At 42.2% G+C, this 919,037-nt stretch overlaps 3 protein-coding genes, 4 long non-coding RNA genes and 2 pseudogenes across 50 annotated transcripts; 7 read left to right on the top strand and 2 right to left on the bottom strand.

Annotated features, from left to right (window-relative positions):
- Positions 1-45,550: 45,550 nt before the first annotated feature.
- On the top strand, positions 45,551-115,415 carry PTCH1 (patched 1). Of its 5 annotated transcripts, none has more exons than XM_070589915.1 (24): positions 45,551-46,112; positions 56,083-56,275; positions 75,146-75,335; positions 77,675-77,744; positions 77,850-77,941; positions 79,317-79,515; positions 79,806-79,927; positions 80,740-80,887; positions 82,125-82,256; positions 82,661-82,816; positions 83,490-83,588; positions 84,101-84,226; positions 89,667-89,785; positions 90,353-90,755; positions 91,176-91,485; positions 96,114-96,256; positions 98,370-98,553; positions 99,979-100,259; positions 102,118-102,255; positions 105,528-105,670; positions 109,010-109,109; positions 109,586-109,840; positions 111,481-112,036; positions 112,563-115,415. In XM_070589915.1, the coding sequence occupies exons 1-23, from the start codon at positions 46,110-46,112 to the stop codon at positions 112,033-112,035; spliced, it is 4,161 nt and encodes a 1,386-aa protein (XP_070446016.1). In that variant the 5' UTR covers positions 45,551-46,109; the 3' UTR covers position 112,036; positions 112,563-115,415. The 5 variants fall into 5 exon arrangements, with proteins under 5 accessions (XP_070446016.1, XP_070446014.1, XP_070446015.1 ...); XM_070589913.1 differs by lacking the exon at positions 45,551-46,112 and adding an exon at positions 54,271-54,469; XM_070589916.1 differs by lacking the exon at positions 45,551-46,112 and adding an exon at positions 54,953-55,399.
- Positions 115,416-231,948: 116,533 nt separating this feature from the next.
- On the top strand, positions 231,949-476,011 carry FANCC (FA complementation group C). Of its 11 annotated transcripts, XM_070589944.1 has the most exons (17): positions 232,024-232,197; positions 241,334-241,376; positions 299,431-299,550; positions 320,545-320,786; positions 322,911-322,995; positions 328,192-328,286; positions 399,713-399,826; positions 400,734-400,798; positions 419,469-419,633; positions 441,959-442,112; positions 450,704-450,756; positions 452,067-452,166; positions 457,966-458,041; positions 460,367-460,448; positions 462,811-462,985; positions 470,040-470,246; positions 474,988-476,011. In XM_070589944.1, the coding sequence occupies exons 4-17, from the start codon at positions 320,622-320,624 to the stop codon at positions 475,129-475,131; spliced, it is 1,680 nt and encodes a 559-aa protein (XP_070446045.1). In that variant the 5' UTR covers positions 232,024-232,197; positions 241,334-241,376; positions 299,431-299,550; positions 320,545-320,621; the 3' UTR covers positions 475,132-476,011. The 11 variants fall into 11 exon arrangements, with proteins under 11 accessions (XP_070446043.1, XP_070446053.1, XP_070446044.1 ...); XM_070589952.1 differs by lacking the exons at positions 241,334-241,376; positions 299,431-299,550 and adding an exon at positions 289,202-289,285 and having other exon boundaries at positions 231,978-232,197; XM_070589943.1 differs by lacking the exon at positions 241,334-241,376 and having other exon boundaries at positions 231,982-232,197.
- On the top strand, positions 414,649-416,082 carry LOC103551332 (COP9 signalosome complex subunit 4-like; annotated as a pseudogene).
- AOPEP (aminopeptidase O (putative)) lies at positions 445,708-822,317 on the bottom strand. Of its 30 annotated transcripts, XR_011531429.1 has the most exons (18): positions 822,216-822,313; positions 788,074-789,008; positions 775,835-776,001; positions 756,589-756,742; positions 749,385-749,630; positions 639,629-639,818; positions 635,449-635,555; positions 615,896-615,998; positions 615,147-615,254; positions 605,109-605,152; positions 588,838-588,898; positions 565,649-565,711; positions 565,344-565,418; positions 513,182-513,298; positions 501,769-501,915; positions 494,244-494,330; positions 492,324-492,468; positions 488,561-488,953 (listed from the first exon to the last, which is right to left on the bottom strand). XR_011531429.1 is itself a non-coding variant. In XM_070589926.1 (17 exons), exons 2-16 carry the CDS (start codon positions 788,868-788,870, stop codon positions 492,328-492,330), a joined length of 2,460 nt encoding a protein of 819 aa, XP_070446027.1. In that variant the 5' UTR covers positions 788,871-789,008; positions 822,216-822,313; the 3' UTR covers positions 481,018-481,440; positions 492,324-492,327. The 30 variants fall into 30 exon arrangements, 24 of the variants coding, with proteins under 24 accessions (XP_070446023.1, XP_070446033.1, XP_070446022.1 ...); XR_011531426.1 differs by lacking the exons at positions 488,561-488,953; positions 492,324-492,468; positions 501,769-501,915 and adding exons at positions 445,708-445,978; positions 454,702-454,862; XR_011531425.1 differs by lacking the exons at positions 488,561-488,953; positions 492,324-492,468; positions 501,769-501,915 and adding exons at positions 451,199-452,145; positions 454,702-454,862.
- Positions 470,821-472,737, bottom strand: LOC139078472 (uncharacterized). Its single transcript, XR_011531435.1, has 2 exons — positions 472,622-472,737; positions 470,821-472,477 (listed from the first exon to the last, which is right to left on the bottom strand). It is a non-coding gene; the product is annotated as an uncharacterized lncRNA (long non-coding RNA).
- LOC139078468 (uncharacterized) lies at positions 528,010-538,888 on the top strand. Its single transcript, XR_011531432.1, has 2 exons — positions 528,010-528,480; positions 538,470-538,888. It is a non-coding gene; the product is annotated as an uncharacterized lncRNA (long non-coding RNA).
- LOC139078471 (uncharacterized) lies at positions 632,868-635,239 on the top strand. The gene is made up of 3 exons (XR_011531434.1): positions 632,868-633,000; positions 634,281-634,355; positions 635,104-635,239. It is a non-coding gene; the product is annotated as an uncharacterized lncRNA (long non-coding RNA).
- LOC139078469 (uncharacterized) lies at positions 649,784-656,695 on the top strand. The gene is made up of 3 exons (XR_011531433.1): positions 649,784-649,861; positions 651,357-651,402; positions 652,289-656,695. It is a non-coding gene; the product is annotated as an uncharacterized lncRNA (long non-coding RNA).
- A 72,145-nt stretch (positions 822,318-894,462) lies between the features above and the next one.
- LOC103550990 (transcriptional adapter 3 pseudogene) lies at positions 894,463-895,785 on the top strand (annotated as a pseudogene).
- Positions 895,786-919,037: the final 23,252 nt, after the last annotated feature.

The raw sequence follows: 919,037 nt of genomic DNA on the forward strand, positions 1-919,037 counted from the left end.
TGCAAAAATAATAGAATTCGAGGTAGCACCACGACTCACTATGATGTGACAGGTAGATTCTGTTGTTTCTTAGACATTAACCCACTGGTGCTCTTGTGAGTATGGCCCCCAGCAGGCCACGTGACTGCTCATTCCCACCCACCCCTGTTCTTCTCTTCCATACTGATTTGAAACTTTCCTTGAAAGGTGCATCTTGGTGTCATTTTGCTTTCATCGAGTACAAACTCATCATTACACTGGAAGGCTGCCCCAGTGCTTCCTCCATTAACTCAAGAAAATTAAAATATTTCTACTCGGCACTAATACAATCCTAAACACATATGCAGACACAGGCGCGCACAGAAGTAGTAGTTCTTGGGTTATAAGATGTTCTTCTGGATCGGTGTTTCTCAATTTTTTTCATTATTGTCTACTTAACAAGCTTCTTTAGACTTTTTTTTCCTAATCTCCACTCCATGAAATTTTAATACCATAGACATACCATCTATCTGTTTACATGCTGCATGCGTATCATGTTTTATATACAAAAAGCTTACAATTTTTTCACCACATTCCCCCCCAGGCCCCATTTTCACTCCCTAAGGAACAATATCATGCCCTTTGAGAATGCGTGATCTCGATCAGTGCTGTCCAGCAGAAACATAATGCAAGCTGCATACATAATTTTAAATTTTCTAGTAGCCACGTTAAAAAAGTAGAGAGATAGACAAAATTATTTTCATAATATAGTTTATTTAACGACTAAGATCTCAAATCTGGTGTGTGTTTTACATGTAAAGCACAACTCAATTTTGACAGGCCACATTTCAAGTGCTCAATGGCTACATGCAGCCGGTGGCTACAGTGTTGCACGCCATAGTTTGAAATGATCCAGAATGTGACTATATTAATCATTTTAGTTTGCCTAAAAGCCAGGCTTATTCTCAGAAAGCTTGCAAACTGCAGAGACTGTCTGTGGACCTCCAGAGATCTATAGATTGCAGCTGGAGAAGCACTGAGTTAGGCATTTGCTACCTAATCAGATTGCTTGCTCTGATGGAAGTTGATTGCAAGGATAAACAGGAAAATGAGGAAGACTAAGAACCCGTCAAATCAAACCTCACGGAGAAATGGAATCTTATTCCTTGTCAGTCCATTCACAGCAGCTCTAATGGTCCAGGGGCCTCTCGAAGCTGCTTGTCACTTTCCTCAGCTCCTGAGTCCTTGCTTCTGCTCTCTATACTCTCTGTTCTCCATATCTGCACCTCGTGGCTTCTGCTGCCTCGTGGCTTCTCATTCTTGTCCTCTTTCCAGGCGCGCATCTGCTCCTGCAACTCTCCACCAGCTGTGTGCCTCCCAGCCCAGCCCCCCAGGTGAGGGGATCTGATGAGGTGGTCATCTCTCGAGTCACGGCACCCCTTTGAGGTAGAGCATCCTCTCCAGCACCTTAGTGGAAATCCCCAGATCAGAACAAGCTCCACAGGAGGAAGAAGTGAGGAAAGAGCTTGCCCACACTGCCCACTCCATACCCTCTATTCTCAGAGCCCACCCCAGCTCCTCCTGGCTTTCTAGAGCTGAAACTCTCTCCAGTCTTACCTCGCCAGTCACACTGAAAGGAAAGAGAGAAAAGGGAAGAAAGAGATCAAAGAAATAGCCACTTTAATCTTCCTAAAGTTGCAACTCAGAACTCCACCTCCAGCACAGCGGTCCTATTTCTTATGGTCTCAAGGACTCTCTGCTTTGTCCTTGGTCTGTTTTCAGAATGCTTCTTCCTTGAACATGGAGTTGGGTGGAAGGAGAGAAGAGGAAGGAGAGAAGAAAAAGGAGCCTTAAGCTCACCCTAGAAATAAGAGAAGTTCCAACCATCCAGCTTTGGGTTGCATTATAAAGCTTGTTTATGGCCCGCTCCCTCTGTGCACTTACACACACATACCCACCAATCTAGGTGTTAGGATAACATTAAAAGCAGTTTGCATTCCTTTAAGACTGTGCTTCTCAACCAGGGGCCATTCTGCTCCCCACTCCCCAAGGGGATATTTGCAATGTCTGGGGACGTTTTGGGTTGTCACAGCTGGGGCTAAGCGTGCTACTAGCATCTAGTGAGCAGAGGCCAGGCACACTGCCTATGTCCTGCGATGCACAGGACCGTCTCCATAACAAAGAATTATCCGACCCAAAATGTCAACAGTGCCAAGGCTGAGAAACCCTGAGCTTTAGGAAAAAAAGATTTTTTCACTGGTAATGGGACAGGAATGCTGAAGGCAGAAGGGATGGTGAAAGGGTAAAGCAATCTAGAAGCTTGTTAGACGATTGGAGAAAGTCTGTGATTGAAAATATAGTCTCCACTTGAATGTTTGAGAGATGGTTTTATTGTGTTATTGCAATGGGGTGAAGATGCGAATGGTCAGAATTCCTTGGGAGAGATAGTAAAAGCCATGCGTCTGAACGCCTGGGTGCCAATCCTGGGCCAGAATCCATGACTGGTTGAAAGATGAGAGCTTGTCCACAGCCTCTGATACGCCAAAGAAGAAATGTAAAAAAGATTGGGGCGAAGGAGTGACCAGGGCATCAAAGAATCCCGTGGCCTTTGTTGAAATTCTGAACCAGCCACCGCCGGAAGTAGTGGGCTCTCCTTCTCCTCCCAGAGTGCATTTGCACAAAGTGTACTCGCAGAGCCTTGCGGAGCTGGGAGTTCACTGATTCCTGGTAGTTTCCCCCTTTGTTCTTCTATGAGCCAGGCCTTCTAAGATCTTCTCAAAACATGATTGGGAAGGCCTTCCTGGCATCCTCATTTGACGGGCAGGAAATCCAAGGCACAGAGAGGTGCGTAAGCGCCCAAGGCCTTACAGGATTCAAACCAGGTCTGTCTGACTTGATGTGACCTGACTTCACACTTGACCACCAGGTCACGATGCTGCTCAGCATGGAGACCTCGGTCCATTAATGGAGACTGACACCTTCAGAGTAGTAAAGCGAAGACATGCAGATGTTTTAATCCTCTGAGCATCTCTCCTGTACTGTAGCGCTGACCCTTTGCTTGGCCCAGAGAGAGTACAAGAAAAGGCCCAGCTCTCACAGGCCACTGATCTTCATGCCTTCCTTTCCCTCGCTCCACCGTGGCTCTCAGTGGGAAAGTCCAGCCGCCACACTTTCTCTGCACGATAGGAAACAAATTTAAAGGCACAAGGAGGCGAGTCTGTTCCCCAGGACTCTTTCAGTTATAAGGAGTAACTGAAACTCACAGTTGACCCCCAACCCTGCGGAGCTGGCACGAGGAGGAGCACAGCATTTTACAAACGCTCTCCAGTAGGGGAGGTGAGCTCACTTCCTGAGGGAATTACTGCAGGGGGTGTCTGCGGGGCCGGGCCTGGGTTTCAAACCTCTGAAACAGCCCACAGTGCAATCAGGCATGAATATTGATTCAAATAAATTATGCATGTTTATACACTCGTTTATTATTTTATTCACACGCTGCCTCCATGCAGTTAGCCTGGGCAACTGCCACAGGGCTAGTCAGCTCTCGGATGTTGGAAAAATCAGTTGCTTTGAAATATTTGGTGGCCAAAGGGAAATCCAAGTCATTAGTGAAAATTATAACCGAAGTGACAGCAAATTCCTGTCATCTGGAAGGGCCTTAGCAAGTCCAAGCCGGCAGGTCAGACGTTGCCCCATCCCTCGGGCTTTCAGGAGACCCTAGAAGGGCAAATGCGGACGGCTCCACAGCATTCTAGCAATTATCATTTTAACAAATAGGGCTCTTTCCTAATGTTCACATTCCTTTCACATGGCCTCATGAAAACACAAACATTCACTCCATCCTCAAAAAATGCAGGCGCTCTGGAGGGAAGCGCTGCCCGCTCAGCCCGGAGCAGGCTGGAGGCGCTGGGGTTTGATCCGGCTTGGCCGAGAAAGCAGACCTCACTTCTGGGGGAGCTGTCATGCTCCTGGGGAGGGGGTCTTTTCTGGAAGAGACCCTTGGAGGCACCCATTTAGAAGACCGGGCTTGCTTGATGGTGACAGTGGAGAGAGTCAGCAGACTGGCCTGTCTGCTCCCGGGGTGGAATACGCTCACTGGGCAGAGCCGAGGCCCTGCCAGCTCTCTGTGTCTGGATTTGACAGGGACCCAGCCGAGACCCTCCACGTGAGTGGCTGAGGGACAGCGCCAGGGTCCGCCCTACAGATGGAGCTTTCCCCCAGGAGCTGCACTTTGAAGAGGAAAGAGAGGCTTTCCTGAAGGCCTGCTTCTTGAGGACTAAAGCTGATACTGTCCTTCCATCTTCATCTGATTTCTGGTGTCTATTGTCACTTGGTTACCAACCCAAAGAGGAAATAGAGAAAAGAATTCAGACTGCCTCAATACATGATAAAAGGAATCTTATATACTTCTTTACTGAAAGATCACTAAAATTAACCTCAGTACACTATTTTTGCACTCTGTCTTTCTCTCTCTCTCTCTTTTTTTTTTTTTGGTGAGGAAGATAGGCCCTGGGCTAACATCTTTGCCAATCTCCCTCTATTGTTTTGTATGTGGGATGCCACCACAGCATGGCTTGATGAGCAGTGTGTAGGTCTGTGCCTGGGATCTGGGCCCATGAACCCTGGCCACCAAAGCGGAGCGCACACACTTAACTGCTACACCACTGGGCTGGCCCCTGTTTTTTCTCTTGATAATTGTTTCAGAAGATACTCACACTCTAGAAACATGCACTGTGAGTTACAAATGTTTAAATTAATATATGAATTTGCCTGTGTATTTTTATGGGTTATTTTCACATTTCATTGTCTGAGAAAAATGAAAGTAAAGTAGAACAACAAACTCATATCTGAAAGAGATATAAGGATTTTCGTTTTCTATAGTGTTTCTACAATTTTTTTTAAACAATGAGGTGAATTACTTATGTAATATGAAAAAAAGGTTTTTAAAGAAAGGAAAAAGGCAATACATAAAAATTTAAATACTTAAACTCTCAAGGAAAAGAAACAGTATTCCAAAGTTAGGAAGAAAGCAAGGAAGGAAAGTGTAAAAATTGCGTGACCATAATCCTGAAGTACAGATGTCAATAATTTCTCGCTGGAAAGATTGATCACTCTGGTGTCCTAGGGGACCCAACCTGGGGATTAGCATCCCGAGAGCCCGAGATGGTGAGCCAGCTGTAAGTCACTGTAAGCCTCTGCTCCACAGGAGCCTGGGGACTCAGGGCCAGCCTCCAAACACTAACTATTAATGCAACACGTATCTGATATCTCTGGACACCAGTGGAAAGAAAAATCTTCAAATGGAAAACTCAAGGTGCTAATAGAAGAGAAAGTTGTAACTCTGAACCAAATTAAGAAAAAAAAATCAACACCCAGATGGTTACGTCAATCACAGAAAACAGTGCAGCCAACAGGCCTTTGAAGGCAGTAAGAAACCAAATGTCCAAGCAATGGATTTAAATAAAATTAATCACCAAAACTCCTTCACAAACTGTATGTTAAGTAGCGTCTCGCCTCACTATACGTGCCAACGAGATGTCTTTCCCAGCTTTCCCCATGGGGAGGGCCTCTATCTGCAGGACCATCGAGCAGCATTCATTGTCCTTGCAGAAAGCTCAGTACAGAAGGGGAAGTTCTGTGTACATTCTGGACTTGGAAAGAACTGTTACCAGAGTGATGAAACGAAGTGAGTCAGGGAGCAATGTCCCTTTACCGCTTCACTCCTTGTGTAAACATCTTTGCCCTGGAACTCCTACCATCCCAGGAGCGGGCCAGTGCAGAGGAGTGGGCCGATGTCTCCACACACACACACACCCCCCACACACACACACACACACTACAGTCACCACACATCCATACCGTGCATACCACAGCCACACCACACTTACCACACATACATACATTCACACACACCACACATACCACGCATACAGACACCAAACGTACACACACACTACAGTCACCACACACCCACACACACACGTGCACGCACGCGCGCACACACACACACACCTGTAAGCCCAGACTGCACAGGTAGCAATCCTATTGTGCCAATCTACGGTCAGTGTCTGAAGATGGAACAAGGGCTCAGCTAGTGCTGGGCCCAATTTCAGGGACCACTGTGCACCTGGGTAGCCAAGTGTAACAACATCCTGTGCCGCTTCCAAGAGCACAATAGACTAGGCCTCTCTCCGCTGGGAGGGGTCTGGGGAAGAGGAAGGCAGTGTGAGCCACTAATTTTACCAAAACAAAGTGGACTGCATTCCACATCCTAGAAAGGGTGAGTGGCACTGATGGCATGAGTGTATGAAAAGAAGCAGTAAACTGAAACACGAAATGAGCACTCTTCCTGAGCATCTGTTTAAAACAAAAGAAATAAACATTTTTTTAAAGCAGCAGCAAGCTGTGATTTGCAGTTTTCTGGAAGCTGCCCACATGTCCATGAGCGAGGGAAGAGTTAAAGGATGGCAAACCCCGTGAAGCTCTCACATGGACCGCAGTTGAGCTCTAAGATACAGTGGCCAGTAGGAAAAAAATCGTGACAAGCCATGCGCACAGCGTGATGCTGCTTATGTGGAAAGAGACCTTTACTCCATGGCCACATAAACGTGCGTGAATGCACGGAGAAAGGACGTGAAGGATCAACCCCAAGCTGTTAACAACTGCCACGTCTGAGGAAGAAAATGGAATCGCCCAGCAAGGAGCAGCAAGAGCCTCTCTCAGCCCGCTCTCCGTGTTCCCAAGTCATGAATCTCCGAGAAGGAAAATGCACTGCATTACTTACATAAAAAAGGGACCAAAAAACAACATAAGAGGGGAAAAAAGAAATGTATTTATCCGCATAAATAAGAATTACAAATTTCTTTTAAACGCCAGGCCTCAGTTGGCAGGACACTTGGGTTTTGGAGTTTTTTTAAGCCAAAGACACTTTCAAGATTACTAGTAGTGAGCAAAGAGGCTTCAAAGACACCAAAAGCTGCATTTTAAGTCTCCTGTGGGTCCCTAACCCTCGTACTGGCCAGAGGAGCTCCCCAGACTTGATGGCTGCAGGTGTCACCGCAGGCAGAGAAGTTGGGACCAGACGGTCCAGGTTCTGACCCTGCCTTGGCCACTCACCTGCTGAGTGGGCTGGGCCATTTTCGCCTCTCTGAACCTCAGTTTCCCAGTCTGCAGAACAGAGTTAAAAATAGTATTTACCTCACTGGTTGAAAAGAGGGACAGAGATAAAAACCTGTGATGCACTTAAGCATTTAATGGGGCACTGATAGATAATAATTGTTCTAGAAATATTAGGTATTGTTATTAATGAGGTGCCATGAGAGATTCCCACCAGACTGCATATCACCCCAAATCCAGAATGAACCAGAAGATTCCATTAGCTGGGCTCAAGTTTCAAGCTCATATGTTCATATTTGACAAGTAGTTGGTGAGCACTTTTTGTCCCAAATGCCAAGGGTGCTGATCTCCAGGAGTCCTCACTCAAGGAAATTAGCAGCGGTCATGACAAAGAGGAAAAGTACTGGGTGCCCTGGAGCACACGGGTGTGGGTGGCGGAGAATCCAGGCCTGTCCTGGGGAGAGGGGAATCAGTCAGGCTTCCCAGAGGAAGCACCATCTAAGACACAAAATGGCAAACAGAATGCGAGTGTGTGCAGACCCGAAGGCAAGCTTAGCGGTGAGAAGTAACAGGGCGGTGCCCAGCAAGGCGGGGTTCAGGTGGGACTGGAGGTGGGGAAAGTAGGGGGCCGCTGAGGGGAGCAGAAGGCAAAGATATCCACGTCCAATAAAGTTTCCTCTCCTGTCACATCACACCCTCCACAGTCAGTTCTCCCAGCTGGGCTGGATGCAGCCACCTGGCTCTCTGCACCCTCAGTGGAAAAACTGTGCCAGGTCAGGGGCCTTCCTAGACCCAAAGGGCAGGCCAAGGCTGGGAGAGACTGGGGAACAGTTAATGCCCGCAGACAAGGAAAAGCACCCTCAAGGGTTCACAAACCTTATTGCACAAACCCCAGTCAGGTGAGCATAACCAGAACCTAAATGATATAAAACTTCCACCACACCCTCCCTTTGCAGACAAGATGTCCCAAGCCTTGCATCTCAGTGGTTTTCTAATGCAGTGGCCTCAGCTGGGCTGATGCCGCAGGAAAGTGCCAAGGTGACATGGAGCAGGGGACGGTTTCACCTGTTTTCAGCAGTGGACTTGTAGGGGCTGGGCCAGAGGCCACGGCCCCAGGCAGATCCTCAGTGGGGAGAAGATAGACTTCTCCTTGAGTTTGGCTGGTGAACATGGAAGAGGGTGAATTCCTGGCGCTAGAATGAAGTGAAGAAGGTGCTTAGCAGATCGATCTTGTCCCAGATTCTCTAGGAAGAGAGAATAAGGCAATCAATATTCATACCTTACTATTTGTTTCCTTTCCGGTTAGGTTGGAAAATTATTACTCATTGTCTAGTTTCCCTTCTGTCACAAAGAATGATCCATGGATTGTTATGAATTCAGCTCAAAAGAAATAATAGGTTGAAGAACCCCCGTGCCCAGCACTCCCACAGGCCCTGCCGCCTTTGAAGACCTAGGCAGCCATGTGCTCCATCACAGGACCCCACGCCACCCAAGGATCAGACCTAGGGGTAGCCATTCCATGGACTAGCCAACCGAGAATGAGCTGGGCCAAAGGGTGCTCCGTCTTGGGAACTTCACTTGAGAAAAGAGGGAATCAGGCTGTGGGAACCCACGCTGAAGGGATGCAGAAAGAAGAGAGATACACGAAGCCAAGCAGAAGCCACGAGAGGCCATAAGCAAGCTGAACTTATAAAGAAGCCACATTAAGAGGAAGAAGACGATGTCAGAAGGATGGAGAGGAGGTGGTTAATGAAGAAAAGAGAAGCAAGCAGACACAGACAAAAGCAGAGCGGTGGCGGTGCTCTCAGCAGCAGTGCTGCCTCTGGGCAGCAGCCCGGTGAATCCCAGGTCCAGATGCTCCCCTCCAGAGGCCAGCCCCCTACTGACGTGGTGGGCGCATCCACCTCCCTCCTGCAGCCGGCCTGAGCGCACCTCTGTACCTGGGGTCCAAAGAGCCTGGGATACGCACTGGAAAGACAACAAGACGCCTGGAGGACAAGTGCGCACACCAGGGCCTGGAGGAACGGGGCATTTTTCACCAGACCTCTGCTACTAGTTTCCGAGGCATTGTGAATGAGGGGAGTGGCGCAAAAACTACAGGCACGGGAAAATGCTGTCTGGTAAAAGTGGGCAGATCTGCGGTTCCAGCACATGGTGCACCAGGCCGGCGGGGACAGTGCTCAGGGCCGGGAGGCTCAGGAGGGAGTCCTTTCGGCAGATGAAGCACATTTGCTTTTGTAAAAGTGGCGTGGAAATTTGAAGAGTTTCCAGTAGAATATATTTTTTAACATTTACTTTCTTCACCTTTCCCCAGCGTGAAAGTTATTCTCTAAAATACAGACTTCAGAATCAAACACATCCTCAGAGGTGGTCAATTGGGCATTAGGAATGGATCCTCCTCAGTCCTGGAGCGCTGCCTCCTTTGAGCTTCCCTTTCTCCGGGTGACCTGTGATTGGTCTGCCCCCTAAATTCCTCCTGCCAAATTACAACTACTTTTTTAGATAATAAGAGAACAAACGGAATCTCTCTCCTAGATAGCCACATTGTATTAGCAGTTTGCCAAGGATTCTCTTCTTCCTCCTTGTTCTTTTTAACAGAAAGCAGCTCTTATCAATAGTTTGTTTCCAGAAGCCAAAAAGGCTATATATAAACTTTCAACTACCTCCTATCCCCTGCATCTCCACCCCCCAGGGAGAGAGAGACTACAAGCGGTCTTTTGTTTTCAAGGGGCCCAGTCCTGTCCCCTCCTCCACGGGCATCCTCACTACTGGGTTTTGCATCAATGCCGGCCGCAGCCGTCCAGTGAAACTAGTTTAGGGTGGAAGGGAGTGTGTCAGAGCTCAGGTCTTACTAGAAGCTGAATGATGAGGAAGACATATGAAGACAGGGACCTGGACTACCAAAGGTCTCTCTTTTCTGCCTCAGTAGCTTGCATCTTCACAAGTTTTGTGGTTCTTTATGCTTTTAAATCAGATCCAGGATTTCCACCACCAGCCATGGGCCCAGCCCCAGGGCCATGAGATGAGCCAATACAAACTTAAGCAGGTTCCTGGTCCATAAAACCTTGAAGTGATCAATTAGACATTTGCTGTCATCCCATCTACCTTAGGGAATGCAGTTTCTTGGGCAGTATTGGGGTATATGGTGAGACTGTCAAACCAGACATTAGGAGGTCATGAGAGTATTAATATTTTCAACCATCAAGATCTTTCCTGGTTGGACCACAGCTGAAACCAACTATTGTCCATACAGTGTTGTTCTCTTCATGTCACGTGAGGGCATTCTAGTTCTCCTCGGACCCCTGCATCCACAGCTGCAGCACTGGGGTCTCTGAGAGAGTGGACTGTGACCTCAGCTACCATCTTGGATCCAATAATTTTTTAATGTCTTTTACAGAGTTTTTGACCTCTAGCATCTTTGTAGTCCTTCCTTAGGATTTCCATCTCTCTGCTTACATTGCACACCTGTTCTCGCATGCCATCTACTCTATCCATTACAGCCCTTAGCACATTAATCAGAATTGTTTTAAATTCCCAGGCTGATAATTCCAACATTCCTGCCATGTCTGGGTCTGATGCTTGCTCTGTCTCTTCGCATTGTGTTTTTGCCTTTTGGTATGCCTTGTAATTTTTTCTCGATAGCTGGACATGATGTACTGGGTAAAAGGAACTGCTGTAAATAGACTTTGGGTCGTGTGGCGGTGAGGTGTCGGGGAGGGCAAGTGTCCTGCAGTCCCGCGATGAGGTCTCAGCAGTTAGTGCACCCATGCCTCTGGGCTGTGAGCTTCACCACTGCGTCTCAGCTTTTTCTCCCCTGTAGATGGCTAGAGCTGGCTGGAGCTGGGTACTTCCCCTCCCCGGGTCGGTTAGACTCTGGTAAGACTCCTGCGGGTTAGGCCCTGGTTAACCAGCTTCCCCTGGGAGTAGGCTTTGTTAAGAAGAGCAGAGCACAGCGGCATTCTTCAGAAAGGTTCCTTTTCCCCTCCACCTGCCAGATGAGTGCATTTTTCTCTGATGTTTACTGTGAGAGTCTGGTCGAGCTCCTGGAGGTGAATCTCACAGAATTGTGAGGCTGCCCTATGGCTGGGTCCCCCTGGAGCTTTGAACTTTCAGGCTGGTCGGCACTGAGCCTCCAGCAATTCCTCAGTGAGAGCGCTGGGTTCCCTCCCCGGCACTGGGGCCTGCTCTGCTGAGCTGTCCCTCCCGTGTTCACCTGTCTGTCTCCCCCGCCTGGTGGGCAGAGCTTGGCTGCGTGTCCTCACCTGTCTTACAGATCCAAGAAGAGTTGTTGGTTTTTCCATCTGTTCAACTTTTTACTCGTTAGGACAGAATGATGACTTCCAGATCCTTACATACGGAACTGGAAACAGAAAGTATCAAGAGTTTTTTAAAACTCATTTTGTTCCCACCACCATCCCAAGAAACAAGAAAGTGAACGGTATCACCTCGTTCACATGGTATGTTACAGTGCACCCTAAAAATAAGAAATGCCCCCTGATCCATGATCTGACTTGAATCAAATCAGAAGAAAGCAAGGCCGCTGACCTGTGACCGCCTAACTGGTTGTCCAAGGGCCTTCCGTGGGAAAGCAGGGGTCCTCCAAATTCTGCGGGCTTTGGATGGATGCTTACTTCTGTGCTCTGGGCGTAGCAGTATGGAACTTGTTCTGAAAGTCCAAGTGCGATATCTTCATGTTCAAAGGAGCATATCTTGAAGACATTGGTTATATCCCACTGCAAATGATCTCAAAATAGTTAAAATTCTTTCAAGAAAAAGAAATTTGAAAGGAAAATGTTGTGTAGTTCAATTCATTAATGATAAGAAGAGTTCAAGGTAAATTTTTTGTCGCTTTTACATTTCTGAATTCAGAAATTTTACTAGATCTTAACATAATGACTCAATGTTTCATAATTGTTCTCCTCAAAAGATAATTTTTTTTAAGATTTTATTTTTTTCCTTTTTCTCCCAAAAGCCCCAGGCACATAGTTGTATATTCTTAGTTGTGGGTCCTTCTAGTTGTGGTATGTGGGATGCCGCCTCAGCATGGCTCTATAAGCAGTGCCATGTCCATGCCCAGGATTCGAACCGACGAAACCCCGGGCCGCCTGCAGTGGAGCGCGCAAACTTAACCACTCGGCCACGGGGCCGGCCCCATCAAAAGATAATTTTTAAGCAATTGTATTTGTTCTGAGAACCATGTCTAGATGTGCTATCTTCCATATCAGGGCAACCTACCCTTATTCAAAATCTGGAGGTTGACCTGAGTCTATAGGCTTGTATAGTAAAAAGAACTCATTCACACATTAAAACCACGATCCAGAAGTTCCAGACACAGCGAGCACACAAATAGTCACTCAATAAATAAGTAATAATGGTGAAAGAGGGTAAAAGAAAGTTTGTTAACAAAAACTAGGAGATTTCTTTTGTTTTGCAATTGAATGTAGAAAAATATCAGGACTACAGGAGGTTGAGGATGGAGTAGATTTTAAGCTCAGTGAAAGGAATTTGACGTCCATAGAAAAGATTTCCTTGTCCTGGTAAACAGCAGCTCCTCTCCCCTAGTTACACAAGCCTGAAACCTCAGGATCGTTCTTCACGCTTGTCCCTCTCTCGCTCCTCACAGCTGATCCATCCCCAGGCTCCTCGGTTCCAGCTCCAGGATGTGTCTTGAATTCATCCACGTCTTTCCAAGTCTCCTGGCAGCATCCTAGTCCAGCTGAACACCCTCCCTGGCTGGACCACTACAGCAGCCTCCTAATGGGCCTCCCTGCTTCCTTGCCGTCCTCCTGAGACCCGTGCTCCTCGCAGTGGCCAGAGCCATCCTGTAATGCACCGGAGACCACACCCGCGCCTCCACACCACACCGGGGTCCTGCCTGCCTCACCAGCCTCGTCTCACGCTGCCCTCCACCACGCCCCATCGCATCCTCCTTCCAGTCCCTCAATGCGCTGAACTCCTCTGTCCCTCGGAGCCCACACAAGAGAACGTCTTAGCTGGCTGGAAGAGCCCTCACCACCTCTTCAGGGAATTCACCCACGTCTGGGCTGCCACTTTGCAAGCCAGACTCCCTCCCTCTCCCTCCCTGCAAATTCTGTCTAGATGGTACCATCCCTCCCCACGGTTGCTCCTTCTCTCCAAGCACCCTGTTCTTTTCCTCCAGAACGTCTCGTGATTGGTGATTAGATATTTACTTGTGTCTCGTCTTATTCGTATCTCTCTCCCACTGGACTTCAAGCTTCATGAAGGCCAAGCTCTCCCCCGTTTGGTTCACTCCTGTGTTCCTGTGCCTGGCACAGAGCAGGTTCTGATGCACATCTGCTTTCATTTCTGGGCAGATTAAGAATCACATAGGATATTAACTCAGGAGCACTAGCAGTAACCAACAAAGGGGGAATGAAACTTACCAACAAAACTCCAATTGAAAACAAATCTGGCAAGCACCTCCATAAACTAGGGGAGGAAATGACAACTAATTACATACAAAGCTCATTCTGGTTGTTTCCACCTACCAGTGTGCAAAAACATAGGTAAAAGTTCTTAAAATTGGACTTGGAGTAACCAGTTTGTAAGACAGCTTGCTTTATCTACTAACGTTGAAGGTAAGCATACCCAGCAGCCCCACTCTTACTGTACAACCAACAGAAATGTGTGCAAGAATGTTCAGAGCAGCATTATTTATAACAATCCCAAACTGGAAGCAACCCAGGGTCCTCCAACAGGAGACTAGATAAATAAATTGTGGTTTAGTCAAACAATGTAACACAACTACAACCACAGGCAGCAACATGGATGAATTTCACAAACATAATGATGAGGAGGCAAAAAAAAATATTGGATGCCAAAGCTACAAAGCGTGTGATTCCATTTATGCAGAACTCAAAAACCATACAAGAGCAATGTATCCCTCCACATAAATGCGTCCATCCCAGGGAAGAGCCAGAACGCGACGGCCTAAAACCCGGTCACAGCTGCCTCTGGTGAAAGGAGTGAGCAGGAAGGCTCTCTGCCCTGTTCGTCAAGTTCTAGTTCTCATAAGCGTGATAACTATGAGTACTCACTTTCAGGGAAATGTTGAAGTTCTTTTTAAAAACAGAGTATGTATAAGAAGCACGTATTGCAAATGCCAATTCTTGGGCTGGCCTGGTGGCGTAGTGGGTGAGTTCAGTGCACTCTGCTTTGGTAGCCCGGGATCATGGGTTCAGATCCCGGCCACAGACATATCCCACTCATCAAGCCCTGCTGTGGCAGCAACCCACACGCAAATGGCGGAAGATGGGCACAGATGTTAACTCAGAGCCACTCTTCCTCAAGCTAAAAGAGGAAGATTGGCAACAGGTGTTAGCTCAGGGCTAATCTTCCTCACCAAAAGAAAATAAAAGACAATGCCAATTCTTGGGCCTATGTCCCAGAGAGTCTGACCCAATGGGTGTGACTCAGGCCCAGGAAGCTACACTTTTGTTGTTGTTGTTGAGGAAGATTTGCCTCAAGCTAACATCTGTGCCAATCTTCCTCTTTTTGCTTCAGGAAGATTCACCTTGAGGTAACATCTGTGCCAGTCATCCTCTATTTTGTTTGTGGGTTGCTGCTACAGCATGGCTGATGAGTGTTCTAAGTCTGCATGTCAGATCCAAGCCCGCAAACCCTGGCCACCGAAGCAGAGCACAGGAAACTTAACAATTACGCCACGGGGTGGCCCCAGGAAGCTACACTTTTTTTTTTTTTTTAAAGATTTCATTTTTTTCCTTTTTCTCCCCAAAGCCCCCCGGCACATAGTTGTATATTCTTAGTTGTGGGTCCTTCTAGTTGTGGCATGTGGGACGCTGCCTCAGCGAGGTTTGATGAGCTGAGCCATGTCCACGCCCAGGATTCGAACCAACGAAACACTGGGCCGCCTGCAGTAGAGCGCGCGAATTTGACCACTCGGCCACGAAGCCAGCCCCCAGGAAGCTACACTTTTAACAAAAACTTTGAGAGATTCTAATGTAGGTGGTCCTCAGGCAAGGCTTGGGGAATAATGATTGACAACCTCATAGCTGGAAAGAGTTTTAAGGGACAGTCAGAAAGCCTACCCTGCTTCTCGATTTATTGCCCTGACGTGATCAGCTCGGGGTCTGCAGGTCCATTTCCTCAAGCCCTCTTTTGACCCAGGCATGGGGCTCATTGGTAGGAGACAGAGATACAAAAACAGCTCAAGGCCCAGCAAGGATTTAAGTAAACTTTACAACCGGATGAGGGCAAGGCTCAGAACTGCGTTACGTGTCTCTAACGTCACAGCTCTGTCTCCTGGGGCAATTGATCAGTGCAAAGTTTCTTAGCTACATTTGATCGCTTTTCTTAGCTTTTAAAAGAGTGGCTGTGTGGTCATCCTTGGCATCATGGTTGGGATCTTTGTTGGTTATTTGTCACGTGCCAAGGGCCATCATTTTACAATGTGCCATACAGAAGACTAGGCCCAGTCCTGATGCAGACGTCCAATCTGTAGGTGTTCATGTCCAGTGCGACCATGCCCTGCTGACATGGCTCTGGTTTTCTGGGGAGACTCATCCATACAATGCAAGAGGTTAGAATGAGCAGACCCAGTATTTCCTTGCCTTTCCAACAGTGAACTCTACAGAGCTTTCTCTCTCTCTGGGCAGCAGCACCTCCTGGGCCTCAAACGTCTCCCAAGTGCCCTGCCCTCCCACCCCCACCCCCAGGCTCTGTGGTTGACTGACGGGTAGAAAAGCAGCTGTGACACCAGGAGGCTGCAGCTCAGCTTTGCAGGCCCTAGGCTGAAGTCACCATTGAAAAACACTCAGCCGGAACTAGCCAAATATACCCATTCATCAGAATGACTTTCCTCTTAAAGTACGGTCCTAACCCCTAACGCTACTCTCCAAAGAAGCCTGTGTGTGTTTTGTTGTGTTCAAATCCCCTTGAAGACTGGAGATATTTGCATGCATGAGGTCTTCCTTTTCTCTCTTCTCAGCCTGCTCTCCCTCTCAGATTCTGTGAAGTTTTGAAAACCTACGCTAAGGATTCCTCCACTGTTGACTGAAACCAGACATGTTTGGAGCCCATCTGGAATTCCTATGTTTCTTTTCCTGGACCCAGTAGGCAGCTTCTCTGAAAACTCCTACTCTGATGATCCCACCTGCCACCTGGAACTCACCCGCCAGCCCCCAACCCGAAGCTGCCCAAGGCCCATTGTTTCTACTATTATTTCTGACAAGCGCCTTCTGGATTTTAACCTTCACCCTCCCATCCGCAACCCTTTAAGCAAAGGGAGGCTGCTGGAACGAGTGTGTTCCTAAGCCGGAGCATTAAAATCAGGGTGGGTTTTGAGGAAAATGATTGGGGGCACTTTCCTTCCGTTACTTTATTGAATTTGGAAAGTCTGTAGAGGAAAAAGAATTATACAGACACAGACATAACCTCTTAACACATTTTCCAAGGATCTCAAATGAAAAATTTTTAATACACAAAATGAGAAGAGCTGAAACTTTGTGGGTGGTATCATGGAAAAAGCTTTGGGCCAGGAGGAGAGAGAAAAGGATTTTCAGCTCATCTCTGCCAATAAATAGTTTTGGGTCTTAAGCAAGTTGCTTGGTCTTCAGTTTCCTCATTTCTACAAGGAAGCATTTGGATTTACCAACAATTTCTTTGAGTTCAAAAATTCCATAAATTTATGGATACATATTATTCATATTATATTATATGTAAGGACTATGTGAGCAAAACTTGACCTCAGGACTTCACTGCACTCCTTGTCTCCACCCATCTTGTCCTCTGTCAGAGGCAGTATTAAATTTCCCCAGCAGTGCGGTAACCAGGGGCCCTGCCTTCATCAGGCGGGTACACTGCTGTGTGCCCTTCTCTCTCACCTAATCCCTGGATTACAAAACAAGCCAGCTATACAAGATAACATAACATAACAGGAACAAGCAGTGTTGGGGAAATGTAAATAAGTCTGGAAAATCCCAACCGAAGAGAAAGACATTCAAGTCCCACAAAGTTGTTATAGTTCAGTTGCAAGTTTGGCCCCAAACTTCCTGGAAGCCAAAGAGGAAAAAGAAGACCCACAGACACACAATTAGCACCTTGAACAGAAAGTTCACCAAGAAAACGCAGTAGTGCCTTCAGGATGGGCATCTTCCCTATGCGTAATTTCCAAAGGATGTCCCTACAGGGCTCCTCACACGGGAAAAAAAGCAACAGAGTGGACCCTGCGCTCAGCAGCTGTCCCGCAGTGAGGTCAGTGGGAGAAAGCATTGGCTTATTTTTGTACCATTTCTCACAAAACCTGGGTTGTCTGACTGTCTGTGGCTACCAAGTCAGGTGACAGTCAGTGCTATAGACGAAAAGGAAGCAGTGTAAAGGCACAGCCAGTGGTGGAGTTGGCCAGGTATACTGTTTTCGTAGCCTAGTTAGGGAAGTCCTTTCTAATTAGGAGACATCTGAGGAGAGATCTAGAGGAAGCGAGGGAGCAAGCACCTTGGATCCCTGGGGGAAGAGCACTGCAGCAGAGAGGACAGCAGGTGCAAAGGCCCAGAGATCAGCCCCACTCTGAGTGCATAAGGACAGGAGGCCCGTGTGACTGGAGCCGGGCAAGTTCAGGCAAGAACCCTCTTGCTTCTTCCAGCTTCTTCTGGTGTAAGTGAGCAAAACTGAGGCCATCCTGTTACGTTAAATGGCCCCAGCCCCTCCTACATATACTCTAAAAAAGTCACGTGCTCTCCTGATTTATGGCCTCCGCTTACATATGTACTCTCTGATAGCTTGATAAACTAAAACTTTGTTCTATGACTTTCTCTCCAGGAACAGACTGACCACAGGCAGGAAACACAGCTACAAGGTACCCATCGCAGCTGACAGAGAATGGAACAATGTGATGCTAGGAGCCCGTCCTGCCTGGAGACCAACATCCCCGGAGCTCCTCCTCTCTGCCCGTTTTCCCTGTACAGCTGCCTCAGGATTCTGTAATCCTCGAAGATGGGTTTTATGAGACATTATTCTGCCATCTTCCCGATTATGCCAGCTAATTGAATTAAAACTTCCTTTCTTGATCCCTAGCTCATTGTGGTTAATTGGCTCGGATCGCGGCAGGCAGAGCGCGCCCATTGCTGGGATCACTGGTGGCTCTGAATGTTCTTTGGTTTGTGATTCTAGTCTCCACCTCCTTCCTCACATGGCTTCTCCTCCTCCCTGTGTCTCCGCCTCTTATAAGAATCGCTTGTCCTTGAATTTATTGCCCACCCTAAATCCAGGATGATCTCCTCTGGAGAACCTTCACTGAATTACATCTGCAAAGACTCTTTACAAATAAGGTCACGTGCTAAGATGTGACGTATCTTTTTGGGAGCCACCATTCAACCTACCCAAGGGGCACTTTTGGAGACAATAACAGCCCACAATAAATGGTGGGTGTGATGGCCTCCACCACTGGGAGGAAGCAGGGACGCAGCCATTCAGAAATAGGAAGGGGCACCAAGCCCGAAAGCCAGCAGCTGGACGGGGCTCATGAAGCCGCAGGAGCAGGTGTGACATGATCAGCAGGTCAAGGATGTAGCTGGCAGAGGGAAGGCAATGGCTTGGTCGGGCACAGCAGCTTGAGACCCTGGCTGCACATTAGAATCACCTGGGACCTTCACAAAACATAATAACACCCGGGCTCCTCCCTGGAAATTCTGATTGAATGGGGTGGGTTGGTGCCAGGGCATTAGCATTTGTCAAGGTCCTCGGGATTCCAGTGTACAGCTAAGCTGGAGAAACACTAGTAGCTGAAAGAGCACTGAGGGAGGAGTTGGAGACCTGGGTTCTCCTCCAGGCGCTGGTGCTCACATTGGACAAGTAAATTCACATCTTCCGTGGGGGTGTGGGTGTGCAAGGGCTCGGATATAATAGCCAAGGTTTCCTTTTATTGGGCTAGTTAGGCACCGCCTTCACATGACTACCTTAGTTGTCCTGCTGCTGCCAGGCCAGTTTTGAGGCCTTCCATGAATACACACTGTTCTGATTTTGCTTTCCATCTGCTTCTGCACAACTTGAGTGATTGAGCTATGCCTCAGGACTCAGGCATGACTAGTTGTTCAGATTATCACAGGGTCTTAACAACTTAAGCCACCTGCCTTGGGTCCTCAGCAGGGCCATGAGTTGATTTGATGTGCATATCCAAAGAGTCATGTTCTTTCAGAACGTTCACCAACCGTCTGCTACAGTTGTTTTAAGGACCACCGCGCCATCCACGGCAAGGACTGCGGTTCTCTGCTTTATCCCTCAATTCAGCACTCGCTCCTCTGGGGCCTGATCTCTGCTGCAGTGAGAGAAACTCCTTCACTCTCTTCTAGTTTTATGAGAGGGAGAAGACACTCAACAGCACTTTCTGAGTTGCAATAGTTACTCATCCCTGGGCCTTAGAGTTTTATTCCCTACCTAAAAGTGTTATGGATTGCTGTGCAATATCTTGAGATACTAAATTAAGTGCATTTTTTAATCCTCTTTCCCACTCAAGTAGGTTGCCAGTTCTGTGTTTGTGATCACAGGCATGCCCTGGGTCCTCAGAGGGCAGCTCAAACAGGGCGCGGTCTCAAGCGTGCCCTCTGTCCCCCACAAGAAGCAAGCACGATGAGCAACATCCAGCATCCTCTGCTCCAAGGCGACCCCCCGAGAGTGGCAAGGGAGGTCTTCTATTGGGAAGCAGCCCCGCCACCTTGTGCAGACATCCTAGACGCCGAACCTTAACTGAGACATGGAGCGACTTTGGGAATGTAACAATGTCAGGGGTTGGGAATTGACTGAAGACTGAAAACCAAGAATAAATGAACACGTCTTAGGATCAAGAGGTGGCAGAGGTAGGAGTTTCCTGGGATTGGTATTGGCAGAAGATTTGGATGACATTTTTTAAATGTTCAGAGACTTGACAGCAGAATCTCCAGTTTTAAAAATAATGCTAAGCCCTCCTGAGAACGCAAGCTATAGAGACAGAAAACAAAGACGTCCCATAAGTTCCTGTGGTGTGGCAGAAGAGCATTGACTTGGGAACTGAGAGAGCCAGCTTTCAGTGGTGACTTCTCCATTAACTAATCACGCAGCCTTGGATAAGATACGTAACATTTCCAGTGCCCAATAAATGGGGCCTCACCTATAAATGAGGAAATTGAATTATAAGTTTATTGAAACAGCTTTGTACATAACCCATGACCCATGGGAGTGAGCTATAAAGTAGAAGGGAATTAATATTCATTTTTACATTCTAAGAGCCAGATATTGATCTGGGTTTTCAACGAGCTATGTTATCTCAATAAATTTTTACACGACATAATGACATAGGTAGTTTCCCCACTCTCTCTACCCCTTCTACAGCTAAGAAAACTGAGTTTCCTTGGCTTAAATCATTTTGCCCAAAGTCACACAACTAGTAGGAGGTGAAGTTGGGATTGCCCATCTGGGTTTATTTGACTCCACGATTCATTAGAAGACGATTTCCTTGGACTTGTAGTTTTATTTTTGAGTTTTCATCATTAGCTGGAACCTAGCACAATCTATGAAAAACAATGGGTGCACAATACATAGTTTCTAGATGAGTGAATGTTGACTCTAAAATTCATTATCAAACTGGGTCACCACAAATCCACAGCACCTGGAATAGCACAGTACCTGGCACATAGTAGGTGCTCAACAAATATTTGTTATAGTAGACTCCTTCTTGAACTTAGTCAAACATGCTATCACAGCTAAGAGGACAAAAAGCTCAATGCTCAATCCAGAAGGATACTGGAGACCAAAGCAAAAAAAGCACATTCCAAAGAAAGCAACAGGCCGTGCGTGTGCTCTCCACCCCGCTACGTGGCTATTCCCACAAGGCTTTGTCTGCCTCTGCTCTGTGTGCCTACGTGGGGAGTGAAGGAGCTGTAGAAAATTCAGAGTTGAAAGTGCTTTTAAAACTAAGGACTCTTCAATCTCCAGTGCTTCCTCCTCAGTCTTCATCTTCTCAGCCACTCAACAGAGTCGCCGACCCTCTCAAGCCATGGTCCCAGTCAGAAAGCTTCCAGATGATCTCCGAGGCCGTGTCTGTGCTCAGACATTCCAAAACTCTAAGCTGAAAAAGGCGATTGTGCTTGACATGACTCTTCACTGATTCAAAGATACTCTGAATTAGGTCACCACCATCTAATTTTAGAACATTTTCAATGTCCCCAAAAGAAACCCGGCACATTAGCAGTCTTCCTGGTTCCTGCTTATCCACCCTCTACTCCAGGCATGCAGTACAGATGGATAGATGGATAGATTTATTATTACATATATGTCATATGTATGAGTTAGATAGATAGATATAGTCTCCAGAACCTATATATATCATATAATATATATTAGATAATATATAATATATATCATAAAAATATACATATTAGAATATATATCATCTGATATATAGAGAGAGAGAAATACTATATGATATCTTCTATTGTTTCTGTTTCTCTGGAGAGCCCTGACTATTATACCAGTCTTTGTTCTGAACTGGTTCTCTGTGGAAGTCCTTGTGTCTTAGGCTGGATTTCTTGGGAAAGGTTTCTGGGACTCTGATACATGTAGCAGGAGGTTTACGGGAGAGTGCTCATAGGAATAACGCCCAAGTGAGCGAGTGAGGCAGAGCCAGAAGGTGGACCGTGGGGAGTCCTGGAGCTGAGACAGCCCTTCAGAGTTGTCCCAAATTCAGGCTAGCAGGCTGGGGTTTGTAACCCACCTTCTCTCGCGATGGAGCAAGGAAGCAGCACACCTCGAGTCAGGTATGACCCCGCTGAGGTCGGTGCCCACAAAGGGACTTAGCTGTGGGTTGTAAGCCCACATTCCCGGCAGCTTGGAGAAGGGTGCCCCTGTGTTGAAGAGGAAATCCAGACAGCACACTACAGTATCTACTACACGTTGAATGTTTTCATCTTCACCAAATCAACTTGAAATTGGGAGATTTTTTTTCTACTAAATCAACAGACGAAATCATCCTTTTTAGTCTGTGGAGAGGTCTTCTTTGGCTGTCTAAGAGCTTTAGGAGGAAAGCTGAATAGAAACAAAAGAGAAAACTCACCCTTGCTAGGCGATCAAAGAATTCTACAGCAACTGGCAAGAACACTGAGAAGCTAGTGTTTAGATATTAAAACAAAACCTCTTACACAAAACCCCAGCATTCAAAACTGAGAGTCCTACACACACATAGACAGGCAGGGTGACACACTCACAGAAAGACCAATAGTTCTCAAGGCAAACACTTCAGTTGCACCGGCTCTTGGTTTATTTATTTTCCCCATTAGGTACTGCATGCAGAGGGCCTTCATGTGGTACACTGAAGATCAAAGTACATTTTTTCAAAGGAGAAAAAAAAACAGAAAGAACTAACTATCTCAAATATACATATGTTTCGAGTTGTGAATATTTTCCATCCTCTGTTGTTGGAAAATAAGTTGAAGACAGGAAAGAACCAGGTGATAGAATCAATTGTGTACATATCATTGTGAAGAGAGGACGCCAAATTCAACACAACGTTAGCCTGTCTGTAAGCTGAAGCTTTTCGAATTTAAAATAATCACTGACTCCCTTGCTTGATATATCTTTTGCTATTATTACATTTGAGACATTTGTAAAAGACAATTTTCTTCTAAAGAAAAACTACAGCATATCGAGACTTATAGTTACTGAAGACTTTTTATGGTGAGTATCACTTTTTTCTGAAGACAAGAGCTTTTCTCTGCAGAAAGTCTGACTTCCCCTCTATTTCAAGTATAGTTTAGATTAAAAAAGTCTCCTGCTACATTATCCTAGTGCTTCTAAGAAAAGAAAAATCACACACCGTGTTCTTGAAATTTCCCCAGTAGAAAAGCATTCTAAACAGTACACATTCAGCAACCCATCCAACACATGTTGATTTTTGGCCTTCTGCATGCCAGATATTGTGGCAGGTACTGAGGCTCCACACATGACTAAGACACAGTTCTGACATTCGAAGTGTGAGGAAGACAAGCAATTCCAGTGTTAGGCAGGAGATCCCAAGACAGAGCGTAAAGGAACCATCCCATGATGCCTTGGAAACCACCTGCCTAATCCTGGGGAGGGAGCTAGAGGATGAGGGAAGGTCTCATGGAAGAAATGGCACATGAGCCTAGTGTCAGAGGAAGAGCAGGAGTAGATGGGTGAAGAATCCCACGAAGGACCTTCCTGGTTTGGGGAATGGTAACTACAGGCCACTCGTTGTTGTTGTATATGAGAGAAAGGACAGGGAGGGGAGGAAAGGAACTGGGGAAGGGGGCAGAAGTCAGTCATGGAAGGCTTTGAATGGCATGTTAAGGGGCTTAGAGTCATTGAAAAGGAACATGGCCAGATTTGCTTTTAGACCAGTCATTCTGGCAGCTGTATGGAGGCAGGATTTAAAGGAAACAATACAGAACTGGGGAGACCAGCAAGGTGGTTCTTACAGTAGGTCAGGCAAGAGATGCTGAGAGCCAACCTCATCGGGCAGGGGCACTTGGGAAAATGCCAATGAGGGGATGAAGATGAGAACTAGTTTTAAAGCAGTAGGAGGACTGGGTTACTGACAGGATTTAGGAGTGAGGGACGCGGAGAAATTCAGTATGGTTTCCAGATCTCTGGATTGAGTAGCTGGGTGCACGGATGGAGGCACAGACAGAGAATTCAGGAGAGCAAACATAGAACAAAAGCATAAGGAGTTTGATTTTAGGTATTTTGAGTTTGAAGGACCCAAGAAATAGTTAAACGGAGATGTGTCTAAATCTCGAAGAGAAGTCTGAGCTGAAAACGGATTGGGGAGTCATTAACATGTTCAAGCCTTATAAAGGGATGGGTTTTTGTTTGTTTGCAGTGTTTTATTCACTGCTGCGCTTCCCGCACCTAGAACAGGGCACAACACAGATATCTATTAGATGAGGAGTAGTGAAACTCAGGGGAGTGAAGGAGTTTGCCCAGGAAGAAGTGTCGGATAAGAGGAGACATGGTCAGAGGACACAGTCACATAGAAAACTTGGGCCTCTCACTGCTCTCACTGCCAACACCAAACATCAACTCTCTATGCTGCAAGTTTAATAGAAATTACAAAAGAATGCCCAATTCAGGTCACACAGCATAATTTCAGTACTTACCTTCATGCAATTATTTCCCCCTACTTCAGGGTGCCCTCTCTCCCCTGGACTTCCACTATGCTATGTTGAGTCAAAGAGAGAGTTTTGATGTTTTTGTGCAACCTTCTAAGATTGAATCTGCATGATGACAGACACCTCTGTTGAAATGTGAAAAGAATGGCACACTGAACATCAGGAATTACTGCTAAAGAAACAAATCTGTATGAAAGACATCTAGTCTTTTTATTGCAGCAGCTTCTGGACAGCTGCCCTTCGGATCAATTGTGCTGATGAAGGAAAAAACCATTTGTTTATGACTCAATTGGTTAAAAGGCCTCAAGTCTTACTTGCAAGAAGATTTCTTGTAGGAATTGTGGGACCTGGACCTATATAAATAGGCATGACTGAGCCCAACGTCCATAATGAAAATTCTTTCCTCATGTTCAAGGTGTTTGTCTTAATGCATGTTTCCCGAGAAGAGACTCCGAGGAAGGATTTGAGTGCAAGTAGTTTATCTGGGAGCGGCAAGTAGAGAAGTGCAGTAGGGAGAAGGGGAAGGGAAGGCAGCCAATACAAGGTCCATTATCACGACAGTCATCCCCATAAATGACTGGAACTCAATCCCTTAGGGGAATCCCAGAGCCAGCGTAAAGCATGGGATTCAGGCTTATTCCAATCAAGAGGCAGGAGAGCTGGGATATTTATACACCAGTCAATCCTTGCTTCAAGGCTACTTCCAGAGCTGTTCATTCCTTACCTCCTCCAGCCTGCTGTGTGACGGCAGCAGAGCTGGTCTGGCAGCCGGGGAAAGCTGCGTAGCAAAAAATGCAGCTACTGACAGTTGGAAGCTGGGCCGGCATGTTCTGCGGTGGTAGGGACGAGGGCTATAACAGTGGCACCAGAAGCATCTGCCACGGTGATGAGCTGTACAGAAGTAATTCCCATTTATTGAGTGCTTGCTCTGTGCAGAGTCCTTTACATCGATGATTTCATTTTGCAACTCCCAATAGGCCTGGGAGGTGGGTATTATTACTATGATTTTACAGCTGAAGAGAGAGGGTAGTTAACTTCTCCAACGTCATGCACAAATGCACAGCACAATGTACTTGGCTCCAGCGTCTAAGTTGTGAACCACTCCCCCAGACTGGAAGGACCATGCCTGCACCTCCACACATGCATGCACAGCACCCACTCCACACACAGTGTGTTCACGCAGGACCAGCGTATCCTGCCTCACTGTCGGGCAGTGCGCTCTCCCTTTTCTGGTTCTTTCACGTTGGCATCGAGGGCTGTGCCAATTATTCAACAGTCAGTTGACCAAATACAGGACAACTTTGTGCAGGGTAGCACAGCTCTATGGGCCTTTGACTGAAACTTCCAAATGAACATTCCGTGTGGCCAAGTGCTCAGTGAGAAAGAAGGTCTAATGAATCTCCATGGCGTATGGCTAAAAGCAGTGCCCGAGCTACCCGAGCTTGAATGCAATTACAAGGGGGTCGCCCCAGTGCTCTGGGGCACAAAGTAACTGTTATCTGAAGTTGGAAAGGAATTTCCTGAAATAGCTAGTAATTGTACAATGAAGCACATCATAAAAGCTCGCTGTCCCCCAGTCCTTGATCACGAGGACAAAATTGGACCAGTTAGGCCATTGATCTAGACCATGAAATTATTTTCAGAGACTTTCCCTCCAACAGAGAGAAATCCACCTCCCTAAAATAACCTCCTTTTAATAGACTGCTGCAGTCATAAAGGGGTTTATTTGATGGACCTTGCTGTGTAAACTCAAAGTGAGTTCGACGGCCAAATTCCCATCCTTCTGAGGCAGTGTAGTAATGACTTCCTATATATTCACACATTAAAGCCACAGCATTTTAACCTTGTCTTGAAAAAAACTGAATTCTTTAGAGATTACACATCTAACTTCTCAGGGTCTTCATTTTCTCTTATAAGAACTCCCTAAGTTCTTGGATTCTGTGGAGAGGCCACTACTATGAAAAAAAAATCATTTGCCCCGTAATCCTTCTTAAAACTAAAAAGCTGCTAAAAGATATTCAAGAGACAATTGTACCAAATACAAGATCAAAGGTTCAGGAGAAGCAGCAGAAGCCAGGAGCTCAGCTGACAAATCTCCCAGGTCCTGCCTGGTGCCAGCTGATTGTCTCTACTGTGCAAGGTTATCTACCATGGGTTGCATTCTCTGAATGCAAAAAAACCCAAAAGGTTGAGTAGACTACACTGTCTCCAACAATCAATTAAAAGGAGTGTTGCTGCAGAAAGCCATCTGGAAAAACTTGAAAATCAAATTAGAGTGTGAAACATTAGGGTCTTCTATATTCCAGCCAATAAGGAGTCCCCCGACATCACCTCTTGTAGAGGGAATTTGGTTTCTTGTTGCCTTAACATTGACATTGCAAAAAGGCCAATTTATAGGAGGGTGAAAGAATATTTAGGTACCTCTGAGGGGAAACCACCAAAAGTGGCCCTGGGAATGATGGTTTTGTAAACCCAGAGACAGGCACTCTTGAGGTTTCTGCAGTGTCCTCCCCCATAGAAATGACCACTATGTCCTTTTCCCCAGGCCACAGTGGGCTTCCTTTAGAGACACGCTCCTCTGAAGACTGACCCAAATGTGCTGTGGTTCGTGCTCATCTTTAAAGGATGCCCTGTCTACCAAAACATTCTCATCCATAAAGCAATGGAATATCTATAACGTGAGATGAACTGGATAGAGTTCACGTTAAATAATGACTCCTGATTCGTGAAGACTCAATCAGAATAGATGAAGGTGCATAAAGACTTTGTGCTGTGAGGACAAAGCTGAGGTATTGCCGTCATCATCATCAATGTTGTCATCTCGATTATGAATTGTGCCTGCCAAATCACACCTCCTGCTCAAATCAGCACGGATTTGGAGATAAAAGCACTAAGCTGTACTGAAAAGATGCTGAGAAGTAAGAGATTCAATGTTTAAAAAAAAGGAGTAAGTGTTAAGCTGTGGTTTATCAGACCTAAAGATCCAAGGATTCCCTATCTTTAATCTCAGCAAAGGAAAATGAAAAAATTTATAAACTACGCATATTGATATGGAAAGATATATTTTTAAAAATTTTAAAGAAAAAAGCAGTATTTTCATATGCTACCTTTTATATAAAGAGACATATAGGCTTAATTATATGCAAAATTCTCCAGAGAAATAAACAAAATCCCAAAATGATGGTTGCCTCTGGAGAAGATAACAGAGGATTTGAAGTCAAAAGTAGAATGAGGACACTCACTCTTCAGTCTTTACTCTTTTGCCCTGCTTAGCTTTTTTTTTTTTTTAAAGATTTTATTTTTTCCTTTTTCTCCCCAAAGCCCCTGGGTACATAGTTGTATATTCTTCATTGTGGGTCCTTCTAGTTGTGGCACATGGGACGCTGCCTCAGTGTGGTTTGAGGAGCAGTGCCATGTCCGCGCCCAGGATTCAAACCAATGAAACACTGGGCCGCCTGCAGCGGAGCGCGTGAACTTAACGACTCGGCCCCGGGGCCAGCCCCTTCCCTGCTTAGCTTTTAATTGTATACGTGTATTTCTCCTTTTTAAGTACTGAATATTTGGATATGTACAGCCTGCTTAGAAAGCAGGAGCAGAGAAACAGAAAATCTGAATGTGTAGTCATGAGCAGTGAGGAGTGACATTGGTGACAGAATGAAGCTTAACCCTGCGGGAAAACTCTGGGCCATGACACAAAACATAAGCCTCAGAATGATCCAACCTGGGCTGAGGGAGCTGGGGTATTGATGCACCAACCTTTGAGAGTCCGTGGTCCACAACAGTTAGACCCCACTGCGAGCTGCTGGAAGGGAAAGGATGTTGATTCCTGGGTACTTCAGGGCAGTGGGACTTTGCCTGTTGGGAGGGAGAAAAATCCTCAGCACAGTACTATGATCTGTTTCTACTCACAACACTTTGGACATCAAATGTGGGGGTTTCCACACCCAGCAACTCTTCAGTTCTCTGTGGCCGCCATCTGGGTGCCCAACAATTTAATTCAATTCTGACACTAACTACCCGCAGTTAGCACAGACTCCATAGGCTAAGGGCTCAGTCCCACAAGACTGAGCCCCCCACCCACTTCAGAAGCCAACCACAAGTAGTGGGTCCCCAGGTTACCCACACCTCTGTGCAACTGATTACAAACTAGGGGTTCCCACAACCCCTCCTCAGGTGTGATAATTTGTTATAACAGCTCACAAGACTCAGGAAACTGCTTGACTTACTATTTCCAGTTTATTATAAAGGGAACAAATGAACAGCCAGATGAAGAGGTACATAGGGAGATGTCCAGAAGGGTCCCAAGTGCAGGAGCTTCTGTCCCCAAGGAGTTGGGGTGCATCACCCTCCCAGCACATGGAGGTGTTCGTCAACCCAGAAGCTCCCGGAACCTCAGCATCTGCTGCTGAGGTGGTTCCATCACCGAGACATGATTCACTAGGTAATTGGCTCTTGGTGACTGAACTCACGCCCCAGGCACTCTCTGCTCCCTGGAGATCAGCAGGGTGGGGGTGGGGTCTGAAAGTTCCAGTACTCTAATCACGTGGTTGGTTCCTCTGGCAACCAGCCCTATCCTGAAGCTCTCTAGGGGCCCACCAAGAGCCATCTCGTTAGCATAAACTCAGGTATGATTGAAAGAGGTTAATAATAATACATTCCTCTCACTCTTAACACTCAAGAAATTCCAAGGGTTTTAGAAGCTCTTGTGCAAGGAACCCAGGACAAAGACTAAATATACAATTCCTATTATATCACAGTATTACAGAGATGCAGATTCTAGCAGCTGGAAGCCTGAAGAGCACACTGATGAGTCTGAGATATATGATGGGGCACTGACAGCATCCTCCGGAGGCCTCATCTTTTGAGGTCAATATGGTGACCTACCTGATCATTGAGTGTCTCTGGCAGATACCCTTGGAACAGTTCTTAACATTCCTGGGCTTGAATCTGACCAGGTAAATCTTTGCTTATGCTTTTATGAGTCATTACACGGGGTTCTGTGGAAAGCAACAAAGTAAGTTAAAGGACTGGAAAAGAGGGTGAACAAACAGTGAGGCCAGAACAGGAGTGGCAAACACAGCTCCATGTGCTGTCACCCCACCCAGCAGACACTAGCAGTCGGTCATGTCCCTCTCTCCTTTGACCTGAACTGGCTCAGAATCCTGTTCAACACCAGGTGATTGGCAGCCACTCTCACGCTATCAAAATTGGCTCTCAAAATTTCAACTGTCATGTCTTTTCTAGAGGGTACAAATGGTTCAGCCAGACTAGGGAATGTTAATAACAATTTTAAAATATGTTTTCTTTCTCAGCTCTGGTGTGTGGTCTCAGGAAACAGGGAAAGTGGGGAAAGAAAAGAGAGTCCCTGTATGAGTTTCCTGTCGCTGCTGTAACCAGTTACTGCAAATTTAATGGCTTAAAACAACACAAATGTACTATCTTACTGTTCTCTAGGTTAGCAGCCTGACACGGGCCTCACTGAGCTACAATCAAGGTGTCAGCAGGGGTGCGTTCCTTTCTGCAGACTCCGTGGAAAATCTATATCCTTGCCTTTTCCAGCTTCTAGGGGCTACGCATGATGGTAGGCTGTGGCCCCTTCCTCCACCAAAGCCAGCAATGGCAGGTGGAGTCCTCCTCACGTGGCATTTGACCTCTTCTCCGGCTCCCCTCTTCTACTTTTAAGCACTCTAATTTGGACCCACTCACCCAAATAATCCAGGATAAACCCAGCATCTCAAGGTCCTCAACTTAATTACGTAGGCAAAGTCTCTTTTTCCAGGGAGTGTAACATGTTCACAGGATTTCAGCATTAGGACATGGTCATCTCTGGGGACCACTATTCTGCCTACCATAGGCCCCTAAAAATAGTGTTTTATCAATGTCTTAAGTTTTCCTAAAGTGGATCCTGATTCCATGCCATCTCACTTGTTCTTTTTAATCTGAAATTTTTAGAACTCTGTCATTCACAAAGTGGTGTAAAATTTCTACCAAAGCTGTTTCTGCCTGAGGGGGCCAAGTCTTCTAAAGATTTGATTAGCTGTACGTTGTGAAGACTAACTCCAAACACAAAGTCGTCTAAGCTTTCAGTGTAGACAGAACTCCCTCAAATAGGCAGATTGGCTCTGAATCTGTCTTCTAAAACTAGATTTATTTTGGAGAAGCTGTCACCGGCAAACACTGGCCTGACCAAAACTAACATTGATGAACACGTAAAATATCTTTGAGCCTACAAAGAGATATTTGCACACCCATGTTCACAAGAGTGTTATTCGCAATAGACAGGTAGAAGCAACCCAAGCGTCCATAGACGGATAAATGGGTAAACAGAATGCGGTGTATCCATTGCAATGGAATACCATTCAGTCCTCAAAGGAAGGAAATCCTGACACGCTACAACATGGGTGAGCTTTGGGGACATTATGTTAAGTGAAATAAGCCAGTCACAAAAGAACAAACACTGTATGATTCCACTTGGATGCTATACCTAGAGTAGTCAAATTCACAGGGACAGAAAGTAGATGGTGTTGCCAGGGGCTCGGGGGAGGGGGAATGCGGAGTTAGTGTTTCATGGGTACAGAGTTTCAGTTTCACAAGATGCAAAGAGTTCTGTGAATGGAGGTGGTGATGGTTGCACAATAATGTGGATGTACTTAATGCCACCAAACTGAACACTTAAAAATGGTTAAAATGGTATCTTTTATGTAATGTGTACTTTATCAAAATTTTAAAAATTAAGATTTTTTTAAATGTTTAAATATCTTTGAGCCTAGTTGTTTTCAAAATTATTTGCAAAACTGTTGCAGAGTTATCAGATGATAATATGATAATGTAGGAAATTTCCTTCCTACAAGGAGACGCTTTTCAGCAATGCAGAAATCAGACAGTGAGTTCGCATACATTTTCAGCGCTTACCAATCTGGAGAGGACTTACTATGAGCATTGCCCGCACCAGCTCCTTTGCGCTCTACATGGCGGAAGTTGAGAAAGCCCCAGAATGTCCTAGATTTTGTTCTAACTTATAGGCTGTAGTGCAATAACCAGGTGGCAATTATTGGTTTCTGCTGTCTCCCTCTGTCATACATGGATTAAATGCAAGTAAAATGGAATTAAGCAAAGCAAATGGAAGAGAGAGAAGTCCTGGAAAGAGATATCAACAGTTGATTAATTCAATCAAAAATATTCATTGAGCACCTTTTTTGAGCAAGAAATTTTATGATTGGTGATATAAGCAAGATGGTACCTACCTTCAAGGAACTTACGGGCTAATCGAAGATTAATGTGTCATTCAACACTTTCTAGATTGCAAATAGCAGAAAGCCCACTTTTAACTGATTTAAACAAAAAATGGGAATGTACAGGGCCATGTAAATAAAAAGTCAACTCCTGATTCAGAGAGTGAAACTGTGATGGGATGGGATTTCTCTCCATTTCTCTGCTCTGTCTTCTGGGATATTGGCTTTAATTTATTATCAAGCTTTTTTTTTTTTTTTTTTTTTTTGAGGAAGATTAACCCTGAGCTAACATCTGCTGCCAATCCTCCTCTTTTTGCTGAGGAAGATTGGCCCTGAGCTAACATCTGTGCCAATCTTCCTCTCATTTATATGTGGGACACCTGCCACAGCGTGGCTTGACGAGTGGTGTCAGGCCCCAACTGGCGTTTCTAGCAGCTCCAGATTTAGTAATTTTTACAGGTAGGGAATCTCAGTAGGAAAGGAAGATTCTTTCTCAACGGTCCCAGAGAAAGTCTCACTGTGTTTCATTAACTCTGATTGGCTCACATGCCCTTTTCTGAACCAATCACCACGGCCAGGGGAATGAGATGCTCCCATTGGCCAGGTCAGTCTCAGGATAAACTTAGGATTTGTGCAGGAGCTTAGGAAAGTCAATTCACCCCAAAGCCCTTAGATGGGAACAGGGGTCCACCAGAAGGAAACTGAGCTGACACAAGCAGAAGAAAGGGTGAATGGTTGCTGAACATCAGAAATAGCAGCTGTCCACTATAGCCTGTGTAAAGAGAATAGAGAGTTAGATAAGGTAAGCATTGTGGGAGATGAGAGAGAAGAAAGCTTATTTCAAATGGGAGACCAGGGAAGTCTCCTTGGGGCAAGTGACACGTGAGCTGAGTGGCAGGGTTGGAGGTGGGGAAATAGGATGCCTCACATGAAGGAAAAAGCATGAGCAAAGGTGAGAAAGTAGGTCACCTGAGGGGACAGGGAGCACTCAGCTTGGTGCTTGACAGTGAATGAAGAGGAGCTGAGGTAGAGAAAGCTGAGGACGTTGATGGGAAGCTGCTGGCAGCAGGCTGGGTGTTCACCCTTCATTCAATAAGTGCTCGGGAGCATTGAAGATCTCTGATTCAGCAGCTGGCTGAAAAGGGCTGCGCCTCAGGAACAGGACTGTGTCATCATGTATGTGATGGATTGGAACGGGTCAGGTGGGAAGCAGGACACCAATTGGAAGACCATTATAACAGCCCATGTGAGAAGTCCTGAGTACCTGGGGCTAGGGGTACCTGTGAGAGTGAGGGAAGTGAATGAACACGAGAGAAATAACAGTAGAAGAAGACGTGGGGTGGAGACAGCTTGGCGACTGCTTGAAAGGAGGTAGCGAGTGAGCTGGGCAAGTGAAAAGAATAAAAAATATACATGAAGTGCCAGGGGTGGATGGATGTTGATGCCTCTGTGTGTGTGTGTATGTGTTCATGCGTGTGGGTGTGTGTAAGAGAGAAAGAGGGAGAGGAATGATATTTTGGCAAGATGATAATTTCCATTTTGACATTTTGAGTTTGAGGTATCAGCAGACAATCCAGGTAGAAATTTAAAAATTTGTGAGTTAGAAGGGAATTCACAGACCGGAACATCTGGCCACACTGCACCCACACCCCTGCACAATCCATCGGTTGCAGTGAAGTATTGCCGGCCCCTCTGGACAGGGCTCTGCAGTGTGCCCCACTGCCCACCACTCCCCGGTTTCCCCTAGATGAAACTTGGATGTGTAAGGTACTTCATACAAAAGTATGTATTTGTACTTAATTTCTTATATTTTTTACCATTCAAAAACGTTTAACTTTTTTTGGCTAAAATATGTCTTTCTTTTCTCTTGTAGACTATAAATTTCCTAACTCTACTAAAAAGCTTTCTCTAATCCCTAGGTCATGTTTCATATTTCCTAAGTCATATGATTTTTATTTACTTTTTACATGTAAACATTTGCTCCATCTAGAATTTATTTTTGCAAATGTTTGAGATAGGAGTCCAATTATATTTTCTTCCAGGAGATATTCACTTGTGTCGGCACCATGGAATTTTCAATTAAATCTTTCCCGCTGAATTTTCAATTAAATCTTTCCCACTGAATTAAATTATCTCCTTTGTCAGATATTAAATTCCTGTACTTACCAGGATCTACTCCTGTCTTCTCTATTCCATTTTACTAAACTACTTGACTTTCCTTATGAATAAAAGAAGCAGGACAAAGTTCTAAAAGTGAGTTGGAGGATAAGCACGAACCCAGGCTCTGCCTAGAGAACCTGTCTTTAGGACCTCTGCGGGAAGATCAATAGCATGAAGGAGGATCGGACACACGTGGATAGTTTAGAGGTGGGAAAATACAGGCAGTTTTGGTGACGCTGAGTTTTGTGTTCTCGGGAAGCGGCCGTGAGGTGCTGGCTCCTCTACCATTGAATGAGAAGTCAGGAAAGGCAACTGATCAACTCTTAGCCCAATAATTTGAAACAAGGAAAGCCCTAGCAGTGAGATGAAAAAGAAAAAGAGATGAAGAATCTGGGCAATAAGCACCAACTTTCTGATACTGAGACTAATTTCTGTCCCATTCAGGGAGCATTTTATAGTGTTTCTGCCAGGTGAGGAACCCATCTCAGAGTGTGTGTGAGTTGGTTGGAGGAGCGGCTGTACCTAGGAGAGAGAAAGGTGAGAGGTGCAGGTCTCAGCCAAGGGAAGCCCATTAGGTACCTGCACAATGCAATTGCATCTTCCCTTTCCCTTTCGGCTCTCAAATCTCAGCAGGCACCAGAATCACCTGGGGGACCTGGTAAAGCACATATCACTGGGTCCCATCCCCAGAGCTTCTGATGCAGGAGATCTGAGGTGGCGCCTGAGAATTTGCATTTCTAACAAGTTCCCAGGTGATGCTGACACTGTTGCTGACACTGTTGATCTAGGGACCCCAATTTGAGAATCACTTCTCTAGACTTTAATACCAAAATGACTAATAATTATACTAATGACTAGTAATTTAACATCAAAATGACTAATCATACTTGAGAGATTTAAATTTTGTAAGAGAAATCCTTATTTGTGAAGTTTTCTCTGACCCCCTCCCGCCATGTTGATGCCATATCTGTGTACACTGATGAAGGGACATCTGAGCTGCATCTAAAGGATGCATATGAAAGTAGCAGGCATAGGCATGGACAGAGGGAAGAGCAACTGGGCAGGCACAGAGGAGTGCGAAAGGCAGACCACTATGTACGGCTGCTGCTGCTGAAGCCAGCAGGGTGTGGAGACAGCTGCAGAGGCACGTGACCAACATGTCCACCCAGGGCCCTTGTAAACCACACCGAGGAACGTGGACATGGTGCCTGAGGAACTCTTTTGGAGAACACAAAGTGAGCCTAAAGATGCTGCTTAATCTCTGGATGGCCAATCTGTGGATGGAAGAGCCATTAATGGAGTCAGAAGAGCAGGTTTGGGGAATGAGGAGGGGTGGAGGGATGCAGCTGAAGGAGGTGGGCGGGAACGCCTTCAATTCCGGGCACCTAGATGCGGAGGCTGAAGCTCAGGGCAGATGGCTGGGAAGAAGATTTGGGAGCAGATGGGCTTATTGTCCAACCTACAGAGTAAAAGAGTAAACCAGTGGGGTCGGCCCGGTGGTACAGCGGTTAAGTGCGCACATTCCGATTCAGCAGCCCGGGGTTTGCTGGTTCGGATCCCTGGTGGGGACACGGCACCTCTCGCCAAGCCATGCTGTGGTAGACATCCCACATATAAAGTAGAGGAAGATGGGCATGGATGTTAGCTCAGGGCCAGTCTTCCTCAGCAAAAAGAGGAGGATTGGCAGCAGATGTTAGCTCAGGGCTGATCTTCCTCAAAAAAAAAAAAAAAAAAAAGAGCAAGCCAGCAAGAGGAACTGAGGTCAGCGGTGGGCCCTGGGAAGGACCAACCTTTCAGGAGTAGGTGGAAGAACAGGAACCAGCAAAGGAACCCAGGGAGGAACAGTCAGAGAAGCAGAAGCAGAACAGAGGCTGAGGCAGGAGAACAGAACTTGACCACAGGCGCTGCAGTCCATGTGTGAGCACGCAGCAAAGGAGAGTCAGGACTGCCTGGAGGTGACAGGCTGTCAGTCCTCAGGGCAGCCCTGTGAGCTGAGGAGGCTGGAGCCCCAGGACAGTCTCTCTAGTCCTAAACCCCAAAGTTCTTGGTTGGAACTCCTGGACTGGAGTGGAGTGGGGTAGGACTGCCTCCAGCGGTCCCTGTGCCTCCAGCACTTGCTGCTCCATGACAGGGCCGCAGGGCCTAGGAGGTGCCCTCAGCAGCGGCCGGCTGCAGTGCTCTCTGTGAATACGGCTCCATGAGTCGGCTGGGGGAGGTCATGTTTCAGGTGCTCAAAGTGTAGCTGGTTGGTGTTGAAAGTGGGAGGCAGAAAACAGACTCCAGGAATCCCGAATCTTCTTCACATTGATTGGATGTGTCTCTCTTTTCTGCAACTGGTGCACTATTTTGATGGTGTCCAAGGTGGCTCAAGGTGACTTCTCTAACCACGGGTGCAGATTAGAGCTTCACGGGTACTGTGAAATGCTTGCTCTGAAAAGGTCCCATGGTGTCAGGGGCTACAGTGTGTCCCCAAAAAAGCTCTGTTGAAGTCCTAAGCCCCGGTACCTCAGAATGTGACCTTATTTGGAAATAGGGTCATTGCAGATGTAGTGAGAGTTAAGATGAGGTCACACTAGAGTAGGGTGGGCCCTTAATCCATGTGGCTGGTGTCCTTATAAGAAGACAGACACGAGTCAGAGACACAGGGAGGGTGCCATTTGCAGACGGAGGCAAAGATTGGAGTGGTGCCTCTACAAGCTGAGGAACGCCGAGGATCGCCGACTGTCAGGGGAAGCTGGGAGAGAGGACTGAACGGATCCTCCTCATAAGGAACCAGCCCAGCCAACACCGTGACTTCAGATTTCTAGCCCCCAGAACTGTGAAAGGATAACTTTTGGTTATCTTAAGCCACATTCTAGGCGGTACTTTGTTATGACAACCCCAGGAAACAAATCCACATGAAAAACTAGAAATCTATTTATATTATAAGACATTTCAAAGTTATGTTTGTCAAAGCAAGAAAGGGAAATTTGCCCAACAAAAAATTTGTTAGATTCTTTGAATACAATTTCAACAGGTGTAAATTTTGATTTTTTTCAACTTTATAGGGGTATTATTGACAAATAAAATTGTGAGATATTTAAAGTGTACGACGTGATGATTTGATATACACATACATTGTGAAAGGATTCCCCTGTTGAGTTAATTATCACATCCATTATGTCACATATTCACCTTTTATTTGGTGAGAACTTTTAAGTTCAACGCTCTTAGCAAATTTCAATTATACAGTACAGTGTTATCAACTATAGTACCATGCTATACATTAGATCCTCAGAACTCCTTCATCTTATAACTGAGAATTTGTACCCTTTTACCAGCCTCTCCCTATTTCCCCACCCTCCAGCCCTTGGCAACTACTTTTCTACTCTCTGTTTCTATGAATTTGACTTTTTTTTTTTATTCCACATACAAGTGATACTATGCAGTATTTGTCTTTCTCTGCCTGACTTATTTCACTCGGCATAATGTGCTCCAGTTTCATCCATGTTGTCACAAATGACAAGATTTTCTTCTTTTTTAAGGCTGAATAATATTCCATTGTATATATATTCCACATTTTCTTGATTCATTCATCCATTGGCAGACACTTAGGTTGCTTCCATGTCTTGGCTATTGTGAATAATGCTGCAATGAGCACGGGAGTGCACATATCTCTTCCAGATAATGGTTTTGATTCCCTTGGATATACACCCAGAAGTGGAATTGTTGGATCAGATGGCAGTTCTGTTTTGAATTTCTTGAGGAAACTCCATACTGTTTTCCATAGCGGCTGTGCCAGTTTACCTTCCCACCAACAGTGCACAAGGGTTCCCTTTTCTTCACATTTGTTATTTCTTGTCTTTTTGATAACAGCCACTGTAAAAAGTGTGAGGTGACCTCACATTGTGGCTTGGATTGCATTTCAACAGGTGTAAATTCGGAATGGTTGAAAATGGTTTTAAATTTTTATCACCTACTCATGTAGAGTTTTAAATCATGGTAACTAGAAAGAATTTTAAGAAATCATCATGTAAACATCTTGAAGAGATCTTTTCCTCTTCCTCCTCCTCCTTTTCCTCCCCCTCCCCTCCTCCTCCTCCCCAACCCCCCCCCCCCCCGTACATAGTTGTATATTCTAGTTGTAGGTCCCTCTGGTTGTGCTATTTGGGACACCCCTTCAGCATGGCCTGATGAGTGATGCTAGGTCAGCACTCAGGATCAGAACTGGCGAAACCCTGGGCCACCAAAGCAGAGTGGGCAAACTTGACCCCTCAGCCACAGGCTGGCTGAGAGATCACTATTAAAGTCTTAGAGACTTGTATTCAGAGTTATTTTAGGCATAAAAGCTGACATAAAAAATTGATATTCATGGACGGAAGTTAAAGTTTGCTTCTCAATCAAAAACTTGAGGACGTCGGCCCAATGGCCAAGTGGTTAAGTTCAGGTGCTCCGCTGTGGTGGCCCAGGGTTTTGCCGGTTTGGATCCTGGGTACGGACATGGCACTGCTCATCAGGCCATGCTGAGGCAGCATCCCACATGCCACAACTAGAAGGACCCACAACTAAAATATACAAGTATGTACTGGGGGATTTGGGGAGAAAAAGCAATAAAAAAAGACTTGAAAAGATTTTATTTGGACGTTTCTACAAACTTCAGACTTATTTTCTCTAAATTTTTACTTTGCCTTTCTCATAATTTTATAACATAAAAACACGTAAAATTTCCGCTAATTACCCCCCACAGATAGGTCCCTTCAGATCTCTGGTTTTTCCATTCTATTGTACCAATATTATCATTCTTCCTATGTGTACCATGACATAAAAAGTTGGAAAGCACTAGAAACAATAGAAGGGAGGGTATCAAGAAGTGATTAGTGAGCCAAATAGAATCGTATGTCTACAGAAGCAGGGTGGGGTGGAAACGGGTGGGCCTCTCCGTGGAGGGTGGGCTGGTAGCCTGTTTCAAATCGTGAGGGTTAAACAGAGCGCTCACCTGTATAAGCAAATAATGAGCTGCAATTTGTAAGCTGGCTTCTTCTTCACTTCCTCCAGGCCAGCGCTTGTTTGTAACTGAGTATTTCTTAAGCGGTCGGGCTGTCACAATACCAAGATGAGTGACTTCATAATAAAACATCCTATCAACACGCAAATTTACAAGGGAAGAGAATTAAGAGCACTATTTTATGGATTTTTACTATTACTCCCATTTATAACTCCTAATAGCACTTGTAGTAAATAAGTAATATTGCCTTATACACAAGAAACCACTGAAATGTCACTATAAGATGACCCCACAGAAGGGTTGACTATATAACGCAAACTTTTTAAACCCAGGTTTGGGTCCATAAAGTAACATTGCATTCACACGACATTTAAGCTTGTGTGGCCTCATTCCCTAGGAGAAGATTACATGGGTTTCTAGTCTGTCCCTAGGGTGTTACGTTGATACAGAGAAGGCATGAAGGTGGTGGCTCAGAGCTTGGACAGGCTGGGGTCCAGAAACAGAGGCCTGAGTTCTAAGGACAGCATTTGCCCCTGGATGCCCCGGCCATCCTCCGCCCTTCCCAGGAACACACTCACCCTCTCCCTCTGACCTGTCAGCAGCCCCTCTCCCTTCCCTCAACACACTCCCCACTCCTGGCGGCCTCTTGGGAGTCAGGGTTCAGGCGAGTGCTCCGGCCTCCGCGGCTCCAGCATCTGTCACAGTATTCCACAGTTATTGTTCTTCTTTATGCCCCACGGGGCCACGAGTTTGTCTAGAACTAGGACGGTATCTTTTAAAAAAATGTTTTTGTTATGAAATGGATCAAAAATTCAAAAATACAGGTATTTATCACCTGTATGTACATTTTAAAGAAAAATAACAAAATGAATTCTTTTTGAAGCTCCCCAACCCCCTCACCTCCTGCACCCCTAGAGGTAACTGCTTCCCTGAGTGGGCTGCTCATTCTCTTACTTTTCTTTTCTTTTGCTGAGATTAGCCCTGAGCTAACATCTGTGTCAATCTTCCTCTATTTCGTATGTGGGTCACTGCCACAACATGGCCAGTGACAAGTGGTGTAGGTCCCCGTCCAGGAACCAGCGCTGAAGCAGAGCCTGCTGAATTTAACCACTGGGCCATAGGGCCAGCCCCTCTCCTCCTTTTCTTTATAAACACTACCTGACTTTGACCTTTATATAAATGGAATTTACATGTACATTCTTATGAGACTTGCTTTTGACCTGGGTATTTCACCCAAGATAATGTTTGTAAGATGCGTTCATATTGCTACAAGGTAGCTGTGGTTCCTTTATTTTCGCCTCTTGGTAGAATCCCATTGTGTGAACTGCCCACAGTTTGTTTATCTATCCTGCTTTGATGGACATTTTGGTCATGTCCAGTTTTATGCCATTACAAACAACACTTCTGTGAACATTCTTGAATGTACCTCCTAGGCCTCATATTTCTCTGAGAGATATACGTAGGAGTGGGGTTCGACCTTTCTAGATAACACCAAATTATTCTCCAAAAACAATTAACCTGACTTCCACTCCAACCAGCAGTGCGCTAAAGTTCCCGTTGTCTCATAGTCCTGCCCACACTTGCTATGGTCAGACTTTTAAAGTTTTGCTAATCATGGATGTGAAATGGTATTTTGTGGTGTTTTCAAGACTGCTTTTTCATCTCTCAATTCACAGCACCTAGCAGAGGATGATGCATGCAGAGAAGCTCACAGAGCTTTCATTGGATGAACGCACAGCAATCATGCAATGTGACAAGTACCATCACAGAGAATGCCAAGAACGTTTTTCTAAGTTAACCGTGTGTCCCTTAGGCCTTCAAATCTAGCTGCACATCAGAATGACCCAGGGATCCTTTTATTTTCTCGTTGACATTTTATTATGAGAAACTTCCAATATACAGCAAGGTTGGAAGGATGTTACAGTGAATACCCGCACCTCGATCCTACCATTAGCATTTTACTATTCTTTCTTTAGGGAGATTCTTTTGAAAAATGCCAGTTCCCCAGGGCTGGGATCTGAGTCTATAGCTCTGGGATGGGAGCAAAGAATCTAGTTTTGTTTCATTGTTTTTGTTTTTCAACTCCCCAGGTGATTCTTGTGAGCAGCCAGTCTCGCACACCGCTGCCTGAAGGAACTCGCTGCAGTAAATAACCAAGACAGATTTATAACTAGCCTAGCAGTGCTCATTCTTGTGGGGGAAAAGTTCTGCTGGGTGCGGAAGGCCACTCTCTCAGAGCGCCGGCATTCCTAGGACACGTGTCACCCAGCGGCAGTTTCGCGGGCAGGTTCCGGGGAGGTGCGGTCAGGTCCTCTCAGCACCAGGAGCCAGCTCCAGTCTGTCCTGAGTCCTCTGAAGACCACAGGCAGAGATGGGCACTTGCCCTGCAGATCCAAGCCAGCTCCTTCCAATGTTTCAGCGCTGTTAGGGGCTGAACTGTGTCCTTTCAAAATTTATATGTGGAAGCCCTAACCCCAGTCCCTCAGAATGTGACTGTGTTTGGAGACAAGGTCTTTAAAGGAGTGATTAAGTTAAATGAGGTCATCTGGTGGGCTCCAATCCAATATGACTGGTGCCTTACAAGAAGAGGAAATTAGGACACAGACATGGATAGAAGGAAGACCCTGTGAAGACACAAGGAGAAGTCAGCCATCTACAAGCCCAGGAGAGCGGCCCCAGAAGAAACCAGCCCTGCCCACATCCTCATCTTGGACTCCCAGCCTCCAGAACTGTGAGAAAATCAATTTCTGTAGTTTAAGCCATTCAGGCTGTGGTACTTTGTCACGGGGCCCTAGCAAAGTAACACAGGTGTGGAGGAGGAGGCGCCAAGCCTAGGGGTGGACGGCAGGTCAGGGTCGTCAGGCAGACCCCAGCTCCCACTGCCCCCACTCCCCACCAAACAGGCTTCCAGCCTCAAGGGGCGAGAGTCTCCAGAGAAGGAGCCACCCCCGGAGCACCCCAAGGGGCTGCTGGGCAAGAAGCACACATCCCCTCCAGGCCCTGGGCCTTCCAAGGAGTCTGCCTCGCAACACAGGGAGCGGCACTTCTGTACGTGGGGGTCTTCAGAGCCACCAGCAGGTCCTACCCAGCAGCCCGCAGAACAGCGTGATGACAGGGCTCGAGGAGGCTCTACACGCACGACACAAACCTCCCCTGGATCTCACCGCACGGAGCTTGGCCTCACACGACCTCTCACTCAGAGTGGAATGAAATTGGACTCACTCCTCCAAATTTTTAGTCAGTTAGCTTAAGTAAATGAAGTTCCGTTCTGTATCTTTTCCCCTAGATCTTAATCAAGGCAAATGATGACTTCTGAGTAGCAGCAATGCTAAAATTGTAAAACTGCACTTTTTGTCAGACAGAGGCTGTCTTTTCTATTTACTGTATTTATGTCTTTTTCAGTCCTCTTAGGTACAATTAGAACTCTGAGATCATTTTTCTGACCTGCTTAATTGCAATAAGGCATTTCTCCTGGCCCTGACCCGCCTCCACCACCATCGCCACCAGCCAGCCTGGCCACACATGCCTCCCACAGCTTGGAAATCTCCCTTGGCGCTTCATTTCTTACCACATTCTTCATTGGCAAGGCTGCCCCTGCAGGTCTTCCGCACAGGAGATCTCAGCAGAGGGAGTCCTGTGTGGACATCAGTCACTACAGTAAGCAACTGGGTCAGTTTTGTTTTTTGAGGTGGGGGCTCCCCAGGCGTCTCTCTCCCTCTTTCTTCTGGTCCTGAGATGGCTGTGCTCTCTAGAACACTATGATGACTCTGTGTGCCTCCTTACACAGTAATGGGGTCCCTGGGAGCCCTTGGTTATGACGTCTCACTCCATCCCTTTTGTTCCCAAGCTGTTTGTTCAGGTTTTTCTGCTTTGTAATCCTGTTTTACTGCTTGTTGTTTAAACAGTTCTTTTACTATTTTAGCGTATCTTACCATTATAATTCAATTGTTCCTCCAGTCTCCTAATTCCAGCCAACCCCCTTTAAGTATTTCTTACCCCTCCAGTCCTCAAAGCCTTAATTCTACAAGCTGGTTTGGCTTTTGGGTATCTTCCTGACAGGAAGGTGGGCGGGGTAGGTAGATTACATTTGGAATCCCCACATTGAGCAAAATCACTTTTTATGAAAGTTTGATTTGTCTGATCCAGTATCAAAGAATGGCCACACCTGAGGTGACTGACCGTGTGCAAGAGGGGCATTCACCCTGAGTGGAGAGCTTCTTAAATGCGGACAAACGTTTCTTCTGAACTCTCAGTTATTCATTTGAAGCACTCCAGTTGCTGGAGATTGCTCTAGGGGAGGGGATGAATGAAAGTCCTTAGGCACCCACTTTTAGCAGGAGCGAGGGAAGAGGGGAGCATAGAATGAAGAATGTGTGCATGTGCATGCCTGTGTCTATGTCTGTGCGTGTAACAAGGGTAACTATCTCTCAAGTAGCAACAGAAAGACAGAGAGCCAGGGATGACCTTGCCCATCAACAGATTTGGTCATGCACACGTGGTCTACTTTCAGACCCGTTTCAAAAGGTCCCTCTATTGTCCCTCCTCTGATGCCCCAAAGGTCTCCATCTGGTCCTGCCTTAATGCCCTGAAATCTCCCAACTTTGGAATTATTCCTCTGGCTATGGCTCCAAAAGTCCAAGTTAATTTGCAAAAGTATTGTCTAGCACCCTCATCAGCCATTAACACCTTGTTGCCAATTGGCTTATCAGACTGGGCAGCGCTGGAGCTGGTTTTGCAAGAAGAGATGAGGCACAAGCAACTTTAGAAGGGGAGAGGCAGCTGTTTGCTGAGAAGGAGCCTGCCCTGGCAGGGAGTCTCAGAGAAATGCCAGAAGGTAACAACAAATGGGGCTCTGGCTCTGGAGAACACATATCTGGGGCTTGTTGTTTCAACGTTTCTAGCATCTAAGAGTGGAGGGAAGAGAGACACAGCACTGAGATAATTTTCAAACACTGATTTCAGAGGAAGGAAAAGAAGGACAGGTTGCTCTTGGGAGAGAGTATTTCCCGTGAGTTCCCGTCCTTCAGAACCTTCTAGATTCCAACTCCCTGATTCCACCACTGCCCAACTCCAACTATTTACACTCAAATCAAGCTGGGTTTTGCTCCTACTTGTAAACCACTGGACTGAAACATTCAATTTTAACTAATGGATGCAAGACCACAAAATCCGGGTAGCTCAGTGATCCCCCTGTTCTGTGCTATAAAGGGGGCGATCTGGTAGGAAGCTCACACAGCTTCAGACCCCTCACTGCACAGCCCACTCCCAAGGCCCTGTATCTGGCTTTGTGTCGTAATTTTGAGTTCTTTAAGAAGCCCTCCCCTCCCAAACTGCAGGAGCCCAGGCCCCCACACCTGGGTCCACCCCTGATTATTCGCCTTGGCCTCACTCAGGGGGCATGCAGCCAGGTGAACCTGCAGGAGGGGCTTCACTGTAATGAGGAAGACCAAACTTCACCAGTTCTGCTGGAATTTCCCACAAAGCTAGCATAACCGGACCTAGTAACTTTACATTGTGGGCCATTTAAATGTCCTTTGCTGAGCTGTTTCTCTTTTTCTTATCTCCCTTTTTCTTTCATATTCTAAGCTACTCTATTTGGAGATGTATTTATACCTTCCTCTTCCTTGTCCCACCCAAGCCTATAGCAGAGTTTGAGTAGAGTCCTTTGATTCGACCCCAAAATGGAGTGTTTCTGAAGGAAATATTGGTGGGTTTGTTCTTCCAATTATTATGACTTTTAGGATCCATGCTCTGCTAATATCCGTTTGAGACCATTTTTTACTAAAGTCAATTGGTATGAAATGACTTTCTCAACAAGCCTAATTCACAGGGCTGCCCAGCATTCCAATGTTTAATTACTTAATGCGTCTCAAACACAAACACTCTGAGAAGTCAAACAACTCTATTGAAGGATGCTATATAGTCTTTGGGGGAAGGAGATAAATTGTGATTCCTAGGTTGCTGGGGTTTTTTAAATAACACATGTACACGCACACACACCTCTAATCACTTAGTCAGCCCACAATGAGGTGAGAACAGCCTGGCTTCGCTTGAAGACCAGCTAGTTAACTCTTGATAGTTTCAGTAAATTGTCTTCCCCCTTGTAGCTGTAATTCACCTTTATTCATAATGTGGTCCATTTAAAATAGCACCTTTCAACTGTGCGCCAAACATCGTCTACCCTGCAGGTTTGAGCAGATAAAATGTTAAACATCGTACCAGGGTTTCTCCTGAATAGGACTTTCCATTTAGGGCAAGAGGCTGAGAGCCGTTCTGCATGGACCCACAGCACTTCCGTCTAACCCAATCACCCAAGCTTCATCGTTCGGGAAGGCAGCGTGGGTGGGAGTATTTGGGTGGCATACCCTAAAAACCACAGTAATTGGAAGGAAAAAAAGCAAATATCAATTAGTGATTCCTCAGCCAGCTACCAATCTTGGTTTCCAAGGGACTCCACCTTGGTCTCTTCAGAAGTCGCGGCTTCCCAGGGACGTCCGACAGAAACGACGCGAATCCACATACATCTTGGTGCATTGAACATTTCCCCGGGGAGGCTCTTGTTATCTGCCCGGCTTCCCTGGCCCTCTGCCTCCCTGTCAGCCTGTGGGCCTGTCAAGCAGAATGCTTCCAGCTTCTCAGGGTTTCCGTGGGAATGTGAGCAGGAGAGGGCTTTGAGCATTGAGGACAGGCAAAGTGGCGTTGTCCGCAGCGTTCTGGGCACCCTGCACTCCCGGAGCCGGGGATGCTGAAACAGCTTCCCGGCTCGCCGCCCCCGCCCCGTCCCCAGCACCCGCCCGCCCCCCCCCCGCCCCCGCCACTGCCACCGGATTCGAGCAAGCGGCTAAATGTTAGCAAATACTGTGTGTGGCGTGGGGGGCACAAGGTGGGAAAGGCGAGACGGCGCGCGGAGACCCCCCGCCCGGCGGCCCCCAGCAGAAAGGGCCGCGGGGGGCGGGGAGGGGGCGGCCGGGGTTCGCCGGAGCTCGCTCGCCTGGGCGCCTCCCAGGAAGGCGGGGAGGGGAGCGCCTGTTTACCCAGGAGGGCTGTGCTGATAGCACGTTCCTCGAGTTTACTTTGCTTTCCTTGAGTTTATTGTAAAGGGGTAAAGTTTTCGGATCTGTCACGTGACCCTGACAGGTCCTGCCTATGGCGCGGCAGACCACCCACGCCGAGGGCCATGGAACTGCTTAATAGAAACAGGCTTGTAATTGTGAGTCCGCGCTGCACTCCGCCGAAAGCCTCCGGCGGCCCAGCGCGCCGGGGTTTTTACACTTTCCGTTCCTTTTGTAAAGACGGAGGAGGAGGAGGAGGAGAAGACGAAGACGAAGACGAAGGAAAAGACGACCACAGGGAAGACAAAGAGACCCGCAGCGACAAGGCTAGGGAGAGACGAGGGCAGACGGGGAGAAGACGGAGGAGCGGAGGACCAGGACAGGGGGGCACGGGGGAAAAGGAATTGATGTGAAATCCAAGCCCAGCGTCCGCGCCATCGGCACCCGCGCTCCGGGCAGGGCTTGACGGCCCGCTATGGTGAGTGCAGCCGGCGCGGCCGCCGCCGCCACCTGGCCTTCGCGCGGCGTGCGCCCCGGGGCCGCGGGGTGGCGGGGCCGGGCGAGGAGCGCCGGGCCGGAGGGGCGGGCGGCGCGCCGGGGCCGCGGGGCTGGGTGGGCTGCGCCGCCGGGGCGCGGGAGCGCCGGCCCCGCTCTGCACGCTCGCTCGCGCGCTCCGGGCCCCCGCCCCCCGAGGCCGGCCCCGCGGGGCCGAGAGGGGGCTGGCTGCGGCGGGCCGGCCGCGGAACGGCTCCGGGAGGAATTCTCACGGAGGGGGTCGCCTGGGATCCCATTTTCACGCTTGAAAGGGTCGCCACCTTGGCTTCCGCTCCTCAGCCTGGTGGTGGCTACTGCCTCGCCGGTGGCGGCGGAGCTGGGATGGAAGGGCTGGTGCGGAGAGTGACAGCGCCGGGGGGAGGGTGCGGGCTGGGAGCGCGCGCAGCGGAGCGAGCTCTCTCGGCTCGGTGGAGCTCGGGGAGACCTGCCGGAGGGCAGGGGCGCACGCTCTCGCCCCCACCCCCGGCGCTCTCGGCACCCGGCCCGGACGCCTGGGTGAGTGAGACACCCAGGGCTAGGAGAGGAGCACCTCGCCCAAACTCGGAGCTCGAACATCTCCCTGCCCGCCGCCATTGGTGGGAAAAAGGGCCAGAGGGGCTTTTCCGAGTTCAGGAAGGGGCCACCGCTAGGAGAAAGGTATGTGTTGACTCTTGCGCCCACGGGATCGGGCGTTCTGGTGCCTGCCACCCATTAAAGAGGTGGGCGGCCAGCCCAGTGCTGAGAGGGTTGAGTGTGGCCTCAGGGGAGGCCTGAGGTGGGCCAGACTGATTCAAACCCTTTAGACCCAGTGCCCACACTGGGCCCACGGGACCTCCAGGGACTGTACCTCTGGGGGTGACATATGCTGTGTCTCCAGGTTTAAAGTTCCTGTTAAAAATGACTCCTACTGTGTCGATGAGCAATAAGTCCAGAGTTTTCAGATCTCAATTGCCCTCACATAAGAAGAACCATATGGATTGTTGTCTATGGAAGACATCCAGAGACCTGTTTTCCTAGACCTGGGAGAGAAGACAATCCTTTTCCCTTTTTATCCTTCCTTCCTCCCTGAGGAGGGGAAATACATAAATAATAAGGACCCACAGTGGGTGGCTCTAAATATTTAATAAATGGATAACTGAGGTCTTGAACTGCTACAATAGTCTTTTTTCAGCATTCTGTGTATGTTCGATTTTTTTCTTTTTTTTTTTGGCTACAATAGTTCAACATGCAATTAATTGCCTCCACAAAGGAAGACAATGCTTTTTTAACATCCTTTGTTACTATAACCTATTATTCCTGGGTGGTACCTCAGGATAAATTGTGGCCTCAGGTGCTTTGTGGACCCATGTTGTAAAACAAGGGGCTTTCAATTGTGAGTTTGTGTGTGTTCTAGTTGTCAACCCAGCTTCCTCTCACAAGGCTGTAAAATGCCTTTGAGTCCAAGATCTTTTTATGTTAAAATGTTGAATCAAGGTAGACACCAATAGGCCCATTCTCAATTTGGAGTATTAGCTTCATTTCAAACTCATTGTGAGAAGTGTATCTAATTTCTGATTATAATCTAGTCATAATCTAACAAGCTCTTTGAATAGGAGTCAGCACCATTTTGAATTATTCTGTGGAAAAAAAAGACTTTTTACAAATTGTTTTCAACTTTCTACAGATAGAAAATCTGAGGCGGCAAATCAATATAGATTAAAATATCTGTCTTCCTGTTTTTATCCTCATTTCTCTCTCTCTCTCTCTCACACACACACACCTTTTATTTTCTCCCGCCTCTGCCACAGTGTATAAAGCCCTATTGAGACATGTAGGCGTGATGTGTAAACCGGATTAGCAGTATGAAAGAAAGACACACAATAAGCTGGAATTGTTTTACTTCCCTTTCATTTCTCATGCCTATATCTCTAATAAATTTGTTGCTCCAGCAGTGGGTCAAAGGGATCATGTTGCTCAGCTGCTTTTTCATGCAGGACCCAATGGCAAAGATCACTGAAATGAATGGTGTGCCTTCTGCCAGATGTAAAACTTGATGTAGAGATATTAGATGGGGAGATAGAGATGAGGCCAGAGAGAGACGGAGGAAAAAAAGGTTCAAAGTCTGAGTGTTTCCAGAATACATTTCTATCCATTAAAGTAATGTGGCTAAGAAGACATTCAGAGAAGGGGGGAATCAATATAAGGGTCAATGCTATGTTTTCTTTCAAATTCATTGTAGGCTCTGAACATTTTCTCTGCAGTTGGTGACATTCCCAGCAAGAGAATACCAAGAGCTTTGGCACTGCATGGAATCGAATTCCCTTTTCAAGCTAGTATTTGAACCTGGGGAAATAAATGAGATTTCCAGGACCTTCTCAGGACATCTCCCTCTGCCACTCTTCCCTCCACCCCTTACACCCAAGCTCACTATAAGCTCAAAAATTGCCTGTGCTCCCGGGTTTGTGCTGTAGACCCCTCATTTACTCCTTTGTGGAATTGGGAGCAGCTTCCCATTAAAGGAGATCAGGGGTAATTAGCAGCATTATTTTGACAAGTTGACTAGAGCTGTTCCCTTTCCTCCAGTCCTGGGGAGGGGGGAAACGGGAGGAAACAGAAGGTGGAAGGGGAAAGGGAGGGGAGTCATGCTTAGGGCTTTTACATTCTGTGGCTGCTGAATCTTTTTTTCCTCTTCCTGAAACCTTTTAGACTCATTTTCTACCATCACCTTTTAAGTAAATACAAAAGCTGCCAACGAGAAAATAATAAGGCATTCTTAAGGAGCCAAGAAAATGTGGTGGATGGTGGCATACTGGCTTGAATTGACTCAAGACTCAACTCTTACCCAAGGTACCTGCTTTGAACTGCTCCGGTGCTGGCCCATCACTCACATCCTGTCCTCTGGGCTCCCCATCCATAAATAGAATTCTGCATTAAACCCTCAGTTCCTCTCCCTATCCCACCCAGGAAGACTGGGGGACTCAATGTAATGTTTGCAATTCATTGGATCTGTGGAAAAGAATATTAAACTCAGTAGGCAAAATTATGACATGGCCCAAGGGTCAAATTACTAGAAAACATTTACCCCTTTATTCATTGGTACTCTACAAAAATTAGCTAAATTACATTAAATTTTAAAGATCCTTGTAGTTGGATCTGAGAAACCTGTGAAAAGTTAAATCTCACTGTAGTTTCTCATTACCCCACCAAGTCCAGCCCCACAATTGCTTATCAATGGAATGTCCAAACACAAAGGGCAGATGTTTTATTTCAGCGTCATTTGGATAGTCGGATGCCATTTTCAAGATGTGCGTGGCATGGCCATGAATATTTGAAGTATTGGAGCAGAGAAGGGACAAGATGAGGGAATCGCATTTTAAGAGTTTAAGGAATCAGTTTTGAAAACTGCAGGCTCCAATGAAGTCTTAGATCATGATGGGGAAACCAAAATGACAACTGAGGCATTGAGATGAACTTGACTCAGAAAGGGAGAATGGAACACACAGCTGTTGCCCCAAGGAGGGCCAGCAAATCCTGCTAGTTGAAAGGCCCCAAGCTCTCACTAGTTTGGTAACTCTCAGGAGGGGAGCCACGCTGCAGAAAGGCCATTAAAGGAACTGTCTTCTCAGCAGACACCTTTGCAGGCCTGGCTCCTCCAGCCAGCCTCATTTCAGGTCTGGAGAATCCTTGTGGTTAGTTGAAGTTAACAAACCCGGTGTGGCGCAGCGGTCCCCTGCACAGGGCATGCATATTAAAGCCGACAATGCTTACAAATGTAAATAAGGGCAGATTGATTAGGAACAACATTATCGCTGGGAATGTCGCACTCGCATGCATCAGCAATGAGGCAAATTGGGGGCAGCCTCACCCCTGACCACCCAAGTCGAGCAGGCTTTTACACTGGCTCCTCTTCCCTTTCTTAAAACGTTACAGAAACAAGGCCAATTAGATCCTCAAAGTAATTCATCTCTGTGTATGAAAAAAGCAGACCACAGGGGAAGCCGGGGGTGGGGGGTGGGGAGATTAAGATAGCGCTTGTTAGAGCCCAGGCTGGCGATTGCGTCCTGGAACCGATGGGTAGAATTTACAGGCCGGGACCATTGTCTGAGATGCTGAAAAGTTAACCTATCAAACAGCGGGTGAGGGGGCTCAGGGCTCTGAAAACCCCGGAGATCAGTGTTCAAAACGTTTAGGAATTAAGTCAAACCAAGGGAAATGAGCCCGAGTGGAAGAGGCTTTGCCGTTGAAATGGTGCACATGTGGCAGCAGCCGGACAAGAAGACGTGCAGCTGCGTGCAGTCATAGGGAACCATTATGTGTACATAGCCTATAATTTCATTTTAGAATTCCATAAGCCAACTAGCTATACTGAAATTGCTATAAATAAAAGATTGGGAGGAAAAAAGTAATATTTAGGTCTAAAACATTGTAAAGAAATTTGAAAAGACAAACATAGCAACCTGTCTATTGCCACATGGTTATCTCGTCATAAAGCACCCCTCAGATATAAAAAGACATGTAAAACGAGGGGTGCCACTCCCAAGTCTTTAAAAAGTAATTTCCAGCGGCAAGCACGAAATGGTTTGGCCTGAAACGTCTGCAGAACCATTCAGTAAGAGAAGCTGGAATAATAAGTCACCTATCCTGCTTTATGATATTTATCAAACATAATAAAGATCAGGATATAAAGGCTCAAAGATTAAACTTGGTGTGTGTAGAGCCCAATCTTCCTGCGATATTGTTTATTAATGTAGTGTCATTTTAATTGCACGTTGCTTGTCTTCCCTTCTGGATTTTAGCAGCCCTTCCCAGAGCTGCGACAAAATCACGTGCTTCTTCGGAGTTTTGAGTTTTGAATTTCCGCGCTGGCCGGGTCCTCGGGTCCTCCTCCAGATCTCGTGAACATCCCCAGACACATCTACTCTCTTTGTCTCTCTTTATTCTACAGGATACCCTACTCCACCCGGGGTACCGCACACGTTTTGCCGGCTCGGGACTCAGGGGACAGGGCCTCCCAGTGAAACCAGGAAGGAGAAAAAGCTAGGGGAAGGTGGCGACGCTGGGTAGGGAGGAGAAAGATCCGGGAGGAGGAGAAAGAGGAAGGGGAAAGGAAACGGGAGAGGGAAAGAAGGGGGGAGGGAGGGGGAAACCGCCGGAGAGGAAGGAAGAGGGCGGGGAGGGCTGGCCGACAGGCCCCCCGCGGGAGCCGCGTGGGCCGCCCGGGTGGCCAGCGCGCCCCGCTGCAGTTCCTTTCGGGCCGGGGCCGCAGACGCCGAGCCGCTGAATGGGAAGGGACCCCGTGCGCTCAGCCATTGGTCGGCCGCGGGGAGGCCGCGCAGGCATTGGGCAACGTAAGGGGGCCGGACCGCCTTCAGGAATGTGCTACGGCGCGTCCGGCACGTCCGTCCGCGCCGGCGGAGCGCGCGACTCGCCTCGGCTCCCGGGAGGCCTCGCTGGAGACGCGGAGCCGGCCCGGCGCGAGGCGAGCGCACGGGCTTCCATACCTGCTCTGCCCGGGCCGCGCGGGCGCGGGGAGTCCGGAGCTCCGGCGCGCGCGCGCACAGGCCTCCCAGCCGCCGAGCGCGCGCCGGCCCAGCCCTGAGTCACGTGGCCGCGCGGGCCCCGCCTTCTCCCCGGCTCCTCCCCCATTCCCTCCATCTGGGTTTCTTTCTTTCCTTTCTTTCTTCTTTTTTTTTCAATGAACACACACCGTGTGCATCTTAAAGCCACACTGCCCCATTTCACGGCTTCAGTCGGCTTCTTGCTGCCGCGGTCCTTCTGCAGTTCAACCTCGTTTTTAAAAGAGAAAAAAAGGGGGAAAACAAATACTAAAACAAGGCAGAGTCGAGTGTTTGTGGGTCTGGTCCCTATCTCAGGGAGGAACTTATTAACTTGCAAACATAAGAAAAATAAATTCCACTCTCCAAAAAAAATTATTTTTAAATAAGAAGCGGAGGTGTGTAGGCAGTTTAATTTGTCTCTGGCCCCAGGATCCACCTCAGAGGGTCGCGTGTTTTCTTCCCCAATGGGAAACGAATCCCCGGGATTTCTCGGTGACACTGGCTGCAGTGTCCGGACCAGTCCTTGCAATCAGCGCACAATTTGTTTCGAATGAATCCAACATCAAAGCCTTTATTCTCTTCTACGTCACGCTATTATTAAATATAAGAGCATGCGTACCAGTTTTGGGGGAAAAAGGTTTAAAACAGACTTTAAATAAACAAGGACATGTGGGTAATAATAAAGGGGGGTTCCAAATGAACCCAAAATAGTCAGGAAAACTCTCTTTCTCAAGGAAACAGTTCCGTTTCTCCGAGTTGTTAAAAGGATTCTGTTGTTTGTCTTTTACATATGTCACATTAAAGATTCAAATCAAAACGCCTCTGCCTCCACGAGACTGCTTCGGTGTCTGGATTCCACGTTTATAAAACACTCCTTCAAACCAGGACTGTGCTGCTGTGGGTTTGGGGGCGGGGGGAGAGGGAACGGATTTTAAGAAAGGGTAGCTTTTCCCAAAGTCCTTACTTTCCTCTTTAACTTTCCATTTTGTTTATCTTAATGCGAGGCGTTGTTCCCTGCGAGAGCCTAAGTCTTCTCTTCAGTTATAAAAGAAAAGAAAGGAGGAAAAAAAAATCTGGCACACACTGGCGCGCTATCCACCACCCTGTCATTATTGGTGCAGGCCTGGGAATTCAAGCCGGACCTCCCAGTATTTGCTGCAGCATGAGGCCAAGGTGCCTCTGAAAGGGTTTTCTTTGAGGAATTTCAGAAATTGTTTAAGCGCTTAAAAAAATATTACATTTTCCCCCCGTGTCTATCGCGAGGCAAATGCTCGTGCGTGTTTGTGTGTGATTGTGTGTGTCTGTGTAAGACGCAAAAAGCGTCCTACAAAAAGAACTGTTGAAAAGAAAAGGAATAAGAAGCGGGGGGGCGGGGGGGGGAGCATTCCTTAATGGAAGTATTGCATGTGAGAAGGTTGGCGCTTTCGGAGGCTCCCCCCGAAGCCGGGGATGCACACACTGGGGTTGCCTACCTGGGTGGTCTCTCTACTTTGGTGAGCTGTTGCTAAGCAGCTAATAATAGTCATGTTTGCTGAGTAATTTCTGCCCTCCGCGAGCCAATCGCGTCGCAGAAACCCAAGCCATCTGACAGCCCTGGGGGCGGGAGCTCCAGCCTTTTTCTCTTTCGCTCGCTCTCTCCCCTTCCACCCCCTCCCCTCCTCCTCCTCTTTCTCCAAATGGAGAGAGTTCTTTTTTTTCTTCTTCCATCTCATCTATTGAATCAAGGAGCTGCTGCGGCCGCTGCCCGCTGCACACACACACAGCGGAGTGCCCAGGTCCCGGGAGCGAGAGAAGCGCGCTGCACGGGGGCAGAATGGTCCAGCGGGTCGGCGAGGAGCACAAGAAAGCAGAGTCCGGGACCGAGCAGCCACCGAGAACCCAGCAGCCAGAGCCCGAGCAGCCCGAGCAGCAGCTTCAGGAGCCGCCACCGCCAGCAGCAGCCGCCGCGGCAGCAGCGGCGGCGGCGGCGGCTGCCCCAGCCCGGCAGCGCTGAGACCCGCCGGGCATTCACGGACCCCGCGGCGGCGGCTCTGCGCTTGCCCTCCGCGGCCGCTCGGGCGACCCGGGAGGCGCCGAGGGAACCAGCGAGGCCGGCGGGAGCGGCGGGGATTTGCTGGCGCTTTCTGCAGTGAAGGGGTCGCGGCGCGGGGCGGGGGGCGGGTAGGGGGAGTTGGGGACCGCGAGGATTGCCGCGCGAGCGCCCGAAAGACAGGCTGGCTCCGCGCGCCGGCTCTTGCCTTCCGGAGAACTGAATGTGGGCAGCGGCGGCCGCAGAGACCTCGGGACCCCCGCGCAATGTGGCAATGGAAGGCGCAGGGTCTGACTCCCCGGCAGCGGCCGCGGCCGAAGCGGCAGCAGCGCCCGCCGTGTGAGCAGCAGCAGCAGCAGCAGCAGCGGCGGCGGCGGCGGCAGGTCTGTCAACCGGAGCCCCAGCCCCAACAGCCGGCAGCCAGCAGCGTCCTCTCGAGCCGAGCGCCCGGGCGCGCCGGGCGCCCGCAGCGGCTGCAGCAGCGTGCCTGGCCGCCCGGGAAGCCTCGGTTCCCGCGGCGGCGGCGGCGGCGGCAACATGGCCTCGGCTGGTAACGCCGCCGAGCCTCAGGATCGCGGCGGCGGCGGCAGCTGCAGCGGGGCCCCGGGCCGGCCGGCCGGCGGCGGGAGGCGCAGACGGACCGGGGGGCTGCGCCGCAACGCCGCGCTGGACCGGGACTATCTGCACCGGCCCAGCTACTGCGACGCCGCCTTCGCTCTGGAGCAGATTTCCAAGGTGCATTTCAGACTCTCCTCTCCTCCCACTCTCTCTTCCCTCCTCTTCCTCTTTGGGATCGCCCCCGCCACACACACACACGCACGCACGCACGCACTCACACACACACCTCTCCAGGAAAAGCAGCAGACAAGTGGGGATAGAAAAATTCAAACCCTCCCTCCGGTCCTGGAAGGAAAGGACTGTCTGAGGTCCGCAGGGGGTGGAGTGTGTGTGTGTGTGTGTGTGTACACGCGCCGTCCCCGGCGTGCCTTTTCCGGAGCACTGGAAAGCGGTCCACAGTGGACCACCTCGAGGGCGGCCCGCAGCGCGGCACTGCCCGTGCCCCCTGCCCCGGAGCCCCCTCCTCCCGCGCCCCTGCCCCTATTTGCAGCCTACAACCCTGTAATGCTGCCACATTTCTTAACGTCTTGGAGGGGGAGGCGGAGTGGAGGGAGGCGGAGAGAGGATGGGGGGGAGGGAGCCGAAATAAAGGTGGTTTCCTCTTTTGGCAGCCAGTTTTGCTTTTGTTGAGCATGAAATCTCTGCTCCCTTAAAAATTATCCTCGGAAGAGGGCATTTCCCCTCTTCTTTCCCAGTTTTTGAGCCACCTCTTCTCAGTGCCTGGGGGAAAGGGAAAGTTGTAAACAAATTGCCACCTTAAATCCGCGGTGCGGGTCTGCGGAGCGGCCGGGTTCATTGTGTTTACGAGGCTCGCTGAAATGTGTGGAATCCGGGGAAGGCGAGCACCCAGACGGGGGCCCGCCGGGGCCGCGGCCAGCGCCGGGGAAACGCCGCCGCCGGGAGCAGCCAGCGCCTAGCCAGGACCCCCGCCTGCGCCGTCCTGGGCCCTTCCCCTGTGCAGTCGGCTGCTTTTTACGTTTAACCAGAAGGGAAGGGAGAGGAGGGAAAGATCCATGTGGCTGCCCTCTTCCGATCACAAATATTGTCGTAAGTTGCAGATGGCTGCCCCACTTCCTAATTCAGCTCACACAGTGTCTCCCAACGATATGGAAATGCGTCGCGAGTGAGCTCGGGCGGCCGCGCTCACCACGTGGATCCCCACTTACTACCACGCCGGGAGGGGGTCAGGATGAGGGAGCCCGGAATACATTGTTCCCGAAGCGCGCACGTCCTCCAGCCCCCGTCCCCGCCGGGGCACCCCGAGAAGGGGTGACGGATGGGGCAAGAGGACTTGGGAAGGGAGCCGTGGTTTGCCGCTTCTTAAATGTTGGTCTCCATCGCAGGGATTACGCAGCCCCTCCCTTCCCAGGTCGGGTGTGAATATTGCCTGTGTTGAGCGATTTCTCTCCTCTCTGCCTCGGCTTCCCTTTCCCCTTGTTCTTGCAGCCCCTCCGCCCAGCGTCCCCAAGTCACACTCGGGGATGCTGCGCAGGCCGCGCGTGGGTGCGCCCCTCCTGCAGCCGAGGTGCCGCTCCCACGCTGCAGCCCGACTTTGATTTACGACCGGGTCCCCCCCGTGCCGTTCGCCTCCTCTCGGGCCGGCCTGGGTTCCAGCCCGGAGGGCACCCCCACGGCTGTCGCGGGATTCGCGGGCGGGTGCGCGCGAGCGGGCGTGGGCGCGCGGGCCGCGACTCCCCGGCGCTCACTCCTCCCTTCTGCTTCGTCCTCAGGGGAAAGCTACTGGCCGGAAAGCGCCGCTGTGGCTGAGAGCGAAGTTTCAGAGACTCTTATTTAAACTGGGTTGTTACATTCAAAAAAACTGCGGCAAGTTCTTGGTTGTGGGCCTCCTCATATTTGGGGCCTTCGCTGTGGGATTAAAGGCAGCTAATCTCGAGACCAACGTGGAGGAGCTGTGGGTGGAAGGTAAGAGCGCCAGCGCCCGCCGCGGCGCCCTCGCGTCCCCACGCCGGGCCCCCTTCCCTTGCTTCCAACTGATAGAGATATTTGCAGCACACACCTAGAGCCTTTCTGCGGAGAGAGAGCCCCCCGCCCGCACCGGGGGGGACTGTTTATTGTTTGGGCGCCTGGCCGGGAGCCAGGCCCGGCCGACAAAGGCCGCGCTGTAATCGCTCGGGCGCTGCGCCGGGCTAGGTGTCGTGGGCGAGCGCGCGCGGGCGGCGGGGCGCGGGCCTCCCGGGACGGACCCCTCTGCACGGCCCGGGCCCCGGGGCCCGCCATCGCCGCCGCCGCCGCCGCCGCCGCGCCCCGAGACGCGGCCCGAGCAAGGCCTCCGTGCGCCTGGCTCGCGTCCTCGGCTTCCTTCCCTCCCCCACCCCCACCCACCGCGTCCAAAGAGAAAGGAGGGGGCGAGGAAGGCCACCCCTCGGCTGGAGGGAGTGTGAGCGCCCCCGGCGGCCGGCCGCCGCGCTGGGGAGGCGGGGGCGGGCGCGGCGCGGGCTGCGGAGGCGGCGGCGTGTGTGGTCCTGCTTTTGGACAGCTTTCAACTCTGGGGGAAAAAACATTTGTCTCAAGGTACAAAAAAAAGGGGTGGGGGGAAGGGTGGAAAAAAAACAGTAAAGCACAGACTGGAACGCATGTTTGCAAAGTAGATTAATGTTTCCTCGCGGGTGGGGACTTTTTAAAGGGAATTATTCTGGGGGAAGGCTGCGCTTTGCAGGCTGAGAGAAGAAATGTGTTTTAAGAACGGGGGTCTAGAAGGAGGGGCCACAGGATCTCTCCAAGGGGTTCTGCCACTCTTTCATCTACATTCCTCGATTTGGGGGTTCTTGAAGCCTTTTTTAAAAAGCAGTTGTAAATTTGAAATAGACACCCCCCCTCCCGAGACATTTTACGTTCTTTTGGTGATAGTTTTTTGTTTTGGGGGGGTTTTGTTCGGTTGGTTCTTTTTTCTGTTGGTGGTTTTCTCGTTTTGGAAAGTAACAGTCTTGCTATTTGGAAACATTTTAACCCCTAAACACTGCCTTGGACATCTCTCAGAGTGGAATGGGGGGGGGATTGAGGCAATTATGAAGATATTCCAAACCAGGATATCTGGAGCATTCCTAGTGAAAGCCACCTAAGACAAAATTTGGGGGTCTAAAAGTTAAATACATAATTGCGACGGTGCTCCCTCTCAGAATGCTATTGGAAAACTAACCTTGGAGAATATTCCATTAATTTTCCCTTGTTTGTGAAGATTCAGCTTTCAGTGTTTTGCAAGCAAACGGCGGAGTCTTCAGTTGAGAAGTGACAATTAAACTACTAGTCCAAGTAATTAAGACTAGAAAACATTCCTGCCTTAAGTAGCTTGGAAATTAATACAAAAGTGTTCTTCGGATTGAATCCATGGGGTCATTTACCTCAGTTCAGCACTTCAGAGTCATTGGTAAATAAAAGAAGGGTTTTATTGAGCACCTGTGATGTCCTAGCAGAAAGTGTCCTGAGTACTTATAATGTCCCTAGCACTGTGCTGGGCACAGTAAGGGACACTGTGGTATGTAATACACCCTCTGTGCACAAATTCATGCGCTTAAAGCTACCAGAGTTGAATGGACTAGAACTAAATTTGAGCTCATAGTTGAAGTGGGCTGTGATAGTTAAATGGACAAAAAGCCAAAGAAAGAAGTTTCCAGTGAGGTGGTGAGGCAAATTAGGGTGGCCTGGAGAGAGAGAGGAGGAAGGAGGGAGTTCTAGGCAGGAGCTCAGAAAGCAGGTTAAGCAAAGGCTGAAGCTGAGTGGACAGATGGCCGTGGGAGGCCCTCAGGGCCGCCGGCAGAGCCTGCGGTAGCTTGGGTGGGCCCTGGCCAGCAGGCCCGTAGTTTGGAAATGATATGATTGGCTAGACTCCGGGGGGGGGGGTGGGGCTGCCGTAGGTTCTGAGACAGAGCGAGGGATGAGCAGAGGGGGCTCCCAGCTCTGTCCACATGTTCACTTTCCTCCACTTGGGCCAACAAATTTGTTGGGTGTTGATGATGATGATGGTGAAAGATAATTTTTTGTTGTTTTGAGCAAGAATTTTCAGTAGACCTTTAATAAGTTTAAAGAGAAGTAATGTGACTTATTTTCTTAACATTGTATGTTTTTAGAATCAACTCTGTTTCTGCATTACACAACTCATTTCAAGCCCTGGAAGGAGGAAGAACATGCTTAGTAGCAGTCTCACGGGGCTGCAGCTTAGAGAGAGTGCCCGGGCGTGACACACCTGAGATGAGACTCATGCTGCCTACTTGTGGCCTCTGAGCTATTTTCCCATTTCTGTTTTGTCAGTTTCAATGTGGCTCTTCTTCTTCTGGTTCTTCGGCCAAATATTATTTAGTCAATACTATCGCTTGTTGGACAACTACCATTATGATTTATTATATATTACCACATGCCTTACAACTCAATAAAGAGGCTATTATCTTCATTTTTATAACATGATAGCTTATGTAATATTTTTGTATATGGTAACTGAACTATTGTCTTATATTACACTTGAGAACTATGGATCCTCTGTGTCTCCATGCCTACTTTGCCTATTAGTGACTAAGTCAACTTGATCTCCCGTTGCCTCGACCTTGGTTTGTCATTCATTCGTCCATGCATTCATTGTGTGCTGTATTCTTCCCCTGTAGAAGAAGCAGCAGTTTCATAAATGCAAGTAAACCCAACCAAGGAGGCCTCCGCACCGTTTTGTAATTTTAGTTTAAATTCGAAGTAGAAGTAGTGATGAGGAGATCTTGTTTATGATACAGTGAGCCTAGTGCGCATGTCGGCAGTGAGGAGTGCCAGCATTTGCTTCCAGGAGTGAGAATCCCCTACTCGCCTAGACTGTAGGACAGTAAAGTAAGTAGCAATTTGGAATTTAGGTTACTTTTCCCTTTAATCTCGTAGATAAATTCCTCATCATTATCAGCCGAGAAGTCTGTGAGGTGGTGTTTTCTTAATAGGGACTGTAAATGTTCCGGGCCTGAGCAAGGGGGCCTGCTGCTCTGAATAAACCAAATGAGTGGAGGTCACATATTTCCCAAGTAAAACAGCAACAGAGGAGAGGAGAGCGTGAGATTGTAAGGGAAGAGGAATGCTGAGGGACAGTTTGGAAAAATGCTATTTCTCCTGTGGTTTAGAAAATGACATATGTACGTACACACACACATATATTTGGAGATGTATATCTCCACTGCCTTTGTATTTGTGTGTATGCGTAGACTTTGTTCGTGTTTTCTCATCTGCCAAAATAATGTTATCTTTTTCAATAGCCAGCAAATTAACGGGATTCACTGGCTAGGCTGTATCTTTGGTTTGACTTTTGTGCTTTGTTTAACATGCTGGGGAAATGAGGCTTTATAAAGACCTTTTGAATATGTTGGCCCATCTAAGACCAATGTAATCTCAATAAGGAAGATTCTCTCTTGTGTATTTATGGCATCAGTGATAAGAATTCTTTGATTCTGTTGTTAAAATGTTCAGACAGTGATTGCTTTTTAAGAAACTGTCAATATACATTAGATGCTAGCTTGGCTCTTAGAGCTACAGCATTTGCAAGTCACAAATGTCAAATGTAGCTCCCTTGTGGATGCAGTCATGACATCTGGGGAAGGAATATGTGGAATGATGTAGTGGGCCTCTGCTGTTACTGAAACACATACAGCGGCAGCAGCAAGGTCAGGGAGAGACTAATTGTTGTTTACAAATAAACATATTCACTCAGTGCGTGTTCTCAGTGCCTTCTCTGTGCCAGGTACCACACAGTGTTCCAGAGAGAGGGTGAAAGGCCACAGTCCCTGCCCTCAGGAGACCACCACCCGGCAGACACACAGACCACTAGCAGGATGGCAAAATGGCAGGGACATCTTCCAGGACAGCCCTGAGGGAGGGGCCTGAGCCGGGCACCGGGGCTGGAGAGGTGGGGGTCGTGGGGCATTCCAGGCTGAAGGAACAGCATGGGCACAGGCTCAGAGGACAGGGTGTGGCCTCCAGGAGAACTCTCAGTGCTTGCTTTTGGTTGGGACATCAGGGTTGAGGTGGGAGCCTTGAGGCTGGGAAGATCCAGCTGCATGGCAGGAAGGTCTCCGATGTGTGCAGAGCATTTGGCTGGGGGGCTGCCAGCTCTTTCTATCAGGCGTTCCTTGCCTGTCTTATGATTTGCACTAGTGTCTTTGCCCTTTTTGCCTTTCCTGGTAGAGGGCTTCACCTGGCTCTCACCCTTCTGGGCACAGAAGGGACATGCTTTATTTTTAATCTTGCCCGTTTCTCTGTTGGCTTTTCCTTTCTGCTTAGCACTTTTATCCTCCTGTTTCCCTTAATATCTACCCCCTATTCCAACCCTCTCTCAAACACAAGTTCATTGTCACGATTGTCCACTGACGGAAGTTCATTTATCTCTTTGAGCTTTTTGTTTTTTTCTCAAAGCTTGCCAGCCCCTGGCCTCCTTTACTGCAAAGGGTAACAGCCTTGAAATGAATCCATATTGCCTTGTGTTTGGTTGTTAACGTCTCTGGAGGCCAGCATCAAGGGAGGAGGTCACAAGTTGTGACTTTGTTTTTTTTTTAAGAGAGAAAAAGAATTTTTTAAAAAATGGCTGCTTGATGTTTGTAAGTGCTCTCAAATTTGTGCCTTGCTAGCTATTATGCCTTCAGTGCTCTTGGCTTGAATTCGGGCAGTTGAATCAGGAGATGATTGAGCCTCACCCCCACTTCCGTTTAGTGCAGGGTTTCTCACTGTTGACATTTGGGACTGGATAATTCTCTGTTGTTGGGGACTGTCCTGTGCATTGAAGGATGTTTAGCAGCATCCCTGGCCTCTACCCACTAGATGCCAGTAGCACCCTCTCAGTTGTGACAATCAAAATGTTTCTAGTCATTGCCAAAGGTGGGGGGCGGGGGGCGGGGAGGGGCGGATGCTCAAAATCACCCCAAGTGAGAAGCACTGGTTTAGATGATAGACTCCAGTAGGAAGACCCGTGCTGTACAGGTGGAAGGCTTTTATGGTGATGCAGTTGTGGCTGCAAATGCATTGAGTGTTATTCTTTAAGGTAACTCTCCGCCCCATCCCCATATTTACTGACCCAGGTAACCATTTTTTTATGCTAATAATTTAAATTTTTAGTTTTTCTTAGAATTACATTAAATATCAAATAAAAGACATCATGACAAGTTGAGATGGGGAGAGAGGGTAAGGGCAGGCCATGGAAGAAAGAAAAAGCTTTATAGTCAAATGCTTTTTTTTTTCTTTCAGGTAACTTAATTTTGCAGATAGATGTTGTTGCATCTCAACCACAGTAGGCTGAAGGTTTTTTAGCATGAAGGTGACTTTGTAAAAAGCAATGAAAGACACCTCTGGACTTTGTTCATATTGAAATAGCAGCTCCTTTCGGAAGCCCGTGGAGCACATTAGCTCCTTGGTGGTCTGGTTCTCCAGATGTCCCTGTCTCTTCCCCAGGTGCCCTTATGCAGCAGAACCAAAGGGACAGCGAGGGGCTGAGGCATGTCAGCCAGAACTGGTATGGGGTCTACTTTTACTGCCCCTTTCCACAGTTATCAGCCAGTTTCTGCTCTCTGAGGCTGTCAGTTTCGGTGCATTTCACAAGGGACAGAGAGCCAGAATGAAATGCAGCTCCTTTCTGCTCCTTGGTCCCCTCTGTACTTGTAAGAATGAAGAATGTATTTATTAGATAGGTATTGATTAGAGTCCAACAGTGGGCACACACATCCAGGTGGAAGCACTTACGCTAATTCTTCATATCTGGAGAAAAGAGATTGAAAAATTAACACCCAATAATGATTGCTTTAAAAATAACAGATAGCCTCGGATGCCTTCTACCCCGGGCTGCTGACCCTGTGAATCCTCTGTGTCTCTGCTGCCTGCCAGTCTTGACCCTCCAACAAGCTGAGAAGCCAGGTTGGGTGATGGTGTGTTTCAGATACACGAGCCCTGCTCACAGGCTCCAGAAGATGACAGCTTCCAGATGTATGAGCCGCCAGGTCTGTTTGTTTGGAGTATGCGCCACAGCTGATGGCGAGATTAACGCTGGCTGGACAAGCGATGGGAGATTTGTCTGGTTTCCACAATGCCATGTTTATATTTCGTTGGGATTTCTCTTTCAAAGCTGACCTTCCGGTGACCTCCAGAGCTCTGTCCACTTGGACTGAGCTGTAACTTGTCCGCCCTCCTTCTCCTGTTGGGGGGTCACAATTCTGCAACAGAAGGGGCTGCTTTCGCAGCTTCCCCCTACTTCGTCCATGCCAGCTGTCCACCCAGATTTAGCCCCTGCAGAGTAGTCTGGTCTGTGGGGGTGGGGGTGGGGTATATGATTTAAACATTTTTTTTGGCTTCTAAAACAAATATGGAAATTAAAAAAAAATTATTTTAAAGGAGACCAGATTTAATAGAGGCCATTTTGCATAAATATAATGTTTTAACTTGGCACTATTTTGAAAAAAAAGTTGAGGGAATTCCTGCTATGTGAGACAGCCCTAAGTAATCGCCATACCCGTATGATTCTGTTATTTTATGCTGTCATCTCCTTTGCCCCTCACTGGTCCCCAGAACCTCTTCTCCATCCTCCTTCCTCCCTCCTCCCTCTGTCTCTTTGCTCATCCTCACCCCCTCCCCCCACCTCCCCCTCCCCTCCTTCCACCCACCTCCTCCTAAACTGCCCAAATCCTTTCCTCCCAGTGGATCTCTGGAGTTACTAGTGTGAAATCTGAAATGGTAGTAAATCTGGTTAATCACAGACTGACAGGAGGGAATTAGAAAATGTATTATTTCAAACCAGCTGTGGGAGATACTAGAGGCAGACCTGTCATTTGCATCCTTGGGGTTCTCATCTAGGTTCCAAGACCGTCCTCTTTGATAGGGTCTTGTCAGCAGAAGATGTGCTTTCCCTATGGAAGTTACTGGCGTTTTTATGGACTTCTGAGGTAACTGTAGAACCCATGGACAAGTGGAGTATGAAGCAAAGTTTGGGCCCCCGTGCTTAATGTGCTGTATGAGGTGTGGAAGAATTGGGCCCCACGGCGTTTCTGAGATGGTAAGCGAAACATAAACCAGGACATCCCAGCCCAGGCCCTACTTTAGGCTCTCCCTGGGTGGAACTCCCACCAAAGCCAAAAGGAACATGGAACTTGGATAGAGATGGAAGAGGACAGATTTCCTTATCCAAATTTTGGCCAACTCTGCAGCGTTAGCTGGCCCATGCAAAGGAGAGGCCGGGAGCAGGAGGCTTTGCTGCTGGCGCTTCAGAGGAGGCACGGGGATTTTCTCAGTGGGAACCTTCCTTGACTACACAGATATCGTCAGGGTCACCAAAATAGAAACAGTTTTGTTACTTGTTCTTTGCTTCCAAACTCTGAGTTTGAGTGCTTTATGATAATACTTACGAGATTCTTTTACTCTTAAATTGGGTTTGGAGTTGTTTTTTTCTTTGCATTGCAATCTTAGTTTTCCTACATGTATCTTCAGATTTGACAGAAGTAATTAGCCTTCCAAAACAGTAGAATGCTGCCACTGAGAAACTGGTGAACGGTTGTGAAGGTTTTTAGGAGTTTGGTTTGCGGAAAGGTACATGCTGTCTTCGATCCCCTGGCTGTTCCATTGTATTTGGTTTAGAGCATAGCTGGGATAACAGCGTTCGTGTGTTAGGGAAACTGCGTCATTGGTGGGCAGTCAGGTACCTGCTCAGGAACGACATATTTGTTGTCAGAGAGATTTATAATGTGGAGGAGGTGTAGGACCTTATTTCTAATTCAGAAACCCACGCGCAAGTTGGCCCAAATAGTCCACACTGCATGTGGGTCCCCAAATACCACTGACTGTGAAGGCGAGGCTAGTGAGAAGCAAGTCTCCATACAACAGCACAGGCTTTATTTATTATTGTTAGGACCAATGAGAAGAAACAGTGGACTTCCTCAAATTATCAACCAAGATAGTTTTCAGCTATTGATGAAACATGGACAGAAGTAAGCAAAAGGAGCTGGAAGTGGACTCTGTTAAGTTGATGTGCAAGATTTTTTTCCCCTTAAATTATTGCTTAAGGGCTTCTGGCCCCTAGCTCAGGAATCCTGCCCAAAAATGCCAGATGTATTACACAGTCAAGTACTGCAATGTAAACAGCGTTCTGTGCCATGAGGCAGGGTGGTCCATCTCCCATTTCAGAAGAGTGGGGAGCTGGAAAGGGCAGGAGAGGGGTAAGCCCTCTGCTCGCCAGTGAGCACAATCCTGGTCGGGTCGTTCGTGTTTTTGGCCGCACAGTCAAGATTTGGAACTACAGAAACCCAGATGAATTAATGCTTTGGACGGGCAAAGAAAAGCAACTTGAATTGGGATGCCAAAGAGAGCAAGATGTGGCTTGGATAATGTTGCTTCATTGGGTCAGAGAAGTTTATAAAATGTAGAACAGAAGGAGGGGGGAGCTGATAGGAAGAAAGCTATTGTCTTCATAGCAGCATCTGTGAGCATCACGCTTTTCTTCTGCTGTGAGCTAAATTGAAAGGTGAGCAAAGCAAGACAAGGACAGGCCAGCTTCCTTCCCCACCCCTCCTGTGTCTGGGAAAGCCTGCTGGGTTGGCACACCTTCTGTGTGTAAACCCAGGAGTTTTCACAAAGCTGCTCTGATGTTTTGTAGCACTGGGGGTAGCCCAAGAAATGTTGCAAAATAAATAGCATTCCAGTTTGCTCCCAGTTTCTAAATTTGAGCGAAGATTTAGTCTACTAATGATGATCATTGGAGGTGAGAAAGGAACTGGGCACTTGGGCCACCCCTCCAGTAGGACATGTTTCACAGTGCTGCGGGACCTTCTCTGTGCATTCAGATATACTAGCACCAAGCGTCCCTTAGACTGAGTCAATTCAGGGTTTTTAAAAATTAATATGAAGGTATTCTGTGAGTTAGGAGGAAATGGAGTTTTAGTTTGAATTTGGGGAATTGTTAAAACAACCTGCAATAATATTACCCCAACTTAAGAAATCCATTTTATAGAGAGATCCAAGAAAATTGCTTTAAGAAACAGTGATGATAAAAACAGGAATTTTGAGATTAAAGAAAATGTAGGCTTCTTGATGGTCTCTCTCCCTCCCCCACCACTTTTCTTTCTTTTTGAATTCTCTCATCTTCCCCACCCCCATCCCCTGATTTCCTTCGCTCCTTTAGTGGGGAAACCGGAAAACCTCACAAAATAGATGTAAATATCTCACAGTGTCATCTTAAACGAAAGGTTTCTAAGAGAGAAAGTGACAGAAGGATTTTCCCTACCTGCCTAAGAAATTATTTCTTTCCTCTTACCTGATTTTTCCCCCATGAGGTTTATACGTTGTTGCAATAATTAGAAAAATGATAAATATGATATCCTCATTTTAGTCCACACATGATCCAGAAAAAAAAACTTGCACACGTTTAATACCTTGCTTAATTGCAAACAAAGGCTGCAATTTGAGAGAATTGGGATTAGGGCTAAATATCTATTAACTGCTCTTTCTAGAGATTTGAGGAATAGGATGACCCTTTTTTTTTCCTTTTTTTTTTTTTTTAAATAGGCTACAGTTTCACATGGCTCCCAAAAGAAATCTCTCTCCCTTTTTGTTTCCCACACCAATTGATTTATCATTTTGCTTGCAAGCAGATCCAGAATGTTAGGGCAAGAACACACTCACTTTTTTCTCGTAACTTTTTTGTTGCGGACCGAAACCAGTTGACTTGAATAAATTTTTCTGAGGCCTGAATGTAGCCAGCAACGTGGAAAAATCTTGCCATTCAGGGCTGTCTGAATGTACATTTCAGCCACACAGTAAGCTGCATTGGTAGGCAGTGGACTGCTAAATACCACCATTTTTCGCAGCAGCGAGTTAGACAGGCGATTAGCATAATTAGCACTGAGCAGCTATACATATGGTAATGCTGAGTGTGTAAATGCCAGCTGCGGTGTAAAATTTATGTCAGGGGTCGGCAGGGCTGTGCGAAAGTATTGTGTTCCAGCTACAGGTCAGGGCCGCCAAAGCTTACCTCCTTTTCTCTTGTTGGTGAATACGCCAACAGAAGAGAAAGACAGAAATATAACAGATACGGCTTTGATGGAACAGCCCAGTTCTGTGCAAGAGGGACCATTCTGTAAGACACACACACGCACACTCATACACACTTACAGAAATCCCATTACTTTCTCTGCAAATTGTGTTTACTTCATGCAGGGTCCGCATGAGCAGCGGCCAGGATAGGGGGTTTGGGTGGGTGAACAGGCCAAATGATTTCCTAGGAGGAAAACTCAGTCACTGAACTTTTAGCAGGAGTTAAGAGTTGTGCTTCTGTTTTTCTCCCCATCCTCTTGCCCCCCCCCCATTCCTTCCACTACTCCTGCCCACATTGTTTTCCTTCAAATTAAAGGGGGAATCCCCGCTGGAGGGGATGGTGTTTTTCCTTTAGAAGAATGGGAATTAATCATGATGGAGGTGTTAGCACTGAACGTTATGTAAGGTTCCAGCAGTGCGACTCTTCCCTAACTGCTTGACTGGTTTTAGCGAAGGGCTAGAAGTTTCTTTGTGTGTTGTGGCAGCTGTGCTCATCATTCCATGTACTGCCACTGTCAGACCCATTAAGTTCTTTATAGATAAGAAAACAGTCACATACTCTCGTTGGAAAGGAGGACAGTCTTGAATGGCTCATGCCCTTAGAAATGCACAGTGGGGGAATTTATCGCTATGATGAGTGCATGCGTTTTGCACAGGAAGCATTTTTTCTGCCTTCCCCCCCTTTTTCAGTTGGTGGCTATAAGGAGTGGTTGGTGGTGACAGAATATAATTCACACCACGCTGACGTGGTGATGAAACTTCCTCATGGCACCAGGGGGTCCTTATGCACCGGCCCCTAATCCAGCTAATCCTGATGGCAACAAAATCATGAAAGTGGCCCCCAGTGACGGGCGTCTCCCCACACAGATGCAGAGGGAAGTTTCGGTGCGGGAGATAAATGGGGCCAGCGTGGTGTTCCACGGGGCCAGGGAGCCTGTGTGGGAAGGTGGAACTCGCCCATGCGTGCTGGAGTAGGAGGCCAGTGAAAAGAGGCCTGGGCTGGATAATGGCAAGAAGACCGTTGAGAGCAGAGGGGTGATGTCAGCCCACAGAAGCTGGGAGAAGGGAACTGGGGTTAATGTTATGCAACAGCCTGAACGCCGTGTAAGCACTTGGGTTTTGTTGTTGTGTAAGCACTTGGGTTTTGTTGTTGTTACTTAGTTTTCTGTTTTTATTTTTTTCATGAAGACTTTGGGAGGCCCTAACTAAGCACTCAGAACTTGATAAACAGCGTGCTCCGTTTGGTCCCTGAGTTCTGCTTCTTGGTCCAGCATTGCCTCTGAGCAAGCATGCTGCTCTGTGTCGACCCTCCCAGGCCCGCTCAGCTCCTGCGGGAGGTCAGGGCTTGGGTCTGCATCTGCTTGCTGGTAGTACTTGAGCATGCCAGGGAAATCACGTTAGGACCTGGGACAGTTCACCGCTGGGCACGTTCGCAATTAGGGATAGAGCAGAGCTCCACTCTGCTGCACCCTGCCAGAAGCCAGGCACATCCTTGGGCCTGCAGGCTGTGACTTTGCTTGGCCTGTCTCTGGTGGGGTTGACTGCAGCCCTCATTTGCCACAGCACCCAGTGACCAATGAAGAATGCCCTCCCAATGGACGCACTGTCGTCTTGGGAGCTGTGGCTCTGTAAGGAATACCAGGTCGGGGAGCTGTGGCAGGCAGCAGGCCCAGGGCGGGCAGAGTGCTGGGTGACCTGATTGTGTCCGACAGGGCAAGCGGGCGGCTTCAGGGAAAGCCATTCAGAGGAAGCAGCCTGGGCAGGAACAGATGGCACCACAAACAGCTGGTATGGGGCTTGCAGCAGGCGCACGCTCGAAGCCTCCTGCTCCTCCTACGTTCGGCCCTCCTCGTGTCTCTGGAGAGGTGCAGGGATGTGTCCTGCTCTGGTCTTGTTTCTGTGGTTTTCATCTCCCTGGGCTCACTTCATGAAGGCACATTCTCTTTGGGCCATCTCATTCTCGAATTCTCCCGTGGCAACACCCAAGGGCATGGTCCCTCCAGGAGAAAAACAGCCCAGAAGCTGAAGCAGCAGTTGGCTCATCATGAATAAAAGAGATGCGTGGAAGAGTGACTAAAAGTTACAGCCCAGGTCTTTGCAGACAGTTGCCCAAATCACTGAATCTTCCTTTTTATCAGTTTGGAAAATGAGCTGCTCTTAATAATTTTGCGGTTACATCCTTTGAGAGATTTGTACTTTTCAGCCTCACAATAACTAATCGCAACATTGAAAGAAAGACTTGAAGCAACTATAGGGGGAAAACTCTCTGGAGGCTGAGAGAGTTCACTGGGCTAGGCCAGTGCAGGTGCTTGCTTGTGTAGACACAGACGCCATTTTCCTAATTGGGCTCTGAGTGGGTGCTTTTCAGGCTGAAAGGGTCGTTTGTTTTGACTGATTGACTTTCTGAGGCTTTGGGGAGAATTAATATCTTATTCAGATGATTGTCTGTTCCCAAGGCTCTGTATTGAGGCTGTTCATTCGTTTCTTCATCTGTTACGCTGCATGCGCGTTGAGCGCCCGGTGCGCTGAGGTGAGTGGGCAGCAGACAGTGCCTCCCTCAAACGACGTGGAATCTAGCGGGGAGAATCTTCGCTTGGTCCCTCAGATCGTCCTTATGTGGATCTCAATAAGCCTTTGCTAAAAGTGTTTTGCATGAATGCCACAGTCACCTGTTAAGCTCTGTGCGAAAGGCCGTGCTGAGGAAGGATGCAGCAGGAGAGCATCGTGAGGGGGACGTCTATCTTCCATGGACTGGAACAGCATTGACCCAGAGCTGTGGGCCCCTGGGCGGAATGGTTTGCCACCTGTACTGGCCCTTCTTCACCTTAGAAGACTGTGCTTGGTTTGATTGGTGAGGAAAGGATCAGCAGAGCTTGCTCAGGAACTTCTTTGCAGAAGCGATGCTCTTCACGCTGCCTCCTTCAGAGAATGGGGGGAAGCCTCAGGTTTCTGGAGAACAGGATGGCAAAATTTGCAGGTACTGAGGCTTCGGGCCGCCTGTTCTCTGTGCATCCTCGTCTCTCCACCCTTTCTAAGACAGGCCTTCTGGGACCAGGAGGAAAATGGCCTGTCCACTGCCACCCATGGGGCTTTGCTGAAAAAAACTATCTTCTCAGTGGCAGTGAAAAATCTGGGAGGCAATGTTATTGTTCTTTAAATAGAAATATCAGCTCTTTGTCCTGTGTAATACTTCTGTGCATGCTAAAGGCTCTAGCCATGAGCTTACTATAGTCTGGGGTGTGGAGTTTGGCCCTCTCAGACTCCTGTCCCTGGCTGGCGCTCAGGAGCCACGAAGCTCTCAGGGCAGTGGACTCGGTTAAAGGTTCGGTTCTGCCTGCTGTCCGCTGGGTGACTGCAGAGGGTTCCTGGACCCAATTCCATTGTGTGTGTGGACGCCTCCCCACACCAACCAGCAGTCCTCGGACACCAGCACTGTCTGCCTGGAGATGGAATCATATTCCACAGGTTAAGGATTCAGTCCTACAAGACTGCCCCCCACTTGAGATGCCGCTTGCAAGCCCAGGTTGTTACCCATGTTTCTGACCACCTGGCTGTAAATCGGAGGTTCCTGTGACCCCTCCTCGGGTCGATTAATTTGCTAGAATGGCTCACAGAACTCAAGAAAACCCCTTTCCTCACTAGATTACCAATTTATTACGAAGGATATTGAGGATAGGAATCAACAGCTAGATGAAAAGATACATGGGGCGAGGTCCTGAGCAAAATAGCTCCTCTCCTCATGGACCGTGAGCCCAGCACAGCAGCACGTGGACGTGTCTGGTTCCCCAACATGGAAGCGCTCCAAAAAGCATCAAGGAGCTGTCCTTTTGGGTTTTTATGGAGGCTTCATTACTAAGTCATAAGATTGACTAAGTCATTGGTCATTGGCAGTAGTTTCAACCTCAAGCCCCCTTCCTCCCCAGAAATCCAGGGGCGGGCCTGAAAGTTCCAATCCTCTCATCACATGACTAGTTCTCCTGGCAACCAGCCCCTACCCTTGAATGGCACCCAAAAGTCACCTTCCTTAAGGGAAACTCCCATTTCACCCTTCTGGCTCTAAAGTGTTTTTTCAGTAACTGAGGAGAAGAAAACAAATATTGTAACAAAAGATGCTCCCATTGTTCTTATCACTCAGGAAATTCCAAGGGTTTTGGGAACTGTAAGCCAGGAACTGTGGACAAAGGCCAAATATATCTGAGAAATATATTTGGGTTGTCTGATTGACCAAGTATATAATATTTCTTATAAATCACAATATCGCAGTGATCTTGGGCAAGTCACCCTACCTCTGCAGCTACGTTTCCTGCTCTGTAAAGTAAGGGTGATGATACATGCCCGGCGAGAGATAAGTGGGTGGATGCCTGCTCAGCTCCTGGTTTAGGGTCTGGGAAATTTCACATACATTGTCAGTCCTCACACCATCCTACGAGGTTAGTAGTAGCATTTTTATCCTATTTTACAGAGAAGGTTACTGCAATCACCTGTATCAGGGGATGTCCCAAATCTCAGTGCTTCAAGTGGAAGTCCTGGGACATGGGACCCGGGTCTTCTGATCCCTTTTCTCATTGCTGTCGAGCCCAGCTCGCCCCATCTTGATGGGAGAGCGGCGCTCATTCAAACATTTATAAATAAGTAAATAATGAGTGTGAAAGGGCTTTGCAAATGGAAAGCAGCTCACAAGTATAAAACGTTATTTTGTATCCCAGGATCCTGAGATAACATTTTTCCTGAGTCTTGATCAAAGAGGTTTTTGTTGTTATTCAAGTTGTGTTTGGGAGAAGGGAAAAAATAAAAAATATGAGGACATCAGAATGTGATACAGTTGCATGTTGGTTTTGGATTGAGCTTGTTTTTAATTTAGATCTCTACCAAGTAGCTTTCATATTTATTTTTCTCTTTTTGTCACACGGAAGTCTTTAATTATACATGTTCATTGAAGAAAATTAAGAAATAGAGATAAATCAAAAAAAGGGAAATGAGTGAATATTAGCCATAAGCCAGCACAGAGCAATAAGGGCTGTTCACATGGCTGTCAGTTTACCTACATCTGCGTCACAAATACTGGATCTTATGGTTCATTCTGCTCAGCAGTCAGAAATGACTATGCAGTATTTCATGAACATCTGATTATTTTTAAAATAATCTTGAAAATGGGAAAGAGAAGGGAGGAAACTATTTTCTTCAGACCGCGCCTGTAATTTCAGTCGCGTGAATGGCTTCTGGGGGCTTCCTCAGAGCACAGCTTCACACTGGCCATGAGAAGAAGCCAGCAAGATAAGGAACAGCTCTGAGCCTCATGTCACTCAGCTGTCGTTTAGGAAAGGCATTGGCTAGGGTAGCAAAAGTCAGGCGAGTCTGTGAAATTGCTCTGTGGAGAGGGGTTTCTGTGTCTGGTGGCTGGTCCACAGCACCTCGGGTGAGTACTGATGTAAGACTGCATGAGTGCCGTGCAGTTTATGACCCAGGTATACCCGAGAAGGAGCTAAGTCTGCCAGTGCACCCACGTCAGTGACATCATTACGGTCTCACCGAGCTCCTGCCAGGCTTGTGTTCTTTCTCTCCCGGCAACCAGCCAAACCTGAGGGCTTTGCAGTTACCGGTTCCTCTGCCTAGAACACTGTTCCCCCAGCTCTTCAAAGTCAGCGTAAACATGACTTCCTTTTAGGTCTTTCCGGGCCACTCCGTTTGAGGTGGCCTCCCCTCGCAGTAACTCACGTGCATCCATCTTTGTTTCGTCCACGGCACCTGTCACGCCCCAAGATGACCTTACTGGCTGGCTGGCTGTTTGTTGCCTGTTGGCTTCACTGGTCAGTGAGCCTCTCAGAGCAGAGAGCACCCGGTCTCGCCCACTGCAGCGCCCCGCTGCTCAGCAAGTAACACGCACCCCGGGTGCTCGCGGGACGAGGAATTGTGGCACGACTGTAAAGTCAAGTGGATGTCAACTAAACTTTTTAAAAGTTACTGAGTAGTTTTGCAGAAACATTCATATTTGGTTAAACATGAAATGAAATGTTAAGTAAAATATGGCCATGTGGTATGTAAAAATAAATCAAATTTAACTGTACTAAAAAGTAGGATACAGCATAGGTAGTTGAGGAAACTTTAGAATTCGGGGTCTTTCAATTCTGCTTGTTTGGTCCGCCCGTGATGATGAGCTTGTCTTGGTTGAAACCAGTTGTGACATTAGCAAAATACTCATATTTCTCACCAGAGCAAAGAGATAGAACAGTGGAAAGGTCTTCAATTCTAGAGACATGACAAATATACACCTTCATTAAAATATGTGTTTATTGAAGTATATATCTTAAAACATCCGTAAAGGTGACATTATGTAGTCCCTGAGGTGCATTTTCTATCTTGTAGGAAATAGCATCATTTCTGAAAGCCCCTGTGATAAAAAGACTCGATCCTTTGTGAGGCTGGTCTGGAAGAGTGTAGTCCAGGTTCTCAGCGGCTCGAGCCTCGGATTTGACTTTTATTTTGTGTACACCCTTCTCTCCCGTCATCACCTTGTTGGCCATAGTTCCAGGGGCTGCCCTGCTGGGGGCGGGCGGCATGTGCAAGGTGGGGGGTTCTGTGGTCCCACTTCGTTATTGGTGTTTGTTGTTGGTTTTAATTCACCTGAAGTTTTAAGCCTCAGTAAAGGTAAAAGGAAGTGTGGCTTTGTAAGCAGAATGAGAAATCGTGTGCTGTGCCGGTGCCTGAGGAGGCAGGTGGAAATGCTCATGATTTATAGGTGTGGGCCCTTGATGTTGTGTAGCCAGAGAAAGCAAGGGGTGAGCTTTTTTTCAAAAAGGCTGTTTGGAGCTCCTTGGTGTGTAGCTTTTCAGAAGTGACCTCCGGACTGACAGTTGGCCTTTTAGCCTCAAACAGCTTTTCTAACTCTAGAGCATATGGATTGAGTGTCATTCAGCTCACCAGTTAATGAGTTGAAATAATGCATGGTGATTCCTGCCTGGAGAAGCCAGACCCTGCCTGCAGGCAGCTTTAGTAGGGCTCCTGAAAGGCCTGTGGCCTTACCACAGTTCCTCCTCCAGCGGTTTCCTAGTTTTCCTGTGGCCTTGCTTTAACTCCAAATTGATTACAAGGCCTAAGCAATTCCCCAGGGCGTTTGTCAAAGTTTTCTGCACAGGGAGTCTTAATACTTTTTGTAACCAAATTGGTTTTGTAATGAACCAATTTCCCTGTCTCTTCCCCTCCCCCTTTCTCCCTTCCCTTCCTCTCCCCCGCCCTCCCCCTCGTCCTCCCCTCCCGCTTCCAGTCCCTCTCTGACAGGCACGGGATGTTCAACCTCACCTCACAGAGTTCCCAGGTGGCCTTGGCCATCTGTGTGAACCTGCTCAGAGGATCCTGCCAGTCTGTGAATCTGGACTAGGTTTTCTAATGAGGGCATTATTTGCTTTTTAGCCTGCCCCCTTGTTTATAAAATATGCCAAGAGAACGAAACAACCCGCCGTTCCCAGTACTTACTTACTTGCCCCAACCAAATGTTTATGTCCTTGAATACTAAACTTGGAGCAAAAGGGTTCCTCCTCATGGGAAGGCTTACGGGACCGCTGAAGCTTCTCTCGGAACTATAGCTGAAGGCCTGTTTTGGGTCAGCATTCAGCATACCTGGGACTAGGAGCTGTTCACACTCACGTGCTGGCCTTGGAGTGTGTGCAGGGAGGGGGCTCTAGGATTCTCTTTCTGCCTGCCCCCCTCTCGGCCCCTTCCCCGGGGCCCCTTCCTCCTGACCTGGTTGGATCAAAGCACCCTCTCCAGAGCTTCCCCTCGCTGGGGCCGTCCCCACACACCTGCCCGATTGAGAAATGAACCTCCCTTCCCACCACACATCCCAGCCAGGGGCAGCCTTCTGAGCCCAGCTTGTTCTAAAACCACAATTGAAACACAACCCAGGACCTGAGGAAGGAGACGAAAAGGCAGTTTGCAGTAACAGTGTCACTGCACCTCATTGCTTTGGCCGGCCTGCTGGAGAGCCGGGTGGGTGCTGGGGTGGGGGTTCTGGCCTCAGCAGCAGGCTCCGAATCACCTGGGGAGCTTCTGGAACACAGGCTGCCTGCCCCCAGGCACCTCAGAGCCTGGTATCTGTGTTTTCTGGATGCTGACCAGGTGAGTCTGATGGAGCCAGGTTCCAGGACCTGCCCATAACAGCCACGGCTGATCCACTGGGTTCCTCTCAAGTGGGATTTCCTCGTGCACATCTAATATGAAGCACAGTATTTATCTTCTCCTGGCACATTTTGTGCTGAATACTCATTTGCCACCTTTCCTATGTTTCTTTTTAGACAGGGAGAAACATTTCCTTGTTACCTTTGCCAGATTATGCAGGAGAAGAGTGTAAATTGAAGCCATTTATCTTGAAATGAGCTGCAGGGGCACATTGTTTATACAAGTGAAAGAAATTGTAACGGAGCTGTTGGGTCTGGTCTGTGAGGAAAAGGTGTCTGAGTTTTCGCTCCCCTCCCCCTCTGTCCATGTCGGGTGTGTGTTAGAAGGTGCCCGGAGCACGCGTGCATTAGGTTTGCATATGTGGCAGTCACAGTTAATAGGTTTGGTATTTTTTGTATGTTTGTTATTGGTAAAGTTAACATTGCCAATAATATTAGAGTAAATGTTAACCCTCAAACATCAGCCACGCGTTCTCCTCACCAGACTTCATTTATTGCCTATCCTACGCTTCTTGGTGGGGTAACAGAATGTGAATTTGTGGGTATTTTGCTGTTCTAATTGATACCTGTATCTGTTTGTTAGTTGGTGGACGAGTAAGTCGTGAGTTAAATTATACTCGCCAGAAGATTGGAGAAGAGGCTATGTTTAATCCTCAGCTCATGATCCAGACCCCGAAAGAAGAAGGTGCTAACGTCCTGACGGCAGAAGCGCTCCGACAGCACCTGGACTCGGCGCTCCAGGCCAGCCGTGTCCACGTGTACATGTACAACAGGTGAGGCCGAGGGGAGAGGCGGCTGGCTCAGACCCTTTGTTCAGTAAGTAAGGCTGCCCTGGAAATATACCTGGAGTTAGTTCAGATAGTTTCTTAATGAAATGATCTTTTAAAAAATCTTGGTTTGTTTCTAGAGTTTGGTAACAAATCAAATACTTCATAATATATTTTCAGTAAATACCCAAATGAATGTGATCCTTCAAGGAGCCACGTGGCTTTCAAACACTTCTTAACTGAGTGGTTGGTGGGAACAATTTATTTTTCTACAAGAGAGATGAGGAAATGGCAGTGTAGACATATTCAGTTGCCAGGGAGAATGAGGGAAAAAAAACCATGAAAATCTGTCCTTGTCCATCCACTCTCCACGACCGTCACTGGGTTGGCTCTAAGACCCTTCTAGCTGGAGACAGAGTCCCAGGGCCCACAGGACCTGGGAGAAGGCAGCTCCCTTCGGCGTGCTCTTCTTTTTTCTCGGCGTGCTCAGTTTCAGATCACCTGTGCTGTTGTCCTCAGAACGTCCCAGAGCAAGAGCAGGTGGATGTATGTATGAAAGTGCTCCGGAGACCGTCAGGAGAGGTTTCAGTGCTTTTGTCAGGTCAACGTGGTGGAGAATGCTTCCCCCCCAAAACCTGCCCAACTGCCCCTTCCCATCCCCCTCCCTCGCCCGTCCACAAGGAGCTGGAGGGGAGGCAGCAACCCAGTGCAGTTCTGCAAAATTTTCAAGTGGAGGCCCCGTAAGAGCCTGGAAATGACTGTCCCAGGGCCACTGTAAACATTTCCCATACATTCTTAACATAATGGGACCCTTCCTTAAGAGGGCTTGTCACTTACACACTTAAGGAGATGTGAGTGTCTGTACAATGACGTTACACTCTTAAGCTGAGATGGAACCAGAAAACTTTTATGTATTGGAATGATGAACTTTAAAGAACATCTAGTTCAACCCATCTCATTTTTTAGGTGAGAAAACTGAGAATTAGATTAGTTAGAACATTTGTCCAAATTCATACAGTTATTAAATAGTAGAGACAGGTTTCAAACCCTTTCTTTGGGCTGCAAGCCCAGTGGCTTTTCTAATGCACAGCCATGCCCTTCTCAACGAGCAAGTGGAAGTAAGAGTTAATTGATGAAGTGATGTCGAGAACCTACTCATACAAGATAGTCTGTGTTGATGCCATGTGGAATTACAATGTAAACATGTACGTGGATGGATGTGTGGGGGGATGGATGGATGGATGGATGGATGGGTACCTGGGGCCCTGCTCTCAGGTGCTGACAGTCTAGCGAGGGAAAGGACAGATGTCAGGACAGATATGCATGTAGACATCCAAACACAGGCAGTCCCACTGCAGGCCCTCCAGGTGTCAAGCAGGAGATCTGACAGCAGTGCTCTAGAGTTCAAGAGAAATGGGTCATTTTGAAGAGGACTAGTCACGGAAAGCGTAGTGGGAAGGCAGCGGTTCGGCGGGCGCTGCGGGATGGGGGGGAGGTTCTCCAGGGAAGGGGGCACAGTCCAGAACACGTCTTTGGGTGACCAATAAAAGAGAAAAAGGAGACAACAAAATAGAGCACTTTAGAGAGAGTTTATTTTGATTTTTTTTTCTGTTGGATTTCCCATCCCCACCCTTTCCAAATCTCCTCTTTTTTCGAGTTAGGTTTATCTTCCTAATTTTACGCTCAGAAAGGCATGGACTTATGTAGCACCCTTTTAGAGACAGCAGAACTCTGCAATAATAGATAGGTAATGGAGTTAATTGTGGATCCGGATATAGAATGTCATTGCTATAGGACAAGTCTAGGGCACTGTAAGGTGAGAATCCATCTACCTGGCAGTGTGGTTTACAGCATTCGTGGTTAACAGCAGGAAAGCTCGTTTTGAACGCTATCTGTTAATAAGGGCATATCTACCAGTTAAAAACAGTCAGTAATATTTCCCCACCTGAATATGTGTTAACACTTTATAAACCTTACTAATCTAGTCCCTGCTTATTTTGAATTTGTGATAATTCAACTCTGAGTTATGTGCCCTGAAGTTGTTTAATGTATGTAGAAAAGCAAATTAATGGTGTAAACAAGATTATTGGGACAACACTTAAGAAAACAAGACTTTTCAAGTACTTGGTAGCATTCATTTACATAAACACCCACATGTTAATTACGATTGAGTGTTATCTATTCATTAGAGCGAGCTGGTTGAGAGTCTGCTTGGCAAAGCTCTGCTCGCTTTGACAGATACTTAAAAGTGGTCGACATTGTCCTTCTTTCTATATGTTCTTTGGTTCTGATTTCCTTACTTTATGTCAACGAGAAATTTTTGTCTCTGCTTTTAATTTTAATAGGCAGTGGAAATTGGAACATTTGTGTTATAAATCCGGAGAACTTATCACAGAAACAGGTTACATGGATCAGGTATGGGTTTGTTTTTGTTTGCAAAAAAATTCTCAGGAATTCTCAAAAACACCCCCGTGGTATGCGGTAGCCTAATGTGTGGCCTATTCTTTTTAACTTTGACAGATAATAGAGTATCTTTACCCTTGTTTAATTATTACACCTTTGGACTGCTTCTGGGAAGGGGCGAAGCTACAATCTGGGACAGCATACCTACTGTAAGTGTGGGATCTTGTTTTCTGATGCCGGTGATTTCTAAACTCTAGAACGTTTCCGATGTTACTTTATCATTGTTTATTCTATTCCAGTTTTGAGCAAGAAATAAGAACATTGAAATTCCATGTGCATTTTTTGAGTAAATAGTTGGGGGAGAGGAGACTTCAGCAGAATGTTTTTCCTCTTTTAAAAAAAGAGTTCTGTAGGCATCATTAAATTTCATTCACTTTTACCAGTCTATTTATATGCAAATAAATGCAAATTATTTGGAGTATGTGTGATTTTTAACTCTTTAAAATGTATGCAGTTTTGCAGACCAAGCACTTTCATAGGTTTAGGTGATTTTTAAGGAGAGAACTTGTTAGCGGGTACATGTCAGAAGTAAGTATTTTGAGTTAAAGTTCAAGATCTTCTTGTGAAGTGAAATGCTAGCCTTTCTTTGGATCACATTAATGACGTTTGCCGGGGAATCTGCTATCAGTGAAGGCCGTGGTGGGGAGGCTTCACAGGTTAGCAGTTGGGTATTATATAGACTGCGTCGTTTAAGGAATAGTTGTTAATCAGTGTAGACATTTTCAGTTAATTGTGCGAGAGTTAGTGCTTGGGTTATTGTTTCTGTCCTAGCTTGCACATATCTGCAAAAGCAATTTGGAGTGGCCATACCCTGACCTTCAGTGTACAGTTTTAGATGGGAAATAAGGGGTTTTGTGTTTTCTGGTTGGGAGATTCTGAATAATGACTTCAGCCTGGGTAAGCAGCTACAGTGTGGTTTGAACCACATAACAGGCAGCCAAAAGCCTTTCTGGTCTGTCAACAGCACAAATTCAAAAGTGAATGTGGGGGGAAGTGGCCTTGATGGCGGTGATGGCAGAGGCTGCAGGGGGCTTGCGGGCTTGACTGCCAGTCTGTCAGAGAGAGCTCATAAGTATGGGATTATTAAAGGTAATGGAGATCAAATGTTTTGATTGATGACATTTACAAAGCATTTATTAGGCTGACAAGTGCTAATTTGACTTTGTGATTCCTTCTCCCTCCCTGACCCCCTTAATTTTGAATCTCACTCTTCTGCTTAGAAGCACCCATTGGCTAATTTCGTTTTTAGGTATTAGATACGATATATCTGCAAGGCAAGATTCTTGGGTGCCTTCGTTAATTTACAGCCTCTCTGTTTGCGATCTTCATTCATGAATTATTTTCCTGACTTAGGTTTTCATACAGATACCCCTGAAAGGAGCGTGTGTTTCTTATGCCAGGGCCCAGAATTGAGCATTACCAGAAAGCCTCATGCAATCCAGATGCGATGTGTGCAGTGTTCTCGTGACTTTACTAAGGGCCTGGGAGCCTCTTCATTTGCTCACCTCCTAATTTCTTTCACAGAGGTAAGCCTCCTTTACAGTGGACAAACTTTGACCCTTTGGAATTCCTAGAAGAGTTAAAGAAAATAAACTATCAGGTGGACAGCTGGGAGGAAATGCTGAATAAGGCTGAAGTTGGTCACGGTTACATGGACCGGCCCTGCCTCAATCCAGCGGATCCAGACTGCCCCGCCACAGCCCCCAACAAAAACGCCACCAAAGTGAGTACAGCACTGATTCTCTCAGGAGGGACAGAGACGAAAACCTGATGGTTTCCCCCATTTTTAGTTCTATTATTTTAATTTTTAATATTTCATTCTCAACTTTTTTGTCCATGGAACTAAATTTGTTTATGGAGCTAAACTTTGCTGTAGGATTTGCCATATGCCTCTCATTAGCCTTGTTATTAATGTTCTCTCTGAAACAAACAAGCCCTTAATGCGCTGGATTTTAACAAGGCATGTGACCTGCCTACTAATTCTCGTCATTATGTGGCTGTCTTTTATTTTAGCCTCTTGATATGGCCCTTGTTTTGAATGGTGGATGTCATGGCTTATCCAGGAAGTATATGCACTGGCAGGAAGAGCTGATTGTGGGTGGCACTCTCAAGAACAGCACTGGGAAGCTCGTCAGGTAACCCGACACACAGGGAAATCCAAGCCCTCTATGTCTTGTCCTTTCCTCCGAAACCACTTCCCTTCTGACATCTCCAAGTGTATTGGTGTTAATACACAGCTGTCACCCTATCTAGCTGTGTCTAGTGTAATCGAATCTTAGGAAACCTTAGTGGACCAGACACAAGCACCTTGTGGGGAAATTTTCCGGAGCAGATTTGTCGTTTTCATCAAGACTGCAGTGAGTCACTGCAGGGTTTTAGAAGATCTGCCAATTATGTAGAAAGTTGGGACAAGTGTGAAGCAGGTGAAGACATTGGTCCTAGCAAGTAAGCTTGAATGATGTGAGCTAAACTCCATTACAGACTGTCAAAGGAAAAGACCAACAAGTGATGGCTAAACAAGAGTTACCCTCATGCCCTCCTGGGCTCCGCTCCATCAGGTGTCAGGCTCTCGGCCTGAGGTCTCTCCCTCGGGGAAGCGGAAGTCTGGGATTTCTGCACAAGCGGGTGAGCGGTGCTGAGCCCAGCGTATCTGCTCAAGCTATCTACTTCTCCACCCTTCCTGTTTCACTGAATAGAAACTGAGAAAGGAAATTGCCTATTAATTTAATTTGGAGGTATATCTGTAAAAAGTTTGTCGGGTTACACCTGAAATATGGTACATCAGTCTATTAAATAAAATAATCGTCTGGGTCCCCTTTCAATGGGAGCATGTGCTCCTGTGGAAGGACTGAATGGCTGTGGGTGAGTTAGGGGCTCCGTCGGGGTTTTCTGCACTGAAAGCTGCTTCCCGGGGATGCTGATGTTGCTTCTTGTCACCCCGCTGCAGCGCCCACGCCCTGCAGACCATGTTTCAGCTAATGACCCCCAAGCAAATGTATGAACACTTCAAGGGGTACGAGTATGTCTCGCATATCAACTGGAATGAGGACAAGGCTGCAGCTATCCTGGAGGCGTGGCAGAGGACCTACGTGGAGGTAAATCACTGAGGTTCTGACACCCACCTTTGAAGCTCAGTACAAACCCCTTAGTTATGAAATAAATACTTCATTTTAACAACTTTTTAAAACATTTGTTTTTTCATTAGAATTTATTTACTAAACGGATTGTAATTCTGGGAACTTGGTGGGATGAAACCTTTTCTTTCCTTTACTTGATATTGAAAATCTTAGTATCTTGGCAATGCTAATTCTAATTGGGATGCCCTGAAACATTCTGGGTAACCAGTTGTGGACTCCTGAGCTGAGGCCTAACAGTGTTTAAAAAAACACTTGGTTAGGAAGAAAAGGTGTCTGGAAAACATTAGCAAGGCATAGAATCTGTTCACAGCTGCAGTCCCCTTAGTTAGGTCATGTGACAGGAGCTGGCCTTTGTTTCCCAAGCAGTGACCTCTGCTGAGCTGCATGTGACCTTTTGAAAGTGGCCAGCAAATGAAGGGGGGAGGGGTCTGCGTAAGAACGAGTTGTTTTGGATGAGGGGGACCGCAGATCCCTTGTAGGGTGATGGAGAGAATAGCCAACTGAGGCTAAGAGTAACGAAAGTGTTGGGGTGAGCTTCAGTCTCGCCACTCACCACAGCCCCCCCTGCTCACCACAGCCCCCCTGCTCACCACAACCCTACCTGCTCACCACAGCCCCCCCTGCTCACCACAGCCCCCCCTGCTCACCACAGCCCCCCCTGCTCACCACAGCCCCCCCTGCTCACCACAGCACCCCCTGCTCACCACAGCCCTACCTGCTCACCACAGCCCCCCCTGCTCACCACAGCACCCCCTGCTCACCACAGCCCCCCCTGCTCACCACAGCACCCCCTGCTCACCACAGCCCTACCTGCTCACCACAGCCCCCCCTGCTCACCACAGCACCCCCTGCTCACCACAGCCCTGCCTGCTCACCACAGCCCTACCTGCTCACCACAGCGCCCCCTGCTCACCACAGCCCCCCCTGCTCACCACAGCCCTACCTGCTCACCACAGCACCCCCTGCTCACCACAGCCCTACCTGCTCACTTGGTTAGCCATAGCCTTCATTGTCCCAGACCCAGGGTCATTTAGTGTTAGTTCAAGTTCAAACCTAAAGCATGTAGAACTCTTTCTAATGCATCATGAAAAAGTGGGGGTTGGGTGGAGGGGACGTGTCCCCCGAGGTCTGTGCTATTGAAGCTCCTTCAAGCTTGAATTCCATTTGGGACTTGATCCTTATGTTGTGACCACAGGTGGTTCATCAGAGCGTCGCTCAGAACTCCACTCAGAAGGTGCTTTCCTTTACCACCACCACCCTGGACGACATCCTCAAGTCCTTCTCTGATGTCAGCGTCATCCGGGTGGCCAGTGGCTACTTACTGATGGTAACAATCAATTCAGTTCTCCTGGGGAGTTTTGTTGTTTTTCAGTTTTTACCTTTCCATGACCGCTCCTGCTTTTTAACTGCTCTTAACACACACGTGCATCCAAGACAGAGAGAGCTCGGCTTCATAACGGTTTAGAAAGTGGTCGTTTGAAGCATTTGTACCCATTTGCAGTTTGCCCATCTTTGACTCATAGCATTTTGTGTGATGTCTGTAATGTAAATTGTTGTATAAGGATTTAATAAGTTCTGCCTTTTGATTTGGGTGACGGGTGGGGGAAAACATTAGAATCCTTACACATTCTAATGTTTGGCTTTTGTTTGTGTCTCCCCCTCCCTTTTCTCCCCCTTCTCCAACTGCCCTCCGTTCCTTTACCTGCCCCCTCCCCACTGTTCTGCTTGCAGCTTGCCTATGCCTGTTTAACCATGCTGCGCTGGGACTGCTCCAAGTCCCAGGGTGCCGTGGGGCTGGCTGGCGTCCTGTTGGTTGCACTGTCAGTGGCTGCAGGATTGGGCCTGTGCTCATTGATCGGGATTTCCTTTAACGCTGCAACAACTCAGGTACTAAAGGAGCCATCCATTCGCTGTTTGTCAACAAACACCTTTCCCCAGGCTCGGCCCAGCCGGCCTTCTCTGTGTCCATGGCACGTAAGGGGTCTTCCAGCCTTTTCCACAAGGATGCCGCATTTCTCAGGGGAGTGCCATCTCTAAATAGACCGCTCGCAGTGGGCAGAAGATCTGAATGGGCTTGTTGATTAGTAGAGAAGCTTCACTTATCAGTGGAATGTAGACCATTAATTGGAGCAGTGGTTCCCAGACTTTAGTGGGGGTTAACGTCATCACTGGAGGGCTTGTGAAAACTCGGACATCTGGCCCACCCCTGAGAGCGTCTCATTCAGTCAGTCTGGGGGGCAGGGAGTTATCAGCGGCACTGGTCGAGGTCTCACACGCTCTGGGAACCGCTGCTTTAGATGGGTTAGACCCCTTCTCATTTGTTAATGTTGTATGTGGAGCTTAGAAATACAAATGTACAAGATCTCCTGTGAGCTAAAACTGCTAGACTCTAGGGATTTAACTGTCAGATGAAGCTAAGCTCTTCGCCATGAGTTAATGTCAGCTGTCCTTTGGGAGGCTGCTGGGGTGTTGGCAGCACCGTTTGTATAGAGCTTTAGAATGATCAGAAGTGGCCCTCACCTGTCTGATACACTGTGCTTCTTTTTTTTTTTTACTGCAGGTTTTGCCATTTCTTGCTCTTGGTGTTGGTGTGGATGATGTTTTCCTTCTGGCACATGCATTTAGTGAAACAGGACAGAATAAAAGAATCCCTTTTGAGGTAATAGAAAAACAGAAGAAGAAAGCTTTGGGACAGCCAAAGCCCCCTCTGCTCCTGAGTATTTGTCCTTTCATTCCTCTCAATCTGGCCCAGTAAATATTTTAGTCCCAAGTCAGATGACATGTTACTGGCTCTGAATAAGCAAAGTAAGTTAGAAGAATCTCAAGACACATTCCAAAGGCCATACTTGCTTCTCTGGGTTTTTTTTCATTTTGTTCCCTTCCCTTCCCTGGTTTTAAGTCATTTAAAAATTGACTTAAATCATTATCTTGCAGCTTTGTGCTTTGGGTGGTGATAACCGTGAACAACACATGACTCTGTAGTTACTACTGAAAACTTTTCAATGCCAGTGTCGGGGGTAGGCAGAGATGTATGTCCCTTTCACATCCCTAACGTCAGCATTATAAACTACCAGTTGTGTTGTTTTGCTATGTGTTTGAATTGTTCACATGCTCTGTGCTCTCAGGGGACCCGCCCTGTGAGCTCTCAGCACTGTGGTCTCTCGTCCTCAGGACAGGACCGGGGAGTGCCTCAAGCGCACGGGGGCCAGCGTGGCCCTCACCTCCATCAGCAATGTCACAGCTTTCTTTATGGCCGCCTTGATCCCGATTCCCGCTCTGCGGGCATTCTCCCTGCAGGTGAGTTTCCAGTGATGAACTCGGTGGGGATCCGTGAGCACTGTCCTAACGCTGCCCATCGCAGGTCTGCTGATCCCCACTGCCGTGCCGACGGCGCTGCTGCTGCAAGTGAAGTGGCAAGTGAAGTGGCATGCTGTCGCCCAGTGCCCCTGGGAGTGGATAGTGCTTCCAGCAGTAGCCCTGACACTCACTCTAAAAAACATTCCAGACTTCTGTCATTCTTTTCAAGCTCTAGAGCCCCGATGTTTGTGGCCTGGGTATTATCAAGACCTGCTGCCATAGGGAGTTGCCCCTTCCTTTCTAGTTAAACTAAAATAGTACCAGGGCCACTGCATGTAGGACCCTTGTAGGTCCTCCTCCAGACAGTCACGAGTCCTCTGGGTTGGTCCATGGGGCAGCCCGTGCTTGGCTGTCCCTGCTTCTAAACCCTATTCTCAGTTTCTGGGTTTATTCCTCTCCTTTGTTGGCACCCTCAGCCCAAACATGCCACCCTGTCTCCCTCGATTTCCCTAAAGCAGCCCCAACACAAGGCAGGTGTAGACAGCAGACTTCACTGACTGTGAGGATGAGGGTGCAGTGTAGCCCGCGCTAGGCGGTACCTTCCAGCTGAGCGCTGGGTACCACTGTATGAGAACATAGCCATTCTCTGCCTGCAACCGGATTCGTTGGTGGCCCTTGTTGCCACCTCTGTTTCATTGGCCAGCCTCCACAGTCTCTCCCATCCACTCTTCTCCTTCCTTTTGCTCCCATACTCCCCTCTCAAGCCACCCAAGAAAACTCAACATTCCTCTACCTTCCTTATGCAGAGCAGTTTGGCCCTCCGCATTGTTCTGCTCTCTCCTTTCAAACCTAGAGGCCATCAAAGTGTTGTTTTTAAACAAAGCCAGCTTATGTGAATGGTAAGAATGGAGAGTTCCCTAGGCTGCAGCCAGGGTCCATTCTGTGCTGGGCCTGAAGCACTGGCGTTGCCCTCCAGGGACCTGAGATTCATAGGGACCTTGAGATCGGTCAGTGCAGAGAGGACAAAGGCTACTTGGCCAGTTTGTGTTGTGGTCTTCCTAAGCCCAAAATGGTTTAGGGTTTTGATAGCTCAAGGACATTATTGAAGTTTTGTGAACTAAATTCCAATTTTAGAGCTTCAGCTGTTTTCTAAGAAAGATTAAAGGAGTAATGGCTTTTCCCTTTCTTTCTTTTTCTCTTACACTAGGATATGTGATTCATGAGATGGGCAGGTTTTTACAGGAAACTACTCTTGGTGTCAGTTTTTAAACTGTTGGTATCCAGCCTGTTCATACCGCTTTACTCTCTTTAATCACCAAAGGGTTCTAAGGACCGTGACCAGGAGGAGAAATCGATAAATCCCAAATTAGCTTTCTGTTTATATTTTTGTCAATATGTTTAGCTCTTTTTTAGTCTTCATATTTGAATTTCATTTCACTAATTACTGATAAAGACCTAACAACTAATGATTCTGTTGTGTTTAGAACAGTGGACTAGTTTAATATTTAGTGGAAGATAGAGCATGAGAGAAGATTTCATACCAATCACTAAAATACTAAAAATACTAAAGAAAAAGCGTATTTTTATTATAAATATATATGAAACTGTAACTAGAAATAGTGAGTGAATAGGCAAATAAAGTTAAGTCTGGAACTGGGACCAAAGCTCAGGAAAATGGGAATATATCTAACCGCTTAGTAATATGGAAGATAAGTACAAGGTGGCCGCCAGTCCTTGGTCCTTTCCGCAGAGGCGCGCCCCGCGGCGCCCTTGCGCGTCCTGGCCCTGCTCCTGCTCTGTGTGCAGCAGGTGCATATGGAGGAGCTGTCTTTCAGCAGTGGGACCCTCTCTTCGGGACTCTCCTCTCCTGCTGGCCTCCCCTCGCTGTTCCGTGTCTGCTCTGCCTCATGCTCCCTCTTCTCTTCTCGTCCCCTCGCCCATGTGCTCCTCTCCTCTCTCACTACCCACTGACAATTCATCAAGGCACACTCTCCTTTAATGATATCCTATGGTGTGGTGGTCTGAAAAGCTCCATGAGCTTTCCTTATGCCTTTTAGAAAATCCAGTATGCTAAGTTCTCCCAAGGTAAACGCCTTACTGAGATGAAATGAGTACTGTCAGTTCTGCATTTCTATCCAAGCTGGTGGAGTATCACTTTAGAAAGTTGCATCTACAGCTTCCAGGAGTCCTCATTTATTCCATAGTGGCTTCCCAGGACACTGGCTCATTCTCTGTCAAAAAACAAACCAACAAAACCAAAAAAAAAGGAAAGAAAATGTAAGAAAAAAAGAAATGAGAGAGAATGTGCCATGATTTTTGCAGTGGCCATCAGAAACTTACACTGGTTTCCTTTTCAATGCATTGATATTCTAATTTGGCCATTATGTAGCTTCTCTTTCCTTTGGTGAAGTGTGTTACACTGTGACTCTGGCTATTCGTTTGTGTTTATTCTTTTAGGATGCTTCAGATTAGGCAGCAACAGGGACAGACCCCAAGTGGTTCTGTCCAGTCATAAAGACATGCTTTCTCCCTGTGGAACTTTTCCAACTTCGTAGCCTTATCAAAATACATGGAATTTTTTTTCCCCAAAGAAACTGTGTTAGACTTTGTCAATCTCCATCCATCTGTCCAAATGCCACCCTATATCAAAAAGCGGTGTCACCACCTGTAATTCTTTAGGAACCGACGCCCTGCACTGGGGCTTTGCTGGTACCTGAATGGTATTTGTTCTTCAGTGAAAACTCCCAGCACAAAATGCCTTATTGTTCCAATGGTGAGGGGGTTTGGATGAGGCCCCTCTAGGCAGGGCCAGTCCGCCTCTGCACTTGACAAGTGTCTCCTGGGGCCGTGTAGTTGCCCCCTGGGGGCTGGGATGTTTCCTTCAAGCACAGGAATTGGTGCAGGTCATCCCCGCCACCTTTTCAGATTTATTTGCAGTTCCTTAAACTCCCCCGGCTCCAGCAGTCATGCTTCTCCCTTCCTGAGAAAGCCTTGCCATTCACTTTTACTGTTTTGATGCACTTTGGGGGGCGTTGACGTTCTGCCTTTTTCTTGTCAGAACCCGTTCTCCCTGTGTATGTCATGTGCCGTTTGACGGTAAGTTTAGATGGGACACTGCTTTGGGGTTCATCTCCCATCCCTTCATTTCCACCACACATCCCTCCGATCGAAGAGCCTGGCATCAAGTTACTCCCTAGCCACTGCGGGATCGTCAGTGTTATTCTCGCCAGAACGCCAGGGCCACATGTGTCTGCCCACATGGCTCATAGTTCCACAGTTTCTGCCCTCGTCCTTGGGGACTTCCGTTTAAAGTGAGATATACAGAGTTTCTCCTCTATGTTCCTCTCCAGAATTCTAAAATAATAATTTAAAAAACAAAATAACAACCAAAAATACCTGTAAGGATTCCACCCCCAGGATTAAATTTTCCCGGAAAATCTGAAAAAATCAGACCTGTTCTTCCCAGCATCCATATTGTCTGATTGGTCAGGAGTCCTAACCCAGCCTGTGTCCAACCTCTCTGGAAGTGACCAGATCTGACAAGAACTCCCAGGTCTCAGTTGGTCTGAGGGTTGGCATCAGGCCTGTGTTTGAATCTGATTTACTGGGTAACCTCAAACAGGTGACCTTCCTCTGCACCAGGGGGTCTTTATTATTAGGTAATGGCATCAACAGTAATAATAATGTCTATCGTGGTTGCTGTAGGAATCGAATGAATCGTGTCTTAACCACCTGATCTCCCACCGCTCCTCCTTTCTCTTCCCCAACAGAATTTTAAGCCCAGCAGTACTAATGGCTGGTGCCAGATGTGTCCCTCTCAGACACTGCCTGTCGGATTTCCTCCACATGGGCCATCCTTCCTCCCTGGTCCCATCAGAGGTCTTTTTTTGTCTTTTGCATCTCCCCGAGAAACCTTCCTTGCCCACCCTCCACTCCCCATGCACTCTCCCCTTCCCCCCCACTCCATGCACTCTCCTCCTCGGAGCCGCTCTGGACCCTGGGCGTGCTTTCATGACTGTGTTCATCAGCCTGGACTGTAACTTGTGTATAGGTCTGGCTGTGTCCATCCTTGAGAGCAGGATTTTGTCCTGTTTATCTTTGCGTCTCCAGTACCCAGCATGGTGTCCCAACTTTTCTTTTTAAAGTATTTGTCTCTTGGATAACTCCTGTGGTGAAAACAGTGATTTGCTTATGAAAACAAGCCTATCAGGCAGGTCTTTAAAATACACACATCAGAATGGTAAATTCACAGGTTTCATGTATTTTGAATTGATTTGTTTTCAAGGCAGACTAAGAAGAGAGGGGTTAGGTAATTTTTAAAAGGAGACCCTCAGTTGTTTTTTGGTTTTGTAGAATTGACAGGGAATTGATTACTGGCAGGCATCTCCCTGAACGTGGGCTCGCCGCTGCCCTGGAGCGAGCGTTCACAGGTACCGTCCAAGCCCTGTGTGGACCCTCCTCGGCAGTTGTCAGGTACCTCTTAGGATCAGGTTGCTTTTCTCTCCCTGAGACGTTTGCCTCATTTGAGAAGGCTTTAGAATGAAGCAGTTCTTTGAAAAACCTCATAAGAGTTTTTAATTTTGAAAAAACTTTCTGCTGATTTCTTGGTTGCTCAGCATTCCAGTTACATTTTTGATTGTGCTGCTGCTTTCCATGCCTGTCCGAACGGGAGAGGACAGCCCTTTCAGCTGTGCTGTGTTGACTTTTGCCTGTGAACAGCCCAATTGTGTACTTTTTAGTAGGTCACCAGGAGATCTGCCACAGCACTGCAGACCCTGGCCCGTGTTTATTCTAGGTTATGCAGTGACTTTTGAATCTGTCCTTATTTACTCTGCATACTGTAATCACTCACAGGAGTTTCTGCTTAACTCTGCATGGCCTTTCTGTCCTGCGCCTGCACCCCCGCAGGCTCCTGCAGGGGCTTTTTGGAATGTGCCTTTTAAAAACCTCAGGGGACGTGTTTGAAATTTTATTTCATGTTTTAAAGGTGACATTTTCATATACTCAGTCTACTTTCTGTCTAAGTTTTCTAAGTGTGAAATCAGGTTTGCATGAACTCTTAGAAATGTTCAGAGAGGGAAACCTTCCTTTTTGTTTTGAATTAAAACTTCTCAAGTATATTGCACGTTCTGCCTTTGTAGATTTGGTTTGGTTAGGTTGCTAGCAAGATGCTAGTTAAGTCCCTACGTTTGTACTTTATGAGTTCATAGAATTATTAGAGATGGGAAGGGTCAGAATGATGGGGGCCTGTCCCAGTCAAATGGTCTCTTAATGATGGAAGAGAAGCAAAATGCTGAGAAACTCCGACGTTTATTTCAGTTTTAAACACTTCAGTAGGAAAGTGAAAGAAAGATGTTTAAAACATCTTTATTTTCAAAGCAGTCCTCTGACTGGAAGGAGACATATTGGTGACCTCTGCAATTTTTTTTCCTGCCCCCAGGCGGCTGTAGTAGTGGTGTTCAATTTTGCTATGGTTCTGCTCATTTTCCCTGCAATTCTCAGCATGGATTTGTATCGACGTGAGGACAGGAGATTGGATATTTTCTGCTGTTTTACAAGGTACATTTTCTGGCTGCTGTGGCCTTGGAAGGGCGTACTGTTAATGGGGCTTGTTCTGGTGTGCTGGAGGCAGGGCCGACAGTGGGCAGAGGAGGCTTCCCTGGGGCCGCCAGTCACTGGGAGTCTCCCCTCCCCCCACCACACGTGCTCACGGCCCTGAGGTTCTGGTACATGTGATCATTTTTTCTGTCATGGACCAATATTGCTGATTGTTAGGAGTATTTCATATCTCTGTGAATTAGGGCAGAACCAAGGTTGAAAAGCACCCATCTGGAAAAAATATCCCTTCCGGTGGGGTGTTTTGTTAGGAATTATGCTTTGACAGGGTTCGTCAGCATTTTACTTGATTTTGTCAGCCAAATTCAGGATCAGCCATCCATTTGGCCTCTTTTGACTTACTCATGTGTAAGTCAGATGGATAAATCAGGTGATGTTTATGGAGTTCGACGATATGCTGTTTCTCTCCTAAATCAGAGCTATGTAAAATACGTATTATCAGCCACTGGCAAAAATGAAAGCACGCTTCCCTGTTTCTGTATAACGGTGCAGCGTCTCCCCTTCTTGCAGCCCCTGTGTCAGCAGAGTGATTCAGGTGGAACCTCAGGCCTACACGGAGACGCAGGATAACACTTGCTACAGCCCCCCGCCCCCCTACAGCAGCCACAGCTTTGCCCATGAAACACAGATCACCATGCAGTCCACCGTGCAGCTGCGCACCGAGTACGACCCTCACACACACGTGTACTACACCACTGCCGAGCCTCGCTCTGAGATCTCTGTGCAGCCTGTCACCATGACCCAGGACACCCTCAGCTGCCAGAGCCCCGAGAGCACCAGCTCCACGAGGGACCTGCTCTCCCAGTTCTCTGACTCCAGCCTCCACTGCCTCGAGCCTCCCTGCACCAAGTGGACGCTCTCGTCATTCGCTGAGAAACACTATGCTCCTTTCCTCTTGAAACCAAAAGCCAAGGTAACCCACCAGAACAGAAGACTCTTCCTGCCTCAAGAAATAACAGGCTTCTATGGAAGTCGTTAGACTGCTTGTTCGGGTGGGTGTGATATATTTTAGGCCTCCAAAAGAGTCAGTCCTTTTAAGACGTGGGGCCCTTTTAATGAGCTCATCTTCTACAGGAGTGAATGTCTATGTAGCAAGTGTTTCCATGACTTTAGAGCAACTCCTTGCATTTCAAACGTTTTATTCTTCATGAGCTTGCTTAAAAATGCGATTCCCGTGATGGTATCTTTTTCTCTCTGGGTGGATGCCCCCTGCATGCTATGTCAGGGCCAGTTTGGTGGCTAAATGAGGTATAAACCAAACAGCTTACCCTTGTCAAGGAAGAGGGAGCTGTGTTCCTCTGGGTCTGATGCTGTGCCTCTTATTCTCTTGCAGGTCGTGGTGATCTTCCTTTTCTTGGGCTTACTGGGGGTCAGCCTTTATGGGACCACCCGAGTGCGTGACGGTCTGGACCTTACAGACATTGTGCCTCGGGAAACCAGAGAATATGACTTTATTGCTGCCCAGTTCAAATACTTCTCTTTCTACAACATGTATATAGTCACCCAGAAAGCAGACTACCCGAATATCCAGCACTTACTTTACGACCTTCACAAGAGTTTCAGTAACGTGAAGTATGTCATGTTGGAAGAAAATAAACAGCTTCCCAAAATGTGGCTGCACTACTTCAGAGACTGGCTCCAAGGTAAGATGCTGCTGGAGGGCGTTTGTCCTCTGTGCGTTCAGCTTCCACAAGTTCCTTTGTTCACTTTATTAACGTGTTAGATTATAGTGTAACACTGACATGTTTCATTGACTTCTCAGTGTTGCTTAAAATTCTTATATAGACTGTTTCTGGGGCAACCTCCCAAATCTGGCTTTTACCTATAAAATGATGCAAACAATGCAAACGGGTGACTCAGGAACTTCTGTAAGAATTTATGAGTGCACGTTAAGAAATGGGAAAGTGTGTTATAAACTATGGAGCTGGATGCTTGTAGTGCTCTTTTTTTGGCTGGTGGCTACTTTGGTGACCAAGTGAAATCAAAGTGCTGATGGGACTTCTAGGCTGACTCATTGCCATGTCATAGTTTACTAAACCAGTAGATTTTGCATCTATGGTGAATATAATTTAAAATTCCATATTTTGACCATCTTTTGACTCGGCACATGAAGTAAACTTATAAATGCTTAATCACATTTAGTGGTATTTCGTAAATAATCAAATTCTGCTTTAAAATGTCTTTGTTAGCTTCTTATCATGTTCTTAAAAACATTCCTAGGAAATAATAGTAAACTGGAAAAAAAAAAGATCTAAATTTGCTCCTAACTGCTGACTAAATATGAATGTATTCAGTGATTCCGAGAGCATCTGTTCATTTATTCTCTGTTGACACATGCAAAGTAAAGTGGAGAATCAAGATAATTATCCACACAATTCCAGGAAAAATGCTTTTACTGAAATACCCAAATAATTATGGCCCCAAACATTTTTTGGCTTCAGTTATCCAAATGATTGTCTTAATTTCCCTCTTAATTAGGTTTGTTTAAACACAGATTTGAGTGCCTTTTTTGGTCTTAAGTCAGTACACTTGTATGTAAAGATTAAGCAGCCAATTTCCCTGTGAGTTTGCATGAAATGATAAACAGCTTGAGGTTGATTCAAATCTGTTCAGTGCAGTTTCTGACCTTGACTAGTGTTCCTAGAATTTTGTTCAAATATGTATAGCCTTTTTTGAGGAAAGCAAAGAGAACTGCATGACGTTAATATTATTTTTTTAATTATGCTCTTGAGATTAACTTGAATTTGTTCCAAGTCTTATTTTTTACAGTAGTTTTGGAGGCAGTGTTTTTCAGATAATGAGTAAAATGAGAGGTTCCCTGCTTTTCATTTTTTCGCCACTGGCCAAAGACATGCAAATAACTTGCCACAAATGACGAGGAGACCTGCAGTGCACTGCCAGTATCTGAGCAAAGGAGAGTCACTGTAGAATTGATTTCAGTGTCTTCGGCCATTCCTTTGGACGCTCAATATGGCATGTTAGAGCTTGGGAAGTGGGTAGAGGGTTATTCTCTTCAGGCAGTGCAGAGGGCTAACCTTTTTATAGCGTATCGTAAATTATCCATATGCTTTCATCCCTTTTAAAGACCTAAGGCAGTTGGCCTTGAGAATCTTTGTAAAAGGTGCATTTGAATCATGTTTTGATCACTAAGTCAACAGCAGCCACTTAGACCAAGTGAGATCCATTCATGCTCCTGAGTCCAGATCCGGGCAGCCGTGGGACTCTGCGTCTGACAGGAGGTCCAGCAAAGCACTGTGCACAGAATGGCCAGGTGCTGGGGCCCTTGGCTAACTAGACGTTTTCAGTCCTATTAAGTGGTTGATTTGGCCTTTGAATGTTTCCTCCAAGGAAGTAGTTATCCTTGAATCCGCTTCCCTTCAGAACATTTTGTGGTTGTTAAGTGATGGGACCCTCATTGGTTTTTAACGGAATTAAATAGTAATTCCATTAAAAACCATGTCATTCCATTGGTCCTTATCAACATCCCAATAGTTTTTTGGGGTTTTTTTTACTCATAAAAATATATAATGGTAATAAAGAAATTACCTCACATGTCATCTTTAAACACACATGCACATAAAGTGAAAATGGAGATCAAAACCACACTGTGCATCATGTCCAAATGGTATTGGTTTATATTTCACACTTAATTATGCAAATCAAATTCAGATTAACATTTTCATTTTAGGGTCCCATATCAAAGAAAAATTGACAATTGGGTTATTTAGCTCAGAACTTTACACTAGAAAATAATTTTTAGTATAAAATATTTAAAATGAAAAAAGTTCTAACTAAAACTTTCATGTTTTGCTGTAAAATGTCACAGTTCCTTTCTGCAGAAGCATGCATGGGTTGGAATATGAAATGCTGGGCAAGGGATGATGGAAACCAGTCCTTGTCCCTTGCTTTGTGTCCAGGATCATGCATTGTGCATACACTTAGGCCAACCCATTGTTGCTTGAGCTTTTTGGTAATTAGTCAGAAAATAGGATACTGATTATGAAAGGACTTAACTTTTCCATGAAGTCTGACTGTTTCTCATGTGCCTTTGAATCCCCAGTAGAGTGAATGGCGTGTGGGGGTCCGGCATAGGTGGTGAGTTAATCTGAATTGCTGGCAGGGCTGACCTCCTCAAATCAGGTCTGTCTTCCTTTGTTTCACTCTAGGGTGTCCCCAGAGTCTTAGTGTATACATGGTTAAATCTGCGCTCGAATTTTTCAGACCCCTCATTTCCTACCAGACGTCGTGGGTGCCCAGGTTAACTCTGCTGATCTTCTCGTGCCTCCAACAAATGCTTCTGGCACAATGGTGTGTTCAGGACAACTTAGAGCATCGATGCTTCAAGCTGACCCTGGACTCAGGCTGCCTGGGTTCAAAGCTTAGCCCGAACACTTCCCTGCCGGGTGGCCTTCATCAAGTTTCTTCACCTTTTCCTCTCCTTGTTCCTCCTCTGTAAAGTGGGAACCCTCACAGGAACAGGGTTACCTCACGCGGTTGTTGTCCGAGCTAAATGAGGGGTAGTTGGCGTAAAATGCCAGCCAGTGCTCACAGAGCTTGAGCTGCTCTTTAGGATTGGCGGATCAGAAGGGAAAGGGTTAAAGTACATACAAGCCATGAAGTGATGAAAATTCTATTATGGTGAGGAAAACAGACCAGGCCTCGTTTTTGGGGGGCAGAGGGGTTGTTTTTCCCCTCCTGTTTATTTTTTTCAAGAACAGAAAAAAAGGCTCTAGGTAATAAAATAACATCTGTTCAATACGGCTTGTTGTGTGCATGCCTTGCTATGAAAAACCGTCTGTGTGAGAGTCGAGAGCCGGCTGGCCTGGTGGTCTTCCCCGCCTGCACCCCTCCACACTCACCCCAACAGCGCCTTCTGTCACCACTGAGCCCACAGTCTCTATCCCGAAATTGTTCGTTTAAAAACAATGCCCACAGCGATGTGTGGAGAAGGTTTAAAGAGACAGAGCTGGAGACAGAGAGGCAGGGTCCTGTGTTCCCCTCTCCCCACAACTTGAAACCCCAGAGCTTAACCATTCTGAGCACTGATGGAACTCGTTTTTTTTGGGGGGGGGGGTCTTTGAAGTCACTTAAGGCATGTCTTGAAATAAACCCTTCTCCCTTCCTACTGGCCGTGTCTAACCCATGCATGTGCAGCTTGTTCAAAAGATGTGGTTTCCTGAGCTGCTGAGGTTGGGAGTTCTACTTGGGAGGTGACTGGGGGGAGCAGGGTGTTGGAGTGGGGGTAGGGGTGTCAGAGGAGAGTGTGTGCACACTGGCAATCGCTCAGACCCTCAGGCCGGGTCGCCAGGGCCCTGTTTTCTCTGCCAGCACACTTATCTCTTTACAGCTGTAGCCAAACCATCAGGGCCGCAATGATGGTTTTGATTACAGAGGCCAAGCGCAGCTGTGTGTGGTGGGCTGGTGGGCTCGCCCATCCCCCAAGCCCAGAAAGCCCTTTCCTTCCCCTCCCTGGGCTTGCGGTTTGTCATCTGTTCTCACAGAGCCCCCTTGTATTGGGCTGTGGCTTCCTGTTCTCAATCGGATCCAAATTTACCCCGTGAGGTATTTCCCTGCACGCACGTGCGCGCTTGAGGCCCCTCCCTTCCCTCTCCTCCACACCCCTCTTCGAATGAAGGGTGGCAGAGAGGAAGAGAGCAGTCGAGAGTGAATAGGTGTTGGCTGTGATCTTTACACAACCTGGCAGCCGATCCCACAGCTTATATTAGCTCCACAAGTCGAACAGATGGAACAAATTGACAGAATCGTGTTCATTCACCCTGGGCTGGAGAAGCAGCTGAGCTGCTGTTTGAAGTTGGGAGTTTGAATGTGTTTTTCCCTCCGACTGGAATTTCTGGTTGTATGGAAGCACCCAGGGCTTAGCGCCTGACAGTGGCGTGAAACAGTTAACGAGCCTGGGGTGTCTTCCTCCCCAGCCAGCCAGCTCTCTCACACTCTCTCTTGCTTTCTTTTGGATGGTCATGGGCAAGAAGAAGTTATTTTTCATGTAAAGATAAACGTGTATTTATTTGTTTCTTAGAAACAAGTATTTGCCCCTTCTGCCTTTGAAGCAATGATTATTAGCAACCTGAAGTTCATTCGTGAAAAGTCTAATAGTACCGTTGACCTTGAAGTAGAATCCAGGTAGACTATGGAGTGTTGAGGTTGGTGTCCAACACTCCCCTGTCCTGCTCGCTGTCCTCGGCCCCCACATTGGGACCAGCATCATTCCGGTTGAGAGTTGTAACATATTACACACATTTGCCTTTTGTAGGACTTCAGGATGCATTTGACAGTGACTGGGAAACTGGGAAAATCATGCCAAACAATTACAAAAATGGATCAGATGATGGGGTCCTTGCCTACAAACTCCTGGTGCAAACTGGCAGCCGCGATAAGCCCATCGACATCAGTCAGGTACTCTCACTGCCCGACACCGGGGGCAGAGGGGTGTGTGTTTTGTGGGGCGCTGTTGAGCAGAGGTTTGGGGCGGCTGCCATATTCAAGACTGGTTGACAGCCTTCCATCCCAGCCTGTGCTCTCGAGAGACCTGCGGCATCAGGGGCTGTAGAGTATGGAGTTGGCTCTAATTCAGTTCATCCCACCACCCAATTGTATGACTGCAGGCAAAACAGGGACCCTCACTTTGCTCATCCATCAAATGGGACAAGTGTGTCCTACCTCCAGAGCAGTTGTCAGAACAAAGTACAGTCGAGACTTGGAGGCTCTTTCAGATGCTAGAAATGCTGTTGTGCTGTTCTCTTTCGAATTCTAGCACTTGTTACCATGTTGGTCTTGATTATATTCAAACTTGGAAAGATGCATTCATTGGGTAGTAGTCATCTGAATGAGCAGAATTTGGGGTGGATGGACGGATTAGGAGATCAGAGAGGTTACTAGAAGGATGGAGGATTTGTTGCATTTGATTCCTTTGGGTCACCCTGGCCCAAGGGGTAGAGAAGGAGGACAGACAGATCGCTCTGTCATGAGTGAGGCAAGTGGAAATGCAAATCCTTGAAATCTGAGTGCACTCGCCGTCCTGCTCACTGCCTATGTAATAAGAGCCGTGTCTATTTGGTTTCACATTCCCCAACCGCATTTGCATCTTCTCTGGGACACTTGGATCCCAGCATTCCCCTTTTGATTCCTCAGGCATGTTGGGGAGTGTGTTTGGGCCCTTTAGATTTCAGATGAGTCCAACACCACTACTGCCTTTCCCCGATCCTGCTCCCTCTGCTCTCTCTAGCTTACTTGCTTCACCTTCAGGCAGAAAACCGTCATGCTAATGATCTTCCCAGCAGCTCTGTTTATTGTCTCCCCTTTTTTGCTGGCATTAAAGGTGACAGATTTACAAAGTACATTGTTCAGAGTTATTATGGAGTGTGAACTCAGTGCTTTATGGCCGCACGCAGCATGCTGTCAGGTTTGACAAGGATGTAGGCAGACGAGCCTGTCTGAGAGATAGCGGGAGATGCCCGGGGGTTGGGTCGGCCTTCAGGGACCAGGGACACTGTGGAACAAATGTGATTGGGCCAGGCCCCCAGACATCATTTCCTCTGCCTGGGAGGGAGGAAAGCGTGCCGCGTGCATGGAGGCCGTGAGCTGTACTGTGTCACTCCAGAGACGGCTGGAAGACCTGCAGTTGTTACCTATCCTGTGGATTAATTGAATCCAGATCCCTGAAATTTAGTTCTCTCATTCTCCTCCACTCTCTTTCTTCCTTCACTCTTTCTCTGTTAACTGCTGTCACTGGTGTTTTTCATTTTGTTAAAAAAAGACGAAAAATGTTGGAACCAGGCCTGAATCTAAAGTAAACAGGAAAAAAAAATATATGTGTGTGTGCTTGCGTGCATATCTGTCTCACAGTGTTTTTCACCCAAGCAAAGCCCACAAGACCTACTTTAGAGGGAGCGTGCATCTGGCCAGATGTCGGATGTGGCACACTAAGTGGGACCACCTCTCAGAAATCAGATTACCCAGAAAGACCGTGGTTGTGCACCATCCCTTCCACTTTCTGGCGATGGGCATTTTTTGAATACACAGGTCATAGGAGGCTAGTGTTAGCAAAATTTATACAGATGTTGTTTTATTTTTATAGCTCTCCTCCATTTACTGGGTGGCATTTCCTTCAGTGTTAACAGCAGAGGTTAACTGCACACAGACGTGTACAGGGATTCTTGCCAGGTTTTTTTCCCCCTTCCCCTCCTATAAATATGTTTCTCCAGATTGTTCATTCTCCGCCTTGGCTGCAGACAGTCTTTTAGCATTCGGGTTTAATTGGTGCAGTCGATTCCTGGGCCATCTGCAGAGCTGTGTGTGTGTTATAAACACGCCGATTATGGCATCCTTGGATAAGTACATTTTGAAAGAAACCAAAGGTGCTCTGATGGGGTTTCCTCCACCTTCACATGGTGGGCATTCGCTTCTTTGTTGCAAACGCTGGCCTGGAGCTCTGCCTCCTTTCTCTCCAGGCAGGAATGCGTTTGTCCAAAACCCAATTCTGAAAGGCCCCTGTTCTTTCATTTTGCAGTTGACTAAACGGCGCCTGGTGGATGCAGATGGCATCATTAATCCCAGCGCTTTCTACATCTACCTGACCGCTTGGGTGAGCAATGACCCCGTGGCTTATGCTGCCTCCCAGGCCAACATCCGGCCTCACCGTCCTGAGTGGGTCCACGACAAAGCCGACTACATGCCAGAGACCAGGCTGAGAAGTAAGTAGCCCCAATGGAGGGCCTGTGGGCTTATGGAGGCGCCCTGCCCTGTTCCTCCAGGCTCAGTCACAGCCCCCATCCGTTGATGCTACCCAGGGTTCAGAAGTGTAAACAGAACGATGTATTTCTTTTAGTTTAAAACTCTGGGAGACAGATGAGGATGTGTAATGGCATACAGCCCAAGCTCCATCACGTTGAGAGAGAAGAGTCTCTAATGTCCTGTGTGGCTTTGCCTCTGAGACGCCACCAGGCATCTCGCTTGAGTGCCAGCTGTTCTGTGTGAGGTGGGGGTGCCTCCAGGTCGAGTGTTCTTTTGCTGGCGCAAAGTTTTATCATGGACGATCGTATGTTTATCTTAATTTTGTCAACTGTGGTGTTGAAGGGATTCTTGGCAAGTTGGGTCGTCCTATAAGCCACCAAGCACCTGTGCTCTGTCAGAGCTGTTTACACTGGAGCAGAAAGTCTATACACAGCAGCGTCCTTTTCCTTCCACCTCTCAGCCCCGACCGTGAAAGGTGGTTCTGCATGGATTCGATTTGCATTATGTGAGATATATTAGTAGCTTATACCTTGGACACGAGGCCGAGGGAGGACGTGAGAAAGGCGACAGTCCCTTTGCAGACAGCGCTGGAGAGTCAGCGGGTTGTGCTTCCCTGTATCTAAACCCCAGAGCTTGTGGCAAGCAGCCAAGGCTTGTCTTAATGAAAATTTATAGTTGAGATTATAATAGGGCAAATCATGTTTAGCAAGTCAACTGAATGACCCCAAAGGGTCTGGAACACACACCGGCAGTAACGAAATGCTTGTTGTGTAAGGATTTCTTCCCCTGCTGCTGAAGACTTAGCATTGCATTAAAAAAGAAGCATGGAAGGTTTAAGAGTGATCACTTAAGTAGATCACTAAAAGGATAAGAAAGTTAAGCATTTTTCTCAATAAAGCATGACTTTCAAGTTATTTTGTTCTCGTAAGTGGTTGAGTAAAACAGTTTGAACTTAGTATTTTCCCTTGTGTCAGTTGAACAAAAAACGTTCCCGCAACTGAATTCGTAAGTTGTTTAGACCCATTACAAAAGTGACCGCTTCTAGAAGATTAAAATCAAAGGTTAAATAAATACACTGATCATAGCCTCCCCCCACCCAAATCAAGGTTGATGATTGCTTGAAATTTTTTAAACCAAAGATTAAAATTAGAAAGACCCGAGGCCCATTGGGCCCATTTGTCCTTTGTGTTGGAGGCGGCACAGCGAGTGGACTTGCTCGCAGAGTTCTGTCTCTTTGTTCGATGCAGAATCCGGGGCGCATTTGGTATAGCAAATGGTGGGCATCTGTCGCCTCTCTTTCCTACCTGGATGACGTCCGCTTGCCTTTCTCAGTATTGCAAGGAGCCCGTCACCCACGGGCCTCTCCCTGTGGCTTCTCTGTCCAGTCCCTGCAGCAGAGCCCATCGAATACGCTCAGTTCCCTTTCTACCTCAATGGCTTGCGTGACACCTCAGACTTCGTGGAGGCGATCGAAAAGGTCAGAGCCATCTGCAACAACTACACGAGCCTAGGGCTCTCCAGCTACCCCAACGGCTACCCCTTCCTCTTCTGGGAGCAGTACATCGGCCTCCGCCACTGGCTCCTGCTGTCCATCAGCGTGGTGCTGGCCTGCACGTTCCTCGTGTGTGCCGTCTTCCTCCTGAACCCCTGGACGGCCGGGATCATTGTGAGTTTATTCTGAGGGTCTTTGTGGAAGTCAGATTCCTTTCGGCATAGCTCTTTCTGCAGCCGGGAAGTGTTGTTTATGTCTGGGCCTCTGGAGGAGGGGGCGATTGCATCATCCGTGCTCTGTTTATTCGGCTGGAGGTGGCGAGTTCACCGGCAGGTAGAGCCTTGGATCCTGTGTCCCCCTCCCACAGCTTCAACTTTCTCTGTAAAGATAGGGCAGTTTTTATGCACACTTGCCATGACAGCTCTGAGCATTTATTAAATACGAACACTCAAAGCATAACTAATTTTTTTTTAATTCAAGTGTCGTTTTGTGACTACATCCCAGACCTAGTATTGAGAAGGTTCTTCCAAATAGAGGGATAATCAGAGAAGTTAGGATGGTGGCATATGAATAAAATGGTTTTAGGGATGGTTTTGTATATCGTGTGTGTTTTAACTTTTGGGGGAAAATGAGAAACTAGTATTACCAACCTATTTTTTGGCATCTTTTCTCTAAGTGTAATACTCTTCAGATTTGAAGTAAGTTTCATGTAGAGTCTAATAAAATCATGGCAGTGTTTAAATTCCATGAACTGTGGTATAGCCTTCAAAATGCCAAAATTATAAAAACAGAGACCAGGTCTTGTTTCTGCACCATAAGTCTGTGAGCAGGTTTGTTAAAAGGTAAATGTTTAGTCTGTGAGAGTTTGCATGGTACTTAAGCAATGGATGTTGTCCATCTTTCATTAGCTTATTAAAAGAAAGCAAAGGAGACTTTATTATGCTTGTCCCCACCACTGCCTTCTGCCCACCCCAAGAAGGCAAGATCCTTCTCTCCTCTTCCAGCCCTGTAAAGTTTAGTGTTTTATTTTCTCCCCTTTGGGCCAAAAAACTCCAAAGCCTACCTCACAGATTTTCTTTCCATCTCCCACAAATTTTTACAGGGCAGATGAAAGGTAAATGCAAGCTTTTTCTTGGATGTAGCTGCTTTGTCCACCCCAGTTGTTCCACGTTTCTTCGAAGTGAAGGGGCCTGTAACCTGAGCCACAGCAGCTGACGACCAGTCCCCTTTCCCCTCCACTTAACTTGCTCCCAAGTCCTCACTCAGCCCCTGGGCTCTCCAAACAAAAGCAAAGCTACTTGTACGTAAAGGAACTTTTCGTTCACCCCATCCTGTCAGCTTTCTTTAGGATGGAGGGTGTGCAAGTTCAACAGAGAAGGACATACCTTGTTTTGAACTGTGTTAAATCTGTAGCTAGTGATGAGTCCGTGTTCGTGTAATTCTTTATAGATGGCTCCAGTAGAAGAGTTTTGGAAATGTGTTTGCTTTCCACATTAGGTATACTAGAAAGACACTTGGCAATAGAATACTAAACTTTGCCTTTCTTTTCTTTTCTTTTCTTTTTTTTTTTTTTTGGTGAGGAAGATTCACCCTGAGCTAATATCTGTGCCAATCTTCCTCTTCTTTGTATGTGGGATGCCTCCACAGCATGGCTGATGAGTGGAATAGGTCTACACCTAGGATCCAAACCCACAAACCCAGGCCTCCAAAGCAAAGCATGCAGAACTTTAACCACTCGGCCACAGGGCCGACCCCAACTCTGCCTTTCTTTACTCCTTCTACTGCCTTATTGTCCCAAAGCGGCTGTCCCAAAATTGTCCCAAATCCTCCCTTCCCGGTAGAGAGACATTGAATTAGGGAGTAGAGGCAGGTGTCCACAGTTAGAGCCAGTCAGAGCCTCCATTGTGTTGGGTCCCAGTGTCTGTCCCCTCTTGATCTTGATGTGAGGCCACGTCAGTTCTTCATCATCTCCCTTGTTTCCACACGCAGAGCCTGTTTGTCCCGGTCACTCATCCTGTGTGTCTTTCTGAAGGTGACGGTCCTGGCCCTGATGACGGTCGAGCTCTTCGGCATGATGGGCCTGATTGGAATCAAGCTCAGTGCTGTGCCTGTGGTCATCCTGATCGCGTCCGTCGGCATAGGAGTGGAGTTCACCGTCCATGTTGCTCTGGTATGGGGGACACTTTCAGCTAAAACCATATGAAAAGGCAACACATTTCCTCTAGCTCTTATGGGCTCCAAGTTGGGAAGCTTTCATGTTTGCCAGCGTCCAGGAACATGCCTGACAGATGCCACAGTGAAAAGGCTGCAGAGCACAGGCGTTCCCAGGGAGTTGCAGAAATCTGTCTGGACTCCTTTCCCTCTCCAGCAGCCTCAGGAGAAGGGCATCGAAGGTGGAGTTAGCCAGGCATGTTGTCAGTGTTTTTGGAGCGGGCCAGGAAGGGTTCTGCTGCTTTGGCGGTGTTATTAGGGTCCCGACGAGTCCTGCAGTTGTTGACTTTGTTCCTAAGACAGACAGTGTGTGAGTGTGTGTGTGCATACATTAAAACACACAATTTTAAAAACCACAGTAACAAAGCAGGGATGAAGTGAGACCATACTCCCAGGCGTGGTGGGGCTGGCATACTGAGGGTGAGACGGGTTGGCAGCTGAGGAAACACCCTAGGGCCCATGAGCAAAGGTGCAGGCGCTCAGCACCAAGGAGCGGGCTCTCCCACCTCAGCCCACCCAGCTCCTGCCGCCTGCCAGCCTGCAAATTCACGATGGCAGAAAGTAGGAGAACTAGTACTGCTCTCTACAGGAATGTTTTTCCTCCCTCTTCCTATGCCCCACCCTGTGAAGGCTTTGCTGGAGGAAATTCAACTTCGGAAGGAGTCTTCAAGCCAAGAGACAAGCCCACTGTATACATTTATCAGAGAATTGTTCAAAAGCCTCATAGCAGTGTGTAAATTATGTTCCCTCTGCAGTTGTGCTTATAGCCTAAGTTCTTGGGGTTCTGGGTAGGCATTCAGTAAATACTTAGTGGCTCAGTCAGCACTGACGTTTGAATGCCCGTCTGGGAAACCTCGCGCTGGACTTGGATCCAATTACTTGTAGCTCTGGCTTTACAGTCTCTAGCATTGATTTGCTTAGGTCATATGCGCGTCTACACACAGGCACGTCTACACATATGTTTCTTTGGTCCTTCCAAAGGACTCTTTCAAGGCAGTTATTATAGAACTCAGAGACCGTAAATTTTCATGTTTTAGAAGGACTGTTTTGTTGAAGTTATCCTGTATTTCCCCCAGTGCATAATGAAAAGCTGATAATAGAAAAAGAATATTCTCTAAATTTTGAGTCTGCCCAAATTACTTTCCTTCATTTAGCTGGGAGGAGGGAAAGAGGATTTTTTAAAAAGGAGAGCCCACCAGCTTAGAGCTTAGAAAACACATAATCCTAATATCATTTTTTCAAAATGGAGAAAAATTTGCACGTGAGTTAAGAGTACACAAGTCACTTTATTCTGATGCAAATGAAAACTATGTTTTCTGGCAGCTAGTGCTGCAAACAAGGGCGGATCTATGCTGCAACAGATTTTTACAGTGGAAGTGCTAACTGGTCTCTCCACTGTAGTGGCACCCAGGTCTCTGCACGTGAGCTCGTATGAACATAAATGCCACAGCAGTGTTGAATAAACAACTAAGGAATGCCTCTGCTCTTCATGCAAGAGGTAATTCCGAGAATTTAAGGAGCCTCAAGAACTGACATGGCTTTATGGTCTCAGTATTTCTAGCCCAAGTCTTCATCAAGAGCCCTGCGCGGGGTCGGCCCTGGGGCCAACGGGTTAAGTTCACGCGCTCCGCTTCAGCGGTCCAGGGTTTCACCGGTTCAGATCCTGGGTGCAGACATGGCACCGCTCATTAAGCCACGCTGAGGCGGCATCCCACATGCCACAACTCAAAGGACCCACAACTAAAAGTATGCAACTATGCACCGGGGGGCTTTGGGGAGAAAAGGGAAAAATAAAAATCTTTAGGAAAAAGAAGCCCTCCGCACATGAGACATGATGTTCTTGCCCTATCCTGTGTGTGAACGTCTCTTTAAAGGAGGCAGTTATTGCTCCTACAAGGTTGGTAAATTGATGGAATAAGGTTGGTGAAGAGGACTGTTCTTCTGTGCATGTCTTCAAGGAATCCTGTCAGTTTGCTGTTTCAGTAGCTCAAGTTGTGTGCAAGAGGATAAGCCCAGCCTGACCCTCATGGCCTCGTGGCCCAAATGCAGCATAGAGCAGCGTGGTTCCAAACCATCTCGATGCTTTCTTCCTAAGAGACAAAGACTACTCGGTTGACCCTAATGTCTCCCAGCTCTGAAAGAGCATATGTATATGTAGTAAGCACTTTAGAGAAAAGTGAGAAAACTCATAGCACACCCTTGTTTACTGTTGTTTCTTCATCTGTTAAGGAGAATCACTTTCCTGTCCTTCCACGGGGGTACATAATGGATGGGCACGCACCTGCAATATGTTGTAGGCCTTGATTTTTAAGGAGCTACAGCCTATAAGGGCTCCAGGCCCTCTTCTCAGCATATCCCAGAGCAGCCTGAACCTTCAGGCTGAGAGCGAACTTGCGCCGGGCTCAGGCCTCCCTGATGGTCCCACTGTAGGAGCAGGCGGGGTGTAACGCTAACTAACCCACCTGAACATGGTCCTGGGTCACACTCTCAAGCCAACAGTCTGATAATCTGGGACTTACTCTGTAAAGTTCCCATTTTCTGTCAATGGCATTCTTGACCTTGAAGAGCTTTAGGAATGCAAAGGAGACAGGAATATGTCCACACATAGTTAGAATTGGCTTCATTTGAGTTTACACATCTATATTTTTCTTGTGATACCTTCATGATGCTTACTAAGGTACTACAAAGACATTAGTTTGAGCACAGTGACAGAAATTCTAACCTCAGCCCAATTATGAGGAAATATGTATTTAGCTCCCAGGCACACATGACACCAAGCTAAGCCCATTTGGAATAAGATCTTGACCATCCAAAACATCAGGCAAAAGGCTGTCACTTTCACAGCTGGAGGTCTCCCCATCAATGGGTGAGATAACTTCAGTGGGGGAGAAAACTTAGGGGTGAGTAGCAGTGAAGAGAAGGGAAGATTTTTGTATGGTTTTGGTTTTGGTTTTACATTTAAGGTCAATATACTCTCCTTTTTTTTCTTGTTGTTGTTTTAAGATTTACATCAACACCAAATATGACCCAGTATCATGAACTGATCATTTTAGTGTAAGCCTAGATTTAGCTAGTTGAGCAACCCCAATTAAACATGCCAGGAGCTAACCAGAAAGACCTGAGAAGTTCTATAGAGGCATATTAAAGCAGTGTATAGCATCTAAGACAGAGCTGACCAATGACCAAGTCAAGTCCAGGAAGCTGATCATCTAAACTCTTCTTGTTGCACAGGCCTTTCTGACAGCCATCGGCGATAAGAACCGCAGGGCTGTGCTTGCCCTGGAGCACATGTTTGCGCCCGTTCTGGACGGTGCTGTTTCCACTCTGCTGGGAGTGCTAATGCTTGCAGGATCCGAGTTTGATTTCATTGTCAGGTAAGGGGAGTGGGAGAGAAGACTGGTTTTAAAAACCATTATTATTTGCTCTTGTGACCTCTGTTGCTTTTTTCCTTCTGTATCTGGTAGATTGCAGCATGTCTTCATTGTGACTCTACCCCCGCCACCTTTATTGAGATATAATTGACAAATAAAAATGGTATACATCTAAGGTGTACAACGTGATGTTTTGATTGCATGTACACATTGTGAAATGATTATCTGCACCTCTACTTTCTTTTGACTTTATTAACTCAGAGATATGCCGAGAAATACAAAGACAAGCTCTCTTGGAGAGCCATCTTGGGGAGAAAAGATGGAGGGTTTGGGGCTAGCAATGAAGGCAACTCCACAACTCAATGCTGAAGAATCACCTATATCCCAGTTATTGGCATCTGAGTTAGAAATATCCACAGAAAGAGATGAAAAGAGACAGCCATGTTTCCCATTAATTGACTGAACTTGGCCTCACGTCTCCTTCAAAACTGTAGAAAGGAAAACTTCAAATATCTCAAACTGTCACCTAGATTTTATTCTTTTAAAAAGTGAAGATAATGTGCCCAGATTTCGTGTTTGGGTTCCCACTAAGATTTAGGAAGCATTGGGACACCAAAGTGTGTGACTTTGGTGTTAAATTTTGGGACTCAAAGCCGAATTTGGATACTTCTCTTTGGATCTCAAGGCAAGCAATTTCTGGTGAATTTAATGAGGAATGTGACTTCGTGAAGTGCAGAAGGAGAGCACGTTTTCCTTTGAAAAGAATTTGAGAACTGCAGGGAAAACCATTTTCTCTCTGAACAGCCTCTGCAGCTTTGTGAAGGAGCTGCTCCGTGGAGGGGCAAGGCCAGAATCAAGAAATAAAGATAGGCCAGAATCAGAACCATGGCAAGGCGGAACCCAGTGGGGGAGGTGACCGGGTTGTTTGGCTGCTTCAGTAGTCTGGAGAGAGAAACTAAATATGCTTTCCTGGTGTTTGTGTCTGTGATAGGCCCTTCATTTTCAAGCAAAAAGCAGAAGATTTTAACTTTAAGTTTTAGCCAGAGTTTCTTTATTATGGAAAAAAGATCAATTCTCTGGTTTGTGGCATGCCCCACTGGGCAGGTCGGAGTCACGGAGAGTTAGCCTTCCTCGAATGAGGGCGGGAGTTTTCTCCCTGTCACTTGGTGCAGGATGAGTGAGGAGGCGAAACGGCTCTTACGTTACAGGCAGACAGGGCTTAGGGATTGTCCGAGGCTCTCTGGAAATGCAGATTGGATTCCATGGGGGCGGGGAGCAGAGTCTGCATTTCTAGCCAGCTCCCAGGTGATGCCCATGCTGCTGGTCCTCTCAGCACAGGGTATTGATCAGTTCACAAGCCCATTAGTACATTAATGTTCGCCAGTACCAGAGACATGTATGCCTAAATTAGACCAAGGTTTTGGTCTGGGTTTTGTTTTAAGCTCTTAATCTGACTTTGGCTTTTCTTTTGTTTCCTCAGCATACACTTACTCAGGCATTAGTAGTTGTTTCTTTATGATATAAAAGCCCTATGTCAGATAGAGTTTCTTTTGTGTAATTTCTCCTCCAACTTTCAAAACATTCAAAAGTGCCATTTCACATAACAGCAAGTAGCATGGACCCTGTCGCACTCTGCGTAGCTTACGGTCTTTGTGGGGAAAGACAAGGTCACAGACAATTCAGCACCACGGGAAACGTGGGGTGTGGTGGGGTCTCAGAGGCTCTCACACAGCCTTGTGGGGGATGCCCGTGAGCCACAGAGAGGAAGCTCGGTCAGAACTGGCGCAGCCAGCTGGGAACCTGGATGGAGAGCAGAGGCCCAGCTCTCTCGTCCAACCCACGGCTTCTTGTTCTCTTCCAGAGATGTCAAGGTTCTTGTTTCAAGCACTTAAAAGGGCTTCCCATTTTCTAGAACTGGATGGATTAACCTGATGGAGCCCTCACTAAGGTCGACTGAATGAGCAGACATTGTGTACACTAAGCCGTCAGCAATCTAATTGGTGTGTTTATTCTACAGTTAGATGGATGGGATGCAAATGTCCTAATGCTTGCTGCTGATGGATGCCTCGGCCCCGAGTTCCAGCAGTTTACATTAGAGCAAGACCTGGGCTGCTTGGTCTTTACTAATGCAGCTCAGAAGTTTCTAGTGTTTACAATAGCTTCGAGGTATTTGTATTTTTATAGGGATTCTCTCTCCTTTTATCTAATGTCGAAACATATATAGACACGGCACAGTTTGGTGCCTGTTCCGTTTTATGATCAAGAGGACCATTAACAGATATCTTGTCTTCCCTCTTCCCAGAACATCCTGAGCTCACCCCAACCCCAGCCTACTTCTAGCAAAATCACCCTAGAAATCGTTAGTGAGAGAAATGCACACTTGTGTGGAGGCCGCTCCCTCCAGCTGTGTGGAGCGGCGGCCCGCAGCTCTCCCTGGCTGACAGGTTTACCTTGGTATTCCTGAAGGATCCCAGACCTTAGCCCTCAATGGTGGGAAAGCAGGGCCACTTGTGCGCTCTCCTCCTCTTCATGGTGCTGCGGCCTTTATGTTTGAATTGGCTGACGCAAAACAAGAGTATTCAGAGATGCTAAATTGTTCAACAAAAGATTGGCCCGCAGAGCAGGCCCGTCATTGTGGACAGCCCTCCCCCGCGAATGCGCCAGCGAGCACAGAATGGGCAGCGTTGTCTTTGCAGAAAGTTGGTTCCTGTGTTCTAAAAAGGTTGCAGTTGGAGCTCTTTGGTAAAACTGGAACTCACAAAATTCTAGGCAGAAAGTTGTGGTTAATGAAAGCCCAAGGAAAGCCTTACCTGATACGCTGGAGACTTAATTAGAGATTCTGCTCTAAGATGCAGAAGCATTTCACAGTGGATTAGCTGTCTGCAGAAGGGGGCTGCTTTTCCTCCTGGGCTAAATTGTTTAAATTCTACACCCTTCACTTCATTTGTTTGCTTCTGCTGGGTTTTCATGAACGGGGCCCCTCTGCATTGTATTTGTGCTTTCAGTCTGCTCAGCCATTCAATTCACATTCCATATTTTTGTGTTTGTGTAACACATTCATAAATAACATTACATGCCATGAGATTTCAGCAAATTAACAAACTAAGTTTTTTTCCTTCCCTTCATGAACTAACACTTGGGTTGTGGAATGTAGCCCTCAAAGTCATAAGGTAAAAAATAAAAATGAAAAAACAACTTGTGCTGAATTGGCCCCGCAGTCCCGCTGCAGCCTTTTTGGTGGTGTGGGTTTTGTTAATTTGGGGTCTGACGTGCTGCAATCTTGGGCGTGTGAAGCTTGCTTTACTTTTGCCACAGTGAGTTCCGTTTCCCTTTTATCTTCAGGTATTTCTTTGCTGTCCTGGCCATCCTGACAGTCCTGGGTGTTCTCAATGGACTGGTTTTGCTTCCCGTCCTTTTGTCCTTCTTTGGGCCGTACCCTGAGGTCAGTAGTTACACAACCCACAGGCACCTGAATGCTGTTTTCCCCGGGGTCACTCTTAATTTAGATCTTTAACTACATCCACATTTGCTGATCATTTGCTTTTCCAGTCAACATCTCAGTAACTATGGCTTTTTTCTCTTCAGTTTAGTAGTTTGAGGGATGTGCTACTGGTTTGGTTTGTTGTTTTTAAACCAAGGGATTGGCAGCCTGTGTCTTGAAGGTCTATGTCAGTGGAGCGTTTTCCACTCCAGATGAATATCTGGGCTTGCACGAGAGCAGCCTGCCATCTGATGTGTGAAGGCAGAGGGCAGTTCTTTTGCTCTAACTGTCAGACCTAGGTCCTCGAGGTGGCAGAGGGGAGGCGAACACGGGTGGTGGGACAGGTAGAGACCCCTGAACAGTATGTGCTTTGAACTTTGAGTGTGGCCAACAGCACGTGGATGATGACACTGTTAATATGGCATCTCCTTCAATAGGTGTCTCCAGCCAATGGGCTAAACCGGCTGCCCACCCCCTCCCCTGAGCCACCCCCCAGCGTGGTCCGGTTTGCCATGCCCCCCACTCACACACACAATGGGTCTGATTCGTCTGACTCCGAGTACAGCTCTCAGACGACAGTGTCTGGCATCAGCGAGGAGCTGCGGCACTACGAGGCCCAGCAGGCCACCAGGGGCCCTGCCCATCAAGTGATTGTGGAAGCCACAGAAAACCCTGTCTTCGCCCGCTCCACCGTGAGTAACCCTAGGGGGCAGCCCCTGCCTGCTCTGAGCAGCAAGTCACACAGACAGACAGGATGCAAAAATAAAGTGTAAGTTAGGTGGGATCATATGAAATTGCCAATATTTGACTCTTCTTAAACTATAAAAATGTCAGTTTCATATGGTTGGATCTCATACAGATCGAAAAGGGCAGGGGCCACTGAGGGTAACTACACAGAGCAAGGGCATGTGTCTTGTGGGGCTGAGTACAATTTGAGCTTAAGGGCAGGAGGTGACGCGTGCCTTCCTTCTTTTTGGTTTGTTTTTTAAGCTGCATGTCATTTTAGAATGATACTTTTAAAAAGTGTAGTGGTATTTTTATTGCCAGCAGAAGTAATTTTTTTTCCTACCACGTGTGTTCCTTTAATTGCCCTTGATACAAGATTATTTCCATTATTATTGTCTAAGACTGTCCCGGAAGCTTTGTGGCTCCACGCTCATATTCTGGGTGGCTGGAAGGAGCGCAGAAGCTTAGCCTTCAGTAATTCGGGAAAGCCCTGAGCAGCCTGGCGGCCCTTCTCAGAGGCTCTGAGGACCCCAGCCCTGTGCTGCGCTCTCTGTGCTCCCCCAAGATGTCCTCAGCGCCCCAGGCCTGGAGCACAGCACACGAAACCCAAGGAAGGTTCTAAGGCTCATGTTGCTCCAACCGAGGCCTCCTGCCGTCCCTCCAGGAAGTGGGTATTCCAGTCCCGGGCCAAAGCAGCCTTTCCGTGAAAGAGAGAGAGGCCAACCAAATACCCTAAATTTCCCTCCTCTTCCCCCGCGACGATGCCTGCTGAGCTGCACTGTGAAGCTGGTTTTGTTCAGCGGGAGCCTAAAAATAGGTACAAGCTGACCGACTTTGAAGTTGGTCACGGTCCTCTTGATTGATGTGGCCACTGTGTTGCTCCACACTTTGTATAGAGACCCAGAAGCCAGATTCCTAACAACCCGACAGAGCAGCGCTGCCCCGTGGGTTTTCTACAATGATGGAAGTGCTCTCTCTGTGCTCTCCATGTCAGTAGCCACTGGCCATATGAGGCTGTTGAGCACTGGAAATGTGGCTAGTGCACCTAAGGAACTGAGTCTTGAATTTTAATTTAAGTGTAAATAGCCATATGTCCCTAATGGCTATCATATTCAAGAGTATAGGTATAGACAGTCCTGCCAACATCCTGCATTTGGGCAGGCATGGGCCACACACTTAGCAGTTCCGGGAAAAGGAGAAGCTTGAGATCTGACTGTACCGAGCAGAGTGCGGTGGTGGCCTGTGGGAGGGAGGCAGCTCAGACACTCTCTGACCACAGCCCTGCATTTATGGGCAGCAGCCATATGTGTCCAGCCAGCTGTGTTGGAGAAAGCCTAGACACAGGGTCCAAATAAGGCACTCCTCTGCCACGTGGTAGAGGTTCTGAGAGAACTGGTGTTTCTTTTGTGGGTGGAAGGCCCCCCACTGGCTCCCCAGGGCCTCTCCCAGTCATTTGTGGGGTTGACTGGCGCTTGGTTAAGAAGAGCTGTGTGTGGGTGGCCCAGCGGGAGACAGAGCCAAGAAGGGAGGGCTGGCAACAGCAGGGGGGTGCTGCCCAGCCTGGGCTTAGCGCTGGCCTGTCATAACCTGCCCTCGCCCTCTGCAGGTGGTCCATCCTGAAGCGAGACACCACCCACCCTCAAACCCTCAACAGCAGCCCCACCCAGACTCAGGGTCCCTGCCACCTGGACGGCCAGGCCTGCAGCCCCGGAGGGAGCCCCTCAGAGAAGGCTTGCGGCCACCCCCCTACAGACCGCGCAGAGACGCTTTCGAAATTTCTACTGAAGGGCATTCTGGCCCTGGCAATAGGGACCGTGTGGGCCCCCGGGGAGCTCGTTCCCACAACCCTCGGCACCCAGCCTTCACTGCCACCGGCAGCTCCATGCCCAGCTACTGTCAGCCCATCACCACCGTGACGGCCTCTGCGTCCGTGACTGTCGCTGTGCACGCCCCGCCTGCCTCTGGGCCTGGGCCCAGTCGGAACCCCCGAGGGGGCCTCTACCCAGGCTCTGAGGACTATCCTGAGACTGACCACGGGCTCTTTGAGGACCCCCATGTGCCTTTCAACGTCCGGTGCGAGAGGAGGGATTCCAAGGTGGAGGTCATCGAGCTGCAGGACGTGGAGTGTGAGGAGAGGCCCCGGGGCCGCAGCTCCGACTGAGGTGTGTGCACGCCAGGGGGGCCACGGGCGGCGGAGGGCACGGCTCCCTCGGGGCCTCGGGCTGCCTCCTCCTGGAGCCCCTGGGCACTGGTGTGTCCCGAACTGAACCCAGCCGCCTCTTTTCCCCAAGGCAAGCCTGCCGTGTCCAAGCTTTGTCACCCTGGGCAAACCAGTCCGGTTCCAGGCTGGGCGTCTCCCCTCCCGTAAACCTCTTGAGGCTTAGTCCAACTTAACTGAGGTGCTAACAGCTTCGCCTCTCACCTATTTTTCAGTCTTTATTAAGGTGTCAGAACAGGTATGTATGATGAATGCCCAGCTCAATGAATGGTTACAAAGTGGACACATCCACCAGCCCCCAGGTGAGGGAGGGGACCACGACCAGCCCCCAGAAGCCTCTCAGGCCCCCGCCCAGCCCCCCCACTGTCCTGACTTCTACAACCGTAGATCAGTTTTGCCTGTTTTTGTGCTTTATACATGTAGACTCATAAACCTATTACTTAGTTTGACTTCCTTTTTTTCTTTTAAAGGGTGATTAAAATCTGAAGCAAAGAGGCCAAAGATTGGAAGTCCGCACCCCCCGCCCCCCGCCCCACCAGAACTGCTTGAAGAGAACGGCTTGGAGTTAGAAAGACGCACTGTGCCCATGGCAGTTCACTGTTACTGTAACCGATTGTATGATTTTGTGAAATATTTCTATAAATATTTAAAAGGTGTACACATATGTAATATACGAAGGAATGGATGTAAAGTAGTGTGGTCTGGGGTTTCTCCACTCCTGCCCCAGCGTGGGCAGTGGGGAGGCCACAGCGAGGCCCCTCCCTGTTTGTACATTGGTCTCTGTGCCACAACCAAGCTTAACTTAGTCTTAAATTTCAGCATATGTTGCTGCTGCTTAAATATTGTATAATTTACCTGTATAATTCTATGCAAATATTGCTTATGTAATAGGATTATTTTGTAAAGGATTCTGTTTAAAATATTTTAAATTTGCATATCACAACCCTGTGGTAGTATGAAATGTTACTGTTAACTTTCAAACACGCTATGCGTGATAATTTTGTTGTTGATGAGCAGATATGAAGAAAGCACGGTAACCCGATGGCTTCTCCAGGTGTAGTGGGATGCGGTCCTCCTGTTTGGCTGTGTGAACACGTGTGATTTCCCAGTGTACTGTACTGTGATTTTTTTTCTTCTTTCGTTTCTTTTCACTGTCTGTAACCCTTCGTGGGCTCTGCCCTAGTCAGACTGGAAGTCAGGATATCTTGATTGCCTAGTGCTGGCAGAAGGCAGGCCTAAACATTCCCTTGTCCTTTGCCAGACCCACTTCAAGTTCAGAGCGGCTCTCAAGATCGTTGGCTGCCATCCAGACACCCCAATTCCTGCCTCAGAGAGATAAGTTCCTTTGCATGGTCATTGTGGTGGACGTGGGCCCCTCAGGCGGTGGGGCTGACATCTGTTCATCTTCTTTGGTATGGAAGAGGTAGAGGACATGCCTGGCAGTGAGCCTCAGCCGGGCCGGGAGTGGGCGCCCTAAAGGACGCAGGCTTCAGCATACCTCTCATGACCAGCACTCACACACACGCACGCGCCTCCCAGCGTTCACTCCAACAAAAAATTGCAGAGTGAATTGGAAATCTGGAGACAGTGAGCCTGGTACAGATAGAAAACCCTATTAGTTCCGGGCCCACAGTAAACCCAGGGGTGATGTTGAGTCCCTGCAATATGGAAACTCCCTCTCTTCCTAAATGGCACAGTTGGTTGAGGCTTTGTGGATCTGTTTGCATCTTCTTTAAAACAATAGTGAGCATCCCAAATGTGATACAGAGCCGGAAGTTATGTAGGATACAAGCTTCAGAAGGATGCTTCTCAGTGTTTTAATATTAACGTTATGGGGGCACACTTCCCAAATACACTGTCTCCGTCCTCATCATTATTAGTGTTCTTTCCATGTGACAGTTACTGAAGATCAGGAAGATGCTAATCGCGCACTCCACTGAAGAAGGCACATGGAGGCAGATCTCTCGACCAGGCGTTATTTTTAAAGATTTCCTTCTGTATCGATTCTGTTGTCTTGCTCTGAGGTTTGGTCTTCCTCAGCTTTTAGCCAGAGATGAGCAAACATCGGGGACGCACTTGGTACCCAGACTAAACTACTGTAGGAGTGCTCAAATGGCAGCTCCCATTATGGCCTCCTGTTTTACATGGAAAATCTTAATCGAAGGCAGTGGGGCCCCCGGTAGTACCCAGCAGTGTAGTGACCTCAGACCCTAAAACTCGCCACAAAACTGTAAGATACTAATTGGAAGCCACCTGTGGCCACCAGCTGTGTGTGTTAATATGCCTGCTACTGTCTGGTGCCTGTGTCCACCACACTGTCTAGCTCACGCCCAGCTCTGCTCAGAACACTCACGTCCCGCGTTCAGGAGATGATGCGAATTTCTGAGGTCTGCTTCCCTCTGGCTCACGGCGCGCCCTTGCTTGTTGCCGGAGCCCAGCCTGTGTGGTGCAGGACAGCTTGCACGGCCCCTGTTTTCTGCACAGTGTAGAACTTTCTCAATAGTCACATTGGCAAAGGGAGAACCCCAGGGGCTGGCAGGCAACTAGAATATCTCTCTCTTTCTTTTTTAAATAGTTTTATTTTGTCTGTCTTATTTGTTTATTTGGATGTTTTAATTTTTTTTAAAAATCTTCGCTGATATTTATAATTTTGTATCATAAGAATGTTTTCCTACAGTATTTGTCATGCCAGTTTATAACAAAAAAATGCAGGGATTTTATTTCTATTGGAAACACTATTACAGCTATGTTTTACTTTTGAACAGAAGTTTTATTTGTATAGAGTGCTTACTAATGTTAAATAGTTCAGAGTATATAACGTTTTCATTAAGGACTCGTGGTAGGTTTTAGTGTAAGTTTAAAGGAAATAAATATTCAAACTGGGTCTCATTGTCTGCCAATTTTGGCAGGAATGGGTTTGTGTCATTTCAATTACAAAGATAAAAGTATGCCATATAATTTATTTATATGAAAATTTATTTTTGTAGTGTACATAGTAGTCATCAAGTCTTTTGACAGAAGTATATTTTTAAAGAATTTATATGTGGTGAATCCATAATGTCTGGAACTTCGCTGAGACATGAGTGGGGCACACTTTTCATTGTAAAGTACAACAAGGAAAGAAAATGTCTAACAGTGTTAAGAGAGTGAGGTTGAGTGAATATTCCTGCAATTGTGAAATGTGTATTAGTTACCATTTGTGACCTAGTGTGGTTCTCATTTTAAACTTCAGAAGGCAAAAATGTACAAACTCTCTAAATATTAATGTTCAAACACTGATAGAAATTCTAACATAAATAAAAAATAATATAACTTGTTGGTTATGTCTTTGTTTATAGAATGTCTTTTGTTTGTTTTTCTCTTTTTTTGAAGATTGGCACCTGAGCTAACAACTGTTGCCAATCTTTTTGGGGTTTTTTCTGCTTTTTCTCCCCAAATCCCCCCAGTACATACTTGTGGGTCCTTCTAGTTGTGGCATGTGGGACGCCACCTCAGCGTGGCTTGATGAGCAGTGCCATGTCCGCACCCAGGATCCGAACCAGTGAAACCCTGGGCCGTGGAAGTGGAGCACGGGAACTTAACCACTCGGCCACGGGGCCAGCCCCTAGAATGTTTTTTAATTAAAATATTTTACAAAGGCAGTTAGTATGTCAGGTCATCAAACTTCGTTGTTTCTTCTTTCTAACCTTGGTAAACACTCATTTTTGGTTCTACTTCATGAAGGCATTGTTAATAAGAGTTCTGTTTTTATTTTCTGACACCAACAAAGTTCCTCAATTATGGTTCAAAATGAACCAAAATGGTTCTGTCATCTCTTAACATTCTTATTTTTTTATGTGGTGCCTAATAATTAGAGGGAACATATATAAGACAAATTCAGTGATTATTAAGATAAACGAAAGTATCTTACTAAAACAGTATAGCTGATAACAGGGCTGACTGAACCTCATACAGAATGTTTTTTCTGAGTATTTATGATGTGGTTATACCTTATCTTCATCACAGCCAGGGAGAAAAATAAGACAGGAATGTTTTCCCCATTTTACAATAAAAAGCGAGGAGTGGTAGGGAAGAACTCAAGATCAGCAAACTGCAGCCCACGGCCTCTTCCTGTTTTTGCGAAGATTTATCAGGAGACAAGACACACCCATTCACATAGAGGTTGTCTGTAGCCCCTTTCCGGCACCGTTGAGTAGTTGTGATACAGATTGTACTGCCTAAAGATTACGGCAAAGCCTAAAATGTTGAGTAACTGGCCGTTAGGAAAGAGTTTGCCAATCCATATTAAGGTTATTGTGGGCCAGTGATACTCAAGTGGAGTCCATGGGTTGGCAGCATGGGCACGTCCTGGAAGCTTGTTGGAAAATCTAGTGTGCCTCTGCGGACCTGCTGAATCAGAGTCCCAGGAGTGAGGCCCAGGAATCTGCTGTAACGAGCTGTCCTGGTGGTTCTGATGCACAGCAGAGGCCATCCCCAAATTCCTTCCAGCTGAATGTGGCCTGGTTCATAATTTGACTCGGGCTACATGGCCAACACAGGCCCGATCTGGAAACAACACAGAGATCCAAACTCTGTGTGGTCTTTCCACAGAAACACATGCTCATCTGTGGGAAAGAGTGGAGACCTGTGAACTCTGCATTTGTGTCTGAGAGTCCGCAGAAAGGAATTCCCTGTTTAGTGCTCTGCCACTGCTGTAAGGCAGTACCTCAGTGGAGGGCGTGGGCTCCTGACCTCACAGGCAGGAGAAGGAGGTCCACGCCAGGCCAGACCCTTGGCCACCCTTCCTCCTGAGAAGGTTCCAGTTGACCGATTCTGACTTGGGCAAGTCGCTTGAAATCTTGAGCCTCTGTGTCCTCAGCTGTATAGAAATTAAAGATGATGAAGGTCCCTCACAGACCTCTGAAAGTCAAAAGCAATGATGGTTGTGATGAGGTCTGGACCAGAGGGGACAGTAAGAGTCAACTGAATGAGCATCGGAGCAACCTCTGTGGACCCCACGCTGAGTTCAGATTTGATCACTGGCTCTCAGCCTCTTCCTCTGGCGACAAGGGCTGTCATACCGAGACAGAAGAGTTGCTGTGGGAAGGTTTTGTTCTTATTGAGCCCCCCTTTCAAGGCATTCAAGGTGATAAAGTAAACTCTGACAGAGGAATAAGATGCTCCGGCAATGCATGTCCTCCTTAGTGAATACTTTACCTGGAAAACATGATCATAAAGTGTTAAGCAGGCTTTTCTCTCTTACAGCCTCATCTTCCTACTTCCTGGTATAATCAGCAATCCGTTCCTAAGCCCTTCGGTAGTGAATTCCATACGTAATGCTCATGGATTCATTCAGAACTCATGGGGAACGTGTACTCTCTGAAGCCCAGCATGGAACATAGTGATTGCATTAATTGGAATTCAGATTGAGAGACGCTTTCTTTTAGACATGATTCATATCACCAAAATGACCATTCATTGCTATCCAACTTTATATTCTTTATAAATTACGTATACCTAAGTAAGCTAATTTAGTTTTTCATGTTGGCCTAGGGAGAAGTTTTTAATCAGATTTGTGTCCCCAAATCCACCATATTTATTCAGGACTTAGGTAAACATAAGGCCCAATTATTTTTGGCACAACGGACATATTCAACAGCTTTGGGAATGCTGCGTGCTGCTAAATTTCGGGCAGCAGCCACATTGATGTAAAGGCAGGTGTTTCATTTTTGGTAACTGGCAACTGACCTTCCAAAAGGGGACGTGAAGATGGCCTATTAATCATCCAAAAAGAATATTTGCCAAGTTTTAATTACTTTTAATGAAGGCTGCACCTAATGAGAACGTGCCTGAAACACGAATCTGTTTAATTGTCCACATTGTCATGAGGGAGGGCATGTTGGACGCCATTTTCGGCATAGTTTCCCTGCCAGGAAATTACAACAGCTGCCACCGTGAGGATCTGGAAGGGATATTCTGGTCTGTTATGAACACGATGGACCTCAGGAAGATAGAGAGTCCCCAGAAAACAGGTAAGCAATAGAGAGGACCCAAATTAAACTCTGCAGAGCCAATCATGTCCTTTTGACACAGCAGGGTGTTTTTACTATCATTGGTTTATGCCTCCTCCTTAGGGATTCCCTTTCTTGAGGCAAAGGGAACAGGGCCTTTCAGCTGAGATGCCGTGAAGGGAACCGAGCTTGTGCAGATAGCATTTGCTCTGAGAGCGAGACAGACCCCAGCGAGCAGTTCCACGCAGAAGAGACAACCACAGCCACGGCTTCCTCAAAGCAACTGAGTGTTCCTTTTTCCTGGAGAGTGTTCTCCTCATTCACCTGCTTCCTGTCCACAAGGACTTGAGGCTGAGGGTTAGGAGTGTGATGTAAGCTACCAACGAGGAAAAAATAAAGTCAGAAAAGAGTTCACGCTGAAGCAAGTCCAGGAAATACCTCTGTCAACAGCCCCATCTTTGTACACAATGGACAACAGCTTGTCTTCTCTTGGAAAGTGGGGCAGTGGATAAGAACCTGTTTTATTTTTATAAAGAAAAAAATCACGTAGATGGAGGAGAAATTGACGAGCAAGTTCTGACTGGTGAGTTATTATATAATAATGAGGATTGCAGCATTAACCCCAAGTCAAGATGCCAAAAGTATAATCTTTCTAATTATGAAGTTCAATCAGCAGCAGCAGTTGGTGGACTCCTGTTGAGAGCCTCTTCTGCAGCAAGAGGAGAAGCAAGATGAGGCAGGAGTGGAGGAAAGCAGGAGGCTGTCGGCTGTGGATGGAGAAAGAGAACAGCTGGCCATCAGATACATCAGAGGGGACGTGGTCAGATGTCTAGAAAGTGAGGCCGACCTCACTTGTCTCACAAAAGTGAGACAAAAGTGTGGAAAAGACCAAAGTACCAAAAAAACTAAGAAAAGACCTGTAAAATGAGGGAAAAGTATGAAAAAAGATAGGGTGGAACAGAGTGCCAAGAGATGGTCAAAGACCTTCTCCTTCAGAACACCCACGGGCTGTAAGAGCAGTTGCCAGCCCATAATACTTGCATTGTGACTGTGCTGAAGTGTCAGTAAGCACACTGGGCCCTCTATCAGTGGATGCCTTTTCTTTTCCTGTATAGTTCCCACCTTACACAGAATCGTGGAAGGTTATCATGAATCATGGGAGTTTGTCATGAATCATGGAAGTCTCAGCTACATGAGACTTTTGCCATCTGGTAGCCAAGAAATCTGGAGAAGTGATATGACATACCTAACACTAGCCAACACCTTCAGTGGTCAAGTCAGATTTAGAACCTGGATCTAGAACACTCTGATGTTCTTATTCTCTCTTGTTGCCCTTCTCTTCCCCTCGTTTATTTTACGTGTTAGTTTCAAAGGTATAAGTGACTGCTATCTACACAACTACCATAGCCAAGGAGCCTCTGAGCCTCTGAGCCACCATGTGTACATGCATAATCACGCGCACACAAAGTACACGTCTGCAGTGAAGCCTGTACACTGCACAGCTGTAATGGGGGAAGCAATTAGCAAATCTCTGAATTATCCTTCTGATTACACTTAAATTCCCAAAGCTAATTGGCCAAAATGTTCCTCCTTAATTAGAAGCAATTAATATGTGAAACTAGGTTTGCATTTCACAAGAGAGTCAGCATTTCGTGATTGAAATCTCATAGTTCGTTTACTAATGGTCTCTAATGGCCTGTAATCATAAAGTGCACACAATGAAGGGGGATTTTCAAAGTGGAGGTAAGGGAGGATGTCTGAATTTACGGATTATTCTTCCACTGCTGAGGACCCAGTCTGCATCCACCTTGGACTGCAAAACACACACCATGCATGCGTGCTTGCCCAAACATGCCCACGTGTATAAGAAGTCCTGAGCTGTCAACTTTGACCCCTTCCAAATCTCTTCCTCTCTACTCTCATTCTCTCTCTGCCTGAGAAGGCTGGTCCTCTCTCCTTTACGCAGTCAAGTCAGACACTGCACCAACGCAAATAGAAGTCTATCCAAAATACAGGTGCTAACAGTGGAGCTGTGCCTGGGGGAGTGGTAATACTCTAATGAAAACCCCATTTCTTGCTCAATATGTATCAGGCCATAGGTTATCTCACCAAACAAACCCAATAAACATGACGTCAACAAAACTCAAAATGAGCAAAGCGTGCTAAAATGCAGGAGAAAATAGAAAGGGTAAGGAAGAGATGGCAGTGAGGAAGAGAATGAAGCAGCAGAGAAATCAGGAATTATGGAGGCGAATTACAAAAGGCTGGAGGCAAAGGCGAAGCCTGCATTGGAAGAAGGCATCAGCAGAATTGAGGCCATGACAGGATTTGTCACCAAACACCGAGGGAACTTTATGAGAATAGCGGCGTTCTAAACCCAGACTGGGAAGACAGATTATAAAGAAACAGCGCCTTGTTTGCTTGCTGCCTGGCCATCTTGGTGGCTGCTCTGGGTTGGGGTCCGTCCCACACCTGAGGCAGGAAGATGGTGGCTGGAAAGAAGATGAAAAAGTCACCGGAGTCCATCAACTCTAGGCTCCAACTCATTACGATAAATGGAAAGAATACACAGGGTTCCAAGCCGACTTGCAAATGATCTGACGAGACAACGGGAACGCAGTCACCGTCACCAGAAACTGCCCAGCCTTGAGGCACTGCAAAACACTGTAGAGCTGTGCCATGTGGGCCAAACGTGGGGTCCACCGCTACAGCAGCAGCACTGAAGTGGGCACAGCGTGTGGAAAATACGACAGGGTGTGCACACTGGCTGTCACTGGTCCAGGAGATTCTGCTATCATTAGAAGCAAGCCAGGATAAACCGGTGAAGAGTAAATTATGCAGAATTTTTCTTTAATAAAACTGACCAGAGTTTCTTTTAAACACACAGGCGCACACACACAACAATGCCTTTTTTTTTTTCATTTCTTCACTAGTTTACTGAATGACACATGCAGGTTTTTACACAACACTTTTAGACATTTTTATAGTTTACAAAATAATCTTGTATAGGTATCACTTGATTTTTTTTGAGGTTATGATAGTTTGCAACATTGTGCAATTTCAGTTGTATATTGTTATTTGTCAGTCACCTTATAGATGCGCCCTTCACCCTTTGTGCCCACCCCCAACTCCCCTTTCCCCTGGTAACCACTAATCTGTTCTCTTTGTCCATGTGTTTGTTTACTTCCATATATGAGTGGAATCATACACAGTTTGTCTTTCTCTATCTGGCTTATTTTGCTTAACATAATATGCTCAAGGTCCATCCATGTTGTTGTGAATGGGACAATTTTGTCATTTTTAATGGCTGAGTAGTATTTCATTATATGTATACAATATCTTCTTTATCCAATCATCAGTTGATGGGCACCTAGGTTGTTTCCACATCTCGGCTATTGTGAATAATGCTGCAGTGAACACAGGGGTGCCTGGGTCTCTTTGAATTGCTGATTTCTAGTTCTTCGGATAAATACCCAGTAGTGGAATGGCTGGGTCATATGGTAGTTCTACTTTTAATTTTTTGAGAAATCTCCATACTGTTTTCCACAGTGGCTGCACCAGTTTGCATTCCCCCCAGCAATAGATGAGGGCTCCTTTTTCTCCACAACCTCTCCAACATTTGTTATTTTTTGTCTTGGTGATTATAGTCATTCTAGCAGGTGTAAGGTGATATCTTAGTGTAGTTTTGATTTGCATTTCCCTGATGATCAGTGATGAGCAGCATCTTTTCATATACCTATTGGCCATCTGTATATCTTCTTCAGAGAAATGTCTGTTGATATTCCCTGCCCATTTTTTGATTGGGTTGTTTGATTTTTTGTTGTTGAGTTGTGTGAGTTCTTTATATATTATGGGGGTTAACCCTTTGTCAGATATATCATTTGCAAGTATTTTTTCCCAGTTGGTGGGTTGTCTTTTCATTTCAATCCTGTTTTCCCTTGCCTTGTAAAAGCTCTTTAGTCTGATGAAGTCCCACTTGTTTATTCTTTCTATTGTTTCTTTTGTCCAAGAAGACATGGTGTCTGAAAAGATCCTTTAAGACCGATGTCAAGGAGTGTACTGCCTATATTTTCTTCTAGAAATCTTATGGTTTCAGGTCTTACCTTCAAGTCTTTGATCCATTTTGAGTTTATTTTTGTGAATGGCATAAGAGAATGGTCTACTTTCAGTCTTTTACATGTGGCTGTCCAGTTTTCCCAACACCATTTGTTAAAGAGACTTTCCTTTCTCCATTGTATATTCTCAGCTCCTTTGTCGAAGATTAGCTGTCCGTAGGTGTGTGGTTTTCTTTCTGGGTTTTCAGTTCTGTTCCATTGATCTGTGTGCCTATTTTTGGACCAGTACCATGCTGTTTTGATTACTATAGCTTTGTAGTATACTTTGAAGTCAGGGATTGTGATGCCTCCAGCTTTGTTCTTTTTTCTCAGGATTGCTTTAGCAATTTGGGGTCTTTTGTTGCCCCGAATGAATTTTAGGATTCTTTGTTCTATTTCTGTGAAGAATGTCATCGGGATTCTGGTGGGGATTGCATTGAATCTGTAGATTGCTTTGAGTAGTACGGACATTCTATCTATGTTTATTCTTCCAATCCATGGGCATGGAATGTCTTTCCATCTTTTTATGTCATCATCAATTTCTTTGAGGAAAGTATTGTAGTTTTCATTGTATACGTCTTTCACTTCCTTGGTTAGATTTATTCCAAGATATTTTATTCTTTTTGTTGCAATTGTGAACGGGATTGTGTTCTTGAGTTCTCTTTCTGTTAGTTCGCTGTTAGAATATAGAAATGCTACTGATTTATGTAAGCTGATTTTGTACCCCACAACTTTGCTGTAGTTGTTGATTATTTCTAGTAGCTTTCTGATGGATTTTTTAGGGTTTTCTATTAGTGAAATCATGTCATCTGCAAATAGCAAGAGTTTTACTTCTTCATTGCCTATTTGAATTCCTTTTATTTCTTTTTCTTGCCTAATTGATCTGGCCAAAACCTCCAGTACTATATTGAATAAGAGTGGTGGGAGTGGGCACCCTTGTCTTGTTCCTGTTCTTAGAGGGATGGAAAACTGAAAGTTTTGCCCCGTTGAGTGTGATGTTGGCTGTGGGTTTGTCATATATGACCTTTATTATGTTGAGGTACCTTCCTTCTATACCCATTTTATTGAGCATTTTTATCATAAATGGCTGTTGGATCTTGTCAAATGCTTTCTGCATCTATTGAGATGATCATGTGGTTTTTGTTAATGTGGTATAACACACTGATTGATTTGCAGATGTTGAACCATCCCTGTGTCCCTGGTATAAATCCCACTTGATCATGGTTTATGATCTTTTTAATGTATTGCTGTATTCAGTTTGCCAAAATTTTGTTGAGGATTTTTGCATGCATGTTCATCAGTGATATTGGCCTGTAATTTTCCTTCTATGCGTTGTCCTTGTCTGACTTCGGTATCAGGGTGATGTTGGCCTCGTAGAATGTGTTAGGAAGAGCTCCATCTTCCTCAATTTTCTGGAATAGTTTGAGAAGGATAGGTATTAAATCTTCTTTGAATGTTTGGTAGAATTCTCCAGAGAAGCCATCTGCTCCTGGACTTTTATTTTTTGGGATGTTTTTGGTTACTGTTTCAATCTCTTTACTTGTGATTGGTCTATTCAGATTCTCTATTTTTTCTTGATTCAGTTTTGGGAGGTTCTAAGAGTCTAAGAACTTATCCATTTCTTCTAGATTGTCCAATTTGTTGGCATATAGTTTTTCATAATAGTCTCTTATAATCTTTTGTATTTCTGTGGTATCCATTGTAATGTCTCCTCTTTCATTTCTAATTTTATTTCTTTGAGTCTTCTCTCTTTCTTTCTTAGCGAGGCTGGCTAAGCGTTTGTCAATTTTTATTATCTCGAAGAACCAGCTCTTTGTTTCATTGATCCTTTCTACTGTCTTTTTTGTTTCAATTTCATTTATTTCTGCTCTAATTTTTATTATTTCCCCTCTTCTACTGACTTTGGGCTTTGTTTGTTCTTCTTTTTCTAATTCTGTTAGTTGTTTGAGATAGCTTATTTGGGATTTTTCTTGTTTATTGAGGTGAGCCTGTATTGCAATGAATTTCCCTCTTAGGACCACTTTTGCTGTGCCCCAAATGAGTTGGTATGATGTGTTTTCATTTTCATTTGTCTCCAGATAATATTCGATCTCTCCTTTGATTTCTTCAATGATCCGTTGGTCATTCAGTAGCATGTTGTTTAATCTCCACATCTTTGCCCCTTTCCCAGCTTTTTTCTTGTAATTGATTTCTAGTTTCATACCATTATGATCAGAAAAGATATTATTTTAATCCTCTTAAATTTATTGAGGCTTGCTTTGTTTCCCAACATATGGTCTATCCTTGAGAATGTTCCATGTGCACTTGAGAAGAATGTGTAACCTGCTGTTTTTGGATAGAGTGTTCTGTAAGTATCGATTAAGTCCGTCCGGTCTAGTTTTTCATTTAATTCTACAATTTCTTTGTTGACTTTCTGTCTGGATGATCTATCCATTGGTGTAAGTGGGGTGTTGAGGTCCCCTACTATTATTGTGTTGTTGTTGGTATCTCCTTTTAGTTTTGTTAATAGTTGCTTTGTGTACTTTGGTGTTCCTGTGTTGGGTGCATATATATTTATACGTGTTATGTCTCCTTGGTGGAGTGTCCTTTTTACCATTATGTACTGCCCCTCTTTGTTTCTCTTTACGTGTTTCGTCTTGAAGTCTACTTTGTCTGATATAAGCATGGTGACACCTGCTTTCTTTTGTTCACCATTAGCTAGAAGTATCATCTTCCATCCCTTCACTCTGAGGCTGTGTTTGTCTTTGGGGCTGAGGTGTATTTCCTGGAGGTGGCATATTGTTGGGTCTTGTTTTTCAATCCATCCTGCCACTCTGTGTCTTTTGATTGGAGATCAATCCATTTACATTTCCAGTGATTATTGAAATGTAGGGCCCTAATGCTGCCATTTTATCATTCATTTTCTGGTTCTCCTGCATTTCCTTTGTTTCCCGTCCCGTGTATTTTGGACTACCAATTCAGTTAGGTAGTTTTCTTTGCTGACCTTCTTAGTTTTCTCCTTATTTGTAATTTGTGTCTCTGTTCTAATTATTTGTTTAGTGTTTACCATGTGGTTTGTATAAAACATCTCATAGATGAGATAGCCCGTTTTCTGATAGCCTCTTATTTCCTTAGACGAAGCTGGTTCCATCCCTTTCCTCTTCTTCTAAGTTGTTATTGTCACATCTTTTTTCTTCTTGTGTTGTGAGTTTGTGGTTAAAATGACAAGATTATATTTATTCTTGGTGTTTTCCTTCCCTTTATCTTTAATGTTATAATTAAGCATTTGCTAACCTGTTCTGATGGAGAGCTGCAGTTCTCTGATTTTGTCTATCTACCTATCTCCTTGCTCAGGGTTTTGTAACCACTTTCCGTTTTTTTTTTCTTCAGGTATGAGGGCCTTCCTGAGGATTTCTTATAGGGTGGGTCTTGTGGCAATGAACTCTCTTAACTTTTATTTATCTGGGAAAGTTTTTATTTCTCCATCATATTTGAAAGATATTTTCACTGGATAGAGTATTCTTGGCTGAAAGTTTTTGTCTTTCAGAATTTTGAATATATCATTCCACTCTCTCTTCACCAGTAAGGTTTCTGGTGAGAAATCTGCTTACAGCCTGATAGGGGTTCCTTTGTAGGTTATTTTCTTCTGCATTGTCTCCCTTAATATTTTTTCTTTGTCATTGACTTTTGCCACCTTTACTAATATATGCCTTGGGGTTGGTATTTTTGCATTGATAAAGTTTGGCAATCTATTGGCTTCTGTCACATTGATTTCCAGCTCCCTCCACAGGTTTGGGTAGTTCTTAGCTATTATTTCTTTGAACAAGCCGTCTGATCCATTCTCCTTCTCTTTCCCCTCTTGGATACCTATAATCCTTATGTTGCATTTCCTAATTGAGTCAGATATTTCTTGGAGAGTTTCTTCATTACTTTTTAGTCTTAGTTCTCTCTCCTCCTCTATCTGAAACATGTCTATATTCCTATCCTCCAGACTGCTAATTCTGTCCTCCATATTATTAGCACTATTCTTCAAGGAGTCCAGATTTTTCTTAATCTCATCCATTGTGTTTTTAACCTCCAACATTTCTGATTGGTTCTTCTTTATAGTTTCAAGCTCTTTTGTGATGTAGCTCCTCAACTTGTTGAGTTGTCTATCAGTATTCTCTTTTAACTCGCTGAGTTTTTTAATGATAGCTATTTTGAATTCTTTGTCATTTAGGTTATAGATTTCTACGTCTTCAGGATTTTTTTTCTGTGTACTTGTCATTTTCCTTTTGTTTTGGAGATTAAATATATTTTTTCATACTGCTTGATGGCATGGATTTGTGCCTCCACTTGGAGATAGAGTTTGGTTACTGCTTCCACTTGCTGCCACTGAGGGGAAGAGGGAGCAGCTGTGTAATCTGCACCCACCAGGATCCCCATCAGCTGTTCCTGACCAAGCCTGGTCCACTCCTTGGGATCTCAGTGGCCCTGTGGGGTCTCCTGTCAACTGTGGGAGCAATCACATGGGAGCTTTGGGTTGCTGCCAGCTGCTCCCTCAGACCCACCTAGACATGCCCCCCCTTAGGGACTGCAGCAGTGTTATGGGCTTCAAGGCAGCCAGGAGCTTGTTCACTCAGACTCACAGTTCCACCGTCTGGTCCCACTGGATCTCACTTGCCCCCTCAGGGCTGCAGCAGAGCTATGGGCGTTTAATGCAGCCGGCAGTTTTCTTGCCCAACAGCACCATATCTGCTCCAAGGTTGCACCAGCCTTTGTGTTTGGTGTGATGGGCCTCTGCCCTAGGGCCAAGCTGAGTCTCTCCCTGGGGACACCGTGGGACCATAGATTTTCCCACTGGACCAAGAAGCAATCACACTGGGGCTCCAGATTGTCACCGCCTGATCTCACAGTCCTGCTGGGTCTCACTTGCCCCCTTGGGGCCACAGCAGAGCTACGGGTGTTTAAGGCAGCCAAGGGTTTATTCACCTGGACTTGGGGCTGCGCCGTGTCTGCTCCTAGGTCACAGCAGCCTTTGTGCTTGGTGGGCAGGGCCTCCCTACTGAGTCTGAGCCTGACTGATTCTCTAGGGTCACAGTGGGACAGTGGACTTTCACACTGGTCCGAAGAGCAATCACAGGGGACTCAGGGCTCCAGTCATCTATTTCCACAGTCATGCTGATGCACACACCCACCATTGGGGCTGCAGCAGTGCCATGAGTTCTTCAGCCAGGAGAGAGTCGCTCGCGGGTACTGTGCTGTCAGGTGGCCAGAGAGTTCTCACCTATCTCCACCTCCTCCCTGGGGTAGTCCATCTACCTTCCGATATATAGCAGTGTGGGTCTCTCAGGCATCCTGATATGCTGTGCGAGTATCCTCCATTGATCAATGAATGTCCATTTAGCTGTAGTTTGAAGAGGGAGAGACAAAGAAAACCACTCACTCTGTCATGTTGCTGACATCACTCCGATAATGTCTTTTTTAATGTGTTAATTTTTTCATCTATCTTCCTTTCATTTTCCAAAATCTTAGAGGGATAGATGTATTTAGTGCAGGTGTTGGCAAATTACAGTCCACAGGCAAATCCGAACTGCCACTTGCTTTTGTAAATAAAGTTTTGTTAGAACAGAGCTACACCTATTCATTTATATGTTGTCTATGCCTCTTTCATGCTACAATGGCAGAGTTAAGTAGTTGCAACAGAGACCATGTGGCCCACAAAGCCTAAAATATTTACTGTCTGGACCTTTAGAGAAAAAGTGTGCCACTCCTGATTTAGACTATAATGCCTCCATACCAAGTCAAGTATCCACTTTCAGCCACTGTACAGGTAAATGATGCTATTTCTTGCTATTTCTCAACCACGCCAGGCCCTGTTTTGCTTTGTGCTTATTTTTCCCTCCACCTAGACTGGACGTTCATCTTCCAGACAGACATATGGCTCACTCTTTCATCCAATTCAGGTCTTTGTTGAAATGTTCCCTTCTCAGGGGAACCTGGCCTGACAGGTCACCCAATTTAAAATTGCGAATACATTCCCCAGCCCACCCCAGCTCATGCCAGCTCCCTTTTCCACTTAGTTTTCTCGACAACATTTAGTGTTATCTAACATCCTCTATATTTTGCTAACTTATTTGTTTATTGTCTTTCTTACCCTATGGATTTTGGGTCGTGGTATTCACTACTGTATCCCTAAGACTAGAATGGGGCCTGAAACATGGCGCCCAGTTAATATAGTATTTGTTAAAAGAATGAACCATACACAGTAACTATGATAATTACTCCTGTTTCGCAGATGAGCAAACTAAGACTCTGTGAGGTTAAAAGACTTGCTAGAGATTGCATCGCAATTAAAGGGGAGAAATAGCAACGGATTCCTGAGCCTCTAGGCTTAAGCACTACAGATGGAACCTGTTTCTATGGCTACTCTTTGCCTCTACTGTTCTTTCGTTGCACAGCTGGTTACTAAGCATAGCACCCTATCTAGATCCAGGCACCATTCTAGATTCTATTTAGGACAAAAAGAGAAATATGGCCACAGTCCCTGACATGAAGAACCTTAAAATCTATTCCTTTCTATAAATATATATATATAGACATATATGTGCATTTTTATTTTCTTTTATTTTACTTTTTATTATGGAAAAATTTCAAACACACAAAGGTAGCATAGAATATTGAACCCCCATGGTCCATCACCCAGTTCCAACAATTGGTAACATTTCCCCAATTCTGTCTTGTCTGTCCTCCTCCAAATTGGGTTGTTTGCTGGAATTTTTTAACAGATCCAAGACATCATGCCTTTTCACCTGCAGATACTTCAGATGTATCTCTAACTAAGAAGGACTTTTTTTAAACGCAATCACCCTGCCATTATTACAATGAACAGAATTGACAATAATTCCTCCATGTTTCATAATACTCAATTCACACTCAAATCCTCCCGGTTGTCCCAAAATTGGCTTTGTGTGCCTGTTTTTATGTTCTCCTGTTTTTTGTTGCAAATATTTCTGTAATTATTCCAAATAAAACAAAAAAGCAACAAAATTTTATGTTAGATAAATTACAATAGATACACAACTAAATATTATAATATAGATTACAGTGCATGATTTTTAAAAAAGGAATAAAGCAAAATGAGATGCAAGGGCATGGTCCAGGAAAGGTGTCCTGGAGGATATGGCATTTGAATTTGGCCTTGAAGTATGGGATTTCAGCAGACAGAAATTGTGGGAAGAGCATTATCAACAGAAAGAAGATTCTAAGCTAAGTCCCAGAGGATAAGAAAGTGGAGCTGTGTCTGAAAAACAAGGGGCCCATTTTATAGGAACAAATGCCACCATGAGCTGTGGTTCTCTGTGTGTGGTCTTAGGACTAGCAGCTTCAACATCACCTGGGAAGTTGCTGGAAATGTAAACTCATAGGCCCCACTCCAACCCTGCTGAGTCAGAACAGGTTTAAGGCCCAGGATTCTGCATTTTAATAAACTCTCCAGGTGATTCTTAAGTTCCCAAAAGTTTAAGAAGTGCTGCATATAGAGCACACTGGGAAAAGGTGACCATGAATGCTAGCCTAACAGCAATGACCTTTATTTGTTTGCCAAAATAGGAAGGCCCTCTGGAAGATTGCTGAGCAGATCTCTGATTGTGCTGTGTGTCAGAGCTCTGAAGCAGGGACGAGAGGGGCGGAAATAGAACGTTAAAGCAGGAAGATCAGAGGAAGCCTTTGCAGTGGCTGTAAATTGGAATTATAGAAGCAGCCTGCTGTCTGTTTCCCAGCATCCATTCACTCTTTGGGGCTACATAATGCAGGTTTCTTCTGGAGTGGCTGTGTCTTTCCCCACTCTCAGTCTATCTGCTTCAGATAGAGCATCCTCCATCCTCCATTCCAGACTCCAGGGTTGATCATGTACTCAGACTGGCCAATAAGAGCATCTTCTCCTGGCCACAGTGATTGATTCACGGATGGGAGCCAATTAGAATCTGTTAGATGTTGTGAGGCTTTGTCTGAAATCTCTAAGTGTAAACACAAGATATGCTTTCCCATGGGAAATGTGCAGCCTCCTTGTGAGTGGAGAGGTGAGAGCTTTTCTGAGAAAGGAGCCAATAGAGCAGAGGGCAGAGCCGAGGAAGGAAGACGACGAAGTCAAGACTGGTTATCTCAGTTGAACCCTGAATCAAGCTGTACCTAAAGCTAAATCTATTCCCCAAATTTTCAATTCTGAAAGGCTTTTGTGCTCAGGCCAATTGGAATCAGATTTTTTTGTCCTGAATAACCTAAACTCAGCCATGGAATTGAACTTGATAAAGGAGCCACAGATTCACAGGACATTGACAGGCTCTGGACTGTCATTGAGAGAAGAGATTAGGGGAGTCAAAGGTGATTGACAGTGTTGCTTGTTGATTTCACAAGAAGCGGACTCTGAGAAGGAGATTTGTGTGTAGGAAGTTTACAAGAGGGTGTTCCCAGGGTCAACACCTATGGGAGAGTGAAAGCAGCAGCCCTGGGCAGAGGAAGAAGTTGAGCTGCCATGCAAGTGGTCCAATGGGGAGCTGAGACGGCCCTTCAGAGCCGGCTCAGATTAGAGCAAAGAGGCCAGAGCTTTATACTTCCACACTGACCAGTCACTGGATGCAGGCTGCCACGAGGAGAGAGGCAGGATCTTGGGCCAGGTATCTCTCTTCCATCAAGCACAACTCCCAAAGAGGAACTGAGCTGAGCCCTCAGCCTCACCTCTCCCACGGCTGTGGGGAGAGTGCTGTGTCAGGTGCAGCTGGAGCGGCCCACATTCACCACAGCTGGGCTTCCTGTCTGAGCGAGAGTGGCTGTGAGGACACAGATGCCTGCAAGTGAAATGAGGGAGTGAGGAGGAGCAGATGGAGCCAGGGAGAGCATGGATTGCATTTGAACTGATGGTATATAAACACTCGAGAAGATGTTCCCAGAGGTCCAGAAAGAAGTCAATCTGGAAACCGTCAGAATAGAAACCATAGTTGATGAACACCTGCCAAGAGAGAGTGTAGATAGAGAGAAACGATGGAGGATGGAGCCTGTGGAGCTCACCACCGCAGAGAGAAGGAAAGGAACCCATGAAGGGAGAGATGAGGAGCAATTAGAGTGGTCACAGAAGCAGGCAGTGTTGCAAATTCCAAGACAATTGTACCAATAGCAGATACATATAGACTATTTACCCTGTGCCAGGCTGCAAACATTTCCTGTATTCTACATTCCCAATTCACAATAACTCATTTATGCATAGAGAACTTAAAGAAAGCAATGACCAACGAGGTATGGGGGGTAATCAGTTGATGAGCAGTTAAATTAGAGGAAAAGTCTGGATTCTGGGCATAAGACTAGTGTACTTGAAGCATGTGTATTTGCTGACTGAAACATAAAAGTCATCAAAAAGGAGAGTGTGTTTGCTGAATAAATTTAACCCTACTCTCTGGGTTCCTTTTCTTTTAGTGGCTTCATTGGGATGCTATTCACAAACCATACAATCCATCCATCTAAAGTGTCCAATTCAATGGTTTTTCATATATCCACAGGGTTATGCAAGCATCACCACAGTCAACTGTAGACGACGTTCATCACCCTTCAGCTGTCACTCCCTATCCTCCCCCTCCGCCCAGCCCTGAGCAACCATTAACCTACTTTCTGCTCTGTTTTGGACATTTCATATGAATGGAACATATAGTATGTGGTCTTTTGTCACTGGCTTCTTTCACCTAGCATAGTGTTTCTGAGGTTCGTCCATATTGTAGCAGGACTCAGTACTTCATTCTTTTTTGTGGTCAAATAAGATTCCACCATGTGTCTACACCACATTTGTTTGTCATTAGGCAGTTGATGGACATTTGGGTTGTTTCTGCTTTTTCGTGATCATCAATAATGCTGCTATGAACATTCATGTACCAGTGTTCTGCGTGGACATATGTTTTCACTTCTCTTGGGTAGATACCTAGGAGAAGAATTGCTGGGTCATGTGGTCACTCTATGTTTCATCATTTGAGGAGGGAGATACACAGGAAGACGGGAGTGTTTCACACCTGAAAATACGTGGTAATGATAAAACCAAACAAATGATCATCCTAAGGAATGACCTAACTTCAGAGATTCCAGTTCTTCGGTACCAGAGAGATGCCCCTTTTTGTTCTCAGAGTAACCATGGATATAGCCATACCCCCCACCCTTTTCCATCATCACCTGTTCTTGGGGGTGAGGTGAGGAAAGGAGGAATAGAATGGGTCCTATGACCCCAATAATGGACATATTTTGCTTGCAAAAAGTATTATGCAGCTTATGATAAAGTCTAAGCTGGATTCACCTTAATCAGTATACGCCTGGGTATCTTTTTGAGTAGCTTAATAGGAGCTAAGGAAGGAAAAACTGATGCATAAAGTTGTGTATCAGATGATTAAAGATACTAAAAGCAGATAGGGGTTAAGGTTCAGGAAGAAGGAAGAAGAACCTAGGAATTCAGAGGCAGGAAGGATCATTGTGAGCTGGCAAGGTCATTTTGGGATTTCTGAAGAGGGAGGGACTGGTTTTAGACTACCCATCTGGCAGAACTGTACCTACCCTGTGAATGAGAGTCTGAGATCGAATGGGAGTGGAGATAGTATCCAAAACAGAGCTGGCGTCTCTGCCAGGGTCTGTGCTTTAGCTTCACTCTCTTCTGTGACTCTTAGAGCAAAGCTGGGGTGAGACAGTGAGTTCCATTATACAGTTGAACAAACTGAGGCTCAGAGAGTGGGTCAGTTAGGACTCAACTGGAAAAGCAGAGCCAATAAAAGAGATAGATAGATAGATAGATAGATGATAGATAGATAGATAGATACACAGAAAGATAGAAAGATAGATGACAGATACATAGAAAGATAGAAAGATAGATGATAGATAGATAGAAAGACAGATGATACATAGATACATAGATAGATACATAGATTTATTTCAAGACATTGGCTTATGCAACTATGGGGGCCGACTTATCAAGTCCAAGGTCCTCCTGAGGGCAGACAGGAAGTGGAGTTCATGAACAGGCTGGAACCCTATGTGCATGAGCTAAAACTTGTTGTTCACAGGAGAGACTCTCTAAACTCAAGGCCTATACCCTCTTTTGAAGGCCTTCCTCCAACTGATTGGGTCAGGCCCACCCATGATAATATCCTTTTCATCAATTTAAAAGTGATTGATTAGAGATTTTAATCGTGTCTGCAAAAGTCCTTCACAGCAGCGCCTATGTTAGTGTTTGATTAAATACCTAGGAGAAGGTGTCTACATGCTAGAAAATGGCCACTGCTTCCCTTCCATCCCCTAATTCTAGAAAGAGCATAATCCTAACCAGAAACATACTAGAAGCAGAATGCTGGCGACTGTGGTTAAACCCAGCCAAAGAGACACATCAGAAGCCATCCCTGAGGGGTTAAGTAACTCTGTCAGCTCCAATACAAAGAACAGAATCCATTCTAGCTGGGTTGAACAAAAGTAGATTTTTATAAGGTAACAAATGATTGAGAATAATAACAGGATTATTGAGAAGGGTGGAGAAAAAAACTATGGGCTGAGTTTCGAGGAGAATGCCAATGCAAGATCAAGAAGCCACCAGTCAAACTGGAAAGTTCTTGACAGCTCCTGAACCAAGTCACCACAACCATATTTCCCAGGAGAAACACCAGAAGCGACACAAATATGGCCCCAGTCTCACTTCTGCTTTCTGCTCTCTCTGACTGCACCTAATTGGTGGCACTAAACCACATCCTAACCCCTAGCTGCAAGGGAGTCTGGGGAATGTTTTTAGTTCCTCACCTCTGAGGTGTAAGATGGCTGGAATGGATGTTGGGCACCAATGCACCACAGTAGTAACAAGGTCCTTCAGCCGTTAGGGAGCAGAGCCAGGATTTAAACTCAGGTGATGCTCTTAATCCCCACAGTACACTTCCTCCCAAGATCCAGATGGTCTTTCTGACCTTTTCAGATTTAGGGCTCTTTTCTGGCTGGGACTTGTCTAGAAATATCTCTGGTCTCTACTATCTAAATTTTCATTTGCCTACTATATACACAGTTTCCATTGTTGCCATTGGCTGCAGACTTTTCTGATACAGCCTATACAGGAGGAAATAAAAATGATCAACTGTGCTTCTAGTCCCTCCACATCACCTCAGGCACTGGAAAGGCTACAGTGTGTAAAGCTCCCTTCTTCCTGAGCCAGTCACTTCAAAATGCTTCTGTTTAGGGAAGCTAGCAAAGCAATTACTGGGCAATTAAACCCAGTGGTCTTAGTGATGCTTGGAATTACAGAAATTATAAGAAACACTAAAAAAAAAAAACCCCTGGTAATAATGATAGGAAATAACTGAAATGAGAATCAAGCCATCCTCAGATGTGCTTTTTGTGTCCTAGTCACATCAGTGCCACCCCCTGAAATTTCTAAATAAATCCCAGTGCACACACCCAGGCCCACCTGTGGGCTGGCACACTGATGCAGCTGCACGAAGCCCTCACAGGACGGTGCCTGTCCACTGTGGGCAGCTCATGAATGAAGGAATGTTGACACATGAGTCAGCATCACTCCTTCACAACCAGGAGACACTTGGAAATGACATTTTAAAGTCTCTAAAGGGAACCAAATCAGCTTTCCTAGCAAACATCCCCTATATCAAAGTTCATCTGTAAATCAAAACAAATGGATTTTTCTGACACATTTGTACATCTTCTTTTTAAGGAAGAATCCCCACTTCTCTTAAAGACCTACTTTAAGAGAAGTAAACTTTCTTCATGTGGGTTGTTCAATAAATGCCACTCATATATATTTGGCTGTATACATAGAAGAAGCCTGATAAATGACATAGCAAAACCTATATATATATTTATTTGTGACAATTCAATTATCTGGAAGATCAGAAAAATCCTTGCAGGTCTGCAGACACCACATGTTTACTGAAACTGAAAAAAATTCATGATCTATTGATCAGTTAAAAAGCCTATTAAGAAAAAGAGGGTGTGTTACCAAACCAGCTTCGCGTTTGCCTGCCGCCCAGAAAGTCAAACACCGAGACAAGGAGATTGCAGCAGAGAGAGAGTTTACTCACAAGGCAGCCATGTGAGGAAGCAAGATCATGAGCCTCAAATTCACTTCCCCAAAAATAGGGACTCAGGGATATTTATGGGGTCGGGGTCAAGGTGGTCTGAAATGTGGAGGTAGGTGATTGGAGGTGAGGAGAGGTGAGGTAATGATGATGTGCACAAGCATAGTCAGACTCCCTGCCTCTTCATAGGACCCATGCTCACAAAATGGCGGCGTTAGCATGATCTGAGGGTGGAGTTTTTAGCCTCTGGACATCAATCGGACACCTCTGTGGGTCTAGTTGATGAGTTGGTGGTCTCAACCGGCCTGAAGTGCACAGGGGGTTCTAATTCCTGAGAAACAGCTCCCACACCCATTACCATGGAGACCCAGGCTCCAGCGAGATGTTATCTATAGGAGCCTAGTGGGAGTCAGATAGCTATGGCCTAAGCAGCATCGTCAACAATGGGTGGGTTAAACAGCTAAAGCTATAATCAGTAATTGCAAAAAGGAAAAAAAAACTTTAGTACCTAGATACTTAATCATCAATGGCTAACTCTCTGCCAGTTTCAGGTACCTTATAATCTTGTTGCTGAAAAATAAAAAAGTATGTTTACATAAGAGCAGAGGCAAAGTCAGAGAGGGTATGCATTTTCAATTATATTGTTCATACAAATAGTATTCAATATTATTTTTTTATATGAATGTAATATCATTTCATAATTATACATTATTACTTAATGTGTTACATTATTCATTATTATATTGTGTCATTTTATTGTGTTATTATTGTTTTGGGTGAACATAGTTTGTGTGTACCTGTTTTTTAATTTCTCTGCAAAAAAGTCTTTATGTTACGAGAGACTTTATGTTACGAGTCTTTATGTTACTTTTTAAAGAAGAGATTCTATTATCTTCCCTCCTCTCCCCCCTCCCCACTTCTTTCCTCTTTTTCCTTTTCAAACTAGCATTTTAAAAACTAGCTTTCTTCAGGGATTTCTTACAGGCAGTGGCGAGTCATGCCGGCAGCAAGGAGCCCGGCCGCCAGGGCGCTTTGGGGAGGACCCAGACGCGCTCTGGGAGCAATGAAGGCGGCCTGGGCGCCGGAGACGCTGTGGCAGGGCCGGGCTGGGTCTGCCTCAGACAAAGGGACCGCTGCACATGGGAGGCGAGCAGATGCCAACAGACAGCTTTTGTGAGAACCTTCATGTTAATTAACTTTTGTGAGAACCTTCATGTTAATTAACTTTGCTTGAGCTTTCCCTCGACTTGAAAGCTTTGGAGTGGTTTGTTTTTGCAAAATGCTTTGACTCCAGGGAGAGCCGCTTCAAGAGGGAAAAAAGGAGAAACAAAAAGAAAGAAAGGGAAAATTTTTAAGTGGGGATTTGCTTACCAGGAAATTTCTTCCCCTGGCTCCATCCTTCCCCTCCCCCCGCAAAGACTGACTCAACCATCAGAGTGAATTTTAATGGCCTTTTTCTTACCCTAAAAAGTAAACCAGAACCAGACTTCTAACCCAGTGAAGACAGGTGTGTGTGTGTGTGTGTGTGTACACACGTGTGTCTTAAAGGAAGCAAATTCAAAGTATGAAGAGCCTTGGCCTGATTTATTCCAAGTTAGAGAAAAAGGAAAAGGGCATTAGATTTGTGGGGCCGGTTCTATAAGTGAACAAACTTGCCCTCCAGCACCCAGGTGAGAGCAGGTGTGGCTCCTGTTGTTTCCAAGACATTCTGTGACTGGACTGGACGTTAGAGTCCAACAGAGGCCAAGTAAAAAGAGAAAGTGCTGGAAGGTGGAAAATCTAGTCAGCCCTCTAGTTATTTCTAAAGTCTACACAGCATCAAACTACTGACTTACCTTTTTTCTTCCCGTTTTACTATGAAAACTTTCAGACATATAGAAAAAGTTGAAAGAATCATACAATTAACATTCGTATACCCACACCCGACATTCTGTAATTAACACTTTGCTATTCTTGCTTTTATCACATGTGACCATTTATCCTTCCCACTTCCCCGTCCATCAAGTCATCTTATTTGCTAGGATTTTTGAAGTCCCCAATGTCAGTCAGTACTCTTCAGCATGCATCTGTTAACTAGAGTTCAATTTTTGTTTACGGTTTGTGGAATTTTCTAGGTAGAATTTACATACAGTGAAATGCACAAATTTAAAGTGGATCTTTTGATGAGTTTTAACAAATGCGTACAATTTACCTTTTTTAAGAATAAATTTCAAACTTAACAAAACATTGCAACAATAATACAAAGATCTCTCATTAGGCCCTTACCCAGATTCACTACTGTTTTTAACCAGTTGTCAGTTGCATGCATTGTGAATCTTTACATCTGAATAATTCTGTGTGTATTTCCTAAGATCAAGGCTCTTCTCTTATTCCGGAGATTTGACTTTGATACAACACTTTTATCTAAACTACAGTCCATACTCCAATTTTGACAATTATCCCAACAATTTTTTTTATAGCATTCCCCCGCCAATATAGGTTCCAGTCCTTTGTGAATTAGGATTTTAACTTTCCTAAGTGTCTATCTTGTTTAATGCTTTTTCACTTAAATTCTACTTTGTCTTCTATCACAATAACAATCCCTGAATTCTTATTGCTTCCGTTAACGTGGCAAATCTTTGTCCCTCTCTTTATTTTTCCTCTTTTTGAATCACTGTGTTTTAGGTGTGTCCTTTGACCACAGTGTAGAGTTGGGTTTGGCTATATAAGCCAATTTGAAGATCTTTTCATATATGGGCAAGTTAAACCTACTCTCATTTAACAGTATGACATGTTTGGTCTCAATTCCATCATGTTATTCTTTGTTATGATTACAATGTATATTATATTCATTCTGGTTCTTTCTCTACTTAATATATCATCTATATTACTTTTTTTGTTTTGTTTTGTTTTAAAAGATTTTGGAAAGTATTTTTTTTTTTTTTAAAGATTTTATTTTTTCCTTTTTCTCCCCAAAGCCCCCCGGTACATAGTTGTGTATTCTTCGTTGTGGGTTCTTCTAGTTGTGGCATGTGGGATGCTGCCTCAGCGTGGTCTGATGAGCAGTGCCATGTCCGTGCTCAGGATTCGAACTAACGAAACACTGGGCCGCCTGCATTGGAGCGCGCGAACGTAACCACTCGGCCACGGGGCCAGCCCCTCATCTATATTACTTTTAAAGTTTATTTTGGTATTTAAGAATTTTTTGTTCTAGTTATTATCTCTGCATTTATATATTTTATTTCGTAGTTCCCCTAACTCCTTTTTTTCTTACTTAATCTCCTATTATTTGACCCATCTACTGTATCTTCTGACTCCCACTTATTACAACAGGCAATGATCTTATTCTGCTTTCCTCTTTGTCCTGTCTCCTCCCGCTTTTTAGTTGTGTTCTTTCTACTTTGTCAGAACATATAATATTTGTATGCTCCCCCCCCCCCCCCGTTCTCTCCCTTGTTTCACTGTTGGTCTACGATTCATTCTGTTAAGTGCTCCCCATCGGTTACTCTGCTGAAGTTTCTTCTGTTCTCACTTAGTTGGATGAAGCTCATTGTCTAGCATGTTCTTCAGAAAGGGCGTGTGTACAGTATTCCACAGCTTGGATAACTTAGATGGAGATAAAACCCCTGACTAGCACTTTCTTTCCTTGAGTTTCATGAAAATCCTGCTTCACTGTTGCCTTACTTTGCATGTGGCTCAGGAGAAGCTGATGCCACGCCTGGTTTTCTTACCTATAATTACCTGGATCTTTTTGCCTGGAGGCTCTGAGGATTTCTCCCCATTATTCTAAAGTCTAATAGTTTTACTAGGCTATGTGTTGGAGATCATTGTCTCATTTCAATTTTCAGAGTTACACAGTAAGCCTGTTGTATATGTAGATTGAATTTTTCTTTCATTTCCGGAAAGCTATCTTGGATTATAGACTTAAACACTGGTTGCATTGCAATATTTTGTTTGCTTCTTCAGGGACCAGAGTTATTTGTGTGTTGGACCTTTTTTGTCTGCGTTCTATTTTGGCTACTTTCTCTTGGACCCTGTTAACTTCTTTATCTCATTTTAATTCTCTTGGTTGTGCGCCTATCTTTCTTCACTGTTCCTTATTACATTTTCATTGAAATACATACTCTCTTGGGACTTGTAATTTATTCTTAATTTCTGAGATAATGGAGTCTTTTCCTTCAATATCTTTCTTGAGTTCAATCAGTTGACATTGCATTTCTTCCTGTTTTGCATCCATTTCTAGTCCTAGTTTTTTAAAATTTATGATTCCAGGATTTTAAAAAAAAATCTATGTCCACGTATTTGCTTTAGGATACTTAATTCAGTTTGGAGAGTGTGTTAAGTTTTTTTCTGCTTTATGAATGGTTTTGGGGGGGAGAATTTTCATCAGCTCAAATGTTATGATTAACATTTTCTGTTTTCTTCTTACAATTGTTTTATAGGAAGTCAACTTGATGTTTTGCTATTTCTAGGCATTTGTGGGCAGAGTTCCTAGATAAAGAATGCCTTCTTATGCCAATTTATTGAACTGCAGTTTCTTTCTTTCTTTCTTTCTTTTTTTTTTGAGGAAGATCAGCCCTGAGCTAACATCTGCTGCCAATCCTCCTCTTTTTGCCGAGGAAGACCAGCCCAGAGCTAACATCCATGCCCATCTTCCTCTACTTTATATGTGGGACGCCTGTTACAGCATGGCTTGCCGAGCAGTGCCATGTCCGCACCCAGAATCTGAACCAGCGAACCCTAGGCCTCCAAAGCAGAACATCCAAACTTAATCACTGTGCCGCTGGGCCAGCCCCTGATGTGCAGTTTCTTTAATGGATGATGTTGATGGCAGTGGTGGTGCTAGTGGTGCTGGTGGTGCTGGTGGTGGAGAAAGGGGATTGATTGGTGCAATGGCATGCTGATAAATGTTTAACAACTAGATCTCCAGAGGAAAAAAGTAGCCTGATTCATAGCATTTGCCAGTTTCTGTGGTGTGTGTACTCCCTCCATGGTGGATCTCAAGCTACCAACGGGATGTCACTGAACACAGAGTTGGGAAGAGACTCCATCAATCATTGTGAGCCAATATGTCTCCTAAAAGTCTTGTTTCTCTTTTGGTTTTGCATGGTCTTGAATTTCTCCTCTTTTTTCCTTCTTGTCCTTCCTGGCAACATCTTCAAGGGCACGACCCCTTCTCCATCTGATTTTTCCACTGACACAGCAACGCTTCTTCAAGGCCCCCTCTTCCGGTGCTGCTCATTTTAAGCCCCTCTGCTATAGCTGGTGCTTTGAACTACTAAGTCCCAGACACGTTCAGTGTTTGGACACGCACTGTCAGACCTCTCTGGGGTGATTTTGCCTATGCTTCATGTATCTTTCACTTCCCTCTCTTCTTTTTCACGGGTCGCTTAAGTCTCTCTCTTTCTCCTCTCAGCATCCATAAGCTTGCGGTGGTGGTGGGCCTCTCCTGGAATTTGCCATTTATTTTTCTGTTTGCTGGTGACCTGAAGGTCATGGCATTCTGTGTGTACTGCATGCTGAAGGTGTGGGTCACGTGTGGTTTGATTTGCACTGCTTGCAGATTTTACGTAGGGAAGTAGATGTATAAGGATATGGAGAGATTTGGATTCAGACAGCCATAATTACCTCCCAGACATGAAGACCCTTCTGGCTTGACTTTTTGTTATCAAATTCATGATTGTTTCAATGTCATATTGCCATAGGATGTGAAATTTTCACTTTAGCCCACTTCAGGTGAGACTTATCTATGTGCCCCAGTAAGTAAAGCATGATTTGGGTGAATTGATCCAATCAAAATTTCAGATCAGGTCTCCTCTGGCTGTTGATGTCAGACTGACCTCAACGCATAGCAGTTAGGCCCAAATGCTTGCCTTTGGTGGCAGTGATAAAGGAAAAGGGAGGGAAATATTTTAAAATAATAGCAATTTGAAGCTATTTTTAATTTTAGAGTACAATAGAGTAGGGCAAGTCCTCGATTAAAAGCTGTTTAGTGTTCCTATAGCTCTCAGGGTTCCCAAAGACATTTAATGTTCATTTGTTATTTAATCTCATCCCAACGTGTCCCGTATGTGAAGATCTATCCATCTTCGTGTTTACTGCAATACCTAGCACGGATTCACGAGTAAAGTTGTTGATTTATTGATTTGATTTTATATTTTAAAAGTTTTTTTTTCTTGAGTGCCAACAGTCGTAAAATCAGTGGCTCAGCAAAGCGTATGGGCTACAGCGTGCAATCTGCAGCACAGGCTGCAGCCACACACGCTTACACACTCATTTAGTCCGTCAGTCAGTTGGTCAACAACATATTTTGAGCACAAGTTCCAGGGCCTGTTCTAAGGATTATGGGAAGAGGAAATGAATCTGACAGAGACTCTGCCTTACAGTAGTTGGATGCTCGGTTCCTTGCTGCCTTTCTGCCTCCAATTTCAATTTTGGGGCATCCACTGTATCTATATAGCACTCAAGCAATTTAATGAAAAGTTGAAAATCCAATTTATTGTCTGCATCTATGTCTCTTGTTTATCCTTCTAGATTTTTGATTCAGACACTGAAGCAACTCACCGTTTTGGTTTTTTTTAGATTGGCACCTGAGCTAACGTCGGTTGCCAATCTTCCTTTTTTTTCTTTCTCCCCAAAGCCCCCCAGGGCATAGTTGTATATTCTAGTTGCAGGTCCTTCTGGTTGTGCTATGCGGATGCTGCCTCAGCATGGCCTGACCAGCAGTGCTATGTCCGTGCCCAGGATGCAAACGGGTGAAATCCTGGGCCACCGAAGCGGAGCGCGTGAACTCAACCACTCAGCCACAGGACGGGCCCCCAACTCACCATTTTTACGCATCTGTCACTGGGATGGTAAATGTCAGATTTGACTTTTTTTTCACTTTTCGTTTCTCTGTGTTGATGCATCCCAGGCACAATCACAGTTTTATGGACCTGAAGAAAAATTCAGTTTTCTAACTGCCTTCGAATGGAATATCTGCCACCTACTACACAAACACTGGTGGAATTTTGAATTTCATCTTAGGTTGTTGTAAACCCTAGTATGTTGTTTTCATGGAAAGAGAGAAATATGTCTGTAAAAGATTACAATATTTTTAAAGATCTTGGTCCAAGTTTGCCTTGTGGTAACAGAAAAAAAATAATTAGACTTCAAACTAACTGGACCTAGGGTAGTTTAGTTTGGCGAGTTAACATTCCAGATGGAAATTCTGAAACTTAAGGAAGGTAACACAAATCACATATCCATCCAAGGGATTTTTTTTCCCCTGAGGAAGATTAGCCATGAGCTAACATCTGTACCAGTCTTCCTCCACATTCTATGTCGGTTGCCACCACAGCATGGCTGATGAGTGGTGTGGGTCCGTGCCTGGGATCTGAACCCACAAACCCAGGCCACTGAAGCAGAGCATGCCGAACTTAACCACTGTGCCATGGGGCCGGCCCCTGTGAGGGATTTTTAAATGTACGTATATATGTAAATACGTCTTTGGATCCTCCACAACAGGGTCTTGTTTGCAGACATTCTCTTGTACAACGTGATACAGGGCACTCTTGGTAAGCAGCCTGCTTTGAAGCAATCCGTCATGCATGGCTCCTTAGAGCTGGTAATTTTTCTCTCTTCATGACACATTTGCCAACACACCCCCTTAATTACACATGCCACTGCGGACCCGTATTCTGCAGCTCTAGCTTCCTCAGCGACTGGGTGAGGGAGACACTGTTTGATTTCCCAGCTTCAGTGAAGTGGAGAAATGCCTCACTGCCCTCATCTTCAACGCACGGCTGCAGGGCTGCCTGGCTTGAGTCAAAGCAGGAGGCGCTCCACTCACCGTGGAGATGATGGGTGATTTTTTCTACTTCTCTATATTTTCCAAAGTTTTTTCAATGCACGTGTATTACTTTTTTCAAAACCACATGATCAAAATTTATTTTAAATACACACACACTAAAAGTTGAAAGGAAATATACACAAAAGTATATAGTTACAAGAGTTGGTGTGATTTTTAAATTCTTCACGCTTTTAGTATTTTCTAAATGTTATTTTTTAAATAAGAACAATTATACACAAAAAGATAGCCCATGAATTTCTGAAACAAAAAATCCTTCTCTTTCTAGAGGTCAATACGCATGAGAAAGCAGTCTTAGAGCCTATGAACTCTCTGCACCTAGATCCACTGTTGTCACTCTCTCCGTCAGGTAACCCTTCTTGATACATGGTAAGATTTAATTTAAGAACTTTTTGACCCTCTTGACTGTTTCAATATTTTCAGCACACCTGACTGTTCACTCTGCATCTCTGAGGCTCCCCTCCCTACGAAACACACACGCACATGCGCACACGCGTGTCACAGTGGTCATCTCTGACAGGCAGAAACATGATTTTGGTTTGTTTTTGCTTGTCTATGTTTTCTAATTTTCTTCAGTGTACCAGTATTCTATAATAACGAACCATCTTTTTAAAACAATAAATTGATCATATAAATAACTGCCTTCCAGGCAAAGAAATAAACCATTGCTCATATTCTTACCAACACTTGGTTTTATCAGAAATTTCCATTTCTGGAAATCTGGTGAGTATATCATGTTATCCAGCATGGTGTTAATTAGCATTTCCTGATTGTTAATGAGAAAGCCATTGGTGTATTTGTCTAGATCTGCACAAAATCTACACTATCTTAATTACTACATTTAAAAAAATGAAATATGGATATCTGGTAGAGCAGCATCTCCAACCGTGGTCTAAATCGGCGCTGTCCGATACAGTAGCCACACATCCTCACTGAGCCCTTGCACATGGCTGGTTCAAACTGAGCTGCGCTGTAAGTGTAAAATAGACAACGATGACTTAGCACCAAACAGAATGAAAAAAATTCTTTAATAATTGTTATATTGATTACATATTGAAATGATAATGTTTTGAATATATTGGGTTAAATAAAATACATTATTAAAGTTAATCACACCTGTTTCTTTTTACTTTTTTAAATGTAGCGACTAGGAAATTGAAAATTACACACACGCTCACATTTTTGGTGCATGTTATATTTCTTTTGGACAGCACTGTTCTGGAACTATCTACTTCTTCTTAAGTCAAAATTGATAGTTACACTTTTTTCCCAGGAATTTTTCCATTTTGTCTTTCAAATGTATTAACATAAAGTTGTTCATAATGTTCTCTTATGATCTTTTAAATGTCTACAGCATCTGTAGTGATGTCTGTGTATTTTCATAAAATTTTTGATTTTGGTTATTTGTGCCTTCTTTCTTTTTTTCTTGATCAGTCATGCCAGGTATTTGTCAATTATTAATCATTTTGAAGAACCAACTTTTGACCTTATTGGTCCTCTTTTTATATATTTGTTTTGTATTTCACTTCTGCTCCAATATTTATTACTTTCTTCTTTTAATCCTCTTTGTTGTTTATTTTGCTGTTCTTTTTCTAATTTTTGAGATGTATTCTTCAGTTGTTGATTTTTAGACTTTTTTCTATTTTAACATATTTTCTGTTCCATATGTTTTAACATGTATTATTTCATTTTAGTTCAGTTTAAATGTTTTCTAATTTCCACTGTGATTTCTTATTTGACCCATACTATATTTAGGAGCATCTTTCATCATTTCCAACCAAATGAAAATTTTTTCTTTTAACTATTGATTTAACTTTGAATAATTGATGTCTAACATAATTTCATTGCAGTCCGAGAATATTTCTCTGTAAGATTTATTGACACTTGCTTTTATGGCCCACTAGATTGTCAATTTTTGTCTGTTCCCTCTTTGCTTGAAAAGACAACGTACTCTGTCATGGCTGTGGACAGGTTCTACACATACTTTAGGTTGAGTTTGTTAATCATACACAAATCTTTTGTATCATGAAGTTTTCTTTCAACTAGTGAGAGAGAGGTTTTTAAACTTTCTCATGATTATGACTGTACTATATCTCATTTTGGTTGTCTATATACAATAGAATAGGCATATACAAATTTAAAATTATTATTCTTGTAAGTCTAGCCTGTATCATTATGAACTAGTTCTCTATCCCTCATAGGCCTTTTGCATCAAAGTCCATTTAATCTAATATTCATAAAGCCACACCAGCTTTCTTTGGTTAATATTTTCGTGGTATATATTTTTCCACCCTTTATATAAAGTATCTCTCTTAAACAGCATGTAGCTGAGTGTTTGTTTTTTTTTTAAATGTAATAGACTGATAGCCTTTTGTCTTTTATCTGAAGAATTTAGTCCATTTGCACTTAATATAATTATTGGTATGTTTTCATTTAAATATACAACCTTATTTTGTGCCTTCAATTTATCCCACTTGTTATGTGTATTTTCCTAAGGCTTTTTCCCTTTTTTCCCATTGACTGAGTATTTTCACATCACTCCCATTTTTCTTCTTTTGTTGGCTTAGAAGTTATACATGTTGTTTGTATTTTATCATTACATAAAAAATTTACAAAAGTTGATGAAAGATAAAGCTAATCAATACATTTCCAATTCTTTTCCAGTATTCCTGATCTCAGTTAATGACACGCCATGTTTCCAGTTGCTCAGGCCTAAAACCTCGACCAGGGTAGGCTCCATGTGTTGTGACCTGTGCAGTCACACATGGCCCCACACTCAAAAGGGCCTTGGGCTTGGTTTACTGCCCTTTGCTGTCTTGAAATTCTTCGTAAGTTTTGAGCAGGGGGTCCTGCACGTTCGTTTTGCACTGACCCCTGCAAATTGTGTAGCCAGTGATTACATTGTTGTATGCTTCATTCCTCCTTTCCCCTCACACCTCACATCCATTCCACTGGCAAATTCTGTTGGCTTCACCTCCTAAATATATGCAGAATTTGACCATTTCTCACCATCCCCCACCCCACTACCACCATCCTCGTCCAGGTCAAAATCATCTTGTGCCTGAATTATCAATTTAGAGCCAAGTGATCCTGCTTAACCCCAAACCAGATCATGCCACTCTGCTCAGACTCTCTGAGGGCATCCCAGAGTACTCAGGGGAAAACTTGCCAAGTCCTTACCATGACATAAAAGGACAGACAGGATCTGGCCCCCTATTTCTTTCCTCCTTGCATGTCCTACTCCTCTCTCTGTCTCCTCAGATATGCCCCCTGTTCCTGAGCACTCTATGCACGTTCCCGCCTCAGAGCCTCTGCAGCTGTTCTTCCTTCTGCGTGGCATGCTCCACTCCTCCGTCTGCACAGCCCCTTCCATCACACACCCCAGATACCTACGTGGCTAACTTCCTCGATTCTCCCAGGTTGACTCAACAGTCACCCTCTCTGTGCCATCTTCCCCAGCCATCCTATCTATAATGTGAAAGCTAACACTTGACATTTTACTTTCTGCTTCCCTGCTTTAATTATTCCTACACTTACCACTTTATAAGATACTTCTTTTTTACTTATATCTTTGGTTTCTTTTCTCTGTTCCCACTAGACTATAAGTAAGCGCTAAAAAGAACAAGAGTTTTGTCTGTTTGTTTATCATTGCAACTCCAGTGCCTAGAGCAGGGCCAGGCACATGAGAGAAGCTCAGAAACTCTCACTGAATGATTAAATGAACAATGCAAGATCGCTGAAGACTTCCGCTCCATGGATCACCCCAATGTGTGTTATTATTGTCTTGTATTTTAGTTCTATCTTATTCTTTAAAAAAAAAAGATGTTATTATTACTCTTTTTTTATAGTCAGTATTCATTTACATTTGCCCATATTTTTACCCCTTTCTTTGCTCTTCATTCTTTCTTCCATTTCAGACCTGCCGTCTGGGAATAACGTCCTTTGTACTAGAGTGTGTTCTTTAGAATTAAAGTTAGTGAGTGTCTGCTAGTTATGAACGTCCTCATTCTTTTCTCTGAAAATATTTTTACCTCTCCTTTCTTTTTGGAAGATCACTTTCCTGAGTATGGAATTCTGGGGGATATTTACCTTCTTTTCAGTACTTTAAAAGTATCATTCCTCTGACTTCTGGCTTCTATTATTGCTGATGAGCTTTCAGCCTAACCACTAATTCATTGAAGAGGAATTGTCTTTATTCTCTGGTTCCTTTTTGTTTTCAATTTGGTTTTTTGCATTTTCATCTTGATGTGACGATATGTGGATTGTTTGTTTCACATTTAGCATGTATTGTAAGTTGAAAATTGCACCCCCCCCCAAACATGTCCATGTCTTAATCTCTGGAATGTGTGAATTTTACTTTATTTGGAAAAATAATATTTGCATACGTAGTTAAATTAAGAATTTTGAGATGAGGGAATTATCCTGGATTATATAGGTGGGCCCTAAATGCCACCACAGATTTCCTCATGAGAGGTAGGCCAAGATTTGACACACACACAGAGGGGAAGGCAACGTGACTGCAGAGGCAGAGATCGGAATGACACATCCGTAAGCCAAGGAACACCAGAGGATGCAGACAGCCACCAGAAGCTAGAGGAGGCAAGAAATAGATGCTCCCCCAGCACGTCCAGAGCACCCACCCACAGCCCTGCAACACCTTGAATCCACACGTCCAGTCTACAGCGATGAGAGGGTAACTTCCTGCTGCTCTTGTAAGCCACCGTGTTTCTGGTGATTTGTTACAGCAGCCACGGAAAACTAGGAGAACACATTTGGGGCTCAGTGTGCCTCTCAAATATGTGACTAGATGTCTTCAGTTAGTTCTAGAAAATTCCTAGCCATTACCTTTTCAAATATTGCCTTTGCGATTTCTTTCTCTTTTCTCCTTTTGGAAATCAAATAAATGTTATATTTTTCTCATTACATCACAGCTCTTACCTTCTCTTCTCTATTTTCCACATTTTTTTGTCTCTGTGCTACATTCTCGATAATTTCTTCTGATATGTATTGCAGTTCATGGAATCTGTCTTCTGCTGCTAAACAAATCTTTTCATTTTTAATTTTTATGAAAGTATGTTTTACGTCCACAAGTTTTGTTTGCCTCCTCTTCATATGGATACATGCTTGTCATGTTTTATAGTTTCTTATTCCATGCAGTAAATAAGTTGGCATCTAGAAGACCCTTTAAGCTGGATAACAGAGCTCCTAGGAGCTAAAGGGTGTGTGGTCCCAGAACAGCCCAATATTCCCTAATTAGCAGTAATTAAGTCTGGAGAGAATGATATATCTCAAAAAGAACTGTGGTGTGGCTTCTGCAATGGAGTGGCCTAGAATCAAATACATGGAAACCTGTAAAGTTTTTTGTATTTATATTGGCTAAAGTGCTGCCAGCTCTGACTAGAAGAGGAGATTGATGCTACAATCCTCTTGTCTGTGACTGGTTAGAAGATTTTAACTGATATTTATGGTCCCCTCTCCAATACCATTCCTTCTTCCTTTTCAATTCAGCGTTTCCTTTTCAGGGATATTTATCCAACAGAGTGACCAAACCTTTGCTAACAGGGATCTGAGCCCTTGGTCTCACCGCACAGCGTTGCTGTGTCTCCCACTCGTTTTTACCCCTGATCACGGTAAAACCAGTAGGTGGGTGTTTGGATTCCGCTCATCCTCCTCGCTGTTCTTGGTATGTGGCATACACCCTGTTCCCCTGGAGAATCGGCATAAGTCAACCCAGCCAACACGTAGTCCATCTTTTGTCTGATCACTTAGTGGAATGAGGAGACGCAAATAATCAAGGTAGAAATCGCAGCTTCCAATTCAGTGATTGTCTGCTCAGCAGAAGCATTCCTCTATTGGGTACTAAATCTCTAAGTCAACAGAGCCCAGAATCACAGAGGCTATAAACAAAACTTTAGCAAGTGGAGCCGGCCCGGTGGTGCAGCAGTTAAGAGCGAACGTTCCACTTCGACGGCCCAGGGTTCGCCAGTTCAGATCCCGGGTGCGGACATGGCACCGCGTGTCAAGCCATGCTGTGGCAGGCACCCCACATATAAAGTAGAGAAAGATGGGCACGGATGTTAACTCAGGGCAAGTCTTCTTCAACAAAAGGAGGAGGACTGGCAGCAGATGCTAGCTCAGGGCTAATCTTCCTCAAAAAATAAATAATAAAAGATACAAAAATTAGCAAGTGGCAATAAGGAAAAATTTTATAAGTCATTATTACATGGAATAATGAGAGGAACCGTGCCCTCTTCAATTCATTAATTTTGGCAATGAGAGTAACCACACCATTGGTCACTGATTTCAAGCATATATTGTATCCTGTGAAACAACATGCCAACCTCTCAAGGTGTTGTTGGCGACGCACCTGAGTCCTCAATAAGCTATCTTGTTATGAAGTCAGATGCTTCTGGGTATGTGGGACGTGAAACCCATTTTCATTTTTCCATTGCCTTTCCTGTTTATGGAGTGAGCTGCTTTATCAAAAACATGAAGATGCACAATGTATTCAGTAAGTACGCGAATGGCGTTGCTGGAAGAAGAAAGGTGGGTAGGGGAGCAAATGCAAAACCAAAATAAGTATCTATGTAGCTTCATCAATTTAACAAATGTAGCCTCTGGCCGGGCATGCAGACAGTGGGTGAGGCTGTGCACGTGTTGGGGCAGGCGGTACACCGGAAATCTCTGTACCTCCTACTCAATTTTGCTGTGAACCTAAAACTGTACTAAAAAATAAAGTCTATTTTTAAAAACGAAAAAAAGTATCTATTACATGCCCCGTCCTCCCAGGCATGCTACCTTTGCAGGGGTTCAGGGATGGTCACTGCTACTGGCAGGTTGGCACTCAGGAGTGACGGTGATCGACCTGGGTGAAGGCACGTGACATGGTTTTGTCACTGACAGCCTCCTCTCCCACTATTGTGGCCATTTTTTTAAAAAGCCCATTGAGCGAGCAATTGGGAGGCTAAGGAGAGAGGCTAACTGGTGAAGGGCGATCATTTGTCCACCCGCATATTCGCAGCTGCCTCTGTGATAGGGGCCTTTGGGTGACCAGTCACATCGGATACAAATATTCTTGCACACTGTGATAAGGAAGCCCATTTACAGCCTTCTCCCCCCAGTCTCCTTGTCACCACTGCTCTAATCTTTTTCCTGCCAAGACCCTGACCATCTGTCCGAATGAACATCCACCGTCTATAAAACAATAAAGATCCTTACTTCAGGCAATCTCATGCCTTTCAGGACAAGTGAACAAAGACCTGAAACAATTAAAGTTCCGAAAACTGGAAAGATTTTTCTCACCAATGTCCTGCTGACCCATTGAGTCCACATTTCAGGAAACCACCTGAGAAAACCAACAGGACCACTCCCAATTGCACAGGCTATCCTATTGAATCCAGGTTCTTTGGTAAGTGATCTTGAAAAATTCAGGTTACCCAACATTCAAATAATTGTCCTGCCAGAGAGTGAGAATAGAGAAAACAGAGGGGAGGAGAATAACAATGAAATAACGTAAGAAACTTTTCCAGAACCAAAGGATTCAAGCTTCTAGATGGAAAGGGCTTAGTACTACTAATGAAAACTAACCCACATCAAGGCGCACCATTGTGAAATTCAGAGCACAACAAATAAAAAAGAACCTCCACCATGCCAGAGAAAGTCACTTTAAAAGGTCACAACCTGCTAGACATTTTCATGCCTCTAGACTTCTCGACAATTACGCTGGAAACTAAGGATAATAGAGTAATGCCTCAAAAAAATCTGAAGCAAAATAATCTTCAATCTAGCTTCTACATACAACAAACTATCAATTAAAAATGAGAGTTGAAAAAACATGAGTTTGGACAGCCCAGGTTTCAAAAAATGTATCTCCTACACACCTTTTCTCAAGAAGCTACTGAAGGATGTACTTCACCAAAATGAGGAAGTAAACCAAGAAAGAGGAAGATAGGGGATATGGAAAGCAGGAAATTCTACACAGCAGAGGGTTGAAGGTAGTCTCTAGGACCTGTGAAGAGACAGCCCAAGACACAGTGGTAAGCCAGGTGCAGCCAGTCCCAGCAGAAACAGCATGACTCAAGGACATGCACGGGGTGCTCTCGTCGTCGTGCCCCCTGCCGTCATACCACCTGTTCACTGTCCTCACACTAACACGTGCAGGGCACTTAAGAAGCCAGGTAGCACTGAAAGGCATTGACAAAACACAGCGTTTGGGCATAAAGAACAAACTACACACAACAACATGGATGAATCTCAGAAATATTACGCCGAGTGAAAGAAACCAGACTCCCCAAAACAATTTTTATATAAAATTCTACAATTGGCAAAATGAGTCTAATTTATTGTGATTGAAATCAGATCTTTGGTTGCTTCGGGAGTGTGGGGTGGGTATAACTGGGAAGCAACACAAGGGAACTTTCTGGTGGATAGAACACTTTATATCTTCTGCAGGGATATTCATTTGTCAAACCCCACTGAGCTATACATTGAGATCTGGGTGTTTTATTGAATATAACTGATACCTCAATAAACATGTGAAATATGGATGTGTGTGTATACAAATATATGTGTGTGTATATGTGTTCTTTGCCTCACCCCTTTCCATTCCTCCCTTAAGAAGACATAGGATCTAGGAACTAGGGGACGCAATCCCAGAGAAAGATAAGGTAATTTCAAGGATGACAGAAAAGAAGTCTCAGAATGACACCTGTGCCATAGGCCCAGACAGAGGGAGAATGGAGGAGGGAAGTCTCCAAGAAAGTAATGGAACAGATAGATTCCTTCTGGAGGAAGCCTGGACACTTTCCTTGTGGAACGCTGTACTGAGAAGTTATTAAAAAGTATGGGACAGGAAGCTGAGGAAAAGAAAAAGAAAGGCAATCATCAACTTCAGGAGGGGAAAGGTAAAGAAGGTAACCATCGAAGTACTCTACGATGCTCAGCTGAGCATAATATTTACATAGGTAGAGTAATGTAAACACTAAATATGAACTAAGCCTAAAATTTGTGACATAATTCTACTTGGGGGACAAAGGAGGGGAGGCTGAAGGGATGGCTCCTCTGCGGCGATATGAAGTCAGTAGACAAAACAGATGAGTCAAAAGAGGTTAGGGTACACACACCACGTAGAATTATAGACATGTAAATGCCAGAAAAAATACCTTAAAGAGTTGAAAGCAGTTGCCCCTAGAAAAGGAATGAAGGGCAAGGAGAGACGAAACCGTTGTGTTTTGGCACCAGCTGTTGAGTACTATTTCACTTTATACACACTGTGCATGTCCTGATGTGATTAAAAAAATTACCTAAAAATTGTTTTGGATTTTAAGTTTGGCATTAAAAAGAACAAACTACACACAACAACATGGATGAATCTCAAAAATATTATGCCAAGTGAAAGAAGGCAACATTAGTCTTTTCCCACAACGGAGTTCAACTTTTTAGGGAGATTTCTAGAGCGATTTGAAAAAAAAATCTGAAGCAATTTACTAAAGTAGTTGATTCATTCAAGAGGCCCTACAGGTGCACACGACAGATAGCACAATTTGTCTTTACTCATTGATTTATTTACTTGTTTTCTGAGGTTCAGACTAAAACAAGTAAACAAAAAACATTGAGAGCAGCTGAGAAGCAAAGAAGAGATCAGAGCACTTACCTCCCCGAGGTGAGTGGAGCAGGGGGTCCCTTTCCATAAGGAATTTGCAGACTAGAAGACCCCTTTACCCCCAGAGTCCAAATTATCAGTCAGTCAATTAAATACGGTATTTCCTCAGTTCTATTCTAAAATCCACAGTCAATTTAATAACAGCTTTGAGGCAGACAGAATGGGGAATGGTTGGCAAGCCTACTTTGATGTAGATTGCAAAATGCATCCCAATTCAAGAAATATTAATGTGTGAAGACCATGCCTCTCTCAATGGAGGAATACTTTAAAATACCCTGTGTTTTGGTCTTGTTCCACACATCCCATCTCGGCCTGTTGGGATCAGTATTTTTGTGCAGTTGTACAGTGGCTTCATTACCCAGAGTCCCCTCCATGACCGAGGCCCTGGTTGTATTGAGTGTCGGTTGCCAAAAGATCTCTCTCTGATTTCCTTCAGCTCAGAAGAGCCATCTTCTCTGAGCTCACACCCCCTTACCTGGGACCGCTCGCATCTAGTGAGTGACAGGGCAGATATGACAGCCCAGCCCTCCGAGGGCCCTCTCAGCTCCAGAGCTGCCCGGGGTTGGCTGAGGCCTTTCTCGAGGCTGCCTGGCAGCTCACTTCTGCCTCTGCCCAGCCCTGCCTCCTCCCCTTCCCCTCCGCAGAGGTAGACCCTGAGAGTGCTCCCCAGCAGGACTCCAGAGTGCGAATCTTCTCAGAGTCAGCTCCTGGGATCCCAACCTGGGGCAAAGTCTAATATCAGACTTTGGCCTCTCCCTTCCTGCTACAGTAAGAATTCCTCTAGTATTTCCGGTTTTTAGGCCTGATGAGATCGTCCCTCCCAGTGTGGAAACAAAACCATCACACCTGGAGCCTTGACTGACTTCCTAAGACCGCTTTTCTGGGCCAAAGCAGATCTCAAGGCTCCTGACTATGCGACTCAGACAGAGGCGAGCTGCTGTCCTGCTTCACCACCAATGCGACGCCTGACTTCCACAAACTGCTTACTGTCCCAGAGCCTCCCCATCCTCATGTGCAAAATGAGGACAAATGAGAGAACTGCTGGAAAGTATTCAGCACAGGCCTGGAGCACAGCAGGGGCTCGGGGAACATGCCTTCTCATTCCTGTGCCCTGGGCCCCCTCCAGGTTGTACCACGTCCCCCATCATCCCCCGACCCTCCTCACACTCAACATCCTACGTAAGGTCAGGGAGAAGGGACTCCGCCACGGGCAGGCTAGACAAGCCTTTTGAGGTGCGGCAGGCCATGCGGGGTGCAGCCTGGGGTCTCACGCAGACCCAGGGAAGAGGCCGCTGCATTCACTGAACCAAGAGGCGCTGGGGGGAGAGCACAGGCCGCCTCCGGTTCCCTTGGGAACTGATGAGGGTGTCGGGATGCGTCCCCCTTCTGCGCTCAGCTGGGAATGAGCTGGTGGAGAATTTTTCTCTCGGAGCAGAGAGAGCATTCTCTCCCCCACCCCAGCCCCCCAGCCCGCCCCACCCACTGGCAGCCCACCAGTTGTCTCAGCAGCCCTGGTTAGCTGTCCGGGCCTTTCTTCCTGCACACAATTGAGGTGGAGAGTCCAAATCTGGTCCATTCAAACATCACATGATACACTTTGTTTATGTCACTCAGCTTTTAGAAACATGATCTTTTTCAACATAGGCAGAATCGAACTGGCCTATTGCGGCCCAGTGACAATGTTTGTGCTTCCTCCCATGGCATGACATTTTCTGTAACTTTTAGATTTAACATTTCAAATTATTTTTAACGGAGGCTCCTACAGACCCTGAGTTCTGGTTACTTTTTTTCCCCTAATGCTGAAAGGTTCGATTCTTCCATCTATCCATCAACAAATCTCATTGAATGACGCTGCTCAGTGACCCAGGATGCCACTGGAGACAAAACACACCATACATATTTTCTGGTCTCCCTGGAAAATTAGTGCAAACACTTTCATCACTGCAGAGAAGAAAAATATGCACCGAGAGGTAAAGATTTGCTTTGGTTTTTTGGTTTTTCTAAGAAGAAATTTCCCCCTTCTCCAAACAGTGAAATTTATATTGTTCTTGTTTGCTTGCAAATTAACCAGTTCACTAGAATTCCTGTGCGTCTCACTCACTTTCCAGGAGCCAAGGCCCTCTTTCTCTCCACCTTGTATTCCAGGATCACAGTGTTTCCTCCTCCAGCACTGTTTGAAATTTGTTCTATTTTCGTTCTGCCTTTACTAAAAGTAGTGCTTAAAAAGTTTTAATTTGAATTCTTATCCCATCTGTCCTGAGTTTTTAATCCCATTGTAAAGAATCCTCTTTTCTTTATGAACTGCCTGTTTTTAATTCCATGGAAAACTGGTTGGGCTGCTCAGCCCTCTTTCTCTCTCCTGTTAAATTTTCCCTTTTATGAAGAGATATAATCTAGCCCTCTGGAAATGAAGTGGAGGAGAACCAGGAGCTCCCGCTGCACCGCTGCCCTCGCAGTGCGCTGTCTGGCAAGTGGCCTCCTCCGTTAGGTGGAGAGGACCATTAATCTCCTGCTACACAGAAGTGGTGCCTGAATGCTCTGAAGTGAAAATGTTTGTGCCCAGGGTGGTCTGTTTAAAACAGTTCCCATGTGAGGCCACGCAGCCTGAAACGGATGAGTCACCCATTTAGCAAGAATAATTAGCATTTGGGAATCTTGCTGAGAACACCCAGCAGAAGAGTATTTTATTGATTCCTTACGAGTTTCCACACTCTGGCTGGGCCTCGATCAAGGCAACATATTAAAGGCTGACGTTCAATTCCCTTTGTAGGAGTTTGAAGCAGGGGCATTGAGTGCAACAGAAAAGGACATAGGGAATTTAGAAGACTTCAAATTCAGAGAAGCCATCAGTGGGACCTAGTTGTTCAAAAAGTCAGTAAAATGTTGGGATGCATTAATCAAAATGAATCTCTCAAACAAAGGAGGTGATGATCCCATCATAGTCTTTGGTGGTCAGGCCATATTTGGATTACTTTTTCAGTTATAGGTGATGAATTTTTAAATAGGCATTACAAGCCAGAAAGCACCCAATAAGGACAACCTGAATAGTGCAGGATCCAGAAACCATATAAAATAATCATACCTAGATTAGCTAGGACAACAGGGCTCTGAGTTAAATAGAACTGGGTTATAGGCCCAGCTCTATTACTCACCAGCTATGACCTTGTCAAGTTACTGAACCTTGCCTCTGTATCATCATCTATAAAAATGAGGATAGTAACAAAAATACTCATACCATGGGGTTATTCTGAAGATTAAATAAGAGCATTCATGTATCCCTTGTATACACAGGGCCTGGCACATAACATGTGCTCAATAAACGTTAGGTATTATGATTAATATCATCTATAAAAATAGTCATTACGATATCACCCTATATTTGTGTAGCATTTTCAGCTTGTACACTGACCTATATCATCATGTTTCCTAACGTCCATATTTGATGTCAGTTAGGCGTCACTGTCCTCGTTTTTGGATGTGGAGAACCTCATCTGCCCCAAGGAAGCCTTTCCTTTATGTTCAGCTGCGGAGTGCCAGTCTCCCATACCGAACCATGCAGTCCACACAACCCACCGCGGCGTCTAGGCGCCCAGCGGCTGATTGGGTGAAGCTGCCCTGTGCCTGAGGAGGGGGCTGTAGAGCGCCCCGAAGGGAGGGTGCTGGACAACATATTTGGCCAATCTTTGCCATCACAAAGCCTCTAGTCAACTAAGCCTTTTGTGAACAGCTGTATCTGTGAGGGATAGGCTACATCTCTAAGATCACCGTGCACTGTTGTCCTGCTCATTCCCTTGAGAAAAGAGAGCCCGGAACTGGCAATGGTGGAGGCTTGGGCGAGTGATTTAACTTCTTTGCACATCAGTTTCGTCAGCAGAGAAACAGAGACCCTACCTGTACCAGCAGTTCATGAATCAAATGTGTAAGCATACAAAAGTCCTTAGAAAAAACTAGAAAGTGCCCACAACAGCATTGCTAAAGTAATTTCAAAGAAGATGATATTAGTGTTCAAACATCCAAAACATTCTAAGTCAAGGCAATGCTAACTATAGCAGACTTGTGTAAGAGTCACTGGGCAGATGTTCAGATCAGAGAGTCATAAGTGGAATCACCCTTTGGCTCAGGAACTTTACGTGGAGTGAAGGCCCCTGCCTTTCCCATGAGCCCAGAGCCTTCCAACATAGCAGCCTGGCTCTCCAGGTCCTGCCTTGGCCACCCACCTAAGCCGGGGCAAGCGTACCCTTCTCCTCACCTCCCCCTCCATTTAGAGAATCTCTGGACTTCTCTGGTGTCCTGGTCTTTCACCCTACCTAAGCCCTTTTCCCCTTCTGCTTTAGACACCCTTATCACTTCTGGTCCTTCTTCTGGCACAAGTCCTGGCCCCCAGAAGCCCTCACTCTGGCCAGCCCCTAGTCCCTGGGGCAGGGAGCTGAGGAATTCAAATCTCGCTCTCCACCTTCACGTTAGACGGCACCTCAAGGTCAAGGCATCTCTGGAGTTGAGGTCTGAGCCTCAAAGTGAGGTCTAGAGGAAAGCTCATGACATCGGTCTTGGCAATGATTTCATAAATATGACACCAGAAACACAGGCCACAAAAGCAAAAATGAAGAAGTGAGACTGCATCAAACTAAAAGGCTTCTGCACAGCAAAGGGAACAATCAATAGAGTACAAGGCAACTTATGAAATGCGGGAAAACAATTGCAAACTATATACCTGATAAGAGGTTTATTTCTAAAATATATAAGGAACTCCTACAACTCAATAGCAGAAGAAAAAAAACAAATGAAACAACTAATAACCTGATTTAAAAATGGGCAAAGCATTTGAATAAACACTTCTCCAGCGAAGATACACAAATGGCCAACAGATATATGAAGAGATGCTCAATGTCATTAATCATCGGGGAAATGCAGATCAAACCCACAATGAGATATCACCTCACACCTGTTAGGATAGCTTTCTTCAAAAAAACAAAAGACATATCGGGGACTGGAATTGGCCACCCGAAGATATGTCTCTTTGGCATGAGGATTATTTTGGGCTGGTTACTTTTAAAAACTGCAGACAGGAAAGAAACTCTGAAAAGCAGAATTTACTTACCCTTTGTTAAGAGACATTTACATTTGTAAAGGAAATCTCCATCTGTAAAGGTGTCTCCCTCTTTGTACCAGGAAAAAGAGGGGGTGATCTTATCTCTAGAAACTCTCATCAATGTGAAAGGCAAGGACTCAAGTCTGCATAATAACCTGACTCTTGTTTACTGTACTTGTGTGGTCATCTCCCGTAACTGACTCCCCTCATCCCCAACACCCTCTTTTGTCTTTAACTGAAGATGATATTTAAGGTGGTGGCTTCAGCCATTTTGGTGAGTTGCTCAGTTTGCCTGAGCCTCTCCCAGGTATACAGGGTATAAAGCTTTGTTTAATTTTCTCCTGTTATTCTGTCTCATGTGAATTTACTTTGTTATCAAGCCAGAAGGACCCAGAGCAGGTAGAGGAAATGTCTTCCTCCCCTACAGACAGCAAGTGTTGGCAAGGATATGGAGAAATTGGAACCCTTGTACCCTGTTGGTGGGAAAACAAAATGGTGCATAGCTATAGAAAACAATGTGAAGATTCCTCCAAAAATTAAAAATAGAATTACCATATGATCCACCTATCCCACTTCTGGGTATTTATCTAAAAGAATTGAACTCAAGAGCTTGAAGAGATGTTAGCACTGCTGTATTCATCACAGCACTATTGACAATAGCCAAGATGTGGAAACAACCTAAATGTCCACTGACAGATGAATGGATAAAACAAATGTGGTGTATACACATAATGGAATATTTTTTAACGTTAAAAAGTAGGAAACCTTGCAATAAGTGACAACATGGATGAACCTAGGACACAATGATAAGTGAGATAAGCCAGACACACGAGGACATGTACTGCATAATTCCACCTGTACGAGAGATCAAGCTCATGGAAGCAAATAGAACTGTGGTTGCCAGGGACTGGAGGCAGGAGAAATAGGCAGCTGCTACTCAACAGGTATGAAATTTCGGTTATGCAAGATGAGTAAGTTCTAGAGACCAGCTGTACAACAACTGTGCCTAGAGATAACAATACTGCATCGTACACCTAAAAATATGTTGAGGGCACATCTTATTTGAGTGTTCTTACCGCAACAAAATATAAATAAATAAATAAATAGTGAGGTTTAGGCAGCCAGGAAAGTGCGACTTCTTCTTTAAGTGGGGTGTGAGCCCACATGCATGCACGAGCATGCATGTGTGTGCGTGGAGGGGTGTATACATGAGAGAAAGAGATGATTTAGGAATCAGTTCAAATACATCAACATCCTTTTAGGTTGGGCAAGGTTAAACCAACACTTTGTTTTAGAATCAAGCATACAATATGTCAATGCCAGATATAAAAATAAAGGTATTCAAAGTTAATCAATCCATTTAAAAAATTATTATATATGTGTATATGTATGTGTGATGTGTGTGTGTATGTGTGATATGTGTGTGTGTCCATGTTTGAAAGGAAATAATACCTCAACGTTAGTACTGGTTCTCTCTATATAATAGGTTAAAGGTATTTTTGCTCTGTTTTTTCTCAACTGCATTTTCTAATTCAAAAAAAATTTTACAATGAACTTGGATTACCAAATAATAAAGAACTAATAAGAGCTTTACAACAGCCTGGGGCTGTTGCAACTGGTTCACAGCAACCAGCATTAGAAATGCCCCAATTTCCAAAAGATGGTGAGTTGGCAAAACCTGCTGGCGTCCATCCAAAGTCCATTTTCCCCTTGTTCCTGACCATCAACCCGTGACTCTGGGGCCGCACTGGGCCCAGAAATCACTCACTTTCCTTTGCACCCAGGGGTGGTCAGTTCTAATCGATGAGATGTGAGCAGAAGCCACTAAGTGAGGTTTGAACTTCATTCTTGTTTCGATTTTCTTCTATCATATGCCTACAGCAATAGAAGAAGTTTGTGTGAAGCATGAGTTCAAGCATTTTCGTACCTAAGAAAATTTAATACAGAACTAAAGATCATGAAAACCAGGTGGGTAAACCCCTGGAAATAGCATATGGACAGAACCCTTAACAGGGTACAGCACCCGTTTGCCCTCCTCACAAAAATGTGGGGCTGTGGTTAGACTCCAAATTTGGGGATCTTTCCAATTGATCTAGACAAAGAAGTGGCAGTGGACCCAGGGAAGGGAGGCAGGTGAGGTGTGAGTCTTTTCCTCTCCTAAATTCAGTAATTCTGAATGTCACAAAGGTCCTTTGTTTAAGAGTACTGTGTGTTCCAAGCAATTCCCGGAATTTTTTAAATGGCTTCCATTTTCCTGGAGGAGACGCTTGTAAGAAGCTTGTAATGATCTGCTTGGCTCTCTGCCTTTATAGCCCTCTACTGGAGTTACTTAACCCCCAATTTGTAGGTTCAGCCCTGCTCCCAACCCTGTCCCCAGGCAGGGAGGAGCCACATCCACCCAGTCTCTCCTGCCTGTCTTCCCTGGTCACCTGGCTCGTGGACAAAAAGCAAGGACCGGTGTTAGTTTCCGGGAGAGACGGGTGTTTACTCCTAGATAGAAGTCAAAAACAAAAATGTATTTATCTTTTAAGTCTGTTTGTAAATATAAAACAAAGGCGAAATCTTAAAAAATAAAGTGTTCCAAAAACACTTGCCAAATCTCAGCACTCCGAGGTGGTCAAGGCATTTAATGCGTGGAGGTCTTCTGCTTCCAACTGGTCGCAGGAGCCTCAGGACATTCTTCAGGATATACTCCCAACTTTCCAGGAAACATCCCATTTAAAGAGAGAAAAAAATACTTACAAAAATAATTCTGTGAAACCTCCACTATACAACCCTTAACGCACAGCCTCTTCATTTAAAAGCTTGCACATTTCCATACTATGCCATTTTATTCAGACTGGTCAAAATTGTGCTTTTTTTTTTAATTTAAGGAAAGTAATTTGATGAAATTTAACAGCCCTAATGAATTAAGCTGAGGAAAATGCAGAAGGCTTTAATAACAGCAAACCTATTGAAATGAAAGAGCCTATACATTGTTCTACTGACAGACTTACCAGCAGAGCAAACCAGATGTAGGTTGCCAAGGGAAGTTCAGCTTGTAAATTGTAAGAAAAGAGTATACTGCCAGCCTCTGCTGGGCTCTGTTATTTCTTCATTAAAATGCACTGTCAATCAGGTTGAAAAGAAATGTCTAATTAACACCATAGGGCACCAAAAAATTTAGCGTCAGAAACTCAGCTGTTACCCCCTTTTACAACTGTATCTTTCTAAGCAACTCCATTCCTCTCTTTCAACCCTCCCCCCACAATGGAGCCCCTCCCCCATATTCTACTTGCTTATAATCAAAAGCATCAGAGAAATTGCAAAATGCGGTGCGTTACACAATTCCCTCTTTATAGCTGTGAACCAGCTAGAACTAAATTTTCCAGCAACTTCTCTTCTTTTTAGGCCCTGTATCCATGTGAGGACCGAAACACAATGGAACATGATGAAAACGAGCAGATTCCATCTTAAGCTCTCCCCTTCCAAGACGTGGAAGAATTAAAAGAGTTTTAGTCTGGGATAACCTAGTCCTGGCTTTACCACTGAACAACTTGTTTGACTTGGGGATGTTCCCTCATAGCACTGAGAGTCAGCTTCATCGCTCATAAAATAGGGCTAAGTAATAAGGTGTTGCAAGCCTACGTCAAGAATTGCTTCAAGGATCAAATGAGACAGGGTGTATAAAAGCGCTTTGTAATACTTAATGCACAATTATTACTATCCCAGTGTCAGCAGAGTTATGTGAAGTCCATCTGGCTTTGTTAGTAAGAGACTTACTGCATCCTGATGCCTCCCGAAGGGTCATGGTCCCTCAGCTCCCCTCTGCTCACACATTGATCATGCCAAGGTTGTGGGGACCAAGTGGAAGCTGAGGATGAACCCAGAAATTTGGGCTTGGGGCAAGTGCTAAGAGGAGGGAACACAGGATGTTAATCAGAGACTATAAGGCTTAGACTAGAACCCTCCCTACTCCTGTAACATCCAGGCACCAAATAGTACTGGTTTCTCTATCATGATGCCTCTCCCCTTCCACACATTCTTTCCATTCTTATCTCTCTTAGGATCACATACTAGTGCTCCTGCCACGGAATTTCTGATTGATCTTTATGCCAACCTCTCCCCTCTAGTCCCTTCTGCACATGGCTACCAGATTAGTCCTAGTTAAACTCCACTTACCATATGTCAGTCTCACTGTTTGAAGAGTTCAATGGTTCCATTGTGTCTATATACAAAGTCCCACGTTCTTCACAGGGCATTTAAGGCTCCCCACAGTTATGCCACTATGTGCTTTGCAGGCTCATGTCCCATCACTTCCTTTTTAGGTCTGCCTGGTCGTTTTGATGTCTCTTGTTCCTTATTCATACTTTTAATAGCCTCTTTTATTTCTTCAAATATATACAACATAGTCTTTGCATATTCTGTGTGACTGTTCCAATGTCTGATCTCTTTGCTGGGCTCGTTCTATTGTTTGTCGTTTTGCTGACTCTTACTCATGGTACCTTGCTTTCTCACATGTAGTCTGATTTTTTGTTTCTTCTGTTCATTTAATTTTTTTATTTTACTGAGGTCATAATAGTTGATAACTGTGAAATTTCAGTTGTACATTATTATTTGCCAGTCACCATATATATGTGCCCCTTCACCCCTATGCCCACCCTCCAACCCCCTTCCCTGTTGCAAGCACTAAACTGTTCTCTTTGTCCATGTGTTAGTTTATCTTCCACATGTGAGTGAAATCATACAGTGATTGTCTTTCTCTGTCTGGCTTATTTCACTTAACACAGTACCCTCAATGTCCATCCATGTTGTTGCAAGTAGGACGATTACGTCTTTTTTCTTTTAAAGATTGGCACCTGAGCTAATAACTGTTGCCAATCTTCCTTTTCCCCCCTGCTTTTTCTCCCCAAATCCCCCCAGTACATAGTTGTATATATTTTAGTTGTGGGTCCTTCTAGTTGTGGTGTGTGGGACACCACCTCATCGTGGCCTGATGAGAAGTGCCATGTCCACATCCAGGATCTGAACCAGCAAAACCCTGGGCTGCCGAGGTGGAGCCCACGAACTTAACCACTCGGCCACAGGGCCGGCCTCTGATTTTGTCTTTTTTTATGGCTGGGTAGTATTACATTATATATACATGTACTACGTCTTCTTTATCCACTCATCAGTGGTTGGGCTCTTGGGTTGCCTCCATGTCTTCGCTATTGTAAATAATACTGCAATCAACATAGGGGTGCATAAGTCTCTTTGAATTGTTGATTTCAAGTTCTTTGGATAAATACCCAGTAGTGGGATAGCTGGTCATATGATATTTCTCTATATATGGACATATATATATATATTTTTTGGTGAGGAATATTGAACCTGAGCTAACATCCGTTTCCAATCTTCCTCTTTTTGCTTGAGGAAGATTGTCCCTGAGCTAAAATCTGTGCCAATATTCCTCTATTTTCTATGTGGGACACTGCCACAGCATGGCTTGATGAGTGGCATGTGTGTCCAGGCCTGAGATTCAAACCCATGAACCCTGGGCCACCAAGGCAGAGCACATGAATTTCACTACACTGCCAGGCTAGCCCTGGGTATTTTTATGTTCAGTTTTTTGAGAAATCTCCATATCGTTTTCCACAGTGGCTGTACCAGTTTGCATTCCCACCTTTTCTCCACATCCTCTCCAACATTTGTTATTTTTTGCCTTGGTGACTATAGCCATTCCAACAGATGTAAGTTGATATCTCATCACAGTTTTACAGCTGTGGATTTGTCATATAAGGCTTTTATTATGTTGAGGTACTTTCCTTTTATACCCATTTTTACTGAGAGTTTTTATCATAAATGGATGTTGGAGCTTGTCAAATGTTTTCTGCATCTATTGAGATGATCAAGTGATTTTTATTCTTCATTTTGTTAATGTGGTGTATCACATTGGTTGATTTGCGTCAGTTGACCTGTCCCTGCATTGCTGTTATAAATCCCACTTGATCATGGTGTATGATCCTTTTAATGCATTGCTGTATTCAGTTTGCCAATATTTTGTTGAGGATTTTAGCATGTATGTTCATCAGTGATATTGGCCTGTAATTTTCCTTCTTTGTGTTGTCCTTGTCTGGCTTTGGGATCAGGGTGATGTCGGCCTTGTAGAATGTGTTAGGAAGCATTGAGTCTTCCTCAACTTTTTGAAATATTTTGAGAAGTATAGGTATTAAATCTTTGAAAGTTTGGTAGAATTCTCCAGAGAAACCATCTCGTCCTGAACTTTTATTTTTGAAGGTTTTTTACTAATGTTTCAATCTCTTCACTTGTAGTTGGTCTATTCAGATTCTCTATTTCTCATTGACTCAGTTTTGGGAAGTTGTATCACTATAAGAACTTATCCATACTTCTGGATTGTCTGATTTATTGGCATATAGTTTTCATAGTATTGTCTTATAATCTTTTGTATTTCTGTGGTATGTGCAGTAATTTCTCCTCTTTCATTTCTAATTATTTTTTGATCCTTCTCTCTTTTTTTCTTAGTGAGTCTGGCTAAGGATTTGTCAATTTTGTTTGTCTTCTCAAGAACCAGCTCTTAGATTCATTGATCCTTACTACTGTTTTTGGTTTCTATTTTATTTATTTCTGCTTCTCTTTTTTATTATTTCCCTCCTTCTGCTGACTTTGAGCTTTCTTTGTTCTTCTTTTCCTATTTCTGTTAGGTGTAGTTTAAGATTGCTCATTTGAGATTTTTCTTGTTTTTTAAGTTGGGCCTGTATTGCTATGAATTTTCCTCTTAGGACCACTTTTGCTGCATTCCATATAAGTTGGTATGGTGTATTTTCATTTTCTTTTGTCTCCACATATTTTTTGATTTCTCATTTAATTTCTTCAATGATCCACTAGTTGTTCAGTAGCATGTTGTTTAGTCTCCACATATTTGTGACTTTCACAGCTTTTCTCTTGTAGGTGGTTTCTAGTGTCATAGCAATATGGTCAGAAAAGATGCTTGAAAATAAGTAAGATAAAAGAAATCAAACATATTACTAAAGAAAGCCATCAAGCCACAAGGGAAGAGAGCAAGAGAAACAGAAAAGAGCAGAGAATAACTACTAAAACACCCAGAAAAAAGTAACAAAATGGCAATAAATACATATTTATCAATAGCTACTTCAAATATCAATGGACTAAATGCTCCAATCAAAAGGCATAGGGTGGCAAATTGGATAAAAAAACAAGACCCATATATATGCTGCATACAAGAGACACACTTCAGATGTAAAGACACTCACAAACTGAAAGTGAAAGGATGGAAAAAGATATTCCATGCAAATGGCAAAGAAAATAAAGCAGGGGTAGCAATATTTACATCAGACAAAATAGACTTTAAAACAAAAACTGTAACAAGAGACAAAGAAGGACACTACATAATGATAAAGGGAATAATCCAACAGGAAGGTATAACACCTGTAAATATCTATGCACCCAACGTAGGAGCACCTAAATATATAAAGCTATTATTAACAGACATAAAAGGAGAAATAGACAGTAACACAATAATAGTAGAGGACTTTAACACTCCACTTACACCAATGGATAGATCATCCAAACAGAAGATCAATAAGGAAACATCGGCCTGAAATGACACATTTTTCCAGATGGACTTAGTGGATATATACAGAACATTCCATCCAAAAACCACAGAATACACATTCTTTTCAAATGCACATAAAACATTCTCCAGGATTGATCACATATTGGGCCACTAAACAAGTCTCAATAAATTTAAGAAGATCGAAATAATACCATGCATCTTTTCTGACCACAAAGGTTTGAAACTGGAAATCAACTACAGGAAGAAAACCAGAAAAGCCACAAAAATGTGGAGAGCAAACAAAATGCTACTCAACAACGAATGGGTCAACGAAGAAATCAAAGGAGAAATAAAAAAATTCCTGGAGACAAATGAAAATGAAAATACAACATACCAAAATCTATGGGATACAGCAAAAGCAGTTCTAAGAGGGAAGTTTATAGCAATTCAGGCCTACCTCAACAAAGAAGAAAAATACCAAACAAACAACCTAACGGCACATCTAAAGGTACTCGAAAAAGAAGAACAAAAAAAAGCCCAAAATCAACAGAAGGAAGGAAATAATAAAAATCAGAGCAGAAATAAATGAAATGGAGACTAAAAAAAGCAATAGAAAAAATTAATGAAACCAAGAGGCAGTTCTTTGAAAAGATAAACAAAATTGACAAACTCTTAGCTAGATTCACCAAGAAAAAAAGAGAGGAAGCTCAAATAAACAAAATCAGAAATGAAAGAGGAGAAATTACAACAGAAACCTCAGAAATACAAAAGATAATAAGAGAATACTGTGAAAAGCTATACGCCAACAAATTGGATAATCTAGAAGAAATGGATAAATTCTTAGAAAGATACAACCTTCCAAAACTGGACCAAGAAGACGTAGAGAATTTGAATAGACTGATCACCATTAAGGAGATCAAAACAGCAATCAAAAACCTCCCAAAAAATAAAATCCAGGACCAGATGGCTTCCCTGGTGAATTCTACCAAACATTCAACGAGGACTTTATACCTATCCTTCTCAAACTCTTCCAAAAAATTGAAGAGCAGGGAGGCTCCCTAACTCGTTCCACAAAGCCAAGATTATCCTGATACCAAAACCAGACAAGGACAACACAAAAGAAGAAAATTACAGGCCAAAATCCCTGATGAACATTGATGCAAAAATCCTCAACAAAATCCTAGTAAATCAAATACAACATTACATTAAAAAGATCATACATCATGACCAAGTGGGTTTCATTCCAGGGATGCAGGGATGGTTCAACATCCACAAATCTATCAACATGATACACCACATTAAGAAAATGAAGAATAAAAATCACATGATCATCTCAATAGATGCAGAGAAAGCATTTGACGAGACACAGCATCCATTTATGATAAAAACTATAAATAAAATGTGTAGAGAAGGAAAATACCTCAACATAATAAAGGCTATATATGAGAAACCCACAGCTAATATCATTGTCAATGGAGAAAAACTGAAAGCTATCCCTCTAAGAACAGGAACCAGACAAGGATGCCCACTGTCACCACTCTTATTTAACATAGTATTGGAAGTCCTAGCCAGAGCAATCAGGCAAGAAAAAGAAATCAAAGGGATCCAAATTGGAAAAGAAGAAGTGAAACTGTCACTCTTTGCAGATGACAATGATTTCATATCTAGGAAACCCTAAAGAATCCACTAAAAAACTTTTAGAAATAATAAAGGAATACCGTCAGGTCACCGGCTACAAAATCAACATACAAAAGTTCATTGCATTTCTATACACTAACAACAAAGTAGCAGAAAGAGAAATTAAGAATACAATCTCATTTACAACTGCAGCATAAGAATAAAATACCTAGGGGGCCGGCCTGGTGGCACAGAGGTTAAGTTCGCATGTTCTGCTTCGGTGGCCCAGGGTTCGGTGGCCGGTTCGGATCCCAGGTGTGGACATGGCACTGATTGTCAAGCCATGCTGTGGTATGCGTCCCATTTATAAAGTAGAGGAAGATGGGCACGGATGTTAGCTCAGGGCCAGTCTTCCTCAGCAAAAAGAGGAGGATTGGCAGCAGATGGTAGCTAAGGGCTAGTCTTCCTCAAAAAATAAAGACATAAATAAATAAATAAAATACCTAGGAATAAACTTAACCAAAGTGGTGAAAGATCTGTATGCCAAAAACTATAAAACATTGTTGAAAGAAATCGAAAAAGACACAAAGAAATGGAAAGATACTCCGTCCTCTTGGATTGGAAGAATTAACATGGTTAAAATATCCATACTCCCTAAAGCTATCTATAGATTCACTGCAATCCCTATCAAAGTTCCAACAACACTTTTCACAGAACCAGAAAAAAGAATCCTAAAATTTATATGGAACAACTAAAGACCCTGCATAGCCAAAGAATTTCTGAGAAAAAAGAACAAAGCTGGAGGTATCACACTCCCTGATTTAAAAATATACTACAAAGCCATAGTAACCAAAACAGCATGGTACTGGCACAAAAACAGACACATGGATCAATGGAACAGAATTGAGAGCCCAGAAATAAACCCACACATTTATGGACAGCTAATATTCGACAAGGGAGCCAAGAGCATACGATGGAGAAACGAATCTCTTCAATAAATGGTGTTGGGAAAACTGGACAGCCACATGCAAAAGAATGAAAGTAGACCATTCCTTTACACCATGCACAAAAATCAACTCAAAATGGATTAAAGACTTGAATGTAAGACCCAAAACCATGAAACTTCTAGAAGAAAACGTAGGCAGTATGCTCTTTGACATTGGCGTTAGCAGCATATTTTCAAGTACCTTGTCTGACTAGACAAGCGAAACAAAAGAAAAAATGAACAAATGGGACTACATCAAACTAAAAAGCTTCTGCACAGCAAATGAAACCATCAACAAAACGAAAAGACAATCTAACAACTGGGAGAAGATATTTGCAAACCATATATCAGATAAGGAGTTAATATCCAAAATATACAAAGAACTCATGCATCTCAACAACAAAAAAACCAACAACCCAATTAAAAAATGGGCAAAAGATCTGAATAGAGGTTTCTCCAAAGAAGACATATGGATGGCCAACAGGCTTATGAAAAGATGCTCAACATCATTAGCTCTCAGGGAAATGCAAATCAAAACTACAATGAGATATAACCTCACTCTGGGCAGAACGGCTATAATTACTAAGACAGGAAAGTGTTGGAGAGGATGTGGAGAGAAAGGAACCCTCATACACTGCTGGTGGGAGTGCAAATGGGTGCAGCCACTACGGAAAGCAGTATGGAGTTGCCTCAGAAAATTAAGAATAGATCTACCATATGATCCAGCTAATCCACTGCTGGGTATTTATCCAAAGAAATTGAAAACACAAATGCATAAAGATACATGCACCCCATGTTCATTGCAGCATTATACACAATAGCCAAGACTTGGAAGCAACCTAGGTGCCCATCAAGGGACGAATGGATAAAGAAGATGTGGTATATATGCACAATGGAATACTACTCAGCCATAAGAAATGATGAAATCTGGCCATTTATGACAACATGGATGGACCTTGAGGGTATTACGCTAAGTGAAATAAGTCAGAGGGAGAAAGGCAAATACCATATGATCTCACTCATAAGTAGAAGATAAAAACAATGACAAACAAACACATAGCAACAGAGATTGGATTGGTGGTTACCACAGGGGAAAAGGGGAGGGGGAAGGCAAAAGGGGTGATTAGGCTCACATGTGAGGTGATGGACTATAATTAGTTTTTGGGTGGTGAAAATGATGTAAGCTACACAGAATTCGAGATATATTATGATGTACATCTGAAAGCTGTATAATGTTATAATCCAATGTTACTGCAAAAAAAAATTTTTTTAAAGATGCTTGATATGATTTCAATCTTCTTAAATTTTTTGAGGCTTGCCTTGTTTCCCAACATATGGTATATCTTTGAGAGTGTTCCATGTGCACTTGAGAAGAATGTGTATTCTGCACTTTTTGGATGGAATGTTCTATATATATCTATTGAGTCAATCTGATCTAGGATTTCACTTAAATCTACTATTTCCTTGCTGACTTTCTGTCTGGATGATATATCCATTGATGTAAGTAGGGTGTTGAGTTCCCCTACTATTGTGTTGCTGTTAATTTCTCCCATTAGGTCTTTTAATAGTTTCTTTATGTACTTTGGTATTCCTGTTTTAGGTGCATATATATTTATAAGTGTTATGTCCTCTTGGTGGAGTGTCCATTTTATCATTATATAGTACCCTGCCTTTTTTGTTTTTCATTGCCTTTCTGATCTTGAAGTCTACTTTGTCTGATAAGAGTATGGCAACACCTGCTATCTTTTGTTTTCCATCAGCTTGGAGTGTCATCTTCCATCCATTCTCTGAGCCTGTGTTTGTCTTTAGAGCTGAGCTGTGTTTCCTCGAGGCAGCACATTGTGAGTCTTGTTTTTTAATCTATCCAGCCACTCTGTGTCTTTTGATTGGAGAATTCAATCCATTTACATTTAGAGTGATTTTGATATATGAGGGCTTAAAACTGACATTTTATCCCCTGTTTTCCAGTTTTTTCGTATTTCCCTTGTTTCTTGTCTTGTGCATTTCAGACTGCCACTTCAGTTTGGTGGTTCTTTATGATGGTTTTCTCAGTTTTCTCCTTATTTATCATTTGTGTCTCTGTTCTGATTTTTTGTTTAGTGGTTACAATGGAGTTGTAGAAAAGATCTGGTAGATGAGATAGCCCATTTTCTGATAACCTCTTATTTCCTTAGTCTAAGCAGTTTTTATCCCTTTCCTCATCCCCATCTAAGTTATTGGTGACACAACTGTTTTGTGTTGTGAGTTTGTGGTTTAAGTGAAGTGATTATAGTTATTTTTTATTTTTTCCCTCCCTTTATCTTTAACATTATAATTGTTAGCTAACCTGTTCTGATACAGAGTTGCAATTTTCTGATTTTGTCTGTCTATTTATCTTCTTGCTCAAGGCTTTGTAGACCTTTTCTCTTTTTTTTTTTTTTTCACATATGAAGGCCTTTTTGATCATTTCTTGTAGGGGGAGTCTTGTGGTGATGAACTCACTCAGCTTTTGTTTTTCTGGGAAAGTTTCTATTTCTCCATCATGTCTGAAGGATATTTTCACTGGATAGAGTATTCTTGCCTGAAAGATTTTGTCTTTCAGTATTTTGAATATATCACTCCATCCTCTCCCAGCCTGTAAGGTTTCTGCTGAGAAATCTGCTGAAAGCCTGATAGGGGTTCCTTTGTAGGTTATTTTCTTCTGCCTTGCTGCCCTTAATATTTTTTCTTTGTTGTTGACTTTTGCTAGTTTTATTAATATATGCCTTGGAGAAGGTCTTTTTACATTGATGTTATTAGGAGTTCTACTAGCTTCTTTTACTTGTAATTCCAGCTCCTCCCACAGCTTGGAGAAGATCCCAGCTATTATTTCTTTGAACAAGCTCTCTACTCCTTTCTCCCTCTCTTCTCCTTCTGGAATACCTATAATCCTTATGTTGCATTTCCTAATTGAACCAGATATTCCCTGGAGAATTTCTTCATTTCTTTTTAGTCTCGGTTCTCTCTCCTCTTCCATCTGAAGCATTTCTATATTTATGCCCTCTAAATTGATAATTCTGTCCTCCACAAGAACTGCTCTGTTATTCAAGGACTCCAGATTTTTCTTTATCTCTTTCATTGCGTTTTTCATCTCCAACATTTCTAATTTTTCTTCATAGTTTCAATCTCTTTTGTGAAGAATTTCCTCTGCTCATTAATTTTATTGCTGATTTCATTGAAATGTCTTTCTGAGTTTTCTTATAACTCATTGAGTTTTTTATGATAGCTATTTTGAATTCTCTGTCATTTAGATTGTAAATCTCTGTGCCTGCAGGATTCATTTCTGGGTGCTTGTCATTTCCTTCTGGTCTGGAGTGTTAATATACCTCTTCATACTATTTGATGTGGTGGATTTTTGCCTTCATATAGTGGTAGTATCTGTTTGCAGATTCCGCCTACTGCCACTGGGGCAGGTCCAGGAGCTATGTATTCTGGGCCTGCTATGATCCCTGGAAGCTGTGCCTGTCTTTTGGAAGCTATGCTGACAGAGCCTGTCTGTGTTTGCATGCTCACCACCACTGCTTTACAAACATATGCACAGGCACTCTGGCAGGCATCCACTACTCTGGCCAGCCAGCCAAGCCAAGGCGCCAGGTGTGGGAAGTGGTACTTTGTTTCATGTGCACAATCTTGTGGTGCTCCTGCTCTGCACTCACTCTCTGCCCCCCAGGGATGCTCGGCTTGGTGAAGACGCCCCTGTGATTGCTTAGCCTCCTCAGTGTGGAGCTTTCCCACTGGCTTGGAGGCAACTCCAAGAGTGAAGACGTTCCTGCAGAGGGCAGCCCCATCCCCCTTCTCCTCTCAGAGCTGCATGCAATCCTGTGCCCTAGATTGCTGCTGTTGGGGGAGGGAGCAGAGATCTCCTTACCTCCTTCCACTGCCTCCCAGGGAGTCCAGCACCTCCACCTTCAGACATATGGCTGCGTGGATCTCTCAGACATCTATTGTATTGTGTGAATATTCTCTGATGGTTTATGAATGTCCAATGTCCATTGTGTCTTAGGGGGAAGTTTCTAAGGGAAGAGCTCACTCTGCCATGATACTGATGTCACTCTCCTTGATTTTTTTTTCACTCAAATTCTCTGTAATTTTATCTAAAGGAATTCTTTGAGGCTTGGATTTAAGGGACATTTCTCCAGAGAGAATTAAATGTGCTTCTGCCATGTATCTCAGGCATCACCAACCTTGATTCACTTTGAGCTAAATTCTTGGCTTGAGATTTATCAAATAACATGGGCAGTGTGAATTTGAGCCACACTCCTCTGTAAGGAGTTGGGCTGTGGTTATGAATTCTCAGGGATTTTTTTCCCCTGAACTAAAACAAGAAGAGGGCAAATTTTCATCCATTATCACTTCTAGGGGCAGGTCTTTGTCCAGGTCTCCCATTGAAGGTGTCTCAGATTTCTGTGGGATCTCCAATCTGACTTCCTTTGTCTCCTGCCACCCTGTGAAGCCCTTTAAAACTAATGCTCTAGGCAGTCAGGGACTGACAAAGCCCCACAGAGCAACAGCTGACTTCAGTGTTCATCACTTCACTGCATCCATTCTTTTTATACTCTTTGGAACTTGAAGACTTCTCTTACTTTTTGAAAACTTAGCTATACATTAAAAAAGACTTAAAAAGCAATCAAGCACTTTTAGGGGCTTTGTAGGGGAGTGGTTTTCAGAACATCTAGGCTATCACATTGCTGTCACTTCTCTACACTACTTCTTGGGTCATCCAAATAATCTTTTTGTTTTCAAAGCCTGCCATGCACATTGCAGACTCCTCATCAAAGCTCATTGTGTCTTGTCTCTTTAGAATGCTATAGCCATCCTCACCTGCTCCCTTCTTGAGGCTTGTCTAAGCACTGCTTTCTCTTTAAGGGCCAGAAAAGGCCCACTTCTTCCATAATGCCTTTCCTCACTACTTCAGCTTTCTGTGGTCATTCCTATGTGGTCATTGTTTGTATTACCCAGTTGTCATTTACCTATGCTGTAATGCCACCTTACCATGTTATTTATCTTTAATAACTACCAGTTATTGAGGGCTTCCTATGCATCAAGCGCAGAGCAAAGTATTTTTCATATATTATGTATTTAACCTCATAAAAACCTTAAGGGGCGACTAATCAACACCTATTTTAAGACTTTATTTTTTAGAACAGTTTAATGTTCACAGCAAAGCTGAGAAGAATATACAGAGATATCCCATTTACCCTGTGCCCCAACACATGCATAACCTTCCGCATTATCAACATCTACCCTCCAGAATGGTACATTTTTTACAATTGATGAACCTACATTGACACATCATTATCTCCCAAAGCCCATAGTTTATATAGGGTTTACTCTTGGTGTTAAACCTTCTGTGGGTTTTGACAAATGTATCCACATTATAGTATCATATACAGTATTTTCGCTGCCCTAAAAGTCCTCTGTGCTTCATCTATTCATCCTTCCCTCTCCCAACCCCTGGCAACCATGAATATTTTTACCATCTCCATAGTTTTGACTTTTCCAGAATATCATATAGTTGGGATCACATGGTATGTAGCCTTTTCAGATTGGTTTCTTTCACCTAGTAATGTGCATTTAATGTTCCTCCAAGTCTTTTTTATGGCTTGGTAGTTCATTTCTTTTTAGCACTGATCATACTCCATTCTCTTGATGTACCACAGTTTATTTATCCATTTACTTACTGAAGGGCATCGTGGTTGCTTCCAAGTTTTGGCAACTATGAATAAAGCTGCTATAAATATCCATGCCCAGGTTTTTGTGTGGACTTGTTTTTAACTCCTTTGATTAAATAGCAAGGAGCACAATATCTGGATCTTATGGTAAAAGTGTGTTTAGTTTTGAAAGAAATTGCCAAACTGTCTTCCAAATTGACTATATTGCTTTCTCACCAACAGTGAATGAGAGTTCCTGTTGTTCCACATCCTCACCAGCATTTGGTATGATCAGTATTCCAAATTTTGGCAATGTGAACAGAGTATAATGGTATCTCTCTGTTGATTTAATTTGCATCTCCTTGATGACATATCATGTGGAACATCTTTTCATATGCTTATTTGTCATCTGTTTATCCTGTTTGGTGAAGGTTTGTTAAGGTCTTTGGCCCATTTTCAAATTGGGATGTTCATTTTCTTTTTGTTGAGTTTTAAGAGTCCTTTGTATATTTTGAATAACAGTCCTTTATCAGACTTATCTTTTGCAAATTTTTTCTCCAAGTTTGTGGCTTATCTTTTCAATCTCTTGGCAGTGTCTTTTGCAGAACAGAAACTTTTAATTTTACTAAAGTCCGGCTTATCAATTATTTCTTTCATAGACTGGCTTTGGTGTGTATCTAAAAAGTCATTGCCAAACTCAGGATCATCTAGATTTTCTCCTGTGGTATCTTTTAAGAGTTTTATAGTTTTACATTTTAAATTTAGGTCTAGGGTCCATTTTGAGTTAATTTTTGCCCAGGGTGTAAGGTCTGTATCTGTATTCATTTTTTTGGATGGGAATGTCCAGTTGTTCCAGGACTGTTTGTCAAAAACATTATCTTTTCTCTGTTGTATTGCTTTTGCTCCTTTGTCAACAAAACAGTTGACTATATTTATTTGAGTCTATTTCTGGGCTCTCTACTCTGTCCCATTGACCTATTTTTCTATTCTTTCACCAACACCACATAATCTTGATTACTGTAGCTTTATACTAAGTCCTGAAGTCAGACAGTCCTTCAACTTTGTTCTCCCTCAATACTGTGTTGGTTCTTCTGGGTCTTTTGCCTCTCCACATAAACTTTAGAATCAGTTTGTTGATATCTACAAAATGACTTGCTGGAATTTTGATTGGGATTGCAGTGAGTCTACAGATCAAGTTGGTAACAATGGACATCTAAATGATATTGAGTCTTCCTATCCATGAACATGGAATGTCTCTCTATTTATTTAGTTCTTCTTTGATTTCTTTCAATAGAGTTTTCTAACTTTCTTCAAATAGATCTTGTACATATTTTGTTAGATTTATACCTAAGTATTTCATTTTGGAGGGTGTTAATGTAAATGGTATTATTTTAATTTCAAATTCCACTTGTTCACTGCTGGTGTATAGAAAAGTGATTGATTTTTGTATATTAACATTGTATCCTGCAACTTTGCTATAATAACCTATTAGTCCCAGGGAGTTTTTTTTGTCAATTATTTTGGGTTTTCTACATGAACAATCATGTCATCTGTGAACAAAGATGGTTTTATTTCTTCCTTCTTGATCTGTATACTTTCTATTTCCTTTTCTTGTCTTATTGCGTTAGCTAGGAATTCCAGTACAATGTTCAAAAAGAGCAGTGAGAGGGGACATCCTTGCATTATTCCTGATATTAGTGGGGAAGCTTTGAGTTTCTTACCATTAAGTATGATGCTAACTATAGGATTTTTTTAGATATTATTTATACAGTTGAGGAAATGCATCTAATATTTTAAGTGAGAAAAATCTAAACTCAGAGAAGTTAAGTAACAGACTTAAAGTCATACAGCTAATGATGGAGGCAAGATTCATATACAGGATTGTTGGATTCCAAATTCTGTACTAAAAACCACTAAGCCACTTTTTAAGATTCACAGTTATATAAGTTGTTCTCTAAGGGTAGAGAATATATCTCATACATATTCTCAGCTTCCAGCAGTTATTTTCTCAACAAATATTAATTGCTTATTTATTAAACCAACGTTTATTAAAATATCTACTATCTAACAGACAGTACACTACCTAGCCTTTGTGTTACAGAAAAGAAGCAGACAGAATCTATGATCTTAAAGAGTTCAAAGCTAGTAATAGAACTTCTGGTTCTGCCAAGATAGAGTAGCTCCTTTCCTCCTTGGTCCTCCCCTTACAAGTAAAATCCATGCACATAACACAGCAAAAAAGCATAATTCCATGCTTTTACCAAAAGGTAATCTCTGAAAGATTTGGAAAGAAAAAGACAGGCTGCCTCAGGATCTTAGGACTTAGAGAAAGACAAAGCAGTGAGTTCCCTACAACCTAGAATTGCCACAGGCACAACCACCATCCACAAAAGCTCCAGAAGAAACCTGTTCCCTCTATCCAACAGACCAGAAAGATTGTGGCCTAAGAGTAGACCTTTTTGGCAATACTCCCTGCACTTTCAGCGAGGCTGAATAGGCGGTTAATCTTCCGCCCCATTCTTGCCCCATAGAAGGAGGTGGTGCTCTGATTCATACACCATGTGGTATTGGCAGGACCAAGAGAGCAGCTGACCTTCTATCCCCTGCCTGCAGAGCCAGGTAGCGGTGATACCAGAGTAGTGTTTATGAAATCAAACAGGCAGCTGATCCTCCATTTTCTATCTGGCAGAACCAAGGTATGGTCCAATTTCCCCATGAGACAAGTGTCGGTGGGTTCCAGAAGCAAGCTGGGCCTCCACCACCACCCAGCAGTGCAACATATAACCAGGGAGTGTGAGGTGGGGCTTCAAACCACCCCTGTGTAAGGCCTGGTGGGGAGCTGGGCCTCCACTCCAACTCAGCATCAATGAGGTGGAACAATGTGATGGGAGCCCGGCCAGGTGGCACTCTGCTTCCCCCACCATCATTGGTGTCAATAGGGTCTTACAGAAGCTGAAATTCTGCTCCCACCCTGAGCAAGAAAGTGCTGTGAGTTAGCCCTCCTCTCTCCCCTCTATAGTGGTAGCAGAGCCCTGCAGGAAGCTGATCCCTTTGACAGAGATTTTTTAACAGACATTGTAAAAATTCAACAAGCAATTACAAAGCCTCTTGAAACAAATGAAAAATAGAAAATCTCTGCAAAGACATGGGCTATATTAAAAACTGAAAATTATAGAACTGAAAAATACAATAATCAAAATAAAATGCTCACTGAATGGGCTCAAGAGTAATAGCAATGACAGAGGATGGAATCAGTAAACAAATCAGTAGAATTTATCCAATCTGAACAACACAGAACAATAGACTAGAAAAAAATGGACAGAGTTTCAGGGACCTGTGTACCAATAACAAAAGAGCTAATATTTGTGTCATCAGAGTCTCATAGGAGAGGAGAAAGAGAGATTGAAAAAATATTTGAAGACATAATGGCTGGAAATGTCCCAAATTTGATGAAAGATATAAACCTACAGATTCCAGAAGCTGAGTGAATTTAAAATAAGACAAACCCAAAGAAATTTATGTCAAGACACATCATAATTAAATTTCTGAAAACTGAAGACAAAAAAAAGTTTTGAAAGCAGTTGGAGAGAAACAATTCATTACTTACAGGGGGAAACTTGTGACAGCAGGTTTCAGAATCTGAAACCTAGAGGCCAGAAGGAAGTGGCACAACATTTTTTTAAAGTACTAAAAGAAAAGAACTGTCAACACAGAATTTTATATCCAGTGCAAATATCCTTCAAGAATGAAGAGGAAATCATGACATTCTCAGATAAAAACTAAGAGCATTTGTTACAAGCAAGACAACCCTTAGAGAATGAGTAGAGGAAATTCTCTAAACAGAAGGGAAATGATAACAGAAGAAGGCTTGGAACTACAGATGGAAAAGAAAAATATTAGAATGAGTAAAAATAGTACACTAGACTACTTCTCATGAATTTCTTAAATCTCTTTTGATGGGTGAAGCAAAAATTATAACTCCATCTGATGTGCTGCTCAACATACACAGAGGAAATATTTTAAACAATTATATTTAAATAATGGAGAGGGTAATGGACTTAATTGAAATACTTCATTTAAAGTGGTAAAACTTTGGTACCAGTAGATTGTGATAAATTGTATATGTATATTGTACAACCTAGAGCGACCACTAAGAAAACTACATAAAGTAGTATACTCAAAAAGCTATAAATATATTAAGACAGAATCCCCCCAAAATGTTCAAGTAACCAATAGGAAGGTAAGAAAATAAACAGAGTAAATATCAGAAAACAAGTCACAAAATGGCAGACTTAAGCTCTAACCACAATAATTACCTGTCTTAGTGTTTTGGGGCCGCTATCACAAAACACCAGAGATGAGGCAGTTTATAAACAAGAGAAAGCTATTGTTCACAGCTCTGGAGGTTAGAAGTCTGCAACCTGGGTGCCAGTATGGTTGGAAGAGGGCTCCCTTCCAGAGCCCAGACTTCTAGTTGTGTCCTCACGTGGTGGAAGGGGCTAGGGAGCCCTACAGGATGTCTTTTATAACAACACTAATCCCATTCATGAAGCCCCACCCTCATGATCTAATCACCTCCAAAAGACCCCGTCTACTAACAGCATCACCTTTGGGGATTAGAATTTCAACATATGAATTTGGAGGTAACACAAATATTCAGATCACAGCATTATCTTAATTATAAATGGTCTAAAAATACCAATTAAAAGACAGATATTAGCAAAGGGAATTAAAAAAATGAACCAACAATATGCTAACTGAAAGACTATCACTTCAAATACAACATAAGTAAAATAAAAGTTAAAAGGTGGAAAAAGATATTCCATGCAAACATTCATTTTTAAAAATAAAATTGGCTATATTCACATCAGATACAGTAGACTTCACAATGAGAAAACATACTAGGCAAAGAGGGACATTATATAATGATAAAAGGCTCAATCTACCAGGAATATATAACAATCGTAGATGTGTACACACCAAACATCAGAACCTTACCATTAATGAAACAAAAATTGATAGAGCCGAAAAGAAGAATGGGAAAACCCACAATTATACTTAAAGGCTTCAACATTCCACACTCAGAAATTGGTAGAACTGCTAGATAGAAAACCAGCAAGGATAGAGAAGAATTGAACAACACTATCAACCAACAGGATCTAATTGACTTATACAGAACATTCCACCAAAAACAGTAGAATACACACTTTTATTCAAGTGCTTGTGAAATATTATTCACCAAGATAGACAATTACAATTGCAATACAACAAATGGAAGCAAAGTTCAAGCAATTGAAATCACACAGTGTATTCTCTGGCAATAATAGAATCAAACAAGAAATCAATAACTGAAAAACGGAAAATCTCCAAACACTTGGAAATTAAACACACTTCTCACTAATCCATGGTTCAAAAGAAAGTCTCAAAGGAAATATTTAAAAGATATACTGAACTAAAAGAAAATGAAAGTCCAACATATCAAAATTTCTGGGACACAGTTAAAGCAGTGATGAGAGGGAAATTTATACTACTACATGTTTACATTAGAAATAAAGAAAAGTCTCAAATCAATAATCTAAGTTCTGATCTCAAAAAACTAGAGAAAAGAAGAGCAAAATAAGCTCACAGCCAGCAAATGGAGGAAAATAATAAACATAGGAGCAGAAATCAATGAAACCAAAATCAGGAAACCAATAAAAAAAACCAATGAAACAAAAACTGGTTCCTGAAAAAAATCCATAACATTTATGAACTACTAGTAAGACTGATGAATCCGTTTCCTGGGGCTGCCACAACAAATTACCACAAAGTGGGTGGCGTAAAACAACAGAAATCCATTGTCTCACAGTTCAGGAAGCCAGAAGTCCAAAATCTGGGTATTGGGAGGATTGGTTCCTTCTGAAGGCTCAGAGCAAGAATCTATTCCATGCCTTTCTCCTAGCCTCGGTGGTTGCCAGCAAGCTTTGGAGTTCCTTGGCTTGTGGATACATTGCTCCAACCTCTGCTTCCATGTTCACATCATGTTCTTCTTTTCCTTTTAATTAATTTCTACCTTAATTTAATTTAATTTTTTAATTGGGATGTAATTGACATATAAACATCATTTTCTTCTTTGATTCTGTGAATGTCTCAAATCTCCTCTCCTTTCTCTTCTAAAGATATGTTATTGTATTCAGGGCCCAACCTAAATCCAGGATGATCTTATCTCAAGCGCCTTACCTTAATTAAATCTGTAAAGATCCTCACTCAAAATAAGGTCACATCCTGAGGTTCAGTGTGGACAAAATTTTGTAGGCCACAATTCAACCGACTACAATTCACAAAGATAAAAAGAGAAGACCCAAATCACCAGCATCAGGGATGAAACAGGATATCACTGCAGATCTTACAGGAATTTTTTGTAATATTCTTTTATTATCCTTTTAATGGCTGCAGGATCTGCAGTGCTCTCCCCTGTTCATTCCGAGTTTCACTGGAGAATTCTACCAAACATTTGAAGAAGAATTAATACCCATTTACACAAACTCTTTCAGAAAATAGAGGAAGAAAGAACATTTTTGAATTCATTTTATGAGACTAACCTGATGCCAAAACCAGACATAGACAACCCAGAAAAGAAAACTACATACCAATATGTCTCATGAACTTACATAAAAAGTCCTCAACAAATTATTTGCAAATCAAATCCAATAATGAATAAAAAGAACTATATGCCGTGACCAACTGGGATTTATTCCCAGGTACATGAGGCTAATTCAATATTTGAAAAGGAACCAATGTAATCTACTATATCAACAGGCTAAATAAGAACTATCATAACATCATATCTATACAAAGTTAAACATCCATTCATGATTAAAAACTCCCAGCAAATTTGAAATAGAGGGAACTTCCATGACTTGGTAAAGAGCATCTACCAAAAAGCTTCAGCTAACATTGTATTCACTTGTGAAGAACATACAAGTCACCCTTTAAGATCAGGAACAAGGCAAAGATGTCAGTTTTCACCCCTCTTATTCAACATAGGACTGTAAGTTCTAACCACTGCAGTAAGGCAAGAAAATGAAACTAAAGGCATATACATTGGAAAGGAAGAAATAAACTGTCCCTATTTGAAGATGACATCATTATCTATGTAGAGAATCTCAAGGTATCTACCAAAAAAACCCTTCTAGGACTGAGAAGTGAGTTCAGCAAGGTTGTAAGACACAAGGACAACATATAAATATCAATCTTATTTCTATATGCTAACAACAAACATATGGAAAGTGATATTAAAAACATAGTATCATTTATAATTGCCCCAGATAAAATGAAATAGTTATACACTTAATAAAACATGTACAGGATTTGTATGCTGAAAATTACAAAATGCTGATCAAAGAAATCAAGGAAGACCTAAATAAATGGAAAGACATTCTATTCATGAATTGGAAGACTCGAGAGAGTAAAGATGTCATTGGTCTCCAAATAAATCTATAGGTTTAATGAAATTCCTATCAAAATACCCACAAGTTTTTTGTAGAGATAGACAAGTTTATTTAAAAATTATATGGAAAGGCATAGGCTTTAGAATAACTAAAACAATCCTGACAAAGAAGAACAAAGTGGGTGGAATCACTCTATTTGAGGCTTACCATAATAGCTACAGGAATACCATGTGATATTGGCAGAGGCAGAAACACATAGATGAATGGAACAGAATAGAGAATCAGAAATAGACCTACACAAATATGTTCAACTGATTTTTGACAAAGGTACAGAAGCAATTCAATGGAGGAAGGAAAGGTTTTTCAACAAATGGTGCTGGAGGAATTGAACACAGACTTAAATCTCATAACTGATACAAAAATTAAGTCAAAATGGATCAGGGAGCTAAATGTAAAACTATAAAACTTTTGGAAAAAATATAGACAATCTTTATGATGTAGAGCTAGGCATAGAGTTCTTAGACTTGATACCAAAAGCAGAGAACATAAAAGGAAAATTTGAACATTTCGACCTCATCAAAATTAAAAATTTTTTTCTGTGAGGTGCATGAAAAGACAAGCTACAGACTGGTAGAAAATATTTTCCAATCACACATCTGACAAAAGACTAGTACATAGACTATATAAAGAAGTCTCAAAACTCAACAGTAAAAACAAAATACAATTAGAAAATGGGCAAAAGACGTGAACAGACATTTCATGAAAAAGAATATACAGATAGTGAATAAGAACATGAAAAGATGTTCAACATCATTAGCCATCAGGGAAATGCAAAAATTAGAAACACAACAAAGGAGAGTGATATCAGCATCATGGCAGAGTGATTTCTTCCCTTAGTCTCTCCCCTCTAAGTTACAACTAAATGGACATTCAAAAACCAACAGAGGATTCCCTACAAAGTACAATAGGACATCTGAGTGATCCACACAGCCATCCATCTGCTGGTGGGGGGGAATGGATCCCGGGGAAGCAGTGGAAAGAGGTCAGTGGATCCCTTCACCTCCCTGGTGGCAGTGACCTAGGAAATGGGTCCTCACACAGCAGCCAGTGCACAACTGTAAGAGAAGGCAGAGGGCAACCAGGCGTGAGTGCAAACACTTTTGGAGTTGCAGCCAAGACATGGGAATGCCCACTGTGCTGTGGCAGCCCAGCCCGTGAGAACACTCTCCACCAAGAGGTATGGCTCAACCCCTGTGAAGGAGCCCCCACCAAGCACAGCAGCTCAGGCAAACAGCCCATGAGTGCAAAGCCAGCACACACACACAAAATAAAGCACCCTTCCCCTCCCAACTAGCACACCACCTTGGCTAGTCTCCTGCCAAGGCAGTGGCTCCACACCAGAGTGCCTGTGCATGCAAGTGTGACCCTCCAAGCAACTGACCAGTGGGCAAACTTAGACAAGGTCTACTGGCACAACTTCCAGCAGATGCAGCGGGTTCAGGAAAAACAGCTCCTGCCCCCTCCAAGAGGTGGCAGGTGGAATCTGTGACCTGATACTACTACAAATGCCCCAGCAAAGGATCAGTTCATTAAACACCATGAAAAACTACAGTAACACTCCAGAACAGATGGAAAATGACAAGTCTCCAGAAACCAGTCTGAAGTCATAGAAATTTACAATCTAAATGACAGATAATTCAAAATAGTTGTCATAAAGAGATTCAATGAGTTACAAGAAAACTCAGAAAGACAGTTCAATGAGCTCAGGAACAAAATTAACAAGCAGAAAGAATATTTCACCAAAGAGATTGAAACTCTAAAAAAAAAAAACCCAAACAGAAATTCTGGAGAAGAACACAATTAATGAGATAAAAAATAATCTAGAATCCTTAAATAATAGAACTGAAGTTACAGAGGACAGAATTAGTGATTTAGAGGATAGAAATATAGAAATGCTTCAGATGCAGGAGGACAGAGAACTAAGATTTTTTTAAAAAATGAAGAAATTCTGGGGCTGGCCCCGTGGCCGAGTGGTTAAGTTCGCGCGCTCCGCTGCAGGCGGCCCAGTGTTTCGTTGGTTCGAATCCTGGGTGCAGACATGGCACTGCTCGTCAGACCACGCTGAGGCAGCATCCCACATACCACAACTAGAAGAACCCACAACGAAGAATACACAACTATGTACCGGGGGGCTTTGGGGAGAAAAAGGAAAAAAAAAAAAATGAAGAAATTCTTCAAGAAATATCCAACTCAATTAGGAAAAGCAATATAAGGATTATAGGTATCCTAGAGGCAAAATAGTGGGAGAAAGGAGTAGAGAGCCTGTTTAAAGAAATAATAGCTGAGAACTTCCCAAACCTGGGTAAGAAACTGGACTTACAAGTACATGAAGCCAATAGAACTCCTATTTACATCAATGCAAAAAGACCTTCTCCAAGGCATATATTAGTAAAACTGGCAAAATTCAATGACAAAGAAAAATATTAAGGGCAGCAACGCAGAAGAAAATAACCTACAAAGGAGCCCTACCAGGCTTTCACCAGATTTCTCAGCAGAAACCTTATAGGCCAGGAGAAAATGGAATGATATATTCAAAATACTGAAAGACAAAAACTTTCAGGCAAGAATACTCTATCCAGTGAAAATATCCTTCAGATATGGTGGAGAAATAACAGCTTTCCCAGAAAAACAAAAGCCGAGGGAGTTCATCACCACTAGACCTCCCTTACAAGCAACATTGAAGGAAGCCCTCCTACCTGAAACAAAAAGGCAAAGGTCTACAAAGCTTTGAGTGAGGAGATAAATAGTCAGATAAAATCAGAAAACTGCAGCTCTCTATCAGAACAGGTTAGCAAACATTTAATTATAACAAAAAGATAAAGGGAAGGAAAATATCAAAAATGACTGTAAACACTTCAATTTAGTCACAAACACAACAAAAAACAGAATAATATTTGACAATAACTCAGAAGGGGAAGAGGAGAGGGATCGAATATGCTTGGACTAATGGAGAGGAGAGGCTATCAGAAAATGGACTATCTCATCTATAAGATCTTTCATACAAACTTCATGGTAGCCACTAAACAAAAAATCATAGCCAAGGGGCCTGCCTGGTGGCATAGCAGTTGAGTTCACAGGCTCTGCTTCAGTGGCCTGGGGTTCCCCGGTTCGGATCCTGGGTATGGACTTATGCACTGCTTATCAAGCCATGCTGTGGCAGATATCCCACATATAAAGAAGAGGAAGATGGACATGGATGTTGGCTCAGGGCCAATCTTCCTCAGCATAAAGTGGAGGATTAGCAACAGACGTTAGTTCAGGGCTAATTTTCCTCAAAAGAAAAAATCATAGCAGAGCCACAATTCATAAATAAAGGGAAAACAATCACAGAAAACCACCAAACTGAAATGACAGTCAGAAATAGAAGGTAAGAGAAACAATGAAAATATAGAACAACTGGAAAACAAGAAAATGGCAATATTAAGCCCTCATATATCAATAATCACTCTAAATGTAAAAGGATTGAATTCTCCAATCAAAAGACAGAGTGGGTGGATGGATTAAAAAACAAGCCTCAACAATATGCTGCCTGCAGGAAACACATCTCAGCTCTAAAGACAAACATAAGCTCAGAGTGAAGGGATGGAAGATGATACTGCAAGCTGATGGAAAACAAAAGATAGCAGGTGTTACCATACTTATATCAGACAAAGCAGACTTCAAGATAAAAAAAGACATAGAGAGACTAAGAGGCAGTATATAATGATAAAAGGGACATTCCAGCAAGAGGACATAACACTTGTGAATATACATGCACCTAACACAGGAGCATCAAAGTATATAAAGCAGCCATTAACAGACCTAATGGGAGAAATTAACAGCAACACAATAGTAGGGGAAGTCAACACCCTACTTACATCAATGGATATATCATCCAGACAGAAAGTCAGCAAGGAAATAGTAGATTTAAGTGAAATCCTAGATCAGATTGACTCAATAGATATATATAGAACATTCCATCCAAAAAGTGCAGAATACACATTCTTCTCAAGCGCACATGGAACCTTCTCAAAGATAGATGATATGTTGGGAAACAAGGCAAGCCACAATAAATTTGAGAAAATTAAAATCATATCAAGTATCTTTTCCCATCACAATGCTATGAAACTAGAAATCATCTACAAGAAAAAGCTATGAAAGTCCCAAATATGTGGAGACTAAACAACATGCTACTGAACAACCATTGGATCAATGAAGGAATCAAAGGAGAAATTTAAAAAATGCTTGTAGTAAATGAAAATGAAAATACAGCATACCAACTCTTATGGGATGCAGCAAAAGTGGTTCTAAGTGGGGAATTCATAGCAATACTGGCCCACATCGACAAACAAGAAAAATCTCAAATCAGTGATCTTAAACTACACTTAAACAGAATTAGAAAAAGAAGAACAAATAGAGTCCAAAGTCACCAGAAGGAGGGAAATAAAAATTAGAGCAGAAATAAATGAAATTGAGACTAAAAACAGTAGAAAGGATCAATGAAATGAAGAGCTGGTACTTCAAGAAGATAAAACAGACAAAGCTTGAGCCAGACTCACTAAGAAAAAAAAAGAGAGAAGCCTCAAATAAATAAAATTAGAAGTGAAAGAGGAGAAATTACAGCAGATACCACAGAAATACAAACGATTATAAGAGAATGCTATGAAAAACTACATGCCAACAATTTTGGTAACCTAGAAGAAAGAGACAAATTCTTAGACTCATACAACCTCCCAAAACCGAATCAAGAAGAAATAGAGAATCTGAATAGACCAATCACAAGTAAAAAGATTGAAACAGTAATCAAAAACCTCCAAAAATACAAATTCCATGACCAGATGACTTTCCTGGAGAATTCTACCAAACATTCAAAGAAGATTTAATACCTATCCTTCTCAAAATATTCCAAAAAATTGAAGAAAACAGAACACTTCCTAACACATTCTATGAGGCCAACATCACACTGATCCCAAAGCCAGACAAGGACAACACAAAGAAGGAAAATCACAGGTCAATATCACTGATGAACATAGATGCAAAAATCCTCAACAAAATATTGGCAAAATGAATACAGCAATACATTAAAAGGATCATACACCATGATCAAGTGGGATTTATTCCAGGGATACAGGGATGCTTCAGCATCCACAAATCAATCAATGTGATACAGCACATTAACAAAATGAAGAATAAAAATCACATGATCATCTCAATAGATGCAGAGAAAGAATTTGACAGGATCCAACATCCATTTATGATAAAAACACTCAATAAAATGGGTATAGAAGGAAATTAATAATGGCCATATATGAAAAACTCACAACCAACATCACACTTAATGGAGAAAAACTGAAAGCCATCCCTTGAGAACAGGAACAAGACAAGGGTGTCCACTCTCATCACTCTTATTCAACACAGTACTGGAGGTTTTGGCCAGAACAATTAGACAAGAAAAAGAAGTAAAAGGCGTCCAAATTGGCAATGAAGAAGTGAAACTCTCACTGTTTGTGGATGACATGATTCCATACATAGAAAACCCTAAAGAATCCGCCACAAACTATTAGAAATAATCAACTACAGCAATGTTTCACGGTACAAAATCAACGTACAAAAATCAGTTGCATTTCTATATTCTAATAATGAACTAACAGAAAGAGAACTCAAGAATACCATCCCATTTACAATCGCAACAAAAAGAATAAAATATCTAGGAATAAATTTAACCAAGGAGGTGAAAGACCTATACACTGAAAACTACAAGACATAATTAAAAGAAATCGATGATGACATAAAGAAATGGAAAGATATTCCATGCACATAGATTGGAAGAATAAAGACAATTAAAATGTCCATACTACCCAAAGCAATCTACAGATCAATCAAAATCCCAGTGACATTCTTCATGGAAATAGAACAAAGAATCCCAAAATTCATATGGAACAACAAAAGACCCTAAATAGCCAAAGCAATGCTGAGAAAAGAGAACAAAGCTGGAGGCATCACAATCCCTGACTTTAGGATATATAATACTACAAAGCTATAGTAATCAAAACTGCATGGTACTGGCACAAAAACAGACATACAGATCAATGGAACAGAATTAAAAGCCCAGAAATAAAACCACAGATCTATGGACAGCTAATCTTCGACAAAAGAGCCAAGAACATACAATGGAGAAAGGAAAGTCTCTTCAAGAAAAGGCATTGGGAAAACTGGATAGTCACATGCAAAAGAGTGAAAGTAGGCCATTATCTTACATCACACACAAAAATAAACTCAAAATGGATTAAAGACTTGAATGTAAGACATGAAACCATAAAACTCCCAGAAGAAAATATAGGCAGTACACTCTTTGACATCAGTCTTAGCAGCATCTTTTTGAATACCATGTCTACTCAGGCATGAAAAACAAACAAAAAAAATTAACAAATGTGACTACATCAGGCTAAATAGCTTCTGCAAGCCAAAGGAAACCATGAACAAAACAAAAAGACGGCCCACCAACTGGGAGAAAATATTTGCAAATCATATTGAACAAGGGATCAATCTCCAAAATATATAAAGAACTCATGATGCTCAGCAAGAAAAAAAGCAAACAACCCAATCAAAAAATGGGCAGAAGATATGAAGAGACGTATTTCCAAAGAAGGTATACAGATGGCCAACAGGTACATGAAAAGATGTTCATCACGAATTATTAGGGAAATGCAAATCAAAACTATAATGAGATATCACCTCACACTTGTCAGGATGGCTGTAATGACCAAGAAAAAAAAATGACAAATGTTGGAGAGGATTTGGAGAAAAGGGAACCCTCATACACTGCTGGTGGGAATACAAACTGGTACAGCCACTATGGAAAACAGTATGGAGATGTCTCAAAAAATTAAAAATAGAAATACCATACAATCCCTCTATTGCACTACAGGGTTTTTATCCAAAAAACTTGAAATCAACAATTCAAAGAGATTTATGCAACCCTATGTTCATGGCAGCATTATTTACAATAGCCAAGATGTGGAAGCGACCCACGTCCCATTAATTGACCAATGAATAAAGATGTGGGGTATATATATATATATATATATATATATATATACACAATGGAATACTACTCAGCCATAAAAAAAGATAAAATCATCCCATTTGCAACAAGATGGATGGACCTTGAGGGTATTATGTTAAAGAAAATAAGCCAGAGAAAGACAACCACATGGTTTCACTAATATGTGGAAAATAAACTAACATATGGATAAAGAGAATAGATTAGAGGTTAGCATAGGGGAAGAGGGTTGGGGGTTGGACAAAAGGGGTTAAGGGGCACATTTGTATGGTGACAGATAAAAATTAGACTACTGGTGGCGAGCACAATGCTGCCTTACAGAAACTGATAAACAATAATGTTCACCTGAAATTAACAATGTTATAAATCATTATGACCTCAATAAAATAATTGGGAAAAAACCCACAATGAAATATCATTGCACACCAATCAGAATGGTTAAAATAAAAATAGTGAGAACACCAAATGCTGGTACAAATGTGGAGAAACTGAATCACACATACATTTCTGGTAGGAGTGCAAAATTGCACAGCCACTCCAGAAAACAGGTTGCTAGCTTCTGACAAAGCTGAACTTGCCACTACCATATGACCCAGCAATTGCACTTCTGGGGCATTTATCCCAGAGAAATGAACTGTTATATTTACCAAAAAACCTGTACGTAAATGTTCATAGCAGCTTTATTTGTAATAGCCGATGTGTGAATGTTTAAATAAACTTTGCTATATCCATATCATGAAATACTACTCAGGAACAGAAAGGAACTATTGATACAAGCAACAATTTGGATGACTCTCTGGGGAATTATGCTATGTATGTTCACTCAATTATGCTCGAGTGAAAAAAGCCAATCTCAAAAGGTCATATACTGTATTATTCCGTTCATATAACATTCTTGGAATGACAAAATTATATAAATGAAAATCAGATTAATGTTGCCAGGGGTTAAGGATGGGAGATGGGGGGGGGTAGTGGGGGTGTTTACAGAGCGACAGGAGAGCGACAAGAGAGATCCTTGTGGTGATGGAACTGTTCTGTATCTTGACCGTGTCAGTGTTAATATTTTGGTTGTGATACTGTACATAGCTTTCGGAAGATGTTACTGTTGGGGGAAACTGGGCAAACAGTATATGGATCTCCCTGTATTATTTCTTACAACTACATGTGAATCTACAGTTATCTCAAAATTAAGAGCTTAACTTAATTTTAAAAAGATTCGCCTACACACAGTAATAGGAGGCAGAAATGTACGCAGAGGGACGGATGCAACTCTCCCCATGTAAAATGGATAATCAGGATCGTTTTCATGGATTACATGGCCTTTGGCCTGATTCTTGCAAGGTGAGTAGATGTTATCCAGATGGATGAAGAGAGAGAGAAAGGGCGTTGGAATGAGAGGAAATATTCCTCCCAGATGAGTAGACAAATTTGTCCAAGGAGGAGAAAAAAGAAGTTTCAGATGTATTATCTCTTTAACTGGCATTTCCAGGGGTGCCTAAGTCCCCAAAGAGAATTAGCCAAGAACAGGGATAACCAGAAGGTCAATTTAGCTTAAATGAAACTGTGTCTGTTGAAATCTATTTTAGTAAAATAAATTAAATTGCTAATGCAAAATTAGAAAATTTGGAGGTAATTTCTGAACTATAATCAATGTAATTATTTTGTTGATAAAATCATTTTCTCTCAAATATAATTAAGAAAATTAAATAGGTCAATGCTTTCATTTGAGACTCTGACACAAGAGATTTCTACAAGAGTGTATTTGTTAGAGTGGAATTTTATTTGTTTTTAGCAAAGGGGCAGTGACAACAAGGGAATCCGACCAATCTGCTCCGCCTGAACTCTTTCGCAGGGAGGTCTGAGGTTCCAGAACACATCATCATTTTGAAATGCAGGTTAACACAAAGATGGGATTGAGATAAGCAAATTAGCTTAATATCCACATTGGAATGCAAATCTTCCAAACAGTGGAATATCTCTGTGCTTGCTCTTCTCTCATCATCTCATTTTCTAGAATGAATGAATCTGCCTAGAGAAGAGACTGGCTGACCACCAGAGTACCTAAAGATAGATTTTAAACCACAAAACCTGATGATGCTCCAAAACCCATTTACAAGACTCCCCTGGGCAGATCCTATTTTCTATAAATAAGGCAAATATTTTCATTGTTAGGTGCAAAAATCTGCAAATTATTTCATCAACTTTGACTACATTTATCAGCAACAAAAATCTGAAGCTGGCAAGGATACACACAACAGCAGGCTGGCAACTGCAATGCTTTACACAGGGCTGGGGGCATGATTTTAAACATTATTCAATTATTTTTTGTTTTCAGTCTTAAGTTCATCTAGGATGCTTCATTTATTTTCAGACCCCAGGCTGAAACTAACTTGTTGAGTTTTTATCAGGACTGACTGGTCCTAGAAAAATGGAGGAGATCAGCCTTGTATCTGGCCTCGTCTCATCTTCCAACAGTTTATTTCCCCCCTTCATCCCTCTCTAAGCTCCCAGTATTTCTGAGCCAGCCCCTCACAATCTGCCTCTTCTTTCCTAGAAATCTAAGTGGATTTAGCGTTTCACCTGACCAGGGCAGAGTGTCTGAAATGCAGCTGAGTTATAGATGAGCTTTTGTTTCAAATCAACTTTGAGAAAAGACACAAACCAAATGTGTGGGCCTGGAGAAACCATTAATTTGGTGGCTGTATGATGATCCAATGCAGGTTAGTTCCCAATTGTCAAATAGCGTAGTGGTGTTCTTCAAACACGCAACCTGTCTGTAGTAAGCACCTTCCAGGTGCCAGAGGTTGTGCTAGGTACTGGGGAGAACAAGAAGATATAATCCATGGCTTCAGAGAGCTCACGGTCTGTGAAGAACATAGGGACAAAAGGAAATAACCACAGCACACAATTAGCTGCTCCACCTTGGAGTTTCCATTGCATTAGACACGAATGTCTGTTGGCGCTTACCTCACACCATGTTTTCTCCAGCTCCTCACAGTGTCAGGCAGATAGCAGGCTCTCAAAGCTATCTGATGAACTACCGAATGAATAAACAAGTGAACAAGCACAACACTATTGAACTACCAATATTGAGAGTAGCAGAAGCAATGAACTCTGGCTCAAAGAAAAAGGAAGTCTTCTAAGAGATGGTGATTTGAGCTGAGCCTTAAAGCATGTCTAGCACAGAGTCTGGCCTTGAATGAGCCCACAGTCAAAGTCAGACTACTTCAACTGAGTGAAAGTTCAGGTGGAGAAAGAGGGCATTTGGAGGCAAGGGCGTTCCAGGGAGAAGTACTTCCAGCACCCAGCACAGCACCCGGCACATGGTAGGAACACAGGAAGTATTTATTGAAGGAATGAAGGAAGAAGGACTGAACGGACAGATGCATGTAATAAGCAGTACATGCAAAGTCACCAGTATTATGATGAAAAAAGTATGCACATTTAGGGAATGGTATATTTGGAAAAATATATAGTTATGAAAGAGAGATGGTTAGAGCAAAAAGAATGGAGAATACAAGAAAAATGTAATGCAAGGAACAGAGCTGCTTGGAAACAGAGCAACTGGACAGGGAGAAAAGAAGTGTTTAAATGAGAGCATGGGAAAAGTCCAGGCACTACAGAGTTGGAGGTCTGGCGGCTGTGAGGAGTGAACTTGAGGATTCTGTATGACCAAGGTCAAAGGAGCCTTCAGGCAACAGGACGCTGACTGGGAACAGAAGCGGGGTAAATTATCAGGGAAAGACAATGACTCAGAGGCTCATAGTCCAGAAGGAGCTGACCCATAAGGAAAACAAAAAGAAGATTCAGGAAAAAATTGATCATCTCTAAGCTGATCTGAGCGAGCTTTATTAGACTATATACGTTAGTTATCTATTGCTGCATAACAAATTACCTCGAAAGTTACTGGCTTTAAACCACAGTAAAGATTTATTAGCTTACACAGTTTCTGTGAGTCAGGAATTCAGGGGCAGGTTAGTGAGGGGTTCTGGCCCAAGGTCTCTCATGAGGCTGCAGGGAAGATGCCTGCTGGGGCTGCAGTCATCTGAATGCTTGTTGGGGGCTGGAGAGTAGCTCCATCACATGTTTGTGGGAGTCCTCAGTTTTGCCCATGTGGAACTTTCCACAAATCTACTGAGGTCCTTAGGACATACAACTGGCTTCCCTCAGAGCACATATTCCAAGAGAGGGAAAGGTGGAAGCTGCAATATCTTTTATGACCTAGCTTTGGAAATAAAACTCCATCCTTTCTGCAATAGCCCATTGGCTACACAGATCAGCCCTATTCACAGTAGCGCCTGCACAAGGATAACTACCACGTGAATATCATGGGGGGCTATCTAAGAGGCTTTCTTGGAGACGATGTTGAAGTCCGGTTACCACAAACTGCATTCCATAATCGCCTAATCTGATATGGTTCTCTAGATTTCTCAGCAGGCAGGTTCAACAAGAGGTGACAAAAGTAGCCTTCCACAGCTCCAGTCTATGATAGCCTTCTCATAGCTAGCAATCTTTTTAAAAGGAAAACACTGCTTCCTAATAGTTCAGCTATGCTCCCCAAAATGAAGCTCACTGGCATGGCTTGGGTCCAAAAGACAACCACAAACTCAATTGTCATGATGAGGTGGATGTGGGGGTGTCCACACAGGAACAGCTCCATCTCAACTGCATGGACTGAGCACGAGTGATCCAGCAGCAGTATGGCAGGAGCTATCAACTCTGGCTGGTTCTGGTTCTGCCTTGGTTCCCCGAAAAAGAAGAGATGCAGGGCAAACTATAGAAAATGTGGCAGATGCCTTCTACAACCCCAGGGTAAAAAACTGCTCTCTCTGCCCATATCAAAGGTCTTCCTTGGCTGACAGAACACCACATCCTGTCTCTTCTTGTGTTTTTTTAATCAACATACTTTTATCATCTGAGTGTATTGCAAATATAGATATATCACCTGAAGAAAGATGTGCAAGACCTGTACACTGAAAACTATGAAACACGGTTGAGAGGATTAAAGAAAACTCAAATAAATGCAGAGATATACTGTGTACATAGATTGGAAGACAGAATATTGTTAAGATGTCAGTTTTCTCCAAACTGATCTATAGATTCAATGCAATCCAAATCAAAATCCTAAAAGATCTTGTTTTGTCCAAATTGATAAGGGGATTATAAAATTTATATGAAAATACAAATGATCTAGAATAGCCAAGCAACACTGAAAGAGAACAAAATAGAGAACTTACATTACCTAACTTCATAAAGGTATAGTAATGAAGACAGTGTTTTATTAGCATAAAGAGAGACAAATAGATTTGCAGAAGAAAATAAGGTCCAGAAACAAATCCAAATATGTATAGTCAGTTGACTTTCAAGAAAAGTGCAACCAGTGCACTTCAACTGAGTGAAACCAGTGCCAGCCAACAGGATGTGCAAAAATGAAATTCAGTCTATATCTCACACAACATAGAAAAATTAACTCAAAATGGACCACAGAACTAAATGTAAATCCTAAAACTATAAACCTAGGAGAAAATCTTTGAAACTTTGGGTTGATCAAAACTTTTTTAGAAGAGCAAAACATAATATATTAAAAACTTGATGTTAGACTTCATCAAATTAAGAACTTCTGCTCTTCGAAAGATACTATTAAGAGAAGGAAAAGAAACACCACAAAATGGGAGAATGCATTTGTAAATTATATATCTGATAAAGGATTTATATCAAGAATATAAAAAGAATTCTATGGTAGGTATCTACTTAACTCTTTAAGAAATTGCCAAACTGTTTACCAAAGTGGTTGTGCCATTTTACATTCCCACCAGAAGGGTAGGAGAGTTTCAGATGCTCCTCACCAACACTTGGTCAGTCCTTCTAATTTTAGCCATTCTAAAAGGTATGTACAAGTATCTTATTGTGGCTTTAATTTGCAGTTTCCTGATGACTAATAATGTTGAGCATCTTTTCTTGGGCTTATTTGCCATCTGAATATTTTCATTGGTCTGTGCAAGTCTTTTGGTGACTTTCAAAAGATGAGTTGTTTTCTTATTATTGAGTTTTGATTGATTATTGATTATTGAGTTTGAGAATTCTTTTTATATTCTTGCAGGGATCATAGATCTAAATTTCTTGGTATTTATACAAAGGAAATGAAAGCATTTGTACATAAAAAGAGTTGTACAGGGCAGGCCCCATGGCCAAGTGGTTAAGTACACACACTCTGCTTTGGCAGCCCAGGGTTTCACCGGTTCACATTCTAGGTGCAGACACGGCACCACTCACCAAGCCATGCTGAGGTGGTGTCCCACATAGCACAACCAGAGGCATTCACAACTAGAATGTATAATTATGTACCAGGGGATTTGGCTGGGAGAAGAAGGAAAAAAAACAAAGAAGGTTGGCAACAGATGTTAGCTCAGGTGCCAGTATTTAAAAAAAAAAAAATAGAGAGAGTTGTACATAGCAGCTTTATTTGTAACAGCCCCAAACTGGAAGCAATCCAATTGTACATCAAAAAGTGAATGAATAAAGAAACTGTGATACATACATACCATGGAATACTACACAGCAATAAAAAGTCATGAGCTATTGATATAACACAACATGGATGAAGCTCAAAATAATTATGTTGAGTGTACACCTTCTATGAATTTATTTTTATAAAATTCTAGGAAAAACAAATGAATCTATAGTGTCAAAAAGATATCATGCTTACTTGGGGGTGGGGTAGAGGCACAAGGAGAACCAGAAGGAAGGGATGACCAAGGGATAGAAAGACTTTTAGGGTGATAGATATGTTCATTATCTCCATTGTAGTAATGGCTTCACAAGTATAGACAAGCGTAATTTATTTTAAGTCAATTACACCTCAATTAAGCTATAAAAAAGATGCAAGATCTCAATTTATCTCCCATGTGCCCTCTCTCAAGAAGCTACTAGAGATGTGCTCCACTAAAATAAGGGAGTAAACCAAGAAAGAAGAAGACATGGGATCTGCATGTATCGAGGGGAGAAAGGGAATTCAATGCGGGAGAAAGAAAAGTGAATCCCAGGATAATGTTGAAAGGTTATGGCAGTACCAGAGCTACTCAGGAAATCTGGAGAGCGACCAGTTCAGATATGACCAGGTCAGAAGGCTCCTGGAGAGAGTTCTTCAACAAGATAAAACTGATAGAAGGGCCAATATATCCTAATATACTGAGAGGAGATTTACTCAAACTGAGAAGAGTCTGGAGATAACTTATAGTAGGCACATGGAAAACTCAGCATGAGATAAAATAAGAAAATTATTGACTCCAGGGAAAGCAAATCACTGTACAAGAAAGTAATGTCCTCTATGTGGCTCTGCTCTAAATTGTGCTCCTTCCAAATCTATCATCATTAAAATGTCAGCAATGCATATTGATCCAACTCAAATTATTGTCTAACTATATTGGGAGGATGGGGATATAGGAAATACACGTGTGAGGATGGGAATATAGGAAGTAAGCCACTCCAAGGATGAAATCCTTATTGTCCATGGTAGGAAACAATAGATAATTCCCAAAGTTAAAAAATCAAAAAGTAGCAGCACATGTAGATATATACAGATAACTACAGAAGGAATATTTAAGAGTCGGAAGTGGTTGTCCCTGGGGAGGGAGGTGCAAGAAATGAGAAGTAGGTGGGCTGGGAACTGCTGACGTAGGTAACAAGCCATAGTGAACCATTTTACTCAAAATTTTGCATCTAGACAATTTTGATAAAATTAAGAGCTAATAAAATATGGTGCAGGGGCTAGCCTATGGTCTACTGGTTAAGTTCAGCACTCTCTACTTCAGCGGCCCAGGTTCGGTTCCTGGACACAGACCTCTGCCACTCATTGGCAGCCATGCTGTGGTGGTGACCCACATACAAAACAGAAGAAGATTGGCACAGATGTTAGCTCAGGGCAAATCTTCTCAACAAAGAAAAAAAATACAGTGTAATCAAAAATACCTCGTTTAGGATAGTGGTGATTGTTGCACAACAATGTGAATATGCTTAATACCACTAAATTGTACTCTCAAAAATGGTTAAAATGGTAATTTTTATTTTTTTTGGTGAGGAAGATTTTGCTATAACAACTGCTGCCAATCTTCCTCCTTTTCCTTTTTTTTTGGCTTGAGAAAGATTAGTCCTGGGCTAACATCTATGCCAATCTTCCTCTATTGGAAGTGGGTCGGCATCATGGCATGGTTTGACAAGTGGTATAGGTCCACACCTGGGATTCAAACTCACAAACCTGGGCCGCTGAAGTGGAGCACACTGAACTTAACAACTACACCATGAGGGTGGCCCCTAAAATGGTAAATTTTATGTTATGTGTATTTTACCGCAATAAAAAATATTCATTTATTTCTAAAAAAAAAAAAACAGTGAACAATATGCAAGAATCTGCAATAAGTGATGGATACAAAGACTAGATGGGGCAAGAGGTGGAGGAGGGGAGTGGAGTGGAGCAGAGGGAGCTTTGAAGGTTGAGGACCAGAGGGAAATTGGGTTGGGGAAGAAGATGCACCCACAGTGGTAGAGGTGAAGAATATGACTGGAGGCCCCCATCTTGGGTACTAACTAGGGTTTCACAGATCTGAGGTATGTTGAGTTTAGCTGGCTGAAATTTTACCCTCTAAAATAGTGTTCTGGTCAGTGAGAAGATGCAGACCTCTTCAAAGGGATTAGATTCATCTTCTTTCTCTATTGGACAATGCTACACACCCCCTGCTAAAGTTTGCTTCTCTCAATTCCAATTCTCTGAGCTGGACAGACACTTCAGTGGAATCATTCCTCTTCAAATGTGTGGCCCTCCCTGGAGAAGCTGCTTTTTCTTGTCAAGCACTTCAGAAAGAATCTTCTGTCTCCCCTTAGTCTATGTTGATTTGACTCCCTTAAACATCAGAGGGCAACACCAGATTTTGGGGAAGGGGGATGTGAGGTCTTCATTGTCCCATGCAAATTACTCACATGTGACAAGTCAAACCATGAAGGTATTACCATTAATACCATTCCCTCAGCGAAATCTTCCCTAACCAACCCAGCTTGGAGGAGGGTTCATTGTTCTCCACTTGTCTCATGTATATGACAATCCAGAATGTTCTCTCGGTTCTTCTAATGCACTGACTCCTTTGTTCATTGTTTATTTAATCTACATTTTTTCAAGCTCCTACTATGTTGTACTACTGCAAAGATACCCGTGGGGAAGGAGAGAGCTGTGGAAGCCGCCACAGTTCACAGTGAAAGCACTGGAAAGTCCATAAAAAGGAATGATTAACTTCAAGGAAGGAACACCAGAGGAGGGTCAGGCCAGAGAGTCTTGAGCTGATTCTTGAAGGATAAATATAACGGTTTTTAATGACGTAATCTTTTATCTTCCATTAAATTGTGAGCAACTAAAGACAGGCACCATGCCTTCTACTTCTCAGTTCACCCCTATACCTGTTAGCCTTGCATGGAAGAAATATTGAATATGCATTTGTGAAGTGATTGATAAACTCAAACAGATGGACAGAGGTCCAGACTTCTCAGCTTAGAAATTCCATTTTCACTGAGCAATTCCCACAGTGTCATTAAGCTTTGCAAATTTGTGTTTTGTGACCTGCACCGAGATAGTCTAACGTGACTATTAACGCTTTTTGAGAAAGTGATGGGTGTTACCAAAATAAAAATGAGAGCCTTTTATATGGAGATAATAGCCCCTCTGTTATGTAACAGCGCTAATCTTGCTTCCTTTAATTCGGGGGCAGAAAAACCTCATTGAACTGTGGATGTGGTCATATTCCACTAAGACATGAAATATTTCAAAATGAAAGTCCACAGTGACCCTGTGGGGCAGGTCATTATTGTTAAAAATAACTTATGGGTGTCCATCTGCTGTATCCCCACAGCCACGCCCCAACTGGGAGCACCATGAGTTTAACGTTACATGCTTGTGATAGCATCAGATAGTACGAAAGTCAATGAAAGAAGGAAGTGTTAGCAAATCTTTTAACAAATTTGTAAGATACAAATCATAAATTCTGCTTCTTTGTGTAGGTGTCTGCCTCACACATCTACTTGTTATTTTTACCTATGGGTGTTTCATGAGTCGAGAGAGAGAGAAAGAAATATAGGGATTGAGGGCGTTTCATGTTTAAATGGTAACATCATACCCCTAAGTGATCCCAGGTGGTGGATAGGAAAGAAGTTTCTGGGCTGTGGTGTAAAAACCAGGTTGATACTGGGTATTTCACTCTATTTTAACTTGGAGACATGGTAAATCATATACAAATTCTTAGCAACAGTTTGTCCCAGATGAAGTGGGTTCTGGGAAACTAACACAACAGTAAATAACACCTGAAATGTGGGGCTGGCATGGACCATTTTGGTGTCATTCAATATTTTCAGCACTGATACTGATTTTATTGAGGAATTGAATCAGACAAATTTCTCCCTTGGTGATTAAGAACTTACTGGATTGCAATTTTAAATAACCACATCTATCTGGCTCCTATCTACTTGAACCAGGTCAAAATAAGGGTTTTTTCCTTGCTACTGTCAAAGTATGCAAATATATTGAGCACATAAAAATCCTCCAGGTTCGTTCTTCCTAGATGTTTGAGTTCTCACTCTTCACACGGGAGAGATATAAGAAGTACAATAAACTAAACTGGCATGATTGTCCAAAGTGCCTATTCAGGTGAGACAAGTGCACTTATGGAGATATTGTGAATGTCAGCTGGGAGAGGTGATTCCAAAGGGCTTCGTAGCATTTGTGCCTGGTTGTTGAGAAGAGATTCATTCTCAGGTCCTCTGAATCTGCCAGCAAAATCTCTTTCCCGAGTGATTTCCCAGCCTGGCCCTGAAGTGGGGCGGCTCAGGGGGGTGGGGGCAGGGGGCGCCCATAACTTTTTAGAGTAGATCTCTACATTGAACACTAAGTTTCCATGATCACTTTCAAGATCTCAAGTACCAAGTGACGAGGTGCGTCATGTAGACACATAATGGGCATGTTTATGTATGGCTCTATTAGGTCCACAGTTTGCCAACCTGGCTAACTGCCTAGGCATTTCCTCTCTGAAAATTTGAGAGGAAGTGGGCAGGGGGCACGCAGTAGGGTAGAAGTATGGAGAGAGTCAAGTGGCTCCAGGTGTGACTAGAGGGATGCCAGAAAGGTCATCAAGCCTTGGAAGTGGAGATAGTGGGGTCCGCAGAAGATGGGGACGGTAGGTTTATATTTCACCACTTGTAGAAATATCAAGAGTATAGTCCCCCCAAAAATGTTTTACTATAACTAGTTCAGGAAACATTTACTGAATCCGATTGAGCCAGAAACTGTGTAAGGTGCTAGGAACACTAGGATCCTAGTGTTCCCTGTCCTGGGCGGAAGTTAGGCAGATACGAAATTACTCAGGGAACGTTGGTAGATACACAAATGAATGATACAGGTATATGTATCAGTTAAGATGCTTCTGGTTGGAAATAATAGAAAGCCTGATTCAAAACAGGCTCACATGATCAAAGAGATCTACTGGTTCACTGAACTGAAAAGTCTAGAAGCAGGGCTATCTTAAGGCTTGATCCAGAGGCTAAACTATGTTACGAAGTCCTCAGTTTCTTTCCAGTTCTCAGAGGTGCTTGCTGCTTCATCCTGAGGTTGGCTCCTCTCATGGTCCCAAGATGGCTGCCACCAGATTGTAGTACTACAGGCTTTTGTCCACATCTAGCAGGAAAGAAAGATTTTGTCACACCATTCCCCTAAATGTTCTGAGAACAATGCTGACTGAACCAGCATGGCTCATATGACCCCCCATGAAGCAATCACGGTGGCCAGGAGATGAACTGTATTATCTGAATTAACCTCTAGGTCGCATGTCAACTACAGGGTAGGAAAATAGCTCAATTTATCAATAAACGTGTGTTTTTAGATGCTGAGTGATGCAAGGTCGGTGAGCCGAGGGTCAAAAGAAAGATTTCTTAGACTCTTAAGATCTGGCAGTAGTGCTCTTTTATTTAGAGAATAGAATAGCATAGGGACAGGACCCATGGGCAGTCAGAGCTCCTGCTGCTGCCCTGAGTTGAGGGTTAGGGCTAATTTTATAAGGCATGGGTACGTGACTTATTTTTACTGGAAAAAAGAAAAGATGATGTAAAAAGTCATTAAATGATTTCAGTGCAGATGGGGTCTGGTTACTGTGCGGTCATATAACTTCAGATACGAATCTGGCCATATAGATCGGCATATAGGTGAGGATGCCCTGAGCTTCTCTCCCTGGGGCAGTCCTAATTCATACCATAAAAAAAGTCCACTGGGTCATATAGTTTGGCATGTAGGCCAGGTCACCTTGGGCTTCTCTAGCTGGGGCAGCCTTAATCCACATCACTGAGCACAAAAGATCAGGGGACATCTGACTCTGCCGGAGGAGGGGATGGTGTAAGAGGGGAAGAGGAGGTTGGGGAACCCTTCACAGAAGAGGCGTTATCAGCTGGGAGCAGAATATGAAGAACACGGAATGCTACGCTAAGAAATGGGGACTTTCAGACTCTGAGGAAAGAAGCTGTTAAAGCAAATTCATAGCATAAGCCAGATGGACTTACTCGTGTCAAAGCAGAATTTTCAAAAAGTTAAAATATGACTCTCGTATAAATATAGGGTGACTACATGTCAAAAGTTTTATTCAGCTCATTAATTAATAAGGGATCTAGTATGAACATAAAGATGGTTTGAACAGTATCTGACGGACAAGAGTTTATACAGCTCATCAGGAAAGGCACTCAAAAAAAAAAAGGAGGTTAGAAGGACGTTACTAGGTTAGATATAAAACTGGTTAATATACTTCAAAGCAATGAAATCATAACCTTTGAGGTTTATCTTTTCTACCTGAGAGAAATTACTAGCATTTAGTGGACAGGACACAAATCTGCAAGTTAATTCTTACTTGCATAGTGTCTGAGTCTTTAATTAACAGTAACAATCAAAGAAAAATAATAGTACAACCTCCTGGACCCAGAGAATTAAATTAAATCCTGAAGTGGGCACGTTAATGCTCTAGGAAGACATTAAAAGGACAGTCATCCTCTTGTATTTGTTTCTAAGTCTTGGTAATTTTTCTTAACATCAGAGAAAGCTATTTAAGGCAGTTTGGGTTTTTTTAGTGGACTTAAGCCTTGTAGTCTTTGCATGCCAGTGAATACTGCTAAGTGTAATCAGTCATTAAAGGAGGCTTCTGGAGATCTGGTCAAGGAAACAGACATTCTGACGGATACCTGGAGTGCGAGGTAGTTAATTCAGCCACCCTTCGCTAGAAGGAGAGCGCCCTGCTACCTGCGGCCTGGGGAAGAGTCAAGGAAGAGAAGCCAGCAGAAATGAGAAGACCCAGAGGCCTCCAGTGCCCATGGAGACAGCTTTTCCCTGGGGTTATTCAGAAAGCAGCTGGAGTGGAAGTCAGGGCCTGTTCCAACACTGCCAGTCAAGGAGACATCCATTCTGAAGCCATGCTAGGCTGTGAGAGGCCCACTTCCTGGCTCTTCTCTCTCCCCTGAAGTGTTTTGGTTAAGAGGGAAAGACATTCTATACACTTAATAATTAAGTACGGCCCAGCTAAGCCATGTTTAGACCCACATTTTTAGATAACAGATTTATTAATGGACTGGTTGAGAGAATTGAACCATTTGGTGTTTGGGAAAATTGGAAATGTTTAAAATAAATACTTGGCATCCTTTCTCTCTGACTGCTGCAACACGTTCAGTTGTTCTTAGGGGTAAAACGTCCATGTTGAAGATTAATTTAACAGAAATTGCTTAGAAGCTTCTCACTAAAACTATGGTACAAAATCTTAAAATGCTAATATCCATTTTTATAAAATGGAAAACATTTGCTTCAAAAGCAGCACACCGATTCCAAGACTTTGTTTACTATTAGAGTCTTAGGTGTAACAGTTATCCTGCCATACCGAATATACCCCATCCGCACGCCCTAAAACTAGAGTTGCCACATTTAGCAAATAAAAATACAATATACCCGGTTAAATTTGAAGTTAGAAAAACAGTGAACAATTTTTTAGTGTAAGTGTGTCCCCCGTGATATTTGGGACATGTTTGTGGTAGAAAGAAAAACGGTCCACAACGATGTCCACATTCTCATCTCTGGAACCTGTGAATATGTGACCTTTCATGGCCAAAGGGATTTTGCAGATGTGATTAAGTTAAGGCTCTTCAGATGGGGAGATTGTCCTGGATTATGTGGGTGGCCCCAAAGCAGTCACAAGGGTCCTTAGAAGAGAGAGCCTGGAGGGTCAGAGTCAGAGAGATTGGAAATTGCAACAATGCTGGCTTTGAAGATGGAAGAAGGGTCCATGAGCCAAAGTATGCAAGTGGCTCCTAGAAGTTAGAATAGGCAAGGAAACAGATTCTCCTCTGGAGCCTTCAAAGGAATGCAGCCCTGCCAACACCTTGCTTTCAGCCCATGAAACCCAGCGTGATTTCTGACGTATAGAGCTGTAAGACAATAAATCTGTATTGCTTTAAGCTACCAAATTTGTAGTAATTTGTTACAGAAGCAATGGGAAACTTGTACAAAACACACTAAAAAATTATTTGTTGTTTATCTGACATTCAAATTTAATTTATGCATCCTGTATCTTATCCAGCAACCTGACCTAAAACATGTAAGCATGAAGCAGTGGGATATGGTAGAAAGCACTCTCCTGTGGGAGCCAGGAGATGATGACTGGGATAAAACACTTTCCCTTCGGGCCTGATTCCTCAGGTGTAAAACCAGTTTGACCCGGACAATCACTATGGTTTCCTTGTGGTCCATGATACCATCGAAGAAATATTCTTTTGCCAACACAAAATAGAACAGATTTTAAAATGTGCATAGTTCAGGACAGTTGTCTTCACTTGCTGAGTGTGTTGGTGCGTGTGTGTGTGTTCTATTTTCTCTGTAGTTCTCCTTTGTCCACTCACCCCGATCTGAACTACCTTCTGCTCCATCTGTGTGTTGTCAGATGACACGGCATGGCCCTGCCACGGTGCTGTGTCCTTATACTTCTTTCTCTCTCCTCACTGCAGGCCTCTTCACGCCTTGTCCTAACTACAGCTCTGTGACAAACAATGTTAGTCAGCTACCGTATTAGTATCCCATGGCTGCCGTAACAAATTACTGCAAACCTAGTGGCTTAAAATAATACAAATTTATCCTACAGTTCTGAAGGTCAGAATTTCAGAGTAGGTTTCACTGGGGTAAAATCAAAGCGTCACAGGGCTGCATTCCTCTGGAGACTAGTGAATCCATTTCCTTGCTGCTTCCAACTTTCCTTCGCTCATGGCCCCACATCACTTTGACTTCTACTTCCATCCTCACATCTTCTTCTCTGACTCTGACTCTCCTGCCACTCTCTTCTAAGGACCCTTGTGACTGCATTGAGCCCACCCAGATAATTCAGGATAATCTCCCCATCTGAAGAGCCTTAACTTAATCACATCTGCGAAGTCCCTTTTGCCACGTAAGGTAACATAATCACAGGTTCCACTGATTAGGACACAGACATCTTTGGGGAGCCATTATTCTGTCTACCACATCTGCCCAATATCTGTTCTCCCTTCTTCCTTTCTAACAGAGCTATTATTTTGTTCAGAGTGACAATAAGATTGGCTTAAAAAGCTTATTGACAAAGTTCCTTTGAAGCTGGATGTGGTCATGTGACACAGTCTGGCCAACGAGATGCTAGTACTGGCCAGTGAAAAGTAGAATTCTGGCTCCCAAGAAAGCTGTTGTTTTCCTAATTAAGAGAGGCAGAATCAGCTGGCACGTGCCTTTTGCCCTCTTCCATCAACTCTTCACCCTGCATGGAAAACAAATGTGATAACTAGAAGGGCGGTCACTATATTATGGGCAGGAGAATGAAAATCACACACGAAAAATGACAAAGCAAAAACAAGGGATCTGAGATCCCTGATGGCATCATGGAGATGCCCCATGAGCTGTAGTTCACATATCTCCATACTTGTTACTTGAGAAAAAGACATGTATTTCTTGGCACCAGGTAGTCAGTTCCTGCAACTGAATTCAGTTCTAACAGACACAGGTTCTGTTTACATCCTCACTACTCAAAGTGTGCCTGCTTGGCAGTTGCTTAAAATGCAGGCTCTAGGGCCCTTCCCCAGATCAGCTGAACCAGAACCTGCATTTTAACAAGAAAGTTACGCACTTTCAATTGCCGAGGTTGCTGTGCATGCACTTCAGAGTGGAGAAGCACTGCTCTGGAGCTCACAGTCAGGGAGGGAAATTGCCCTGGGTTCTTCTGCCCTAGGCCAGGGTGTGGTCTGTCTGGAAACAACACTATCCTTGGGATTTACTGGAATAAATTTTAAACATTGGGAGGTGGGTGCAAAATTGTATATATACAGTCTTTAAGTACATTTCTCACCCCCCCGAACACACACACACACTATTACCCTGATTTAGTTCTTTCCTTCTTTCTGCTCTAAAGTTGTATTTCATTACTAGTTAGCCTAAGATGTCACATCTGATTTATTCAATCAAGACCAATTGATAAGGACTTGAAGCTGGGTGAGATCAGGAAAAGGAGGAGGATCACCTCTTCTTTTAAAAACTCTTGGTGGTTTCTAAATACGCCTGAAATGTCTTTGGTGTGTTGGACCACGTGGATGAAGGCAGTGCAGTAAACACATAAAGCCTCAGAAAGGGAGACTCAAAGAGCCCTTCAACACACTACATTCCCATTTCTGTCAAGTCTCCCCATTTATGTATTTAATAGGAACTGTAAATTGCATACTAATTTCCTTGCAATGATTTCTATCAGAATATTACACAGAAATGTGGAGAGTAAAGCACAGCCACCAAGTTTCCTGGGGAACAGAGGAAAACATCAAGGGAGCAAAACTTTCAATTGAATTTGCCCTCTGGAAAACTGTTTTAGGAGGTTTTTGTTTTTAATTTAATTAATTTTTGAATAGGTAAATCCAAGTGGTACAAAAGACTATACAGAGAAAAATCCACCCATCCTTCAAGCCCTCCCTCCGGTTTCGGAATCTCTGCCCCTCAAGGCAACCGCTAGGACTGGATTCTCGGGAATCCTATCACATGGGACTTTGCATGTTGGAAGACGCTAAAAAATGTGGCTGAAAATGAAGAGTGAAGCGTAGATTGCTCTGAATTGTACTTGGAGGCATTCATTAAAATTAATCTTTCTCATCATCCAATTGCTTTGTGTTAAGATCTTTTGGATCTTTTGCTGGCATTTAATTTTCCTACATCATAGATAAAATATCCACCAAGGAAAGATCAAGAGTCTTGCCAGGGATTCATCCTAGAGGATTAAGGAGATAGCGTTTACAAAACACTTTGAGACTCTCAGAGGAAGGCTCTGAATACACATAAGTGTTGGTTATAGCTGCAGCCCCGTTCCATATAATTTGCATTTTATAACTCTCCCCTCATCCCAAAGACTACTGCACACTCCACCCCCCAAACCCCGCCCCCAGGCAGCACCTTCTAAGGGTGAGAGGTTAATAAGAAAGGGTGATTGATGAAAGGCAAGACTAATTAGAATGGTTTGAGGAATTTTTTGTTTGCCTAAAGCTTTCCAACTCATCTGTTATTTAAGGAACCTAGAATTTTTCAAAAAAAGAGATACTTAATTGCATAACTTTATAGTTGTGTGACTTTAATAATTCAAATAATTTAAGAATATTTTCCTTTTTTTAAAAGAAATAGGATCCTATTTTATACACTTTCTTCCTTCCCCTGGATAATATGTTATGGGCATCACCATTCTGAACAGCTGCAGTGTACAGCATGATTATTTGAAAATAAGAATGGCTACCTGGTTTAAAGATACACACAAGGAGACTTGGTTCACATTTACACAGTCAAATTAATATATGTTTTTGAGGGCCTACTATGTGCTGAAAACAAAATGGACACTACAGAGACACCTGAGGTGTTTTCTCTCCCCAGTTCAAAGGCTTCAGTGAAATTGAGAGATTCAGAGGGAGTTCTCTGGGACCTGAGAAATGCGGGTAGAGGCTTAAATTGCAGTGGTTTGGGAAGACTTCTTGATTTTGTTCTAGACCATTTTTAGTACTCAAGTGGACTCTAAGACAAACAGACTTTTCTAAGAGATAAAATCTCCTATACAAAGATTCTAGGAAAGAATACAAAACCATCCCTGGCAAGGGATATAAAAACCATAAGGAACTCAGTAGATAGAAATTAATAGACTTTACTTCCTTTTAAAATACAAGACCTGTAATTATAGCACCACTGGGCAGAATGCTGACTGATGGTTTAAACCATCTGATCGGCTAATGTACAAAACAATAATTGCCAGGTACATTCCAAATTAAAGGGCATAGCCCATAAAGATAGTATTAAGAGTTTATACTTCCTTCCCTTCATCTTGCACTTTAGCTAACCGCCTAGACCCAAGACATTTCTAGCAATTAATGATTGGTTGAGGTTAACAGTTCTGACAAAGCCTTGGTTCATTGATCCTTCTCAGATGGTCATTAACCTCTAGAATCTGGTCATTAACCTCTAGAAACTGCTAAGTAGGATGCAAAAAAGCATTTTATCAGTATTATTTAAAAGGCTGTATAATTGTTTCATATATATATTTCAAGTGTAAGAAAATGCCTCTCTTATATTGTATATGTGTGTGCCCAGTAGTTTAAATTTTCTTTAGCTTTTTATGTCTAGAATTTTCTTCCAATACAAAAGAATAATTTGACATAAACATATGTATTTGGGAAACACTATTCCTAAGATCTGGCATCTTAAATTTTTTTATTGGCCCAAAAAAAAGAGGGTATAAAATTCACTTAAGAAATGAGAATATTTGTTTTTGTCACTAATACCTTGAATGAATTTATTAAAAGTTACAATGACAACAAAAATGGGATTGTAGGTGAAATGTCCAATTGAAAATGGTGCCATATGTTTCCCATATTCTTCAAAGAACTGAGCATATAGTTGAAACATCACAAACATAGGCCAGTTTATTACTGTAACCACAAATCATTTTTTCACAGTAATTTGTTCTGATGTAGGCATTTTCATAAGGAAAGATATGAAGTCTCAGTGGATCATTATGTTGCTCACTCTCGATTCAACATTTAATAGGCTTTCCTCTGATTTTACGTCCTGAGTGCATAAAGCTTATTAAGTGACACTTCAAAATTTCTTTCGATGGTGGAAGCTTGGGTTAAGTGAAAAAGCCTGTTGGGGTTTTTCCCCTGTAGTTTTCTAATTAGGGCTTCCTCATTACATCACAAACATTAATCACCACATTATCCAGGAACAGATCAGACTTACTCTATCTTTCAGATCCTCATTAATCTACTAGTAAAGTCATGAGCTCCATTAATATGGTTACATTTAGAATGTCTCCCTGAAGCACAGTATATCCATTACTGGGCTGAGTAACACAAAGGCCATACATCTCCTCCAGGCGGAAGATGTTTCTGAAATGTCAGCTCTGACGGAACAGCCTTTCCAGAACCCTCCACATAGAATTCCTACAGAACATTTGGTTGTTTTATTTACTGCTGTGTTTACTGTTTTAGCAGGTGAAAAATTCTCTGAGCAGGATCAAGTTTGCATCTTTGTAGAGACCAAATCACGTGTTGTTGTCCAGAGCTCGGCTCTTTTCCATTTGAAATGCAGGGCCAGCCCTGGATGAAGAGGAACGTGAGATCCTCCCAGAGTGTGATCACCCCATCAAGCAGAGGGAGCGCTGCCAGTTCCTTGCGATCCTAAACCGACCAGCACTTCCTGAACACAAATGTCCCTTGGATGAGTCACAGTGAAAATGGCAGAGCATCTAGTTCACTCGGCCACATCCACATCGCTGACGGCGGACAGTTCAACGCGAGCCGGATGTGGTCCTGCAAGAGCACAGTTGAGGAAGGGAAAGACTCTCTAGCCCTTCACACAGTCCGGGGAGCTCTCATAAATGCCTGTCATTTTGTGGGTTATGGGAGTGAGGGTTTTTCTTTCAGAACTTGACAGAAAAACGTCTCTGAGTCTTTCATCTTACCTTAGAGTTGAATTCACAGCATTCATGGCTGGATTCAGCAGTTACTTTTTGCATTCTGATTTTCTGTAGGATAGTATATAGATTTAAGCATGCCATTTCCTACTAGGGGATGTAAAAATGAAAAAGTAGTTAAGGTATATACTATATACATATGGTATTTATCACAAGACTTATTTAAGAGAGCTTAAATAAATATAAAGATACCCTCAAGGAATTCTAGAAAATTAGAAAATATTTTCCTGAAAAGAAAATATTGATGTCAATGAATATTTTGTCCAGAATGTCATATGGAGAAGGCAAAATTCAAAGACAGACAAGGTATAAAAAGGGAAATATCAGTAAAGGCAGAAGTCTATTAAAACAACTTAGCGAGGGGGCCTGCCCCGTGGCCAAGTGGTTAAGTTCACACGCTCTGCTTCAGCGGCCCGAGTTTCGCTGGTTCGGATCCTGGACGTGGATATGGCACTGCTCATCAGGCCACGCTGAGGCGGCATCCCACATAGCACAACCAGAGGCACTCACAACTGGAATATACAACTATGTACTGGGGGGCTTTAGGAGGAAGAAGAAGGAAAAAAAAAAAGAAGATTGGCAACAGTTGTTAGCTCAGGTGCCAATCTTTAGAAGAAAAAAAAGCAACTTAGTGAAAGCTTTTTTAAAGACTGTTTCAAAGGTTAGAAATTATGAATTTGCAGGCAGAGTCACGTGGATGTCAAATTTTTCAGCAAAACAATCTAGTCTTAGAATTTGGGGGCTCATTTCATTCTTAGGGAAATCCTATATTATTTAGTGAGCTGCAATGAAAGGTACGGCAAAATAAAATGGGTCTGGAAGTAAATGAACAGCTTCTTGGTTTCAGATAGGCATTTCTCAAAGTCTTTCATGATATTCCTGTAGAGCACATGGAGAACTAAGGCCTGGGTAACGGTACAGTTTGGTGGATTTATAGTTGATTAAGCCAAAGAGGTCAAAGAGGCAGTGTATCAACGTTCCATGGGAGGGAAGTTCTTTAAAGGAGCGTGCTATTGCTCCGTATTTGACCTTGCAACAGAGACACGTGCTTCTCAGATTTGCAAAGTATGTAAAACTCAGGATTCAAAAAGATCCCTAAAGATTGTACAGATGGACAGGAATTAACAAAATGAAATTTAATGCAAACAACTAAAAATAAAAACCTGCATTTAGGTTCAAAAATTCCAGTGTACAGTACATAACCTGGCATCAGAAGTTTATAGGAGAAAACAGACACACACACATACAGACACACCTTAGATGTTCTAGTTGATTTCAATGGGAAAATGAGTCAAGAGCGTGAACTAGCAAATGGACTAACTAATGAGATCTTAATTTATATTAACAAGAAGGATGGCGCCCAGATCAAGGGAAGTCATCATCCCGCTAGGCGCGTCCCTGCTCAGTCCACATCTGGAGCTGCGATTCTGCATGCCACCCTGGGGAGGCCGGGCTGGGCCGAAGGGTAATGGAGAACAGGCAGAGGTCAGCAACGAGGGAGGTCGAGGGAGTGATTGGGGGGGATGCTGAGAGAAGCAGGCTAATGAGAATCTAAGTCTTTGAAAGCTCAGAAACAGGCTTATTTCTTCCTGAACGAAAGTGGGACATTAAAAGGGCCAAGAGAAAAGTAAAATAAAAGAAATTCACCATTATTCACTCCTACAACTCCAAAACAAGTAAAACAGTAACCCAAAGTAGTAACTAAGGGATTTCTTCAACAAATAAGTGACATGAGCAAGAGAAGGGAAACAGATAGATTTTAAAAGAACGTTAAGAGGGGCTGGCCCTATGGCCAAGTGGTTGGGTTGGCGTGCTCTGCTTCGGTGCCTAGACTTTCCTGGGTTTGGATCCCGGGCACGGACATGGCTCCGCTCATCGGGCCACAGTGGGGTGGGGCCACATAGCACAACTGGGGGCAATTACAACTAGAATATACAACTGTGTACTGGCGGGGCTTTGGGGAGAAAAAAAAAAAGAGCCTTAAGAGATTTATCAACCAAATGAATTGTGTAGACCTTGTTAGATCTTGATTCCAACAAGTACCTGGTAAATCAAACAAAGATCTTTTTGAGATAATCTGGGAAATTATTTTTTAGTAACAGCTTTATTGAGATGTAACTCACATGCCACAAAATTCACCCTTTGAAAGTACACCACTCAGTGATTTTTGGTATAGAAATAAGACTGTACATCACTTACCACTATTTAATTCCAGAAAGTTTTTATCACCCCCAAAAAGACACCCCATAGTCATTAATAGCTACTGCTCATTCTCCCTTACCCCAGCCCGTAGTAAGCATTCATCTGTTTTCTATCTCTGTGGATTTGCCTTTTCTGGACATTTCCTATAAATGCAATCACACAATATGTGGTCTTTCATGTCTGGCTTCTTTCATTTAGCATAACGCTTTCAAGATTCATCCATGTTGTAGCATCTATCAGTACTTCATTCCTTTTTATGGCAGAATAATATTCCTTTGTATGGCTACACCACATTTTGTTCATCCATTCATCAATTGATAGACATTTGGGTTGTTTCCACTTTCTGATTATTATGAATAATACTGCTATGAATATTCATGTACAAGTCTTTGTGTGGACATATGTTTTCAGATCTTTGGGATATATACCTACAAGTAGAATTGATGGGTCATATGGTAACTTCATTTTAACATTTTGAGGAAGTACTAAATTGTTTTTCCAAAGTGGCTGTACATTTTCCATCCCCACCACTAACGTGTGAGGCTTCAAATTTCTCCACATGCTCACCAATGCTTGATATTATTCCTTTTTTATTATGCCCATCCTAGTCAGTAAGTAGTATCTTGTTGTGGTTTTGATTTGCATTTCCCTAATGATTAATGACGGTGAGAATCTTTTTATGTGCTTATTGGCTATTTGTATATCTTCTTTAGAGAAATGTCTATTCAAATAATTTCCTGACTTTTACATTAGTTTATTTATCTTTTATTATTTGTTGAGCTGTAAGAATTCTTTATACATTCTAGATACAAATCCCTCATCAGATATATGATTTGCAAATATTTTCTCCCATTCTGCAAGTTGTTTTTTTTTTCACTTTCTTGATGGTATCAGTCGAAGCACAAAGTTTTAAATTTTGATAAAGTCTAATTTAATTTTTCTTTTTTCACTTGTACTTCTCTCTATATATCTATAATTGGATTTTAAAAATAACTTCTCCAAAAGTAATTTAATGTGGTTAAATATGTTATTAAACTATGAAATAATCATTGTGTTGTGGTTGTGGAGGAGATGCTAAACGCAGTACATTTAATTTTATTATGGTAACTTCGGACTGCTTCCCATGATAAAGACGTACAACTAGATGTAGAACTAGTCAGCTGCGGTTTTTAAATCCACATTTTACCAGCAGTTCAATTATCACAATGATTTAGTCAAGTCTGAAAGGGAAGGGACCCTGTAGAAATCACTGTGTAAATAGTAACGTACTCACATCATATGAAAATTCTTTCCTTTGCCCCAAATTTCACGAAACAGTTATGCTCATGAATAAGGGGAAAAAACCATTATTGCTTCTAAAGTTATCCTCAACACAGCATTAGCAACCTGGAAGTCACCTGTTCTCCCTCCCATCCCCAGCAGGGGGAACTAATTAGAATCTGGAGAAGTGAGAAACTGTGCTTTGAAAAAATATATATTCAATACTTTATATTTGATAATAAAAATAAGGGGCTGGCCCCATGGCCGAGTGGTTAAGTTCACACGCTCTGCTTCTGCGGCCCAGGGTTTCGCTGGTTCAAATCCTGGGCATGGACATGGCACCACTCATCAAGCCATGCTGAGGTGGCATCCCACATGCCACAACTAGAAGGACCCACAACTAAAATATACAACTAGGTACTGGGGGGCTTGGGGGAAAAAAGGAAAACTAAAATCTTTGGGAAAAAATAGTAAAAAATAAAACCTTATCTTTATAATTCAAAATACAGAAGATAAAGCGTAACAAATATCTTCTAGGCTCCTAAGAGAAATTTGTCAGAAATAGCAAGAACAGGGGGAAATGGTGAGTTTTATTTGTCCAAAGATACTTGAGTTTAAAAATACTGGGAAACAGTGTCCCAGTGAAATAAATGATTAATATTATAGAGGGTCAAATCACAAAGCCCGTCATTTTAAAATGTTTCAGATACTATTGCACAAATGAGCATATATGGAGGAGAACTTATTCCATTTGATAATCAGTGTCCTCACATAAACTCAGTTCCATAATCCCTGGGTCATTATATATAACTATGCACTAAATAGTACATAATACTTTAAACACATGCATTAACCTTAGTTAAATCAGTGATTCATCTTCACATAGCGAGTAGCTTTTTAAAATTACTGTAACTAACTGCTCTACCTTAACTGTGTTCTCTGGCTGATTCTTACTTTCACCAAACTGAAATGCACATGGATCAAAATCTTATGATTATTTGTAGTGTCCAAAACTTTACCTATTTTCTAGAAGTAGTGCGAGCTGTAAATTTTAACGTTTTAAAAGAATATGGGAAAATCCAAGAAATGACCCTCAAAAGAAAAATGGAAATGTTTTTTCTTTTATTTTTACATAAATATGATTTACTATATCAGACATAGCACAAATCACTTCCAGTTAAATATGGTGATTAATACATTTTAATTTTTGCTCCCTCCTGAAATCCCACTAAAATAGGACAAAATAAATCAAAGAGGCATAAACACAGAAGCATAAAGAAAGCTGAATAGACAAAGCAGAGGTGAGCTCTCAACCAAACTTTGGAAGCCCACAAGCATCACACTGGGTGGTGTCTGTCTTAGCAAAGTGGAAGCTAAAATCTCTGCCTGCTGGGAAGATCAGAAATGAGCAGACTTGTACTACTAAACCCTAGGAGGGCTCAGGACTTGGAGGTGCTGGGTACTTCGGAAGCACAGGTGCCCAGGAGAGGTAAAGGCCGGAAAAAAAAGTTGGTGATGTTGCTAAGAAACAGTCAGACCCCCAAGCTGTACCCCACTCCCTGCTCGTCACGCGGCCGGAGAATTAGCTTGCCCTTACAGTGGCCAAAGACAGGCTGGGTTGAGCTATATGAACTCTGACCTTGGGTCTACACAGTCCAGCTTAGGGTGGGGATAAAGTTCTGTCCTGAAAAACTCAAGTGAAACTCTATGAACTAAGCTGTATTCTGCTCAGGTCCCATAACACGGGCAGCCAGGAGCCCAGGCGGGGGCTGAGAGGACTCTTCTCTACTGGGAAACTAACAGCGCCCCCCCCCCCCCCAGTTCTATAGATACTGATATTTGGGGCTCCCCTACCAAAAGGACAGGCTGACACTTATCACCACCTAGTGAGGCCCACCACTGACAAGTCCTACCCGGGTATGTGGAATTTCCAATGAGCCTTAAGTGCCTCAACACTAAATATGAACAGACAAAGTTCATCAGAAACTTGAGGAAATCTTTTACTATGGAAAACAAAAATAGAAAAAAGAAACTCAGAGGAAACATAGACAATTCAAGAAAACTTCAAACTAAGAGAAGATATTGTATCCATGAAACAAATAGGAGATTATAAACATGGAACATTTAGAAAACAAGCAAGAGCTTTTGGAAATACAATATGACTGCAGAAATGTGAACTTCAACACAATATTCAGAAAATAAAGATAATTAAAAGGAAAAAAGACAATTAGAAAATTGGAAGATAAATTATAAGAAAAGTAGGGCATCATTCATTCATTCAGTCAACCGATATTCACTGAATGCTGCTTTGTTCCAGACCCCGGCCTAGGTATGCAGGATGCGTCCCGAAGCAGATTGGGAGAAGCTCCCTGCCCTCAAGGACGTCACATGTTAGTGGGAGGAGTCAGAAAATGAAACAATAAACCTAATAAATAAGTAAATTACATAATATGTCAGGAGATAATGCTTTTGTCAAAAGGAAAAAAATAGAGCAGGGTAAGAGGATTGGGAGTGCTGGGAGGGTTCTGGTTTTTGTTTTGGTTCCCATTTTAAACAGGACAATCAGGGTCTACCTCATTAAGAAGGAACATTTGAGCAAAGACATGAGAGAGGCAAGAGGAACAAGAAGCAACAGCTAGTGCAAAGGCCCTGAGGTGAGACCTTCCATGGCATGTTTGAGGAAAAGGAAAAAGGCCAGTGTGCTAGAGCCCAGTGAGCTAATGGGGGATTAATAAAGGGTGATGTCAGAGCAATAGCAAGAACTCAGACCCGGTGGGCTCGTGTGGGCCAAGCTATGGACTTCGACTGTTTTTTCTGAGTCAAATAGGGCGCCACTAGAGGATGTTCATTAGAGGAGTGTCAACTTTGGCCTTTAAAACGATGATGTGGCTGCAAGGTGGAAGCAGAGAAATCCCAGAGCAAGGCTTTGCAGTGATCCGGGTGAGAGACGTGATACCTGGGACCAGAGTAGTGACAACTGACTGGTCCTTTCAGAGGAAGATGCAGATGTCGATAAATTTAAGAAATCAGTGGGAGTAAATAAACAGAAGTGCAGCCACTGCTGAACAAAAATATCATATAACAAACCGGCAAAAGAGATCTCAGAGTCTCCAAAGGAAAGCAAGAAAGGAGAAAAAAGTTAACGGATTTACGGATATATATTTTCTGAAATAAACCCATATTACTTCCTTTGGGGGTGGTGAGGAAGATCCTCTCTGAGCTAACATCTGTGCCAATCTTCCTCTATTTTATGTGGGACGCTGCTTCAGCATGGTTTGATGAGTGGCGCTAGGTCCATGCCTGGGATCCGAACCTGCAAACCCCAGGCCACCAAAGCAGAGCATGCAAATTTAACGACTACACCACTGGGCCAGCCTCCCATATTACTTTTTTATTATTATTATTTTTATTTATTTGTTTGTTTGTTTGTTTGTTTATTGAGGAAGATTAGCCCTGAGCTAACTGCTGCCAAGTCTCCTCTTTTTTTTGCTGAGGAAGACTGGCCCTGAGCTAACATCCATACCCATCTCCCTCGACTTTATACATGGGACACCTACCACAGCATGGCTTGCCAAGCAGTGCCATGTCCGCACCTGGGATCCAAACCGGCGAACCCCAGGCCACTGAAGCAGAACGTGCGCACTTAACCCGCTGTGCTACTGGGCTGGCCCCCATATTACTTTTTAAATTTTAGTTTGCTTTTGTTCTAAGGGTGGGGCCCTGCTGTGACTCACTTTGGAAAACTGGACTTGAGCTCCTGGAGCCACCTCACCTGCCTAGAGTCCAACACCTAGAAACAGAATTTGAGTTTGGGGGAGAGGGTAGCTCAAATGAGGAGCAAGGAGGTAGGGGCCCACCTCCGAGCCCTGGCTCATAAGTCCCTCTGACCTTGCTCACAACTTCCCTCTCCTGGTTGTTCCCACCATAGAGCTGGCTCAGTGCTTCCCGCAAACAAGCCAGAATGCCTAGAACAGGGGCCACAAACTCAAATACTTTTGGGGTCAGCCAAGTAACAGATGTGGCGAGGTTCAAAATGTTGTCAGATTCTAACGTGGGAGTGCAGAGAAAATGCATGTCTTTGTCTTGTCACCTAGAAGCGGGCCTTGAGATGAGCTTTTGTGTGCAAGTGATTTATTGAGGGGCCCCTAAGAAAACCAGGAAGCGGGTGGAGGAAGAAGGGCAGGAAAGGGGAAGAAACCAAGTAAGCGTTCAACTTCACAGTCTGCACCTGCAGGCGACGGGGCTCCAGGAGCCACCAGTTTCCCAAAGCAAGTCCCCACAGGGCCCGACGCTTAGCGCAAAAGCACAGGGAAGGCAAAAGAGGCGCATGGGAAGGAATCATCTAAGAGTTTTAACAGGAGCTGGGGGACGCCGCAACGCTCGTGCAGTTTCTTTACTCTCTCTCTACTTAATCTGATGTTGGCCTGAACCACTCACTATTGGTTTATGGTGAGCGTGGGGCAGAGAGAGGGAGTTAGAAAATTAACTGTTAGTTCTGACTTAAAGGTTTCAGTGTGTTCACTTAATCAGTGTCTAGTTGTTGTTCAGCCTTCTCAGGAGTCTCCAGGTGAGGCGTGCTTTGACTTTTCCAGCCTCTGGGCCAAGGGCTCCAGTTCCTCTGCAGGTCGCCTGGACGTCATTCACCTCTGGTTTGGGCTCTGTCAGTTTGGTCAGAGTCTTGGGTGACCCCTTCCTGACTTGGCACCACATCGGCCTCCACTGGCTGTCGACACCTGGGTCTGTACCACGTTCTCCCTCCGGCCTTTGGGCTCAGCCGTCTCAGGCCCATTTACTGCCCATCCCTCTGACCATCAACTCTCAACTCATCCGCACTGGTCTGGGGAGCCCCACAGGCAAAAACTATATTCTTTATTGCAGCAAAAAATATAACATAAAATTGGTCATTTTAACCATTTTAAGTGTACAATTCAGCAGCATTAAGTTGATTCACAGTATAGTACAACCATCACCGCTATTTCTAAAACTTTTTCAACCTCCCAAACAGAAATCCTCCTCATTACTTCTTTCCTTCAGCCCCTGTCGCCTCTAACCTATTGTCTACCTCTATGAATCTGCCTATTCTAGATATTTCATGTAAGTGGAGTCATACAATATTTGTCCTTTTGTGTGTCTGGCTTATTTCACTTATCATAACGTCCTCAAGGTTCACCCATGTTGTAGCATGTGTCAGAACTTCATCCTTTTCTCTGGCTCCCTTGTATGCATAAATCTCATTTCGTTTATCCCTTCATCTGTTCATGGGCACTGGGGTTGTTTCCACCTTTTGGCTGTTGAGAACAAGGCTGCAGTGAACATCGGTGTGCAAGAATCTGTCTGAGTTCTTGTTTTCAGTTCTTTCAGGTCTACACCTAGTAGTGGAATTGCTGGGCCATAGAGTCATTCTGTTTAGCTTTTTGAGGAACTGTCAGACTGTATTTCACAGCAACTAAGCCATTTTACATTCCCATCAACAATGCATGAGGCTGTCAATTTCTCCATATCCTCACTGACACTTATTTTCTGTTTCTTTTTTTAATAATTTTTATTGAGTTAATGATAAGCTACAATCTTGTGAAATTTCAGTTGTACATTATTGTCCGTCAGTCGTGTTGTAGGTGCACCCCTTCACCCTTTGTGCCCACCCCCCCACCCCACCTTTCCCCTGGTAGCCACTAATCTGTTCTCTTCGTCTACATTTTTAAATTCCTCATATGAGTGGAGTCATACAGAGATTGTCCTTCTCTATCTGGCTTATGTCACTTAACATAATTCCCTCAAGGTCCAATCCATGTTGTTGTGAATGGAACGATTTTGTTCTTTTTTATTTCTGAGTAGTATTCCATTGTATATATATACCACATCTTCTTTATCCATTCGTCTGTTGATGGTCACTTAGGTTGTTTCCACGTCTTGGCTATTGTAAATAATGCTGCAGTGGACACTGGGGTGCAGGGGACTTTTGGGATTGCTGACTTCAAGCTCTTTGGATAGATACCCAGTAGTGGGATGGCTGGGTCATATGGTAGTTCTATTTTTAATTTTTTGAGGAATCTCCATACTGTTTTCCATAGTGGCTGCACCAGTTTGCATTCCCACCAGCAGTGTATGAGGGTTCCTTTTTCTCCACAACCTCTCCAACATTTGTTACTATTAGTTTTAGATATTTTTATCATTCTAATGGGTGTAAGGTGAAGTGTAGTTTTGATTTGCATTTCCCTGATGTTCAGTGATGATGAACATCTTTTCATGTGCCTATTGGCCATCCATATATCTTCTTTGGAGAAATGTCTGTTTATGTCTCCTGCCCATTTTTTGATCGGGTTGTTTGATTTTTTGTTGTTGAGTTGTGCGAGTTCTTTATATATTATGGATATTAAGCCTTTGTCAGATATATGACTTGCAAATATTTTTTCCCAGTTAGTGGGTTGTTTTTTTGTTTCAATCCTGTTTTCATTTGCCTTGAAGAAGCTCTTTACTCTGATGAAGTCCCATTTGTTTCTTCTTTCTATTGTTTCCCTTCTCTGGGAAGACGTGGTGTCTGAAAACATCCTTTTAATACTGATGTCAAAGAGTGTACTGCCTACATTTTCTTCTAGAAGCGTTATGGTTTCAGGTCTCACCTTTAGGTCTTTCATCCATTTTGAGCTTATTTTGCTGAATGGTGAGAAAGAATGGTCAATTTTCATTCTTTTACATGTGGCTTTCCAGTTTTCCCAGCACCTTTTGTTGAAAAGACTCTTTTCTTCATTGTAGGCCCTCAGCTCCTTTGTTGAAGATTAGCTGTCCATAGATGTGTGGTTTTATTTCTGGGCTTTCAATTCTGTTCCATTGATCTGCGCACCTGTTTTTGTACCAGTACCATGCTGTTTTGATTACTGTAGCTTTGTAGTATGTTTTGAAGTCAGGGATTGTGATGCCTCCAGCTTTGTTCTTCTTTCTCAGGATTGCTTTAGCAATTCGGGGTCTTTTCTTGCCCCATATGAATTTTAGGATTCTTTGTTCTAATTCTGTGAAGAATGTCCTTGGGATTCTGATTGGGATAGCATTGAATCTGTAGATTGCTTTAGGTAGAATGGACATCTTAACTATGTTTGTTCTTCCAATCCATGTGCATGGAATGTCTTTCCATCTCTTTATGTAGTCATCTCTTTCTTTCAGAAAAGCCTTGTAATTTTCATTGTATAGTTCTTTCACTTTCTTAGTTAAATTCACCCCGAGGTATTTTATTCTTTTTGTAGCAATTGTGAATGGTACTGTGTTCTTGAGTTCTTTTTCTGTTAGTTTGCTATTTCAGTATAGAAATGCTACTGATTTATGCAAATTGATTTTATACTCTGCAACTTTGCTGTAGTTGTTGATTACTTCCAAAAGTTTTCCAATGGATTCTTTGGGGTTTTCTATGTATAAGATCATGTCGTCTGCAAACAGCAAGAGTTTCACTTCTTCCCTCCCTATTTGGATTCCTTTTATTCCTTTTTCTTGCCTTATTGCTCTGGCCAGGACCTCCAGTACTATGTCAAATAAGAGTGGTGATAGAGGTCACCCTTGTCTCATTCCTGTTTTCAGGGGGATGGTGCTCAGTTTTTGCCCATTGAGTATGATGTTGGCTGTGGTTTTGTCATATATGGCCTTTATTATGTTGAGGTAGTTCCCTTCTATCCCCATTTTGTTCAGAGTTTTTATCATAAATGGCTGTTGGATCTTGTCAAATGCTTTCTCTGCATCTATTGAGATGATCACGTGGTTTTTATTCCTCAGTTTGTTGATGTGGTATATCATGTTGATTGATTTGCTGATGTTGAACCATCCCTGTGTCCCTGGTATGAATCCCACTTGATCATGATGTATGATCCTTTTGATGAATTGCTGAATTTGGGTTGCCAAAATTTTGTTTAGAATTTCTGCATCTATGTTCATCAGTGATATTGGTCTGTAGTTCTCTTTTTTCGTGCTGTCCTTGTCAGGCTTTGGTATCAGCATGATGTCGGCCTCATAGAATGTGTTAGGAAGTGTTCCATCCTCCCTAATTTTTTGGAACAGCTTGAAAATGATAGGTATTAAATCCTCTCTGAAAGTTTGGTAGGATTCCCCAGGAAAGCCATCTGGTCCTGGGGTTTTATTCTTTGGGATGTTTTTGATTGCTGTTTCAATCTCTTTCCATGTGATTGGTCTGTTCAAATTGTCTGCTTCTTCTTGAGTGAGCTTTGGGAGATTGTAGGAGTCCAAGAATTTGTCCATTTCCTCTAGGTTATCCATTTTGTTGGCATAGAGTTTTCGTAGTATTCTCTTATAATCCGTTGTATTTCTGTGGAGTTTGTTGTTATTTCTCCTCTTTCATTTCTGATTTTGTTTATTTGAGCTTTCTCCCTTTTTTTCTTTGTAAGTCTGGCTAGGGTTTTGTCAATTTTATTTATCTTCTCAAAGAACCAGCTCTTTGTTTCATTGATCCTTTCTACTGTCTTTTTTGTTTCAATAGCATTTATTTCTGCTCTGATTTTTATTATGTCTCTCCTTCTGCTGACTTTGCGCTTTGTTTGTTCTTCTTTCTCTAATTCAGTTAGGTGTAGTTTAAGATTGCTTATTTGGGATTTTTCTTGTTTGTTAAGATGTGTCTGTATTGTGATGAATTTACCTCTTAACACAGCTTTTGCTGTATCCCATATGAGTTGATATGGCATGTTATCAATCTCATTTGTCTACAGGTATTTTTTGATTTCTTCTTTAATTTCTTCAATGATCCATTGCTTGTTCAATAGCATATTGTTTAGTCTCCACATCCTTGTGCCTTTCTCAGCTTTTTTCTTGTAACTAATTTCTAGCTTTAGAGCATTAGGATCGGAGAAGATACTTGTTATTATTTCAATTTTTTTAAATTTGTAGAGTCTTGCCTTGTTTCCCAACATATGGTCTATCCTTGAGAATGTTCCATGCGCACTTGAGAAGAATGTGTATTCTGCTGTTTTTGGATGAAGTGTTCTATATGTGTCTATTAAGTCCAATTGTTTTAGCTTTTCATTTAGCTCCACTGTTTCCTTGTTGATTTTGTGTCTGGATGATCTGTCCGTTGATGTGAGTAGGGTGTTGAGGTCCCCTACTATTATTGTGTTATTTTTAACATCTTCTTTTAGGTTTGTTAATAGTTGCTTTATGAACTTTGGTGCTCCTGTGTTGGGTGCATAGATATTTATGTGTTATTTCTTCTTGATGAAGTGTCCCTTTGATCATTATATAATGTCGCTCTGTGTCTCTCTTTAACTGCCTTATTTTGAAATCTGTTTTGTTTGATATAAGTATTGTGACACCTGCTTTCTTTTGTTTGCTATTAGCTTGGAGTGTTGTCTTCCACCCCTTCACTCTGAGCCTGTGTTTGTCCTCGGAGCTGAGGTGTGTTTCCTGGAGGCAACAAATTGTTGGATCTTGTTCTTTAATCCATTTTGCCACTATGTGTCTTTTTATTGGAGAGTTCAGTCCATTTACATTGAGGGTGAGTATTGATGCATGAGGGCTTAATGCTGTCATTCCGTCACTTGTTATCCGGTTTTCCTGCGATACCTTTGTTTCTCGTCCTGTGTGTTTTAGCCTACCCATTGAGTTCTGCAATTTCTTATGCTGGGTTTCTTAGATTTTTCCTTATTTAGGTTTTGTGTCTCTGTTCTGTTTTATAGTTTAGTGGCTACCCTGAAGTTTGTATTCAGAATCTCGTGTATAAGATACTACATTTTCTGGTGTTCTCTTATTTACTTGGCCTGGACTGATTTAGTCCCTTTCCTCTTCCCCTCCTAAATTATTATTTTCATCTCTTATTCCAACTCGTGTTGTGAGTTTGTGGTTAGAGTGATAAGATCGCCTTTGCTTTGGTGGTTATCTTCCCTTTATCCTAATGCTATAGTTGAATATTTGCTATCCTATTCTGATTCTGTCTATTTGTCTCCCGACTCTGTGATTTGTGACCCCTTTCTCCCTTTTTCTCTTTGTTCATGTATGGGAGCCTTCTTGAGGATTTCTTGTAGTGGAGGTCTTTCGGATACAAAGTCCCTTAGCTTTTGTTTGTCTGGAAAAGATTTAACTTCTCCCTCATATTTGAAGGATATTTTTGCTGGATAGAGTATTGTTGGCTGTAAATTTTTATCCTTTAAAGTTTCGAATATGTCATTCCATTCTCTCCTAGCTTGTAAGGTTTCTGTAGAGAAATCTGCTGAAAGTCTGACAGGAGTCCCTTTGTAGGTTATTTTCTTCTGCCTTGCTGCCCTGAGTATTCTTTCTTTGTCATTCATTTTTGCCATTTTTGCTACTATATGCCTTGCAGTAGGTCTTTTTACATTGACAAATCTAGGAGATCTGAAAGCTTCCTCCACACACATTTCTCCCTCAATCCCTAGATTTGGGAAATTTTCTTCAATTATTTCTTTGAGCACTCCTTCTGTTCCATTTTCCTTTTCCACACCCTCAGGGATTCCAATAATTCTTAAATTGGATTTCCTCATTGAATCCACTATGTCTCTGAGATTTTCCTCTTTCTTTTTAATTCTTATTTCTCTTTCTTCCTCTGTCTGGAGCCATTCAGCCTGTCTATCTTCAACTATGCTAATTTGCTCCTCTATAGTGTCTACATGTTCATTCAGGGAATCTGTATTCTGTTTTATCTGATCTATTGTATTTTTCATCTCTGATTGATTCTTCTTTATAGATTCTTCTTTATAGATTAAATCTCTTTTGTGAAGTAACTCCAGAACTCGTTGACTTGTTTCTCCATATTTCCCTTTACCTGATTGAGTTTTTTTATGATAGCTACTCTGAATTCGTTTTCATTTAGTTTACCTATTTCCAAGTTCTCAGGACTTAATTCTGTGTTTTTATTGTTTTCCTCCTGGTCTGGAGCTTTTATAAATTGCTGGATGGCAGAAGAGAGGTTTTTGCACGATGCTATTATTCGGTTGCAGTTACAGCCTGTCGCCACTAGATGGGGGTCAAGAGCCACATGTTCTGAGCCGTCTGCCTTCAGTTGTGATGGCGGCGCACAGCGCGGGTTGGGGGAGGAGGGCACTTTCTCTCACGCTCTGACCTGGATTCCGATCAGCTCTCACTCTCTGGTCTCCTGGGGCCCTGGCTTGATGGGGTCCCTCACACGAAAGCTTTCCCCGTTAGCGGGTTTCTGCTGCAAGGGTGGTGAGAGTCCTGGACCATCCTGAAGATGTGCAGCCCCTCCCCCGCTCCTTCCCTCACCCGCAGCAGCGATCCCAGTCTCTGGGGGAGGGAGCGAAGTTCTCTCTTACCCCACTCCAGCTCCTCCGAAGGTGGCTCCAGCCTCCGCCCTCCGTCATTTAGCTGCTGTGGGTCTCTGATGATCTCTGTATTTTAAAATTATTGATTGAAATTCAGTTCGTCTTTTGGTTGTAGTTTGGAGGGGAGAGAGTCCCGGGTGAGCTCACTCTGTCATGTTGCTGACATCACCCCTAAAAGAGTCATTCTGTCTCTTTTTTATAATAGCCATCCTAGCAGATGTGAAGTGGTTTTGATTTGCAGTTCCCGGTTGATTGATGAGGTTGAATGTCTTTTCATGTGCTTATTGGCCATTTGTAGATCTTCTCTGGATAAATATTTATTCAAGTTGATAAATAAATGACAAGCAATAGGATATACTGGAGCATGTGATGAAACTATTTGTGTTAAAACTAATTCAGCCTGACCTTGTTTTTCAAAAATGGCCTGATGTGGCCTGTTCAGCATGCATTGTATGTCTGCTTTAAACATTTACTATGTCCCAAAGAAAAGAATGATACTCTTAAAGATAGGGATGTAACTTCCCCCCATATTGGCATTTCCTTTAGGATAAGTATCTCTCCCTAAATTAAGGATTAATTACTGACCTGCTGCACTTACCTTGTGACCACTTACCTTGTGCCCACTGACCTGCTGACCACTGATCTGCTGTGCCAGCTAAGCTTCTCACCACAATTGTAAAAGGAACATTCCTAACATAAGTGATGTATACTCTTTGTTCCAAGATGTCAGATAACCACTCTGTATACCCTGCTTCTTTGGTGCCCTTCTTTCCTTGGGGAAGGAAGGCCCCAGGCTAGTCCTCAGATCTGGCTCATAATAAACTCACCCCAATTTATAGATTGGTTATGGATTATTCGCGTTGACAAAGTCCTTTGCCCATTTTTAAATTGTATTTTCTGTCCTTTTGTTGGAAGCAGATCTTAAGAGAAGTGTGAGGACAAAAGACCTTTGTGCCTTCAGTGTAGGCCTTACAGAATCTGTACAACTCTCTAAAGAAGGACACGCTAGAACATGGTCATATCCTGGACTGAATGTCTCTCATGCCTCTATATTCTCACCTGAATTCTCAGTGCTAAAAAAGTGGTGCTTTTCTTTTACTTTTCCTACAATGTTCCTCCTTCTGTCATCAAGAATGACAGATAAATTCTATGATTTGGGTTTTCCTGGCCTAAGCCTAGAAAAGTTACCTCATTTTTTTTCTCTAAGTATTCTTTTGTATTTTTAATCTCTTCCCACCCATTTAGAAGAATGCCTCTGACCGTGCATCAGAAAGGCAAAAGAGAAAGTAGTGTTAATAATTTTCAAAATATTATTTCCTTGACACATAAATGAGTGGATTAGGCCTGGCCTGAGTGTGTGTGTGTGTGTGTGTGTGCCGCGCGCGCGCGCGTGCATGTGTGATAGGTTTAGCATGAACTTTGTCTAGAGCAGCACTTCTCAAATTTTAATAAAAATCCAAATCACCTGGGTTTGTTGCTCAACTGGAGATTCTGGTTCAATAGAACTTTCAACAAGCTCCCAGGAGAGGCTGATGCTGCAGGTCCATGGATTACACTTTGATTAGCAAGTCTTAGAGGACAACTTACACATTAAAAACTTTTTGTGAAGACCCCCTCAAATAGTTCCTGGGCCAAATGTGGGTTGAGGAAACAGTTTTTACACTTGAAAAATGAAGGGATCCTATTAGGATATCACTCAAGACTTCTGCAGGGTGTCTGTACAGGAGTCCCAAACTCAAGCGCCTGTGGGGGCCAGTCTGGGGCTGGATGGAGACTGCCAGGCTGGAGAACCTCTGCCTCTCTATAGGGGGTACTGCTCTTGAACTCCAGCTGATGGTTACCAGGCAGAAATGCTGGCCCAGGGTGCTCATATTATCCAATTTTTTAGGAGAAGTGGGATACAGAAATTTTTTTGTGAAATCCTCTGATTGCTAAATGTTTTCAATTAATTTTTTTTGTCAAACATCCTTCAAGCTAAACAAAACATGTCTGTTGGCCAGATGCAAATTTCAGAGTTCTTTCTTACTTCCTCCGGACCAATATTTTGCTAGACCCTTGAGAGATATAAAATAAGAGGATCAGGTTTTAGCTCTTATGATGAGTGTGACCTGGTTGGGAGCTAAGATATGAGACAAAATAGCCAGGGATCAGTGCAAAGACATATGTCTGCAAGTGTGACAAAACAAGAGATCTAAGCCACTTAAGGAAGCTGTGAAACCGAGCCCCAAGGAGATTGCAGATACTACCCCAGAGCTGAATTTTGTGATTTGTAAGTGTTCTACATGTGGGAAAAAGCTTATTTACTTTGACTTAGTGGGTTAATTACTGCTGATGGACACACAGTGCAGTCATTACTGCTGAGTACCAAATTTGATAGTTAAGCAGGTAACAGCGATTTGAAGTAAACCTCGTTTAAGACATAGACTCATCTGCAAATATTAGTGGAATCTGTCATGAACAGTATAAGAAACAAAGTCTTTGCAGAAATAAAAAGGTTTTCTAAAAGTTATATGGGATGCAACAGTCTTCAATATTATGAAAACGACACACAAATGGTATTATGAATTGTTATCTGAAAAGAGTCATGAAAATTTATTTGAATAAACAGATGAGGCGTGGCAAGCTGAATAAGGGACCCCAAAGGTGTTCCAAGTCCCAATCCTGGAATTTGTGAATGCATTACCTTACATGGCAAAAAGGACTCTGCAGATGTGATCAAGGATTTTGAGATGGTGAAATTATCCCGAATTATCTGGATACCATGATGTAATCACTAGGGTCTTATAAGAGGCAGGCAGGAGGGTCAGAGTCAGAGAGGGAGAAATGGGAGGATGGGAAGATGAGCCAAGGAATACAGGCAGCCTCTAGAAGCTAGAAAAGGCAAGGAAACACATTGTCCCTTAGGACAAACAAGATAATAAGTTTGTGTTGTTTTAAGCCACTAAGTTTGTGGGAATTTATTAGAGCAGCAACAGGAAACTAATACAGATGACAGAGCTAGAGGAGGCAAGCAGCATGAAACAGTCCTAGACAGAAACAAAGGGAAGTGGTTTTCTATTAATTACACTCTGTCACTTGTCGTCTTGAATTTTCTTTACAGTTAAAAGTGATTTCCTCTGATACATTTAATGTCTATTGGCTTACATGTCAAATGGAAGTGACAATTTTATTACATTTACCTGAGAGATTATGTCAGAGAAACTAAATCAAATGAGACAATAAATGTAATGTGCTTAGGAAAATGCCAGACACACAGTAGGTGTGCATTAAATGTTAGTTTCCTCCTCTTGCCTCAGAGATCTTGGATCTTCAGGAATGAAAGTATAATACATAGACATGTTGGTGTCATCTTTGAAGTTCGTTCCTTTATCATGAAGCTGTTCTTTTTCTAGCTTCACTGAGATTTAATTGACATATAGCATTGTGTAAGCTTAAAGTGTACAATGTGATGATTTGATACCTGTATATATTGTGAAATAATGACCACAACAGGGTTAGTTAGCACTTCTATCACCTCACATAACTACATTTTCATGTGTGAGAACATTTGAGATTTACTCTCTTAGCAACTTTCAAGTATACAATAGTCTTGTTAACTGTACTCACTATGCTGTATATCAGATCCCCAGAACTTACTCACCTTGTAACTGAAAGTGTGTACCCTTTGACCAACCTCTCCCCATTTCCCCATCCCCAAGCAGTTTTATTGTATGACTTGAGTGTACTAAAACTTCAATTTAGCACATGAATAAATAAAAAGATGTAGTTAGCTAGTATTATTGGAAAACACAAGGCAATTAAAGGGTCAATCTGAAACACATAAGAATAGGATGAAATTTATTTTTGACTTAGTTGCCAGAATTAAATCATAGATGTGCATAATTTCTTTTCATTTGGAATTTTTAAGCGCTTATTCTTAGCAGTGCTTTAATATTAATTTCATGCTAAATGAATCATTATGAAACACGAGGAAAATTATTTTTAAGCCATGTGTTCATTTAAAAATGTAAGTTATACTTTTTTGGGCGATAAAAATGTGCTCTATTAGTTACAACATACTGCAGTTGGTGGGAATGCATACTCTAAATAGGAATGCATTTTTTACTGAACTAAAGAAAATCAGACTAAAACTGCCTTAATATATTTTTTTGAAACAGAGTGTCTCATTGCTCAATGAAAAAGGCCAGATTTTGTTTTCTGGGAATTCTGTTTCAGATATTGCACAATGACAGAGTTGTTTCTCCATGCTACAACGTCCACAGAATTCTAGTAAGTGGGTAAGAGTCTCCTGACTCACGTCCCTTGGTATGGGTTAGTTCCCCTCACCCCGCTTCCCCTTTTTAATGAAACTTGCTTCTCTCTTGAGTTCATCTCATTTCAACAACTATGTATGTATCTATCTATGCTGCTGGAACACAGGATGTTGATTAACTAAAGATTCCCTTCACTAAACTAAGCTTCACAGGAGCTGAGAATATTTTTTTCCTTTTTTACCACAGTAACCCCAGACCCTACCATAGTGCCTCAGCTGAGTTCAGCTGCTAGCAACAGAGATCTAAAATAATAGTAGTCGAAACAAAACAGATCTTTTTTTTTTAAAAGATTGACACCTGAGCTAACATCTGTTGCCAATCTTCTTTTTTTTTTTCTTCTTCTCCCCAGGGCCCCCCAGTACATCGTTGTAGGTCCTTCTGGCTTTGCTACATGGGATGCTGCCTCAGCATGGCTTGATAAGCAGTGCTAGGTCCACGTCCAGGATCTAAACTGGTGAAACCCTGGGCTGCCAAAGCAGAGCGCAGGAACTTAACCACTCAGCCACAGGGCCAGCCCTCATTTATTGACTCCCATGATTACTAAGGACCCAAAGTCCTTCTATTTCTTTTGCTCTGCCATCCCTATTCCATAACCATCATCCTTGAGAGTATCTTATCGTCCAGGATGACTGGAACTCCAGCCATCCTGCCCTTACACTAGGTAGGAAGCAGGAGAAAGAGGGAAAGGCTGAAAAACTCCTTGTCTATTGTCTTTCTACCTTTTAACAAGACTTTTTGAAAGTCCCACCCAAGAGCTTCCACTTATCTCTCACTGGCTGCAACTTAGTGACATGGCCACCCCTAATAGCAAGGAAGTCTGGGAAATGTAGTCTTCTTTTATTATTATTATTATTTATTTTTTAAAGATTGGCACCTGGGCTAACAACTGTTGCCAATTTTTTTTTCTGCTTTCTCTCCCCAAACCACCCCCCCCCCACCCCCCGTACATAGTTGTATATCTTAGTTGCAGGTCCTTCTAGTTGAGGGATGTGGGACACCGCCTCTACGTGGCCTGACGAGTGGTGCCATGTCCACGCCCAGGATCCGAACCCTGGGCCGCCGCAGCAGAGCGCGCGAACTTAACCACTCGGCCACGGAGCCGGCCCCGAAATGTAGTCTTTTTTTTTATTGGGCACATTGACATGCTAAGTAAAAGCAGTGTTCTCACACTAACGAGAGGGGAAGTGGTAAAATGAGACTAATAAGGACAATGATGAGTTTTTTGTGGAGCAAAATTTATTCAATTTACAAGACTGTTCTTAGAGACTTCTCTACCATCTTTTCTTAAAGTTAAAAAAACTTTTTTTTTGAGTGGGAGGAAGATTGGCCCTGAGCTAACATCTCTGCCAATCTTGCTCTATTTTGTATGTGGGATGCCGCCACAGTAGGGCTTGATGAGCAGTGTATAGGTCGGTGCCCAGGATCTGAACCTGCGAACCCTGGGCCACGGAAGCAGAGTGTGTGAACTTAACCACTACGCCACTGGGCAGGCCCCAAGTTAAAAATGTTTTGAAAAAAATTGAAGTGATGGTAGATTTCTTTACTCCTCAAGTCTTTAATTGACCAAATAAGAAGTCGGTAACTCTGTTAGTCCTCTGATACTATTGACATTTTACTGGCCCAAGGCATCCACAATCTAGGGAACTCCTGGACTATATAAATGACCTGTAAGATTTTCCCCAACTCCAGGTTACTCAGATGGATCTGTGTCTTCAACACAGCCTGTATGTTTCATGCCTTCGGGTAGACAGCCATTGATTAATTTATCAATTAGGCTCAGCCAAAGTACTACTGCCCAGTGAGGTAAAGAAGAGCTGCCCCCTCCAGGGCCTTAGTCAGTGCTTGCTTTGCAGTGAGGGAGGGAAACTCACTGATGTCCGGACAGGTAAAGAGGTGACTGTTGTGAGGATATGGGAGAATCTCATGGACAACTAAGAACAAAAAATAAGCATAGTTGGTTTGCCTTAAAACTGGGCTTAAAAATAGAAAGTTGGGAATGGCAGCTACTCTCTGTCCCTCATGGAATAACATGGCCTTTCAACTTCTTTTTTGCTTTTCTCTGCCAACCACCTTTCTTTGCTACTTATCTTTTTTCTTCCCCTAGTAACTGTGGTTGGCATGGGGTTTGGATCCTGTGGTGTAGACATGGTACAATCTCTGTGTTGCAATTCCAAAACTCCCCAACAACAGCTTGACTGGTTCAGCAAGGGTCAGTTACCATTCCTAGCTCAAGTAGCTGTGGCAGGGAGTAGGGTGATTAGTACAAACATGTCTTCCTAAGGTGCATTCTTTCAGCAGAGCCTAGGGAGTGAGCACAATGGGGGGGAGGGGCGGTACTAGGTAACAGTTATAATATATTTCCCTTTTTCCATTAATTTCCACCTCTGGCAGCCTTCTGCTTCCTGATTTCTGGTGCTTGCCCCGTATCAGCGTGGCAGATAAAAGACTTTCCCTGTTACTAGCACCACTTCTTGAAGCATTTATGCACAAACATTATTTTTGTTTTTTCTCCAATTCAACATAGATTTCCTCAATCAGAATGTTTTAAGAGAAAAGCAATGTTGTGATTAACATGCATGAACCTCTGGGGTCACATCACTCCCCACCCGACTTCTACCCCACCAAGACCTGGGACATGGTCTGGTACCCAGCCTGGGGCATGAGCAAGAGCGTAGCTAGTGGTAAGAAGCACAAGCACCAGTCAGTGCACCTGGATTTGAAGGTACAACATGTCAGCAGTAAAGATCGCTCAGTGCATCAGTTTCTATAGCTGTGAAACTGGAACGTTACCTACCACATAAGATCACATAAGAATTAGATTATTTTCTAATCAGGCCAAGGAATCAGCCCAGTGCCTGGGACTTCATAAACACTCATTGAATATTCACAGTTGAGATAGCAGAGGCAACTATCAGAGCCATGGACAAGACAGTGTTGAGTGTTAGGGCGTCAAATGAGAGCTGGAAACTAGGTGGGTGTCTGGTCTAATTCTGATAATATGAGTCTTACTACAATGGTCAGAATCTAAGACAGTTCATTTTGTTTGTTGAATTTTGAAGGAAGATTTGATAATGTCAGGAACTTTGCAGCCCTCAGCTGTGGTGTTTTCCCCTCTGGAATGTAAAGATTTTAATGGATGGAATCCATTAGAATGATCCTAATTCCAATTATTTCTAAGGACGAAATAATTTCCACCTACAGAAGCCATTTTTCATTTTTGCCACATTATTAAGTGTGAGTGGACTCTGTACTATAACCAAAACTTTATCTAGAGGCGCACACTTTTTTATGAGCCAATTAAAAATAGGATTCCTATCTAACCATTTGTTTCTCAGGAAACTTTTGAGGCATTTTACAAAGTGATCATCTCATTACTGCTTCAAGTATTAGGATAGTGGCATACATATGGATGCCAAATAAGATGAGTCTATAGGTCCCCATAAATATACATTTGGATGTTACCCATATAGGTCTAAATTAGGCCTAAATATGATGTCCTTTCACCCACTCTAAAGTTGCACGAGCCTAGCAACTCCATTAACCACTGAATTAAAAAGGCACAATACTGCAATATGCCAACACCTCACTTACCAATACTAAGAACACCAGATATGATTTTTCAGCAAATATGTAAAGGAATCTGAGAACCAAAATAGGTTTTTTCTCTAAAGAAATACAGGGTTTAACTGCCTCCTTTGCTGGTAAATCCAAGACTTAAATATGAACTTGCTCACATTTGTCGCCACAAACACAACGACTTTCTTCCTATGGCCAAGGTGCCACGATGAGCGTCACTCGGCCTACTGCTCTCCACACAGCCTCTGCTTTGGATTTACCCACCGTGAACCATGCACACATCAAAACAGCAGACTCCTTCAGCTAGAAGGGAATACTTTCAAGAATGGATTTAACACTTGATTCCCTAACACAGTTGCAGATCCTGCCAATGTCTCAAATTCTAGATCGGTTCCCTTCTCTATCTCCCTGTAAATGAAAAACAATTGTCGCTACCACTAACCTACACACTAACCTTGTCACTTACAAGCTGCATAACCTTGGTAAACTTCCTAACGTCCGAATTCAAATTTTTCTTTGGCAACAAGAGTATTCCTTCATTATAGAAGGCTGAGAGTCTGAATATTATCACTTGCCGACACTGCCTTGTAGTATCTTCTAAAGCACCCGTGAAGATGTAGTTTCATCACGAAGCATTGACTTAAAAAAGTTTTAAAGCTTACGTTTAGGTTCCTCAGATTATTACTGTTGACAATTTAAATGTCTATGAAAAACCTTCATTCACTACGAAGTGTAAGAATTAAAAACCCCCCACCAAGACAAGCTAGTACTATCGACACGAATAGAGGCTTATAGCACACGCCGCTTTCCAGTGAACGAAGCGGTGCGCGCAGCGCGCTGAACCGGGGAGACCACCGCCCGCACACCGCGGGACACGCGCCGCTCGCGCCACCGCAGCGGGAAATTCCTATTCCAGGCCCGGCTTAGGTCTCACCCCCGCGACAAACACTCAATTTTTCTTAAAAAAAAAAAAAAAAGTCCAAATCTCGAAACAACTGGTCAACAGACGGATTAAACAGCCGGGCCTTCTCCCCCGACCCCGCGCGGTCGGGACGCCCCGCCCGGAGCCGCCCGCCGGCCCCGCCCTCCCCGCGCGCCGCGGATTCGCCCGGATTTTCCCGCGCCGCCACGGGGCGCGGGGCAGCCCGCCTGGCCCCAGGGTGCACTGCGGCCACGTGCGCGCGCGCGCCTCCACTGCCGAGCGACTGCGGGAAAATTCCAAAAGTCGAAACAAAACAGAAAAGCAATACGAGGCAAAGCCAGATTTTCAAGCCACAGAACCCCGGCGGTGGCGCCCTTTCCGCCACCGCCCAAACTGCTGAAGCAGCTCTGGCGCGGACCACCCGGTAAGAGAGAGGCCGCAGAAGGAGCGCGCGGGCGGCCGCTTCCCCGGGGTCTGGTCGACACGTCAGCCCGGGGACGGCGGTGGGGGCGGGGCGGGAAGACTCGCGAGAACGGCTCCGCGCCCCGCGCCTCTAGGTGGGCGAGCGAGGCCCCGCCGCGGGTAGGAGCTGAGGACGGAGGTGGGGCGGGGCCGGCCTCGGGGGTGGAGCTGGCGGAGGGTCACGCGGCAGGGGGCCCCGGAGAGCTGGGCGCGGGCGCTGGCGCTGGGCGTTTTGGTTCTTCTGGTTCGTGGAGCGCAGGCAGCTACGTCTTCTTAAGAGGCCAGGAGCGAAGCGCTTCCTCGGCCCGGGCCCGGAGGAGCTGGAGAAGCTCGCTTCGTCTCGCCCGTCCCCTCCAGAGCTGGCCGCGCTCCCGCCCCCGCCGCCTCAGGGCGCGGCTGTTGAAGCCCAGCCCTCCAGGTTCCTTCTTCCCGGGGTGGAGGGTGCGGATGGGCGAGCGTCTCCCCGCGACGCTTTCTTTGAACGCCAGGCGAAATCCCGTCCAAAGCCCTTGAGAGATTTTTTTGGGGTGGTGTTTATTTGTTTGCTTTTTTTTTTTTTTTTTAACATGGGTGCGTTTACAACCGTGAACCCCCTGTGGTCATGTTGTATGGGCTAGAGGTCTGGAGGAGGAAAAAGATTTGGTTTTTGAAACATGAGAAATTTGGGACCAGAATTTTAAGGAAGAGAGGCCGAGGAGTTTTCCAGCAGAGACTTGTCTGTTGTCTGTGCTTTTTCCGAATCCGAAACTGTTGGAAAGCTCTGGGGCTCCGGGGTTCATTGTAACTAACCTGTGTCCCATTTAATGCCTCTTAACTGTGATGTGACAAGGAGGGCATTTTGGGGCCACCCAACTTCAGCTATTTGTGGATGTCACTCACCTTCACTGATGTGCAGCTCAGAGCATTTTTCCATTACTCCCCTCAAGAGGGGAGGAAAGATTGTTACAAATGGTAGAATTCATACCATGTGTTGGGATCATTTATTACATAAGCTTAGATAGAAAACATGTTCATTGTGACTTTGTCCATTAAACTTAAATCAAATTGATGTTTCAATCTAATGTACTGTGCCAGATTCACGTGGAAATAAGCACTCATATACATTACTCATACATGTGTACAAGAAAGACTTCATCAAAAAAGAATTTGCTTTCCCTGGTTATCAAAGGCCTCTTTTCTCAAAGTTAGATCCTGCTTCTTTAGAATTGAACTAATTATACTTTAGTATAGTATGCATTTTAATTCTTGTTTTAAATATTGAGTTATATTCCTCTTGATTTCTTGAAAAACATTTTAATAAGAGTCCGGAAAAGAAAGGCAAACTCTATATTGGAATTTTTTGTTCTGTTCTCTGATGAAAACCATTACCTTGATTGATTGGCTGGGTGTGGAAGATGTGTTGCTTCATGTATGCGAAACTGTGCATGTACGTTTTAAAATAAATGGTATTTTAAACCAGTTCCGTATTTCAGCAGGTAGTTCCACTAACAATTATACAAATTTTGTATTTATGAAAACCAGCTACAGGGAGGCCAGCTTGGCTGGTGGAAGGTTGGGTTGAGTACCTAGGCCCCAGAGTGCATCAGAGAAATCTCAGGTGTGGCAGATCCAAGGTTGGTAGTGGTGGAACCTCAAATAAAGCTCAAAATCAGCACCAAATGGAAGTATAAAATTTTATTTTAGGCTGGGGTGTGTGTATTCTCTGTTATTGTTTATGGATCCTGAATCATTGACTTTTTAATATGAAAGAACACGTGGGGCTGGCCCCATGGCCGAGTGGTTGGGTTCGCGTGCTCCGCTGCAGGCGGCCCAGTGTTTCGTTGGTTCGAACAATGGCACTGCTCATCAAACCACGCTGAGGCAGTGTCCCACATGCCACAACTAGAAGGACCCACAACGAAGAATATACAACTATGTACTGGGGGGCTTTGGGGATAAAAAGGAAAAAATAAAATCTTTAAAAAAAAAAAGAACACGTGTAGGTGAAGTACATTGAGTTTGCAGTGTTTTAATAAAAGTGTAGTAGAAAGAAGGAAAAACTTAAAAATTCATCAGAAAAATTAGATAATGCAAATCTTGAGCATTTTATTTACTAAATATCAGACCTTTTTTTGGACTCAGTTTGGAGAAACCTCGCAAAGTTATCTGGTCCATTCTCTTAGGCTTTTTGTAGACTGCTGGGTATGTAGAAATCATTTCTTTGTTGAGATCTCTAATATAGGAACATCCATAATCTTCCTGATACCTTTCTCTAGTTACAATAAAGCAGATTTGTATGGAAATCACCTTTATGAAACTATATACCCTGAATTAAGTGATTCTTAGTAAATTTAGTAGATTTTGGAATTGTGCAGTGATAATCACAATTCAATTTTAGAACATTTGTGTCACCCTAACGAGTTTGCACTTCCAGGTTTGTAGTTAATCCTAGCTCTGGGTTTCAGCCTCAGGCAACCATTGATTTGCTTTCTCTCTCTATAGATTAGCTTTTTCTGGACATTTCATATAAATGGATTCATAAACAAATGCTGTCTGTGTCTGATTTCTTTCACTTAGTGTAATGTTTCTGAGATTCATCCATTTGTAGCATGTGTCAGTAGTATGTTTCAGTTTGTCTCTGAATAGTATCCCGTTGTATGGATATACCACATTTCATTTATCCCTTCATCAGTTGATAGACACTTGATTTGCTGTTTTTTTTTTTTTAAAGATTTTATTTTTCCTTTTTCTCCTAAAGCCTCCTGGTACATAGTTGTGTATTTTTAGTTGTGGGTCCTTCTAGTTGTGGTATGTGGGATGCTGCCCCAGCATGGCTTGATGAGCAGAGACACGTCTGCACCCATCTTTTTGTATGTGGATGTCCAGTTGTCCCAGGACTATTTTTGGCAAAAAAAATTGTCCTTTCCCCCCACTTAATTGCCTTGACACTTTTGTCAAAAATCACTTGACCATAAATTATTTCTAAACTCTCATTTCTGCTTCAGGGATCTGTATGCCTGTTCTCATACCAGCGCCACGCTGTCTTGATATGGTAGTTTTATAGTAAATTTTGAAATTGGGCAATATAAGTCTTCTAGTGTTTTTCTTTTTTTTTTATAATTGTTTTGGTTATTCTGGATTCTTTAATTTCTGTATTAATTTTAGTATTAGCTTGTCATTTTTTTCCAAAAAACCTGCTGTGATGGATTTCGAGAGAAACTGCATCAACTCTAGATCTGTTTGGGGGGAACTGCCATCTTAACATGAACATAAATGTCTTTCTGTTTGTTTGGATCTTTAATTTCTCTCAGCGGTGTTTTGTAATTTTCAGTGTACAAATGTTGCCCTTCTTTTTCAGCTTTATTTTGAAGAGTTTCATTTTCAATATCTATTGGGTCAGTAATTATGGCCCCTGTTCCCTTTCTGATTTTGGCAATTTATGTCTTCTCTCTTTTTTTCATTGATCAATGTAGCTAAATGTTTGTTAAGTTTGTTTATTTTTTCAAATAACGAACTTTTTCTTTCATTGATTTTACCATTTCTCTGTTTCCTATTTAATCAATTCCCGCTCTAATCTTTACTATATCTGTCCATCTGCTTGCTATGCGTTTATTTGCTCTTCTTTTTCTACTTTCTTAAGGTAGAATCTTAGGTTACTGATTTGAGACCATTATTCTTTTCTAATGCAGTTGTTCAAAGTTAGAAGTTTCTGTTTAAACACTGCTTAAGCAGCATCCCACAAATTTTGATATGTTGTGTTTCATTTTCATACAGTTCAAGATATTTTCTGATTTTCTTTGTGATTTCTTTTTTGACCCATTGGCTACCTAACAAGATAGAGCTGTCCTTACAAGTAAACAAGTTTTTACTCTTTCCCAAAATGAGCAGATGCACAATCCCAAGAGCCATTTATTTCTGACTGTATTACTTTTCAAAATCATCCATAGTCCCACTGAATATTCCGTTGCCTGAAGACTAAATTGTAAAGTTAACTTCCAACAACTTGTATATAAAATGAAAGTGGGAATGAGAGAGAAGAAAATTTGCTAACATACATAAATACATACATATAATAAGCATATATAAAGACTACTACAGTCCTTGTTCCTGTAGTTGTCCACAAGGCCGTAATTGACATTTATGGCTTCTTTCCACTACCTGTTCTGTATTTCCTCTGCCCTCCGCTGAAGCCTTAGATGGTTGTTTTTTTTACCTGGTGAGTGATCAAACCTTTATTCCTGAAAGATCTGAGCTCTAGAGCCTTCTCTTTCTCCGATTCCTCTCAAGGCAGCTTTACATGTGACTCTATAGGTGGGTCAAAGTAGCATATGCCAATGTGGAATGTGTTGCCTCCAAAATTCAAAAAGGCCCACCCCAGTGTTGTGCTTCTTTGCCTGGTAGATGGTGCACTGTGGAAAACTTATATTCATCTGGAGGCTATCTCAACATGCACCAGACCAGGAATCAGCAAACTATGACCTGTAGGCCAAATCTGGCTAGCTGTCTGTTTTTGTGTGACCTGTGAGGTAAGAATGTTTTTTATATTTTCGAGTGTTTGGGGGAAAAAAAGAGACAATATATTGCCCTAAAGCCAGAATATTTACTCTGTGGACCTTTACAGAAGTTTGCTAACTTCTGTTCCAAATGATTAAACCCCAGGAAGTTCACTGAGATTGGGAGCCCATGAATTTGTGGGGTCTGTCTTCCATCCATTTGTTGGCATGTGTCTTACGGAGGCATCTGAAGTACTTCTACTTCTTGTTCCTCAGGTCCAGTCAGCACCCTGTTGTCCACGTAGTAGACCAGTGTGGTACTTTGTGTTATGTCAAGGCGAGGCTCTCCAGCTCTTGCAGCCCACACTGCTTCCCCAGTGCCCAGCTCCTGCAGCTGGAGTGGCTCCTCTAGCGTGCGGCAGCTTCAACGTGGGTCTCCTGGGTGCTCACCTCTCCTACAGTGCCAGACCCCTGGGTGCTCGGGGCTCTTCCAGCACCTGTTCCTGTCGTGTGCTGTGCCAGTAGCACCCAGCTGCCAACAGTTTACCCCAGCACCTCCACTGGTGATTTTGTGACAGAGTGCCTCTAGTGAGACACCTACTTGTGAACAGCTCGTCATGGTGTCCTACAGGGTGGGTTTCCAACAGGTTCTACTGGGGTAGCACGCACAGTGACTTCGCTGCCATTCAGTGAGCCATGCCTCTGCCCTCTCCAACGTGGTCTGGATCCCATTTTGGGAGGAAAAGAGCGTGCTCGTCCTTGGGCACTGTATCTTAGCCTGAGGAGTAGTGGGTGAACCTTAGTTCTGCCATCCCTATATTATTTAGTTCCCTTTACTTCTGACTAGCCAGTCTCTTGTTCCTCTCATTCTTTGTTATAGTGAATATTCTTTATATTTGTATAAATATATTCAAACCGTATTCAAATTACTGTGTGGTTTCTCTGTCCTGATTAGACCCAGACTGATCCATCACCTTTGCTTCCAGCTTCCTCAAGAAATAGTGAATGGTGGGAGTGTTTAGCCTATTCATTTTCTTGAATTGTGAGTAAAACCTAGAGTTACTGACAATTCTTATGTGACAAAAGGTAGGTTTTGGTGAGAATATGTCAGGCTTTCGGATAGTGATGAATTGGGTTTTATATCTCCTTTATTCCTTCCTAAGCCTTTGAAAATTAGAAACAATACAGGTACCACAGGAAGTGTAGTTAGGGAGTAAGGAGGGGAGAGGGAGGGGAAAGAAATTAAGCCATGGTCAGCATTGTGGTGTCCACTGGGCAGGACCCCCAGATGACATGATTTGACATCTGTCTGATTATGCTTCTCATTACCTTTTACCCCCAGGTTTTCATTTTTCAGATTTCTGGGATTGTTTTTTTTCATTTTCCTCTAGAGGCCCAATGCTGATTTTGTAATAGACAATATATATGTCATACACACATTTTATTTAAATTTAATCTATTTTTAGCAGAATCTGAGATCTGGGATTTGGTACTCTGGTGACTACCCGTAAGACAGTTTGAGACTGCTGTTTTTCACACACACACAAAATGGTTCAGGGCAGGCCTTGTCTAAGAATATGAATTTGGCTCTGTGATCTCTTACCTGGTCAGGATTGAAGGTGCAGAATTGTTAACCTGTTTTGCTTCTGTTTTAGGAATTTGGAGGTGCTATTTGCCTTAATGACTTCCAGCATCCTCCTGGGGCTGGTTCCTTTTCATTGTTGTTTTGTTGTTTATTTAAAGCAATCCCATTATCCTTGTACTTAACGCTAACCCTGTCTCTTTGATTCTGCTTTGTACATTCATGTGCTGGTCTCATAGATTTCCTTCTCAACTTCTGATTCCTTGATGGTCATTTCTGGTTATGAATAATGGCGTTTCCTCTGTCCTTATTCATTCTAGCTCATACTATTGTCTTGTGTGTGTTTGCCTTATTTCCATAACTCTTGGCCAGCTTCTTCAGGATTGTTGGCCTTTGCTGGGTGCCTACCCAGCATCCTCTCCTCCTTTCCTCCTTTCTAACAGGGCCTAGATTCTCTTTCAGTAGTCACCATTGTATAGACTTCAGGGAGCATTGATCTCACATCTAGCTTCTGTGGTGGACTCTGATTGGCTTAAAACAGTCATTCTTAAAATTAGGCAATAAAATTTGCACAGTCACAGTCATTGGTTAGGGCATGGCATAAGCTTAAGCAAGTGCAGTCTGAATCTTATGAAGTCTCTTACTTGGGATGTTAGAATAGAAGTGTATCCTCTCTTTTTGGGTGGTATGGTGTGTAATGTGACTCCTGTAATGACTGAGCTATTTTGCTCTCATGAGGGGAGCAGGACAGAGAGATGAATCAACTGTGAAGTCTGGCCTATCTTTAGGCCTGCCAGTTCCTTGAACCGATAAACTCCTTTTATTTTTTTAGCAGATTTGATTGGTGTGGCAGACACATTAATTGCTTACTAAATATCTCTATCCTCCCTAACCTTTCCCAGTTCACTTGCAGCTAGGTAGGGCCATGTGATAGTTCTAGCCAGTAGGTTTTAAGCAGGTACTTCCAGGTAGAAACATTTAGTAGTAGATTCATGACCTTCTGATTATGGGGGCCAGGTGCTGAGATGTCAGAGCACCCATCATCGTGGATCCATGAGTGGGCAACCCCTCTCCTGCCTTCCCCCACCCACGCATACGTTGAACATAGAGCATGAGCAGAAAGTTAACACAGCATAATTTAGCCTGTCTCTTGATGAGGAGCTGGGTTTCAGTGACTAGAAATCAGCAGCATCCTAGAATAATTCCTAGTGTATGTGGTGTACACAATGCATGCAGATCACACACTCTGATTAATTGGTAAGACTTACACTTTCCTGGGGCTGGCCCCGTGGCCGAGTGGTTAAGTTCGCGCGCTCCACTGCAGGCGGCCCAGTGTTTCGTTGGTTCGAATCCTGGGCGCGGACATGGCACTGCTCATCAGACCACGCTGAGGCAGCGTCCCACATGCCACAACTAGAAGGACCCACAACGAAGAATATACAACTATGTACTGGGGGGCTTTGGGGAGAAAAAGGAAAAAATAAAATCTTTAAAAAAAAAAAAAAAAAAAAAAAAAAGACTTACACTTTCCTGAAGGAATCATTTGTTCTTAGCCCTGGCTTTCTGAACTTGGGGTACCCAAACATGACCTTGTCCAGCATGGATTATGATGATTCCTTAGCCTATCCCTGCAGATGGGAGTTTGTAATAAAAGGCTATTAGAATGTATATTTGGACATGTCCAATTTCTAGTGAGATCTAATTTCTGCTTTTATTTGAAGCTGTTAGCTATGTTAGCTACGTATCTGTAATTATAGGCCTTGAGAGTGAGTAAGCCTGTATTAGTGGTGTAAAAGCAAGACATTTTATTTATCAAATAGTATTTTCTGCACTATTTGGCACTCAGAAGAATCTCCTGTTTCTGATTCTGGTCCGTGTTATTGGATTTCTTGGTCATTACACTAAAAACAATTGGCAAAGCTAATGAAAGTTTTGGTTACTAAGTATTTTGACGAATCAGTATTTTTTTTGAAACTATGCAGCCAATTTTAGCAATAACAAACATAAAAACGTTTTTATATGAAATGCTGTAATAAGATTGATTTTATTTTAAAACTAGTTATAAGTTAAGATAAGTGCAGTGGAAAATGTCTTGAATTTTGGTAGTGACATTCCTTTGGAGGTATTAAAAGCCAGAAATTTATTTCATTACATGAAAATTTCTGGTATCTCCATTTAGTTCCACAAGTGTGTGCTGTACACATCTAATGTATGCCTAACACTGTACTAAGTCCTTTTAGTTTTAAAATAATTTGTCTAATTTGTTTAATTTTAAAATAATTTGAGTTTTTAAAGAATTATCTTCTTGAGACAAAATGGTGAAAATGGGATAAGTCTTTGAAAATATTCTTATGCTTGAGCAGAACCATCTTTGGTTACATTGTTCTGTGGCCACAGTGGCTATGACTAGCTGAATTTACATTAGTTATTTTTAAAAACATTTTAATTGAGTTATTATTGATATACAGTTAGCTGCACATATGTCAAAACACATCAAATTGTATGTGAATATGAATATGTCCCTTGAAACCGTCACCACAACTAAGGTAACGAACACGTATATCACCCCCACAAATTTCCTGGTACCCTTATGTCATCCTCCTTCTTATTCCACTCCACCCTGCCCCTCTTTCCCGGGCAATCATTAATCTGCTTTCTATTATTATAAATTAGTTACATTTTCTAAAATTTTGTACAAATGGAATCGACAGTATGTACTCTTTTGTCTTTTTTCACTTAGCACAATTGTTTTGCGAGTTGGCCATGCTGTGGCGTGTATTAACAGTTCATTTCTTTTTATTGCTGAGTATTAGTTCATTGTTTGGATATAGCACAGTTTATCTTTCAAGATAGTTTTTTCTATGCACATAAAACTTATGAATATTTATATACAACTCTTTGTATGAACATATGCTTTCATTTCTCTTGGGTAAAAATCTAGGAGTGGAAGGGCAAGATTGCAGGGTAGATGAAAGTTTAACTTTTTAAGAAATTCCGAAACTATTTTCAAAAGCGATTGTACCATTTTGTGTTCCCACCCGCAGGGTAGGAGAGTTTCCAGTTGCGTCATATCCTCTCCAGTACTCGGTATGGTTGGTCTTTTTAATTTTAGACATTCTAGTGGGTATGTAGTGATATCTCCTAGTAGTTTTAAATTGCATTTCTCTAATGCAAGTCCTTTGTCAAATACATGATTCACGAATGTTTTTTTCTCAGTCTGTGGCTTCCCTTTTCATTTTCATAATGGTATCTTTTGAAGAGCAAGAAGTTTTAATTTTGATGAAAGCCAGTTTATTGATTATTTTACTTTGAGTTTGTGCTTTTTGTGTCCTATTTAAGAATTCTTTGCCTAACCCAAGGTTGCTAAGACTTTCTCCTATGTATTCTTTTAGAGATTTTATAGTTTTTAGCTCTTACGTTTTGGGTCTGTGATCCATTTTGAGTTCATTTTTATGTATTGTATGAGGAAAGGATTCAGGTTAATTTTGTTTTTTTTTTTTTGAGGAAGATTAGCCCTGAGCTAACTACTGCCAATCCTCTTTTTGCTAAGGAAGACTGGCCATGAGCTAACATCCATGCCCATCTTCCTCTACTTTATATGTGGGACGCCTACCACAGCATGGCTTTTGCCAAGCAGTGCCACGTCTGCACCCGGTATCTGAACTAGCAAACCCCGGGCCACCCAGAAGCAGAACGTGCACACTTAACTGCTGCACCACCAGGCCGGCCCCTGAGGTTAATTTTTTTACATATGGCTTTCCAATGGTTCCAGCACTATTTCTTGAAAAGAGTATTCTTTCCCTATTGAATTGCCTTGGAACTTTGTCAAAAATCATACAATGTATTTGTGACTCTATTTCTGAACTCTTTTTTCTGTTCTATTGATCTATATACATGTTGTATGCTTTGATTAGTGCATCCTTTTAATAAGTCTTGAAATCAAGTAGTGTGAGTCCTGCAACTTCATTCTTTTCAAAGTTGTTTGACTATTCTAGGTTATTTGTATTTACATTTTAGAATTAGCTTCTCCATATCTCCAAAACCCCTCCTGAGAGTTTGACTGAGATGGCATTGAATCTGTAGATCAGGTTAGGAGAATGGATGGCCGAACAGTCCTGAGTTTTCTGAGTATTCTCTCTTTCATCGTGAAGTGTAATGTGAGCGCTAGGTTTTTTGTAGATACCTTTTGTCAGGTCGAGGAAGTTTCCCTGTATTCTTGATTTGATGAGTTTTTATCATGAATGGATACTAGTTTTTGTCACACGCTTTTTCTGCCCCCATTGAGGTACACTTACATACTTGGAGATTCTATTCGAATTTAACTTTGACTGCCTTTGCTGTGATTCTGGGGTTGTTCTCCACAATTGTCATTTATTTTAGAATGCAAGCCGGTGTGTCCGTAATAGGGCTCAAGGTCGTTACTTTCGCATTTGTCAGCCAACTCTGAGGGACAGGAATCTTTGAACTTTGGAAGCCTAGATTCTTAGTTGGCTGAGGCATCTATTTATTTATCTTGGCATTCATTTAACAAATATTGAACACTCTGTTAGTCAAAGTAAATGCTGGTTGTGATAACAAATTCCTAAATCTCAGTGGCTTAACATAATACAAGTGCTAATTTTTGCTGATGTCACAGTCTCCTGTATGATAGATGTCTTTTTTATGCAGTTTTCCTTGGTGCAGATTTCATGCAATCTCCTGGATCTGGCCTCCTTCCGTTTCCTAGCTGCACTGACTCAGAGGCCTTCGCTTCCAGCCTTGTGTACTGGGGGAGAAGGTAGAAGACAGGGTGTTTCAGGGGCCAGGCCTGGAAGTAGCACACATCACTTATGCCCTCATTCCTTTGGTCAGAACTTAGTCATATGGCCAGCCTCACTACCAAGGAGCTGGGAGTACTCAGTTGCCCCCAGATGTGGAGAGCACTGTTAAACTCAGTCACACCTGCCTGTTATGTATCAGGCACTGTGCTGGGTGCTGGGGATGTAACAGTGAACAAAACAGACTTGGTTCCTGCTCTGGCCAAGCTTATCTTCCAGGATAGACTGGGGAGAAGGGTGTCATGGCATCCTTGGGTATTTGGTAAAACAAGAATTGCTTAGTGTCTTCCGTTTGCCATTGGCCAGATAATTTCTCTTGCTTGACACAATTAAGGTAATAATTTTCATAAGAAAAAACAAACCTGTTGATTCATGAACAGGAATCATAGTATAATGGAAGCATTAAAAAAAGTCACCAAAATTGTTTTCAACCTTGTAATGGTATTACAAATAGATTTTTATAAAACGAACATAGTAGAGATGGTAAAGCAGAGACCATATCTGCCTGGCAGATATGTTTTGTATGGCTTGCGTGGTTTTAAGATTTTTTTGTTGTTTACTAACATTTAAACACTAAGCAATTTCACCTTAAAAAATCCATCTTTTCAGCCGTGTTTTAGATGAAAGTCAATCAGACAGCACTAAATCTTCCTTCTGCTTTGGCAGGAGCTGAGTTCTGGCTGTCTTCTTTGGGTAGTGCTTTGTCTTTCAGTTGCCTCAAGCCCGTTTGATTGTTTTACTCATTTCACTTACCCATTGTGGGCATCTGAATTTATGACTTTTGTCTAATTTACTGACTTTTGAGTCATTTTGAAATGAATTCAGTTGTCAAACTAACACTTAGGGAAAAAAATGGGAAGTTCAGAACAGATTTATTATACTTATTGGGAAATTACTATAATATTCTATGTTCTCTGGTGAGTTCAAAGTTTCATACTTGTAAAAAAAAAGTTTATGATTATTATTCCTGAACAGTAGTATAGTTATGCCCTTTGGAAATCAGAGCTTTTGTTCTGTTGACTTTTTTAATTCATTGATTTTATAAGCATAGATATTTTTTCTTTGTACTTCCTTTGGTTTCTTGGTTCATTTCTAACATTACTTTGGTCACAAGCCCTGTTAAATATGTTTTGCACTTTCCAAATTATTTTCATATAGATTGTATGTGATTCATACAGTAACCCTATGTGCCAAGGTAAGACAGTCATTAAAAAAAAAAAGAAAGGGAAACCTTTTCCAAAAAATTAATTTAGACCAGGATTGGGGGTTCCTGAGAGATTTCCCAAAACGAGGATAGCTGCTGAAGGACTTCTGGGGTTACTTCTGTTTGTGCAACTTTTAAATATGTCTTAATTATTATGGCATGATACTCTCTTCAGTTACTAAAAGAAAGCGTTTCTACTTACCAAGACTCAACTGCTTTTAGCAGAAAATATTCACCTTCAATAATTTCTCTTTGAAATGTTTACAGAGAAGGAAACTGAGGTTAGTGGCAAAGCTGTTGACTCTTACCCCGGGAAACTGACTCTTGTCTGGTGCTCTTTTCATTGCACCAGCAGCCCCATGTCCAAGGGTTGCTGACGCTTCCTATCAAAATATTCTTAAGCAAGTCTTTGGCAGGCTTTTTCGTTGCATCTTTCTACTGTATAAATAGAGGCATTACAAGAAATGTAATTTTTGAATACTGCCTAACCAATTTCTGTTTGGTAACGTGCCCTGAGACCCTCAATGAATGCCAACAAACAAATTAGATCCACAGTGTATTTGATATGCATATCTTTTTCCCCAAACAAAATTTGAATTCCACAAACACAAATTGAGTCATTTTCCAAATGTTTGTATATGAATGGAAGTTTTTGTCCTATCCTTCTGTAACCAATACCATAAAACTTTTGAAGGTCCATGATGCGTTTGTTGTACAATGTTAATCCAAAACAAAACTTTATCCTGACTAAACTTGTAGCTGTAGAGAGATACTAAACTCATTTCCATTGATCAGTACAACATGTTTGTACCAACCAGATCTAAAGAATGTGTCAAGGACTGCCATGCTGTAAAGACCTTATTACAGTTGTAAACACAAGTGCAGCTGTTACAAATCTAGCAAAACCTCAGATTAAACAATTTAAAATTTTACTGAAGATGACATTCCAGACCCATTTTTCATAATATAAACACTCTGGGACGTGCCTTTGAAATGAGTGGGATTGTCATCAATGTTAATGCCACTGAATTCAAGGCTTGGAAGTCATTTCTTCTCTAGCTTTATTTTTGCTCCCAATTTTGAAATAAAATATGCTTTTAGTCTGAAGTATGGCATGTTTGTTCACAGCCTGAAAAAATTTGCTCCTGTTACTTTTGAATTGTAGGAATGCAAAAATATAGTGTTTTATTCTTTCTTTATGATCTTTTAACTTAAATGAGTTTGTTAGAATTAAATTTGACGAAAATTAGCTGTTAATGGAATCCAATTGCATTGGTCACTTAAAACAAGAAAAGACTAAAAATAGTTGGTATTTTAGGATTGTATTGGTTTGACATTTTTGAAGCTATATTTAAGGAAAGATTTTATTCTAAATGATTCTGAGTACATTAATTGTGGTCTTTTCTTTCAGCTAGACCAGATGGGACAAGCCTTCGAAATCTGTACCACTCTAACTTTTTTTCTTCTCATTTTCCACTTAGTGGGATGACTGGTGAGGTATCAGTGTGGCAATATAGTATTTTCTAGAGCTACGTTCTGTGCTCTGATTTCCTATGAAATCTTCTATGATTTTTGTCAAATTTCAGAGTGTTAAAGGGTCTCCTGGAAGCTCTTTGAGAGAACTTGGCCAAATAGTTTGGAAGGGTGGTGGTTTTGTTTTTGTTTGCTTCTTTATTGGTGACCGCATTTTAAAATTCCATTTGCCTTTACTGGATTGCTTAACTGGACTTTGGGGAAAGCCTATAAATTGGGTAATAAAGCAGTTAAATGACTATTGACAAACTACCCCTAGTCCTTGATTAAGAAGAGGCAGCATTTATCAAAAGAAGACAGTTGCATCTCTCTCATTGACCTTTGTTCTTTCATTTCTGTTAAACATTTTTCTGATCAGGAGAATTGAAGGCAGTCATTGTCAAATATCATGTTGTAACCTAAAGTTGGTAATTGTGGAAGCACGGAGCTGATAGGGTAGTCCCTTATTCAGAACAACTCTGGATATTTTATCAACATAGAACCTTGGTATACCACAGTGCCTGCTGCTGCTGTTGCTCGTCCTTCCTCCTTTCTTTTCTTTTACTTATTTTTTTTCTTAATTTAAAAGTTTGTGGAGGTTTCTTTTTTAAAAAATTTTTGAAAAATCTTATTTGGTTGAGGTCACAGTGGTTTGCAACGTTGTGTAAATTTCAAGTATACATCATTATATTTCACCTTCTGTGTAGACTGCATCACGTTCACCAGCCAAAGTCTGGTTTCCATCCGTCACCGGACCTGTGTGCGCTCCTCCCATCCCTCCCCCTTTGGTAACCACCAGTCTGTTCTCTTTATCTTTGTGTGTGTTTGTTTGTCTGTCGTTGTGGAGTTTTCTTTTAACTCTTTTGGCATTTACATAAAATTCGGTATTTTGAGAAAGAAATCTGGGCAGATATAAATAGCCCCTTCCTTTCCTGTTCAAAAGCTTTTTTGCAGTCATCCTAGGATTTTCCCTCGTTATCATCTGTCTTTTACACTTTCTGTGATATTGGGTCTCCTTCTTATTGTATTCTCTTTCTTGATTTACTCCCTGCTTTTGTTGGAGCACATCCTCTAGCATCTTTTTAAAACAGTGTACGGGAGGTGAGTTATTTCTGGCCACTGCCTATTGAATGTGTCGTTTTCCCGTTCACACTCCATAGATAGTTCGTCGGGATATAGAATTCCAGGTTGGACATGAGCACTTGGTTAGCCCTTTCAGTTTGGGAGCTCTTGTCTTTTAGTTCTCAGAAAATTTTTGTTGGTTAGATCCTCCCCTTGATTTTCTTTGGAGCTGCTTTATTTGGAGTTTGACCTCCAGGACTGCTTCTCTGATTTTCTTATCTTTCCCCTGTTTTCCATCACATTGTCTCTTTGCTCGACTTTTGAGACTTTTTTTCAACTTTAAATTCTTTCTTTTCTATTGAGTTTTCATTTCTGCTACTGTATTTTTAATTTCTAATACCATTCTCTGAATGTTCTTTTTGTTAATATTCTCTTCTTGTTGTGTGGATATAGCATTATCTCCTCTCTACTGTTAAAGATATTAATGTTGTGACTTTAAACATCATTGTGATTCCATGTTGCTCTTTATTTGTATATTTTGATTTCCTTCTTCTGTGTTGGAGGTTTCTTCGGATAGCTGGTAATCAGTCCTTGGTTATCTGCTCACATTTAGAACAGGGACTAAAAAGGTGATTCGAAGCTCTGAGAGCGTGAGAGGCATTTAACTGACTTTTAGATTCCCATTAAGATCTGGTTGGGCCGAGTGTTGGGGAACCCTCTCATGTCAGTATCTTTCGGTCTTTACTCTTAGGCCTATCAGAGTTGCTTGTCATCTGTAAGTCAGACTATCCTTGTTCTAGGTCCTGAGTCGCGTAGAAAACTCCCGGGTAGGGGGAGGCATGTTTCAGCATTCGGTATTCAAGTTTACACATTTTTATTTACCCCTAAATCCCCCGCTCCCGCCCTCCGGTTTTGGAACTGTAGCCCTGCTCTGAACTGTGTCTGTTGACTCCTGGTCCAGAGATCCATTGTTCTATCGTCTCCAGAGGACAAACCACCTCTCTTTGGTCAGGTTGGGGGCTGGGCTGCCAGGAGTTGCAGTGGAGATGTAGGGTCTAAGTGCCTCTTAGACAGACTTTACCGTTGACCTTATTTTAGGTGCCCTTTCGTCCCTATTTCCGGATGTCTCTGATGTCCTCACTTCCTGATCTTATTGGGGGTCCACTGATAGAAAGTGGGATGTAAAATGGGCTGGTGTTAGCTTTCCTGCTGTCCTTGTCAGATTCAGTTTTCTCCAGTCTATTAAATCAGCTACCACTTGTCTATCTGTTTTCTACCTTGTGAAATTCTATTGCTATTTTCTCTTTTTCTATTCTTATCCTTGTTAGTTTATGCCTTAAAAAATGAAAACTAAATTCCTCGGGGCTGGCCTGGTGGCACACAGGTCAAGTTTGCATGCCCTGCTTTGGTAGCCCAGGGTTTGCCAGTTCAGATTCCAGGTGAGGACCTGTATACCGCTTGTCAAGCCATGCTGTGGTGGGCGTTCCACATAAAATAGAGGAAGATGGGCATGGATGGTAGCTCAGGGCCAGTCTTCCTTAAAAAAAAAGAAAACTAAATTCCTTTACTGTCATTTAGTAGGATTTCAGGAAGGAATGAAAGCATACATCTGTGTTCAATCTGCCATCTTTATCTGGAAATTCCTCCAACAAGCGCCTCTCTTTTTCTTCCTTTAATGCTTTATTTTTAAAGTTGAAACTTTTCATCCATCTGTATTTTCTCCCTAAAATGGTTAGCTGGTTATTCCAAATCATTTTTTGGAATTTCTGATTTGTATATAACTAATAAAGTGAGATTACCAATAGTGACATTTCTAAATGCAACTATGCTACCAGCATGGTGTTCCTTTCTATTTGCCTACAGGTTTGATAGAGGGATGATGATATTAATTTATCGAATGAACATTTATTAAATGGCTGCCCTGTGCATAGCATTGCACCAAGCTCTACTGTAATAGTGAAGTACTAAATAGAAACAGGTAGGCTGGAATACCAAAAAGACGTGTTAGGAAAAGGATTCAAGCAGTCTTCTGAAACTTTGGATTGCTATGAGACAGTAGCTATAGACAGATCAGTTGAATTGTAGAGCAAACAGGTCTAGATGATCTTTTTGAACAAAGGTGTCAAGAAGAACATCGGTCGAAGGGTTGATTGGTAGGATCCATAGATGTCCTTGTCCTGTAGGTGGTTGGAGGTAAGATTCTAGGGCTTAGGACAGGTGATTGGGCTGAAGTTAAAAATTTAGGGATCACAGGTAGAAGCTAAGGATACGGAAGTAAATGGAATGGTACGTGGAAAGTGAGATGAAAGAAGGCAGAAGATGGAATCCCATGGGCCACTAACATAGAAGGGTTTTTGGAGAAAGAAGAACCTTCTGGGCAGATTGAAGGTGTACTCTGCAGCTTCTATCCTTACAGAAAGGTCCAAGTAAAATGAGACTAAGCATGAGGAAGCACCTGGGAAAATTATTTTTACTGAAAGATTTAGAAAACAAACGGTTTTGTATTTTTAAAAAAACTGCTCCCTGTTTCTTGGAGAATATTCATCCCAGTTATGGAAGCATTGATGTATATAGAGAGAGTTGATGGTCGTCTTAGCCTGAATGATTGTGATAATTGTAGAAAATAGACTGGATAAGACCAGGGCTGGAAGAATTATGGGTTGGAGTGCAACCTGGGAAGATTAAAATATAAGAATATGGGGTTCTTTTTCTGGGAATGGATGTTTGGTGATGTGAATTAAGAAAGTGGATTGATTAATGTGTTAGGGGTCCCTGTGACCAGCCCTGGGTTTGATGATTCACTAGGAAGACTCACAGAATTCAGCATATCATTGTCCTTGTGGTTATGATTCATTACAGGGAAAGGATACAAAGCCAAATTAGCAAAGGGAAAAGGTGCATGGGATGAAGTCTGGAGGAAACCAGGCACAAGCTTCTAAGAGTCCTTTCCCTGTAGAATCACACAGGGCACACTTAATTCCTCCAGCAGAATTGTGACATGTGAGAAATGTCGTCCATCAGGGAAGCTCATTAGAGATTCAGTGCCAAAGAGTTTATTGGGGGCTGGTCACTGGTTGTTCTCTGCCTACCAGATCCCCAAATTCTAGACCCTCAGAAGGAAAGCAGACGTTCAGCATAAATCGCATTGTTTGTGCAGATGGTTTAGGCACAGCGAGTCCCTCTTAGCAGTCAGGGAGCTGGGGACTCTCCCAATATCCAAGTGTCCAGACTCTTGCTGAGGGCTAAGTTGACAGGCAGGCCTAAGGGGAGCAGTCTCAGGCCTGCTGTGTTAGCTCTTTTCTGCACAATCATTTGAGGAGGTAAGAAGCCGTTTTTGAGGGCCAAAGCTAAGTTGTTTTTTAATTGAGTTCATAATAGTTAACATCAATGTGAGATTTCAGTTGTACATCATTTCTTGACTGTCACCACAAAGTGCTCCCCTTCACCCCTGGTGTCCCCCCCACCCCCCTTCCCCTGGTAACCACTGAACTGTTTTCCTTGTCCCAGTACTTGTTTATATTCCACATCTGAGTGAAATCATCTGGTGTTTGTCTTTCTCCGACTGGCAAAGCTAAGTTTTAATCTTGGTAAATTTCAGAGGTGTCTTATGGCAGGGTTAATGTCTTACTCAGGTGTAAGCTGGTGGAGTGGTAAGAATATGGTGTGAGAAAGCTAAGCCTCTAGAAGATTTTGAGTTAAGGGTGAGAAATGTAGTCCATGGAATATGGACTCATGATAAGAAAGCTGGTTATGGGAGAGTGGAGGCTTGTTCTATAGACTGAATTTTGTCCCCTTGTCCCTGTTTCACCTGTTAAAGCCCTAACTCCCAATGTGACTGTATTTGGAGATAGGGCCTTTAGAGAGAGAAAGTTAAATGAGGTCATGAAGCTGGGGTCCTAATCTGATAGGATTAGTGGTCTTATAAGAAGAGAAAGAGAAATCTCTTTCTCTCTCTACTGTGCACAAGGAAGAGGTCTTGTGAGCACACAGAGAGATGGCGGCCATCTCCAAGCCAGGAAGAGGATCCTCACCAGGAATGAAATCATTCAGACCTTGGGCTTTCCAGCACCTAGGACTGTGAGAAAATAAATTTGTGTTGTTTAAGCCACCCAGTGTGTGGTTTTTTGTTATTGCAGCCTGAGCAGACTAAGACAGGTTGAGATCAGACTAGGTCCCCAGCTTTGTCAAGGTGAGCTCTGTGTGGAGGAAGAGAATATTAACATGGTGCTGGGTTTTTGTTTTTGTTGGGTTTTTTGTGCTTTCTTTGTTTCTCTTTTTGTCTGTTTGCTTTTTAAACTTAGCTAACTTATCCACATACCACGCTTTTTGATTTAGCATAAGTCATTAACCCAAGGTTCTCATCTGTGCCATGCAGTACCAGAGGCAGTAGCTGCGTTTGATGATGTAAATGAAAATTAATTGAAATTAAATGAAATTAAATATTCCGTTCCTCAGTTACACTAGCCATATGTCATGTATTCACTAGCTGTATGTGGCTGGTGGCTATGGTATTGGACAGCATAGATATGGATAGAACATTTGCACCATTGCAGAAAGTCTTGCTGGGCAACACTTTTCTAGGTAGTTGCCTCACATCTCTCCCTGTTTATTTTCAGTCTCAGTGGTTCTGACCTTTTCCAGGTTCAAGGCATACTTATGAATACTAAAATTTTTGGTGAGTATCCTTAAAGGTTTTAAAACAGTAACACTAAAAAACGAACAGCAATTACAGTGCAAAGTCTGCTAAAGTGTAATATGTTAAACTGAGTCTATAACAGTATCTGCGATTATGATCTGTTCATTCGGTCATGCTTCTCTAGTACGTACCTTTAGAAGAGATGTTTTCTACCCCTACAGGGCTTGCCTATGTATTTGTGGTACAAAGAACTTGGATAAGCACGCGTTTGTTCTCTGACAGCTGCTTCTCTGTTTCACTCTGCTCTCTCCTGGAGGTGGTAGGTACAGATGCTTTAGAAAGAAGCATCAGTAACCAGGCTGCTCTGCCGAGAGCTGACTAGTATGAGGAATCACAGGCTGAAGGCAGGTCAGTGAAGGTGGCAAATCTGGCATCATTCGGAATGATTGTTTCGTGGGATGATAAAAAGCATAACATTGGTCAGAAGGGTCAGAGTTCTCCTTGGTACCTACCCCACCAGTTCATGTCATCGTATGTGGAAGCTGTTCTTGAAAATTCTCAAAACAACCCTGTGAGGTAGGTATTATCCCACTCCAGAAGCCAAGAAAAAGGCAGCACTCAGAAATTTTGTATAATTTGCCCCAGGTCGCTGAACTGGTGAATAGAGGTGCTGGATTCAAACCTTCCCAACACAGCTCTTGTTTTCCCGTGATTCCTTGGCTGGGCTTGGCCAGGGGGCCCTTCTCCCACTGGGTGGGAGCAGCTCTCTCAAAGCTGCGTTCTGTGTGAAAGGGGTTGTCGGTAAATTCCATACACATTTAGAGTATAGACTGAATAACCTGGAAGGGGGTATTTCTTTTTTATTTTAAGGGATTGTTGTTATTTTTATTTTAATTACCTTGAAAACACAGAAAAAATTTTAAAAAAGAAAAAATCACTCATAATACTAGCACTAATTTTGGAATCATTTAAAGACTTTTCCTGTGCTTATACAGACATTTTTACAAAAATGTTATCCCGCTATTATACATATTTGTCTGCAACTTCCTCATTTTTTTACTTTTATTTATTTTTGATGTAATTTTATTTATTTATTTATTGAGGTCACATTGGTTTATAACATTGTGTAAATTTCAGGTGTACACATATTTTGGCTTCTGTATAGACTGTATCATGTTCAGCAACAATAGTCTAGTATTCTTTTTTTTTTAAGATTTTTATTTTTTTCCTTTTTCTCCCCAAAGCCCCCCAGTACATAGTTGTATCTTCTTAGTTGTGGGTCCTTCTAGTTGTGGCATGTGGGACGCCGCCTCAGTCTGGCTGGATGAGTGATGCCGTGTCCTCGCCCAGGATTCGAACCAACGAAGCACTGGGCCGCCTGCAGTGGAGCGCTCGAACTTAACCGCTCGGCCACGGGGCCAGCCCCTAGTATTCTATCACCATACATATGTGCCCCTTTATCCCTTTGGCCCTCCCCCCACTCCCTTCCCCTCTGGTAACCACCATCTTTTCTCCTTATCTAGCTATTTATTTGTTGGTTTATCTTCCACGTATAAGTGAAATCATATGACGTTTGTCTTTCTCTGTCTGACTTATTTCGCTTCCCTCAAGGTCCATCCATATTGTCACAAATGGCACGATTTTGTCTTTTTTTATGGCTGAGTAGTATTCTGTAGTGTGTGTGTGTGTATATATATATATATATATATATATATATATATATGCCCTATCTTCTTTATCCGTTCATCAGTTGATGGGCACTTCGGTTGCTTCCAGGTCTTGGCTATTGTGAATATTCCGCCATGAACATAGGGGTGCATGTATCTTTTCGAATGAGTGTTTTCATGTTCTTTCGATAAATACTCAGAAGTGGAATAGTTGGATGATACGATATTTCTCTTTTTAGTTTTTTGAGGGATCTCTGAACTATTTTCTATAGTGGCTGCACCAGTTTGCATTCCCATCAGAAGTGTATGAGGATTCCCTTTTCTCCACATCCTCTCCAACATTTGTCATTTCTTGTCTTGTTAATAATAGCCATGCTTACAGGTGTGAGGTGATACCTCATTGTAGTTTTGATTTGCATCTCCCTAATAATTAGTGATGTTAAACATCTTTTCATGTGCCTGTTGGCCATCTGTAAATCTTCTTTGGATAAATGCCTGTTCATATCCTTGGCCCATTTTTTGATTGAGTTGTTTGGTTTTTTTGTTGTTGAGTTGGCTGAGTTCTTTATATATTTTGGAAATTAACTGTATTGGATATGTGATTTGCTGATATTTTCTCCCAGTTGATGGGTTGTCTTTTCGTTTTGTTGATGGTTTCCTTTGCTGTGCAGAAGCTTTTTAGTTGGGTAAAGTCCCATTTGTTTATTTTTTCTTCTGTTTCCCTTGCCTAAGGAGATGTGGTATTCAAAAAGACCCTTCTACGACCAACATCAAAGAGCGTACAGTCTATGTTTTCTTCTAGGAGTTTTATGATTTCTGGTTGTATATTCAAATCTTTAATCCATTTTGAGTTAACTTTTGTGTATGATACAAGATAATGGTCTACTTTCTTTCTTTTGCGTGTGGCTGTCCAGTTTTCCCAGCACCATTTATTGAAGAGACTTTTCTTTCTCCATTGTATGTTCTTGGCTTCTTTGTCGAAAATTAGCTGTTCGTAGACGTGTGGTTTTGTTTCTGGGCTTTCAGTTCTGAGCAACTTCCTCATTTGACTGAAGAATTTAGGATGAACATCTCTCCAAGTCAGTCAGGAATATTCTTTGTGCAGTTAACTGCTCTGTTATTTTAAAAATGTATTTTTTAATGGTTATTCTTATACTCACTTTAGCCACTTTCCTGCATTTTAGCCTCTAGGTCTATTTTTTCTTTGAGTGGTGTTACTAAGAAACAATTGCAAGAGAGGAACAAAGTCTTAAATTGGTGGCACTCAGCACCAAATAATTCCAGATGTTTGCTTTTCTCTGCATATAGAAAGAACCTACTCTGATGCTGTGTTGTTCTTCTCATCTTCCCTTGTCTTTCTTTCTCTCCCATTTCATTTAACTCTAACCTTAGTCCCAGACTTGCTTTGTGCAGTCCTTGGCCTGCTACTGTGATATCTCTGCCATTGGTTCTCGCTCCAGCTCCCTAGTCACTGATGTGTCTCTTGGCAGGGAATGGAAATGACGGTGGTCCTCTCACTTGACTCAGGAGCACCCCAAGGTGGCAGTAATGTTTGGCGTAACCAGTACCAGGGTGGGATAGCCACATGTCCCTGGACTGGGATTGAGAAGTTGTCAGTTGTCGTGTGAACTGCTGTTTAGTGATCAACTTAAGTGAGAGATTGAATTTATTTCCTATGGGCTGCTTTTTCCTCATCATTGTCTGAAATTATTGCCTTATTATCATCTACCTTATTCCCACTTATTATCGTTGGCTTAAATTTTCCTTTTAGTTATTTTTCTTTGATCATTTTTTTAATCTTCTCCTTCTTAGTGCTGATTCCTCCGACTTCTTCCCTTTTCTTTTTTAAAGATTTTTTTTTCCTTTTTCTCCCCAAAGCCCCCCAGTACGTAGTTGTATGTTCTTCGTTGTGGGTCCTTCTAGTTGTGGCATGTGGGACGCTGCCTCATCGTGGTTTGATGAGCAGTGCCATGTCCGCACCCAGGATTTGAACCCACGAAACACTGGGCCGCCTGCACTGGAGCACGCGAACTTAACCACTTGGCCACGGGGCCTGCCCCGTTCTTCCCTTTTCTTAATGTGCATTACGCTAGTCAGATTTTCCTTCTACTTGAATCTAATGACCTGGTTTTTCATTGGAGGGTCCAGGAGGGTGCGGTGAGGAATGTGGGGGTAAACATGCCTCCTGCTGATTGCTTTATGTAAACCAGGATATTGAGGGGCCAAATTCCTTTGTATTCCTTGTGTTTGGGAGACTGTAGAATCAGCTGGACACTTTTCAGGTGGCTTTCACGTGTGAAGCCTGACGAGAAGGTGAGTGGTGAGTCCCCACTTCCCAGGAGTTCAGGGCGGTTTTGTGGGAGAAAGGACTGGCCCGTGTAGAAGGTGCAGGAAAAATGTGCCAGCAAAGGCAAACCAACGTGACAGCAATAAACTGTGATGGCAGTGACACATACACCGTGAATGGACGATAGATAAAAATGAAAAGACTTTTGGAAGGAGACAAGTTTTGAGTATACAGAGATGTTTTATGTTGGTGATAAACAGGGCTGTACTGCTAGTAACGTTTAATTGAAGAAAAGTTAAGTATTGACTAAGGGATGGAACCTTTTCTAGGGCTGAGAAAACAAGGTTTTGTTCCCAGAAGACAATTAAATAAGGGTAACAATTTCAGTACTGAATTGGACAGCTTTTTACTTACATGTGGTCTGAATGTGGGTATTTATTATAAACTAACCTTATAACTACAATATAATAATTGATAATAAAGCATGTAAAGGGATATGCAGGAGAATCAGAATTTCTTAAAATAACGTGTTTTTTTATCTTTGGAGAAGTCCTAGTTGAAACTGGAAAAATTTCAACTTTTCTTGTTACTCATTAAAAATTATAGGGATTTTGATAGTGTTCAGTGAAAAAGTCAGTAGATTTTAGAAACTACTTATTACTTGACCTCAGTTCTGCTCGCTTTTGTTGCTTTGCAAAAGTACCCTTAAGGTTCAAATCAAGTTAAAAGTAGAGTAAATGGTGTGTGTCTATAAGGTCAGACTAAAACTATGTTTTTTCCTGTTAACACTTGAATAGAAAAAAGCTAGTTTTAAGAACATGACTACAATTTAGAATCTTACTCAAAACCACATATACTATAGTACTTTTAAAGCCTGAAACCAAAATGTGGAATCATTGTTTTATAGCACTTGGAACTACATCTGATGTTACTGTGTGTCTGTGCTGTCCTGCTAAGAGCTTTGAATCTTGTTAGTGGTACAAGAATGGTTCTTACATTTAGGTAACATACACTCCTTGACTGCACAGATGGTCGCAGTTTTGAATCTACTCAGTAAAAGAAAATTGGAACAACAAAAATTTTTCCAATTCATTTTTCCTGATTTTTATTTATTTTGAATGACTCTAGTCCATTTTCTACAACGCTTCTCTGTGATCTTTCTAAAATGCAAATCTAATTATATCACTTTTTAAAAAATTTTCATCAAGGGGCTGGCCCCGTGGCCGAGTGGTTAAGTTCTTGCGCTCCGCTGCAGGCGGCCCAGTGTTTCGTTGGTTCGAATCCTGGGCACGGACATGGCACTGCTCATCAAACCACGCTGAGGCAGCGTCCCACATGCCACAACTAGAAGGACCCACAATGAAAAATATACAATATGTACTGGGGGGCTTTGGGGAGAAAGAGGAAAAAATAAAATCTTTAAAAAAAATTTTTTTCATCGAGATTATGATAGTTTACAACTTTGTGAAATTTCAGTTGTACGTTATTTTTTGTCAGTCATGTTGTAGGTGCACCACTTCACCCTTTGTACTCACCCCCACCCCCCTTTCCCCTGGTAGCCACTAATCTTTTCTCTTTGTCTACATGTTTAACTTCCACATATCAGTGGAGTCACAGAGATTTTCTTTCTCTATCTGGCTTAGTTCACTTAACATAATACCCTCAAGGTCCATCCATGTTGTTGTGAATGGGACAATTTTATCCTTTTTTATGGCTGAGTAGTATTCCATTGTATATATATACACCACATCTTCTTTGTCCAATCATCAGTTGACGGGCATTTAGATTTCTTCCACGTCTTGGCTATTGTAAATCATGCTCCGATGAACATAGGGGTGCATGGGACTTTTGGAATTGCTAATTTCAAGTTCTTTGGATATATACCCAGTAGTGGGATGGCTAGGTCATATGGTATTTCTGTTTTTAATTTTTTGAGAAATCTCCATACTGTTTTCCATAGTGGCTGCACCAGTTTGCATTCCCACCAGCAGTGTATGAGGATTCCCTTTTCTCCACAACCTCTCCAACATTTGTTACTTTTTGTTTTGGTTATTTTTGCCATTCTAATGGGTGTAAGGTGATATCTTGTGTAGTTTTGATTTGCATTTCCCTGATGATGAGTGATGATGAGCATCTTTTCATGTGCCTATTGGCCATCCGTATATCTTCTTTGCAGAAATGTCTGTTCATGTCCTCTGCCCATTTTTTGATCAAGTTGTTTGACTTTTTGTTGTTGAGTTGTGTGAGTTCTTTATATCTTATGGAGATTAATAACCCTTTGTTGGATATATAACTTGCAAATATTTTTTCCCAATTAGTGGGTTGTTTTTTTGTTTCAATCCTGTTTTCCCTTGCCTTGAAGAAGCTCTTTAGTCTGATGAAGTCCCATTTGTTTATTCTTTCTTTTGTTTCCCTTCTCTGGGAAGACACGGTGTCCGAAAAGATCCTTTTAATACTGATGTCAAAGAGTGTATTGCCTATATTTTCTTCTAGAAGCCTATGGTTTCAGGTCTTACCTTTAGGTCTTTGATCTATTTTGAGTTCATTTTTGTGAATGGTGAAAAAGAATGGTCAATTTTCATTCTTTTACATGTGGCTTTCCAGTTTTCCCAGCACCATTTGTTGAAGAGACTTTCTTTTCTCCATTGTATGCCCTCAGCTCCTTTGTTGAAGATTAGCTGTCCATAGATGTGTGGTTTTATTTGTGGGCTTTCAATTCTGTTCCATTGATCTGTGCACCTGTTTTTGTACCAGTACCATGCTGTTTGATTACTGTAGCTTTGTAGTATGTTTTGAAGTCAAGGATTGTGATGCCTCCAGCTTTGTTCTTTTTTCTCAGAATTGCTTTAGCAATTCGGGGTCTTTTGTTGCCCCATGTGAATTTTAGGATTCTTTGTTCTGTTTCTGTAGAGAATGTCTTTGGGATTCTGATTAGGATTGCATTGAATCTGTAGATTGCTTTAGGTAGTATGGACATTTTAACTATGTTTGTTCTTCCAATCCATGTGCATGGAATGTCTTTCCATCTCTTTATGTCATCATCAATTTCTTTTAGGAAAGTCTTGTAGTTTTTATTGTATAGGTCTTTCACTTCCTTAGTTAAATTCACCCCAAGATATTTTATTCTTTTTGTTGCTATTGTGAGTGGGATCGTGTTCTTGAGTTCTTTTTCTGTTAGTTCCTTATTAGAGTATAGAAATGCTACTGATTTATGTAAGTTGATTTTATCCCCTGCAACTTTGCTGTGGTTGTTGATTACTTCTAATAGTTTTCCAGTGGATTCTTTGGGGTTTTCTATATATTAAGATCATGTCATCTGCAAACAGTGAGAGTTTCACTTCTTTACTTTCTATTTGGATTCCTTTTATTCCTTTTTCTTGCCTAATTGCTCTGACCAAAACCTCCAGTACTATGATGAATAAGAGTGGTGATAGAGGGCATCCGTGTCTCGTTCCTGTTCTCAGGGAGATGGCATTCAGATTTTGCCCATTGAGTACGATGTTGGCTGTGGGTTTGTCATATATGGCCTTTATTATGTTGAGGTAATTTCCTTCTATCCCCATTTTGTTCAGAGTTTTTATCATAAATGGCTGTTGGATCTTGTCAAATGCTTTCTCTGCATCTATTGAGATGATCATGTGGTTTTTATTTCTCAATTTGTTGATGTGGTCTATCACATTGATTGATTTGTGGATGTTGAACCAACCATCCCTGTGTCCCTGGTATGAATCCCACTTGATCGTGATGTATGATCCTTTTGATGTATTGCTGAATTTGGGTTGCCAAAATTTTGTTGAGAATTTTTGCATCTATGTTCATCAGCGATATTGGCCTATAGTTCTCCTTTGTCGTGCTGTCCTTGTGAGGCTTTGGTATCAGAGTGATGTTGGCCTCGTAGAATGTGTTAGGAAGTGTTCCATCCTGCCTAATTTTTTGGAATAGCTTGAAAAGTATAGGTATTAAATCCTCTCTGAAAGTTTGGTAGAAGTCCCTAGGAAAGCTGTAATTATATCACTTTTGTGCTAAAAATTCTTCAATGGCTTCTTGTTGCTCTTAGAATAAAGTCCAAAGTCCTTACCGCATCTTGCAATCAAATTCATCTATTGCTTGCCTGAGCAAGGTGACAGCGTTGGTCGAATTTACTTTTATAGCCTGAAGTCCCCCTAACACTTATCATTCATAATGCTTTCTTTTCTTATGAGAAGCAAGGAATTTTATTGTGGTCTGTCGTCCACTAGTAAACCCCCCGTCAAATCTCCACACCTCTCCTCCTAAAGATACCTTATCATATGGCAGCAGACAGTTGTAACAGTTGGCAAATTCCTTTCAGAAATCTCTATCTAGAAGTTATGCTTGGTGGTCTTTTAATGTTTTTATTACAAACTATAGAGAGCCTGTCTACTGGGCCTGACACAAATAAAGTAATGGAGGGGATTAGATGTCACCACAGCCTGTCATTTTTCTCCGGAAGAGGTAATACAAGAGTTAACATCTGCTCCCTTTGAAGCAGTGGCCCAAACCTGCCAACAGAGTTTGGCTGTAGGCTGTGGACCTTATGTCTCCTCCTGAGAGGATGGGAAAGTCTAACGAAGGAACAAAGGAAGGAATGCCACCAGTGGAGGGATGAAAATGGTGAGGTCAAAATACAGACCTACCAGTAGAGTAATCCTTTGGCTAGTCTCTGTTTCTAGATGCCCTAAAATGTTTGTCTTCATTATTAAAAAAAGAAGTCAAGGGGACCAGCTCTGCTATTATAGCTCTGTCTCTGCTATTTTCCTGATAGTGAAGCCTTCTGATACATTAAATCAATGTGTATCATAACCCTTATGTCATTTTAAATAGGAGTGTGATGTTGAGAGGTTATAATTAGTGTACAGTAGACACTTGATAATTTTCAGATTTATCATTGGCAGTTTTGACTATTTGCAATTGATCTCAAAATCTTTGACATGCAGTAAGTTGTAGTTTTGCTGAGACTTATGTTTGAGCAGTAGGTACCGTGAGACAGGTTTGGGGGCCTGTAAGCCTGACTCCCCTCCTCAGCATCTGCCTCTCAGGGCGGCTTTGCTGTCTGCCCATCATCAGAGCTTACACAATAGTTCTCATGAAATAATAAAACATTTTTTTAATGGTTTCATAAAGCCAACTGCTTAGTCCTGTTGATGAAAGAGAAGAGAAAATGTTAAGATGTAAGAAAATGTTGGTTCTTGGTGTGAACAGTGAAGTTTTGGAGAAATTAAAAACTAGGATGTCTATTAAATTGTAGTTGTGAACTAAAATGTGAATGAATCCAGGATAGTCATCAAGTTGGTGAACCTATTTCAGTAAGTACTCCAGCCAGTGTCAAAACTGCTCATCAAGTGGATGAGAAATTGTGGAAGTTGGTTAGGTAATTCGTTGGTGCTCTGAGATATGGAGAAGTCCATTATTCTTTATGGAAATATTATCCTGTAGAAAACCAGAGACATGGATAAAAAATATGAAACGCCAAGTTTTGAAGGCACTAGTCAATTTCTAAAATAACCTTTAGTGTAAGTAAAGTTGACTTCATAATTTTAAGACATGATTTTCTTTGTGTAGTGCAAAGATAATGTGAACTAATCATAGTGCCAGGGACAAGTTTGCTCTTGAGTTCTAGAAGGTGAAGATATTATAGACCGGAAGTGTGCTCCACGAACATGGCAAAGATGGAGACAGAGACAATGATGAAGAAGATGAATAAGCTGTGTGTGATGTTGCCTAATATTGAAGTAGTCTGATAGTAAAAGTTGCTAAGCGACGTGTTCATGGTAATATATTGATGAATTGGAGCTTTAAGAATGCCTGAGCAGTAAATTTCTCATTAGCCTCATGTAAAATGAATTTATAAAAAGCTAGAAGGGGAAAAAATAGTTAAGTATTCTTTAAGAAAGCATCTACCACTCTCTTTGTTCTCCTCTTTCAAGCGTTTCACATTTTTGTTTAAAACTGTCTCCCATATCTTTTTCTACCACTATTTCATTCCTGATATTGCTGATGGCCACAACAAGGTCAGAAGGACCTTGCTGAAAATTTATACCCTGCTCTTGCACATTTCATCCCGGGTGCAATTACAAGGCATGGGTAGTAATGTGAAACATTGTCATTATTCATTGGAATCACTTCGGTACCTCTGGGTTGAGTAAACAGATGACCCATGCTTCTGCAGTAATAATGTTATATAATATTGAGTGGAGTTTAATGGCAGAATTTTATATGACTAGACTTTTTATTTATCAGGATTAAATTCACGTGTCACCATTTTAATCACTTTTAAAGTGTGTGGTTCAATAGCATTGAGTGCCTTCGCATTGTTGTGCAGCCATTATTACTGTCTAATTCCGGAACATTTTCATCACCACGAAAAGAAACCCCTTACCCATAAAGCAGTCACTCCTCACTCCCCCTTACCCTTCCACGTCCCTCCCCCCCCACACTAATCTGCTTCTATTCCTATGAATTTGCCTATTCTAACATTTTGTATAAATGGAGTCATACAATATTGGCTTTTTGTGTCTGACTTCTTTCACTTAGCATAATGTTTTCAGGGTTTACCCATATTGTAGCACGTGTCAGTATTTCATTTCTTTTTATGGTTAAATAATATTCCGTTGTATAGATGTGCTATATTTTATCCATTCATCAGTTGATGGATATTTGTGTTGCTTCCGCTTTTTGGCTATTACGAATAATCCTGTTATTCATAATAATGTGTGTAAGTTTTTCTTTGAATATCTATTTTCAGTTTTCTTGGGTATATACCCAGGAGTGGAATTACTGAGTCATATGGTGATTCTGTATTTACCTTTTTGAGGAACTGCCAGACTGCTTTCCGCAGTGGCTGTATCATTTTATATTCTCACCAGCAATGTATGAGGGTTTCAATTTCTCCAGAGCTTGCTAACACTTGTTCTCCTTTGTGACTCTAGTTTTACAAATGATTTTGATTGATACAACAATTAAAGTCTGAAAGAGTCATTTAAATCTTTTAGTTAATGTTTTGCTCTAGAATATAGTTCAGTGGTATTGACAAGGTTCTAAACATATTTCTTAATAAGGTCTTTTATATCTAGGAGATGATTTAATTTATGACAGAGATTCAAAACAGAATTTTAAACTTTTTTGAACAGTTTCTTCAGAGTAGAAATCTAGTTCTTCTTCCTTTTTGTTATTTTTTGGATTCTTCTTTTTTCCCTTTCTATGTTTCTTGAGATGGATACCTAACTCATTAATTAAAAATGTTTTATTGTGGTAAAATATAGATAAAAAGTCACCTTAACCGTTTGAAGAGTACAGTTCAGTGGCATTAAGTGCATTCACGTTGTTGTGGAACCATCACCATGATCCTTCTCCAGAACTTGTTCATCTTTCCCAGCTGAAATTCTCCACCCATTAAACAGTAACTCCATTGTCCCCTCTCCCAGCCCCTGGCAGCTACCATTCTACTTTTTGTCTTGAATTTGACTATTCTAAGTACCTCATATAATTGGAATCATACTTATTTGTCCTTTTGTGTCTGGCTTATTTCACTTAGCACGATGTCTTCAAGATTCATCCATGTTGTAGCATGTGTCAGAATTTCATTCTTGTTAACAGCTGAATAATATTCCATTGTATGTATATACCACGCTTTCTGTGTTCCTTCATCCCTTGATGGACATTTAGGTTATTTACACGTTTTGGCTATTGTGAGTGACGCTGCTGTGACCATGAGTGTACACATTCCAGTCCCTGCTTTCAGTTCTTTTGGATGTATACCCAGAGGCGGAATTGTTGGATCAGATGGTAATTCTGTGTTTAATAGTTTGAGGAACATTTACATTTCAACCAACAATGCCCAAGGGTTCCAGTTTCTCTACAACTTCACCAGCACTTGTTATTTTCTGTTTTGTCTGCTTTGATGATGGCCATCATAATGAGTGTTAAGTGGTGTCTCATTGTGGTTTTGATTTTCATTTCCCTGATGATTGTTCAGTGTCTGTTCATATGCTTATTGGCCATTTGTATATCTTGTTGGGGTAATGTCTATTCATGTTCTTTGCCCATTTTTTAATTGGATTGTTTGCTTTTGCTGTTGAGTCATAGGAGTTCTTTATACATTCCGGATATTAACTTATCAGATATATAATTTCCAAATATTTTTCTCTCATTCTATGTGTTGTGTCCTTTGATTCACAAAAGTTTTAAATTTTTGTGATGTCCAATTTCTTTATTTTTTCTTTTGTTACCTGTACTTCTAATGTCATATCCAAGAAATCACTGCCAAATCCAATGTCATGAAGCTTTTCCCTCAGGTTTTCTTCTAAGAGTTATAGTTTTAGCCCTTAGATCAAGGTCTTTGATCCATTTTGAGTTAATTTTGTATGTGGTATAAGGTTAGGGTACATTAGTTTTGAAACTTCTTTAAAAATATAAACATTTACAGTTGTAAATGCTTTAATTACATCTCATTTGTTTTGATTGTGGAACTAGTCCATTTCTTCTTGGAGTTACGTCAGTTTTTGCTGTGTGTAATTTGATACTATGTTATTTGGTATATACAAATTTAAAATTATTATAGCATCTTGGCGGATTGAATTTTATCATTATGAAGTGAACCTCTTTCTCTACTAATGAATTTTGCTATAAAGCCTGTTTTGTTTAATAGGAATAGCTACACCAGCTATCTTTTTGTTAATGTTTCTATCCATATTCAGCCTTTCTTTATCCTTAAGTTTTAGTTATCACTCTGATAAACACTACATGTTTGGATTTTAAAAATCCAATTTGATTATCTTGTAGTTTGACTAGATCATTGAGTCTATTTCAGTCTGCCTTTTGTTTCTTCCTTCTTTGAGCTCCTACTGTTCTGCATTCCATTTTCTCTCTTTTCTTGCATTCTTTTTGGTTGATAATTTTAAAAAATCATTCCATAGTTTATTTCTGTTAGTTTGAAAATGACATACTGAATGTCTGTTCTTTTAATAGTTACCCTAGAAATTGCACATAAATATTTAATTTATAACAGTCCAAAACTGCTTTTCTTCTTCTCTTGGGCAATGTGAAGATTTCAGACCAGTTGAGCTCCTTCCGTCTCACGTGCTGTTGCTGTCGTGAGTTTTCTACATTTACATACACAATTGTTTTTTTCTTTGTTACCACTGCTACCTCCACCTTTCTCTTGCCATAATTTTCCTTCTACCTGAAGAACATTCCTCAGAATTTTCTTTGCTAGTGAATTCTACTTTTTTAGTCTGCCTGATAATCTTTTTTATTGCATCTTCATCCTTAAAAAATGTTTTTGCTGGGTGTAGAATTTGGGGTCAGCAGTTTCATTCAGAACATTGAGACTGTGTTTCCATTGTCTACTATTAGAAGTCAGCTCCTGTTCTTAGCATAAATGTTCCAGTGAAAGTAATTTGTCTTTTTTCAAAATCTCTGCCTGCTTTTAGGATTTCTCCTTTGCCTTTAGTTTTCTGCAGTTTTACTATCTATTTTGTTTCTGAGGAGTGTGTTTTATACCATTTCCCAGAGTTTCCCCTTGGACGGAGCTCCAGTTATCCTCTCTGGTAGCTGGCTTCATAACTCCCTTTACAGCTCTCTTCTCTTCCCTGTGTCACTTCTCCACTTCCCCAACAGTGTTTACCTTCCACATAAACTACTTCTATTCAAATCCTTTTCTCAAGGTCTGCTTCTGAGAACCCAAAATAACATATTTAACCATCTTGGGATTAATCAGGCTTCTCAGATCTGTGGATTAATGTGCATTTGGGTGACAAAAAGATACAATTTAAGATGTTCACTTTCCTTAATGGCAAAAGATTGGGAAATCTGTGGATCAAGATAAAGCATATGTGTTCCCAGACAGAAGTATAGGCTTCTTATGTGCTCCACAGTTTCCCAAATGGTGGATCTACCATGCGTAAGAAGTCCCCTTAGCTGTTCTCATGAGGTTTTATACATTTTGGAGTCATTTATTTCCCCATGCTTGGATGTTGTGGTCCTTGAACTTAGTGACATGAATATATCTACTCAGTAGTTAGAAGTAACTGATGCATAGCAATCCCCAAACAGTCTTCAGACTTCACTGCAAGATGGGATGGACGTGAAGACCAGTTGTCTGGGAACTGTCCCTCAGAAGGCCTAAACTTCAGGTGTGTCCAACCTGCATTCTGAAACGTGTGTGCTGCAGTTAAGGTTAAAATAAAGAAATTTCTTTAGATTTGAAACAACAGTAGAGAGTTTATGAATATTGGAATTTTTGTGGCGAATGATTTATGAATTTTAGCGTGATCGTAAGCTTTAACTATAAATATTAACACGTGTAGTTATTATTCCCCTGTGAAATACAAGTGTGCAAGACAGCTACATTTTTATGGTGTGTTCTCTCTGTAGTATACTCGTGTATTTCTTCACAGTTCAGTTGTGTAGTTTTTAGGTTCCTATTCCAGCTAATGAATAAGCAAACATTCAGTGACTGTATGAAAACCATCCCTGTCAATTTATATTTACTTCCTTGGCAGGAGACAGGTAATGCTACATGTAAGAATTATACATGCTTCTGAGCATTTACCTCACCAAGTATTTGGAAGGTTCAGAAAATTAAAAAAAGAAAAGCTGAACCCCATGTAACAGCTCTGAGAAAACAGTGAAGAAAGAGAATTGTGATTGAAATTAAGAAAAAGAGTGAGGTGCTATAGGACTAATCGAATAGGAGCACTGGATTCAAATATTGCAGTCAAGGTGGGAAAGTGTCAGAAATATGTGTCATAGCAAGAGCCTCGCAGTGCAAGGTCTCAGGGCCAGAGTTAAACACGGTGAATCTGCGTGCTGAGTGCTGAAACTATTGCTTATTGTGAGAGCACATAGGAGGAAATTTATGGAGAACGTAGAACCAGAGATACCTGTGTGAGAGTACAACTTGCCAATGGAATGGTGCCTGCTAAGATTAAGTCACGGCCTTGAAATGGCCCAGTGGTTTTCAAGTACATGGGGCAGATAAATAAAATACATTGATACCTTATTTATAATTATTAAGATCTGCTGGAACAAATAGTTATTACACTAGCTGTAGCAAGTTGAATTTTCTCCTATATATGGTCTTAGTAAAGACAGACCATCTTATATAAAAAAGATGTGATAAACTTGGACAATGAAAGCAAGAATGTTTTTAGATAAAAAGAAATATTTTTTATTCTGTTCATTAATATTAATGCCAAACATTTTACTTTTCTGTCAGATATCCCTGTTCTATTCCATGGATTATTAGGAACTGGGAACATGAATCTGTGCAGCTGAGAAATAAAATTTCAGAGCTCTTCAGAGAAATTATGAATTGAACTTGGGAGAATGGGGGAATCTTATCAGCTGGAAAACTGATTTTACTACTATATAGTAATGGAAAAAAAATGTATACCAAATCCCTTCTCTTGAATATCTATCTTGAATTTTTATACAACACGGGGAATAGAAATAAATTTTTTTTCAGGTTAAAAGAAAGCATACTGTGCACAACTAGAAGGACCTACAACTAGAATATACAACTGTGTACTGGGGGGCTTTGGGGAGAAGAAGAAGGAAAAAAAGAAAAGATTGGCAATAGATGTTAGCTTAGGGACAATCTTAAAAAAAAAAACAAACAAAAAAACCAGTGTATCACAGATATGCAGCTCTTGTCTAGAGCTGCCTGTCTTTTTGTTGTCAATCAAAAAGGAAGATTTCTAGTTTAACTCACTGAAGGCTATTTGAATGGTTTCCATTTTGGAAGTTTTGCAATTTCATCTTAAATAGTAGGTGGTAAGGTGGTCAGAGGAATGTGTTCAATTCATCCGGCATCATCAGATTGATTTGACAAATGGAATTCTTTTAACTGTGTGGAAAACATTTTGCTCCCTTTACCCTTTGGCAGAGGGAGACGTTGTCTGTGATTTCCCCACAGAAGTTTAGCTGGGTAAACTTGGGACGTGTAAATAGAAACATCAGACAGAGAGTGTGCCTCTGACCGTGGAAGGACCCCCTGAGACTCAGACCGAGACTGTTGACCCTGATGCTGTGGGGTGGGAGGGGGCTCTTAGAGAGACTGGAGAGAGGAGTTGAGCCATGTGGACGTAAGTGAGGAATGCAATGCTCAGAATAAAAGGACAGTTCCTCTTTAAGAAAAGAAGCCAAAGATTTCAGGTTGAGAAATGAACCTGAAAAATTTTACTTTTGATATGGATAAAAATAAACAAAATTACCCTTTATATTCAACTTTCATTTCCTTTTGTGACATGTCATCAATCATTGTGATGTGGATGAACATGTGCTATGTTTCTCAGTGAATGGCTCTATTTCACATGATGTGTGACCTTGGGTAAGATATTTAACCTCTCTTTGCCTCAATTTCCTCATCTAGAAAATGGGGTTGAGGTGATTAATTGAGGTATATCTAAAGTGCTTATAATTGTCCTTGGCATAGAATAAGCACTATATAAGTGTTAGCTGCTATAATAATAATAATTAGTATCATCATCTTCATCATTTTTATTTCAGTAGATTGAGAAAACCTCTTGAGGAGGAAGCTGTTTGCTTCCTCTAATAACCTTCCCCTAATAATATTTGATGTATCTTTATAGAAATGAATCAGGAATTAATGGTTTAGTGTTTAAGGTGATTTCTGATATGTCCATGTTACCTTTGAAAAATTGATTTTGGTTTTTTATTTTGTTTTGTTTTTGTGTATGAGGAAGATTGGCCCTGAGCTAACATCTGTTGCCAGTCTTCCTCTTTTTGCTGGAGGAAGATTGTCGCTGAGTTAACATCTGTGCCAGTCTTCCTCTATTTTATATGGGTTGCCATCACAGTGTGGCTTGAGGAGCGGTGCTAGGTCTGTGCCCAGGATCCAAACCTGTGAACCCCAGGCCGCCAAAGCAGAGCACTTGAACTTAACCAATACGCCCCCAGGCCAGCCCCCTGAAAAATTAATTTTTGAAAAATATCAGTAACTATGGATAATTTCTATTTTCTTAGCCTTTTCCCAGATTAAAACATGAGCCAATAAATGTCACATAACAAACATATAACCACAGGGGCCAGCCCTGTGGCATAGTGGTAAGTTTGCACACTGCCTCACCAGCCCCAGGTTCATGGGTTCAGATCCCTGGCACAGACCTACACACCACTCATCAAGCCATGCTCTGGCAGTGTCTCACATACAAAGTAGAAGAAGATTGGCACAGATGTTAGCTCAGGGACAATCTTCCTCACAAAAAAAGGAAAAAAAACCCGTCTAGCCACCTAGCGCCATTTAGTGTAGGGGCAAAGAACTATACACACCCCAGTGGTTCATAAGGGCATTGTTATATTACAAAGCTGTACAGTAATTCTTAATGGTGGCTAGACCCCAAGTCATCCAGATTTTAGGATGCTTTTTTGAAAAGACAGAGAGTTGTGTAATTGCTTTTGAGAAAGATTTCCATCTTGAACGTGTAGAGCAAGTTTAGGCACTTAAAATTCCTCTGGGACTTTAGCAGTTTCCATTAGGTTTGGTATATTCTTAGGTGCATTGAAATGAGGGATTCATGTATTTTGTTCACAGCCTTAAAGTTGGCATGAGAGAAGCAGAACTCATGGTCTTCCTTCCAGACATCCATATTCCTCTTGTCTTTTATACCATGGTCCAGCATGTGTATAGGACGATGATGATGAGAGGCTGCCTTGTCTTTTTTGTTTTCGTTGTTTTGTTTAACCTATGTGGTTGGTCAGGGTTTTTTGTGGTGGTAATTTGTTTTGTTTTCTTGTACAATACCACTATTTATCCAACAAATTGTCTTACCTGTGAACAAAGTCGAAGATGGATGACAATTAAGACTTTTGTATTTAACTGCTAAGGTTATTTTAGGACTCCTAGAAGTAATAGCAAACAGAATCTCCACGTTTAGACATGGCTCGAGAACTGCACAGTAGGTGTTCAGGTAAAGGTGTATTAAATGATAAATAAGTGAATCACATCTGGATGTGACGTGTTCAAAGGAAAGCAACACCTCTCCCACTTTCTTCTCAGGAGCAAAGAAACCTTTCCAGGAAGCCTTTCATTCAAGATGTCTCCTGTATCTCCTTGGCCAGGGTGAAGCCACTGACAGCAACAGTGGGGTTAGCCTGATTGACTTAGGTGGGATGGGGTGTTTGGGGTGTAAACCACAAAGACCACTGTACTGGTTATAAAAATAATACGTGATTATCAAAGGAAATTTGGAAAATAATTAAGAAAATAAAAAACAGTGTCACACAGACATAACTAGTGTTAACATTGTGGTTTTTAGCTTTCCAGTTTTTGGTTGTATGTGTATATATTTGTGTATATAAAAGAAAATTGATATCATATTGCACATAGTGTTTTATAATCTTAAATGTAGCAGTCTAACACAAACATTTTTCCATGCCACTAAATTACGTTCTTCTAAAATGGGACTAGTGGCTCACTGTTTTCCTTCATATGGCTGAATTATGAATTATTTAATTAATTGCTTGTTGTTAGAGATTTAGATTGTGAGCAGTTTTTACTACTGTAAATTTGCAGTGAACAACATCCTTTTATATCAGTCATTGTGTACATCTCTGGCTATTTCTTTGGGCTGAATTCCTAGAATAGGACTAATGGGTGAAAGGGCATAAATAATTTGAAAGCTTTTGATCAACTTTCCTGGTTACCCTCCCACGAACCTGCATATGAGTGGCTATTTAACTGTATTCTTTGCCTTCATTGGGAATTATTTTTTTATTTGCTAATTTTGTAGGCAAAAAGTGATATTCTTTTGTTTCACTCTGCTTTTTTTCATTACCAGTATTGTTGAATACTTCTTCGTTTGGTCAGCAGTCAGTAAATCTTTGATGAATGAAAGAGTAAATATGTGTTGTTTGATGTGTGGATTATCTATTCACATCTTTTACATGGCATTATTATTTTTTTATTTATGATTTACAGAAAGAATATATAAAGTATGTTATTGGTAAGTGTAAAACTCCATAAAATTTATGACATTCTATTTTGTTTGTTATTCTAAATATTAGTTTACTTAATTATAATATTATAGTAATTTTAAATTATAGCATCTGAGAGCCTACTCTGGTTGGATGAGTTATTCCACCATAGTTCCGTCCTCCCTGGAGCACCTCATTACATATAGCCTTCGTCTTTGATAGTGACTGAGAAATAGAGAGTTTCTCTCCAGATTCCTGTATGTTATTTAGTAAATGTTTGTGAGTCCTTCCTCACACTTCTTTGCTTTGGCAACATAGCATTTTATTTAACTATACTTTCTCCCAGGTATCAAAACCTTTTTTCTCCTATATAGAATTTTAAATTATTTTCCTTTTATGCTTTTTTCCCCTTACTCGTTGGCTCAGAGTCTCTTTTCTTTTAATTAGTGTGTGTGTGTGCACGCGCGCGTGTGTGTAGGAGTCTTAGAGCTCGAGTAAATGATATTTTTGTGTGTTATTTATTAACACTCAGAACTACTGTTTGTTGTTAACTTTTATCTCTTTTAATCTTCTTTTTGGTTCTATGAGATTAATATCGTTATTCGTTTCTTTTAGAGAGAGAGGAAATATTTTGGGCCACACAGCTAATAGTGGTAGAACTAGGATTGGAACCTAGTTTGCTAGTAATGTGTTTGGATTTCAAATTATAAACCGTACCATGTTTGGTCTTGCACATAAAAAGAGGCTGAACTGAAGTTTCCAAGTTATGTTGAGAAATTTACAGTTTATTTAAATTTGGTCCTCGCTCTTAAGGAGACTCTTCTCCCTAGTATTTGCAGCTAGAAAAATAAAAGGCCTCAAATATAATTTTATATAGCCAATAAGAACCATACCACTTTTATAGGCATTTTTGTTGTAAAGTATTGTTTATGTAACCCATGACTTGACAGCTGACCAAACCATCTTATATTACCATATTTTGAATGTAGCAGCAACTGGCATAGAAAAATCTTGAAACCTCTGACTGTAATATTTGTGGTATAGTAAAGTAAACAACTTTTGGGCTTTCCGGTTTGTGTGGTGCACAGCCTGTCCAGGGCACTGATGCTTGTTCTCACTGTTGACTCCCTTGCTTTCGTGAGCAGTTTTGCTGACAGGCGTTTAGGTTTGCCAAGAGAAATTGTTTCTACCTAGTGGAGAAATCTTGGAGAAAGCCATCAGCTTCTTTTTATTAGAAACGCAATAACTAATGATAATAGCTAACATTTTTTGAGTGCTTACCATGTGCCAGGTACAGGTGCAAGTGCTTTCTGTATCTTGATACATTTTATTATTAACAGTAACTCTGCTAGGTTTTTCCCATTTTATAGATGCAGAAACTGAGAGACAGAGGTTAAATAACTTCCCAAGGTCACAGGGAAGTGTGTTGCAGAGCGGGGATTCAAACCTTGGCAGTCTGCCTCCAGTCGGCCTCCTTCATTACTCTGTTATCCTGACGTTTATTAGATGAAAAGAGAGAAGCATGAGTGACTCATAAATAGCCGTTCACATTTTTTGGGAAAGGTTTGACCTTGTGCCTAGTGGCAGCTCAAAGTAGTGAAGCAATTGCCCTTCATTAAATTCTTAACTCATATAAAATGAGTTATTTGTCTGTACCTAATATTATGGTGGAACACAGTGAGTAAAGCATACTCTTGTGTTTATACAAATTTAGGTAAGCTCACATTTCAAATAAACAAAATGGTCTCCTAGAAAGACAGTGTTTAAAACAAAACTTTGAAGAGTGAGTTCCGAATCAAAGTAGCAGTCACAGAATGATCAAGCAATCTGGTTAATGCTCTAAAATGAATGGTGTAGCCCATGCCTTATTGGTCCTGTACTCCTTTCTTTATAACTGAATATTCCAGAAATGGCGGGCTAAATATTTTGGAATTACCCAGGCTGGCTGCGGGCGGAATTTGTCTTTGACACCTTCTCATTTCAACTATCACAGGCACCTTGGTCTCTCTGCCTTTCTCCACTACCACGTGTGTTCACTGTCAGCAAGTCCTTCCTAAGATATTCTTATTAATGTTTAAAAATATGGTGTGTCCTCTCTCAGGGTATGCGCATTTAATAAAACATCAAAGACTGGGCTACATGGTTCCTGTTTTTTTGTGAGGAAGATCGACCCTGAGCTAACATCTGTGCCAGTCTTTCTCCATTTTGCATGTGGGATGCCGCCTCAGTGTGGCTTGATGAGCGGTGTGTGGGTCTGTGCCCAGGATCCAAACCCATGAACCCCAGGCCACTGAAGCAGTGTGTGCGAACCCAACCACCATGCCACCAGCCCGGCCCCCAGGGTTACTTTTGAGATTTGCCTCTCAGAGCTTCATTAGGCTCAGGAGATTTCTCCTTCTGGTGCTCATCTCTCTTCCAATAGTCTGTTTTGCTGCCAAGTCTAGGCCTCAAGAAGGAGGCTTTGGTAGCCCAGCTTACTACCAGTGACGTGATTAATAATGGTAATGATGGATGGTGGGAGTGATTCATTGTTGAATGCTGGTTTGATCTCACCTTCCTCTTCTTCTCATGGTTGAGAGGTGGTGAATAAATAAAAACTTGGTGTATCATCTTTGGATATTTATTACCCAGCGTGCCGTACCAGGTCTCCGCACCATCTCTCATCTGAACCACTGAGGTGGGGCATTAGAGAGATTAAACTGATGATTCTAACCCAATTTTTGGAATGGTTGATTGTATAGTTTTTGCCTGTTTGGAAGTCTATCACTTAAAGTGGCCCTTGGTCAGATAGTAGTTGGTCAGTTCAGATGTGGCACAATTGCTCCTCCATTTTTCTGTAAGGCAGTTGTGAGTGGTGGTCAGCTACTGGCCTGAGTTCAGGCCATTAGTAACATTGTTTGGTATCACTAGCAGACCTGGGAGAGAATATGGAGTTAGGATCGTAAGCAACATGTAAAGAATAGAGGGATCCAGAGAAGTAAATACCTCTCTGTTCTTCATCTTTTGCTGAGGCATCTTGCATTATCTCTTTGGACTTAGAATTAGAGCTTTTTCCTTGATAATGGTCAAGACCAATCTACCAGGGCAAGGACATGGTGAGAATGTCAGCCTAGGTTTTTTGTGTTTTGTTTTTTTTTGCAGAGGAAGATTAGCCCTGAGCTAACATCTGCACCAGTCTTCTTCTGCTTTATATGTGAATCATCACCACAGCATGGCTGATGAGTGGTATAGGTCCATGCCTGGGATCCAAACCTGTGAACCCCGGCTGCTGAAGCAGAGCATGCCAAACTTAACCACTAGGCCGTGGAGCCAGCCTCAGCCTAGGTTTTTAAAATGGCAGGGGGTGAGGCTTTTGTGGTATATGGCTGTGTGGTGGGGGGAGAGTGTTTTACACATTTGAAAATCTGCTGCGAGGACAGAGAATCATTCTTGAGAAATGTGGGCATTGCATGAATGGCCAGAGGAAAAAGAGCTCTTAGAGGGGCTGACTCAGAAGCAGCTGTTGGAGAAAGGAAGAGCGATGTCCGTGAGACCAAGGGAGGAGAGCATGTTTAGGGCAGCATGGCAAAGAGTGTTCGATGTTGTAGAGAAGGCAAACAAGGTAGGCCTGAACAATTAATGTTGGACTCCTCCCAGGAGATTTGGTAACACAGAGTTGCTTTTGACCTTTGCTCCAAAAGCTTCAACGTGATGGTGGGAGCACAAGTCATTTCTGGAAACTGAGGAGCAAACAATTACTGAGAAAATGGAGACGGTGATGAGTGAACGGAGCCTGTTCTTTCAGGAGGCTTGACTGTGAAGGAAAACAAGGAAGTGGGATGACATGATCAAGGCGGAGGGTTTTACTTTTATTCTTTGTCAAGATGGGGAAAAAAGTGTATTTTAATATGCCAAGAGAAAAGGACGCGAAGGACAGGGAGAGCAATGGTTGGAGAAAAGTCTTAAATGAGCTGGGAAGGGATGGGAGTAGAGCATGGATGGGAAAACAGAGGGGTCCTAGAGACCTCAAGGAATCAGGGAAGGATGCAGTGTCGTTTGGAAATGAGCCACGTGTGGGGACATTGACATTCAGGACAGTTGGTTCAAAAGATGGAGAAACTGCTTCTGACTGGTTAGAATACAGTGAATACAAGAATACAGGTAATGGAGCTTCAAAAGATTCTGCGATGAAAATGCATATAGTTTAAGATTATGTATTTTGAAATTTTTCTGAATTATCTTTTTAATTATTCCTAGTATACCATTGATTGAAATAATGTAAACATATTATAAATTTTGAAAATAATCTGATAAACATAAAAGTAAAATTTTACTTGAACTACAGCTCTTAAGGAGATGGATGGGGTGGTGGTGATATTTTCGGTGCCTTCAGAAATGTATCAGTACTCACCTTTTCAATGGTCCCTTTGTTTGAAGGCCTGGTTTTTACAATCTTAGGACTGTTATGTACCACAGTAAGAGTCAGGTGGAGTAAGCGTCAGGAACGGTTTCTGTAAGGGGAGAACATACGTCCTGTGTGTCTCCTCTACTCCTAATACTCTACTCACAGACTACTTCATTTCTGACACTTCCGATCACCAAATGTGAGGAGTTTCCCCACATCAAGTACTTCTCAGACAGCAGCTGAGGTTCCATGATATCACTCAATCCTGACGCTGTCCACCTGGAGATAGTATCAGATCTCACAGCTTAAGGGCTCGGTCCCACGAGACTGTCCCCTGCTCCCTTGAGAGACAATCCCAAGTCCAGGTTGTCACCCATGCTTCTGATGTACCAGCTATAAATCAGGGGTTCCCATGACCCCGTCCTTGGGTTTGATTAAGTTGCTAGAGTGGCTCACAGAACTCAGGAAGACAGTTTACTTACTAGATTGCTGGTTTATTAGAAAGGATATTAAAGGATACGAATGAACAGCCAGATGAAGAGATACATAGGGTAACATCTGGAAGGGTCCTGAGCCCAGGAGCTTCTGTTCCTGTGGAGCTTGGGAGGCAGCACCCTTCCGGCATGTGGATGATTCTTTTTCATCAATCTGGAAGCTCTCCAAAACCCGTAGTTCAAGGATTTTTATGGAGGCTTCATTACATAGGCATGATTGATTCAATCATTGGACATTGGTGATCACTTCGGCCTCCAGCACCTCTCCCCTCCTTGGAGCTGGTGAGGGTGGTGTGAGACTGACAATTCCAAGCCGTTAATCATGGTTGCTTCCCCTGGCAACCAGCCTTTATCCACAGGGGCTTTCCAAAAGTTCCATAAACTTCGGTGTGGTTGAAAGGGACTTTTTATGAACAGGAGACACTCATTTCCCCTTTATTGCTCTGAAGCAATTTCAGTAACTGAGGACAAGAGACTAAATGTAATAAAAGATGCGCCCACTGTTCTTATCACTTAGGAAATTCCAAGGGTTTTGAGAGCTCTGAGCCAAAATGTATATTTTTTCTTATGCATCACAACATTGCAGCTTCCTTCTACAAAGTGAGAGAAAAAAGATTATGACAGGAGAGGGAAGAAAAGAGAGGGAAGAACTTAGACCTCAGTTATTCTCAGAGAATTTTTAGGAAAGAGGATGATGCCACAGACTGAGTGTTTGTGTCCCTCCCAAATTCATAGGTTGGAACCTAATCCCCAGTGTGATGGTATTTGGAGGCAGGGCCTTTGGGAGAGGATTAGTTCGTGAGGGTAAAACCCTCATGAATGGGATTAGTGCTCTTTTAAAAGAGGCCCCAAAGAGCCCCCCAGCCCCTTCCAAAGTGTGAGGACGTAACAAAAGTATGGCTGTCGATGAACGAGGAAGCAGGTCCTCACCAGACAACTGAGTCAGCCACACCTTGATCTTGGACTTCCCAGCCTCCAGAACTGTGGGAAATAAATTTTTGTTATTTATAAGCTACCTAGTTTGTGGAATTTTGTTACAGCAGCCAGAACGGACTAAGACCGAGTACATGTGAAAGTTGAAAATCTACGAATTGATCTTGAAACTAATTGTGCCAGTGTACTCCTTAGAAAAGTCTCTGTATATCCCCAGTGCTAGGGGTACCTCAATTTGAAGGCCAGTGGTTTAGGCTAAAGACTGGTAGCATGGCATTGGCGAAGCTGGGTCAAGGTCTCCTCCCTCTCTTTCCTGTGTTTTGTTTGCTGCTCTGTGACATGTGGCTCTTGAGGGTCTCATGTCATCCTAGGGTTAGTTGGGTCAGTGACTGATTTAGGGATTGGTTTCCTCATCTGTGAACTGTGAGATTTGAGTTTAGACAATCCCTGAAGTTTCTTCCAGTTCAAAAACTATGATTTTGTGATCTAATTATTTGTACAGGCCACCGTCGAGATTGGGTAACGCATACAAATTGAAATCAGTTTTATCTCATTTCCTTTTTTTAATAAAAGGTAAATCTGTTTAGTTTTTCCATTCTAAACTGATGTTTTGAAAATGATTACTTGATTATTTGAGCTCTTTGGAATAATTTTGGACTCTGTTTAAAAAATATTGGTAAAATCATCTTTCAAAATATTAAAAATTAAATTATGTTCTTTATACATAGGAATTGCTCACAGATTTACTGTTTTTCGTTTGCTATTGGTATACCACATATCTGGCTGTTGACTGATGGTGACACTTTGTTAGAGAACTGATGTTTTTAATTAGTGATAACCTAGGTTTGTGAGCCTGTGTCCAATTTGATGTAGTAGTGATTATCGTTTCTTTAAGACTCCTTCTCTTCTCTCCCTCCTATATACGCAGTGAAGGAAACTAGAGATTTTGAGCCAAGGAGCAAAGGAGGAAGTAAAAAGAGAAAAAAATTAGGGTTCCTCCTATATTGAGGAAAAATATTTTGATATCTTTGAGAAAGTGAAATAGTAAATGAAAAGATTTGTTGCCAAAGAGAAAAAATGTGAGAATGAGTGATAGATATTTACTGAATAACATAAAGCAGTCTGGAGAGAAACCATTTACTATTGGAACATTTTTAAATTGGAAGGCCTGCATACATAGGTAGATTTTCCATTACCCGAGTAGGCAAAGCGTCTTTTATAAAGAGCTGCTTCTTAGAGATTTCCCCCTCGGAAAGAGTACCAGGAGCACATGTACTTCTCCTTTATGAGTAATTTGTCTTTAGCTTTTGGTCAGATTGAGTCAGGATTTGTTTGCCAGTTTTGAGTTGATCCTGAAAAAATATAGTCAGTTGGTGCCAACCACTGGCCGTCAGGATGCATTTTGTGTACTAACTGTATTTGTTTCCCATTGCTTCTGTAATCGATTACCACAAACTTAGTGGCATAAAACAACACAACTTTCTTGGCTTACAGTTGGAGGACACAAGTCTGAAATCATTTTCGCTGGGCTAAAATCAGGGTGTTGGCAGGCTGACTCCTGGAGGCTCTAGGGGAGAATGTTTCCTTGCCTTTTCCAGCTTCTAGAATCTTACCTTCACCCCTTGGCTCTTGCCCTCACGTCACTCCCACCTCTGCTTTCATTGTCACATCTTTTCCTACTCTCTTGCCTCTCTCTGCCCTTATAAGGACTTGTATTACATTGGGGCCGCCTGGATGATACAAACTAATGTCCCATCTAAAGATCCTTAACTTCGTCCCATCTGCCGAGTCTCTTTTGTACTGTAAGGTGACATAGTCACAGGTTCTGGGGGTTAGAACATCTTCCTTTGTCCTACTTTTTCATCCATTCATCTTAGGTTATATTTTATATTGTTTAATTGGATGGGGAAATGTTAACCACCTTAAATTTTCATGGAGGAGGTTAGAAGTGTTAAAAAGAAGTTAATACTATAAAAACAAACACAATTCAGAAAATAATGGAGTTTTGGTCCAGCCCAGGGTTGCAGGTTTTTCCATCTGACTTTTAACTTTAAGAAAGTAATATTGAGGATTAGTTCTTGGTTCTTACTTGTTTCAGTCAAAAATAAGGTGATCTTGAGGATTCTGTGAGAATTGGGGAAAATTATGATTTAACCTATTCTAGGGTAGGCCTGGAGTTTTAGCTGAGGGAATTAACCAAGTCCCTATATTCAGTCTTGAATGGGTCCCTGAGTTGGTACTGGAATACCTAATCTTTCTTCTCACAGATTTATAACTCTTGGACAATTTGGGATTGCTTTAGACGTTGCCTAAAATTCTTTGATTCTAACCCCAAAGTGGACCAGAAATGGTTCCTTCTTTAGGAGGGTCATTAGAGTAAAGCAAAAGCCCTCGTCTTCCTGTGACTCCACTGTAAACTCTTAAGCCATGCGAGGTAAAGTTAATTCTTCAGGGCATTGTTTCTTAAATTGGTATTCTGCATAATACTTTTCCATAGTGTTTTTTTATGGCTTTATTGAGATATAATTCACATACTGTAAATTCCTCCACTTTAAACTTACATTCGTTGTAGTTGAGTTCATTCACAGAGTTGGGCAGCCATCACCACAACCTAATTTTAGAACATTTTTATCACCCCAGAAAGAAACCCCATACCCATTAGCAGTCACTCACCTTCTCCCTAGGCCAGCCCTAGGCAACCACCAGGCTACTTTCTGTTTTTATAGATTTTTCTATTCTGAACATTTCATATGGGTGGAATCATGTAATATGTCATCTTTTATGACTGGCTCCTTTCACTTAGCATAATGTTTGTAGGATTCATCCATGTTGTAGAATGTATCGGTACTTCATTCCATGTTATTGCTGAATAATATACCATTGTGTGGATATGCCATATTTCATTTATCTGTTTATCAGTTGATGAACATTTGAGTTGTCTCCACTTTTGACTATTATAAATAATGCTGTGAACATTTGCGTACATGTTTTTATATGAATGTGTGTTTTCAGTTCTGTTGGGTATGTACCTAGGAGTGTAATTGCTTGGTCATGTGATAACTTAATGTTTAACCTTTTGAGGAACTGCCAGAGTGCTTTCCAAAGCAACTGCATCATTTCATGTTCCTATCAGCAGTGAATAACAGTTCTGATTTGTCCACATCCTCACCAATACTTGTTATTATCTGACTTTTTGATTCTAACCATGACTGGCGGTTGTGAAGGGGTATCTTATTGTGTTTTGGGTTTGCATTTCCCTGATGACTAATGATGTGTAGTATCTTTTCATGTGCTTATTGACCATTTGTATATCTTTTTTAGGGAAATGTCTATGCACATCCTTTGCACATTTTTAAATTGGGTTACTTATCTTTTTATTATTGAGCTGTTCTTTATATATTCTCAGTACAAGTTCCTTATCAGACAAATGATTTGCAAATATTTTCTCCCACTCTGCAGATTGTTTTTACTTTCTCCATGATGTCCTTTGAAGCACAAAAGTTTTTAATTTTTATGAAGTCCAATTTATTTTTTCTTTTGTTGCTTCTGCTTTTGATGTCATTTAAGAAACCATCACCAAATTCAAGGTCATGAAAATTTACCTCTGTGTTTTATTCTAAGTTTTTTATAATTTTAGCTCTACATTTTGGCCTTTGATCCATTTTGAGTTAGTTTTTGTGAATGGTGTGAGGTAAGGATCCAACTTCGTTCTTTTGCATGTGGCTATCCCGTTGTCCCAGCCCCATTTGTTGAGAAGACTGTTCTTTTTGCTTTTGGACAATCTTGGCATCCTTGTTGAAAATCAGTTGACTGTAGATGTATGGGTTTATTTTTGCACTCTCAGTTCTGTTCAGTTGATCTATATGTCTGTCCATGTGTCACTACCATCCTGCCTTGATTACTCTTGCTTTGTAGCAAGTTTTGAAATCAAGATGTGTGAATTCTCCACTCTCTTCTAGTTTTTTAAAATAGTTTTATCTACTCTAGATACTTTGAAATTCCATATGAATTTTAGAATCAGCTTGTCAAATTTTACGAAGAAGTTGGCTGGGATTCTGATAGGGGTTGCATTGAATCAGTAGATAAGTTTGTAGAGTATTGCCATCTTAACAATGTTAAGTCTTCTGATCCATAAACATGGGATGTTTCCCAATTATTTAGATCTTCTTTAAGTTCTTTCAGTGATGCTTTGCAGTTTTCAGAGTATAAACCTTGCACTTATTTTGTTAAAATTATCCCTAAGTTTTTATTCTTTTTGATGCTATTGTCAATGGAATTGCTTTTTTGTATTTCATTTTTGGATTGTTCATTGACTTTTGTATATAAAGCTTATATCCTGCAACCTTGTCAACTCATTTATTGGTTCTGTTAGTTTTTCTTTTGTGGATTCCTTATGATTTTCTGCATATGCGATCATATCATCTAGGAGTAGAGATAGTTTTGTATCTTTATTTCCATCTGAATACCTTTTATTTATTTCTTCTTCTTGCCCATTTGCCCTAGGTAGAACCTCCAGTACAATGTTGAATAGAAATGGTGTGGTTCCTGATCTTAGAGGGAACCATCCAGGCTTTTACCATTAAGTATGATGTCAGCTGTGGTTTTCTTGCAGATGTCTTTTATCAGGTTGAGGAAGTTCCTTTTATTCTTAGTTTGTTAAATGTTTTTATTATGAAAGGGTGTTGGATTTCATTACATGGTTTTTCTGCATCTATTGAGATAATCGTGTGACTTTTGTTTTTTATTCTATTGCTATAATGTATTAATTGATTTTCAGATGTTAAACCAATCTTGAATTTCTGGGATAAATCTGTTTGGTCATGGTGTCTAATTTTTTTTCATCTGTTACTGGATTCGGTTTGCTGGTATTTTGGTGAGGATTTTTATGTCCATATTCATAAAAGGTTAATGGTCTGTAGTTTTTTTTGTGTGTGATTTTTTTTCTTGTTTTGATATCAGAGTAATACTGGCCTCATAAAATGAGTTGAAAAATGTTCCCTCCTCTTTTTTTTTTTGAAAGAATTTATGAAGAATTAGTGTTAATTCTTCTTTAAATTTTCAGTAGAGTTCAGTGGTAAAGCCATCTGGGCCTGAGCTTTTCTTAGTGGGTAGTTTTCTGGTCAATAATTTTGTTTCTTGTTATAGGTCTTTTCAGTTTGTCTGTATCTTATGAGTCAGTTTTGGTAGTTTGTATCTTTCTAGAAATTTGTCCATTTCATCTAAGTTATCTAATTTGCTGGTGTGTTATTTGTAGTATTTCTTTTGAATTCTTTTTTTATTTTTATGAGTCTCAAACTAATGCCCCCTCCTTTGTTTCTGATTCTAACAATTTGAGTCTTCTCTCTTCTTATTCTTGGTCCATCGGGCTAAAAATCTGTCAATTTTGTTGGTATTTTCAAAAAACTAACTTTTGGATTTGTTGATTTTTCTCTGTTGTTTTCTATTCTCTATTTCATTAATTTCTTCTCTAGTTTTATTATTTTCTTATTTCTGCTTGCTTTAGGTTTAATTTGATTTGTTTTTAGTGTGTTAAGCTGGAAGATTAAGTTATTGATTTGATCTTTCATCTTTTTTAATATAGGCATTATTGCTATAATTTCCCTCTAAGCTCTGCTTTAGCTGTATCCCATAAATTTTGGTATGTTGTGGCTTCATTTTCATTCATCTCAAAGCATTAATTTCCTGCTGATTTTTTTGATCCATTTGTTATTTAGCAGTACATTGTTTAATTTCCACATGTTAGTGAATTTCCCAGAATTTTTCCTGCTACTGATTTCTGATTTTATTCCTCTGTGGTCAGAGAACATTCTTTATATTACCTATCCATTTAAATATGTTAAGGTTTTTTTTCAATATCCTATCCTATATCCCATGTGACCTTGAGAAGAATGTCTATTCTGTAATTGAGAGGAGACGTCTGTAGATATTTGTTAGGTCTAGTTGGTTTATAGTGTTGTTTGTCTTCTGTTTCCTTGTTGATCTTCTGTCTAGTTATTCTATCCATTCAAAGTGTGGTCTGTTTCTCCCTTCATTTCTGTCAGTTTTGCTTCATGTATTTTGGTGCTCTGTTAGGTGCACATATGTTTATAATTGTTATATCCTCTTTGTATAAAACGTCCCTCTTTATCTCTAGTAACATTTTTTGTTTTAAAGTCTGTTTTCAGTGTGGTCATGCTACTTTTCTTGTTTTTGTATGTTTTCATGATGTATCTTTTTCCATCCATTTACTTCCAATTTGTTTATTTCTTTGAATCTCAAGTCTCCTGTAGACTGCATATAGATTATGTTTTTTTTTTTAATACAGTCTGATAATCTCTGCTTTTTGGTTGGATTGTTTATTCCACTCACATTCGGTGGCTTTTTGGTTTTGATGAGGGAGATTGACCCTGAGCTAACATCTGTTGCCCATCTTCCTCTTTTTTTTCCCTCCCCAAAGCCCCAGTACGTAGTTGTATATTCTAGTTGTAGGTCATTCTAGTTCTTCTGTGTGGGATGCTGCCTCAGCATGGCCTGACGAGTGATTGTGCAGGTCTGCGCCCAGGAACTGAACCAACGAACCCTGGGCTGCTGAAGCAGAGCACTGAACCCAACCACTTGGCCACAGGGCCATCCCCTCAATGATATTTTTTTTCGTTTTTTTTTTTTTTTTAGATCAGCACCTGAGCTAACAACCATTGCCAATCTTCTTTTTTTCTTTTCTCCTGCTTTATCTCCCCAAATCCCCCCATACATAGTTGTATATCTTAGTTGCAGGTCCTTCTAGTTGTGGGATGTGGGACGCCACCTCAACGTGGCCTGACGAGTGGTGCCATGTCTGCGCCCAGGATCCGAACCCTGGGCCGCCGCAGCAGAGTGCGCAAACTTAACCACTCGGCTGTGGAGCCGGCCCCTCGATGATGTTTTTGATGTAATTGAATTTACGTGTGCCATTTTAATTTTGTTTTCTATATGTCTCTTGTCTTTTGTTTCTCCATTCTCCTTCATTGAGTTCTTTTGCATTAAGTGAATATTTCCTGCTGTAGCATTTTAATTTCTTTCATGATGTTTTTACTATACTTGTTGAGTATTTTTTTAGGGATTGTTCTAGGGCTTACCATATACAGCTTAACTGAATCAGCTTCAGGTTTACACTAGCTTAATTCCAGTCATATGTAGAAACATTAATCCTATATAAACATATTGCTCTGTTCCCGTCTCCCCTCATTTTTGTGTTGTACATATTGCATCTTTTAATGTTAGAAAAACGAAAAATGTTGTTATAGACACTACTTTACCATATGTAGTTATTTTCTTAGCGTATAGCTTTGCTCCCACACACCTCATTTGCACTGGTATTGGCAAATGTATCATACATCTCTTATATTTCTGTTGTTATAGGCCCAACAACACGTTATATACAGAGTTTTATACAATTGATTTTTTTGTATCAAGAAAGAAAAATATGCATTTATAGTTGCCTTTACTGGTGTTGTTTGTTTTACTGTGTGGATTTGAATTACCTTCTACAGTTAGTTTTCAGTCTGAAGAACTTACTTTAGTATTTTTTTGTAAGGTGGGTCCTCTAAGGAAAAAATGCTTTCAGTTTTTGTTGATCTGGGAAAGTCTGTATTTCATCTTCACTTTTGAAAGTTAGCTTTGCTGGATATGAGATTCTTGGTTGACACTTTTTTCTTTGAGCACTTTGAGTATGTTATCCTGCTCTCCTCTGGACTTTGTTGTTTCTGCTGAGAAGTCAGCTGTTAATCTTTTGGGGGCTCCCCTGTAAGTAATGGATTGTTTTCCTCTTACGACTTTCCAAATTTTCTTCTTGTCCTTGACTTTCAGCATTTTTATTATGATGTTTTTACTTGTGGATCCCTTTGTATTTATCCTACTTGGAGTTTGTTGATCTTCTTGGTTTTTTTTCAATAAATTTGAGAAAGTTTAACCATTATTTCTTTGAATGTTTTTCTGCTTCTTTTTTCCTATCCTCTCCTTCTGGTATTCTCATTGTAAGTATGTTGGTGCATTTAATGATGTCCCACATTTCTCTGAGGCTCTCTTCATTTTTCTTCATTCTTTTTTCTCTCTGTTATTTGTCTTGATCTCTATCTATCCATCTTCAAGTTTTCCTATTCTTTCTTCTGTCAGTTCAAATCTATTATTGAGCCACTCTAGTCAGGGGGTTTTTCTCCTCATTATTGTGCTTTTCAACTCCAGAATTTCAATTTTGTCCATTTTCAATAATGTCTATCTGTTTATTGATATTCTCTATTTGATGCAACATTGTCATCATCTTTTTTTTTACTTCTTTAATCATGATTTCTTTAGTTCTGAGAACATGTTATTAATAGTTACTTTGAAACCTTTTTCTGATAAATCCAACATCTGAGTGCTCTCACCAGCACTTTCTGATTTCTGCTTTTTTCTGGTGTGTGGGTCATACTCACCTGTTTGTTTGCATGCCTCATAATTTTTTTATTGGAAACTGTACATTTTATTTTACTTTTCCATTTATTTTTGAGGAAGACTTTCTTCTTTTTTTTGGTGAGTAAGATTGGCCCTGAGCTAGCATCTGTTTCCAATCTCTTTTCTTTCTCCCCAACACACAGTACATAGTTGTATATCCTAGTTGTAAATCATTCCAGTTCTACGTGGGATACCTCTGCAGCATGGCTTGATGAGCAACGTGTAGGTTTGCACCCAGGATCCAAACCAGTGAACCCTGGGCTGCCCAAGTGGAGCATGCAAACTTAACCACTTGGCCCAGGGCCTGCCCCAGAAACTGGACATTTTGGATAATAAATTGTAGCAACCTTGGACACTGGTTATCCTCCCCTCCTTCCTTCCAGGGCTGCTGGTGCTGTCTGCTTGTTTGTTTCTTTAGTAGGTGTGTAGTCTCTTCCCTTCCCACAGCGTTAAGCCTCTGATGTTGCTCTTCAGCAGCTTCAGGTACGTCCATGGTCACCCTGGGATGATGGTGGTACTTAGGGCTCTCTTCAACTCTTTCTCTGACCACATGCAGGTGTTGAGCTCCACTGACTGCTGGGTAATCGCTCTATTGTTTTTAACAATGTTCTGTACCATAAATTGCTCTACAAACTAATCCAATCAAGTTGTGGCTGCTTTGAAGGAATATTTTCTGAGGACAGTGTTTGATATTTGTTCTAACCCCAAGAGGGCTTCTCCTGACTTATTCTCAGTTATCTCTGGAAACTAGCTGGCTTACAGTTTAGTTTGTATCTTGAATCTCCTCTCAATTGCCTTTTACCACATTCTCCACTGTTTTTGAAAGCACATTTAGGCTTGAACTTCTCCAGACTGTTGCAAATGAAATCAGTTCCTTTGGAAAGAAATTAGAAGCTGTGTTTTGTGGCCTGCTTCTTCCTTCAGGCAAAATCTCTGAGCCAGGGCTCCAGAGCTGGGGTGGTGACAGTGACAAGCTTCTCTCTGAATGACATTCTTGCTCTAGGAGATGAAGACTTGGTGGGGGTGCAGCAGCCTGAGGTCTTCTCAGCTTGCCTCTCCTAATGTGAAACTATTGGGGTAGGAGTGTTCAGGGCCCCATTATTCTCAGTGTGCCACATCCAGTTAGAGCTGCCATTCCCACAAGTTGGGGCTGGGTGGAAGAAGGGAGCCCTCCTCTCTCAGCCATCCTCCTCTGGGACTTAGCCTCAGCAGCTGGAGGCAAGATGAGAAAAGCTGAAGTCCTGCTCCTCCTGAGAAGAAAGGCCTCTGGCTGGTAGCTGGAGGGAGAGGGAACTGTTCTGGCTGTAGCAATGTGGAGTGCAGTCTTGCTGAGCTGACAAGAGGGAGGTAGGGAGTGTTCTTGGTTCAAAGACCACACACTTTCTCCTTTCTTACCAAATTTTTATAGATTTTCTTGGATAGATATATTTCATTTGCTGTTTGCCTTTGGGACCATTTCCAGAGGCTTTAAATAGTTGTTGTTTTAATCATTCTCACCAGTTTCGCTCGGGAGTAGATCAGCAGAGCTCCTCACACTGTCGTGCTGGAAGTCGGTCCTCTCTTCCGTAGATTGTAACAAGTGTGAAGTCATAAAGTGTTTAGCCTCAGAAAAGTTTTGGGAGCACTCTTTGATGTTATCATAGTATTTTCTTACTCTTTTATATCACTATTTATATTTTATTATCCTTTCTTGTGTAATAATATTTCTTCTGCTAGAGCACAGTTTCTAAAACTTTTTGACTATGTTCCACAATAAGAAATAGACTTTATATCCTATTTAGAACACACATATATATTATTTTTTACAAAAGTTTCACCAAACGGCACCTACTCTTCTATATATGATGTATTGTAATATTTTCCATTCTATCTTACTTCATTAAAAAAGAATGCTTGGTTGCTATCTACTTAATTGACTTCACAACTTGCAGTTTAAAAAACACTCTAGACTAAGGCTCCTTGAGGCAAGGAGCTGTGCCTGGGCCTGGCATTTTATCAGCAATCTCTGGCACACTTCCTGGCACGCAGTGGCACTTAGTGAATGTTCTTTGAATGACCATGTGATTGCCAGACTTCCCAGACTCTTTAACAAGTTGTGGGGCACTGAGATGCCCTAAGAGAGGTTATAGCATGTAGTTAGAAACCTCCCTTGACTCCTGAACCCTTTGTGGAGTTCCTATAAAAATCTCTCAGAATGAGTGCTTGGGAAATGTTTTTTAGATGAATAAAAGTATGGCTTGGTAAATTTCTTTTTCCAATGAAAATGAAGGGTAAAACCCAGGAAACATCATGTAAACATTTTGTACTTTGATAGGATCTTTCTTCTCAAATGTTTAAAGGAGGAAATCTGTACTGTATGGAAGAAGAAAATGTAGAGAAAAGTAATTACATGTGGACTAGTTTATTCTCTAAACTTAACTTTAATTAACCAAAGGTTACAGTTATGCTTTTTAAGGTGGTGGAAATTTTTCAGGATCTTTACCCAGTTAGTAGGCAAAAGAACTCATACTCTTTCTTTGATTTTTTTTTTTTTTTTGAGATCCCACCCCAATGGATGTGGCTAAACCTTTTGAGAATTGCCAAACCAAACATGATTCTTGGGATATGACAAGGAATGAGCAGTAGCTCTTTATTAAGACTTAGGCTGGGTACATACATACGTAATCCAGCTGTTCCTTGAGATTACCTTGCCCCTAAATGAGTGGTTTTGAAGATGAGGCAAGGGAGGGTATGAGAAAGACCAGGCTCCCTGTGACGGGAATAGGAGCATCTGATAGAGGAAAGGCTTAAGAAAAGTTGGCCCGTGGAATTAATGCTGGAGGCGTATGGTACTATTACAATTTCCTGCGCTGTAAGTTGGGATGAAAACTTCTTCAAGAACAAACAAACCCAGCAACAAAAAAAACTTCTATCTTAGAAGTGACAGAATCTCCCCTGTGAAATTCCTAGTTGACATTGAAAATGTATATTATCTTGGGGGTGGCATTAGGGGGAGGCCCAATAAAAGCTTTTGTATTTAATTTCCTGCTGGTTGAGGAGTTCACCTACTAGACTTGGAAGCAGATAATACCCCATTGTACAACCAACAGAAATTATCCTCTCTCTCTGGAGAAACCAAGCGTTTGGCTGTCTGAATTTATGAAATTTAACTCAGGGAACTGATTAATTTTATTATATAGGGTGTGAGGGCTGCGGCTGCTGCCAGATGTAGTTGAGGTCCGTTCTTGCCATTCTTACTCTGCTCCTGCTATTTCTGATCCTTATGCTCACGGTGTCTAGAGTAGAGTTTTGTTAGTCTAGAATTGCTCCTGTCACCTTGGCCTTTTTAAATAGACTTCTTTTGTAGAGCAGTTTTAGGTTCATAGTGTAATTGAGTAGAAAGTACACCGTTCCTGTGTATCCCCTTCTCCCATACCTGTATAACCTACCCCACTGTCAATATCCTGTACCAGAGCAGTACATTTGTTGCAATGGATGAACCTACACTGACACATAATCATCCAAAGTTCATTGTTTACCTTGGGGTTTCCCTGTGGTGTTTACGTTTTGTGGCTCGGGAGAACGGTGTCATGACGTAGGGCCACCATTATAATATCTTACTGTAATATGTATGACTACAGAGTGGTTTGACTGCCCTAAAAATCCTCTATGATCTGCCTATTCATCCTCCTCCTCCTCTCAACCTCTGTCAACCTTTTTATTTTTAAAAATTACTTGAACCAGTTCTGTTAGAATTCCAGTCCTGTGCTGAACTGTTGAACTGTACTTTTGACCATAATATAGTTCAGAGAATTTCTACTTCTGTAAGAACTGCTGATGTCTTTCCTTTATTTCTTTACTCAAATAATGGCAGGTCAGTGATCATATTGTGTAATATAGAAGATGTTCTTTTATTTCCTGAGGTTTCCTTGATGGTCTGCTAATTGGAGATACTGCTGGACAAACAATAAAATATGATAATACAGGTCTAAGTAGTAGGGTTTTACTCTAGACCCATATAGTTATAAGAAAATTTAAAAATGGTTCCTGCCCTCTGTTTAGAGATTATGGTCTTCCCTTCCATAGATCTTAAATACATAAATGACATCATCTTCCTGGATATTCTTAACTAAAAGAACTACATAACTCTTGAGTACCTTAATGCACACACCAGTCATTTTCTCTTTGCTGCACCCCTTTTTGAAGAATCTGCCCAGATTTTAGTACCTGTCAACCACCAATCTTTGTGGGCTGAGTAGCTGACCCATTAGAAACCAATCTAGAGACTCCATTGGCTGGACTGAGCCAATTAGAGTGTCTTCCCTGAGAATAGAGACCTTGAGATACTGAGTTAATTAGATGATGATGAATCCTTGGGTTGAAAGATCCTGTACAGTCGTGACCAGGTTCTGAACTACACCATAAAAGCCCTATGCAAGCCAGGAGAAACAAAAAAAACAGAGGAAGCTAGTCCATGCATTCAATATCAGACGTGCTTAATTAATGATCATTTTTTCCTTTGGGACTTTGCCAGTAGAAGAAACTCCTGATGTGGAAACCTTTGGCGTCTCTGTAGAAGAGGAGTCTTTGGGTCCAACAAAAAACCAGATAGCAAGATGTAAGTTTGCTTCCCTTCTTATAGCCTGCAATTCGTATACCTCCCTGAAGGATGCTGTATTTATTTTCCTGAGGCTGTTATAACAAATTGCTATGAACTTAGTGGCTTACAACAGAAATTTATTCTCCTGCAGTGGACTTCAGCCCCAAGTCCAGAATCTGGCAGGGCTGAGTTCCCTCTGGGGTCTCTAGGGGAGGATCTGGTCCTTTCCTCTTCTGGCTTCTGGTGGCTGCCAGCTTGGCGTTCCTGGGCTTGTGGCCACATAACTCCATTCTCTCCCTGTCTTCACATTGCCTCCTCTGTGTATCTGTCTTTGAACTCCTTTTCCCTCTCAAAGGATGCACCTGATTGCATTTGTGGCCTACCCTGATAATTTAGGATAGATACCGCCTCTCGAGACCCTTTGCCATGTAAGATGAATGTGAATTCACTTGTAAAGGCAGTCATCGCACATTCTGAGGATTAGGACAAGGGTGTATATTTTGGGGGCCACCATTCAGCCTCCTAAGATCAGATTGATGTTTGAACCATTTTTAAAATCTTTTGTTCCATATTATATTCTTGACAAGAAACTGCAGTGTTGAGTAAATTGATGAGTCTGTTCTTTATCTGAAATCTTAATGTTGAAATATTTTAGTGATTTACTTAGTGTGCTGTGTGGTGAAGAGGTCATTTAATGAGGGGGACAAATGAGTCATTGCCCAAAAAGTGGTATATCTTTTTAAGAGCGCTTATGGCAAGAAGTCATCACCTGAAATCTGTTTGCCTTCCACACTTCATCCTAAGGCTGGCTTCCTTGTGTTTGTGAGATGGTTTCCAGCAGCAGCTGGAGAGCTCTTATTTCCTTCTTCACATCTGGCAAGGAGAGAGTCTTTTTCCAGTAGTTCCTGTGAGAGAGAGAGTGTTCTGGCATGAGTCAGGGACTGATATTTTGGGTCAGATAATTTTTGGTTGTGAGGGACTCTCCTGTGCATTGTAGGATGTTTGGCAGCATCCCTGGCCTCTACCCACTGGATGCCAGTGGTACACTTCCCCAGTTGTGACAACCAAAAATGTCTTCAAACGTTGTCAAAAGTCCCCTGTGGGTCAAGATTACCCTTGATTGAGAACCACTGCTTTAAATCAATTAGTGCCCATTCTTGTCTCACCAAAATCTGCTAGTTAGGAAATTTCGGGTCTTGTTAGGAAGGAGGAATGTAGAAAATGGGTGCTGGACAGGTAAACTCTCATGTGTACGACACCTGAAATTCTAATGAGGACCAAAATTGAGTCAAGTCTGGCAGGCTTACTAAATTTTTGCTAGACCCTTGTTAGTATATTCTAACCTTATTCTCTTTTATATTGGACAACTAAAACCCAATATTATGTGCTTTTTTAAAAAAAATTCTATGGGCATGTGAATCCCAGGTTGGTTTTTTTCTTTTTTGCTTTATTTATATCAACTGGTCAGCTGCTCTTTATCTTAGAATTTGTCCCTCTGGAACCTCATTCTTTTTCAACAAGTCTCTCCCCTGAGGTTTCACACTCGGTTGAGTGTGCCCTCCCTGTGACACTGCCCTGGCGCCCCTTGCCCTGGAGCATTAGCAGACACCGTGTGGTAGAATCTGTGCATTTAGCATAGCCGTTTATGCACTAGAGAACTGTGATTGGAATTTTTGTAAGGTACCATTTTTCTTTTCCTGCAAAGTAATTGAAATAGAATACAGACACATTTGTTGTTTTGAAGTTTTTATGATTTCCAAATTAACAAATTTGTACTTTTACAGGCATCAGGTGACTGATATTTTGGGGGTGCGTGTTATTTCTTCCTTGTAGAGGATCTCCTCTCTGTTTCTGTGAGTGCTCTGGCTGTGATGGAAACCCTGACTAGAACCCGGTGAGAGGGTGTGCAACAGGAGTGGAATAAACACAAGCTGCTGCTTTTTCATCACGACTAAGGCATAGTAGAAGTTACTTATACAGTGGCTCATAAACAGAGTACCCCCACCAGACCAAGAAAATGTAACAAAGCTAAATGACACACAGGCAAGGATTTCTGTGACTTGGGGAAGTGAGTCTGTCAGGGTTTTTGTAATTGGCAGTACCTAGGAGCTTCCTTAAACCGTGAAGGGCTCCAGAAAGAACCCTCTTTTTGCCGTGGCTGTAGTTGTATTCTGTGTGTAGACAGCATAGCAGGAACAATCAGCTCTACCCTGATGTTGTTCATAATATTCCCTAACTTGTCTTTCCCTCTGTATTTTCTTCTTTATTCTGTTTTACTAATAGGTCATTTGGCCCCCAGCTTTGCTGTTCTGGAACCTCTCTCTTCATCTTAAGCTCCTTGAGGGGAGGGCGATTGTTGTAATCATCTTTAAATGAGTTTGAAAAAGCACAATTCCCCAGTCTTAGTACTATGCCTTGTAGGGCTTAAAATTTTGAGTGAATGACTTGACTTTACATATATCCTCCCCACGCCCATTAGAACTGCTCCCCTTGAGTTTTTCTCTGCCCCTTGGAAAACAGGTAAGGGAGGAGGTCTAGAAATGGCAGTATTCACTAAGCTAGCTGAAGCTGCTTAGGAGGGAAAGAGGACATTTACAGTAGCAAGACTTGTTTTACTGTGGTTGTTAAAGCAAAAATGGGGGGAGCAGGGAGAAAGCCTGTTGTTTCTCAGGAGGTCTTGGCAAGGGCCCTAGTTTTAAAAGAGAAAGATACAGCCAGTTAGGTTGAAATGATACGAAGTCCCTCCTTTCACAGTCGTAGTTTTCTGAAGCCAAGGTAAACAGTTGGGAAGAGGTGGGTATGTAGCCATTGTTCAGTAATGGACTGCATCATCCCTTGGGACTGTTTCAGTAGGTGGTGCTCTTGGGCCATAACCTATCTTTTAGAAAGCTTCTGAGACTCCCGTGGCTGGTTCTAGGGCCTGGGTCCCAGCCGTCCCCTCAGGTGACTTCCGGTGCCCAACTTGGATAGCAGCCTATGGGTGGTTTTGGGAGAGGTCTTTCTGTCTGGAAGTGAAGCGAATTCAGGTCTGTACCTTCTCTAGCTTGCCTGAGCTCTGCTTTCCAGGGGAACTTAAATGAGAGGTTTACTAACTTAAAAAAAAGAAAATTGTGGCTCTAGTCTTTATGTAACAATTCTGATGTGTGTTGTGTTTTATCAATTTTCCAAGATCATTTTTCTAATTATGAATCATCAGTGATCCTCCAAATCAGGTTCCTTTCCAGACAGCTTAGGCTATGCACCTACGGATAAGGAGGAGGCAAACTGCTGTGAGCCTTCTGCATCAGCCTGAGCGTGTGGATCTGAGCGGCTCATTCCCTATGTCTCCGCAGGCTGCCAGGCGTCGGTGGGCTCAGCTTGTCTGGGCTGCAGCGCCAGCAGCCAGCCTCCTGAGCTTTGTGACCTGGCAGAGCCAGTGGATGCTCAAGGTGCTCTCGGGTAGCTTTTGAGATTTTCTTTTTATAATTAATATTTTAGTTTATGTGGATTTTTAAATTGATTTAATTATCTGCTTATTTGTTTGTTTAAATTATCTTTTTTGGTATTTAGAATGTTCTTTTAATCTGAGAACTCCTGTATTTCTTGAATATTCTTAGCTTATCTCCTTATATCTCACTTCTCTTGCATTCTCTTCACTTTCTTCTGCTGTGACCCCTCCTCAGTGTTTATGGAGCTATCCTTCGTGTTTCTGAACTATGCTTTCATATTTTTCTTCTTTTCTTTCTGGGCTGCATTCTGAGTCGATTCCTTAGTATTATCTTCAAGTTTACCAGTTCTTTCTTGAATTCTGTCCAGTCTAGGGTATCTGAGTTTTTAATTTTAATGACTGTATTCTTCATTTACATAATTTCCAATTGGTTCTTTTTTAACCTCTTCTTGTTTTAATTCTGCCCGTTTGTTTTATAATTTCTTATTCTTTTTTAATTAGCTTTCTTAAAGCCCATCTTAAACAGACTTATTTTGTTGGACCATTTTATATATTAATTTCATCTAAAGTGAGTGAGCTGTCTGATGGCCGGTTTCGTTAGTTGCCTTTATTGGCGTTAGATTTCTCCGTGTACTTTAGAACTTTGGTTGAATGGCGTGTTTTGAGTGAGATATATTTTGTATTGTTTTCATTCGTTTGTTCATGGCAATCAGCCTCTCTGTCTCCCCCTCTGCTCACTCTTCCTCGTTTAGCAGTTTTGTGGTTGTCTCCGTCTGGCTTCCATGGAACCCCAGTCCAGAACTGCAGGGGCGGTGAAGGTACTTAGGCAATCACAGGCTGCTTCAGTGCGTTCCTGACCGCTCGCTGGCCTGTGTCCTCCCTCCGCCCTAGGCCACAGCTCCATATGAGACAGGAACTGCCAGCCTTCTTCAGGGGTCGGAGTCACCTTTGATGCTGTCTTCAGGCAGTGCTGCTAGGTCTTTGTGTTTAGCCTCCAAATCTTATAGGATTCATACTTCCAGTTTCGGTGCCTATTTTTGCATCCTGAGCTTAGAAGGATCAAGGCTTTAACTTTGAGGACTTCTTCATGTTTCTGCTCCATATCTATTTCACAGAAATGTTTATATTATGTTTGAGCTTGCCTGCATCCTTTTGGTTTTCTCTTCTTCTATTTCCTCTCTCTTTGCTGTGTTTGGAGTAGAGAGGATCCATCAAAGAGTGAATTTACTGTGCCATCTTAACTGGAAGTCATGTGGCCTGAGGATTTAAAGGAAATAAAGTGAGATATTTGGTTTTACATAATACTAAAGGCTAACCACAAAAATGCTTTTCTTTGTGAGTTCAGTGACCCATGGCATACAGTTGTTTAAACTCCTCCTTCAGAGGCTCGCAGCCCCCAGAAGATGAGTGGGATTAAGCAGGTGGGATTTATTAGGATACTGTGGTTCTCTACAAGGATTTCACCTTATATTTTTCATTTTGATGGTAATTTAAAAAATTGAATTGTTTCTAAACACCTAAATACCCACAATTATAACTAAACAGTGTCTGAAGATGTCACTGCCTGCAGTTGTGTTTGTAATGGTGCCAAGTAGCACTACTTTTAGATATTGAAAAATGAACAGAGGTGAAAACGTAATTAATGTGTTTGAGCTGAGTGAGAGATTTCTGTTTCACTGTAGTTCAAAAAGAAAAGTGGCAGGTGAATTTAGTCATCCCCAGCATATGGTAGGACCAGCAAACTCAACAGAAGCTACTGGTAGCAGCCAGTACCAAGTTCTCATGCCTAGTTCAAGTGAGGTTCAGTAACCTACATCATTGATCACATTGAATTCATTTTGTTGATTGAAATTTTATCCATTTTGTAGATTTGTTGGTATTTAGTTTATGCGTTTTAAAAAATTTTGTAATTGTCTAAGAATTACAAGTGTACCAGTTTTACGTTTGTAAGTATTAAACAGAATAAAATTATTTTAGACAACTGTAGGAGCTAGCAACAGTTTTTCTTAAAGTTGGAAAAACATGGATCAAAGGGTAACTTAAGTCCCCCTGTGCAGTGTAGTAGCATCCTGTGTTTGGTTTGGATGTTTGTGCCTGCTTCACTCCTGCTCAGACTTAATGAACTTGCTTAGCTCAGGCGTTGTTTCTGTCTGGAAGCGTCTGACACCCCCTTGGCTGGGTGGGGTGCCCCTTTTTGATGCTCCCTGCAGCACCCCTGTTTCCTTCTATGCCAACACTTTGCACAAGGCATTATGTTTTATCTGTTTACACATCCTGATTTCCTCATCAGCCACAAATTGCTTGAGCACAAGGAACACTGCCATCTTTTTATTTGCAATGTTTTTCAGAGTTCCTGTCTTAAAGTAGGTTCCCAATAAGTGTATGGGATTCTTGGTTTTTATTTATTTATTTATTATTTATTTGAGGTCATAATAGTTTATAACATTGTGAAATTTCAGTTGTACATTGTTATTTGTCAGTCACCACACATATGTGCCCCTTTACCCCTTATGCCCATTCCACAATCCCCTTCCCCTCTGGTAACCACTAATCTGTTCTCTGTGTCCATGTATTTGTTTATCTTCCACATATGAGTGAAATCACAAAGTGTTTATCTTTCTCTGTCTTGCTTATCTTGCTTAACATAATACCCTTGAGGTCCATCCATGTTTTGCAAATGGGATGATTTTGTCTTTTTTTTATGGCTGAGTAGTATTCAGTTGTTTATATACGCCACACCTTCTTTATCCCATCATCAGTCGATGGGCATTTGGGGTGCTTCCACATCTCGGCTATTGTGAATAATGCCGCAGTGAAGATAGGGGTGCATAAGTCTCTGCAAACTGTTGATTTTAAGTTCTTTGGATAAATACCCAGTAGTGGGATAGCTGGGTCATATAGTACTTACTTCTATTTCTGATTTTTTGAGAAATCTCCATACTGTTTTCTATAGTGGCTGTACTAGTTTCATTCCCACCAGCAGTGTACAAGGGTTCCGTTTTCTCCACATCCTCTCCAACATTTGTCGTTTTTTGTCCTCGTGATTATAGCTGTTCTAACGGATGTCAGGTCATACCTCATTGTAGTTTTGATTGGCATTTCCCTGATGATTAGTGATGTTGAACATCTTTTCAGGTGCCTGTTGACCTATATCTTCTTTGGAAAAATGTTTGTTCATATCCTTTGCTCATTTTTTGATTGGGTTTTGTTGTTGTTGTTGAGTTGTATGAGTTCTTTATATAATTTGGAGATTAACCCCTTGTCAGATAGATGATTTGCAAGTATTTTCTCCCAGTTAGTGGGTTGTCTTTTCATTTTGTTCCTGGTTTCCTTTGCCTCACAGAAGCTTTTTAGTCTGATGAAGTCCCGTTTGTTTATTTTATCTTTTGTTCCCCTTTCCTGAGTAGACATGGCATTCGAAAAGATCCTTCTAAAACCAATGTCAAAGATTGTACTGCCTGTATTTTCTTTTATGAGTTTTATGGTTTCACATCTTACCTTCAAGTTGTTAATCTATTTTGTCTTTGTTTATTTAGTAATAAATTCTGAGTAGAACCAAGGGTGGAAAGAGGCAGAAATAACTTGGAGCCAAGTCACTAGTGATAAAGGCAAGAAGATTTCTAATATTTTAATGTCTAGTGTCCTCCTCGGCCCCTTTTTCCAACTGGTTTCATGAAAAGCTCACAGTCTTACTGTCAGATAATGAATTGAGGACAAGAATACAAGGAAAGTAGGTAACCACTATTTCTAACAGGATGTATGTGGGAAGGTTGCTGTGCTCTGATGGAGAACAAGGTAGGTGTTTCTGTCTTAGCAGCTCCAAAGGCAAGCATTGTCCTGGAGGGATGCTTCGGTGGGGAAGCCAGTGCCAGAGAGCAGCTCTTTTCCCCACATAACAAGGGACATGAGTGGGAGGATGGAGCTCAGTAAATCACCAGACAGAATTATCTGCTAGATTAAATTTCCTTCATTCTTTGCAAAGTTGTCTGAAGAGTGTGTACAGTGCACCTGGATTGCAGTTGCCGCCTCTGATTCCTCAGACCGGGAGTTTGTTCGAAATTATCTGCAAATTTCTGGTCTGTGTTTTTGATTAGACTATCTTAGAGGCAAAACACTGCTGACTCAACAGAGAAAAAGCCAGCTCCTCCTAGTGGAACTTTTTTAAAACCTCATTGTTTTAAGGGAAAAAATATCATTGTTTCTTTCATAAGCATTTTATGGGGACAAGAATATTTTATTGTAGCTTTTTAAGAAAAAGCCACAAACACAGGGGCAAATTGACCAATCTCAAAATAATGAAGCAAAGAAACATTACTTAAAGTAAATGAAAAATACTAGTGTCAGGCTTTCAGTAAGGAAGAGGAAGAATGTTGTCAAGCTTAAGCATAGTTGAACATAAATTTGAAAATTTTATATTTGATTATATTTCTGGAGGTTTTAAATATTTTCTGACAAGGCGATTGTGCTGTTAGTTGATGACATTGATTGTAGGCTAGGTATTTGATTTGTTTCTTTTTTTCCTTCCATAAACAGTGTATTTTATAACATTCTGTTCATAAATCTCTATTTGGTGCTCATTTCATGGGAGAAGCGACCTCAGTTGACTTATGCTCAGTGGAAATGGGAAAGAAATAGTGTTCTTCATGAGGTTTCCTCTTTGAGTAGGTTGCAGTCGATATTTGGCATGTATAGACTTACCTCTCATACCTCTGGCTTGGAGATGTGCAGACCAAAGGAAAGCCATTTCAGACTCTCTTGGACCCCTGACAGGTACAATATGTGGCCATTTTTGATACTGTGAGGTTTATAATGAGATTTGTTTGACATGTTAACCATCTGGGAGCTACAAGGGCTCCTATCAACAAAAAATCAGTCAGAATTTTATCTGTCTTAGTCTCTCCTCTACAATAGCCATAGTGGATTTGTTTGTTTACTTATTTATGTATTCACACATTTGTTCAACAAGTATTTTTTGAGTGTCTGCTACGTGCCAGGTCCTGTGGACAGCAGTGGTTTTCACAGTGCGCTCAGCACGCTGGGCTCTGAGGAGATGTACCGTCTAGGATGTGTCTGACTGCAGGTAACAGGAAATCCAGCGGAAGGCGGCCTAAGGCAAAAGGGAAATTCCTAGCTTGGCTACTTCATTGCCTCACCTACAGTAAGGAGAGGACCCAGGTCCTTCTCTGTGCTTAACATGTTGGTTAGTTCTCTCAGGCGTACTTAGTCCTGGATCCCAAGGCGACTACTGCTATTCTAAGTGTCGCGTGAAGACTACAGTGTCTAATATGGAAAAACATGAATTTAGTTAAGATTGAGACAGACTCTCAGAAACCCTCCAGCTGAAGCTGAGTTCTCATTGATGAGAGTTGCATAATGTTGCCTGTTTCTACAGTTGGTAGCAGGCAGATGGAAATACCATGACTGGTCTACACTAGCATTATCAAAATGTGGCTCAGGGACCCTTGGGTATCCCTGAGACCCTTTCAGGGGGTGACAAGGGCCAAACTATTTTCATTATAATGCTAAGACATTGTTTGAGTTTTCTACTCTTACTTTCTCACTAGTGGGCAGTGGAATTGTCAAGAGGTTACATGATGTCGTTGCTCTGTCAGCTAATGGAATGTGTGCCTGTGTATTCTTGGGTTTTAAATTTTTCTGTTTTAATTTCTAATATGGTAAATACTGGTAAATGTACAAAACAAAAGCTCTCAGTAATGTCCTCAGTAATGTTTAAGAGCTTAAAGGGGTCCTGAGAACAAAATGTTTGTGATCCACTGGTTGGCATTAATCGAGATTGACCCTTGGCATTGGGGAAGATCTCAGCCTCCCTCAAGACTCGTGGTCGTGAGGTTCCTGGACAAAACTGATTCTCTTGTCAAGGAAGCAGCAGAGGGGTTAAGGCTGTCGGCTGGGCAAGCAGCAGTGTGTGCAGGACTGTTGTGAGGAGGGGGCTTTAGTGGGGAGGGCAGAGCGGGCATGCAGGGTGTGCTCCAGGCCCTGCCTCTGCTTTGACTGGAGCCACTCCACGTCTGTCTTTTTTTTAAATTGTGGTAAAATATACATACCATAAAATTTACCATTTTAAGTGTACAATTGTGTGGCCTTAATTACATTCACATTGTTGTGCAACCATCCCCACCATCCTACTCCAGAACTTTTCCATTTTCCCAAACTGAAACTCTGTACCCTTTAAACAATAACTCCCTACCTCCCACATTGCCCCCAGCTCCTGACAACTCACGTTCTATTTTCTGCCTCTATGAGCCTGGCTAGTGTAGGTATCTTTTGTAAGTAGAATCATACAATGTTTGTCCTTTTGTATCTGGCTTATTTCTCTTAGTGTAATGTTTTCAAGGTTCATCCATGTATGTATCGGCATTTCCTTCCTTTTTAAGGCTGAATAGTATTCCATTGTTTGTATATAGTTATTTTGTTTATCCATTCATCTGCCAATGGCCATTTGAGTTATTTCCATATTTTGACTAATATGAATAATGATGCTATTAATATGGGTATACTGATACCTGTTTGAGTCCCTATTTTCGGTTCTTTTGGGTGTATGCATAGAAGTAGAATTGCTGGATCATATGGTAATTCAATGTTTAATTATGTTAGGAACCGCCATACTGTTTTCCACAGTGGCTACACAATTTTGTATTCCTACCCAGCAGAGCACAGGAGTTCCAATTTTTCCATATCCTTACCAACACTTGCTATTTTCTGTGTTTTTTGATAGTTGAAAAGAAAGAAATAACAGGCCCCAAATGGAGTCACTTGCCCCCCATGACAGCAAATCAAGACTTCATTGCAGTTTCCACCTCTCCCAGGCTGAAATTTCCTGATGAACACTAGGAAGGTAATCTGCATAATAAGACTCGGGCCATCCCTTTCTCCCAAGAGAAGATGACCTGATCTGAAACAATCTTTTCTCTTTTTTTGCTAACAACTTTCTTGCCCCACTTTTTTGCCTACAAAAAGATTCCATTTTGTACAGTTCCTTGGAGTATCTCTGTACTTGCTAGATGGGATGCTGCCTGGCTCATGAGTCATTTAATAAAGCCAACTGGATCTTCAAATTTATTCGGTTGAATTTTGTTTTTTAACAGATTTTTTGGCAGCAATGGGATCTGAAGTGAACTTCCAGTGGCATTCAGAGACAACGAGAAACACAGGCGTGGCACCACGAACCCCTTTTTAAGTTCACTGTCTTTCTTGCTCTTTCCAAGGGCCATGGGTAGGTTCTTCTCAGTTTGAGCTTCACTTTCTTTGTGTTGAAGCTCCCTGTTTAATTGGCTTTCCAGTCCAGGTCTTAGCGGGTGAGCTTGAGCTGGCAGACAGTTTCATCTGGAATCCTAGTCCCAAGCCTTTGGTTCAGTCCACAGTTCCCCAGTGTTTGGTTTATGCCTCCCCCATTTTCAGCGCACCGTCCTCATTTACCGGGGCTTCTAGTTTAGTCCTTTCCCCAGTTCTGGTCTGCAGTCTCCATTTACTGGAGTCTCTTGGTTTAGTCCATGCTAGGGATTGCTGGAGGTGCACACAGGGCCTTCTTTTGGCCCATCTACAGGGCCGTCTAAACCCCAGCCCTTGGTGCTATCCCTAGTTTCCACACTGGGAAGTGCTGACGGGTTAGCCTGCAATTCCCTGTTTGAAATCCTTCTCCAGCTTCCATGTTATTAACTACTGGTGGCAGCTACAGCTCTCCATTTGTTTGGAATCAGGCCACAGTCCCCATTCTTTGAGATCTGCTGGTTCAATCATTTTCCTAGTTTCTGGTTCTTTGGTTACTGCTGATGTCCACAGTTCCATTTCCTTGAATACTGTTGGTTTTGATTAATGTGCACAGGAAGTAAAGGCTATTGCTAAAAGAGAATCTCAGAAGCCAAAGAACTTAGGTATTAGTTTGGCTTTGGGAAATCCAAAGGTGTAGCTAAAAAAAGAAAAAAAGGGATCCTTTATATCCAAAGAGTTGAGCATGCCACTTTCTGGAACACTCGCTTATTTTATGTCTAAGAGCTGTGATCTCAGAAGCAATAAATATTTACAAAAATGGAAAAATCTTGCTAAGCTTGTTGTGTGTCCTGAGAGCTTGGCTTTGTAGCCATCAAATTGGGGCTCCAAAATATGGCTGAAGAGAAATGTGAGTTGCATACCTTTTGCAGCTGTACATGGCTGGATGGAAATGTGGGTTAAACTCTATATGCAGCCAGGGACCTAGCAAACTGCTGCCCGCCCTCAGGGGAATTACAGTGTTCTTTATGGGATATGTTCCAAATAGATAAGATCATTTAAAATGTACACTTAAAAGCAAGGGCTATGCAGAAGCCTCCAGAAGCTTTCAGAATTCAAAAATAGCCTCATTGAAAGATTCGTCGCAATAGGCTAATGAAAAATTAAAGGGCTAACAGGTACCTAAAACAAAATTGGGTCATAACCCAATTCTTGGGGGAATTGGAAACAGTTGTCTTTGTCTTACAAATCTCTGCAGGGCCAAAGATGTGGCTCTAGATATTCAAAGTTAACCTGCCCTTTTTGCCAATCCTCCATACCTCATCTATTTCTCTCAAAAAGCCAGAAAAGATCAGCACATTGGAAACAGAATTGTCTACACTTAATCTGTGCCTTTGTGATATAAATTTTCTATCCCCATCTTCTCTAGGACCTAAGAGAAATGTAAATGTTTCCCATCAGGAAAGAAAAAAAAAAAGAATGAAAGAGGGCAAGTATTTGGAAATTTGGCTTATGAAAAACTTTAAATGTCCTCTCCACAAATATTAGTAACTATGAGGTCTCTCTTTGCATCTGTGTGTATGTGTCTATATATGTATGTTGTAGATGTGGGATATATATTTTTTTGCCTCCAGATGGTATTGCTAAAATTAATTTGTAAAAAGAGCTCTATGTAACTGGCTTAAAGAAAATTAAGTACTTATCTAAATTAAACTCTCAGAAATATAATAAAAACTAGCCCAAATGAATTTCAGGTTCACATGATCTAGGAAAATATTAGGTATTAAAACTAGTTTAAGTTTGTTGGTTTAATGAAAACAGTCATGTCTGCAGAGTTACCAGCATTAAATATAATGCAGATAGACAATTTTTATTTTACTTGGGTTTGCTAGTCAAATTCCTATTATCTCTGTTGCAAAATTTGTCAGCAAAAAAATAATTTAGAATGATGACTGATTTTGTCTAGTGTCTCACGAAGTTTTCAAGGGTAAACTAAACATAATCGTTGGGAGCAAATGATTTAGGTAGATGTCAGTGGGTTAAGAGTTTATAGATAAACTTTTTAGCAACAATTACATTTCATGATATAGCTACTTAGATAGTTTCCCAAATCTCCTTGGTAACCTGAAACCTTAGAATTAGTTAAATTAAATGATGGGAATTAATTGAATGTCTAGATCATTTCCAAATAAGATAAAATGCTGAAACATTAATTGCTAAACAAGCCTAAATTTACCTACTTTTGGCCTCTTATTACAGAGGAACTAAGATGTTTGGGTCTATTAGTAAACATGTTTTATACCACACTGAAAAACATGTTTCTAAAAGTTATAAAAGGTATTTGTAAAATTTGCCAGGCTATAGACTGCTAATATAAAAGATAATTCAAAATTGCTTATTCTTAGTTTTCACTAGAAATGAACTCTTCTATAAAAACAACAAACAAACACATAGCAACAGAGATTGGATTGGTGGTTACCATGGGGGAAGGGGGGGGAGGGCAAAAGGAGCGATGAGGCTCACATGTGAGGTGATGGACTATAGTTAGTTTTTGGGTGGTGAACACGATGTAATCTATACAGAATTAAAAATATTATGGTGTACATCTGGAAGCTATATAATGTAATCCAATGTTACTGCAATAAAAATAAATAAAAAGAAATGAAGTCTTCTAAGGGTTAAGAATTTTAATTAATATATGTAATTAAAGCTATTAGAAACAATAAGAGTAACAACTCTATATGCAAGGAATGTAGGATGTGTTTTTAGTTAAGGGAAAGCATGAGGTATGGAGATGTATTTTTTTTAAAGGAAAAAAATGGTAATTTTGTCGTGGTTGTTTCAGATTGGGAAAAAAGAGAGAAAAAAAGAAAATCTTGCCTTGTGAAGACAAGTTGAGCTAAAAATTGGACTGTTATTATGAGGGTTTTAAAATAAGCTTTGATATCAATAGTGTACTTATGTGTAAGTAAACTAAAAATTTTTCACCTGATAAAAGGACAAAGTTTTGTTGGACTATTGATCTACTCTTACTGTGTTATTTTTAATATCTTCTTTCAGGTTTGTTAATAGTTGCTTCATGAACTTTGGTGCTCCTGTGTTGGGTGCATACATATTTATAAGCGTTATTTCTTCTTGATGGAGTGTCCCTTTGATCATCATATATTGTCCCTCTTTGTCTCTCTTTACCTACGTTATCTTGAAGTCTACTTTGTCTAAGTATTGTGACACCTGCTTTCTTTTGTTTGCCATTAGCTTGGAGTATCGTCCTCCACTCATTCACTCTGAGCCTGTGTTTGTCATTGGAGCTGAGATGTGTTTCCTGGAGGCAACAAATTGTTGGATGTTGTTCTTTAATCCGTCTTGCCACTATGTGTCTTTTTATTGGAGAGTTCAATCCGTTTACATTGAGGGTGATTATTGATGTATGAGGGCTTAATGATGTCATTATTATCACTCGTTTTGTGGTTTTCCCGCATTTCCTTCGTTTCTCATCCTATGTGTTTTGGTCTACCCATTGAATTATGCAGTTTTTTAATGATGTGTTTCTTTGTTTTTTCCTTATTTATTTTTTGTGTCTCTGTTCTGCTTCTTAGTTTAGTGGCTACCCTGAAGTTTGTATTCAGAATCTCGTGCATAACATAGTCCATTTTCTGATGGCCTCTTATTTCCTTAGTCTAAACTGATTCAGTCCCTCTCCTCCTCCCCTCCTAAGTTGTTTTTCTCATATCTTATTCCGACTTGTGTTGTGAGTTTGTGGTTAAAGTGACAAGATTGTCTTTGTTTTTGGTGTCTTCCTTCCCTTTAGCCTAATGCTATAGTTGAATATTTGCTATCCTATTCTGATTCTATCTACCTATTTGTCTCCTTACTCTGTGTTTTGTGAGCCCTTTCTCCCTTTTTTTCTTTTTTCAGGTATGAGGGCCTTCTTGTAGTGGGGGTCCCATGGGTATAAAGTCCCTTAGCTTTTGTTTGTCTGGGAAAGATTTAATTTCTCCCTCATATCTGAAGGGTATTTTTGCTGGATAGAATATTCTTGGCTGAAGATTTTTATCTCTTAAAGTTTTGAATATGCCATTCCATTCTCTCCCAGCTTGTAAGGTTTCTGCAGAGAAATCTGCTGAAAGTCTGATAGGGGTTCCTTTGTAGGTTATTTTCTTCTGCCTTGCTGCCCTGACTATTCTTTCTTTGTCATTCATTTTTGCCAGTTTTACTACTATATGCCTTGCCGTAGGCCTTTTTACATTGACAAATCTAAGACATCTGGAAGCTTCTTCTACACATATTTCCCTCTCATTCTCTAGATTTGCGAAGTTCTCTGGTATTATTTCTTTGAACGTGCTTTCTGCTCCATTCTCCTTCTCTTCACCTTCTTTAATACCTATAATTCTTATGTTGCATTTCCTCGTTGAGTTGGATATTTCTCAGAGACCTTCTTCATTTCTTTTTAGTCTTAGTTCTCTCTGCTCCTCTGTCTGGAGCATTTCAACATGTCTATCTTTGATTATGCTTATTCGCTCCTCTATGGTGTCCACACGGGCATTGAGGGAATCCTATTTTGTTTTATCTCTTCCATTGTCTTTCATCTCTAATATTTCTGATTGATTCTTATTTATAGTTTTGATCTCTTTTGTGAAGTACCTCCTGAACTCATTGAATTGTTTCTCTATATTCTCTTTTACCTCATTGAGTTTTTTGATGATAGCTATTTTGAATTCATTGTTGTTTAGTTTACTTATTTATGCATCCTCAGGACTGAGTTATAGGTGCTTGTCGTTTTCTTTCTGGTCTGGAGATTTGATGTTGGAAGGACAGGACTTTCCACATTGTGATATTATTCGGTTGCAGTTACAGCCTATCGCCACTGGGTGGGGGTTGAGAGCGGCGTATTCTGAGCCCTCCACCCTCAGCCGAGATGGTGCCACGCAGGTCCAGGGAGGGGCGCTTTCTCCATGTGCAGTCTTGGTTTCTGGATCAGCTCTCGCTCTCTGGTCTCCTGGGATCCTGGCTTGATGAGGTCACGGCACCTGAAAGCTTTCACCCGTTAGAGGGCTTTACCTCTAGGCTGCAAGGGCCCATGGGCATCCTGGGTGATCCCGCAGTTGTGCGACCCCTCCCCCACCCCTTCCCTCTCGGAGCCTCCCACGGCAGCAATCCCAGTCTTTAGGGGAGGGAGCAAAGTTTTCTCTCATCCCATTCCAGCTCCTTGAGGGGGCTCAAGCCTCTCCGCCTTCTGTCATGTGGCCACCGTGACTCTCCAAGGATTTTTGTGCTGTTAGGGTATTATCCATTGGAATATGGTTGCTCCTTTTTGTTGTATGTTGGAGGGGAGAGAGTTCCTGGGCAAGTTCACTCTGCCATGATGCTGACATCACTCTCCTATTGGTCTGCTCTTGATAAGAGATTGTAGAAGGTTTTCCTTGCCTTTTAAAGTAATCTGCCTAGAAAAAAAAATTTTGTGTTTTATCAGAGTTATTTTCTGTGCTTTATCAAGTCTTTGATTATTTAAGTAAACCTATTCTTCTCGATATTGCAAGAGTTAATTTTGCTGAGAACTATGTAACCTTCAGTATTTGCCTGTGAAGTTTTTAATTGTCATTTTGGTTAAATAGATGACTACATAATGTTTCACAGTGACCTGAACCGAGTGTTTTAAAACTTTTTGATATTTTTTTAAAACATATTTCCCCCAAATCAAATTCTAAATGAAGTCTTTTTGACCCTGAACAAATTTTGAAATTTTCCAGAGGGCCCCTGTAATATTTTGAAGAGTTTGTTCTTCTTATAAAAGGGGAAATGTTACACGAATGTCTTATTTGATATGTTAAATTACATGGGAAGCATTGTCAAATAAGAAAAAACACTAACCCTTCTTAGTGTTGTGTCTGTAGAGGTATATGTTATAAGCATCCCAGAAATTGTGTGAAATTCCTGGAAGTCTGATACGTGCTGGTATGAAATGTTGTCTGTCATCAAAATTGAGGCTTACCCTAGAAGGACTGAATCTGAGTATCAGGAAAATTCCCTAGCTTTCAGGCAAAGGCAGCAGCAGCAGAACCTGTAAAGAGGTGGCACATGTAGATGCTTCTGCAAATGACCCCTCCTTGCCAGACTTTTGCTATCCTGATGTCGTTGTAATATGGCAACAGTCTGCTCCTGAGTCAGAGAAATTAAGGTGGATAAACAATGGCTATAAATTAAACTGTTGGAGCTATGGGAAACCCAGGATGGCCACTTGGTTCTCCCTGGCTCCCTGGCAAAGCTCATTTTTCTGTTTTTGCATTTCTTCACCCACCATGGGGCATGTAAGATGACTCAAATTATCAATAGATGTTGGTAAGGAGACTTCTATGAAATTGCAAAAACAGTTTACCAGAAGTGTCTGCCTGGAAGTACTGCTTTTGTCCTCAGAGGCCTCAGACGTCTTCCTTCTGGACCCTTTGAACACCTGCAGCTGAACTTCATTCGCCTGCCACTTGGTGTGAGTTATCAACATGTTCTTGTTATTGTATGTATGTTTTCTGGATAGATTAAGACTTCCCTTGCCAGAAGGCTCACAGTGGCAAAGAAATTTAGAAAATGTGTTTACCTTACATAGTCTCCAGTCATCAAGGCACCCACTTCACTGTGCAAATCATACGAGCTTTAATGAAAACCTTGCACACTTCTTGGAATTATCATTGTCCCGATGACCCTCAATCATCAGACAAAGTCGAGAGAACTAATGGGATTCTCAAACTTTAAATTTCTAAACTTGCCAAAACCACTGGACTCCCCAGGCCTAAAGTATTGCCTATGGTCTTGCTGACTGTTCACGGTATCCTCTTTGGGAAACATAAACTCACTCCACATGAGACAATCACTGGCAGACCAGTGACTGTTAGTGTACATCTTTTGCTGATCCCTCTTGTCTCATACTAGACCAGCTACTGTATGTTTATAACGTCGTATGCTCAAGCCTGTCATCAGCAGGTTAAAGAAGCTTTATTGGGGGCTGGCCCCCTGGCCTAGTGGCTAAGTTTGATGTACTCTGCTTTGGTGGCCTGGGTTTGGTTCCCAGGTGCAGACCTACACCACTCATTGGTAGCCATGCTGTGGCAGTGGCCCACATTCAAAATAGAGGAAGATTGGCACAGATGTTAGCTCAGGGTGAATCTTCCTCAAGCAAAAAGAGGAAGATTGGCAATAGAAGTTAGCTCAGTTAGCTTCATCACCGCCCCCCCCATCCCCCCAAAAAAAAGAAGCTTTCCTGGATCCCAATTTAAGGGAGCCTGTTGGTCACAGTCTAGATCCTGGTGACTGGGTGTTCTGGAAGTGTCTTCAGAGGAAGACAGCCCTCAAGCCCTGTTAGGAGGGACCTTCCCAAGTGCTCCTCACTGCTGACAAAACTAGAAGGCACTGAGCCTTGGACACACATCTCACAGCTAAAGAGGGCTCAGCCTGACATCTGCTCTTGTACAGATGCTGGAGGCTTTCAAATCAAATTGGTGAAGAAGAGCAGTATCTAACATGGATGTAGATTGCTTCCTCCCAAGACGCTGAATCAAGACTTCCTCCTTTAAACATGAAACCCTTTTTTCTTTTCTTTCTTTACTTTACTCTGGCATTGACCTGAAAACATAATGCCATCACTCTTATCTCCCAGGCCATCGCTAAGGGGAGGGTGAGTAACTTTTGGAATTTAGAACTGGGAGAAAACCTGACTGACTCTTGGCTTGAACAAGCATATGCAACCATTCCTGCCAATGAATCCGTTAACAGTGCCACCTTAATGGCAGTGGTTTATGCCCTGACAGGATTTATCCTTTTCTGTGGTCATTATCATTCTCCTTGGGCCTGTGAAGGCCTAGAGGGCTGGCAGTGCCTCTAGGTTATCTAACTGTGCCCCGAGCTATTCTAGAGAGGACCTCCCAGGAAGCTTTCATGATTCAGAGTTTGCTTCCTTTGGCAGGAATGTTTATTGGTCATTTGTATATCTTTGGAGAGATGTCTCTTCACGTCCTTTGCCCATTTTTTTTAAGTGGGTTGTTTGTTTTTCCTTTGTTGAGTTGTAGGAGTTCACTGTTGCCATCATTGTCATTTTTGTCGTCTTAGATATTTACTCACTCCACTGGTTTAGAAGGTACAGATGGTAGGACCTTGGTAATTACTTCAGTGCTCATGATTAATTTATAATAACTGCTTAAGAATTCCTCACATATCCAAAATGTAGCCTTGGCTACTCTTATTTGCGTATGGCATGGCTTTGTAGATTACCTCCTATTTGCCGTGAAAGAAAATAATGATGTTTAAGATTAAATGATTTTTAAAATATTTGTCCCTTACATCTGTGGCAATTGTAGCCTTTGAGAGGACTTTAAAGGTACCAGATTCCTCCTCATATCAGCTAAGTAGGGTTTCTTTTTAGACTTTTCAGAAAATATAAAAAGGTTGAGTTCTAAGATGTCCCTAGATGGGACAGCCATTTGAGATATGAAAGCATCGTTCAACAGCAATGCTAATGGAGGACCAGAAAATTGCAAGTTAAATTATGGAATGGATTTTTCCATCCTGAAACTTAGTAAATTAGGAGATGGAAATAATGTCACATAATGTTAAATGAGAGGCTAGAATTGTGACATCACTGGTCACTAGTTCCAGTGCTGTGATAGACTGGACATCATGCACGGCCCTATCTGGGCCTGCAGGGCCTGCTCTTTGAAGTCAGGGCTGCTTAAATGCTCAGTTGTTAACACGCGACTTTAGGAACCCACCTTGCTTTCTGAATGACAATTTGACAACCACTAGTCTAGGGTTGTTTCCTGCCAGTCTCAAACACTTCTTGATTTCTAAATGAAAGGAAATGGTTTTGTTTGTTTTTTTAATGAATTAGGATATAGTCATGCATCGCTTAACGATGGGGATACATTCTGGGAAATGCATCAGTAGGTGATTTTGTTGTGCGAACATCCTAGCGTGTGCTTACACAAACCTAGATGGTGTAGCCTACTACACACCTAGGCTACATGGTACTTAATCTTACGGGCCCACCATTGTACATGCAGTCAATCATTGACGGAAATGTTGGTGTGTGGTGCATGACTGTGCTTTGCCCCAGACTATCACCCGATTGTTTCTTCCTTCTTCCTTTCTTTCTTCAGACACTGCTCAGGTTTTGATGCTTTTATTATCTTCTTCCGCTCTAATGAATTGTGCTTGGTGAACTCCATCGTCCTTGTGATGAACATTTCCATGAAGTTTTTGAATGTCATTTTCCTAAAGAATAGAAATCACCAAAGTGGGGACCCTTTTAGCCCTGAAGCATTACCCCTTTCACAGCTGTTCTACTTTGAGCAGTGTTATTTTGATATCTCAGACTGTGAACCCTCTGGAACAACAGTTGGACTACAGTGTATCTATGTATCAACTACAGTGTATCTTTGTACTGTGGTGATTTGCATTCATAAAATAGTACTTAGCAAGCAACAAAATAACTTTCGACCATTTAGAAATGAGAGAAGGGCAAATACAGTGATCCTAAGCTGACTCCATTTTGAACTAGTCCCTGTTCAGTATCTCTGATCCTTGCTGGCCCCGTGGCTGGTTTCCCTTGCCACTTTATACTTCCCCCTCCCACCTCTTGCTTTCCTCTGATCATCAGCAAACAGGGACATGAACAAGCACATGGGAATCTTTCACAGGAGAATCATTTCCATTAGGGTGTCTAGGTCTCTCTGCTCATAGGACTTTCCTTTAGCCCCCCCCATAGGAAATTTTGAAGGTCATTTTGTTTTCTTCTGGAAATACGTACTGAGGGGACTAACGACTTCTGTTGTTTTTAGTCTTTTTATGTATGGAAGGTGAAATCAGGTTTTGGTTTCTGGGTCTGCATAAATGTGCTAAAAGAGAAATGCTCAAGAAATGTAAAATGGGAATTGCCTTCTAACTTTGCATGCCATTTGCTTTTGCTACATTAGTATATACAATATGTGTAAAATACTTGTTTAAAATCCTGAGTTTTAAGGAAATATGTCATTGAACTTTCTTTTATGCTTTTAAATAAAAGATGCTAAAAAATATTTAATTGTTCATATGAAATGAATATAGGCATAAATATCCATGCGAGGGCACACACACTAAGCAGAATCCTAGGAAAGTAAAGGATTTACATTTGGGGCAATATCAAGGATTTTGGTATTGATCAAAAGATTGAGCTACATGAACGCTGCCTCATTTGCTTGAGCACAGATCACCTCATCCGCTCACCAGTTCTTTCCTGAGTGGTGAATTGGGTGTCTCTCCCTCCTCGTGACAATAGCCCTCTCAGGGCAAAGCAGCAGCCACATAGCTGCGGGAGGGAAGTGGGAGGGGATAGGCTGTGGATCTTCTCCTCAGAGCCAGGACCAGGAAGAGGGAGCTGTTGTTTGAGGACAGAGAGGAGAAGATGCAAGCACTGCAACTGTAGCTCTGGCCCATTCTGCTGGTTTGAATATTTTTAAGCAGACAACTCAGCTAAAAAATAGAAAATTCTTACAGACTATTTCAACAATTTAAAACCTTTTATTGTATTCATCAAATTCTTTTTGTCTTTATTAACATTTATAAATTATAGTATTTTTTCTTTTCTTCCTTCCCTTTGAGGTGATGTCTATATGGTAAATGTGTATCTAGAAGTTAAAAAATTTTTTTTATAATTCTGGGAAGTAACATATAGAAAAAGCACATAAACATGATTTACACTTTAATAAATTATTAAAACATTAGTACATGTGTTACTGCCATCCAGGTCAAGAAATACAACTTTGCCAGAGTCTTGACGGCTGTTCACATGTGTCCTCCCAATAGTACTTCTTTCCTTCTAAAGGTTAACAGGTTTTTAGGGTAATCACTACAGTTTTACTTTTATGTGCTTTTGAACATTATGTAAATGAATCTTATCAGTTGATTGATGTGTATATGTATTCTTTTGGGTTGGTTTCTTTTTCTCAACGTTATGATTGCCGGTTTATCTGTATGCCTGTAGTGGTGCTTTCTACATTTTCATTGCTGCATAGTATTCACTTGTATGAGTATAGTACATTTTATTTATTTATTCTACTCGTGATTGGCATACGGGTTGTTTTCAGTTTAGGTCTATTATGTTTAATGTTGCTGTGAATATTCTGCTAGAGTACACTTAATAAGCTTGGAGTGTTCTTTGAGGGAAAGTTGGTAATTTGTGGATTTTTGTACAATTATTCCATGATTTACTGAGAGAAGTACATGAAAATTTCCCACTGTGATTGGAATTGATTATTTTTCCTTGTAGTTATGTCAATTTCTGTGTTATATTTTAAGGTTTATATTTTGTTTTACATTTCCATGTTATTAGGTGCATGAAAACTTAGAATTGTTACATCTCCCTGGTGGATGCAACATTTTATCATTACGAAGTGACCCTGTTTACCTCTGCTAATGCTTTTTGCCCCAAAGTGTGTTTGACTGGATACTGTTTGTTTACTTGATTCCTTCCGTTAGGTTTGCATGGTATTTTCCCCCCCATTCTTCTTTAGCCTCTTGGTAATTATGTTTTAGCTGTGTCTTTTGTAACAGCATATGGTTTATTTTTTAATTCAAAACTGATAATCTTTGGTTTTTACTTGGAGAATTTAATCTATTTACATATTGTATAATTACTGATATATTTGAGCTTAAATCTACCATCTTACTGTGTGCTTTTTATTTATCTTGTCTATTCTGTATTACTTTTTCCCTCTAATCTTGCCCTTGAAAGGGTAGGTTTTTTTTTTTTAAAGATTTTATTTTTCCTTTTTCTCCCAAAGCCCCCCAGCACATAGTTGTGTATTTTTAGTTGTGGGTCCTTCTAGATGTGGCATGTGGGACGCTGCCTCAGCATGGCTTGACGAGCGGTGCCATGTCCACGCCCAGGATTTGAATTGGCGAAACCCTGGGCCACGAAGCAGAGTGCGTGAACTTAACCACTCAGCCATGGGACTGGCCCTGAAGGGTGGGTTTTTTTATTATAAATTTTTCTCCTCTGATAACTTGGAAATTATATACTGCTTTTTAATAGTCTATTAATGAACATCCTAGAAATTGTGATAGGTGTCTTGAATTATTAAAGTTGAATGTTAACACTTTTATCCTTCTTGTCCTGGCAAATGCAGGGACTTTCAAACTCTTTAACTCTATCGTTCTCCTGGCTTATATGCTATTGTTTTTATATATTTTAATGTCTATGTATTTTTTTAAAAGATTGTATTTTTCCTTCTTTTTCCCCAAAGCCCCCAGTACATAGTTGTACATTTTAGTTATGAGTCCTTCTAGTTGTGGCATGCTGGATGCCTCCCCAGTGTGGCCTGATGAGCGGCACCAGGTCTGTGCCCAGGATCTGAACCACCAAAACCCCGGGCTGCTGAAGTAGAGTGCACGAACTCAACCACTTGGCCATGGGGCCAGCCCCTAATTTCTGTGTATATTTAAAACCCCAGTGATACTATTCTTATTTTATATCATAAATGTTAATTTAAATTTTCCCATGCATCTGCCATTTTTGCTGTTTTTCATTTCTTGTTACACTCCAGACTTCCATCTGGGATCATTTTTCATCTGCCTGAAGAACATCCTTTAGAGCAGGTTTACTGGTGGCAGATTCTTTCAGTGTGTCAGAGAGGCTTGATTTCACCTGCATGCTTGAAGGGTATTTTAGCTGGGTGCAGTATTCTAGGTTGGCCTTTTTTGCCTTTGATTGCATTAAAGATATGTTTTCTGGCATTCTCACTGTATTTCTATGTGTCTTAACCATTCTTCTGTATTATTCCATTGTTTTTACTTTCCATGTTGAATTCTGGATGGTTTCTTCTCATATATCTTCCAAGTTCACTACTTTTGTTTTCAACTGGGTCTGATCAGCTGTTAAAACCATCTGTTGAATTCTTAATTTCAGTTATTTTATTTTTCAGTTCTAGAATTTCTATTGTATTCTTTTTCAACTACAGGGTCATGTTTTGTAGTTTTTAGTTTGTTGAAATTTTAGCTTCCATCTTCACAAGAGACCCTTTTAGTTGCTTTATAATTTTTGTCTAGTTTTGGAACTGTCTGGAGTACTTTGGTTTTGGTTTTTCTCGTCCGTCAGTTTTGGAGTTCTTGTGTATATGTTCTTTTCTTCCTGTGCACTTGATTATTGGTATTTTTGAAATTATTGTTATATTTGAAAAATCACTTTTAGAGACCTATGGTCATGTTATCTTCTTGCAGAGAGGATTTTTGGTTGCATCTTCCAGGTACCTGGTAGCACTGGCAACCTGGTGCCAGCTTAATTCAGCTTCAGTTTCACAGTTAGGTTGTAGTCTCCATGGAGGCTGCCTCTCTTCTGGGTCACCCATACTCTTAGGGTGCACCCTTCTAGGCCCCACCCTAAGTGGGGGGTGGTTTAGTAGGACCTCAGGTGGGCAGGCCTGGCCTCCTACTTTGACTCTCTAGCAAGGCTGTCAAAAGAGCTGTTTGCCATTTAACCACCTCTTCAGGATCACAAAAGCCTCCCTAGACCTGTGCAACCCTATGTACAAAGATCTTTCTCTGGTCATTGCACACTACCTTTCTGATTCTTTGCTGATTTTTAAATTATGTTTTTATATTTCGTGTAGCCTTATAGAATAACTTTCAGCAGGAAAGTTGGTCTTAATTATATAGTCTACCATTATCTGAAGTAGAACTGAAATTGGATGCAATTTTAACCAAATATGTTTACATTAAATATATTTCATATCATACTTTTGTTTATGTCACCTATCTTGGTTAATCAAGAGAACTTATAGACTTCACTTCCAGCTATTTTAGAGTAGACGTATTTGAAGGTATTGGAAAACTGTGAAGGTACTCAGAACTCAAGGGGTTAAGATCTGGGGGTGAAGGGAAGCGCAGAGTTCTAAGCAGGCAGTATACAGCAGCTTTTCACCCTTGGGGCGTTAGCCATTTCTTGAGAAGCTGGAAGAGACCAAGAACTTGGAAGAGGGCCTGTGCTATGAAAAGAGAAGTCAGGAGAACTTCTGGCAATTTCATGGTGTTGGAGAGACATACATTGGAGTTTCAAAGGAAAAGACTGTTAGAATAATCTGACTACCTAGAAATGTAAATCTTCTATACATCAAGAAACATCATAAAAGCAGGAGAATGGATACAATGAGAAAATTACTGTTTTTTAATCTCTAATAGATCTAAAATGATCATCAGTAGATCCTAAAACCATTAGGGAAAATGTTGACAGTAAACTTTATAAGAGATGGATTAGGTTGACAATACCTGAAACCACTGATATTTTCAACATTATTGTCACTGACTAATTGCCGTGAGGATTGGCAGCATGTAACTGCTTAAGAGATGCAATCGCCAGCCACTCTGAATCAGACCAAACCTCACCACAAGAGCGAGGCCTGTGACCTTTGCCTCATTTTTAATGCTAACGTCTCCTCTCTGGGAGGAGCTTAGGCCTTATTACCATAACCTGCAGAGTATGTGGAAGCATGTCTTCCAGCTGAGTCTGTGCAAGCAAATACCCACATCTCCCTTTTGAATATTCATTTCCCATCCCAAATAAAAAACCCCTGCTTCCCTGTGTTCGGGAGCAGCCACAACTTTCGACATGATCCCGCGTGGCCTCCTGTTTGCTGCAAACAAGTTCTCTTCTGTGTGACGACTGCTTCTGGTCTGATTGCAGCTCTGCCCAGAGGGAACCCACTTGGTTTGGTGACATTCTCATACAGGAAATAACAAAACAGCGTGTTCTTCTGATGTGATTCAAAGTACACAACACCCCAATGAAGTATTGTTGTAGAAGAATTGACCCTGAATCTAGTGAAACCTCCAGATCTAGCTGTCAGTGTGTAAGCAATGTAGGGAAATAGCAAAACATGTTAGAAACACCACAGGAGTGCCATCAGCCAAGGCGCGATTGCAAGGGTCCCTCTAGGGCAAGCGCGTTGGTGTCCCAGGGAATAAATGATACGAAATGGTTAAAAAACTGAAAGAGGGTACTTGTTACAAATTAAAGGAGACTTTTTTTTAAACATTATTTTGTTACAAGTTAAGGAAAAAATAACAATATTGACCATATGCAATGTGTGGATCTCGTTTGGATCCTGATATAAATAACCCAAATGTAAAGGGAAATTTTTAAGAAATTTGAACATAGATGGGCTATTAGATGATGTTATTGTTGGCTTTATTGGGTGTGAAAGAGATATTGTAGTTAAATTTCTTAAGTCCTTATAAAAATGAGATACAAATCAAAGTATTTTGAGTAAAGTGTTATGACATCTTTGATTTGCTTTAAAAATGGAAAATCTTGATAATGATTTGAACAGGTTAAGGGAGTTCAGCTGGCTGTTATCTTTACTTTTTTGTGTATCAAAAAATACTCATTAAACAGTTACCAAAAAAAAAGACAAACATCCTAAACAAAATTTGACTTGTACCATATAGCTTGTGTTGAAGTGAGACTATCATAAGCCGCTCTCCTCATTGGGTGAAAGTCTGCGGTTTGTGAGTGGTGCCACATAAAGAGGCATAAAGTTCATTTTGTTTGTATAACGCATTTACTAGCTGTATCTTTTAGACCTGTCTAACTCTCCCACTTCTAAGGAGGCGCATCTGGATCCATAGTCTCCCTAGGACTGTATGGGAAGGAAGAAGGGCACTTCTTCTGATCAATAGTGGGGTGCGTGTATGTTAAAATAACAGGAAAAGGGTGGTAGGAGGGCAAAAAGAACAGATATCCACTGCCTTTCGCTTGTTAGTTACTTGGGATGTTTAAACCTACTGCTTTCCACACACAGAATTTTTAAAACACTTGCAACTAACATAATTTAGCTCTCTCTTCCTTCAAAAAAGGAAACGAGATGATCCAAAGTAGTGCCTGGTTAACGCATCTAGCTTCAAGTCAAGCAGTTCTGGATCATGTCAGTTCTTTTTTCCATCTCTGTTATATTCTGTAAATTATAGACTTTAGAAAATTTATCTACTAATAATGTATTCTATATGTGCGATAGTAGGAGAGGGGGAGAATGAAAGAGAAGGGAGTTTTTAAAGATTATCTGACATAGCAAGCACGACATATACAGATAGCAACCAAAAACCTTGCTCATGCATTTTGACCAAGCAAGCATAATTTGCACATGATGATAGAGTGCTGCTGGGCACACCCGGCTTTGTGGCTTGGAAGATCAGTCCAGTTACTGAGGCCTGCCATACGCTTTTCCCAGAATCCGGATCTTCCACACACACTTTAAACAGCGCTGGATCTGCTGGGTCTTATGAGCTCAGTGGCAGAGCACTTCAGCATGGACAAGCTGTGCAGTGGTTTTTCCTATGGGGCCTACCCAGATTTTCTCATTGCCAGACAAATGGGTAGAAGCAGATAAATGGTCTAAAACCCATGTAATATATGTTGTCTTCAGAATCTCAAATATTTCAGCCAGGCATTTTGCCTCTCAACAGGTGTAAGGTACAGTGGTTATCATTCACTTTATTTTTTGTTTATTATTATTAATTTTGAGTCAGTAGTTAGTGTACGTGGTATTAAATTGAAAAGGTGCAGAAAGGTGTATAGTAAAACCTAAGTTCCTTTCCTGTACTTATCATCCAGCTACCCAGGCCTCTACAGTGGAGGCAACCACTGGTACTAGTTTCTTGTGTATCCTCATTTTAAAGGGCATGTCCTGACTTGGCACAGACCATTGCATCACAAGAAACTTCCTGAAACAGTGGCAGGCCCTGTATGTTCATGGGGTTTATATCCCACCATCTGGAATACAAGCAAGGCACCTGTATTTTCCTACTTTCCAGATTCTATCAGCCTAATATCTTCACTCTGGTAGTCTAGTGTAATATGCTGTATCCTGAGTAGATATCTCTGAGGCAGGTGAAAGTGAACTGCTTTCTCATGTCCTCAGTTTATCCCAATGGTGAAATGCGTTTCCCAGCTACATAACTGCATTTTAGATGCCAAGGTGGTATTAATTTGCTCCAGTTACGACCCACATCTGAAAGTGCAGCTTGAGTTGAAGTCACCATTTGATTATGTTTGTGATAGCCTGATATCAAGCTCCATTGGCCCCTCAGCTGGGGACGTGGGTTCTCTGCAAATCACCAAATGTGTAGTATTGTTTTTTTGATAGTATAGTGCCTTTCACTTGGCCATTCCTACTAGAATAGTATAATGAGTCAGGGTCCTTGTATGCAGGCAATACCTCATTGATCTATATTACCCTTTCGTTCCGTGGACTTGTGCTTTCCAATTTCCTAATATGAACAGAATTTTCACTGGTGTTTTCCATGACTTAGCCCAGTAATAGTTCTAAGTTCCCCTCCTTTCTCCAAAGGTCTGTTGTCTGTAGCCCACTAGCTGGTATCAGTTTGTGTCATACACCCTATCAGTATCAGACTATATCAGTTTGTGTTCTTTGATTGAAAATCACGGAAAGCAACAGTGGTTAATTTAAGAAAAAAAAATTTATTAGAAGGTCCCTGGGTAGCTGACAGAATTAAAGAGAGGGCTGAAAAGCCATTCCTTGTTGGGGACGTGATGTAGGGATGCTCCAGGGATCTGGACTAAGACAGTCTTTGAATAACTTAACTCCACCCTTATGTCAGTCTACTAAAGATTCAGATTTCCAGCAGAGTCTAGTTTGCCTAACTTGAATCAGCATCCTACCCCTTGGCTGAGGTACAGTTGCCTTGATTTATAGAACCAAGACTTGGGGAATGGAGGAGAGGTACTTTCCTAAAGGAAAAGTAAGATGGTATAACTGAAAGAAGAGAGAAGGAATGCTAAACAGGCAAAACCAATGGAATGGCCATTCCAGAGTCTTCAGATTAGGTCAGTGTTTCTCACTAGGGGCATCACTGGCCTTTGGGGGAAGATCTCATTTTTCTTTGTGAGCTGCTATCCCAGCGCGTTGCAGTGTGTTCAGCATCCCTGACTCCTAGGCACTAAATGTCAGCAGCATCCCCATTGCTACCATCACAACCAGGGCACCACTCTTTTCCCAGCCTCTACCATCTCCTCACCCCGCACCCCTAGATAGGCTATGGAATAGAGCATCCAGGACCACTTTACCACATGATCCCTAAAGCCTTTTCCATTTCAAACAATCAGATGCATTTCCACTGGTAAACCAAAGGTTGTTTGTAATTTTGTTGTAATAAAATAGTGTTTCTTGTCTCTAATATCAAAAAGTTCTTCAATTTAGTGTCCCCAAATATCTATACTGACCTGCATCTAGGGCCATATGAAATATATAAGAAATTCGTCAATTTGTTTCTTCAGTTTCTTTCTTTGTTTAAGGGCACAGACTTTAGAGCCACACTCCCTGCATTCAAATCACACAGTCCTAGCTGTGCTATTTACTAGTAGTTACTTCCTTTGGGCTTTTACATAATCTTACTTTAGGCAATTACATAATTGCTTTATGCCTCTGTAAAATGAGGATAATTGTACCCATTTCATAGGGTTGCTGTGAGGATTAAATTAGCTAGTATGCATAATCATTTCATATATTGCCAAGAGCACAGTAAGTATATGTATATATAAGCTATTATTACTATATTTTTAAAATGGGATGTTAATAATTAAATTTCACATAGATAATATAAAAATACCTTTAAAATTTTCTTTTTTTGCAGAGTTACCTTTTAAAAATTAAATTGCTATATCTGGAAAAGCATTTTATTACGGCATTTATCTTAGAACTATACTTTGAAAAATATCAACGAATTATTCATTTCTTCATTCAGTGTTTATTGAGTATTTGCCAGGCATGTGCTGAAGTCTAGGAAGACAGGGAATGTACATGCCAGTGGAGGCAGCCGTAACTGAGTGAAAAGTGCGTGCCCAGGGTAGTTACTGATGTGATAAGAGTTGTGGAGGAATCAGCAGAAAGGCCTGGAAGCAGGGAAGGGTTTAGTGTGTTGGTAGAACAGATGGCAGGTTCTGGGCTGGACCGTGTCAGCTGGGAGAGGCAACATGGCAGGCAGAGGGTGTGCTGCAGCTGCATTTGGCGGGGGCTTAGAGACGGTGGTGTAGAGCTAGTGTCTTCTCTGCGGGGGTTTGGGATTTCTTTCCAAGGAAGCTGTTGAAGGGACGTTTTAAGCAGGAGTGTGCTAGGTCTCGTTTACATTTGGGGAAGTTAATTTTGTTGGCTGTTGTAGACAATGAATTGGAGAGGGGCAGATGGGACCAGATAGAAGATTCTAGGAAAGAAATGGATAGAGATAGGGTTGGATGGTGTCAGTGGAGTTAGAAAGAAGTGGATGAAGTCAAATCAAATCACATATTTATTTTTGAGGTAGAATTGAAGGTATTGGTGATGGCTTGGATGAGAGAACAATGAAAGAAAGGGAGGAATCAGGGACAATGCCTAGAGTTTTAGCTATTATGCCATTTGATAGTATACATGTATTGCCTCCATTCTTAAGCTTTTTATTTTATTTTAATATGGTCCTTTTCAAGACTAAGTTTTCAGTATCATTTTAAAACTTTCATCTTCCTGGTCTAGGGTTTTTTGCACTGCAGCCAAATTGTACACTCTTTTTAAATTTTTTTGTTTTCCTGTTTAGTAATGAGAACTTCCTTGGTTAATGTTTTTGGCATTTAATTGGGAGCATTTTATTTGTTTATTGTTGCTGCTGAAGATTTAAACTCATTTACCACTTAAAGAGTAGTTCTTTGAACTTAAATAGCTGGTGTCATCCCCGCCCCATGAAGCAGGAGTCTGAAGCTGGCCCCTGTGAGCAGCAGCCGCTCTCTCGTCTGCCGGGGGTGCCTGCCGAGGGGGCGTGGCTCGGAGCTGGGACTGCTGGGGCGCCTGGAGGGTGTTGCCCTCGCTCTGCCTGAGGCCCACGCTCATTGCATAGCTTCACTATTCTTTTTACCGTGTGCTTTAGGTCTGCTAAGGCAAGTTTATGAGTTTTATTTTCTGTCACTTAGGACTAGTACATCTCAATAATTGGAGTTCAACATATTTTACTAAATATGATTTCTTCTTGTGAATGGAGCTCAAGCATATACAGAAGTCTTTAATTAAATTATGTATGTAAAGTGTTCACATCGATGCATGTGGAATGAATTATTTTACTTTTATCTAAGAAATGAAGAGAAACTGGGAAGAAAATTCATTAGACAGTAATGCTTGGAGTTTTTTTTTTTACATCTAAGTGAGAAGCCAGAATGCATATAAAAAACATAAGAACTTCAAAAACACTTCCTAGGCACAGACTATTATTAAACACCAGTGGATGTTTTTTATTTCCCATTACATTAAAATACTCAAATGAACTTCATATTCAGAAAATTTAAAAATAGCTCAATCCTAGAAAGATATAAAGTATTATCAGCTGTGCTTTTTGTACATGATTAGCATGTGCCTGTAGAGGTATAATGACTTTAGTGTAATGATATTACTCACGATAAAAGTGGAGATGGTAAAAATTGGAGCTACAGCTGGGTGACACATTTTAAAATAGTTCAAAGATGACTCCCCAGAAGGCTTCCTATTTTAGTCCCTTGTCATTCTTCCTGCACTCCTCAGTGGATCGTGAAGACACCAATAAAAGCCCCTTTTTAAATGTTTCATTTTTCCCCTTATAGATTTGCTGCGTGCTCACTGTCTCCCTCAGCGCTTGGCAGGCCACTGTGGAGGTGCATCCCCTTTTCCCTTTCCTGAGATGGCTCAAGACTCAGTAGGCCTTTCTTCTGATTACCAGTTTTGGATGCAGAAGGTTTCTACATGGGACCAGGCCTCCACTGTGGAAACCCAGCAAGACACCTGTCTTCACCTGCCTCGGTTTCAGGAGTTCCTGAGGCAGATGTATGAAGCCTTGAAAGAGATGGTAAGTAGTGGACCCAAATAGGGAGGTTATTTTGTGACATCAGGGCCTCTTTACCAGGTTTCTCTAGGCCTGAACGCTATTTAGAGTCAGCGACTTGTGATAGTGACCTAATGTATTGATGGATTAGAAAGACAAATTACTCCCAGGTAATGCAGACAAGAAATGATTTCCTAGTCTCTGATTTATTGTGTCTTCAGTCTTTTCTTCTTGATTAGCTATATTGTCACATGAGACTTCCTGACCAATCAAGTTGTTATTTTTTTAAAGATTGGTACCTGAGCTAACATCTATTGCCAATCTTCTTTTTTTCTTTCTCCCCAAAGTCCCCCAGCACATAGTTGTATATTTTAGTTGTGGGTCCTTCTAGTTGTAGCATGTGGGACGCTGCCTCAGCATTGCCTGATGAGCGGTACCGTGTCCGCGCCCAGGATCTGAACTGGTCAAACCCTGGGCCTCCGAAGCAGAGCGCATGAACTTAACCACTCGGCCATGGGGCCAGCCCCAAGTTGTTATGAAATAAATAAAAGTTTGACACTTGTTGTCAGGTAATAATTGGGATTCTTTTAAAGGCCTTTGCATCTCTTAAATATTGATAATTTTGCTGAAATCCTTACCCTTTCCTCAACCCTATTCTAAAGTGGGCTCTACTAAGGGATGATAAATATTAAGATCTCTTCTTATAAACATTTTAAGTGGTCTTTTCTGGTGAATATTAAGATATTGAATGTCTTCACTATTGTTAGATAAGTTACTGTGTTCAAAATTTGATGTATTTTCATTTTGACATGATTTCTTATTGTTATTACAATAGATGTTTTTATGAATTAATGTTAGCATATTATGAAAATGTTATTTGTTTTATATTTATTTTCTAATTTCAAAATGAAAAGCAAAACTGTCATTTAACCTAGGTGTTCTCGTCTTATATGTTTATTCCCTTAATCAAAGAAGCAAGTAGGAAATTTGAAGAATAATTCATGGTGATATCAGTTCTTATGTCTTTAGAAACAGGAAGGAAAGATACAATGCTAACTAACAAGACAACCAGTACTAACTTTTACAATTGTTGTTTGTAATAAGACTTTTGTAACTTGACCTTAAAATGGTCCCACAAAGACTAGGCCTGGCCTTGATGCTCAGACAAATGTGAGGAATTCATTGTTGCAGCAGTGGGAAATGCCTGTTTCAGCATTTGTGCACATTATCTGTTCGGTCTTATTTTTAAACTTTCTCGAAAGGTATAGAAGTGGGAAAAGGGCCAATGGTACAACAGCATGTATTTTTTTTAATGTTAAGCTGTTTTATATTTGGTTGATCTTTTTTTGGGTCTCAGGTCTTAGGTTGTTGTAGACTAAGTATGATGTCATTTAGCATATGGTCAAAATAGTAATAAACAGATATAGATATCTTTATGCTTTGGCTGCTTTTTTTTTATTTTTATTTTTTTATTAATGTTATGATAGATTACAACCTTGTGAGATTTCAGTTGTACATTTTTGTTAGTCATGTTGTGGGTACACCACTTCCCCCTTTGTGCCCTCCCCCCACCCCCCCGTTCCCTGGTAACCACCGATCATATCTCCTTGTCAATATATTAACTTCCACCTATGAGTGGAGTCATATAGAGTTCGTGCTTTTGTTTTTTTTTTCACTAGTTCCCGAGTTCTTATCCTCCTGAACCTTCTTTGAAATAGAGGTTAGGAACCTCTCTTATTATGTCAAAATAAAAAAAATCAGGATGAAGATAATGGGATTATATAATATTAATCACCCATAACGTTTTTTTCACTATTATAAAGTCTTTGTTATTTTTAAATAAAGTAGCCTTTCCTGACTGTTAAGTACGAGTAAAATAAAGTTAATTTTGTAACAAAATTGATTTTGTGTAAATGTACTGTACATCTTAATTTTGGTGACCTGGTTGAAGGAAGAAGTAAGGTTATTGCTCGTTAAACTTTATTTGAATTACTTGCCTAAAGATCTTCTCTAATCCTTTTTTTCCTACTTTTCTAAAATACGTACTAAACAAGAAGCATTCAAGCTCCCTCAACTTGCAGTGTCAGTTCAGTCTTTCTGAGTTGCACAGTGTCCTTCTACTCACCAAAACATAATTTTCTTTTACAGGATTCAAATACAGTCATTGAAAGATTCCCCACAATTGGTCAACTGTTGGCAAAAACTTGCCGGAATCCTTTTATCTTAGCGTATGGTAAGAATCCAAAGCAAGTCCTCTTGAATTACAAACTTCTAACAATAATTTTGATCTTTGCATTGTTTACCAAAATACAGAGCTTTAAATTATAAACCTTTCTCCTATTTTTCATAAAACAACTTATCAATTGTATTCATTGTTCCATTACAAAAATAGCATCCTTTGTTGTCCATATGTTTGTGCATGTTTGTATGGATACACATGCATGCACATACATACACATGCAAATCTGTAGGAAGATAAAACTCCTTGTATTAGAGAGCAGAAATTCTCAGATGGTTATCATAACTTCATTTTTATTTCAGTGTAAAGTGATTATAATAATGAAATAATCTCTGTTTCAAAATTCATATTAATTTGCATACTGTTTTCCATGTGTAAAATCATTCTTCAGAGTCTGAGTCCTGCCATGGCTGTGCCATTATTTAGGGGTGACATTTTGGTTTTACCCGTGGTTAAGAGGAATTGGAGGACGCTTCAGGAAGGTGTTACTTCATTGACCTCCTGCCTGCCTGTCCAGCCTCATTTCCTGTTGAATCCTCCACAACTACAACACATGCAGTGTAGCCAGGTCAGATTACTAAGAGGGCCTGAAGGTGCATGATGTCAGGACTCTTGACAGGCAATTCTTTTTGCCTGGAAATCTGTTCTCGTCTCTTGTCCTCTTAAGCCTTCTTTGAAATAGCCTTGCTGGGGCTGAGTTAGGAACCTCTCTTAGTGTCTCCATAGCTTGTTGTCTCTCTTCATTATAACACCTACTACACTGCTTTACAATTGTTGGTTTGCCTGTCTGATGCCCTGGAAAACTGAATGCCTCTCAAGAACAGGAACTGTGGGTTTAGTTCTCTTTCTCGTCCCAGGGCCTAGCATAGGGTGGAGCAGGCACATCCAAAGGTGCACAGTTTAGCTAGCGTAATATTTACTTTTCATATTTTTTAAAGTCAAATACTAGTTGCATAATATAATGATAGTAAAATAAAAAATAAAATGAATTTTCCCCTTTGATATTTTAAAGAATTATACAATTTCTATTTCCTAGCCTGTCGTAAGTCATTTTAAGAAGGATGAACTTGGTGAGGAAGCGACAGCATCCACATTTGGTCCCTTCAACGTACAGGCATGGGTGCACCACACACCCTCAAACTCATGCACTCCACCCCCACCCTCATCTGTCTCTCTTCCTCTCCACTTAGGCCGCTTGCTTCCTCTTGCCACTTGAGTTGACTCCTCCCTTGACTCCCTCAGCTAGTTCAAGTTCTTGATCTAAAATGGCAAAGCCATCACTGTATTTGCCCACCAGGGCTACAACCTGCCCTAAGTTTGTATGTTTCATTTAGGTCAGTGTTTCTCAGACATCTTTGATCAGAAATGCATTTTCTGTGCATGTGTGTATGTACATATGCATTCTTACACATACACTTCTACACACAGATACATACACACATTTCATAAAAGTATGCTTATTTTTATGTGCAGCCATAGTCACTATCCTTTTTTAAAAATGGTCTTCATGATCCGAAACTGATTTCACAACCTACTGATGGGTCATGATCAAAAGTTTGAAAAACATTGAGCTGGCCTGATGATACTGATGGCAGGAGAAAGGAAGAGAAACTGTGGAGTTTTCTCCAATTAAAGGTACCACCCATTGTTACATACTTCATAGACTGAATAACTGCTTTTTAGAAAAAAGAAATATTATGCCCTTTAAGTGTATAGGGTGGATGTAAGACACATCCCTAATTCAGGACTGTTAAAACGTGGGAAAGTTTGTGTTGTAGAATCGAAGAAGTTGAATGAGCGGCATTGCTCACTTTGTGCTGGGCCTACTCTCTGTCGATTGCAAGGTGGATCTAATTGAGTTCTTGATGCTAGTCTTGCAGGATAGGTAATTATGAGGTACAGTAAATAAGTCACTTTCCCCAGAAACTGTGAAGCTTATGAAAACATGTTAATTCATAAAAATATCTAGTGTAATAAAAATAAGAAATGTCAAAATGAAAATATGTCAAATTTTGAGCACAATAACTTATCTAACAATAGTGAAGACACTCAAAATCTTAATATTCACCAGAAAAGACCACTTAAAATAATAGGAGCCAATACCCCAGCCCTCTAAATCCCGTGTTGTTGTAATGATCTGCTCCTGTGGATCACAGCCTCTGGTTGAAGTGTTTCAGTCCTGGCTTTACCACCAGCCAGCTTCACGTGAATGTATATATTTACTGAACAGACGTTTAGAAAGTTGTTTTGGTATGCCTGCCTCACGATTTCTGCCCACTGGCAGCTTCCGGTCAGGGAGAAAAGAGCCCTAAGATGATCAGCTGAACTCAGGGGCATGGTTGGTGTTGTGGAACTCTGAGCGAGGAGCTGAGGGGAAGGAAAGTTTCACAGTGGAGGTCGTGCTGGGGCTGAGTCTTGGAGGACAATGGGTAAGATGAGATTTTCTAAGACAAGCCACCGAACTCACTGAGACTCAGGTTCCTTATTTGTAAAAGAGACACTGGACTGATTTATCCCTGTGACCTTAAACTTGTATCTGGCTGTGATCTTTCCTTAGCACCTTATCACCATTAAATTGGGCTCTTCTGACAACCAGAAACAAATTCTCCATCTCTTTCTATTTCTATGCTTGTGTTCCCTTTTGAACTGTCCATTAAATTTCAGTTTCTTGTTTGAGACTTGCCTTTAGTTCTGGGCTCATAGAGGAGGCTGACGGGCACAGAACTCCATGAGTAACCAAATCTTGGCTATGTTGTCACTGTTGTTTCACTAGTTGGGCACTTTCTTCTAGGAAAGGATCTTTTCTTGTGGTTTTATAATATCAAAATTACTTTTTAAATACAGTAAAATTATTTACCGTAACAGTTCAATACTGTAACAAAACAATTTCCATCAAGGAAAGAAGTAAGTCTCCCATAATGTTAAGTGAGAACAAGATCAGAATTAAGGATAATAAGGAAGGAGAAAGGATTTGGAAATGAAAAGACACTGCAAAGAGAAGAGAAAAAAACAAATAAGAGAAAGGGAGACAACACCTTTTCTTCATTGGTGTTCTCTGCAAGAAATTACTGCCTTCATCTTCTTGGAGTTCTGGCTGGTTGGTTCTAGCTCTGCCCTCGTGATTAACATAACAGATAGAACCCCTCTTCCTCACTATTTGCTACCTGGTGCTGTGTAATGATTTGCCCCCAAACTTGGCAGTGTAAAACAATAAATATGTATTGTCTTAGAAAAATGCTGCCTTCACACTTAAACTACAGAATTAAAGTTTAAAGAATTAATTTAGCTTTCATTTGGAATTTCAGTTCAAGATATCAAAAAAATAAAATATTAGGTGGCAAATGTATGTTGGTGTATTCTTTTCTCTTCCGTTCATTTTTAGAATCCTGATTTGTAGTAAGATCTGCTGTCAGTGACTATCCCCATGATGAATCCCGAGCAGTTTCCCGTCTCGCTTAACTGCCCTGCAGGATGCTCCAGCACCAATGTCTGGCCTCCAGACAGGAGCCTGACAGATGCTGTTGCCGGTAGAGAGTGCTGGTGGCACTCATGAAAAGTGATGGCTCACATCCTTAAATCCCTAAAGCAACCTCATTAGCAGTGCATTTCAATGCATTGATTCTGGGCAAAGAAAGGTACCACCTAAAGGTTAGGTGAAAGTTTCTCTGGCTCTTTCTTTTTGAGAGAAAAATGAAAAACAATACTTATTGGATTAAATGTGCAGAATCACTCAACACCTGGGGAAAACGCCCATCTTTTTGGATTCCTTTAGATTTAAGCTCTGTGAACTAATGTTTTCTTTCTTCTGCTTCTTCTGCTGCTGCTGCTTCTTGTTTTTTCTTTTTAGTAGCCAGTGTCTGATTCTTGCAAATACAACAGGTTGCTTTCTTTTTAACACGGCAAGCTGCTTATGTAAGCCTATCATTGGATGTGTCTGTCACACTTGTGACATGAAGATAGTTAGAATTGCTTCTCATATTTAAAGAACAGGAAGCGCAACAATCACATTTTTAATCAGTGGCATTGGTTCAACCTGAAGAACCCTAGGATCTTCAGAGGTTAAATTCTATGATTCTTGAATAAGCCGATCTCAGACAAGCCACTGATGTGTTTGAGCTCACAAGAACTAGGAAAAAATGAAAATCCCTCAGAGTAATTCTTGATAAAGTTTATTCAGAGGTGTTAGTTATTAGGAGAGCATAAGCTTATGGATGTTAAGGGGGAAAAATGGGTTTAAATCTGCTAGTAGCGTCCTTTGGGGTGTGTTTAAAAATGCAGAGGTAGCTTACTGTAGCTTGTATTTTCCTTGTTTCTTGTTAGGTAAGCCCTTAGAAACGCTGTTTGTGAGATAGCAGAAGATCACAAGGCAAAGGGCACAGGTGACTCTGCGGAGGAGCCATGCCAGTGCTGGGTTTTCTCAGCCTTCCCTCCACAGCCTTGTGAGAAAATCCACAGTTGCTTGGCTCTGGTTTGGGTACTGATGTGTTCAGTTTTTAGGCTTCATTTTTGCTTCTCAGTTGCGTTATAAAACCTCTAACTTCAACAGACTCAGTTAACAAAAGAGGAAAAAGAAAATGGCTCACCAAGCAGGTGTTCCCGCCAAATGTAAGATTTCAAAGGTCAGCATTAACATCACATATTTAGTAAAGTTTTACATTTTAGAGTAAAAATAAGGAGCGTGTAAAGGGCTTCTATTTTATCCAAACTATTTGGTACTAAAGAGAATATATTTTAAAACAATCTTTTTTGTTAAATTTATTTTTAACAAGTGAGGTGTTTTGGCAAATTAGAAAATTAAAAGATTGAATTAGAAGTATTGAGTGCTGCATGTAGCAGTTATGTTGCCTTAACAATGTTGAAATGCAAAATCAAGAACCAATCTTGAATAAAACCCAGGTCTTTTAGTTCTTTCCGTCATTCTCTTTGGCTTTAAAAATTGCTGCTGTAAGAGAAAGGGAATTGACCACACAAAGGCTAAGCATGAGTGATCCCAAACCCACAAGAAGAAAAAACTCCAGAAGGTTAAGTTTCACACGTGGGCCTGGATGCTTATTCTGTGAACTTAGTAGTTTGGGGTTTTCCTAAAATATATTAAATATTTTAATATATAGTGTTTACACATTTTTTTATACTGATTATCTTTTCTTTCTAATTGATACAACCTACTCATTTTAGTTTTCCTTTTTGCAGATGAAAGCCAAAAAATTCTAATATGGTGCTTATGTTGTCTGATTAACAAAGAACCACAGAATTCTGGAGACTCAAAACTTAACTCCTGGACACGGGTAAGAAGAGCTCTTGCCCTGCACTGCTTTGAATTAAACTGGTCAGGGTGCTGCTTTGGCAGTCCAGTTCTGTGATGTTTTAGGAACTTTTTCAAACACATCCTTTGCTGTCGTGTTATCTTGCTGGGTGTAAAATTATTCACGAGATTTCATTTTTGTTTGATCGTGAATTCCGTAAGAGATTGGTCTTTAGGGCAAACTTTCCCGAGACCTAATGTTGAGTGGTTTCAGAAAGTTACTTTCAGGTAATTGAAAGAATGTACACTCTTTCCTTCCAGCAATTGCTCTCCTTCAAAAAATTGTTTCTCCCTACCAACCTGGTTTAAATACATACAATTCCTCTCCAAGTACTTCTCTGCCTCTCTCAGAATCTATTCTGTAGTAAAACTAAAATTCAGAAGTGCCCTGGGAGCAGCAGTCTTTCTTTTGTGTCCTACAGTTGGTACTGGGGCCAGTGTGCTCAGACTAGCCCCTGGTGCTAGTTGGCTCCTGCTGCCTTTACACCGTCAGATGGGTTACCCAGCTGTGCCAGACCAGAGAGCTGACAGCTTCCTGAATTCCCCATCTGTTCCTGCCTCCTCTTGCAGGGCGGGCTCAAGTTGGAGAATGTTGTAAGGCTGGGCTGTGGCTTCCCTCACCACCACCAAGTTGCCTGTTCTTTTCTCTTCCCCTCACTGTCCTGCTGCAGTAACCCCAGGACTCACTCATGCCCGTCAGACTCCATCAGTGTGCATGTGGTTCACATTAGCCGCTTAGTGTTAGGAAGTCACCACCCACATCAAATGGTATGGTTTTGTCTGTCAGTCTGACTGGTGATATCACTCCACTCACTGCTTTTTAACTTTTCTTTGTTTAATACAGAATTGCTGACAGAGATGATAGTATGAGTATTTTTCTCTTAGGTTAGAAGAAGAATTGAAGGGACAATAGAAGTGCAAAGGATTGGGTGAGGGAAGGAAAGAATGCAAAATTTAATTAGAAGGATGGTTAATGTAAGGAGCTGAAGAAAGGAACTGATAAGTAGAATTAGAGAAGAAAAGGTATGAAGAACAAGACTATAGAAATAGAATAACATACTTAGTCTTTAACTTTTTAAATGGTTGCATATTGGATATTTTAGTGATTATTTAGGATATATTTTTTATTGGCTAGCTCAGTAAGTCCTGAAATAGGCCATCTAATAAGTGTTTTTAGAGTGATTGGGTTAACTTTCTTCATTTAACTCATGATTTTATTAGCCTGTTTTAAAATTTCTAGCCTTGCATTTTATTTTGTGAGTTTCCCTTATTTAATACTGTGTCTCTATGTCCCTAGGTACTTACTAAGTATTGCACAGGGAGATAAAGTTAAAACACTTAATTCCTACCTTCAGGGATTTCAGAGGCTGGTAACCAGATCGTCCCAGGGCAGTGTGGTTGGGCTGTTGGTGGAGCTGTGGATAGGCGTGGTAGTGGCACAGGGGAGGGATGCTTGCTCAGACTTGGGGTTTGGAGATGTTTTCTGGAGGAGGTGGTATATCAGCTGAGCTTTGGAGGATGACTAAGAGAGCAGGCATAGAGTTTTAGGAGAGATACTCCTGTCAGCAGAATGAGCATGTGCAAAGCATGGTGGTGGGAAGCAAATGTTGTGTTCAGGGACCTGCAGGTGCGTAGGTGTGCCTGAGCTTGGGGTTTTGTAGGGTTGATGGTGAAGCATAAAGTCTTATGTATGATTATAACAAGTTTTTGTTTTATCTTGAAGGCAGTGGGGAAACCACCAAAGTGTTTTAAACAGAGAAATCATGTGACCAGGTGTGAGTTTTAGAAACTTAACAGCAAAAGGAAGTTGATTTGGAAGGGGGCACAGATAGCACTTTGGAAACTATTGTGATAAAGAAGAGAAATCATGAGGGCCCGAATGAAATAGAGAAGAGGTGCCAGATTTATGATATTGATGAGGTAAATCTCCACAAGAAGTAATGACACATTACATGCCGATACACTTAGGTGTAGATAGAGTTGAACATCACTTTCTCAGGAGGGCGAGCGGATTTGCACGTACAGGGTTGACAGTCCTCAGGGTAGGGAAACAGTGGAAGCCTTGGGTAAGGGTGAGATCCATCACCCAGAGATAGCACCTAGTGTGGGGAGGGTATGGGGCCTAAGGGACAGCCTTGGGAAGCAATTGCATTTATGGAGTGAGCAGAAGAATGAGCCACACTGCAGACTAAAATGAGGGGATCAAGAAGTAGAAGGAGAAAAGCAGCAGTGTTTTTGGAAAAAATGAGTAGTCATTCATATTTAATGCTGTAGCACTGCTCTATCCAATAGAAGTAAAATACATACTATATAGATGATTTTAAGTTCTCCAGTAGCTGCTTTAAGAAATGTAGAAAGAAATAGGTGAAATTAATTTTAATAATATATTTTATTTAACCCAATATATCCAAAACACTTTTGTTTCAACATATAATCAATTTAAAAATTACTGTTGAGATTGTTTTGATCTTTTTTCATAGTCAGTCATTGAAATTGAGTGTGTATGTTACACTTACATCTACATGTTACCCCTTAACTCAGATGCTTAATTTCAGTGTAAATTGTTGATTTGTATTTAGATTTCATAAAATTTGCAGTTGAAAAAGTAGGTTCACATAGCCATATTGTTCCAGAGAGACTTACACATGAATCAAGTGTCAGTTTTTAAATTCAAATTTAATTAAAATTTAAATAATTAAAAATCCACTTCCTTCATTGTACTTAACTACCTTTGAAGTGCTCAGTAGCCACGTGTGGCTGGCAATTGCTGGAGTAGACAGGGCAGCTGCAGATCATAAAGCAGGGGAAGGACTGAGAAGCAGCACTTTGATTTAGCCACGAGGAGGAAGGACCTTGGTGAGAATAGATTTAGTGGGAGGAGGAGGGAAGGAGCCGGCTTGCCGCAGATTGAGGAGTGGATGGGGAGGTGAGGAAGCAGAGATGATAAACTTTGGTTACTCTTTGAAGAAACTTGGCAGTGAAGGAAGGAGAGAGGAGGTGGAAGCCAGACTAGATCATAGAGTTGAGTTGATTGAAATTGAGAAAGTCTTGAATATGCTTTATTCTGAGAAGAAAGTGCTAGTAGAGAGTTGAGGATATAGGAGATTGGGAAAGCAGTTTCGCTGCTTGTTGTACTAGGCAAGCCTGGAGTATTAACTGGTAAAAAGATGTATAGGAATAGTATTGTTTAACTTTTAGCAATCTAAAGCTAGTTACATGTACCTGTCACAAATCAGTACCTACATGATGGTATAATGTTAACCATGAATGCAGCAAGACAGAAGGTGGTTGTTGGTTTATGAATCAATTGCACATGCTCCCGTATGGCTACTCCGTTGTCCCAAAGCCTTTATTGAAAAGTCCTTTCCTCACTGATCTGTGGTGCTGCCTTCATCATGAATCAAGTGTCTTTGTCTGTGCGGGTATGATCCAGAATCTCTCTATTGATTTCAGTGTCTGTGATGCTTAATGTTGTGTGTCGACTTGACCATGAGGTGCCCGAATATTTGGCCAAACATTATTCTGGATGTTTCAGTGAGGGTGTGTTTGGATGAGATTAACATTTAAATGCATAGACTGAGTGAAGCAGATCAACCTCCCTAATGTGTGTGGCTCATCCAGTTAGTTGAAGGCTTGAATAGAACAAAAAAGCTGAACCCTCCCATGAGTGAGAGAGAATTCCTCCTGCCTAATAGCCTTTGCACTAGGACATAAGCTTTTTTCCTGCCTTTAGACTCAAACTTAAGACGTTGGATCTTCCTGGGTCTTGAGACTGCCAGCCTTCAGACTGGAACTACACCATTGACTTCCCTTGTTTCAGGCCTTCAAATTTGGACTAGAACTAAACCGTCAGCTCTCCTGGGCTGGCCAACTCACTCTGAAGATCTTGGGATTTGCTTACCTCCATCATTGCTGAGCCAATTCCTCATAATAAATCTCTTTATGTGTATAGATATAACCTCCTATTGGTTCTGTTTCTCTGGAGACCCCTGGCTAAAACACTGTCTTTATGCCAGTGCTACATTGTCTTCATTAATGTGGCCTTATAAGAGTCTTGCTATCCAGGGGGCAGTCTTTCCATTTTCTTCTTCTTTATCAAGACAGTCTTGGCGGATAATGGAACTTAGCATTACCATTACCTAAATTTTAGAATCTGCTTGTCAAGTTTCATCAAAAAACAAAATAACTTGTTGGGATTTTGATTGGCATTGTAATCAATCAATTTAGTGAGACTTTCAGTGGCTACTATACCCTTAGGGCAAAATTGATTTTTATCAGCTTCGTTTACTGTTAGCAAATTGAACAGTACCTGGCACTGTAAAATTTTCAGTGAATGAATGACTGATGAAGTCTATAAATTCATTATTCAAATGATCTTCTTGATAATTTTGAAAAATTTTTGCCAATCTCTTATTAGCTTAACCTCTTAATGAGGCTGACGAATAGCTCACAGTGAGAGCAGAAATGTCAGCCATGCCATTAACTAGTTGTGCACTTATGTTGCATTCATAGTATTGTCTTTAATCTCTGACTTCTTTGCAAGAATCTCTTTAAGCCATGTGTCCATGTGATGGTTACTTTAGTTAGACAGTGTAATCAGTACGTCTTCCTTGCTGGTCCCTTAGAAACTGTAACACATACGTTGAAAGTGAATGAAAGCCTGAGGGATCCATGTGTGTAACGGAACCCCTACTCTTTCCTCAAGATATTGCTTGGGCAGTTTGTGACACATGGTCATCTTATATGTAGACTGAGTGAGGCTGCAGCATTGATACATTTATGAAATATTACTAAAGCTTAATTTCTTCTTCTTTTTTTTTTCTTTGAGGGAGATTAGCCCTGAGCTAATATCTGCCAATCCTCCTCTTTTTGCTGAGGAAGACTGGCCCTGAGCTAACATCCTTTCCCATCTTCCTCTATTTTATATGTGGGATGCCTACCACAGCATGGCTTGCCAAGCCGTGCCATGTCCGCACCTGGGATCTGAACCGGCGAACCCCTGGGCCGCCGAAGTGGAACGTGTGAACTTGACCGCTGTGCCGCTGGGCCGGCCCCTTAATTTCTTCTTATATATAAAAGTTCTAATATTTTCTTCACATCTCAGGGGATTATCTTGTGTGCAAGTTGGAGTGCAGAGTCCCAAATTTGGAACTAGTAGTCTAATTGATAAAAATCCATGCTGCCTTGGTATATGCAGCTTCTCTCAGCTTTTTCTCAGTCCTCATGTCCCTCCATTTCCCGTCCTCTGCACCCTACATACCATGAAGGTAGTCCAGGATCTTACCACCTTGGCTCTATATATGGCAGACATATTCATGGATTTGTACTTTGCACATTCCTTGTCCTCTGAATGGTTTTTTACCCTTGTTTTTCTAAAAAGCTCATGTTTGAAAGATAATTTCAAAAGTCTAGCTCATTTGTCCCTTTCCTTTCTCTAGTGCACCCTAAGCAGAATTGCTCTGTCTGCACATTTTCTACATTTCTCAGCCTTTCAACACTGAAAGGAATCATATTATAGCATCTTTTACCACATTCAAGGGCAGGGACAGTGTCATAGCATCCTTGCAGCCCAAGCTTATCTAGCTTTGTGTCTGTCATATACTGTCAGTGCTCAATAAATATTTGTTGGATATATGATTATTGTTGAATGACCAAATGGTATTTTGATTTTTACCCATATTAATTTTTACCAGTTTTTAAAATTGGTATTTCTCATACCCTGCAGAGTAAACCCTGAGTACTCTTCTTCAGTGGAAAATATCCCTCTTGTTGTTATCAGTCAGTTGCTCCTCTGAGCTGCCCATCATTTCCTGCAGGTTTGGCCGGTGTGAGTCTGCGTGGGAAGCTGCTCTGTGCTGAGCGTGCTGCCTCTCGCATTGCAGCCCTGCCTAGAAGCAGCCCCAAGGCCGCTGCACCGAGAGGTCTCTGCGGGACTGTCCGGGGGATCTTCCTCTACACTGGCTCCGCTTCACTCCTTTTCACAGTAGTAGAACTTATCATTTGTGTGGGTTTTTTTTTTTAATCTGTTTTGGAGTGTGGTACGTAGGACTGAGCATCTGATCTTGTTTTTGCTTCTCCTTCTTATTGTCGTTTTATAGGCTTCCATCCACCGAAGACACTCTTTTCCCTTGTCATTTGTTTTCTCCATCAGAATGTCTCTCCTGCTTCTCTTTATCTGTTTTATATACTGATCTCATGATTTTTCTTTGCCCTTTGTGCACTTTGATGGATGTGTGCCCTATTAGATACTAAATATTTTACTTTTATATCATTAATCCTTTTAGTTTTTAGAGTACCATTTTTTTCATAAATAGCCTTTCTGGGATTTTAGTGTATCTCTTATGTGTCTGCCAGTGCTGCACATGAAGAGAGCACAGTGAGGTGAAGGAGTGAGCCTTTCCTAAGGGGCAGGCCTTGTACTAGGTACTTCTCATAGATGGTCTCATATGAGCCTCACAGCAACCCTGACGAGGAAGTTTTATTGGCCCCACTTTAATGGAGGAGGAAGTGGAAACAGAGAGAAATTAAGTAGCTTGTTCAAAATTATACAACTAATAAGTGATGGGGCTGCAATTCAAACCCAGATCTGAGTGACTTTGAAGCTCAGGCTCTTTTGGACCATGTCAGGTTGGTACAAAGGTATAGAACTGAATGGCTCTGGTTTGGGGGAAAAGTTAAAATTTCAAACATTTTGTCTGGTAGATATAGCATACATTGTGATTTTTGGTTTGGAGAAAAAAGGCATTATATTATAACACTGTATGTTAAACTTGCTGTCCCTAAGATAACAAGGGCTTTCTGCCTCTAAATGTATATGATGATCTTATCCCAACATTCAGGCAAAGAAAAATAGGAGAGTTAATTTATTGTTCCTTTATTCTCCCCTATTTTTTCTCTGTATTGAAATCTAATAAACAGTCATTCTGCAGTTTTATTTTATTTTATTTTTTCCTCAGCAGGGACCATCTTCATGCTATCCCTCTGCCACGCTCCACACTGCCAGTGTCTCCCAGAGGGGAGCTTGTACATAGGTCTGGTGCCCGGTTTTTTTTTTTTTTAAACATTTTTTTTAAAGATTTTTTATTTTTTTCCTTTTTCTCCCCAAAGCCCCCCAGTACATAGTTGTATATTCTTCGTTGTGGGTCCTTCTAGTTGTGGCATGTGGGACGCCGCCTCAGCGTGGTTTGATGAGCAGTGCCATGTCCACGCCCAGGATTCAAACCAACGAAATACTGGGCTGCCTGCAGCGGAGTGCACGAACTCAACCACTCGGCCACGGGGCCAGCCCCTTGTGCCCGGTTTTTTTACGTCTGGTGCCCCACTTTCTGCAGATGCAGCCCAGGGGACACCCCTTGAGCTCCTGGCTCTGGAGTGGGGGAGTGGGCTTGCGTCCCTGGGTCTCATGGGACTTAACAATTAGAGAGAGACCATTCTTGGAGACTACTGCCCCCAGGGCATGCAACGGACTGAAACACACTCCCAGTCCTTCTGAGAAAGAGGCCCTTTTGCATGCCCTGGAGCTTCGGCCTGCAGGCCACACCTAGAGGCCTACAGAAGTGCACTCTGGGGACAGAGGCTGCTGGATGCAATCCTTGTATTCTCCCTTTGTCTCACTCCAGCTTTCCAGTGTCTCCCAGAAAGGAGCTTATGCCCTAGTCTGATGCTCTGAATTTTGCAACTGCTGCCAGGGCAGACCTCTGCATCACCTGTCTCTGGAGGCCAGCAGAGCTTCCACTTGTGGGTCCCACAGGACTATAACCAAAGAAAAGAGAATTCTTAAGCAGCTGCCACCCTCAGGGCACAGCAAGAGGCAATGGACCCAGGAGCTCACTCTTCTGTGAAAGAGGCCTATAAGCTTATCCTCATAGCTGCAGCCCGAGGGCAGGCTTCTAATTGAACACACATCTCAGGGCACTGTAACCTTTCCAGAGACCTCAGAAGGCCAGCGCCATCTTCACACTCTCTCTACCGCACTGCAGAGCACCAGTATCTCTCAGAGTGGAGCTCTTACACATGTCTGCTGCCCCTAGTTTTTACGTCTGGTACCCCGGTGTTTGCGGCTGTCACACAGGGGACACCCCTTGATTCCCTGGCTCTGACGGCCAGGGGGCTTTGTGTTTCTGGGTCCCATGGGCCTGTAACAATCAGAGATAGTTCTTGGCAGGCTACCACTCCCTGGGCACTGCACAGACAGCAGACTGAAACACACCCAGTCTTTCTGTGAAAGAGGCCTATTTACTTGTCCTGGAACTTCAGCCTGAGAGGCAGGCTTCAGGTTTGACACACATCTAGAGGCCTGGGGAGGTGCTCTCAGGGAACGTAGGCTGGGGGTCGCCATCTTTACGCTTTCCCTCTGCCTTGCTATACAGCTCACTGGTATCTCCCAGAAAGGACCTTATACACTTATCTGGAGCCCCAACTGTTGCAACTGTTCCCTGGGGGATATCTTCAGATCACCCCGTCTGGAGGCCAGCAGCGTGTACCATCGCAGTCTGCAGGACTCTATATATTTGCATACTTAAAGCTGCTGACTGAGAGTCTGGCCTCCAGTCAGCCTGAAACTAGGTACTGACTCAGATCCCTCCCTTTGGGACACTGACAGGTCTTGGAATACCCTCAACAGCTGGGAGCTATTAAAAATAAAATAGGCTGCCTCAGCAATCGCAAAGGTCTGAGAGACAACCAAGAGCAATGACAGTGTTGAAAATAAGGTTCAGGTGCTGGCCCAGTGGTGCAGCGGTTAACTGCGCATGTTCCACTTCTCAGTGGCCCGGGGTTCGCCGGTTCGGATCCCGGGTGCAGACATGGCACCACTTGGCACACCATGCTGTGGTAGGCGTCCCACATATAAAGTAGAGGAAGATGGGCATGCATGTTAGCTCAGGGCCAGTCTTCCTCAGCAAAAAGAGGAGGATTGACAGCAGTTAGCTCAGGGCTAATCTTCCTCAAAAAAAGAAAATAAAAATAATGTTCATCTCCTACAAGAGGCCACTCCTTCAAGACTGGGAGAGGTAACTCTTTCATCTAACGTGTAGAAACAAACAGAGAGTAAAGCAAAATGAGGAAACAAAGGAATATATTTCAAACAAAAGAACAAGATAAAACCTCAGGACAAAACCTTAATGAAATGGAGATAATTATTTCGAAGTCTTTGTCAGGTTAATTACTTATCATAAAGATGCTCACTGAACTCAAGAGAAGAATGGATAAACACAGTGAGAACTTCAACAAAGAGACAGAAAATATAAGAAAATACCAAACAGAAGTCACAGAGTTGAAGAATACAATAGCTGAACTGAAAAATACACCAGAAGTGCTCAAATAGCAAGAACCCCTCTTAGATGAAGCAGAAGAAAGGATCAGTGATCTTGGAGACAGGGCGTGGAACTCACCCCACCAGGGCAGCAGAAAGAAAGAAGAATTCACAAAAGTGAGGATAGCTTAAGGGACTTATGGGGCAACATCAAGTGGACTAACATTTGCATTACAGGGGTCCCAGAAGGAAAAGAGAGAGAGAAAGGGGCAGAAAACTTATTTGAAGAAATAATGACTGAAAACTTCCCTAACTTGAGAAAAGAAAAAGATATCCAGATCCTGGAAGCCCAGAGAGATCCAAAAATGAGGAACCTAAAGAAACCCACCTTGAGACACATTATAATTAAAATGTCAAAAGTTAAAGATAAACAGAGAGAGTCTTAAAACCGGTAAGAGAAAAACAACTTATTGCGTACAAGGGAACATACACAAGACTGTGAGCAGATTTCTTAGCAGAAACTTTGCAGGTCAGAAGGCAGTGGCAAGATACTCAAAACGCTGAAAGAAAAAACCTTCCAAGCAAGAATACTATATCCAGTAAAATTATTTAGAATTGAAGGAGAGATAAAGAGCTTTCTAGACAAGGAAAAGTTAAAGGAGTTCATCACCACTAAACTGGCCTTACAAGAAATATTAGATTACTTTAAACTGAAAAGAAAGGGTGCTAATTAGTAAAAGGAAAACATATGAAAGTATAAATCTCACTAGTAATAGTAAATATATAGTAAAGGTAGTGGATTAACTATTTATAAAACTAGTATGAAGGTTGAAAGACAAAAGTAGTAAAAATAACTATAACTACAATAATTAGTTAAGGGATACACATGATAATAAGGGGTAAAATGTGACATCAAAAACATAAAACATGGGGAAGTGGGAGTAAAACCTGTAGAGTTTTAGAATGCATTCAAACTTAAGTTATCAACTTAAAATAGACTGTTATAAATATAGGTTATACTATGTAAGCCTCACGGTAAACCACATAGCAAAAACCTATAGTAGATACACAAGAGGTAATGAGAAAGGGATCTGAGGACACCACTAAAGAAAGTCATCAAATCACAAAGGAAGAGAACAAGAGAAGAAGAAGGGAACAGAGAAGAATACGCAACAGCCAGAAAACTGTTAACAAATGGCAATAAGTACATACCAATCAATAATTACTTTAGATGTAAACGGACTGAATTCTCCAATCAAAAGACGTAGAGTGGCTGAATGATAAAAAAAACAAGATCCATCTATATGCTGCCTACAAGATATTCATTTCAGTTGTAGGGACATTCACAGACTGAAAGTGAAGGGATGGAAAAAGATCTTCCATGCAAATGGATATCAAGAGAAAGCTGAGGTAGCTGTACTTATTTCAGACAAAACAAACTTTAAAACAAAGTATGTAATAAAAAACAAAGAAGGGCAATACATGATGATAAAGGGATCAGTACAACAAGAGGATATAATATTTGTAAGTATTATGCACCCAACATAGGAGCACCTACATATATAAAGCAAATATTAACACACTTAAAGGGAGAAATAGATAGCAATGCAATAATAGTAGGGGACTGGAATACGCCACTTACATCGATGGACAGATCATCCAGACAGAAAACCAGTAAGAAAACATTGGCTTTAAATGACACATTGGACCAGGTGGACTTGATAGATATAGAACATTCCATCCAAAAGCAGCAGAATATATATTCTTCTCACATGCACATGCAACGTTCTCCAGGGCAGATCATATATTATGCCACAAAACATGTCTTAATAAATTTAAGAAGATTGAAATCATATCAGCCATCTTTTCTGACCACAATGGTATAAAACTAGAAATCAGTTACAGGGAAAAGCTAGGAAATTCACAGATATGTGGTGATTAAACAAAATGCTACTGAACAATCAATGGGTCTATAAAAAAGGCAATAGAGAAAGAAAAAAATACACCGTTGGTAATTTCTGTTGTTATTTGTTTTTGTGCTGTTTGGGGTTTTAAAATGCTAACCTGGCCCAGCTGGGATGTTGAAAACCTAGGGAAAGAATTATTGTCAAAGTTTGAACAGTAGTTTAAAAGGGAAAATAGCGTATTTTCTGAGCGTGATTGGTGAAAGACAGCGGAGACAAGGTGAAATTCAGGGGCAAGGCAAGGGATGAAGTCATATTTATTCAAAGGATACTATGAATAAATAGTGAATTTAACAAAATACTTAAGTTTTTTAAAAGTTGCTTTGGTTCCTACTTGATTCATAGTTGTTTTTTCCACCACCACTCGTTATGGAAGATGTGTATTGAAGAAGGCGTCCTTGAAAAGTGACAGCAGTGTTGTGGTGGCATAAGACGTCCCTCGTTTTTGTCCCTCCTTAATGTCTATAATTTGACTCTATCCGTGAACAGAAGTGCCTCTGTGGAGCCCAGCACCATATGTCAAGGGACCTGGGAGGAGTCTTGGCCACTTGGGCATCAGGTAATAGGCAGAAAGACCCTGGTTCAGGCTGTGGAACTGGCAGGAGCCTGTGAACCAGAGCCAGCCCCTTTGCTGGGGCACTTGGAAAATGCCAACTTGAGCAGATACCCATGGATGCAAGAGCCTTGTAGAAGGCCAGGTTTCTAGAGGAGAAATTTCTGTACTCCGTTGGAGTTGAAATGAATTTTCTTCATTGTGGCCTTGAAAAACCACTTTCATTGATTTTTTAATTGAATACTTAGAAAGAATTTTATTTACTTAAATAATTAGGGAAGCAACTATATAAGCAGTATTTGTCAGCTTACTAGATATTAAATTCCACAGAATTGGGCTGTGTCTGTTTTGTTCAGCATTGTATTTCTAGCTCACAGCAGGTACAAAATAAGCTGCTGAATGGATAAAATTAAATTTAATAATTTAGAATTTTGTCCAAATACAAGTTTGGATGCATTCGAATGGGACCTTGTTTCCTTTCTTGGCTTCTGTGAGAAAGAACAAGGTGAGAATTAGACACAAACGTTAAAACATATGGGTCATTTACTTCTCCTTGAATATAAATTATATTATTTTTCTTAGAAAAACTGGGAAACTTCTAGCATTCTTATTTATAATTGAAATATACTTTCTTTGTGTCGTATATACCTCTAAGCATAATATTTAGAGACTTGAGAAGGAAAGAGACTGAATTTGACCTGGTTTATGTCCCCGCTCCATCTATTAGCTTCATTGTCTTTTGCAAATTACTTATTTGAGCATTACTTACTTCACCTGAAAATGGAGATTATAATAGGTTCTACCTCATAAAACTTTTGGACGATTAAATGAGATAATCTATGTAAAGCCCTTAAAAAAGTAAAGACGGAAAGAAGGCATCCTTCTCAGACTTAGTCTGTTTCACTTTTTTACACAGTCCTGAAGTGAACTTATGGTTGTCACCTCACACTCATTTCCGTAGTAGCAGACTGCGATGTCATACACCCAGCAATGGAGTGTCACCACAAGATCTTTCCAAAAGAGAGACTGGCCTGCAAGTGACGCCTTCCGTCCATGTTATAACTTACCAAATAACAAAAGACTGGCCATATAAATTTTTTTTGAAAACGTGTCCCTTACTTTGATTTGCATCCTTATGAAAATTCCGCTCAATTATGAGCTTCATTATCTACATTTGGAGCTTTCAATATAGTGTGACCTTGACTTGATGATTCTCTATTCTTAAAAAGCTTCCTTGCAGCCACCTTTGAAAAACTGACATAATTTAGATATTTTATGAACTTGGTTTTTACTTTTTCTGCAAATATTGCAGATAGACCATCTCAGAAAAATAAAGCACAAGGATAAACTAATGTTGTAAAAATAGTATTTGACTCGCAGAATTCAAAGGAACAGACTGAAATTGAAAGTAATAAAATGTCAGATTGTTAAAATGGAGTGGAGTTACCAAAAAAAACCTTTAATAAGGTTAAACAGTTTTGCTTTGGGAATGATGGTCCTTTATTCATCCACAGGCTAAATGGAATGTGGGAAGCAAGATGTGTACTTCCCCAGACTTCTCACCCATGAAACCAGCCTTGACCTGGTGAAACTACTCACTTTCAGGAAAAGCGTTTAGACTCCATAGTAGGTGACATCTGGCCTGCTCTGACCAGGGGCCCCAAACTGATGCAGTCTGTGTGATTGCACTGCGTCTGCGCTTCCTAAAACAGAACACTGGTTCACTGTACAGAGCTCTTTCACTGGCCTCCAAACTGCTGGGTACAGTGGAGGACTGAATTTTCTTCACTGTGACCTTGAAAAAACACCTGCACTGATTTTTTAATTGAATACTTAAAAGGAATTTTATTACTTAAATAATTAAGGAAGAAGGTATTTAAGCAGTATTTGTCAGCTTACCAGACGTTAAATTCCACAGAATTGGGCTGTGTCTGTTTTCTTCATCACTGTATTTCTAGCTCATAGCAGGCACAAAATAAGCTGCTGAATGGATAAAATTAATTAAATTTAATAGTTAAGAATTTTGTTCATTCTCTTTTTCCAGAAATGTAGATTACCCAGACTTTTGTGTTTTATTTTTAGATTAATCTATTACAAGATCAAACATAGGGAGAGCCATGAAAGAGGTATAAATTGTTGAGTGTGTGTGTGTGAGAGAGAATGTTTGTGTGTGTGTGTGTGTGTGTGTGTGCATGCACGCGCACACGCTGAGAAGTCCTAAGCTTACATCTCCAGGTCAAACCTCTCTCCTGAGCTACAAACTCATAACTGCCTATCTGCTATCGCCACTTGGATGTCCATGAGCATCTTAAACTAAACATGTCCAAAGTGAATTTCTGTCTTTTCTCCAAAACTTAGTCCCCCCACAGGTTTCCCTAACTTCGTTGAAAGCACCCTTCATCCTTCCTGTTTCTCAGGTTAAAAGCCCTGGGATCATCTGTGGCTACTCTTCTCCTCTTACATCACCAGTCTGTCAATTCTATCTATGAAATATGTCCAGGATCTGACTACTTCTTACCAACTCCACAACTTCTACCTCCACCCAAGCCTCCATCACCTCTCATCAGGACCATTGCAGTATACCTCATCTGTCTTCCTGCTTTCACCCTTGCTCTCCTATAGTCTCAGTTCGAATGAGCTTTTAAAGGAAGCCTCTGCTCAAAACCTTCCAGTACTTTCCTACATCATTCAGTGTGAAATGCAAAGTCTGTAATTGGCTTATGAGGCCCTCTGTGACCTGGCCCCATGTGACCTCGCTGATCTCCTCTCCCCTTTTCTCGCTTCACTTTAGCCACACTGGCCTCCTTGCTGTTCCTCATATGTACCCAGCAACCTCCTCCCTGGAGTTTATGCAACTGTTTGCACAACTCTTCCCTAGAGAGCCACATGGCTCCTTCTGGCACCCCTTTTAGGCCACTGCTCAAATATCACCTTATCTGAGAGGCCTTCCTCGTCATCCTGTCTCAGGCACTCACTGTCCTTATTTTGACTTACTTTTCATCCTAGTGCTGATCACCTGCTGACATACTGATTTTTTTTTTCTGTCTCCCCATTACCTCCCAAGTAGGTTGGTTGCAAGTTCCATGTGAGCAGAGACTTTGTTCTAAACCTAGAGTAGTGCCTGGTACATAGTAAGCAGTCAGTGATTATGTGCTGAATAAGTAAATAACTGAATATGATTTTAGGTGGTGGTAGAGTTTCCATTTGGAAAGAAGAGAATCAACAGACAGTAGTTTGGGCATGGTCTAGAAAATTTGGAGGGCCATGAATGCCAGCTTGAGAGTTTGTTCATAAATTAATAGTATGGGGGATCAAAGGAGCTACTGAAAGTATTTATTCTTCCAATCCATGTGTGTGGAATGTCTTCCCATTTCTTTATGTCATCATTGATTTCTTTCAATAAAGTCTTACAGTTTTCATTATATAGGTCTTTCACCTCCTTGGTTAGATTTATTCCTAGATATTTTATTCTTTTTGTTACAATCATAAATGGCATTGTATTCTTGAGTTCTCTTTCTCTATTTGTTATTAGAGTATAGATTTTTGTAAGTTGATTTTGTACCCTGCAACATTGCTGTAGTTATTGATTATTTCTATAGTTTTATGATGAATTCTTTAGGGTTTTCTATATATAGGATCATGTCATTGGCAGACCATGAGAGTTTCACTTCTTCCTTTCCAATTTAGATATGTTTTATTTCTTTTCCTTTCCTAATTGCTCTGGTCAAAACCTCCAGTACTGTGTTGAATAAGGATGATAAGAGCGGGCAGCCTTGTCTTGTTCCTGTTCTTAGAGGGATGGCGTTCAGTTTTTGCCTGTTGAGTATGATGTTGGCTGTGGGTTTGTCGTATTTGACCTTTATTATATTGAGGTACTTTCCTTCTATACTCATTTTTTTGAGCGTTTTTAGCATAAATGGATGTTGTGTCTTGTCAGATGCTTTCTCTGCATCTATTGAGATGATCATGTGATTTTTATTCCTCATTTTGTTAATGTGGTGTATCACATTGATTTATTTGCAGTTGTTGAACCATGCCTGCATCCCTGGAATAAATCCCACATGATCATGGTGTATGATTCTTTTAATGTATTGCTGTATTCAGTTTGCCACTATTTTTTGAGGATTTTTGCATTTGTGTTCATCAGTGATATTTGCCTGTAATTTTCCTTCTTTGTATTGTTCCTGTCTGGCTTTGGGATCAGGGTGATATTGGCCTCATGGAATGAGTTGGGGTCTATTCAGATTCTCTATTTCTTCTTGATTCAGTTTTGGGAGGTTGTGTGAGTCTAAGAATTTATCCATTTCTTCTAGATTGTCCAGTTTGTTGGCATATAGTTATTCATAGTACTCTCTTATAATCTTTTGTATTTCTGTGGTATCCCTTATAATTTCTCCTTTTTTGTTCCTAGGTTTATTTGAGATTTCTCTCATTTTCTTAGTGAGTCTGGCTAAGGGTTTATCAATTTTGTTTATCTTCTCAAAGAAGCAGCTCTTTGTTTCATTGATCCTTTCTACTGTCTTTTTTGTTTCTATTTCATTTATTTCTGCTCTAATTTTTATTATTTCCCTTCTCCTGCTGACTTTGGACTTTGTTTATTCTTCTTTTTCTAGTTCTGTTAGATGTAGTTTAAGATTACTTATTTGAGATTTTTCTTATATGTTAAGATGGGCCTGTATTGCTATGAATTTCCCTCTTAGGACTGCTTTTGCTGCATCTCATATGAGTTGCTTTGATGTATTTTCATTTTCGTTTGTCTCCAGATATTTTTTTATTTCTCTTTTAATTTCTTCATTGATCCATTGGTTGTTCCATATCATGTTGTTTAGTCTCCACATATTTGTGACTTTCCCAGCTTTTCTCTTGTAGTTGATTTCTAGTTTCATAGCATTGTGGTTGGAAAAGGTGCTTGATATAATTTCAATCTTCCTAAAGTTATTGAGGCTTGCCTTGTTTCCCAACATATGGTCTATCTTTGAGAATGTTCCATGTGCACTTGAGAAGAATGTGTAGTCTGCTGTTTTGGGATGGAGTGTCCTATATATATCTGTTGAGTCCATCTGGTCTAGTTTTTCATTTAATTCCACTGTTTCCTTGTTGACTTTCTGTCTGGATGATATATTGATGTAAGTAGGGTATTGAGGTCCCCCACTATTATTGTGTTGCTATTAATTTCTCCTTTTATGTCTGTTAATAGTTGCTGTATGTACTTTGGTGCATAGATGTCTATAACTCTTATGTCCTCTTGGTGAAGTGTCCCTTTTATCATTATATACAACTCTGCCATCTTTGTCTCTTATTGCCTTTTTTATCTTGAAGTCTACTTCGTCTGATAGAATTATGGTAACACCTGCTTTCTTTTCTTTGCCATTTGCTTGCGGTATTGTCTTCTATTCCTTCACTCTGAGCCAATGTTTGTCTTTAGAGCTGAGATGTGTTTCCTGGAGGCAGCATATTGTTGGGTCTTGTTTTTTAATCCATCCAGCTACTCTGTGTTTTGGAGAATTCAATCCATTTATATTTAGAGTATTATTGATATATGAGGGCATAATACTGCCATTTTATCTCATTTCCTGGTTGTTCTCTATTCCCCTTGTTTCTCCTCCTGTATGTTTCTGACTCCTATTTCAGTGTGGTGATTTTCTATGATGGTTTTCTCAGTTTCATCTTTATTTATCATTTGTGTTTCTGTTCTTATTTTTTGTTTAGTGGTTACTGTGAGGTTTGTGTAATGATCTTGCAGAGAGACCATTTTCTGATAGCCTGTTATCTCCTTTGCCTAAGCAGGTTCCATCCCTTTCTTCTTCCTCATGTAAGTTATTGTTGTCACAAGTTATTCTGTTTTGTGTTGTGAGTTTGTGATTAAAATCAGGTGCTTATAATTATCTTTGATGTTTTCCTTCCCTTTATCTTTAATGTTATAATTGTTTGCTAACCCATTCTGATAGAGAGCCAGAACTTACTGATTTTGTTTGTCTATCTCCTTGCTCAAGGCTTTGTAAACCCTTTCTTTTTCAGGTACAAGGGTCTTCTTGATCATTTCTTGTGGGGGGCAGGAGGGTCTTGTGGCAATGAACTGCCTCAGCTTTTTTTATCTGGGAAAGTTTTTATTTCTCCATCATATCTGAAGGATAGTTTTGCAGGGTAGAGTATTTTTGGCTGAAAGTTTTTGTCTTTCAGAATTTTGAATATATCATTCCACTCTCTTCTAGCCTGTAAGGTTTCTGCTGAAAAATCCACTGAAAGCCTGATAGGGTTTCTTTGTAGATTATTCACTTCTGCCCTGCTGCCCTTAATACTTTTTTGTTTGTTGTTGAGTTTTGCCAGTTTTACTAATATATGCCTTGGAGAAGGTCTTTTAACATTGATGTAATTAGGAGTTATATTAACTTCATCTGCTTGTAATTCCAGCTCCTTCCCCAGGTTTTGGAACTTCTCAGTTATTACTTCTTTGAACAGGCTCTGTTCTCCTTTCTCCCTCTCTTATTCCTCTTGAATATCTATAATCCTTATGTTGCATTTCCTAATTGAATCAGATATTTCTCAGAGAATTTCTTCATTTCTTTTCCTTCTTAGTTCTCTTTCCTCCACCTGAATCATTTCTTTATTTCAGTCCTGTAAATTACTAATTCTGTCCTCCATAATGTCAGCTCTGTTTTTTAAGGATTCTAGATTTTTTCTTTTATGTCATTCAGTGTGTTTTTCATCTCCAACATTTCTCTTTGGTATTTTTTTAGAGCTTCATCTCTTTTGTGAAGAATTTCCTCTCCTCATTAATTTTATTCCTGAGTTCATTGAAATGTCTCTCTGAGTTTTCTTGTAACTCTTTGAGTTTCTTTATGATAGCTATCTTGATTTCTCTGTCACTTAGATTGTACATTTCTGTGACTTCTGGATTGATTTCTGGAGGCTTGTCATTTCCTTCTGGTCTGGAGTGTTAATGTAGTTCTTCATGGTGTTTGATGGAGTGGACCTTTGCTGGTGCATAGTGGCAGTATTGGGTCGCAGATTCCACCTGCCACCACTGGCAGAGTGGCTGGAACCACATTTTCTGAGCCCACCATGTCTCCTGACGGTTGTACTTGTTCGTTGGAAGTTGTGCCGATAGGGCTGTCTGCAGCTGCCTGCCACTGCTTCACACACTCAGGTGCTCTGGTGGGAATCCCCTGCCCTGGCTGACCAGCTGAGCTGTTGCGATAGTTGAGATGCAGGCGGAGGGGGTGCTTTCTTTCCCATCCATGCTCTTGCTCTGCCCTCACTGGTGGCTTGCCTGGGCTGCTCGGCATGGTGGGGGCACCCTTGCAGTGAGTTTGCCACCTCAGTGTGGAGTGTTCCTGTGAACTGAGAAGCAGCTCTGAGAGCAAACGTGTTCTTGTAGAGGGCTAGCTTTTCCCTCGTCTCCTCTCAGTCGTGCACCAGCCACTGTGTGGGATCCCATAACCTAGATGCTTGCCACTGGGGAGCAGGAGGAGATCTGCTTACCTCCTTCCACTGCTTCCCAGGGGTTCCAGTACTTCAACTTTCAAATGTGTGGCTGCATGGATCTCTCAGACATGTGTTGTGTCGTATTGATGTCCTTTGTTGGTTAATGAATGTCCTTTTCTTTGTATCTTACGGTGGAAAACCTAAGGGAACAGCTCACTCCTCCATGATACTGACTTCACTCTTGAAAGTATTTAAACTGTAGCATTGGGAAAGGGGGCATTTGTCATGATTAGCATGCCTCCCTGCTTTCTCCCTTGCTCTCCTCTAGTTTTTTCTTAATCCTTTCTTCATTCGCTTATTCTCTAAATAAATCCTGAGTGCCTACTGTGTACCAGCAAATATTAGGGTATATAAAGACCTTGCCTTCAAGGGTCAGGTAGTTTTAATTGTAGTATAACAAGTGAAGGAGTAGAAGAGAATATAGAAGGTAGTGTGGTGGCCCAGAGAAAAGGGGAAAAAGCTTTGTTGGGAGCAGGTTGGCAGGTTTGCAGGGGTGGTCAGAAAGGCTTTCAGAAGATGACAGTTGAGTTTGCATCATGAAGTACAACTTCTCAGATAAGCAGAGGCCCAGGACATGTGTGGTACTGGGAGAATTTAAAGTGATTCGAGGTGCATGTAAGAACATCAAAGAGGAAGAGCTAGAAAAGGCCTTCCTGCTAATGATAATAAGAATGAGCTGTCCCATTTATCATACACTAGCTATGCATGCAAGTTAGGCCACATCCTGATAGGCCAAGTGACCCATACTATAGAATTTACTTAACCTGGAAGGCAAGGATTTTAATTGGAAGAGTTTAAATGGGGGTGGGGGCTACTTGTATAATATAAATATAAATGAACCAATGTCTTCAGTGTTGAAAAGACATTTGTGAGTACAAGAGGGCAGGACTTGGTACTGATTAGTTTTTAGGGAAAGGAGAGAAGAGCGTTTAAGGGTGAAGTTGAGGTTTTAGGGGACTAGTAAATAACACCTCTGTCTTCTCCTGAGTTAGGAACCCGGTGAGATATAAGATATTGGAGATAGGCAATGGGAAATCAAAACTTCAATCCCTCAACTCTTAAAACAGATTCAAGAATGTAACTTATGTCTGCAGTTCAGTTGGGCCCCTCTACAGTTGGTAGATAAATCAGCCAGTCACAGCTAAGCTGAACTACCCTAGGCCTACCTGGCAGGGAATGAGCCTACCTGGCTAATAAGTATGTTGCAACAGTAGACCAGAACACATCTTTTCTGCACGTAGGGCAAATTAGAAAGACAGAGGGGAGGGAGAGGAATGTATGGTGCTGGGCATTTTTAGTTTCTTCTCCCGAAGTGACCAAGTAGGTCAGTTCTTCTTCTCCTGGAGAGGAGAGAGTGAGTGAGGGGATTGAGAGATGACGTTATAGGTTGGGCTCTCTGGAAATCTGACTTTGAGATGTAGAGTAGTCTGCAGAGAGTGCTTTGGGGAGTGACAGCTATGGAGAGGAAAGGAAGGAGGCAGGATTGTGCAGAGGGAAAACTTTAGCTGCAGTCAGTCTAAACAGAAGCTGCTCCTGTGCCTACAGGGATAGAGATGGGAGACCTTTCAGAGCTTTCCTGCTTTTGGGACCTCCGTGTCGTGCAGTCGCTGGAATGTGGCTACCCTGGGAAGGGGGTGTGATCTTGGGCAGGGCAGAGATAGCTGAGGATGATATGGTTGTAACATCACAACATCCTTCACAGATACCAAAACTATTCCTTCTCTTCTATACCCTCCTTGCGAGTGGGGTGGACATTTTGTCTTCTCTGGAAATGTGAGGACTGGGCAATTTGTTTCCCCATAAGAGAGAACTCCTAGCTTTTAGACTTGGGCATCATGGTGGATGGTGCCATTCACTGAGAACTGTAAGGGGAAGAAGTGGCAGGATCCCTGAAATAAACCAAATAAGAACATACAAGAGAAAGGCGAGGAGCTCAGATCATCCGAGCAGCTGTCGCATGTTCCTTTTCTGTGCCCTGTGCCAGGACAGTGGCATGTAGAGACCCCTGTCTTCTCTCCTGCTTTCCTTACTGCCTTTTGGCGTCCCTTTACATCCTTGGGACCATAGTTCAGGAAATAGAATACAAGTTGAGTCCTCTTCCTTTTCTGTTTCCATCTGTTGTTGAATAGAACTTGCTGGGAACAGGCGACCGAGAAAGGGAAGGTGTGGAGAATTTCGTTTTGTAAATGTATTTTCCCCAGGGTTTTGGAAACCACTGAAGCCGTCTGCCATGCTGTGTTAAGGCAGTGGAGTCTGGCGCTAGGCTACCCAATTCAGCAAGCGCTTAAGTAAATCCATGAAATGGCATCTGCCTTACTAAATATCATGTTTTCATTTAGTCTGATAAAGTTTTCTCAGCGTTTTATAGTTTTGCAGCATAAATACAGTGTTTAGCATTTTGCAGTGTTCTGGAAAATGTGAAAATCACTGCTATTCTCATTCCCAAGTATTGAAGTCCATTTGATGTGATCAGCAGTTCATTCCACACATGAAGTCTAATTGTGAATGTTTTTATGTCTTTATATGTGCGTGTTTTTGGGACATGGTAACTGTCTCCTAAGTCATTAATGTGAATACACTGAACTTATTATTAAACTTCCCAGAATGAAAATTTGCTTCCTCTGAAGCGGCAAAATGACATACCATTTGTGTTCTTGGCTGGGTTTTTCTTTTCTTCATTTCATTTAGATGGAGTTCTGCTTATTATAATCTAAATTATATCAGATTGTTTTTTAGTAAGTTACCACTGCTCAAAGAGGCCAGATCAAGACATTTATTGCCAATTAGGAACAGGATGTTTGAGATGTTTAGTGATGTTCTCCGGATGACCTGTTTTATGTTTTCTGTTTATTTTGTTTTATTTTTGTTTTATGATCACGTTGGCTTTTCCATTAAACTATAACTTTAATTGAGTTGGCTTAGTTAATAGAACACTGACCAGATCCCCTTCTCTAACTCCCAGTCGTCTCCTTCTTCCACACCCCGCCACCCCTCCCCAATTCTCCTATTGTGCGCCAACCCCAGTCTGGAGAGCAGGGAGTGGTTAGGTCTGTGCCTTACAGATATAATATATGTTTCTAAGACATAGGATAACTGTATTTCAATCTAAATTACCTGGATAGTACTCCTTGGGCCGTCCAAGCATAAATCCCTGTGAAAAGTAAATTTGAACAGTAATATCTGGAGTAGGGGGCAATTCTTAGTGAATAGCCACAGGTGAGGGCCGTGTGGATGTCTGTACTACACGTGGCAGCATGATCTCTACATCTGTTTTGAGGCTCACTTGTTTCCCAGACCACATGTGCATTTCTTTAGGGGGCTGACATCCATCCCTCCCAGGATCCAGGCATTGTAAGCTGGTAACTATAACTGGCTTACACTTTTTGACCTGGAGATTGTTATGCTTTGTCTTAGTTTGACTATTGTTCCTATCAGATCTGGTTTTGTTTAATATTGACAACATTGGAGTTTCTATAAATTAGCAGCATGGTGAAAGAACCAGTCATATTTAAATCCATAAATCTTGAGTTCCAGGTGTTTTAAAGTGTGGTTTAAATAATTCTTTACTCTATGGTAGACATAAGCAGTAGTTATAAAAATTCTGGCTATCAGTAGGCTTTCATAGTTCAACTAAAACTAAAAAATAACCTCAGATGAGTCACTCTTTTAAGAAACAGAAAATCCAGATCTGTTCTGGCTTTGCTAGTGAGATCTTTTATAACTTACATACCCTCATTTCCATATCTTAAAAAAAGGGTAGCAAATACTATGTGATTCCACTTACATGAGATGTCTAAGGTAGTCAGCTTCACAGAAACAGAGAGTAGAGCACGGGCTGTCGGGGAGAGGGCAATGGGATTTGCTTAATGCGGATAGACTTTCAGTTTTGCAAAAGGAAAAAGTTTTGGAGATTGTTGCACAACAATGTGAATATACTTAACACTACTGAACTATGTATTTAAAAATGGTTAAGATGGTAAATTTTATGTTATGTGTTTTTTATCACAACTAAAAATTTTTTAAACTGTAGAAAATGGGTAATGTTCCTGTGAATTGAGTGCTTAGCGTGTACCTTAGATGCGTTATTTCTTTAAGTACACACAACTCCATGAAGGTGGGTATTATGATCTGTTTTATAGATGGAAGAACTTAGATTTAGAGAAGTAATTTATTAGCTAGGAAGTGGCAGACCATTTGGGGCCTCGGTGTGACTCTAAAGTCACTCAAAAAATATATTGCCACGAGTTAAACTTGAGCCAAGCTATCTCTGAGGCTTTTTAGCTCTGGGATCTGTGATTCTATGATTCCGAGATGCCCCAGGTACTCTGCAGAGACTCTTCAAGTGATAAAAAAGTTTAAATGTTTCGGTTTAGTTTAGGTGTTCAGAAACGACTCCTCTACAATTTGTAGTGAATAAAAATTGCCATACGAGATTCAGTCACACAGCAGCATCAGGTACTGTTTACGGGAGGCTGAGTTCTTATTCAAATGTTAGAAGAGTTAAGATGATAGTGCTGATTACTCCTGTAGAAAGGCTGAAGAAAGAAGGTCCTTCACCTTTTCCTTATATTTTTTTTCTCCTTTTTGAGTTTTTAATAACAAGTAGAACTTCTGTACAAACCTTATTTGTAAATAGGGTCACTGCAGATGTGATGAGTTAGGAGGAGGTCAGCTGGAGTAGGATGGGCCCCTAATCCAATGTGACTGTTGTCCTTCTAACGAGGGAAAATTTGGACACAGGGGAAATACCCTGTGAAGATGAAGCAGAGATTGGGGTGATGCTTCTACAAGCCAAGGATGCCAAAGATGACTAGGAAAGCACCAGAAGGTTGATGAGAGGCATGAAGCAGACTCCCTCAAAGCCTGAGAAGGAGCCAGCCCTGACAACACTTTGCCTCCAGAACCGTGAGACAAGAAATTCCTGTGGCTCCAGCCACTCAGTTTGTGGTGCTTTGTTACAGCGACCCCACCGCTAGTACAACTTCTAAAATGAAAAGAAAAGAAGTTAGCCATGGTTCCTGGGAGTTTATCCAAGCAATATTCAAATTAAGAAGGATCTTTATACATGATGTTTATTATAATACGTTTAAAATTGGAAAGAATGAGAAGCAATTCAAATGTCTAAGCATTAGAATAACCAAATTATAGCATATCTACTTGATGAAATATTATGTTGTCATTTTGTATATCCCATGAAATAATGTGAAAAATGTGTGTAACCTAAATAAAAAGTTGGATGCAGAATTGTTTATACAAAATTATAACAGCTGTGCAAAATGTATATGCATTTACTAAAGTTAGAAGGGAAGACAGACAGTGAAAAAGCTGTGTTAGCATAGTGGAATCTGGGTGGATTTTTCCTTTTAATGTTTCTTTTAATTTGTTGATTTTGTTACATAGAATTATGATAATGTATTACTGTGGTTATAATATTATCTCTAAAAGTTAACTTTATTGAGGCAAATTTTAAATAGAATAAGATATACCCTTTTAAAGTGTACATTTTGGTAGTTTTGACAAATGTGTGTGTCCTTGTAGCTACTACTGCAATCAAAAAATGAAACTTTTCTATTCTCACAAAAAGTTCTCTGTTGCCCTTTTACAGTCAAGTCACTCTGTCAACCCTGGCCTTAGTCAACTGCTGCTCTGTTTTCTGTCACCATAGATTAGCTTTTTCTTTTCTATAATTTCATATAAACAGTAATATAGTGTATACTCTTGTCTGGCTTCTTCATTTAGCATAATGCTTTTGAGATTTATCTATGTTGTAGCTTATCTGAGTAGTTGATTCCTTTTTGTTGCTGAGGAGTATTTCCTTATATTGATATACCAATTTGTTTATCCATTTATCTGTTGATAGCAATGTAGATTGTTTCTAATTTTTGGCTGTTATTAGTAAATTGCTATGAACATACTTGTACACATTTTGTATAATCACACATTTTCCTTTCTCTTGGATAAATGCCTCAGATTGGAATTGCTGGATTGTGTGATGAGTATGTGCTTAACATGATAAGAAACTGCTGGATGGTTTACGTTCTCACCAGCTAGTATGAGAGTTCCAGTAGCTCCACATGTTTTCCAACACTTAGTATTGTCAGTCTATTTTTGTTCTTGTCATTCTCATGGGTGTATACTGGTTTCCTTTTGTGGTTCTAATATGAATTTCCCTGATGATTTGATGTTAAAGCATCTTTTTTTTTTTTTTAAAGATTGGCGCCTGAGCTAACATCTGTTGCCAATCTTCAGGAGCACATGAATTTAACCACTCAGCCATAGGGCCGGCCCCTAAAGCATCTTCTCATGTGCCTGTACTTTCTTTTGTGAAGTGTCTGTTCAAATATTTTGCCCATTTAAAAAAATTGCAGTCTTATTTAGGTCTGAGTGCTTTTTTTTTTTTTTTTGAGGAAGATTAGCCCTGAGGTAACTACTGCCAATCCTTCTCTTTTTTTTGCTGAGGAAGACTGGCCCTGAGCTAACATGCATGCCCATCTTCCTCTACTTTATATGTGGGACGCCTACCACAGCATGGCTTTTGCCAAGTGGTGCCATGTCCACACCTGGGATCCAAACCGGTGAACCCCGGGCCACCGAGAAGCAGAACATGCAAACTTAACTGCTGCCCCGCCGGGCCGGCCCCTAAGAGTGCTTTTTTAATATTCCAGATACTGTTCCTTTGTCAGATATATCTATTTAGGGAAAATATTTGCTCCATTTGTAGACTTGGCTTTTCCTTTTCTTAATAGTGTACCTCAGAGTACTTAAGTTTAAATTTTGGTGAAATCTATATTTGTCCATTTTTTCTTTTATGATTCAGACTTTTTGTGTCCTAGGAAATTTTGGCGTATACCAAGCTTACAAAGGTTTTCTTCCAAAAGTTTTATAGTGTTAGCTTTTGCATTTAGATATATGATCTATTTTGAGTTAACTTTTTTATTTGGTTGAGAGATAAGGGTAGAGATTTGTTGTTTTCTAAATTGATATTCAGTTATTCCAGCCATATTTATTATTAGTTTCTTCCAAACTGCTTGAGAGGATTTTGACTGGACTCTATAGATCAATTTGGGGAGAATTAACATCTTACCAATATTGAGGGTTTCAATCCGTAAGCATAGTACATCTGTCCATTTATTTAAGTCTTTCTTTAATTTCTCTCATCAGTATTTTGTAGTTTATAGTGTACATTTCTTGCATATATTTTGTTAAATTTATGTCTAAGTGGTTTATGTTTTTGAATGCTTGTTATTAATTTTATTTTCCAGTCTTTTGTGGCCAGTGTATAGAAATATACTTTTGTTTATTCACTTAGTATCCTGGGACCTTGCTGAACTTAATTAGCTTTAAACAGATTCTTTAGGATTTTGTACATAGATAGTCACGTTTTAATTTTCACCTCCCTATATGTATGCCTCTAATTTTTTTCTTGCTTAATTGAACCAGCTAAAACCTTCAGTACAATGTTGAGTGTATGCTGTGAGAACAGACACCTAGCCTGTTTCTGGATCTTAGGAGGAAAGGATTCAGCCTGTCACCAATAAGCATGACTTTAGCAGTGGGTTTTTCATAGGCGTCCTTTATAAAGGTTGAGGAAAGGAAGTTCCTATGATAAATGAATATTGAGTTTTTTATTTTTTAAAATTATGGTAAAATATATGTAACATAAAATTTACCATTTTAACCATTTTTAAGTATACAATTCAGTTGCATAAATACATTCAGATGGTTGTGTAACCATCACCAGCATCCATCTTCAGAATTTTTTTCATCTTGCAAAACTGAAACTCTCTACCCATTAAACAATAATTTCACATCCCCCACCCACCTACCCAGCCACAGGGAACCACTATTTTACTTTATGTCTCTATAAATTTGACTGTTCTTGGTTTCTTAGGTAAGTGGAATCATACACTATTTGTCTTTTTTGTGACTGGCTTATTCACTTAGCATGTTGACTTCAGGGTTCATCTATGTTGTGACACGTGTTAGAATTTCATTCCTTTTTAAGGCTGAACAATATTCCTTGTATATATATACACACCACATTTTATTTATCCACTCATCTGTCAATAGATGCATGGGTTGCTTCCACCTGTTGTCTATTGTGAATAATGCTGCTGTGAACATGGTGTGCAGATATCTGTGTGAGTATCTGCTTGCAATTCTTTTGGATATATATGTAGAAGTGGAATTTCTGGATCATGTGGTAATTCTCTGTTTAATGTTTTGAGGTACTGCCATACTGTTTTCCACAGTGTCTGGCCATTTTATGTTCCCACCAGCAGTGCATGAGGCTTCCACTTTCTCCAAAACTTCCCCAATACTTTGGGTTTTTTTTAAATAATAGTCATCCTTATGGTTATAAAGTGGTTTCTCATTGTAGTTTTGATTTCCATTTCCCTAATGGTTAGTGATGTTGAATGTCTTTTCATGTACTTATTGGCCATTTATAAATATTCTATAGAGAAATGTCTATTCAAATTCTTTGCCTGCTTTTTAACCAAGTTATTTTGTTATTTTTCTTAATGAGTTGTAGGAATTCTTTATACATTCTGAATATTAATCCCCTATCAGATATATGATTTTCAAATATTTTCTTCCATTCCTTGAGTTGCCTTTTCAGTATGTTGATAGTGTCCTTTTATGCACAGAAGTTTTAAAGTTTGATAAAGTCCAGATTACCTATTTTTTCTTTTGTTACCTGTGCTTTTAATGTCATATTCAAGAAATCATTGCCAAATCCAGTGTCATGAGGCTTTTCCCTTGTGTTTTCTTCTAAGAGTTTTATAGTTTCAAGTCTTATGTTTAGAAATTTGATTTATTTTGAGTTAATTTTTATGTATGTTGTAAGGTAAGGGTCCAACCTCATTCTTTTGCACATAGGGATATCCAGTTTTCCCAAAACTGTTTGTTGAAAAGACTGTCCTTTCCACATCGAGCAAACTTCACATCCCTGTTGAAAATCATTTGAATATATATGTGAGGGTTTGTTTCTGGTCCCTCTATTCTATTCCAATGGTCTCTGTATCTGCCTTTATTCCAGTACCACAGTGTTTTGATTACTGCAGAGTTGTAGTTAAGTTTTGAAATCTGGAAATGTGAGACTTCTAGCTTTGTTCTTTGTTTTCAGATTGTGTTGGCTATTTAGAGTCCTGTGAGATTCCATTGGAATTTTGGGATTGATTTTCTATTTCTGCAAAATATAGCTTTGAGATTTTCATAGGGATTGCATTGAACGTGTAGATTGCTTAGGGTAGTACTGACAATAATGTTAAGTCTTCCCGTCCATGAACATGGGATGTCTTTTCATTTATTGGTGTCTTCTTGAATTTCTGTCAGTGCTGTGTTGTAGTTTCAGTTTGTAAGTCTTTCTTCTGCTTGATTAAGTTTATTATTTCTAAGTATTTTATTCTTTTTGATGCTGTTGTAAATGGAATTGTTTTCTTAATTCCTTTTTGGGTGATCATTGTTCATGTATAGAAATGCAACTGATTTTTGTGTGTTGATTTTGTATCTTGCAACTTTACTGAATTCATTTATCCTAACAGGTTTTTTGTGAAATCTTTAGGGGTTTTTTTAATGTATAAGATCATGTCATCTGTGAACAGAGACAATTTTAATTCTTCCTTTCGTATTTGGATGCCTTTTATTTCTTTTTCCTGCCTAACTGCTCTGGCTAGAACTTTCAGTACTGTCTTGAATAAAAGTGGTGGGAAAAGGCATCCTTGCCTTGCTCCTTGTGTTAGAGGGAAGGCTTTAGTTTTTCATCATTGAGTGTGATGTTAGCTGTGGGCTTTTCACATACAGCCTTATAATGTGAGATAGTTTCCTTTATTCCTAGTTTGTTGAGTGTTTTTATCATGGAAGGTTGTTGAATTTTGTCAAATAGTTTTTCTGCATCAATTCAAACATGATCATGTGGGTTATTTTTTTCCTTCATTCTGTTAATATGGTTTATTTAATTGATTTTAGTATGATGAATCATCTTTGCATTTGAGGAATAAATACTACTAGTCCTGGTGTTTAATCCTCTTACTGTGTTGTTGAATTTGATATGCTGGGATTTTTTTGAGGATTTTTGCATCAGTATTCATCAGAGATGTTGGTCTATAGTTTTCTTACAGTGTCTTTATTTGGCTTTGGTATCAGAGTAATACTGGTCCTCACAGGATGATTTAGTAAGTGTTCTCTCCTCTTCGATTTTTTAGAAGTGACTGAGAAGGATCAATGCTAATTCTTTGAATGTTTGGTAGAATTCTCCAGTGAAGCCATCTGGGCCTGGGCTTTTATTTGTTGTGAGGTTTTAGATTACTTATTGAGAATGTCTCCTTACTAGTTATTGGTCTATTTAAATTTTTTATTTCTTTATGATTCATTCTTGCTAGGTTGTGTTTTTCTAGGAATTTGTCCATTTCATCTACAATATCCAGTTTGTTGGTATACCATTGTTCATAGTACTCTCTTATAACCTTTTTTATTTCCTCTAAAATGTCCTCTAATTTCTGATTGTGTTATATGAGTCTTATCTCTTTTTTGTTTCTTATTCAATCAAGGTAAAAGTTTGTCAATTTTTGTTCTTTTCAAAGAACTAACTCTGGTTTTCCTTGATTTTTCTCTATTGTTTTTCTATTCTCCATTTTGTTTATTTCTACTGTAATATTATTTCCTTCCTTCTATTAACTGTGTTGCTTCACTCTTTTTCTGGTTTGAAGGTTTGAAGTTAGGTTATTGAGTTAATATCTTTTTTCTTTTTAATGTAAACATTTATAGCTATACATTTCCCTCTTACCACTTCTTTTGCTGCATCCCACAAGTTTTCATTTTCATTTGTCTCAAGATATTTTCTAATTTCCCATGTGATTTCTTCTTGGAACTGTTGGTTAAGAGTATGTTGTTTGATTTCTATAAATTCGTGGATTTTTCAGGTCTTTTCCTATTATTACTTTCTAGTGTCATTCCATTGTGACTGGAAAAAATACTTTGTATGACTTCAGTCTTTTTAAATTTATTAAGACTTGTTTTCTAGCCTAACATATGGTCTCTTCCGGAGACAGTTCCATGTGTGTTTGAGAAAAATGTGTATTCTGTTATTGTTGGGTGGAGTGTTCTGTATATGTCTCTTAAGTCTAATTAGTCTATAGTGTTGTCCAGGTCCCCTGTTTCCTAAATGATTTTGTATCTGCTTATTCTGTTTTTGAGAGTGGGTTACTGGAGTCTCCTATTATTATTGTAGAGCTGCTTCTCCCATCTATTTGTCAGTGTTTGCGTTCTTCATAATTTAGGAGCTCTGATGTTTGGTGCATATGTGTTTACAATTGTTACATCTTCTTGGTGAATTAGCCATTTTATTATTATGTAATGTCTTTCTTTGTCTCTTGTACCTATTTTTGACTTAAAGTCTATATTGTCTAATATGGTATTCCCCTCTCTGCTCTCTTTTGCCTATTGTTTGTGTGACTAATCTTTTTCCATCCTTTTACTTTCAACCTATGCCTGTCCTTAGATCTAATGTGAGTCCCTTGTGGACAGCATATAGTTCGATCCTGTTTTTTTCACTCATTCTGCCAATCTATATTTTTTAATTGGGGAGTTTAATCCATTTACATTTATAGGAATTACTCATACGAAAGGACTTAGTATTGTCACTATATTTTTGTTTTCTGTATGTCATGTAGTTTTTTATCCCTTATTTCCTCCCTCGCTGCCTCCTTTGTGTTTGATTTTTTGTAGTGACATATTTTGATTCCTTTATCATTTCCATTTGTATAGATTCTATAGTTATTTTCTTTATTAAGTCTATTTTAAACTGATATAAACTGAATCTCTTTTAAACTGATACCAACTTTACTTCAAGCACATACAAAAATTCCTTTGTAGCTCTGCCTCTCCACTTTATGTTATAGGTGTCACAATTACATCTTTATATATTATTAACTTGACTTAGATTATATTTAGATTTATATTTACTTTCTATGCTTTTGTCTTTTAAATTCTACACAAGAATTAAAATGGATTTATGTACCTCAGTTACAATAATATAGCATTCTGTATTTGTCTATATATTTCATATGGCTTTGAGTTTATGATCACATGGTTTTTCTCCTTTATACTTTTTTTTCCTGAGGAAGATCAGTTTTGAGCTAATATCTGTTGCCAATCTTCCACTTTTTTTTGCTTGAGGAAGATTAGCCCTGAGCTAACATCTGTGCCAATCTTCCTCCACTTTTTATGTGGGTTGCTGCCACAGCATGCCTGACAAGTGGTGTAGGACTGTGCCCAGGATCTGAACCCATGAACCTGGGCCACCAAAATGGAGCACGCTGAACTTAACCACTACACCATGGGGCTGGCCAGCCTCCCCCAACCTTCTTTTTTTTTTTTTGCTGAGGACGATTTGCCCTGAGCTAACATCTGTCACCAATCTTCCTCTTTTTGCTTAAAGATTTGCCCTGAGCTAACATCTGCTGCCAATCTTCCTCTGTTTTATATATGGCTTGCCGCCACAGCATGGCTGCCAGTGAGTGGTGGAGGTCCGCATCCAGGAACCAAACCCAGGCCACTGAAGCAGTGCATGTAGAACTTAACCACTAGGCCATGGTGCTGGCCCCTCTCCTTTATACTATTAAGGCTACTATTGTGAATTGCATTTAGTGATTCTAGATTGTTAAACCCACCTCTCGTTCCTGGGATAAACCACATTTGGTGATGTAGTATTATACTTTTTATATATTGCTGCTTTCTACTTGCTAAAATTTTGTTAAGGAATTTTGCATCTACATTCATGAGGAATATTGGTTTCGAGTTGTCATATAATGTCTTTGCTGGTTTTGATATCAGGGTAGTTTATCTTTATTTTCTAAATGTATGTATGAATAGTATTTTTTATTTCTTAAATGTTTGATTAATATCAGTAATGAAACTATCTGGTCCTGAAATTTTCTTTGTGGTTAGTTTTTAAATTATGGGTTCATTTTCTTTAATAGGTAAATTCTCTATTTCTTCTTGAGTCAGTTTTAGTAATGTTTGTGTTTTAAGGAATTTATCCATCCTATCTTTATTAACAGAACATTCTTTTATAATGTTTTTAATATCTGTAGGATATGTAGTGATGTCCTCACTTTCATTTCTGACATTAGAACTTGTGTCTTCTCCCTTTATTTCCCCCATGAACTGAGCTAGAGTTTAACAAATTCACTAAGTTTTTTTTGTTTTTTTTAACAACAGATTTTGGCCTCATTGATTTTTATCTCTTGTTTGTATGTTTTTTATTTCTTCTATTTCTGCTCTTATATTTATTATTTCCTTTCTTATGCTTACTTTGGATTTAATTTTATCTTTTTCTCCTAGCCTCTAAGATGGAACTTAAGTAGTTGATCTGAGACCTTTCTTCATTTATAACATAAAGCTTAAAGCTATAGATTTCCCTCTGATCACTGTTTTAGTTGCTTCTCCTGAATTTTGATGCATTGTGTTTTCATTTTTATTTTCCTGAAAATATTTCCTAATTTTCCTTGTAATTTTTTCCTTGACTCATTGGTTATTTAGAAATGTGTTGTTTAACATCCAGTATGTGAGGATTTTCCAGACATCTCTCTGTTAGTAATATATAATTGAATCCTGTAGATGTCTGAGAAAATATTTGTATTATTTCAGTCCTTTTCAATTCTCTAAGACTTGTTTTATGGCCCTGGCTTTGGTCTGTCTTGGTAATGGTTCCATGTAAACTTGAAAATAACATTGGATGAAGTATTCTCTAAATGTCGCTTGGGTCAAGGTGGTTGATAGTTGTTGTTGTGAAGAGTCTGAGATTTTTTTCCTCCTCACAAGCTAACATGTTGGTTTCTCATTGTTTCACACATGCTGGCAGAAGACATGGAACTCCTGAGTCAAAGACAAAGGACTTTATTACTCACAGCACAGCAAACAGTCTGACTTTGATGTTTGTGTCTGTTCCCCACATCCCCCGTGTCCCATGGGGGAGATGCAGAGTCTCAGGTAAATACTGTTGATACATGTGTTTGAATCACAGCTGAGAAACCTTCAGCTTGGGGTACTCAAATCTTTAAAGTAGGCTACAGGCAAACTTCCTTTTACCTGGCAGGGGACATAGTGGACAGTAAACAAACCCGCACTTTGCTTCTGATTGAGACCCTACCTCTGTTTTCCAAAACTGTTTGCTATAGAAACGTCCTTGAAGAGAGACTCTGGCACAAAGGCAGTCTGTGTTGCTGCTCACAAAATGTACAGAAATGCAAGAGACTCATGGAGAATTATCTCCTAAGAATAGTGTTGGCACCTGAGCTAACGTCTGTTGCCAATCTTCTTTTTCTTTTTCCTCCTTCTTCTTTCCCCAAAGCCCCCCAGTACATAGTTGTATATTCTAGTTGTAGATCCTTCTGGCTCTGCTATGTGGGACGCCGCCTCAGCGTGGCCTGATGAGTGGTCCCATGTCTGCGCCCAGGATCCGAACTGGTGAAACCCTGGGCCACCAAAGTGGGGCATACGAACTTAACCACTCGGCCCCAGGGCCATCCCCTGATTTTCTATTTTGTATCAGTTACTAAGAGATAATGTTGAAGTCTCCAATTATAATTGTGAGTTATGCATTTCTATTTTCAATTCTATCATTTTTTGTTTCCTTTATTTTGAAGCTTTGTTATCGAGCAGAAGCACATTTAGAATTGTTACATCTTCTTGATGAATCAGCCTTTTTTTTAATTAGTGGATACCTCTCTTTTTTTTTCCTGGTGATACTTTGTTCTGAAGTTTGCTCTGTCTGATATTAAAAACAAAAAATAACCTATCTTTCTTTTGATTGTTGTTTGCATGATACATCCTTTTCCATCCTTTACTATGAACCTATTTGTGTCTTTATATTTAAAGTGAGTTTCTCGAAGGTAGCATATGGTTGGTTCTTGGTTTTTATCCAATCTGATAACTACTACCTTTTTGTAAAGTGTTTAAACATTTTTATTTAATGTAATTATTCATATGCTGGGTTTAATCTTTTGTACCAGTTGCCATTGCTAAGTAACAAGCCATCCTAAAATTAGTGGCATAAAATGATAATCATTTTAATACCCTCTTGGATTCTTTCAGTCAGAAACTCAGAAAGGGCGCATCAGGGATGGCGTGTTCTGCTCCTCGATGTCAGGGCCTCAGCTGGGAAAACTGAGTGCTGGCAGTGACTGAATGACTTGGGCTGGAATCATCTCCAGGCTTACTCACTCCATTAAAGGCAGTTGATGATGGCTGTCACCTGGAACCCACCCACACGTGGCCTCTGCATGGGGCTTCTTGGCTTCCTCACAGCGTGGTGGCTGGATTTAATGAAAACGTCTTCCCAAGAACCAGGCAGAAGCTGCCTCTTCTTTGTAACCTGCCCTCAGAAGTCTCAGGGCATCATTCCCTGCACTCCCTCAGTAGGAGCAGACACAGGCCTTCACCTGGATTCAGGGGAGAATACAGGAACTTCACCTGTTGAAGGTTTGAAGGGCCATGTTTTGAGACTGCCACGTCTAGCATCTTGCTTCTTGTTTTCTATTTTTCTCATTTGTTCTTTCTTTTTTTATATTCCTAACTTCTTAGAAAATTATTTTTACTATTCTGTTTCATCTCCACTTAATAGCTATACCTTTTTATTTTATGTTGTAATGGTTGCTGTGGCATAGCACTGTCCAATAGAAATATAATGTGAGCCATAACTATATACCCTTGTGCCTAAATTTAATTTTCCAGTAGGCACATTAGAAAATTAAAAATAAAGAGGTGGAAGTAATCATAAAAATATTTTTATTTACTACAGTACAACCAAAATAGTATTATTTCAACATGTAGTCAATATAAAAAAAATGATATACTTCATTCTTTTTCTCCATACTAAGTTTTTTAAATTCAGTATGTGATGTATTTATAGTAAACCTTAACTCAGACAAGACATGTTTCAAGTTCTCATTTGCCGCATGTGACTGGTGGCTGCTGTATTGGGCAGCACAGCTTTAGGATTTATAACATTCACATTTTGTATTACATAAGAATACCTGTATTCCTTGCAAATGTCGTATATAATATAAGTGTATAATACTAGACCCTTACAGCAGTTTATATTCGTTTCTCTTCTCTCAGCTTTTATTTATTGTTGTGGTACATTTTACTTCTGAAAGTTTTGTAAATCCACGAAACGTTATTATTAATTTTGTTTTAAACAGTCAACTGGTTTTTTTTAAAACAAAATTGAAAAGTAAGGGAAAAACTTTTATATTCATGCCCGTATTTGCCATTGTCAGCACTCTTCATTTCTTTGTGAAGATGCACATTTTTATTTGATATCGTTTTCCTTCCTCTTGAAGAAGTTCTTTTAACATTGCTTTGCGTGCCTGTCTACTATTGAGAACTCTCTCAGCCATTGTTTGTCTGAAAGAGGCTTCACGTCATCTTCATTCTTATTTCATCTTTTTTTTTTTTTGGAGGAAGATTAGCCCTGAGCTAACATCTGCCACCAATCCTCCTCTTTTTGCTGAGGAAGACTGGCCCTGAGCTAACATCCGTACCCATCTTCCTCTACTTTATATGTGGGACACCTGCCCCAGCATGGCTTGTAAAGCGGTGCCATGTCCTCACCCGGGATCCAAACTGGCGAACCCTGGGCCACCGAAGTGGAACGTGCAAACTTAACTGCTGCGCCACCAAGCCGGCCCCTTGTTTTCATTCTTGAACTACATTTTCATTGGGTATAGAATTCTATTTTGACAGGTTCTTTGTTCTTTAGTATTTTAAAGGTGTAATTCCATTGACTTCCGTCTTGCATAGTTTCTGAGAAGGCTATTGTCATTCTTATCTTCATTCACCTGTGTGTTTTCCACGCTGGTTGCTTTTAAGAGTTTTGTGGGGTTTTTTGGTCACAGATTTTTAGAATTGATTATGAAGTGCCATAGTGTGGTTTTCTTCGTATTCATCCTTGTTATGGTCTTTTGAACTTCATGTATTTGTGCACTTATGGTTTTCATTAAATTTGGGAAAAAGCCATCATTTCTTTCAATAATTATTCTGTTCTTCCCTCCTTTTCTAGGACTCCAGTTACATATATTTTAACCTACTTGATATTTTTCCGAAGGTCAGTTCTTGTCGGATTTTTCCCCATCTTCTCTCTCTATCTGCTTCATTTTAGATAGTTTCACTTGCTATGTCTTTTAGTTTAATGACTTTTCTTTTGCAATGTTTAATCTGCTTTAATTCTCTTCAGTGTATTTTTCAGTTCAGATATTGTGTTCTTTATCTCTAAAAGTTCAGTTTGGTTCTTTTTTTTGCTATTTCTCTCCTTATTATGTTCATGATTTTCTTTCAATACTTGCAATATTTACAAATAGCTGTTTAAGATCTTTATTTGTTAGTTTCATAGTCTTGATTATTTTTAGCCTCTTTCCTCAGACTGATTTTTTGTTTGGTTATGGGTCATACTTTGCTGCTTCTGGGCATATCTAGCAACTTTTGATTTGATGTCGCATATTGTCAACATTATGTTTTTGGATGTTTTGATTATGTTGTCTGCTTTTTAGTTTAGTTTTATCTTGGCTGGCAGTTCTGTTCCCTGAAGATTAGGTCTGCCTTTTCCAGGCTGGTTTTTAAACTCTGTTGGGACAAGTCTATAGTGACGTTTCTTCAGGGCTAACTGCCTCACTACGAAGATGTCACCCTTTTTGAGTCGCTGCTGATTGCTCGAACACAGAGTTCCAGTGTCCTCCCATCTCGTGTGCTCTCTGGGAATTGTTTACCTTATCGCTCCCTGGCAGCTGTTCTTTGTCTAACACTGTGGAATTTCCCCTACACACACTCAGACTGTTATTCAACCAAAGGCTCGCCATCCCTGTGTTGATTTCTGGAGCTTTTTCTCTGTCTAGCTCCCTTCTTGGCCTTCAAATTCCAGCTGCCTTTGACTTTCCAAACTCCAATCTTGGTCTCCTTAACTCAGTGAGAGTTCAGTGCTCTGCTTGTGCTGGCTCTCCCTGCTCTGTGGTTCAGAAAGTGCATCCAGGCAGAAAGCCAGGTTGATCATAGGACTCACCTCGTTGATTTTTCTACTTTGAGGGATCGCGGTCTTGTGCTGCCTGTTGTCAAGTGTCTGAAAACTTTTTATCCAGTTTTCTAGTTTTTTGTAGCAGGAGGGTAAATGCAGTAGTTTGCTAGGATTAGAAATCCTAAAGGCAACTGGAATGCTTTAAAAACCTTTGAACAAATTAATAAGGCTTCAAGAAATTTCCAAATTAGTTTTATAGATGAGGATATATATTAATATGCTACTTTCCCTCTGTATAATTAACATTTTCAGGTTACAAAGCTCTATTGTAACCTGTCCTATTAGCATATAAATTTTAAGAGTTTACAGAATGTACATGAAAGTAAAAACACATGAATGTACTTGTTTTAAGAGTGTTTGTTCTGCAATAATTGTCATTTGTTAAGGTTGTTAAATATAAAAATTTTTGGATATCTAGAGCAGATCTAATAGGAATTATACCAATTTGAGACTGCATATTTGGAATGGTTATGCGCAGGCACTCTGCAGCATAGCTGTCTTGGTTCAGATCCGGGATCTACTACTTATTTGCTTAGTATTAACTTGGGCAAGTCACATAACTTCTCAGAATTACAATTTCCCATCTGCAAAGCGAAAATAATTTTATCCCCTCATAGGACTGTTGGGAGGATTAGACGGTTATGTCTATGAGGTATGTGAGTGTGTGTGTACAGTTTTAGAGCAATGCTTGACAGTAAGTGCTCGGTGTTAGTTAGTATTGTTATTGTGATTGTCATATCAGGGAACCGAGTTTCTGTTTAGATTAAGGTTTATTCCTCTAAATCTCAAATTCTGTTTTTACCATTTTAATTGAAACGTCTCTTCTTTTTTTAACCATGGGTAGCGTGCAATTTAAAGAATCATAACTAACAGTCATATCCAGATTAGCAATAGGATATTATTATGTTCAGAGTCATCCATACAACTCTCCCTCCTCACGTATCCCATGCTCTTTCGTATCTTGACTTTTCTGTTTTCTGTTTTGGGGAGTAGGCCAGAGTGGAAGTGAGTTGTTGCAGTCGGCCAGGCGAGGGATCGCGGGCGCTTGAACCAGAGTGGCTGCCAGGTGGTGGAGGGAAGCAGATGTATTTCAGATTTTGTTTGGAAATACAATCAACAGATGGTGACGTTACATTTCTTAAAAGGGGGTTGACCAGTGAGGAAGAGAGACCATCAAGGGTGACTCCCAGGATTTTAAACAGAGATGCCATTTACTGAAATGGGGACGACTACTCCCAACAGATGAGACATTTTATTATTTGTTTTAATTCATACATGGGTCTTTCTTTCTTTCTTTTTTTTTTTTTTTACAGTTTTACTATCTCATTAGCTACCATTCCTAATGTCAGTGTGCTTGCCTGTAAAATGCACTGTCTCTTTCCAGTATGCTGCTTTAAATATGCTCTAGACATAAATAAATAAGCGGTTTGCAATTATAGGTAATGACAGTGAGTAAGGACCCAAGAGCTCTCTTAAGAATGTACTGAGATTCGGGGCCGGCCCCGTGGCCGGGTGGTGAAGTGCACGCTCCACTGCAGCGGCCCAGGGTTTCGCCGGTTTGGATCCCGGGCGCAGACATGGCACCGCTCGTCAGGCCATGCTGAAGTGGCGTCCCACATGCCGCAACTAGAAGGACCCACAAATAAAAATACACAACTGTGTACCAGGGAGCTTTGGGGAGAAAAAGGAAAAATAAAATCTTTTAAAAAAAAAAAGACAAAAGAATGTACCGAGATTTGGACTTGGTGACTCTTGAGTGCGCCCTGCTCTGAGCAGCGTTAGTGGGGATTGTTAGCCAAGTGTCAGACAGGTAAGGCATGATGCCACTCAGGTCTTCTGTCCTTATGAAAGGGGTTTAAATGCAATGACTTTCAGGGGTAAAAGATCATAATTTATATGCCAAGGGACAGTGGAAAATGAGGGACATGGCTAATGAGATGAAGTCTGAGGCTCTGGATTTGAGTCTTGACCCTGCCACTGATGAGTTGTAGATTAGTTTCCTATTGCTTCTTTAACAAATTACTACCAATTTAGCAGCTTAAACAGTACAGCATTTTTATTCTGTCATTCTGGAAGACAGAAGTCCAGATGGTTCTCACTGGGCTAACATCAGGTGTCAGCATAGTTGCATTCCTTTTGGAGGCTCTAGGGGAAAATCTGTTTCCTTGCCTTTTCTAGTTTCTAGAGGCCACTCTACGTTCCTTGGCTCATGGCCCCCTCCTCCATCTTCAGAGCCAAGAAGTCCTTCTCAGACTGCCCTCTCTGATTCTCCCATTTCTGCCTCCCATTTCTGTTTTTAAGGACCCTTATGGGTACACTGAGCCCACCTGGATAATCCAAGACGATCTTCCTATCCTGAAGTCAGCTGATTAGCAACTTTAACTTCATCTGCAACCCTAATGTAAAGTAACATATTTACAGGTTCCAGGGACTAGGACATACGTGTGCGTGTGCACCTGCCACAGACTTGGTGCTCAGAGGTCAGTCATGTGGACAACTTGAACAGCTTTCTTAGCTATGAAACAATAATAATAGTATCTCCATCTACCTCCAGATTTAGGTGAACAGTGTTTTTTGGAGGACTTCAGAAAATATAAATAATTTGCAAATGTTTCAGGTGTTACTTTTGTTGCAATTTATACTGAAGTTCATGTATGATACAGGAAGACTCTTGAAGGCTCACAGTCCATTCAGATCTTTTATCTATGTGTCCATAAATCAGGCACTTTAAAATTCAGGAGATTTGTATGAATTTTAGTGCATTCTGTATAATTTGTATAAATGAGATATTTAAAGTATGTGTGACACAGGCTGTAATTCCCATTTCATTTTTTAAGCTATTGGGGACGGTAACTTTATGGTCCCAAGACCTGTGGCTCTCTTGAAAACTTCTTAAACTTGAAATTGTATCAGATTTATGAAAAGAAAACAGTCTCCGTATAAGATAGCAGTGATGTAGTAAGGGATATATATGGGTGACTTTTTCTCTGAAACACTTATGGATTAGCTGAAGTCATTTAAAGAATTTAATACTTTCCTGTCCCTCTTCCACCCCCTGAAAAGTTGATTAGAAGATGGAGATGAAGAGCCAGACCAAAATATTGAATCAGAGCCATTCGTGTCATACTCATAAACTTAATCTAATCTGTATGAGTAAAATTTAAAAATGTACATCAAGAAAGGAACTCTGAAGCAAGCTGAGGCCTTTAACTCAAATGCATAACGTTATAACCTTAAGTGTGTATATATATATATTTGTTGTTGTTGTTATTTGTTTGTTTTCCCCTTCCTTAGAATAAAGTAAAATTTGTTAAATTAAGCCTCTGAACATAAACTACTTTACGGCTGTGAGGTAAATTCATGGCTCACACAGCATTGTGTCATTTTTCTTTGTGGCTTTTTGCCACAGGTAAAGTATATAATGAGGTAGGTGGGGGTTGGTTGTGGGAAGTTTGTAACACTGAGAGAGAAAGATAGCGAGAGAGACACTTGGGATTGTCCGTCTTCTCCCCGCCCATCACTGAGTAGTGGAGCTGGCACAATTCACAGGAATACACGTCCGGGAGAGAGATGGGAAACATTAAGTCTCCTGGAAGCCAGCACAGTTCGAGGTTCAAAGTTCTCAGTCTCGGGCCGGCCGCAAGGCCGAGTGGTTGAGTTCACGTGCTGTTTCAACAGCCCCGGGTTTCGCTGTTCGCATCCTGGGCCCAGACATGGCACCGCTCATCAGGCCATGCTGAGGCGGCGTCCACATGCCACAACCAGAGGCATTCACACCTAGAATATAAAACTATATACTGGGGGGCTTTAAGGAAAAGAAGAAGGAGAAAAAAAAGTTCTCAGTCTCTGACTTGTGGTTTTGGGGATTTTATGGCTTTTTGAGATATGTTTGGGAAAGAAGGATCCTCATTCCTTGCTTAACCTATGCAAATAATCTTCAAGGACTTTGATCACTGGGAAGAGGGAAGTGAGACTGTCATCTGTCCTCCACATGAAAGGCTCTTCTTGGCAGGAGCGTTAGGGAGATGGGTCATGATTTTTGGTTGTTTTGATTTTATGCTTCTAGAAAGGATCTTTTAAAAAATTCTTATAATTGTTTTGTTTTCTTTTATTCTTTTTGGTTTCTTTCCTTTTTAGTGATAGAAGCCATGGCCAGCTGTCTGTGTGAGCTCACTTGCACGCCCCTCCCAAGGCAGGGGCTCTGATGTAGACAGGTTTAAGCGGAGGTTTGGAGGTCTTCCTTACTTGCCTTGGGACCAGGCCTGCCTGCCAATTTCTGGTTGAATTGACTTGTCCTTTTTAAAAAAGAGTGGAAAAAAAGAAAAACCTTTATATTCTCTTGGCTCCTACAGCGAAGACGTGCCATGCCATGGTGACAGCTTCCCCGGTGGGGGTGGGAGGATGGTTTCGGGGAGTTGTTGAGCCAAGATTTCGCTGTGCTGCCATTAATTTAGTTCATATCCTTTTCTGAATGCCTGTTCTGGGTGTCCTGACTGACATTTATGCACTGCCTGGGATAATGCTTCTTGAAAAGTGTGTCTTTAAAGCCACATTACTGTGGTGAACAAAATTAGATAGAATGAGAAGCAAATTTTTGATAGAAAACAAAGTTTGGAGGTAAATAGACCTGCAGAATTTTACAACTACTATATTCATTGGTATTCTCCTGTGTATTTAATCACTGGACAGATGTAAGGGTGAATTGATCCTTGGTATATGTGTAACCTATATCTTAACTACTTATTAAGGAGTTTAACTTGGGCTGTATATCTTCTTTAAGAGGATTGAAAGGGAATTTGGAGTGGCATATCTGTTTTCATTGTAGCGTTTAGATGTATGGTAAGTTAAACCATTTTTATGAAAGTTGAAAGTATAATATTAAAAGTATCCAGTTTTCTAACCATTTGTGCGCATTAAAAATAACTTACTATTCATGTTCAGTGGTTTTCTTGTTAGACAGTGCAGGGGACTTGCCACAACACATGCAACAGATTATGAAAAGACTGCAAATTTAATAATTACAACATGGCACAGACCACGCTGGCAGATACTGGAGTGCAGCCCTCTCTTTAATCACAGCGCTTCCCAGAGTGTGGGTGGCCGCGGTCCGCAGACGTTTCAGGCAGCCCTGGCCCTGCCAGAGGGACTGTGGAGCACAGCACAAGTAAACAGCATTCCACGGGCTTTTCAGGAGGTTCATTTTGAGATAGTATAGCATTTCTTTTAGGCTGCTTTTCCTTTTTCTCTCCTTCTCTAGCCGCCTCCTTCAAATTTTTGTTGTTTAGACTTATTGCATATGCCTTTGCTTTCTTTGTCTACCTTTTTCTTTTTTCAATAACATAAAATGTATTTAACACTTCAAAAGTCTATTTCAGCACAAAAGTGAAAAATGACCAATAGGATATTGTGATCATTAGAAGTTAGCAGCTTCTCATAGTAAGCCCTGGTAAATTGAATTTAATCAATTTATTTCCTTATTTCATTTTTTAAAAATTTAACTTCTGCCCCTTAATAGTTTCCTTTGATGTTTGTTTAATTGAATGAAAATTTGCATCATTTGCAGTTTTTTCTTCCTCATTCAGAAATGTTGGCCTTGCTAGCCTATTTTGTTCTTTAGTAATCTATTTTCCCTCTTTATAAGCTTTTATTGTCCTAGTCTTTAATGTTTATGAATATTGATGAAAGAAACAAGTGATGGAAATGTGAAGTCACTAGTTTTTGTCCATTCATGAGAATTAATGGAGTTTATTAAACCTCTTGGTCAATTTCTCTAGGGAGGAGCTATTTTAAATGATAAATGTGTACAAATGGTTATGTATTATCTGAAACTTTAACATTTTCTCCCTGAAAGAGCGATTTCTGAAAGAAAGACTTGGAAAAATATAGATATATTAATAAAAGAGCAGTTAATATTACAAATGTGTACCCTTACACCATTCTCACTCCTGTTGATTTCCTTCGGGGGATACTGTCTTACTGCGAAAAATTATAGACAGGCTGCTCCTACTCTTCTTATGTAAAATTATAGACAGACTGTTCTTAGTCATCAATTTTTTTTAATAAAACATGACATTTTAGTTGATATTTTATATTAGCATATATAATTAAGTAATATAAAGGAGGTATGTAAAAAAAAAAGAAAATAGTTTGCAAACTTGTATATCATAAGATATAGTCCATGATGAAATTATATTATACTGTCCTTTTTTCCCGTAAGCTGATTAAAAATGAATTACCTACAATTCTAATTTATAATGACATTGTCAAAACCAGCATAAAGAGAAAGTAGAGACATTGTACATTTTAGAGAGAATAACTTCCTTTTAAAATCATACCTATAAACTATAAAAAAATCTAGTGCTATACGTAGGTTTTTGAAGAATTGTTATTCATGAAAGCATTTAAAAAATACTTTAGTCATTTCCATTTATGATAAAGCTAATCTAACTCTCTGTTCTGAAGCTACTTGCCAAGCTTTAGATCACAACGGCTTAATTTAAGGAAAACATGGCTGGCTAATCCCCTTTGGTATTCTGGAGCTATTTTGGGCGCCCTTTGTTCTCCGGTGCGTTACAGTCTGTTTATGAGGAGCCGTCGGGTGTTTGATGTGGGACCCTCTGGCAGGGAGAGTTGGAACTTGAGAGTCTGGGTGCAACTGGGACAAGTTAAGGATGCTGAATTTAACTTTCTTTTGGAATTGTCTTTCATCTGTGAATTGAAGGATTACATTTAATTTTAAATGGAGTAGGGGGAGGCAGGTTAGTTTTGGTTTTAGAAAGCACTATTTGGATTTTAGTAACCATTTCAAAAGCAGGGATGTTGACATTTTTAATTTTAATATTACTAGTTAACATAACTTATGACTGAGCTTTCAATCTTCCTTTTCCTGAGCTTCCTGGTGGGTCTCAGAATTTGCCTTAAGACACCCAGGTTAACCCTCCTTCACAGAAAGTGTGCCTTCGAGTCCTTAATGCCTCATTTCAGGCTCATGTTGTGGTTCCTACAGAGTGGCTGCATGAGAAGTGGGGGAGGTTCATCATCTTTCTGTTTACAGACGTGCTTCCAGAACATTTCTCCAGTTATCAGTGTCTAATTAAGCTGATAGTGTCATTATGAGGGAGACTCATGGGTTTTATATAGATGTAGTCCCTTGAACTCTTTTCATAGAAAAGATACTTAGCAATATGAGAGACGTAAGTATGAAGACTAGAAGACTGAGTGTTCTGTAATGTTATTTTTTTGGTGGTTTCTAGAATGATATTAAAGGATGAATACATTACATGAATTTAGACTACCATTCTTGAAATTAATTTCCTTTCCTGGTCTTTGTTCTATAAAGAACACATTAGCATATCCCAACGTGGTGTTTATATGCTCCTGGTGATATTTACAGTCCCATGTCCCCTCACTCCTCCCTGAGGGTAAATATTCATCACTGTTTTCTTCTTCTGCTGATTAGCAGCTCTCAGAGTGTGGTCCAAGGACCCTGGGGTTTCTAAGACCCTTTGACGAGGTCTACCATATCCTTCCTTTTCCAACTATGTATCTTTGTGATGCTGAATTTTTTTCATAAATTGAATCAAAGCAACAGATCACAACAGACTGGATGCAGCAATAGATCTGAGAACAGAAATCTTCTGTTAAGCCAGACATTAAAGAGATTTGCAAAAGAGTGTAAAACCTTGCCACTCTATTTAAATTTTTTGTTGTTTTGGAAAATAGTTTTCTTCATAAATCATGTTTCTGTTAACATGTAAATGGTTTGTTATCGCTAATGAATTAATAGATAATATTATAAAATTTTCTGAGGTTTAATTACTGACATAATAAATATTTATAGATAAAACACATATAAACAAAACCTGTTTAGGGTCCTAAGACCAGAAAATTTAAGAACTGTAATTATAGGGGGCCAGCCCTGTGGCCTAGTGGTTCAGTTCAGTGCCTCTGCTTTGGCGGCCTGGATTCGGTTCCCAGGTGCAGAACTATACCACTCGCTAGCAGCCCTGCTGGGGCGGCGGCCCACATACAAAATAGAGGAAGACTGGCACAGATGTCAGCTCAGGGCGAATCATCCTCAGCAAAAAAATAGATAGATAGATAGATAATTGCGATTATAGATGTCGGGACTGTTGCTGTGGTTCTCGAATCAGTCTTCTGTTGGCTTCTCTGAGAGTCTGATCCAAGTGAGCCTATAAAACGTATGAAATTAACCTGCTGTCATGAGGTTTTAATTAACCGTCTCCATTTTCAGGATGTTTTCAAGATTGTCTTTTTATAAATGAAGTGTCTACTGAGTAAAGCTGCCAGTGTCCCCTTGTAAATTTAAGAAAGAGGCATAGGTTAGATATAGCAGGTTATATAACATAGAGTTATAATCCCTTTTACTTATTTACCTGATATTTCTTTGTAGTTTGACGTAAGCTGCACCCATCTGCATAGCTTCTAACAGACTTATAGATTGCCATCTTTTATATGTGATTCTGTGGCAATCGTAGAATCCATGACCATTTTAATAAGCATAGAATACATTGTTCTTATGTGTACTTGAGATGTTTCTAACCATATTTGCCTCAGTTACCTAATATTTTTTATTTTTCAATTGATTTCTAGTTTGAGGATGAAGAAGATAAAGAAAGTAGCCTGGCAAAATAACTATTATTTTTGCCTTTATTGTTACTTTAAATCTTCTATTTTTAGTTTATCTTGCTTTGGAACTAATCCTTTAGAATGTGGTTACTTCTGCTTTGGATAGGGCTAACTGCCCTATAGAGCAAACCTGTATTGCAAATGGAACCTTGTGAAATCTGATGCAGGTCCTTTGCTTCTATTTAGAATGATCCTAAACCTTTAGCACAAGTAATGTCTTATCTTAAGTATCTCCAGAAACACAGTATTCGTTGGCAACTTATGGCAGGGTTGATTCCCTGGACTGTGTAGGAAGTTATCTACTTCTGACCCTTGCTGGATGAGCTGGCTCTTTCTGGAAACGGGCCTCTCTCCCACTATGCTCTGTCCTCTCTGCTGGGACATCACTGCCTCCACTGGGGGTGTTGCCCCAGTTCTCACAGCCAGCAGCATCCCCGGGAATCTTCCATTTAGTCTCCAGTCACGTGGGTAGGGAGGAAGTTTTCCTCCTTCTCTGAGCTTAATGCAGCAATTTTATATATTTGGCATTGGGGGTGATTAGCATGATAATGAGCTTTTTATACTGTTTGTTGAGTTCTGCCAAATACCTAATTGATTTTTTTCAGTTTTCTTCCAAGATCATAGTAGTCGAGAACCATCTGCCTTCTGTATTACATGGCTGCAGCTGCAGATGCTTCTTTAAGTAAGCAAAATGTAGGTGTGTATCTTATTATAGAAAGTAATGCAACATTGCTAATCTGAGGTTTGGAGTATATTAAGGGACTAGGGTTCTGGAAATCTTTTTAAACTTGGAAACCTTTTAAACCTGCTATTACCTGTCACTTAAAAATAGATCTACAACTGTCTAAGTAGGTGGCCCTCTGTGTCTTGGCTAGTATTAAGGGTGTGGTGTTTCTTACGCATAAAGGAACAAATTTAAATCACTAGGTGCTAAACCAACAGATTTCAGTGTGGATTAGTTAAGAACTATTGTAGTTCTTGTTATGTGGTGGCATAAATGGGTTTTTTTCCACATTTAGTTTATGCAGAAATTATCTCTGTTCCTTCATCCTTTTTCACTGAAAAAAGAAATAGCAATTTTGTTAGTGGATTGCTTTGAAGAAAATGCAGAGGGAAAAAGAGAGCTAGACTGGACCTGTGATTACTTTTCGTGAGTGTGGATAAGCATGGGCTCAGGGCTTGCCAGGCCTTCAATTCTTTGGCTTGTTTTGTTTTTTTTTTCTTAACGTTTCCAAAGGTTTTGTTAGTGACTTTCAAATGGAACTTCAAGCCTTGGAACAGTTCCATGACAAAGTTGTGTGGTCTTAGCCACAGTAGCAGCAGAGTTTATTTTTCCTGTACTAGTTTCACAGAGGTTAACTGAGCTGGAATTGATGAGAGACTAGCAGTGCAAGGGGGAGGGTGGTGTGTGTTATGTATAGGCTTTTTCCCTTTGATTTGTGTAAAAAAATGCTTTCGCAGAATTAACATTTGCCTGTTACTTAAAAAGGAAGCAAATCAAATGATTCTGAAATGCTTAATACTATATTGTTAAAAGCTTTCAAAAATGATCCCGCTTTTGTTGATTGTATTTTAATGCATAGTGTGAGATTGCGTTATGTGGACTTGCTTTCTTGTAGGGAGATGTACTACAGTTTACAGCTTGGCATAATCTTGGTTGACTTGTTCGAGAGAGTACATTTTGATTGTCTGAATCTAAAAAAACACTTGACTGTGTTCATGATTGAGACAGGTTTATTCTTAGTTCGAATAAATATCTTGAAGTTAAAATTGGTGCCTTTTATTCCTTAAATTGTTACATTTTTTTAAGAACAAAGGATCTGCTATTTGTATATATGATTTGCTTATTATAGATGTAAGTTTCTCGAGGAATAGTAAATTTCTAATGAAAATAACAATTATGTTAATACTTGAGCTTTTGATGCTGTTTTATAGATCAAAGCAAGTCCATATATCTCATTTAGTTCTCACAACAATCTTGTGGTATCACAGGGCAAGTATAATTATCTCGATGCTCTGGATGAGATGAGACATGTAAGGAATTTGCCTTAAGTCTCCCGTTTGGTGAGTGAAGGTACTCTACTCAACACCTTGCTGCTCTTCTGTGAAAGTGAAACAGCCACTCTGGCTTCCAGTTAGAACTTCTTTGTATTTCACGCTGTGATATGTGGAAGAGCAACATCGGTAATACTGTTTATACTGCACATTTATTGACTGCTTACAAAGCGTCACACTTTGAGATAGTGTCTCATCTCATTTAATCCCTTCACCAGCCTCACCGTTTTGTAGATGAGAAAGCTAAAGTAAAGAGAGATTAGATAGCTTTCCTAAGGTTATGTAACTAGTGAGTGGTGGGCACCAGTGTGAACCACAGCAGTTTTCCTCCAAGATTCAGGATTCCTAAGTGCTACACTACGTTAGCTCCCAAAAGTGGTTCATCTTCACTGATTTTCAAACATCAAATACGGTATTTCTAATAGTATCTGTTTACATTTGTCTGTAATCTTGAAGATTTGACAATGAAAATACAGAAATGTGACATTTTATCCTCTAGATTTCCACCAAAAGAAAGAAGGAGAAAACATTTTTAAATGTTAAATATCTATTATTATCAGTAGCTATGTTACGTGGAGCAGATGGATGCCAACTAGTATAAAATCATCCTAAAAATACAACAAATATTTACTGAGGAGGAAAGCAGGCTCATATGAGCTATGAAAACTTTTTACATGATAGATGTCCTCTCTCTTATTTCGGGGGTTCTTGTAAAACTTTGAGGGGGAAGTGAGGTGTGGACGGGTCTCATCTAAACAAGAGAGTCATTGTACCAAAGTGAATGTGCCTCTTTCAAAACCTTGGAAAGAAGTTGTGAACATGCATTCTTGGAATGGAAACCAAGGACCTCTAATGGTGTTTTTTTTCCTCTGTTCTTCTGCTCCTTCCTTCCCCAAATGGAATGCCTGTGTGCACCAGGCCCTACCTATGCTGTGCTGAACATCAGCGGTGCTCAGACTGACCCTTGTCCTCCCTGTGGAGCGTGTTGTCCGGGGCAGACTGCCACTGGTGCTCACTCAGTCCACAGGATCGTGCCTGGGGGAAGAGTGGCCTGGTAAGACCACAGCAAGTAGATGTGAAGTGGTCTTGACTGGAGCTGACACCTGAAGGGGGATTCGGGGTTCAGCAGGTGAGGCACAGAGGGAAGGGAATGTGGGAAGCAGGCAGCACGTAGGGGAGGGAACATGGTGAGTATGAGCAGTGGAAGGAGGCAGTGAGGGCTGTGGGGTAAAAGGTGGGGCTGCAGAGGCTGACCCCGGGGAGGCTTGTTTGTGTCTGAGCAGCAGCAGGAGGGCGTGGAAGGGGTTTTAAGAGATGGGGGAGACTTTGAAAGTATGGCCTGAGTGCAGTGGGTGGAGCAGATGGTTTTAAGGAATGGTACATAGCCAGGTTATCAACCCTTTCAGACCCAACACCAATGTTTTAGAAGAGTTATTTTATAATGCCCCCTTAGCTATCCTGAAGTAAAATTCATAAATACTCCTTCTTTAAAAAGTCAGTATATTGTCTTTATTACAATACAGAGAAAAAAGAAAAATAAAATAATATTAATAAAATAATATACATTTCAAAACATAAGTGCTTGGACATCATGAGCCTGGAAGACATAATAAACAATCTGATGTGTGCGTCTACACATAGGTTCTCTGAGGCTGTGGCCACTGCAGATGCAGACTGACACAGGAGGGTGCTGTGGTGGTGAGGCGAATACCATGGGCAACCTTGCCTTCTGGGAGGCAATCTTCCAAAATGATGGCCGACTCTGATAAAGCTCCGACTAAAATCCAGTAAAATCTCCCCCAACAGACATGATAGTTACATTTTTGGAAAAGTCATAGGATGTCAAAACATGCATAAAATGCTTTGTGTTTATGGGTAAAACAGATTTCGGCTCCAAGAGCAGGTTTCACATACGTGAAGGTACAGTGGGACATCTGAAAATTGTATGTGACAGTTCATCATTGTAATATGTATTTCTAGTCTTTTTTAACCACTAAATGCCAGTAGAGTTACAAATTTTTTTTTTAAAAATGGGTTTTGATTGGCCTTGGCCCCATTGAGAACCGCTGTTACGCTCTACAGCCTTTCTCTCCTGAATCTATAAGCTTTAATGCCAGTCGATGCATTGTAGATATTCTACCGTCTCTAGCTGCTGCTGAGTCATGAAGGGAGTACTGGCTCTGGGTGCCTTTAGTATACCTTTCGGCCTGCTAAGCTACAGCTGTTACCTCTGGCTTGGAGCCGTGTGCCCATTCTAGGAGTCTGAGTCTCAAGCCTATGATTACGTTCTTGGTTGGAGGCCATCTCTCCTGCTGAGGTTGACCCCTTCCCTAGGACTCGGGGAAATTGGCCACTATTGCCTGCTTGACTACAATTTTTGGTTCCTAGGGGAACCTCTGCTGTTTTGCTCTGCCCACTAGGGAGGCCCCTTTGGATGGCTCCCTTAGTTCATAACATGCCCAGGTTGAGACATTGTTCCTTGGCCTTCTGCCTAGTTGCTCCTCAGGGCTCAGTGTCTCAGCAGCAGCAATAGTAGAAAGTTCTCCTGGCCCCAGTACCACTGGTTTTCCTCACGAGTCAGCCCAGCACTTTCAATACCAATAAGCCATGCTTCCTGCTATGCACAAGGGCTGTGTGCAAAAATAAGCATGATTATAGGGCCATGAAGTTAGCATGGCACCTAACACAGAGGAACCTGTCAGTACATGTGAACTATGATTACTGTGCAGTTCCCTTTTCTTTTTACTATATTGAGCTTTCTAACTTGAGGACCGTGGACCCTGGAGTTCATGGATGGGCATCAGAAGGTCAGCAAACTCCATGAAATTGTATTAAAATGTTGTGTTTATGTATAGTTTTGCTGGAAGAGGGTTCACCACTTTCATCAGGTACTTAGAATAGGTCATAAGGGACTTCTGTTTCTAGCAATTGCAAACTCAAAACTCAAATGAACTTCCTCCTGAGGATGAGAAAACCTGAACCATATATTAAAAACATACTTTAAAAAGCTCATAAAATAGTAAAGGCTTAGCACGTCAGGATCCAAGTAAGGACAGAGGCCAAAGGAGGTGAACCCACTGTTTGGAGCTAGGGGTGTCTACCACTTCCAAAGGGGGGGCAACATTATAGGGAGCAAGGTGCTTTTGACAGCATTGCAGGGTTAGGAGTATAGGAATTAGACTCTATGGCCTATCAATAAGGAAGTTCTGGTGAACCCTTCACTTTAGATTGGGACCCTGAAAGGATGTACCTTGAGAGTAAGTGTGAACTGAAGTAGACAGGCCTACACAAGGAGTGCAGCTTAGCTTCAGATCATCTCAGTCACTGAAATTGTGTTAAAGCAATCCTGAATTGCTAGTGCTTCAGGTCTGGCAGAAGCTTTTTTGGAGGAAGCTAATAGCATCTCGGTGCCTCAGATTATTTCTACCAACAGTTTTGCAGATGTAGTGTTTGGCATAAGATAAAAATAACTAGGCATACAGAGAACAAAGAAAGCAAAGTTGAATCAGTAGAAACAGCAGACAACCAAACTGACACATGAGGGCTCCAGATACTGTGACATTATAAGACTCAAACTTTAAAATAGCTATACCAAATCAATCACTATAATCCACCATATTAACAATGAAAAGAAGAAAAATCATATTATCATATCAGTTGGTACAGCAAAAAGCACTTGATAAAATCTAATACCCATTCATGACAAGAATCTCTCAATGAGTTAGGAATAGAGGGGAATTACCTTAACTTGATAAAGACCATCTACAAGGCATCTGCAGCTAATAACAGCATACTTAATGGTGAAAGACTGAATGCTTCCCCCACTATCAGAGACAAAGCAAAAATGTCTGTTCTTATGGCACTGGAAGTTCTAGCCACTGTTATAAGGCAAGAAAAAAAAATAAAAGGCCTACATATTGGAAAGGAAGAAATAAAACTGTCCCTATTTGCAGATGATATAATTGTCTATGCAGAAAATCCCAAGGAATCTACCAAAAAAAGAAAGAAAAGACAAGTCTTAGAACTGATGAGTTCATCAGAGTTGCTAAATATAACATCAACACACAAAAATCAACTGTTTTCATATATTAACAATAAACGTGGAAATCAAAATTAAAAACAGTCACAGTTAGTCCTAAGAAAATGAAATACTTAGTTGTATACTTAATAAAACATCTGTATTCTAAAAATTACAAAATACAGATGAAATAAATTTTAAAAGACCTAAATAAGTAGGGAGAAATAGTGTTCATGCATTGAAAGTCTCAACATAGTAAAGATGTCAGTTCTCCACAAACTGATCTATAAGTTTAAAGCATTTCCTATCAAAATCCCAACAAGGTTTTTTGTGGGCATAGACAGACTTATTCTAAAATTTATATGGAAAGCCACAGGTTCTAGAATCAGTATAACAATCTTGACAAGAATAAAGTGAGAGGAATCGCTCTACTCAACATTAAGGCTTACTGTAATTGCCACTATACTTAGATCAGCTGGTACTGGCAGAGGCATAAACACAGAGATGGATGGAACAGAATAGAGAACCCAGAAATGGACCCGCATAAATAGGCTCAACTGATTTTTGACAAAGGTGCGGAAGCAATTCAATGGGAGAATTTCAACAAATGGTGCTGGTGTAATTGGACATCAGCCTAAAACCTTACAGCATATACAAAACTTAGCTCAAAATGGATCGGGGACTTAAATGTAAAATGTAAAACTATAAAACTTTTAGAAAAAATATAGAAAATCTTTAGAACCTAGAGCTAGGCAAAGGATTCTTAGACTCGATACGAAAAGCACAGCACATGAAAGGGAAAACTGATCATGTGGGTCTCATCAAAACTGAAAACTTTTATTCTGCGAAGGCTCACGTGAAGAGGGTGACGAGACTTGCTACAGACCAGGAGGAAATATGTGCAAACCACACATCTGGCACAGGACTAGTGTCTAGACCATGTATAAAGTCTCAAGACTCAACAATAAAAACACAAACAGTCCAGTTAGAAACTGGGCAAAAGGCATAAACAGACATTTCACCAGAAAGGATGTATGGATGGCAGATCAGCACATGAAAAGGTATTCAGTCTCCTTAGCCATCAGGGAAATGCAAAAAATAAAACCATTATGAGATATCACTACACACCTATCTGAACGCCTAAAATACAAAGTAGACCGCTGAAGGCTGATGCGGCTGTGGAGGAACTGGGTCACTCCTGGATTTCTGGGAGGAATGTGACACGGATGCAGTTTGCACCCAAGGCAAGTGCTTTACCCTCATCACTCTAGGACCAACTTTGACAAGTAGACTGAGTACCAATTTCTCACAAAAATAATGAAGGGTAGACGACAGTGTCATGATATCTTCAAATACTCGGGGTGAAAAGACATTCTTTGAAGAATGAGACATTTTAAGACAAACAAAAAGTGGGAGAATTTATCCTCAGGAGACCCACAGTGAAGAAAATACTGAAGTTGTTCTTCAAGCAGAAGGAAAATGACCAAAATAATCCTCCACCCAAAAAATATAAGAAGTCAATCCTGTTTCCATATTCTGCTTGGGCCATTGAGTTTTGGTTCTAGCTGTACATCAGAATTACCAATGGAACTTAAATAAAAATAACCTCCATGTCCTGCCTCAGTAGATTTGTTGTGCGGCTTGGGTCTGATGATACTGGTGCCCAGCCTTGGATGAGAAACAGCTGGAATGCTGGATCAGAATAATGCAGTGAGGTGGCAGGGTGGTAACTGCAGAATGAGAGGAAAATGGTGCTGTGGCTAAAACAGAATGTATCATCTTCCCTTTGCCTAGGCCTCTGGCTTTATACTTTGTGGGTTTTCCTCAGTGCAGCATTCATTTAGTCTCTAGGTGGGAACCTTCTCCAGAATTCTGAGCCCTCCACTTTTGCTCCTCTCAAGCCAAGTCCTGTCCATTCTGCCTGTGTGATATACTCTCTGTTGTCCCTTCTTTTCAGTCCTTTGCTGTTGTTGCAGTTCAGGTACTTATTACGTTTTGACTCTCCATAGTAGCTGGCTGTTAGTCTTTGAGACTCCACTGTCTCCTTGTCTTCCAGTCTATCTTGCATAGTGTTGCTAACCCAGTCTTCGTACAGCATAGCTTGTGCTGGTGCCCTCCTCAGAAACATTTTCATTTCTCCTCACTATTTACAACATAAAGCTCAAACTTAGACTTTTAAAAATGTAAATCAAGGGGCTGGCCTGGTGGTATAGTGGTTGGGTTCACGTGCTCTGCTTTGGTGGCCTGGGGTTTGCAGGTTCGGATCCTGAGCCTGGGGCCTACACACCGCTCGTCAAGCCATGCTGTGGCATCCTCCCACATAAAGTAGAGGAAGACTGGCACAGATGTTAGCTCAGGGACAATCTTCCTCACCCCCCTCCCAAAAAAAGAAGAATCATCAAATCAAGTTACTTTCCTACTGAATACTCTTTAGTTTCATCCTAAATTCGTTCATTTCTGTTGCACTTGAAATAACATCCATAGTCCCTATTGGACTACATGATTGGAACCCTGTTTCGTCTCCATGCCCATCTCATTCCTTTCTTCTGTCTGCTCACCGTGGCCTGGCCACAGTGGCCTTCCTGGGGTTTCTTCAGCGCATGTTTTTTCTTGCCTTTGATCTGAACTTGCTGATTCCTTGGCCTGGCTTACTGCTCCTTCCACAAGCTCTCGGTCCCACGCTCAGTCTTCAGAGTTGCTTTCCCTTACTTATCTAAAGTAAACCCATTCTTCCTTCCCTGTTTTTCTCTAATCACAGCATCCTGATTATTTCCTCTATAGCACTTATCATTGTCATTATCTTGTTGACTTCCTTATTTCCTCATTCCCTCTTCCCCCTTCCCTCGCCGGAATGTAACCCCCATGAATGCAGCCCCCTAAACTGTCGGTTGGCTGCTGTATCTCCAAAGCGAAGTGCGGGGCAGGTGCTCAATAAATGTCCTCTAATTTATTTTAATATAGATACATTGTGTAAAGTTTTTATAGTAAAGCAACTCTCTGAAAATAGAATCTTGTTTTTCTATTGATTTTAACGGTATATTAATTTACGGTTGTTTTAATGAAATTTCTGCTTATTCCCTTTCTCACATATAACCTTTGGATGAATGGAGAGCAGAGGATGTGGTGGAAAATGAAACTGTGTAGGAAAAGACTGCTATCTGGGGGAAAACATGCTAAAATAGAATTCTGTAATTACTGCAAGATCCAAGAGTCTTTACCTTAGGATTATAGCTCTGTATCTCTGAAACTTCACAATGATCTTTACGCTATCTGTTGTTCTGTAATTATTAGTCATAAAAAAATACTTCAAGTTTATCGTATTTTTTGTTTAAAGGGTGTGTCAAAGGAGGTTATTTATTTTAGCAACTTATATTTGTATGGTATTCTGTAGTTTATTCATACATAAATGCATATAACAACCCCCATGAAAAATATTCTGTGTTCACTTTGAAAATGAGAAAAGTGAGACTCTGAATGTTGAGGAACATTTAGAAAGCTGGCTAAGGCGGGAAACTAGGATGTAGGTCTTTGAACTTGCCCTCCGGTCTCTGCTTCACTCCTGGGCTTTCCATTACTGGTGTTAGCTTTCAACAGAAAGCATGTGTGGCAGGAGCTGGGGAGTGAACAGACGTGCTTCTCCTCGAATCTGGGAGGAAGTGAAGGTGACTGCTGCCAGGTCAGTCGTCTGAACCTCATCACATCTACCAAGTGATTTCCTCGCTCTTCTCTGCCCCTCTTGTCATTAGCTCCAGGAAGTGTGCTTGTCCAGCTGGGTTTACCTGAACTGCAGCGGTAAATGAGCTTCAGATTTTCACCTCCTAGGTGCTCATCCCGTTGTTCCCTGGGTCTTCATTCTGAAATAGGAAACCAGTCTCATCAAAAGTATTGCTGCAGGGGCCGGCCCAGTGGTGCAGCGGTTAAGTTCGCACATTCTGCTTCCGTGGCCTGGGGTTTACTGGTTCAGATACCAAGTGCGGACCTGGGCATTGCTTGTCAAGCCATGCCGTGGGAAGTGTCCCACATATAAAGTGGAGGAAGTTGGGCACAGATGTTAGCTCAGGACCAGTCTTCCTCAGCAAAAAGAGGAGGATTGGTGGCAGATGTTAGCCAGGGCTAATCTTCCTCAAAAAAAAAAAAAGGAAAGAAAAAAGTATTACTGCATTCAAAACTCACAGATTTCCTCACCCATGCAAATTGTTCTGCTCCTGAGAGAGCTACATCCTGACATTCCTTCCTCTTGCTGCCTTATGGAAAGTGGACCTCGAAGAAAGAGGCAAGAATAAAAAGAGAAACCAGGTAGGAGGCTGTGACGGCATTTAGGTGAGAGAGAACAGTGGCTGGGATCACAGTGAAAGCAGTGGCACTGTAGAGAAGTACACTGTGCAGAGTACTTCCCATCTGGCGGGAAAGGGGACTAGATCAGCTTTTATGGTGGTCAGAGGCTGGGACTTGGGGCAGGAGTTGCCCTGTGTAGGCCTTGCAAGCTTTGAGCTTCCTACTGGTGCCACAGGAAGGAGTGCTTAGGCCTTCGTAACAGCTGCCTTATCCGCTTGCCCATATGTGGAGCAGGAGGGGAAGGAGAGCGGTGGGGTCTGAAAACCATCAGCAGTCAGACATCAAAAGTGGGTTTAGACTCTATGGTGGAAGACATCAGCAATAAACGGCATCTAAAATCATGGGACTAGATGAGATCTCCTGGGAGATCACTGAGCTCTGAGGACTCCAACATTTCAAAATTGGGTTGAGGAGGAAGTACCAGCAATTTAGACGGGCTGGGAAGAGAAACGTGTCAAATGTAGTGTGCCACCAGCTAAGACAAAGGTGTTTCAAGCAGGCAGAAGCCAGGGATACCGTGTGTGTCCTCACTTCTCGCGTGCCACACAGCAGCACGGTGTGTGGTGCATGTGCATGCAGGAGGCATGCAAGGTGGTTGCCCTGGGAGAAGTATGAACACCAGGGTACTGCTGAGGGTGAGCAAGGGTGGGGCAGAGTGAATCCGTTGGTCTGCATCATGGATTCTGATGAGTGAATTGGTATGGAAAGAAGCCAGAGTAGAGAAGACTGAAAAATGAGTGTGAGGTGGGGACGTAGCGAAGGGGAGTTTAGATCACTTTCTCAGGAACCTTTGCTAAATGAAGAGCAAGGAAAAGAGCAGTAATTAGCAGGATGGAGATGTGGGATCAAGGAAAACCATTTTTTTAAAATTAGGGAGATCTTAGAGCATGTTTCTGAATGGACGTGAGTAATCCAGTGATGGTGCCGGAGAGAGTGGGGATCGCTGCTGTGGAGAGTCTTGGCGAAGAGGGGAGCAGGCGGTCAGAGCCCAGGGGGACAGCTGCACTTTATAGGAGCAGAGATGCTTCCTCCAGCAGAACAGGAGGGAAGACAGAAAACGGGTGTGCAGGGAGCTGAGTTTGTAAACTGGTTGGTGACGAGGTGAAAAAGTTTCTTGTTAATTGCTGTTTTCTCAACTACTACATGAGGCGAGGTCCTCAGCCAGTAGCTGTAGGGAAGGGCAGTGGTGTGGTGAGAGGAGAAGGCACAAAATCATTGCTCAGGATGTTGCCAAGCAAATTGGCTAGAGAAGCTTAAGAGAGTTGCTAGGCAGTGCTGAGCCCCTTCAAGGATTGTGATCGTGAAATCAGGGCCGGAGCAGTTGGCTCAGGTGTCTGATGTTCTCGGCAGTATCAGCTGTGTGGGCACCGGGGAAGGGAAGATACAGAGTTGGATTCACAAGCCAGGGGGGTTTACAAGGCAAGTACCACAGTGCTTTAGAACGGAGGGGGCGAGTGGAGAGTGAGGGTGCTTACAAAGGAACGATCATTTAAGCTTGGCAAAGAATTTATCCAGCACATGACCTGCTTATAGTAAGTACGTTTAGTAAAGCATACGTTTCTATGTCTTTGTTTATTACATAACGATAGACAGTTTTAATGCCATTGTTTGAATCGTTCATACTGTATTTAGTTCAGGCTTATTTTCTAAAGCCTTTTGATTTTGGATTTTGGAAAACCAACTCTATCCCCCCACCTCCCGACCCCCCCGGAACTAATGAGTGAGCAAGGAAGAGGTTCTGTAAGCAAAAGTAAAAATGCAGACTTTGTTATGGTTGGACCTGTGTTTGGAAATTCTGCAAATTGTGTTATGTCAGCATCCTGCTCGTGAAATAGGCTATGTAAACAATGGGTATTGGGTGGTTCTATGAATGAGCAGCCTTCCTTCTCACTTACAGGCTTAACCACGGCAGTTCTCCAGATTTCTGAGTGTTTATTTCATAGTAAAAAGGGCTCTAAAAATACCAGGCCAGTTAGGTTTTTATTGTAGATCATTTCATTTAAACTGTAAGGGGACATATAAATTTTAAAAAGAAAAAAAAAGCCATGAAAGCAGGATTCTGAAGGGAAAGCTATGGAAATCTGTCTGTAGTAATTTGTTTTGGCTCTGGATGTGAGAGTGCAAACAGGATGGGAATAACTTTGTTTCACCTTTTAAGTGAGAGCAATTGGTACGTTTAACTGATGTTCAAAGATTTGAATAATAGCATACCAGAATGCACAAATATTATGCTATCATGAGAATATTACAGATACCAAGTTTTTTAAAAGAAATTTTTTTAATTTGATTTTAAATATCATAATTTTTATTTGTAATATTATTTTAAAAAATAAGTAGAGACATATCACACCATACTTTTGAGTTTCCAGGGTGAAATGAGAAAAGGATTGGGATGGATTAGGCTTTAGGACAAGACACAAGAGTGCACCAGACATACCAGGCAGGATTATTAGTGGGGGGATGCAAGGTGGACATAAAAATACGAGAGAACAGGAAAAAGGAGGGAGCAGAAATTAGTAGGAAACAAAGAGATAAGCTATAGAGAAAACAAACCCAAACACTTAATTGTTTCAGACTACCAGGTAACAACACTTATGGGGATATAAGATTTAGAAGTATGGACAGGAATAATAGTACAAAGACAATGTTTTGCCTTTCACTGGGCAGGAGTTTCTGCCTTCCAGGAATCCCTGACCTTCCTCATGGGACTGAGCAGCGAGAGTTATGGCCTGGGTTCTTCCTGCCAATGTCCTCTCCCCAGAAGCAGAGACAGCACGAGGGTTGGTATTTTGAATATGAAGTCATGGTAGGAGGCAGGGGCAAGAGCCAAGAGGAGGTTTTAATGGAAGGGACTGCGTGAAAAATACCAGCTTACGTGCATCCTGACGTTGTGGCTGCAGTGACGCAGTGCCTGACTTCCTGGGAACTCTGGAAGACGGACCTTGGCGAGAGAAAGTGGACATCAAGTCTCTAATTTGGGGAAACTGCAAATATTTAAGTTCCATGTAAGCAATTGCTAATGTTTGATTTGTAGGCAAACAGAATGCATCAAAGACCTCTCTCCTCCTAAGGGTAGCTTCTAGACATTTGGCCTGTCTCAGAGAAGTTGGGTCAGCCCTGACACTGAACCATGGGAATGAAAATTTATTTAGCACCTACTATGAGCCGTATCTCCAGCTGGGTGATTTACATACATGGTTTCTTTTGGTCCTCCTAACCTTAAGAGGTATTATTTTCTCTGTTTCCAAGATAATTTAGAAACTGAAGCTTAGTGACAGTAAAAGTGATTTTCTCCACTGAGCATCAGAGCTGCTTGTTGAACCTAAGCCGTATCTGACTCCAAGGCCTGGGATGTTTCCACTCTGAAAGTATTCTGATTTAGCTGCTCGAGTGATCTTTGCTACACAGGATGGTCTAAGGTTTGTCTGGACTGCTGTTATAGTAGATTTCAGCCCAGAGAAAGGATTAGCTAGATTCTACTGCTCCACACCTGGAGGTTTTGATTCAGTGGACTGTCTGCATGGTCATAAGACGCCAGGTGATTCAGGTTGAGGTATCTCTACACCACACCGGGAGAAACACTGAGGTGAGTGACCCAGTTTTCATGCATGGCTCCTCCTCGATCTCTTCATACATTTCTCATTTGAGAAAGGCAAACCTAGAGAGGATACCCTCAGTGTCAGGTGAGTGTACGTGAGACCAGGCATTTGTGATGATTCAGAGGGCATGAGGTGGACCTTGACCACGACAATGAGGAGAGGGAAGTTTGAAAGTACCCAGACCCCAGGAATGGGGTTACCTGGCTGTTAGATTATGTTCCATTGTTACCCAAACTGAGATTTTAAAACATAGTAGCTACCAATGATCAGGGGTGTGCTGTAAGCCAACCACCTCGTGCTGGCTACTTCCCATGCAGGTGCCTCACTTAATTTTGTAACACACCCATAAAATCAACTTTATCATCTGCATTTTATAGAAAAGGGAACCGGGGAGGCCTAACACTGTTTAACAAAATTCCCCCAAGTTCGTGTAGCTAGGATTCAAATAAAAGTCTGTTTCACTTTTAAGGCCCATGACCTCTTTTCTTTCTTTTGCTTTGTTTTTCAAATTACACAAATAATACTTTAATACAGTCTCACAAAAAAAATCAAACAATTCAAACATAGCAGCCTTCCCCCGAGCTCAGCCCCTCCACAGGAGTCTCTGATATCGCTTGACTGTAAACCCTACTATTCTTCTTTGAATTTGTGTATGAAAATACATTAATTTGTTTTATGTTTCATTTCACATGGAGTTATCCTGGATGTTACTATTCTGCAACCTCCTTTCTTCACACAATACTAACTCCTAGAGTTATTTCCGTATCAGTCACAGAAGTCTCCTTTATGTTGCCAATATTCATCTTTATACCAGAGATGAGAGGAATATTCAAAAACTATAATCCAAATTCATTTTAAAAGAGATTTTGTGTTTAAACTAGAGCTTCTTAGCTGGGACTGTTCTGTTCTTAAGGAGATTTGGCAATGTCTGGAGACGTTTTTGGCTGTCACGACTTGGAGGGGTGTTGCTGCTGGCATCTGGTGGGTGGAGGCCAGGAATGCACTGCACTGGACAGCTCCCTGCAACAAAGAGTTAGCAGGCCTGCGGTCAAGAGTGCCGAGCTGAGAAAACCTACTCACCTTGCGGGGTTTCAGCAGCCCTAGGAAGGGGCTGGATCAATACATAGTTTCTTAGAGCTAACCCTTACTTAAAAGAGGGCTGAGTAATAATAAATCCGTTTATTTCAAATGGTAGGATTTCAAGTTTTCTGAGGAAAAAATCAGTTACCCTCTGACCTTTTCCCTGATTTGGAATCATATTTGAACATTTGAACTTTTATACATCTCAGAGTGTGGCTTGTGAAAGAGGCAAAATAATCGATGCCTAACTACTTATTGAATCTTACTTCCCAACCATGTACTGGGGACCAGTGTTTCTCGGAGCATGCTTTGTCATGGGTAGTTTCCCTTCAGCGGTAACTTGGTCACTGAATTAAACTTTGTCCACCTAGGCTTAAGTAGATACAGATTCTGGAAAATTGGAAATCACTTAATAGTTTAAATATTGGATTGAAATAAAAGAAACTGTGGTCCTTGCAGATCTATTAGAATGAACCCATGCTGCCCTAATGGGACTGAAGCAAGACTGTAACTGTTAGATTCCAGGGTGGGAATTGGGCGTTCTTTTCTGTGGCATCGTTTAGGTTAATTTATTCAGACTACCAGTTTGTTTTTGAAGGAAATACTATATGAGTCCTAAGCTTAATCTGCTTTCATTCCTTAAAAAGTCTAACCATGTATTACTACTTTGCTAAAGGATACATTATCACAAATATTTGTAATGAAAGTAATGAGGGATTTTTTTTCTCAACATGCTTTAAAATTAATTTAAATGTCTCATTTTCAGAAAGAACATATTAGAAATAAACCCATATGTTTAATTTCTGACCCATTTCTTCTCAGTTTCCATTATGCTAGTATCAGATGTGCCAGTTACATGTTGAAGTATCTTTTAATTCTTAATTTATGAAATAATAAATATCATGGAAGCTTTAAAATTTTAACTTAGAGAATTCTGAATACCTTTTCAAACAGTGTGTATCATTTCTTTTATAGTTTTATCACCAGCAGTGGATACACATTATATTTCATAATATGGAAACAATTTTCCTTATAATTTCGGATATTATGGATTTCAGATTTTAGACGAGTTAGCAGTGAAACTACGTCTCAATAATGATGTTTCCTTCCTGAGAAATCTGAGCATTATGGGTGCTTCAGACTAACAGGCGCAGAATGATTACTGTGACGGGGTGGAGTATTTAACTCGCTTTGTCCCTGTCAGCCTTCCTCCAGAAGCGGTTTGAGGGTTTGTGGTTCTGCCCTGAACAACGCCTTGTTTAGTGCGTCTGCTCTTGAACTGCGTGGAAATGGAGTCTCGCTGTGTATTTACTTCTATAGTTTCCTTCTTCCCCTCAGCATGTGCTGAGCTTGGCGCCTTGCTTCTCTAACTAAATTTTAGAAAAGCTTTTGAAGTTTCACCAAAAAATCTATTTAGGATTCTTAATGGTACTGCTTTGAGTCTATATGACAGAGAATTGACATCTTTATGACATTGACTTTTTCTTGATAATACTGTAGTATCTCTCTCCATTATGCAGGCCTTTAATATAAGTTTTTTAAAGTTTGTAACACCTATCTTCCTTGTTTTTTTGTCATGGAGTGCTATGGGCAGAGCATTGCTGGTCCCTTTTACTTTATAGAGGGTGACTTTCCATTTTTTTCAGGGAATAATATATTTATATATATATTTATATGTTGGTCTAGCTTCTAGATTGTCTTTGTTGGCAGGGGGAAATGATAACTTAAGATTGTGTTATTAAGAAAGTCAGCCAACTTTCACTATGGTATCTAATTTAGAAAAATATAAATCACTTGCCTGTGATTTAATTAATTTGGAGATTTTGATATTACTTATGTAAACAAACAATTCCAGGATAGTAACCTAAATGTTCTATTAGATGTTTACATAAAATCCCATGAGAACATGAAAAAGGAAGGGACTCCTTTGGTGTTTGGGCTCAGGCATTTCACATGGGCAAGAACCTGCCCGGTGCTCCACACAGCAGCATTTCTGCTGGAGGCCTGAGTAGACCAGAGGCTTCTGTAAAGGCTTGAGAGAAGAGAAGAATACATGTGCTGTGCCTTGAAGGTTAAATTTTTTAGCCAAAAATAATTGAATAAATTGGATTGAACTAATACAAGCTTTGTTTTGCTATTCAGGTTTGCAGGGAAAAAAAATTTTTTAATGTGTAGTTAGTTATTATAATTTTTATGTAAGCCGAGATGGATTTGTAATTTTCCAGTGCCCGTTTCAGCAAGGATGGTTCTTGTTGCAGCTTCTCCTGTCCCTTCTGGGTGCTCTAATACTGTGGTGTACCCATAGATTGCCACAAGCTTAGTAGCACCAAAGCATGAGCATAGTAGTCAATGAAATTATGTCCACATCAGTGTGCCAGGTTCCAGTCAGTTTACCAAATTAAGTAAAACTCTTTGGAGTAAAAGTACAGTAATGTCATCTTTTTTTCCAGTATTCTGTGGGTATTTTATGGACTGAAATTTAGGAAAGCAAATTGTGAAAAGGAAAGCTTATCATTTTATACTGTAACGAGGTCACAAAGGAATCCTGCAGTAATTATATCGTTCAGTAACTATAAATGAGCAATCCGTTCTATTGAGTTTGATTCAGCTAGTATTTATTGAACACCTTTCGTGCAAAATGCTGAGGACTAGTTAACAGTTGCTCTGAGGATTATAAAGAGCAGGAATACAATCCCTTCCTTGGTGAGCCTGGGGGCTAATGAATAGAATGAGGAAGTGCACCTACAGTGCACTGGTAGAATGGGGAAGGCACTGTGGGAGAAAAACAAATAGGATACCATGGAGATTTCAGGAGGACACACTCATCTCCTTGGGAACAGGAATCTTGGAGACAGATGGGTTTTGAAAGATAGGTGTAATTTTGTCAGCTAGAGGTGGGTGGGGGTTGTTAGGGTTGTTGGGTTTCTCAGGAGAAAAACAAATGGTACAGAGGTGGGGAAGGGATGGGTGAATTTGGTGACCAGCAGGGAGTCTGATGTCATCAAATCATAGGGATCAAAAAGAAAGATTGCGAGGTAAGTTTCATCAGGTAGGCTGAGGCCCTGTAGGGGTAGGCTGTGCTTAGGAATCCAGTGCAGGCTTGGAGCAGTAGAGGTGACAGGAGCATTTTCCTTGTCTTTGATCAACCACCATGGCCCCTTTCCCACTGCCTAGCTCTACTCCCTCCCTAATCCTTTCTCTGTCTATTCCAGCCAACATCACCGACACTCTCTTTCTTTCTCCTGCACCTCCTTCCCCTCTCTCTTGCTCCCCTTCCCCAGCTGTCAGAATCAGCTCAGAAGTCGTCATCTCTGGGAGCACTCTGAAACCCTACAGTTGGAATTAATCATTACTTCCCCTGTTCCCACAGTGATTGTCTTACCTCTCCTTACAGCACATACTGCATTCTGTCTTATATTATGGCTGTTTCCATCTCTGTCTCCCTTCATCAGATTGTAGAAACTTCTTATTCCAACAGCCTCAGTAGAGTCGCTTGAACACAGATCACACTCAATATATATTTGTTGAATGAAGGAAGGGACCCCTGTTTACGAGCAGTTTTTATTTATATTGTATGTAAAGAGATAGATGCAATAGAGGACCAAAGTGGGGGAAATTCTAAAAGACGTTAATGACCAGATGAAGAAATTGTTTGGAGAAACGTAAAATATGTGCTCTGTCTCAGTTCAAGAATATTGACCACAGTTTGGCTCTCCTAGCCTTTGCCTGAGCAAAACCCACAGCCCTTCTTCCACACCCGGACCCTGCGCCAAACCACAGCCTCATTGCTCCAACTTTCCTAACCCGCCTGTGACTGTGCTGCCTGTTACAAGATGAAGCAGATACAGTGAGGCGAGGACAAAAAAGAACACCTGAAAATAAGGGCAGTGCATTTCCCCCTGGCTTATTTAAAACTTCTCTCCTTGAAAGTTCACCTTCATGGTATAAGCTTTTTTAAAATGGCTTTTCAAACATTAACAGAGTTCTTAAAATTCCTACAGGAATCAAAATTGGGCTTAAAATGTTTTACGTGCAGCTGTGTTGGACCCTGCGCTTTCCACTGTTGAAGGACCTTAGATCGCTCGTAAAGATGATGTGTTTGCATGTTTCCTTTATGCCCTTCAAGTCAAAACCTGTTCTTTTACATCCGTATCCTTTTTGTAGATATTGATTCGTGTATGCAGAAACCCAGTTCCTCATCAGCAAAATGAGGGGATTGAAGGAGAGGGTCTCCAAGATGGCTCGATAAGCATTTTAGAAAGAATCTATTATCATATGACTGTAGGAAATAGTTTTTGTCCAGGGGACAGTGCCTACAGAGTGTTTAATGATTTTATGTTTACACTGTTTGCTGCTAGGTTATTCTTAGCAATAGGAAATTATTCTTAGCAATAAGAAGTGCTTATCCATTTTTAAGTTTACTAAGAGGGAGATTTGGAGGTCTAAAGTTTGAGGTGTCTGCTTGAAGTTGTGTACCATAGCCAGGCCTTTCTATGTTGTTTCTTAGGACCAGTGCTTATTTTATCCAGGGATAAAGCTCTGTGGCTCTCCATAGCATTTTGTACTAGGGAATTATGGAAAAAACAGAAGTTAAAGTATATAATTTCATTTTACAAAACATTTTCTGTGATAAAAAGTAAGATACGGTAATTGTAGACACTTTGGAAATACAGGTAGTTTAAGGAAGAAATGTTAAATACTCCTAGAAACAATCTATGTTAACTATTTGTTAGGTTTCCTCCCAGTAATTTTCATGCATACAAAATTAATATCACATTGAACATACAGTTTTCACATCTTGCTTTTCAAATTAGTGTTACGTTATCTTTTCTTATGTCATTAAATATCTTTTTACAATATGATTCACACTCGGATAAACTATAATGAATTCAACCAATCCAGTGTTGCTGGGTATTTTGGTTGTTTCTAGTTTTTCACTGTTATAAGTAATTTTGCTATGAACCTAAACCTTTCCTTGGGATATATTCTTGGAAACTAAATTACTGGGTAAAAAGATATGAATTTTAATGTTTTGGCTACACATTATCAAGTGACTTCCCAAAAAGGCTTTACAAATTTCTGCTCCCAATAGCAATGGAATACACCATTCACCACATCCTTGCCAACACTGAGTATTATGGTATAGAGTTGTTTGTTTGGTTTTTTTAAAACAAAGTGGGAGATGGAATGGGGAACTAACTTTATAGCATTCGATTTTTAAAAAATCAATTTCTGACTATATCATTTTGGGAATTTAGGCCAGGACATGTCTGCCAATTAAATTACTTTCATATTTCCAAGACCTTAAGTGTTACAGTCAGCTTGTATAAGGCAGACATTGTGAGTATTATCTAGGGAACTGTTTATGGCTATTTTAAACCTTGCTCAGGAGTTATTTACAATCCCTGTTTACACCCTCTGAATCTACTGAGTGTCCTGGATGTTTTTTTAACTTTCATTGGCTCAGGTGCCAAGATGACTCATGCAGGTTTGGGAAGCCGTGCCTCACGCACTGATCGCAGGCCGGGGCACGAGTGCTTCTGGAGGCAATGGAGTGCAGGGGCAAAGCCTTGGCATGGTTTGTCTTAAGAATTTAAATCTTGACTGACCCTTAACTGCTACTCCTTGAAACCAGTTTCCTTCTTTTCTAGGTACACTACATTGCTTTTTATCCCAACTGGGTCTGTAATACTTTATGCTTTAATTTTTTAAGGGCCAATTCTGTGAATTATAATGATAGTAGCCACCTGTTTATAGTGGCTTGATTGAAACTTTGCATAGCTGAATTTTATTATAAACTGAATGCATGGGATTTTAAGTGAGATGCCATACTTAGAGAATTTAGCAAAGTGCTTCACACATGGCAAGCACTCAGTAAGCTTTAGTTGTCATAATTGTTAGAATTCCCTCACTTAACCAAGTGAAGGGGCTAGGAGAGCTTTCCTGGCCAAGGAGCTAGGACAAGCTGAAGTCCTGAGGGGCCTTCTGGGGCCCCAAACAAGCTGGTGAGGGAAATCAGTCCCAGGCAGGGGCTGTAAAACTGATGGGGCCAGGCTTCATTGCTTTGGGCTTCACCCTAAGAGTGCTTGAGAGCCATAAAGGGTCTTAAGCTGAGGACTAATCAGATTTGCATTGTTATGTTAAAGAACTATTCCAGCTGCCTCCTGGAGAAAGGATACAGGGAGGTTCCTTATAAGGTTTGGTCATAGACTGGGTAACCAGTTTTGGGCTTATTACATAAATTCTGTTGTCTCAGTGTCCTCATCTATAATACATTCAATAATAGCACTTACCCTATAGGTTTTGGGGAATTAGATGAATTACTGTTTGTAAAACACTTAGAACAGCTCCCAGCATATAAGTGTTTTAAGTGTTTGTTAAATAGAATGCCAAAAGCCTGGTGGCAGAAGGTTAAGCCTCTCCAGTTCAACTCTCTCTCCATCTAGCATCAATCTGACCTCGTCAGTGAAAAACTGCCCCTGCCTCTGACCCCTTGGCTGCATAGTTTCCAAACTAAGCCCGGCCTCCTCCTTGCCCCTGTCTGGTCTAGTGTGGGTACTTCCACGTGGATGTGGCGTATGGCTGGCCAGGCGTGGCTGGGCTTCCTGCAGCAGCAGCAGCACACCTGCATCGCACCGCACGCAGTGTCAGGTCCTGCTGTTTGCTGAGAGGTTGTGGTGCACTAAGCAGAATCCGAGGTGAACACCACCCCCGAGGGATGTGCATTGGCTGTGATTTACCTCCCCTGGGTTTGCCGGCCTGACCACAGTGGCTTGCTCTCACCCAGATTGCACTTGGTGTTTGAAAATAACTGGGAGATGAACTCCTGGGGCTGTTGTCAGCTCCTGTTGGCTTTCTGTATTTATAAAGACAGCTTTGAACTGAAAGGAAAACAGTCAAATGATATGCAAGTGGCTTCCATCCAGCCTTTTCTTCACTCTAGTAAGAAGCTTTTTGATTCTCTTATACCTTACAAAAAGTTCACTTCAACTCAGCAAATTTCCCATTCCGCCCCCCCAAAGATTCATTTTTGTAAATTACATTACATATGTTGCCGGGACTTTTTAAAATCATGAATGTCTTCTACTTAGTGTCTCAAAGCTACTGTGTTCACTTGCTATGAACTTTTCTAATTTGAAACAGTGGTTGGGATCTCATGCAGGGACAGCAGGTTTCAGCCTGTGTTACTTGTCGAGTTCTGTTCCGAGGATACTGAGGCAAGTCTGAGCCACAGGGAGAGAGCACCGTGATCTCCACAGAAGGGTGTACGCCAGAGCCGGTCGAGTTTTCCCTGGTGGAGGGGGACTGCTATGGAATTGTGGTGGAGAAGGGGAGAGATGGCACAGAGGCTTCCTTGGTGTTTCTGATGCTTTATTAAGTTTGAAGATGGGCAAAATTTGTCATTTTATTTTCTATATTTTGAATATGTAAACTAGTTTATGGTAAAATTGAAATGAGTACCATGATGCTTTGTAACATCTGCCCTGGGTGTTACTGGCGCGTGTTTGCTGTCCTGACCTAGCAGGGCCTGCCTTTGACCGCGGTGACACCACGTCTTCCCTAGGGGAGACCGCCGTCTCAGAGTGTTTGTGCCTGAGCTCACACATGCATTTATATGCACATGTACGGATTCGTTCTGTCCCATAGTGCAGATTCACAAAGTCCAGTGGAGGGCTTTTTAAAAACATATAAAATGACTATTTCTCTGAATATACTAAAAACCACTAAGTTGTATACTTTAGAGGGGTGAATTTTATGGTATATAAATTATATCTCAATAAAGCTGTTGTTGAAAGATAAAATATTTCAAAATACCATACTTTTTCAAAAAGTGAATATTTTTTCCACGTAATAAAAGTAGTACAGGGACCGGCCCGGTGGCTCAGCGGTTAAGTGCGCACGTTCAGCTTTGGCAGCCCAGGGTTTGCCAGTTTGGATCCCAGGTGTGGACGTGGTACTAAGTGGCAAGCCATGCTGTGGTAGGCATCCCACATATAAAGTAGAGGAAGATGGGCATGGATGTTAGCTCGGGGCTAGTGTTCCTCAGCAAAAAGAGGAGGATTGGCAGGAGTTAGCTCAGGGCTAATCTTCCTAAAAAAAAAATAAGTAGTACATACACATATAGGAAACTGGAAAATGCACTAAAGAAGAAAAAATATATACTTATAATAGCACCCTAGAGACTGTTAACAATTGATGATATTTTCTTCCATTATTTTTTCATTCCCATGTATGGATTATTTTTATATTGATGAGATTGTTTCTGTATATGAAATTTTGCATCTTCCTTTCTTCATTTAATATTATAATATAACCATTTAAAATGCTATCATAAATTCTTTATAAACTATTTATTTATTTATTTTGGTGAGGAAGATTGGCCCTGAGCTAACATCTGTTGCCAGTCTTCCTCTTTCTGCTTGAGGAAGACTGTTGCTGAGCTAACATCTGTGCCAATCTTCCTCTATTTTATGTGGGATGCTGCCACAGCATGGTTTAATGAGCAGTGTGTAGGTCCATGCCTGGGATCTGAACCCATGAACCCCAGGCTAGCTTGAACTTAACCACTACACCACTGGGCTGGCCCCATAAACATTTTATTTTATTATTTTTTTGTCAGGAAGGTTGGCCCTGAGCTAACATCTGTGCCAGTCTTCCTCTATTTTATGTGGTATGCTGCCACAGTGTGGCTTGATGAGTGATGCTAGGTCAGTACCTGGGATCTGAACCTGCGAACCCTGGGCTGCTGAAGCAGAGCATGGGAACTTAACCACTCCACCCCAGGGCCAGCCCCACTCTAAACATTTTAATGGCTTACCACGGACCACTGCATGAGGATATCATAAATCAATCATCCCCTACTGTTGGACATTTTTCACTATGAGAAAAACACTGCATTGAACATCTTTGAGCATAATTCCCATTGTCATATTTGGATTTATTTCCTTAAATGGATGCCAGATAGATTCAAAGTTCTGAATGCTTTTAAAATCTTTAATATATATTCTCAAGTTGCTTTCTATAATGCAGGCCTCTATCAACCTGTAAGGCGTCTTTGGTCAAGTTACACACCTCTGGGCAGAGGTAGCCCTGCCAGTCCAAGCTTGGGGGTGGGTTCTGGCCCGTCACACCCGCTCACACTCTCTGTGGGTGCCTTTGTGCAGCTCACCAGAGCATTGTGTACAGATCCCCATTTATATGCTTTCAACAGTTCACACAGAGTGCCTGTTTCAGAGAGCCCAGAGTAGCACTGGGCATCTGTGTCTGTAGAAGTCTTTAATTCACTAAGTGAGAAATGGTATGTTGATGCTTGAATTTGCATTTTGTTTATGAGGATGATCGTTTATCCATGTGTTTCTTGGCCATTTGTGTTTTCTGCCTTGAATTATCTGTTCATACTCATTTTTTTGCTCTTAGTGTTTGTCACGTGATATTTTGCCCACTAATTTGGTTATATATGATCTGTATTATTTGTTGTTAATATTATTCCTAGGTTGTGCATATATTATTTTCTGAAAAACACAAGGTTTTATTTTTATTTAGAACCACTAATGCTTTGCTTCCTTGATTTTGAGGTTACAAACTTCTTCCCCATTCAGACAAATGAAAAGTCCTTATGTTTTCTTCTTGTTTATTATTTCATTTCATTTTTTACATTGATCTCTTTAATTTACATTAAATTCAAGTATATTTTGATGAATAACGTAAGGTGAGAATCTAATTTTTTTCCAAATCGTTTTCCCAGCACCACTTACTGCGTAATATTTCCTTTCTCTGGTGATTTGTGGTGCATTCCTTGTCATGTATTAAATTATCGTATCTACTCTGATAAAATATTTTGCTGAGGTTAAAAACAGAAATCACATTCTTTTTTTTTTTTCTGAAGAAAATTGGCCGTGAGCTAACATCTGTGCCATCTTCTTCTATTTTGTCTGTGGGATGCCATCACAGCATGGCTTGACGAGTGGTGGGTAGGTCAGTACCTGAGCTCCAAACCTGTGAACCCTGGACCGCCAAAGTGGAGCACGTGAACTTTAACCGCTATGCCACCAGGCAGGCCCCAAAGATCACATTCGTAATATGGTTAAAGCCCTGTTCATTCATTCTATATTTTTGTTTCACTGTTAACATTTGTTTAAATGGACTTATTTTTAATGCAATAATTTTAATGCTAACTTATTTCTTCTTTATGCCTTGAATCAAAGTGAACCGGGTATTTGAACAAATTAAGAGTACTTGTTTCATAGAGACTACCCCATTTACAAATGACCCAGATTCTAGGCATTATACATAATAGGCACTTGTATTCACATTTCAGGACTTCTTCTTTTTCTGTTTGTGTTTTTAGGGGCTGTTATGTCATGTACTTTCAGCATTCAGATTTGATATAAGAGAAGTTGGTCTTTTTACTCAAGGTCTTGGCTATGCACCTGCAGATTACTATCCTGGTTTGCTTAAAAATGTGAGTATTTTTAATTTATTAGTATTGAAATTTTCGTTACTTAATGTACCGTCAGCAAAAAGAGTAAATGGAAATATTTCACTCCTCCAGGAGAGATGTTTAACTTTTCTATGTTTATCTCTTCTTACCTTGGGCGGACTTATGGCCATGTAAGGAAGAAACGTGAGAGGGGAGGTTATGAGAAAGAAGGAAACCAGGAGAGGTTATTCTAAATCAACCAACCTCTCTGTCTCTTAACAATCTCCTTTATTCTGTCAAAGATTTTTTGGGAGAAGAGGTTTCCTTAACCCATGTAAACACAGCCTTTTACATTGGACAAATTTTGTATTTAAAACAACCAGGTAGGAATTTTATGTTAAAGTAAAAAAATTCACTAAATAACAACCTTGTAAATAGTATTATACATTTATATCTTAGTATTAAATCTATATTTTCTTCTGCCTTAAATTTTAGCCAAATTGAAGAAATTTTAATTTATGATCTTAACATAGCTCTTCTAAAAAGTGTTATGAGATTTTTTAATGTTTGTTAACTATTCTAGTCTTTTGGAAGCTTTATGTATGAATAGCATTTTTAAAAATAAAGAACTAAATTAAGAAATAAAAATAAACTAGCTCTAATATGGTTTTATTTTTAATGAGTTTGGTTTTAATTCTTAGAAAATTAATTTTCTATTGTTCATTTGCTTAAATAGCCATGTGGAATAACAGACATTAAACATATAATCCAAATTATTAGTAAATGTGACTTGGCTGCTTTCTTTTCATTTTGACAAAGTAAAACGAGGAGAGGACAGGTGGGGGAGGGTTGGGAATCTCACCGGAAATATCACTCACACTAAGAGAAACAGAACTGATGTAACACTGTTTGCAGTGTGAGTTAACCTGCAACTGATTCTGTTTTACAGATGGTTTTATCGTTAGTGTCTGAACTCAGAGAGAATCATCTTAATGGATTTAACACTCAAAGACGGTAGGTGTTAAACTAAACATCCTTCTTCTCAAGTTTCAAGATGTATCAGCTTGGTTCTGAGAGAAATTTTATAATTCTCAGGAAATGCATGTTCATAGTTATAGTTATGTTCTATGTGGAGAGATTATTTTAGTGGAATACATGGCAAATTGGTGAGTTTTATCAAACTTCCTTTTTTTTACTCACTATTCTCCCAACTCTCCTAGGGCAGTAAATCACGTGCCATCTCTTGAGCATCCATTGAGCAGCAAGCCCTACATAGACAGTAGAGAACATAGGAGAAAGACGTGCTCAGCCCCGTGTGTGTGCAGCAGTCACACATGCAACGGGAATATTTACAAGGCAACACATATTTGATGTGCACATTAACCTATTTTAGGAAATATTATATTCCAAAATCTAGGCTAAACAAACTAAATAGATTCAGACAAATTAAAAGGCAATTAATCACATTTCGAAATGTTTCTTCAGTATGTGAAAGAATTCAAAATTGTTTTCATTGGTGAGCAGTTCATTTTTAACAAATCATTAACTAAGAGAATTAGGGGATTGAGGCACTTTGTGTTTTTTTTTTTTTTTTGTAAAGCTATTGCCAATTAAAGCTCTGTCAGAAATGGTCTTTGCCCTCAGCCTTTAGGAATACTTTGAGTCTGACCCTTAAAGTAAATTATAAAACTTTTAAATGAAAATACTGGAGAAAATCTTCATGACATTGGATTTGGCAGTGATTATTTGGATGTGACACCAATAGCACAACCAGCAAAGAAAAAGTAGATAAATTGGACTTCATTAAAATTAAGAACTTTTACGAATCATGGGATACTGTCAGGAAAGCGAAAAAGACAACCTATTGAATGAGTAAAAACATTTGGAAATCATATATTTGATAAGGGTTTAATATCCAGAATATATAAAGGACTCCTAAAACTCAACAGCAAAAAACTCGATTCAGAAATGGGCAAGAGAATTGACTAGACGTTTCTCCAAAGAAGATATATAACTGGCCAATAAGCACATGAAAAGATGCTGAACATCACTACTTATTAGGGAAATGCAAATCAAAACCACAAGGGAATACCACATAACACCTACTTGGATGGCTGTAATTTAAACAACAAACAACAATGGAAAATAAGAAATGTTAACAAGGATTTGGAGAAAGTAGAACCCTTGTGCCTTGCTGGTGAGAATGTAAAATGGTGCAGCCACTGTGGAAAACAGTTTGGCAGTTCCTGAAAAAGTTAAGCACAGAGTTACCATAAGATCCAGCTGTTCCACTCCTAGGTGTATATTCAAAAGAATTGAAAGTGGAGACTCGAACAGATATCTGTACACCAATGTTCATAGCAGCATTATTCACAATAGCCAAAAGGTGGAAGCAAGCTAAGTGCCCATCAATCAGATGAATGGATAAACAAAATGTGCTATATAAATACAGTAGAGTACTATTTAGCCATAAAAAGGAATAAAATTTTTACATATGCAAGAACATGCATGGGCCTTGAAAACATTATGCTTAGTGAAATAAGCCAAACAGAGAAGAACAAATGTGTGATTCCACTTATATGAGGCACCTAAAATAGGCAAATTCATAGAGACAGAAAGCAGAATAGAGGTTATCAGGGGCTGGAGGGAATGGAGTTATTGTTTAATGGTACATAGTTTATGTTGGGAATGATGAAAGTTTTGGGTATAGATTGTGGTGATGGGCTTACAAATGGTTAAAATGATAACTATTATATATATGTTACCACAATAAAAAAATTAAACAAGAGAAATACAAATGTAACATGAATAAGCTAGTCACAGATTGAGAGAAAATATTCACAATACGTATATCTGACAACAGTCTTAAATTCAGAAGCTATAAAGAACTCTCAGTAATTAATAACAAAAGACAAAAGTCTCAAAAATGGGCAAAAGAATTAGACACTTCACAAAAGAAGATACAGGAATAGGCAATAAGCACATGAAAATTTGCTCAGTGTCGTTACTCATCAGAAATGCAAATTAAAACCATACTGAGATGTGGTTCTACATCCATTGCAATGACTAAAATTAAAAAGATGTAACAACACCAAATGTGGTGAGACTGTGGGGCATTGGGTACTTTCACATGTTACTGTTGGAGTGTAAAATGGTACAACCACTTTGGAAAATTGTTTGATTATGCTTATAAGAAACAGGAATATCGTTCCTAAGTATTTACCCAAGATAAATGAAAACTTGTATCCACAAGAGACTTTTACACGAATGTTTACATCCGCTTTAATCATAATGGCCCCAAGCTGGAAATGACAGAAATGTGTCTCAACAGAAAAATGGATAAACAATTTATGGTATGTTCATGCAATGGAATACTATTGGGCGATAAAGAGGGATGAGCTACTGACATGTGCCCACAGATGAATCTCACGTACTGTTGATCAAAAGAAGCCAGGCATGGGCTGGCCTAGTGGCGCAGTGGTGAAGTTCACACATTCCGCTTCTGTGGCCTGAGGTTCACTGGTTCGGATCCTGGGTGCGGACCTACACACTGCATGTCAAGCCATGCTATGGTAGGCATCCCACATACAACGTAGAGGAAGATGGGCACGGATGTTAGCTCAGGGCCAGTCTTCTTCAGAAAAAAGAGGATTGGCAGCAAATATTAGCTCAGGGCTAATCTTCCTCAAAATAAAAAAAAAAAATTAAAATTAAAAAACATAAATTTAAGAAAAGTCCAGGCACACAGGAGTACGTAATGTACAATTCCAATTATACTAAGGTCAAGCATAGGCAAGACTAATCTAACATGATAGATATTCAGAACTGTGGTTGCTTACGGGCAGTGAGGATTGCCTGGGGAGGGCATGAGGTTGTGATAGTGGATACAAGGGTTTACACATTAGTCAAAACTCATTGAATTGTTCACTTGATATTTGTGTATTTCACTCAAGGTAAATTTTACATTATTAAGAAAATCAAAATACAAATAAAAAGAAAAATACAAACGTGATGCCACTGTATACTCTCCCTCAAATGGCTAAGATCTGAAGCACTCAAACTAGCTTGTATTGGAGAGGATATGTAACTACTGGATGTTTCATGCACTGTTTGCTAGAATGTGAAACGGTGTAACTACTTTGGTAAACAGTGTGGCAGTTTATCAGAAAGTTAAACATACTCATTATTTGACACACCATTTCCACTCTTGAGTTTTGCTCATGACAAGTGAAAACATAGGTATTCACAAATATTTCTATACAAATATTCTTAGCTGCTTTATTTGTAATAGTTCAAAACCAGAAAAATCCAAAGGACCATCAAAAAGTGAATGGATAAACAAAAAGTTTTACCACCATTTAAAAAATGAAAAGACAAGTCATAGATGGTGAGAAAATAATTTCAAATCATACATCTGATAAAAGGCTCATACTAGAATATATAAACAACTCAGTAATTAGAAGACAACCCAGTTAAAAAAATAGGCAAACGATTGGAATACATGTCACCAAAAAATGTACAGAAATGGCTAATAAGCACACAAGTACTTGTATACAAATGTTCATAGCAGTATTATTTGTAATAAAGTGGAAGCAACCTGAATATCCATCAACTCGTGAAAGGATAGACAAGATATGGTATGTTTATACAGAAGAGTGCTTTTCCTCAATAAGAAAGGGACAGTCTACTGATGCATGCTGCAACACACGTGAACCTCAAGGCATGATGCTGAGTGAAAGCCAGTCACAAAAGACCACACACTGTGATGCCATTTTTATAAAATGTCTACAATAGGCAAATCTAAGAGACAGAAAGTAGATTAGTTGTTGCCTGGGGCTAGAGGTAGGAACACGGATTTCCTGCAAATGAGCACAAAAGATCTTGAGGTGATGGAAATGTTGTAAAAGTGGATCATGATGGTTTCCAACTCAGTAATTTATTAAAGATGTTTGAATTGTACATTTCAAATAGGTGCATTTTGTGATATATGAAGTATACCTAAAAAGTAATAAGAATCCCATAGGTGCATGGAGAGCATTTACAATCATTTATTTACACATCAGGTAAAGACTTTAGTTTAGCCTTGAGGTTAATGATGAATAGTGGATCTTTCGAATAACAGAATTAAATATTTATTAAAGGAGACTTAAAAAATCAATAGCATGCATTGTGTATGTATGATCTACACCAAACTCCCAAAATACATCACTGATGATTTTTTAAAACTCAGCTGAGAATAAGCAAAAACTAAAAACAAACAAACAAAAACACAAACAAAAACACAAACAAAATATTAACAAATGGAAAAGACTAGCCAGACTTGGATCTTTGCAACCTATAAAACAAACAAAGGGTTAGTATGCAAAATATAGAAATGCCTCCTTGCAAATCAGTCAGAAAGAGGCAAACACTCCAGTATGGAAAGGGAAAAGAACTGTAAGCAGATAATTACCAAAAGAGGGAAACTTGATAAATAATAAACATTTTAAAACGTCTTCAGAAGTGACATCAGCAAGATATAACAGGAAGCCCCAGTCCTTGTTTCCACAGAGACACTGACTTAATGATAGCATTTGGCCCAAAGAGCCGTTAATGAGAGTCCAGAAGTCAGTTAAGAAGTCAAGCTCAAAGTCAAGAACAGCCATATTGAAACAGATTAAGAAAGCCATTTTATATCGACCACAATAGCCCTTCCCCTAAGCCAGTCCAGCTTGCAGCTTTTCCCCAGGGAGAGGAAGAGAAGAGTGGGATGTGTCCAATGTTCTGGCTTTTGGGGAGCTGCCTGTGGGACTGGTATCTGTCTTGCCTAACTCTGACCACTGATGGGAACCAGCATGCTTTCAATGCCTGGGGACTGTGGAGAGTTAAAGAGAGTTCAGCTGCTTTTTGCGGCACCAGAGAACTGGCAGAGCTGCAGATGGAGGTTGGCTGAGGTCAGTGTGATTAGGAGAAAGCATCCAACTCACAGCTTTTCTCTTGGGTGGGAGGAAGGTGGGGAGAGAAGAGTGGAATGTGCATCCAGTGTTTCACCTTTTGAAGAGGCTGCCCTAGGGATTGGTTTCTGTCTCCCCTGACTTGGAGCAGTAACAGAACCAGCATAGTTTGATGCCTTGGGAGCTGCAGAAAACAAAAGAACCTATTGGCTTGTTGCAGCACCAGAGAACCTGCAATACTACAGACACCAGAGAGAGGAAGAGATTACAAACTCCTGAAAAAGAAACTGGCAAAACTCTCTAATTGGGAAATTGCATGCACAAACCCAGAGAAGATTTATTCCCAAATAAGGTTTGAAGGACCCCCAGATTCTCCAGCCAGACTGATTAGTGAAAGTATTCCCCTGTAAAAATCCAGTCCGTTAAGACTGGGAGAGGTGACTGTGTCTTCAAATGCATTGAACCATAACAAAAAACAACAAGGCACACAAAGAAACAGGAAAACATGGCCCAATCAAAGGAACAAGATCAATTTTTACAAACCTACTCTAATAAAGAAATGGAGATCTATGAATTACCTGACAAATAACCCAAAATAGTTGTCCTAAAGGAGCTCAATGCAGTATGATAGAATACAGATAAACAACTAAATGAAATCAGAAAGATGATGCATGAAAAAAATTAGAATATCAGCAAAGAGATAGAAATTATAAAAAAACAACCAAACAGATATTGTGGAGCTGAAGAATGCGGTAACTGAATTGAAAAATTCACTAGAGGGGTGTAGACTTGATCAAGGAGATAACTCAAAGATATATCACTTGAAATTAGCCAGTCAGGAGAATAAAAAGAAAAAGGAATGGAGAAAGTTACTTAAACCTAAGGGCTTATGGGACACCATCAAGTGGACCAGTTAAATGCCTTGTGGGAGTCCCTGAAGGAGGGGAGAGAGAGAAAAAAGGACAGAGAGCTTATCAAATCTGAGGAAGGAATTGGACATCCAAATTTAAGAAGCTCAAAGAACTCCAACTAGGATGAACTTAAAAAGGCCCACACCAAGACTTATTGTAATCAATTGTCAAAAGTCAAAGAGAGAGAATGTTGACAGCAGCAAGAAAAACAATTTATCACATACAGGGAAGCTCCCATAAGATTATCAGTGGATTACTCAGAAGCAGCATTAAGACCAGAAGGGAGTGGGGTGACATATTCAAAGTGCTAAAAGTAAAAACCTGGCAACCAAGATTATCGTGTTCTACAAACTGTCCTTCTAAAATGAAAGAGAAGTTAAGACTTCCAGATAAACAAAAGCTGAGGGAGTTCATCACCATTAGACCTGCCTTACAAGAATTGTTAAAGAGAGTTTCAAGTTGAAACAAAAGGACTCTAGACCACAACATGAGAGCATACCAGAATATGAAACTCCCTGGGAAAGGTAAAGGGAGAAACAAATACAAAATTCTGTAATACTGTAATGGTGATGCATAAATTACTTTTAATTCTGATATAAAATATAAAAGATAAAAGCATAAAAATAACTATAACTGTAAAACTATGTTAACAGATACAAAATAGAAAAATATGTAACTTATGACATTAATAACACAAAGCATGGAGGGGATATAAAAGAGTAAACTTTTTGTATGCAACTGAAGTTATCAGTTTAAAATAGATTATTAGAACCATAGATGTATTATGTAATTACCATGCTAACAACAAAGAAAATACCTGTAAAAGTTGCACAAAGGAAAAGGGAATCAAAGCATATTACTAAAAAAAACAAAAATCAACACAACACAAAGTAAGGCAACAAGAGAGAAAAAGGACAAAATGATCAGAAGACATACAGAAAACAGTGAAATAGCAATAGAAAGTCCTTCTCTATCAGTAATTACATTAAATGCAAATGGATTAAACTCTCCAGTCAAAATACATAGAATGACTGAATGGATAAAAAACAAGGTCCAATTGTATGCTGTCTACAAGAAACTCGTTTTAGATGTAAGGATATACATAAGCTGAAAGTGAAAGGATGGAAAACATACTCCATGCAAATGGTAAGCACAAGAGAGCAGGGGTGGCCATACTCAATGGTGAGATACTGAAAGCCTGCCTGCTAAAATCAGGAGCAAAACAAAGATATCCTCTCTCACCACTTCTTTTCAGCACAGTACTGGAAGTCTTAGCCGGAGAAGTTAGGCAAAACAAAGAAAGAAAAGATATCCAAATTTAAAAGGAAGAGGTAAAACTATCTCTATTTGTAGATGATGTGATCTTATATGTAGAAAACCCTAAAGGTTCTGCAGAAAACTGTTGGAAGTGATAAACCAACTCATTAAAGTTGCAGGATGCAAAATTAAGACTCAAAAATCAGTTGCCTTTCTCTACACTAACAATTAGCAATCCAAAAAGGAAATTTAAGAAAACAGTCTCATTTACAATAGTATCAAAAAGAACAAAATACTTAGTGATAAACTTAATCAAGGAGGTGAAAAACGAGCACACAGCAAACTACGAAACATTGCTCAAAGAAATAAAATATGGCACAAATAAATGGAAAGGCGTCTTGTGTTGGAAGACTGAATATTGTTAAGAGTCCATGCAGCCCAAAGCAGTTTATAGATAGGATTCGATCTAGAAAAATCCACATGGCATTTTTCTTTTGCAGCAATAGAAAAACATCTCAAAATTCATTTAGAATCTCAAAGGACCCCAAGTAGCCAAAACAATAAAAAAAAAAATAAAGAAACAGTGCCAGAGGCCTCACAATTTCTGATTTTAAAACATATAAAGCTACATTCGTCAAAACAGTTTGGTACTGGCGTAAAGCCAGACACATAGACCCATGGAACAGAATAGCAAGGAAGTTGCAAAGAGATATCCATAATATGTAATATATATATAAAATTTTAAAACATTCAATATGTACATATAAAGTCAAAGTGTTAAACTAGACAGAAAGGACCTATGCTGGCTTCATGGGAGTGGGAACTCCTGGGAAGGGCAAGAGCAAATGGGATGGGAGAAGGCTGTGTTAGCTGTAATCAAAACATCTTATTTCTTTAAAATATCAAACAGAAATGTTATTAAAATGTTAGCATTGTAAAATCTGGGCAATGAGTACACAGTTGATGTTATAATATTATGTTTTTCTATCAGTCATTAGTATTTTATAAGAAAACTTTAAAAACTAAAATGCAGTATTACCTGCTCAGAAACTAAAAGTGAACAGATAATATTTGTAATAAGGAAATTACTTCCTGCCTCAGGGTGTTGTTTCCAGATTAACAGGTGCCGTTCATGAGAAAATAGTCATCTCTCATCAGCCTTAGGTTGCTTAGTATTTATTCCTCTTTGCAGTATTTTTTTCCCCTTTATTTACATCCTTTTGCACTCTACTCATATTTGATTATACTGGTCCTTCCAAACTCTTTCCTCAGAATTATCTGTGCTTTTCATTTTCTCATCCTTGGACAGAAGACAGCAGTTCAGAAAGACATCTACACTCTGCTGACTATAAGTAGGAAAGCCTGCTGCAAGATACTAGCTGATATGTGCTTTATAGCTGAAAAACTTCCATTCGTGTCAGGTTGGACCATCTTCTGGGGCAGGTTCATTCCCAAATTCATGACTGTTTCTTCGTGAAAGATGTTTGTTTTTCAAAAACAATATGGACAAATTCCCTGGTGCAAAGCAAAGCCCACTGAAGGGTGTCCTTGCTGGTGCCCCAGCGGGCAGTAGCAGCAAGGCTAAAATGGTGATTGATTTTGTTAGTGGTTTAGGGCGTTCTTAGTCAAAATGTATCTATGATGTAATTGGTAAAATTCTTAACTGAATTTATCAAGAATATGAGATGTGTGTGCTAGTAGAATGTCCCCTGGACACTGACACATCTGATGCATTCCTAATTTGCTCTATTGAATGATGTTTGCTACGGAAGTTTTTTTTAAAGAATTTTAAAATTCAACAAGATAAATTTCTTGCAGATATTTTTCTGAATGCATTGAGTTTTTAGGGAAATTCAGTCTCTTGGATTAAGTTCATTTATACGTAATCAGAAGATTGAATTTAAAAAGCAATTTGATGCCTAATATACTTTTTGAGTCTCTTTATGAGTTTTTAAAGTCCTGCTTTTAAGATCTAAAACCAGGAAGTGTTCTGCTCTCCATCCATAAAAGAACCTGGAGCCCTAAAAGCTTGTTTGAGACTCAGAACTCTAAGTCCACAATTCTCTAGTGAATTATAAATTCACCAAAGTGTGTTCTCGTGTCTTGAGTAGAAACTGATTTCATGAAATCAGGTAGAGAAATGGCGTTGTGATAAGATTTGAAAGAGCTGCCAAACATGCTGGAGCCATTATAGTTCTTCCTGTCATATGTTATAATAATAATTAAAATATGTATCATCATAATATATAAATTTCCCTTATTATATATGTAAAGTTTTCTGTACACTGTCAAGATTTAAAAATCAAAAAAATTGAATCAGAATACAGCATAGTCGGCAAACTACTTTCTGGTGCACTTGAATCCTGATATTCCCATTGTTTGTGAAATGTGAGTTTTATCATTACTTTCCTTCCACTAGTATGACTTCAAACATTGAAGCAACTGAAAGCCTCTCAAACTTTTTAAGCACCATGTAAACAATGCTATATTGGTTTTCTCTGTGGTTTGTGTTTTTCTAGAGGTGACCTACACATTGTTTTTTACTTTTTGCCGTTTGAATGGTTAAAGTTCATTTCAAAAGATTCAAAAGTGTCGTAGAAAATATAGGAATTAATCTAATAACTTTGATGCATAAAGTGTCAGAGGAACCAAAAAAAGAGGAAAATCTGTTTAGTTTCCTTTTGCCTTATTTTTAGAGACCTGATAAATGGTCTTGTCACAGCATTTTAAATAGAGTTTCACTTGCCACCAAGTAAAATCAACAGTTCAGTGACAGAATGTTTAAATTCTCTCTGTTCTTTGCTACAAACCATCTAGAAGGAGCGACATTGTGGACTCTCTGAGCATCATCAGTTTATCTTGTACTTCTGTGGTTTGCTGGAGACGGTTTGGAAGCTTCAATACGACCACATGGGAAGGACGTTTCCAGCAGTATATGGTTACCGTTGAGCCTTCTGCAGTTGAATTCTTGTGCAGAAGTCATTTGGAAGTGCTGCCCTGGTAATCAGTCAAGACCTCATGCTGAGTGTAATACAGTCTGGAAAGTACTGCATAACTCCAAGTATTGAAGTTGGATCTCCATGCTCTGGCAAGCTTCAGATCAAAAGAGAGAGCTGGAAGGCCATGAGCTCTTTGAAGCCCTTCAGAAGATTATCACTTGGCCTGTCTGCGTTTTGGTAGAACCAAGAGCTACCTGAGTTTACATGGAACTTTAGAATTTTTCACGAAAATTATTTTGGACCTTTTTCAGCCTAATTCGGAGATACAATCTGCAGCCCATAAGTTTGAGTGCTTGATAAAAGCCCTTGGTGCCAAGACTCTTTTCCACCTACCCAGGCACAGCGATAGTGTCTGACTCTCCTTCTTTCTTCAAGATGATGAGAGAAGAGTTGCACTCATAGGTCTTTTAGAGGAAGATTGATAAAACAAGGCTGGAGGGCAAGATCACCACCTCCCTGCTTCTTTGTTTCAGAGTTCTGGATTTATTATGAGTACATGGAACTCTCAGGCATATTTTTCCATTTCTCAGACATTCATGGAGTCCTTACTCTATGCAAAATATTCTGTGAGATTCTGTGCAAAATATACACACGAAAAAGCATTCTACATCTCTCACACACACACACACACACACGCAACTACTTTCCTCCTCTCCTATTCCACCTAGAAAGCTCATATATTCCAAAAACTTAAGGTATTTACAAGTCAAGCTAAGTATGTCTTTTTGTTAACAACTTAGATGTTGGACTCAAAAACACATTAATTTTAGGTCTAAAACCACCTTGATAGTGAGTTTGAGAAGATGTTAGAGCGCTGTGGAAGACACATGTTGAAGAGACCTCAGTTATTCAGGAAAATGGTAAAGAACAAGAAGTGAAGTTTAGAAAAGATGATTTCAGGAGAAAAGACAGACTTCACATATGAGAAGAAGAAATTGTGTAGTTCAATAAAAAATTATCTCTGAGAATTTTACAGTTGATTATCAACAAAATAATACAGCTAAACTAACAGTTTATAAGAATCAATAGAAATGTAAACCTTAAATACAATTCTATCCTGTTTCCTTCAAGTATTCAGATTATTACTAGAGATTGATATCTCGTTCTGGGGACTGCTACTAACCACGGCATATGGAGATAGAGCAGCATTTCTCAGACTTCAGTACGCATAAGAATCCCCTGGAAAAATGCAAACAGATTCCTTGGCCTCACTCCCAGGGATGCTGATGCTGCTGATTCTGAGGACCATATTTTAAGTAGCTCTGACGTAGAGAAGTTGGACAGATGCTGAAGACTAAAGTGCAAGACCTCTGAGGAACAGCAGCTCTCGTAATCTAGTCAGGAGAGAGTAAGACAACATGTAATGTGAGAAACTAAGTCAAGTGATGGGCTAAGCACATGAATGCCCTAACATTCGCTGTATGCTTCCAGCTCCTAGAAATGACGGGGGAATTTTAACAATTAAAGATATAATACTGTAAAACGAGGGGGGCTTTTGTTGAACCACAGATTATGAGAAAGGCTTAAAATGGTAGATAGTGAGATGTTTTTGAAGGAAAATACCACAGCCCAAAAAGCTTGCGAGAGTGGACTACAGCAAGAGGTAAACATTATTTTGGAGGTGGATTCAGGAAGTAGGAGGTTCCTGGCAGCCAACAAGATAACTTGTTGGACTACTGCAGTAACAGCTGCCAGCCAGCCAGACTGTCATATACTCCTCCTCCTTATCCACTATCCCCAGACAAGAGACAACAGAGGTGTCCTGTTCCTACAAGAAGGAGGGAGGAAGCTTCGGAGGAGAAGCGAGCACCAAATGCCTATCAACTCCCAGAATGCAGTTTATTGGCAACCCCCAGCCAGCACTACATCCTGACCCTCCCCACAAGTACTGGAGGCAGGCTACCAGAGCCTTCGTGGAGAGGCTAATGTGGAATCCCAAATTCCAGAAAGAACAAATAAACAAAAATCACCAGATATTCATGGAAAACCAACACCATAAGGAAAAATGAACCAAAAGCAACAAACAGAAGATGCAAATACACCAATTAAATGCATTCCCTAGGACAAGCAAGTGGATTTTTTTTAAAAAGGAATAATTGTCCTAAGAATAATAAGAGAAACTATAAAATCCTTGAAATAGGAATAAGTTGGGTTTTTTTTGTTTTTGTTTTTAAAGAGATAACTTAGGAGAAAAGAAGAAAATTCAATAAACAGGCTAAATAGGAGATACAATTGAATAGCAAATAATGACTTAAAAAAGTAAGCCAAGTAGTTCTCCTAGGATATAGTAGAAAAGGACAAAGAAATGCAAAGGAAAGGAAAAGGTTTTTGTTTTTTCCTTTTATATGTAAGAGATCAGAAGGGGACGTCGGGGAAGAAGGTGGGGTAGGAAGTGCCAGGAACCCATCTCTTCACCTAGACGACAATTTTACTGCCAGAATCTGTCTGATGTAGCTGTTTGGGAATTCTGCAGTCTGAAGACTTCAGTGTTCAGGTGAAGGCGTGGCCAGTAAGCTGTGGTTCCCTTCAGCTCTTGTCATGGTGCATCCCCAACCCCCTAGACAGCCGTACCTGCCTTCCTAGACAGGCTCACGGGAACCAGGGTGGGCATTGCTTGATGAATTTTGCGTAGTATCACAGGAGAATGTGCACAATTATATGAAGCAGCTATTAAAATACTCCTGCCTTCTTAAATTATATGTCTTTGCAGGGCTAAACTCTCTTCATATACTTCAACTAAACCAACATATTGCAACAGATTAGATGCAGAAGTAAATGTAAGAATATAACTGTCAGGCCGGCCCCGTGGCCGAGTGGTTAAGTTTGCACACTCCGCTTTGGTGGCCCAGGGTTTCGTAAGTTCAGATCCTGGGCGCGGACATGGCACCGCTCATCAGGCCATGTTGATGCGGCATCCCACATGCTACAACTAGAAGGACCCACAGCTGAAATATGCAACTATATACTGGGGGGATTTGGGGAGAAAAAAGAAGATTGGCAACAGTTGTTAGCTCAGGCGCCAATCTTTAAAAAAAAAAAAAATCTGTCTTCTTCCAGGCCATACAGTGAAGAGATCTGCAAACGTAAAAGAATGCCGCTCTTCTCACTAAATAGTTTTTGTTTTGTAAAATATAGTTACTGTTTAACAAAAAATACTAGTCATGTTAACTTCTGCTGGGTTTATTATTATTGCTTTTAGTAAATAATTATTTTTAGGTGTCTCTGTTTTAATTTCAAACATGATAAATATTGGTAGTTGTAACCTCGGGAACAAAAGCTCTTTAGTGTTCTCAGTAATTTTTAAGAGTTTAACACTGTTTTGAAACTAAAAAAGTCTAAAAACTGCTGTCCTTTAGTGTCACAATCAACTTGCCCCACCCATGTACACATAACTTCCTACTAGCGTTTTAGTTCTGGACTCTTAAATATAAGCTGACAGGCAATGGTCAGCAGTTACTTAAGGAAATCATTTTAAGCGTACAATATGAAAAAGTTGGAACCAATGAAAATAAAGAAAAAAAGATTATTCAAAGAAAAGAACATCTCAAATAAATTAGTATCGGTGTCCCCATAAAAATAAAAGGTAATATTATATTCATTAAACAAGAACAAGATGCTGTTTAAAAAGAAAAGAACATCCAGAGGATGGAATAAGTAGTTCTTGGAAATTAATAATGAGAGAATGGTAATGGAAAGCATAATAAGAGGATTGGAAGATAAAGTTGGACAGTTCTTTCAAAATCTGCAGCAGTATAGACCAAGAGATAAAAAATAAGAAAGAAAGGACACTCGGTTTCCTTCTGGCAGTGAGAGGCCCAGCAGCCTTGGCTGAGCTGGAAGAAAGATGGCAGCAGCCGTGGGACAGGATTTGGCTCAGCTCATGCATTCAAGCGGCTCTCATAAAGATCTGGCGGGCAAGTATCGCCAGATCCTGGAAAAAGCCATTCGGTTATCTGGGGCAGAACAATTAGAAGCTTTGAAAGCTTTTGTGGAAGCAATGGTAAATGAGAATGTCAGCCTTGTGATCTCTCGACAGTTGCTGACTGATTTCTGCACACATCTCCCTAACCTGCCTGAGAGCCTGAGAGCACAGCCAAAGAAATCTATCATTTCACCTTGGAGAAGATCCAGCCTAGAGTCATTTCATTTGAGGAGCAGGTTGTTTCCATAAGACAGCATCTTGCATCCATATATGAGAAAGAAGACTGGAGAAATGCAGCCCAAGTGTTGGTGGGAATTCCTTTGGAAACAGGACAAAAAGAATACAATGTAGATTATAAACTGGAGACATACCTGAAGATTGCTAGGCTATATCTGGAGGATGATGATCCCGTCCAGGCAGAGGCTTACATAAATTGAGCATCATTGCTTCAGAATGAATCAACCAACGAACAGTTACAGATATATTATAAGGTATGCTATGCACGTGTTCTTGATTACAGAAGAAAATTCATTGAAGCTGCACAAAGGTACAGTGAGCTCTCTTACAAGACAATAGTGCAGGAAAGTGAAAGACTAGAGGCCTTAAAACATGCTTTGCACTGTACCATCTTAGCATCAGCAGGACAGCAGCGTTCTTGGATGCTAGCTACTCTTTTTAAGGAGGAAAGGTGCCAGCAACTTGCTGCTTATGGGATCCTAGAGAAAATGTACCTAGATAGGATCATCAGAGGAAATCAACTTCAAGAATTTGCTGCCATGCTGATGCCTCACCAAAAAGCAACCACAGCTGATGGTTCCAGCATTTTGGACAGAGCTGTTATTGAACACAATTTGTTGTCTGCAAGCAAATTATATAATAATATTACCTTCGAAGAACTTGGAGCTCTTTTAGAGATCTCTGCAGCTAAGGCAGAAAAGATAGCATCACAAATGATAACAGAAGGCCGTATGAATGGATTTATCGATCAGATTGATGGAATAGTTCATTTTGAAACACGAGAAGCCCTGCCAACATGGGACAAACAGATCCAATCACTTTGTTTCCAAGTGAATAACCTTTTGGAGAAAATTAGTCAGACAGCACCAGAATGGACAGCACAAGCCATGGAAGCCCAGATGGCTCAGTGACTCCCTGCAGAACCTCTGTGCACACTACATCTTTTTCCATGTTGTACAGATTGATTTCACTCTCTCTCCAAAGCATTTGCATCATGACCTTACGTATTTCAATCCCTTTTGTGCTGGATTCTATTTAAAGAAGACATTATCAGAGCAGGAAGTACAAGCATTTAAAAATATGTAGTTCCCATGTATTCAGGGTCTCTGTGCATCAAACTAAGATGTTTTGAAAGCTTTTTCTTTAAATGGAATAAGTGAAATATCTGTGGCTGAAAAGTTTGGGATTTGTGATAACTTTGTAGTCATGTAAAACTTAAGTGCTTTGTGCCTCTCCAAATGTGATTATTCTAATAAATGGAGCAGTGAGCCAAAAAAAATTTTTTAAAAATAAAAAAAATAAGAAAGAAAGGATAGAGAACTGTCCAGAAGTTTAGCATCCAAAAAATTGGAGTTCCCAGAAAAAAACAGAGAAAAGAATGGGTAGGAAATTATCAAAGAAATAATCCAAGAGAACTTTCCTGATTTAAGATCTGCTGAGTGCCCAGCACAATGAATAAAAATAAATCCATACCAAAACACATCATTTTGAAAATTTCAAAGAGGATATCCAAGAGCCTCCATGGAGTAAAAATAGGACTTATGCAAAGGATCAGGATTCATCCTAGCATAGAACTCCTCAAGAAGATCACTGGAAGCTAAAAGACAGTAGGACCACTCTTTCACAGTTCTATAGGAAAATGACCAGAACTCTATACTTAGCCAAAGTATCAATCAAATGTGAGAGTAAAATAAAGACATTTTTAGACTTGCAAGGTCTCAAATACTTTACCTCTCTTGTACCTTTTCCCATATAAGAAATATGAACCAAGAAAGAAGGTATGGAATCCAGAAGAGAAGTGTAGGACATCCTCAGGATGGAGATCCCAAGATAATAAGTGTACAGAGGGAGTACAAAGCAACCTGTCCAGAACGGAACAGGTCAAAATGTTCTAGGAGAAATTTCTTTAAGAAGATGAAAATGGTAGAATGTCAGATGTGTTTGAATGTATTACAAGGAGATTACACACTTGGGTGGGAGTTTGGGGTTAAAATAACAATCATTGCAAACAAACAAGGCAAATAACAGTCATTAAACCCAGGGAAAAACAACATATTGAATATTTAAGGAATGAGTTAGGCTTGAAAATGGTTGCCTCTGAGATCAGAAAATGGGGGTGGCAGTGCTCTTTCAAAAGCTGCTGTTTTTCATAAGCTTTGAAGAGCTATTTCACTATATAAGGTAGTTGTATCTATAAGACTGATAAAAATAAAAAAGTTAAAAAAAAGAAAAAGAATATCTGGGCCTCCTACAATGGTCTACAAAAGCCTGACTTCTCCTCCCCTCCCCCCTTCACTGGGGTCTAGCAGCTTGGCCTCCTCGCTGTATAGGGTCTTTGCATTTGCTTTGTGTCTGCCTGCTGCATTTTGCTCCCAGATATACACAGGTTTTGTTTATAGACTTCCTTTAAATCTCTGCTCAGTGTTCCCTCGGCCAATTCTCGCCTGCCTTAATGCGTCAGTGTGCTTTACTTTTCAGTGTGGCACTTGCTGTCATCTGGCATTTCATTCCCTCCGTTGCTAGGCTTTGTCTTTGCTTTTGTATCATGAACACGACAGGCAGCCTTGCATATAGTAAGGGTTCAAAAAATTATTTATTAAATGAATAAAAGCAAATTCACTGAAGAGGACATACAGGTGGGTAACAAACATAAGTACTTGATTTCGGAAGTTATCGGGAAAATGCAAATGAAAGCAATGGGATAATTTTTGTCCAGATTAGCAAGAAATAAAAATACTGAGAAGAATATTACTGGCAAGAGTGGAAAAGTAAACTGGTGGGTTTTGGAAGGCAATTTAACATGCAGATACTCACATGGGGGACAGGTGGGCGTGTGCAGGGTTGCCACTGCAGCTAGTGTCTGTCATAGTGACCGATTCAGAACAACCTGAATGCCTGCAAATAGAGGCACTGTTAAATTACAGAACACATACTCTTTAATAATAGGCAGCAAGTAAAGAAAAATGAGGGACTGTGTGTTCTATATCGTGGTTCCATTTATGTTTCACAAAACAACACTAAGTTTCTAGATTTATGACGATATATATATGAAAATACCTAGAAAAAGATCTAATAGCATACATCTCAAACTTTCATTTTATTGATCTCTAGTTCACTTCTTCATTTAACATCTATGTCTTGAGCATGTAGTATGTGTAAGGAGTTGTCCCCACGTGCTAGGAATAGAGCAGTGAGCAAAACAGAAAAAAGTGCCTGCTCTCGTAGAGCTGATGTGCCAGCAGGGAGGACCAGATCAGGAACAGTAAACAAGTAAATACGATATAGCTCAGTGATGAAAAGGATCCTGGAGAAAAGTGAACCAGGGTGAGAGAGAGAGAGGAAGTACACAGTGGGGTGGGAGGGCACTCGCTGTGTTAAGCTCTGCTATCCAGTGGAGCTTTCTGCAGTAATGGATAAGTCCTGTAAATTTGCACCATCCAATACTGTAAGCGGTAGCCTCACTCAGCTGTTGAACACCGGATCTGTGGCTAGTCCAACTGAGGAGTGGAATTTTATTTCATTTAAATTAATATGAATTTAAATTGCCACATGTGGCTGATTGCTATGGTATTGTTCAGTGCGTTTATATGGGATGGTCAGGGAAGCCCTCACATAAAGCAGCATTTGAGCTGAGACCTATATGAAATGAAGTTAGCCGTGTGTTCCAGGCAGAATGAGCAACAGGGCCTTATCTGGAGTAGTTGGAGGCCTGTAAGGCCAAAGCAGAATGAGCAAGGGTAAGAGTGGAAGGAGATGAAGCCAGAGAAACAGAAGAGGCCCCATCATGGAAGGCCTTGGCGTGTTCTCTGTGTGAGGCGGGAAGCTATGGCAACACTTTGAGCAGACAAGTGAAGTGATTTGACTTTTTAAAAGGTTGCTGGAACTGTGATGATGAACAGTGGGGCTGAGAGCAAAAGCGGGGAGAAGCTTAGGAGGCTCCTACAGTTCCCCAGGCTGGAGGTGATGTTGAATTAAGGGGGCAGTGATGGAAGTGCAGAGAAGGAGTCAAATGAATTGACAGTAATTACCGCTGGAGCAGACAAGGGCCGTGAGAGAAAGGGCGGAGTCGAGAAGGAGCTTGGAAGGCTTTGGCCTCAGCAGATGAGAGATGGAGCACTCGAGGGGAGAGGACATTCGGGGAACCAATTCTGGAGCTCTGTTTTTGGCGTGGTAAGTTGGAGGTGCCTATAGAGAGTTATGCCAAAGACCTGACAATGAGTGATGTTAAAATGGGAACTTTAGCTAGTGTTTCTTCTTAGAGAATTGAGTAAGGGAAGCGAATTCATAGATGATGTTAGGGTAGCCGTCTTTCTGTGAAGGGCAAAAGCAAGTGACCTGTCATCAGTCTTTTCAGCATGAAGATTTTATGTCTTTAATTACATGTGGCTCTAAGATTTGGGTAATTATTTCTTATTTAATCCATAGAATGACTCCTGAACGAGTGAGGGCCCTGTCACGAGTTTGTGTCCCGCTTATTACTCTGCCGGATTTTGAACCCCTGGTGGAGGCGCTGCTCACCTGCCATGGATGTGAACCTCAGGAGGTGCTCTGGCCTGAGTTCTTCGATGCTGTGAGTGAGGCCTTTTTGCTGTAAGTGATGTCTATTTAATAACCTGTCAGCTTTGTTTTTCCTTTTCTTAGAATACTTTAGTATGTTGGAAATGCAGTTTTCAAACTGTTTGCTCTCAGTACCACTTTACCCTTTGAAAGATTATTGAGGATCACAATGAGGGTTTTTTTAATGTGGGTTATATTTATCAATATTTATCACACTTGAAATTAAAACATAAGTTTTTAAAATATGTGTTATTTCATTTTAAAATAACAATAAATTGATTACATGTTAACACAAATAGGTTTTTCTCGGTGAGGAAGATATCCTTGAGCTAGCATCTGTGCCAGTCTCCCTCTGTTTTGGATGTGGGATGCCACCACAGCACGGCTGACAAGTGGTGTGGATCCACACCTGGGATCTGAAGCCAAGAACCCAGGCCGCTAAAGCGGAGCATGCTGAACTTAACCACTATGCCACGGGGCTGGCCCCACAAATTGCATATTTTTATGAAAAACAATAATCTTTTCCAAGAAAAAAAAATGTTTAATAGGAATGGCATTGTTTTACATTTTTGCAAATCTCTTTATTGTCTAACATAAAAGATAGCTAGCTTCCCCTATATAGTCTGCATTCAGTCTGGTGTGATAGGCTGTTTTGGTTAAAGTATATGAAGGAAAATCCAGCCTCACACAGATAATGTAGCTGGAAGAGAGGAATATTTTAATAGCCATCTCAGATAATTGTAGATAGTTTCCTTGGATACCTCACCAGAATTTGAAAATAGTAGTTTCTTAAAGGTTAATTGCAATGTGGAATCTGAAATTATATGAATGAGCTTTTCATCCTGTTAAATGAAAATGTGTTGGTCTATCTTGTACTTTCAATGGATCTTTTGCCCAGGCAGGGTTGCATAGCCTCACGCGTGGTTCATTGGGAAATATTGGTTCATTAAGTTATGCAAATCTTCCAAACATTTGACATACTCTTTTTACAGTATCAAAATTGACATTCATTCCTCTCACCATTGATCTTATCAGAAATGTCTTTAAGTATTGGGGAGCTGTCAAGCTCATATTGGCAGAAACAAATTTTCCAAGATTCTAATTTCTGTTTAAAAACTCAAATTTAGCGTTGGCTACAAATACTGTCAGTTGTTTTCCTACTAGGATGACTCTGCTAATTTTTGATAAAGTATTTGCCAAACACTTAAGTTTGAATAACCATCATTTGTCTGCTGGTCATGCTTTCAACTAAATTTCCATGAAAAAAAAAAGTGGCTAATTGATCTGGCAGCTCAGACGGTTGCACAGGTGCTTTTCCTCCAGACAACCATAATTTTTATGTCACAGAAGTGCTTTATGCATATTTTCCTTTTCACCACACAGAATTTTTTTTTTATAAAAAGTATTCTTGGGGACCGCACGGTGGTTCAGTTTGCACGTTCCACTTTGGCGGCCCAGGATTTGCCAGTTCTGATCCGGGGTGCAGACCTTTGCACCACTTATCAAGCCACACTGTGGCAGGCGTCCCACATATAAAGTAGAGGAAGATGGGCATGGATGTTAGCTCAGGGCCTGTCTTCCTCAGCAAAAAAAGAGGGGGATTGGTAGCAGATGTTAGCTCCGGGCTAATCTTCCAAAAAAAAAAAAAAGTATTCTCAAGGGTAAAATTTAATGAAAGTAATATTTGATACTGCTTCATCAAACACATTTTTATGTGAAACTGGCAGTGTCTTTACTGTGCGTATGGAGTGGTGAAGAACACACTGGCTGCCGTCCCTGCTTTATTCATGTGAGGCACAGCAGTTTTAAAACACTGTTGCTTTTGCACCATAAGTACAAACATCATGCTCAGGAGAAACCATGAGATTCAAAATAGTTACTGAACACTTTAAGTGTTTGTATACCACATGTATGTATTGCCGGTTTCAGCTAAAAGAACTTCTGTCCTGGGGCCGCCCCGTGGCCCAGTGGTGAAGTTCCTGCGCTCCACTTCGGCAGCCCAGGGTTTCTCTGGTTTGTATCCTGGGCACAGACGTGGCAGCGCTCCTCAGGCCGAGCTGAGGCGCCATTCCACACGCCGCAACTAGAAGGACCCACAACTAAAAGAAATGTGCAGCTAGGTACTGGGGGGATTTGGGGAGAAAAATTGGGAAAAAAAAAAAGATTGGCAACAGTTGTTAGCTCAGGTGCCAACCTTAAAATTAAAAAAAACCCCTCCTGTCCTTAGTTGGTGCTGATACCAGATGAATACAAGCAACACGGCTAGTCCAGCCGTATCTAGAGATTCTGTTTTAAGGCAGAAGTACAGTTCTGTTGATAAAGTATTAACTTATCACATCTATGTTTGAATTATTTAATTCCTTTTTGTTTAGACTCTGAATGATTGGTCTCAAATTGATGCCACAATTAACTAGCACTATAATAGTGTTTGAAAACATTCTATTGAATAAGACACAATAAGGTAAATTATTAACATCTATAAAGCCAAGGGAAAAATAACTTTCCTCCTATTTGCTTTTCGTTCACACAGTTCAGCCCAGTTCCTTTGGAGTAGATGTCTCCCTCTCATGAGTCAGAGAAATCTCTGATGTATTGGTCTCATCTTTTCCCAGTGAAACAGCTGGGGAATGAAAAAGCGAATCTTTTAATTCTCCTTTGTAAAGCTGATGGTCCATTCTCAAATATAAGAAAATATATTATAAATAAATTTTACTTTTGAATAAAATATCATTAAATTCTTTTGAAAATCTAAAAATGTTATATTTATATATAAATAAAAATATAAAATACATATAAATATATTTATATCTAAAATAATTTAAATAAAATTTAGAAAAGTTTTCAAAACATTTGGAAATAGCATTGCAAAGTAAGACAGCAAAGTGTATTCACTTCTTGTTTTGTTTCCATGTTCTTGTTTCCCTTTTTTGTGTCTATAGGAGAAAAATATCAGAATATTTATTTATTTATTTTTATACTTTTTCCAGCTTTATTGGGATCTAATTGACTATGTCATTGTTTACGTTTAAGAGGTACAATGAGTTAATTTGATACAGTTTTATATTGCAAAAGGATCACCACCATAGGGTTAGCTAACAGCTCCATCACGTCACATAGTTACCATTTCTTTTTTGTGATGAGAACATTTAAGATTTACTCTCTTAGCAGATTTCTATCATATACTACAGTGTTATTAACTGTAATCTCCAGGCTGTATATTAGATCCCCAGAACTTAGGAATCTTATAGCTAGAGGTTTGTACTCTTTGACCAACATCTCCTCATTTCCCCCACTCTGTTTCTGTGATTCAGCTTTTTAAGATTCCACGTAAAGTGGTATCATACAGTACTGTCTTTGTCTGAGTTATAGCACTTAGCATAATGCCCTCAAGGTCCATCCCTGTTGTCATAAATGGCAGAATTTCCTTATTTCTCATGACTGAATAATATTCCATTGTATATATATATGTACATGTATATACATATGCATGTACATATATGTGAACTACATTTTCTTTATCCGTTTATCCTTTGATGGACATTTAGGTTGTTTCCATACCTTGACTACTATGATTAATGCTCTCATAGACATGAGAATCAGATATCTTTTTGATATCCTGTTTTCATTTCCTTTGGATAAATACCCAGAAGTGGGATTACTGGATCGTATAGTAGTTCTAGTTTTAATTTTTGAGGAAGCTGCATACTGTTTTCCATAGTGGCTGCACAAATTTTCATTCCCACCAACAGTGCACAAGGGTTCCCTTTTCTCCACATCCTCGCCAAGGCTTGTTGTCACTTCTCTTTTTGACGATAGCCATTCTGATAGGTGTGAGGGGATATTCATTGTGATCTTGATTTGCATTTCCCTGATGATTAGTGATGTTTAGCACCTTTTCGTGTACCTGTTGGACGTTTGTCTGTCTTCGGAAAAAGGTCTGATTCAGTGCCTCTGCCCATTTTTTAATTGGATTGTTTGGGGTTTTTTGCTGTTGAGTTATATGATTCTTTATATATTTTAGATATTAATCCCTGATCAGATATGTGATTTGCAAATGTTTTCTCTCATTCTGTAGGTTGCCTTTTCATTTTGTTGACGGTGTAGAAGCTTTTCACAGTGTAGAAGCTTTTTAGTTTGATGTAGTCCACTTGTTTATTTTTATTTTTGTTGTCTTTGCTTTTGGTGTCAAATCCAAAAAATCATTGCCAAGACCAGTGTCAAGGAGCTTATCTCCTATGTTTTCTTCCAGGAGTTTTATGGTTTCAGGTCTTAAACATTCAATTCTTTAATCTGTTTTGAATTGATTTTTGCATGTGGCATAAGATAGGGGTCCAGTTTCATTCTTTTGCATGTGACTGCCCAGTTTTCCCAGCACCATTTATTGAAGCAACTACCTTTTCCCATTGTATACCCTTGGCTTCTTTGTAGTAATTTAATTGACCATGTATGCATGGGTTTATTTCTGTGCTCTCTTTTGTTCCATTGATCTGTGTGTCTGTTTTATGCCAATGCCATGTTTTGATCACTACAGCTTTGTAATATAGTTTGAAATCAAGAAGTGTAATGCCTCCAGCTTTGTTCTTCTTTCTCAAGATTGCTTTGGCTATTTGGGGTCTTTTGTGGTTCCATACAAATTTTAGGGTTTTTTTCTGTTTCTGTGAAAAATGCCATTAGAGCTTTGATAGGAATTGCATTAAATCTGTAGATCACTTTTGTTTCTATGAACATTTTAGCAATATTAATTCTTCCCATCCATGAGCACTGAGTATCTTTCCATTTATTTGTGTCTTCTTCAATTTCTTTCATCAATATCTTATAGTTTTCAGTGAACAGATCTTTCACCTCCTTGGTTAGATTTATTCCTAGGTATTTTATTCTTTATGATGCACTTATAAATGGGATTTTTTTTCTTAATTTCTTTTTTAGGTAAATTATTGTTAATGTATAGAAATACAACTGATTTTTGTACATTGATTTTGTATCCTACAGTTTACTGAATCTGTTTATTAGTTGTAACAGTTTTTTGGTGGAGTCTTCAGGGTTTTGTATGTATATCATGTCATCTACAAATAAAGACAGTTTTACTACTCCCTTTCAGATTTGAATGCCTTTCACTTCTATTTCTTGCCTAATTGCTCTGACTAGGACTTCCAGGACTATGTTGAATAAAAGTGGTGAGAGTGGGCATCCTTGTCTTGTTCCTGATCTCAGAGGAAAAGCTTTCAGGTTTTCACTATTGAGTATGTTGTCAGCTGTGAGCTTGTCATATATGCCTTTTATTATGTTGAGGTATGTTTCCTCTATATCCACTTTGTTGAGAATGTTTTTCGTGAATGGATGTTAAATTTTATCAAATGCTTTTCTACATCTATTGCGATAATGATATGAGATGATTTTTTTATCCTTCACTTTATTAATGTGGTGTGTCACTGTGACTTGCAGATGTTGAACCATCCTTCTGTGCTGGGTCATTGTGTATCATCCTTTTAATGTATTACTGAATTTGGTTTCCTAATATTTTGTTGAGGATTTTTGCATATTCATCCTGGATATTGGCCTGTAATTTTCTTTCCTTATAGGTTTTTGCATCATTTTGGTAGCTGAGTAATGCTAGCCTTGTAAAATGAGTTTGGAAGTGGTCCCTCCTCTTCTATTTATTGAGAAGATTTTGAGAAGGATTGGTATTAATTCTTCTTTAAATGTTAGTAGAATTCAGCAGTGTAGCCATCTGGCTGGACTTTGTTGGGAATTTTTGATTCCTGGTTCAGTCTCCTTGCTAGTAATTGGTCTGTTCAGATTTTCTGTTTCCTCATGATTCAGTCTTGGTAGGTTACATGTTTGTAGGTTACATGTTTGTAGGAATTTATCCATTTCTTCTCAGTCGCCTGATTTGTTGGTGTATAATTGTTCATAGCAGTTTCTTATGATCATTTGTATTTGTGTGGTATCAGTTTTAAAAACTATCTCCTCTTTCATTTATAATTATTATTTTATTTCTCTCTCTTTTTTCCTGGTTAGTCTAGCTTATCAATTCTTTCTTTCATGGAGTGTGCCTTTGGTTTTGTATGTAAAAGTCATCATCAAACTCAGGGTCATCTTGGTTTTCTCTTAGGTGGTTTTTTTTTTCCTAAGGAAGACTAGCCCTGAGCTAACATCTGCCACCAATCCTCCTCTTTTTGCTGAGGAAGTCTGGCCCTGAGCTAACACCCGTGCCCATCTTCCTCTGCTTTATATGTGGGACGCCTACCACAGCATGGCTTGCCAAGCGGTGCCATGTCCGCACCCAGGATCCGAACCGGCGAACCTCGGGCCGCCAAAGTAGAATGTGTGAACTTAACCGCTGCGCCACTGGGCCAACCCTAGGATCCATTTTGAGTTAATTTTTGTGAAGGGTGTAAGGTCTGTGTCTAGATTCTTCTTTTTGCATGCGCATGTCCAGTTGTTCCAGTATCTTGTGTGAAAATACAGTCTTTACTCAATTGTATTCCCTTTGCTCCTTTTTCAAAACTCAGTTGACTATATTTATTTGGGTCTATTTCTGAACTCTGTATTCTGTTCCATTGGCCTAGTTTTCAATGCCACACTGCTTTGAGTACCATAGCTTTATAAGAAGTCTTAAAGTCAGTCCTCCAACTGTGTTCTTCTCCTTCAATACTGTGTTGAGTGTTGGGGTCTTTTGTCTCTCCATATAAACTTTAGAATCAGTTTGTTGACATCCACAAAATGCTTTGCTAGAATTTTGATCGAGATTACATTGAGTTTATAGATGAAGTTGAGAAGAACTGACATCTTGACAATTTTGTTCTTTCTATCCATGAATTTCTCTCCATTTGTTTAGTTCTTTGATTTTGTTCATCAGAGTTTTTTAGTTTTCCTCATATAGATCCTGTACATATTTTTGTTAGATTTATACCTCAGTATTTTGTTTTTGGGGATAGTAATGTAAATGTTCTTTTCTTTTTTTTTTTTTTGAGGAAGATTAGCCCTGAGCTAACTACTGCCAGTCCTCCTCTTCTTTTTGCTGAGGAAGACTGGCCCTGAGCTAACATCCATGCCCATCATCCTCTACTTTATTTGTGGGACGCCTACCACAGCATGGCGTGCCAAGCAGTGCCGTGTCTGCGCCCGGGATCCGAGCCAGTGAACCCCGGGCTGCCAAGAAGCAGAATGTGTGAACTTAACCGCTGCACCACTGGGCCGGCCCCTGGTATTTTCTTTTTAATTGTAAATTCTACTTCTTCATTGCTGGTATATAGGAAAGTGATTGGCTTTTGTATTTTAACCTTGTATCCTGCAACTTTGCTATAATTGCTTATTAGTTCCAGGAGGTTTTTTGTCAGTTCTTTTGGATTTTCTACATAGAAGAGCCTGTCATCTGTGAACAAAGACAGTTTTATTTCTTCCTTCCCATTCATATACCTTTTATTTCCTTTTCTGTTCTTATTGCATAAGCTAGAATTTCTAGTATGATGTGGGAAAAGGATGCTGCCTGGGGAGATCTTTGCTTTGTACCTGATCTTAGTGGGCAAGATTCAAGTTTCTCACCATGAAGTATGATGTTAACTAGAAATATTCTTTATCAATTTGAATAAGTTCCCCTCTATATCTAGTTTACTGAGAGTTTTTCTATTGAATGGGTTTGGATTTTATCAAATGCTTTTTCTGCATCTGTTGATGTGATTTTTTTTTTTTAGCCTGTTGATATGATGGGTTACATTAATTAATTTTCAAAGTTGAAGCAGCCCTGCATACCTGGGAAAAATTCTGCTTGGTCATGATGTATGATTCTTTTTATACATTGTTGGATTCAGTTTGCTAGGGAAATTGTCCCTTGGTATCTGTGAGGAATTCCAGGACCCCCTATTTGTACCAAAATCTGCAAATGCTCAATTCCCTTAACGTAAAATGGTGTAGTATTTGCATATAACCTATACACACATTCTCCTATATACTTTAAATCATCTCTAGATTATGTATAGTACCTCATACAATGTAAATGCTATGTAAATGTTATTATACTGTTTTGTTTAGGGAATAATGACAAGAAAAAATGTTCAGTACTTGTTCAGTACAGATGCAGCCTTGTAGGCCTTTCAATCCATAGTTAGTTGAATCCGTGGATGCCGAACCCATGGATTTGGAGGGCTGGCTGTACTTTGTTGAGGATTTTTGTACCTGTGTACCTCTAATTCTTATTGTGTTCAAGAGAGATATTGGTCTCTAAGTTTGCTAGTAATGTGTTTGTCTGCTTTTGGTATTAGTGTAATTCTGGCCTCCTAGAATGAGTTAGGAAGTATTCCCTCTGCTTCTATCCTTAGAAAGAAATTGTAGAGAATTCCTATCATTTCTTCCTTAAATCTTTAGTTGAATTCAGCAGTGAGTCTATCTAGGCCTGGTGCTTTCTGTTTTGAAAGGTTATTAATTGTTCATTCAATTTCTATAATAGATATAAGCCTACTCATTCTGTTTCTTCTTGTGTGAGTTTTGGCAGATTGTGTCTTTCAAGGAATTGGTCTGTTTCATTTAGGTTATCAAATTTGTTGGCATAGAGTTGTTTATAATGTTCCTTTATTAGCCTTTTAATGCCTGTAGGATCTGTAGTGATGTCGCCTCTTTCATTTCTGATGTTAATAATTTGTGTCCTTTCTTTTTGTTTTTTAGTTAGCCTGGCTAGAGGTTTATTGATTATATTGATCTTTTCCAAGAACTAACTTTTTGTTTCATTGATTTTTCTCTGTTGAGTTCCTGTTTTCAATTTCATCGATTTCTGCTCTAATTCTTTTTTTTTTTTTTTGGAAGATTGGCACCTGTGCTAACATCTGTTGCAATCTTCTTTTTCTTCTTCCTCTTCTCCCCAAAGCCCCCCCAGTACACAGTTGTATATTCTAGTTGTGAGTGCCTCTGGTTGTGCTGTGTGGGATGCCGCCTCAGCATGGCCTGATGAGTGGTGTCATGTCCATGCCCAGGATCCAAACCGGCAAAACCCTGGGCCGTCAAAGTAGAACACGCGAACTTAACCACTCGGCCATGGGGCTGGCTGCTCTAATTCTTACTGTTTCTTTTCTTCTGCTTACTTTGGATTTAATTTGCCCTTTTTTTCCTAGTTACCTGGTGTGGAAACTTAGATTATTGATTTTAGATCTTTCTTCTTTTCTAAATATGTATTCAGTGCTATAAGTTTCCCTCTAAGCACTGCTTTTGCTGCATCCCACAAATTTTGATGTTGTGTTTAATTTTCATTTAGTTCAAAATAATTTTATATTTCTCTTAAGGTTTCTTCTTTGGTCCTTGTATTATTTAGGAGTGTGTGGTTGAATCTCCATGTAATTTAGGATTTTCAAGTTCTCTTTCTGTTATTGATTTCTAGTTCAATTCCATTGTGGTCTGAGAGCAGACGTTGTATGAATTATATTCTTTTAAATTTGTTAAGCTGTCTTTCACAGCCCAGGATGTGATCTGTCTTTGTGAATGTTCTGTGTGAGCTTAAGAAAAATGTGTAATCTGCTGTTGTTGGATGGAGCAGTCTATAGATGGCAGTTATATCCAGTTGATGGTTCTTTTGAGTTCAGCTGTGTCCTTACAGATTTTTTGCCTGCTGAATCAGTCCATTTGTGATAGAGGAATATTGAAGTCTTCAACTAAAATAGTGGATTCGTCTATTTCTCTTTGCAACTCTATTATTTTTTTCCCACATAATTTGACACTCTGTTGATAGGCATATGCAAGTTAAGGATTGTTATGTTGTCGTGGAGAATTGACCCCTTTATCATTGTATAATGAGCTTCTTTATTCCTGATAACTTTCCTTGCTTTGAAGTCTACTGTATCTGAAGTTAATATAGCTACTCCTGCTTTCTTTTGATGAGTGTTAGAATGTATATTTTTCTCTATCCATTTAGTTTAATCTGTATGTGTCTTTATATTTAAAGTGTGTGTCCTGTAGATAGGTATAGTTGGGCCTTGTTTTCTGATTCACTTTGTCAATCTCTGTCTTTTAATTGGTGCATTTAAACCATTGAGGTTCAAAGTGATTATTGATATAGTTGGGTTAATATCTATTACATTTGTTACTGTTTTATATTTGTTGCCCTTGTTATTTGTTCCTCTTTTTGTCTTCCACTCTTTTTTGTTACCTTTTGTGGTTTTAATTGAGCATTTTATATGATTTTATTTTATCTCCTTGCTTAGCATATTTGTTACATTCCTTTTTTTTTTTAGTAATTGCCGTAGAGATTGCAGTATACATTTATAGCTAATCCAAGTCTTCTTTCAAATAACACTATACCATTTCACAGATAGTGTAAGTACCTTATAATAACAAACCAATCCTAATTCCTCCGTCCTGTCCCTTGTATCATTGCTGTTATTCATTTCACTTATATATAAGCATAAATAAGCATATGTAGATAAACATATATAATTGGATACATTGTTCCTATTATTATTTTGAACAAACTGTTGTCTGTTACATCAATTAAGAAAATGAAAAATAAAAGTTTTTATTTTGCCTTCAGTTTCAGTGCTCTTTATGTCGGTCTGAATTTCTGACCTATATTATTTTCCTTCTCTCTAAAGAACTATTTTTTAACATATTTTGCAAGGCAAATCTACTGGCAGCAAATCTCCTCAATTTTTATTTGTCTGAGAAAGTCTTTATTTCTCCTTCACTTTTGAAAAATAATTTCACAGGGTACAGAATTCTGGATGGTGGTTTTTTCCTTTCAACACTTTAAATATTTCACTCCATTCTCTTCTGGCTTGCCTGGTTTCTGAGAACTTGGTTGTAAACTTATCTTTGCTCCTCTATAGGTAAGATTTTTTTTTCCTCTGGCTTCCTTCAGGATTTTATTTTATCTTTGATTTTTTTTGTACTTTCAAGATGATATGCCTAGGCGTAGTGTTTTGGAATTTATCCTGGTTGATGTTCTCTGAGCTTCTTGGATCTGTGATTTGGTGTCTGACATTAATTTGGGAAAATTTCTAGTCGTTATTGTTTCGAGTATTTCTTGTGTTCCTTTCTCTCCTCCTTGTCCTTCTGCTGTACCCATCACCTGTATGTTACATCTTGTAGTTGTCCTACATTCCTTGCGTATTCTGTTCTGGTTTTTTCAGTCTTTATTCTCTTTTCTTTTCAGTTTTCAGGGTTTCTATTGATACATCTTCTAGCTCAGAGGTTCTTTCTTCAACCAGTTCATTAATAAGCCTATCAAAGGTGTTCTTTATTTCTGTCACAATGTTTTTTACCTTTAGTATTTCTTTTTGGTTCTTTCTCAGGATTTGCATCTGTCTGCTTACGTTGTTCCCCTGTTCTTGCATGCTGTCTACTTTATCTATTAGAGCCCTTAGCATATGAATCAGAATTGTTTTAAATTCCCACATTGATAATTCCAACATCCCTACCATGTCTCTTTCTGATGCTTGCTCTGTTCTCTTCAAATTATGTTTTTTTCTTTTTGATGTGCCTTGTAATTTTTTGCTTGATAGCTGGACATGACGTACTTGGTAAAAGGAACTGGTGTAATATGGCTTTCTGTAATGTGGTGGTGACGTGGGAGGGGAAGCCTTCTGTGGCCTTATGATTAGTGAATTTATGCCTGTGGACTGTGAGCTTCACAAGTTTCTCAGTTTTTTCTGCCCTCTTAGGTGGGACAGGATGGCTAGAGTGGCCGGAATTGGTTATTTGCCTTCTCCAGGTCAGTTAGGCTCTCATGACACCCGGTAGGTCAGGCTTTGGTTAACTGGTTTCCCTGAGGGCAGGCCTGCTTAGGAAGAACAGAGTGCTAGGTTGTGTTTGAAAATGGGTCTTTTTCTCATCTTCCTGCCTAAAGCAGAGTGGATTTTTCTCCAGTATTTACTGTAAGAACGTGGTTGAGCACTTGGAGCTCACAATATTATCTCACAATATTTTTGGGGCCCCTCTATGACCAGGTCCCCCTTGAGTTTTTAACTCTCAGAGTTGTCCACACTAAGTCTCCAGCCATTTGCTAATTACAGTTCATGTTTTCCTCCCGAGCACTGGTTCCTATGATGGTTTCTGCTTGCAGATCTCTGCTCCAGTAAGCCATGATTCCCTGTATTCACTTATCTGCCTCTCTGGTCTTGGGGGCCGAGGTTTGCCCTGTGTCCTCTCCTCTCTTAAGGATGCGAGAAGAGTCGCTGATTTTTTAGTCTGTTCTGCTTTTTACCTGCTGTTAGGACAGAGTGGTGACTTCCAAGCTCCTTACATGCAGAACAGGAAACCGAAGTCTCTATATGCTGCATTTTAACAAATATAACTACAATATCATTAATATGTCTAAAAATTGACACTAATTTATTATCATCATCACATATTTAGTCAGAGAGTAAATTCTCTGATTGTCTCAATTTTTTTTCAATTGGTTTGTTGGAATCAGAGTCCAAAGTCCACACGTTGCACTTGGTGGATAGGTTTAAAAGTCTCTTTCAATCTGTAGGTTCCCAATCCCTCTTGTTTTTGTTTTGCAAATTATTTGTTGAAGTAATATGGTTGCTTTTCCCTACTCTTATGTTATAGAGCATTCTCCCATCTTGAGTGTGATAAAGGGTGCAACCAACCACTCCACTGACTTAAGATGCTCTTGCAATTTCTGTATGCAGCTGGGTCTATAGTATTATTTTCTTTTTCTTTGGCCTGTTGTATATTCATTCACCAGTGCAACTTCGTCTTAATAGTAGAGTCTTTCTAACAATGCCTAATATAAAATAGAGCTGGTTCCCCCTCGTTTCTCTTCTTTTTCACTGTATTTCTGGCTATTGTTCCTTGTTTTATCTTTTAAATAAACTTTGAAATCAACTTGTCTAGCTTCAGGAAAGACGGCTAATGTTATCTGGGGGACGGTTCATGCTAAATATATAGATTAACTGAGGGGGAACTGGCGTCTTTATGATGTTAAGGCTTTCTGTCCACCTGGCCAAGAACGCTTATGTCTTTCATTTATTCAGGTTTACTTTCTTGAGCTTAGGGGAGTGTTTTATATATTTTCCACATATAGGTTTTAGACATTTCTTATTCCTAAAGTTTTATTGTGTTGTTGATTTTGTTTTGGATTTTTGGCCGTGCTAAGTATATTTTCTCCCCATCTTCAAATTGGTTTTTGTTATGTCATTGCATCTGGAAGATGAACAACATCAAGACCTCAAAAGCTTTCGTTCAGAGGAAGTAGTTACCAGTAGAGTGTTTGCCTTTTTTTCATATATAATTCTTAAAAATTAGAATGTATATTTTAATTTCATTTTATATGAAATGTTATAATGCAGAAATTTGTTGAGGTAAGATTTAGAAAGAGAAATGGAAGGTTAAATCATTTAATGTTTAAAAAAAAGGTCAGAACATAATTTTCATGGTTAAAAAATAGGTAGTCTTTTTCTCTACCTGCTCTAAACCTCTGTCAAAACTTACCTAAGAAGTCTGAATTTCCTGAGGAGTCTGATCTGTTTTCTGTATTATTTATGTAAAATACTGAGTGGTAATCAATTTGGAAGTGAGTATGATGTGATGAGTATGCTCCACACACACATGCCCTTCTCGTCATCTACCTGAGGACACACTTTGGATTCTAATGGCTTACCCCACCAACTTTCATTTTTCACGCTCCCAAGCAATTTTTCACAGTATTTACTTTTAAGTAAAATGTTCTTTTCTTTCACCTTGGTAGCTCTATTTCTGATTTATTTAGTAATACATTACATCAAAGAATATGCTTTTAGCAACCTCTATTTCCAGTCTGACTTTTTCAACAAGAGTTGAATTAAAGGGAAACGGGAGGAGAAGGCCCCTTGGTATCCTCTGTGAAGCCCCACAAAGCTGTTTCAGAAATTACTGGCAGTGAGGAAGAGATGTGCTTAGAGAATTAGCCACTCTTACTCCATTCGCAGTGCTCAGATGGAAAGCTAAGGGCAACAGCTCCATGAGTAGGCCCGCATTCCTTTGCTATTTATTTTACTTGTGATAGCACATTCTCCCTCAGCAACTAATAAGATTTATTTGGTTTGGAAAATTATGTCTGCTAATCCATAGGGGACAGACTGTCCAGAAATGCTGGGTGGTCTTCAACTTGTCCGATTCCTATGGCTTCAGCTCAGCAAGTTCCTCAAGCAGTGGCGTAAGGGCTGGAGCCTTTCCATGGACACTTTCCCATAGACAGAGCGTCCCAGCCACATGTTGACATGGGGAAGCTGATACAATCAATCACTGCAAATTACCACCCCCACACCCAACACCCCTCTTCCTCCAGCCCCTTGAACATGTGCTACGTGGTCATTTAGAAACCACATACTTTCTTTGACCAATGTGCCCTGCCCTGTGTTTAGCCTTCCAACTCTTTGCTTACCACAATACGCCAGTGGAATTTCATCTGTTATACAATTGGCTGGGTGTCTTTGGCCTTGGCTTCCAAATACAGTCATGTATTTTCAGAAATGGGCTGCCTATCTTCTTTTAAACAGCAGTTGCTTGTCCCCCTCTGCAGTTTAGCTAACCTAGAGGAACTTTTTCATTTCTTGGCCTGAATGTTAAACCTAACTTCTGTCTGTCACTGGGGCTGCCATCATAGCCACCTGCAGGCTGCAGATTGTGTAAAACCTTTGTGGGAGTGCTGCTGAAATCCTTTCATAAGTCTGTGGAGTACAAGTAATTCAGTATGAGATTCCCTGTAAGGTAAATCTAAATCCACTGCTTCAAAAATATTGAGAAGTTGTTTTTTCTACATCCTGGAATGAATGAGCCAATGAACAAATGAAAGAAAGAGTGGATGCATGACTGATCAACCAGCTGACCTCACTGGGTAACTGTGAGTGTGGAATAGGGTGACCAGATAATCTATAATCTAGACCATAACACTTTTGAGAGTTAAAAGGGGTGCCTTTTATAATTTTAGTGGAATAACAGACATAAACCTGTCTCATGCACACTGGGACATATTTAAATGGGTCCACTGCCTGTCATAAGCTTAGCATAGTGTCTAGCACCTAGAGTAAAAACTCAATAACTACTAGCATGTTGCTATTATTATTATTGACTTTCATAATAATTATTCTATTTTTGATAGTTTTATTAGGTTTTCTCAAGCTTAATTCTTTTCCTCCTAATGAAAATATCACTGAACTAAGGCCAGATGTAGCCTAAATTCCCATTGCTGAAAGAGCTAATACAGCTTCCGAAGATGCTTAGTAAGAAAAGAAAATAAATTATAAGAAAAGGCTGACCTTCAGCCAAGCTTCTAGTTTTGTGTTTCTTCAGCTCAGATAAGAAAATAAATGTTGTCAAATAATATAGATGAGTGTCTGAGCAAGGAAAGGCTAGTGTAATACCAGAGACAGCAAATTAGCAAAGAATCAGAAGTAACTAAAACTCCCATTTCTGTTCATCTGTTTATTGAGACCACCTGACATCCTCTTTTTTTTTTACCCTAATAAGGTGTGGTTACGAAGTTAGTCACTGAAAATTTACTTTTCCAATAAGAATTTGCTGGTATTGGTTTGTAATGGACATTCCAGTAGGTTTGGGTGTGGGTATTTCCTTCGCGTTGCTGCTCTTTGCTTTGAGAAGTGATTTCTCTGCACGTGTAAGTCTTAATAATGGCTCAGGTCCCTCAAACTGGATATACTTCTTAGATCAAGTTTTCATGGAAATGCACCCTTGGGATGTAATAGAGATTTTCTTTCCCGTTTCTTGGAATTAAGTGGTTCTGAGAAAAGTTGATCCCTATTTTTGTGGGCTCCTCGGCAGCCCAGACAGCCCTGATACCTTTCTGGTTTGGAAAGGCAGACACTGTGCATTTGTCTCGAGTGAGGAAACTGCTTCCTCTCTTCCTCCTCCATCTTCCCTACCGACGGGCACCGCCTTCAGCAGGGACCATTCTTGCAAAGAATTGAATTCCATATAAAACGTTTAGAAACTAAATTATTTAATAAGCAGCTGGACCAATTTCTTTACCTACTACCTCTGTTTAGAGACGATGGGGCAAACAAATGCCTTGCTAAATTGAGTATTTGGGGGGAATTAAGTACAGTTTTCCGAATGTCAGGAAGGCATCTGTCTAGAAGAGTCTAAGAGCAGATGTTGGACAGGGCAGAGTGTCCTGTCTAGGCTCTCCTGCTTTGTGTCAGAAATTGTTACCGAAACGCAGATGTTGTACATATAAGGACTGACTGGGTGCCTATCCTGAATATGTTAAAGGAGAAAATTACAATGTATTACACATAAGTCGCAAACACCCTATCATTTTCCTAAAACATAGCTATAACACAGAAAACTTCCCGTGATTAGGTAGGAATTTTGGAGAGCCAAGTTTTTATCTTATCCTGTTTTCCTTGAATTTGTCATTTTGATCACTATCCAGACTAGATGGTTGGGATAAGTATAGTTAGATGAGAAAAAAGACAGCCTTAGAGTTTCGATGACTAACACATGTTGAGTAGAATGAAATTTTTCAGTGTCCCTAAAACATTTTTTAATTTTTTTTACTTTATTGGCTTTTCTTTTTTTTAAAGATTGGCACCTAATGTAACATCTGTTGCCAATCTTCTCTTTTTTCTTTCTCCCCAAAGCCCCCCAGTACCTAGTTGTATATTCTAGTTGTAGGTCCTTCTGATTGTGCTATGTGGGATGCTGCCTCAGCATGGCTTGATGAGCAGTGCCATGTCCGTACCCAGGATCCGAACCCGTGAAACCCTGGGCCACTGAAGCGGAGTGTACGAACTTAGCCAGCCGGCCACAGGGCTGGTCCCACTTTATTAGCTCTTTAAAATTTCCACAGAAATATACATTGATTTTATCAGATCAAACAATACAATACAGAAGTATGTACAGAAAATGTCAATTATTGCCTCCTTATCACCCGCCAGTACTTCTGGTAACCATACCTTATACCCTTGTAAACATATAGAAATCTATATGAAATAATTGTCTCTCTTTTTTTAAGTAGGTTTTTTTACCAAGGTATCTTGGATATCCCTCAAGGGATATACTTCCAGCTCATTTTTATAAAATAGGAACATGTTCCCTGATATGAACAGACCTTAATTTATTCAATTATTTGCCAATGGATGCATTCAAGTTGTTTCTAATTTTGTCTTTATAATATTGCTGCAGTAAATATCCTCCAACTGATGCTTTTATTTCAGCCAAACAGATTCACAAAAATATGGTTACAAAGGCCAAGGATATGTGCATTTTATAACTTATTAGGTGGCTCCACATGACGTAACCAAACGGCAAAGTCGTTCCCTGTCCTGCCTCTGAGGGGCCTGTCCCGACAGCGCCTTTGGTGCTGGGTGCTGTCGTTCCTCCAAACATCTGCGAACGCAAGGGGGAAAAATGACGTCTCCTTGATGTGTGTGTTTACCTTTCTTTACTGTTAACGCAGTTGAAAGTAGGCGTATTTTTATTGGCCATTTGCATTTCTTCTTGTGTAATTTGCCTTTTTTTCCTGGTTTTATTGAGATATAATTGACATATATTGTAATTTGCCTTTTTTATTTCAGAACCAACGTGGTACACATTTAGAACATTGTATATAATATGAATGTGTTGGTTCAACCAAATTCTGTCATTCAAGTATATTAAAATCATATTGCTTTGGTGATTTCTTCACCCAACATTGATTATAAACAGTTAAGTCTTTGATGTTTTAGAGAAAAATAGATTTTTTGTTAATAGATGATTCAAATATTAAACATACATCCATAAATTTAATCATTCACAGCAATTATAGAGTATGCTCTGAATCAAGGGTAATAAAAAGACAATTGGTACCATGCACATTTTTCACACTGTATCTGAGAAGAGAACAAAACTGTTGTGTACTTACTGGCTTGAGTATAGAACTATTGCAACTCTTCTGTCAATTTGTAACTAAACAGGATCTTTTAATTTAGATAATTGATGGTACTGCCATTTTACAGTGACTTCCTTTTTCCATTTGTTCATATTTAATACTGCTCGTTCTCAGCAGCTCATACCTTTGTGCTGCTGGGCATTGCCCAACCCGTGACCTAATGGTAGAAATCACACTTAATGCACACAGCTGCTCAGAGAACTTAGGAATGGTGCCGCCTCTGAAGAACTTACTAACGTGAGAAACTTTTCTAACGATGGACATATTTATTTCATATGGATTCTGGAAAAGATAAGGTGTGGTGAGAGCAGGTCAAGACATCCCTGCAGCGTGGGGCGGGGAAGCCACTGAGCACAGGCTCTCCCCCTTGGGCCTCAGAGCTTGCCCATCCCTCGGGGCTGTCTGGCTCAGTGACAGAGGCTACAGGCACTCTCCCTCCACTCCCAAGGGGTGTTCTACTTCTTCTAGAAAGCTGGACAAAACCCCTTTTCCAGGGGTCTGTTAATGTGGCTAAAATTGGCTGACAACCTGGACTTTGAAAAGACTTCCCTAAGCACCAAAGGGAGTGAACACAGGGTCCAGGCATCTGGCTCACCCGGAAATGCCTTCTGTACACTCCTCTGGGCCCAAACCCCATTTTCTGAGCAGTACCCTCCGCTCTCCTACCTGCAGAGGTAGAGAGGCTTATATATAACCAGAGGCTCAGGACCAACTTTAGCATCAGACTTTATGGGTTCAGTTCATAGCTGTGAGTCCTTGATCCCTCTCTGACCTCAATTGCCTTGTCTCTAAAATAAGGATAATAGGGGCCAGCCCAGTGGCGTAGTGGTTAGGTGCACCCACTCCACTTCAGCGGCCCGGGGTTCACAGGTTCAGATCCTGGACATGGACCTACACACTGCTCCTCATGCCATGCTCTGGTGGTGTCCCACATACAAAAAATAGAGGAAGATTGGCACAGATGTTAGCTCAGGGCAAATCTTCCTCCAGCCAAAAGAGGAAGATGGGCAACGGTTGTTACCTCAGGGCCAATCTTCTTCACCAAAAAATAAATAAAAATAAAATAAGGATAATAATGATGCCTGTTTTGTAGAGTTGTTATGATTAAAATACAAGTGAAATGTTCAGCATCATTCCAGATAAGCCCTTAATAACTGGCAGCTACTGGTCTCTCAGCCTCTCCATCTCCTGTGCATCTGGCCTATCTGCTGTCAGCCTTGCTGTCCTAAAATACCACCTTCCACAAGCAAGAACACCCCCACACAGCCTCCTGGTGTTGCTCCCCTCACGGCTGGCCCTCGGAAGGCCTGTCTTCAGTCCCGGCCGCGCTTCCCCCTCCTCTCCTCACTGATTCTGCTTTTGTCTTCCATCATACCATCGAAACAGTATTCCTAGGGAGGTCACGAAGGGCCTCCCCAACGCAGCACTCGTGGTTCCATCCCTGTGTCCTCAGTCTCAGCAGTGTTGGTTACTGCCGTCTCTTCCTTGGTGACACGTTCTCTGCCTGTGTGGCACTCCTCAGGACACAGACCTAGGACCTCTTCTCCCCCGACTCAGACCTCTCTCCCTTGGGGTCCTCCTCCATTCTCGTGCTGTTCCACACCAACTGACAGCTCCCTAATGTGTATCTTCAGCCCAGACCAGTCCCTGAAACTTTCAACTTGGATATTCCAGGACCTACCTTATATCTCTGTTTGTGCCTCAGCCATTCTAAATTCACATACTCCAAACTGAGCTCTTAGTAAATCCTTCACAAATCTTATCTTCCTTTCTTTCCGTCTGAGTAAATGGTATGTCCGTCTACCTCATTGCTCAAGAAACTTGGGACAACCTTGATTCCTGCCTCACCTTCACCACCTCTCATGAAATTCGTTGCCAGTTTCTCTTGACAGTACTACTAAAATAGATTTCAGGTGCTCTTCACTCCTTCTCCACTGCCACCCGGGTCCGGCCAGCACCAGCTCCCCCTGCACTTCTGTTCTGCCTGCACTTCCCTCCTACTCTAGTCCCTGTACTCAGTAGTCCCAGTGATCTTTGAACTGTCAGTGGGATCCTAGCACTCCTCTGCTTGAAACCCGTCTGGCCAAAATAATCATAGAATAGAATCCCAAATCTTACCTTCCTGTGGTACCCCTAAGCCTCATCACAAGCTACCTTGCCTTTCTCTCTAGGGCTTTTCTCTTTATTTCAGGGCCATCATGGCTGCTGTTACCTCTGCTAGAACGTTCTTCCTGCTACTCTTCACCTAGCTAATCCCAACTCAGCAGGAGAGGCCGTCCCTGAGCACCCAATCTCAGTTGAGCCCCTTCTGTTATTCTCTCTCACCCCAGACTGTCTTTCTTCTTCATTGCCTTCATCACAATTTGGTGTACGTTTGTATACCTCCTGATGGGCCCTGGACTGCTAAGGGTACAGACTAGGTCTGTTTTGTTCCCAATTGTTTGGCCTGTACCTGGCACCTTGAGTACCACACAGGAAGTGCTCAAGTTATCTTCCTTGAATGAATGATCACCAGCTCCTTGCCATTGAGTATAATAGGGGAGGTTGCAGGGGACCTGCTGGTCTGGTTTAAGACTCAGCTGTCTCACCACCATGGCCTGGGTTCGTTTCCCAGTCAGGGAACCACACCACCCATCTGTCAGTTGTCACCCTGTGGCGACTGCATGTTGCGATGCTGAAAGCTCTGCCATCGGTGTTGCAAATACCAGCAGGGTCACCCATGGTGGACAGCTTTCAGCAGAGCTTCCAGACTAAAACAGACTAGGAAGAAGAACTGGCCACATACCTCCAAAAATATTGGGCATGAAAACCCTATGAATAGCAGCAGAGCATTGTCTGATCCAGCTCTGGAAGATGAGAGGGTGGTACAAAAAGACCAGGCAGGGTTCTGCTCTGTCGGACACAGGGTCCCTAGGAGTCGGAATCCACTTAATGGCACTAACACCAACGCATGGCAATGGCAGTCCAAAGCACCGATGCCACACTAGAGGACACCTAGAGTGTGGACCCAAAATGTGCCAGGTGATGCAGGGTTGGGGACACCGTGGCAGTTCTTCTTTGTCATGTGTAGAGAGGGAGGGGGAAGGGACCCTGCAAGACTCCCCGGAAAAGCTGAAGTTCAAGGTGAGAATGTGAGACCAGAAAGAGAGTGGGAAGAGGGCCATCTCTTCTACCCTTTCTCCTGCCCCTCTGCCCGCTCCTGTGACAGTCTCTCCAGCTCTTCAGCTTCTTCCAGTCTTGCCCTAGAGTTAATCCAGGACAAGGTCTACAGGAGTTACACTGAAGGAAAAGAAAAACAGGAACCAGTAGAAATTGCTGCCCTGTGTCTACCGCCTGTTCATTTCTTGCCCCCGTACCCATTCCCTGGGCTTCACGCCAGCTCCTGCAGAGAAATGGCCCAGAAGTGATGGTGAAGGGAAAGACATTGAAGGGGCTGTTGGGTAATGGGGGACCTCTGTGACCCCAGCTTTTGGTTTTCTTATTTAATGGAGTAAACGTCTTTGGCAGAACCTAGAAAGTGCTCTGCTGTGTGTGATGGTGCAGGTGAAAGGGCAAGAGGCCCTGGACAAGCATGGCTGAAAGAAGAAAGACCAAAGAAGAAAGTGCCGCCAGGCCAGAATAGGCCCAGTGTTCCCAGGAAGGCCCTGTGGGGACAGCCCTGCTGCTGTGCCAGGGCCACCACCAGCAGCTCCGTTTAGATAGATGTCTCCCTCGTCCTCCCTCCCAGGAGGGGAAGTACATTCCGCTGATTCACTGACCTGACACAGGAGGAACCTCCAAATACATTTTCTTCTAGAAACATAGTACACAAAATGGTTGGGGTCTATAGAGCGTCATGCTGTGGATCAGCTATGGACCAACCAAGCCATAACCACCATTCATGAAATTGTTACTAAAGGAAACCGTATTGTAACTTTCAAGCAACAGATTTACAATTCAGTTATTGAACATTTGCTGGGTATCAATCACTGTGCAATGTGTTGTCATTGCATTTGATTCTTCTGGCAACACTATGAGGAAGATAGGCCCATTTTACAGATGAGTAAACTGAGATTTAGAGGTTAAGTAGCTTTCCCAAGGTCATATAGTTAGTAGTGGTGGCTCTAGGACTCAGACCCAGGTCTGACTCCACATGTTAACCATTATGATGCACTTTCAAACATACTTATTTCTTAAATTAGGGACTGCATTTACCTGAATATCTCAAGACCTTTTCCATCAGATTTTTTTATCACTCTCTTTCTTCTAACACTATATATATATCCTTTTTGAAAGCATTTCTTTGAGCATTTCTCTAGTTTCTTGAGTTGAAGCGGAAGCATATTCACATTATTTTGCAAATGAATACTTGGTAGATATTCACTGATACTGTAAATATTAAGTGCTGCTGTGACGATGAGGAAGATTCACAAATTGGATTTGTTATTGCATTTTGAACTCTCAATCTTCTTTCTTTAGTAACCCATTTCTATTTAAAATTTTGTTTCTTTCTTACTGAAAGGAAGAAGATTTCTCTCCCCACGTCCGCGGTAGTCTGCCTCTGGCTTCGGCACCTTCCCAGCCTTGAAAAAGCAATGCTGCACCTTTTCGAAAAGCTAATCTCCAGTGAGAGAAATTTTCTGAGGATCGAACGCTTCGTGAGAGATTCCTCGCTGGTACGCGCTGGGCTTTGGTGAGGAGGAACGTCCTCACGGAGGATGCTGGGCATCTCTTTCAGTCAAGGCAGGGGAAAGTGTAAACGAGAGCAGTTGGCGCCTTTTAAAATGATCATGTATCTACATTTTAGTTTAAAAATACCTCATGTAGGGGCTTTTCCGCGTACTTGGAGCATGAATTGAAAACAGGGAGATTCGAGATCTTCTTACTGTTGCACTTTATACTGCTTATTCACCAAAATTGATATTAGGGCACACTTTTTTAAAACAGTATTTATTTTCAGATGAAAAGTAAGTTTTAAAAAATGAAGATCTTATAAACAAGAGGAGGAGTAAATTAACAAAGAAAAATATTCAAAAAATAAATTTTTAGCTCTTCACTACAGGAAAAATAAAACACTCAAGACAAAACCCCAGAAATATGGTTAAAACAACAAAAACAAGTAAGAATTCTGTAAGTTCTCTTTTGGTGTAAGCCTGCCAGCCTTGAACCCTCCCTCTGTGCAGAGGCTCCCTCCCTTGTCTCCCCTCATACTGGGGACTTCTCAGTCCTGGGGAGTCAAGGGCCCCACGTTCGCATCCCACGGCAGGCGGGCTGGGCTCACCGGCGGTCTCAGAACCTGACCAGTCGGGGCGTTTTCCCTCTGTAGGAGGCAGCTTGGGGATTTATATGCGCTTTATAAGAACAAGAATAGTGACCAGTGCACCCTGGAAGAAACAATTTGGAAACTGCAGGTGCCGTGCTCCCGGGGCATCTGTCCTGCAGGGACCTCAGTGGACTCGAACTTGTTTTCTCATTAGCTTTCGTAACCTGGGAGAGATAACGGCGCAGAGATTTTCCTCCTCTTGTACAGATGGAGAAAATTAGTTCAGAGGGAAATGGTGAACGGTCAGACCTTAAGTCGGTGGCTAGGAAGCTGGGCAGGAGAGTGTTCACCTTCCCCCCTGGGCTGAGAGCTGCGGGGTGAAGCTCTGTGCATGGAGCGCTCCGAGGCTGGCCGAGTTTACACAGCCCCCACCTCCCAGGCACCTTCTGTTTATTTAATTCAGTTGAAACTTCCTGTTTTCTTTCTTCCTCTTTCACTTTGCACACTTGCAAGGGAATCATAACTTAATCAATTGGCTTCTTCCCATATCCCATTTCTCTTTATAGGTCCCACACATTCTGCGCCAGCTCACCGTGTGATTGGCCTGGCCATGCCTGCCTTCCCCTCGCTTCCTGGGTCCCTCTGCCTTCCGCTCCGGGGCTTCCCGGGTGCCTGGGCAGCACTGCAGGCGCCACTAGCCATGCTGCTTTCACCTGTGTGCGAGGGGGACCTAGCTCTTTGGAAGTTTACAGTGTTTGATAGGAAAAAAGAAAGGAAGGAAGGAAGATAGGCATAAAGAATGAAAGAGCCCAAAGAGAGATTTTTTAGGAAAATTACTACTTGACCTCATCATTCAGAAGTTTCATATTATTAAGGCAAGAAATAAGAATACACCTTATATAAAAATATTTGCAATAAAACTTAAAATAAACAAAGGCTTTTAGAAGCTCCCTGCTAGCCCATTCCAAGTATTACATTTATTATCAGGTAAATCTCTTTATTTCTAACTTAAATGTACATGCTGTAATTTAATTTTCTCTGGTCCTTTTTCAGTGGCAAAATATAGTTGCTGAGCTATTTCTTTGCTTTCAAGGTCCTGATTAAATTTTGTCTTCTCCCTGTAGGAAAATTTGAGTTCCGTCAGCCTTTCTAACGTGGTTTCATTCTGCAACCTTGTGCTTGTTCTTTGAACCTTCTCTACGTCCTTCCTAACCTGCAGCCCTGAGGCCTGAGCAGCACTTCACTAAGCACAGGACGGGGCCGTGGATGAGAGAGGGAGCAGGCGTTCCTGTTAAACGTTGCAGTGTCTAACCTCCAGTCTCCAGTTTATAGTTTAATCTCGCTCCGTCAAACCGCTTCGAAGTCAGTTGATTTACAAAAGCATTTATCAGGATCATGTGCGTAGCGATTTGGAGCCTCCATTATGGTTAAAGGGGGATTCCAGAGGGTGTTATTTGGCTTAATTTATTGTGGCATTGGCAGGATATGACCTCTCCGTGCCTTATGGTTTGAGGAGGTAATTACAATACGGAGCTGGAAGTCTGTGATTGGCGTGGGCTGTTCTCTTTAGGCATCCTGGGCCTGCAGTGTCAGAAAACCAAGCAGGCTGGAATAGGCCTGTGAGTGACCGAGCGATTAGAAGGGTAACCTGAAGACCTGCTTCCTAATTGCATCATCTGACTCATTTATCTCAGCAAGTATCTTGGGGCAGTGACAGGACCATGCAGAAGTATCAGAGAGATCTTGAAGACTCAGATAGCATGGGACTGCTGTGCTTTCCTCCAGAAGAAACTTGATGCCTATTACGTTAGAGTTGTATTCTGAGAGTAATTAAAGTGTGATGGTCCACGTAACGTGTATTTTATATGGAGCACTGTTAATTATGTTTCCGTCTCTTGGGACTATCCAGAATTAGCCCTGGAAATTCTATAGTTACCAAAATGTTACAAAAACAAAAGATAAAAGTGTGGTAGAGGTTGTACAAAGTAAAGTGGTCTCCCCAAGTGTTCCTCGGCCTCTCGGGGACCAGAGGCCTGGTCCTTTCCATCAGGGCCGTGAATAATAAGGTGCTAGTCCAACAGCACTTGAGTTCTAGATGCATATGTATGTTTCTGACTTCTAAAATAAAAATAAGTTTGTAAAACCTGTTTACTTTTGAGACTTGCTCTGGCTCCATGGGCTGGACTGTCCCCCCAAGTACATGACCACCTGCTGCATTTGCTGGCTCCAAAATAAATTGCAGTATTAACCCCAGTTTGTCATGTACTGTGCAGGCTGACACTTTTCAAAAGCAGATGGTCTTGTGTTTCCCTTGACAGAGCAGGCACTGAAAGACTGTAGTCCATAGCTTCAGACCTGACCTTAGAAACTGATGTCACCAAAAGCAGTGAAAGCCACTTGCTAATTATGCAGCTTTCTTGGCACTGTTTGGTTTCCCAAGGCTGGCCCCGAATCAGAGGGATGTTGTGTTTTCCAGTTACAGTTGTGTTTGTGGAGCCCAGAAAGCTATTGTTTACATTCTGCATTTGAATGAAAAGTGCTGGCTGGGGGCAGGGTGGCGCTGTGCCTGGTGGCCCTGCAGCATGCCAGGGCCAGTCAGACCCTGGTTCCCATGCCCTCCACTTGCTCCTGAATCGGCTGAGCCCTCACACTGCCGGCCCCTCAAGCTGAGCCCAGAGGGGCTGCTCCCTGGCCTTCGCAGACAGATTTGCCCACAAGAGAGTGGGGAGAAGGGGGGCAGCAGGGAGGGAGTAGGGACAGAGTAGGGAGGGGGGAGCAGAGAGCAGGGAGGGAGTAGGGAGGGGACTGGAGGAGAGCAGGGAACAGTGGGGAGCAAGGAGCAGGGAGGAAACGGGGGGGGGGGGGGACAGCGAGGGGGGCAAGCAGCAGGGAGGGAGCAGGGAGGGAGCAGGGAGCCGGGGGGAGCAAGGAGCAGGGAGGGAGCAGGGGGAAGCAGGGAGCAGGGAGGGAGCAGGGCAAGAGCAGGGAGAAGGAGAAGGGAGGCCCGGTTGGTCTGGGGTTTTGTTTATTCTGATTTTAAATCAGAAAACACTCCTCGTACTGAAAACACTCTCTCCTACTGAAAGTTTTCATTGCTCAGTTAAAAGTAATTCTTTATCTTGTGAAGTGAACCTCAGTAAAGCTGGGGGGAAAATTATTCTTGATCTGATGAGAGCGTAAGAATGAGCGCCAGGCAGGTGCCTCAGCGTCCTCCGTGGCCTCCGGAGGTGGGATGGTTTGGGTCCTCTCCTTCCTCCGCACGAGAGTCAGCCGCAGCCCCTTCAAAAGGAAGAGAAACATCCTTTACGCAGAATTCCAAACACAATGCCCATTTAGTAAAGACTATCCTAAGAATTAACTCCAAGTCCTGGATGATGCCAGGTTTCTGTGCCTGAATAACTTCTTACTGATGTTCTAGGCTTTTCTTTTCCTCGTTTTCATTACCAGCCTTTTAAGCATTTCTCTTGTGAACCCTTAAATGTGATGCATGTAATTGAACAAAGCTGAAGCAGGTAACAGCGGTGGGGTAAAAGCGCCCCTGCGGAGAGCCACTTCTCGGTCGGCAGCTGCACTTCCCCGCGCCGGCCTCGGGGGGGCGCCAGATGCCCCCGCATGTCCGGGAGGGGAGGCCCGGCTCTCTTTTCCCCGTTGTGCGTGCCCCGCTTCGCAACCGGGCGGAGAGAGGGGAGAGAGAAAAAGGCAAACAGCAGCGGGGCCCCGGCGCCTGGGCTCACGGCGCTCTGAGGCCGAGCGAGGGGCGGCAGCCCGCGGAGAGGAGCCGCCGCCCGCGCCGCCACCCCGGGCGCCCCCGGCCCGCGCGCCGCGCCGCTGCCCGCTCGAGCGCGGCAAGCTTGAAACGCGCCGCTCCGTTGGGCGCCGAAGTTGTTCTTTTTATTTTTAAAGCCGAGAAATGACAGATTTATCACTAGCTAAACAATAATTGCGTTATGGAGGGCTGAAAAAAATTGCTTGTGGTATAAACAACGTCTGGTAAAGATTAAAAAGAATGATTTTTCCCAGCTCAAATTGGTTGAAAGAAATTTGAATGTTTTGAAACAAAATAGATTCTAAAATGTAAAAGGGATGTTTACAGTCTTATGTCTAGTATTTAGAAAGTAGACAAGAAGAAAATGGCATAATAAAAAATACATATTTATGAAAGTGCCTTATTTTGCATGATAAATATGAAGGATTTTTATATAAGTAGATTTTTAAAAAAAACAAATTGGTTTTGAACTCAGTAAAGGAGTTTACTGTTGAAATCTATCTTATGAAGAATCCTTTTTCTAAAAAGAAAGGTTTTTTAAACGAATATAGTCGCCCTGCAATTTATAGACATATGTTGGCGCAGGGCTGGCACCTGTCGAGGGCACAGCGGTCTGGAAGGGGCTGCACGCAGGCTGGGCGACCTGCCGGGAAGGCCGCCCGCAGCCCCTCCTTTAAAGAAGAACGACTGCTCCTCAGTCAAGTATTTGAGCCACATCAAAATAGACTATGACGGAGAATCTGTTCCAGGCTTACTGAACTTCAGCTTCTTATCTCTCGGCTGCACTCCCCCTCTTTATTTTTTAGGAGAAAATATATTACTATGAAGGTTGATAAATGAAAAAGACTTGAGAATTTTTTTTCTGTTTCTTCACTGCCTTTTTATTTTTTGTGAAGCATTCACTTTTGTCTGTGAATTACCTCAAATCACAGTATAATTTCCCTTTCTAGTTTATATTTTCTCTCTTTCTCTGCCTTTCCTTATATTCTCACACACACAGAGAATCAGAAAATGATTTAAAAAAAAAAAGGAAAAATTTCTTGCTCAGAATTCTGTTCTTCCCTGTTCTCAGGCTTCTTTCAAGTGGCAAGTGGCTTGTAATCATTGATGAATCCAGATGAAAATAACAGATTAGACATCAGGGCAGAGAGCCAGCATCAGTGCTGTACCATTCATGGTACAGAGTGACAAGCTGGCCTCTCCCCATAACGCAGGCCTGGAGGACACGGCCACTGTGCATTTCTTCTGTGTTGACTTTGTCTTCTCTTATTTTCTTGAAGGATGGGAATGAGCTGTTCTTGGCAGAGAGGAGATCAACAGTACAGTCCTGGGTAGCCATGGGATAAGGGCAGGAGATGCACACCCAACAGAACAATCTGGGCCATGAGAAAAGGAGGCCAGAGTCTGGAGCTCTCCATCATCGTCTCCGTTCATCCTCCGACATTCAGTGAAAGGACTGGGGCAGCGTGACAGGGGGGAAGAAGGGCGGAACTCATGTTATGGTCTCCTGATGGTATGGTTTCCCTAGACTTGAAATAATCTGTACATGGCCAGATGGAGAAGAGGAGAGCTTGAGAAGGAACAGATTTTGGTAGGATGGAGAAAAACAGACAAACAGATGGAACCCAAGAGAGATTTCCTTTTCTTTTCCTCATTTTTACTGAAAAGATAATTGCCCAGATTGTGGGGCATCAGAGCTGGGCCTGGAGCTCTGCTGGCAGAGTGGCCTGTGCTATGTTACTGGAGGGTCCTATTTTACAGATAAAACAGGACACGGAGGGGTTAAATGTTTGCCTCTTCTTTAGGGGGGAAATTTATGGCTTCCAAAGAAGCGTAATTAAGACTTTAATTCTATCGGCAACATTCCCTTGATAAGAAAAGCAGCTTCAGTTTGCCTTTGTGATTCAACGTCACTGGGACACATGCCTGGCCTGTGAGCGCTCCAGGCTTCACGAGGGGACGAGGGGACGCACTGACCCTGAAATTATGTGCTCAGGAAGTGTGAAGAGGCTCATTTTAAAACCATCAGTAAGGGCTGCGGGTGAGAAAGCTGTTCACAGCTCTGGGGGGGGCACAGGAGACCAGCTTAAAACCCAAATCTGCTGTTGCTGTCTCAGAAGGGTTCCCTAGCTCCTGGCATCTTACCTGTTCTAAAGCTAAAACCATTGTGAAAGCAGGCTGGGAGCAACCAAAGGTCTCAAGCACTTGGGCAGCAGGCGGTCAGAGGAGAGCTCGTTGACGTGGAGAGCACGAGCAGGCTGCACCCAGGGCTGAGACGTCGAAAACAGCAGGTTGAGCTGTTTTGCTGGAAAATACTGTGTGAAAGAAAAATCTGTCCAGCTCTAGTCCTCTTTCAACAAGTTGAGTGAGACTTTCTCACTCCCCCCTTGATGTTCATGGTAGCCCTATTCTACACATTGGATCATCCTTTTCTTTGGCATTCGGAAATCGCCATAATTAGTATTGAATGATTTTCTAACAGTATCAAATTTATAGAGTGGCTCTGGGGTAGTTAGGCCATTTAGAACAGAATGAATGGTTTTGTTTTACCGTTTTCAATTTTGGCTTCCTATTGTACATTTTCATGGTCTGTGTGTCTGCCCATGGGCGTGTGGCAGTGTTGTTTGGCCTTAACTACTCTTATTCAAGAGACTATGTATGAAACTTTGAAAAACTGTTCTGGCAAATTTGATGAATTACACTTCTTCAAGATATGCAGTTTGCTTTTCGCTTCTCATTTGATTTTTCCATTATAAATATGTAGAAAGTTTTATGGTATTTTCTGGGCATATATCCAGTGAGCTCTTAATAACTGCTATTATTTACAATGAGGCTGAGAAGTAGGGAGATTAACTGACTTGCCTGAGATCGAAACCTAGACGTAACCTGCCTCTCTTCTGTTGAACTGCAGTTCTGCCAAATTGCTCTCCTGAGTGCGTAACGAATCTATCAGTGAGGATTTTTCGTTGGTTTCTTTTAGGTAAAACTGCACACCACTGAAGGATTAGGGAGCGTGGATTACTCTGCTTAAAGAGTAGAGGTTTGTGACTTGCACATCACACAGCTCCCTCTTCACAGTTAAAAGGAAGTCATGCTACCATTTTAACAGGTGGCTGTGCTCTCGCCACAGCCTTCTGTAGTGGCAGCGTCTGAACGCTAGGTGGCACACGCTCAGTGTTGCTACTCGAAGTGCTGGCACAAACAAGAGAGGAGAAGAAAGTCTGTCGGGAGGGGTCCCGTTCTTCAGTGTGGTCCAGAAAACTTGAGAGGCAAAGCATATCCTTTTTTCTTTTTTCTTATTGAGGGTGCTATGAAAAAGTGTTTCCCAAAGCTAGTCATATTAGGTGCAATATGACTAGAAAAATTCTCCACAGAGCCTATTCCATTCACATTTGGATACTACCATAAAATGCCTGTTTTAGAGTGTAAATGGCATTTTCGTCGGGCTTTGTCTCATGGGTCGCACTCTGGCCAGAAGATGGGGAGCCTGGATCAGGCCCTCGGAAGCCCCACCCAGGCTGCCGGAGATCTGCTTCTGCAGATTGAAACCATCAAAAACTGTCAAAAAAGAAACTTTCTCAGGATAAATTAGATCACTTTCTTTGTTCACGATGATGGTGTCTTTATTCTTTTCATCAACCTTCTTTTTATCCTAAATAACTTGAGCTCTGACTTTGTAGTGCACTAAGACCTGGTGTTGAGTCCAGCACGTAGTCGTCACTGCTTTCCTCAACAATGACTCTAAGCTATTACGTACTCGTTACCCAGTGCGCAAGAGTGAAAAGAGAGTGGCCCAGAGCTGAGCTGCACGCCATTCTGGGCCGTGTGAGGAGCTCAGGCTCACGGGCACATGACGGAAGACTAGCCACACAGGCAGACCCTGCGTCTTCACTGCAGGGTGCTGGTTGAAGGTGTATTTTTAATTTTCCATGATACTTATTAACTCTTTTTTCTGGATCCGATGGGCTTGTTTTAGAAACTGTGGAACACACAGGAGTGTGGAGAGGAAGTAAAGCTTGTCTGTGAGCCCTGCCCCACGAGGACCGCTTGGGCTCGGGCGCTCGGGCTTGGGCACTTGGCTTCTCCCACGCACTGGTGACTCTTTTTTCTAACCCAAAGGAATATGCCTGTTTTCTAGACACCAGCACTTCTGGACAACTCATTTGCCTGATAGCGGCAAGTCGCTGTTGGTGAAATGCTTCTGATATTTTAATTTCTCATGATCTCCTCCTTCACAGCCTGAAGCCGCCTGCCACCCTGCCATATTCAGAATTGTTGACGAAACATTCAGGTAAACGTTGTGCTGTTTCTGCTAGTAATTCATCTAAAAATGCTCAGTTTACAAATATGAGGAAAAAATTCTGTCGTAGTCTCTGGCTGTACCATGAAGAAATTAGCTTGTGATTCTATCTTACCCCTCTAAGCTTTTTGGTAAAATATAAATGTCGGTATATATTTAAAAGCCAATGCCTAAGAATTAAGATAGCTTCTTTTTTTAACCTTCTAAAATTCTAATAATAATGGTAGAAAAACAGAGTTGGACTAGATATTAAATCATTAAATATTCATGTAGGATTTTTCTCAGCTCAAAATATAGGGTAGCAGTGTACTCCCTTCACCACATGAGGGCTGACCAATCTTTTTAAAGGATTTTAAAGCTAAGGAAGACTCAGAAAAATAAATAAATAAATCTGTTCTTAGCTCTTCTGAAAGGCACAATCAACTATGTTGTGTTATCTTACAACACATTAATTTTTATTTTGTAAATGTGAGTACTCCTTGGGAAATGTGTTGGATTTACAGGTGGTGAGAGAAAAGAAGACCAGTGGACACCAGGACGGGTTATGGCTGGACTTAGTGGAGACTGGACCCTCTTGGGGAGCTCGTCACTCGGGGAATGTTTCCAGCCTCCTTCCCGGGTGCTGGTTCGGCCGGGGTGCCCCCCCGTCCACCCCCAGCCTCCTCACACTCAGAGGAGAGGCCCCTAGGCAGACAGCAGACGCTGGGGAGAGGAATTTTTACAACAGCAAATAACCTAGCACTTGGCTTGGTCTTGAAACATACTAACTTTAAACTAAATGAGCATAGAAGGAAGTCAGGCTGCTGCTTTTAGTTTAAGCTTAGCAAAATTTGAGGTGATTTTTTTGTTTAAACATAAAGAAAAGTTAGTTGTATGAAAATGCATGGAAACCAAACCAGGTCCACGCATGTTCTTCCCCCGCTTTGACTGAGCCATTTTATGCCCTTGGGCAGCTCTCTTTCTGTTTAAAAAAGCAAAAGGTCTGTTGGTGTTGCATATCTGAGCATACGGTGTGCAAATATTTGTAAAGAGCATTCAGGCCTGTGTGGAAGGGATACACAGTGCTTAATAATTTAAAAACCAAGAAAGGGTACTCTGCACATGGCAATTTTAGAAAATATTTAGAAAACGAGTGACCAATTTCTCGTGTTTTCACACAAGGACTGAAGTCTGATGAGTCGAGGTACTGCTGAAGCTTGTGGCACAAAAAGAAGGTTTCCACTCTTCCCTTTCACACTTCAGGTTCACGTGTTTGCAGATTAATCATTAAATGTGTTGTGATCTGACTTTGCATTGCTCAGGTACGCACTCCTGGAAACTGATGGAGCCCCAGAAATCCTGGCCACCATTCAAGTGTTTACACGGTGTTTCTTAGAAGCTCTGGAAAAAGAAAACAAGCAGGTCTGTTATGTTGCATATATTATTCATTTCCCAAAGGAAAAAAGACTTTTAAGAGTCTTTGGCTAATCACCAGAAAGGAGCACTTTATTTTCCGTGATTTTGATAGACTGTTTTGCTCATGAAGAAAGTTTCCAAATGAATGCCTCAGCAAAGGTAAAACCATTTTAATTGAAAATAGTTCTTGCCGGCCCTGTGCCCTGGTACCCACTGTTGTATCAGAGAACTCTGTCATGCCAGCGTGACATGGAGGATGAATTTTCCAGGCCTGTGTTGTATCCTGTCTGTTGAGCCAGACTCTGTTGCTCCTAAGCCAGTGATAGGTCTTCTGGAGTCTTTGTGGCGTGTGCTAAGAACGAAATGCCGCTCCTTACAAAGCAATACTGGACATTCTTAATTATTAGAGTTTCCTTTCCTATCAGAGACCCCAATGTGAGTCAGATTCCTGGAGAGAAAGGAGATAGTGAGAGTGACAAGGAAAGATTTGAATAACTGTAGAGGAGGAGCTGGGAATGGCAGTGACCAAGAGGTGTCCACTGGACACAGTCAGTAAGCAGGAAGCCAGGCCTGGGGCCTGCGGGAAGACTCACGCTGCGGGATCCCATTGGCAGGCGCGCCATGTGCCACGGGGACCTTTTCTACCAGAGAGCTTTCGCCTTCGGGTGTTTGATGGGCCTTTACTGCTAATGGCCACAGGCCTACCGTTTCTGTGGTGCTTTTCCTGGTCTAGTGCCCGGGTCCACTGCAGCTTCCTGTGAGGTACCCTGTGGTCCCTTGTGATGCTTTCCAGAATTGGACTCAGGAGAGCAGCGTTGTGATGCTCAGCTCTACTAATCCCATACCCCTACGCCAAAGAAACCCCACAGGTTTGAGCAGATGCTTCTGCTTTTAAGGCAATGATAAATATTTATGATGTATTTTTTCCCACCCTCTCTTTCCCTAGGGAAGTTAGCTAGACTGTAGACAAACAGAGTTATCAATGGTACCCAGCCTGGAATTTGGAAGGAGAGCTCTGCTGAGAGGCAATGGCTGGCCCTTATACTTATTTTGAGATGTAATTATAAATATCTTTTATCCTCCCTGTACATTCTTTATATTCCCAATTAGGAGCCAGCATCTAGAAAACCTCTCCCTTTGACTCCTGGAACACGCCTAGGTTGGGGTGGAGGACGCTGGTGAAAGAAGTGTTGCTCTGTAGTGTTAGTTTGAGTCCGGTTTTCCTGTCTGCCGTGCTCCTGAGTCGCCGTGTTGGCCTTGGCACTATGGATTTGCACTGGAGCTGCAGTCGCTTTCACTTTGGAATAGCACCCTGCCCAGGCTACGTGTGTCTGGTGGTGTGGGGGGCATACGCTGGGTCCTGGTGGAAGGCAGGGCAGGGATCCAAAAAGAAACAAACTCATCGCCCCTCACCTTGGGCTCAGAATATGAGAGCGATAGCCTCTTCCCTCGCAGTGCCTTCCTAGACACGTGTGCTGTTTCTCTTCTCAGGCTGTTACTGATGGCCTGCCTTTCTAACTGATGGCCGCTCTCCTCACTGATCCCCTGCCTTACCGAGGGCCCATGTTTAGATTAATCATAATCCTTGATGTACGATGCCCTGTGTCCTATTTGGTCGAGGCATGACCTTCTTTTCTATTTCATTCATTCATTCATATATTTATTCTTAATAAAATGAACTTACTTGTATCCACGTGGTCCTCCTCTGTCCTACAGCCCTGCCTTTCTCCCCCGAGGGAACCACTGTCTTGAATTTATGTTTATCATTCCTTTGCTTTTTCTGAAAATACCTTGATTGTATATATACGTGATTTCCTAAACCATGTTTTCTTTACTTGTGCTTGTTTTTGCACTTTATAAAACAAACAGCAAACAAGAGGAGCATACTGTCTGCAGTCTTTGAGCCTTGCTTTTCCGCTCAGCATGTTACCAAGATTTTGCTGTGTTGTATGTAGCTTCGCGGGCTGTTGCTCTGTTGGGAAAGTGTGCCACAGTGTAGCCATTTTCCGGGGGTGAGCACTGGGGCTTTTTCCAGATTTTGTTTTCTTTTAGAAACAGTGTTGCTCTAAACATTCTAGGATATATGCTTAGGGTGGTTATTAGGCATGCAAAGGCTTAGCTTCTGTAGTTACTGCCAAATTGTTTTCATACGTGTTTGTGCCAATTTACATTCCCCCAGCAGTTTATGAGAAATCCCATTTATCCACATTCTTTCCCGTTGTCAGAAATGTTTATCTTCAGTGCTGCTCATCCTCTTTTTAGCCTTCCTCTCACCCTTGTTTTATTTGGAGAGCACACTGCAGCTGCATCAATGTGCCAGTCAAACTAGTAGGCAAAAAAACTTAAGGTTGTCATGACAAGCCACTTTTTCGGAACTTGCATAATGGCTCGGTACAAACAGCACATGAGTTCAGGTTCTAGGGGCAGAGCATGATAACGCACTAGACTCAGTCTCCCGCGGGTGAGAATTGTACACTCTGAGCAAGATACTTTTTAAAACTATTTGAAGGTGCTGTAGAGCAACCGGCAAAGCGATAGTACCTGGAGGGGGTTCCCGCCTTGAAAAAGGAGACCACATTGGGTCTCCTAACTTTCCCCCGGGGGCTCTCGTGTGAGGGTCAGGGAGGTTGAGTGAAGGCTGGGCTGGCCGTACTCCAGGCACAATCTGATTGACTTGAGGTGTCAGGAGACAGAGCTGTGGGCTGTCAGAGGAACGGAAAATAGACGGGACAAAAGGAAACGAATGTCAAAAGATAGACCTAAATCCAAACGTGCCACAAGTACATTAATAATGAAAATTAACCAAATATACTAGTAAAAAGGCAAAAATGTCAGACTAGATAAAAAAACAAGACCCACCTATATGCTGTTTTCAAGAGACCTATTCTAATGATAAAGACACAGATCAATTAAAGTGCAAGGAGGGAAAGAGATATGCTATGCAAATAATCAGCACCAGAAAGCTGGTGTGGCTCTACTAGCAGCACATGGAATAGACTTCGAGACAAGGAGTTTGGGGCCAGCCCAGTGGCACAGTGGTTAACTGCGCACGTTCCGCTTCTCGGCACCCGGGGTTCGCCAGTTGGGATCCCGGGTGCCGGGTGTGGCACCGCTTGGCAAAAGCCATGCTGTGGTAGGCGTCCCATGTATAAAGTAGAGAAAGATGGGCATGGATGTTAGCTCAGGGCCAGTCTTCTTCAGCAAAAAGAGGAGGACCGGCAGTAGATAGCTCAGGGCTAATCTTCCTCAAAAAAAAAAAAAGACAAGGAGTTTGACCAGAGATAGAGGGACATTCCATAATGGCAAAATGGCCAGGTCACCAAGAGAAATACCAATTATAAATGGATATGTGCAACAGAGTTGCAAAATACATGAAGCAAAAACTGATAGAAGTAAAAAGAGAAATAAACAAATCCACAGTCACATATAAAATACTTAGGAGTGAATTTAACAAAAGGTGTATAAGGCCTCCACACTGAAAACTGTGCAACATTGCTGAACAAAACTAAGGAAAACTTAAATATGTGAAGAGGGAAACCATATTCGTAATTATTAAGATGCCTCTTCTCCCCAAATTGATCTGTTGATCCCAGTCAAAATCCCAGCAGACTTTTCAAAGCGGAAATTAACAAGCTGATTCTAAAACTTATGTTGAAATGCAAAGGACCTGCAATAGCCGGAACAATTTTGAAAAACAAAAGCAAAAAAAAAAAAAAAAACAATCAGAGGACTCACACTACCTGATTTCCAGACTTTGAGCTAGAGTAATTAAGGCAGTGAGGTCTTGGCAACAAGACATAAATCAGTGGAACAGAATAGAGTCCAGAAATATATCTAGATCTAGATAACCATATATAGTCCATCCGTTATATCTATGGCCAATTGGTTTTTGACAGAGATGCCAAGGCAATTCAATGGAGAAAGGAAATTCTTCCATGGATGGTGCTGAAACAACTGGATATCCATACAGGAAAAAATGAACCTCTACCTACGAAACACAAACATTAGTTTGAATGGATCATAGACTTCAACATAAATGCTGAAACTATAAAGCTCCTAGTAGAAAACATAGGAGAGGATCTATGCGTGTGTGTGTGTGTGTGTGTGAGGAAGACTCGCCCTGAGCTAACATCCGTGCCAGTCTTCCTCTGTTTTATGTGGGATGCTGCCACAGCGTGGCTTGACAAGTGGTGTGAGGTCTGCACCCAGGATCTGAACCTGCGAACCCTGGGCTGCCGAAGCTGAGCGTGCAAACTTAACCACTCTGCCACTGGGCTGGCCCCACGAATATCTCTTTGACATTGGTAGAACCTAAGATTTCTTAGAAGGGATGCAAAAAAGCACTAACTGTAGGAGAAAAATGGATAAATTAGACTTCACCAGAATTAAAAACTTCTATTCTTTGATAGACATTGTTGAAAAAAGGAAAAAGCAAGCCACCAGCTGGGAGAGAATATTTTCAATGTATGTATCTGACAGAGAACTTGTGTCCAGAATATATGAAGTTCTCTTACAACTACCTAAGAAACAACTCAGTTTTAAAAAATAGACAAAAAAGACTTAAATACACACTTCAAAAAAGATATATAAGTTGGCAATAAACACATAAAAATTGTTCAACATCATTTGCCATCAGGAAAATGCATAGTAAAGCCATGAGGAAGCAACATTTCACACCCACTAGAATGGCTCAAATTAATAAGATTCACAATACCAAGTGTTTGTGAGTGTGTGGAGCAACTGGAATTCTCATCAATTGCGGTGGGAGTGTGAAATGGTACGATCACTTTGGAAAACTAGATAGCAGTTTCTCATAAAGTTAAACAAGCGTCTGTTCCATCATCCAGTAATTCCATTCCTATAGTATTTACCCAAGAAAACTGAAAGCACATGCCCACAGAAAGATGTAAATATGAATGCTAATTGCAGCTTTATTCACAATAGCCTCAAAATGGAAACAACCCAAATGTCCATCAATAGGAGAATGAATAAATGGATTATGGTATATTCATATAATGACTATTTCTAAGCAATAAAAAAAGAGTGAACTACTTATACACAATAACACGGATGAATCTCAAAAAAAAACCCCTCGAGCCAAAGAAGCCAGACACAAAAGAATACATACTCTATGGTTCTATTTATATGAAATTCAAGGATAAGCGAAGCTAATTGGTCTTGCTGAAGTCAGTATATTGGCTGCCGCGGTAGAGTGGAGCCACAGGGGAACTTTTCGAGGTGAGAGAATTGTTCTGTGTCTTGATTGGGGGGTAGTCACATGGATTTACATATCTACCAAAACTTATCAAGTTTGGGCTTTACACTTAAACCTGTGTGCTCCACTGTTTCTAGATCTTACCTCAAGTTTTTACTAAAGCACTTGAAAGCGTCTGTGCCTTCTGAGGGCACTTTGGCGCTCAGACTGCTGTGACCGCTGCAGCTGTTGCTCAGAGCCCATGCTGGAGCAGCTCGCATCGCACAGCTGCCTTGGGAACTCTCACTTACTGGGAAGATGTATGTGTGCAGTCGGGTTCATGGAAGGTAAAGAATTGATGTAAGGACATCAAGAGTATAACTTCATTTTCCTGAAATTCCAAAAGGTGGTTTTTAAAAGGTTCTTCTTTCTGGAACATATTTACGAAGTTGTTGAAAACATCTTTTTAAAAAATAAGTGTTTAAGAAAACACTCTGACCCTGTTAGTACTATTGGGGGTTTTTTGGCAGATGATGCAAGCATTTGTATTTTCTTAGCGCCCTTTCTGATCCTAATGTCCGTGCTATTTTGAACTTTCTGTTCTATTGTAGCTTAAGTTTGCCCTGAGGACCTACTTTCCTTATGCTTCGCCATCTCTTGTCACGGCGCTACTCCAGCACCCGAAAGGTATGTGAGGTTGGTTCTGCCTGTATTAAATAATTCTGGGGAAGAGTACTGACAAATCCTACCCCTCCCTCCCAGTCCCTGGTCTGTGAAACAGGGGAAGTGGAATGGTCATCTCTAACATCCTTCTAGCTCTCACGCCTCACATTCTGTGGATTTTGAAATGAGCATTTGCTTGACTTTCCAGTTATAATCACTTAGCAAAAGAAAAAAAAAAGGAAAAAAAAAACGCCTCTAGTTAGGTTTTGATAGTCTGCTCCAGATAACACAAGGCCTCTGCTGGGGCCAGCCGGGTCTACCTGGATGCCAGGAATAGGCTAAGACCTGGCTGAATTAGAGTAAAACAGTACGTTTATTTGTGTTTCATTCTTTCTACTCTGTGCCCCTTATTGCAGAAGAAAACATAAAATGATGAATGAAGCCAAAGAAATTTAGGGGAAATTTCTCCTAACCAAGCCAAGGGAAGGCTTTTGAAAGAGTTCAATAAGTGTGTTAGACCACAGCCTTCTCTGATGGCATCTGCCAGCCTTCCAAAGGCCAGATCCACTTGGGGAAGCAATCGTTCCATCTTTAATTCAACTGGTGTTGACCTGTTAACATGCCTGCGAGCTTGTGTTGAAGGAACATTTCGGAAATAGATAATAAAGTCATCCTTTCCCTCTGAAGCCTGAAGTCTGTAAAGGGCCCCATGGACACAAGCACAGACTCTGCCGTAGACGGAGGCACTCTACCTGACGTGGAAGGAAGGAGGAGAGGGAAGAGCAAGATGACGTAACAGTAGCAGCAACGTTTCCTTTTTATGCCGTGTTTTCCCTGACTTCTTCCTGAGACTTGAGGAAGTAGATTCATTTGAGGAAAACAGACGATTCAAAGTTTCAGAGTAGTTTACAAAATCCAAATTTCTCTTCCTTTTTCTAAAAGATATAGGTTCTCACCCAGAGGGACCTGTCTGACACTGCCCTCTCAGACTCAAGAGGTAGAGGGGACGCTGGGCCGGGGCAGTCTCTGCTCAGCAGTGTGGCAGCTGACCTGTGGGAGCACAGCAAGGGAACTTTCTACAGCAGGACAGACAGTCGGTAACTCTCTTGCGCGTGCCTCACAGCTGAAGGCAGATCACAGAGCCCAAGGCCAGCCCATGTGAGAAGCTGAGTGAGCTCCAGAAAAAATGCTGGAGTTCTTTTTTAAGTTTGGAAATCCATAAACAAAAGATGAAAGTGGTCTCTGGGCATGAACTCAGCCTGTTTACCTTTTCCTTTCTGTGATTGTCCTAGATTTATGTCCAAAAATAAATAAGTAAATTCAAGCAGAAGTACAAGAAACCCCTATGCTAGTTTCTAGAATGGTTTTCTCCGTATTACTTTCAGAAAAAATAAATGTTATATTCACAAATTGAAGTGTTTTTTTAATAGTAGTATCTTCTATTCATCAGAAGTTGATTTCATGCCCACTGTGAAGTCCTGTGGGTATAAAAGATGGATCACTTATGAGCCCTGACTGTCCAGCAGCTGCAAGTAGGGAGACATAAAATAAGTATCTAAAGAACTCATACACTGAAGAAAATGAAAATGCCTTCACAGGCTGCAGATCAAGAGTCTGGGCATTCGGAGGAGGGAGGAAGAAGACGCAATCTTTAACCTGTAATGTTTGTGGAGCTCTGTCACTTGCATTATCTTCCTCTGTATTAATTACAGAATCTGTCACTACATGGACATGTGGTAACAACGTTTTTCAGATGTTGTTCAGAACTGCAGATACCTACATGCTCAGATGTGTTTAAGACCACAGGATAACTGTGAAGCCAGAAAAACTACTCCAGAAAAGATATTTGTTTGTATCATACCATGCATTTTTATTATCTGGCCTTTTCTTTACTATAAACCTGAAATCATATTCTGAATTCATCACAATCATAGAAAAACAGTTGGGCAGGCCATTCCTACTTCCTTGTTGACTGTTTTATTACAGTCTCCTTGTATTTTTAAATCACCAATTATTGGTGATGGGGCGGGGGCGGTAGGTAGAAAAGGAAAAACCCAGGGCTTCTGCAACACAGCATTTCTAGATCCCCAGGTGGGCAGCCTGTGCAGTCTGTCTGCTTCCGTGGCTCAGGGCCAAAGAGCCCTTGAAGTTAGTTCTGTGCAACACTGAGGGATCCTTCTTCCCACGCCTAAGAGATGGTGCTGGCTGGGAACAGCATGAGAGCGGCGGTGTGGGTTCCATGGACCAGGAAAGAAAGGCCTTTTCCACAAAACTCTTCCCATCTTAGCTGCAGATGATTCCTCATACGTTGACTTTTCTTCAGTTCATCTCCTCTCTCTCCACCTACAGATATCCCACAGGGACTCTGGCACCAGTCACTGCAACATATTTCAGAAATGCTCCGAGAAATAGTTGAAGACCAGACTCACGGGTAAGCAAACACCGCGACTCCTCGGTCTGCTTCACACATGATTTCTCGGGATCCCTATCTTCCCTTTGAGCAGGGCTGCCAGAGAGGTGCTGTTGGTCTGTGACCATCCCCAAGCAGGGAAGCACATTGCTGAGTGAGAAGTGGAGGAGGCAGAGGCCACACACATCCCTTTGAGCAACTCAGAATGAAAAGGCATGCGTCTGTAAATGCCTTTTAGAAACTGTGCTGAGGAACGGCTGGTATTAGAGTTTGAAATGTACAAGCACAACAGTACAAGGACTAGCCCTGGGGAGGAAGCAGGGCCGTGCTATGAGCCCCGGCCAGGCGGGAGGGCCCCTCGCCGGCCCTGTTTCTCTCTGTTCCTCCGCTCTCTCGGGAAGGATGCTCTACACATCCTTTTCCTGCACAGTAGAATGAAGTGTTTCTTTTTCCTCCTCTTTCTAATAAATATTTGCCAAAAATTAGAAAATCCATTCTAACATAAATTAATTTCTAACATTATGATATCAAGTACCCTCTTATATGTGTTATTTTCCTAAAAGCATTCACATTGAGGCTCTGCTAAGTTCTTTGTAATGTAACACCCTTCAGCTTTCTCTTAACTTCCTTGCTTTTAGAGTATAAGTATTTTATTCATTGTCTATACTAGCCTACTAAGACTGTCTTTATTTGTTCCTTTTGCTGCTTTTCCTGCTTGAAATTCTTTGTAATCTCGTCACTGAGCCGTCACAGATTATGTGGTGCTCTTATGTTTATGCTCACTGATGGAGATTTGGGTACTAGTTACTTACTCCTACCCTCCCCCCACCAAGATTCGTACCAATAGAAGAGACAAGAAGAACTGACAGCCAGCTGGGAATCAGAGTACTGCCATGCTAATGACCTTCCACTCCTTGGCAGCTCTTGGCGCACCCTTTCTGGTCATCTCTGTTGAACAGCAGGACCTGGACCCAAAACTTCACAGGACTCATACCTAACCTAGATCTGCCTGAACTAGACCTCAGGGTCTACCTGCAGGGAGGGTCTGTGAGCAGGTTTAGGCCCTTTCTCAGCCAGCCACATGGGACTGCCTTGCACACTCAGTTACTGGTAGAAAAGAGGGAAAGTGGCCAGGCCCATCTCTGCAAGGCAGGCCGTGAGCCCCGATCCAGGTATGATGCCCACTTGGGGAAGGAAGCATGAGGGGCTCCTGCTGCTCAGCTGACTCGTCCCTGAGGTCTTCAGGGAAGAGACCCTGGGAACCTGTTCCTTGCTTTTGGGACAAACGCAGCCCACCACTAACGTGGCCCATGGAGCATCAGCTCTCCCTCCTTGGGGACAAGTGACTAAGATTAATGCTCGCCTGCCTTCCTTTTCTCTCCATTGTTCTGTAAGCTAGGTCTCAGGACCTTTCCTTACGTGTCCTTGGGGAGGGCTTGGACAGGAGGAAAGCAGGGACAGGAGGTGAGCACAGGGCTTAGAGTGTGGGGGCTCCATGGGCCAAGCAGAGGGATACAGATCCAGAGGCAACAAAGACAGCACTGGAGGAGGGGCCCCGAACTCTCTTGTTCTGGGAGCTTCCCCAGCTCAGAAGGCAAGTTCTGATGTAACTTGATCTCAGGCCAGTCCTCCATTTTCTCCAGCGCAGATGTGAAACTGCTGAGACTGGCGCTGGGTGAAGTTAATGGGTCTACTCTTTAAACAGCTATTGGAACTCCCAGTTCCCACTGTGACAAAAGGATGGCTTCACAAAAGCTTTAACTTTTCAGCAGTGATGTAGACGTGATGACAGGAAAGAATACAAAATACAGCTCATTAAAAATTCATACTTGCCAAAATACCAACCAGAACCTTGTGTTTTGTCAGAAAGGAAATAGCACATGTTTCTGCCTGCGTCCCCGTGTCCCTTCTCTGGGCTCCATCTGGACCCCAGGGAGTGCCCTCACTTCTTGTTCTGGAGCTACCTGGGTGGCTGCCGAATGGCTGGGAGGCCCCCTCTCCACAGTGGCCCAGCTGTGTGGGCCACGCAGCAGGCAGAGGCAGGCCTGCTGGTTCTCATCCTACGTCATTCCTGTTGGTCGTGGGCTAAGATCTTCCTTTCTCAAAGGCCGGTACTCACTCAAGGTCCCTGGATGTAAAGACTTAAACGTCTGAAGTCCTCAGGGCACATGGGGTTTTAAGAGGCATGCCTTTGAAGGTCCTGTGATGGGTTCACAGTAGCACTGTGTGGTCTTTTTCTGAGTCTCACTTGTATTCCTTGCAAGTTGTACTTCAGTGGATAAGAACAATTCAGCCAACTGTTCACAGACATTACAGTTGCTCTAAGAGCCGAAAGGAAGAAGGAACGAGTTACCCACTGCGCTGTGTTTTGGTTCTGTTCCAGGTCCTATGGAGGCCCCTCTGACTGCTGGTTTGCATTCATTCACTTTGGAGGCTGGGCTGATGTCGCTGCTGAGCAGTTACTGAGGTCAGAAGCTGATCCTCCTGAAGCAGTGCTGTGGCTCTTGGCCTTTAGCTACAGTCCACGTGACGGGAGTCAGCAGAGGGCACAGACCATGGTGGGTGGCAGGACTCACTGCGTGTGGCGTTCAGGGTCCGTCTCGCAGGAGCTGAAGCGGTCCTGCAGGAAGGGCCCTGTGGCGGTTTTGGCTTTCCCCGCTCTGACCCACCAGGCACCTGAGTGCTGAGCACTCCCGGCCTTCATTGGGGGAGCCGTAGGTGACACCCTGGATGAGTGAGTGCGTCCTGGACTTATGCTCGGAGACATTCTCCTGCCTTCACAGAGGACTGGAGACCAGACCCTGCCACTCACCCCTCCTGGGAAGCACCAAGCAGATGGGGTGCAGCACTCCTGTCCCCTAGGCCATTCTGTCTGTTCTCGCTCAGCTGCTGCCTGCCCTCCTTTACAGACGCGGAATGCCCTGCAGGGTCTGCCACTTCTGAGGAGTATTGTCCTCTCTCTGATCAGCAGCCTGGCCGTGTCTGCTTCTGTCTTGACTTACTGCTTTCTTGGATCAGTCAACAGATCCTCGCATTACCGGCTTTGTTTAGAATTCTTACTAGAGTAATCACATGATATTAACCACTTAGCTTCTGAAAAAGGACTTGATCATTTCCTAAATAACAGAGCAGCTAAGTATAGGACTGGCTAACTCCCTGTGGCAAAGACAGTTGTTATTTTATGTGGCATATAATAATTACGGGAAGCAATGCTTTGATTAAAAGCATTGGCACCTCCCTTGCAAACATTTATTTGCTGGTTTTGAAACTTCAAGTGCCAGCACTTTTTGCTGAGTTTAATAATTAAAGGGAGCAGGTTTCTTTATGTAGAGAGCAGTGCTCCTGTTTGCTTGATATTTTCTGTTGTTTGAACAAAGCGGAGACCAGTACAGCTCTGCCTCTGTGTTACGTATTTAAAGGCTTGCATGTCAGGGGAAAGAAAGAGACAATATCACAGGTCCCCATGAAACAATGTTTAACTTTCCTTTTAACAATGGTGACAGTTAAAGAACTGTAGGCGAATGCAGAGAATTAAATAGCTGTACGAAAAACCTCAGCATCTGTGATTAAGGACCTGATAAAAACAATATAGGAAATTTATTTTGATAAAACATAAAATCCTTATCCTTCTTGTAGACTACTCAAAGAAGAAACCTTTTATAATTTTTTTAGTCAAGAATAGACTAAAAGCTCAGGAAAATTATCTTTTTTTAAGAAAGAGGAGACCAAGTTTTAATTTTGTACCAGTTTACTTTTGACCTTAATACTTATTTATTTAATTGGATTTACTTTAATCTTAGCCAACTTAATTAGGCATAAAACTCCTCAGGGTTTCACCCTTATAAACCTTTTGTCACTTACTTTTTTATATTTAGAATTTGTCCCAGGTTTCCGTTTTTTCCCCTTCTAGTACCTTAGGACAAATTTATCTTTCTTTAACTCAACAGGCAAAAATACTTTCATTTTTTTATAGCTTTTTTACTGAAAACATATGTTTTATTTTTCTTGTATACAAAGGTTTTTTCTTATTAATTTTTAGTAGCTTTAATTACATATGTTAATTAGACTCCTTAACCCTTAGAAACCTTAATTTTCAAGTGAAAACCAAGTAAGCAATTATAAACTTTCTTTTACATTAGCATTCTCTGGCTTGACAAATTTACAAATACCTTTTATAATTTTTAGAAATATGTTACTTTATAGTAATAAAATACAAGGTGTGTTTATTAATAGACCCAAACACTTTTTAGTTTCTCTGTAATAGCCAAAAGTAGATAAACTTAGACATGTTCAGCAGTAACGTTTCAGTGTTCCATCCTATTCAAAAATGACCCAGATATTCAACAGGTTTTGTCATTTAACTTAACTTAAAACTTTAGAGTTTTACTAAGTTATCAAAAAAGATTTCGGAAGTTATTTTTTAAGTACACAGATCATAAAACATAATTATTGTTAAAACGTTCCTCCAAAAACTTTGTCTTTTTACATTTATTTGGTTTACCCGTTCTCAATAATTATATTTAGATCATCTACAAAAACCTCATGAGGCATCTAACATGAGCTGTTATACCAAGTTATTTATTTTTTGCTGAAGAATTTTGTAACAGAGAGAACATGAGCTCGTTTGACCTGTAAACCCAGCTGTATGTCTGCATCGTATCTGATGCTGATAGCTTTGAGGACATGCATATTTTAAATCAAACCAGCAAACTTAAACAGGCTTTTATTTACCAAAGATCATTTTATATCATGTTGGATAACTTTGTCTTTTAGAAGGTTCTGTATGTTAGTTAAAGACTACATTCCATTATGAGAGGTTTTGAATCCTCTCTTTTAAGGATGACCCCCAAGGTGGACTCATCTGAAACAGAGGCTCCCCAGAGTGGCCATTACGACTCCAAATTGTCTCAAAGGTTTACTTATTTTCACTTGTTTAATTTTAGATCAGGAATTTTGGGGGAGTTGAAGTGGCGAATCTGTGAGAGAGAAGCAGCAGATTTGGCTTCAGCTGCTGGCATCTTTAATAATTTGATTATTTTCTCTTAAAGAGGCAGTAAAAGTATTTCTGATTTCATTTAGAAGCCTCAAAAGATTAAAAAAGGCTTCCCGTTGTTGTAGCTGGTTTTTTCCAATTGCATACATCAGTTTGGGTAAACTGAAATTGCCCCATTTTGGCCATTTTAAAGTGAGATCCCCTTTAGCATGTTTAATTAACATAGCCCAAAGGGTGAATTTACATGCTCTTACAGTATCAGGCAGGGGAAACGTTCCTCCGTGACACACTGTTTATCCCCACAACATAATCTCTAATATAATCAGGCAAAAGAGATGTAATTATTTTACATAAGGCCCATTTAGATAGACCAAGTTTTACAAACCTTTATTTTAATTTTTTTAACTCTTATACTTTTAATTATAACTTATATTAGAATTCCGTTAACAAGTTACCGTGTTACAGTGTTGTGTAGGGAAGCATTCCCAGCTGGACGTAACATTTATTCCCAGAGAAAACATCCAGGCAAAGTTGACATAACCTCTTCATACGGTGTTAGTTTAAACCTTTCATTTTTATAGTCTTATCAACCTGAGCAGCCTAACTGTTGCCCCAAGCAATTTTTGGTCAGGTTTCTCACTGGGATTTCTGCCTTCTGACATTTAAAAATTTTTTTTCAAATTGGGGTGAATGGAACGGGTTTGTCTGATGTCCTTTAATGTTGGGGGGCCACAAGGGAGTCCCTTTAGCCCATTTCACCTTAGGCAGTGTTTCATTAAAACCTTTGTTTTAACTTTATTTATATCTGTTCTATTGATCCCATTTTCCTTTTTAATGACTAAAGATCTTCATCCTGTTGGGCTGAGTCCTGTCTCTTCTCTTTCTGATTTCTCTTTGTTAACTTAACATTTCATTAGCATCTATAAAACCACAAGAAGAAGCTGAGACCCCAAGTTTGATTAAGTTTTTAAGACTAGTCATCGTGTTTTCCTTTTAACTTGGTCTTTTCAGAGGGAGCAGTAAAACAGCTGTTTACCATGAGAGCTCTCCAAAAATCTTTTAACTTAAGGATCTGTTGTTTGGCCATTTTCTCTCCGGAGTTTAAAGAATATTGTGGCCATGCAGTGTTACAAAAGAAAATCATCCCTTTTAGATATTGGCTTATGATTATAATTAGCCCATCTACTCAGAATCAGCCCCAGTGGGCTCTGCTTGGGGGCAGACAGCGTGTTTCCCATTCTGATACACAGAGACAGACAGACACACAGATCCAGACACCAGTGAACCAGTTCCCAGATTGAGGGTAGAAAGTCCTACAACTGTTCCAACTGTTCCCACTCTGATTGCGCACCCAGACGGCCCCCCCAACCATGAACGGAAAGGACCCCAGCTGAGGGGAAGGAAGTTCACAGGCATCCCCGAGCCGACTGGTCCTATTTCAGATGGAGTCCGTTGACTCACCAGAGTGAAGAACAAATCAACAAACAAATAAAACCAAATCTAGAGCCCGTTTCCTTGCCATAAGTAGATGTGCCTAGGGTTATCGTGCCAGGCCAGATGGAAAGTACTGGGGACAGTCCCAAGGGCAGATCACCTAGGCAGCTGCTGGACTGCTTCCCAGGAAATCCCAGTCAGCCCGGGGCCATGGAGCCACAGGCAAGAGCTCCCTGGCTGGCTCACCAGATTGTTACTGCCTACAAACGTAGGTTCTTTACCCACCACCCAAGAGGGCCCAAATAAAAACTGGAACGCCAGGCTTGTGGCAAGGAAAGGGTTATTGTTTCAGATGACATCAGCCAGGAGACAAGAGTGAGCCCTCAAATTTGTCTCATCTCCCCAAAAGAGGGGCAGTGAGGGGTTTTAAAGGTTTGTGAGGAATGTGGCTGCTTGTAGATGGCAGGGAGAGTCAGCGGCCTTGCTGGTGGGAGCTTTCCCACCAGCCTGCATTAGGCCTTGGGAGGCTGCTTGCAGGGAGGAGGAGATGATAAGGAATCCAGGTGGGCAACCTTGGCTGTTTGTGTCCATGGCAGATAGTGGATTCTGGAGCCAGGGAGTGAGTGGGGCAAGAGTGCTTTGGTTTGAATCCCGTATGTGCTAGGTTTGATGTAGGGGAACTGATATCAGGGCTAGTATCATTTCTACTAGTTAACTTGGTCCTTCTTTTTTTTTTTTAATGAAACCTATGCATAGTCCTTACTCTGGGGATGATTTGGCATCTGGATGAAAATGGATGAGCCCACTCAGATTGGTTTAGTTCCTGTGTGTCATTTCCTTCCTGGCTGTTCTGTTGGAGGTAGCCACCGCCTTGTGATTGGAGCCATGCCTCACATTTGTGATCCTAAGGCTCTTCCTCATCCGTGGGGCCCAGCTCGAGGCACCGGTGTGTGTGCCCGCCCGGGAACGAGTGTGCCCAGGTCCCTAGTTTAACTAGTAGTGTATGCCTCTTGCTCTCCTGAGTTTCGTGAGCTTCAATCCCTTCGATGGTCTGTTGGGTGACTTGAGAAACAAACTGTGAACTGCTTTTGAAAACGTGATTGCTGTGAGATTTGATGAACTTGACAGCATCTGTGCCTTTGCCTCAAAAGGCATACTTAAACCACAGTTACTCGCTCAGCCCTGACAGTGGACTGTGCTGGAGTCGTCATCTTGCTAGCCATCCTAGAGGTTCAAGAAGGGGAGAGCCAAAAGCGGCTGTCCCTGCCTGGGATGGGTACTGCCACACAAAAACCTGCCTTCTCTCAGTAAGCCACGTTCACTGCCAGCCAGCGTCCATCTTCTTTTGCTAGCTTTGAACTGGATCGTGATTAAAATAAAAAACGTCTATGTTTGTATCCCTTAAGAATTAGGCAAGGGTTCCCACTCTTTAATGCTGTTGTTCCACTTCTAGGAATTATGCTAAGGAAGTAATTAGAGATCCATGCAAAGATTTATGTGCAAGATTATCATCACAGCATTATTTGTAATTGCAAAAATTGGAAATGGCCTAAACTTTGAATAGTAAGGAGATTGGCTAAATAAATTGTGGTGTATTCTAACCGTGGAATAGCATTCTACCACGAAAAATCATGTTCTCAAAGAATCTGTGCTCTAGAGATGGTAAATCGCTTATCGCGCATTTTGAAGAGAAAACTGTAGATAAAACATTATGTAGTGCGTGCTGTGCTCACGATGCATAGAAAAAGGACACGAAGGATGTCAACCTGGTTTTTAATAATGTGTCTCTTTGGATGGAGTTATAGGTCATTTTTTTTTCTTTTTACTTTTTTCAAATCTTATACAGTGAGCATATATAAATTTTCATAATGCAAGATAAAAAGTAATACTTAGAAAAGAGAGCTTATGTCTTTCTCCTGAAAAAATTAGAAAGCATTTAAAGTTATTGGCATTTCAGCTGGAAGCTTGTGGACATGGAAGGCATTTGAAGGGAGGAAATAGAGAGGAAGACGACCACGTCTTAGGGAGGATTGGACACGGATAGAAAAGCAAACGCCAGTTAAAAGGAAAATGGACATGAAGGCATAGCTTGAAGCCCTGACATTTTTGCAGCCCCATTGAGATGGCAAGATGGTCTTGGGCTCCCACAGATGCCATCCGACGAGGGCAGGCAGGGCCCAGCTGAGGGGAGAGAGGTGCTGAGAGAGCGGCCCTCTCTGTTGGACGGCTGCCATTCTCCATGGAAGAGCCCCATGGCGCAGTTTCTCACGGTCTCGTACTGTGGTCACAATAGCTCGCACAGCACTCCTAGTGTACTGGAGTTTATGACAGACTTCATTGAATGCGGCCTTAACTTCCAGGAAAAAAACAACTCACACAAAATCCATAAAATCAGTCATGAGAATTCTCAGAATAGGCTGGGTCTTCTTTGGAAAATGACGGAACAGAGCTATTCATGAGTTCCATGTAGTATTTTGGATCTATGGCTTTCAGTTTTTGCTTTGTTTTCCAAGTCAACTTGAAGTACCATTTTTATAGCAAGCAGAAATCTCAGCATGAAATAAATATTTTTTATGGAAAAACAACCCACAGCACTGTAACAATCACCATTATTATGTGGATTCCACAGACTTGTGACCTCTGCTTGAGCTTTAAACATGTATGGACAGACTGTCCCAGTGTTTAAAACAAAACAAATGGGTGTGTATGTGTGTGTGTGTGTTTCCTCCCCCCAAAGATAGCAAAAGGCAAAAGGCAGACCTCATTCTTATCAGAACATGGGCCCCGCGGAGGTCCAGTGCATGGGGCTTTGATTGATTTGTGGCTGTGATGGTGAGTGAGTCTTCAAGGAGCCTTTTGTCCTTTTTCCCACAATATAAAAATCCAACTACATTCTGCTGAGGACTTTTCTCCATTTCCTTTCATACAAAAAAAGGTCTGTTCCTGGCATGGTGCCCTACTGCTTAGTGAGCAAGACAAAAGAAAGTCAAGAAATTTCCATTTTGCCCATTTGGGTTTGTGTGGGGCAGTGTATCAACTCAGACATGGGCCGCCTCTGTCTGTCCTCCCTCCGGGGCCAGTCATCTCCTCTTTCTGGGGCTTGCTTCAAAATACTGAATGACTCCCAGGACCACGCATGTTCTAACTCTTCCCTAATCTCTTCCCTTTGTAATTACCCTTCCTAGGAGGAGGTGAAGGCAGTGCTCGGCCGCCTCCTGAAGCTGCTCCGAAGTCCAGGCTTCTCGGCCAGGGATGTGCAGGCAGCAGCTGGACAGAGCCGAGAAGAAGCCCCCAGGCCACTGGAGTGTGGACCGCTGATCAGGCGCCTCCTCCTGAACTTCCTGCTCTGGGCTCCTGGAGCCCACGCGATTGCCCAGGAAGTCATCACCCTTGTAAGTCTCCCTTTCTCTAGCCTTCTCGTTCTCATCCACATTCCAGGTGCAGGGCAGGTTATCCACCAGAGGGCCCTGCCCTTGACGAGCGCGTGTACCAGGATGCAGTCCTAACATGGATGGACAGGCGGTGAGGCTGACCGCTGAGATGGACCCCAGAGCCTGCCCTTCATAACACTTTCATGTCGCAGAAGAGAAGATGGAGGCTCAAAGACAGGTGGTGACGTCTTGTAGGTCACAGCTTGCTGCTGGCGGGGTCAACACTTCCGTGAGGATGTGCCACTGCAGCAGCTCACAGAATTTGGTTTGTTAACTTAAAAAAATGTTTGCTAATTACAAAGAATTCCTTCCGGAAACCCAGCTGACATGAGGGGTAAAGAACGGTCCAAGTCAAAAGTGAGCACCATTCATGACACTGGGTTAGGCAATGAGTTCTTGGATAATGTCACCAAGGGCACAGGCAACAAAAGGAAAAAAACAGATAAATTTAACTTCATCAAAATTGGAAATTTTTGTACATCAAAGGACACTATCAAGAGAGTGAAAAGACAACTGACGGAAGGGGAGGAAACTATTTTGAAATCATATATCTGATAAGGGTTTAATATCCAGAATATATAGGGAATTCTTACAACTCACAACAAGAACTCAATTCCAAAATGGGCAACGGATTGAATAGACATTTCTCCAAAGGAGATCTATTAATGGCCAGTAAGCACATGAAAAAATGCCCGACACATTAGCCATCAGGAAAATGCTAATCAAAACTACAGTGACGTACCACTCCACACCCACTAGGATGGCACTGTAAACAAAACCAAACCCGACGGAGGTTACCGCGCGTTGGGACAGATGTGGGGAAATTGGAACACTCATGTTATATTTCCAGCTGGCAATGTTAAAATGGTGCACCCACTGTGGAGAAGAGTTCAGTGGGTCCTCAAAAAGTTAAGCATAGAATTACCGTATGAACCAGCAATTCTTCTTTTGTGTGCACCCCACAGAATTAAAAGTAGGAACTCAAACAGATGCTTCTCCACGCGTTCATAGCAGCGTTATTCACAACAGCCAAAAGGTAGAAACAACCCAGATTCCATCAACAAATGAACGGATAAACAAAACGTGGTCTATACATATAATGGGATATTTTCCAGCCTTAAAAATGAATGAAGTTCTACAACATGGGTGAACCTTGAGAACATTATGCTAAGTGAAATAAGTCAGACACAAAGGACAACATATTGTATGATTCCACTTATATGAGGTGCCTAGAATGGGCAAATTTATAGAGACAGAAAGTAGAACAGAGGTTACCAGGGGCTGGGGGGTGGAGAGAGGGATTAAGAGTTAGTGTTTAATGGGTACAGAGTTTCTGTTTGGGATAATGAAAAAGTCCTAGAAACAGATGGTGCTGATGGTTGTACAACATTGTGAATTTACTTCCTGCTAGTGAACTGTACACTTAAAAATGGTTAAAATTGCAAATTTTATATTATGTATATTAGCTACACTAAAAAGAATGCTCATCTCAAAAAAAAAAAAACACCAACATGCTGGTTCTTAGAGTTTTTGTTTCTGTTTTGGCTCACTTTGTATTGACGTATAATATACATACAGAAAATGTACAGCTTGAATTTTCACCAACCAGAAACATCCCTGAAACCAGCCACCAAATCAAGAAAGGAATGTTTCCAGCCCCCAGAGGGCCCCTCCTCTTCCTTTCCAGGGTAGGTTCTGTTTGAACGTGAATATGAGGAAAGTCCCAGTGACACATGGGACTGCCAAGAACGGCAGACACCAGCGCCCAGGAGGTCCTCCCCAGTCCTGGTGGAAGTGTGGGCGTGGAGCAGGCAGGCCAGGCAGCCGCCCGTCAGTGCCGCCTCTCAGGCTCGGACAGAACACCTCCCGCGAGCCCGGGCGTGGCCAAGAGCAGAAGAGGACTCGCCTGTCACATGCTGGGGGCCGTCTCCTCAGGGCCCATCCCAGCACAGCGGTCTGTTGTATACTTGTGTGAAGCACACTCCCAGCCCCTGTGGGATGGGAGAACTCCATAGGTGAGAGCTGAGAAATGCCCGTATGTCCACAGAACTTCGTATCAACTTTCTCCTCAGCCAGGTGATCAAGGTCAACAGCAGCAGGGACGTCATGTTGGCAGTGGTGCCCTGGATACGATGCGATGAAAATGGCACTTTACCTCTGTAGTCTTCCTCCTCAAAGCCTACAACCCCATCCTCAAACAAAAAGAGGAAGATTGGCAATAGATGTTAGCTCAGGGCCAGTCTTCCTCACGAAACTAAACAAAAAACCTACAACCCCAGTCTAATAATGTGAAAAACAATTGCCAAACCCCAAATGAGGGACATTCAACAAAATACCTGACCAGCTCTCCTCAAAACTGTCCAAGTCATCAAAAACCATCCGAAAACTGTCACAGCCCAGAGGAGCCTGAGGAGACATGACAGCTGTGTCACGTGGGGTCCCGGACGGGGTCCTGGGACAGAGAAAGGACGTCAGAGCAACACTGAGAGGTCAGAAAAAAGTCTGGTTTTGAGTTAATAAAAAGGTATCAATATTGGTTCATTCATTGTGACAAATGTACCATACTAACATAAGATGTTAATAACAGGAGAACTCTGTGAGGGATATGGGCTCTCTCTTTATTACCTTTTTGGTAAAATTCTAAATCTAAAACTGTTCCAAAATTAAAAGTTATTATGAAAAGTCAACAGCAGGCATTTTTGAATCATGAAAGCTTTGGCAGCATTTTTGTCACCTGACCTCTGACCTCCCACCCATCCCCTGGTCACCTGTGCGTGGAACCTCAGCCCTAGGGGAGCCCACACCCTCCTTCTCCCTCGTGAGCTCTCGGCCTGCTCCTCTCCGTCCTGTCACCCTGGGACAGGGAAGCAGGCCCACGGCTGGACCTACTTGCTCAGGGTCAGGGTGTGGTGGCAGCCCAGCCCTGCCCATGGCGCGTGAGAGAACAGAACCCAGAGCGCGCTCCTCGGAGTCACCAGGTGCCTGCTTCGGTGATTCCAGTGACCGTCCCGCCCAGCCCAGGGAAGCGGTCCACATTCACAGTGGACCGCCCTGCAGTCTCGCCCACGGAGAAGCTGCCGGGAATAGGGAGCTAGAGCGCGTCACAAAGTTGAGGCTTGCCACCCGTGCCAGGTGGCCCATGCCTGCAGAATCGTGCAATCCCAGCCACACGCCAGAGGGAGCGTGGAAGACGCCCGTGCCGCTCCATTCAGTGTCACAAGTCAGCCCAGCCGCAAAACATTCATCAAAGGCTAGAACACCATCTTTCCCTTCACGTAGCCTCCTTGGCAGGTGCTGGCCGGCTGGGCACCCTGGAGCCCACCGGGGCCGAGAGCGCCTCCTGGATGCTGTCCTTGCAGGTGTTCTGAAACTGTGTTCACTGACATACCAGCCGTCCTGGCTCGAAGCTTCCTGCAGTGGCCAGAGGACAGGTTGAAGGCAACTCGGCCAGGGCAGCGATACACAGGATGGGTGGGAGGACGCCTCTGACCGTGCTGCCTCTGTGGACTGCCCTCGCCTCCCGCTTCTCCTCAGCTCCTCTGTGCGCATCCTGAAAGCTCCAGGCCAGGTCTGCGTGGCCTGGGGGCAGGGGGGCTAGATGATGGGGGTCTTGGCTTTGGGGGGACAGCCTTTCTCTTCAGCAGCCTTGGCTTCACCACCCTCAGGACCCTAGCCCTGGCCAGGCTCTGATGTGTCCTCAGAGAGGCCTGAGCAAAGCCAGCTCCAGGCCTGGCACTCGCCTCGCCCCTCTTGTCTCCGCGTCTGCTCCGGAGAGCGTGTGCCAGCCGGGCTCCTCGCGGCTCTCCTGCTCCCCGAGCTGGCCTCACCGAGGAGCCCCCGCCCGGCCTCTGCGGAGGGCAGGCTGCGTCCTCAGCGCCCCTGCCCCTTGCCGTGCCCTGCTCCTCTGGCTGCTGGCTCTCTGCCCCTCCAGCTCTGGGTTCACGTCCTCACACCGGGCTCTTGATGAGGACGAGGCGCCAGCAGCCCGTTGGGCATCCGGGTTCCTCCCCCGAGGCTCGCCCTCTCCTGTCCTGCCCTGTCCTGGGGCCATGCTGCTCCCTCTCCTTCTGTGCTCTGTTGGACCACAGCAAAAAGAGCCAAAAGTTAGCAAGAATCTGAAGTAGAGAGTTCGGGTAGTTGCTGAACTCAAAATGAATTTAACCCCTGACACGGAATATACTTCTGGACACCAACGGCTATGAATGCCTTGGAGCTGTGTTTAGCAGAACTAACAATTCCTGTGTTTCCTGCTTCCCTTGAGAATCAGGTGTTAAAACCTTAGAGGCCTATTAAAAACCAGGGGGCCCAGCTTGCTAGCCCGGGAGTGCCCACGAGGAAGCTGTGTGAACAGGCGGCATCTTCCAGCCTCTCGCAGAGTCAGGCCTCAGCACGCTCATTGGCCTTTGCCCCCCATGGCCAGTAGTCCCAAAGCGGGTGGCGGGCATTCCAGGAAACGGGGCGCTTGCTTGCAGCCTCTGTGAGTCTGAGGCCGTCCTGTCAGGAGAGGCCATGGGCAGGCAGTGACTGCCGCCTCTGAGAGCAGACAGGCTGCTCCTCACCTGGAAAACAGCTAGAGCCCTTGGGGCCAGCGGGCGTGCGGCTGCTCTCCAGGGACAGGACGCTTACAGGGGCTCCACCAGGCATAGAGCTGCGTTTGTCTGAAGAGAGTTTTAACTTGCCTTCTCCTCTGTCCTCGTTGCAGATGGCTCCAACTCGTGAGATAACCCACGAGATTACTGGCTTCCTCGACCAGACCCTGTACAGATGGGATCATCTTTGCACCGCAGCCCCTGCGTCGAGAAAACTGGCCAGCGAGCTCCTCACAGAGCTGCGCGGGCAAGTCTAGCACAGGCCCATTGGAGATGTCGTGGCCATGCAGGGGCCTGGGGTTGCCAGGGCCATGAACGAAATGAGGAGGCTGCTTCTTAGGGCTCCAAGTTTGTAGTATGAGTACCCTCTCTGAGCTGTCAGGATGAGCCAAGAACATCTTGGCAAGTTCTAGTGGTACATATTTTACACGTTGAGAAGACAGGTGCTGTAGCCCAAACCTAGATTTAGTCACTAGTGGCTGGCTTATGCCTCCAGATTCCCTGTGCCTGCCCAGCCCAGGACGCCCATTACAGAATCACTGAAGAAGGGCTGGCTGGAGAGCATTTCCCATGCCAACCAAGATGCACAACTATTATGTGAATGTGTCAAAGTCTTTGGACCCAGAAATTGGTCATGAACTACTGATCAATTTAGACAGGAACTTAGCCCTTTTCCACAGACCTTTTCCAGAAGTCAGGTGATTGTTACTGGTATTTCTTTTAATCCACAGGGATTTGAGATAAAGCCCCATTCTCTTTCTTCCCTAAGAAAGTCTTCATTCAGGAGGGTCAGGACCCCTGGAGTTTCCCTTGGCGCCCCCCGAGCAGGCCCAGGGGAAGCAGAGCCCACCCGCCCAGGGGCAGGTGTGGTGCAGGGCCGCTGCTCACCGGGGCTGCGTGCTGGCCCTGCTGTGGACGGCACCACTGCCCAGCGGGGAATAGCCGGTCTGGTGCTGGCTTTTCCTGCTCTCTATTTGCTGAACACTGACTGCCACCAAAAGAATTGATATCACCTCAAAGACGGCTGAGAGAGGAGGGTCCAGGATGCGTTCCAGAAACATCGGAAGAGGTTATGTATCAGTTGTCTTGTGAAGGGAAATGGGAATCAGAAATTTCTAATAAAAGCGGTGGCCCGGAGGTTAACATTTATTTCACGTCCGTTGGAGATACCTTCCCCCCTCAGGTCCCTTCTTCGCTTGCGTTGGTGGTTTGCTCTCTTGTGCATATTCCGTTTGTCGGGTGAGTCAGACCCTCCTTGTGTCCCCTTTGACTTCCGTATTAGTAATCCCCACAGCCCCTCAGTGCTGGCTCCTGTTTGAGGTGTGAGTAAAGTTTTGTCGCATTAGAGGTTGAGCCTTTAGGGGAATTACTTGTTTCAGTTTATGGATCCACCTGAAGATCTGGAAAATTCCAAGAACTTTTGACCTGAGCCTTCCTTTTGAGAAGCGTTACGCCGTGGAAGGCGTACTGTTAAAATACTTTCGTCACAGCTGCCGCCGCGTTACCTTCACCTGCTTTGCTTGGAGGTGAACACGCCGCCTCTGCTGATTTGTGCCGGAAGCTGTGGTCAGCCCCTGCCGCCATGAGGGAGGGGCCTTTGGTGGCGGGAGTGAAGTGGAAGGGCGCGCCCTGGGGAGTCAGACAACCAGACAATCAGACAGTGAGACGCGCGGGGCTGCGGCCCCTCGGCCGCCTTCACGCTGAACCTCATGGCGAGCCTGGGGACAAGACGCTGTCCCCGCTGGGCCAGCTGCGCCCCGGAGGAGGAGGCCTTCCCGCCCTCACCCTCCCTCAGCCCGTCTGCAGTGTCCCGCCGCCTCCACGGAGCGCCCGGGCTCCCGGGGACCCCCTAGGACTGGGATCAAGGAGGACAGAGCCCAAAACTATAGGGAGAAAAGCCGTGACTGACCGCCCGCTCATACAAAGCTGAGGTCATTCACTGGGACTCTGTGATGTTTGTGCAACTTGTTCGCTTTTTAAAATTAATTTGTCTTAAATTTTTGCATTCTAAATAAAACGTCAGTTGCATCTAATTTTGCATTCATTAGATATTATCGCCTTTATCAGGAAAAGCTTCCTTCCACTCTGCAAAGACCCCGAGGGCTCTGCCCCTGGAAAGCCCCAGTTGCGGCTTATCCTTTGGGCCTGAGAATCTTGCCACCAGATGCCTACAAACTGGGGTCCCACTGCCAGGAAGAAGGGCGAGTGACTGTAGGGGCAGTCAGCAGGGGCTGCTGAGACCAATGAAACGCCTCGGACGTAGGTGTTCTTTTCTGTAGCCAGACTTCACCGTTACCGTTTCGTGCACGCGCAGTCGTCCTCTCTGCGCGCTTCCTGCGTCTCGGGACCGCGCGGCGCCCCCGGGTCGCCCTCTGCTCCCGACGCCTCGCGGCCGCGCGGGCACCGGGCCGGGGCGCGTTCCCGAGACGCCCCCTGGTCGGGACTCCGGCCTGCGGCTGCTGCTGGCCCTTCTCCACCCGGCCCCGTTCCTCGCTGGTGGGTCAAGAGTGCTGGGGCAAAAATGGGAGCGCATCCAGGGGACGGGAGAAAGCCATGCTTCTTGTCGACGAGGACTCGTCAAGAACAGGGACTCGCAAGGGGGAAGCCGCCGTCCCGGGCGGACCGCGCGCCGCGAGGAGGAGGGAGGAGGGAGGAGGGAGGAGGGAGGAGGAGGGAGGAGGAGGAGGGAGGAGGAGGAGGAGGAGGGAGGAGGAGGAGGAGGAGGAGGAGGAGGAGCGAAGACCCCCGCGTCCCCGGCCTCCTCTCGCACCGCTTGTCAGCCCGTCAGCAGCCCCCCGCCGCCAGGGGTGCTGGAATGCGTGTCTTCCCTCTGCTTGACGCTGGATTGAACACGGATTTCGTGGACTTCATCCAACAATTCTAAGTTATCACCACCAACCGTATTACTCATAAAGAAGCAAAATGAGGCAAAATAAAGACGTGTATGTCTTAAAGCCGCCTTCTAAAATCCAGTTCCACCGTTTACACTGTGGGTCCAATTCATGCCCCTCATACACAGACTGGTGACAAGGAAGCTTATAGTGCAGGACTCCCCCCTTCCCAGTCCTGACGTCGCGCACCTCCCTGCGCTGGGTGCTCAGGGCAGGGACCTCTATACTTCGACGCTGGAAGTTTCACACGTCTTAACTTGTCTGTGGCGGCAGTGTCATGAATCAACGCTGAAAATCTTACTGGCCTCTGATGTTCCTCACATTATGATGAATCCATGTGTATCAGCCAGGATTCTCGGTCGCAAGCAACAGAAATGGACACAATGTTGAAAGTAAAAGGGAATTGTCCAAAGGGTGTTTGAGAGCCGGCAGATGGCCAGGCAGACAAGGCTGAGCGCTGGCCAGCCGGCAGCAGTGGCCACAGCCTGGCTGCAGAGTGGCCTGAGAGGAGACCCAGTGCGTCCTGAAGCCTGCAGCTCAGCACCCCTGGCCCTCTGGTGCCTCACCTGCCACCCCCAGCAGGGGGACAGGCCCCTGTGCCCCACTCTCGGAAGCGCTGGTCAGAGCCCTGGCTGGCGCACCTGACTCGGAGAGCCCAGGTCCCCTGCCTGCCCTTAAGCCATAAGGGGAGCTGGAAAAGCAAGTGTCTGACTTGTTTTGCTTCTAGGACCTACACCTTGGACACCACCAATGGTATCGCCCTCTTGCAGGAAGGGGTCAGAGCCCAGGCAGCTGAAGGAAAGAAAATACATCCACAGCACTATATATCATCTATTCTTAAGAAGACTCTTCTAGAGCAGCTGAGACGGTTGTGTCCCCTGAAACAGCCCAACGCTCAGCAATAAAGAAAACTAGAGGCGGGCCCGTGGCAGAAGGCCTACGTCTGGGTTTCTCGAACGTGGTGCTGGTAACAGTGTGGCTGCCTTAGGCTCTGTGGGGGGCTGCCGTGTGCTTCCTACGGTGGTTAGCACCATCCTGGCCTCTCCCCCGGAGGCCGGCTGAGTAGTGACAATCAGAACTGTCTCCAGACATTGCCAAGTGTCTCCCAGAGGAAACCCCCCCCCACCCAAGTTGAGACCTACTGCTCTAACTGGTGGTTCTTTCCTTCTGGAAAGACATCCTGGATAGAAACACTAACTGCTACAGAGACATAAATTAGACTCAATAGGATCCTCACAAGAGAACTAGATGGTCTGATTCCAAAGTTCGTATAGAAAAATAAATATTTAAGAACAGCCAGGAAAATTCTGGAAGTGAAGGGGAGTGGAGGAGAATGAAGTGTGCTGTGTGTTTGCACATATTCTAAAGCCCAAGTCATTACAAAGGTTTGGTGGGACCCAAGATGGGGAGCACGAGGAGACTGTCCCTGCCAGGCCGAGCGCGCTCGGAACTCCTCTGACTGGTCTGGGCAGCACCTAACCTGTCGCTCACCCCGCAACCTTGGCGGACAGAACATTCTGGAACTTAGCCCGAGAGCTAGTCCCTGCTCAACCTCGACCCCTTCCTGGTGGGTGCCTCCACCTTGTGAACCCTCATTCCACTGGGCTTTCACCTGCCATCTCTGCAGAAGGCCACACCCCTCTCCTGGATCACGGACCTGAGTGTCCCACTGCCCGTCCAGCATCTCCGTGACCATCTCAAATTAACACGTGCAGATTCCACTAGCCCCACCCCACCCCCAAACCCAGTCTTCTGGGTCAGTTGACGGTAACTCTGGCCCAACTCCATGGTTATTCTTGATTCCCCTCTTTCTCGCACCCTCGTGTCCAGCCCATCAGGACCTTCTTGAATCTGACCGTTTCCTGCCCTCTGCTCTCTGACACCATCATCTGCCCGGTGTCCCTGCTCCCACCCTTGCTCTGCTTCGAGCAGTGTCATGGCGATCCCTTTCCAGTGTCATCATCTCACACCAGTGTCCAAAGCCCCCCTCTTCGCCCAGGAAAATCCAGCATTCTTAAAGTGGCTTTCAAGGCCCTACACAATCTGGACCCCTTCTGTTCTCTGACTTTATCTCCTAATATTCTCTACTATCCCTTCACTCACCTACCCTACCTGTTCCAGCCACCTGGGCCCCCTGGCAGTCACTCACACACAGTGCAACCCCAGGGCCTTTGCATGGGCTGTCCTGAACCCTCCAGACAAGCAGGCCAGCTCTCTCACCTGCTTACATGTCACTGCCTCCATGTGGCCTCCTTGACCACCCCAATGACAATGCCACCCCATATTCTCCTCCCCTCACTGTGCACTACCTTGACTTTTGTCCCCAACAGCCAATACCATCTAGACACTAGGTCATCTACTTATGTCTTATGTTTCGTCTTCACTGACAGGCTCCACTCCCAGTCCCTGCAGTAGTGCCGGGCGCACAGCAGGAGCCCAGTGAACACCTGCTGAGTCACCTGTGCAGAGATTTAGCCCATGATAAAGGCATTTCCATCAACAGGGAACGATGGTGCTGAGCAATCGAGTCGAATCTCTACTTCTTAGAGGAAAACGACCATGACAAATAAAAGGCCCAGCCCTCTGTCTTTATTGAATGTCAGCACCTAGACGTTTGTTCTCCGGGGCTGTGGTTTCCTGCGGCACAAAGAGGAGGAGGAGGGCCGAGGGTGGTAGGAAGGCTGCCGCTCCGGGAGGGGGTCTGTTACTCCGAGAGCCGGAACGTGTGCATGAAACCAGCACTTCCTCCTCCAGAGGCAGGAAGAATGTTCACGTCTTTCATTCAGAGCTTCCCGCTCATCTTTGCTTTGCAGACTTTGACAGGAAGCCTGCCCCGCCCCCCACCCGAGTCGCTGCCTGGGCCGCGCAGGTTCAAAGGCTCTGGGCCTGGGCCTCTGGGGAGGAGAGACTGTTTCTGGGCACGAGGGGGAGGCACCGAGGCACCAACCGCAGCCGCGCAGACTTCCAAGAATCCTCCACTTTCGGCCCTTAGGCCACGAAGAAAACCTTTTCTGTGCAGACACAAAACCCAGAAATCAAAGAAAAAAAGATGGATAAAACTGACCATACAGAGATAAAAAACAAAACAAACAAACCTAAATACAAATAACAAATTGGGGAAAAATATTTGCAAACTAGTTTTCTAACTTACAAAGCTCTTCTACAAATCAGTAAGAAAAATGCCACAATCCACGAGATTGATGGGCCGGGGACACAGATACTGCACACAATTAACAGAAAGAGAAAGACAAATGGGTTTGAAAAGGCTTTAAAATATTTAACACAGCTCACAAGAAATGCAGATTCATACAGTTATTCTTCCGTATCGGGTTGGAAAAGACAGGAGCGGCCAAGGCACTCTGCCCGAGAGAGGTCAAGGGGTCAGATATTAACATGGAGATTTGCACATCCTGGCGCCAGCTGTGTCCCAGGGGCCCCATGCGGTCCAGCACCTTCACTTGTGGATGAACCCCCACAAGAAGGGAGGCAGGAACCTGGGGAGCTGTCTGTCCGCCAGTGTCCACGGCAGCATTGTTCACAACGGCCAGAAGGCAGAGCGGCCCAAACGTCCATCGACAGGTGCTGGGACAAACGGAGTGTGGTCCGTCCACACAGAGGGCTGCTCCTGCGGAAGTTCTGACGTGCTGCAACATGGGGGAACTTGGAGGTATTTTGCTAAGTGAAATAAGCCAGACAGAAAAAGACAAGCATTGTGTGAGTGCATTCCTGTGAGGTACCTGGGGGAGTCAAATGCACAGAGACAGAAGTAGAGTGGTGGCTGCCCGGGGCTGGGGGAGCGGATGGGGTTATTGTCTAGAGGGGACAGCGTTTCACTTCCGGACGATGAAAAAGTTCTGGAGATGAACGGTGGCGGTGGCTGCACAACCATGTAAATGTACTTAATGCCACTGAACACTTGAAAAAGGTTAAAATAGTAAATTTTATGTTATCTATATTTTACCACAATAAAAACATTAAGTAAAGTTTTTAAAAAATTCTATATCCTTTTATCCAGTAACAGCCCCGTTCTTCAGAGCCACCTCCCCCCATTGCCGGTTGCCCGGGTCCACCGTGAGCAGGTCCGGGAAGCCCCACGGACACACTGGCGCCTGTGCGCGTGGGGGGCCCAGGCACTCGCGGCAGCACTGTGTCCAAAAGCTGCCCCTGGAGACAGCCCAGTGTTCATCGGGAGGGGGCTGACGAAGTGACTTAAGGAAATAAACAAATGGAGCAGCAGAGGCCTCTACAGTTGACACCAGGCCCTGCTTATCAGGGTTTCACGTAAATTCATGCCTTTGATTCTCACACCCACCTAATAAATTTATCTATGGTTTATAGATGAGGAAACTGAAGCCCAGAAAGGTTCTGCAGACGACAGCTCACAGGGCTGGGACCTGAGCAGAGGAACCTACGGACTGCGCACTGTGCCTCTCGAGGCCGGGATGTTCCGACAATGGAGACATCAAAATAGAGGCAAAGTATGTGCCAATCGTGAAACATTCTGCCACACAGAAGAATCACTGTGTACTCTGTTTCCATCTGAGCACGACGCAGGGTGTGGACATGCGTTTGCTGGAGCGCATCCTTAGAGTCTCTGCTGCGGCAGAGACGGGTCAGTCTCCTAACAGGGACGAGTTTGGAGAAGGGACCAGGACAACAGGGGGAGGAACACTTACTTTTTGCTTACAAATTGTTTATATTTGTTTCCGTGTTTGATGTATGCACAACCAGAAGCTCAAATCATCAATACACAAGGGAAGGTTCATCTGTCTGTCCCGAGAGAGGCTCACTCTTAAACCAGGCCGTGAGGGTCAGGCGGCCCCGGGCCAGCTGTCGCTTTAACAGGAGACGTCTTTGCTGGCGCTCCTTGCATTTGTCAGCATGGTGGCATTTTTATAGCCTGTTCACAGGACCTAGGTTGTGGCATCAGACATAGAGTTTTCTAGAAAAAGACGACTTGCTCATTATGGTTGGATCCAGGCACCCTGACACAGAGGGAAGATGGCCTGAGCGCCCCCAGATGGAGCAGTTTGTGGGCCGTGACCCACTTCCCAAATGTCAGTCTGTCATCTGCCCAGCCTCTGGGATCACTAATAACCACCTTCCTGCTCTGTGGGACGGCCTGCTCCACCCCCACGTGCCCTGAAGCCACAGTTCCTGCAGTTCCCTCTTCCCTGATACATTTAATGTATTAAAGCAGATAAAATCATAAAGCGACAATTTCTTGCCCTTAAATTATGTCCTTTCTTTACAACCCAACATAAATGCACGCTTGTACTGTACCATCGGCAAACAGTGTAATTGGCTTTTATCTACCTATCTAGTCATTTCTGTCTCCATAATTCTCATTTTTCTTGAGCCTCTCTGCTTAGACATAACTGAAGCGAAGCCTGGGAGACTTAAATCAGGCAGTCAGAAGGTGAAACCGAGGCACCGGGGCAAGCGTGCCAGGGCCCTAGGCGGGGGCGCCGCCTCTACGCCTCCCTCTCAGATCTTTCCAAGATCCTCACCAGTCTTAGGACACACACTTCTGCTTTCAAGGCCTGTTCTGCCAGACCTCGTGGGACAAGGGAGAACTATCAGAGCAGGAAAGAACTTTCTGGAACTCAGGACTCTGGGCAGTGCAGCGAGGGCCCAACCGCGGGCAGCTTCAGCACCTCCTGCCCCCCGACAGGCACGAACCCTCCCGGGCTGGGCTTCACAATGGGAGCAGTCCCCAAAGGGAGCTGCAGGCACAAGAGGGCTGAAGAGAGCAGACGCCACACCACGCGCCCTGTCGCCTCTGCTTCCCACCAAAGCAGCAGAGGCGCTTCTGGGAGTGGGGATGGTGGCCACATCCCGTGAGCCCCTGGGCTCTGCTCCCCAGGCGGCGGGCGTCCTGCTGAGGGCTGTGCCTCCAAGGTCAGGGGAGGCCAGGGCCCAGCAGCCGGCACAGGCGGGGCCCGGCAGGGCGAGGGAGGGCCCTGGACAGGTCTTTGGAGCAGTCGTCCTGTCTCCCCACCCAGGCCTTTGGGCTGAGCAGCTGAAGCGCTGAGCTTGTTTTGTCTCCAGCAGCACTTGGCAGGGGCCAGATTCGTTTTATGGGAGCTGTCTGGAGGAGATGGAAGCGTGTGCTCAGAGAGGCCTTTTCTGCATTTCTGCATTCTGCTTTGTCTTCCCAAACACACACACAAAACCATGGGTTTCTGGTGCTACACCAGCCCCCTTTCCCAGGCCCAGCCCCCACAGTGGGCTCCTTTGGCTGCTCCTCCCATGAGGGCTGGGTTTGCCTTTGCTCCCATGCACTGATGCCAGGGTGCCCGGATGTCTGGCCACGGTCCAGGCAGGTGATCCGCAGCCCCGGCTGGCCCTGGGCACGTGGTAGTTTTACGGTGGCTTCCTTCCGCCCCTGGCTTGGCTGATGGCCTCCTCCCCTTTTTTCACCCCCTTTCTCTAGTCATCGAACTGGAACAGAAATGCCTTATTAGCAGATCCATCTCCCGGATGGCACCAGAGGGTGGGAAAAGATCAATAAAACCTCCCTGAATGGCCCTCCCCCCTTGTAAACCTCAGGGCCCAGCCAGGGAGGGCCAGGTCATTGTCCTCCAGGACAGTGGCCTGGGGGTTGAGCTCATGCCCTCTTCCTTGAGCCTGGTCACTGGGCACTGCCCGGCAGGTCCAGGCACCCCTCTCCACCCCCAGCTCCCTGGCTTCAGCCCCCAGCTCCCCACCCGACCTCGGACCGAGGCTCCAGAAGTCTAGGCTTGGGTTTGCCACCGTCTCGGGACCCCTGTATGGAGTCTTTGCCATGGCCGGGCCCGGCCCACAGGGCCCCCACCCTCTCTGTGCACCCCGAGGTGGTTCACGGCGCAGGTGCCCTGGGGAAGGGGCGCTCCAAAGGATCGCTGAAGCCCCAAGTCACTGCACTTCCCCCTGCCAGGGGCCGCACCCCTCCCTGCCTTCTCCAGTGTGGGCTGTGGCAGGCCCTCTGCCCAGGGAGTCCGGCAGCCGAGGCCATGGGCCTGGGGCACCCAAGTTCTGTCTGCAGGACACGTGCTGGGAGGGACCGGCTCCCTTCGCAGGGCAGGTCTGCGCCTGACATGGGGATGCTCTCTCACAGTCCTCCTCCCCCGGGGCGGCTCCACTGGAAGACGAGGTGGTGGTAGGCCTGAACAGAAGGCTCTAGAACAACTGGCCCTTGACCACAGACACACAGCTTTTGCTTTTAGACACCCAGTGGGCTGCAGTTGCTGTTGGTGAGGCTGAGCACGGCGGAGGCCACTGCTGTGTGGGCAGATGCACGGGGGCCCCGGCCTCCTCAGGCCTTGGGGCTTTGCTGCATGTACATGCTGGACCAAGCAGCTCAGGGGAGAAAGCCAGAATGCACCAGAAACGGCTGCTTGGAACTCATGAGAGCTCTGCTCTGCATGCTAAAGGACAGGTTACTGTTTCTGGTTTCTATACTTGGGGCACAGGGTGCTGCCTGTGAATGTGACATCTCTGTACCTCGTTTCAGATGGAGACTATCATTTCAGTGTTCTGGTTTGAAATTCCAATAAAAATAAATGCTTTAGGGGCTGGCCTGGTGGCATAGTGGTTAAGTTCACATGCTCTGCTTTAGCAGCCCAGAGTTCACGGGTTTGGATCCTGGGTGCGGACCTACACTGCTCATCAGCCATGCTGTGGTGGCATCCCACATACAAAATAGAGGACGATGGGCACAGAAGTTAGCTCAGGGCCAATCTTCCTCAACAAAAAAAGCATATATACATAAAAAAAAGATGTCTTAAAACTGTATAATCCTAAACTAGAGGCCAAGCAGAAGTGAGAGTCTTTTTTGCTCTTCCCTGTCCCCCCACCCAACTCCACTTCCTGCTGTGACTGGCAGAGCTCCAGGTCCTGTGGGGGGAGCTGAATGGGCAGCAAGGACTCCTGGGGTGCCCTCACACCCCCTCTTCATGAAGCTCAGCCCCTCAGCCTACCCTGGGTGGAAGGGAGCAGGTGCTGCCCCAGGTTGCCAGGTGGTGACGGCTGGGCCCAGGCAGGCCAAGTGCAGGGCCACGTACCTGGGGGACATCAGAGGACTGGCCGCCCAAGGTCTGCCCACAGGTTGACCCTGGCCTGTTCCCATATGCACTGAAAAGCCGAGGTGACCTTGGGAGAAGACGTACTCTTGTCCCCAGTCAGCCCTGCTCTGCGAAGGCACAGGGTCTGCTCACTAAGGGAGGAGGAACGCTGCCACTTCCAGAGCCTTTGTTCTCCAAGGAGGGCAGCTGTTTGGCAACTAACCGATCCACGGCTCCGAGGACAGGGCTGCGTCCTGCCACCGCTTCTGTGCTGCCACCCCGCTAGGGGTGCAGTCCTGCCCTCTGCCAGTGCCCTGAGTCCTTGGAGGGCTCTGCGGGCCTGAGGCCTGGCCGGGGGTGCCTCACTGGGAGCAGCATCGTCGTGGGAGCCACACAGCACCCCCATGGCTGACGGCCTCCTGATGGCTGGTGAGCGCCCCACTGGCACACAGCTTAGGAAGGCACCACAGGCAGAGGAGCTGGGCATCTGCTTTCACTAGACCGGGGGACGACGGCCACCATGGGCCTTCCTGCCCTCCTGGCCCCTCGGCCCAGTGGAGGCTTCGCCTTGCTGGTAAATGGGCTCCTCCTATCGGGTCACCGGCACACGCCACAGCATGACGTTTAGGTGGAGGACGGACGGCACATGCGACCGTGGTCCCCTAAGGTTCAGACCGCACAGCCCAGGCATGCAGCGGGCTGTCCCACCCAGGTGCGTGCAGTGCTCTCTGTGACGCTCGCACGACGCAGAAGCCGCCTACGGAGGCGCTTCTTGGCACGTCTGCCCATCACAGAGCGAGGCAAGACGGTCCTTCGGCTCAGCCTGGAGGGCAGCTCGCACCGTCTCCTGCTCAACCTGGGAACCGTGACGGGATGGGGGCCCCTGAAGCCAGAAACGTGCTCCTCTAGGGGCAGCAGGGCTCAGAAACTGTGCCACTAAGAAAGTGCACCAGTCTCCCATGAGGTCTTGGTGATGTCCCCAAGGTGACTTAACCGTAGCGGGTTCAAGTTTCCATGCTTTCCAAAGCAGGTGTCCCCTGGCCCGCCCTTGCAGCATGCTGGGCAGGAGCGTGGGCCTCTCCAAACCAGCCTGGCTGCGTGACAAGACAGGGGTCCGTGAATTTGCTCCGGACCAATGTCCACACCGAGAGCTGAGAGGTACTGTGGTGGGGAGGAAGACTCCAAGCCACGTGGAGCCACGTTCAAATCCTGTCACTTGGTATGTGACCCTGGGGACAGAATTACATCTGCCCAGGCCTGATCCACAGCGGGCACTCGGGAAGGGCAGCGGCACAGCCCTGTCCTGGGCCTGGACAGGCGCCCGCCCGCACCCAGGCAGCTCCGGGACGGGACGGGAGAGCAGCTGGCGGGGCCGCGGTGCCTAGTGCCCCAGCCCCTCCCCACCCGGGGCTGCCACAGTTACAAACAGGGAGCTTTAAAAAAAAAAAAAAAAAGAAGAATTATTTTAAAAATACAGAGTTCTAGTCTTAGATCTCTGTCTTCAAACTGACTGGAGGCCACTCTGGAATCCGGCGGCCTGTGCCAGGTCCTGGCCACGGGCTCCTCCCCCACATGCTCTCAAGTCCTCTCAACGCCGCAGGGGCAGCCAGGAGTCCCCACTCTCAGGGCCGTCGACGCTCCAAGAAGTGGGTGACGGGGTGTGGCTGGCGGGCGGACAGAAGCCCTAGCAGAGGCCTGCTCGCTCTCCCCCGCTCCTCCCCCAGGGGACAGCGCCCGGCGCAGGCAGAGCTCCCGCAGGACGGGCCAAGGGGCGTCAGTTCTGATGACCCTTCCAGCACTGACCACTGCCTGCTGGCCACAGCCATGGTCAGAGCGGCTGCATGACTCACGGGATCACGGGAGCAAGAGCAGCAGCCATCCTTGGGCAAAATCCCACACATGTGGCCGCTCGGCTCTGCCTCAGTGGTTTCTAAAGACGACAAAGAATGGCTTTAACGTTATGGAAAAACAAGACCAAACCAAACCACTGGGCCAGCTGGTGGCCCACAGCACGTGAGGAGGTGCTGAGGGTTGACTGCATGCAGGTGGGCAGGCGGGCACTGCCTGGGCCCCGGGCCCCTTCCTGCCCTGCCTCACAGAGGCCAAACACACTCACACCGACCACAAGGGAAAAGCATGTATTTCGTCTTCACAGAAAGCAGTGTTCTTATCTTTAGTCAAATTTAAACATCAAATTGTGATCTTCCTACCAATATGGTAAACAAAGCACGCGCAATCATATGCAGGGCACACGTACAGCAAACAGCAAATCCCTAGGAAACCTTCTAGAACGACAGCCACTGCCAGACCATCCTGAAGACCAAGAGCTTCTAAGGCAGGGAGCTGTTGAAGCCAGGCGCCCCCCACACAGGTCAGACGTGGCCCGGAGGGCGGTGGCCTGGCCAGGGCACACAGGTGGCCCGGCCCGCCCAGGGCTGCGCTGACCCCCGCGGCCTCGCCAGCATGTCCAACCATCCCCGACTCTGGACACAACTGGGAAGCTTCGTTTTTTGGGTTTTTTTTCAAACTTCAAGTACCTGGTGGGAAAGAAAGGCGACACCACCCCAGACTGCCAGGGCGCCGAGCTGGGTGCCAGTGAGGGCAGAGCACCTCGCCCCGCGCCCTCCTGGACAGCCCCTCTCCCCAGCCTACAGGACGCAGAGGAGCCAACGCAGAGAACGCCCTTTCTCACGCGACTTCTTTCTTTTTTTAAACAGTATTAAATTCAGAAGCAAACAGGAAAACAAAAATACTAATCATTACATTTTATTATTAATAAATCCTAGATTTTTATCCTGTACACCTTTATGAAAATCTACTAAAATTCTGGAAAAATCTAAATAATGGACATATCAAAATAATTGCACAGAATCCCTCTGAAATGACCCAGAGGAGGTGTTCACTGGTCCCAGTACATACGAACTCTGTGACCTTCGGAAGCAGAGAAACAGCACTGCAGCCACATGCTGAGGGGATCAGTGCAGAACGGTGAGCAGGTTTCAGTGCGCCCATGTCCCCAGGCGTCCATGTGACAGAGCTGCCTCGAGCCCACAGAAGAGCCACAGCCCGCACTCGGCATCCCGGGGCCGGAGGCCATGGACGAGAGGAGGCGCCTTTCTCCTGAGCTCTGCTGGGAACAGCCCCTGGAAAGAGAAGCACCAAGACGTGGCCCCTGCTGTCGGCTGATGGCCTCAGCAGCCCCATAATCCTTCCTTTGATGTCCAGGGTCAACGGATCCTGGGCCCACCAGGGCCAGGAGTAGATGTATGAAAGAGAATCTGGCTGTGATCTTTCCTGCAAAGGAAACAGCAAGAAAATTTACTGCCCAGTCACAACGGAGGAATTCTGCCAAATGAGTCCCTCTGGGACCTGTGCTCCCTGCTTTGGAGAGAGGACCCCGCAAAGTGTGGAGGACGGGTGAGGCCCGGCCTCATGGCCTGAAGAGCAGATTTTAAGTTGAGCTGTGTGCACTCTCTTGGCTCACACACGGCTCTGAAAGGCAGCGGCGGGGACCGAGGCTTCATCCACAGACAGAGCCCAGGAAGAGCCGTGCTCCCTCCCAAGGCTCTCCGACCGCGTGAGGGCCCCGGGAGAGGGGCACCCGGCCCTTGGGTAGCAGGTGCCCTCCTCTCCGGCCGCAGGCTGCAGGGTGCCACCAGCGCGCCACGGGCCCACGCACTTGGCGCCACCGCCATTGGGCCTGCCTTCAGGGAGGAGAGTCCGGCTCCGGAGCCTCTGGCACTTACACACAGGAAGGCTTTTCGCTCTAGGGCTCGACTCCTGTTCCTGCTGAACTGAGCCAGTGTGTAAAATGAGAACTGATATCAGCTCAGTAGGCACCGGAGGGCGGGTCCAATCGACAGCCGGAGGAGAGAAGCAGTGCCTCGGCCGGGCTCGCGGCAGCAGACACTCACCTAGACTGCAAACACAAGAGAGAGTTCACCACGCTCGGGAGGCGACAGCAGGGGCCTCCTGCGGAAGCCCCCAGGCTCCTCACATGCGACCAACCACGGACATGGTTCTACTGGACTCTCGTGATACACGTGGTTTTAGTTTTTCATAAGAATAATTTTTCAGTTTTAAATACATTTGACCTTTGAGACGGACGCCTAATCAGTGGGTTATGTCTCCGCAGGCTTTCCGTGAGCTCTTCACACTCGACAGGAGGAAGCGCGTCCTTGGGGCCGAGCGGGTCTCTCATCCTCCAGAATCGTGCTCGGCAGCCGAGCTGCCCGCTCAGCCGCGGCCTCCGCCCCAGTGTCTCCAACTTAACTGTCCCCATCTCACCTTCTCTTCAGGTGCAGAACTTAGCCACTGTGAACAAAGCGGAAACCAGTCACTGTTCACCAATCAGCTAAGCTCTGCACCTCGTCAGAGAGGTCGTCGCTGGGCAAAATGAAAGGGCTCGTGAGCATCTTCCATGGCTGTTGGCTTCTTCCGTTTCCAGAGAGGAGCTATGAGACGCATCTGTTCTCCGAACTGCAGAGAGATAACTATGGCTTCTGGAGGAGCAGCCAAGGTCGTGGTTGCGTGGTAATCCCTGGCAATGTGATTTTAATCTTAAGTCACAAATCAGCATGCCAGGAACCCAAGCAGCCAGAGCACTCCGGAGCAGCACCATGCCTGCCGGCTCACGGCCCGCACCGCATGCACCGGTTCCTCGGACACGAGGTGAAGACACCACCTCCAGGCCTGCTACACTACCAAATGGGTTTTATTTCTGCTTGTTGCTCATTTACTTGGCGTCCTAGAGGTACATTTATTTAAATCAGAAGGACTCAGAGACAACCACACAAATGCCAGTGCGGCTTTGGGATGTGAAATGAACGCCGCACAGCCAGCCGTGCTGTGGCCGTCCTCGCTCAGTCAGCCACCGCCCCAACGCCAGGGCCACCGATTCTTAGTGCTCTGGGATGCCTGTGCTCCCCAAGTGGGGAAGGACCCCCGACAGCTGGAAGGAGCGACTCAGAGCAGCCCTTGTCACTCCTCTTCGTGGGGAAGGCGGGGTGCACGCACATGCCCCTGGGGCCATCTAGGAGGTTTCAGTGGGAGGTGAGAAAACAGCAGACTCTGGACGGGTACTCGTTTGCCTGCTTGGGGCAAAAACATCACAAGGAAGAACCGCGAGCGGAAGGCTGCTGACATTCTCCGTCCCGTGGAGGACAGGCACCCATCAAAGGACAGTCTGCCCTGGTGCAGCCGCACACACCTCCAGAAACACGAACCCTCTGTAACACTGAGCATCTAAAGAGAAACTCGACTTAACACAGATGACCACAGGAAGGTGGCGGCAAGACCACTGTGCAGCTGCTCTGTTCCTAAATGGCCCCGCTCAGCCTGAACAGGGCCGGAGGCTGCCCGTGGGGGTCTGGGAGCGTCCCCACGGCTGTTTCACTACAAGAGGGACACCCACCACAACCACCTCCACTGTGCCCTGTTCCTGCAAACACGGCTCCCTGACTCGTCTGGAAGCACAGGACCATACGTTAGAAAAACTTTGTTGCTCTCCTCAGTATTAGAGTTCTTTCAAATAAATAAGATACTTAAACATATTGGACAGAAATGGTTTATAAGAGCAAAACATTACAAGCAAGTAAATGTCTAACAATGGGTTAAGAATAGCAACATAAAATATTAAATAGCCATTAAAAACTACATCTACAGAAAAGCTATATAACATGAAAAATGCTAAGTTAAAAAAGATACAAAATTAGAAATATCCTATTGTATCACATAAAACCTTGAAGAAAAACTGAGAAGACACATAAATGATACTGATTGTTAGGGAAAAAATACACTTATAATCTCACAGTTCTACTTATAAAACTTTATGTACCATTGCTAAATTACTTATAAAATGCAGAAACCCAAAGTTAAAAACTAACTGCTAGGATATAAATCTAACAGGTCAATTCCAAGCACAGTTAACAAAGGAAGTAATTTAGATGATGTAGGACTCCCACTCCAACATCAACTGGGGAGAAATTCCGCTCCCACACAACCAGGTAGAAGGTCGTGCCCGAAGCCACAGGGCATGACCGAGGAGCGGGCGGTGCAGTCTGAAGGGAGGACCCCCTGCTGGCCTCCTCGGCCAAGCAGGGACACCCTGAGGAACTTCAAGCTCTCAGAGAGCCTGGGAGGAGAGAACGTCTGCGTGCCGCTCAGGACTCGGGGTGAGCCGGCAGCGCACTCGGGGTCAGCCTTCGCCCTGAAGACTGGGATCAGGGCTTCTGCCGGGCTGCCTGACCTGCTTTCCAAACCTGCTCAAGGGGCTCCGCCGCGGTTTGTGTTCCCACAAACAAGACAACTTCAAGAGACGAAAACGGTACCGGCGAGAGCTGTTCTGCCTGAGGTGGACAGCCTCTGCTTGCCGGCGACCCCTCTCGGGTGGACGAGGCCACCCAGTCACTCAGGTTAAGCAAAGGGCTCACTATTTGGTTATTAACTATTTGGCTCCTGAGAGGAATCTCTGGTTAGAAGGGAACAATGGAGAAAGGAAAAGGAGAGAATCACCTCTTTAAAATAACATCTCGGCCACCACCTCTGCTGAGGATCTGTCCATCTGCTCCTTGGTCAGCTCGAAGCACCTGCGGGCGAGCTGCTGCTGCCTGGCGTCCTCACCCACCATCAGCTCCCCGTACAGGTATATGCCCATGGCCTGCGGGGGCACAGAGGCCAGAGGGTGTGAGGAAAAGACAGGGTGCGTGCATGCATGCACACGCAGTCTCTGCTCGCTGCACATGAACTTGCTGGTCTAGAAATGGCAAACTCCCTAGAAAAGATACATGCCTGAGGAGCTGTCCTTCTAGAACCTGCAGTTCAAGCTCCTCTTTCTTGTTCTCACTGAAACCTCAAGGAATTCTCAGCTATCACTCCCATCAGCAGAACCCTAGCGATTTAACTGACGACCGAGTGATGAGTGAGCACACCTCTGCTGTGGACTGTGTGGGACTGCTCTGGACAGGGACAGGGAGGGTCCCATAATGAGCACCAGGGAACCGGCAAGCTGGAGGAACCACGATGCTGTGTGAGTCACACTGACACAGCACTTCCTCCCTGGGCACAGCCGGGAAGCGAAGATCACCACACTGCACAGGGGAGAGCCATCACGCCGCCCAAGAAGAGTGCCATTGCCGCAGCCCAGCCCGACTGCACCCCTCAACGGTGCGCAGCACTGCAGCGAGCGCGGTCCCTTCTGTTACGGCAACAACGCTGCACACACTCACATCTGCATTTCCCCTAGAGTTTTAAAACAGCCAGTTATGTTCTGGAAGACCAAAAGACCCCTTTGGTTCTGCCTTCTTCTTGTTCCAGCTCAGTTATGCCGGATCACATTCTGCTGGAAGAAATTAAAAGGAGGAGCTCAAAGATAGCACAAAATAAAAACTGGGTAGTGAGGAGTTCAAAAACCCATTCCTGAGAAAGGCAAGATGTGGTAACTCGCAGCTGGCGGAGATCACGGCTCCAAATACACTGTAGTCAATTTTGGTTTTCAGAACAGACTCGAAGTTGCACTTACATTTTTGTCCCTAAGCCCCTCCGTGTTTCCAAACACCTCTTGCTCCACTGTGCAAATGTGACATTTCATCTGATACAAAGTCATATAATTTTCTTTGTGGGAAGACGGAGCCCTTCCTTGCTGGCTGCTCCCCCTACTCAGGCCTTATCAAGAGTCCTTTTGTTTGTGCCACCCCCAGCTCCACCCCCAGCTGAAACACAGCCCCATTCTCTCAGCCCATGGTGCTCGGCAGAAAGCTTGCTCAGAGGCATGCACTGGTCATGCCAACAGGAACGAGTTGCAGGCTGACTTCCAGCAGCAGACAGAACCCATGGCACATGCACCACCATGCTGGGGACACATGTGGGTGGGTGCAGAGGTGGCAAGGAGGATGTCCCCAAACACATTCAGGCACACACATGCATTCTGCAGGCTCCTTGGAAGGTGACCACTTTCCCCTGGTGAACAGTGAAGAAAGTTCTGGCAGGAAGGAAACAGGGGTCTGGCCTGGCGTGGCAGGTGCAAATGGAGACTATTCCAGCCATTCAGGGCTCTCTGAGTCTCATCTCCACTCATGCCTTAAATTAGGGCCATTGGAAACACAGATCCACAGCATGGCATCTCTAGGCCACAATCCTAACCCGAGACTCAGCAATGCAGGGGCACCTGCGGCGTGCTTCACTTTGACAGAGTGGTCCACAGCCAGGGAGAGCCAAGGGAGCCCTGAAGGGGGATGAGTCGAGGGGATCCCAGAGAGACGGACGCACCAGGGCACAGGTGTGTGCAGCAGGAAGCTCCTCCTCACTGCTTACAAATCTCCGGGAAATGGCTATGCATCTGTTTTGAAAGATGCTGACAACTTGGGGCCCTGTGTTAAGTGCACCAGGCAGGGGACAGCATTTAAAGAGTCCTGGCCTGCTGCCGATGAAACGTACCTGATCCTCCTGAAGGAATCTTTCCACATCTTTGTATGCTTTTGTGTATCTGTGCTTAACAACGAGTTCACACCACCGATGGCGGACCTAAGAAATGAGAGACAATCCAGTAAGCAACAGACTGACTGCCAGGCTTCCTGAGCCTCACAGGTTTCATGACAGACTGCATGTGAGCAAAGTGGCTCTCTGAAGTATATTAATGTTGTTGACACTTTCAGTTTCAAATTTCATTTTAGTTTAATTTCTTTATATAGAAAGGCACCATGTTCCTTATTAGCAGGGCTGTTAGTCAACTTTAGGAAAGAGCATTTTTCAGTTAGGTATTTTGATGTTTTTAAACACAACTGTGCAAGATAATATAAATTCAAAACGTAAATGGGAAATTAAGAGCACATCAGTCACACAGCGGTGCTCCAGCCCCTTGGCTGCTGTCAATGAAAGTTTCCTTTAAAACCACAACTACTTAATTTCCTGCAGTACCCGATCTGGTCCAATGTTGTTGACTGCAACAATAAACAGAGCAACAAGAGGAAGACACTGCTCTCCACATTCCTGAGGAGGCAGAGTTGCGTTTTGCGGACTGTGGGGTTTCAGCCCGAGGGGAAAGGAAGGAGAGGGCACCGCCTGGACACAAGCAGCTGCTGCCCGTCCGTGCGTGGGCGCTGCAGGTTTGCACAACGTACTGAAAACAGACAAGTTGGATGCGGACGCCCTTGAGTAAAGACACACTTTACTAAAGGTTTACCAGCAGGACTCGGCCACTTTGCCAGGAACTCCCTCCACCCCACACCAGGCAATACGGAAGTCTACCCCAGCGTCGGCTGCCTCTGCTGACGGAGGCAGAGCCCGTGGCCTCTCTCGGCACTTCAGGCACACTCTTGACGGGGAGATTCTACCTGAATTTGGTTTTCAGAATCCAGTCTCAGGCCCTCTTCTACTGCATCACAGCCTGCTCAGTTACACCGAGCCAGCAGTCTACCATCTTATCTTCTATTATTAGTTCAACATTAACCATACCTGGAAGTGATTATGTGCATTTAAAAACAGCCTCCTTCCATCGCTCTTTGTTTTTATTGCCTTTGAAAGAGGGAGAGCCTTTATAGTAATCCTTTTGTGGCAAGAGTAAAATGTAAGCAATTTCAACATTTTGGCTGGGGCCCCTGTAAACTATATCATTATACACTGCTGGCCGGATGTCTCCTTTAATTTACTATAAATAGATTTACACACAAACAATCAGGAATGAAGGAAAGAAACCAGTTTTGGGGAAAGACTCCTTCCTTCCCCTAGGCCACATGCACTCCAGGATAGGGTGTTAACTTGAGGATTCTTGTGGCATTGCCCTTTGCTTGCAGGCCGCCAGGCCCTTTGAACTTCTAAGGACAGGATGCCAACGAACTTTATATCCAAGAGGGAATTTCAGAAGTATATGGAAATGAGCTAAGAGCCTCAGACCATCACAACAAAAGGGAGGCAGATTGGACTGGGTGGGTCTCGGAAATCTCTCCATCTTCAACAAAATGTTCTTTCCTACACAGTCAACAGAAATTTACAGACCATAAAAGGGAAGGGCAGCCCCTAAAATATTCTGAGCAGAAAGAACAAATGAACAGAGCTCAGAGACCCAGCTCATCCTACTACACCATGAGGAGGAAGCCAGTGGAACAATGGGATCCGCTCCCTTGCGAGCACCAAAGAGGACCTGGCAGCCCCCTTGGATGCCTCGGTATCTAAAAACTTCAGACACAGCCAGCCTCATCCACACACTAGCAGCGTCCCTTGTTGGTGAGCTTTGTGAACATGGGCGCCAGTTCCCCCACGTTGGCTCAGTGTGGCCAGGTGGGATGGACACCACATGGGACAGTCAGAAGACCCGGGACCGCTGCTCTTCCACCTGCTCTGAGACCTCCGGAAAGAGCCTCACTTCTCAAAACTGAAAACAGGGGTACTCGCACCACCTTTGAGTAGGATCATCCACGGAGAACCCGTCAGCTCCAAAGTGTTCTAACGACCTAGATTTGTGTGACCTGATCACACCACGCCCTTGATGACTATTGTCATTCTAAGACTTGGGGACATTCTATTTTTCAGTCCTGATTTTGAGAACGGAAGGTTTGGCCTCTCACTTTTTCTTCCTGCGCTCCCCTTCATCTTACTCACACATGCAGAAATGACAAAGCATAAATTGGGGCTTATTTCCCAGGCAGGCGGGAGGCAGGGGCGGTCCCACCACGACTGGCTCAAGGTCCAGGAGACGGGCTGTGTGAAAGGAGCCCTCTCACAACCAACGTGAAGTCAGAATTTCCACTTCTCTTACTGTTAGAAACAGTTTATTGTCACAATTAATAAACGATCTAGTCTTCTGACCCCTGGAGGCTAACACGGCAGTCCAGGACGCGCAGACCAGCTCCCCCTCCCTGCTCCACGAAGAGCAGAAAGAACAACAAGCCTTTTCATTACAAAGGAGCTAAATCCATTTCAGTCTTTCAATGACAGGATGTCTCAAAGACAGCACAGGGATGCTGTGTGAGGCTGAGGGCCCAACAGATAGATCTTGCTTATGAGCAGCGTTTTTACTTCTCTTCATATTTCTTTGAGAAACAAAGAAAATCCTTATTTTTTAACCCCTAAACTCTCAAGGACCCACAATTTGTATGGCCACTTGTCACCACATGGAACGAGGGTCTTCCCAAAAACCTGGCAGCAAAGTGACAGCTGTCTCAATTTCTCCTTGTGGTATTTCCACAGTGGGCACTGGTGAAGTATGTCCTTTCTCCAGATCACTGAGAAACCTACATCATCCTTGACAGAAGCCGTCACACACTGATACCAAGTTCAGAAGTTCTCGGTGCTGGGGAGCCTGAGCCACGGAATTCACAAGCAGGTCTCTAAGAAGAAATCTGTAACCGTAGATTTGCTCGTCTCTATTTTCTAATGAAGTGATTACTAGGGGAGTGGTCATCCTGTCTTTTACTTTGCTCAGTGAGATTAAAGATCAGTGCTGCACACAAGCACAACAGCACCTGGTAGCTGGCAGGCCCACCACAGCATCTTCAGCTTCTTGCTTCTGTACATCCAGTTTCAACATTTTCTGAGTGCATACATATGCCCAAACTGATCAAACAACAGTTTAAACATTAGCATTTTATTATACTTCAGTTATGCCCCAAATTCATTATGCCTCAAATTCATAAAGTCAATCCAAACTCATGCTAGAGATCACCTGAGCACCTCCAGCCCAAAGCTGTCTCTGCCCTAAGCACCATGTGCGTGGGCAGGCCAGACACAGAAGTAAGGGGCACGGACGAGAAAGGGGAAGGAGGCAGGGAGGGACAGACAGCAGGACAAGGACAAGAAAGCTGAAGAAAATCAGAAAGGGCGCTGCAGAAGTGAGAAGAGCAGAGTCCTTGTTCCAGCCGTTTTGTGACAGGGTGCCACGCAGAGCACTCAGGGCCTTGTCCTCAAGGACGGGACCATCTTTTTCTCACAGAGTCTTCAGTGCAGAGAGCAGCTGGATCTAGGCAGGGGGAGGCGGGCAGACCCAGAGCCTGGCTGGTCCAGCCCCACCACCTGCCTGCCAGTGCCAGCACAAGAAGGCACCCACCACAAACAGCTGTGCTGAGGGTCCCACAACACACATGGACTATTTATCAACTGCCTGGAACACGAATGAGAATGGATGAAAAAGAAGAAAGGGAATTTAGGTCCCTGATCCTCCGCAAGAAGTCACAATGAGGCTGCGATATACAGATGTGCACATACAGCTGTGCACCCACGAATACTTCGGTGTAATAAAAATTAGTTTGAAAATCTGCTTTTCAAAGTCTTCTGCTCAAGGGACACTGAACAGAAAAATGATGTGGGTGCTGCCCTCAGTGCACAGGTGAGTTTTGACACAGCGGTGCTAATTTACAGCCTTGAAAATGGACTCTAGAAGTTTCCAGGTTCCTGAAGCCTCCACGAACACTGGGTGATGAGTGCAAACACTGATGCCCTCCTGGGAGTACCCAACAGCGAGGCTGGCTCTTAGCTTTGGAGAGGGAAGAATAAAAGGCAGGTATGTAGAGGCCTATTCATGTCAGATCCACACGTAATGATAGAGAATTAAAACCCTCCAATAATCCATATCTGTGCCCGGATGGTGGACCCCACCCCACAGCAGGGACTCCCACCAGGAGGATGTGGCATGTCTGTGCTAACAGGCCTGAGCCACTGCGAGACCTGAGCAGACATGTGGTCTGGGTGTCCAAAAGGTATTTTGCAGGAAACACACACACAGGGCTCTGGCTATGAGGCTGGCGGCTCATTCCTTCCAAACACATTCATGGCAGCCAATTATGCGCTCTGCACGGGGGAAACCATGTGGGACAGACTGACGTCAAGTACAAGCACAGACTTACATACAGATGTGTGTGTGCGATCATGTACATGCATGTAACATGTATACGTGAACAAACACACGTTTCAATTTTTATGCTTCCCCTCACTATATGCAATACACTCTGATATTTTCTTTATGCTGACTGGCCATCTACTAAGTTGATTTCATGACCCCTGTATCCTGACTCACAGTGAGAACACCCAGGCTGCAGGCCTGGCTCCGTCACTCGCCAGCCCTGCCAGCTAGGCCAGCTGCTCTAACCAGGCCGGCCTGGCTCCCCGAGTGGGGTCAGAAGGGCGCCGGCCCTCTGGGCTGCGGTGGGAACTGATCGGGCTTGTCCGTGACCAGTGTTAGGACAGCAGCTGCCATACAGGAAGTGCTTGTCATCTTAGCAGGAGGAGCTTGCTTCTGGCTTTCTTTTCTACTCCAAAAGTTCTATTATTTACTGAATTTATAAAAACTTGGGAGCATTCACTCCCAGGAAGCGTTTGTTAACTGGTGAGAGGATGCAGCAGAGCGCTCGTCAGATGCTGCGGCTCACCGAGAGGGTGGCCGGGACAGTGTGTGAGGCAGACTGGCGTGTGGCGGGAGAGCCCTCACAGGACTGGGCCTGGGCCCATGGGGCAAAAAGGAGGGAGGGCTGGATGGGACACCACAGCCCAGGAGGAAGAGCGAGGCCCTGTCCTGCGTCTGGACTCAGAGCCTGCCAGTGGGAGGTGGGGCTGAGTCTGAGATACTCAACAAGCAGGGACCCCGCGGGGAGGGGCCTGGAGGCCCGGGCAGTTGGCACTTCTCATGCCCGTGGGAAGTACACCCAGGGGCCAGGCATCTGGGGATTTTCCAGACCATGTGTGAAGACAGAGGGTTCAGGCTTACCCTGGCATCAGCCCCAGTCGCATGGCATTTCTGCCTTTTCAAGAAAATTATCACTACCCAAAAGGCCTGGCTGGGCTGAACTGAACTACTTCTGGCTCAGAAATCTAGGACAGGGTGAAGGAAGCCTGCTCCTCTGATTCCCAGCAGTGCTCAAGAGACGATACCTGCCTTGCAGGGTCATTTATATTCCTAAACCACGGCTCAGATTCCGGAGACAAGTCCCATGATCCCACGGGCCTCTCTGAGAGGTAACCGGCACTTTACTAGAACACACTGAGGCTCCCTCTCATTTAATTGTTCTCTACTGGAAACAGAAGAGAAAAGCTGCCTTTAGCAGACAACCCCACTCGCCACCCCAATCTCTTCTCAACCTGAGAATTTAATGCATCCAGAACCAGTTTCCCACTAAACTCTAAAACAGGATTGGCAAATTTTTTCTGTCAAGGGCCAGAAAGTGAGCATTTTTGGCTTTTTGGCTCATCTGCCATTATATCACAAATGCAGCCCTAGGCAACAGGTCAAAGAGTGGGTGAGGCTGTCTTCAGATGAAACTTCATTTACACACAGACTGTGGGCTGGAGAGCCTGGCTGTATCTGCTGACCCTGCTCCAGAGCAGAAGCCCAGGCCCCAGGCTCCTGGAGGGAGGCAGAGGCAGCCGCGTGAGCCCCTAAAACCTACCAGCATGACGCCACAGAACACAGAGCCGGGGGGGAGCACGTGGTTGGCCCTTGTGAGCAGGCCAGGGCCAGCTTCAGCCTGGTCCTGCCAGGATGTCTAGGGTGTTCTTGAATGCGGCGCCTGCCAGTCCTGCTCCTTTCTCTACAGATTACGTTCCTTCTGCACCAGCAAACGTGCTCTGGCGCTCCTCCTGAAACAGAGCATGTCTCTGGCCTACGGGCCCAGCACAAGTGCCATACGTGTGGGTGATCGGAGCCTGAGGAAGCGCAGCCTTCAGGAAGAGTGAGCCCCCAAACCAGCTGGCGCCGGCTCTCCACGCTGACGAGACGCCCCCCTCTGTGAGCCACAGAGGACGGGGCCACGCCTCACCACACCCCAGCTCCCAGTTTACTAAGACGGGACAATTCTCAATGCTCACTCATAGCTTTTATCTCAAGTTTTAACAACTTTACTTTCCATGAAGCCATTTCAAAGAAATAAAAATTCTTACATAGAAATGCTTCCCCATAGCCTGCTTATTATCTAATAGACTAATTTTCCAAAGTGGTTTTGAAGCTTTTCTTAAGCATAAATCTTCCAAGTTTGAATAAAAATATAACCTGGAACCTCAGTATATAAAGACAGATTAAAGAGAAGAATACAAATGGGTTCTTCAAGCAGTTTAAATGTTCACATCAGGTAGGAAACACCTTAAAATTAAACAGTAAACTCCTGTGTGGGGCCTTGGGCTCCTTGGAGGTGGAGTCTGAAAACCAGTGCATTAGCAAAGAGGCCCTGTGCCCGAAGAATGCATGGAACCAGAGGCTGAGGAGGGAACACTGCAGGCCTAGGACAATATGTGAGTTCTAATAACTTAGCTGATACGCCCCGGCTTGGTTCTGGTAGCCTCCATGCCATCAACAAAGCACATCAGACAGTTACGTCAAGAGACAGGAAGTCAACCATGTTGTTTCCGTCACTGCAATCCTGGAGCCAGGGTTCGGTTTGCTGCATATTCACCACCACGCTTGAAAAACACTTATGGCTCCTATAGGTAGCTGCTTCTCTTGTTTTATTGCTATTATTTGGTGAGGAAGATTGACCCTGAGCTAACATCTGTTGCCGACTTTCCTCTTTTTGCTGGGAAGATTGCCCTGAGCTAACATCTGTACCAATCTTCCTCTATTTTGTACGTGGGTCACCGCCACAGCATGGCTGCTGACGAGTGGTGTAGGTCCACACCTGGGATCTGAACCCACAGACCCTGGCTGCTGAAGTGGAGTGTACCAAACTTAACCACTACGCCACAGGCCGGCCCCTTGCTTTATTTTTAAATGTTTAAAAATTATAAACAGGTAACTCTAGACAAATTAAGAACCCAATGAACAAGAAATTCTAGCCATTCACTTATGATCTTTACAAGAGCAGCAATCAATATAGACATATTATTTTGTGTTTTTCCTTTTCTCCACTTGCCACTATTGGATTTACTAGCTTTGTGTGACCCACATACTTTCACATTTAAAAATGACTACAGCGTGTCTGTCCCCTTCTGTTAACATACTACAGCTCTATTGGGGCTGGCCTGGTGGCACAGTGGTTAAACTCACATGCTCTGCCTCTGTGACCCTGGGTTAGCATTCCAGGCGTGGAACTGCATGCACCTCATCAAGCCATGCTGTGGTGGCATCCCATACGTAAAGCACAGGAAGACTGCTACAGACATCAGCTCAGGGACAATCTTCCTCATACACACACTAGAGATAGAGAGAGAGAGAGAGAGAGGGAGAGAAAGAGAGAGAGACGGAGAGAAAGGGAGAGAGACGGAGAGAGAGAGAGAGAGAGAGAGGGAGAGAGAGAGAGAGATAGGGAGAGAGAGAGAGAGAGGGAGAGGGAGAGACAGAGAGAGAGAGAGAGATTAGTCTTTCAATCCTCTGATGACACCAGAAAGTCAGTCTCCCGTGTGTCCCAAACAGTCCCAGAGTGTGTTAATAGCCTTTAGCTTTTTAACAAGAAGGCCATGAGGGGCCAACAGACAGAGGGGACAAAGACATCGGCTGTGACAGAGATGGCACAGTTTGGGCCCTGCCCCATCTGGCACACCCTCATTTGCTCAGATGATCTGGTATGTCCACATTCCTGACCTCTCCCCTCCCGGAGTTCACCAGCCCTGGCCCCCACGGGTCACTCTCTCAGACAAGTATCTTACATCCTCTCCTGCTCATCATGCTCCCCGAAACCATCACACTTCCCTGTCTGCTTGTTTACGTATCTCATTTACACTAAAACGCAAGCTTGGTAACAAGAGGGGCCTAGTGCCTTTGGGCCATCTCGGGTCCCTATCTCAATGCCTGACACATAGTAAGCGCTTGATAAACGTTTCTGAATGAATGTACCACTTTTAAAAACTCAGAATGCTTTTCAGCTACTTTGAAATTATAATACACAGTTGGAAGCTATAAAATGCTTTGAAGAATGCCACCCATCCTATTTATGACAGGAAGCACTCCCCTTTCTCTTCAGTCCTTTTGATTTCAAAATTTACTGTCGAAGGGAAAAAAATCTGTCCAGGGAACGTGATCTGGGAAGCCCATTAAACCTCATTTAGAGTTCCATTTTACATCTTTAAATAGAAAGAGCAAGGCTCATGGCTTCTGTGAGTTAATAAGCCTAACACCGCAATAAACAAATCTGCTTTTTCAATTTGTGTTCTTCGATTAGATTTAACTTTCTCTAAAGTGGGTTTCCTGCTGGTGAGGGATGCTGCCCAGCAGGCCAGGAGCAGGAAGGCCTTCGCAGAGCAGCTCCGCGACAGACAGCACTGCCAACAAGGATTTCGGTTACAGGCACCTACAGTGGTCCAGCATGTCAGATCTGCTCGTTCTCACGAGAAAAGACAGGCTAACAGCCAGCTGCCTGGCTGTCACACAGAGACTTCCAACTTTTGTATTTCGATTCCAGCACTTCTCCTTTTCTCTCTCACCTTTGCTGCTCCTTACTCTGAAAGGGCTGCAATCTTAACTTTATTTTTTTAAACTAAGGGGAATTAAATTTACCCTATTTGCCACCACAAAGCCAGGCGAGTAAATCCCTCGGCCTGGGGCGAAGACAGCAAATGAGGTGTCGGAGGCTCCTAGCTCTCTTTCGAGGGCTCTTATTAGCCTTGCTCGAGTCAGTCCCTCAAGCTCTCGTCTTATGTTAACTGGTTATGACTGGTTACAGCAAGAGCTGCGGCAATGTGCGAAACAGGGATGGCCTAGAACCCCTGCTGGGATCATACACTTGACTCACACGGAGAGCGGCAGTGAGGATCAAACGTGAGGACAAACGCCAGGCATCACCCAGGAGGTGGCCTCACTCACGGATGTGCTCTCGGGCAGATTCCAGGCTTCCCCCTTTCCTATGGATATACTATTTTATTTAATGACACTAATGCTACCAAAGGCAGCTGGCTCCAAAAAGTAGAACTGGGGAGCCCAGGCTGGCTCCACCTGAAATGTAGCACGGTCTGCCGTCCTTTTCTAGCAAAGATGTGTGCCAAAAGGCAATGCATTCCAATACGTAATTCTATGATTAGGAAATAAAACACTCCACCTTCTTTCTTCATTTCCTTAACTTGTGACACATGGCTTTTGCTGAAAAAAGGACTTTCACTTTTGGCAGAGACTGTGACCATGGGTCACCTCCGCTGATAAGCTCAGACCATAGGATCCCTCTGCCCGTGCCTTCTCCTGCTTTCCTTGGGGCAGGCTCAACTCTGGAGGGCCTCACCAAGTCTGCGGGAAAGGCTTGCTGTCTCCTGAAGGGGTTTCCCTACCACCATGGTCACTCGAACCACCCTGTCATGTCAGATACTAGGAGCTGCTATTCCAGAATACCTAGAGAGCCAGGAAAAGCCATGCTCAAAAAAATAAGTATTGGGTACTGAGGATAAAAGTTGTGAATAAAAACCACTGAATTGTACACTTTAAATGGGTGAATTGTATGGTATATTAAGAATTGTTTCTCAAAAAGCTGTTATTAAAAACAACCCAAACATCAAGTTGGGGAAGGTTCTTTCAGCAAAAGGTACTATTCTACGCAGTGCAATCCTGAGAAAACTACCTGGTGTCTTAACAGCGGGGCCGGCTCTGGGCTGCTGCTTTCTGGCTGGCTGCTCCTCCACTGCCTGCAGACTCCCTGTGCTCAGCCTGGGTACCTGCTGCTACCCACAGGCGGCGGGCACATGGAAGCAGCACACAGACCGAGTAGCTCGAGAAATCATTTTAGTGCGGCCCTATAAAGTTCAGTTGATCTTTAAATAAATTTCATACTCTGACATACACACACAATACCATCATTTGCACATAAATGAGGGGCCTTTCAGTTTTAAATAATTTGAAATCCAATAGAATTGTCTTCTCTTTGCTATCATGTATCAACACAAACATTCAGAGGCATGAGGCATGAGCTGCAGGAAATCGTGTGGGATCCACAGAGCACTGCCCCCTGCAGGGCTCCTGTTCTATCTGCAACAGGTGGGTCCACAGCTGGGAGGCCACGACTCTCCAATCGTGGTGTGCCGTGGAACTAGAGGGCAAAGAAGGGGGTCCAGGAAAGACAACGGAGGGAAGAAAAGCAATGTGAGCTTTTAGGCAAAACAAGCCCTCCATGTTAGGGCATGTAACGCACACTTTACATGTGAAAGTGAGACAAAATGGCAGTGTTCACAGACAACTGCCTGCTGTCTCAGTGTGGATTTTAGCACGGAAATCTAACACACACATATTTTCATATGTAAACCACCGAGGGAAGTATAAAGAACCCAGAAGCACCAATAAAACCGCACACATCGATTTCACTCTTGAGACCTGTAAGGACCAAATGAACATAAGACGCAGCTAGGTTTTGGTCCATACCGAAAGAGGAGCATCAGGGCAATGCTATTTATAAGCCCAGAAAATGTGCACGTGTCTGCGTCTTTCTGAGAAAATGTGTACCGCCTGGGGGGACACAGACAGCAAGAGTCGATAACGCCCCTGAAACGTCTATACACTAGAGCCTGCTGCTAACAGGACTGGAAGCAGCAAACAAAGCACAGTGAGCGGCCAGGGGCTTTCCTGATAAAGTCCGGCTGGAACTGCAGCTGAGAGCATGCCGATTAAACGTTCTTTTCTTTCTTATTTACAGATAAATGTTAAATATTATGAATTGATTATAGTTATTTATTTAAAAGGTCCTTTAAGAAAATTAGGCATATTATGCCATCAGTGGCTCATTTATTCCTTTACCTTCATTCTTTATAGATCAGTTTTTGAAAAATCCGTTTATCACAGTCCAGCAGGGGAGACTTGATTTGTTGCATGGTTTCCACAGAAAAGTTCTAGGGGCACTGAATTGACTAACAAAGAAAGAAAACTCCAAGAAAGAAATGCCTAGTGATATCCTCCTGACTTTGAAAGAATGTTCTAAAACATTAATTACATGTTTGATAAACCAAATACAACAAAGAAAAAAATGCACAAATATAACTAAAGAATTATATAAGAGCTCTGTTCTTTCCCACATCATAAAAGACAGGTGGTTTAAAAAAACAGGTATGTCTAAAGCAACTCAAGAAAATTACCTCAGCCCTTTTTTTTGAATCCATATCCCACCCAGCTGTCAAAATTCTAGGAAAGGAATTACAATGCTGTGTCAAAGGGACACGTACGCACCTCACAATCACTGTCTTGGCTCTCTAAAAAATGGATACAAAGTCACTATTTATATACTGTAACACCCTAAAGTTCAGATTCATCAGCATTTGACCCAATTTGCAGCCTAAGCTTGACCACAACACAGGGCCAATGAGCCAGACCCCTTATCCCTGTGAAGAAATTTTGACAAATGGCCCAATGCTGGGTATGGCAGGTGTCAACTTGCTTTTCTAGAAGCTCCCGTGCGATCTGGCCCCTCATGTCTTACCCTGGAAAACCACTTTGCTTTGGCCACACATCATTCTGACTCTTCACAATGGTCTATTTTTTATGTTCAACCTGAAAATCTGCCCCTGGAACTCTGTTCCACGATGGTGCCTCCTGACAATGCAGGTGGATGGCTGGGGCCCCATACGTGTGCACCCAGGGCAGCCTCCAGGAGGGATGGAGGTGATGAAGAGGCGCCTGCAGGGCCTGGAGCATCACTGAGATGAGGCCGGAGCTCTGGCACTGTTCCTCTGCTTGGGTCTCAGCGTCCTCGCACAGTCCTGTGGTCAGTGCAGGGGCCTTGGTGCCAGCCACGCAAGGCTGTCCTCACACTTCGTGATTATGGGACCTAACGTCAACAAGGCCACAGTTCTTGCCTTTATGTTACTGAGATTCTGCACTGAGGCGCACCAAAGAGGAAGGAGCCCCAAGTGCAGTGCTCTGCATTTTAATGAAGAGCAACTGCGGAGCATCCTGAAGTGGCAACAGAGCCCAAAGAGGGGACATCTAACCTCTCCTCTAAACTGTCCTATGAGGACAGCAAAATAGAAAGGTTGCATTTCTTTATAGTAACCAGAATACTATGGAAAAGCCACCAGGGGAGAAAAGGGGGACAAGGAGTTCTGCGTGGCAGGGCACAGACTCCCGAATGCTCTGCCGAAGACTGTCCCCTGAACAGAAGGAGCATTGGAGGCGACGGGCAGAACCACAGCCGCTGATCAATTTTGGAATTTAGAGAAATGACACCTGGCTAAATCCTTGTTCTCTGCCCTTCCCATAGGCTTCTCTAGAGGTTTGTTCACCATGAAATGCTCTCCATTCACTGGAACGACGCATCTGGCCCAAATGGAATTCAGAAATGAGCTTCAGAACTGTCAGCCCATTGTGTTCCTGGAATCACACCTTCCACCTCTGGATTTCAAATAAATGCTGCGGTGTTTTCTTTTCAAGCAAACCATAAGTTCTCTTACTAACAATGTATTAATATCCATACCCTCCCTGCGAACGTAAAACCCACCATGGGAGGTGGCCGTTTTACATGGTTTTTCAAGGGCTCTTCAGCAGAGCCAGAGGAAACGCAATGATGTGGGAAAAGGCCTGCAAGGTTGGATGTTTTTCCTTCTGCAATCAACCTTGAAAGTGTCCTTTCGGAGTAGAATGGAGACAGACGCTGGCATGGTTTTCTCTGTGCACTAGTGGTAAAACAGGTTTGTCCGTCCTCACTAATCTGTTTCCTTAGATTTTACTCACAACCACAAGTTGAACTTGCAATTTCTTCTTTTTCTTTCCTGTGAAAGATTTTGTTTCCACCTTTCTCAAGGTTACATTCCTTGGAGCCTTGGGAGAGTAAAAGAGATGGCTCCGGGTGGCCCCTAAAGGCTGTCAACCATTGTTGTAGCTGCTCCATTCTGTGTTGTAACCAACTCCCAGGGACTTTATTAGATGACATGAAAAAAATGGCCTGCTGTGAATCAGTTGCTGCTTTAGAGCAATGGCTCTTAACCAGGGTGATCTCGCCCTCAGGAGACACTTGCCAATGTCTGGAGACATTTTTTGATTACCAAAACTGGGGGTGGGGTGGGGGTTGCTGCCAGCATCTTGTGGGTATAGGCCAAGGACGCTCACCATCCTACAACACACAGGACAGCCTCCACACCAGAGAATCATCCTGTCCAAAATGTCAGCAGTGCTAGGGCTGAGAGACTTTAATTTAGAGCAAATGTTCCTCCCCACCCTCTGGAAAAACTCACCAAGCCCCAGGATCAAGAATTCTGTGACCGGATGCTTAGGGACTCCCAGTAACTGGGTAGCTTACATTTCTTTTCTCTGTGCCATTCCTGACAGATTAAAAGAGATAATATAAAGCTTTTTTCAGCTAAATAACAAAACTTGACCATTTCCCACCAAATGAGAGATGCTGAATCTTACATGAAATTATGTTAAAGCCACTGATGCTGACAGATGTTCTCTCGCGTCATGTTGTTAACCTGTAAAGAAGGGGTTTATGGCTCCACTTTATCCCTGAGGAGATGGGAGGCACAGGAACCTCGGTGAGAATCCGCAGGGAGGAAGCAGGAGAGCTGGTGAGGACCTTGACATTGTCCAGTCCAGCATTTTTCAAACTGAGGACTGGGATCCACCAGTGGGTCATAAAATCAATTTACTGCAAGCACATTTTTAAAGAAAATGAAATAGGAAATCATAGAAAATATAAGAGTAAAGACAGTTTCATAAAGCTCTTTTTACCAGTTTGTGGTCAAAGTAGCCAAAAGCCAGCAGTCTAGTCCAGGCACTGCTGTGCAGACAAGGAAAATGGGGCCCCAGAAGGGTGGGTGACTTGTCTGTGGCCACCAGCTATTTGAGGCCTGGAACCCAACTCCAGCTTGTTGCTAAGTCAATGGCTTGGCTGAGACCAGGCTGAGCCTGGGCGTTTAGATGAGATCAAGACATGGAGAGCTGCTCATCCTTCTCTTCACGTGGGGCCAGCCATGAGGGCAGTACTCCTGAAGGGAGAAGGCAGAGGTGGTGCCAAGGGGATGACAGAGACACGACGCCCACACCCTCCCACTCCAGTCTAACCCAGGAAGCCTCTTCCTTTAAACCAACAGTCCTGCCTAAGTACAGTGAGGGCACGAACTGATCTGGCTCAACCCACTTACTCTTTCAGAGCAGAGCATGCCACCGAGGGAACCTTTCTGACTGCTGCCCATCACTCCCATCCAAGTCAGACGAGACAGGGAGCTGCTGTTTCTGCGTGTTCCCAAAATTCACCTGAGGTGCGACCCCAACTTTGAAGTGCTCAACTGTAGTCTGTAGAAATAACGCTGCTTCAAGGTCAGTTGTGGGGTTCTTGGGGAAGGAGGTCACAGAGCCAAGTTCATGGATCCTTGCCTCACTACCATGGGGCAACTACTTTTATAGCTTAAGAGACCCACTAGGGAGGGGAGGAAATTAATTATTTTAAAAAGAGTAAAAAAAGATCTTAGAAAGTATCTTTTGTTGCAAGAATGAGTTATCCAATATATTTTTATACTCTCTTGGTTCTTTATTTGAGCTAATGTGCTCAAAAACCGTAGACAACATATTTCCACGAACTTAGTTTTTCTTCAGCTTATTTTCCGTGCTGGCACATGGTTAGTAGTTTCTTTGATTCAGGATATAGAAGATGGTTGACTCTCGTAGTTAGCTTTATTTTCCAGGCTGAGGAATACAAATGTCCCCCATCAGTGCCCACTTTTCAGATAGGTGCAATGAGAGTGGGCAGGCAAGGCATGAAATGGCTGCGATGACGCGCTTTACTCTCCCAGCTTCTTCTTAGATTTGTCCTCGTGCACTTTGCCTTTCAGATCCTGAACACTTGGCATCCCTTCCCTGAGAACAGACCTGTGCATTCACAGCACCAGTGGTGCAGGCACGGAGGACAGGGGAACGGTGCTACCCTGACGTGCAGCCAGCCAGCAGGCAACAGCAGACTAGGTGCCATGCTTTGCTCAGAAACCCCGACCAACACACCAGACGTTCTGTGAACACAACCGAAACACAGGAGCAACACAACTACTAAAAATACTGAGCTACTAAAAAGAATAATTAACAGTAAACTTCCCAGTGGGATTGCGCCAGCCAACCCACACACTGAGAAGGGAGGGAAGGGACAATGGGAACAACAGCAAGAAAGCTGAAGCAGCCACTGAGTGGAGGCCCCTGACTCATCGCAGGATGGACTCCTCACACTGCTGAGAGCTTTGGGTGACATATCAAGAATACACTGCTCTGCCAACTAGAGTTTTGATGCACACTGGCCATTCGGGGCCCAAAGAGCCGAAGACGCCACTTAAAGAGCTCTGGAAACGCTACTGCAGCAGAAACAGAGCAGCAGGCTCACCTCGTCAAAGTGCCTTCACACATATGCTGTCAGGAAACAACCAGTCCAAGCGAGAGTGAGGGAGCCTTTCTATGTGTCTTGGAAATATGGGGGAATACCACCCCACCCCTCCTCGTCATGAGCACTCCCTGCTCTGTGCTGGAGAGATCCCCATTGTCCTGGGGCTACAGTCTTTCTGCACAGACGTCTAATTCAACCCTATGATCCCAGGGCCTGGCAGCATCCTGAACAAGGAGCAGCAGGGCCAGAACCCACACTGCTCCTCGCCAGGAAAACCTCTCCAGAGCCATTTCCCACAGGGACGCTCCATATACAATCTGCCACATGCCAGTATCTTCAGACAGCTTTCAAATGATTGCTATTTATTACATATTTAAAAGCCCGGATAACGATTGAGAGGGACAATCCTTATTTGTTTAGTCAAGGAGAAGCACCCAGAATAGTCAGAATCCTCAAGACTTTTTACACCAAATAACAATTCTTTCTCCCATGAAATGTTCTGTCACTTAAAATAAAGGCAGATGGTTATTCAGCTAAATTCCTGCTAATCAGTGTCACAATAAATCACACTTAACTAATAAAGTTTCTAGAAAACACCCTGGTTGGCCAAAATCCTGTTGCTTTTCTGGTTCTGAATGACATTTCAAGGGAACTTCACAGTGTGATAAGCTGTCAGTGTAACTAACTACATGCCAGGACCTCAGAGGGCCTGGGAAGGAGGGAAGGCAACCGCACATTGTTAAAATAAAATCCCAAACGTGCACCTCAGCCTCAAGGCCCTCCTTGATCTAGCCCCTGCCCATCTCTGACCTCAACTCCGCAGGCCAGAGCAGGGGTCAACAAACTCCAGACGGGGCAGGCCAAATCAGCCCGCGGCTAGGAGAGGTGTGTATGTTTTTAAGTAATTTTAAATAGGAACAACAACAACAAGAATTATCTTGAGGTGTGATAATTCTATGTAATTCAAGTTTCAGGGTCCATGAACAGTTTTACTGGAATACAGGTACGTGTATTCTCTAAGTACGGTCTATGGCAACTTTCTCACTACAATAGCAAAGCTGAATAGTTGCAACAGAAACCGTATGGGTTTCTTTACAGAAAAAGTTTGCTGACCCTATACTAGCACATGGCGAGCTCGTACTTTTGCACACATGCTGCCCCCTCAGTGTGCAAACCAGCCCTCGCTCCCTGGCTTTGTATGCCCAGCTCCTTCTCATCCTTAGATTCTGGCTCAAATGTCCCTTTCTCTGAGTGGCCTTCCCTGAATACTCTATCTAGGGACACCTAGCCCAACTTCACCCTCTGTATCTCCTTCGTAGCTCTTATCTGAAATTGTGTTGTTCGTTTTCTTATCAGCCGTCTTTCTAGAAGAACATAAGCTTCCTAAGGATGACCCTGGCCCGTGGTGTCCATCGTTGTACCCCCAGTGCCTGGCAAAGTTAAGTACTTGTGGACTGTATGAACACTGACCACACTAGTGATGTAACCTGAGCTAAGCCATCCTCAGGCCCCAGTCTCGTGTCATCAGACACCCGAGCTGCAGAGACTGCCCTTGCTTTGGGCATCATGGTGTAGTCTGTGAGATGTAAGACAAGCAACCAGATAAATAAAGCCTGTTATACCTCTCAAAGGTTTAAGAGGATATATATAACAAACCAGTTGAAGAGTAAGTTAAGAACATCTGTGTTTTATGCCAGCAGGAAGCGGGGAAACAGGGCCTACCACCTCACGGCTTCTGGGCACGAGTGACAGGTGCCCAGCGCCCGCTTTGATCTTCCTGCCTTCATCTGTCCACTGCCCATCACAGGGGCCTGGCACTTCAGCTGTATTCAGGGCTGATTAAAACATAACCTCATGCCTACAAATAGAAACCTCTTTTAAACACTAATTAAAAATAACAGGCTGGCATTTGGAAACTTTTATAAACAAAAATATAAGAGCCGAAATAAACAGCAACAGTGGCACGTCTGATCTATGTTCAGGGGGGTAGAAAGCTACATGTGTCTTCTCTCAGGTTTTTTAATTAACTCCTGAATGTAAGGGGCTTCAGAATGTCTAACAATATCCCCTCTTCCCTTTTAATCTAATAGTGAGTTGGCTTTTCTCAATTTACTCCAGTTTAGTGGTAATGAAATTAGTTTTAATAACATTATATTTAACCCAACACATCCAAAATATCATTTTGACACTGTAATGAATAAGAATAAATTGAGATATTTTGCTTTCTTCATTTTTTATACTACGTCTTCAACATCCACTGTGCATTTCACACTCACAGCACATCTCAATTCAAGACAGCCATATATCAAGTGCTCAGCAGCCACATGGCCTAACAGCCACCATACTGGACTGTACGGTTGTTAAATGTTCAGTTATCTTTAATAGAACACAAACCAAATTTATTTGTATTTTAGAAGTTTCATATAAAAGAGCTTCTCTCTTTTGTACGGTTGTTAAATGTTCAGTTATCTTTAATAGAACACAAACCAAATTTATTTGCTTTTAGGAGTTTCATATAAAAGAGCTTCTCTCTCTTTGACTGTGTGCTTGTTTTTTGCATAGGATGACTAAATATGTTAAATACTTATTATTTTATATATATATATATATATATATATATATATTATAACTCCTGGAACTCATCTTAGGATTCACACTGCATTCTTCACAATAAGCTAAAAGATATTAAAGACCACATCATATTGCTTTCCCACAAGCATCCAAGTTTGCTTTTCAAACCACGGCTGTTAGATTTAGTTTTCATTTCCTTTACACATGGCTCCTTTCCTGCCCTAACTGAAGGCAACCAAGAAGCTCTAGCACATCTGAGCCAAGTTTCCGTAACGTGCAACAGGACGGCGCCACGACTGTGCACAAGATGACTCGCCTGAGTCTGTAATTCAAAAACACTCCACTCTGCCTGCTCACTCCTCTAGGAGACTCTTGACTGTCTTTATGACTTAAGAAGCAAGAGGGGAAAACTTAGGGCCTCGAAATACCCCAGGAATAACCAGGATCAGAGGCCCCTGCTGGAGTGAGCACAACCAGGGAAGCAGTTGACACTTTGCTCAAAGCAGCTGCTCGTCACTCATAAGCGCCCGGCATGGGGTGCTGCTAATGGAAAAGGCCGTTTCAGCAGTTTGAGATCCAACAGGACCATCACTCTTCACCAACAGTGAGGGCGTTCCCGGTTACCTCTGCATCCTGCTCAGGGAGGTGGTACGTCCTCTCGAGGCTTTGCAGAGTTCGGGGCTTCAGGGTCTTCTGCTCCAAGAGACACTCCAGAAGCCAGACCAGCTGGTCTGGAAGAAGCTAAGGGCAAAACCAAACACCTTGTGAACATGCCATTCAGCTTACAAGAAATTAAACCCAAATGTCTAGACAGATTCAGGGAAACCTGGGCACTTGCAGCAGCTGCTTCAAACACGGGGCACTGTGGACCTGACTTTGGTAAAACCACAGGGTTTACAACTGGGACCTGATTAAACCCTATTTTCCAAGACCTTTCCTGTCAGCTCTATATTAGAGCAGATCAAAACGGTATTTATCTTTTCTTTAAGGTGTACGATGTGACGATTTAATATACACATACACTGTGAAATGATAAAAACTGTACTTAATAATGAATATTATTATGGCTTATTAGATTCCTTTCTTTATGGCATGCATAGGTCAAAAAACGTCATTTAGCTTAGACAAAGATTCAAGAAGCCACCCGATCTTAGGCAAACACGTGGAAGTTTAACAGAAATAAGAAGCAGCTTTCAGATTTCCTGCTTTACCATATAAATCTTGCAAATGTACACCAAGAAATAAAGAGCATGTAGTGAAACAAGAACCATGTCTCACAATCCATCCCTTATAAAAATCATGTTTATTATTCCATTAAAAAATAAAAAGTGGTCGTACACGTGATCATACACGTAAGTATGTATGAACATACACACATGGTCACCCATAAGCTGAGTTTTCACACAGGGTAAGTAAAAAATGGTGCTACCAGTAACGGGAAAACAGAGAGGGGTATGGTTCTTATACGGTACAAAAATAATGCAAGCTAATTTGTGAACAAACAATATTTGGAAAATCCAAGAACTTAAACTATCTGCCTTATTCACTATTATACTGCAGTTCTAAAACAGCCCCCAGCACAGAGCAGCTCTCAAATAAACTGTTAATGGAGGGCAAAAAAATCACTTTAAGATACATCGCGTAGGAATGAAAAATATTTGTTATAAAATCAAGGTTTTAAAACTACTACTGCAAATTCCACTCTTCTCTGCATTTAGCTTTTCTCTATCCCCGCTTTTGCCCAGATAATGTTTGTCAACGAAGCCAAATTTACAGGTCTAGAAATCAATACTAGAGCAACAGAATGTTCATAAGAACACTTGGACTTTAATCCCCACTTTCTGTTACTCTAGAAGAAATTTAAAAATTACTGGCTTCTCTCTCCACCTCCTCTTTACCTTCTGCCCTCAAGTATGCGCTCTGCCCCACCCCCCTCACAGACACACACACACACACACGCACACGCACTTTTCTAAAACGCGCTCACATTTCTCATATTTTCTCAGCTTGCCCTTGCAAGTTCTAACAAAACCCTCACTTCCCTATAGACAGACATGGATGCACATCACTTGATCCTTGATCCACCTAAGGGTCATTCTGTTGATCCTCCCCAGGCTGACAGGAGAAACAGGCGCCTTCAGCGAAAACAGAGTTACAGACAGCATGGCCCTGCGAGGTTCCAACTGAGAACAAAACACTGGTCTTCCACTTTCTATAGTTTCACACGCATGAGGCTATGTCTGTGATATTAAATCTGCTGTTTTATAAATGAGGCCAAATCCAGGACCGCCAGACTCTGGGGAGCCTCCTCACCCATTCACACCACATGCACTTCGCTGGTGGGGACTTGTGGGGTGTGACAGGCAGACAGAGGATTCCTACCCAGCCTCTGGAGCCCCTGACCAGGCAGCAGAGCCGAGACTGTTCAGTCTTTCTTGTGGCCCCTCCTGTCCTGGCTCCGTCTTCTCAGGCTGAGCCCAGTCGCCCAGCACCCAGGCCTGACGGCACGCTCCTTCAGCCCTCCTTGCCCCTCATCGTGCCCTGCAGCCTCCTTCTCCACATCTTCCTCACTACGTTTCAAGAGGACCCTTCTCTGGTGGAGGCTAAGCCTTCAGCCCTGGCTCTGAGTTCTCAACTGCCCTCCTGCACCTGAACCCTCTTCATGGAGCCTGCCCTCTCTCCCTACTTCCCTGTCCAAAGTGCACTCCATGTGGCGCCCACCCCATGATGGCCAGGCCTGGGCACCGGTCGGGCAGCAGCCCACTGCCTCTACAGGGGCTGCAGAGGGGAGGGCCCCAGACTAGGCCAGTGGCCCATCCAGCCCTGCACCCCCGCAAGCACTCTCAAAACCAGTCAGGAGCACTTCCACTGGCAGTCAATCCCAGGGCAGCAACAGCGCGATGCTGAGGCCACGTGGGAGGCAGGAAGATGGCCTCCTGGGGAAGGGCCCAGCCTGACAGAGAAGGGACTCAGGCAACCAGGCGCCTGACACAGCCCAGAACAGCCGCGGGCCGGGGGTGGGGACCTTGTTCCTAACTATATACAGCAGGAACCAACTCTGCCAACTTGCAGAGTCACAGGGAAGGAAAGAGGAGACAGAGAAGCATCTCCCTATTACGTGCCTGCGCTTACAAAAAGGCCTATTGTTACAACTCGAGTCTGTGATTTGGTTTAAACTAGAGACGCTCACAGAGGAAAGAAACCCCTGAGTAAGGTGACCAGCTTGGTCCTCAACTTACCCCAAAGGGGTTTAACCAATAAACACAATCCCAGTTTAAAATCGAAGAAGTACTAATATGTGAACCTATCAAACCATCTGGATTCATACTTTTAGATCTGTTTTCTTCTAAGCAGAAAGTTCACGCAGTACCACAGAGAAACAGAACCAAAAGGATCACGGGAAGTTTCTGTCCTCTCCTAATTTTACACAATGGAAACATATTTCAAGTGAAGCCCTCACTTAAGATGGACAGCTGGGACAGAAAGGGGGGCCTTTGCGGTTCCCTAGTAAGTTTAATTCCCTCTAACTGGAGAGAGGTAAGGAGCGGGCGCGCCCACCCCGCAGGTGCCCCTCCTCCTCCCGTCGGCGCCGGACAGCCTGCTGCAAGAGCCAGCCTGCTCAGGGGCGGGCACAACACACGTGGGACCCACACAGAGACGTGAGAACATTCCTCCAGGGTGCCGAGTCCTGCTGGTCCCACTCTTCAGAAGGGACTTGTGTAAATGGCTCTCACTGAGTATACAACTGCAGCCATCTGGCTTTCAACGGGGACTCTTCTAACTCACGGGAGGAAAAAGGAGTTTCTAAACAATAATAAAAGTAGAGAAAATCAAATGCTACTTTAGTACGCAGACAGTATCTTTCATTCACAAATAAGCAAGCATTACTTAGTTTTTACATGAGATCACAGACCTTGAAAAGAGGATATTAAAGCAAAAACGTGGGAAGTAGCTGGCTTTAATACAGTACATTCTCCTTGTAAAATAAACATGTATTCCCTGTAAAGCCACCCTACAACGAAAATGTTTGCAAAGCAACCGACAGATATCACACAGGAGCAAACGTGCTCAGGGAGCGCTGAGCGCGACCGCCCTGGCAGCTGGCGTGGCGGCAATGGGAAATGTGCGGCATGCTGCTCCCCCAGGTCGAGACCAAATTCAACTTCCCAGGACTTCCAGGCCAACCATGTTCTAACACAGCGGCACTGAGGGAGACAGCACACGTTTCAGAGCATTCGCTCCTGAGAAAGCAGCTCCTTTAACACAAAGAGAGCCTGCCTTGGCTGCTGAGGATCTAACAGTGCCCACACCCAGTTCAACAGTGACAGGAAGAGAAAGTCCTTTCCTTTGCACAAACAAGGAATTCATGACGGGGTTATGTTTTCTGTATGGAAACCAGCTTGGTATTTTCTAAAACACACCTGCCTCAGAAACTTAGACAAAACAAGACTATGGGTGCCAAAGCCACGTGAGCACTTGGAACAGAACTTGACAGAGCTGTAAAACATACCTGAACACAAAGAAGAAAACGGTGACGGAGGTCAGTCAATACAGATGCTATGTGTTAAGGATTAAGAAGTCTGTCTTCTTGCTCTAAACAGGGAGGATTCCATAGTTGCTAATTACCCAGAAATGTACAAAGAGAAAAAAGTCTACCTGATATTTTTCCCAGTCAACTTCAGAGGCAAGCTGCACAACTTTAAATGGTTTTAAAGAGTTTCTACAGAGGGTCTTTGAAAGAAAATATGAATTTTCCAAACCCACCCTCCTAATCAACAAGCAGCACAAAGAAAACAAACCCTGACTCTTCCAGAAGCCTCTTACTGCTGTCATGGGGGGCATCACTCACTCCCAGCTCCCAGCAGACCACCCACGCAACTGAGGCCCTCCACCACTGCCTCCATTAGCAGGAGGCAGAAAAGGCCCGCTGGCCTCCTAGATCAGAAAACATCCCCCGCGCGTCTCACCACTTGCCTTCCACAGGCAGGACCTGACACAAGCACCCGACACAAGGAACCGGCCATGCGGACATCCAAGTCCCATGGCTGCACCCCTCCAAAAGCAAAGGAGGGCACCTCCCCTCGAGACCCAGCTGGCGCACTGCAGCCACACACGAAGGGAGTCTCTCTGAGGCTGGCAGACAGGCCGAGCCCGGGACTGACAGTGGCGTGAGTTCCATTATGACCCCATTATCACTCTGGGATCTGTGCCCAAACGAAGCGAAGCCTGCTTCCCCCCTGATGCCACTTCCTTTCATCCTGGCTGGAGACTAACAGCGGATCAACAGGGCAAGACACAGGACACCACTTCAACTTACAGCAAGGCCTCCCTCTCTTTCAGTCTGTCTGGAATACACAGAAAGATCGATTCTTCCCAAAAATGGTTAAAAAATGCTTAAGGAGCATTCTTCTTCCAGAAAAGCATTCTCTGCTATATTTGTCTATGTTACTACGGCAAGAACTGTTTACACGGAACAAAAACAGAAGAAATGGGGGAGGGAGAAAAATCTCAAATTCTCCTGTATGCTGGAGACTTGCTGGCTCAAATTCAACACAAGCAGGGTCCAAACCAGAACTGAAGCAGCTGACCTTTGAAAGTCACAGGCTTTCCGGCACAGGGGCACAAGAGAGACAGCAGTTTTCCCTGGCCCCTGGATTAAAAAGGTAATCCCACAGATACAAAATGTCTTTGTTACAAGACTTCCCTAAGGTCTACAAATTCCTTTCTACTCTTCCCAGAAAACACAGCCACCACACTATATACCCCCAAGTGCCCCACAATCCACAGGTGTGAGAGCAAACAGTTCCCATCCATATGGCTTTCTCATTAAGGGCAACGAGGAACTCCGACCACAGGACGCGTGACAGAACTTTAAACCAAGTCATCTTTCGGACACTGCTCTGAACCAAAATAAAACAAAATGAGTAAAAATCTCTAAGTTGTGCAAATTTTCATATGATGATTTTTGAAAATGGCCTAAAATTAAGACATAAGTGACAAAGTTCCTCAAAACAAGAGTTCTTCTTCCTCACACAACCCCACAAAGAAACAGAAAATCCTAAGAGTATCAAAACTAGGGCACAGCTGACCTCCCTCCCCACAAGCTGGCCAGGACCACCACGGGCACATCAGTGTGAGTGTACGGTCTTCTTTCACCCGTCACTTTCTTAATGACACACATTACTAAGTGACAAAAATGAACTATTTAATAATACGTACATAGGCAAGTGTCTGGCCAGGAGCTGTTGTCAACTAGGATATGACGACATAATTGAAATATTTTTAGTCTACACTAGTAACTTGTACAGAAGGAAAAACAAAATTGGTTTGCATTGCTACCAAAAACAAAGTGAAAAACTTACATTTTAAAGAATTGCCACATTTAAGAATAGAAGTCTATAAGTACATGTTACTTTGGGGACACAAATTTGATTTGCCAACAGATGAAAGTCACCAAATAAAATAATTAAAAGTGAAAATAATTTTCTTCAGAATCAATTAATAAGTATATATTGGTCCAGCATAATCAGTTATTTTTGATTATCAAACATCTTTAGAGAATATGTCTAGTCAAATTTGAGGAAGAAAATTCAAGCACAAGCAAATATTCATATAATTCATTTCTCACAGAGAAAAAAAGCTATTTTCTGTATTTTGGTGAAACTATTCTAACAGCTATGGTTTAAAAATATTGCACTTTTGAGCCAGGGTTTGGTCACGGTGCTTCCAAAGTAACACTGCAGTGACTATAACAGACACCACTGTTAACAAACAGAATCTGAAACAACTTATTGGCATAAATTATTCTCATGTTTCTATATTATAAGAGTCAAATTTTCACGTACTAACATTTCCCTATACTTTTGTAAAAGTATTACCCAAACTATATGTAATCTGACACAAAATATATTATTTAAACTACATAAAATACAATCCTCTTGTCAACTCTTAGAACCACCTGTACACTAATGGTTTATGTTATTACACATTTTGGAAAACAAATCTTTGTAAACATCAAATTGGAAATTTCCAAGTGTTTTACAAGAGATGATCAGGATCTTCAAGTCTGCCTCCCCAACCCAGGAACCTGCCAGACCAATGGCCAAAGGGGCCAAAAGAAGACCATTTGTGATCTGAATTTTATGCTTCTCAAGCAAACCGTCATCCATGAGGAAGAAACCACAAGTCCCTAAGCAGTTCAGTCCACTCATTCTGCCATGACGGTAACGCACGCTCCACGCGGGGCTTGTTTAAGGCTTGCCAAAGACTCTGCAGCACCTAACAGTATCAGAGAATACTTCTAATTTTTCTTGTATTCACAGGCTTTTTAAAAAAAATACTAATCTGCTTCTTTTCACTTCCTCAAAATTAATGCTCTTACCTAAGGTAACAACATTCATAACTGAGATCTTTATCTTGAGTAAGAGTACACATTTCATGAACCTGAGTTCCTACGTTATAAATACTAATATTTTCTAACTCAAAAGTTGAGTTGCATACTAACTAATTTATGACCCCCTGAAGTCCAGCATATGAGTACACCTTGATTGGGAATACCGTCAGCTGGTTCTGTGTCTCAAAACTGAGGCTATGACATATAACCACGCAGTGGAATACTATGCAACTATTAAAAAGAATGGGATGGAACTGTTTCTGTAATATGGTAAGATGGCACGAAACATTATTAAGGATGGGGAGAGAATTAAGAATACAATGTTGAATATGGTTGAATTTGTGTAAATAACTTTCTAAAGATATATAAAAGAGAAATTAAAAAACTCTGTGTCAACCTTTTCTCTGAGTAACCTACGTGAGCTGCCTGGTCTTTTTCTTTTCTCCCTTTTCTTCTGCCTCCAGCTCAAGCTGAACTATTTTTCTTAAATCATGTTAAAAACATTTCTCAATAATTTACTTAATGGAGAGAAGATCTGCTCTATGAAGAAATTCAATACTGCAATCTAATCTAAGCACTGAAATGCATAAATGATTCAAGCACATGCTAACAAAGTGCTGAGCTGGCAAGCTGGAGACCAGCAGCTTCTGTAAAGCAGGCCCAGTTTGTCACAGCAGAGGCCCTAGCAGAAGTGTACCCCAATAAATCTATCAGCACCCCTCTATTCTTGGTTATAAGAATAATATTTTAAAATAACATAGATCTCAAAAGTTCTGATTTCAATACTTCCACGTAAAGATGAATGCTAATACCATTAAACAGAAGACATTAGTTCTGTGCGAGCAATGCTCAAATACTAGAAGAATTTTAAATTTGCCAAATGCTTTGCAAATATATATATGAAGCATTGCATCAGTCACATGCTCAGATTTTTATGTTGTCATTTATAATAAAAGTGAACTATCAAATATTTTCAGATTTTTCCAGGGGAAAAAACAGTAATTGTAATTTAATCTAAACCCAGAATTTCTTCCTATCTTTCTCTAATTTCCTATATTACCCTCAATATATCAAAATCAGATAAACAGTGTGGGATTATTTATTACAAATTTCATAGTTTTAGTAAATAACTGTATCAATATTAGATTCATTTAACATCCAGTTGAGTTTATTTTATATAGCCCTACAATCCTGGGGCCAGCTCTGGTGGCCCGGTGGTGAAGTTTGGTGTGCTCTGCTTTGGCGGACCAGGTTTGGTTCCCAGGCACAGACCTACACTGCTCTATTAGCAGCGACGCTGTGCTGGCGGCCCAAATACTGAAAAACAGAGGAAGACTGGCACAGATGTTAGCTCAGGGTGAATCTTCCTCAGCACAAAAGAAAGAAAGAAGACTGTACATTTTTAAGGCAAGTCCTTAAGGACGAGAACCCGATCTTGCTCATTTCATGTGCCAGCTGCCCCATGCCTGATACTCACGTTTACCAAATGTAAATAAAGGACTTAATGCCCAACACAGTTAAGATGGAGTAACACAGTAAAAATGACTGCAAGAATAGCTGTCGACCAACGATCCAGAGGTTTAAGTAAATCTGTTAAAAGAAAATTCATACAGCTATGCATGAAAATTCAGTCCAGAAGGTATTCTGACTCCTAAACTAGAACAATGTCAAAAAGTACACACAGATTTATCAACTTAAAAAGTTTTATAAACATCCTATATAATAATAGATGTGGTACATGATTCTTATTTTAAAAACTAATGGTAAAATGAGTGAAATGCCTCTTCAGTTGAAATTGACGGTAATCAATGAAATGATGGCTCTGCAATGTTTTTAAAAAGCTAATAAATAAGTCAGATTGTATGAGAAAGAGCTGTAACAAGCTATTCTGCTCCCAGGGCACCAGCTCAACAGTATCTCGAAGAGGTCTGTCCCTCTGCCCCCCAGCCTCCTTGTTAAAACTTCTTACCAAAGATTAAGCTTTTTCAAAGTAACAAAACTAACAGTTTAAAAGAAAAGTAATCCACAAAAGCATTTTAGACATGATGATACTAAGAAGAGTTGCAAAGTGAGAAAAAGACAAGAAACAGAAGCAGGGAGAAACTAAGTCAACCGCCCTGGCCCTCAGCTTAGACAGCCGACTCAGGCATGGACATACATATGCAGGGAATGTAATTTACAAACAAGTTTCACTCTGGGGTGTTTATTCTGATCTAAAATACTAACATTGCATTACTCCTAGTTCCTGTCTTTTCTTCTTCAAAGGCACATGGTGAAAACAACATAAAAATCTTTTTGGTTAGATTTTATTTTCCAATATTCTTTCTATATTTTCTAGCAAATCCAAACTAAGCATAAATTTTAGCCATACGTCTACAATTTGTTGTGGTTTCTGTCATAAAGTTGACAAAGAAACGGATCCTTAAATATACGTCTAGCCAACCACAACTGAAGAGAAACTGTGAGGGTGCGAGGTGGAAGAGACTGAGGAGTCGAGCTACATGAATCAATGCTGGAAAAATAAAAAAACAAAGTGGTTTTTATTCAATAAAAATGTGTTGAGAGGACTGTACAATTTACTGTCCAACGTCTCTGTTTTCTCACAAAATGATTTAAGGTATATAAAGCACAGGCGTCAGATTCCGCTCCAATTCTGCACCCTTTTGGATTCTAGTCCAGACATTTTATATCCCGGATTAACTCTGAACAGTTTTATGAGGAACAGAGAAAAGAATTAACTTAAGAGTCACCTCTACACTTACAGAAATTCACATTATTGAAAAAAATACGGACTTAAGAACTTCAGGAAAAAGGAAAGGCAGAGAACAAGCTTCACATACTTTCAAGAAATGTTTCCTTCATTTTTAACCTCTCCTTTTCGCTGCCTTCCACCTCAATCCCAGCTCGTCTGAAGGGAATGAAAGCTCTCACTAGGCCAGTATTTCGTATGAAGGAGAAATGGCTGTTTCGTGGGTGCACATCACTGAGAAGGTGAAACAGACAGGCAAACGGGAAACAACAATAAAACCACAGGGATAGCAAAGACGCCAGGTTTGTTTACCCCAAAGTTGAATGGTATGTACAAATGGCTGAATAATTCATAAGTTACTGTGCTTCCCATCAAATAGGAACTAAACAGGTAGATTGAAATAGAAGTACTATAAAAATGTTCTTTTAGGGCAAACTGTCCACTTTACTGATGTGAGAGTTGAGACATTAAAATGTCAAGTCCACTGTGAGAGCCATCTTGGACTCACGGCCCAGAGCAGCCTGACAGTGATACAGAAGCAGGAAACCTGAAATTTGGCCTTGATTGCTGCCACGGAAATATTTTCTGATGTGAATTCAAGCACTTGAAGGTCAATCAACAGAAGTGTGTCTTCAAAGACGCAAAACAGATACTTATTAACCATGGGACTAAAATTCATGGATCTAAAATCCTAACATTGCTAACCATGGATCTAAAATCCTAGTCCGTCTGAGACCTACCAACATCTTTCCATTGGCGTTGGTACGAACATGGTTAAATCTAAGATGTGTTTTCTAGTAGCAATCTAAAATCTCAAGTATGTGCAAGTTATTCCTAATGGACTCCTAAAGAAATTTCATAAAAACTGTAGCTGAGTTTTAGCATGTAAGAAAAATTCAGTATTACTTTATCGGAATAATACACTTTTACAGCACAGAACAACGTTTGGAAATTACAGGAAATGTTAAGATATTTCTAAATTTTCTGTCTGTTCAGTCAATTTTAACAGAGAATAGGCTATGGAAAACCAAACTTTCCCTTCCCTCTGCATCCCAATTATGAGTTAATTTGGAATTTATCTTAAAAAAAAAAAGAGGTAGCAATGAAACATGGTTTTATGTAAGGTTTTAGAAATTTTTCTTACATAATTAAAACTAAAAAGAAAAACTTTAAAACAATGTTTACTCTCCGCATTTTAACAGAATTTCTGCTACTTTGCTTTTAATGTCAAAATTACAACATACCAGTTAAAATCTACACATTCTATTTCAAAGTGGAATGGACTTGTTTAAATCAAATTAACTTGAAAAACCAGTGATCACAGATCCCCCCAAGTGAAAGGTGGATATACACAGATTTTAAAATGATTAAATGTGAGCTCACAGGTTTAGAACCACTCCCCCCCCCCCCCCCCGATTTTAAAATGTAGGGCCTCATCTCAGAACTTTAAAAGTAATAGTTACCTTTGAGACAGAAATCAAAAATGAACAGGCTGCTCCTTCAGGGCAACCCAAACAAAGTTCTCTTTAGAGTCAAAGTTTAAAACGTGGCTTCTTTTATTGTCTGTGGTTAGCCGTCTGGCATTTAGTCTAGTTTCCGTCTAAGAACGTTTGCTAGGAATTAAGACCAAAGACCAGAACCCCTGTAGATCAGCACACACCCTTTGACAGAAGACGAAAGAGGAGAAGAGTCCTCTAGAGAGTAAGGTTGAAGGCGGCTCCAGCGTGAAGCAGTCATTTTCGCTACTCATTTCCCCCTGGGGTGGTCCTTATTAAATGAGCTTTCTCGAGCACATCAGAAAGTATTTGTTTACCTGGTCTTTTTTCCTTGAAGGCTCGGTAAAAATAGCATAAAAAGTTACAATACGGATGCCCACGCCCTAGAATGCACTCTGAAAGTTTAAAATGTTTCCAAGCACTAAAGCGTCAAGACAAAGAACAGCCCGTCGGAAGCACCCTACCGTATCTTTGAAGGCAACTAGAAATCCCATGCGCATCAAGTGACAGCGGCAGGGTAGTGGGAATGCACACTCCACAGATTGGGCTGTGAGCAAGGAAGGGCAGGATTATGAAGCAGAACGAACGATGGTGAACCAAACTTGGCTTTCTTTGCTGCTAAAGCTCATTCAGTGGAAAGACTGAGGTCCAAAAGAGGAAAATGAGAAGGGATTTGGTAGACGGAGAAGCAGCCGTCCTGGTTCTCCTAACGAACACCAGCTGACGGCGCCGGCCGCCCCGCAGCCCGGCCCGGAGGAGGAAAGCGGCTTACTTACTGGGGCTCCCGTGGGGCGCGGCCGGAGCCTGGAGTCCGCGGCGGCCGCCCGGGCGCCGGCTGATATCCCCCGCGGCCGCCGGGCCGCCCCTCCTCCCGGGCCAATCCCGGAGAGGCGCCGCGCCCGGCCCGCCCCGCCGGCAGCGGGTTCCCACCGCGCGCCCTGCCCTGCCCTGCCCAGCCCAGCCCCACCCGCCCCACGCCGCCCGCCAGTCAGCTCCCACCCAGGCATTACTCTAATTAGAAGTTTTCGTCTCGCAGTTAAACAATGCACGAACCAGTCCCAACATAGCTTGCAATTCAAATAGCTTTCAGAACAAAGGCAATCATAGCTGTAGCAATTTCTCCTCTAATTTATAGAATGCGAAGACTTTCTCTCGTTGCACAGCGGACCAAAAAGAAAAAAGTTTAACCTCTACTGTACATGCCATTTCACAAGGATATTAACATTTCTGTGGAAAAACACCAGACCATGCCAGCTACAACTGACAAAAAAAGAAAGAAAGAAAAACCACTGTTTCAAAAACATGAATGTTGAACTTGTAAGTTTGGTCCCTCCTGCAGAACAAATGTCCCGGGATCACCTGGGGCAAAGGTGCAAGATATACAGAGATATAGGAGGGCTGTTTTCCTACAGTTTATAGATTATGGGAATAAAAGGCAAGCTACCCAGGGCATCTTTCTCAGTGAACAATCTGCATAATTCTCCATTAGTACTGGTGGAGGTTGCTAATTGTTCACACTAATAATCAGCTGAGCAGCTACTTGTCTGTCCAAAGAGGAAAACACCAAATGCCAGAATTCAGTTTCCTGGGTGCAAGGACCGCTGGAATGCCTAATGACTGGCATCTTCACCGGAAACAACCAGAACATCCCAACAGCACACAAGAGGCCAGTCTTGTTTCCAATCTTAAAGTAATCCCAGTAGATACAGGTCACCAGAACAAATTCCAACAACAAAATCAAAAACTGCAACTACTATCGACTAGAACAACTATTTCCAAGATTACACAGAAATTTATTTATCAGGAGTAAGTGAATAGCAGCCATTTCTTGAAGATGTACTTCACAACAAAACCAGAAAAAGAACATGGCTCCAAACCAGGGAAGAGAAGTGATCAGGCCTATTTTCCCTAGAAAACTGTAATAGTCTATTCACAGCTCTGAGTATTAAACCCTTCACTCTAGTTATAAACATACAGTGGAATTTTCAGGATGAGTAAAATTATAACCATAAAATATGTGCTTAGAAAAATAAAACAAAACACCAAAAACAAAAAAGCCTTTTTACTATATTTTCCAGTACTGGTTTAATCTTTAAAGCAATCTGCATCCATTTTAGAATTACTGAACAATTTAGAAGTTTATGTGAAAGATAAAAAAAAAAGGCAATGGACTATTGAATGGAGTAGAAAAATAATCAAACCACTACGAGAACAATGTGCAAAATAGGTTATGTGACTCATCTCTTCCCTTTTCAATATATTTTTTCAAAAATGATGTGATTTTTTCAAAATTTCAGGTCAGGCAGTTTTCAGTCCTGCTCCACGCATTTACTAGGATATGCTCTAAAATTTCTCCATTTCTAAATGAAGGAAATCTTAACTGTTCACATTATGGAAAACTAATTTAGTACCTTATTTTGTTACAAGATGCTGTTTTTGTTTAGAAGCTGAATTTGCCTCTCTAAATATTAATATGAGAAATACAGGAACACAATTTAGAGTTTCATTATAGTAACCATTTTAAAAGCCAATCTCAACTAGAAAGTCAACTAATTTCAAGTTAAAACAAGTGAAGAGAACAATTAAAACCACTTGCAAACGCTTTCAAATGCTAACGTGCCTACTTTATCTACCTTCAGATAAATATTTCACAATGAAAAACAAAACTAAAGAAGTTTTACAAACTATACAAAATGTTCTTGTGAAAGTGCACATTTCACACAGCCCAGCATGCACACTGCTCTCAACCTCACTGCCGACACAAACTTATTTTAGCATTTACTTTTAAAAGCAAAAAGCACTGCCGGTTAAGCTGTTGGTCAAATCTGCAATTCTGCTCTAAAGGCAGAGAGCAAGACAGGATAAAAACATAAGCTGTCCTGAGAGAATCTCCACTTAATACACAGTTCTCGCCAACATCACAGATTTCTCACTGAGTGCAAGACTATTTGTTCAAGCTATTTTTATAATTACCGTGTCCTCTTCTGGAAGTCAGATCAGTGGCCCTACCGTGAAATGATTACTATTTTCTGAAAGACAGCGTACCTGGGAACGGTGTCCCCTTCTTTTCAGCAGAGCACGGTCGCTGCTGGCCAGCAGCGCTGAAGCCACCTGCGCATCACACGCGCTCCCACCTCTCTTCAAAGCAGGGGCGGGGACCCCTGTCCAAGGCTTTTCACACCAAGTCCCCAAAGGCCACTATCAGTTCCAAACGGCCAGGTGGACGACGCTGGCCTAAATCTACACATCTTGCCCCCGACTCTTGACAAACCTCAAAGTTGAACGACGAGAACTATACTGACATCTGTCCCCAGAGCACATTCTCTGAAAGCAGAAAATCACCCAAGTCAGAAGCAGGAGGACAATACATTATAAATGGGGACAAACAAAATTAAAGTACTGGCTGTGCAGGGAGCTCCGGCTGTGGCGCACCGCCCTGGTCCCGAGGCGCGGCCCGGGGGAGCGCCGTCCCGGGACGTCACCGAGACAGCCTCCGCCGGAGGGCCACACAGCGGCGGCCACCAGAAGACGCAGTCGGTCGTGAAGAGAAGACGGGGGGCGAGAGGGATTTAGGGAACCTCATGTGTGTCCCAAAGCCCGCCTCCAAAGCCGGGAACACAGCTAACACAAGGTTTTAACTGAGCCAGTCGTGTCGGCTTGGGGCCCCCGGGGCCGCCGTCCATCCTCCTCGCCCCGGACCCTGACCCGACACCAGCCGAGAGGCCCGGCTCAAGCCCGCCGCCAGGCCAGTGTCCAAGGCAGTCTCGCGGTCGGTCCCAGACTCGGCCCACCCAGCGGAGGGGTCGCTGGCGGTGGGCGGGGACACTGGGGCGCCGGCGGAGGGGCGGTCCAGGCTCTCCTCGCCACGCCACGCCGCCCAGGTCTTGCTGGGGCAGGCGATGAAACGCCCCCTCTTTAAAAACTCGCGTCCTCTCCTCCTTACACGAACAGCAGGCACTAGGGGCGCCTTCAGCTGGCGAGTCACCTAGAGCCCGGGTCTAATCCCGCCTGGCTACTCCCCTAGTGACCTTGGGACCAGCTCTGCGACTTCCGCGCTCTCACCCATAAAAACTCGACCCCAACTCACAGGGGTTTCAAGGATGTTAGGGCCCTTTCAGTCCCAAGAGCCGCTTCGCTCCAGGGTGTGAATTTGCATCGGCCCATCCTCCTCCCCCACGCTCCTAAAAGACCAACCGTGCAGACAAGGGGGTGGGGGCCTCATCAGGCCTGCGTCGTTGCAAGGACCCGGACTGTAAACGCACTTTGCCCACAACCATCAGGCCAGGTGAGTTTCCCTAATGCACAACTCTGATCCTCAACTTCTCTCTGTCCTCCGACGGGAACGATGCTCTGTATGCCCCAACGGTGTGTTGTTTAATGTGCTTATTTCCACCTCCAATCCTCTCCTCAACCATTCACCAAACTTTTGCTGCAGTCAAACTGCTATGAATTGCTAATACCTGCCCCTCTGCCTGGAACGCGCTATCTCCGGCTGGAGCTCTCTCTCTTCATCTTCATTTCTCCCTCCCACCTCCCTCTCCCCCTCTCCAAATCACTTTTCAAGGGCTACCTTTTTCAAGAACCCTTCCAGAAACAGTTTTTGCTCTCTAGGTTTTCTTCTCTCATTCATTCCATGTAGACAGTTCTATTCAGTCACATAACAGAATTATTAGAGTGCTACCGTGCATATACTTCAATTTCTGAGCTCCCTGTAAACCTGGAATGTCTTTTCTCTGAATCTCCCCACCTGGAGCACAGCCATTTTAGGATCATGTAACCTGTCTTGCAGCAAGATCAAAGTTTGAATCTTGTGCTCATTAGCAGCACTGATTTTTAGCAACTAAATGATGAAAATTTGTTAAAACAGGATCAATTTTAAAAGAGAAATTGAAAGATAATACTTTTTTTTAAAGCCTTACACCATTAATTTCACAGGCAAAGAATGCCATTACACATAAATGTCATATCTATTTCAGGGACATTTTCTACTAAGAAGCTATTGACAGTTTAACCACTGTAGCTCTCCTTTATCCAAATGAAGGTAGAGTTTTTCCCCCAGAGAACTTAACATATCTGTGATCTCAGCTGACTTAGCCATGGCCTTGCGACAGGGGCAAACACTACCCACAATCTCAAAAGAGATGACTGGGGAAAGGAGACAGGAAACTCAAGCCACTTAACACAAAAGGGTATGTACACAGCAGTTAAAACTATGTAAAAAGTTTACAGATGTGAGCACCAGAAAGGATGTTTATAGGGTAAAAATAGAGTATCATTTTTACTGGAGGTTTTCCAATGAAGTTAGGTGTTAATAAAAACAAATTAGAGCACAAAAAATTTATGACAAAACATGATTAATTCAATTATTCTTAAGTCAATTTTGAATACAGAAATGCCAAGTTCCCCCAAACTAAAAGTATAAATTACTTGTATGTCACACTTAAAATTTCTCCTTATATTTAGTAGTTGACAAGAGATATTATAGCAAAACAGAAACCCCATTTAAGCTAAAAATATGAATGTTTCTACTGTCATAGCATATATATGTCTGTACATGTACATAATATATGTATTTTTCCTGACTAGTTATAAGAAACTGTAAGAAGCTATGAAAACTCACTTTTAATAGCATACCCCCTATCTGTCTACTATCCAACCCTACGAACTCCCCAAATCACTACCCCTTTACACTATCAGCATTCTCTGGTGTGGGAGGTGGGATAATGGCCATGTCCTAACCCCTGGAACCTGTGAATGTGTTAGGTTACATGGCAAAGGGGAATTAAGATCGTTCATCAGCTGACCTAGAGATGGGGAGATGCTTTTGGGTTATCCAGGTGGGCCCAGTGCAATCACAAGGTCCTTATAAGTGAAGAAGGCAAGCACAAAAGCAAGAACCTGAGAGAGAGCAGCCTGACCTTACTGGCTTTGAAGATGGAGGAAGGCGTCATAAGCCAAGGAATGCAGGGACCTCTGGAAGCTGAGAGAAGCAGGGAAGCGGACTCTCCCCTAGAGCTTCTAGAGGAACAAAGGCCCACCAGCACCTTGATTCCAGCCCAGCGAGGCTGCTTTTGGACGTCTGACCTCCAGATACTGTGAGATGATAAATGGGTGTTGTTTTCAGTCACTGGATTTGTGGTAATCTGTTACAGCAGCAATAGGAAACTAATACATCTGGGTTCCAAGTTCCTCTTAAAATCAATCTCATTGCTTCTCAATGTTTGGTTCAACATGTGAGGAAAACAAAAACATCCTTTGAAAGCACTCAGCTACACCTGAACTTTGATCAGTTTCCTTGGGGGGGAGGGGATGGGATTTCTTCCAGGTCCCTCCCCTCACCTCCTCCCATTACCCAGCTTTATAGGGGATTTCAGGCTCAATTCTAGTGGCTGGAAAGTTTGTTGGGGTCGGTGGAGTAGGACTAGAAGCAAGCTGAAGAGGGGTCTAAAAGCCCTTTTGGGTCTGGTTCCTGCCTGCGCGGCTGCTTTTTCAGTGTCACAGAGGCCAGGGCGGAGCATGTCAATGAAACAAAGGACAAACATGAAACAGAACGCCACCGGCAACCACGTCTTGATCAAATCTAAGAGCGATTCAAGTTAATAAGTAACACAACCCTACCACCTTTTTCATGGCTTTAATTATTACAGCCAGCAAAAAATATTCAGCCATCCTTGTTTAGTGATGTTTTATTTACCCCTAAAGGCTAAAGTCTTCATTAAATGCAGAAGAGTTGTGTTCAATTCAACACATATGGTGAGACTGCAGCCCAGCTTATTGTATTTTTCTGAAGTGTCACTCCCCCTCCTCTCACACACACACACACACCGCTCCAAGCACTCCGAATACCCAGCACTGCAATTATAATCTGGCTCTATCAGATTCTGCATTACTACATAATTGATTTAAAAGACAATCTTAGTCCAGAATAGTTTCCATTATTTTCTATTTTTCTAGCACAAATTAGTCTTTTCTTGAGGCCATTTCCTACACTGTTCAAAGGCACGTTACTGCTGCTAATGAGGTCTTCCCTTGCCCCCATATGTTTCATTCACACATGTAAAACTTGGCTAAGTTCCTGAATGGCACAAGGCCTTTTGGTTTGAGAAGCTGACAAAATGTCTAGGGAGTAAAAGGAATGGGTAAGAGGTTGGAGCAACCCACATGTCCCCGAGATCAACACCAATACTTCCTTTCTTTCATGGTGTAGAGACTTTGTCAGGGAACTGCCCACTTATGATGTTTTCCAGAGTTCACACTGTTATATTCTCCAAAGGGAAACAATTAACCAGCTATATCTTTCCAGGTAAACTCTTCACTGAGGAATGAAATGCAATTCTTTACCATATCTTACATTAGAAAAGCAATTTTTTCCGATCATTCCTCACTTAGATCAGTGTTTTTATATCTTTGTCTCTCATTTGGCATTGCTATCTGTGGAGGTTAGGTGGCATGAAAGGAGCTGGGATCATTCAAAATTGAGACCCTGCACCACGCAAGAGCGGTAGGCGGAGGTGGGGGTAGTTCTCCTCCACGAACATGCACCTGGCAGGGACAGGGAAGCGTGCTCACCAGGAGACATCACTCGGAGCACCTCGTCAGAAATAAACGGAGGAGAGGAGTGCAAAGACCACAGAGCTCCCTGCTCTCCCCTTCGTTCTCAGGGATGGAGACAGGTTCTGGGGAAGAAGTGGGAAAGGGGGAGCCTCAGGCAGTGGGAAGCAGCCCAAGATGAAGCACACCTGGGCCTGGGCCTTGACATTTTTCCTTTAGAAAAAGGTGCTTATCACATGGCTTACAATGGTTTAAGGCTGGAAGCTCAACTTGGCTTGGTGTTTGATCTTCCGTTTTACTAGCAGAATCGCACACAATGATATACAGCCCTCCTTAGTCCCCAGTTCTCGGAAAAACATTCCTGGTAGCAATATAACTCTTAAAGGGGGGAAACAAAAAACAGAAAACACAGAATAAAGAGGCCGGGCACTAAATTTTACGAAATACAGGAAAGTAAGAGCTGTTTGATTTTGTATGGGCAGTTCTTCCCATCAATGTAGGCGCAGGCCTGTGTGGGAAGGGGCTTGGGGAAGCAGGGCCGTCTGGCAAAGTCGCCCGACCCGTGCTCCTCTCTGGTCCTCTGGACTGAGCAGAAACCACCCGTGACCTCTTGCTGCTCTGTACGAGGCAGGAATAACAAAGCCTGTGCCTTCCTCTTCTAGCTCCTCTTACATGCCCTTAATGCTATTCTTCTTATAGCCCCAGAATTAAATTAAGTTAAAATAGCATCTTTAACATGTTTTAGTTCTGTGGGAAAAGGAAATATATCAATCAAGCAATAACTATAAAAATTTAACATCCTGAAAACTGTTTTTACAAACTCTGAAGAATAAAAAATGTCAGCAATCATATTTAGTCTGCCATCACAAATCACTATTCTTGACAGTAAATAATGCCAGTGGCTATTTTAAAGATTTCTTAAAGTTAATAACATGAAAAATGAATGAATCACTGACGAAATAAACAAACATGATGCCCGTAGCAGGGATAAACAAATTAGCAAACTCATAACTTATTTCTGTTTGTACAGCTTGCCCTAAAGCTTTTGAGAGAAATATTACTTAACTAAAATGTTATGTTTTGCTGGTAGGATAAAACTTACTTAAAATTGTAATCCAGTTTTCAGTGAAGCCATAAATAACTTGCATTGAAGATAGCCATGTAAAAATACATGAATTTATTAACTGTTTCTACTAGTAGCACAGTATAATTACTGACTTATTATTTGTAAAAATATCATTCTTTTTTTTTTTTTTTAAAGATTTTATTTTTTCCTTTTTCTCCCCAAAGCCCCCCGGTACATAGTTGTGTATTCTTCATTGTGGGTTCCTCTAGTTGTGGCATGTGGGACGCTGCCTCAGCGTGGTCTGACGAGCAGTGCCATGTCCGCGCCCAGGATTCGAACCGACGAAACACTGGGCCGCCTGCAGCGGAGCGCGCGAACTTAACCACTCGGCCACGGGGCCAGCCCCTAAAAATATCATTCTTAAACCTGCCAATGTAATTTAAGTCACTTAATTTTTGTGCTGTGAAAATAAAGAGTAACTTATGATCACCTCCTTTGAACACAGGGATAAATGTAAAGATGCACGATGTCTGCTCCCTTGTTACAGCAGTTTTAAGCCGAGGGGCACTCAAAGACTTGTCTGGAGGCACAGAAGTTAGAACCCTGGTACCAGCTTGTCCCCAGAGCCCCAAACGTTGCTGTTAATAGACGGAACAAATCAATTTTAAAGAACTTATTTTTTATCCCCGCAATATTACTTTTATTTGGACCTGTCTCAACTGTCTCAACTGACCCATGTTACTCAAAAATGCAGACTCCAAAAGCATATAAAGTGGCCTGGCTGATCCCCTCCTAACCCTCCCTGCCATTATACTGTTAAATATTTAAAGGCATTGAACACATACCCACAGGTGTTCCATTTGACTTCTGTCCATCCAGTAGGTCCACAATGACCCTTCTTTCAAACCTAGAGCTGGTCACTTCGCCACGTTAATCTAAACACTACCCAGTCTAACAAGATCACTTAGATTGCCAAATTTACCGGCAACCTTATTAAACCTGCCTCAGCTATAAACTCACCAGTTATCTTCAAGTCCAAACTTCCAATAGCAATATTAAACCACACTGACTCTGGGACTGCTCCTATCACCTCCCCCCGGTAACAAGGGAAGCACTGATGAGCACCTGCCCACCCAGAAGTCATCTGGACACTGCAGTGAGTCCTGAGAGCTTCTCCAAGAAAAGATGACTAGGGAGACCAATAAAGCCAATATTCAGGAAACCATCCAGTACCCTTTCATGGACTGAGCTTGTTGCTGGCAATAACAACATCTTACAACTTCTAAGACTCTTAATGAAGGACTAATTAAAAGTACAGGAAAACAAATCTCCCTTAACAATAAAACCATTCCTATGAGGAGATCCCTTCTCTTGCAGGGGACCTTGGAGGTAGAGTATCCATGATTTGCTTGCATTACAGAAATACTAATCATTTTGCAACAAAAGGAGTTATTTACAACTGCTTTGTCTTCATTTCCTAGGTTTCACCACTGGACTCTATAATTAGCCAGGTAGTAGAGTAGATCTGTTTGCTGCAGTTACTGAGAGTTGGGGCAAACAGGTGTTACGTCATTAGGCTTTCTATAACTCTACTCAGTGCTTCTTTTGGGGGGGAGTAGGGGGATGTATGTGTTTGCATTCAGATTTAAAATTTGTGCAAGATGCCTAGAAACCAAACTGCAGAATTCACAGCCTGATGCATGCTAAATTGCAGTTGCTGGAAACACTGTTTCCCCAACTACACTCTGGGCTGGGCTCATTCCTATCTACCCTGTGATTCAAGGTTGATGGTATCTAGTTTTCCAAAGAGTTTGTTTTTTTTTTCCTTCTCCCCAGTGCCCCCCAGTATATAGTTGTGTATTCTAGTTGTAGGTCCTTCTGGTCGTGCTATGTGGGATGCCACCTCAGCGTGGCTTGATGAGCGGTGCTATGTCTGTGCCCAGGATCCGAACTGAAGAAACCCCAGGCCGCTGAAGCAGAGCTTGCAAACTTAACCACTTGGCCATGGGGCCAGCCCCTGAGAGTGTGGTTTAGTCATACCATCACTTTTGGTATAACTGGAGCGAAATCAGTTTTTTTCACCCTGCTTGAATGTACTTCATTCTTCAGGAAACTTATGTCCCTTCTCCGGTGTCAGGACAGTACGTGTAGCTATAGACGTGGAAGATACAGGCCGAAATGGGAGAGAACTTGCTTTGCGTGGAGCATGGATGGACAGATGGATGGATGAATAGATTTCTCACACTTAAAAGCATTTCCCACACTGAGCAACTTCCCATCTAGAGAGCTCCATTCATTTCGTATGTGTCTGAGGTGCCAACATTCCCCACCATGTTCTCACACTCCCGGGCACATTTTGTAAATGGGGGCAACTCAGGCAAAAAACTGGTCAGGATCCCCGTAAATCAGAAAGTGAAGCCATGTAAACCCTTAGGAATTTATTAGCTTGTTCTGCCAGGTAATGGGCCACAACGTTTAGATAAATCACTTCTAACGTTGCCAGAGTTCTCAGGACTAAGTCCGTCCCTTCTCCACAAGGGTCTGAAGGCTTGCAGAGAGCAGCTGAAGAGGAATGAACGGTGCTTGCAGGCTTTCCTTTGTAGTTTAGCAAACTGACCGTTACTACTCCTAAAATACTCTTGTCCTTCAGCAATCTCCTAGAAGAAACTGTCCGGAACGAAGGCTATGCTCTATTTATTCCACACAACTGGGGATGGAAGACACATGTGAATATCCGAGGGGAAAAATGCAACTTAAACTTCTTGGAAAACACTTGAATTCATCAACTTTTGGTGCCCAAGACACTGCTTTTTATACTATAATCTCAAACAATAAAACCCTGCACATCCTTTATAAGTGAATGTGGCAATATTTTAGACAATGACTTCTGGGTGCCAAGGACAAAAATATTTTTCATGGTTATTTGTACAGCATATCATTTTCTATCAATAAACTCTAATCAGCTTTTTGGTTAAAATAAACCAAGTGATTTCAGAAAGAATTTTTATGATGAAATGGTTAGAGGCTGATAAAGGAAAATCCCCTTCTTTTTTTTAAAGTCACAATAAAGGCTAAAAGGTAGACCAAAAAATATATTATTCCCAAAACTTCATAAAATAGTTACTTATAACCAAATTACCAACAATGCTGAGGTCCTTAACAAAAAACTTCTAAAGCCTCTGGATTCTCTACAGTTTTCATGCCCACTCTTAGGCCATGATGTTCAAACGAAACAGCAGCATTATCTGCTTCAAACGAGCAGTTTAATAGATGTTACCACTTCCTGCAAGTGGCACACTTAGAATGGACCAAATCCCAGTGAGGATCTGATCCCATGAGAGTTAAAGCTGCAGGAGATGACACTGGGGGCTGAATGCTAAGGCAAACTTGTGGCCAGGCTGGAAGAACAAGATCACAGGGCTCTCAAATCCACAGCCCCCCGGGTTGTATCTCGAGATCAGACGTGGAGCTCATGGCGACAGCTTTCCTCTCTCTCTCAGTTATGCCACACCTGGTGACGTCTGGAACAAACTACGGAGTTCTCCCCATGTTTAAAAAAACAACTCCCCACCATTCTGACATCTGCTGAAAGGAATGTAATACCACACTTTTGTTTTTGAAGAGCAAGCAAATACACATTTTATTTTATGGCCAATATTTATTTAAGATAATTAGGGAGAAAGGAAAGCTTTTTACAAAAAGATTAAACACCCTTAGAAGGGATAAAAGACTTTCTCCCATCCTCCAGTATGATTCCTGTCATTTTAAGGGTTGCCACTCTTCACAATTTATTTAAAATTTAGGACTTTTTTCTTTTTTGTTTGTTTGTTTTTGCTGAGGAAGATTCGCCCTGAGCTAACATCCACTGCCAATCTTCCTCCTGTTTTTTGTATGTGAGCCGCCTCCACAGCATGGCCTCTGACTGACAAGTGGTGTAGGTCCGCAACCAGGAACTGAACCCAGGCTGCCAAAGCACAGCGTGCCAAACCTAACCACTAGGCCACTGGGGCTGGCCCAGGATTTATTTTTCCATAGGTGAAGATTAAAAGCAACTAGGACTTACCAGATAAATTCCACCTTCATGAATTACAACTTGAAAAAATAACATCAAAAGATTTTATTTTCATACTTTCAAATAACTAAATTCTTTTTAAAGGTGTCCTTCTGAGAAATAAGTGGTAAAATCTTGAAAAAGCAAGCAAGGTCAGTGGAAGATTCCAACTGCCTTCAAGCATAGGCTTAGAGAAACTGTGTTCACACAGGATCATACGTACATCTTCATAAAGGAATCCTTAAACATAGCAGGAATTCTTAAAGACATCTCAATCACTAGATAGTAAAAATCTGGGGAGATTTAAAACGCAAATACATGTATAATCCTTTGTATTCAAGAAAACTCAGTGTAAACAACATCACAGGAGCCTCTTCCTGGAGTCTGCAATCACTACTCTTATGCCCATTTTCTGGGTGAAGCAGCTGAAAGCACGTGGTAGGAGGCGAGTCTGGGAGAATGAATGATAAGGGGGTGGGGAGGGAGGACAGTACCTGCTTTTACTGACAGGTGAGCTATGCTACACAGCAATTTCTTTAAAAAATAATATCTGAATTTGGTATCAAAGGGATTCATTTAAAAACAGCAAGTCACCAACACAAAGGAAGAGATTTACTACTGCTGAGATCTTCAAGATGTTCTAGCTGGTCCTCAACTTGAGTCAAACAGGTAGCTCTGGTTACTGACTGCTCCCACAGGATGCATAAGAGGGGCAGGTTCTTCAAACATGCCAGCAGTTAATGTCCAGTTTCAGGAGAAAATCGGTACGTGATTATCATTAAAAATGCTCTTCTTCTAAATTATTAAATGAAATGCTATGTGTATAGAATCTCTTCCCACTTCTCTCCCAGGTTCATAACAAAACCAGAATCCTATCAATCAGTGCAATCCAGAGAGAATCACAGGAGGGCCCGCGTGTCGAGCTCCTCTTTCTGGAGGTCCATATTACATCACCAAAACAGTATCCGCTTTATCTCAGTGCGGCTCCTGTCAAATCAAAGGCTGTCAGTTGATCCGAATTGAAGGCATGACTGTCCCAACGTTTCTCCATTAAAAACAAGAGGATATTCACATCTTCCAAACAAGTGCCATTAGCCCACATAAAAACTGATGAGCCAAAGGAGGCCTCACAGGCCATAGTGTGTGGTTTAAGGGGAAAATTATTAATACCCAAATAGACTTTCAAGACTAGCTTATCTTTACTTTCAAACTGTTTCAGCGTCGCTTCTCATGCCATTTCTGCCCTACTTATAATTCTCAAACTATAAGGAGCATGGTCTCAAATTCTCTCATCTCTCTGATCTGTGTCAGAGAACTCAATTTGCATTTACCAGTTTTGTCCTTTGGTATCTTGACACTATTTTATCAAATTGACCTACATTGCAAGGAAGGAGAAAATGGGGGAAAAACATATATTTTAGTGGTTATCTGGATCTGTTTTCCCTTGTCAAGGATCTCCTTTATCAAGACACCTGTCCGAGCTATTAACCAAAAGTATAATAAAAATAAAGTTGAAATAATCGCTGCTTACATCTTGGCTTTGAGCAAGAAATAAGAATATGATTAAGCTTCAAATGTAACTGAAAATTTCCTTTCTTTCAAATAGGTACCCTGAGAATAAAGCAACATGAATGTCAGGACTCAGAACTAAAATTCTAGAAGTTTGAAGACAAACTACTTCTTGAAGTAGAAGACAAAGTGGGGACATGTCCTCGACACATCATTTAGAAAGCAATTCTCTCATGTTCAATGGCTTCACTGCTCTAACACAGCTGACAGTAAAAACAGGGACAGAGAACAACAAAGAAAATTTTAAAATCCCCATTTGGCTAAGCAAATAACGTAATTTGGTATTATACATTTCTGTTTACAGTATACCAAATTTAATTGCTCACACATAAATGTTGGGCATTTAACTTCTGGCTATACCATATTATATTTACTATTTCTGTATGTAAAATCATTATGCATTTCATACTCCATTCCTATTTCTGAAGTGTCACAAAATAAATACAAAAAACAGTATTGTGATTTGCTGAATCTTGGCAAAGACTCAACGTAAAGCTCCTGTTTCTAAACGTCAAAAATTTCCTATGTGATCTTTTTGGTGAAAGGCATATTAAGTAGGTTAAATTTAAATAAATAATTAACCTAATATTTCATTTTCAAGAAGAGGGAAATTTTGAGCTATGGAATAGTACCTTCAGTAAATCTCTCAACATGAAGAATCACTGACTGTTGGAGAGAGAACCACCCAGACGAGCCCATCCATTCCACTGGTTTATCAGAGCACCTGCAGAAGAAAGGCGAGCCAGAGAACAGGACAGGGTGGAAGGAGAGGGACAATGGACGAGGAGATTCTGCAGGAGGGAAGGAGCCGCCATGTGGGATGTCGCAGGGTATGACACGAGAATGGAGAGACGTGCTGGGCACTCGCAGGGCACCAGGCACCTGAACTGACAGCAGGGGGAAAGACTAGCACCAGAAAGAAGAACAGAAGTATCAAAAGAAGGAAGAAAGGGTGAAATGAGGACACTCTAAGCTGGCACCTCAATTACGCCAACCTCTGGGCTCCATGACCCAGTGGTAAGGAACTGCCTCAGAGATTAAGAGCACATGGCAGAGGGGCTATTCTTAGCTATCTGTGTTGGCTGAAGTTGCCAGCACCTTCCCCCAAACCACACAGATGTGCTTATGTGCTTCCTACTGCACTGTTTCAAGTTGAAATCTCCTGAGAATAACATGGGCATCCTAAAAACAGCCATTCTAAAATGAACGCTAGTGTTCTAGCACTTGGCACAATATTAGGAAAATCCTTATGCCCCTTACACACACACATACACACACATCCCTAGTCAGTAAAGACCTCTGAGAAGCTCTCAGGATGGTACCTCCTATAAAATCAGCAATAAGGCTACTTCATCACAGAGTAAAGGCAAAGAAGTGGAAACAACTACAAATCACTCTGCCCTGACTTGATTCAGTCATGTATTTACCAATTTGTTTCAGTGAACGTGTATTTATCCCTAAATAACACGTTTATTTACTAGTTATAAATAACTAGCCTCTGGTACTACTGAAATGTGCCCAAATGAAGTCTTGGGCCTCAGAGCGACCTACAGAGCAGAGAGTCTGCTGAGAGCACACCAGCTCTGCTGACTAGTCCCACTGGACACTCAAGACACATCGCTGTCTTTCGCTGGTCCTCCAAAGGACAGAGGAAAACATCTCTCAATGTCACCCTGTTGCTTTTGTCACAGAAACACCTTTGAATGGTAGAACTTAACTGAAAACGTACCTGCAAGGCATGTTTTAAAAACGGTGCTGCAGGACCCGCCCTGTTTCCCTGGAGGCAGAAGCCCACTCTGGTCCTGAAGGGACAGGCTTTCTGATGAGGTGCGCAGGGCCAGACTCACCATCAGGCCCAGAACGGCTCCCCTGCACCTGCAGAACGCTCGCCTGGTCCCAGTACCCCAGGAGGGCCAGGAGGTGTACCTACAGCTCCAGGAGGTGTGACCTGAAAAGGGAGGCACGCCCTGAGCAGTTGGCCTTGGCTAGTCAGAACTAGTGGAGTATTCTCGAACACACGACCAAGAGTGTTTCCAGGACTACTCCGAGTCACGGTGGAGGGCTTCTGGGTCACCCAGTGTTAGTTTGACATCCTAAGACATGTGCCTTCTGATCAGGCCCCTTTCCATGTTATGGTTAATACAACAGAATGAGAGAAACCACAAAGTACAAAAAGCTACAGGGGTCTGAGCAACTTATTCATGTTCCCTGTAAGCACTGGAAAAAGACATCTTTAGCAGAAACACGTGTAATCAAAAGAAGGGGTGGGGGCTGTGGAACATCAAAGCCCCTCAGCTGTGGCATACGGTCCACAAATAGGATAATCCTCCAGATAGCCGGGACAAGATGAAAGATGGGGGAGCAGATGATGTTCACTTGTCTGAATTGAGATATACTTCCAGGAGTGAACCTAAAACGACATGATCCACCAATGGATCTCCTTCCCATCTGAGAATCTCCAATAATATTCTCCCACCCTCCAGGAGTTGGGCTGGAAGAGGCTTTAAGGTGCACAGGTAAGCTTTAACAACTGTTCGGTTCCTCATGGGAGTGAAATCCAACAGTCCCTTTCATCTTCAACGAGCGTGCAGCTCTGACCTCATGCTCCACCAACTGGCCACTGTCAGGGCACTGGCACAGAGCTGTGCTCTGGCCTTTGATGGATGGCAATTTTTTTTGTTTTGCGGAAGATTAGCCCTGAGCTAACATCTGCTACCAATCTTCCTCTTCTTTTTGGTGAGGAAGACTGGCCCTGAGCTAACATCCGTGCCCATCTTCCTCTACTTTATATGTGGGACACCTACCACAGCATGGCTTGCCAAGCAGTGCCATGTCTGCACCCGGGATCCGAACTGGCGAACCCCAGGCTGCTGAAGCAGAATGTGTGCACTTAACCGCTGTGCCACTGGGCAGTCCCAGGATGGTGGGTTTTTAATCAGGCATTAGTTTCTATAAAAATTGCTCTGAGGGACTTATTCCCTTCTCACATTAAAATGAAGACCTACGTGACATCATGTTCTGGCATTATGGGAACATGTGTAGCACACCCAACCAGAATATGTTCTGCTATTGGATGTCTGTGAGAGAATGGAGCCTACTTAAGTTTCATGATGTTCTTTTTAAACTAAAAAGAGCAGATGCCTGAAGAGCAAAAGTAGAGAGATGCACTGACTCCATTTCATTTAAGTAAATACAGGTAAATGCAGAGAAATCTTTTAATTGCCAAAAATAATTAATGTCCTTCACCCACACAAATTTGTATTTGATATGCACTTTCTGTGGTAACACAACCGGGCCCGTGGGGTGTGTGTACCTGCACACCCCAGGGGTGAACCTGACACTACAAACACCAGACTTCCCACTAGCCTGGGACCAGCCTTGCCTGGAGGGGCTTTCACCAACACAGAGAGCAAGACGGCCAGGAAACCCAGCCAGGCAGGACGATAAAAACAAAAACACCAAAGAAGAGGCAAAGCATGAGAGTTATAACCCCTTTCAAGATTTGATTATGCTACTTTGAAGTTAAGACTATTTGCATTTTAATAAAAGCCAGAAAACAGGAGACGGCTGTGTAACTGCATATTCCTTAGAAATGAGTTGGGAGTATCAATTTCAGCATAACTCTTCAAGGAGAACAGAAATACCCCCACCAATAACAGCTGAACAGAGGCTCATCTTCTATAATATCTACATTATGACTACAAGCTCAATACACAAGTCATGCGGTGAGCTGGTAGTGTACCCTCAGATCTTGAAATGACGTCAGTTTGATTCACGGCGAGAGAGGAAGAGGAAACAGCACAGTTGCTGCTACTTTTTACATGAACAGTTACACAAAGTCAAAGGTAAAAGAAGTAATCCACAAGCCCTCGTCACCTGATCCATTCATGAGATCACGAGATCAGACTGCAGTTGGCACTGACAAAAGTTTACTGCAGTACCCAGGAGATTGTTTTCAAACGGATTTCATAAGGTATACAAGTCCCCAGGAAAGCCAGGGCTCTAGCCGTGGTCAGACACTGAATTCCAGTATTCACTGTCAATCAAGTTATTTTTTACGAAAGGTACAGATCTTTCCAAAGAGGGGGAATTTCAAAATCAATGAATCCAATTAATTAAAAAAAAATTAAAAGTAGCCTGAATGAACCACCTTTGAAGTCACAAAACAGAAGTTACAAATATAAAACTCTCATTCTTTTTCAATAATTACTTTCACTAAAAGACTTAAAGAACAAACACCAAAAATGAGTACAAGCTGTTCTCTAGATGACCAGATTACTTGTAGCTTTCAATTTTCTTCTTTATATCTTCCTGTATTTTCTCTAATAGTATCACTTTTATAACGAGAAAAAAACATTAATTTTCTTGGCTCGAGTTGCGTTTTTTTCTTTGGTTTTTTTTTTGGGTTTTTTTTTGGTGAGGAAGATTATCCCTGAGTTAACATCTGTGTCCATCTTCCTCTAATTTGCATGTGGGTCGAAGCCACAGCATGGCTGATGAGTGGTGTAGTTGTGCACCCACGATCTGAACCTGGGCCACCGAAGTGGAGCCCGCGAACCTAACCACTCACCACAGGGCTGGCCACTCAAGTTCGTTTTCTGAAACTAAAAGGGGGGTTAAATATGCTGACCTGAAATAAACACACAAGAAAGGAGCTACCCCAGAAAACAAAAGAAACTACTCTGTGCAGAAACTGGGAACACAACATGGCTGCGCAGTCCACTCTGTGCCCGATCGAGATTCCCACAATCTGAGCAAGGCCCCCAGGCAGCCTACCAGATCAGCTCTGTCGGGCCTACCAGCAACTCTCAAAGGCAAATCCAAGACAGAGTGGAAACTCAAGTTTTTATATTAATAGTGGACTTGGTTATTACAGATGAAACCAAATTCAAATGAATTTCAATCTCCTGCCCCTGAGTAAACCTTTCTCAGCAGCTTCCATGACATGGCTGAATCAACTTTTTCCCTCCTGTGTCCCTGATAAGTTGCTGGCAAAGGTACTTATAAACACTCAAATGTCCAAAATATCAGTAACAAATGGAAGAAGGAGAACAATCATTATTGGTAAATCTACAAACTTTAATTGGTGTGGAAATTGTCAGGAGCCAGTAAAATGCGTCATCTCTCAAACCCAGGGGTGAAGGAGTGACGAACGGATGGCAGGTACCCTAGAGCCCAGGCGGGCACTGAGAGAGCGGGGGTGGGGGAAATGCAGCACATGGGAGAAGGGCTCCGAAGAACTGCCCTGCCGAGAAAACAGCAACTTCGAAAGGGGCTGCTCCAGTGCGCATCAGGGGCACGGTTCCTCAGCAAGAACACACGCAGACAAAAGGGCAAACGCCGGGAAAGCTGAGACCAGTACAATGACTTAATGTCTGCATCTACGCACCACCACTGAAGGACTCGGTATTGTAATCATGAGGTCCAAGAGCTTGACTCTTCACTCTCATCTCTGCCCTATACCTCTCAACCACGTCTCTTCTCAGAATTCTGGGGCTAGCCTCTTCACACCCCAGCGTGGCCAGTGAGAGGGTGTGTGGTGACAGGGAGGATTCTGCGGTGGCGAAGGCGCCAAGTGCAGAAGGCTGAATCCTAGGCAACAGTACAGAACCCATTAGAGAATCAATTTACAGAAACTGAGCACAGCTCAACGACATGGAGTACCCCACCCCCCATGATTACCTGGAAGCGCTGCTCCACCTGCATCCTCTGAGAGCTGCCTCCCGTCACCTCTGCCACTTCCTTTCACATACACATGAATTTAACATTTCAGTAACATGGACCAAAAGCCTGTCATAACCTGGAGCTAAGGGAACTTGTGGTATCAGAAACAATGCTTCACTTTTAAAACTACCTTGAAATGAAATTCTTAGATACTCTAATACACATAATACATATAATGGGAGGGGGGACCTTAACAGAGTGCCCCGTCTGTAACATAAAGGAGAATTAGAAGGAAAGTGAGTCAGAATGCATTAATATAGATTTCAGTATTTACAAGCCTGAACACCCTATAAGACATAATGAAGCAATGAGAGGCCTGGAGAATCCCAATAGACACACAGCTGTTAACACAAATGGAAGCAGGTGTACTGTGCAGTTGGACACAAAAGCATTCCCACTGATGATAAGATTTTCTGAAATGGCAAACAACTCTAGGAAAAATTCAACAAAACACAATCTTCCCAGATTTACCTTGCAGTCGTATTTCTAGGAAATTCAGTAAATATTAAAATCATGCATATAGAAGAGTTAGGTTCTAAGCTCAAATATTAGACACAGGTTTTTCACCTGTATAACTCTCCAGCAGGCATGTGAAGGCTGTGCGGGAGGTGGCGTAATTCCTTGCCTTGCTAGAAAGTGCTGTGCATTGCAGGCATAATGTTCCTGGACTCAGCCCACTAAAGGCCAGGACCACCCCCAATCACTGTGACACCCATATCACTCCCATGGAGGCGATTCTGCCTCTGAGAACCTCTCTTTTATGCCATACTGCCCCTACATGACAAAGTGCCTATGGAGGCCAGACTAATTCATGCAAACTGTATACAGTTGAGATTATCTCTTCAGCTATCAGATCATAAGATCACTTCTGCTGCTACTTCCCTCCCGGGGACTTCTGTCACTTGGCACTGGGGTGCCTCTTATCCTTTCCTCTTGGTAGGTGGGGTACCTGCCTGAAGAATATTATCTTTACCTTGGACAAGCACAGATTCACAAGACAAATGCGCCTGCAACAAGTGTTCTCAGACTCATGCTTCTGCTCACATCCAAAGAGTGGTCATGAACCTCACCCATGATAAAAGATCTATTTTACCAGAGTGCTCAGTTGTGACTGAGTGTATGACTTATTTAGAAATATAACTTTATTTGATAAGCTCACTGCCAAAATAAAACATACTTGCAAATTCTAGAATAAACACAAATAATGAGCAACTTTTATCATTTGGTCTTTAAAGGCACAGTAGTCCCCGCCATATCAAATGATGTGATAAATTCTTCCTGTACAACTTCTGTGAGGCCTTTGGAAATAGCCCAGATTCATACAAATATTCCTAGTTGCATTTTTAATAAAGAACCCTGAAAAGCTATTCAATTCTATAAACTAGAAACTTTACCATTTAATTATTTAAAGCACCATAAAACATAGTTCTATAGATACACGCACGCCTGCTCTATATTAAAACAATGTGTATAATCAGAAATATAAACTTAGAACCTTTGGTTTGAATAACAAAGAAACTAAAAAAAAGTACCAAAAAACCGCTTCTCAAGGTAAACTAATTTAATCTTTAGATAATAAACATCACATACACACATACATCCTCCATAATTTATTATCAAGTCTACAAAAAAGAAACATAATTAAATGGAATTTGTCAAACTATTGCAAGCATGACTGGTGGCAGAACCTAGAGATTAGACAGGATAGAGTACAATGACTACAACTTTTTAAATATGTTAACAATTCTTGAAAAATTGCAAAAAACTTAAAATAGTTCCCAGCTTTCTTTTGTGCATAAAAATATCAAAGAAGAGGGGCCAGCCCCATGGCTGAGTGGTTAAGTTTGCGCGCTCCGCTCCGGCGGCCCAGTGTTTCGCCAGTTCGCATCCTGGGCACGGACATGGCACCGCTCATCAGGCCACATCCCACATGCCACAACTAGAAGGACCTGCAACTAAGATATACAACTATGTACCGGGGGGATGTGGGGAGATAAAGCAGAAAAAAAAAAAATCAAAGAAGAGTCAAAGGTTAAGGTTATTCCTTCTATACAGCCTGTGGGAAGGATGTGGAGAAACTGAAACCCTCATACATCACTGGTGGGAATGCAATATGGGGCAGCCATTTTGGAAAACAAGTTGGAAGTTTCTTAAAAAGTTAAATATAAATTTCCTATTTGACTCCTAGGTATCTGCCCAAGAGAACTGAAAACACATAAACACAAAGACCTGTGTGAGTCTTTATAGCAACATTATTCATGACAGCCCCAAACTGGAAACAACCCAAACGTCCATCAACTGGTAAGAAGACAGACAAAATGTGGTATATCCATACAATGGAATACTATTCAGGAATAAAAAGGAACAAACTGCTGATACGTGCTACAACATGGATGAATGTCAGAAACATTATGCTGAGTGAAACAAGGTGAATGCGGTAAGATCATATATTATATGATTCCATTGATATGAAATTTCCAGAACAGGCAAACCTATAGAAAAAGAAAATAGATTACTGGTTGCCTAGGGCTGGGGAGAGGAGGGAAATGAGGAGTGACTGCTAATGGGCACCAGGGATCTTTCTGGGATAATGGAAATGTTCTAAATTTGGATTCTGGCAATGACTGCACAACTTGGCAAATTTACTGAAAACCAGTGAAGAGGACACTGAATTTTATGGTACGTACATTACACCTTACACAAGCTGTTAAAAATCCATATACACACATGCACCAAGCCTACTGCTGAAGCCCGGGGCAGCTACCAAGCATTAAATCTGTGTTTTGGTTGTCCCTGTTACTTTCTTGACTCCAGAGTGGAAAAGATGACATCAGGCCATTAACATTATAAGAATGCAGAATTTTGCTATTCAATTTCCTCTTAAAGATAATAAAGGAGCAGAGGGGGAGGGAGGCACACAGGCGGAGCAAATAAATCTGCTCTTTCCTCATTACAGAGTTCATACCGGGTCACGACCCTATTAGCCAGTAACCACAAGTAGCTTACTTATTACTGCGTGTTGCGGGTGGGGGCAGTGGGGGGCCTGGGAACGCAGGGAGTCCACTGCCCTACAAACATAGGACCTTTGTAGTGGGCAAACCCGGACCAGGCACTAGACTAAGCACGATAATGGACACTCTGAACAATTAGGAAATGGGGAACTAGGGAAATTCTTATGTTTAGTTCATGTAACAAAATCTAATACAAGCCACTTACCTGCCAAACCTCAAAGTTAGGTTTTATTTGTTAAAATCAGTATCAACTTAATCATTTTGCCATTCTACATAATGAAAAACCTCAATCTGGTAAACAGGCATACCGTGTACAATATCCTAAGGCAACCCATCTTGCCTTCCCTTTCCATCTCCTAATGAGGCAATTTTTGCCAGTGTGCTGGCTCTGCTTTACAGACTCATGACAGACCCCTTCTTGGCAGGACAAGGGACTGGACGGCATCTGGCACTGTTGCTGTGGACGACGAACAGACTCTGGAGCCATGTCTGAGTGCTGTGGGCTGACAGTACTCATTGACGGAAGGCTGGAAGGGGCAGGGTGACAAGCCTACAGAACGGCCCTGCTCAGAAGCAGGTCATGGAAAAAATAAGAGCAAGCACAAATTAGTCAGAATCTCTAGAGTTTTCTGACCATCTATAGCCAGGACACCAAGACTGCCCCTGCCAGCTACTCAAAGGACGTCCCAGGCAGAAGCCACAGCACAGGTACCATGTCCAGAAGACAAGGATCTTAGGAGCATCTTATACGTCCCTGTACAAAAGTTTCTGAATAAGAAAATAATAATAATAGTAAGTACATAAGTGATAAGCGGGCCAATCTGAAAGAAACAGTATGGAATTATTTTTAGCTGAAGTTGATAGGACAAAAACCCATCTTATGAAGTGAAATACACTGTGGAAAAGAGTAGAATGGGCAGGAAAACGGAAATGCTATATTTATCCCCTTCTCTCCCACCACCCTTGAGTATTTCCTCTATTTGGAGAAGAAAGCAATAAAACTGTTCTCCCTACCAACATTCTCCCTCCGTTCAGAGACACACTGGCAGACAAACTGGTCAACAGGCCCCACTGGTGTGGCAGGCCGCATATTCCTGGCCCGGAACACACACCGCCTGGGACAGTGAGTCTGCATACACGAGTCACAGGAACACACATCTGCAAACAGCTGTGGCTATCGGCTGAGGGGCGCCCCCTTGACCTGTCAAATCCTTCCAGTCACTCTCACCACTCATGGAGAGGTAGAGCATCGGCTGGGAGAAGAGGGGGAGAACATTGCAGAGGCCTCCTCAGGGCCCACATTGCCCCTTACTGTGCATGATCCTGCACTCAACTGCTGCTCTCTGTCAACAGAGGTTAAGAATATTCCAAGAATGCCAAGGTCGAATGAAAATGACCAGGAGTGTTTTCTCATGATTCATTCCCCTCATTCCCATCCCACTTTCTCTCTCATTCCTTAATCCTTACTTAAAATAAACTTCACAGGGAAAAAGTAGGGATCAGGTGAGTACAAGTGGCAACCTGCATGATCTGATAGAGCTAGCTGGCTAATATAACATTTGACATGAAAATTATCCTACCTAAAGAAATAATTTCTTTCCCATAAAAAATGCAAGCACACTCATAATTTAGAGGGCATGTGAAGTTTCAATCCTTAGCAATTAGGAAGCCAAAGTCAGTCCACTGGTTTTTGTCCAACGACCCTTTAACTACTTGAAAATGATGTCTGATTATCAAATAATGTTACGGTTATCTATAAAACCTTCTTTCTAAAAAAGATCGATCCTTGATTTACATAAGGACGTTCTGAGCAGCCTTTTTAAATCATACATAACACATTACTCATAGTTGAGACAAACACTGGGCCCACTTCTTCAGCGTCTAAGTGGATTTCCATTAGTTAAGTCAGCACCTCAGGAAACTTACTACCTATTCTGAGCCAGTGCTACATAATAATAGTAACTGTAAAATCAGACCTCCATAGTTACTGGGGGTGGAGACAATATCTCAACACTTGTTTTTGAAAGCTTCCTGGAATTCTAGTGCTCAGAACACCAGCAAGCACTGTACTTCTGGATGGCCAGACCTTTTGCGAATTGAGATCACTTTAACTAAGGCCTGAACCCAAATCAATAAAACAGCTTTGATGACTTCAACTAAAACTCTCTTTGGAGGAGCCTAGTGGAAACTTCCAACAGAACCCAAGGCAGTATTTGCCTGGGGCAGAGTGGCCGCACAGAGCAGATTCCTGGGTCAGCTTGGGAGACAGGTGCACCTGTAGGTGTGGCTGGAACCTGCCAGAGAAGTAAGTGGGCTGCCTCCCTGGTCTCAATGCTGGGGACACTTCCGCTGGCCCATACATGCCAGGCTGATGTCCCAAACATGCGTCTTGATGGCCATCCTTCCTGTGGCTGCATTTCTTAGTCTATCCTATTGGTTCTCAAAACTCCTTCTGTTCTCATAATACACCCACAGGCGACAAATGACTTTAAACTCTGATAATGGTACTGGAAAAGCCCATGATGAGTAACTAATGTTGGTGAGCAATGACTCAGTGGCAGCTCTTTGCTCAATGCTTTCAGTTACTATTTTATAGACGCAGAAAACTGAGGCTTACACAGGCTAGTTTGTCCAAGGTGAAAAAGCTAATCAGGGTGAAGACAGGATTTCAATCCACCTATCGGAATATGAATTCAATGTTGTGAAAGACTTACAGAGGGGAAGAAATGTACTTTACGATTTCAATTTAATTCTAAGAGCACAGATGACCTACAGGCATCAGCTGCGGCCATCTGCAAACTTCTGTAGAGGGAGAAGTTAATGGAAACCGCATGCGTTCTCGGAAAAAGAGAAGAAAAAGGGTCCATCCACAACAGATTAACATTTCTCTTGCTAAAAAAAACTAGAATTGGAAAATTGCTTGGGAAATAAATGCTCTTGACAAACGAACTCCTTCTACTGAGCTACTGTTAAAATAGCTACTTTATTTTGATTTTGAATTATTTCTGATATTAAGATTTACTATAACTGTCTTTAAAAAAAAATAAGCATTTCCAAATATGCTAGTAATAGTTTTTCACAGGAAAAGCGCCACCAAGAATAGCATAGAGATATTACATTATTCTTAATCCTCATGTAAATGATGTGGCTCACCCTCCAGATTATTGTAAGATAATTTGAAAGACCAGTAATGAGAATACCGATGATCACATATATTTATACTACGTCCCCCTCTCTTCTCTGTAACGTGCATGATCACAAAATAGGGCTGATACAAAAAATTAAAAACTGAGAAATTACAAATACATGTTCAAAATCTACACCAATCACTCATGCTTATTCTACCCTTCTCTCCCCTTCCTGTTTAAGAATTTGAACACAGGAGTGAGGCGTCCTGTAGCAACAAATTAGATTTCCTCTCTTCTATTATCTGGAACTCCATCAGGATCACAGTAGCTCTCAAAAAAGAGAAAGTGAAGTTAAGCAAAATTAAACAAAAAAACATCTCTTTCGCCTTCCATTCTGGACCCCAGTTTGCTCCACCTCCACTTTTTCCACTGGGCCTCTCCCTAGGATGGCTCATGATGACAACAACTTTGCACCATGCACAGGGCAGGTCTCTGGGAGTGTGAGGCAGAGGCAGAGGCAAATAGTGCTAGCTCTGGAAACAGTGCCTGCAGCTTCCCTCCAAGACAGGAGACAGCGGTCACATAGCAGGCCTTGGCCGAAACCTCTCCTGCTTGGAGGTCAAAGGCCAACGACATAGAGTGTGAGTGAGTGTGTGTGTGTGTTTGCATGCACATGCACCCAAGCTATACATGCACAGTGATATATCAGTAATCCTTTCTTGGAAGATAGTTCAGCATCGTTTAGATTTGTCTTATTATAATCTGATGCTCTATATTGGGTAATGCTATTGTTGACCAAGTCAGTGACAATCTCGAATAAAGACTCAAAGTATGCCAGGATTAGCAATGCAGGAGTAATATCCAGTGCCTTCTCTCCAACACCTTTCATTTTGCTGGGAGGGAAGGAAGGGCACCTTCTACAAGTCTGAAGCAGCTCAGTACTTACCTTTGGTTTTCACCTGCTCATTTTGGACACTATCCTTCTGTATTTGTCAGCTGCGTTGCAGAGAAAACATAAGCAGCTTTTTTCTTAAACTATAACATTCCCACTCACTCTGCCCTGCCAACAGTACAGAAAGTTCTGGGGAAGCAAACCTTTCCTAATCCAAGTTCAGCATTAGTTTTATCAACACTGTTCTGGGGGTGGAGGTGGTTTGATTCAGCCTGTAAGCAAACAGCCAAGTCAGAGAAACTGTAGAAAAACTTCACTTAACCCTAAATTTGCAATACATCAACGTACGAATTATGTATAAACATGGAAAGCAGCCCTGCATTTTAGAAAAAGTAATAACACATACACGAAAAAACATCTGCACAGGGGCAGACCCTGTGCCCCAGTGGTTACGTTCAGCATGCTCTACTTCGGTAGGCCAGGTTTGTGGGTTCGGATCCTATACCACAGACCTATACCACTCATCAAGCCATGCTGTGGCAGCATCCCACCTACAAAACAGAGGAAGACTGGCACAGACGTTAGCTCAGGGCTAATCTTCCTCAAGCAAAAAAAGAGGAAGAGTGCCAACAGGTGTATTAGCTCAGGGCTAATCTTCCTTACCCAAAAGAAAATATCTGCACAGACTGAAGGAAAGGCATTTGTGAGAGTACCTTTACTGTATTCCAAAATAAAATGCCTAGTTATCTGGTCATAATTATATTTGATTACAAAACAACAGCAACATTTTCATGTCATAGTTGCTTGGTTTGTGACAAGTATCACAAAACCTCAAATGATCTGTGCCTTGTAAAACTCACTAATATGAAAACCAAAATTTCATGTCAACCCTTGCAGACACCCAGCTGCCTCACCCTGAAGTCTCTGCCTGCTCTTTGGAATGACTGAGCCCTGAAAATCTGGCTCAGTCCACACCCAACCAAGCCAGGAGGGGACGGTTCTCTGGAAACCTGGAAAAGGCCCTCACTCTGGAGGTGGTGCTAGGCCACAAGGGATGGCCTTGTAGGGGCCTCCTGAGTCTCTCAGACCTTCTTTCCAACATGGCCTACAACCCAACAAAGACCAGGCTGACTCATTTCTCCTCACGCAGAACTCAAAGCCGCTCTGCCTCACAGCCTACTGTGGGGCGCTCCCCAGGCAGAGTTGAAAAAAGAGAAAAAAAAGGGGGGTGGAGTGGGGAACAGATCTGGGCTCTGGCCTATGCCCTAAAGCCTCCCAGGGCCTCCATATTCTCACACGTAAACTAAGGGCTAGAGTTAGAGAGGCTGGAAGGCCTTCCCCGCATCTAACAACTCCGGTCCTTCAAGCCTCCCAAATCAAGCCCTAAAATGACAAGAATTATTCAACTTCCCAGGTGACATTCTCCCTCCTCCATCTCCTCTTCTGCAGCCCAGGACACACGAGTGTTTAGGACCTCAAGTAGCTTTCACAACATATATTCACTAGCACACTCCTCCAGTTGCGTGATTTATAATTTTTCCAGTTATTTTAAACAGCTCCTTGCTGGTGGTGATTTTATTTTCTGAAGTTACCTCAACATTTTAGCTCTTCCCATGTTCTGTGCAGCAGCATGGTACCAAGATGAGATTTCCACAGATCCAAAAACTGTGTTCTCTTTAACATTTAGAAACTCAACATGGCCAAGAATCATTTCAGAGAAAATAACCATTTCACAGACAACCACCTGTACTAGAATTGACTCTTGCCATGAAATAAACTGAACGCTGTAATGCTGTCTAGTGAGAGGTACCAGAGGTAGCTGAAACCTTCTGTTAGAGCAGAAACACATCACACAGTGACAATGGAAGAGATGTGCCCGAGAGTAAGTGCCTTTTGTTAGCTAAGTATCTCTATAAGTTCCACCAGTCTTCAAAGAAATTTCAAATCTGGGGGCCGGCCCCATGGCTAAGTGGTTGAGTTCGCATGCTCCACTTCAGCAGCCCAGAGGTTTGGCAGTTCGGATCCTGGGCACGGACCTAGCACCGCTCATCAGGCCATGCTGAGGAGACGTCCCACATAGCAGAGCTAGAAGGACCTACAGCTAGAATATACAACCACGTACTGGGGGCCTTTGGAGAAAAGGGGAAAAAAAGGAAGATTGGCAACAGATGCAGCTCAGGGGCAATCTTAAAAAAAAAAGAAAGAAACTTCAAAACAGTGTGGGTGAAAGAAACAAAAGCAAGGACTTATTTAGTATAAAAAATGATTGTAGATTGATCTAAAATGGAGCTCTCTAAAACGCAAATCTTACCGACAGCCTGAAGAACACTTTGGGAGCTTCCAATTTGGAACAGAAACAATGACAATTTTATTCTACTATAGTGGACAAACTGAAGAGAGATGCAAATAAAACCACACAGTGGCTCTGAGAAACATGACCGGTCTTCTTGAAGAAAGTCAAGACACAGAGACAAGACATGCACAGCTGTGAAAGCGCTACTGCGGAATCTGCTGCAGACCAAGGAATGGCTACTGCAAGAGACCAAGGCTGATTGCTTTAAGTCTGTGAATAAATTTAAGAATGTCTTCCTGTCTCACTGTCATGAAGGAGAACAAATCAAATGCATAGTGTTACTATCCACATGCCAGCAGGTAATCAGCCTTTCACAATCCTATTGGAGAAGTACTCTACAGTGTATTAAATATTTACTAAGTGCCAGCTGTTTTAGACAAGTCACCTCACTTAACTACCCCTCAAGGCTCTGGAGAGGCAAGTATCTACCCCCTTTGACAGGATGACACATGGTGGCACAGGGCTCGGGAGCCAGGCCTGAGCCAGCCAAGGCCTACGCATGGCAATTAAGGAGCAGAGGGTCAGCTCCCCAAGACACAGCCACAGCTCTGCAGAAAACAACCAGATTTCATCAGGTAAAATTCTAGAGAGGATAAGAATGATCATTCTACAAATATCAAAACCACCACTCTTAACAAGGCTACGAAGACAAAGAGGACCCTGAGTCACAGGGAGCCAAGAGTCAGAACAAAAGCAGGTCGCTGGGACTCCAACTGCCATACGAGGGCTCGAGGCTCGATGACTCATCTGAGGATCCCGGGTCAGACATCAGATGCTCCACTTACAGTGCTACTGCCTTCTGCTCTGTAAAAGGGGGGACAAAAGCATATGAGGGTATGTAAACACTTTCAGGTCCTCACAAGAAATAAAAGCATGAAGTGCAGAAGCATGGTTCACCACCCATGAGGACATCTAAAATACAGAAATCTGACAATGTCAGGTGCTGATGAGGAGGTAAAGAAACTGGGCACCTTAAACTGCTGTGGGAATGTAAAATGGTGCGGCCACTTTGGAAAACAGTTTAGCAGTTTCTTAAAAAGTTGACTATGCACCAGCCATATGGCCAAGTCACATGGGTCCTAGGTGTCGACCCAAGAGAAATGTCTCCACAAAGACAGGGAAACCACTGTTCCTAACAGCAAAAACTGCAAAAAAATCCAAATGTCCTGTCAACCAAGAAACAGACAGGGGCCAGCCCCGTGGCCAAGTGGTTAAGTTTGCACGCTCCGCTGCAGCGGCCCAGGGTTTCGCTGGTTCAGATCCTGGGCATGGACACGGCACCGCTCGTCAGGCCACGTTGAGGCGGCGTCCCATATGCCACAACTAGAAGGACCTGCAACTAAGATATACAACTATGTACCGGGGGAATTTGGGGAGATAAAGCAGAAAAAAAAAAAAACATTGGCCACAATTGTTAGCTCAGGTGCCAATCTTTAAAAAAAAAAAAAAAAAAAGAAACACATAAACGAAATGTAGTATATCCAGACAACGAATGGAATACTACTTTATAATAAAAAAGAACAAATTATTGATACATGCAACACTGCTAAACCTCAAAACACTATGATAAATGAAAGAAGCCAGGTCTAGAAGACTAAAGTGTGTATGATTCCACTGATACAAAATTTCTAGAAAAGGCAAAACTATCAAGACAGAAAACAGATTAGCAATTGCCTGGGGCTAGGGGTAGGGACAGGGACTGACCACAAATGGACAAGAGAGAACATTTTGGTGATGGAAATGTTCTAAAACTAGATTGTGGTGATTGTTGCACAACTGTATAAGTTTCTTCAAACTCAACGGTCTGCATATGGGTGAATTTTATGGCATACAAAATATACACAACATATAACTCAATCAAGGTGTTCAGAGAGAGAATCAGAACCGCCATCTTCTGTAGTCTACAGGAGCACTCAGCATCCTTTACCGCCATTGTCAGGAATAAATGTTACAGGTGTATCTTCAACACTGACAACTAAAATTTGTGTGAGAGGAGACAGGAGAAAAAAATAAGACACCAAATTGTATACGAACACAATCCAGAGGTATGTTCTGTTTCTCTTCTAGATTGTTTCTGCTGTTCCCCTTTAACATCTCATTCCCTTCATGGATATCATGAATTTCTTTTCTTGGACACAGAAAACTAAAAGCATGAGCTTTACAGCTTTCAGTTATAAATGAGGCCACAAAAAAATGACTACTGTTGCCTTTTCTATGAAAATGCCAGAAAAGTAAAAAAATATATTCTGAGACCATTTTTCCCATTTTATATGATTTCTCTAGTATTAATTATTGCAAATCAATTTGCTTTCCTGCTTTCATATATATAAAATCTGAATCTTCAAAGATGTACAATTTAGAACTTAATACTCTGAAAAACCAACATTTCTTGATTTATAGATACAAAATTGTTAAGTGACTTGGACATACACTTAACACCATTTTTGTGGCCCACTTGATGAGTCCATTATTCTCATCATCAGAAGCATAGAAGGAGTATATAACTATTTTTTAAAAGTAATTTTAAGAAAAAGAGGTCATGCTTTATCTGTGGTGCTGAAAACGTGTGGGATGCTTTTTGAATGACAAAACAACGTCTAAAAATCATGAGATGGGAATTCTGCAAAGTTCTGGAACTTGAAGTCACCCTCCTAATTCTTAAACATTCTCATTTCCCATTTTGCCCCACGACCAAACATTTTAGAGGGAAGGAAAAACCCCCCAAAACTTAACAATGCAAATAAAAGGAAAAATAACAGAGTGAAATAGATTAAAAACTTTATGTCCCCCAGCTCAGAGGTGGCCAACACTTGCTTCGGCACCTTGATTTTACATTAGTGAGCCAAAGAGAAACACTAATTTCACAGTTTCCATAGGTTCTCATGAAGACAATCGGAATTCTAAGAAATTATAGTATCCTCAATTCTACAAAATAACAAAAATTGAACGAACTGGAACAAATATTTGTACCCTGCTCTCAGTGTGGACAAGGCAAACAGCCCAGAACGATACAACTTCCTCTCCTTACCCAAGATTCACAGTGCTCTGTGTACATACCTATCGAACCTCCGATACAGGTTTGAGTCAACGCTGTTTTCTACTCTTCACAGTTTTTTACATCTCAACTGTAAATTCTTTGAGGACTGTTTTCCATTCACCTCTGTACTCTCTACTCCTTACTCAGGGTTTTTTATCTTGTGGATATGCAATGAAGTTAGTAAATAAACTGTTTAAATAAACATAGAATTTAATAAGGAATGTGTTATGAACAGAATTATAGGCAGTATTACATTTCTAGACTCGAGTTTCCAAATCACCCTGATTCATAAGTGTCAGCAGAATTTCTATGATGGGTTCCAGCCTTACTTGCAAAACATTAGACGAATTTATTTTTAAAAATCGCATATTCAAATAAAGACACTAACACTATTTATATGTATGTCAATCAAACTCCTATCTGTGCTTACAAATCAGGTAAAAGCATTAAAATGGATTCAGTTAATTCAATTACCCAATTTCCCACCATAACTTCCAGCCCGCATGTGTAAAGGGTTGCTTTATCAAAACAAGGCCCAGGCATGGAAACTCTAGTCCAGAGTAGCCTCAGGTAAAACGCATCCTATACTCATGTCCCTAGTGTGCGCTACCCTGGTTTGGATTTATTTATCACATGCTGCTTTGTAAATGATCTTTGATATGTTGAATGTTTTATCTCCAATGGCCAGAAATGACATCTCCTGTTTCTTTGGTATTTTCCAGCAGCTTCTTGCACAGGGCCTTATGTACAACAAATCCAAGAAAACATGTTGGCTGATTACACTGACTTGGGTTTTCAGCTCTCCTCATTATCTGAAAAACAGTCCTTTAATTTTTGTCTCTGTATCGTTCTATGCACATATAAACTAAGATCACGTAAACCGAGAGATCTGTGTGGGAAACTAACATATGACGGGCAAGACTGCGAGGAGAACAGAGCGGAGCTACAGTTTTCTAAATGAGATACTTTCAGAAAGCACTGCTGCTTTTAGACCAGTTGTCCTCCACGTGCGGGCGCAGAAAACTGCTGAGCACATGGAACCAGGGGGAGACTATTTGTCAGGATGTAGACAAAAGGCTTCAGAGTATCCACTTCAGATTTCTCACAAAAATAGAGTCAACTCAAGTCCGACTGTCCATAAAATGAAGCACTCTAAATTTTCAAGTTTCTTACAACACGGGACTTGAAAAGGTCACAAGAAAGTAAAATAAATTTAAGGCACTTTATATACACTATCTTGTTTGGTCTCCAAATCCACTCACTGAGCAGGCAAGAAAAGTTATCATTATTCTCATTTTACAAATGAGGAAAATAAAGCTAAAAAGCCAAGCGACAACTGGGAAAACTGACTCACAAAGGAACGTTAGAATAAAATTTTGAGAATTTAAAGAAAAAAATCTGAGCATCCAGGTGAAAAGACAGGTCACTCTGAAATGTCTTACACAAGACAATGGAGTAACATATTTAAAATACTTAAGAAAACATGACCCAAGGATTTTATGTCTAGTTGAAGTGACTTTCACGTATAAAGAGCACAAACTTTAAACATGCAAGAACTCAGGAAACATGGTTGCCCCAAGCTCTTCCTGAGAAATCTACTGCAGAACTGGCTTCAAAAAACCAAAATGACCGAAATCAATATAAGAGCGGATGATGAGCATTAAATATAGGATTTACTTGCAGAACTAAAACTAAGTGATTTTATCAAGGATACAGGGTAGTATGTAATCTCTATATATTCCGACATCATAAATACAGTACAGCTATCAAAGGTGGGGACAGAATGGAAAGAATACATGAAAAATACAGCCGACTTACTGACTACGTTAAAGGTATTATCTGGAAGTAAAAAGACAGTATTTCAAGTCACATAAGAGAAGAAAAGAGGGGAGGGGCAAGAAAAAGTTAATATCTAATTTCATCACTGCTCATAGCAGGCAATCAATACATAAGAGCAAAAAAGTAGACAAGAGAGGCAAAAATGTATTATATCAAAGTACCCATTAGAACAAAAATATAAGCCTTGTTAAATATCAAAAAATGGACCAAAAAAATCATAAAACTCTACGCAAGAATCAAAGCCAAACATATTCATTTTATATTGAATGTAAATTGGCTTAACTGGCCTATTAAATAAAAGGATTTTCAGATGAAAGCAAAAGTCAAGTGACAAACTCAAGGAGCACATAATTAGGTGGCAGAGTTGGGAGCAGTGTCAAACCTTCCTGATTCTGCACTCTCTTTATAGAAGGGATGAAAAAGATGCCCCATGACAAACGCTAGAAAAGTTCTACCAAATGTCCTTTAATGAAAACCTCTCTCATTAAAGAATAAAATAATTAAATAAAAACCTGGACATCAAAATGTTTTAAAAATGCAATAGCTAGGTATGACTTTATCAGATAACTGCCATTTTGGGGATTCATTCATCTACTTCATTCAACAAATATTTATGGAGGCTGCACGTGATCCAGTCCTTTTCTAAGTATTGGAGATACAAGGCTTGAATGTCATTTTTGCTGTGTGCAGAGACCCAGAAATATGAATGAAACACCTGTTGGTTAGACTTAAAGATACAGGCTACTGTCGGCCGAAGATTAACGGAAACAATGACAGGCCCTAAACTATATCGACACCAGTAGGTGCTACTAAAATAATGCATCTTATTGGTGCCATATCATACCAGGCACAAAACAGCAGCTCGTTAAAATGCCTAGGACAAGAGTGACTGTCAAGTAAAGCATGTGTCACAGGACTGTAACTAATGCTTCCTATAAAAGCAACTAGAAAGCCACGAAATTTTTATCTGCCCACCTCCCCTTTCCAGCCAAAGTCTTCATGTTTTATATTAAAATGGCTTTCATCTTTCATGGCACAGAAGAGTCGACGGCTGCTGGCATCAAATCTGCTAAAATCAACAATAGCATAATTATCTGCACACTTCCAAGTGTTTTCAAAATACACGCTGGTTGAGATTTTCCCAATTTAGACATGTGTGCTTTACGCTGGTGGTCTAGGACTGTCAACAGCCTGTATTAAATAGAACTTCTCAATTTTGCCCAAAGCATTCTTTTCCCAAGCAATTATTTGATTTGTTTATCCCTCATCTACTTTCACAAAGCGTCTGATGCAGCCTACAACATCCTCACATCATACTGCCGGTTTGTGACACCACTTTAATGGTACACTGACATGCCATGATACAGGTAAGGCACTTAGAACACATGACAAGTATCAGCTATTATTATATTAATAGTTCCATTCAAAGATTCTTTTTAAAATAATGTGAATGAGTGCATGATGGTGAGTGGATGACTATAATTTTCCCTGTTATGCTAGTCGAAAAGGGGAAGGAATTTTAGTACACTCAGAATTCTCAGAAGATTTTTTTCTTAAACTGCAGATTCTTAAAAAAATAAATCTACAGAAGAGATGAAAATTTAATGGTATAAAATTATACAGATCAGACTTCCTTCCTGAGGCTACCAAAAATACATTTTATCAGCAATTCTTCCACGGTTCAGCTTAAAAAAAAGAGAGGAAAAGCAATAAAAGGCCAAGATCTTGAGAAACCAGATCTAACTTAAGACCTGGGCACAGAGAATTCAATAAATTACGTATTTGTTAGAGATTTACAACAAAAAAAGGGAGACGCACAAGTAAGACCGAGTTCTAAATACTTCAGCAATAAAATAACAAATTGCATATTAACAGCACTGTAATTACTCCTTTTGTTTGGTTTCTTTGTAATTACTTTTAATAAATTACTCTGCCTCCCCCCATCCTTCAAGTAAGTTGTCATCCAAAGGCATAACCAGTACAACACAGGACACAAAGCCACTCACAGCTAGGGAGGGGGGCTGGTGCCTCAAGAGCTGCGACTCATTAGAATCCATGAAGCTTTCCTATGGAGATCAAGTGTCAACGAAGCTATTGTAAGAGATTATACTTATATAAACGTAAACGAGTTATCAATTCTCACTGGGCAAGAGCACCAGCGCCTGGGAAGCCACGCAACACGAATGCTGCCTCCGCTGCGTAACACTGGCTGCTCGTTCCTACCATTTTGCTAAATGCGACATACGTACTTCCCACAAGCTGAAGGGACTCTTGGCTCAGTACTCCTTAAATTCATCTTGTGACATCTTACCAAGCTTTGTATCCTGATGGCTCCATGGTCATGCCTAACATAGTTGCTGTCTGCAGTTACTGGTCCCAGAAAGAGTCAGATAATTTTTATTAGTCTTAAATACTGTTTTCCAAATATAAAACAGACCTTTGTCACAAAAGACAAACAGCAGCATTTTCTTAGTTTAAAATGTATACCTACCTTTACCATGTTGAATATTCCAACATTAGAATTGTAAAAGAATTCTCTTAGAGCATATAAAACTTTAAAGGGAGCAATAAATGTAGCAAAATGCATAAACTCAGTTGGGTTTTACATACAACTTAAAAAATCTGTGAATTATTATTCATACCAACATTACCAGTGACTGCAGTTCAGAATCAAGTGTGTGGAAAGAACAAATGAAATAAAAGTAGAGGGAAAATGCTCCAGAATTTAGGAAGGACATTATCACAAAGAAAATAACTCCAGCATTTTTCTCAAAGACTCAGAAAATAGAATTTATCATTTGGCTCCCACTATAATGGCCAATAAATACTATAAAGTCCACATTTTCACAACTCTCTCTCTAGATTTTTATGTTTCACTTGATATTTCAAGGAAAATTTTACCAAATTTTAAACAATTTTATGCTCAAGAGTATTGTTTTCAGGTTCTGGCAGTGAAGAAGAATTAAGGTAACCCTAAAGGGTGCTTTTGTTGGAAATCATTTGCTAGTGTTCCTTATGACTAACGGTAACAGAGGCCAGACAATTTCAGCCTTACCAAGACCACTCGCCTGGAAGCGAACACACATAAAGGACTGCTCGTTGGTAACAGTAGCCAATCTTAGTCTTGCTGCATTTTCAATGCTTTGAAAGTATGCCAATGAACATTTCTGACATCACCATACATACTTACTGATGGCCAGAAATGAGTATTCTAAAATTTTTTCTGTGAATATTATCAGTTACACATGAAGTGGGAAGGGTACTTCTTTTAAATCTGGAAATTGGAATTTTCTTCCTCTAAAGGAATCATAGGCGATTCATATGTTTTCCTCAAATAAACGATTTCACAAAATATTATTTTACAGTATATCCTAGTCCTTAAAATACTGATAAAATTATTAAAAACTTCATATTATTCTACGTGTATATATTCATAAAAACGTATTACTCCTCAATCCTTGAATGCGACAGATAATTTGTATTTTTCTTTGATTCAGTTAATGATAAAAGCAGAAAAAAAATGTGTGTTCTTCCTCCAAAACCAACAGCTGTTTAGTAAAATCTATTAACGCTATTTTTAAAAATATACATTATACAATTCAATGCTGCAATCACCATTGTTTAAGCTGCCCCTTGCAGAGCAGACTGATCCATTCTTCCTGATTGTTCTTTGTGTAGTTGTTTATGTTCTCCTGGCCTTTCTGTTGCACAAATTATTCAAACCAAATAAAAGGAACTCAAAATAATGAAAAAGGAAAAAATACCATAATGCAAAGAAAACCCATCTAAGGACCAGAAGCAAAAGAGAAGTGAGTTTTGTAATTTAAAATGAAGAAAACAAAAACTGTATAATGGAATTCAGTTATATCAGTGGAAAGAGGGCTAAAGTATGAAGATAAAACAAAATGGAAATAAATGTCAGAGAAGATAGAAGATGATGCACAAGAGAGAATGATGTATCTTCAGGAAGATAAGAAAGGAAAACAGTAGACAGCAGAGCTATCCAGTGGGTGGGTGGGAATGACACAACGCAGAAGAGCCGGCCAAGAAAGGCCGGGGGAACATCTTCCATCACTTCTCCGGTGGTGCCTCTCACTCACTCAGTGCACTTTATTTCCTTATTCGTTATTTTAACCCACAGCTGAGCACGGGGTAAGTTTGTTTTGCTTCTCCTTCTGAGTTCACCAAAAAACTCAACTAGTATTTCAAGTTACATCAGGCTGTGCCTACTACTTAGCACCTCTGAGATTTTCTTTAAGGGGGAAAACAAACAGCTCCTGTAAGATTACATTCTTTCTGTGTAACTTCTCGCCCAATGCCCGTTTCCACACTCTGGGCTTGTATCACTGCTCTTTGTTTTTCTTCCTCAGGCAGATCAAAAGACTCTGCTTTCCACAAGTCAGTAAAAATTGGAAGAAAAATTTTAAGACCCTAGCATAATTTGGGGGCTTTTAATTTTTTCAATTTTAATTTTTTAGTGAGGTAACACTAGTTCATAACATTATATAAATTTCAGGTGTACATCATTAGATTTCGACTTCCATGTAGACTACATCCGCCCTAGCATAGTTCAATACAGAACAGTTCACTCATCCAGGCTGAATCCTGCACCAGTCCTGAAGATGCAGATAGAAACTCGTTTTCTTTTTCTACAGTAATATAAAATGAACTAAAGCAGGAAATACCATAGTGTTATTTTAATGTTCTAGAAAAATACAGCGGCTGCATGAGAGAAGAAAAAGACTAAGATGCTTCTACTTGCAGCATGGCAGACATTTTAAAAAGGCTATTAAACTCAACAGAAAGTTAACCACCTACATTCCTACTAGTAACAGGTTCAAATCTCAGCAAAAGGTTAACACATGACCTCAGTTTGAATACTCATTACCACACAGAAGTCGATCTGTATTTCAGAATAGACACTTGGGGGCAATCGGGGGCTGCACCTTGGCCACCAGCGCAGGAGAGCTGGCTCTGGGTCTTTCGGAATTTGCTCTCATGCTCTTCCTTGGTGGCTGATTGCACTCCCTTTCACCTCGCGCTTCAAAATATCGCATGCTTTGCCTCAGCGAGCTCCGAACCCTCTCCTAGGCATGACAGGCAAAGCAGTGGGCAAAGGGCTCGGCTGCTGTGCAGAGCCGGGAGGAAAGACTGGAGACGCTGATAGTTAATATTCTCTGATACAACTCAGAAACGTCCCATCTTCTTGCCGTCCCCTCCTCCATCCTCAAAGCTAGTCAGCTTTAAGCTTCATTCCTTGAAAGGAAGTTTGGCACGTTGGTCCCAACCTACTTCATTTTCATATCCTCTTTAAAACTGCTGCCCACATTTTCTAAGAAAAGTCAGCCATGCATCCTCCCTGTAAGCTCCAACACCACGGCCTCCATCAGGGAGAGGCTCTGCGAAGAGCTCCCACTGTGGGGGAGGTAAAATCCTCAGTCCCCTCCCTTCTCATTCTCAGAAGGCAGTGGTCAGATCCTAAGTGTCACAGATACCGTTACTTTTAGTCCACATTTGGACAGTGATGGTACCTAACACTCTGCAAAGATAAGGGCTTCCCCTTCTATAGATGATATGCCGTGCGTTTGGATAATCTTATCTTTGGTTTTAAAAAAAAAATAGCTACAAAATATTTTTTTTTAAACACTAAGCGAGCCGTAATTATTCTTCCATCTTTGGACATTTTATGATCTCATTCATCGCCTCACATTTAAAAAAGACCTAAAGTATGAAAGGTAAACAAATACAACCTACCATAACACGGTGAAGTATGGTCAGAAAACTGAAGTCTGTTCATTGTGACACCTTTTCCTATTACCGTTGAACTAAAGTAACAACTATGACTCTTTAAAAAGGGAAGGGCTGTAGTGCCACTTTTCACACACTGAAGGTCTAGCTGCAAATGCCTATACTCCTAGGCCAGTTCTTTTTACAATTCTCTTAGAAGCTACCCTTGGTGCCCTCAAACGCACTCTGAAATGTTGGTGTCACCTTCATAATGATGTGCTTTGTGCACGCTCTCGGACACTGCAATGCCCATACTAAGGCAACACATCACAGAAGTTGGCAGCAATGCTATCAGCAAGAATTTGGCTTCAGAATCAGGAGTGATTCATCATACATTCTAGCAACAGAAAAACAACAGGCCGCTATTTTAATCCCTTGGTGCTATCAAGAATCAAAAAACGGGAAAATAATTAACCAAAAGCAACAAAAATCATACCTGCTGTAACATTTTTGTAGAAATATTATTCACTTTTAAGAATTTTCAATAAAAGTCACTTAGAAAACAGATTACTTACCTTATTTCATAATATTTATTACAATGACAAATCAACTTTTAACTTAATACGACTTCAGGAAAATAGGTAGTCCAAACTTCTGCAAAGTAACCTGTTGGAATTCTAAATTCAGGAAAACAATTTCTCATTTGCTTTACAGTAAACAAAATTCCTCCTAGTGTTTCAAAAGTCATCCACTTCTTCCATCTTCTCCCTCCATTTTTGAGATGTCTCTAAAATCTGAATGAGTGAGCGTGCCGCTCTATCTATCACAACCAGAGACGTCTGACACTGTGGGCGATTTATTCAGAACACCCCCACCCTGTTTTCAGAGACCCTAAGACCGCCATAGTAAATACGACTGGTCTAATATAAGAATGGAGCCCACTTACGTCCTGCTGCTCTAAGGAGCAGGAAACAAATCTCCATCCCAGGTCGTTCTCACTTCACGAGAACAGAGGATGTTGACAATCACTAGGAATACCAACCAACGTTTCCATAGAACTCTTAACGTAAATTTACGGCTTACTGTACATTTAAATAAAACTTTTTAAAAAATGCTGCTCTATTGTGTGACCCAGTCCGGGGGGCAGACGGGGAGACTGAGCGAGAACTCCACCCGGCGCGCTCTCGCGGGGAGCCCTACCTTCTCAAACACTTCTTCGGTCTCCCTTCGTTTTCGTTTTCGGGGTCTCCGGTTCACTCGAATCCATTTCGCGACCTGCAGTGGAAAGACCACGGAGCACTTTAAACAGGACGACGGGCCCCGAGGGCCGCCCGACAGCCTCGCCCCGCGCGCTCCCGCACCCTCCGGGGCCCGCAGGGGCCTGGGCCGCGCGGGGAGCGCGAGCCTCGCCCGTGGCCTCGCCCGCCGCCCCCTCGGGCGCGCCCCGGGGCAGGGCCGTGCGCCGCGGCCAGGGCGCCGAGGACTGCCCGCCCGCCCGCACTCACCTCGGCGCTCACTCGCCGCGCCAGCCCGCACGCCGCCGCGGCCCCGCGCTCCCTCTGCAGCGGCTGCGGGGAAGGGACAGAGTCAAGTTTACCCGGGGCCGCCAGCCCCTCCCCGCCCCCGCCCCGGCGCGCCGCCCCGTACCTCGCCGGCGGCAGGTGAGCGCGCAGCGGGCGCCGCGGCCCGGCCGGCCCTCCGGGAGCCGCGGGCGCTCGGGGCCGCAACCCCTCCGGCGGCAGGCGGCGGGCGGCGGGCGGCGGGCGGCGCCGGCGGGGGCGGGGCCTGCCTTAAAGGTATAGCCGCCGCGCCGCGCTCCCCGCAGGTCGCCCCCGCCCAGCCGGCGCGCCCGCTATTTTATTGTTCTCTTCGCGAACATCTCTCGTGCTCGTCCTGGGTCCGGCCCGCGTCCGCGCTCCCGCGCCCTCCCACGCCGGGCCGATCCGGGCGCGCACACCTTACCTTTCCAGCTCCCGCCTGCGGACCCCTGGGTATCCGCGAACGGGTTTCGTGGCCCCCGCGGGAGCAGAAGTGCTGCCCGGCCGCAGTGGAAAAGGCTTAGCTCGAGAAGCGCCCCCACCCCCGCAGCCAGCCTGAACTCACTCCTCGGGTCAGAAACCTAGGTGTCCAGATGGCCGTCGCGTAGGGCAAGGAACTTTCCTAATGGACTTTTCTCCGGGAATGGAGTAGATGCCATTAAATAGACATTTTTCAACGACCCTCTCCGGACTCCGCGGCGGTGGCAGGTGACCTCTTGGGGGAGAAGCCGGGAGCTTCTCCGGGAGTAAAAGGCGAGCCCCGTGCTCCGCCCGCGCGTCGCCGGAGCCAACGGACTCTGGCTCAGCGCAGCCGGCGCTGCATTCGCCCGGCCCGTGGACCCCCAACGCGACTGAGTAGAATTCCATAAGGGGACAATCTGTCCTCATAATTAGGGAGAAAGTTTCCACCTAGCTTACAAAAGTGTGCGATATCCCCAAGTTTTTCTGATCCCCAAAAGGCGTTTTTCCCATCCGCATGAGAAGTTGGTTGAAGCAGACCAGGGGTGAGCGCTTGGGGAGAAGAGTCGGGTCGCACTCCTGTTTGCTGATCTTGACCATCCCTTTAACTTTATCACATTTCTTTAAAGAAAATCTGTCTTGCTGTCTCTTTATTGCTCCTCCATCCTTCTTTCAAGATCAAAAGCGTTAGATCAAAGCCAAGATCAAACTCACTACTTTAAATAGAAGCAACTCTGCCGTGGAGTATTTTACACAAAGAAGAGCTTCTTAATGGAGACATCAGAGTGGAAAACTTTATTTTATCCCTTCATCCCATATTCATAACTAGACTACTTAAAATTACATTGATGATGCGCTTCTATTTCCTAAAATAAACAAGTCTGCTCAAATGGGGGATTCTTGACTTAGTGTTTGTGTTTCCAGGAATACAAAACAAAAACTAACTCTAGAGAGTTAGACATATTTACCATTTTGTATCATTGCTAGCTAAGTGCTATGAAATGCATACTCATTTGCTAAATATTTTTCAGTGTTGTCGAATAATGTACAACCATCATATACAATTTTTCTGCTGTAAAAGAAATGCATAAAAATAGTTAATGGCCCTGCAAATCTTGGGTGCACGTACACATAGGCAGGTAAAAATTACAAATGATGCAGTGGACTATGCAGAGCTGCTTAATTTTAAATGGAAATAAAACTTTGAACTATCTAAGCTTCCATGCTACTAATAGTTTCAGAATCAATAGAAATCTATCACTGGCTGACATTTCCCTTACCCACTCTAGTTTTTTACCTTGGGAATTCACTATCCCTAAGAACTCTGATAGGAACAGTTCAATGTACTAAAACAGTGCTTCCTAAATGGACTTTTCTTAAGTGTCCTCTTTGTTGATTCATCAACAATTTTAAAACGTGTAGTCTTAGAACAAAAAAATAAAAATAAATTCCAACAATCCAGTAGCAGGAATAAAGGTAACTACTGCAAATTAAATCTTATACATACAGACTTCTATGAAAATCTGTTGTTACAGCTGGGTAGTTACTACTTGAAGGTTTTTCCCCCCCTTATAATTCTCATCCGGTTGAAGTCTCAAATACACACACACACACACGCACACGCACACGCACATGCCATCGGTCCTCACTCTCTAAATGCCATAGAGTCAGTGTAAAGATCTTAGGAACTGAGACCTGGGAACCTCATCTTGCTGCCACTGACGCTCTCCTTTCTTCCCAGCACCCAGTTCATGGAGAACCTAACAGTTTTGGCAGAAGCTGAGCAAAAGAGACATCCTACTGTCACTCTCCTCCTCTAGGACTTTGGGTAGCAAAAGCTGTGGTCCATTCTAAGTGCCTCTTGGCTCTGTCTCCTACTTTGTGCTCTTGCCCTCCCACCCCCACTCCCAGAATCAATCCTCAACAGAGAACCAGAATGATATTTAAGAAGGTAGTTCAAATAATATCACTTCACTTTATTGAGAATGCATTTCCTTCTCTTCTTTGCCTGGCTGGCTCCTGCTTATTCTCTAGTTTTCGGCTTAAATAACACTTCTCCAGAAAGGTCTTTTCTCACTCCCACATCCAAATTGTGTCACCCCACTATTCTTTCTAATAGCATCCTATTTATTTTCTTTAAAGTGCTTATATTTTGTAGCTATTTTAAAATTTCTACTTTTAATTATACTTTATTTTTTAGAGCAATTGGAAAAATTTGTGCAGAAAACACAGAGTTGCCCAACATAACACACAATTTCCTTTATTATTAACATCTTGCATTAGTTGGGGCATTTGTTACAAGTGATGAACCAATATTTGATACATTATTATTAACTAAAGTCCATATTTTATATTAGAGTTCATTCTTTGTGTTGTACAGTTCTGTTATAGCTATTTTTTATTAATTTATTGATTGTCTATTTCACCAACTGGACTCTAAGGCCCAGGAAGAAAAATATGCCACCTATTTTGTTCTTGACTTTTGCCCAGTCACTAAAAACACTGCCTGGTACACAGTAGATGCTCAGTCAATCTGTAAAGTAAGTGAATGGAAGGAAAAGGAACCAATGACCGGATGAATGGCAGATGAAATTTGAAGGACGGGAGTCTTAAGATGAAGATCTTTCTAATTAACTTCTGTTTGTTTCTCTACTAAAATACCTTAATTTGTAAAGAGCAAAGAATTGTGCATTTTTTTAAAAGAGAGACCATGGGACATCAGTTACATTGCCAGAGTACTTCTAAAATGACCTTTAAAAAAAAAAAATAGAAATGAGAAACAAAGGTTCCTAATTCCTTCATATATTAATCACTAAAATTATATTCCAAAATGGTGCTAGGAGCTGAATTGAATCTAGAATGAAATGTTGACATATTGCACGACACTGGGAAAATATTCTTTTTGACTGTGTTCAAGATAGCCTCAACACATTTCTGCTTTTGTGTCCCTAAATCCCCTTTCTTCAGGGGCTGACCCCGTGAAGGGACGGGAAGGGACGATGGAGGGAGACTCCTTGTTAAAACTGGGCTTCTGTGGTTGGAGGTAGATAGTCTAATACTCATCTTTGAGAATGTGGTGAAAGCACTTCAAAGCTATCTTTTAAAAACATATTTTCTGTGTGAATTATATCTTTAAAAACGCTTCGTCTAGTAGAGATGCAAGTTTGAAAAGGAAGTTGTTGTAAGAAACTCTCTTGTCCAAGCAGTTTATAATAGCTGAAGACAATTTCAGAGGCTGAGGAAAATGCCATTGTTTTAAAATAAAAGCATTACTTAACCTAGTGGCTGAAGATTACTTTTGGAGGGAAAACCTTTGTCTACTTTCTCCTTCTTTTTAGTTGAGAGGAAAGGACTCCTTTCCCTGGAGAGTGACAGTCATACCAACTTCACACTGTTAACATGTGTGTGTCCCTGCAATGAGGCACAATCCAGAGGAACGAGGAGCAGTCACCCAGAAGGCGGAAAGGGCAAACAAGGGGAGCCCTTTAATTAGCCCAACAGCCTCAGATGGTAAACTACACTCTTCTGGGCACAGCAGAGGGAAAACTATCTGGTATAAGAAGTCAAAAGACCTTTTAACACCAAACAAGCTGGAGAGGTCCAGAGCTTTTGCTGGTTTCAGAAAGGCTCTATAGCCAACATATATTCGGGGTCAATTAAAAAGTGTGAGTCTACACAGGACTGAAAATAAAATCAAGGTTAGTTTAAGTTGCAAATAACAAGTAAAGATTAGAGGCAAAGTTATCAAAAGATTATGCCTTTAAATTTTGCTCCATTGTTTTAAAATATAACATTCCTTTATTTGATTTTAGAAAAATTGTAATTTGTATTATTGCCCATTTTGTCTCTGTGTTAGAATGAATGCCTAATTTCCTTCTGAAGAGGATCTTGGCCCTGCCAAATGGACCTCATAGTGGAAGTCTTTATAAAGCATAATTGTCAAAAAAGGAAATCCATCCCGCATTTGCTCTGCAGTGAACTAGCTAACCAAACCTCTTCCTCTTAGTAACCATAGCCCTGAACCACTTTTGCTCAAAAGCTTTTAGAGCTTGCCTGAGGGAACATGCTCAGTTCTTCCGTCTTGACCCCCTCAGAGAACCTGATGAAGCTTTAGCTATCAGCTATTGGCTCCCTAGAAAAAGCGCCGCCCCCCCCCCCCCCCCGCCCCTTTTCAGAGTTGTGAAGATCAAATCACACACCAGTCATCAGAAGGTTCACAGGTTTTTCTGATGCCCAAACTCCTATCCTAGATCCTCTAAGATCCTCTTGGATTACGGCAGACCACCGTACAGCTGGCACTGGGCTGCGTCTTACTGGTGCTCTGTGAAATTCCTGTTAGTGCATTATGTTCTGGTAAGAAGCCATCAACCTTTATTGAGGTGCATTATAAGAAACAGCCCCATAAAATCCATCACAATGTTTACTGTAAGGACGGTTTTAGAGCGTTGTTTATTACATTAAATAGTAATTTTCTGTGAGGACCCGCAGGAAAACTTCTCCTGGGTATCAACATCAAGAAGAGTCGGACTTAGGCAACTGGCTTGTTTCATCTCATGAACACTGCAAATTGATCCCTTTTCCCTCTTCTAGAAAGCTCTGTGACCCTCCTCTAAGCCAAGTAGAGGAACTTCAGGGGATGCATATTGTATGCTAATTTAATTCCTGGCCTCATCTTCTTTTCCTACCATTATTTTCACGTTGCTTCATTTTTCTTAATTTATTTTTATCATGCCATATTTTGCTTTGGAAGCTGCCTTAACTCTGTTTTGGACAGGAGGAATATGAATAAATAAAATATTATGGGTTTATTTCTTTTTTCTGTAATTTTCTTTTTCTTTTTTGGGGGGAGGAGGGGGTCTGGAAAAGTTTTATGGTTTGAGTATTTCTGCCCGATAACAATACTTAGAAGTGCAGAGTAGAAGGTAAGCAAGTATGCTTATACCTAATTATAAAAATCAAGGAGAAGAACTGTTAAAAGATGAAACCAAAAATAAATATAACACTATACGAACATCACACAGGACTGATATAAAAATGTTAACCAACCAAGTATTTTATCTCTTTTGATATCAAAACCAGAGGAAATGGGCTTCGATTGCAGGAAGAAGAATGTGAATTGGACATATGGCTAGGTTATTCACTTAACAAACATGTTGAGTGCCTCCTACAAAACAGAGCCCCAGACTTGGTGAACACAACGATGAACAGACATCATCCCGGGGGGGTCCTCAGGACATGGTGGACTAGGCAGGAAAGCGGCATGGTGTAAGCAGCGTGCGACAGCCTGGCTGGGTTTGAATCCAGGCTCTGCCACATTAGCTGTAAGCTCTCTCTAAGCTCTTTCTCACAGAGTTGTGAAGATCAAATGACACCTGTGGTGTGCTTACAGTAGGAGGCAGCTGTTATTTATAAAATTCTAGACTACTGGAACACAACGTCACTAGAAGCTGGAGGGAAGTGACCTGAAGACAGACGAGTCCTGAAGGGCTGCGTGTGCCAGGGAACCTCAGCACTGGGAGGAAAAACCAGAGTGGCCAGTTTGTACAGGACTCAGCAGTTTACAAAGTGCGTCTTGCTCCTCACAGTCTCATCTTCAGGACGAAGACACTGATCTCAGGGAATTTCAGTACCTTCGGTGCTCCGTACTGTGGAGCTTCGAGCCCCAGCTGGAAATGCAGTGCTCTTCCTACTCCAGCACTAGAGCTTAGGGAACATCCAGCACGCCGCCTCACTTCAAATATTTGCTTATAATGTGGATCAGCTCAACCTCAGAGCAAAACACAGCCTGTAAAATATAATCCCACCCCGTAAAAGTCTATGGACAGAGCCATTTGAGGAAAGAGATACTAGTATATGCCCTCAGCACCGGTACGACTGCACTTCTCCACAGGAGCTTCACATGCATGCACACCGGAACCTCAGAGTTTCACAGGTGAAATATAAAACTACAGGGTGGCTTTAGATCAGTGCTTCCCACCCTGCCTGCTATGAAAATCACCTAGGAGGTGCACCAATCCTAATGCCCAGGTGGCACTCAGGCCACTTACATTCACAGTGCTGAGCTTGGGACCCAGGAGTCAGTCATTTTTAAGGTCCCCTCCCGACCCCCTAGTGATTCCAATGTGCAGACTGGTTTAGATCATTTTAATGATGACCCATCTCTAACTGGTTACTATGAAGAAATTCCAGATGTTTGGGAGACATCTAAATTTTAAGGTCAATGCCACAGAGGACTACCACCCATTATGTTCTATTACGATAAGTCCCTTTGGGCAGATGGCAGACACAGTGCTGGGCAGATGGGCTGTCGGGCTGACCCAAGATAGCATTTCCTATAGCTTACACTTAGGGATTAACTTCTGGGCAAGAGCAATTAAGCATACACACAAAAGAACTAAAAAGAAGTGAAAGATCTCAACACTAACCCAGAAGGGAGGCAAGAATGGATGGATATTTGACTTTTTTAGAGTTTTTTCCAGGTTCACGGTTAATGCAATTCTGAATCCTGAGTGAACAGACCATAGATCCTTGTCTTCAGGTCACCAGATTGTAGTGCTGAGCTGGAAGGCTATATACATGAGGTGGTATTCCCCATTCATCCCCTGTTGACAATGTTCTAATTATGTCAATGGCTGCCACCCATTCCCTGGAAACAGTCATTTTGCTTCTGGAAGATGGCTGACTTGGATTAGGGGACAGTGTGTACCAACAGAAAAGACCCTCTGCCACATGCAAAAGCTACTGTTCCACACAGGAAGCAATGGGTTGACTTCCTTGAGTCTTGGGCACAATGCTCTAACCAAATGGGCTTCTTTATTTAGAAAAGACAGACACTACATTGATGCTATAGGAAAATCACTGTGGCAAAATGCCTTAAAAAAATATTAGTTACTAATTAAAAACACAAAACATATATGTTAACATTTCACTAGTTTGAAAAGCAAACGCTCATGTCTAGGTCCCTTTGGTTATTCCCTAAGATGGAGTGGGTGACATGGAATGTCCCTGCTCCACGGTGCCTTTAAAGGAGGCTAGGCATTGGGAGTCTGTGGCCCCTGGCATGTCTGTTTTTCTTTTTCCATCATGTCTATTTTTAAAAATCTTGGCACTCAGACTAGGCTGCCTATCATCTGGCCTCACAAAGGAACCCAATGAAGTCACAATTTGCAAACAAGAGGAACGGGCCTGAATCATCCTACCTCTGTTAAGAAGTAAGATCACACACACACACACACACACACACACACACACACACAGTAAGGAAAGTTTATCATAATCGGGGTGGGGGGGGGCGGGGAGTTGCCATCCCAAATAAAATAATATATGAGAAAGAGCTATTTTCCAGAATGTTTGCTCACCAAACATTTAGATCCATACAAGAAGAGTTCCAGGAAAACAATGGGAAGGGCCAGAATTAATTGGCTGCTAATCTCTTTACTCTTTGTAGGATGTTTCCTCCAGCCGTGGATTAAATCAATGTTAATGCTACACAGGCCCGGCTGTGTCCATATTAGGAAAGCCCTAGCTCACATCTCTCTCTCTCTCTGTGGAAAAAGGATCTGTCCTCCTTCCCTTCCCTCTGCTTCCACCCCTGTGTGTGGAGGTGGGAGAGCAGGAGCCGGGGAATGTGAACTTGATCCAGCATTGGTCAGCCAAGCAGCAAACTTCATTGTTCTTTAGATACCAAACATAACTTCTTTCTATTAGGGATAAAGCCAGTCATTCTGCACACAACATAGCTTTTGTGCTCAGTAGCATAAGAGATGGAAAAGAACCACAAAGAACGTTAGAGCTTTATTAGACCATCATAAACACCTCCTAACATGCAGAATTTAAGAATCCACCCAGTTACTTTACATTCATATTAATATTAGGCATGTTATACTCTCTGAGCCCTAACACTCTTCCGGTCATTTGATTACTTAATAATTATGAATTTCAATTTATAGTGCAAATACTATGGTCTGTTTTAGCTTTGCCTTCTATTTGAGCATTTCTTATGTCACTGCCCTGCTCTCTAAGGTTCAAGGGCAATGGCAATCATGCCAATGTACAACCAAATGTGCTGCTGCTGTTTTTAAGAGCTGTCCTATGAATATGGCTTAACTATCTCTGTACAAAGTCACGTGTAACGGGAAATACACATTGAGAAACTAGACTCAGGCACCTTCTCTCCTTGCCTAGAAGCTATGTGACCTTGGGTATGTCACCCAAAGTCTCGGAGCACATGAAATGGAGATAATGCTATCTGCCTCACAGATCTGTGAGAGCTGTGGTGAAGATGAAATGACATAGCACACAAAGCAAGAGGCACAAAGTAGACCAATAAATTTTAATTCTCTTCCTCTTTCCCCTCAGCAACAAAAGCCTGTCTGGTATTTTGAACTTAACTAAACTTTCAAAGGTCTCAAAATAACTGAGTTGTGACATCATAATAAAAGCCTGACGTGACCACCACACAGAATCGATGCCATTGGATGGAGCCTGCAGAGACACAACACGTCTCAGCCGCTGCAAACAAGGAGCTGTCCCTTTCTGAAGGACTGGTGGACACAAGGAAGCAAGTTCTCTCTCTTACATGCTTTCTTATAAAGGAGATCATTCCGTGTCTAGTCCCATCTCACTCAAAACAATAAGCCCTCCATTGTTACAAAAAGATCACAAAATGAAACTTGATATTTCTACATTGTTCTTTGAAGGTACCAGCAGGACCAGGTGTTAGATGCAAAAAACCCCTGCTAAAATCCTAATAGTAGCTACATGCATTTAAAGCCAATGTAATCTGAAGAACTTGGACTTTTCAATTAGACAGACTTGCTTTTCAGTTTCCTCATCTATAAAATGGGTATAACAATAATGTCTATCTTATAGAGCTGTGACCAGAAGAAATAAATAGCTATTAAGTATAAAGCACTTAGCATTGACCTTACTCAGAAAAATGATAGCCTTTTCTTTCATTCTGATGTTCTAATATGGAAAATAGTATACCCCCATATACTTGGGGGTGGGGAAAGAGAAGGATTAAATGAAAAATATAATTCTAAGAGAGTTACACAACATATATATTCTTGGATTTACCCATTTACAGCTTCATTCAATAGAAGCATTTATGCAAAACCCAGGCAGACATCCCTCAATTACAAAACCAAGGACAGTGATGAAGAAGTACAATTTGAGGAAGAGAGAGCCAGTGAGAACTCCGGAGTAGCCAACTCTGTAATAACTGCAACTAAGAAGAGTCTTAAAGAGGACGCATCCTCGCTTGGCCGCATGGGACATGAAAAGAGACGGCACGCACAACTGAGGAGGAAGGAAGAGAACACCAAGAGAAAGAAGATGGAGTACCTGGAGAAAAGGCCAGAGGAGCCGCTGGACGGGGAGGCGACTTCTCCCCATGGAACAGGCCACAGGGGAGCAGGCCTTCTCTCCAGTCCAATCTCAACATCACTTGTTGCCCTAGGGCCTCAGTCCCCACTTCTGATGTCTTGACTCTGGCCTCCCTTCCGTGCATTTTCATGCCAATAAAGTTGCTGAAATTAAGAATTGAGTTGTGAAGCTTTCTGGCATAAATAATGTCATATTGTAAAGTCGGGGCTCATAACAACCAGTATGCCCTTAACACTCTTAAGAAAAACCATCTGATCTATATAGCCCTCGATGTGCTTTGAAATTTCCCTTGGCCTACAAAGGAAAATATTTTTAGCATGTAGCACACTTTGTAACAGACATATAAATGCACTGAAAATATAATTTTAGGAAAGCATCTGGGTTTGATCATTTCTTGTTATACCTCAATCCCAAATACATTCTACTTTCTCAATATAAGGAACAGTGCAACGTTCTGCTACAACCTAAGCAGCCATCACTGTGGCAATTTCTCATAAACATTTCATTACTGGATCTGTTTGTTTTTATTTTTAAAGGAGCAAATACTCTAATGATTTAAATATAAAAGCAGCATAAAAAATAAGGTGCTCCTTCTGGAGCATTTGGCCATGTTTTCCCCTCCTTCAAAAGGCAACCTGGAACTCACTCGACGTTTTTCCCCAAAGTCATTTAGGCAACAGACATAAACAAGTACTTATTTTTATGTCTCAAAATATATGCTAGAGATAACAGCTGCCACTGTCCAAGGTAAAACTCACCTGTAGTTTTTATTGATCTGCAGGAATATCGAGACAGTGACAACTCTAGCAAAATTTTTTTCATCTCCTGCTGGTAAAACTGGTTAATATCTGTGAATAACTGATTTGAATTAGAAGCAAATGCCTATTCTTCAATGATCAACCAGCATAAATGCTCTTGTAGATTGATTATTACTTAAGATTTCTCTCAATAATCTTTCAAATGGCAATTTTCAAGTGGGAGAGAAGAGAAATGCACAGAGTTTCTTGGGAGTATATGTTTGTAAAACACCACTCAGGATGAAGTGAAACTTATGAAAACTCTCTCAATACCACTCCAAACTAAGGGGAAGTTTTCAGTCTGAAGGCAGTTCAGCAGACTCTCAGGGAGAAAAGGCAGAGACTTAGAGGAAAAGTAACTTTCCTCTTCTCAGAGATGAGCTCAGGCCTCAGCGAGGTACCAGGCACAGCATGTAGTGACACGAGGTGCAAAGTGGCTCTGGCCTTCACCCAGGCCATCTCCCCTCATTCCCCAAAGAAGCAGTGAGGACTCAGAGAAGGCAAGTGGCTCGCCCACGGCCACACAGCTTAATGATGTAAGGCTGCCTCCAAAGTTGCACCTAATGTCTCAATCGCCTCCTTCATCCACTATAGGATTAAGCTTGCAGAACAAAACTTCACTGCAGCGCACTCTGTGAATACAGCAATTTGGATATAACACACTGACTCTCCTCCTCCACCATCCTCCACTCTTGCTCATTAACCTCAAAATAATGCAGCCTTGCATTTTATGCATCAAATTGTCTGGACCCCACTTAGAGTGCAATGGTGGCGCTTATAACGAGACAGGATCAGAAGCAGAAAACCCTGAGCTTGTGAAGGCCCAAGCTAGAGGACTGACCTGGAAGGACAGGGTCTTCTGCTGAAGGAGCTGAACACATTCATTACCGAGCATCAATAAATCATGGACAACTGCCACACAGAGAGACGTGTGTGATGTGAATGCTGTCCTGGTTAAGCACATGTTTGGATCTGGGCAGTTTGACAATCACTGACCGTCAGTGACCTGTGATACACTTGCTGGCTGGCCACCACCAGGCTGTGCCCCTGTCACTCTCCCGCTCTGGGTCAGCATAGGGGACAAAATGAGGGCAAAGCCAGGGATCCTCATTGGAGTTTGCTTTTGAAAGCAAGTAAGACGATACAGGGGATATCCCTTAAATGCTGTAGAAGGTATATAAAGGCACGTTTTTGTTCGACCAATGGCTTTTTCTCATTTGCTGTTTTGGTGACCTGGTATTTATCATCTAATTTAGTTTCCATCTCATAGCTGTATCTTTCCAAAGGCAAAGAACTAAACTAATCTCTACACACACTCACATTCATTCACACCAAAAAAGATACCAACTCTTCGATGCAATCAAGCCCAGTACTTCCCAGGCAAAATATTCAGTAAGCTACACAGGGCTACCCCTTAGAAACAACTAAATGGAGGAGGGATATATATACCCCTGACTCATATTTATGAAAGGCCCAGGAACGTGAGGTCCACACCACCACACTCACTGTGCACATTCTTGCTCACTAAAGAATAGGAAAGAACAGTTCCAGGAAAAGGAGCAGTCATTAATTAAATTAAAAATGACCACTGCTCAGGGATCTCTCCTGCATTCACTTATCAGCTAAGCATAGGCTTTGTAAAAACTTAGGCAACAATGGGAACAAGCTGACTTTGATTAAAAACAACCCTGCTAAAACCACAGAATGCCTAAGTCGGATGGACTGAGGATGGAGGGGCCTAGATCCAAGCCCTGGGTCTGCCACTAACTAAGGGCACAGCTAACTCCTGGGGCACAGCTCCCCCACTGTAAAAAGAGGAGCGCTCCTTCAAGACTCGCCCCTAGCCTAGGATTCTAAAGCAGACCAAAAGTCATGCAATACCAGAAAAGACTAATATTTAACCACGAAGCCATAGAGGCCCCACTCAAGAAATATATACAAAGCAGATATTAAATATACATCTATTTTGTACAACATAATGGCTCTCCACAAGAGAGAAGGAAAAAGTCTTATATTCTAAAAGTAGCCAAGTGTTCCTGAGAGCTTTCCTCATCAGCAGGTGCTCTGGCAATGACACTGGCACAAGTCATGAGCATTGTGGACGGCCACCGTCAGAGGAGCTGCCCAGAGGCCTGGGATGCTGATCTGAACATCAGTGTGTGCAACGATGCTGTGCAATGTCAAAGAGCCAAGGGGGCCTGCGTATGTGTGTGGGAAGAGCATAATGCAAATATAGAAGAATCTGCCTTCAATTAAGAACCTACCAGAATATGTCTTCAGCCTAATAAAAGAGAGAATGGGGCAGTTCTTAAAAAGTTGAATCAGATGTTCTTCTATTGACATAAAGGTTTACAATCTGAAGCTGATATCTTTGTCCTAGCTCTTTGAGTTTACATTGCTCCTTCTTTCTAAAGACCTCTCTGTGAAATAGATAAAGCACCATTACAATGAAATCCTGTTAAATGGTACACTCTTTATGAGAGCTGACACGTCCTTACTTAAGTCAATCTGTGGGTTCAGTACGTATGGACCTATAAAATAAGTAATGCCCGTATGTCCAAACACGGCTCACCAGACTTTGCACCTTGAGGACAATCACACTGGCTCCCTTGCACAATGAGCTGGCTGACTTGTGACCGAGTAGGGCACAGCCGAGTCTCCAGCCTCTGAGTATGCTGTCTTCTAATGGACTTAGTATCCTGGATGTGTGGAGCAAATACAGAAGTCAATTCTACAGGTCCTCCCAAGTCTGGACTCAGGGCAGAGGCCCCTTGTGCATGCTTGAACAATGGTTGGTTTACAGATGCCCCCACAGATGGTGGACTCATGGGCAGGGGCTGTGCCCTTTCAGCTCTGTATGCCCACTGCCCGGCACAACGCTTGGCATATTGGTTGAACAAATAAACTAAACCACAAAGCCAAATATTTGGAGGCTCAGGAAGAATATAAAATTGAAGGACTCAAAGAGTTCAGATTGTACTCAGCAAAGAAGAGAACTTCTTTTGATAGAATATATTCCAAAATATGACATAATTATGGATTCTATCAGTAGGTCCTAGTGCTGCTTATGGAGACCCTCATTCAGTGGGTGCGGCCTGAGTCGGGGATCTGTAGTTTTAAACAACTTCCTGAATGATTCTGATAACCAGGTCTTGGCATAACTGGACTAGGTGTACCTAAAGGCTTCCAACCCAAGCTTACAAAGCTATGCTTCCAGAAAGTACCCAGCTTTATCTCTTTATTAACACCCATGTATGCACAGGCCACTGCCAACTGTCTCCATCAAGCGGACTGAGCCAAATAAACTTTTCAAAGCTAGTGCTTCCTTTTCCTTCTGGTTCAAAAGGCAGAACAGCAGGTTTAGCCTTAGTCCACCAAGCAAATATTGGATTTCTCTCCACAGTGTCACACTCTGGACGTGTCTGTGTTCATCTAGGCCAGTTAAGAATTTCTATACTTTTCAAAGAAAAAAGTTCTCAAGCGCTCTTTATCCACCTGAGAAAGTCATTCTCATATGCCTTCCTCTGAGCTCACTTTAAAAATTCATGTCCAATCTGAGCTCCTGAAGGATGCAAGCCTCCGTCCCGGTCAGTTTCCTCAGCATTCTCCCGGGACATCACTTAGCAGGATTCGGGCATATCATCTGCATTACATGAATTTGTGCTTGTTCCATGTGGCTTCCTACTTATTTCTTTGAGGGCACCTGTAGATGTTCCTCAGCCCATTGCGTGTGCTCTGGGGAGACCCCATTGGCCATCCAGATATTTAATGATTCTTTTTAAAAGTATCCATGTAAACGAATAGCTTCTGGTCAGGAAAGCTCAAAGTCAAAAACCAAGGCACAAAAGTCTAGCTGTTCCTCTCACTCCATAAGACTCCCTAGGACCTGGGCAGAGGGGAAAGGCTTGGCCTTTCATCCAGGGAGTTTTCTTTCTAGCAAGGCTGCTGGCCCACCTGCCCAGGTCTCTAATTGCCACTCATGTACTGGCCTCTTTCCACAGCCTGTGGCTGCTGAATCTTGAGGGAGCTCTCCATCATCCCATTCAAGTCCCCGTGCAGTCTGGTTGTCTCCTGCCTTACTAATCAATCCCTTTCGCAGATCCTCTCTCTGCAAAGCAGGCAACATTAAACTCGTTCCTAATGAGAAATGGACAGCCAAAGATCACTCCTCCAAATCATGGTCAAAACGCATCCGCCTGATGCATTCTAGCACTCCAAAAAAATTCACTCTCCCCTCTGTTACTCAGGGCAGAACGGCCTTGGTTAGCGTGGGGCTGGGGCTGGAGCTGGGGCTGGGGAGGCAGCTGAGAGGGAGAGAGAGCTGACTGGGATGGTTCTTGCCCTACCCCGCCCACTGGAGAAGCTGCCTCCATTCTGCTGGTCCTGGGGCACTACCCACTGAACCTTAATCATGCTGATGACAAACTAATTCATTAGCCCCCGTCACTGAGATCTGACTCTGCCTGATGCTGCTCAAACACGCAGACTCAGTTTTCTACCCCAGAAGCTGTTGTCTCTCTCCCTGCCTGCAACGCCTTTTCCTCTACCTGTCCTTCAAAACTGACTTCAAATCGTACCTCAACCCTCTCTGCTTCCACAAATGGGAAATGGCCTCTTTCTTCTGAACTCTGAAAGTTCGTTCGTGTTTCACCATTCACTGGTTTCTGCCTTAGGTGAGTTTTTTGTGTATCGGTTTTTCCTAGTGAATTATAAAGCCTCTCGAGGGCAAAGCCGCTGTTTCTCTCATCTTTGAGTCATTCACAGTCCCTCATAAAGGACAGATGTACAGGCTATATTCATGGAAAGAAGAAAAGGGGCAGGGAGGGAAGGCATGGACTAGGAGGTATGATTTCAGATCCTCGAAGAAGCTTCCTCTTGCAAATCTCATCCATCTGGTCTGGGATGCTTGACAGTTCTGTAGAAGCTTAATTAAGCTCTGACACAGTCACAAAGGAAATCTTCAAGGGAGAGGAAACGCTTTTAATCTTTATTATTCAGTTGGAGTCTAGTCTTAAGACTACTGTGAATGAGATTCAAATTCTTTCTGGAAATTAGGTTTTGAAAGGGAGAGAAAAGAAGGAAGGACACAGAGCTTTCATTTGGTCCACCAAAGGAAAATGTCTCCTGTTCCATCATGGTGCCTTATGCTGTGAAGAGGTCAATACATTTGGACAGTGTCAAATCAGATGCCCCAAATCACACACAATGCCCAGCACAGAGCTTCACTTACCTACTACCCTCTGGGAAGATGAACCCTTCCTTCCCACATTTCTTTCTCTCTCACCCTATCAGAGACTTTTCATTTTTGTGGAATAGAAACCACTGTCATTTGGGACCAAAAAATTATACTGAAAGCATATTCACTCATAAGGGGAATAAAATATATGAGGTTGACTTGGGTGATTTTTATTGGCCATTTTGAAGGGATCCACAAGAAATGTGGAACTAACCAGAGACGTATTGGGAATAAAGATTGCTCTGGGCTGAATGTGTTCCCGCCAAACTCACATGTTGACGTTGTAACCCTCAGAAGCTCAGAGTGTGACTGTATTGGAGACAGGGCCTTCAAAGAGGTGATCAAGGTAAAATGAGATCACATACATGGGCCCTGATCCAATCTCACTAGTGTCCTTATAAGAACATTATTCTTATAAGAGATTAAGACAGAGATCTCCTCATACAGAAAGGAAAGACCATGTGAGGACACAACGAGAAGGTGGTCATCTGCAAGCCAAGGAGAGAGGCCTCAGGAGAAACCAGACCTACCCATACCTTAATCCTGGACTTCCAGCCTTGAGAACTGTGATGTAATAACAGTCTGTTGGTGAAGCCACCCAGTCCGTGGTATTCTGTTCTGGCCGCCCAAGCTAACTAATATGAGATGAAGCCACAGATGCCAAAACTAAAGGCAATTAGGCTAAAAATGAAACGATTTTAATAAAATGTCTCCCTGTCTCTTGTGGCTGCCAGCAGTGCACCACTTTGAGGAGTCTGTGGGAAGGGCCAGGCTCTTCGATGAACAGTAAGTGACCGTGGGAACTCATTGACGTTGCAGGCTCTGCCCCAAGTGAGGCCAGAGAACCTAGTCAATTTATCTCTAAGGGTCCCTGACATGTTTAGTCACTTAGAAAATATGAGTCAAACCACTAGACAAAAATGACAGTAAAATTATTAGAAGCCCAAAACGCACACCACATTATGGCAACTGCTATTACTGATATAAAAGAACCAAGGATCTCACAGCACATATAATTTGAAAAATACAATTTCTCTGGAATTTGCAAAATAACCAGTCTCAGTTTTCTTGAATTGCCACTAAATGTAGAATTCTTACAGACAGCACTGAGATTGAGTATCCTAATGTGCCTTCAGTGTTGACAACATTACATAATCTGTGCTAAAAGAAGCCTACAAGTTATTCCCCTAAGAAAGCACCTGGCTTTCAGTGTGCTAAAAGCCATCATGGCTCCAATGATAGAAAGTCTCTTGCATCGTATCTTATCAACTTTCCTCAATTGTGTGACTGCAGCATTTTCCCTACAAGACTTAAGTTTTCCATCACTTGTTTGTGTGGACTTTGGCAACCTGCAGGTGTTTGCATGGAAAGAAGTGGCATTTTTCCAAGATGACACAATAACCTGCTGTTCTAAACTCTGGGATTCAGGAGCGAGCCTGGAAGCTTGAGTGGATTCCTGCCTATTTCTGGGACACTTTCTGTGATCGGCCATTACTCCTCTTCTCTACCCTCATTGCTGTCACTGCTGCTCATGATTTCGCTATTTAACATCTGCTGAGCACTTTCCCCAAAGAGGAGATGAAGTCACAGAAGGGCTGAAGGGTTCATGGGTGTCAGTGTGCCACTCATTAGTACCTCAGGAAATATTTCACCTGGGAGTCGAAATTAAGAGCTGAAGTGAGACTGGTAATTAGTTCATGCCCTTCTGAATGCCCACGGTGGACAAGCAGTCCATCGAGGGATTACAATCACCAGTGCTGTCACAGTCCACTGAAGCCCTCCACGGATGCCCAGCTCTAGCTTTATGCATACATTTAACGAAAATACAGATGATTTCAATTACATCTATTCAGTGAAGGATTTTAAGGCATTATGCACTCAGATTTTAATTCAACTGATAGCTTTAGAGCAGCACTGCTCAACAGACGTATATGTAAGCCATATTTGTCATTTAAAATTTTCTAGTTGCCACATTTTTTAAAAAGTGAGATGTAACAGCTAACATTAATTTTAATAATATATTCTATTGGGTACCTATACAATGGATTACGATGTCTCCAAAATATTATCATTTCAATGTGTAACCAACATTTAAAAAACCATTAATGAGATATTTTACCTTTTTTTTTTTTGCATTAAGTCTTCTAAATCTGATATGTTTTACAGCCCACCCCAATGTGGAGGCTAAATTTTAATCCGAAATGCTTGGTCTGTATTTAGATTTCATAAAATTTACCACTGAAAAAGTGGATTCATTCACATACCCAAGTTTTCCAAACAATAACTGAATCATTAGGTTTAAAACTTAAACTTTGATTATATTAAATTAAAAAATCAGCTCTCAGGTGCACTAGATATTTTTCAAGTGCTGAACAACCACGTGTGGCCGGTAATGACCGGACTGGACAGTGAGCCCCTGAGCATCTGCTATGTGCGTCGTAGCAGGTGGGGCAAGGATGAGTCAGACGCAACCCTTGTTTCCATGGGAGGGGGAGGAAATGTATGAGACACATCTATAGAGAACAACACTATAAGGGGGGTTACGATACCTACCAAAGACAGAGAAAGGAAGACATTCCAAGGAAAGAAAAGGGCATGCACAAAGGAGGGCTGGTGGTAAAGCTCACAAATATTTGGAGACTGGTCATTATGGTTGGGCATATGCCTCGGAGTGGTAGGAATTAAAGTTTAAAATGGGAGCTTGAGGCAGTTCTGCTGATAGCCTCAAATAGCAGGCCAAAGAGTTTGTTCTAAACGCACTCTTAACGGTAAGAAAAGTTTCTGGTGAGAACAGATCTGAGACATGTTTTGGGAAGATTCACTTAGTATAGATGTGGACGATGGATGGAAAGCTAGACAGTTTGGCAGCTAAAAGACCAATTAGCTACTGCCCTAAAAATGGAGGAGGCACTAGGAAAGAAAATTAGAAATTTAATATATATGTATATAAGGATATCAGGACTTGGCAATGTGGGCAAGAAATCAAAGGGAGGAGTCAGAGAGTTCTGTAGCAACTAAAATAAGAAAGTAGAGAAGAAAGGCTGGGTGAGGAGAAGTTATTTCTAATGTATTTGCATATAAATGTCTTAAAAGAAGATTGGAATATATGTACACATGGGCTGGTGGTGGGGAGACCTTTGGCCAGACATGAAAAGAAATCAAAATCTATTTATAGAACTGTCAAATTATCAAAATGGGCAACTTTCTTAGAAATAATGTATACTATCCCAACAGTAGGGGGTGGGGTCTGAGTAAATTAAATTACGGTACAGTCAGCCCTTGCATCCACAGGTTCCAGATTCAACAAACCACGATCAAAAGGCCTACGAGGGCCGTGTCTTTACTGAATATGTACAAACGTTTTTTTCCTTGTCATTATTCCCTAAACCATACAGCATAACAACTATTTACATAGCATTTACATTGCATTAGGTATTACAAGTAATCTAGGGATGTTTTAAAGTGTATGGAAAGATGTGCATAGGTTATATGCAAACACTACACCACTTTATATAAGGGACTTGAGCATCTGTGGATTTTGGCATCCTTGTGGTGCTGGAACCAATCCCCCCAGGATACCAAGGAAGACGATACTCATCGTTAGAAAGCTATGCAGCTGTTAAAAATTATTGCTCTTGAATTATATCAAGGAATATGGGAAACTGCTTAAGATATATACATATATATATATATTTTTTTTTTTTTTTTGAGGAAGATTAGCCCTGAGCTAACATCTGCTGCCAATCCTCCTCTTTTTGTTGAGGAAGATTGGCCCTGAGCTAACATCCGTGCCCATCTTCTTCCACTTTATATGTGGGATGCCTGCCACAGCATGGCTTGCCAAGTGGTGCCATGTCCGCACCCGGGATCCGAACCAGTGAACCCCAGGCCACCAAAGCGGAACGTGTGTACTTAACCCTACACCACCAGGCCAGCCCCAAGATCTATTTTTAAATGGAAACTTTGTTTGGATAATTAGATTAAAATTTTGCTGAAAAAGGGTATGCACCTATATGCTGTATAGCAGAGAAAATGTGCAGAGGGACACATACCCAGCTGTTATCAGTCAAGGATTATCTCTGGGGAGTACACTGAAGGCAGCAAGGGCTTTGATGTTTTATATTTTGCTATTGTTGCAACAGAGAACATATTATTTTTATTTTTAAAAAGGGAGGCAAAGAAAGAGGTAAACTATATATTCATATATCCAGAAAAATGACTGAAAGGATTTATATCAAAAAATTATCTCTGGGGGCCAGCCTGGTGGAGTACTGGTTGAGTTCGCATGTTTCCTTTTGGCGGCCTGGGGTTTGGGGTTCGCTAGTTCAGATCCTTGGTGCTGACCTACACACCACTTGTCAGGCCATGCTGTGGCAGCGTCCCACATACAAGATAGAGGAAGACTGGCACAGATGTTAACTCAGTGACAATCTTGCTCAAGCAAAAAGAGGAGGACTGGCAACAGATGTTAGCTCAGGGCCTATCTTCCTCACCAAAAGAAAAAAAAGAAAAAAATTATCTCTAGGTCATTTTAATTTTCTTATTACAAACTTTTTTATAGTCCAAAATAAATACGTAATACTTCTGTAGTCAGAAAAAAGTCATAAAAGGAAGTAATCTATAATACCAATGGTATAATTAATTTTAAATCTGCTTGCAAAGTCAAAGCTTATAGGGTTGAGTGTCCTTTAAAGAGGTTTGGATCCAATTTCTTTTACTTCTTTGGGGCTCATGCTTACTTTTATTCTCTGCTGAAGCTATTTCCACACTTTTTAAAAATGATTTCCATTCAACATGGCCAAAAAGGAAAATGCAGGCCCACCACAGGCAAGCCTTGCTGAGAGAAGACAAAAAGCCTCTGTGACGTGTGGAGAGGAATCGTCACCAGGAGAACGTGACTCCTGCTCAGGACCACTTCGGCTGCTGGCAGACACAAACTTTCAACGAGAACAAGGGACAGCGGAGCGACTCAGTGCTCCGGTCATCACTCCAGGCCAAACATGCTCGTAACTCTATATCCTAATGACGGGGACAGAGAACAAGGTGTCCCATTCACCACAAGGCTCCTGCAGCCAGAGGGTCCCGGGCCTGGCACAGCCTTTCACTGCAGTGGAAAGGAGAAGGAACTCTCAAGGAGCACGCAAGGCTGTGAGCAGGTAAACCATCATCACCCATATAAATAACGGCAGAAATGGGCAAGAAAGATGAAAAGATGCTGTCTGATCGCTCACCAATGGAAAGATGTGCACTAAATCAGGGTCTTTTCTGTCTGACACTGTTGTTTTTACTGAACAGTTAAGCACCCAAGGAAATACCAGTTGGATCTTAAAGACAATTTATAGCTGGGTTGGCCTCCTTGCACCTGGCTGTGTTTTGACAGCAGGTTTCGTCAGTTTAGAGCAGAGATTCTTGTCTACACCATAAGCTGTCACTAATGCAACTAGACCTTTGGAAAAAATGTACCGCTCAGAGGCAAATCTCTCCCTTGCACGTAGCCCTCCCCTTTTAATGAAAAGCAAAAGCCTTCTGCTGGTGGCAAAGCCTCCTCCTCTGAGGGGAAACGACTGAGCCTCCTGGGAGTGAGAGGGTCAGGCCCAGAACTACGACTCAAGCGGGGTGCGCCTGCTTCTGGGCACTCAATTAAGGACTCTTTCTTTTCTCTTCCCTCGGGGCTCACTGCTGAACACAGCGACCTTGTTGTTTGGAGCAGGAAATTTGGGATTCTGCTCTCTGAGCTCCCAACTCTTCCCAGCTTCCAGGCCATGCTAAGAATGTCTGGGAGCCTTGCAACAGCCTGGCCTAGGAGCACAAGGAAGACAGCTCCAGCAGATGCCCCTCAACCCCATCTAAAACAAGAAGGGTAAAGCTTAGCTATTTAGGATCAGACAAACCTTAACTTTGTTTTCCTGAGGATTTTGTACTCAGCGAGCGGCCTGGTTTGGCAGCCACTGTCTTGGAAATCACAGGCCCTCATTATAATATATATGAGTTGAAAGCACTGCCTCCCAGGACCAGGTGCTGCCTTACCCTACCCTGTTTGTTTTGCTTTTTTAGGCCTCAAGATTTTATTATTTTTTTGTCCCCAGAAAGAGTGGGCCAAACAAATAACTTTTAATAGGTGATACACATTCCTGAACCAAAGGCAATGTGTCCTTTCTAGGAATGAGCTCACAGGGGCTGGTGGCCGACATTTTCCCCTGTGTGGTAGAACAGAACAAAGATGTGAGTAAAGGGATGAAAAGGTAATGGAGAACAGCCCCTCCTGTTCCTTAATTTCATGGTTCACAGACATTCATTGACATTCAGACACTCCCAAGGGGAAGCTCATATAACCAGCCATTAAACCAGAAGCGAGCAGGCTGACGGGCCGCTCGCCTGGCAGTTTCTCACCACCACCTGGGGGTCCACTCCCGGACACCAAGGCCCACTACAACGTGTCTGCAGCTGCTCCAGGGCCCAGCCCGGACAGGGAAAGTCTCAGGCCTGCAGGGTCCTTTGACCAGGCCCCTCGGGATGCCACCCTCAGGCTTCCCAGAGACCAGGCTCTAGCTAGGGTCAGCATTCAGACTGGTGAGGGGGCCAGGGCTGCCCGTAAGGCTCTGGGAAGCACAAGACTGAGGGAGAGTGAAGAGGAGAGGAGGCTCCAGGCCAGGTGATTCCCACGGAGCGAGAGCTGGCTGGGAACCATCTCTCCCTCAGCGTTGCCCAGGAGCTGAAAGGCAGGGAGAGAGTAAAACCTTCCATAGGAGTGAGTCCTGATCCCTAAGACAGAAAAATGAATCTAACTGGCTTATTCAGATGAGAAGACCAGCCTGAGGCAAGGATGCAGAACCAGATAAGGAAGTCGAGGGGCAGCTGCACCAAGGAAATGATGGAGAAACTATGGGTCCCACAGGTCAGAGGAAAGCTACAGGCAAGCCACTCACTCAGCTGGCTGTAGCCAAAAAGCAGAGCTGGAGCCCAGCTGCTCAACCCACTGGGGGCACTGAATTGTTGCCTGGTGACACCACCCAAAATATATATCACACTTTGTATGACCTCATGTAACATACAGTTCAGGGTCAACCAGCATGTCCACCTATAGCACTACGTCACTTGAGATAGAGGCCAGAGGCACACTCACGATGGCAGGCTGAGAGGGGTGGAAGGCCATCACTTTCCTCACTTAGGGATACTCCAACTCAGTAAGATGATTACAGACATAGAAATCATTGTCACTAAGCGGCAACCTCTACTATTCTCCGCAGACTCCCCTGAAGCAGTTACCCTGAGCGTACCTGTGGTATTCCAGAACTCTCGAGCCAGTCTCGGAAGATGTTTTCAACAGACAATTCAAGCCTTTAAAAATTAAAACAACAACAAAAAGTCTGAGATTAGAAACTTACAGCGCACTTATTACACACAACGCTCCTCTAGCTATTCGGGCACATCCCCACACGGATTCCCAGAGGAGGACTGCATCTTTGGAGAAAGAGGAAGGCTGTCCCAGGTTACAGCGTGGGAGGGGACTCGGTCACTCAGGACAGCTTCTCTTCAGCCAACAGGATGAAATCTAAAAATCAGAGGTACACCATAATCGGTGCTTTTGATGCTTGGAGAGGAACTTTTTGGTCAGGAGCACCAATTTAGGGAAGATAGGAGAAGTTCATAGAACACATTAGGCATGACTGCTTTGTGGAGAGCAGTGGAGCGAAGGGAAATCTGAGCATTATAGCACTTAGTATAAAAAAAGGAAATTCAAACTTCATAGTGACCATGGGCTACAACAAGCAAAAACAATACAGATCATTCTCAGAGCACACAGAGGCTCAGACGCAGGCAGCACGTGTGGCTTCCACCGCGTCTGCCTTCAAGGAGGCCCACATTCTGCTTTACTTGAAATACTATGACTGCTTCTGAGGTCGGATGCAAACTCAGCTGAAATCCTTCTGGTTTCATGCCCTGACGATTTGAACACTCCCTAAACATACTAAGGATCCAGTACATTAAGGGTCACCAGGCTTCAGGCTACGCCTTCCTGAAGTTTAAAGCAATTCCTCTCTCGTTTCCAGATCGCTCCTGCTCACGCCCACCGCCTCTCCCAGGCTGTGTGTGTGACATCCACCATGCTCCCTGTGCCCTGTGCCACAGCAGCCTCCCCAGTTTACGGCTGCGAGGTATTTCATACTTGACTTTTAACTCCCCTCACTGGATTGAAGCTCTCTGAGAGCAGAGTCCACGTCTGCTTGACTCACTTCCCGAAACCCAGCACTTAAAATAGTTCTTGGTATAAAAGAGGATCCTCATAGATATTTTTATGTGAATGAATGAAAACACATTTCACTGTTGACTCAATAAAAATTATTGTGTTTTAAATTAATCATCACCTTTCCCACTAAGATATTCCCAAGTTGTTAAGCTCTGCACCTTTTGAAATTTTCTGTATTATATACTACTTATATCTCCCTAATACTCCTTTCCTCCCTCCAGCCTCCCTCCCTTTTGGACTGTAAAGCAGCTGTGGGAAGATACAGAGCCATCTGCATTTGCCATGGCGCTGAGGGCCAAGTGCCCCCTCCCCTGTGGGCTGTGCTGCAGGCTGGGCAGCAGAGAGAAAGGGAGGGAGGGAGGAGCGGCCGGCCGGTGGGTTTGGACGAAGGGGACTGATTGTATTTTCCCTTCCTTTTCTTCTCCAGCAAGAAGCAACTCACCAGTACACCTTGTCTTCCCTGGCCGCCAGGCAAAAGCAAAGGCTGCCGAAGGAGCGGCTGCTGTTTCAAAACAGAACAACTACACAGAGGGAAGAGAGCTTCTGCAGAGAACATGGTTTGCATTCACCATCAAGCTGATGCCCATCTGCGGGACGAGCGGGCAGGGGCAGGGGAGAGGGCAGAAGGGGATACAGGGAGGATGGCTACCTCCTAAGGCTGATAGTCCAGGTTCCCAGACTCAGTGGAATTACTGGACGTGCCTCATATGAAAGGCCAGGTGCCACCATCTCTGGGCCTTTCCCACTACTTCTTTGTTGTCATTTCACAGCGTCAATCTCAGTGCAAACGGCCCAGTCCTCCGAAGCTGTGAGTGTGCTGCGTGCATGTGCATGTGGGGGCATGCACGTGTGCACTCCTATGCCCCGGTGTGAGTGTGCTCGCATGTGTGGGTGAATGCATGCAGTGGGGCAGGCGCGGGGGTGACCTGAAGAGAGTAGGCATCTCTCAGGGCACCTTAAATCCAGATCATCCTTCTTTCCTGGGCTTGATTTACTTGGTTGGCTGGAGGAAGAGGCACTGGAAATACCCTTAACTGGCATAACTGATCTGCCAGCAGGAGGAAAGTGGGGCTAGAAGGGCCACCTAGAGTGCCCAAGGAGACCTGGAGTTGTTTTATCTTCATTGAAATGTGTGAGGCAGGAGGGTAAGATACATTTGATACTTTCTGTTGAAGACGAGATGCTCCATGGAAGGCCTGTTCTTGGAATGCATGTCTGGCCCCAGGGTGAGGCTTCACTTGGCGGAGTTGAGTGTCTGCCCGGGGCCTGAGCAGACCTGGAGGCTCCGCTGGCCTCTAAGTTGTCTGCCCTGATGTAGAAGCAAGGGCTGGCTTCTTCCCTGGCCTTCCTCCATTGGTGCTCCTCTCTAAGTGGCCCATTCATTTGCTTCCTTTCCAGCCAGAGAGGGACACTCCTGTGTCCGGAGCCCTGGGGCTAAAAGCTCTTGTCAGCCATCCTTTGAGAGAGACTCAGGGAAGCCGCAGCAAAAGGCTGACTCTGAACCGAGGTTTTCCGGGCTGTGGCACTCGGGAAAAATGGGCATTCTTAAACCTTCCACAACTTAAGGGGAAGACGGAGAATTTAGAAAGGGTTTAGAAAAGAGCAGCAGTGATGATCAAAGGGGTAAGTACTCTGGATCCACAAGGGAGGTCAGGGAACTGGGATTAAATATCTTGAAGAAGAGAAGTCTGCAGAGTAACTTCAGAGCCATTTTTGAGTGATTTTACAAAAGATGGTGAACAGCTGTCGTGCATCCCCCTGGAGGAGTGAGTAAGAGGACATGGACATAAACTTCCTCTGGGGAATGTTAGCTTAAAGACACTTCTTCAGGGGTGGTATGGGGAGGGGCTGGGCACTTGAGTCCCAGAACATTACTGAGTAGGGTGCAAGTCTTTACCCGAGAAGGCTGAAAAGAGGCAAACCCTTCCCTATGGGGCAAACACAGGCTTGAACTGTCATGGAGGAAGGCTGTGCTGTCCAGAATGACAGGCAGGACCAGGAGAAAGGGAAAGAAAGTGCACGCAGGGCAAAGAGAGCAGAGGCAGGAAAGCTCAAAGACATGGTCAGCGGGCCTGGCCCACAGAATGAGGTGAAAAGGAAACAGGGAGTCCTGGGAGGACCCTGAAGTCCTGCCATTGAGCCTGGGCTTCATCAGGGAGGCTCTGAAGCAGGGCTGCAACATGGCACGAACAGACTGGAGTCGAGGAAGAGTAACGGAAGGAGGAGAGGCTGAAGGCAGGGAGACCAAAGGGGAGGCTTGAACGTGCTCAAATGAGAGGCAAGGAGAAGAAGCCTAAACTGATGTGGAAGGATGGGGATGGATGTGGAAGGTAGCGTTGGACGAGGGCCATTGGAGCTGGGAGAGATGGTATGCAGACAATGGGTCCCACTGCTCTCTGCAGGGTGACTTTCCATAGAATGTACAGGCCCGAGTACAATCTGTATACAGCGCCACAGTCTACCACCTGGACAAGTGGCCAGGCCAACTTGGAGGGTTATTTCACCAAGTATTAAGGCAAATTTTGCTTTGCCATACTTAGTATTTGCACACAGAGATACCAGTATACAGGGATACTAAAAACAAAACAAATAAAAACTCCTCTATACACTGCCAACTAAAGGCATAAAAGTGGTAGCTATTGCTTATTGAACATTTACTATGTACCAGACACTATAGACAAAAATCTCATTTAAATTTTATAATATCTGTGCAAGATCAATATGATCACCCCCATCTTAGAGATGAGCAAACAAATGTTCCAAGAGGTTACAGGACTTATCCAAGGCCACACAGGTGGTACTTGAAGAGCTGGGATTCACACCTATATTGCCTGGCTGCAAAGACCCCGCTTTTCTTTCTGTGCTGAACTCAGGCTTCATGATACATCAGCTCGTGATTTATGGAGCAGACAAGGCAGCAGAAGGGGAGTGCCCATGCCCACTCCAAACAGCGCTGACTTCTTCTGCTCACATCTCTCCTGCTGAAGGTGGCCTGGCCCCTGCTGTGGTTGCCCTGTCTTTCTGCCCTTTGATTACAGTTCTGAAAAGATGGGGAGACCCTTGGGAGGGGCAAAAGTGTGAGAGCAGGACAGCTGTCATTCACGTGCATCCAGGAGCAAAAGACACTCCCCCGTGAATGAAGAGAACATGTTTGCAGAACACTTTCCTTAGGAAAGGTTCAAAGCATCTTACAACCGTTATCACTTCATTCCTCAGAATATCCTTGTGAAGTGGGTGCCAATTGTGGCATGGGTTTTTAGCTGACGGACAACTGCAGCATAAGAAGACTGGCCAAAGTCAGCCCAGACAAAGGGCTAAAGAAAAGACTTCCAGGGTGAGTGCCGGCATCAAGCTGCACCGATGCTTGTTTGTGGACTGCTAATGTGCAATAAGACGTTAAACTAGGAGAGGAAGATGAAGGCATTAACTTCTGTTGTTAAAAAAAAAAACATTTTGGGGCCGGCCCCGTGGCCGAGTGGTTGAGTTTGTGCGCTCTGCTTTGGCGTCCCAGGGTTTCGCCAGTTCGGATCCTGGGCGCGGACATGGCACCGCTCATCAGGCCATGCTGAGGTGGTGTCCCACATGCCACAACTAGAAGGATGTACAACTGGAATATACAACTATGTGCTGGGGGGCTTTGGGGAGAAGAAGAAGAAATTTAAAAAAAGGAAGATTGGCAACAGATGTTAGCTCAGCCAAGCTTCAAAAAAAAATCTTTGAAGGTAGTATAAGTAGTCTTACCTCCCAAAGAAATTATGAGAAACCATGCAAAAACATTTAATTTTCACGGAAGAAATGGACTCTATGTTTTAGGAAAGAATAACATGTACACAGTTTTTGTAGTTTTGATCATAATTATTGAGATGACAGTGCAGGTGCACTTTTAGGTCTGGACTTGGATATATAGCAGTGGTAAAGCTGAAAATTGACTTTTTTCAAATCAAGACAGTCAGAGTCTAAGCCAGTGGAGAATGTTTCCCCTCTGAGATCATGTGGCTTAAATAATCACAATAGACAAGCAGAAGCATTTCCACTTCACTGGGACCCAGGACTCACAGGAAATTACTCTTCTGCATGTCTGATCACTATGGAAATTGATTTCATACAGATAGCTGAAAGTACACAGGCCCACGACTGCATGCGCTCCATATCTGTACTAGTGAGCAGGACTTCCGCCTCGTTTCTGAAGCCTGCCAGGGATCTGGCACGGTGGGTCGTTTCACCCTCAGGCTGGAGAGTTCCCTTGCTGTGCTCCCACATCCTCTAAGGCCACTCTGAGTTTCAGGGTCTGTCTCTAGTCCCTGTGAGCTATAAATGTGCTCACACATGGTCAACACAGCAGGGGAGAAAATATACTGGACACCCTGGCATGATGCTGGAACAAACTGTGTTTAAAGCCAAGAAAGTTCCTGATTGCTCCTCTCTTTGTGATGTTAATGTATTTAGAAATAGACCCAGGCTTGCGTGAAAACAGTATTGCATATGCCGTATTTGCTCCCTCCGTTGATTTCCAAGAGTAGAATGACAAGGATGGGGAGTTGATTATTAGCCATATCTGCTACTTGTGCCTATCAACTTGTTGCTGATCTGCAGAAATGTCTTTACCACTCTTAGCTCCCGTCTTCAGCCTCTTGAGATTCTAAAGATCACATCTTATCCATGTCTCTACAGGGAACCACACAGCCCCGACAACTTTCACATGAACTAAATGATAGACACAGAACTTCAGAAGTGCAGGCACTAGATGCATGCAAGCTTTGGGAATCTCAGTGCTCAGGGTCTGCAATGGAAAATGCCCTTGTTCTGGAACGTAACTTACATTCTGTATGAATTTTTAAATTTTAGGAATTTATGTTTTGAAGTCCCCTCTCTAGATATGGATACAACTAGTATGCATCTCAAAGCTTTGCACATGGTTACTTATTTTCTGGATCCAAACAAGTCATTTGTGCTTAAGTAGATATTCAAGATTGATGACGTAACATTTGCAAAACAAGTACTCCCTAGCTCCATGAGGGAGAAACAGTACTGAATTAAAACAAACACATGAATGTGCACACACAAACATCATAGCTGATGAGCAAAGAAAGACTCGATAGCTGTTGATCCAGGTAGAATATCAGGTGGGCAGGACACTCTTTCACCAGGCAGGCTGGCTCCCAGGGCTTGTCTGGATTTCCTCCTAAGCACTTTCAGATTTTTCTTCCCTTGGTCTCATAAAACATCAGCATTTAAATAGAAACCTTATATGAAAGCCATCAAAAACATATCTCCTCCTCTCCCGCCTTCCACCTTCAAATACTCTCCCTTCCACTCCCTCGGCTCCATACCGATGCCCAAGACAAAACAGCTGCCGTATTTCCAGCACTGCAGAGTATAACTGAGTGGCAGAGAAGGAAAGGTCAGGCTCACACTAGACTCCTCTATTCAACTTTCACAACCAATCAACCAAGTCGTCACGGTGGCACCTCTGGAATACCCCTCAAATCTGTTCATTACTCTCAAACCCCACTGCCACCACCACCATCCCTGCCACGGTTCCAGCTCCAGATCTCTCGAGTGAACTGCTGTATTGGTTCCTACTTGGTCTGCTGACGTAGTTCTCCCCATACCCATCTACCTTCCACGCTGCCCCCCAGAGTCCCAGAGTATCTTTCCAATCTGCCGACGGCACTCCTCCACTTAAAACCTTCAGTGGCGTTTCTTTGCCTAAAGGCTCGAGGCCAGGACTGACGAGACCCTTCTCTGTGCACCTGGGACTCTGCAGCTCCCAGAGCACTTCCTACACTGAGTCATAATGATCTGTTTCATGGATGTCTTCAGACTCGGAGCTCCCTGAGGGCTAGACATGGAATTCATTCCTTTCCGTTCCCTAGCGTCCAGCCTAAAGCCTGGTAGGTGCTCAAGAGAGAATGCTCAATTAATTGAAGCCAGAGAACAACGCAAAGACAGTATGATACAGAAAGTGCTGGCCCCTGAACACTAACTGGCTGGTCTCATCTGACAACCTTGCCCTTTTCGGAACGGCTCCCGTGCCTAACAGATGTGCCTGAGGATCAGTTTGCAACAGGGCCAAAGATTAGAGGCCCGGAGGGGTAGGTGTGGGCCTTTGGAGACCTAGAGAAAATTGGTACAATGTGCTGCACAGGCAAAAGGGTAAACAGTCTGTTTTAATAGCTGAATTAGATTCTGAGATTAGCAGGAAATAAGATGCCTGAGTTTCAAGAAGTACTCTAGTATACTTGCTGAAATAGATTCATCATAGGAATGAAATTGCCTAACTTTTAAGGAGAATTTTAAAAAGCTTAAGCCTGCTAGCCAAAACATGATCCTAACTGGGAAAGGCACCCTCTCAAAGGGTGAAGGTTGGTGGTTAGTGGCCACCAATAAATAGAGACACTGCTATTAACTTCCACAATCACAACAAAAGTCTCTTTGTGGGCCCACAGTGTGTTGCCTCAATAAATATTCACAATGATAAAATCCAGGTCCCCCAGAGCCAGAGGGCTCGGGGCCATGCAAATGAACTTCATAACCTTATTAGGAAGAGGATGAAAGGAAAGAAGACCTCCCAAACTAAAAATGCACTTTGTTACTTTCATGAAAATTGCCATATTTGAGCCCTAAGAAGTTCTTCTGTGAGAGCACATAATCATCACTCAGAAACAGACTTTGCTAACAGGAGGTAATACACCATTTCTATTAATTTTCTTTTTTTTCTGCCTTCATTCCTAAGGAAACTGCTCCTATCTATCAGCGGATCTGAAAAGTTATCCCAGGGCAGGTACAAAAACGGGGAAAAAATATATCTTGCAGGTAAACTTAGGAACAATAGCCATATCAGATGTGATTTTTGCATAAAGAAAACCCATATGTTTGCTTAAAAAGAAAGGATGCTAAATCTGAAACATTTCAGACATTCCAAAACAAGCTGTACTTCTTTCGAGCAGCCTCCTGAAAAGCTAATTGTCTTGGCCAATTACTAAAGCCCCACGCAATCTCCCGGATAAGACTTCCTTCAGCATCAAAAGGCATGAACATGCAGAAGTAGAAACAAAGGAATTTATTAAACGATATGGATATATTAATTCTGTACAATGCACTGACTTGCTTTATGTGTGTATGTTCCCATTTGACTTAAAAAAAAACTAACAAACTATAACACTTCTAACTGTTGAATCAAGAATTGGAGGCAGAAAGTTGAAAATGGGGATATTAAACAAAAAAGGCCAGGCAAAAATCTAACACTTAGAAACCAATTTGCATGCCCTCATGGCCTCTGGATGCTACTCTGAACTAGCATGTCATCTCCTGGTAGTATAGGCCCTGACAACCTACCCTTCAGACACCCAGTTTAGGCTGTGAATAAGACAGGCTCACCAACATGGAGGTGTGTGGCTGTGCACAGATCTAAGCCTCTGTCTGTGTGAAAGAATTCACTTCCACATCAGGAAATCTGTTATGAGCATAAAAACATAGCTAAAACTGTGGGTCAGAAAGGAGAGTAATGTTGGCTCTTCTTCAAGGAATGTTTAATTTCTCAAGATGCTCTCCTTTAACATATGAATATCAATTTTGCTATCAGAAATTATGTTTCAGGGTATTCACTTTGAGTAACTAAATTAAGATAGGAAATTAGAAGGAGAGGGTAGGAAGGAACCTCATCTAAATTCTGAGGTAGGTCTTAAACGTCCTCTATGAATCCCTGTAGGTGGTCAACCAGACTAAAACCAGACACTTCCAAGGAAGAGAATCTCCTTCCTTTCCAGGGAAGTGAGCTCTATGCAAAGAGCATGGGTCAGAGCTGGACAGACACTATCGCCCTGCTAACAAGGATCTTGGAAAGTAACTTTACCTTTTGGAGTCTCAGTTTCCTTGTCTGGAACAGAGGGGATAAGAGCAGAGTCTCTAGAGCCAGGAGGCCTGGGTGCAAATTCCAGCCCTGCCACATACAGCTGTGAGACCCTGCTACTTACTCAGTCCCTCAGTCCTCTTACTGGTAAAACAGAGATAGAGGAGTGACATCAGCATCATTGCAGAGTGAGCTTCCCCAGTAATCTCTCCCCTCCACCATACAATGAAAAAGACATTCATACTCGAACAGAGGACCTCCAAACACAACACAAAAGACGCCTGAGAGACCCATGCAGCCATACATCGGAGGGCGGAGAGGCTGGAGGCCCCCTTGGAGGAGGAGGAATGGGGTAAGAGGAAATTTTGCTCCTTCCCCAAAAGACTGGGATCCGAGACTGCCGGTGGCCTCCAAGATGGAAGAAACAGGGGAGGGGATGTTTGTTCATGGAAACATCAAAGATCCCTGAGGGCCCTCACAGCCTTGGGGAAAGCCCCTACTGAGGTGAAAGCTAACGCAGGGGTGACCTCATAAAGCCAACATCCCAGAAGAGCAGATAGCCAGGGCAGAGCAAGAAAACCCCGAAAGCACACAGAAGAAAGTGCAACAGCCCCCACCCACCCACCCAGCACAGCCTCCAGTGCCTGGGATCTAAGCAGAACACAGAGGGCTCAGAATATGTGGCTCTTGACACCCACCCAGTGGTGATAGGTGGTAAGTGCGACCAAATAATACCACGATGCACAAAAACAGAGCCATGCCCTCTAGCAACGTCAAAAATTATATTAAATCTCTAGATCAGAGAGAAAATGACAAGTACCCAGAAATCAGCCCTAAGGACACAGAAATATGTAAACTAAATGACAGAGAATTCAAAATAGCTATCATCAAAAAACTCAATGAGTTAAAAGAGAATGTAGAGAAACAATTCAACAAGTTCAGGAGCTACTTCACAAAAGAAATGGAAACTATAAAGAAGAACCAATCAGAAATATTGGAGAGGAAAGACACAATCAATGAGACAAAACAAACTATGGATTCCCTAAATGCTCAAGGGGACATCATAGAGGAGCGAATCGGCATAATTGAGGACAGACATATTGAAATGCTCCAGACAGAGGAGGAGAGAGAACTAAGACTAAAAAGAAATGAAGAAAGTCTCTGAGAAATATCCGACTCAATTAGGAAATGCAACATAAGAATTATAGGCATTCCAGAGGGAGAAGAGACAGAGAATGCGACAGAAAGCTTGTTCAAAGAAACAGTAGCAGAGAACTTTCCAAACCTAGGGAAGGAGATGGAAATCCATGTGGAAGAGGGTACCAGATCTCCTAAATAGGTCAATGTACAAAGACCTACTGCAAGGCATATGGTAGTGAAACTGGGAAAAGTGAATGACAAAGAAAAACTACTAAGGGCAGCAAGGCAGATGAAAATAACCTACAAAGGAAGCCCTATCAGACATTCAGAGGATGTCTCTGCAGAAATCTTACAGTCTAGGAGAGACTGTAGTGACATATTCAAATCTTCAACGGACAAAAACTTTCAGCCAAGAATACTCTATCCAGTGAAAATGTCTCTCAGATATGCTGGAGAAATAAAAACTTTCCCAGATAAACAAAAGCTAATGGAGTTCATAGCCACAAGAACCACCCCCTCCCCCCCAATACAAGAAATCCTCAAGAAGGCCCTCATAACTGGAAAAAAAAAAGGAGAAAGGGGTTAAGAAGCATGGAGTAAGGAGATAAATAGGTAGACAAAATCAGAAAATTGTAGTTATACATCAGAACAGGTTAGCAAATACTCAAAAACAGCATTAAAGATAAAAAGAAGGAAAACACCAAAAAAAGATAATCTTGTCATTTTAACCACAAACTCACAACACAAGTTGGAATAAGATGTGAGAAAAACAACTTAGGAGGGGAAGAGAAAAGGGACTGAATTGATTTAGCCTAAGGAAATAAGCAGCCATCAGAAAATGGACTATCTTATCTCTACAAGATTTTGAATATAAAACTCATGGTAATCACTAAGCAAAAAAGCAAAACAGACACAGATAATAAATAAGGAGAAAACAAACACACACAAAAGAAAAAACTACTTAACTCAATTGGTAGACTGAAACACATGGGGCGAGAAACAAAGGAAACGCAGTAGAACCTGAAAATGAGTGATAAAATGGCAGCATTAAGCCCTCATATATCAATAATCACCCTAAACGTAAATGGATTGAATTCTCCAACCAAGATACACAGAGTAGCGAGACGGATTAAAGAACAAGACCCAACAATATGCTGCCTCCAGGAAACACACCTCAGCTCCAGCAACAAACACAGGCTCAGAGTGAAGGGATGGAAGACGATACTCCAAGCTAACGGCAAACAAAAGAAAGCAGGTGTTGTAATACTTATATCAGACAAAGTAGACTTCAAGATAAGACAGATAAAGAGAGACAAAGAGGGGCAGTATATAATGATCAAAGGGACATTCCACCAAAAAGACATAACACTTACAAATATCTATGCACCCAACAGAGGAGCACCAGAATACATAAAACAACTTTTAACAAACCTAAAAGAAGACATTAATAATAACACAATAATAGTAGGGGACCTCAACACCACTCACATCAATGGATAGATCATCCAGACAGAAAGTCAACAAAGAAACTGTAGAATTAAATGAAAAGCTAGGCCAGTTGGACTTGATAGACATATATAGAACACTCCATCCAAAAACAGCAGAATACACATTCTTCTCAAGCGTGCATGGAACATTCTCAAGGATAGACCATGTGTTGGGAAACAAGGCAGGCCTCAATAAATTTAGGAAGACTGAAATAATAACAAGCATCTTTTCCAATCAAAATGCTATGAAGCTAGAAATTAATTACAAGAAAAAAGCTGAGAAAGGGACAAAGATTTGAAGACTAAACAACATGGTATTGAACAATCAATAGATCACTGAAAAAATTAAAGGAGAAATAAAAAAATATCTGGAGACAAACGAAAATGAAAACATGCCATGCCAACTCATTTGGGATGTAGCTAAAGCGGTACTAAGAGGGAAATTCATCGCAATAAAGGCTCACATTAACAAACAAGAAAAATCCCAAATCAGCTCAATCTCAACCTACACCTGACTGAATTAGAAAAAAAAAGAACAAACAAAGCCCAAAGCCAGCAGAAGGAGAGAAATAATAAAAATCAGCACAGAAATAAATACTATTGAAAGAAAAAGGCAGTAGAAAGGATCAGTGAAACAAAGAGCTGGTTCTTTGAGAAGATAAACAAAATTGACAAACCCCTAGCCAGACTTATGAAAAAAAAACAAAACAGAGAAAGCTCAGATAAATAAAATTAGAAATGAAAGAGGAGAAAGAAGAATGGATACCACAGAAATACAACAGATTACAAGGGAATACTATGAAAAGCTACATGCCAACAGAATGGACAATCGAGAGGAAATGGATAAATTCTTAGGCTCTTACAATCTCCCAAAGCTGAATCAAGAAGAAATGGATAATCTGAATAGGCCAATCACAGTAAAGAGATTGAAACAGTAATCAAAACCATCCCCCAAAATAAAAACCCAGGACCAGACGGCTTCCCTGGGGAATTCTGCCAAACTTTCAGAGAGGATTTAATACCTGTCCTGCTCAAGCTATTCCAAAAAATTAGGGAAGATGGGAACTTCCTAACGTATTCTATGAGGCCAACATCACCCTGATACCCAAGCATGACAAGGACAGCACAAGAAACGGAAACTACAGACCAATATCACTGATGAACATAGATGCAAAAATCCTCAACAAAATATTGGCAACCCAACTCAGCAATACATCAAAAAGATCATACATCATGATCAAGCGGGATTTATACCAGGGACACAGGGATGGTTCAACACCTGCAAATAAGTCAATGTGATACACCACATTAACAAAATGAGCAATAAAAACCACATGATCATCTCAACAGATGCATAGAAAGCATTTGACAAGATCCAATAGCCATTTATGATAAAAACTCTTAACAAAATGGAGATAGAAGGAAATTACCTCAACATAATAAAGGCCATATATAACAAACCCACAGCCAACATCATACTCAATGGCCAAAAACTGAATGCCACCCCTCTGAGAACAGGAACAAGACAAGGATGCCCACTATCACCACTCTTATTCAACACAGTACTGGAGGTTTTGGCCAGAGCAATTAGGCAACAGAAAGGAATAAAAGGAATCCAAATAGGGAGGGAAGAAGTGAAACTCTCGCTGTTTGAAGATGACATGATCTTATATATAGAAAACCCTAAAGAATGCATCGGAAAACTATTAGAAATAATTAACAACTACAGTAAAGCTGCAAGGGTACAAAATCAACTTACAAAATATCAGTTGCATTTCTATAGTCTAATAACGACCTTACCAAAAGAGACCTCAAGGATACAACTCCATTTATAATCACAAGCAAAAGACTAAAGTATCTAGGAATAAATTTAACCAAGGAGGTGAAGGACATATACAATGAAAACTGTAAGACATTATTGAAAGAAATAGATGATGACATAAAGAGACAGAAAGAGGTTCCATGCACATGGACTGGAAGAATAAATATACTTCAAATGTCCATACTACCCAAAGCAATCTACAGATTCAGTGCAATCCCAATCAGAATCCCAAGGACATTCTTCACAGAAATAGAACAAAGAATTCTAAAATTCATATGAGGCAACCAAAGACCCCGAATTGCTAAAGCAATCCTGAGAAAAAAGAACAAAGCTGGAGGCATCACAATCCCTGACTTCAGAATGTACTACAAAGCTACAGTAATCAAAACAGCATGGTACTGGTACAAAAAACAGGCATGCAGATCAGTGGAACAGAACTGAAAGCCCAGAAATAAAACCGCACATCTACGGACGGATAATCTTTGACAAAGGTGCCAAGAACATACAACGCAGAAAAGATAGTCTCTTTAACAAATGATGTTGGGAAAACTGGACAGCCACATGCAAAAGAATGAAAGGAGACCATTATCTCATGCCATACCCACAAATAAACTCAAAATGGATCACAGACTTAAAGATAAGTCCTGAAACCAAAAACCTCATGGAAGATAATATAGGTAGTACACTCTTGACATAGAACTTAAAAGGATATTTTTGAATACCGTGTCTTCTCAGACAAGGGAAACAAAAGAAAAAATAAACAAGTGGGACTTCATCAGACTAAAGAGCTTCTGCAAGGCAAAGGAAACTAGGATCAAAACAAAAAGACAACCCACCAATTGGGAGGAAGTATTTGCAAATCATATATCTGATAAGGGGTTTATCTCCATAATAGATAAGGAACTCATACAACTGAACAACAAAAAAACAAACAACCCGGTCAAAAAATAGGCAGAGGATATGAACAGACATTTTTCTAAAGAAGATACACAGATGGCCAATAAGCACATCAAAAGATGTTCGAATCACTAATCATGGAAATGCAAATCAAAACTATACTAAGATACTACCCTACACTTGTTAAAATGGCTATAATCACTAAGACTAAAAATAACGAATGTTGGAGAGGGTGTGGAGAAAAGGGAACCCTCAGACACTGCTGGTGGGAATGCAAACTGGTGCAGCCACTATGGAAAACAGTATGGAGTTTCCTCAAAAAACTAAAAATAGAAATACCATATGACCCAGCTACCCCACTACTGGGTATCTACCCAAGCAACTTGAAATCACAATCCAAAGTAACATATGTACCCCCATGTTCATTGCAGCACTATTCACAATAGCCAAGACATGGAAGAAACCCAAGTGCCCATCGGCTGATGATTGGATAAAGAAGATGTGGTGTATATCTATAGAATGGAATACTACTCAGCCATAAAAAAAGACAAAATCATCCCACTTGCAATAACATGGAAGGACCTGGAGGGTATTATGCTAAGCAAAATAAGCCAGATTGAGAAAGCAAACACTGTATGATTTCACTCATATGTGGAACATAAACAAACACTTGGACAAAGAAAACAGTTCAGTGGTGAACAGGGGAAGGGGGTGGGGAGTGGGCACAGGGGGTGCAGGGGAGCACTTAAGTGGTGACAGTCAAGAAATAATGTACAACTGAAATTTCACAATGATGTAAACTATTACAAACTCAATAAAAAATAAATCAAAGCTTTGCTTTTTAGAACTGATAGTAATAATTATCATATCAATAATTATAAAAAAACAGAGAGATAGAAACATAATGCACCAAATGGTACCAAATAGTGTTGTTTGGAGGATTAACTGAGTGCCTATATACAGTAACCTCCCAGTAAGTGTTGGCTTACAATAATTCTGAGGAGGAGGAGGAGGAGAAGAGTGCTGTAAGGAGGATTAAATGACTGACTGTGTGTAGATCCCATATATAGTGCCTGATACACAGAAGATGATTATTCTTACAACTATATCCATCATTAATTGAGCACCTATTTTCACATATATTATGCTGTTTAATCCTCCCTAAAACCCTGCCAGAGGGAACGGGAAGCTGAAATTTGGAGGGCTGAAGTGACTTGCTCAGAGTATCATGGTTGGAAGGGGTAGAGCTGGGGTGAGAATCTAGGAGAGCCTGACTTCAAATCCCAGGCTCTTTATACACATGTGCCCAGTCACCCCTTTTGCCCTCATCCCTCACCCGTTCCCCTCTGGTAACCACCAATCTAATCTCTGTATCTATGTGTTTGTTTATTGTTGTTGTTGTTGTTTTTCTCTTCTACTTATGAGTGAGATCATATGGTATTTGACTTTCTCACTCTGACTTATTTCACTTAGCATAATACCTCAAGGTCCATCCATGTTGTCACAAATGGCAAGATTTCATCATTTCTTATGGCTGAGTAGTATTCCATTGTGTATATAGACCACATCTTTATCCATTAGTCCCCTGATGGGCACTTAGGTTGTTTCCAAGTCTTGGTTATGGTGAATAATGCCACAATGAACACAGGGGCACATATATCTTTATGCATTCAAGTTCTCACGTTTTTTGGATAAATATCCAGCAGTGGAATAGCTGGATCATATGGTAATTCTATTCTTAATTTTTTCAGGAATCTCCATACTGTTTTCCATAGTGGCTACCCACCATAACTTTTAGAACTTTCCTCTCCTCCATTCTTTTCCACAGCAGCTAAAGCTGCGGAACGTCCTTGGCTTGTTCCTCTACCACTCTTGGTGCTCCTGACTCTGGGGCTCCCAGCTGTGTGCACCGGCTCCCCATATCCACAAGGGCCATCCCTAGGCCCAGTTGATCGTCCCAGGGCTCCCACTGGCTGGGCTAGGTCCCTGCCTCTATTAAGAGAGGAAGATTAAACTTTCTAGGTGTAACACACAAACAATGGCAGGGTCATTTTTAACATTAGTAGTAAAGCTGGGCTCTTAACTCCTTAATCAGTCCTCACCTTTTTTCTTCTGGGATGTTCTCCAACAGCATTTGAAGGAAATCCTGGAATAAGAAAAAAGCAAACGATTAAAGATGTCCACCAATAAATAGCTCTGCCCCAAATCATGCCAGAGACCAAGCGTTCCCAGCTGCTGACAGCTCACCTGCTAGGAAAACTAGGCCTGTGCTGACTTTTTAGACTCTACTCAATTTACTAATTTACCAGGGCTTTCATCCAATCAGTTAAAGAGATCTGTTTTGTAAAAACCACAAACAAATTGGAAAATGCAATGTTTGGTATATTTTGGTTCGATATTTCATTCATTTCATGTTTAACAATTTTCAAAAGGCTGGCCATAGCATAAAGCACTTTAACCATGTTCTCCTCTTCATGAGCTTTCCCTAAAGATCCTGCTACATACTGAACAATCTCAACTCCCCAAGAGGCTAGTAACTAATTTGCAACTTTCTTGCATTGCTTTATGGAGAGATAAAGACAAAAATCAAGATGATTAATTTCCCAAAGGAGGAACAAAAATGTCACAATTACAAAAATGGTTCACAGGCCCCAGAGCTAACATCTGTTGCCAATCATCCTCTTTTTTTTTTTTTTTGCCTGAGGAAGACTAACCCTGAGCTAACATCTGTGTCAATCTTCCTCTATTTTGTATGTGGGTCGCCGCCTCAGGATGGCTGACGAGTGGTGTAGCGCTGCGCCTGGGATCCGAAACTGTGAACCTGGGGCCACTGAAGCAGAGTGCGCTGAACTTAACCACCACATCACGAGGCCAGCCCGTCAATAATAGATTTTTTTCACCTGAAGGCATGACTTACATACGCACCCATTTTTCCCTTTACTATCGAAAATTTCAAACACATCTGAAAGTAGTCAAAAGAGCATAATTAACGTTCACATACCTATTAACGCACAGCCAGTCTGCCCCATCCACTCACCTGCCTCTTGCATTATTTAGAAGAGAATCCCAAACATTATGTAAATTCATCCACTAATGTTCCTGTAAATACTCTATCTCTAAAAGATAAGGACTTTTTAATTTTTATTTTATTTTTTTAAGGATTGGCACCTGAGCTAATAACTGTTGACAATCTTTTTTTTTTCCCTTCTTCCCCAAAGCCGTCCAGTATATAGTTGTATATTTTAGTTGTGGGTCCTTCCGGTTATGCTATGTGGGACACCGCCTGAGCATGGCCTGACCAGATGTCATGTCTGTGCCCAGGATCCAAATCGCCGAAACGCTGAGCTGCTGAAGTAGAGCGCGTGAACTTAACCACTCAGCCACAGGGCCAGCCCCCAGGACTCTTTCAAAACACAACTGCAATACCACAAGCCTAAAGAATTTACATGTGAATGTTCAAAATCACACATAATTATTTGCAACCTGACTATTACGACCAATCTTTTCAGCTCATCTAATGCTGGAATCTTGATTTGGTCTCAAAGATTGTCAAATAAAATATAGGATGCCCAGTTAAACTGGGGGCATACACTAAAAAATTATTTGTTATTTATCTGAAATTTGAATTTAACTGGGTGTTGTATATTTTTATTTGGTAAATGGGTAAGCTTAGTGTTAACCCTCTGTTTTCTGAAGGTTTGATAAGATACATTTTGGATAAATATAGAACATGAAACAAAGAAAAATAATATTTACCTCTCTAGGGACTTGATATTGATCAATAAGTAAGACCTACACTTGAAGCTTTTCTTTTAATAAATTGAAAAAAGTCTTTCAAAATGGATCCTTTAAAGAGGGACACGTGTGCAAACCTAGGTGAGCAAATATGACACTGTCCAATGACTGTCTCTCCAGGTTGGAACCCTCGACCCCCCACAACCAAGTCTGCAGACCCAGGGTCAGTGCGAGGCTCTGACGGGATCCATCTAGCTCACGGTGTGAGACGGAAGCAGCAGCACAGACCTTCAGAGTACAAACAGACGGCCTTGCAGAGGAAGGGAAACCTGCAAACAATTTGAGGACAAGATGTTCTTTTTCTGTCATGGCACTAAGCATAGCCATCAGGACGCTGGCGAAGCCAGCTGTCCCTTTCGATGTGTTTGGGGGGGTTAGGTCCATTTCTTCCAGAGGCAAAGTCTCCCTATTAAGAGCACTGAGGAAAGACTTATTCCTTGCAATCTCTGATCTCCTTATAAGACATTACTTGTCAATTGCTGCTTCACCTAAAATAAATGGTACAAAGAATAACAAAACTACTATTAAAAACATGGATCATGCAGTCAAAATGGAAAGGGACACTCCCAAATAGAATAATGCTTCACATCTGAAGTCCTTCCTAGTACCTACAGTGGGTATATGGAGAAAAAACAAAGGAAACAAGAGTAACATTTAGAATGCAAAGAATTAGTTTTGCTTGAGGTTCTTAAAATCATTATGTTTATTATTTTGTAAAAAAATGTTGAATTAGAAATTAATTTATCACAGTCTAATATATTAATAGATTGCAAATATTTCATTGGCTTACTGACAGTATTCTTGTGTCTTAAAAATCTAAGTATTATAATGATAATTTCTTACTAATTTCACTTCATTATCTTCTTATAGTCCATATCAACTTATCCTATATTTATCCAATAATTTATGCTCAATTATATGGGGGAAAAATTACATTAACTCAATGGCAAGGGGGAGAATTTAACTGCACGAGAAGGAGGAAATTCAGAGTTAACCTTAATTCTTCCCTTTTGCATTTTCCAATTACAATTGGATCTTTCTTTATAGGATTGCAGAGCATAATGTTCCAGAGTTTTGTGTGAATACAGGAAAAGTGCATGAGGTACCCAAGAAACACTGCTTTTTTTTTTTCTTTTGGTGAGGAAGATTAGCCCTGAGCTAACAAATGTACCAATCTTCCTCTATTTTGTATATGGGACACTGCCACGGCATGGCTGATGAGCAGTATGTAGGTCTGCACCTGGGATCCAAACTCACGAACCCTGGGCCACTGAAGCAGAGTGTGCCAACTTAACCACTACACCACTGGGCCAGTCCCTGCTTCATTTTTTAAGAAAGACAGCTGTCCTACCTCCTAATAGGTGGCCACCTGCCTCTTTCTGCATCAGAGCCAATACCTGCAGACCACATAGCAGTTGGCTGGATGTTGCCAAGCAATGCTGGGGATAACAGGTCTAGGAAATCACATTGGATAAGCAGAACTGAACGCCACAAGCACCCCTAAGACGTGGAGCCTGTATTCCCACAGGCTATGGGAATGTTCGTCTACAGCGCAGACATGCTCCTTCTGCCCTAGGCTCCAGGCAGTTCGAGAAGATGCTTGGTCTCATGGAGGCAGTCGTCATACCACCTATCAGTGGAATCAGCCCACTTGACCCTTCTTACTCCTTTCACAGACCTAATCTTTCACCACAAAATGCTGGTTTTCCTGGTTCTTTTCGTAAATTGGCATATAACCATGGAATGGACTCATCATAGAAGCTTTTCTCCACTCTCCACGGCAGAATGATGTTTTTATGTCACAACTATTCCTTCCCTCACCACCTCTCTTTCAATTCTTTCATCTGTCTTCACTCTTCCCTTTAGTATGTTGGCATCTTTAAAAAAGCAACTTACAAATCTTAACTGGACAAAGGAGGACTTTCCTTTAAGATGGACTCTAGGATAAATTGACAGCATCTAGAATATTGACATTGATCTAGAATCACTGACAAAGTCAGTTAGTAACTAATGCTAGGAGGTCCCAATTTGTCACCTCTACAGTATGCCTGAAAAAAGATTAAAGCAAAGGCACAAAAACAAACAAACAAACAAAAATTCTGCTGTTTTGACAGTGCGCTGGGATGAACTTTTATCTGGATCCTTGGGAACTGTTGCAAGCCCACATTCCAGCCAAAAAATGCACTCTTGAGCCAGCCCTGAGGGCCTAGTGGTTAAAGTTCGGTGTGCTTCGCTTTGGCAGCCCGAGTCCGGTTCCTGGGTGCAGAACCACACCACTTGTCTGTCAGTAGCCGTGCTGTGGTGGCAACTCACACAGAAGAACCAGAATAGCTTACAACCATACACGACGATGTATTGGAGCTTTGTGGGGGAAGGAAGGAAAAAAAAGAGGAAGACTGGCAACAGATGTTAACTTAGGGCAAATCTTCACTGCAAAAAAAATTTTTTAATTGAAAAAAATCACGTTGTTTGAGATTTTGTCTTCATTTCCTACTCTCATAATAATCTATATGCTGATTAGGTCAGTCCCAGACAGCTTATTTTGATTAACACCTACCAACACTAAACTAAACATTACCATTTAAAAAAACTACATTGACTGGGCACATGGCTAATTTGGTAATTATTTTTTAGTCTTGGTGAAAGTATCCAATACAAAGCAGGTGCATGTAGATTTATCCAGTTTATCCAGTAAACGGACATTGGCCTAATAATTACACAGGATTAGCAATTTCTGTCAGACGTTTTATGAATAATTACCATGGTCATGAGGAGAGGGAGGTAGGAGAGGCAAAACGAATAATGAAAATGTTGAAGCAAGGACAGAGATGGCAGGGTAAGAACTAAGAAGAAATGAAATGGTCAGGAAGAAGTCACTGCTAAGCTCAAGAGAGCAGTTTTACAGAGGGCTGGAAAGATGATAATACCAACATGCTAGACAGGTGGGGTGTTCAGAAGGGAAGGGATTAAGAAGTAAACAGGAAGAAGAAGAAATTGAGGAATTTCTGAGTAAAGAAACTGGACGATAGCCTTCCTTAAAAATGAAAAACAAAAAAACAGCAAAAACTTTACCATCAGCATCCAAACAAGGAAAGAAGTATGCAGCCTCATGGCACAAACTTCAAAAAAAGACAACTCAGGAAAGAGCATAAGATTCCAACACAGCCCCCAAACCTCCCTCTGCGCCACCCCCACTCTCACGCTTAGCATAGCGGGACTTCATGGTGAACGCCCAAACCCCACAAACACCCACACACCTGGAAAGAAACAAGACAATCTTTATCTTTCCTCTTTTTTTGACTGTGGAGAAACTAGAAATGTTTGTTAGAGAGAGATGAGTAAAACTTGGGAAATGAACAACTTGAGGATGACACTCTGAGCAACTGTACAGCTTCTAGAGCTCCAAGCTGAGCTGGAGGGACAGCACTAGCTGAGAGAGCACCTGCAGTGGGAAAAAGCTGCACCCAAATTAGGGGACGAGATTTGGGCTGGGGACATTTAACAAAATTTCAAGAGTTAGTGGAGCCAAATTCTTACAACAAAGGCTGTACACAGCTCCGGTGCAACTCCTCCCCTCTGCCCCCTCCATGCATAATATCCAAGCTTCAAACTGCAGCTCAGAGGGGAAGAAAAACACGTCTAAGAAGTGTTGGGAAAGAAATCAGGGATGATGTTCCAATACATATGAGAATAAATAAAAGGGCAGGACAGCGCTACTCAGGCTGAGAATGAGCAAGGAGAAAAGTATGGCAACCATGCAAATGAATACAACAAAACTCACATAAAGAGAGAGACAGAAATAAGAAGCATAACAGAAAAGACAAAGGATCCAGTCTTGAAGAAAACATAATCCAAGGAACAGAAGAAAATTCTCCATGAATGCATTACACCATAAATTAACAAAAGATCATAATAAGAACATAAACTCAGTAGAATGAAAGCTCAAAGACAAGATGACAAAACAACAAAATGAGATGAAAAGAGAGATTTCGAAGCAAATGAAATAAATTAAGAACAAAATAATACCATGATAGGAGCGTTAATAAAATAGAAATAGCAAGGAGAAGAACAGACACTAAAGAAAAAAAATTAATAATAATAAAAATCATAATGTAGCTTCAGATAAACATATGCCATGAAGACCGAAAAGACCAAAGCAACTGGAAAATAACAAATATGGAGGGCAAAGACGACACAATAGAAGGATAACTGGTAACCGTGAAATTCAGAACCCTGCAAGGGGGAAAAAAAAAGAATGTGTTCAAAGATACAATTAAGACCATTTCACTGAAAAAAGGAAGAATACAAGCTAAGACTAAAAATGTACACTGTTTTCCAGGAAAAAAACTGATGGAGACTCATGGACACCAAGCCATTTTCTGATTAAATTACTAAATGTCAAAGATAAAGAAAGAATTCTTCTGTCATCTGAGTGGTATAAAGAGGAAAAAGTAGGCTGACTTCAAAAGTTTCAATAGCAGTATTTAATGACAGAAGGGAGCTGAGCAATATCCACAAAGTTCTGAGAAAATGAAAACGTGACCCAAGAATATTATACGCAGCCAGTTTGTAATTCAAATATAAAGACAACAGGCAAACATTCTCAAGCACTAAGAACTCAAAAAGCACAGAACCAGTGAGTCTGCAACTTGAACATCAATTTGGTAACGGAATTCAGCCAACAAAAAGTTGAATCAAAATATTCATGAATATAGAAGCATGGTGAAATGACTGGTGATGAATTTAAATACAGATCTAAGATTACACAACTGTGAAAATTATGTTTACAGCAATACCATACATGATATAAACCTTAACTATGTAAAAATATTAACTACGATAAAGTTAGAATTTGGGGAAAAGTAGAGGAAGTACATAACTGCTGATTTCCTCACCTTTTACAGAAGTGAATAAACTCATGCTTTCTAAAAATTAAATATATGACTAAAGAGAAAAAAATAACAATTTCGACCTCAAAGATTTTTTATAATTGTGTTTCTTAACCGTAGAAGAATCCTTTAGGAAACGATCTCTCCTACATTTATCTGAAGTTTGGCAAAGTCCTTTAGATTCATTTTAGTTTCTTTTTCATTTGCTAAATTCAAGTAAAATATAATTTAAAACATTTCATTAAAAAGCACATAGAACACATGCTATTTTTATAAAATTATTTCTGAACGTATCTTGTATCTATACATGTATATACACACATACATACAGACACACATATACATACTACATACACATGTACACACAGATACATATATACGTATCATTTATAACATATAGAAAGACAGAGAAAGAGAGAGTGCAATTTCTGGAATGATGTTCATCTAGTATTAATTATAGGTATTTATGAGTATGGGGTTTTGAGTGATATTTTACATTATTCTTTTCTGTACTTTTCTGTATTGATTGAATTTTTTTATAATGAGTATGTTTCAGTCAAAAAAGCAATAATTTCCAAACTCACTGCGGTACTGGTGTAAGGACAGAAATAGAGAGCAATGGAACAGAATTGAAAGTCCAGAAATAAACTCTTACATTTTTGGTCACTTGATTTTCAACAAGGTTTTCCAAGATAATTCAGTGGAGGGAAATAATAGGCTTTTCAACAAATGCTTATGAGCAACTGGATGTTAAGATGCAGAAGAATGAAGTTGGACCAGCTACCTCACATCATATACAAAAATTAACTCAAAATGGATAAGAAACCTAAATGTAAGAGCTAAAACTATCAAACTCTTAGAAGAAAACATAGGAGTAAATCTTCATAACCTTCAATTAGGCAATAAAGACAATATCTGCAAATCATATATCTGATAAGGTACTTAAATCTACAATATACAAAGTACTCTTACAACTCAATAATAAAAATAATCCCCTCCCCCCAAAATTGGCAAAGAATCTAAATAGATATTTTTCCAAAGAAGATATACAAATGGTCGATAAGCACAGGAAAGAAAGTTCAACATCATTACCTATCAGAGAGATGCAAATTAAAACCACAATGAGATACCACTTCATACCCACTAGGATGGCTATTATCAAAAAAACAGAAAATTGTAAGTGTTGGTGAGGATGTGAAGAAATTGGAACCCTTGTGTATTGCTGGCGAGAATGTAAAATGGTGCAGACACAGTAGAAAATAGTATGGCAGTTCTTCAAAATATTGAATTACCATATAATCTAGCAATTCCACTTCTGGGTATATACTCAAAAGAATTGAAAGCAGGAACTTGAATGATATTTGTACACTAATGTTCATACCAGCATTATTCACAAGAGCCAAAAGGTGTAAATAACCCAAGTGTCCATCAATGGATGAACAGATAAACAAAATGCGGTATATACACACAGTGGAATATTAAGTCTTAAAAAGGAAAGAAATTCTGACACATGCCACAACATGAATGAACCTTGAAGATATTACGCTAAGTGAAATAAGTTAAATACAAAAGGACAAATATTGTATGAGTCCACTTACATGAGGTCCCTAGAGCAGTCAAACTCACAGAGACAGAAAGTAGAATGGTGGCTGCCAAAGCTGGGGAGAGGGAAGAATGTGGAGGTACGTTTAGCAGATACAAGTTTCAGTTTGGGAATTTCAAAACGTTCTGGCAATGCATGGAGGTGATGGTTGCACAACAATTTAAATGTACTTAATGCACCGGATTATATACTTAAAAATGGTTATTTTGTTAAGTATATTTTACCACAATTTAAAAAATAAAAATTGAAATAAGAAAAGAGCGATGAAGTACTGATAGATGCTACAACATGAACCTTGAAAACATTATGCTAAATGAAAGAAGCCAGACATGAAAGCCCACATAATATATGACTCCATTTATATGGAATGTCCAGAACGGGCACATCCATAGAGACAGAAAGTAGGTTAGTGGTTGCCTAGGGCTGGGGGGAGGTAGAATTGGGGCAGCGACTGCTAATGGATGTGGGTTTCTTTTGGGGTGATGAAAATGTTCTGAAATTAGAGTGGTGATGGTTGTACAACTGTGTGAATACACTAAAAACCACTGATTCGTACACTTTAAAAGGGTGAGTTTTACAGTATGTGAATTATAGCTCAATAAAGCTGTTATGAAAAACAATAAAGCTATTATTTAAAAGAGACAAACAAAAGAAAAATTGAACCATTTGGTGGAGGGAGCACTAAGTGTTCATGGGAAGCTGAAATCAGAACCTCAGAAGTCATGGTAAATGCAATGCGCTCAGTTAACACTGCAGGATCTTGGTGAGAAGTGGTTTTAAGCAGGAGGAATTTGGGGCTAATCAGTCAACCAAACAATAAGACTTCTGAGCCAGTTTTCAAGTTGCCTTTCGAAATACACGTTTAGGAAAACTCTTTCTCCCCCCAACCACAACAATAAAAGGAATGCAGAGATGAGGACTAGCCATCTAGTCTGGTGACATTCACGCTATTCCCTCCATATGTGTTCAGATTATACACGCACGTCCTTTACACCTAACATTGTGGACAATGTGACTTCAAAATCGTCTATGAGCACAACTGCCAAATATCAAAAATACTCATCAGTCCAATCTGTGCAGAGGCTGCATCCTCTATTCTCCCTCAGTTACAAGCACTGTTTTCAGAGCCTCTTCCTCTTTCTTAACTTTCTTGGTACATGCAGCTCAGCCCCATACCTGTGTAAGCTGACAGAGTCTTGCTCTGACAGTTTTGTGGCCAGGCTGTCTAAATATTTCAGTGTTATCTTATTATTAATCTATTTGTTTACCAAATACATATGCTGTACATACTCTGTGCCAATCATGTCTTCCGTACTGGTGAAATAAAGAGTATGGTCTGGCCTCGTTGAGCTTACACATAGAATGGAGGAGACAGAAAAACAAATGGACTCATAAAAGAAAATATAATTATAAGTAATGGCAATGATAACGAAGGCAGAGAAAAGGGCGAAGGGTATAAAATAACAGGGTAGATGCATAGCTGTTTAGCTGGGGTGACTCTGAGATTGTGAAATCTCAGCTGAGACAAAACGGTAAGAAGGAGCCAACTTTGCGAAGATTGTTCCAGGTAGAGAGAACAGCAGGATGGTTTTGTTTCCGTTTTTAAAGTCTCTGAAGGTACAGCTATCCACATCACTGTGCGCCAGACAGCGTTGGGGTACAGTCTGTCCCAGAACTACAGGGAGATTGCCCCCCCCGAAACAACACTCCTGTGTCCACTTCATTCACTTCCTCCTTTTCCTACTGCATTGTGTCGTGATGCTTTTCCCGACTTCTTAATACTCACATAACCTAGTCCCCAAGTGCCACACCCCCCGCAACTGGATAGCACAAACTCAGGACCCGTAAATTACCTGGGAAAGAATCAACTGCCCATGGAATGTGTGCACAAATTTTCTTAAAAATGAAAAATAGGTGTCATCTCCAAGTCTTTTGGCAAGGAACCGGAGAAGGAAATAGCCCTAGAAGAAAGGAAGAAGAAAACAAAATGGCTATCATGGGTTCATCAGAAAAACGCTTACACAGTCAATCCTAACTTGTCCCCCAGCACTTATAGACATCGACGATGTTCCATCTGACCTGTCCCAGGCTGCCCTTTATATTCTCACAAGGTTGGGCCTGGAAATTAAGGATCTACTCTTTGCTTTCAACTCATCTGTTAATGGCATCATCATCTGATTTGTCTTTGGTTTACATAAAGCCTGGACATCTCTCATGGACCAAAAGAGAAGAGCGGCCCAGCTCCTCTCTCCCACAGCTATCAGGAAAGGCCTTTACCACTTAAAATACTTCCTCATTACTCCTGTCTTCTAGTTGGAACCCAACAGCAATTTTAAGATTCTGTTCTTCAAAGCCAACATGAAGCAGGGAGAAGGGAGTTGCAGAGAAGGGAATAGTTCAGCTCCCTTTGATTCATGCCTCATTTCTGGGGTATGAAGTGCTTTAATTATTGGACAATCAGATATCTGCCTAGTTAAATGTCATTAAAATGTTGATTTCTTTTATTTTGTCCCAAGCACGTTACTAATCTTCACTGTCTACATGGACACCCTAAAAAGTGCTGCACCACCACCAATGGCTTCTGTCACTCAGATGTGCTCACCTTTAAATAATGAACCTGCATGAAGGCCTTCTCCGGATTGAGACCGTGTTTGATGACAGACGATCCTGAGTCACTCACGCAGCCAGTTTCCTCTTTATTGGGTCTAAAACGATGCAGTGAAATTTTCTTTAATTATAGCACATTCTTAGCTAATTATATCATAACATCTTCTTCTTTTTTGAGGAAGGTTAGCCCTTAGCTAACTGCTGCCAATCCTCCTCTTTTTGCTGAGGAAGACTGGCGCTGAGCTAACATCTGTGCCCATCTTCCTCCCCTTTATATGTGGGACGCCTACCACAGCATGGCTTGACAAGCCATGCCATGTCCGCACCCGGGATCTGAACTGGTGAACCCCGGGCCGCCAAAGCGGAACGTGCGCACTTAACCGCTGCATCACTGGGCCGGCCCCTATTCTTCTTATTTCTTATTTTCAGAGTTGCTCTACAGCATCTTAATTCTACTCAATAGTACCAGGTAAAATTTAAAACAGTTTACGTTACAAATTCATACACTGAACAAGGAGGGATTTATATCTAGGTTGGCAACCTGAGGTTGGCTATTGGCCATATTTTACGTCATCTTATCCAAGATTAAAGCTTGCCAGACCCTTGAGGAGACTAAGCTCCAACATGAATTATTTAAGAACCTATATACTTTTCTTTTGGTAGGAATGATGGACTGGGAAATACAATGGAAAATGTAGCTTTACTTGGAAGAGTAAAAAATTTATATCTTTTTAAAAGAAAATTCTGAAAGCCCCACTGTTATCCACTTCTCTTGATTTGCATTTAGTTATTAAAGGTTCTTTTAGGCAACATTTGCACTCTGAAGCCATTTCAGAATCACACACACACACAAAAAGAAGTGATAGAAGCCCATGTTTTTAGAACAGGTAGGGACATTAGTAATCACATACATCAACCTCCTCATTTCACAAATGAGGGAAACCTAGGCACACAGAAATTAAGTCTGCAGCCAAGGTCCCACAGCTTGTTTCATTTGCGGCGACATTAGGACTGAAACCAATGTCTCCTTCTTGTTTATCAGGGTGTTTTCCATATGCTCTATGGTTTTAAATATTTTTAAAAATTCCTGTAATAAAATGTAATTATGTTACAGTGAAGCTTCAACTAGCTAAAATCAAAATATGTAACAAGGTATTTGCAGCTTTCAGTTGTTCTAAAACCAGTCCCTTATTAGACAAGCTTTGAAGCGTGTGTGCTGGGGTGGGGGAGGGCAAGGTCTGACAGGAGGCTTGGCACATCAGAAAGGTGGGGGGTTAGTTTTAAAGGTAGTGTGGTCTGGAACCCGAGACCTCAAGTTGAGTCTCAAATCTACTTCTTACTACCTGTTGCTTACTAGTAGGTTTCTTAAATTCTCTAATCCTCAATTTACTCACTTGCAAAATGGGAATAATGCCACCTATCTCACTAGGTCCTGTGGGGAATAACTGAAATAATATGCAGAAAGCCCCTAGCAAGGGCTGGGGATATAAAATTACTCAATAAACTTAATAAAATATTCTAAAGTTGTCAGCAATAAATATTGCTAAGTTCAAGGTCGGTCATCTGATGTTGGAGGCAACGATCTTAGTGGTTCATCTGCTCAATCCCACATGCCCACAGAAACAAACGTGCAAGGATGCTGGACCTGAATGGAACAGCCTGGGGATGACCCAGCTTGCTGAATCAGTCCCACTGCAGTGTGCCCTAGCTGCCAAGCAAAGAAGCCCTGAGTAAGTCTCTCCTGAATATTCCAGTACATTAACCCAGCAGACACAAGGCACGGAATCAGCAGCTACCTCAAGGAGAGATGGCGACCGGCTACAAGAGCTAACTGCATAGTTTCCATTCTTCTGCTTGATCCCTGACTTACGTACATGACCATACTTGCAAGAATAACTCATCCTTTTCATCTTCATTTGAGACTCCACTGAAAAGCATCAGCTTTATTCCTGCTTTCAAGTGTGTCCTGGGGTTGAGTGGTTTTATAAAGAAAGCCACTCTGGCCTTGATAGGGAAAGCTCACCACCCACAGCTTTGGGAGGAAGACGGCTTCTCAGAGTCAGCCTGAATTCAAACCAGTTTTCCCAGCCCCAAAAGAGACAAAGTTGCTGTGAGTTTCTTACGCCCTTCAGCTCTGAAGTAAGACTACTAGAAGGGGAGGAACACAGGAGATCCAAGTAAATCTCTTCTCCAAAGGCTGGCTTCCAGGCTCAAGTGACTAAGGATGCCTTTAGTTGGTGGTTTTTTCCTTTGCCTAAAAATGTCCTTCCAGAAAGCATCCCTCTCTTACTCGCTTCTTCCACCCTCTCCAAATGAAGAAATGTTCGAGAAAATTCTTTTATGCTGACAGCATCCAAGGCAAACGTACAAGTCCCCACGAGATTCCTTTTACAGTAGACTTGGTGCTGGAGAGAGCAGTGCCCAGACAAACTGCAAGAACTCAAAGGGGGTGGTTGTTAGAAGGAAAAGATACTCCCCACGTGGAACAAGGGTGACTTCCATTTCTGTGCTACTCTGGTTCTCACACTGCCGCCTATCCCAGGTCTATGCAGAGAGACAAAGCACAGGAAGAAGGCAGGAAACAAACGAACTAGCACCACGTGCAATGACAGACGACTCTCACAGGTGACTGAAAGAATTCACAGCCAGAAAGAGTACATACAAATGTACGATGCCACTTACACGAAGTCTAAAGAACAGGCAAAACAGATCTATGGGGACAGAGATCAGAATAATGGTGACCTTTGGGAGGGAGTGTTGGACAAGCAGAGAAAAAGAGGAAGGTTTCTGGATGCTCCAGATGTTCTCTACATTAATCTCAGTGGTGCTTTCATGAGGATAAACAGTAAAAATCTACTGAGCCATCTAGAAATATGTGTACTTTAGTGTACGTATATTTCAATTAAAAAGTTTTTTAAAAAAAGATGCACATGAACCAGTACACATTCTGTGAGAATAAAAGTCCAGAAAAGAGGTGTTGCTATTGGTGTGCCATGAACATATGCCTAGGACTCACAAAGCCCTCTACACCTGAGGGCAAGGAAATATTTTTTTAAATGACATTGTGAGAGGCAGGAAGAACTGTGGCCAATACAGTTGGCTCAGTCTACTCCCATTATCATCCACCTTCTTCCCTGCCCACTTAAATGCTCACTTTCCAAGTGTGCTTGCAACTACAGATAGAAGACAGTCCTGGCCAATGAGACAAAAGCAAATGTCTGCTGTTGGGAGTGGGGCTCTGGGAAAGCTTTTGCTTTCTTTACAAAAGGGGGAAATACGACTGGTACTGCACCTCTTCCCCCCAAACATGATGGATGGAGCTGCAGCAGCCACCTTGCAACCAAGAGGCAGCAAGTCAACATGCTATGGAAACCAGAATGGAATGAAAGAAGGTAAATAGTCTTTGATGGTATCATTCAGCTGCTGGCCAGCCCAAGACTGCCTGTCTTCACACTTCTTACTGTATGAAAAAAGAAAAACCCTATTTGTTTAAGTCAACATTGCTTTACTATTCTATTAATTGTAGCAGAATGATTCCTAATGGATGAAGAATTGAACTAATTCTAACAGCTACCATTTCCTGTTATCCTCCTGTGCCAGGTACTCTGCCAAGCTCTTTTTAAGTATCATGTCCTTCTATCCTCACGAGAACCTGATGGGGCAGGTACTGTGACTATGCCCATTGAAAAGCAAAGGAAAGTGAGGCCTGAAGAAGACCACAAAGCTAGTTAGTGGCAGGGTTTAAGCTGAAACCTGGGTCCACAGAACACCAAAGTCCTAGCTGCATTCCGGGACGTTCCCAGGATCCAGGCCCCCATTCTCATCGTGCCTTAGACACGTCGCTTACCCTCCCTGAAGCTCAGTCTCCTCACCTGTGAAGAGTGTGATGAGGCTCAGATAAGGTGAAAGCACTTTGTGAAAGAAAAGTGTTAAGCATCTCTTAGACATTATACGCCATTGTTTATTTCCTTGGCTGGAATACATGGAATGTGAGCGATCAAGTTACCAAGGTCGTTTGGGCTTAAACGCCCTTGGTTTCTGTTGTACCTGGCACCACATGTAACAACTGCGATTAGCATGGCCTTTCCCTGCCCACCTCCTTCCTTCTCCACTGCACTCAGAGGCAACAGGGACACGTAAAGAGCTTTCAGCCGGCAGTGACATTTGATACACCGTGATTTGATTTGGAATCAAACCTCCTGAACAAAGGGCTGATTCTGCAGAACTATCACCAGGGATGGGATCTGGGAAAATGCCTCTGAAAGGTGCTCAGGCGTGTCAGCTTGGGTCTGAACACCCACTGCCCTGCCACGGCCCAGACGGGCCATCCGCCAGAGTTCTCCATCTCATATTCCTTGGCAGTCAAAGTGAGAGCCATGAGATATCTCCATCTATAAACTCACTACTGTGGCGCTTGAGCCAGGGACTAAGCATCCCAGAAAAGAGACAGAAAGGGATTAATCAGCATTTCAACATCCCTGTCTGAGTGTCAGTCACAGCTGCTCCACGAGCTCTCAGTCCAGGAGCAGGGCCCTCACTCAGCCCCTAATAAAGGAGGAAGTTAAATACGACCTTTGTGTAGGCATTGGCCTCACAGTACTGATCTGAGCCACTGACTTGCCTTTGGTCAGTGTTACCAAAGAGAAGTGGATAAAACATTGTGTACACTTTTAACTAAGGATATCGTACTGTATTGAAGCTACTGGAGTTTGGCAAGTTTGATTATCTGCATGCTTTTCCCAATGAATTTAACAGCTATCCGGCATGAAGGTTCTTCCCCATCAGGGACCATTATCCTGTAGCACACATAGCAGGATATGACTCTGGTGTTGAAAAAGGCAATTGCTAAAATGACTTAAGACAGAAGGAGGCATCCCTCGAAGGAGTCAGAGGAAAGTAAAGAAGGTACATTCTGGTCCCTGATGGGGAAAGGAGGCAGTGGTTGGTGCCTATAGGAGAGGTCAGCGGCTGAAGGGGATGATAAAGAAGGACTTTGTAGCTGGCAGAACTGTGGAAAACACGAACAAACTCCACGGATTTTGATAAGCAGGGTAGCAAAATGAAAGATGAAACTCAGAAAAGCAGAAAGTCATGAACATCAATACAAAATCAAAATAGTCCTCAGGTTTTGAAGGGCCATAAATCAGAAATTCCTCTCTAAGAAACAAATTCCCAAACAGAGAAAAAAATAAGGAACAGACTAACACAATGGTCTGAGCAGTACATCGCCACATTCAACACGGCAAGAAATCATTTGGACACATTTTCAAAAGAGACAAAGAAGAAAATGGAGAGCAACGACATCAACATGAGTGTGCAGGAGGTTGCTGATCACGTGGATTTTCAGAAGACACATCCAAAAGATGACGAGGGGAGATGCTGGAGAAAGAAGAACACCAAAGCTACATATAAGAGCAAGGAAGCTGTAAAACCGTTGCCAGGAAGGCAAAAATTCAGGATGAGCCAATGCTAATGGAGAATGCCCAGGACAACAAAAACGGCTTTTGAGGGGATGTTTGGAGCATAAGGAAGACCAGGAAGATTCGGGGCCAATCTTCCTCACAAAAAAACAAAAAAGAAGAAGAAGAAGAAGAGAAAATGATGAACTATAGGAGTCAGCATAGTATCTCAAGGGCCACTTCCAAAAATTCACTCTGGGCTTCAAGCATCCTAACCTCTACTAGTCAGCTCACAGAATGGATGTGGTGGGTAAGCATACGGTGGGGAGTGTGTGGTGGCTGTTTCATGGCATTAGAGAAAGTTAAAAAGCAAAACCCTAAGGCTGTTGATTAATTACTTGCTAAAACCAGGAGGGAGTTCTTAGGGCTGTGCCCAAGGACTAACAACTTACTGGCTGACAGATTTGCATATGAGTTGAAGTTGGGAGTCTAGCTGATTGATTGACAGACAGCATCCACAGTCAAGAACGGCAACCACAGGTGGAATGAGGATCCAAAATTAATAAGAAAAAGTTAATAAGGGCAAAGAGGTTTTTAAAATTAAGCGTTTACCTATGAAAAAGATTTAGTATGTTAAATCGTCTGCTAACTCAATATGCAGCAAGAGATTAATGTGGCTTCCTAGACAATAAACAAATTGGTAGGTGCGATCAACAGGAGTAATGAGAATGGAGCAGGAAGTACTGCTGAGGAGGGGGTCAGACAGTGTGGAAAGCAGTGGTTAAGACCTGAGCTCTGGAGCCAGACTTACCTCTGCTTTCATCCCAGCTCTGCCCTTACTAGCTGTGGAAACATGTCCAACTGCTTAACATCTCTATGCATTTGTTTCCTCATCTAACAAACAGGAATGAAGATGATACTAGTCCCTATCTCATAAGACAATTTTGAGCATTAAACAAGATAACATGTAGAGTGCTTAGAACAGGGTTTGGCACATCAGAAGCCCTCAATGAATGTTACCAAGGAGAAAAAATCCACGGGCATTGAGATGGTAAGATTGCCTTGAGAACGTGTATGACGCTGGGTCCAAAAACGAAGTATGGCACGCATGTGCATGCGTCCAACTCCATTAATGCTTGTCCTTTCTTTTCCAGACTATCCAGATCAAGGGAAGCAGTAACAGTCCACTGCCTTCTTCACAGGTGTGACCTCCAGCAGAGTGCTGTGTCCAGGTCAGAGGTTACATTTGAAGAAAGCTACTGGCAATCAGGAGGCAACAAAGGGCCAAGCCCAAGGCAAATGTTCTCCCAGCCTTGCAGGTATGGATGACAAATTCACCAAAACCTGTGACCTATTGTCCAGGAAAGGAAGGACAATGGTCTTCAGACAGGTGGATTGTTTGGGTGAGGACAAGCCGGAGCAGTGAGATCTGGACGCTGGAAATAGGTAGAAACTGGGTGGCTGTCAGGGGTATGGAAGGTTGGGCAAAATCACTTTTAAGGTCCTTTCTGACCCTAATATTCTATAATTAGGGAGATAAAATAGCCCAGAACATATTTAAGCTGTAGCATTTAGAAGTACAACATACATCCACTGGAGTGGAGTCAACAGGTTTGCTACGCAGCCTTGGCCTTGCTAAATCAGCATCAAGGGTGACTTGGATTTTTTAAAAAAAGCCTAAACGGGGCCGGCTCCCTGGTCGAGTGGTTAAGTTCACATGTTCCACTGCGGCGGCCCAGGATTCAGATCCTGGGCGTGGACATGGCACTGCTCGTCAGGCCACGTTGAGGCGGCGTCCCACATTCCACAACTAGAAGGACCTGCAACTAAGATATACAACTATGTACGGGGGCGGGGGGGGGGGGGGTTGGGGAGATAAAACAGAAAAAAAAAAGCCTAAATGAATTAGAGGAAACTTAACTGAATTTTATTCAACCCACATATATTCAGGGATAGATTTAGCTTACGAGTATAGGATCCAAGCAATATAAGGCTTCCATTATACTTCTTACAGGGTTGTATCGTGCAGGAGGGCGCAGAGGAAAGAGAGGTAGGTGCAGGTGCAATATACCTGAACTGTACCCTCATAAGCCAGGTTAGACGGGGCCTGCCTCTCTCACTATCCAGGGCTACAGTGACCATAACGAAACTCAGGCTGCCAGTCTGCTACACACGTTCAAAACACAACTCAGGCTGTCAGTCTGCTACACACATTCAGAACACAGGAATACAGAGAACCTGAAAATTACAGGAAGCAAAAGTAGAAAGAGTAAAAATGGAAAATCCTTTTTGTACTGCATCAAAAAATACCCCATGACTTCATCCCGGAAAGAGGCAATGAGACAAACACGCTTCATTTTACAAGGGGAGGCTGGAAGCACGTTTTGAACACCAGCAGCATATGTGGTGCTGTGTGCCGAGATAATGGGAAGGCTCATCTCATCTGATGACTCAAAGAGGAGCAGATGGTCTGTGGGAGCTGGAGAAAGACTCTTCCCTCCTCGGTGGAGGACGCAAGGCACTAGGGACAGCAGCAGTGGAGGGCTTGCCTGGGTTTAAGGCCCAACACACACCAGGATGCTCAACAGGATGAGTAGCTGGGAGAACAGCTCTCCTCTGTCTTGTAGGCAACTAAGTACTATGTAACTCTTACATTTAATATGCAGTGCACTAACAGTAAGTGTAAGACCATTCAACACAGCAGTGATTGTGAAAGCAAAAAACTAGAAATTGCCAAAATGTCCAATGGTTAACAAATGGTTAGTTATGTAACATTCATATCCTGGAATATTCTGCAGCAGTTAAAAAAAAATATCTACACGTGTCACTACCAGAACGACAGTCAGGATTATATTACCAAGAATAAAATGGAAGATACGGCATGGGGTGGAGAGAATGAACACACACACTCGGGATGCTTGCTTAGAAGTGAATCATCTCTACGTGGGGTGTTATACCACCGACACTATGCAGATGTCTTCCTGGCATCTAGCACTGGAAATGGTTCCTTGGGTCTCATCGAATGTCCTGAGGACACCAGCTGCCTCCTGCCATAATTTCTTCTTCTATCTCTCCTTCAGACAATTGCTGGTAAACCCCATTAACGCTACAGTGATGTTATCAGATGTTACAGAATATCCAATGATTTCCATCAATTTCTATCTTTTTTTAAAAATTAAGACATAATTCACATATCATAAAATTCTCCATTTTAAAAATGTACAATTCATTGGTTTTTAGCATATTCACAAAGCTGTGCAACCAAGTACCTAATCCCCTAACATTTTTATCACCCCAAAAAGAAACCCCATACCCCAGGCAGTCACTTTCTATTTTCCTCTGCCCCCAGATCCTGACAACCATTAATCTATTTTCTGTCTCTGTGGATTTGCCTATTCTAAATATTTCACATAAATGGAATCACACAATATGTGGCCTTTTGTCACTGGCTTTTTTCTCTTAGCAGAATGTTTTCAAGATCTGTCCATTTTTGCAGCACATATCAGTACTTCATTCCTTTTTATGGCTGATTAATACTGCACTGTATGGATATAACATTTTATTTATACATTCATCTGTTGATAGACATCAGAGTTGTTTCCACTTTTCGGCTATTAACAATAATGTTTCTGTGAACATTTGTGTACACGTTCTTCTGCAGACTTAGATTTTCATTTCTCTTGGGTCATAAGGCAATGCTATACTTAACCTTCTGAGGATCTGACAGACTGCTTTCCATGGGAGCTGCGCCATTTTACACTCTCACCAACAGCGTATGAGGGTCTAACTTCCCCAAATTCTCATTAACCCTTGTTCATATCTTCTTTTTCATTGTGGCTATCCTCGTAGTATGAAGTAGTCTCACTGAGGTTTTGATTTGCATTTCCCTGATGGCTAAAAATGTCAAGCATCTTTTTATGTGCTTATTAGCCATTAGTATACCTTCTTTGGAGAAATGCATATTTAGATCTTTTGTCCATTTTTTAATTGGGTTGTGTTTATATTGCTGAGTTGTAAGAGTTTTTTACGTATCCTGACTGCAAGTCCCTCAGATACATGATTTGCAAATATTTTCTCCCATTCTCTGGGTTGTCTTTTCACTTTCTTGATGGTTTTTAATTTTGATGAAGTCCAATTTATTGATTTTTTTCCCCTTTGGCTGATTGTGCTTTAGGCGCCACCTGACCATAAATGGAAGGGTTTGTTTCTAGACTCTCAATTTTATTCCATTGATCTATATGTCTGTCTTTATGCCAGTACCACATTGTCTTGATTACTATAGCTTTGTAGTAAGTATTGAAATTGAGAAGTGTGAGTCCTCGACCTTTGTTCTTCTTCTTCAAGATTGTTTTGGCTGTTCTGGGTCCCTTGAATTTCTGTTTGCATGTGAGGATCAGCTTGGCCATTTCTGCAAAAAATGGCAGCTGAAATTTTGACAGGGATTACATTGGATCTGTACATCAGTTTAGGGAGTACTGCCATCTTAACAATCTTAAGACTTCCAATTCATGAACATGTTTTTCCATTTATTTACTTCTTCGTTCTTTTTTTTTAACATTTTATTTTTTATTTTATTATTATTTTTTCCTGGTGAGGAACATAATATCTGTTGCCAATCCTCCTCTTTTTGCTTGAGGAAGCCTGTCCTTGAGCTAACATTTGTGCCCATCTTCCTCCTTTTCGTATGTGGGATGCTGCCACAGCATGGCTGAGGAGCAGTGCATAGGTCTGTGCCAGGCATCCGGGCCCGTGAACCCTGGGCCACTGAAGGGAGCACGTAAACTTGATCACTACGCCATCAGGCTAGCCCCTTCTTTTAATTTCTTTCAACAACATTTTACAGTTTTCAGTATATATGTTGCCCATCTTTCATTAAATTTATTCCTAAGTATGAATTTTTCTTAATCTCATTTTTAGATTATTTATAGCTACTGTATAGAAACACAACTGACTTCTGTATATTGATCTTATATCCTGCAACCTTACTGAACTTTTTTTATTAGTTCGAACAGTTTTTGGGGGAGGATGCCTTAGGATTTTTTATATATAAGATCATGTCTGCAAAAAGAGAGAGTTTCACTTCTTCCTTTCTAACCCAGATGTCTTTTATTTCATTTTCTTGCCTAATTGCCTTGGCTAAAACCTCCAGTACAAGGTTGAGCAGAAGTATAATCCCTCTTTTCTATTCCTTCTCTCGTCAACCATTGGCTTGAAAGGAAGAGGAGCTTCTATAAAGCTGGATTTTAACACATACTGGGATATTCCTTTTTTTTAAAGATTGGCACCTGAGCTAACAACTGTTGTCAATCTCTTTTTTTTTTAAAGATTGGCACCTAAGCTAACAACTGTTGCCAATCTTTTTTTTTTTTCCCTGCTTTATCTCCCCAAATCCGCCTGGTACATAGTTGTATATCTTAGTTGCAGGTCATTCTAATCGTGGTATGTGGGAAGCCACCTCACCGTGGCCACGCCCAGGATCTGAACCGGCGAAACCCTGGGCTGCCACAGTGGAACGTGTGAACTTAAGCACTTGGCCACGGGGCCAGCCCCTGGGATATTCTTCTTTCGTGTCTTTGCAGCAGGTCCAATCAAATACTTGTACAGTTTTTGTCAGCCATTCTGGGTCAAAACTATTGGCCAAAACATGAACTAAATCCAGGGAGTGGGTGGCTACAGTGAATAAGCAAATACCTTATAGAATGAAGTCAATTTTGGATTACACGAGAAAGCACACATTAGCTAAGAATGTAATGTACATAGTGCTGGGACTGGCTTAGTACATGAGACATTCTCAGAGGATGGGCAAAATAAGAGTGAACTCTTATAGATTGATTTATGTATTCGAATTATGTTGTAGGAAAATATTTCATAGGCAAATAGTGTTATAATGAATCAGTGCCACATAGGGCAGCAATACAGAAGAAGTGTGCATATATACTTATTAAATTTATTTTCTGAACGATTCACAAGAAAAGGCTAGCAGTGATTATCTTAGGATGAGCACTACAGTGGTGGGGATGGAACTTCATACCTTTATAAACTGTTTTCCTGTTATGTAGTTTTATTTAAAAAACATGAGTAACTAAGCAGTGATTATGAACTGCTTTATTTCTTCTTCGTGTTTTTCTATATTAAAAAAACACTAAACGTTATCGCAAAAATGAAATACCACGTACAGTAAGTATGTAATTAGGGGCCTAGCAAGGAGAATTCTATCCCTCCCTTTGAAATACCTGAGTGATGAGTAACTAGGGAATGGTCTAGAAAAATGAAGAGGGAGGAGTATTTGAGTAACTATTCAGGACACGTCTGTCGTCTTCGCTGGGTAGAAGAAGTGAGAGCTAGGGTGTCCCTCTAACAGGAAACAGGAACTGAGTGGGCAGCTCAAGAGGGTGGAGCTGGCCTTTGAAACAGGAAAGAGCAGAGTCTGCTTCTGGCTGGCTGGGAGCCCTGAAGTTTTTCAGAAAATGCTGGCACAGGTATAGCACTCTCCTGTCACGAAAGGGTAGAAACAGTCTACACAGTGAGCTGGCTAGCGTGTGTGGTTCAGATAAAGAAAACTGGACAGGAAGAACGTGGTGGAGGGCATCGTGGGCCTGAGGGATGGAGGCTGGAGGGCAGGGATTCCGAGACACAGATCTAGAGACTTTAGGAACCACACAGGCCAGTGACTGTGCTTGGAGCTCAGCTAAGAACTCCTGAAGGCCATAAAGGCAAGAAGTTTTTTCTTCTCAGGACCATGGTCAGATTCTGCACAGAGGCCAGGGGAGCTGTACGGAGCAGAGCCAGAGGGGACACCAGGGTGGTTCTTATATAGAGATTAGACCAGAAGGAGGTTCCAGAATGGTGGGAGGATTCCATTTGTCTTAGAAGCACTGCCAATTTAATTCTGACCTCAAGCTAGTTTGAGCATCTTTGTTTAATGTTCAGATTTTTTTTTTGGTTTGTTTTTGCTTTTAATCTCATCTTTTTCATTTCTAACCAGGCATTCTTGCAATTTTTTTCTAACATCCTCTTAACTTCTTAGTAAAATTAACTTTTTGAACATTCCAGCCAATTGTAAATTTGTTGGGAGGAAAGGTAGGTATCTCTAGGCTCTGGTTAGTAAAGAGACAGGAGCAGGGTGCTCTTTGTGGTCCCCAGGGGAGGGTGGCAGCAGTGAAGAAGAGACAGACCCAGCTCAGAGCCTTTGGGAGAGGTGGGAACGGGGTAGGACCAGGAAACCAGAATAAACCTGGCGGGAGAGTGGAGATGGCTGTGGGGGAACCTTTGTTCTCTCTGTCACTTGTTGGGCAAATTTACCAGGTGCCAGAGCATCTAGATGATAGTATCTAACGTGTGTTGAGTATTTACTATAGGTTGAACCATAGGAAATTGACAGTATTCAGCCATTTTAGATCCACCAAAAGGGCAATTTCCCATGATTCAATCTAACACGTGTTCTAAGTGATCTGCACATATCACATTTATTCCTCACATCCACCTATAAGGTAGAAACTATTGTGTTATTATCCCTAGTTTACAGTGAGGAGACTATAAAGCTCAGTGTGATTGAGTAACTCTCCAAGGCCACACAGCATGTAGTAGAGTCAGGACTGGACTCACCCAGGCAGTTAGGCTTCCAGGTTTACACTTATATACCCCATCCTACTCTCCTGGGTTGAGAGCGGAAGACTGACAAGCTCTGGAGCAGAACTCAGGCCTACATCGTCAGACAGTGTTTCTCTGAAATAAGGGAGGGTTAGTCAGGCCGTGGCCAAGAAGGAACTGGGCTGTGGCCTTTCACTCTGCTCAAAGTTCTAACAAACTTCACAAAGCCCACATATTCAGCCAGTTCCTTTAATGGGTCCATCCTTACGTGCACTCAGCGATAGATAGCGTCACATCATAGTATTAGAAGCCTTCTTTGAAGCTGTGTGAACACTGCAATCGGTTTTGAATAGGCCCAAATGAGCAACTCGTCACTCAGAGCGTCAGGCCAACTAAGAAGAGGATCCCAAGTCTTCTAAACTCAGGCCTGGGTTCCTGACACCACCGGACTTCATCTAGCCGCTAGACTGTCTCTCTTATCATGTGTTATCCCAAATGCTTGGGAATCTTTCCTAAACTCCATTTTCATTATGTCATTTTTGGAACTTAAAATAGCTCCCGATTGCCCGGACAGCACATGCAAACTCTTGAATTTGGCATCTAAGGAACTCCATTACTTAGCCCATGCTCACCTGGTCCACCTTCAGTCTCACGGGTTCTTATGCGGCTCTCCTCTCCAGTGAACCCATTCTCACTTAAGGCCCGTCGCCACAATCAATTCCTTGTTTATGTCTGCCAGGCTTTGCTTATTGAGCTCCCTTCCCTCCACCTCTTTACCAGTCTCAATGCTATACTTTCTCATCATCCCAGCTCAAGCCTCACATCTTCCCAAGATTACCGATATTATACTCCCAGTTTTTAGAACTCTCAGGATGCAGCCTAGGATTTGTCTATCTACTGTCTTGTGACCAATATTTCAACTCTCCAAATAATATAGAAAGAACCTTAGGGACAGAGATCATGTTGTCTATGACATTTCTTCAACATTCATTGAGCACCCACTTAGAGCCAAGCACTGTGATAAACAGAGGTAAACAAGACAGTCCCTAGGTTCAAAAGGCTGATGGGTCAGAAAAGAGATTAAGTTGGACTATATGAAATTGCTTGGGTTTTCTTTCTTTTTGCTGAGGAAGATTTGCCCTGAGCTAACGTCTATTACCAATCTTCCTCTTTTTGCTTGAGGAAGATTCACACTCAGCTAACATCTGTGCCAATCTTCCTTTATTTTGTATGTGGGTATGCTGCCGATGATTGGTGTAGGTCCCCGCCAGGGAACCAAACCCAGGCCGCTGAAGCAGAGTGCACTGGACTTAACCACCAGGCCACAGGGCCGGGCCCTGAAACTGCTGTCTTTGAAGGTCAAAAATGGTTGAAAATTGGCAATTTAATATCCCTCATCCTAAATATAATTATCAAATAATATAGTAAGGTCAGAGATGGAGATACAACCAGAGCATTTATGGAGTAGAGAGGAGGGTCACCAGCTTATCTTGTCAGGATAGGGACTGAAACTTTTAGAAAGCAGAGATATCTGTGCTGAGCCATAAGAATTTGGAGTCTTGCAGCAAGGAAAGATATTCTAAATAGAGACAACATGAAAAAAAGGCAGGGAGGTAAGAAAAAACAGGCAGACAGCAGGTATTACGGGCTGAATTATATCTCTCCAAAATCCTTATGTTGAAGCTCTAACGCCTAGTATCACAGAATGTGACTGCATTTGGAGATAGGGCCTTTAAAGAGGTAGTCAAGTTAAAATGAGGCCATTAGGGTGAGCCCTAATCTAATCTGGCTAGCGTCTTTATAAGAGGAGGAGATTAGACACAGAGAGAGACACCGGGAGTGCACGCACACAGAGAAAAGACCATGTGAGGACACAGCAAGAAGGTGTCCACGAGCCAAAGAGAGAGGCCTCAGGAGAAACCAAACCTGCTGACAACTTAATCTTGGACATCCAGCCTCCAGAACTGTAAGAAAATAAATTTCTGTAGTTTAAGCCACTCAGTCTGTGGCATGCACATTTCATTTTGGCTATGGATAGAGTTGCATACTTGGGTTTTATCCCGACTATTAAAGGATGTCTCTGTCACCAGGGGGTGAGGCGTTCATGAGGAAGGTAGGAAAAGGCGTCTGCGTTTCCCTAGAATGGTACTGACTGTGGAGGCAGCAGCTAGGAGAAAGAGCCACAGCAGACTCTGGGCTTGTCAGCACGTCTCTACCTGATAGATTTTAATATATCTTTCTTAGCACGAGCTTGACTTTAACAACGCTTCCAGAAAGAGGGGGAAATGATAATAAATCAGAAGCAATAAAAATCCACAGAGCTTCCTTGCGACCCCGCCACTGTAGTCCTTGGATCTGCCGGCCTGTCGGAGTGTGCCAACTGGAAGCACTGAGACAGAAATGCCGAATCTAGCCGGGCCCCAGCGAGAAGGGGCACGGGAGCCTTTCAGAGCCCCCCGCATCTTCCTTGGCAAGAGTCACGACTGCTGCACTGGTCAAGAGCGGAGTTTTCAGGCAGGAGACGGGGAGTGGGTCAGTGTGGGAACAGGGGAGAGTGGAGCGGTGGTGGCCAGGCAGGGCAACGCAGGACAGCAAAAAGATCAGGCTCTGCCTGGCACACAGTTCCACCCAGGGCTACTGGAGAGGTGAGGGAGAGTCTGGAGAGAGCCACTGGGGTCTTGTCTATGGGAAAGGCCTCTTTAATAATTAACAAATGCGAAAAGGCCAGGAGTCAGTAATGTGAACCCTAGCATTTTGAAACTATGAGCAAATTGCCAGGCCGCAAGAGCCTGCAGCCCACACTACAGGCTCCCCAAGCCAGTGAAGGCTGAGAAGGCTGAGAAAACACAAGAAACTGATGTAACCACACGAAACTTGCGACCAAGTCGCTCTAAGACACATTTGATGAGAGCCATGATTCAACAGTGGATGTACGGAAGGCACAAATGGGAAACGGTTTTTATAAATTACTGAAATTAGCAGCAACTCAGAGCCAAACAAAATTTTAGTTTTTCTCTTCTCACTTTGTTAATACTCCAGTATCTATAATCAACACAATGTTGAGTTTTCTTTTTTCCTGATATCTACTGAAAATTAGACCCATGCTCTCATGTGTAAAAAGACAAAGATGCTTGGTCCAAGGATACTTGTTTTAGCCCGACCTTCATGTCCTTCCACAGTTGAAGATACAGGGAATATTTTTATTTTAATGCAAATAAATGCTATATTGGAAGCAAGGAGATGGTGTAGGGAAAAGAGGATAATTTAATCCCTGGGTTTCAATCCTCACTCTGCTGTTTATCAACTGTATGATGTTGGACATGTTATTCAGTCTTTCTGGGCCTTGAGTCACTAAGTGAAGATGTTAAATAGCCAGCAAGAGAGGTGGGGGAGGCCTGGCCAATGACACAGAAGGGAGTCCAGCAGAGTGTGACACACAGAAGCAAGAGAAGCAAGTGCTTTTAGTATGAGGGGGCACTCAACCATGGTGAGAGCTGCTGTAAGGATGCTAAGAGAAGTTTCCGTTGCCACTGGCAACAGGGACAACGTATCAAGACACAAACCAACTTCTAAATTGTCTGGGTTCATCATTTCAAGACCATGGGGTATCTTGAAAGAAAAAAAAAAAGATAGCATCTTCAATCACTGTATTGTTTTAAGAGACTTCTTTCCCAGGGTCTTATTTGCATATTAAAACAAAACAAAATCTGAGAACAAATTTTTACAACTCTGGTTCTTCCTTTCAGTTTCAGTAACTTTTAAGTTCTCTGTGACCATGTAAGGGAGAATTTGAAGAGATGGGAGTAAACTAAACCTGGACTATACAATTCGGGGCAGGCTCAGAAACATTTCCTCCTCATTGTGACTGTGTCTGATAACAATCGTTTCCACACTGATGCGCAACAAATCTCTCAAATGGAGTTATTTCATGGCTAGCCTAAATTTAGGTAAACACAACTTCTGAACAGAAGAAAAAGAAAAACAAATGCCATAACAAGGCTTCTAGCATAAGGGTCTAAAAATAGTGGATTCTTTCTCCCAGCACCACACACAAAGGAAAAGCTCTTGGCGGTCAGAAGCTGGGTTGATCACAGCTCCGCAGAGTCCAGAGGTAAGGCTCTCCTCACGTGTGCACTGCCTTCCCAGGCCTCTGCCCCACCACACAGCTTTGGTCACGCAGAACTGCATGTGTCAAAGGCAGCTGGAGAATGGAGAAACCGAGTCTTGAGAGGTGACAGGATTGGCTCAGTTACGCGGCTCACACGTACGCATGCTCCTGCATCAGCCACCTTACAGCAAACCTCCCTGGCTCTCGACTGCTTCCCTCCCAGCACAAGTTCTCTCACAAAGGCCACACTCACTGTCTCCACTTCCTGATTCCCTCCCATTCACTCTTCTAGCCACTTCAGTCTGGCTTCCTCCTCCACCACTCATGAATAAATGCATGTACATCAAGGTCACCACATCTTTCACATAGTCCAACCCAAAGGTCACTCCTCTCCTTCCCCGTTTCACACCCCTCAGCAGCATCTAATGCCCCATTCCCATCATCTTGACTCACTTTTTTTCCTGGCTTCCATGACCCCCGGTGTGTAAGTTCTCTCTACACTGATTTCCACAGCTCCTCTGCCAGCTCCTCTCATCCTCTTCTCTCGCTTTTCTTCCTCCCTGGTGATTTCTACATGCTCAGAATTTTAAGTATTTATAGGCCAAATGTTCCAGTCTCTCCAATGAGCTCCTGACTTGTAGACTCCACTGAGTATTCAGTATTCAATATCTGTTTGGCATCTGAAACTTAACACACGCAAAACTGGAATCTTTATTTTTCCCTCCAAAGCCTGCTCCTCTCAAAGTCTGTGTTCTGTCACCAAATAGCATCACCATCTACCCAGCCGCTCAAGTCAAAGTCTAGAAGTCGCACTGGACACTCTCGGTTCCCTCTTCTCCAGCCTCAGTCGACCAAAGTCCTGCCAGTCCCACTGCCAAAACCTATCTCAAACAGGTCTGCTTCTCGCCCCGTCACTGCCATCGACAGGAGCTCTTGCATGGACCACTGCAGTGTTCTAACCCTTCTCCTTGCTTTCCACATGATGCCTCCCATCCCATACAGCAGCCAGAGCAGGACTGTGGAAACACTAGACAGACTGTGCTCCTTCTCGGCTGACAGCCCAGCAGCAGCTTCCACTGCACCTGCAGGAAGGCTCGCTGACCTGGCTCCTGCCTGCCTTTCCCCACCCTTCAAGCCACACTGCCCTCCTTTCACACCAAGCCCTCTCCTGCCTCGGAAACTTTGTGCTCCTCAGATAGGCATTCCCCAATCTCCTTACTACAAAGCGCTGCATTCTCTTTGAGCCACTTCTCACCACCTGTAACTAGTTGTACATGCAACAGGGTCCTCGCTAAGTGGAAGCCCCATGAGAGCAGGGACCCCGTCCATGTTGGTCGTCAGTGGAGCTGTCCCACTGGGTGAGTGACGAGATGTGCGAACGGTGGTACTGGGTGGGGAATGCAGGGTTCCTGGCTCTGGAGCTCCTAAACAATGGATGAGTCAGTGTGGTTAGTGTGCAAGCAGGGGACTAAGCGGGGGACTTTTCCGTGGGAAGAGTGGCCACACCCCATGCTGCAGCGCTGCACAAAAGCACCAGCCAGCCTCCCTGGGGTCAGGCTGAGGGGAGCATTTCCCTCAATAGGCAGTCGCTGTGGAGTGGGGGTGTTTATTTAAAAGTAAACAACAACAATAGAACTGGTCCAGGCAGGCTTCTACCCAGGAGGGGGACAACCTTGAGGGCTGCCATCTAAAGTGGCAGCGATTCCTGGATGGCCCCCTTCCCACCTGTCTGACTGCCGATTCCAAACACTTGGCTCTAGTCAAGAGGGTACAGGATGAAAGCTTCTGTTGTCATAGCAACCTCAGAGCTCTTGGGGCCTAGGCTTGAGGTTTCAGATAAATAACTGTTTAGAGGAGTGAAGAAAACGAGCAAAGCAGAGAGGGACAGAAATGGAAAAATGGCAAGAAGCAATCCTACAAGTGCTGTAAGACACAGTCTGAAAACAAAGCTCAGGAGCTGGGAGTGGCCTCCTCCCACAGCGCAGGGGAGTGGCCTCCTGCTGGGAGGGATCCGGAACAAAAGGCCCCATTGACACAAACATCTGTTACTGCTAAACACTTAGGAATCAGTATTTTCCTAAAGGTTTTTTTCTTTTGGCTTTGAAGGGTTACTGTCTGCGAGGCTACCAAACCCCAGCCCTCTCCAAGTTTGCAGCCACCACATAAAGTGACTATTAGAACTTCAAAAGAAGAATTTGCTCCCGGAAATGGCCTTGTGCTAGTTTTTTCCAGGATGGAGACACCAGGAAAATGTCAAAAGGCAAATCCAAACCCACACCCTGAAAGACTTACAACACAACCATCACATCCCTGGGAGGAGGAGTAACCCAGCGCACTGAATCTAAAAGGGACCTTGGCAGACTGAATAGATGGCACCAGAGGACGTGCCCGGAAGGAGAGCGGGAGCGGGAGGGTGCGGGGCCCGGATGGGAAGGACCAGATGTGCTTTACCTCAACACCTGCATCTCCTCGGGGGAGTTCCGCACTTCATCCTGGAGGCGCCGCCAGCGCAGGCAAGCCCTCAGCTCCTGCTGCTCCTGGGCCTCGCGGGGGGCCAGCTGCTTGGGCCACAGACACACAAACACACGTGCACAAAACACAGTCACTGTTGTCCTCGCGCAGAGTCAGAGCCACCCAATGGAGTGGCTGGCTTTGTTTCTGAGGGGATGGCTCAGACGGCCTCCCTACTGTGCCATGAGCCCCATCAGAAAAGTGTCGAGGACCAAAGGGGCCTCTTAGGGTCCTCAAATGAAGAATCAGCCACTCAACTTCGTGCTGCCTGTTTGACGGGCACCCCCTTGGTCCCAGAACCTCCCCACCCCGCCCCCCTGGCCTGGAGAGAGCAAGCTCACTAGAGGGCCATTTCCACCCTGATTCCACCCAGCCCTTTTTCTGCTTTGTCTTTCTGCATGAGGGTGGGTGGGGAGGGGATGGGGACAGGGGACAACATGGGACACAGGTCAGGACACATCCCCTCCATTTACTGCCTATTTTCCCCAGCCCTCAGTCTTGTTAAGGGCTGTTTACAGTAGAGCCTGCTAATGCAACCCAGATGATCCTGTTTGCATATAACCAGAAACAGTGTACTGGACTCACTCTGGGGGAGGGGAAGGCCACCACACTCTGCCCTACTGGTCAGAATCAGCTGCTGTCACTCGATGTGCTCACTAGGCCCCACAACTATAATCTCCATCAGGGAGGGCAGCAGAACATCCACTGGGGAGGGAAATAGTATCTATAGGCATTTCTGGAAATTAAAGGTCCCTAATAGGTCATTCAAGAGATATTTACTAAGTGTCCGTTAGGCCCTGGGGACTTATGGACACAGACTCTACCCTGAGGAGGCCAGGGGTGGGGGGTCCACACAAGAACACTAACCATCAGGGTGCAGTGATGGAAGAGGTTAAGGAAGAACCTAGATGCCCCCTTGCCAACCAAGGTGGTGAGAAGGTTTTCCTACAGAGGTGTGGGGCTTGAGCTGGTACCCAGGGAAAGCAGGAGTCAGCCAGGGGAGCAGAAATTTCAGGAGGAGGAAAAGCATGTACAAGGCTCGTGGGGCCTGGAAAGAGCACGATGTGATTAGAGAATGACGAGGGATGTGCTTAGGCAAGGAGCAGGCTACCATCCAGGGAGGGACAGAGGTGCTGAGAAGCCAGCAGAGCTCTGATGATCAACAGGTTTTGTGTGGCCTGCTGTTATGGACTGAATTGTTGAAACCCTACCCCCAAATGTGACTGTGTTGGAGATGAGCTCTTTAGGAGGTAATTAAGGTTACATGAGGTCAGAAGGGAGGGGCCCTAATCCAATAGGTCTGGTGTCCTTATAAGAAGAGGAAGAGACGCCAGAGATCCCTCCTTCCACGTGTGCACAGAGGAAAGGTCACATGAGGACACAGTGAGAAGGTGGCTGATATCAAGCTGTGGAAGAGGTCTCTCCAGAAACCAAGCCTGTCAGCACCTCGATCTTGGACTTCCAGCCTCTAGAACTGTGAGAAAACAAATGTCTGTTGTTTAAGCTGCCCAGGCTGTGGTACTTTGTTATGGCAGCCTGAGCTGACCAAGACACCTGCGAAGGAGTTTACACTTTATCCAGGTTCGTGACAAGTCACACATTTCAATCTTGCGACTAACTCAATTCACTTCTCCCTACAGATGCCACTCCGAGCAGAATGCCGGTTTCTATCTCCTTGTTCAATGATTTCCCACTCCGCACTTTGCAGTGCTTGCTACTGCTCGGTGCTGAAGAGCGCAGTCTCCCAGGCAGCAAAGTGGTCAATGCCCCCTCATGCCCTCTTCACTGGCAGAGCCCGCTGCTGACCAGGAGAGTCCCGGGAGGCCGCCTGCCCTTCCTTGCCCTGAAGAGCTCTCCTCTCTTGCTTGGAAGGTGTGCTGCAGGCACTTGTCGGGGACCCGCAGCAGCTCAGTCTCACTCACCCTTCAAAGAAGGGTCAGAGCCATGGATGTGCTCTGGAAATGTTTCCAAAATTTGTGCTGGTTCTAGAATGGCCACTTTGCCCCAGGGGCATTCATGTGTTCACATACTGAAGAGTTAGTGCATGCACCTTGAAGGATGCGAACTGAGCTGTCTCCAACACCAGGTTAGGAGAAAAGGAGAGACAGAGAAACCTCAGCTCCTACCTTCCCTTTGAGCCCCCATCAGAAGTCACCTCTTCCGAGAAGACTTTGGATCTGCTCAGACCTGGCCTTTCCTGCCTGTGAACTTGCAAAAGATTTGGTGTTGACCTCTCTTTTCTAATTCCTTTTCTTCTTCCTTCTACTGGTGTGATTTTCTCATCCTCACAATTAGACCATGACCTCTTTCAGAGCAGGGCTGTGTCCTACTCATCCTTTCGTTCCTACAGATCTAGCAGAGAAGGGACACATGGAAGACGTGCAGCCGTGAGATGCAGCTGGGCTAGCCTCACGCCTCTCTAAGTGGAGATGGATGTATTCAGGGCAGTGAGAGGCAGGCCTCACGTGAAGAGTCTCAGGAGCGACCCCCTGGCTGTACTGGCAGGGGGAAGGGTAACGGAGGAGTGCTCTTTGGATGCGGGAGATAAAGGACAGGGAGAGTGTCATCAGATGCCTGAAATACAGTCACGATTACTAAGAATAGCACAAATCTCACTGTCTGGGGATGGAAGCACCCCAGGGAAGGGATGGTGACAGAGGCACATATTACACCTTTTTAACACTTGCTAAAAGCCTGCTACATGTCAGGTACTGTGCTAAGTTCATTCGCTCTGCAAGGTTAAGCACTCTTACACCCATTTTACAAATGAGAAGACTGAGGCTCAGGGAAGCTACATAAGCTGCCTGTACTCACAAAGCTGGTGAACAGCAGGGCTGGGATTCGAAGCCTGCTCTGACTCCAAACCCAGCTGCTTTTCCTGAATCTGCCACGTGGCATCTCTTCTCGGAACTCTGTGTGGCAGGGGACACAGATGTGCACACTGCTAGCTCTACTGCCAAGGTGTGAAGGGGATGGGAGGAGGAGTAAAACAGAGCTCGACTCTGAAAGAGGTCATGGTCTGGTTGTGAAGCTAGAAGAGGAAGAACAAAGCGAGGAGAAAAGAGGTATGAGTACCAAATGCTCTGGGAGTTGAAAGTTTCTAGAAGAGAGTATTGAATTGTGAGTGGAATGTTCAGCCTGGGCCATCCAGAGAAGGTGACCTTGAGCTGGCTAGTGAAAAATAAATATGATTTCAACAGGCAGAAGGAACTTGAACAAAATCATACAGGTATGCACAAGCATGGGAATTTCAGAAAATATTAAATAGTCCGGTCTGTGAGGGGTAGAAACGGTAGAGAAGAGAAGTGACCAAATGTTAGGAACCGGAAAATAAGCAGAAAGCAGTTTAGCTGCCAGATCTACATTAGAACTGGCAGCCAATTCTTTAAAGTAGAAGTTGTAAACTGGGAACATGTTGACAAAGTCTGGCCTCTGGGTATATTAGGTTTGCATAATATTTTTTAAATTAGTAAATTTCACACAAAAATCTAGATTTATAACTTCCTTTAAAAAACTCGAAATCCACACTATGAGCCCTCCCTTCAACAGTGACAACAAGTGGTCAGAGCTGAGGAACAGCTGCCAGTTTGCCACAGTCCTCACCCTTCCCTAATCTATAACACCAACTGCTTCATTTTTCATTACTTGCCAGCAGACATCTGAGATTGTGACTCCCAATTTAACTTTTAATCTCATTATTTAAAAAAACCCCACAATGTCACCACAACCATAACTACAAAGGAGTGCTCGAGTATGCCACAGCACGACCTTTTCTTTGAGTCTGTGCTCAAATGTTCCCTTATCAGAGAGACCTTCTATCAGCGCCTTCTACAGCAGCACTTCCCCAGCCCTCTCTATCCAGCTTCGTTTTCTTCACAGCACATGTCACCACCTGACCTGTTAAGGATACATTTGTTTTTCTGTCTAGTCTCTCTCCTATTGCTAGACTGTGAACCCCACAGGGAGCAGGGACTCCCTCTCTTCTTTATACAGCTCTCTCCCACAAACAGACCAGTGCCTAGTGCACAATTAGCACACAGAGACATGGTTGAGTGGATGAAGGACTCTGAACAGAATTTGACTCTAGGGAGTGAAATGCTTAGAGCCACTTTAACCCTACCTGCTGTGCTCTGGCCCAGAACACATCTTCCAAGTGAGTGGCGAACCCTTCACTCAGCCACTCCTCCGTCCAGTCGCGGGCCCCAATGGCTAGGCCAAACCAGGCGTGCGCAATTTCATGGCAGAGACGGGTCCCACAGAGATGGCTCATGCCTGTCAGGGTGCTCTGAGAGAGGAAGATGATGTGTGGGCTGTGGACAATGGGGGAGAAAACACACAGTGCCTTGTTAGAGCTTGTCCTCGTGGCTCCCCATGGGGCAGCTTTCTCAGCCTGGCGAGCCTGTTATTATCATGTGCATGCTAGATCATGACCGACAGACTTGCAGCTTAGATGCTTTTAGAAATAAAGTGGCAGTTTACGTTTCTGGCAGCGGTTCAGGTTGCCATTTCTGCCAAGCAGTTGTCTCCGTCATCAAACGGCTATTACCTGTAATAAGTAACCTGCACCAAAGTTTTACACTGAAGAAATTACAAGGCAATGGAAGCATTTACTCTGAAATCTGGACTGTAAAAGAAGAGCAGGTGTGAGAACGTGAAGTCCATGCTGTCAAGAGAATGATCAAAGAAGACCCTTCAGCCAAAAATCCCAGCAGCTTACAAACAAATTGAGAAGTCATGCAGAAGGGCAGGAAAAGCCGAGAAGAATGGAACCAAAAATTTTCCATTTCAGACTGGGGCTGGTTATGGAGTTAACCAACTAACAGGTGCCATGCATGGGTGAGGTTTCCAAAAGCCTCAGATCAACTCCGAGTCTTCATAAGGCAAAAATGTTCAATGGTATCGTCTCCTATTTGTAGATACATATACATTTACACAACATAACAAAATCAGGAAGAGAGAGGAGGAGAGAGATGGGAGTTAACCCATCCAGGTGTGCAAACAGCCCCAGGGCTGGCACCAGCCAGGGAGATTTATCTAATCTCATTTTCCATACCTTGTTTTAAAACCCAAAATACCATGAGCAGAACTGCACAGACGAAACAGGAGGAAGGAGGGTGAAGAACGAAGAGGCAAATAGAATACCTCCTGTGCTTCCACGTATCGTTTATCCAGGACTTGTTTACAGTCTCATTCATGACGAATCTGCTCTTAAAAAACTCTCTCCTCCATCAATTGAACAAAAACAGTTGTGAAACCTTCCAAACTAAAAAACTACGCACTGGCTCCTTCCTGCAAAGCCATTCGATGCCATTAGGCCAGCTCTGCTTGCAGGCTTGTCCTCCGCCCCCACGGCCACCAGGAGAGAAAGCCCACCTGTAGGTCCCTGCACAGTCACCCATTCAGCTCGGAGAGCCATGAGCGCTGAAACAGACAGCTTTCAGGTGAAATAATCACCGGGAGGCACCCAATGAAAAAGCGTCTGCCGAGCTCTGGGCAGAATCCCCTAGAAGCCCAGGAATCAGGATTGGGGCATTCAGGACACAGGGTGCAATGCAGCAGGCACAAAGAGTCGTTCAGAGCTTTGCCTCAGGAAAAAAAATAGAACGGAAGGAAGGAGGGTAGGGGGAAAGGAGGAGAGGAAGGAAGGAAGGAAGGAGGAAAGGGAGGAAGGAGGGAAGGAAGGAAGGAAACAAGACAGTAGGAAGAGAGGAGGGAGGGAACTCAGAGACACACGAGCTAACCTTCCTCTTACTGGGAAAGTCACCCACTGAGATGACAAGCCGTGCAACCTGGCATTTTCAAGTAAATGACCCCTTGCTCTGGCATGTGCAGTGCTACAAAGAAAAGCCACAGAAATGTACCAAGTAAATAACATTCCAGACATACTGCTGGCAGCACTTCACCCTTTTGGCTAAAACAAAACAGAAGTAACTTCAGGCCTTGTAAACAGGCTTACAGACAAGCCTACATCAGACGGGTGTGCTGGCCAGAGGCACAGACAGTGCCCACGTAGTAACAGAGACCCGTCCACTCAGCCCAGGAAGGTTACACAAGCTGATGACTGTGAAATCGCAGCAAAACTCTTCTTGGAGAAAAAGCCTGCCCTGTCCACGGTGACTGCTCGCTGCTGTGCTGTCCTAGTGTGGAAGCCCGGGAGATTTCTGCACATATCGAAGTCTGCGAGGGCCTGAAGGAAGGCACAAAAGCAGCTGTGTGGGGGGCTTTCGTTTTCCTGCCCTTTAATTTTTCCCTCCAACGTTCTTTGCTGTCTCCACCAGACCTCCTTCCCACCTGCCAGCACTGCGGACCTCCAGCCTGGCCTTGGTGCCATCTGACTGGGCTCAGGACAGACCCCAGCATTGCTGGAATCCCACCTAAATTCCCACTTCCCATCCTCAATCCTTTATTCCTGGCAGGGATAACTGCATTTCTTATTGTCCTCTGAGAAAGACCAAAGCTTAAACATCCTCGTGGATAGGAAGGAAGGGCGTTTCACTTCATATAAAAGACCCTATTATCAGTGGAAAACATGCTCTTGTCCTTGAAAAGCGATTTTCCAAGTGAGAAGCAGACCCCATCCCCTCCTGCAGTGGAGTGTGCCCTCCAAGGCTGGGGATGCCTGGGGGCCCCCCGGGCTTGTATTTCCCTCTGAAGGAAAAGGCTTCTTTCTAAACTAAACTAAAAACATGGAGTGAAGTTTTGATAACCTTTCTCAAGGGTTTTTAACAAAAGTCTGACATAAAAGGACCAATAGAATTTTCTTTCAAGGAGAATTTCCTCCTCTCCTTTTAACCCTAAATGTCAGAATTTCTCAGGTTTAGTAGAATTTTTAAACTGCTTTTTTCCAACAGGGAGTGAAGACATTATAATGCTCTGAAGCTCACTTAAAGGAGTAATATTAAATATTCCTTTACCAACAGATAACCTACTTCATGCTACCTTCAAAACAGAATGAATGTCTAGAATTTTCTACTCCTCCCTTAACCTTGATTTATAAGTTTCACCCCTGGGCTCCTCACACCTTCCCTCTTCTCAGAATCGTATTCATGGTCCTAATCAGCCAGCAGGTCATCAGTCTTCACTCTGACAAGGCCCATTTGAAGCCGGGTTTTCTTTTATCTTCTTTTGCCCTGAAAGGGCCCATGTCAACTGCCTCTACAAACACCAAATTGTTGACTCGTCGGCATTACAGAGGATGGAAGACAATCACTTCAACGACATCTTCATGCTAAAAATGGTTCTTTTTTTTTTTTTCAACCACAGAGTTTTATCATTTTTCCCAATAAGAGATGGGCGGGATAGCAATACTTTCAACTCTCAGAAAACACAAGGCCTCTTACTCGTATCCTCCCCCATAAATTCTCTTTCACTACAAGTGGTTGAGGAGGACAGTGGGGCAGGAGCAGGGGGTGGGCAGAGCCACAGCAGGACACGTGTTCTCATCCTTTCCCAGGAGACCACCCACGGGGCTGCCTCTTGATAAAGGCCACGTGGTACTGTATGTCTGCCACCTTGCCACGCCGAGATTAAAAATATCACTTCTGGTCTGAAAACAGTTTCTCAAGACAGTTCCTAAAAGCTACCTCCTCACCCAGATTAGCAGGCTATGTCCGTTAATTTAAAACACGCTCCTAGTAGAGAAGGAAGGAGTGCCGTCATTACTCTCTAGAGCCACTCCAATCCTTCAGGAGGAATTCAATTTGGAGCGGAAATGGAGAATTTCATCAGATCTTAAGCAGGGGCTGTGTGTGATTTATTTCTGCTCTGTCCAGGAGACGTGACCAGTGTGGCCCATCTTGCTGCTCAGAGAGAGGTACAGCACTATCTGCTCTGGCACCATGCTGCCGCCTCAGAGGAGACTGCAGGTGGGACCAAGAAGACAGGAAATTGCTTTGGTTAAGGACAAGAAGAGCCGCAAGCCACCCCTCCCATTTTATTGGAGCAGATCCCAATTCCCTTCAGGCGGAACAGCTTTTCATACAGATCCTTGAGAGGTGTGTCCAGGAAACAGACTATTCATCAAGCTTGAACTTATGGGTTCGAAGTTTTCACAACCTCAACAACATGTGGAGCCCAACGTCCATGACAGAGAGGAAGGAAGAACCAAGAAAGAGGGAAACTGAAGCTCCTTTCCCTCCAAAGTCAAACTGGACAGTTCTAAAGCTTTCATAATCCTGTGAAAGCAACTTTCGTTTGCATGACTTAATTACTTGCTAAAGTTTGGACAACTGTAAAGGAGAGTCATAGTGGCCTGGGACAATCTTAAAGGAAGAATCAGCTCCTGCCTCTTCAGCTCTGCTATGAAACCCCTTTGTCTCTCTCTCCTGGTTGCAGTCCAATGTTGGGGATGAGTCTGTTGTCTCAAAGGCAAAGGGGTGGCCCACGTGACCTAGAGGGCCCCTGCTCCCCTCCGGCTCTGAGACTGCTCACTAAGGACTAGTCACCTTCCATTTGCTCCACTGGGCATCCCGCCATGGCCACATAGTGCAGTCTTTAAACTGGAGGCTTAGGAGATGATGGAATGTTCTTTTGGGGGTTTGGGGAAACTGGGTATCTAAGGGTTACTGTAAATATTCAATAAGAACAGGATTACCTTTCAACTTCCCTTCCAACACAGACATAGATGAAAAGAAGTTAATCTTGTCAATTTGCTGTTTTCTTGTTTAACCTGAGGGGTGACTCAAGAGTCACAAGGATTTATGAGCTTGTTTTGCAGAAGAAAAAGAATGCCTCCAAGGAAGTTACAATCACCAGATAACCAGCGCCCAGCTGCCACTGACACCCAGAAGTCAGACTGCCCAAGGGCTTATCTGGAGTGAAAGTTTCTCCAAAACTCCTCCTGCCCAGCCCCTTAGCTCTATAAACCCTCCTGCTTTCTTCTCTCGTTAAGACGGGTTTAAGAAAACCTATCCTCCCACCTTCTCATCTTGGGCAATTTGAATAAACTTTTCTCCATCTCCAAGCATATCTCAGTGATTACCTTCTGCGCATCAGGCACATGAACTTGAGGTTAAGAGGTTCGGTATCAATGGGACTTGAGGGTAGCTGAGGTAGAAACCACTTCTAAAAACTTGAAGAAAAATTTACTACACCTGATCAACACGGGGATCTAGGTTTGAGACAAAAGGCTAACATTAGTATAACTTTTCCTTTTAAACTTCTAAATAACAAATAGGCAGTAAAACACCTACTCACTTATCTAAATAAATTTTGGCTCAAACTACCAACGTGACTATAGCAGACAGCGACTGAGGGAAGCCCCAGGGCCACATTCCAGAGACTTCTACCAAAAATATATCCTCCTTCTAAAAACTCACATTGCTTGAGTGCTTGCTATGTACCAGGAACTGTATTTTACATACATCATCTCATTTAATCTAACCCACAACCTCAGGAGATAGATTTTATTATCCCCATTTTACAGATGATGAAAGTGAGGCACAGAGAGGTAAAGTGACTAGCTCAAAGTAACACAGCTGGTAAGTAATGCAGCCAGTAGTTTTACTCACAGTCTTGACCCTGAAGCCTTATTCTGACCCATTCTGGGTCACTGGGCTCAGACCTGTGATTTCTGGGCTCCCATCCCTCTGTGACAGCTCAAGCCCAGTGTTGCAATGATCATTGCTCTCCCTGGAGCTCCATCTTCAGAGTCCACCCAAGGGAAGCCAGGAGCCATGTCCTGGGACCTCTATTCCCTAAATCTGTATAACAGCTAGAACCGGCCTAAGATTACCAGACCTTGTTGTGATCAGCAAAGCTTCAGCCTCTGCCTTGTGAAAAAGAGGGAAAGAATGGAAGTGAGAGGGGACATCACTACTCGACTGCTGATGCCCCCAAAGAGCCTAAATTCCTGAACGCAACACCTGGTTCTTCCTAACTCTGTCCTATGCCGGAAGTTCTTCACGGGCCACTGCAAGGAGATGCTTAGACAAGCAGGTGCAAAGGTGCTTAGGTCAGTCCCTAGTGTTTGACTCCAGGAGCCTAGGAAGGGCAACATGCCATACTGCCTAGTGCCTTTCCCCAGCTTCTACCTCCCACCCATTTTTGCTATAGCCTGACTTTTATTTTTCCTAAATAAACTTTATTTTTTTGAGCGGTTTTAGGTTCACAGCTTAAACTGAGCAGAAGGTACAGAGATTTCCCATATGCCTCCTGCCCCAACACAAGCGCAGCCTCCCCCACTATCAATATCCCCCACCAGAGTGGGGCATTTGTTATTACGATTGATGGACCTACACTGACGCATCATTATCACCCACAGTCCATCATTTACACTAGGGGTTCACTCTTGGTGTTTTACATGCTGTGGGTTTGGACAAACATATAATGACATGTATCCACCATTATAGTATCAAGCAGAGTAGATTCACTGCCCTAAAAATCCTCTAATTTTTTTTTCAAGAAGAGATGATTTAAAGCAGGTCAAAAACTCCAAGATCTTCAAGGCAAGTAGATAACAAAAGAGGGAAGTGGGTTATGAGATGGAGGAAGCAGATAAAAAAGATGAGGGAAGTAGATAATGAGATGAGGGAAGTAGATAAGATGAGGGAAGCTGATATCAAAAGGCAGGAAGTAGATAACAATAGAGGGAAGCAGACAAGGAGATGGAGGAAGACGATAATGAGAGGTGGGAACAGATAAAATGAGGGAAGCAGCTGACAAAAGGAAGGAAGCAGACAACCAGATGGGAAGTGGGAAATGAGGTGAAGGAAGCAGTACTGAGATTAACGATGTGGTAACACTACAGGGAAGCAGATCACTACAGGAGGGAAGCAGACAACGATCAGGGGAAGTAGACAACAATTTAAAAAAACACTACGCCAAAGCCAACAAACCCATGGTCAGGAGCTACTGGTTTAAGCAGTTATCTGAGGAGAAGCTTACGGTTTCACTGCACGTTGAGGTGGAATGACAGAGGCCTGGATCCTACCAGGGCTCTGTATGGGTGCTCATGGAAAACGGGGAAAGGCTCAAAAGCAGGGCACCGATGACAGCTGAGGGAGAGAAGGGGCTCTTAGTGAGGCACAAGGAGTGACAAGGGGGGCAGTGGGGACACCAAAACATTTTTGCCAGCTTCATAATTTTGTTTAGTGTTGGCCCTGGCCTATTGCTAATGGGAAAAATAATAGCACAGCAATGACAAAACATAGAGACCACCTCCGGTTCTAGAAAGTACAGAGACCACCTCTGCAGAGTGCTTAGCATTCGATGGACACTCACTTTGGTGCCGCCGGGCAATCCAGCCGTAGAGAACGCTGCCTAGACCTCAGCCCTGTGTGCTCAGTGGAGGCAGGTTAGCCTCAAGGATTAGGAGCTGGCTGCACCCAGCTCAGCCTCCCCTACCTGAGGCAGGTGGCAGAGGTCGGTGTCTAGTGGCTATGCTCATCTAAAAAGCTAACGAAGCTGCAAGTGGATGTCTCAGATTTCAAAGTTAAAGTATCAGAGGCAAAACCAGTATTTGGTTGAATTTTCCAACTAGATTCAGACTCCTCTCCTTCTGAATCTTAGGGTACATGTTCAATCTAAAGAGTGTGGCTTCCCATACATGAGAACAAAGAAATAACTTTTTTTAAGCTACTGAACACTCCAGTGTTTTGAACACCAGGGACACACCCATACCCAAACTATATGAACAATATTTATTGTAGGTGAACATGTCTTTTGAACCATCTCTAAATTACTTATGAACTGAGAGCTGTGCATTTTCTACAGGATCTGGAGAATTCTTCTGGTGAGTTACTACCAATTAAAACATGTCGGCAGCGTCCAGTGGCGCATGTGGATGACAAAATGTGAGTCTATCCACTCCCTCATCCCCAACCCCACCCCCAGCCTCCCCAACCAGGGTGATGATGTTTGTTCCCATAAAAAGACCTAATAAAATTAGCCTCCACTGTGGTACAGGGAAAATCTTTATTTAATGAAATAATGCATTTTGCTTCATTCCCAGAACAGCAATAAAATGGCACAACTGAGAACCATAATAGCTCATCCAGTGGGTTTTCGCTGCATGTATAAGTCTGTCCTTTGTGGCCACACGGAAGCTTGGAAAGCTGCTTCATGAAGGGACGCATTCGGGCAGCTTGCAACACCCTCAGTAAGAACGGTGCGGTTACAGTCTCCTTCGAAATACAGTGTGAGCACCCTTCAGATCCACAGATCAAGTCCTCCCATACTCCTCCTCTAGAGAAATTGTGGGGATATCCCAAAGAGCACTCATCAGTTGAACTGGTGAGGGGGGCATCAGCTGTTTCCACAACCGAGAGCTAGTACCCACGTCCCAGTCAGGTACTACAGGGATCTGAAAACCCAAGCCGTAGGCAGAAATATGTCTCAGTGCTGTGCTGAGAGCTGGGGAAGGCACACACAAAGAGAAGGGCCAGTCTGTCCAGTGACAGGGCCCTGCAGATGTTAGGAGGAGGCCTGGAAGCAGATGCTGGTGTGGAAGAAAGCACGGGCTTGCCCTGCCAGACAGCCACACTATCAACTAGCTTCCAAAGCAGGCACTTACTTTGATAGGAACCAGCAGCAGAGCCCCCTTAGAGAGCAGGGTATCAGAATCAGTTCTGTACCTACATCAAAGGTAGATCAAGGGAAAGAGAACTGAAGGAAGCTGCATCCAAGCATTTCCTGACAGCGGGGATGATGGTGGTGGTGGTGGTGGCGAAAAAGGAGAGGAAACATAAAATAATGATGACGGTAAACTCTCAGACACTGCTTACTCTCTCCCAGGCACAGTTCTAAGTCCTTTATGTTCACCAACTCATTCGGTTCTAACAACAACCCTGTGAGGGCGATATTATTTTATTCCCATTTTACACATAAGTAAACTAAGTCAGAGAAGTTACATCACTCGTCCCAGATCCCACTGTTGGTACATGTCAAAGCTGACTCAAACACAGGCAGCCTGGCTCCTATACATGTTTTGCTTGATCACCATCAGCATGTTCAGAATCACCTAGAAGTAGGGTTACTAGATAAATACAAGACACCAACTAAATCTGAATTTCCAATAAACAATGAATAACTTTTTAGTATATCTCCCAAGCAGTATTTGCTAAACCTGGCAACCCTACTCAGAGGGCTTGTTAAAACAGATCGCTGAGCCCCCATCTCCAAACAATCTGATTCACAGGCCTGGGCAGGGCCCGAAAATCTCCTTTTCTATGAAGTTCCTGGGTGATGCTCATGTAGCTGGTCCAGGGACCACACTCCAAGAGACACTGATTTACCCTGTGGCAGCTGCATAGCATTAACTTAAAAAAAAAAAAATCCATTGCCAAAGTGTATAAGTGAGGAGGCTTCACCTAGAAATCCAGATTTTCTAACTATATTGAAAATTTGAAAGATCTGACCACACTAGGCCCACATTCCCATGTAGCAACTGTGGCTCAACAGCAGCTGGTCCTTTCAGAGGGGACGTGGCTCCCCAGCTCCCCACCACTCCCTGCTACCTCCCCACCACCAGCTGAGCCTACTTATCATTTATAATCATGTGTGTGCTTTTTCTTTTCTTATGGCAAGACTAAGAAAAAAGTGAGGGGCTGGCCCCGTGGCCGAGTGGTTAAGTTCACGCGCTCTGCTGCAGGCGGCCCAGTGTTTCGTTGGTTCGAATCCTGGGCGCGGACATGGCACTGCTCATCAAACCACGCTGAGGCAGCGTTCCACATGCCACAACTAGAAGGACCCACAACGAAGAATATACAACTATGTACTGGGGGGCTTTGGGGAGAAAAAGGAAAAAAATAAAAAAATCTTAAAAAAAAAAGGACAAAAGTGAAATATTTCTTCTATCCATGTCACCATCAAACGTCGGCAGACAAGACTAAGTGTTTCTTAGAGGATGCTCTGCCCATGCACTCATTTATATTTGCTGCCTGACTCCTTATAGGCATGTGGATTTAATCTCTTGTTTAGTTTTTCTTATAAAAAATTCTACCATTACCTTGTTTATGGCTATACAATGGTTTAGTGACGTCTTGCTTGACGGAGAGGGCAAAGACACAAACTTCGGCCTAGTCTAAATCAGTTACTACAAATTCTATATCACTAAGGGTAGAATGAATTAGGTTTATTGTATTTTTGAAATCCAACCCAGTTTCAATTATTACTAGTCACTAATGGCTTATAACGAGGGCAGAGCTTGTTAGCTAAGCAGACAACTGGCATGTTTGTCTAAAGTGTAAATAAAAGGAAAATTCATGAATTAAATGAATGAATTCTCTGATTGTTCTTCATCGGCTGTAAAGCAGCATTCAGCCGCCACAGTATCCATCACCGCCTTTGTACAAAGGGTTAGCCTGCTCCAGTTATCTTCATCCAGTCAGAGATGTTCCTAGTGGCTGCTGACAAGGTAAATCTCTCTCTGAATTTCTGAAAGTACTCATCCGCATCAATAAATGCAATTAAGGCTAAGGGGTCACCTGGCTATTGGGGGCTCATAAATAACTGGGCTTTTAAGGACAACAGCCATGTTTCCTGATGGCAAATTGTGACTCCATGAATAGACCAACAGGGCACGCTTACGGAGATAAGGGCACAAGATGCCTTATATTTTCCAGGGTGGTCCTAGAAAGTATGAGACAGATGGTCATTCCCAGAGGTATTCAACTTAACAGCATTTTCCTTTAAAGGGTAATAAACCTCACCAGAAACCAAAATAAATGAATAAAAGGTTTTGCTCTCCAAAGTCTCCTGGGATTAACTAACCTTTTCATTTAAAATTACGAGCCGTACATTTCTTCTCTCCAAATAGAAAGTACCAGGTTTATTGGATATAGTTAAATCCCCTTGTCTGGGATGGCTCCCTTGATCCATCATTCCGTGGATGTGGTCGCCATGGTGAGAGCGTAGGGGAGGATCACAGGAATTCGTCTCCGTCTAAATAACTCTTCCAGGTCCCCATTCCTGGGAGGTTACCTTCTTGCGATTTGAAAGGCAACTGGATGCATCTGAAATATATGCAGCTGCAACTAACAGAAAAGACAACTAATGCTGGCTTAACAGAAGGAGAGGTTTTTTCTTTCCTGTAACAAGACCCCTGGAGGAGGGTGACTGTTGGGGTTAGTTCAGTGACTCAGCAATGCAGTCAGAACTCTAGGTCTTTCCATCTTTCCACTCTGCCATCCTTGCCATGTTCACTCTTGTGCTCATGCTTGCCACCTCATGGTCACAAGTTAGCTACCACAGCTCCAGGCATCACTTTCATGCTCAACATAGAAACAAAAGGGAGAGGGGGCTGTGCCAGCAACATCTATCCCTTTCATCAAGAAAGCAAAACTTTTCCCAGAAAGCCCACAGCAGATTTCCACTCATTGGTGACCCCCAGCTATAAGGCAGCGTGGGAGAGAGGGTCTTTGGCTTGTTCTGATTCTGTGGTGGAGGAGGGCAGGAAGCAGGGGTTTGCATATGGGTGTTGGGTTCGTCAACCCACAGGGTCTGCTACAGCACTCTAGCGTAGTCCTCCTCATGAACATTGGAGAGTCATTCCCTGGGTCGCCTTTTAAACTACAAATACTTTATTGTATGAAAAGGTTTTTCTTTATTGTATGAAAAGTTTTCATTTATTTAAATGAAAAAGTTAGTTAATACCAAGAGCCTTTGGAAAGCAAACCTTTTATTCGTTTATTTTGGTTTCTGGTGAGGTTTATTACCTTTTATAGGGAAATGTTGTTAAGTTGAATACCTCTGAGAATGACCATCTGTCCCACACTTTCTAGGACCACCCTGGAAAACATGAGGCATTTTGTGCCTTCATCTCCATATACTCCAAATACTTTAGGAAGGGATAATACACTGAAATAATTTATGCTGAACTGTTAGTAACATATCACATTATATTTTTCTAGACAAGAGACATTCTGAACACGGAGACTATAGAATGGACAAGTAAGGGTATGTCAAAGACACATTCTACCTATTTCCTAACTTAAATTGATGCTGACTGGCATTTGGACTTTTATTTTGCTTTCTTACCCTCCACAGAAGACTGAAAACCTATTAAAGCTAAAGGCAGAACTATATATTATGGTGGTTGTTAAGAACTCAGGATATGGGGACAGAGCCTGGGTTTTGACTCGTGGCTCTCTCACTTACCGACTGCACCACTGTATCAGTTTTCTACTGGTGCTGTAACAAACTGCCACAAATTTAGGGGCTTAAAACAACAAACTTAAAAACACAATTTTATAGTTCTCCAGAGCACAAGTCTGACAAAGGTAGTGAAAACCTACTCTGTTAGAAGTCAGGACATTGGTCCTTGTGCGTGTCGGGTGGGAGGTGACTGGAAGCGGACACAGGGGTCTTCCGGGGTGTTGGTCATATCCTGTTTCTTGATCAGATGCTAGCTACAGAGGTGTGTTTAGTTTGTGAACGTCTGACAAGCTGTACACTTAAGATGTGTGTGTACTTTTCTACATGTATTGCACGTTAACAAAAAGTTAAAAACAAACAAACACATAAATATCTTGGAGGTCTCCATTTTCCCTTTGGAGAAATCAGGACAAGGGTTAAGCCAGAGTGCTGTCAGTAGGGACAGAAATGAGGCCAGAAATGGGTAATGCCCCCTAGTTCTCCAAGTTGAATGTACTCTAGGCCAGTTCCAAAAATTAATTATATATTTTTTAAATCTCTTGAGGAAAAGTTTTTTGTTTTTTTAATTTGCTTTTGCCATAGAGTCACATTTCCTCTGCAAGTGAAAGGTAGCTTGTACCCTTCAGACACACCTGTATAAACAGAACTGATACTGTCACAGATCCACGTCTGCTTCGTTCTCTTTCAGACACAGTGGAAAATATACCACAATAATACGCCCCTTTTCCACACTGGCCAGCTGGAAAACTACGTTATGATTGAAATGACATCATTCAGCTACGACATCAAGCCAGCAGCTACTCTGAGAAGTCTGGGTGAGGCGTGACAGCATGGATGTGAATGCCACTTGGCGATGAATCCCACCCTTTTTGTTAGCAAATGGCTTTTTTTATTGCCATGCATTTTGAAAATGAAACTGTGGCAGCTACATCGTCTGAGCCACTGATCACCCAACATCCCTTATCTCTGAAACTAACCAGGTTGGCCAAACAAGACAAGAATGGGAGTCGGTGAGAGCTCACTTTAAATAACTAGTTCCCAAGGAGGAAGACCAGGGGCCAGGGCCAGGGCAGTAGTGACTTTCCAGGGATGGTTTAGTGTTTCCTTTCTCTCTGTCAATTGTTTCTAAAGCGATCTCAAGTAGTAACAGTCATAATAAGAGTGTTAGTACTAGTAGTAGTAACAGTATCTATAATAATATTCTTTGGTGTAGAATATTGATGTTCTGTACCATAATACTCTAAGCAAAACCCAGCATGCTTACGAGGCAAACACAACATCAGGACAAGGCCCTGACTCTCCTCCAGCTTTGCAACTTTTAGGAGGAACCATATAAAACTGCAGATATTTGATCATTTTAAACCTCTAAAAATGGGCAGTTTCATAGAGCTCATCCTAAAAGACTGTCCCTTCCCCACCCAAGACTCTTCTCTGCACAAATGTCAGGAGCTGCCACAAGATCTAAGGAAATTCCCATACTTCTCAAGCAACAGAAAATTAGAAATGCTGCTGCATCCCACTGTGCACAAGTGTAGATGACAGGTCCTGGGCAAGTGAGACCGTGCTGTCCTCAGAAGGAGCTGGACCCTAGGTCAGTGCCCAGATCAGCTCCCCTCTGTGCTATGCCTGCTCACTGTGAAGCCATGTGCCTTAGGTTAGAAGCACATCTTCATGTCAACAGCAGAAGCAAGAGTGGCCAGAATAGGGAGACAGGAACAGCAATCACCCCCAAGCCTTGAGGGAGGCCAAGTGGATCTGTAGCTGATATGCTGCACGCTGCAAGGCCATCTAAGACCCATCTTTGTACCTGCAAGCCAGAGGGAACAAGGCTGAGACAACACTGCAGAGAAGCTGGGATCCTAACTGGGTGGTTTTAGCTGACCAGCCTGCTGCCGATGCCTGACCCTTTGGCAACGAAGTCAACCCCCAGTGGTGGAAGGCATTACATGGTCTCAGGGCCCAGGGGGAGACAGCCCACTGTTTCATAGCTGCTCTCTGCAAGGTGAACCTGCACGCCATATTTGTTTAGCCAGCTGCCAGGAAGGGCGCTGGGAAAGAGAACAGGTTCATTTTGATGGAGGACTGAGGTGAGGAAGAAAGGTGAGAGTGTAGGGAGCACTCTGAGGAGAAGAAAATTAGTCCATGGTTGTGGGGAGAAGAGCAAATCTGGGGCAGGAACACACAGATTCCAAGGCCTGTGAAGAATCTGGCTCACAGCAATTCTTCTGCAGCCACAACAGCTGGGAGGTGGCCTAGAGTGGAGAGGTGAGCCGGCACTGAAGCTGAGGAAAGTGTGAGACTGCTTCTAGAATCCTTGGACACTTGATCCAGAAGGGATCTCGGAGGTCTGTCCCTCATATTCTACATAGGAGAAAACAAAGACCCAGAGAGCCAGTGTCCTTGGTGCCACAGCTAATTCACATCAGATTTAAGTCTGCAAGATATTTTATTCAAAACTTTTCTATGAAATCCCAGTCACAGCAGAACCAACGGAGACCCCGTGCCTGAAACTGGCGACTCACTGAAAGATAGAGTGGCAACTGAGGGCAGAAACCCGTATATGCCAGGTTCACAAAATGCTTCTGAGCTGGGTGTTACACCACGTAAGAGCAGCACGTTACAAAGACGTCTCCTCTGCTGAGACGCGGCCTTTCCTTCTGCTGACAGAGGGCCACCTTTCAGGAAAGCTTCAACCACAGCAGTTTGTTGTTGGTGTTCACTGGTTTCACGTGGGAGGGAAATAAGAACAAACAAGAAAAAGAAAACATTTCATACTATTTTCTAAGTATAGAAAGTGATATATTTTTCACAGTTGTGTAACCATACTGGTTGACCCAATTGTTTTCAAAATTTCTCTCTTGTTCTCTCATTCATTTTTTTTAAGTCTCTGAAAATCTCTTGGTTGAACATGGCTGTGGAAAGCAAGCTTGGCATAAAGAAAAACTGGGTTATGCTGGAGCCTCAATGCAGGCAACCTTAACTACAGTGTTTACTTTTGCAAACACTATAATGTATGAAATAAAATATTAATAGCCATTACCTCAGTTCCTCTGAGAACAGACCTGAGTCACAGTTTTTGTGTGGGGTGATTTCCACACATGTGCCTCACTGTGAGCCCTGCTCACATTACCAGGCAATGGAAGCTTCAAAGCAGGCAAGACCAAGCCCGCTGTGCTTTTATTCCATAATGTCATGGGCAACGTTGCTTATTTTGGCGACCAAGTTCGGTCCTCCTGAATTTATCACCTATTACACACTTTAAGATTAATCACCTAAACACGTACTAGGAGGGTTGGCAAAATTATTTTTAACTTACAAAGGAAAATATTGGAATGAGATTAACATCTCTGTTATTTATCAGTGGCTAGATCTGTAATCACTCAGCTAAACTCTCTGACATTTGAAGGTACCAAAAGGGCAAAATGTTTGTGCTCACAGATTTATTTCCAATACCTCATACTAGTGCGTTGCAAATGGACATAATCAGATTTTTCACCTTTGTGTAGATGGCATTAAGTACGCCACAGACATTTAGCTTGCTCAGGGTTTATGGTAGGTCTGGTTTCCCCTTTTCTCCCTCTGCTTGTCTACCATCTTCTTGATAAGTTTTAAGTTCTTAATGGCCTAAAAACCAACTGCTTGACAGTTTTGTGTGTGATTATACAGCTGAGTTAAATAAAGAATGAAAGTCAAGTGCCACCCCAGTACTCGGCACACAGTAAACATGCCACAAATGTTAGTCCCTCCCTCTTACACTCTCTCTTAGACTGCTAAGTGCTTTCAAGTCCATGTTTAGACTTATTCTTCAAATCCCCCATGAGATAGTGTAAAGTGAGCATTCCGCTTTTACTGGCAGGGGGCCGGGAGCGGGGAGGATGGCTAATTTACTCCTCCAGACGAGATCCTGGCACAGTCCGAGGCTGGACCGAAACTAGCTCTCTTGGCCGCAGCTTAACAGCAGGGCTCCTGAGCTAAATTGCTTCTTTAGGTGGCCTGCCACACTGAGGTATGTTTTTTAAATCTGTGCAATAAAATTTGGTGTGGTTGGAGAGGCGGCGGCCGACGGGAACCCACCCACAGGCAAATGACGTCAAAAAGCTAGAGGGAAACATTAGGCTTCTCTGTTCTCGAGAAGCTTCTGCTATGTTAAGCAACCCAAGAAGGAAGCTGACTTTCCATTAAAAAACAGCCACTTTGGCAGTTGTCAGAGACAGCCTGGGGTCTTATACTTCCCCTCTCACGAAAAGTGGGGAAAATAATTTCCATAAGTTGGAAAGGAAGAAACCTGGAGTTCAGAGAGTCCTAGAGCTGGAAAGGCATTTGATGGTTATTTGGTGTAATCTCTACTTTCAAATAACAAGGAAGGAAACTGAGGCTCAGAGCAGGTTGGGGACTGAGCCTCAGGCCCTGGATTTCCAGGGCAGCCCACTCTCTATACCTTGCTGCCACCACAAAGCCCACTACCTGCACCTTCGTCAGCAGCTCAGATGAGAAAGTACCTCGCATTCCAGTTTGCAAGGGGTTGTTTCAATGGAGGTTCATGGATGGCTGAAGGGAGAATTGTCCTGTCCCCTTCACACCCGAGGCCCACGATCTTGCTTGGGAAGAAGCTCTGGAGGCTGTGTGTTTGTGTCTGTGTATGTGAGGGGCACACAACCAGGAAGGCTCTTCCCTCTTAGACCTTTGCCCACAGAAAACAACCTCATGTGAGGGGTTGGGCACACTTTGTGATGGACCCTGCACACTGGAACTCTGGGAAGCCACTCTGCACGGGGTGGGGGTGGGGGGGCAACCACTAGATCTCTCAGTTCTTCAGCTTCCTACTCTGCAGAAAGCGCCCTGAGGCAACAGCTAAGGGACAACTTGAGGAACAGCATGCAGAAGTCACAAAGCAGGGCTGTCCACAAGTTCCACATGTGGCTGCAAGACTCAGCTCTTCCTTGCGTCTCTGGGAAACCAATTAAGCCTGATTTTAAAATACCATTATGTCACTCACAAAAATGTGTTTGTATTTTCCTTAGTAAGTTAACTCTTCCATCAGTGACCTTCCAAAAGAGAAATTCTTCAATTAATAAAGTGAATAGTAATACCCTTATAATTTTTCTTTGTGAAAGTTGTGGATTTTTTCCCTTAGGTGAGAAAGTGGAGATTCAGAAAGAGGAAAAGACTAACGTGGAACAGCAAGCTCATGCATGGCAGAGCTGGAACTCCAATCCGGCTCTTCTCTCTGCTACCACTCTGAACACATGTGCAGTGGGACCAGCTTTGGTTCCGTGGTTCACAAAGTGATTTCATTCAGGGAACAGAAATTCTTGGTCCCAGATTGGGTTGGACAAACAGGACAGGGAAGGCAGATAGTGACGCTGAAACATTCATTCATTCAGCAAATATGGGATGCCTGCTAAGTGCCAGGCCCTGTGCCTGGTGCTTGGGATACATTCACGAAGAAAAGAGACAGGGACTGAGGTCCTCGTGGCGATCACAGCCTAGCAGCGGGTGACATTCGGTAAGCAGAAGCTTTACTTCTGCACTACGTCATGCACTTCTCTCCCTCTCTTGGTTCCTGTGTTTCCACAGCAGAAACTTCGGGTGGTGTTTGGCTCTGCACCCCCCTGCTTTATGTTCTGCTTACTCTCAGCCTCTGCAGCCCCTCCCCCGAGAGGCCCCTCTCGCCACTCCCCGCCAAAATGACAGGGGTGATGGATGGTTCTGCACAGTGTCTGACTGCTTTAGTCTGAGTGTTGGCAGTTGTCAGTGATGGGTATTATTAATCTGATCATTGATAGATTTCAGTATTTGTAGCTTTCTAGCATGGCTTTTACTGGAAGTTGTGTGTGTGTGTGTGTGTGTGTGTGTATGTACACGCGCGCGCATGTTTCCCAGAGTATAGTTTACGATGGCTTTTAACAGGGTTAGGGCGAAAGTGTGAGGTGAGCAGCTTTCTGATCAGGGCTCAATGACATGTACAGGGGAGGTACATTTGAATGGTAAGGCTGGCCCTCTACATATAACTACAGAAAAGAAATGACAGAAGAACACATATTTTTACTATTTTGATTAAACTAGAATTTTAAACAAAATTTTCTTGCCTATATGCCACTTGTAGTGTCTCGAGCCACAGGCTGACTCTTCCGTCTTATCTCTCTGTTATCTGGGAATCTGGGGGAGTTATTCAATTCAAGCCCTACACAATAACTGCTTTTATAACATTTTAAACCGCCTTTCATAAACAATATGTAAGTGGAGTATAAAGAAACCAGGATTCTAAATTTACTAAAAGATCAGCGACTGCTCTTGAGCTTGTTATTGAGATGAATAAAATGCATTCTTTAATGAGGAGTAAAAGGAAGAAATCACATAAAAGCCTAAGTAGCAACTCAAAAATTATTTTCTTGGTTTATTCTATGTTGCAGCTACATAAGCCATCCCTTTTTGTGTGTCCATCAATAAGATATCTGTTGTGCTTTTGTACAAAGAACAAAGAGGCTTTTATCAATTCTCAAAAGTCTGTAGGACAAACCATTCATGCTGTCAAACCCCCTAAAACCCTTTCAGCAAATAATGAAATCCATCAGTGACAAATGTCAACATACTAATTTGTTAAATGCAAAACAAAAGCAACATTCAGACAAGGCGCTTCATTTCATGTTATATCAGCACTCCAATTTGTACCAAGTTTATGGCACCCACGGATCATGCAATATTAAACAGGACTGTATTATAATGACTAAAACTGGAACAATGAACTCTCCTCAGCTAGAATGCTAATAGTGCAGCATAAGAACAGAAACTTGAAAAATAAAATTGAAGTCCTAGAGAAGACTTTAGAACTCACTTAGTGCAATGACCAATCACAGCAAAATGAAATTCTTTTTTTTCCCCCCGAGGAAGATTAGCCCTGAGCTAACATCTGCCAATCCTCTTTTTTTCTGAGGAAGACTGGCCCTAAGCTAACATCCATGCCCAGCTTCCTCTACTATATATGTGGGACACCTGCCACAGCATGTCCGCACCTGGGATCTGAACCAGCGAACCCCAGGCTGCCAAAGCCGAACCTGCACGCTTAACCGCTGCGTCACCAGGCTGGCCACCAAATGAAATTCTTAAAGCCATGATATATAATGAGAGGATTTTCCTGATTTTTAATGTTGATCATAATAAAAAGGACATTTTAACCGAGGCTGTCACATTGCACATTATGGTAGACTTTTTAAAAAGCCTGAAAGAAACAAGACGGTTGGTGACACCAAGGCACAGGCTCTATCTACAGCGTGAGATAGAGAGCCTTGGAACAGTGTTTCCCTGTCATTTATTTAAAAACAGCTTCAAACGATGCCCAGTGCCCTAAAGCACTGGCAGTGCAAAGTCAGAGACCTAGTGGGCCTGGCACAGGCCAGACACACTTGAGTTCAAATCCTGGCTCAAGTGCATAACTGTGTGACTTCGGGCCAAGTTCTCTACCTCTCTGGACCTCTGTTTCCTCTCTGTAAAATGAACATCACCATCACGCTGCAGGGAAGCGGTAAGAATTTCCAGTGCTGTGCACACTGTTGATACATGACTATCTTGGCCAGCCTTCCCTCAACTCACTTGATTTCACTTCCTTACTTTTGGAGAGATTAATTTAGTTGGGCTTGTGGGTAGCTCAACTGAAGATGCTATAAAGAGCACCATTTGGGATGAAAAGAAGTCTAAATTGAGTAGTTATGGTGTGCAAGCCAAATGGCATCGAATGGCAATTACGAGTGTTTTGGGAGCACTTTAAAAAGTGTATCTAGTTTGGATTTCCATGTATCTGCAACCAATGCAATTACCATAAAGAGCGGGTGAAGACACCACCTGCTGTGCGTGACCACAGGCCCATTGGCTACCACTGTCCCCGTCATGGGGCCTGTTGCTCTGTTACCATCTTTAAAACAGACGCAAACAGGCAGAGCTACTTCAAGGAACCTGAAATGCAAAAAGTTATCACAGAAGATAAAAATGATCTTCCAATTTTCTGCTTTAAATGGCGCGTGCGCATGTGTGCGTGCACGTACGCACACGCACATACACACACACACACACACAAAGTATATTTCCATCTAAGAAAACAGGAAACTGAGAGCCAGAAAATGTTCCTAAATTGTGGTAAAAGAAGTAGATAAACACAACTCTGTAGAAGATAAGTCATACAAATTAGATCACTGATATCCTGTAAACTCCTACCTGCCTGTCTAAGATGCCACTCCTTGTAATTTCTTTTGGATACAATACATTCCCACGCTCCAGTCCCCAAATGGGGGCGTGCTATTGGGGGAGACATCAAACAGCTGCTGTGTTTCACCCCCACAGTGACCTGCGCTTTAGCAGCTGACCCTGCTCACCCCCCCACTCTGGATGTGCTTGCTGAGTTGAAGCAGAGCACACAAGCAAGATCCAGCCAGCTTCGTTATTCTCCTTTGTCACCTTCTAAACATCAAACATTATTCACACTGAACCCTATTAACCCCTTTTCACCCCTTTCTATATATATGTGTGTAAGAAATATTAAATGACATATTCACTGGGAAACTAAAACATGTCTTTCTTAACTGCTTAAACACTCAGCTAATTAACAGCACACACAAGTCAACTCTAAGTTCTTGATACTCAAAGACCAGGACCATCAGCCTCTCCGGGGAGCTTATTAGAAATGAAGAGTCTTGGCCCTATCTCAGAACTGCTGAATCAGAATCTGCATTTTAACAAGAACCACCGTTGATTCATATGCATGTTAAAGTTTTAGAAGCATTTTAAGTGAAAGTGGTCAAAGAGGCTAGTTTTTGTATGGTTTTGTTTTGTTTTTCCTCTTGTGGACAGCAAAAGGTGTGAGGAACACTGAGAAGCAGGGGGTAAGTCCTAAGGATTCAGGGTTAAAGCTCACATTTAACAACCATAAGGTTAACACTTGCCATACATGGAACACTGGGCCAAGTGGAAGGGGTCTAAGTATGAATAAGCACAGGGTGTGGCCTCCCATTTGAAATATTCACTGTCCTCTCAACATAAGAAAGGCCATGTGAGACAGCCAACATCATACTCTACGGGGAGAAGCTGAGAGCTTGTCCTCCAGCACCAGGAACAGGATAAGCATGCCCACTCTTGCCACTGTTTTTTAACATAGTATTGGAAGCCATAGGCAAATCAATTAGGCAAGAGAAAGAAATAAAAGGCATCCAAATTGGAAAGGAAGAAGTAAACCCGTCATTATTTGCAGATGACATATGATATATAGAAAACTCTAAATACTCCATTGAATACTCCATTAAATACTGCATTAAAAACTGTTATAACTAAAAAATGAATTCAGTAAAGTTGCAGGACACAAAATCAATATATATAAATCAGTTGTGATTCTATATACTAATAACGAACTATCAGAAAGAGAAATTAAGAAAACAATTACAAGTACATCAAAAAGAATAAAATACGTAGGAATAAATTTAACAAAGGAGGTGAAAGATCTCTACAGTGAAAACTCTAAGACATTGATGAAAGAAATTGAAGAAGACACAAATAAATGGAAAGATATTCTGTGCTCTTGGATTGGAAGCATACTGTTAAAATATCCATACTACCCAAAACAGTCTGCAGATTCAATGCAATCCCTATGAAAATTCCTATGGCATTTTTCACAAAAATAAAACAACTAATCCTAAAATTTGTATGGAACCACAAAAGATTCTGAGTAGCCAAAGGAATCTCAAGAAAGAAGAACAAAGCTGGAGGCATGACGTTTCCTGATTCCAAACTATGTTACAAAGCTACAGGAATCAAAATACTATGGTACTGGTACAAAAACAGATCCATAGACCAACGGAACAGAATAGAGAGCCCGGAAATACACTCATGCATGTATAGTCAATTAATTTATGACAAAGGACCCAAGAATATACAACAGAGAAAGGATAGTCTCTTCAATAAATAATGTTGAGAAAACTGAATGGCCACATGCAAAAGAATGAAACTGGGGGGCTGGCCCCTTGGCCGAGTGGTTATGTTCGCGCGCTCCGCTGCAGGCGGCCCAGTGTTTCGTTGGTTCGAATCCTGGGCACGGACATGGCACTGCTCATCAAACCACGCTGAGGCAGCGTCCCACATGCCACAACTAGAAGGACCCACAACGAAGAATATACAACTATGTACCGGGGGACTTTGGGGAGAAAAAGGAAAAAAATAAAATCTTTAAAAAAAAAAAAAAAAGAATGAAACTGGAGCACTATGTTACAACATACACAAAAATTAACTCAAAATGAATTATAAACTTGAATGTAAGATCTGAAACCATAAAACTCCTAGAAGAAAACATAGGCAAAAAGCTCCTTGATATTGGTCTTGGCAATGATTTTGTAATTTAACACCAAAAGCAAAGGCAAAAATAAATAAGTGGGACTACACTATACTGAAAACCTTCTCCACAGAAAAGGAAGCTTCAACAAAATGAAAAGCAACCTACCAAATGTGAGACAATATTTGCAGATCATATATCTGATAAGGGGTTAATATCCAAAATATATAAAGAACTCATACAACTCAATAGCAAAAAACCCCCCCCCCAAACAATCAAATTAAAAAATGGGCAGAGGATCTGAATAGACATTTTTCCAAAGACATAGAGACGGCCAACAGGTATATGAAAAGGTGTTCAACATCACTAATCATCAGGGAAAATGCAAATCAAAACCACGAGATACCATCTCACATCTGTTAGAATGGCTATTATCAAAAAGACAAGAAATAACAAGCATTGATGAGGATGTGGAGAAAAGGGCACTCTTGCGCACTGTTACAGGGAATGTAAATTGAGGCAGCCACTATGGAAAACAGTATGGAGGGTCCTCAAAAAATTAAAAATACAAATACCAAATGATCCAGCAAGTCCACTTCTGGGTATTTATTCAAAGAAAACAAAAACACTAATGCAAAAAGTTATATGTACTCCCATGTTCACTGCAACATTATTTATAATAGCCAAGACATGGAAACAACCTAAGTGTCCATTGATATGGACGGATGAATGGATAAAGAAATTATGGTACATATATACATAATGGAATATTATTCAGCCGTAAAAAGAAGGAAATTCTGCCATTGGCAACAACATAGACGGACCCTGAGAGCATTATGCTAAGTGAAGTAAGTCAGACAGAAAAAGACAAATATTGTATGATTTCACTTATATGTGGAATCCAAAAAAACCAAACAAACTCAGAGATAAAGAGAACATATTGGTGGTTGTCAAAGGGAGGGGGTGGGAGTGGGCAAAATGGGCGAAGGTGGTCAAAGGTGCAAACTTCCAGTTATAAAATAAATAAGTCCTAGGGATGTAGTGTAATTATGGTGTCTATAGTTAAGAAATAATACTGTATTGTGTATTTGAAAGTTGCTATGAGAGTAAATCTCAAAAGTTTTCATTATAAGAAAAAAAATTTGTAACTATGTGTGGTAATGGTAATGGGTATTAACCAGACTTACTGTGGTGATCATTTCACAATATATACATATATCGAATCATTATAGTATACACCTGAAAATAATATAGTATTATGTTAGTTATAACTCAATTAAAAAATAAAAATAAAGAAATGAAACATTCACTATTCTGTATTATACTATAGTAGGTTACTGAAATAATGAAAGAATGTATTGAGGGGGTGTGGGGGCACAGAGGAGCAGGCAATCAATTCTTTTTTAATTTGAGAAAATCTTAATACTTTATTTTTTGTCATTCCCCATTAAAAAGTAGAAGGTGCCATAAATACAAGTCAACGCCACATGAGTCAGGGAAGATTATGAAATTTTTATTTCCTGTTTATTGACAGTAGGTACCAAATTCTACTTGTTTTTATAATATCTCCCACTTAACCACTCACTGCAGTGATGTTTCACACTATTTACTCAACTTTGCAGGAATTAGAAATAGAAACCCAAGTAGTAACCACTTCTTGACAGGAGGGAATACTGGAAGGGTCAATTTTGCCAAGATCTGAGAGAAAGTGGGCTAATCCAAGCATGCAGTTTCTGTAGGAAAGACTTGAGCAAGGTCTAAAAAACGGGGCACCTGAAAAGCCACCCACTTAACTTGTGAGTCAGACCGATCCTCACTGCGAAGCTTCCTGATGTTGTTTAAAGTCAGTTCCTGGAATCTCAGATATATCCAGAACTCAGAGCTACGGAGAAAACACACTCTGAGGCCAAATATAGATAACATTTGGATTATCTATACTCCTCACTCTCCTTGCTTAGGGGGAAAACCTGACAATTGACTAAGATACAGATATACAAAGAAAAATGTTTCAAACAATTATCAGTATTGAGTACTATCCTAGAGATGATGGTTTGTCTCCTACCCAAGTATCATAAAACACTTTCCTAATGCAATATGAAAGGAACAGTGAGAAATGGAGAAGAAGATGACGATAATGTAAGAGATTCTCCCAAGAGAGGGATGCACAGGAAGACCTGAAAGGCTCAGAAATGATGAGAAAAAGCAGCTCAGCATCACCTCCATGAGGGGTGAAGGACCACCAGCTCTCAATAAGATAGCATCAGGACCTGAGGATAATATTGTTTTGCCATTGAATCTACTCTTGGTGAAGAATGTTGAAATGACAACAAAGGATTTAGAATATGACATAAACTTAGTTGATAAAGCAGCAGCAAAATTTGAGAAGATTGACTCCAATTTTGAAAGAAGTGCCACTGTGGGTAAAGTGTTATCAAACAGTATCGCATGCTACAGAGAAATGGTTCGTGAAAGGAGAGTCAGTCGATGTGGCAACCTTCATTTTAAGAAATTTCCATGGCCATCCCACCTTCAGCAACCACTGATCAGTCAGCAGCCATCAACATGGAGGGAAGCCTCTCCATCAGCAAACATATTACAACTCGCTGAAGGCTCAGATGATGGTTAGCATTTTTAGCAATAAATTCTTTTTAAATTAAGGTAATATATATTGTCTTTTTTAGACATAATGCTATTGCACACTTAATAGACTACAGTATAGTGTAAACATAACTTCTATATGCACTGGGAAACCAAAAAATGTGTGTGACTTGCTCTATCGCAATATTCACTTTATTGCAGTGGTCTAGAACTGAACTTGCAATATTTCCAAGGTATGCTGTATATATTTGCTGGAAAAAAAGGCAACACATACTAAAGTCTGCTTTTGGTTAAATTTATTTTAAATCAGTGTGTTAATTCTAGTCAGAGACAGTAATTTGAGACTGAAGCAACGTAAGGTTTAAAATTTTGTAAAGCTTATTGAAAAGGTTATCTGTATTTGTTCCTATTTTTGGTTTTTGTAATTTTAATAATTAATAAGGTAACAAAAGTCTCAGTGTAAAAAATTAGCACAGGAAAAGTAAAATTCTCTTCTCATCAGTCCTCCACTTGAATCTTTCGCCTCCAAGATAACTACTGTTAAAAGCTCTTTATGAGTCTTTCCAGAAAATATTTTCAGGTATATAGCACAAATGCATGATGGACACTGCATCTTGTTTTGGACATTGATCCTGTATCTGGAGCTTCTCCCACATGAAGTTCTACCTTATTCCCTCTACAGGCTGCAGAGAATTCCACAATGGGGTGGCAGAATACATTTATCCTGGCCCCTACTAATAGACACTTAGGTGGTTTCTAGAGTTTTGTTTTCACCAACAATGCTGAAGCGAACATTCTTGCCCATTTACCCCCCAATACTTTGGTGAAATTCCTAGCAGTGGAAGTGCTGAGAATGCTTTTGAAATTTTGGTAAATATTGACAAATTGCCTTCAAAGAAGTTACACCAATTTCTCTTCCCACACAAAAAATAAGCCAGGTTCATTTGCCCACTATTTTGGAGGAGGGGATTATATTTTCATTTTGGGGAGAGAAATTTAAAAATATATTTGTTAGGACACCTTATAAAATAAGAAAGTCAGCCCCTTATTTGTCATGTTTTGCAAATATTCCCCCTCCCCCATTTGTTTTATTTCTTTTGGTCTTATGACATTTACTTCAATAAATAAGTTTAAAATTTTGATGTAAACATGTTTACCACTACTTCTCTTTATGGCTTCTGGATATATTGTCTGACTCTAAAAAGTTTCTCACATTTTAAGAGCATAAATAAACTTATTCATGTTTGTTTACTACTGTGGTTTGATTTTTTTTTTTTACATTTAATGTTTGATCTGGATTTTTGTGAAAGAAATATGGTATGCAGCTAAATTTCCAAGTTGCTTATCAGTTATTTCAATAACGTTTTTCGATCAATCCATCTTTTCCTCACTGATTTGAAAGGCCACCTTTATCATATGAAAAATTCCAAATGTATTTGAATCAATTTCTGAGTTCTATTCTGTCCCATTTCCAGTGCTTAGTTCCCTTCCAGTAACAAACTGTTCTGATTAAGGTATCTTTGTAACATGTTTTAATGTTTGATAGAACTAGGACCCTTTATTAATCTTAAAATGTTTTTCCCCATTCATGCTCATATGTTTATTTTTTCAGATGACCTTTAGTATCTTCTTCTTACTTTTCTAAAATATACATTTATATGTTCATGATCTGGGAAATTTATTGAGGCCAATCTATATACTTTATTATATTTTACATTCAATTTTTATTTTTATTTAAATAAACTTTTTACTTTAGAATAGTTTTAGATTTATTGAAAAGTTGTGAAGATAATACCCCACATCCAGTCTCCCCTACTGTTAACACCTTACATTATTAATTAGTATGATACTTACATCAAAATATATCATACTGATAATACAATGACCCAATATTAATACATTATTATTAAAGTCCATAGTTTATTCAGATTTCCTTGGTTTTGACTAAATGTCCTTTTTCTGTCCCAGGTTTCCATTCAGGACCACATTACATTTACTCGTCATGTCTCCTTAGTCTCCTCTTTGTTGTGACAGGTTCTCAGACTTCCCTTGTTTTCGATGAACTTGACAATTTTGAGGAGGTAAAATACTGGTCAGTTATTTTACAGAACGTCCTTTAGTTTGGGTTTGTGTGATGTTTGCCTCATAGTTAGACAGAGGTAAAAGGTTTTTAGGAGGAAGAGCACAGACATCAAGTACCCTTCTCATCATATCATATCAAAGGACAAGCTCAAAGAACATGCTATTAACATTGTTGATTGACCTTGACCGTGGGGCTAAGGTGGGAGTAGTGTTGTCAGGCTTCTCCACTGTAAAGTGACTCTTTTTCCCCCTTTCCATCCCATACCCTTTGGAAGGAAGTCACCATGCACAGCCCACACTTAAGGAGTAGGGCATTATGATAGCCTCCTTAATGGGGGAGTTTCTAAATACAGTATTTGGAATTCTGCACAGGAGATTTGTCTATTCTCCCCCATTTATTTATTTATTCAATTACTTATATATTTCAGTACAAACTCATAGGTTTTATTTTATACTTGGGTTATAATCTAATACTGCATCATTTGTTGATTGCTCAAATCATTCCAGGTTTCGCCAGTGGGAACTCTTTCAGTTGGCTCCTGCGTCCCTTTGACACATCCACATCTCTGTCAGGGGTTTTTACTGTTTTCAGTACTTTGCTTTCTAGCATTACAGGATTCTATAGGCTTATCTTGTATATTCCCTCCTCCAGTCCTAGAATCAGCCATTCCCCCCAGGGAATCTTGGTTTCTTTTTTTGGAAAATATTATTGGAAATCAAGATCTGGATGCTGGGTGTAATCTTTGCTGTCGGGATTTCTTTGCTTCTAGGTCCTCTGAGCTGACAGAACAATAAAATAAATGTGTGTTTACTAACTGGTGTATATACACATACTTTTATATGCATCCATCTGTAGTTATATTATTTAGTATCATTTTTAAGTCCCTCCGCCACCAACTCAACCCATATCCTACTGATACTTTAATTGGTATCGAATTGAATTTACAGATTACTTGGGGGTTTTTTTTGTAAGAGCTTAATGTAAAATAAGTAACAATTAGAAATATTTTTATATGTCTATCATTTTTCTTCTCTTATGATCCTCAAGCAAGTTTAGGTTTTTCATATGTTTCTACACATATTTCTTAAGTTTATTTCAAGAAATATTTTGTGTGTCTGCTTCTCTAAATGAGAGCTCTTCTTCCACTATAACTTTTTATTGTTTGTAAAGTAGAAAATTAGTGATTTTTTTTAAAGAAATTTATTTTATAACCATCCATCTTGGGTTTCCTATGTATCTTCTGCAAATAATAACAATTCTGCTTCCCCCTTGCAATAATTATATCTCATATTTGTTTGTCTTCTTTATTTGTATTGTCTAGAACATAGATGGGCAAACTTTTGCTATAAAGGGCCAGACAGTAAATATTGTGGGCTTTATCATATACAGCCTCTGTCACAACTACTCAGTTCTGCAATTGTAGTGTGAAAGCAGTCATAGACAAAATGTTAATGAATGGGCAATACTGTGTTCTAATAAAACTTTATTTACAAAAACAGGCAGTTGGCCCACAGGTGGTATAGTTTATCAGACATTGCTCTAGAATCCAAATTATGTTACATGATGATGTTGACGGCGGGTACCTTGTCTTGTTTTAATCTTCACTTTAAACAGAATGCTCTTGATTTTCACTATTAAGCATAATGCTAGCTTTCAATTACAAATATGCACACACATACACGTAGTTTAAATAACGTTAAAGAAATATCCATCTTGTCCTATTTTCACTAAAAGTATTTATTAGGAATATCGTTGAATTTTGCTAACTGCCTTTTTTTGCAACTACTGAGCTTTGACATCTTTCACCCATAAATTTAGTAAGTTACGTCAATACATTTCTTAAGATGGAACCATTCTTACACTTTTGGTCTAAAACTTGCCTGGTTTTGGTTTATCATGCTTTATATATTAGTGAATTATTTTTGTTAATAGTTAGAATTATTTTTGTTAATAGTCTACGTATGATTTTTCCGTTGCCATTCACAAATAAGAGTAGTTTGTAGTATGTTATTATTTTAACCTGTCAGGTTATGTTATCAGTATTTTGTTGTCTTCTTAAATATAATTCGAAAGGCTCACTTTCTACAGAAATATTTTTATGATTAGGGCTTACCTGTTTATTGACATTTTGAGCCAATTCAGCTATGAAAAATCCACCTGCGTCTAGTGTTTTTCCAGGGAAAACTCTTTGATAACTTTCTCTCTTTCTTTCATGGATATATTTATTTAGGTTGTCTAATAATCGTTCTTCTAGTATCAATTTTTGGTGATTCATATGTTCTCAGAAAATAATTTATTTCACGCAGTTTGTCAAAATTATTTGTTGAAAAGTTGACAAAGTACTATTTACGATTCTTCCAATTTCCTCTGCATCTGTTGTTGTTTGCCATTTTTCGTTTCTAATCTTCTGTATTTGTGAGTTCCTCCCTTTCCCCTCTTAATTAAGCTAGCCAACATCATCTCTGTTTTATTGGTTTTGGCAAAAAATCAACTTTTGGAGGCATTTATCAATTCTGGTTTTCTTTTTCATGCTTTCTAATTAATTCATGTCTGCTTTGATGTTTATTTCCTCTGTGTTCTTTAGATTGATTTTACTGTTGTTCTCTGAACTCTTAGAAACTAATTTGGGCTATGAAATTTGCATCAAGAACAATTTTAGTGGCACCCTTTGGATTGAGCTATATGGTGTTTTCACATATGTATTTTTCTAGATATTCTGTAGTCTAGGTTTAATTTCTTCTGTGATGCAAAGGTGAGAGAGAAGGTTTTTTGGAGGGGAGAGGGTTATTGTTCCTCTTTCAGTCTTCCCTAATTTTATTATTTTATTGCATTGGGGTTAGAGATAGTCTTATTTCTACTTCTGAGGAACCGATCAACATTTTTACTAAGTCCTCAGATATGATTATCAACAAATGTTCCATGAACATTGTTAAATTTCTAAAGCAGACAATTACACATTTTACATTTTTCTCGCTAAGAGTAGTGTAAAGTTGCTTCTGCATTACTGGTTTCTTAAGAGCAAGATATCAACGTTATTCATTTTATATCTCTAATACCTGGTCCTGTGCTTGGCACACAGTTGTTGTTCAGTAAATGGCTGCTGAATGAATGAATGAGGGAGCACTGCCTATATTCAGTGGGTTTATTTTTCTGAGGTTAACTGGCTCTGGACAGTGTCTCCTCACACCGGTACCAGACTGATGGATTACTAAGCCATTCATTTCACAGGGAGCCATGGTAAAATGAGTCAATAAAAAAGTTAAAACAGGATTTGCAAGTTGTTAAAAACCTGGTTTATATTCTTCTCTTTTCTTAAATGTCCTCTCATCTGCTCATTTTATACTCCTTTTCTAAACTTTAAGTCTTGACTCATCCATGAAACAAGGCCATCTGAGTTCACTGACTCTCGTCTCTCTACTCTTGTGACCTTCATTGACTAGGCTCATTTTGGCACGTGATCTAAAGGGTCTTACATTGTTATCCAGCTGTTTTATGTGTCTTGCCTTCCTGGTAAAACTATAAACTCCTTGAGAATCTTACATTCCTTTCTATCCTACAATGCACCCAGAAGAGTGTTTAATAAACGCCTGCTGTATCAACAAGAGAAACAAATGCCTTGGTTGACATACTATCACATCATGGTCTTGTGACCTTAGCTACATAATTTCACATCCCTAGGCCTCAGTTTTCCATAAGGGCACACTAACGCCCTTTCAAATTTAAGAAATGCAACAGTTTTTGTGATATTCTACAAAGGAGAGAGAGAGGCAATCACATTAAGAAAATTGCATTAAACATGTCCAGTTGGCCAAGTGACAATAGCACCATCGTTCTACACAGAAGTCAGCAACCACCCTGCTCGATGGTTTCTTTCTCCTCCACCCTCCGAATGTGGCCATCCTCAGCGCTCACTCCACCTTCTTGCTCCACTCACTCAGAGAACGCCAGCTGTCACCAACACGTATCTCTCAGATCTGCTCCCTCTGGGCCCACCTCTCCTGAACAGCTGTACACAGTCTGCTAACTATCTGTCAGACACTGTTCTTCTGGGTGTTGTGCTGGTTGATCACATTAAATTCACTTAAGCTCATACCTTGACTCCCCTGCCCCCTACCCCGCAACCAATCTGTTCCCGTGACATCCCTACTTGTATTTAAGGCTCAGCCATTCTCTTCAGAGACATTTTTGGTCCCACTCCTTATCCTCAACTCCCACAGTCAATCAGTTGTCAAGTCATCAAGAATCCACCTATCCACCATCTGGAATCCGTTCTTTCTTTGCTATTCCCATTGTTACCACCCTACCAAGGTTTGCACCACCCCCTTCTTAGGATCACTCTAATTACTTCATAACTAACCAGTTTCTATATGACCCAACCTATCCTATACAATATTGCCAAACTAATCTTCCTACAATAGAGTTCAATAGTACAAGATTGATTAATGGCCTTTCGTGTCTCTGTCAGCTTAATTAACCAACCAATCAATCACAACTAATTCTCCATGTCTTTTCCAAAACAATTTGATGTAGGACTTAAAGAGATTCATTAGGAGCAGCAGTAGAATCGTCTTCAGAACTGCCTTGCAGCGAAACTGGACTCACTTCTGACCTCTGTAATATACTACCAGTGTCCTTGGGCAAATTAGTTAACTATTCTGTTTCTTCAGTTAAAAAACAAAAGGACAATAATAATAATAATGACTAACACTTAATGAGTACTTATTAATGTGAGGTACTATACTAAGTGATTTATATGTATTAAACCACTTTAATCCTCGGCCTTCCCTATGGGATAGATATTGCTTTGATCCTTATTTTTCAGATGAGGAAACTTGGGTTCAGAGAGGTTAAGTAACTTGCCCAAGGGGCTACTGCTAGTAAATGGTGAAGTTGAGGCCTAGAACTCAGGTCTCACTGACACCAGAGATTGTGTCTGAAGTTTTGGGGGTTTTTTATTGCATTAAGTTTTGCATACAACAGAATGAACAGATCTTAAGTACACAGTTTGATGGGTTTTGACAATCAAATACACACGAGAGATTACCACCGAAATCAAGATATAGAACATTCTTCCAGTCAACCTCCACCCTTACCCCAAAGACAACTGTTCTGAGTTCTAGCGCATGGATTAATTTTGCCTGTTCTTGAATTTCATGTAAAAGGAAACATACAGTATATATTCTTTTGTATCTGGCTTCTTTTGCTCAACATAATGTTTTTGATATCCATGTTGTGTCATTAAGTAGTTGATTCCTTTTTATTGCTGAGCAGTTTTTCACTGTACTAATATAGCACAATTTGTTTAGGCATTCTCCCACTAGGTTGCTTCCAGTTTGGGGCTATTAAGAATTAGGCTGCTATAAATATTTTTGTACAAGTCTTTTTGTGGATATATTTTCATCTTTTTTGGATAAATTCTCTGGAGTGGGATTGCTGGGTCATATGATAGTGTATTTTTAACTTTATAGGAAACTACCAAAAAGCTTTTCAAAGTGGCTGTACCATTTTACACTTCCACCAGTAATGGATGAGAGTTCTAGACGCTCCACATACTTGCTAACATTTGGTGAAACAAAATAACATTTTATTTTAGTCATTCTTACCCACCCATCAGCCATTCTTGTGGGTATAAACGGTATCTCAGAGTGGTTTGACTCTGCATTTTCCTGTTGACTGGTGATTTTGTATACCTTTTCATGTGCTTATTGACCATTTATAAATCTTGCCCTTTTTTGGTGAGGTGATTACTCAAGTCTTTTACTATATTTCAAACTGGGTTATTTGTCTTCTTTATATATTCTGAATATAAGACCTCTGTAATGTGAATATTTTGTTTAGTCTGCAGCAACCTAGTTATTTTCAAACATTCGTAATCAGAATTTTTAATTTATTAATTTTATCATTTATGGTTAATGATTTTTATGCCCTAAGAAATCTGTGTGTACTCCAAGGTCAGGAAAATATTTTATATTTTCTTCTAGAAGACTTATGGTTCTAGTTTTCATATCTAGATCTACAATCTATCTCAAATAATTTTTGTGTATGGAGTAAGGTAGGGGTTGAAGTTCATGTTTCCATAATGATATCTAATTTTTTCAGCCCCACTTCCCCCACAGATTTCACTTGCAATCTTTGTGAAAAACCAATTGGCCATAAGTGTATGGGTTAATTTCTAGATTCTATATCTGCTCCACTGACTTATTTGTCATCCTTACGGCAATACTACCCTGTGTTTGGCTTCCACTGTTTCTGAGAAAAGGTCTGCCATCATTTCTTTCTTTTTTTTTTTTTCCTAAGATTGGCACCTGAGCTAACAACTGTTGCCAATCTTTTTTTCCTGCTTTTTCTCCCCAAATCCCCCCAGTGCATAGTTGCATATTGTTTTTAGTTGTGGGTCCTGCTAGTTGTGGGATGTGGGATGCCACTTCAGCATGGCCTGATGAGTGGTGCCATGTGCATGCCCAGGATCCGAACTGGTGAAACCCTGGACTGCTGAAGCAGAGTGTGCGAACTTAACCACTTGGCCATGGGGCCAACCCCATCTGCCATCATTTCTAATGATGTTCCCCTGAATGCAATGTGTCTTTTTAATCTGGCTGCATTTTAGATATTCTATTTATCTTTGATATTTAGCTTTCTGACATAACATACTTAGGTGTAGTTCTGTTTGTAGTTTGTTATCCTCCTTGTGGTTTGCTGAGCATCTTAGATCCGTGGGTCAATTTCTTTGATAAATTTTGTAAAATCCTTGGCTATTATCTCTGTGAATATTTTGTTTTTGCATTCTCTCTCTCTTTTCCTTGTGGGATTCCAACTACGTATGTGTCAGACAATTTGATAATGTCTACAGTTCTAAGATATTCTGTTCAGTGTTTTCATTCTTTTTTTCTCTATATGCTTCATTTTATTTCAGATAAATTCTATTGACTTGTCTTCAAGTTCACTGATCCTTTCTTCTGTGTGTCTACTCTGTTATTTATCCCATTATATAAATCTGTCATTTACGATATTTTTTATTTTTGGAATTAGTTCTTTCTTATAGCTTTCCTTTTTTTCTTTACTGATATTCCCCATCAATTCTTATACATTATTTACATTTCATACTAGGTCTTTCAGCATATTTATAACAGTTATTTTAAAGTCCTTGTTTGCTAATTCCAACATTGAGTTTTTGGTGGTCTGCTTCCAGTAACTGACTTTTTTCTTGATTTGGGGTCACATGTTCCTTTTTCTCCACATGGCTGCCTGTCTTCTTTCCTTCTTTCCTTTCTTTTAATTTTGTTTTTCACTGTATACTCAAATGAAGGTAAAAGAAAAGTAAAAACTAAAGTAGATAGTATTTATCCCAGGCAAAGGTATGCCTCTTCCTTTATCAGGCCAAGTCAATACAGGCATATCTCAGAGACATTGCGGGTTCAGTTCCAGACCACTATAATAAAGCAAATATTGCAATAAAGCAAGTCACTTGAATTTTTTGGTTTCCCATTGCATACAAAAGTTATATTTACACTATACTATAGTCTATTAAGTGTGCAATAGCATTGTGTCTAAAAAGCAATGTACATACTTTAATTAAAAAAATACTTCATTGGGGCCGGCCCAGTGGTGCAGCAGTTAAGTTCACATGTTCCGCTTCAGCATCCTGGGGTTCCCCAGTTCGGCTCCTGGGTGTGGACCTATGCAACGCTTGTCAAGCCATGCTGTGGCAGGCATCCCACATATAAAGTAGAGAAAGATGGGCACAGATGTTAGCTCAGGGCCAGCCTTCCTCAGCAAAAAGAGGAGGACTGGCAGCAAATATTAGCTCAGGGCTAATCTTCCTCAAAAAAAAAAAAAAAACTTTATTGCTAAAAAGTGCTAACCATCATCTGAGCCTTCAGTGACACAAAATCTTTTTGCTGGTAGAGGGTCTTATTTTAAAAAAGCAACATCTGACAAGCACAGTAAAGCAAAGTGCAATAAAATGAGCTCTGTCTGTAGAGCCTGTAGCCAAACTGTGGCCAGGTTGTTGCAGTTTTAGTCTGATTCAGTTCACCACTGGCTTCCAAAAGTTTTGAAGTTAGGATCATTACTTTATCCTCAGTAGAGCCAACTCCAGGAAGAATCAGAAGCTGGAATTACCTTGCAAGGATTGTAAAGCAGCTGCCATCAAAAAATGCTTCAACGATCAATTAAAAATTCTCTTGGAGCAAAAGAAAAAGTAGAAAATCTGAATAAATAAAAAGAAGTTATAAAACATAGAACCAAATGGAAATTATAGAGCTGATAAATACAGTAACTGACATTAAAATCTCACTGGATGGATGTGACAGTGGAATGGAGATAACAGGATAGAATCAGTGAACTTGAAGGCAGATCCATAAAATTTACTCAGTTTGAACAACAGTAAGAAAATAGATTAAAAAATAAACAGTTTCAGGGTTCCGCAGGAAAATAAGAAAATATCTAAGATTCATATTGTCAAAGTCTCAGAAGGAGAGGAGGAAAAGTGGTACTAAAAAGTGTTCAAAGAAAAATGACTGAAAACTCCCCAAATCTGGCAAAAGACATAAACCTACAGTTTCAACAAGTTGAGCAAATCCCCAAAAAGATAAACCCAAAGAAATCCACACCAAGATAAATCATAAGTAAACTTCTAAAACCAAAGAGAAAGAAAAACATCTTGACAACAGAGAGAAATGACACTATCTATAAGGAACATAACTCAAACGGCAGTGGTTTGCTCATGTGAAACCACGCAAGCGGAAAGGAAGCAGCACAACAGTTCAAGTGCCGAAAGAAATGCCAACCCTGAATCCCACATACAGTGAAACTATCTTTCAGGAATAAAAGGGAAATAACGACATTCTCAGGTAAAAGAAAATTAAGAGAATTTGTTGCTGGCACACCTACTCTCAGAGGATGACTAACAAAAACTCTTGCAACAAAAAGAACATGATAACAGAAGAAGGTTGGGACATTCAGAACGGAAAGAAGAATAGAATGGGTAAAAATAGAAGCAAACATACACTGTCCTTCACTTCATGTGTTTCTTTAATCTTTTTTTTGGTGAGGAAGATTGGCCCTGAGCTAACATCTGTTGTCAATCTTCCTCTTTTTTTTCCTCCTTTTTCTCCTCAAAGCCCCAGTACATAGCTGTATATCCTAGTTGCAAGCCATTCTAGCTCCTCTATGTGGGATGCTGCTACAGCACGGCTTGATGAGCAGCGTGCAGGTCTGCGCCAAGGATCCAAATTGGTCAACCCTAGGCTGCCGAAGTGCAGCACACAAACTTGACCACTCAGCCAAGGGGCTGGCACCTCTTTAGTCATATTGAATGGTTGGAGCAAAAGCTATACCACCACCTGATGTGGTACTCAATGTATGTAGAGGAAATATTTAAGACAAAATATATTTTACAAGTGGGGAAGGTAAAAGGACCTAAATGTAAGGTTTCTCCACTTCAGTTGAAGGAGTAAAACATCAACAACAGTAGGCTGTGATAAATTACATATGTAAATGGTATCACGTAGAGAAACCACTAAAAAACTATAAAAAATGGTATACTCAAAAACATTATAAATAATCAAAATGAAAGGCAAGAAAAAAGAAACAGAGGAATGACAGAAGAACAAACATAAAACAAATAATAAAATGGTAGTCTCAAGCCCTGACATGTCGATAATCACATTAGATGCAGATGGTCTAAACACAACAATTAAAAGACAAAACCCAACTCAACTACAGGAGAAAGTGTCTACAAAAACTTCCTTAACACATAACAACATAGGTAGGTATTTTAAACCTACCAATGTTTAAATAAAATGATAGATAAAAGATATATCATGCAAACATGAATTTAAAAAGCAGGAGAGGGGCCAGCCCCATGGCCGAGTGGTTGAGTTCATGCACTCTGCTTCGGCACCACAGGGTTTCGCTGGTTTGGATCCTGGGCACAGACCTAGTACTGCTCATCAGGCCACACTGAGGCGGTGTCTCACATAGCAGAGCCAGAAGGACCTAAAACTGGAATATACAACTATGTACTGGGGGCTGTAGGGAGAAGAAGAAGGGAAAAAAAAAAAAAAGCAGGAGTGACTATAATAATATCAGATAAAGTAGACTTCAGAGCAAAGAAAAATACAAGGGACAAGAGTATTAATGTACCAAGAAGAAATAGCCATCTTAAATGTGTATGCACCAAACTACAGAGCTTAAAATTAAAAGTACAAAGGAGCCAGTCCAGCAGCATAGTAGTTAAGTTTGCATGCTCTGCTTTGGCGGCCTGGAGTTTGTGAGTTTGGATCCGGGCACAGACCTACACACTGCTCATCAAGCCATGATGTGGTGGCATCCCACATACAAAAAAATAGATGAAGATTGTGCACAGACGTTAGCTCAGGGCCAATCTTCCTCACCAAAAAAAAGGAAGAAAAAAATTTAAAAGTACATGAAGCAAAATTTGATAAAAGTTGAAAGGATGAATAAGTAAATCCACAATTGTAGTTGGTTACTTCAACACTCTATTTTCAGCAATTGATAGAACTACTAGATAAAAAAGCAGCAAAAATCTAGAAGAATTGAACACCATCAACCAACAGGATCTAATCTGACACTTATAGAACATTTTACTCAACAAGGGCAGAATACATACTCTTTTCAAACACCACGGAACATTCCACAATGGACCCTGGGTCACAAAATGACTATTAAGAAATTTAAAAGAATCAAAACCATACAGAGTATATCCTCTGACCATAATGGAATAAAACTAGAACTCAATAAGAGAAAATCTCCAAACACCTGGAAATTATACAACACCCTTCTAAACAGTCCATGGGTCAAAGAGGAAGTCTCAAAGGAAATTAAAAAAACAAAAAGAACTGAACGAAAATGAAAATATCAAAGTTTGTGGGATGCAGCTAAAGCAACGGCTGAGAGGCAAATATATACACTGACTGCTTATATCAGAAAGGAGGAAAGATCTCAAATCAATAAGCTAAGTCCCTACCTCAAGAAACTAGGAAAAGAGGAGCAAAATAAACCCACAACAGGAAGAAGTAAGGAAATATTAAAGATCATAAATCAGTGAGACTCAAAACTGTCAACACTCAACATTAAAATTCAAACAATCCAATCAGAAAACAGGCAAAAGACATGCACTGACATTTCATTGAAGAGAATAGATATACAGATGGCAAATAAGCACAGGGAAAGATACTCAACATCACTAGCCATTAGAGAAGTGCAAATTAAAACTACAATGCTATATCACTATATACCTATCAGACTGGCTAAAATAAAAAATACTGCTAATACTAAATGCTGGTGAGGATGTAGAAAAACTTGATCCCTCAAATATTGCTGGTAGGAATATAAAATGGTATAGCCTCCTGGGAAATAATTTGGCAGTTCCCTTTGAAACTAAAAATGTATTTACCATATGACCCAACAATTGTACTGCCTTGTACATTTATCTGGAGAAATGAAAACTTATTTTCATACAGAAATTTATACACGAATGTTCACAGCAGCTTTATCTGTAATAGCCAAATAGTGGAAACTACCCAAATGTCTTTCAGTGGTGAAAAGTTAAACAAACTACAGTACATTCATACCATGGAATTCTACTCAGCCATAAAAAGGAACAAACTACTGATATACACAACAAATTGGATGAACCTCAAGGAAATTATGCTGAATGAAGAAAGCTAATTTCAAAATGATACATATTGTATAATCCAATTTATATAACATTGTGAAATAACATAATTATAGAAAAAGACAACCTATTTGTCAGAGGTTAGGATCAGGGGAGGAGCAGGTGCAGCTTTAAAGGGGGAGTGAGGGAGCCTTGTCACGATGGCATAGTTTATCTTAATCGTGGTGGTGCCTACATGTGGTGATGGAAGCTACTTACAGAATAAAATTCCCTAGAGCTGTACACATGCACGTATGCACAGAGAAATGAATGCACGTATAACTGGTAAAATCTGAATAAACTCTGTGGATTGTACCAACGTCAGTTTCCTGGTTTTGATACCGTACTAGTTATGTAAGATGTTAACACTGGGGGAGGCTGGGTGAAGGGTACATGGACCTCCCTAAACATTCTTTTCAACTTCCTGTGACTCTATAATTATTCTGAAATAAAAAGTAAACACACACATACACACACGTGCATGGTCTCTATTCTATGATGGATTAATGTTATATGAGCACGATGGCCAAAAATGTTTAAAGTCTCATTTTATGGAGAAGGTAATAAAATTCTAATTGGTTGACACTGTCACCTCAGCTGTTATAAATAGATTTTCTTGCTTATTTTCATTTTTACTCCTTTCCTTGTCATTAAATTATGAATGTGCTAGTATAATTGAAATAATCCTCTTTCTAAGATGTAATATTGGAAAAAAAGTGAAAGTTTGGTGAACAGACATATTTTCAATAGTCAGTCAGAGCAAACAATGACCTTATAATTAGGAAACTTTCAGTGTGACAAATCCATTCCCAATGAAGCCCACTGCTCACGGCCTAATGAGGGAAACTTGCAGTGTTTACACTGGCTCTCTCTACAGGCTTATTTCACTTAGACATGCACAGCCCTAGCTTCTCTCTGTACAGGCTGAAGTTCAAGAAAAGAGCCTAGTTTGCTAGGCTCTCATTACTTCAGATCCGTTACCACTGCTCTGTGCACAGGTCCCTCCAAGTGTGTTTGCCCCTGCGCAGGAAACAGGTCTAAACTACCTCACTGATTTAGTCACTGAGAGTAACTTCCGGCAGAAACTCATGAAGTGCAAATTCAATAGCAATAGGACTGACATGGTACCTGCCCTCCTGACACTCTCAGTCTACTGGGGATCTCTGCAAATGTTCAGCATGTTAGAATTTATATTTTATTTGATCTTTAATACAATTTATGAAGTAAGTAGTATAAGCTTCATCTTACAAGCAACAGAGGTAAGGCTTGGAAAGATCAAATGACGCCTAAAGTCATAAAATGCCAGGACTTCCAACTCAAGTCCAGGCATTGCTCCTCCATACCATAGAATTCCAGCTCGTGTGGACTTAGCTTACACGAATCAAACCACACCCACTCAGGATAAAAAAACAGAGACTAATAATTTAAACAGTACCTGAGACAACACTTGCATGCATATTTCATCAGACAGTACATTAATCTGTATTATACATTCATATTACATGATAGATCATATAAACACATCCACATACGGTATTTTTTGTGGGTGTTTTAAGGGATTTTAAAGACAACTGCAACAGTCGGGACTTTAGACTTGTGAACTTAATTAAAAAAATTGTATAAACCCTGTATAAAACTGACTCCACTGTCCCACAACAGTTCAAAAATCCTAAGGAACAAAAAATAATCCCACTGTAGAAAATCAGTCTAACGCTTTTCCAAGAAAATCTTGCATGATATCATCATCTTCTTACTTTTCTTAATTCTAAAAGTAATACATTTATTGTAGAAAATTTCAAAAGAAAAGAAGTTTGTCCATTTCTCTTCTGGATTTTTAGAAATGGCTTTTTTTTCCCAGGGGAAGATTCACCCTACACTAACATCTGCTGCCAGTCTTCCTCCACCCCCCAACCTCCACAGAGCCCCAGGACACAGTTGTGTATAGCTGTATGTTCTTCTATCCTATGTATAGGATATGTATATGTATATCCACAGCACAGCTTCTGACAGAGTGGTGTGGTTCCACACCCGGGAACCGAACGTGGGCTGCCAAAGCAGAGTGTGCCAAACTTCAACCACTAGGCCAGCAGGGCTGGCTTCTTCTAGATTTTTAAAAATTATCAAAAGTTTGCTTTCTTAAATATGTAACGTAAACTGATAGGATAATCAACTTCAAGAAAATTAGTAAATGCTTAGGCTTATAGACCACGTGAATAAAACAGACTTTTAGCCCTTTCTGGAGGGCTCGATTACTTAGGTGTATTTTCTAAAGCATTAAAATTGGATTTTTACAAATTCAGTTTACAGACATCTTCTCAGGAGTGTTTACACATTCAGCAAAGCACATCTGGCCCTTGGCTCTATTTTATTTGCGTATTTTAAAAAGTGCCAAGGAAATTCCATTGCCCACCACCTGTCAGATGCACATTACTTCTGCTTTTCCTTTGGGTTAGCTTTTTCATCAGACAAGTTTCTACCGCTCTGACCCTTGTGTTCCATCCAGACCTCTCAATTTCCCACAGTGCTTTGTGGCTCTAATTTTCATCAGCCCTTTTTGGTTCCAACTGTATTAACCTCAGGTTGTACTGACACTGTGTGGCCCCTGAGCTGACAGGGTGAATGCGGATTTTATAATGATGGGTCAGTTGTCTGTTACCAAACAGAGAACGTGTTTCAGATGTTCTAGAACTGCCCTGATTTTATCCAATGATATCCTTTTCAATAAGGATAACTCTTTAAATAGATAACCAAATTAAGTTAATTTTTATGATTTTTATAAGACTTTTCACACAGAAAGCTTTCACAAATCAGGAAAAAATTTTCAGGTCACATATTCCAGTGTTCAGTTAGCAAAACATGATTACTGCACACGCCTTTCATCCACTGGGTCTCTCGGAAGAGAGCAGCAGCTAGGGGATTATCAGTGGGATTTAGGGTTGACAGAGACTTCTACTCGGCACAATCCACATTCTCCTCTTGCTCCTGGACTCCCAATGGTAGGCTATATTTTCCAGGTCCCCTTGCAATTAGGTGTGGCCATGTGACTGAGTTCTAAGCCAATGGAATGTGAGTAGGAGTGATGTTAGCCATGACCATGCCTGGCTCATAAAAACTCTACATGTACTCCTCCATGTCTTTCCCCCTTCAACCATTTGAATGTTAGCCAATAACTAATATAAGATATTTTTACACTTTTTAGTACAAAACAATAATAGTAAGAGTAGCAAATATTAATACAGCATCTACTTTGTGCCAGTTCCTGATGTAAGCTCTATACATGCATTAACTCACTTCACCCCAACAACCCTGTGAGATAGGTACTATATAGTAACACTGCATCCACTTCGCAGAGGAGAAAACTGAAGTGCAGGGAGGTTAAGCCACTTCCTCAAACTCACACAGCTAGGAAGTCCCAACTCCAGCGTCTGTGCCCTGTGCTGTCCTGCCTCCATCACAGTCTAATTCTTTTCAGACTGGTAACATACGCTTCATATTTTGTGATAACTCTAAGTTAGCTTAAACATGTGTTCAGTCAGAAAGGCCTTACTGGCTAGCAGAATCTCATCTTCAGCTTTCCTAGCAGTTGAGTTGGGGTACCACAGCCAATTTCTTATAAATTCATTCTTTAGCTGGTAGAACAGCTAGCTAGATCTTAGATTTGGATTTCAAAGCCTCACTGAAGCCTCCTTAATTGCTCTTCATTAACAATTTTACCTAATATTTGCTAATATCTGGTGGTAATCCAAGACAAAGGAGGAAGTAAACAGCACTATTAAAATGTCTTTCATGGTTTCTTCCTCTCCCCATCTCTCTCCAGAACAAGAGGAGAACGGCTTTTGTCTAGGCTTGTGGCTTGCATGGTGCTGATGAAGACAGAGCCACAGAGGGAGGATCCAGAGAGCCCTTTGTTTTCCAAAGCAGATGAGCAATTCCAAAGTGGAGGCACTCCAGGCAGTGACTCCCTCTTAGGATGTAGTCCTGAGGAACAAAGTGAGCAGAAGTCGGCCCTAGGTCCCAGCTTTCAGAACCTCTGCCTGTGATGGTGGCCCGATAATACGCATCATTCTGTGAAGTCTCCTCTCTCACCGCCTCCATGTGGTGTTAGCTATGTCAGATATTTCTCTGATCTCTATCTCAGCTTCAACTCATGTCTAACATTTTCAACTAATGTTTTCTGCTATAAATCCAAATTATATCGTAAGAGTATACTTACGCCAGATAGGGAGATGAGAGAAGCATATTTTTCTGATACTAAGAAGTAACTATCTTATTCCTATAATTGTATTATTCCTATACATAATGATCCATTCTCATAAACGGTATTTTCATACCATTCTTGAACTGGTAGTGGAGTAATTAAAAAGCATGTGGGTGGAAAAATATGGCCCTTGAGTTGAAAAAATATCCCCCAACAGAGCTCTCTACCTTAATGACTCAAAGGATAGCTAGAAAGGCCATTGAACTTTACCTCCCAAATCAGTAAGATAATACAGGTTAAATCTTCAGACTATTAATGAAAAAAATCTTAATGGATACTCCATAAATCTTCTAATTACTGGCAGCCTATTTTCCTATCCTTGACCCGGGAAATATTTACAGATGAATTCTTTGGCCAAGAATTCATCCTTGAGCCTCTTTGCCTACACAGGTGAAAGGAATAGATTTATGTTTGGCAGGGATAATATAAATAACAGTTGCCCTGTTAAAAAATAAATAAGAAAAATACTGATTAAAATGTCAATTCAGCAAAGCAAGTCTGCCTTCTGTATCTTGGAATAATTTAGGGCTTAAAATCTTCTGAATGCCTTTCTGGACCCTTCAAAAGTATGTAGAGATTTCCGTCTCTGGTTTTTAAGTTGTAGCATGTGTTATTGAGAATTTGAAGAGCTTTTCCACGGCTCCTTTCTTCATCACACTGAGTTCCTAGTGGGTTGGGACCAAGCCATGTTTCTTGTGGCCTTTAACAAATAGAAAAAAAGAAAGAAAGAAAGGCAGACCAAAAAGGAAAAAAAGAAAGAAGAGAGTCTACATGTCTTAGGATACAATGAGTTCTTTGAAATCAAACAGCAGCAGAATTACTGGCCAGTCTTCTAAGTGTGTCATAGATTGATGAGTCAACACTTGAAAAGTGCTCAAAGGTTCTGAGATCAAAGACCACAAATCTGTAGTATAAAGTATTATCATTATAAAAATAACTCCATTTTCCTGCGGTTATATTTTCAAAAAAAGAAATGTCCTTTTGGTTCCTGTTTATAACCAATTTAAAAAACATAATAAAATATACCAACAGTAAGATATTCTTGTAGAAGAACATTAAATCATCAATACTTTTCTGGGATTAAAAAAACGGAGTAGGTGGCTAAGCAACATCTTTGAGAATGCTCAAGGTGCTGTCTGGATGGTAATGGAGAACTCCATAATACACTTAAAAAAATTTTACAATCATACTTAATGACCTATAACAAGAAAATTTCTGATCACAATTTTTCATGTTTTTCTATTCAGTTTTAAAGGGAACTGATAGTCTCCATGATCACAAAATAAAACATTTTTCTCTCAGGTTCTTTTTTTTTTTTAGGAAGATTAGCCCGGAGCTAACATCTGCTGCCAATCCTCCTCTTTTTGCCGAGGACGACTGGCGCTGAGCTAACATCCGTGCCCATCTTCCTCTACTTTATATGTGGGATGCCTGCCACAGCATGGCTTAGACAAGCAGTGCCATGTCTGCACCCAGGATCCGAACCGGAGAACCCCGGGCCGCCAAAGAGGAACATGTGCACTTAACCGCTGCGCCACCGGGCCGGCCTCTTCTCTCAGGTTCTTTACATGCTCCAGGTCATTCCTCTTTTCTTTGAAGAGGAGCTGTATTCCACATCAAGGCTGCGTGCAAGAAGGAATGTACTCAATCAACTACTAATAGCTTACTCATCCTCCACTGAGAGTAGGATGTATAATCTTCTCACATCATTGAGCACAGTGGCTGTAACTAGACTGAATTATGTTGGGAATTATTTACTACCTAAAACTTTTTGTAGTATGCTAATGAAATAGAGAATAAGAGATTACTATTTCAAAGAAGTTGTTTGAAAAGAAATTATACCAAGGATTTTCTCCCCCTTTATTAAGCCAATGTGTTAAATATGAAAGTATAACAAATAGAATAAAGAAACTTAGTTTTTTTCTTTATGGTTCACAAATAAATGCTCAGATTCTCCAAGATGATGAATTCTTGTGACCAACAAACCAGATATGGAAAGGACAGAAAAGTGAAATGGAGAGCAGTAATCTCCCCCGTTCTTTGTTCCTTCTTCCAACTTGGCCAAAGTCCCAAGCTCGTTCGCAGAGCTATCTCCCAATCACCCAGGCAATTATAATTTATTAAGTTATACTTCGGTTCCAAAGACGTCAGGTGTTTCCTTAAGTGACAAGATAAAGAGCACACTACACATATGTTAATTCCAAAGAATTCTAGAATCAGAACTTTAAAATTATATACTTCGTCAAAAGGTATAAAGCCTTTTTCATATTCTTTCAAATAACAAAAATAAAAGTAGAGGTTTGGGGAAAGCATTCAAGTATTTTAGCAGGGAGTTTTCTCCTAAGTTTCCTTTGGCCACCAAGCCAAAGCATTTTTGACAGATAATTGGACTAGGAATAGTGCCCCTGGAAACCATCAGCAAGCATTCCCACCCATTAATTAGGTGATTCATTTTCATCTTGTTTCCTCCCCATTTTTTTCCTGTTTCCTTTTCCCACCCTTTCTTTGTTAGTTTTTCTTTGGACCATCTATACCTCTGCTATCCTCCTCGATCTATCTACTTGTGTTATAACTTACTGGACCTGGATATATTTCCTGTTCTTATTGCCTCTCTCTGGCCTCTGGCTTCCTCTTTGATAAATCCTCATGTCTTGGTACTTAACCTCCCTATAGAGACTTTGACCATCTTGCAAGTGAGAAAGCTCTCTGAAAGCCTCCCCTGACTGCTCCAACTTCCAGTGATTTCTATTTCCCTTAAATTTCCATGGCACCAATGATTGGTACCACACAATCAGTGCCTTATTACTGCCAGATAATCTTTCATGTATTTCCTTTCCAATTGAGTAGGTAGCTACTAAAAGACAGGGAATATTATATCTAAGTCTTGAAAACATTCCACACAAACTTAACAAATAGATACTAATTAAGTAGGATGGTGGACACATCTCATGGAAATAAGTTACAGCCTCATTTGGGGATACCGGGATTAGAAGTTAAATGAGTTTTAGATGTTTAAGCTCTTTCACTCAAGAATATAGGAGACACATGGGTATAATGGAATACGGAACTTTTACCTCCAAGAGGAATTTCTATTGCTTCATCAGTTAGTGACCCAGTGTTATGTAGAAATGAGGTTTCAAAATTCCCCCTAGAGGGGCCAGCCCGGTGGCACAGCAGTTAAGTGCGCACGTTCCGCTTTGGCGGCCTGGGGTTCACTGTTCGGATCCCGGGTGTGGACATGGCACCGCCTGGCAAGCCATGCTGTGGCAGGCGTCCCACATATAAAGTAGAGGAAGATGGGCACAGATGTTAGCTCAGGGCCAGGCTTCCTCAGCGAAAAGGGGAGGATTGGCAGCAGTTAGCTCACGGCTAATTTTCCTTAAAAAAAAAAAAAAAAACTCCTCCTAGAAGATCTGACTATATGAACTCATGAACCCTGGGTTTGAGTCCATTTCTGCTACGAATTATCTGAGTAACCATGAGTAGGTCAACCTTTCTTATGTTCAGTATACTCCTCTATAAAATGAGGTGGTTGGATAGGTGACCTTTAAAAACCAAACAAAACAAAAACAACACTAAAGAATGATTAGTAGCTTCATTTGGATCTTTACCAGGAAGCGTGATTGTCTACCCTGCCATCAATTCATTTTAAACACATGCCCACTTGGAGGGTCACTTATTCAAATATCCAGAGAAACGTCATCCAAAGAAGATGAATAGAAGAAAAGAAAAATGATACAGAAATTCTAGGTACTACTTTTATTGTCACCAGAACCATTTACTTCCTATAGATATCTTGTCGGACTATAAAAAACTAGTAGGAAAAATCTCCACCCTGTCATACTTCTTATTACTCTACGAGACACAAGACAGGAAAAAAACCTCACTGGTCTTCAGTACCAGCAAATATCAGATAGGCAAAATACTTTTAAGTCTAAAATAATCAGGTTGATAAGGGTTGCAGAAATTTAAGTGTGCTGGAATGCCAACTTGACACTCCAATGTTAGTAAAAACAGTACATGCCAGAGCTACTTTCTTAAATCAAGCAATCTCTGTGGTAAAAGAAAGGGATCAAAATATCATGGCAAGCATGCCATTGGCTTGAGGTATGTGTCAGATTTATTGTGGTTGAGAAGATTAAAATCAGCCAGCATTAAGGAGGGTGTGTGTGTGCAGCATTCAGATGTCAGGAAGTCTGAAAATTATGTCGTCAACCCAGAGCGATTCCAGGGTAGATGAGAAATAAAGGACACGTTTAAAACAGAAAGGATGAAAAGTAGCCAAGGCCTGTACATAAAGTGATCACTTCAGTTGTGGCATTACCTATGCCTATGGTTAAGAGAGTAAAGCTAAAGATAGCAAGATGAATCAAGGTCACATGAAAGGACTATAATGAGAGTGAGTGGAAAGGTTGCTGACATAGGCTCAAAAATATGGTGTCTGGGTGGGGCATCAGAATGCACTCCAGGGTACAGACCTTTTAGAGAATGGAATTGGGAATTATGCCCATGTTTCAGAAGAGTCGGGGCTGATGGAGAGAAAGAGGAACGGCTGACCATGTGCACTGAGAAAGAACACTACTTAACTGCTGGAGCAGTGGAGTCTGGCCTAACCCAATCCAAGCAAAGAGAGGTGGGTGATGGCCCAATCACCCTTCAGAAGGCCAGCCAGCCACAGACAGACCTCAAGTAGGGCAGTGATCCTTTGAGGCCAAAGGCGGGTCTGTAAAAACCCAAATCGTAGTGACTTTTTAGTTTTTCTGGTTCTTCCTTAGAAACCACATAACCACTAACGTTCTACTTCTTTTCCCACTGAGCCGACCCACATCCAATTTATATATTTCCTATCCACAAAAGTCACAGCATACATCCAGTCATCACCCTGTGCCAGGCACCAGTGGTGATTCCCGCCTAAGGTAAGGCTGGGCTGCTGGCTAAACTGTGGCATCAGCAAGCTCGGTTACTGGAGTGTGGAAAGAGGCCTGCCTCTGCGGCCACATCAGGGTCCAGTCCCAGCCCTCCCACTGCCAGTTCTGGGACCTTGAGGCAACTGTCGCAATGTCTTTGAACTTTCCTCATCTTTAAGAGGATATAAACAAACGTGTTGTGCAGGGTTGTCGTGAGGACTGAATGGGATCTGAATGCATCTAAAGCACTTAGCATGTGCTGGGCATGTGACTGGTATCCTAGAAATGGATTATCAATTGACTATTGATCATTAATTATTAATTCCCTGTACTCTTCTCCTTTAAAATAAAAATCATGTTTTGACCATTCCCTCTCCCTTTTAAAAAAATTCATGGCCTCAATCCCTTCTCTAGCCCAAGTGCCTTTACTGTGCCCCATCTTTCCTATTAGGAGGGAAATCAATTGGATAATGTCATTCATATAAAAAAGTGACACTTAATATTGCAAACTCTAAAAAGCCATGCAGATAATGGCATTGGGCAATGATTACATAAAGGAATCATTTGTGGAGAGAGAGTCACAGCAGACAGGGTGTCCCCAACTGACATTCTAGAGATGAGTAATCATTCATTCTGCTTGTGGAATGAGCCTTATCTGGTTTTGATTTTCATTTCTGCATGCTCCCTTTTACTGATTCAATCTAATTTGAAGGTAAATGGTGTAGCCAAAAAAACATTACCTACCTCATTCTACATGGCTGTGCCATCCCACAGCAAACCATTGCCAAGAGACACTAGTTAACTTTTCCAACACATATTTTGCCCAGACAATGGGCTAAACGGAAACAAAATGAAACAGATAAGCATAGATGACTCAAGTCTTCCAATAAATTTTTGGTTGAATAAAGCCTCAAAGCTTAATCACTAAATACAATCCACCAGAGCTAGAAATAGGGCATTCACTAACAATCAACAACTCTCTAAAAGATCAAAAACTTGGAACTCCGGAAACATAAAATTAAACTGGACACAAAGGCTACTGCCACAACAACATGGACAAGTTTCAAAAACATAAGATTGAGAGTAAAAAACAAGCTGCCAGATGTGTACCGAACAATACCGTTCACACTGAGTTTTAAAACACGACAAGCAATACTGAATATATGTTTTAAGAGTACCTACATAGGAAATAAAGTAAGATATGTATGCAGGAGAATGAAAAATAATAGTGGTTGCTGGAGGGAGGGACAGAGAGAGGAATGAAATTGGGAAAGGTAACACAGGGAATTTCTATTGTATTTGTAATGTTTTAGGTCTTATTTAGATGATGGGTACCCAGATACTTACCACATAATTCTCTAAATTTTTTTATGTTTCTGAAATATTTCATACTGAAAAAATATAAAAAATAAAAATAATTCTCACTGAAAACTGCTGACCTGTGAGTTTGTCTGATGATGTTTGTGAGCAGTAATAATAAAATGAATCCCAGCAAACCTTTACGGCAGGGGGTGGTGGGAACTGGGGGAAGGTTAGAGAAGAGGGAGCTGAGCTAAAGGGGAGAAGGCCCCTCTTGAGATATCTCGTTGGAAAGGCAACCTAGGTCAGCGCAGAGCGTCAACCTCTGGCTCGTTTCTGCTCTCGAGACCTTCCCAGCAGGCAAAACCAGATGGACAGGTAAAGCACGCAGCCCGACACTGTTTAGGATCTTAGCCTACACTGGAAGTCAGCTAAGGTACAGAAGTACTCAGGGCCAACTTCACAGGCATGTGATGTGTAGTCACGGAGGGCCTCCTGACCCCCGTGCTTGATTTAATGTCCAGCTGTAACTGTCTTAAAATTCTTAATGTTATCCTTGAACTTGTGTTTTGTAAGTGAAGACTGATGGGAGAATGGAGCATGTGCATAAGGAGAGAAGCTGCATGTATTATGTGTGTTTGCCACTGTTCCTTGTTACTCCATATATAGCAGTTGCAATGCCCACGAACAAAGAATTCTGGTGGAATACATACTTCCTTTCCTAAACGTTATTTGGCAATGTTAATCACATTCTCTTTTTTTGTTTGTTTTTTTTTTACGAAGACTAGCCCTCAGCTAACATCCGCCGCCAATCCTCCTCTTTTTGCTGAGGAACACTGGCCCTGAGCTAATATCCATGCCCATCTTCCTCTATTTTATTTGTGGGACACCTACCACTGCATGGCTTGCCAAGCGGTGCCATGTCCACGCCCAGAATCTGAACCGGTGAACCCTGGGCCACCGAAGTGGAACGTGTGAACTTAACTGCTGTGCCCCTGGGCTGGCCCCTCACATTCTCTTCTGAAACCACCTTTTCCCCAAATATCAATAAGTAGATATGGTTATACTCTTTGGTGGAGGTACCTTGAATATCTTTGAAAGAGTGTGTGTGTGTGTGTGTGCACGCACATACGCGTGGGTCTGCATTGTACTACACACTGAACACAGGGGAGCTTAGAATAGAACCACGGCTCCCCCTGAGGCTTTGTTCTGGGCTTTTGGTAACTCCCTAGGGCTCCTCCTCAGATTCCCAGTTAGGAACCAGGGTCTCTGGTTTTACCTTTATTTATCCTTCTTGAGGCATTTCACAAACATTCCTCAAATGGCTCAAAAGCCTAAGAGACATGGGATGTTTAAGTGTAATGACTGAAAAATCAATGTTTTGCAATGGATTTTCTCCAAGGTCAGAAAGCAGAGTCCTGGAGCTCAAAGGACTCACAAGCATTCTTACTCCAAGCAAACTGCCCTCCCCATACTGGTGAATTGTGGTGTCTTTGAGATATCTAGGTTTTGAAAGAAGAGGAAGCCTACCTGAGCCCTCTAAACTGCTGTCCTGGGGAATGAGTGACACAAAGCCTGCCCGGCCTGGTTGTTATCGTAATTAATGCTAACGGATCTTGGGAATTACTGATTTTGGTCAATTGTTTTACCCAGCACTAGATTTATTTGAGCTTTGCAATTTTCCTTAATAAATCAACAAATCCTTAAGTTTGTGTCCATTGTCTAAAGGCAGATCTCCAGAGTGTTCTGACCGTCAGAATAGAAAACAGCCAGGGAAGCAATGGTTGAACAAACAGGAAGGATTATATTATAAACATGTTAGTGTCCAGCCTCTCATTTGCCTGGCTGGTCTGATGTTATAGCTTTATTTGATACTTTGCCATGGTTGAAATGAAAGGCAACTGGCTTAAATTACCCAGCTATAGGGAAGTCAATGCACTAGTACATAAGAAGCCAGGTTAATTCACCAAGAGAATGTTCCTTGAGGTTCTGAGTCAGAACAGATCCTATCAGAGGTGGGAAGACTCTGGTGAGGATGATAAGGAGGGCTGACCTAGTGTCATTCCCATCTTCTGACCGAGGTATGCGGAAGGCGAGCATCCAGCTGTCCTGGCTAAAAGGCCAGGTGCCTCCCAGGCAGGAAAAGTCAGACAGAATAGGAAATTGAACAGAAAAATAAACGTCTTCTTCAGAATATGAGGTGAATTGTATGACTGCTTTAACATATATTTGAAGAATTTAGGCTAAGAAAAGACAATAGGGAGGATGCCTTGGATGAAATATTTTTTCGCCAATCACATGGAACAGGCAGACGTATGTGTGGACTGCTGAGGCTGACACTGAAGTGACCTCTGAAAGCAAACGCCCCAGTGAAACTGTTATGTAAACCAAAACGACTAGACATGCCAGGCCACGGCAGCACAGGGCAGGCAGTGTTCAGGACGGCCTGCCACCTGTAAATAGCAAGTATTTTTGAACGGAAAGGGGATGGATGCAAATATCCTCTCTGATTTTACATTAAGAGAAAAAATTTTACATTGGATCAAACTGTGTAAGTAATGGAGATGTAAAATAGTTCCAGATTTTAGAGGAAGGCTTCATAAACTTGATAGGAGGACTTTGCTGTTTCAAATCTGAATGGCAGGAACTAAATTTAATCAAAATGGCAGGCTGCACACTGAAAGTATATAATGTAATATGGACTGTGTTATTAAGCTCATGTTCACTGCAATGAGATTAACTCCCAACAGCAGCATAATCAGATCTTGGTATTTTGCTGGGTTAAGTCCATGTCCAAAGGACATAGAGCCAGAAATAAGTTTGATGGATTTCACACCAAAAAATTTGACTTAAGTAAAATCGCTTTTTAAAAAAATCCTCGATTTTATAAACTGACTGTCAATCATCAAACCCTTTGAAATCCCCTAATAACCTAAAAAAGTCCTTTTTGAACAGCAATTACATTAATGTTGCTTGTAGTTTTAATCAACCAATGAGGTTTATTTGTAAAACCAAAGATTTAGTTTTAAAAAGGCCATCTATTTATGTGCTTCACACCAAAAATCTGCATATTCAAGTAAATTGCTTTTTTAAAAGAAATCCTCAAATTCCATAAACTCATTGAAGTCATCAATCTCTTCTAAGTGCTTTCCTTAAAGTAAATAATCTAAAATATTCTTTTTGAAAAGTGGCTTCACGGATGCTTGTTATATTTTTACTCAACCAATAAGCTTTATTTGTAAAATTTAAGACTTGGTTTACAAAGGCCATGAGGCCTGGGCAGCATCATCAGAGAGGAGCCCTGCGTTTCCTTTGTGCAGGAGAGTTAATAGGATTAAGGCTTGAAGAATTGAATAAAACCCTGAGCTGGTTAAGATGGATGTATCACATTTCAGGGGTCCCATTTCGTAAGCGGCCTGCCCCACATTTCATAAAATAAAACATGCTGGTGAGCTTATTTAAATGGTTCTTCAAGAACTCACTGATTTCAGAAACTTAAAAAGGGAACGCATGTCCGTTTCCTCTCTTCAGCCAAACGGCTGTCTGTGCGCTCAGCCTGCCTGGCGTTAAGCTTGCTCCTGCCTTGCAGTCAGCAATTCTCTGCTGCGGTCCAGCTACACGGAGAAAGGAGTATACATTCTTGTGCTCAGAGAATTTTTCTATATGAATTAAGAGTTTCCAACTTTCACAGTGATGCAATTTGCACTGGCCTTAACCGTCTGTAAATACAGCAAATCTAAGCTAAAATGCCAAAGACCTGTTATCTTCCTCCAGATCATGTAATGGCACTGGGGGTCTGCAGCTTTCTGCTATCAAGGTGGTTATTATCAAGTATAATTTGTGGTTGGAAATGTTTGGCATTCCTGTCTAGCAGTAGCCTAGAATGTTTAGAATAGATTTTTACATAGGAGTTCAAACATCTGTCCGTTTTGGGTCAAATTTCTGTGAGAACTTATGCATATAGCCTCTAAACATATGCAGCTGTCCCAGATTAAACGGGAATGGTTTCTTGCATTACGATGATAACAAAGGGTCCAGTTTAAAATTAAGAATATAAGAATAAGGCTAAGAATGGTAAGTAAAATGTAGTCCTATTCTATGAAATGCCAGATAAAGTTACCAGTTAAGAGTTGGGCTTGAAGACTGTTTGAGCAATATCCTACAAAAGACTTATTAACTAGCGGTTTCTAACACTAATTTGCCTATGGACTAATATGCAGCATAACAATTTCATTATAGATTCCTTTCATTTGCAATTCCTCTGTTATAGGAATTCAGTTCCTTTGAAGTGAAAAGTGCCTATTAAATGAAGCTGTATATAAAACTGCAAAGAAACATAACGTCGAATTTTGGAAAGGAAGTTAAAAAAGAATTAAAACAAGCTGTGATGATCCTAACAAAGACACACAAAACCTGTTACTAGGAAGAGTTGTTTGGTCAAATTTCCTGTTTTCTCCTAAGTCCTGGTTTGTTTTAAACATGTCGTCAGCGCACAGTTTACTGCTGTTGGTTAACGTTTCTACATGTAAAGTCCAGAGCTGTTCTCCAGGACTTCTTCTTTAAAAATACTCTAAACAATGTGGATTTTCTCCTTCTGCTCCAGATTGTGGTCTTCACCATGATTAAGAGATGATAAGCTATGGATCGAAATAGCTGAAAATTAATTTTAGAAACTAGAAAGTTACTCAAGTATGGGTTAATGAAAAAGCCATCAAATGAAAACTTTATCAAATATCTCTGTAACGTTAAGCAATTTTACTTCCAGATTCCAGAGATCTGCTTGGACCGCTAGAAAGCACATCAAATCGAGGCTACGTAAGTGTGCTGATGGCTCTTTGTTTTGTTTTACTCACATAAAAAATATTCTTCTCTGCAAAGACATATCTAATGACAACCTATTATAAAAGTTAAATAATTGAATCACACCATTGTGTGTGAAATGCAGGGAAATAAAAATTCCTCCCTCGGGGAAAAACATATAAAAATTAACATTTTTCTAAGCATTTTATAAATTATGCAGCTTTATTAAACACGTACCATTAGACTTTTCTTCTATTACTGACAACACTTTTCTTAATGGTCTTTTTACATGTTTAAATGAATGACTCCCGAAAATGTGCATTTATATTATATAAATAAAGCCTTAATTAATATAAACATACCCAGATATAAACTTTTTAGAAATGTCAGCTTAAAACTTTCCAGTCTAAATAAATCCTCTTATGAATGGTCCAGTAAAGCCATTTTTAACACATTTTTCCCCTAAAAAGCTCATAGAGATTTATAGGCACAATCCAAAAGAGAAACCAAAATAGCTTTGAAGAAGACTGAATGTTTCATTCACGTAATAAACAACTCTAAGCATATCCAATAGAAGGAGAGTTTTTGAAACCAACTAAGGCTGTGTATTTTCTTTTCTTTTTGGTACTTATTATTATCTCATATTATCTTGTTCCCTTATTTGTTCTCCTGTTTATTGTTGAACTGTAAGCTCTCTGAAAGTAGAGACCACATCTGTCTCGTTCTTTGCTCTAACACTAGCACAGTGCCAGGTACACAGAAAATGCAGAGTGGCTCACTGAAGAATTCATGAAAGGTCTGATGAGACAAAGCTAAAAACACTCAGTTATTTCAATGTACCTCACTTTATCCAGTTTATCCCATGTGTCAGAATCTCCATTTTTCCTCTTCTTTCTTAGTACTCCCAAGTTTCCACAGAAAACATGGCCACCTGGAATAAAGACTACATTTTCCAGCCTCCCTTGCAGCTAGGTGTCACTAGGTATGAACAAACAAGATGCAGACAAAAGCATTCTGCATCAGCTTCTGCAAAACCTCCTTGAAAGACAGCTGGTGTGAGCCCTATGCCCCTTTTTCTTCCTCCCCCTCTCCTTCCTGCTGCCCAGAATGTGCAGGTAATGGCTGGAGCTTCAACAGCCCTTGTGGCCTATGAGTTGACCTTGAGAATAAAAATCATGTTAGGATGGTAGAGCAGCAAGAGTAAAGACTGGGTTCCTGCCCAGCCGAGTCCTCCTCCACTCTGGACTCTTTACTCCTACGCTTTTTTTACATGGAGAAAGAAATAAACTTCTATATTACTTAAGTCATTATTTTTTTGAGTTTTCTGTCATATGCAGCCAAATCAAATCTTAGCGATATGATTTTGAAAATAACTTGAAAAATAGGCACAAGTAGACTTAAGTGTGCCTTTTTAATCTATTATTTGGTAAACACAATGCAAACTCTTTCCATTAAGTAGGCAAGTATTTGTGAGCAAATATTTTGTCCTCAGAATTAAGCCTGATACTATGAGAGAATATAGAGAAATTCAAGACTGGGTTCTTATCCTTAAGAAGTTAATGATTTAGGCAGTGAAAAAGAACACACACACACTGCCCATCCCTCTCTCCCAACACACTCACCCAGAGGAAACAATATCCAGCAGCAAAGAACAAAGAGTGAAACTGTGCAGTGAGACAGCGACTGTGGAAGACATTCGGAAACCAAAGGGCCAAGGAGGACTCGGGTTCTCAGGGAAGGTGCTAGGGGGAGCTGGCCTTGAGGTAAGCCTTGCAGGAAGGGCAGAACCTGGAGAGGCAGTGGAAACCGACTGGGTGTCCCCAGGGTGGGGACTAGTATCAGGAAAACCACTATTTCAGTAATGAGCACAGCGTGTTCAAGGAGACTGGAAGGAGGTCAGCCAGATGTGTGGTCTGTGGAAACAGAGCCCTCCCTTTTCTCAGAATGTGGTCTCTCAGCCTTGAAGAGAGTCCTCGTAAAGGGCCATTACCCCATCATTCCCCCTGCATTTAGGAGATGAATCTCAGCTCCAGATTCTTCCTGCCTTGCTACAACACACGCATGATATTATGTACGACTCCCCCGAGCCTACTCTGTGGCACATCCTAGGCCCAAGGTCCCCGCTTCTCTTCGGGGATCCTGCTCAGATCTCAGCCCAATGGTGACTTCTTGAAGAATGTGCTTCCTCCTATGCAACAGGCACATCTGAAGTCTTGCTTACATCCTCTGAGGAGGTGTTGTAAATTAAATTGTCAGGTAGAGGTAGCGTGCTCTGCCTCCTACGATGCGAAATAACAATAAAGCCACAGACTCACCAGTCATTGCTTCCAAAGAAAAGGCCAGGGAATTCGATTACTCACAAACTAACCACAACCGTAGGATAAAGCAGCAACTTTCCTAATGAGTTCCCTTTCAGTTGCTCCTCATAAACAAAGCCATTGTTCAGTTTTTAAAAATCAACCACCTGACACCTTTGAGGAAAAGAAGACACTGTTCTAATCTAATGAAAGACCTGGGCACAACCTCCAATCACAGAGCGTGTTTCAGAAGAGCAGGCACTGTTCTGGCCACTGAGGAGCCCAGATGAAGTCAGTTAGAGAGAAGGCTCCCTGTGGAACCAAGGCCCAGCCAGGCTTACTACTGAGTAATGACGCGCTGACTGAAGAGAGGGCCCAACGGATAACAAATTACACAAAGTGTTTTATATCTAGAGGTTAGGAGGAGTGAATAATCTCTCTGGGGTCTGGTATAAGGCAAATGAAATCAAACTTGACCCTTTTTCCAAAATTGGGCCTAAAATGGCTCCCGGGAATCCTGCCTGGCAGCCTGCTGGAGCAGGAAAGCACAGGCCAGGGGTGAGGAGACCTGAGTGCCGGTGCGGCTCCCCCGCCAGGGCACTAGCTGACTGTGGTATCTTTATCTGTAAATGAGGTTGGACTGGAGATGATCTATCCCTAATACCCACTCTGGCTCCAACAATGACTCTACGCCAGTAACAGATGAGAGCAAAGGAAAGAAGGAAACATGATTTTCTCTCCGTCTTTTCTGCCCATCACCATTTCTCCATATGCCCCAAATCACATTAATTCGCCAATTAGTAAACAGCCATCCTCAGTTGCAGTCTCCTCTGCAGTTCGGCGAATTTCATGCTTGTTTGTGACAGCGGCAGCTGCTGCTCTCCTCCAACCACATCCTTCCCCTTTGTCATGAGGCCTCCTTGCTAGCCACAGTTTGCCTTGGCCAGAGCTCCCTCTGCGTCAGCTTGTACCAGAAACTGCCACCCATATGCGGAGGCCTAGTTCATCAGCCCCTCTGAAGCAGATCCAGCTGGCCAGAGCAGCATTCCAGGTGGTCAAGACCAAAGAACTTCATAGCACTGCAGGCATATTAAAGCTGAAAGGGACCGCAAAACACATCTAGATTGCTGCCTCCGCTTTATCAATGAGGACACTGACGCCCAGAGGGGTTTACTTATCTAAAGTGGCCTAGCCAGACATAGAACCTAAATCTACTGACTCAAAGGCCAGTTATGATTTTGAAATGACTGACTGAAATAGAAGCTACTATTTATGGTGTGCTCTGCGTTAGGCACTGTGCCAAGTGACTACTCAAATGTTAACATATACAAACTTTGAACTCAGGATTTTTTCTCCAAATCTGCTCCTCCTCTTGTCCTTCCAACTTCATCAAAGGTACCCCTACTCATCCAGCTGCTTATGCCAGGAATTTGGGAGTCATCCTTGACACCTCCCTCTTCCACATAGCGCCCCCACAAAAAACTCTCAAGTCCTGTCATTTCACCAGAACATACCTTGCATCTCTCCAATTTTCTCCACCATCACTATCTCCACCCTTGTCCAAGCCACCTTCACCTCTTGCCTGAACTATGGCCACACTTCTGATCTCACTATCCCACTGCCACCACTTCCTGTCCCTGTCAATACACTCTCTAACCAGAAGCCAGAGGAATTCTGTAAAAAGGTAAAAACCAGATCATGCCATGCCCACCCCTATTCTCACCCGTCACTGCTTAAACCCATAGTCTTCCCAATATACTTAGGATGAAGCTCGATTTCTATAAGGCCCTGCCTAGTCTGATCCCTGATGATACCTCCAATCTCATTTCACCCCAATCTTCCCACAGCTCCTAGGTCCTACTAACACTTCTTTCAGTTCCACCAAAGTTCCAAGTTCCTTCCAACCATAGGCTATCCCTCTGCATGAAAAGCTCTTCTTTCTACTCCTGGCCTGGCTCACTTGTTACTGTCCTTCAGATCTTGGCTTAAACAGTACTTCCTCAGATGGAAGACCTTGCAGAGAGCCACTTCTTCTGCATAGCATTGATCCATTTGTGGCATTATGTTTTTGAGAGTATTTATTTAATGTCCATCTCCCCAACCAGACCATAAGCCCTATGAATACAGAGACCATATCTATTTGTCCATCATTGTAGCCACAGAATTTAGTGGCAGGCACATAGTAGGTCTTAAATAAATATTTGTTGAATTAATTGATGTATGCTCCTAATACTCACTAGACCACATCAGGCGAGAGAAGATATAGGAGATAGTGACCCTTGATGTTTAGCTGATTGATTTAGAACGAATGGAGTTCATGATAGGCTAAAAAGTGGCCCGCCAAAAGATAGCCTCCACCCAATTCCTGAAACCTGTGAATGTTACTGTATACAGCAAAAAAAAGGTGGGGGGAAGGTCTTTGCAGAGGTGATTGAGAATCTTGATATAGGGAAATTATCCTGGATTATCCAAGTGAGCCTTGAATGCAACCACAAGTATCCTGAAAAGAGAGGGGCAGAGGGAGATTTTTTCTCTCTCTTTTTTTTTTTTCCGAGAAAGATTAGCCCTGAGCTAACATCTGCCAGTCCTTCTCTTTTTGCTGAGGAAGACTGGCCCTGAGTTAACATCCGTGCCCATCTTCCTCTACTTTATATGTGGGAATGCCTACCACAGCATGGCCTGCCATGCGGTGCCATGTCCACACCCGGGATCCAAACCAGTGAACCCCAGGCCGCCCAAAGTGGAACGTGCACTCTTAACCGCTGCGCCACAGGGCCAGCCCCCAGAGGGAGATTTGACACACAGAGGAAACAGGAATACGAAAACAGAGTAGAAAGGGATTTGAAGATGCTGGCCTTGAAGACTGGAGTGATGCAGACACAAGTCACGGTATACTGGAGGCCATTAGAAGTTGGAAGAGGCAAGGAACAGATTCTTCCCTCTAGCCCTGTGAGGGAATGCGGCTCTGCCAATGCCTTGATTTCAGCCTAGTCATACTGATTTCAGACTTCTGGCCTCCAGTACTGTGAGAGAAAACATTTCCACAGTTTCAAGCCCCCAAGTCTGTGGTAATTTGCTACATCAGACATAGAAAACTGATACACAGTCCATAAGTTATTTAGCTGGAACACTAGTGGCTTACATCTGAGAAGGGTTTACTCTTTCCCCATGACCCCCATCTGTACTCCCACATACACTGTTGAGCCACAGATAAACATGGCACCTCCATTCTGAGCACCATCTCTTCTATACATTCCGTAAGTCAAGAGTTAGCAACAAGGAAAGAAAAAGTTACAAGGCAAAACAAAAGAAACTGACTACTAGGTGTAAAAATGCTTCAAAGCTCAGGACTTACGTGAAAACCAAAGTAAACAGTGTCCTAATATTACTTCGAAAATGTTTTTGGATCCAGAGATCTTTTGTTTTCACTTTCACAATACAGTAAATAATTGATAATAGATAAACAGCTGCTTTAGAATAGCTAAAGAATCATATTCCATAAAGTTAAAGGCCTTGTACTTTCAAGTTCATCTTTCAGCCTACCTGTGGCTCGTAGTTCTGCCTCATATATTAAAAGTTTGGATTTGGCAGACTGATAACACGCTCTGCTTTAAGACAATCTATAATTTTATAAGACAAAATGCCTAGAAATATAAATTTTCAATGACTCATTTTAACGTCATAAGAAGTCAAATGATATTTATGAGGTGAGATGCACTGTGAAGAAATACATTTTAACACACTCTCAGTACTCCCACGGAGAGGACAGGGCTAAGTGCCCTTTGCCAGAGCAGCCATCTTGCTATTATTTCATTCAGAGCTTCCAGATGGGAAAAGGATATTAAGTCGCTGGAAATTAATCCTGCCAAAGGAAATCGGAAATTTTCAAAGCTTTTTCAAAGCCATTTGTCAATATGGCTCTACAGTTGAAGATGAACATACATGAGGTGAATTCACAGCAGCTAAAATCTGTTGAAGAAATGACTACCATAAGAACTGCTGGAGGGGCCAGCCCCGTGGCCAAGTGGTTAAGTTCACGTGCTCCACTGCAGCGGCCCAGGGTTTCACCGGTTGGGATCCTGGGCGTGGACATGGTACCGCTCATCAGGCCATGCTGAGGCGGCGTCCCACATGCCACAACTAGAAGGACTCACAACTAAAATATACAACTACGTACTGGGGGGCTTTGGGGAGAAAAAGCAACAAATAAAAAAAAAAGATTGGCAACAGTTGTTGGCGCAGGTGCCAATCTTGGGGGGGAAGAAACAGAAGTCCTGTAAGAGAGCATAAAGAGAACTCCAGATGATGAAAGGGAAAGAGAAAATGTGGTTGAGGGATCTGGGTGAGGTGACTCAAGGTTGCTGAGTCTTGCCAGAGGGCAAGGCAGGAAGGTGAGGCTATTTCAATGTGAGAAAATCTCCTGAGAAAAGACGCTTCTCAGAGAGCCCAGGGCATGTTCGGGAAGCAGTTAGAAATATTAAAAAGTACTTGACCTATCATAATATTTTGAGAGTAGGAAGGAACTTTGGAGATCGTGTAGCTCAACTGCCCCATTTTATAGATGGGAAACTGAGGCCAACAATGGTTAGGTCACTTTCCCAAGGACAAGCAGCTATCAAGTGGCCATGCTGGGACTCAAACTCAGGTCTGTTAGAGCCTCCTCCAGCACTTTGTGTCTGTGCCTCTCCATATTTATTTCAGATATTAGCGGTGTGTCTTCTAGCTTAAATAATGAAAAATTATCTTTTATTTCTTAGGGGTGAATTAATTTTTAAGCACTGTCAATCTATTATACAGTGAGCTATTTCAAGCTGATTGCTTTTTACCAATTCTCTTCAATATGACATTCAAACAAATACAGCACCTCATCTTCCTGCTCCTTCCTTCATCCTTTGCCTTCCCTTAATCTCCTTGATGGTAGATAGTTATTTGGTCAAATAATTTGTCTGTTTTCATCAAGACTGTGCAGCTTTTACACCTGAGCCATTACCAGCCACCCTGAAGAGAGGTGAGCCAATACAGCCTGTGTTGACGCTGTATCTTTGCTGAGCGCAGGCACTGGTTGGTGAGCGCATGGCCTGAGCCAAATGCACAGATCAGGCATGCATGTAAGAGCCATGGTGCTCAGGGGCGTTAACCTTTCTGCTGCTGTGCCCCCACCCTAGAGCTGGGGTGGATGAAACAGCCCAGAGGTGTTGGCCTCCCCGGTGAGAGCTTGCTTCTTGGCCTTGGGGAGAAGGAACTCAGGATGTGAGTAACCCTGAGGAATGAGCCCAGTGTATATGTCCCTTTGCCAGGTTCTTATTCTAATGCTTCCTCAGTGGTGACTCATGCATATCTGGTGACAGGAGCGGCCTCTCCTTCATCATATATTCTTTGAGTCTCGCCCCTGAATCCAAGGAGAGGACACCTGTAGTTTTTATAAGGATAATCTGCAAATATATCTTGCCTATCTCTAGGTCGTTATTTATCAAACCTAATGGGCATTTGACCCACATGCCAACCACCAGTTCTAGGCAAATTAAAAATAAGATTCCTCACAATTTTTAAAGGATAAACTAATATATGATATTAAAAATTATTATTTTAAATAATAAGTTCATATCAGTGAGAGGGATTATATGGTTTATAGTATTTAGCTATTTGTCAATTTACATATAATGTCTATCTTCTCGATAGTTTACTTTCTTACTCTTTATTTCTACTAAATTAGAATCCTTACCTGTAGAGATTGTCAGAAAGGGCTACAAGTGTTTGGTGGCTCTGTCAGATACACTTGGATGTTCAGATTCAGCACAGTCCTAGAAATTATGAGATGATTTCTCACCACGGACTTCTTTCAGGGCTCAGTAAACATAAAGTGATGAGCACATTAGATTCAAGAGCTCGAAAATGGGGCTGAATATTCCATCAGGGAAGAGCAACAAATAGATGCTTAATCTACTTTTTGGCTGCAGTTGGCGAGCATGTTGTAGCATTTGGATGTGGTTTTAAAACATAACCTATAATATCCTATTACTTCTTTCTCTGACTAATGAGTGAAAATCCATTCATTAAGCAAATATTTATTGAGCTACTATGGACAATGCTAAGCATTAGGGATACAGGAGGAAAGTAAAACTAGGTCTCTGTCCTCACAGACCGACAAGATAAGAGGATTTCTTGTACTTAATATTAAATATCTTAATGTTCAGCCCCAAAATAGCATATCCCTTGAGAAAGCTACCTAAATAATAGAAACGGCCTTTACAGACACTAACCATACCACATTCCAAAATCTTTTGTGAGGCGCCTTTGCCTCCAGTATGCTACTTGTTGCCCATTTTCCTCATTTTATGAGAAATTGTCATACTTTTCACTATTTTTTTCAACTATAATCAGGATCAAGCGGCACAGTGCAGACAACCAACTGTTCTCTGAGAATAAAATAATGTTATTCACATTCTAGTGCAACTTTTTTCATTTGTGTAGCAATATCCTTTTTCCTTCCTTACCTGTCACTACTGATCCCAACTTACCTTTTTCATTCTCCATGGCTCACAATATAATCATTAACCAAACCAAACCAAACATTCTTCTCTTATGACAAGGCTTTTCATTGAACAAAAACTCATCAAGCAATTCTCTTTCAAAAAGTACTGCACATACGCCAAGAGCTGATTCATAATCCACACATCTCTGGTTTTGCCCAAATGTGAAGTTAAAGATCTGCTAGCATGCACATGTACAGTAACTGCTTTTCCATACTTGTGCCACGGATATTACGCGATACCCACCTGATGAAAGAATTTTGCCAAATACCCTATCCTGGCTTTCTTGAGAATTATACTTGTCATTAACTTTGGAGACGATCGTAAGGGTGTGACCTGTGGCTGGTTTTCTCCATGTGGAATATAGCACTGAATATTGTCTTAGTCATTTCGACTTCTTCTCTAATTTCACTGTGGAACTCATCAATCTCATTTTGAAAAGCACAATTTTGGATATGTTACGGAAAAACTTAATAGATTTTCTCTTTTGTGTTTAAAAGTGACAGAAAAGCCTCAATGACTTCATGTCACTATTTGAGAAAAGGACACAGTGAAGTGGAGTTGATCGGACTGTCGGTTCAATAAAATCTAATTTTCATCTATTCGTCATCCTTCTTTCTTCCTTTTTGGGCCACTTATGTTAAATCATCCTACTCAAGGAGTCATTTGTCCCATCAGCTACTAATATATACTCTATTTTTGCAATGGTGTCCTGTTTGCTATTTATACCTCTAACGTTGACATGAGTGCTAATATTTACCTGACTCATTCCATTCTACTTTTGCCCTTCACCATTGAGCCAAATTTTTAATTGGCGTATAATAACTGTAAAAAAATGAAAATTTATGTGAACAATAGTGGCAGATGATGTAAAAATATGTCAGCTGAGATGAACTTCACTTAGCTAACCAAGTATTAGCCAAGATAAAGTGACTGAGTCTTTCTAGCACATATACAATTTTAAGAGGATAAAGATTATTAAGAACAGGATTCCTGTGAAAACAATAATGTTATTTCTAATTAGAAAATTGTTTGTGAATAAAACGACTTCATCAATTTATCCTTCGAAACTGCCAAAGCACCTGCAGACCACCTGATAGAATGGGGTTGGGGTGAGGGATACAATAGGCCACACTGAGAAATTGCTCTCAGCTTTCCAGCTTGACTTAGGTCTGTGTAACACTCAGCCAAAATTTGTCATGGGTTTCAGACCCAACTGTCAACTCAAACTAAACCTCATGAAGAAGTGTTTATCTTCTCCCCTCTATCCTTACCCTAAGCCCAAGTTCCAGCCAGCCATCCCACTACCCCTGGTCTATGCAAACTCCTTAATAGCTCAAGTCAGGAAGCTTGAGATAATCTCTCCTCGATTTCTAACACTGAAGTAGAGTCAAATTCTACTGCTATTCTAAGCCAGGAGTTCTCAACATTGGCAACTCATTAGAATCATCTGGGAACCGTTAAAGAACAAAGCACCACTGCCTAGACTGCACCCCAGATCAATTTAATCAGAATCTCTGGGATGGGGTTCAAGCACCTATGTTTTTAAAAAGTTTCCCCAGTGATTCTAATGTGTAGGCAGGATGAGAATCATTGCCATAAAATAGAGCTGCCATAAGGTATTTCCCATGGTAGCCCCTCAGTTATTATGCATGCTGATCCCACCCAACTGCTGGGATCATTATCTCTCATCAAGGCTACTGTGACAAGCTCCCTGCTGGATTCTCTGGATCCAGTGGATCTACTAATGCTAGAGCCTTTGACGTCTACCGTCACCACAGTTCTCCAAAGAGTCTTCATCATCTTTCCTTCCGTCTATGTTATTCTCTCCCTCCAGGACAGAGGTTCTCAACTTGACCGCACTTTGGAATCACTGTCCAGGATGGACTGCACACCAGATACATCATCACCTCTGGGGATGGGAACCAGGCATGAGTGTTGCTAAAAATCAGCCAAGACAGAGAATCAATACTCTAAGACCTCAGTACCTTTCTATGACCACCACATCTAGGTTAATCAGGTATCACTATTGAGCTTGGTTCTGAGCTTCCTGACAGTCATTCTCAACAAGGAATTTTTTTGACTCAAGAGCTTATAGTCCACTGGCAGAGACAGACTTGAAAAACCAATCTTTAAATTACAGTGACATAAGTGCTATAGCAGAAATATCAAAAATCTTCTATAGAACACTAAGGAGGGAGCAATTAATGACCTGTGAAGTTTTAGGAAGGCTTCTCAGAGGAAATTATACTTGAACGGGGTCTTGAGGGTCATCAGACAGAAAGAGAATGGGCCAAAAGATGCTTTCTTAGAAACATACATTTACCTTTTAAAATATTTTCATTATTGACACACAGTAACACATTACTTCTATTATGTGTTTTTGATGTTAGGACAGTGTTTGCCAATCTTTTTGTTTCATCAATATATTTAGCATGTTTACTTTTTTCTAATATACTTTATTTTTTAGAGTAGTTTTAGGTTCATTTAGTTTAGCAACATTGAGCAGAAGGTTTAGAGATCCCTGCCCCCACACATGCTAGCCTCTCAACATCCCCCACCAGAGCGGTACACTTGTTACAATCAATGAACCTACATCAACACATCGCTATTTCCCAAAGTCCATAGTTTACATCAGAGTTCACTTTTGGTTTTATACATTTTATGGGTTTGGACAAATGTATAATGACACATATCCACCCCCTGCTGTGTGCTCTGCCTACTGATCCTTCCCGACCCCCTAATCCCTGGCAACCACTCATCTTTCTACTGTCTCCACAGTTTTGGTTTTCCAAATGTCATACAGGTGGAATCATATAGTACATAGTATTTTCAGATTGGCTTCTTTCACTTAGTAATACATATTTAAGACTCCTCCCTGTCTTTTCATGGTTTGAGAGTTCATTTATTTTTAATGCTGAATGACATTCCATTGTCTGGATGTACCTCAGTTTATTTATCCATTCACCTATTGAAAGGCATGTTGGTTGCTTCGTACTAGTACCTCATTGTTTTAATTTGCATTTCCCCAATGGCATATGATGTGGAACATCTTTTCATCTTCCCAACCTTTTGATATGTCATGATATGCATAGAAAACATTTGTAAATTCTCTGGATTAAACAACAAGGCTGCTCATAGCTAGAGGTAACAGGCCTGGCACCCTGGCTGTGCCTGGTCCCCCTTGGCCACCTGAAAGCTGAGAGCATTCATATCTCAGCACATCTGTAACACATTTTCAGAACACCAAAATGCCAAGGCACACCTGTGGGGATGCTCTAAATTATGATATCTTTAGATACCAGTAACAAAAAGCCCAATTCAGACTGGTCTAAAGAATGAGGGGGTCTTATTCTCTCACATAACAAGAAGTGCTGGGACTGAGCGCCCCCAGGTATAAAATGTCAGGTCCTGCTCTGCTTCTCTGCCATTTTCTTCGCTGTGCCTTATTCTGGGTATTGGCTGCCTCTTTAGACTAATGGCAAGATGGCTGCCACATAGCCAGGCATCACATTCAGATGTGATCAGGGGAAGAAGGGAGGTGTCCTTCCCTATGTGTCTACTTCCCTCAGTGGAGAGCTCTTTCTCAGAAGCCTGCAGAAAGTTACCCCTCACATCCCCTCAGCCAGAATGTTGTCAAATGTCCTTGTCTAAGCAAATTTTGGCAAGGGGAAGTGGGACAGGACTCACCTTCTCTGAGACACATAGAGGTAAACAACCAAACAAAATCAAGGCTCTTCCAGCAAGGAAGAAAGTGGGACTGGGTTTTAGGCAGGCAACCAAGAGGGTCTGCTTTGGTTTACATCATATTAGAAACGGGCTGCAGATCATACCGGTTAAGGGAATCCACTCTGGAGTCAGGCAGTGGGCTCAAATCCCACTGTGCCATTTCCTAACTGGGGCTGTGGGCTTCAGTTTTCCCCTTTCTGAAAAAGGAATAGTAAGAGTTCCTAACTCAGAGGGTTGATGGGAGGATGAAATGTACAGTGCTTAAAATAGACTCTGGCACACATTAGGGCTTAAAAAATGTTAGCCATCATCTCCACAGTGTCTGTCATAGATCAAAACAGCTAACAGGCAGGGACCAGATTTGGGGGGGAGAAAAGTTCTCTCTGATTAGCACCGAGCACAGTGCCATGCTCAGTTAGGCATTCAGTAAGTTCATTAGGCTTTTCTGCATATTAATAACAATTAAAAGGTCCATTTCTTCTTACTGCTAGCAAAAAGATGTTATTGACTAAAAGGTAACATTTTATCACTGTAATTACTTCAAAAAAATTTAGTGCTCCCTGGAAAGCATACTCAGAGAAATATAATATTATTTACAATGAATATTTATTGAGCCTTTACTATTTGCTGGAGACTATCATAAATGTCTTATATGCATTATCTCATTTAATCCTAAAACCAATCTATGGAGTGAGGTTTATCAGTAAAACACTCTTAAAACTAACCTCAAGGTGCAGCAGTTAAGTGCTCATGTTCCACTTCGGCAGCCCAGGGTTCACAGGTTTGGATCCCGGGTGCGGACATGGGACCACTTGGCAAGCCATGCTGTGGTAGGCGTTCCATATATGAAGTAGAGGAAGATGGGCACGGATGTGAGCTCAGGGCCAGTTTTCCTCAGCAAAAAGAGGAGGATTGGCAGCAGATGTTAGCTCAGGGCTAATCTTCCTCAAAAAAAAAAAAAAAAAATAGAGGAACATTGGTACAGATGCTAGCTCAGGGCCAGTCTTCCTCAGCAAAAAAAGGAGGATTGGCAGCAGACGTTAGCTCAGGTAGATGTAACCTCCCTCAAAAAAACAAAAACGAAAAAAACCACAACTAACCTCAAACAAAATATAGGTTTGTCTTTAAAGCATAAACATTTCCACAGCATAATGTCAAATGAAAATCTGAGCTACCTAATTTCCAGTTCTAAGACATGTTTTTTCCCCTTTCTATCTCCCCTACCCCTGTTTTAACATTGCTGAAGTCAGGATGCATCTTACACTCAATGTTTATGTTCATTATAAGAATGTGTGTGTGTGTGTCCCATTGTTATTAACTTGGTGACGCCTTCACAGAGGGAGGAAGCGCAGCAGTTACAGTCATCACGGAGTCAGGCTCCATGTTTTACTCATTAACCCTCATTAACCAAATGTATGCTAATTAGATGCTCTCTTCTACAGAGGGCCTTAAAATGGGAAGTGAATGACTAATTGTAGTATTACGTTTCCCCTGGAGCCAGTAGCCAAATAATTCCCACTTTAAATTGTAGAAATTACGTGAACATTAAAGACCCAGCGATATAGCCCCAAATCCTGCAGGTGGTTTATATTCAAGATTTATCACTTTGCTTCAGTCCAGGGACCAAGTATAAAACTAGAAATTCAAGGACACCATTTAATTCTCGGTCTATCATTAATTTGCTGGGTGCCACAAGCAGTTACTGACATGCCCTGGGCTCTCATTCTTCACCTGTTAAAGGATATCAATTGTCCCTACAGAATGTCTAAGGGTATTAAGAGCAACTAATGAGATTGTTTCGGTTCCAGCATAACTCAAATTTTCTCCCACTCATATCGGTTTCCTCTTTTACCGCACACGAAGGCCCCAATCTCCCAGCCCATTAATGATTCAACCTATTAAGAAAATCAGCTACTTGTCTGGCAGCTAATAACATAGTTCTGCTTCATTACTTCTTGAATGAATTTCATTTTCTTCAGTCTTCTATAAGAATCTATTCAATTTCAAAAAGATAGGCGTTAACAAAAAATCAACACCATAAAGAAACAAAGAGAGATGTCACTTGGTCCATGGCAACAGCCTCTGACTGTCCTCTTGCCTCCAGATTCTCTCCACCCAGTCCGGCTCCACTCAGCCACTGGAGTTCTTGCATGGGAAACAGAAGTAACCAACACGGAACTCCCTAACTCTTCCACTGTGAAATCCACCACCCTAGCTGCACCCACCTCCATGTGTGCCTTCCCGTCTTTGACAGTGGATGAACCTTTTGTGCACCCATCAAAGATCCACTCTACTCTTACTCAAGATCCCCAACCCTCCTGGGGCTGGCCCCGTGGCCGAGTGGTTAAGTTCGCGCGCTCCGCTGCAGGCGGCCCAGTGTTTCGTCAGTTCGAATCCTGGGCGCGGACATGACACTGCTCATTAGACCACGCCGAGGCAGCGTCTCACATGCCACAACTAGAAAAACCCACAACGAAGAATACACAACTATGTACCGGGGGGCTTTGGGGAGAAAAAAGGAAAAAAAAAAAAAAAAAAAAAAAAAGATCCCCAACCCTCCTGCCACGACAATGCATATGGTTGCTGCCATCAACCCCTGTTCTCTCATTCTCTCCTTTCTCATCAATTTCTTCCTCTTTACTCTGATCATTCTCATCAGCATACAAATTTGTCTGATATCGTCTGTCTTTAAAACATCTTCCTCCAGCAACTTCCCTATTCCTCTGCTCTCCTTTACAGTAGGACTCGTTGAAAGAGGTTCCTACACCTGATATCTCAACTTTCTTGCCCTCCGACTCTCCTTATCTCACTCCAATTAACATTTCTTTCCCACCATTCTATCACCATTGCCCTTTTCAAGGTCACCAGTGACCTCCACTGGACCAAATTTCATAGTCCATTCTCAGTCCTCATATATTCCACTTCTCAGCGATCAGACCACTTCTGAGATCAGACCACATCTCAGTCCTCATACTTCTCTTCTTCTCTTTCTACCTCCTTCCATAACATGCTCCTCCAGTCCTATGACTTTAATTACCATCTGTATCCTAAAGACTCCTCAAATTTATATCACTGCCATGGGCTTCCCTTTGAATTCCAGCTATGTTTCCATGCAGACACTTCACACTCAACAAATTTAAAACCAGCCTTGATTTTCTCCTACAACTTTATTCTTTCCCTACTGTTTCTATCTCAATAAAACGATACCAACATTTTGTTCAGGCCCCAAATCTTGAAGTTGTCTCTGATTCCTCCTTCTCTCACATTTTACGTATAATCTGCTCCAAAAATCCAGTCAGCTCTATCTTGAAAATATCCCAAATTTGAACACCTCTTACCTCATTCACTGCTACCACCATAGTCCAAGCTACCACTATCTCTCACATGGATTTCTCTATTTGCTTTCTCATTTGTATGCCTGTTCTGCTCTTAAGTACCCCATCCCCAACCGAAACTATCAGGCACCCATCCAGAATGATTTTTTTTTCAAGGTATAAATCAAATCATGTTACTCACAAAAAACCTTCAAGTGGCTCCCCCATATCACTCAGAATAAAAGAACTAGAAGGTCCTACACAATTGGATCTTCAGCAACTACTCAACCACACTTTCTACCACTCTTTCCCTTGATCATTCAACACCAGCAGCCTGGCCTTCTTGCAGCTTTTCCAACTTGCTAAGTACATTCCTACCGCAGGGGCTCTGCCTCACCCAGCCCTCGCCCAGCTCCATTCAGGTCTGTGCTCAAATATCACATTATCAGAAAGTCGCACTTGAACTCACCATATCAAACAGCAAGTTTCCTTATTCTCGGTTCCCTTACCCTGCTTTATTCTGCACAGCACTCTCATCACCTGACTGCATAGTACACATTCACTTGTTTGTTTATCATTTAGATATTTATCATTAGATATTATCATTTATCATTAGATATTGTTTATCTCCCCCAACAGAACCTAAGCTCCGTATTGGAATAGATTCTGTCCGTTCTGAGCAGAATAATACTTGGCACAGAGTAAGTGTCAATAAATATTTGTTAATTGATAGATTGAATGTATGATTAAATTCTTGGGCTTCTTCACTTTTTCCTGAAATGGACATTTTTTTTATTTCCACAAGGCACTCACTCACTGGCTCAGGTAACTTACGCTCTGGCCTAACAGGTTCACATCATTCCACCTGAACTCCACTCCCATAGCCAGCCCCCACCTGGCCTGCTTTGGCCTCACAGACAGCCCTCAGAGCAGGCATATCTGTTCCCTGAGACCATGAGTTCTTCCAGGGACAGATTTTGCATTTATCTTGCATCCTCAGTGCTAAGGGTTTCTGGCACAATGTAGCTGTTCCGTATGTGTTTGTGGATTTAAACAATATGCCAGGTATTACTGAGCAACTTCATGGAGAAAACAGCCCAGATATTGTCAGATGAAGCAATAACTGTACCTAGATTTATCCTGGCATTATTTTCCATGGCACAGATCTTACCAACAATGAGAAAGCAATAATTGAAAAAATAATACTGAGATATATATAAAAAGATGGAAAGGTATATTGGAGGGGAACAAAAAGCCAAGTGTAAATACTATAGTTTGGATTGCGTGGGGAAAAAAACTATGAAACAATACAATCTTTTCCTTTCTGAAGAGTAATAGAGTGTTCAAAAGCCATAATCATTATGGTAATTCTAGATAAGACAAAAAGAGAGTCCTGGTTAAACTGAATGAGTTTTATCCATAATTTCTCAAAAAACCTTGTTTTCAAAGGCTCATGGGCATTCTATGGTACTAAACTTAGCCAGCAGGCTGAAGGAGCAAGAAATGTGATGATAACAAACTAGCCGTTCATTCACTGGTTGAAACTCTCCTAGATGCCAGACACCGTGCCAGGCACCGGGGACATAAGTTCAAATAAGACAGAGCAGACTGTAAGCCCCTTGAGAACTGAAGCTAAGAAAAGGAGACATGGACACAGACCATCACAAAAGAATATGAAAGGTACAATAATAGAAAGACATGGAATGTACAATGGGAAAAGAGGAAGGTGGAAGCAACTCACTCTGGGGGATCAAAGATAGACCACTGAGGAAGGAAACTCCTGAAGTGGGTTTTTAAGGATGAATAGAAGCTGCCAAGCAGCAGGGGAGTGGGATGGGGAAACAGGAAGGGCAAGCCAGGCAAGGGGAATAAGACATGAAAAGGTACAGAGGCACAAAAAGAACTCAGATTATGGAGGAATCTGGATAGAAGAGATCCATGTTTCTGTTGAGTGCAGTGTTCAGACATGGGCAGAGGCAGGCAGGGAAGGGCCTTGTGTATTCTGCTAAGGCCATAAGCAGCCAATTCTAGTCGCTGTTCAGGCAGGCTGGATAATCAGATTTGCATTTTAGGAGGATGATTCTGACAGTGGTAGAAAGAATGGGTCTGAGGGGAGCAGGGCCAGAGGCAGGGGTGCGCAGGAGGAGGGTTCCTCCAAAGCCCAACTGAGATGACAGGGGCTCGAACCAGGAAGTACCCACATAAGGGAGTCGGGAGCGCCAACTTCAGAGATACTTTGTAGGAAAAACAGACAGCGCTTGGTGACTGACTGATGTAGTGAATGGGACGTCAGCAAGAGTTCAGGCTGACTTGGAGGTTTGTGTCTAAGTCATTGAATGGGTGGTAGTGCCCCCAGTGACAGGCACCAAGGCAAGGACACAGAAAACTCCAGGAGAAATTCTCTAATTCAAAGGGATGAAGACCACCTAAACTCAGGGAGAGAGAGTGAAAGAAATCCCCCACTTCCTCTTCTTGTCTTTTCTCTGCTCAAACCCCGGACCCTAAGTGGCTGTGGTGCCAGGCAGTGGAGACAGCAGGGTGGGAAGCACCTAAAAATAAGGGAGGGGAACGTCCTTGATGTTTGGAGAAGCTGTGGTCCCAAGAGGCTGGGTCAAACAGCTTTGGTTTCTTCTATAGCAATACTCTTGCAGCTTGGCCCTGGACAAGGGCATAGTCGTGGGCAGTGTGTGACAGAAGGGGTAACTAAAGCCCCAGTTTTTTGGCCAGAAGAGCAAAAGAAGGAGGCCCAGGGAACCAGAAAGTACCAGGGAGACTGCAAAGAGGAAGGGCTCAGGACCCCATAAACTTGTTCATAAACTTCTGAGCTTACCCCCAAGCCATGCATGTGGGGATCTGATTGTAAACAGCATACCAAAGGCTTTGAGGACTGTGATAAGGGAAAGACCACCTCCCAGATCCCAGGCTGGCCATTAGGTGGTAAGCATGAGTGACAGACCCAAGCAGCACTGCAAAGACTTTTAAAACAGAGTAGACGCTGAAATCATAACCTACAGAAGGCTGCTCAGAACTTCTACTCTAAAAGCAACTACATGAATTACCTGCTTTAAAGAAAAAAATCAACACTACAGATTTACACAAGACCCCCAATCTCATCATATTCAAAATATCCAGGATATGATCCAAAATCACTTGGCATATGAAGAATCAAGAAAATCTCAATCACATGGGAAAGACAGTTGACAGATGAAATGTGGAGATAACAGAGATGTTGAAATTATCTGACAAAGACTTTAAAGTAGTTACTATAAAGATGCTCAAAGAAGTAAGAGTGAACACTCTTGAAATAAATAAAAAGACAGAAAGTCTAGCAAATAAACAGAAGATATAAAGTAGAACCAAATGAAAATTTTAAAACTGAAAAATATAATAACCAAAATTTTTTTAAAGCACCTCACTGAACAGGTTCAATGGCAGATCAGAAGTGACAGAGGAAAAAAATCAGTAAACTTGAAGATATAGTAATAGAATCCAAGCTGAACAACAGAGAGAAAACATTTTTTTTAAATGCTCAAAGCCTCAGGGACCTGTGGAACAACACTAAAAGGGCTATTATTTGTGTCATTAAAGTCCAGAGAGAGAAGACAAAGACTGCATTGTGAAAAAATATTCAAAAATATAATGGCTGACACCACAAATTTGACCAAAGACATAAACATACAGATTCAAAAAGATGAGCAAAGCTTAAACAAAATAAGCTGAAAGAAATCAATTCCAAAACAAATCATAGTCAAGTTGCTGAAAACTAAAGGCAAAGAAAAAATTCTTGAAAGGAGCCAGAGAAATCACTTATAAGGGAACAATGATTTAAATGACTGTGGATTTCTCATGGGAAACTATGGAGGCCAGAAGGTAGTAACACAGCATTTTTAAAGTGCTGAAAGAAAAGAACTATCTTTTTTTCTGTTTTTTCTTTTTCTTTTTTTTTTTTTTGAGGAAGATTAGCCCTGAGCTAACTTTTTGTTCAGGAAAGACTGGCCCTGAGCTAACATCCATGCCCATCTTCCTCTACTTTAGTGGGATGCCTACCACAGCATGGCTTTTGCCAAGTGGTGCCATCTCTGCACCCAGGATCTGAACCAGAGAACCCCGGGCCACCGAAGCAGAGCATGCGCACTTAACCGCTGAGCCACCAGGCCAGCCCCCAGAAAAAAATTATCTACCCAGAATTCTCATGAAAAATCCTTCAAGAATGAAGGTGTATAATGACATTCTCAAATAAAGGTAAATTAAGATAATTTCTTATCAGCAGATCTGCTGTAAAAGAATTGCTAAAGGAAGTTCTTCAAACACAAAGAAAATGAAACCAGAAGGAAACCTGGAACATTAGGAATGAAGGAAGAGCAAGAGAAATGGTAAATATCTGTGTAAATATAATAGACTAATCTCTTACTGAATTCTTTGAACTATATTTGACAATTCAAAGTAAATAAAATACTGATGAGATTTTCAATCTTTGTAGATGGAAGACGTAGGACAACTACAACATACGAGGGAAGGGTAAAGGGGCTCTTGGATAGACAACTCCATCCAACAACAGCAGAATAGAAACTCTTTTAAAGTACATATAAAACATATAAACATTAAAGTACATATAAACACCAAGATACAATATATTCTGGGTCATAAAAATTTTTAAATTAAAAAAAACACTGAAATCACAAAAAGTGTGGTTTCTAACAAAAGCAGAATTAACTAGAAATCAATAATAAAAAGATAGTAAGAGAATCTCCAAACAACTGGAAAACAAACACACTTCTAAACAACCCATGGGCCAAAAAGAAGGTCTCAAAGGAAATTAGAAAATATTGAAGTGAACAAAAATGAAAACATAATATATCAGGGTGTGTGGCATATAGCTAAAGCAGTGTTTAAGGGAAATTTATGCCATTAAATACTTATATGAGGGAAAAAAGGAAGGTCTCAAATCACTAAGCTAAGCTTCTACCTTAAGAAACTAGAAAAAGAAGAGCAAAATGAATTCAAAGCAAGCAGAGGCAAGAAATAATAAAAATAAGAGCAGAAATCTATTGAACTGTAAACAGAAAAAACAGACAAAAATCAAACAAACCAAACGTTGGTTCTTGGAAAAGATCACTATAAGTGATAAATATCTAGCCAGATGGACAAAACAAACAAAGAGAAAAGAAGCAAATTACCAATATCAAGAACAAAATTGGGGCTAGCCCTGTGGCAGAGCATTTAAGTTTGTGTGCTCCACTTCAGTGGCCCAGGGTTTCACTAGTTCAGATCCTAGGCACAGACATGGCTGCTCATCAAGCCATGTTGAGGCGGTGTCCCACATAGCACAACCCAAGGGACCTATAACCAAGAATATACTAACTATGTTAGCTCAGGTGCCAATCTTTAAAAAAAGAAAAAAAAGGGATAAAATTATCACTACACATTCTGCAGACATTAAAAGGATAATAAGGGAATACTATAATCAACTCAACACACAAAAATTTGACAATTCAGATATAAGAAAACAATTACTTGGGGGCTGGCCTCATGGCATAGCAGTTAAGTCAACACACTTTGTTGCGGTGGCCCGGGGTTCACTGGTTCAGATCCCAGGCGTGGATCTATGCATCACTTGTCAAGCCATGCTGTGGTGGCATCCCACATATAAAGTAGAGAAAGATGGGTACAGATGTTAGCTCAGGGCCAACCTTCCTCAGCAAAAAAGAGGAGGATTGGCAGCAGATGTTAGCTGAGGGCCAATCTTCCTCAAAAAAAAAAAAAATCCTCAAGAAAATATTAGCAAATTGAATCTAGCAACATATGAAAAGAATAATACACCACAACCAAGTGTGGTGTATCCTGAAGATGCAAAGCTGTTTCAATATTTGAAAATCAATCAATGCAATCACCATATTGACAATCTAAAGAAGAAAATGCACATAATCATGTCAATTAATAGAGGGAAACAGCATCTGACAAAGTTCAACATCCATTCATGTTACCATTTCTAAGCAAACTAGGAATATTAGACACTGTCCTCAACCTGAAAAAGACACTTACAAAAATCTACAGCTAACATCATACTTAATGGTGAAAAATTAAATGCTTTTTCCTTAAGATCAGGAACAAGGCAGCCACCTCTTCTCAAACCACTCCTATTCAATATCAGAATGGAAGTCCTAAGAGTACAGTAAGGCAAGCAAAAGAAAGAAAAGTCAGGTAAACTTAAAAAAAAAACACCTGTCCCTATTTTCTGACTCTTATAATTAATAAATGAGAAATAAGATCACAACATAGAAGGTCAACTACCAAAAATGAATCATATGTCTATACACAGTCACGCACCATAAAACAACATTTCAGTCAACAACAGACTACAGATATGATGGTGGTCCTATGAAATTAGTACCATATAGCCTAAGTTGTAGTAGGCTATACCATCTAGGTATGAGTAAGTACAATCACACAACAATGAAATTGCCTAGTGATGCATTTCTCAGAACATATCCCCATCATTAAGCAATGCGTGACTGTACTAGCTATGAAAACTGGAATCTAAAATTTAAAAAGAATACTAGTTATAGTAACTCCAAAAAAGTGAAATGCTTAGGTCTCAATCTAATAAAACATGTATAGGATCTGTATGCTATAAACTACAAAACGTTGATGAAAGAATTCAAAGAAGATTTAAATAAATGGAGAGACATACCATGTTCATGGATTGGAAGACTCAACATAAGGATTCACAGTAAAGATGTCAACTCTTTCCAAATTTATCTCTAGACTTAATGCAAATCTGATCCAAATGTCAGTGTATTTTTTATAGATATAGATGGTTAATTCTAAAATTTATATTGAAAAGGAAAAGAATTAGACTAGTCAAAACAATTTTTAAAAAGAATAAAGTTGGAGGAATCATATCACTCAATTTTAAGAATTATTATAAAGTTTTGGTAATTAAGACAGGTATGCTATTAGAGAAGGGAGAGATACATAGATCAAAGGAAGAGATTATAACATCCAGAAATAGACCCAGACAAATATGACCACTGACTTTTGACAAAGGTGCAAAGGCAATTCAATGGAGAAAGGGTACTGTTTCAACAAACAATGTTAAAACATCATTAGACATATAAAGACAAAAACCGAACCTTCACACAAACTTTACACCTTAACAAAAAATTTCCTCAAATTGATCATAGATCTAAATATAAAACATAAAACTATAATTTTTATTAAAAACATAGAAAATCTCCATGACCTAGAATTAGGCAAATAATTCCTAGACATGACACCAAAAACACAATCTATAAAAGAAAAGATTGAGGGGCCAGACCCATGGCCTAGTGGTTAAGTTCAGGGTGCCCTGCTTCAGCAGCCCAGGTTCAGTTCCCAGGTGCAGACCTACACCACTCATCAGCAGTCATGCTGTGGCAGCAACCCACATACAAAATAGAGGAAGACTGACACACATGTTAGCTCAGGTGAATCTTCCTAAAGCAACAAGAGGGAGATTGGCAACAGATGTTAGCTTAGGGCAAATCTTCCTCAGCCAAAAGAAAAAAAAGAGAAAACACTGATAAATTGGACTCCATCAAAATTAAAATAATTCTTTCCGTGAATGATACTATTAAGTGAATGAAAAGATAATCTATAGACCAGGAGAAAATATCTGCAAATCATGTATCTGAGAAAGAAGCTGTATCCAAAATAAATAATGAACTCTCAAAATTCAACAAACCACCTGATTGGTAATAGGCAAAATATCTGAACAGATATTACACCAAAAAAAATAAGCATATGAAAAAATGTTCAACAATATTAACTACAGGAAAATGCAAAGAGAAGCCATCACAATGAGATAACAAGACGTGCCCAATAGAATGACTAAAATTTTTAAAACTGACGATACCAAGTGTTGGCCAGGATGTAGCGCAAGGGGAAGCCTTGTTCACTGCTGATCAAAATGTAATACCATAAAGCCCCTTTGCAAAATAGTCAGGAATTTTCTTATAAACTTACACATACACTTACCATATAACCCAGCAATCTCTCTCCTAGATATCTACACTAGAGAAATGAAAATTTGTGTTTACACAAAAACCTGTACATGAATTTTTATAGGCATTCTGTGCATGTCTTAATTTATGGGGCAATTAAATTTTCCTTGGAAAAGGTGCAGGTACATGTGTGCATGTGCACGTGTACATGTGCACATGCACACACACACACAAACTAGAAGGAGAAAAAAGTCAACCAAATGCATGCAATCTCATCATAGCTCTTTCTCCTGTAGATAAACACAGCCAGCTCCGTGACCACCCTGCACCACTGTATCTCTTATCTCGAAATTCCCAGCTCTGGGATGGACTGATTTGGGATGGGAAAAGAGATAGAACAAAGACAAAAACTAAGAATGGCAGAAGAATCCAGAAAAACCCACCGAAATATCAATCAATTTATCAAAGGAGGCTTTGAACGCATAACCTGGATGAGACACTACTTAAAGCCATAAAGAAAGAATTGCCTTGGCCCTCTCCTCCCTCCACTCATCTACTCTGGAATTTTACATAGATATTATTTCAACTGAAGCAAAAACAAAAACTATAACTATAAACTCCTATAAACTCTGTTCAAGTCTTTGATCTTGTTTGGTTTAAAGAGAAAGAAATAGAGCAAAATTTTAACATAAACAGGAATCTCAATGCCTTTCTTAGAGAGGCCTTGCACATCTAACTTAAGTCACTGGGAAATGCAGGAAACTGAGTATTCACCATGAGAGCAGGTTAGACTTTCTTCAATGGAGGAAAAGAGAGGCTTATTTGATGGTGGAAAATTTTCTGTGCCCTGTTCCATCAATCACCAGATTCTCCTGTGCCCTGGTTATTTCTAGTGATAAAACACAAGAAAACTGAAGAAAAATACTGGTCGAGGTTAGGAAGGCACAGACCAAGGGTGACCACAAGCAGGGGACAGCTGAGCCAAAGCAAAACCCTGACTACATCAACCCTTAGTAAAGAGTTAAAGCAGACATTGTTGGAAGAAAAAAATCACTCCTGTATGTCCTGTGGTGACACTTCTCTAGCTGGACTCTTGTCCATCCAATCTATTCTGTTCATTCATTTCCTACAATAAAATGCACTACTTTAAATTGTACATCTTGATGAGTTTTAACAAATCTGTACACCCAAATAACCACCACAACAGTCAAGATATAGAATATTTTCCATCGTGCCAAAAAGTTCACTTGTGCCCCATCCCAGTTAATCTGATCTGCTGTCTGTCACTAAAGATTTATCTTTTCTAGAGTTTCATAAGAATGGAATTATACCATATGTACTCTTTCACGTTTGGCTTCGTTTAGCATAATACTTTTGAGACTCAACTATGTTGCTGGGTGTATCATCTCTTTCTTATTGTTGAGTAGGAGCAGGGTTCCATTATATGAATAGTATGGATACGCCACAATGTGTTTACCCATTCACCTAGTGGACATCAGGTGGACATCTGGTTGTTTCCAGTTTAAGTGGCAACGAACACTGGTGTATAAGTCTTTGTGTGGACATATACACAATTTGAATTTAGTTTTAATTTCTCTTGGGAAACTACCTAGGAGTGAAATTGTTGAGTCATTTGGTAAGTGTATGTTTAATTTATAAACCACCAAACTGTTTTCCAAAGCCATTGTATCATTTTGCATTCCCACCAGCAATGTATGACTGTTTGAGTTGCTCCACATCCTTGCCAATACTTGCTACTGTCAGTCAATCTATTTAATTTTATTCCTTCTAATGTGTAGAGGTCAACTGAGGTGTCATTGAAGGTCAATTTGCATTTCCTGACAACAAAAGATGTTGATCACCTTTTCAAGAGTTTGTTGGCAATCTATATATCTACTTTTCTAATGTATCTGTTAAAAAAATCCTTTGTCAGTTGTCTTCTTCTTATTGTGTTGTAAGAGTTATTTATTTATTATGGACAAAAGTCTTTGTCAAATGTTTTCTTCCAATCTGTTGGCTTGCCTTTTCAATTTTCTAACTATGTCTTCCAAACAGCAGAAATTTTCTATTTTGATGAAGTCCAAGTTATCAATGGTTCATGTATTTTGCTTCCTAAGAAATCTTTTCCTATCCTAAGGTCATGAAGATTTTCTCTTATGTTTTCTTATAGAAGTTTTATGCTACCTTTTACTTTAGGTTTATGATCTACTGTGAGTAAATATTTACGTATTGCATGAGGTAAGGGTCAATATTCATTTTTAATATGGCTATCTAATTATTCCAGAACCATTTGTTGAAAAGACTGTCCTTTCGCCCCATAAACTAAGCTGACATCCCTGTCGAAAATGAATTGACCATGTATATATGAGTCTGCCTCTCGACTCCCTATCTTTATCATGCCTGTTCCTTTCTCAAGAACCTACAGTGACTCCTCACTGTCCAGCAGGTCAAGTATAAATTTCCCATTCTGACACCAAAGTACTTAAATCCAACAACTTTTTGGTTCAGCCAGACCTCCTTCAACACCCACCTCCATTCCCTCCATGACACCACTAATCACTGCCGCCCTATCACCCCTACTCATGCCATTCTTCCTGTCATCCCAGCATGCTCTTCCCACCATCCTTAAAATGTTTTCTATCCTTCTGCATCCATGAAGCATTCCCTGATAACTGTATATGACAAAAATCTCTCACTGCCTGTAGTTCCTATTATATTTACAATACATGCCAATACTGTAGCCTTTCATCCTTATATGTGATTCAATATTTATTTAACAGTTACTGGCAAGGCACGGTGGTAGGCACTGCGGGTAGAGAATGAAAATAAAGGGCCACTGCCCAGAGACTTACAGACTAGTGAGGAAAGAATCAACTAAACAGACAAAAATAATTCAATATATGTTCTCTCATACTGTTCACTATATCATATTATAACTGTTTTATGATGTAGATTTTGTATTCCCAAATAAATATTTCAGTATGTAACTCTAAAAGGACTTTTTAAAACAAAACCACCATACCATTATTATACCTTAAATATTATAATAAATCCTTAATACCATCAACTGTCCAGTCAGTGTTGAAATTTCCTTGTCTCATAAATATTTGTTTATAGTTGGTTTGTTCAAATTGGGATCCAAATAATCCATATAGTGGAATTGGTTTGTATTTCGCTAAGTTCCTTTTAGGTTCTCCCTGTATCTCTCTCTCTCTCCTTCCTTGCAATTTATTTGTTGAAGAAGCCAGGTTGTTTGTCTTATAGAGTTTAAGATTTCCTGGATTTTGTTCACTGTATTCCTGTAGTGTCATTTAATTTGTATCTCTGTTCTCTGTATTTCCTGTAAATTGGTGATCAGATTTAGAGGCTTTGATCAGATTCAGGTTGATTTTAGTTGGGCAACAATATTTCAATGGAACTGGATTGTGTACCCCCATTCAGAGGCACAATCACAGCTTAGATCCATTAATTAACTAGGGGTTGCAAATGGTAATATTCACATTCTATCACTACTTAATTTATTATCTGAAATTCTTCTATAAAGAGAAACTCCCTTTCTCAATAATTTGATTCTGCTGAGATGCAGTGTATGTAGGAAAGATTGCTTGATTCTTTCTCTTCATCTGTCTGTTTTCAAAATGAGTCAATTCTCTGGCATCCTTAAAAGATAACCAATTATATGAGTTTGTCTTTATTACTACAAACTCATGGATTTAAACACATTTGCCGTGTTTTAAACCATTGCAGTTATTATCCTAAAGATGCTCAAAGTGTCCCAGTGGGAACCACTTCAATTTGGTCCTGAGTCCTTTTGCTATGTCTTTGATAGCTTCTTTGCTTTTTGGTATGACAAAAACTGCAGGCACAAGTTATACATTTCCTGCCCCAAATTTGGAAACAATCATTTCTACAAGGAGACCTATTTCCTTTTAATGAGAAATAGTATTTAGAAACCACAAACGGTGTACTGGGGGTGCTCATTGCTACTGGGCTGAACGCTATTCATCAGCCTTTCAGTTGCCACACCTAGGAAATATTTTTTCTCAAGATGAACTACATGATGAGTTCACCCAAACACTTTCAATTCAAATTCATGACTACAGTTTTTATTTAACCTCATCAATTTTACATCTGGATCTTCTTTCTCCCACGCCTTAAATCTATCAGTTCTCAAAGACACCAACATAATTACTTATTTGCTTTATCCTACAATAGACAACAGCCTCAAAATAGCAGTATCATCACTACCACTTATGATAGATAGACCAGAGTAATCCCACTAAGAGTATTCAATCAAATTACCTTAAAGCCACTTGGAATAGTTACTCTGTGTAGTTATGCCACTAACTTGAAACATAGATAAGTTCATTTGTTTAAAAATATATTTTTTAATTTTTAAAAAAATTTTATTCATTTATTTAAACCAAAAAAACTCCAAGCAATTCACTCATTTCTCCCACTCCCCTACCCTCGCCTCTGGCAACCACCAATCTGTGCTCTGTATCTATGAGTCCATTATTCTATTTATTTATTTTTTTAGATTCTACACATAAGATAGATCATAAGGTATTTGTCTTTCTCTGTCTGACTTATTTCACTTAGCATAATGCCCTTGAGGTCCATCTATGTTGTCACAAATGGTGGGATTTCCTTATTTATGGCTGAGTAATATTCTATTGTATATGTATACACCACAATTTCTTTATCCATTCATTCATCAATTGACACTTACATTGTTTCCATATCGTGGCTACAGTAACGCTGCAGTTAACATGGGGGTGCATATCTTTTTGAATTACTGTTTTTGTTTTCTTTGAATAAATACCCGGAAGTGGAATTGCTAGATCATCTGTGGTTTTATTTTTAATTTTTTGAGGAACTTCCATACTGTTTTCCACAGTGCCTGCACCAATTGAAATTCTCACCAACAGTGCACAAGGGTTCCCTTTTCTCCACATCCTTACCAACAGTTGTTATTTCTTGTCTTTTTGATAATAGCCATTCTAACACGTGTGAGGTGATATTTCATTGTCGTTTTGATTTGCATTTCCCTGAAGAGTAATGATGTGGAGCATCTTTTTATGTACCTGTTGGCCATCTATCTGTCTTCTTTGGAAAAAATGTCTATTCGGATCTTCTGCCCATTTTGTATTGGATTGTTTGGGGGGTTTTCTTTGCTATTGAGTTGTACAAGTTCTTTGTATATTTGGATATTAGCCCCTTATCAGATATACAACTTGCAATTATTTTCTCCCATTCCGTAGGTTGCTTTTTCATTTTGTTGATGGTTTCCTTTGCTGTGCAGAAGCTTTTTAGTTTGATGTAGTCTTACTTGTTTATTTTTGCTTTTGTTGCTTTTGCTTTGGGTGCTAGATTCAAAAAATCATTGCCAACCCACAGCTAAAATATACAACTATATACTGGGGGGATCTGTGGAGTAAAAAAGCATAAAAAAAAAAAAGACTGCCAACAGTTGTTAGCTCAGGTGCCAATCTTTAAAAAATAAAATAAAATAAATAATTGCCAAGACCTATGTCAAGGAGCTTACAGCCTGTTTTCTTCTAGGAGTTTTATGGTTTCAGGTCTTATGTTCAAGTCTTTAATCCATGAGTTAATTTTTGTGTATGGTGTAAGGTAATGGTCTAGTTTCATTCTTTTGCATGTGGCTGTCCAATTTCTCAACACCATTTATTGAAGAGACTGTCCTTTCCCCATTGTATATTCTTGGCTCATTTGTTGTAAAGGAATTCTATTCTGTTCCATTGATCTATGTGTCTCTTTTTATGACAACACCATACTGTTTTAATTACCCTAGCTTTGTAATATAGTTTGAAATCAGGGAGTGTGATGCCTCCAGCTTTGTTCTTCTTTCTCAAGACTGCTTTGACTATTTGGGGTCTTTTGTGGTTCCATACAAATTTTAAGATTTTTTGTTCCATTTCTGTGAAAAATGCCACTGGAATTTTGATAGGGATTGCACTGAATCTGCATATTGCTTTGGGCAGTATGGATATTTTAACAACATTAATTCTTCCCATCGATGAGCATGGACTATGTTTCCATTTATTTGTGTCTTCTTTAATTTCTTTTATTAATGTCTTACAGTTTTCAATATAGAGATCGTTCATCTCCTTGGTTAAATTTATTCCTAGGTGTTTTATTCTTTTTGATACAATTGTAAAAGGGATTGTTTTCTTAATTTCTCTTTCTGATAGCTCATCATTAGTGTAAAGAAATGCAACAGATTTTTGTGTTTTGATTTTGTATCATGCAATTTGCTGAATTCGTTTATTAGTTCTAACAACTTTTTGATGGAGTTTTTAGAGTTTTCTATAAATAATATCATGTCATCTGCAAATAATGACAGTTTCACTTCTTCTTTTCCAACCTGGATGGCTTGTCTTTCTTTCTTTCTTTCTTTTTCTTTCTTTCTTTCTCTTTTTTGCCTAATTGCTCTGGCTAGGACTTCCAATACTATGTTGAATAAACATAGTGAGAGGGGACATCCCTGTCTTGTTCCTGATCTTAGAGGAAAAGCTTTCAGCTTTTCACCATTGAGTATGATGTTAGCTGTGGGCTTATCATATATGGTCTTTATTATGTTGAGGTATGTTCCCTCTGTATCCACCTTATTGAGAGTTTTATCATAAATGGATGCTGAAATTTTGTCAAATGCTTTTTCTGCATCTATTGAGATGATCATATGACTTTTATCCCTCATTTTGTTAATGTGGTGTATCACATTGACTGATTTACAGATGGTGAACATCCTTGCACCCCTGGAATAAAACCCACTTGATCATGGGTATATGATCTCTTTAATGTATTGCTGAATTCAGTTTGCTAATATTTTGTTGAGGACTTTTGCATCTATATTCATCAGGCATATTGGCCCATAATTTTCTTTTCTTGTGGCATCCTTGCCTGGTTTTGGTATCAGAGTAATGCTGGCCTCAAAATGGGCAAGAGCTTCCCCTTCTTCTATTTTTTGGAAGAGTTTGAGTAGGATGGGTATTCATTTTTCTTTGAATGTTTGGTAGGATTCATGAACGAAGCCATCTGGTCCTCGACTTTTGTTTGTTGGGATGTTATTGATTATTGATTCAATCTTGTTACTAGTAATTGGTCTATTCAGATTTTCTATTTCATCATAATCCAGTCTTGGTAGCTTGTATGTTCCTAGGAATTTACCAATTTCTTCTAGGTTTTCCAATTTTTTGGTGTATAATTGTTCATAGCAGTCTCTTATGATCCTTCATATTTCTGTGGTATCAGTTGTAACGTCTCCTCTTTTACTTTTGATTTTATTTGAGTCCTCCTTTTTTCTTGGTGCGTCTAACTAAAGTTTCGTCAATTTTGTTTATGTTTTCAAAGAACCAGCTCTTCGTTTCATAGCTATTTTCTACTATCTTTTAGTCTCTATTTCATTTATTTCTGCTCTAATCTTTGTTATTTTCTTCCTTCTACCAACTCTGGGCTTCATTTGTTCTTCTTTTTCTAATTCCTTGAGATGTAAAGTGAGGATGTTTATTTAAGACTTTTCTTGTTTCTTGAGGAAGGCATTTATTGCTACAAACTTCCCTTTTAAAACTGCTTTTGCTGCATCCTATAAATTTTGGTATGTTACATTTCCATTTTCATTTGTCTAAGGTATTTTTAATTTCTCATTGACCCACTTGTTATTCAGTAGCAGTTTAATCTTCACATATCTGTAAATTTTCCAGTTTCCTTCACATTATTAATTTGTAGTTTCATAGTATTGTGGTTGGAAAAGACGCTTGATATGATTTCAGTTCTCTGAAATTTATTTTTTTTTTTTTTAAGATTGGTACCTGAGCTAACAAGTGTTGCCAACCTTCCTATTTTTTTTTTTTTTTTTATTCTTCTCCCTGAAGCCCCCTGATACATAGTTGTATATTCTAGCTGTGAGTGCCTCTGGTTGTGCTATGTGAGATGCTGCCTCAGCATGGCCTGACAAGCGGTGCCATGTCCAAGCCCGGGATCCAAACTGGCAAAACCCTGGGCCACCAAAGCAGAGTGTGCAAACTTAACCACTTGGCCACAGGGCTGGCCCCTAAGACTTTTTTTGTGGCCTAACATATGACCTATCTTGGAAAATGTTCCATGTGCACTTGAGAAGAATGTGTATTTTGCTGCTTTTGGATGGAATGTTCTGTAAATATCTGTTGAGTCCAACTGGTCTAACATGCCATTTAAGGCCAATGTTTCCTTATTAATCTTCTGTATGGCTAATCTATCCATCAACGTAAGTGAGATATTAAAGTCTTTTACTATAATTATACTGCTGTCTATTTCTCCCTTTAGGTCTGTTAATATTTGCTTTATATACGTAGGTGCTCCTATTTACAAATGTTATATCCTTTTGTTAGATTGACCCCTTTATCATTATGTAATATCCTTCTTTGTCTCTTGTTACAGTCTTTGTTTTAGAGTCTATTTTGTCTGATATAAGTATAGCTACTCCAGCTTTCTTTTTGTTTCTATTTGCATGCAATATCTTTTTCCACCCCTTCACTTTCAGTCTGTGTGTCCTTACATCTAAAGTATGTCCCTTGCGGGCAGCATAAAGATGGCATTTTGCTTTTAATTTTTAGGGATTGCTTAAAGAATAACTAATTTTATAATTATGTATAATATTTACTTGGTTCTAAAGTCAGATCTACAAAACAAGGTGTAGTCAGGAGAAGTCTAGCTCCTCTTTCTATCCCTGCCACTCTGTTCCTTCTTTCTACTATAGGTAACCACTTTTTAAAACTTTATCATGTATATTTCCACTGTTTTTGTTAAATACCAATGGGACTGATATTTAACATACTATAGACACGTTCTCCACCTTGCTCTTTTCACTTAACAATATATCCTAAAGATAACCACATGGTTTTAGAGACAGTCCACATTCCCTTTTACAGCTACATAGTGTTCCACTGTGTAGACGCACCAGTTTCTTTAAATCAGCCGAAACTGATGAGCGTTTGGAATTTGGTTTGTTTCCAGTCTTTTGATGTGCTAATAACTAAGCACATACATGAGTATTTTCTTATTTTTGCCAGTGTATCTTTAGGATAATTTCTATGGAAGAAAGACTTGAAGTTGGACTATTGAATCAAAGGCCTATCTAATTTTGCTAAATATTGTAAATTCCCCTCCATGAAGGTTAAACTGTTTTGCATTTCTACCAGTAATGTAGATTGCCTGTTTCCCTACAGCTCCACCAACAAAGTATATTGTCAAACTCTTGAACCATTGCTAGTCTGATAGGTAAAGAATGATAATCTTCGCATAGTTTCATTTTGCATTTCTCCTATGATGAGCAAAGTCGAGCATCTTTTCATAGGTTTAAGAGATATTTGCATTTCTTTTCTCTGAATTGTTTGCTTACATTTCTAGCTCATTTTTCTATGATTGTTGGGTTTTTTTTATTGTTTTCAGAAGTTCATTATTTATTTGTGGCATAAATTGCAGATATTTTTTCCCAATGAGTCATTTGCTTTGTTTCTTTTTTTACAGGCAAAATATTTTTTTTCATATGGTCTAATTTATCAATATTTTGTTTTATTGGTTCTGGATTTTGAAATCAGGAGTGTTCTCCACTTTCAGGTTAAAAAAGGAATTCACTGATGTTTTCTTCTTAGACTCAACACAACATTTTAAATGAGTATCACCTTTTCCCCTTCAGTTCCTTAGAGAATGTACAAAAGCAGTCTTATGTCCAGTCAGTTCACATGTTAAAAGTACCTCATTTCTCATTTTAAAAGTCAAACATCTGATATAGTTCATGCAGTCACCTTCCTAACACTGCTCTTTCACACACCCTTGAATTGTGCAGGTAAAGCACAGACACATGTATGTTAACATGTAAGTGTGTTTCCTCTTTACAGAGTTCCCCTGTGCCACCTGGGTTCATGAAGTCAGATGGTATCCAAACCAAGTGCCCTGAATGCCCAGAGAGAGCTAGAGTCAAGGCATTTTGTTCCCTCTCCATTAAAAGAGTGAATAGCAAAGGAAATCTAGATGCAAGAGGGTAACAGATTCTCCCTAGAGCCAGTCGGCATCCGCCAAGTGGCCAGCATGGCTAGGGGGTACTCACACAGATGTTTTGTGGGTGTTTTTATGGAAGAGAGAAAAATTTCGGTAGAAAGAACAGCTGCAGCCAGCCGCTCAGAGAAACTCTGCCCAGTGTCCTGGCATCATGGGCATGGCCTGTTTTGTGAAGTGCATCCAATGTAGAACTGGGGGAACGGTTTCTTACTTCTCTTTCCAAAGACATATCATGTTTCCCATCTAAAATATTCTTTTGGAAGAATGACTTCCACAACTGCAGTCTGGTATGTGGTTAGACAATGGCCTCACTTCTTTGTATTTGAAAATAAGGCCACAGAAAATGTCTGATTTTTTTTCTCGTTGAAAAATAAAAATCAATGATATTCAGATATTTGATAATGACCTAAGAGGAAATATAATAACTAGGCCTACCTAGCTTTCAATATATAAAGCAGTGATTCTCATACTTCAGTTATATAAATATCAGTCTTTTCTTTCTTAACCAGCAATCCAGGTAATTCTAACGCAGGTTTCCTTGTATCACACTTCGAAAAAAATCTGTCCAAGAGTCTAAATCATCCAAAAGTCTACCTTACCTCCCAAATTTCTTGAACTGCTTTTTTGTCCCCAGGTTCTGAAACACTGACACTGCTGATGATTTTACTGACAGTTCTATCCCTGGCATGCAGCACAATGCCTGGCACACAATGTATACGTAATACATATTTGTCTAATTAAGGAATAAAAATCTGAAACCAGTGGATATTCACATGCAAAAGGATGAAGTTCTCATACTATACACAAAAATTAACTCAAAATAGATTAAAGACCTAAATGTAAGAGCTCAAATTATAAAACTCTGAAAAGAAAACATAGGTATAAGTCTTCAGAATCTTGGATCAGGCAATGGATTCTTAGATATGACAACAAACCCAAGCAACCAAATAAAAAATAGATAAATTGGACTTCATCAAATATAAAAACTTTCGTGCTTCAAAGACACTATCAAGAAAATGAGGAGAGGGGCCAGCCCAGTGGCACAGCGGTTAAGTTTGCACATTCCTCTTAGGTGGCCCGGGGTTTGCCGGTTCAAATCCTGGGTGCAGACCTACACTCTGCTTGTCAATCTATGCTGTGGCAGGCGTCCCACATAAAATAGAGGACAATGGGCAGAGATGTTAGCTCAGGGCCAGTCTTCCTCAGCAAAAAGAGGAGGACTGGCAGCAGATGTTAGCTCAGGGCTAATCTTTCTCAAAAAAAAAAAGTGAGGAGACAATCCAGAGAACAGGAAGAACAAGCATCGACCATAGCATCTGCCTCCATGCTTCCTATAACAATATTCTCTGGCATTAATTCCAGAACCACTGCTCTCCAACCCTCCTTTTCTTGCTTTCTGTCTCTGATCTTTTCTTTTCGATTTCTTCTCATCTTCTTTCTCTTCTTTTTGTTCCTACTCTGTTTCTCCTTCTTTTTCTCATTCTGTGTCGAGGGAATGCAATTTATATTTTTATTTTTATAAATGGGATTCTGGTTTTTTGTTTTTGATTTTTTTCTTAACTTCACCAGGGAATTTGTTTGAGGGTTAAAGAGCCTGGGTACTACAGAGCCTTTACTATATTACAGGTCGCCTGCTTCTGTACACTTATGCAAGGCCTATGAACAGACACACACAAAGTAGGCCTTTGATCCTGAAAATCTAGGGATCCCACTGGGATGAGGATAAATATTTATCTCTGTTTGCTTTTTTCTGTTGGGGCCTGGTTTCTGGCTTGCTCAATGTCCTATTTGGCCAAAGACCAGCCAGGTCAGGAAAAGATCACTCCACAGTTCCAGCCTTGAAAACATGCAGGAAGAGCCTCCGAACAGTTCCCATATGAATTTTTAAAGGGTCATCTAAGTACATTATGAATATAAGGAAATATGTAGGGAGAAAAGACATTCTCTGCCCTCATACTGAGTTAGAGAAGAAAACCAAATACAGAATATTCTCTTACGAATTTCTTTCCATACCTTTACCTAAGTAAAGACAAGAAACAGTCTAGAATATTCTAGGAGGGCTGAAATAGCTATCTGGTGGCTACAGTGGAGGAAGGAGTAAAAGGTTTGAGGTTACACAGACCACAGTTTTCAAATCCTAGTTCTGTTACCTATGAGCCAAGCCTCACTTTCCTAATATGTAAAACCAAGACAATAAAAACCTACTTTACAGAGTTGTTGAAAGGATTTATAGACATCATGTATGTAAAGCACATGGTGTGGTTCCCAGGACACAGTAGCAGTTCAATTTTGGTAGAAGTACTAGATATGTCCCACTATCTCTCTACTTAATGGATCTGGGGTTCCAGAGCTGTAGGTCACCCTGTTCCTAGATCCTGAACTGGAAGCCACAGAAAAGAAGATAGGTTGTTCTCTGGCTCTAACATGGAGACCTGCCTCTGAAAAAGGGTCATGGCGCCCACCTCTCTCACAAACCAAACTCACTGTTCAATGGAAGGCAAGATCTACCAAAAGCCAGTGGTGTGCTCCACCAGGCATACTATTTGTAGAAGAGGGACATAAGCAGATTCCCTAAGCCACTGCTTCTGCAGAAATGAAGAGCGGCTTTTGCAAACAGCTTGGGCAGGCAGAAGTCTGTAGCTCCTACTTTTGCCATCGTCACCATCACTATCCACGACCACTATTACCTCCCCCACTTCCACTGTTGGTACTGCCATGACTACGACCGCGGCCATCACCACCTCTACTACTAACACCATCAGCACCATCACCATGACCACACTACCTTTTCTCCTTCCCCCATCACAACCACCATCATTATCATCACATGTCATCAGTCAAGACCCTGGCTGCTAGAGAAAGAATAGCTAGCGGTAAACCTGCCTAGTATGAAGCCTTAAAGCAGGTTCTATTTGGAGAACTTTTGAATCATGCAAACTGTGTCACACCCATCTCTCAGCATGTACAAAAATGGTCCCACCTAAAGCCACTTGCTACAACAAATGCCACAGAACTGAGGAGACTCCTATAGAGGCAAATTCCCTCCTCCCCTTCTCTCCCCACATAGACCAGGAGAAGTCCCAACATGCAGGCCCCAGAAGGTGTGGGCTGAGTGGCAGAGGTGAGCGGCCATGGCCTCATAACCGGAAGGGCTAGCCATATTTCCATCTGCCGGGCAGAGGCTGCTGGGTACTCCTTGGCCAGGAGTTTTATAACGATGAACCTGAAGCCCACTGACAAAACCGCTTTGCCAGTAGTCCTACGGGAGGCTCATGTCCCAGGAGAACAAGGGTGGGGTTTACTAGGACCCTGCCTGGTGCCATGAGGAAAACTGAAACAATATCTTTTCAAAATATTTTTCGCGAGATTTTGCTGTATTTTCCTTTCAAGATATAAAAACTATCTAATAACCTTGTCTACATAATAAAAAAAAGAGGGTCACAAGCTTTTGCTAAAAAGAAAAAGAAGCTATTTTTCTTTCCTTGCATCCTTGTAACTTAACAGTTATAAACAGCTAAATTGAATTTTTAATTATCCTTTTTAAAATACTTTTTGAAAAGGAAAGGTCATTCCTAAGCTGATACTGAATATGCCAGGTCTGTAGCTAGAAGCAAATTTTTATAGCTAGTTATAAACCCCTGAAATATGAGTTCATATTGGAAAAGCTAAAGCAACCTTAACTCTACCCGCGCCGATGGGCGCCACTTTAATTACAGTCCCAGAATCGAGGAAAACAGTCTCTCTTCTACAGTAGCATCACAAAGAACCCCATTAACTCTCCAATTACTAAATGAGGAAACAACATTCTCTAGGACCCAAGCCAAGAAGAAAAAGAACACTGCATGTTCCAACTCAAAGCCTTAAAACGGGGCTTCAAAGTTAGTCTGCACGAGGAGGCGCTCCCCTGCACAGTGAGGTCTACTGCACTGATTTTAAAAAGTGAATGTCTTTGCCAGGGCTCACATAAGACTATTTGTTTCACAAATAAAGATGTGTGTTTCCTGGAGTGTTTCTAATTGGGATCTGAGATCCCACCTCCTAAGAAATTCTGGGTTTGGATACCACCTGCACGATGCCTTAGACAATGTAAGTATCCCATGTTGAGGGGGCAGGAGGGTCTGGTGTTCAGAAGGCAGCATGCACGGAAAAAATCTACAGAACAAATGGTTTGTCTCCCACCAACGCATCCATCACGCTTTCAACAGGAAAGAAAACCAGGGAAGGTCAAAACGATATCCAGTAGGATTTGTAAATTGAGCTATTCAGTAGGGAAGCACACTTTAAAAATAGTAACTTGGGGGAGGCCAATGTCCCTCATCTGCTCTGTTCTCTCACTCTGCCCTCCCCAATCTGCCCTGTTCTCCCTACTGTGTTTGCAACAGCAGTTAAATAGCCCTGTTTTCAAAGCCATGCTAACATCTTGGGAACGCCAGGGCGAAAATCAAAGATTCTTTGGCTGGGTGTGTAATATAAAACTTGAAGTTGTTCCTGTTAAATAAAAACAGCCATGTTAATTTTGGTGCCATTGAAAACACAGGAAAACGCTGTTGCGAAATGGAAAAGGGGGGTGGGGGTAAGCTTACCAAATGGGAAGCAGTTGTATTTTCAAGACTTGAGAAGGATATTACAAAAACTAGAGAGCAAAATTGAAAGAGGAAAAAGAAATGTAAAAGAATGGTTGTTTTCTCTATTTAATTCTTTTCCTCCATTACGGTAAAGGAATGCATCCATAATTCCCCTGAGGAGACGGAATTCAAGTCTCAGGGGTTTCACTCCCTTGCTCTGTAAATAATGAAACATTTTCTTGCTCAGGCGAAGAGCTCCTGGTTCCGCCCTTCTGCAAATGCTCTCAATAACACACTCCCGTGGTTTACAGATTAACTGAGCTACGCAGCAACCAGAAAAAAATATTCTGTACTCAAGATCCTATTTGGAGCTGAATTTGACAAATGGTTGGAAGAGTATAATTGTACAGGCAGAAATTAGTTATTTTATGGTTCCACCTGGAAGTGAAGGACTATTCCCAGCAGTGTTTCCAAGTACCTCTGAGTTCTTAAACAGAGCAGATGTCAAGCTATACTTGTAATGATGGTTATAATCGCAAGAGATTTGCAGGAGACCATCCTTGGCTGATGTTAACATCTTTGGGCAAGAAACCACAAAAGATGAGAAGGAAAGGAAAGCTAAAGACCGAAGACTCTTGAACTCCTCTTTTTAGGGGCTTGAAGAGATTCTGGAACATGGATCTTTTTTGGTTATTCCTAAAAAATGTATTATGAGAGAATATTTTTTACTTTAATTTTAATTTCGAGGATAATTGTAATGCCTAAACTGGTGTCCATACACCGGGGAAATTATATTAGATATCTTTGGCAAAAAGCAAAATTACTTTCATCATCACTGCTCTTCCTACGTGCATCCTTTCCCTCACTTTATAAATAGTACCTGAATGTCATCTACTTGCCTGCGACAGTGCAGCATGCTGGCTGTGATACAATTCAGCATCTTGTGAATATTCTTCATAGATGGTGTTTTTTCATTCCAAAGGCATGGCTTCCACAAACCGACATCTTAGCAGTGTCCCAGATTCTCAGTGACAGCAATGAGTACATGATAACCCTGGCCTTGAAACAAAATCCAAGTTAGATTTCCCTAGTTCTGAAGTTACTGTGGAATTCTGGTGAATCCTCCAAATTTGAATAAATAGTACCTAAAAATCAACTGCCACTGACGGCCAACACTGTTGCTCACTCTCTACCGCCTTCCATTCAGTCGCCATGGAAACCCAAGAGGGCCAGGGTAAGTGTAGGGGATGACATCGGGGAGGGCACTGGACACCCAAGATTCCCTGTGGAACCCGTCGGTTAAGAAACTTCATTAGATCCTCCAGTGAATCAAACTAAGAGGGGTTAATAGCCTCTTGAAGGACTGAATTAGAATCCAGTGAGAATTAAAGAACTTGGAAACGTGGTTAAATAAAATGAATTTCCAGGAACACGTGCAGACCAGTCTAAAGTAAGGAATGACCAACCATGTGTTAATAAAGTAGTAAAAGGGAGCTATAATGATCTTTAAGTGGAAAAGTGAGCCAGCTGCCCAGCATAGTTGTTGGAGTTAAACATAAGATTCTGGGACTGATGAATGAAATCATGGCACCAGAGAGAAGTGGTTCAGACTGCAGGCTCCACAGTCAGAGACTCAGGTTGAGTTTCAGCTGTGTCACCTGAGAGATGGGCCAGACACAGAACTACTCTTTTTTCAGTTTCCTCACCTACAAAATGCCAGTAAAATAGCCTCTACCTGCAGAGATTGTAAGGCTTAAGTGGGGCAAAGTGTGAAATGTGCTCAGCACAATCCTGGGCCCCGAGTTAAGAGCTCCATAAATGGATCCCACATTCACTACAGAGACACCTTGCAACTTCCCATGCCTGGTTTTGGACTTTTCATCTTCTGAGCAATGAAGAGAACTAGAAAGTGATCCAGAAGAAACCAACTGAGATGATTAAAGAAAAAGAAAGTAGAAACTATAAAAAGGAACTCAACACTGTTAGGATTATCTAGCCTAGAAAAGAAAAAGCTGGAAGGTTATTAACAAAGCAAGTAAGTACTAAAGCACCCCACTATTCAGCATGGGGTGACCAGTGATTCTGCTGCTGGAGTTAGGCTGTGAGGGAAGGTGTGTTATCATAGCAAGACGAACAAGGGTTAGCTATAAAAAAGGACTTCCGCATAATTTTCTTTTTATGAAGAGTCATTTCCCTTGGCCTTAGAAACCAGACAAGCACAAGTCTACTTCCCATCAGATCAGGCATCCCATTTGAAAGCACAAAAAAATGACCCTCCGATTGCTGCTTCAGTGTCGCCACATCCTTAGAGGGGTCCCAGGGTCCTGCCAGGTTGGGGAGGTGACAAACAACCAGCAGCTCCCCTCACTGCACTCTCTGTGACCGTTCTTTGTCTGTTCCCCCTAAGTGGTGACGGTGCCACCAAAGCAGCATGGGCATCGCTGAATTCTGTGTGTGCATCTATAGGAAATACCTGCCAGGGAAGTCAATAGGCTGAATGCTTCTCTGTGTGTGTGTGTGTGTGTGTGTGTGTGTTTGCACACACACAGTGTGGGGGCCTACAGCTTATATTAATTTTCTATTCACTACAATAGTTGCCTTTTAGAGTCTTAAAAAAATAATTTGCCATGCTGGTAAAGAACATTTTCTGAACTTGTTCTTTAGTGCCATGCCTTATGAAGGCTGAGATAAATCACATCCATTTCTTGCTTCCCATTGATGTCACCGAAAAAAATTAGATTATTCTGGCCAACACGAAACCATAATGGGACAGCAGCCTAGGCTCTGCCTACTAATTAAAATTGAGTTTTGGGTAATACGCTTCTAGAATTATGCGGGGGGTGACATACAGACATTCAACTGAGCTTTAAAAAACGTTTCAGCAACTCTGCCCCAACTCAACCCATTCCTTGAGGAGCCTGGAAATTCGGACACATTCAGTTGTTTCCATAACCCACTACTTTCCACTTCCTTTTCTGGCATCTCAGGCCACTTTTTCTGTATTCAGATCATGCTTGGTCTTCTGCCCAAGTCTGAAGATTAAAACCATTAAAAATCTCTGTCTTCTCAACATCCTCCGTTTTAAAACAGAGACAGCATTAGCATTCCCCTTCATTTTCTTCCCACTGTGGTTAAAGAATATTCTCCCATTTCCTCCTTCAAATTTTCTGAAGTGAAACCTACACAGCAGCGTTATTTTATAAGACTAGTCACTGGCCTTTTGGCCTGGGCTCAGCGCAGCCTCTTGCCTGCCCACCGCCAAGTCTCTGGAACAAACGCTGTGCTCCTGGAAGCCCAGCTGCAGGTCCCTACACCAGCGAGTACCACTCACTCAACACCAGGGCGCAACCCAAATAAATAACACCAACAGCCCAAACTGCATAAATAATACCTATTTCTCTTAACCAGAAAAATAAATGGTGTTTCTTAATGCTGTTTAAGAATGTCAAACACGTAGATTCGTTTTTTAAAAAAGAGATTCTCTTTAAATTTCCAAAGTTACTAAGAAAAGGATGAACACAACTTTACAGTGGTTAAAAGTAATTAAATCTGAAGAACAACATCATTACAAAACTGCTGAAAGGGGAGCATCATGGCTTCCACTCAGTTTATGAAATGAGGACTCGGGCCTAAAGGAGCAAGAGCTTCACAATGACACATTAAGTTTGAGGTGAGAGACTTATATTCTTATTTCCATCCCTGCTTTACTGCATGAAAGTTCCTCCAAGTCTTGGTGAACCACACGAAAGTGCAGATATTCAACTGTTTTTGAAATTTCCAAACCCAGAAATTTCATATGGTTCCACCTATACTTACAGCACTAGTGGGGGACAAATAAGATGCAAGCACATCCCTACTTCTCACACAAGGCATGGCCTGTTAACGGGATCGTCGTGCATTTACTGATTCTTTAAAATACACCACGTGCTCAATGCAGCACTGTTTACAACAGGAAAATACTGGGAAATACTCAAAGATGCATATTTCGGAAAAATAAACTGAGAACATCCATAGAATAGAATACCATGCAGCTAAAAAAAAGAATGAGGAAACTCTCTAAGGCCTAATAAAAGAAAGAAATCCAGGATATAATGTTAAGTGATAAAAGCACAGTGTAAACAGGTGTGTGCTCTGCCTCCTTTTGCATAAGAGAGGAGGGATAATAATCTATATAGTTATTATTGAATCTGCATGAAAAGACACAGGAGGTCATAAAAAAGCTAACAAAAGTACCTAAGGAATGAGAGGAGTGAGTGGGCAGGAACAGAGGTAGAGGGAAAAAAAGAGAAAATTTCACTAAAGAAACTTACTATTCAAAGGGCTTTTATGGTTGCTTCTTTTGTAAAAGCGTCTTGAGCCATTCCTAGTCTGGCCCACAGGATTATCTCAACCAAGACAGATGGGTACTATTTACAAAATTCTGCATGTGCTTCTGGGACAGGGGCCTTGGGAAGGCAATTTGAGCGAGGCCAGTATTCAAAGAGAGCAGTGCAGGCGGTCACCCAGCCCCTGTGGCAGCTCGCCTGTCCATCCTGGCCATTCTAACTCAGAGTCTCTCTGGCTCCATTCAGAAGCCACAGGTATGGCAACACAGGCTTCTTTCAGAAGTTTCCATCACGGAGTCCTTTCAAGCATAGGTCAGATAAAGCCTCTGTACCCCCGAGAACAGACCAGAGACAGCTGCTTCAGGAGCAGACAGGGAGCAAGAGGTCAAGGAGGCAATGCTTTGTCCAACTGGTGGATCCAGAGCCCCAGGGGGGCTCAAAGAGTCCACTTGAGTCCAGGTGGGGTCCCAAATCCTCAGAAGATCAGCATTTCTTTTCATTTGTCGTTAGATGTGGAAAAAGAACTAAGAAATACATTCAACTTGAACCAAAAATATCTAGTGGTTTTCTTCTGCTGCCTTCTTCAACTTTCTTTCTGGCGGAAGGAAAGTTAACACGTATGTTTAAACTCCTGAAGGAAAGTTAACACGTATGTTTCAACTCCTACAGTTCAAGCTACATCCTTGAAGGAAGGCCTACCAAGACTGTAGAGGCTACTCTAAAATGCCCCTTCAGTGAGTCGACAAATTCCATTTGTACAATTTGACTAATCTAGACCCAATAACTCTTCATAACAAACCATTCCTGTTTTCATACCACCATGGTAACTAGTCACACCTATTTTTATTTTCTCCCTGGAGCTATTGTTTCAGAGAATAGGGGACATTTTGGGGTGGTAGGGACCTTAAAGTTTGAGATTCACATTAATAAGCAACAAATCTTAGGTGTTTTTTGACCCACAAAACTACCAAATTTCTCCAAGCCTACTGAAGCAAGGAGCCAATATTTCCTGAGGCCCTACTATAGACCAAGCATCTTACACATGGTCTTACCTAATGTGCACCAGAGCCTGGATGTGAGCAGCCGCAGGATTTTACAAATGAGTAACTGGGCTAGGTTTCACAGCACAGCTACATTGGCACAGCTACACTGACACTGGCCTTTCTGACTCCAAAGTCGGTGCTGTCTTTTCACCATCTCACACAGCGCCCTGGGGGGCAGAAGGACAACCGCAGGCTCTGAGGAAGCCTGCAGTAACAAAACGGCAGTTCAAAAGGCTGACCCGGGAGAAAGAAATGAAATGAGAGGACGCTAAGTGCACTTGGTTGCCTGGGGCTTGCCTTTGCTTAGCTCACAACCCAGGCATGGGTCTACAACCGCTCAGCTCAAGCAAACAACCCATCATTAGGATCCACTTGCCCTACACCTCAGAGGCCAAGAGTCACAGAAGCCTAGGCCCTGATCCCAGCTGTCAACACCTGCTGGGACTCATCACCCCACAAGATAAACTACTCACTGAGCAGAAAGCAGAGCAGGCACTGCCTGGTGGATGGAACATCATGGGAGGGGCTGGGCAGACAGACCTCTCTGAGCAGCAGGGATTCCAGATCTCAGAGAAGGCTGGGGAGAGTCACAACAGGGCTGGTCTTGAAGGAAGCTATGGGGAGCCTGTGGCAGCTGGACCAGGGAAAGGCCGAGAGCTTATTTGTCAGGATCAAATGAGAGAATATATACATGAGGACACGCCACAAGCTGTAAAGAGTTAGTCAGATGGTATCGTCATGAAAGAATCTGAAGGCTGGAAGGGAAAGGATCCAGAGCTGTTCAAAGCTACTGACTCCTTTTTCTGATCCTAAGGTCTAACGATGCTTTTGTTTATAGAAGCAAAAAAGGAAGTAGTTCTTGTAAGTTAGTCAGGGCCCTGGGTTGTAAATGACTGAAACCCAACTCAACCAGTTTGGACCAAATACAGCCCTTGTTTGAAGGCTCACAGACCCACAAGAAGAGCAGAGGCACACACGTGAATGCCATTTCTCATCCATATTTCTGCTTCTCTTACATTCTCTGAGACCAGGTTTCTCTATGGTGATTGGAAACACAGATCAGTGACTCTCATACCACACACTTCTTAGCCTCCTCTACTCTTCATTCCAACTGGGAAATCCCAGGTAAGGACTTGTACCAAACGTTAAGTAATAAGATTCCAATACAGAGGTGCCCCTAGGGCCAAGGGGATGAAGACTAAGTGGTTTGTGTCCCCTGGAGGGAGACAGTGTAATGCACTGCCATGGCCTGGGAAGCTTCTTAGGGTCTGAGGAGGCCAGGTTGACAAGCATTGGTCTTCCTCTCAGATCCTGAGTTAAATCTCGACAAGGTATCTAGAGGACCAGGCAGAGTCCATCTCCTTGAGCCACCTCTATGAGCTGACTGAATGGTGGAACACTTGCTGGTGGTGGCAACACCAGAGAGGTAAATATCTACATCTGGGCCTATTTCTTTCAGACTTTGGAGGAAGTGTTGCAGAATGATAAGATGTACATTTGGTCTTGAGAACAAGCACCTTCTCTCTCATCTCTACCTTTAGAAATATAGTATAGATCTCCTTCAACAACTCGGGGCTTTAGACATGGAAGCCAAGGAAAAGGGGTTTCTTGGATAAAGAGCCATCATTTATATCCTCAAATAGCTTGAAACTATACAAGCATTGGTCGGTATGAGGCTGAATCCAATGGGCTCCTTTCGTTTGTTCATTTACTCTCCTTACCCCAACTTCTGAGCACCAACTTGTTCGGCCTTGGAAGGCAGACGAGACACTCAAAGTTTGAAAAGATAAAATTCAAACACACGCAAAAGAGGCGACCCTAGACCACATATGAAAGGTCAGAATCATTTCCAAAAAGGTCCCTCTCATTCCCCACCCTTGCCCAGGGGAGCTGGTTATTGGAACAAGCACAGGGGCGGGGGTGGAAGGTCCTGGGGGCTCGCAGGCTTTCTGGGTCTGATTTCCTGAGGTGGTCTGGGGACTGGGGCCTGAGTCCCCTACCAGGCAGTATGCCCTACTGAGCTCTGGGGCCTATAATCTCCTGATTGCTTGCAGCTCTGCAAGGAAATATCAAAGCCAGGAAGAAATGGTTTGAAGCCAAACAGAGGGGGTGAGAGAGAAGGGAAGGCTGATTGGGGGTGGAGGGAGTCTGGAGGAGGTTGGACCAGGGCCTGGGGGCGGGGAGGGTTAAGCCAAGGGAGAAGAAAAATCAGAATTAAATGAAAACAGCGTTTATAGCCGGGCCCCTCTCAGTAAAGTCCTGCTATGCATGCATTAACCCTCTATCGATGAAAACAAAATCCTGGCCTGCCTGCTAGGGCACATAAAGCTTAGGGAATATAATATCTTCCAGGTGGGTGTGCCCAGAAGCACACAGAGGTGCTCGACAGGTCATTTAAAACTGACTGTCAAGGTCAAAACAACACCACCTGCAGGTACAACTGAAATGTCTTCATCCATCCCCCCACTCTGGGCTCTCTGTTGTTGTTTGTTTTAAACCAAAGCACAGTCTGAGCAGCAGACAAGCCTGACAACTGTTCAAACATATGTACGTGCAATTTATTAGTTTGCAAATGGAGATATCTGAAGGCTAAAAAAAGCGGGGGAGGGCAAGTGAGCTGCTAACTCCGAAGGGGCGAGAGGAGGGGCTCTGAGTGGTAACTTGCCAGGCTGAAGGAAGCAGGCCTTCATCCATGGAGCATGCTCCCGAGGCGGTATTTGGAAAGGCTGTTTTGCATTGATGGTACGCAGAGCAGAGGCGGTTATTATGAAAGGAAGGGGCCCTTGCCCTTGAGATCTGTTTATTTTGCAATTAACTAGGGGTAAGAGAGGCCCCTTCTGAACCTTCTGCTTGCGGGCCTAAAAGTTAAACCGCCTACTGCAGCCCAGGTGCCTAAGGAGTACAAGAAAAATCCCAGGCTTACATAACTAGCTCTGACATCAAAAAGAAAATATATGTGTATGTAAATTGCTGAAGGAAACTGAATCACTCCCATCCCTGTCGAAAATACTCAAACCTAATTAAATCAAAGAATGTTAGGGCTCTAAGACACTGCAAGCAATGCTAAACTGGCCCCTTACTTTTCCAGAAAAGAAAACTAGGCAGGGGATCCTGGCCTGTCCCTGGACCCAGCTCCTCAGGAACATGCCTTCCTTACTAGTAACAGACAAGCAGGGACATCATCTGGGTGCTCAACCACCATCCTCTTTCCTCAGTCTGACATTCTCATCTGAGAGAAGACGAAAGGACAGCAGGGGAGTGTATGAAAGCTTCCCAAGAGACACCTGTCCAGAGACACCCCGCACTGTCCCCAGCAAACACACAGTGCTCCCTAACACCTGCAGCAGAATCACCTGGGCGGAAGTGTTAACACTGCAGGTGACAAGACCCCACCCCAAGCCTACCGAATCAGAGTCTCTGCGGTGGGGCCCAGGTGGCTGCAGGGATCCCAGGGCCCTAGCCAATCCATTAGAGGGTAGGGGAAATGACAGAACTTCCTTTTATAACTGGTGTTTTTCTTATCCTTTTAAATTTCTATTATTGTGTGTATTTTATAGTGTACCTAATATATTAACACTGTACTACATATATACAACTTATAAATAAATATAAATATAGGGAGGGAGTAATTGTTCAAAGAGATTATACTTCAATAAAAAAATTAAACAAAACAGCTGTGTAATCAGAAAAGTGTGGAGCCTGCTGCACTAAACTGTGAGCCCATCTTCCTCACTGCAATAAAGCAAGGCCCTCGCCCAGTGCCTGACACGTGGAAGGTCCTCAACCACCACTGACAGAATAAAAGTTGGATTCCACAGCCAGCTGTGCAATGGACTCCACGGTATTTCTGAATAGAATCATTTCCCAAAGTGTGTTTTGTTGAGACCACAAGAGTCCCATGAAACGCACCCTGTAAAGGAGCATCCCCAGGCACAGTGTTTGGGGGAGACTGCATATTCTGGCCTGTCTTCAAAAGGCACATATATGCCAGGGTATTAAATCAGGATAACAAGGATACTAAGGCTTTCTTAGAAGCCCTCCAGTAAAGATTCCATTTTAACTTTGTTTAATCCATTGATTTCCTGAACTAATTAAGCCCCAGTTCCTTTTCCCACATTATTAACATTCCACAAAACTAGTCTTCCTTGGAACCCACTGTAGAAAACCCTGATTTTAGCCAAAGGTCTCCTATTTCCTTGTAGCTGCAGAATCATCAGCACTCATCACACCTGTCTGTTGACATGAATGACTGAAGGAGCTGTTGGCTTTGCCCATCCATCCTTTTCCAACTGCCTGCTTTCAACAGGAGGTTCAGAAATCACACACGTATGCTAAAAGCCAGAAACTGAGCTGACTCAGTCTCACAGTAGGTTCTCAGGGCCTCCTCTTAGAGGAGACCAACTCAGAAACTAGGATCTGCCAACCACAGTCCCCACGACACAGCAACCCGGCCTCTAACGAATAAAGGCCTGGTCGGGGGGTCGGGGGCGGTCACCAGGCTCACAAGACCACATCCCTCCTTGCCCATCCCAAGTCTTGGCCAGGAGCCCAAGTATCATTCATACCCTCCTAAAACGGAGTTCCAAGATTTCCATTTTATGGTGAAAAGGGGAGGTAGTTATTTTCGGCAAGCTGACTGGGAAGGTGAAGGGCAGATCTGGCATTCTGTCTTCCTGGAACAATGTCTAGACTTTCTGAGGAGTCACCTCTATAAATAGCACAGTTAGTTAACCAAGAAATATAACATGTTCTACTCCAAGCTCCACTTGGGTTAAATCAGGGTGGACTTTTGCACTGTACCTGCAAATCCCACAAACCAATCATTTTTTAAAAGTAATCCATTTCTTAAAGGAGTGTTTCCTCACATCTCTGGCCTTTTAAAGTGAGCACTTCTTTATAAGAAAAGGTAGCTGGGATACTCTTCCAATTACATTTTAGGAGTGGAGTAAAGCGACAAGGCAATTCTTACCCACTTTACGCAAATACGCCTTTGCGGCTCAGACGTCGGTGGGTTCCAGCTGCAAAGTGGCTGTGATACAACAGAGGCAATGTTCCCCATGAGCAGAGCTATTCGTACATTGTACCTTGCTTGAGGACTGTTTCCAGAGCTGGCGTTCTCCCCAAAAGGAGTCTAGCATTAAAAGACATACAAACACAGCTCCATGCCCACATAGATATATAACGCAGACCAGAAGTCACAGCACTGGCTCACTCTGTGTAGTGGTCTGAGGAGTGAGAAGCCACAAGCTTGGGAATATTCCAACTCAGGTAACTCTGCACATTGAATTCCATTGTTCTTCTTCACCCAGGGAGTGTATGGTCTATTCAGTAATGATGCTTCTGTACAGAAATAAGTGGGAGAGGGAAAAAATAAAAGCCTTTTCTTTGCAATGGAAAAATGAAAAGGTAGTGCCGACTGGCCATCTCAGGCTCAAGGGCTGGAAGAGATTAGGGGCCTATGATGACATCAGTAGAGAGAGAAGATTACAAATGTAGGGAGAGGGATGATTGCTTCAGGAAGGCCTTTCAAAGGCCTGACAACCTCTGGTGAAGGATGGCCCCAGCAGTGTTCTCTGAAGGCAGGACTGTCAGTCTATCTGTATGGAGGACAGTTCAAAGAAAACAAAACACTTAAGCATAATCTTTCAGAGGGTGAGAAATCGCGGAGTAATGATGATAAAATGCTACTCCTGGATCTGACAAGCAGCACAGCTGTTTGATGGCGAGAAGATTCGGGCTAAGCCAAAAGCTGAGTTCACTCTGCATGTTGTTCCAAAAGGAGAGAGAGAGAGAGCGCGAGCGCCTGGCCCCAACATACTCATGTGAAACAGGAATTTGCCTGGTACCCAGATTCTATGGCCTGCCTCAGAATGAGCCCAGAGTGAATGCTGATCTTCAAGTAGACTCTATGACACTATGATTTCCATGGGGAGTCCCTGAAGCAAATATATACACCTCAGAGAGGGTTACAGAAAACTCTTGCCTAAATCTGAACCCCAGGCTCTGACAGCCATCCCCGAATAAAGCCCTCTTACTTCTTCTTCTGACTTCCTGGCTCTAAGTGTCTTGGGGACATCATATATCTTCCTACACCTGTGCTGTGAAAAATTGAGCACACATACATCTTCTCCCTACCTGCCTCACTCAGTACAAACTGATATTGTCAAGACTAACCAAATAATCACAGCCAAGGGCTTTCAGAGTCCAAGAAGAGCATCACCTTATGAAAACCAGTTTCTGTTTCAAGAAAGAAAAATGAAAGAACCAGAACACACCAGAAGGGGAAAGCCCTTCCTTATAAGATGGGAGGGAAACAAAGTCAAATAATTTTCTCAAGAAGAAAAACAGAAATAGAAAACAACATGGAGAAATTAACACAAAGAAAGCAACAAAGGAGATGCGTCTGAGGGGGCACCTTGCATGGACCTCCTACTCATGACACACAGTATGTTCATCACTACAGCAATGGCAGGCATGCCAGTAAACAAAGGATTACATTTTTAAAGGAAAAGAAAAGGATGTTATAAGCTGCTTTCTATCATTCACATCCACCTGTTCGAAAAAACAGAGGAGACTTATACTAGAAAACAGGGGTAAGAAATGCCTCTTCAGAATATTTTTTAAAACAATCCATGCAGAAAGAAATTTGAGAACGTTTTAAAGTCTGGGAAACAAACAACAACAATAACAAAGAAACAAAACCCACACGCAGACCCCAAAATCCTCAGCACATCAGAGCTAGCGGAGTTGCTGGCAGCCTTGGTGAACTGAAAGCTGCACTAATTTGCAGCTCAAATCAGATTCCCAAAGGATAGGATCACTATGGTTCCATCCTGCCTTCAAACAGTGGGGGGGTCACATCTTCTGAAATTTAAAGGATTGTCTAAAAGTATGGTGCTTTTGGTTTGGGGGATCAAAAATTCAAGTAGAATAACAAAGAACAAGGAAAACAAATTCCACAAGCTGTGAAACCTTGCTACTTAAGATAATGACAGAAATGTATGACTGCTTCCTTCCCCGGCAGAAAGGAGAACAATTAGAAGGCTGAAAACAACAGGCCCTTTGTACCAGCACGTTATGTTTTGCTGATTCTATTACCCATTGGTTGGGAGATAAGAATAAACAGGACAACACCCTGTCTAACCCCAGGAAGAGGGGGTGGAGGGGGAGCTGGTTACTTCATTCTTGGGCATGGATGTGCACACTATTTCTTCGCAAATCGAGGTACTTAAGAAAATTGTGCAAGCAATAGTCAGGAACTAGTAGAAGCATTCAGAATCCTTTCATTGCACAATCAAATCTTTTAAGAGTAAGCTGTGTGTAACAAAGAGCTTGATAGTTTTTCTCTACTGTGAAGGGCACTGAAGATATTTAAGTAATTGGTGATTATTTCTCTATGCCCTTTATTTATCAATCCTATTTTTGTTCAGTCTTTGAAAAACTTAAAAATTAGGATGAGTAAACATGTAAACATAGCCTCCTTCCTTGTGACCTATTGCATCAAAAAAGCTTGCAAGGAATCAATCAGCAGTCACCAGGGGAAAGAAAGGGACAAAAAGGGGAAGTTGCCAGTCTGGGTGCGAGGTGCTCTGATGTTCCCACAATGGAGAATTCTGCCCAAGGACAGCAGATGCTAAACCAAGTTAGGTTCTAACCAGCCAGTCACCAGATGGTATGGCACCATTGGTCTCCAGAAAACCGAGAAAAGATTTGATCTTTCTTGGGACTGTCTCCGCATACACCTGACTAACTGGAACCATCAATCTCTACTCAACCTCTGCCATTTCTTAGCAGCTCTCCCTCACTCTTCCCATACCGGTGTGTGAGTGGCTCAGGTGACCCAAGCCCTGAGGGACCATGCCAGCTCCTGGTATCCAAAATGAGTTTAAGGAAAGCCATTCTAAAAGCTTATTGCCCTCCAGCCACACTGGCCTGCTTTCTGCTCCTCCAGCCCACTCCAGTGGTTCCCACCTTGGGGCCTTTGGATTTGAACTTACATGCTCAGGATGCTGGCTTCTTCTCGTTCTGCAGTATCATCACAAACGTCACTCTTTAAAGAAGCCTTTTCCTCCTAACCCTAATGATGGTACCTATCCCTAGTCACTCTGTCTTAACTTGGTTTTATTTTCTTCATAGTACACATCTTAATTATTTGTTTTTATGTATACCATTTTCTCCCCTGACTAGAATGTAAGTTCCACGAGGACAGAGACCTCATCAATCTTGTTCACCCTTGTAGACTCAGTATCTTAAATCCTACCTGGCACACAGTACATGCTTAATAGAAATTTATTGCAAGAATGAATGAATAAACAAACAATGAACAGATGAACAAGACAACCTTGTACAGAACCAGTGGAAAAAAGGTCAAAGCAGAATTTGTCACCCATCATCAACCACACTCCCGCCATTTTTTTTCCAACTTTCCCTGTGGGACCGGAGGTGAAGCTACATGTGAATGGTAAAGCAGGGAAGCAGAGCGAGAGAAGCCATGGCTGTTTTATTTGGTGCTCTAAACATAAAACCACTCTGAAATGATTTGCAGGAGATTCTTGAAATTCAAATAGAGAAGGAAAAAAAAGAATGGCTATCAGCAAGGTAGTTCTGCCAACCTAATTATGCCCCGTGACATGTAATTGTGAACTGCTGAAAGACAAATGGTGAAGCAAGAGAGTTATTATAAACACATACACAGATAAGACTGAGGTGTTAATTTTTAAGCAACTGTCATAAATCTGGTTCCAGGATATTATTCCATTAACATTATTCTTATTATAACAAAGAGTCTAAGCATGGTGACGAGCTCCTTTCATGTATTTCTCAATACCTAGGAAATTAAGTTTACTAGTCAATCCCTAGCTGAGACACCTGAGAAAATACGAGGACACAATGAAAATGGCAGAACACCAGTTACACCAACATGAAAAGAGCTTTTCCATACATTGGAGATCATTTAAAATGCACTCGAATCTTCCTACAGCCATCATATTACACAATCCAAGAAATGTATACTCAACAGCTCCTTATGTGGCAGATTCAGCCTCTACAGAGGCAAAAATAAAACGCAACAGAAACAGAAAGCCCATACTTAGTAAATGAGAAAAGTATAGGAATGGAACTGTCAATAGTGTCTTAAAGACAAACTAGTGATTCTTCTCAGAATCAGAATGGAATGAAAGCATCTCTCCCCTAGAACAAGGATTCAGAAAAGGATGGGGGGTGGGGCAGGGAATAAGTAATAGCTCCTATTATATTAACAGGTGACAAAAATCATGAGGTGCAGTATTGACAAAGGTTCTAATTACTGCTATGCTTGAAAAGCATTTCAAATTCTAAAATGTTGTTTGTATATTATTTACCATCTAATAAACTGATTTGTCATTATCACACATTCAAGTTGTACAAATGTGTTTTTTCCCGCTTTACTGAAATCTCAGAATCGGGCTCAAAAACAGACTCAGAGAGGAGAGTTTTACGATAACTCATGCAAACTATGATACATAATATTTAAAATACAGTGAAATCATTACGGATATCATCCAAAAATTTAAAAAGTCTTTAAAATGGTTATTAATAATGTACCCATTTTAGTTTGCGTGGGAATGTTTAATGTCATCTACCAAAAAAGAATACTAAAATGGTATTCATTATGATTAAGACCTAATCACTAAAGAAATCCAGAGGTATGGAATTTGTAATCATGCATACATGTTTGTAAAATATGGACTGGAGAAAGAACCATTTAATTTACCAAGAAGCCCTTTGATCTCTCACGAATTATAACCAATAGGATGATGGCAAGTTTCAGTGTGGAGGTCTTTCTGGATGGCTCCTACTAGACTTGGGGTTCCTCTATTCCTGTTTAGGGTACACAGTTGATCTACAAAGACTGTCATTTTTGTTCCAGCCTTGCTTTACAGAGCCCCAAGCAAAGCCCTCCCCATAAATAAGGCAGCAGGACCCTGGGAGCCAGCTGAGTCATAAACCTCACTCAGTCGCATGTGGCTCAAGGTGTTGGGATGTTGAGAGAGTCGAGCCAAGCAAGTGGAATCAATTTAGCTCAGAGTCAGGAAAAATAGAGTGCTTCCTCCCACCCCCCACCTGGCAGGGGAAGATACCACAGTCCCCCCTCCACAGCTCAAATACAGGGAACGGTAACTCAACCCAGGAAAACATCTAGGCCAGGGCAGACATTTTCCACAGTCTAAAAAGAAAGAAAAAAACGGAAAAAAAATGATATTTGACAACAAACCACAAGTTTTTAAATGTACGGTTCTCCTGTTTTTAAACATAAAAGCAGTCTTGTTGCTGCTAAGTTATTATCACCATCACATTTTTTGACATTTGTGCCCAGTACTACTTGGCCTTAGGGTCCTTAGGCATATTGCTTTAAAAATACAGAGTTAAACATGTTTAAATCACTTTAAATATCTCACAAAGCAGCAAACAGACAGCCTGCCTGCTTGGGCATGCAACCTTGAAAAGAGAAGCTTTACAGAATTGCCTGCAGGTCAACAAATTCTGGTTTGGCAGACTGATGTCAGGAAGGAGCTATAGAAAATAAGGTCCTCTGTATGAAAAATACTCTGCCTTTGCTTCCCTCAGGTCAGAACTTGGAACTCTTAGCAAACATGCCCTGAACAACTGCAACTCTCATAAGGTGCTAAAAACTCCCAAACAATACGGCCCCTCAAAATTGTGTACAAATGAGAAACATTTAATGAACAACCCTTTCTTCACCAATAATTCTGCTTAAATTAAGTCCAGCAGACTCTTCAAAGGGACCAAAGAAGACCCCTTGTTAAGACAAATTCTATATATAGACATCCAAGACAATTATATGATGCAAAAACCAAATATATATAATTATCCTAGTTTCTACATTCCCATTATCTTCATAAATATAGGATAAAAATCAGTCTAAATGACTTTCTCAGACCTCCTCAAGGATTACGACTAGCCAGCCAGCTTTTAAAAAGTATATGTATATAGTAAAGATCAAAAGCAAATGTTCTGGTCAGTTCTTTTCTACTCAAGGGTTTTACTAAGAATGTGTGCCGTTTTCAGGGAAAACACCACAAATGACAGCTGTTCAAAAGCATGGAAATTAATTGGCAGCATGAATTTCCTTGACTAATAGGGAAAAACTTACAGTCACGTGTTATGATGAGCTTATTTTTCCCATCCTTAGTGAAGGATATTCATTGTTAAATGAATAAGATTTTCGAATAGAAATACAACCAAATAAAATCCTGAGTACCTAAGTAAGTAAAACGCTGCATGAAACACAGCCACCTATTACTGAATGAACAATGGCATCAATGAATGGATTTTAGGTGTAAATAACATATAAGGAAAGGTTCAGCTTGTAGGTCTTGATTTTCTACAGGTAGAAACTAAACCGAGACAACAATAAGAACAATATATTTACTGTACTAAAAAACAGTAATAAGACAAGCGACTCCCTCCAAATTCCCCCAGTTAGCCATGTGCTTTGAGCTATTTTTCTAGCAGTGGTGTGATTTACACTGATCCATCCACAGTCTGACACAGGGACTCTCAAGTCGTTGCCCTTGTGACCAATGGTAAGAATGGATGAGACAGCTGGTCAGGATTAGGCAAGCAGCCTGTGGCCCTGGAACCAAGTTGTGTTACTCTGTCCAGAGCTATGACCTTGGGCGTCTTAGCATTATGCTCTTACCACCTAAGCTAACCAGCCACTGATCAGCCATGGTCCAACATTTATCACTCTGGGGGCACAATGTGTTCAAAATCTCAGCATGACTTTATTTCATGGCCTTTGAATTGAGTCCAAGACACTCAAAGACTCATGCATAGCGGACTCTACACACAAACTGCCCCTCAAGGCAGCAATGAGATGTCCAAGCAGGAGTAATGATGGCCCTTCCATCCTAATCGAATGACAGCTCTGACAGAGCTCAGGCAAAGCAAGAGTCAAAGAATTTCCAGAGCATGTTCTCCAAGTGCCACAACGGAACAACATACCTGGCCATCCCCAGACTTGGAAAGTTGGCAGGGACAATGAGTACATCCAGCCTGGAGAACGGGTGTGTTCCCAGGACAGAGTGTGCTGCTGAGAGGCAAGGAGGGATCAGCCGCAGAAGGGTCTCTTGGCAGGCACCCTTGAGGCACACTGGGGCAAAAACCCGATGAGGAATGATCTCCTGGGTGGTGGCAGAAGCATTCTGGAAGCGGCAGGGGTATTCCATGTGACCACAAACGCCAACATACCTGGGAACAACATGAAATAAACAGATGCAGTTTATGGTAAATCAGGTTTATTCTTCTTGCCGTGAAGGTGCGGAAGTCTCACAGACAGGGACAACTTCGAAGAGACAGCGGTTCAGACAGGCTCACTAGCAAAGACAGTTCATTTGAGTTCTTGGCTTGTCTGTTTCTGTGCAGCAGTGAAAAATTACAGGTCGAAATACTTACTGATGTGCTCAATTGATTGAGTAGTTTCAGTCTAAGCTAAATAAAGTAGTAAAATCTTGTTTCAGAATAAATAGGGGGGAAACCCCCAGACTCAAAACAACAAAACAACCCCCCCACCAAAATAAAAAGCAATTTCTGCCCTCTAAAATGTGTTTTTCAAATATCACCACAGGAAAAATTTTCTCCAAATGAGAGATGATTCATAACTGATAAAGGAAGGGACAGTACAACCAAATTAAAGATTCCATTCCAGAATTTCCTAAAATAAAAGATGTGGACATAGGTAGAACAATGAAGCAAATGACAGTAGAGGTTCCAACTTGTCAAAAGAACACAACCCATTTTACTGAAAAGTAATCTAGGTGTTCTTTACAAAGGCCATCAAAAGTTAGGCTGGTAAGGAACACAGAGGCACTTTTGATACAATATTTTCCCCAATGCACTTTCAATACAAATTTAATTGAATCAACCTTTTACGGAAACAGATCAGAGCCCAGCCCGTACTATCTGACCACTGCCAGTTATTCCGTCAAAGGTGGAGCTAAAAACGAATTCCTAGAGCCTGACTCACAGGCCTCAAGAGAACCTACCTACCCAAAGAAATCGACATCAAAGGGAACTCTGTTTTTTCACCTATTAACATGTCCTTTATTCAAACACAATGGAAAGTCCCCTAATTTTAATTTACAAATTATAATTCTAACTATAGGTACTTATTAGATTCACAGTGAATACTGAAAAACCTTAAAATGCTGGCACATCCCAATATGAGCAGACCGCAACACCTCTCCACGTTTGTGAAGTGACTTTCACCTGATCAAGGCCAGCACTGCCCAAGAAGAGCCACACAACTGTGAAGAAACGTCTCACCCGCCACAGCATGGTGCACAGGACACAGCTGCCAGCACTGATGGCGTTTCACCACAGTTGAGGGTAAGAAAAATCGATGGAGGCTCATAAAAACCTCTGCCAGGATAAAGTGACAGGAAGAAAATAATTATTGACGTTGAACCCTAGCCAGAGTCCCTGGATTGATAACCTTGCCTTATGGAGAAAGTGAGTAAAGTTGCCTACTGGTAAACATTTAATGGAAAAGGCTGCAGTGTCCACCTAATGACAGAGACTCTACTGGCGTATCAATTCAATCAAAGGTCTCACGAAGTGAAAAAAGCCATTTATTGAATAAAACACCACAATATCTTTTCCTAATGTATTTACATAGGTTTATAATGCGCTATAGTAATTTAAGCTTGCACTCTCTGAAAAGCTTTCAGAGCATGTTAAGTAATGGAGAAATTGGAGGTGAAGAGGCATCTTCAGGACAAAGGGCATAAGTTTACATTCTATCTATCAAAGCACAGTTTTGCAAAGAGGTATTCAATTAGCGTATGTAGAAACACACCATGAGGCAAGACTATTTCTTGCAGGCAAGAACCCCAAAGGTTAGAGAATAGTTTGAGGTAGCCAATGCTATACCAAGAAAAAGTCAATTTGTTCAAGAGAAAAGGTGAGTTAAATTCTCTCTGGACATGAGTGGCACTAGCCAGAGTAATGAAGATTATTCCAGCTGTGTGACTTAGCATCATTTTTCATAATCAAAGCCTGGGAGAAAATGCAGGACTTTAAGGCAATCAAGCTATGGGTAAGTGGGACCACTAAGGCTCCCAATAAAGATGGAAATAGCATTAGGGAAGCCACAAGTGGGTTCTGACATGAGGATCAGGAAACCTGGGCTTCAGTGGCTCTTTTCAGGCTGGGTAACTGTGACCCGAGGCAAGCGACTCGGCATCCAGGGCCTCTTTTTCCTCATCTCTAACACGGTCTCAGGAAAGCGGCTGCTGTGGGAGGGGAGGAATTGACTGGAGACAGGTGTGAGGGAAATCTGGGAGGCGACAGAATATTCTCTGTCTGGTTTAGGGTGTACGCAATCATCAAAAATTCATCAAGCCAAACACTTAATATCTGTGCATTTTGTTGAATGTTCATTATACTTTAATTAAAAACAAACAGAAAACTTAAAATGGTTTCTAAGGTTTCTTCCGGCACTATCATTCTATGACAACTCGCCACATGAGCCCCTCTTCATACAACACCCATGTTCCTGAAGCAGTAAGGGAATACTGTACTTTTATAAAGACATGAAGAGTCTTCCATAGAACGAGAATAAAATCAAAAGTGCTGTATCCTCCTTTCACACTCGCCTTCAGTTGTTCATCTCTGTATTTGTGCTTGCTCCAATACACTCTCAATATCCTCAACAAATCAAGCATTTATAAATAGCTATTCCTTGTGCCCAGACTTGTAATCAGAGTACAGATTTTAATAGTAAAGATTAATAATAATACTTGATTTTCCATTATTAATAATCTGTAATACCAATGAACATAAGAATAATAAATAAAAACTCCTACCACAAGTGCTACTGAATATTTACTCTGTGCCAAGCACTGTTCTGAACACTTTATATGCATTATCCCAATTAATCCACACAACATTCCTAAAGAATAAGAACTACTTTATCACATCGTGAGTCATCATAAGCTCCTCCCTCCTGACCCTCCTTCCTCATATACCTCACTATGCTTCCTGAGTAAATTTGGATCCTGGATTTTTCTCGAGGCTGAGCTCAGCCGCTCTGTGGTTCTCCAGTTTCCTGCTGCTCCTTGTCCATATTACCCATCAATACTGCCAAGAGGGGAAGAATGGTGACATTTATTTCAGGCTGGTACATCATGGGAACTAGACCACTGGTTCCCTCTTAGACAACTGCGGGGCTGAAATGATTTTACAAGAGGTTTTCTAAGGAGTAAGAGTGACCATGTTTTACTCAGAATCACAAGATTAGAAATTGCCTCAAGAGGTTCTCCTTCAGCCATCCTCTTGTTTCAAGAAGGCACTGTACTGAAACCACCTAACACAAAAGTTTTCCTGCCATAGGTACAAAAGAAATTGCTAGAGAAAGTCTCCCTTGGGAATGCATATCCTTTTTTTCATGACCCCTTCCTCGGTTCAACCTGACAATTTAGTGAATATTTCCTGCATTCTTGCTCTATTCAAGGCACCCAGGAGGGTGCTACAATGTACACACATATAAATCAATCTCTGATCCTACCTTTGAGGAGTTTACAGTTTTGTTGGGAGAAAAAATTAAAAATTCTGATAAGTACAGTGACACAGATTACACAATTTATTAACATGCTTTAGCAAGCAAAGTAGATGCTTGCTAAAAATCTTAAGTGTTCAAAATCCTACCACCAGCCCCCAATGTGTCATTGGCAATGATGTCAATATACATGATGATGCAGTAAGGTCCAAAAGCCAGAGGTGTTTTCTTAGGGCGTTCAGTATATTACAAAGCAAAATGAGGTATGTGCAACAAGAGACAGAAAGCTGAAACATCCTGGGGGAGTAAGGGCTGGAGAAACACCAAGCCAGGAAAGGTTTCTCTCATAGTGAAGGGTGTACTGGAAATTGGCATTTTATATATACATTTCACAAATATGTATGTATTTTACAAATATAAATATATATATTTCCTCTCTATATATGTCACATATATATATGTACACATACATATATAAATGTATATATAAAATTTTTTCTTTTGTAGCCTTTCAAAGACATAGAGCAAGGGCCTCAAGCTCCAAGGTTCACAAGGCAACTCTTCATAGGCTTTACAGCTCTAGAGAAGACCTCTTCCTCCATCAAGTCTGCCCTTCTTTAGGAAGAACAACCTCAATGCCTTTTCTTCTTCCTGGTGCCTATTTTCCATGCTTTTAATTATTTTTGCTGAGTTCTTCTGAATTTTATCCAAGTTTCTGCATCATGCTTAAATTGTATGGCCCCAAAGTGAAGACAATGCTTTAACAAAGGCCCCGAAAAGTTAAACATAATACAAAGATTCCCCTGTGGCTGAAGGTTATGCTGCAGCCAAATAAAACTAACAAACTTTCAACAGCTTACCTAAGTGCCTCATACCTAACGGATTCACTCAAATGCTCACTCAAAGCACACTAGTGTATGTGTGGAACTGGAGTGGGAAGAGGAAAGGTTCTTCCTATATTTCACACGAACAGTGATGGCAAGTTCCGTGACCAACACTTTGGGACCCAGATGAACACTTGAGGCAAGTGAAAGCCTATGGTATGTAAGGCCCCTGTAAAAGTTACATTTCTGTGACTTGAACTGGTGGTCTTAGGAAGATCTGAGGTAGAAAGGGGGTTGGGGAAGGCAAGGCGACCAGATGTGAGCATAACCAAAAACACCATGGCAGTTGGCACTTCAGAGCACCTTTGCTGGCAAATTTAGCATGAGCCAGAGATGTAATAGATAAAAACACAAAGCCACCCTCTGATGACTAAAGACAGCATACATGAACCATGCAACCAGGGAAGGATTAAGCAAATGTAAGCTATTATTTGATCAGCAGTTCATTTCTGATGGACAAGCACAGTGATAAATGAAGGGAAAACTTAGTCATAGCAGGTCAGACATGGAAGGGCGTGTGGGAGGGACTCCATTCCTGGGGCCTCTCGATGTGTGGAATGGCACCCTTCACCTCTCTCCCAAGCTCATCTGATGGTCTTGGCCACTCTGGGCTTTCTGTTTCCCAATCTGCTTGCCCACAGAGGGGATACTTTCTGGCCGTGAGGCAGGCTGTGTGTATCTGTGTTATGGAGGCTGGCAGCGGTCCAGCTGGGTGGGTAACTGGTGGGTAAGTGTGTCTAATTTGGAAATGGAGTATTAGTCCTTCGAGACGGTGCCCCTGAGCACTCCCTCAGTGCAGCTTCCGTCAATAATACAACCTTTATTTTTGCTCTCCTCCTGTCTGTTTCTCAATTGGTTCTGAACTCAGGAGGACAATAGTGGAGTCATAGTGACCTCTTCCCCTAAATCCCAACAGAAATTTCAGAGAGCATGTCTTCCCAGAATCCCCACTTGATGTGGCCGTGTCCTCCTCCCCTCACAATTGTGAATGCAGGAAAAGTGAAAAGCCACTTCAGCTGCTTCTGGGCAGCAAAGAAAACAGAGAGGAAATGGTTGCTGCCCACCCTTTTACCTCGTATCTCTGGGAATATGACTAGAAAGATAAAATACCACATTTCTTTCTTTGCCTTCCCCTAGCCTTCCTAAGGCACATTTTCCAACTGCACACCTCCTCCAGCAGTCACTCAGCCCAGAGAGTGCAGTGAAGAGCAGAGTACTTCTTCACCATGAAGACTTTGAGAGCCCAGAGCAAAATCTTGACTCTGCAGAGAAGGAAAGTATGGCATTGCCCAAATGGCTTTTGCAAGCCCAGCAGGGATGGCACCTTCAGGCTCAAAGGCAATGCTCTTGACTTCTGTTTTCTGTTTCACACAACATACTCCAATCAGTAACAGTGGCTCAGTCATGGAGCTAACTCTTCAGGTGGGAAGGGAGATCAGACTCCAGGGGAGGCGTCGATGTTACACAGTTTTTTAAAGTCCCCAGGTAAAATTCTGAATGACCTCTCTAGGGGGCTGAGCCTGGATGTGAAACCAGGAACTCACTCAGTAGGAATATGAATATGAACAAGTTGCTGTCTGAAGCCTCAGTATCTTCATCTATGAAATGGTGACAATAACACCTATCTATCTTACAGGATACTTTATAGAGCTCAGGGAAAACAGTTCAAAATAGGTAAGTTACTGAACAGGAAGTGAAAATTACCTCCCTTCCTTCAAAAAGCAAAATGTGGGCAATAAGACAAGCCTGTCACAAGAAAAGGTTCAATGGCTTTATCTCCCAACAATACCAACCACTACAGGTATTGCAGTAAGAGTGAAAGCAATGGGGCAAAATAAAACCAACACAAAAGTAATTTGCACTAAGAGCATATCTTACTTGGTTTTCAAGGATGAACTAACCATCCGTAACCGTTACTCTGGGCTTTCTCCATCAGAAGGTACTGACTTAGTGACTTTCTGTAAACAGGAGAAATGATTAAAGTGAGCTTGGGTGTAGAAGTCCTAGGAATGAGGCATGATGCAATGATGCATGATTAGCACACTTCTGTGCTTCTTATGAGCGTCCCCCCTCTCTGTTTTGGCTCTCAAAGCTAGAAGTAGCCTCTGGTGAGACTGCAAGTAAATATCCAATGGCGCGTACTAATTTTTAAGAACTTTAAACTGATTTTCTCTGATCCACTCTGAACAAGAAGAAATTACTACTGAAGTTAACAGAGCCCTGACCTAGCAGGATTCTCTACACCCAATGGCCTTGTGACAGCTTCCTTGTGCCCTGTGCTCCTAAGGAGGCTGACCAGCCCAATAAGGGAGGCCCACCCCTACCAACACAGTGCTAACAGCAGCCACTGGAGCCAAATCAGCACAGCGGCCTATAAAGCAATCCACCAGACAAGCAACTTCTTCTTATTAAGTTGTGTTTTTGACCAAATAAACACTGAAAACCAAAGTTAAAAGGTATAGAAGGACGGGAAGTGTTGAATCTGAGGATTCTGTTGACTTAACCAAACAAATAAAAATATTTCACCTGACTTCACAGAGGATTTCATATATATTTCTTTTCTTTTCTCTTTCTTTCTGCATAAACAATATGCCCACATTTTTGCCTCTCAACAATCTTTTCCTCCCAGTAGGGCTTTTCCTGCTTTGATTAATTATATTTTGGTTTAGTTTCCCAGCAGAGATGACTCACGTTCCCAGTACTTGGAATAAATGCATCATACTGCTCCTGCGAGTGTTTGTTTTTCAGCAAGTTACCAAATACAAACCTGAAATCAGCCTCAGAAGATGAGAGGGATCTCTCTGTTGCCAGATCATTTGATAAACAGGTCTCTGGCTTCATTTCTGCCCAGGATCCCACTGCAATGGTGAAGGTGGAAGCTGGCATTGGCATGGTTACGTAGTAATGCCAGCTCGAGCACCCTACAAACAGAAAGAGAAAACCCATAATGAGGCCAGTGAATGATTCTGAATCTCACTCTGTAGGTCTTCTCTTTAGGCACTTGAAGAGCTTATGTGATAAGATGGTAAGAGCTAATTATTGGAGGTGGGTCATGTCAACTGAAGGGGCATTATTCCAGGTCTCAGGGGGAAGTGTAAGAGGAATGATGGTTTCAATATAGCCAAAGAGGTTTGGATCTCCTTGAAGATCAGAGATCAGTTTGAAGCCTTTCAAATGAGGTTATAAATAAAGGGTGGTGGTTGAGGTGGTCACTAATAGTTGTATGCAAGAACATGTCTTATTCGTCCTTATTGTCCTGCACAGTATTTGGCATAAAAAAAGATGCTCTGTTGAATGCCTGAGTAAATGAACAAATAAATGTCACTTCTGTGCTGCTAAACTATTTTGTGTAAATTCAATTTAAGTCAAACTAAAATGGATATAGAAGAAAATAATGAGAGTAGGGAAGGGAGATACCTGTGTTTTAGTTCCAACTCTGAAACTAATTAGCTGTGGAAGTTCAAGTCTTCTCTCTCATCCTTTTTACCAGTTAATGTATTGGGCTGGTCCCCCATTCCTCACTGAGCAGATGAAAAACAGGACTAGAGGTTCAGAGAGGTTCAGCGGAGCCAAGGACTCCGAGCTAGTTTGTAACACGGCTGGAAGTATAGTGGGCCCCCCCCACCCCGCCCCGCACCAAGGGTGTGCCTTTACTTAGTCCACACTGTAGAGAAAGACTTTACCAAAGGAACAAATGATTCATAACTTAGAACACTATACTTCCTTACTTCTAAAGTAGGAAAATGATTCTAATGTTTCTGAAATCTGAATGTGTCATATAACCTGCATTAATATAGTATTTTTTTCGGGGCATCTGCTATAAATTGATGGTCTGTCTTAAGAGGAATTGATATCACCTCATATTTTGAAACCTAGTTCTCCACTCCGCATGTTCCTATGGTGGGGGACTTCCATGAGACAGATACCTCCAGCCTCTCTTTCAGTCCTTTACTAACCCCTTTGCAGGAGGTATTCTTCTCTTGCCTGTTTTAAGTTTTACAGGGTTAGACACTCACAGAGCGGCCTGTAGTTGTTCAGTTTGGTTAGTGAGTGGATAAGATGTCAAATTCAGGGTCAAAATATTAACATGCCAATATTGGTCAGCAGACCTAACATGACATTTTTCAAAGAGCTTTACCAGTAAAAATCAATACTAAAGGTTCTTTTTTCATTTTTAAAGATTGGCACCTGAGCTAACAACTGTTGCCAATCTTTTTTTTTTTTTTTTTTTTTTTCTCCCCAAGTCCCCCCAGTACATAGTTGTATGTTTTAGTTATGAGTCCTTCTAGTTGTGGCATGTGGGATGCCGCCTCAGTGTGGCCTGATGAGCGGTGCCATGTCCGCGCCCAGGATCCGAACCTGCGAAACCCTGGGCGGCCAAAGCGGAGTATGCGAACTTAACCACTCAGCCACAGGGCCGGCCCCCAAAGGTTGTATTTTGATCTCCCTGTGCTTGGCTTCTTTGTTTCTCAACTAATTCTGAATTCAGGAAGGTAGGGGAGTCATTATTTATTACTCTCCGAAACTCTACCAACTTAGATCCAAAGAAAGACATTATAGAATTCCTCTGATGGAAAACAATCTTTAATAGGAAACAAAGACTTAAACTGAAGGAAAAAATAAATATGATACCAAGTTTGAATAAATATGCTATGCTATCAAGTTTGGAAGTCACTAGGGGAGATACTTGAAGGAGAAATACTGAAAGGCATGCTCAGAACTGCTAGAAACCCAACACCGAGGCAGCCTTTCTCTCAAACTTGCTTGTAAGTTTCAGCTTGCTTCTGGAATCAGAATGGCCGCTCTTGAGATTACTCTCTCCACAGCTGACTAAGAAGCTGAAGGCATGCTCCTCTTTAAAGAGACAAGCAAATCCAGTGATGCTAGAGCCAATGTGGTGAAGTGTGCAGCTTCTAGTGGGCTTGAAGGAAAACCACAGCTTTAAAGAAAATCACTGCTCTGATCCGAAGTCAGTAAGAAAAGGGTAGAGGCAGTCCCAGCAGTCTTGATAAAAGCATGATGTGGATCTGACATGACAGGCTGTCCTGCACCCACCTCCCTCACTTTTCTGCCTGCCCATAACTAACTCACTCTCTGCAACCGGATGTCTCTTCCTGGTTATTCCATGAAGAACTTCCGTGTGGACTGGACAACACAAGAAGAGCTGATGCAAGTTGTAGAGAGAGTGGAGATGGAGGAAGAGGAAAGAAGTTATAGCTGAGGAACTAGATCTTTTGAACAGTCTTGGTTTAAAAGAAAAATCTCAAATAACCAAGTTCTCTTAATCAAAGGGCTGCAGTCTGGACATTCTTTCTCTGAGGTACATTGGGAAGTGTTTAGCATGGACCATTGAATGTTCCTTTTAAAAACTTCAGAGCCTTGAGGGTTCAGTAAGTAAACAGCAATGGTGAGGCTTTCAGGTAAAAATGGAACATTAAACACATGAGGCTACCTTTCCTTCCTCCCAAAACCCAGTCAAAAGACGGTAAAAGGATTTTTTAAGCCATAAACCAACAAGAAGAGGGGGAATAAAATAGAATACAATAGTTGCAAAATACTGGAAGCTAGAATGCAGACGGAAGAGTGACGAATGACGCAGCAGACCTGAATCCTAAGTTAGCAGTGGGGAAAGACAAGATTCCACCTCATCTTATCCCCTAAAAGCCACAAACGGCTGGGGGTGGAGGAAGTACTAAACTAAGCAGGAGTGGCTCCAGGACTATCTAAGGAGGGCTTAGATCCCTGGATGGCCTCCCCTACTTGGCACACCTGGGCTGTTCGCCCATCCCCCCCCACACCCAAGCAAGAACTGGAGGTTTATCTTCTACAGAGAATAAAGGAGAGGGCCCCTAGACTAGGGGTAGGGAAGGACAATGGCACAGCTGCAGGCAAACGAATGGGATTGCATGAATATATGCACAGCAGATGCTGAGACCACCAGCCATCTTCCCTTATTTGGTTCCCAGAATGCTGGCAACCAGGCTTTTACCCTCTAGGCAGGAGAATGAAAACAGCTGATGCTCAAGAGAAGGCAACGAAGGATACTGACATTGGAGGTTTCCTACAAGCACCCTATGATGAAGCTCCCAGGCGACAAGCCCTGTGCACGCACTCAGAGCTTCCAATCAGCACTTCAGTCACCTATTCCTAAATGCCTGCAGACAAACCAAGAACCTCCAGGCATCCTTCAAAAGCCCCTGGCATAAAACTGAGGGACCAAAACACACAGACACCAACAACTTGGGGGACAGTGACATGCGAGAAGAAAATTGCCCAAAAGACCAATGTATACATACTAAGAGTTAAGAGAATTGACTGCAATGCTGAAACAAGAACAGCATAATGTTAAAAAGGAGCTCTCCAAAGTAAAAGGAACTAAAAACATGAGAGAAGAAAAGAACAACTCAGTAAAAGAGGGTGAGACGGACTATAAAGCTAAGGAAATCTCCCTAAAAGTAGAGGTGAAGAAAAAAAAAGACAGGACAAAAAGATAAGGGGAAAACAGCAATCAGTTCAGAAGGTCCAACATCCAAGTAACAGAAGCTCCAGAAGAAGACAGCAGAGAAAATAGAAGGGAGAAAATCATCAGTTAAAAGACTCGAGAAAATTTCCCCAAATTTAAGTTTCCAGATCGAAAGGGCACACAATACCCAGGACGCTGGATACAAACTGACTTGTGTCAAGATACATCATTTTGAAATTTAGAGCCCTGGGGACAAAGACAATATCCTACAAGCTTCCAGAAAGAGAGGGGGAAAAAAAACACACATAATAAGGACATTTTCAGACACGTAGATTTTCAAAAAAATTCACCTCCCACACATCTCCCACCTCCCACTTTCCTATTCTCTGGAAGCTAATAGAGTATGTAAAGTATGCTTCAAAAAGAGGTAGTGAACCAAGATGAGGCCGGCCGGTGGTGCAGCGGCTGAGTTCATGCGCTCTGCTTCTGCAGCTGGGGTTCACCAGTTCAGATGCAGGTGCAGACCCACACTCGGCTTATGGAGCCATGCTGTGGCAGGCATCCCACATATGAAATGGAGGAAAATGGGCACAGATGTTAGCTCAGGGTCAATCTTCCTCTGCAAAAAGAAGAGGATTGGCAGTGGCTATCAGCTCAGGGCTAATCTTCCTCAAAAAAAAAAAAAAAAAAAAAAGAGGTAGTAAACCAAGAAAGTGGAAGACAGAGGAGCCAATACAAAAGAAAAGCAAAGAGAACCTATAGAATGATGGAGAAGGGCCATCCCAGGAGCCAGCTATGCACCCAGTAGAGAGAGTAACTTGTGCCCACTGGAGCAGATTATAGAGCACCAGGAAAGACAGCCTCAGGAAGATGAAATTAAGAGAAAACCTGATGTATCTCAGCATCTTGAAAGATTTAAACAACTTTCAGAGAGTCTGGGGTTGGTAAATACATAGAAAACCAAGCAAATGAGAAAAACAAACAATAAGACAGTTATTACCTCCATGAAAAACTAACATGTTCTACAGAAATAATAATGTAATCAGTTTTACTACAAGACTCAGCTCTTAATAACCAACATAGATATAATAATATAAATGAAGAATATTGATCTAATCGAAGCTATGGCATTAATTATATTGTGAAGATGGGATTTGGGGAAGGGAGCATGTGTGTGATGGAAGGGGAAGAGAGCTAAATCCTTATCTGCCACAGCGGGAAGACCAACTCTGAACAACCAAGCATCTTATTGAACGACACAGATGTCAGCATCAAATAACCAACTAGAAGAAGTGAAAATGGTTACCTCTAAAGCAGGAAAAATAGAGTGGAGGTACTGAGGACTGCTATTTTGGACACAGAGTATAATAAACCCAAAAGAACTATTTTGACTCTTTAAATATGTGCATTTTTAAGATAAAAAAATTAAAAAACTAATCAGCCAATTAGTTAAAAGGTAATCTGAACAGAAAAAGAACAACATTTTTGGTTCTGAGATTCCAATAAAATAAAAAGTAACTCAGAAGGAAGAAGCAATTTAGAGATAAAGAGCAGGCACTAACCTATTAAGAAATCTTTTTAAGGGGCCGGCCCGGTGGTGCAGTGGTTAAGTTCGCATGTTCCGCTTCTCAGCGGCCCGGGGTTCGCCGGTTTGGATCCCGGGTGCGGACATGGCACCACTTGGCTAAAGCCATGCTCTGGTAGGCATCCCACATATAAAGCAGAGGAAGATGGGCATGGATGGATGTTAGCTCAGGGCCAGTCTTCCTCAGCAAAAAGAGGAGGACTGGCAGCAGTTAGCTCAGGGCTAATCTTCCTCCAAAAAAAAAAGAAATCTTTTTAAGAATGAAACACTGGCAGTGATTTTTTGGATATGACACCAAAACCAAAAGCAACAAAAGCAAAAACAAACACGTAGGACTACATCAAACTAAAAAGCTTCTGCACAGCAGAAGAAACTATCAAGGAAAAGGCATCCTACAAAATGGGAGAAAATATTTGCAAACCACATATCTGATAAGGAGTTAATATCCAACTTATATAAGGAACTCATACAACTCAATAGCAAAAAACAAATAATTCAATTAAAAAATAGGTGAAGGACCTGAAAAGACATTTTTCCAACCCAGATATTCAAATGGCCAACAAGTATATGAAACGGTGTGCAACATCAGTAATCATCAGGGAAATGCAAATCAAAATGACATATCACCACACTCCTGCTAGAATGGCTATCATCAAAAAGATAAGAAATAACAAGTGCTGGTGAGGATGGGGAGAAAAGGGAATCCTGATGCACTGTTGGTGGGAATGTAAATTGATGTAGCCACTATGGAAAGCAGTGTGGAGGTTCCTCAAAAAATTAACAATACTACTACCACATTATTAAACAGCTCCACTTCTCGGTATATACCTAAAGGAAATGAAATCACTATCTCAAAGAGATATTGACATTCCTACATTCATTGCAGCATTATTTATAATAGTCAAGTCATGGAAACACCCTAAGAGTCCACTAATGGAAGAATGGATAAAAAAAAATGTGGCATATTTACACACACACACACGTACAGTGGAATAAATGCAGCCATAAAAAAGAAGGAAATCCTGCCATTTAAGACAACGGGCTTCTTGGCGGCCCGAGGTTCGCCGGTTCAGATCCCAGGTGCAGACATGGCACCGCTTGGCAAAAGCCATGCTGTGGTAGGCGTCCCACATATAAGGTAGAGGAAGATGGGCACGGATGTTAGCTGAGGGCCAGTCTTCCTCAGCAAAAAAGAGGAGGAGGATTGGCAGTAGTTAGCTCAGGGCTAATCTACCTCAAAAAAAAAAAAAATCATGTCATATACCTTAAACAATGTTATGTGTCAATTATATCTCAATAAAGTTGGGGAGAAACAAGAATGAAACACTATGCACAACAGACTTTCTCCCTTTGTTCTGCATTGAATTTATGACTGATTTTTTGCTGCCCCTCTGTTTCTTGTACCATCCATCTAGCACACGGGCAAGATGAGACTTGTGGAAACAGCAGGAACTGAAATTGCTTTCAAGAGCGAACACTGCTAACGGAATCAGAGGTATCTGTCAGATGCCTGCACAGGCAGCCCCGGAGAAGTCACACAGTGTGCCCAACCACATCGCCGCCCAGCACCTCTATTAGAATGTCTGTACCCTCAAGGTGACGTAGGGAGGGCAGCAGAAGCCATAAAGTGAGGTGGCAGCAGAGAGGAATGAGATTAGCAATTTTTTTTAAAAAGTCAGAAACCTTAAATAGCTTGAAGTTTTGGAGTGAGACAGCAAAAGTGTTTGTGACAACAGAACCTGAGTCAAGTCAGCAAAAATATTTTAGAACTGTCTTTGCTCCCTCACAGTCTTCTCTGAAGTTAAATAATGGAAAGAAACATTTCTTTAGGAAATGTATTGCAAATATCACCCAAACCAATATTTTACACGCTCAAGATGAATTTCTGCTATACAGCCCTCAAGATTTGTACTTTTTTTAGATTCCTCAAGTTCCTCGACTTAGTAGGGCTCATTTGGAATAAAGTGTTTCATACTTCAAGCTTTTGAAGCCAAAAAGCTTTCTAGGCTACCAAGTGACAGCCAGATACGGGCAGATCAATAGGCTGGGCCAAACAAGAACCGGCCAGGAACCCACTTCCCAAAGACCCTGGTGGGACTCTTTGCGGAAGCTTCTCAAAGGTGGCCGGCCCTGGGCCTCCTGCCTGCCCCTGCGAGTGCCGGAGCCGGGGCTGCGACGACTGGGTGCCTCCATTCGTCCATGACCACGAGGGCAGGTCGAGTATCCTCGTTAGGTAGAAAGGTCTCTTTTAGGCTGTCTGCTCATGGATTATTCCACTGAGCCCAATCGTGCATAAAGACTGCCCACTGCCACAGGGAGCTAGCTACTCACATGAGGAATACTTGACCTCGTCTTCAAACCAGACTGCAAAAAATGCAAATAACAAGATGGAAACACTCCCCAGAAAACAGAGCATGCATTCCAAAAATGAAGAGAAATGCTTTCTAGATTATCTATTGTTTGGGATAAGTCCACCTTGCAAAGAGAATTGATGAGAGTTTATTTCTTCTGAATATATCCATTGATTGAGTTCCAGCTCTGGAATCTGACTTCAGGAGTTCAACCCCCGGCTCCACACTTACCAGTTCTGGCACATTACTTAATCTCTCTATGCATTAATTTCCTTGTCTATAATAAGAGAATAATCACAGTATCTACTTTACAGGATTATGTAAGGAATAAGTTATATAACAGAGAGAGACATCACTAGGATAGTAATTGGCACATAGTAAGTGCTGAAGAAATGCTAACTGCTGACTGTTCTTTATAGCTGTCTCTCTCTGTGGCTTGGGCTGACCTTCTGGAGGCAGAGACGAAGAATGTTGAAGGTATGGCTGCCACATGTGCACCGAAGCCTGTGGCCTGATGAGGCCCACATATGGGGTTTAAGGTTGAATGGCATTAAAACGCAATGCACACAAAGCGATCCATTTAAAGTAGAATGACAGCCCAAAGGGGGCATCCTGTATGACTTCATATAGAATGGACCATTTGGAGACTATTTAAATGGTGTTTACTTTAAATGAGCCATCCTCGATGAAATAGACATTGAATGCTTGCATTTTCCTTTTTGATTCAATCCAATTGCCCTAGACTCCTTCCCTACCCCAGCTGCAAAACAAAGAGAACACGCTGTACTTGAATTAACCCAGAGTTTTTCCTCTGCAGAGGCCAGAAGCCCATGGCACCAGTGGATGATTTCACGGCAGCCAGGCCGGGATCCATTAGCAAGACTAACAGGGAGAGGGAGGGAGGGAGGGCCCAGAGGAAGCGGCACTCCCTCACTGTGCAGGCTTGAGCAGCCACCCAGCCTGTCTCCCTTCAGGGCAGATCCAGGAAGGCTGGACTTCCTCAGAAAGTTCCCCAAAGGCCCGGTGCCACCTTCTCAAGTTGGAACTTATTTGGGGGGGAAATCCTTATACTTTCATTGTCACATGAGTAATATAGATACGTCATATCAGATATTGTTCTTATAATCATGCTCGCAGCTGCTACAAAGTAGAATTTTCATCTCTGAACCGGGATTGAAATTTCCCTTTAAGATGACTGTTTTTGTAGGTATGATAAGGATTTAAAATGGGTCATTTTTCAAATCATAAGAGGCAGTTTAAAATTTAGTTTAAGGCCTTTCCCAGTGGCATAGTGGTTAAGTTTGCATGCTGCACTTTGGCAGCCCGGGGTTTGCGGGTTTGGATCCTGGGTGTGGACCTACATACCACTCATCAAGCCGTGCTGTGGCAGCATCCCACATACAAAAACAGAGGAAGATTGGCACAGATGTTAGCTTAGGGACAATCTTCCTCACCAAAAATTAATTAATTAATTAATTAAAATTTATTTTGAAAATACTTATAGCTGGAGAGTGTTAAAACAATTACTTTATTTTTTTCACTTACTACTCTAACAAACTGTCCTACAAACACTTATGAAGATTCTATATTCTAATGGAGGAAGAGCAGTTATCAGTGAAGAGGGAAAAAGAAAGAACGTGATGGAGTAGTCAGTTCATGTGGGGAAAGAGAATTTTTTTTTCTTTTTGGTGAGGAAGATTGGCCCTGAGCTAACATCTATTGCCAATCTTCTTCTTTTTGCTTGAGGAAGATTGGTGCTGAGCTAACATCTGTGCCAATCTTCCTCTCCTTTGTATGTGGGATGCTGTCACAGTGTGGCTTGACTAGCGGTGTGTAGGTCTGCACCCAGGATCCAAACCCGCGAACCCTGGGCCACCGAAGCAGTGTGCGAACTTAACCACTATGCCACCAGGCTGGCCCAGAGAGGGAACTTTTTATGCTTAACCTATGAAAAACTTTGCTAATTATTTGAGAAAAACACTTTTATTTAAAAAAAAGTTCAAAGAGAAAAAAAGTCAAGATACTGAAGTCATTTTTTACATATCGATCATGCCCACTAATAGTAAATTTAATACAAAATTTCTGGAAAGGTATTGTCCTATTCTCAGGGGAGTCCTGGATAAATTCACTCAACACACACCATAGGCACAGCCACACCACACACACCTACTCTGCTTCTACAGAGGCAAAAGCAGATGATTTATCTGTGCATTAACTATCTTTGAGTTAAGCATCTCCTAGAATTTCTTGTATTTAAAGAGTTATTGTTTTCACTGAAAATTAACACAGGCACTTAAATTCTTCCTATTAAAAGCATCCACTTGGAGGTGGCCTGGTGGCACAGTGGTTAAGTTCGGACATTCCACTTTGGTGGCCTGGGGTTTGCCAGTTCAGATCCCAGGTGTGGACCTACACGCTGCTTGTCAAGCCACGCTGTGGAAGGCGTCCCACATAAAATAGAGGAAGACGGGCAGGGATGCTAGTTCAGGGCCAGTCTTCCTCAGCAAAAAGAGGAGGATTGGTGGCAGATGTTAGCTCAGGACTAATCTTTCTCAAAAATAAATAAATAAATAAATAAATAAAAGCATCCACTTTATCTTTTAAACTTTTCCACTGTAGATTAGACAAACAGCATGAAACACTGGAAAACATCCAACTGATACATGCTTTTATCATATTTCTTTACTCAAATCTTATGTAGCCCCTGCTTCTTTCCTACCTCAAGACTGTTTCTTTCTCTAGCCACTATTATTTTTTTTTCCTACCTTTTTCTCCCCAAATCCCCCCAGTACATAGTTGTATATTTTAGCTGTAGGTCCTTCTAGTTGTGGTATTTGGGATACCACCTCAACATGGCCTAATGAGCAGTGCCATGTCCGTCCCCAGGATCCGAACCCTGGGCTGCCGAAGCAGAGCACACAAACCTAACCACTCGGCCATGGGGCTGGCCCCTCTCGCCACTATTCTTAATTTCAGAACTTCCCACCCAAACTATTACATAGGTCAAGCTATTTCATTATTTTGAAACATCTTTGTATCACAAAGTAAACATGCTTGATAATATGTATAGGAACATGTATATAAAGGAATATATGTATTTATAAGTGTATGTAGACACTATATATAATGTATACATTAAAAATATATTTCATATATTTATTATAATAAATACAATAGATACATAAAAAGTAGGGAAAGCTCCCAGTTTTGGCCGCTCTTCCTCTCTTGGCTGCCTTCTGCAGGTCTTTCAGCAAACCCCAGCTCTTTTTCTTTCACTACTTTTTAGATGCCGAGTCTACACATTCTGGTTTTATGAGCTAGTGCCACCCTCTTGAATACCCATGGCGTGACTGTCTTTCATTAGTTCTTCTCCACTGTTGCTCAAGGGCGGGAACTGGCACCAGAACAAAGGAGACAGTAAGAATGCCCTGGGCCGGTATGCACTGGCACTGCCTACCAGGGCATGCGCCAGGTCATGCCACAACTTCTCAAGCACTGATGCCACCCGGCAAGGCTTCAGGTTTCCCTCCCCGCAACATGGTACTGCCTAACGCACAGGAGACCCAGGAGAGAATGACCTTCCAGATCATTCCTGTGAACCAGGTAAAAGAGCGCCACCTACTGAACTGAGGACACAAGCGCCTCCATCGGTTTTGAGGTCTGTCCCTTGTGGCTAATAAATACCTGAAGGCATACATTGCACCAGGCTTGTTATTCCACGTCTCAACTGCCGTTCTGACCTATGACACAGATAACCTAGCTCCCCATAAACTCAAGTACAGAATGGATCAGCAAACTGGACACCAAATCACACTGCTCCAGATGGTCACAGGTACACTTCAGAACTTCACTCACTGAGAAAAGTCATGACTGTCACGTCTAAGACAAAAACCCAGAGCAACAAGAATTGGTATACACAGGCCTGCTGGAATCAACATTATCCAAAGGAAATCGTGATGACTTCCCGTACGCCAAGTCGGGCGAGCACAGCACTAGGAGGGCAAGCAAGAACGAGTCAAAAGCAAACCGAAAACAAAAGAAGGAACTGACAAAGAGTTAGAAAGCGCAAGGCATTATGTGAGACCTCATGAGGGCTGTAACGGAGCAGAACACAGTCCTCAGTCACCAGGAGCTTTCTAGAGAGAAAATACGAATGCACTCACTCTGTACTCCTACCCCTTGAAACACAGGTACGTGGACTAGCCCAGAATAAAGTTTCCTCAGCTCTAGAAACAAGGGGCTATTTTCATTCTCTCTTTGTGGTGAAAACACTCAATCACAACCATTCCTAAATGTCTTTTAATTTACCATTTCCTTAGACGTAATTCCTGGTTGCATACTGTGGGAGCAGTCTAAATAGTATCGCTCATTTTAAGCCATCAAGAGGGAAAAAAAAGTTGGCTTTCAATTGCACACAGGAGGGTCTGGACCCTGAAATCTTGGCTTTTCCCTGGAATTTCCCACACAAAGTCAAGAGAGGGAATATCAGAGCTAGTCCATTGGGCAGGCCAGAGAGTAGCATTTTGCCCAGGATGAAGTAATGTCTACAGTCTCTTACTTCTGCAGAGAAAGATGAAACCAGATCCTATGCGAGGGCACATATAGTTTTTAACACCTTTCACTTGTTCATAGGTTTTTTTCTCCTACCTTTAGAAGGAGCTTAAATGAGTCAGTCTTGTTGATTTACTTGAGGCTTCCCATGAAAAATGCAAGTGAAATATTTTATTTTTCTAGGAAGCAGGAATAGACTAAATTAGACTCTGCACAAATAAAACAAAACTAAGCAAAAAAAAATTACCAAACAGGGGAAAATAAGAATGTACGACATCAATTTTTTTCCTTTAAAATCTATTGAGCCTGGAGAAAAAGCATAAACTCTAATCAGAAGTATAACTGAAGAAACAACCCTGAAATCACTTTTGTCACCACTGTCACTACCAGTAGTGGTTTTAAATACTTCTTCCATGAAGGTATTACTTCTGTCTCATGACACGGAACACATTTATTCCACAAATAAGTACTGAGCACCTATTACATACAAAGCACTGTACTGGGCATCGCGTCTCTGTGCTTAATAGCTTAGCTACACTTTGGCAGGGAATGCAGGCCGACAACAACACGCAGGCGAACCTTTCTGTCTGCCCAAGTAACACTGTGCTGAGGAAGCTAAATAATAAAGGAGCCAAACAAGTCAATCTCGATCTATGACCTTGACTTAGCCTCCTTGAAAAAAGGACAGTGACTTATCAGCCTACAAAATTCTTTCGATGGCCATCATTCTACAGTCTAAACCATTAGCCTTTCTTTTTAAAAATAGCTAGGAGACATGATTTCCCTCGGGTAGCAAGGACTCGGAGGCCCGTCTTCTGATTTCCGCTGCCTGCCCCAGGGCTGCTGTCACTCCTGTCGCTGTCATCTGCCTCATTACATTATGCTGCTCCCAGGTGCTGTGCCTCTTTCGGGAAATCAGCTGGTGCCTGGCAAAGGTGCTCATCAGGTCGATGTGTCACTGTGACAGAAACCGTGACTGTGGGCCGGCTTCTGCTGCTCGTGTTTGCAAGCATAGCTCATCATTTTAAAGGGCATGTGCACCACAGAGCACAGGTCCTAGGAGACCAATCTAGCAACCTAGAAAACAGGACTCGGACAGGAAGCAGCAGCATCTTGTATCCACATCTCCTTTTCCTCCGACGAGTGCAGAGACATTTGGAGACATTATTCGTCCTCAGAACAGCGATTCTGCGTCTGGCAAAGAGCGTTGTTAGCGCTCTTTCCTGGCTGTCCTCTGATAAACCCCAGCTCTGGGCTGCAGGAGGAACCTCAGTATTAGGCATAGAGTTCTTTCTCCTTGTCTGGCTCAATCCTCTCTCCGTTTGAATTGGTCAAGTCTGCTCTGTGATATCATATAAGGTATAAGTGGTATGGACGTAAGCAAATCCCAATTAGCATTGACTTTATTAAACTCTGCCCTGAACTGGTCATTCTGAAAAAAAAGGTCCACAGATATATTCCTGGAGGTATGAAAATTTTTCATGAAAATTTTCAAGTCATTTCTTGTTTTAATTTTTGATAATAATCTTCAAATAGCTAGACAGTCAGGCAATGAGAGACAGATATTGAAGGGGTCAGAACACTTTTTTCGGTAAAGAGCTAGTTAGTAAATACTTTAGGCTTTGTGGGCCGTACAGTCTTTGTTGCAACTGTTCAACTCTGCCACTGTGGCACCAAAGCAGCCAGAGACAATGGTCATGTTCCAATAAAACTTTATTTACAAAAATAGGCAGTGGGCTGGATCGGGCCAGTGGGCTGGATCATCCAGATATAACTGAGTCTGCCAAACCGTTTCAGAGTTCACACCTGCATTAACTGGCATGACCGCACAGGGACCTGCAGCACTGCTGCAATCCTTGAGAGAGAATGGGGACCGAACATGAGGATGATGCTTTCGGTGAGGAAAGGCTCAATGACATCACAGCATTCTATGTAAGCAAAAGCTACACAGCATATAAAAGAAAAGTGGCAGAGAACAAGATCATCATGTGGCTCAGGGTAGCACAGGCACGACAGTCCTAAAAGAACCTTATGGAGCTGTCAGCACAACATTCAGATCGTGAGGGGCAATTTCATTTCAGCAAAACATTAATCTTAACATTAAATTCAAGTCGTTTGTTTGAATTTTATTGATTTAATAGTTTGGTCTGTATTTAATTTACACCTTTACTTTGGCTTTACAGACGTCTAAGATTTATAAGCACAAAGAGTTTATATCTAATCTTATGTTTATAGTTTTTAAAATATCATTCTAATACAAATAATTTAAGTCAACCGTGGTGAATCGGGAGTTTTGGGTTTTTTCCCTCTAAAAAGAAAAATAATACTCAAGTTTGAGAAACACTGCCAAACACAAGCCTTTACATCTGAATTGCAGGGCTAAACCATGAAATGAAAGTAGGTAGGCTTTGTGAGGTGGGGGTAGGGAGAGCCACACTGCATCTTGGGAGGTGTGGTTATCACAAGTAAGCCATCATAGGCAGAAATGGAAGCTAGAGGAGTCCAGGTTATCAGTGCCTGCTTGAGGCTGCAGTGTTTCATGTACTTAATCAATTCAGCATGTCAGGGAACCAAGCAGAGAGGGTAGAAAAAGATCCTACGTGAGTTCAGCAGAACTTCACTAGACAACTGCCAACAAGACACTACAGCTTGGATAAAGGAGCTGTGTGCATCAGTATCCTCTCATCTGTTGAACCAAGAAGGTGAAGGGAAACCCATAAACTTTATCCTGTCTGTGGGTACATACCCGAGAGGAAAGCCATAAGCACCATGGGAAAAAATACTGCAGAATAAAGGTAAAATAAAACATCATCCCAAGGACTCAGAGGAAGAACAAGCCCTGGAAATCAACTTACTACAGAAACCAAAACCAGTTTAGGAAATTGGCATTCCCATTATGATACAAGAAGATATAACTTCTCTCAAAAAATAGTAAAAAGCCATGAGAAGAGAGGCTGAAACAGTGTAACAGAGTGAGATAAAAAGACAACAAAATAACAGATAAAAAAGATAATAAAGGATTGCAAGGAAACTGTTACAATAATTTAAGTCTGTAAGGGAATTACTAAAGAACAAAATGTCTCTATGAAATATCGGTAGTACAGAGTGTAAATAAAAAATGAAAAGGCAAGCCATACAGACTGGGAGAATACATTTGCAATACATATATCTGACAAAGGCTTGTATCTAGAGTGTATAATGTACTTACAATCTAATAATACAACAACCAAAAAGCCCACATTAAACAAACAGGCAAATAATTTGAAGAGACGTTTTTCAAAGGAAGATATAAGAATGTACAATAACTGCATGAAAAGTTGTTTACCATCATTAGTCATCAGAGAAATGCAAATTAAAACCACGACAAGATAGTATTTCACACCCATTTGGAGGACTAAAATTAAAAGGACAACACTAAGTGTTTACGAGGATGCTCACAACTCGACTCTCATACATTGCTGGTGCAATATAAAATGAATATAAAATGACTTCAAATACTTTGGAAAACCCATGTCCACCAAAAGACTTACATTTGAATGTTCACAGTATATTTCCCATAATGGCCAAAAACAATTCAAATGTCCATCAACAGGTGAGAGGATAAACAAACTGCAGTTTATTCGTATAATGGACTACTATTCATGATTTTTTTTAAAAAGAATGAACCACTTACACCTACAACAATATGGATGCATCTCACAAACACACTGAGCAAAAGAAGCCAGACACAAAACGAGTATAGAGGGACTGGCTTCATTTATATGAATATTTAGGAGAGGTAAAACTAATCTATAGATATGGAAATCAGATCAGGGGCTGACTGGAATGGGGTCAGGGAGGAAAAAGTTAAGGAGGGATGGCAAAGGCACAAGGGAATTTCTAGGGAAATGGAAATGTCCTACACATCTTCATAGGGGTGCTGATTAATTACATAGGTGTATGCATTTGTCAAACCTCACTGAACAAGACAAACTGTATGCATTTTCTTATATGTAAATTATACTTTCATAAAGTTGATTAAAAATAAGGTACCCACAACTAGCTTCATTCTAGAAAGTTCTGAATTACATAAATTTAAAAAAAAAATTCTACAAAACTCTCTCTAGGCAGGAAAATCAGACTACTTTCAAAGAATAAAAAAAGAAATTGAGATCAGATTTCTCCTCAGAAATACTAACAGATGCTAATGAAAACATTTACCAGATAGTCGTTTAAGAGGAAAAAGAAGTCCTAAGAATTTTGTAACTAGCCAAGAACTGTTCATAAGTAAATACAACAAAAAGCCAACCTAAATATGGGAGGGCTCAGAAAATAAACTACATATCTATCTACCCTTCTGGAAAAAAATATATATGAAGCCATTTTCCAGCTGACTGAGGGAGGCTTCAACTTAAAGAGTTCAAGAATAAAGAAAGTCTAAATGCTTACTGCAAATATGATTTGAAACTGGATGAAAATATAAAACAATAATTGTAATTCCTAGAAGAGAAGATATAATGTAAAAATAAAATATAGGGATAATATGAGTCCCAAACATCCAAATTAGATTAATTAAAACTGGGGAATGTGGGTGAAGGAAGATGACAGAAGTAAATGTCCATTAAATTCCTTATCTGATAAAGAGTGAAGTCAAGAACTATTAGTCAACTAAATTGTGAAACATTCATTTATGGAATACTCTGTAGTCATAAAAATAATGAGGAAGCTCTGTGTTCAGATATGAAGTTATCTATAAGATAAATTTATTCTAAAGGAGAAGCACAATACAAAAATGTGTATAGCATGCTATGATTTGTGCAACAGAAGAGGAAAAATATACTATACAAAGGAAATTGGTTATCTTGGTTGCCTTCAGGGAGAGTTACTAGGTAGCTAGGAATTAGGAGTAAAAAGGAGACTTTATTGAAAATTTTTTGTTCTTTGCTCATCTGTAACTAAACCATGTCAATGTGACCTATTTTTAAAAATAAAATTTTAAAATGTATTATGTTTGTTTTGTTTTGACTTTGAGAATCAAGTAAACACTCACTGAAGACTCTAGTACATGTATACATCTAGTGTATGATAAAGGAGATATCACAAATCAGAAAAGATTTACTAAATGATCCTGGAGTAACTGATTTCCTATTTGAAAAAAAATAATAACGTGTAGTCCTCATTTCACAACCCTGACCAGAATAAACTACAAATAGATTAAAAAGTTAAATTACACAATTAAACTAAAAATTTTAAATTATATAAAAATATTAGAAGAAAACAGGTGAGTCTCAAAGCAAAGAAAGAGAGACTCCAAGAAAAACCTATAGATTTGACTCATAAAAATTAAAATCTCCTGTAGATCAGAAACATTATATAAAAATTTAAGGGCACACTAAAAACTGGGAAAAATACTTTTCACAAATACGATGAGATTAATATAGTTTATTTTATTCTTTTAAATAGAACAGCTTAGAGATTTATTTAATGTAAGTCCTATGTGACACAGGAGCCTCCATAAGGAAATGAAGACCTGAAGAAACAATTAGACCTCTGTACTTTTCTGTTAGGTTTGATGAAGAGTGGACAGGCAACTTAGGAACAGCCAGCTGGAAGAGATGCACAGGGCAAGGTACGTGGGAAGGGGTACAGAGCTCCCATGCCCTTTCCAGGCACACCATTCTCCCTGCGTCTCCACGTGTTCACCAACCTGGAAGCTCCAATATCTTTACTTTTGAAAGAGCCAATCAAATTAAAAGACAAAACAAATTTTTGAAAACCTCTCTAAGGCCTCAGTATAAAAATGGGCAAAGGAAATGAACAGATAGGAAATGAAAATGGCTAAGAAACATATAAGGACATGTGACCTCATTGGTCATCAAAGTAATCCAAATTAAAGAAGGACCTTCTATTGCCTGGCAGAGGGATGAGCTCCAGGGAAACAGAGACCCTCATAACTACGGGCGGGTGTGTAAACTGGTGCAACCTTTCTAGAAAACAACTTGAAATAGGTACCAACAGCCTTAAACATGTTCAAAACTTTTGACTCAATAATTCTAATTTTATACAAAATACCTCCACAGGAATTTAGTGCAACTTTATTTATAATAGGAAAAAAACCCTGGAAACAATAAAAATGTCTAATAATATGGAAATATGAAATAAAATCTGACATATTCATATAACAAAATATTATGCAGACATTAAAATCATTATTTTTGAAAAATACTTAATGACCTGAAAACCATTCAAGATACATTATAAGTGAAAAAAGGGGACTACAAAACTTTATGCTATGATGACAATTTTAAAATGATAATATATACTATACATATAGACTTTACATACTGGAGGGAAATGCAACAAAATGATAGCAACCATTTTCTCTAAAATTATTTAATTGTATTACTTTTACATTTCTGTAAATTTCAAAGTTTCTAGAATAAATATGTGGAAGGAGACGTCATATTTTAAATAAAGAATATTACAATTACAAAAATTTTACCTGGCATCAACATGCTCAGGATCTCAACTGAAAGAGTTAATTACTGCAATAAGCAAGTAATTCACAGACAAATGCATTAGCACTTGACTTCTTTCTTACCCACTTTTGGTTCAGAACTTCATGGGCAAACAGTGTGTAGAACAGATGCTTTACCAAGACAACTCCTGGTAACTGTGGACTGGTCACCAGGAGCACTAGTGCTCACTATAGTGATGAACCTTGTCAGCACCATGACCGAACCACAGACAACTCAACTGTAACAGTGTTTCCATGACACTTGCCTGCCCAGGAAGTTCAACCAAGACCACCCACTTATGGCCCACAAACCACTAGGTGAAAGCAACTGCTGAAATAACCTAGGAATCAATAACTCCGGTGTGAGGAGCCCCACATCCCACGCCCAGGCTCCCCAGTGTCCCTCCCCACCCCCTGCTGTGTTCTCTGGCAGGATGTTTTATAGTATGTTCATTCCAACCCAACTAATAAAGGAGCTTTTTAAAGTTGAGAAAAACACTGCGTATTGGGTTCCTGGGTCTAGCCTGTGTACAATACATAAAGAAGCACATAACACATGTACAGTACCTTCGTGAAGCTGTGTTGGCTTGGCAGAATTTTCCCCACTCATTAAAACAACAAAAGATGCAGCTGCTCGAACTGTAGCCTGCCATGTTGACATGGCAACGGGTGGCTCCTGGCATGGAAAAAGGGCCCTGTTGTTTATGGGAGATCCCATAGTATAAACACATGGCCTGCAGAAGAAAGACAAAGAAACAAATGGGGAGAATCTTTAAAATGAGTTGTCACTTTTCTCACCACCATGGCAGTGAAGGCTAAGTTGAGCTTTCAAAGAGAAAAACATTTCGAGGCTTTGTACTCGACTGGTTTCAAAGCATTTTGAACTGAAACTGCCAAGGGCTAGCTATGTGAATAGTTGAGCGGCAATTTCTCCCAAATGAATTACTTAAATATGTAAAGAGTTGTTTCTTTTTAAGGGGAAAAATATTTTTTGGATAAAGTTTTAAATATTCGTCTGCCAACTTAAAATTTATATTACCCTTGCTCCTCCCCTAAGGCCCTTACGCCTTCAAAGGAAAAAGTTTGAGAGACATTCTCACCAACCTTTTGGAAAATATTCTGGAAAAGAAAATATGTTTGGAGATTATTGAGATATTAATACTTGGAAAAACAAGCTGGTGGTCTCAAATCCAGTGCTGGCAGGCAGATACCCCTGATCTTGGAAACCGCCATCTCAAATGGAACCCTTGTGGGAATCCTTGTGTGGAGGCCAAAACAGGGGTTGGCATATAAACAGGACTGGAGGTCACAAGCACCAGGCTTATAATGGGAAGGCCAAGTGTAGAGTCGTTACCAAAGTGAGTGTAGGAAGCCAATGGCATGACGTTAGGGCTCGTTCTGCTACAATTAAAAATTACAAACCCACCTACACCAAGAATGTTCCCTTCGATGATTAAGTCACAGTCGACAGAGATGGAAAGGACCTGCAGAATCAAAGGAATCCATTCTTCCGACACCACAGAGTAAAGAGCACAAGACTGACCCTTAGGAGAATGTTTCTACTTTTTGCTTTTCAGGAGTTACGACAAACATGATGTCGCTTTAATCAGCTTGATTTACGGAGTAAACGAGTAGCGCGTAGCACTACCTCTCTCGGATAAACCAGTTTTCCTTTTTTGTTAATATCATTATAACTTAATGTTCATTGTGTTCCTACAATGTGCAAGAACACACAGAACAATGGACCTACTTTTTCAGCCAGAATCCAGTAAGGAAAAGAGAAACCAGTCTAGATCTCAACCAACAGAGGTAATTTAATACAGGGAATTGGTTATACAAGTGACAGAAGAGCTGAGAAGCTGGACAGGGGACAGTGAGGCAACCCAGAGATTAGCCACAGCGGTAAGTAGCTGCGACAGGTCCTTGGGTTGGAGGAGCTGGTATCATTGGGTGTTACAGAATTACAGTGGCAGGCGGCATCCGGCAGAGGCCAGAGTCACAGTGGGGACTGTCCACTGGATGCTGGGACCAGACGAGACTCAGTCATTGCTGGAGAGGCCAAAAGAAGCAGAGAGGGGAGAAGAAATACCTTGTTTCTCGCCAACTCCTACTCTCAAACTTTCCACCAGTGCCCCCTATCAGCCAAACCTAGCAGGAAGCAGAAGACAAGGGAGTCTGGGAAATGAGGTTCCTTATCATTCAGAGATTATAGTAAGTGCAGAAAATGGACCTTAGAGCAAACAGGCAGTTGCAATCTACCTATCCTAGAAGTATACATGCCATGATAACTCACAGGTTCAACATGGGGCAGGGAAAGAGGTCAAAATTCAGAAGACTTTAGTCCTGGCTGGGTTACCAACTTATTAAATGACTGTGGTGAAGCCCCTTGACCTCTCTGAGTCACATGTAAAACAGGATAGGGGCAGATAGGTGACTTCTGTTGTCTGTTCTAGTCCATATTCTGTACCCCAAGTTTATAGATCCAAGAACAAAGGCAAATTTTCAGGGAAGGCCCAAAATCTCTCATCAATTTCAATGAGTGCTGAGCTCCCATCTTGGTCCCCTTGGGTCCTTGGTCAATTGACTTAACCTTAGTTAACTGCCCAGCCTCAGGCTGTTTAAGAATCTAAGGAGGAAGCCTGTTAGAGCTGCCTCCTCCCAGTAGGTGGTGCCAAGGTGCGCCTAGTTCTGAAAGTTTTACCTATTAAGTCTTTTGTTTTTTCCCAAAAAGCCCATCTAGAGAAGCATCCCAAGAAGGAAAAGTGAGTATCGTCAGTAGAAACAGAGTATATTCCCCCCGGCCAAATGGCAGGTATATGCTTCCGTTGACAATGGCAGACATTGAGAATCAAGGCTTGCTTTCTCCCCGAAGCAGAATGGACGGCACAATTTTTCTCAGTTCAAGAGCTCTAGAAAGCCACTTCCAATCTAAGTAGACTTGTGGAGGTAAGCCTATGAGATGCTTACAGGGAAGCAGCGGCCCTCACCTAGAGATCTCCTAAGACTTTCTCTATCTCACACAAAGGGGACCTGACCCCATATTATGGTCTTAAGTCCTAGGGTGCTTAGGCCAAGTCTGAAAGTATCTGTGCTTTTCTTTTGTGCTCAACACCTCATTTCCCTAGAGTGACTCTGGTGTTAGTCTTCCCTTCCCTGCCCAGGAAATAAATCCTCTCCAAAAGATGGACTTGCCAAGAGGTTTGCTCTCCTTCTCCCTACAAGGTTTGGTTGGAGGCCATGCTAGCATATTATAATGCATTCTGCCTGCGCCCTTAGGTATATGGTCCCCACTGCTTCCTCCATCAGCCTTCACACCTCTTCCGTGAAGAAACAATCAGATTTAAGATGAAGTCATATCTGAGAAATTCTGCAGAGGAAGAATCTGAAAGACTTAGTGACTTGCTGAAGGACAGGGAGAAGGAAAGGAAGGCCTCTCTGAGGCAGCCAGCTTCCAAATTGGCCCCCAATGACCTCTGCCCCTGGTGTTCACACCCTTGTGCAGTCCCCTCCCAAATTGTACCAGGGTTGGTCTGTGTGACTAGGATATGGCAGAAGTGATGTCACTTCTGAGATTAGATTATTTAAAAGTCCGTGGCTTTCATTTTAGAGACTTTTCTCTTTCTCTCTCATCACGTGCTCTGGGGAGAATGCAGCTGCCATATCATGAGGACACTTGGGCAGCCTATGGAGGGGCCCACATGGTAAAATGGAAACCTCTGGTCCACAGTGAGTGAGGACCATGCAAGTGGGTTTGGAAGATGACCTTCTAGCTCCAGTCAAGTCTTGAGACGCCCGTGGCCCCAGCAGACAGCTGACTGCAACCTTGTGGGACATCCTGAACCAGAACCACCCAGTTAAGCTGATCCTGGATTCCTGACCCTCAGACACTGTGTGAAACAATATTTTTCTTTTAAGCTGTTCAGTTTTTGGGTAATTTGTTATACAACAATAGTTAACTAACAGAATTTTCACAGGTTTCTGGCTTAAGTGCTAAGACTTGAATTATGAAGCTATTAAACAAGAAAGGAAACTCAGGATGACAGGCAAGTTCATAAGAAGGGACAAAGTAGAAGGAGAGTTCCTACCTGTTTAATTTGTGGATAAAGGGCTTTACACACCAAATGGCAGAGGACACTTGTACGGACACAAGAGATTATGATTTTCTAACCCCAGACAGTATAGTGTCCAACAATGGGACTGAGTGTCCGAAATCAGACTGATCTCAGAAAATTTAAGACTCATGATTTTATGAAGTAGTAAGTATTGATGTTGCAGGCAGATCTGAGTCTGGGTGCCACACACAGATTGGGGAGTTGCGGGTAATCCTCCCAATGAGTGGATTTTTAAAAAGCATGTTATCACCATCCTTTCCTCCCCAATTCTCTATTATTTCCCCTCTCAATGGCCTAGTTCTAGATATTTTATTCTAGGGTTTTGTCCTGATCCCTCTGCCATCCTCTTGAAGGCTCTTCCTGCCATACTATGCCTGGACACCTGAACCCTCCCACCATGGGAATTAGTTACCTGACCAGGTCCCCAGAAAGCTCTCACCTCTGACCTCCCCACTGTCCTCACAATTCTCTTTTCCTACCTTCCTCTTCATGTGGCTGGGGCATCGTTTCTGCTAAAGTCTATGTGTTTTCTTTCTAGCTTTCCACTTGTCTCAGCACTATACCTCTGAAAGTATAGATCAAGTCATCTATTTAAAAGCCACACCCATAAATATACCCATGTCTGATATAAGATTCAGTTGCTTTCTTACTGGAATGTTTTCATAAATAGGAAAACAATCACGGAAGAGGAAGATCCTAGGCAAAATTTCTGGAAAATTACAGATTTTCTTTGTGCTCCCAGCCTATTCCTTTCTTGGCCTTTTCCTCTTTCTCAGTTGCAGCTTCACTCCTCCCATCCCAACACCCCCAAACCAAGTGCCAATGACTTTATAACCAATGGCCTTTTGAGCTTTTACAAGCTGATATCCATATGCACATCATAGAACAAATATCTAAAACAATTTAGAGTTACATAACTATATTTTAAAAGGGGTGAAAGCTTTTACCTATGGATAAAGCTCTAGTGGTAGAACTTTGGGCATCTGACAGCAAGTGGAGAATAGGTGAAGGTGGGGTCTTCACAGAGTCATGAAAATCATACCCCCTCTACATGGTGACTCAAGAGTAAAGATGGCTCCCATCATGCACACATTCAAATGAGAACTATGTGGAGGGCTGATTTCCTGCCCACCGTGCCCCAGGAAGGGAGAAACATCTATGTGTATTTACAAACATGCTCTGCAGCTATCTGGAGGTGTAATCAGTGAAATAAATGCAGCTGTGTTTACTTGACGAGCATAGCCTTGCACCTTGGCCATGTTGCTAGATGCTCATGGGACAGATGTGCAGGCACCAGCCTGAAATTCTCTGACACTTATAACTTCATTATTTCTACTCTGAATAATTCCTTCCAGCAAACAAAGAACAGCTCTCATACCAGGGCTAATTCCACACACCCTGGGATATACACCCACATGGGAGTCTCCTTGGGGAGCTCAGTTAAGCGCACAGAGTTGTGGGAACAGGAGGAGGACTCTGAAAATCAGAAAGAAAACAGAGTAAGACAGGGAGTGAGAGGCAGGCCCAAGGCTTGAGACCATTAAAGGACTTCTAAATTAAGGAAGAACCCATCAGAATAACAAATACTTCAGCTTCTTTACATATTTGCGTGTTCGTGGAGTGATCAAAGCAGGATGAGACACATTAACCATGCTGCTATGGTCCAAAATGTGTCGCCCCAAAATTCTTAAGTTGAAAACCTAACGTCCAATGTGATGGTATGAGGTGGGGCCTTTGGGAGGTGCTTAGGTCATGAGGGCAGGGCTCTCATGAATGAGATTAACGCCCTTACAAAAGAGGACGGAGAGAGTTCCCCAGCCCCTCCCATGATGTGAGCACACAGCCAGAAGCCGGCAGTCTGCAAACCAGAAGAGGACGTTCACCAGAATCCAACCATGTTGGCACCCTGATCTTGAACTTCCAGCCTCTAGAACTGTGAGAAATAAATTTCTGCTGATTATAAGCCATTCTGTCTGTGGTATTTTGTTACAGCAGCCCAAATGGGCGAAACCCATGCCTTTCAAGGTAAGAGGTCAACAAATACCAACGTGCTTGCTGTGTTCTTAAGGAGGAGCCATCTATAAAGCAAAACTTGTGGGATTGATTCAAACCATATATTTTCTTTCTCTTCAGTTGACTACTAAATGCACTTGTCTTTTTGTAGTCGGGGTGAAAAGGAGGTTATTTTTAGTTTAAAAAATGTTTCAAGTTCTACTACTTTCCATAAAATCACCCATTTTCAGAGATTTGGTTGTCACTGTTCAGTGACTGCGGTGAAGGCTGCTTCAGGAGCAGAGGGTAGGAGGTGATGAGCCCACGGTTGTCATGAGTGTGGCTTGATAGGGTGTTTTTCCACAATGAGGCCCGGATCTGGTCACTGGAGGCCAGGGAACCACAGATGTGACGGTTTAGTGGGTCACATTCTTTCATAAGATTCCCAGGGTTACAAAGTCTTCAGGCCTCCTTCAATTCCTCTCCATCTGTTCTCCTTCCTACACCTGATCTTTTTTACAACTCTAGGTTCTCATAAACCCAAGTTACAGCCCCCACCGCAGGTGAGCAACCCTCTTGCTTTCTTGCGCCACAAAAACCAAGAGCCAGATTACTAAACAGCAAGTGCCAATTACAACTCACTCTCTCCCCCCTACACACACACACACACACACACACACACACCCCTTCCTTATTTTCTATTTCATGGAACAATTACCCAAACCAAGATTCATGAAGCATACAGAACATATGGCAGATCCACAGAGAATGCTGCTTTGACTCGGACAAATTTTGTGTACAGTCAAAACGGACTGGACTGAGGGAAAGTGAGTTTGAGCCAGAAATTCACCAGTTTTCACCAGATGTGTTCTGGGTACAAAATAGGCAAGCTGCTTATAAAGGCAAATACGGAATTTCTCATCTGGAAGTTCCTTTTGAATATAGGATTTTATATGTGGAAAACATTTGGAGATCCCCAGATGGAATCTTCCTGTTTTACACAAAAGAAAATTAAGCTCCAGAGACGTAAAATGACTTCTCTGAAGTCACACAGCTGGTTGGCCGCACTGCTCTGACGAGGCCTCAGGTCTCTCGGCTCTTACTTTCTAGGTTCTTTTCAACAGACTGTGCTCTTGGCTATCGGTCGTTGTGATTTGTTATTTCCTGTTGATGTCTGGTTACTCATTTATTTTCTTTGGTTTGTCATTTTGATTACTTGTTTAAATTAAGACAGTCCATCACTGTCTTTTCTCCCATGACTCGACTAGCATTTCTGGTAGATCTAGAATGAGCAGCAAAGGGAAAACAGGCTGAAAAAGAACTCTACCAAACATTTTCAAGTTTATGATTATCAGTTCTTCCTTTGCAGTTATACAGTGATATTATAGAATTAATGTATTATTTCCACTTCAGTTCTCAGGAATGTTGTATTGGTTTCTTGAAGCAAGTAAAGACAAAAAGGGTATTAATTGTAGAAATGTTCCCCTTAGACCTAAAATCTCTTCTGAAGGATCTTCTACTCATTCCTTTAATCTTAAAATTTCCCTTTAAGTGAGATATAAAACAATGAAACTATTTTATAGTGGGGGAAAAACATAACAGGTGGTTCTGGTTTTGATGTCAAGCTAAAAGTACCCCAAAATCTACATCATCTTTGGTCCAATAGTTGAGGAATAAACATAACAGTAAAAAATCGTTCTCCTCAGTATTTTGCCAACTTCATCCTGGGCTTGTCTAAAACAAAGAAACATCATAGAGATTTAGGAAATTTAAAATTTTAATATGACTTTAAATTATAACATATCTTCCCAGTTTCCTTATCTTTAACAATGATTCAAATAATTATAGTTTTTAAAATAAATTTCCTATATTTAACCGAATTTCCCCTCCATTCAACTCATGCTCAGTGATATCATCAGCTTAAGTCCAGATCTTCTGGCCCACTTGGCTGGTTCCACAACTATTTTAATGATCCAAAGGGAAAGGGGAACGGATTACCAGAGAGAACGCTTTGGTTTTAAATAACATTTTATTCACTGGAATGGAAAAAATGCAAGAAAATGTAGAAAGTACATAAACTTTGAATAAAGATTTCCATGTTTAAAAGGGTTTTTTCTTAAGTATGTTGAGGATTAGAATCAAAAATATATTGTCTCCCTCCTTTCTAGCTTAGCAAGAACACTCTTACACATTTTTGACCTTGTCTCTGTTTTTATCAAAATATTTTTTAAAGGGCACACACACTACACAAAAGTAAACAAGTTTTCCAAGAAGCATGTTGTATCAGATTGTTATGTATCTGTCTGTTTCATCAGTCATTTTTCACTGTCACCTAAAATCCAGCATCTGAATGATGAAGGCAAGAAAGAGCACTTAGGTTCAAGGGTTGCCACGACCCCACAATGGCTATACCAAGGTAGGAAAATGTAATTTTTGTATTTCCAGACATTTTATTTCAGAACTAGAATAATAATGGGAAAGCAAAAATTATTGACAATTATTGAAAGAAATACTCTTGTATAGCTTCAAACATACTTTTAGTTCTTCTCCAGAGAACACTGCCGTTTGGTAAAAACAGGACATCCCCTATGAAACAGGGATTTCAGGGTAGAAAGATGGCGATTTATTTCCAAATTTGAAGTTTATTTTCTTAATAAACTTTATTTCAGGTCTCTTTTTAAGAGTGCAAAGATAATACACAGAGTTCCCATAGACCCATACCCAGTTTTCCCTATTACATACATCTACATTAGTATATTTGTCACAATTGGTAAACCAATAGTGATACATTATTACGCAAAGTCTAGATTTTATTCAGATTTCCTTAGATTTTTCCTAATGTCCTTCTTCTGTTCTCGGATACTACATTACTTTTAATCATCATGTCTTCTTAGGCTTCTCTTGACCACGACAGGTTAAGACTTTCTTTGTTTATGCTAACCGTGAGAGCTCTGAGGAACACTCGTCAGTTATCTTGTTCAATGTCCCTCAATTGGGATTTATCTGTTTGTCTCTTGGTTAGACTGGGGTTATGGGTTTGGGGAGGAAGATCGCCAAGATGCCATTTTCATCACATCATATCAAAGGTACATACTACCAACATGACTCATCCCTTTTGATGTTAACTTTGATTTCCTTGCTGAGGTTTGTCAGGTTTCTCCTGACAACTGGACAACTGACAACAGGTTTCTCCTGGCAACTGTCTCTCAGGCTTCTCCAATGTAAAGTCACTCATTTTTCCCTCTTTGGAAGGAAGTCACTATGTGTAGTCCATACTTAAGGAGTGAGGAGTTATGCTCCACTTCCTTGATGACAGAGTATCTATATACCCTGGACTTCTTTTACACCACGGATTGGTCCATTCTCCTCCATCTGTTTATTTATTCAATCATTTACTTATATCAGTATGGACTCATGGATATTTATTTTATACTTTGGGTTATCATGCAAAACTATTTTCTTCATTTTGTCACTCAGCTTTGACCATTAGTTTTTCAGATGGCTCCTTGGACCTTTGACATGACACCCACAATTGTGGGTTGTTGGTGCTGCTGTTTGAGCATTTCCTTGTTCTTGGACACTACATGATGCTCCAGGCTCATTTCGTACACTTCCTGCCCCAGTCCTAGCCATTTCTCCAAGAAACCCTGGTTCCTTTATTGTAGAATGGTATTAGAAACCAAGATCCAGGCCCTGGGTTGTGCTCACTGCTTCTAAACCCTCTCAGCTGAGAAGTAAGGAAATATACCTGTGTTTGCTAAGCCCTGGAAACATTCATATCTATAATTATTTCTACATGCAACTATCTATATCTATATTGAGCTAAACACGAGTTCACAGTGATATCTCCAACTCTACTCCATTACCGCAGGGATCACTCCAGCCTCTTCCTCTCGCTTATGTGTAACCTCCCAGGTCAACAGTGAGAAACCTGGCTCCCACAATCTGCCATCCATTCACTTAATTACTCAGTTCTAGTATGCATGGACAGTGGTACCAGAAGTGTTCACCTGCACCCCCATGGGAAACAAGCTTATTAACTACAGCATAGTATTTAGGTCAGTCCTTCTTGCCTTTAATCTTAGAGACTCCGCTCATTTCCAGCGTTATTTAGGCCACGCCTTTTCCCCTACTCCTTTAGTGAGGTTCTTTCATACATTTTTAATACAGTTGGATTGCTTTGTCACACTTTGCATTCCATTCCAGGGAGCCCCTGACCTCCTAAATGATTATTTACCTACATATTATCAAACAAAATAACTTAAGTTTTATTCTCGACAAGGAGCAGAGTGAGGGTCAGAAAAGGAGAAGTCACTGATGGAACTCGAAACAAAAGATACCAATTTAGAGATTCTCTTAAGTTTCTAAAATCTGCTCAAAAATAGAAATTTATTGAAAGCAAATATAATTCATTTTTTTAAGTGTATTTGAAATCTTTACATACAGTAAGGGTCAAGGTAAAGATGAAAAGTAGCTATCTTCCACAATTGAGACATGGATTTTTCTAAGAGCTTCCAATAACTTTATTCAATTTTCCTACTCATAAAATAACAATAAAAAGTTTCTCATCTGGGACTAAAAATTTACAGTAGGTATACTGACAGTATTTTGCCATTCAAGGGTAAAAAATAACAACTATTTTAGTTTTAGTAAATGTAGATTCTGCCTTGGAGGAAATAAGCTCAACGCAATTGTATTTTTCACACAATTATACTAAAAAAGCATTGTAACCTGACGATTACTATTCACTCATATCACTAAGGAAATATTTCTGTCTGGCAATCTGGGATCCTTGGGCATTTTAAAATCCTTAAAGTATCCCAACAGTTAGCAGAATCTACCCAAATTTACTCTTAAGCATGTGGGAGAGTTTACAGAAATTTGGTGGCTAATCATGGAAGATTATCTTGACTGCAATAAAATTCCCCCCAGAAAAAGAACAAAAGGGAAAGAAAAGATCTTTTGAGGATTTCTTTTTTAAACCACATTTATTATCCTTGCAAGACTGCATAAACGCCGCTTATTTACTAACATATAACCATAAACGTGCAAGGATACAGTTTAAACTCTGCTGTAAATGAGCATTTTATTGAATTATCAGAAAAGGCGACATCAAGAGTAAATTCACTAAGTCAACCTTCCCAGGAGCCAGATACGCCCAAGAACCTCTTTAGTTTCTTTACGAAATCAGCACTTGTCTATAACTCGTTCCTACTCAAAACTTTACATGAAATGTAATTCACAAGTCTAATCTTTCTTTGTAGTGAGCCCTGAGAAGAAAGCCATGTTTGAGGCCATTAATGAGCACTTCTTCCAAACACTGTCAATAGTTTCTTCTTCCCCATTATTCTAATTCAAAAGTGGAATATCTGAGAATATAAAAACTACAACTTCTAATTAAATATTCAGAGACAGTATATTGCTAAATCTTATTGAAGACCCCATCTTTAAAAATGTCAAAGAATTTTGAAGATTCAATAAGAACACCTGTGTCTTTCCTTCATGGTCCCCAAGAATATCCAATAAATAAACAAATCACTATGCTTTTGTACTGACGTATGTTTGTACCAATCCTGCAATTGCCCAAAGGCTGCCTCTGATTCTAGAAGAAATAAGACAAAGTGAACTCATTCCAAGTGGGGCTGGAGACCAAAGCAGGAGGTAAGATTAGAGGCAAGAATGGGATAATTAGAGCTCAAAGTCAAAGTGATGCTTTAAAAAAAACTGAAAATGCATTTGGGGGATGGGTCGGGGGAGACTACCGCCTCCATTAAGGAAGTCCAATGCTATAAGAGGCGGCGCTCCCAACAAGCTCGCAGAGATCAGCGTTCCTCCAGCCAAGCTCTGCAATCATTACTGTATTGATTTGCAGCACATTAGCACAAAGAAATAGGTAAAATAATGAGGAATCAATAACGTTTGATTTAAAAATTCACAAATTCTAAAAACCCTCAACAACTGTTGGAGGAAGGGCAAGAAGAAAAGAATGAATGGCTGCCTGGAAATCGATGCCTCATCAATTCCTTCTCCCCACACTAAAAACCAGGAGTCTCGCTGGTGTCAAATACGAAGAATCACAGCCAAAGAATCAAGTGTGGACTCGACAGGACTGACTGTCACACTCTTCAGAAATGGATCTTCCCAGTGCTTTAGGGGTTCACGTTATACGACAGCTGACGAAGTCCAGGGAGGCACAGCTGCCAAGAGACAGGTACAGCAAGGAGGTACAAGAGCAGAGCCGGCTTTCTTTGGAAGCACTGTGCCAGGCTTCACACCCACTCAACTTGGCAGCAGGGCACCCCCTCAGGGAGAGTCTGCGGGAGCTTTGAGAAGCATTGGCGCAGGGACACAGAGCACTGCCATCTACAGCACTGGAAGGGGCCAGCAGAGATCTCAGCAGAGAGTTGGGCTCGGGATTTAATCAGGAGGCTTGCCTTTCAATCTCCTAACTCAGAAATGCAGGGCTTAGGAAAGTAATCTTTTCATCCTGACTTAAGGGAAATAATCCTATTAAGAGTTCAGTATGTCTGGAAATTTCCCTGCTTCACTATGGGTCTAAGGATTTGAGGCTAGATGGGTAATACCACAGAATGAAGGGGAGCATCTTTGCAGAGTTGGTACCGTCTGAGAGCATCCCTGCAAAGGCTCATCTCCCAGTGTGTGATTAACGGGCGGAGGGCTGGGGAGTGCCAGACAACCTACCTGCCGCTCTGGTCTGAAGTCCATGTAACTGATCGCCCCTGGGGTTTGGTTCTGTACCGTATCCTTATGGCGTGAGGAAAGTCAGTAGCTGCCTGAGTCCCTGTCTTCCTGATCTGTAAGCTCCAAGTGTCAGTGTCAAACAGGAGTTCCCCACAGCCAGGAGCCTGGCTGCAGCGAGCATAATAGTCTAACTGCTCCCTCCAACGATCTGCAGGCAGAGTCACAAGTTCCCGTATAATCTGATTCCTGAGCTCCTCAGAAACAACCGTGAGCGTGGGAGACCTTGCAAATTTTTCAATACCTGGCACAGCGGCAACATCCACCTCCTCAACCTTTAACACGGACAAATCACAGCAGTCCAACACTAGCAAAAAATCCTCACTCCCATGATTCCCTGTGTCACAGCAGTACTTTGAACTAGAAATCCCAGAAGCCTGTTCCCAGTTGTCATGGTTACCATCTTTACCAGAAGTATCTTTTACACCTTTACCACAGACTGAAAAACCATCATATCCCATTTTAGATGAGAAGGTACTTGTATGTGTCACAGGATTGTGGCAGGGTTCAGGCATCCTAAATTTGCAGGCTTCATTTGACTCTGATTGGCAGGTTTCCTCGATGGAACTACTCTGTTTCTTGAATCTGTTTCCAGGCTCAAAGAACAGCACTATGCTGCCCTCAATGATCTGACTTTTGAAATCCACATCTAAATCCAGTACATAGTGCTTCACAAGTATGTGGCCGGTGTTAGCCAGGAGAGGCAGGTCATCTCGGGAAGGGTCCAGCTTTACGTCCATGGTGTAGGTTGCTGTTCAAGAGCTGTGTTAAAATCTCAGAAGGGACTTCCCATCTGCCTTAATCTTTCGAAATCACAAATGGCTGCTTACCAAAAAACACCTGGTGTCACAAATTACGGTTCGACAACTTTCAGTCCCCTGGCAAAGAAGAAAAACACAATTAGACAAAATTCCAAATAAGACCCTAAATGTTCCTGCCACTGCTGCTCCTGCAAGTTGACTACCTTCTTAAATAATCCCCACTGTGGTGGAAGCTCGCAGCTAGAAGGCAGACTAATCTTTTTGACTGACATCAAAGAAAGCTGCATTAGGAGTTTCTAAAAATATTTCAATTACCAGTGGAATGAAAGGGGCCTCCACAAAGACGGAAGAATCCTGTTCCTAACTGGAACAGTCCTTGTTTTGGAAAAGAATAATCATTATGCAAAAGCGTAACTGAGCATCACTATGCCTCTGGTTTTAAAAGATACTAAATGTATCATTTCTAATTTTGTGCATCAAAAGATAAGTGATTGTTTCTCTACTGTGATTCTAAGTAACAAATGTGAATGAAGGCTAAATGGCCTCATACGTTTTATTCTTTGAGAGTAATAATTTAATACATACAATGTAACTCCAGGGATTAATGTACTTTTCACATTAGGACTGCTCTCCCATCAGCACTTCCAGTGAATTACAGGAAAATGAGCCAATTTACCAGGAGTGCATTCTAAGTATTCCTTTGAGATTGTTCATGGAGATTTTTCAAATTTATAGTTAAATACTCAAGGTATATCATTACATCTTAATAGCTGAAAACCCATTAACATTCTGGATAATAGCCTTCTTGTGGCAAACAAAAAGGTCTTCTCATTTGAAAAAAAAAAAAAGTATGCAAATACCTGTAAAAGGAAGCAGAGAAAATAAAATGTAGAAACAGATGTTGTAATAAAATGCCCCAGTTCCTCATAAAAGTTCTGAATCAAAATGTATTTTTTTATAATAGCAATCGAGCTAAAAGAAAAATTACCTGAAATTATTTCAGTCCCTGTTGTGTACCTCACTTCTTTCAGGGTATACTCTTTTTTTTAATTACTATTATTCTTTTACTAAAAATGAAAAAGAAATGGCAGAGGAAAAGAAATAAAAACTCTGACAAAGTAGATATATTTAAAATAATTTTTGTATTTCTAAATATCAGGAGGTATTCTTTTACCAACTACAAAACGTTACTTGCTTGACTTTTCAAGTAAAATTGAGCCCTCCCTTTTTATTCTAACTCCTTCTCACTTCCCTTCCTACTTTACCTGCCTCTCTATTAGACTCTTTTCCCTCTCTTCCAGAATTTCATTCCGGCAAACAAACCTACTGAATTTTCATTCCTGCAGCCTTGTACAATCTGGTTTCATGCTATTTTCCTGGTCATGGAGACCATACTCCCTTTGCATCTTTGTCCTCCAGCTAAAGAGCCTGCTCAATACACTCTCCCTGAAGATGACCTGACACCATGCTTTCTTGTTTTTTGGACTAAGCTGTGTGCCATACCTGGAGTGCCCCTGGCTCGCACCTCCCATAACCAGTGTCCCTGGAGTGCTCCTGGCTCCTACCTCCCATATCTACGTGTCAAATTCTATTTTCCCTCTACACCCAGTTCAAGTGCAATCGCCTCCCGAAATCCTTCCCTGCTCCCTTCTCTCCCTCCCCCACCAACCTGCATGTGGTAATACATACTATGACTTTAAGAGTAATAGGAATTGAGAGAAATCAGGGATGCAAAGAATAGCTTTGAGATTACCGTATGGAGAAGCTGATACTCCTCTTGGTTCTAGAAAAGTCAATGGGCAAAGGGAATAAGCCAGGGTATTTTCTTTTCTGCATGATAGCTACTGAACTTGTCATGTAATGAATAACAACCTTCACTAAAGCCACTGTCCGTATCTATGTAATGAGAAACAACAGATGTTAAAACTTCATCCTGCTGGTATCTGGGCTGCTAACATGCAGCATTTTGTTGACTGGGTCCTTTTAAAAAACTTGTTTAGAGGCTGGCCTGGTGGCATAGTGGTTAAGTTCACAGGCTCCACTGCGTCAGTAGGAGTTCACGGGTTCGGATCCTGGGCATGGACCTATACACCGCTCATCAAGCCATGCTGTGATGGTGTCCCATGTACAAAAAAAAGAGAGGAAGACTGGCACAGACGTTACCTCAGGCACAATCTTTCTCACCAAAAAACAAACAAACAAAAACACCACACACACACACACAAACTTGTTTAACAAAAAACCCCTGAATACATACACACAGACAAGAGGAAAATGTGAATCACTGAGACAAGGGTTAACTTAGTGGCTGTCTAAACTATCATATCTGAAGAAGAACAATTTAGCATTTGTAACGATACGGAAATAACCATTCATTGTCTAACTAACCCTAACAGATTCCTTCATTTGCTTGTCAAAGTTAATATAATTTAAGAATAAAGTATATTCTGTAGAGCAGTTTTTACCACTTTTGTCCCTAGTGGCAGAGAAGAGCCTGCCTTAGAGCCCCACCCATCTAGGTCTGTTACCATCGCCCTGCTTGTCACCCTAACTTGCAATCCTTTGGTCCTCTTCAGTGGATTCTTGAGCATACTCCCTATGGGGGCAATTCTAAATCTTTCCTTCTTCTAACTTTCCAATTTCCTGCCTGCTGACTCATTCTCAGCTAATTATTTGGGCTCCTACTTTACTGAGATGATTTGGAATCTCTGAAACTCCATCATACCTCAAGGATCTCTAGTTCTTCACACCTACTGCCTTCTCCTGATTCAGAGGAAACAATACCCCTTCTCACCAAAGCTAATTCTTTCCCCTGCATCGCAGCTTCTGGGGTCTGCGAGAGGGAAACAAATCGCACTCTTCTTTCCTATCCAAATTCGGCACACAGAGAAATAAGATGAGGATATGGCAGACAGAGACCAAACTATCAACATTATTACTGATGAAGACTAAACTGCAGAATACGGCTTAGTGTGGGAGCCACAGTGTGGGAGCCTAAGGTAGCTGAAACCTGAATCCCCAAATTCGACAGATTTGCCCATAGGGTCACAGGTAATGCTGGATCAGGTGGAAGCTCCCAGAAGAGGAGGTGCCCTCCCTAGGTAAGACTCAGGGCCTGGCGAAGAACAGCGCTCTGTGGTCAGGACTGCTGCCCAAGAGCCGACGGGGGAGCCGATCTGAACAGAGCATACCCAGTTCCTTCTTCCCACACTTACCGGAGTAAGTCACTCCACCTCCCTCAGGGAAGAAGAAGTAAGGTGACCAGGAATGTTACAGCAATTACACTCCCTCCACAAGAAAGGAAACATCAGAAAGGGGAAAGAAGCATTCCCCCCAATACCATCCCCTCCCACTAATTTGGAATCTTGTTTCATTTTGACATTTTTCTCTTGCCAATATTTTCTCCCTCTCAATGTCTCCATCCTACTGCCAATGTTTCAAACACCCCTAGGGCTGCCATCTTTAAAAACAAACATCACTATAATATATATATATATATATATATATATATATATATCTCAAATCATTATGTTGTACACTTTAAATAAATCTATGTCAATTATATCTCAATAAAACTGGAAAAAAATTAAAAATAAAAGAAAACAAAAAATACATTTGGCCTTGTTGCCCATTTTAACTAGTCTTATTTTAATGAATTTTAGAGTAGAAAAATTCCTTAGGGCTCACTTAATCCAACTCTGGTTTTACAAACAAAGACAATGAGGCCCAGAGAGGTACAGCAATTTGCCCAAGGTCACCCATTCTCGATGCTTTTCCTTGAAATTCTCATCCTCCAGCTCTCAAGGCCACTTCCTTCATATTGTCCAAGTCATAAATCAAATGTTACCTCCTAAGCCTCTCTTCCATATCCCCAATTCTACCTTTTTTATCTTCTTCAGGTTGTGTGAACTAGAATCAATTCGTATTGTAATGGCTGTGGGGAAAAAAGGAGAATTTTTAAGCCAGTCCCAGAAGATTCAGAAGATCACCATCACCTTTGCCTGGTTTCCAACCTAAGTTATGTGACACGTGTAAGTCTATTATAACTTGTTGCTTAGTACACCTATTTCCCACTTGCCTTGGATTCATGGAAGACCTAAAATCTCCTTCCTCTGCAAGTACATAACTCTCACTGACGTCAATCATGGTCACAGTCCTGTGTCCAGGGAAGAACTCAACTGACTGTGGTTGCAAACGCGTGTATGCGGCTACCTTGAAAGGCCTCTCTCAGCAAATAGTAACCATATTTCTAAGCAGTCTGTTGATTTCAGCAATTTTTTCTATTATTGTGTTCCAATTTAAAATGCCAACCCATCTCACTGAAGCATTTTTCCATTCTCTGTCATAAGCCATAACATATAAAATTCCCCCCTTTATCAAACCCAATGGTTAGTTTCCAGTGGCTAACCACTGCTGCCTCTAAAATAAGTACACAATGTACTGTGTATTTTAACTGCTTAAACGATTGTCTCAGCAACACCATTAACGGCTTCAAAAGGATTAATGTACAGCAAAATTTTTCTTAAGGAAGGTTGGGGGGAGGGGGGGATCAAATATTACACAGAACTACGGCACAGCAAAGAGACTGGCCTGCCACTTTCAGTCACCAGGAAAGAAATGCACACATTTGCAATACGTGAAACAGCCTCTGCAGAGCCATAGAAAATAATCTCACTCTCCTTTCAAGCTACAGGCCATGTGCCAACACTCTCATGGCCCTCAACTTACCCTGCTTCATTTCACAGTTACCTCCACCTTCCAATGGGCTATAGACAACCTGGGGCTCCTGACTCATCTTTGTGTTCATGACCATGTTCCGTAGCACACCCTGTACATAGTAGGTTCTCAAGTAGTATCTGTGGAATTGACATCTGAGGGCATTTGTGATTTCAACATCTAATTATTCACAGAACAGGGATTCTGGCTTGAATAGGTTCCAGCAGAAAGGTATTACTTAACAAACATCTTCCTCCAAGACAGCTCATTTTTTCTTCTCAGGACACACCTGTACCTCTTTAGGCTACAACTCTTCTCTTGTAAGCAACTCAGGGGAGAAGGAGAAACATGCACATACGCTTACTCTATTATATTGAGCACACTATGAGGAGTTACAAAATATTTAATTCTATAGATTACTCGTTCAGAAGAAGACTATTCTGCTATTCCAAGTGTGTTCTTTCTTTAGGGTACAGTGATTGCCCTTAATGACAGCCAGTTTAGTTGCTGAAGTATACTGTTTCTGGACACAGTTCCTCAGACACTCAAGTGACTATTATAGTCATAGGAAGACAGCTTACTGCTTGAATTTCAATTAAATAATTTCAGAATTAGAAGGAATCTTAGAAGAACAAAGGTATCATTTTTTGTTTAGAAATGTCACACTGACATATTATTCTGTAACATTTCTTTCACTCAGTAGTTTCAAAATATAGCCATGTAAATGCACATAGATCCAGCTTACATCTTGTAACGACTGGTTAGTGTTCTTATACGAATATTCCACAATTTATGTATATATTTCCTTACTGATAATATTTAACTTCTTTTAAAATTTTCATTATTACAAACAATGCTGCAATGAACATCCTTGTACCTGTCTCCTGGTACACATGTGCAAGTGTTTCCTGGGTAAAATACCTAGAAATTCCATTTCATCTGCTATTAATATTGTCATACCTGCTTTCTTTTGGTTTGTTTTTTCCTAATATATCTTTTCTATTCTCTTCAGCTGCCCTGGGTTGTTTTGAGTGTCTTTTTTAAGCAACATTTGGCTGCATTTATAAAAATATAATTATCATTTTTAACAACTGAAATTTATTTACATTTATCATGATTATGCTTGTAACAGCAGTGATCTCAACCAATTTATTTTGTTTTCTATCTACCACAATTTTGCTTCTTAGCTTTTACTTTTCTACTTTTTGTTGAATTTTATCTAAATTCTCTTTTTTCCCTCTAATGTTTAAGTTATACATTCTATTTATTTTCTTTAACACGGTTACTTAAAGTCAACCTCTAGTAGTCTTCTGAACCCTACAATGACCCTAGAAAGTTTTATCATCAATCTCTCCTCTTCCTCACCCTATATCAGCTTTCATATCATTGTTGGTGATATCTTAGTATCACATTGTTTTTAACAACCCTCATCCAACTTACAAAAAAACAGGCAATACTTATTTGTATTTGTTCACCAGTTTCCTTACTCATGACTGATTCATACAATCCACTCCTTCCTTCAGGGTTCAATTTTGTTCCAGTTACTATTGCTACTTGACAAATTAACCCAAAACTTTGTGGCTTCAAACAGCAACCATTTTACCATATTCCGTAGGTCAAGAATTTGGGTAACATTCAGCTGGGCCATTCTTCTGCACCTTATGAATTTGACTATGGCACTCAGTGGTACTCAGCTGGAGGATGGCCTTGTCTAGGGGTTCTGATGTCTAGGGTGACTACACAAAGCCTGTCTAACATGGAGGTCTTGGAATAGTTGGACATCTTATATGGCAGCTGACAGCCCCCAGAGCAAGTGTTCCAAGGAACCAGTTGAAAGCTGAATGATTTTTTCTGATGCAGCCTCGAAAGTCAACGTGGTATCACTTCCACCACATTCTCCTGGTTTCAAAAGAGAGGCATATGGCTAGTCCGGATTCAAAAAGAGGGAATTCAACTCCATCTCTTGATGGGGGAGTGGCTAGCTCACACTGGAGAAGAGCATGTGAGATGGCAGATATTGTTGTGGCCAATTTTGGAAAATACAATCTGCCACAATTTCCTTTTTACTTAAGTATATCTTTAGTAATTCTTTTAGGAGGATTTCATAAGTAGTAAACTCTTTCAATATTTGTATGTTTGAAAATGTCTTTATCCTCACTATTGAATGATCGCTTAACCAAGTGTAGACTTTTAGGCCAACGGTTATTTTCACTTAGTACTTTGAATATATTACTCTACTATATTCTGACATCTCTTTTTGCTGATAAGAAGTTTGTTATTAATCCGCATTTCTCAACATGCGTCTGTTTTTTCTTCCTGGTAGTTTTTATATTTTTTTCGTTATCTTTGATGTTCTACTGTTTCACTCAATCTGTCTAAATGTGGATTTATTTTTATTTGGCTTGCTGAAGATTCAGTGTGCCCCTTCAGTTTGAGGACTCAGGAATTCTTTCCATGTATAGCCCTGAATAAACACTAAATTTCCTTGCCTCTCTATCAAGACAGTGCACGGAATTTTCCTTCTCCATTTAACATAAGGATCACCCCCTCATGGTTTCTGGCTTTATGCAGATAACTCAGTTTCAGTTCTCCAAATGTACTGGATCTATGACTGGGTACCCCTTCCTTGGTTGAGATCAGGACCCAACCCCTCCTCAACCCCAGCTAGTAAGGCCTAAACTTATTTCTCTGTGACGGCCTCTCAGGTTAGGCACCTGGTTCATCATACTGACTTTACTTGCCCTCTCCATTTTGGTCAACTAGGATAGCCCTTTCTTGGTTTTGAATTTTTGTATGTAAGTATATATGTGTATATATGGGGGTGTGTGTATGTTGTTATATTTTATCCAGCACTGCTAAATACTTGAAATGGGATTATAGAAGAAGGAGTAACTGAATTTGAAAATATTTATATAGAAATTATACAATCTGAGGAACAGAGAGAAAAAAATGTTGAAAAAAAATGAACAAAGTCCCAGGTACCTTTGGATCAAAATCAGGAAAACGTCAGGGAAGTCAACAACCCCATATTCTGCATATAAACTGCCCTATTCTCTAACTTACCCCTGAACCGTTCATGTATGGGGCAGACTACACAGTCCATTCACGGCAAAATAAACTGAACTAAACTGAGATTTCTGCTGCTGCCCCCTGCTGGGAAGGCAACGTTGGAAGTCTGATTTGAGCCATCCTTATAATTCAGATGATCCTGTTGACCAGAAGTCCACAGACTCCACTATACCACTTCAGTGGTCCATACCTACAAGTTCTTTGACTCAAGAAGTTTTCATACAGGATATGCTTCATTGTATACCATTACAGGCACCATAGCTATAGATTTCCTTTCATCAACACAGAAACCTAGAGACATGATTAAAAATTGAAAGGATAAGAATATGTGCTAAGAAAGAAGCCAAGATGCAGAGAAAGCTGAATTATATTATTTACTCATTCAATAAATATGTGGAATCCTCTTCTGTTCTCTCTTTGTTAACACTCTCTCCCTCTCCCCAGCAAGTCCTCAAAGAAAACTTTCCTGACCTCACTGATTAAGCCAAATTCCCCTATTATTAGATCTTATAGCACTTTGTACTTCTTCAAAGCACAATATAGTTTTAGTTTTACATTTGTTTGCTTGATTATTTAATTAACATTATCCTTCCCCTTAAATGAAGTGGAATACCACTTCTAGTAACCATGTAGTAGCTCATATCAGACTAACCTTACCACTGATAGCACTTGTAAACTCTAGAAAACAACAATAAAAATCTGAAGGTACGTGAGAGAGAACAGAAAGTTGATAGAAACTGTAGGGAGTTGACACCTGGGAGACAGGAAAGGCACCGAGTTTCCAGTTTTATAGTTTTTCATCTGAGGATAGGCTCTAGTTGGTGCTATGCAGAGCAGCTACAATTCAAACTGAAACTTGCAGTCTTACTGACTGAAGAATCAGACAACAGGGTTCAGGATTGACTCAGTAGCTGGAAAGTAAAGAAGGAAAACGTCAGGGAAGTCAACAACCCCATATTCTGCATATAAACTGCCCTATTCTCTAACTTACCCCTGAACCGTTCATGTATGGGGCAGACTACACAGTCCATTCACGGCAAAATAAACTGAACTAAACTGAGATTTCTGCTGCTGCCCCCTGCTGGGAAGGCAACGTTGGAAGTCTGATTTGAGCCAAGTTAATTGCCTGCTACTACAAAACGTTAATACTCTTCAGAAGAACATAAAGAATCCAGAGTTTCTATAAAGTATCAACCACAATGTCCAAAATAAAATCCAAAATTATTAGACATAAAAAACAAGAAAATATGACCCATACTCAAAGAAAAAGCAATCAATGGAAACTGACTTGAGTGGACCCAAAGATTAGAATTAGCAGACAAGGACTTTAAAGCAGCTATTATAATTAAGAACATAAATGCTGAAATAAATTAACTAAAAGGAAAACTCAGCAGAGGAGTAGAAATTACTAAAAAAAAAAAAGAAAGAAATTCTAAAACTAAAGAATACTATATGTCGAATTAAAAATGCACTGAATGGGTTTAATAGATATGAGAGATTATAGAAGAAGGAGTAACTGAATTTGAAAATATTTATATAGAAATTATACAATCTGAGGAACAGAGAGAAAAAAATGTTGAAAAAAATGAACAAAGTCCCAGGTACCTTTGGATCAAAATCAAAAGGTTAAACATATAGAACTGAAGTACAAGAAGGACAAGTGAAAGAGAATGCTATGCAAAAAATACTTTAAAAAATAATGAACAGTGAGAACAACCAGCACCCAGATTATGGTTTCCAAATACCATTTTCCAAGAAAAGGAATCAGGCCTCCTGGGAGAAACGGCAGATTCTAGGGCTAGGGCAGGGAAAATACAAGATGAGCCTGGAGTTTCAGATAGGCCCCCAAAGTAAGAAAGTTAAGGAAAAAAAAAAAAAAAAGAATAGGGCGATCTCTAAAGAACACAGGAATCAACCTGAAAGAGCTTCCAATGGCCAAAGCTGAAACAATCTGAGCACAAAAATAAACAATGATAGTATTGGATTAGAACCCAAAGAATGAAATAAATATCTATGACTCTATTCTGATATAAACAAATGATTGAATAACAAATAAATGGGAGTGGGGGGATAAATCTTCCTTATAGAAGAATTCTAAACAACAGATGTAGATACTACCTCTTCCAAGAGATAAAGCTTACTTTCCCTCCTCTTGAGTATGAGCTGCACTTAGTGACTTGTTTCCAAAGAATAGAGAATAGGAAAGAAAATATATTACGTTTACACTAGGGAAAGCTGACAGACACAAACTTAACCACATTATTAAGATCAACATCACCAGTGATAAGTCATATCAATATCATTATCCCCTGATATGATTCAATGGGAAAGCACCTTACCTCTGGAATATTCTTCCCTAAACCCATAACCTCAGCATAAGCATGAGAAAACATCAGAGAAACCCACGGAAACCCACATCGAGGAACACTCTAAAAAAATACCTGACCAGTACTCTTCAAAAGTGTCAAGGCCATGAAAAGTGTATGATGATAAAATGTAATGTATCCTAGACTGGATCCTAAAACAGAAAAAAAAAAAAAAAATGGACAGCAGTGGAAAAACTGTAGTTAATAGCATTGTACTAACATTACTTTTATAGTTTAACAAATGTACCACGATTATGTAAGCTGTTAACATTAGGGAAAGCTGGGTGATGAATATGTGGGAACTCTATCTTTGCAAATTTTTTGGCAAATCTAAAAGTATTCTAAAAGAACTCATTTATTTTTAAAATAGTTTAAATTGTCCAAACTTGGTGAAAGATATAAATCTAAAGATTCAAGAATCTGAACAAATCCAAGCAGGATAAATGCAAAGGAGATCACACCTATGCACATCATAGTCAAAGTGCTAAAAACTGAAAATTAAGAAAAAATCTTGAAAGCAGCCAGAACAAATGGCATTACATGCAGGGGCACAATGACGCAAATGACAGATGGGTTCTCCCCAGAATGACACTTGACTTCTCATCAGAACAGAGGCCCAGAAAACAGTGGGATAATATCTTTTAAGTGCTGAATGAACTGGTGGGGGAGCACATTTGCCTCAAATATATTAGTCCTAAAATCTTATTTATTTTATTAATTTGTTAGGAAGTCCTTATTTTTCTACTTAGTAAAACAGCTGCCCATTTCTGGTTAAATTACCCCAAATTCTGAATGAGTAAAGCCTGAACTAATTTCTACTTTATTCAAAGTTGGTATTTCCTCTTATTTGTTCATCTACTGTTTTTTTATTCTTTCTATTTCAAAACAAATATATGCTAAAAAATTAACCCTCCCTCCAAAATATCTAGTTCTTTCCTTCTTCAGTAGAAATTCACATGAATATTGGACAAATTGGCACAGCATGGAACAGGTTTTCTACTCAAAGGTTTGAGTCCCTATTATGCTCCCCAGTCCGTCAGAACTTTTCCTTGAGCTCATTTTCATATCTCCCCAATTTGATAGAAATCGCTTGCTGGTACCCTTAAACAGTTAACAAACTTTTCAAGTTGAAGTCATTGTAAATGGCAGAAACAAGCCTATCACAGGATCACCACGGTCTCTGGCACACTTTTAATCTCTGAGTTTAGGATATGCCAACAGGCCTTCAGTCATTTTATCTGGTTTCCAGCATTTTAACTTTAAGTTTTCCCCTTTGTTCACTCCTTGTTATTTTTCTTTTACTTCGAATAAAAATACAGTGTTAAAACAACATTAAGCTATATGTTTTAACTGAACAAGTACCAGGATATTCAGAATTTAAATTCCCTCGGCAACCATAAGTCTAACAACCCAGCCCCTCCCCCCATATAAATATATGCTACAATAGGGTCTTTCACGGCAAAACTCATACCCACGAGGCCATGTCATTTATCACTGAGTAAATAATGCGAGATAACATAATGAAAAGGGGGTTTTGCGTCATTCCCTTAACTATAAATAAAAATATGTAGCACTTTGCAGGATTACCACATGTGGTATGATATTAACTTAAATACCAATCTTTAGGCCAAACTGTAAATAAGATAAACTGTGCTCTCTGGTCTCAAGTTTTAAATAGTCTCTCTTTTCTTTAAATTTACTGCTTTCATGAAGCATATAAGAGTAACTGCATATAATTTGTGATCATGTAATGAAAGACCCTATTGCAATATGTATATGTAAAAAAAACCCAAAAAAACAACTGGAGTTTACGTTGTTGTGGGAATTATAAAAAGTGCTTGTGATGACGATCAATGCAGTGAAGCCAAGTCAGAATCAGAGTCAAAGACCTTTTCCTGGATAAAGAAAGCAAATCACTGTCAGCTGTGGCTTGATTTATATATTATAACCAGCCCAGGGGGGAGGGAGAGAGAGGTTTAAAATGTGAACACTGAAAACGAAAACTGATTTTACTCACATCAGTATCTGACTACACTGAATTACGTTTCAACATGATGTGATATGATGGAATTCAGCTTCCCTGATAGCAGCTTGTGTTTATTCTGGCTATCCTGATCACATCTTAGCATCCAGATGCCATTCCTCTTGGGTGCCTAATGTGTTTATGCTCACATTATCAGCAGGCATTGGGTTGCAAAGATCAGACTGGAAGTGATTTCACTCTATTTTCAAAAAGAAGAGAATTTATCCCTTTGATTGCTACTTGCTTGCAAAGTAGAGCTTGTTTCAGTTTTCTAAAGAGTGCGACTTAAACTAAATTATAGCAGAGTGATCGGAAAGGATTCCAGGGAGAATTCATTACAGTTATGGAGAAAAAGAGGTTTCACTTTTCTACTCCTTTTTCAAGAAGTCACACTTGCCCATGAGGCTGAGCAGTGAAGGCACTGGAAAGGTTATTTACCTACTGAACTGCAACACCTGATTCTTCCTTTGGAGATTGATTAGTCTCCTGGCACTATCAACAATTAAAGGTTTTATATGAAATATTTAAATTTTAAAACTAGAAAATAACCTTTCTGCGTCAAAACTGTTAAAGACGTGTCAATAGGACACAACAAAGAACTAATCAATCGTAGCATAGCCTGTTGCAATACACCTCTCCTGTAAGTTTGACTTTGTCCCCATGCAATCACTTTATCATTCCCTCTTCCCTTGGCCTTTGTCAACTTGCTCAAGTTCGCATATCCAGACAACTCCCCATTATTCAGGGGCAAATAACTTGATTTGTCAGTTAAAAAAAAAAAGTGCACTTATGAAAAACTTAAAACTAGCAAAAAGCAGTGAAAACATCTATCAGAGATAATCTGCTTAGAAGAAATAACTGATATTTACTGAGTGCTCACTCTGTATCTGACACTCTCCTAATCTCTTATAATCCTTTTTATTCTTCTATCCCTTTTTACAGATGAAGAAATGACTCGCAGAGAGGCTAAGTGCCCGAGATTACCAAGATGTGAACTCAAGCAGTTGGACTCCAGAGTGTTTTTAACCACTATATCCATGGCCGCTACTGCATGGCAATCCTACAGAGTAACCATGACCTGCCACCCTCTGTCAACATCATTTGGAAAACCAAACAGAGGCCCATCACGGACAACAGCAAAGGTGAGCAGACCCCTGAGGCTGGGTGCAGAGCTGCAGGGAGGGGTGGGCACAAATAACAGACACTGCCCAGCTCCTGTCCCATTCTAATACTTAAAGAAAGAGCACAACGAAAATGAGAGATCACTAACAGACTACTTTGACAGGAGTTTTGAGCACTTCTCAAACTTACAAATGTTTAGAGCACCTAAAACTTCATACTTTCATTCTTTTCATACTTTTGATGAATAATGATTGTTTCTCACAGTATTAGATATGTTTAATTAAATAATTTTATCCTAAATCTATTTTGTGCTATATTTTTATTCTTTTAATCATGATTGGGGATTAAGTAACCCCACTCCATTCCTCCCCTCATTACTTTACTATTCAGTACTCATATTTACTGAGCACTGACTAGAGGAAGAAGTTGAATTTCCCAGGTTGCACCCATGGTCACAATTTGGAGTCATTTCATTGATGCTCTCACTAGGGGTTCTGAGTCCCTGCTCACTTAACTTTGACCACATCCACCGCCATCAGTGCTCTACCTCAGTAATGCCCACCTTGTATTTTCCCCTGAGTCTGCTGAGATTTGCAGAGACCCAGTTTCTGCCTCCGACCATCCTCAGTTTGCCACGGATCAGTAGTTATCTGGGTTACCGCACCATTCCTCTTCAATCCACGCCCATTTCCACTCCCCAAGTTCAGTCCCATGGCCTCTGTTCTCCACTCCTGCTTTTGGCCAGGGAACACTGCCACCTCCTTCTTCCTTCTCACATCTACTTTCCCACCTCTCAGCTGACAGGAGCTTTTAGAGTTGCTCAGGTTTTCCTACCGGAAAAAAAACAAGAACAAAATATGCTTTCCCTGGCCTGGCCCAATTGCTACCATTCTAGCTCTTGCCTTTGTTTTGCTATCACACTTTTCCAACCAGTAGTTTATACCCTCTATTTTATCATCACACATTTCTCATAACTGTTGAAATCTGGCATGTGACCACACCACTTCACTAAAAGTTTACTTTTAAACATTCACAATGCAAGACTTCCTTCTTACCAAATCTAGCTTGACCTCAGTCCTTATTTTCCCTGACTCTCTGTGGCATCTGACACACTACTAACCTCCCACCCTGTCCGATGATTCCCGGGACACTGTACTGTCTACATTTCCTCTTCTATCTCCGCCCCAGAACACCAGGTGTCCCCCAAGGCTCAGTCCTTGGCCCTCTTCTCATTCTGGAGTCTTTCTTTTGCTCACATCTCAGGTACTCAACTAATCATTCCAAGGAAAGGACTCAACTCCTATCACCAGCTCTGAACTTTAACTCCTTGTCACCTATCTCCAAAGCAGTATTTCTCAAACTATCTGTGGTGAAGGGCTAGTTTTTTCCACTGTTACAGGTCAATACTTTTGTAAAATATAATAAAAACAAATCACAAAAAAAGAAAAGACAGACATACAAAATACAAGTCCATTTAAAAAATTTTTTTAATTATTATTTTTTATTATTAGATTTAACACAAACATAATCAGAACCATAGCAAAGGAAAAAAGAAAAGAATTACTTATGAACGTTTCTAAATGATTGCTCTCTTTCTGTACTCATCTCCTCACAGACCAACCACAGTGTGTGGGCTGGCACTGGTCGGTGGACTTCTCTCCAAGGAGCACAGCTCTAGAGGCCTGCAGGGCATCCGACTGGCCTCCCACCATGCCTCATGTTGACTCCTCTCTCCTCTGTAATTCTATCCAATCAATTATCAACTTTTAAATTTTATTCCTTCAAATTCTTTCTTTTATCCAACTCTTCTCCATACTGACTGCAACAACCTGCTCTAGAAGCTAAGACCTCCTACTTGAATTATTATACAACCACCTTCTAATGAGTCTGTGTGTGTGGTGAGCAGTCATTAGCAGTGCTATTTATGAGTACTTCCAGTTCTTCGTCCGCAGCCCTTCCCCTCAAATACAGAAGGACGGCAATTTCTGGAACCCTTCTAAGTTAGTGACTGCCATGCGACTAGTCTAGCCAATGAGTTATCAATGGAAGTGTGAGTGTCACTTCCAGGCCTAGTATTTAATTGCTGGTGCACCATCCTCCAGAATGCTCTTTTCCCTCTCTTAAGGCAAACAAAATATGAGATGTTGGCTATTCTATCAGCCCGGGTATCTGAACAATTGTGATAAGCAGAGACCGCAGTTGAGCTGTGATAGACATGGAGCATGAGCAAGAAATATATCTTTATTTTTTTAAACCACAAAGATTTTAGAGTTGTTTGTTACTCCTGCTAACTAAATCTATCCTAACTTATACACTCTGTCCCAAGCCTCCCCCTCTCCAAAACCATACTACCGTGACTAAGGTTCCTGAAGCACTAACTTAATGTCATGTCCCTGCTTTAAAAAAAAAAAAGCCTCAAATCTATGGTTTTGTGGGGACCTGGAATTGGCCACCCCAAGATATGTCTCTTTGGCATCAGGATTATTTGAGGCTGATTGCTTTTGATAAACTGGGACAGGGAAGGAGGCTCTGAGGAATGGAACTTGCCCTTCCTTAGGACACATTTACATTTGTAAGGTAAATCTCTGTCTGTAAAAGCTGCCTCCCTCTCTGTACCAGGAAGAAGAAAGGAGGTGACCTTCTCTCTAAAAGTTCTTAATCAATACCAAAGGCAAGGACTTAAAATCTACATTTTATTGTGCTAGTCTGGTAACCTCCTGTAACTAACTTCCCTCCCCCTCCCAACGCTGGCATTTCTTAAAGATTAAGCATCTTTCTTTAGGCTGGGAACTGATTGCGGCACTCATCTGTGACCCGCCCCCCACAACCCCCCACCCCCAGCCCGAGGCAACACACCTGCCACCCCGCGGTGTTCACTGGGACAGCAGACCTATCTGTCGTTTCCATCGAGTTCTGTGCTGACAGAGCGGCCTCGTGACTATTGTAAAAGGGACATTTCAATCACATGTGAAACACCTTGTTTGGGGGTATATAACCACTATGTGCACCCCACTTCTTCGGTGCCCTTTCTTCCTTCGGGAAGAAAGGCCCCGGGCCAAGGTTCCTCATAAAGCTTTGTTTAATTTTCTCTTGCTATTCTGTCTCATGTGAATTTAATTCGTTCTCCAGCCAGACGAACCCACATTTGGGGAGAGGAAACGTCCTCCTCCCCTACAGTTTCAAGAAAAAATGCAAATTCCTTAGAATCCAAAGCTCTGACCAACCTATTTTTCCAAACTTACCCTACCAGATCAACCTCTTTCACCTGAATTTGCCGGGCTCCTTTTCCTCCCCTGCCCCACGTCCTCTCCCTCTTCTCCTTAAAGGTCAATTCTGTCCACTCCACTAAACTTTCCTCCACAACCCTAATAACAGCTAATAGTTACTGAATACTCGGTGGGTGCTAGACTTTGTTCTAAGCATTTTCAATGTATTAACTCATTTAGACTCACAATAACTCTATGAGGTGTGTATTATTAAACTCATTTTACAGGCGAGGAAACTAAAACTCAGGGACTGAATAACTTGCTCAAGGTTCCACAGCTAACACATGGTAAAGCCAGATGGACCTAGCAGGCTGACTTCAAAGACCATTCTCTCAACCACTGCCCTCCGCTGCACCTAAGACACTGCAGTGTCTCCTCACTGAACTTCCATTACACTGCGAGGGTCCTTCTGGCACATCATCTTGTGCCGTCCACAACCAGTCACTGTTTCATGTCTGCAGGCTTTATCTACTAAGCTAGACTGGAAACTCCTGGGGTACAAGGAGCCACTTTATCATTCTTGGTATCATTAAGAAAATGCCCCCTAAAGAACCACCTCTGTGATAAACACAGTTCTACTGGAAAGGGTATGTATTAATCATGTTATTATTTTCTGTATTTTACGAAACTTCGGCATCTTGGGGCCTTGCTGATCCTGGAGAGACAACCCCTTCCAGAACTAGCTAACACGCAAAGCAACCAATCCAGAGTCCATACCCTCAACTACCTCCTTTATCTAACTCTCACATGCCAAGCCAATATTCTCCCATCCTAAATCACCCAAGGCAAAATACCAGACAACCAGGGACACCTCCATAGCCCAGAGCCCTCCGAAACTATTCAAACTAGCCAATCCTAAGACTCCCTACCCTGTCCTGCCCTGCCTTGACTTTTCTCCAGAAACCACAACCAAAGCTCGGTGCCAATGCTTTCTCCTTGCTCCTTCTGCCTCCTGACCAACCCTGGTGCTTTCCACGTGTGACTCTGCATGGCATGCCCCGGTGTCTTGGGAACTGTAAAACTATAAACTTTTCTTTCAAGGGCAGTTTGTCTCCATGTCTGTCATTTTATCATACCTAATTAAAACAAAATCCCAGTTATATTTTCAAACAGAGAATCATCCTATCTGGAGGTCCTTGGAAACACAAACTGCACACTTGAGACCGGGGAGGATTCTTAGGGCTCTTTCTTGATTTCACAATCTCCACTGGTGCTGGAAAGAAGGATCTTCCAGGGAGTTAGAAGAGACAGAGGAGCAGTACATAGAGCAAGAAGAGGTTTGCTGAGCTTCACGCTCAGCAGAAGGAAGAAGGAAGCCCATCTTGTCTTCCGGTTCCAATTTTAGCAGTTACCGTCTTAGCTCTGAATTGGTACCCATGATTGTAAAAGCTACAAATCTTTAAACAATGCTACTTTTGTTAGGCCTTTTCTATTTTTTCCATAAGGATTAGCAATAAAATCCCTAACCTCAAAAGAGTGTGAAGACAACCGTAGGGGCAATAAACAAAGGTGAAAGCTAAGGAAAGTGTGGCCAGTCCGTAGCCAGTCTTGGGAAAAACAAAATCCCAGGAGAGGAGGAGGTGGAGGCAATTCTAAGAAGAGGGAAAATGAGGATGAGCTCCTACAACCTGATGACAGGAAAACAGCATGAAGAACCGGACCCAGATTTGAGAAGCGATCTTAGTGATGAAACACTCGCTCCTGGACAAAGCTAACCAGGTGAACAAACGCTTAGTGGACACTTGTGGCATGGATACCTCAATCATAGAAAACTGAATATCGTTTCATGACACTCATGGAGATTTAGATATAGGCCACTTGGTCAGCCCATTAATTTAAAATTTTTTCTTGTCCTTTTCTTTATCTCCCTTGAGACAAAGTACTTCTTTTCTCCTACAGCATAAGGTGGTGTAATCTTTCACAGTGCCCTGATGTTCCTACGGAATATAATCTGCACATTTGGTAATGCTCCTTTGAAAAAATGCCAGAGACCTCCCACCCCATCAGGGAACAAGATGGGGAACAGATCCATACAATGGCAGGCCAAGAGAATCCCATTGATGCAAAACTTCGCTTCAACATGTCAGCCCTAAGCAAGCAACACGCATCTAGAACACCTTACAGAAACCAACTAGACCAGAGTCTTTCCCCTGTGGGGATTCAGTCAACTCAGAACTCTTCCGGGCTATTCAGAAATCTTTGAGAAAGCACTTGACCTTTATACACTAGCATCAGCAACCATTAGCAACTGCATCTAACATCTATTGGGTGCTTGGTATGAGACAGGCTAGGCACATTAAGTCATTATTGCATTTTCTCCTCACTATCCTATAAGGTAGGTCTATCATTTCCATTTTACAGATGAGTAAATTGAGGCCCAGAGAGGTTAAGATACTTCCCTAAGCTTGCAGTTACTAGATGGAAGGGTGAAATTTAGATTCATATGGTCTGGCTCCAGATCCTAGACTCTTAGGACTTCACTCTATTGATGAAGCAAAGTTCAATCCTAGGTCAAAAACTGCCCATTAAAAGCACAGCAGAGGGGCCGCCCTCTGGCCAAATAGTTAAGTTCATGCGCTCGCTTCGGGGGCCCAGGGTTTCGCCAGTTCAGATCCTGGGTGCAGACCTAGCACCACTCATCAGGCCATGCTGAGGCAGCGTCCCACATAGCACAACCAGAAGGATCTACAACTAGAATATACAACTATGTACTGGGGGGCTTTGGGGAGAAGAAGAAGAAAAAAAAAAGAAAAGGAGATTGGCAACAGATGTTAGCTCAGGTACCAATATTTAAAAAAAAAAAATTAAAATTAAAAAACCAATTAAAAAAAAAAAGCACAGCAAAGTGCATTAGATCACATACCCCTAAGTTGAATGAGACAGTTCCATTCTAATAATTTTCACAAATTAAGTATTTCTTGGATACAGCTGTTAGATAAAATACACAATGCCAAGTTGAATTTGAATTTCAGATAAACAACGAATAATACTTTGGTATAAGTATGTCTCAAATACTGCATGGGACATAGTTATTTTTGTTTGCTAAATCTGGCGACCTTACTCTTGGGTCTATGTGGTGCTTACAATACCAACAGTTAGATTGGTTGATTAATTAATTAAAGGGCTGTTTCCATATTTAATTGGCTTAATTATCCTGAAAAGCCTCCTTCAGCTCTGCCCTTCACTAGAAAATTGAACTAAAAAAGTCAAACTTTACTCAAAAACACCAAACTCTGTACAGAACATCCATATTTTCAAATTTAGTTATTTTGTTTTTTGTTTTTGCTAAGAAGATTCGTCCTGAGCTAACATCCGTGCCAATCTTCCTCTACTTTGTATGTGGGACACCTCCACAGCATGGCTGATGAGCGGGGTAGGTCCATACCCAAGATCCAAACACTCAAACCCAGGCCACCTGAGCAGAGCACATGGAACTTTAACCACTCAGCCACGGGGCTGGCCCCTAATTATTTCTCATTTTAAGCAAAAGAACATACACACTGTTAAAAATAAAATTAAGTAGTACTAAAAAGTTGATAATAAAAAACAGCTGACTTCTGCCATGCCCTCTTCTGAACCCTAGATCCACTCACTCCTTAGGGCCAATTAAAGGAGGGGCCACCAGCCCTGTCACAACCTCCATATTACTAAAAAATAGCCTTATGCTGTTATTTTTTGAGTTATGCATTTTTGGCATTATTGAGTTTCTTTTGACAGATGGAGATTTAGTTTCTTTTCCACTATTCCCATTCTCCCTTTCTAAGTGTATTACTACTTTTAGGGAAATCGATACATATTAGTACCGTGGGTGGTTTGAAACAGCTTCCTAAGAGGAGCTTACCCCTACTCCTGAAGGGGCATAGCATTACACAACCCTCCCTTGAAAAAAAAATCACAGTGCAGACACTGGAACATTTAACTGCTCTCTTTTTCACTTCCTTATCCCACTGAAAAGAGGGAACAGCTACCTCTGTGGTAGTTATCCATCCTAAGGAGGTGAAACAAGAACATGCCACTGTCTTTGTTCTGATCCATGTCAAGGAGCCCTAACTGAATCCTGGAGTAGCAAGGCACAGGGAGAGACAGTAACTGGAGGCGCTCTCTAAAGAAAACAGAAAAAAAGAGAGAGAAATGCTTCCTGCCCTCATTAATCATTTTTCTGAAAGCTAGATATAACAATTTTTTTATAGTTCTATGCAGGAAAAAATCATAAATCATTTCAGATAAATCAGCTCCTGCTCCTGACAGTGGACTGAGGGTATGAGCCTGTAGGCTCGTGGACAGAGTATTTTCTTAACATTCTTGATGCCTTTTAGGCTTCTAGCACATGGGTCGGGGACTGTGAAAAGATATACTTTCCCCGTATTTTCTGAAGTTAATTATTCTTTGACTGTGTGAAGCTTTAATATGTAGTTCCATAACTGTAAAGATAAGCTTTCTAAAGATTATTCCAAAAATATTAATTATACTACATAATTATACTATATTTTACTAACTAAAACTATACTAACTATAATTATACTATAACTACAAAATGTTTAAGTCTGATTGGTTTTTTTTCTTTCTTTAAAGATTGGCACCTGGGCTAACAACTGTTGCCAGTATTTTTTTTTTTCTGCTTTATCTCCCCAAACCCCCCATGTACAAAGCTGTATATCTTAGTTGCAGGTCCTTCTAGTTGTGGGATGTGGGATGCTGCCTCAACGTGGCGTGATGAGCGGTGCCATGTCAGCGCCCAGGATCCGAACCCTGGGCCGCCACAGCGGAGCACGCCAACTTAACCACTCAGCCATGGAGCCGGCCCCTGGTTTTTGTGTTATTATATTACACTGTCAAAGTGGTCTTCAGGGGCATTTTTAACCTAGGGAGACTACTCATGATTTCTCAAAGAATTTTATCCCAAGCATCTCTGTACAACTTCCCAGGGAGTACTAAACATTCAGGCAGCTACTAGCAATGTGTTAGTGTCTAGCACAGTGTTTCTCAAAGTGTGGTGTGAGGACCACACACACCAGAATCAACTGGGAAAGGGCAGGCTGGTGGGCGTGGTACTTGTTGAAAATCCAGATTCTTGGACACTATGTCAGATCTATGAAATCAGAATCTCCAGGGATAGGGGCCAATAATCCACATTTTAAATGAGATGTCCAGGTCCAGCCCCGTGGCACAGTGGCTGAGCTCAATGCACTCCACTTTGGCAGCTCTGATCCTGGTTCATGGGTTCAGATCTCGGGCATGGACCTACACCACTCGTCAGCCATGCTGGGGCAATGACCCACGTACAAAATAGAGGAAGACCGGCACAGGTGTTAGCTCAGGGATAGTCTTTCTCAAGCTAAAAAAAAAAAGAGGAAGATTGGCAACAAATGTCAGCTCAGGGCAAATCTTCCTCACCAAGATACGTAAATAAATAAAGAAGAGGTCCAGGTAATTCTTACATACCCCAATGCTTCTGAGCCGCTTAGCTACTGGAACCAACTTTTGCTATCATAAAGCCATGGACACAGGATTCTCACAGGTCATTGGATATATAAAATAATAAAAAAAAAAAGAAAGAATCAAGGAAATAAGTATTTAAAATGGAAAAGGAGACAAGGTGAAAAGCTCTTTCCCACTACAGTCTGGTAGAATTTAGATTCCAGAGTGAATTGCAGCCATGAATGGGGGTATTCTCTACCTATAAGAGAAGTGTTACCTGTTACTCATATCTACAGTGAAGACACCAGTATCTCTTCTGCCCTTCAACTTGAAACACAGCATAATCTGTAAGAGGAAGGCCATCCCTACATAAGGATTAAAGGATGTCCCAGCATGCAATGAAGTTTTCACTCATTCCTTCCCAACACTGTGACTTTGCCACCACAATTAGGCAAAATGGCTCTCAACCACTTGAATTTCCTACGCCAGTGGTTTTCAAACTTGATGTGCACTAAGAATCATCTGAAGATCTTGTTAAAACACAAACTACTGGGCTCCAGGAATTTGCATTTCTAACAAGTTCCAGGTGATACTAATACTGCTGGTCCAGAGGCCAGATTTTGAGAACCATTGGCTTGATCTAACTCTGGTCTCCTCCCAACCAGCACCATTTAGTATTCACTATGGAGTTCAATGATGCTAAAAAATGGCTCCAACTGGCAAATGCTCTGCTTGCTGTAGGGCTTCTTGTGTAGGACTCTTGCCACTGAGTATTTTCAGAAAGTTCCCATCATTCAAAACTTATAGGTGGGTGATAAGCTTGTCCTTTCTTGGCAGCTCCAGGGATAAACACCCTTTCTATCCCTCCCCCTAATCCTGGCCTCTGCCTGATCCTACAGCCCCCACTTCCTCCCCTACATCAACAGCCTGTCCTCCATAGGAAACTATACTTCCTACAGCAGGAAAGCTGTAGGAAGGGCAAGAGGTCCCTCTGTTCCTGTCTTAAGGATGTACACTTCCTTTAGCCAGAAATCAAGACAGGCTCCCTCCATTTAGTGATTTATTTGGTGATTGTCACAGGGCTACAGCTGTACAGACAACTCAGCAAAGAGTACTGCATCTAGAGGCACAATGAGGTCAACTATAAACTCAGGGATTCTCTAGAAATATCAGAAGCATTCAGATCTCAATATTTACATTCTGGTCCTTTGTGGGAATAAACATATAACACAGATTTCTCCATTCAGAGATAGGTTCAGAATTTGCACACTACAAATACATGTCCCATTCTCTCTAAATGGCTTTCAAATCCATCTCATCAAGGGTTAAAATAGTCTCCCAGCATCAGGTTCTAAGTGGTGAAATGAACAAGTATTCAGTTCATCCTTCCCAAGAAAAGATTTCAACAAATTTCTAGAAATTGGAAGGGATTTGGGAACAAGATAAGAAAGTGCATTTGATATAGCTTAAATATCTTGAAAAGATCTTCAGGAGCTCAACTGTCTTTTAAATTCGAACATATAACTATCACTTAATTTGGGGATCATGTTAAAATTAATTAGGAAGTTTTAAAGGTAAGATTAAATAGTTTGTTTTTCTTTGAGACTTCGATACACGCTTAACGAAAAAGTGTAAGCCAAAGAACAAATACACAACTACACCAGTGGAGAAGGAAGTTTTTAAAGTGTTGGCCACAAGCTAGTTAAATGTTGCAAATACTGTATAACATTAATAATTTACCATGTACTGTAAAAAAAATACGACTTTCTTAAATCATTGTAAGTAAACGACTAAACACAACATACACTGTAACCATGGTATTAGCAGAACCTAAAACACTCTATTAGAAAAGACGTTAAGCCATGTTCCAAATCGAAAAGATTTGTTAGAAACAATAGTCGAAGTCCCTAGGCATGCATCCGCTCCAGGGTGACCACTGAGGAAGCTTAGATCTGTCCAAGTACTGAGCGTGGCTGCAGACTGAACACAGCACTCCCTGAGTGTCGTCTGCCAAGAGAGAGCAACTGAGGGGATGCAGCGCTGACGCTGCTTTTTAAAGCACAACTTCTCTGACAAAGTGTTGTCTTTTAGCATGCTTTCTACGCTTAGCATGAATGTCCATTCTTTGAGGTGCTAGATCCTAAACACCAAAACAAATCAGGTCCATGTGAAAAATTGGTTCTCATTCTTCATTGAGGTAATAAATTAATCTTCTTAGAAATCCTCATACTTAAGTATGGAAACAAGGTCATAAAATACCATTGTTAGGGGCCGGCCTGGTGGCGCAGCAGTTAAGTTCGCACGTTCCGCTTCTAGGTGGCCTGGGGTTCGCCGGTTTGGATCCCGGGTGCGGACACGGCACCACTTGGCAAAAAGCCATGCTGTAGTAGGCGTCCCACGTATAAAGCAGAGGAAGATGGGCATGGATGTTAGCTCAGGGCCAGTCTTCCTCAGCAAAAAGAGGAGGATTGGCAGCAGTTAGCTCAGGGCTAATCTTCCTCAAATACATAAATAAATAAATAAACAAAATATCATTGTTAATCACTAATACCAGAAGCTGCTTTTTACCCGGTATCAAATAGATCAGCTTCCACAAAAAATAATTTGTATGAAAATCAAGTGACAATGTCATGGCTTTTAATGCCACCTACTTCCCATTTTGCAATAACAACACGTGATATAATAATAAAACCTCGGTCAGCTTGTACCTGTGGAGATTTTTTTTTAATGCTTTGTAAAAGGGGTGGGAGTTAGTACCCATTTTTTCTTGATGAACAATGTAGGGTAAGTTCATTAAGACAAGGTAAAAAAAACAAGTTCCCCTGGAAGTATGAGCATCTAAAGGCATAATGTACACAGGAAAGAGCGTTTACAGGCATGATCTACCAGCAGTGTGTGGCCTGCATACTGAGTCCACAGCAAGTACTTCTCAACTAACACTGTACATACATATAATTATACGTTAAAAACAAATATGAAACAATAAAGAGCAAAAGAAAACAAACTAGGGGTCCAGGGAGCAAAGGCAGGGGGAAAGAATACTTCTAAGAGGCTGTAAGAGTTAAGGCTGTGTGGCCATTTCTCCTGCCAAAGACAGCAGACTTCACGAGATGCCCGAATGCAAGAAACACGCTCTGAACTTAGGTCACACAGCACAGAACCGGAGTCTCTTGAAAAGTAGTATACTTTGAGGTAAAGGATCACAAAATCAGATCAAGAAAATACTGAGAAAGAAACGAAAAAGAACTACTCACCTAAAAAATACTACAGAAAATAAGCTAGATAAATTCCATGACTTTTTAAAACACTACAGGAGGCAGGTACAAGTTCAGGGAAGCGGTAATGTTAGGAAAAGAGTTGAGAAACGATTAATGGGGAGAGTAAGGAAAATCTAGAAAGTCTTGGTTCTGCTTTCACCTCATGGCTGCTTTTCCAACTTGCTCCATAACCACAGGCTAGCTACTTTCTCTCTCTCCCAAAATCACCTACTCAGTGCCAACAACCTTCGCCTTCACTCCACTCAGCAAACCAATGGTTCGTTCTTGCCATTTTCATTCCTTGGAACAGCCACACCTCTGAAACAGCTAATTTCCACGGTCCAATTTCAGAACACGGCCCCCTGTTCTCCCTACTCTTTCCCTTGCTTACTTGCCAATCCTTTGACTTATGTCTTTGAGACTCCAGGCCCTCGTCTTTTCCACTATCGCCAATCCATCAGCTCCTTCTGACTCTAGGCAGCAGTTCCAATCAGGGGTGATCCTGCCGCTCAGAGGACATATGGCAATGTCTGGAGGAATTTCTGATTGTCACAACTGGGGGGACCTGCTGTTGGCATCTAGTAGGTAAAAGCCAGGGGTGCTCTGCTACAACGCACAGGACAGTCCCTACAAGAGAGAATTAACAATGTTTCTGAAGTTGGGAGTCTCTCCTCTCTGGCCCTCTTCAATAATGTGGTCCATTTCTTTAATCAGTCTTAGAACATTTTAACCTCAATTCTCTTGCCCTTTCATCCTTCTGATACACCTGTTCTAAAAAACCAAATCTTCAACCAAGTGAATCATTCAAATTTTCCCTCTCTAAACTTGGTGTACTGAGCTCAACAAAAGCAAAACAAACCAATACGAATATCACACAAGCACCAAAATAGTTGACACTACATATTCACAGACTCCAACCTCAGCGGGACCCTCGGCATTACCAGGCGGGCAACGCTTCACGTCTCTCTAGTCATCCCCTCAGCTCCTGGCTTTTCCCAGCTTATTTTCTGTAGTTTTGACCATGCTAAACTTCTACCATTCCCCTCAATCCTCCCTCCACCAAATCAACCCTCAATATCAGCAAATTTACTTGCTTCACTTAAGACACTTTGCTCCCATCAGACAAGAACTTCCACACATTCCTTCCCCATCCTATGAACTGATTTACATCTATCCCCAGCCTTCTCCCCACCCCTCCCAGGAGAGAAGTGGCCTCTGGTCCCAGCACACCCTGATCACGGCCTGTGCTCTGGATACTGTCTCTCACTGGCCCCCTCTGCGACCCAGCTTCCTCAATCATGTAGTCCCCTGCATACGCTACACCTCAACTGCTTCCTCTTGCTCAGCCCTTTTCACCTCAGAAATAAGGAAACGTTCCAATCTCTTCTTAGAGAAAAACAAAAAATCACAAATGAACAAAAACCCTTCCTTCCATCCTTCCACATCTCCAACTCAGTTCTCTCTCTCCTCACAGCCCAGTTCCTTAGAACAGACTTCACTCCTATCCCCATTACTCCACCTCCCTTTCAGCCCACTGACTCCCTGCACACATCCCTACCATGCCAATAAAACTCCAAGGGAGGCAAACAACTTCCTAGTGATCAACTTCGGCGAGGTCTTTCAGTGCTCAATTTGGGAGCATTAACACAGATTACCACACCCTCCTGAAAATCCTCTCCTCTTTCGCTATCTGCAATACCATTCTCTCCTCTGTATCTTCCTACCTCTTTGGCCCTTCCTTACCCCACTTCTTAGATGTGGGTGTGTCCTGAGCTCTAGCTTCAATCTTTCTCACTTGCTTATGCAACCCATGCTCTAGTCACTTCAAATCATATATCCAGCTCTGACTAACTAAGTTTTCCTAGTGAACGACACCACCATCTACACAGTTACCCAACCTAGAATCCTGGGGATCATCCCAGATTTCTTACTCTCACCTACACATAAACAATTGCAAATTCCTATCAATTTAATTTAAGTATCTCTTGGATCCATCACATCAGTTCATTCTCTCTGCAACCTGTCTAATTCAGGTCATTCTCTCTCACACAGAACATATTACTATAAGAAGAATGATAACTCAGCACATATAAGAAAAAACTTGGGCGTTTCCTTTTACAAGTAAGGATGCTACACAAATACAATGAGGTATGACTCAAAAGAACACAGAACATTGGTATTCTTTTTTAAAAAATGGATTTTAGGGGCCAGCCCAGTGGCTAAGTGGTTGAGTTCGCGCACTCTGCTTTGGTGGCCCAGGGTTTCACCGGTTCAGATCCCGGGCGCAGACACAGCACTGCTCATGCTGAGGTGACGTCCCACATAGCACAACCAGAAGGACCTACAACTAGAATATACAACTATGTGCTGGGGGTCTTTGGGGAGAAGAAGAAGAAGAAAAAAAAGATTGGGAACAGATGTTAGCTCAGGTGCCAATCTTTTAAAAAAAAGGATTTTAATACTGTATGAATATAGGCAAATCATTTAATCATCCCAGGTTTCAGATGCCCAGCTGCTGAATGAAGGGTAAAAGCGATATATGTAAGAACTCTGAACTCTTTTCATTCTATAGTTCTATTTCTACGAGACATTATTCAGACAGCTCATACCTCCAAATATGCACCATACTTGCTACATACACAAGATATTATTGGCGCCAAAAGAAACAGGCTGGTATGTCTCCTTTGCGGCCAAAATATATCAAGCATATTCTGATTCCCATCAGTTTCAAAAACTAAACCTAAATTGCAAGTGTCAAAGAAATAAAATGTAAGCAAAAGAAAAAGCCAAGAAAAAATTATAATGAAATTGATTATGTATATAAAAATGCTATTTCAAAATAATTTCTTCAAGAATCAAGCACACAGAGAAAGGAGTTAGCAACAAAATGAGTGAGCCATAAACCATTGTGACAGTTAATAACATTAGAAAGAAAAAGCTCTTTCTACCCACACAACAGTAGTGTGGAAATCATACAATATCTAAAGTCAAACACCAACACAATATACATGCGATATGAGATCATAGAAAGTTTCAGGATCTGCTTTTCAAAGACAAGGCTCTCACAGAAAGATAATAGGAACTAAGCTGTGAAAACGCAGTCTGAATTCCATTAAAATGCTATCAGAGCAATCAAATGAGAGGCACCTGTTACCCGTCTGACAGTTTGGGTTCAGTTGCTCTTCCATTGCCTGCTAAACTCAGAGGTTAACATTCTGTTTTAAAGATCATATAAAAAGAGAGGGTACAGGAAGAATGTGGCAGGTAAAACAATTTACACGGCAAGGTCGATATTGACCCAAGGGTCAACTCAAAACTTAGAATAAACCATCTCTGGAGCCAGAGAGCCTAGGTTCAAACTCCAATTTCACCACCAACCAGCATCATAATTTTAACAATTCATTTAATTTCTCTGTGCCTCAGTTTCTTCATCTGTAAAACAGAACAATGACAGTACCTACTTCATAGGTAAAGCGCTTGGAACAACGTCTGACATCCGTAAATACCATACAAATACTAGGCGATGTTATCATTATTATTAATTTCCTTACTATTTTTAGACTAAATATTAGGTGAGAAGAAAAATAACATTATAACGTATGCTCAAGCTCCAGTTGAACATCGTTACCCAGTATTTTGCTCACAGTTCAGTAACAATGTTATTTCAGTTGACATCTTCATCCCTGTCTTCTAGGAGCTCACATTCAAAGCAAATCGCTAAGTATTAAGTTAACACCACACGAATGAGGAAGTATGAAGAGGCATAATTCACATAAAAACAGACACACAGATTAATTAACAGAGCCCAGAAATAAACCCATGTACATACAGTCAACGAATTTATGACAAAGGAGCCAAGACTACACGATGGGTAAAGGACAGTCTCTTCAATGAATGGTGTTGGGAAATCTGGACAGCCACATGCAAAAGTATGAAACTGGACCACGACCTCACACCATACACAAAAATTAACTCAAAACAGATTAAAGACTTGAACGTAAGACCTGAAACCATAAAACTCCTAGGAGAAAACTTAGGCAGTAAGCTTCTTGACATACATCTTGGCGATGATTTTTTTAATCTGACACCAATCAAAAGCAACAAAAGCAAAAAATAAACAAGTGAGACTACATCAAACTAAAAAGTTTCTGCAGGGAAACTGCTAACAAAATGAAAAGGCAACCTACCGAATACGACAAAGTATTCGCGAATCATGTATCTGACGAGTGGCTAATATCCAAAATATATAAAGAACTCATACAACTCAATATCAAAAAAAACGAACAATCTGATTAAAAAATGAGAGTATCTGAATTGACATTTTCCCAAGGAAGACACAAAGATGGCCAACAAATACATGAGAAGATGCTCTACATCATTAATCATCAGGGAAACGCAAATCAAAACTGCAATGAGACACCACCTCACACCTGTTAGAATGGTTATTAGCAAAAAGACTAAAAATAACAAGTGTTGGAGAGGATGCGGCGAAAAGAGAACCCTCATACACTGCTCGTGGGAATGTAAACTGGTGCAGCCACTATGGGAAACAGTATGGAGGTTCCTCAAAAACTAAAAATACAACCACCATACGATCCAACTATTCCACTTCTGGGTATTTATCTGAAGAAAATGAAAACGCTAACTCAAAAAGTTATACGCACAGGCCAGCCTGGTGGCGCAGCAGTTAGGTTCACCACATTCTGCTTCAGCGGCCTGGGGTTTGCCGGTTCAGATCCCGGGTGGGGACATGGCACCGCTTGGCAAGCCATGCTGTGGCAGGCATCTCACATATAAAGTAGAGGAAGATGGGCACAGATGTTAGCTCAGGGCCAGTCTTCCTCCGGAAAAAGAAAAAGTTATATGCACCCCCCTCCAAGTGCATTGCAGCACTATTTACAATAGCCAAGACTTGCAAACAACCTCAGTGTCCATCAATGGATGAATGGATAAAGAAATTGCAGAATATATATATATAATGGCATATTACAAACCCATAAAAAGAACAAAATCTTGCCATTTGCAACAACATGGATGGACCTTGAGGGCATTATGCTAATGAAATAGGTCAGACAGAAAAAAAAATTGGTAAAATTAAGAAGCTGCAGGTATTTAAAAAAAAAAAAAAGGCAAGGAATTGTTAAGTGCATTCAAGAATTTTCCATGCAAAATGATTGATTCCAGTCAATATGATTTTCCCTTTCTATTTCTATTTCTATTACCAATCTTCTTTTTTTTTTTTCTTATTTCTCCTTCTCCCCAAAGGCCCCCATCTTCTAGTTACAGGTCCTTCTGGCTCTGCTATGTGGGACATCACCTCAGCGTGGCTTGATGAGTGGTGTCATGTCCACGCCCAGGATCCAAACCTGTGAAACCATGGGCAGCCAAGGCGGATAGAGAACTCAACCACTCGGCCACAGGGCTGGCCCCAGGGGTAAAAATTCCAACTATCCAAAACTACTCCTTCCCTGAGGGCCCCAAACAAAAGAGTCATCCTGAGCAATCCTATCTGCCATTTATCTCATTCTCAAAAATAAGGAAGGTATGTGTGTAGGTAGAGCATAAATTAAGCTTTCTACGTGTTTTAACTCTGGGTACATGAGAACTTAATATTAAAGATATTAGAAAGTGTCAAATCATTTGAATAGATGAGTGAACAATCATGTTCACTCAGAATTATGTGACTATTGTAAAAAGCCTAGAATTTGATCATTAATAGTAGAGTTATTTAAAAAAAAAAAAAAGTACAGGGGACAGCCCAGTGGCAGAGCAGTTAAGTTCACACTCCACTTTGGTGGCCTGGGGTTCACAGGTTCAGATCCCAGGTGCAGACCTACACATCACTTACGAAGCTATGCCGTGGCAGGCATCCCACATATAAAGCAGAGGAAGATGAGCACGGATGTTAGCTCAGGGCCAATCTTGTCCAGCAAAACGAGGAGGATTGGTGGTAGATGTTAGCTCAAGGCTAATCTTCCTCAAAAAAAGAAAAAAAAAGTACAGACTTTGAAGTCATATACAGACCTGAACTTAAAGCCTGGCTCCACCATTTAGTTACTAAGAATTTTTGGCAAGTTAATTTCACATAATTGAACCTTAGTTTCCCTCTCTGTAAACTGAGAAGTGCCTACTGACGGATGAATAGACAAAGAAAATGTGGTATGCATACACAATGGAATATTATTCAGCCATAAAAAAGAATGAAATCTTGCCATTTGTGACAAAATGGATGGACCTTAAGGGCATTATGCTAACGAAATAGGTCAGACAGAGAAATACTGCAAGATCTCACTCATATGTAGGATCTAAAAAAAAAATGATGTCATACAAACAGAGAAGGAATTGGTGGTTGCCAGAGGGGTGGGGGGTCTGAGGTGTCAAAAGGTGAAAACTTCCAGTTATAAAATAAATAAAACATGGGGATCTAACGTACACCATGGTGACTATAGTTAATAATACTGTATTGTATATTGGAAAGTTGTTAACAGAGTAGAACTTAAAAGTTCCCATCACAAGAAAAAAAATTTTGTAGCTATATATTGTGACTGACGTTAACTAGACTTATTGTGGTGCTCACTTCACAATATATACAGATACCAAAGCATTATGTTGTACACTTGAAACTAACATAATGTTATATATCAATTACACCTCAATAAAAAATTTTAATTTAAAATAATAATAATAATAATTCCTAACTCATAAGGTTGTTGCGTAAGCTAAGGAGAAACCACATGCAACATGTTGAACACAGTCCCTGTGATACAGCAGAAGGTCAACAAAGGGCAACTACTGTTAATCCCTAACCTTATTACACTTTGTCCCTCAAATATAAGAAGAACCCAATCTTAGCAATGAGCAAGTCATTCACAAGCTTCTCAGAATTATATGAAGTAGGGTATGTACTATTCACAAATGAAATGTAATGGGCTGGCCTGGTGGTGTAGTGGTTAAGTGCATGAGCTCCACTTCAGCAGCCCAGGGTTCACCGGTTCTGATCCCAGGCACCAACTTATGCACTGCTTATCAAGCCATGCTGTGCCAGGCATCCCACATATAAAGCAGAGGAGGACAGGCACGGATGTTAGCTCAGGGACAGTCTTCCTCAGCAAAAAGAGTATGGCAGCAGATGTTAGCTCAGGGCTAATCTTCCTCAAAAGAAAAGGAACATAGTAAAAGTAAAATAAAATACAAAACCAAACCATCAATCAGATAAAAGATTTCAGAATCCTGCTTTTCCTCCCATATCTATTCTGGTTGGATTTGTTAACAATCTGTATTCCTTTATCAACAATATGAATCCTATTATTTTTCGGGGGGTCCTAACATTGCTAGTGGGGTTCTGTTACTTATTTGTTTTGATGGCTAACTGGGCAAGGATAATTGTCATCACTGCTTGAAAACCAAAAAGAAATCCAAGAAGAAGGACCATTTTAATGAAACGTTGTAACTGTTCCACCCATCTCAACAGTTGATTAGACCCCATGTTAGATCATCTATTATCACAACAGATTTTCACATTACTGCACCCCTCCCTTTGCAAAAAATACATGCGTTAATGAGCAAAACTCCAGACCGACAAAGAACGAAATGTTCTTTAGAGACACCAAAACTCAAAACTTGGTGCTCCCAGTAAGGATCCTCGGGGAGATGGGAGGTGGATGGGTTTCACTGCGAGAGAAAATGAACAGCATCGGAAACTGTTCCCTCCGTAAACAAGCCTAGAGATGAGCCCTGTGGGGCTAGGAGCGGAGAGGGGAGGGCCACGTGGGCCGGGAAGCAAGAGAGGAAGGAGGCGGCAACTGTAGGCTGAGGAAGGGTCTGCCCCGGGGGAGAGGAGAGTCGGAGCCGAACGCCACCCCGAGAGCGCAGGCGGACAGAAGTGGCCACTCAGCCAAGTCCCCAGGAAGGACCGGTTTAGCCTCAGGATGGATGGACTGAGGGGAATGTGTACCCGGCCGACCGAAGAAAGACGAGGGTAGGGGCGCGTTCTCGGTCGCCTTCAGATCGGGACGCTGCTGTCCCCGCAGCCATCCTGGCGAAGAAGGAGAGAAAGGCAGAGACCCAACAGGGAGCGCACAGGTTACCTGTCTCAGCCGCCTGCCCACCGGTCTCCACTTCCGCAGACTTGGGGTTACCACGGGCTACCCGGGCACGCGCAGAGTGACGTCATCCACGCGCGCCCGGCCGCCGTCTGCCTGGCCCGCCCCCTTGGGAGGAGCTGGGCTGGGCCGCTGCGGGGAGGTCTGCGCAGGCGCGGGGCTGCGGCGGGCCTGGGACCGCGCCAAGAGCCTCATTTGTTTGGGGTGTTGTAGGGCTGCCCTGTTACCAAACAAAATACTCCTAATTGCAAAATCTTGTGGACACTTAATTAAAAAAAATGTAATTGAAATACAAAAGTGCCTTTTCTATTCCTTGCTTTACTCTGCCTCTGCTATTACTGTTGTTTACATACTCATTTGTTCCACCACAATTTATTCAAGTCCTACTGTGCGCCAGGAAAACCCTGTTACAGAATCTAGGGTACAGCGATAAACAAAAGAGACACTGTGCCTACCCGCATGGAGATTACCTTCTAGTTGGGAAAGCAAACATTGACTAACTCAACAAATACATATGCATTCGTACAGATGACAAGTGTGTGGAAGGAAAAGAATAAGTTGCTCAGAAACTGAAGGGGGGAGGGGTGCCCCTTTAGTGTGAAATATCAAAAAAACACCCCCTGAAGAGGATCATTGAACCGAGAAGAGAAAAAGCCAGCTCTGTAAAGATCTGGAGGAAGAGCAACCAAGAGAAGAATCAACATGTTGGAAAGCTATGGGGAGGGGACAGAATGCGGTGGTGCCCTTGAGGAAGTGAGAAAGTAGACTAGGGGAAGAATAGAAAATGGGATCAACAAGGCAAGGAGAGTCCTCCTCTTGCGGAGCCTTTCTAAGTCATTGTAAGAGGCTTGGATTTTCAGCGTAATGGGAAGTCAGTGAAGGGTTTTAAACGCATGAGTGACAAGATCTGGTTTTATAAGCTCACACTGGCTACTGTGCATACAATGAAATATTGGGAGGCAAGAAAGGATACAGAAAGAACAATGGCTTTTGTGATGACCAAGTAAGAAATGACGGAGAGAAGTGAACAAATTTAAGAAATAATTTGGAGGTAGATATGACGGACTTGGAGATGGATTAGATAAGAGTGATAAGCAAAAGAAAGGAGTAAAAAATGAGTCCTATATTTTGGGCCTGAACAAACAGCGTAATAATACAGTGTCAACTTTAAAAATAAAACAGGCAGTTATTTTATCAGTGAAACGAGTTTATTTAGGATTAGCCAAAGAATTTTAACTCAGGATATACATACTGTGGCAGACCATAGGCAAATCCAACAATCAAAGGAGAGAAATGTTATTTTGTAGAGAATAAGGAGGAAATTGGGACCGGTTGTTTTGAATGAAAGACCATCGGAGAAAAACAAGAGTTCCGGGTGGTGATGGTTTCTCATTGGCTGAGTCGCTGCGGTAGTCGATTTCTGTTTGAGATGCAATGTACATTTCTTCCTGTAATTGATGATTCTTTCCTGTTGACTTCTTTGTTTTGGGGTCTGTAATTAACGATCTTCCTGTTGAGCACTTCTTTCTGTTGGGGTCTGTAACTGACCGTCTTTCCTACAATTGACCTCAAGCAGTACTGCATAGGAGCTTCCCCTTCAAGCCTCTCGACTCCATTTTAAATGAGGTTTCCCTTTATTAATCTTCATATTTCCCCTTTTGATCAAAATCTTTCTCCAAAAAAGATCAAGAGTTGGGTTCTCTGCACATAGTGGTTTTGTCCCTCAGTGCAGCAAGGACCTTTCCTAGTTGTCAAGTCCCACATTGGAGAGAAGGTGCATAGTGGTGGGAAACCATTTAGGCCACATTTGAGTAACAAAAACGGCCAGAAGGGAGAACTCTCAGGCATCTCTTATTCAAAGTTTGTATTTGTCAGAGATCATAAGCATTGGAAATCATTTCAAATTGTTGAGCTAACATCACCTTCTTAGGTACAGCATGTTTACAAAGGTTTGACAGGCAATAGATACAGAGTTGAACAACAAGTACACAAAGCAGGATTAAGAACAGTACAAGAAGCCCAGTTTGTATGACAGTTCTAAACCAGGAGCCCAGACCTGAGGGTAACCAGCTGAACAAATCAAGACAGTGGATTATTGGGTGGATTTTATTGCAGCAAGTGTGCTTGCTCTCTAATTCAATGTATTGGGTCCCTGCTTCCCCAGAGGTCTTTATCCATGTGCAGCAGGAGGTATTTGTTACTGCACAGACACCTCCCCGTTCAGCAAGTAGTTAATCAAGAGCTATACAGTTATCTGAAACTACCCTGGCCAATGAGTTAAGTGACTGTTTTTGGGTGGCAACTGCTTTGGCTGTGGATCGGCCAACTCTTCTAGTGTTAGGGAGAGATTTCTCATCACTTGTTCATTGGCACTTACTCCAATCCACGAAAAGACAGCTCTCCCTGTGGAGGCAAACCCAAAATCATACACACCTCCCAGAAGTTCTCATTTGAGGCGATTATAGAAATTTAGTGGAACTGACCAATGAGAGGCTTCTAATTGGTTATGCAGGGAGAATAGGGTGGTGAATATGGCAAGGGCACACTGTCCTCGTACTCTCCAGCTGTCAAGGCAATGAGATACCTAAGCATAATGGCTATTGTCAGAGCCTCTGCATATGAAAATGTAAGCAGGAGGTATACGCAAGCCTCCCACATAAGTAACAGTATCTGTGGACCCATTCACTGGCATAGAGGTATTAGCACCATTTCACCAAGGCTCAGACATTATGTTGTTACATATTGAGTGGTTTCCTAAATATGTATTTATTGCCTAAATATATTAACAAGTGTACAAATGATACGGTTTACATTAGCCGTGTTACAAAATTTATCATACAAATGTTCATAAAATCTTGCTTTCCCTCCCGAGGTTGGGTTAAATTAAAGCAAGGAACAAAATTAGGTGGGCTTAGCACCCTGACTTTATAAAATGGGCCTGCATAACAATTTAAACATACAATGGCATCTGGGATCCCACTGAAATTACTTATAGGGTGAACTAAGGGGTCATTATTGTCCTGAACAGATCACGGTTTCTGATGGCAAATCCAGCGATCAGAGGTTTCACTTTTTTTCAAGGGATTGGGAAATGCAGAGAAGGGCATTGTCCTTCCATAAAAGAGAAGGAGGAAACAAAGTGAGAGAGAGCAGTGAAAGAAAAGTATACAGGGGGCCGGCCCGGTGGCGCAGCGGTTAAGTTCGCACGTTCCACTTCTCGGCGGCCCGGGGTTCGCTGGTTCGGATCCCGGGTGCGGACGTGGCACTGCTTGGCAGCCATGCTGTGGTAGGCGTCCCACGTATAAACTAGAGGAAGATGGGCACGGATGTTAGCTCAGAGCCAGGCTTCCTCAGCAAAAAGAGGAGGACTGGCAGTAGTTAGCTGAGGGCTAATCTTCCTCCAAAAAAAAAAAAAGAAAAGAAAAGTATACAGGCCTGGTCCAGGCATCTTGGGCAAGCTGTCTGCCTCAGACGTCAGCTGTCTCCCTTCCTAGCCAATTTGATTTGGAGTCCCCCAGCGTTTGTACAGGGCTAGACATCAGGTGAAGCCTTCTTTAGCTGTGAGATCTGTACACAAGGCTCGAGTCCCGGAAGTGTGGCTGCCAGCTGGGTGATGAGGAGGACCTAGCATAATGCCTTCCAAGGAGATTTCAAGGGCAGCAAAAATGAGAAATGTTAGTTTGCAGTATCACAGCCAGACATTGAAGGAAACTAGAAGAATTTAGGATCCAGTCTAGCTTACAGGTATGTAACAAAACCCTAAAGACAATTAATAGGACTAGAATTTAATATCTACCAAGGTGAAAACATAATTTCTCTCTCCACAATTACCACCATTTTTATTAAAGATAATCATAGTAAAACAAATTTGTTTGTATTAAACTTGGCCTGATTAGTTATATAAATGTAGCAAAAATAGTGATTGAACATATAAGCTTTATTAAAGATTGCTTTGCTGAAACCTTGTAATCAAGTACTAGGCCAGTTTTTCCAAGCGGTTCCTTAAAGCTGTCTGGTCATTTCTAGCCTATGTACATCTTTCTTAAATAAGACATTCTAGTCAAAGCCTTGGTAATGTAGCCAGCATTTCCAATTGTGTCCTGTTACAAGAAGAACATTGAGTATATGCAAATACATAGATTGCCATGAAAAAAATACTTAAGAGTTTCCAAATTTTGGAGGGATCAGGTAGAGAGAAAAAGATAAATGCGTTAATCCTTGTTGTAAAGATATATTTTCGCAAAGGAGAGGAGAAAAGGGATCATTTAAATCCAGTTCAATGTGCTAATCTTGACGTTGTCAAACACCTGCATTCTAGAGTATTTCTCAAGATCTTTTCCATGAATTTCTCTGAAGATAAAATATATTTGCAAAAGCACTAGTGTAAAATAATAACTGTCTGTAAATGACAGAAGACTTAAGAATAGCAATGGTTAAAGATCTGATGAAGGTCCATATAATGGTAAATAAACGTATATAAATTTTCTAGGCATATTACTTAAAGGTAAAGAAGATTTCACAATCTGTTATCAAAAGCTGACTGAGAAAACCTTGTCCTTCTAACAGAAAAGAAAGCCAAATTTTAATTTTGCATCAGTTTATTTTGGTATTAAAATTCTTTTTAATAATTTCTTCTTAATCTTAGCCAGCTTGAACAGACATTAAAATTCTTTTTCCAAGATTCTTTTCAACAAAGCTTATACACTTTCTTTTTACATTTAGATTTTGTCCTGTGTTTTCCTCTTTCCCATTCCAAAATAACCAGCCTCTCTGTAGGACTAAATTATTTTCTTTTCCCTCAACAAAATGCATTTTCATTCTTTATACCTTCTTTTATCAAAACACACATCCTACTTTCCATGCATACTGAGATATTTCCCTTATTATTACATATATTGATTAGAATTCTTAATCCCTAGAATCCTTAATTCACAGTGAAAAACTAAGAAGTAAGTAGTTGTGAGCTATAATTAGTATTTTGTGGCTTGGAGAACTTATAAATACCTTTTATAAGTTTCTAGAAATGTGTCTTTTTTTCATAGAAGATTTCTCAATGTGGCACAAAACATGTTCACTAGTGGACTCAAATATCTTTGTTTCTCTGCAATAGGAAGCCGAAAGTAGATAAACCTATGTGCAGTAATTAATGTTCACATTATTTAGAAATGATTTAGATATGCAATGACCATCAATTATTCAGTTTAACTTAGTATAAACTTTTATCTTATTTATATTTATTTAAATTACTTGCTTTTAATAATCATACTTGGATTTAACATTAAATAACCAACCATTATCTTAAGTTACTTTCTCGTTGACAAATTTTGTCAGAGAGATAACATGAGCTTATATAAACTCAGGTAGAATGAAAATTGTATGTCTGCCTTATATTCAGCATTGATAATTCTGAAGACATACCTATTTCAATTAAACCAACAACCTAAAGCTAGCTTTTATTTACTAAAAATTGATCCTACATCACATAAACTTGAAAACAATTGGGTTAGTTTCCATTATATTTTTGAGGTTTAGGAATAGTTAATTCATAACTGCATAATTTCAAGCCAATTAAGTAAAGCTCTTTTACAAATCAACCTTAGCAATACCATCCAGAGGCAGAAAAATATCACATACATACATAGACACACATAACATATAGGCAGATGCAGAGCCCTCATAGCTTTTGTTTTAAAATTTTTAGCCATATCTCAGGTACAAAGTTCAAAGGAATAATTGGGTCCAAACTGTGTTTCTTGCAGATGGACTAAGTTAAGGTTACTTGCTCAGATGGCCAAAATTTCAGCACTAGAGGGGATGCACAAGGGAAGGACGAAGATGACACCAGAGGGGGGCCCAAGAGTAAGACAAAGAAAATGCGAGGAGGGAAAGAGAGGCCTCAGAAGCCATTTTGTCTTCCCTCAGTGTTTTAGTTGCTCTGGCTGGTTTAGATGTGACATCTTGTAGTGAGGTGATCTTAGAGTTTTGTGCTTTTTTGGATCCTTCAGGTACCAATTAAAGTAAACATATCATTCATTTTCCTTAATTTTAGAGCCATGGTCTACCAATTTGGTTTTAAGAAAAGCAAGTGTGGGGAGATTGAAAATTCCCTGTAATAGCCATTGTAATTCCAGACTACTCTTGATTAGTTTGGACAATTTAGTGAAAAATGCACATGTAGGGAGCTCAAACATAAACCTGGCCAGACTCCCTAAAGGAAAGTGTCCCTCAGAACATTTAGATGACTGGGATCCAATTTCTGAAATTTCCTCTGAAAATCCAAGAAATTTGCTAGAGTCCTAGCCCTGATCCCTGAAGAAATCTAAAAAAAAAAAAAAGAAAAGAAAGAAAAGTAGCTGGATTCCCAGTCCTGATTCCAAAAGGAATCTGAAAACCAAATAAGAGTCCTAGATTTCAGCAAGCCCCAAAAGGAACTGTGCTACCTTCAGAAAACAACTGAATACTTTCCAAGAATGATGTCTTGAACCTAAGGACAGAGCCTTGAACCTGGAGGACAAAGTCCCTCCCTGGAAAGAACAAAGTGATTCCTGATCCTGAATAAAGTCCAAGAGTTCAGAACACAAAGGGAGCAGAGCTTGAAATCTGAGAGGAGACTCACCAAACCAAAAGTAGGTGGCAACTCATGGAAGCAATGAGCACAAGGGGCTCAGAGAAGGTACATCACTCCATTCCAGGGGCCGTTGTCTCTCAGGCGTCGCCTCCTTTGAATCTCACTTTCAGACACCATATATGTCAACCGTAAAAATAAAACTGCCCTGAGGAGGGACATCAGCATCATGGCAGAGTGAGCTCTCCCTCTGATCTCTCCCTCCACCATACAACAAAAAAGACATTCATACTCCAACAGAGGACATCCACACAACACAAAAGGCGTCTGAGAGATCCACACAGCCACGTGATGGAGGGCAGAGAGGCTGGAGCCCCATTGGACGAGGTGGAACAGGGTAAGAGAAAACTTCTCTCCTCTAAAGACTGGGCTCCAGGACTGCGTGTGGCCTCCAAAAGGGAAGGAACAGGGGAGGAGATGTTCATTCTTGGAAACATCAAAGATCCCCAAGGGCCCTCACAGCCTATGGGAAAGCCCCTACCAAGGTGAAAGCTCACATGGAGGTGACCTTATCAAGCCAACACCCCAGGAAAGCAGATAGCCAGGCAGAGCGAGAAAACCCCAAGAGCATGCAGAAGAAAGTGCCCCTCCCCTCAGCTGCCCAGCACTAGCTCCAGTGCCTGGGATCACAGGGGATTGCAGAGGGCTCAGAATACGTGGCTCTTGAACCCTACCCAAGTGGCGAGCGGTGATAACTGTAACCAAATAAGCCCACAATGTGCAAAAACAGATCCACGCCCTCTAGCAATATCAAAAATTATATTAAATCTCCAGACCAGAGAGAAAATGACAAGTACACAGAAATCAGTCCCGAAGACAGAGAAATATGTAATGTAAATGACAGAGAATTCAAAATAGCTATCAACAAAAAGCTCAATGAGATAAAAGAGAATGTAGAGAAACAATTGAACGAATTCAGGAGCGACCTCACAAAAGAGATTGAAACTATAAAGAAGAACCAATCAGAAATATTGGAGACGAAAGACACAATCAATGAGATAAAACAAAACATGGATTCCCTGAATGCTCAAGCAGACATCATAGAGGAGCGAATCAGCATAATTGAGGACAGAGATATTGAAATGCTCCAGACAGAGGAGGAGGGAGAACTAAGACTAAAAAGAAATGAAGAAAGTCTCCAAGAATTATCCAACTCAATTAGGAAATGTAACATAAGAATTACAGGTATTCCAGAGGGAGAAGAGAAGGAGAATGGAGCAGAAAGCTTGTTCAAAGAAATAATAGCAGAGAACTTCCCAAACCTAGGGAAGGAGATGGAAACCCATGTGGAAGAGACTATCAGATATGCTAAATATGTCAATGTAAAAAAGACCTACTGCAAGGCATATGGTAGTGAAACTGGCAAAAGTGAATGACAAAGAAAAAATACTAAGGACAGCAAGGCAGAAGAAAATAACCTACAAAGGAACCCCTATCAGGCTTTCAGCAGATTTATCTGCAGATACCTTACAGGCTAGGAGACACTGGAATGACATATTCAAATCTTTGAAGGACAAACACTGTCAACCAAGAATACTCTATCCAGCAAAAATCTCCTTCAGATATGATGCAGAAATAAAAGCTTACCCAGATAAACAAAAGCTAAGGGAGTTTATAGCCATGAGATGCATGCCACACCCCCCCCCACACACACACACACAAGAAATCCTCAAGAAGGCCCTCATACCTGAAAAAAAGGGGAGAAAAGGTTTACAAAACATGGAGTAAGGAAATAAATAGGTAGACAAAATCAGAAAATTGTAGTTATACATCAGAACAGGTTAGCAAATACTCAAGTATAACATTAAAGATAAAGGGAAGGAAAACACTAAAAACAAAGATAATCTTGTCATTTTAACCACAAACTCACAACACAAGATGGAATAAGATGTGAGAGAAACAACTTAGGAGGGAAAGAGGAAGGGACTGAACTGGTTTAGTCTAAGGAAATAAGAGGCTATCAGAAAATGACTATCTTATCTATGAGATTTTGAATACAAACCTCATGGTAACCACTAAACAAAAAAGCAGAATGGAGACACAAATAATAAATAAGGAGAAGACAAAGAAACACAACATAAACGACTACCTAACTCATTTGGTAGACAGAAACACGTGGGATGAGAAACAAAGGAAATGCAGAAGAACTGGAGAGTGGTAAAATGGCAGCCCTCATATATCTATAATCACCCTAAATGTAAATGGATTGAATTCTCCAATAAAAAGAAACAGAGTGGCGAGATGGATTAAAGAACAAGACCCAACAACATGCTGCCTCCAGGAAACACATCTCAGCTCCAGCAACAAACACAGGCTCAGAGTGAAGGGATGGAAGACGATACTCCAAGCTAATGGCAAACAAAAGGTAGCAGGTGTTGCAATACTTATATCAGACAAAGTAGACTTCAAGATAAGACAGGGAAAGAGACAAAGAGGGGCAGTATATAATAATTAAAGAGACACTCCACCAAGAAGACATAACACTTATTAATATCTATGCACCCAACATAGGAGCAATAAAGTACATATAACAACTATTAACAAATCTAAAAGAAGACATTAACAATAACACAATAATAGTTGGGGACCTCAACACCCCACTCACATCAGTGGATAGATCATCCAGACAGAAAATCAACAAAGAAACAGTGGAATTAAATCAAAAGCTAGGCCAGTTGGACTCAATAGACATACAGAGAAAGCTCCATCCCCAAACAGCAGAATACACATTCTTCTCAAGTGTGCATGGAACATTCTCAAGGATAGACCATGTGTTGGGAAACAAGGCAGGCCTCAATAAATTTAAGAGGATTGAAGTAACAGCAAGCATTGATCACAATGCTATGAAGTTGGAATTAATTACAAGAAAAAAGCTGAGAAAGGGACAAAGATGTGGAGACTAAACAACATGTTATTGAACAACCAATGGATCATTGAAGAAATTAAAGGAGAAATCAAAAAATATTTAGAGACAAATGAAAATGAAAACATACCATACCAACTCATATGGGAGGCAGCAAAAGCAGTCCTAAGAGGGAAATTTATCACAATACAGGCTCACCTTAGCAAACAAGAAAAATCCCAAATCAGCTCAATCGCAAACTACACCTAACTGAATTAGAAAAAAAGAACAAAGGCTAAAGTCAGCAGAAGGAGAGAAATTATAAAAATCAGAGCAGAAATAAATGCTATTGAAACAAAAAAGGCAGTAGAAAGGATCAATGAAACAAAGAGCTGGTTCTTTGAGAAGATAAACAAAATTGACAAACCCCTAGCCAGACTTACAAAGAAAAAGAGAGAAAGCTCAGATAAATAAAATTAGAAATGAAAGAGGAGAAATAACAATGGATACCACAGAAATACAAAGGATTATAAGAGAATACTACAAAAAGCTATATGCCAACAAATGGACAATCACGAAGAAATGGATAAATTCTTACAACCTCCCAAAGCTGAATCAAGAAGGAATAGATAATCTGAATAGGCCAATCATAAGTAAAGAGGTTGAAATAGTAATCAAAAGCATCCCAAAGAATAAGAGCCCAGGACCAGACAGCTTCCCTGGAGAATTCTACCAAACTTTCAGAGAGGATTTAATACCTATTCTTCTCAAGCTATTTCAAAAAATTAGGGAAGATGGAATGCTTCTTAACACATTCTATGAGGCCAACATCACTCTGCTACCAAAGCCTGACAAAGACAGCACAAAATAGGAAAACTACATGCCAATATCACTGTTGAACATAGATGCAAAAATCCTCAACAAAATATTGACAACCCCAATACAGCAATACATCAGAAAGATCATACATTGTGGTCAAGTGGATTTATACCAGGGACACAGGGATGGTTCAATACCTGCAAATCAGTCAATGTGATACACCACATCAACAAAATGAGGAATAAAAACCACATGATCCTCTCAATAGATGCAGAGAAAGCATTTGACAAGATCCAACAGCCATCTTTGATAAAAACTCTTAACAAAATGGGGATAGAAGGAAATTACCTCAACATAATAAAAGACATATATAACAAACCCACAGCCAACATCACACTCAATGGGCAAAAACTAAATGCCATCCCTCTGAGAACAGGAACAAGACAAGGATGCCCACTATCACCACTCTTATTCGACATAATACTGGAGGTTTTGGCTAGAGCAATTAGGCAAGAGAAAGGAATAAAAGGAATCCAAATAGGGAGGGAAGAAGTGAAACTCTCGCTGTTTGCAGATGACACGATCTCATATATAGAAAACCCTAAAGAATTCGTCGGAAAACTACTAGAAATAATTAACAACTACAGTAAAGCTGCAAGGTACAAAATCAACTTACAAAAATTAGTTGCATTTCTATACTCTAATAACAACCTTACTGAAAGAGAACTCAAGGATACAATTCCATTTATAATCACAACAAAAACAATAAAGTATCTGGGAATAAATTTATCCAAGGAAGTGAAGGGCTTATACAATGAAAACTATAAGACATTGTTGAAAGAAATAGATGATGACATAAAGAGATGGAAAGAGGTTCCATGCACATGGACTGGAAGAATAAAAATAGAGTGTCCATACTACCTAAATCCTAATCAGAATCCCAATGACATTCTTCATGGAAATAGAACAAAGAATCCTAAAATTTATATGGGGCAACCAAAGCGCACAAATTGCTAAAGCAATCCTGAGAAAAGAGAACAAAGCTGGAGGCATCACAATCCACTACTTCAAAATGTACTAAAAAGCTATAGTGATCAAAACAGCAGGGTACTGGTATAAAAACAGGCACACAGATCAATGGAAAAGAACTGAAAGCCCAGAAATAAAACCACACGTCTACAGACAGCTAATCTTCGACAAAGGAGCCAAGAACATGCAATGGAGAAAAGACAGTCTCTTCAATAAATGGTGCTGGGAAATCTAGACAACCACTTGCAAAAGAATGAAAGTAGACAATTATCTCACACCACGCACAAAAATAAACTCAAAATGGATCAAAGACTTGAAGTCCTGAAACCATAAAACTCCTCGAAGATAATATAGATAGTACACTCTTTGACATAGAACTTAAAAGGATCTTTTTGGATACCATGTCTTCTCAGACAAGGGAAACAAAAGAAAAAAATAAACAAGTGGGACTCCATCAGACTGAAGAGCTTCTGCAAGGCAAAAGAAACTAGGATCAAAACAAAAAGACAGCCCACTAATTGGGAAAAAATTTTGGCAAATCATATATCCGACAAGGGGTTAATCTCCACAATATATAAGGAACTCACACAACCGAACAACAAAAAGACAAACAGCCCAATCAGAAGATGGGCAGAGGATATGAACAGACATTTTTCCAAAGAAGATACACAGATGGCCAATAGACACATGAAAAGATGTTCAGCATCACTAATCATCAGGGAAATGCGAATCAAAAGTACACTAAGGTATCACCTTATGCCTGTTACAATGGCTATAATCACTAAGACTAAAAATAACAAATGTTGGAGAGGGTGTGGAGAAAAAGGAACCCTCATACACTGCTGGTAGGAATGCAAACTGGTGCAGCCACTATGGAAAACAGTATGGAGATTCCTCAAAAAATGAAAAACAGAAATACCATATGACCCAGCTATCCCACTACTGCGCATCTACCTAAACAACTTGCAATCAACAATCCAAAGTGACATATGTACCCCATGTTCATTGCAGCACTATTCACAATAGCCAAGACATGGAAGCAACCCAAGTGCCCATTGGCCAATGATTGGATAAAGAAGATGTGGTATACACACACACACACACACACACACACACACACACAATGGAATACTACTCAGCCATAAAAAAGACAAAATCATCTCATTTGCAACAACATGGAAGGACCTGGAGGGCATTATGCTAAGCAAAATAAGCCAGACTGAGAAAGACAAACATCATATGATTTCACTCATATGTAGAAGATAAACACAAGGACAAAGAGAACAGCTCAGTGGTTACCAGGGGAAGGGGGTTTGGGGTTGGTACAGGGGTGAAGGGGAGCACTTATATGGTGACAGACAAGAAATAACATACAACAGAAATTTCACAATGATGTAAACTATTATAAACACAATAATTAATTAATTAATTAGCCCATGATTTTACCTGTGAAATGAGGTTATTCTGGAATAGCCAGAGAATTGCAATTCGGGATATGCATACTATGGCAGACTATAGGCAAATCCAACAATCAAAGGAGAGGAATGTTATTTTATATAGAAAAAGAAGAAATGCAGGGGGGTTGTTTTGAATGAAAGTCCACTGGAGAAAAACAAGAGTTCAGGGTAGTGATGGTTTCTCATTGGCTGAGTTGCTGGGATAGTCAATTTCTGTTTGAGATGCAGTGTGCATTTCTTCCTGTAGTTGATGATTCTTTCCTGTTGACTTCTTTTTGTTGGGGTCTATAAGTGACTCTCTTTGCTGCAATTTTCCTCTAGCGGTACTGCCTCCTTCTGGCCTCCCAACTCCATTTTAAATGAATTTCCTTTTATTAATTTTTACAACAGCTAAAACAATTTCTTATATTTCACAAGATTTACTCCTCATCCTTTCAACCCTGATCCCTTTGCTTCTTTGTTACCAAGCCCCTTGGTTCTCTTCTTACCTCTCTGGCCGTCTCCCCTCAGTCCCCCTCGATCTTCTTCTGCTACATCGGAGGCTGCAAACCTAAAAGCCTACAGTGCTCAGGCAGCGAACACAAAGGAGTGAAGCCTGGGCACAGAGACGATGGAGAACTGGAGTTCATGGTCCCTACCCAGCTATAGCTGATTTTTGCCCACCAGGAATGCCAGCCCACTGATTTCAAATCCTCTCATTTTTAAAGAGAAAGCAATATACAGAAACTTACATGAAATCTCCCAAATTTTAAATGTTGGTTACTAATTCAAATTTTGTTCCACTTTTATTTGGGACCAAACAAAACACATCTGCATGCCACAACTTTGCCTCTTTGGTGGCTATTTTCCCAGGGTGATGAGTTTGTCTACTCTCATGTGACCACCAGCTGTAAGCTAACTCCCAAGCCTCTCTGTCCTCTCCAATCTTTTAAAATGTTCTTATCGAAGTACTCAAACTCCACTTAGGTGTCCAGCTGGCATCTCAAACTTGACGTTTAAAACTGAACTCACTGTCTAACTCCATCTCCAAACCCAGCCTACTCAAGTATTCTCCAACTCGGTTAACAGCAACATCTACCAGACGCCCAAGCCTGAAAACCAGGATCCTCCAGACTTCTCCCTCTCCTTCATTCCACAAGTCCAGCCAAACATGTCCTGACCTTAACCTCCTGCACATTTATTACATCTGCCCATCGCCTCCATCTTAGCTCATCACTGCCTTTGCTCAAGCCTTCCTTATCTCTCTTTGGGCAAGTCTCCTGACGTCTCTGCTCCTCACTTTTCTCACTTGTAAAATGAGAGGATTGCAGGAGGTGATTCTAAAGATCTGTTCTATTTGTAAAATTCTGTTTTATAAAGCCACCAAACATCTCAGAATAGTTGCCTAGAAACTTTTGTGGGGTTTTCCTATCTTTTATTTATTTATTTTTTGGTGAGGAAGATTCACTCTGAGCTAACATCTGTTGCCAATCGTCCTCTTTTTGTTTTTTTTTTTTTGCTTGAGGAAGATTAGCCCTGAGCTAATATCTGTACCAATCTTCCTCTATTTTGTATGTTGGTTGCTGTTACAGCACAGCTTGATGACTGGTGTTGGTCTGCTCAAGGGATCTGAACCCACAAACCCTGCGGCCAAAGCGGAGTGCATTGGACTTAAGCACGATGCCACAGGGCTGGCCCATTTTTTTCCTATTTTAATGCCAAAGATACTGTGACCAGGTTGACAGGAAAAACTGGACTTGATAGAAGTAGTCAATAAAAAATGAAATTAACAGTGGTTAAAACTGGAAACAGTTTTGTATGCAATAAAAACTGACTGAAAAATAGCTGCTGATTGGTAACACTGAAAACTGGAAGAACTGAGAAGAACAGACACGGTAAAATTTGTCATTTATTAAAAGTTGATGGAAAAACCAAATTTTCTTGACCTAATTTAGTTCTACAAAATTTGTGCAGAAAAAAAATTGGTCTTCGTTAATTAACCAAAAAAGAAAGCTCATAATGTCGGAAGCTCTAATGGCTATAACTTTTCATGAAGAGAAAAAAATAATACTGAATTATAACTTTAGTGTAAAGTTTATGTATAAAAGATCTAGGTTTGATTCCAATGAAAATAATTTTAGTAAAATAGAAAAACAAGAAACAGTTTAATTGTAATATAAAATTGATCAGGTCATTATATTGGCATAACAAAATTTGCTCCAGAAAATATTTTTTTATATATTAAAAAGTTTAATATAGTATTTTAAAGATTTCAAGTAGAATTTTGAAACTTGGATTGAAGTCAAGAGCGTGGTAATTTCTGATATTAACAAGTTATAAAAAGTTCATTTACATGCAAGAGTTTTCTCATTTTGATGATTTAGGATAAAAAAGACTCAGAAAACTGGGAAAATGCGTACTTAAAACTCTGTATATGGCAGTTAAAACAAACAAGGAGAGCCAAGACAGGAAACCACTTGATATGAGCCATCTTGTTTTTCTGCGTCATCCTTACAGTACAAATCATGACCACGCTTCAGCCGACACTTTATATTGTTTTGTTTGTACTCATAAAAGATCCCCTTCCATTGTCTTTCTTTCTTTCTATCTTTTTTCTCATGGTTATGTAGGAAAAGTCACATTTTACAAAGTAAATTATTATGAACAAATGTAATTTTTAAAAATAAACTGATTTCTAGGATTTGATTCTGGTTTACGTCAAAAATGGTGTGTGTTCTGTGAAAGTTTTTTGCACAACAGTTAAAACTATAATTACATAAGTGCCATCTTTCCTACAGAGAAGATGCTTTGGTTTAAATCTGAAATATTTAAAAATCCTGATTTTTTTTTAAGATTTTATTTTTTTTCCTTTTTCTCTCCAAAGTCCCCCGGTACATAGTTGTATATTCTTCATTGTGGGTCCTTCTAGTTGTGGCGTGTAGGACACTGCCTCAGCGTGGTTTGATGAGCAGTGCCATGTCCGCGCCCAGGATTTGAACCAACGAAACACTGGGCCGCCTGCAGCAGAGCGTGCGAACTTAACCACTCGGCCACAGGGCCAGCCTCTAAAACTCCTGATATTTTTATGTCAGTTTCTCATACCCCAAAATACATTTAAAAAGGTAAACCTTAACTTATTTTGTATTCTTGATACACAAACACAGCAATGTCATAAATGTTCCATTTTCAAACATGATTTGGCAAATGTCAACAAACTTTCACTTTTCACAGAAAAATAGGTCAAAAATGAATATTTAAAGAATCAAAACTCTTTTTTTACTCTCTATCTCTAGTTCTGCTTTCATAGCTTCAGTCTTCAGACATTTTTAAACACAGAATTTATCTTTACATAGAAAAGAATACATGAACTCGTAAATGTGAAATATCCAGGCCAGCAAACTAAGGTAAAGTCTGCCCCAGCCCCATTTTTGGCTTATCTTAATTTGCATATTACCTCTTAAAGATAAATCTCAAAAGTCTATCAAGAAGTTTCTCTCAAAAGAACAGTATTTTGATTCAATCCCAAGAGTGTTCACGAAGTTTTATTTCTAATGTTACTATAATCCATTTAAAAAGTAGTTTTCTAGAAAATAACTTTTTTGATGAAAATTATTCATGTAAGTATAATTGTGATGTGAGTGTACACGTTCATCTACAAAAAATCAACATTTCAGAGAATCAAAGTGACATAGTTAACATCTTGTTTTCATTCAATAGCTCCTGAAAATTCTTAGTCTTTCAGTTCTAAAACTCATGAGTGGATTGAAGTCAAGAGCGTTTATTCATGCCACAGGCAGATATATTTTCCTAAGGCCTGCATAACTGGAGTACGTATAGCCTGGCTTCAGATATGCTTTTCGTTAATGACTATTTTTCCCTCTGATACTATCAGCTCCATGAAATCTGTGCATATCCCCACTGAGATTTAATGCACTGGATTCAATTTCAGAAGAATTTCTGACTTGGCTCAGGTGAACTGAGCACAATAGAGGAGGGGAAGACAGGCTGCAGGCTGCCCCTCAAGGTGCAGCTCTTTTCTTCACAGTAGTAGAACTCTCACATTTTAGATAATAGAATATCCTATCCTAGCTGACCCATGGCCACTCAAAATAAAGACAAGATTTTCCAGCCTCCCTTGCAGCTAGATGTGGCCATGTGACTAAGTGCTGGCTAAGGGCAGGAAGAGTAAGTATAATGTGGAACCCTCCTTGTGAAAGACATGGGACATAAGTTTGTCTTCTTCCCATCCTCCTTTTTGTTGACTGGAATGCAGATGTGTTGGTTACTCCTGTACTAGCCATCTTGGGTTATAATTCAACCTTCAGAGCCTTACAGGAAGGCAACGAGATAGAGTCGGGATCCCTGAGGACTCTGTGGACCCCCACCACATCAGCTCTCCACTGTCAACTTCTGCACTTGTACCAAGAGAAGTAAGCTGCTCTCTTTTCTAAGTCACTTTATTTTCAGTCTGTTTCTTCTACCAAACCTGACTGATATAATGCCTAGGAACCAAAAGAAAAATACACAGCAAAGGCATTTTCAGATTTCATGCAGACCTGAATAGCAGAAAGAAAAACCCTCTGGGAGGAAGTGGAAGCTCCCTTCAGTAACCCCACACCACTTAGACCAGAAAACAAAGGCCTGGAAGAGATACCGTCTGAAGACAGTAACTCCTAAATTTGTTTTTTTAATAAAGCAAGTACTTCGCGTTTATAGCCTCCCTCACTGTACCCTACCTAGCATCCCTCCTTTCTTCTCTACTAACAGAACCCCGATTTTGTGGAAGAAAATCCATTGACCTCAGAGAAGGTAGTCCCCTTCTCCAGTCCCAATGGATGAACGCTTGTAAGTCTACGCCAGTTGTGGAATCCACTCCTCTCTGCCCCGGACTCCTGGTCCTGGCTTTCCTTACAGCTAAGGGCGGCCGTGTGGCACAGTTTGGCCAATGAGATGGAAGCGGGAGGCTGCTAAGTGCTCATGAGACAGATTTTGCCTCCTAATAAGAAAACAGTCGTAAAAGGAGAGCTCAGTGCCATAGTCCGGTTCCTTTCTTTACTGCTTGTGAAACCGGCATGAGGGAAAAGATGCTTGGAGCGCCCAGCAGCCATCTTCACCGTGGGTGGTAATCACAAGAATGAAAAGTCCACGTGCCGAGGAAGGAGAGGGAGGAGTGTGAAGAGCCCGATCCCTGATGATATTGTGGCGCTGCTGCCCCGGTGCCTGAGCGCTCCCTCTGGCGTTCTTAGTGAACAATAGTGCTTGTGGTTTTAGCCCGTTGGCAAGGTTTTTTTTGCAGTTCATTTTTGTTGTTTACAATTAAAAGAGAAAAAGAAAGAATTCCAGCAATTTTTTTTAGTTGGAGATTTACCTCTTCGCTCTTTTCCACACCAAGCCTTGTTTTTCATGCTTAGGTAGGGCTCACTGTTGATGCTTCCGCTCTTACTACTGTTCTCGCTTTTGTTGCCGCTACCGTCTTTGTCCTTTGAATGTGCTGAATCGATACTTTCCCATGATTTCTTCTATTGTACACTACATTTAAACTATCTTTATGATGCCGTTTTTGCATACCTCTAATACCAATGTAATTTTGGTGCCATTCCCACTGTTTTAGGCTGAATCGTAAAGGGTTGACAGAAAGAAAAGGGGTCTTTGTGTTCACTAGAGGATAAAGTTGTGCCTTGCCTTGTTACAAGAGGCCCCAGAATTTCTGGATATCATTAGTCCACTAAAGGAAAATCCATAATTATTCCTGATTCTGTCACTGTCTTCATGGGCCCCTGCGACTCGCTCAACTTCTCAGAGCTTGTATTTTTCTCATTCGTATAATGGGAGAATGTTACTAAATGATTTTATGGGTTTTTTTATTTCAAATTTCTACTTTTTAAAAAATTCATTTTATTGAGGTCACATTGGTTTATAACATTATATAAATTTTAGCTGTACATCATTATATTTCAACTTCTGTATGGACTGCATCATGTTCGCCACCAAAAGTCTAGTTGCCATCCAGCACTGTGCACATGTGCCTGTTTAGTGCTTTTACCCTCCCAGTCAGTGCCCCCTTCCCCTCTGCTAACCACAAATCTGTTCTCTGTAGCTATGTGTTTGTTTATCTTCTACATATGAGTGAAGTCGTGTGGTAATTGTCATTCTCTGTCTGACTTATTTTGCTTAGCATAATACCCTCAAGGTCCATCCACATTGTCACAAATGGCATGATTTCATCTTTTTTATGGCTGTGTATATTCCATTGTGTGTGTGTATATATATATATATATATGTATCTCACATCTTCTTTATCCGTTCATCCATCTATGGGCATTTAGGTTGTTTCCAAGTCTTGGCTATTGTGAATAATGCTGCAATGTCAGAGTGCATATGTCTTTTCAAATTAGCATTTTCATGTTCTCTGGATAGAAGTGGAATAGCTGGATCATATGGTATTTCTATTTTTAATAATTTGAGAGCTATCCATACTATTTTCCATAGTGGCTGCCAATTTACATTTCCACCAGTAGTATCTGAGGGTTCCTTTTTCTCCATATCCTCTCCAACACTTGTAATTTCTTGTCTTTTTAATAATAGCCATTCTGATGGGTGTGAGGTGATATCTCATAGATTTGATTTGCATTTCCCTAATAATTAGTGATGTAGAACATCGTTTCACCATCTGTTGGCCATCCCAATATCTTCTTTGGGAAAACGTCTGTTCAGATCTTCTGCCTACTTTTAAAATATTTATTTATTTATTTATTTAATTGAGTTTATAATGGTTTACATCATTGTGAAATTTGATTTGTACATTGTTACTTGTCCATCACCATATATGTGCTCCCTTTCACCCCATCTTCCCATTCCCTAGCCCCTTTCCCCTGGTAACCACTGAGCTGTTCTCTTTGTCCGTGTGTTTGTTTATCTTCTACATATGAGTGAAATCATATGGTGTTTGTGTCTTTCTCAGTCTGGCTTATTTTGCTTAGCATAATACCCTCCAGGTCCATCCATGTTGTTGCAAATGGGACGATTTTGTTCTTTTCATGGCTGAGTAGTATTCCATTGCATATATATACCACATCTTCTTTATCCAGTCGTCAGTCTATGGCCACTTGGATTGCTTCCATGTCTTGGCTATTGTGAATAGCGCTGCAGTGAACATAGGGGTGCATAAGTCACTTTGGATTGTTGATTTCAAGTTCTTTGGGTAGATACCCAGTAGTGGGGTAGCAGTGTCACACAGTATTTCTATTTTTAGTTTTTTGAGAAATCTCTATACTGTTTTCCATAGTGGCTGCACCAGTTTGCATTCCCACCAGCAGTGTATGAGGGTTCCCTTTTCTCCACAACCTCTCCATTTGTTATTTTTTGTCTTATTGATCATAGTCATTTTAACAGGTGTAAGGTGATATCTTAGTGTAGTTTTGATTTGCACTTCGCAATGATCAGTGATGTTGAACACCTTTTCATGTGCCTATTGGCCATCTGTATATCTTCTTTTTTCTGCCCATGTTTTTTGATCAAGTTGTGTTGTTGTTGTTGAGTTGTATGAGTTCTTTATATATTTTGGATATTAACCCCTTATCAGATATATGATTTTCAAGTGTCTTCTCCCAGTTGGTGGGCTGTCTTTTCGTTTTGTTGACAGTTTCCTTTGCTGTGCAGAAGCTTTTTAGTTTGATGTAGTCCCACTTGTTTATTTTTTTCTTTTGCTTCCCTTCCCTGAAGAGATATGATATTCAAAAAGATACTGCTAAAATTGATGTCAAAGAGCATACTGCCATACTGCCTTCTAGGAGTTTTATGGTTCAGGTCTTACATTCAAGTCTTCAATCCATTCTGAGTTAATTTTTGTGTATGGTGCAAGATAATGGTCCACTTTCATTCTTTTGCATGTGGCTGTCCAGTTTTCCCAACACCATTTATTGGAGAAATTTTCCTTTCTCCATTGTATGTTCTTGGCTCCTTTGTCAAAAATTAGCTGTCTATAGATGTGTAGGTTTATTTCTGGGTTCTCAATTCTGTTCCATTGATCTGTGTGTCTGTTTTTCTGCCAGTACCATTCTGTTTTGATGAGGGTAGCTTTGTAGTATATTTTGAAATCGGGGAGTGTGATACCTCCAGCTTTGTTCTTTTCTCTCAGGATTGCTTTGGCTCTTCAGTGTCTTTTGTTGTTCCACATAAATTTTAGGATTCTTTGTTCTATTTCTGTGAAAAAAATGTCAGTGGGATTCTTACTGGAATTGCATTGGACCTGTAGATTGCTTTAGGTAATATGGACATTCTGACTATGGTAATTCTTCCAATCCATGAGTACAGAATATCTCTCCATTTGTTTATGTCTTCCTCAATTTCTTTCAATAATTTCTTATAGTTTTCAGTGTATAGGTCTTTCACCTCCTTGTTTAAATTTCTTTTTATGTATTTTATGCTTGTTGCAATTGTAAGTGGGCTTGCATTCTTGATTTCGCTTTCTGCTAGTTGGTTGTTAGTGTATAGAAATGCAAATGATTTTTGTATGTTGATTTTGTATCCTGCAACTTTACCGTATTTGTCAATTATTTCTTATAGTTTTTTGGTGGATTCTTTAAGGTTTTCTATATATAGCATCATGTGATCCACAAATAGTTACAGTTTTACGTCTTCCTCTCCAGTATAGATCCCTTTTTTTTTCTTGCCTAATTGCTCTGGCTAGGACTTCCAACACTATGTTGAATAAGAGTGGTGGGAGTGCACATCCTTGTCTTGTTCTTGTTCTTAGAGGAATAGCTTTTAGTTTTTCACCTTTGAGTATGACGTTGGCTGTGGATTTGTCATATATGGCCTTTATTATGTTGAGGTACTTTCATTCTATACTTGTTTTATTCAGAGTTTTTGTCATAAATGGGTGTTGAATCTTGTCAAATGCTTTGTCTGCATCTATTGAGATGATCATGTGGTTTTTATTCTTCATTTTGTTAATTTGGTGTATCACATTGATTAATTCATGGATATTGAACCATCCCTGCATCCCTGATTGTGGTGTATGATCCTTTTAATGTATTGTTGTATTTGGTTTGCTAATATTTTGTGGAAGATTTTTGCATCTAATTTAATCAGTGATATTGGCCTGTAATTTTCCCTTTTTGTGTTGTTCTTGTCTGGTTTTGGTATCAGGATAATGTTGGTCTCTTAAAAGAAGTTAGGAAGCATCCAGCCCCCTTCAATTTTTTGGAAGACTTTGAGAAGGATAGGTATTAAATCTTCTTTTAATGTTTGGTAGAATTCCTCAGGGAAGCCATCTGGTCCTGGACTTTGGTACTTTGGGAGATTTTTGATTACTGTTTCAATCTCTTTACTTGTTATTGGTATATTTAGATTCTCTATTTCTTCTTGATTCAGTTTGGGTTAAGTTGTATAATTCTAACAATTTATCCATTTCTTCTAGGTTATCCAATTTGTTGGCATATAGCTTTTCATAGTATTCTCATATAATCTTCTGTGGTATACATTGTAATTTTTCCTCTTTCATTTCTGATTGTATTTATTTGAGCCTTCTCTCTCTCTCTCTCTCTCTTTTTTTAGTGAGTCTATCTAAGAGTTTTTCGATTTTGTTTGTTTCAATGAACCAGCTCGTAACTTCATTGATTCTTTCTATTGTCTGTTTAGTCCCTATTTCAATTATTTCCACTCTGATTTTATTATTTCTTTCCTTCTACTGACTTTGGGCTTTGTTTGTTGTTCTTTTTCTAATCCTTTTAGGGATAGTGTTAGATTGTTTAGTTGAGATGTTTCTTGAGGTGGGCCTGTATTGCTATATACTTCCCTCTTAATGCTACTTTTGCCACATCTCATACATTTTGGTATGTTAGGTTTTCATTTTCATGTGTTTCCAGGTATCGTTTGATTTCTCCTTTGATTTCTTCATTGATCCAACTGTTATTCAGTAGCATGTTGTTTAATCTCCACATATTTGTGACTTTTCCAGCTTTCTTCTTGTAGTTGATTTCTAGTTTCCTACAATTGTGGTCAGCAAGATTCTCAATATGATTTCAAACTTCTTAAATTTATTGAGGCTTACCTTGTTTCCCAACATATGGGCTTCTTTGAGAATGTTCCATGTACACTTGAGAAGAATATCTATTCTGCTGCTTTGGGAGTGAATGTTCTATATATATTTTAAGTCCATCTGCTCTAGTATTTCATGTAAGGCCACTGTTTCCTTGTTGACTTTCTGTCTGGTTGATCTATTCATTGACGTAAGTGGGGTTGTTAAAGTCCCCTACTATTATTGCTGTCAATTTCTCCCTTTAGTTCTGTTAATAATTGCTTCATATACTTTGGTGCTCCTATGTTAGGTGCAAATATATTAATAAATGTTATGTCTTCTTAGTGGAATGTCCCTTTTATCATTATATAGTGTCCATCTTTGTCTCCTGTTAGCTTTTTTGGCTTGAAGTCTGTTTTGTCTAATATAAGTATGGCTATACTCACTTTCTTTTAGTTGCCATTTGCTTGGAGTAGCAGCTTCCATCCCTTCACTCTGAGCAAAAGATTGTCTTTAGAGTTGAGATAGGTCTCTTGGAGGCAGCATATTGTTGGGTCTTCTTCTTTGAATCCTTCTAGCCACTCACTGTCTCAATCTCTTTTTTAAAAAGATGTTCTTTGTTTTTTGGAAAATTGGCCCTAAGCTAACATCTGTTGGCCCTGAGCTAACATCTGTTGTCAATCTTCTTTTTTTTCCTCCCCAAAGCCCCAGCACATAGTTGTATATCCTAGTTGTAAGTCATTCTAGTTCTTCTATGTGGGACGCTGCCTCAGCGCAGCTTGATGAGTGGTGTGTAGGTCCACACCCAGGATCCAAACCAGTGTACCGTGTGCCGCCAAAGCGAAGTGCGTGAACTTAGCCATTTGTCCATGAGGCTGGCCCCTCACTCTGTGTCTCTTGATTGCTGAATTCAATCCATTTACATTTAGAGTTATTATTGATATATGAGGGCTTAATTCTGCTATTTTTTCTTTTGTTTTCTGTTTGTTCTATATTTCTGTTGTTTCTTTTTCCTTTTATTTCTGTATGCCATTTCAGTTTGGTGGTTTTCTGTGATGTGTTTCTCAGTTTCCTCTTTTTTCATGTTTTGTGACTCTGCTCTGATGTTTTGTTTTGTGGTTACCATAAGGTTTGTATAAAAGATCTCATAGATGAGATAGTCCTTTATCTGCTGAAAGCATCTTATGTCCATTAGCCTATGCAGGTTTCATCCTTTTCCTCTTCCTCTTCTATGTTTTTGTTGTCACAAATCATCCTTTTTTTGTATTGTGAGTTTTTGATCAAATTAAAGTGGTTATAGTTATTTTTGATGCTTTCTCTTTCACCTTTATGTTATAAATTATTTAGTAAACTATTCTGACATGGAGTTGCAATTTTCTGATTCTGTCTGTCTATTTATCACCTTGCTCAAAGCTGTGTATACTTTTCCTTTTTTGTTTCAGGTGGGAGGGCTCCTTTCAATGTCTCTTGTAAGGCAGGTCTAGTAGTCATGAACTCCCTCAGCTTTTGTTTGTCTGGGAAAGCCTTTATTTCTCCTTCATATCTGAAGGATAACTGCTGGATAGAGTATTATTGGCTGATAGATTTTGTCTTTCAATGTTTTGAATATATCATTCCACTCTCTCCTAGCCTGCAGAGTTTTTCCTGAGAAAACTGGAAGCCTGATGGAGGTTCCTTTGCAAGTTATTTTCTTCTCTCTGGTCACTCTTAATATTCTGTCTATGTCATTGACTTTTTTTTTTTTTTTTTTTTTTTTAGTGAGGAACATTGGCCCTGAGCTAACATCTGTTGCCAATCCTCCTCTTTTTCCTTGAGGAAGACTGTTGCTGAGCTAACATCTGTGCCAATCTTCCTCTATTTTGTATGTGGGATACTGCCACAGCATGGCTTGACAAGTGGTGTAGGTCCACACCTGGGATCAGAAACTGAGAACCCCAGGCCGCTGAAGCAGAGCGTGTGAACTCAACCACTATGCCACTGGGCCGGCTCCTGTCATTGACTTTTGACAGTTTTAATATAGTGCCCCTTGGAGAAGGTCTTTTTGCATTGACATATTTAGGAGTTCTATTAGCTTCATGTAGTTGTGTATCCAGTTCTTTCCCCAGGTTTGGCAAGTTCTCAGCTATTATTTCTTTGCATAAGCTCTCTGCTCCTTTCTCCCTCTCTTCTCCTTCTGGGATACCTATTTTCCTTATGCTGCTTTTCTGAATTGAGTCAGTTATTTCTCATAGAATTTCTTCATTTTTAAAAAATCTTAGTTCTCTCTCCTCTTCCACCTGAATCATTTCTAGATTTCTATCTTTGAGCTTATTAATTCTCTCTTTCATTTGGTCACTCTGTTTCCAATGCTTTGTACTTATTTCTCATCTCATTAATTATGTTCTTCAACTCCAGAATTTCTGTTTGGTTTTTTCTTAGAGTTTCAGTCTCTTTAATGAAGTACTCCTTCTGTTCATTAATTTTATTCCTGAGCTCATTGAACTGTCTTTCTGAGTTTTCTTCAAACTCATTGAGTTTCTTCATGACAGATATTTTCAATTCTCTGTCAGTTAGATTGTAATCTTCTGTGACTTCAGGTTGATTTCTGGAGAGTTGTCATTTTCTTTCTGTGTTACTCTGTTACTCTGGTTCCTCATGGCACTTGATGAGTTGTTCCTCTGCCAGTGCATTTGTGGTAGCAGTCACCTTTCTTATTTCAGTAAGGCTTTGGTTACTGTGGTTCTGAGCTGCTTCTAGTTGTATTTGAGAGCCTGTACTCTTCTACCCTCCACCGCCTCTGCCAGAGGCTGCTTGTGCCTCCAAGTTTCTGGTGCCTTGCTGCTTATGTTGCTGTGGTCTCGGGTGCTGCCCTGGGGTCACCAGGCTGTGAGCACCTCTGCTGCTTCCAGGGTAGCCTGGGTCTCTTGTTCCTCCAGTGGCTCTCCATGGACTTTCCATGGACTCATGTGCTGCTGCCACATACACACCTGTGCTGCTGCTCCTGGGTTATCTGGAGGTACTGGCAGCACTGCTGCTGGGGGTGTGGGGTTCACAGGTGCTGCTGCTATGGCCAGGGGCCTGGGGTCTTGTATGCAGCCCCCACTACTGGTAGAACTGGTGTTGGGGGTGCAGCCACTAGGGGCTGGGTCACGAGTTCTGCTGTGCCTCCTGAAGCCTCAGGTCATAAGTGCCACCTGCCACTGCTAGGGGAGGGGCAGGGGTTGAGCCACAGGTGCTGTTGCTGCGCCTGCAGCCTCTGGTCTTCATTGCCAGTGCACTTTTTGAAACCTCAGGTCACAGGTACCACTGCCACTGCCAGAAGTAGCTGTGTTTTGGATGCAGTCTTCACCGCTGGAAGGACCAGTGTCAGAGTTGCCACTGCTAGGGGAGGGAGAGGGGACTGCTCCCCTGGCTTCACTGCCTCCTGGAGGTCCAGTCCACCCACCTTCAAATGTTTAGATGCATGGATCTCTCAGGCATTCTGGTGTGCTGTGCGGAGGATCCTTTGCTGGTCAATGGATGTCCTATTGTTTGCAACATAGAGGAGAGAGACAAAGGGAAGAACTTACTCTGCTGTGGTGCTGACATGACCCTGCAAATTTCTACTTTTCTAACTTCACTTAGATACCAAATATAGTTACATAAGCCTATAAGCTCTTGAGAGTAAGGAAATTAGCCTAGAGTCTGTCTGCCATGTCTCTCACCCATTTAATGTCACAATAGTCCACCTACATCTCACACCAAAGGGAGCTGAGTGTGTTAGAGCCAAGCTTGGGTTTGCATGCCATCGTTTCCTAAGGCAGGATCTGTGGCAAAAAAAATCTCTCTAAAACTCATTGTGGGTTAATGAGAGACAGGTGGGATAAATGTGTCAAAAGATAAATACAGGATTTGAAATATCTGCAAGTTTCCAGGACAAAAATCACACTAGAATAGGATGGGTAGTAAATGAAAGTTGAATATAATGATTTGCCTGACAGCCATGAGCCACAAGTCTTCTCGGTGACTTGGTCAATATGGGTTGAAGAGATTACTGTATATTTTATACATAGCCATAAAGCAGTTCGGGCCACAGAGCCTATCACTATAGACAGCACTGGTGGCTAATGCCGTAAGTAAAGAAGGAGGAAAGTGTGTGGTTTGAAGGGACAGGGTCATTTCGAAGGGCACTGAGACTGACAATGATGCTCTTTCTACTAAAATTTTTTTTAAAAGGTATAGGGAAGAATCAAGGTACAGTTGCCAAAGAGGATGGAATATGGTGATTTCTAGAAAGAAAGAGAGTGACATTCATGATGAAATATTCATTTTTACTAGAGAAGGAGACAACAGGTTTCAAAGGATTCCAATGAAAGTAAGCACAGAGCCTCTGGTTTCTGGAAAAGAGGTCCCTCCACCCTCATCTCTGGTCTATCTTTTCTTCTCTAATGCTGGAGCACATTCAGTGGGAAGGGAGGCATGCGAGATGGAGCCTTAATACATTCCTGCTAATTGGTGCCATATAGCTGCATTCATTTTTCTTCTTTCAGCAACATTTCCTGAGTGCTTCCATGTATTAGGTACATTTCTGGGCTCTGAGGATACAAAGATGAGAAAATATATCCCCGACAGCAAAGAACTACTGGCTACTGTGAAGATAAATGGTTTATTACATCAGAGGTCATAGTTCTGGACTTGCGTCCTAGGTGAGTTCAAATAGCAGAGCCAAGATGGCAAGAAAAGAGAAACCATGAAATGAGGATAAAACTGGGGATGGGAGGTAGGTGTTGAAAAAGCAGAAGAGCTGAAGACCAGGTAGAGTGAAGGAGATCAACGGGAGGTGGCCTGGGGCAGCCCTAGGATAGCCATTCTGGTTGACGGGATGGGAAAGACTAAGTCAGTGGTCTGCCAGCCTCAGGCTCGCACGGGCAGCCGGTCTCAACACCCAGCTCTGACTGGTCAAGAAAGTGCTCAGTATATATTTATTTATTTATTGAAAGAAACAGGTCGATGGAAGACAAGACTCTCACGACTTTCGTGCCCATGTTGTGGGGAGGCAGGAAAGCAGACACAGGGAAAGATAAACATTCTTTATGGATGGGGCTCAGGGAAGCATATTTTACCTACACCTGGACCCTGAGCCAACATAGCAACATGTAATACTTGACCCAACACACACCCAACAGCATAGCTTTAGGAAAATGCTAGCAAAGCTCTCTCTGGTGGGGTCCCCTCATGAGGGACTGGGTCCCAGAAACCCAGGCAATCGCTCTGTAGGAACACTCCTCCTATCAGTCATGTTTATGCAGATGGAAGCAAGTTGCACCGATCACCAATGATCGTGTCAGAAACAGGCAGATTTGGGATCCATTTGCCCACCAAAAAATATTGATCTCATAAGCAGTTGTGAAAATTTGCTATTTGTCTCGAACTAGAGAGATTTATTCCTAAGAATCTATGGGATTCAACTTGATTGAAGGCCCTTCAAAAGTCACCAGATTTTTCTAATTCCGTCACTGCCAGTAATAACGATGTTTTAAGGATTCTGATTTTAAAACCCACTTAGGATACAAACACTTCCATAAAAGGGTTGATAAACACTAAGCACTAATCTCTTGTCTCCTAACAAAAGGTTACCACTGGCTGGATGCTTGTATTAGTTGGGACTCTGGTTTCAAGTATCATGCAAGGGAATTTATTATAAAAATACAGTAGTGACTCACAGGACACAAGGACAGGAATGCAGCCGGGTCAGAGGAACCATGGGAAGCCTGCAGAAGTCTCTCTTCTTCACCCTTCTCTTGTTCCCAAGCATTTCTGCTTCATTCTTTTCTCTGTTCCTGGATCTACTTTCTCTGAATCTCTAGCCAGGCAATAGGCAAAGGTGGTCATCTCAGAATACTCAAGTTTATATCTCCTCCTTTTAAGAGAGAGCAGATCTCTTAATTCCAATTGCAAATCACTAAGAGAAGGAATGTGATTAAGATCATTTTAGGTCAAGCATCCACCCCTAATCCAGTCACCTCCAGCCAGGGGGCAAGTTGGGTGATATGAACATGGCTGCAGAATACCCTTCCTCTGGAAGCAGGTGGGGGAGGGTGATTCCCAAGTTCAATGTTTTATTGCCAGGAGTGTGAAAACACCCCACCCAGCAGGTAAAGCAAATCCCTATGCTAATCATGCAAAATTTCTAGGCACATGGCTCTGGGTAATTGCTGGCCTATCGTGGCAACGTGAGAACGTTGGCTTACAGAGAGGACAAAGATAAATCTTGGCAGCTTGACAGTATTGCTCCCTCTTACCCCCTTCTGCATCCCTGGAAACACTTAATTAAAATCCGCAGATCACCAGATGGGATCCCAAGGTAAATGGCTGCATACCCCTTGGGTGTGTACACCTGCAGCATTTGGTGTAAGTAAGAACGTCTACAGCAAAACAGTTCAGCAGGGTTTCTTGCACTGAGCGTATTTCACTACTGCTGCCAGAAAACTAATGTGATTAATTACATCGCAGAGATCCATCGAGATTATGCAGTCTGGGCTATTTTTATGTTCTTTCTCATGAATTTCAGTCTCTTTTAAGTTACTAAAACCTAATTTGAGGGAAAACGTTTCTTTTTATTCTCAAGAACTGAAAAGATAGAATCGGTTGAGGAGAATCAGAACACAGATCTTTCTCTCTCCCTTTAGCCTTTTCAGAGGAAGGAGCCCTATGATAAAGTTGCGCATGGGACCACACAAACATTGCTCGACGTTCTGATCACCAGTGTTTATATATCAAAAAAAAATCATGTAACTCCTTCTTTCCAGCTGAGTTTTGGAGAGCAGGAGGCAGGAGGTGAAGTCACACTGCAGAAACTTGGGAGGTACTTTTGAACACAGAAAGAAAACAATATTGAATTCTGTCATAATGTCTCCTGTTTCCCATCACTGTTTCTGCTTTTCCTTCAGAGAAACTGATAGTTCAATATTTTCTTCTGGATGAATTAAAAGAAGAGCAGACATCAGTAAAGAGTTTTGTTGATTGAAATGTACTCAAAAAGGCCTATGGTCAAAGCAGGCGGTGACTGCGAAGTTCTTCACTGAGGGGAAGTGTAGTACTATTTTGCAAAGATCATACATAAATAAGAGGAACTTCAAGCATTAAACAAATTTTTCCCACATCAATGATGAATGGATATGGATAAGCTATGGAACCGGCTTCTGATGAGACAGTTACGGCAAGATATTAATTTGTGGTTTGTTGTTAGTGCTGTAGGAGTGAATGAGGAGTACTTGTCTTTCCCCATCCCAAGAAGTCTTTGTGTTCTGCATTTTACCTCTCTAGCCTAGGAATGGCTTTCGTGTTGGGAAGCTGAAGTTTAAGGCACGTGGATATCAACTCCAGGGAAGATAATGGGTGACGAGACAGTGAGAGTAGCAGTGGGGTGGAGGCAGAGCTGGCCCAAGGAGAGAGAGGTGAGGGAGCCTTACCCTAAGGATGAGAGATCCCAGTGGTGGAAGGTCAAGTTAGCCTGTGGAAGTGAGGGCTGAGGAGCATTTCAGGAGGAATAGCATATGCAAAGATCCTGTGGCAGATTGATAGTGCATCCAAGGAGCTTGCAGAAGAGAGGAGAAACAAAGTAGGAAAGAAGGTTTGAGTGATAGGCAGAGGCCAGGGTTTACAGGGTCTTGTACCTTGTGTTAAAAGATGTTAGTCTTTTTCCTGAGAGAAATGGGAAACCACTAAAGAGTTTTAAGCAGAGGAATGATGCAATCACACTTACCTTATAGGCATTTTATCTTTACAGCAGTTCTATAAGGTAGGTACAATGGCAGCCTCATGGAACTAGCTGGGGGGAAGTTTAGCAACCCTATAACCTCCATCAGCCACCTCCAAATAAACACGCATTCTTCTAAGACAACAGTGTGCTTACTATGGAAATGTAGCTTCTAGACAAGTCCTTAAGCACTCATCCCTAACTCCCCCAGATCTGGAACTGCCACTAGGTGTGTACTATTATTATTATTCTCTCAGATAAAGAAATTGAGGCTTAGAAAGATTAACTTGCCAAGACCCAACAGCTAGTATGTTTCAGAGTGAGGATTTGAATCGAGGTCTGCCTGACCAGAGTTCTTGTAGCAGATGTGGTTAGTGCCTGCCCATACCCCCTTGGCCCGCTCCGGAGGTCACCTGCAGATAAACCCCCCATGCTTACCTGGGAAGTCACCTGCAGACAGCCCCCCTACATGCCCACCCAGGAGGCCACCTGCAGATAATCTCCCTGTATGCCCACAGGCTTCTTGTGTATCTCTGCATTAGGGCCTTCTCTGGCCACCGGCATTTGTTTGACGTGTGCATAGGAATTTAACCTCATAGAAGTGACACTCAGCCAGTGAGGACAGGAGTTGGGAAATGGGGAGCCCAGCTTCCTCACCCCTTACTTAAATGATTCTGAGGCCTCTCAGAGGACCTGGAGTGGGAATGAGGCTCAGGTGCACAGAAGTAACTTGATCACTAATTTACACTTTATTGGCTTTCTTCCCTTCCCTATCTCCTTTCCCTAACTCTCCCTCAGTGTTTCCCGGGATCAACCTCTATAAATTAGTTGCACCTAAATCCTCACCTCAGATTTTGTTTTGGGGGAACCCAAACTCAGACAACTCTTAACCAATACAGTCTTCCGCCTCTCCTAATAGCAGCTGGAGAGTTTCCAAAAAATTCCCTTATAAGATCAATTTAATGGGTATTTAATGGGTACATGGCCCTGTACCAGTGGGTACAAAGGAGCCATTTATGACACCTATTTGGTTCCTTACTTCGGGCAGAAGGTGACAACCTCAAAGAGGGAAGCAGGTATAAATGATGGAGAAAGACGACAGTTTTGAATGTAGTTGGCCCTATACGGGGGTATGATAGAGCAATAGCACTTATTTCCTAATATATTACTCTTCGCTCTGATTCCGGGATATTAAACGTATCCATCAGGGAATGTTATGTCATACTATTAAGAATTAACAATATACACTCTTGGATGACATTACCCTACTAATTTTAGCTCTATCTCAGCTGACCACAAACGCTGCTCAGTGTTTGGACGATTTGTCAACATATAAAGTAAAGCTTGCTAAATCTCTGGCTACATTCATAAATAATTTCACCATCTTTTATTTCATATTTTCATTTTAAAAGGCCATAGTATTGGCAAACTTGTCATGGATGGACTTTATGCCTCAAATTATATTTTGAGCATGAATTCTAACTTTTAAAAATGACGTACATTTCATGCCTTTTTTAAAAGTATAAGTTTAATGACATGACAAAGAATCTTACCTGAATCTTTCATAAAGTTTGCAAATCTACTTTACTTTTCTAGACACAGTTAGTGTGGCTTTAGCGGTCCTAAGAGGGAACACCAGATGGCTTGGCTTGAGCCATGCCAGCTTCTAGAAAGGAGCAGAGTTTATTTCACGGTTGATGGAAGACACTGACTATTCCAGTCCTGGATTTCCATTGATTTTTGAGCTTTGTTAAAACGAACCCCATGGCTTTAATTAAAACAGCATTTATGTAATTCTGTCTGTGTATGAGCACATGGAACTTTATAATGTCCCAGCATATTGTCACCATTCCTAGTGTGCTGAGGTTCTAGGGTTCTGAGGAGCTGACATGCAAGCCAAGGAGTTCAACTCACTGAAATTCTCTGGATGTGGGGCAGGTTTTTGAGATACCAGAAGCAGAGGAAAACTGTCGCCTCCAAATACCCTCGAATAGCAATGGTAAGAGAGTCTCTGGAATGTTCAGCGTCCCATGAGCATCTGGATCATGTGCAAGCACACTGGGAGACTTTTTCTGGAATGCCTTTATAGTGCAGCCACCCTAGGGTTACATTAGATATTCTGGAGTGACGACAAAAGCATTGCATGAAAGGTGGGGTGGGACGAGCGCACAAAGTCACGCGTTTCGTGATTCTGAACCATTCTACCCAACCTCTCCTAGATAGCCCAAATCATTTGAGGCGAGAGGTAAAGGCAGGAAAGAAGAGAGACAGAGACAACTCCACGGAGACGTTGGAGAGGAGAGGTATTGAGAGATCGCAAGGAAGAATTCTCTGTTGACATGACATTCAACTGATGGACATTTCCAAGGAAGAAACTACAACTGATCATGGTTCAAATTTCAAAACTGAAGAAGAACGGAAAGCTGTGTAGGTGACAACATGCACCAACACATCAATACGAAAGGAGGAGTGGAACCGGGGCTAGGTAGACAGCAAGACTGCTGCCACCTACTGAACACGCAGTCAGCTAGCACCTTTATTTTTCCAGCATGACGAAAAATTAGCAATTTTTGCATTGCTGTAGACAACATCAGTCAGCAACATTTCTCAATTTGCGTTGCCCTTTCCATGAACTTTTTTGGTATTTAATTTTTTTGACGATATCATCACGCTTCTAATAGTTACAAAAACGATCTCCCCCTGCTGTGAAGCTGTGTGAGAGAAGCACCTCCCTCCCTTCCCCCAGGCACATCAGTCACTCATCAGTCACTGTTTATATTAAATAGTGCTCATCAGTCACTATTTATTTTTAACAGCTTTATCGAGGCATAGTTGACATATAATAAGCTGTACTTATTTAAAGTGTAAAATTCTATATTTTTTGACATTGTATATACCTGTGACATCCTACCTTGACCCCAGAAAGCTTTTTCTTGTCTCTTTGCAATCCTTCTCTCACACTCCTCCTCCTCCCTAGGCAATCACTGATCTTTTTCTGTCACTATAGATTAGCGAGCATTTTCGAGAATTTCATATAAATGGAAGCCTACATTGTACTCTTTCTTTTTATTTTGAGATCCACCCAGAATGTAGTGTGTATCAGTAGTTCATTCCTTTTTATGGCTAAGTAGCATTCCATTGTGTGGCTATACCACAATCTGTTTATTCATTCACCTATTGATGGACATTTGGGTCATTTCCAGTTTTTGCTTATTACAAATAAGGCTGTTACAAACATTCATGGACAAGTCTTTGTGTGGACATATGCTTTCATTTTTATTGAGTAAATACCTAAGAATGGAATGCCTGGATCCTATGTTTAACTTTTTGAGGAACTGCCAAACTGTTTTCCAAAGTGGTTGTACGATTTTAAATGCCTCCAACAGTGTATAAGAGTTCCATGGGGCTGGCCCAGTGGCATAGTGGTTGAGTTCATGTGCTCTGCTTTGGCGGCCCGGGGTTCTCGGGTTCGGTTCCTGGGCATGGACCTACACACTGCTCATGAAGTCACGCTTCCTGGTGGTGGCACCCCACATACAATACAGAGGAAGATTGGAACCGATGTTAGCTCAGGACCAATCTTCCTCACCCAAAAAAAATAAAAAAAGAGTTCCAGTTCTTCCACATCCTTGCCAACATTTGGTGTGGTCAGTCTTTTTCATTTTACCCATTTTAGTAAATTTGTAGCAGTATCATGTTGTGATTTTGATTTGTATGTTCCTAATGACTAATGATATTGACTATCTTTTAATGTGCTTATTTGCCATCCATATATCTTCTTTGGTGAAGTGTCTGTTGAAATCTTTTGCCCATTTTCTGTTGAATTGTTTTCTTGTTACTGAGTTTGAGAATTCTTTTTATATTCCGTGTATGTCTTTATCACATATACACTATGAAAATATTTCTCTAGTGCATGGTTTATCTTTTCACTATCTTAAAGTATTTTTCAAACAGCATAAGTTCTTAATTTTGGTAAAGTCCAACTTGTCAATTTTTTAATTTTATGAATCATATTTTTCAGGTTGGATCTAAGAAATCTGTCTAACCTATGGTCACAAAGATTTCCTCCCACGCCTTCTTCTGGAAACTGTGGTTTTAGGGTTTACACTTAGGTCTATGATACATTTGAAGTTAATTTTCGTAAAGAGTATGAGGCATGGATTGAAATTTGAAATTTCCTTTTTTTTTTTTTGCATAGGGGTATCCAATTGTTCCAGAATTTCTAAGTTCCTACGTGATGTTGATATGGTTGGTCTGTGGAGCCGTGCTTTGATTTGCACTGTAACAGGACATATGTAAATAATTAAGGTTATGCAAATAAAAAAAACAAGAAAATTCTTAATTCTAAAAAAACAAATAAAAGAAAGGCAATGTAACTGTAATGTGGTGCTTGGCTCTGCAGTGAGCATGCACGTGCTTGCGTTAGTCTACCGGGGCCGCTCTAACGAAATACCACAGATGGGGGGCCTAAGCAACACACATTTATTTCTTACAGTTCTGGAGCCTGGGAAGTCCAAGGCAGAGGTGCCAACAGCTTCTGTTCCTGGTGAGAATTCTCTTCGTAACTTGCTGACAGCTGCTTTCTAGCTGTGTCCTCATGTGGCTGAGAGAGACAGAAAGAGAGTGAGCTCTGGTCTCTCTCCCTCTTCTCATTGGAGTACAAATTCCAGCATGGGGACCCCACCTTCATGACTTCACCTAAGCTTATTTACTTCCCAAAGACCCCATCTCAAAATATTATCACATTGGGAGTTTAGACTTCAACACATGAATTCGCTGGGGGCGGGGATCACAATTCAGTTCATAGTGATGGTCATTATGATGTGAACACTTGATTACGGCCGCACGCCACATCATGATGTTTCAGTCGACTATGACCTGCATACACGACAGTGGTCCTGCAAGATCAGTACCATGCAGCCTAGGTGTGCAGTAGGCTGGACCACCTAGGTTTGTGTAAATGTATTCTATGATGTTCACACAGCTGTGAAACCACCTCATCACCTAACGACACATTTCTCAGGACATATCCCCGTCATTAAATGATGCATGACTGTATTGATTTCCCTCGAGATAGTAATAAAGCTAGAAAGGGAGAATGAGGATAGCGAAAAAAACCTAAAATTCCATGTAGCAAAAGAAACTCAATATATGATGCCAAAAATGGATAACTCAAGAAATAACAGTATAAAGGCTATTTTTTTCCTGATATCAAGGTAGCGACAGGGCTGGTGGCCTCTCCTTACTCTTGGCCCTAAGGAGTAAGTGGATCTAGGGTTCGGGAAAGGGTGTGGCAGAAGCCAGCTGTTTTTTGTTTGTTTTTGAGGAAGTTTGGCCCTAAGCTAACATCTGTTGCCAAGCATCTTTTTGCTGAAGAAGATTGGCCCTGAGCTAACATCTGTGCCCATTTATATTTGGGACTCCCACCAAAGCATGGCTTGAGGAGCGGTGCGTAGATCTATGCCTGGGATCCAAACCAGTGAACCCCAGGCCGCCGAAGCAGATCTCACGAACTTAACTGCTACGCCACCAGGCTGCCCCACAAGCTGTTTTTTCAATCAGCCTTTTAGTACTACTTGATTTTATTTTAACAATGTTTACATTAGTTTGCTTAAAATAAAAAATAATTAAACCAACTCAATAGGGAAAACAGCCCTTTAATTAATTAATTTACAACTAATCTAACTGTTGGCATCAGAAGCACCACATAGACCCAAGAGTAAGGTCGCCAGATTTGGCAAACAAAAATAACTATGTCCCATGAAGTATTTGAGACATACTTACACCAAAGTATTATTTGTTGTTTATTTGAAATTCAAATTTAACTTGGCAACATATATTTTTTTCTTTTCTTTTTTTTTTTTTTGCTGAGAAAGATTCACCCTGAGCTAACCATTGTGCAAATCTTCCTCTATTTTTCAGTATGGGGGCTACCAGCACAGCATGGCTGTGCTAACTAATAGAGCAGTCTAGGTCCATGCCCAGGAGCCGAACCCGGGCCGCTGACACGGAGTGTGCTGAGCTTAACTTCTAAGCCACAGGGGCTGGCCCTTGGCATAGTGTGTTTTATCGGACAGCCCTATCCAAGAAATACACCATCCATGAGAATTGCTAGACTGCAACACAGTTGGGGTGGGAAGCGGGAAATTTTTCATTTACTCATTTCGGATAGACATGGCCCAGGATGGAGCTCAGGGTATTTCTGGGCTGGGATCCTGATGTTGTGGTACATTTTTTCTTCGTCCACCCCAGTCCTCTAAGTCTGCCATAAACAGCTATAGCAAATACACTTCTGAAAGGAACTGGTCTGGTTGCAATCTTCGAAAATGATTCTTGGCCCCCAGAAGAGAACAAACCATTTCCAAGGGCTAAGCAGTCAGAAATGGAGCGAGTGTGCATTTCTCTTGCTTTTACTTCGTCCCGAACGTGCAGTGTTGTGGGCACCCTGAGCAGGAGAAACTCAAGTCTGTGGTTTTATACTTATTGTCCAGTTGTGTTCCTTACACCAGGTTCTCCTCTTCAGTAAATGTACATAGAATTTTAAAATTATTGTTATGGAAAATTTAAAACATATGCAAAATTAGCAGGAATAGTTTAACGAACCTCCATGTATCCATCACCCCAACAACGCTCAACTCACGGCTGGTCTTATTTCATGTAAATTCCTTCTCTTTATCCCTCCTAAGTTAATGTGAAGCAAATTCCAGACAGCATCTAATTTCATCTCTAAATATTTCAGTATGTATTTCTGACGTACAAGGACTCTCCCTTTTAAACGTAACCACAAAACCCTCATCACACACACTCTAAAATCAACGATAATTCCAAAGAAGCCATTTTAAATAAAATTTGCTAGATGAAACAGAAATGCTGTCCCAGGATTTTAGCCAACACAAACCTTTCTGGTATTAATTAAACAACGTGGACAAGTTTAAATACTATTCCGGTACCGCTTCAGAGGAGGTAAATTCGAACACTCCAATCAAGTATTAAAATAGCTCTCCATTTTCCAAAGAAATATTGCTATTGTCTATTCATTCATTGATCCAACAGGTACTGATTGAATACTTATCCTGCTAAGCAAGAGATGCAGAGATGAACGAGACCTGCCGTCTGCCTCCAGGGCATTGCCCAACAGGGCGGTTTAAGCGTCAGTCCCTGTGACTCAGAGCAGCAGGAATCAGCAGGGAGCAAGGGCACTGGCTAGAACTATCAATTGAAAAGCGCCTAAAGGGGGTGCACCTATCCTGATGCGGCAAAGGCGGGCTTTTCACTGGAGGAAGCAGCACGAGCAAAGGCGTGAGGAAGACAAAATCTCCTAATTATGCCTTCTTCAAGAGCAAAGACTAGGCCTTCCATATCTTTGCAAATCTCCTGCCCCGGCCTGCACACCTGGCACAGTGCCCGAAACACCGTGGCTGTTCGATTCACATTTATTGAAGAAATGAAAGTAAAACTCCCTTTTTACCCAGGTGATCATTAATATTAATTCTCAGCCAGTGCTAAAGCTGCAGTGTTATGCTGCATTGTTTTCACACACAAAGCCTGTGCCACAGACCCCTGCAGCCCGCAGCAGGAGGAGGTCAGCCCCGAGATGTGTTACAGTGAGGGATCGATTGTGCGGAACACTTCCAGAAAGACGTTCCTTCCCTTATGCTCTAGTTTCTTTCATCCGCCTACGCAGTTAGTTGGTGAATTTTTGCTGATCTCCTTTATTAGTTTAAAAGATGATCAAACCATCTGTGGTCCCCCAGTTATCACGACCCGCCCATTGGCCTTCTAATGAGCACATACGAAATTTGGTTCACTGACAAGTTTCTCCGAAAGTGAAAGCCAGAGTGAAGCTTTGCTAACCACGTGATTGAAATTTATTGCCACTGAATGGATTTGTGTGTGTATGTGCGTGCGTGCGTGCGTGCGTGTGTGTGTCTAGGGTTTGGATGGGGCTCTAAATGAAAACTTGAATAGCTCCCTGTAATCATTACACGGACTGTACTGTCCCGAGTAGGATTTGGTCCTATCTGCTCACAGGCGAGAAGATCTGTATGTTTACCAGCTGGCCAGCAGTGTAGTAAGTTTATACAGAGTTATTTTCCATATCATTTTGTTTATTTAGATAGGCCCGAGTAGATCCTTTTAAAGGCTTAACTTAGTGTGGCTGCTGCAGACAGCTAGTTTACACCAAGTCCTTCTTGGCAAGACTTGAAAGCACGTGGTAAATGGTGTAAATAATTGTATGTGATTATACACTGCCAAATAATGTGCATCTGGGAAGACAAACAAAGCTTATTAAACAGACAACAAATAGCCAAGGTAAATATCAAATATGTTAACTCTACAAAGTACAGGGCTGGATCTCGTCAAAGTCTCGTTAACTCAGCACAGCTGAATGAAAATAAAAAGAGCCGTTTAGACTTAAAAGCAGGGGATCCCCAAGTTAGAAAGTCTGGATTCTGTTCCTGTCTCCGTCACTAATTCACTAAGTGACATTGATTATTACTTTGATTTTTGTTTGAGTTTTCCCATCAGTGGCAAGGGAATTTCAGGGCTGCTCGTGAGAGCACAGGAAAACGGTTGCCATGTGCATTCCCTGGAAGGAAACAAAGGAGAACCATCGTCTGGCCACCTCCGAATTTATCCTGCAATCTCCAAGACTTTGATGTTCCCTGAAAATCAAGTTGGCCTAGGCGAAAATTGGTGAAGGAGATGACACTTGCAAGATAGGTCACCACCATGGCCTTGGCAGGGTTGGGGGGCCAGATAACAGTATGGGGACATAGTTACTGATGACCAGTTCTGCTTCTGAGTGCAGATGGGAGAAGGAAGCACAAACAATGGGAGACTTTGGCAGCCCCAGAGTCTGCAGTCATGTAGGACAATTGTCCTACCACTCTAGAATCTGAGGCATTTGGAACCATACATGTTTATGGCCATCTTTGAGTGTTTTTAATTGAACTTGCTTTAAAAGCAAAACACTGCTGATGAGTTCTTGGGCCTCCATTTTATCTACCCTTGTTCCTTTCCTGCCTGAAATGTCATCTACCTCATACTTCAGGGTTCCCACTATTCTCTAGATCAGAAATGTTCAACTTGGCTGCATATAAAAATCATCCAAGGGAATTAAAAAAATCCTGATGTCCAGGCTTTCACTCCTAGAATCTCTGAGGTTGGCACCGAAACATCAGTATTTAAGCCCCCTGGGCAGCTGCAAAGCGCAGCCACATTGAGAAGCACTGAACCAATGGTCCAAATGGCTGATCACAACTTAAAGCAGTGGTGCGCTCTAATCTCGGAGATCCACTTGAGTCACCTGTGGTGGCCTTAAATGTCACATTTGCCTGGACCCCACTGTCTGAAGATATCCCAAGTGCAGTGCTCCCCTTCTTTACTGCTTCCATCTTAATTCAGGCCACCAGCTCTGTCTTCTCTTCTTCTGTAACAGTGTCTGTTTCCACGGCACCTAGAGTGAGCCTTTGAAGCATAAATCTAATGATTTATCCTTCTGCTCGCAATCCTTCACGCTTAGAATAAAATCCAAGGTCTGATCACAGCCAATTGGCCCTAAGTAAGCAACCTCTGCCTCTTTCTCTCTAGCCTCATTGCCTCCCACTCTACAATTTACACAGCAGCCTCTAGCCTCGGTACTGTGCCGCCGACATGCCCAGCACATTCTCATCTCCGGGCCTTTGCACTTGCCATTCCCTCTGCCTAGCACTTTCCTCCCATGATGCATGTAGTGTTGCTCCCTTTCTTCACTCGGGATTTCGCTCCTCACCAGATTCCTTCACTTGACATACCTATCTCGAGTAACACCTCCCTTCGTTTTGTCCCCTTATCCTGCTGTATTCTCTTTCATAGCTTTTACCACTGCCAGAAACCATATTATTTCCTACGTTATCTATTTACTGCCATTTCTCCCCTAGAAAATGTAAACTCTATGAGGTCTGGGACTTTGTTTTGTTTTGGCTGTTATCCAATATCTGAGTAGTGTCTGGAACAGGGTAGGCACTCGATACACAGTGAATGAATGAAGGAAGGAAGCAGGAAATGTCCCCTGCTTACATGTCATTCTCATACTTAGATATATCATAATTATGAAGCTATTTCAGAAAGAGGCTATCTACATCATCAGGTTTCTCAAATAAAGCAACACATGGGTGCACTTTTGCTCTAATTTATTTGACTTCTTTTAATTTGAAACCTGAGTTTCCCTAGATCTCACCAGCCCATAAATACGTTGGTTCACATAAAACATCAATAAAAACTTATTTTTATTGGAAAAGGTGATTGCTCCAGATTAGGGTTGTCAGATTTAGCAAATAAAAATATAAGCTGCCCAGTTAAATTGGATTTCAGATAAGCAATGAATAATTTTTCAGCATCCGTATGCCGCACACTATTGAGACATACACTAAAAAAATATTTGTTGCTTATCTGAAACTTGAATTTGATTGGGTGCCCTGTATTTTATCTGACAAATGTAATCCCAAATGTGATGGAATTTGCCTTAATACAGGAGCAAGTATGGAATCAGATAACCTGGGTTTGAATCCAAGCTCAGCCACCTGTTGGTTATGAGAGTTTGGGGAAGTCATTTAGCTTTTTCAAGCTATAGTTTTCCCATCTCTTAAAAGGGGACAACAATACCTACTTTGTATGCTTATTGTGAAGATTAAATTTAAAAACTATCTAAATCACATAATAGAACTAAGTGCCCATAATGTGCACAAGTAACATTACTCTCATCATTGTTACCGTAGGTGGGGTGATCGGCTGTCTCGGATTTGTCCAGGACTGAGGGGTCTCCTGGGATGTGGGACTTCTGGTGCTAAAACTGGGAAAGTTCCAGGCAAACTGGGGCGGTTGATCACCTTAGCAGCACCTTAGAAAAAGTTTACTACTGCTATACTGCAGCTCGACTTTAAGCTTTAAGCCATACATGACGATTGCTTTCTATCAATTATCAAGAAATGTCTCATTGCAATGGAAATTTTTCCAGCTTATGTTTCAAAAAGGAAATTTATTCCTGTTAACCCTAGTCGCATTTAGATCTCCATTACTGGAAAGTGGTGAGTTTGAATTCTATATATTTAGAAAAGTATTCAAGTGCACCATGAAATGTTGATTAATACATTTTTAAACATTAACAATTACAATGGAGCATTCGACTGCCATACAGTTCTGTGCCTTTGCAGTTCAGCCCTTTGTTCTCTGCATCAAAAAAGGCTGTTAAGAAACAATTTATTTCACAGATAAAATGGCATTAATTTATGCAAATACAATGATTGAAGCAGCAAGGTTCACAGAGGTTATGTCTTCAGCCTCTCAGGCAGGGCAATCAAGTAGGTGCCTCTGTGAGCTGCTGCTTGATAATGCGGTTGAATCTGGAGAGAAACACATCTCTTTGGCAGTGACTGAGAGCAACAGAGTTACACAGCCTCTGCGTATTGGGTTTCCACTTTCAGAGCTGGTCTCAGTAGACAAAGCACGGGAAACGTGGTTGGGGTTTAGGCAGCGTCTTAGTGATGTAATGGTAAGAATGTAGCCAACAGAAGGTGGGGAGCAGGAAAGGGGGAGACAAGGAGGGGACAAGCCCCAGTTAGGCAACAGCCTCATCTTATAAATGGGGGAGTGGCTGGGAGAAAAACTAGAGAGTCAAGCATATTACTTATTACTTTATAATGGTGTTAAAGAATAGTGTATTATTTACAGGGAAAAAGATCGTCCAGAGAAGATCTAGTAATTATCATCTAACTCTCAAGCTTTAGAAGAAGTGGGAGGAAGGGATGGGATAGATAAAAGCGAACTGAAACATCATCCTTCTTACCAGACTTAGTATACAGGCTAGACTTAAGAAATTGAGAAATAAGCATCAAATATAGAGAAGAGATGGAAGTCATCAGAAGAACTAAACACAGAAGTCTTTTATTTTTTAATGACGAGATCTGAGTCGGGAGGCTGAGGTGCAGACTACTGATTTCACCAGGACCTGCTCTGCTTGGCCGACTGTCATGTACACAGATTACTTTGATTAAAAAATCAATTTAAAGAAATCAGTAAAAAGATGGTGCTATTGTGGCACAAAGATGTGGTCATACTCTTTTTTTTAAGCAAAAGTGAGCAATATTCTCCTTTATTTGTTTGGTGAGCTTTCAGAAAATTGAGTTAGAGTTGTTTACACTTATTTGTGCTTCAAGGGCCTTAGAAACTACTTGGCAAAATTCAAACTACTAAGCAAACAGATATTTTAGAAGAGGGAATGAGGGGAAGAGAGAGAAGAAAGAAAAGAAGTCCAAGATTGTGTCCTTGATGCCATCAGCAGCGGAAATAGCACTCATTAACTTTAGGCTGCCCTAAATAGTTATGTGTGGAGAAAAACGTCCTATCACCTCTTACACCCATCCTGGTCCTCCTGGCCTCCGCTTGTTCCCATTCTCTGCCTCTCTCTACCTTCTGCACTAAGCAGTTTACCATTTTCCTTTTCTCTTCACTTCCCGTTTGTATTAAAGTTTTTCAGACATGCAATATTATCTTCAGTGGGTCATTTATAGGCTGTTGTGTTTAAGAAGGGTGTGTCCTCTGCATGGAGGAGATGACTATTTTTTAAACCTGAAGCCTTTGGTCTCAGCATCAAATCATTGTTCCTCATTCTGGGTAAGTTCACTGCCACAGGGGCTAAGAGTAAATCCCTTGGTCTAGCTGTGCATCAAGTATAAATAAACACGAGCTGGGAGTGGAAAACTTCTGCTTTGCTCTCTGCTTTTCTTTCTGACTTGAGCTTGCGTTTCCTTCCCAGTCAAGAGCTGTTATGGCCCAGCCTGCTCATGGGAATTAAAAGCCTTCCAAGCATAAAGGAGTCCTTCTTGTGGTTAGAGAATCATGTCAAGCTCAGGTGTCCTTTATAAGGGACATGTCTCCAATTACTGTCAAATCTTCTTTTGAATTCGCCTTCTTTCCTTCAGCCAACCCTTCTCAACCAAGGATCTCCTCTCATCATTGTCTAGTTTCACACTGTCCCAGGACTACACTCATCTGCAAAGGCACTGGCCCCGGGGCAGAGAAGTAAGAGTTGGGGGACAGAGTTGAGCCTCTGAAGGAGGAAGCCAGATGGGGGACGTCTGTCTCTCTCCCCGATCCCAGAAACTTTCAGCAACACAGACACTAAGCCCTCACAATTGTTGCTGTGCCGTTGAACTGTGGTGCCAACGACAGTTGTGACTTTACTGAAGAAAGTGAAACAGCTGGCAAGGCCTGGTGGGTGTGCTCCTAATTTGTGCAAAGATAGCTTTGTAGTTCACAATGGGTTCCCCCAGCAGTGACTGGAGCCAGACAAAAAAATGCCCTTCTATTCAAAATTGTGGCTTCCTTCTCTCCATTGAAGTCAATGTCAAAGTTTGCTTTTGTGAGGGCCAAAGGGTTGAGCCCAACAGTTTAAAAAAAGGAACACACACACAAAAAGGCAGTCTTCAAGGTTGACCACACTTTTCTCATGAATTCTGAATGCCCCCAGTGTGCAGCATGAACTTGGAACCTAAGGATCTGATTTCTGAAAAATGCTGGCATCTATAGAAAGATAACTCCTTTATTTTCAAATAAAAATATGAGAATTCTTTCTATTTGAGAAATCACCCTTGGGTCTATGTGGAAGAAGATTACACCTTTCTAAGGCTTTCTAAAATAAAAGAAGCAAGGTGTGTGCTCACAGAGCTAGGTGGGGGTGGGGGAGGTAACCAGTGAGTTCACACCTTCAACTTCATAGCTTGATAAACCAGTCTCGCCTAACCTTTCCTCTATCATGTTATTTGCTTTAGGTGGACATTTGTCACTTTTTTGCCACCCAGTGACAATTCCGCATTCCTAATAACATTTGATATTCCCTTAGGAAATCTCTCTTTCCGCGTTCTGAGCCCCGTGATTTGGGAGAGATCGACCCCACCTCCTATTCCAGGCGTGGACGCATGGACACGGGTTCACTTAAATCACTGACTCACCTCCTCCACTGGTCCTGGATAAGCCAGTAACCTAACCAGATCCATCGAGACACGAGGAGATATTTGAGACCGCTGAGAAAGAAAAGCTTCCTGTCTTCCGCAGGTGCTACTGGAAAAGATGCTCGCTCTTCGTCCTGGAAGGTATGGGAGGAGATCTGAGGTCTGGAGTTGCCGCAGTCATTTTGCTACCACAAGTGGAGAGCCTGGAGCGGCCTGTGAGGAGGATGGGGTGGGAAGAGGGGAAAATACAGTATCTGAGGATGAAGCTGAGACAGAAAGGAACCAGCCTCCTGGTTTCCTTGTTGAGGCTGCTAGGTCAAGCCTCATCTGAGGCCAGTATTCCCTGTGGACATTTCCATTATATAAGCCAAGAAACTCACTTTATCGTTTAAGCCAGGTCAAGTTGGCTCCTCTGTTGCTTATGATAAAATAGTCCCAAATGATATAAGTGCCTTGTTAAGAACCATCTATATTTCCACATTGTCTATAAAAAAGAGCTTAAATTTCTTACTTTAGCATTTGAGATAGTCCACAGGTGGAACGCAGCCAACCTTTTTATTCTCGTCAAATTAGCCTTACAGCAGTTCCCACTCGTCCCTTTTCTCTGCTTATCCCTCCCTTAAATTTTAAGGGTCACTGCTCTTAAATTTTATATCTTCCCTGCTCTTCCCAGCTATACTTATCTCTGTTGATCTCTGTTTCCCCCACATTCTTCCAATTATTATTGAAACGACTGTATTTTCCTTGCCCTTTTCGTAGGCTGTCTTATGCTGTTAATCATGTTAATGTGTGTTTAGCTTACCTTCTTGAGGCCAGGTCCTACAGCTTTCCGGTCAGTATCTGTCTCTAGCACCTAGAACCACGCCCTGCACATAGTAGGTATTAGTAATGTGTGTGGGATAGTTGGCGATAGTCATGGTTTTTGATCAACAGCACCACAAATGGTTATGTCTGGGAAAGGTTAAGGACCCAAATATTACCTAGACACACGAAAACAATAAAACCAGAGGAGTATGGCTAAATAATGTTCACTTGAAAATGAAATGAGGATACTCCATTTTAAGAAAACAATTTGCATGAAACAAACTTGGTTAGTGAACTATAACCCCTTAACTCTTTGATATCAGAGGGCTCATGAAAACAAACAAGGTCAACTATTTTGGCTAATACATCTCTGTTATGAAAGCCCACTGGAGCTTGCTATAATGTAATATAATATAATATAATATAATATAATATAATATAATATAATGTAATGTAACCCTATAACTCAAAGCTCCTGCCTGTGGTCAAACATGTCTGCCAAGAAGGTGTGCAATCTGGCAGTGCCAGTTCACCATTCTGTGTAAAGCCTGTGAGTGACGACTGGTCCTTCAAGAAGCCCCCAGACCAAAAAGTCTGCAGAGTGCCCATGTGATGCTGTTACTTCATCATTTCCTGCATTACTTCCCACCTATGTTCCCTCTGGCTTCATGGAGTTTGTTTAGAAAGAGAAGTAAATGTCCATATTCTGCTTGGTTTTATTGTAACTCTTTAAAGCTTTATGACATTCTGGGGTGTACTTCTCTGGCATTCCAGCATGACCCACAGTACAGTGGAAACAGGCTATTCTTAGCATTTCATAGCCTGAACGTTTAATGACATCATTCTGGGAGATGAAGGGAACGCTATAAGAAAAATCCAGTTTGGCCTGCTCTAGCTACAGTTGCCTTAATTGGCCTCCAATTTTTAATGTAATGGAAGGAATAAACCTAAAGATGGCTGGCCAGGAAAATTATGAGCTTTCAGGTACGCTTGGTTACTATAATTTTTCTGCTGGTAGAAAACGTTGTTAAGCCATGGGTTTGCTCTCTATCTTGAGAACACAGATTAGAAGGAGAAAGAAAGGTACACACATACATTTTTAACAAGGCATTAAGGTGTGCTATCTGCTACCATCACGATCTTGTCATCTAATTCTTTCCAGAAAGCGTAAGCACTTTCTCTCTGTATTGGCTTCTCCCTCTTGCTGTGAGCCCTATAACTGTGTGAAACATAAATTTGTAATATTGCACTGGACTGGGTCCCCCTTCGCTCTAAAGCTGCGCTGTCCGCATTGGCATCCTTCTGGAGGAAGCTTTAAGGAAAGGAGCATTTGGAACATCAGATAGAATAAGGCACGATTCCCCCTAAGAGTGGGCTTTATTCTTCTGAGTAAATAGATGCTTTAAAAGCAGCCAAGTTTCCATTTGGCATATCTGAGTAGGAGTCTGATATTCGCACTAAGTACCGAATTCCTACAACACCAAGAGGCAATTCAAGAATTTTCTTCCAAGTCAGTTAGACTTTAAACCAATGATTCGCACATTCACGAGCAGATACATTTTTTTCTAGCACACTCTCAGCATGAAGACGAAGAGTATCAACCACCAACTCTACATTTTCTGTGGTCATGTCTTGTGATATCTAAGAATCAGGTGATATGGTTAAAAGAACAGATCAGACAGAAGGCTTTCAGGGCAACTAACGCCCCAGCTCTGTAATACCTGAGGAATCACATCAGTCACAGCCTTGCTGAGGTCTCTGACATGTTGAGATCTGTGGATTGGAATCATATGCTCTAAGTCAGCAAGTGGCTTGCCGGTTGGTGGGCCTAGCCAGGCACCAGCATCCATTCCCAAAGCAGCTTTATTGCTCTCTTCCTTGGGGGGGCCAGGCAGGAACCCCGATGACTAGTTAAAAGTGTTAGTCTAGAAATACGGCAACTTCTCTCCTCTCTCACTGCAACACCCCGCCCCCGCCCCCACACAGACAATGAGTACTGCCAAAGGAAAAGAAGAGAAAGTGAAAAGATTTAACAAAGGGGTGGTATTTATGATCAATCCCTCTTGAATATCCAGGTTACCGTGGCTGTGGAGCTTCGGGCAAGCCTACCTCACCTCTCTGAGCCTTATTGTTTCCCTCGTTCCCTCATTCCTTCGTTTCTTCCTCCTCCTATTTATTCAACAAGTATTTATAGACCATCTACCATGTGTCAGGCACTGGTCTCGGCCCCAGGCATTTAATGGTGAGCTAAACACAGTCGCTGGCCTCGCGGAGCGTCTGTTCTGACGGGGGAAGGCAGGAGAAGACAGGCAGTGAGCCGTGAGACCTGAGAGTTTTTAGTCAGTTCGCTGGGACAAAGGGAGCAACTTGATTCGGATTCTACTAACAAGACTTTGTATGTAATTATTTTAAAATAGGGACTCTGCCTTTGAATTAATCTTTATAAGATATTCTGAAGGGCTTATCCCGGTGCTTTTCTCAGGGCCACATTCCATATGTAGAGGAGGCAGAAGAGGAAGAGTGTCAGGTCTTCCTCCACTCACTGGCTGGGTTACTCGCAGAGTTCGTTAGCTTCTTAAACACTCCAGTGTGGCAATAATACTCTCCCTAATCACATCCGGGGTTAATCTAAGAAAAAGCAAACTGGGGTGAGCTCTGCGACAGAGCACCAGGAAATCCAAACACAAATGGGAACGCTGATTAAGGTGCAGTGATGTCGGTGATGAGAAGCAAGAAGGGAAGTGGAAGGTCACTTCTTCCTGAGTCTCTTTTCAGCTTGTAAGGGGTCCAGATCCAAATTCACATGGCACCATTGACAATTACAGAAAATGTGTCAGATGCTTGCCTAACCTAAACCCATAGGTTGCGGACAGACACAGTTCCCCATAGGCTCATTCATTTCCTTGTGGGGCACGTCACCTCCAGCAGTAGGCAGTACCTGACCAAACTGACCAATGTAAAGAAACCCCACCTCGCCTGCACCTCCACAGGAATTCTTACTCAATTTGGGCTCTGAATGTCGCATTTGCCTTGTGTTCTTTAGCACCAACATTAATATGTAAAGATATCTAAATGATTTCCATTAGTGAAAATTGAACAAACTATCGATGAAATAAAAACGTGAGTAGACTATATCTTTCTTGATTCTCGATCTGTTTTGGATTGAAGACAAGAAAAGACCATATTAGCAAAAGAAAAATTGGCCCAAATCTGAGAACAGTTGGCTTTAAATATATATATATATCATTAAGTATTCACAGAATGGCAAGAAGCCAGGAAAGCACTCAGTGGAGTTTTCCATCCCACTGCCCACGTCCTGTTTGCAGAGTGTGTGCTTTTTGTCTTAAAGTACCATGCTCCCAAGCTGAGAGAGATAGTCTGTCTTTCTTATTTCCATGTAAATAAAACAGTTAAATACGAAACAATGGGATTTTGATTTGAAGAACAGATAAGTAGATTAATAAATGTTAAGCTAACAGAACCCTTTCCCCTCAAAGACCTTGTCCTTGTCAGGGATGACAGTCTGCTCCTAACCCCATGCGGCTGAAAGCTAGCTGACTGTATAATTCCCCAAGCATGGGAGTGAGGCTGGTGAAGAGACAGGGACCAGAACTCATGCTAGGGAGGGAATGGTTCCATGTTGTTTCTGATCTAAGTGTGAGATTTAAAAATTCCTTTTGACTTAAAAAAAGATGTATGGCACGACACAGCAATAGAAATTGAGGAAGTACTGATACAGGCAGGAACACCGCTGAATCTCAAAAGACACAAAAGAGCGTGTACTGTATGACTCCATCTATATGAAGTTCACCAACAGGCAAAATGAATCTATGGAGAGTTCAGAACGGGGGCTGCCTCTGGGGGTGGTGCTGACTGGACAGGGGCGTGAGGGGACTTTCTGGGATGACGGGAGCATCTTATATACTGATCTGGGTGGTAGTTAGAGAGGCATGTACACATATGTGAAAAGTCATTGAGCTGTACCTTAACGTTTGGACGCTTTACTGCATGTAAGGTATATCTCATTTATTTTCTAAAAAGGGCATCACATTCAGGAGCCACCTGAGGACGTATTTGTAAGAATAACAATGATTGACATATTTATAACATTTGCCAGTCTGCAAAAGACTTTCATATGCATCATCTCTCGATTCTTGCAAGTGCCTTTGAGATTAGATGAGGAAGGCGAGGTTCATTGGAGTTCTCCCCATTCCGCTAGCCCAGGGACACCAGAGTACCTCAGTAGCAGTGTTTCTTAATGGGGGCATTGATGGCATTTGGTCAGGGCATATCTTCATTGTGTGGGTCTGTTCTATGAATTGCAGACCGTGTACCCTCTGTGGCAAATGTCCTTCCCTAAAGGTCAATGGGCCAACCAGAAACACCTTTGCAAATTTTCAGATGCCCTCAAGAGCATAGTACAGACCCTGGTTGAGAACTCTTGTGCTTATTGTATCCCTGTATAAGGGAGCTTGAGTGCCAGTTTATTCCTAACTCACAGAGGAACTGGAGCCCTGATGACAAGAGGCACCTTTGTTTGGGCACTGGTGCAGAATGGCATGTTAGGCTGGGTCCTCTGTTGAGCCACTGTTCCTGCATTGGCTTGAGGTCTACCACACAGGTCCCGTCACTTTATCCACGGGCCCGGCATCGCACATCCATAAATGCGGTATTGGGGTAGGGCTTGAGCTCACAGTCTGTTCCCTGGAGGTCCAATCATCTACCCATGTTCCCTTCCTCTGTTCCTCCACTGGGATCAAGCATCTGGAGCTCCATTTGGCCCTGGAACACAGGAGGTTATCCAAGATCCTACTTTGGCCCCACAGCCTCAGAAGTGGAGCCTCCATTCTCATAGACCCTCCAGCAGGGCCTTCTGCCACAGAGAGACTGCTTAAGTTCACATGGAAACAAGTGACCCAGTGAGTGCTTGGGCCCACTCTCCTTACCTCAAATATCACCTGCAACCCACTACACTCTAGGTTGGCAAACCACAGCCCATTGTCCAAATCTGGCCCACTGCTTGCCAGCCCAAGTTTGTTTTTCTGAAGTTTAAGTGGTGATATTTAAAATGGTTATATAAATATCTACACAAAATATCCTCAGTTTTGCCTCTTGGCTCACAAAGTCTAAAATATTTACTATCTGGCCCTTCACAGAAGAATTTTGCTGACCACTGAGCTGCCATTATGCTTTATTCCAGTGTGTATCCAGTAGAACTCTGACAGGGTTTGCCCACAAAGCCTCCCCTGCTGGGAGCAATTATGACTTCTTTTATACTGCAAGAATGGGATGAGGGACAAGAAAGAAATCAGCTTTATTAAGACATCAACCAAGCCTATGAGGGAACAAGGCGAGTTAAATGAGATTATAGAGACAATCAATCACATATCCTGTCCCATCGGTTTAAATCAAATAGTTGCATTTCACCATCTTCTCACCTGTGCCCCCCTCCCCGTGACAACTGGATGATCAGCTCCTACATTGAGCTGGTTGACATTAAGAAAATCACTCGTGAAGTGGCAGAGGAACACTGATGTAGAACTTTAGCGATCTGCTTAGCTGATTGGATTTCTGCCCTGGGGTTCTCAGGGCCACAGATCATTCATCATCCATCAACAGACAGGAGGATGCAGAGATGGAGGAAAGAAGAGTCCCCTCTCCTGAGAAACTTACTAACAAGTAAATAGATGTTTACCCGGCAATTGAGACAGGGGCAAGAGGAGAGGCGTGTGACCTTGCTAGAATAGAGAAGGTGAAGCCCATTGTAGGTCTTGGAGTGTGAGTTCCCCTGCCAGGTGAGCAAGATTCAGGGCAAGGGCGTTTGAAGCAGAGAAGAGCAGGGACAGCTATTGTACAGCATCTCTTGTGGAATTTTTTTCTTCACTATATAAAAAATAAAGTAAATAAAGGCATAGAAGCAAGATAGAACACGGGGTGTTAGAGAACGGTGCGGATCCTGGTACAGCAGGCACCACAGCTGAATGCGAGGGCAGGAGATGCCCCTAGAGATAGGCACGGGCCAGATCCTGAAGGCTCCTGCAGCCTGTTCTCTGAGTTGGGTTTTCCCAGAAGCGGACCCTGAGACCAGGTGAGGAAGAATAGAGATGGCCACAACTCCGCTACTCCTCCCACTGAGAGGTGGAATCTATTCCTGACCCCTTGAATGTGGGCTGAACTTAGTGACCTGCTCGACCAATAGAATGTGGTAGAAGAGACATTCTGGGACTTCTGAGACTAAGTCACAGGAAGATTTGCAGCGTCTGCCTGGGTCTCTTGGAACACCCTCTCTCTGGGAACTCTGAGCTGCCACATAAGAGCTCTGATGACCCTAAAACTGCCATGTTAGAGAGACAACGTGTGAGCCCTCTGGAGAGTGGTCCTGGCTAAGTTCAATCACCCCTGAAACCTCTGCCAAAATGCCAGATACGTGAACAAAGCTGTCTCGGACGCTGCGGACTTGCCCAGTTGTCAGTTGAATACCAAAGAGTAACCTCAGTACCACGTGGGACACAAGGCCTGCCCTGCTTGAGCCCTGCCCAAATTCCTAACCCGGAGAGTTGTGAGACAAAAGCAAATGGTTGCTATTTTTGTCCCTAAGTTTGAGGCAGTGGTTGTGCATAGCAATAGATAAATGCATCAGTTTCCTAGTGCCGCCTTGATGAAGTACCACGAACTGGGCTCGTTAAAACAACAAAATTTATTGTCTCGCAGTTTTAGAGGCCAAAAGTCCAAAACCAAGGTGTTGGCAGGGCCGTGCTCTCTCTCAAGGCTCTAGGGAGAGTCTGTTCCGTGCTTTTCTCTTAGCTTGTGGTGTTGCTGGCGGACCTTGGAACTCCTTGACTTGTAGACGCATCGCTCCAGCCTCTACCTCTGTCATCACATGGCATTCTCCTCCCTGTGTGTTTTTCTCTCTGCTTCGTATAACAACACACAAGTCATACCGGATTAGGGCCCACCCGGATCCAATGGGACCTCACCTTAACCTCATTACAGGCATAAAGAGCTTCTTCCAAAGAAGGTCACAGACACAGGTACTAGGGGTTAGGAATTCAACATATCTTTTGGGGGGACAAAATTCAACCTACAAAAATAACCAGAACACAAAGATTTGCGTACAAGTAGTTTATTTGGGGGACAATTCTAGAAAGCACTGCTAGGAGAGTGGGAAAGTCAGACGGGGAATGAAAGGAAGCCAAAGTAACGTGAGTTACGGAGCAGATTGCTACTGTGGGCAATTAGAGTCAATTCCACTGGGAAAATCTGGGAGGTAGTATGGAAAACACCTCAATTATTCTCTCCCTCTCACCCCCATCCCTGCCCCAGGGCCAGGAAGATGGAGAATTTATCCTTCAATTCCCATCCATCACTGGCTGAAGGTTGCTCCCTAGGAGCATTAATTTCCTGGCACTTATGGCCTGTTGCCCACAACTAAAAGAAATCCCTCAAGTGAAGAGGAGCAGGCGCCCGTGATGGGAGGCTGTGGGCATATTCTGGAATAGCGCGTGCTAGGGGTTGTGAGTGGGGTGCTGATGACCTTTACTGCAGCCGTGCTGAGGAGGGTGCATTTTATTCTGAAGGTTGTGGAGGCTGGAGAGGGGGAAGTGGACTATTTAATGCAGCAGAGGGATGTGTTCAGATTTGAATAATAAATCACTCCGATGGGAGCTGGAGGGGGCTGGACTCTCCACTTAGGAAGCTGTGTTTGTAGTCCAGAGGAGAAATCACGAAGGCACAAGCAAGGGCAATGAGAGCTCAGACAGAGAGGAAGGGATAGACTCAAGATACATTTAGAAGGTAGAATCAACAGGATGTGCAAAAGGAAGAGAAGGATAAATCTGAGGAACTTCTGGGTCCCTAAAGGAACTCTGGACATTGAGCAAAGCTAAACGTTATAGGGAAAGTTACTGATAAGATAGCAACCTGCCTCAGGGCCCTTGCACAGGCTATTTCCTCTGCCTGCAACGTCTATCCCCATAGAGTCACATAACCCATGCCTAGGCATGTTGCAGGTCTTTGCTAAAATAGCCCCTTCTCAAAGAGACCTGCCCTGACTAAACTTAAAATTGCAAACGACCTTCCCTCTCTCATTTCTCCCTGTTGTCCTCCTCGGCTTTATCTTTCTCCAGGTGTCATATTCTGACATCTATTTATTCTAATTATACTTTTGTATACTGTCTATTTCCCCCTTCCCTAGAATACCAGTTCCACAATGGCAAGATTTTTCTCTGTGGTGGTCACATCCCGACATCTAGAATAGGGCCTGGCTCACTGAGAGAAGTCAGTACTTGCTTGTTGAATGAAAGAAGCAACAATTCAAAAAATCGTTGCCACGCACAAATGGGCTATAGCTGCTTCTGTTGTCCAGGCAGGAGAGGTGGTGATCACACAATTAGACTGCAACAGAAATAAAACTTCTGTGTCACTCCCTTTACCCTGCAAAGACGGGGGGCGGAAGAGGAAAGGGAGATGCCCGGTGAGGGACCTTGCTTGGTAGAGTGCAGGTAGCACTTTTAAATATGCAAAGGGAGGCCTGCTGTTAGACAGGGCATGTGGCAAGAGAAGGGAGAGTGCAGGCTTGGACGCAGTGTCAGTTTTGAGGAGGAAATAGTTCAAAGAGAGCGCCGAGGGGATCTTCATGCAGAATGGTGGGATGGTCAAAGGGCTTTCCCCAGCACGTGAGTCTCAGACTCAGTTTTACAGGATTTGGAGTTTCTGCCATGTAAACCCACTCTGTCTCTTCAAAAACTTTAGCAAAGTCTGCTACAGGCATAGGCCTTGTGTGAAGTTTTGGGGGAAAATTGAGTAAAGGACCCGAATTCCGCATCTGGGTTGATATGTTATGGAGCAGGGACAGCAAGCAGAGAACCTGAGATGTTACAGAAATGGGATTCAGAGAAAGCAGGAGAATAGAGCCTGGGCTGACCCTGAGAACATGGGGCCCCAAGTATTTGTGGAAAATTTGGGAAATGCTTTGGAGTGAACAAGGTCACTTACCAGACCAGTCACTTGGATTGCCGTGATATAGTACATTCATATGGCACTTTATAATTCACAAAACGTTTCCATAGACATTGTCTCTTATTTGTTTATTTTTTTTTGTGGAAGATTAGCCCTGAGCTAACATCTGCTGCCAATCCTCCTCTTTTTACTGAGGAAGACTGGCCCCGAGCTAACATCCACGCCCATCTTCCTCTACTTTATACGTGGGACGCCTACCCCAGCATGGCGTGCCAAGTGGTGCCATGTCCACACCCGGGATCTGAACCAGGGAACCCCAGGCCGCTGAAGTGGAATGTGCGCACTTAACCGCTGTGCCACTGGGCTGGCCCCCATTATCTCATTTTTATCTTCTCCCTGTACAAAACAGAGAGGTTGGGTAATTTACCCAAGACCTCATGAGTGTCAGAGCAAGAGCTGAGCTTTGGATCTCTGGACTGGAAGTCAAATACATTATTGCATTACCCCTGTGTTTTGCAGATTCAATATTTGAGGTTTCAGCTATTTGAGAAGTTCACGTGATGCAGCAACTTGACACTTTTGCGGCAGCACAGCCTCAAATCCTCTGTTCTGAGAGGCTGGTCTGCAGGAGGGAGCCCGGAAGCTAGTGAGTGAGGCTGGCCACTTGTTCAGTAACCACAGCCCAACTCTGCTCTGCTGTTCCATCCTGTAGCACACGCATCGGAAGGTCTTGGGATCCATCTATGACAAAGGGCAAAAAGCTAAAACTTTTCTCTTGCAACATGTTTTCAGGAGGGGAACTTCAGGGGTGCTTTTAAAGAAAAAAAAAGTCAATCTTGCATGCCATATTTGGGTTCTTCCATGGTTAAAATCATGAATGGAGCATAAGGCTGGGTTTGGAAAGTTTGGGAAGATATATTTCCACAATCCTTTCTCAGTTTAAGCTGTTGCTATGACATCTTACCCAAAGTATCCTGACTCTTTTCTCAAGAGATTGCTCTTCTGGGAAAAAATGCAATGATGCTCAAGTTAGAAATGGAGTGTGCCGCAAATTACTCTCAACTCTGCTTCTTATGGTTGAGGAGGGGAAGTGTTTGTAGCTGTGGTTATAATCGGAGCAAAATATTTCATGTGGACCCTAACTAAAATGAGGGAGCAATGCCACTTGAAATTTTCCTTAACATATATGCTTATGAATCAGGTTTGTGAAATGGGAAATAGACACATCTATTTTTAATCCAAAAAATAATCCACAAGCAGAACCCAGGGTGGCAGTGGCATGAAATTTAATTGTTTACCCAGATCCATTATAACTGTTCTATTCTCCTTTCTCTGAACAGCTTTAACGTGCTCTGAGTCCCAAAGGTAAATTTGCAGAAAACTAGCGCTAAATCTATTTCTGGTTAGTGAGTCTGAGTAAGTGGGATTTGGGGTCATTTCTTTGCTTTCTTCCTTGTACTTTTCTATATTGTTTTATTTTTTATTTTTATTTTTTTATTTTTCTGAGGAAGATTAGCCTTGAGCTAACATCTGCTGCCAATCCTCCTCTTTTTGCTGAGGAAGACTGGCCCTGAGCTAACATCCGTGCCCATCTTCCTCTACTTTATATGTGGGATGCCTGCCACAGCATAGCTTTTGCCAAGCGGTGCCGTGTCCACACCCAGGATCTAAACCGGCGAACCCTGGACCGCTGAAGCAGAACGTGCGCACTTAACTGCTGTGCCACTGGGTGGGCCCCATCGATTTTTAAAATTATATGTATGTATTAAATTTCAAAACAATAAAGCTATTACAAATTAAATTGTTACTGTTTCCGTCAGGGTGCTATCTGGAAGGCAGAACACTATGAATTATGCACGGTGGTTCTGTTACAGGCAGTAGACTTTTCACAACGGCAGGAGGTACTGGGGAAGTGAAAGCTGGAACGGACAATTGGGGATCAGAGGAGTCAGCGTCCAGTCAATCCCAGAAGCCAAGCACTTCCAGGTCCCGAGGTGGCATCACCAAGAAGCAGCTGGGGGAGAAGCTGTCGTCTCTGGGGCTCCGCAGTCTGGCATCTGGTGATGGGCCAGAGGTAAGGAAGAAGAGCAAGGTATGGAGCACAGGAGGCAGAAGAGCTGGAACCCTCCAGGACCTTTAGGAACGTCCGTCACTATGTCTGATTGTGATGACCTTCCACAAGTTATGGGTAGTGCTTCACTTCCTCGTGCAAATTCCCGTTTTGGACAACGTGAACACAGAACCACGTGGGGAGGAGCTTCTAGGAAACAAGCTTCCATCTTAACCAAGTTGACATCAGACATCATAGATACCACGAAGCGTCACACGTATTTGATTCTGATCAAGGTCTTTAATTAAATGAAGTTGAGCATAAGCAATCTCATATATAATCAGTTTACCCCGTTCTTTATAAATTTAAACCTCTGGCACAGCATCTTGTGTGCCTACATCTTGTCTTTTCACAAGTTGTCACAATTGGTAAAAGCTAGTTATTGGAGAGTGGTTGTCTGTATTGTGGAAACATCAGTATTTCCCCTCCACTGTGTGTAGATGAGGAAAATGTAAACTGAGGTACTCACTTTTTTACCCCTCTTAACGCCGTAGAGTCAAAGTCTCATGGACTCCAAAGCTATTACTGTTCTGTTCATACGCCATCTACCAATCAGTGTCAGATCACAGAGTTTCACTGTAAGACGTACAGTGCCAGTAGCCAGAAGAATGTCTAACTACCGCTTTATTTTTATCCCAGTGTTTAGCAGAGTGGTTACCCAACTGTCTGATAAAATGATACAAATGTGTTGGTCTTTCAATATCACTCGTTTGTTCCATATTTATTAACCTTCTGCAAGGTGCCAGGCAAGTGTGTATTTAGGATTAAAGAATCCATGATAAGGGAAAACTTCCAGCAATGATACCAGAACACAAAAGAAGAGGAAACCCCAAAGATTCAACTTGGTTGCGTATAAAAGTCATTCCCACCACAGTCTCTTGAGAAATCGCCCATCTTTAAGCCTACTATCACCCTATGATATGATTAGGAGCGTCAGTAATGTGTACTGGATTAATTCTGACCGTGTTTTGTTTAGTTCCCCACTAATACTGACTTTATGCTTTATCTACTCTTGTTTGAAGAAGCACTGGTGTGTGCTTAGAATTTGAAAAATTTTAGGGGATTCTGGTGTTTCCACAAGGAGGGACTGGCTTTTGGTCATCACTCTATGAAGAGTCTTATTATTTCTTAATCACATAATGAGTTCTTGGAACGTTCTCTTTAAAAGGATAGATGCAGGATTACAACAAAATAATGTTATTAAAATTTGATAAGCTGAAAAGAGGCATTTGTGGTTCTTTCAGTACTTAGGGCTCCTTCAAGATAGTACTTGCAATTCTCCTCAAGTGCATTATTTATGACTATAAAGGAAGACTAAAGAACTCTGAGTTATGAAGAGAAATGTTGACTAGTACAACCCAAACAGTGTCATTGCTTATGGCTTTTCCTAAGCTTGACCTTCTTTCTAGCCCATAATGTAGTGGAAAGAGAATGGGCTCTGGAGTTCACAAGATTTGAGTTCAAAACCTCCTACTCCATCATTTTCTAGTCAAATGACTGATGGCAGGTTATTTATTCACTCTGAGGCTCAGATTCTTTATGTATAAAATGGGAATGATAATTTCCAGTTTGAGCCAAATGATATTGCTGCTACTGAACCATTTCTGACTTATAAAAATAACAATTTTATGTGGTTCAGCCTAGGATGTTCATTACAGGTTGGTAGGGAATTAAATATTCCTGAGCACGAAGCGCTTGGCCCCCCACCTGCAACACCATCAGCGGTCAATAGACACTAATTGTACTAACTCTGCCTTTTAACTGGTTGGCCTTGGGGAGCATTTATTTGGGTATCCGTATCTGTTTTCTTCAGGTTGTACCTCCTCTGAGCTTCTGGTTCCCCTGAGTTTTTCTCTTACATCTTTCTAGTCTATTAAAGTCTCTTGATGCAGAAACTTCATCAACATCTTGAACTAACCTTGCTAAACCCATGATTGGTTTCATTCCAAAACCCACATCACAAGTTATAGAATCAGGAAAATCAGAATATCAAACTGCTGAGAATAACTACACGGTCTCGACTTCAGAATCTGCAAAGTGTAGAAGCTGTCAGAGCAACAGTAAAATCTAAATACAGTACACCCACCACATGCTCCAAGTGTGAACTGAAGCGTTCGATTGTGTAGAATGCAGGCTGTGTTCCTTGGAGGTCAGCAAAGTGAAATTCTCTGTGCGAGATCGGAGCCGCTCCCAGTCCCCGCCCCCCCCACCCTGTCCTCACTTGCATTCTGTCCACATGCTGTTACTAGGAGGGCGCCATCATAGGGTTTACTCCTTGGGGTGTCCTAGAGAAACCTTTGGCAGGAACTCCGGCCTGGGAGAGGAGACCTGGGCCCTCTCATCTCGTCATCTGCTCCTCAGCCAGCCGCGGGAGGGGGGCTTCCAATTCCTTATCTGTAAACTACCCATAGTTAGAGGATCTCTTAGCCCCTTCCAAGGCTAGCTTCTTTGGTTCCATAATTTGATGTGCACTGAATTGATTGAATTATGGAGCGCAAACCACTCCTGATTGAATTATGTGACTTTTGATTGGTTATACGTATGTATAACGTGACATGAGCAAGTATTTGGGACCCCCTCCCCACACCTGGGTTTTACAGTTCCTGATGGTTAGTGTCTGTTTTGCTGGGACAATGCAGCAGTTCTCACAGTCATTCTGGAAGGCAGGAAGTAGGCTCAAATGTGCTTCGTGAAATCCTAAGTGGTTGGGAACGGCCAGGCGCTGCCAGCCTTTATCCATTCAGTGAAAAGTCTGTGCGCCTGTTATTTGCCAGCCACTGCTCCTGGGACATGTGAAAGGGAACAAAACTCCCTGCTCTCTGCATTTGGGGGGTAGAGAGGAAGGTAGACAGTTACCAAGAAATAAACCTAATTCACAAGAGAAAAATATCCTAGAAGACTGGGTCCTTCCTATGCTGACAACAGAGACCCGCACATTTCCAACCGCTTCGTGTAGCATTCCAAAGACAGGTCCTGGGCCTCGCGACGCTTCCCTGCAACCCTGCAGGCCATCTCAATCCCTTGGTGCATTAAGCAGCCACCAACTCCTGGCAGCAGCCATGGTGAGTGGGCTCTAGCAGTCACCATTAGGCAGAAAGCACTCACTTGTGCAAACTATACACCCACTGGAAATGACATGATCCATAAGATAGGTACACATTTGGCTACGTCTAGGCAATGAGCACACACACACACAGAGGATAAAGACTAGGACAGCATTTCTTAATTTTTTGAAAAGAATTTCCTTAATTTTGTGTTAAAAAGTAGCCTAGGAAATTCCAAGAAATGTGGAAGACTTCAGAAATGCTAAGTTCTCTTACCCTCGCCCTAGCCAGTGGCTCTTGAGGGTCTTCTGCACAAGCAGCGTCAGCACCTCCCGGGCATCTGTTGGGCTGCAGACTCTCTGGCCCAGCCCAGACTTACTGAATTGGAAACTGTGGAGCGGGGCCCAGCAATCCATGGTTTAATAAGCACGCTAGGTGACTCTGATGCAAGATAACGTTTGAGAATCACTGCTGGACCATACTTACAAAAAAATTAATTATTAACATAATATTTTATAGTTTCTCATTTGAGCTGTGCTGTGACAGTGCAGAATCAGCATAGCAGACATCATGCCCATGAAGAAAAAAACAAAACAAAACAAATGAGGATACTTAAGCCCAGAGAGGTTAAGTGAGTATCCCAGGATTACACAGCTGGTATGCATTGAAGAAGTAGTGTTCCGGTGTTCTGTTTCCTTGTTCCTCCCAAGCTCTTTCTATTTCAGTCTTTCTCGGCTCTCCCTTCCTTTATACACAATCTATATATACTGGAACTGAGATCCTCAAATCATGGGGACAGAACATACAGATTATAGTTGATACGTCAAAACATTGGCGACAAAAATCTCCAGTGTCCAAACTGTAATTTTCTTCAAATGAAGGGCTTAGAGTTGCAGTTCAATGTTTCTCTCCTTAACAAGAAGAAAGGACCTTGCAAAGTTGGAAAAGACTCACTCCAAGTGGCCTCTCCGGCTGGTTAGTGGTCTGACTGCTGTTTCCAGGATCCTTCACAAAGGCCCGGAGCCCAGCGCCTGCTGTTGTACTAGAAGGATTCACTGGCTGGTGGTGAAGTGGCCACGTGTGGACGGTGTGGTTTCATGATCCACACTGCCATCTTCTGGGGATCTCACCCACAGCTAGCCATTCCACTTTTAGTGCCAAGGTTCCAAATCAAAGGTGAGTCCACTTCTCATCTCCACTGCACCTATTCCAAAGAGCTGAAATGATACTGATGACAATGATGACGACGATGATAAAATACAGAGGATGCTGGGCTTACAGCTGTTCTCACTGTTTTAAAACCACATCCCATAAAGAGTGCAGCTGATCAAACAAAAGAGAATAAATTCAAAAGAGTGTTGCTGCTATTTTTTAAACAGTAGAAGTGGATGGAATGGCCATGGGGATGAAGTGAGGAAAACTTGAAAATACACTATCCACAGTGATTGGCTCTGGAATGTGGCATCATGAGCACTTTGTAAATTCTCTTGTTTTCCAAAAGTTCTACAGTGAACAGCTTGTAGGGTGTATCATAGGCTGCATTCATTTCCTGTGGGGGCCGTAACAAAGGACCACACTATGGTTGGTTTAAAACAACAGAAATTAACTGCCTCATAGTTCTGGAGGCCGGAAGTCCAAAGGCAGGTTGTCAATAGGGCCATGCTCTCTCTGAAGGCTCTGCGGAGAATTGGGTCCTGTCTTTGCCTCGGCTTCGGATGTTGTTGGCAATCCTCGTCACTCCACGCTTTGCCTCGTCTGCCGTCGCACGGCATTCTCCCTGTGCGTCTGTGTCTCTTCCTCACGTATGGACCCTAGTCGTATTGGAGCAGGGGCTCACCCTACTCCACTACGACTTCATCTTAACTCATTACATTTGCGATGATCCTATTTCCAAATAAGGTCACGTTCTGAGGCTCTGGGAAGCTCATGGCTTTTGGAGGGACGCTATCCAACCTAGCATCAGGGTGTTGCGTTCAGATCTCAGCTCAGCTACTAATTAGCTGCTTAATCTCGAGCAAGCCGTTGGCTCTTTCTGAGCATCCGTTTTCTCATCTATAAAATGAGGACAGGACTACCAACCCACAGGCCTTTTGTAAGGATAAATGTAAAGGCTTAGCATGAGCCTGGTGCAGAGTAAGTCCTCAGCAGAAGACCGCTATTATTTTTGTTTTCACTATCAGAAAAAAATAAAGCTTAACACATTTGAAGAGAGGGGAAAAAAAGTTTCGCACAGTCTCTGGATCAAAACACGCCATTTAAGTCAAGAGACCTTTGGGAGCACAGCTCAAATTTAGTCGTATTTAGTATCTAGTGAAAAATCCAACGTAGCTCCAGAGACGGGTTGTAGGTGACATGGTTTGTGACGCAGGAGATTACGTGTGGGTCCATGTGCGTCCCACGCAGGAGGCTCAGAAAAGACGCTGTTTTACATCTGAGAGCTCCTTCGCCACCTTTCCCGCTCTCCCCAGTTCTGTGCAAGCCCGACTTTCCGGCACGAGGCTCATTTTAATCTGACTCCAGGTACGTTCTGGCCCCTTGGGGTGAACAGAAGGGAGCTGTGAGATCTGCTTGACAGAAACTAGCCGCCTCATCAACCTGACTCAACTTCTCTCCCTTAGGATCGGGGATTGGGGCTTTAGAGGTGTGTTACCTGGGAAGGCCATGATGCCGACTCATTAGAAATCAGTACCAGTTTTGGATGCATTATTTTTCCAATAAGTTAGAAGCTCAAGAGGCCAGGACATTCTGAGGGGAGAAAGAAGGTTAAGAAAATTCCAGAGGCTGACTGGCTGCAGGGTACATTTTTACCTGAGGAAGGGTAGTGACTGAGAGCCTCTGAGCAGTCACTGATTTTCCACCTGACACAAAAGCCCCTGAGGCATCGACTGGGATATTTACATGTGCAAAATGTTCCATGTGCTCCTCTAAATATGTTCATGTGGCTCTGTGTATACATGTGTTTACAGAATGTGTAAATAAATTAAGAGCAGAATATGAAACACATGTGCCCGTGTTTATAAAACATGCATCCACTTATGCTAATGGAATTACTTCCATCTGAGAACAAACGGTCATTATCTACGGAAGTGCTATGAGTTAGGGAGATTACTGGAATTTTTCACCTCATGCTTGGAGAAACTGAGTCACTGAAGTAATTTTTTTGTCATCAAAGGCAGGAAATGTGGCTTATGTCAACCTTGAAAACTGTATTGCTCAAGGAGCATCTAAGTTGGAAAGAAAGCCACCCTTAGGAATCCTATTTTCCTAACAGACAAACCTTTAAATTCAAATTCATTCCCATTATCTGTTGCAATTGACATCCCACGTATTCATGCGCTTGATTTTAGCAAACTTCTCCAAGCCTCTCAATAGTTTTGTGTGCATAAAAATCTCTGGGGATCTTGTTTAAAATGCATGTTTCTGAACCCCTGTCTGAAAGGTCTGAGCAAGTCTCAGCGAGTACCAGGAATCCGCAGTCTTAGCAAGTGCCCCGAGCGAGCAGAGAGCTGGGGACCACGCTTGAGAAACCCTGCTCAACGTCCGAGTGGTGGAATGAGGAGCAGTTGTCTTTCTTTTTAATGAGGGGTGGAATGGCGTAGGGACATTTAGAGGACAACCCACATACACAAGGGAACGAGAGTCTGTCTGCTCTACGCAACCCCTGACGCCCAGCTCCGCTGGGGCAGTTAAAGCGGAGAGTTAAAGCGGTCGAGTTCCGGCCAGCTCTCATATAGGTCTGCGCAGGCTGATGCGCCTCTTCAGACGAAGCAGTGCGTGCAGCCACTGTTGCTTGCTGATCCAATGTCCACCCTTGGTGAAACAGGGTAAGATTTTTAAACTATGCGTTGTGACCTCCTGCTATCAGTTTAATGAGTCTTGTGCAACGTTTTAAAAAACTTTTGTTTTGAGGGGCAGCCCGGTGGCGCAGCAGTTAAGTACGCACATTCCGCTTCTCTGCGGCCGGGTTCGTGGGTTCGGATCCCGCGTGCCGACGTGGCACCGCTTGGCAAAAGCCATGCTGTGGTAGGCGTCGCACGTATAAAGTAGAGGAAGATGGGCATGGATGTTAGCACAGAGCCAGTCTGCCTCAGCAAAAAGAAGTTTGGCAGTAGTTAGCTCAGGGCTAATCTTCCTCCAAAAAAACCCCAAAAGTCTTTTGAAATCTAAATGCACAAGAAGTTGCAGAAATTGTTCAGAGAGGCCCCAGGTACCATCGCCCAGCTTCCCCCAATGGCAGCATCTTACATAGCTATAGGACACGATCAAAACCAGGAAACTGACATTGGCACGTTGAACTACCTCAGGCTGTTGACGTCAGTGGGATTCCATCAGATTTTACATGCACACTTTTATGTGTGTGTGTATAACTCCATCACATGTGTAGATTGTATAACCACCACCACCTTAATCAAGACAGAACTGCTCCTTCACCACCAAAGCTGATGTGACCCCTTCTTGCTCACCTTCTCTTCTCCCCGCCCATCCTGTTCATAACCCCTGGAAACCAATCATCTGTTCTCCATTTGAGCAACATTTTGAAAAATGAATAAGAATAGGGCAGAATGGAAAATAAAGGAAGAGAATACATCTTAGCACATTTCAAAGTCGGGGGGAGTGTTGATTTGGGAAACTTTTGTTTTGTTATATATGTATATATATGTATGAGGATATGTTGGGTTGTGTTAGAAAATATATTTCCTACGGAGAGTTGCAGGCAAAAAAAACCAAACAGAAACTGAGAAACGCAGTGCTATTAGACAGCCTGAGCATCAGCAGACCCTTCCTGCCTCCCTGGGGCTCACAGTCACTGACTTGAGACCTTTTCTGTTGGCTGATAGCTGTTGTTGTCCTCCAGCCCTGTAATTAATGACTCTGCTTCACATTTGGATGGAAATTCACCATCTGGACCCCAAGTGTTTGGATCCAGACCTGTTTCCTGCTCAGACCGGCAGACCAGAGGATAAAGGGAACAGAAACAGGTAAAGGGACAAGGAAGGGCTCAAGGACTAAACAGGTTCCAGGCTCCCCACCGCCCCTGGCCCAGCCTTCCCTGAGGCCCAGCCGCTAACAGAAGCCGGGAGGTAAGCCCCCCACTCTACCGACCCCTCGAAGACTGTTCAAAGGGCAGCAAAGGGCGTTCCTGGAACATCTTCTTCATTTATGGGTCATTTAATGGTGTGTGGTGCACACTCAGGCAATTTCAGGAAAACTTAGAAGATCCACCACAATTTTAAATCAAAAACATGTTAACATTTTAAATAATATGTTTCATATTAGCGACAGGGATAAGGTTTTTGTAATATTTCACCGAAAATAGATAGCTGGCTAGAAAGTAAATGGATTGATGCATGGATGAAGTTCTCCATTTGTTTTTTCTTATTCCTCATTCCTAAGGGACTAGAACACCCAACCTCAAAGGCACAGGTCATTGCAAACGGCAAGTGCTGGGTGACTGTCAAATACATTCAGAAACTATGGGGAGATTTCTCCTGAGGGCCCTCTGAGCACCCCGCGGTTGTAAGGTTGATGGGCTTGTCCTGCTCAAAAGCTGAAAAGTGAAGTGCTCCAGCTTGGAAAATGGTGGTGAGTGAATGGGTGCCTAATCCATTCTTAGGCTGCGTATATCCCTGTAAGGAATTTCTTTACGTTCTATTGCAACATTTGGGCTTCAGCTTTTAAATACGCCCAACAATACAACCGTCGATCTATTTCACCAATGATCGAAGGAAATCACCCAGAGTCAGGAAGAGTCCAGCTCTCAGGGACTGAGCTGTTTGCAATACGGCCTGGTCGTCTTATGAAGTCTGGATAGCCTATTCTCAGTGCTAAGAATGTTTATAGTTTAGGCCTGAAGTGATTGATTCAGGTCTTTTAAGGTACTGAAAATTTTGCTGCCAGATGTCACCCGAAAAAAGTTCCTGAAATCACAGAAACGATCTTTACTGAAATAATTGTTCTTCGCTTCAAAACCTCATGTGAGCATTCTTTACTTTGACAGCTGTCATAATTCATTTTGGAAAAGCAGTGTTTTGTATTTGCTGCTCATTTCTTGCTGTAACGAAAATTGCCGTTCAAGTGTATGTACTGAAAAAACGTACATGCATTTGGATTATGGGTGCAATTTTTCTCCATTTTCTTAAATACTGGCTCGAGAGCAGGAGCACGCTATTGACCCTTGGCTGTTCTCTGGGGATAATCCTGAGTGTGGACTGACATTCAAGTGTAGCCTCTTTTCTTTACCTGGTAACACCTCCTCATGTGGACACAGAGCTCACACCCCATCAGCATCGATTCCACAGCAATCTTCCAGGTCGCATCACATCTCCCAGTTTATTTCATAAAGGACACACATGTCATTTTCCCATAGCATGGGTTCTTCTTGGTAATTGGCGTTGACAGTCATTAATTCTTCTCCCTCGTACAATTACTACGGCAGGGACAGGGGTATACTGTCCCCACATGGTTTCCTCACTGCATTTCCCAGTGTGTCATTTCCAGGCCAAAGTATTTAAGAGCCTGTGTGCCTCCTCCATCTCTTCCCACACACAGTGATCTTGGAAGATCCATGTTCTCCACGGCCAAGTTACAATACGGAAGGGGGTCACCCAGCTGCATCAGATTTTATAACGGCACGCTTTCAGGATTTATTTGTTGCTCCATGCAGTTCAGACTAACTTGACTTGTACATAGGCCAAAGATTGATTCCTACTTTGGACATGGGCATTTTTATCCAGCTATAGAGTAAAATATTTGCTCAGGGGCTGGCCCCGTGGCCGAGTGGTTAAGTTCGCTCACTCCGCTGCAGGCGGCCCAGTGTTTTGTTGGTTCGAATCCTGGGCGCGGACATGGCACTGCTCATCAGACCACGCTGAGGCAGCATCCCACATGCCACAACTAGGTGGACCCACAATGAAGAATATACAACTATGTAATGGCGGGTGGCTTTGGGGAGAAAAAGGAAAAAAATAAAATCTTTAAAAAAAAAATTTGCTCATACACATATGATAGTAATGGCTTTTCCACATTTTATGCCTTTGAATTTTATGTGATGTTCACAGAGATGTTTTATACAGGAATTTTGTGAATAAATTCATCTGCTTTTTCTCCTGGCATGACATTTTTAAACTTGGGACTGGTTTTATAAGATTCTTGGCAGCAAAGTAAACTACTTGTTTTTACCCAAAGGAATGGGAGTTCGAATGATCTCTCTATGGTTTTGGTCTCTTCTTTGGTCTTAGTGACAAAATTGTATACTGCAAAGGATTATCTTCCATTGTCCTAGACAAGCTCAGTGTTTTGTGTGACAATAAAGCAGAAGTTTGACAAAGTTTCATAGAAGACAATACACGTTCAACCTGACTTTTCTTTTTTTGTTTCTTACGTGAAATAATCACTTTGATCCACACAGGCTCATGTTCTCTATTCACAAGAGATTGCTGCCTACTGCCTATGTTTGGGTGTTTTTTTGAGTTATAGTTTATGTTACTATGCTCATTACTCTCTTCATGCCTCACTGAACTGTTTTTAAAACAGTAATCCAATTTCATAATTGGGAATATAAAATAATTGTCTTAACCAGGTCCTCACGAAAGCAGAGCCTGAGGCAAGGATTAAAATGCTGCTATTTTATTGGGAGACGCAGGCCTAGGGCAGTGAGGGTGAGGAAAAAGTGGGCAGTGAGGCAAGAAAAGGTGTGAATCAATGTGACCTACTACGCTACTGCACTGGCCATGGCGTCACAGTGCGCCACGAAGAGAAACAATGGCACGTGCAGCAGGCGTGCCCGTTCCCTAAGGGAGACTTCTCTGCAAGGGTTGTAATTCCTTGGAAGAGGTGGAATTGATCTGCCCAACTCTTTCCTGTCTCCTGGATCCCAGTGGTACACCCCCTAGATGGCCAAATGCCTGTCTCTTCTAGGTTGTGCCATTTAGCCCCTTGGCGGCTTCTAGGTCTCATTTCCGTCCTCTGTCAAATGAGGACAATTATATGACCTCCTTAAGGGATGTTTTGAGGATTAAATAGGATAATGAATTTAAAACCTTCGCAACTGCAGATATTCAAATAAATGATTGTTAAAGGAAAAAACAGAAATCCCTAGGTGCTCAGCTGTTGACCAGAGAGTTCCTCTTCATCTGTGAAATGATGAAGAGCGTGATCAGCCAGCCACAAAAGAACAGTGGAGACAGCTGGGTGTGGTGACAGACCTGGAAGCTGGTCCAACAGTGATGTACAGCTATTTTGACCATATTCTTGAGAGTGGAGAGAAAGGACAGGATCCAAAAATGTTTCTGCAGGAATAATAAGAAGCAAAAATTAAATAACTGGATGGAAAACACCTACTCTGCAATGGCCAAACACGATAGCTTATAATGGCTTCCTCAGGAAAGTGTCTATTTCAACATTGTCCCAGGAATTCAGAAAATGCTAGAAATTTTATTCCACCTTGTTTCTGCTTTTTTTTTTTTTTTTTGCAACTATCGTGTAGAACGAGAGCAAAAGTTCACTGTCTGCTGTCTCGCTGGGGCAGAATTGTTCCTTTAAATCTGGGAGGTAAGAAATTTAAAGTTCCCATAGCTGGCTCTCAACATGTCCCCACATGGAATTCACTTTTTTTTTGTACGGCATAGTTACGGGTTTCACTACAGAGTGGCAACCCCTCTGCCTTTCAGCCAAGAAACTCATGCTTAAGAAAAAATATTCCAAGTCCTGCTGAAAACAGATCCGGTGCTAACACAGCCAAATTAAACTCCAACACCAAGACATTTACAAATCGGTATTCTCATATGGCTTGTTACTTCTTTCCGTGGCTTACAACCGAATACCTTAATTCTCTGTTGAGTCAGTTAAGGACACAACTTCTCATTCAGCAAATATTCCTTGAGATTTGGGGTGGGGCTATGGATATTAATATGCAAACACTGCATGAGCTTCCTACACTCAAGGAGCTTACAATTTAGTTGAAAATATATGACAATTAACCAATACAGTAGTGAAAAGGGTGTTATAAGGCAATACGAGATTCTGGACAAATGAATGATAAAGACAGCTAATAACTGGACAGATCAATGGAGATGTACACTTGAGGCAAATTTTGAAAGGATGGAAAGGGCTTGGCTGGAGAGAGGGGGCTGCAGGGATAGATGCTCCATGCTAGGGGAAGTTGGAAGTACAGGTCTAGAGGGGAATGTGCGTGCCGCAGTCAAGGGGCAGAGTGGGAAATTACAACAGCAAGTATTTATTGAGCACCTACCGTCCATTTGGTTGTGCTAAGCCCTTCAAAATTATTCTCATTTAATCCTCTCAATGACCCCACAAAATAGTCATTCTTCCCATCTCATTTTGCAGAGGTGGAAACTGCACTTGGAAAGGCTGAGTGATGGCCCTACGTCAAAGGATTAGTTACTGGCAGGCAGGGGTTTGAACTCAGGATGAGGATTCAGGTCAGACTGTGAGGAGCTTTCCATGCTAGGTCTGTGTGGGGCAATGGATGAGGCAGAAAGAATACAGTGAAGAATGAGCCTCGGTCCTCAGACTCACAGTGTAGTTGGGGAGAAAGACAAGAGTGGCAACTACCAGAACAGTGGCACGCAGGGTGGCCTGGAGCTGGGAATGCAGGCCAGCCATGGGGTTAGATACGCAGATTCTCAGGCTGCACCCAAGACCCATGGAATCAGAAACACTGGGGCTGAAGCCTGGCAATCTGTGTTTTAACAGGCCCTCAGGTGGTGCTGGTGGTGCTGAAGTCTGAGAACCATCTGGTGATGGCTTTGGGGATGGGAAGGACCAACTGGTGAAATGTTGCAAAGGAAGAATTAACAGAAGACCCTTATTAGTGGCAAACTTCTATCAGCTCAGTCCTCAGGCTCACAGAGTTTGCACCGTGGTGACAAACTGGCTGTGTAGGAATAGAAGAATGGGAGGAGTTGGCGTTTTCTCAGAGGTTTCAGATCAAGGGTAATGAGAATAATAGTGGTCAGATTTGGATCCTTTAGACCCGGGTTCCAGTCTTGGATCTGCCACATCCTTCACCCCTTTGAGTCTCAGTTTCCTCATGTATAAAATGGAAATAGCAATAAGAGCAACCTCACAAATGAAATGAGATCATGTGAGAATACTTGCTAAACTATCAAAAGTTATGAAAACAGAGGCTGTTATTAGTGACAGACATAGCAAGGTAAAGAGGGGCTATGTCCATGACTTGGTTCATCAGGTATGAAGCGTATATACGTATAGATAAAGTGATGGTAGAATAGCTAACGGTGGATGCTCTTGTGGACAGTTCAAGACCCCAAGGGCAGGGATGGAAATATAGAGTTAGGGATCATGAGCAGAGAGATGAGCAAGCACAGGGTTGCTTTCATCGGAGAGTTAAAAATAGAGAGTCTATATAAAATACCACCTTCCATAAAGTTCAGAACTGTGGGACGACAAGGCACAGTCTTCCCCAGAGGTCTTTCTGGCACAGTGTAGGGAGCCCCACAGATGGGTTTGGGTGGGGAGAGAGTGGTCAACATATGAACTCTGAGCCTGAGCAGTGCTGCTAAGACCATTGAGAGGGGGGCCGGCTCCGTGGCCGAGTGGGTAAGTTCGTGCGCTTCGCTGCAGCAGCCCAGGGTTGGGATCCTGGGCGCAGACATGGCACTGCTCGTCAGGCCACGTTGAGGTGGCGTCCCACATGCCACAACTAGAAGGACCTGCAACTAAAAATATACAACTATGTATGGCGGGGTATGGGAAGATAAAGCAGAAAAGAAAAAAAAAAAAGATTGGCAACAGTTGTTAGCCCAGGTGCCAATCTTTAAAAATAAATAAATAAATAAATAAAAGACCATTGAGAGGGCAAGTGTAAAGGCTGAAATAGGGATGCACCAGAATAGTTGTAACCAGTATAGTATTCAGGCTACAAACTCAGGTCTGCAAGAAATACAGCATATTTAATTAATTTATTTTCTGCTTTTATGATTTATTTACTATCAGTGCTTAATTTGAGAGATGTTTTTTGAAGAATAATTGAAATATGATTTGCATACAATAAAATTCAGCTTTCGAAAGTATACAACTCAGAGGTTTGTAGTGTTTTCACAAAGTCGTACAACCATTGCCACAATCTAATTCCTGAACGTTTTCATCACCCCGGAGAGAAATCCCGTACCCGTTAGCAGTCACTCCATCCTTCTACCCTCAGCACCTGGCAACTGTTAATCTACTTTTTATCTCCATGGATTTGCCTCTTCTGGACATTTCATTTAAATAGAATCATACAATATGTGGCCTTTTGTGACTGGCTTCTTTCACTTAACATAATGTTTTCAAGCTTTCTCCATATTGTTGCAAGAGTCAGTACTTCATTTCTTTTTATTGCTGCATAGTATTTCATTGTATAGACATGTCACATTTGTTTATCCATTTATTAATTCATGGATATTTGGATTGTGTGCACTCTTTGGCTACTTAGAATAATGCTGCAATGGACATTTGTGTACAAGTTTTTGAGTGGGCATGTGTTTTCACTTCTTTTGGGTATATACCTAGGAGTAGAATTACTGGGTCATATGGTAACTGTTTAACTTTTTGAGTAATTGTCATACTGTTTTCCAAAGTGGCCACACCATTTTACATACCTACCACAGTGTATGAGGGTTCCAATTTCTCCAAATCCTTGCCAACACTTATTATCATCAGTCTTTTTTTATTAAAATTATCCTAATACATGTGAAGTGGTGTCTCATTGTAGTTTTGATTGGTCATTTCCCTAGTAACTAATGACATTGAGTATCTTTTCTTATGCTATTGGCCATTGTGTATCTTCGTTGGTGAAATGTCTTTCAAATCCTTTGCCTATTTTTTATTGGGGCCATTTTCCTTTTTACTGTTGAGTTGCAAGAGTTTTTTCTATACTGTTGATACAAGTCCCTTACTAGATACATGATTTGCAAATATTTTCTCCCATTTTGTGCATTGTCTTTTCTCTTTTTAAATAGCATTGTTTCTAGCAAAAATGTTTGTAAATTTTGATGAAGTCAATTTATCTTTTTTTAAAAAAATTGCTTGTGTTTTGGTGTAATAGCTGAGAAACCAATCCCTAATTTAAAATCATGAAGATTTACACCTATATTTTCTAAGAGTTTCCTAGTTTTAGCTCTTACATTTAGGTCTTTGGTCCATTTTGAATGAGTCTTCATATATGGTGTGAGGTAGGGATCTAGCTTCATTCTTTTGCTTGTGGATATCTAGTTGTCCCAGCATCACTTGTTGAAAAGACTATTCTTTCCTCATTGAATTGAACTGTCACTTGTCAAAAATCAGTTGGCCATAAATGTAATGGTTCATATCTAGACTCTCAGTTCTATTCTATTGATCTACATTCTATCATTCTGCCAGTACCACACTGTCTTGATTACTGTAGCTTCATAGTGCAAGTGTAAGTTCTTCTACTTTGGCCTTTTTCAGGCTTGTTTTGACTATTCTGGGTCTTTTGCATTCCTATATAAATTTTAGGATCAGCTTGTCAATTCCTGCGGAAAGGGCAGTTGACATTTTGATAGGAGTTGTTTTGAATCTGTAGAACAATTTGAGGAGAATTACCATCTTAACAACATTAAGTCTTCCAGAGTTTAGAGGTGGTTGCTCTGACCAATTGGAACTCCCTGCCCCCTCCCACAGCCCAGGGGGACGTAGTAGGCTGCAGTGAGGAGGTAGAGGGGGTGGGAGCCACATTGGGAGTCCCTAGAGGACGAGGACCTTGAAGGCGGGACATTGGGGAGACCCAAGGGTGGGGCCAGGCATTAAGCAGTCCCACTTCTTCTGTGCCAGGCACTGAACTGGGCTCTTGATGGGCATCATCTCTTAATCCTCAGAACATCCTGGGGAGCTCTGCAGGGTCCCATATTCTGGGCCATGAGTGAGTTAAAGGACTGCCCCTTGCAGTTCCATGACTTCAAGTCTGTGGACCACCTGAAGGTGTGTTCCCACTACACACAGTGCTGGCCCGCTCTGAGGATGATGGCATCGGCATCGAAAAGCTGCATGCTCTACAGCTGGAGCTTGAGACCTTGCTTTCCTCTGCCAGCTGGCACCTGCATGTGCTTGAGGCTGAAACCCAGATCCTCAGTGATTGGCAGGATAAGAAAGGTGACCAACGATTCCTGAAGCTGGGTTAAGACCATGAGCTTGGAGCTCCCCCTAAACATGGGAAGCCCAAGAAGCAGAAACTGGAAGGGAAGGTAGGACATGGGCCGGGCCCTGGCCCTGGATGGCCCAAATCCAAAAATCTTCAGGGCAAGATCCAGGAATATGAATTCACTGATGACCCAGTTCATGTGCCATGGATGCCCAAGAATGATGCCCCTAACGGGTTCTGGGCTTTGGTGGAGCCCTGTTGTGCAGATATCACCAGGGAGGAGGTGCGCACGCTAGAGGAGCTACTGAAACCCCAGAAGATGAGGCTGAACATTACAAGCACTGCTCTCAACGCTGGGCACAGGAGGACCTGCTGGAGGAGCAGAAGGATGGGCTGGGCTGACAAGAAGAAAGGCTTCATGGGGCCACTGACACAACTGGACACTAAAGATGTAGATACCCTGCTAAAGAAGTCTGAGGCCCAGCAGCCGGAAGATGGGTACCCCTTTGGTGCCCTGACGCAGAGCCTCCTGCAGGCCCTGGTGGAGGAAAATATTATTTCCCCCGTGGAGGACTCTCCTATTCCTGACATGTCCGGGAAAGAACTGTGGGCTGATGGCGTGAGCCCCTCCCCCGCAGTCAGACCAAGCCCTTCAGTGTGCCACACACCAAGTGCCTGGAGAGCCAGCCGCATCAAGGAGGAGCTGATTGCCCAGGGCCTGCTGGAGTCTGAGGAACGCCCTGCAGAAGGCTCAGAGGATGAGGTCCTCGTGGAGCTGTGCAGACAGCAGGCCGAGCTGAAGGCACTCAGTGCCCACAACCACACCAAGAAGCACGACCTGCTGAGGCTGGCAAAGGAGGAGGTGAGCTGGCAAGATCTGAGGCAGCGGGTGCGCACGGCACACAACGAGGTCATGGTCACCTTCCGCAAGATCATTGCTGCCCAGCAGAACAAGCGGACCCCCACCAAGAAAGAGAAGGACCAGGCCTGGAAGACTCTAAAGGAGTATGAGAGCATCCTAAAGCTGCTGGACGGGTAGCCCTTATCCCTGCCTCAGGCTCCTTCCCCCTGGCCTAGGGGAGGGAGGGAAGGGAGGCCCACTTCCTTCTTTGGGCTTTCAGAAGCCTCGGCCTGTGGCTGCCAGTCAAATGGCAACAGCCCCTAGTGGCTGTGGTCCTTCCCTGAGGTCTTTTCCCTGGCCCTGTACAGCCAGGACACAGCAGGCCTTGCTGGGCTGGGGTGGGGCCCAGCCTCTGCTTGGTCCTCAAGATGATGGGGGCCTTCATTTCTGGGCCCTCCTCCTCCCCCTCTCCGCTACCCCTACCCCCTGCCTCCCTCAAGGACTTCTCCCTTGTGGTTTTGTAAAATGCAATCTTAAGAATAAGGTGACTGCTGTGGTTTTTTAAAAAGAAAAAAAAAAAGTCTTCTAATCCATGGACATTGGATGTCTTTCTATTTATTTAGATCTTTAGTTTCTTCCAACAATATTTTATAGTTTTCAGTATACAAGTCTTGCACTTCTTTTGTTAAATTTATTCTTAAATATCTTATTTTTGGGATGTTGTAAATTGAATTATTTTTTTAATTTAGTTTTTGGATTGTTCACTACTAGTATTTAAAAATACAATTGATTTTTGTATATTGATCTTGTATCCTGCAAACTTGTTGTACTTGTTTATTGGTTCTAGTAGATTTCTTTTGGTGTGTGTGGGTTCCTTAGGATTTTCTATATACAAAATCATGTCATCTGTGAATACAGGTGGTTTCACTTCTTTCTTACCAATCTGAATGCCTTTTATTTCTTTTTCTTGTCTGATTGTCCTGGATTTAGTTTTTTTTAAACAACAATTTCCTCTTAAGTCCCTGTTCTGCCAAGCAGTGAATCATAATTACCAGTCAATTCAGATCTGCCCTGCATTTTCTGGACTTGTGCCTCATTTCTTCGAGGGCTTATACAGAATCAAGTCATTAATGGGGGAGGGCAGTGTCTGGTCCATGGTGCCATCATGATTCTTGTTTTCGTCTAATGTTCAGACGTTGATGCACGCAGAGCACTGCTATCTTCTTCCTGGGCCAAGCTGCTGGCCTCCTCAGATCTCTAGCTGTCTGTACTGTGTTGTCACAGTCCTTGGGTACAAAACATTCAGTAGCTCCCAGCTTTCGCTGGGCTGCAGGAAACTCTGTTCAGGCTGTCTCGGGTCTGTCTGCCTAAACACAACCTCGTTTTTCCTGATGGACACAGGAGAACACGCACCTGTAGCTTTCCCTGGGCATGGGGAGCGTGGGTTTCTTCTGTTTGGAATGCCCAACCAACATGGAACTTTGGTTATTTGACTCTGAACCTCAGGGTTTGGCCAGGGTTTGGGGGCCATCTATGGAGCTTGTCCTACAGGCATCTCATTCCAGCACCTCGCTCTGCATGTTCCTTTCTGACTCTCTGAATTTCTCATCTAGGGAATTTCCATGTGGTTGGAACAGTTTCCATCGACCCTTTACTTATTCTTCTAAATTGGTGGTTCTCAGTTGGGGCAATTTTACCTCCAGGGGATGTTTGGCAATGTCTGAAGACACTTTTGGTTATACAACTAGGGGTGGAGTGGGTGCTACTGGCATCTAGGAGATAGAGGCCAGGGATGCTGCTAGACAGCTTACAATGCACTGGACGGCTCCTACAACAAGAATTACCTGCGCCAAAATGTCAGTGGGTGGAGGCAGAGAAATCCTGTAATAAATCTATTGTTTAAGCTTTAAATCCTTGAGGATCTAGGCTTTTGAAATAATAATTTTAAAAAAGCACTTTAATCTGATTTTCTGTTGTTACAATGCCATCCCTGGGGCATGGAGGCAGAACGTCTATTTGATCAGGGAATAATAGGGATCAGGAGGCAATAACAAAAAACATATCAGTTGAATACCACATAGCAATGAAAATGAATGAGCCATGGGCGCACACAAAAAATAACAAAATAATGTTGAAAAAAGCAGTGTGGGGGCTGGCCTGGTGATGTGGTGGTTAAGTGTGCATGTTCTGCTTTGGTGGCCTGGGGTTCACCGGTTCAGATCCTGGGTACAGATATGGCACTGCTCTGCAAGCCATGCTGTGGTAGGTGTCCCAGGTATAAAGTGAAGGAAGATGGGCACAGATGTTAGCTCAAGGCCAGTCTTCCTCAGCAAAAAAAAAAAAAGAGGAGGATTGACAGCAGATGTTAGCTCAGGGCTAATCTTCCTCAAAAAGAAAAAAAAGAAAGAAAAGAAAAGCGGTGTGATTCCATGTAAATAGAGTTCAAAAACAAGTAAAATTGCTTTATTGGGATATTCATAGCTGGATGGTAACACTATAAAGAAAAGCAAGAATATGATTGCTGTAAAAGTCATTGTGATAATTATCGCTGGGGGGCGAAGTTGGAAGGGTGTTGTGATGGAAAAAGGACACAAGGCGAGATTCTAAGGTACTGGAGGTGCTCTGTTTCTGATTTCTTTTAAACAGTACATTTTGTTTTATAAACTTCTACGTATGTTTCCCAACTAAAAATTAAAAAAGAAAACCCAGCCACATTAGTCAACATTCAAAAATATCACCCTCCTGGAACAGAAAAAGTACATAAATGGGAGAATAGGTGAGTTTCAAATGAAATCTAGGGTTTAGTTAATAGCGCTGCATCAGCGTCAGCCTCATAGCTTTGTGCATGTCCTACGGTAGGGTAATGCGTTAGCCACAGGGGAAACTCGGTGAGGGATATATGGGGTCCCTCTGAACTCTGCAACTTTCCCTAAATCCGAAATCAGCTCAAAATGAAAAGTTTATTTAAAAAAAAATCTCATCCTAACATTTATAAATGCTTTCCTCTAATCTTTGATCTTTTTCGCAGTTTTTGCTTGATTTTCTTTTGATGATATGAGAATGAAAATAACAACAGCTAATACTTGCAAAGCACTGATTTTGTGCAAGGCCTAAGTGCCCAGTAAATGTTCCGTCACTTCATCCTAACAGAACTCCATGGGTTAGATGTTAGTACCAGCCCCGTTTCACCTATGGGGGAATAGAGGCACAGCGAGCTGTGTGCAATGACCAGCCCGGCTGGTAGGCGGCAAAGGGTGGACCTCCAGCACAGCAGCAGCCTGGCTCCAGCCTGAGCAGATATATGGTCCTTGCTGAGGACCTGGGAAGTACAGAGAAGTGAAGAAAAGGAAAACAAACAGTCCCTCAGATGCAGCCACCATTTTCACTGTGGCATGTGTCCTTCCTTCCTTTTTTCCTCCATATGTTTTAATTTGGTATTTAACAATTTGTAGCCTGATTTTCCTTGTACTCTAAACATCACATCATAAGCATTTTTCATGCCATTAAAAATCTAAACAGAGCCAGCCCTGATGGCTTAGCCATTAAAGTTTGGCACACTCCGCTTCAGGAGCCAGGGTTCAGTTCTCGGTTGTGGAACCACACCGCCCGTCTGTCAGTGGCCATGCTGTGGAGGTGGCTCACATGGAAGAACTAGAAGGACTTACAACCAGAATATACAACTGTGTACTGGGGCTTTGCGAAGGAAAAACAGAAGAAAAAGGAGGAAGATTGGCAACAGATGTTAGCTGAGGGCAAATCTTCTCTGGCCAAAAAAAAAAAAAAAATCCTAAACAAAGCATTAGAGTCTACACAATATCCTGTGTATAGGTGTGCCATGCTTGGCATACCTGTATCGAGAACGCTGTGCGTTTAGATTGTTTCCACTTTTTTTGTCATTATGTACAAAACTGCCATGAACATCTCCTTCTTAATTAGTGTCTACCATTTTAAATATTTGCCCAATTTCTTCTATTTTGTCACTTACATTTTTCTCTGTGCTTGTTACCATAGCTTACTATGCCACGCAGTTCTATACATTGCAGGGTACCACTTTAGTATAAAACTTGGCAAGCTTTAACCCTCTCTGTCTCACCCCGTCTGCTGTCCCTGATCCCTCAGGAGGCAGCGGCAGGTTTTCCTGCTTTGGAAACAAGGGAAGCAACGGTGAGTGACATCTTTCTCTCCACCTGACGAAGGGCCGAGGTGACGCAGGACTGAGCGATGACGGCAATAATTAGGGGGCAGAGACAACAGTTCAAAGCATCCAGTAATAAACCAAGTGCTCTTGGCATGCACTATCTCACTTATCCCTCTAACTAGTGCTCTAGGTAGATATTTCTACCCCAATTTATAGATGAGGAAACTGAGACCCAAACCCAGAGGAAAGAGTCAACAAGGAAAGAGAGATGGTACAGGAGGGACAAAACCCCACAAACCAGACCCCTAGGAATATGTGCCTCTGAGTGCTTATGTAAAGCTTGTCACTTAATATTTACTGGGGGAAAAAACCCAAATCCCTCAACCCTTTATCTTCAGGGTCGGAATCTTCAGTTCATGGCATTCTATTGCAGACATTTGCATTTAATTGTCTCCTTGCGGGGAGGCTGGGGTGGGAGTGGGGCACATGGAGATCTAAACCTTGCTACTCAAAGGGTGGTCTGCAGAGCAGTGGCAGCAGCCCTGAGCTGGTCAGACACGCGGCATCTCAGATCCCACCCCAGCCCCGCGGACGCAGTATCTGCATTTTAACCAGGTCCCCGGCATCCGTGTGCACACTGAAGTCTGAGAAGCGCTGCTCTGAGAATTTCTTAAGGAGCAGGATTTCCTCAGGCTGCATACAAGCCCAGTGCCGCGCCCGCAGCCATGGGCCGGGGTGTCCCGCTCAGTTATGTTCACAGAGCGGCTCCGGGAATATTGGCCAACAGCAGAGACTGTCTAGGGATTCTTTTGGAAATTCAGATGTGGGATCAGAGAACTTCAGCTCTGCCCACGTGTTTTCCTGCCCTCTTCCTACTTGTAACTGCAGCCAATTGTGATGTATTCTAACTCTCCAAGGTGCGGTGGGGTGAGGGCACAGTTGAGATCCAGCTGCCACTATAAGCTTCTGAGAAAGGATGATGACCACCAAGACCAAAGGATGCTACATCTGGGAGGCAAGGGGCAGGAGGATGGTACCAGGAGATGGTCTCTCTTCATGCTTTTTACAGAAGTTGTTTTTTGTTTCAAGAACTGACAAGGTCTCTAGAAAGGCTGTGGTCCACCCTCCTTGTTTTACATGTGAGGGAGCCAAGAGCTTTACTGCAGTCATGCAGCTACTAACGAGGGCAGAGTCCACTGTCACATTTGGTTCTTTAGCTTCCAAGCCCAGGCCTGCCTCGCACCGGTGTGTTGCTAGGATGGGTTGGTACTCAACATCCATTTCCAGCTCCTTCTAGCGTGCCTTTCTGCACCTCCCTCAGAAGTTAAGAAAGCTCCTTTCCAGGCTCTCCTACAATTGCATTCTGGATATTATTTGGGTTTCTCCAATTAGATGTGCTCCCAAGATGCCTGAAGGTGGAAGTTAACGCAAGGCATCCTTCTCCTGGCCAACTCGGTGGGGAAGGGATTGTCTTCAGCACAGCTGCCTGGGGGGCACGAGGCACGGAAGGAGACTTGTTTTTGCCAGTGCCGCTCTAGGACAAGGGATGTGGCTCTGAGGGAGCTGCTGAGACCCGTCGGCTTTCTGATCCCTGACTCCCCTCAAAGGTTCTCCTGGAGGCGACAGTTCTGGCAGCTTCTTGCTTCCACCCCTTTCTGATGATGTTGTACCCATGTAACTCACAGTGTAAATCCCTTTCGGATGAAGTGCCCAGGGCACTTCTACTTTGCGCTGCTGAACCCGCCTGATGCCTTTCACTCCCCTCAGGGTGAGGCATAAATTTACAATAAACGATGTTCCCGAAGATCTCTGCAAAGAGGCCCGCCTTCCTTCTCCCTCTTGAGACCCATGCACAGTATTTGAAACACAAATGTTTCTCACAACCTACTCTTATTTTGGACTTTATGTTGTGTCATCACCTACACTTCCTGGGACAGCAGATGTTGGAATAGAAATATAGTCATACCTGAGAGCTCCAGCATCAGGAAACCTTGTCATACCTCAGAGCTCCAGGCATCAGGAAACCTTGTCATACCTCAGAGCTCCAGGCATCAGGAAACCTTGTCATACCTCACAGCTCCAGGCATCAGGAAACCTTGTCATACCTCAGAGCTCCAGCATCAGGAAACATGGTCATACCTCAGAGCTCCAGCATCTGGAAACCTTGTCATACCTCAGAGCTCCAGGCATCAGGAAACATGGTCATACCTCAGAGCTCCAGGCATCAGGGAACATGGTCATACCTCAGAGCTCCAGGCATCAGGAAACATGGTCATACCTCAGACCTCCAGGCATCAGGAAACATGGTCATACCTCAGAGCTCCAGCATCTGGAAACCTTGTCATACCTCAGAGCTCCAGGCATCAGGAAACATGGTCATAGCTCAGAGCTCCAGGCATCAGGAAACATGGTCATACCTCAGAGCTCCAGGCATCAGGGAACATGGTCATACCTCAGAGCTCCAGCATCAGGAAACATGGTCATACCTCAGACCTCCAGGCATCAGGAAACATGGTCATACCTCAGAGCTCCAGCATCTGGAAACCTTGTCATACCTCAGAGCTCCAGGCATCAGGAAACATGGTCATAGCTCAGAGCTCCAGGCATCAGGAAACATGGTCATACCTCAGAGCTCGAGGCATCAGGAAGAATGCCAGAGGTTTCATTCAATTTGAAATGGGAGTGGTTCCTGAAAGGTTCCTGACTCAACAGGAGTTACTGGGGTTGGGAAAATTTTAATTTTTCTTCTTAACATTTGTATGCAGCATTTCTAACAGAGTACTGTCTTAGTCACAATATTAATACGACACATTTGGCCCAGAAGGTGGTATACAAAGGTATAAAAAACCTATACAAAGGTTTGAAATTAATCATTTAGAGAAAAAATTTACCGCAAATTCTAGCTTAATTTAATCATCATTGTCATAGTTGCTGTTTATTAAGATCTTTCTATGCTCCGATGACTGTGCTAAGTACATTTTATCTTATGTGCATTTTTGCACCAAATATTCCCATAACATAGATGTTATTATTTCCTTTTGACAAATGATGAAACTGAGATTCAGTGAGATGAAGAATCTTGCTCACGGTCGCACAACTAGTAATTGACCAAGCTGGCATTCGAACCTAGACTTTTCGACTCCAAAGCTCATCACTATTCTACCTCCACCTCCCAAAATAGCATCCGCCTGAGAGAATAGGATATTTGGGGTTTCATGCAGCTTTAAGAAGTTCAGGACGTCTGCTGCAGACTCTAATGTAACTACAGGATGCTACGGGGATGGGTGTTTCTTTTCTTTTCATCTTGTTTACTTTCCTGGGGAAAATGTGGTCACGTAAAACTTTCATGTATGTCTTAGTTCCTGGAGTTCTAGGGAAAACAGCCAGTGATGGGTGTCTATGAAAAGGTAAATTAGACCAAGGTGGAGGCAGGAATTGTTCCTTTTTGTCTCACCCTCTTGACTATCTGAGAATTCTGTGCCATCCATGTTTTGGCAAAGGTTCATAAGGACCTGACGCTTGCTGGCTCTCACTCCTGGGTGAAAAAAAACCCCCCACACAGGGGCGTATGGTGCAAACTCAGTGCCATTAGGAAAACCCTCTTCTTCGCTTCCACCCCACAAACGAGCTCTGTGCACCTCTCGGTGGCAGCCCTCGTTTTCAGTGCAGAGTCTCCTTGTCTGTTCAAATAATCTTTCCTGTTTGCTCGACGTTTAGGACACGATAGATGTGGAGGCAAAACTGCCACCCACAGCAAAGCCCTTTATTAGCTTTGGCACTGGAGTCTAGGCCTTGGCAACTGGGTGCTGAAAGACTCGGGCTGGGTTTCACTTTGAATGTTGCCCAATACCCAGGTCAAGCAGTTACCTGGCTGCAAACAAATACTGGCTTCCCTTCCCTGGGGACGAAGTCCGGAGGGGTCAGGGGTCCAGGGTGTCCAACGGCTGCAGCCTTGGCTGTTTGCAAAGCCCACTGACACCAGTACCTATTCTCCCGTGTGCCCCGCAGCCTGGGCGGGGCGGGGGGGCGGGGGGTGTCTCCAGAAGCTCCTCTTACAGCTGAACCTTGTGCTCCAGATCAAACACAAGCCACTTTGCAGCGCAGAAACAAGCTGATCCAGCTTTTGTTGACTCTTCAGACTCGACCTTTCTCCTGTAATCTCTAAGCTTGTTTTTAATAAATGTTTAACTTCTTGATTAATTTCCTTGATTTCTGAGGGTAATTTTTCACAACTCAGATAATACGTTCTAAATGCTTGCTGAGCTGCTGGCTCACTCAAAACTGTCAACACTGCAGACTGCTTGTTGTCTGCTAAACACTCTCCCTTATTATGTGGGCTTGCATCCCCAGTGAAATTTAGTCTTTATTCTTGCTGCCATCTGCATAATTGCCAGCGTTTAAAGATGCTTGCGAAAAGAATTGTTTGTTCAACCTTTGCTAAATTAGTATTTTTCTGGCTTCTTTATCTCTCATTCTTGAAGAGTAGTATATAACTAACTGAAATTTTGATGGTTTTCACTTTCCTGCCTTTCATTTGGCAATTCACCTGCTTTCTACTTTCTTCCTCCCCATCTGTTTATCCCAGGGAGGAGGCCTTCTCACCCACATCTTTATTCCATTTGCTTTTTAAAAGGCTTTGTGGTTCTTTGGAAGAAGAAAATGTTATCTGCTGCCATAGAGCCAGCCCGTCTCCTTCGTCATTTTGCCTGAGCTCCAAGGTCGCATCCCCCACCCTCCGTGCTCTGGTGTTGGACTCGGAGGCGCCGCGTAATCCCATAATGGAACCACACTTAAAAGCCGGATGGATTCCTCAGAGTACCATTGACCTAATATGTTCCCATTACCGGCGTTTGTCAATACGGGACTGAGACAGCAAAGCTACTGGGAGGATACTTGAAAATGGGAGAGAAGCCCTGCATGATGCGGATCTTGGCAGATTTTTTTCCAGTGTTTCTTTCCCCTCCTGCCATACCACAAACAGGCTTCCTTTTTTCTCTTATTTTTTGCTTTCTCTCATTCTTATTATGTTGCCTTTTCTTAGAATAGCAAATGATTTAAGCTAGAAATCCCGTGATAAGATTCTTGAATCACTTACATACAGTGTTTTTAAACACAAATTGAAGAACGCCGTACGTCTTATTTTTCTCCTTTAGATCTGTAATTTGAAGATTATTCCAATCCTTCTCTCTCTGTCTGTCTGTTTTATTCCAATCCTTCTCTCTCTGTCTGTCTGTTCTTTTGTTTTACAAAAATAGCATCAGATAGTGCATTACTATTTTCACTTAGCAACATACAGCCAGCACGTTTCCATGCTTCTAAATATCTCCCTCCACGTGACTTGTAAAAGGCCTGATTTTCCATTTCAGGACCCTGTCTTGGCTATCAGTAACTCCCCTCGTGCAGTTACGAGGTCCTCCGTCAACATTTGTGGACTGGACCGGAATTGAACTGACGCATTTTATGGAGAAAGTCAGATGGTAGATTGGAGCAGTCAGACGAGACTCAGGGAGACTGGATTCTGAGCATCCAAAGGAACCCAGGGCTTTCACCTTCTTGTTTTTCTTGTTCTTGTTTAGTTTCTTTAGAACACCAAGAGTTATTTTCAAACCTCTCATCAGAGTGGTGGTGAGCGGCTCGTCAGATGGAGATGGAGAGCTGGTCCTGGGGTCAGCACTGACGTGTAATTTAGCTTATCTGTGTCTGAGATGACTTAGGTATGGATGTGCCTGGAAGTCTGCAGGTTGGATTAGACGCTGTCTGGGGGCCTTTCCCAACCCTGTGGTTTTATAATTCCATGAGAAAATGTTGGAATAACTAACTCATATTTGCTTGAAGATAAGACTCAGAAGACGGTGGAGGTATGGAGGAAAGTTACCCTGGGCGACCCTAAATCTCATGATTGACTTTCGTTCACAAGTGGATAAGAATACCCTTTCACTATTATGGTATTTTAATAGTTCTGAGAATATAATTTTTGAAGGCTAAGTCAGATCCTGCCATTCTCCATTTATAATATCGCAGTGCCTTCTCCTTGCAAACAGGATAAACTCCAAACCCTTTACTGTGGCTCTCAGGCAGCACCTCCTCACGCCCCCGGCCCTGTTTTGTCCTGGTCTCAGGTTACTCACCTTCAGCGCACTGTGGGATTCCCTGCATCAGTCGCTCTCATCTGGAAGTGTGCCTTAAACCACCTGGACTGATGCTTGAAAATATGATTCCACTTGCTCTTGACCTCTTCCACCTTCTGAAAGAGACTTCTGTGGGGGTGGGACCCCTAGGCATGAGTAATATTTTAAAGTTTCCATGGGATTCTAATACACACCCAAATTTAGGACCTACCGCTTCATGGGGAAGGCTCTGGGCCTAGCTGCTAGCCTGCCACCACGTGGCTGGGACCATTTTCCCCTGTCATCCGGGAATGCTGTCAGCTGGGCTAACTCCCCAAAATCCGGGCCAAGGAAAGGCAGACACAGAGAGAGCACTCTCCTCTCCAGTCTGCCTGGGGCCTGCCATTTGACCTGCTGCTTCCTGTCTGAGGATTGCCTCTGCACCCCATATTCCACCCCAGATATGGATGCGTCTTCAGGAGAGACGTCCTTCTCACACAGTTGTGCCTGAACCCGATGGGCTCAGCAGGGTAACGCATCAGCGTATGACAAAACACAACCCAGGGTGCCCAGCTGAGTGCCTGAGTACCATGAGGTCTGAGTACCTGAGGGTTATTTCAAGTTTCTCAGGGACCAGTGGTCTTTGTGTTTCATTATATATATTATTATATATATTAAGTATCCCCTTCTGCACAGCTCCCTGAGGGTCAAGCCCCCCGTTATTCCTCTGACCTTGCTAGTTCTTAGAGTAATTGTGAAAACCCCCTCCCCCATCTCTGGCAGTTAGGCACAGGCACCTGTTTACTTCAGGTCCCTGTCATCCCCACTGCTCTCAGAGAGCCAGCTTCTGTGACTTCTTCTCCTACCCTCTGCCCTGCCTGCAGAGGTGACTATGTGAAGCTGGTGTCCCCTCGCCAGCCCCTTCCTGACGTGGAGGGTGTGTCCCCCAGTATCTCCCACAGAACACCGTCCTCTGGGGCCTCTCAGGGCCTCACGTCCACTCCAGCACCCACGGCTCTGCCTTTCGTTCTTTAGTGGAAATTCACATAACATAGAATTCACCATTCTCAAGTAAACAGTTTAGTGGTATTTAGCACAGTCATAGTGCTGTGCGACCACCGCCTCTATCTAGTTCCAAAACATTTCATCACCCCAAAAGAAACCCCATCTCCATTAAGCAATCTCTCCCCATCCCCTCTCCCACCCACTCCGGCAACCACCAAGCTGCTTTCTGCCTCGTGGATTCACCTCTTCTGGACGTCTCACAGAGAGCGGGAACTGCACTGGCCCGGTTTATGCACGGCTTTGCAGGAGACCGTACTACAGCAACTGCTCGGTTTACTTGAGTCAGCTCAAGGCTGACTTTTGGTTATAGGCACCCAGAACCAATAAACTGTGGTTTGGGGGAGGCAGGGTCACAGGGCTCCGGGGCAGCAGGGGCTGTTGACTGTGTGGTTTCTCTTGGAAGGAAGTGTGAGAAAGCATGCAAACATGACGTGCTTATAGCACCACTGGAGAATAACGTACGGTAGTCTGCTTTGCTAGGGAGAGAGCTGAGAAACCTGAGGGCCCTGGCGGAGAAAGAAGGGAAGAGAAAGAACACCAAGGAGGGAAGTGCTACAACGTAATAATTTTCCAGGTGCTTGAACTCAGTGGTCCACAAGACGTCTCTACAACTGGGGCTTGTAAATGGGGGCGTACATCAGCATCTCCTGTGGACTGGCTTAAAAACATCACAGATTTACTAGATTCTGACTCATTGGGTTGGAGAGACGATGTGTTGGGAGTCTATATTTTAAAAGTACATTCCTCTGATGATTCTGATGTACACCAGAATTTGAGAAAAAACACCCTATAGGAATTTTCAGTAAAAGGAGAATTAAAACAATAGGAAATCAAGCTTCTTTCCTGGTCGGAAAATTCCTTCTCAGCTGCCTGCCATCTGCTTTGGCTCTGAGGGGTAATTACAGCAAATGAGAAATTAGGATACATTTGAAAGCTTAATAATGATAATAATAATACTTTCATAGAAGGGCAGTCAGGTGCCAGGAACAGAAAGACAGTCATGCAGGGGGAAAAAGGAATCCAAATTCTAATTAGGAATTTTCAGAGTCTTGGGATTTTCAAGCTGATAGGGAGAATCAGGGACTGGGTTTACCCTCCCACCTGAAACACCTGAAAAAAACTGGACAAAATAAATGGATGGCAGGATATGAGATCAATATATAATCTCAGTTTCTCTAGATACTGACAATGAACCATCAGAGGTTGAAATTTTAGAAAATATGCTGTTTACTATAGCATCAAAATGAAATACCGAGGAATAAATATGGCAAAAGATGAACAAGACAGGCGCACTTGAAAAACACAAAGCATTGCTGAGAGAAATTAACGCGTATCTAAAAAAATTGAGAGTTATACTCTATTCATGGGTCAAAATGGCAAACAAAATTCTTGCAGGATTTTATAAGAATTCACAAGCTGACTCTAAAATTCATACAGAAATGCCAGAACCTAGAATAGTCAAAACAGCTTTTAAAAAGAAGAAAGTCGGAAGACTAATACTGCCTGATTTCAAGACTTATTTTAAAACTTATTTTAAAACTACGATAATCAAAACATATGGTATTGGTGTAAGACAGACAAATAGATCAATACGAAGATCTATTCCTAAGTCCAGAAATGAGATGTACACGTACATGGACAACTGATTTTTAACAAGGATGCAAAGGCAATTCAGTGGTGAAAGTATGGTCCTGAACAACTGGACATTCATATGCCAAAATTTGAACTTGGATCCATAGCATCACCGTATATAGAAATTAACTCAAAATATATCATAAACCCAATCGTGAACCTAAAACTGTAAAACATCTAGATAAAAATATAGGAGAAAATTTTATGAGCTTGGGCTAGCCAAAGATTTTTTAGCCATGACACCAAAACACAATCCATAAAAGAAAAAGTTGGTTAATAGGACTTCATCAAAATTAAGAACTTCAACTCTTCGAAAGATACTGTTAATATACTACAAAGCTGTAGTAATCAAAAAAGCATAGTATTGGCAAAAAAACAGACACACAGATCAATGGAACAGAATTGAAAGCCTAGAAATAAACCTACACACTTATGGACAGCTAATTTTTGACAAACGAGCCAAGAACATACAATAGAGAAAGAAAATTCTCTTCAATAAACAGTGTTGGGAAAACTGGACAGCCAAGTCCAAAAGAATGAAAGTAGACCAGTATCTTAACATCATACACAAACATTAACTCAAAATGGATTAAAGACTTGAATGTAAGACTTGAAACCATAAAACTCCTAGAAGAAAACATAGGTAGTATGCTCTTTGACATCAGTCTTAGCAGCGTCTTTTTGAATATGTTGCCTCATGCAAGGGAAACAAAAGAAAAAAAAAAACAAATGGGACTACATCAAACTAAAAGGCTTCTGCACGGCAAAAGAAACCATCAGCAAAATGAAAAGACATCCTACCAACTGGGAGAAAATACTTGCAAATCATATATCCGATAAGGGGTTAATATCCAAAATATATAAAGAACTCATACAGCTCAACAACAAAAAAACAAGCAACCTGATTAAAAAATATGGAGAAGATCTGGGACAAACATTTTTCCAAAGAAGATACACAGATGGCCAACAGGCACATGAAAAGATGTTCAAAATCACTAATTATTATGGAAATGCAAATCAAAACTACAATGAGGTATTACCTCATGCTTGTCAGCTTGGCTATTATTACAAAGACAAGAAATAACAATTATTGGAGAGGATGTGGAGAAAAGGGAACCCTTGTACACTGGTGATGGGAATGCAAACTGGTGCGCCCACTATGGAAAATAGTTCTGAGATTTCTCAAAAAGTTAAAAATAGAATTATCATATAACCCAGTGATTCCACTTCTGGTATTTATCCAAAGAACATGAAAACACTAATTTGAAAAGATATATGCACCACTAAGTTCATTGCAGCATTACTCACAATAGCCAAGAGTTGGAAACAACCAGGTGCCCATCAACAGATGAAGGGATAAAGAAGATGTGGTATATATATATACAATGGAATACTAGTCAGCCATAAAAAATGAAATCTTGCCATTTGCGACAATATGGATGAAACTTGAGTTATGCTAAGTGAAATACGTCAGACAAAGAAAGCTAAATACCGTATGATTTCACTCATACGTGGAAGATAAAGTAACAACAACAACAAGCAAACACATAGATACAGAGATTAGATTGGTGGTCACCAGAGAGGAAGGGGGAGTCCAGGGAGGACAAGAGGGATAAGGAGCACATATGTATGGTGACAGATGGCAACCAGACTTTTGCTGGTGAACACGATGCAGTCTATACAGAAGTTGAACTGTAACGATGTATACCTGAAATTTATATAGCGTTATAAGCCAATGTGACCTCAATAATAAAAATTAAAAGACACTCAAGAGAATGAAAAGACAAACCACAGTCTGGGAGAAAATATTTGCAAATTATATTTTTGATAGAAGACTTGTATACATAATAGATAAAGAACTTTCACAACTCAGTAAGAAAACAACCAACCCAATTTTAGAAATGAGCAAAAAGATTTGAACAGACACTGTCCTTAGGAAGCTATAAAGTTGGCAAATAAGCATATGAAAAGTGATTCAACATCACTGTTATTTTGAAAATGCGAGTTGAAATTACAAGATACCAATACACACCTATTAGAACGGCTAAAATGAAAATGACCAGCCACACCAAGTGCTGGTGGGGACTTGGATTGACTGGAACTTCCGTACACTGCTGATGAGACCGTAAAATGGTACGATGTCTTTGGGAAACAGTTTGGCAGTTTCTGAAAAAGTTAACTACACCTTTACCATATGATCCTAGGTATTTTCCCAAGAGAAATGAGAGCACATGCACATACATTTTGCAGCATTTTATTTATAACAGCCCGGTTGGGAACAGCCCACATTTCTCAAGAGTTGAGTAGATAGACAGATTGCGGTGTATGCAAACACCGGAATGCTATTGAATATAAAAAGGGATTAATTATTGATACTAGCAACAATGTAGATAAATCTCAAAATAATTATGCTGTGTGAAAGAAGAAAACGAGAGTACATATTGTATGGTTTCGTTTATATGAAATCCTAGAAAATACAAGCTAATCTATAGTTGACAGAAACCAGACCAGCGGTTGCCTGAGTTTGTGTGGGATGGGGGAGGAGAGATCATAAAGAGGCAGGAGGAAATTTGGGGGAGCAATGGTTATGTTGATTATTTTGATTGTGAAGGTAGTTCCACAGGTATATACATATGTCAAAACTTATCAAATTGCATATTTAAATATGTGCAGTTTATTGTCTGTTAATTATATCTCAGTAAAGTTGTTTCTACAAAAGGAGGATCTTGTTAGGATTCCTCACTTCCTGTGACTGCCATGGCGCCTGGGAGAATGGTTCTAGAGCGGAACCTGTGACAAAGCGGCCTTGGCTCGCTTGGCTGGCCACACACCCCCGGGAGCATCTCCCAGGGGTCCAATCACGTCCAGTGCCCATTGAGGCAAGAAACTGTTCCGAAGGATGGCTTGGGATTATAATGAAAGCTGCAAATAACCCAAAATGGATTGAGTCTCCCCAGCTAATGTATCACTGCTAATTTAATCTAATTGGCCTCTGAATGAGAGCCTCAGCCTGCTCAGAGGCACAATTTTCCAAATGAAGTGAATTTAAACTGCTAAGTAATTGCAAACTGGGGGGCTTTATCCCAAGAACAATTGTTATTGTTCTTTGATTACTTGCTCAACTGGATTATTCACTCATTCCCATGAGAACCATTGGGGCTTTGATGTGGTGCCCCTTGCAGCACAGAAAGTACGAGACAGAGCTGACCTGGGAGAGGTGCTGATTGTCTTGACATTCTGAGCGTTTGGAGAATCTTAAAGCGTATTTCATAGACAAATGAACAGCCTGTGCCACTCAGTCAAGTAACCTGCAGCTCTCTACCCCTGTGTTTGGAGACATCAGTTTTTCTTTAGCCCCAGGACCTAGGTTATGAACTTTGAGCTCATCCCATTGAACCAGTCTTGAGATGCAGCCTGCTGTACCTGGGCTTTGGTTCCTGGAGCCAAAACGGGAAGAAAAAAAAGATGTGTCTTCTAGATTGTTTCTCATCAGCTGTGTGATGTGGACGTGTTGCTGGACCTCTCTGAGGCACAGGCAGAGAGATTCAGTGGGAAAAGTATGAGCTTTGCAAGAAGAATCTCCCTGCTGCTACTGCGCTCAGCTCCTTATTCTCGGGCAAATCACTGAACAACTTTGGTCTCAGTCCCCTCCCCTTGAGCAGTGCCTGCGCCTCACGGAGCTGCTGTGAAGATGGAACGTGACCGCCTGTGGGAAAACGTTCCAGACTTGCTAAAGCTATTCTTTTTCTCATCTGTAAAATAAACGAATTCAATCAGGGGATTTGAACAGTCTCTGAATTACTTTCCTGTGGCTATCATAACAAAGTACCACAAACTGGGGGAATTCAAACAACAGGAACGTGTGCTCTCATGTTTCGGGAGGCCAAATCTGAAATCAAGATGTTGGCAGGGCCGTGTTTCCTTCGACAGCTCCTGAGGGGAATTCTGCCTGGACTCTTCCAGCTCCTGGGGGCTCCTGGGCTTCCTTGGCTTCTGGCTTCACCACTCCAGCCTCTGGCTCCTTCTTCATCTCACCCTCTCCTTTGTGTGTCTCAAATCTCTCTCTGTCTTTCTCTCATAAGGGAGCTTGTCACTGGATTTAGGGCCCACCACGGTAATCCTGGATGATCTCATCTCAAGATCCTTCACCTAATTACATCTATAGAGACCCTTTTTCCAAATAAGTCCACATTCAGAGGTCCTGGGTGGGCATATCTGTTGGAGGGGGCCACCATTCAACCCACTGCAGTCCGCTTTATCCCTGTTGTCTTAACATTTGGTTCTTGATGTCAACATTTGGTCTAAACTTACACGAATTTGTATTGTATATTGAATGGTATAAAAGCAATGACCAAATCTGACATTCTCATGTTGTCTGAGAATATATATTTTTTTCAATTCCCATATAAAAATGCATCCAATAATTGGTTACAGTGGGAGTAGGGGCCATATATAGGACAAAAACTTACTCATGACAAAATTATGCAAACTAGACAAGGAAATAAAAATTTCAAGCAGCCAGTGGCACCATAACAAAAAAAAAAGCCTGGCCAGCAAGGAATTGGATTTAATGAAGAAAGTTGGAGGAGTGACCGTTATCACTGAGCCAAGTTTGCTAGAATTGGTGCCCTTGAGTTAGTGACTTTTGCATTTCTAATTCAGCTGGCAGATGTCTGCTAGTCTAAAAAGCTCCAGTTGAGGGTAGAAAGAGGAAGATGTTAGAAAGAACGCTCCTAATAAACAATAGCAGCTTGCTGTTCTTCCTTTGCAGATTGTCGTTAAAATTATGTAAGTATTAGCGTGTCCCCATGTTCTCTGTTCCTCATTTTACAGCTTGATCCACTGAGGAATTCTAAGGACACAGGATGTGTCATCAGAGCCACAGCCACCAGATTTAATTTAGGGTGAAATGGACATAAGGTGAGCTAGCCTGTTCTCAGACAATCTGTTTTAAAGTATAAGATTGGGTCCATAACGTAAGTCATCAAAGTGGCTGGCTTTCACATTACCTCCAGACTGTGGACTAATAAGGTCAGGGAGTCTCCCTCCCTCCCTCACTCTGAATCCTCCAAGGCATAGATAGTAGGAGGTTGCCGGGTTGGTGACCACCCTGATATGCCCTCTCTGTACTTCCTGTATCCCCTGGACCACTGCCCATGCTGCCCCAGCCAATGACTCAGTTTCAGAACATCTACATCTCAGTAGTCGGCTGGGAGGAGAACCCTAATTTCTCTGATCTCTGTTCCAAGAAGGTGGTACATGCACAGCCAGTCTGCACTCCCTGAGGGTTATGGAAGTGGTGGCCTGGACCTTGGAGAGGAGAGCTCTGGCTCTGAGGGCTGTGTTCTTGGGACTGTGCTGGGTTTCATTAGTTTGCACCTCCAGCTCCATTCTCCATCCTTCCCCACCTGCTGTAGGTCTTGGGAGGCTGACCTGTCTAGGGCGGCATCAAAGTTTCCTTTGCTCTCTGGATACCAGTTGGGTCTGGCCAATGTAGCACCTCAAAATGAGGTTGGGGCATTTTATTCATGTTCTTTCAGGGTCACCGTTGGCAGGCGACATCCCTCAACCCAAGGTGTCAGCTCCTGACTGGCAGCCCACCCCACCCTGTCCTCTGTGTGTGGGTTCTGGTACCCTTCAGTCCTAAGGGTAATAATGAAGTCTTCCCAGTCCCTACTCACTCTGAGATAGCGCGTCCTCTCTCGTGTCTTACTTTCCCCCTGCCCACAGCCTTGTCAACAGTCCCTTTATGCAATTCTCCTGAATCCTTCCTATGTTGAATGTGCCATCTGTTTCCCACAGAGACCTTGACTGATACAGCTCCTCCATTTATAAAAATTGAAAAATAATGCCCATCCCATGGTGTCTTCAGGATTAAATGGGATAATACATGAAAAACACTCAGCATAATAAAGAGCACATAGTTTTGTGCTCAGTAAACGATAGCTCAAGATATATTTCAGGGTGAAGCTGGTATGGCACATCAATTCAATTCAGTCCTACCAATATTTATTAAGCCCCCGCTAGGTGCAAGGCATGGAGTCAGCCATTTCCCAGGTTACAAAGCTGCATTAGCAGATTGGTCAGAATCCACTCCTTCAGAGAACTCATAACCAGCAGCTTCATTTCCCTTTCTCCTTTTCCCCCATATCCAATCATCATTTGACAAATATTTACTGAGAGCTTACAGTCTCCTGGGTCTCCTGTTATAATACTTGTGGATAAAACAGTGAGTGTCATAGACATACTCCTGCTCTCAGAGAGTAGACAATCTGATGGGAGGAGAGAGGTATCAATCACATAGTTGCATCAGTGCGTATGTGTTACACACTGATATAAGGGCTCTGAAGGGAGAACACTTGTTTTTATAGTGGGAAAACCTGGCCGTGACCAAGGTCCAGGAATGCTTTGTTGATGACGTGATATTGGCTGAGATAAAAGGATGAGTAGGACTGAACTAGGCAAAGAGCAGGTAGAGAAGAGTGTACCACTCACAAGAAACCCCACGTGTAAAGGTCCTGTGGTGGGAGGGAGCACCACTTAACTGGGCTAGAAAGTGGGAAGGAGGGGCTGGTGGTGGAATATGAGAGATGAAAATGGAGAGATGGGTAGGGCAGATGACCAGGCTCTGCAGGTCAGAGTTAACATTTTTGTCTTTATTTAAAACAAACAAACAAAGCCACAGGAATATTTTAAACATGGGGGTTTCATTATCATTTCAAGGTTTTGGAAATATTGCTTTGGCTGCAACAAAGAGAATAGGGTGGATATGAGAAGACCAGTTGGGAGGCTTTGGCCACAGTCTGGGTGAAAGGTGATACCTCGGGCTGACACGGCACCAGAGGAGCTGAAGAGAACTGGACCGATCCATAAGACATTAAGAAGACAAAACGAACAAGGAAGTTGGGGGTGGGTTGAATAAAGAGAATGAGGGAGGTGGGTATCAAAGAAGAATCCTAGGTTTCTGTCTGGTTGGTCATGTCATCACCCGAGAGGTGAAATATTAGCTAAAGATTTGGTCTGGTGTGGAGGGTGTGGGAAGACCATGAGTACAGTCTTGAGTTTGACATGCCTTTTGAGACATGTAGGTGGAGAAGTCATGTAGTAATTGGAACTGACAACACCAAATGCTGATGAGATGTGGAGCAACAGGAACTCATACATTGCTGGAAGGAATGCAAAATGGTACAGCCAACTTGCAAGTAAGTTTGGTGATTTCTTGCCAAACTAAACATACGTTTACCATATGATCCAGCAGTCACACTTCTTGGTATTCCCTCAAAGGAGTCGAAAACTTCTCTCCACACAAAAACCTGCAGCAGGATGTTCATAGCAGCTTTGTTCATAATCGCCAAAACTTGGAAGCAACCGAGATGCCCTTCAGTAGGTGAATGCTTAAATAAACTGGTGCTTCCAGACAACAGAATACTATTCAGCACTAAGGACGAAAGAGCTATCCAGCCATGGAAAGACATGGGAGAGGCTTAGGTGCATGTTATTAAGCGAAAGAAGCCAACCTAAAAATGCTACATCATGTAGGATTCCAACTATATGACATTCCGGAAAAGGCAAAACTATGGGGACAGTGAAACATCAGTGGTTGCCAAGGGTGGGGTAGGGGAGAATGATGAATAGGCAGAACGTGGAGGATTTTTAAGGCAGGGAGAATATTCTGTATGATTCTATAAGGATGACTAGACATCATTATACATTTGTCCAAACCCATAGAGTGTACACCACCAACAGTGACTCAATGAAAACTATGGCCTTTGAACGATGATAAGTCAATGTAGGTTCAACTTTGGTAATAAATGTACCATTCTGGGGAATGATGTTGATAAAGGGGTAGGCTATGCGTGTGTGGGGCAGCAGGTATGGCAATCTCTATACCTTCTTCTCAATTTTCTTGTGAACCTAAAACTGCTTTAGAAAAATAGTCTTTTAAATAATGAAACAATTGGATATAGGGGTCTGGAGCTCCAAGGGGGAGATCTGAGATAGAGATTTGTGCTTAGCAGTGACTAGAAATCAAATGGTAATTAAAGCCATGGGCTGGCCTTGGGAGATGACCAGGGTCTGTGAAGAATTCCGGAGTGGTAAAAGGCAAAGCCGGAGGGTGTGTGATGGAGAAAGCAAGAGAGTGTTGCAAGAAAAAGGGAGCAGTCAACAATGTCTAATGTTCCTGAGAAGTCAAGAGGAGAACTGAGAAATGTCTGCTGAGTTTAGCAACACAGAAGTCATCAGTGACCCTGCCAAGAGTTCTTTCAATGGGCAAAGGAAAGTCAGAGCTAACCAGCTATAGGGGAGGAAGTGGAGGGAGTTTTTATACTCATTGACCCTTTTTCCATTTTCTCAAGAGATTCGACTGTGAAATGGTAGCTGGAGAGGAGTAAGGGGGTCAAGGGAGGATTTTCTTTGTTTTCCTTTCACGATGTGAGGGATTTGAACATATTTAACTGGTAATGAGACAGAGTCAGTTGAGAGGAGGTAGTTGAGTATGCCAGGAGACAGGTAAATGGTGCGGCAGGTTTGCGGAGAAGGCAAGCGGGTGGGCTCCAAGGAAGGCAGGCAGAGCAGACGAGGCCAGATGCAGTTCGATTTCCAGCTTAGACAGGAGACGCTGAAGAGCTCCCACCTGAAGCTCTTATTGAATCAGTGAAGTTGGAGGTGAGGGACTGGAGATTGGAGAATAGATGAGTGAGTTGACTGGAGAAATAGATGTCTGACAGAGTTAATGGCAGAGCGGGGCTTTATGAATTTATGGCGAGCCCCATGTATCTAGTTGGTGTGACTTTCTCCAGCAGCGCCCAGTGGAGAGAGCAGACAGTGGGTTTATCCAGGTGGAGGTGAGGAAACAACAGGAGGGGAGGAGTGGGGAGTATTGTCAAGAATATCATTGAAACGATGCCTTGTGGAATCTACATTGGAAAAGGAAGGCTGGAAGAAAGAGGGCAGTGAATTAGGAAAAAAGTAAAGGACGGCTACCAGCCCTGAGTTCTTCCCCTCACTTCCTCTGTGAACGTTCCCGGGTTATCATGGGTAGATGTGATTCTGCCTCACTCCTGAGGCCCGAGGCATCCATGGACACATCACCCCTCACCTGACGCAACACTTATTTGTGTTTATGACACTCGACAAATATTTATTGACTCTGATATGTACTGTCAAAGAATAAAACAAAGGCCATCAGAGCCATATATAAATATAAAATAATAATAATAATGCTGACTTTATTTACTTGCCAGGCAAGGGAACATACCAGTGAAGAAATTCACTAAAATGTTTTCTGGAAGGAGAAAACTCAGGGTTTTTGCTTTAAGAATCAGGAAAAAAACAGGTTTCATGGTGGCTATGTTAATTAAAGTATGGCAACACGCGTCCTGGATAGGATGGTTTAGAAAAAGCCTCGTTGTTCATTGGTCACAAAAGAGTCTGCTGTGAGCTGCGGTCTGGGCCTAGCATCCTGGGTCTCTTCAGCCCGTTAGGACCAGCCGAGGAGAAGCAGCACTCAGCTTGCTGTCTCCTCAGCGAGCACTGCTCCATGTGGAAGCGTCTTCCTGTCACAGTGCCCTGCATTGTTCCGTTACCCGGGGAAGCTTACAGCCCAGGGTGGAGGGCAGAAGAGCAATCAGGAAGGCAGAGAGCAGTGTATTAAGTGGATGCTGGAGGAGGTCCAGGGGCAGTGAGGGCCCACAGGAGGGGAGCTGACCCAGCCTCAGGGAGCCGGAGCTCGGAGCCCTGGCCACGGCTGGGAATTACCCTGGACAAGTGAGCTCAGGTGCCCATCCCTGAGGCGAGAGAAAGCGGGGCCTCATACAAGGCCTGAACCCTGGGAAGCCAGACAGGCTGCGAGCATGGACTCCCGGTCAGCTTCTCTGAGTTAGAACCTTGTTCCCCTGCATGTTAGCTGTGTGACCTTGGGACAGCTGCTTCACTTCTCCATACTGTAGCTTCCTCATTTGTCAAAGGGGAATCGCAACTGCATTTATTCATAAGGGCATGTGGGATCAAATGAGATAATCTGATTAAACGCACACTTAGCATGATGCTAGGCCTGTAATAAGCACTCAACAAACATCAGCTATCATCACTCAGACTCAAAGAATGTAAGAGAAGGATGGAGTTTTGCAAAAACATTTAGTTTCACCTCCTTATTTTACAAATGAGGACGCTCAGCCCAAAGAGATTAAGTGAGCTGGTTTCTAGCAGAGGCGGTCCTGGAATCTGAGTGTTCTCTTTCTCGGTCTCATCTGATGATAAAGAACCAGTATGTTTAGTGCCTAAGCTCAGATCCCCACTCTGCGATTTACTGCTAGACAGCCTTAAGCACAAGAGTAACCTGTCTAAGCTTTGGTTTCCTCTGCTGTAGATGGGGCTAAAAACCTCAGCAGGTTGTCATGGGGATTAAACTGGATGATAGGCAATGAGGACACATGCAAGACACCCGGCCTATGGTAGATTCATTATGCCTGCTCTCTGACTTTCCTCTTGTTTGCTAAGACTGACTC

Source organism: Equus przewalskii, chromosome 22 (genome assembly GCF_037783145.1).
Source record: "Equus przewalskii isolate Varuska chromosome 22, EquPr2, whole genome shotgun sequence".
Lineage (NCBI taxonomy): Eukaryota > Metazoa > Chordata > Mammalia > Perissodactyla > Equidae > Equus > Equus przewalskii.

Excerpts from the sequence above, each read along its gene's own strand:
- AOPEP (XM_070589918.1), bottom strand. The coding sequence starts at position 788,870 with ATGGACGTAAAGCTGGACCCTTCCCGAGATGACCTGCCTCTCCTGGCT. Across the intron at positions 756,743-775,834 it reads GCCAACACAGCTTCACGAAG|GGTGCTCGAGCTGGCATTAC; the intron begins GTACTGTACATG and ends TTCTGTTTGTAG. Across the intron at positions 639,819-749,384 it reads CCAAGTCTGGGGATGGCCAG|CCCACACATCATCTTCCTCT; the intron begins GTATGTTGTTCC and ends CATTGTCCACAG.
- FANCC (XM_070589942.1), top strand. The coding sequence starts at position 320,622 with ATGGCTCAAGACTCAGTAGGCCTTTCTTCTGATTACCAGTTTTGGATG. Across the intron at positions 452,167-457,965 it reads TGGAAAAAGAAAACAAGCAG|CTTAAGTTTGCCCTGAGGAC; the intron begins GTCTGTTATGTT and ends GTTCTATTGTAG. Across the intron at positions 462,986-470,039 it reads AGCAGAGGGCACAGACCATG|GAGGAGGTGAAGGCAGTGCT; the intron begins GTGGGTGGCAGG and ends TACCCTTCCTAG.
- PTCH1 (XM_070589913.1), top strand. The coding sequence starts at position 54,272 with ATGGCCTCGGCTGGTAACGCCGCCGAGCCTCAGGATCGCGGCGGCGGC. Across the intron at positions 79,516-79,805 it reads CCAACAAAAACGCCACCAAA|CCTCTTGATATGGCCCTTGT; the intron begins GTGAGTACAGCA and ends CTTTTATTTTAG. Across the intron at positions 109,110-109,585 it reads TCTTTGGGCCGTACCCTGAG|GTGTCTCCAGCCAATGGGCT; the intron begins GTCAGTAGTTAC and ends CTCCTTCAATAG.